We start from the raw sequence: 1,085,596 nt of genomic DNA, 5'->3' as shown, positions 1-1,085,596 counted from the left end.
CCTTTAAAATGAACACACCATTATCATTGCACCAAACATTCAAAGCTCGGTGAAATTTTCCGAAATAACAGATTTAGGACAGGAGTTTTAGTCTAAGACTTATGCCGAATTCTTCTGTCTCTCTCTATATATATATAGCATATATTTCCTGATCTTCATTAGCTTTTTACTATTTTAGTTTTTTTTTTCTTTTTTTCTCTCAATATATTACAAAAAAAAAAAATGACCAAACTCAGTAATTAAAGACCCGTCTAAATTGCATTTAATTGATAAATTCAACAACACTTACCGTTATCTTGATGATATTTTTTCGTTAAATAATCAAGAATTTTCTCAATATACTGCCGAAATTTACCCAACGGAACTTACTTTAAATAAATCAAATTTAAACGATAACAACTGTCCTTTCCTAGATTTAGATATTTCGGTTTTACACGGGAAACTCCACACTAAAATTTACGACAAAAGGGACGATTTTTCGTTCCCTATTGTTAATTTTCCCTTTTTGAATGGTGATGTTCCTTTGGCACCATCTTACGGTGTTTATATTTCACAACTCGTTCGCTATGCCCATGTCTGTTGTGACGTTTTTGATTTTAACGAACGTAATCTATGTACGTATTACTGGTAAATTATTAAGCCAGGGATTTCGTTACCACAAATTACTTAAAACCTTTACTAAATTCTTCCACAGATATAAAGATTTGGTTTTGAAGTTTGGTTGTACCTGTAGAAAACTTATTTCAAACGGGATTGCACATCCTCATTTTTACGGCAATATTGTTTACCGTGCCCGGAAATTTAGAAACGATCCTGGTCAGTAAACTTATCGATCCATTAAATAAACTTATTCTAAAAGGTTACAAATTCAACACTGTAATTAGATCAATGAATATTGTTTTTATTAGTACTAATATTGATTTTGTTATCAGTAAATTAAAAGCAAACTAAATATTATTGTTATATACATATACACATTCATGGATCTACAATCTGTCGATACCTGTATCTTGGCATTGCACAAGGTCATGTTTTTCTCTGACTGTTTATGACGTCTTTACACTAAATCCATTGGATGTTGGATGTGTACGGATTGATAATTTAGTCCGCTTAGATGCATGATTTTTCTATTGGTTGTTAGTGGTTTTGACGACTAGCTGTCAGTAACTGCGAGTACTCTCAGATCTGTACTTGGTGTCTTTTTGTTGTTTGGATGTACAAGTACCCGGCCACGTCCACTTGTATTTTTAGTATTTGTATTTTTATCCATCTGATGAGTTAAGCCTCTTTCAATTGATTTTTATAGTTCGTTTTTATGTTGTACTGTCATGCACACCACTGTCCCAGGTTAGGGGGAGGGTTGGGATCCCGCTAACATGTTTAACCCCGCCACATTCTGTATATGTGTGCGTGTCCCAAGTCAGGAGCCTGTAATTCAGTGGTTGTCGTTTGTTTATGTCTTACATATTTGTTATTCGTTCATTTTTTGTACATAGATTAGGCCGTTAGTTTTCTTGTTTGAATTGTTTTACATTGTCATTTCGGGGCCTTTTATAGCTGACTGTGCTGTATGGGCTTTGCTCATTGTTGAAGGCCGTACGGTGACCTATAGTTGTTAATTTCTGTGTCATTTGGTCTCTTGTGGAGAGTTGTCTCATTGGCAATCATACCACATCTTCTTTTTTTATATTCACATCTTCTCAAACGTTCAGCTGTATAAAGAGAGATAACTCTAATTGATTCTTAATTACATTTCCATAAAGACCGCCTTATCATCCATATCGAAACTCCTAAATCATTCAAAGACCTTGCTTTTATCTGTTCATCATATAATGTTATTCCTCTTTGGTTTTATTATATATAGATATAAGAAGATCATGAGTGTGGTATGAGTGCCACTGAGACAACTCTCCAGCCAAGTCAAAATTTATAAAAGTAAATCAATATAGGTCAAAGTACGGTCTTCAACACGGAGCCTTGGCTCACACCGAACAGCAAGCTATAAATTAAGGGCCCCAAAAATTAATAGTGTAAAACCATTCAAACGGGAAAACCAACGGTCTAATCTATATGAAAAACGAGAAACGAGAAACACTTATGAACCACATCAACAAACGACAACTAAACTGAACATCAAATTCCTGACTTAGGGAGCTACCATTTGATTTTTATGTGGGGTGGGGTGGGGTGGGGGCAGGATTAAATTTGAAAAAAAGGCAGGACAGGAGTTTTGGGTTAAAAAAAAAGGCAGGATGAGCAACTTGGCAAAAAAAAAAAAAAGGCAGGATGACAATTTACGTAAAAAAAGGTCAGGATAAACTAATAAAAAAAAGGCAGGACCGAATAGAGCGAAAAATAAAAAGGCAGGACAGAGATTACAACTATAAAAAAATGCAGGACCAAATTTTTCATCCTAGCCCCCCTATAAACAGAACTGGACATGTATACCTGTTTTAAGTATACAATCCAGATTAAATAAACATACAGTTGACATTGACAGAGAACACTTTACTTTTAATCTTTTTAATATAAAACTTAACAAGCATAAGCGCTGGTGAATTTTTTTACTGTATGCAAATCACAAAAACAAAGCATTATACACTACACTACACTACACTACACCAGTACAATACAATACAATACAATACAATACAATACAATACAATACAATACAATACAATACAATACAATACAATACAATACAATACAATACAATACAATACAATACAATACAATACAATACAATACAATACAATACAATACAATACAACAAAATACAATACAATACAATACAATGCAATGCGCAATGCAATACAATACAATACAATACAATACAATACAATACAATACAATACAATACAATACAATACAATACAATACAATACAATACAATACAATACAATACAATACAATACAATACAATACAATACAATACAATACAATACAATACAATACAATACAATACAATACAATACAATACAATACAATAAAGGTGGGTTGTGTGGTACAGCAGTTTGTTCGCAGCAGAGTGACCCCAAGGGAGACGAAATTTTGAGTGAGAACAACAGTGCCGATCGAGAAAAATGTTTGTGTGGTATCCCTTCTCTATTCTTTATGTTTTTGGCCCATTATTCTCTATTCTGTAAACCCCCATCCACATCCTCGGATCCCTTTGGTTTCTTTTACAACTCAATAATACTTCACACTAAGATACCAAACTAAATCCGTACTTTTTAAGAAAAAAAAGTGACTCATGGGTAGGAATTATTAAAGAAAGGATAAACAACATTTTTAATCTATTCTGGTTACTTTCCAATAATATCATCAAGTTATATTTAAAACTAAATCCGGTTAGAGTGCTAGATAGTACCGAGTAAAATGTTATTGTTTTTTCCTGTTGAAGTTCCGAATATTTTGATAGGGGTTAGAGCACGCACGTGGTTATTTCAAAAGAATATAATTGAATGTTGGTGGTTTTTTAAAATTTGTTTTCGTATAATTATTTGAACACCACTGTCCATATAATTTTCAACAAGAGCTATCAAAATAACTTCATGCAAAATAATTCTTAGTTTAAATACGTATAGTAATTCCGTGGTTACACAAAGACGAAAAATAAACAGTCTTTACTAAAAGAGTAGATGTGGTATATGATGGGGGATTTGCCAATGAGACAACTATCCACCATAGAAGAAAGGGCGTAGATGAAAGCTACTATATAGGTCACCGGACGTCCTCCAACAAAGACCAATCCCCGTTTCGTATAGTAAGGTATGTAAGGCATGACAAAATGTGAACAATTCAAATGAAAACACAACACGGCCTGAATTCTATTAAAACAATACACGAAAAACAGATATGTTAAACATCAACCAACGGCAACCACTGAATTACAGGCTCTTGACGTTAAAAAATTAGGCGGGATTAAACGTTTGTGAATGCTCAACCCCTCTTCCCCCCTAAACTTCATTTATTAGGACAGTGTGGTGTATCAGAACAACATAAGAACAAACTTAATAAATCATTTGGATCAGACTTAACATATCAGATCGACATGAACTTTACTAAAAAAAAACTAATAACAATAACGTTATATACCAAATGTACATAATTAACAACAAGAGCCTCGTTGAAGCCCGAAACGCCCAACTGGTAAACATATCGGGTTTTGATTATTGGATTTACATTTTGACAATAAAAAATGGCTTTAAAGAAAGACTTTACTTATTTCAAATACAAGCATACAGCTTTTTGAGGGCATTGTTGTGAAAATCAAAGGCATTAAATTATATTTCTCCAATACCAGGATCACACTACGATTGCTGAACAAAATCGGGTTGATTTTTGTTGTGTTGCAAAATCTTCTAAGCCCCAATTCCAAGCCCTCCTTATTTCACTGAATGGCAATTTTTATTAATCTTTATGCCATTTTTATCTATTTTTCATATTTTAGCGACCTTTTATATTCTATCCTTTATTTTTTCTCTAGTATTTACTTTTTTCCATTATCATCTACTCTGTAAACCCCATCAAGAACCTCATTGATTCTGGTTTTATACTCTGTTAGTATATTTGGTAAAAAAAGAATGAAGAGCTCGTGTTGTATAATTTACTGGTTCTGAATAAAAGATAAAATGTTGTTATCTTTTTTCTTATGTTCTTTCATGTTTTATGTTATGTCAGTGGTCGAGATATCGGAGAGATCTATATAAAAAAAAAAAAAAATAGTTTAACATCGCCAAATGTCCATGTCACGCGGCCTGTCAAGGTTAGCGAAAATGTCAGTGGCGTAGCTTGACCTTTATTTCTAGTGAGGCAAACGATTTGGTACTTGGGAGTCAGAGCTTGGCACAGTTCAAAGACTGTGATGTGGATAGGAATTGGACATTTATGTCAAATCAACGTCACAAAAAAGGTTTGCCGCATTCAAGTACAAATGCAAAAATTCAATTTTTATACAAGTTTGTTTGTTGCTTGCCTTACACCAAGGGACAAATTTTTCATATAAAAATAAGAAGATGTGGTATGATTGCCAATGAGACAACTCTCCACAAGAGACCAAATGACACAGAAATTAACAACTATAGGTCACCGTACGGCCTTCAACAACGAGCAAAGCCCACACCGCATAGTCAGTTATAAAAGGCCCTGAAATGACAAATGTAAAACAATTCAAACGAGAAAACTAACGGCCTACTTTATGTTCAAAATAACGAACGAAAAACAAATATTCATATTCAAGACCAGAAATAATTAACCATATTCAATAGTATAGGTTCTGCAGAGTGTGTCGACCAGTATATGAGTACGAATTTCGACTGCAACTGAAAAAAGGAGAGCATGTTAGACAAGTTAAGAGATTTTGTCTTCCAAAAGGCCCGCATTGAACCCCTGACATATTTGTTTCAAGGGTTTTGTAATGCGAAGTGAGCATTTCACTCTCTTTGGTGCTGTTGGATATGGTCTAGTATAAACTCCACCCCTTCAAAAGTCGACAACGGCTTTCCTGTCGCATGTGAGAAATTTAGGTTGTGATTTTTCTATATCATAATCCTATCATTATGCAGGGTAAGAATAAGATAACTAGAGATTCATGAACATGAAAAATTACATTTTAGAAGTCTTATAAAATTATTATTTGATTTTATTTGACAAATATGATTTTCATACCTTTCAATAAATTTCAATTTCGTTGCATTTATGATGAGAATCATGATTTCCATCTTCAAAGTACTGTTCTGTCTTTTGTGTGTGTGGAGGGGGTCTTGATTGGCCACACACTCGTACAAAATTTTCGTCGTAACACAACCCAGATTTGCCGACTTTAATCATAAAATAATAGAAAATGTGCCAATAAAGTAAAAAATAAAAAATAAAGGGTGGTAAAAAAAGAATAGAGAAAAATGGTCAAAAATGGTCAAAAAAGGGAAAAAATAGAGAAAACTTACCTCAAAATCTAAAGCATATAAAATGAAGGACCCCGCCATCCATACCCTCATCTCTTTTTATACATAAGTATAATTATTGCGATTACCCTAATACCAGATGAAGTCAATATAATAGACATAATAGGTACTTCTTAAAGTGTAGGAAATTTTTGAAGTATCGTCGGAAATGGACAATTAATCTGCATTTTTTTCACCCTCGAAAAAAAAACGGTGCTAAAAAGACCGTTTTTGTTCTTTGTTATATTTTAGATATCTGTGGTTCTAAGCTGTCACCGGAAGACTTGTTGTTATGCGTAGAACAGATGCGCTGAAGGATGTAAACAACATGGCGGTAAAACCAAAAGTTTGACCGGCTAAAGCATCTCTCTCTATAAAAAAATAGTCTCTTGTATTTTGAGGAACAGAAAAGAAAACCAATTCACCACAGAAATGGCTCATTGTAATTAATTTCATACTACCGATTTCATTTGAGTGATGATAAACCACTAAATCTTCAAAATATTGCAAGTTCTCAAAACATGATAAAACTTGTTTACAATTACATGCCTAGTGTATCGCCTTTTATGTTCAGTTACATTGCACGTTTTTGTCATCAGCTTTTTGAATCAGTCATTAAATTAACATATTAGTTCACTTAATAAAGTATTAGTTTATGACTTACATTTGAGAGTAAAACTAAAATTTTTAGTAAAAATTCAGCATTTGATAAAAATGAAGTGTGTGATGGAAACCCTGGTCAGTTTGACCAAAATCATGTTTGCCTCAAGGTTATGTATTGATTAAATCTTAATCATGTTTTAGTTAGCGTATTGCTATTAAAAATAATATTTTTTTTTAATTGTTTTAAATGAAGTGACATTCTAAAAATTTAAACAGGTTTCCTTTAGTATTTTGTGAATACAACTTTTCGCTATTTGTCCGCCATTAATGGACATCACAAAGGTTCCCGTAAAATTTTGACGTCATAAAAGAAAATATCTGACGCCACAATAGAAAAGTGATTTTTGTATGACGTCAGTAGTTCAAGAGGCACATATTCTCGGGTCAAGCGGCGCAGATTTCCAAATAGCAATAAGGTCTATTATTTTGATGAAATGAATAATGAATATTTTCATGATGACCAACGGCCAAGTTCATTCATCTAAAACTTTTTAAAGAATGGAAAAAGATACCAAATGGCTATCGAACACATATCAATAATACCAAATTAGCTTTATAATTACCAATTATTAAACAGTAATCATAAATAATTAACATATGTTTAATCATCTAAATACAAATAATCATAAATAATTAACATATGATTAATCATCTAAATACAAAAAAATATTTCATTTAAAAGATTCACAAAGTTTTAATCATGCAAATATAAATATTTTGTCATACATAAAAAAAACGTCAATCTGTATACTGTATTCAAATAAAAATAGGGTGCACACATGTAAGGTATGAACAAACCCAGGGGTCTAACATTTTGGTTGCGAACAGACCTGATGCCTGTGTGATTAATATGGATCTGTCCATCCACAGGGGACTGGCTCCAAAGTGTGATATAACATAAAGATTTAGCCTTTTTGTGATGCCACCACTAAAGCCAAATGAATGTGTCAGATGTAATTATATATTCACTGCTGTATCATGTTTGTTTAAGTTGGAAATAAGAAAATGAAGTAAGAGGCTATAGGTCTCTAAAAGTATTTATCAAGGAACCCTTTTGAAAATTAAATGGCCCTTCAACCCTTTCAGTGTTTTGGCCCAAGCTTTGCATCTAGCATGTCTTGGGATCTACTTAAGGCTCACAGAAAGCTTTTGTTATTGTTTATGCAAAATCCTGAAATCTAATTGGACTTCTTAAAAAAAATATTTTATTTTGGTGTTTTTTGAAAAATCACACCATGGTAAAAATAGACAAACAATTCCACAAAACACTAGGGCAACACAAAAAACTAAATATCAAATAAGCAACATGAACCTAATCAAAAATTAGGGGTCATTCCAACACGTGCGATTTTGATCAACTAACAATTGTCGTGGTGTCGCATCCAGAAATGAGGGGCAGTTTTGTGTATTAATATTTATGCGATAATTTTATATTCAGTGATGTGCTTTTCTGCAATGTCTCCTTCAAAACTGATTGATAGAGAAAAAAGTAGCATGATTTTTCTTTGATATTCATAATTGGCAGAACAGGCTCATTTATTAAAAAGGGAAATGAATGTAAATGATAAATGATTATAATACCAATATACTTACCAAAATATGTAATGGAAGTTCAAAATTAAATTTAGAAACAGACATGACAATATTCCTTCAAACAATTGTATTTGTAGATGTTCTAAAATTAACAATATTTAACATGTTTAAGATGAATACCATTTTGTGTTGATTTGTCTTGTATATAGAACTCTTAGATGTAACTTTTTGCAAAAAAATATTATTGTTTATGGCCAAATACACGAAAGCTAATTTTTTTTGTAACAAACTAGGTCAAAATGATTAATTAAGGAAACAGACCATATGCGAAGGAGGAAAATTAGTCCATTGTGACCCATGTTAGTCATCAATGACTCAACAAATAGCCACTGAAAATATTGCAATTTGGTATGTAATTACAATAAAGGTCAACATAATTGTCACATTTTTTAGCTTGCTGACATGTTATCTTATTTGTTACGATCTGCAAAACTCCATTTACCTCAATTTTATATTTTTCAGTGTGGCAACATCCCTATGTGAATGTGTTCAAACATTTCAATCTTCAATCATGGAAAAAGTCAACAAAAGAAGGAGAAGTTTCAACTGTAATGGTAATTATTTTCACAGCTTATTTTATTTATGTACAGTATATCTTAGAAGGGTTAGATGTATAAAAATATATTATTTAAAAAAACTTTTGATTTTAAGAAGCACATGTATTAGCTGTTTTAACATAAAAAAATCATTTGTCTTGGTCACTATTAATCATGCTTATGATATATGGTGACATCAGGATCACATCATCAAGCACCATAAGATTAATAGGCAATATCTTCAAAAAATCATGAAAAAAAGAAATTAAACAAATTCTGAATTGTACGATTCCATGTTTCCGAAAGGTGGTTTGAAACACCGATCAACAGTAAATTTACTAAATCATAATGGCTTTTGCTGTAATGTCTACTGATAAAAAATCGGTTCTTCTAGAAATTTATTTTTGCTTTCCTGGCATCTAAACCATGTTATACATTAACCATATGTCAGATGTCTAAATGAAAGGGAAAAAAATACAAACATAATGTCATTATGTTTTGTGATTTTTGCAGCAGACTTCAAAAACAAAACATTGTATCTAATGAGATGTTCAAAGTATGGTCATGATGTCAACATAATTCACAGAATTTTTTCATATTATGGAAGACAAAAGAATATTGCATTGACAGCCATTTGATAAAAATATCATGAAATTCTAGCAAATAACAAACATATCAAGAGCTATAAGCTTCCAGCTATGCCAGTGTTGTACTTAAAGTCAACATCAGCTGTCTGAGTTTCCAACATATAGTCATCTCCCACCTTTGTATATCAAGAGCAATATGTTTCAGCGACCTGAAGCTTTCAAACAATAAATTTAGTAATTAACCAAAATACCAGCCAACTTATATAAAAATAAAAAGATGTGGTATGATTGCCAATGAGACAACTCTCCACAAGAGACCAAATGACACAGAAATTAACAAATATAGGTCACCGTACGGCCTTCAACATTGAGTAAAACCCATATTGCATTGTCAACTATAAAAGGCCCCGAAATGACAAATGTAAAACAATTGAAACGAAAAAACTAACGGCCTGATTTATGTACAAAATAATGAATGAAAAACAAGTATGATGTACAGCAACAAACGACAACCACTGACAAAGAGGTTTTTTATTGAGGTCTGAATATACACGTTGTTCATGAAATTTACTTGAAGCTTGAGAAATACTACCAAATGTTTAATAAGATAATTCAATGACAACTTCGCATTTTTTTTAGGATAAAACCCTGAAATGTACAGTTTATAGAATAACTGGTTCAATCCCTGCTGGTAACTATATTCAACTTCCTAAGGCACAGACCCAATCTCTTGGACTAACAGGTAGATATTTCTACCTCTTGTTCAAGCCGATTCCTACCAAGTATTTTGTAGTTCACATTGATGTTGCTACACAGGACAACCTCATTGTGAGGATCTCATTTTCAAACCTGTTTAAAGAGTTCAAGTCAACATCAACATGGCTTCAGTTTCCATTCTTATGCAATGCATCAAGAGGCTCTGTGCAGGCATATGCATCTGTTGGAAGCAAAGGTAACTTTTAAAACTTAATTATATAGCTTTTATATAAAAACACTGTAAAACTTGTGAGAATAATTGAATTTCAAAAATTTGAATAAATAATACAATTTGGAGCCTTGAAGTTTGGCATACTATATGCGTATATGGTGGCAGGTGCTCATGAAATCGTTAAAAAATGGATAATTTTGTAAATTTTACATAGAATTAAGAATGTTATAATAGAAAAAATAAATTTTAAAATAAGTGAAAAAGACTTTTTAAAAATACATTCTTTATATGTAATATCAAAGAATTATTTATTTTATGTAGTTTACGTGATTGATTGCTATGTTATTTGATTAATGTCCAGTGGCAAATATTTTATGCATATTTAAGGCTGATAATTTAAACTAAAAGTTGGTGCTATTAATGTAAGATGTTTTTCGAATTATCTTATGACTGACTGATTGGTTTTAGATTAACACATTGTCCTGTATTGTCTTTTTTTCAGATCACAGTGGACCAGCCCCTATGTCAACAAGATGGACAGTATTGTGTTTAGACATGAATTACATCTTATCTATGTATCTCAACAGAAAGTTCTCCTACATCAAAAATGTCAAGCTGTGTGCCAATATGCTGGTAAAAAATATGTGTACCAGTGATTTACTATATGAAGTTGGTAAGTTTACAGTTTACAAGCTATGAAAAAAAGGGCAGAGGGGCACACTTTTTAGATGAGTGTACATTAGTGCAGTGTCTTGTATGAAAAGGGACAAACTTGATAATGTTTGTAGACGAAAAATTGAAATAATCAAACAAATATATATATTTTTGCAGGATTTGTAGTATTTTGGGTTTTAAAAAGCTTTATTAATTAGTTATGAAAATGATTAGTTTGCATATGAAATGTATGAATTTCTTTAGAAAACTGAAATTCCTATGACAGGACTAGTAGGGCAGAGGATGCACAGAAAGGACAGATTTAAACCAGTTTTATTGAAAATATAACATGTCAGACTGGTTAGCTTTTAATAGCCATTTATGAATTACTTGCCAAACTTATGCATATATTAGTACTCGTCATATACTATCCTAGGTTAAATATCTTCTTAAATAATATTTAAAATCTTCTTTTCATATATATGTATATTTCTATTCATATAAAATATATTCCAGGTTTAACATTTGAGCAAGCCAAGAAAGCTGGACGTGTGTCCCATGATGTGACACCAATGCCAAGAGATTTAGCTTTCCCTCTATTAAAGGGAGATAAATGGGATGATCTGTATGACATGATCAGGTAAAATTGTTCATAATTTCAGTTTAAAATATGATATAAAAAAAATTGCTGACTAGCAAGAAATAATCAATGAATGTTTGTAGAAGGTTTTTTGAGTTTAACATATTTTAGCCTTGATCACTAAATTGTCAAAATGTGCATTGAATGCAGTAAAATTTGTATCGTACCATTTAATGTTATAGAGAAAAAAAAATGTACATGATGAGATTATAATAAGATCACCCTTTTTAATAGCTGGATTAAAGAAAAAGAATCACAAAGTGTATAAATTATGTCATTTATGATCCATGAGATATATAAAATGTTTGTCAGATATCTGAAAAATATTATAAAATTTCTTTGGTTTATTACAGATTAATATATATGTAAATGCTTTTTAGTGATATAATAAATCATATTTTTAATTTTTTTCAGATTTCCAAATGAAGGTTCCAGAAAACCATTTGATTCCATTCAATTTGAGAATATAGAGAATTCTGCAGGTAAAAAATCTTTTATTAGATATAACACTAGAATAAATCTTGTTATAAACCTATCATTGAAAAAGTCAAGCCCACCACTATACAAAAATTCAGGTTGTAGGTAATAAGAAAAATATCTTCAAATGTTTTGAATATGTAAATACAATGAAATTGCCAATTTTGTCTTAAAGGAATTTGTAATTGCTTCAGAAGATGGTCCAGGAAAGGTAAAAATTTCATTTAAAATTAACATTGGAACTGATAGGCAAACTTATACAGGGTCAACCAAACTAACATATTTTTACAGGAAAAGTTAATTTAGGAAGGAAATGCTTGATTGGCAAGTCCATTCCAATCAAACATGGTAAAAGTGAATCAATAGATTAAGAAATAGCGACAATGAAATTAACATCATATGTAGAAATTGAGTTAAGAAAAGGAAAGAAAGACCCTTAAAAATTCTAAAAAAAGGATGGAATGTGTAAGTTTTTAAAATTTCTCATTTTAGTTTCAGAGGAATCATCAATTAATTCTTCACAGCGAGTTACACCAAAGAAAGTTGACGTCAGTAAATGTGTATCAGAAAGGATATCTCTAATTCACAACATGACAAAACCAAGACAGGTATTATATCACATTAGATATCTTAAATTCATTACAAAACAAGTTTTGTATCAGATTTGGTGTCTTATATTCATGGCATGACAAAACCAAGATAGGTATATATATTGTATCTGATATGACATCTTCAAGTCACAACAAGACAAAACCATGACAGGTAAGACAAAACCATGACAGGTACTGTAAGTTCAGAAATTATTGGGAGGTTTTTATTAATGAAAATAATTAATCTCGCATTTTTGTCAATATCTCAAAAATCGCAATAATTTCAGAATTTACAGTATTGAATCACATAAGATGATTATTTCACATCATATCAAAGCCAAGACTGGTGTCTATATTGTACAAGATTAGATATTTTTTAATTCCTAACAAGGCAGGTATTATATCAGACTGGATATCTTTAATTCACATTATGACAAAGCCTAGACAGGTATATATATATTTTATTCAATAAGATATCTTTCATTTACAGCATGTCCAAATCAAGACAGGTATTAATAATGTATTTTTGCGCCTGTCCCAAGTCAGGAGCCTCTGGCCTTTGTTAGTCTTGTATGTTTTTTAACAGTAGATCTTGCCATGGATAGAAAACAAGTGCCTGTGTGTAGGACCCACTGGAACCTTACGATGTTTGACAGGAGTTGACATTTGGGAACATTATGATTTCTCTACTACTAAACTTATGATTTCTCATTTTTCTGATCACCATTTACATTCGTATGGCTTCAGCCAACCTGGACATCGAGACAAGTGAATTTCTCGTCTAGTATTGGCTTGGGGTTTGTTTTTCTAATCATAGCCTCCTAATTGTTTTCAAATGGTAAAATGCATTACTGTAGTATTGCTGATTCAACAATTATTAGTTCAATTAGGTGATAATTAATACTTCAAAGACTTGCATGTTGAAAATTTGATCGTTGTTTAAAATTTAAACAAAGTTCATAAAACAAGTTTGTGAGTGTTGTCGGTAAATACGGTCACTTTACTTCATCTTATTCCATTCATATTTGCTTCTTTATATTCTTTTTTATTAAAAAAATGGATGATACTGTTGATTTCTTCGTTTATTTTGATTTTCAAAGACGCCATTTTATAAAATTTATTAAACTGGTCCCGAGAAGTTACTTTATACAACGCAAATAACACATTCAGAAATAGTAAACCAGAAGATCAAGTGATTGAAGTAAAAGATGAGCGGGAAATTTGAAAAAAAAAAAAAATCGAAAAAAATATAGCAACGCGATTAATTTAGATAGCGCTGCGCTCAGTTCAATAGAACAGCGGAAAATTGCGATAGTGCTGAATACCGCAGCGCTAAAACGGCCTGGGGAGAACACTGACAAATATCTTTGATTCATAGTATGACAAGCCAAAACATGTACTTATATCATATCAGATTGGATATCTTTAACTCACTACCAATGATTGGTGTTGATGATGATGATATACACACGGATGATGAAGGAGAGATACATGTATTTGCCCATCCTACAAAAGATGATGAATAAATATAGTACTTATCTAGAAATGATTCCTCTACAACAGACAACAGTGTTTTCAATTAGAATAGATTCTTAGTTCCTCCAACATGGATACATCTTAGAGCAATGTTTACATATACATGTATATGAGTTGGCATAATTATAGTACATTGTTTGTGTTTATTTCAGAAAGCCATGAAGAGAATACAAGTGACAAAAGAGCTACCTATGATTGGTGTTGATGATGTTGATATACACAGGGATGATGAAGGAGAGATACATGTATTTGCCCATCCTACAGATGATGTTGTTATACATCAAGATGATAGACTAACAGGAGAGGTTTGTTAAAATTGCAATATAACTCTTTTTTTTCATTATTTACTTCCTCATTTCATTTTCATGATACATTTGTACCTTTTATTTAGGGTTATTTGAAAATAATCAAATAGGCTTTCAATTAAATATTGTAGGTGAAATATTAAAGCTGCTTGGCACCTCATTTAGTTATTTCTTGAGGTGCATTGTAATTATTATAATAGATTATGTGAATGGACTGGTGTATCATTTATATCACACTAAAAAGCAGCTTTTAGAGAATAAGGTGTTTTCACATTTTTTGAATACTGAACAATATGTATGTACATTTTATAAGAATAAAAGAAGACACTCGTATATATGAATGAGACAAGAACCTAAAGACACAAAATAGATTTGGAGTTAATATACAGTCTTTAACACCACATGACTTTTGTCAAAAAAGTTGTGAATAAATTTAACAGTAACAATTGATGATCTTCTATAAAAACCAAATTGAAGAAATGACAATTTGATATTAAGGTATAATGAAAGACGACTTATGATGAATTTCCTGCATTGCGACAGGTATAGTAACGTGGCAGAATGGAAGCTGTTTTTTTTATGGATCACAATCCTCCCCTTTCTAATCTTGATCAGTGGAATAACAAAGGGTACATACAGGAATGTACAAACAATGTTTAAGGATGTACTTAGGTGAGGTTTAGGAATTTTTGTCAAATGTTCAGACTCCTTGGTTTTTTTCCTATGATACAGGGTAAAATATTTTGCCCCATAACACCCATTTTTCTTTTCATATAAGACATCAATAGCTCATAAAAGGTCATTTACCAAAATTTAAGCAGATTCTAGATTTCTTTTCTTTCGATTTGAGACCCAAATAATACCAATGCAAATATAAGGTAAAAAACAGAGTCAGCCTTTTCCCGCCATTTTTAAAAAATTAAATATCTCGAAAAGGAGCTCCATAACCTATCAATATTTTTAGCTTATTTTGTTCCTTAACTAATGCTCTTCTGACTTATAGAATCAATTTTGAATTCTAGATTTTTTTAATTTCACCTAAGTACATCCTTAAATGCTGAAAAGTACATTACTTCTATCCATAGGCCATCATCAATAAGTGAAACACTCATGAATTTTGATTTGACCTATGGTTATTATTTTTATTTCAGTCTGTAAATGTAGAAAAAATAAGAGGAACAGCACATGTTCCTGCTGCAAGGAAAACAAATTATACGGTAAATTTATTAATGTGTTAATGAATTACTTCTTTACATGTTGGAAAAAATAAAAATACATTTCATTTAATTTTTTTTGTAAAATTTTCTTGTACGTTTGAAATTAAAAGAACCTTGTGTAAAATCTGTGTTTTTAAATAAACATTTGCTTGTTGCTGTAAACTTAAATTGAACAATTATTTGTCATTAATGAGCTATTCTGATAGCTTGATAGCAACTGAGTTACTTAAAGCACTGACCGATAGTAATTTTTTATATAGAGGTCTCCAGTCTGATTAAATTGATTTCAAGTTGAAGAATACATATTTTGAAAACATGAAAAGATTTGACTCTAAGGGTATATTTGTAAACTGGTTTTCACCGAAGAAATAAATGGAAAATACACATATAAAGCAATCAGATGAGTATCAGTATATTTAAGAATTTATTATTTTTTTGTAGGCGTTGGAACCAGATCCCATCCTGAAACTAAGAAGAATTGTTGGATTTGGTGGTGCTACATTTAAAGATGTAAGAGCATTATTTGTTACTATCACTGATTATGATAACTATTACATTGATTGCAGTGAGATAATGTGATTTTCAAGTGCAATAAAAACCGAACAACACTGATAACTAACTTACGCATTTATCAATTAATATATTATTTGGTCACTTGTTGAATATTTTCAATATCTGAGTTTTTAGATTAGTTATCCTATAATTGTAAAAGAATATGTCATGATAGTAATGAAATCTCAGTAATACATAATTTGTAATACTAATGCTTGCCTGTTGAATTTGTCATATACAATTTCAGAACAGGTACAGTTCACCAATCATGATTCAGTTAATACAAAGGTGTTCAATTTTAATAAGTAAAACAGTAAGCTTTAAAAGTTAGTTTGATAGGATCTACTTGTAATAGATCAATGATATTTAGTATGAAGTTGCATTACTATCAGTTCATATCAGTTTGACGACTATTTTGAGGCCCAGCCCCTAGGACATGGTCCAGTGACTTTGAATTAATTAGCAGTTTTCAGTGTTAGGTCTTCTGCTTAAGTAAGTTTAATAGGAACTTCTTACAATAGACAACAATATTTTCTATAAAGTTAAATACTGTCTGTACATCTCAGTTTGTCAACCATTTTCTTGCCCTGCCCACTAGATCATGGTCCAGTGACTAAATTAATAAGCAATGTTGCTGTCCATCAAATTGTCTTTGCTGAATTTTATGCTGATAGGCAAGACATATCTCTGTGTCAACAGTTTATTTATAATTTGTCTCAAATTACATCCAAGAAAAATACTAACCAGAAAAAAAAAGTGGAAAATGACAAACTTATGTAATATGATTGATTGATTGGTGTTTAACTCCCCTTTCAGCACTATTGTGCTATTTCGTGGCGGTCAGCTTTTATTGTTGGAAAACTGACAATCCTAGTCAATTAAGATTTGAGTCAAGCTCACCTGCCATAAGCGGGATTCGACCTCACAATCTGTAAAACAGAATGTACTTACTTATTTTTGTAACCGATAAGTTCTTTATTCATTCCATCTTTAGGCTTTGTGGTCCGTAGATGGATCAGCTGTAGTATATCCGTGCCATGCAGTAGTTGTAGCTATGAAAGTCAGTAATGGACACCAAAGGTTCTTTATAGGACACACAGACAAGGTAGGAATTTCTTCATGGAATAATTCAATCAAATTTGTAAATCTGCTTACAATTAATGCTTTATATGCATATGATTTACCAAATTATTTATTTTTAAGACATTTTTAACTGGTCAGCAACTCTAGCCATTAACATATTGGTTTCTCTCTTAATAAATTGCTATTTTCTTTAAAAAATGAGATAAATTAGTCGCTTTGCTGTCAATAATTTCATATGTAAAATATTCCAAATTTACATGAATTTCAATCTTTGCGGATATAAAAAAATTGAGTGTTGTATTTCTAGGTGTCTTGTATAAGTATGACTGGGAACAGTACAATGTTGGCTTCAGGACAGACAGGGAACCTGAGTGTTGTTAGAGTATGGAAATTCAATACAGGAGATTGTCTAGCAATGTGTAAAACACATGTTCATTCTTTACACTGTCTTAGGTAGGTTTCATGATTTAAAATCACCAAATTAAGATATAAAAAAAACAGTGTTAACTTTCACATGCAATAATGAGCAAAAAAAAAACTTGAAATTAAATCAACAATAAAAACATCCTGTTAAAAGAATAGAGATTTTAAAGTATTCCCAGTATTAACAACTTTGTCAAAAGAATATAAGGATGTAACAAGTGTTCTTCAAATATAGTTAGTGTAAACATTATTTTGAAAATGCATCTTGTACAATACAAATACACAGAAATTAGTGCTTATATCAATCTGTCAAAAAAAATTAGTTAAAACTATCAGTACAGACAGTATAAATATTTGTTTGAAAGTACATCGGCTGTTTTCTGCTCTTTGGTCGGGTTGTTGTCTCTTTGACACATTCCCCATTTCCATTCTCAATTTTATCTTTTTTTTTTATCAGTTTTGCCCACAAAGGTAACATGCTATGTGGAGTAGGCAAAGACAGCCAAGGAAAAAATGTAAGTTTATATACATATTTAAAAAAGGGAAAAAATTTCTAACTTGTGAAATAGAGCTATACATTTATTGCAGTGAGAGGAGTCTGTAAAAAAATGGTTTTTAAGTTAGAAGTCATGTATCCTGAGGCACTTGCATCAAGAGGTATAGTCCAGGATGAAAGACTTGCCTAATCTCATTTCACAGGCATACTGGTATTGATTTTCTTTAATATACCAACCTCATGCAACAAAGTTGCGTAGGGTATAATGTTTTTGACCCGTCAGTCTGTCCTGTTCTTGTCATCACAACTCCTTTGAAACCACACAAAAGAATTTCATGAAACTTTGTAAAAAATATGTAGATGTGCATTGCCACAGGAAATTATGATTCATAACAGAATTTGTTGAAACTTTGTACATAATAAGGAAATTATTAATCAATTTTTTTTTCTAGGAGTTATGCCCTTTTGAACTTAGTATTTTGACCTAAATATACAACTGCAACAGTTTGTCATCACAACTCTGAAACAAAATTTCATGAAACTTTGTAGATAATTAGGACATAGTATGTAGATGTGCATATCAACAGACAATCATGATTAAATGTTTTTTCTAGGATTTATGCCCTTTTCAACTTAGAATTTTTACCCAAATATACTACTGCATGCAACAGTTTTTCAGCAGAACTTCTCTGAAACCATACACCAGAATTTCATGAAACTTTGTAGTAAATGGAGACACAATAGGTAGAAGTGCATATCCACAAGAAAAATTATCATTTGACTTTTGTAGGAGTAATGAGTCTTTGAACTTAGGAATCTGGTGAGATTTTGTTTGCCCAGTGATAATGTGAGGGCATGGGGTATGTGAATGTGCTCACAAAGGTTCTTTTATTAAATTCAAACAATTATAAAATGTTCCAGTAAACATGTAAATAACAATAAAATGTCCATTCTAATTGGTTAAAAGTTCTGAAATCATTTTGCTCTTTTTAATGAAACAATTGATAATAAAAAATATGCTATTTTACAGAGTTAAAATACCAACCTATACATTATGTTTTGGGCACTTTTATCAACCAAAAAGTATTTTATATGTTCTGAAGTATTCATGATTTGTTTTTACTTTGCATGAGAATTAAGTCCTTCCGGGTAAAAATGTGTTACCTTAGAAATTGAAAGGAATGTAAATTGTGATACAATTTTCAAAAGTGTTATTTTATTTATTTTTTCAGATGGTTGTGATTTGGAACACCTCTAAAGTAATGAAGAATAGAGAAATAACTGTAACAGCTAAAGCCCACACAGATGTAGATATTGTTAGACTGAGAGTTTCAGCATTTGATGATACTAGGTATAAAACTAGAAAATATTATTATAATAAACATTTGATTGATGGATACTATTCAAATGCTGACTGTTATTTCATTTTTGAAAGTGATTCAGTCATTGCAATGTTTGATATTAAGATCAGTCTGCGGTTTACCTGAAAAGCTTATTAAATTGATATAAAGGCCCAGATTTTTTTGGGCTTGCTGGGTTTCAAAGAAAATGTCTGACATTTAATGACTTCTCTAAATGTCAAATTAGATTGGAATAAGCCTTATATGAATACTGTAAATTCAGAAATTATTGCATGCATTTATTATTGTGATTTTTGAGGAATGGACAAACATTCGCATTATTCGCATTAATAAAGACCTTGCATTAATTTCTGAGTTTACAGTATCAAATATTTATGATAAAACCCCTATGTATAAAGGAGCAAGGTATTTCATTACTTCAGTTTTATTTTCATTGTAAGTACATGTTCTTAAAAAAATATATGTATTCTATATATATGGAATGTTTTGTCAATATCAATTTATTATTTTTAGTCAAAAGGGCCTCCCTGAAAATAGGTAAAGGTTGATGTTCTTCTTTGTTGTAGTTATTTATATTTTTTTATTATTGTTTTAGAACTATCTTTTATCTAGGTGAATGATTTGCACACAGCTATCATAAAATGAGTCAAAAATCAAAGTTGAATGATATTTATTGTATGTCTTTTATATGAAAGTCTGGAGACTTCTTTAATATTTGTAAGAGTTTTACATGCATTCATAACTTGTATATAGCTTAAATAGGTTTTAAATATGAAACACATTTTTTTTTTATGCAGAATGGTATCATGTGGAAGGGACAATATTCGTCTGTGGAGAGTCAAGGAAGGTCAGTTAAGGTCAGCTCCAGTTAATCTAGGAGAACATCACTCTATGGAGTTTACAGATGTAGCATTTGAAGCTGGTTACCATGCCGACAAAGATCCATCAGACAGACTTGTGTATGTATTGCAAAGAATTAACAATGTGTCCTTTGAAACTTCTGGACATGCCTATATTATTATTTATAAAGAGAAATTCTATTTGATGGTACATTTTTGGATTGGCACTGTTGAAAACTATAAGAAATATTTATGACAGTTTTATTTGAACAAGTAACTTTTTAATGTGAGATAGAAATAAACCGTTTTATTCTATAGCTCCATATACAAAACTTTAATTTTAAGCTCTAAAAAACTTCTTTTTCATGCCCCACCTAGGGGCATTATGTTTTTCTGTCTGTGCGTTCGTTTGTTCGTTCGTTCGTCAGATCGTCCGTCTGTCCCACTTCAGGTTAAAGTATTTGGTCAAGGTAGTTTTTTATGAAGTTGAAGTCCAATCAACTTGAAACTTAGTACACATGTTCCCTATGATATGATCTTTCTAATTTTAATGCCAAATTAGAGTTTTGACCCCAATTTCACGGTTCACTGAACATAGAAAATGATACTGTCCCGCTTCAGGTTAAAGTTTTTGGTCAAGGTAGTTTTTGATGAAGTTGAAGTCCAATCAACTTGAAACTTAGTACACATGTTCCCTATGATATGATCTTTCTAGTTTTAATGTCAAACTAGAGTTTTGACCCCAATTTCACGGTCCACTGAACATAGAAAATGATAGTGCGAGTGGGCATCCGTGTACTATGGACACATTCTTGTTTATCTGATAAAATACGAATATAAAAGTCATAGCTTGAAAGTTTTCCTATTTTGCTTTGATTTTCAAAAATCTTTCCTCCCTTTTATGTACAGGTATGCCTGCAGTAGATCTGGACATATATTTGAAATAGAATTACAGAAGGTTGCTATACGTCATGTCAGGAGACTTCTGCCAAACTCCAGTAAATCTAAAGATAAAGACAAGCAGACGTTTAGATCAGGTCAGATAATAGCTGAGGTTCAAAAAGTTTTGTGGTGTGTTAAATATTTATTTTGTCCAAGTTCGAAATAAACGCTACATATTTGCAAAAATAAAAAAAAAATAAAAACTTACCATTATAAAAACAAAAATTATCATTTCACTGTTAAAATCTTTTCTTTTGTAACAGAACATCAAACTCCATAAAGATTTTATATGTTACCTTGAATATGACTTAAAAGAAGTAGCAATTCAGACTTTAAAAAAATCAATAAAACAAAGTATATGTTGCTATGGAGAGGATTTTTTAAAAATTAAAAAAATTGTCATAGATTAAATATGAAACTAAACTTAAATAGATTCAATATTTTGTTCCAGGTCCTGGTATTGGACTAAACTGTATGTCTGTTAATGAGACTTTCTGTGTTACGGGATCAGACGACGGGTATCTCAGATTGTGGCCATTAGACTTTGCACATGTATACTTGGAAGCAGGTTGGTTACTATTAATTCTAGTTGATTATGAAGGAGTATTTTTATAATTACACTTGATTTCTTTGTTACAATGAACAGATTTACAAAATATTTTAAACACACTAGGAATCATAGATGTTTAGAAACACTAACTCCTCAAACTTTTACTTTTAAAATCATTAAATATTGGTTGTTGATTTCAATTTTTCTTTTTTAAAAAGATTTATTAATTTTCATTTTACATTTTAGAACATGAAGGCCCTGTCACATCAGTAGATTTTTCATCAGATGGACTTCATATATTGGCTGGTACTTGTACAGTAAGTAAAATTAATTTACATTTAATCTGTATATTTGAGATTTTCATATGAATTTAAGAATAAAGTTAAAATTTTTTAATTAGTATGTATATGTCAGCACATTTTTGCTGTCATGTTGTGGTAATATTTTGTTGTGGTCGTTATCAATGGCATTGATGTCTTCATCCATCTATAAACATACAGCTTTTTACAAAACTAAAATTATTTATATAAGAAAATACTATTTATGATGGTGTTATAACATTAATTGGTTTGACACTGATATAAAAAAATAAAGATGAAAATTGAAGTGCTCTAAAATTTGTAGATTTTCATATATGAGATATGGGGTATAACATTATTAAATCAATTTCATACTGTATTATGCCATTTAAAGCAAATCATTGCAGTTCCTAGGAAAACCACAAAGCACTTAATCTTCTTATTATGAAAGACCTTGCTTTTTGTCGAGCCTGCGACTTTTGTCGCAAAAGCGAGACATAGCGATCCTACATTCCGTCCGCGTCGTCGTCGGCAGGGTCCACAAATATTCACTCTGTGGTTAAAGTTTTTGAAATTTTAACTTTCTTAAACTATCCTGCATTTCAACCAAACTTGGACAGAAGCTTGTTTATGATCATAAGATAGTATCCAGAAGTAAATTTTGTAAAAAGAAAATCCTGTTTATCCGTATTTTACTCATAAATGGACTTAGTTTTTCTGCCAGTTATTGCGAACCCAATGAAAGTTTTCCACAGTGCCATCTCTATCTTGACCAGGTATTTAAACTTTTGCAAGTTCACCTGTTCTATTGAATAAATACAATAGCTATTGTTCTCTGTGGAGTTTATTCTCTGGGACCCTTAAATTTCTTCTAAGAGAAATCTATCATTCATTGATTAAATTACCTGAGTAAAAAAATTATCTTATATGTAGACAAAAATACTTTTTTTATATTCATTAATTGCGTGTGATGATGTATTTATTCAATATTAATAATATATTTTCATTCAGTTTAATATAAACATTGATTCAATCATAAAAAGTTGATTTCTGACAAAACTTTCAACATTGTTCCTTTTAAAAAAAAATTTGTTTGACATGAATAAGAACTTGAAAATAATGATGTTTCAAATTAAGATCTTCTTAAATGTATTCTATAACTAAACAAAAAAAAATTAAATTTCAATAGGAACATTGATAAAACTTTTGTTAGAAATCAACTTTTTATGATTGAATCAATGTTTATATTAAACTGAATGAAAATATATTATTAATATTGAATAAATACATCATCACACGCAATTAATGAATATAAAAAAAGTATTTTTGTCTACATATAGGATAATTTTTTTACTCAGGTAATTTAATCAATGAATGATTGATTTCTCTTAGAAGAAATTTAAAGGTCCCAGAGAATAAACTCCACAGAGAACTATAGCTATTGTATTTATTCAATAGGACAGGTGAACTTGCAAAAGTTTAAATACCTGGTCAAGATAGAGATGGCACTGTGGAAAACTTTCATTGGGTTCGCAATAACATTACATTCACTCTGTGGTTAAAGTTTTTCAAATTTTAATTACTTTCTTAAACTATCCTAGATTTGTACCAAACTTGGACAGAAGCTTGTTTATAATCATAAGATAGTATCCAGAAGAAAATTTTGAAAAAAAAAAATCCTGTTTATCCGTATTTTACTCATATATGGACTTAGTTTTTCTGCCAGTTAACATAACATTCACTCTGTGGTTAAAGTTTTTCAAATTTTAATAACTTTCTTAAACTATCCTGGATTTGTACCACACATGGACAGAAGCTTGTTTGTGATCATAAGATAGTATTCAAAAGTAAATTTTGTTAAAAAAAAATCCTGTTTATCTGTATTTTACTTATAAATGGACTTAGTTTTTCTGCCTGTTAACATTACATTCACTCTGTGGTTAAACATGTTAAAGCTTTCAAAATTTTAATAACTTTCTAAGACTATCCTGGATTTGTACCAAACTTGGACAGAAGCTTGTTTATGATCAATAGCTAGTATCTAGAAGGAAATTTTGTAAAAATTTATTTCCTGTTTTTCTGTATATTACTTATAAATGGACTTACATTACGTACAGTCTGCCGTTAAAGTTTTTAAAACATTTATTAGATTCATAAACCTTTGATTTTTACCAAACTTGAATAGAACTTCTTACAATCAAAAGATAGTATCTAGAGGAAAATTTTTAATAATTTTTTCCCCATTTTTGTTGAGCAAAAGTAGGCGAGACACTGGGTTCTGCGGAACCCTTTCGAATTTTTTCACTTTAAAATAGGTCAGGGTACTTCCTTCCTTATAGATTTCAAATTAGCAATGTCTTGAATGATTTAAGAAAATCATAACATAGAGTTATGACAATAATAATGAATGGATGATTTCCATCCAAAGATGAAATCCTGAATTTCTCAATAAAAAGTTCTATCTTGCTCTGTTATAGGGAAACTTAGGAATGTTGGATGTAACAACCCGTAGTTATACAACCATGATGAGATCTCATACAGGACGTATCACAGGAGTAGCTGTAGACCCATATAGAAAACACCTAGCGACAGTATCCGAGGACCATACTATTAGGGTCTGGGACTCTGAAACATTACAACAGGTTGGTTATAGTCTGTACAAAAAATGATGTGGCAACAATATCAGAAAACCTTCTATCTGGCCTAGATGAACTGCAATAAGTGTATTCTGGCCGGGATTATGAATTAAGAAATATGTTTCTTTTAGGCTTATGTATTCATCGAAATTATTTGAAGAATGTTTAATGTAGTAAATTGAAAATTACAGCTTGTCAATGCTGACTCAATGGTACTCTGAATTCATTATTTTGTTGGGTACCAATTTTTATGGATTTTGTTGGTATAGATGAACCATGGATTTTGTTGGTATAGATGAACCATGAATTTAAAAATTCAATGGAATCTAAATTTCTGATAGAATGTATGCAAACTTAGGCAAAACCATGAAATCAAGAATCAACTAAAATACAATTTTTCTTTAATCGGAGAAAATTGTTACCTACAATAATAAATGAATTCACAGCATGTGTTTGAATAACAAAAACCCTTCAATGTTGTGTTTGTTGGTATTCACTGTTGTCATGCACCATGTACTAAAAGTTAAATTTAAATTCTTTACACCTGTTTGATATCAAAGTACCTTTATGATTTGTCTGACAGATTTCTTTGCATGGTGTATTTTGTATAGTTTCTGATCTTTATAATCTTAAATTGTAATCCATTTCGGCATTTTGCATTTGCGCCGATTTGCATTTCATTTGCGCCGATTGTATACAGGTAGATTACAGGTGAATGTTATTTCTTATTTCATATTTATCATTATAAATCTCTTCTGTTGACAATTATAAACATGTACACTGTGTATAGCTGTTGTCCCCTGCTCACCACGGGGAGGTGAAATAAGGATTTCAAGCAATAGAAGTCAATTTATGCGAATGAAACGATTTAAGACTGTTATTCGTCCTTTTACAATTTTCAACGGGTGTAGCTACCCAGAAATAAGGTGAATAATGTGAAGTTAAGCATATATAAATACTTTAATAATACGTAGTCTAAGAATGCATGACATCTGTCATCAGAAGGAGCTTCAGACCTAATGTCAAATGTGAAGCAGTTCTCGATTTCATCTGCGGGGAAGGAATGATAGCCCAAAAATTGAGATAGCCATTTACCAGTGTCATTTGGTTTGTCTTTATACTCTGTTTAAAAATGTATACTTAAACCAACAGACTGGATTTTCCTCCACCAGTTTATGTGCCAGATGAAAACGACAACAATCTATTTGCAGGGGACAACAGTTATATACATGTTATAATTGACAATTTATAACATATGTACAACTGGCTAACGGAAGATGTTTTTAAATTGATAACTAAAAAATAACATTCACCTGTAATTTACCTGTGCTTAATCGGCGCAAATGAAAGAATCAAATCGGCGCAAATGAAAGATCGAAACTTTTTAAAATCGGCACAAATGTCATACGCCCATCCATTTATCTGTATGACCAGACTTTTTCTGGTTTATTTTGGCATGGAAAATATTATGACATACTGACATTCTTTTTGCCATTTTGATTTATTAGTTCATATGAAAAATGAAATATCTTGCCATAGATCTGTTTTGTATTACAAGATCCTTTGCATTTAATTTATATCTGACATTCTCGAAAGATGTTTGTCAGTCATTTTTTTTTCTCACTTAAGTCAAAGGAATTTATTTTTTTTTCAGTTATACGATTTTAGTGCTCCTTCAGAGTGCCCCTGTGCAATATCTTATCACCCATCAAGACAAATATTTGCATGTGGTTTTGAGAATGGTATTGTCAGAGTTTTCAATGTACAGACCACTAGTATGATGGCAGAATACAAGTAAGTAAAGAGTTATTTTCTCTTTTTCAGTGTTTGATTGGAAGACAAGTTGTCTTTCCTATAAGTCATTGTTTACAACTGTCAAAGTTGTTTACCCAGATAGCATTTGAAATATAACATTCTGGTGGGTTGCTTTTGTGTGTGGATTTGATCATAAATTGGTGCATTTAATTATCCAAGGTCTTAGACTAAGGAAATGTGGTATGATTACCAACTGGACAAATATGAATTAGAAACCAAAGGATAAGGATGTAAACACTGTACAGCCTTCAACATATAGTAAGCTATAAATGGCCCCATTCCATATGACAGTATTTGTACATTACAAACCAATAAGATATTCGTGTTTCATTTAGGTTTGAACCACATGATTTTGATAAACTATGAATCCATGAAGCTTGGTAAAAAACAAATAAAAATAATTTTACAGTATAAAATTGAATTTACACCAGACTTATTATGAAAAATATAAATATTTACAGCATAACACAAATATTTTATGGGGATTATAAATAATTTTTATACTTTAAAGTTATTTATAATAAGTTACTGTAATTCATAGATTATTTTATTGCCCTTTCACTGAAAGAATGGCATGGTGTTATTTGATGGATACCAATTTGTTGTTGGTATGGGTAAACCTTGAATTTAAATATTCAACCAAGTACAAATTTTCTATTGGCATAAATGTATACTTTTAAAAACCACAAAATCAATTATCTACAAAAAGATGTAAAATTGGTATCCACAAAAAATAAATGAATCCACAAAAGGTGAAATCTATTATTAATTCATTAATTTTTTTTCGTTTTCAGACAACATAGAGGTAAAGTTATTGGTTTATCCTTTGCCCCTACAGGAGATTTCCTATTCAGTGCTTGCTCTCTAGGATCTCTTGCTCTTTATGATGCCACTTCTGATAACTTTCCTCTGTTACGTCTTCTTGCAAACACTGTAGCCAGAGGAGAGAGACGAGGACCACAGGCTTTATCTGTTAGTCCTGATGGAAGAAGAATGGCATTTATTGGTCCATCTGAGTTCATCGTCAGTGTAGTTGACAGTAAAAGTCTGGATGAGGTAAGAATAATGTAACAGTAAGATGGTTCTTTGAAGGGGTGGACAGGGGTCCTTGATTCCCTCTTCTATCCAGTTCAAGTTAATTGGTTGGACTATCCTATCAGAAATTGCGAGATTTGCATTTGTTATTCTTAAGGTCAATGATGATTTTCAAAGGTCACAATGGACTACTTTTCTCCCGTGGCAACAGAGATTTTGTGATTTCTTCAATAATATACAAAACGCTTAAATGTGTCACCTGAAAATATTGTTTTTACAAAATTTTATTCAATTTCGGACCAAACAAAAGCTTGAAAATGTCTGATGTGAAAGTTTGAAACCAGAAGCAGACTTATAAAGTCATATAGTTTAGGTGCAAATGACAAGTACAATGTTTCGAGGACTTTTCTTTTCTTACACAAAGTCCCTTCATACTCTCATGCACATGATTTTTAAAGGAATAGCCCTTAATAGTTAATGTATGTATTTTTGAAGGTTTTGAGGATTGATATATCTAACATTAACAGTTCAGATAGTGGGAAGGCAGTACTTGATTCTGCAATGAGGGTTTACTTTGCTCCACAAAGTTTAGGCCATTTACTGGTAACTACAGCGAATAATAAATTACTCAAGTTTGATGCTAGAACAGGCAGAATTCTTGCTGAGGTATGTAGTTACATAATATTTCATTAGAAAAGTGTGTAGGTCCCATATTTTTACAGTTTGATTCAATTTGTTAGACTGCATTCTTATTTGGATTATAATTACAAATTACGGCGATTCAATGCTTTTTTTCTCAATTTTTTTACAAGGTCTATGACACTTAATGCTTTTTCACCATTTTGTATTTAAAAGGTTTCAGCATAGAAATTTATTAGAGGATAGCACAACACATGCTTCACTGACTTTGGCTTTATTTTACAATACAGTTTATTTCTCCAATATATTGTATCCTAAAGCCATGCAACAAGGTATTTTGAGGTCAGCCATTATATAAAAATAACACATAGCTGAGAGGGTGATAGAGCAGATTATTACTCCGAGATAACATTGTCAACCAAGGCAACCTTGTTTCTTCAAGGGGTAACAATACAACTTTAATATGAGGTCATGTGCATAACAATGTTACAGTTATAAGAAACAACAAAAGTGAAGAAAGATATAATTTCTTTTTACAGTCTATGAAAAAGGTATGAGGCCAAAGCGTAGAACTCAAGCTTTGTCTTTCAAATTATTGAGATCAATTCAATTCATTGTACTTTATATGAATGATTTTTGATTGGTCAGCACGAGAGGGTGACATTAAAAAAATTGTCTCCCGTTGAGCCATGGGATAGAGTAAACTATCACCTTCGTATAAACCAATCAAAATCTGTCATTTTGACATGAAGTATAATAAAACTCATTAATTGCAGTTATAAGTACCAATCTTTTAGCCCTGTTTGTATTGAACTTTCATTTGACTTCTATGAGAGTTTTAATGATACTATTAGGTTTAAAAAAGAATTCTGAAAATGAGGCAAGGTCTGTAATTGTGAATTACTTATGTTTATTTTTGTCAAGTTTATTATATATTTTTGTAGGTAAACAACATTCATAGGTCTGGTTGTTCAACCTTGACTGTGACAGACAATGGTCGTTACCTAGCAACAGGGGGAGATAAGACAATCAAAATTTGGGATTACAACATGAAATTGGATATCAATTTTCAGGTACTATTTGCATACAAATTGATAATGATGGGAATATGAATAAAAGGACATATGGGATAAAACCAACAACATATGAAATAATAAAAAATAGATTAAAAAAATTAAAAAAGCCAAACATCTAGATGTCAACACTGTAAACTTAACTTATTTCCATGGATACTTATTTCAAGTTAACCCTTTCTAGACAATTTTGTGGCTATTAAGTTTTTTGCAATTCTCTATATTTATTTGTGTATTCATATTCATATAAAAGTAGATCCAGTTTAACATGTTTGTGACTATTTTTATATTCAAGTAATATTCTACTCGAAAAAGTTGCTAAATAGAAATTAGTTGATTTACAGTATATAAATGTATATGGTCTTCTTAACTTTATAAACAACTTTGTTAAAGATATGATATGACTGTATATTAAAAGTGGTTACTATTTTACAGGTTTTCATTGGTCACTCTGAAAATGTAAGCAAGATAGTGTTTACACCAGATTGTAAAAATCTTTTAAGTGTTGGAGAAGCTGTATATATGTGGGATTTCTTAGCTGTCCGACCATCTTCACCTACTGAGTAAGTTTAATACAGACAGTAAAAACATCCCCTAGTTATATAGCTTTTTGTAAAAGTACTTTTTGGATACTGTAAATTCAGAAATTATTGCATGCTTTTATTATTGGGATTTTTGAAGAATGCAATTTTTATTATTGCGATACTCAAGTAGTCGCATTATTTGCATTAATAAAAACCTCGCAATAATTTCTGAATTTACAGTCATGTTTCCTTTCAAGAAACATTCGTACTTTGAATCTACTTAAAATCTAAATTTACATAATTACTCAGTGTGATTTAACAATTTTTAATATTAGCTCATGAACTGAAGTTGGTTATTTTTATCATTAAGGTCCAAAAGTGATATTATTCAAGAGCTTACACTAAAATAAATGTTACTGTAGATTCATTTTTATTTGTTAAATACTGATTTTTGTCGATTTTGCGGGTAAAGATGAACCACGAAATTTAAATGTTTATTAACGAAGTATAAATTTTTTATAGGCTTATATGCAGAATTTGGTAAATCCATGAAATCATATATCCACAAAATTACACCGTTTCCTCATTCCACGAAAATTGGTACCCACGAAAAATAAAAAATCTGTAATATTCTGTTTTTGTGGAGCCTGCAAAATTTATTTTGTGAAAGTGAGACATAACAATCCTAGATCCGACCTCGGCATCGTAAACATATAGGTTCAGTCTGTGGTTAAAGTTTTTTAAGACATCAATAACTTTGTCAAACCTACATGGAATTTTATGAAATTTGGACAGAAACTTGTTTATTACCAAAATACAGTATCCAGAGCAAAATTTTGAAAATATTTATTTTCATTTTTCCGTATTTTTCTGATAAATGGATAAATGGACTCACTTTTTAAGTCAATATTTCACTTTTACACTGACAGCAGCAATCACAGGTGAGACACAGGGTTCCGCGGAACCCCTTATGAATTTTTTGTGAGATTTTCTTCTTGATAGATTAAACAATCTACATCAGAAATCAGGAGTTTATCTTAGATTTGTCCAATTAGTAAGAGTTTTTTCTATAAATCCCATTAACACCTTATTTAAAAATTCTTAAATTCAGTCTGTATTAATCAGTAGAAGCGTAAAATAATTCAGAACCACCCTTAAAATGTTCTTTTACTTAGAAAAAATTAAAACGAGAATATTTTTATGAAAGTGAATAATTTTTGTCGAGCCTGCGACTTTTGTCGCAGAAAGCTCGACATAGGGATAGTGATCCGGCGGCGGCTACGGCGGCGGCGGCGGCGTTAGCTAACTTCTTAAAAGCTTTATATTTTAGAAGGTGGAAGGTCTGGATGCTTCATACTTTGTATATGGATGCTTCATGTTACGAAGTTTCTGTCAGTCACATGTCCAATGTCCTTGACCTCATTTTCATGGTTCAGTGACTACTTGAAAAAAAAGTTCAGATTTTTTGTAATGTTAGATTCTCTCTTATTATAAGTAATAGGATAACTATATTTGGTATGTGCGTACCTTGCAAGGTCCTCATGCCCGTCAGACAGTTTTCACTTGACCTCAACCTCATTTCATGGATCAGTGAACAAGGTTAAGTTTTGGTGGTCAAGTCCATATCTCAGATACTATAAGCAATAGGTCTTGTATATTCGATGTATGGAAGGACTGTAAGGTGTACATGTCCAACTGGCAGGTGTCATCTGACCTTGACCTCATTTTCATGGTTCAGTGGTTATAGTTAAGTTTTTGTGTTTTGGTCTGTTTTTCTTATACTGTATGCCATAGGTCTACTTTATTTGGTGTATGGAATGATTGTAAGGTGTACATGTCTAGCGGGCAGGTGTCATCTGACCTTGACCTCATTTTCATGGTTCAGTGGTCAAAGTTAAGTTTTTGAATTTTGGTCTTTTTTTCTAATACTATATGCAATAGTTCAACTATATTTGGTATGTGCGTACCTTGCAAGGTCCTCATGCCCGTCAGACAGTTTTCACTTGACCTCGACCTCATTTTATGGATCAGTGAACAAGGTTAAGTTTTGGTGGTCAAGTCCATATCTCAGATACTATAAGCAATAGGTCTTGTATATTCGGTGTATGGAAGGACTGTAAGGTGTACATGTCCAACTGGCAGGTGTCATCTGACCTTGACCTCATTTTCATGGTTCAGTGGTTATAGTTAAGTTTTTGTGTTTTGGTCTGTTTTTCTTATACTGTATGCCATAGGTCTACTTTATTTGGTGTATGGAATGATTGTAAGGTGTACATGTCTAGCGGGCAGGTGTCATCTGACCATGACCTCATATTTTTGGTTCAGTGGTCAAAGTTAAGTTTTTGAGTTTTGGTCTTTTTTTCTAATACTATATGCAATAGTTCAACTATATTGTATGTGCGTACCTTGCAAGGTCCTCATGCCCGTCAGACAGTTTTCACTTGACCTCGACCTCATTTTATGGATCAGTGAACAAGGTTAAGTTTTGGTGGTCAAGTCCATATCTCAGATACTATAAGCAATAGGTCTTGTATATTCGGTGTATGGAAGGACTGTAAGGTGTACATGTCCAACTGGCAGGTGTCATCTGACCTTGACCTCATTTTCATGGTTCAGTGGTTATAGTTAAGTTTTTGTGTTTTGGTCTGTTTTTCTTATACTGTATGCCATAGGTCTACTATATTTGGTTATGGAATGATTGTAAGGTGTACATGTCTAGCGGGCAGGTGTCATCTGACCATGACCTCATTTTCATGGTTCAGTGGTCAAAGTTAAGTTTTTTGAGTTTTGGTCTTTTTTTCTAATACTATATGCAATAGTTCAACTATATTTGGTGTATGGAAATATTTTATGATCTATTTGGCAGTCACGCAGGTTTTATTTGACCTTGACCTCATTTTCAAGGTTCATTGCTCAGTGTTAAGTTTTGTGTTTTGGTCTGTTTTTCTTAAACTATAAGCAATAGGTCAACTATATTTGTTGTATGGAAGAATTGTTAGCTGTACATGCCTGCCTAGCATGGTTCATCTGACCTTGACCTCATTTTCATGGTTCATTGGTCAATGTTTAGTTTACTTGGTTAATGTTAAGTTTATGTGACAGTTGTAATAAAGCTTTATATTTAGGACTATCAACATAATATCAATGATTAGTAAAGAAGGCGAGACATTTCAGCGTGTGCACTCTTGTTTGTTATTGTCCAAAAAATGTGTCACAGAAATAGTATAGTTTATTATTTTTGATATTTTGATTTTTATTTACAGGGGAAGAGAAATCAGAGAAACATCATTTCCCTTCATGGATAGAACAGGTTTGTATTATTGTAGGAATTAAAAGGCAGATCTGCAAACAGGAAGTTTTCATCATGTGGAAAAATTGAGATTTTTTTTTAAATTTGAGAAACTTTTTTGTTTTGAGAAAAGACCACAATATTATAATTTTGAAACATGTGGTAGATTAATAACAAGGGCATCTTTCACTATAAACCAACTTAAGTAAATTTTGCTGTTTATCCCTAACAAGTCTACAATAATCATAACTTTTTGTTCCACCTTTTAATTTGCAGCTGACAGTTTTTTTTTTGTATCATAATCTATGAAATTATTGAGACATTTTGAACTTAGCATGGTAAAGTTGTTTAAACAAATCTGCTATATTGTTTAGTCTATTGACTGGAATTTTTTCGTAGTTTATTTGTTAAAGTTTGCGATTCAATCAGTTTAAGGGAAATATTTAACAACTAATGGTAATTCAATGATATTTGGTATGCTGTTGTAATATCATTAGCCTATTTCATTTCTAGTGGTGATATTTGGCCCTCTACCCTCAGTCATGGTTGATTGAATTTGAAAGTTTTCTATAGTTTACATGTTTTGAAAAATTGTTGTTATTTTAATTTCAACATTTGTGTTATACTATAGAAGAGGCGAGACATCTCTTTATCAATAGTTTATTCAATTTATTCTCCCTGTAATTACAAGACCAGTGTTTTAAGATGTTATCAGAAGCATATCATAATATATAATAAAAAAAGTGAGTAATTATTGCTCATTGCAGCCTATAGTTCTTCAATATCTTTTCTTTTATTTTACTGATGGATAATTCTTAATACGAAGGTGTAAATATTTTTTTCAGAAACAATTGATGATATTATAAATGTTTCATACCGCCAAGATCTTCCAAGAACACCACCTAAACCAATCATGAAGTCTCCTGGGGACCGCAGAGCTCATTATTCACCATCCAGACAATCAAAGACAGCTTCATTTAGTAGGATAGATGATCTGAGTTCCATACATAAACCTTCTACTGGTTTGTATAAAAAAACTGTGCTTTAATTTTTAAAGTTTCATGTGGGTCAAATTGACCTAGTAGACCAGACAGCTTACTGACAGGTTCTTGCAAAAATGATATCTTCCATAAGGTTGGTCAGGTGATGAATGAAAAAAATGAATACCAAAAGACATATAATATAATTGAAATATAACTATGTCTATAGGTTGCACATCTGTAAATATAGACAATGAAATTTTCCATAGGCACTCCTTTTATGGCTAAAACTGTGCCATCTTTACTGTGAAGTATTGTAAACAAGTATATCCTGGAAAAGATATTTCACATGCACCTCTATATTTTGCAAAGTTCAAAACATAGGGTTGTGCGGCATATTTTCATCCTTTATATGCCTCAAACTTCTAAGAGTTTAAACTTATACTAAAATTCTGTACTACCAATCGTTTAACTTTGAGTCTTCCTGGGAAGTCAATTTGACCGCTATCCAACTATTAATACTGGTTAGATTCCCAAGTTGTGTCTCTATGATATGAAACATTGATCATATCTGGGAACCAGTAGGTAAACAAAACAAAATATCTATGAAAATTAAATATCACCCCAAAAGAGGCGTGGTTTGTGAATCAGCTGTATTTAAAGAGTGCAACTTTTAGTATCCAAGAAGGCATCCTTGTTCAAATAATTTTCTTAACAAACAGACAGATTGTTCAGTAAATAACTGACAGCTCAGCTTATAAGGCAATATTATTGTTTAAATTAAAAAAAAGGCCTTTAAATGGGTGAATGAAAATCTTTCTGAATGAAATAAAACAACAAAATTATTAAAGACTGAAAATAAATTTTGCTTTTCAGTGTAATATTTTCAAATGTTATTATCTATTTGGCCACAACTTTTTTTTGTGGATAAATCAGTTGTTCAAATGTGAAATAAAGGTTTTAGTGTACAAGACACATTTCTGGAACAGCTTTCATAGGTTAGCCTAAACCGAAGGATGCTAAATAAATAAAAAGTTTTTGAGAGTATCAAAAGCAGGAGAAAGGAAACAGAAATTCCCATCTTGAGAACAGAATGCTGGAAATTTGTTGTACCTACTGCATTGTGTGACTTCAATGCAAAAGTTTTGACTTACTTAACTTTTTGTTTAACTATGGAAGTTTTGAAACAATAAATTTCTTACATATTGCTAGATTTTGTTACAAATATATAAGGCTTTGATTGTCAAAAATCTTCTAGGAATTTTGTTTTTATTTTTCAGAAACAGAATTTTCTGACAAAGAAGAAGTAGTTTTGGCTGGTCCTGAATTAAGAGAGAGATATGATGCTATTAGTGACACAGACTCGGTAGGTTGATAACATTGTGTTAAATAACATAGAAAAATATTTGACCTCTGCCATATTACCATGTTTGATAAAAAAAGTTGTACAAAACTTAAAACAGCATTTAGAGACTTAAACTGCATAATTACAGAACAATTATTTTGTAATCTTCTATGCACTTACCCCCTTACATCATAAACCATGAAAATTGTGAACTATGAATATTTTCTAACAATCTTAGCTAGAGTGCATTTCCATAACGTAGAGCAGGCTAAAGAATACTGTAAATGAAATTAAATTTTCTAGACTAATCATTTATATGTTAATATGAAAGTTTTATATAGCTGAAAATGCGAATAATAGTTTACTCTTTTATGAAAAAGAAATTATGGAGTATTTTAAGAGAAAAATTCAGTCTAATTCAAACTTTTTTTTTTACAGATACATATTAACTTATATGTAGGTAAACATTGTCTGATGTTTATGTTTTCACAGATTATCACTGGGTCATTTTATTAAAGATCAATGAACAATTAAAAGTAGATGTCACAGGATTTGAAACGAATTTTGAGAATAGTTTTGTTTTTACTGCACATGCATTCTGTAAATGTGTTTAAAAAATTTCATTGTAGCATACAAAAAAAAGAGAAAAGATTAAGATAATGCATATTTTTTTCTCTCAATTTTCAGTTTAACAATATACCAATCTTTATAAAAAAAAGTCTGACAGCATTGATTTTCTGCTCCTTAACCCCACTCTAAAAGCTATGAATTACTTAGTGGTAAAGTTTTATCACTGGTTTAGGGAGAAAACATATTTATAAAAGTTGTTTTCTTTTATCATATACATATGTTTTGAGTAATCCCTTTCAAAAGATATAACTAAGGTTTGGAATTTGTTTTGAAAATAGACACATTTGCAATGTTTTTTCCAAGGACTGACAATATAGTGCATGTGTATGGTGTATATTCTTACTGCACAGTGTTTTTGTTTTTTTAAAGGAGATACTTCTATCTTGTAAAATGTATAAGAAATGCAAAACGATTGCTGTAATATTTATAAACAAGTATTAATGTACAGCAGATTTTAACAAATGTTATCAAGGAGGTGGGTTATAGATGTATTAGTCCCTGTAAAAAGTAAATGAAACTTGAATGCTATTACTTTTTGTGTAATAAATTTGGAAGCCATTCAATTATATAATGAAAAATGTGGAAAGCGTTATATATGATTCAGTTATAAAAGATTCATACAATTATATAAAGTGTTCCTTTTGGAATTAAAAAAAAAACCTCTTTGACTTCATTGTGTGCTTACATTGTCAATTCAACAGAATTCTGAAGAAATCAGTTATGGCTTTTTTTCAATTTCCAGGTTGATTCAGGACCAATGACTGGACTTGGCAGCAGATCAAAAGTACAACAACATAAGAAAAGAACTCCTGTAAAAAAGAAAAGAGCTCCATCAAGGGGGAGAACACCCAAGAAGGACAGAAACTCTGACAGTCACAAACCAACATGTAAAAAACATTTCCAACAAAGGGAAAGATTTTATGGGTTAGCTCAGGTAATTTCTGATGGAAGCAATCATCTGATATTTGAATATTTGAATATTATTTTGTAGATTAGTAAAAAAATCAACGCAAAGAATGAAAAATATAAATTACAAAGTATTATTTGTTAATGATTCCAATCTTCTTTTCAGTATACTGAATGTTATCATTTCAGGTTCACTTCCAGTTGATGTTATTTAACTCCTTAAAAAAAGAAATCCTACAGAAATTTTATTTTGTTATTGTATGAAAGATTAAAAAAAAACTGAAAAAAAAAACAGAAATATATAAGGCTATGTTTTTAATGTTTTTATGGTAACTTTAATTTTTTATAAGATTTTTAATTCCAGTTTTCTTTTGCTTGTTTTTCAGAGACGTTACATAGCACCACCAAATCAAGCAGGTGTACATTTGAAATCTATTATAGGCTACAATGGAAACGCCAAAAATAGTCTTATATGGCAGGCAGACACAGGTAAAAGTATAGTAAAGTTCAGTTTTCTGAACATAATTCAATACTTCATATTATATCTACATTTCCATACTGAAGTTCAAATTATTAAAAAAAGCTTTGAAAAAAAATGAGTACACATATTTTGTAAATGTTCACAGTATGTATTTACCTACATTAAGGAAGAGTATTTCACCAAAACTAATTTTAAGTTTTTAATTGCACAAAATGTTTTGAAGCTGAGCAGACTTACAATAAGTGCTACTTATCAGAAATCACAAGTTCTTTAGTACATTGTATAAAGTTTAGATCAAATAGATTAACATTTTTGTTTTTTATGGCAAATTCAGGACTGTTTGTTTACACAACTGGTTGCGTGTTAATTGTTGAAGACTTGAATACAGGGCACCAGAAACATCTTACTGGTAAGATTTACAAAGGATTATTACATAACATACACTTCATTTTATCATTAATTCAAATGGAACATATACAGTAGACTCCACCTAATCGGATATCGGCTAAACGAATATATCGGCTATTGTAATATTATTTCAAAACACCAAACCCTTCCCTATATGTTTAATGTTAATTTTATCGTGTAATCGAATATCGGATATAAGAATATATCGGCAAATCGGATAAGAATATTCAGGTCATTTTGTTCAAAACCATGAACAATCGGATATTTTCAATGTTTTTCTGACAGGAAATGGACCCGGAAGTTACAAATTTACAATCTTGCAGACAATAAGATTTTGTTTTTACTAAATAAAAGGAACTATTTCTTAATAAATTGTTGTCTTTAATCATTGTATTCCTTTGTCTTGTGAATTAGATGCCCTTTTACTTCAAATGGTTTGAATTTATTTATAAAATATGCAAGACTCAGTTGACGTTTCTGTTTGGAGAATTTTGATTAAACTCTAAATGTTCACAGAATCAGAAATATAATCTGAACTGAATGTACCTCCTTCTGAATAATTTATTGCAATATAAATATAAATCCCTTTTGACAAGAGAAATCTGACTTTTGTCAGATATATTTTTTTCACATGTGCAAAAGTAACCACATGTCATGGACGCCATTTTGGATGTTTACAAATTTGTGAGGAAGCCTCTAGAACTATGACCTAAATATAAATAGTCTTCAGAAAACGTAAACTTTATGCAATAATATTTTATCAATCATGATTATTTTCATAAATTTAAATTTGATTATTTAAAGAAATAAAATTATAACAAATACGATTTTAGTTTGGAGATTCTACACAGACATGCTTAGATCTATTTATATCCAAATTAGTTTACCTGTGTGATAATGTAAATAATGGATATTAATTTGCTTACAAAACAAATAAAGACAAACTATGGATGGTAGATAATAATTCACATAAATATTTCAGGATATTCGATTTATTTTAATAAATAAAGGATTTAAAAACTGCAAAAAAATTTAATCATTACATAATCAGCTGATAATTTTTTACACAAACATCGTGGTGATGTAACTGATAAAAAACACTCCATCAATCCTCCAGCCCTTTCACATATTTAGCAATTGTCAGGGTTAGTAACATCTCAAGATTATATCTACTCCTTATTGCAGAATATTCAATGAATATACATTCATCGTCTAATTGAATATATCGGGTAATCGGATATTTTTAGCTGACATTTTGGGTATCCGATTTGCCGGAGTCTACTGTACTAGGCATTCCAACTCATTTTTTCAAAAGTTCAATATTGATTGGGAATAGCAGAGCGATGTTAAGAAAAAGCTATCTGCATGCAAAAAAACAAAATGGTTTTTTATGCCCCTGCCGCAGCAGAGGGGCATTAAGCGTTACCCTTATCCGTCCATCTGTCCAAAATTGGTTTCTGTTCTCTAACTTTAGTTTTCCTCAAATAAATGTTATGAAACTTATGCACAATGCTTATTACCATAAAACACAGATCAAGTTTGAATTTGGGTGGCATCACTTTTATTGTTCTAGAGTTATGCCCTTACAAATGGAAAAATTACGGAATTTTTCGTTTCCGTTCATGAACTTAAGTTTGCCTCAATCAAATGTTGTGAAACTTATAAACAATGCTTATTACCACAAAACTCACATCAAGTTCAAATTTGGGTTGAGTCATTTTACCGTTCTTGAGTTATGTCCCTTTATAAGGTTATATGCAAGTGGGGACATCATCTGTGTCCCATGGACACTTTCTCCATTTATTAAACCATATAATTCTCTTCCTTTTCTTCTATTTTTAATATCATTAAGCCATTGCATCTTCTTTTTTCTTTAAATGTTTACCTTTTACAAAGAGCGCAACAACTGCAGTTGTAAAATATCACCAGTAAAGTTTGTTTTACATAAAATGAGAAGATGTGTAATGATTGCTAATGAGACAACTCTCTACCAGTGACCAAATGACTTAGAAGCTAACAACTATAGGTCACCATACACCCTTCAACATGTCTATTTGTCTGATTAATAATATTTTTTTATAACTAAAACTGATGGAAAATGAATATCTTTCGTTACCTTAACCTGTCTCAACAAAAGTTTACAAAACTTATACATGTACATTAGTAAAAAAGATAGATACAAATTTATATGACAATGTCTACATATACACCTTTGAAAAATAATAAATGTTCTATACAAATATTGGTGGTAATGTTATTATTAGATTTTTATGCCCCCGCCGATGCGGAGGGGGCATTAAGTTTTACCCTTGTCCGTCTGTCCGTACGTACGTACGTCCCAAAATTAGTTTCCGTTTTCTAACTTAAGTTTGCCTCAACCAAATGTTATGAAACTTATACACAATGCTTATTACCGCAATACACAGATCAAGTTTGAATTTTGGTGGCGTAACTTTTACTGTTCTAGAGTTATGCCCCTTTACAAATTTTTTTTCTAAAAATATCAATGATGTCATTGTTCAAGTGATTTTTTAAATTGGAGTTATCTTCCTTTTTTTCTAACATTAGATAAGTAACAGTAAAATTTTGGTCCTATATACCTTAATACAACAAAGTTCATATGTATAAGCTTGATGAAGTTATAACTAATAAGGAAAATTTATATTTGTTGGCAGAGATTTTCCTATAAGGTTGCATGTCTGAAGGAAAAATGGAATTCCACTTTTAGACAATATAATAAAGACATTAACAATCAATCAATTAATATGATTATGTTGAATCACATTGTAAGAAATGCAAAAATACCTGAAGATTTACTTATTTTTGAAATATAAACTGTTGCAAAATCAATTTTTTGGTGGGAGTATTAATAGGATAGTTCTATATGTAATGTATGTAGAGAAAAGTTGTTTAAATTATTTGTCTTAGAGGATAGTAGAATTTCTTAGTTTTCATGGTCTAAATAGAGCTGGTAGCAACCAGACAAGATCTTTATTTTAGCCCACTTACATATAGGAACTTTGCATTTATTATATTTTGTATGATTTTTAATTGCATTATGAAATAAATTTAATATTATACAGGCCATACAGAAGAAATATCAACACTGTCTTTACAGAATGATTGTCAGGTAAAATTATTTTGATTGGTTAGGAGTTACTGACATGTAATTATACGACCGCAAAAAAATTGTGCGGTCGTATATTGGTATGACGCTGGCGGCGTCGTCGTCATCGTCATCGTCCGAAGACACATTGGTTTTCGCACTCTAACTTTAGTTTAAGTGAATGGATCTCTATGAAATTTTACCATAAGGTTCAATACCACAAAATGAAGGTTGGGATTGATTTTGGGGGTTATGGTACAAACAGTTAAGGAATAAGGGGCCAAAAAGGGGCCAAAAATAAGCATTTTTGTAACTTCCAGACATAACTTGTGTGTTAGTGTATTGATCTCTCTGACATTGTACCACAAGGTTCCATATCACAAAGGGAATGCTGGGATTGATTTTGGGGGTAATTGCCTCAAAATTTTAGGAATTAGGGGCCAAAAAAGGGGCAAAAAACAAGCATTTTTCTAGTTTCATGACAATAACTTGTGTGTAAGTGTATGGATCTTTCTGAAATTGTACTACAAGGTTCCATATCACAAAGGGAAAGCTGGAATTGAGTTTGGGGAAATTGCCCAAAACGTTTAGGAATAAGGGGCCAAAAAGGGGCCAAAAATAAGCATTTTTGTAACTTCCAGACATAACTTGTGTGTTAGTGTATTGATCTCTCTGACATTGTACCACAAGGTTCCATATCACAAAGGGAATGCTGGGATTGATTTTGGGGGTAATTGCCTCAAAATTTTAGGAATTAGGGGCCAAAAAAGGGGCAAAAAACAAGCATTTTTCTAGTTTCATGACAATAACTTGTGTGTAAGTGTATGGATCTTTCTGAAATTGTACTACAAGGTTCCATATCACAAAGGGAAAGCTGGAATTGAGTTTGGGGTAATTGCCCAAAACGTTTAGGAATAAGGGGCCAAAAAGAGGCCAAAAATAAGCATTTTTCTAGTTTCCAGACAATAACTTGTGTTCAAGTGTATGGATCTCTCTGAAGTTGTACTGCAAGGTACCATACAACAAAGGGAAGGCTGGGATTGATTTTGGGGGTAATTGCCTCAAAATTTTAGGAATTAGGTGCCAAAAGGGGCAAAAAACAAGCATTTTTCTAGTTTCAGGACAATAACTTGTGTGTAAGTGTATGGATCTTTATGAAATTGTACTACAAGGTTCCATATCACAAAGGGAAAGCTGGGTTTGAGTTTAAGGGGTAATGAATCATAAGGGGGTTCAAAAAATTGGGGGTGGGGGATTTTTTTTCCCTTTTTTTTCCTTTTTTTTTCTTTAAAATTTTCCATTTTAAATTGGTTATTTCTGATTTATATATAAAAGCAAATAATAATGATATGGTTTGAATAGGTAAATTAAAATTTTTTAAGTTCTTAGACCACATTCATTCTGTGTCAGAAACCTATGTTGTGTCAAATATTTAATCACAATCCAAATTCAGAGCTGTATCAAGCTTGAATGTTGTGTCCATACTTGCCCCAACTGTTCAGGGTTCGACCTCTGCGGTTGTATCAAGCTGTGCCCAGCGAAGCATTTTATTTTATAAACTTTTATCATTCTATAAACATGTACTGAGATCTTTTCATCCCATTCAATATAAATTGTATGAACCATTATAGGTAAAAGTAACTTAATGGATAAATGTTTGCTATAGTTCATGGAAAATTTGAAGTGAAAATCTAAAATTGTTATGTGGCAAACATAATAATAAATAATAATGTCAGTTGTTTATATGTCTGAGTTGGGACTTTGGTGGCTGAGTGGTCTAAGTAGTTCATCAACTGTATCACTAGCCTGTAAACACTGAGCAGGTGCGTTTGACTCTAATCTTAATTGACTAGGATTGTCAGTTTTTCCTGTCGAAGGTTGTGGTTTTCTCCAGCACTCCAGCTTCCTCCACCAGTAAAAAAAAAAAACCTAACCGCCATGACATAGCCAATAGTGCTGAAAGTGGTGTTAAAACACAACCAATCAATTATATGTTTGAATTTGAAATTAAAGTATTTGGCCAATAAAGAATGGATTAAAATCAATAAATCTGAGATGAACTTTGTTATGATTCACTTTTTGTGCTATTATTTTTTAGGAGGGATGAGTATAAATATGTGTTTGTCTTGGGGATTTAGCCAACAAGATTTCACCTTAATTAATCTATTTTAGTAAGGAGGAACTGAATACACTTTCAAAAGTGTCAAAAATATTTTCCTTGAATAAAATAGGGCTAATGTAACTAAAAAATGTAAGTATTTATAAATCTTAAAAAATATATACATATAATTATTTTATAAACGGGATACATCATTTTCAATTAAAAAAATTGAAAATAAAAACATTACAGAATTTACGCCTTATCAATTTTGACTTAAATTGAAAATTTTAGTATTTCTGACACCCTTCATTCAGATGATATTTGTTTTAGTACATTTAGATTTTTTTTATTTTCTGCTTATTCAGGTTTTAGCATCTGCCAGTGGTTCATTTGGAATGTCACCAAGTCAGATAATTATCTGGGATTTAGAACAATATCTATGTCGGAAAGTTCTAAATCATCACGAGTTTGATATACAGTGTCTGGCATACTCCAGGGATGATAGGTTCCTTATATCTGTTGGTAAGGATTTAAAAAAAAACGTTTTAAATACAGAAAATGAAAATTATAAATATTACGACTAGATTTTAAAAGGTAAAATAGGTAAAAAATTGAAAGAAAGAAAAACAGTGCCATGACTTTATTTTGTGATTATACGATGATGAACACATGTACTAACAATAGATTATTACAAACCTATCTGGTTATCTTCAGTGTTTTTATTTATACTTTCTCTTTGCAAGACTGACAGTTTTTATATAAATATATTAATATATCTGTTTATACTGCACTCGTTCTATTTGAGAAGTCAAAATGCGTTGACTGTATATTTCTATGTCATATACAGTCACTGACCCGATATAACATTTCCTCATGAATATTTAAATAGTAGAGCCAAAACTATATTTAAATATTCATGACGAGCGCTTCAACCTGTCCTTGTTTCCAATGTTTACAACGAAGCGTGGAACGACTCAAATTTGTTTCTTTTACAATTGTTAGAAAAAAATATTTCACTTGTTAATATTTTTCGTTTAAAACCTATAAGTCATTATGTTTTATGCTTATTGTTGATACTCATACTCAAACGAATTCGTTCACCAACGATTGGTTTCAACTGGTAAATTAATGTACATTTCATTGTGCTGTATGTTTCTCCGCCAGATGTGAGGCCTTTTTAAAGGGGGATTTTTTCCAATATTTTAATCAAATAAATAACAATAACACAATAAACAACAATTGAACATGTGTTTTTCTAGATTACAGTATAAAGACAATAATAGTGTATTGACTTGACATATCAACGATATAAGGATTCGGCCCGAAACGGGGGAAAAAGCTCGGCAGAGCCTCGCATTTCCCTGTTTCTAAGCCTCATCCTTATATCGTTGATATGTCAAGTGAAGACACTATTATTGTCTATATCTAGAGATTCACTATATTTTGCATTGCCTATATTTATAGTGATAGTCTTTATTTTGCCTTGTACATATTTCTAGATATCTACTATTTAACTTTTGCTATATTTCGACACAAAAGACATCAACACTTTTTTGTGTCTACATATTCTTATTTATTTCAAGACAACTGTGAATAACCTAGTGGTATCCACTTGTTCTTTATCCTACCGCACAATCACCACTTTAGGTGTTGGTTCACTTATAAAATTAGTTTTGCTATATTTGTAAGAATAGACTGTATTTTGCCTTGAACATATTTCTAATGATTGACTAATTACCTTTGACTATATTTGTATGATCCATTGTTTACCATGCCTACATTTCTAAAGGTTTTACTGTATTTTATTAAATAATTATATTTGGGTTTATCAATATTTACAGGCGACTACCGTGATTGCTCAATTGTTGTATGGAGTACGAATAATTATGAAATCCTGACAACTTCACGGGCAGCTAGTCCAGTACATGAATTGAAGTGGGATCCATACACTGTCAATGAGTTTGCCACAGTGGGACAGAATGGTACAGTCCTCTTCTGGTTACTGGACGAAACAACTACTGATGTTTGCCTGAATGTACACGAAGCTGAAGTACCAGAAGAACTATTAGAGGGGCACCATAAGGTATGTTGAACTTAAACAAGTAGTAATTTTAGGGAATGTGCGTCAACTCTCATTTAAACTTTTAAAAAAAAGTTATAGTATAAAACTGTAGGTCACACTTCAAAATATTAAAAAAATCACGTGGTTTAGTAAACCTAAATGGATATATCCCTCCCGAACATATATCTAAAATAAATTCTTTTGCTTGTATTCATGTGAAAAAATCATTTATCATTATGTCAGTGTCAAATGCTAAATGTTTATGACTAATCCAATAATTAGTTTTCAAATAATAGCAATTATTTCCTAAGATAGTCATAGGATAAGTGCCCAATAACAGAATTAACTAAAGCCAAAATAGAAAAAAAGTAGTAAAACATATTTTTTCTGGTTTTTTTTCCATGAGGGTCAGTTATTATTACTGTTCTTCCAATGAAATATTGCAGTATAGTATATTGTACAATTTATATAAAATGGATGATTAATCTTTTTAGGATGTTGAATCAGTTGATTTTACTGCCATGGAGTATGCAGGGGACAGTACTCTGTATATTTCTACAAGTAGTGGTAAAGTGTCAGCCTGGGACACACGGCATAACACATGTTTTATACACTGGGAGGCAGATAAATCAGAAATAGGTGTGTATGTTTTAGCCTTTCATGCATTAAGTTTTGTAATAAGCTTACATATATACTCCAAACAATTTTACATACTTTATTTATTAGATAACATTAAATAAATAATTGACTTGTATATAAATGTTATATTTGTTCCTTATTGTTTAGCCACCAATATTATTTTAATATTAAATGCATACAACGCTGAATGAGAGAGCAAATATATTATTAAGAGATGGAATAAATATGTACTTTCAGTTCAAAATAGTCATATTTTATCCATCTTTTAAGTTTATGGCACAGAAATTGCATATAAATACAAGTACATGTGAATAATGTAAAAATAGATTCTACTAATGCATCTAATGTGATACAATATTACTCCTCTCTAATTAAATTTTCAAGTTTAAAATGTGAGGCTTGATGAGTGATTTAAACATTTAAGATATAACCGCCAAGAGTAGGAAAATATTATTTGACATGATATATAGTGGTGGAATTTTTCCTCTAATAACTTTTATACAATATGAAGACATAGTCCTCTTTCTTTTTTTAATGATCGACAAAAAGATTAATTTGTTTCTATGTGACATTTTTTTGTGATGTCACAATAGCAAAACCAGAGGAAAGCAAGAAAATTCATAATTGATCGACTAAGAATAAGAAAAAGTAGTACAGCAAAATCAATGTGTGTAATGTAAATTATGATACTTTTGTGTGGATTTGTTCATTTGTTTTTTATCAATAAACCAAAAATGCAAGACAAATTAATATGATTTCAGGAAATGCTGCATGCAAATCATGTGATACAAATAACGCATCCAATAATTCTTGATGCCAATTTTTTAATGCTATACTTATTCTATCGACTTTATAAAAATAAAAATCCAAAAGTTTCTATATTTACAGTAGCAATTATTTAGAAACTTATTCTATGCCTGTTCTTCATTCGCTGTTGGTACACCGACATTTTCAAACACATTTATTTTGTGATGTACAGTTATTTGCCACTGATATTCTCATACAATTTACTCTATGTTCAGAAAATTTAACAATGTTTTTTATTATTGCGAAAATTGCAAAAAGAAAAACTTGCATTTTAAATTTTGATACCATTATTTAAAATATGCAGTATATTATGAAATTGCAATAAATAATTTTGCATTCTTGTTCAACAATCTCACTTATATGCATGCAATGATATCTGAACTTACAGTATATCATTGTCTTACCAATTTAATCCTTTGTGTGTATTGATGTTGACATTTTGTGTGTTTACAGATGTGATCATGTGTCGTAGTGGAAGACTTTTGACTGGCAGTGTGGGTAAAAACTTACGAGTATGGTCGATAGTAGGTGTCGGTGAACTGAAGCTACCTGGTGACCACAACAGTATGAGAACAGGTGGTCTGACCATGGAGGATGAGATGAATCTGGATGGATCTATTGTTACAGCAGCTTTTGATGAAGCTTTAGATATGGTATTATTTGTAGCTCATTTTTAATTATACCCCCTTTCTTATGACGAAAGAGGGAATATACTGTTTTACCCCTGTCTGTTTGTCACATTTTTCTCAGGAACTACAATCTGATTTTCTTGAAATTCGTTAAACGGCTTCATGTGAGCAAGCTTTACTGTAAAATGCTCATCAACTTCCTGAATGCTCATAGCTGACATATCATTTGTGAGGAATAGCTCACAGTTCAATTTATTCATCTTCATCTAAAAATCTTACTGACACTCCATCTTGTTCGAGCAAATTTTCCTATATTCAGTTTGTTAATAGTTCAATACATTCACAAGAGCTGCCTTGTTCTGTTTCACATCTTGTAAAGACGATTTATAGCCCGACTGTTTTCAATGTTGAATGTCATATAGTTTTCTCTAAATGTTTAAATGTTTATTTACTAGCAAACTCACTGTGTACATTGCTGCTCTTGTAGTATTGCCAACATTTTATATTTTTAACTGATCACTAAAAGCATTATTTTACCAAAAAAAGAAATTATAGTGTTTTATTCAGGATTCTGTCTTTCTGTAAGTCTTTCTGGTAATATAGATTGGCAAATTTATAGGGGGCAGCCAATACTAAACCATTTACCTTGTCATGTTATTTTATGCTCAGACATATAGTTCATTTCATAATCATTTATTTCACTGATATCATTTGCAACTAAAATACAAAAAAAAATCTTCCTATCGGTAGTATGACCATATGATTCAGATATATTATTTTATTTCAGGGGATAGTTGGAACCAGCAGTGGTACATTGTGGTATATAAACTGGCCAGAAAGAACCAGTATACGACTGGTTTCTAGTCACATGGCAAAGGTAAATAGAAGTATAAGTAATTTCCAATTAATGAAGTAAAAATGTATGTTTGACTATTCAAATATATCTGACAGATTCAAGGAAAAGATAGTAGATCATAGTAGGTAATAAAGCCATGCTTCTAAGTAAGTTATCATTAAGTTTAAGCAGTCAAGTGCGATACCAATCTCTTATTTAAGGCAACATATATACACCTAAGAATATCCTCATGCAAGTTTTTCAATAGAGCCATTTTACTAACTTTTGATTAGATGCCTTCTAAATTTTCTATTTTCTTCTCTCAACAATTGCAATATGCACAAAACAGCGTATATTGCACTCTTGGTGCAGTTGGGTTTTTTTTATTTTCTGTACAATGAAATATTCTATATCAATTAACTGAAGAATATCATCTGTATAAATGTCAGAAATTGAGTGACTAGTCATACTATTCCAGGTGTTTAAAGTTTATTTTTGAATACTAGATACTACCTAAACTCCTATGCCAGTTTTTGTAATACTATACATTTCTCATATGATCAGTTTATGTAGCAGTGGTATTGGCATTGTAAGACATGCTATGTATTTTTCAGGTGAACAATTTATCCTTATGTAACAGTGAAAATTTTGCATCTTGTGCTGATGATGGGAGTGTAAGAGTGTGGTCTATAGATACCAGAGAACAGACTTTACAATTCCAAGTTTTAGACCAGGTAATTAGTTCAGTATATAACTGAATGATTAATAGGCCTAATAGTTCAGTGTTCCAAGAATTATAGAAGAAGTTTAACGTCATTAAATGCTTAGCGGTCATACACTTAAAGGCTAATCACTAGCCTGTTAACACTGATGTGAGTTCAAACCCTGCTTCTGCAAGGTGTGTTAAATGACTTAGAATGCTAGTTTTTCTTCCGAAGGTCACGGTTCTTTCCTGATACTCAGGCTTCCTCCAATGAAAACAACTGGTCACCAAGAAATAGCCAAGTGTGCTTAAAGTGGTGTTAATCACCAACAATAAATCAATCAATCATACATTTACACTATCAGGAGCAGTTTTCAGAACCACTGTTCAGTATCAGTGCCGTAATGAAATACAATGCATAACAAGGAGCAACTCTTATTCACATTTTGTTTCTGCTTTGAAAAATTGTACCTGTTTTGCTGTTTTTTTTGTTATTGTCGAGAAAAAAAATAATATTGTGCTATTTGCCTTACAGTTAAAAAATGAGAAAGGTCAGCAACATTATTTCATGAAAAGAATAAGCTACAAATGATTTACTGCATAAGGATTCTTTCGAATTTTCAGGCATGTACTTGTATCGCCTTCTCTCCCGTAAAACCAGACGGCATTGTTAGGACAACTGTTAGTAACACAGACTCTGCCCCAGTCACAGCCCACCAGAAAATTGATGCTAAGTTCATGCCTCTGATAGCAGCTGGCTATAGCGATGGTACAGTACGAGTATTTGACATAAACAAAGCAGAAATGATATTGAAGATGCATCCACATGCTGTAGCAGTCACTGCTATTAATTTCTCTTCAGATGGTAGGTTTAATGTCTTATTTCATCAAAAAAATAAGGGGCCCAGTGGCCAAGTGGTCTTTAATAGTAGTTAATTTGCTGTATCACTAGCCAGTCAACACTGAGGTTGGAAGTTCTAACACCAAACATGGCAGGTGCTGTCGACTCCAATCTTAATTGACTAGGATTGCCAAATTTTCAGTCAAAGATTAGAGGTTCTCTAGGCTTCCTCCATCAATAAAAAAATGGCAACCATGAAAATGCCAATGGTGGTGAAAGTTGAGTTAAACACCAAATTATCAATCAATCATTCAAAAACATTAGAGATGATTTGGTTATGGGTCACACATAAAATACTTGGGGAATAGAAATTGGACCTGAAGAGTTGGACATCCCTCCCTTCCTGAGTTTAATAATCAAGTATATATTGATTCTGGGAAGAGAGTGAATTTCCTATTAACAAATTTTGCATTTAAAAGAGACACATCAGGGGTGGATCCAGGATTTTGAAATCGGGAGCTTTTTTTCCCATAAAACAGATTATGTACCACAAAATTTTGGGCGATATTACGCTAAAAAATCATATAAATTGTGAAAAACATGATTATAATGGCCATAGTTACACATGACAAACAAAATATATAAAATCGAAAAAAAAGGCAAATATAAATTTTGACTAATAAAATGTTGTTAAAAAAAATACCATATTTTTTTTTTAAATTTGCCAAAGGTTTAATCAAATGTTTCATAAGTTTGATGAATTCATGACTTTTTGGTTTACAATAAAATCTGAAACTTTTAAAATAATCATGTCAATTATGACCTGTTTACTCTTATTTTACCATTTATCTTTTCGTTGTTTTTTAAAAAATTTTGGCATGGTGTGGTTTTTTAAAAAATTTTGGCATGGTGTGATGAGTTTTGAATAGTCCCTTTGGTATCTTCCACCTCTTTTACATCCAGACAAACATGCATTTATTTTTCCAGGGAGAATGGTAATAACAGGAGGAAGTGATGGACTTATTGCCATTAGTAGTCCTACTACTGGAATGACCGTCAGAGTGATATCTGACCACAAAGGAGCACCAATTACAAACATTGATGTGACTATCTGTCAAGAACAAGAACTTTCAGTCTCTGCCCCACAGCTTTGGTTGGCTACCAGTGCTGACAGGCGTGTTAGTGTTTGGTCTGCTGATTGGTCTAAAGATTTTTGTGAGCTTGTTGATTGGTTAACATTTCCAGCACCAGCTTTTACTCCAGATGGCACTGTTATAGCCAAACAAGACCAGAAGGTATTATTTCTTACTGAAAGTTTATTCAGTTTATTTTAGAAATTGAAACTTAACATAAGTACAAATAAAGTATAAAGAAGGAATCTTAAGTATCAGAAAATTTAGTAGTGGACAAGTAGATAGAAGGTTATTTATAGAATATGAGAGATATGACCACTATACTTTAAATCAAGAGGGTACATTTTCATTACCTAATTGATCTAACCAATTGTTACTGGTTCAGCCGGGACATTGTTCAAAATGATTCCCCTTCCAGCATTTTTATCTTGAAGACTTACACTTCTCTTGATTAGATATTCACATAGGCTTATTATGAAATTACTATATTATAGGTCTTTTTTAATGAAATTTCTCAACTATTTTTTGGTGACATCAGAGGCCTAAGCTTGAAAAAACTAACTGGGCTGGCTCACTTGTAAGGGCCAATTTCCAAAATTTGTGAAACTATGCTAAGCAACAGGTGTATTAACCTTCATCATAAAAAGACAAAGGGTAAAAATTTGTTTTTTCTCTGATTAAAATCTAGCAAATTGAACCGAGATATTATTTGAACTATCCTTAGATGGTCTATTCCTTTTCTTGTATTAGATAACTGAACAGATTGAAACAAATCCTCCTAATATGCATAGCTTAACATAGGATTTTATGAAGTAAAAAAAAAAAACAATAGCAAAAAATTCAAAATTTACATTTCTTATCATTCTAGCATTTCTGGTATATAATAATTTTCTGTGTTATTTTAGGGACTATACAGCCAACTACCACCTAGCATAGCTAAGTTTTCTCCAGAAGAATCTGACATCATTGTTTATGTTGGTTATGGTATGGAGAAATGTATACAATTTTATAGCTTATCTGAGCGAAAGGTAAATGATGATACACAGGCATTTCTTCTTCTTATGTTGATATGCATTCAATGATTTACTCAAGTATGCCTAAAATACTACAATCAGGATAATTTGGATAATTCCTTGATGCTTTTTTTTAGCACTTATAAATGCAAGGAATAACAAAGATATTTTTATTCATATTTTATTCCAGGTGTTGAAATGTCTTATAAAGGTAAATGAGACCATGAATACACTACACAAGGTTACAGGAAAAACATCTTGAGAAAAACTCAAGCAAATTGAAGATTTGATAAAAGAATACATTAAACAAGAAGCCAGGAAAACATTATGCAATGGTTGTCACTGTTCAGAAATAAGCAACACACCAGAAATACCATATTGAAAATTCATACATAGCAAAGGGATATTCAAACTCATAAGTCGAAAACAAACTGACAATGCCATGGCACTAAACGAAAACAACAAAAAACAGTACACAAAACATGGAAAACTAAAGACTAACCAACACAAACCCCACCAATAACCGGTCGGATTTCAGGTGCTCTGGAAGGGTAAGCAGATCTTGTTTCACATTAGGGACAGTCCCACCCCCATCCTGTTGCTCATGTCAGTACACAACCAGTGAAAAGTCTAATTCAGAAGGTCACATTCAAGGAAAAGAGGATGGGATTGTGGTTAAAATGTTTGGAGCATATCAATTGTCATCTGTGAAACAAACTGCTGCTGATACAACGCAGAAGATTTCATCTTAAATAAAATGATAAATACTAGGACATACATTTTCTTTTGAAAATAACATTGCAGTTCACTGTTACTTAATGCTTTTTTACAGGTGTTAAGGACACAGGCTCTGACACACTGGCCCATGTGTATGGACTTGGCCCAGTCTACAGCACTTGTATCTCTTGGGGCAAATGGTAAGTACATTGATTTAGACAAATGTGTTTGTTGCCATATTCTACACACAGCTATATTAGTCATTGTTGCTGTCTTGTTGTGTAAGCTTTAGAATAAACAGTGTTTGTCCATTCAGTACTGTACAGAATTTGACCAAATTTAACAGGTAAATAGTTTGTGTCTCAAATAAGACTTGCCTTACAAATGACAATTTCTTTTTGTAGTAGTAAGGCCAGGGGTGTTTCTAAAAATATATATAAGGTTTGCCAATTTACTTTTCATTTTTAATCCTCACTACAAATGTGACTTTGGCATATACATTTACACTTATATGTGTGGTACTGGTCTGGTTAAGTTTTGTCTCTGGGTCAATTTCAAGAAACCCATAATGATTTATCAGTGCCATTTCAATATCACATTTCCATTATACAATAAAGAATGTTTCTGTTCCTGTGACATACATTTTAAACTTTTTGTGTTTTGCTTTTAAAAGTCCATTTCTAAGAAGTCTTTCACAATAAATCAGTGAGATTTGTGATTTATCCACTAGAATCCTCAAAGAAAGGTACATCAGAATTAAGCTACCCTTCCATCTGCAAACCTATATTTTAAACATGGGTGACTAATTAAGTGTTACAAATAGGTCCTGTACAAAACACATGATGACTCATCAGTGATAAATGCTGCTAAAATTATCAGCGTAAGAATACATGAAATAATTCCTACTAAAAGCAACAACAACAAAAAAAAAAACACATGTCAAGTGAAATAATTCATAAGCATAAAAAACAAGTTATTTTTCAGATGATATATTTATTTACATATACATATTAATGTTAATAAGACTTTACTACATTTTTACAAAATAATGTTTTAATACATAAACCGTCTATTTCAGAACGAGTGATGAAGTTGTTAGATTACTATGAAGGCAGTTTTCAGGATTTTGTAGGTCACAGTGATTCAATAAACTTTGTTAAATTCTCACCAGACAGTAAATATTTATTGACTGTGTCACATTCCGAAATATTTATCTGGGAAGTGCAAGTATGATAGTGAATTAGCAAAGAGTATTGTTTGACTTTGAACTGTAGAGTGACCATTGAAGTAGTTGCTTAAAAATAAATGAATAATGTGGCTGTTTTATATTTCTGAGGATAACTGAGACAGAGGAGTAGAAAGTTTCAACAAAATGGTTTGCATTCAAGGAATCACAATTTTAAATGACATCTCACAAACAAAAGTCTATATTCACTTATTAAGCAGTGTCTTTAATATTGCTTAAAAGTTGGAATTAAAAATGCCATAGCAAAAATATGCAAATGTGAAATGAATTTGCAGTACATGCAGTAGGTGTTATCTTTTATAAGCATTTAGATATCATTTATATATATTCTTAAACTTTCTGGTAAGTTTTGCCAATTGTAGTATTCAAAACTTTATATGTTAAATATAAGTTTAAATGAATGGTATTTTGGGATAATCTCTATTGTTATAAATATGATCTAAACAATCTTTTATGTGTGACAAAGTCTTTGTATATTATTATTGCTTCCGTCCACTAGTGCTGTAAAATATTTGTTACTGTATACTTAAACAAATGTAATGATTATGTATATAAAATATGATGATTATACTTATCTGTGAATAGATAATAAACTAATTTATTAAAGTACTTTTATATTTACTCTAAACATGTTCATGTTATTTTCTTTTGATTAGCAGTGTAAAATGAATATTCAAACATTACCGTTTCTCGAATCTCTGTCGAAGAGTTTAATGAAGTTATATATAGAACAAAGCATTATGCCATAATGAGCATATTAACATGGTCAGGGTCAAAAATTCAATTTCAGAGTTTAAAGTGCCATAATTTGGACAGGGTCAAAAATTCAATTTCAGAGTTTAAAGTGCCATAATTTGGACAGGGTCAAAAATTCAATTTCTGAGTTTTAGTGCCATAATTTGGAATTAGAAAAACAAGCTTTTCTGTATTTTGAAACAAACCATTGTTGACTTAAGAGGTCAGCTAGAACGAATACATTTGATGTATTCTAATGTATGACTCTTTCAGACTTCTTTGACCTGCCACATTTTTTGCCTAGTTTCCAATCTATCAAGGATCATAGAAACTCCTGAACAGCAAAAGTGAAAATCATTGATTTTGAAATTTGACCTTCACTTTGTCATCAGTAACAATATGTTAAAATTTAAAAAGCATTTGTTGAACAGTTCATAATTTGTTGTACAGGAAGAAAATAAAGCCACAATATCTAATCTTTGAAGGGCCAAAACTCCTGAACAGTAAAAGTGAATATAATCAATATCGAACGAACTTGACCTCATTTTGTCATCAGTAGCAATATATTAAAAAGTTAAAAAAGCATGGGTTGAACAGTTCAGAAATTAATGGACAGAAAAATTTGGCAGTCGCTTCACTTCACCATTTTTATAACCTAGAAAACCCCAGTTAAAAAGCATTTGGTTAACCACATGTCAACCTGCATGCCATGACACTACAATGTAATCTTTTCATATACATACATCAAACAAAGCATACAGCAGGATTTAGTATGACAAAGCACACTCTGAAAATGTTCAAAATTAACTACATTAAAAACTAATAAATACAGACATGATTACATGTCACAATCTATAACTAATATTTATGCAAACTTAACATATAAAAAATTCTATACAGACTGAGAGGGTTTAGTTCAAAGTTTCACTTCATTGTGTATAAAAATAGACATCTTCAAACAAGTTTCACTGCTGTAATACATTATAAAAAAGATTATCCATGCGTTACATTGCTAATTGTACATTTGTAAATGTGCATTTCTTTAACAAATAAAGTTAATAAAATTGACCACACATAACATGTCAGTTTTTTAATTATTTTCTCCATGTCAGCGTTTTGTATAACTTTTATAATGAAACCTGAACAAAGTTTTGTTATAGCATATTAAAATCTAGTCACCAGTCTTCCTCTATCATGTCCCATAATGAGTTTACTATGTCATATTTTGACATTTGTTCTTTGTTGATGGAGAAAGGTTTAACTTCAGTATTTCCACAAACATCTGATTTCAAAGTTAAGAAAACATAAATAAGAATCAATATAACATGTATAATAATAAAAGAGTTGAAGAAAATCTCAGTGTGTTAATTTTTGTACTGGTTATTCCAATGAACGTGATGAACGAATAAAAAATCTGTAAATTAATGATAAGATTTTCTTTCACATCCAACCTTGGACTCTCATATTCAGTTTCATAATTTACATTTCTCAAGATGTCTTTCAAACTCTTACCAAAGTTATAATTGAAAATTAACGAAAAGAATTAAATCCTCCACCCCTTCATAATGATGAGAAATCGAAAAAAATATTTGTTGTCCCACATATTAACACATCAAAACAAATAAAATTTTAATAACTTTCTCTTTCTGTTGTTCTAACATTTATAAATTTATAATGAAAGGAATTTTCATAAACAGGGAACTATTAAGTAACCACTTTTTTACTAAACCTTGAGATTAAATTTGTTACTTGATTCATAGCTCTAGGATTTCTGATGAGCCAACTTTCAATGGACAATACTAAACAAACCAAAAACTGACTTTCCCATAAATAAATTTCTTTTCCCTTTCAAAAATGCCTGTATCTCTTTTTTTCAACTTGGCCATGGAGAAATAACTCCAATTTAACTTTTCTTTGAACAAAATTTACTTTTCCTTGGTGACGAGAGTTCTAGAGCACTGTTTATTACAAGATTTCCAGTCTATAGTACCACATATTATTACCAACATTTCCGACCATTTCTAAACAAACACCAACCTAAAATAGAGAAATTTATAAAGTCTACTTCTTCCAAACATGAAACTGAATATCATGTTTGTTCAATAAGATGGTTTGTGAAAGACCTGGTTTTTAAAAGACAGTTTAACTTTGGGCCATAAAAAAGAATATGTTTGTTTGCCCTAACCCTACCTACCCAGAAAATAGCTGCCTACTCAAAATCTTTTATTGTCCTGATGTGAAAAAGTTTTTTTAATCAGATATGCATGAAGACTAAAAAACATCTGACACTTCAATTTCTCTTTGCCGAAAAAAGAAAAGAAAATGCCTACCTACCTACCCACTGTCTCTACCTTTGGGTAGGGTTTGGGCAAACCAAAATATTTTCAAGTGTGGCCTTGGCAGTTTTTACTTTTTTTTAGCAAGTACAGGAGTTAATTCAGAAAAGAACATGGAATGTAAAATGTAAAATATATATATAAAAAAAGGATACAGCCTGTAAGTTCATTTTGTGGTGTGTCCAACTGCCAGTGTAAGTTAGTAATTAACTTGTACAGTGTGATGTCATGTCTGAAAAGATAAAGTATATTATGATATAGAAATATTATGTATTAATTTTTATATTTTGCAATGTTCATTTGAGATACCACCTTTGTAATATAGGCACACATTTTTCAAGTAACAACATACAGCATTATAAAAAGCAGGGATTCAAATTTGCTTTAAATAATGAAAGGTCCAGGACAGTTTGAAATTTTAAGTGAAGGGTTCTCCATAAGAAATCAATGATCGTGTATCAAGCATCACTGTAAAGAATGGTAGGTCCTTGACTTTTGTAATTTTAAAATGAAAAATCTTCTCCTAGAAAAGACATGTCCCAGACCTCGGACCCACACTACAATGAACCCCTGAAAAGGTTGGGACAGATCCTCATAAATTGGCATTATACCCAAAATCAAGTATCAATTTTCAGTGAAAAAAAAATGAATGTAGTATTTCATCATAAGTGCCAACATGTTCATGTTAATGGCAACATTTTCAGAATTCCCCTTTGAGACCATAGTTCAAATGAGAACTGAATTAAAGTTAATTCCCACCAAAAATTTGATTGTGTGAAGGCCTTAAACTTTTATCCTAATGATATTTTAGTCATAGTGTCTTTTTGCAAAATGTTGGCTTTTACATGAATGTTTATGCCATGACCGCTTATATCCTAAAAAATCCAAAGTTAGATTTTTCATCACTGAAAATTGATACCTGCTTTGGGGTATAATACCAATTTAATATGAAGATCTTCCCCAACCCGATAAAGTTAGCAAATGATAGGTTGTACAAATACACTGTCATTAAATGAATGAAATGTTTAATGTATCAAGTTAAACAGTGAATAATGTGTGAGGCTTCCTAGAAAGATGTGTGTCGCTTGTTGTATCCAATAAAGCAGATTTATAAAGATCATGTTTTGTTCTGGGAAACCCCAAAAATCACACAGATAAAAAATCAAAATAGCAAGTGCACAACTTCATGCTTTGTGAAAGAGTTTGTGCAAGGCTCACATTCATGTTTTGTAAGTCCTTACCTGCACCATCAGAAATTCTTCTTATGACTATTGAACAGCATCAAAGGTTCTAATCATAAAGTGCGAAACACATATTTTGACACTCTTTGTTTTTCTAATAAATTATAATTTTAGGAGTTGTCAATGATCCATACATGCACAATTCTTGAATAAACAAAATTTTTCCCAAGTCAGTGTTTTGATATTGACCATTAATTCTACAGTAAATATTCTCAGAACTAGAACTGAGCAGTGAACAAGTAAATCATGAATATTATTTCTATGGTCTAAAGTACCTTGTTTTAGGTATTGATATTTTCTTCTGTTTTTCAACTTCCTGTCTTTCTATTTCCAACTTTTGTGATTCTTGTTGGCAAGCTTCCAAATTTTGTTGCAATCTTTCACATGTTGATACAACATTAGCCAGTCCTTCTTTCTGTTTAGAAACTAATTGCTCCAAACCCTGGCCTTCTTCATTCAGATGGAGGCATGCTGTTTGGCTTTTCTGGTAGTTGGCTTCTTCGGCAGACTCCATTTGCATAACTTCTAAAGTAACAAAGTTTTTTTGGTTAAACTATAGTTCAACATCATATGTATCATCATAGATTATATCTTTAATTTTTCTAAAAATTCTAAATTTGTTAAAAATTAAATTAATTCGAAAAAGATTAAAGTTTGCATATATAACATTCACTGGCAAATATTCAATGCATATAGGCCAGGGATGATAACATGCTCAAGTCATATAAATACAGTGTATACCAAATTTTGTACTAGGCAGAAGCTGGGTTAGAGGTTAAATGTGATAACTCACAAGATAAAAGTCAGATTACATGTCACCTCGGAAAAGCAACAGAAATGTTTTACTGAAAGAAGGCAGACTATGAGAGGTAAACCAGTTAACCCTGATCCACCCCTTTTGGATCAGGGATATAAAAATCTTTCCAGTAAAACCATACTCTGACATACCCAGTTTTACGCTTTGTCTTATTTTGAACATTAATACAACACTTTCTAAAGTTTTCAAATTTGAAATTGTGATAAAAACATATGTATTATCATCATTAAAATACCACTATTTCTGATATCTGCTCTCAAACTGTGAAGCATAACAGACTATATGATATGGAATTGGAAAGATTTTATAAATTTCTATGCAATAAAATCACATGTTATATTTTAATAAAGATTAAAATATTTTTGGAAAAGTAGGCTTATTTCAGGCCCAAAACAGTTACATTGTTACCTTGAATTATATTTTTTGTCTGTGTCTTTTGTATTTCTCTTATTTCTAATATTTTCTGCCATTCTTTAACAATATTGTCAAGTAAAGTATTTTCAATCTTTTCATTATCAATAACTGTTATCAACTCCTCAGCAAGGCGTACAATATACTCTGGTTCATTCAGGCTTTCATCCATCTTGTCAAACACTCAATGACCTGAAAGTACAAATTTAGAATTACATATTTTTATTTATAGGTTCTTTCATGATATGAGATCACATAAAAAAATCAAGGTTTACTCCAGTGAATCCTAGTGGATTGGAATGAGAGATATCAATTGCAAGTGAAAGGAAGTCTAAGTTTTTTAGCAATAACTTATATAATTAGTGTTTATTGGTGATAAATATGTAACTGTCTTTTTTATTTAGAAATGTTATGTTTGTACTTTATGTCATGGTTTTATACTGTTATTATTGCGCTTATTGATTTTCATTGTATGTTTTTTCATGTACATGTACCTTTTGTAATTTCACTGACTAAAATAAAATGGAGGAAGGGCTGAGATATTACTTCAGTTTTTCTCCGTTTTACTATTTCATATTTGCTTTCCAGTGCCTTTTTAAAAACTTCTTCATGGTATGGGTTTTGCTCATCATTAAAGGCTGATTAGTGACCTACAGTTGTTAATTAACATCTTTGTCTTTTGGTGGACATGATAGTTTTCTCATTGGCATTCCTATATCACCACCTTATTCAAAATAACCATTTGCTGTGAAAATAACTTATTATACTTTCTATTAAGTGTTATGGCATAATATCTTTTAAACTTTGGCTAGTACAGGGATAATATATGAGAATAAGATGCATTTGCTTGTTTACTATCCTGCTTAATGCAGGATTCCCAAAAGTTCACATTTATAAGGTTTATACACACAGTGTGTGTTCTCATGTGTAAAAGTCATTTGTTAGAATTGGTTTTTCTATAATTTTAAAATAAGTATTTCATACAGGTGATATATTCTAGTTGATTTGCATGTTAAACAGTCAATTGGGTTAGTATTACGCTAAGATAAACATCTTAATTAAAGAATTAGAGTAAAAATGGTATAAAAACAAAATGAAGTCAATTTGACCTCTTTATAAGGCAAAAGGTACATCTGAGTTCAAACGTTGCATATAACAGGGGAAGTAACTCTAAAAACCCAAAATATCTACAGTGTATTAGTAAATGATGGATTATTTTCATGATTTTTTCAACGTTTGCTTATTTATGCCTTTTTTTTTTTGCTGTAGAATAGTTATTTGTTAAATTAACAATTATTGGAAAAAATGCACTGTTTAAGCATTGCCATTGGACATTAGCTTTTCATTACCCTGATTACTGTGAAACATGCATTCACAATTATTTTAGAACTTCTTGCAATAACGTTTTACACTATCCTTTTACCATGCATATGTTTACTGAGCTTTAGACTTTGAACGAGAAAAAAATCACAACAATGGACAAGCACCCATACTGCTTGACAGACTGTAGACCATTTAAGAAAACTTAAATACATTGTATTTGGGAATAAGCCAGGACTTCTTCCCTTGATATTCGAGTTTAATTTTTTTTGGAGATATTTTTAGATTTTTGAAAACTGGGATTAATATTATGTATTATTTTGAATATTTATGTCTTGCAAAATCATATATTGCAGCTGTTGATTTTTCTATTACACGAAAATAATTAAATACATATATTAATTATCTTAATACAAGTTTTATCTTTTTTGCAATAGGGACACATGTGTCACTCATTAGATTATGAAAAAGAGAGTTTTCCAAACAAACTAAAGAATAATTACAAACTTGAAATTATACTAATACAAAATATATTATAGGATGTGTTCTCCCAAGGATTTTTGGATAACACCAGGGTCAGCAAGGAGACAAATTAGATATATACATCAAACATAATTTGATCGTGTCACAACACATTTCCTCTATCCTCATGGATAGTTAATTTTTCAATGTCTATATAGACAGTACTAAATCCTAGCATGAAATAGTTCTATTCGTTTTCATTCAACTATCTTCTCTAATTACAGCTGGACAGTGAAGTAGAGAAAGCAAATATATATTCTACTTTCAGTCAAGGATAGAGTATTTAATACTGATTTCAAATCATTATTAGTATTTAAGGTATTATCTCTCATTTACAATGTATCATTTCTGTATGTATACAGAATTTGATTTTTATGAAATTACATTCCATTTTTACAGTTTGTTAGGCCACATTTAAAAGAATGTCTGTTTCCCCTTCCCCGGGTCTACTCTTTGAAAACAGACTAGGCAGGCAGGTACTTTTTTTTCCCCAACTGGATGTCATGGATGGTTTGACTTGTAATCTGGAGGCCACTTATCAGCTGTTTGTGCTCAATTTGAGTGTATTTATTTAGATTATCAATCCTTTTGCTTTCAAGCACTATTCAAAACATGCACATTTAGTGCATTAAACTAATGTAGCATTTAATAAAGTGTATATTTACTATTTTCTGATTTGACAGTTATTAAAGCTTTTATTACTACATTTGTAACATGTTGATACAGAAGACTCCGGCAAATCGGATACCCATAATGTCAGCAAAAAACATCCCATACCTGATATATTCAATTAGACGATAAATGTATATTCATTGAATATTCTGCAAAAATGAGTTGACCTAATCCTGAGATGTTAAAAGACCTAACCACTGCTATATATAAACGGGTTGGAGTGATTTTTATCAAGTACATCACTGCAATGAATGTGTAAAAAACTTATCTGACAGCCGTACTGTTGCCTATAGTTGCTTTCATCCACTTTATTTGAACTTTTGGCGGAGAATTGTCTTATTGGCAATCATACCACATCTCCTTATTTATACATGTAATGCTCATATTTATTTTTCAGTTTTTTAACCCAATATTTGTTTTTAAATAAATCAAATGTCCTGAAATATTTATGTGAATAAATATCTATCATCCATAGTTTGTGTCTTTATTTGTTTTATAAATGAAGTTATATCCCATATTTATATTTGTATTCAGTGTTCTCTCCAGGATTTGTAAATAGCACCGACAAACTAGATATTTGCATCGATAATAATATGCATCGTGTTGCAACTCTTTTTCATCTATACTTCTTAAGGTTAGTTATCATAGGGTTCTTTCATTTTTGATTATCTTTTATCCATTGGAGTTTTTCTTTTCTCTTGTTGACATTATTGCAGTGAAAGAAATTATATTCTCCATTCAGTCATAAGCATGAAGAGAATTGTCAATTTTTATTTCTACATGTACTTATAACACTAGTCTGGTTTCAACGAACTTGTCTAGCTGAAAATGTCTGGACCACGAGGGGGATTTTTAAAGACTTTGACTACATATGAGGGTTTTCCTCGGTAGGTCTGGACGAGGGTGGTTTTTAATGCTCTGAACTACCCATGAGGGTCTTGCACGGTCGGATATAATACATTGTAGGTCTGGTAAGATACAATGAATACAAATACTGGCTTGATCTTATTGGGAGTATTGAAGATATAACCTTACATTCCAGTTTATAGTTTATGGCAATTATTTGTTTACTTATAAATATTCCTAAGAGTAAATATATTTTTAACATGAGAATTTCGAAATAAGCAAAAATAGCAGTAACTCTTTTTGGATTTATAATGAAAACATTGTTTTTGCTGTTTAAAAAATACTCATCATACCTTTTGGTGAAATTACAAAACCTTTTCAAATGTACTAAAAACAGTGATTGTCCAAAGTAAGTGTGGCTGGTGTATAAAACTTATATTAAATCAACTGCCACACTGGAGGTAAACCAGCGGTCAAAATGAAAGTTGTTTGTTGTAAAAGAGAAGGAAGACTCATTAAAAGAGACAGGATATATGATATGCTAGCTTGGACACATTGCTTAATAGATAATAAAAATATGCATAATTGTCAATTATAATTAATTAATGGACCAACAGTTAATCTTTTATAATCAAGTATAAACAATTTTTTGGCATGTGTACAACTATCGCCGTATCGGCATTGTAAATGTCCCAATTAAAATTTCTGACTGCATCACTGGTCTACGCTTGGGTAGTGAGTGGAGCCATAAAATTGTTGTCAGGAGTCATAAATTATCCCCTTATTATTTAATCACAAAAGAAACAAGTTACAAGTTCTAATTGATTGATTAAATCCAATCTGCAACAGGTAACCCTCTTCAGGTAAATCAATCACCTGTTGTAAGTATCAATGTGCTGGTTGAATATCACCTGTAATTTTTATACCAAACAGATACAATTTAATAAGTCACAATTTTACCGAATTAATGATTTCTTACCAAAAATTATAGTACCACAAAACCGAAATATAGGACCACACGAGGAATGATAGAAGTTATAATCAAAATTAAATAGCATCCATGACATGTGGTGAAGCACATGTTACATGATTATATCTGACAAAAGTCAGATTTCTCTTTTGTTCCTGCCGGTGGGTAACACTTTTGATGCGTCCTTGTACTTAATTCGTACAGAAAACGACAATGCGATCTTGTCACCCTTCTTTCAAGCAGACAGTTTACCCTCGATACATACCTCTAAATTGATAGATAACTCCTGAGAGTTCAGAGAAGACTTCCGGTAATATCAGAACCAATGTCGGAATGGAAACTAATAATTTTCGGGAATAAAAAAAAATCCGATTTTTTGGGGTCAAATAATTTTTTGACCCGGCGGCTTATTTTTGACCCGGTCGGGGCGAGGGGAAACAAATATGGTTTTTATTTTGACCTTATATCCATTGTTATTTATAAATATTCTTAGAATTTTAAAATAGCCAAAAATAAGGGAGTAACTCTTCATGTATTTATTATGAAATGTTTTTTGCTGTTTAAAAAATACTCATCATACCTTAGGGTCCAAATTAATTAAACTCATTCAATTAACAGCCAAATTAGAAGAAAACTGGCAGTCAAAAATAAATATTTTATTATTGTAAAAAAGAAGGAAAATTCATTAAAAGACACAGGATATGATGGCTAGCTTGGACAACTTGCTTCATACAGAATAAAAATATGCATAATTATCAATTATCATTATTAAATGAACATGATGAACCAACAGTTAATCTTTTACATGTATTAAGTATAAACAATTTTTCGGCATGTATACAATTGTCGGCATTAGATGCGTCCAAATTAAAATTTCTGATTTCATCACTGGTCAGTGCTTGGTCATTGTTGGTAGGTGAGCGAAGCCATAAAATTGTTGTCAAAAGTCATAAATTATTTCCACAGCAATTAAAACACAAAAGAATCAAGTTATAAATGCTAATTAATTGAATAAATCCAATCAGCAACAGGTAAACCTCATCAGGTAAATCGATCAAATGGGACATTTGTTTTAACAATCAACATGTTGGTTAAATTTCACCTAGAATTGTATTATATACAATTTTACACATTTTTTGACTGAAAATTATAGCACCAAGGAACAATAATATAGAATTGCTCAAAGACTGATAGGACCGTGGTGCTTTAAGGTTCATCATAACAAATGGACAAAAATGGCTGTATTTCCACCTCAAAAACTACTCTGAGTACAGACTAACCTGTGCAGTTGGAAAAGTTTTAATGCCTGGTATCAACTAGATATATAAAAGTTAAATGCATTTTGAGTTTCAGAAAGATAAAATCTTTTTTGGATTTTGATGGGCATTTTTTTTCATTCCTGCGGAATGTGTAAAAAAATATACTAAGTTGGGATACAACTTTGAGATGCTCCCTCTCAGTTAAAAAGTATTGATTGTCCTTGATTGACATAGACAATAGATATCTACACAACTATAGGTGATATAAAGGGTTTAACTGAGTGGACAGTATATCAATTAAAGCAATTCAGGTGTTTGTTTATTTTTACACCTTCTGCCATCAAAACCAAAAAAGATTATATCTTTCTGAAACACAAAATCCATTTACCTTATATATCTAGTGGATGCCAGGCCTTAAAACTTTTCCAACTGGACAGGTAAGTCTGTAGTTTTTGGGGTGTTAATATGGCCATGTTTGTCCATTTGTTATGATGAACCTTAAGGACCTAGGGAGAACACTGATAGGATTCCATAAATTAAAATGTAGAACAGTATAATGTCAAAATGACACATACATGTATAACATCAAAATTAAGTTTTACGTTCTCTGAAATTCTTTCCACAACTTAAAAATTAGGCATATGCTACAACGTTCATTCTAAAAACGATACTGTCAAAGACAAAGGGTTAGTGCTTATATAATCAAGTGTAATAGACATGCAAATTTTTCCACCATTATCCAAGTTTCATGGGTTTTCGTGCTATTAGGAATGCATTGTGACGTCATGATTTCCATTGAAAAAGCCTGCATAGTTCGAATTCATATGACGTATGAAAACATGATTTGACGACACTTTATACATGTAAAACAATACATCTTGTGAACAAATGGTGAAGTCATAATTTAAAAGTGATTGTTGCACGACATAAAAAGGTTATTCGAAATCAAATCTTGGGTCATTCGGAGACATTATGAATCATGATTATGGCTAATATAAAAAAAATGTCATTCCAGTCCTGTTCCTACATTGTCCTATGTATTATTATGATGTAAATTAGGAAATGAGTAAACAGTCCTCATTGTTCTATTTATAAATTACTCTAGTAGTATTTATGTCAAGTTCGACGAGCAATAACTGTAAAATCTCACCAAAATCGTTTGCAAATTTCTTTGTTTTTTATTTTGATTTTCAACTTCCCGCTTAGATTCTAATATTCAAAATCCGACCGGACACATTTCAGTTCCGGAATAACATATTTTTAATCACGTGATGTACAAAATGGTAGATGAAATAAAAACATGCTGATTGTGTTTGCTATTTTTTGAAAATGGGTAAATCATATAGACAGAAGAACCACGGCGATAAATCTGAAAACAAAAGAAAAGAAAGACATAAAGATCGACAGAAGTCGGAAATTGATTATCTTCCTGATGCTGATGATGGATATGCTTATGGGTTTCAAGGGGAGCAAGATGAAAAGGGTAATCTACATGTACATGTGTCTTTCATAATAATCATATGGAGAATGTGGAATTAAAAATGAAGAGCTGCTATCAGTAATCCAGCGTGCACCTATCAATCTCCTGTGGTGCAAATCTAGAATACACTGTATGGTATTGATAATCGGAGGTAGATGTACAATGATCGAACATAATTACAAAATTACAATGTAACAAATGGAAGTAAAATTTTGACTAATATATATAAATTGGAAAAAATTATAAGATGGTTTAACATTATATAAGAAACAATCTCATAAATCAGAAAAAAAGTACTAAATATATCAAAGGAACAGGACTTTAATTGTTGTTTCTGCTTCTGCCAGATAATGGCCACAATCAACAAACTAATTATACTGCCATGTTCTTCATCTTGACAGTTATTGAACATCTTCAATGATGACATATGGCAGAATTTGTTGCATCCATTGCAGCACATGTGCCAGTTATCACAGTTATATTTTGATTATTGTTATAAAGGATTATATACAGTACAAAATTTGTAGAATTGACATTTTAACAATCTATATCATTGTATATTGAAGTTTAACTTTTTGTAGTGATACAAGTAATACAATGGTGATGAGTTGTACCAGTAGTTTTTTTTTTAATTGTTTGAACATGCTGAATTGCAGTACTTTTCTCAGTCATATCAGTGCAATTGGTGAATTCAATAAGAAAAGAAAAGGTTTCAAAGGAATAATGCTAAATTGTCACCTTGACATGAAACATAAAGACTTACAGTTTTGAAATCTTCATGTTACCTATGCCTAATTTCTGTATGCTTCACCCCAGAATTAACTATAATCATGTAAAAATCAGATCTTAATACATTTTATCAAAACAAAGGTCAGATAAAAATTCAGGTGTTTAAAATTTTAACCTTATTTCTTCTGATTTCAGTTATTTTAAATTCTTGTATGGACATGACGGAGGGTGTTTCTGTCACTTTTATAATCATCTGTTTCTTTATAAGATTTAATAAATGAAATAAATAATAAACATGCATATAGGTGTCTTCAATGATTGCTTTAGTCCAATTTTATTGCATATTAGGAATTTTAGGGTGATGCCAAATAGTTTTTAACAAATTAGCATTTTTACAGGTGAAATGAGCAAAACAAATTATTTACTGAAAACCTAATATTATATGGTACCAATTGCAGGCATGAAATGATCAATACTTTGAGGTATTGACAAGGTGGATAAATGGTTATGGTACCATGGTTACCAGATTTGTTAATTGTTAATTTGCCAAACTCTGGGATTATCTGGAAAATAACTTAGATATGATTATTGCTTCGCTTCTTTGAGTTGTGGAATTTTCTACTAATGTTTTTCAGAAACCCCAGATGAAGCAATCGACTCCAAGTTTCCTTGTCCATTGGCCATGTGGGATCTGGAACACTGTGATCCCAAAAAATGTACTGGAAGAAAACTAAGCAGATTTGGAATGGTCCGTACTCTGAAGCTGAAACAGAAATTTGGTGGTCTTATCCTTAGTCCCATGGGACAAAAGTGTGTTTCACCAGAAGACAGGTAAAATATATATTATTTCATGTGTATTAAAAATCTGACTACATTCATTTATATTTTTGAGGACCAAATTTTATTATTAGAGAAAACAAATACTGGTTCAGTGATACTTATGGTCAATTAGAAATAACTGAGAGTGTTCTATAAACAGTTAATTTTTGTATTTGGCATGCTAAAGGAGGTACCATTTGATTTTTAGGGGGGGGGGCTAGGATGAAATTTGAAAAAAAGGCAGGACAGGAGTTGAGTAAAAAAAAAAAGGCAGGATGAGCAACTTGGCAAAAAAAAAGTCAGGATAAACTAATAAAAAAAATGGCAGTACCGAATAGAGTGAAAAATAAAAAGGCAGGACAAAATTTTTCATCCTAGCCCCCATAAAAATCAAATGGTAGCTCCCTAATAGATTCAAAATTGAAATATATTAAAGGATTTAAGATTTACTGTACAGGTACTTGTTTCAAAACTATGAGTTCTTGGAATTCATATATCTGATTTTTTGATGATATAGAATTTACTATGTCCTCCCCTCCATTACAGCTTGTTTTTATTTAGAATTGATAGCTATGTTTTTATATATTAAAGCATTAAAAGAAATTAAAAAAATTTAGGGTATGCATGCCCGTTTGAAAAGTTTGTCAAATCTAATTTCTAAGTTTTTATTATAAACATTCTGGAATTTACATGATTTAATAATGAAGTGAGATTGAAAATATATAATTGATAAGGAGATGGCATGAAATAACTTTATTTAGTTTCAATGGTTTAGACATTTTTATACGACCGCAAAAAAATTTTGTGGTCGTATATTGGTATGACGTTGGCGTCGTCGTCGTGGTCGTCGTCGTCGTCGTCCGAAGACACATTGGTTTTCGCACTCTAACTTTAGTTTAAGTGAATGGATCTTTTTCAAATTTGACCATAAGGTTAAATACCACAAAAGGAAGGTTGGGATTGATTTTGGGGGTTATGGTACCAACAGTTAAGGAATTAGGGGCCAAAAAGGGGCCAAAAATAAGCATTTTCTAGTTTCCAGACAATAACTGTGGAACGGTGTATGGATCTCTCTGAAATTATACTACAAGTTTCCATACCACAAAGGGATGGTTAGGATTTGCTTTGGGGGGTTATGGCTCAAACTGTTTAGGAATTAGGGGCAAAAAAGGGGGAAAAACAAGGTTGTCCTGGTTAATGGACAAATACTTTAGTACAAAACATAATTTAAAGCAGTGTAAGGGAGATAAATCAAATACATCATTGAAATTATCTCCCTTACACTGCTTTTAAATTATGTATAAAGTAATGGTTAATGAACAATAAAGATAATTTAAAACAGTGTAAGGGAGGTAATCCAAATACAACGTTTTGGTTACTTCCCTTACACTGCTTTTAAATTATGTTTAAAGAAATACATATTTATAAAGGAAGACCAGTAAAAATATCTGCAAATGTTGCATCTTTTTTTTTTACAAAAAAATCCATATGAAAGATTTGACACTATATTTTTAATTCTATTATAAAATAGATTAAGTTAGCACTATGGTAAATTTAAATGGGTAATTATGGTTGCCAACTCCATTGGAAATTTGAATTGAGATTATGACCATATCTTGAGGGAAAGAATTTTTTTGGGGAAAAAAGGGAGGGGATAAAAAGAAATTGTGGGGGGTCAATTTTTTCTCATTTCAGATTTCAGAAATTAAAAAGAATTATTCCTCAAATATTATTTTTTTTTCAAATTTCAAATATTGAAAAATTTCAAGAAGTAATCTTTAATTGCACAGTATGGCGCATTAGATTTGTAAAATCTTTGATCACATTTATTTATTTGTTATGCCGAATCTAACAGTGTATTTAGATTTTTAATTTTGGGTCCAGATTTCAAATTGGTCTACATTAAGGTCCAAAGGGTCCAAAATTAAACTTTGTTTGATTTTAGCAAAAATTGAATATATGAGGTTATTTGATATGCTGAATCTAAACGTAATTAGATTTTTGATTTTTGGCCCAGTTTTCAAGTTGGTCCAAATTGGGGTCCAAAATTAAACTTTGTTTGATTTCAACAAAAATTGAATATATGGGGTTCTTTGATATGCTGAATCTAACCATGTATTTAGATTTTTTATTTGTGGACCCCGTTATCAAATTGGTTCATATTGAGGTCAAAAGGGTCCAAAATTAAACTTTGTTTGATTTCATCTAAAATTGAATTATTGGGGTTCTTTGATATTCCAAATCTAACCGTGTATTTAGATTTTTAATTTTAAGTCCTGTTTTTTAAATTGGTCTACATTAAGGTCCAAAGGGTCCAAAATTAAACTTAGTTTGATTTTAACAAAAATTGAATTCTTGGGGTTCTTTGATATGCTGAATCTAAACATGTGTTTAGATTTTTGATTATGGGCCCAGTTTTCAAGTTGGTCCAAGATAGGGTCCAGTATTTAAACTTTGTTTGATTTCAACAAAAATTGAATATATGGGGTTCTTTGATATGCTGAATCTAAACATGTATTTAGATTTTTGATTATGGGCCCAGTTTTCAAGTTGGTCCAAATTGGGGTCCAAAATTAAACTTTGTTCGATTTCAACAAAAATTGAATATATGAGGTTCTTTGATATGCTGAATCTAACCATGTATTTAGATTTTTTATTTGTGGGCCCCGCTATCAAATTGGTTCATATTGAGGTCAAAAGGGTCTAAAATTAAACTTTGTTTGATTTCATCAAAAATTGAATTATTGGGGTTCTTTGATATGCCAAATCTAACCGTGTTTTTAGATTTTTAATTTGGGTCCCATTTTTTAAAATTGGTCTTCATTGAGGTCCAAAGGGTCCAAAATTAAACTTAGTTTGATTTTAACAAATATTGAATTCTTAGGGTTCTTTGATATGCTAAATCTAAACATGTGTTTAGATTTTTGATTATGGGCCCAGTTTTCAAGTTGGTCCAAGATAGGGTCCAGTATTTAAACTTTGTTTGATTTCAACAAAAATTGAATATATGGGGTTCTTTGATATGCTGTATCTAAGCATGTATTTAGATTTTTGATTATGGGCCCAGTTTTCAAGTTGGTCCAAATTGGGGTCCAAAATTAAACTTTGTTTGATTTCAACAAAAATTGAATATATGAGGTTCTTTGACATGCTGAATCTAACCATGTATTTAGATTTTTTATTTGTGGGCCCCGCTATCAAATTGGTTCATATTGAGGTCAAAAGGGTCTAAAATTAAACTTTGTTTGATTTCATCAAAAATTGAATTATTGGGGTTCTTTGATATGCCAAATCTAACCGTGTTTTTAGATTTTTAATTTGGGTCCCATTTTTTAAAATTGGTCTTCATTGAGGTCCAAAGGGTCCAAAATTAAACTAAGTTTGATTTTAATAAAAATTGAATTCTTAGGGTTCTTTGATATGCTAAATCTAAACATGTGTTTAGATTTTTGATTATGGGCCCAGTTTTCAAGTTGGTCCAAGTTGGGGTTCAAAATTAAACTTTTTTTGATTTCAACAAAAATTGAATATATGCGGTTCTTTGATATGCTGAATCTAACCATGAATTTAGATTTTTTATTTGTGGGCCCCGCTATCAAATTGGTTCATATTGAGGTCAAAAGGGTCCAAAATTAAACTTTGTTTGATTTCATCAAAAATTGAATTATTGGGGTTCTTTGATATTCCAAATCTAACCGTGTATTTAGATTTTTAATTTTAAGTCCCGTTTTTTAAATTGGTCTACATTAAGGTCCAAAGGGTTCAAAATTAAACTTAGTTTGATTTTAGCAAAAATTGAATTATTGGGGTTCTTTGATATGCTGAATCTAAACATGTGTTTAGATTTTTGATTATGGGCCCAGTTTTCAAGTTTGTCCAAGTTGGGGTCCAAAATTAAACTTTGTTTGATTTCAACAAAAATTGAAAATATGGGGTTCTTTGATATGCTGAATCTAACCATGTATTTTGATTTTGGACATTGGACCATAATAGGTAAATTAAAAAAATTCAAGTTCAATTAGACCACATTCTTTCTGTGTCAGAAACCTATGCTGTGTCAAATATTTAATAACAATCCAAATTCAGAGCTGTATCAAGCTTGAATGTTGTGTCCATACTTGCCCCAACTGTTCAGGGTTCGACCTCTGCGGTCGTATCAAGCTGCGCCCCAGCGAAGCATTTTATTATCTATTGATGCAACAAGGAACTTCTTTTTATGAAGATTTTCGCCAGCAGAAGATTTTAACAAAATTTATTCCCATTTCAGTTGTTCCGTTTTTTGTTTTTTTTAAATTTGTTTGCCACTTTCTCACTAACGTGCTAAAGGTGTTTCTATCTCATTAAAAAAAGCAGTGTATGTTTCCATTCTCAATTTTATTTATTATGTTTCCTTGTTTTCAAGTAAGAAAAAGTTAGTTGAAAATTATTAAAATGATAATTTGAAGAAGAGTATATGTATCATGTGTATTGCGTGTCATGTAACTATAGATTTTTCTAAAATGAATTTAAAATTTGATTTTGTTGCTACTTTTCTATTTGCACATGTTTGTTTGTTTGAGGCATATCTTGCATGTATAAATATATCAATGTTTTTTTTTCAAGGTCAAATAAACAAGGGTTGACCTTATTGAAATTTTGCTCTGTAACCTCTCTTAAAATTCAGCATGTAAGTCATGGCTATGTTATGAACCAACTCGAATGTATTATCAGTCTGTGCGCAATTTGGCTACTTTTTCAGCAAAAGGCATTAGAATATAGAATTATAGATGTTTACAATGTTTGTCTGAGAGTCAAAATCGACATTTCCTGTTATAGGAAATGAAAATTGATATCAAATTGATAAATGTTTGAGCTTACCAGTAACACTTAACTTTGTTTATTTTAGAGATATTATTACACAACATGGCCTTGCTGTTGTTGATTGTTCCTGGAACAAATTAGAAGAGACACCATTTGCCAAAATGAAGGGAGGGTATCCTCGACTACTTCCATACCTTGTTGCGACAAATCCGGTCAATTATGGTCGTCCATGTAAATTATCTTGTGTTGAAGCTTTTGCTGCTGCATTTTATCTGACAGGTAAGAGGGTCTGTATGGGGGTTTTAGTTTTTTTAGGTCATTTTTTTTCTTTATCTTTAAAAAAGCACTTATTCTGTAAAATCAAGGACGAATAACTAATATCTAATATACGTCCTTGGTAAAGTTATGAAAATGATTTCACAGGTAATTTTGTGTTGAACTTTAGCTGCAGCATTTTATCTGACAGGTTAAAGGGTCTGTATGGGGGTCTTAGTTTTTTAGGTCATTTTTTTCTTTATCTTTAAAAAAGCATTTATTCTGTAAAATTATCGTGAAAATGATTTCACAGGTAAGTTTGTGTTGAAGCTTTTGCTGCAGCATTTTATCTGACAGGTAAGAGGGCCTGGATGAGGGTCCCCTTTTTGGTATTCTTTAAATTTTTAGGTCATTTTTCTTTATCTTTGATAAAACACTTATTCTGTAAAATTCTCAAGAAAATGATTTTACAGGTAAAATATTTACTATGATTACTGTGTCTGTCTGTCCATTCTGAATAGGCATATATAATATAGAAGAAGAGGAAAGACAGGCTGACTCAGAGGCAGAATTGTGTATTAGGGTAGGGTGACATGTTTTCCTGCAGACTATTATCTTGTAAACTAACATAAATGTATTGGTCAAGTACAAATATAAAAGAAGGAGATGAGATTTGATTGCCAATGAGACAACTATCCGAAAGTGTCACAATAATGCCGATTTAAATAACTATAGGTCATCATAAAGTCTTCAACTATGAGCAAAATCCATACCATACAGTCAGTTAAAATAGGCCCAGAAGCAGGGTTTATATTCATATTATATCAACATGTTCTCATACTGATATGCATGTAATAGTTTCCACTGGACATTGAACATCAGTTCATCCATCCAACGGTAAAGAGATATCTGACACGTTAATTTGTAAGCATGTAAATTATTATGTGAACTTTTTTTTATTTTTACAGGATACAAAGATCTGGGTAGCAGACTGTTGGATAGGTTCAAATGGGGTCATAATTTTTATGAAGTGAATGAAGAATTATTAGAGAAATACTTAGCTTGTAAAAATAGTATAGAAGTTGTGGCTGCCCAGGATGCTTACCTCAAACAGATAACACAAGAATCAGCTGACCGAAAATTAGAAGGTAAATTTCTTATTTTCACATTTTCACATTTTCTTAAAAATACATTTCTGTTTTCAAAAAATAATGGTACAATGTAACAATAACATGAATAATTTGATCAATTAGATGCAAACAATAGCTTCAAAAACCTGACTTTAAGAATACTGTGGTGACTGTAAGACAGTTGGTTCCAAATACATGTAAAGCTAATGATAACACAAAGTTTTTAAAAGCCGCCGCCTTTTATTTTTTATCTATATATCTTACTTTTTTTTGTAGATCTGACCGATATAGATCTGAGTTTAGATGGGTATAACCCTAACAGAGTTCAATGGCCACCATCAGAGAGGTACTTACTTTTGAATATTCAATTTTTACATTTTTTTTTCAGCATGCAAAATGTCCAACCTCCCTTGTTGCCTTGGAGTTGCAATTGAGATATTTGAATAACATCCCATCGTTTTTTTCTTGGGCAACATGTGTTACAAACTTTAAGAAGTAAGCTGACTGGTAATGATTAAAAAAACAAATATATAAACTCTTCGTAAGCTGCATGTTGTATATGTACACTTAATATTTGGTATACAGATACTAGTACCTTTTGCTTTGCAATAGTTCCTTCAACACATTTTTACCTGTGTTGCCAAGTGCAAAAGCAGGTCTAATAATGGCTTACTCCGTTTGCCCATCTGTCCGTCTCAAGACCTTGAGATTGAGGGAATGATTTTATATTTGTTCAGCAACTTGATAATGTCGAGTTGAATCTTGTAAGAATCGTGTAAGCAATTCTTACATCTGCTGTGTAGCCACTTCCTGTTTGCTGATAGTTGAAATTTTACAACACTCATTGTACAAGGAAAATTTTTGTCAAATTTTCCTTGGCTTCAATGAAAAGGAATAGTTATGCTTCAGTATACACATTACCTCAATCAATTGCATAAAGGGATGCAGGTCCAGAGAAGGTATTGGTCTTGTTTCTTAATTGTAAGGTTATGTTTTGTCTATTATTTAAATTGATCAGCTGTATTGAAAGCTAACCTAATTGAGTATACTAAAAACCAAAAGCTAAGCTAAAACAGAAATTACAATAAACATGTACTTCATTTAGAGGCTAACATGCAAGTCTACCAGTACAAATTTGATTTCCTGTTTCTACAATCGAAGTTTTTTACTGTACCAATATTTCGGTCAACATCTGCATAATTACTAAATACTGTAAATTCAAAAATGTTTGAAATGTTTTATAATATTGCAAAATTTCTACAGGATAGGTCTAGCATAAATAAACTCACATTTTAAATTTTGTAATATCATTTGTATGCAGTATTTCCTAAAATTGCATAAATTTATCTTGCATTTTTGTCTATCATTCAACAATCACAATGATAAGTGCAACAAAAAATTTCTGAATTCACACTAATTCATACTGAAGTGTTGTACAATTACAATATGGAGGTGTCTCCCCTCTGCAAGGGAGTTCAGTAGAAAAAGGAATATATTACCTTTGTTTTTAATCTTTTTATAGTTCAGAAGAAGAAAGCAGTGAAGAAGAATCTGAAGAAGAACAGGATCACGAAGACAGTCAAAAATCTGACAGTGACAAGGAAATTAAAAATAGTAACAGTGAAACAAACGATAATGTGAAATCAACAGAAAAATCAAACGATAATCTTTTTGAAAATTCTTGTGATACAAGTAATACTGATGTGTGCTCAGATGTTACTGATAGAAATGTTCAGACAAATTTGAATAAGTTGACTTTAAATAATGATTAAAAGTTAAAATTGTAAATTTGTGCAATAAATTATTTGAATTTATTTAAGTGTAATGATTTTATCATGTCTGTCAAATGTACAACATGTATTATGAGGCAGATAAATTTAACTGTAATGAATACATGGCTATCTCCATGTAAATCTGTCAAAGGAATGTGTTTTAACGCCTAGTAAATTGATTTCTAGGAAATCATTACTATGCCATTAAGACCAGGGGTCTTACTAAGGATTTTTGAAGGCAAATATAGGGACTCATTCAGTTTAGTCATGCCAAGTCTAACAGTGAGAAAAAAAAATGTATTGCTACATAAATTACTTTTTCACTCTCCTTGTCAAAATGGAGCAAGGAAATGACATCAAATTTAGATTATTTTTAAACTGATGCTATAAAATGATGAAATGTGTGCTCAGTTGATAAACAATTTTACAATCTAGATGCATCTTTGGACTCACCAGTTTTCGAAAATGATGAGTCCAGATAGATTTTCACAAGTCCAGGACTCATGAACTCGCCTTAGTGAGAACCCTGAAGATCCTGTATTGAAGTTGTTGCTAATTAGGTCTTTCCACTTTTCTGTGGAAAGACCTATTGTATTTGTTCTGATAATTAGGTCTTTCCACTTTTCTGTGGAAAGACCTATTGTATTTGTTCTGATTATTATTATTATTTTTTTTTTTTTTCCCCCAAATTTTGTTCTTGCGATAAATGTTTGTTTCGCAATATGTCGCTTAGATATTTCTCATATTGTATCGTATAGTTTATGCGCTTTTAAATTTCACCCTGCTAAGCGGAACCATTTTCTTTGCAAGAGTTATCTCCCTATTGACTGTTTATCATCTGTGTGCATCTCCTTCGTAACAAAAAAAGATAACGACAAAATTCTTTTTCTAAATTGTTTGTTACATCCTCAGGAATTTTTGCCTAATTTGGATCGAAGCGATCCAGTGAGATCTTAAAGGAGTTATCTGCCTTTACCAAATTAATTTATCGTTAAGTTTTTGTAACACGTAAACCGTAAGCCGTATGAAAAAAATTTGACCAAAATGTTAGTCGCGACATGATATAACTGGAAAGTTTTTGTCAAAATGGTACGCGTCATTGTTTTAGGGGTTCCATGCCACTGAAATAGTAAAATGAACAAAATGAACTAATTATAGCCTCAAACTTTGCAGCTATCATGATGTATACATGCATCTTATTTAATTTATCAACCAAGGTCCACCATTCTCCACCTCCCTCCCCTCCCCCTTCCCTTTTTTTTTTTTTTTTCCTTCTACTTTGAGGAATCCCATTTCGCCTTGATGTTCAGTCCTGTACATTTGACTGTAAAAATGCAATCCTTCTGATGTACAAACTTCTTAAATAGAAATTCATTCCTGCAAAAATCGGCTTCAATTCATACGCGGTCCGCTTGATTGAGAAATAAAATTCAATGACGTAGAAAAATCGTAAATATTGCTGAAATCCTACAATCAAATTTTTTAATCATGCATTAAAATACAAATCTGTGCTCCCGTAAACATGTGTACGTAAGATGCATGCATGATCCGTCATCAATGATCTGTAAATAATAAAAACAATAGTTATCGTGTTTCTTTGATCAATACACATGTGCTCTGTTCAACGGTCTCCCCTGAAAAGAAATTAATATTCTAACTCCAGACATATATATTCGAGGGTCACGTGACTTCACAACACCATCTCGCGTGCGGGCCTAAATTTAGAATAAAACATTGCATATCCAAATAAGGAAAATAAAACTTCCAAGATAAAATTTACTCCGTTTTCCTACAAATTCAATCAAAATGCATACACAACAAATAGATGACAAATGGAAGTCCGAGGTAACATAGAAACTAGAGAAAATTTATAAACGAATGATACTAGGATCAATTTTTATGAGGACATCTCAGGCGTCCGTTTGGCTGTGCGGGATGTCTAAGTGCGCAGTCACGTTCGGTTAGAATATAGGCGTTATTTAAGTTAGCTGCGTCGCACAGAGAAAGTACCATGCAATCAATCAATCAATCAATCAATCAATCAATCAATCAATCAATCAATCGACCGACCGACCAACCAACCAAAAAACCAATTAATCATGTTTCGGAGGGGAAAGACCGTTTAACAATTGTTTTTAAAACAATTGATTTATATTTAGGTCTTTCCACTTTTCTGTGGAAAGACCTATTGTATTTGTTCTGATTATTATTATTATTTTATTTATTTTTTTTTTCTTCCGCCTAATTTTGTTCTTGCGATAAATGTTTGTTTCGCAATATGTCGCTTAGATATTTCTCATATTGTATCGTATAGTTTATGCGCTTTTAAATTTCACCCTGCTAAGCCGAACCATTTTCTTTGTAAGAGTTATCTCCCTTTTCACTGTTTATCATCTGTGTGCATCTCCTTCGTAACAAAAAAAGATATCGACAAAATTCTTTTTACAAATTGTTCGTTACATCCTCAGGAATTTTTGGCTAATTTGGATCGAAGCGATTCGATGAAATTTTATAGGAGTTACCTACCTTTATCAAATAAATGTGTCGTTATGTTTTTGTTACTCATAAACTGTAAGCCGTATAAACCTATAGTCTTTTTATTTAAGGTCTTTGGATCCTAACTTCGAAAATGAGGTCAAGGTCAAAGGTCAAGGTCATGTTCTGAATTTTGTCTTTTGCTTGTTTTTGCATTTTCTCTGATATTTTTAATGTTATATATTAAAGAACAAGTGCAAAATGTTTGTTATATTGTGATGAAGATATGATACATTTGGTCTGAGACAATCTAGCGACATCTTATTGGAGTTATTCCCTCTGAAATGTTTTATTTTAAGGTAAATTGATTATTACTTCATATTGGTACATGATAAAGCCATAAGATCTTTTGTAAAATGTTGGGTGACATATGACATTGAAAAATGTCAACCGGAAGTGACCTTGAGTGAACCGGAAGTAGTCATTTTTGCACTTATTTCATGTAGAAGTACATAGAAACCATATATTTTTTGAATGGTCATACATTAATCTATCATTTGAGACCGGAAGTGATATTTTATAAACCGGAAGTAGCATATTATCTCCCTTTTTACAGGCAAAAGTATATATAAACCATATATTTTTGGAATCAGTGTAAATAAAGCTATCATATGAGACCGAAAGTGACATTTTTTAAACCGGAAGTAGCCAATTATCTCCCTTTTTACAGGCAAAAGTATATATAAACCATATATTTTCGGAATCAGTGTAAATAAATCTATCATATGATACCGGAAGTGACATTTTCTAAACCGGAAGTAGCCAATTATCTCCCTTTTTACAGGCAAAAGTATATATAAACCATATATTTTTGGAATCAGTGTAAATAAAGCTATCATATGAGACCGGAAGTGAAATTTTCTAAACTGGATGTTGACAATTATCTCCCTTATTTCAGGCAAAAGTCTATAGAAACCATGTTCATTGAATCAGTATGAAGAAACCTATGATTGGACGCCAATAGTAGCTTTGAGTAAACCAGAATTATCTTCTCATCAATTATTTAGAAAATTGATGTGGAAAGACCTTCAATTGTTCTTTGAACAATTGGTTTTTAATTGTATATTGCTTTTATTTTCAAAAGCCAAGATTCCAAACTCCAAACAGCATTGGAGAATGTGTCAAACCAACTTATGTAACAAAAGAGAAACAACTGTTAAATGCACTTTTAAAGGTTTGTGTTGACTGGGGTATAGAAATTTGGTCATCCATGGATTTCGTTTGTCTAGCAGTAAAAGCCTTGGTAAAGTCTATCTGGCTGCGGGGGATGTAAAAATAGGCAGCAACATCTGGTTGGAATGTGGATGTAAAATCAGACGTATCTTTTAGAGAGAGTGCCAAGTTCTCTGAATTTGATTTGATTTGATTTTTGGTGTTTTCATGCCACTTTTAAGCACCGCTTTTGGGCTATTTCGTGGCGGCCAGTTTTTATTGGTGGAGGAAGTGCCCGGAGAAAACCACGACCTTCGATAGGAAAACTGACAATCCTAGTCAATTAAGATTGGAGTCGAGTGCACCCGCACGAGCGGGGTTAGAACTTACAACCTCAGTGTTGACTGACTAGTGATTACTGTAGTAACTATTTAGGCCACTCGGCCATCGAGGCCCCTCTCTGAATTTGAAAGAACTCTTGCAAAAACTTTATTAGGGATTTGATGCAGGGGGAAATTAACTTCTGCCCTTTTCAATTATTCCCTCTTTTCTGCAGTGACAGTCCAAATTTTCCTCCCTTCACAGCAGATTTATTTTATAGAACCTAGATTTTGTATAAATCTATAATATGGTCTCCTGAATTTTCATGAAATATTTACCACTGAACTAAGCATGAAATATTGAATCAATAAATCAATCAATCTAAGTTGAAAAGTTATGATTTTAAAGTTAAATCTGTTCAATCTGGATGAAAATCCTATTTTGTACTATACAACTGTACCGATTATTATGACTCACCTACCATAGTAGAAGGGCATTATGTTTTTCAGTCTGAGAATCCATCTTTCCATCCATCTGACCATCCATCAATGTTCAATTTAAGTTTTGGTTTACAGAAGTTTGAAATCACATAAACTTGAAACTTAGTACAAATGTTTATTATGAAGTTTCTTTAAAATATATGCCAAATTGAGCTTTAATTTAGATTTCCTGTTTTACTGATCATGGAAATATAATAGGTTAAAGTTTTGGCTTAAGGTAGTTTGTGGTCACATCAACTTGAAACTTAGTACAAATGTTCATTATGAAATGACCCGTTTAATATATATGCCAAATTAGAGTTTGACCATAGTTTACTGAACATGGAAATGAAAGGTCAAAGTTTTGGTTTAAAGTAGGTTAAATTTTTGGTTTAAGGGAGTTTGTGGTCACATCAACTTGAAACCTAGTTCACATGTTCATTATGAAATGAACTATTAAGTATATATGCCAAAATAGGGTTTTTACCAAGTTTTTAAGGTTCACTGAACATGGATTGTGATCATGTGAGCCAGACATGGTGTCCTATGGACACATATTCTTGTTATATACTAAACTTGACATACTAGAATAAGGTAAGATTCAGGTCGAATAACTCAGTTGAGTGCACCTGCACGAGCAGGGTTCGAACTCACAATCACAGTGTAGACTGGCTAGTGATTACAGTAGTTGAACTACTTAGACCACTTGGCCACCGAGGCCCCTTCTTTGTCATGAAGAAATATGCTATTAATGCTAATACAACTGTATAACAAATATCCTTGGCTTACCATTAGTGGTATATATGAACCACGAATTTAAATGTTCAACGATTGTATGCAAGCATTGGTGAAATCCATGAAATCAAGTATCAAAGAAAGTATGATTTTTCTTCAATCCAGGAAAATTGGTATCCACCATTATAAATGAATCCACAATAATGAACTTAATAAGTCAAAATCTTTCAGTATATAAAACAGATATATGATTACCAATTAGACAAAATCAGAAAACAGTTTCAACATTGTCCTTGCTATGTAACCCTGACTTAGTCGTGTAAGTTGAGTATAGCGACATCTCCGCTATCTCAGTGTTTGAGAACTATACTACATAGAATGAGGATGTAGGAAACTACAGGTCACCATATAGTCTTCAATGATGAGAAACATATACTGACAGCAGGCAATATCAAAAGGCCCTTCAATTGCAAAAAGTTGAACAATTCAAAAGGAAAGAAATAACATTAAACCTAAAATACTACTGGCCGATAGCAACCAACAACAACTGCTGAACTACACTCCAGTACAGGATACTTCATTTTCCCCATGAACTAATTGAAGAATGATAGTATAGGAAGTACACCACTAATTCATGGCCCTGTTGCTTTCAATGTTATATTCTTAAATTTCAAGCAGGCACAGCTCTTTGGTCTTAAGTTCAAATAAAGTGACAATCATTGCATGTCAAAGCAACACATAATGGTGTCTTGTACTAAAAAAATCAACATACCTTTAATTGCAAATAAGAGAGAACTGGATCCCGGATCTTTGGATGTACCAAAACAGGTACTTCAGATCTGACAAACAGGCAAAATGTACCCCCCTTTTTAAATTTCATGCTATTTTTTTATTATTCAAAATTATAAGTCAAAAACTGTTCTACAATGATCACCAGTCATTCAGCTTTCATTTGATACCAATATTACCAAAATATTTTACATATTTTTAAAGTAACACCCATGCCTAGGAACTATTTTGTGTTAAATATGTACTACTTTCTGGTGTTTTCTGACCAGGCCTGAATTAGTGGTGTTACACCTAAAGGGACCACTATTTGTGTGGCATAATATGGCGGACATGTATTTAACCCATGTGGAAACAATGTATGAAATGGGATTTTGATGTTTATTTTTTATTTCTTTGGGTTGCAGTCTTATTGAGGTTAACTACACTTTTATCGTTGCAGGGGAAAACACTGTAGAAATACTGGGTGTCCGTCCGTCCTTCTGTCCGGTCTTGCAATGTATCTGACGAGTTCTAAAATCAGTGCCCATCAATTATTTTTATTTAAATTGCTCTCAAGTCTTCAACTCTCTAAGATAATTTTCAGAACAAAATTTTTTTTTTTAGTTATTGCCCTTGGACAGATAACATATGTGCAACGCGGGCAACATTGGAACTCTTATTCTTTTATTCATATATGATATAACAACTTGTCTGTTAATAGGCAGCATCTAAAAGATTTGACTTATTTTATTGGTAGTCTGTATGTAATATCCTGACTAGATTCTTTTTTATCAGTCATGACTCATGCTATATTGTAAAAGCGAGGCAAAAGATACCAAAGGGATATCCAAACTCATAAGTTGAAAACACACTAACAATGCCATGGTAAAATACAACGAAAAGTCAAATAACAATACACAAACTAAAACTTAATATTAACAGGACTTGAAATTCAGAGGACATCTGGCAATTTATTTTCGGTAGAAGGTAAGATGGAAGCTGATTGGAAATTTATACTTTCCACAATTCTATGGAACAACTTAGCCTCTCCAAAATTAAGTAAAAATCATTACAAAAATTGAGACCTTTCATTAAATTTAATGAAAAAAGGAACATGCTGTGTTCAGAATGAAATTAAGTTACAGAACGGAAACTAAAAATTTTGCAATTTTTCCATTTATAAAGGGGCATAACTCTAGAACGGTTATAGTGATGCTACCAAAATTCAAACTTGATCTGTATTTGGTGGTAATAAGCATTGTTTATAAGTTTCATAACATTTGGTTGAGGCAAACTTAAGTTAAAGAACGGAAACTAAAATTTTGCAATTTTTCCATTTATAAAGGGGCATAACTCTAGAACAGTTAGAGTGACGCTACCAAAATTCAATCTTGATCTGTGTTTTGTGGTAATAAGCATTGTGTATAAGTTTCATAACATTTGGTTGAGGCAAACTTAAGTTGGAGAATGGAAACTAAAATTTTTCCATTTTTCCATTTATAAAGGGGCATAACTCTAGTACGGTTAAAGTGACACCACCAAAATTCAAACTTGATCTGTGTTTTGTGGTAATTAGCATCATGTATAAGTTTCATAACGTTTGGTTGAGGCAAACTCAAGTTAGAGAACGGAAACCAATTTTGGGATGTACGTACGTATGTACGTACAGACGGACAAGGGTAAAACTTAATGCCCCCTCCGCTACGGCGGGGGCATAAAAATAACAGCAGATCAACAAGGGTCTTTCTTCAGTCCTGAGCTCTCAGTCATAAAACTTAACTCATTACTCAAGAGTACAAAATTTGTGCTCGAAACACCAAATCCAGTGTTTTGATTGGTTGATTTCTAAGTCTGAGTAAGATAATCATGATCGAAGTTTTTTTCTTCTAAAAGGCCTGAAATTATTTACAATTTTTATAGAGCTTGATATACTGTGTAGACACTTACTGTAAAGACCCTATTTTAACCTCAAAATATCTTTTATTTTTTGTGCTGTTGGTTTTCTGTCTCATGTCATGTCTCTTGATGTATATTGCACATCTCCTGTTATTCATATTTCAGTAATTGGAATTCAAAGAATACAATGTATATTGAAAGTCATTTATTTATTTATAAATATATAAAGTAACTAATAAAATATAAGCATCTATCAAACAATATATTTATGGTCAGATTGTATAAAAAACAAATCAAATATAAACATTTCAATCTTGAAACCTATGGGTTGATGAAAACATTGAGAAATACAATGATATGCAATAACAAATGCAGAATGTTTAATGAGTTTGTTTAGTGAACAAGATAGAATGACAATAGATTTGACCACCACAACCAGAAAGGTACACATGCACTCAGGTACATAATATAAAAATATGGTATGATTGCCAATGAGTCCAAATGATGTGAATGAAAGTAATTATAGATCACTATTAGTTCAGCTGACTGAAAGTTATTACTTTAACATGTTTATCTCTTAAAATATTTGGGTATTTAAGAATGGAAGCGATTGAAAAAAAACCTTGTACATTTTTTTAAGTCCGAGCATTTACATGATAAATGAGTATATCTTTAATAAAAGGTATTTCCTCTTTCAAAATGCTTAAAATTAGAATGAAATAATAGGTAAAACTTTAACAATTTCACAAAAATAATGAAACATACAGAATAATACTCAAAGTAAAATAAACTTTGCCAAAAACATAAATATGCATCGAATACAAATTTACAGCAGTCATACAAAAAAATTTTGAAATGCAGCAAATTCTAATAAAAAAATTTCAGTTCCAAGCTAGGATTTTCCACCAAAATATTTGACTAATAACTTTCATTTAATGTTCTTTCAAGATGATTTTATTTGCAGTCAGTTTTACTCAAATTATTGTGTAAACAAGAAATTTTAAAAGGACGGAGGGACAGACTTTTGCTATATCCTTCCTCCCAGTAACCTGGAGATTAAAATATTTGGGAAGTTGAAAATATTCTTATATATTATGGTTAAATTAAAATGTTATATCAAATTGAATAATTAGTCTACTAAGTGTTAAATAGTAATTCATAACAAATTATGTATCATGAAGAATATTATCACAGACGTTGAGACAAAATGGATGATGAAGTATGATAAAATTCTTGGTTATATTTGATTATGTGTCAAGGATGAGGATATAAGGGAGCTACCATTTGATTTTTATGGGGGGCTAGGATGAAAAATTCTGTCCTGCCTTTTTTTTAGTTGTTATCTCTGTCCTGCCTTTTTATTTTTCACTCTATTCGGTCCTGCCTTTTTTTTTTTGCCAAGTTGCTCATCCTGCCTTTTTTTTTACTCAAAACTCCTGTCCTGCCTTTTTTTTCAAATTTCATCCTAGCCTCCCCATAAAAAACAAATGGTAGCTCCCTAATAGTTTACCCTTTCAATATGTGTATTTCTAGTTTTTCTCCATTTACAGGAACTAGATATTTTTCCATTAATTTTGACTGTTACTAAATACAATGGTTTACCCCTTAAATATATGAATTTCAACTTTGTACATAATTATATGAAGGATATTGTTTTCCCATTAATTTTATCTGTTACTAGATTCAATGGTTTACCCCTTGCAATAGATGAACTTTCAACTTTGTACTTAGTAGTGTGAAATATTTCCCCCCATGAAATTTCTGTCACAAACAAGAGAGGAAGTTGGATGTCTCAGATCAACAGATCAAATGTTATTTATGTGAGTTAATTTGCAAAAAAAATAAGGTCTGTCATTGTAAAGCTGTGGAATGTCAAATTCATTTATTGCACACAAAAAAGTATATATGATATTTTCAAAGCTTGCAATTCTGATTTGAAATCTCTTTCAAGAATGGTCGCCTATTAAGCATAAAAAGATACACTAATATTGAAAGCTCACAACTCTTTTATGAAATCTCTTTGAATGCATACTAAGTTAATTAGGGTACAAAACTAGGCTTTCTACGATATAAATTTAAGAAATCTACATTTTTTTTTAAACATAGATAACTTGTTATACATTTCTAACACAATGAAATATCAATAACACATACAGGATATAATCAACAGAAATTAACATATATTTAAAATGTAAGTTATTTTGCACCAGACTGACATTTTGCATTGGAATAAAAAAAAAAGACATGTTGTCAATAACAACCAACAATAACAAGGAAATATAAATTACATATTTCAAAAAATAAAAAATAATCTTGCATTGATATAAACTATCCTATGGAGGCTTTAAAAAAGACAAAATATTTGGTTATTTAAAACACTCCGTGCTTGTAAAGCCCTTTTCTTTACTCACACTTTTAATCTGTTAATACACACATCTGTGGTATTAACAGATTAAATGTGGAGCAGTTCGCCAAATTTTACATTTTATTGTGTTTTTGTTTCTTTTATAAAAAACCGTTTCCCAGGTTTTTTGTATCAAATGGTTAAAAAAGTGAATAATGAAAATTGTGCAGGTCCATGGAAAATCTAGAAACATTTTAAGTATGGCCTAAATTGATAATAGAAATATACTAGAAAACAAAATGTTTTTCATAACCTTATTTATATTTAGTGAAGACAAAAAAAACAACAACCATAAATAGATATTTCATGTATTGCATTGATAAAAAGTGTATAAAACAAAAGTTCAATTGCATTGTTTAATTTCAATAGAAAAACATAGATAAATATATATATACTAATCATTTTCAAAGTAATCTCATGCTATAAGTCAAGTAAAAAACAAGCACAAAACTTCATAAAAAAAATCATTCATGAACAAAACAATGGTCAAATTAAGAAACATCATAAAAAATATTCCTTCATGAACAAAACAATGGTCAAATTAAGAAACATGATAAAAAAAAAACAAAGATTCCCCTTTCTATAGCATATGGTGAAATAATATAAGTAAATATATAATTTACCTACAGTAACATCATTTATGTAGATAATTTCTCATTTTCAGTTCTCAGATTTATATGGCTTAAAACTTGTAGATAATACAAGAAAGTTAGGAAACTTTATTTCTAATTAGATACCATTTTCTTATTAAAGTTCACTGGTCTATAACATGTTGACAAACTGACACTCAAAGCCCAATCTCATTGGAAACCATGAAAAAAAAACATAAATATTTGTTAGTTAGGAAATATTTAGTTCAATTTTCAATGTACAGTTATTTACCAATTGTTACCATTAAACTTACTTAACTGAAACCCTTTGTGACAAGATGTTTTGTTTTGATAAGATGGGAATTCACCATTTCAGAATCTAAAGGACTATGGGTTATTTAATTTCTTATACCCCCAAATGAGAATAATGTCACATCTTTGGTTGAATTTCCATTGTTTGGGAAGCTTTTACCCAACCACATGGTTTTGGTTTTATGCTTTTGAAAATATTACCCAGAATGCATTATATTCTGGAACAGACAATTCAGTTTACACAAGTCCTCATTCCTGATACCCAAGACATAGATTTTGAATTATGAAGGTTCAGTTAGGTTGTGTTTTACTGTATTTTAATGGATTATTTTAACCAAATTGTATAATTTTTTGACTGATACAATAAATATTTTAATCTCTTTGGTGAAATCACAGAAGGAATAATATCTACAAATCCCCTCTTATAAAACTAAGTTGGACCTGCACACCATAAATTGTTAGCAAAATTGTTTGTAAATTTCATACAAAAAACTTTTTTGAAACCATGTCACTGAAAAAAACATTTTTATTTGGCTTTGCACTGAATAAAAATCACATTTTTGTAGCATAAAGGGGACTATGTCTACCATCTTTGTTGTAGTCTTTATATCTGACAGGAAGAGAGTCTTTTTCTGTTGTAAAACCTTCATTATTGTAAGCATAGTGAGGATTAGTAAAGGCCTCTGAAGAACCTTCATTCCACGTGTCTTCCGAGGTACTTCCTTCGGAACTTGATTCATATATTTCTGGTACTACACCATCATTTTGATCCCGTACAAAATTCAAAAACACCTAAAATATTAAATAAAGATTTGTCACACATCTTCTTGATGTAGTTTTTACTAACAGTATGTTGAGAAGATAATTTTGTCATAAACAAATTGTATAACACAAATTATAGTGTTTCATAAAACAAACAAGCCACAAATGTCTTTACAAAAGTAGGACAAAATCTCTTGTAATAAACGTTCATTAAAAGGACACTTTTTAATATGATTTATCTATTTTATAGTTTAAGCCTTTATGAACCACCATTATTAAAATCTAAGGGTTGCTCTGTTTTGGTTTTTGATTTTATGCTGATTATAAGGTTATTTCATTATGTTTTAAAAGTGACAACAAAATATAATAAGAACTTGTCATGATCTGGATATGAAAATAATATTTGCTAAAACTTTTTATGTGACCAACAACCATATCAAATGATCACTTATTGTAAACCAACTTTTTTTCGCTGATACTTAATTTGGCACCAAGCCCTTTCTAGCAGATATAAGGACAATTTATTGTCATGATTTTTCTTATTTTCTTGATGTATCTATATAAGGAAGGTCTGTGTTTTACTAAATCACAAAGGTGTACATTCACGATATTTTTCTAATCACAAAAATTAGTTGGTTTACAGTATATACACTTACATTGTCAAGCGTTGTTTGTGAAACGGAGTAATGCATGATGTTGTATTGATGTTTTATTTGTTCCAGATGTACAAATATGTCCGATACTGAAGATCTGTGTTTTGGAATCTCAATTTGTAATACACCATGGTGATCCTCCTAGAAATAAAAAAAACAAAACCTTACCAATATTTCGATAAAATATTTTAAATGAAAATGAAATTTGATAATTTTCAAGTACTTATAGCTTATATAGACTTTGATAATAAAATATATAGAAGTAGATTCATGCAGCACTGTAATAGTTAATTAATTTTACCTGATCAAGTGTGGCTCAAAATACTTTGCAAGAAAAGGATATTTCCTAATTAGGAATATAATCGAGTATTATGATAATATAATTTTGAGTTAAAGATATGTATTTTAAAGATTTCAAAACTGTAAGGATCAGAAAATGATGAAAAGCATCATGGTATAAAATTAATGTGTAACATCATTACTTGAATAACTTTAAAAGTAAACCTACAGATTTATCAATAAATATCTAAAGAAAACTGTTTGGCTAGATGTTTATTTATTAATATCTTATGCATGTGTTGTTTTCCTTATTGACAGTAAGTAAACATAAAAAAGCTGTAAAAATTAATTACACACGTACAAAAAATGATTCATAGGGTGAAACTCAAACTATATAATCCAATACAACAAATCTCCGCACCCTATTCCATAAGTGATTGACATTGAAGATGCCCTATATTCCATAAATGAGCAAAATTTAAGACATCATAATATTTACACTATTTCAATATTAGTATGGAGTCTGTCGAGATAAAAGTAATATATATTTTGGTTCCATTAGAAAAAAACATAGGATTACATAGTGAAAATATAAAATAAAAAGAAAGAATTATTGAGGTAGTGCTACTATGTCAAGGTCAAAATGATAAACATGTGTAGGAAGTGTATTGACATCTGAAGACCCTAAAATCTAGGTTCAATTTGTGTAATGTAAAACACCAGACATATAGTTTTGAATATATTCATGAAAAATTGTGTATTTTACAAACATATATACTTACTGAAGGCACAAGTGACTCCTGGGAATAAATTTGTAAAATGCTTTGTACTTTTTAGTTGAATTATAACCTCAAATTTGTATTAAGACTCATATATTCTTTTATATTACAAAGTAAAACAAAAAAAATAAAGATCCATAACTATAAATAAACAAGGTAGTAAAACAATCCAACAGTACAAAAATAGGTTAGCTAGCTCCACAAAAACTGCCAATTAGTCTAGCATTTATATTAGAAACTAGCAAGGTATGGCAGAATATAAACTCTTCCTGAAATTCCACATTTAAACTATATATATATATATATATATATAATACATGTACAGTATGTGTTCAATCATAATGCATCTTTCCTTTATTTTTAACTGTTTAATGATTATAATGAAAAACTGTTCCATGACATCTAGATTTCAATTATCAAGCACGTATTATATAAGCAGAATATAGGTTGTATAAATTCTGGCCAATTGATGCAATTATTGAATATTTTCATTTATCCAAACTTACTGGCAAAATATCCTACAAAATTGACATAATATATAAAATGAAGTCATTTTCTATGTTATAAAAATTCTGCATTATATACACAAGATTTACATTTGGCAAAAGCAGTGTTATAAATAATTTTTGAGGTTCGATGTCTTAATTAAATAATTTCTAAAGAAACAAATTCAAACTGCCAGCTTGAATTTAAAAAAAATTCGTAAGGGTTCCGCGGAACCCAGTGTCTCGCCTACTTTTGCTGTTAGTCACAGGCTCAACGAAAATGAGGAAAAAAATTAATAAAAATATTCCTCTCTATACTATCTTTTGATTGTAAGTAGCTTCTGTCCAAGTTTGGTAAAAATCCAGGATAGTTTATGAATCTAATAAATGTTTTAAAAACTTAAACTGCAGACTGTATGTAATGTTAACTGGAAGAAAAACTAAGTCCATTTATAAGTAAAATATGGAACAAAATGGAACAATATTTTAACAAAATTTCCTTCTAGATACTAGCTTTTAATCATAAACAAGCTTCTGTCCAAGTTTGGTACAAATCCAGAATAGTTTAAGAAAGTTGTTAAAATTTTAAAAACTTTAACCACAGAGTGAATGTAATGTTAACTGGCAGAAAAACTAAGTCCATTTATAAGTAAAATACGGAAAAAATGGAATTTTTTTTTACAAAATTTACTTCTGGATACTATCTTATGATCATAAACAAGCTTCTCTCCAAGTTTGGTAAAAATCCAGGATAGTTTAAGAAAGTTATTAAAATTTCAAAAACTTTAACCACAGAGTGAATGTAATGTTTCCTGGCAGAAAAACTCAGTCCATTTATAAGTAAAATACGGAAAAAATGGAATTTTTTTTTTACAAAATTTACTTTTGAATATTATCTTATGATCATAAACAAGCTTCTGTCCAAGTTTGGTAGACATCCAGGATAGTTTAAGAAAGTTATTAAAATTTCAAAAACTTTAACCACAGAGTGAATATTTGTGGACGCCGACGACGACGACGCCGACGGAATGTAGGATCGCTATGTCTCGCTTTTTCAACAAAAGTCGAAGGCTCGACAAAAAAGCATAGAGAATAACGTTTGTCGAATCAAAGGGATACAACTTGATCTAAGCAGAGCAAAAATCTGTACAGGTAAAGGGAAATAACTCACCCTCGTTCGACAGCCATGGAACGTTGACAAAAAGAAATCTCGTACTCTAACTTTATTTGTTGATAAACCAGACATATAAACTGTTACAATATAGCCATCACCATATCTGAAATGTATGAAATCAATGCAATTTAAAAACTGCTGGTACAAATGAAGATTCAGTGACCATGATTATATAGGATGGTCTTGATAGGGGTCTTCATTTATGTATTCTTAAATTATTAAGGTCATTTTCCTATAATTTTTATTAATATTGCCCATTATTCTCTATTCTTTATATTTTAGCAGCACCCCACTTTTCTCTATTCTTTATTTTTTTTTTTGTCACTTATTCTCTATTTTGTGAACCCCATCCAGACCCTCACATATACATAATCTATTGTTATGAGTGGGTTCCAATCTTTTTTCCGTCAATAGTTAAATTTACCGATTTTCAACAAGTGTGCTGTAGGGAGCAAGTTAAAATAAAAGCTAAAGATAAACAATTGATGAGGGAGAAGTGGTGTTATCCATGATATAACAGAAAGAGCATATGTTTCTCTATATATTTTTCAGTTTTGTATAAACTCTTTATCAGACAAGCCAACAATGACACATTCCGGTTATTTGCATAGCCTATTTGTTAGACAAAATTATGCAATAAAGCGGAGTATGCTTATATCCGAAATGCCAAATTACGGAGTCAAATAACATCGATAGAACAGATCAGTAAAGGAAATCCCCGAAGAAAGATGAATGTCTATAATCCAATTACAACATATTGAATGTTGATTTATTCTAATAAAAGTTATATGTCTATTGTCATTCACGTTATTTTATTTTGTATTATTTCAATAAAGATTATAAACACATTTTGTTTTAGTTTATTTGCGTACCGACGTTTCCTTTACCAGTTTACCTGGGATACGAAAATAAATTCGTTCTAAAAATAGATTTGTTTCTATGACCCGTATGTACAATGTACATTGTTACGCTTTGATTAAAATGAACTGTTTAACAAAACTACACAGTTTATAATCATTTTAACAATAGATGTGTACTAAACTGCCTTTGATATACAATATTTACAGCTTGCAGAGTGAAGTAACACTGTTTATTTGACTTCGTTAGTTTCGTATATGCAAAGCAGTAAAGAGGCCCTATACGGGTTATTTGCTGGACACGAGTATTGAAAGTGAGAAAATATAATAATTAGAAATAAATGCTCTTTTCAAAATATATTAAAATTAAATGATTGATGTATAAAATTCTTGAACCATATATAAATGCCCTGTAATATTTAACATAAATGCAGATCACCCCAAGCCCAATTACGGGAGTTCACATTGGATAATGATCGATAATTAGCAGGCGTTATTGTTTTTGAATTTCACCCCAAATGTAATCTATTGACAGTGTGTGAAATCCAATCAATTAATTACACCTTTTTAGATAGAATGGTCAGTGTTTTTACAACAATTACCTGTTTGACAATTTTATGACCTCGAGGCTTAAAATAGAACAATGGGAAACTTTACCTTGGTAGATATCGAGGTTTATTTTTAAATCAAATTCAATCATATAAACACGAAAGAAACGGTTTTAAAACTTTATTTGAATAACACAAAAGTAAATATGAAATAATGAAAATAATGATGCATTCAAGAAAAATATACTCACCAACTTGCCGTTTCCGGTCAAAAATTTCGATAGACTTAACCAAGCATATCTAGATGGCGATAATTTTCTATGCAATAAACCGAAAGGCCACTTGTAGAGCTATGCATATAACCGGACAATTTAACATTAGATGAATGGGAAATGGTTTTGTGCAGGAGAAAACTATGCAATTAACCGAATTATGCTATTAAGCGGTATGCAATTAAGTGGAGTCGACTGTACCAACAAAAGCTCAGTCAATAACATGATATCATTATATTGAAGTTCATAAACTTATCACAAAATTTAGAATATATCATCATATTTTGGAACTTGAATAAAGTAGATATATAAAAAGTACCTCATACACTGGTACTTTTGCATAGGTACTATTTCTGTACTTAAAATCTGTAGTACTGGAAATTTACTTTTAATATTTAGTACTATTTCTTTACTTTAAAATTATTGTAATATTTAGGTACCTGTATTTTACAGTACTTGATTTGTACTTAAAATTTTGGTACAGAAATAATACCAACAGTGATCACAATATTCCATGTTTGAACATCATAACTTTAAGAGATTTTAAATAGAAAAACTTTCAAAATGCTGAAAATGTACATGTAACGGTGTAACCAAAAATCTATAGTACTTAAATTTCAAGTACAAATCAAGTACTGTAAAATACAGGTACTTAAATATTACAATAATTTTAAAGTAACAAAATTGAATATTAAAAGTAGATTTCCAGTACTACAGATTTTTTGTACAGAAATAGTACCTATGCAAAAGTAGCTGTGTAACCTTAGAATATGTAGTTTTTTGCTCTTTTTATGATATTGGTGATGACTTTCATTTCTTCTTCCATTGCAAAAGAAATCAAAATGTAAGAAACAATAATTTGTCTGAACTTGGTTCACAAAATGCTGTTCAATATATTCTTAATCCAACAAATTTCAACAGGCACACATTCTAGGTTTCTTTTTAAAACTCAAAACAATAAACAGTTGAAAATTAATATATGAATAAACTTACAAGTTTTTAAGTTGTTGAGGACTACCCAAGCATTTAAATTCACCATTCACCATAATAGCCAGCCTGGTACACAATGCATCACATTCCTCCATACTAAATAAATGTAAAAAAAAATCCTAAAATGTCTGCACTTTATTGATAATGTGTGTTCCTTATTACATTTGTATCACTATATGTCTTTCAGACAAAACTTATGATGCATTACACCTTCAAATTAACAATGAATAAAAAAGTTTGTGGTTAAGTGTTCAGTTTAACATGTTTATAGGAATTCAATTGTATTTCAGAGACATATACTATAAATTCAGAAATTATTGCAATGTTTTAATATTGCGAAAAAATGCAGCAGTATCAGGTTCACAAAAATAACTAGATGTGTTGGGATGACATGAATGTCCCTGCTTGCAAAAAAAGCTTAAAGCTAATTTTAAGAGTGGTAATTTTCCAAGTTCAAAACCAGTAATTTCGGTAAAAATCAGCAGAGTGGAACCAAACATGAATTCGATCTGTAACTCATCAAAGTAGGCTCACATATTAAAAATCAGCTCAATATGTGAAGGCGTTTAGAAAAAAGTCTGTATAACTGTTCGTTGCGGAATGACAGGTAAAACTATATGGCCCTGACCTGAGTCAGCGGGGCCATGAAAACTCGCATTCATAGTTTTAGAAATGGTTTTCCTTCATTAAATTTTTGCAACCATAGTCAATAGATTTCACATTTAGCAGATATCCAGGATTCACATTAATAAATGCACACATTAATTTCTGAATTAACAGAAATAAATTTATAAGGGAATTATTCATCTCTGGCATTTTCAAGATAACAAAATGTTTTGAGATTAATTAAAGTAATAGTAGTACTGGTTACCTGTGTGAACTAAGAACGACTGACTGTTGATTTTTGACAGCTGCTAATAAAATATTCCAGACATGACGACGAGTGTTAGGATCCATACCTGTAGTTGGTTCATCCTGTAAAATAAAAAAATAGTGTTAGTTCACTTATAGCAAATATTTTAAGCTATCTTAAGCAAATATTAAAAAATGACAGAGAACAAGAAATGATTGTAACAGGATGCTGTTACGAAGTCTCCCAAACGAAGCTCCCATAATTCGTAATTCCCAGGGTCGCCTGACATTGCGCAACGTCCAGTGAAAATTGGTTTGGTCTAGTAAAGTTATATGCATTAGTGATGCCTGGGGACTAACCTTGTATATCATTCAAATAATCTTGGCATGACAAACCAGAATATATATGGTTTAGGGGTGGGGATCTCGACCATTTACAAGATACTAGAACATTGGGGGTGGGGAGGAACCCCTGGGGACTAACCCTGTATATCATTCAAACCATCTTCGCATGACAAACCAGAATATATATGGTTTAGGGGTGGGGATCTTGACCACTTAGTAGATATTAGAACTTTCTTAAATGGCAGGGGGTGGGGGTGACCCCTGGGGACTAACCCTGTATTTCATTCGATGTGCTTTATCATGACAAACCAGAATATATATGGTTTAGGGTGGGGATCTCAACCATTTACAAGATATTAGAACTTTCTCAAATGGCAGGGGGTTGGGATGACCCCTGGGGACTAACCCTGTATATCATTCAAACCATCTTAGCATGACAAACCAGAATATATATGATTTAGGGGTGGGGATCTTGACCACTTACAAGATATTAGAACTTTCTTAAATGGCAGGGGGTGGGGGTGACCCCTGGGGACTAACCCTGTATTTCATTTGATGTGCTTTATCATGACAAACCAGAATATATATGGTTTAGGGGTGGAGATCTCGACCATTTACAAGCTATTAGAACTTTCTCAAATGACAGGGGGTCGGGATGACCCCTGGGGACTAACCCTGTATATCATTCAAACCATCTTAGCATGACAAACCAGAATATATATGGTTTAGGGGTGGGGATCTTGACCACTTACAAGATATTAGAACTTTCTTAAATGGCAGGGGGTGGGGGTGACCCCTGGGGACTAACCCTGTATTTCATTTGATGTGCTTTATCATGACAAACCAGAATATATATGGTTTAGGGGTGGGGATCTCGACCATTTACAAGCTATTAGAACTTTCTCAAATGGCAGGGGGTTGGGATGACCCCTGGGGACTAACCCTGTATATCATTCAAACCATCTTAGCATGACAAACCAGAATATATATGATTTAGGGGTGGGGATCTTGACCACTTACAAGATATTAGAACTTTCTTAAATGGCAGGGGGTGGGGGTGACCCCTGGGGACTAACCCTGTATTTCATTTGATGTGCTTTATCATGACAAACCAGAATATATATGGTTTAGGGGTGGGGATCTCGACCATTTACAAGCTATTAGAACTTTCTCAAATGACAGGGGGTCGGGATGACCCCTGGGGACTAACCCTGTATATCATTCAAACCATCTTAGCATGACAAACCAGAATATATATGGTTTAGGGGTGGGGATCTTGACCACTTACAAGATATTAGAACTTTCTTAAATGGCAGGGGGTAGGGGTGACCCCTAGGGACTAACCCTGTATAACATTTGATGTGCTTTATCATGAAAAACCAGAATATATATGGTTTAGGGGTGGGGATCTCGACCATTTACAAGATATTAGAACTTTCTCAAATGGCAGGGGGTCGGGATGACCCCTGGGGACTAACCCTGTATATCATTCAAACCATCTTAGCATGACAAACCAGAATATATATGGTTTAGGGGTGGGGATCTTGACCACTTACAAGGTATTAGAAATTTCTTAAATGGCAGGGGGTGGGGTTGACCCCTGGGGACTAACCCTGTATTTCATTTGATGTGCTTTATCATGACAAACCAGAATATATATGGTTTAGGGGTGGGGATCTCGATCATTTACAAGATATTAGAACTTTGTCAAATGGCAGGGGGTCGGGATGACCCCTGGGGACTAACCCTGTATATCATTCAAACCATCTTAGTATGACAAACCAGAATATATATGGTTTAGGGGTGGGGATCTTGACCACTTACAAGGTATTAGAACTTTCTTAAATGGCAGGGGGTGGGGGTGACCCCTGGGGACTAACCCTGTTTTTCATTTAAAGGGCTTTATCATTTAGAACATTTTCAATTAAAAAGATTGTGTCTATCACAAACGGTTTTCAATTTATAATCATTTGAAAATTTAAAAAAATAAAATCCCATAGGGTTCTATAGTAAAACCCTCTTTTCATTTTGCCCCTCAAAGTACCCCTTTATAAACCCCATTGCACAAACAAAACCCTGATTGCACCACTAGACATGTTAGTCTAACATATTGTGAAACCCTAAGTTAATCTGACAAGCGGTTTTGGAGAACGGGTGCGGACAAGTTCAAATTTAAAAGCGGCGGAAGAAGAAGAAGAAGAAGAAGAAGAAGAAGAAGAAGAAGAAGAAGAATAATAATAATAATAAGAACTGAGCAAAAACAATAAGTCTTCCCAAACTTCGTTTGGGAGACTTAATAATTCACTGTTTTTGTACAAACCCAAGATTTTATGAAATATCTTTATGTGAATATACCCATATTTTCATTTCTTCATGTCTTATCTCACTAAAACTGTTTTTTTTTTTAGTCATCATTGCAGAAAGCTATAGTATCTAACAGACAGCAGCTGTTATCCTATTTGTATTAAACAAAACATCACGAACATTTACCCTGATTATGATCAAGCAAGGTGTTTAAGGGCATATAAACAAATTTAGGGTTCAGATCTGCCAACTATCATGCTTTATGGGAGGTGTTGACCTGAATTTTGAAAGACTTTAGTATATAAACTGAACACCTCAAAACAGGCATTCAAATGAATTAAAAGGGTATTTAAGGACATATATACTCATCCAAACAATGAAGAAGTAGATTAAAAACACTTATGACAATATAAGAAGAGTATTAGGTCCTCTTGCACTTAAAGTCCCCCATGGACATTTTGAAAAAAATGGCAGGTATGAGGGCTACCTATTTCAGGTAAAAGATTTCAAAATGTAATGACAATATAACACAATCTTTTTTTATCACAAAATTTCAACATGACCTATTCTTACCAACAAAACAACAGGTGGTTCTCCAAGCATTGCTATGGCAACAGATAATTTCCTCTTCATACCACCACTATAGTGGTGTACAGATTTGTCTGCTTCTTTCAATCCAAATTTCTTTATCATGTCATCAACAACCTACAAATATCAAACAAATTGAACTGTGAGCTATTGCATGTAAATGATACACCTACTATAAGTAATCAAAGTGTTTGTAAGCAATGAAGGGTAAAGATTGCTCTAATTTATCTGTGGGAAGTAAAATTAAACATTGCATTGAACAAATCATTGGTTGTAGTTGATTCAACTACAATTATGGACAAAGGAAGATAAATCCAATTTCAAAGATTACTTAAACAATGACATCATTCATATATTTAGCACAGATATTAGATTCTTGCACCCTGCACAAGTTATGTAATTTTCTTGACAAGTATAACATCATTTTGTAACTGGAATATCTGAGCATACATTTTATTGATAAATTTTTTAATGTCATGGATAGGATGTTTAGAATGTTATGATCAATGCACTATATTTTGTGTATCTCAAAAGTAGTGACAAGTCTTGGAAGATTTAGATATCAAGTCAGTCCCATAGGGTTTTGCTTGCATTTCATGCAATCTTTACCCAAAAATCGACAGAACCACATTGTTTGAACTAGTATATATCTGGCATTTGCACAGGTATGAGATTTAATTATGCATTCGAATTCTTCAAAAATGCTAATAAATTATTGATACCTTTTTCTTACATTCATTTCAAGCATTTTCCTGGAGAAATAAAGAGGAAAGAATTAGTAAAAATCAATTGTGCTTGGTAAACGTACACTGATTTTAAGAATCTGTCTTGGGTCTGTGTTTTACCATTGTCAAGTCAACATTCCGTATTTGGAAAATGTGCTTTTTAAAAACAAAAGTAAAGTTTCTGACAGCGTGATTTTGCATTAATAAAGAGTCTAAAGCAGATGTTAGTACGCTGGTGTTGCACATTTCGAATGATTAACATCAGAACATCAAATTTATATCAAAAGTCTGAAGTTTAATATCGTTTTTATGTTAATCATTTTTATGATATCCAAATTATTACTATGATTGCCTTTTATTATTTTAAAGTCTTACAGGATTAAAATTGGAATAAAAAAAATGTCTGGCAGGCTCATATATTTTTTGGAAGCCTTGGATATCATGCTCACATGATGCTTGATTCCAAATTTCAGAAAGTCCTGATCTGTAATTCCTTAGAAAAAATTCATGGGACAGAAATTTTGGGAAGTACGTACGGACAAACAAGGGTAACACTTAATGCCCCTCAGCTGCAGCAGGGGCATAAAAAGGAAGACATATAGAGGTCAGGTTATGGTCTTCAACAGCAGACAGTTAACTGTACCATGTGTCAAACTCATAATCGCCCCAAATCAAGAACAGTTTACAAGTTAAATAAATTCTCTTACATATTTTCTACTGTCTGCTGGCAACCCTCTCAACCTGGCATAGCAATGTAACATTTCTCTGCCAGTTAGACAACCATCTAAGGCATCTTCTTGTGGACAATAACCAACTTCCTGTCCAATGCTAGCATCTGCTCTAGATATTCTGAAATTTAAAGAATTGTTTTTCTCAATAATATCAGTCCTTGCAAAAATATTATAAAGTTGTTCAGTTCCTATATGGGTTCCTAAAATCAAAATACAAAATACTCTATTTTGAGAGCTGAGGGGTTAATTTAGAAGGAAGTTATAATAACTTAGAATGATATAGGAGTACATAGATCCAAGGTATCAAATACACAAATGTTTTTAACAAATCTTTCTACCTAAGTTTATGTATAATTTTATCAAATTGCTTTTCCAGGTTAATTCTTCATGAATGCTCCAAGCAATAAATCTAGAAACCTAAGATATATTAATATTTGGAGAGCTTATAATCAAAATAGGCCTAAAAGGATACATACTTTATTTATAAGGATTGAAATAAATTCTTGGGTATAATTGGGTATAAATTCCAAAAGGGAACATGCATACAATACTATATTTATAGGGTTTGAATCAAATACTTGTGTAGAAATTCCAACAATCAAAGAATAGTCAAAAACTGTGAAAGCACTGACCTATGCCCTTTAATAGTTGCCTCCCCTTCAGTTGGTAGCAAGTCTCCTGTCAGCATCCTAAAGCTGGTTGTTTTACCTGCTCCATTTTCACCAAGTAATCCAAAACACTGGAAACAAAATAATGTATGATTCATTTTTTATTGTTTTTATTATTATGACAAGATAGTTTCGCAAAAATAAAAACTCACATTTAAAATTTTGATAGCATTATTTGTGTGCAACATTTCCTCAAATTGTAAAAAATAGAATTTTTTGGCCATTATTCAACAATCGCAACAATAAATGCATGCAATCATTTTTGAATTTACAGTAATTGTTTACAAAGCTCATATTGAATTTCAATCAGATATTTTTCTTACTGGAATTAAATATAACCAAACACACAAACTTTTCAAAGTCTAGTGAAAAATATATTTATAAAAATCTAAAAATTAAAAAAAAGAAGGAAATATACATACAAAAAAATATATAGAAAAGACTCTGCTTGTTTTTTTTTAGCAAAATGTAATAAGAGATTCTGGATAGTAAATACAATCCTTACCTCACCACGAGGAACTCCAACACAAATGTGATCAACAGCATTAAATTCTCTCCTTCCTCTTGTATATTCCTTTGTTAAGTTATTGACAACTAGAATATCATCTTTAGCATTGCCTGAATTAACACGAGTTCTCTCGTTAGAGACAGCTGCATCAGAATATTCAAGTTCCTCTTCATGTCTCGTTGTTCTGAAATTGATGAAAACGACAACACTAGACTTACTAATTTTCTGGAAATCTAATTTAAACTGTTTTGTGAATCACAAAATATTCATATTTTCTAATTATTCCATTCCCTACTTAAAGACGGTCATTTGAGTATCTATTTTATATTTTCTGCTTGTAAATTTTGTAACGAAAAACTGGTACACTGAAAAAATTGCTAATATAGTATATCCAACAAAATTTTAAAGTTCTCTATTTAAATATGATTAAAAAATTTTTGATTGCTGGCTTTTATTTTTGACCTGTTGTTTTTTGTATGATTAACGTAAAGTGGAAAATATTTAAGACATATTCAAATCAGTTCTTACTTTCTAGTGTGGCTTATTCTGATTTCCACCAATAAAGTGATTATAAAGAATACCAAGCCTTCTATCGCCAAGGCAACCAGCTGCCATCCAATAACATCAAAATCAAATGGCCAGACGTATGGATCATCTCCAAATCTACCAAGGATGTCTGACATCATTTGGTTGAAGATTAGCTCAACAAAGCCACTGACCAGGTTGAATGGTGGGAAGATTTTCAATACATGTCTCATAACAAGATATGCATTTTCAACACTCTGTAAAACACAAAAATTCATACATATTAATTTTAACTTAATTTTTTTTTAAATTCATAACTATACATTTGAAGGTTGAATCTGTTAGCAACATAAAACTAGAAAACTGATTTGTCAACAAGGGCTTGACTTTCACATTTTTATTTGATTTATACCAGTTCTATAGAGCATAGAAAACTTTTATATTATAATAGAGTAATGTTGTTTCTCACATTCTTATTGCCATTATGAAAATAGCAGTCAAATGATATTTTGAAAATAGCAGCTGATCAATAATTTTTGACACTAGAAATCAATTCATGATATCATATTGTATATAGATTTCATACATCTTTGAAATCTGATCTCAGCACTTGAATATAACTTTTTTGGAAGCCATTTTGAAAATGGCTACGGATAAAATATAGATTTTGACACCAGCATTTAATTCTGGATATTATATTCTACCACGATGAAAACTGAGTTTTTATCAAATTTTTTCAACAAAAAAATAAGATGATTAACATATTTAATAATATGAAGCACGACAACTGTACAAAATTGTGTTCAAGACCTACTCATACTTTTGGAAATTTAGTGTTAAAGTCTTAAGTCATACTTTTAGAGATTTTGCATTCAAAATTTCCCAAAAGCTGCAATTTGGTTTTAAAGAAAAATAAGCTTTTACCAAAATATTTTTACCATTTTCACCAAAAAAGTAATATACAGTTCTGCATATTTTACACACCAGCTGTACAAATTTTATCTGTGTCCTACCTAAAAGTTTGTGGACTAAATTCAAAGCAATTTATATGAAAGAATACATAAATTATACGAATATTCATCAGTAGAAAATTAAGAAATGATTTTCTTTCATAAAAAATGGAAACATACCTCTATTTGTGAAAAGAATTGCAATATAAAAATCACAGCCATGGATACAATTCCAACAAAGATGTTTAAACAAAACATAACCATGTACGATGTTGTGGAATCCTTGAAAATTTTTATACTCATATACATCTGTGGTATGGTGGCCCATCTGTAACAAAATAAATATACAAGTATGTAGGTACTGTGGTCACTTTGTGAGAAAATTAAGTATAAACATGCTTAGGAACCTGATATTCAGTAGTTGTCGTTTGTTGATGTGGTTCATAAGTGTTTCTTATTTCTTGTTTTTTATATAGATTAGACTGTTGGTTTTCCCGTTTGAATGGTTTTACACTAGTAATTTTTGGGGCCCTTTATAGCTTGCTGTTTGGTGTGAGCCAAGGCTCCGTGTTGAAGACCGTTCTTTGACCTATAATGGTTTACTTTTATAAATTTTGACTTGGATGGAGAGTTGTCTCATTGGCTCTCATACCACATCTTCTTAAATCTATGGAACAATAATCAATAATAATAGTGGAATGTGACCATTCTGTGATAAAATAATAGACATACCAGAAAAATATAGGGTTACTGCACTATTATTCCTCAATATTAGTGCAATAACTCTTTTATAATACCATGAATACAGTATCAAATATTACAGCAACATTGATGATACTTAGTCCAATTCCTGCATCTCTAATGCCAGCAGTAAGGATGCAATATCCATTTCCTCCATATTGTTTTTTTTTTTTCTTTGTGTGCAAATTTCAAATATTGTTTTACTTGATACCTCTCTGGTGCATACCAAACTTTAAGGAAAAAGTATAGAATGCTATATGGATTAAGGTGCAGTATTTCTAATACATCAGGAATCCTCTACCTTTTTCAATATATTTATTAAGGAAGACCAGTAAAAATATTGACAAATATAGCATTTTCATTCTCTAAAAGGAAATCTACATGAAATATATGGTACTATATTATAATAGCCAATATATTACTAAATAAAGCATGTAAAAGAAGTAATTATGGCTTATTTGGGATGAAATAGAGTAAACACATGCTGGAATAGTGGCCAGTGTAAGTATATAAGTTATACACACATTGGGATTGTTGTCAATTGGTGACAAAGTATGAACATACTGGAATGTAGTATTGTAGTTTTGACAAACTCTGTGTGTTGCTTAGGGGAACTTAAAAAAAAACAAGGATAAAAAAATAGGGAGTATGCAATGGCAATAAGCACTGAAGATTCTCTGAAAGTGTAATTGAAATATGGACAGATAGAACAACGGATAAAGGACAAAATGATCACTATATACCCTCGCTATAGTAAACCAGGGTAAGCAGGTCATGTAAAAAATCCTTTTATCCTTTTAGTGTTTATTTTACACAGTTTCACAGTGAATTCTTTGCAAACTGATTTTTAACAACCGGGCCGTTATGTACATGTACATACCCAAACAATATAATGAGGGTAATGGTAGCAGAAAGATTGTCTCTGTTCCAGTAGGCATCACCTTGGAATGCAGCCATTAAAGCAACAGTCAATCCCATCATGATGCTATAAATACACTGAAAAGTGAAAGTAACATTACATACACATACATCAAAATAAATATAAGGAGATGTGGTATGATTGCCAATGAGACAACTATCCACCAGCCAGTGTCCAAAGATGTTGATATAAGCAACTAAAGCAAAGCTCATCAATCACAAAAAAGGAGTAAACAAAAGGTTATCTATTACAAGGGTTTTTCTAGAATATTGTTGACTGACTATCTGTTTCGGATGCAGATCGGAAAAAACAAATAGCTAATTATCAGGCATACGAGATCACAATGTATTAAATAGTTTGACTTTGTTATGAAACATTCTTACTGTATATGATATACTGTAAATTCAGAAATTATTGCGATGTTTTTATTATTGCTTATTGCAAAAAATGCGACAGGGTTGTAAACGCAATAAGTTAAACTTGCATTTAGGATTTTTTTATATGAATGAAACGGGATTTTTCTCAATATCGCAAAAATAATAATCACATTTTGGTCTAAAATGACAAAATCGCAATAATAAATGCAGCAATAATTTCTGAATTTACAGTATCTGTTCAACATTCATTTCAGTTATGACATTCTGAATAAAATTATATAAAAAAAAATGTAGAACTGAAACACAGTTTTTTTTTAGTACAAATCGTAAAAAATATAAAAGGTAAAGGTTTCATCGATTTTTGTGAGAAAATGGCTAAAATTTTATTACTTAATTTATTTTTATAATCATTATATCATTCAAACATGAGCACAAGCCATGCAACTGAATAATGACATTAATTCATCTGATGATTAATTGTAATAACGTATATTTTTGCTAAGTGAAATATCCTTACCATATCCCAAAGAAAAGATGTTGTCCAGTACATGAAAGGTCCAACTCCACTCAAAAATTGTAGCTGTTTCTCCTTGTTTGTGTATTCATTAACCACGTAAACCATCAATCCAGCAGGGATAAAGGTGAAGGCTACTAAAAATATCACTGAGATACCATAGTCTGCTGCCTTTTGCAATCTAAAGGTCAAATAAATGTTAGAGGTTAAAATTCAGACAAATAAGGTTGATCAAACGAGACAAAGGGTAAAAAAGACTGATTGGTGTGGATTAGGAAATGATTTTATTCTAATGCTTTGCCACTAGAACAGACCATTTCATTACTTTGTCTCATTTTGAAATTCAATAGAATGCTCAACTTTTCTTATGAATGATAAATTGTATAGTGGTGAACATTAATGGTTTTGCTCACACATTGTTGTCAATATAATGGAATTCTATGCAACAGTCATACAAGCGAGAGGTTTAGCTGGCTATAAAACCAGGTTTAATCCACCATTTTCTACATAAAGAAATGCCTGTACCAAGTCAGGAATATGACAGTTGTTTTCCATTTCAAGCTTTTGATTTTGCCATTTTATAAATGACTTTCCGTTTTGAATTTTCCTTGGAGTTCGGTATTTTTGATATTTTACTCTTTATCACATTTCTATCATTTGAACTTCTGCCAAACAGCATCTAAAAGCTCATTTTTGGAAAATATAAAAGAAACAAAATACAAATTCAAGCAGTCAGCTAATAAAGCTCAAAATACATTTTAAGGAGATGGTGTCTTTGGAGTCCTGCTTATTTTTTACATGGCTGTACATTCCCTAAAAACAATATTTATTAAAAATATCTGTCTTACAGTAAATTCATTTCAAGGTTTTATAACATGACAAGCAATAAATAATATATGCAGTGTCAACATGTTGTCAAGGTTAAGAAATAGGACATTGACTTACAAGGTATCCTCACTTAACTGTCCCTCCGTTAACATCAGTGGATGGGTGTAAGCTGTTATACCTGTAAAAATGAATGTAATATTTAACAGTTGAGCAGTTTTTTAAGCAATATTAGAACATGTAATCCTACTATAGCATAGCATAACTATATCAATAATGAAATTACAAACCATAAAGAAATTTGCATATTGTTGAACTCATAAATCTGTGGTTATAATGATAAAAAAAAAGAAAAAATCTGTGGTTAACCTGTACCCACGAAATCAACAAAAACTAGTACCAAACAAATTATAATGAATCCACAGTATTCAGTGATGGAATATGGTCAAGATATAAGTTGACCATTCTGGACAAGTTGCCAATGAATCAAACAATCATGAAGTATATTACATACCATATTGTTCTTCTTCTCCTGAAGGAACCATTGCTCTAAGCATGATATTACTCAGTGCATTGGAGAATGATGGTAGAGCATGATGTCCCTTGTTGTTGAACCAAACAGTACTTCTGAACTTAGTGCCATTAGCATCAAATGACCATCCTCCGTATCTAAATAGAAACAAAAGAGAAAACATTTCATATTTTACATGAAGTAATGCTGTATCTTAAGTTTAGCCATGATTTATTTACAATTGTATATGAATGCGTAATTTTAGTAAATAATTTCTGAGTTATAAAATATCTTATTCTGTATGGTGTAATAATCATGCAGGGTATTGTTCTAAAGGCTAATATATTTATCAAAATTAAATTATCTTAAAAAGTATAAAACTGTAACTACAACTTTTGTTATATTTTGATACTAGTAAGAAAATAAAATGTTCTACGTACCTTTTCTCTGTAAATTCTGATCTTGTCATTAGTAGGTAATCTTGTATATCGTGACCATTTAAATCCTGCAATTTGTCTGTTGTATTCATCTTCATCCATGGTACAGATTGGTATTTAGCTGGATCATTACAGGTGTACTTGGACTCTGCACAGTGACATTCAGGTGTTCCTGGTGAAGCTGATGTTGGAGTGTGGAATGAAGTATCAGCATTTTCACATCTATATGGCTCACTAAAATCAAAGCAAATGCCAATTAATTAGGATGAAAATTCTAAGGATCTCAGGACCAAAGCCTTGATATAATAAATATCAAATTTTAAGGCAATCTAAGAACAATTTAAAACTTTAATATTTCTTAAGCGTTCAGATTTCCACACTATTTCAGGGCATCAGAATCTTATATTTGATTTTTAATTATATCAGAAAATCAATAATATAAATTATGCAGAACCTGAAAAATGATATCAACAGATGTGTGCATTTCAAAAGAAAAGTTGTTTAAAATATGTTATTTTTAGTGATATCAATTAATGATATCGTACAAAATATTTGTTTCAAGAATTTTACAAAAACCAAATATTAAAGCGCTCTGATGATATGAAATGAACATTGGAAAAAATCAATATTTCTGCAGCCATGTGAATGTTTCTTATTTTTAATGTAAATACAGAGTAAAAATTGTTTCAAAACTTTTTCTTCTTTTTTTCTCTCCAATACTAAGCTCTCCATTGTTTGCTACTTTAAACTTAGTTCTACCACAACATGTTGTTACAACACATTACTACATCAGAATAACTAAAATTTGCATAAAAATCATTCTATGTGAAAACTGAAAATCAAGTGTTTCATCTGCATACAGATTTTTTGCTGACAGACGAATGTTTTATTTCATAGTAAAATTACAAACTTATAAAACTTACCCTAGATTCATACCAGCCATACATGTTGTGCCTGGTCCTGGTGGTGCCATTAACTGGTACCTCATTTTCATTGTCATTGGTGACTGCACATTGTCTCTGGTAAAATAGTACAATATAAGTTTTATGTACATAACATATATAACTTCTTGCCATATTTCCCCAAAATGAAAGCATAGATTGTTTATTCAATTAAAGAAGAAGTTATTTATTTTATTAAATATTTTTCATTTTCATGCATTTTGCTGTCATGAACACATGATTTGACTGACTAACACAGGTTTGAATCCTTCCATTTCATCCATTTAATGGAATAACTTCTAGATTTTATCAGACAGAAGAAAAAGAAAATTCCATTTAAGTCATACTTACTGATGGAAAACATAAGCATTTGGACCATACAGAGCAGGAGTAAGAATTAACTGCGGAGATGAAAGTGTAGGTTTGATTTTGAAGAATCCAAGACCAGCTGTGACAAATATCAAAGGTAGAATGACCAAACCAAATAACATTCTCCAATCTCTCTTGTAATGATGGAACCTTTTTAAAAGCAGTGCTCCAATTTGTTGAAAACTTTGACTGCAGATACCAATTCTTTTCCTTGGGTCAGCATATGTAGGTCCTTTGACTTCTGAAATAAATATTAATTACTCTTAAAGGATATTATTTTAAAATATTATTTAATATTTCACACATGAATTTAATTCCGAGTAAGCTTCTTTAGGAATAGTACCATTTCATATAGTGCAAATCCTTGAAAATTTTAGTTCTTTTTTCTGTAAAATAGTAGTAAAACAGTGAGCATTTAAAAAAATAGTTCTTTCAAAATCTTTCTCAAGTTATACTTATGAAATATTCATTTTAAAATAAAGAAAGCATCGAAATTAGTTTTGTCTTTTTTAATTGATATTTCATCATTAAAAAAATACTCTTTTCAACTTTTAAACTTCTGTATTAAAGGAAGGTGAAATAAAATGTGAAAGAAAACCCCAAAAAACCCAGCTTGAAGCTTCAACTTCAAGTGTGCCAGACTGAAAATTCACTTTTCTTTTTTTTTTGATAGAATATTTATCACTTACCTCCACTGTCATAATCAGTAATCGGTTCACTTTCTTCTGATTTTTTAAGCATATCAAGATTAGTTTGTTTTCTCAGACTGTGCATCACGTCTTCTGTTAACTGTACTCCTTTGTCACTAATGTTACAAACCTTCAGGAAAACCTACATTAAAAAAACACCAAACTGAAATTATGTAAAATGAATTGTGTAAAAAAAAGGCAGAGGGAAAATAAAAAATCTTATGTCAAAGAAAATGAACAAAAGCATGTCAATCAATGAAAAACCATGAAAAGACAAACAACAGTTCACAAAACACTACATAGAAAAACTATCAAGTGAGTAACAGGATTACCACCAAAAAAACCAGGGGGGCTAAGAGTTGCAGTTCATTGATATGGTCCCACTTGTAAACACAATAAAACACTATATTTGATTATGCTAAACCTTAAAAATCACTTAAATGGTAATAAGAGGTAGATACATTTCATCTAAGTATAGTTTTCTTAACAAGTTTGCTTTGTTACTTGAAAGCAATTTAGCAGAAATTAAAAATGCCTTTAAGTAATGTTGTAAATCCCCCCCCCCCCCCACCCACTCTCAACCAAAAAAAATCTGTCATTAAAAATAAAATAAATGGTATACAAATGGTTACTGTAGTAGAGCCTGTACACAGTGGCCCCTGTGTGTTTGACACTGACTCATCTAAGACCCATAAAATCATAAAATGATGTAATTTAATATTCTTAAATCATTCTATAGAATGAAAGGTATTTGTTATATACCTCTTCTAGTGTAGTGTCATAAATTCCATAGCTAGCAATGCCTAATTCTTCACCCTTCACATCCAGTTCATGAAGACATTTCTGTAAACTGTCAACATTAGCAACAGTAGCAGACAGGGCAACAGTCATCTCAGCACCAATATCCTCTACAATGTCTGCTCTAGGTAACAATGATGTGATCAGGCCCATAACACTCATCTGGTCACATCGGTCTGGAGGTAAAATTTTGTGAGTTAATTTTATTGTAAAATGATTAGAAAATAATATATTTCAAGAAATCAAGCTAATAGATTGTTTAATATGTATTTATTTATCTGTTTTACTGATATCACAAAAGATCAAACCACATACCAGAGGCAGATCCAGAGTAAGATGAAAAGGGAGGGGTTAATTTTCAGAAATGGTAAAAATACTGCTGAGTGTATTGATGATTTTAAGCAAAATAATGATAATTTTTCCCAATCAAAAGTGGGGCATATGCCCTCTACATCACCTTGAATCTGCCACTGCATACCTTTGTTACATAAAAGAAAACCAGCTGTTTTTTTATATTAAGGTTTGAATTAATTTTACTTTTATATTTTTGTGGTAATCAGTAAATCTTCAAAAATTATTCAGTCATTATGGCATACTAGATTAGACCGTTGGTTTTCCTGTTTGAATTGTTTCACACTAGTCATTTTGGGGCCTTTTATAGCTTGCTTTTCCATGTGAGCCAAGGCTCTGTGTTGAAGGCCATACTTTGACCTATAATTGTTAACTTTTTATACACTGTAACTTGGATGGATAGTTGTCTCATTGGCACTCATACCACATCTTCTTATTTATATAAACAAAATCATCAGTTATATATGACTTTGAAAATGTTTACCTCCTTTAGCTATTTTCAGATGATAACCACTGCCAAGATTGGCCTTGAGAAAATGTGAAGAACCAGTACACATCATCTGTCCATTGTGCATAATGGCGATTCTGTCTCCAATCATATCAGCCTCATCCAGGAAATGTGTTGATAGTAATACTGTACAATCTGGAAACATTGGTTTGAAAAAAGTCAGAAAAGACAAATTTTTTGAACTGGTGTCATATCTTAAAATATTGATATAAATCGTTAAAATTTTACTACCGGTACTATAAAACCATAGAAAGATTAAATAATGTTCATCTGGATCTGAATTTTGCCTCTTATTTCTTCTCTATAGGATTAATTAAGAAAAGGCTATTGAATGGAGACAATTTTTTTTAAGGAGGTGCCTTTTCCATTATGTAAATCTATAGTTATATTAAAAAATATTGCCTTGGGAATTTTGAAGAGAATTCATCCATTAAATAATCAAGAATATTGTAAATTCATAAATATAGTGAAAATGCAACAAGATAGGTTTCCCATATTAATAAAAACTTTTTAAAAATTTTCATAGCATATTAGTATGCAGCATTTTCTGTAATCGCAATAGTTAATCTTATATATGTGTCCAATTGCAATAATAAGTGCATGTAAAAATTTCTTAATTTACAGTATTACATTATACTTCGCTAAAACAATTTCAGGTCACTATCACACTTTACTTACTTGTTTTCCTCTTCAATATAAGGTTCCACATGGCTCTACGAGCACTAGGATCAACACCACTAGACGGCTCATCCAGAACTACCACTTCTGACCCACCAACAAAAGCTATAGCCACACTTAATCTTTTCTGCATACCACCAGACAATTGAGAAGATTTTGAGTTCTGAACATGCAGTAGACCAACTTCTTTAAGAAGCCTTAAACAGAAAACAAATTTTTAAATATTTTAAAAATACAGAATTACTTGAAAATATTGACAACTTGGCAAATATCACATGATTAAAACAGTCCTTTCAACACATTTAATGCTACCTACAATTCAGAAATTTCAACATGGAAATTTCATTTTTTTTAGAATTTCACAAAAACAATCCACACAAACCAGTATTTAGCTAGCAACATTCTTGTGCAAAGATTAAAACAGATACATGTACTTACAACATTTAAACTTTCAACTTATAAATTAAATCACAACTTACTGATAAATGTTTTCCTTCAGTTGATCCTTAGGCCAGTTAGACTTCACAGAACCATAAAACTCCATGTGTTCTTGTACAGTCATGCTGTAAAATATTGAAATTTATGTTATAATATAACCCGAATTAATTCAGTCCCTCCCCGTGATCGACTCTCCCACTCGCGAGGGCCTGAACTCTTTATACGATAAAAACGCATCACGAATCCATGATTCTGATTGGTGCTCTCTATGAGAGAGAGCCAATCAGCTAAAAACTAAATGTTATCAAGATAGGTAAATCCCGAGCTAATTCCGAATGATTTTTTGATGATTTTTCATTGACTAGGCCTTCAGGTGTTAATGTAGCCATCGCAGAGCAGTGGAATATAAAGACTGAATTATACGGGTTAGTTATAATAGAGGAAAATAAGGTTTTGAAGAAATTAACAATAAATAGCAGAAATATAAGATAAGAAAATCTCACAATATCAAACAAAAAGAAAATTTAAATTCTCAAAAAAATATCTTTAGTCAAGCACTATATTTTTTCTAATCCTTGTTCAAAACTGCTTGCTTAAAATTGAATTTAATGAGCTACCAGGAACACCAGGACACAAAGATTTGATTGTTTCATTGATTTTTGGTGTTTACACTACTTTGCACTATTGACTTAATTGTTGGGGCAAGTTTTAATTGGTGGAGGAAGCTGGAGTCCCCAGAGAGAACACCTGACCGTTGTCAGAAAAACTGACTATTCTTCTAGTCAATGAAGATTGAAGTAGAATGCACCTTTCACACGTGGGGTTCAAACATAAGGATTTGAGATAAATAATGATAACTTGAAAAGCACTTACAAGTCAAACAATGCAGAATGTTGTGGACACAGACCAATGTTTTTAGCTTTTGTTGGAGATTTCCCATAAATCTTCACACTTCCTGATGATGGCTGTAACATCCCTGTTATCATGTTCCTAAAACAAATATTTTACAAAATCACAACATAATCAACTAATCACAAGAATGTAATTTATATTTATAAAAAATTTACTACAGATCTATAGTTTAAATATATACATATAAAATTCATGTTTGATATTACATATTTTGTTGTAAAAAAAGAGAATTTCACCACTTCAACTAAATGTGTCAAATATGGAAAATGTTCAAACTAAATGTTCAGTTATTAATGAATTTCAGAGAGGCAATCTGCTGTCCCCCCCCCCCCCCCCCCCCCCCCCTTACCAAGACTTCACTGACTTTGTAAATTGTACAGAAATATTTCCTAGAAAGTTTATCTGTATAATCCAATGATACCGATTAATTTACTTGTACTCAAAATGAAACAGAATAGAAAAACCCAATAAGCCATGTGTCTATTTTCTTCAAAGACTCAATTTGTAATTTTAAAATTCAAAAACAATTTACCATCATTCAAATATTGATGCCATCAATAGTCATGACACATTTATTTTTAGAACTCAAGAACGACATAACCAAATAAAACCTAAGTTTTAAAATATGAATAAACTTACATTGTTGTAGTTTTGGCTGCACCATTATGACCTAATAATACTGTTACTTGGTGCTCGTAGATTTCTGCACTAATGTTATTGACAGCTATAGTTTTTCCAAACTTCTTTGTTAGATTGCGTAAGGTAATACCTGCAACTCTGTTTTTATCCATTGGTTCATTTAAACCATCTGCATGAAAGCATAAACAAATATTAGAATTTTGCTTCAAAACATTTTCATTACCAAAAAAACTCTTTTCCTATATGCTGATTTCTGACATCGTTTAAATGTTTATCGGCAAACTTGACCCCTACATCCTTGTAATATAAATAATCAATCTAATAAAGAAGAATGTGTCTGAGGACACAAATGCCCACACTCAAGCTTTGAAAATGAGAAAGAAGGACGGAAAGACGAACTGTCAAGGGTAACACTGCACGGGCATAAAAAAGAGATAGTACAGCTAGTACCCATATTTCTTTAATATTAATTAACAAAAACCATTTATATTATCATAATTATACTGTGAATATTATGAAAAGTCTTTAAGGATATTTAATGTTTGAACTACATGTATAATAATTTGGGACATATTTTTTTTATAATTTGCAAAAGTGCAGGAATTTCATAATTTTCTTGTAACAATGTTACATAATAATGTTATTACCTATTTCTTTCTTGTACTTGCTTGCACTGCTTGTTGATGATGAGGAATTTAATCCCCAATAATATGGTGAAATTGGGAAATACCACGGCCATGCTACACCATATTTCCCTGAAATGAATCAAATTATTTAATAAATTTTACAGCTCTCTCAAAATAAATGCATAATTTCATATAAATGCTTCATGGCATGAAATGGCTAATGCTTAAATAGATAAAACAAATTTAGTTTTATTTCCAAGTAAAACAATTTTTAAAAATATATCTTAACAGAAAACTGCTGAGTAAGTGCAATGCTAACTTGGTTTCACATATCTTCACATCTTCAATGTATCACCTATGTGACTGTTTACTCAAAATTCACCTCTCTGATATACATGTACATGTATTACATATGTAAGTAGAGGCTCCTGCTTTCACAAATGCATTGTATCACCAATACAACTGAACAATTGCCTGGTTTCACAATTTTATGTTCCACCCATGTGACTTAAAACTTACCAGGTTTCACAATTCTGATGTACAATCCATGTTTCTTAAAACTTAGCTGGTTTCACATTTTAGATGTACCACCAATGTGATTAAAAACTTACCTGGTTTTACATTTATGAGTAACTACCCATGTGACTAAAAACTCACCTGGTTTCACATTTCTGATGTACCATCCAATAACTAGATATATACACCCATCAATCAACATCATATAACAGCACCAAGAGAAACTGGTCTCATCTCCAGGGATAGGACTTTTATCAATGTTGGACCACTGAATACCTTCCATCAGGGTCTCATACCTAGACAGGTGATGAGCACCAAATCCAAAGGCTGTTGTGGATGAAAGACACTGAAATTAGGAAAATAACAGATTTATGAAACAGTTGGAAAATTCATTTGTCATTGGTTTACTCCTACTGTTTATCAAAGAGAGCCGGGGAGGACAGGTGGTTGTCCTCTGCCTTCTCCCGCCCCTCTTCTCTTTGAAAAGATGTGATTCCAAAATAATGATTCAATAAGACTCTAAAATCTCTGATTTATAATCTGAACACACTGGTCAGAAGAAAACCAAATTACAAATGCAAACCTAATATATAGTTTTTAAAATATGTTTATGATATATGGTAATATATCAAATTTGTGAAAAGCTATAAACTCATACAAGATTTATTTGCACACGTGAACATGACATTCTAAAAACACAGTATCTTAATCAGTCAAATAGATACTCAATATCTTTGTTTGTATTTAAACTTACTGCTAGTGTCTTCTGCCAGAACAACATGTCGTAATTCAATGAAGTCAAGACAATGTATGGTACATAGGATAAGAAGTAGACAATCACGACGGTCAGCAAGGCAAGAGTGGTACGTGTGAAAAGGGCACTGACCATGTAGCTGGAAAAAAAACATCTCTCAACAACACAATAATATAATCACTGTTCAATTTATGTAAATATACATCAAAATACTTGTAAGAACACTTTTCCTGATCTGGAATAAGAAATTTTTTGCTTTGATTTCTTAAAATGTAATAACTCCCACTGAATTTTTAGGTTTTTGCTCAAAATTTTATAATGTAAAAAAAAATTCTGACCGAAGTAAAGACTTTTTTTTTTAAATTCAAAATCCATGTAATTTTAAATTAGCAATAACAATCAACAGTTTGCAACATGTCTTTTCATTACAACTGGTACAATTGTTTGTTATCATGTTCAAAGGCAGTTTCAAAAAGTCACAGCTAGTTTTGGTTGTAGAACTTTATGACCAACATAAACAGTTATAATTAGTGAACATGCAAGTCATTAATGAGACAGTAAAGAATATGCAGTAAATGAACACATGATACCACAATGGGAATATGAATTGACAAAGTATGCCAAAACATCTGAAACAATATATGACTAAACACATTTTTTCTAGAGATTATTGATGTGTTAACTGGGCCAATTAACTCACAATCTGAATAAAAGTCCCAAAGACTTTAGTGTAAAAAAAAAATATATCTATAACTCTCAACCAAACTGTTAGTTAATTTTTTCTCCTCTATTTCAACTTTCTTGAAAATCAATGATTCCATTCATGTGAATCAACCATGAATACATCACAGCGAAATCAACAAAGTGTTTACATGGTGCCAAAAGTAATTAAGGCAAAGTGGTCTATCAAAGTGTCAACCATTGTAACAGACTAATTACATTCAAGTATTTGTAGATATGCAAATCAAATAGGAATTATGAATGTATAAAACTTACCACAACATTATACTGGAGAAGCAGAAGTCTATGAAGTATAAAGCAAGTATTCCCACGTTACTGTATGTAAACAGGTTTCCTACACGCAAGGCTACAATACACAATAAAGCTACGATGCTCATCATTATCATAGTGCAGAAAAACCACACCCACCAATTCAGGACGCTGCTCATTCCCATAATCTTCAGGATCTAAAAATAGAACACATCACAATAATTTGTCAGACTAAAATCTATATCTGTCTCCAAAAGATGTCCATTAGTAATTTTAAAATCCAATTTCAAGTTAAAATGTTGCAATTCTATTTTCTCAAATTGGTTGCCAATTCATTCTATACCAAATTTTAATTCCTATGCGATGTCATGCCATTTAGTTACATTCTTTTTCCCCCTAAAACTCTAAATATTAAAAAATAAAAAGATAAAAATATAAGATATTGAGGCTGTTATTTAATTTTTTTTATTATATACTAACAGTATGATCCTATTCAAGGTTTTTGTTAAATGCTATTGTAAACAACAACAAAAAACTCTTCATGAAATGTCTACATGTCACCAGTTGTAATACAAAATATCTGACACTGCGCAAAACTCATTTCTAATCCAAAGACATTGAATCTTTAAATACATCCATTCAGTAATTTCTTTTCTAATAATCTGTATAAATATAATTTTACCGTTTCTTTTGTTTTTGTCCTGAATACCAACCATTAATTCGTCTTTTCAGAATCTAAAGGACAATGGGTAATATCATTGTTGGTACACCAAAATCAAAATAACGTTTTGTCATTGGTTGAATTTCCATTGTTTATGGTGTTTTAAACCAATCACAATGTTTTGGTGTACCCTTTTGAAAATATTTCCCAGAATGCATAAGATTCTGAAACGGCGAATTAATAAATCAATTGTTTACCTCTTCCTGTCCTTTTTCTCTATCATTCACCAAATTTCTAGTAGCTATGGCAACAGACACAAGCCAAGCAACTGTCATCAAAACAGGTAATAAGAAAGTACTTAATGTGTAGAGATAACTGAAAACAAGAAAACAAAAATACACATTTTAAATTTCATTATGGTAAGCTAATTTGTATCTCTTACCTGTACCCTCGAAATCTACGAAAAATTGGGATCCCACAATAATGAATCCACAGTAGTGTACCGGCATTTTTATGTACCTGCCCCAAGTCTGGAGCTTGTTGTTCAGTGGTTGTTGTTTGTTGGTGTGGTTCATAAGTGTTTCTCATTTCTCGTTTTTTATATATGTCCTGAACATGCATGAAATATTTGCCACTGGATGTTAAGCAACCAACAATCAATCAATCATATAGATTAGACCGTTAGTTTTCCTGTTTGAATTATTTTACACAAGTCATTTTGGGGCCCTTTATAGCTTGCTGTTCGGTGTGAGCCAAGGGTCTGTGTTGAAAGCCGTACTTTGACCTATAATTGTTAACTTTTTATACATTGTGACTTGTATGGAGAATTGTCTCATTGGCACTCATACTACATCTTCTTATTTATATTGATCAATGTGAATATTTAATTTTAGTCATTGTACAAAATAATAATATAACATTCTAAATGGATTTCAAATGATCTTACCTACAAATAAAACATATGAAAATGCTAATTGTAAACAAGAGTACAAGAAAATATAGATTGATAAATCTGTCTCAAAACTGATCAATATACCATACCTTGTAACAAGCAACAAGCAAGGGGACAGCACTCGTCAGTCTAAAGAAAACTACAGGTCTGAACTTACCTATCTTTTCTGTAGCAAGTAGTTGGGAACTGTTGCATGTATATTGGACTGTCCACATCTTCTCCCGTCTGCAGACTTATTATACTTCTGTCTAAAATATCCTGAATTTGTAAAAATCCACGTAAATATCGTAATTCTGTGAAAAAATCATCTTCTGGTTTTGGATGCCAATACCTGCAAAAAAAAACATCAAGAAATAGGATATGCCAGTCATCAGTTTTGGCATTGGCTCTAAGGGACTGGTCATTTGCAACCTGAAGGTGGGGGAGGAAATTAAGGGGGGGGGGGTCATGGAAATTTTTGGGAATGTAAAGGGGGGTTTTCAATTTTTCAATACTTCAGAACTTCAATACTTCAGAACCAAAACAAGATTTTAGCAATTCTATGTTTCAAACCTGCAAAAAATATAGCTAATTTGATGAATACATTTACTCTGAATCAGTATCTAATTATTCAACAGAAGTGTGTAGCACTTGATTAAGATGTCATATCTATAACTATAATTTTGGGCTTCAAACTTCATTTCAATGTTAATGTTTTATTCATGTGAGTCATGACCATCTTCTGTTTGTTTGTCGGACATGAAGAATGACAATAATAGGGAATAATGGTTTGATGTCTTTCAGTTTTTGCAGGTTTTTCGCAAAGGTTTTCTTAATATTATACCCCTTCCCATATAATTAGAGCACTGATAACATTAAGAGTTGTTTCCTTACATGATGACTAATCGCAAAACTCATGATTGAGCAAATATTTCAATGGTTCAAGATGATATGTAGGAGTCTAGTGTGGCCTTTTTAATATGTCTTAACGTGAATAATTTTCATTTATGACCTGGAGATATGGAGTCAGGCGACCTTTACCAAACGCTTCCCCTTAATAAAGAAAATATAATTTTTTGCCAGTTAAGAGGATAAAAATATTTTGCCTTGCTCTGCTCAGCTTAATTGTTCAGAAAAAAAATCGTAAGTCTGACATGTTCTTCCAGAAAATTATTTTAATCTAAAAAAAATTTAGTAACTTTTTTAATAAAGGATAGGAACAATGTGCTGAAATTGAATGAAGGTGTGGTAAATGTCAATGAAACCATAAACAGGCATATCTAAAGGGGTTGGTTGGTGGTGTAGAAGTTTTCATGTCTTTGGAATGGTGGTCTTGAATTTATTTTCCTTCTTCAAGGTGGGGACTTGAAAAAAATAAGAGAAATTCAGATGTTTCCTCCCATCCCCCCTCCAATGAAAGAGAATGACCAATCCCTAATGCAAAATTTAATATTTCCTTCAAAATCAATATATTGAAAAATTAAAAAGCTACTTATTGGATTTGCTGAAATTTAATATGTGTGTTTTTTGGTTACCTGCTAAGAATCATCTTTGCAGCCCTAATTTTGAATCAGTGAAAAAAAAATTCAATCCTAATTTTCAATTTGTCACTTTAATTCAAATTGATAAAAGATAAATAATTGGTTAATTTTGTTGTGTGTTCATAAAAATAAGAATAGTATCATGAAATTTATTAAAAATGCATCAACCAGTGAATACATAAAGGTAAATATGTCAGAGCTTACTGTTCTTTTATATTTCTTGTGTACATCACATTATCTATATCCATTCTGATTTTGTAAGACACATGTTTTGGCAGTGATGTAGTTGTGGCCCTTTTCTTTCTCCCTCCATTTCCAAGGTTATCAAAAACTAAACCTGAAATATAAAAAAATTATCTCTAAGTAAAAATCCAAAACTGTATGTAGTGCTTTTTTTGCATCATGGTTTCTTCTTGGTTTTAGCTTTAGAAGAAGTAGTTAAATCTTTGCTGTGCCACTAATCGATTAAGGTTTGTTTGCCGCCGCCGGATGTTCAGCTCTTATCAATTGACCTTATAAATCAAACTACTTCGATTTGAATATCCCACAGCATTTTGGGGGATCAAAAACCTGTGGAGCAGGATCTGCTTACCCTTCCGGAGCACCTGAGATCACCCCCAGTTTTAGTGGGGTTCGTGTTGCTAAGTCTTTAGTTTCTATGTTGTGTTTTGTGTACTGTTGTTTGTCTGTTTGATGTTTTCTTTTTTAGCCATGGCGTTGTCAGTTTATTTTTGACTTTTGAATTTGAATGTCCCTTTGGTATCTTTTGCCTCTCTTTTAGGCTAAACATGCGTTTTATCTACAGACTCGTCAGTTTTTTACAAATAAACAAAGTTGGAAGGCCAAATCAATAACAAAGTTCAAGAGCATTGCAAATAAAAAATCAGAAAAATTGTACCAAATATGGATAAGGCCATCTATGCCTGGTGCTAGATAAGCATCTGATTATTACATGTAAGTATACTTTTACTACCAATTTACCTGCAAGAAATTGTTTCTTTATATTCAATTCTGCAGCTCTTTTTTCTAGTTCTTGCTCTGTACTAGTTCCCTCAAATCTGTCAGTGATAATGCAGCTGATGTATTTATGTACCATGGTGGCTACTGACGCCATGGCATCCAACTGAGACGTGTTTACAGAGTTTATTGAATAAAATCCATCCAAAAAGTCCTTGCCAGATACACCAAATAATGTCAACATCACATTATCAATGACTGTATTCCCAAGCATTGCCTGAAAAAAAGAAAGAAATCATTTAAGTCAAAGAAAATTATGATGTTTAGTTGCCAGGTTACAGTATCAATCACTGTATTGCCAGGCAAGGACTGATAAAAAGAAAGAAAGCATTTAGGTCAAAGAAAATGATAATTTTAATTGCCAGGTTACATTGATAAACACTGTATTGAATGCTTTCACATTTTTGCATTTTCATGTACATTTCCTATGCCACAATGCTAATGTTATTATGTCAAAGTGAGATTCGTATGTTCAATGACGTCATTTACGCTGATGGATCCAAACCGGTATAACTCATTCATAAAAAAACCCACTTGAGATTGATATATTATCAAGCATTGACTGAAAAAAAGAAGGAAATCATTCAAGTCAAAGAAAATTTTACTGTTTAGTTGCCAGGTTACATTATCATTCTCGCTGTATTGCTAAGTATTGACTTAAAATAGAGAACAGATAATGTGTTAAAATATATTTGTTCTGCCTAACAGAAGTTCCACTGGAAACTTTGTTATAAACTATGCCATAATATTGGTTCCTGTTGGTACAAATATTCTATAACCTTTATTCCCCATGGAACAAATACTGTAAAATTTGTTCTAGTGGAAATAATATTACAGAATATTTTTTCCACTTGGAACTTATATTATGAAGGAACTTCTATTTCGTGACAATGCAGTACATTTGATCAAATCAACTAAAAGATATCAAATTCTCAAATATTTGTAATTAACTCCGATTTTGAGGTAGAAAATTCATAGAGAATTAAATCTATCTTAAAGTTAAGTTACCTCCAGCTTTGACTTCATATCTTCATCCTTTAACATGTTAACCAGGTTCTCTGTTCCAATGGCCCAACTTTTAGCAATTCTCTGTACATCAGCTAATCCTTTGAATGACGAATTATAGACCTGAAAAAAATCTTGATAATTCTCATTTGCACTTTTAAAATCATAAACAAATGTTTGAGATAATACTTTGTGAATCCTGCCTATGAAGATGTCAACAAAGTTTGTTTGTTTGTTTTATTAAGTCCTGCTTGTTTTTATCGTAAATAACATTTCTCTAATTATTTTGTCCATACAATAGTGCTTTTTGTTGTCCTCTTAAGTTTTTGTCTATTTATCATAAATAATGACAAGATCTTCAGTTTTCTCTGTTGAATTAATTCTGAAAATGTCACAACTTAAGGACACCCTACATATAAAGCTTACCATACATAATGGGTTTTGTCCCACTTACCTTATTTGGGGTATAAAATATTTTGCCCCACAAACAAAGGTTTCAGATATAACCCACTTACCTTCTCAGCAATCAGTCTGCCTTCTGAAGTATCTGGGGTATACAATATCTTGCCCCACAACAAAGGTTACAGATATAACCCACTTACCTTCTCAGCAATCAGTCTGCCTTCTGGTGTATCGGAGGTATACAATATCTTGCCCCACAACCAAGGTTTCAGATATAACCCACTTACCTTCTCAGCAATCAGTCTGCCTTCTGAAGTATCTGGGGTATACAATATCTTGCCCCACAACAAAGGTTACAGATATAACCCACTTACCTTCTCAGCAATCAGTCTGCCTTCTGAAGTATCTGGGGTATACAATATCATGCCCCACAACAAAGGTTACAGATATAACCCACTTACCTTCTCAGCAATCAGTCTGCCTTCTGGTGTATTGGGGGTATACAATATCTTGCCCCACAACAAAGGTTTCAAATATTCCCACAGTACAGGTCCATTATCCATTCCTTTTATCATATCATATATATTCTTGCAGGTTTCTGAAGAAAGAAAATATTATTCTTCAGCTTGCCATTTAACTGCCACTGAATCTATAACAGCAGTTTTCCATAAAACAATATATGTTACTAAAGAAAACAGAAATAATCTGAATCAAGATGTTTCACTCGAAAAAAAAATATGTCAATATCCAATAATCGTCCCTGACAAATAAAATTGCTGCAATTCAAACAGAACAGATGATTTGCATTGAAGAAAAAATAATTATATTAGATATGGTTTTTTTTGTACACCTGAATGTATTTACCCACAGTACTTTTAGTTTACATTTGTTGTCTGGATTTTGCATCAAACATTCTATTATCTATTATAGATTTTTTCCTTAATTATCACAAATAAAAGATCTCAAAAACTTCTGATGCAAAAGTAAGTCCTGCTAAGCTAACTCACAATAGGAATCAATGATAAAGATCCATTGAAACTAGGGGTATTGCAATCAAAGCTCACAAAATGCAAAGTCAATGCTTTGCTAAGGGAAACCCAAAAAGTAATTTGAACCAAAAAACAAAACACTAGCTACACAGTAGCATTATATGGTAAAGGTTCTGAGAAAAATTCATTTAATTATGACTAGGGATTTAGGAGTAGAAGCATATACAAATGTGTACTATAATGCACAGATATGGCAAAGTCAATGTCATCCCAAAGTTAACCACAAAAAAATCATTCAAATGATGACATGAAATATGAGGTGTGTAAAAGTAAATCATGTGAAATTTTCACAAAATTCTGTCAAGCTGATCAAGAGCAGTTGTGGATACAAAAGTGTGATAGAAGGACGAACAAACAAATCGACAGACAGATGGACAGACTCCCCATCACTATATATTGCAAGCTTTGGAAATTGGGTGTATAGTTACATACTGTCTAATATTTTTTAGCTTTTCTATCCTACCTGGCATCTCAGACAGTTCATTTTCTTGTCTCTCCACCATTTTTGTAACTCCACTCAATTGAGATGATGCTCCACTCAAGTCATCTCCTGCTGCTGATGATTCAATACGGGAAATTTCATAACCACATAAAAGATCTCCTAGGGTCTGCTGACCTTGTGAACCTAAAAAGATTGAAGAACAAAAATTATTTTTTTTTCAGTAGCTCAAACTAAATCATTTGTAAACAATCAAGAGCTTTGATAAAGCACAAATGATCATTGAAACTCAAGATAGATTTCTTTTCATTATTTTATGTTTTTAATGTCCTGACAAAAGTTCACTAATTCTTAACCCTTACCATGCTGAGCCCGTCATATGACGGGATGACCCAGACCACCGTTATTTGGCTCATATGGCTCTCCATACTTTTAGAGGTCAACTTTATGATACTTATTTCGAAATGGATGCATGTTCCCTCAACCTGAGGCTATCTATTGTCATGTTTCTCATGTTTAAGTAGCATTTTGAGCTCAAATACGAACTTGGAAAATTGAAATTGGATAAAACTGGTTTTTCTGGAGGGGTGGGCTTCCCTTCTGTGTCTTACACAGGAAGTTCAGAGGCCTAAAACTTTCAAAAATAGTGTAAACCCGCAGACATATATCTACTGATCATAATTATTTTTGAAATACGCAGAGGAAACGACTACTTCCGGTTTCAGGTCCAGTTGAAGTCCAAAATCGGAAAAAATCGTGAAATTCCGTATTTTTTGTCCAAATGACCTTCTTTAGACTGGTGTTCCCAGATCAGTTTCACTCCAACCTAAGAACTGTTGGGGTTAATGTGTTTACTGGGGTCCACTGTACATGCAGACTACAGATGGATACCTATATCAGCATCCCTCGGTCTTTGGGGTCAAGTAATAGGACGAAAAATCGTCAAAAATGACGCTTTTTGCACCTGATGACCAACTTTGGGGCTTTTTTCCTATTCATTCATTAAAAAGACGTATCAAGAAGAGCAGGTACTGACCAATGCTGTTACAATCTCACACCCAGCAACAGTCGAGTTGCTGCATGTTGTGTTTTTGAAAATGATGTTTCAAAGTAAACACTGTATCCTCAATTTTATAACAAAATGCAGTCATTTGGCAGCATAAATTGTGACATGAAATAATTGACTAGATCTTGGAACTTAAGATGAAGATACTTCATTCCAGACTTGATATTTTGGAAAATGTGTCTATGAGAAAAAAAAGTATAAGTAGATCAGCCTACTATTACAGACAAACTCTGGCAATTTCCAATAAATTGCTTCGCCGAGGGCATCTGGATACGACCGCAGAGGTCCAACCATGAACAGTTGGGGCAAAAATGGACACAATATTCGCGCTTGATACAGGTCTGAATTAGGATTGTAATTAAATATTTAACACATAATAGGTTTCTGACACAGAATAACTGTAGTCAAAGAACTTTGAATTGGTTATATGATTTGAATTTATATTCAATTTTTTGCTTTTGTGCAATATACTATGCTGTTGTGAAATGAACCCCCCCCCCCCCCAAAATAAAAAATTCTTCCCCCCCCCCCCCCCCCTTTTTTTTCAAAAAAAAAAAATTTGAAGAAATTTTCTTATTAATTTCTGAAATCTGAAATGAGAAAAAATTGTCCCCCCCTCACAATTTCTTTTTACCCCCCCCTATTTTTTTCACCTTCCCCCCCCCCCCCCCCCCCCTTTTAAAAAAATATTCTTTTCCTCAAGATATGGACATAATCTCAATTCAAATTTCCAATGGAGTTTGCAACCATAATTACCCATTTAAATACATCATAAAAGTCTTAAAATAGAAAATGACATACAATGTACATAATCAGGGCTAAAATTAATATATTAAATATTCCTTAATCAGCATTTTTAAATAGTAACTTCTAAAAATAAATTGACAGCTAATCAACTCAAGACAATACAACATTTCTTTATACATAATTTTAAAGCAGTGTAAGGGAGGTAGTCAAAACTTAACATTGTACTTTTTTTTAATTGGCCATTAACCAGGAAACCCTTGTTTTCCCCCTTTTAAGCACCTAATTCCTAAACGGTTTGAGCCATAACCCCCCAAAGCCAATCCTAACCATCCCTTTGTGGTATGGACACTCGTGGTATAATTTCAGAGAGATCCATACACCGTTCCACAAGTTATTGTCTGGAAACTAGAAAAATGTTTATTTGGGCCCCTTTTTGGCCCTTAATTCCTAAACTGTTAGGACTATAACCCCCAAAATCAATTCCAACCTTCCTTTTGTGGTTATAAACCTTGTGTTTAAATTTTATAGATTTCTATTTACATCTACTTAAGTTATTGTCCGGAAACCAAATGTCTTCGGACGACACTGACGACGACGACGTGATACCAATATACGACTGCAAAATTTTTTGCGGTCGTATAAAAATTGCAAGATCCAATCTTGTTATCTGTTTGTAATAAATTATAGTTTGTAAGTTACTAGCAAAAGAGCAATGGTTTACCTTGGACACTATTCTCTTCCATAAATAAAGCTTTTATAGATAGTAGCATTAAACCACATAATATATACAAACCTGTGAGATATTCTGGCTCTAGGAATATATTTAAGTTAAGTCTTTCTGTACTGGCCTTGAAAGAATCAGCTGCCAATTGGAAGTCAACCTGAGCAGACGACAGTTTGTCAACTGCATCCTTTACCTCTTCTTGAGATTTGTTTAATGATTGGAGGAGAGTATCTATTCCAGACGACACATACTGAAATAATAATTGAGTTTGACATAAGTAACATCGGAATAAAGAGAAAATCATTAGAATTAAGTCCTTTAAAGTTCAATGCATGTCTAATGATACTGACAACGACTTGCATTCCAGTGTGAAAAATCAAAGATAAAAAATCAAAGATAAATCAAAGATAAAAATGGCCCACATAAATACTCTTGTTAATCATATAAATGAATCATAAAGAGCAATGTAGAATGCCTATTTCCCATTTATTTATGACTGCTACATGTGAGAAATTCTGAGAATATCCTGAATGAAATCTACTTATGATGAAAATAGGGAAAACTAAATTGATATTTCAATTTAATTATAAGCAAACCATGCCCAATTAGAAATCCTGTCAACTTTTTTTGGCAAAGAAATTAATAAAAGTCTTTACATGTTATCTAAATCGAATAAAAAATTAGCAGACATTTTTTTAAACATTTCCTTAGATGTTCTCTATGTTTCAGACTAAACTTGTTGTTATATTGCCTGAATGTAACATCTGAAATGACCTCAAATACATATTTTAAACTTTAACAGGGGATCTCTTACTCTAATCTGAACTTTCAAAACAATACAAAATGTAATACTATTTTATTCATAAGAGTAACTTATCAAATAGTTTAGTAACAAAGTGACCATTTCTATGGATTCATTATTATTCATTGGGTACCAATTATCGTAGATTCGTGAATAGAGGCAAACCACTCATTAAGATGTTCACAAAGTATAAATTTCTTATAGGCTTCTATGGAAAATTGGCAAAACAAGGAAATCAAGTATCCTTAATTTTTCTTCAGTCCATGAAAATTGGTACCCACGAAAATAAATGCATCCACAATATACTTTGAAATAAAATTCATACCATTTCAACCATTTCCCCAATATCAAGTTCCATCAGTAGTGACATAGTTAGGTTGATAGCTTTCTCTTCAGACAAGGAACAAAGGGATTCAACAAGATGAGCTGATTTAACATTAGTTGATGTTGACAGGGTGACAATTGTCTCAAGTCTGGTAGCATTACACAGCATACCTTGTATATCTTTCTCATTGTATCCTAATAGCTGTAAAAAAACAATGAAAAATTTAATTAACATACAAAATAGTTTTAAGTAATAAGATGTTTTCTGAAATTTACCATAAATGGCTACAAATCATTTCTAGCACGAATTTAAATAAAAATTAATAAAACAACTCACAGAAGCATATTTAATAGTACTGCTGAGTATGGCGTCTGCTACATCGGATGACAAGTTCAACTTCTGAGTCAGATAGTTCTTGAATTGTTCTCTGTCTTTGACAACATCTCTGATCAGTACTGTCAAAAGAATTTGCATTATGGTTAACTCTTCCACACCTATAATGGTTACATATTCAATTTTTAATTAAGAGTTAAAATCTCTCCTTAACTTTTTCCTCATATAAAATTTAACTAATTAGTTAATGATATATAAATACCGAAGTTTCATTTAAAAAAAACATTGACCATTCAAAACTTAAAACGTTAAGCAATCAATTTATAAATACCACATGTCACCACAAAACCAATATCCCGCAATGGTGGTAAGTCGTGCACTTAAGGCCATTTTTTATTTTATTTTTCTGTAGACTTAGCTTTGTTTTTTTATTACTGTGTATTGTCAAGCTTGGTTACTCATAATTGTTTCTCAGTCACTGAATGTACGATGTTGTTCCATACTGCAGCAGCTGACCCGGTTTGTTTACATTCAAATTCTAATGGCTTCAAAACCACGTGACACATTGAATCGTTATATCCAATCAAATTGCTATACTGTCAATTAGGTGATTTTTTAGTACAAGGCAATTATATGATTTGTTTGTATGATATTGCTTTGAAATAGTTTGCAATAAATTGGGGGTTTATTCAATAGGAAACCTCATTATTAGCCATGAAATTCGATATCAATGGAATTTTATATGAATATTTACTTATGGTCAGAATATCGATCTCTTTATATTGAACAATTTTTTTTTTATGAAAAATATATGTATATTGTTTTTTATTAACCTACTCTATATTCCTGAACAAAAATATGGCATGATTATCGTTTGTTTCCCAAAGTTTTTCTTTCAATTTGGAAGGGTTTTTTTCGCGGGAAAATCGCGTAAGACGTAAGGTGCTTGCCATTTTGAAATTCTTAAAAATACGATTTGCTTGGCCTGTTTGGTCTGCCATTAAGATTGATGACGCTAAATGGAATGTAAACAAAGCAATGGAGGCCGGAAGAGGGGATTTCTGAAGTTCTGGGATGTTTTTAGGCATTCGGAAGTCAGGTTTGAAACGGCCATTAGAAAATTGGCATTTTTGTACAAGGCTTTAGAATAACAATGAAAACATATCTTTAGAAATGTTTGTTTATTTAGAAGTGTAGAAAAAATGTATTCTGCACTAATTTTGTACGCTGGTATTAGCGTAGTGACGTCAATGCGGAGTTTTCCCGTGTGATAAGTACAATAACAAAATCCGAACGAACCAACATTATGACCGATTATAGACTACGGTAGGATACAATAATGTGCATCATTTGGAATGGACATCCTCCATTTTTTTTTCTATCATAAACCTTCACTTACTGAATCCAGGTATAAAGTGAACATTGGATCAGTTCTTTTGTTTCGACCATTCATTTAGTCTGAACTTTGTAAACACCAAATAGGGACTTCAATTAAACTTTCAGAAAATCTTTCATAGTTAATGTTACTAAGCTCGTCATTTAGATTTACCGATACATATGATTTTGGTGTTTCCCATGGTATGGTAAAAAATTGAGTTTTAATTAATGGGGGAACAGTGGTATATATTTCTACTAAGTTTTTCTAGTTAACTCTACTGACCTTACCTAAACCTAAGTATAAAATATATCTATTTGACAAAATAAAGCCTAAAAAGGTTAATAACTTGAAACCTTAAATATATTGAAATATTTACCATTAGGTGGAATAAAGTTCCTGATAACCTTCAAAGAGGTCAACCCCAGTGTCATTGCCTGTATGTCTTTGACAATTGGATCTGTCAAAACAGATGGATCTAATCTGGCAAAATCTTCTATCAAGAAATTCAAACTACAAAAATAAAAAAAATACCAATGAGTAAATTTACCAAAATACACAAAATATGTTTTTTTCTAAAGAAATCTGCATCAACTGCTTGACATGAATTTTGCAAATGCAAAATAACTTTTTCGTTTTTCTGGTAAATTCAATTTAAAAAGAAATGTAACAGAATAACAAATATATATAAACATAGACAACACCATCACCATATATTCCTGATACTGGTGTTAAAGGCATAAAATTATGATGAAACAGGTCGGAATTTTTCTAATTTTCCTTCATTTTTTTCTATTCAAACTTGTGTGCTATGCACTTGCTGGGAAGAGTTAATTTTTTACCTAAAGAAACGAATTTAAAAATAGAAGATCTTACAGAAACACAGACAAATAACAAAGAAAATAGAAATTACATACAATTTAGAAATTTGTCTTGAAATATTTGTTAAAAACAAGAATTCACACATTTTCATGTTTATAAGCATACCAATATTCCTAAATCAAAGTATCAGAAAACAAATAACCAAATATTTTGTTCAGTAGTTTCCGAGAAATGTGTGATGGAAATATTTTTTAGACAAAACAGACAGACGAACAGACAAATTGATTGTAATATAGCCTTCACTTTTAGAGTTTTAAATATGTTTACCTTCTAGCTATCGCTTCAGGGCCATTATCAAACAAAAATTTCTGCATATAAATCAGCAAGTCTGCCTGCAGGTTGTCAAAATCCATTTTACTAAAATCAAGGGAAGGTAATGAGGACAAAGAATTCAGTTGTCCAATAACATCTCCAAGATGTCCCAAAGTTACAGTCCACCATGTTAGGTCTGTTGCATTGACTGTGTTCTAAAAAAGAAATCATAATGAAAATCTATTCCTAATTTGTATTGTTCAGTCTTTAGCTTTCTGTGTTATGTTTAATAGACAGTTGTGTTTCTTTTTGTTGTTTTTTTGTTTTTTTGACATGACATTGTCAGTTTGTCTTTGACTTATGAGTTTGAATATCCCATTGGTATCTTCCCACTCTCTTTTTCAAGTCCAATAAATCAAATGTGCCTTCAGTTTTATCCTCATTCTAGACTTTTTGTCTTTTAAATTTTTTATTGTCATGAATATTCATGAAAAATTTGTCCCTTAACAATGAGCAAATAATAATTTTTTTTTCACAAATAGTTCCATTGATATATCCTCATTGACTAAAACAAGAAAAGTCAGTTTATTTATTTATTTATTTTTTTTTTTGCCATAAAGTGTATCCCTGGCTTTTACTTGTAAAACTTTAGGTTTGAGGGTTCCTGGTGAAGTTAAATCCAAATAAGTGCTTCTGACTCATGAAATTTATGAAGTGTTTATTTCATTGTGGACAAAAGAATTCATAAATTAAAACTGACAGCCGGTATCATGCATACTAACACTAATTCTAAAGTACCTACCAACATATTTAGAAGATTTACATCAAGGAGTGATCTGGCAATGCTTGCTATAACTTCTGTAGCATTATTACATAGTGCTTTTGTAAGGTCAGAGGTTGTAAGGTTACTAAAGGATGGTACTGTTAAATATTGGTCCAATGCTGTAGAGTTACACAAAATTTTCTCAAGGTCAGAGGATGAAACATTGGATAAAAGTGTCTGGAAGAGAAAGAATTATTAATTAGGCATAAAATAAATGGAGAATGTGTCCATGGGACACAGATGATGCCCCCGCTTGCATATAACGTTATAAAGGGACATAACTAGAATACTGTAAAAGTGACGCCAACCAAATTCGAACTTGATCTGTGTTTTGTGGTAATATGCATTGTATAAGTTTCATAACATTAGGTTGAGGCAAACTAAAATAAGAGAACGGAAACTCATTTTGGGATCTATGTACGGATGTAGGGACGAACAAGGGTAACACTTAATGCCCCTTTCACTAAGGTGGGGGCATGAAAATCAATAAAATTAGAATCATTTCTGAATTAATTTCTTACATTGTACCCTCCTACTACCATTGTAAATGGTATAGTGCATGAATTTAAGGAGATGTTAGATATACATAAATGAGACAGCAACACAATGACACAAAAAAAACAAGAATGTGTCCATAGTACACGGATGCCCCACTCACACTATCATTTTCTATGTTCAGTGGACCGTGAAATTGGGGGCAAAACTCTAAATTTGGCATTAAAATTAGAAAGATCATATCATAGGGAACATGTGCACTAAGTTTCAAGTTGATTGGACTTCATTTTCATCAAAAACTACCTTGACCAAAAACTTTAACCTGAAGCAGGACAGATGGACGGACAGACGGACGGATGAACGGATGCACAAACCGAAAAACATAATGCCCCATAGGTGGGGCATAAAAAAAACATTTACTCTCTCATACAAATTATATTGTTTCAGTTAAAAGTTTAACTATCCCCACGACTTCCTTGTCACCTAAAGTACAAAACAAGAGTTAAACATAAATTGATGTGTAAAATTAACTTCATTCCCAGAGTTAAACATACATACATTATATACCAGAAAATTGCACTTTTTTCTTAGCTGCATGTTCTAGACCTATACTTTTTAATGGCAGTTCCATAAAGTACTTTGAAATCTCTTAGACCTTATCGCTCTTTGGGGATCTGCGACACTTGACCAGAGAAATTGTGACACTTGAACAATTGACGTCATACAACTATAACTTTTCCTTTGTGTCGTCAGACATTTTCTCTTGTGACGTCAAAATTTTATGGGAACTTCTGTGATGTCCAGTAATGGCGAACAAATAGCGAAAAGGTGTATAGAATAGGGTGTGTCCATGACAATTATAAAGGGCAAAATATTAATATTACTCTTTATTTGTAATTCTTACTTACTGCATTGATATTCAATGTAGATTGCATTAAAGTACTAATCATCTCTGGAGCTAATGACATTGTCTGTTGTAAGATTGCACTGAAATCTCCAGGGGAAGTAATTATGTTCATGAACTTCAAAGATACTGAAAAAAAACATATACAATGATCATATAATTTGAAAGCATAAAATTTATAACCACCTTTATTGATTATTTTCTTGTTCACTACAATGTCTAGGTGAAACTGTGGAGACAGTAGAATACTTACAAATATTAGATTTTTTGCTAAAAAAGTCTACTATTTAATGATTAAAAAAACTGAACATTTTAAATTAGTGATTTTGAAGACTAGTGCCCATATGAAATTTATAATCAAAGCCTAAATAGTATAGATACATTAATGTAAAGATATAAATTAAAGTATAAGAGGGAAAAACCAAAATCTTTAAATGAAGCTAAATTTAAAACAAACGTATATTACTGAATAGCTTACCATCTTGTTGCTGACTGTATGCATTGAGGAAGAACTGTGCAATACCCAGAAGATCCTTGTTACCCATAAGTCCTTGTAAAGATGGATCTGACAGCATCTTCATAATTTCTTGAATCAGTTGGAAGGACCTTAAATAATTTACAAATTTACATTGTCATTTAATGTGAATAAAGCATCAGCAAACTAATTTCAGAAATACCATCAAACTTATAGCTGGACATCTCCATTGCAATAAATTTGTGAAAGAGATGTTTTGTTGTCTTGCTGATTAGCTTGAGCATTCTAAACAATAAATAACAAGAATGTGTCGATAGTACACAGATGCCCCACTCGCACTATCATTTTCTATGTTCAGTGAACTGTGAAATTGGGGTCAAAACTCTAATTTGGCATTACAATTAGAAAGATCATATCATAGGGAACATGTGTACTAAGTTTCAAGTTGTTTGGACTTCAATTTCATCAAAAACTACCTTGAACAAAAACTTTAACCTGAAGCGGGACAGTATCATTTTCTATGTTTAGTGGACCGTGAAACTGGGATCAAAACTCTAATTTGGCATTAAAATTAGAAAGATCATATCATAGGGAACATGTGTACTAAGTTTCAAGATGTTTGGACTTCAACTTCATCAAAAACTACCTTGACCAAAAACTTTAACCTGAAGCGGGACAGACGGACTGAAAAACATAATGCCCCTAGGTGGGGCATAAAAACAACACCACTTTCTTCTATTATAACAAGAGTGCACATGCTGAAATGTCTCGCCTTCTTTATTAATCATGGATATTATGTTGATAGTCCTAAATATAAAGCTTTATTACAACTGTCACATAAACTTAACATTAACTAAAAAACTAAACATTGACCAATGAACCATGAAAATGAGGTCAAGGTCAGATGAACCATGCCAGGCAGACATGTACAGCTAACAATTCTTCCATATAACATATATAGTTGACCTATTGCTAATAGTTTAAGAAAAACAGACCATAACACAAAAACTTAACACTGAGCAATGAACCGTGAAAATAAGGTCAAGGTCAAATAAAACCTGTGGGACTGACATATAGATCATAAAATATTTCCATATACCAAATATAGTTAACCTATTGCATAAAGTATTAGAAAAAAAGACCAAAACTCAAAAACTTAACTTTGACCACTGAACCATGAAAATGAGGTCAAGGTCAGATGAAACCTGCCAGCTAGACATGTATACCTTACAATCATTCCATACACCAAATATAGTAGACCTATTGCATACAGTATAAGAAAAACAGACGAAAACACAAAAACTTAACTATAACCACTGAACCATGAAAATGAGGTCAAGGTCAGATGACACCTGCCAGTTGGACATGTACACCTTTCAGTCCTTCCATACACCGAATATACTAGACATATTGCTTATAGTATCTGAGATATGGACTTGACCACCAAAACTTAACCTTGTTCACTGATCCATGAAATGAGGTCGAGGTCAAGTGAACACTGTCTGAAGGGCATGAGGACCTTGTAAGGTACGCACATACCAAATATAGTTATCCTATTACTTATAATAAAAGAGAATTTAACGTTACAAAAAATCTTAACTTTTTTTTCAAGTAGTCACTGAACCATGAAAATGAGGTCAAGGACATTGGATATGTGACTGACAGAAACTTCGTAACATGAGGCATCTATATACAAAGTATGAAGCATCCAGGTCTTCCACCTTCTAAAATATAAAGCTTTTAAAAAGTTAGCTAATGATGCTGCCGCCGCCGGATCACTATCCCTATGTCGAGCTTTCTGCGACAAAAGTCGCAGGCTCGACAAAAATCAAGTTCTGAAGACAAGGTTATCTACCTTCAATTGGTACAAGAATGTTATTACTGTTATAACAATAATAAATGCTTATTAAAATGGCTTTTATTACTATTCCCTCCTACCTATTAAAACATGAGTGCACATGCTGAAATGTCTCGCCTTCTTTACTAATCATTGATATTATGTTGATAGTCCTAAATATAAAGCTTTACTACAACTATCACATAAACTTAACATGATCCAAGAAAATGAGGTCAAGGTCATATAAACCAAACAAGAAATACATGTACACCTTACAATCATTCAATACACTAAATATAGTTGACCTATTGCTTATAGTTTCTAAGAAACAGACTTAACTAAGAAAACTAAACATTGACCAATGAACCATGAAAATGAGGTCAAGGTCAGATGAACCATGCCAGGCAGACATGTACAGCTTATAATTCTTCCATACAACAAATATAGTTGACCTATTGCTAATAGTTTAAGAAAAACAGACCATAACACAAAATCTTAACACTGAGCAATGAACCGTGAAAATGAGGTCAAGGTCAAATAAAACCTGTGAGACTGACATGTACATCATAAAATATTTCAATACACCAAATATAGTTGACCTATTGCATATAGTATTAGAAAAAAAGACCAAAACTCAAAAACTTAACTTTGACCACTGAACCATGAATATGAGGTCAAGGTCAGATGAAACCTGCCAGCTAGACATGTACACCTTACAATCATTCCATACACCAAATATAGTAGACCTATTGCATATAGTATAAGAAAAACAGACGAAAACACAAAAACTTAACTATAACCACTGAACCATGAAAATGAGGTCAAGGTCAGATGACACCTACCAGTTGGACATGTACACCTTACAGTCCTTCCATACACCGAATATACTAGACATATTGCTTATAGTATCTGAGATATGGACTTGACCACCAAAACTTAACCTTGTTCACTGATCCATGAAATGAGGTCGAGGTCAAGTGAAAACTGTCTGATGGGCATGAGGACCATGCAAGGTACGCACATACCATATATAGTTATCCTATTACTCATAATAAGAGAAAAATAACATTACAAAAAATCTGAACTTTTTTTTCAAGTAGTCACTGAACCATGAAAATGAGGTCATGGACAATGAACATGTAACAGACGGAAACTTCGTAACATGAGGCATCTATATACAAAGTATGAAGCATCCAGGTCTTCCACCTTCTAAAATATAAAGCTTTAAAGAAGTTAGCTAATGCCGCCGCCGCCGGATCACTATCCCTATGTCGAGCTTTCTGCGACAAAAGTCGCATGCTCGACAAAAATGAAAAACAAAAATTTGAAATATGTTCCACCTAAACCTGACAGTCATTATCAGTCCTTTTTTGTTTTTTGTTTAATTTTTATAGGGTTCAAGTACTTACGATGATGAATCCTCAACAAACATCATAAAGGACTGGTAGAAATTATCCCCACAGTTTTCCATATGGTTACCAGTCAACATGCTATAAATAGATTCATTCATTTGACTTGCTAATTGGTTGTACAGATCTACCATCTCACTGCACTGGAAATTTCCTGAGACATCCATAGCAGGATTCAATACCTATTAAAAAAATAATTTATTAGATTTATCATATAAGTGAAGTTGATGCCTGACCTTGGTGCATCTCATTTTGACCAATTTCATAAATTAACAATACAAAACTTCTATCATTGAAATGTAGAGTATCTATATATAAACCTTTTGTGAAAGACATCCAATTTCATTTATATGAATGACTGTTATGAAATATATCATTGGATGGGAAAAAGGCTGTCAAATCCTAACTTTCTACCAATCAACTTCAAGAAAAATACTGTCAGAATAATGCTACATGATTTCTTTCAAGAATATACCATCAAAACAAGAAAAAGTGCATTGTTGTGCTAAGCATACCCCCTCTGGTAATTTGAAGTATCCGAAAACATAAAGTGGTTGTCTAACAGATTCAAATAGTGCTTACACATGCCAAGCTTCTGGCTATATATTAAGTCATTCTGTTCATCAGTATTTGAAAAAAAGTATGACGAAAAGTTTCTTTAAGAATATTCAACATATTGATTGTTATCTGAAAAATGCTTACACATTACAAATCATCACTGTAAAGCTGCTGACATAATATGAAAACATTCTGTATAGTAGCTGAGAAAAGTGTGATGGAATTATTTGTTGGACAAACAAATCAACAGATAGACAAACAAACGAGACAGATGGACAGACAAGGTGAATGGCTTATAGTCCCGAGTATAATAAATATCCAAAAGATTTTATAGGATTTTAACAAAGGGCTCCATTCTAAATAACAGTGTATGTACCTGTTTAAGGAATGTTGTAATGTTTGATGATATAAATCTCTGTAGGAAGACTGTTGAATTTACTGGTTCCCCACAAATCATTTCTTCTATAGCTGAAACATAAAATAATATATAAAATACATCTGAATCCTTACTATGAATAGTACCTAATGTTCACTAATTGAATAAATGCAATAACACCAATAAGGATGATTCCAACATACTCAATATTTATGGAAGGAAATTTTGAAAACTAAATAATACCTTAACTTAAAATACTAGAAAAATTTGACTGGTAGGTACTTATAAAAGGGTTCCCATAAGTCATTTGGCCTTTACAAAGAGAACATTTCCTTTGTTGTGATTACAGAAAACAAATATATCTGATTTTTTCTTCAATTTTACACAACAATGAACAGAAATTTTAATAACTGCAACCAGGTAAAGTATGATAAAACATATGTTGTTTCAAAATTCAAAATTGCAATAAAAAGCTAAAACTTTAAAATGAAGATTTTTTTCAAATCTTTATATCACAAACCATGTGAATATTTATCTAAAGAGACAATAGAAGAGTGCAGATACAAAGATGAACTAAAAAAAACCCCAAAAAAACGCAGATTTTATGACAGTTTTTCCAACTTTTATTTGAATTAAGCCTTCAGCATTGTTTAAATTCTGTTTACCCTATTACAATTCTATCAGCCCTTAGGAAACATATAAGAGTCTAGTTTTACCTGTTTGAAGCTTCATCTGACTGAGCTGGCTGTTCATGTTTTGATAGACTCCTACTAACACTGGTCTTATATCATCCCTGTACATAGCAGAATTCTCAATGTAAGATATAACAGCATCACAAGTCTCTCCAATACTAAAAAGATATAAAAAAAAAAGTTAAATCCATATCTCCTTTTGTTTATATTTAAAACACATCAATCCATTTTCAGGTATAATTGAGCTTATTGTTTGCTTGGTGTTTTGATTCGTAGTGCTTTGGTACCATTTTGTGATTGAAAAAACCAAAAAAGGCATTTCCAATGAATTTTTCACCTTAAATGAATGATTCTTTCTAATTTTCCCTGAATGTTTATTTACGAGAAGATTCAAGTTTTACATGTTTACGACAATTTATATTCGCCTAATTTTTCTCTCACAAGTCACAAAATTAATTTGCTCACAAAAAATAGTTGGTTTACAATAGTCCTTTTTTAATCTTTAATATATATGACCACACTCATTTTGACAAACAATTTTACCTATCTTGTGGCATACTCAGTGTTGACAAGGCAGTCCATATGGGACTCAACCAAGCATCCATACCATCTTGTGTCAAGGTCACATTTGATATTTTGGTTACTGTGGTAACAAACTCCTCTATTTTCCTCTGTATTTCCATGTATAAATTAGTGTTGTTTGCTGTTTCCATGGACAATGTTTTACCCATCATCCAATCATTAAACTAAAAAGAGATCGACAAATAGTTTAGTGTTCAATAAGAAAGTCCATGACAACAAACAAATCATTTGTAAATGGAATTCAAGTTGTTCCGTCTAATATTAACAATGAAAATTTGTAGTAAAGCAGCTTACAAGAATTTTTATTAGATAGGTTGATATAATGGCACCCCATGGGTGACTAGGGATTACAAATATGATCATTGGTCTTCCACTAACTGGCAGTAAAACCCTCGCCAAAGTGGGGCGTCCACTTCGCTGTACGGGATGTACAAATATGCAGCAAAGTCCAGTCATAATGGGGACGCTAAATCTGATGCCTCATGTAAAGAGAGTGCCACACTCTTTGCACATTAAGAACCCTTGCAACAAGTCTATGAGTGGTCCGTAGGTGGCCTGTTACAAGGCTAAATTTCTGTCCCTATCCAATATACCCTAATTTTCCAGTGGCAGTCCAAATTTCCCCGACCTTCATCCCAGGCCTCTATTACAGGAACTACCTATTGTATTTTTTGTTAATTTGTTCTCGTCTTGAACAAGCATGAAATATTTGCCACTGGACATTAAGCAACCATCAATCAATCAATTGATTTAATGGCAACTACTTTTTTTTCTTTAATACTATATAAGGTTAAATCATTCATTTAATAAAGCTGCATTCTGGTCTTAGGTAATATAAACATAAAGGAATTATTCAATTTTGTTTGTTTGTCAAGCTTATTACTGGTTATTACAAGTTATTGTATCATATATTCTTCAAATACTCCAAATATAAAAGGATGTGGGTTGCTTAATATCAAAATCTATTTTATGAGTGAATGGATGAAAATACCTTGCAAATTACAAATTTCTCAATGTCATTTCAAATGATACTGGGGGAAGTATACCAAAACTGGCTGTAAAACAGTTATCTATTGATCTTTCATATGATTGCCATTTCCACTGGAACAATTTTCTTATATTTGTTTTACATAACTGAAATTTAATCAAATAATGATAACTATGTTAATCTTTACTTACAGCATTAAAAACTGCAGACATATCTAAACGTTGAAGAATTGATTTGATTGTGGAATCCTGTTTGGACAAATCTTCACAAAGGTCGTGCTGTAGTAAGGTTATATTGATGCCACTATCAGCACTGATCCTAAATGTGTCAGTGAATGTGGCAACATCTTTGCAAACATACTCTTCCCATGAATTTGTGAAGGCGATTTCAAGAAATCTATCTGGTGCCATATTTGAAGCCAACAATGTGGCAGCAGTCTGTTTTCCAAAAGTGGCCTCCAACAGTTGTGCCACTGCCGTGTTATTTGGTAATAGAAGAGTCAGTGGCACTTCTGCACCCATACCTAGCAAAAAATAATGTGTTTAAAATCTAATGGTACATTAACACTGAAGGAAATTGGTGAAAGATTCATTACTTGATTAATCAAGCTAAACTGAATCATTTTGGGATTGAAAACAATTGTTATAAGATTCTACTGATGTAAGCAACGAACATCCTTCAAGAGTTCTTATGGGGTTCATATTGTTCCAAGTTTTAGTTTTTTTCATTTTTTGTTTCTTTTAGTTGGGCCATATACATGTCTCATTGTTTGTAATTGGTCTTGTTCATGAACATTCTCATTTTTTTAATTTCAACTTTCTGACTGTTCTTTTCACATATATGATTTAGTATCTTTAACTCATAACTAAAGTCTCAATAGAAAACCAATAATAAGGTATTTAGAACATAATCAAAATGGACGTCAAATATTTATAATTTTCTTAAATGATAAATTATATTAATCTTTTTAAATTTATTTTGGACTAATTCAATGTTCATGAAAGTAGAAAAAAACGTTTCATTCCCGAAAATTAAATTGGCCGATGACAAGTGTCTATGAAGTTTTTCTGATGTTTGCTGAAGTCATCAAGTTTGATTTGCATACAACATCTGAGTCTTTTTATATAATCATGGTGTACTGTTATGGTCCTGATAAACAAAAGTTACCTTTTAGGATACTAAACTGTCTTTCTACATAAACATTAATTTCAGTTACAAAGTTCAGCATTCCTAATAACCATCCTTCAGTAGTATTATCAATCAAATTCAACCAATTAAATGACCTATAAAATGAAAGTTTTAAGATGGAAAATAGATCCAAGGTTCATTGCTAAATTCATATTCAAAATGTTATATCAATGACCTTTACCAATTTCTCCTTTTATACATAGATAAAAGAGAGCTTGCTGAGAAAAATGGTATTACTTTAATTTATTTACATTTAGGTGAGCTCATAAAGCTATATTGATGTATTGGGGAAAAAAATTAATTGATGCCATAAAAGTAATGCTCTCATGGGTGTCACCATATTGTTCTTTTCATATCATCAGAGCATTAGACACTTACTTATTTCATAACTTATTAGGTGTTTTTAAAAGTATATGTTTGTTCTGAAATCAATAATTAGAGAATAATGGCATTTTTGTTTAAGATACTGACTTTATCAGCAAGAATATCAAGCAAGCCCACTAGGGCAAACTGAAATTAGAGCTGATGCAGTCAGTTTAAAAAATATCCTTTATACATTTTATGTGCAATTTGTTTTAACAATATGTTTCTTGTGTGTCTCTTTAATAGGGCAGAATATGAAATAACATTAAGTAGTTAATAAAACATTTTTTTACATGTAGAAAACATTACAACAATTGTTTCATTGTATTAATGACTTTGCACACATTTCATTGATAAATTAACACAGATAGACATGCATTGTTAACCTTATGGAATTACCTAATGCTTTCAATTATCACATCCTGTCCTTGATTTGAAAATTTTTTAGGCAGCAGCTAGACTCAAAGGGAAAATTTACAAATTGCAGATAAATATTAACTTAACTACTCGTGTCGAGAAGAAACGATTGTGTTTGAAAAAAGTTGTATGCTTACAGTGGAGGAATTTTTATGAAAGGAGTGGAATAATTCTTTACTATTTGCTATTTGTTAGTACAATTATATTCCTGAAATTTTTTTTCCAAGAAATTGTGCCAAATATACATAAGGACTTTCTCATGCAAACTGGTTGTTTATTTTATGTTTTTACTTACTGATAAAACTGTTGACTAATGGTGAGGTTTGTTAAATCTCCCAGAAGAATGTTTTGTAATTTGGTCAAGTCAGATTCACCCATTTCACTCAAGCTTGTAGTCAGACTCTGAATCTGAGACATGAACTTATTCAGCAGCTCTGACATTGAGGTATTACTGTAGCTATTTTGCAACTGAAAAGAGAAGTTTATTTCTTTTAAAGTCTGCATTTTCATGTAAATGATTTACAATGGTTCTTTGAAATTTTCAAAATTATTTTTATACATTAGACGGATCAGCCCTAATAAAGTTGAGTTTGGATGTTTGCTGGGTTTACCTTTCGATCAATATTACATTTGTTTACTACCCATTGAAAGAATAACAATTGTTATTATTATTAATAGCTAATCAGATCATGGAACTGATTCCATGGGGATGACTGAATAACAGAAATAATATTTTTTATTGAATATTTATAAAATTTTCTGTAGACTCTTTCATTTGGTCTTTGTCTAATCTCCAAATACATAATTAAATTTATAGCAATAAATTAAAATATTCATACCATGTTTGTCAACAGGAAATATCCATAATATTCTGGGAACCCTGTATCCACAAGTCTGTCGTTCCAGTCTTTAGGATCCTGTCCACACAGAGCATTATAAACTTTCTGGGTAAAATCTGACCCAGCAGATCTCTGTATCCATTCCATATCACATATCTTACTTTGTAATTCTGGATCTTTACCAAGTTGAGCTACCTAAGTTTAAAAAAAGAATTTTTTCTAGAAACAATTTGAGGTAGGTAACTTGCTGTAATAAAGCTGGCTATTTTGGTCACTTTTACCAGTTAAAAAAGTTAAGCCATATCCTTTATTTAAAAAATCTTTCATCCAAAAAGGAAAATTTCCATATAACTAAATCATAAGATTTGTGCAATACAATGCATTTTTTCATTATTTACAATATGTGTAAAATGTTTATAAATACAACATAAAATCCTATAACAAAAAGTATCACTCCACCTATAATTACAGAATCATCCAAAAGGTGATTTACAAGTGGAAAACCTACACATATTTTTATTTTTTCAGAATGCAAAGTTATTTCTAAAAACTCCCATAATTTCTATTTTAGCCATGGTCATGAATAAGTGATTTCAAATGCACAATGTAAAGTCTATAAAGGGAGATAACACCATAACATGCAGTACATTCCATTGTAAATATAAAGTCAATTTTCTTTCATGATAGGAAGAATGATTATGCATTACAAATCAAATCAAATCAAATAATTTTATTGGTGTAAATTCCAATACAGGAATGATACCAGCTGACATTTACAAAACACAAATACAAAAATAAAAAAAAAAATAATTACATGATGTGCACCAATTTGTAAAATATCAAAATCAAAATATGTAGTGCAAGCCTTTTTTTCGGTGAATCACATTTTTACATCGCGATGACCTTGAGGTCATCCCGTTGTATTGCTATCGCCTAGATTTCCATTATGTAAATTAGTTTTGGGTTTGTAACCGATCTATAAACATGATAAATACGCGCACATAAACGAGTGCAAAATAACATTCCTTATCGTTTGATATAAATACATCTCTTCAATGAATACTGATAAAAATATTTTTGTTTACAACATAAATTAATAATATGAAAATGTTTTGTAGTTAGATATATATATATAAGTAAAAAATCATTGATAATATCAATGCACACGTACCGAAAAATTGTGTTAAAGCATGCGGAAGAATATCTCAAAGAACGTTTTGTGAAAATACCGTCAAGGGCCGGTAACTCTGTAATTGATTTTGCGGGAAAATATGAATGCCTACTCGTATCCAATCTTAGAAAAATCGAATTTTTACAGAAAAGTGTCCACCATGCACTTGCATTGCACTATTTTTAGAATAGTAGAATAGAATGATATACAAATGGATTCAAATCATATATATATGTAACTGTTATTTTAATATAATATAAACAACAACTCAGTGTATACTGATTTGTATCACTACAATATAATAGTTATTACGGTGAAGTTGAATTTCCTGTCATTTATTCATCATCCACGCACGAACTTGTCTCAGAAAAAAATATATCTCTGTACATTAACCTCAGTTTTATGTAAAGAGATATGTTGTTTTTTTCTGAGACAAGTGCTTTTGACCATCCTCAAGAACTTGTGGTCATCCGATGTTCAGTACTTCAGTACTTTGATTTATAAATTGCATGATGGATTTATTGAAGGTTACTTAATCACACACTTACAAGGTCATCATAAGAGGCATTTTGCTGAATGACACTTAGATGTGAGTCTAGTGATAGCATGGCATTCCATAAGTTCTGGATGGCTCCATTACTGTCTGAAGGGGAATCTTAAAAACAACAATAAAAAATAATATTTTCTTTAATCATATACCTGTCTCACCTTTTTACAAAATGCAAAAATAGAATTAAGGATGTTCGCTCCTCTTGTTTTTGAATTTTTGCCAGATTTTCGGAATCCTCTGGTTTTATCCATTTTTTGCCATCAAAATTTTTTTCCACTAACCCCTAATTTTCTTTTCATGATTTTATTACATATAGTTTTAAAAGCCATATTTGAAAATTTTACAAAATCCTTGTTATTTTTTCATAGTTTTTAAAAGAGAAAAGCGGACAATGTTAAAGGTATGAAAAATCTAGAGAGAATCATTTCCCGCCAAATTTTCAGTGGCTTATATCTCGAAAACAAGCACACGGACCCTTCATTTTTTTCTGCTTTTTTAGTTCCTTTATTTATATACTATCATTTTATAACAGTCTTTTAAAAAGCTTGTTATTTTGAAACAGAGTAGCGAACATCCTTAAAGTACCTTTGACAATTGATTACAAGTAATAAAGAAATATTTTTCCTTTTTAAACAATATTCATGTTGTATAATCATACCATTTTGTTAAAAAATTCACTTCTATGTTGGAGGTTTCCTTTACTGTAAAGCCCAGTTTAACCCAACACTTTCATTTGCAGGTGTGTGTTGATTATTTCTTATCAGGTATTTGAATTCAATTCTAATTTCAAATTTTTGCATGAATAGCCAAATTCAGAAATGGTGTTGCAGCATTGGAAAGTCAATGATTTGACATTTGATTGGTTCCGATATCAATGTTTCTGTCACAACAATGTAGAACAAACCAGACAAACCAAAACTATTTCTTAATTTACAGGAGCTTCAAATTTGTCCTATAAATAATTCCTTACTTTTAAGACTACCAATGACAGCATTCATCTGAGTGTACACTTCTTGCCATGTGAGGTAGTATGGGTAAATACTGGTATCTACTGGTATGTTCAGCAAAGAGCTCAAGGAACCAGTTAGAGCAAATATCCTGCAAAAATTTATGATATTGTCATCATGAATACAAGATATCTAGACTCAAAGTCTTACTTCTAGTTATTTTCAATGGAAAAAACATAACATATTTTTTGCAAAAGTGATAAAATTAAGTTACATTTTCTATATAGATATAAAATTGAATATATTTTATCCATGAATTGTTTATGAAACTCCAAAACCTAGAAAAAGTAAATTTACAAGTTGGAAATGTATGTAAAAAAAATTGTTGCATACTGTAAATTCAGAAATTATTGCGAGGTTTTTATTAATTGAAATAATGTGACTGGGTGAGTATCCCAATAATAACTCACATTATGCAGATTTTTCTAAAATATTTAATCTAGCATTTTTATCCATTCGTCAAAAATTGTAATACTAATTGTACACAATAATTTCTGAATTTACAGCAAGTTCATACAGTAAAAAAGGCATATAAATCAATTTAGCTTATGCAGCAAACCAGTATTGTAACCACATAATATACCAATTATACAAAGAGAAACTTACATCTGTGGAGATTGGAACATTCCCTCCAAAGATTTCATCAACAGAGATACATCTAGCATTGTTGTTAAACTGTTGTCAACACTTGGTGGTTGTTGTATCAGTGCTGTTAACAACACTGTGAAGTTGTTAATGTTTTGTTGAACATTAATCCAATCAACAGCACTAGAAGAGTTACTATTCCAGATTTCCTCAATCTAAAATTCAAAAATTCAAAATGGTTGCAAATCGAAAAAAAAAATAAAATACTTTTTCTTTTCTATGTATAGAAAATGAAAGGATATGGAGTAAATGTACATGGGACAAAATCGCACACAATACATAGAAAACATAGAAAATTATCAATGAACAGGGCTTTTATTCCTGTTTATGCTATAAATCATAATTTATCCAAGGGTAGTTCTATTTTTTCACTTAATTTAATAACATGTGTTGTAGAAACTATTTTGAGAGTTAGAAAATCGATTTAATAAAACCTCATGATTCAAACTTAAAAAGAAGTTTAACATTTACAGACAGGAACCATTTACTTTTATGTAGTAAAAGTGAATAAAGAAAGCGTAACTCTAACTGAAAAATATGTAATCCATTTAGTGCTAACCTGTTTTTGTAATTGTTGTGATTGACTCTGGTCCATCAACACTTGAAGGAAGGCTTCTGGGTATATACACATGACCTTCCCCAGATCTTCTGCTATAGGGGAGATAACTCCTTCTGGTGTGATGTAATCTGCTAAGGTCTTATTTTCACAGAGGTCTGTAAATAAGGTTGAGGTTGATATGACTTCTGACAGCTGCAATTAAACAGAAAAAACTTATTTTCTACTTCAATACATTAATTATTAAAGAATTATGGTGAATTTTTGATAAATTGAAAATTTCTTAATGAAAGATAAAATCAAGATGACATTTAAAAGATTTCTGTTTAAGAGTCATTGTTAAACTTAAAGTGAACCTACAAGCAAGATTTAATTTTTACAAAAACGGACACGGCTTGTATATTTTTTTGTAATCTGAAAAGTTGAAACACACATGGGCACATATGAACCTGAGTTCCTAGCAAAGACGTGATATAAATCCTTCAAAAATTATCATTAAACTTACCTTAGAAATATCAATATTGTTAGATTCAATAGCTTGTGTACCATTATTTGCTATGTTGAAAATTGACTGGAATATATCAACCAGTTCTGTTGAGTTCTTAAGAAGGGTTGAAAGGCTAACAGTTCCTGGAAACAGACAAGATATTTTTTTCTTCTAATTATTCCCTTCTATTAAAGTCTAATTATTTTTTTAACAGAGGAATTAAAACAATCATATTCAAGGTGGTGCTTTTTTCAGAGTGTGTGCAATGTCTTAATACTAAATCTGTTGGTGCTGTACTTGATTGATATTTTAGTTTGGGAAAATATGGTTTGTTAATAAGCTGTAACTGTTTGTTATAAAAGGTTGTTTTTTTTTTAAATTCACATTCATTTTTTTTTAATCTGAAAAGATGAAAAACACACAGTCACATAAAGAAGAAGTGATATAAATCTGTCAAAAACTAAAATCAAACTTACCTTTGAAACATCAATATTGTTAGATTCATCCTGAAGCCTTTTATGAGGGAAGGAATGGGGTACCCCAAATGATGAATGACAGTAAAACATTTGTTAAAAACATGTTATCGATAAACATTTTACTCCATTTGACACTAACAGTAGCTACAAAATGAGATTTGACTAATAACAATAAAAATTTAAGGGTCATTTGACTCAAACGGCAGTAAGAAATGGATGTTTGACACTTGATGATAAAGGGCATTCCTACCCTCTTTTGTAGCTTACTTTACGGTATGAGTTGCATTAATTGTAAATGCTGTTAGGGGCCTATAGTTGCACACATCCTTGTCCTATGGTCTTTGGTGGATAGTTGTCACATTGGTAATCATACTACATCTTCATATTTTTATAGTTAAAGGTTGTATTATAATTGATATGTTTATTTGTTTTGGAGGTTTTGGGGTATAATAACAATTTTTCTTTAAAAAATTTTTGGTATTAATTTTATCTGCAATTAATCTATATTTTTAGTATATCTTTATGCTTTTATTAACATGATTAATCAATGTTTTTTTTATAATTATCATTTTGTTTTAACCAGTCATTTTTCACAGAAATCAAGACATTCCTGCTTTCGTTACATACCTTGCATATGCATCAGCCTGCTGTTGATTTCTTTAAGGATGACATTAAATGTCTGTGCAGCCTTTGACAATGTTTCATCTGCTGTAGGCAACAAAGGCAGAAACATTGATGTCCTGAAATTTAAAATCATTATAGTCCTTCATAAACAATAAAAAATAAATAGATTTCAATAAACAATAAATAATAAATAGAATTCTTAAAAAAAAAATGCTTTAATTTAAATAAAAAGAACTTATATAACTCACAGCTTTTTTTTTATCTGAAATACTGCCATGTTTTATCAACTGTACTTTTTGCTAGAGAAACTTTAAAATAGACTTAACATTAAATCTAGTATAAAAGTACTTTAAATTCAATTAAATTAAAAGAGAAAATTTAATAATTAAAACATCTGCATCCTACTTCATTTAATCATTCAATAAAGGGTAGTAAAAGGGGACATGTGCATGGAGGAAATAATACAAAAGAGGTTTCACAGTAAACTCAAAATAATATTTAGACTTGAACGATGAAATTTTATCTATTTACATAAAAATATTAAATAAGGGTCTTTTAGCACGAAAAAGCATGAAACAAAACTGGCAAACAAGTCACATGAAAATTACCATTTACAACCCTCTTAATAAAAAAATGCCCCTTATATCAACAAGGACACTAGATTTAATGCCATCATAGAGATAGTTACCAATCTGTCAACTTCTGTCCTAGTTCTTGTTGAAGCATCATTCCTAATCTTTCAAACAAACTTGAAAATGATGTGACATTAAACACACTGCTGACATCTGGTGTCTGTAGAATCATGTTGTTTATTATGTTTGATAATTCCACCAGATTTGGGTAAAGTGTAGATATGTTCACAATTCCTTTGTTCATCTCTTCCGTTAATGCAGTCAGCTATATTAACAGAAAACATTGAATGCACACTGCACAAGCAAGGGCTTTAATATCCTATACAAATGCCAATGTAATCAAATGATTTTGATGGTTTTAGCTTAATTTCTTTTTTGGACATAAGCAAGCAACACTCAATCAATTTTTTATTTTCTTTAATATTTTATTGATGAGGCAGAACATAGTAATCATTGAATTGTCTTAACAGCTGCTATTAAATTTTATATTATCTGGAAATTAAAGTATACAAAGACATTCCCAATTTGGAAGACTGCCCCCTTTGTTGTGATGATACAGGTAGTGTTGTTTGTACTGTGTATGAAAGCAAGACCAAGAAACAACTTTTTGAAAACAAATTAAGATGAAAACCTTGGATAATTTCAGCTAAAATTTTAATAGTTTATCAGCAAAAAAAAACAACAAAAAAATACAGCACTATAGGATCTTTATAGTCTGGTTTTCATAAGAAATCCAAGCAAAAGACCTTAAATTGGCTACTTAGGGTAAAATTCTACTACTAAAAATAAATTCAATGGACAAACATCTTGTCCCTGAACAATGTATTTTACTGAGATCTTGACAATAATCAAGCAAATTAAGAAAAACATAACATGTCCCAATTTACCTGCTGTTGGAATAGATAACTGTTGACAAATCCTGACATTGCTTCGTGTACAATTGTGCTTTCATTTAAGTCACAAACTGTCTCCCATATTTTTTTAACAGCAGTCATATTTCCACTGGTTACAACTCCTTCCCAGAATTCTTGAGTACAAATTGAGGCTGAGTTATTCATAAGCAATTCAGCCATCTGCAAAATAAAAAACAGATTATTTCAGCTCTATATCATATCACGTCTATTTGGCCATGCTATTTCTCATTTCAGTTAAAAAATAGCCATTATCTTAATAGATATGAACCTACATGCAGAATTCTACTAAGTCAAACAGAAAAAACAGGTTGCTGTGACGAAAATATAATAGAACTGTGTTATACTGTGTAATTGTGAAAACATTATACCATCAGATTCATAACAAATGGATTTAATTGCAAAATGTAAGCAAGGTCACTATGACCTTATTGTTATGAATTTATGTTGCTATATTCAAGTAGAACTAATAAATCATCATGGATTCCTGAGAAATAAACCTAACACAAATTCATTAGTCAATCAAGTATAAATTGCTGTCTTTACAAAAAAGTTACATTAAAAAAAGATTGCAGCCACTAGGCCATTGTCAGTTCAAATATTCTCTGTTTACTCTACACAGATGATATTTCATTAGCTTCACATTAATTTATGGTGAGGCTTACATGACAACATCTAAACTGAACAGAATTTAAACTCATGAAAACATAATGGCAGAAATGTCTGATTAGTGATTGGTTAGTAAATATTCAAAAGAGCACAACAACAGTATTTATAGAAAATGTAGGTCAAGGTCAATAAAATGCTGTTGCTCAACATTGAACTATATAAGATGATTAAAGTCAATAACCAATGAAATACAAATAATACTGTGCAATATAACAACTAATTTACCTTTTGTGTATCAATTTGAGCACCAAGCAGTTCATCAATCCAAGAAGGATCTTGAAGCAACATATCTACTGCCTTACCAACATTGGAACCATACAACAGAGTTGACACATTCATTGGTTTATCTGTAAATATGACAATTTCAAGACTCATCCTACTTTTTCATAGGTTTGTTAAACAGGTCATAAAACAAAAATGCTAATATACTGGTAGGCTTAAAATGGGGATATGTGATAGATAATCAGATAATTTTATTTATTGTAAAATTGATATTTCATGTATTTAAAAATACTACTATTAATAGAATACTACTTGTATGCAAAGAAATTAATGAACAACATATTTATTAACAAGAATTCTTATAAAACTATATCAAAATATATATCTGAATAACTACCACGTCTTTTTAAAAACATAATGAGCATCTTTAAGCTGATTCCTCAATAAAGTAAAAGAACTTACATGTAAAATCCACCAATTGTCTATTAAATATTGATATCCATATATTGGCAGCAGCTAATACGTAGACAGGAAGTCTACCGCTAGGGTCGCTGATATTTATCATAGAACTCAACACATTTTCAACTCTGAAATACAATATAAAACATAAGCCGTTAAAAAATAATAAAGTCTGTTTTCAATTATAAGTTTGAGTATTTCCACCCTTACAAGGTGTTATCCATGATGATTTGAATTATCCCCAGACACACATAAGTGCTGAAATATTTATATGAACTGCCAGACTGGCAGAAACCCCCTCTACAAGTTGTCTACTACACTACTGAACAGAGGAGAATTTGCATGATGTCCACAAGTCACTTCATAAGAAATATATTTCTGTATTTGTATTGTATTTTAAATTTTGCTAGCATCAGTTGTACATTTCATACTTACAACTGGCATACCAGCACAGCCAGCAAAGAGTTAGATTTAACCAATGAACTATAAATGTCAAAGCACAGAGTGACAATCAACTGAATCCTTTATTAGCTGTTGTATATATAGAAACTAAGTGGTCAAAAATGTTAAAAAGTCATCTTTTGTTTCCTGTTCCATAATTTGTTTTGCTATAAGTAACTTTTATTACCCTTTCATCGGGTAGTGAATAAACTTTATGGTTAACCTAGCAAAGAAGAAACCGAATTTCATTTTTCTTGCACACATTCAAGTATATCAGCTGTAACCAATCAGAGCTTTGTATACACTTAAGCTTATAAGCTGTAACCAATCAGAAAAAACATTACACTTACAGTTTGGTATACATATCTGGATATGGACCCTGTAGTTTTTCTGATTCTGTCTGAAGTGCTGTCATTAATGCTGTCATGTTGACATTAAATATTTTATCAAGGTCAACACCACTAAAATCAACAGTTGTAACATCGAACAACTTCATCAAGTTAGCTGTTAATTTTTCGATATCAGCAGAAAAGGTCTGTATATTAAATGGTGCACTCTGGTTTGCAATCTGAAATTAGGAATATAAAGTATATTATATATACTGAATTTTTTACAGCTGTTCTACAACAGAATGATAAAAAAAAGTTTGGTTAGTTTGCTTTCCAAGTTTGTTTGGATGATTGCTCATGCACTATGGTCAGATTGTTAAATCTAAAAGAAAATCTGCTATATAAAAGTATTAAACTGATATGGACCAAATCATAATTTTTTGATCAATCTGTCTATCAATATATATACCATAGATCAAAGAAGTTTAAATCAAATTTCAAAGTAATTCAAGTTAAATTTCATAGTGATTTAAATCTGATTTCAAAGTAGAACAAATTAAATTTCAAAGTTTTATTTAATTTCTAAAGCTGTATAAAAAGTAAGTGATTTAATGGAAAGTGTGTTTTATTCAGTATGGAACTATTCTTCCATCTTACCAGTGGTAAAATTGTCTGTAGCTCCAATTGTCCTGACAACATTACTAAGACATCAGTATTGTTGTTCTGGCATAAAGGTGTAATTATTTCTGACAGGTTTAAAGACGGAGGGAAATCAAATATGTCATGCCATTGTTGTTCATCACACAGGAAGGATTCTAAAGCAGTACCATCTCCTAAAATGCTTAAAAACTGGCTGATCTGAAAATAAACACAAGAATTATCAGCTTTGTTTTCATTTACATTTAACTCTTCCATTGACCACTCTTACCTAATAAGCATCCTTTTTTTGTCACCTTATTTTGTGCATCTTCCAAGTCTTTTTCCTTTCATATGAATTAATATGTTGCTCAGTCTTTAGTTTTCTATTTGTTCCTTTGTATACTGTTGTTTGTGTTTTGATTGTCACTTTGTTTTCGACTAATTAGTTTTAATAAAATTTTGGTATCTTTTGCTTCTATTTTAAAAGATAACAAGAAGGTGTCCTTAGTACACGGATGCCCCATCATTTTCTATGTTCAGTGGACCGTGAAATTGTGGTCAAAACTCTAATTTGGCATTAAAATTAGAAGATCATATCATAGGGAACATGTGTACTAAGTTTCAAGTTGATTGGAATTCTACTTCATCAAAAACTACCTTGACCAAAAACTTTAACTTGAAGCAGGACAGACGGACAAATGTACGAATGGATGCACAGACCTGAAAAAATAATGCCCCTCTACTATAGTAGGTGGGGCATAAAAATTCAATGAACCTTTCAATACATGTAAACAAACTTAATTCTGAAAGCATTCTTAATGGTTGCTGTCTCATTGGTGTACACCTTTCATCTTTCTTTTATTCATTTTCTTTTAGTAATTTCAGAAATACTGTTTTAATGTACATACCTTGTCTGCCCTAAGATATCCATTAAATAATCCGTTCACAGAATCAGAACTTAAGTCAATGGAATTTAACAGAGCTGTTACAACACTGGTATTCGTTACAATGGCACCAAAATCAATTTTACCTCCTGGTTTCAAAATCTTATCCATAATAATGTTTGTCAACTGTGTTGCCAACTGCATATTTTTAAAGATTGAATCAAGTTCACCCCAAATTTCAGAACTAGTGTTGTTCACTTGTGTACCCAATTGGGAAAACAAAGATAAATAATTCCATAAAAAGTCAGTATTATTATATGATGATAAAGTTGTCAATGTTTTAGAAAGGTCAAATTTTGTGTTATCGGATGAAATCATTTGCATAATAACGTCTGACAATTTCATAGAATTTTTTATGATATTCGTCCAGTCTGGTAAAACTGAAGAATTTTGCATGGCACTCATGTAGTCTGAAATCTTCAATTTATTCATCAATTCTTCTAAAATTTCAGAAGAATTTCCAGAGCAAATTTTACTAGGCGTATCAGCATTCACAACAAATATAATATGCCAGTGCTTTTCATCTTCACAGAAGTATTTGTATGGGTCCGATAGTGACATCAGTTTCAAAAATTCCTCTGGATTCTTCATAGGTGACATAAAGAGTTCATTCAAGATGCTATCATTTATTTTTAGAGTAGTATAAATGTCAGATAGAGCTGGAATGGACCTGAACATATTATCTAAAGTTAATGTAGTTGAATTAACTGCTTGAAGATTATCTAATAGCAGTTGCAAATAGGTGTCCATAATATGTCCCATGGATAAGAATGGCTCTTCAGTTAACATTGGCTGTAGAGAATTCATGAAAGTAAGAAGCCTGAAAATTGAAAAATATATTCTCTATATCATTTTTAAAAGTAGCAGTAAAATTATTAAATTTTGACATTTTCAATTTTTTTCAATTCTTTTATTACTTTGAGCAAATAATGCTCATCAGTACATAAAACATGAATACTACACATTTAAATCCTTTTCCCAACTTCAAGTTCTAAGAAATTCAATATTTTGAAAAAATAATTTTGAAGGTTAAGCCTTCATGTAAATTTGCTTATCAAATTAACATGTTTACTGATCAATATAAAATCTGTTGCATAATCAGTCAGGGGCATTACTTAAATAAGTAACAATTAAAATTACATATTCAAGTAATGTTGAAAACGAGGCTATTTTAAATATTACTTATATAAGTAACTTTTCTGAATATTATTTTTATAGGTGTCCAATTATACAGATTTTAGTAGCTTTAACAAATTTTCACAGTCATCTGGTTATTTTTCCCATGAAATATAAAATCTAATCCTTCTGAAACACTAATTAACTTTCTGACGCACTTATCTTTCATACTGACGCTTCTGGGTCAAAGATTGGTCTCATGGGACTATTAAATTATCATTTTCCACCAAAATCTTGAAGGTAGACTGATATAAATAGATAGATACTTGTGAATTAATTAAGACTTGAAGTTATTTATAACTTGTAACCAAAATCAATTACATATGTTCCTTCAATAAGTGTTATTACTATTTTTTTCAAAAATGTATAAAATAACTTATTCAAGTAATATTTTTGTCATTATTTTTAAAGTAACCCTTTATCTCTATACTCCTCTCAAATCTAATAAATTCTTTATTTTATGATATAAAATGATGTAAAAATTCATGAAAACTACATTTAGTCTATGCTTCTATTGAAATTTAAAATAACTCTATTAAGTAATTTTATTATTTTTAAAAACAAAAATTACTTATATAAGTAACTTAAAAAAATAACTTGTTTAAGTAACGCCCCTGACTGATAATGTTACTAAAGGATATTTTTTTTAAAATTTCTATGAATAAACAAATAATTACTCTGCAGCAATATCCTGTTGATCCTGTCTGTTCTGTGTATACTGTGCAAGCAGATTCATCCAATAAGATTCATTCATCCAAGTGGTAGGCAACTCCAACATAGGTGGATGTTCTATAAGAGCTGTCATCTGATTGGTCAGGGTTTGATCAATGCCTAAGAACTTGGAAATGATATCCCAACCAATCTCAGTTGTATTACTGAATGCCTGAAATAATATTTTAATCAAATGCCTTGACATATGTGCAACAAATATAAAATGATAAGCTTGGTTTGATAGAAAAAAGGGCTAAGATTTCTACTCATAGCAAATAATTTCACAAAATGTTTGTGAGAAATTAAATAATTGCTTTAAATTTATTTCAGTTAAAAGAAAGACGGATTGACAGACTGATTTCTATATATCCCCCAAGCTATGTCTGCAGGGGTAAATTTATTTGTGTATTGTTTTTTATTTTATTAATACACTAAATATGCTGAAAGTATTTTTTTTTTTTTGCTTCCTAATCCTACTATATTTTGTTAGTTAGGAAAGGAGGTTAAAGTCCTTTTTGGGGGGCGAAATATTAAATCATTTTCTATCAATAATACAATTTGAGAAACCAATATATCTTTTGGATTAGAAATGAGGCCTCAAGTAGTCTTACGAAGGAGGTATAAATAAATGGAAATGTGGGGTAAACAGCAATGAAACAGTAAACCTGACAACACAAAAAAAGATGGTAGTTAAAAAACATCTCCCTGTGCATGTCACTTATCACCATTTAATAAGAATTTGGGACTTTCTCAAATCAATGATAAAAGTTAAAAGAGACACTATTGCTTACTCAATATAAACCTGATGATCATGACACAGTTAAAATGTATAGAAAGTGTTCTATTAAACCACACCCAAAAATGAACAGGAAGAACTTACCTCAGTAATAGCAGAATCAACAGATTCCATTTCCTTCATAATTTCTGAAGCTACTTTCATAAGATCTAATGCACAGAAGTCTGTTTTTAGTTGTTCTATGTCCAAACTGACATAACTTGGAACTGTGAAGTAATGTGAAAAGTTCCCAGTATAACACAGTGACATCATAACTGCTGTGATATTATCATTGGCAAACAGTGATGTCATCTGAAATAGGTGATATGTGAATGTATTATTAAAAAATCAGTTTTTTTAAGTAAAACATGCAACTGTATGCAAATTTTTCATTTTTGTTTTTTAATGGAAGCCAATTTTAAAGAAAATAGTGTGTCCAAGTCAGGAATATGACAGTTGTTTTCCATTCGTTTGATAAGTTTGAGTTTTTGATTTTGCCATTTGATAAATGACTTTCCGTTTTGAATTTTCCTTAGAGTTCGGTATTTTTGTTACTTTACTTTTTAATGTTTTATAATTCAAGAGCAATGATAGTCTTAGTTGCAAGATACTCTGTGTATATAAAGAACAACAAAGGGCTCTAAAAATGTACCTTATCCTTCAGTTAAGTTTTCTAGTTTATTATATGTTACCTGAGGAGTGTTGACAGAATTTAAGACAGTTTCCAAAACACCTGGTCTGATAAACAATTCCCAGAGTTTGATAATTTCTGTAGCATTACCAAACAAATCTTCCATAGTTATCACTGTCTCTGAAAAGATAAATTCACAATGGATGTAGATCATTTTTGTTTTTTTACTTTACAATTCTATGACAGCTAATTAATAAAAACCCATTTAAACAAGTAGATAAAGGACTGCTTCATGTTCTGATATATCTGGTCAGAAAAAACTGTCTCTGAAATATTTTCAAGATAACTTTTATAACATGCTATGCAGTATGGGTTTTGCTCATTGTTGAAGGCCGTACGGTGACCTATAGTTGCTAACCTTCTATGTCATTTGGTCTCTGGAGGAGAGTTGTCTCATTTGCAATTATACCACATCCTCTTATTTTTATATACAAAAAGAAAACACTTAAGTGCAGTATGAAATTAACTCATCTGGAACATCGGAATTTAAACAAGTTTTTCTCTCTATGCCTAGAAACTTTTAATTTTGCTTTGGGGTTATTTTTCCTGTATCCATGATTTATTATTTTCTTTGTCTGTAAGAATCTATCTGCTTTAATCTTACACATTAAGTATTACAACAGATCCTTTCACAATAAATCTTAATTCAATTGTTCTTTGTGCACATTATAGTATATTTGCTGTAAAGCGCCGATAATATCTATGAATAAACTCACTATTTTCTATCCTACTGATAAAATGTTGGAAGATTGTGTAGAAAGCTTTATATGACTGTATGGATTGTCTAAATGTTGGATCACTGTCTATCATTGTTTTTATTAGTCCCTGCAGATCTGTTGCATTGCTGGTTGACTGAAATACCCTGGGTAAAGATGTAGACAATCTGAAGAAAAAGTGAGATTTAAATGATAACACATGGGAGCAAAGGCAGGCACTTCAAAGTCTCACCTACTATTGGTTGGTGTTTTTGTACAGTGAAAATCTAAGAGAAATTCTAAAATTGCCTATAGATGGTTACCCCATTTATAAAAGTGCCTTCCCTTCCTTTATGTTCAAATGGAACAGCCCGGATGACATAACAAAATAAATTCTTTCTTTAAAATCCCCCCTCCCCTCCCAACACAAATAAAATACATGTTTTTTCTACATTGGCTAGAGGTATAGGGGGAGGGTTGAGATCTCAAAAAACATGTTTAACCCCGCCGCATTTTTGAGCCTGTCCCAAGTCAGGAGCCTCTGACCTTTGTTAGTCTTGTATCATTTTTAATTTTAGTTTCTTGTGTATAATTTGGAGTTTAGTATGACGTCCATTATCACTGAACTAGTATACATATTTGTTTAGGGGCCAGCTGAAGGACGCCTCCGGGTGCGGGAGTTTCTCGCTGCATTGAAGACCCATTGGTGGCCTTCGGCTGTTGTCTGCTCTATGGTCGGGTTGTTGTCTCTTTGACACATTCCCCATTTCCATTCTCAATTTTATGTTACTGTTCTAACATGTCTAATGCACAAGATGAACGACCTTTCAGATTACAAATAAATCAAAATATTTTTCAGATTGAAGTACGATTAGTTCCATCATTCTAACTAAAATCTGGTGAAATATTTTAGCCAATGGAAAAAGAAAGTATGTATTATAAAGCTGGCACATTGTAATGAAAATAGTTTAACATTTTATAGTTAATTCTTTCTAAACATAATTTGAATGTTGTTTACTGTTGTCACAATCTCAATAGATTTTACCCTTGTGTAAAAATTTGTTAACAGATGGCAGGGTTTTGCTATAATTCAAAATTTAGTTCATTCAACAATATACTTACTGAAGAAGTCTTGCAGGATCACTTATTACAGAATTCAAAAGTTCAGATGCATCAATCCAGTACTGCATGTTTAAGAACTTTGGTAGTGTGTAATTTCCAAGACCAGCATTTGTTGTCTTTTCTATATATCCCATCAAAAAGTTCGAAAATTGATTAAACTGTGCAACAAGTTCTGTAGTGTTAACGATGTTTGGTGAGCCACTGGTGTTTGAAAACTGAAACAAAAAAGTTACAATCAGTATTGAAATTCTGAATTAAAACAGACAGAATTTATCTGCCATCAGCAAATCAAAAACAAAAACAAATGTAAAATTTTAAATATATATCTGATAATTCAAAAAAGCAATATATATTCCAATCGCATACTTTTTTAAAAATTGTTTGATTTTTGCTGTTAAAAAATCTGTGAATTTCCCATCATGCAGCAGTATAAACAAAAAATTTACTGTCCAACTAATAGTGTTAAATATGGACAAATGATAGGTGCAGTATACATCAATAACACATCAACCCCACCCCTCTCCCCCCAAAAAAAATAATACAACAAAAAAAAACATCTTTAGATCACAATGAATGTAGAAAAACCTCTGTACTTTTGTACCTGTAAAAATAAATAAATCTTACCAATTGTTCTATTTCAGGTACTGCATTATATTCAGTAGCTTCTATCATAAGTTTGGTCAAGTTGAGATTACACAGGGCAGATTTGAATCCAGATATACTGAAGTTGGATCCTGGAACATCAAACAGGGGATCAGTCATATCACAGAACTGGTCCCAGCTCTGTAAATTTACCAGTAAGCTTGATATCTAAAAACGAAAAAGAGATGTCAAAATCCAAAAACAAAAAAAGATGTCAAAATTAAAAACAAAAAAGGGAAATCAAAATCTAATAACTGCTTTCTGATTGTTTTATTTCAATGTAACATAGAGTGAGAGACCCATATTCGCCGCATAATTCGTTCATTTCCACTTACATCTGACCTACATTCGAATATTTGGAACTTTTTATGAAGGTTTCAGAAATTTAACTATATGAAAAAAATGTTTGATAAAGAAATTATCTTCAAAACATTGGTTAATTGTTCTAAAAACGAACGCAAACTCAAGAGGAAATCAAGTTGTTTGTGTACTATGGGGGACACATTTTCGCCGCAATGTATGATATGACCATCCTCATTATCTTGGAATATTATAAAAACAAATGTTTGCAATTACATGAATTAGCATGAGAGATCATTCCTATACGATTTTTCTCACAAATATTTACTTTAAGACTGCGCATGATTGCCATATAAATCTTACATAATTGCCAAAATCATTTAAAAACACCTGCGTATTTCTCAATATATGCGAATAACCTTGGAAATGGGGTAAAGAGGAATATCAACAGTTGTAACATTACATACAGCCTTTACCATCTTTTTAGGCAAGTATTGGGTAAAGGCACACAAATTTTACAGAAAAAATAGCAAAACAGCGAAAATGTGTCCAAGGCGAATATGCGCCACCCACTCTTTGTGAGACCATTTTAAAAAGATTCTTGTAACTAATCAACATAAAATTTCCAAAACAAAATGTCTCCATACAATTTTTTTGCTTTGTGTATTTATCTCTATATATTAATCACTTCTTAATATAATACATAGTTTATATTTTAAAATACATACAAGAGGAAAATGATGCTTCAAGTTCATCACCTACCTTATCAGAATGATAAATACTGTTAAACACCCAGACTTGATATAACTGTGGTAAATCATCCATTAATGATGTAACTTTCTCCATCTCAGGATAACCGTCAAATAAGGAGGTGAAGTCATCTACACCTGAAATCACTTCGGAATGTTACAAATTCATAATGTTCTAATAAATTTCTAATTATTTTTGTTAATTCTACATATTGCAAAGCTAATGATTGTACAACTCATTATAGAAAATATGCATATGTAATGTTTATAAAATTGGATTGATGGATGGTTGTTTAATGTCCAGTGGTAAATTAAATGCATATTTAGGAAGAGAACATAGAGATATAAAAATGAATCCTGCTTTGTACTAGACCGACACACTGAGCCTGATTTTTAATGTGCTAATTTGCAGTTAACAGTCCGCAGGAAGACATGTTACCCTTCTAGGACACATTATTCAGACTCCAGGTTGACCAGTCATTGCTCTTACTACTTATTGCAGCCTGCTTAGCAGAGAAGCAGTATATACCAATTTCAAAGTATTTGGTTTGACCAGGCCAGGAATCATACACAAGCCCTTCAGCACCCAAGTAAGCAAGGCAGTTTTATAAAATTGGATATAAGATTCAAATTGCTACATATTGAAGTTGTTTAATTAACAAGATGCATCCTTAACTATGTCAAATTTCTGCTCTTGACAGATGACTGGTACAAACATTTTCAGGATTCTTAGTAAACTATATAAATTTTAGTGTCAGAAGCTTACCATTGTAATGGGTTGTTGTCTTTCTTGCTAAGGGTAGCATTTAAAAATCAAAACTAAATTAGCATGTGGTTCAACTTACTAGTACTTTGGTTGAATCTGTTTAATATGACTTTCATATATACACTGACATAGTTCAAAATAGCATTGAATTCTGGGACAGAAGCCAAACTACTCAAGGCAGCTTCTTGTGACTGTTGTGAAAAACTGGTCAGTGTCCTAAAGAAAGAAATTTATATTTGTAGGATAACAGATGGTAAACTTTAAAAAAAACAACAAAGAAAACCATGCATGTTGAAGAATTTATGTGGTACTATATTTTATATATATCTTCAAATTTAAAAAAAAAACCTAATAAATAACAAAGAATAGCTATTGTGCATAAATATAGTTTTTTTTTATATATATTTAACACTTTTTAAGTGAAAATTTTGTTTCAACATTTAAATTTCCAAATCTGCACTTGCATGTAAGTCATGTATTCAAATTTTGAAGAAAAAATCAAATTTTGACAAAATGTAATGGCATCACTTGCAAAATATGACTATTTATAAAGAATTTCCATTGATAAGCAATATCAACTGTATTGTTTGCAGATGAAAAAATAGCAGATTCATTTGAATAATTGCTTCATCTTTAATAGAATGTTTATAACATTTTTTAATACACATTCAAAGAAGAAAAAACTCATTTTATTCATAAATAAACAATAAATCGACTGCAACCAAAACTTGCCTCATATAATTTTCTGGCTTAAATCCATCAGTTACCCTAGACACAAAATCTTCCCACGTCTTGGTATATTGTGACTCCATTAGCCATGCATTGCTGTCACTGATACTTATATTAGGTGGGTTGGTAACCATGTCCATCAACAGCTCATTATAAGTCTCGTAAATCTTCCAAAATTCTGTTGGTACAGCGGAACCATTCATTTTAGTTAACTGAAATTAAAAAAAAAAGTAGTAAAGCTTGATTTTTCCCCACAGACACAAGATACAAAAGAATCAATAAATAATTTACTGTGATGAATTTTTTTTCAAATCTCCTAACTTATGGTAAAATAGGAAATTTTATCGAGTGGTTTATTTTCGATAATTTTGAAAGATTAAAACAGGAATTGTCAAAAATATCCCCTCGTGTAAATATTAACTTTAAAAATCGGAACAAGAGATCAGGAAAAACACAAAAATAAAACTTCACTAACAGGTTTGGCTAAGGAAATCGTGAAATCATAACTCTGTGAAAATAATCCATTTTAGTATATAATCTATGTCGATTGATCCTATCTAAAAACGTCAAATCTGTATACTTCGTACTTAGGTTCCTTGTGGTCATACATCTCCAAACATTTCTATGTATTTATACAGCTCTGGTTTTCAAATATTTTGGGTTGAGTATTCTTGATAAAAATAAATCCATAAAAGCACTTGGACGCAAGATATCTAAAAAGAGTAATTTTCATTCATACTAAACTTCCTTAGTATTAATAAACTTACAGCTTCAATGAGTTCTGGTAAACCATCAATACCAGCAACCAATTCCTCATACAACTTGGTGTAATTAATGTAAACCCCACATATTTTGGTTTGCAGATCAGCAGGGTCTACACTTGTATTAGCAGGGATTGAAATAACTGACTTAAAAACTGACAGATCAGAACACATTTCCTCCCAAGAATTCAATACTTTGTTGACCTGAAAAATTGATAAATAGTTCATTAGTTTTTTCATGAGTATGTTATATGATTGCTCTTTTATTTGTCATTTTTTATTGCAAAACATTTAATTAAGTGTACATTTTCTACTGAAATTTAAATTTGAAAAGCACTTACAGAATGTCAAAATAGCCAGGTTAGGAATCTGTTCATGCTGCCATGCTTTTTGGTGTAAGATAAAGCCTTCTGTTTGATTATAAAGAAACTTTTTAAATATCTAAAAACCTTTATGAATAGCTTTTAATTACCCATTTAAGAATATCCAATTTAAACATTAGCATTACCTCTATAACCATAATTTGTACGAAATAGCCTATTTATGTTGATTTGGCAGTTAACCATTAACAATGGTTCAGCACAAACCCAAGAGAAAAATATCCATGTATGAAAATTATAAAGGAGAAATTATTGAATTTTTTTTTTTTTTAAAGATTGGTGGTATCTCTCTCACCTTATTGGGATCCTGCAATGTGTCTACCAGCGTCAATAAAGCTACAGTGGTGACCTCTGGAGAAAATGCTATTGTGTCTAATAATTTATTAACTTCCTCAGAATTAAAATATTGTCTTAAATCAACATGTCTTGTATCTGAAAATAAATTAATCTAATTTAAAATTTCTGTTTGTTCTATGTTAACAGGTGCATAGGAAAAAACTCAGGTGTTGGAAGGCATATATAATTTTTGGGGCTCTTGATAGCTTGCTGTTCGGTGTGAGCCAATGCTCCGTGTTGAAGACCATACTTTGACCTATAATGGTTTACTTTTATAAATTTTGACTTGGATGGAGAGTTGTCTCATTGGCACTCATACCACATCTTCTTATATCTATATATGTTTTTGGAAAAAATTAAAATCAAAAGGCTAAATTAAATGTAAATGGACATATTTAAAAATCAGGGGGCAATACTATATAGCTAACAGGACTAAAAAAATAAAGATGCTTACTTAAAAGTATAAGTGAATTCCCCTCATAGAATATTGTTAGATACCTAAATTCTGAAATGCTAAATGCAATTATTAGAAGGGTCCCAATAATAGTCTATGCGATAAAAATCATGACAAATATAAATTAGTTATTCAATTAACAGATCTACAACAGGTACCAGTTGAATTATCATTTATAACCGTTCTGACTTTTTTGGCTGGTTATGAATAAAAACAAATGTAAAAAATAGGCCGATGAGAAAGTAACAAAAACCATAAAAAAAAAATCATAAATTTTCTCCTTTTTCTTCCAAAAAGAAGCAATTTGAAAAAAGAAAATGATTTTTCCCTATATCTCCCTTCAGAGAAGCAAACTTACCATTAAAATACTTGAGTTGTATGACTATAAATTTATAGATATGGAGTTGTTGATAGAGCATGGACTGCACTATATTGGCCTCCATGGCAGATGCTGTACTATTGAGATTCATATTGATCAAAGATGTTCCCACTGCATTTAATCCATCAAAAATATTCATCAAACTGAAAGGTAAAGAAAATTATAATAATATGTCAACCCATAAGTTGATTAATATCAGTTGGTAATTATCAATTTCCAAGTGAAATATGGCATATCATTTCTTTTATAAATTACCAACTTTTTTCTGACCTTTATCTATATTGCTTGCAAAAAAAAGTCCATTCCACCTATGTAAATTCTCAAAAATTAATACCTGTACATTCAATGAAAATACAGATGAAGAATGATGGTATCATACATATTTTATGGTTCAATTAACTTACAAGGTCAAATAAGCAAAAAAATCCATTGGACAACAAAGTCATGGTAGTCAGATTCATGACGATTATATTCACAAAATTTATACCCTCTGAAACTTGGTTCAATTGATGTATCTGCTTGATAATATCAACTGCTACTTACTTTTTCACATCTAAATCTTTAGTCATAGTGAAAACAGATATAAAGTCATTCCAACTCGTATTAGATTTCTGTAAATCAAACTGTGTAAATAATTTGTCCCAGGACATTAGACTATCTACATTGACTGTCATTAGTAGTTCAAACATTCTCCCAGTGTTCTTCTCAATAGCATTCCAGTCAAGGTCAATATTGGTCACATTGTTCCAATCCATTATGACTAAATTAGTGATCTAAAAATAAATATATAAGAAAAATTACAACATAGAATGAAAAGTTCAAAATTCTAAAATGGCTAAAATAGACGTATTTACACTTGTATGCAAATTTGTCCACCATTACGTAAAATCACACAGGTTCCCGTAAATTTTGACTTCATAATTCAAAACATTTGACGTCACAATTACAAAGTGATTGTCGCCTGACGTCAAAAGGTGATTCAGAGTAGATCTAAGGTCATTCGGAGGCAAAATATAGCTAAATACCAAAAGTGTAAATACGTTTATTCTGAGAAAAAAATTTAAAAGAAAATTGGCATTAGCTCTCTTAAATAAAACATCACTTTTCATAGATCATATATTTATCCTGGAAGCATGCTCCATCCTCTTTCATAAAAATGTGCCATGAACTTTTTCTTTAAAATGATAGCAAATTAATAATGAATATTATTACTAGGTTATTTTTGTATTTTTAATTTAATTTTCTGAATATCAACCATTTGCCATAATGATTTACCTTTTCAATATATGAAAAGGTATTTTGCCAAAATAATTTACCTTTTCCATATATCGAAAGGTATTTTGCAACAATGGTGTACCTTTTCTGTATATGGAAAGGCATTTTGCCACAGTGATTACCTTTTCTGTAAATAGCTGTACATTAACATCTTGATTTTCTCCAAGCTCAATTAATATTTTCGTCCAGTTCATCTTACAAAGCTCATCTTCAAACTTAGCAAGATCTGTATTAGATGATGTGAGCAGTTCTGTTATTTTTGTACCTTGACATATCTTTGACCAATCACCATCCATTAATACTTTAAAGAACTGAAATACAAGGAAAATAATGAAATTCATTTTACCGATATTGATAATGACTTCACAAAACAAATTTAAAGTAGTGTTTAGATATTGATTTTAACTGATTTGTGTTTGTTAGGAGGTGCAATGTAAGAACATCATCCAAATAAGATTTTGTGAAAGTTTCACAAAATTCTGTCAAACGATTCAGGAACAAGCAGATACAAAAGTATAACAGAAAGAAGAAGAGATGGACAAACAGATGAACAGAAGAACAGACGGACAAACCTATCGCTAAATACGCATATATCATAAAAGTGGAGGTATAAAGAATCCACAGTATTAAACATAATCTGCTTCCAATATAAGATAAAAATAGAAAAAAAGTATATACTTGTGTGACATCAACAGTTGTATTTTTCAAAGCCTCCAGTAAACCAGGAATTGTAGCAGAAGATTTTTGTATAAATTCAGCAAATGTAGATGATATATTGGCCAGGAAAACCATATCAACAATCACTGAAATAAGAAAAAAATATAGTATAAAATTTAGTTATTATAATTTACTTTCTTAGAAAATGTAGCACTTGTAAATAAGTCAATATTCAATGTCATTTTCCAAGGAATTGTACTGTAAACCAACTAATTTTTGCAAATTGACTTATTTTTGCCAGACTTTCCAGAGAAGAAAAACAAATATAAAAAGATTATAACTTGTCACATATATGTCAAACTTAAATCTTTCCTCGTGTAAATATGCTATGAAAATTAAATAATCACTGAAATAAATTGCAAGGAAGTCTCCTAGATAGAGCTGAAGCAAAAAAAGATCCCTGAAAATAATTTGGTTTATAGTAATGAATCTATACTACAGTATATAGCAGGTTTTTCTTTTAAAATTGACCATTAAGTTATAAATTTTTCTAGCAGATTTTAAAGTGGAAAGAAAGATAAGTATGTCTATTTATAAGAGTATACTCCAAAATCATAAGTTCTAGTATTATAAAACATCTTTTTCTCAAACTAGAAAAGTTGGTAGACACAAAAATGAATGCTTAACTTACACTGTGGACTTTCTAACTGTTTATTTGCCAATAAAACATAGCTGTTCCAGACATCTAAGTAAACTTTCATCAATCTCCACATGTTGTTAGAGGACATGGTCATATCTAATTGTTCCATCATAGAAAGGCTCATGGATGTTAAACTACAAATAAAAGATATAATTTCACAATAAAATGCATGTATGACAGCATTTTTTTTAGAAGAAAGCTTCAACAGATATTCATGTAATGTATTGTTTTAAGCCACAATAATTTATATACAGAAAAGAACAAAAGTAGTTATCATTGAATATAAAAGAGTAGGACTTATATTGATTTTGATGTATGGTGTGGGTTATCAATTGGATCTTCCAGCAAAATATTGAAAAGAAATTCAATCTGTGTTTCATTGATATATGTTTTTTTTTCCCCAAGTTATTCTTGGGATTTTAAATTGTACTTCATACACTTTTTCCCTAATATATTTAAGCTGAAGACAATCTGATTAGAAATGAAAGTATCAATTCATAATTAACGACACAAAATCCCTACCCCCAATAGACCAAACTAAGGACAAACAAAGGAACTGTGCTTTTATTGCTGTTCTTCATCTCAAAGTCACAGTGAGACCTTGAACACAGAGCTAAAGCTCCCATCACACTGCCATTTCAGGATGGCCTCAATTTTTTCCAAATGGCCATGATTATAACTCATAATGCTTGATCTATATCATTTAAAATTTGGCAGTATGTACAAGTGAATCCTTGATTGTCCTCTTCTAAACTCTTTCTAATCACTTAATTACTGCCACGATTTATACAAAATGGATATATCTGTATAAATAAAATTTAGAAGTTGCATCTAATTGTAGAACTTGTTTGTCTATTTCAAAAGCTGATTAGAGCTAATTTCACCCAAGACAACCTAATTCACCAGACCAACACAAATTGTATTACCTGACCTCTAAATAAAATTCAAACTAAACTGACGAGTTGCTAGAAAAATTGGTCAACACCTGCACTTCTTTTATTATAAACCATATTGTTTATTAAGGATGTTTGCTGCTCTGTTTCAAAATAACAAGATTTTTGAAAGATTGTTATAAATTGATACTGTATAAACAACGGAACTAAAAAAGCAGAAAAAAAAGAATGGTCTGTGTTCTTTTTTTTTTTAGATACAAGCCATTGAAAATTTGGCTGGAAATGATTTTTATACATTTAACATTGGCACCTTTTTTCTTTCAAAAACTATGAAAAAAATAACAAGCATTTTATAAGATTTTCAAAATGGCATTATAAACTATGTGTGATAGAATTATGAAAGAAAAGTAGTTAATATGACCTTGCAAAATTTTTAATGGCACTACTTGGATAAAACAATAGGATTCCAAATATCTGACCATTTTTTTAAGTAATAAAAGAAGAATGTGTCTGAGGACAGGAATGCCCCCGCTAAAGCTTTACAATTTTCCAAGTTAAAAATGTGCATAACTCTAGAATAGTAAGTGACTCACTGCCCAAATTCAAACTCTTGTCTGCTAGTTTTGGTTCTTAGCATTGTGTATGAGTTTCATAAAATTTGCATGAAGCAAACTTAAGTTAGAGTGCAGAAACAAAAATGGGAGGGACAGAAAGACGGAAAGACAGACGGTCAAGGGTAAATGCCCCCTCCGTTGCCTAAAAAACAAGATCAGTAAACCTCCTTAACTAAATATTGCTTGAGTGTTGCTAGGAGCATTTTAAGAGGTAACATTGCAGCAGTATAATATTTTTATTTTTTCATACAAGATAACTATATTATTAAATAAATGTATTCTTGGTTTAAAACTTACGCAGTTACATTTTGTACATTCATTTCTTGAAGGTTATTCATAACGACTTTCATAGTCTCTTGTAATACAGACATATTCATTGACATTATAGTGACAATTGGATTTCCCTCCATTAGTGGTGTAGGACTGCTGTAAATTGTGATCATCTTATCCACATTTTTCACCATGCCTGTCCAATCAAAGGGAGATGACTGTGTACTATTATCCATCATTGCAGACATCATCTAAAATAATTTAAAGAATAACAGATTGATTTGGATTCAGTAGTGCCTATTTTATATGGTCTCTTTAGCTGTGCCCTGTCTTTAAAGACAAGGGCATAAAGACAAGACTTAAATTCAATCAAATAATCCCTCAGTAGAGCTTATGTTATGTCTTTGTTATGTTTACCATGCCGACTCTAATTAAATCTTATTTATATCAATTATCTATAACTGAGAACTAAAGAAATTTCCAATTTTTCTAACGTTGCATTGGATGATAAACTTTTTTCTCTAATTCTTCGTCAATTTATCCCTTTCTGCACCCATTGTATAAAAAATTTAATCAACGTGTGGTTCATATGATCTCAGTTCTTCATTGGTTAAAATCCCATTATGACGTCGAATTTTCTTGCTTTCCTCTGAATTTCCTATTGTGACGGCATGAAAAAAGGCGACCATGCCTGATGACGTCACATAGAAAGAACACATCTTTTTGCAGATCATTTGAAAAGAAGGAATAAGTTTGCCTGCATATTGTTTGAAAATCATTAGAGAAACAGATTCCACCACCAAATCTCGTGTAATACGATATTTATCCACTCTCGACAGTTAAATTTTAAATATTTAAAACGCTCGGCAAGCCTTGCGTTTTAAATTTGAAAATTTAACGGTCTCGAGTGGATAAATATCGTATTACACTCGATGCAGTGGTAGAATCTATATTTATCAAACCATCATTTATACTTTTTACATTACAAAACACCAATACACAAGTAGGGATTTAAGACTACTGGTACATTTTTGAACTTTTTCTGACCCACCTTTTTGATTGCACCAGTCATATCATACATTGCTGTCATTTCAATTATTACTTCTGTCCAGTTAGTAGTACACATCATGTTGTTAATATCAGTGACAGGAACATACGAAGGCATGGACATGTTCAACAAAATCTGTTTCTGACAAAAATCTGCCATGTCTTTACTGGAAAAGGCAGCATTCATCTAAAATAATAGCAGACATTATTTGGAGGACCTCATCTTATCTTTTTTTTTTAATTCTTTTTAGAAAATAAAATTTCAGCACATTTATTTTATTTCATAGGAACTTTTAACTGGTATTTTTTTATGTGATTTTGAATATAATTTTTTTTTTTTTCAATAAAAAAAACATCCATTACAAACTATGGTGCCATTTTATTTTGTTTTTTGTACAATATACTCCTTTTTTAATGCAATATCATTTTTAACCTAGTGGTCAAAGAGTTCTAATTATTATTTTTGTTTTGTTTTATTATAATGTTGCTTTAAAACAGGCCACTGGTAATGTTTGTACATGCAGATATAACAAGGTGTTTCTTACCATATCTGGGTTTTTCATCATATCAAAGAGTCCTTGTGCAAGTTCAGGAGAATATTTCATGGCATAATTAAGCATTTCATTCATCTTTGACATAGAACTAGAGGCATCTGAAACAATAAAACAATATATTTCAACACGTTAAGTTCCAGTAATAGGATCACTTAGGGGCCTTTACAAGAATAGCAGTCCAGACAAAAATGCTCATGACAACATTTATGTTTACTGACTGGAAATATTATAAATTCAGTTTTTCTTTCATGAAATTTTTGCAATCCAATTAATAAGATTTCACATTTTTGCCAGTGGTCAAGGATTCGCAACGATAAATGATGCATTAGTTTCGCAATTTACAGTAATGGATATGAAAACCAAAACTTTGATATTTATTTAAAAGACACATGGAAAAGCATCATAAAGTTATGGTTATGACAATAGACCTATTTACACCTGTATGCAAATTTGTCAGCCATACTTTAAAACCACACAAGTTCCTACAAAAAATTGCATCACAATTTAAATTAAAATATTTGATGTCATAACTAAAAAGTAATTGTAGCAATTCGAGTCTATTCTTACCATTCAATTGTTCCATCTGTTTTACACTGGACTCCATAAATGTGTTTACAGTTCTAATCGTTGGTTCCATAGATTTCCACATCTCTGTTTCTTCAATCATTGGTCCTACTGTCACAATCACTACTGGCCAACTACATTTTACAAGATATATGTTTTATTTGGTGATAGATATCTTTTTCCTTGGGTTTGAACATCTAGCTTTACATATTTTTCTTTGCATTTATGATCATTTATATATAAAAGCAATTTGAAGGCAACCCTGAAAGAGTATTTTTCTTCTAATTTTTATTCTCTGACTGACAAAACAGAAGGATACTATAGCTTTGCACTTTGTCTGTCTGTACATCACAATTAGTGTCTCAATTTACTATTAACATGTAAGATATACATTTGTATTGTTTCATGGTCTGTCAATTTTTCTGCTGTTATTTCATAAATGATTTAAAACACATCAACAGTTGTTTAAGATTAAAAGGAGTTAGCTAAATGTAACCTTCAGTTTTTTCCATTTCAAAATGTACCTGAATATAAAATACTACCTAATTTGACTCATCATATCAGAAACTTTGTAAGACACTTTCTTCCATTCCTCTGTATTTGTATCTATTCCTGTCGCTGATGTAATATCACCAAACCATAATGACATGTTCATAAAAATACTAAGTTCTGTTGTCAAATTTTCTACTTTTTTATATACATCATCTAGTTTTAGTTCTGATGGTACAGTTGTCATACTCAGTAAATTATCCATCTTCATTAAATGAGTCTCCATCTGGAAAAGGACATCAAATTTCCTTTACAAAATATTTTTACATGGTCCCTTCATATTTTTCTTGTCTAACCTCATAATTTTCAAGGGATAAATGTATGAAATTTCTATTTTATCAAACTGTGAAAAAGTTTAGAAATGCAGTTGAATACAATATTTATTTTGTTTTTACTTCAATGAGGTCTTCCTGACTGAATATGATAAAGTTTTATTAATTACAATCAAATCTACAATTAAATCTTTTTCTTTCAAAACATGGGAGTTCTGAAATTTTTATGTGTAAAACATATCTTCAATCAGCAATCAAACATAATTTTATGGATCAATAATTAATTTTCTTTATATTCTAAAAATTCTATAATCTTGCTTATTCTCCAAAATTGTACTGTGGATTCATTATTATTCCATATCCGATACCAATTTTCATTTATTTCATGGGTAATGGTAAACAAAGAGCAATTTTCTATCGGCTTGCATGCAGACTCTGGCAAAAATCATGATATCAAATATCCATGAAAATACAATTTTTCCTCAATCCAAAAAAATTGGTAAACACAAAAATAAATGAATCTTACAGTATCAATTATCAATTTTCTTTATTCTAAAAAGATATATCATCAAGTATATCCTCCGTCATGTCCGTACATACTGGAAAATTTAAGTCAACCATACTAAATTTTAAGACTCAAGTACCTGTTTTTGGAATGTTTGTGTATCAAATGCTGCCACCATTTGGCTGATTGCTGTACTGATGTCATCAATACACAGTACACTATCTAACATGAATCTAGTTGTTTCATTAATGTTCTTAACATTCTTCATAACACCATGGCACACTGACACGTAACTGTTAGTACTATTATAAAGTGACTGAAAAAACAATACAATATTTTCTGTTTGTTTGTATTTGTGTCATTCTATTTTTGTTTCCGTATTATCTATTAACTCATAAATATCAATTCCTGATACTTTAAATTTAGTTATCATTTTCATTTGATGGAAGAAAATTTCACGTTTGACAAACTATGCTTTGATTTGTAAAATAACCTTTTATATAATTTTTAGGCTAATCTTGGAAGAAAAAGAAATACTTTATGTAAAGAAATGCTTCCAAAGATGATTTCATTTTTGGTTTGAAGAGCCAAAAGTGTGTTGTATATAGATCTGAATTCTTTAATTTTTAAGATCATTTTTCTCTAATCTATATATTTTGGCTCATTTTCCTTTATTCAATATTTTCGCCCCCCATTATTCCTTATTCTTTATTTTTTGGTCCTTTTTTTTCTCTCGTTCTATATTTCTTTTGCCCATTATTCTCTGTTTTTTATTTTTTATTTTCTATTCTGTAACCTGGATCGAGCTAAAACTCACCATAACATTATCTATTTGTAACATTCTGTACATGACTTCCATTGTAACATTGGGTCCATAACTGGTCAGTTTCTCCACAGCATTAATAACAGATGAATCATCTTTCATCATATTAGTTATAAATCTGTTGGAATCTACAATTAAAGGTAAACATTATTTTCTAATCTTTATTTTTTGGCCTAATTTTCTATATTCTGTATTTTTATTGCCCTTTATTCTGCACTTTTTTGCCATTGTTCTCTATTTAGTAAACCCCTTCCAAACCCTCATAAAAGTGGTATGAGTTTAACCAAGTTTTACAGAGCTGCTTAAACATTCCATACAGCCAAGCAGACGACACTTGGCAAGACTGCCAAGAGTAAGACCATCCAGAGAGTCTGGCATACATGGACATTTCATTTAAATTCACAATTCATAAATGCACTCTAAAATATAAACTATTACAAATGGATTGTTACCTTTTAAATAGTCTACTGTTAACATAGCCATATCAACAAATGTATCAGCTATTCCTAACATTGACTGCATTGTTGTCTCTCCAATCATGGATGATATCATCTGTTGTAAAGAGGTCATTGAAGATGTTGTTGTCCTATTTTGGTGAGAAAAAAACTCTAAATTTTTATTTCAGAATAGTTGGATCCATTTAAAACTGACTAATTAACTATCTGCTGTTGTAATGCATATAGATACCTCAGCCTGGGAAGACCAAGAGGTATAAAAAACATAAAACATTTCTGGCAACTATTTTTGACAAAAAAGTAAAGTGACAATTCTTAGACTTTTTCAAAATGAAGTGCTTTTTCAAATTTTGAGGGTTATTTTGTAATGTACTTTTTGAGCATGTAGATGTAACCAAGAAAAGTTCACTTCTTAACTTGCATACAACATTGCAAAAATAAGACATTAAGATAACTTGGTACATGGAATAATTCCAATTCCCTCCTTTTATTAGGCTGTAGGTAAATGTTATTTCTACTCTATAACTATATGGAAAATTCATAAATGACTGATCTTTCCTTTTCACAATTAATGCCTGGAATATTCTGAATATCTTAACTGTAAATCCTTTCTAAAATTATACTTACAATTGAGAGAGAGCTGTCACATCACCTGAGAATAATGCCATTGTCAGATTGGTCAAATCTGGTATCGATTGTAAATTCATTAGTTGTGTCAGCACTGTTGTATCTGTATTGTTAGAGTTTAGACTATTTAACAGACCCATACCATTACTGAATAATGCTGTCCAGTTGGCATCTGTACCTAAAATAAATTGGTACAAGTCTTCAAGAAACTTTATCCAGACATCAGTAGCAATAGTGTAAACAAATTTAGTGTGAACTTATGTTCCCTTCTGTGGATTCATTATTATTCATCAGATACCAATTTTCCTTGATTTTGTGGGTATAAATAAACCACAAATTTAAATGTTTAAGGTGGTACCAAAAAATTAATTTGGCTCGTTTAATTTTCATAAAATTTTGACAAAATATTTACTTTGACCCTTTGACAAAAATATAAAAATTTCAAAAACCTTGCACCACACACTTTATCAGAAAAATTTCATTGGATATATAGCAGTTTGACAAACACTAATTTTGATCATTGAGAAGCTTAATATTTCCTTAACAATAGAACGTGATTAAAACCTTCAGCTGATTTTTACAGAGTTATCTCCCTGTAGTGTTATGTAACACATTAACAAGGAATAAACTTTCAATAGGCTTGTTAACAGATTATGGCAAAACCATGGATTCAAATATCAATGAATCTACAATTTTTCCTCAATCCACGAAAATTAATACCCACGAAAATAAACGAACTCACAGTAACAGTAAATTCATACCCTTGCTCTTCCTTTTTAGTGAACTGAAGTACAATTACCAAACAGATGTGGAATCAGACAAAAAAAAAAAGTAAAAAAACACATGGTTTAACATATCAATATCAAACTTGGTTCCAAATATCAAGATGTTAGGATTTGTAGTGTCTTAGAAAAATCCGCAATAAAAACATGTAACAGGCAAACAGGAGGTTGATATTAAAATAGATCTGAAAATATGTCAAACTGTACATTTGACCAATAGGAAGTTTGGTACCAAAAAACAAGATATGTTTACTAGTTGTTGCAGAAAAAAAGCAACAAAAATTTCTGATATTCTTACATATATGCATCAATGTAAAGAATGATGCAGATTAGTTGTCTCTTCACAATCAATTTTTATCTCATTATTTATAGTATGTGGTAAACAGGAAGTACAAAAGTGACAGATCTGAAGATGTGTCATATGATAAAGCTAACCAATAGGAAGCTTGGTCTCAAATATCAAGCACCTCCGATTTATAGTTGCTGAGAAAAATGCAAAGAAATTTCTTATATGTGCAACTATGTAAAGAACATACATTTTTCTTCAAATTTACTATATCATATGATACAAAATATATTTATCTAATTTACTTTGAGATTTTTTATTATTTCATCTTACGGCAATAAAACTTGAAAAATCATGTTTTCAGTGCTTTAACATTATTTTAAGTTAATGAAAGTGTGATGAATATGACTAAATTTAAGTTAAGAATATGTGCAAGTCGTAAATATGAAAAACAACATTATTTCCTGTGTATGGACCATACAAATGTCTAAAATAATGATGCCATACCTGACCCAACAGCATCTGTAATCTGCTTAAAATGTTGGAACATGGCCACAGTTTGATTCCATCCTGTCAGGTCTGAACTGTACCTCTTTACAAGTGGTTCCACCCAAGACAGCAAATCATCAAAACTAAGCATTAAAGGTTTAATAAACAGTTTAACAAAGCAAATAAAATTTGAAAAGTTATGCATCTGTTAGGCAGAAATGTAAATATCGATTTTGAATCTATATAAATACAAGACTAGAAAGGTGAAAAGATTTCTGACCCCTTTCTCAAAATATCTTAATGAACTGAACCCCCTTCCAATCACAAAAAAAAAAAATTCTCATGTTTCTCACAATTTTTACAATTCTATAGCATAAAATTGTCCAAAATTGTTTTCAGCTCCCTCAGCTTGGTGGTGTACATTCAATTTTCTGGAATTGAGCCCTCCCTTTCCAAAATCCTGGATACCCCCCTCGATTATTGACAGCTCCCAATGAAACTTTTAGTCCATCTTTTTGCTAAACTTCCTAGAGAAGGCATGAATGCCTTATTGCAGAATGATTTTTTTTTACAAAATATTAATAAGCTTTACAAACAGTATTAAAATTATTACCTCCTTGTGTCTAGTTTTCCCATCTTGGTCAATGTATCCAAGTACATAGGGATGTTTTTTAACATGTTTTTCATATTCTGTATATCTGACATTGAACCAAAAAAAGAACTTAAACCTGATGTCCCAGACAACAAATCAATCATGGTAGCTATGTCATCTAACGCATCCGCCAACTCATAGTCCATGGATAATGCTGTGAAAGACTTTGCCTGTTGAAGAAGGTAAAATAATTAGTCATCTACCATGAACTTGGTCTAATTCACTACAGAATTTATATATTATCCATCCTTCAAATTCTGTAGTGAAGATTTTAATGTGCCCTTTTAAAATAAGAATATGAAATTCATCCATATCTATCAGACATGCATGCTGTCGACATATTGAGAACATTTATCGCCTTAACATGCTTGAGACAGTAAATGATATCTCTTATTTTAATCAAGCATTTGTATAGTAATCTTAGGATACTTACTATGCAAATCCTTGTTTTAATGAACAATATTTATAACGAAGTGTTTCTGCAAAGTGAATATATGCAATGCTGCTGTATATCACAGCATACATTTTTTTCTGTTTTGGCACATTTTCCTTGATTTGCTCGTTACATGTACCGGTACATGAAACACTTAGCAAGTCAAAAGTTTTGTTTTAAACCAAAAGATTGATACATGAATATCTTGACTACTTAATTTTTTGTACATTTTACCTTGGACTATTCAATAGTATAATAGTCCCAGATTTTACAAATATTATCATCTTAGAATGTATAAAATATATTTATAAGTTAAGACCAATGTCAGTTAACTACTGGGAAGACGACAACCTCGGGAAATAACATTTTAGGAGCAGTAGATACAAACTGGGACTATTATACTAGTCCCAGATATAAACCAAGAACTTTCCACGTGTAGTTTAAAAATAAGGACGTCTTAATGTTTACAAACATTATAAAAACGGCGGGTAATCAAGATATGGTTAAATAATGAGCTAGAGTACCGACCCCAAGCCAAGTGTTTTTGAAGCGAATGATAAATAATATGTTGATAATGTGTTCACAAAAACCAAAAAAACTTGGGGACAGAAACTTGAGTCAGTCTGAACTATGTCTCTACCATTTTATTAGGGTCTGGATAGGGGTCCTTCATGATTTCTTTATTCTTTTTTTTTACCATTTTTCTCTACTTCTCTATTTTTTTTGCCCATTATTCTCTTTTCTTATCATTACAGCATCTTATTATTCTCTAAACTTAATTTTTTTTTGCCTATTTTTCTATTGATTTTTGCCCCCTTCATTCCGATCTTTTTTTTATATATTTATTTCATCATTCTGTAAACCCCACCCAGACCCTCTTTTTTGTGTTGTTCCCGGTTCACATAATTTTTATCATTATCTTTGATGTTTGTTGAAAATGATGAATGATATTTTAAAACACTCATAAGTGAGTTTCAAGTCTTAAGAAATATTAAAGTCCTAGATAACTGTTTTACTGGCAGACTACTGACTTCAAAACTTACCACTCTGAATATAGCAGCAACATCTAACTGTTGTAAAATCATGTCTGTAATTCCAGGAATTGCATCATCTGGTATCTCACAAAGTTCTCTGGTAACCATTGTCATGTTTACGTTCTTTTGAAAGAACATGTAACTGGCAAGCTTAGGCGAGTCACATACAATTCCTTTGAAGTCTATATAGCCAGTTGTCATAGCATTAAACAACTGTTGGGAAAAGAAAATGAATTTACAAATATTTTTTTAAGATGATAAGGAACATTACTAAGTATGTGTAATGTCTATTACTACTTCCCAAATAATTTCTCTAAAGACCCGGTTGTCAATATAGGCCTGAATAGAAATTTCAATATTTAGGTGTCGAAAATCTCAGTCATACATTGAAATTTCCTCAATATTTACAAATCATAGAATAAAATTGTTATTCAACCTAAAAATTGCTGTTAATAAAACATTGCAAAATTTCAAGTTACGTTATTGTAAAATTCTCGAGTCCCGTTTATATGTCCCCTATTTCTTTTAAGAAAGGTTTTGTAAGTCTCTATAGTTGGGTTAAGCTTTTTCCTTTTCCGTTAACAATTCGTAAATAAGGCTTTATCCCATTCCCCTATTATGCTATACAACTATATTCTTCAAGTAAAAATTCATTATAGTGTAATAACCATTAGTTAATGTACATGCAAGTATAGATTCTTCATATCATCTGTAAACTTATATACTCATATACCATATACCTCAATCACATTAACGGTTGAATTTAAAAACGCATCTGCTACAACAGGACTCATGACTTTCATTTCTTCCACTAAGATTGTCTTCATTTTTCCAGGATCTTTGAAAAAACTTTTTACCATTAAGGTTTCATTACCTAAAATGACAATTTGGATGTACATGTTACAATAGAAGTTGAAAATATATTGTGTGGATCATTTTCCCGTCTATTTCAGGCATTACAACTGGAGAAAAAGAATTAGCTATGTAAATATTAGCTATAGCTGGTACTATATTCGTAAAACTGTTGTTTAAATAGTGAAAAAAACCTTCTTTTCTAATTAGAGACAGACAGAACGGTATTTTGGGATTAAATCATTTGACTGACAATCAGGCTATTAAATATTAAGGATTCTTGCTCTGATTTGTCCGGGTATTTTTTCCTCATTATTCTATATTTCATGCCATATATTGACATAAACATTCACTATTTTGGGTGGATCCAAAATATTAGTAATGAAAAAAATACCGATGAATGATGTAAGGCTTCCGTTTGTGGAAGGATTCACAAGAACATCTGCAAGCTCCACGGCTGTTTCTATAGAGTCTAAAGCGTCAAGTGTCGATTCTTTAACTATGTATGGCTCTACATCGGACACTAAAGCTGATAATCTAAAACGAAGAAATAATTGAGAGGCAAGGAATAGACTTAGCGTACTTCAAATTTTATCAACAAGATTTTTTTTTAAACAAAACGATGACTATTATATCTTTTAACATATTGAAAAATAAAATTGGAGATCGATATTTAAAATAACAGAATGTTATACTATGACTTTTCTAAATACTTTTCAAATATATATATCAGACAATGTATCAGCAATTTCATTTCTCGAGATATGTACCTTCAAAATACGTCAATGAAAATTCTTCAATTTTCGATCATCATCTACCTACTTAATACGAAATTACTAGTTACCGTTTTATCTATTCAGTATTTGGTTAGGATAATATTGCATATAAACTCGCCAAAGATATCAGAATCAAATGCAGGACCAAAACAATTACAAAGATAAAGATCATTGGAAACCAAGAAAAATTATACTGTAGTCCTTAGTAAGATTGCAATATCTTTAACTTACTTTGAAGCCTGTGCTAGCCTGTCCTCGATTTTCTGTCTGTCTTCACATTTATTATCTATATTGCATATTGAAGACTGCAGGAATGGCACCAAACCTGCACTAGGCATAGCATGAGGTGCATATGAACCTAAAATTGTATATTATTTGCTGCTATTTGTTTTGTATAAGTACAATGCTTGAAACAATGCAGGCAACATTGATTTGTTAAACCATTAAAAAATAGAAATAAGAATAAAAGTTGCAGTAAAACATAACTCATTCTTTTTAGAGCTTTTTGTTTCCAACCTTGTTTTTGTTTTTGTTATTATAAGAAAGCAAACGTCATTTCATTTTATTTCAATTCCTTTTATTTTTATGTTGTTTAAAAATTTTCTTATAGTCGTCTGAACTAAAAATATATCGACTGTTTCCTATTCCTTGTCGTGATCATATTTTACTTAGTTGTGACTTTCCCCGAGGTAGATGCATGCATAGCTTACCCAGTCGACGCAACCGGTCCCTCTCCGCTTGAGGTTCATATGATTAATTTTCCTCAGGTATTTTTTATAATTAATTAATGTATTAAAAATGGATTTACTAGTTTTAGATATGCAAAAATGCGGTCATTTGTTCTTGGACACTGAGGAATTGGCCTTTATTTCGTTTAAATTTTGAGAAGTGAAAAAAGGACAGTTGCTACGGCATGATTCATATTTCTGATTCATTTTTTTCTGTAGATAATCAAGGATTGGTATAGTGAGTCCCACTATAAAAACCCTTGATTATAATCTAATGTTTTGCCAAAGAAAAGAAAATAGTTGCTGAATCTAAATTAACAATGCCTGAAAACAACGTCATTTTGAAGCAGACGAACATTTATATAACTACTTTCAGTCGTCATCATTATGACATGTTACAAAACCCGTCACCCGTATTATTACTCTGTTTAATGACATAGCGGGTTATCTGACAAGTTATCTAAACACTAACCTGACTTTAACCGATCAGGTTACCTTAACCAAACCCTCATATTATGTTTCTTTCTCAAAACTTGTTACGGTTATCATTATTAAACCAAACCGTATTTTAAAACGGGCTACAATGAGGCCAAAAAGAAGTAATAAATCTCCCATGTGATTTTTTTGATAGAATCTATCACAGTGTTATACATAGCTCGCGGCATCAAAGATATTATAATGAATAACTTTAATAAAATATTGAACGCAGATTTGCAATTCAACATTTCATACTTATTTATTTAATCCGAGAAATCAATGTAGGATAACAATTTAACTATGCACCCAGTTTAACCCCACCCCTCTCCTATGTGAATGTCCCTAATTATGACTCATGAGTCCCTTTTTAAATCCATCAATTGTTTAAAAATCGGTTATCTTTCCACCAAATGTGTAAAGAAAAGAATTAAGGTGCTAATACACAAACAGATTTTAAGCTATATTCCTCTTTGAAAACATCTAAGAAACGTTTTGAACTTAAAGTAAAGTGTTTTATGTTTCTCTTGTGGGGAACAGTTGACGAAATTTAGTGGAACTTTCAATACAATATGAAAAATTTATATTGTTTGTAAAACTTGCACTTACTGACATCAATATCCGAAACGAATCAAATGGTATGACAAGACATAGCTTTACTTTCGATTGATTCATTTTTTTTTTATTATTTCTTAAATGATAATGGAATTTGATAAGATCATTGAAACTTCGGCTTCGGTCAATCATTAAGCATTTATGATTTGGTTACGTGTTCAGAACGATACGATAGAAGGTTTTTACAACGTCAAACACCACAGACGATACTGTAAATTTTATTAAAGATTAACATACCTTTTTAAAGGCCAATTCATAGGTGTGAAATAAATGAAAGGGAAATTGATACAATCTCTTTGAAGTATCTTTTCCAGGGGCGGAACAAGGTGGCGTTGAGGGCGTACGCCCCCCTTTTTTTGATTTAAAAAAAAATTAAATTATACCATGTTTTTTTCACGATTTATATGATTCTTTTAGCATAAAATCATCCAAAAATTTTAGCGAGGCGGTATGTAATCCGTTTTGTGGAACTACGACCCTTCCTTTCAAAAATCCGGGACGTCCATGTTTTCTCTATTGTTAACTAAAGGTACAAGTAATGTATATACCATATCGTACTTACACGTTGGTTTGTCCTCTGGTGGTATAGCTGTTCTGATTAAGGCCACGATTACAAAGATGAAAATTGGCCATACTATCTCTAACAGTAAAATATGCTAAAATCATAATAAAAAGGGTCAAAATCTGCGCAAAAAAATTGTATGTAAAGAGTAAAACATATTCGATACATCCAACTCCAAATGCTTCTGTATAAAGCATCAGGTCGTTGGAAGCAAGTCCTTGTAATTATTGAAAATTTTAGGATATCTTAGATGAATTTTTCCATAAACAAGTTAGAAGATACCAGGGGAGAATCGTAAGTCAAATAAGTTCAGACAAAACCATTGCTAGATGAAGCTAGAGGATCTAATCACCCTGCGTCGCTCACCTGGATCTTTATGCATCTTTATCAATGGTCAGACTAGTATTTAATTCATAACTGAAATTTCTTTTTTGTTGGTCTTGTATTTGCAATATATACCACATCGAGTACTTCAGAGACGAGAGAATGCCGTTGCCAAGTTACATAACATAGCTTTGATTAATGTAAGTATACATGTACATGTATGTATACACATATATTTTTAAAAGTTATTCAGTATATAAAACATAAATATAATTAAAAATGCTCACTCTATACGAACAAATATCAAAATGACACAAAAAAATAACTCGGTAACGATCTTAAATTCTTTCCTTTTTTTTAGAATCTTTCTTTTTTTATGACATATCATTTCATTTTAGACTAATTGAAATCCATCCTATAGAAATTCCAGCTTTCAAAATAAATAATTGAATAACAAACAAAGGTTTGACATTCTGTTCATAGATGTAAACCGATTATAAATTTCTTATAATGAATAAATTTCATTTTGACACATTTTGTAGATAAATATTTAAACAATGGATTTAAAGTGAAATAAAACTTGAAATCAAATGATCCGAATCGTCTGATTTAAAAAAAAATATAAATGTACATTTGGATATGACCTAACTGACCTTCTCGGAGAAAATTAAAGATCATATGAAAATATTTGTTTAACTTTTGTTTGGATAATGTTTATGTCCGTCTAAAACCGCTCATATGCAGAGTAATCATTTGTCATAACTTATAATGGTATGGATCCATCTTTGAAGTCCGACTTTACGGTCAATCTAAAGAAAGATCAGACATTGGGACTGAACAACTGTTATTCATGACATATTCGTTTTGCTTGCACAATTCCATTTCTTGTAAGTTGTCCATCAAACAGAGTAAAGATTTAATTTGGACAGATTCATTTCTTGTAGGATCCCTATCAAACAGAGTAAAGATTTAATTTGGACAGATTGATTTATTGTAAGGTCCATGCACATCAAAATTTAATAAATATTTACTTTTAACAAATCAATTCTTGCGTTCTATTTTAAGAAAATCTGTAGCGGGGAGCTTTTTTATAAAGAGGACGATTTCATTTTTTCATTGAGGTGGATTAATGACCAGATCGATGATTATCTTCCAGCAGACAATATATCAACTATCTTAAGGAAGAGAACATGTTTGTAATATGAATATGAACTAATCTCTGTACTAGAGAGGCGCAAGATACCAAAGGGATATTCAAACTCATAAGTCGAAAGACAATTGACAATGTCATGGCAAAATAAAAAAACAACAACAAAAAAACAAAGAACTATTGGTATACAACACACAACATAGAAAACCTAAAGAATGAGCAACACGAACCCCACAAAAAAGGGGTAATATCAGGTGCTGTGGAAGGGAAGACAAATCCTGTTACACATGTGGTACATGTACCCGTTGTGTTGCTCATGTAAGTAAAAACCAAGAATGATAAATCTTATTTGGCAGGTCACATTAGAGGAAAAGAGGACGGAATTACGATTACGACAATTGGATCATAGATCGCCAAAATATGTCCACAGGAAAAAAGAGTCCACTACCTCCTGTGACGTTTTTCCCCCACTGGTTTACAGGCTTCGGGTATATAATTATGGCAGATTGTTCACTTAGGTTTGTTTCATTTGTTAGCAAGCATTAAATTAATAGATACCCTTAGATGCAAGGAGATAAAAGAAAAAAAAACACCCTTGGGCGCAAGAAGATAAAAGAAAAGCAGACCAAAAAATCAATTGGCTTGGTTGTGTTTCTTAAACAACGGAGATTGCTCTATACTGAACATATAAATATTTGAAACATTGAATTTGAAAATTCCTCAAACAATTCCATAAAAGCAAGAGCAGAACTCAAGTTCAACGTAAGTGTTATCTTCCTTCGAAGTTTTAAGGATCTTGGTTGAAATTGTAAGAGGAGTTGATTGCACAGAACCCGTACCCTCTTTTTTGTTGAAAAATGTTCTCATGTCTGGAAAAAATATGAAAAATATCCCCAATTTCATAATAGCAGGTTCAGAACTTCAACACATGTGCTATCTTCCTGTGAAGTTTCAGGGACCTTGGATCAAACTGTGAGAGAAGTTTACACTTTTCCCTGCCTGTCGCCCTACATCACCATACTTTAAGTCGCCGATTTGCCAAAAAGGAAAAATAACTTAATATGTATAATTATAAGATCTTTTGTAAATGTATCATATCTTCATCCTTTACAGTAATTCAGTATTGAATACAAAGTACTCACCGGTTCACGTATTCTTTGAACGAAATTTTTCCAAAGTAGCTGCCGTATCTGTCTTATAACGCCCATTTGTAATATATCAAAAAATTATCAGCTGAAATAAAATAATTATAAATTCTAGATAATAAAATCTAATGACAATAGTATTTACGAGAATTGTTTAAACAGAGAAAAAAGGCAGTTATTGCATAGAAAATATAAAAAGAATTATCAGCTTGTTTGCAACAAAGTGAGACAGAAAGGGAAAATAAATAAAAGTACTAACTGGAAAACTTTAAGACGGAAAAATATATAATAATCCAGAATGCAGAAAATCTTATATGATGATGCACTCCATAGAAGTAAATCAAATGGGGCACAAGCACGATTTTTTTTTACAATTCGCTATGGAAAACAATCCTACATTAAACAATTTTAGAGAGCAAAAACATACAATAACCTAATATGCACACAAAAAGTCCGTTGATAAAATTACCATTTTACTCTTCTTAATTGCGGAAATCGCAAAATACATATAGTCACTGAGTGTGGCTTAACTCAACTAAACTCATACCATATCCAAGAGGTTGCAGCTGCTACTCAGACTTTACTTTTGACGTGACTCGGTATTTATGAATCCCGCTATCGGGTGTTTGACTTTATGCGTTCTTGGTGTTCGTGGGTCCTGAGATGCGATTCGGATGCAAGAGGTTTTTACAGTGATGGTTTCATTTTGTTTACCCTTGTATTCATATTTTACATAATTTGTACTTTATCGAGAAAGTGTATACTATATACAGTAAGTGCTATCAACTACAAAAACTTTTTGTCAAATTACTATCAACTGCAAAAACTTTTTTGTTGGCGTCTTTGTCAAATTTACTATTAACTACAACAACAATTTTGTGCGTCTTTGTTAGATTTATTTGTATGTTTATTTGAATTTTTTAGTCAGTTGTATATCTGTAATGTATGTTTACACAGTTTTAATTCCTGGACCCCAATTATTGTCACATTAACCTATTATGTCTGTTTGGGTAACTGAACTATAAACAACAGCCATACAAGTGGGAGGTTTAGTTTGCTATAAAACCATGTTTAATACACTATTTTCGTCTGACTGACTATATGCGGTATGGGTTTTATTCATTGTTGAAGGCCGGACTGTCACATATAGTTGTTAATTTCTGTGTCATTTGGTCTCTTGTGGATAGTTGTCTCATTGGCAATCATACCACATCTTCTTATTTTTATATTCAAAATAATGATGTCGTAATGCTGTTTTATTTTAAAAGATTTCTTTCATAGCTGTTTTTCCACGGATGAAACTGTTTCAAGTGAACGAATTTCTCAACATATCAAACTTATGAGACAATTGACGAAATTGAACTCATCTGTCAAACTGGGTACACCAATTATTTTATTATAAAATTATATCGATGGATTCAGTTGAACACTGTCAAACGAACCAACCAACCAACCTGTCGGACCAAATACGAAAGATTGCTAGTTTAACTGATGTGAAAGAAATATTAGCACTTACTTGTAAAACTCCAACAATCATTGAACAAAAAAGATAAAAATGAAGGAATAAAGAAAATGAAGTGAAAGATACGCAGACTTTTATCTCTAGATGGAACCATAATTTCACAATAAATCTCTATATTGCGATGAAATTTAGCTTGTAAGGAGAAAAATCATTTGATTCTCCTTCATAAATTGTTTAAATGTTGTTGGTTTTTTTTAATGTATAAAAAGGGACAGCGGTCACTACATAAGATGGATTTAATTGAGTTGATATGGATAAAAGAGAGGCGAAGAATACCAAAGAGACATTCAAACTCATAAGTCGAAAATAAACTGACAACGTCATGTTTTAAATTACATCTAAAAAATCTTAATTGTTTTCAGAGCCCGATATGTCATATAAATAATATTGAAAATATCTTAAAAGATATGTTTCTTTCACTGTTTATGAAGCTTAGCCACAAAATGTGATTTATTTAAGAAACAAATTTATATGTATTTATATATAGTGCTATTAAATGTCGGAATTAGACCAATTTATTGGTACTGTTAGTCCAATGTAGACTGAAATAATTTATTTCAATGTGAAAAACACCTATAATCATTCTAATAATGTCGAAAAGAAATATCATGTCAAATTGCTGTAGATTTTTTAAAACGCTTTGATGAACAATTAGAAGGGTGTAAAAAGTTGAAGTTATAGGACGCTCTAAATTGAGAAATTCGAAACTATTACGGTATTTTGAAATGTTAACATATACGATACGAGACATATATATTCAAAGGCATACAATCTATAGATTTAATGTACAGATACCATGTCAGAAAAATATCAATTACATTTTAGTATGTTTTGGTTTGTTTTAGAATTGGTTGTGGTAAAATTAAATTGTGATACTCCTTCTTTTCGTATTTTTTTATTTCTACTTTCTATTTATTATAATACAATAATACAATGTTAGCGTTCAACACTTTTTGGTGCTCCATTAAAAATTATGAAATAATAGAAGTTGCATACTAATCATTTAAAATTGTGATTGTTCTTAAAAGGTTATATATTATGAGAGGACATTTATATGGAAGAATATTTTGTTACTGCATACACTGTACTTTTTAAGGTGGTACCCAACACCTTGACTAATATTAATTTGGCTCGTTTAATTTTCATAAAATTTTGACAAAATGTTTACTCTGACCCTTTGACAAAAATATAAAAATTTCAAAAAATTTGAACCAACCACTTTATCAGAAAAATTTCATTGGTTATATAGCAGTTTGACAAACACTAATTTTGATCATTGAGAAGCTTAATATTTCCTTAACAATACAACGTGATTAAAACGTTTAGCTGATTTTTACAGAGTTATCTCCCTGCAGTGTTAGGTACTACCTTAAACCAACATGATAGTCCGTTTGCAAAGACTTCGAAATACATGTAATGGTGCGCGTACAACTGAACTATTGAAGACTGATTATGAAGTTTAATCCCTGCAAAAATCGTTAAAAGAAAACTTTGCATCATTTATTTTTTTTCATATGCTGAATCTTACTTATGCGAATTACACCTGAGCAACAACCTATTGGAAATGGTGGAACAAAAATATACAGAGGAAAGAATAAGACAAAACAAAAGCAACTTGATAAGTGAACATGCAGGCACCCACGTGTAGGAGCAACAACCACTCAGAACTAAAGATTCTCGCAAAATGCCGAGAGTAAAATCATGTGCCCCGAAAGGGTAAATATATCCTGATACGCGGCATACGTCATCAGTCTTATTGCCCATTAGTCAAAGCTAGATCCGGGAAGGGTCAAATCAGCTAAAAGACACAAATCACTTGCGGAAAAATGACTATACTGTCATTTGTGTCATTCAGTCACATGAACTTATTATGGGACAAATTTAAAGGGTACGAAAAGTTGTTCTACATCTTATAATTGGGTTAAGTTAGACGATGCAAGTGTAAAGTGTCTTTTTTAATCGGAAAAAAGATATACGACCATTTCATTCTAAAATTAGATAGCTTTGTTGCCATCAATATTACAAAATTTACATGACAAAGAAAAATCATACTTCGTTATATATATAAATATAGATAAGAAATACCAAGTCGCCCAAATTATATACATTTAGTTCATTTAGAACGGGTAAAAAGAACGGGAGTGTAAATGAGACGCATACAAAAATCTGAAAGGAATTTGATATAGATTTTGAATATTTAAAAATCGATAATATTTGCTCTTGTGGTAAACGTTACCCTGTCGACACGAGTTTAAACAAATAACCCACCCCTTATTTATGTATAAGCCACTTCAGAAACTTGACATACTGCAAGAAAAGCTTCTTTGAACGTACCCCTTCTCCCCACAAACATCTCAGATACACTTCTTATTGACCCCACCCCTCTTGAATATGTTGCTCAATAATGAGATAGAAAGTTCATTTTGTGATTGTTGTAATAAGAACCTTTATTGACCAAATTATGTACTGATTTAGAGATCCTGTCCTCAAAATGTTTTTGAGATTTTATCCATTTGCAGAAAGTTTCCAATACAACCTATGTTACTTGTACTAAAATTGGAATTTAAAACAAGGAAAGTTAAAATTATGGAATATACATACTTGTAAAATATATAAATGTAGTTTATAATCATGTTTCATCTAACTTAACAAAAAAAAACACATCTTCTTATTTCACAACTGAAAAATATATTTACATTGTTTGTTTGCAATTATGTTTGACATGATTGCTTTGAAACTAATACAATTGGTTCAAAGGAAGTACCTAGTGACAAGAATTATAAATGATATAGGTTTAGTATTTGGTTACAAATTTTATCCTATATTTAAAGTTTGATGATTTTCAAAAAAATAAATGGCGTTTGTCTATTTATATCTTATTTATTTTGTTTATATACAGTTGAAAATAGTAATAAAGGGTGAGTGTCTTTTTTTTTTCGAATTAGTGTATTTTGCCGCGGATCCGGCTTGTAAATTTAAAAATCTTGCATATTACATTTTTTGTATATAAACATGTCCTTATTGTGAAAAATTATGAATTGTGTTCATAATTGTACAAAACAATCAATGTTTCTGAGTAAAGATTAAAGCGAAGGTACGGATGGGAATTTTCATTAAATGTTAATAACCAGATGACGTTGATGTTAGCAACTGTCATATGTTGAGAAGGTGATGATGATAAAAAATATTCAGAAGATTTTTCATATGAATTTTTCAATTTTTCTAAGAACTGAACCTAAATTTTGAAATAATATAAATAAAATAAATAAAGTTGTTGTACTACGTAAACAAAATTTTCGGTGTTTTAATTTCGGCCTAAAGTGACAATGTTTTACAAGAATTCCCCAAATCAGCACTACTAAGCTGACTTATTAATGATTAAAGGCGCTTGGAGAATGGACCCTCCTTTTTTCTAAATACTTTTTTGTGATTTAACTCTTTTAGTTAATGTTCTTTAATAATTTAATTTTGGATGTAACACGTCTTCTGATTGGCTGAAAGTGTTTTGTCTATCAGCTCATAGACATAATTTTGTCATGTGACCGTGACGTCATCAATGTTTTTATCATGATTTACTCCTTTTTAGAATTAAATTATAAGGAATGACTGTAATATTTTTTCTGTCTATTCGAAATAATCTAAACAATGTGGTGCACACTTTTAAATAACCCGCTACGCGAGTTATTCAGTGCGCACCACATTTTTGGTGTTATTTCTTCATAGACATAAAACATATTACAGTCATTCCTTAAATACACTATCGTATTTTCACTTATTTAATATATTCTAGCTCTTATCTATACGATATTACATCAACCGTAGTTTATAATGTTATGCCCCTCTATTCTTATATTCCACGTATAATCATATAAAATTAGGTCTGGACGTTTGACTTGTTTTATATATACTTAGAGAAATAACTTAACTGAAAATTAATATTCACAGTAATATCATAAAAAAAAAATATGACTTATATTCACTATAACATATATGTTTTCTGCTCTTTGGATGGGTTGTTTTCTCGTTGATACATTCCCCATTTCAATTCTCAATTTTATGTATGGTTTTTTGCTTCTTTCTTTTTATTATTTTTAAATTTTCATATTAAGAATATTGTAGTACTCTTACATGTACACATTAGAATGGAACGCGTAAAAAGATCAAGACTATAGTACTATTGTACACAATCATAAATGGACTAGTCAACAAAGATGCGTCTGATCAACTAATATCACCAACATCATTTAGTCGAAGTATGCCATCTTATAGTGCTAAGGCTAAGAATCTTGGATCATTCAAGTTTCAGTTAATTGATTAATTAAATCAGTTTGCTTTTACTTACACATTGTGATCTTAGTTTGTTTTTACTTGCACATTTTGATCTTTAAAGCACCGTTTTTGTTTGTTTGTTACTTATTATATAAATTCATATAAATACCTTTTAATTAAGCGTACGCGAAACACCGTTGTTTGAAAAAACGTGGCAGAATAATCATAAACAAATATTATTCTCTTAGATTAATACTAATGGAAATATTTTTGTACCACAACCAATATCTTACTTTTTGAATAAAACGTTTCATTGTTCGGGTATAACGTTGCGTTTTGTTTCAACTCTGGATTTATTCAAGAAGAAATATCATAACTATAGGTTTATTAAGCTAATGCCAACCAGACATTTTTTAAACCAACAAAGAAAAGGGTCTATATCAATCTAGAATTGCCCTCACCAGCAGTGGCATCGACCCTCATTATAGATACCAAGGTTAGAATTTTGTACGCAATATGCGCGTTTCGTCTTAAAAAAAAAACTCATCAGTGACGCTCGAAAAAAAAAGAGTTAAAAAAGACAAATAAATTAAGAAGTTGAAGAGCATTTAGGACCCATGTTTTTGTCAATTTAGCTAAGATAATCTATTCCTGGGGTAGACAATACTTAGTACACCAGACGCGCGTTTCCTCTATAAAACTAGACCTTTTTTATCTGAAGTTAAATAATTGTTTGTTTCCGACATATTATAAAGCAATGATCATTAATCTTTTGTGGGAGAATGATTTTATTCAATGCTTAAATCTAAATTGAAAAAAATACATATATATTTAACTGTTTCTGTTTCAGAATGAAAGTGAAATGGTATTTCCATTGAAAAATTTGGGGACAAGAACATTAAATCTATAAAAAATTTCTTGTTCCGGTATGATGATGAAAATATAATTTGTTTCGATTAAAGTCGAAAACAAATAATTTCGTATTTTTGTTTTTTGTTCCCAGAAAAAAACTCCCCTCCCCCTTTCCACACAAAAGATGGTCTGCGCCTAAACAAATTCGGTTCTTTTCCAGATTTTACATCATGCCTGTAAATTCTATAAGATATGAAACCAGTACATTATCTACCTTTTTTTAATTAGGATAATTAGGATAATTAGGATAATTACTAGACAATAGACAATAATTTATTATTAAACCTCAGACACATAGGTGTACAAAAGGACATCATATATACACAATTTTATACTCAATACATTTACACTAAACATAATAATGCATGCATGGGAAAATACAGCTAAATTCCAATTTATAAATTACCATAACATTCAACTCAAAGAGACAATTATAAATCATAAATATCGTGTAAGTATTTTAAAAAGTATTGCTAAGTTTTTGTAAAGTTCTACATGACAAAATATTAAAAGCTGTTTTAATTTGTACTCTGTTAGATTTGCAGTATAATATTGTGGTATATATTTATTTCTAATGAGTTTTATTTCCTGTTTTTGACATATATAAATAAATAATAAATGCATATTTACGAAAAGATGTGAATAATGATTACAACATGCACCATTGTGCATTTGGTATTTTAAAGTTAAAACCTAGACAAGCGTTTCAATAAACAACTATAATGTTAACATGTGCGCGTAATGGTGTTTGGTTTTCAGAAAATTTATTTTGCCTTTGTGTTAAAGCCTTATTTCAGTTTTCTATCAGTTTATTATTAAGTTAATTCTCCAGAATGGCATTTAGTTTTGAAAATTTTCTGAAGTATTCTAAATTAGGAGTTTTAAAAATGTGTAACTCATTATTCGTGGTAACATATTAGGGGGTTAATATAATCACTCTCACTTGTATTATCACTACCAATGCAGAACGGTGTGGATCGTGTTTACAGAAAAGATAATAATGGGCAAAAAAAAAATAAAGAATGGAGAATAATGGGGTGCTAAAATATATAGAACAGCTGCAAAAATTAAAGAATTGGATACAAATATACTAATTACAGAAAATAACAATGTCCGGAGTACAGTTATCAGGTACTTACAGAATAGCCATATTATTATTAAAGAATAATGAGCGAGAAATAAAGAATACAGAAATGAAGGACCCCATCCATACCCTCATGCAGACATGAGTCCATACGTATATATATATATATATTATAAGACATATGATGCATGTGACGAGGTAGCAGCAGATAAAGTTTTCTTAGAGAAGAAAAGAATGCATAGGTTTTAAGGCTTACATTTTATCAGAGAGAATCCATTTTATTTATTTATGATTCTAATGAACTTGCACAACTTTTTGAGTTTTGAAAAATCCATTACTATTTTAAACTTTAGGGTGTTAATGTTGGTAAGGTATTTTCTATCTATACATTCTTTCATTTCTTCGGAAAAATATGTGCATTCCAAAATATAGTGCAATTTATCTCAAATTGCAAACTGCAAGTACATTGGTATATGATTGAAGAAAATCGAGATTTCAGTGAATTCAGATATAGATTCTACATAACACTTTTACCAGCTGTTAGACGTTGCCTTCAATCAAAATTTTACTTTACCCGTTTAAAAACGTAAAATATTAGATAGTTAAATCTTAGAATATTTGTTTTCATCAAGCTATTCGCTCATTTATTTATTTATTTGTATTTATTTCTGTATTTATTTCGTTTAACTATCTTTCTTTGTATTTATACTTCCGGCCTTTATCCATTTCTTCTTTCGTTCTCCAAAACACTTAATCCTGTGTAACAGATTTTTTTCTTTTATTTTTTTAACCATAGTTTTCAGTTTTACACAAACAGCAATAAATACTTCTGCTTATCAAGGAAGCAAAATATCAAATAATAGTGCAACATCAAATAAGATTTCATTCAACTGCTAACATTCAGATTTTGCAAATGATTTCCAAGAGTATTTTGATTGTAATTCATTTATATCATTTTGCATAATAGGGAAATAAAATAATGCATCCATAAAAACAGAATACATTTAAAATGTTAAGCAATTTGCAGCAGATAATTGGTTGTTTTTATATATATATATATATATGATTGTAGTAACTATTCCAATAAAGTAAATACAAATAATTTGTAATTGTACATATTTACCTCGTTTCTCAAGAGATATTCCTAAAGATCTGAAGAATATATATACATTACAAACTGTTTGTACTTATATCTGAATAGATGCAGCATCACGAGTTCTGGATATTTCGAAAGACAAACAAATGGGTTCAAAAACTAAAGGTATACATACACCTACATTTACCTGTATACTTTCAAAACGTCTAATTCTTTGTAAGATTTAAGACGTAAAATTAACCAACTGTGATAAAATTTACATTTCCCGTTATATTTTTGTTGTGAAAATATTATTAATTTGGATTTATTGCATACAATGCACTCCTATATTACCACCCTAGTATGTAAAATGCTTATTGAAGCAAGCTCTCGATCCCGTAATCAATGCTATTGCATGATGTTTTACATATCGATTATTTGCAACTTGTTGTAAAATTCAACCTTTTGGTGTAGACATGGATGATCTTTTACTTAAAAAATGAACATTTTCGGGCGTCCAACTCATATCTATCTGTAAATTTATATAAATCGTTCTGTGCTTTTACTTTAGTATTGTTTTACTCTATTGTAATTTATCTTTAATTGTTTTCATCCGATTATACCTGTATACTTTCAAAATTTTATTTTTTCTCTCATAAAATATCAGGCCTCTTTTCCAAATTATCGACTCTACTCCCTCATGCATAGCTCCGAATTCGGCTTTATCTTTAGGTCCCCTTTGGTTTTATCAGCTCTTCAATGTTTGAATAAAGTTTTGGATTTTCAAATATTTTTGCGTCAAGCATCACTGAGAAATATATAGTAGCTGAGAAACACCCTCTCGTTTGAAAAACCATCGAGTATCTATAAATAGTCTTTCAGGTAGGGTGAAGGTTTGCGCCTGTTAAAAACGTTTAAACCCGTTGCATTTGTTTGCACCTGTCCTAAGTCAGGCACCGTATGTTCAGTGGTTGTCGTGTGCTGATGTGGTTAGATTGTTGGCTTTTCTGTTTGAAAGATTTTACACTAGTCATTTTTGGGGCCCTTTATAGCTTGCTGTTAGGTATGAGCCAAGGCTCCATGTTGAAGTCCGTACTTTGACCTATAATGGTTAACTTTTACAAATTATGACTGGGATGGAGAGTTGTCTCATTGGCACTCATACCACATCTTCTTATATCTAATTAATGGCAGAAAATCCACATGACAGGACCGCAAAAGTGCGAGTTAAAAGTTAATGTAAACAAGACTAAACTAAGTTATATATATATACGATGTTTAATATAGGACATATATTCATATCTTATGTGTTAAAGATCATAATATAAAATCAAATTTATAACTGTTTAATGTTCCATACACATGGTATTATATGTAAAAATTCACATTTAAAATTTCCAACCCCTAATGATGTTTGATTATTTCCTTATACTAATATAAATGTATACATTTTAGTTGCGTTTTAGTAGGCATGGGAGTGGCGCAAGGGTCCGTTTTCTTTTTCGAAGACAAATGTACATGGTTGGAGTGAAGTGGGCTGGGGTAAGGGAGAAATCATTCTTAAAGAGAGGCGAAAGATAAGGGGACATTCAAACTCATAAGTTGAAAACAAACTGACAATGCCATGGCAAAAAACGAAAAATGGCCAAAACACAACGTAGAAAATTAAAGACTGAGCAACACGAACCCCACCAACAAGCCACAATATTTATTTACCTAAATATTTCTCCAGTGATCTGCACTGAAAACTTAGCATTAGTGTTTTCAATCAATTACGTGTAAAGTATTTTACCACTTATTGGAATCGAATATCATGCATACAGACGTTCTTCAACCGTTTACAAAGAGTACGTGAAAAATTCAAGAGTCTTTGTTATTACGCACAGTTATAGTTCGGTATGAAGAAGATTAAATCTAAAGATTCTACCAAAAATTAGGTGAAAACTGATAGGGGGGTTGATTAACCATTTTAAATATTCTATGCTTTACTTTATTAAAAGTACCATTGATAATATATTTACATTGAATTTAAGTAAAAGTTGATATTCAGGTAAGGTATTGGACCGCTATACTATAAGGTGTTCAACTAATATATTGACGGCATTCTGAAATTTGCATATTGTAAAGATGAATTAACGAACAACACAAAATGTCAAACTAATTTCAATAGTCATTCAGTATCTGGTCGGGCATAATAAAACCGGTTTCTACTATCGATTTTCCATCGGTTTTAAACTGAAAGTGAGAGATACATGCAGTGTATAAACTTAACTGTAGGCAAATGACTTTGCACTTGTATTGGTTATTTTCTTAACCCTTTGCTTCATTACAGTAGACCCTAATGTATTATAAATCCATTTCTGAGTTCGAATTCTTTGTTCATATATTTCATAGGGTTAAATTCACACAGGCATTTGTCTCTGAAAAAAATTTTTTTTTGGTTGCATACATTTTGGGGAATTTGAGTTTGAAACTTTATAACTCTGATCGTGTCTCGGTATATTTCACTTCGATTCACCAAATACGAATTTTGTTAACATAAAACAGAGAAGATGTGGTATGATTGCCAAAGAGACAACAAACCGTATGAAAGGTAAACAACTATAGGTCATCGTACGGCCTTCAATGCATGTTTGTGAGTGTTTTATGGGACAGTGGTGTAGCAGCACAACACAAAAAACACAGTTTAACAGTTACAAACAGTTGGAAACGACTTGACTCAACAGATCGGAACGAAGCACAAACAAAAAAACAAACAAAAAGACACAAGAACAAAAAGTACGGATCTTAGAGGTACTCGGAGTTACTGAAAGGTATATCAAAGTCACTTTTTCAACTAAAATAGAAACCATGTTTTCTCAGACTAATCAAAAGCAAGGTTAGTACCGATGAAGACAATAGTAAAAAAATGTTAAATTGATAACCTTTAAGAATATGTTTATTCAAAGGAATAAATTAGTACTATGCTGAAGCATCCACGACTTCTTGACATAACGCTCAATTGGCTCTCCTCCTAATTCTGTTTTGTAATAAAGTGCGTCCACTTATGTCTGACTATACGTAACTGGCGTATTCAGTTCGCTTTGCAGTATACCTCCAAGTCTTTGACATTTCTTCCTTTACTTTTACTACTTTTTTTTGGAATCATATGATTTCTTTTTTTTCTAATAATTTCTATGATCGTCATACTGTAAAAATCCTTGGTGTTTGACAATCGTTTAAATTTCGTGACTTGAAGAAGAAAAAAAAATCTTCTCTCTCCTATATACAGTAGAAATTCAATTTTAGAATATGGATCTTATACAGTTTGTATATTTTAACTTCCAATTACATTTAATGATGTTTAAATTATTACAGGCGCGTAGCTACGTTTACGTCAAAACACCCGGGCGTGCACACGAATTTTGGAGAAAAATATTTAAAACTAAGTAAATAAAAAAGAACTGGTTAAAAACACACTAACCTTGTAATTCTTTCTTCAGTGACTTGTAATTGAAGATATAAGTGACGAAATTACCTTTTATGGTATCATATTAGAATAGAATAGAATAGAATATATTTATTTCCCAAAATATAGGGCCCATAAAGGGTATAAAAATCAGTTACAATTGATTGACATAATTGATAATTACAACAATAAACAGGTCAGGTAGGACAGGTGCAAACATTTGCAGCGGGATTAAACGTTTTAATAGTACCAAACCTTCTCCCTTTTCTGAAACAATAGTATAACATCACAATATAGAAAGACACACTATAAAATATCAATTGGAAGGCTTAACTCAATAAAAAACGTAAATTAACACACAATGAACGAATAAATTTGATCTGTGATACCTGAATGCAAATACATAGTTAATAAAAATTATAAGGGATAAATAATTAAGGTCAAAAGTAAATAAACAGGTGTAAACAAAGTTAAAGTGTGATACCACTGTGAAATGTTAAACAATATTTAGAAAATCATCACTTTTGAAAAAACCTGCGTCATATTATACACAGGTAAATGAAAATAATTTTGTTGTTAAGTATACTTCTTCTTCTGTGTGTATAAAATCTTCCGTTTAGGAATACCAAGAAATTTCTTTAATATCAATAAAACTAAAACATGTATGTATAAAGTATATTAGCATCGGTCAGAATCGGAGCCATCAGCCATATAAATTATGAATGCACAATTAAATAATAACATTACATTATATGCATTCGTTATAAAATTATATACTAGTATCAATATTCAGACCTGATCTCCTTAATTCAAAACACTTGACAATATAACAGCCCATTTTTTCCATAAAAGATACAAGAGTCATACAAATTTGGAAGATTTATTTAAGTTTTTAGAATTATAACAGATGTTAGAAGTGTATTGAAAAAATTCTTCTCTTTTGAAATCATATAGTGGACATTCTAAAAAACATGAAGCTCATCCTCAACTTAACCAAGTGAGCAATTTAAACAAATACGCTCGGATCTATCTATACGTTTTTTTTTTAATATCTGTCCGTTTCAATTTTTAAAGAGTGAGCGCTTATTTTTAATTTACAACTTAACTGTCTTTTATATATTTGTTCATTTTCTGTCAAAGCTTGAATCTACTGTGAATTCTACTATTGTTTAAAGCAATTCATTACCTGCTGCGATACGATATGTGGTTTGCATTTTTGTCGAGTCTGCGACCTTTATGTTGCGAAAGCGTGAAATAGCGATCCTAGGTTATGTTGGCGTCTTCAACATTTAGGTTCAGTCTGTGGTTAAAGATTTTTTTTAAACATCAACAACTTTGTCAAACCTTCATGTTCTTGAAATTTGGACAGAAGTTTTTTTATTACCAAAAGACAGTATCCAGAGCTACTACATTTAGAAAATATTATATTGACAGCACTAGACCCGCTGAGGGCTCTCAGGCCCTAGCCGAGGTTCGGGCGTACACTAAAAAATGGCCTCGCTACGCTATTAACTCATTACTACACTATTGCAATTCAATCTCAAAATTAGACCAATTTATTGGTACAATTGGCCCAATGGAGACTGAATTAGCATATTTCAATGTAAAAAAACTCGAATCATTATAATAATTTTGCAAAGAAATATCATGGCTAAATCGTTGTTGATTTTAATTTTTTTACAACGCTTAGATGAAAAATTAGATGGGTGTAAAAAGTTGTCGGACGCTCAAAATTGTGAAATTCAAACCTATTGCGGCATTTTAGAATGTTAACATATACAATACGAGACATTGATATTTAAGGCATTGATCGCATGAGTCCATAGGTAGATTTAATATACAGATACAATGTCATGAAAAAATATCAAATACTTTTTGTTTTGTTTTAAAATTGGTTGCGGTAAGATTAAATGGCGATATTCATTCTTTTCGTTTATTTGATTTACGCTTTCTATTTAATATGATTCAAGTAAAACATTTTTTTGTTGTTTTTTTTTTCATGATAGGACATGGTAATTTTTCAATGTATTGAGTGGTAATAGCAATTCCACATCAGCTACTCGTTAATACATATACGTAACATTGAAAATGGAAACGGGTAATGTGTCAAAGACAAAAACCCGACCAAAGAGCAGAAAACAGCCGAAGGCTACCAATGAGTCTTCAACACAGCGAAGAAAATCCCGCACCCTGAGGCAGTCTTCAGCCTGCCCCTAAACAAAAATGTGTACTAATTCAGAGAAAATGGACGTCACACTAAACTCCGAAACATATAAATGAACCAAAAAACAAAAAAAAACTAGACTAACAAAGGCCAGACGTTCCTGACTTGGGACAGGCGCAAACATGCGGTGGGGTTAAAGATGTTTTGTGAGATCTCAACCCTCCCCCTATACATCTAGCCAATGTAGAATAAACAAAAACACAGCAATACGCACAGTAAAACACAGAGTCCGATGTTAGAATTGGTAACAGAATGACAATGATCACGTCACTGATTATTTTCTCTTTCTACAATTTCATCTTCTATAATTGACTAGCTAGATTTTTACTGACAAATTAGTCTCATTCAGTCTAACATTAGCCTTGTCCTCTTGGTTATACAAATGCATATGAGGATACAGGACTGGAATTTGATTCACTTATACCAGATTCCATGTCAATTATTAACTTTGTAACAGTCCATCAGAAACAGATCATCTGGTTTATATAAGTAAACATAATGCACAAAAATCCGTTGTATCCTTAATTCTTGCTCATTGGGGCAGATGTGGTTCATCTTTGAATTCATTATCATTCGAAAAGTATACTAGAATAAGCTGAGTGATATGATTAACATATTTCAATTTTTTTTTTTAGAATCCGTTAACGGAAATATATCTGCCATTATAGGTATGCCAATTGGAACGCCTATCTTCTTTTTGAAAATCTGCTCAGGGATAAGTAATATTTGGACATCGAAAACATAATCGATTCAAAACTCATGCATTTCTACCGATATTTTTTTCATTTACATCAATGTGTTTCCTGACGATTTGAATTCATAACAAAGGCTTGCATTCTTTCATGTTTTATATATGCGTAGACGTTTGTTAAATTTTAGTCACATGTTCTGATTATGGGGCAAATTTAAATGATATGAAAAGTTGTTCTAAATCTTACAACAGAGTTTAGTAGACAAACTATCTTTTTTCGAACTCTGCTGTCACATATAAAAGAAGACACGGTAATTTAATTATAAAATTAGATAGCTTCTGTGTCCATCAATATTACAAAGTTTACATGACAAGAACAAAAATATACTTCGTCATAGGTTAGGAATACAAGCTGAAAGTCACCCAGCTGATACATTTGGTTCATTTAAAACGGGTCAAAATGACAGGAGTGAAATAAGACATTTTTTGGCGGTCCTGTCTTTAAAATGTTGTTTTGCGATTTTATCCATTTGCAGAGAGTTTCCAAAGAAACCTATAACACTGTTACTAAAATTGGGGTTTGAATATTTACTTGCCAGAAAGTCAAAATCATGGAATATACATACTTGTAAAAAATATAAATGTAGTTTATAATCATGTTTCATCAAACATAACAAAACAAACCACAACTGAAAAATATATTTACAATGTTTGACATGATTGTTTTGAAATCAATACAAATGGTTCAAAGGAAGTACCTGGTGACAAGAATTATAAATGATATATGTTTAGTCTTAGGTTACGAAATTTTTCCTATTTAAGTTTGATGATTTTCCAAAACATAAATGGTATCTTTCTATTTTGTTTACATTAAGTTGAAAATAATACTGATGTGTGAGTATAGCAAGTGATTTTTTTTTCAAATTAGTGTATTTTGCCGCATTTTTCAAGCAAATCTGTCTTTATTGTGAAAAGTTTTGAACTATGTTCATAATTGTACAGAACAACAACTGTTTCTGGGTAAAAATTAAAGCAAAATTTCTGATTGGAATTTTCATTTAAAACAAATAACCAAATGACGTTAATATTAGCAACTAACAATATTCAGAAGACTTTTCATACGAATTTTTTATTTTTATAGAGAACTGAACTTAAAACATGAAATAATGTAAATGTATTTAATTTTGTATATTTGTAAGCATCGTGTCTTGATGTCATGATGTGAAGCTAATATTTTAGAGAAACTGAAGTGCATTCGTACTTATATATTGAAGAAGTCTAAAAGATATCCGAGTCCGATATTTATGCGGTGATACTTTTTTATGGAACAGATTCGATATCAAATAGAACATTTCAAATTCTTAACCGTCTTTTGACGGCTAATTTTCATTTGAACAAGGATTTATGCTGTTTTTATTCTTTAAAAGAACAATTTCCTTTGTGCTTGGATTTTTGTTCTGATTTTTCTTTTTTCTTATTGTGGCCCTTTTGTTCAAAGTTCCTCATCTGATCATCCATTATTTCCTTCACGAACTTACTGATGTGTCTTATTCTGTCCTCTGAATTTTTTAGTTCCGTCATTTTTATTGGATTTTTGTTAATCTGTTTGGCAGGGGTATATAATTGAAATGCATTTGTAGTACCTGCTGGAGCTTTCAAGTTACCAGGATGAGATTGGAAGAGCAATACCCTAAAACCAAATACCCAGTATACTACTATACACCATAAATTAACAGACACACTAGATATTACGGCTTTACTCAATTAGTCGACAAACCTCTACAAGAGGCAGTGGTCAACATGTAAGTTCTCATAGTTACAAACCATCCACCGAGTTTCCATGAGGAAAGTATTAAAAACAACATAATGCATAAAACAGCAAAGAGTAAAGATAAACGCCCTTCACTAAATAGAGATTCGAAACAATTCATAATAAACGGGATACGTGGTATAAAAGAGAAAAGAAAAAATAAATCTGGAAACCATGACGATGCAGCAAAATACAAAGAGCTTAAACAAGAGACACAACCAAAACTTCGACTTGCTACCTGGATATATATAGAGGGCTTAGTCACACCACAACAGGATGACCACATTGTCACAAGAAATTGCAGGAAGCGCTTTTGGACCTACATCAAACACAAAAGATCTGATAAAAACAACCCGATATTTTTTTAATGAAACAAAAAAAAAGTTTATATCAATCGAGTGTTGCCCTCAATTCTACAACATTTTGTAGAATAAAATGTACTTAATCACATCAAAAAATAGTTAAGTACATACAGTCTAATGGTAATAAACTCATCACAGATACCAGGATTGAAATTTTAAACATCAGACGCGCGTTTCGTCTACCAAAAACTCATCAGTGATGCTAGAATCAAAAAGTTAAAAAGCCGAAATAAAGTAAGTGATTGAAGAGCAATGTGGACCCGAAATTCCGAAAGATTTTGCCAAATACAGCTAAGATAGTCTATTTCAAAGTTTTGTTAACAGTTAATTTATGATTATGACCATATCAATGCTAATTCATGTCAACACAGAAGTGCTGCCTCTGGGCTGGTGATGCCCTCGTGGAGGAGACCTCAACCAACAGTGGAATCGACTCAGTGGTTGTTGATAAACTCATCATAGATACCAGGATTAAAAGTTTGTAAGCCAGACGCGCGGTTCGACTACAAAACTAGACCTATTTATCTGAAGTTAAAATATTGTTTGATTCCTACATATCATAAGGCACCGATCACTAATCTTATGTGGGGGCACGTATTTTTTTAATGTTTAATTTCAAATTAAATATATATATATATATTAACTGTTTCTGTTTCAGAATGGAAGTGAGAAAAAAAGGGTTTTGTTTCCATTGAAAAATAGGCGGACTACAACATTAAATTTACAAAAAGTTTCTTGTTCTGGTATGATATTGAAAAAAAAATTGTTTTGATGAAAGTCGAAAACAAATTGTTTGTTCCCACAAAAAACCCAACCCCCCTTTCCGCACAAAAGATAAATGATCTGTGCCTAAATTTATTCTGTTCTTTTCAAGATTTTACATCATACCTGTAAATCCTATAAGATATGAAACCAGTACATTATCTACCTTTTTTTAATAAATGCATATTTACGAAAAGATGTGAACAAAGATTAATAAACTCTTTATAATATAACAACATGCACCATTGTGCATTTGGTATTTTAAAATTGAAAACCTAGACAAGCTTTTCAATAAACAACTATAATGCTAACATGTGCACGCAATGGAGTTTGGTTTTAAAGCCTTATTTCAGTTTTCTATCAGTTTATTATTTGGTTATTTCTCCCGAATGGCATTTAGTTTTGAAAATTTTCTGAAGTATACTGAATAAGAATTTTAAAAATATGTAACTTATTATTCGTGGTAACATATGAGGGTGTTAGTATAATCACTCTCACTTGTATTATCACTACCAATGCAGGACGGTGTGGATGGGGTTTACAAAAAAGAGAATAATGGGCAAAAAAATAAAGAATGGAGAATAATGGGGTGCTAAAATATGAAAAACAACTGCAAAAATTAAAGAATTGGATACAAATATACTAATTACACAAAAGAACAATGTCCAGAATACAGTTATCAAGTACTTACAGAATAACCAATATTTTTAAAAATAAATAATAATGAGCAAAAAAAATAAAGAATACAGAAATGAAGGACCCCCCATCAATTACCCTCATGCAGACATGAGTACATACTTTTATATATATTTCCTCGGAGTTCAGTATTTTTGTGATTTAACTTTTTACATTTTATCAGAAAGAATCTTTTTTTTTTATTTATGATTCTAATGAACTTGCACAACTTTTTGAGTTTTGAAAAATCCATAACGTTGTTAAGGTATATTCTATCTATACATTCTTTCCTTTCTTCCGAAAAATATGTGCATTCCAAAATATAGTGAAATTCATCTCAAATTTCAAACTGCAAGTACATTGGTATATGATTGAAGAAAATGGAGATTTCAGTGAATTCAGATATATTTTCTACATACGTAAAATATCAGATAGTCAAATCTTAGTATCGTCGCTTGGCTTCCAAAATGTCGTATATGACTTGTTTGGCTAAAAAATACTTTTTGACACAAATCGTCTTGGCGGAAGGAAATATCTCTGATATTCCAAAATAGCATACAGTTAGACCAATCAAAACATTTTTGAAATAAGACATGTGACAAAACCGCCAATCTCAATTGTTTGTAAAGTGTGCTTCCAAAATGTTGTATGTAAACTTGAAAATTGTTGTATATATAATGGCTTTGGGAATCAAATACTTGTACATTTCCTTATTTCTGTGAAGATAAGTTTAGTTTTTGTGTTATCTAAAAATGTCAAAGTTTTTATTTCACTGCCATTTACAAAAATGTTCAAGTTCACATACGACATTTTGGAAGCATGCATTTCAACCAAATTTTCAAAGCCTGTTTTTGAGATATTTTTTTGTTGAAAAATTAGTAATTTACTACATTTTGGAAGCAAGCCAAGCGACGGTATATTTGTTTTCATCAAACTATTTGCTCATTTATTTGTATTTATTTCTTTATTTATATCGTTTAACTATCTTACTACATTTGTATTTATACTTTCTGCTTTTATCCATTTTTTTTTGCTTTTTTTTCGTTCTACAAAACACTAAATCCTTTGAAGAAGATGTTAGAAACAGATTTTTTTCTATTGTGTTTAACCATTGTTTTCAGTTTTACACAAACAGCAATAAATACTCCTGCTTATCAAGAAAGCAAAAGATCAAATAATAGTGCAACATCAAATCTGACATTCACAAGATTTCATTCAACTGCTAACATTCAGATTTTGCAAATGGTTTCCAAGAGTATTTGGATTGTAATTCTTTTATATTATTTTGCATAATAGGGAAATTAAAATAATGCATCCATAAAAACAGAATACAATTTGCAGCTGAGAATTGTTTGTTTGTATATATCTGTGATTGTAGTAACTATTCCAATAAAGTAAATACAAATAATTTGTAATTTTACATATTTACCTCGTTTCTCAAGAGATATTCCTAAAGATCTGAAGAATATATATATATTACAAACTATTTGTACATATATCTGAATAGATGCAGCATCACGAGTTCTGGATATTTCGAAAGACAAACAAATGGGTTCAGAAACTAAAGGTATACATACACCTACATTTACCTGTATATTTTCAAAACGTCTAATTCTATGTAAGATTTTAGACGTAAAATTAACCAACCGTGATAAAATTTATATTTCCCGTTATATTTATGTTGTGAAAATATTCATTTGGATTTATTGCATACAATGCACTCCTATATTACCACCCTAGTATGTAAAATGCTTATTGAAGAAAGCTCTCGTAATCAATGGCATTGCATTATATTTTCCATATCTATAATTTGCAACTTGTTGTAAAATTCAACCTTTTGTTGTAGACATGGATGCTCTTTTATTTAAAAAACAACGAGCATTTTCGGGCGTCCAGTTCATATCTATATGTATATTTATGTAGTTCTGTGCTGTTACTTTAATATTGTTTTATTCTATTTCAATTTATTTTTAATTGTTTTCATCCGATTATACCTGTATACTTTCAAAATTTCATTTTATCTCTCATAAAAGCTTAGGCCTCTTTTGCAAATTTTTAACTCTGGGATCTCGGTCATCAGACTTTTATCTTACATCCTCATGCATAGCTCTGATTCCTTGTCCAAATTCGGCTTTATCTTTTGGTCTCCGTTGTTTTTTTTTTCAGCTTTTCAATGTTTGAATTAAGTCTTGGATTTTCAAATATTTTTGCGTCAAACTTCACTGAGAAATATATAGTAGCTGAAAAACACGCTCTCGTTTAAAAAAAAAAACCCATCGAGTATCTATAAATACAGTTTTAATGGCAGAAAATCCACATGACAGGAACGCAAAAGTGCAAGTTGGAGGTAAATGTAAACAAGACTAAACTAAGTTATATATATACGATGTTTAATATAGGACATTATATTCATATCTTATGTGTTAAAGATCATAAGATAAAATAAAATGTATAACTGTTTAATGGTCCATACACATGGTATTATATGTAAAAATTTACATTTAAAATTTCCCACCCCTAATGAGGTTTGATTTTTTCCATATACTAATATAAATGTTTACATTTTAGTTGCGTTTTAGAAATCATGACAGTGGCGCAAGGGTCCGTTTCCCTTTTCAAAGACAAATGTACATGGTTGGAGTGAAGTGGGCTGGGGGTAATGGAGAAATCATTATAAAAGAGAGGCAAAAGATATCAAGGGGACATTCAAACTCATAAGTTGAAAACAAACTGACAACGCCATGGCAAAAAAACGAAAAACGACCAAAAGACAAACAACAGTATACAAAACACAACGTAGAAAACTAAAGACTGAGCAACATGAACCCAACCAACAAGCCACAATATTTATTTACCTAAATATTTCTCCAGTGATCTGCACTGAAAACTGATCATTAGTGTTTTCTATCAATTACGTGTAAAGTATTCTACCACTTATTGGAATCGAATATCATGCAAACAGACGTTCTTCAACCGTTTACAAAGAGTACGTGAAAAATTCATGTGTCTTTGTTATTACGCGCATTTATGATTCGGTATAAAGAAGATTAAATCTAAAGATTCTACCAAAAGTTTCGTGAAAACTGATTTACATTGAATTTAAGTAAAAGTTGACATCCAAGTAAGGTATTGAACCGCTATACTATAAGGTGTTCAATTAATCTATGGACGGCATTCTGACATTTGCATATTGTAAAGATGAATTGACGAGCAACACAAAATGTCAAACGAATTTCAATAGTCATTCGGTAACTGGTCAGGCATAATAAAACCGGTTTCTACTATCGATTTTCCATCGGTTTTAAACGTAACGTGTGAGATACTGTGTATAAACATAACTGTAGGCAAATGACTTTACACTTGTATTGGTTGTTTTCCTTACCCTTTGCTTCATTGTAGTAGACCTTAATGTATTGTAAATCCATTTCTGATTTCGAATTCTTTGTTCAAATATTTCATAAGTACAAATTCACACAGGCACTTGTAAAAATTTAGAAAATTTAAAAAAAATCACCATATACCTTTATATAATTTAAGTACATGTATATAGGTAATTTGATTTTGGTTGCATACATTTTGAGGAATTTATTATTATTTTTATTTCTTTGGATTTTGACACTTTATAACTTTGATCCTGTATCGGTATATTTCACTACGATTCACCAAACACAAATTTTGTTAATAAAAAAATGAAACAGAGATGGTATGATTGCCAATGAGACAACTCTCTACCAGAGACCATATGACAGGTTAGCAACTATAGGTCACCGTACGGCCTTCACTGCTTGTTTGTGAGTAATTTATTCTACCATAACCTGGGACATAGGTGTAGCAGCACAACACAAAGAACAAAGTTTAACAGTTAAAAACAGTTGGAAACGACTTGACTCAACAGATCGGAACGAAGCACAAAAAAACAAACAAACAAAAAGATACAAGAACAAAAAGTACGGATCTTAGAGGTACTCGGAGTTACTGAAAGGTATATCAAAGTCACTTTTTCAACTAATATAGAAACCATGTTTTCTCAGACTAATCAAAATCAAAGTTAATACCGATGAAGACAATAGCAAAAAATACTACATGTACAATGTTAAATTTGATAACCTTTAGGAATAAGTTTATTCAAAGGATTAATTAGTATATATAGATTTCATACATTTCATACTGAATTAAGAAACCTGTAAGCATGGGTACGTATTAGAACAAGACGACACTTCACTGTCTATCATTATTCATGAAAAAACAGATAAATTCATTATTAATGAAAATAATGTTCAACCGTCATTTTAATTGTTATTAATTATGTTTACATTGTTTTCTTTACCTGTTGGTAATAATCATTAATTTACTTATTTAGAATTACGCAGTTTTGAGTCTATTTCAATTTATGCAGACTTGTTATGTCAACATGTTAATAAATTCATCCTATACATTTTGTATATTTCATAAATTAAATCCATTACGCAAACATTCATACGCTTTAACGATTTCTATTACATTATTATGACTGATGCCAAATTAACCATTGAGCTTAGATATGGATCCAGTGGCAGGATCGAAAGTTTGGATGCAATACTCGTGTGAAGTTCTTTAATATAAATATCCATACAATTTTATTTGAAAAGTACAAATAACTTACCTTTATACTAATGATATAATCAAACAAAAGCGTTAGATCGCAAGGTATATTCTAAATTTCCTTTTTACTGTTATAATGATATTATACACTTTTTACGCCGTTTCACCTTAAGCTTTATATGAAATTCATCTATATACGCAGCCGCATGTTTACATTAAGAAAGTCTTCATTTTTGACATGTTGATCAAAAAATATTGTGTCTTTCACAGTATCCAATGGAGCATATCGACCGTTCATTCATTTTATATTACATTAAATGGTCAATAAGAACTATGGATTGTATTTTTTGTGTTGAGATCAAACGATACTGGGCTCAAAACATTAACTGTCTATGTGAAATGACTTTATATAGATAAAAAGTGAGATTCTGATGATCCGACAATCAAACAACTTAGAAATATAAAGTGAAAACTAAAGTACTGAATAAGACACTTCTGGTGTTCATAATTTGGTGATCTGTTTATAGAGATGAGCGATTATATTGTTAGAACCTTAAAGTACATACATTGGGTTGTGATACTATGAATTTAATTAAAGATTGAAAGACTTTTTGAAAATTACCCTACTGTGAAATAAATTCAGGTTAAATTGACCCTACCTCTTTGAATCTAAAGATGATATATTACTTGCTTTACTGAATGAACAATGAACCAAAAATGTGTGTCACCTCGTCGATGTTACGACAGGTGGGTGTGCTTGGGTTGATAACTCGTTATAGTGGAGCGGCGGAGAGGACAATTCTAGAAATTTAAATAACCTAAATACCTCATAGGATTTTAATAGCTCATTGGAAAGCTGAAATCGTGTACTTTTTGAAAATATGTGTCGTACATGTAAAAGCTGGTACAATCTTGCCGTAAATCAAGGTCAAAGGTCATCACTTAAAATTTTCCTATTTTTATCTTGAGAAACAAACCATTGATATTTTTAAATTAATAACCCATGAAATGAATTATAAGTAGTATTATGTATCAATAATTCAGTTCATGATGTTTTTTTATATTTGCAAATGACGTCATAACAACGTTATATTTAATTTTTTGAAACACGTGTAATAAAACTTTTCAAAACCTATTAAATAACAGTAACAGAATACCTTGATATTTGACCTCGACAAAAAATAATTTCTGGAATACTTTAGAATATAAGGTTTTAAAGAGGGTGGTAAAGGGTTATTTTCGTGCAACGTGATCGCCGTTTTTTTATTTCACGTTCAACGTGTTTTTACTTTTTTATTTGACGTTCAGTCGTGCAAGACAGGTGCCTCGTTCAACGTGTTCTGCTTATTTAATTTTACGTGCATCGTGATTTTCAAATTCTTATTTTGCGTGCTCGGTATTTTTCAAATAAAATTCAAACACTTAGCAGGGATCGTCAAGAAATACTTTTTTAAAAGCCGTAAACCATTTATATCATAAATGTGTATACTAAATCAGGAATAACAAGTAAAACAGAGAGTTTATATATACAAGAAGACACTGACTCAGTCACAAAAGGTTCACATCAAAGTCTTTATTTTTCGTGCAACGTTCATGGCAGAAATTATTTCACGTTCAACGTGAAATTATGTCTTAGTTCACGTTTTTTCCGTGCAAGCACCCCCCCCCCCCCCTTTTACCACCCTCTTTAAAGAGTATCCGAAATGCATTGTTTTCCAGGATTTGATATTTCACTGAGTTTTCATTAAAATTAATGATAATTTTTCAGATGATGCCAGTTTAATGTTCATTCGACATTACTGCAATGATCGCAAGCGTGTTATCTATCAAATATAAAAAGTGAGACATGACCGTTTCCATACAAAATTAAACGTTGAAAAAATCAAATCAAAGTAACTAAATATGTCAAAAAAGCACAAATCAGTGCAAGGGAGACCCTGCTCTTTGCAAACACATGAATCCAGGAATGATTATTCTCCTTATACGAACAAATAAGATATTGTAGGATGTCTGATGCCATTTGTCCCTCAAAGAAAACTGGCTTCAGCTTGTCATTTTGTATAATTTTCCAACCAAAAACTCACAGTGAGGAGCCATTATTTGGGTTGGCCAAATTTGCCGCTACTTAAACTTTGCTTTGCCACATAGCACGTAGTACGTGTTGTTAAAATACTTATTCACAAGGCGTAAGCTTTATAATACTATCTCTATCTATAGTCACTGATGTCTCAGCAAATTTAAATTGTTGTGCGGTTTCTTAAATTTGAAGTAATACCATTGAAAGGCAGTTTTCAAGTCATCTGGTTGCCTGGAAATAGTGGTCACTTCTACAAAGTTTTATTATTACATATTGTTCATTGCTTGCCAAAAATTGGACGACAGTTGAACAGTCGAATGCAGGACGCCAGACAGTTCAAGGTCTCTCTGAGAATATGAATTATAGTGTTTATATGTTTGCACGAAATATCATAGGAAAGAGTGATGACACAGACACTGACAATAACAACACTTCAAACAATTACAATGTGTAAGTGTTTGCTCTTATATCATTTATTGTTTTATTCAGTAGTACTTGACCGAATGTTTTGTTTTCATGATTCATAGGCAGGACATATCATTTGATAATAGGAAACCATTAAACATAATATCCCAGATTGATTTGTTTATTTAAAAGCAGAAGTATATTCATCGGGTTATTATTTCTAATGGCATTTAGGGAAAAAATTTAAAAATTATCATCCATTGATATTACTCCGTGAATTTATTGAAACAGCATTATTTGTTTTCAGGCTACTTTTATTGTTCATATATGGAGAATAATTGACCAATCGATGATTCAGTCTGTCTCATATCTTGACTTACAAAAAATGTACTTCTATTTCTTTAGTTTCATAACAATCGTCTTATCTGATTGTAATAAATCCAAGATTTTACTACCATAACACACAACAAAAAGCCAAAATTGATGTCTTGGCGTTCTATTGTATAAGTTATAGGTATTTGCTTTTCTAAATTTAGGATTTCGAGCAATATAAAGCAGTATTAAACACCCTAGCAGCAACTATCAATATTATCCTGTGTTAAGGCAACAGATATTAAGCGGGTGGATTTTGTCCTAAAGTTGAATACTGACTTTTATTTGATGCAAAAAAACCTGAAGTGGAATCACACCCACTCAAAACATGAACGATCGACAGAATACCGGTGACAATGGATCAAAAGACGAAATAATGGCGTAAACTGGTAGTAATCCAAACTCCGAAACAGCGGTTACGTCCTCCTTACTTACGCTACGTTGACTTTAATGATAGTTTAGCGAAGCAACGTCACCACTGTTTCGGAGTTTGGTAGTAATCGTTTGTTATCCTTCAAGGTGCCAATTCTTATTCTGCATTGACGTTATTTGCGGCCTTAACAGCATCACCAATAGAAATATTGCTAGCAAATACAATGCTAGATTAAAGTTTAATTGTTTAGCAGAGAACACAATGGCAGCCCTGAAGTGCTTCTCAGGTTTAGCTTTAGGTTTGAGGTTTCAGGAATTACAGTAGGTCTTACTAATTTTATCTGGTAAAAAAGACTGTACAATGTCGTCAAAATTGATGAACTTTCCAATAGACTTTTTGTAACAAATAAGGTTTCTGTCTATGGTTTCAACTACTCTTTTAAACGCCAAATCATACGCAGATTTATTAGTGGATGTTTGTCTTTATGCCAAGTATGTTCAACAAGCCGCGTTATAAACTGCATTATTGAGCAAATTTTCTTGCTCTAGTTGATAAATCATTTCAGCGTCGCATGCTCTAAAAGCAGCATCTTTTAGATTTGCTAACCTTTCAACAGATGCAATGGTATGTAATGCTGTCACCTTTTTAAAAGAGGGACGAAAGATACCAGAGGGACAGTCAAACTCATAGATCGAAAACGAACTGACAACGCCATGGCCAAAAATAAAAAGACAAACAGACAAATAATAGTACAGATGACACAACATAGAAAACTAAAGACTAAGCAACACGAACCCCACCAAAAACTGGGGTTGATCTCAGGTGCTCCGGAAGGGTAAGCAGATCCTGCTCCACATGTGGCACCCGTCGTGTTGCTTATGTTATTACAAATCCGGTAAATAGTCTAATTCGGTAGGTCACATTCGTGAAAAGGGAAGGGTATTGTAGTAACGACATAAGAAACATATCCGATATCATCTGTGAAACGGTTATTCCATAACGGTCAACCAACTCGTGATGGCGTCCGTAAAATTTACGAAGGGATGATTTCAACTTCACCATTTGGAACTCTTGGTTTAATAACTTCCTTGTGAGCAGCAATCCTCTATCAAGGAAATCATGATAGGAAATAAAAGCTCGGGAATATATATTACAGATATTTACACACAAAAAACGATGTTGTTTGGGGCTTTATCTGCGGGGACAACAACATATTTGTCATGGAGGTAGGACAAGTGTTTTGCAAAATTTGGATCATTAAAAATTGACGTAGCGTGGGTATTGATAGACCCATTTAGTTTTTTAATTCGGATTTGTATCAAAGACCTCACAGCCTTAATACATTCGGAAAGAGTATCTACGTCTTCTTTCTCGCGTTTAGCCCATTGCCTGGCATAAGAGATAGTTTCTTGCAAATAATACACTTTGATATATTGAAAGGATGAACATTATTGCAGACAGCAAAGAATTTGATAAATAAGGCTTTGTATTTGGTGCTTCCTTTTCAGCCGAAGAATGTGCTACTGATTTTAAATTCTGCTTACTTGTGCAGCTTTATTACACAACCTATAAAACTAAATACCGGAAGGATCCAGTTCCTGTATCATTACAGAATTCCTTTAAAAAACGAACAAATCATCATGTCTCTTTGCTGCAGCATTTATCGGTCATTTTTCGTCCAGATTCTGTTGATATAATTAATATTTCATCAACACCAGAGTCGCAGATAATGCATTTATCAACATCAACTACAACTCGCCTTTTCTTGGCATCGGGCGGAGCCAGTTTTAACGAGAAAGTGGAATTTTCTTTTTACTTGAATACAAACCAAATCAAACACACCCGAAAACCAAACGAACCCTACAATGATATTCGCTTTCTCGGTTATATTCAACATAAACGAATAAACAACATTAAAAAATCACAAGGCCTCGGAAATTCTAAAATGAACAAGAAATCAGCTTGATAATGACTACAAATGACCTTCGTTTAATCGCGTATAACTAGAATCCACAACAGTTTCGGTTAATGTGTGACAAATATCCGGACTCGAAATCCTGATAAAAAGCAGATATTTAGCCAAATATTTATCTTCTTATGAATTAACTTAAAAAAAGTAAAACGGGTCGATTGAAGTATTATACGGCGGCTTTACTGTTGTACTTTTAAAACACAGCTATACTGCACGTGCAAATAATGCTAGGTAAAAAAGGAGGATTTTTCGGTGCTATTTTTAACCATTTTCAAATGCATTGTGCTTTATATATAGGACTTCTAAAAAAATGCCCTTATATGTATGAGGTTCAAGAGTAACTGTATTTACCATTTCGTTCACAAATAATTTTTAGAAGGTGTTAGTTATGAGATTTGTCTACCGAACCAACAGTGGGGTAATCGTTGCAAGTTGGGTAACGTCAGTTACGGCCGTTTTTAACGTCATTTGTACCACATTTTATATTAACGACAAATATATTTCTGAAGCTGAATAATTGATAGACAATTTAAGACATTAAAATTCCATGAGGTATTTAGGTAATTTAAACTCGTTAACTAAGCGACTTTTTCAACATTCGCCGCTCCACTATTACACTCAATCAGAATTCATATCATATTACGACCGATTTTTCATTTAAAATGAAACAACCTAAATTCAAACAAAGTGTAACAAAAGCTAGCAAATGACTGATCACAACTTTCATTTTCCCACATTAACAAAAATGAAATAAAATAGAGATTTCAGTGGGCTTTTTCTCCCGCTTCTCTCTTTTTTCTATTTAAATACGAATATTTTGATATTGTATAGAGATGAAAAATATGCGAAAATTCGTTTGAACTTTAATATTTTTGATTTCTGAAATTCAATAGTGAGTCAACACACAAAATTTTATTGTTAGAATTTTGTCACACATCACATTTTAAGTATTAGTAATCAATAGTGAATTTTTCGGGTTACGTATGTAAAATACAATAGGATTGATATCAAATTAATAAAAACTATATTTAAACAATCCTTTTTCCAAGATAAAGATTGTGCAAAATTCTCGCTTTTTTTTTGGAATATACAAAGAAAAAGCAATGTTATGTTACCAGAAAAAAAATTAATCATAGAAAAATGCGAATACATGTACATTGTATGTATTTTAAATTGTAAAGCAGTGCTTCTTTTCTACTTTATGTAACCAGCTACTATTTAATTGCAAATGAAAGTATATGTACAAAAAAAGATTTGCTGCGTCCAGCGCACATGCACTTTGTGATATAATAATCCTTTATTACAGGACGTTTCTATTTTGCTTTGCATCAAGAAAATCAAGAAAACGCGTACATAAACCCATTTTAATTGAATAAGAGCTATATGTATCTCCTATATATATTATCATATCTATAAGATAATAGAACATATTTTATTTGGTTATAATATAATCGGCATTCTAGAAAGTAATGGATGGCATCCTCAGGATGCATATAGGATCATTCACTACATGTATCTTATTTGGTCAGTTTTTAGAACTGCATTGGTGTCTTATCCTCAGCAAAATTGTATATATAGGCAAATGACATATAAATCATCAGTAAAAAATAAAATCATGCATGAAGTTATATTCGTACTTTCTATTGGTCCAAAGGGTAAAGAAGAACCTGATGAAATTCAAATGAAGATGAACTTGTATGTAAGAGGGTCTGGATGGGGTCCTTCATTTCTTTCTTCTTTAATCTTTCAGACCATTTTTCTCTATTCTGTGTTTATTTTGCCCTCTATTCACTTTCTTTATATTTTAACGCCCCATTATTTTCTATCCTTTGTTTTTTTTTTCCAATTTTTTTTCAATTCTTTATTTTTTTATCCCTTTATTATGAATTTTTGTCCATTATTCTCTATCTGTAAACCCAATCAAGACACTGATATAACCTACCATTACCACTAGATATATTTTTCTGTAGTTTTAACTTGATAAAACGCAAAAAAACGCAATTACTGTGTAAGGTTTAATTTAAAGACATTAAAAGCGTGTGGATCTGAATCGTTATTTCAATCAGGACCGGGGGTATTGTCTTTTAAATAGTTTTAACTTTAGACATAACATTAGGCTTTTCCACTATGTACAATTAGGTCAAACTACCCTTGTAATGTCAGCATAATGTCGATATTTCATGTCGATTGCAATTTATAGAGGGTCGAACGGACGAACGGAAAATGAAATGTCATTTCATAATGAACAAAAAAAAAAAAAAATACATACCTCGTTCGAATTGTTTCACATTTTTCATGTCTGGGCCTTTTATAGCCATCTATACGGTATTGGTATTTCTCATTGTTGAAGGCTGTACGGTTGTCTATAATTGCTTTCATCCACTTTATTCGAACTCTGGTGGATAGTTGTCTCATTGGCAATCATACTAGATCTCCTTATTTTTTATAAAAATTGCTTGCACGTTTCTTTTTCACCAATTTGCACGGAACACGGTGATCAATGCGCTTCAAGCACGAAAACACGCGAAAAAAAAATTGCACACACGTAGCACGAAAATAATTCTTAACCACCCTCTATATAGGATGTACATCTCTGAACCTCTGTCATCATGAATACTCATGATATTAACTGTTGATGCCAGTTCATAAAATCACGAATAAGATTAAACCATCGTATCGGAATTACATCTGTTCATTTTTCGCGAAACGATGAAAATTTTCTATAACGTTTTTGCTTCATCAAATCAAAATGGCTGCCTTTCGAACGTGTATTATAAGTCCGCTTCGAAGTACAAAAGTTCTTAATTTTCCTATTAGAATCGAAATAATTCGATCATGCCATGCTCTATGCTCATTTTAACATGGGTAGGCAATATATTTGTCAGCATTTTACATCTCGCTAACGCGCGTGTTAAAATGAGCATAGAGCATGGCATGAAAGAATTATTTCTTTATTACATTGCCCTGTGTTCCGTCAATCTGAAGCTTCTTATTCACACATATCTTCGACCTTTTAATTTCTGCACTTAGTTTATGAAGAGTCTCATTCTAATTTTACATTGATTCGTCTTTCCATTTAATAAAGGAGATATTTTTGGACAGATTTTCAGTCTGATACGCCTCTTGGGTTGGATATTTAAATATATTGCAGGTAAATAATAAACAATTTCGAAATTCTCAGACTATAAGTTGACTTACTTGGATTAACCCTAATTTAATATGCTAGAAGTGCAACTAGTTTTAAGTCTTTTACTATAATTAGAATTGATTTCGTGTGCTATTTTTAACCATTTTCAAATGCATTGTGCTTTATATATAGGACTACTAAAAAAATGCCCTTATATGTATGAGGTTCAAGAGTAACTGTATTTACCATTTCGTTCACAAATAATTTTTAGAAGGTGTTAGTTATGAGATTTGTCTACCGAACCAACAGTGGGGTAATCGTTGCAAGTTGGGTAACGTCAGTTACGTCCGTTTTTAACGTCATTTGTACCACATTTTATATTTACGACAAATATATTTCTGAAGCTGAATAATTGATAGACAAAGCTGAATAATTGATAGACAATTTAAGACATTAAAATTCCATGAGGTATTTAGGTAATTTAAACTCGTTAACTAAGCGACTTTTTCAACATTCGCCGCTCCACTATTACACTCAATCAGAATTCATATCATATAACGACCGATTTTTCATTTAAAATGAAACAACCTAAATTCAAACAAAGTGTAACAAAAGCTAGCAAATGACTGATCACAACTTTCATTTTCCCACATTAACAAAAATGAAATAAAATAGAGATTTCAGTGGGCTTTTTCTCCCGCTTCTCTCTTTTTTCTATTTAAATACGAATATTTTGATATTGTATAGAGATGAAAAATATGCGAAAATTCGTTTGAACTTTAATATTTTTGATTTCTGAAATTCAATAGTGATTCAACACACAAAATTTTATTGTTAGAATTTTGTCACACATCACATTTTAAGTATTAGTAATCAATAGTGAATTTTTCGGGTTACGTATGTAAAATACAATAGGATTGATATCAAATTAATAAAAACTATATTTAAACAATCCTTTTTCCAAGATAAAGATTGTGCAAAATTCTCGCTTTTTTTTTTTGGAATATACAAAGAAAAAGCAATGTTATGTTACCAGAAAAAAAATTAATCATAGAAAAATGCGAATACATGTACATTGTATGTATTTTAAATTGTAAAGCAGTGCTTCTTTTCTACTTTATGTAACCAGCTACTATTTAATTGCAAATGAAAGTATATGTACAAAAAAAGATTTGCTGCGTCCAGCGCACATGCACTTTGTGATATAATAATCCTTTATTACAGGACGTTTCTATTTTGCTTTGCATCAAGAAAATCAAGAAAACGCGTACATAAACCCATTTTAATTGAATAAGAGCTATATGTATCTCCTATATATATTATCATATCTATAAGATAATAGAACATATTTTATTTGGTTATAATATAATCGGCATTCTAGAAAGTAATGGATGGCATCCTCAGGATGCATATAGGATCATTCACTACATGTATCTTATTTGGTCAGTTTTTAGAACTGCATTGGTGTCTTATCCTCAGCAAAATTGTATATATAGGCAAATGACATATAAATCATCAGTAAAAAATAAAATCATGCATGAAGTTATATTCGTACTTTCTATTGGTCCAAAGGGTAAAGAAGAACCTGATGAAATTCAAATGAAGATGAACTTGTATGTAAGAGGGTCTGGATGGGGTCCTTCATTTCTTTCTTCTTTAATCTTTCAGACCATTTTTCTCTATTCTGTGTTTATTTTGCCCTCTTTTCACTTTCTTTATATTTTAACGCCCCATTATTTTCTATCCTTTGTTTTTTTTTTCCAATTTTTTTTAAATTTTTTATCCCTTTATTATGAATTTTTGTCCATTATTCTCTATCTGTAAACCCAATCAAGACACTGATATAACCTACCATTACCACTAGATATATTTTTCTGTAGTTTTAACTTGATAAAAGAGTGTTAAAATGAGCAAAGAGCATAGAGCATGGCATGAAAGAATTATTTCTTTATTACATTGCCCTCAATCTGAAGCTTCTTATTCACACATATCTTCGACCTTTTAATTTCTGCACTTAGTTTATGAAGAGTCTCATTCTAATTTTACATTGATTCGTCTTTCCATTTAATAAAGGAGATATTTTTGGACAGATTTTCAGTCTGATACGCCTCTTGGGTTGGATATTTAAATATATTGCAGGTAAATAATAAACAATTTCGAAATTCTCAGACTATAAGTTGACTTACTTGGATTAACCCTAATTTAATATGCTAGAAGTGCAACTAGTTTTAAGTCTTTTACTATAATTAGAATTGATTTCGTGTGATGATAAAAATGTCATCGCTTCACAACCTTCGTATAAGATATTATATTTTTGCATGTATTCACATGATATTGGTGAATAACAATCGGTGCATCGTTATTTAATCTTATATTCCATAATAGATTTGCTCTGGAGAAGTTACAATCATAATTTTAGGTATCTCATTATTGCATTATAATGTAAATTTTGAAATTTGTGAAATAACATAGGTTGATTCGAAAAATAAATTATGTTTCAGTGCTAGCAACAGAAAAGTGTTGTCTTGTTCTAGCCCACACGCAAATATGTGGCAAAACATTACACTACAGTTGTTTTTTTAATCACACTCAATTAATAAATTCCCAATATTTTCATATATGTATTCCTCGGGTATTTAGTGGCGTATCGTAGCCGCTTGTACTATGCTAAAGCATCCACGACTTCTTGACATAACGCACAATTGGTTCTCCTCCTAATTCTGTTTTCTTATAAAGAGCGTCCACTTATGTCAGGCTTCGTAACTGACGTTTTCAGTTCGCTTTGCAGTTTACCTTCATTTATTTTACATTTCCTCCTTTACTTTTACTATTTTTTCGGAATCATATGATTTCATTTTTTCTAATAATTTCTATGATAATAGTCCTACTGTAAAAATCCTTGGTGTTTTGACAATCGTTTGAATTTCATGATTTGAAGAAGAAGAAAAATCCGCACTTCATCAATGTTTTACTTAGATCATATATAGTAGAAATTCAATTTTATAATATTGATCTTATACAGTTTGTATATTTCAACTTCCAAATACATTTAATGGTGTTTAAATAGCGAATTAGAATACAAAAATGCAGATTTTAATGATTAAAATACTAATGAATGCGCCTTAGCAACTCTTTTAAGAGTCCATTACAGCTACTATACCGTACAGCAATCACAAATCATCAATCTTTCAACAAGATGATTATTTCATTCAATAGTTTAATGATTTTTTTGTAGTTTTAAAACTTAAATAACACCATTGAAATTTAACTTTGAATTATTTCAATAGACTTATTTACATCGACACAGATTGTCACCTCTTTAATTGTAGCAAAATTCGGTAGAGCGTATTTCTTTTAAAATAGGTCAAGATCAAGTTTAGTTTACGTAGTTTCACCTGTGACGCATACATTTCGACTTGAGGTTTAAATTTTAAGTCGTATTACAGACTACTATTATAGCTCTACAAACCTGCTAGTTGACACTACAAACATTTTATAAGATATCATTTCTGTTAGTGTGTATGGAATACATACCTCCAAGTTATATGATATTTTGCTGTTATGTTTCAAATCGGGATTTCCCCAAGCTACGTCTCTTTTGCTAGAAGGAGATGTAACCACTTGTTTTGTTTTATATAATTAAAAAAGTATTATAATCCGATTAAGAAAATGTACATAATAAATCATGGTAAATGCCGTGACATTTATTAACCAAAGCGGATGACAATCTTTTAATATACCACCGCAAAAATGAAACGGTGCATTTCTCAATACATGACAAATATTTCAAACATTAATGTAGCGCCATATTACAACTGGACAACATTTCAGGAACATTTTGCATTCTTTCCGATCATTGATTTGATTTATGGATAATGTGTATTGAATTTAAGAGATATCATTTTCCTTAAAAAATGCCACCTGTTACCGAAAGCGTTTTCCTTTCACTTCTGAACCGATTTTTTACTTCGCATCACGGTGCGAAACTATTAGTTTTAGTAGATATACACGCCACCTTGAAATTATTACTAAACAACAGACAGTTCTGATTAATTGCTTAATTATTAGCGTGGCTAAGATTCTTTTGTCTTGAATTAGGTATAAAACTGGAAACACGTCAGAAAGAGGAAACGAAATCATATACGGATGGCATGACAGTATGGGTATTCGATGCCCCCAAGCAATGAATGAAAACAATATGTTGCTGTAGGATCACATATAATTGTTGTTAGCGCTGATAGTCAAAATTGATGCATTTATTATTACGCATTTCCTTTGCTTTAATCTGTATAACACGATAAGTTTTATTCACAATATTGTCTATGTATGATGTGTATGGTGTTAAAGATCATACCATCAGCCATATACTGCATGCATAATGTGGAAGCGACAATAGGTGGCTGTTTTCCTGACGATGTGCATTGATTGCAGATTAAAATTATGACAACAATTTCTTCAGCGTTAAAAACGGGGGGTAAATATTATAATTTAATGCATATAAATATTGGTCTAGAAAGAAATATTTTGCTCTACTATATACGCCAACAGTTTCTGTTTTGTTTCTAGAATTATACAGCAACTTTTAAAGACCTCTCATCAACGAAAAAAAATATATCCTAGTATATATAAATATGACACAAGAGTAAGACAACATATGACAATGTTCCCAGCTTGGGACATGCAAATGATTATGCGGTTGGGTTTACTAGTATACAGTTTTCCGAAATTTTAAAATTGCTCCCATCAACTTCGGTCAGGGGACAAATATTATACTATAAATGCCTTAAACGAAAGAGAAACAAGGGGGTTCGAAAAAGAGCATATTTGCTTCCTATATGAATGCCATCTGCCTGTGGAAAACACCGTTCACAAAACGTAAAAAATATGTTATTGATAAAAACAATGCATCCTAAAATCGAAGAGTATGTTTGTTTTTTTCAAAGTAGGATTTCCACCTTTTCTTTAACAGGATATTTGCATCTACCTTTGTCATTCTTTTTTATGAAACAGGGTGGGATTAATTAGAAAAGTCAAATTTCTTTATACTTTTGCTTTCAAATTATGATTTATCCCTGCCTAGGACAAGATATTTGCGCCTTCGTTGGATATTTTATAAAACAGAGTGAGACATGACATAACATACCAAGAGAACAAGGGTATACATATTTAAAAGTATGAATTTTTTTTAGACCCATTAGACTGAACAGTGATGAAGGATGTTATCTAAACCGATAGCATCAAAACCTTTATTGGCAAAGGGAAGTTATAGAAAAAAAGCGTTTCTCCGTTACATCTTTTCCAATGCTAACTAATCTGAAAAGTCTTTGACTGGCAATATCCGAGATGAGGGGCCTGATGGGTTATTTTCGTACTTCGTGATCGGCACATTTTCGCTATCGTGATACGTTTTTTTACAGATTTTTTTTTTTTATATTTTCGTGATCCGTGATCATGGAAATTTATTTTTTGTAAATCGTGATTGACAAAAAAATCAAATCGTGAATCGTGATGAGACCCCCCCCCCCCCCCCAATCAGGCCCCTCCGAGATGATAGCTGTAAGTTTGTATCGGTTGGAATGGGGATTTGTAGCAAAATGAGGTGGAGGATACCAAGGAGACGTTCTAAACTCGTAAGTCGAAGAGAAACTGACAGTACCATGGTAAAAATCAAAAGATGACGAAAAGGCAAGCAATTCCACAAAACTATATATAGACTCAACACGAACTCACAAAAACTGGGTCGATCTCAGTTGATCCGGAAAGGTAAGAAGATCCTGCTCCATCAGTGACACCCGTCATGTAGTTCATTGCACGTACAAATTTGGTGATTAGTCTCGTTCGATAATGTCTATATCGAAAAAAAGAGACTGGATTGTGGTTACAATTTTTGGAACATGTCCGGTTACAATTTTTGGAACATGTCCGTGGTCATCTATGACACAGACATCCCATAAAGGTGAACCACTTGGAAATTACGATCGGAAACGCAATCTCTGGTATATACTCCATTTGCATATCAATAACAGGAGGGTTCTTTGAAAACTCGGCGACGTACGAGTCTTTAATCTTTACCATCTGTTTAGCTTCATGCATGTGTATGCTACTGAATGGATGTTGTCCTCTGAGACAAAAATCTCCAACAGCAGTGACATTGATATTTCATAAAGTCATCGAAATCATGAAGGCGTCCGTTAAACTTTCGAAGGGATTACTTAAACTAAACTTTACCACACGAACCCTTAGTTATTTTTATAACTTCCTTGTAAGCATCAACCCTCTATTATGGATATCATAATGGAGAACGCAAGTTCGGGAATATTATTTCCACTGGAATATGTATACTCCATACAAAGAATCTGAGAAGTAAAATTTGTTTATACTACTAGTATCAATTTCACGAATAGAGGAGATTTTGTTGTAATAACAGATCTTTGGAATTTAAAGAAATCACATCTGTTTCACGCAATAACCGAGTCCAGTTTTGATTGCTGATAGAATATATATTAAGGGCAAACATTTGAATTTCGGGGAAGAGGGGGGGGGGGGGGGGGTAGATTTTGGAAATGCAAATATGCTGCTGAAAATAAATAATCTTGCCCAAGACAGAATGAAAAATTATATTCTGCCTAAAAAAATCAGGGCATAGGCCGACAAAGCAACATGTGAAAATGAAATTCCGTCCGCAAAAAATGCCCTCCCCCCTAACAGATGTCAAATGGTCTTCCCTTTACAAATTGTAAAGAGGTTTCAAATGACAGCGATTTGACTGACCCAGTAATATAACTTTGATTATATGGTACATGTACTTATTTATTTTTGATATCCAGTAGAGTTAACAACCTGGGAACTAAAATTACAACAACAATTTTTAACTTTACATTGTATACTAATATATTTGATAATCGTGCTTAAATTTCAGTTTATTTAGTTGAAAATTCCTGAATTAAAATCATGGTAAATATGGGTTGGCCCATTTCAGTTTTTAATTGTTTACATATTGAATACAAGTTATAATACATACACATTTGAGTCTTGAGACAGTCAATAGCGCTATTTAAAATACCTAGGCTGCACATAACACCCGAACTCAGATTAAATGACCATGCGAATTACATATGTAATAAATCAAATAGAACTTTTGTTAACGAAATATAAATATACTTAGGGTCAACTTCAGCTTCCGACCCCAGTAAAGGAGAATGACTATAAATCACTTTTACGACACATTATAGAAAACGCCAGTTCAGTATGGGATCCATAATTTAAAACAATGATTAAACATCTCGATGGTTCAAACAAAAAAACACCTAGATACATATAACTTTTAAGCACTACAAACAATCAACTGTGATCAATCTAAAACAAAGATAGAAAGATGCGAAACTCACCTTTGAGACTCGTCGTGCTTTATAAAATTGAATCAATATGGTAGGCATATTCCGTTTATATATATGAGTGGAAACAAGGGTGTATTACGGAGGTGATCTCCAATTTTTTTATAACAAGCATTCATGCAAAATAAAAATCAGAAACTGACTATTATATAATCCAGATACATATACTATAATTATTGTAATATATGTCTCTGTATAAACTGAGAAGTCCGATAAAATGAGATAACATAGTTAATAATATATGATCCTAGCAATTCCAGAGTTTTTAATGAAAGTAATACGATACTTTAGACAAAAGCAAAACAATAAATTTGATTCATTAACATTTTAAAATTGTAACTAGCTTTGTAAATTATTCTTGAAAGGTGGTATGTTTTTGCCTGCTCTTTTGGAAGTGAATTGATTGATTTCTCCCCTTTTACCACTTATGAACATAGTATATATATAGAAATAAGAAGATGTGGTATGAGTGCCAATGAGCCAACTCTCCATCCAAGTCACAGTGTGTAAAAAGTAAACAATTATAGGTCAAAGTACGGCCTTCAACACGGAGCCTTGGCTCACATATATGTCACGGAGCCTTGACTCACATATATGTCAGTAATGTATGTTATCCTTTTCATAACCGCTTTCCGTAGAAAAAAAAATATCGTAGTTGTGACATGTATAATCCGGAGTTACAAACCGGTATTGAATTCGAATTTTACTAACAAATTTTCATTTCCGGTAAAAATAAATGACCATGTTTTCTAAACATTTACTGTTTTCACGATTTAACAGGCTTCTTCGAGATGCATCTACCTTAAAACAGGTGACTTATTTTAATATTCTTTCTCAGAGAAGTTGTTAGTTTCTCTGAATTTGTCATGATTTTGCTATGTCATCATGTTTATGGAATATTTAATAATATTTACATTCATCTAGTCACTAGTGTTTCCCCCCAAGCATGTTTAGCATTGATAGACGTCATGCCCTTTTAAATGACGCCATGCCCTTTTTTGTCTTAATAAATGACGCCATGCCCTTTTTTCACTTCATTGGGTGACGCCATTGTCTCAAAAAATGCCCTTTCTTCCTGTCCATGTTTCTAGCATGTTTATGACCCTCAGCTAATTAACATTTACAACAGGTGTTATAAAGTTGTGATTACAGTTAATCCGCTTATCGCCATCGGATGGGTCACTAATCCTTTAATTATTAATAAACCTCATAATTGACCACCATAATAATTTTCCCCAGTAAAATCAGTCAGTTGGCATTTTAATTTCAATATCTCTCAAGGCCAACGACCACAATGTCCCCTGAAACTAATTGAAGTGAAATTTGGAACTAGATTTTCAGATCTTATATCCTAATCTTCATATTTAAGTGCCACATCAGTGAAGTCAAATCATGTAATTACTGTCTAGTAAATTTATGCATTAGTCCTTTAAAGTCTGACAAAGATGTGTAGCTACATTTAGTAATATACATGTACATACATCCTTGGTCCCTTGCTGTTACCAAGAATAATGTTGATTTTCATCTTTATTTAAAGATGCATATACAATATTAATTTGAAACAATACACTTGCTATCTTGAGTTTTAATTCCATCAACAACTGCCAGTCCATACTTTACCAATGCAATATGACAATTTATTGCCTTTCTTGTTTTCAGCATACTGTAGGTGCCCTTTTTATAAATTTTTGACCAATTTGGTCAATGTTAAGTTTTCATGGTTAAGTTTGTTTCTTAGATACTATAAGCAATAGGTCAACTATATTAAATGCATACATTGATTGTAAGGTGTACATGTCTGTCTTGCATATGCATGGTTCATCTGACCTTGACCTCATTTTCATGGTTCATTGGTCAATGTTAAGTTGTCTTGGTTAAGACTGTTTCTTAGAAACTATAAGCAATAGGTCAACTATGTTTGGTTTATTGAATGATTGTAAGGTGTACATGTATTTCTCGTTTGGTTTATCTGACCTTGACCTCATCAATGAGCAGAACTCATACTGTACAGACAGCTATAATGGTATATACAGTGTATACTGGTTACAGCAACCAACAACAACCACTGAATAACAAACTCCTGATTTAGAATCCAGACAGACACTTAAAGAAAATAACGGAGGTTAAACATACTTTTGAGCTCTAAACTGGGACAGTGGTTTATCAGCATAACAAACTAAAAAATCAGTTGGAAATGGCCAATGTCATCAGGTTTAATACACATTTAAACAACTTACAAAAAGATTAATGGAAATGGTTGAAGCCACTTGAAATGGTTGACAAGTTGAAAAATGTGACTTTGACAAAATGAAAAAAGTCACAATGACACTTGGCCATTGTCAGTAAAAAAAGACATGTCCCTTCAAATAGACGGAACGACACCACACCATCTTTTGTCTATTTTGCTTAAGATAAAAATATCATTCAAGAACAATCTAAAAAAATGTGAAAAAGATACAGATCACACTTAAAAAAAGAGTAAACATTGTAAAATACATGTACATGTATGTAAAATGTACCTGTAAAAAAAAGTATCTAAATGATATACAAGCAATTTTTTTAAATATTTCATTTAACAGGTTATCGTGGTTATCATTTTGATATTAATGAAGGTTTGTGAAATGGGTAGTTTTGAAAATTTTGTTCTGCAGGGGCCTTATGGAAATTAGCCATGCCATATCTTTGTTAACTTTGCTAGCCACTTGAAATAAAATATTTTATTACTAACTTGAAATTGAATTGAAATTAAAGAACTCTGAAGTATCTCACAAAACATGTTTAACACCGCTGCATTTTTGCGCCTGTCCCAAGTCGGGAGCCTCTGGCCTTTGTTAGTCTTGTATGTTTTTTAATTTTAGTTCATTTATATGTTTTGAAGTTTAGTGTGACATCCATTTTCACTGAACTAGCACACAATTTTATTTAGGGGCCAGCTGAGGACCACCTCCAGGTGCGGGATTTTCTCGCTGCATTGAAGACCCATTAGTGGCCTTCCGCTGTTGTCTGCCCTTTGGTCGGGTTGTTGTCTCTTTGACATATTCCCCATTTCCATTCTCAATTTTATATTGTAGCTCAAATATTCTGACAAACCATTTCTATTACTTCTTATATACAATTGATTTATTGTGACATACATGTTAACCCTTTTAAACTATGCTGTACATTTTAAGCATATTTCTTTAAAATATTTCTTTTTATTTTGTCAACTCATTACTTATTTATTTATTTTTTTATTGTTATACAATATGCTGTGTAATAAAAGCTTTAATTTTTTTTCAACCATTTTTCTCCATTTTTTACATGTGCTTAATTTTGATAATTATTTCATTGTTTATTGCAGTATGTCAGAAGCCAGTCAAACAGTTATGTAATATCAGAGAAGCTAGAGAAGCTAGAGGTAACTATACATTAACAAAAAATGACATTTTGATACATGTATTTTATTTGGTGCACAAAATATTATACATAGTATATGCATTTCCTGCACGATTTCTGTCCAAAATGTATGTTGAAATAAGGAATTTTTTTAAATGTTTATTACGTTATTGCTTATTTGATTTATGATGTTACATGTTCATGTATTGAAATATATACAATGTTAAAAAAAGAACACTTTAAGTTTAATTTCTGCTATTAAGCATGTTAAGTAAAATTTATCTGAAATTAAATGATTTCATCACAGTCTGGTCACTGTAATAAACTAGTTTTTCTAATTAAGGAGTGACTGTAATATTTGTTCTGTCTATGAAGAAATAAGATAAAAAATGTGATTCACGCACACTGAATAACTCACGTAGCGGGTTATTTAAAAGTGTGCACCACATTTTTTAAGTTATTTCGAATAGACAGAAAAAAATATTACAGTCATTCCTTATAATTTGATTCTAAAAAGGAGTACACTGAACTGCGGTCAAGCTTAGCGAAAGGTCGTGCAACATAATCAGTCAAACAAACTTTATTAGATTAACTCGTTAAGGAACGATCGTTTTCATTGGTCAATTCAAACCTTCGACCTCACACCTGCGAAAATAGAACACGCGTACTATAAAGCTGAATGGACTGATCAGTATTCACGTAGCCGGTCAAGGTCGTTAAAAACTTCCATCGTCGTATTCCCGAACATGATTGTGTTCTTGATTATCGCATGGCAATTCTAGCTTTTATACATGTGCATGTAAAATTTTAAACTTTAATCTTAACAGTCACGTCGAAATATTTAATTCAACAGTCTCCTCTCAATTGGTCCTGGATTAAGGGAGCTACCATTTTATTTTGATTGGGGGTGAAGGACTTGGATGAAACATTTTGTCCTTCATTTTTTTTAGTTATTATCTCTGTCCTGTCTTTCTATTTTTCAGTCTGTTAGGTCCTGACCATATTTATTCGTTTATCCTGATTTTTTACATAAATCGTCATCCTGCCTTTTTTTTTGTCAAGTTGCTCACCCTGCCTTATTTTTTATTTAATGGACTTGATGAATTAACGTTGTACTTGAAATGAAACCGTACTTAACTACAAAAATAACCAAATTACATACTAAAGATATTGCTCGATTTTTATAGTAAATGGGTTTGTGTTATAAACTGTCATGTTCATTATTCATATTCTTTCATAAGTTTTAGGATAGTGTGATTTTTTTTCTGATTTAGTTTACTTGATTTTGAAAAAAAAAATCCCGAAATTCTAAGTAAATTCAGAACATGTAACCAGCCATGCTTTGTTTAGAGAAAAAATGGAGATGGCAAACCATGGCACAGTGGAAGGAAATGTACTTTATAAACTCCAGCGATATACTTTCTTAATTTATAATTAACTGTTTTGCTATCCTCGGTTGAAAATTATATATTGTAAATATTTAAATAGTTGCATAGAAAACAATCAGTTTTAAACAGTGAGGTTATTCACTAAATGTATTGATAAAAGGTGACTCCATTTTTGTACATACTTTTACAGTAGTCATCCTTAATTTCTTAATATTTCGTTTATAAGTTTATCATACATGTATGATTTTGTATTTCATTTTAATACGCACGCATGCCACACGTTACTTTGGCGGATTGTTCAACAATGTTATGCAAAGCTCTATTCTTACGGTATGAAATTAAAGGATAAATTTTCAACCAATCAAAATCGAAAACAGTACATTTATATAGTTCCTTATAAACTACGACATTTCTCACAAGTATTTATTTATTTTTTAGTTCCACACATGCAAAAATAAAATCTTCGCCGATGAAACATTTCAAACCTTTTTACACCAACATACCTTCACTGAATTCATTTGAATTTCGTGGTGACCATGATAGTACATTGCATAGTACATCTATATTCACGTGCACACATGGTACGATCTTTCGGGGACAATTTGCTCGTTTATGACACGTCATTTCTGAAGAACAAACGCTTAGCTTCTTTATTTTCGTTTTATAGCATGAAAACAATAAAAGAGGAATGTGCAACCCATCATAAATTTGAAATGGATCAGTATTATGAGATCCTTATTATAAGTAACTATGACATTGTCTGGATAATAACCTAGTGTCAATATGAAAGAAATTAAAGTGGCTCATACATTCATCCGTATAAAAGCGGCACATGTATTTTATTTTATCCTTATATTTTTCATAGTGCGGTACAAGTGCTGCATGCATAAAGAATATTACTTAACACAAATTATTAGTATAATATTTCGACCCCACTATTTGAAATTCACAAAATACTTATTTAATTATTTCGACCAAAAATCATTGTTTTTTACGTTCGTAGTAACGTAGTACATTCCATTGTCGGTCACCTGTGTCAATTCACGTGCACACAACAATTGTTGTTGTATTTAAATCTTTCGGCCAATGAAGTGAGACGTTACAAGTTGTTTGTTTGTGATACGCCAGAATGTTATCAATGAATTATCAATTGCTAAACTTGACTGCATTTCAGTGTAAATCATGATAAAAACGTTGATGACGTCATGGTCACATGACAAAATTATGTCTATGAGCTGATAGACAAAATACTTTCAGCCAATCAGAAGACGTGTTACATCTAAAATTAAATAATTTTTCATAAATTTTAACTGGATTTAACCAGTTGGATAATTTTTGTATAAACATCATATTTGTTATTGATTGACTGACTGTTGCTTACTTGGCGTCCAGTGACAAGAACAAATTAACAATTAGTGCAATAGGTTAGTTAAAAGGGAAAAAAGAGTCTTTTGGACTGCCATTGGAAAATGAGGATATTTTGGATAGGGACAAACATTTTGTGTTGTAAGAGGTAACCTACAGACTATTCAGAGAGTTGTTGTGATGTTCATTAACGTTTAGAGAGCATGGCTCTCTTGTCTAATTATAATACTGTGGTGTGATTTCTTGACAAATCTATTTATACAGTATACCAATTTTCCCATAGATCAATTGTGATATTATAATTAATCACTCTCAATAGTTTGAATACATAAGGTTGATAGATGTCATCATTAGTTCAATGTTGTGGTAGTACAATGAGTACATATATGAGGGTCTGGATGGGGTCCTTCATTTCTTTTTTCTTGAACTTTTTACACAAATTTTCTCTATTCTTTATTTTTTTTTCAATTATTCTCTATTCTTCATGATTAAGCACCGCATTATTTTCAATTCTTTTTTGTCTATTTTACTCTATACTTTGTTTTTGTTGCCTTTTATTCTGCACTTTTTGGCCATTATTCTTCTTTTTCTGTAAACCCCATCCATACCCTCATACATGTATAATTGTCATGAATATCAAACATCATTTAGGTCATGTCTTGGAATCTATTCATGTATATGAATATAGCACAATGAATAACAAATACATAATTCAAATGGTTTTTTTTTATGTAATAAGAAACCTACTTTTGTATTTTTAGAAAGTTGGAAACACAGAGACAGTTAAAGACTCTTACCATGAAAAATTTACAGCAGAAGAAAAAGACGAGGTAAGTGAAATTAAATTGTCAAATTTCAGATTTGCGTAAACAGTCAAAAAGTTGTTCTGCATGAACAGCCAATATGTTGTTCTGATTTCTATTTATAAACTGTTAAGTGTCTCCTGTCTAGGTCATTTGAAGCTACATGTAGATACAATTGCCTACATGTATAAGGCTTGTGCCTTTACATATATAATTGACCAACTAAAATTTATGCATTAAGGGTAGTTATTTACAGAAGTGGATCTTTTGTTATCTGTTATGTATTCATGAAAATTTTCTCAGCATACACACTTATATTTCAAAATTTCATAAAGGAAGGTATATTTTCATTGCTGTTTCCAAGATATTGCAGGCTGAATTAAAAAAAAAACAACATATCAGCACTTTTTGATGCAATTGAGCATTTGCATATTCACCAAAATGGTCAATAAATAAAACACTGATGACAAATACAATGCAATATTTATCCAGATAAGAATTTTAATTACATTTACAATAAAAATCAATTGAAAAGAGTGTTGAACTGATGGTTAATGCCATTTAAATGGAATTTCTATAGTCAACAATTTCCCACTTCCAAGAACAAATGTAGAATATACTACAGTGTATTTTGGAGGGAATCAAAATCATAAGCATTTATTTTGAAAAATCAAGAATGATATACACCTGAATTACCTTGAGTTTAGTTTATAATTAATGGTTTATAATGAATTCTCAGGTAGAAGTTGATATAGAAAAGGAAAATGAAAGTACATCTGCTGTTCAAAATAAATCTTCAAATGAAGAAAAAGTCAGTACTCAGAAAACAGTAAAGTCTACCAGTAGAAAAAAGTTGAATGCCTTATTTTCTGAGGAAGAACAAGAAAAGTTTGTCAGTATATTTAACGATGCTCATGCAGAACAGTTAGCTCTGATTAAAAAATGTGGAAATTCAAAAGCCAAGAAAATCATCAATTTTCGAGAAGAAAATGGAGACTTTTCAGAACTGTCAGATGTACTTAAAGTTCTTGGAATGGGAGAAAAGAGTCTTATTGATATATGCCAAACATTTCAAGAGCAAATTTCCAGTAGTTCCTTGATTAAAGACTGTGATGAAAGAGAGGATACAGAAGTTCAGTCAAATAAAAGGACGACAAGTCATATTCATCCACGATTGTCCCCTGAATTACGTGAGGTAGATAAAGATTTTGAGCACATCCTATTACTGGCTATCGGTGAACACAGATTAAAATTTACTGTACATGATTGCAAAATTCATTATATTACAATGACAATAGGAAAAACAGACAATAATCTGCCTTACAAGATAGCAAAAACAATTAAGCAGTAACTCTTCTTTTTATCATTTATTTTCAAATTTCTTATTCTGCTCACCTGGTTCATTTAAGCCATGTAAACTATTGCCATAATTTTGTGTCAATCAAACATTGTAGTAGTTTTAAGAAAAATCTTATACTCTGAAACCATATGACCAATTTCAACCAGACTTTGTCTTAATAATTCTTATAGTATTTAGTTGAACAGTTTTTTTGTTTCCTAAGCAACCAACATAGTACCATGTATAGAAAAAGAACATAAGGGTACACAACAAGTCATTGTCTAAAAAGTAAACCATGTTAAATAAATATAGGAACTCTGACAAATTTAAAATGCTCAAATTCAGAATATCAAGATTTTCCTATTTTCCTCTCTCACTTAAACTGTATAAAAAGTTGGATACACATTGAATAATGAAGATTTCACAAGACATTTAATCTTGGACATTCAGATATGTTTTAAAGCTGACTCTATTAATTCCATTGTATATTTTCTCTTTGCATATGATACATGTATGTACAGTAGAACGATGCCTAGGGCTGCCCCATAACTGATTGTATTGGTGGTTGGAAGGCAATTTAGAACTATAAAAAATTGATAGGTGACGATTATTGAAGAAAGATAGCCTGAACAATTAAAGATGATAATTAGATAAAATTTTATGTACGATAGGGTAAAATAGAAAGTGCTTTTTTAACCCCCAATATATTTATTTCTTGAACAGCCATAATATATTTTATCTTTCCTCCTATATATTTCTGGGGATATGATTGGTTAAAGGACTACACGTGGTGACTACATATATTTGATACAGGGTGTCCTAAAGAATATGGGGTTAGTTACCATATGGGGTTAGTAAGGAGTTACTTCCCTTTCAAAACAAAAAAGAAATCTGAAAGGTTTCAACAGATGAAGAAATTGATAATGAATGATTGAAATAAATTCATAAAACAAATTAAAAGCTAACAAGTTGTTATTGTTGGCATTTTTTTTTTTTGTATAGACAAATGGAAGTAGGTTCTTAATACTAAGTATTGAAGACTTAATCACTTTGATGGGTCGCTAGTCTAAATACCACATGTGAAGCTTTGCTCTCACCCCATATGGAATTTACTGATCCCATATATATTGTATTAGGTCACTAACACACCATGTAACTAATAATATACACATACATGTTTATCATATTTCCTTTTAGGACCTACAGAGTGTGGTGACAATAGATGTATCATTTGAACATGTGACTGTTACCAAGATAAATAGGTATCTAGAGGTAGAAGAATGGAGACAAATAGATTTATTTGATACTTATGTGCAGAAACTTGATCATGTATTGTTGTATGACAGGGTGAGTAGGAAAGTTTTGGATCTTTCTAAGAAATATATGGGTTTACCTAGGTTTATCTTTTTATCCATTCTTTCTCAGTATTTTAGGGCTATTCCATAAAACTGAATGTGTTGAGGGTATGAAGGGATGTTAAATTTTTGGGCACCATTTATGGTTTATATAAATAAGAAGATGTGGTATGAGTGCCGATGAGACAACTATCCATCCAAGTCACAATGTGTAAAAAAAACAATTATAGGTCAGAGTACGGCCTTCAACAGAGAGCCTTGGCTCACACCGAACAATAAGCTATAAAGGGCCCCAAAAAGACTAGTGTAAATCAATTCAAACAGGAAAACCTAATCTATATAAAAAAAACGAGAAACGAGAAACTCTTATGAACCACACCAACAAACAACAACCACTGAACAACAGGCTCCTGAATATGTTTATTTGATGTATGCAAAATTACTAAAAAAAAATACGTTTGATGTGTCAGGTGGGGGGTTTGGAAGTTCCTTCCTATCCTTTGAAATCCATTTTAATGGAACAGTCCTTACAAATTGAAAGGGTTATAAATGAAAGAAATTACTGAATCACTACAGCAATTTTTCCAACACAATATGCCTCTGTTGTAACTCACATTTTAATAAAGTTCCAGTTAAATGCAGCCTTCAACAATGACCTAAACCTGTTCCCTATAGAAAGCTATATGGAAAGAGCATGTTTCTACAATATTTTTCTTATGAATTAATTATGGGGGTGTTTAATGAAATTGACTACCCATGAGTGTCTCGTACAGTCAGCATCTTATGGAGGAAACCCTAATTAGATATACATATTTTGTACTTTTTTGTCTGTTATGTTATGTTTTTATATGACTGCAAAAAATTTTGGGGATGGTATAATTAAGTCTCCCAAACGAAGTTTGGGAAGACTTATTGTTTTTGCTCAGTTCTTATTATTATTATTATTCTTCTTCTTCTTCTTCTTCCGCCGCTTTTAAATTTGAACTTGTCCGCACCCGTTCTCCAAAACCGCTTGTCGGATTAACTTAGGGTTTCACAATATGTTAGACTAACATGTCTAGTGGTGCAATAAAGGTTTTGTTTTTGCAATGGGGTTTATAAAGGGGTACTTTGAGGGGCAAAAAGAAAAGAGGGTTTTACTATAGAACCCTATGGGATTTTATTTTTTAAAATTTTCAAATGATTATAAATTGAAAACAGTTTGTGATAGACACAAACTTTTTAATTGAAAATGTTCTTAATGATAAAGCCCATTAAATGAAATACAGGGTTAGTCCTCAGGGGTCACCCCCACCCCCTGCCATTTAAGAAAGTTCTAATACCTTGTAAGTGGTCAAGATCCCCACCCCTAAACCATATATATTCTGGTTTGTCATGCTAAGATGGTTTGAATGATATACATGGTTAGTCCCCAGGGGTCATCCCCACCCCCTGTCATTTGAGAAAGTTCTAATATCTTGTAAATGGTCGAGATCCCCACCCCTAAACCATATATATTCTGGTTTGTCATGATAAAGCACATCAAATGTTATACAGGGTTAGTCCCCAGGGGTAACCCCCACCCCCTGCCATTTAAGAAAGTTCTAATATCTTGAAAGTGGTCAAGATCCCCACCCCTAAACCATATATATTCTGGTTTGTTATGCTAAGATGGTTTGAATGATATACAGGGTTAGTCCCCAGGGGTCATCCCGATCCCCTGCCATTTGAGAAAGTTCTAATATCTTGTAAATGGTCGAGATCCCCACCCCTAAACCATATATATTCTGGTTTTTCATGATAAAGCACATCAAATGAAATACAGGGTTAGTCCCCAGGGGTTACCCCCACCCCCTGCAATTTAAGAAAGTTCTAATATCTTGAAAGTGGTCAAGATCCCCACCCCTAAACCATATATATTCTGGTTTGTTATGCTAAGATGGTTTGAATGATATACAGGGTTAGTCCCCAGGGGTCATCCCGACCCCCTGCCATTTGAGAAAGTTCTAATATCTTGTAAATGGTCGAGATCCCCACCCCTAAACCATATATATTCTGGTTTGTCATGATAAAGCACATCAAATGAAATACAGGGTTAGTCCCCAGGGGTTACCCCCACCCCCTGCCATTTAAGAAAGTTCTAATATCTTGAAAGTGGTCAAGATCCCCACCCCTAAACCATATATATTCTGGTTTGTTATGATAAAGCACATCAAATGTTATACAGGATAAGTCCCCAGGGGTCACCCCCACCCCCTGCCATTGAAGAAAGATCTAATATCTTCTAAGTGGTCAAGATCCCCACCCCTAAACCATATATATTCTGGTTTGTCATGCTGAGATGGTTTGAATGATATACAGGGTAAGTCCCCAGGGGTCATCCCGACCCCCTGCCATTTGAGAAAGTTCTAATATCTTGTAAATGGTCGAGATCCCCACCCCTAAACCATATATATTCTGGTTTGTCATGATAAAGCACATCAAATGTTATACAGGGTTAGTCCCCAGTGGTCACCCCCACCCCTTGCCATTTGAGAAAGTTCTAATATCTTGTAAATGGTCGAGATCCCCACCCCTAAACCATATATATTCTGGTTTGTCATGATAAAGCACATCAAATGAAATACAGGATTAGTCTCCAGGGGTCACCCCCACCCCCTGCCATTTAAGAAAGTTCTAATATCTTCTAAGTGGTCAAGATCCCCACCCCTAAACCATATATATTCTGGTTTGTCATGCGAAGATGGTTTGAATGATAGACAGGGTAAGTCCCCAGGGGTCATCCCGACCCCCTGCCATTTGAGAAAGTTCTAATATCTTGTAAATGGTTGAGATCCCCACCCCTAAACCATATATATTCCTATTTGTCATGTCTCGAACATTTGAATGACGTATATGGTCAGTCCCCAGGGGTTCCCCCCACCCCCAATGTTCTAATATCTTGTAAATGGTTGAGATCGCCACCCCTAAACCATATATATTCCTGTTCGTCATGTAATGAACATTTGAATGACGTATAGGGCCAGTCCTCAGGGGTTCCTCCCCACCCCCAATATTCTAGTATCTTGTAAATGGTTGAGATCCCCACCCCTAAACCATATATATTCTGGTTTGTCATGCCAAGATGATTTGAATGATATACAAGGTTAGTCCCCAGGCATCACTAATGCATATAACTTTACTGGACCAAACCAATTTTCACTGGACGTTGCCCAATGTCAGGCGACCCTGGGAATTACGAATTATGGGAGCTTCGTTTGGGAGACTTCGTAACAGCATCCTGTTACAATCATTTCTTGTTGTATGATGTCTCGTCGTCATCCGAAGACACATTGGTTTCCTGACAATAACTTTAGTTTAAGTGAATGGATCTCTATGAAATTTTTTAAGAAGGTTCAATGCCACAAAAGGAAGGTTGGGATTGATTTTTGGGATGATGGTCCCAACCGTTTAGGTATTAGGGGCCCAAAACAAGCATTTTCATTCTTTCTAATTTTTGAAAAGTTTCAAGAAGAAATCTTCAATTGCACAGTATTGCGCAATGGATTTATAAGATCTTTGACCACATTTATTTTGTGTCAGAAACCTATATTATGTCAAAAATTTGATCACAATCCAAACTCAGACAGTATCAAGCTTGAATATTGTGTCCAAATTTGCCCCAACTGTTCAGGGTTCGACCTCTGCGGTTGTATCAGGCTGCACTCAGCGAAGCATTTTATTTTATATATACATATATCATCCAATAAAAACTGCAGAAATAGTTAAACAATATACTTTAATAATTTATACATTTTATTTTTTTCAGATTCAAGCAGCATTAGATGAAATTCCAGAAGGTGATATCTACTTGAAAGAAGACAAACTTTATCGTTATAAAACCCTAAAAGTTGTTCCTATCTTAACAAACTTAAGGATTTTAGAATTTGTGATCGTAAATGGCTTAAATGTGAAGAATGGTAGAAATGTTGTACATCTAATGAAACCAAAAACTATGGATAAAATATTTCAACTTCAAGTGGGAAATGAACGAATATGTGCCAAACCATTTGTTTTGGACATGTACAGGAGGAAATTAACCGGAAAAAATAAATCGCTGAATGATGTTACTATTTCAAGAAAACAAATGGATGAATATTTAGCCAAAAAAGATATTGACAAGGACAAACTGAACAAAAGTCTGCTTCTGGGACTTGCATTTTATAAATTGATTATGGGTCATGGTATATATACTTTATAAACAAATAATTATATATCACATCAATTGTTGTTTTTTTTAATCTTGAATCCTTGTTTTATACCATAAACATGCAGATGAAAAGTATTTAATGTTTAAATTTTTGTTTTTTTCATACCACTACTGAGTGTTACCAATATATCAATCATGCAGAAAAATTAAGTTGATAAAAAAAACTAATTCAAAATTAGTGTAAGGCTCATGGTCAACCCAACTCAGCCCCAAATTATTTAATAGACTGACTCATTAAAGCACTTCAATTTACTGTAAATTCAGAAATTATTGCGTGCATTTATTATTGCGATTTTTGAAAAATGGACATAAATGCGAGATTAATAATTGCGAATTCAGGAAAAGTTGCATACAGATGTATGCATCAGATATCAGAATGCGAGTTCTTATTATTGCGATACTCACCCAGTCGCATTATTCGCAATAATAAAAACCTCGCAATAATTTCTGAATTTACAGTATTCTTCATTTTACTATTACATATGTCTTATTGTTAGAGTTAAGCCATTTCAAATGATATTTTATAGTGTGTCTTTTTATGTTGTAATGTTACACTTATTTTCAGGTTAGGGTAAAGACTGGCGCCTGTTAAAACTTTAAAACTTTATGCACCTGTCCTAAGCCAGGAGCCTGCTGTTCAGTGGTTGTCGTTTGCTGGTGTGGTTCATAGGTGTTTCTCGTTTCTCGTTTTTTATATAGATCATGTAGATTAGACTGTTGGTTTTCCTATTTGAATTGTTTTACACTAGTCATTTTGGGGCCTTTTATAGCTTGCTGTTTGGTGTGCGCCAAGGCTCCGTGTTGAAGGCCTTACTTTGACCTATAATTGTTAACTTTTTATACATTGTGACTTGAATGGAGACTTGTCTCATTGGCACTCATACCACATCTTCTTATTTATATTAAAGTCTAAATTTACAAGAGTATACATTCAAGAGATATAAATTTGACAGAAATCTATTCTAAGTTATTTTTTTAGCTTGCCATAATAAAGTGGATGAGTGACGCCCACAGCAATCAATGCCAGAAGCCTCCTCTGGTATCCTTATTTGTGTCAAAGATGTGTTTTTTTTCACATCCATTTCTTTGATTCTTATAAACGTACAGCCATATGATTTGGTTTAATATGCATGTTGATGATACTGACTATTTTCCATAAAGGTATCATGAACTTCATTTCAAAGAATCAGTGTTAGGAAGCTTCATTCAGGTTTATGAAAGATTGGAACCATTTTCCATTTCTCTAACCAGGATTTTGCTATGTTTGCCACCAAATCTAATACTGTAAATTCAGAAATGTTTGCGTGCATTTATTATTGCATTTTTTAATAAATGGACAATAATGCGAGATAAATTAATGCGATTTCAGGAAACTCTGCATACAATACTATGTATTAGATATCAAAATGCGAGTTTTTATTTTGCGATACTCACCCAGTCGCATTATTCGCATTAATAAAAACCTCGCAATAATTTCTGAATTTACAGTACACTAAAATATAGTTCCCAAAATATACATTCTCATGTCTAAATTTGCACAATTAACTATAAAAAAATGAGTTATATCATTAGACCCATATTGTTTGTCATAGGTTTTGTCAATTTCCTTGCTTATTTGGCCATTGTTGTGATGTAAGTGTACTGATACAATACCAGTAGGATTGACAATTGTCATATTCAACAAACCATTGAAGACAAAGGCTGAGGTAAAATTGGAAACATCCCCTCTCAATGCCAATCTTAATTGACAAAATTACCTAATTTTTGCCTTACATGATGTAGCAGACACTTTTAACAAAACCCAGTAAACAACACAATACACATTTCCAATTATTAGTCCCTAGGATATCATAAACTCATGATCAGTTGTCAGTGGTTCTGTACTGTCATGATTTATATCTTGTCAGTAAGTAAACTATATCTTGTAAGTATATAAACTTTTTAAATTTTCCATTAATGAATTATGAAATTATTAAGAAACTTAGGGTTCAAGTTCTTATGAAGGTAAATCAAGAAAAGTGCTTCAGAGGCATGAAATTAAATAATAGTATTATATATAATGATATTTCATTCAATACTTAACTCTTGACCTCAATAATATGTTAGATGTATGATACAGAAATGAAATGGATTTTTAAATTCTTAACCAATTATTTTTGGTCTAAACAACAGCAAATTATTCTGTAAATTACATGTATATCTCAGTAATGAAAGATTAAAGATGTACTATTTTTTAAAGAAAGGACAATAAATGAAATCTGTATAAACAAAAAATGGAAAGGGGGTCTATTTTACTTGTTAAATCAGTGCTATAATGATATGCAATTAATCAATAACCAGGTGATGCTTATTAGTAAATGTATTTTTTCAATGCAGAATGAACTCCCATTTTATTAAAAATTGGTAACTTATTCTTGTTTAAAGTGTATTTTTAATGTCTCATTTATATCATTAAGTTCTGGTCTTGTATACTTATATGCACAAGATTGCAACTTTGAATTATTCGAAATATTAAGGCTTTTCTACCTTGCCTTTAATAGGTGTATTTTGCAGAACATTTCGGAAATTTAGGTCCTCAGTGCTCTTCAACTTTGTAATTTACCGGTATTTGGCCTTTTTAACTTTCTTGATTTTAGCGCATTAGTCACTAATAAGTATTTTGAAGACGAAAGGCACGTCTGGCGTACAATATTTTAATACTGGTACTAGTATCTATGATGAGTTAATTTGCACTGATGTCTGACAGCCCATTTCCTGCATGCTTTTATTTACAAAAGAGAGAAACTGCAAAAATGACAAGCAAGATAAGATCTACAAATAGGTGAACATAACTGACTTTGTTTATCTACATCTTTATGACAATTAATGACCAATTTTATCATTTATACAATTATCTTGAAATTTATGATAGAAAAAAGTAAGCAGAAAAATCTATCTTACAACAAATTTAAGATAGTGAAATCGTCAGTTCAATCCTTCCTTTAATTATTGTCCTGAAAGGACTGACCAACTTGCAAAAAAATATATTCTACAAGTGGATGCTAACATTGTGCGATAAAGATGGCTGCAAGTGTTGTTATGATTTTAATGTTGCGTATTAGTGATTTGTGTTCCTGTGAGCTCTAGTTAATTGTGCATCTTCTTGTACATTTTTTTATTCCATGTCGTTGTCTTTGTGTGTGTGTGTGTATCAATGGGATGCTATTTGATCGACGTATACATTACAGTTCATTTAGTTTGACAAGTTATTATTATGATCAACCTGGTTTATGTTGAATTATTCGAAACAGATTACGTTAGCAGTATTTGGCAAACAATGTTGCAATTTTAAGTTCTTAATGCTCTTTATCAAATTCGTACTTGATTTGGCTTTTAACTTTTTTTATTCTAGCTTCACAGATGCGTTTCATGTAGACGAAACGCGTGTCTTGTGTACCAAATTATAAGCCTGGAAACTGAGGTGTTTTTACAACCACTGGGTCGATGCCACTGCTGGAAGACATTTCGTCTTCGAAGTTATTACAAGCCCAGTGGTCATCACTTCTGTGTTGACATGAAATATCATGGTCATTTAAAAAAAAAATTACTGTTAACAAACTTGAATTATTCGAAGCACTAAGTATGTTTAACCCCAAGATATTTTTTGATATATAGGTTCTAAATGCTTTTCAACTTGATTTGACTATCCAACTATTTTGAGTTGAGCGTCACTGTTGTGTCTTATTGACGAAACGACCGTATAGCATACCAAATTATAAACTTGGTATCTTTAATCATTTTTTGAAAAGCATCATTGTTAGTTTAGGTTTCGTCCCCGAGAGTATCACAAGCCCAGTAGTCATCACCTCTGTGGTGAGATGAAATATCATTGATTCAGTAATTTTTATAAATTTTTTGTTTACAATCTTGAATTCGAAACACTAAGAATTTTCTTCACAAGCATAGCTGTATTTGGCAAAACTTTTAGGAATTTTGGGTTCTTAATATATTTTCTTCTTACTTGATTTTGACTATTCAGTTATTTTGATGTGAAGTCACTGATGCGTCTTATACAGACAAAACGAGCGTATGGCGTACCAAATTAAAAGCTGGTATCTTTAATGTTTTTGTCTCGCCTGCGACGAAAGTCGCAGTATGCGAGACATAGGTGTTACTATCCGGTGGCGGCGGTGTACACTATTTGTATAAAGCTTTATATTTCAGAAGATAGAAGACCTGGATGCTTCATACCTTGTATGCAACTACTTTATGTTACGACGTTTCCGTCTGTCATATGCTCATGGCCCTTGACCTCATTTTCATGGTTCAGTGACTGCTTGAAAAAAATGAGTTTTTTTGTCTTGTGAATTTCTCACTTATGAGTAATAGGATAACTATATTTGGTATATGGGTTCCTTGTATCGTCTAGCTGGTGTCATCTGACCTTGACCTCATTTTCATGGTTCATTGGTCAATGTTAAGTTTTTGTGTTTTGGTCTGTTTTTCAAATACTAATATTAATAGGTCAACTATAATTGGTGTATGGAATGATTGTAAGGTGTACATGTCTGTCTAGCCAGTATCATCTGACCTTGACGTCATTTCCATGGTTCATTGGTTAACATTAAGTTTTTGTGTTTTGGTCTGTTTTTCGATTACCATAAGCAATGGGTCAACTATATTTGGTATATGGAATAATAGTATATAAAAAGTATATGTGATACTTTTAGAAAAAACTTTTATCTTTAAGACTTTCAACATAAAATCAGTGGTCAGTAAAACAGGCGAGACATTTCAACGTGTGCACTCTTGTTTCATCTTTATTAAAGTTGAGACACATTAAAAATGTTTTCATATCATTTTATCATGCATGACTACAAGGAGGATGATGATTGGGGCCTCCTTATTTTTGATTCAGCCATGCTGGATCTATGCGATCACTCTGTTTTTGGAGATGGTGCAGAATACTTAGTTGAAGACATGTCATGAAACTAATTATGTGATTTTATGACTTGCAGAAACTTTCTACACCATTTTAATCATCAACTGCCAACTTTTGACATGTTATTTACCCTTAAATTAAGAAAAGATTGGTCGAACAACCCTTTTATTTTAGATATACACTTAGTTCCTTTGTAAATCAAAATTTATAATGATTTTCTATTTATGAAATAAATTGAAAATGTATTTTTACATCAATTGAATCAGTTGATAACAATTTTGAGAGTATTATATTATTATCTTATGCTTGTGTTAGTTTTTGTTCTATGAAATTTAGATCAACATGTGTGTTAATATATCTAAGTTGATTCCCACACTTTTTTGAAATGGTATTACTCCAATTCATCCATAGGCAAGTAAGAATCAGTATGATTATAAACTGTCATGATTTTCAAATAATTACTCAAAGGTGTAAGTATTAATTGGAAACAACCCCAGTCTTAATTCACCACATTTAATATCTCATGACCTGTTACATAATTAAATAGTCATAATTTATTACACACCTAACTGAATACACACATTCTTGGCCTCAATAGTAAACCTACAAATGTATTATTTATTTTGATCTACACTACATTAAACATGTTAAAATATTCTGTTAATTTTGCTAGCTAGCTGAATGATTAATCAGACGTGGTTTTTTTCAAATAAAAGACAAAAAATGTAAAAATATGTATAAAAAATGCAAGTAAATTTTATTTCACTTGTAAAATCAGTGTCATTATCATTTGACATAAGTCAATAATCAAGATCTAATTAATTAGTTACAATTATCAGAAATTTGGTTGAAACAATAAACAAAATTGCTTAACTCTTACCTGAGCATTTTCTGCAATAGAATTTATTTGTTTGCTCTACATTTATATCCCATTATATTGCTATTTAACAGTAATTGGAAATATCTCAGCATTAGGTATTTTTACATTTAAATATGAATACAGGAAATGTATTTTTTCTTAATGAAGAATGAACACCAATCTAGATAAAAATTAGTTATTTTTTTTTTCATTTTTGTTGTTGAGAAAGTGCATTTCTATGGCCTCATTCTGGAAATTAAGCCTGTTATAATTAATGGCATATAAAAAAATATATTACTTGTTTGACGATTTCCTTTTCCATTCATGTCAATACCATTAAATTGCAAATATTTATAAAAAAAAAAAAAATCTGACAGAGCCTAAAATTGAAATATCAATATATATATATCATTATTTGCATCAATATTGCGAAATTCCCTACCTATAGGCAATAACATAGAAATTTAACAGTAAGGTTGGAAATGAAAAGAAAAAAAGTATTGAAAAAAGTATGGTCAGAAAGAATATCACTAGCTATGAATATGGCTGGATCACAACATCGACGATGATTTGATTGATTTTTTTAGGCCATTTGTCTCTTCTTATTTTTTTCGCATTATTTTTTATTCTTTGTAGGTTATCACCAATTTTTTTCCTATTTTTTCTTTATATATTTTAACACTCCATTATTTCAATTCTATATTTTGGGCTCATATTCTTGTGACCTTAATATTTGTTTTTGCAAATTATTCACTATCCTGTAAACCCCATCAGGCCTTTCATTAGGCGAATTCTGTTTTTGGTTTATTTAAGGCAACAGGTACGTAAATGGGCAATCTCTCTGATTTTTATGAAATTTTGCAAGCTATTAGAAAATGTGGAACGGCATATGAATATTAAAAAAATAAACGAGTAACTTGTTTACTTTCGGATAAATAGCATTTTGAATGTTCTGTCGAAACGAGTACAAATGTGAAGGATGCACATAAATATTGAAAAAAATATTGAGAAATTTGACTTTAAATTGCTTTTTCTCAATAACGTGTCCTATGAACTTTCATTATGTTATTGCTGCTAAATTTTCTGTTTTATTGATATGAAAGTTATAGGGGGGGGGGGGGGGGGGCGGCGTCACCAAATTCGTGTTTGCTGTATAAATCATTCAAGTGTCTCTTTAATGTAAAAAAAAACTTCGAAAAATAAGATTTATAACCACGAAGTTACAATTATTTTTGGCGCTTTTTTTTCACGCTGTACAGAAGATTCAACTATTCATTCTCAAAAAACGAATTTGGCGACCCCTATAAATTTTAAATCAATAAAATGGAAGTATCAGTGACAGTTACATCATTTTTAAAGAAAAGTCGAATGGCAGGATTTCGAGAAATTTTATTTTAAGTCAAAATTGCTGTACTGTTTTACGATGTTTACGTGTATTCTATACATTTGCACTACTATTTTTTTGGATATGTTATTTATCATCTCTCAGAAACTATAAAAGTCCTATAGATAGATATATTTTCGATGTTCAAATGCAGTTCCTCATGCTCTAAGTTGTATGCAAAGTTTCATAAAATTCCGTGAGATCATCCATTTGCGTACTTATTACCTTATAGATTAATTTGTCCGTTAATATTGTAGGATTATCGGGGCAAGTACACAAGATCTGTAACAGCAATTTTCTAAATATAAACAAGGTAATGAAATATATTTTACACGAGCATTCATTGATATTTTGAATTAGAATTGGTTGTACAATTAATCATTATTATTCAATCTTAAGTTTGTTACTAAGGATGGGTGTAAAATATTTTGGAAAAGGGACATTAGAGAGAAGGTATACATATATCAGATGTTACTTGGAATTAAAGCAGAAACACAATTATCATAAAGTCATATAGTTACTGATTTAAACTTTATAAAAAATGAAAAATGGGATAAAGGTCAATAAAAATCAAAAGCAATAAAAATTAAAAACCAATTGTTCAGAGAACAATTGAAGGTCTTTCCACTTCTTACGATTCATTTTGATATGAAAATATTAAAATACCGCTTAAAGTGTCATATACAGTGTCAAATGATACCTTAATGTATGTTGATTCCAAAAATATATGGTTTCTTAACAATTTTATTGAAATAAGGTAGATAATTTGTTACTTTCGGTCTGAAAAATGTCACTTCCGGTATTAATTGATAGTTTACTTGACAATGATTCCAAAAATATATGGTTCTATGTACTTTAACATCAAATAAGTACAAAACAAAGCTACTTCCGGTTTACACAAAGTCATTATCGGTTGGATTTTCAAGCTCATGTAAATTGCAACCTAATGAAAAGAGTCCCATGGCTTTATCGTGTCTAAATATGAAGTTAAAGCAAAGGTCAAAATCTAGAATGTCAATTTCAACTTTGACCTTGAGCTCAATTTAAAGGTCATAAACCAAGGACCTTTAATCAAATTACCCTAAGTCTTTATTATACTTGGTAAATTAGTTATACCACCATACATGTAATTTTAAATATAAAAAGGGAGAAAACTCTTCTTTAAGGTCAACGTACCCTTGCAATCAAAATTTACATGTTACGACATGTCGCAACTAACAATTTAGTAAAAATAATTTGTCGATATCTTATACATTTTTTGGAAAGAAGCGAAAATAAGCCAAAATCAAAATTTAGAATATGACCTTGACCTTTGACCTTGACCTAATTTTCATTTTTTTGGACCAAGGACTTCAAATCAAGAGACCCTAGGTCTCCATCACTTATGGTTTACCAGTTAGTAATGCATATCACTTATATCAAATGCATAAGGGGGAATAACTCTCATATTGAGTCTCCGGATAGCTTCTACCCAATGGTCATCCTAATCCTGAAGATGTAACAAGCAATTTGGTAAAATAAATTTGTCTTAAACTTTTACAGTTGCGAAGGAGTAGTGGCAACACGAAAAACAGTGTTTGGGGATATAACTCTTACAACGTAAAGTGTTCGTTAAGCAGTGCTAGTTTCAAAAGCGTATAAACTGTACGATATCATATTCCAAATATATAAGCGACATCTAAAAACAAGAACACAACGAAAGAAAAAAATTAGGTGGAAGAAAAAAAAAATAATAATCAGAACAAAATCAATAGGTCTTTCCACGGAAAAGTGGAAAGACCTAACTAAAAGACATCTTCAGACTAGCTAACAGTCATCGAAACAGACAATTGTCTATCAATAAATGATGAATATTTTGAGAAACTAAAACTTTCTAAGTCAACGTAGAAAATGTAACATGTGTTATATAAGAAAACAATTTCTTTATTCAGTGAATATATCATTTTACATCTGTTAAAATACAGATAATATTGTATTGACAAACACCATTATGTCTGAGTTGCATTGCTCATAATAGTATCTGTGTGCACGTTGAAAAATTTGAGAAGCTATTTTTTACAGTTCATGATTTTCCTTTCTTGTAAAACTATTTGAAAACATACACTTGAAATAGTTACTACAATGAATACAGTCTATTTATTCGGAACAAACTCCAAGTCTGCTCTAATGAGTGGTCTATGTCCAGTTTTACAACCAACTGAAAATAAGAAATAAAAGATATAATTATGCTAACAATGAAACCCTTGTAAATTTTCAGTAATCCCGAAACTATTTTTTCACATAAGCCTATTTAAATTTTTGCTCTCAATTGTAACAAAAGATGCATTCTATTCATAAATGTGCTTGTGCTATTCTTTAGTACACAATTTTATTTAGGGGCCAGCTGAGGACCACCTCTGGGTGCGGGATTTTCTCGCTGCGTTGAAGACCCATTGGTGGCCTTCGGCTGTTGTCTGGTCTTTGGTCGGGTTGTTGTCTCTTTGACATATTCCCCATTTCCATTCTCAATTTTATTTTGAAACTATCTGATGCATCCCATCGAACTTGAGATAAAGGATACAATAGATAAGTTAAGTCTGACTAATATTTCGACTTTGACAATGAGGGTCGGTTGAAAACAAAATTTTACGACAAAAGAGACGATAGAGGGTTGCTGCTCATGAGGAAGGTATTAAACCAAGAATTCCAAGTGGTGAAGTTGAAATCATCCCTTCGTAAATTATACGGACGCCATCACCAGTTGGTTGGTCGTTATTGAATATCTGTTTCACAGATGACGACTGATATGTTCCAATTGTCGTAACTACAATCTCGTCCCCTTTCCCCCGAATGTGACCTACTGAATTAGACATATCACCGGGTCTGTACTTACATGAGCAACACGACGGGTGCCACATGTGGAGCATGATCTGCTTACCCTTCCGGAGCACCTGAGATCACCCCCAGTTTTTGGTGGGGTTCGTGTTGCTCAGTCTTTGATTTTCTATGTTGTTTGGTGTACTGTTGTTTTTCTGTTTGTCTTTTTCTTTTTAGCCATGGCGTTGTCAGTTTATTTTCGACCAATGAGTTTGAATGTCCCTTTGGTATCCTTCGCCTCTCTTTTATTTAACCATATACATAACAGATAAATATCTATAAACACTATACCTGTTTTGTCTAAAACACTGATAGTAGCCTGACCATCTTGGAATTTTACAGCATAATTAACTATACATTGACTTCCTGGATCTCTATACTGGCACATTTGCCCCAGGTCTATGAAAAGTAAAAAATATATTTCGAGGTAAACGATACACCTACTTTCCTCATATGCTACATTCTTTACAAAACCATAAAGTAATTTAATCATTTGAAACATTAAACATGTAAAGCTGCCTTTGTGCTGAAGAATATTGGTTTAGTGAGCGATTGTCCACGTACATTAAATATCTTTTAAGATTATTCATTGACCAGGTGTTAAATGATCAGTAGCATACATAAAACGGACCTGCTACAGCTTTGAGCATAATCTATGGCTTGCTTCGAAAATCAACAGGTGCTCCTAAGCTGGTTTTGGCGTTCTTTTAGTTTCATTTTTTGATCAATTGCTCTTCAACATGTGATTCCAAATCAGGTTGCGACCAGTCAAAGCTCCAAACATTGTACATAAAAATCAACTCATTGGCAATCATACCACATCTACTTTTTTATTATGTTGTTATGTTGTTATATTGTACAATCTTGCATTCATATTTCTGTTTTTATGTTTCTCATTTATGGAATTGTGAATGATCAAAGTTTTATCTATATGGACAATATAGTTTAGAAGCGCAGTATAAGGTCAATAAATCAGATGTCCATTTTAAATTAAGAAACAAACCATGACAATGAAAACTAAATAATTGCTTACCTCCACCCATGGTAGAAACTTTTGTAATATTAGAACACTTTCGCTCCCTTTTGCATCGCATTGATTTGGTTAGAGCTCCACAAGTTGCACAACTTCTGTATTGTTCACAAACATCATTGCAACCCTGTATACATAAATAAAATGAGAAAGGCATATTTCTATATTGTATATCTATAAAACAGGTGTTATATAAATAACTTCCTGAATAATCCTAAAAGGTTTTCACTTCATTGGATCTTACAAATTACAAAACATTTAAATTTTGATTACCACAAAGCATTTTCACTGGAATAAGCTTAAAACATATTGGTACCAAAACGATGAGGTCTTTTACTTATACCACTTCTACCACTTCGTGACCAACGTCATTAGGCTGACTATCTTGTCACTGTTTGGTGTGCGCTTGCATACTTATTAAGTCCAAAATCACTGTAACAGAAAGAACAATGAAATGTATGCAGTAGTCTCATGAACGAGTCAAGACTTTCTGCAGCGGTAATATGTTCCAATTTCTGATAGTTTTTGAAAAGAAGGACTCTCTCCTGATGCTGGTCTTTCAAGATGCTATTTGGTAAAAGTGAACGTTGATATGTCTTGATAGTCTGTCTGGTGGTATAAGTTTATCACCAACAACAACCTTAACTTCCTTGTTATAAATTTTGTACAGGAGAGTTAGCCTTGTGTTCTTTCTCCTCTCCTCTAGTGTTGATCATTTTAGCTGTTGTAGCATGGTTACAACTGATAATGTGTTGTGGTACCTGTTTGGTACATACTTTGCTGATTTTCTTTTTGTCATTTCTAGCTTATGCTTGTCTTTTTGTGTGGTGAGGATCCCATTGCATTTTCAACTGTCGGTCTAACTAATGCCATATATTGCTTTTCCTTGATCTCACTGTTTGCAGTATTCAAGTTTCTTTTAAGGAATCTTATTGTCCTGTTAGCTTTCTGGCAGAAATTGTTTATATGAGCACCCACTTTTGATCAGATGTTATGGTGACTCAAAGATACATGTTCTAAGTTGAGAACATGGAGGATGTACATTTTGTGTATTTGTCCCTTCTATTTTGTGATTGGCAGACATACACATTTATTGGGATGTAACTGCATCATCCATTTTTCTTCCCACGTGGCTAGCTTGTTGAGATCCTTTTGTAGACAGTTGCTTTCTGATGAGAAAGTGAGGCATCTGCAAATGGCCTCATTATTGATGAAATGTTGTTTGGTGTCATTTATGTAGAAAAGGAAGATGATTTGTCCCAGTAATGATTCTTGCGGAACTCAAGGTTCTACATTTATGATGTCAGACTTCTCCCCTTCTATGACAACAAGCTGTATTCTATCAGAAAGAATGCCATTTATCCATGCATTTGTTTTCCCTTTGATTCCAAAATGATCAAGTTCATGGGATAAGGGACTGTGGCTTACTTTGTCGAAAGTCTGTTTGTTGTCCATTGTTAAGGTTTCTCGTGATATCGTCGATGAACTCCATTAGTCGCCTCTCACATGGCCATTGGTTTCGAAACCCATGCTGCTTTTTGTAGAGGATGTTATTTTCATCCGCAAGTTCAGGCAAGCTTTCAATACCTACTAAGATTACTTGGAGTTTCCTTACTGTTCTTTTTTAGCCATGGTGACAATGTTTTGTGTGGTGCGCAAGAGTCGCATTTTTTAATTTCGACACTCCAAGGCAGACTTTGGTGAAGATTGAATAATTAAAAGTTAAGATATATTATTATAGGTGGTCATTGGCTTAGCAAGAACTAAGTAAATAAATTCAAATATAGATTATTTCTAGACTTGATATTTCTGTTGTCATTTATATAAAAAGTAATATGGTACCCTACCGTGCATTCCTCACATGTTGAACCGCTATAACCAGACTGACATTCACAATAACCGCAATTACATTGGCCTTTTCTGTTGCAAATGGACTGTAAATGAATAACAATAAAAATATGCAGCGCTTTGCAATCAACGATACTGTATGTATTTATGTATCATAATTAAGTCACGTATATGGATAATTGAATTGTCCGACATCTTTTCTAGACAAAATCAAAAATCGAATTTATTTATACAGCATATGAATTTCTATAGAACCCATACGTGATCATATACAACTTTGTATTTGATTTGACCTTCAAACTGATCGCACGCCATTGATAAGTCTTATTGTAAACAAAATGCCCGTCTGGTGTACCAAATTAAAAGCCTGATAGCTTTAATGAGTTTTGGTACTACATATACCATTAATCAAGCTTGTTAGTAAAGATACAATTAATATTCAATTGATATCTGTTAAAAACTGTTTTGCCAAACCAGCAAAAGTCCTTTGTGAGTTATTTGATGACAAAATTGAGTCAAAGTCGTTTGTCTTTGCATATGATCTGAAAGATTTTATTCTATTTGAGTTTTGCAATTATGGAGAGAAAAAAAAGAGCGATTCATTGTCAAATTCTGGACATTGTCAAATCCAGAATTTGACAGGAGGAAACCATGTGACATAATAATACAACTACAAGTGGTTTACTCACCCCGTTTAATGATATACATTGATCATCACTTCTACATTTCTGTGATGTCATACATTCTGAAAAATTACAATGTCTTTATAATGACTTCTTCTTGAATCGTATTCTATAAAAGGTTGTCGTGATTTATTCGTATATATCTAGCAAAGAAATAAGCTATTATTCGTCTGCCATTTTTTTTTACATTAGAACGTACCAAAAAAGTTCAAATACGGTCACTTTAAAATTAACATACAATTTTAGTAAACTTAAGTTAAAAAAAAAAGAAAAACGTTGGAACTGAACATAATCAACAAAAACAAACAATGTGGCAATAGTTTTTACGTTAAGTGTACCTGTTCTTTTTTCTATCCGTACTTCAGGTGATGAAAAGTCTTTTGAACTATACAATACTTCAAAATTAAGGGGGCATCCATCTTGTCCCACAAAATAGCAAATTTTCGCATCTTCCTTTTCTGTAAAGCAACAAAATGTCGTTAAGAAGGAAGAATGATACCATAGCCTATTCAATATTTAGATTTCTAAGAAAAATGACAGAAGGTCAAATTTAAATGCAAATTGAAGATTTTCCAAAAACTGTCAAGATGAAGAACAGGAATGCAAGTACCGGTCCTTTGAAATATCGATTATTCGCACGTGTATGTGTTTCATGGAATTGTCGCATACATCTATACCCTTTCTTCTACAGATCACCATGAGGTACCGATCTTGCAGTCTTGTTAATTAACACTGTGTGTCTGTAAAGCGGATTCATTTAAATAATGTCATAAGAAAGGTCACACATATGCAAATAATATATGATGCTATTCAATTTAACTTTCTATTCCTTTGCAACCTCTCTGCAAAGGACAATTTGGGTCTCTGAACAAACTGTCCCAACTGCCATTGTTAGCAACTGATATGCATATACTCTTTTCACTTTTCTTAATAGTGTTGTCTTCTATCACATAACATAATTTAAATTTAAAAGCTTTGCAATTTAGTAGGTCCCCTTTCGTTTGGTTTTATCATGTTTTATGGACTTCCCCCTTGTAGAATTACCTTGGAGTAAGGTATTTTTGTTAATACTTTTTTTCTTTAATGATTCGAACTGTTAAATTGTAAGTTTTGGCTTCTAACAATGTTGGTATCATACACTTTTACCTGATGAATGTTGTTAAACGATTCGCTCACATCCTAATTGGTATCATTGCATTATATTACATAGCAAGTCCTAACCTGAAAGCTTTTGTACAATAGAATATTCCGGAAGTTCTCCTTTACAGACTGTCCGACACATCGTTCTTGGCATTATATGTCCAACCTCAGCCAGACACTCGGCACATTGTTTGAATCGCCGACATGTAGGAACACACGTCTGAAGAAACAATAATAATTATTGTTTTAGAAATTAACTTGATACAGTGAATGTAAAATTATAATTAAATGGAAAAGCACATTACTGTCACTATGGTACAGTATATGATATTGAAAGTCACAATATGATAAGTACATGCTTTTATATATCTTTTGGAACAAAGTGGTCATTTATGAAAGTTTTATAGGTGGTTTTAACAGAACATGACATTGTATTGCTTACCCAATTTAAAACACATCCACTTCTTTGAGTGATAATACTAATTCAAGTTGTAACAAGTTCTAACACGTATTATACTGCTTTAATTTTACTCACCGGACAATCTTCACAAGTTAATCCATTGTAGCCTCTATTACATCTACACTTTCCACAAATACAGAATCCATTGTTATTACAAATGCTCTGTTCAGAAAACAAATTTTACAGAAATTATAAATTAATACAGTTCCTACATTTCTGTATGAAGAGTATGATGTACCATTCATTGTAAACAATGGGTTTTTTTTCGTTTCCGGGGCAACATTAATTCTAAGTTATGAACATGCAAAATACTTTGCATGTTTTACGTACTTTTTCATTCCATCAATTATATACAAGACATAGGTTTTATTTAAAAATCAAAATTAATTTAGATAAAAATTCGTGTCAGCAATGAATATAAACCAAATAGCATCAACATCAATTGAGCGGTCGATATATCTCCTTCGAGAACAATGAAAAAAACTATAAAATTAACTTACTCCGTCCGTGGCAATGCACGTAGCATTTGTTGTTGGACACCCACAGTTGTTACCAGTATAACCCTCCCTACAGTGACATTCTCCGCATTTACACTGTCCTTTACTGCGTCCTGAAATTGAGATATGAGGAAACAATTGTTGTGTCTCGGGAGTGGTCATTTATCATGGTATAACGTACAAATATACAATTCAATTCATTTGAAACTGATGAATTTTGTACATTATGAACAAAAACATCATGGATTGATTATTAATGAGAATGACATCTACAAATAACATCAATAAAAATTGAATCTACCAAAAATATCAATGGACATTACACCTATCAATACCATTAATGGAAATTACATCTACCAATAATATCAATGGAAATTACATCTACCAATAATGGACATTACAGCTACTAATAATATCAATGGACATTACATCTACTAAAAATACCAAAGGACATTACATCCACCAATAAATCAATGAACATTACATCTACCAATAATATCAATGGACATTACAGCTACCAATAATTTCAATGGAAATCGCATCTATCAATAATATCAATAGAAATTACATGTACCGAATTTACAATACTGAATACTAACCGCCGCATAAAAAGCCATTATGCCGATGACACGTGTTGTCAGAACATTCGCAAAACTTGCCAAGATACATATTATTCTGTAAAACAAAAGTTTAAAAAGCTAATCTGTTAAAACTCAAAATCTGCAAGCTCGAAATATTCGTACTAATGCCAATGTAAATGAAACTACTTCATTTGAATTACTCATATATTTGACTCATAATACTTAAATATTTATTACAAACAACAAATGATTACTGTAAAAAAAGAAGTTAATGTTTAGTCAATTGAACAGACATTTATTTAGCTTTTAAAAAAAAAAACTATTTGCAACAGCTATTTTGATCCGCAATGTTTAAATATACTCCCTAAACTATACCATTCAACCCGTTTTTTCATAACTCCTCTCGATTTATTTACCTGGTACATGTCTTTTGGGTCCAGTGTAAGAATTGTTTTTTCTATAATTTATGCTACTTTATTAATGATCACATGTATATTTAGAATAGTACCAGTCCTATCGTAAGTTCGACCTTATTTTCATTTCGTTATTTTTTAAAAAAATTATCTATATATAACGACTTTAGATAGAGAAAAATATATACCCGTACCGAGTTTCGAACTCAGACAAATAGGGATAATTCATACTGAAAGTCTATTAATTGAATGGTGCTGAAAGTGACAATAATACAAGGAAATAAAAACGTTAAAATAGTTGTTTGCTAGTCATTTTTTCTAGACGAATTGACATACACAGAAAGAGGTGAGCAGCTACATGTAAGTTTAAGTTTAAATTATAAATTGTGATGCACAAACATTTGCTTATCAGTCTTTAAAACAGCTAAACACTGTAGGAAGTAATGTACTAGTATATATTAGAAAATATTGTATGATATCATTAGTAAAACCATGTAGTGTACTTAAACATTAGTATGTTCCGGAATTCTTACAATTATATACTGTTAATAAGATTTCAGTCATTTGGTAGATAATTCCCGTATAAAAATTTCAACAGGAGTTCAACTGGACTCCAGCTTGACTTGAGACGTATTCCAGTCTGACTTTGAAAAGTCCAGTCTGACATGAGCCGTACACGTAATTTTTCTTATACTTGGGTTATTTGCCAGCCGGTATTTTCTTAAAAATCCAACCGCACTTTTTGTAATGCTAACAAGAAAATAAACACGGCTGGACTTTTGAGGAAAATTATCCTCTTTGTAGAATGATCAGCAGGATTTTTGTCTTAGAAAATTTTACATTCATTTATGAACAGGAATTTAGACTTAGAAAATTTTCATCAGGCAAATCTACCCTTACAGAAATAAAAAGTTTGCCACAATAGATTCTGTTCTTTGAAAGGAACAATTCTTTCATAATTTAAAACAGTTAAAAATGAAAGTTTGCAAGTAATAATAATGATAAAATAATTTTTTGTAATATACTTTTAGTTCAAACTATAAGATGTGATACTTTCCCTATATTTTCAATTCCATTATGGAATATTTAACATAGACTGTTGATGGAAAGTTAAAATTTAATTTTGGTGACTTTTGATTGAATTATATCCAAGTTAATATGTTTAATACAACAACTATTTAACATTTCTACTTTTTTCATAAAAAAAACAACAGTAGCAACATCTGTTACAGGTTAAATTTATACATTTTCTAGTATATTTATATTTAATTAGATGAATGCATAACATTAATAATTATCATTCATTCTTTAACATCAATTAGAAACTTGAGCCATATAACAGTGATTTAATAGCAGTTAGTCTTGTAGAAATGTGCCATCTGTTTTCAATTAACCTCAGTCTGGACAGGTCACAGGAAGTACTATCTCCACAGAGATTGAGGCCATATGTAGGAGAACACATTTTGAAATACATATTTCTGCAATTACTATCACTTTTATTAAAAATTTCATAATTAAACAAATTAATAATTGATTTTCTTTTTTTAATATATCACATATTCAAAATGAAGGCACATACAATTAGTCATAAGAGGAACATTTAAAACAACTCCTTAAACAACCTCATGTATTGCAATACAACAAAATTTGAATTTGGAATTAACAGGAAGATGTGTCTTCTTTCTTGAACAAAATGAGAATTTTACATAATTGGATGTAAAGCAAATGTTTGGAAGTAGTTCTTTTCACATTAAATAGAGAAGATGGATCCTTCTGACTGGCATCAATGACAATTTAGGAAGATTGCTGTTTGCATGTGTTTTGGATTGCATATTCTGGTAAGTACAATAAATTGAATTCCACCATTTTGGTGATATTATCTGATATGCTCTTTTTATTCAACATATTAATAAAATAATTACAATATTATAAATAGCTTAATTCTTATTTTTGAAGAGTAAAAAGAATAAAACCTACATCAAATATTTATATTCATGCAATAATTTTCATCTTGTCTGTTATGTCACTGTCACTTCCTGTTTTGAATTGTTATGTAAAAAAATGTATTGTTATATATTTTTTCCCCTCTGTATTAAGGAATGGTTATTATTTGAAAGTTTTTTTGATTTCTACACTTTAAGTGATTTTCTACACTTTAAGTGATTTTCAAAGCCAACTTTATTTTATTCTTAGCCACTTTAAAATTATTTAGGCTATTATAACCACAAATTTTTAGAAGTTAGTATTTAGCTTCTCAATTCCCCATTTCTTGGTTTTGCCAGTAAGACAGTACAAAAAAGAAAAAGAAATAACCAGTATATATGCATAATGTCATCTGTTTTTTTTTTGTATTTTCAGATTATAACAAGGGATGCATGATGCAAATCAAATCAGAAGAATCAACCATCTGAAGAAAAACTGAGCAGTGGCGGATCCAGGGGGAGGGTTCCGGGGGTTGGAACCCCCCATTATTTTGACGATCAATGCATTTGAATGGGGACATATGGTTGGACTCCCCACCTCCCTTAATCCTGTGTTAGGAAACCCCCCTTTTGAAAATGGCTGGATTCGCCCCTGCTGAGATCATCTTTAAAAGTCAAACCGCACTTTTTGAAGTCCAGCTGGACTTTTTAAAGTTCAGCCGGACTTTGTAAAGTCCAGCTGAACTTTATAGAGTCCATATTTTTGCTAGAAATGCCGGCTGGATTTTTTTTCAGACGTACTTTTATTAAAGTCCAGCTGGACTTTATGAACCGGACTACTGCTAATTTAAATATTTCGAACCGGTTTACGGCTAATTTCGCTGAAAGTCCAGCCGGGGTATCTATTATAAGCAATTCAAAGAAAAATCCAAATGAATATTATAAGTACGGTTCTCAGTACGGCTACAGTACGGCTACTGTCCGGCTGGAGTACGTGTCATGTTTTTCATACGGGAATGTCACATCACCAGAATGAACCACAATGTTGACTGCTGTACCCCAATTTTTGACAGTTTTACCTATTATGTCTGTTTGATTTGCTCACACATTGTTGTCAATATAATGGAATTCTATGCGACTGTCATACAAGTGAGAGGTTGAACTAGCTATAAAACCAGGTTCAATCCACCATTTTCTACACAAGGAAATGCCTGTACCAAGTCGGGAATATGAAAGTTGTTTTCCATTCGTTTGATGTGTTTGAGCTTTTAATTGTGCTATTTGATAATAGACTTTCCGTTTTGAATTTTCCTTGAAGTTCGGTATTTTTGTTATTTTACTTTTTTTCTAACATCCAGCCGATCAGTTTAAAAAAAATGTGTTTTTTTTTACAGATGTTTACCACGAATACCTACACATTTGCATAATCCACAAATACACTCTCCTTTTCCAGAACAAACTTCATTTTCTCTGCTACCAATTCTAGGACTATATGAAATAAAGCGACATTTGTCAGTACAGAGAAAATTATGATAAATGATTTTTAGTTTAATATGAGGCACGCGAATGTTTTACCTATTCACTATTCACTCAGCGTTGAAATCTCACTCACAATCAGCAGTCTGATGCTTTTTGTTATTGCATGTAAAGTCGAGCGATGTTTCTTTTAACGAATAAATTGAGAGATAAAATACAGATAGGGGACCGATACAGTTGTGTTGAAATGGGAAATTTTATTGTGTAGTTATATCGATCGATTGTTTGTTACTTGTTAACGCAAATTTTGTAGTTATATTGATTGCTTGTTTGTTACCGGTTAACGCCAATTTTGTAGTTATATTGATTGATTGTTTGTTACTTGTTAACGCCAATTTTGTAGTTATATTGATTGATTGTTTGTTAATTGTTAACGCAAATTTTGTAGTTTTTTTTCACTGCGACTCGCTTTTTATGGAAAATCTATGACACAAGTGTAAAAATGTGAAAATATTTGACGAGTAAAAAAAACCAAGCTAAAAATAAACTTTGTTTTTCAAGTCTGACTATTAAAGTCTACATACAAGAACAAATTTTGTTCTTACCTACGACAAATATTCTCAGATTCAGATTTGGAAAATGGACATTCGAGGTTGACATCTAAAATGTCCTCCTCCTGTGGTGGTGGGGCCTCCACAACTGTAGCTTGTAATACACAATTTCCATCACCCACATTTCGTTTGGTGTTATATGAACACTTCTTCCCATACTTTAACAAAATAAATATGTTGTTAGACTTTTATTTGTTTAGATACATTTTTAAAAACAATATGCATTATTTTTGTCAGAAATAATAATAATGATGATACCTAGAATATTTTAAGGCATAACGTTTCGGTTACAAATATTTTACAGTAGAAAATGGAATTATTTTGTGCTGACAGCTACCTTAACATGAACAGTAACTGACAAAAACACACATCATGATATATCTATTGTTATACAGCTTCATACAAACGATACAAGTAAATGCACTTTAGTCTTAATCAGTCATTTTGACCTTAACATCATCTGAAACGTCTGAACATGAAATACGTTAAGTTTTAGTAAGAGTTATTTTTCTGTAAATACAGTTCTCACTGTTCAGACATTACAGTCGGGCCAGTACTGTTCAGTAGCGTTTTAGACATTTCAGTTTGCTGTTGTTTTTGTATAGGTAAATATGTAAACAATACCTACTGAACAGTCTGAATATAGACTGAACAGATCGTTATTGACTGCTAGCGAATTGTCTAAATGGTATTGAATTTACCGTCGTCAACATGCAAGTCTGAAAATTAACCGAAATGACTTAATTTCTTATTCTGTTCAAATCAAATTCACTGTTTTCATGGAAAAAAAAATCTATTGTGTCTATGCCCTTTTCAACGGAAAAAATGGTTTAGGAACTAGAACGATCTGAAAAGTGTAGATTCAATGATCAACCATAGTTTGAAATGAAAATTGATTATTTTACACCAAATTGGATGCGAACTATAAACATCATGTTCATATCACTTGCACGATTGAATTAATGTCTAGATCCCCATTATGATATTAACCTGACCAGGAATATGTAATGGAAAAAAACTTACAAAGTATAAACAGCAAAAAAGAGACGGAAGATACCAAGAGATATTTAAAACTCATGCGTCGAGATAAAATGTCAACGGAAGATAACAAGAGATATTTAAAACTCGAACGTCGAGATAAACTGACAACGGAAGATACCAAGAGATATCTAAAACTCATGCGTCGAGATAAACTGACAACGGAAGATACCAAGAGATATCTAAAACTCATACGTCGAGATAAACTGACAACGGAAGATACCAAGAGATATTTAAAACTTGAACGTCGAGATAACCTGACAACGGAAGATACCAAGAGATATCTAAAACTCATACGTCGAGATAACCTGACAACGGAAGATACCAAGAGATATCTAAAACTCATACGTCGAAACGTTATCAAATTATGATAAAGAGTTGCAAAATATAAATCCTTTCTCAATTATACCTTGACAAATTCTATTTGACTGCTAGCGAATTGTCTAAATGGTATTGAATTTACCGTCGTCAACATGCAAGTCTGAAAATTAACCGAAATGACTTAATTTCTTATTCTGTTCAAATCAAATTCACTGTTTTAATGGAAAAAAATCTATTGTGTCTATATATGCCCTTTTCAACGGAAAAAATGGTTTAGGAACTAGAACGATCTGAAAAGTGTAGATTCAATGATCAACCATAGTTTGAAATGAAAATTGATTATTTTACACCAAATTGGATGCGAACTATAAACATCATGTTCATATCACTTGCACAATTGAATTAATGTCTAGATCCCCATTATGATATTAACCTGACCAGGAATATGTAATGGAAAAAAACTTAACAAAGTATAAACAGCAAAAAAGAGACGGAAGATACCAAGAGATATTTAAAACTTGAACGTCGAGATAACCTGACAACGGAAGATACCAAGAGATATCTAAAACTCATACGTCGAGATAACCTGACAACGGAAGATACCAAGAGATATCTAAAACTCATACGTCGAAACGTTATCAAATTATGATAAAGAGTTGCAAAATATAAATCCTTTCTCAATTATACCTTGACAAATTCTATTTGACTGCTAGCGAATTGTCTAAATGGTATTGAATTTACCGTCGTCAACATGCAAGTCTGAAAATTAACCGAAATGACTTAATTTCTTATTCTGTTCAAATCAAATTCACTGTTTTAATGGAAAAAAATCTATTGTGTCTATGCCCTTTTCAACGGAAAAAATGGTTTAGGAACTAGAACGATCTGAAAAGTGTAGATTCAATGATCAACCATAGTTTGAAATGAAAATTGATTATTTTACACCAAATTGGATGCGAACTATAAACATCATGTTCATATCACTTGCACAATTGAATTAATGTCTAGATCCCCATTATGATATTAACCTGACCAGGAATATGTAATGGAAAAAAACTTAACAAAGTATAAACAGCAAAAAAGAGACGGAAGATACCAAGAGATATTTAAAACTCATGCGTCGAGATAAAATGTCAACGGAAGATAACAAGAGATATTTAAAACTCGAACGTCGAGATAAACTGACAACGGAAGATACCAAGAGATATCTAAAACTCATGCGTCGAGATAAACTGACAACGGAAGATACCAAGAGATATCTAAAACTCATACGTCGAGATAAACTGACAACGGAAGATACCAAGAGATATTTAAAACTTGAACGTCGAGATAACCTGACAACGGAAGATACCAAGAGATATCTAAAACTCATACGTCGAGATAACCTGACAACGGAAGATACCAAGAGATATCTAAAACTCATACGTCGAAATAAACTGACAACGGAAGATACCAAGAGATATTTAAAACTCATACGTCGAGATAAACTGACAACGCCATGGTTTTAAATTCTTTGAAGCTGATTTGGAATTGTTGTTTAATGGTATTTCACTGAATTTTCCCGTGTGTAATTTTATCGGAAAAGCAAACTGTAATACTCAGCAATTACCACCTAGCTTCTAGGAACACCCAACAATCTTGTTAGTTTGAAGTTATTATGACTTAATTTCCAAATCCTTCGGGCAATGTTGACCGGCTATTCCTTTTAGGTCCCGTTTGGTCACATAGCTTCTAATGTACTCAAGTATTATACATTCTTGACTTACAAGTGTTTGGGTTTGAGCGTTTCCGATGGAGATAGGTCCAGAAAAGCGTTTCGGATGAAGATAGATCCAGAAAAGCGTTTCCGATGAAGATAGATCCAGAAAAGCGTTTCCGATGAAGATAGATCCAGAAAAGCGTTTCCGATGGAGATAGATCCAGAAAAGCGTTTCCGATGAAGATTAATCCAGAAAAGCGTTTCCGATGGAGATAGATCCAGAAAAGCGTTTCCGATGAAGATAAATCCAGAAAAGCGTTTCGAATGCACACAGTTTATAAAGTGTTATTTTCATTTTTTACCACTGGGTTTCTACCACCTGTTAATAAGTTCAGAAAATAGTTAGAAACTAAAGTTTTAATTCACACAGTCAAGTTCTTTTCATTTTTATCAATTTTTAATAAAATAATTGCATGCGTGAGATTGTTGTAAAGGATACAAAACTCTTTTCAGAAAAAAATACAATACATAACAAATTCTGTGATTGACGGTGTCGTGAGTAAGTTAATCATAGAAAACTTCAGAACTTACATTTCTGTTGTTGATGACTTTACATTGACAAATATATCTGATATCCACTTTAACTATTTTCTTGGCCTTTCCTATCTTTACCAAAATATTGTAGCGTCTAAAACAGAAAGCGTAAGATCTAACACTTTGTCTTAATTGCCATCAAAATTTTGAAGTTTACGTATAACAATAAAGAGATGTAGTATACTATATATGATGGCAAATGAGACAACTGTCCAAAAGAGACCACAATGACGTTGATGTAAGCAGCTAAAGGCCACCATACGACCTTCGACAATGAGAAAAACCTTATAGTTAATTATAAAAGTTTCCGATTGTCACAAAATAATTAAAACGAGAAAACCAACAGTTTGCTTTATGATAAAACATCAAACTAAAAACAAATATGACAGAAATCAACCAACGATAACAACTGAAGTTCAGGCTAAGCTATTACATGACAGTATACTCAAACGGTCTATGTTTTAAGCAAAATAAGACATTAAATAGTTTCGTATACAACATAAAATAGTATCAGATATAATGCAATGCATAATAATGGAGGGAGTTAGGGGTAATTTTCCATATTACACAGTATTGGTAGTTTTAAACTGCAGTCAACAAAGTCGTGACCAATATTGTACCATAATCTGATGAACAACACATTGGTATTTAACGTTTTATTGCAGGACCCTTCCAGAACACCTGCCTGTCGTTCTTTTGGTATGAATATTGATATATTATCACTAATTGTTCTTATATAGTGCTTAAAAAAGAAAGGAGGCGAAAGATACCTAGGGACATTTAAACTCATAAGTCGAAAATAACCTGACAACGCCATGGCTAAAAAAGAAAAAGACAAACAGTAGTACACAAAACAAAACATAGACAACTAAAGACTGAGCAACACGAATCCCACCAAGAACTGGGTTGATCTCAGGTGATCCATATGTTAGTACAAAACCGGTGATAAGTCTAATTCTGTAGGTCACATTCGGGGAAAAGGGGACGGGATTGTAGTTACGACAATTCGAACATATCCGTTGTCATCTGTGAAACGGAAATTCCATAAATGTCAACCAACTCGTGATGGCGTCCGTAAAATTTACGAAGTGATGATTTCAACTTCATCATATGGAACTCTTGGTTTAATAGCTTCCTTGTGAGCAGCAACCCTCTATCAAGGAAATCATGATAGGAAATACAAGCCTTGGAATATCGTATCAACTGGGAGATAATAATAGATACATATTAATCAATTTCTAATATTTTAAGTGAAAATGAAGATGTACATACCCTCTTGGTTTATCAAGACAGTTTTTCAGTCTAGTTGTCAATTCAAACGTCACCTATAATAGATTTAATATGTCAATGTGGGTATTTGAAGTTAAAATAACAATTATAATGTTTTTCATAAAAAGTATACATTAAGATAAAAAAAACATAAACTGTATTTATACCATTTAGAATACTAAAATACATGTAGCAAGGTAACACAATGATTTATCAAGCATTTATCAAGGTCTGGATAGGGGTCCTTAATTTCTGCATTATGGATGGGGTCCTTCATTTCTGTAAATTTTTACCGCATTAACGCTTATTCTGTTGAATTCTAATGAAAATGATTTTACCATTAAACTTTTCTATAATTAGATGATTTCATTATTTTTTTTACATCGTTCATTTCTGTAAGCAATATCGTATTACCCAATTTATTTTATTTTCCACAGTTATTCTTTATGATTTGGCACCCCATCTATCACCATTCTTTATATTTTTTGCTTATTTTTCTCTATTTATTATTTCTTTGCCGTTATTCTCTATTCTGTTAACCCTATCCAGACCCTCATCTACGTGTTAATTTTACAAACCTGTTGGCCTTTCTTTACTTTTCTGCAGACAAACTTATTACCTTTCCTTCTCCTACAAAATGATTTTGTTAATCACAATAACTCATCTGCAATGCAATGTTGCAAATAAAACCCAATAATTGCCAATAGTACTACCAAGACTTCTATACAATGAATTATAGAATGTATCAAATTATGATAAAGAGTTGCAAAATATAAATCCTTTCTCAATTATACCTTGACAAATTCTATTTTTGTTCAGATTAATTTTTAATTTCGATATAACCCACATTATATCATTTCTAAACATTGATTGTTTGTTTGTTTGTGTGTATTCTTCGTTTTACTTTTCTTAATTGTTAACACAACATTGCCTGGCTACCCAAAAGATAAGTTTTCAGAAGAGTTGAACAAATTTAACCAATGAACTGTCGACTTAATTTATACACACTCACCCGTTTTTACAGTCTGACTCAATTGTTAACTCTACTGGCTTCTTGTTAGATCTCCATCCTCCTACCAGTACATTTTCCTGAAAAATAAAGAAAGTTTTTCTTAGAATACATCACACATTTAAAACAATAAGACCTAAATGTGTTTGATAAAAAGAAATGGAAAAATTACACACGTTCCTAGAAAAAAAAAAAATTTCGAAGATTTGAATGAATCATATAATATGTACATGCATTTCTTAAAAATGAATTATCATTAAAGAAAAAAAATAAACCCCTAATTGCAACACATGGAATCACATATTTGCAAAAGTTTATACTATGACAATTCATTAACTGCTTCAGGGAAAAGGATTGCACAATGTAGTACTGGAACCGATTTATTTCATTTGTTACTGGACAGAAAAAGAGGATGAGTAGATATATGTTTCTTAACAATTGAGGAGAGATGAGGAATACTAATTGAGTTCAAAATTGAAAAAAATGGATAACATCGGAAATGTTTTTGTATATGCTTTGCAAACACACGAAGAGGGCAAAGAAAAAGACGGTCAAAATACAATGTGATTTCAATATTTTGGATGTAATCAACTGTAGTTCACCGAACAGCCTATAACAATGAACAGAACCCATACCGTAAAATCAACTTCAAAAGACATGATAAAATGTTAAAAAACAAAACTCGAACGAGCAAACCGAGGACGTGATTTATAACAAGTCAATTAACGAAAAACAAATATGACAGACATGAACCATCGACAACCACTAAAATACAGCAGCATTTCCACTTCCTCGGGATAGGTACATACAGACTGTGGCGGGATTATACATGTCTGTGAGCGTTCATTATATTGTCCCCTTGAAATGAAAATTTAAACATACCTTCCTTCTTCTTGTATTTCGTGGCACTAGAACTGTTAAAGGAAACGAAACGGATGCATCTGAAACAAGACGATAGTTATTGTTATCAAATTCGATTATTCAAAATTATAGAAAAGTCCACGATCTCGTATTTATGACAATATATATACGTGGACATTGAGCTACTCATTTTAGCAGGATGAACTATGGTACTTGTCGGTCCGTATAGATATTCGAATGAATGCCTTACTACCTCAACATCTTGTGTCTACATACTTACCCTTGGAGTGGGTGCTATTCAGTAAGGAAAGGTCGTTAACTATTTTTTTAAACCAAGTTATGTATGGCAAAATCACTTAGCCTGATTAAAATTCATTCCCTCAATTAATGTACATACTGTATTTAAACTCGTCAAACCATATTCTAGAATTTCAGTTCAAGACAAAGAGATATTCAAGTATTAACCCTTAACGCAATAAGAGTGGTTTAAGCAAATATAAAAAAGAACTACAATGCATTCTAATAACGGTCATGGTAAAAAAAAAAAAAATACCAAATGTTTTCGTTTTTCTGGTTCTATTTCATTCGCTTTACTTACTGTGAAAGACCGTTTTTTGTAACCTTGAATGAAGTAAAACCCCTCCCAATCCGATTAAAACCAGGCCTTATATTGCTTGTAAGCGAAAAAGGCAAAACTTAAAAAATCGAAAACGGCAGCTGAAACAATTCATTAATGCCTTTTAACGTGGTGCACAATCTTAAAGCGTGTAATTTGTATTAATCATATGTAACGAATATTTAAATACTTGCTTTGACGCAGATTTATGGTCGCTTTTGAAATGCTGACTAAATTTTCTTCAATTTTATTTTTCTGCAAAATAAAAAAAAAAAATTAAGATAATATAGAATACCATCAAATCAATAATAATCCTATCCCTTTCAGTCCCGTTTTGCTTTAATATCACTTGAACATCATAAAATAAAACTTGTCTTTCTTTAACATAACCAATACATTTGTAGTTGAGTATATATATTTTAGGAGTATATTTTCTCTCTATAATTTCCAAAACAGGGGATGGTGGCTATTCAGTACCATTCTTTTTCTGTCAATTCATCTCGAAGGCAAAAAAACTGTTCATATCTTGGTATATCATTCTCACTGGAACAGATGGCTGATTATTTGAGAATACAGAAAGAATAAGAAAACCAGGAAGAACATGCATCAATTCTAATACAATACACGACGATAAGAATAAAGGTATTCCGAAGTCTGATATAATTTTAGAATACATGTACATATCGCAAATTGTTAAAAAAAGAACTGCCTATAAATATTATAAATTATTTTTTTAATGAAAATGTTAACGAGCACATCAAGAATACTATATATATATATATATGTATATGCTTCAATTCAGAATCATGATTAATACATCCCATATTTTCAGAATTCAAGAACCTGAGATATGAATATTAATTCATATAGACTAATTAAACAAACAGACGAATTATAGATAAATATAGTTCCATATTCATTTTCGAAGCTTAAGCAGAATAAAAATAATGGTATATTCAGCCTCTTTGTTTTGTTTTCCATCCATCTTGAAATAAACAAACTTCATGCTGCACTTTTTATGCCCCACCTAGAGGCACTATATGTTTTTCGGTATGAGCGTCCGTTCGTTCATCCGTCTGTCCCGCTTCATATTAAAGTTTTTAAAGTTAAAGTTTTTTAGGTTAAAGTTTTTGGTCAAGGTAGGTTTTTGATGAAGTTAAAGTCCAATCAACTTGAAACTTAGTACACATGTTCCCTAAGATATGATCTTTCTAATTTTAATGCCAAATTAGAGTTTTGACCCCAATTTCACGGTCCACTGAACATAGAAAATGATAGTGCGAGTGTGGAATACATGTACTATGGACACATTCTTGTTTTATCAATTTTTTTTAAAGTTAACCATGAGTTTATAATTATATATTATAGTAAATTTCTCTTGTTTATAATTGATTGCCATTTAAAAAACCGAAACTTTCTAAAAATTCCACTATCAAATTTTACCTTACAATTCTGTATATTTACCTGCAAATTTGGAGTTTCATTTGTAGTAAATAGCTCTTTCTTTGGACAAGATTTTCGAAACTTTCGAACATTCTGGCATCGTTCCCATTCGCCTCCTTCAAAATCCTATATAATTTCAAAGTTGTTTGAGTTAATTCATATTGAGATAATTTATATTGTTCTTACATGGTAACTTTTCATGTTTGGAGATTTTTTAAAATTATATAAAATAAAATTCAAAGAATAAAAGGTATAAACAATTAAAAAAAATACATTTTATACTTATTGACTGGGTATGAGTGGAATAGTAAGTTTATTGTCCCCTGAGGTGCAACTATTGCCCTGGTGCGTAGCCGAGGGCAATAGTTGTATTCGAGGGGACAATAAACTTACTATTCCACGAATACTCAGTCAGTAAGTGTTTTATTATACCGAAAGAAACAACAGACAATAAATTTCGGGGCTAAATCAATTATCGTAATATAAAAAGCAGATACACAACCATACTGTTAAACGTTTAATTCATATATATTCTGAATGCTAAGGCTACGTCCTGCACTGGCGTCAATATAAAAAAAAGAAGATGTGGTATGATTGCCAATGTGACAACTCTCCACAAGTGACCAAATGACACAGAAATTAACAACTATAGGTTACAGTACGGCCTTCAACAATGAGCAAAGCCCATACCGCACAGTCAGCTATAAAAGGCCCCGAAATTACAATGTAAAACAATTCAAACGAGAAAACTAACGGCCTAATTTATGTACAAAAAATGAACGAAAAACAAATATGTAACACATAAACAAACGACAACCACTGAATAACAGGCTCCTGACTTGGGACAGGCACATACATACAGAATGTGGCGGGGTTTAACATGTTAGCGGGATCCCAACCCTTCCCCTAACCTGGGATAGTGGTGTAACAGTACAACATAAGAACGAACTAAATAAATCAGTTGAAAGAGGTTTAACTCATCAGATGGATAAAAATACAAATACTGCAAATACAAGTGGACGTGGCCGTGTACTTGTACATCCAAACAACAAAAAGACACTAAGTACAGATCTTAGAGTACTCGCAGTTACTGACAGCTAGTTCAAAGTCACTAACAACTAATAAAAATAATCATGCATCTAAGACTAATTTATCAATCAGTACACATCCAACATCTAATGGATTTAGTGTAAAGACGTCATAAACAGTCGGAGAAAAACACGACCTTGTGCAATGCCAAGATACAGGTATCGACAGATTGTAGATCCATGAATGTGTATATGTATATAACAATAATATTTAGTTTGCTTTTAATTTACTGATAACAAAATCAATATTAGTACCAATAAAAACAATATTTAATGATCTAATTACAGTGTTGAATCGGTAACCTTTTAGAATAAGTTTATTTAAAGGATCGATAAGTTTACCAGGATCGTTTCTAAATTTCCGGGCACGGTAAACAATATTGCCGTAAAAATGAGGATGTGCAATCCCGTTTGAAATAAGTTTTCTACAGGTACAACCAAACTTCAAAACCAAATCTTTATATCTGTGGAAGAATTTAGTAAAGGTTTTAAGTAAATTTAAGTAACGAAATCCCTGGCTTAATAATTTACCAGTAATACATAGATTACGTTCGTTAAAATCAAAAACGTCAAAACAGACACGGGCATTGCGAACGAGTTGTGAAACATAAACACCGTAAGATGGTGCCAAAGGAACATCACCATCCAAAAAGGGAAAATTAACAATAGGGAACGAAAAATCGTCCCTTTTGTCGTAAATTTTAGTGTGGAGTTTCCCGTGTAAAACCGAAATATCTAAATCTAGGAAAGGACAGTTGTTTCCGTTTAAATTTGATTTATTTAAAGTAAGTTCCTTTGTGTAAATTTCGGCAGTATATTGAGAAAATTCTTGATTATTTAACGAAAAAACATCATCAAGATAACGGTAAGTGTTGTTGAATTTATCAATTAAATGCAATTTAGACGGGTCTTTACTGAGTTTGGTCATAAACTGTAATTCATAACAGTACAAAAACAAGTCTGCTATTAAAGGGGTGTAATTAGTGCCCATAGGAATACCTACAACCTGTCGATAAACTTTGCTGCCGAAACGTACATAAATATTATCAAGGAGAAAATTAACAGCTTTAATCATCTCATCACACCTCCAGTAAGTATATCTAGCATATTTACCTTTCTCATTAGAGAAGAAGGATTTAAACCCTAGATACAATAGGTAAAACGCGACGTCGTAACTCCCGCGGTATTCTCAACATCCTCCAATCCCGTAGCTGCAGTTGAAATTCCGCGAAATATAATGACGCTTGCGGTCAAATAGTTTCATCGAGGGCAAATAGTTGGAAACTATTGACCGGTAAAATAGTTCAACGTTTGCAATTTGAAAAATAGTGAAAATATTGTGTACTTATTTTATATAGAAAATAATAACTGAGGTATAATAATGATTTGATAAGACTCTCGTTTGTTAAGATAAGAGATTACGTAGAATATATAGACTCGGGGCCTTTTATAGCCGACTATACGGTATGGGTTTTTCATATTGTTGAAGGCCGTACGGTTGCCTATAATTGCTTATATCCACTTTATTTGAACTTTGGTGAATAGCTGTCTCACTGGCAATCATACCTCATCTCCTTATTTTTATATCGTACACTATTCTTCTACAATGTGTGTACCAATTGTTATTCAACAGATCGAGCTTATAAGGCAGAGGGTTGATATCTAACAAATATTATTATAGAGGAATTCCACACACTCTACACGTTAAAGAACGCTTGGAACAAATCTTTTAAGGGTACGTTGGTGGCGGTCTGTTGCAGGGCAAACATTCTTCCTCTATCCTCTATCCACCATACCATTATTTTTTATTAGCTGTACAAATTCCCAACCCTTCATCACTGTCTTTTCACCCTGTATGATCTATCTATTTTGCATAAGTTGTGATAATTTTCGTTCTAAATTTGAATGCAATGATTGATCAACAACCAATCATGTCAGAAACAGTGGTTATCTTTTGTTACATATTTCATTTGTGGTTGCTTTGGGAATTTGGTGCAGATATTTGATTGTCTCTGTTGAAACTCGTTTACCACAAACAGCTGCATATTTGACTTCCAGATGTTTTGTGGTTTTTTTTTTTGTGTCGTTTGGTAACTGTCTCATTAAAGTAATCGCGAAATGTCCCTTTTTCATGTACATATACGTGATTTGATATACTTACCGGCGATGCACACCATGCACATTTAGGGTTTAGTAAGAAGCAGTCTGAGCAGGAAAGGGCGTTACATTCATTCACATCAGCTTTTACTGAAATAAAACAAGAGGTATTATTAACACTAATTAAAGATACCAAGCTTATAACTTTGTTCAGCAGACATTTTTTTTTAAAAACAGTTTGCAACACTAAACATTCTACTAAAGAAAAAAAAACTACATTAATTTTCTTGTTTTCCTTTTCAACAAAATACCACCAGCACATGTGTATATTAAAAGGATAACAAGAGAGAGGTCAAAATTAATGAGTCGTTGAAATTAAGTGGCATTTGAATATTAAAGAAGTTAAATGATATTTTATTTTATTTCATATATATCTATAAAATCTAAATGTTATTCATCGCTACACTTCGCTGTTGATGACAATTTTAATATAATCATGAAAACTTTACAAGTTTTATGAAAAAATAATGAATATGTATCTGAAAGACATTCGTGGCGTTACATCCAATATAACTTTGATTTTCGTTATCTAACTATGATCTATGAATCATTATGAGTAAACAAACCAACCAATCAATCAACAGTTGAAATTAGACCCAACGTGGATATTTTCCTCTGAACGTTGTAATCTAAAAATTCTTGAAAATACTGTTCTTGTCATTAAAACTAACTATTTATGATAGTAGAACTTGTCTTAACATTGACAAACATGTGGAAAAGTGAAAACCTGTCAAATTGAACTCCCGTTTTGGACTCAATGTCTACATAGTAATTTGACATGTATCTTAATATAGTATATAGAAAAATCTGTCCAAAAAGACTTCAATTGAGACAGCAGATGCAGTATTCACTGTATTTACAGTGGCAACATTAGACTTAAAATGGGGATAGAGATTTATGAACTTTGTACGATTTTATGGGCTATCATAAATTTTTCCATAATGGTCCTCCTTTTTCCAAAATATTGCAATTGTAGCAGAAGTCTTAGGCCCTATATCATGAAATTCAATAGTTTTCTTTTTTTAAATAATGTACCTTTGGTTATCAATGAAATTATATATCCGTCTTACCTGAGATTGCAACGGAAATAAACAAAAATATTTGTATGAATTCCATATATTGATACTCCATGATATTGTATTTTCCTGTGTATATTTCCCTGACCTTTGGTCACTATTTTCTATTTTGACCGATAGTAAATTCTGTTATTTATTTGTTTTGGCACACAGTGAAATTATGAGTAAACATAATTGACACTAAATACTCTTACACATATTTGCGTTGACAAAATTGAGAAATCTAAATTTGGTGCTAAAATCAATTTTATTACCTGTTTGTCAAGGTCAAATATTTGAAGAAAAGTGATTAAACAAACTACGTAATATGTCTGCCCATGAATTAGAAGTTATATTGAATTCTATCAAAGTTTAAAAAGTAATATAAAAAATCCAATTTATTAATAACGATCCGTGATATCAAATTAAAGGAGTATTTAATAAACGGAGAAAAGTCAGGGGCTTTTAAACCGACAACAAAACCAAAGAAAGACTTCATTTTTTATTGAACGGGCCCTTTTGTATGCCTTGGCATTAGAAGAACCTATTTGATCTTTATGTTCAGATTAGATATAATTCTTTGGTACGTCTATCTAGATCTGATTTTAAATGTTGACAAAGTGCAATGCCCTAAAATCATTTGAAAAATGATAGGAGTCCGTTATTAAGAATGCTAATAGCAGTTGTATACCGATAAAATGTTTAAAAGCTATATATTTTTTGTTGACAACGTTAACATTTATCAGAATTAAATCAGATGTGATATTTGCGTAATTTGAAAAAACAACAAAACAAGTTAATAGTTATAGTAATATATAAAGTATTTATAAATACAAGTATACACAAGGGTCTGGTTTTGGGGTCCTTCATTTCTATTTATTTTAATTTTTGGGGCATATTTCTTTACCTTAAAAAATAACGATTATTCTCTAAAATTCTCATAAAATTACATTACTATTAAATTTATCTGTAATTCTATGATTTCTTTATTCTGTGCATCCTTTATTTCTGTAATCAGTATTACATCACCGAATTCTTTATTTTCCAGTTATTCTTTATACATTTTGTTGCTGATTATTTTTCTCTCTATTCACTAATTTGTGTTGGCTATTAAACCACAGGCACTTATCTCTGATTTAAAAAAAAAAAATAAGACTCGTATTTGTGCTATATCAAAATGTGACACCTCTCAAAATATCGTCAAATGCGTGCTTGTCGTCCGGATATTTACCGTCATCGAATCTGGATATTATATTTAGACGTCACGTTTTTATTGCATGCCGTTGTTTTGCTATCTGTTGAAGGATTTTTCAGGTAAACTTTTGTCTTTTAAGATTATATCTTCAAATCAGATTTCAAGTTTGTTGCAGAAATTGACTTCAAATCAAGATTAATCATACGAACAAAGCATAATCGTTTCTTAGACTGATAAATCTGTCTCAAATCTGATGGATTGAGCTTATGTATCAAGCCAGGGGACAGCACTCATCAGTCTAATTCGTTTCTTAGACTGATTCTCTGTCCTTTATCTGTTTGGCTCTGACAAAGGTATATGTTACAAGGGAGAGGACCAGCCTAATTCGTTTCTGTGAATAATGTATTGATGATTTATGTCATCCTAAATCCCGATCTTATATTTTCATTTTCTAAATTTTGAAAAAGATATTGAAACAGTACCCTATTGAAATGTACAGAACAAACAGTTTTACTATTGTATACTAATTGATTTATAGGTAAATTGAGGCCAATAAGCGGGTATCATTTCTGTGGTTTATTTTTGCATTATTATTTGGGAAAAGGGGGAATCAACATGAAAATGAACATTTTACGACTCTTTATCAAATTAGAAGTCGGGATACGCTAATTTACTGTAGTTAAGAGTATTCCCCATATGCGATCGTCTCATACACTGATACAGATTGACGATGAAAATTCTTCAAATTGATTGAATATTACTGATCCCTTAATTAGAATGCAGCATTGCTTACCTTGTTTGTAACGTTCATTTTGATTAAAAAACTGGACACAAAGTGCAGGGAATCAATTCCACGATTGATAGTTGTAGTTGTACGCACTTGTATACTGATTTTAAAATGTAAGAAGTAACCATGTGTTCATTGATATAATTAGAATAATAATTACAATAATAATTAAAGCATGTGGTTCATAAAAGCACACAAAAACTAAGACTCCCCTGTACTTGGATCTAGTGATCTATTAATAATGAAGCTTAATTTATTCGCTTGTTCCGGTATTGCAGGACGTTTTTTTTAAATATATGTTTTTCTCCTCGGAGTGTAAGCTTAGTTTCATAAAAAAATAAATTAACAAATATCTGACCTTAATCTGTATTATATGAACTGTATTGTAAAATAGTTTTCATCATTAAGAGAGCTTGACATTTAATTTTTTGACACACAACAGCGCTCAATTTGAAATCTTCCTCCTGTTTTTTCTCAGAATAAAATTCGTTCTTTTCCCATTTACAAATGTACGACTTTGCCGGAATTATTTAGAAAACAGTCGCCGATATGACAAAAATTAAGTGCTTTGAAAATGCCAGTTCAACATAGCTGCAGTTCTGTGAGGCGGTGATATTATCATGAAGTTAGTACTGACCGTTTGGTTTTTGTTCGTCTATTGTGATATTTTTTAGTGGTAGTAGTTGCTGTCTGTCATGTATACTTTTCGTTTATAGTTTAAAGCATAAATCAGGCAGTTGATTTTTCTTTTGGTTTTAGGTTTCACATTTTATCACGCCGGGATTTTTTTAAAGCTTTCAAAGCGATATTGGTTTTGCTCATTGTTGAAGGTATCAGTGCTCTATAGTCGTTTACATCCTCGTCCTTTGGTCTCTGGCGGATAGTTGTCTCAATAGCTATCATACCACATTTCCTAAATATAAATAGATTTTGTATTTTTATCTTCAAACAGTTTTTTTGTCTCAACAGAATGAAGACATCTGCATGGCTTCTTGTTATCTCCCTTTTAATGTTTGTCGTACATGACGTTATGGCAGGAAGCTGTGTACAGTCATCTTCCTCTATCAGTGGATGTAAAGATATTGGTGGAAAATGTGAAAAGAAAGGGGGTGTTTGTTTTCAAGGCTTGGATGAAAGTTGTTGCTGCTCGGAAGCATTGGAGGAATGCGAGGCTGGTCAACCTCTAGGAGGAAGATTCGAAACAAAAGAAGACAACGCATTTTACCAAGAACAAGATGTATTAAAAAATAAAAGAGATGCAATGCACAATAAAATAGATGAATTGAACAAAAAAGGAGATAAATTGAACAAGAAAGGAGATGAATTGAACAAGAAAAGAGATGAATCGCACAAGAAAGGAAAAGAAAATGAATCAAGCAATAAAAAAGATGAACTTTAGAGTAATATAGACAATATTTACATGTAGAGTTTTTTTTAAATATTTCATTCAAATTTCATGTCTTAGTGCTTAGATCATCACCAAATTGACTGACTTCATTATATATTTGGAGACATGTTATCTTCACAATATATTAAAAATTATAGAACGATTGTTTTTTGTAATAATTACTTTAAAAATTCAGATACTTTTCAAAAACTAAAATCATGTACTGTTAATATTTTCGAATTTTTAAAGACACTTGCTACAAGTGAATCAACTCCTATCATTTCTACTTGCAAACATAAAAAAGGAAAGAGGAGCACGTGTAAGACATGTAATATGTTAATTACGACTCCATATTTCACTAGTAACTTAACAGGAAAAACTTATTATACAAAATATCTTGAACCTCTGGACTGTTCCACGGACAATGTCGTTTACGGAATTGAATGTACTTTGTGTGGACTACTTTATGTTGCTGAAACTCGACAAACTTTGCGTAAAAGGATGAATCAACACCGGTCTGATAATAAAGATCTGCAATTCAAGGTTCTTTATAACCATTTTAATCAACCGGACCACAATCCTTCTTTATCAATGAAAGTACGTACCATCGAGAAAATGTATCACCACACCAATAGCCCTTTACTAAGTACTCCTTTCCGAAAAGATAGAGAACATTTCTGGATAAGGGAACTAGGTAATGCAATGCCAAATGGTTGCAATAATAACATCAAAGGAGTAGGAAATTTGTCAAGTCCAGCCTGCAGTGATGTAAATGTAATGAGATTATTTAATACTACTTTAATACACCAGCGTAGTCATGGGCAAAAACACTACCATTGGCACAATGTAAAACAGTCTTCCTAGTCTAGATCGCCCTCCGGGAGCTTTCACATCTTCATCATCCGCTAGGGTTACATTACATTGGAACTATTTTTTTTCACTACATGTTAATTTTCTAAAATGTTTGAGAGATTATGCACTTGATAAGGGATGCATAAATATATTATCTCCAATATACAGACTGGTCAGTGTAATTTGTGATGTAGCTCTTTTCCATCTTTTTAAACCTGTAAGATCGGAACCTTTACATGACGAAAAGAGGAAATTCCTTCCAGCTCAGTTTATCAATAAAGGAATTAATGCTATCAGAATCAGCAACATTCTTCATTACAAAAAGGTAAAATCTAAAATTCCACTTTATTTTCAAAATCAGTCTGTCCATATTGTATCCTACAGTTACACCAAAACCATTGCACCCAAAGTATTTAACTATAAGCAAGCATTGCAGGACCTTCATTTAGAAGAATATCTAAAAAAAAACCTCTGACATGTGACTGTTCCCATTCGCCTTTAATTTACAGCCCCTCTGACCATGTTATTATTGGGGATCTAAACATAATTCAACATGAACATCTCCGAAAGATTATATCTCATGGTCCTGAGTTCAAAGAACCCCAACACATCAATTGGAACCATAACTTCAAAAATAATTATGGATTCCATTGAGGACTACGCCAGAGCATGGGTTAAACGAGAAGAAGTTGAACTGGACACTTTGTCAGAATGGGTCAAAACAATCAGATCTCTGATAAAACATCGAATTCATAAGTTGAAAAACTGTGTGAATGATCAACCAAGTCTGTTTTCAGATACAAAGAAGCTGTGAAATGTCTATCCTCTCTTCATAATAAGTATCGATTATCAGGTTCAATCTATCCAATATCAAACAATTTACATTATCAAAAATATCTGCTGCTCGACACAATATGAAGCCTTTTTGAACTCGTTCGCTGTGCTCACTCGACAAAAAGCTTTGGTCTCTTGTGGAGAGTTGTCTCGTTGGCAATCATACCACATCTTCTTATTTTTATATCATATAGTGATCGCAGATGATAAATATAAATAAGCAGACAACCAGATAATCGATTTATCGGGTTGTGTTTGCGTATTTTGCATGATAGAAACAAGTGTTTTCTATGTTTCACCAGCAAACTGGATGATGACGTGATTAGTTCGGGTCAAACTTATCAATGTCGGTTCATTTATCATGTCCGGGTCAAAGTTATTAAGACCAGGTCAACGTATTTGACGTCAAAAAGTCGTGATATGCAATTTCATTAAAGCTGAGCAGAGTGATACTGACAATGAGACGATTGATAAATATGTTGTTGTTCCTGCGGACAAAGCTTCAAATAATATCGTCTTTGTATGTAAATCGTACTACTACGAGTGTCTTGTAAAATAATTAGGAATAAATGAGCACTCAGGTAATCCCACATAGAAAAACAGATGACATTTTGGCGAATCATAAGTCCGTCATGGCTTCAATGAACATTACACTGAACAGCAAATCCGAGGACTTACCTTATTTGTATTGGATACCTAAGCTTTACAAAATTCCGTACACACAACGGTACATTGCCGGTTCATCTGCATGTTCTACAAAGGAATTGTCCATTAGATTGACAAAAATTCTGTCCGCAGTGATAGAGGGTCTTCAGGAATACTGTGAAACTGTTTACTCGCGTAGTGGTATTAACCATATGTGGATTCTAAAAAACTCTAAAGAACTTTTGGATAATTTTAAATCTCGATCTTTCTCTGAAATTAATTCTAGTTGGCTTTTGATTTTTCAACCCCCGTATACCCCATTCCCCTTGTGAAATTGAAAAATCGTCTCAAAGAAATAGTCCACAATGCTTTTCAATATAAAAATGGTAACGTACGCTATAAATTTATTACTTGGGGATACCATACAACCTATTTTGTTAAAAGTGAACAAAAAGGTAAAACATGCTACACAGAGAAACAAGTGGTCAGTATGCTGGAGACATATTTGTTGAATTTGGAGGTGGACTTTATCAACAAATTGTCGGCATTCCTATGGGAACGAACTGTGCGTCTCTCCTTGCCGACCTCTTCTTATTTTCATATGAGGCGGAGTTCCTTCAGACTCTTGTCAAAAAAAAAGGAGACCAAAGAAGCCAGATCATTTAATTTCACATTCAGATATATTGATGATGTTCTTTCCATTAACAATCCAAACTTTTTTGATTGGGTTCCATTAATACATACGCCAGAACTAGAAATTAAAGAAACAACATCCTCCGCCTCATTTTTAGACTTATACCTCAAATTTGACATTAGTGGTCATCTCAGTACCAGAATCTATAAAAACGAGACCTGCATATAGGATAAACATTTCCCAACTCATTCGGTATTCAAGAGCTTGCAGCTGCTAATCAGACTTTACAAAACGTTACCAGTGTCTGAGTAGAAAGTTGATGAACCAGGGTAATGTCAAAGAACGTCTCGCCCTTTTTCTAAAAAGTTCATCGGAAGAGACCAAGATCTTGTTGATAAATATTCCGTATCAACTTCACAAATAATACATGATGGTCTTGAAGTATAGATGCTAGGTACTGACGTTGTTTATCATCTTAATTACGTGTTATAGTGTTCTTTTATTTTTCTATGTAAATTATTAACCTTTACTGTTTAGTCCATTTTTGGTAATATCCTTTTGGCGTGGCTCGATACTTATACATGCCGCCATTGTGTTATTTTGCTATGATCATTTTTTGTTTTCTTGTCTTTCATTTTTGCTTATGTGCTTTGTCTATATGCCATTTTGATTTTCTTTGTTGACATATTTGTTTGTGTTTACAGTGATTAGGATTATAACACAATATTGACTGCTGCATCCCCTATTTTTGACATTTTTTCCCATTTAGTCTATTTGCTTTGTTCACACATTGTTGTCAATATAATGGAATTATATGCGACTGTCATACAGGTGAGAGGTTTAGCTAGCTATAAAACCAGTTTAATCCACCACTTTCTTCATAAGGAAATGCCTGTACCAAGTCAGAAATATGACAGTTGTTTTCATTCGTTTGATGTGTTTGAGATTTTGATTTTGCAATTTGATAAGGGACTTTCAATTTTCCTTGGAGTTCGGTATTTTTGTTATTTCACTTTTTTTTACTATTTAACTCTAGGATATATACAAAAAACAAAATCACACTTAATAACTTTTTAGCACGCTAAATTCAAATTTGGTAATTCAAATTGTGGCTCATGTGGAGTACAGTTACAGTTTTAGATGGTTTTAGATATCTAAAACAAATTATACCCGTTTTGTTGATGTGAAAACTCAGAATTATACATTTAGAACAAATAAATACACAATGGTATACACATGAATAGGAATACTACTATCCAGTTAGTTCCTCTTTAATTGCAAATTTCATGAGATTTATTTTCTACATATCATGCATTTTCACAAAGGTTCTGTATAAATGTTTCTCCGTATAGTTTGCGATTTTTATAAATTTGAAAAATTATGATCATTAAGTTAAAAAACGACCGAAACTCGACGAAAATCTGTTGGTTCCCTAACGTTCAACTGAAATATTTCATAAATGTTCAGAATGATACATAGAATTTTCATATCATGCTAAAATATAAAATAAGGAGATGTAGAATGATTGCCGATGAGAAAACGATCAAACAGAGTCAAAATGAAGCGGATATAAAAGTAGGCAATTATAGGTCACCGTATGACCTTCAACCATTAGCAAAACCCATACTGAACAGTCAGCGGTAAAAATAAAAAGATAAGAAGATGTGGTATAATTGCCAACGAGACTACTCTCCACAAGGGACCAAATGACACAGAAATTAACAACTATAGGTCACTGTACGGCCTTCAACAATGAGCAAAACCATAGTAAAAGACCACAAATACATGACGAAATGTGAAACAATTCGAACGAAAACAAAAGACAAGAAATAAAAAAAAACAAAAAAAAAAACCCAAATATGACAGACATCAACCAACGATACACACTGAAATATAGGCTCCTGACTTGGAGCAGGCACATATAGAATGTGGCGGAGTTCAACATATTTGTGAGCGCTCAAGATCTTAAGTCCTGTCATAAGTCAGGAGCCTGTAATCCAGTGGTTGTCGTTGATTGCTGTCTGTCATAGTTTTTTTTTATTTATTGTTTAAAGTATAAATCAGAACGCATATGGTAATGTCAAGGACCATTTATATCTAAGACTTATCATATGGTTTTGGTCATTGTAGACGGCCGTACCGTGCCGAGTAATTGTTTCGTCTTCGTCCTTTGGTCTCTAGTGGATAGTTGACTCATTAGCATAAACCATGTTTTTATTTATATTTACTTTAACAATGTTTATGAAAATATTACATACTAGTAATGTATCAGCTCCTCTAAACGCAGACAACGGGATATGGTCGGCGTTGATACACGTGCGCGAAAAATCGGTAAATTGAATTACTACCGGTTTTCAGATGCATTATTGGAAAGTTTTACCATGTGTACAAGTTTGATTGATTGTTGATTGCTCAACGTCAAGTGGCCAAAAATGTCTTTCATGTTCAGGACGAGAACAAATTAACCGCAAAAATACAATAGGTATAGGTCCTGTAATAGAGGTCGTCCGGGATGAAGATCGTTGAAATTTGGACTGAAACTGGATAATGAGGGTTGTATAGGGACCGAAATTTAGCCTTGCAACAGGCCAAATTTTTGCACGAGGAACAGGATTTAACATTCCCATTCTGACTGGACGTGGCTGCGTACTTGTACATCCCGCACAGCCAAAAAAGACGCCCACATACATTTGAAAGGTATTACTGCCGGTCAGAAAAGACCACAGTGGTTATATTTCTATTCCCCGGTCACCATTGGGAGACGTGTGTACAAGAAGGTATAATCATAGTTTCATTGTTCACAGGTCTTATGTCTTATATCGAAGTTAAATTTAGTAAAAAAAAATACGCCCAAATTCAGTTGAAGGTCTTGCGGTAACCTATAATGCTTAAATCTATAGATTGAACTCTACTTGAACTCTGATGGATAGTTGTCTCATTGGCAATCATAACACATTACCTTATTTTATATTTCATTACAATGGCTGTACCTTGATATGGCCTTGCTTTCCCTTGCAATTACATTGGACCAATTCATGTATTAGTTCCAGCAAGAACTTGAATAGGATTTTATGGTGAACAGTTTTTAAAAATTCTGCCTCAAACACATATGCATACCCTCTTTGCTAATCGAATTATTCCGCCCTCGATTCCCTTGTACAGAAGTGCGAATTTTATATTATGTTTTATTTGTTCTCGTGAATATACGTGATAACTGTTCTTTAATTTTTTTTATTTTGTTAACTACAGAATAATTGAATGTTTCAGAGATAACCCTTCTGTTATAAATACACCAAATTCACTAAATAGTTCGATACCCGTTAAGTCCAATTAAGGTATTATATAGTCTACTACATAAGATTTAAGTTGGCATGGTATATAGGGAAAATTTTTATAGTAGGAAATATATAGCTTACACTGTAATTGATTTAGTACCTATCAGGTACATAATAAATACTATATACACGTAAGGCCATTGTGAACCTTTTACTTCTTCTGTGTACATATAAGATTGTACGTCTTATATAGGAACAAATGCAACCTACTACCAAAAAGAGAAAATTTAGAAACAAACAGTTCTCAATAGTGAGGTCTTTTATTCGAATATATGGATGAAGATCTTAAAGGGGAATGTTTATACAAATTTGTTTCGGGAACTTCAACGAATAGTTCTCCGCAGTGCAGTCTCCAATTATAAATACATGCACGAGGGTCTTAAAATGAAAGTTCGTGATGTATCGTCTACTGAAAAGTATTTAAATTTTATTGCAGAATCTGCATAAATGATACTTTATTTATATTTTCGTCCTATATATATGCATGAAATATTTGCCAATGGAAGTTAATCACGCAACAATCGTTAATATTAATATCCCAAATCAACCTTATCTTATCACAGGTTGTATCGTCTGTTGAGGGAGACATATATAGAGTTCACCTTTTCGTGAATACAGAACATTTTTTTTTCATTAATAGAGTTCTGTTGTCATAGGAACAATAAATAACTTGAACTCGCATACATTATTGTCAGTTAGGGGCAAGCTGAAGCACGCCTCCGGGTGCGGAATTTTCTCGCTCCGTTGAAGACCCATTGGTGGCCTTTAGCTGTTTTCTGTCCCTTGGTCGGATTGTTGTCTCTTTGACGCATTCCCCGTTTCCATTCTCTATTATATTCTAATATCTGACAGGATCATAAAAAAGTGCATATGTAGGATCATAGGAACACATGCAACTTACATTATCGGATAACCTTGAATAAATGTGACGTTTATATAAAAACCAACAATAAAATAATTAATCTCACTAATTGAGCATGAAGCTTCACGAAGGTAGAACAGAAGATTCAATTGTCTTATACCTCTTCAGTTTAACAAGGTTAGACTTTTGCCGACCATACAGTTGCTATCTTAATCAGGATCACCTTTATCGCATGCAGTCAAAGTCAAAATGTTTTTATTCCTTTCCAGGGTCACAACTGCCTTTTCCCAATGTAAGCAATAAAAAAACCAAAACCAACCAATGATATCTTATCTAATATTGTGATAGCCTTGGTAATAAATTTATTCTTTTCTCTTATCTTTCTCACTGTCTGTAAATTGATTTCAAAGGACTTACACGAACAATGGCTTCGAATGTACCATGGCCCTGGTCAACTGTTGACAGTGATGCCATGAACAAATATCAAAAAGCGGTAAGCGCAGTTTATGAGTATGGTGAAATGAAAACTGATGAATTAAAAAATTTATGTAACAAATTTTAAATACAAAAATACTTCAGTACTTAGTGTGATATTATATGGTAATGTTGGATTAATATCAATAACGCTTTCAATGCGTATAAAAATTAGAAGATAATCATATTTTTCTAGATCAAGTATGCCAAAAGTTTAATAGTAACTAAGTTTTACCAGCTGAAACCTCAAAATCTAGGATAAAAAAACAAGCTTAATATTGTTTTTAAACATATGTCTAATTAATTAAGTAACAAAAAATCTTTCAGTATTACATGTGGTCAATTAAAGGATTTCATTAGGAGAAAATAAAATGAAATACATACTAACTTCCTGGTGCGCTCTTCCAGTAAACAGCGGTGCGTGATCGTATCCGTTGTGTCTTGGTCAAATGATAATGATCGGTTGTACGGTGTGTTAAAACTGTCGAAACAATAATTTTCAATTTGTTTTTCGATGGTCGTTTATTGAAGAGGTAGGACAAATTTAGCCCTGAATTTATTTCACTCCTAGGACTTTTCCGTTTAAACTCATTAAATTTGTACTAAAATTTACAGTATCACAGCTTCATAATGTGTACTAATGGTTTAAACAACATTATAATACTGAACGTTTAACCTAATTCAGGATGGCCGAAAACTGCAATCATATCAAACTTATTTATAAAAAGAATGATTGAGAAGAAGGGTCTGGATGGGGTCCTTCGTTTCTGTATTCCTTAAATTTTTAGGCCATTTTTCTCCATTCTTTATACTTTTTGCCCATTTTTCTTTATTCTTTATACTTTTTGCCCATTATTCTTTATTTCTTATATTTAAGCACCTCATTATTCTCTATACTTTATTTTTTTGGTCCATTTTTCTCTATTCTTTATTTTTTTGGTCCATTTTTCTCTATTCTTTATATTTTTTACCCATTATTCTCTATTCTGTAAACCACATTCACACCCTTATAAAGGATATTCTTAACAGAATCCACATTTCTTTCGGAGGTAAAGCTATGAAATATCTTTCCTGTTCAAAATAATTCATTTTGGTTTTAGATGTCATTCAATGCCAAATTTTACAAACCATATGATCTATGTTACATGTAATTAGAGGCTTTTAGTATAATATGAAGATATTTGGAACAAACGCGCAAGTGATTCTTTTAACCTTAGTCTACATCCTTATAACCCTGAATATTTTTTTAATGTAAGAAGGTGATACCTGCATGCGAAAGAGGATTAGTCCGTATCATTGCCATTATACTTTTTGGTGATCCGGTGTAAAAAATTTCGGGAACTCGTATGTTCCTTAATTATGTTTCAGGAAAAGTCCCGAAAAATGGGAAAACCGAATGGCATTTATCAGTAGTGCGCTTATTCAACAGACAAAAACATTTAAAAAACTTTGTATTTACAAATGATTTTTATTTTCATATTGATTTTATACTACATCTGGACCTTCACCCTCTGATATAAAGCAAGTGTTACAGTAAAAGAGGGCGAAAATTGTAAAATGACACGAATTTTACTTTCATTGTTAACTTTTATTGCCATATTTCTTTTAGGACAACAGATATACAAATTGCGGGAAATATTGTAATATTTCATGATGTTAAAGGAAAATACCTCCCTTTGACAATGGCGGCCCTCTGATGTTATAGCAACTCGATGACTGTCCATCGAAAACCGTCAAGGTTTACTGCGCACAGGCGAAAGACAGAATTCAGATAGTTTAGGATTTTGGACACTCTTATTAAAACTTAATCTCCTCACTCACTCATTTCATATGTTTGGTCGCCGCGATTTTGATTTTTTTTACTTACGATTTTTTTCACTTACTGAGGACTTCATCCGCTATATTCACTTTGTGTGTATTATCTTGAAAACTAATATGAGGCAGATGTTTGCAATGGAAATTCTTTATTAATTTCTGTATTCTTTTCAGTAATTAGATGTACAATTTCGCAAAAATCGTATGCTTTACAACATGGCAGCCACCGTCAACAGGGTAATGCGCGAGTGCAAATGTTGTTTAAAGGTTAACGATATTGAATTCAATAGTATATTGATTTTTCCTTTTATCAGCTTGCCTTACAAATAATTCAACATCAAATGACAAATTTTGACCAATTGTTATCTCTCTGTTGTATCCCAGATCTACATAAGCACCACTATATACGATCAATAAATGATTGCAAATATTAATATCGATAGCATAGTCTCACTAGGTGAGCGATACAGGCTCCCTGTTTGTTTTCTTACTTCGACCTCGTACATATATTATAGATATACACAGACTATCAGCAATACAAATTTTTTTGCGCACAAAATTAAAGTTCTCATTCTTCAGAAACATTTTTGAGCCTCTAATTATGTACTGTATTCTGCCAACCGAATTGAATAAGTTTCGATTCTCAAATATTTTGGCTTCGAGCATTACTGAAGAGACATTTATTGTCGAAATACGCATCTGGTGCAGTAAAATTGGTCGCGTTTATGTTATTAATCCGTGTTCAAAGACGTAATGTTAGATTGAAATATAAATGTGTCTTTTTTCCATTATATACGAATGGAAAGACAGTACATGTGTATTTGATTTTACTCTTCATAGCATAAAGGTTATTCAGTGGTTGTCTTATACCGTATCTAAAAATATATTTCATTATTTTGAGAATTTTGTTTTGACGGCAGATCTTTGATAGATTCTGTTTAATTTATTCACAACAAGTTTTAGAATCGAAACTGTTAAGAGCTAACTCGAATAATTCAAGCCCTTTCCGTCTCCGATTCTCTCCGCCTCTAAGGAGTGATCGGAATATAACGACTGGATTATTCGGGTTACTTTAGAGCTTGATGTATTATATTTGCACACTGGTCTGTTGTTGAAGACTGTATGATACCATTTGTTTTTATCATTAAATTTTGGTTGCTGTCTACTTGACGTTTACCCCACATATTCTTTTAATCACACAGATTGTGCTCAACTCATAGCCAATTTGTCTTCTATTCTGTGTGTGTCCTAAATTATGATTTCAAAGAGAAATAATTAAAAAAGTTTAATCGACTTTTCTACAATGTAAACAGATAGGTGGGTGGCATCTTTTCCCTGTACAATTCTTAATTACTTTGTTCCCCAGATTTTACTTTCATTTTTTTATGCTTCAAATATTAAGTAGCCATTTTTTTGGAAACTAATGACACGTGGATTAGAATATAAATAGTGTAAAGGTTGCAATTGTTTCGCAATTTAAACTTGTACTATACTGACACATTTTAAATGTACTGTCGGTCTAATCAAGTAATGGAACAGTAAGTGACATTGATATTTCAATATGACACAAGTCTTAAACACGGATTAACGATTTCTACAGGGCAATGGATTAATTCACTTTCATCTGACGAATTCATACATCGAAAAAAGGTTTGACAGGCAACAGTAATATAAGAAACAACAGGTCCAACGGAGCCTGTATCGATCACCTCCGGGCATTTTGCATGAAACGAACACAATGCATCAAGATTATAGGTGTAGAATCGGGAATTGTGTGAGCACACATTCTGTCCTGCAGTGAGCACATATTCTGTCCTGCAGATCGTTTTTGTCTGTATTATAGTTTTGAAGATAATACGCAAGCATTTGAAAAACAATCTGAGATGTAGGACCAACAACACATGTAAGTGGTCAATTGGCGACTATATGAGGGTCTGGATTGGGGTCCTTTATTTCTGTATTCTTTATTTTTTGGGGGCCATTTTTCTCTATTTATACGTTTTGCCATTATTCTCTTTTCTTTATATTTCAGCACCTCATTATTCTCTATTCTTTATTTTTTTGTCCATTTTCTCTATTCTTTAAGTTTTTTGCCCATTATTCTCTATTCTGTAAACCCCCGCCCACACCCTCTTATACCATTTTGACCTATTTGTAGATCATGATCTTATTTTGTTTAACATTTTGGTTGTTAACAATTTCGCTCTATCTTTATAGTTATTACCAAAAAACTCATAAATGGGGAAAAAGTCGTTATGCAAGGGCTATACAAATCCTATAAGGAGTCGACTGCCGATTTCGGTCAAGTCGACTTATTTGTAGATGATATTTCGCTATTCTTTTTTATGATAACAGTTCAATTCGATATACCAAGGGCAATAATTTCATTCAGAAGTCGACTGAAGATTTCGGCCATGTTGACTTATTTGTAGAAATTGTCTTTCTGATCTACTTTGCCGTTTAAAATTTCTCTCCATCTGTTATAGTTTCAATATTATAGTTCAAATGCAAAATATGGGTAAAATAGCCATTGAGGGCAATAATTATTGTTGGCCATGTTGACTTATTTGTAGATTGTTATTTTTTGCTGATCATTTTTGCTACCTAAAGTTCTCTCTATATATCTACTAATGTTCAAAATAATAGCAAATAACGCTAAAAATGGTAACAAATGTCATGTAAGAGCTAAGACTCTTAAATGGGATCGACAGACGATTCCGGTCATTTGATTTTTCTGTAGATCATTTTTTTTTTGCTTATCATTTTTGCTGTTTACAGTTTCTCTTTTCACAAAAAATGCCAAACTAAAAAAACCGAATGAAAATAGTCTTTGAAGGGTAATAACTCATATAAAGCAGTCGACTGACGATTACGACTATATTCACTAATTTGTATATCTTATTTTGCGTATTACTTCTGCTATTTACAGTTTCTCTCGATCTACTAAAGTTTCATAAAATATACAAATGTCATTGAAGGGCAATAACTCCTACTAGCAGTCGAGGCGATATCGGCCATGGTGATTTATTTGTAGATCTTATTTGGTTGATCGTTTTAGCTGTTTTCAATTTAATCTATCTACACTATAGTTTTTTTTTGGCTAATCCTTTTTGCTATATGCTTTTGTTAAAAAGGGCAATAACTGCTATAAGGAACAAATGAACGTTTCGTATGCTTTCAAAATCAATACGACACGAATATAATGGCAAAAAAAATTTGTCTGTAAAATAGACATACAATTTTGTATAAATTAAAAACGCGTAAGGTAAATTTAATGAATATTTTCATTATCATTATTATGGTACAGTTGAATTATAATAATCAATAAGCTTTCTCGTTTTTTTTGTTTTTTTTGTTGGCAGCCGAAATTTTGTGTACAAAAATATTCTTGTCTATGCATATTGAAAGCATATATTTACGTTCGCAAATTTCTTAATTTTATAATTATTTACAAGAATATTCAGGATGCATTGAATAAACCGATTAAGGTTGTACATATATGTCACTTATGAACAGGTGCTCACTGGATTGATTGATATTTTGTTGGTGTTTAACGCCACTTCCAGAAAATATGGCTATATCGTGGTGGCCAGTTGTTATTGGCGAAGGAAGAAGGGGTTCCAGGAGAGAACCACCAACCTTCGACAGGAGAACTGGAAATTCTAATTAATTAAGATAGCAGTCGAAAGAACTTGCCAAAAGTGGGATTTAAACTAACAATCTAAGTGTTGACAGGCGAGTGATTTCTATAGACTTTCTATTTAGACCACTTGCCCACCGAGGTCCAAGGTGCTCACTGGATGGGCATTATATTTATCTGTAAATTAATCCACGGTGCATCCATTATATAGATTTTTTTCATATTTCCTTAAACTTTCCCTTTCAAAATATAAATAATATGACGAAATCCTCGATTAATATGACGACTGTAATTACGTATTACGTTTAGATTAAAAATTACCCACTAACAAAGACTGTGTTTGATGATAAGGCAACAACGCATTGACACTTAGAACAAACTCTTCCCTAACATACATATATATCATAAATTGGAAAATTTACTTTTTAAAATTACTACTTGAAAAAATTATTTAGTGTTTAGTAACAGAGAAAAGGTATGCAATACAGATACTACCTATGATAAAGTGATTGCAGAAGAAGTTCTATAATGCATGGGATTGCCATGGCAACAAACTTTAAGTTTAGATGCTTCGAGTTGTTTCATTGCACACACAGGGGTTGCGTAGGATAGTAAATAACTTGTATTATTTGTGACATTCATTACGAATAAAACAAAGGAATTTTCTTCCTTCTGCTGTGATAGACACTACTTCTAGAGAACTACATGTTATAGTCTTGCCAAGAAAAAATAGTTCTTTCTCTCTGTAGCGTAGCTTGGAACAATTCTGATTCTGCTGAGTTGCTGTTTCGCTAGTTAAAGTAAGATTTTTTAACTTTTTTTCCTAGTAATGTTTCTGTATACTAATTGCGTGTGGTCACTATAATTATTGAGACTTGAATGACATTTATTTTGTTTCACCCTACATTTTTTACAGAGAATTTCAAATTATATCTTTTTCATTAAGGGTATAACCCGAAGGTTCACGATTGAGCTCGTTTTAATTTACACTTGTTAGCAATATGACTTTATAAATCACAAAATATTTTCTCCTAAAATTTTGAACGAAAACTGCAGTTTTACGCATTAAAATGCATGTTATCCGTTAAGCTTATGTTTTCAATCAAAACCTTATTTCTTGTTTGATAAATATCAGTTTTTATTTATCAATAAACGATTGAAAATTTTGGCAGGAATCGAATATATTATGCATACCATGTAAAGAATCAATACTTAATGCAAACGTAGGAGTATGCTCGCGATTCTGTTTGAAGGGCAGGTTTACGGGGCAAAGTGACCTAAGCACTGTACATAAATCAATAAATGTTGATTTATATAATTAAAAGTTAAACTCGTTCATAAAGCTATGTCTTTCTAAACGAACAATATAGCTGGACTGTTCCATATCATATCATTCTAGAGTGTATGTACTAAATTATGCCTAATTTGATAAATTGATTGATTGATTGTTAGTGTTTAACGACACATTCATCACTCTTGGCTATATCGTGGCGGCCAGTTTTGATTGGTGGAGGAAGTCGAAATGCACGGAGAGAACCATTGACATAGTTAGGAAAACTTGCCCATCCTAAGTCAATAAAAATCGGAGTTGAACGCACCTGACACGAGCAGGGTTCGAACTCACCACCTCAGTGTTGACACACTTAATAAACAATCAATTTTAATATTTGTTAGGAAGAAGTAAAAAGTAAAGCTACTATTCATTTTCGATTTTCGATGAATCCAAACAAACGCTAAGATAAACTTATATGACCACTCTACCACCGAGGCCCCAAGTGTAATGAAGATATGTTCCCTATAAAATATTTACAAAAAAGTTATTACACATAAACTTTGCATGTGGACATGTTGGCTGCACTTTGGTCGGGTTGTTGTCTCTTTGACACATTCCCCGAATCCATTATCTATTCTATATTAGATTGAATTGATGAAACTAAGAAAAAAAAAACTCCTCAAAGTTACCAGGCTGGTAATTTTTAATGCCAGACGCGTGTTTTGTCTACAAATGACCCACCAGTAACGTCCGAATCAAGAAAGATAAAAGGCAAAATAAAGTACGAAGTTAAAATTATTAGGGACCAAAAATTTCGAAAAATTTTGTCAAGATACCAAGGGTGCAATCATTATCTGAAGTCAATGACCTTTTCTCTTTCCTAAAATATTAAATTAATCTATATATAGACGGATAACTGTTAATTAAGCCTGGGATCCTGACTGACGCGAAGATTAGGTTCGCGGCCAGGATTGATCTCTTTTTGTATACATTGATATACATTGATATGAGTAATTGTTTTCAGTTCCCTTGGAATTCGGTTTAAATTTCACACTTTACTATTATATTGGTAAAACACGCACAACTCTGGGTTTCGGTATTTACAGAAAGTAGGAGTTCCCTTTGAAATACCTTCAAGTCAATCCTATCATAACTTTACTTGATTCTATTATTAATTTGCTTTTCAAAAATTTTCAACCATTTCTATTTCGCACGTGTCTGAAAAAACACAAAAGTGTGATTGTTAATTAACTGTTTAATTACATTTTCATATTGTTTAGTATTCCAACGATAACATCTTGATATATTTATAAACAGAAGTAAAGGTCGATGAGGTAAAGTTAATACTAAATTTCCTGAAATGCATGTTTGTATTTTATGGCCGCAGACTACCGTTAAGAGCGCGTGCCAAGCTTACGCCTCGTGCTCTACATACTTAGGTGATTGACTAATAGAATCTTCTAGTTTATTTTGATAAGTAATATGGTATCATGTCTGCTGATGCATTACAATGTTTTCGGACAACATAAAGTACTTAATCAAAAGATACAAAAATAATCATTGTAGACAAGAATACTCGCGGTTGTGTAAGCATACAATGCTAATATTTGTAAGGAACGAGAAAATAGAGAGTTACACGCGTAACTAAAGACATGCAGGCGTTTTTCTTTTAAAATACAAATTGTCTTGGTAGAGCTCCGAATCCATTAGAAACTTAATTTAAAAGAATAAATAAAACAATTCTTTATGAATGACCATTCCTTTGTACATGTAACAAGTTACTAAACAAAAAGGAGCAATGTTCCAAAACGTGTAGCTTGCTGTTATATATGAAAACGAATAACTCTAAGAATTAAATTTCTTCACCCCTCCCCTTTTATAAATACTTTTCAAATACTATGCACACTATATTTCCGCCAAATTGTTATCAGTATGCATTTCTTCTAAGATATCTTTATTAAAAGTATAATAGGTTTATAAGATTTCCGCTTTTATCTCGTTCATAATTTTAAGTTTTTTTCTCCAAAGTGTTTAACATGTTCCTATCACTTAAACGCTCCTAAAATGTTTAGAAAATCATAAATGAAAATAAACAACAACAAAAACCAAAATAAAAATAAAAATAAAACACACACACACATAAATCGAATATTCCTTTAAGATAATATAGTGAAATGCTATGTATACATTTCCTCTGTCATTATGTAATCTAATTTCATGGCTAATTAAAATGATCCGAAGCAGCTACAAGTAGATTGAGATACATAGAAATAATTGTTTACTATCCTGGTTTCTATCTTATTTGATTTATACAATTAAATATCATGTCAACTTCTAAGAGGAAGATCCCCCATATATCACGAGGGGCAACCGGCATAATGTATAAATGATAGTCAATTTCTATATGCATGTCACATTCCGAAGAAGTAGTCGGAGGGTAAACAAGCAGTGCACATTAATAGGTATGTCTTGTGTGGTCTTGTGTGAGTTAATTTATCTCATTTTGGTTTCATCGATACTTAAACTATATGTAAGGTTAAATGGACAAAACAAAAAATAAAAATAAAAAAATAAAATAAATAAGAGGTTGACTTTGTTGTTTACGGAATTTAATAGTTACATGTATTTACTGTCTATGAAACGAGCACTATAGTGATGCCAATAAAGCTGTTTTGATTTCGATGGAAGCAAAAAAGCAACTTAAGATATATATTCATTTTATTTCTAAGCAAACACATTATGATAACCAAAGACATATCATTTTTTGCATCAGTAAAATTCGACCATGCTATTTTAATTCAAAATTATTCTAAATGTGCATAAGGATTTTTTTTTTTGAAGCAGTGTCTAAAATATGTTACTCAAGTTTTATAAATTACTAAAGTGGAGGATAAAGAAACGTGTCGATACTTGCAATGGCGATATCTTTTCGTTCCCACATTGTTTCTTGCAACCAAACTTCCACATCTTAGCGGATTTCACTTTCTGAAATAACTTGAATGCATTATGTTTTCTAAAAAAAATCTGTCGAGTTATTTTGGGGTTTCCTAACTCACATTTCGCATTTTATACACATCTTCTTTAAAACCACAGAGTAGATTTCATTGAAATAATTCGCAGAATGCATTTTTTTGCATCACACACTCTTTGCATTTTCAAAGGCAGTGAATATTTGTTGGTTCATTCAAGTGGATGTGTCAGACCATTTATTCATTAACAAACATAAGAGTTAAAAATAACTGATTGCGCTGTCTTCATATACTGCCTGAAAATATGTGCATCATTCTATAAAATAACGAAGGATGAACACGAACAACGTTAAAATGGTAATCTTTATTTTCCAAAACGAAGTTAATTTCCCTTTCCTGAAAAATTATACACCTACGTCATTTGCGTGTTTTAATCTCATTATATTTTTCATTTGCTACTCCATGGTATTTATCATTATTTTTAATATCATTGCCTACTTTTCCCTATTGCCTATACTGTATTTTTCAGTATTTTCTGCTGTTTCCACAGGTGGTTTCGAAATTTTGTTTAAGGGTTTCTGGGGGATTACACCTGTAAAAGATGGGACCTAGCCTAGCTTTAGTCGATTTATACAGCATTTTGAAAACGATAAAAAGAGGGATAACCCCAGGTGTTAGTGTTCTCGATCTCACACTTCTCACGTTTCCGACTCTTCGTTTGATTTTTAAAAAATACTTTGAATTCCCTCTTACCTAAGAGAATCTTACGTCAAGATTTCAAGTGATGATTCTGTTATTTTTGACCGCATAGTTTAGATGTTCGAATGTTATGCAATATATCTCCCATTATATTTTCGGTAAGAGTCAACATCAATCATTCGTTCATTAAGGTTTATACGACAGGAATTCCAGAAATACATATAATTTCTGTAAATAATTAGCTAGTTAGACTTTTTATTCGTTATTTAAACATTTGATTTCAATTAACAGACGAGGAAATTAGCGTCACTATGTATTAGCGGTGAATCTAAATTATACTGATCAATCTTGATCATATTAATCTTGTTAAGTGGTCAGTTAATTACTCTTGACCAGTGAAGTAGATAATATGTTTGGACTGGAATGTATCTCTATAATGGTACGCATCTTTATTATATGCAGACACACGTCACTCTTAGACGCCGTATCTATTTTTGACAATTTTCTTGCGGTGTTCTTGTCTCGTACTGACCCAATGACCTTATCTAAATCTTTACAAGCTTTTTTTCCTCTGAACATTGAGGTTAGGAGCATTTTCCTTTTTCTCTTTTCAACTAAAATGATTTGAAGGTTAGTTTATAAAACACAAGGTACTAAATAATTACAATTAAAACTCATTAAATTCCTGAACTTCAAAAAGTCGTGACGAAAGCAAACATATTCTTTCCAGTAACTTTGCCAAAAAAGTACATTTAGCTTCGGATGACCATATTAGAGGTCATACCATAACAGTGCAAATGAACACCGACTTACTGTTTGGGTTTTACGCATTTAAAAAAAATCAATCAATCCATTTAGTTCTCCTGTACGGGACGCAATTCTAATACATTAAATTAGTTTCAAATACTTAATGCGAAACGAGTACTACAGCAACAGAAAACAGACTATATTTGTTACAAAAGATGAGTGCATATTACTCTTGAAATGATATCAACATCAGAATGATAGCATGATGAATCACTTTTCTTTTTAATCTTATGCTATAATATATAAAGGTTCCCTTTCAGAACCATATTTTAATATTGAAAAAATATACCAGACAATTACATTATTCCTGGATTATTATTTACGCATTATGAAATTACTTTGTAGATAAAAAAAAAAAAAAAAAAAAAACACACATAACAACAGATGACTCAACCACTTTTACTTTTAGATCGTTTCTGAAAGATTTGCATCTTCTTATAACAGCATCAATTTGTTGAATGATCAGTATTTTGTATTAGTAATTGTATTTGGATGTTTGCCATTATATAAAGACCAAAAGATACCACCAGAACTCAACAACATACAATAAATAGAATAAAAGTACAGTGCGATTAGACATATCACCGGGTTTGTACATACATGAGCAACACGACGGGTGCCACATGTGGAGCAAGATCTGCTTACCCTACCGGAACACCTGAGATCATCCCCAGTTTTTTGGTGGGGTTCGTGTTGCTCAGTCTTTGGTTTTCTATGTTGTTTTGTGTACTGTTATTTGTCTGTTTGTCTTTTTCTTTTTTAGCCGTGGCGTTGTCAGTTTATTTTCGACTTATGAGTTTGAATGTCCCTAACGCCAGTTTATCTTCGACTTATGAGTTTGAATGTCTCTGTAGTATCCTTCGCCTCTCTTTTGCGACTTTGCGGTAGAAGCGAAACGGAAAACTCCTTTTTTTCCAAAAAAAATATATAAACGGATACAAACACAATTTAAAAATCAAAACAAACAAACTTATGATGGTTTCTAGTCATTAAATATTTTAGAACATCGGTTAAATATTTCAGTGTCTGCTTAAATCTTAACCAGTCTATCATACAATTTTGTAGAACGCAAATAATAAATCTTTTGACTGAATGCTGTTGAATCTTTGTGTGATATTGTTTATAATCCTGATCTCTGTTCCGATAAAGGTCCATCTCTTACCATTTTTCCGTGACAAATTGTCAATAATTGTGACCTCTAGATGAATTTTTGAATAAAACTTGTGTTTTAGGATGCTTTATCACTGACGTTCACGACGTGGCCGTTTATTTGAAAAAATATGGCATACTTTTGATAACATTTTTACTAAGTTAAACCTGACAAAAAATGTAACAAACTAAAAGTTAGGAAATAGGAATAGTTAACGGGCACATGTGCCTTTAATTATCCGAATATTTAAGTAATTATACATCGGTAAAACCTGTAACGCTTAGTGTTTCTGATGAGTAGGATAGAGGTATGATAACGTAACTAAAGACATTAACTGCCTTCATATACGATATAACAAAGTTACCATGAGCTTATTTTATAGTATATTACAACACTATGTCAGATGAAATTATATCATTTTGGATTGAGCGCAAGTCTTTATTTGGTGATCTAGTCAGATTGGATTAATCTAGATTTCATGCTCGAAAAGCTGAAAATGATCTATGAGCGGATTAAACAGGGGTTCTCATTTCCCAAGTTCCATTTTTTTTTTGTAATTTTTCCCCACTTCCCACTTTTCTTTTCCTTCTTTTTCCCAGATCCCGCTTTTTACCCCTTATTTCCCACACACCCTCTTATTTATCCCTTATATCCCACATCCTCACTTTTTTACCCTTATATTCCCCATTCCAAAAGCGTGTCAACCCTTCACCTATTGGAAAAAATAGCATTAAATTGCATGTTCTTATGATTTTCAATTTGAACCAGAAATTTATTTTGAGACGGTACAATTTCGTAGATCGCAGGGAAGTAATTCACTCAGATATTTAAAATAGCAACTTATATTCATATGAACATCGGCAATTTCTTGTTACATTCTGTCTGTCCCTCCCATTTGGTTTTTATTTGCTTATTTAGATTATTGGCTGTTTCCTTTGTAATATTTTGTATTGGTTCTGAGTCTTTAGTCTTTAAGTGACCATCTGCCTAAGAATCGGGCAGTAGTGAAAACATGACAAATACGTAAAAACCCACTCAAGTTGACATTAATTTATGTTCAAATTGTATAATAATGCATAAATATATCATTTGTTTCCTTTTTCTGATCTGGTAATTCAAGATATAATTTGGTTGAAATGCACTAGAAATTAAAAATTAAGGGGAGGTAACTCTGTAATTTGCTATCATTCTAACCAAAAGTTATCTAAAGATTTCTCAAATTACTAGATACGTAGAAACAAAAGGCCTACCATTTCTAAATGAGGATGTGGGTAACTTCAATATATGATGGTTAGGTCGGTTGGTTTTTTTTTCGGTCATGTTTTGAAATTTTCTTAAATTGCCTGATTCTTACAAAGACTGGCACTTTAAAAGACCTCACTGGTAACCAGTTTGTTTTTGAAGAATTATGCAATTACCTTATACATGATCTTTTCTTTTTGTGACTTACAGTCATATGCAATACATTTATTTGATAAAGAGCTATGTGGACCATTGAAAACATTGGCCCATGATGCAACAAAATCACAATGCAATTTATAGCCAGTAGTTTGGAAATAAAATATTTACCTCGTCTTGTATTCTCAAAAGGTTTCCTCGGGGAGTTAAACAATTGTTTTGATAGTAGATCCATTTCCTCTTTTAAAACTATGTGTTATACCCTTTATTATTCAAAATTGTGAACTTGTTCTTTAAGACTTTAGGCGTGCATCTTTTATCACTTTCACTTATTTTGTAAATACATCCATCTACAGAACCAACATGGCATCCAACATTTAGTGTCGGTATATGAATGAGGGGGTGCAATAGAATATTTGGCTATATATATGCTGATATACTCCCTACAGTTTAATATGTTTTGTCTATCTTTGTGTTTGTGTTGTCTAATTTGAAAATGATGTACTGACATCCTTTACTGTTTAGTAATGAAATCAAAAGAAGAAAGAAAAAAAAAACGTTTTAAGGCTTTATTTCTGTCCATATTACTTTTTTGAAAAATAATAACCATACTTTTATCTTGAGGATACGTTTGTTTGTGAAAGCTCTCGACTTATTTCATGGAATCTTGATATTATCTTAGGCAAAACATATATCGAGTGCGCCGCTGATAGTTCTACAAGCGCTCGTGATACCATTTGTATAACGTAGGTCTTACAACGTACCACTACATGCATCTTACAACTCAAAAGCTTTTTATTAATTTTTTAAGATAGATTGAGGTAGTAAAGTTAAACAATCAATCGGTGTAAACACATTGTATCGTTTGATGATGACATATTGAGGAGCCCCTATATCATATCGAGTGAACTGATAGAGTATTATTTTCAGAATCAAATTTCTTTGATGATTTTTTTATCGAAAGTGATAAAAATAATATTTTATAAGCTTTCATGTTCTAAAAAAATAATTGAAGAGTGTTAACGTTACGATTCTTTTCAACTCTTGGCGTGTAGTCTTTAAAGATAAACTTTGAATTATCAGATATACACAATGGGTTCCATCTGTTCAATTTTTGATGGAGGATCTTGATGTCCATGTTCAAATTGAAGGCATGGTTTGACTGTAAATAATAAGGCATAAAACAGTTATTCCGTTCGGATAAATTGCTTCTGTAGAATATTCAGATGTTTAAAATTTCACTTGGAATTTACTAAATATTGTTTGTTTTCCTTATTCTGTTTATAGTGTACAATTAAAATTGTAACCATATACTAGTAGTATAATTTTCCTTTCAAATTACTATTGTACCGGAATCGATATCGGAACCTTCGACACAGTAAGCCACATCTCGCCCTGTGAAATCACAGTTTCGATCCCCTCTGTATAGCATGCTTTTCTGTTATGTATGAAGCTTAACAATCCACGGTGGATTAATCAAATGAAAGTCTAGATACAGTTTGGTCTTGCAAATGATTTTGTTGTTGTGGCTCTTATGGAAAAATGACTCTCAAATTAGGTAGATAAGTGTAGCGTGGTGCTTCCCTTGTTCTAAAGATTTATGACAGCCCTCCACTACCTAAGTTGTTAAACAGAGCGATGGCATATTGGACCCGTGTAAGGCATTAATTCCCCGATGGCACAGTAGTAATTTAAAGTAAGGAAGTCATGCTCCACTGTCATACTAGCAATAAGTGTAATTTTTTAGCCACACACATGTGCAGGGGAAGAAATTATTTTAAATGTTTCTTTAAAAAAAGTTAAAAAAAAGTCTGCTATTATTATTCATTATCTTCCTGCAATCATCGTTAAATCAGAAACAACACTTTGAAAACTTTAAATTATTTTAAATGTTTCTTTAAAAAAAGTTAAAAATAAGTCTGCTATTATAATTCATTATCTTCCTGCAATAATCGTTAAATCATCAGAAACAACACTTTGAAAACTTTAAATTTATAAAGTACAAGTAACTACAATATAAAATTCTCCACTATGCATTAGGGACCCCCCGGCTGGCAAAAAAACTAAATCCCGCAGTTGATTCGAAACGAGAACGTTTTTTTTTTAAAAACAAATGAGTGGAGTTCTTTCCACGTCATGATTATTGAGAGTATCATATGTTTATGCATGGAAACAACTTTTAGACCCTCTATCATAATAGCTACCAGGCGATCAACAATGCTGCAACAGTTAATCTAAATCCTACTTGTCTATTATAACAATATTTATTTTGTTTTTTTAACATTAATTCTTTTTATAACATTAAAAGAGAAATGATGAAAGAGATTTATTTTATGTCTGAAATAAAACTTTCGGCTGAATATAAAAGCATCAGCACTTCTTTGAGCGATTATATTTGTCTTAATCTATAAAGAATCAATTTATTGTCGAAATTAACTGATATTAATTGAATTATATATTAACAGTGTGGATAGGGAAACGTTGTTAGAGATATATGCATGGAATTTTAAGTGTTTAAGAATTTACGCAATGGAAAATATGGATTATTTAAGTTTTTTGCGATACAACACTCGCAACTGCCTCCGCGAGTTTGTAAGTACTTTAACATAATTTGCACATTTCAAATTTTTTTCATAAAAAAGCTTAATGAAACAGACGTTACAAAAATTGAAAAGTACTGGTTTCCCTACCCGAATAGAGTATTTTCATATATCCGACTTTTGATTCTGAGTATATATAATTTTTCAACAGGTTGCATGTACTTACTTTGTGGTAGGACGTTCTGGTACTCGGTCAAGTAAGAGCAACTAAAAGCAGTAAAATCAAACTTACAATCGGTGCAATTTGGGGAAACAATTAAATGTATTCCGATGATTTTGTCGAGTATAGGAAACATACACCAGCTATTTTTTCCATACTTGCACCGATTGTAAGCTTTACTTTACTTCTTTCAGTTGCTCTTACTTGGCCGAGTACCAGAATATCCTATCACAGAGTATCGTACCTGTCGAAAAAGCGAAATGTCATATGAAAATATTCATAAAAGATTAAGCTTTAAGTATATGTACTAATCTTTAGTACATCTTTGATTCAGCTGAGGTTCAGGTCTCTTTTACAACAGAGTTATAAACGTTTTTTTTTCTTTTCAAATTTCGAAACCGAAGCACGATATATGTTTTACTTTTAATCCTTATCTGTATAATCATTAATAAATCACAATTTTATTTTTTAAATCAAAAACGTCCTATACTTATTTCCGTATACTTATGCATATTTATACCTACATTGACTTATGTCATTAAACAGTATCGACATTGATTTTTGAGGTAAAGATTGTTTTCATTAAAGACTTAAGTTGTAGAGGCAAAGCATAACAAACAAATACGTAATGTGGGAAATAGCGGCTACAGTTCACTGTGAATGACGATATATCTGACATGATTAATAGCAGAATTTCGGAATAGATTCATCGTCCTGAACATGCAAGAAATGTTTGCCACTGGACGTTAAGCAACCGACAATCAATCAGAATAGATTTTATTGACAAGTCTGTGTACCATTGGTGATAATGGATGCTCAAGTACCTCAAAGTTTATTCTTAAAGAAAAAAAAACGTCGACTCATATGGTTAAGAACATACAATACAGTTTTGATCCCACGGTAATTGTTTTACAACAGTTTACATACAATCTATTTTTAACCTCGGTTAGTTATTAAAATATGCAATAAAACTTGGGGTCGATATTTCGACATTTACTCAAAATTTATTTCAGTTTCTTGGGACATTTTTATTCTTTGAACGGACATACCTAACTTTTTTGTTTCAAAAAAAAAAACACAAGCAGAATTTAAAAAAAAAACATTAGAAATATCTTCTTTAGTAATGATTCATTTTAATCAAATTTTCCTGATTGTACGAAAAAAAAACGTCAATTTTTGCTTTTATATATCACATGATATTAGCAATGAAATCACGAAACGGATCAGCATGATGCAAGAGTTAGATTTACGGAAAATAAGATTAAATCAAATCACTTTATTAAATTGCTTTATCTTGTAAATGAGATAAATTGTAATATTTATTTTGAATTTAGAATGTAATACTAATAGAAGACTGATAAAAGGTGAAAAAGCAGTAGACGTAGATAAATACTTCATTAATCATTGAGTATTGAATACCTGTTCAATTGTAGATAAAAGAAATATGTATTATTAAGATTGCACATTAATGAAGTATTACTCTATTACTCGACATACGGTATCGATAAAAGTTCGAACATATGTATCATTTTCCAAAGTGCACAAGAACTATAGCTAGGATCAGGATGAGTTCAAAGACAGTTGATAACTCATTGATAATTTGTTGACGACTTGTGAAAGCTAGGATGCCATATTTATGAGAAAGTAATGCCGAAGACATGATACAAATCAGTGTTTGAATGGCGCAATGTCTTTATAATCAGCGTTCGTCTGCTTTATGCACATCATATGAGGGTGTAACGTCGCATTTTTGTTTTTTGGTTTAGATTAATAAATAATAAAGAGATACACAAAATGTAAATAATGAATCCTTTATATTTCCCTATTACACCCTTTTCTAATATTCAAAAGATAATTAATTTATAGGGTTAATACTCTTTAATTTTTTTTTTACCATTTAGTGTTATGTAACTGTATGATTTATATAAGATATCATATTCTGTATGTCAGTTTTCATGTTTTATATTTTGTATAGGATTTAATTACACCAGCTTGTGAGAGTATAGTTTGCCATTTTGCCATTTTATTTCTCATTCCGTAATGTCTGGCGATAAAAGTATGATGCTTAATCAGGTATTTGAACAAAGCCGTTTTCTTCTAATAACCAGACATGAATCAAATAAAATGTGAATTTTTGCTTGCTGGTTAGAAATTTTAGTCCCTTGAGATTCGGTTTTGTACTTTTGTGTCTGTCCACGCGGTTTATGCATATACTGAAATACTCATTCAACACTTTGCTTGCTTGGGAAGTGCATTAATATCACACATTTGATTTGTTATAGATTAAATAGATAGAGTAGAGCATTAAATTTCAAAATATAGTCTTATTTTTACGATTGGTATTTGATAAAACACACTTCAATGATGCACTGGAACCCAAGTCAAAGAGTCAACAAGATGCATAAGTGCAGATATTAAGTTTTTTTTATGCGAATTTTAATGAATTTCGGTTATTTTCATGTGAAACCTTAAAATATACGGATGAAAAAAAAAAAACAAACCAAGATATGCATCATTGATTTTATCCAATGATACAGCAGCACTTTACCTTCATTTTTTACTACAAGAAGCAGACAGAGTTCAAATTTGGGCAATGAGTGATTTACCTTAAAAAGTTTGTAGAGTTATTCCCTTTTTAACTTGGAAAATTGCAAAGCTTGAGCGGGGGCATTCGTGTCCTCAAACAAATTCTTTTTTTATTTTTAAAAATTCTTAACTGGAAAGTACACTTATTTTAAGGAATACCATTATGCAAGCATACTATATATTGTTAAAAGTTTCATTTCTGTCTCTGAAATATAATCTTTTGAATTTTTTAGTCTCTGGAGATCTACTATTTATACTACCCATGGATTTTGATATATATCATATGATATAATATATTGTATATCAAATTCCTTTGTGATATCTATTGTTGAAACTAGGATTGCAGATTTGATTTATTTATTTTTGCACCTCATAAACCTAAGCATAAATCTGCTTCACCCATCAATTCTATCTTATTCGCATCGGTTAATTTAAAGCGGAACTTATGTTACATATACGTGCGTAACTTTTATCTGGAACAAATTTTAAAGATTGATTATAATAAATATTGTAGATTGAGAAACTGCTTATAATTTTGAAAATTAAACACTTTCAAATTATTTTTCTCTTTTTAATGTCGACATATATTTACCATAATAGTCATTGAAAGTTTTCTTATATGGCAACAAAAAAAAAGAACCCAAGGTTGGTCAATATACCAAAAACAAAAATCCCTATTTTGACCTTGACCTTTATTTTGATTCCTTCGTATTTTGGTATCAGCAATTTGATACACCTTTCATAAAAACCCATACTTGGCTATTGTTGATACATGTAACAATGTGTCTGACTATTTGAATTTTTCATAGATACATTTAAGCTTCGTGTGCATGTAATCACCTGTTTTGCTAAATTTAACATTAGTATCCATTTTGTATAAATAACATTCAAGTACATGATAAGTATAACAAGTGTAATGCCAAAACAAAAATGGCACTTATGTACATTTAAATATTTCGAATGTTATGTAATCAAAACACTGCATTGTATTGCGAGTTGTATCACATTCCTTTTTTGTTACTTATAGAAATGTTTTTAGATGGAAATAAAAAACATGAATTCTTTAGGACAATACACGAATGGACAACTCAAAACACCACGTCGCAAGCGGGCAAAAGCAGTCTAACAAGAAAAGACACATACGAAGACAATGCTTAACACTAAAGCTTTACCACTGAAACCGGAAGTGATATATTTGTATCAGATATTCTGGAAGGGTTATAAACTTATGTCTAATACTATTGTATACACGTATAAGGCCAATGCCAACATAGTTCTTGTGTATATGTATTTCTTACGAACGTTATGCCATCATTATACCTCTTTTTACAACATGTGCTTTTTAATCCTTACGACTAGTCAAACTGGACCTAAACAGCAGGTACCTCCTGATAAGTAAATTTCGAAGCTGTCAATTTTGAATTTGAAAATCATATTTTAGAACGAAGATTTTTTACAATTCACATTTTAACCTGTCTGTAAATGTATAATTAAGAATATATACTCCAGTTTTATATAAGTATCTTAAAACAGAAGATGTCAGCTAGCTTGATATCATAATGATTGGAAATTAATTTTGATGTCATATACGCATAGATTTCAATTGTATTACATGCATTAAATTTACATTCTCAAAAGTTCAGACATGAAGGTTGTATTAGGAATAGAACCTCTTGGTTCAGACAAGACATTTGTTTAATGTAAGGCAAGACACTGTTTAAAGTAAGACAAGACACTTGTTTAAAGTAAAAGTAGTGTTGCTTTGAACCGAACAAACATTTGCAGAACTGCAAAGTTGATGTAGACACCTTGCATGCCAAGGACATTACAGTATAATAACAATGTATAATCACTTAGTTATGTAAGCATTGGTTTGGAATCCATTCAAACGTACTGTCAGCAAATTTCGTTTTCTCAGCAAGGGGTTGATTAACACATTATTGAGTGATGACTTCTTGAACTGACAGAAACAAAAACAAACCAAAAAACCCCAAAACAAAACGATTGCTTGAAGCTTGTTAGATATATGCAATACTCTTGTTATGACGCTGACGTAATTAAAAGAAAGATAATGATATAAATTGAAAACTTGTTCTTTGTATAGTTTTGTTTTACTTGGACAATTAGCAAATCTGTCGATCAAATTTATTGTTCAGGAAAAACTACGAAAGTAATGCCAAATTCGAAAATAGTAAACTATGTAAATGTACCAATTATAATGCCTTAGATAATCACAAACCATGGGTGTTGAAGTAGATATGATAAAATGATCCGATTTCATATTGGCGTTCAGTGGCGGATCTAGAAATTTTCATAAGTGGGGGCCCACTGACTGCCTAAGATGGGGCCCGCTCCAGTCATGCTTCAGTGATTCCCTATATAATCAACCAAATTTTTCCCAAAAAAGGGGGGGGGGGGGGGGCCCGGGCCCCCTGCCCCCCCCCCCCCTAAATCCGCCTCTGGCGTTTTATTTTGTAATTAAAACGCCAATGTGATGATGACGTTAAGCAGCCATCCATCATCATCATCACATTGGCGTTTTAATTACAAAATAAAATGTTACATAATTTCATTTAGAATATATGCTTTCCTCCCTAAAGATTGATCCATCGAAGAAGAATATAATTATATCTATGCATATAAAACTGTCAAAACTGCCTACTTGTGTCATCTTTGTTGATTTGATCTATATATTTGAGGCCTTGACCTACTTTTTTTTATTCTATTAAATCCTTTCAAAAATGATGATGTAATTTAAATATCTTTTGGGCTAAAGATGTTTGTTCTTGCTCATAAGCTTAAACTTATCAAAACAATACATACATAATGTTTCAAAAAAAAAAATATGTTGTCACATTCATGTGTAATAAAAATGCCTGAATCTCCTTCAAATATTACTACAACTGTATCATCGGTGATCTTATAACCAATTGTACAGTCAGACACCTTTTGACCAACTGCCTCGGTTTTAACTGTTTGTCAATACACCACTATACTTACCCCGCCTCAAGGGTTATCTAATGACGATAGTTACCATTAAATCCGTTTTAACTTTATAAAGCCACTATCGTATGTTTTAAAGTTTGGCTCTCGATGAAACAAGAAAGCTAAAATCTGCTGCCAAATTACTTTTTTTTTTAAAATGAAGAATGATTTACAGGTGATAAGATAAAAATGGCGTAAGGTTAATGAAAAAAATATGAATACACGCAAGCTATCTGATATGAAATTGATAAGCATGAAGAATTCATTACTTGTAATTTTTAACGTTTTTGAATAACGACTTTTCAATATCGTATATGATGATATTATCAACATGCAATTTCAAAACAAATTACTCTCTATATTATTTTGTGTTGATGCGATGAATAGAAACTCGATGTTTTAAATAAAAGCAATGATATGAAGACAATATATTCGGTTAAATTATGTATCTGTGTGATATTGGTTTGATTAAAAAATTGTTTTTGATAAGATAAATAAAAGATAAGCTTAGTGAACACGTGGCACAGGTGAAGGATGTTTTGCTTAATGTGTGAGGAGAAGCTGTTAACAATACAAAGTCAAAACATAAAAATCAACTGCCGAATATCTATGTACGGCACGTTGTTATATATATTGGAGCTTTTTTTAGTTAACCTGAGGTCATAAACCTGGAAGTCCTATGTACATATAAAACATTTGGAGCATTTACAAAGGATCAAACATAGACAAACTTAGTATGGATTAACAAAAAAACGGTTCATTTTGGTACTTAGAATTGTCTAAGTACACCATCCTGACGTAACATTATAGAACACTTTCAATTCTATTAGGTAATAGTTGTCAAGTTAATTGCGGTTAAGACTTTTTATCCCACTCCTCTTTATCCATTTCGAAAAGATCTTTCAACTTTCTCGCTTGTGTAACAACTCTTGTATCATATTTCACTTCAGCTGATTTTCATTTCGGTACAATACGTTTTGCGCAACATCCTTTTTACAAGCATTTCGAATAAAAACCTCATTCTGAATATATAAAGGTCATGGTATATGAGGATTAGGTTATTGAACACCGAACATCTCTTACTTTTTTGTTTCTTTATTTACTTTATTATCATTAAACATAAAAACATTTTTCGATTTTAGTACAAAATGCCGACAGCCGAAGGACTTGCTCCAGAAATCAAGGATTGTGACGATGGGTCCATTATCGTACAATATAAGCCATCCAAAAGTGGAACCCATGAGGTACAGATGTCATACGAGGGTTCTGCAACCGAGGGTAAGTTGTACTTATCAATGAAACCATTTACTCAGACATGAAAACAAAGGCTAGTTACTTCTTCGGAATCAGAATACATATATTATGTAATAATATCAATTATATTTATAAACAGTTGCAAATCATTGCAAGTTTACACGATAGGAATTATTGCATGGGATTTTATTAAACACGTTGTTAGATAAGAAAATGCATAAATTTCAGACTGTTTAGTCGTAACAAAATCATACTAAAATGTATAGAAATATTTACAGTAAACAGACATTTCATTGCGCATACAAAACTCGAACGTTTTGTAATGCCTAAGCTTGTTATTTGTGTTCTCGAACAGTATTGGTTTCGGAATAATCATCTTATGCTGTAACTTTAGTACGGGTTTTAATTTATCAACGTTTGGAATTTTCAAACATCATTATTAACCTTAGCAGCCATTTATTGTTCCATCTATATCTAATTTGGAATGACTTTAATCTAATCAAAACAAAACTGAGAGTATTAGGTTTGATTAAATTAAGTGAAAAATTATAAAACATTAGAAATTCACATTTAAGTTGGCAAAATACACACACAGTCGTTTCTCATTTCCGTCATCACTCTAATGCATGCCAAATATTTGCAGATAGTGCAGTTTCAAGTAACTTAAATTTTATGCACCAGCATAAAACTAATTACTGACAGCTTGTATGTTTTAATTAGTGTTGAAATGTTGTCTTAAAGAAAACACAGAACTGCTTCTTAAATCATACTCAATTGATTTAAATGCTCGAAAGGTCTCTTTGTAAATATTGTAAGCAAAATATTTAATTATGCGTTATCCCTATGTATCATACAATATGTTGAATACAATGACAAATAGGATTCACGTAGATGAGACGCAACCAAACGACATCTAGGCTAAGCGGTCAACGAAGTCTTCAATTATATAACGATGTCTATAAAATACATGTGTTAAGCCTTAAATTGCTCTGAGTGTAAAAAATATGGAGGTTTGCAGATGTAGTTTTTGTCATGAGCTGGAACAAAGAAAGTTTTGGTCATGAGCAGGGCCCAATTGGGTAATTACCAATCAAAATGTAATTCTATATGGATGTTGAAAGGAAAGATTGCAATAATGACATGTTGTATGTTTTGAAATAAAAAATCGTATCCTTAGTATAGAAGGGAGGTCGAAAGATATTAAACGGGAATTCAAAATTACCGATAACATAGTGACAACACCATTGCAAAAAAGAAAAACGACGAAAAGTCAAATAGTGAAAAAAAAAATAAACATTAAAAAAAAATAAAATTCTGAGCAACACGAAACCCACCAAAAACTGGGGATTATCTCGGGATTCTCCGGAAGGGTAAGCAGATCCTGCTCCACATGTGGCACCTGTTGCTAATGTACGTACACATTCGGTGATATAGTCGATGAATTGATTGATTGATTGTTTTTTTTATTGATAGTCGATATTTGCCGGGGAATGTTTTCATTTCCAAGAACTACCTGATAAAACGAATGTATTGTAGTTTCTCGGACATTTTGTTATTATCTAAATTTTATTATTTGTACACAGCTGATACACAAATTATTGTCAATTCTTTATTACTCGAAAATTTTGTTGCTATTTTAATTGTTATAAAAAATTCACATTTAACATGCTGAACAAAGGCATGTTTTTTTTCTATAGCAAATGTGATTTAATCTTCAATATTTACAACATGACGATGTTTGTAGTATATTGGCACAATGCAAAGATAACAATTCCATTATAATCAATTTGAAACGTTAACTACAAAAAGTATTATTAAGTTCCGTATGCATGTTTCAAGTACTTCTTAAATAAATGAAAGCTCCTCTTTTTCACATAGATTACACAAAAGTGCAAACAAATGTTATCTAAGTGCTAAAACATAAGTTCGTTTTATGTTTAAGTGTTGTAAGTTCTCAGCTATACAGATTATATTTGGACGATATCTTTACCCTAATTGTTTAAAAAATTCCCTTTTTGATGAATTAGGAAATAACTTGGAAACTAAGGTTCCAACTTCCTCAGGCAAAATTATTAGTTGGATTTGACTATTTCTTATAGGTTACTATTGGTCATATAAATCAGTTAGTGTCTACGAATGGCTTTCAAATAACTGGGTTTGGTCGTTCCTCATTGAGGTAAATCAAGGAAAGCGCTTCCGAAGCACAACATTTATTCAGTGTTTTTTTCTTCAACTATTGTCTCTAAAAGATAAATTGTTTTGAAGGCTGGACAAATTGCACGTGCAAACTGAGTCATTTTGACATCTTGCTGCTTTTTTTTTTAAAGATACAGTATTGTAAAAGGTAGGCCTTGTGAAAATATTACAGAAATCAAGCAAACGATTTCCATTGTAAAATATATATGTAGAGCTTGAAAGTTCTATATGGACGGGAAATTTCGACTCCTTTAATTTATAAATTCTTACAGTTTCTATAAAAAGCTTTTCAGAATTAGGCATTACAATACAACTATATTCTGTATTCTAATAGGTAATTTTTTTTAAAATGCTATTTCACTAAGAACCTAAATGCAAGTAATGCATCTCAATGTCTCATATTCCTTTCCCCGCAATGATTAACTGCTAAAAGGATAAACGAGTTAAGAAATTGTGCATTTAACAACATGCACTTCAACCACAAGTTAAAATTCATACTGCTACGAAGATCTCAATCTCACATTTTGCAAATAGTATACTGACAGCTAAATTTATATTATCCTGCAAAGTATAGAATTCAACGATTAAAAAAACGAGTTGTTGCAGCCATTGCTGAACGCACGTACTGCTTTCAAAATTCAAAGTCGTTATTCATAAAATCGAGCAGTACTTGAGAACAAAGCTAGGCTCAACCTCAGAAAGTTAAGAAGTAAGACAGGTATAATTAATCAATATGAGGCATCTTTAGAATCACTGAAAATCCAGATGAGTCAATTTGCAGACATTTTCATATGAAAGGTACGCCCAATTAAACCTTGTTAACTACCTCAGACATTGTGGTGCATATTTCTTCTTTGTGAATTCCTCTTCTCTGGAACAACATATATGCATAGTTAGGAGAACAACACGCCAACCTGTCATATAGGATTACAAAGGCAATGTATATACGTATAATTATTCATCTAACTACACTTCCCTTTGCTATAAATTAAACGATTATAAGAGTAATACGTATCCGAGCACGTATCACAAAACCGATTAATTACAAAAGTCCAGTTACTGCCTGATCTAGTAATCGTTACCTGGCATTTGATTTAATAATGTATGCATTTGTGTGTGACATGGATTATCATTGATATGGTCAATTTTTTAAAGAAACTGTTCACAAAGTTTTTAATTGTTTGAAATATCAAGGATCTTCTACCCAAGGAATATACAACCTTGGTTGTATTTAGCAAAACCTTTCGGAATTTTGAGTCTTCAACGCTCTTCAACTTCGTAATTTATTTGGTTTTGTAACTTTTTTTATTCGAGTGTTACTGATGAGTCTTTTCTAGACGAAACACGCATCTGGCGTACAAAATTACCAGCCTGGTGATTTTTATTGTGTAAATACTGAATGTTATCTTCAGACAAAAAATGCCATCAATTTTTTTAAAGTTCTTCACATGATGTACTTTAGGAAATTTTTTTCACGTAATCTGAGTAGGGCAATTCAAAGTATATTTCATACAGCAAAAGTGTCTTTCTTCCCATGTAATGCCTCCTTAATAATAATTATAAAATGGTTAGTGCAAGTACGCACAAACCAATAAAACTGAGAGTAGAATGTTGCCAGGAAAAAAACCTTGTTGTTACATAATATTTCTGGTATTGATATCGTTTCCAACTTCATCATAAAACAAAACTATCACAACAGAAGATCATATTAAATGATTGTTTAGGGTAAGTGTTGAAGTACCTATACATGTGTTTCACCATAATTCAATAGAGCTGTTACAAGCATTTTCATGCGTTTACGTTTATTCTAAATGTCGCATTGTACTCTTCAATATTGCTAATCGTTGATTAATTGAATGCTTTGCATAATTTTATGTCGATAGTCAAGATGACAAGATAACTTAAATTTCATGACATCAGCCAAAATTTGAAAGAGATTACATAAGAACAACCCGAGAACGACTATTCATTCTGAAAAGTGCTTGATATGAACTAACCGAATCTATAAATAAGGGGGAAAAGAAATTTTTAAAAAATATACCAGTTTTAATGTTTATGTTTACGAGGATTATTGCGAGGATTATCAATTGAATGCCCACTCATTAAATGATTTTTGAAGCATATAGATTCTATAAAAAAGAATGATAAAACAAAGCAATATTATATTATATACATATGACGGCAATGTGACAAACGTATAGTGCAATGGATGACTATTCTAAATAATAAGGATGTTCTTGTCCCAGGCAGAAAACCCTGGCCGTGTTAGGCGCAACGTTTTGGAAGTTTTGGTCCTCGGTGCTTTTCAGCTTTGTACTTGTTTTGGCTTTCAAACTTTTTTCATCTAAGCGTCACTGGTTGGTCTTGTGTGGACGAGACGCACGTCTGGCGTATTGAATTTTAAGCCTAGTACCTTTTGTTAGCTATTATTCGTGTGTTTCTTTGTCCTATATGTTCTCCTATTTATTTGTATTGTGGTCCTGTCATGTGATGTTGTCGTTTTGGTGTTGTGTTTGACGTTGCCATAAAAGCGGGAGGATTGGCATGCCACAAAACCAGGTTCAACCCACCATTTTTTTCTTAAAATGTCCTGTACCAAGTCAGGAAAATGGCCATTGTTATATTATAGTTAGTTTCTGTGTGTGTTACATTTTAATGTTGTGTTTTTGTTGTGTCGTTGTTCTATTATATTTGATGCGTTTCCTTCAGTTTTAGTTTGTAACCCGGATTTGCTTTTATCTCTATCGATTTATGAGTTTCGAACAGCGGTATACTACTTTTGCCTTTATTCAACATTGTTCCGTCTAACAGAAATTCCTATGGAATCTTTATTATGAACAATGCTATGATATATGTTGCTGCTGGAACAATTATAGGAACACATAATGTTATATTTTTCCAGTGGAAGCAATTCTGCAGAATATTTCTTCCATTTTTAATATTTTAAAGGAAGTTCTTTTTTTTATGACAATTAGACATCTAAACAATAAGTAATGTTCGTCAGATATTCCATAACATACAATTACGGTGACTATTGGTGTGTTCTCTTTTCCTTTGAATCTGTCAAGATTATTGCTTTTCCCTATGTAATGTCTTTCAAATTTTGGCAGATTACATGAAATTTAAGTTATATTTTTATCTTTTTTATGTTAAATGACCAATTAATCAACCGCTAGTGAAGATTTCAGATAAACGTAACCACATGGCAAAATATGTAACAACTTTGGTGAAGTATGGTAAAACACATTTATAGACACATCAACACTTATCAAAATTATTTATCTAATATGATCAGTTTTAATGCAAATAGATGCATATTTCAGTAAATAACTTATATAAAGTGATGGAAATTTTCCAAATATAGAAAGGTTTGACCTTGTTTTATTTCTAGGATTGTCTAGAATTAGTATACTTTCTAAAATCTATTAGGTAGGTAAAAATACAGTTGCCTTCACATACAAATTTATCAGGTTATCATAAATCAGTACGTTTATATAAGTTGAAACTGTTTTACACTAACATTTTTTTGTTTGAATTCATCATTTTTTCTCGAAACAACCTTTTAATTATACGCTGTTTCCTTGGTTATGCAGCAAAAAGACAAAATAACGATGTTTCCGGTACGAAGCTACTGTGAAAAAGAAAGCCAAGGCTATTTATGCATGAACTTGCGTAACCAGAATATGATCAACAGATGTAAAACATGTTTAAAAAAGATCAATCGGTTCTTAGTATGACGTCATAATTAATTAATCAGAAATTATGTAATAAATTTTCACAAATATCTGTTATAATTATGCTATAATTCAACAAATTTTTCGTTTCTAAACAACAAAAATGTACTAATGTATGTAATTTAAAAGCATTTTGATATCGGTAAATCAGAAATAAAATCTTGTGCTCTTCCCTAAGATAAGGTTTTAATGTTATTAAAGCTGAAACAAATTCTATTATGTTAAGGGCCATGCAATAATATATCAGGCTAGAGTGAACTAAAGAGACCATTCCTTCAAAGCATTCTTATATTAACTGCAGTATATACAATACTGTTGAACACTTCTCTAATGATCAATTAAGCTGAGTCTTTTTTTAATGTACAGTATGCTGTACTTATCATAACAAAATAAGAATGGTTTCAGAATAAATTGTTTTATAAAGTGAGTTTCAGTAAAAATCTACAATGAATTGTGCTTTCCTGTTAAATTCAGAGACATTTTTAATTTTGTGCACCTCAATTTTCGTTTGACTTTATATGTGCACCTCAATTTTCGTTTGACTTTCTATTTATGTTTTCTTTATCATTCTGAATAAACTTTTTGTTTTGATGGAAGATGAACTATTTGGCTTAAATTTCCGCACTTCAAACTCTTTTCCATTGAACAAGTCCACTTCAGATGTTATTTGTTGAGTGATTGTTAACTTTCATAGACCAATATTTCAGTATGTGTACGAGTACACTTTAACAGTGTATCGGTTGTTAACAAGCGATAAACAATTATGTTGACTATCATTTCTTTATAATAACAATAACGGTACCAATTTTACTGCACCAGATGCGTACTTCAACAATAAATGTCTCTTTGAACAGTGATGCCCATGGCCTACATAGTTGAAAATCAAAAACCCAATATAAACGTTGAAGAGCTGATGAAAGCAAAAAGGGCAAAGTATAAAGTCAAACCTGCACAACGAATTAGAGCTATGCATAAGGGAAATACATTCCTTAAATTAAAATGATTTCGAATTTTTTTATCAGCAAATCTGAATAAAACAATATCCATATTTCGTTGCCAGTACTGGCTATTGGGGTAATGATACCATGGTGACTATTAGTTGACAAACCATTGATAGAGCTGGTAACATAGATAATAACCAAAGATACCAAGATTATAATTTGTTGCACCAAACTTCTGTGTCATCTAGATAGTTTTATCAACGGCGAATTAAAACTGACATAAGGCCACTTGTAAAGACATTAAAAATTTATTGTTTGCTAATTGTTGACCAAAACCAATTGACACAGTAATATGTCATCAATTTTTGCTTTACGTTGACTTGGGAAATAGTAAGGGGAACGGTCATTTCTAGAATAAAACAAAACTATATAAATTTGATGCGTCAGAAGGAAGCAGTTTTCTGATGAAAGTCAAAGATGCACAAGTACTAACATACTAGAGGAGCTTAATGAAACAAGAATGTGTACATAGTACACGGATACCCCACACGCACTATCATTTTCTATGTTCAGTGGACTGTGAAATTGGGGTCAAAACTATAATTTGGCATTAAAATTAGAAAGATCATATCATGAGGAATACGTATACTAAGTTTCAAGTTGATTGGACTTCAACGTCATCAAAAACTACCTTGACCAAAAACTTTAACCTGAAGCGGAACAGACGGACGGACGGACAAACGAATGGACGCACAGACCAGAAAACATAATGCCCCTACTACTATCGTAGGTAGGGCATAAAAACGGGACATACATCATCTAAGATCAACTTCCCTGAGGGAGTTAACAACCTTAGTTTCGAAATAATTTCAAAATTCAACAACGGAGAATTAAAGTTTGTTTTTAAAAGGCATGTTTTTGATCGTCAGTACCGAACCACGAACTATTAGGCTGATGATACCCTCGTGCTTGAGGGCTTGCAGTCCACTGAATTGTCAATCAAATCGCATGATCTTTATCAAGAATAACAACATTAATTCGATGTTTTGTGTGTAATCCAAAACTTCTCAGATGATAAATGTTATATACTATTTATTGACTTATGCTTAGCTTACAATAAACAAAATAAGTCATACTGGTAATAATACTTGTAAAGCATATAAACAAACTCCTCATGTTAATGTTTCGTTAAGCACTGTCAAGAAATATTGTTTACGTTACATTTTTGCTGTTGTTTTTTTCCCTTTTAGAATGTAGCAACATTTCGTTATGTGCATGTTGAAACATATGCAGTCAGTTATGTTTTTTTGGGCTTGGTATTCACAATGAGTATTATTTTTTTTCTCCTCAAAATTATTATGCAGTCAAACCGAATTATTTGCATTAGTCACACATTATTGCTGCAAAGTTATATAAGATAACATTTAATTTGTCCATGGTTGTCTTTATAGTTGTATTGTTTTTCACGGTCATGGTCAGGCAAACTATGACAGTATTCGTTAGATTTCTTTGCCTAATTTATTTTATGATGTACATCTAACTAAGAATTATCTCAAATCAAGGGCAATTTTGAACATGCAGAGCAGTGTGACCAGTACTCCATGTTAAAATCCTCAAAATATAGTTTAATGAGATGAAGAGAAGCATTAAACACGCTGTTCCTTTTCTTTTGGAATTAACTATAGCGTGTTAGCATTTAGTCATGAAGTTTTACACCATATATTATTTTCGTTTCCACTAATTCCAACACTTTTAAAGCGTTTATTTATTCCATTAAAACTATAATGATGTCTTAAATAAGACTTCTCACCTATGTTTAGGAAGCCACAATATAAATATGATTAGTATTTTGTTTTAAGGGCATATCATACAAAAAAAAGTTCGTCTTTCATCATTGCTTTTTGTTTTTGTGGAAAATAACGCACATGCAATACTATTAGTTTCCAAGGCAATACATTATAAAGTTTTGCTTTGATGTTAAAATGTTGTTTAGTTAGGAAGCTGTTAAATGCATCCGCAGTCACTGTTATATCTCAATACCTGCCCTTGTCTGAATTTAATTATAAAGTCGGTAACAGACTGTTGTGTAATAGTCTCGTCTCTTGAAACATTGTCATCTTAAACACATTTATGAAAGACATTGATGCATGTTACGGCGCTTTGAGATCTGTCCGGATTTCCTGCTATCAACCCCAGTTTGAGTGGGAATCCTTAATGTTAAAAGATTTATTAGGGTCTTTTGCTCTGTGTTTGTATGCCTTTATTTTATTGGTCCGTTCACCTTTGTCGTAGCTTTTATAGATATAAGAAGATGTGGTATGAGTGCCAATGAGACAACTCTCCATCCAAGTCAAAATTTATAAAAGTAAACCATTATAGGTCAAAGTACGGTCTTCAACACGGAGCCTTGGCTCACACCGAACAGTAAGCTATAAAGGGCACCAAAAATTACTAGCGTAAAACCATTCAAACGGGAAGTTTGTTTCGTTAGAGTATTGTCCATTTGATATCTTTTGTTTATTCCCGCGTCAACACAGATGGTTCAGTACATCCCAACTCAAATACGACTTTGAAGAGCATCGAAAACTAAAATAAATAGATAAGTTGTGCAGTATACAACTAGGGCATCTATACCTGGGATTAGAACATCTTATTGTTTCGAATATTGTGGATTCATTTATTTTCGTGGGTATCAATTTTCGTGGATTGTGGAAAACTTGCATTTTAGTGGATATTTGATTTCGTGGTTATGCCGATCTCTGCATACAAAGCCTATAGAAAATTTGTAAATTTTTGAACATTTGAATTCATGGTTCAAATGTACCAACGAAATCCACGAAAATTGGTATCCAACGAATAATTATGAATCCACAGTAATTTAAAATTTTGTTAACAAAAATGTACAGAGATTTTCGACAGATCATTGATATTTCATGTCAAACTCAGAAGTGCTGTCTATTGAGCTGGTAATTTACTTGAGGAAAGAAACGCCCACTAGCAGTGCCATCGACTCGGTGGTTGTTAAAACTCATCAAAGTAATTTGTTACGCTAGACACCTCTGAGCACCGTTTATATCTAAAATTAGACAGAGAAGAATTCACACCTAACTTTTAAAGTAATTTTCCATTGAAGAACAGATAAAAAAGTTGTTCAAAATTCAAATATTGATATGTTCTTATTTTTGTATTTCAGGAAGTCCATTTTCATGCGTTGTCGACGAAATTGGCGGTGCATACGTCACCGCCTTTGGTGCTGGTCTCGTTGGTGGCATGAGTGGACAAATGCAAAGTTTTACAATCACAGCAAAAAAAGGAACACTTGGTACGCATTTGGTAAAACATTTCGACTATAATGATAAATTACCTGTATATTTGTCTTTTTTACAAACCGGAGGGATGAAGATGTAAAAAAAGACCCAAAGTTGTTATTTGGACATACTCACATACTTTAAACTAAAAATGGTCCAAAGTTTATTCGTTTATTATTTCATATCCATACGCTTTGGTTGAAATTGAATTTATTCTTAAAGTGAAAATAAGCTATATTGACCTTACTTAAAAAAAATAATGACTGTATGATAAAGTTTTTATTTATGTTTGTAGGGGACATAGACATCCAAATTGATGGACCAACAAAAACTGATTATAAGCGACAAGACCGTGGGGATCGATGTGACGTCACTTTTATGCCAATGACACCAGGGGCATACAATATTAACATTAAATATAAAAGCAAAGTAATTAAGGGATCGCCCTTTGTATCCAAAGTTTCAGGTAAGTAAAGTCGTTTATCATGTGCCTCTTTGTGTTCATTCTGCTATGCATATCTCGCTCTGTATTTCTAGTGTACACTAATTATCAATTTAAACTTTTTTTGAAGTGGATTGCTTTTTCTCAGGTGTTGTTGATCAAATTTAATTATGACGTAAATATTTCCATTATTGTCACAAAAAGGCGACCATGCCTTATGACATCTGACCGAAAGAACCCACGCTTTTTTTCCAGATAGATGAAAGAACTTTAGATCGACGTCATTTGGACTCTGTTGCATAGTTCTCTCATTGCAATCATACAACATCTCTTTATTCATAATTAATCTGATTTAGTCTTCATATCGTCTACATCTTTTTGTGTTTTAATATTTGAAAACGTTATCGTCTTAAGTGAAAATGGCGTATCTAACTCGATGCTGCAGTAGAGTCTATATTTACCTAGATCACTTTTATACCGAATTCGTATAAGCATTTTATCATGCAAGCACGATATATATATGTCAGATATTTCTTAATATTATATTGACTGAATCTTCTGATATTTATAAATTGTATTATCAAAACAAAACGATGTTATAAAATGTTAAGAAATAAACAGTATGCTATATTACATCTACGAAAAACAGTCAGCTAAAATAAATTATTTTTTAACCTTCAGTACTATTTATGATCCTCGACGATATCGTATCTCTAAGAACACCATGATCAGAGAGGTATTGACTGACACTTTAAAAAGATAAATTATTGATAAATAATCAGATTTTTCCTGACATGTAAACATAACGTTTTACAGATGCCATATGTCTCAATGATTGGATGAAATGATATATTAAGAAAGAGTACAATTTATATGAACCTCGATTCACATTGCTAGAATAACTTTCCTTTTATATTGTTACAGGTTTTGAACACTTTGATGCAATATTATGCGTGCATTTTCTTATCAATATATCAACCAATGTTTTTAACAACAAGTGCTTATAGCGTAACTCAGCAGCACACTAAGCGCATATTTCTTTTATGGTTAACTGTTATGAATTGGCACTATACTCCAGGGTCAATATAAAAAAAGGAAGATGTGGTATGATTGTCAATGAGACAACTCTCCACAAGAGACAAAATGACACAGAAATTAACAGCTTTAGGTCACCGTACGGCCTTCAACTATGAGCAGAGCCCATACCACATAGTCAGCTATAAAAAGCCCCGAAATCACAAATGTAAAACAATTCAAATGAGAAAACTAACGGCCTAATTAATGTACAAAAAAATTAACGACAAACAAATATGTAACACAGCAACAAACGGACAACCACCGAATTACAGGCTCCTGACTTGGGGCAGGCACATACATACAGAATGTGGCGGGGTTAAACATGTTAGCGGGATCCCAACCCTCCTCATAAACTGGGACAGTGGTGTAACAGTACAACATAAGAGCGAAATATAAAAATCAGTTGAAAAAGGCTTAACTCACCACATGTATACAAATAGAAATACATTTAACAAAAACACGTGGACGTGACCGGGTACTTGTACATCCCAACAACAAAAAGACACTAAGTACAGATCTGAGAGTACTCGCAGTTACTGACAGCTAGTTCAAAGCCAATAACAATTAATATAAAAAAAAATCATGCATCTAAGACTAAATTATCAATCAGTACACATCCAGCATCCAATGGATTTAGTGTAAAGACGTCATAAACAGTCAAGAGAAAAACATGACCTCAAGCATTTTTCTAAGAAGTACAGATACCAACCAGTTTATGCTTTATCAGTTTTTTGTTTGCCTATTCATTGAATTTACTAATCAATGGCTTAACTTTACTGTTCATTATTTTTCCTTACGGTTTGTTATTTCGAAGAATTTTGTTATAGCACAATTTAGTTGTTTAATTTGGCAATTTTATTATCAACTATTTCCAAAGATTTCATGTCAATATTTCCCCACTCATGTCTTATGCCGTTGTTGTTACCCTTTATCATTTGTTTCTGTTTGTTCCACATGTTTCTCTTATGCTTTCTATTCCTGATTTCTTTTGCCAATGTATTAGCAAATAACCATATCAACAAATATAACTCTGTTCTTATTAGACATTTTCGAAAAGTCGTCTACACGGACACTTACACCGACACCGATACCTACAATGACTACAAAAATATAGGGACCGTATCAAAATGTCGAAACATATTGAATGAATGACCTCGTAAAACTTGGTTGCAGGTATAAAAAAAAATACTTTCTGTCTTTTTTCTTATATAACGTTTATTCGGAATCTGCGCTAGAAACACCGAATGCTTTAATTAGTTTTGGATTATTTTAAGTATGAATTAATATGTAATATTCCATTCATTTCTTTTCAATCTTTCAAACGGAATACCGTGAGTGTTGCGGTAGAATATACAATTGGCGAATTGAATTGCCAGAAAGCATTCGGAATATAGATAAAGTATCGTAATAATGTCTGATGAAGCAAGCATATATCAAATCAATGTAAATCAACAGGTCTTAGGATTTGTAATGGACGTTTCGGTGACGCAAGTATAAAACAAAAATGGTTGTAGTGTAAAATTCCACCAAAAATAAAATGCAAAAAGTAAAAAAAAAAAATAACTGTAACAAATAAAAACGAATTGCAAAAAATAATAAAACAATTACAAAATTACAAAAACAAAATAAAACAAAAACTTTTTTTTGCCGAAATTCCCCAAAATACAATGTCCCAAAACTAAACAAAAATTAAATTTTGACCCCTCCCCCCTTTTACAAAAAAAAATATATGTTTATTAAAGTTATATTTGACAACGCACAGCAACACCAGTGTTGAATTCATGTGAAGTGGAAGTTCTTCATAAGAATATTTCAATTTTATACCCAGGTATAAAAATTAGTAAAGGAAAGTTAATAAATTCGTTTTCCTAGTGTTATCAGGGGTGTGCGGAATTTTTCAATGCATTTTCGACACCGGTGTAAATTCCGTACACCCCTGATTACACTCATATAACACATACTATCATCTATATATTTATACATTCAGTTTCACGCTGTAAAAGATTTATACGTTCCTATTTCTGATTAGAGTTTTACTAATTTACGCAAACATTTTTTTTTTACAAAGTACAGGTCAATTCTCAGCAACTAAACAGAGCTAATAAAGTAGCAGATCATTCAAAATAAAGTTTTATACAGTATTTAGAATGTAAACTAGAAAAAAAATATAATATAAATTAGTGTGATCGTTGTACATATTGAGATGACCCCTTCTCAAAAAGGTTACCTGTAGGCATAGGTGAAGGTGTAAGCGTCGGTATCGAATAGTTTTCGAAAATGTCTATTGATTAGTATTCAAACCATCAAACCATTTCCTATTATTTTATATTGTATCGATCCTTTTGTTTTCCATCAGTTTGCACAGGTGGTCTTTATCATAATGGTGTACTTCTAAAACCCGGTGAGTTATACTAACACCCACTAAGATCAGGCTGGATGCAAAAATCAGTTTTCCAATTTATCTTCTTCTCCATCTACTACAGTGGCTTAGATATGAAGTATCTGATACCGAGAATGGATAACTTGAAAATTTGAAGTATTTAAAAAAAATATTTTCGTATTTTATATACTATTCAGGTGTTATTACCTATTGGAATGGTTTAATAGAGCTTTCTATCTTAACAAAATTTTTACAATTTATCATTGCGAGCGCACTGAATGTGTCTTGTGGTTAGGTCGTATATACCAAGTTAATCTTTTGGCCTTTGAGACTTTTTTTTCAAAAATACGTGGAATAGAGTGATATTTGCATGTTCATTTTTTTTTTCTGAATTAACAAATAATTAATAAGCATACCTTTTCTGGAGATATTTCAGGTTTTTCATGTTTCAAACATGTTAAGGTGGTACCTAACACTACAGGGAGATAACTCTGTAAAAATCAGCTAAACGTTTTAATTACGTTGTATTGTTAAGGAAATATTAAGCTTCTCAATGATCAAAATTAGTGTTTGTCAAACTGCTATATAACCAATGAAATTTTTCTGATAAAGTGGTTGGTTCAAATTTTTTGAAATTTTTATATTTTTGTCAAAGGGTCAAAGTAAACATTTTGTCAAATTTTAATGAAAATTAAACGAGCCAAATCAATATTAGTCAAAGTGTTGGGTACCACCTTAAATACAAAGAGTTTAGGTTAATTCTTTATATCAGACAATTTATTTTCAGATATGATAATGTTTTCATTTTTTCATATACTAGTTTAGTCTTTAAATAGTGGTAAGAACTGTAGTTTATGGTCCACATATATTTGTTTCAAGGGTTTGCATACTTTGCATAGCGTTAATGGTTTTATCAATCTGACAAGGCACAACTTGTTATCCAGCCTCTGATAGAATAACCATAACTTATAATACTTACTACTATATCATTATTCTTCGACCATAACACTATTAATCCAATATAGTTTATATACTCATATAAATATATTATATTTTTTTATAAATATTGTCTATTCTATCATTTTTTTGTCCGTTTGTGTTCTACAAATAACCAAAAATAAATTATCATAAATCAGAACAGCGTCGTTTTGTAATAGTATCTTTGTTAGACTATACACGAATTCTGACAGTTAATTTCTGAGTTTTGGCTGAAGTTGTTATTCATTCGGTCTACCATGAACTTTATTTACAAGGCAACTAATCAGTAATAGTTTAAGGGAACTTGAAATATTTATCTATACAGAACGAATTGCGAAATATTATTTACAATGATAGGGGATGTATCTTTTTGATAATTATAGATAAAAAAAGACATAATTGGAAAAATTGTCAGAGATCGGATTGATAAAAAGTGATATAACTTTAGCTATTTGTATGAAATTTTGATTTTTAATGCTTAATTCTAATAGATTTATCGAACTCAAATGGACTTAATTCTGTATATGCAAATATTTACATTTTATTTTCTATATATTATATAGATATATATGTAATTATATTTGCATGTCGATTTCTTAACTGTGTTTGGTAGCACAGGTTTTTATTTAATTCTCTTAACATACAATTTTTAGAATGATAATTAGCGGCGTGGTTTTTAATCTGTTTTAATGTTAATATCGAATTTTGAATGCATAGAATCAAATCTAAATGAATAAAGTAGAGAAAACACGGCCAATTTTCCTTTTTAATTTCTTGGTAAGGCAAGTCAACATAGTGCATTTGTAAACATGTATTCTGATCTGATGTTCTATTTTCGCTTTCAGGTATATTTCATGTAATAATACTCAACAACACATAACCATCAGAAATTTCTTTGTGCAAAATCTTACCGGTACATAATCATTTCTGTTTAAATGGTTTTACACTGATTATTTTTGGGACCCTTTATAGCTTGCTGTTCGGTGTGAGCCAAGGCTCCGTGTTGAAGGCCGTACTTTGACCTATAATGGTTTACTTTTACAAATTGTGACTTGATGGAGAGTTGTCTCATTTGCACTCATACCACATCTTCTTATATCTATGACGTCGTTAAATGTAAAAAAATTCTGGCGATTTCTCTTGTATTTTTCTCATATAACAATAGAAAAATATTGTTTTCCGTACTTTATCTTTGATTTTAAGATCAGTAGGGTTATATTTTTGACGTTTTTTCCTTACTCGCCGCAAAATGTACACGAAGGCATGAAATGTACATATCAAAGTCTCTTATAAACCACAGCCTGGTCATATTTCTTACTGTATACGTATTTAACAGTTAAAGCCCTAGCAAAGTAAATTTATAATTTTCTTGGATTTTTTTATAGGTGAAGGCCGTAAGAGATCACAAATTTCCTTAGGAAATGCTAGTGAATATGCATTGAATGTCATGGAACCAGATATAGTCGATCTAGTAGGGTCAATTAAAGGTCCAAAGGGAGGTTTCGAACCTTGTATCCTGAAGAAATCTAAAGATGGACATTTATGTGAGTATAATGAGCTTGGCAGATAACCATCTTCAGAATGTAATTCTAAATCTTCATACACATATGCCCTAGTTGAATTTAAACAGTTTGCTCAAAGTAAGTTTTATTTCATTATAAATTTAGTAAATTTAATAGTACATTCACACGTAACGACAGTTGGAAATATACGTCCGTATACTAGTGCCTTGTTTACTATATAATGCAAATCATCTATCTAGTGGAAAAGCATTTTATGCTTCTTGTTTTTCCCATTTTTGTAATTCTTGTACATTTATCAGGTTTATTTTATATGGACCATCATCCTCTTCTGTATTTCAAATAATTCTCGTTTTTCTTTACTTATGAGTTTGTCATTTTGGTTTTGTCAGGTATATCGTCGTTTTCTCCAAAAGAAGCTGGTGATTATCGTGTCCAGGTCTATAGAGATGAGAAAAACATAAAAGGAAGTCCATTTGCAGTGACGGTAAACGATAATGAACTCGCTCATGCAAGCAAGGTCAAGATCAGCGGGGCAACAGAAAAGGCGATAGCAAACGAGTCAAATGTTTTAAACATCGATGTGTCAGAAGCAGGCAAGTATACATGTTTAGAAAAACATAATTATAGATAACCAAAATAAAAAATAAAACTAGGTGGAGTAGAATTTGTACTTTTCGATCTCATTATTTTTGTTGTTAAACACGGCGAGCTTGATGATATTTCATTCTTGTTTGTAAAGATGGGAATACCGATTTCTTAAATTTTTTGACAATCCAATGTTTAAAACTATTCATTACGTCAAATATAATCTTATATCATTACTATGTTTGTTATATCAAATACCATATTTGACTTGAATAATTTTGTATTTTGTGCATTATCAAAATAACTGACCAAACTTTCGGACAACTTTTACAAAGAAAAAGCATTCGTACAAAAATCTGTATGGTATGAAATAATCTATTTTTAGATTGGGTCCATTACCTAATTTTGTCAATACAATACAGTATTTTTGTTATACCTTTTTTTAGGATATGGAGGAATCACTGTAGTGATTGAAGGTCCTCACAGATCAGAAATTGATTACGAAGAAACCGGAAACCGCACTTTCAAGTGCACTTACAGTCCACATGAACCAGGAATATACATCCTTAACGTTAGATTTGCTGATGAACACATCAAAGGTATACAGATGGAAGCTTAAGAAAGTTAAAAATATGTATTTACCTTGTCATAATTATCTTCAAACATATTTGAAACATGAATACTTATGATTTCAGTATTATTTTTTTATTTCGAAACTTCAAAGTTATGGATTTTACTGATATTTGTTTTAATTTAGACTTCAAGTCAGCATACAATATTTACCGTCGGGGACCAATTACCGTCACCTGTCATTTTATGCCATATTCAATGCGTTGCGTAAATACTGCAAACTGATCTTAATTTCCGAAAATTATGTGTCTTTCATTTGCTGTTTAATTCAATTTAGGCTAAGAAATAGCAACTTTTCAGTTTTTTAAATGTATCATAGGAAGCTACGGTTTATGATGATCTAGATTGTAGAACTTAACGTTTTCAGACCAGGAAATATCTAACTATGCTTTAAAATACAAATGTCTTTGCTTTGCTACGTAAATCATTACAAGCGAAATATTCAAACTCCAACTATTCTAATTATAGATTTTTTAATGTATACTATTTATATATATATCATAGGAAGTCCATTCCTATTGAATGTTGGTGGTGAACCCTCTGGTCGTCTCAGAGAAACAATCGAAAAAGAAATGGTCCAAGCAGAGCCGGTAAAGAAAGGAACTAAATGTGAATTCCTATTGAAAATTCCAGGTATGAATATTTAACATCAAATTCAATAGTTTTAATGATAAAAGTACATGGTATAATGAAATATTTTAACAACTATAGATACTATTGCACTTGACAATTTATGTATTTGTTGACAGTACATATCAAGTGAGAAATGAAAATAGTGTACTAAATAAACAGTTGCACATCGACCCTTCGAACCAATGTTCTGTACAAATGTCATACAATTAGTTTAACAAAGCTGCAGGACATGCTGTTTGTGTTACTGTTTTGTACAGAGTTAACTTTTAACATACCATTACATGAAAGCGGACGAACGAAAAGCAGCTCATTATATTTCAATTCTTATTACCTACAAAAAGCGACATACAAAACATTATGAATTATTTTAGTAATATTTGTACATGTATATTTCTTTATAACTTACACAATATTAGAGGTATGTAATTACTGAAGCAATTTTCGTGCTTAACGATTGAATTTCCGATCCTATAACAGTCCAAAGAAAAAACAAATTATAAATCTCCAATGCTATGTTACACATCAATTTATCCACTATATATGTTGGTTTATTTAGATAATATTTGATTTTGAAAATCTGATACATTTTAGGAACAAATCCATTCGACATGGAGGCTTCAGTGACCGATCCAGCTGGAACAACTGAGTTGTGTGAAATTATGGATGAAGATGACTTCCACTACAGATTGAACTTCACACCACACAAAGATGGACTTCATACGCTTAGTATCAAGCACAAAGCTCTTCATATTTCAGGTACTTTTTATTTCAGTCGAGACCTTGATATTTCCACAAATATGGTTTTTATGTGCAATCTTTATTAGAATGCAATTTTTAGAAAAACAATTTTTTAACTTGAAAATTGATTTAATTTTATTTTTCTTTCTTTTTTTTATTGAAACTACTTTTCAATGTTCACGTTAACTTAGTGACTTACTTCATCATTCTCAGTAATGATAGAGTTATGCTCATTGTTTTTTTGGTTATTACTTGACAAAAATTTTGCTTGATTTGCAGTAAAACAAATAGGATGGAACACCTGAAAACGTATGCAACTTAGTCATTATTTTTATAAATCGGTTTTTAATTATAAAATAATTTTCTTTCTTAATTGATTTGTATAAGTATTTGAAATATTACATAAAAATATTTTTTCGCAGGCTCTCCATTCCAGTATTCTGTTGGGCAGCTTTCCTCTGGTGGATACCATAAAGTACAAGTAGGCGGACCTGGAGTAGAGAAAGGAGAAGTTAAAAAAGAAAGTATGTCAATATTATGGTTACTTTTGTGTTTTTTATTCTCTATAACCTATACCTGAAATCTCCTTTTATTTACGTGTTTTATTTGATTGTGATAAATAACACGCAGCAAGGAATAGTTTTTGCCATTAAAAAATAACTTATGAAAAATGTTAGCAGTCTATGTGAGAGATTTTGGAAAATTTCGTCGGTAGATAACGCAATGCTGTGATACCTCATGTTTTGATTAATGGTTGAACTATAAGCCTGCTTTTATGGATTTACGATTGTTTCGTAATTCAGATAAAACATGGAGAATACCGAAAGAGAATAATAATCGGATTAAAAAGAAATATTATTTTTGACATTATAGAGTAAGAAAATCACGGTCATTCAAGTTACTAAATTACAGGCAAAGTTGACCTAAGATGGATTTGATTTTATTTCAAGGTTCCTCATAGTCATAAAACTATTCACGTGTCTTAGTACTAATACACCCTTGTCTTTCAAATATGTTTCTTTGAGCGTTCCTGATGAAGGTAAATCAAGAAAAGCTCTTCGGAAACATACAAATTTAAAAATTGTTATTTTTACAGGTTTTCATGCAAATATGAAGTTAAAACTGACCCAACATAGATCATTTGACAGAATATGAGATGCAATCTTAATCATCTTTTTGAAGATTATACAATAATCTATTAGTGCGCATGAGAAATATTTGTTAAAATGCTAAATTATATGTATTATTTTCAACAGATCACTTTAACATCTACACAAGAGAAGCAGGTGCAGGCCATATGTCATGTGCTATTGAAGGTCCTTCAACTCCAAAAATGTTTTTGGAGCAGAGACCCAATGGATTTTTAGGTTTATCATATAAAGTTGAAAAACCAGGTACGTCATGTTTAATTTATAGTCTAGTTAATGGTTCATAGATGACCAAAACGATTTTAAAGAAAAATAACGACATTCTATCTTTATTTTATATCACTTACATATTGTCTGATATGTTTATTTTTTTTTATTTCCGAAGTGTGTTATCTTATTAATATCATAATGTTTAGTATGCAATAATATTGATCAGAATGATATTGTTAGTATTGACAACCATCAGCAAATTCTACTAATTAGATTCGTTACCTCGGACTGACACAATTTGTTTTAATAAATGTTTTTGTTTAATTACTCAATCATCTATCGTAATGTATCGTAAATTTTCACTAGTAAAATTTTTTTTATCTGAAACGGTCATTTTGGTTTAAACAGTTCTTAAAAGACTGAACAATACAATTATTAAGTCATTTTCAGTCTTTCAGTCAACTCTCAGACTTATTCTATGCGGTTAATTCAGTATTGTTCTGATAATTCGCTTGCAGTAAATTAATATCTGTTCTGTTTATGTTCCGACTGTTCAGTAGTTGTGCTTTACCGGTACACATTTACAACATACTGAATTGTCTGAAAAGTTACTGAACAGTACTGAATTGACTACAAGCTAATTGTCTAAGTACTAGTAGTACTGAATTTACCGCAGTCGATTAGTCTGAAATTGACTGAAAGACTGAACATGACTCAATGATGTATTGTGCAGTATATTCAGATGTTAAGATCAAAATGACAGTTAGAGACCAAAATTCATTTACTAGTATATGTAGCTTGTTCAGCGAAGGACCAAATGATATTCATAAAAAAAATATAAATATCTAAAAAGCACTCCTCTCCATTTTTACATTTTTTTTTATCATATCATCAATACTAACTTCATTATAAAATACTACACAATAATGTTAGCAAAGATTGTTTGAAGTTCATGAAAGCACTTTGAAGTATTTATCTGTACATTTGTCAGGTAGATCTTGAATATTTTCCATTCAAAGGAAATACTATTATGTAAAAATGATTACACGTTTAGTCGCCAATAGTTATAATAAACTTGATGTAAAAGGAAATTAACATTTAATTTCATCACTAAATTATATACTTTTTTTTTTATTTTAAAAGGAATGTATGGTATACACGTTAAATTCAATGACGAGCACATACCAAATTCACCTTTCATGGTCAACATAGCTCCAGACAGTGGCTTGGCAAGAACTGTCACAGTCCACGCTTTGAAAGACAGAGGACTCGCGGTATGATGTAAAAAGGTTTAAAAGGAGCAAACCGAAACCAAAATCCATAGAATTTTGTTCCTTTTTAATATTTGTCTTTTATACTAAGTACAATGTTTTGACATTTCCAGTTAACGCTTATGTCGGTCGTCACCTTAGTCTTGTAACTAGGTCCTTCTTTCTGGATTTTGTTATTGAACGCAGGAAATTGGGTATATTTTACTTAATAGGTTGACTTAAACAGATAGTTGATAAACATATGATTTAACAAAGAAGCTGTATATTGATTAATGTTCCTTATACAAAGAAAAGTGCAAATTTGAAATTTATTATTAAACTTTATCCATGGCTATAGCCCGATATTTATTTTTTACTAATATCAATACTCATTTGCGGAATTGTTCTTCAATCTCAGAGTGAACTCTAGTTGCTGAATTAAACACTACTAAATTTGCTTCAATTCTAGATCTCTGTCTATAAATGGGCATTTACAAAACCTTGTAATACATAAGCGTTTAACATGTACGTCTGTGTAAATGCATGAACAATGAAACAAAAACATTAATCATTTATATCATAACTTCAGGTTGACAAGGCAACCACATTTACAGTTTCATACAATGGTGCAAAGGGCCGTTTACACGCATATTTACGAACCCCATCTGGCGGTCATGAGGACTGTTTCGTACAAGAAATGGATGACGGAATATACGCAATTAGATATATTCCAAAGGAAAATGGGGTTCACTATATTGACATAAAACTAGATGATCACCATATTCCTGACAGTCCTTTTGCCGTCATGGTGGGTTCAGCTGCAGCTGATCCAGCTATGGTCTGTGCCAATGGTGAAGGTCTTGAAAGTGGAAAGACTGGTAAGTACACATAATTTGTCTGGAATAAATTAGTATTTTATGTCATAGTTTTATCTGATTGTTGAAGTCAAATCACTTTCACATGTGGAATTGTTTTTTAATGTCAGTTAAAATAAAGCACCGATACAAACAATATATAAGGATTTTTCTACGGTGTTAAATTGATAACCTTTGATAATACGTTTATTCAAAGGATCAATGTGTTAACATTGATCGTATTTAAATCTACGGGTTCTATAAAGAACATCCTCGTAAAATTTAAAGATAATATATCTCGTTTTAAATAAGCATTCTACAGGTACAACTAAGTTTCATAACCAGAGAATTTAGTAAAAGTTTTGATTAATTTGTGGCCTCGAAATCAATGACTTAGTTATTTACCAGTTATACATATATTACGTTCATTGAAATCTAAAACGTCACTACAGACACGGGCATAGCGAACACGTTTTGAAATATACACACCATAAGAAGGGCCAAAGGAACAAAACCGTCCAAAAAGGAAAGTTGACAATAGGTAACGAAAAATCGTTACTTTTGTATGAAATTAGTGTATATAGTTTCCCATGTGAAACTGACATATCAAAATATAAAAGGGACAATAACTGTTGTTAATATTAGCTTTATTTAAAAAAAAGTTTCCTTTGATAAATTTCCGCAGTAGTATTAGACAACTCTAGATTATTTTACTTTTAATTCTTGGTCAAAAATGTTAAATTTGAGGTTTTTTTGTCATCTGCTTAAATAAGATTACTTCAAAACACTTACTCATTCGTCTAAACAAACATTCCCAAATTCTTATCAACAATCAAATGTGCGCTGAGAAATCACCCCAAAGTACAAAATTTATGAATTAGAGGAAACAGTTGTTTACAGTTGTTCAAAACTCATAACTCTGATATAAAGATACAAATCATTGGAAACTATATACTAATCAATGTAAAAAACAAAAAAACAAAACTGAGGGTATCGTACGAACTACAAACAAGAGCGAGACCTGTTGTGCCGTTAGAGTTAGCGTCTCCTGAGATGAAGGACGAAATATTTATATATTTAGACAGTAGCGAGGGCCTTAGTTTGGTTGCATCTTGCACTAATGTTTCGATAAGTTTACATACTAAATAAGCAATTTCAGCAAACATTCAGATATTGAGACCAGTATTTAAATGATAAATCTTTTAATAGGAAATGAAAAATATTCCATACAAAGATACACTAATAAAAAGATACTGTAATCTACAATATTGTCATGTTTAAATAGGTTTAGTATTTTCAGTGTTAGTAACCGTAGATTTACTCTCAGAAAGACATTCGAAAATACAGAATTGTAATATATGTTTATAATCTTTTTAGTATTGTTTACTGTAGAACATTTTGAATGAGTAAACTACATACATGTGAAAGTGATATTGGCTTCCTTCGGGCAATGGTTATCTCGCGATAATTGCAAATTCAATTTATCGCAAAAGTACCATTTCCTTACCTCTCAGAAAAAACAAAATTTCTTCAATATATATGTTTAAGTTTGCAATAATATCTTAAAATATCGTAAAATTCTACACTCTTGTAGCCATTTTGCCAATGCATTAAAGAATTTGAATACTGAAAAAAGTTAAAGACAACTTCTTTTCAGAATAATTTAATGATATATTCATACTGCTATTTAAATAGAATAGGTCTCATTTCTCTATGTTAATCATTGGTTCAATTTCACAAGATCACATTTCCTCTATTTCAATAAAAAAACAAAACCATTTGGCCGAATGATTACAATCCGTCATTTATTAGAAAGACAAATGATAAAAGTAAAAACGTTTTGTATGGTACTCTTTGTTATCTTTGGAAAATTCCCCGCCTGTCAGACGTTTTAGAAAGTGTTGAGCAAATTTTCCGAATCTAATTAAATCAGCTAACACGATTGAATCAGGAAGACCAATTTAAAACAGATCGACATTATTTGCAAGCATCAATCGATTATTTATCTATTGTAAACTATAAACTGCAATACTGATTTCAGTGTGCATGAAAAGTTTTTACTGGAATTTCCATATTTGGTATGCTGTATAACGTTAGAACGTTCTAGAGTATCAAACCGCACAGGGTCTAGAACAGCCAACACTATATTAGTTCAATTTAGGCTGATCGAATTGTAATCAAATTTTAGAACAATTATATTTATATACTTATATTCAAAATGTAAGCCTTGAGGAGGTGAATACCAATTATGAAAACAAAAATGTTTTTTAGGGTTATTGCATGACTGTTTTATTGTAAAGCTAAACTTGAAAAACTGTTTCAAACATATTTTTGTTTATGATGACGTCAATAATTAGAAGCTTATTCAAATACTGCATTGCTATATGAAATATAGACAGAAACGGGGAAAGCAATATGCAGAAGAAATGTAAGTAACTGTTTTGAAAAGGTGACAATTAAATATAATTTGAAATCATAAAATGAAAAAAAAACATTTCCTATACACAATAGAATAGAAATTATTAGTGAGATTTCTACCGGAAAATCCATGTATTCAGCTAGTTTGTTCTCATTTGCACCAGTTCTAAGTAGAAGACGTTGTTATTTTTTAAAGTTTCAAGTAAATAACAACAAAATAGGTATTTAACGCATGGCTCGTATTAATAAAATGCATAGTTCTTCAAAATGTATGTTCAAATACAAATGTATATAATATAAACGTATAGTGCAGTTAGCACCTCAACAGTTCTCCATATTCTATTGTATTTGTTGATACCCTGAGATGAGTTTAACTATCATATTTTTATAAATTCATATTTACTTTTTGAACCCTTTTTTGCAATGTAATTTGTCAACATCATTGCTGATTTTGTACTGTTCTGTAATGAAGGTGCGAAGAACAAATTTACGGTCAGAACGGCTGGAGCAGGATCAGGTTTCCTAGCTCTCACCATTGACGGTCCATCCAAGGTGGCTCTGAGCTGTAAAGAAGTGGACGATGGTTATGAGTTCAGCTACACTCCATTTTCTCCAGGAAAATACCTCATTTCTATTAAATATGGAAATATCAATATAGCCGGAAGTCCATATGTTTCTGAAATCACAGGTAAAATATTTGTTTTTATTTTTAAGTAATATTGTTTCACTTAACGTTAACCTTAATCAAATTATCCCAACAATGGTTACCGAGACTATTTAGGGAGGGATTGTGTTGAATTTACTTCGTAACAATAAGGAAATTTTTATTTTACATTAGTAGAGCTTTTTATCTGAACAGTACATACCTATGGGTAGTATCAGTAGATGTTTCTGTTGAGCCTCCGACATTTTGTCTCGGAAGCCAGACATAGCGATAATGCATTCCATCGTCGTCGTCATCATTAAGGTTCAGCCTGGGTTATAATTACTGTAAATTCAGAAATTATTGCGATGTTTTTATTATTGCGAAAAATGCGACAGGGTTATAATCGCAAAAATTTAAACTCGCATTTTGAAATTTTTTATATGAATTAAACAAGATTTTTCTCAATATCGCAAAAATTTAAATCGCATTTTAGTCTAAAATGCCAAAATCGCAATAATAAATGCACGCAATAATTTCTGAATTTACAGTATTATAGATATCAATTACTTTGTCAAACCTTTTTGGATTTTATGAACTTGGACAGAAGCTTTTTTTTATCAAATGAAGTATTTTTATCACTTTTTCATGATAAACAAACTAGGTTGTTTTTGCAGTTTACATTAATAAACAGTCTAAAGTTAATGTTTTTAGACATCAAATAACTTTGTTAAACCTTCATTGAATGTTTTGAAACATAGAAATAAGCTTCTCCAAGATCAAGAAATATCATCTGAAAAGAGTCAGATTTATTTGATTATATTTGTATTTTACTGATACATGGACTTAGTTTTTGTCAATCAGCAATAAACTTTTACACTGATAGAAGTAATTGCAAGCAAGACACAGGGTTCAGCGGACCGTTTACATTTGTTTTCCTACTGTGCATATATTGTACAAAATATGAAAAGATACCAATATTTGTTTTATATATGAATATATTTTTTAATAAACTACATAATCAGATGTAGTATAAAAAATAACTTTTGAATTCATTGCTTAACAATACATTCTATAACTTTTGCAGAATATAAAATAAAATAAAAATAAAATAAAAGAATAATATCGGCCATGTCAAAGCCCTTAGATGATATACAAACATAAATGACACATATATGGTCATATTGCAATAGATGGTTGTAATATTAATTAAATTCAAATCTTTATTTTCTTTTGGTGGATCATTGAAAAATCCTTATGAGGAAGAGGGGCAGGAGGAGGGGAAAGGTACGGTACTAGTAATGCACCGGTTTATGGTGTCTTATTTTGGCATAATGTGCAAGTGATGCACTAATTTCATGGAACATTTGATGCAAAAAATACCTTTTATTGATCATAAGCTATTCAGTTTGGCTTTTTTTGGTTTGAAAATTTTAATGACAGGTTTGCTTTGTTCTTTCTTATTAATTCTTCATTATTCAATCCCTATCAGTTGATTGTATATTTTTAAAAGATACTTTTTAAAAGTGACCATATAAATAAAGTAGCGCATTTTGTATACATATATATATATATATATATAACTTCCTCTTTTGAGAATTTGATCTTGTGTAGCGGTTATCACCTCTGTCTTTACATGCTAGGCGCATGGTAGTCAAAGAAAGACAAAAAACGCTGGATGTTCGTCTGTGGAGAGATGACTTGATGACTTATAAATCAAATCTCTGTGTACAGACGATTTTGAGGGTTGAAATTATTATAACACTGTTTGGTTAAACATATAGGAGTAAACTTTCTTAAATGTTAGTTAATCATGAAGGATGAAGGTTTCAAATTTTTCACAAATAACAAATAATGAAATGTATGCAAACAATCTTCTTTAAAGCATTTAATGTTGGCAACGTTTTTTATAGCCAGATAAAAATATAAAGGGGTAATTTTCCAAGGCAATTTCAATTATTTATCAATTACAGATGTTGCCGGATAATACAATGTACATGTATGAAATTATGTTGATAGACATGCAAAGATGTATTTAAATTCTTTAAATAAACCAAGTATGTTGAAATCAAGTATATTGAAAAATCGTAAGTTCATAGAAAAACAGTTCAGAAAATGAATTGGTGAAATTGTTTGCGGTGAAAGAAATAGATTTGTTAAAAATGATGGTGGCATACAAAGGGAAATTTCAGTTTTGTGTATTTAGTTCAATATAATACATATTATTGGCAATTATTGTATTTTTCCTCAGCTACTCCTGGTAAGGTACACAAATTTCTATTGCTGTACAAAATAAAACAATAATTTGAAACTCTGGTTTGACAGAACTAATTGTATCAAAACAAAGTTATAGTTTGGAAATTTTTATGTCTTCTCTGATAATTTTTATCGTTATACTAATTACACTTTAAATTATTGGAAGTTTCCACTGAAATATTGTAATAATCATTTTATCTTGAATACTCTTGTAATTAAGATAAAATGTTTTAAACTTTTTATTTCTTATTAATCATGAACAAAAAGAAATTTGACGAACAATGCAACGTTATTCCTTTCTCTTTTATTTTCTCTTTTTACAATTGAAATATCGAACTATTTGTGATATTTGCTATGTCAAGCTAGGGTACTATCTTTGTTTACGTTCCTACCATTCTATTTCCGAGGTTGTTCTGTTCTGAATCCATCACAAACGTACCATCATTCCTCAGAGCTGCACAATCTCTACAATTGACAGGAACCTAAATAAACGGTCATAATTATAACAGCTATAGCTCAATTACAATGGAAACTTTATGAAACAAACTTAATCATATTACATGCATCATGCGAGAAATAATACTTACTGCGCATATATATGTGGTCAGCAAAAGTCCTTGTTATAAACATTGTGCTGTATTGTTCGCTGTCTGTAAGCATTTAGTAAACATAACTCTTAGGTGCAAGTAGTTTATTCATTACCTAACAAAGAAATGCGATCATCTTTTGGTCCATTTTAACATTATTCTTTATAACATCTAATAACGTATGTTACTTGTGTTGCTTATCGCTTCTTTTAGAACTATTAATGCTTATCTTACGTATTTAAAAGGTTAATTACTTTCAAATTTCAATGAATAGCAAAACGTTCTCAGGCATCATCTGTAGTATTAAAAGAAAATTTATAGTATCAGCTTTTCCAATTTATTTTATGATAAGAATCCAATTTGAAAGCTCTTAACAGTCTTGTTTATAGACCAAGCGTTTTATTACTAGTTTTAGCCAATACATAACAAAAGCTTGTCCTCTATCAGTTTATCTTTCCTGAACTCTTTTTAAATTTTGCTTTGTGTTGCGTGTTTTAGTGTTTACCCACCTCCACTTTTCTTAGTTTGTTGTCTTTACTTCTGTTGAGAATACATTACAGAATGCAAATAAATTTCGATGAAAACGATAATTCTTTTAAATTTAAGTTTATTATAATACTGTCTTGGGTTCATTTTGGAATTATTTTTCGGCAGCCTACCAATTTCACACACAATAGTAATTTAAATCGTTTCTATTCTCTCTTACTTTAATCAGAGAGTAAAATGAATACGTTTTAATTTTATATGGAATTGGTTTTTTATATAGATTTCTATAATGCAGACAGATTTCACTAATTTTGTATACATTCAACTAACATTTACTTTCTTAATTAAAATCATAATCCTAAAATAGCTTTTAGTAGTATATGGTATGAATGGTTGTTGTTTAGATGATGGAATTTAAAATTGTTGAAAGATTGATAAAAGTAGGCAAAACTTTAATTGTCTTATAACCTATTTAACATGAGTGTATTTTTAACATACCAGTTGCATCCCCGATTACTGTACTGGCTTTTTACACTATAATTAATCTCATTTCTGATGCAAATCATAGATTTAAACAATTCATCATCAAAGCAATTCCTTACAATAAGGAAAGGGTACTTTAAAATAATATCTTAAATCACATTTTTTTTGGCAAAGACAACTTAAAGGCAATTAAAAGCTGGTAAAAATGAAAACACTATGTATGTGAACACACTGAAACACAGAGATTGGACAATAAACGTGTATGTTATTTGTTAATATTCATGTCATTATTATTTTTGGTATTGGTTTTTCAATTAAATCTACATATTGAGTTACAAAACATATATTTTTTTGTTTGTTATTGGCTACAGGTAGTGGACGAAAGGCATCTCCGGTGAATGAACAGAGTACCATGGTTGTTGAAACAGTCGAGAAACAACCTGGTCAAAAATCACTAGCAAGATTCAAAGGTGACGCAGGACGAGTTGTTGTTCGTGGTCCAGGACTCAAAAAGGCAGTTCCTGGCCGTCTACAAAGTTTTACCGTTGATGTAAAGGACGCTGGTAAGGACATGTGTTTTTTTCAATAGAATTACAAATCATTGATTGTCCTGTTTACGTTTGCGCTTTTTTGCGTCTTTAAAAATCAGTCAACACATAGTAATCACTATAGAAGGTAAATTGTACATCTCATATTGGGATTTTGAAAAAGGAAAAAATTTATTGATTTTCTACAGCAAAGAGGTAACCTCCTCTTAACATTTTAACTGTAACGCTGAAGTGGGCGTGTGATTTCTATCTTTTTGCACAGATAACGCTTGTTTTCAAATCAAGACGACTCGCATTCGGTTCTTAATATTCCATTATACTCGTATTTATCAGTTTTTGAAATTATATCATTGATCGATTACCATCAGCTTGAAATGCCTTAATATTTAAAAGAAAAGAGATAATTATTCATTATATAATTAAAAAAAAAGCACAATCACACATATATACAATCATTTATATATGAACCACTTCTTTTTCAAACTATTTATGTGGTGAACTTATACATTTACCTTTGTATATCAAGTACAAATTAAATATAAAATAATTAATGACTTTTAATGAGTTGCACAGTATTTTCACAATTGAATGAGTTGTACAGTATTTTCACAATTGAATGAGTTGTACAGTATTTTCACAATTGAATGAGTTGTACAGTATTTTCACAATTGAATGCGGGTTTTTGTATGCCATTTAAAGTTATAAACCTATTATTTTTAGGAGCAGCAATGCTCATGGTTGGAATGATTGCACCAAGTGGAATTGCAGAACCCGAGCTGTTGGTCAAGAAAAACACAAAAACTGAATTCACTGTCAGTTTCAAAGTACAGGAGGTTGGAGACCATACATTAGTTGTAAAATACGGAGATGAAGATATTCCAGGCAGCCCATTTATTCTTCATGCAGGATAAACACATTCAAATCTCTATACAAACATTTGTTGCTTTTTCAAATTTTCAAGTTGTAATTATATAAAATTTACGATATTTATAATTTACCAATTGACAAAGACAATCTTGAGAATGTTAGGGTATGGAAGTATTTTTTATGAAATTGTACATGGAAAATCTTTTATATTCGAAAGAGTAAACTTACTGTATGAATATTTATATTTCTTTCCTTCCCTAGGCTAGTCCCTAATTTGTCATGACATTAGAATTTAATAGTTTAAATGTTTTATGTAAAAATATAACTAAAGCTAACTTGCATTATATTTTTGTTTATAATGCATCACTTAGTGGACGTTATTAAAATATGTGATATGAATTTTCCACATTTCAATATAAACTTTCCCTTGTGATAGTATGGAATATATGTTGGCAACTGACTCAGATTTGAGTACAAGGATTGTTGTACTATTTACACGAATAAATGTTTACATCACCATATAAGATTGTTTGTTGAATTGAAAGAGTATTATTATTATAAAGTCACAGTTTAGCATATTCTGGTCGGTAGTTTGAAACATAAAAAAAAACTTCATTTGTTTATTTCAACTTCACATACCACATCAAAGTATTCTTAGGATACATAATAATATGACACACCTTCATTATAATTTAACGGATATATTGGAGGTAATTTTAAGCAAAACATGGTTTTGTTTTTTGATTGGCTGGTAATAGTCGAAATTTTCTTATTTCACTTCAGACTAACACCAATACGATAGAGTTTAGAGAATGTAGTCGTTCGCAAACATTGCAGCGTACACTCGATCAGCTATTATAAAAAGTAAAATCACAAAAATACTGAACTCCGAGGAAAGTTCAAAAAGGAAAGTCCCTAATCAAATGGCAAAATCAAAAGCTCAAACACATCAAACGAATGGATAACAATTGTCATATTCCTGACTTGGTACAGACATTTTCTTCTGTAGAAAATGGTGGATTGAACCTGGTTTTATAGCTAGATAAACCTCTCACTTGTATGACAGTCGCATCAAATTCCATTATATTGACAACAATGCGTGAACAAAACAAACAGACACAATAGGTAAAAATGTAAAAATAGGGGTACATCAGTCAACATTGTGTTATCATCTGAATAAATATAAAAACAAACAAATGTAACAAAGAAGCACAAAAAGGCATACATCAAATATAACATCCTCATTTTGCTTTTTTATTATACTATTTTATTTATCTATGTAAAATCCACCCATAAAGGATGGAAGGTTTTAAGTACTGGCGTAGAACGCGCGTTTGACTTCACACAGGTAGATATAAAATAATTTTGTCGTTCTAAGTATGACGGGAGTTCAACTTGTCAGAGGTCAATGGCGATAGTTTACACGGGACACCTCTTTTTTTCCCATAAATAAAACTGGAAGCCATTCAAACATACGAAAATGAAAACCCAAACAATCAACTAGTTTTTAGTAAAAGTATTCTTTGAATTCCTATTCTGTTGTAATTTCATGCACGTATGCATTCATATGATACAAACAAGAAAATATAAGAACTGTTTATAAACAACTTATCACACTTTACCATGTTTAATGCTCATTAATTTGATATTTGATAATGCATTTTACCTCTCTATCTTCAAGCACTTTTTTATAAATGAGGTTCATGAAAAATATGAAGCGTATATTTAAATTCAATTGCTCTACTCAGTAGAGACCTTATTCCGAGAAAAAAAATGCATTTATACCATACTTCAATTGCGTTCTATCTCTTGCACCATACACCATCTCCTTTCCTCATAAAATAAAAGAATAAATTGCATCATTTTCAATATATATGTATTTTTATTACGTATTGGCCTTATCAGACAAACATGTAATTATTTTGAATTGTGATTGGCGATAAACATTAATTTTTTATAGTTGAAATTGTTCTGACAAAGGGGAGAATCCAGTTAAGATCAATTGTACCGTCTATTTTTGTTGTATCATACTTCTGTCATATCCTTATCCCGGAATAACTTTTGTCCCAGAAAGGATAACTATTATCCCAGAAAGGAATTAATTCGATATTAACATAAACGGTACCAATTTTACTGTACCATATTGCTTTTCGACAATAATTGTCTCTTCATTTATGTTTTTTTTGCCAAACTTTTCTTAGCGTTGACCTGCTCACCCAAAAAGGTCCAAAAGATAAATTGTGGTGTAAGTTGCCAAATCTTCAGAATTAGGTATACACGACAAAGAGCATAAGCAGCGACAAACTAAATATTTAAGTCAAACGTGTAAGTTGTTATAAAACATAGTTTAAAAAGATCTTTATAGTCGACGCATGCGCTCTATGTTTTCAGTCCTTAATATCATTGGAAATTTTACCTGTTTTCAGTGAATTTCGTGAAATCCGAAATTGAGATATTTGTGACGTCATGACAAATAGACAGATTTCCTACCTAGTCATGACAAATAGACAAACTGCCTACCTAGTCATGACAAATAGACATATTGCCTAACTAGTTATGACAAATAGACATATTGCCTACCTAGTCATGACAAATAGACATATTGCCTACCTAGTCATGGTTTAAGCTTTAAATTTTATATGGAAATAAAGGTCATATAAGGTCCTAATCTTACCAACTCCTTCGCCTTAAATTAATTAATTGATTTTAATTGTCGAAATTATGATATTCTTTAACATTTTTGACAAAATACCTTTTATATTAGGCATTTGGCAATGCTTTAGGATAAAGTATAAGTTTATTTGAAAATTTTTCATAATGACAGTTGCTTAGATATGTAACGAATCAATATTAATATGCTTAGAATTTTTATCTAATGGGAACGAAGGCGACTGCAGTGTATTAATCTTTATCAAAAACGCTTGTTACTTCGAAATATCTTTTCATATTTCCTAAATAGTGGTGCGCAGTATTAAGAGAGTTTTACTCATATGATCGAACTTCTGTGAATTCAGAAATTATTGCGAGATTTTTATTAATGCGAATAATGCGACCGAGTGATTATCGCATTAATAAGAACTCGCATTCTGATATTTGATACATATATATGTTTACAGCTTTTTCAGAAATCGAAATAATTAATATCGCATTTTTGTTAATTCGCAATAAATCGCAATAATAAATGCACGTAATAATTTCTGAATTTACAGTATTAGATTGGACAAAGCAATGAGAGCCAAGAATTACATAAAAATGAAGTAATGATAGACAGAGTACAGTCGTATGCGATTAATTTGCATCAGGTATCTGGTGATTTTTTTCCTGTGAGTCTAAGTTTAAAAACATCATTGTTTTTATTTTTTCCTGAAGGGGTGACTGCAGGGTCTTTAAATATGGTCCCCAAGGCAACCTATCCAACAGAAAACCTTATACTAAAGGGGATCATCACGTGCACGAAACCATCATTTTGATTTCGATTGTATCATCATCGAATGAAACTTTCCACCGAATTTGTATTTACACATATCGACATGACGGGTACCAATAGTGGAGCAGAATCTGCTTACCTTTTCAGAGCACCTGAGATGAAACTGTTTTTGGTTAAGATTGGATTTCAGTGTTTTTTGTTGTACTTTTTATCTCAGACTTTAGTTCTCGTTATAGTGTTTTGTGGACATGTTTGTGTTTTTGACGTTTATCGTTTTTTGCCATGGGCTGTCAGTTTCCCTTCGATTTGTGTATTTTAAATATTCCTTTTGTATCTTTAATCGCTTTTTTGAACAAAGGTATACTTCTTTTGCCATTTACTTACGGTTTACAAAGGAAGGCAAATAGATCAGCACTTCTGTATATCTTAGGTATAGTTGTATGATTCTATTGTCCTCATCCTAGGTTTTTTATGAAATCGAAGGCGTGTCTAGAAATATTAATTACGGTTCAAATTTTACTGCACCAGAAGTGCTTTTCGCCAATCAATGTCTCTTTAGTGGTGTTCTAGGCCTAAGTATTTGAAAATCCAAAGCATAATAAACGTGTTGAAATGTCTGTGATACTGTTATCGTTACCACCTTTCTCGATGTCATTTTATTTCAAATAGAATAAGCGTAACATGAACTTTTGTATCGATATTAATGAATTTAAAATAAATCAGGTTAAATGATTGCTATGATTTTTTTTGTATGATAACTTATATAATTGTTTTAGACTTATTCTTTAGTTTATGGAGACATTCAGTGAAGCGACAAAACTTTAACAGAATTAAAATCTATTTGACATCACCGAACGTGCACTTACACAATGTTACAAAAGCAAAACAACGGATGCCACATGAGGAAAACAACGGATGCCACATGAGCAAAACAACGGATGCCACATGAGCAAAACAACGGATGCCACATGAGAGCAAGGTCTTATCTTTCTAGAACACCTGTGACGTCCCCCGGTTTTTTGTTGGTGTTCGTGTTGTTCAGTCTTTTTATATGATGTTTTTTTTAGATTGTTTATTCGATATAAAAATAAGGAGATGTGGATAATTGCCAATGAGACAACTATGCACCAAAGTTCAGATAAGTGAATATTGGCAATTATATGTCACCGTACGATCTTCAACAATGAGAAAACCCATACCGTAAAGTCGGCGATAAAAGGCCCGACATGAACAAGTTTAAACGAGAAAAAACTAACGGCATGATTCATAACAAAACAATTTACAGAAAATAAATATGACCGACATGAACCAACGACAACCACTGAACTACAGACATCTGACTTGGGACAGGTACATACACATGTGGCGGGGTTCAACATGTTTATGTGGGCTCAATCCTACCCATTACCCATATATATTATGGTGTTTTAGCAAGTCATTAATTCAACGACAAAACCATTGTTATATTATTAATATTGAAGTACAAAACTTAAAAAAAAGATGAATGTTGGATGAATATATTCAAACTTTTATATAGTTTGGTTCGCACATGCCAAGAAATCTAAGCTCAAAACTCCGGTGAACCTCCTACGGCACCAATTAGTAGTTAAAAATATTTGATTTCAACAAATTAATTAATGACCTGCATGTACGTGTCGCTTAGAACACGGCCATGTACCAAATGCTCAATATTAATCATCCGTGTAATTTGCTCTATGGGATGTTTGTAAAATTTCAACAGAGGAAATTTCTTGGCATGGCATTAAATGTTAATAAACATTTTACAAAAGTCATCTACACGGACACTTATACCGACACCGATATCTCCACTGACTATAAACTGAACACATGGTGTTGTGTTGCTCTTATCGACACGTGGCGGAGCGTCAATCAGCGGGTAGACAGCGTACACTGACTATACAAATAGAAGGACCGTATCAAAATGTTCAAATAAACGGAATATTACCTCGTAAAATTTGGTTGGACTCATCAGAGTTAAAATAGAAATAATTTTTATTAAACTATAGTTGGTTTATATAACCTTTTATTCGGAATCTGAATCAACAAGTGCTCTCGTTAGTTTTGAAATCCCCTTAGTCATGCATTTGTGATATTGATATTTATGGATCCATGATTTCCATCTTGATCATAACTTATTTGTCTACTTTATTAGTGGCCATTAATAAACGCTTTTCAACATTAAAAAAAAAAAACACTGCACAGATTAAAGTTTTATACACGTTTGGAAACATCTTTGAAGATTAGAGTGTTGCTGCTTATATCACGAAATATGGTGAAGTTGAATTCATCCCTTCGAAATTATTTACGGACGCCATTATGAGTTGGTTGACTGAATTTCAACTATGTTATGTTATGTGTTTTTGTACTGTTGTTTGTCTTTTCGTCGTATTTTGTTTTTTGTCATGGTATTCTCAGTTTGTTTTCGATATCTTTCTGCTCTCTTTTATGACTTCTGGAACGAAGACAAGATAAAATCTAAATGAAGCTTTTTATTAACTATTTACATGCAGAAACATTTACGATATCTATTCATTACGAAAAAAAAATATGTATTCATGACATGTTTAGACGAACTACAGTATAAATTCGATATAAGCTGATGTGATATATTTCATTATCAACAATCAACTTTAATGCCATTCAACGATTCGGGTGTCCAACATTCTCTCTACAAGATTGACCGCTCATCATCATCCTCATCACTCTCTGCGAGCTTTGAAACATTTTTTGCTTTGTCTTGCTCCATGGTTGTTGGCGGTGAAGAATAGCTAACGGGACTTGGAGAGTTTACACCTAATGGGATAGTGTCAAAATCAAATCCTTCAATAGTTGCTCTGAAATAAAAGAATACAGTTACAAAAGAAGATATGTAATTTTGATGATTTCATAGCTTAAAAGATACAATTTAGATCAAAAATTTGGAGGGAAATATATAAAATATTTTGATATTATACGTTGTATATTACTATAATACTTAAAGGCTCTTGAAAAAATACAATAATTTACATCGTATACATAGAGAGTATATGAAACTGTTTACAAAATAATATTATGTATATACATCTATTCATCAATAAACAAAGAAAACGTGTAAACAATTCTAGGTTACACCACCTCCTCTCTCAATGAGCGAAACTCGTACTGCCTAAAAAGCTATAAGGGCACGGGAATGGCAAATTGTGAAACTATAAAAAAAAGAAAACTAAGGCCCGATTATTACGAGAAAGAACGAAATACAAGAGGTTCTAAAGAGCCTGTGTCGATCACCTTGGTCTACTAACTATATCGGCAAAAATTTACTTTTAAATAGATCTTATATTGCTGATAATTCTTTGCTTATTTAAGTTTCTATCTATCGATTATAATTTCGTAATATAATAATCATGTACGGCAAAACGCAAATAAATGGTAAAATTCGTCATCAAAGGGCAATAACTCAAATAAGAATTTGTCGAACGATTGATTTCTACCATATTGTCGTAATTGTAGATCTGGTCTCGTTGATCATTTTTGGATTTCAAAGTTTCTCTCTATTTATTATAGTTTTCAAGATAATAGGCCAAAATAAAAAAAAAAAAAAATTGGTAAAATTTGTCATTTAAGAGCAATAAGTCCTGTAAGAAGTCGTCTTATAGTTTTGACATAGTTGGACAATTGGTAGAACTCAACTTTTTGAACATTTGTGCCCTTGTCAGATTTTCTCTATTTATAACGGTTTTTAAAAAAATAGACAATACTTGCACTTTCCATAGACTACAAGTTCACTTTTATTCAAGATCTTCTTTTACTATATTGAGTAACGATGATGTATTTGTAAATAAGATATGCTCGTTATGTTCACAATCGTATTGATACTTACATTGCTGTTGGGTCTATTATAGGCTTACTAATCTTATAACAGCCATCGTCCATTGTATAGTCATTATCCCAATCATTACTCATTTTATACGATTTGCAAATTCTACCAAAAAAAAAAAGTCGTTAAATTTTTAAAACTGATATATACACGCAGTTCTGGAAAATAAAATGGGCTTGATATATTGAACGACGATTTAATGTATTTATTCCTGATATCTAACACACGTGCCTATGTTACCTTATTCCCAGTTTAGTATATGTTTCCTGTATTAATTGGCCAATTACAAGTCGTAAAAATACACGTAGCCCCGGCTGTTGCTTACCCATATATCCTAGAATTGCTACCCATAATCCTTGAAAACTTATTACGCGTTTACCTTAATTCCGCTGTTGTAACCAGTGAAAAAAGGAATTCTATAGATTATCCATGATGTCTGTATTCAATAATGGAATCGTCTATCAATTTTATCCTATCATGCCGATCATTGGCATTTATATAAGTAAACATAAGCATCATTTGGCTACCACGTGGTCAATGAACTAGACTACTTAAATTAAAACATAGTTATTCAAATCACACACGTTTACTTCACGCCGTCTATGACCTAAGGCAACTAGAACTAGCAAGGCCCCAACATTTCCTAAACGTACTTAACTGAATCTTATTGACTTATAGAGTATTGTAAGTTTTGACGTATCTCGATCTCCGGACCTGCCTAGAACAAGTTAGCTTATTTGAAAACTGTTATTAAGAAAATTGCTTTTAAGGTAAAAGTGCATTCTTAAAAAAACATTGATTATTGCAAAGATATTGGTTTTTGAAAACAAAGTGGTGTCAGTGATTTTATTTTAGATAATATTTCCTATGGTTATATAATTGCTTTTAAAGAAGATCATGAACAAGTTTTTCAATGATAAAAAATCGGCCTTCGTTGATCATGTTTTTGTGGACAAAGCTGATTCTGAATTAGCAGCCAAAGGTTGTTCAATTAAGGCCCCCTTTGGAACCGTATGTTGTCAATGATTGCATTTTAAATATTTAGCAAACATTGCCACTTATTTAAAGTCCGGTACCAGCATTTTGACATGTGTTCTCAACACCAAACTTATTTAGGGTTGTCTTGTAGAAGAGTATACTAATAGTTACTTGTATTAAACTTTAGACTTTTGCCTGCGACAATTACTAAGTGTTTGAAGCTATAGTGAAAAAATGGCAATTAAATTTCATGCGTCCTAAGAACTTTTCTTAATTTATCTTCATCAAGGACGATCAAAACCAAATATTTTAAAGCCAAGGATATATACGAACCAAAACAGTTGCAATCAATCCCACATTTTCGGAAATCAGCCAAGTTTTTGGTAAATGAGGAAAACAGTATTTTAGAGCAGGTCCAAAAACTCGAATGGCTTGGCACTTCGTGGGATTCAAAAAGGTATGGTTTTCTTATTCCTGAAAGAAGAATGAGTGATAACCATGGATTCATTGAATTCTATATGTCGCATTTTCTGCAGATCAAAATTTACCGTTAGATTTCCCACAGTGCAAGTGTAAATACATACTACGATATTCATCTTACCCTTTTTGTCTGCAATATACCACAATAACACCCACCAAAATACCAAGGATAGTGCAACTTGTACATACTGCTAAGATAATGCTCACTGAAATGAAATTGTGAAATAGCTTAAACTCCAGCATCTGTTCTTGTTCTGTAACACATAAGTATAACATTAGAATCTATATCTGATTTTTGCTCCTTTTATTTTATTTATCTTTATATCTAATAACACTTTGAGTTCTTGTCAAATAGTTTATCAAACTGTTTCGAAACATGCTTGATTAAACAAAAAACTAAAATCGTACCGACAGCTTACACAAGTTTGAAGTGGATCTTTTAGTGTTTAAAATATATCTAAACGATATCAATACAAAATATAAACTCTAATGTAATATTTAGTTGTAAAAGAAATTAACGCCTCCGATAATTACAAATATGTACATTGAAACGAACTCTTTTAAACATAATTTCCTCCGATCAAAACAAAATATAGCGTTTAACAATATTATCTATTATATTCATGCATTTTGCTATGCAATATTTCAGCAAGTGTATATATTTCAGGATTTTAGTATGAAAAATATAACGACCAAACAACTGCATTGCTCCTCATGATTGCTGTGCATCTGTTTACGACGAGTCATAACAAACATTGATATAAAAGCCAGTCACTGGACATCTTTGAATACATGAATATATACACACGGTCACTTCAACAAACAAACACCCTTTCATAAAAAAAATATCGTATGGACTTCTCTGTGTGTTAGTTTCTAAAAAACAATTGTACAACTGTTTTAAAATAAAAATGTATTACCAAAAAATACTCACAAGTATTCTCTTTACCAGATAGTGGTATTGGTACTAAAATATAAGAAAAATAAAGTCTTATATTTAAAATGATAAAATCAAAATCAAGAAATCAGGAGAAACCTTTTAATGTGTTCTCAAATATTAATATGGACATTTTCAAGAAAATACTACAATACCAAAAGTCACTTTTATTTGATAGTATGGAATACCTCACAAGCCGCTGATCTCACAATATCAGTTCAATTCAAGGCAGTAGGCCTTGTTAACCCCAAAATGTACCCATTGTTAAAATTGTTCATATATTTTTACTATTGAAAGGATATGGGTCCATGCATTATCTGCTTAAATCTTTTTGAAATTCATCGTTGTATTCTATTTGAAGAGTATATTGAATATGATCCATAAAAACGGTCGAAAACGCTACCAAGCATATATTATTGTGTGTTTTTGCACATTTTCGTAAAATTAATATTCGTTACTGTTCAAAAGCGAAATAGGAACATGTCTAAGAGTTAATGTAATGGTTACATTAACAGGGTTTGTCATTTCGGAGCTATTTCTGGGTGACTGTAAGATATGGGTTTTACTCATTGTTGAAGGCCGTACGGTCACCTATAGTTCTCAATTGTTGTGTCATTTGGGCTCTTGTGGAGAGTTGTCTCATTGGCAATCATACCACATCTTCTTATTGTTATATTGATATAAATTAATGATTTATTATTAAACAAGTCGGAACATTTTTTATCCCTCAGATAACACAATATTTCAAATTTTACCAGAACTAGAGGCTCTAAAGAGCCTGTGTCGCTCACCTTGGTCTATATGCATATTCAATAAAGAACACTTTCCAACATTGTAGACGAGAATAGAATTAATTACAAAAATCTTTGTTTTTTTTAACTGATATTGCTGATCATTGAAGTCTGTTTAGTTTCTCTCTATCTTATTTAGCTTTTGCTCCAAACACAAAAGAGGGTAAAAAATTTCCTAATTTAAGGGCAATAACTCCTATAAAAAGTAACAGTATACTAATTATATCGGCAAAATTTGACTTGTTAGTAGGTCTTGTCTTGCTTCTCATTTTTGATTATTTAAGTTTCTATCTACCTTTTATAATTTTTATCATATAAGGCAAAACGCAAAACAAACAAAAAAAATTGGTAAAAATCGTCACTAAAGGGCAATAAGTCCAATCAGGAGTCGTCGAACAATTTCCGCCTTTTGTTTTAATTGTAGATCTTGCCTTGCTGATCTTTTTTGTTTAGTTAAGTTTCTTTCTATCTATTATAAGTTTTAAGATATGACAAAAACGCAAAAAAAATAAATTGTACTAATCCTCATCAAACGGCAATAACTCTAATGAGGAGTCAACTGACGATTTCAACCATAGATTTAATTGTAGAACTTGTCCTTCCGACTATTTTTGCAATTAAAAAATTCTCTCTATCTATTATAGTTTTCAAGAAAATAGGCAAAAATGAAAAAAAAAAAGTGGTAAAATTTGTCATTTAAGGGCAATTACTCCTACAGAAAATCATCTCACAATTTTGACGTAAATGAACAATTGGTAGAGCTCAACATTCTGAATTTTATCACTTCAGATTTCCTCAATTAAAAAAGGTTATCAGAATAGTAGACATGCATTTTACCCAATATTTTCTTTTTTTAGCCACGTCGGCCATCTTTGTTGGCATGCGGGGTCATCGGATACATTTTTTAATCTAAATACCCTAATGATGATTATGGCCAAGTTTGATTCTATTTTGCCCAGTAGTTTCAGAGGAGAAGATTTTTGTAAAAGATTACAAAAATTAACGAAAAATTGTTAAAAAATTACCATAAGGGGCAATAACTTATTAAGGGGTCAATTGACAATTTGGTCATGTTAACTTATTTGTAGATCTTACTTTGCTGAACATTATTGCTGTTTACAGTTTATCTCTATCTATAATTATATTCAAGATAGTTACCAAAAACTGCAAAATTTCCTTAAAATTACAAATTCAGGGGCAACAACCAAACAACGGTTCGTTTGATTCGCCCGACAATGTCAGGGCAGATAGATCTTAACCTTATGGACATTTTAACCCCTGTCAGATTTGCTCTAAATGCTTTAGTTTCAGAGATATAAGCCAAAAACTGCATTTTACCCCTATGTTTTATTTTTACCCATGGCGGCAATGTTGGTTGGTAAGCGGGGTTGTCGGACAAAATTTTCAAACTAGATACCCCAATAATGATTGTGGCCAAGTGTGGTTAAATTTGGCCCAGTAGTTTCAGAGTAGAATATTTTTGTAAAAGTTAACGGACGACGACGACGGACGACGGACGCAAAACGCCAAGTGATGAGAAAAGCTCACTTGACCCATTGGACCAGGTGAGCTAAAAAAAAATTCATTAAATTCTTTCAAAACATTCCTGAAACACGTTCTGTCTTTATACTATGAAACTCCCTATTTTGATATGGAATTTGACTGTTTAAAATTAAAAAAAAATGTCAAACAAGATGGCCTAAAGACGTAAGAAAAAATTAAATGTGGACAACATTCATATATACTTGTTTCTATAAAAAATAAATTGCCGTCTCTCTTTGCATTACTTTGTGTGATAAAGAGCAAATTTTATGGTTAATTAAGTGTAAGGAAAATCAGTAATATTCAGTATGGAACGATTTCATGGATTACTGTTGTGACGAGTTGACCTTTCTATATTAAAATACGTTACTTTAGTATCCTATTTATTTTCGTTTGTTGGCAAAAACACTTCAAATTGGTAAAAAATTATCATTAAAGAAATTTAACTCCAAGAAGGAGTCGACTGATGATTTCTGCTTTAATTTTTTTTATTTCTTTTCTTGTTGATCGTTTTTTTTGGGGGGGATATCTAAAGTTTCTATTTATCTATCATGGTTTTTATGATGAAATACAATAACAGCAAACACTGTATAAATAGATATAAGAAGATGTGGTATGAGTGCCAATGAGACAAATCTCCATCAAAGTCACAATTTGTAAAAGTAAACCATTATAGACTGTATAAACTCCATTTAAGGATATTAAATTCAAAAAGGAGTCGTCTGAAATTTTAGGCCATTCAATTGATTAGTAGATATCGTCTTGCTGATCAAGTTTTGCTTTCTAAAATCTCTATCTATCTATCATAGCTATTATGTGCAATACAAAAACGCAAATGAAGTGAAAACTTCATTTAAGGGCAATAGCTTCAATAAGGAGTTGTCTGACGATAAATACGTTAATTTGTATGTAGATCTTGTCTGACTTGTTGAGCATTTTTGCTTTTACAGTTTCTCTCCATCTACTAAAATTTTCAAGATGATAGGCAAAAAGAAAAATATATGAAGGGCAATAACTCTTTTTAGAATTCGTATTACAAATTTGACGTAAAAGAACAGTAGATTGATATCAACATTTTGAATATTTCTGTCTAAGTCAGTTTTTTCACTATTTACTCAGGTTTACAATTAATAGTCAAAACTTGCATTGTGCCCCTATGTTCTATTTTAGTCATGTTAGGCTTATTGTTTGGCAGGTAGGGTCATGGGACACTTCTTTTAAACCAGATACCCAAATGATGATTATAGATATGCATGGTTTAATTTGAACAAGTGGTTTCAGAGGAGAAGATTTTTGTAACGTTTAACAGACGGCGACGACGGAGTACGACACACAACGGAAGACTGATGCCAAGTGTCGAGAAAAACTCAGACAAGGTGTGCTTAAACGGTCGTTATGTTAAAAGAGCAGAATAATTACTAAAAAAAATCGTTCATATTTTTTTTATTATACATACCACAACAGTCATCAATGGAAACAGAGTCTGTTCCTTCTGTGGTCATTCCCTTAGGACATGAAAAACAAAACATTTGGCCTTTTTGATCTTGATATGTTCCTTTGTCACATGACAGACATTCATCATTTGAACAGAAATGACCAATGCTACAAGGTACTGTAATGAATAGCAAAGGATTACAGAGAGGAAAAAAATACATATATACACGTAGCAGCGTTCTAAAGACAGTGTTTGATATAAATGCGTCGATGAAGGAGTATTATAAGTTCAGTAAAATATATGAAGTTAAGACAACGCGCGAACTGTTACATTGTAATGTGAAATTGCGAGCCTAGCTGCATTCAGGCAAAATATTTGATATGGTAGGAAAAATTATACAAATAATCAATACCAATGCAGAACAAACCAAAATTATTTTTGACAATAATATTGACAACTATTTTGATTTTAAAGCCATATAGTGTTTTTTTTATAAAAAATAATCTACTTTGAAAATACTATAGTTTTTTAAACACTGTACAATTAAAACAAGCTAAACAATTTAAACAATTATCAACTAAGGTCTTGAGGATGTTGTTACTCAATGACCCACATTTCAGTGAGTGCTTGCATCTCATATATCCCAGTGAAATTAGGAATATGGATACTACCGAAAGCAGAAAGTTTGCCTCATATCTTGATCTTTTCCTTGATATTGACACAGGTGGACGACTTCGAACTAAAATATATCACGAATGTAATATTTTCGACTTTTTTCAATCGTCAACTCCCTTTTTCCCAGCAGTATCATACACTTTGCCCACATCTTACGGCATTTACATATCTTAATAGATACGTTACGATATTGTATGTTCACATCATAAGGACTTCATAAGCAGAATTGTGCATCTCATACACCAAACAAAAACCAATATTCAAACAGATTTATGAGGACGAAAGATTGAAGTCGAATGCTTACCTTTCTACCGCCTTCTTTTTAAGTTTCCTCATTTTTTGGCTTCTAAATTGATCTATGAGATTTGTATATCGGTTAATAAACTCATTATTGCTACCAGGATTGACATTTTTCACTAGGCGCGCGTTTCGTCTACAAAATAGTACCATTGACGCCCAAATCAAATTAAAGATCGACTTTGAAAGACATTGAGTACCGAAAATCACATTCCCAGTGCTGAGTACTGGGTTGGTGATATCCTCAAGGGGTGGGAGACATCAACCAACAGTGGCATCAAGGACAGCAGGATCAATTTGTACGCAAATTACTGTTGCTTTTATTTATCAATCTTACAACTGATGTTGTTTCTTAAGCGTTGGTCTAATGACTTTGAAATTATTATTTTCGATGATGAGAGTATATATATGGAAACTTGAAATTCTGTCGTATGTAAGATGACCTCCATACACGTTAAGTTAAGTCGTGTATCAGTACGGTCTTCATAAAGAAAGATTTTTATGACTTAAAACAAACAAATTGTATCTGCGAACCCCAAAATGTTTGGTTTTTAAAGAGGGTAAATATAAAATAAGAATTTTCTTTGAAGAGACGTCAACTTCCTCTGAGAGAAAATGACGGGGGATAATAAACCTGTTCAAATTCTTGACCAAAATATTTCTTGCGCTAGGTCGTGTAACCGGTCATTGGAAAAAATCGTTTTGGAAGGTAATGTATGCAAGGGGAGCACGTTGTACATGTATGTGAAGAGCTACATATAAGAAAAATTTTGTGCAAAATGCTACAGAATATCATAAAGAATTCAATAAAAAGACTAACCGTAGCGAATCATAAGTTTACCTTGATACGTTAGAAAAGGATATATGTTTTGCAAATATTGCTCAACACAGCTTAAACATATGAACCATTCAACTGCATATCAGAATAAAGATATCAAAACCAATAAAATAAGATTTGCTTCGTTTAAAATAACCGGACTCACCAGATGCGTATGTAACTCATATATGAAGCTTCTTATGGGGATGATTGAATAAGCATACCAAAAAGAAATGCATGATATTCAATTAAAACAGTAACCGTTTTAAAATATTACTCCCATTAAATTTTGAAGTTTTCCTTATTACGAAGAGTTACTATTCTTATGTTACAGATACAACTTTTATGTATTAATATTTGATAGTAAAATCCATATTAATGCCTTATATCAGGTATCGTTATAGCATTTGTGTAATAGACCAACATCATAAGCTAACATTATTAACTCTAATTCGTAATTCAGAAATGTAATTGATATGCCAATCATCGATCCAACAAAACACTTAATGATATTTCTTTTGGTTAGACATTCTTTTTTTTTTGCATAAAACATGTAAAAGGAGATTCTAAACAATATTCTTTAACATTACTATATTCAGAAATTATTACGAGGTTTTTATATATGCGAACAATGTGAGTGGGTGAATATTGCAAAAATAAGAACTGGCACTCTGATATCGGACACATATATTTGCATGACGCTTTTCCCTGAAATCGCAATAATTAATCTCGCATTTTTTTTCAGTCTTCAAAAATCGCAATAATTATTGCAATAATTTCTGAATTTAAGGTAAGATATAGATCGAAAACAAAACCAGATATTTCGTTTATCTGTTCATAATATATCAAAGAACCTATCATCAAATTTTATTGAAATAACTTTGAAAAATATTTACCGCAGTATGCAATAACAGGAACTGTGCCAGATGGACAATTTAAACTGATTTCAGATGTAGAACTATTCTGTACAATCTTATATATGATACTATTGTGTGGAAGATCTAACTCAGTTCCGTTTTCCAATTCTTTAAGTTCTGTGACGGCGTCTCCGAATCCATAAACACAGGTCTCTAATCCATCTGTAAATTAAATCATACATTAGGAACAGTCACATCGAATTAATTTTGAGGAAATTTGTTCCTGTCTTTAAGTTATTTATGTAAAAATAAGGAAAGGTTGTATGATTGGAAATGAGAAAACAATCTATCGAAGTTCAAATAAAGTGGAAGTAAGCAAATATAGGCAACCGTACGGCCTATAACAATGAAAAAAATCCATATCGTATAGTCGGCTACAAAAGGCCCCGAAATAAAAAATATGAAACAATTCAATTTAGAAAACTCACAGTCTAATTAATAACAAAACTATTAACGAAAAACAAATACGACAGATATGAACAAACGAACTACAAACACTGTTCTGTTGTGATATCACATTGCTAGCGTTTGTATTGATGTATTGATCATTGTAAAGATTTAATCACAAGTTAAACTGAAACAAACATGTCCACGTCTTTTTTGAAACTGTTCCTGTAATGACATAATATAAGATATTTTGATACATGTACTGTTCATCTTGTTATTTTTAATACTTACGCGTAGTTGTATCACATGTTAATTTCACTGTAAAACCAACAGAAGAGTTAGTGTCTAAATTCTTTTGTGAAATATCGCAATTTATAACTTCATTGCTTGATATGGTACAGATGTTTGACGTCACACATGTAAGTTGATGGGCAGCTGACTCAATTCTAGCCGTAATGTTGTTTTTGACATCGGCAGTGAATGAAGTATCGCATCCATCCAAGTCGTAATACGCTGTGTGATTGACGTGAATTTTTGTTGATTGGATAATCTCTGAAATTATAATCAATTATTTACACATCAATATTTTTAGATAAATCAGCACAAGATTTATTTTGAGATCACTGATGATGATTTATTCGTTGAGCGTATGTTCACTTGTTTCTGTTAATATGTCTTTTGATTGAATTAAGTCATTTCAATTGATATTTTATAGTGTGGTTTTCTATGTTGGGATGTTACACTATTGTTTCAGGTAAGGATTAAGGTTGGTACCTTTTAAAACGTTTAAACCCGCTGCCATGGTTTGCACCTATCCTAAGTCAGGAACCTGATGTTCAGTGGTTGTCGTTTACTGATGTAGTTCATAAGTGTTTCTCGTTTCTTGTTTTTTTATATAGATAAAACATTTGGTTTTCCTGTTTGAATGGTTTTACACTATTCATTTTTGGGGCCCTTTATAACTTGCTGTTCGATGTGAGCCAAGGCTCCGTGTTGAAGACCGTACTTTGACCTATAATGGTTCACTTTTACAAATTACGACTTGGATGGAGAGTTGTCTCATTGGCACTCATACCACATCTTCTTATATCTCTTATAAGAAATCCTCCATGATGTATCATCATGCCGTAGATATAGCCATGATCATCATTTTGATACCTTTAATATTCATGGTGTTTCAATGAGTTTCCTTCCTTCGTTTATGCTATAGATTTAGTAACATGATCGGACATAACTATTAACCTTCAACTTTTAAACTGATCATGGTATCCTTGTATATAAATGTTTTGAAACATCATTTTGATTTACACAAATAACACTTTTATGCTAGTATCTTGGATACTGCGAAACACTCATCTTCCCAACGATTTGGAAATAAGAAATATTAACCGATATATATTTCTTTCTTAAACTTTCTCTTTGTCAACAAAGGTCTTGGAAATAAGAAATATACACTGATATATATTTCTTTCTTAAGCTTTCTCTGTGGCAATAAAGGTTTTGACAATACATTAGAAAGATTGCAGGAATTTACAAAAATGTTAGATAGCAAAGTACAATACAACAAACAACAATTCCGACACCTTCGAAAACATTCGATTACCTTAAACCAAAGTATTAAAATTTGCCCTTTTTTGTTTTTACTTTTGAAATCATATTAAGGTTGTCAAATGACAAACATATTCAAAGCATTAGACGATCTGATTACCTGTACAGTGCGGTAGTCGACCATACGGGTTATTATTTGTCTGAAAATCCCAGTAGTAGTATGTTTCATTTCCGCACACATATTCTTCTTTGACATCGTGGTCAAAGTCGAATCCTTCGTCGCAGCTTAGTACACATGTAATTGTATTGCTGTTGTTTACACAGGACAAGGAAGAGTTGCTTGGTTCAACTAACTCTGTACATTCTAAAAATAAGATAGTGAGCAAATTATTTTATCATATAGCATATATATGTTCATGAGATCAGGACATAATAATTTAAATAATTAGGAATGGCATTAGTTTCATTATTTTATTTTACTTTTTATTGCTGTAGGTAATTTATATCCTTGACTCTTGTCAACTGGTGCTACATTTTATGAATATTTTATTTCAAATCTAATGTAATCAGGTTAACAATAATGAATGATTTGTGCTAAGATCATTTATAACAATTAACTGACAATATTGAACCAACAATACGCATTCAATACGGTTTTATCTTTAGCATTTCAAGGTCAAAAGAACTGGCAGTACCTCGACAAGATTCTAAGCTGCATATTTCGATTTCTGTATCTGATCCTTCACACAGTTTTCCTCCATTATCTGGAAGGGGATCTGCGCATGCCCGCCAACGTTGGATTGTACCATTACCACAGCTAACAGAACATTCTGTCCAATTATCCCAGTCAGACCAACTGCCGTCAACTTAAACAAGGAATTTATCATTACATACAATTTTATCAAGAAGTTTGCTCAAAATGAAGATATTCCTCTTATAAAAAATATGCTTCCAAAGCACTCGTTTGTTATATACCTTCATCAGGAACGCTCGAATCCAAATATTTCGAAGCAAACAATCCTGGATGAGCTGTATGACCATAACGATACCTTCATAAGATTTTCAAACATTGATTAACACATGAATCCTCAAAAGCCTAATGATAAAAGACCATAAATTCGATGAACAAATATGTGATAAAATTAAGTATAGACATAATAGTTTTGTTTAAACTTATTCCATATTTTTAATTATGATATTGTCAGTATTACATATTTCCCTATTAACCACCTCCTATTTTTTATGAATGGAATAAATTGACCTGGAATCTAGTGATGTCTTCGAAAAGAACCTACCCATTGTAATTTCACATAACTCTCCTGTATATCCATAGTCACATGAGCACGCATAATTATTCACTTCATCTATGCAGGTTGCATTATTCTGGCAGACATGTACAGCACAATCATTAATATTTGTATCACAGTTAGTGCCCGTAAAACCAACATCACAAGCGCAAGTGTATCCCAAAAGTTTGTCAGTACAGCTTCCATTTACACAAGGATTTATTTGGCAATTATCATAATCTATAAAACAATAACCACATGTTTCACCGAGTTCGATTAAAGATGTCAAAGTGATATTAAGTAAGCGATTATCGTTTTAACAAATATTACATATACCTATTAAAGAATGCAAATGCGTCTATCTAAAAAAATGTAAGCCATTATGCCTGAGATCTTTAGGTTATTATGCAAATCATAAACATAAGCAATTAAGGTTCTAAGTTAGAAAGGTAAAAAAATCACAAGCACTTCTCTGCACAACTTTGTTTTAGTTGTTCTTAAATGAGATTTGTATTTTATTTTGTCTCTTTCTAAATAGTTCCTTTTTTTAAATATGGTGTCCAAATTATAGATGAATCTTCAAGAGGAGCTAAGTTATATAACCATTGCCAATGAAAAAAATAAAAAATAAATATATACTTGCCATCACATTTGGATGGAATATTTATGTATGCATTCATCAGATTGCTATAAACAAACTCATTCCAGTTGACGAATCCCGAAGACAAACCTTCACTTTTACATTTCGAATACAAATGTTCATTATTCATATACGCTTGCTGGGAAACTATGCTAAACTGTGAAATAGCTCCAATGAAGTTATCTCCTGTAAGAATAAGATCATGAGTGTAATTCTCCTTGAATATCACTTTTTTAAATTGAAAGTCTTTCCAATGTAAAGGGATAACAGTAGTTGACAATGTAAGCCATGCAATTTAGCTTTGAAATCTATATAATCTTTCCAAACGAGAGGCAAAAGATGTCAAAATGGACATAAACGAAAATAAACTGACAAAGCCATGGCTAAAAAAGAAAAAGACCAACAGACAAACACCAGTAAAGAAAACACAACATTCACAGCTCAAACGATTGAGCAACACATGCCCCACCAAACACTGGGGTGATACAATGTGTTTTGAAAGGGTAAGCAGATACTGCTCCACATGTGGCACCCGTCGTGTTGTTCATGTAGGCATATAATCCAATAGCGTAAATAAACGCCAATTTAATAATAAGAAGAAGAAGTATGGTTTCCACTGCGACAACTATCTACAAGTTATCAAATTTCGTAGATATAAAAAAATAACTTAAGCTTAACCTTAGGGCTTAAAAAAACTAAGAAACTTTATCGTATAGCAAGTTAAAACAAGACCCTTCCTTACAAGACCAAATTTAGGACAATTTATAAATTAGAAAACTAACAGCCCGATTAATAAAAAATGAATATGGTACACAAGCATTTAAACACTATAATGCCTTTGGAGGTAAACCTACATTGTGACACTCATTTAATAGCATTATATATTTAAAATGTTATTTTGTTCTATACTTTGTTTCAGGCCAGATCTTTATTAACGAACTTACAATGTCGTTTGCAAAGAATTGGCGAGGAAAAACACTATGTACTTACGGTCATGAATTTCAAATGATATGACATAAGAAAATGTGTTATGATAGCAAATGAGACAATTTTTCAACAGACTCTAAATCACGTGGATTCAAATAAAATTGTTGTGTTTTATTAACCCAGATTCCTATCTGTTTAAGTGTTGAATCATAGCTAATATTGCAAAATCATTTCTTTTAACAGCAAGACAATTTTTGATTTCACTGTAATATTTTTTTTACAATTAAAGAATTCAGTCAAAACAATATCTTTTCAATTATATCTTTTGCATAACTGTATACATACGTGTTGGTTCCAAAAATACAAAGTTGTGTACAATATTTAATAAAAGTCAACTGATGATCTAGGTAGTTTTATAAGGACAACTAAAGGCTTATTAAACATATCTTTTTTTACATCTGCCTATAATATTGAACCTACCTCCTAAAGTTATATTTAAGTCAAGATCTTGAGTAAAATTAACGTTGTTTTCATATATTTTATGCAGTTCTCCATCAACAAATAATGAACTATCATTTGTGTTAATATGTAATGTAATGTGAAACCATTTCTTTGACAAATCAAGACCATCAAAAGCATCAGATGAGTTTCTGTCAAAATAAAAAAAAAATTGTTATAGATAATGCATATTTTAAGGTTTTTCTTGAAGTAAAACACCCCGACGAGGTGTGCTATACGACAAGAAAAACCTTAAAATATGCATTATCTGACTTATATACCGTCAACAAATATTATTTTCTGCAAAAATTTACAGTATTTCCATCCTATTTTACCGACGACACTAAAGTGGGATATTCTTTGCTGGTGTGTTCAGGGATTAATACGCCCTACGGCTCATTTATAATGTGTAATAAAACTCACTTATTAATCTAGATATATAAACGTTAGAAATCATTGTCCAGTTTCAATAGAAATATTGCTGTAACTGCATGAAGCAAGACACAAATGAATTGTTACGGTGTATGAAAAATACAAGTCACTTTGTAAGTAATTTATTGTATCAACCTTGTTCATGAAAGAGGGATGCTATTTTTTTTTTGTTTATTTTCATGACATTTTTATCGCAGAAAAGCAGATTATTTTTTCAACAAAGTTTGAAAAGAACAATTCAGTCAGAATAATTGTTTTCTCTCTTTTGTCTGGTAGTGCCACTTTTTTTTTTTTTTTTATAAAACTCAAGAATCAGGATTAAATATTTTATCCCCTCCCTATTTTAAAGTACGTGGGTGTGATTCTATAGAAAATAAGAACATTTGTCCATTTGATCATTAGATAGAGTAAAAGGTATATAAAGATGTAAAAAAAAGAACTGGCATGAAGAGAGCACGAAATCATGATGCATGTACATGTAACACGAAAAACGAATATCTATATAGGTCAAAGTATATTTTCTTATATAATGTGAATAAATAAGATTTTCACAATCCTACACACGAATGTGTTAAATCTGGCTTTTTTATGAAAAGTTTTGCATTATTAAATTCATCTCACATAGTATCCCTTTATTGTAGACATAAATTAACTAAACTTCACATTATTTGTTTTGAAAGTTAAAATGTGCGTCAACGGCAATTATTGGTATTTCAGTCCAATAAACGGAGGAGAGGATGTTGCTGTCTTAATCCTGTTGAACCCTCAATTGGCAACAACACACGATAGCGATCAAACGAATTAAATGTTTAAGTAAATAAAAGTTTGTATTTTAAACAAGACCTTATACAGGTCATTATTTTATGCCTTGAAGAAAATTTCATAGAAACTTGGTATCGTCCGGGTTGATTCTTCGAAAAAATGACCTGTCGTTCTGAAAGAAAATAACTCCATGTAGGTTTATAAACAAATATAATAATATAAATATGTGAATCAAGTGAAAATGGATAATTTCCCTCCAGTTATTTTATTAACGTAAACCCTTACCGACGAAAGTGAATCATTTCTGGCTTTGTTTACTTTTCGATTTTACGTGAAGATGCAATAAAGAATATGGTTCCCTTCACTGGCACATCATATCATTTCCGGTTTTGCTGCATAGCTTACAGTTTTAGGTTTTGTGATCAATATTCGTAAGCGTATTTATTGATAAGTAAAGCTGTCTAGATTCATTTAACAAAAGAGTTCTCTACTTCAAAATATCAAATTAAAATAAGTTTTGTAAAAAAACAACACTGGAATGCAAGAATCATACATACGTGTTAATAGTTAACAAATCAGACGTCAACTCAATGTGGTCAGATGCAGAAGAATCTACGGCGAAAAAAGTTCCTCTGCATGAAGTTTGACAGTGTATATGAAAAGTCATCACAAATGGTGTTTGAAGTGGAATATCACTTATTTGCAACTCTGTGTAAGCAGGTTCTGTGCTGTTTGGGAAAACAACATCGTAATCTGAAAAACATCATTTAACATGATCCATAACAAATCAATTGGTATAACAAACTTTTTTTAGCATTTTAATACAGTATATGCTCCTATAAACGAAAATCTCATGTTCAATGATTATTTTTTACTTTTATGCTTTGAATAAAATTAGGATACAGAAACCTAGACTTACATCAACTTCGACATGTTCGTTGAATAAGTAAATTTGAAAGTCATCGATTTAAGTTAAGATCAATAAATCTAATTATATTAAAACAACTTAAATTTGTATTCATTTTTACTTGTTATACTAGTATCAAAATGTGGGTTGAATTTGTAACGTAACGACTAATCAAGTAGATATTTGGAATCAACATTTGGAATAGTTTCAATATTAAATATACACCCTCAATTCCGATATCTTACCAACACAAAAAGATACATTGTCACTTTTTTCCATCAATGTAATGCGATTTCCTGGACATTGTTTACAGACTGTTGAACCATAGTTGCTCTCGTAATAACCAACATCGCATTCTACACATGGTGGGATACCGGTCAAAGACCAGGTACCAGGTTCACAAGCATCTGCAATACAATTAACGCAGTTAATTTGTGCTGTAACAACCCTATTTATCTACTTATTACTTTAAACTATGCAAATGTATATGAGTGAATTAGTTTCTGATTATCTAATTTAAATTAAATTAAACAATCAATGCAAAAAATATTTCAAGTCATTGGCTAATATTTTTCTCCTTCATAACCGACTTCGAATCATCATCATTTTCTAAAATTCTGTGTAGAAGCATGTAAAAATTGATTTAGAAGTTCAGCTAAATTTCATACGTGTCAGCCTAATAGAAAAGAAAGGATATATTGTATCTATTCATGACACAAAATCGGTATGTGCACAGCAAAAAAACAAAACAAAACAAAACAAAAAACAAGGGCCATTATTGCTGTTCTTCATCTCAAAACATAAGGGAGGCCTTCAACACGTTGAAAACAAAAATGTTATTATTTACTGTCGAGAAATGGGAAGTGGACAATTGGAAAGTTAAAATCATTAGATTTGTCATAGATTTGTTTAAAAAAGTCAACATCAAGTAAAAATCAAAGCATAAAGCAGACCTTTTAGATTTGGTTGCAGGGACAAATAAATATAAATGAGATGCAATCACTCAATGAAATGTAGGTTATTGGGTAAAAGGATATCATCAATATATATAAAAGTGAAATTAACGAAGTTCGAAAAAAGGCTTTTTGTTTTTTGTGTTTGAGAAAGCACCATCGGCTTCATATGAGTATACAAATGATTCGGCCAGTAGGTTGCCCCTTTTCTAACCACTAGACTTCAGACTGACTTTCAATCAATACATCAATCCACACAACAGACAACAGACAAAACTAGTCAATATGACAGACTTTCGATCAATTTTTTGGACTGCATCTAGACAACTTAAACTAAAATCTGTCTTAAACTTACCCTCACAATTTATCAGTTAAAACAAAATAAATTGAGAATGGCAATAAAAGTACCTTCACATTCTGATACACCTATAGCACCAACTCTGGCTGTTGTCTGAGTATACGGACATGGAATGCAGTCATCTTGAGCAAAATTTGGTTGGTATGAACCTCTGAAACATGTACTACAGGTTTTTGAACTGCCGTCATAAAACGTACCTGCTGGACACGGCACTAATAAAATATAATTACATTACATGTATGTTTCATTATAATACGTTATTTTGATTGGCTAACAGCAAGCTCGTGTCATTCTAAAATTAACCTTCATTTCCAAATGAAATGTAACATTTTATTGATATTAAAGAAATTTCTTGGTATTCCTAAACGGAAGATTTTATACACACAGTAGAAGAAGTATACTTAACAACAAAATTATTTTCATTTACCTGTGTATAATATGACGCAGGTTTCTTCAAAGGTGATGATTTTCTAAAAATTGTTTGAAATTTCAGAGTGATATCATACTTTAACTTTGTTTAAACCTGTTTATTTACTTTTGACTTTAATTATTTATCCCTTGTATTTTTTTATTCACTGTGTATTTGCATTCAGGTGTCACAGGTCAAATTTATTCGTTCATTGTGTGTTGATTTACGTTTTTTTGATTGAGTTAAGCCTTCCAATTGATATTTTATGGTGTCTTTTTCTATGTTGTGATGTTATACTATTGTTTAAGAAAAGGGAGAAGGTTTGGTACCATTAAAACGTTTAATCCCGCTGCAAATGTTTACACCTGTCCTAAGTCAGGAATCTGATTACAGTAGTTGTCGTCTGTTTATGTAGTTCATACGTGTTTCTCGTTTCTCGTTTTTACATAGATTAGAACGTTGGTTTTTCCTTTTGAATGGTTATACACTAGTAATTATTTTGGGGCCCTTTATAGCTTGCTGTTCGGTGTGAGCCAATGCTCCGTGTTGAAGACCTTGACCTATAATGGTTTACTTTTATAAATTGTAACTTGGATGGAGAGTTGTCTCATTGGCACTCATACCACATCTTCCTATATCTATGGTGACACGAGCTTTCACAATACAGTGCACAGATAAATAAAATAAAAACTTGATAGAAATCGTGTTTTCATGATCCTATCGAAAAAATGTAATCATAAGTATTGAATGCTTCTTTTAATAATTTTATAGGGTTGTAAAAGTGTTGACCGTGCGTACATTTTTAGAATGAAGCGTTTTCGCGCTTCATACAAAATGTACTTCGGTCAACGGTTTTACACCCCAATAAATTTACAAAAAGAAGCATTCAATTCTTAAATAAAAGGATAATGTTTAAAAGGCAAAATAGGGGAAACAACTTCATGTCTATAAAAAAACTCGATAAATGTAATTATATTATCTCTTTCAGAACAGGTTAGACGGCGTAATTTATCTGTTCGTTCATCTCAAGCCCTAAGTTGTTTTATGGTTACTTATTGGTTTTATTTTACAAGCGGTTTCGGAAATATTGAAAAGCATACAAGGGATTTATGTCCTACTAACGATTATTCTTAAACTTTAAAACATTTCAAGTTTAAAAAAAATATAGGATCAATTGCATTATAAAATTGTCAAGATATGTTGTTTTTTTCAACAATTCTAATAATCTTGTAAAGTTACACATAAAGTTCAAATACTTTTGACAGGGATATATTGACTTAATTCACAGAAATTAGTTTCCAACACATGCAGATACCGAACAAGAAATGTAAGTCCATCATGTACATTTTTGTGATTGAGTACTCATACGTGTTAAATTGTAAATACATATCAAAAACCTGATGACAAGATTCCCCTTTTTTCTAGATAAAAATATTTTCTTGTCACTTCTTAATCCGTTTTCAGCTACGTGTATAAGTAAACGTTTGATGACTTTTGACCTATTGAACTTTTGATTTTGTCATTTGTTAAGAGCTCTTTCTTGGGGTTCGGTATTTTTGTTACCTTTTTTATTACTATACTGTACATCTAATCCAGTAAAAATAGAGAAACGTCTCTGACAATTCTATGCCTTTTTACATCAAGAAGTACTTTGTGTTTATATGGTGCATTATAATATTGAAATCAATGTTCTAATCGGTACAATTCTTAGTTAAAACCTACAATACACTTTCATGTAAGAAAAAACTATTCGCATGTACCTTTTTCGTATTTCTGATAATAAAAATATGATCATTATATCGTTGTTGGTTTCTTATCGTTGGGATGCTGTCTCATTGACATATACTCGACGTCTACTTTTTTTGCACCTTTAAGAAATTGTAACTTTAGTTAAAAACTGCCTATTTAGAGATTTGTTTTTCAACGAAACCAAATAAAAATTACGAGTCACGATTTGTGTATCGACGTAAATATTGCACGTAAGAAACATACATGATATTTTGAGCTATATTTTAGTGAGCATGAAACTTATATATTCAAGAAAATCTTAAAAGTTTTACACCAAATTCCATTCGGAAAAAAACCTGTTCATGAAAACTGAAATATTTTTATCAGACTCCAGAGATATTTTCACACAAACAAAATTCTCAAGACTAAAATAGGTTACTTTTAATAAATGTTTAAACGACAAAATATTTGTTCGCAATTTTTTTTTTATTAATGTACCAAAAAAACTTAGTTGTGTGCACGGAAAAATCGATGATGTTCAAATGATTTTTTCCCGATTGTATAATGATATTTTAAACTATATTTAAGGATGTTCGCTACTCTTTTTCAAAATAACAAGCTTTTTAAAAGACCGTCACTGTTATAAATTGATAGTATATATAAATAAAGGAACTAAAAAAGCAGAAAAAAATTAAGGGTCCGTGTGCTTGTTTTCGAGATACAAACCATATATAATTTGGCGAGATATAATTATCTGTAGTATTTCATACGTTTAACATTGGCACCCTTTTTCTTGAAAAAATTATGAAAAAATAACAAGGAATTTATAGCATTTTCAAATATGGATCTTTAAACTATGTGTAATAAAATTATGAAAAGAAAAGTAGGGGTTTGTGGGGATTTTTTTTTAATGGCACTACATGGATAAAACCAGAGGATTCCGAATATCTGGCAAAAATTCAAAAACAAGAAGGGCGAACATCCCATGGATTTGTATAGTAATATACTATACAAATCCTTGAACATCCTTAAAGCAAATTCTGTTAATCTGAAAGTAAACTTTTTACAAAATATCCTTTTATTTCATGAATGGAAATATGAAGATAGTGATCATATAATCTCAAAAGCTGTTTTTTTTTGTAAAGAATGTAGTTTATCTGATATTCTATATATATGTATAAAAAATATATTACAAAATATGGAAATTTAATGTGAAATGAATGCCGCATTTGATTAGTAACTTACCACAGGCAATTATAGTATTGAATACAGGCACAGAATTTGCAGGGCAATCTAGAAGTAATTCATTTGATGTCATTTCTAGAAGATTAGCGTACTCGTCATCGCTGGTGAGAGTAAAGTTGTCCGATTTTAGATCTGTTTCAAGGGAATTAATAAACTCTGTAACAGTATTCACTTCAGCTTCATATTGCTGTGATGTAAGTGAATCATTTCCAGACTCGAAATAAATTTCTGTGTTGATGATCATGGTATCTGTTGACCTTTTCTTCTGTTTTTGTGGACAAATCACCTGTGTTCAGAATGATGAAACATTTTGTAGAATGCAAAGTTATCTTGGGCATGCAAAATAAAAAAAAAAAGAATATTTGTGGATGTAAACATTAACTTCTTAAGTTCTTAAGTGATACTACGTATTATTTTCGACGATATAGCTAACGTTGCAATATGAATAGAGATACAACATGTATACGACAGGTGTCACATGGCGTACAGGATCTGCTTACCTTCCCGAGCATCTGATGCTATCCCTAGTTTTGTTTGAAGGGAGTTCGTATTTCTGGTGCTTTGGTTTTCAGAGTTGTACTTCGTGCATTTTAATTTCTCAATTTATGTGTTCTACCGGTAGTAGTCTCGTCTAGCCTTTGTCGTGAAATCCGTTTTTGATTTCCGAAATTTTAAACTTGGTAATTTTTTTGGAGTTATAATTTAAAAGACAAATGGTTAACAAATTTGTTGATTGTCTTAGGGTTATATCAGAGTTCATTTTCAATCCACTATTGCGTGATCCCTAATTATCTAATATATCTTATCACCGAGTAGGGTCTTTTCTGAAATCACCCCGGTTGTTTTTGGCTTCGTGTTGCTAAGTCTTAGTTTTTGTTTAGTTTTTTCGCTATTTTTTGCAATGTCATGGTGTTGTCAATTTTTCTTCGAGTTTGAATGTCCCTTCGGTATATTTTGCCTCTCTCTTTTGCTTATTGAAAAACTGCTCCAACAGAGTTATAAGGGGAAAGAACTGAAGTAATTATGGTGACAATCACGAATTTGTACTCGATACGATGTGTTTTAACAACTCACTAGCAACATATTTTCGCGGTCTTAGATCGTCAGACACGAAATAAGCCATCTGTTCTGCAATTTTACCGATTGTGTCCTCCACCCAATTGTGACATTTGGACTGTGTAGTCGTATAGCGGGTGACGTATTCATAACAGGATACGTTTTCCTTGTCGATGCATCCGGTTTTGCGCCTTTCGGAGTTCACGCAATTCCCACAGCTTTTTGTTCATTACTTTAATTTGTTTTCTAATTTGATTTACTAAGAGTATGAGATTTTAACATCAATAGATAACTGTAGCCATGAATTAAAGATCAGTTGGTAATGATTCATGCATATTCAGATTAAGAATCATAAATGCAATAGAAAGAACGCGCACGGTCGACTGCGGTGATTCCATTTTGTCTACCATTGGTAAATGAAGTTCTGTTCGATAGGAAGAAGAAAAAAGTAAAATAACAAAAATACCGAACTTCGAGGAAAATTCAAAACGGAAAGTCTACAATCAAATGGTAAAATCAAAAGCCCAAACACATCAAATGAATGGATAACCTGACTTGGTACAGGCATTTTTTTCTGTAGAAAATGGTGGATTAAATCTGGTTTTATATCTAGCTAAACCTCTAACTTGTATGACAGTCGCATAAAATTCCATTATATTGACAATGTGTGAACAAAACAAACAGACATGATAGGTAAAAATGTCAAAAATATGGGTACAGCAGTCAACATTGTGTTATAATCCTAATCACTATAAAACAAAGAAATATATAAACAAAGAAAAAACAAAAAGGTATAAACACAAAGCACACCAACAAAAACGAAAGACAAGAACACAAAAATTTACCAAAGCACAATAACTCAAGGACGGGATGTATAAGTAACGAGCCACGTCAAATGGATATCACCAAAAATAGACTAAACAGTAAAGGTAATAATTTACACAGACAAATAAAAGAACACTATAACATGTAATTCAGATGATAAATAACGTCAGTACCTAAAATCTATACTCCAAGATCATCGTGTATTATTTGTGAAGTTGATACGTAATATTTAGCAACAAGGTCTTGGTATCTTCTGATGAACTTGTTTAGAAATATTTTATTCTAAAACAGTTTATCATAGGATTCCGAAAAAGTTATTGCAAGGGTTTCTTTTTGCTCAGAGAGGGAGAGAGGCATTCACCTTCAACATGGGCGTTGTATTTAACGTAAATGCATGGATCCTTTAGTAAGATTCAAATTATATTTCCAAAGAAATACATAAAGTCTAGTTTGTAATTCAAAATACTGTAAGAATCTTTAAAATTGCCCTGTAAAGAATTTTACAGAAAATTTACGCTTTGTTCCAACTGATTATAATAAATCGCAATAAGTCATTATTGAAAAGTATTAACACAAATACTATGAAGGAAAAATTAAATACCTTTACGTTTCCAATATTGCATTCAGGACTCCTGCACATTTTCTTTACCATAAACGATTTGGAATTTTGAACTGCAGCCATAAAACTTTCCTTTATCTCTGCCTGAGTTACTGGATCGTTGCAGTTTCCCGTGAAATAAAACTCAGCAGCCATTGTAACATATCTACGTGTTGAGTTTGCTGTTGCTAAAAAAAAAACCAAAACACTGTACATTTTATTTAGATAGTATTTTGTTAGCTAAAAGAGGCGAAAGATAGCAAAGGGACATTCAATCTCATAAGTCGAAAATAAACTGTCAACGCCATGGCTAAAAATGAAAAAAAAGACCAACATACAAACAAAAGTACACAAAACACAACATAGAAAACTAAAGACTGAGCAACACGAACCCAACCAAAAACTGGGGGTGATCTCATGTGCTTTGGAAAGGTAAGTTATCGCAGCTGTACATGTGGCACCCGCCGTGTTGATCATGTTAGTACAAACCCGATAATATGTCTAAATCAGTAGGTCACATTCGGGATAAGGAAATGGGATTGTTGTTACGACATGTTAATAACATATTATCAGTGAAACGGATATTCCATAACGGTCAACCAACTCGTGATGGCGTCCGTAATATTAACGAAGGGATGATTTCAACAACACCACTTTGAACTCTTGGTTTGATTGCTTCCTTGTGAGCAGCAACCCTCTATCAAGGAAATCATGATAGGAAATACAAGCCCTGGAATATCGTACCAACTGGGAGAAATATACTCCGTATGAAGGCACTGCTGGAATGTTGCTACATAAAAATAGAAAGTTCACAATTATGAAGCTGAAATTATCTCTTTTGTCGTAAAGTTTTGTTTTCAACAGACAATCATTGTCCATTTCATGCTGTTTTTCTATTATTATATTAACTACTTCCTTATTTTGTTCTTAATCTAACAAATCATCCTACATTTCCTTTATTGAATTATATATACGTATATACCTTTTGTAAAGCCATACTTACGATAACAGTCTGACAACTTTTTGTGATTCGTCCAAATTCCATTTTCTATGCAAACCATGAAATTTGGTAACGAAACAATTACAGAATATCCATGAGAACACAACGGGTGACAGAATCGTCCACCAACCCACACGTCACACGCCATAGCTCCATTGTCCGGTGGTACAATATCTGGACAACCATTTGATACTAAAATTTGAAATTTGTTTCCAATCTCGTTTTAAGTGGTTTTAGAAACATTAACATTAGCAGATAGATTAACGCAAGTTTTCCAGTTTATTCTTTTTATGCGGTCTCAATTATTTCCGAATCAACTACTTCTTATAAATTATCTTACCCAACCCATTTCATGTAAAACGTTTATAGTTTGGAACATTAATCAAGGGAATCAATACTGTAAATTCAGAAATTATTGCGTGCATTTATTATTGCGATTTTTTGAAGAATGAGCAAAAATGCGAATTTAATTATTGCGATTTAAGGAAATGCTACACAAAGCTATATGTACAAGATATCAGAATGCGAGTTCTTAAGGAATCGCATTATTTGCAAAAATAAAAATCTCGCAATAATTTCTGAATTTACAGTATAACATTTGAAAAAGAGAGACGAAAGATACCAGAGGGACATTCAAATCATAAAATAAACATAAACTGACAACGCGATGGCTAAAAGAGAAAAAGACCAACAGACAAACAATAGTACACAAAACACAACATAAAAAAATTAAAAACTGAGCAAAAAAGGAGCTCTTAAACTTGGTCCTTTATTAGGCCTTTTTAACTTTTTTTTATTCGAGTGTCTCTGATTAGTCTTTTGTGGACGAAGCACGTGTCTGGCGTATACAATTAATCCTGGTATCTATGAAGATTTATTCCTGCTTGGTACAGGCATTTTTTTATGTAGAAAATGGCCGCCATCGTAAAAAGCTGTAAATAAAGGCAACAGTAGTATATCACTGTTCAAAAGTCATAAATCGATTGAGAGAAAACCGTAATAGCGTTTTAATAGTGTCTTTTTTTTCTCATTTTTTCTTTTTGCTTTCATTCCATATTTATACATTATTAAATAAGCATACTGCTATATTATCCTATGTTTGATTTAGAACGGTCAAATGCCGACTGCTGTCTCCCTTAGCCATAAAATAAATCAACACACAAATAAATACAATAACTTGAAGTGAAGATAAACAAATAGACATTATATGTACATCATTGAAAGGAGTCGAATGACATAGCAATATTATAGTTTGTTAAACTCTTCTATGAACAGGTATTATCAATTAAGCTTTAATAGTAAAAGTAATCACATATTGTGCGTCAGTGGTATAAAAAACAGATTGAACATTATGATGATTTTTGAAGTGAAAACGCACAATTTCGAACTTTTAATTTGATGTTCTTTTGAGAGGTCAATAGCTTTATAGGTCGTCAGATAAATTAAAAATTTAGATTAAAATTTATTTTAAGATAGCACAGTGGTCAGTAGATTCTTAAAATTAACTAATGCTAGAAAAATAGACAGAACGTGATAGAAATGGGTTATATTACCTGTATTTGCCAAAATGTATCTTATAAAACAATATACTATGTGTGTATTCGTTTAAATATTTGGATTTTTATTTTATTATTTAAACAATAGATGAAATCTTACGTTTACAGAACGGATGGAAATCCATAGCCCAATTTGCGTAGGGATCACTTCCATTTCTATTGCAGTAGGTGTTGTTTGTACCGACTAAAACGGAGTTATCTTGACATGAGAAAGCACATTCAGAACCACGCCTTGTTCCTGTACAGTTTAACTTCATATAAGGTCGTGGATATAACTTAGGACATCTCAGTTCTGTAAAGAACAATATTAAATAAATGTATATTGTGTTAATATGCAGAATGAAATAATATAATTTAAGATATAGTACAAAATTGTTTAATAAGAAGATATAATTGAATAAGAAATACATGTGGTCGGAACGTAGCGTACAACGAAACTGTGTTTGTCTTCTACAGATAAAGGTTATGGTTTTTAAGTTCTAGCGCTGAAGAAGTATAACCCAGGGCAGAACAGTTACAATCCTGCACAGAAGTTATAAAATCAAGCGTTTAAATGTAAAATGAGTGCTGAATATGTAAAATTTACAGCGCTAAATATGTAAAGTCTATCGCTGTAGATGTATTTTTAGTCGTGTGCTGCAATAGTGGACTACATCATTGAAGATATGAATTCAAGAGCAAAATTTTCGAACGGTCGCTCTAGATGTTAAGTCCAGCGCTGGGAGTGTTTAGTCCACTGCTGGAAATGTGAAGTAAATTGCTAGGGATATATATAAAGTCAAGTACTATAAATGAAAAGTCTAGTAATGTAGGTATGCAAAATTATTTTGTTCTGTGTATAACGGGTCAATCGGTGCTGTTATGAAATTCCGTTTAAAGTAGTAACAGGGAAACTCTTGGCATTCTCATCTCCCCCCCCCCTAAATAATCTCAATTGTCTGAATTGATACTTATAAACTGGACTTAACATTTACAACGCTAGAATTTTCATCACCAGCTAAGTACTTAAACCTTCTGTGCAATATTTTAAAGCTAAACTAGAGGGCTGAGCATTTTCATTGTCAGCGTTTGAGAACATAAAATTAGTTGCAGCGCTAGATTTTACACCCGCAGCGCTTGGGTTTACATATTGACCTCTAGAATTTAAATCTTCAGCTGTGGATTTTTCATTTAGAGCAGTAGCGTTTACATCTTCTTGTTTTGCCTTGATGACACATTTTAAGAGTTATATTCATACTTTTGCAAATTGCTGATATATGCATGGCCAATCTTTGAATTAGATTTGAAATAACGTTACTAAACTCCACTAAAACGATTTTCCATATGAAATTATAATGAGAATTAATAAGTTATTTTCTTACGTTTAATCACAATATCAAATGAACACTCCCTTCCTTCATTTCCTGCTAAATCTTTAACTGTATACCTGACAGTATACGTATTAACTCCTTGTTCGGATGCTGGTGGTGGACCTATTATTTGTGTAGGTTCCAATCCCTTGTCTTTGTTGTCTATTACTACTGGTTTGTCCCAGGAGATAAAGGCAGTGTCTTTATTATCTCCAGGATAGAACATTAAGGTGTTTGGACATTGTTCAAAAGAAGGTGGTTCAACGTCTACAACATGAAAAATAAATATTGAAACATCTGTGAACTTTTTTTTTTGTTTTTTTTTGTTTGTTTGTTTTTGTTTTTTTTATATTTTGTTTTCACTTTTAATCAAACTTACAATAAACGTGCATTATCGGTTAATATTAATTAATTTGTACGAGCGTTAGAAATAAAAAGATAATAATCACGATTCTTCAGCTGTCCCCGTTGTGTGCATTTTACTTATAAAGGGGCATTAGCTGTCAAATTCATGTTCGCCGATTTGACTCAAATTCTCTTATTTAATTTATAACATACTAAACGTATATCCAAATTACAATCAGTCTGAAATAAACAATTAACAAAGAATGGACTCGAAAATATATATCAGTATTTCTTGAGTGTTTTAGTCTAGACACCATCTAATTAACCATCGAGATGACCTCTGAAGACTGCCGACAATCACTTAACCCGATATAAACATAAATATAAATAGATAGCGACCTCGTGCAATTGGACTTTTCTAGGTCTGTTTGATTTCATGAAATAGGTTAAAAAGATAAGTTAATCATCGTTTTACCAGTATACGAATGATTTTTTGAGGATCGAATCAGTCAACGAAATGATTTATCCTTGTTTCTATTTCAATGTTAACATTCTTTTCCTTTTTAAGACCGAACGAGACTTATACATGCGTAACCAATCTCTAGCGAATGGGTTAAACTAAAGGTCACATGAATACAGATTCAATGAGGTCGAATTATTAATAATTCATCAGCGTTGTTTCTTAGCTTATTTTGACAAAATTGAACTAAACTGGCTGCTTAAAGCGGATTATTACTTCACTATTTCACTTTCATTAATATATCATATTTCACTTTTTTTATATCTCGTAGCTTATGCCCCTATAATAAAAGCAGGTGGTTGTTATGCGGACCGCGGAGAGTACATCTTGTTGACTATTTGATAAATTTTGAACAATAAGTTTATTTGTATACCTTGATGCATAGTACAAATGTCTGACTGTAGGGAAAATAGAAAGAATTGTGTTTTTTTTTCTTAACATTATACCATTGCATGGTATGTATTAAAGAATAGCGTGTCATTGTTGTAGTTGTCACATATATATATAGGCTTTGCCATGACGTTTGTCTTTAAAAATTCAAATAAAATGTGTCTTAAATTTTTATAAAACAATTGAGAATGAATATTGACGTGCAAATATAAAATCAAGCGTTAAAGATGTAAAATGAGTGCTGAATGTGTAAAATCTACACCGCTAAATATGTTCACCTATATCAAATAGGATTTTTTTTACCAATCTTATACTTGTGAAGTGTCAGTTCTTATATTTACCAACACAATCTGGATCATATCCATTCCATGTCCCTGATGCCAGACACACTTTAGTTCTCCTCTGATTTGTAGGAATATCGAATCCTACATCACATCCAAATGTACAAATAGATCTGAAGTAAAAATCTTCTGTGCACGAAAAACTTAGCCGACCAGATTGTACAATTGGTGAACATTTCTTTTCTGGAAACATAGAATATTATTTATTGATAAGAATTAAGAACACGATGAAGAATTACCAGTACTCGGGAAAATATTTCCAAAATGAAAACAAAAAATTACACCCATTTTTTCGAGCTCAAAAAATATTATTTAGGACTGAATAATAGTCCCAGGATTTTTAAACCATAATTAATTGCTCATTCACAACAGTAACATAATAATTATGTATAATCATCTAATCAGGAATTTAATTTAAACATCTATTAAAAAATATTAATACAACGTCAAACCAGATAAAAACAACAGTGTTTGGTAATCGTACAGAAACACATTTAACGATTAACAAGGGGGGAAGACGAGATTAACCATTTCCTGATGGTCCTCACGGGTGCAACGATATTATTTTTTAAGACATATTATCTTGTCAATTCTCTAGGCAAAGTCGGGCTTCTCAATTTTGTTACGTGAATAAAAATCTAAGAATTGACAATGAGGGTCAGTTGAAAACAAACTTTACGACAAAAGGGATGACTTCAGCTTCCCAATTGTGAACTTTCCGTTTCTTTGTAGCAACCTTCCAGCAGCGCCTGCATACGGAGTATATATCTCCCAGTTGATATGATATTCTAGGGTTTGTAATTCCTATCATGATTTTCTTGATAGAGAACTGCTGCTCAAAAGGAAGCTATTTAACCAAGAGTTCTTAGAGGTGGAGTCGAAGTCATTCCTTCTTAAATTTTATGAACACCATCACGAGTTGGTTGACCTTTATGGATTATCCGTTTCACAGATGATAGTGGATTTGTTCCAATGTCGTGACTACAATGAAGCCCCCTTTCCTGAATGTGACCTACCAAGTTAGACTTATTACCGGCTTTGTACTAACATGAGCAACACTACGGGTGGCACATGCGGAACATTATTTTTTTTACCCTTCAGAAGCACCTAGGGGTTCGTGTTGCTCAGTCTTTGGTTTTCTGTGTTGTGTTTTGTGTACTGTTGTGTACTTTTGTTTCCTATTTTTTTTTTACCCTTGGCGTTGTCGGTTTGGTTTTCGACTTATGAGTTTGTTTGTCCCTTTTGTGTCTTTCGCACCTCTTTTACAGTCCTGCAGACATAATTGTTTGATCATGCAGACGGTAAAGATGTGGTGTAATGGCTAAGACCCGTTTAGCCGAACTTGAAAGCCTAAAAATCTGATCTCGTGCAAAGGTCACCTCTTTTAGAAGGAATTTAAAAATTACAATTAAGCGCAATCATTATACGCGTATATTAATTTCGAGTCATAAATGATTACTGTTTAATTTCTCGAGCGGTGCTCTCAATTATAAACAATTTTATTTATAGAAGGCAACATCATTCTAAAAGAAAAATGATTAGTCGAGTATCATTTTGGTTTCGATACTCGATACAACCGACCAATACTCGGGTTGACATCCCTAATACAAACGCATACATGTATAGCAGGTGTTCAATTCAAACAAATGCTGATATCTTATTGGCTGAGACGAGTTTGATTCCTTCACATGCGTTCCGAATGAAAGTAACCCATAATGTACGAAAGTAACTAGTGCGGTTGAAAGCAACACAAGTTCATAGAATTATTAGGTCTGCGTAACTATTCAATTAATAAACAATATTTGTTTTGCCTTATTCACAAGCTTTTGAAAAAATCGAAAACCTCATTTGCGAAAAAAAAATGTTGACAATATATCTAGTAAACATTGAAAACTGAAATAACGATATTTATTATCCTATGATATACATATACAATAATTATTGAAATTTTATCAATATTTTGCGGGCTATCTACTTAGAAATAGACATTTCCGCTAGCATATGCCTATTTCAACTATATTAGCTATCAAAATTGATTTCAAGTGGAATGATGATACTTAAATGTATTTTCTGTTCGGAAACATTATAAGATCGCAAGATATATGTTTTAATTATGCATGAAATATTAAATGAGGAACCAGGAAGAACTACACATAATGTTTTCCTGTATATAACTTCCTGATTTACACTTACTTTCACAATATGGCTCCTTTTGGCTTGACCATTGACCTGTTTCTAAACATTCTATTGTTGATGGTGCTCCCTTTATTGCATGTCCTTGGTAACAGCCATACCAACAGACTGCTCCAAAAACCATATCACTACTCGGATAACAGTTTCTATATCCATCTGGTATGCTGCCCGAACGCACCGGACATCGTATGACTGGACATTCATATAAAAATTCAGAAAATGTGAATTTTAAAACTTTCTTTTTAAATTCTTTGAATAATCAACAAAGTGTTCATATCTAACAGGTTTATCTATATTTAGTAACATTTTATGTTAATATTTACATGTGCTTTGAAACTAATTCTCTCGAGTAATACGTGTTACATGTACATTTAGGCTAAATTTTAACAGAAACATACTATTTTAACTATACATTTCTGTTCGTTATTTTGGAATTTTCTTTGATGCACACATTACAATATATTTAATATCAGCAAACCATTAGTGTTCATTGTGTTATTAGATTTTTTTGTAAATGCTAGGGACTTTCCGTTTTGAATTTTCCTCGGAGTTCAGTATTTTTGTGATTTTACTTTTTTCTCCCAAAATAAAGTCACAGCCATTCATGTGTACCTTTTCTCTATTTTTTTTGCTAAATTCACATTTCTTGATCGGTGTGAGATAAATATTTCTCCTCACTAGTGAAATATCTGTTCTCGGCAACTGCTTGGTCGAAATTTAATTATGACGTCAAATTTTCTTGGTTTCTTCTGAATTTCCTATTGTGACGTCACGAAAGAAGGCGACCATTTCTAATGACGTCACATATAAAGAACACAATTTTCTGCAAATCTCAGAAAAGGAAGGATAAAAATCATTAGAGAAACAGATTTCACCACTATAACTTGTGTATTATGATATTTCTCCCCTCTCAACAGTTAACTTTTAATTAATTGAATAGCTCAGCAAGCCTCGCGCTTTGAATTATTAAAATGTAACTGTCTCGAGTGGAGAAATATCGTAACACACTTCTTGCAGTGGTGAAATCTATATATCCTATGAATACTGTGGGTTCACTTTTCTTCTTGAACACAAATTTTCGTAGATTGAGGAAAAATTATATATTCATGGATATTTGATTTCGTAGTCTTGCCAAAGTTTGAATTTGAACATTTATATTCGTAGTTAACCTTTACCCACTAAATCAACGAAAACTGATATCCAACGAATTATAATGAAACCACAGTAGTATGTTCTTTGCCTATAACTGTATTTGTCAATGATGTATATAGATATAAGAAGATGTGGTATAAGTGCCAATGAGAAAACTCTCCATCCAAGTCATAATTTGTAAAAGTAAACCATTATACGTCAAAGTACGGCCTTCAACACGGAGCCTTGGCTCACACCGAACAGCAAGCTATAAAGGGCCCTAAAAATGACTAGTGTCATAAGCTGTTCTTAGAGGAGGGATTAGACGGCTGCGCAATGCTAGGCGGCGTTGTCAATATGTTCCAGCCCTGATTCACGGCTGTCAATCGGTATATCGAGAGAAATGATCGTGAAAGAATACCTAACGGAGGTCAAGCATTGCGATCGGATCGTGAATGTAATTAAATGTAATTAAATGAAATTCTTCTTCAAAATTTGTGAAAAATTTGTTGTATTTTCAACACGCGGAACAAATCCGGAAAAAAAATTATGTCTGTCAAAATTATCAACTTTCTCAATAATACTGTGCAATAATAAATAAAATATGCAGTACTTTATGAGAAAACACAAAAGGCGCAACACAAGTCTTATGGGATTCGTTAAAAAGTACACGTTTTGTACCTATAATGACTACATTCCAATATAAAATGATATATTTGAAACTGAATCTTTGGTGTGACAGATAATACAGTAAAATAAAAGTTTTTTTTTACTTGAAACCGTTCATTTTGGTTTTAAAAACACTGAATTTTGTTGATTTTTCATTAAAAGTGATCGTGAAAGATCGGGCAACGCATTATCTCGATCGTGAAAGACAATGCGTGAACAGACAGACGCAGGACGTTTGTGTATTTTTTTTACCTGGAACTCTAAAGGACATTTGCGCTTTTTACAAAATTGACAAGACATTTGCGCTTTTTAACTGTAATAGTTGTATACCTGTAATCTTTAGAAAATTTACTAAAGTCATGGAAAGATGTTCACATATTCTTTGACAAGCTCATCCAAACAAACGAGAAATTCAGAAAACAAATATTCGGGTAAACCAGACATATTATAAAGAATATAGTATACGTTTCTGGGGGCGCATTAGATTTGGGGATTAATTTCTGTTTACGTTTGCGCGTAGCCTTTGCTTACATTTGCGAATATTTCAAAGCAAATAGCTTTCTGTTTCATTATTTCACCGAATGGCAATTTAATATATAATTTAATTCAGTTTGTAGAATGGCACCAAGACACACACATGGAGTTTCGCTTTTCAGAAACAAATGGGGGGGGGGGGGGGGGTCGATTTGTGTTCGATAGTATTACTTTCCGTATAGACAGAACGCTTAAGTAAGGGGATATTTCATAAGAGATGCATCGTAAATAATGCAAAGGTATTTCACCAGATTCCCATTTTCCTCCAAGTCTTTGGGCATCCAGTAGAATCCAAGCGTACTACGTATACTTTTGAGCATGTTACGACGTGTGAAATTAGTACTTTTAATCTAAAGATTTACTATTTTTCTGCATTTTTATCTGTATATTGTTTCAGGACTAAGTTTGTGTGCGTAATACGACTTTTCCTGCTCGAAAATAATAGTTGAATAAATAAATAAGTATAATCTACCTTATTTACATGAGTTTACCTCTAAAAGAATGCGAGCAAATATAATCAAAAGCTGCGCTCAAACTTAATGATTTTTGCGCGCAAAAGTAATGGTAATGAACGCAAGTGTAATGCACCGGTTTCTCGGTAAACGATAGTAAAACGAAACTTTTATGGATGGAACAATCAAATTTTGACCGAAATTCTTCAATTAGCTTCCTTTTTATTAGTGGATTAAAATTGGAAACTATATTCCTCTTGTTGTTATTCTGTTGCATGGATAGTCTGAGGAACTGTACCATCATAGTTTACCTAAGATTGTTTCTATTTGTAAAGACCGACATTTTATTTTTAAACCACCTGCTGTTGAATTTTAGAAAGAGTCATTGTTGTTATAAGGAATTTACTCTCTTGGAGTGTTATCGTTTTCATCTGACACAAGCATGATGGGGAAAGGTTGATGCTTTTAGCTGTATAAAATTGAGAATGGCTAATTTATTGTTTATTTCGTGGCTGCGCTGACATAAACTAAAAAGATACCAAGATAACGTTATTTATACTCGATTGTTTAATCAGTCTGTTCACAATAACTATAAGTCATTGTACCAACTTAGTGAGGAAATTACCAATCAACGTACCTCGCAATCGATTGTGCATGATGCCCAGCTTGAACTGTAATTTAGCCGATTAGGTTCTATTCTCAATCTTAAATTTGTATATAAGTAATCAAAACTTATGAAGGACGGAAAATTGACTGATATTGCTATAAGGCACCTAGTCGGTTTGGTATTATAAGATAATCAGATCCAAAGACATTGAACGATTAAAGCCCTATTCACCAACAAAAGAGAACCGGAATGCGTCATGCAAGTCCAATATTTGCTATACCAATTAAAAATATAAATTACCATATAATTGAATAATGAGTTAAACGTTTTCGTATCATCAGATCTTTCACGATCCTTTTCACGATCTTCAAAAAGCGGTACATGATCTTTCACGATCCAAAAAATCTTTTGTAAATATTTCCATTTTTTGCAAAATTTCTGATTATGCTAACACAATATAACTGTAAGAACTATTTGAATCATTAAAATGGAATGACATTTTTCAAAGAAAAGTTGTTTAGTCATTCGAATTATGAAAAAAAATATTGTTTGTTTACATATTTAATGTCAATTGAAATGTCGAGGAACAATCTGCCTTTTGTAGTTTTGTAAGAACGGTTTACTTTTAAACCATGATTTTTCTCAGATACTGATCATTATGTTGAACCATTTTGACAGACAGTTTTATTTTTTTGTAAATTTGTCCGTATAATTCATTATATTAGATTAGTAATTGACATGCATATGTCTTCTCGATAAGATTAAATTCACGATCCTATACCAGAGCTTTCACGATCCAATCGTAATACTTGATCACCGTTAGGTATTCTTTCACGATCTTTTTTCTCGATAAACCGAATGACACCGTGTGATTGGGGAGGCAGTAAATAATCAGATTTACTAAAAAAAAATATAATGTCGATTTTCTAAGCACTTTATATAATATTGTTTACCTTTTACATAAATGTTGAAGTTGCATGTTGCCATGTTTCCTGCATGATCTCGGGCATAATAGCCAACTGTTGTGGGTTTACCATCTCGTTCAAAGAACGGACCACCCGATCTATAGCGCCCATTTATATGAATGCTTTCAATAAATAAAAGGATAGTTTTTATTATTTTCATAACAGTTAACGTAATTGTGACATGAGTTAGTAAGAAAATCTACGAGAAAGACGGATGCGAACAATTGCTATACTTTGAAATAAAGATTTTCATTCATATTATTGAAATAAAATTATCGCCAAAAATTGTTCATATAATGGGGAAGACTTGTTTAAATTAAAGAATTTTTGATTAATTACAATCAACTGACAACTGACATAAAATTTGATAAAGAACTGTAGTGTAACATGCAGCCAAGTTCGGTAATATTTTTTTTAAAACAATGTACTTAGTCCTTGCATTTCGTTGTCATTTATTAGAAACGCTATACAAATGTACGCATAAAACAGAAAGTATATAACAATGAAATCGAGATCGACTATGTCTGTTTATGCTTTTAGTTGAACAAAATGGGAATGTTACTAGTGTGTGTAGTAAATCGACTATTACAGAAAAGTTGACGATATGTTATTCAAGAAGTCCTATAATAGATATAAAACCCGGGTGATTTTCAACAAATGATTGCAACGCAAACTTAAACGAACATTTTATCAAACAAAAGTAAACACATGTTTAGATCATCCAGTAAATTTGATAAAACCTAGTATATCCGTCTTTGTTATCCCAGGCTGTTGGAGGAGTCCAATCAACAAAAGCATGGTGCTTAAATGGAAGAGCTGAAACTGTTCTGCCATATGGACAGTTGATTATTTGCGGATTAGTTGTATCTCCTGTAAAACAATAGAACATTTTTTACAAAAAATCATTAGCTAAATATTGAAAATCTGTCTCTCTCTCTCTCTCTCTCTGGTTGGTCCTTTTTTTTTACTTCTATATCTTTTTAATGACTTCTATATGTATATATATATGTGTTTGTGTGTTACGATGTCTACAAAATTTTACAAAATCTATGAACATTTATATTTTAAATCAGATACAGGACCATTTCCTAATTTTTTCACTTTTTTACGAAAACTTAGAAATGAAAAAAATAATAACTAACGTGGTATTAGTAGAGGTAAAATGAACAAATTGAGAACCAATGCAAGAATTCCCAAATCCAATTGTCGTTTTTTCCTCTTCAAAGGTTTCGCTAGTCCTTTGGTATTTGCTAAAGAACCTAATAATGAAAAAAATAATGGTACGTGAATTAATCAAAACTGAATTATATGATCGATTTATAACTATTATATATGTGAATGCGTACGACTTTGAATGAAGTAATATTATAATAACTAAACAGCTATTTTCAGATATTACTTTGAAGTTCAATTGGAAATCTTTAAAAAGTTAAAAGATTTCGTTGACGCTTATTTGAAACGACGCAATACCTTTTTTATGATACAAATATTGCAATAAAAATATTCTCTGACGATCGTGCATTTCCTTTATGTATAATGTCCTTGCTTTATCAGAGCACTTGCAGTAACCATATATTACATTTAGTTTGCACCATCTAGTATGTTGTCTCGCTCAATCTATTTTCTTAAGGATAAAGATTCATAATTGGTCCGAGTACACAGTTATTTCGTAGTGCATTTCTTTTAGACAATAAATGGAAATTAAAAAAATCCCACCTGCGCTTTCTCAATAATATTTTTACAGTGTGTTGTACTACTTTTGGGACAAATTATATCAAAATTATAGAAAACTTCATCGGCTCTAACTCAAAATATGGACAATTTCATGCTAAGGGGGTCTTCAAATCTTTTGACAGCTTCCGATGTGCTAATTTTTAACATTTTTCAGCTGGACCAAATCACTACTTTACTTTAAAATTCATGACCCAATTTTTTTTACAGTGTCATTTCACCCCCCTACTTACTATTTGAGTCATAAAACATGGAGAAATAAATTCGGAAGGGGTATAAAAAAAATCGACAAGTAACACACTGTCCACACTAGGGACTATATTCGTGGACAACGAAAATCAAAGGACGATAACTGTGTACCCGGACCTAATAGGGTAGAAAAAGTTGACCAATCTTAATGAAACTTGGTATGACTAAAGCTTATTAAATTATAAGACTGCTTACAAAGTTTCATGGCAATAGAATATATATTATAGACAATATGACTAATTATATATTGAACTTTGAGTGTTAAATTTAGACGTTAAAATTGAAAATTTTCAACTATCAACAATTGAGGCTTAAAAAATTAAAATATTGCAAAAAAATACTTTTGAAATGCCTTAATATATAATATATTATGTATTAAAAGCAATAGAGTACTCATTTGATTCATCAGACTTATCATAATTATTAAAAAGTCAAATTTATATGAGCCTGTGGCTAAAAATGGAGGTTTTCCAATGAAGGGGGGCCTTACATGAAGATGTAATATTTTCCAGCAATTTTAAATTTGTAAAGCTTTTTGGTTATAAATAATCCTTACATATGTATTTAATGTACTTTAAATGGAAAGAAAACTTACAAATAACATATCACATTAGCTTAAAAGGGTCTTAGGCCAAGTAAGACTGAAAATAATTTAGGGTCAATTTAGGCCGTATCACATATTTACATTTAAAAATGCATATTGAAGCTATATGAAATAAAATTTTGTGTCTTTTCTATCATTTCTATACTCAGGTGACATGATACAATAAATCTGAGCACAAAAAGACTCTTGCATTCAACTTTTTTTGCAGACAGTATGGTCTGATACAAAGATTTTTCACTTTTTAGTGAAAAACATGCATGCAATTTTAGTCTCAACAGGCTTATATTTGAACCACTTGCTATCCTACAGAAGAAAAGAAAGGTATTATGTGACATAAAACAGGTACAAAAGACATTGTTAAGTGCTTTTTATACAAATTTAGTGAGGTCTTTATAATGGACTTCAACTTTTATGTTCCAAGCTCCTCACATTTAACTTGATCCAAACAGGGCGTTAGACGAGGATCATATATACAACACATTTTGCGCATATTGTCTGAGATAATCTTCTTTTCTGTAGATTCAGAGTTCACAAATGAGTAATACAACTGGACTGAAACATAGAAACACAAATATTGACACATAAAAACCTGTCAGATAGAAAGTCAGAATGCCACTTATGCATCAAAATTGAAAAAGCTATGAAATGCTTATTTTGACCATAAAATGCCAAAATTGGTCATTTTTGTAGAAATTCTATCAAATAAAAGTTTAAATCCTTTAGTTTTATGCTATTTGATAAATTGACACCATCAAATCATTCAGGGAAGTTGCCAAAGAACATATTCTATATTTCCTGATTTCACCTCTTAGGTCCGAGTACACAGTTATTTCGTAGTGCATTTCTTTTAGACAATAAATGGAAATTAAAAAAATCCCACCTGCGCTTTCTCAATAATATTTTTACAGTGTGTTGTACTACTTTTGGGACAAATTATATCAAAATTATAGAAAACTTCATCGGCTCTAACTCAAAATATGGACAATTTCATGCTAAGGGGGTCTTCAAATCTTTTGACAGCTTCCGATGTGCTAATTTTTAACATTTTTCAGCTGGACCAAATCACTACTTTACTTTAAAATTCATGACCCAAATTTTTTTACAGTGTCATTTCACCCCCCTACTTACTATTTGAGTCATAAAACATGGAGAAATAAATTCGGAAGGGGTATAAAAAAAATCGACAAGTAACACACTGTCCACACTAGGGACTATATTCGTGGACAACGAAAATCAAAGGACGATAACTGTGTACCCGGACCAATTGTATGCTTACAATCGTTATCTTCTACTGTCCATTGTCCGCTTTGACACAATGCCAAGTTAAGCTCTTTTGTAGATTCGCATTTAACTTTCAACGTGGTTCCATGAGGAATTTCATTGTTGACGTTTGAATAAGCTGGTTGAACATGAAAATGTTCTGTCAATGTAGATATCGGACACTATAATAATATACATCTAAATGTTATGTAAAGACAGATACCGGACACTATAACGATACACATGAAAATGTCATGTAGAGACAGATACCGGACACTATAACAATACACATGAAAATGTTGTGTAAAGACAGATACCTGACACTATAACAATACACATGAAAATGTTGTGTAAAGACAGATACCGGACATTATATTAATATACATCTAAATGTTATGTAAAGACAGATACTAACAATATAACAATACTCATGATAATGTTATGTAAAGACATATACCGGACACTATAACAATACACACGAACATGTCATGTAAAGACAGATACCGAAAACTATAACAATACACATGAAAATGTTATGTACAGACAGATACCGGACACTATAACAATACACATGAAAATGTGATGTAAAGACGGATACCGGACACTATAACAATGCACATGAAAATGTTATGTAAAGACAGATACAGGACACTATAGCAATACACATGAAAATGTCATGTAAAGATAGATACCGGAAACTATAACAATACACATGAAAATGTCATGTAAAGACAGATACCAGACACTATAACAATACCCATTTAAACATTATGCTAAGACAGATACCGGACACTGTTATTACACGTACACATGGAAAATGAACTTTTAAGAATGATACGGTACACTATTAAACATGTACATGAGAATGTTCTGTCAAGGCAGATATCGGATCCTATAATTAAACATACACACGAAACATATACGCTAAAGAAGGATACAGAACACTATTAAACATACGCATGAAAATGTTCTGTCAAGAAAGACACCGGAAACTATAAGCATTCACATGAACACGTTTTGTCAAAGTAAAACTGAACACTATAAACATACAAACGAAAACGATTTGTCAAAGCAGATACGGTACACTGTAAACATACACATACAAATGTTCTGTCACTGTAAGGATGGAATACTGTAAACGTACACTTGAAAATGTTCTGTAACGGAAAATATGGGACACCAAAAACATACGCATTAGAATAACTGTCAAGGCAAAGAATGGACATCATAAACATACACATGACAATAATATGTCAAGGCAGATACTGGAAATTATAAACATGTACATGAAAAATGTCCGGTCAAGGCAGATATGAGACACTATAAATGGACATACACATGAAAACTGTACTCTAAAGAAAGATACCGGATACTATTCAACTTACACTCGAAAACTATTTCTCAAGGCATATAAGGGACACTGTAAATATACATTTAGAACGTTTTATCACAACAAACACGGGACACTATGAACATACACAATTGAGGATAAGTGCGCTCCATTGTATACTATTGTAAGATTTCCAGAAAAACAGGGGTTATTTTCAGTAGTACTTGACTTCCGAAAGGCAGTTCTTTCTTAGAAGACTTAAAACATGGGTTGAAAATTGGCATGTAGAAAGGTGATACATGTACAATTCAAGATATACCTGGTTTCTATGAAGTTAAACATAAGGTAAAATATAAAGAAAGCTGTGAAAATTGCAAAATTTGGTTGAATAGATAGGGATTTTGAATTGATGGTTTGACACCTATAAACGAACGTATGAAAATGTTCTGTCAAAGCATATACCAAACACTCCTTACATACACATGAAAATGTTTTTGAGCCAGATAAGCCTAAGGGACACTTAAAACAAACTTATAAAAATTTCGTTCATGGCAAATACAGAGCAAGACAAAAAACACATGGAGATGTTCTGTTAAGGAGAATACAATACACTATTGTTTAACATCCAGATAAAAATGTTGTGTCATGTAAGATATGAAAATGTTCTATCAGCGGATATAGACGAAACTATAAACATGCACATAAAATGTTCTTTGAAGGTAGATGCCGGATAATATAAACATATACATATACATGAAAACTTTTTTATCATGGCAGATAAGGAACAGTATAAACATACTTATGAAAATACACTTAGCACGTAATTAAGATATAGGATCAGTACCTAGAATCTATACTTCAAGACCATCATGTATCATTTAAAGTTGATACGGAATATTTATCAACAAGGTCTTGGTATCTTCCAATGAAGTTGTTATAGACAAAAAGATATGTTGTTTGACATAACCCTGGTTTATTAACTTTCTGCTCTGACATTAGTGCCGTGTATACATGTGTAAGCCTTCGACGCTAGAACTATTTGTAGACTAAATTTTAAGTCTCTGAATAATATATTCCGGATATTAGTAATCTGATACATAAAATGCCGTATTTTAAATTGTTGTTTTCATTGGTCGGTTTGCTACCCAGGTGACCTTGTTTTAGATTTTAGAAACTGGATTAATTTTTATGATTTTTTTTAATATATTTTTTCAAATAACTTACATGTTTCTTGTTTTCTCTAAACACATGTGCGGTAAAAAATGTGATAAAAAGAACCACAAGCTTTAACGTCCACATGCTGTATCTAAATTATAGATAATTGTCCTGCAAGTGAATTAAAAAAAATTAGGTAAACAAAAGGTTTAACAATCATAGTTTCGAGGGGAGGGTTTCGTTGGGTTATATCCACTTTGTTCGGATACATGTATATGCTTTGGCATTTATTTGACGAAAATTAAAGGAACGCCTATATACATTTCACTGAACAATGAACTGCGTAAATAATTACAAAAAGTAACTGATGTTTTATAGATTAAATATTAATTTACAATTTTGAAATAAACAAAAATATGATAATGAAGTGCTAATAAGTTAGAAATGACAAATAATGTTTTTAAATTCAACTTACCCTTAAACACAACAAGACTGTTAGAACATATTGATTAATTTTCCCAAATGAGGACGTCGTCTCCTGCAGGAAGTCATATGATGCAGGATACAAATACTCAAGTAGATAGAATAAGATATTTATATTTTCCAAATACACAATTGGTTTGTGTGTATTCGTCAACGGATAATGGTAAGTTAACATTTTACTAATTAATATTTAAAGACAAAGCCAAATGTGTATTCAATAGACCTTTATTTAGATACATTATATGAACATTAAGATCTGCGAAGTAAAATACAATGAAATTAAAAAAAGACTGTATATATTGTAAGTCTGGTTGAATGTTTTCAAACCGAAACAAAATCATGCATGTTACGATAATGTTGTCAGGTCATTGAAGATGGCATATTTTGGAATTAATATTGATTCACTCATAGGATTTTGCATCGGAAATAAACACATTTATTATAAAACCAGTTGTTGGCATGATACGGGTTATGTTCTTCTCATATATTTTAAGATGGTGTGATACTAAACACCTAACGGGAGGGATTGTGCTTGATTTTCATATGATGAAGACATAATCTTTCAATCAGTTTAATTGAGGTCTGGAGCTGGCATGTCAGTAACTGCTAGTAGTCCTTTGTTAATTTATGTATCATTGTCATTTTGCTTAGTTTCTTCTGTTACCTATTCTGACATCGGACTCGGACTTCTATTTAACTGAGTTTTACTGTGCGTATTGCTGTGTGTTTGTTTATTCTACATTGGCTAGAGGTATAGGTGGAGGGTTGAGATCTCACAAAACATGTTTAACCCCGCCACATTTTTGCGCCCGTCCCAAGTCAGGAGCCTCTGGCCTTTGTTAGTCTTGTATGTTTTTTTAATTTGAGTTCATTTATATGTTTCGAAGTTTAGTGTGACGTCCATTTTCACTGAACTAGTACACGCTTTTGTTTAGGGGCCAGCTGAAGCCCGCCTCCGGGTGCGGGATTTTCTCGCTGTGTTGAAGACCCGTTGGTGGCCTTGGGCTGTATTATGCTCTTTGGTCGGGTTGTTGTCTCTTTGACACATTCCCCATTTCCATTCTCAGTTTTATGTCTTTTTCTTTCTTTCTGCTTGTTCTTCTTGTAAACGTTTTGACTTCTTGAATGAGAAGGGCAAATTTCTATAGAATTTATTTGATTCCAAGGCAAATTTGAAAAAAAAGTCTTTCCATCTTTAGAATAGCACAGTTTCGTGTTTCTACATTCAAGGTTTTTTTTCTAAACATATGATAAACTATAAATGCCAAACAATAGCTCAAAACTTAAAAATTCTGTCGATTTTGGGAAAAAATAGTTTTTATAGAAAAATCTGCACAAAGGGGTATTTTCTAAGCAAAACCTAAATTTCACTGAAAGATAATGATACATGAAAAGGACTACAGAAATTACCCAAACTTTTGGAGAGAACAACAGACCAAACCAAAAACCAACATTGGAAATTCTCTTAACTTTACCCCTTAAAATCATAATGTTCAACAACCATCAACACCTGGTTGAGATACATTGGGAATGTCCTTAGACACTATCACTGACATTTAAATGAACTGAAAATTGTTCCACTCTTACGAAAATGGATGAAAATTGATTAAAAAAAAATATTATCAGATTTATCGAAAGGTTTATACTGTGTTCGTTTACAAATTGATTTGTTTTGGTTTAAATTGTTCTTACATGTAAATATTGACTAAAACATTTAAATTTACAATTCATTTTCACAATTTGCTGTTTCACAATGCGGCATCTGAATAAAAACATTTTTATGCAAATTGAAATGTGTAAAAAAGTTGATAAAATAAATAAATTACATAGAAAATTTTATATTCAAATTCTAAGATGTGTTTGAATGGAATTTCTCTTATTTTGACTATGTAAGTAAAAGTAATACATTGGAAATTGGTCATATCTCATTAGCTTACTACAGCTATGGATTGCTAGATTGATTTTTTTTGTTTAACGCCACTTTCAGTACTATTGACTATTTCGTGGCGTTCAGTTTTTATTGGTGGAGGAAGCCAAAGTACCCGGAGAAAACCAGCGACCTTCGGCAGGACAACTGACAATCCTAGTCAATTAAGTTTGGAGTCGAGCGCACCTGGCACGTGCGGGGTTCGAACTCAAAACCTCAGTGTTGATAGGCTAGTGATACAGTAGTTGAACTACTTAGACCCTTCGGTCACCGGCCCCCACTACTACCTCAATGGCGTCATTCGGTTTATCTCGGACTGAACATAGTAACATAGGAGAAAGATCGATTGATCTGAGGGTATGAGTCCGTTGATATGGATTTATCGAAGAGCAGTTTTAAATCGGTACAATTTATTTCATTATGAAATATAAATGCAATAATTCTAAAAAAACTGTGTGCACGTATCCATCAAGTTACTATATGCATAAAAGTAAACTTTATGAAGATATGTTCCTCAGTCGTAGATTTTTAAAGAACTGTCAACTGTTGTGCAGGTAGTGACTTTTAGGATATATATTTCATAATCTGAATTTGATATGCATATAGATTTATATGAATTGGAATTAGAATTAGTGGTATCTTGTGGGAATTTATAAAACTGCATGGTCCAAAAATTTCAATATTAGGACCTTTTTGACCGATTTTCTCAAAAGAACAAGTATATATAGATACTAAACTTCTGAATATACTTTAAAGTCTGTTATTTTTTATTTCCTGTTCTTGTATATCATATATTCCATATATTGATTATATTGATTTTGCATCTGAAATAGTTTACATTTTCCTTAATACTAAAGGACAAGGTTCAATTTAGGCAACATATGGCATTGAATTTAACCTACCTCATAAAATTTCAAAAGGCCACAATTTGTTTCTTAAATAACTATTTCAAAAACATAATGCTAGGTAAAACAAACTCTTCATAGAAGTACATTTAATAGGCTCCAAAATTATTAAATTTTGGATATGTTGTCATGTTGTAGGTTTTTTTAAACATACATATTTTTATTTATATTCTATAAAAGCTTTAGGCAAACCTCAGCCGAAACGTAGGATCCAAAATGTTCTTTAATCAAAAAGTGCCAAGGTTTTGTATTGAATCTATAGACATATAAATAAATTCTGGATAAGGGGTAGCAGTCAAAGTAAATTATGATATAACTGTTATAAAGAATTGGACAAAATCCGACTTCCAACACAAATAATTCAAAATTAAGAGCCAATTGCCTCGTAATTTACAATGGATGTGTAAAGATTTTTTTATTCAAAATAAAATTACAACTAGTTCCATGTGCATTTTGCATTAAAAAAAATCTTAGGGCCCTTTGTGAACCAATTTAGTTGTATGGCTCTCAAGATTACAGGACTCTTAGTCTAGCTTTCATAACAAAATATTCGGATGGCTCAATATGCAAGATTTTTATTTATTGAGAATTAGCGTTAATGCACAGTATTTGATCGTCTTAGTCGAATCTATTTACAGTTTACTTAAATATTGCATATTGTGTGATCCCTTATCTCATCTTATTCACAAATAGTATTGAAAAACAATATCTTTTATTCTCGCACTTTATATGTGTTTTTTTTAATTAGCAAACTCTCTAATTTACAATACCATCTAGTCTTATTACTTAACAAGTGCAATACACATACTTATAATTCGAATAAAACTATTTACATTGAGAATTTGATAAGATGTAAATGTTTACAGGAAATAAGTGCCAAACAATACACCCTTTTTAATCATTTATGGAGAATTATGATAATAAAGATAAAAACATGGATGCATTGCAGAGTATAATATAGAAATATACTTTGAATTTATATAAAAGGAAAATCCGAATGTTTCAAATATGAAAAGAAATGAGGAAGAAAAGGCTTAATACCGGAATAAAAATTCAAATTGAATAATACCTGGGAGTATAATAGTCCTAGATAATACATGTTACACATATAGTTTCAAATTTGAAATGTAATCATAATTATAGACAGCCTTGATGCTGGGATCAATGCTACAAAAGTGTAAGGATAAATAGGCAAAGCCAAATTTAAACTGAACTTCTTAAAACACAAAGAAAATTGATCCACAGTACCCAGATCATCGCATGCATCGCACCTAGGACCCATAGATGGGACCAAGTCATGTCTTCGTCCAAGATCACAATGACTTTATATAGACTAATTTTGTGAAAAATTATGATATTTTGAAAATTTCCGCATTTTGCTAATTTTGTTTATGGTTCATTTAACATGCTTCTTTCAGAACTTAAATTCTTGCTTTATGTGGACGGATTTTATGAAAAAGTCTGATATCTTATCATATTATATTGTCTAGTAATTTTGATTTTTTTTCTGGTATGTATTGTTTATTTGACCTATTGATACTAATTGTAATGCCTTTTTGTTATTTAATGTTTACTTATTCAGGATTATATCTGGTCTATATACCAGCTTTGATAAGTGTTTGGTATTACTATAAATTTTCACTTCTTTGTACTATGAACATCAAAATTATTTATTTTGTAAAAATATTTCCTTTCTCCATTTGAACTGTACACGTATACCTAACAACACAATTATTTTCATTTACCTGTGTTTAAAGTAATTGCAAATGGCTGATATTTTTGTTCAAGCATATTGTTTTTCTTAAATTGTTTAACAATTCACAGCGGTATAACATGTTACTTTAATTATTCTTCCCTTGGTTTATTTATTTTGTATTTACATTGTATCATAGATCAAATTTATTTGTTCAGTGTATGTTCACTGGTGTTAATATGTCTTTTGATTGAGTTAAGCCATTTCAATTGACATTTTATAGTGTGTCTTTCTATGTTGTGATGTTACACTATGATTTCAGATAATGGTGACGGTTTGGTACCATTAAAACGTTTAAACCCGCTGCAATTGTTTGCACCTGTCCTAAGTCAGGAATCTGATGTTCAGTAGTTGTCGTTTGTTGATGTGGTTCATAAGTGTTTCTCGTTTCTCGTTTTTTTTATAGATTAGACCGTTGGTTTTCCCGTTTGAATGGTTTTACACTAGTAATTTTTGGGGCCCCTTTATAGCTTGCTGTTCGGTGTGAGCCAAGGCTCCGTGTTGAAGACCGTACTTTGACCTATATTGGTTTACTTTTATAAATTTTGACTTGGATGGAGAGTTGTCTCATTGGCACTCATTCCACATCTTCTTATATCTATAGGATGATATTTTTGTTAGGTCACTAAGTTCTTAACGTATAATATGGTGCTTAAATACTGCTTTCATTATTTACACTGTGTTTGTAAACTCCATATTTTTGGACTTTGTACCAATTTGTTTTGATTTATATTTGATGGATTCACTCAATGGCAAAAACTGTTCATTACACGGGGAAATAAACACAAGAGTTTTGAATAAAGATAGAAAAATTAAATAAAACAGAATAAGGATACAGGAAAATATCAATGACACAAGATTATGCATTTGTTAGAACTTTTTTAAAACATTTTCTACTAGCTAGTAATATTTTCAAATTGGACATTTAAATCTCAAGAGGTTTTATGGATATTTACCTGAAGTTAATTAGCTTTATGTTTTTACAACCCAATCTGATTTAATCCTTTGTTTATTTAACTATTCCTCCTATTCCTTCATGGATTTTTAACAAATGAAACACCAGATTTTGAAATGTAGGGATAGGAGGAATAAACCGTTTTGTTATGGATTTAAACAAATTCACATGCATTCTTATCTTTGACCATTGGTAATTTTATAAATATACTTTTTGTAAGTCTTAAATCATTGAAAATAAGTGGTTTTGTCTCAGTTTATAATTTTTCTAAATTAGACACGCAAAACTGTAAATGATTATTGGAATATCAGTCGGGGGAACGAAGAAGTTTTTGTAGGCTTTATTATATAGTCATACAAGTACACGTAATATACTAAAATTTTATAATAACAAAATCTACTGACCGATTTGGAAATTAGGATTTGAATAACTAATTTAAAACTTAATACGATATACTTTTGCGCATCCTATTTCAATTAATTATACAAATACGTTTTAATGTTCACTATCGCTCTAAATCTTTTCTCCAATTTGAAAACTTGGAGTTGGATAGCAAAGGAAATAATTAACACATTACTATTGCACATCCTATTTCAATTCATTATCCTAATAATTATGTAACCTTTACTATCGCTTGACATGGACTTTATCATACACACTGTAGTAATCACTTCACAAATAATACCTGATGGTCTTGAAATATATGTCCAGGTACTGCCGTTGTTTATCATCTTAATGACGTATGAGAGTGTTCATTTTATTTGTCTTTGTATATTTTTAACCTTTACTGTTTAGTCTATTGTTGGTAATATCCTTTTGGCGTGGCTCGGTATTTATACATCCCGCCATTGTGTTATTGTGCTATAGTCATTTTTTGTATTCCTGTCTTTCATTTTTGCTTATGTGCTTTGTCGTTTTGCTATTTTGTTTTTCTTTATTGACATAGTTGTTTGTTTTTATAGTGATTAAGATTATATCACAATCTTGACTGCTGTATCACACTTTTTGACATTTTTACCTATTATGTCTGTTTGCTTTGCTGACACATTGTTGTCAATATAATGGCATTATATGCGACTGTCATTCAAGTGAGATGTTTAGCTAGCTATAAAACTAAGTTTAATCCACCAGTTTTCTGCATAAGGAGTGTGTCAGTTGTTTTCAATTCGTTTTATGTGTTTGGGCTTTTGACTCTGCCATTTGATAAGGGACATTTTCGTTTTGAATTTTCCTTGGATTTCTGGTTTTTTTTTGTTATTTTCTTTTTGCACTGCTTCTCTTTGGAGTCAGAATTTACTGACACTTTTTTTTATAGATTTATAGAAACTTATCATTTAATGCCATTGTGCACCAACTATGTAGTTTATATCAAAATTATATTTTGGCTTTGCATTAGAAAATCAGAGATTCTTCAGTGGGTTAGGGTTTCATTTTGTGAGCTTTATTCTACATGTTCTATTCTAATATTGAGTATATTTACATTTTATGATTACACTATAGGTATGATGTTTACGATTTGAATATTATCAACATTTTCCTTACCTAACGTCTATTCTTTACAATCACTCTGAACCTACTCAAACTACTATAGAAATAGAATATATGTAAAATGTTCAATATCCCACACTATAAAAACTGATATAAAAACTTACGGTACAAAGTAACAGATCTTAGTTTGTCCAGAAAACCAAGTTATAAAATGAATCTAGACGGTGACTGATAAAAGGTGCTATCTTCAAATAAATTATGAGGCCTTCAAATGGACGATAAATTCCTCAATGAATCTTGATTATGTTTCTAAGAGACTAAAGGAGTAAGTTCCGTAAGGGTCAATAATGGTCCCGATTTTAAAGTTCAATGTTTCAAGATAAAAAAATGTTTTAAGTTGATGAAAAGACATTTGAGAAAGTAAAAAAGAACTTTTTTTGTCCAAGTTCTATTTTAAAGCGTTGATTTTTATCTCCCAAATGGGCCGAAAATAGAGATTTTTGCTAAATTTGACAAAATCTTCCGGATTTCAACCAAATTAAGGCATGGAAATCATAGAGCGCACGCTTCGACAAACTTAATATTCAAATCAGAAATGTAAAATGTTATAACAAACATTATGTAAAAAGATTTTTTTGTCAACGCATGCGCTCTATATTTCCTGTCAAAAAAATCAAAGGAAATTTACCCGCTTTCATTGAATTTTCTTAGAAAATCAAAATTAGTGCTATTTGTGACGTCATGAATAGAACGCTAATACGTAAATTTTCAACAAAAAGACATGTTTCCTATCTAGTCATTGTATTAGCTATGATTCATTGTGATATTGGTCAATAAATCCTAATCTGGAATTGTAGCTTAAATTAGGGGCCATTTTAGGGCCTTATCGAACCTACTCCTTTGTTTGCTACAATTTATAAAATCAAATGCTTCATAATTAATCAAAACAACTGAAGTGAGTTTTACAGGAAATATTTATAAAAATAAAACATTGTACAATGAGCAATTAACTTTTGCAATTCTAAAAATATTGATAATAATATTAATAAAAGCATCTCCGTAAAGACTCATATGAGCTCTTAGATTAAAACTCAGTGTTGATTCTCTGTTTGAATAACATTTATTGGATTTTGATTGCGTATTGATTGCAGAAGCTTCTCTAAAAGGCACAAAACATCCCCGGAGCATGCTCTGGAGAAGCTCACAAGAAAAAATACATGCTTCTTTATAGCTTTTCAATATGATAAATTATTCGTTTAATATTTATTATGCTGTAAGTATCGCTTGTGAAAAAGGTTCCATCCAATTATACATTGCTTTAAGGAACTGAAGTTCGGAAACGACCATTTCATATTGGGGAGGGGGGAAGCTGGGAGGGGGAATTTTCAAAATCATGTCCTTGTAAGAACTACAAATATTAACCTCTTAAATGTGTACATAATCAAACAATAAATTTAAAAAAAAAAGTGGAAAGGAACATTCCGTCAGAAAAAAGCCTCCCCAGGATTTCAAATGTTGTCCTGATATTTGTTTCACAGTACATGTATCTTGACAATTTAAAAATACAAATGTAGAATTTATAATTCAATTTTATTGTATGTGCATGTTATAATAAAACATGTTAAAACTAAAGAAAAATATAAGTATTTAAATATATGAATAAGAAGATGTGGTAAGAGTGCCAATGAGACAACTATCCATCCAAGTCACAATGTGTAAAAAGTAAATAATTATAGGTCGGCCTTTAACACGGAGCCTTGGCTAACATCGAACAGCAAGCTATATATAGTTCATTTTAAAGTCTCTGATGAAATATTTCCGATACTAGTATTTCAATATAGATTGGGTTGTTATCGAGGTGACCGTGTTTAAGATTGTATAATATTTTACAAATTCTATGAGACTTTTTATCAATCTTATGAAAAAAATACATGTATTATTATCGCCAAACACATTAACGATTCAAAAGGAATAAAATCAGCTGTTTAACGTCAAATGTTTGATCATTCCTGATGAAGGTTAATTCAAAAAAGCGCCTCAGACGCACAAAATGTATAAAATGTGTTTTTTATTGAGCTCATTAAAATGGTTCAGCCTATTGTTACGCACGAAATCTTAACGAGATCTAATACAGCAAATATTCAAGTAAGAACGAATAAAACAAAAACGTGTTTACCTTTTTCATTCTTTTTTTTTTTCTTTTTGTAAAACATTTGACTTCTTGAAATGAGTGAGGTAGGGCAAACTTCCCTTTAATTTTTTTTACGACTATTTTGAAAAAGTTGTTCATTCTTCAGAGTATCACAGTTCCATATTTATACTTTAAAGTTTAAACAATATTTTTGGTTATGTGTAAACATATGACAATCTATAAATGTCTATAAAGATAGCCCAAAACGTCAAGTTAGAGTATTACATTATTTTTCAGGATGAGAACCAACTTTAACTAAATAACAAATTTGATTTCGTTTACAAAATGTTAGTCTTACTAAAAGAAAATTACTAAGGAGTTACGCAAACATCGGACTCTTCCGATAAAAGACGTAATAAATGAACAAGGAAGAACAAACGTCAATACATGGTCCAGGTAACGTAGGAATGTCTCTTGTTAGTCCATTTTTGGTAATATAATTTTGGCGTGGCTCGGTATCTATACATCCAGCCATTTTCATATTGTGCTATGGTCGTTTTTAGTATTCTTGCACTTCAATTTTGTTTATGTAATATGTCTATAGAGTTTCTATATGCTATATTGTTTTTATTTGTTGAAATGGTTATTTGTTTTTATAGTGATTAAGATTAAAACATAGTGTTGCCTGCTGTACCCCAATTTTTGACAATTTTACCTACTATGTCTGTTTGTTTTCCTTACACATTGTTGTCAATTTAATAGAATTCTATGCGACTGTCATACAAGTGAGATGTTTAGCTAGCTATAAAACCAAGTTTAATCCACCAAAGGACTATCCGTTTTGAATTTTCCTTGGAGTTCGGTATTTTTGCTATTTTACTTTTTGTTACAGTCATTCACATTTCAACAAATAACAACATAACTTGTTCCACTTTACTGGAAATAGATGATATTTGATATAAGAAAATTATTTTCTAATTTTTCAAAAGGTTTAACTTGTCTTCGAATACTAATTGCTTCATTTTGGTTAATAATATTTATCTACTTATCTTTTATTCCTCGTCCAATGTGGCTTAGGTGTTTTGTCATTTTCGATAACTTCATCTCTTCTTCAGGTTTCGGATGTATGTCGCTTTTGCACAGCTTTGATTCCCTGTACGGGTTCGGCTATACATTTTGGTTCTTTCCGGTTATATTAACTCTTCAAAGTTTCTATAAACTTTCGAATTTTCTAATATTTTGGCCCAGAGCATCACCGAAAAGACATAAAATGTTATAATGCACAATAATATTGGTACCGTTAATGATATTCTTTCATGTGAAATTGTACTATAATATGCAAATATTTGCAATTTAGAAACACAATTGTCTTTATCAGCAATATGTAGCGCTGAATACCATTCTTATGATATGGAAATATACTATTTTTTGATATTCAAATTCCAAGAGGTCAGATTCAAATCTAATATTACAACAAGGCTTGTGTGTGTCACCATACAAAAATAAGCTTCAATTAAGACATAATCAAGAAATAAATGAAGACGATTTACTTAATTGTAGATTTTGTAAGAACAAAATGATAACAAGGCATTTTAATAAGACTGTCATTTGAGACATAAAGGATATATCATTCATTATCTGATTTTGATATATATGATATAAAGTGCCTACAAAAGCAACCCAACAAAGTTAGAGTAGATCTAATTCTTAACTTCCTTCTTACCGGGGTTGGAATCTGTACTTTTACTTCTCACTTCTACGGCAACACGGCCTAGCTTTTAGTAGACGCATCATTCCCCCTTACTTTAGCTGATAAAAATAAGCTTTCGTTTCGGAAGGTGTTAAACAACGACTAATCACAATACACTAAGTATTTTTAAGTGTGCAGGAATTATCATCTACTCATCTCGTTAGTATAATTTCATGGTGCTATTCTACTTTTTGCATACAATCACTATGAATTTAATATTTATAAGTCTGCCTGTGTGTAGTGACAACTGCATAGTATATCTTGTCTATCGGATATAGATGTATATTAATTAAAACTGCAGTTAGCTGTGATTATTTGTGTAAGTTTATGTTCGAAATTCTGCAATTGTGAAGCATTTTTTTAACAATTCTATGATGGGAAGCAGTATAAACACAGATGCATATTTATGTGTAATAACCTTTTGGAATATACTTTTATGTCTGTCATAATAGTTCCCTGTATAAGGACATATGTTCAATTGAGTTTTTATACTGATTTGTCCCTTAAATTTTACTCGATTCTTAATTTGTATGACACTCAAGATTACATAACGCTTATTCTATATATCTATCGTAAAAAAAATATTCAGTTTGTTAAATCTTTACAGATCTTTATTTGTAATCAAGATTAAATGTTGACGCGAGCAATTTTGTTGTCTTTGTTGAATTATATGCAGCTTGTTTAAAAATGGTATATTTTGACGGATTTTCCAGTTCAAAAGTCGTATCGTGACCATTAAATCATTAAGTGGTCCACATTTGTTGCTGCTATACCGCTTTCTCATTGGTGTTTATACCACATCGATTATTTAGAGAACATAATAAAAAAAATTCCGATTAATTGAAATCATATCAGATAATCTTTAATCTCGCACTTATGTGTTAACTTAAATCACAAACTGTTTGTAATACTTTTCATATTACCCTTGTTACTTAATAATAAACATACATACCAGGATTAAAAAAACACTCGTTGATATAATCATTATTTAAAAAAACCTCTATATTGTAAATTGACCAGTTTTGCAATGAAATTTAAGCAGTATTCATTTGATTCTCTGGGGAACCAACTTCTCCAACTCAAAAATGAAATGGTTCTTTTACTTTTCCTGATATTTGGTTTGATATCTTATCAAAAACTTTTGACTTCTTTGAAGTTTCAACCTTTTGAAGGGGTTGATCCATGGTTCGAGGAAAGAGGAAAGGGATGCATAGCTGTTTATTTCAATTTAATGTTCATTAGCGGGGCTAATTAAAAAATAATTCAGTTATATTGATATATACAAATAGTACAATACAAAGAATATAATGTATAATAAAACTATTTAAAAAAAATCATTTTTCGACAGCAAACTTAAAAAAAACCAGCTTCACTCCTTCACCCAGATAATCAGATGATAGATCCCTATGCAAATTCACTTGATTCTATTTCTGTGACCATTATTTCGTTTTATAAAATAATCGTTTTGTTAAGTATATAAACTAACTTTAAAGAGAATTATGGAGTGGATACAATACTAACGTATTTCATTACACGATAGAACTGTCATCGACCTGAAAATTATTCACCTCTGTTCAAATAATTCTCTCTGAGCATCGACTGACTTAACCAGTTAAAGACGCGTAAAAAATGTTTGTTATATCAAATTTGCGAGAGTTTGAGAGCTTTAAATAGTCAACGGATTGATTTGAGTGTTTACCATTGATAAAAAACGGACAGAATATTTGAAATGTTATGCAAATATATTGCATTTTGAAATCTTTTCCCGGGAAATAATAAATATGCACCACATTTAGTTTTTTAGTGCTCTTGTCTATATTTATTGCAAATATCATGGTTTATTTCATCTCCTCTTATTTTTTTTAATTAAATTCAAAGGACAAGGTATGCATGGTATGATAAGGCCACTTTTTGTCACTCTGAATTCGGAAATCAAAAATCACTTTATATCTGCCTATTAACAATTCTACTTCCGATGTTCATAAGATGTTCATAACAATTCATATTTTTTTAATTGTAATAAATATTTGCATTTAGGCTACGCACTTTGTTCATTTGAAACTGACAATATAGTCTCATTTTTAGATCTTGTCATCAATATTTAGATAATTATGAGCAAAAAGTGTACCAAAAAAATTTGTTGCTACAAGATGTCCTTTACAGAGATGCAAGTGGGTTTAAAAACCCCTTTTTTGGGTAAGACTATTGTTGATGTCTATTTTTCCCAAAAAATAATTTTAAAATGATTATTGAAGTTCAAATATGTCAATTTCGACGTGTTTATGACGTCATAGTAACATTACAAGTGACCTTTCTGCACAAAATTGTCAAAATTATGTCAATCTGTTCATTTATCAATAGAATTAATATTAATTTAAAACGCTTGAATGATTTTTTTTTTGACATTTCAGATGGCAAACAATGGCTATTATCATGCCTCCTTCTTTGAATTTATATATGTAAAAGTCTTTTACCTCCTTTCCGTTTTTTTCAGAGATATCACATTTGACTCTTTAATTGACCGTTTAATTTTTTTCTAGATACTCAAAACTATTTTGCAAAAACAATATATATACGACAAAAATTGAAAAATTTCAATATGTGTAGTTAATTTTTACAAGTCATTCTCAAATGAACCTTGACCTACTCTACCAATGGACTTTCTCTTATGTAACTTCTTACACACGTAGATCAACTAGGTAAGATAAATCGAATGACATCTTTGGACCTTACCGGTTTGAGATTGATTAAATATTTCTTATCTGCATTCTGTCGTTTTTGATTAAGACAAAACTAAAATGATTCTGAAAATCTTCTTTCAGAGGTCCATTCCATGGCTTTTGGCTATGTTTCTTTCGTTAGTTGGTTCTATAGAATGTGGAATTACCTCACAGTGGGATGAATGCGGCTGTGAATGGGGTGACTGGGAAGAATGGAGAACTTGTGATAGCGAATGCAATGGTAAACGTAGTCGTGGTAGAGAGGTGAGACTGTATACTCACCAGCCTGGGTGTGACTTTAGTTTCTACACATGCGCTACCGATGAAATGGGAACGGACTACTCGAGGTGTAATACATTTTGTCATAATGGAGGAACATCAGATAGCTACTCATGTAGATGTGTTACAGGATTTTATGGAGAATGCTGCGGATTTCGTAAGGATTTGTAACCTATTTTTATGAAAAACTCGAATATTCCATTCGATTGTGAATTTTACAAGTTGAATATTAGTAATCTTCAATCTACTACATGTTTAAAAAAAATCGTAATGCTTGATTGCATATGTGTGTCTTGCAAACTATGCATGCAGTGAAGAAGAGATACTTGCAGTATTTTAAGCTATCGGTTATTTCAATATGTCGTATTTTAGTTGATCTGAGAGATCTGGTTAAAATCGAATTTTTTAAAAAGTATATCATAAGAAACTATGCACTCGAAGTTATTTTATTGCCTTTACAAAAAATAAAAAAATAACACAATGAATTTTCCAGGAATGATTTTGTCATTTATTAAAGGACTTTTCGTTTTGAATTTTCCTTTGAGTTCGGTATTTTTGTTATTTTACTTTTTCCAGGACATTGTCATGATCATGTATTGTATGCATATTACTAACGAAACCTTATTTGTCGAAATGCGCATCTGGTGCAGTAAAATTGGTACCATTGTTATTACACAAATATAATTTAATTCTTATACTCTAGACATAATTAAAAATTAATATTTTGTAAAAATAAGCAAGATTAGAAATATTATCCAATTTACCTAAATCAGTTTGAAAAGTGTATTTTACCAGCATTATCAGTCATAAGTATTTAGGAAAAGGAAAAATAGTAACTGTAAATTCAGAATTTATTGCAAGGTTTTTACAAATGCGAATAATGCGATTTGGTGAATATCACAATAATAAGAACTTGCATTCTAGTATGTGATGCATACATATGCAGCTTTTTCTGAATTCTCAATAATTAATTAATCTCTCATTTTTGTCGCTTTTTCAAAACCAATAATTTCTGAATTTACTGTAATCTTTAGAAAGCAATTTACTAAACAATTCAATACGAACACTTATATTGCAATTACTCCATTCAATTAATCAAATTTTTTTTATTATAAACTTAGTTGCAAAGAAAGTAGAATCAATTAATTAAACAAGCGATCGATCTACAAACAACTAGATCAATAGACAAATCTAAATAAAAAACCCAGGAAGGTGGGTAAGTAGATCCTGCTCCACATGTTACACCTGTCATAGTGCTCATGTAAGTACGAATTCGGTGATTTCACATTCGAGGAAAAGAGGACGGAATAGGGGTTTCGACAATTTAATCATACCCGTATCTGTGAAGCAGATATTCCATAACGATCAACCAACTCGTAGATGGTGTCCGTAAAATTATCAAAGGGATGGCTTCAACATCACCTGTTGGAATCCTTGGTTTAACAGCTTTCTTGTAAACAATAATCCTCTCTCAAGGACATTATGATAGGAAATGCAAGCTATGGAATATCGTAAAAACTGGGAGATATGTACTCCATATGTAGCATTGTTGGAATGATGGGACACATACATGGAAAGTTAACAATTGGAAAATTGAAATCATCTCTTTTGTAGTAAAGTTTATTTTTCAACCGGCCCTCATTGTCAATCTCTTGACTTAAGTCAAGATATGAGGCAGACTAAACTGTATCTATTGAACCTGTTATTACAAGTCTGATGGAAGAGAATGCGTTCCACACAGTCACCAAACATTTAAATAAGTTAGTGAGAGGGTATCATCTATATAGCGTAACGTAATTATATTCTACGTGTTAATTCTTATTTTAAATTTTTATGATTTCCCCAAAAAATAGGTTTTTAACTTCATTTATTTACATGTACTTCATATAGAAAGTTGTTCAGTGTTTCGTTCATACAATTATGATTGCTACAATTAAAAGACATAGCAATACACTGAACATACTGAATAATGAACTGTGTACAATGATAACAATCTATCAAACTTTAAAACGTTATCTAAAATTAAAACAAAGTCAATTAAAATTGGTGATTATTGTAGAGGTAAACTGTGGAAATCCTGGATCTTTATCGAATGGCAACTTAAATGGAGGTACCTTCACGTATGGTAGTACGGTAAGATACACCTGTCATAGTGGATACCTGTTGGTTGGCGGATCATCTAGAAGAAGATGCCAACTAGGGGCACTATGGAGTGGAAGAAAACCACGGTGTGCATGTGAGTTAAGTAAATCCAACTAAAACTATTAGATGCGAATTTTAACTTCCAGCATTTCTGGTAAAACTAAACGTAATGGTACACATATTTGGCCTTCCATTTTAAAATAGGAGATATTGGATATCATTCAATGTGACAGTATTCCAACGTTGCAAGAAAGATATCTTGAAATAATTCTTATATGATTTGCATATTAGGGAATACGTTGATATGATTGGTCGAGAGGACTTCCGGTAGTTGTTCTTGACGTTGTTTATTCTTCGATAGACGACGTTGACCGAACTTCTTTTCGTAACCAATGCGCAGTGATGTTAAGGCAATTTCGATTAGATTTGGTCAGGGGCAGATAACCCCGCAAGTACCTCATTATGTATTCATATTTTCATTAATGGCGGAGAGTCCGTAAGCTGCGTCTATCGATCAAACTGTATGAAATCAAATTACATACATGCCTGTTAATTAAAAACGGGTATCCATATGGTGTAATTTGTTTACTGAAACACGAATATTGTATGTTTGTGCTTTAATTATTATGTTAAACGGTTGCAATAGCTGTTTTTTGTGCCGAGATTGTCGGCTTGTGGACACCGCCTCCTTTTGCGGATCAACCAATCAGTAGACGATCGCTGTCGACCAGATGTTTGTAGTTTGCAGAATGGAAAGCACCTTGCAGCGGAAATTATTTTCACTTCTACGTGAAAATCTAGCCAGAAAAGTAAGTGTAAGCCACCAAATATGTAAAATTTATGAAACATACGTTGCTTGTTTTGTTAATCATTCGATTCAGAAGGCGAAAAACGGCACAGTATTAGATAAAACGAGTTCAGTGTTGGCAAGCATGTTATACACGTGGTCAAAACGAAACTAGACTGCAAAAAATATCTGAAATTTGAATAATTTATCGAGTCCTGTCAGTAAATAAACAGAATATCGAATGAAACAAGTTCCCTGCATTATACCAAGAGCCCATTCTCAACATTTACCTTGAGATTCATTTCTAATTTACGTTTTGCAGCTATCCTGTTTGGGTACATCTGTAAATTAATTAATTATAACAAAGTTTGCTCCACCGTTCACTTCCGTCCGGAGCCCACGTTGCTGGAGCCATGATCCCTACCTTCAAATCATGGAGCCCTTAATTTGAAGCTTAGGGCACAAAAACTTGCTCAAAGGAACCCTGAACACGTAATTTGGAGATCGGTCACATATGGTGTAACACCCCCCCCCCCCCCCCCCAACCAACCAACCAAACCAATTAAAATGTGAAGTCCATAGTATAATATTTCTGCTGACGGTATAACCAACTTTGAGTTTTTTAGATCCCTACTTGGAAGTTTACAGCGTTTACAACGCCAACCCCCCTTATCGAAAACATTAAAAACAGCCTATTATTTGGACTTATCGTGGACCATGCGTCTTTGTCTGGAAAATGCCTGCACCTTGAATAAATTATTTTTGAACCAGTATTTTTAAAATCCAGAACCAAGTCAGCAATATGACCAATTGCAAGTTTATATACTTGTTGGTTATAAAATACATGTAGAACAATTTTGAACACATAGTCCAAATGATATTATTTTTCTTGAAAGGCTTTGTTAATGATTTACTGTGACGCTTTCCTATGACCGTCATTCTAAGGAAGGAATCCCAGCAAAAAATTAAGGAAGCCTCTCATGACACAATAATATTAGACTTATTAATATCATGACTGCCCACGTTGACATATTCTTTTTAGATATGGTTATCATCAGTATTAAAATGAAATGTCTTGCATCACAGTACCCAAATTGCACCTATTTAGCAAAAATAGCATGGAAAATCTTACAAGTTTTCTAAGGCACTAAACAATTTGTATTTTTTTTTAATTATTTGACATTATGCACATCTTTCTAATACATGTACTGGGTAGGTAAATATATTTAAATATTCACAAAACGTTTACAGTATATATCAACAGATGAAGTATTCACTGGAAAAGTAAAATCTACGGAAACGTCAGAATGCGACGTCCACAAAAAGTCATCTTTTAAAAATGAGCAAATAGAATGTGTTACGTCATACGAGTATTAATTTCTTAAAAATTGAATAGCAAGCATGGACTAATGTCAAATTGTTCTAAATATTTTAAGAAATAAAACAAAACATCCGTTATTTGATTTTTTTAAGGATATGAATTAATGCATGGATGCAATTTGGGTACTCCTCATTACAGAATCATGGATCGTTTGGGGGTCGGTTTAAACCCATTTTTCTATGATTCAATATGGATTCAAAATTAAATTGGTGGAACTAAATAGTAAATAAGGATACATCTACAAAATAAACACAGAATGGAAACTTTTGTCTGGATCTTAAATAAATGTATGTGAAAAAACTGTCAAAATAGGTGCAATTTGGGTACCCTCACGTTATATACAGTTACAACAGACATTGACAAGGCAGTAAATTATTGTACTGTAAATTCAGAAGAATTGCGATTAATCCGATGAGTATCGCAATTATAATTAACCTCACATTTTTGTCCCTCCTTTCAAAAATCACAATAATATTAAATGCACGCAATGATTTAGAAATGTTCAAAATAAAGCCTGCAGTCATTATACACCTGCCTTTAATGGGGCATTAGCTACAAGATATAAAAAAAAAATGAAATATGATTATTTTTTTTTTCAATCATTAATGAAATAATTCACATTGAGCACCCAGTTTGGTTCAATTTTGTCAAAATAAGCTAAGATCATCGCTGGTGAATCATTCAGTCAATAACTCAAAAACGCTTTGACCAATTTTCATGATAATTTGGTGAATTGTTTATATTTATTGACAAAAGTTTCCTTTCCATTTTTTTAAAATTTTTGATTTCTCGCTTTTGAGTATTGGGACTTTATTCATAAAAAAGGGTTGTTTTTTTTCCAGTTTTCGGACAATGACTCAAAAATGCTTTAACAAATTTTCATGAAACTTGGGTGAAAAAAATTATTGTAACATAAGCTCCCATACAATTTTTATATATTTAAGATTTTACTTTTTCGAGTTATGGGATTTTATTCTTAAAAATTATTCATGATTTGTGCCTCTGTGTGTGCATGTTTTTTTGTGTGTTTTTTTCTTTCTTTTTTTGGTGGTGGGGGGGGGGGGGGGGGGCTATTTTGAGCAGTATTTCTAGTTAATCATAAAATAATTTAAGGCATAAAGACGAGCTAAAGGACAACAGGCGTATCATGTGCTCATGGTGCAGCTCTTTATTTTAAATATGATGAAGCAATTCTTCTAGAAATCAAAGAAAAAATGGGCATTATTTCTATGAAGGAAATCCAGATATCAATTCAGGGTTGGGTGGCAGATGTAATTTCTTTATTTGATATGTTATATTTATTTATGTATCGTGTATGATTCATTGTAATTAATCTGCTCCTTATTTTAAAAAAAGTATCTGTATTTGTATTAAAAAAATTAATTTCTCTTATTTTTAGCTGACTTGTCAAATATAAGAAACAGAGTGCTATTCCAGCTTTGATGAACTATTCAGAGCTCCAGATAAGCTGCGTATTTGCGTGATCACGCAATAAAAATAATTAAAAACCCAATGCAATTGCCTATTGCAGGGTTCAATAACCCAATTAATTCAAAGGAAAACCCGATTATATGCCAAAAACATGGGTTCTTAACGCTTTTATTCGCTATCGTTTGCGTTATTTACCCTTACTTGATTACAGTCTTCGCGTAAATCTATTTTTATAATATTTATAATTGGAAATGTCCTTTCGTTCAAAAAATAGAACCCTGCATCAAGTAGCTGTAATGGGTCCCTGTTGGAATTTTCCGTTGCTCAAAAGGTAGTACACGTGTTTATGAAAACATTTCGATCTTCTCGGCGTTTATCCAATTAGCGTGTTACATGCTGTCATATTTTTTCGAATTGCTCGGAATTTATCATAACATACAATGAATTAAAACGAAAGTAAATGTCCGGTAAAAATATTGAATAGAAGCATGTTTTCGGCTTCTTTTTGATAGCTGAGGGAAAGTTATGATGATAACAAGACTCAGCTAGTGATTTTAGGAAGCGGCCATTGAACGCACGGGCGTGTTTGCATACCATAACGAGAACATTGCTAGAGCGATAAACACGGGGTTCCGTCAAAAACAAAATCAGTTGGAAAAAGTGAAAGGCCAAATAAATTATGACATGATATTAGTTTGAAAGCATCGGAAACCAAAAGTTCTGATAAGGGACAATTTAACCCAGATTTATGTAAATTGAATTAAAAGAAAACAGTTAATATATTATTTATCTCATTTTAGTTGATGAGTGAATACACATATCCGTTTTTTACGTCAATGCAGCTTGACACTTTCTTTGTTTTGGTCTAATTGTTCTAGATGCTTAAGATAGTTGTCTTATTTGCAAGTGCAGTATAACATTGTCATTTATTTACTTGATGTTGCAGAATTATTTGTAAATTTAAGTTGAATGTGGTCTCCGTCATTATAAACCACCCTATAAACCTCAAGGTTTTGGGGTATATCTTAAATCTGGAAACTACTTTTTATTTTTATTAAAAAGTAGATCTGGCAAATAGGTGAAAGGACTGGCAAAACTTTCTTACAGCACCTAAATTTCACATATATTACAAAAAAATCTAAACACTTAGCCACACCTACGCCAACTATAATTAAACTGTAGGGTGATCATATGGGATCTAGAAAGGCAATTAGTTCATGTCCAACTAGTGATACCAGCTGCAGTTTACATAAGTTTTGAGAAAATACAAAACTGACAGAACGTTTAAAACGGGACACAAATTAAATGTACAATTTCTCGTCAGTGGATAAACCAAATAAAACAGCTAGCACATATTCTACAAAGAAAGAAACACATTTAAGATGGAAACACATCTGGGGTTGATATAATGTGATTATAACATGCCTAAATATTCAATATTGTGTTGATGAAAAAACCCAATACATTAAGGAGCTTGGTGGTGAAAAACCCAATTTGATATTTGCTTGAGGGGTGAATTGGAATTGATAATGCAATTAAAAAAACTTTATCACCCAATTACATAAAAAAATGGTGGGTAAAAACCCCAATTTGTGAATTCTTATCTGGAGCTCTGGACTATAAAGTTATGGTTTGAATTTGGAAAGCTTTATTATTAGACAGGTAAATTGTTGTATTTTTTCTTTTTGCTCGCTATTAAAACTGTCTATCCCTTGTTTTTGTATATCAAATCAATCTGCACCAAAATCTTTTCCTACTACTAGTTAGAAGACCAAATCTATTAATATAAAGATAAGAAGATGTGGTATGACTGCAATGAGAAAACTATCCAACAGAGACCAAATGATGTAGATGAAAGCATCTATATATACATGATATAGGTTGCTTTGCTGTCTTCAACAATTAACAGTGGTTTCACAGTACAACATGAGAACACACTGTAAAAGTTATTGAAATAGGCTTGACATTTAACTTGTCAGATCAACACATACATGTTGCACAAAAAAAAGGCACAAAGTACTTGCAGTTACTGAAAGCTAGTTCAACACTAATTACAACTTATAGAAGGGGCAAGTTTCTAAGACAAAAAGAATCGGTACACATTAATAATCCCATGATTAAATATTACTGACCATTTTACTATACAAATACAGGTGTTCAGATAATCTGACTGAAGCCAAAAAGCTATATTATATACATGATATATATAGTAATATATATATTCTACTGGTATCCTGCTTCTGTTGCTTGAAGTTGGAAACAGTTATGTCATCAAATTACTAAAAAAATCTATTTTACAGCTCAATTTTGTGTCCTCTTTACAGTCCACATTAAAGCAAATGTTACGAACAAAATGACGAACAGGAGAAAAGCTATGCAAGCCTTGCTTTTCTACCTCTTTTATAATTTGTGCAAATAAATTTCTGTTGTCGTACAATGTAAGAATATTGTATGGTGTAAATTCAGAAATTATTGCAATGTTTTTATAAGGCAACTTTGTGAGTATCGCAATAATAAGAAGTCACATTCTGATATCCAATACATATAACTTTACAATGTATGCAGATTTTTCTGAAATCACAATAATTAATCTCGCATTTTTGTCCATTCTTCAAAAATTGCAATAATAAATGCACACAATAATTTCTGAATTTAATAACGTATCTTTACCAGCAATAAACTTTTTGGGGCCCCGCCGAATGGCGGGTCGCCCTATAGTGATCAGTCCGTCCGTCTGTCCATCCATCTGTAAAAAATTGTGTCCGCTCTATATCTAGAGAACCGTTATGATTTCATACGTTATACTTGACATGTATATTAACCAACACCAGAGGGTGTGTCATAATGTTTGTACAACTTCCTAGGTCAAAGGTCAAGGTCAAAAACTTTGGTTTCAGCTGACAACCCCATGTCCTATGGTAAAGATACAAATTTTTACCACACGTTATTCACAGCGGGGCCCACAGAGATGGCTCTCATCTCAATGATGTCTAGTTTACACAGATATTATTAAAAAATGTACTAAGCTTGATTGCTAAAAGTTCTTAGCTATGGTTTTTATAGTGCATTACTGATATTGATATTGCAGTATAGCACCCTGTCTTATTCATGTCATAGTTTACATTTGGGAAAGGAGATACAAAACAATGTAGTTAAACAATTAATACATTATTTTTATGCCCCACCTAGGGGCATTATGTTTTTGGGTCTGTGCGTCCGTTCTTTCGTCCATCAGTCTGTCACGCTTCAGGTTTAAGTTTTTGGTTAAAGTTTTTGGTCAAGGTAGTTTTTGCTGAAGTTGAAGTCCAATCAACTTGAAACATTGTACACATGTTCCCTATGATATGATCTTTCTAATGTTAATGCCAAATTAAAGTTTTGACCCTAATTTCACGAACATAGAAAATAATAGTGCGAGTGAGGCATCCATGTACTATGGACACATTCTTGTTTAATTTATTACATAATACATCTTATAGGCTGCCTAAAAGATGTATTATGTGTTAAATTGTAAAATTAAATAAAAGTAGTGCACCTTATTAAAATGTGTATGACTAATGAGGAAATTAAATACTTGTTCAAATGTTGAATGAAGACATTATTAAATTTAGGACATGTAGGACAGGGGAATTGTTTTGTTAGCATTTTCACAGTAACTTGTTGAAGTTGAATTTTTGATCACTTTTCGCATGTTGAAAATTTCATTTAATATAATTATTATATATATGAATTTTCATATTTCAGGGATGATGACCTGCAGTGAGACAGCAGTAGAAAGTTACATATAACTCATCATGACCATTATGGAAGATCAGATCAGATGAAAATTCTGTTTAGAAAGCCACCAAATATGTCCATGAAAAGTAGAAAAAAGACAGCAACTCTATGTAAAGTACTTAGCAGCTTAGCAGAAGCATTGGCTGTTTCAATACCAATGTCAGAGTTGGAATTTAGTGTTTTGATGCTGAGAGATAGAGGAACATTAACTGGACAATTTAGCTTCTTTTTCATGTGTCATTGAAGTTGATGTTTACCATCTTAAAAAGCTTTTACCTCAGTTAAAATGAATTCTAAATACAGGCAGTTTGGAGATTTGTGAATTTTCTTACGATTGGAGTTTCAAAATGGATTTCATTTAAAAAAATAATTTATTTCACGGATGAAATTTGTCGTCTCTTTCATGAAATTTTGAAAAATCAGCAATATATTTTTAGCAATACCTAATCAAATGAGAGATCTACAGATAGACATATAAATTTCAGTTGAACTGTGAAGAAGGAAATATTCATTTATAAGACTTATATAAGTGTTTTGTTATTTTTATGGCAATTACAGGGAAAAGATGAAGCAATTCGATTTAAACATGACTCATACCTACAGATATACATGAGATATAGGCATACAATTTACCGATGCACCACTAATGGATATACATGTAATTATAAAACTAAGAAGATGTGGTACGATTGCCAATAAGACAACTCTCCACCTGATAACAAATAGTCATATTTTATAACGACTTACATTTCAATTTCATTTCATAACACAGCATACAGGTATTAAAAAAGTTCAAAAGCATAGAAAAAGTGTTTTTATTGCAATTGTTCATCTTATAGTCACATTGAGGTGGGCCTTCAATACTGAGCAAGACCACTGGAACAGCCACAGAATGTTTGAAAAGGGAAATCTGGAAATTTTCTTTGCTTGTATATATATCATGTGCTGCCATTATGTACATGTACATACATGTATCTAGGTTGTCTATATACTTGGAAATCAGAAAATTTTGCAATGTTTTCATTTCTTGTCTAAATTGAAATTGGTTATACGTTTTGCAAAAAAATCATGTAAATTTATTTAAATGATGGTATTATTTGTATCCAGCATTTTCTGAAACTGCAATAATTAATCTCGCATTTTTTGTCCTGGCATTGTTCAATGACTATAATTATCATGATTATCTTGATAATAAATTTACGCAAAAATTTCTGAGTTTACAATAGTTATCAGGTTATATCTTTTTGAAGGATACCTAACTTGGAAACTTGTGATGGAATATTTTCATAGTATTAGAGATTCTTATATCTAGTCTGTTTAGCAAAATATGTTGGGTATACATGTATGGCCATATGAGACAGCATCCCCAGCACTGACAGAAATTGTTTTTTTCTAACTTTGAAATTGCGTACATGTTTGGTAATACAGCTAGAATTTAATATAAAATAAGAAGATGTGGTATAATTGACGATGAAGTTTTGATTAACAATTACATGAATTAAGTCATTTGACTTTTTGTGATTGGGTCAGGTTAAGATTACCCACTGATTGTACCCTTGTCAATGATATTTGTAGGCAGTACTAGTATGTAGTTTTATTAGCATTTACATATTTTCATTTCCATGCTGACTATTTTGCCCTGTCACCTATGTCATGATTCAGTCACTTGAAACTTTTGGATTGTTTACATGTATATGTAAAAATTGTGATTCAGTCAGTCATTTCTGTATATTTATATTTTATTATATATATATATATATATATATATATATACCGGTACATAGAATTTATTAATCCCCTACCGACAAAGTCGAAGACTCGAAGGGGACTTTAGGTTTGCACTCTGTCCGTCTGTCTGTCCATCCGTCAGTCCGGCAAATCAGTTTTCCACACTTTTTTTCTTCGTGCTTTCTGATATTGATTTGATATTTGGTATATTGTTTTATCATGACAAGTTACAGATCAAGTTCGAACTTTGTTCCGGTCTGATAATTTTGTGCAGAGTTATGGTCCTTGGACTTAGAAAATTCACTTAAATATTCAGTTTTCCACACTTTTTGTCATCATGCTTGAATATATTGATTTAATATTTGTTATATAGTTTACACCATGACAAGTTATAGATCAAGTTAGCATTTTGTTCCAGTACAATTAATTTTTAACCGGTAGGGGACTTGTGTATTGCTATGCAATACTCTCGGAATGCTTGTTTTATTTTGACAGAAAACAAATGTAATTACCATAGCTACCATTCAGTTGCTTCCAATCTCAGCAGGTCTTGGGAAATATGTTTTCTGATTTTAACATGTTTAACGATGAACCTTAAAATTATATGGCACTTTATCATGTAAAAACAATTGATTGCTTGTGTTGGATGTCAGTTAGCACTTCTGGCTATTTCTTGGCTGTCCATTTTTATTGGTGGCACTCGGGTAGGGAGGAACTTAACATGTAATGAGCGGCTGAAAAAAATAGATCACTATTTGCAGCTTCATGGTATACTATAAGGTTGAGAATTAAGATGATATATATGACAAGGTTGCTGATTGAAGCATAGGTACATGTATCTGAAACTAATCCGATCTGGATTTTTTTCACAGATGCGATTAAAATTAGTCGTAAATGCATTCGATATTTGTCAAATCTGTTTATCGCTCCATGATATAGTGCAAGCATAAAGCATGAGAGATAAAGGTATATTTTTTAAGGATGGGTCACTCAATGTCTCAGCTGCTAATCCTTACCCCAAAAAGGTAGTAAGTGCTAATATTAAAAGTTACTCATTCTAGGAAAAGGTAATTGTATTCCCCATGTTAATGCTGTTGTGTGCTTTTGAATATTCCAAACAAAAATAAGTAAGGAGGGCAAAATGATTTTACCAAGAAAAAATGTTAAAATAAGAAAAATATTGCTCCAGATTATGGATAAAAAAGGAATCTTCTGTCCAACAAAATCAAAAAGTGCAAGCTGTACATAATACTGGCTTGGTAACTGGTGAAAATGAATATTCAGAGGCAAAAAATCACAAGAAATTCATAAAGACCTCCCAATCATGATATACAAATTGATGAGTTCTCACTTGAGACATTCAACAAGTAAAATCTGAATATTTATATGCAGGTAGGAAGTTTATATTTATAATTTATTTACACATTATCAATGACGAAGAGCAAACAAATAATACAAGTGAATTCATGAATTTTGGTGAGTTCTTTGTGAAAATGCAACTTTTTTTTAATAATATGTTAATTATATAATGATTTACAATATATACATATATGATATACTAGGAGAGACCTAGTATGCTTTTAATTTGTATAATGAACTTGCACTTGCAAAATGAGAACTACACTAGGACCCCAGATCAGATGTGGATTCCGGATTTTGAAAAAAAGGGGGGACTGGGTCCCCAACACTAAGCGACGTTTGGAGTGGGACATGTAAAAAGTGTATGCATTAACCATATAAATGGTTGCTCCACAAGGGACCCGAGCCCACCTGAATCCGCCTCTGCCGTTTGCGATGATACACCAGAGGTTTGAACATGAAAATACTTTGCAATTAATACATTGGTATACAAAATTTGCAGGGCTGCCAAGTCTCACGCATTTTCATGCTTATTTTGCGGCATTTTCCTTTGATCTATTGTTTTTTCTCTTTGATCTTTAGGATTTTGGCCAAATCTCACGCATTTGCATTATTAAAAGTTGGCAGAACTGAATTATTTGTGGAACACATACTGTGTAGGAGGGGTAGTGCTAGGATATTAATCTTATTATTTTTGTTCGCCAACCAGTTCTCGGGTAATTTTTATCTCTGTTATCTTAAGCCTGTACGACCTCGTATATATTGGAATCTTCCAAGAAAACGGGAAAACTTGAGCATATCTTCAAATATTTTATTTTTATAGAAATTAATTGCAAATTATAAAGAAAAAACGAATGTTTCATCGATGGTAATAATAATTATACTCCCAACTTCCCCGTTTCCGGGTTGTTGACCCGTCTTATTCCGTCTTTGCTATTCTCCGTCTTTTGTGCGTTTGTATTTTATCTCGGAAACTAAAAACAATTCATCAACTATTTTTTATACGAAAAGTGCAGGTTGAAGATCAATGAGTACCTCTTAATTTCAGACATGTATAGATTCAGCAGATGTTGCAGTTTATAAAAAGTGCTGTTACAAATCAAAATAGTTGTGGATCATTTTTCTAGCGCCATCGGGAGGGTATTTTTTTGCCTTTTTATGCCATTTTACTCGTAAAAGTTAATCGATTTTCAATTTAAAGGTAACTATTGAACTTGTAACAGCGGTTTTTATATAAAGTGTACCTAGCAGTGTCTAGAATTACTTGGTTGGCGTTTGTACGTGGTTATCTTCAACCTGCACTTTTCACTTTTGTGATCGCTAAGGTTGTTTTTAGATTAGTGGTCACGTGACTACTTTCACTTTACTGCAAGACCTTACAATGTAATAAAACTGTTTACATGTATGTTTTTTGGAAATAAAGACATTGGCATATACTTTTAACCAATGTTATAGGTGATAACAAGCGTGTTTTTTGCAGATACAAATTATGGCCAAAATTAATCGATTTTCCTTCAATGTGCCTTAACCTCGCTGCGTGTAAACAAGATGGCGGCGATAATAACACAATCCGGCTCGACGTTAACAAAATGTATTTTCACTTCGCGTTAATCATTAATTTAAATAATAAACACCTTTGAATGACAATAAGAGTTTTTGCAGTTTATTTATTATCAGATAGCAAATTTCATGGAGTACATAATTTTGCGTTAACCAACAAATATATTCATGCGCCAGGCCAATTGAATGACACAAATATACAATTTACGTGTGATAGAGGTTACGAGTGTGGGAAAATGCATTCCTTATCTCCATTTTTAAAGAATTATAAGGATTAAACGCCTTTTTAAAGGAATTTATTGGTGTATAAACTGGACCAAGTCACTCACAAACATATCATAAAAGTCCTTCGGACTTTTATTTGTGTGTGAGTGAATTGGTCGAGTTTATACACCAATTAATTCCTTTAAAAAGGCGTTTAATCCTATAGTGTACGTACGATTTTCAACAATAAATAGGTGGATATACTATATTTTAAGATCTCAATTGCCTCGAGTCTAACAAAGAAGGAGAAAATACCAAAGGGTGGTATGTTCAGTGTAAAATTGAATTTTTTATTTTACAAATGTATATTTTGATGACAATTAATTGTGTTCTTAAAGTTAACACTGCATTTCAATGTTAATGGCAAATAAAAGATAAACGAAAAGCCAAAAATTGGAATAAAATCTAAAAAAAAAAAAGAAAATGAAAAATTACACCAATTGAGGTAAGAAACCCAGAAAGTCTCAAGATATCCTTCGTGTATAGGGAAATGTACTTGAACCAAAAATATTAAAAGTGCACTTAAACACTGAACGATGTTTGCTTACTTTATTTAGTTTGTTTTTGAAAAAGAAGATATTCTATCGATGGCCATTAAATTCGTTGTTGTGATATTTATTTTATTTCAGATTATAAGTCCTGTGCTAGTGGTCCATGTAAAAATGGAGCACTTTGTACAAACATACCGGATTATTATCAATGTACATGTACTCATGGTTGGGCTGGTAAAAACTGTGATGTTGGTAAGAATATATAAAAACTGGATAAAATTTGATTTCTCTGGTTATAAATAACTCATAGCTGTAATGTACAGTTTTTATTTAAAAGGGATTACAGCAATTACCAAAAATATTTGACAGTATAACATAACACGTCCACAAGCATTCAAATACTCTGGTAAAAACATACAAACAAAGACAAGCAACAACGAACAACACATGGTCTAGATAGCCTTGGTACAAGTATAAAATGTTAAACCAGTTTTACGTGCGCACATACACCCACCCATTCTCCCAATTCAGACGATATGTTGTAGAAGTAAAGACCAATAAAAATCCTACACAGTCCTGACCACCTAAATATATTTTTCATCGATTTAAATTATGCTCAGAACAATTACCTTTTGAGTAGTGATTTTTATTAGATCATTCCTTCTTTCCGTCGAAATACCTTTAATTTTGTCTGGGTTTTTCTCCCGTCACTTTTGTTACTGAAATATGTCGCTTTTGTTTCGCAACATGTCGATAAGATATTGGTATATGATATTGTTATTGTGCTTTTGAAACTCACACTCTTCATTCGAATACTTTTCCTTATGGGAATTATGTCCCCGTATACTGTTTTTTTTTCTCGTTTTTGTGTTCGACATAAATGGTATGTCGGTGTTACTATTCATTTTTGTAAACCATAAGTAATAGAGACCTAATGTCTTATCAGATGTCATCCTTGGTACATGTATATAGGCAGGAAGTTGCGATTAATATCAAAGTTCATGGTCTTGTTCTTAATTTCAAACTCCTCAGAAATCGTAAAAGGTATCGACGTAATTTGGTCGTCAAATGATTACTTTAGGCAACATTATTACATAGAGTCTAAGTGCTATGGTTACTCTTTATACATATAGTTTTCCACTTCATATATTCACAATAAGCTATAAGGTAGGATTGCATCTTAACCATACAAACAAGAGACTTGGTTCTTTGCTATACATTAAACTATTACATGATTAAGTCTTCCGATTTTCTGCATTAGTTTGGAAGACATATGACCTTGAAAAAAGTCAACCAGAAATGACTTTATGTAAACCGGAAGTAACAATTTCAAAACTTATTTCCTGTGAAATTTTTTGTTCATAGAATCAGTGTGATGTAACCTATTATATGAAATTGGAAGTGTCTTTTTTAACTGTAGCTGATCATGTCCTTTATTTCAAGAAAAAAAAAATACAAATTATATATTTTTTTAATATGTGCAGGACAAGTTATCCTTTGACACCGTTTTGATATGAAGGTTACAGTTTTGTAAATAATTTTTTTGCATATATCTGTATTAAAATTCATTTAAACCTTGTTTATCAAATATAAGGTATAAAGGCCTTCAATTGTTCCCTGATTTGTTTGTACTCTTTGAATCATTTTTATTTGCATGATTATACAAATATTTTTTCCAGATATACAGCCACCAGTAATGACAAATTGTTCTAGTGACAAATACATAACAACAGCAGTACTTACAAATCTAGTTAAATGGCAGATACCTTCTTTCGCTGATCCACATAATTTTGCGATCAAAGTTACAGCAAACTACCCTTCAAATGAGTTTACATTTCCATGGGGAGATTTTAAGGTTAGCTATACAGCTATAAAACCAACAAACGGTTTTAGTACAAACTGCTTGTTCAGCATCAGTTTAAGGCGTAAGTTTGCTTTATAATCGTTTGCCCATTTTTTATGACTTCTTATTCAAATTGTAAATCACCAATAATTGTGTTTGCAGATTAAGAAGTGGTGAAGTTAGAATTAACGGACAAGTAATTCTTCATGCAATTGAGGTGACAAACTACATATAAATAGTACTCAAAAACTACATCGAAATCATATATTTTCAAATATTTTCTTTTGAACCATGTAATTTAGATATAATGTACATGTAAAGGTATATTACCTTATTTTCCTTATATATCGATGCTCTTTGTTATTGATTATAAAATATGTATACCAATTTTGAGAAATTTCCTCATTAGTCTAAGTATGATACAATTTTCATAATCTAACTATCTTCAACAAATGTATATTTGTTTTCGACTAAGCCGGTCTTATCATTAGTCCCGGAACTTTCAATATAAAATACTATGCCTTTAAGTGTACATAACCTTTTTATGTCTGTTATCGTCTGTTATGGTTAAGAAATAAAGGAAGATAATTTTACAAAAATATTTTACTATTTTTGCAGTTGAATTTGCCTAGTGACTAAAATTCAAAAGTGTTTATATTTGTTACATTTGGATCGATTTTCTATATTATTTTCCTGAATGTCCTTGGCCAAACTTCATAAATATGTTCAGGCAACTTTGTATTTCTTTAACGAAGAAAGGATGAAGGGTCAACTCAAGGTTGGAACATGGAAAATTATCCACACAGCACCCTTTTAAGGGATTTCCACCTTATGTCATAATACTGTATTTGATTGGATGAGACAAATGGTATTTTTTCACAAATTTTCTATATATTGAGATTTTCTTTTCTCTAGCTGCCGGTGTATTTGTCCGATTAGGGAATCCATGTGCCAGGGTATTTGCTAGCAAATACCATAGCAGATGGGAAATATACCATGTCTAAAAATAACCCCTTGAATTATTTCTATTCTAATAGGAAAAATTTATGGTTATTCTTTATATACTGCAACTCCTACAACTGTTCCAAATAAAAAATTTAGGATAAAAAACATCATTTTTGAATTTGGGGCGAACGACGTAAATATTCCGCGAATCTGTACTTTTAATGACGTCATAAATAAAACTCTACGGAAATACATTGTCAACGTCATAAATAAGGCGATATACGGTCAGTGACTGTACATCAAAAATGATTATACGGTAAATGCAATTTGACTGCGCAAATACCACAGCGGTAGTATACATGTATATACAAACATTACATATAGTCAAGCAGAAAATCTATAGGATACCTTATTGCAATAAAAATTCTGAGGTCAAGATGGATACAAAGAACATTCGGTGGAATTAAACAATTATATCATGCTTACAAGGGGTATTTGTTAAAAATACCGGTTTCGAGGAAACCAAATTTCCTGCGTCTAACGGCTCTGGAAATTTGTTTACCTTTCAAACGGTATTTTTGGCTAATACCCCGTGTAAGCATGTTATATTTGTTTAAAACTCCCATAGCCTGCTGTCTCTATATTTATAGGTAAATTGTATGATAACTAGAACGTTGTCTTGTAACTTATATATAATTATAAATGTCCTTCCGAAGAACCTGTCAAGCTGTAAAGAGTTCCATTTGACAGTATTTGTAAGGGCGATAAGTTTTTGTAGTTTAAATTAATCACTGTTTGTACTAATTTTAAGATCTGGTAAAAAGGTCATTGCTTATATTCGGGTTGGATGAAATTCATTGTATTTTTATTAGAATTCCAAGAAATTTTGTCTGTCGTAAACCTATGGAGTGTTATTTCAGATACAAATGTATATCAACTCTTAAGTCGATTTAACCGCCTCTGTGGTCTCGTGGTAGCGTGTTCGTCTCGAGTGCGGGAGGTCGTGGGTTCGAACCCCGGCTGGGTCAAACCAAAGACTTTAAAATTGGTATTTGCTTCTTCTCCCCTAAGCACGCGGCATTAAGAAGTAAGAGCAAAGACTGGTCGGCTCTGAGTCAGAATAATGTGTCCGGGTAAGGTGACATGTCTGCCTGCGGACTGTTACCTGGTGAACTAGGACGTTAAAAATCCGGCTCAGCGTGTTGGTCTAGTACAAAGCAGGGTTAATATTCATATTAAATTAACATGTTCTCGTCCTGAATATGCATATTAATTTGCCACTGGACGTTTAGCAGCCATGCATCATCATCATCTTAAGTCGATTTAATAGTATACCTTATCGTACGGTCGTTTTGATTGTACAGTATTCAAAACGGTAAAAACGGTACCGTAAAACATATAAATGTACATGTACATTGAATATGCAGATGAATAAATGGAGATTTTGGGTATACTTCAAAGAGACAACAAACAAACAGCTGCGTGGCAATACACCTCAAAAATTTAAATCACTTGAATACAAATGATGATTCCAAATTTAAGATACAATTTTCCTTTCACGATTAAAGATTATTTTATTCATTTCTATATTCTAGCGAACCCATGTCCTACAATTAATGTTCCATTGAACGGGGCTTTAATTTGCAACAACTGGAGAACTGATTATGGCCAGTTTTGTAGATTTTTCTGTAAAGAGTCTTACACAGTTCCCCGTGGTGTTATAATGAATGACTTTTATGTTTGTGGAGCTTCTGGAACGTGGATGCCTTCAAATACAATTCCCAATTGTTCAGGTGAAAATGTTAGAATAGAACGATTTTATATTGACAATCTTGATATCATCAAAATATATGTTTGTTAAAACTTTGCTAAATAATTTGATTGCGTTCATTTGCAAATATTCCATTTATGTTCATGTTTAATTCTATAGAGAACTAAAAATAAATAAATGAGTAAAATCAAAGGAATACGCATTGTTTCCGGTGTGCTTTTTTCACAATCATATATTAAAGTACATGTTAATTTGTAAAATGTAAGGTTCGGAAATATTTTTGTATGGTAAAACATATTCTGAACTTTTCTACACTGTTGCGTTTCAATAGATCGTATCAAAGATAACTCTACTTATTTCCAGAGGATATAAACATTAATATCTTTTAAATGGTTTATTTCAGTGACGGCTACAAATTTACATGCAACTGGAGGATATCCTATTGGTCCAACATATTCAAATTGTTCGGATGATCAAAGAGAAATGCAGGAGTTTTACATAGATAAACTCAGCCAATCAGATTTCAGACATTTTTGTAAAAAGTTTCAACAAGAATGTATCCCAGAAAATGTGTCAGTGCAGTGTTAATCGACGGTGTGGAATGTACATCCTCTCATGGTTTATATTAAACAGAATTTCATGTATTATAAAATAAACGTATTAATTCTATATTTGCCAGTTATTTACAAAATATCAACACCATTTTCATTGCTGATAAATTTGCAGGCAATATAAGGTTACATTCGAAATACTAGAAATCGTAAACTTGATAAAAGGAACCCTGAAAACCATATATAACAATAAATCATACTTAACTTTTACGTATTTCTTTTATCTGAGAAAACAATACCAACAGTAATTTAAAGAAAAAACAAAGCCAAACAAGTAAAGGAAACATATTTGCTCAGCAAAGGCATAATAATGAACTAATACATCAACAAACTCCCACGTTATTTTACAATCATTGTGTATAATTGTTTATTGGTATGTAAAACATGTAAAATCTCATAGATCAGTTGTGAATGTCTCTGTCGAAGTATTTTTTTTTATATATAATATGAAAATAAGTTGATGTGGCATGATTGTCACTGAGACAACTGTCAAACAGGGTTCAGATAAAGTGGGTGTAAGCAATTATAGGCAACCGTACGACCTTCAACAATGAAAACAATCCATATCGTATATACAGCTATAAAAGGCTCCAACATGTGCCTGTCCCAAGTCAGGAACCTTTAGTTCATTGGTTGTTGTTGGTTAATGTCTGTTGTATTTCTTTTTCGTAAATTGTGTTGTTATAAATTAGGCCGTTAGTTTTTCGTTTAAAATGCTTTCCATTTTTAAATTCTGAAAAGTATTGCCAAATACAGCTAAGCTAGGGTAAAAAATGAATTGTTTTTTAACAATAATTCATATATAGTTAATTTATAAATATGACCATATGAATGATAATATATGTCAACACAGAAGTTCTGACTACTCGGCTATTGAAACCCTAGGGGGTAGAGGAACATCCACCAACAGTGGCATTGACCCTTCATCTGATATAAGTATGAATCATAGTTATACTGGAACTTTCTCTTAACATCCCTTTGCCGTTTTTTGTGTGCATGTAGAATGCATTTCAATGTGCTTTCAACATGGCTCAGTTAATGACTTGAAGTCCCTTAATACATGTAATCAGCATCCAAGACTTAACGAATTATCATATGATTCTTAATATGTGTTTAAAAGATCCGGAATATAACATACGTATCCATTTGTTCTATCATCTAATTTACCTCTGTTTTCTTGACAGTTATACAAAATTCTGACTTCCGAACGTAAGAGGATGACATGAGCCATCATTTGGCTCATGAAATTGGATAAAATAGTAAAGTTGTTCAGTGAAACGTGTTGCTTTGAGAGATGATGGATATATAAATACTATAGTATGGTAATTTTAGTGCATAAATGACATTTTTGATGTCATTGTGGCGACATATTTGACCAATAATGACGATTTTGCCACATAGCTTTTGGTTAAGTTGAATGTCAGCAATAGTCTCATGTCAAAAGTGCATGTAATCAACAAAATATTTGCACCATACAAACTATTGAGATCTTTCTCTAGGTGACTTCCTCTTCAACAGACTTGAATTGCCGACGAGAAAACAAATTGTGATACATCAATAAATTCAATGAATATACACTCAAAAAAGTACTTTTATTAATAACATAATACAAAACTGTAGTCGTGCACGTCCAACCATTTTTACACATTGGTCATCAGAATACTTAAACTATTCATATATCACTTTCGTAATATATTCACATTAACCCACATTTAGGGCTTAATTTAAGTAATTTTCGCTTACTACGTTGAGTAATTAAGTATCCTAATAAAAATTGTCTGACGTCCTTGATTAATTTGTTGAGTGACTCTTGAACGACTTTCTTTAGGTTTTTTGTTTGTTTGTTAGTATTTATAGTATAGTTGCTTATTGATTAGGAGAATTGAAAATGAAGCTATTTTGATAGTTCGGTATTAGCTTTTTTTTAAATACAATTACTTTGAAGTTTTAAAGAAAGCTTGAATTCTTACTGATTGTTGGCAGACTTTTGCCGAATACATATTTTGTTGATATTATTTGAGGGATTAAGAATACATCGTTATATTATAATTTTACGGGTCAAAATCGTTGTCTTATTATACTGTCTCCTTATTCGGAATTTTTCGAACTATGCAACTATGCAATGAGTAGCTGATTTATTACAGGTTTGCTAATAGATCGTTTTCATGCAGTCACACAGGCGCAATTGGAGATTGAATATATATAAAGATAAAACAAAAGCATGCGTAAATTACTTTAATCATAAAAAAATGAACGACAGAGGTCAGAAATAGTCAGCGTGTAACAATTAATCAATAAATAAATATATTATTGTGCATAGTTTAGAACAAATTTATATATTTATATAGAAAGGTTGCCTATCAAATATTTGATTTATAATTAAGCGTTATTAGAAAATAATAGCAACACAATAAATTACATGCACCCGAAGAGCTTTTCTGTATTCATCTTCATCGAGAACGCTCAAAATCGAATATTTGAAATCTAAGGATGTATATGAACCGAAACAGTTGAAGGACTATATGACCAAAAAGGACCTAAACAAAATAGTTAAATCAATATAAGGTTAATTTTGCATGAGGGAGTTTCAAGATTAGTTTCTCTATAATTTCTAAATTTCTAAAGGGATAATTCTAAGAAATGTTTGTTATAAATCATGTCTGTACCAAAGTATTGACTACTGAGCTGATGATACCCTCGGTGACTGATAGTCTACCAGCTGCGGTATTGACTGTTAAATCAAAATATTGGAAATGTAAATTCAGAGTTAATTTTCTTGCAATTGGCAATTCTAGGATAAAGGTAGGTTATTGATACCCTTATCACCAATATCTCTGAAATTAATATGAGCTTATATTTCTATCTCACATTTATTGTCGGGAATCGCATACATTGGAGACATTATTTCAGATGTTGTCAGTTATATTTCTATTTCAGTTAAAGTGAATCAATGAAAAGATCCATAAATATTACATTAAAACTGATTATTTACTTATATATTTTCCAGACTTTCAGTATAAATTTTGACTTGGATGGAGAGTTGTCTCATTGGCACTCATACCACATCATCTAATTAAAGAATACAACTGGTTTTCAAAACTGCATACATATTTACTTTATAAGATAAAAATGTCTATGATAAGAGTAGATTTTAAAAGTAATTATCGAGGAGTCAGATTACGGTTCGACTGAAGTCCGATACAAAAGTGGGTGCTTACCATTGATCAGTGAAGCTTTTAAGAATGACAAGATATCATACTTACTTCAACACTTCAAGACTTTTTAAAAATAACTTACATAAGTGTTTTATACGTGTGAACTTGATAGACACTATCGTTGAAGCGACAACACTTATACATACTCATACGATATCACCGAATGATATTTACTACAAAATGTGCACTAATGCTAGCAGACGACGAATGCCACATGTGGAGCAGGGTTTGCTTACCCTTCTAAAGCCCCGGGGATCAATCCCGGTTTTCAGTTGGGCTCGTGTTGGACAGTCTTTAATATTTTCTATGGTGTTATGTGGACGATTTTTGTTTTAGTAATTTTTCGCGTTTTTTTGCCATGGCGTTGTCAGTTTGTATCGGCTTGTGAGTTTAAATATCCCTTTGATATCTTCCGTCTCTCTCTTTTTTTGAGGAAGTAGTCTTAAGAAAGAACTAGTAAACCATTTGTGATCTTAACAGCTCTTAAAAGACTGAACAATAATTCATTATGTAATCTTTCCTACCTTTTGTTTCATTCATAATAATATCACGAACTCGTCCATTGTATAGTTTGATTGTCAACTGGAGAACACGTGGGTGTAAAATGTAATGCAAATTAACCAATTTTCAGATATACAGAATAAAATTAAACGTTAAAGGCCTGGATTGGGATCTTCATTTCTATATTTTTTAATATTTAAGACATTTTTCTTTTTTCTTCAATAATGTTGTCCATAAGAATCTAGACTGGCTGCAACATATACAGACTAGTTTAAATGGGACATAATACATTATAATAGTCCCAGAGTTAAAGAACATTGGTTTTATCGTATTTATTTAAAAAAAATAATAATTCAAATTCGACTTGACCTTTTCGTACAATGTTAGGACAGAAACTAAAGACAAACCACAACTATAATTATTGTTAATCCACAAACAAGAGTAATTTTATAATTTCTTAAAGATTATTTAACTTCAGGGCTAGAGTTGCCATCATTGTCTTCATAAAAAATGATTATTGTCACGTAATAAAATTTCGTATGCTTACAGAATACAGAACATTTTTGAACAGGTAAACAATTAAAGGTGAAGCAATAATCACTGGTGTTAAACTGATAATCGTAACTGGAATTACGACGATCCCAATATGGCGACGGCAGAAATAGGTAAAATATTTTCAGTCATTTTTCTCAAATGTAGCCCGTTGTTGTCAAGAGTTACTCAGCTGCAAGGTTTTTGTAACCATTACATCATATTTGAATCGTAACGGTGCACTATAATTGTCTTAGCGCTTAGAAAATTGCCGTCGAAAAATTCGGGATGATAATCGTAACTCGCAAAAATGATAATCGTAATTTCGGTATTAATAAATAAGAAGATAATCGTATCTGGGTAGTGTTTGATTGGTATTGACACGAAAAACGTCTATCTAATAGCATATGATGAAAATATGGTGATGAATTAATCACGAAAACGTTCCCACATCTTATGACATTTCTTTTTGTGCATATATGATTAACAGTTCTAATGTAAACAGCTACATACTAGTATATATCATAAAATTGGAAGGGGGACCAGCTTTAATAAATTTGTAAATGGGGAAACACGAACTATGTTAAAATACTGAAAACTCCAGGAACTAGGACCGTCACAAAATATGGGAAACAAATTTTAAAAAAATGTCATCATGATCTCTTCATGTTTAGAGTTAAAAAAAAAATATATTGTTTGGTATTCTATTTAAATACGGACTTGAAAACAAATGTCACACCTTTTTGAATGTGTAAAAAGTTGTATAGCTCAAAAATACTATAAAAATGCTTAGCTACTTCATGACCGTCACTGACATTTCGATATCTCAGAAAATAACTATGAATTTTAACAACAACAATTTAGCTTGGCATTCTAATAATATGAAATCCTTAAAACGTTTAATGATAATATAAGAGTAGAGAAAAGTTGGAATGCTTTGTGTGTTATGGAGTTAAGCACATGGTGACGTGGAGTTCATTGGCAAAAATGGATTTGTGTTCTTTGATAGTTTGGCCAAAAGCCCGAAGATCAAGAAATCAAATTGATGTGGCCTTAAATTACCTTACAAGCTATATTTATTCAAAGAATGACTGCGACTTTAAGAAACCATAGCGCATATTCCGCCATATCAGAAACAAACTGATTCAAGAAATCATAAATACTTGGTATATGAAAAATATGCTGCATATATATCCATGGAAGTTATTGTAAAGAAAAAATATTGAAGGTAACAAAGAACATTTTTGTACTTGCATAATTACCATATACTTAGTACTTTTCTATCAAATGAAAATAAAAATTAGCCTTTCATAATTGTCAAGCATTTTTCTGAAGCACAAAATATTTGTTTAATTATCTATTAAAGTCTTTGTAATTAAACCAGTTTCGACCGTGATGATCTACATATTATGCCTTCTGAGGACCAATACACATATATATGTAATATATATTTGTGGTTTTTTTCAGTCCTTCAAATGTTTCGCAAGACTATACGCGCCATTCAGTTAAGGCTAATAAAAACAATAAACACAAGGAACAATAAACACAAGGAACAATAAACACAAGTAACAATAAACACACAAGTAACAATAAACAATAGTAACAATAAACTGGTAACTATTCTAGATCCTTTGCCATCCACCCTGTTTAAAGAAACGTCCTAAAATACATGGGTATTTAATCAAAATATTTGAATTTAATTTTTAAAATCATATAAAATATCAGTGTAAAACAGAACAAAAGTGAATTCATTTGAAAAATATGAACGGCTATTTTAACCGGGATACATTTCACTCCAAAATTAAACTATATGTATTTCTATTGAAATATAAGGAAAAGGGCAAAATGAAAACTCATATCCACCAATCAAAGTATCAACTGTTAAATCCAATAATGCAGTTAAGTAACTGATGGAAAATTTTGTTAATTTCTCGCAGAAATTTAGTATAAACGTTCAGTTTATAGCACCCCCCATTTCCCTTTTACATAATTTGTGGACCCATCCCCGAATATAAACAACAGGGAACTCAAAACTAACAGCGACCTTATGATAAATTAGGTCTGTATAAGGCACGGGGGAAGGGGTGGAGTCACTTCTGGCGTGCTGCTGAAATTTAAAAAAAAAATATCCCCTTTCATATATTGCCAAAGACCAAAAATCTGATCCATGTTATAACTTATATATTTATATAGGAAGTAACCCACAGCCATCCCCGTGGTATAGGGAATATTGAGATAGGGAAGGTTAACTTGCCCTTTTTATTGATTTAAAAGTCGATTGGATATATGCAATATTTGAGGCAAAACATATGGCATATTGAAATGTGGTATACGGGACTTGCATGTGAAAGGATTGCACTTTTGGGATATGGGATAATGCTAATACCCCGCCCCTTTTCCCCACTTCCAAAAAAAACCTCAACGCGAAAACAACATTGAAACTTCCAAAGAATTTATATTATCATTTTTCATATCTTTAACAGGTACATGTATATATTAAAAGGTTATGCATATTGTTGTCAGTTATAAATCGAGATATATATACATGTAAGTAAATTTGTCCTAAATAATAACCTTTAAGTTGCTTCATTATTTTTTATTTTGCGCGTTAATGTCATCGTTTAACTGGACATTGCCGTTTTTACACACAAAATACCATTGACAAGCTGGAAGACAAATTTATTATTTTTCAGTTACTATTATCCCATAAAGAAATTACGGTTATCAAACAAGAAAAATGCCATCGAATTACGATTATCATCCCAAATTATTTGACGGCAATTTTCTAAGCGCTTAGACAATTATAGTGCACCGTTACGATTCAAATATGATGTAATGGTATAGAAAAACCTTGTAGCTGAGTTACTCTTGACAACAACGGGCTACATTTGAGAAAAATGACTGAAAAGATTTTACCTATTTCTGCCGTCGCCATATTGGGATCGTCGTAATTCCAGTTACGATTATCAGTTTAACACCAGTAAATAATAAGTTCCTCCAATCGAGTTGCGTAAGACTTAATCACAATGACCAGTCCATATCAAACTCAGTGTTAGGGGTAAATTGGGTAGGGAGAAAAATGAGAGATTTTTTTAATACAATTTCTTGTTAATACTACAAAACACTCATCACCCTAACTTTTTGTTAGACGTTCAAACACCTATAATTGTAATTGGCATGTCAGTAACTTCGAGTACTCTCAGATCTGTACTTAGTACTAGTGTTCTTTATGTTGTTAAGGATGAGAGATGGATAAATACCCTGCCATGTCCGGTCTGAGTTTTCGTTTTAATGTTCTGCTTTGTATTGATTTGATGAGTTAAGCCTATTCAACCGATTTTAATAGTTTGTTCTTATGTTGTGTCTTATGTTTCACCACTATCCCAGGTTAGGGGAGGGTTTAGCGCTCACATTCTTTATATGCCTTCCCAAGTCAGGAGCCTGTAGTTCCGTGGTTGTTGTTGGTTCATGTTGGTCTTATTTGTTTTTCGTAAATTGTTTTGTTATTAATTTGGCCGTTAGTTTTCTCAATTCAATTTTTTCATATTTTTTTGTATGTCGGGGCTTTTTATAGCGGTATGGGTTTTTCTCATTGTTGAAGGCCGTACGGTTGCCTATCATTGCTTACATCCACTTCATTTGAACTTTGGTGGATAGTTGTCTCATTGGCAATCATACCTCATCTCCTTATTTTTATATCGTTTTCGATCTCTCATTATTGTATTTAAAGCAATAGAAAGTTTGGGCTTCAAAAGTCAACAAAAGTATTGACTTTATGCAGAAAATGAACCTTCTTAAGGAGTTAATTTATTAACATTTGGTACACGGATACATAGCAAAATCATTTTTAAAAATACTGCAAAACTTTTTTTTCGGATTTATTCAGCGGTATTGTCATTGAGTGCGTTTAAGTGAACCATAGTATAGCAAACATTGAATTCCCTCAATCTTATCGAATACTATAATGGTATATCTTTTTATTATCTACAATCAACTTCAATGCCATTCACAGATCCTGGTGTCCAACATTCTCTCGGTGGAATTGGCCGCCCATCTTCATCCTCTGATACTTTCAAAATATTTTTTGCTTCGCCGTGCTTCGATTTTGTTGGGGATAAAGAAAAGCTAACGGGAGGCGGAGAGCGTATTCCTAATGTGATTGTGTCAAATTCAAATCCATCATTACTGAAGAAGCTACTTTAAATAGTTGTTCTAAAATTAAAAAAAGTTAATACAACAGTTAATGATGTATATTAATAATTCAGTAAATGAAAAGTATGATATTGACTGAGGTATCCTCAACTTGTGCTTTTATTTATCTTAATTGGGTACAAACTAGATCAAATGTTTGGAGGGTAACATATAAGATATATGGGAGCTATAAGTTGTATATTACTCTAATAATTAAAAACAACTTGAAATAATGAAAAACGTAACATCACATCAATTTATTTTTCATCCAATTTAATTTTTGGACTCTTTTTCGTACAGCAGAACTTTGGTTTTATCTTTTCTTCTACTAATCAGTTTTCTGCACTTTTTTGTCATTTTGTACAATGAATTTTTAATCGGCAGGGGACTATGTATTACCATGCAATATGCTTAGAATGCTTGTTCTTTCATCAGATCTTTAATGTTGGTATTACATTTTGGATTCTAGAATAATTGTGGTTCGAGCATCACTGTAAAAACATGAAATGTCAAAATGAACATCAGGTGCAGAATATGTGGTACCGTTAATGTTATTCTTCATATCAGGAATTTATTAAGATTGAAAAGTGTAAGGCGGTCTCATTTCTTTAATCTAATGATTCTATTTACGGCAATTTTTTTTTAGATATACCATAACAATAATTATCTTCTGATAAACTAGTATGTCTTTTAAACCGACAACGCATGAACTACAAAAGGAGCTAGACCGGATGAGTCTTAATCGATTTATTTTTTTAAAATTTTTACATCAATATTTATTGTACCATCCATGGCTGCGCTTATCTAAAAAGTCGTCAACAAATAAACAAAGTCACTGTGGAATTAAAATAATTCTAAGTTTATGTTAGATTAACTTGAATGTTTGTTCGAATTTGTAAATCAATTGTGTTGTAAGTCTGTGATTTTTTGCAGCTTGATCCCAATTATTGTCATATTTACCTATTGTGTCTGTTTGGGTTGCTCTTCTAATTTTGTCAATAAATCGGAACAATAGACAACTGTCATACAAGTGTGAGGTTTAGCTAGCTATAAAACTAGGTTTATATTTTATTCGGAAAATGTCTGTACCAAGTTAAGATTAAGGCAGTTGTTTTTCAATTGTTTCGTTGATTGATAACGTTTGATTTTGTCCGTTTTTATGGACTCCCCCTTTTTGAATTTGCCTTGGAGTTCTTTTTTTTTGTTACACCTTTTTATGTGTTTCAACTGATCAAGAAATTGTTATGATGATTTTATTTCCAACCACTGGTTCGATGCTACTGCTATGCTGCTTCTATATTGACTTGGAATATCATTGATATGGTTATAATTATAAATTAACTGTTTACAAAACTTTTTTCGCAGTACTAAGGACGTTCTATCTCAGGAATAAATAATATCAGCTGTATTTGACAAAACCTTTTGGTTTACTTAATGCTCTTCAACTTCGTATTTCATTTTGCCTTTTTAACTTTTTTTATTCGACCGTCAGTGTGAGTCTTAAGACAAAATACGAGTCTGATGTACACTATTTTAAACGAGGTATAAATGATGAATGTATTTTCATAATCGATTGAATACTTACATTATTTTAGGGTTCAATCGAGGTTTTCCAACTTTATCACAGTTATCTTTTAGTTTATTACTTTCATTCTGTTCAAATCCCTTTTTGTAGGATTTGAAAATTCTAGAAATAGAAAATGGAACATCCTTGAATATTTGAAACTAGTGTAGACAAACAGTTCTGTGTCAAATGCAACGAACTTAATTGCCAAAACAATGAATAACATGAACTGTTGTTTGTTTGATTTCCTACTTTTAACTGATGTTGGGTAATCAAATTAGTAAAACAGATGTGAAAAAAAATGAACTCCATCTCTTTTATCAACAAAATACATTATTATAGATGCATGGAACATGAAAAAGACCATCTTTTTGTCTAAAGTTTTCAATAAATAAAAACTCAATTATCAGAGAAGCGGCACATGTGGATCTATGATAGAGTTATAATGTCTCTTGTAACTGTTAAAAAAGGTATTAACCCGATGTCCGTCCTTACGCCACATGTTTTGGAACCGATGGTTTGAAATACATTTGAAAGTATAAAGAAAAACTAGAATTTTTAAAAACGTAGACATTGCAAAAATAAAGTAATCGGTGATAGCAACCATTGAACTTGCAAAATTTGGAATCTAAAATCTGACAAAACTACAACATTGAAAATATATCAAAATATGATAGAAAAAGTGGTTAGTGCTTATAATTTAAATACAGGACGAGTGATATTTATCTTTAATATGAATAGATAGATGGGATCATTGAATAATCTAAACTCTTGCAAATATTGCAACCTATATATCAATGTTGTTTCTCAACAAACACAATATGTCTGTAAGCTAGAGCGTCAGTTTCAAAGGCAATTCAGATTGCCTGAGTACGACTAATTATGTTCATTTCAAAGAAGAAATCAAAGCTAAATGTTTATTCAATACAACCTGGTGTGCAATTTGATTGAATTGTTTGTAAATTAATAAGAGTGAATGTTGCTGGTTTATTGTTATCTTTTGCTCAGAACACAATCTTAATAAATACTACGATATACAACATACCCATTTTGTCTAAAAATAATCACAATGACAATCACTATGATGACTATGATTGGGATACTGATACACACTGCCAATGCTTACTGAAATAAAAGGGTAAAATATCTTTAATTTGTAAATTTGTGATTTTACACATTACTATATCATAAGAATCGATTTGATATTTGTTCCCAAATTTGAGTTATCTTTATTATGTTTATATTATATGACACTTTGAGCTCAATTGGCCGAACTCACTGGTTTGAATTAATTCTTATCACTGCTGTTGATCTCTTTGCGTCGTGCCAAAACGCACACTTGTATGAAATCCACTCACTGAACATATTCGAATACGTAAATAGATACACACGTTGATTTCAACATACAGCCTCTCATAAAAAATCCCGCAAGAACTCTTGTTTGTCTGGATTGTTTTTATATTGTACAATTGTGCTCAAAATAAAGATGTCATTAAAAATACTCACACTTATTATCCTCACTAGATATTGGTGTAGGTACTTAAATATAAAAATAAAGTTTTATATTTGAAATGATAAATTGAAATACCAATATACATTTTTGACATATGTCAAATATTAGCATATCTTAGACAACAGTAAGCATCATATGCTATTAATGACTCCAATTCCACAACATAAACACATTTATACTTATTATATTTCCAAAGTCCATGTTCTTTTTATCAGTTTATAATCACATAATTTATGAAAGAATCAGATAATTTTAACAGCAAACAGATAACTGTGTTGAACTTAATTAGTTGCTAGGCAACACAAATTACTTCCAAAGAAAATGAAGAGAACACTTATAGCATGTTTGGTATTGAAATTTTCAAGAAAAAGTATAATCATACCAAATTTTCCTATTTTGAAAGTCTAAAATATTTTACGATCCCTTTATCTAACAATATCAATCCTGTTTAAGTGTAATTAGCGAAATTAAAAATATTGTCGCGGAAATACACGTAAGAAGAGAAATCAAGGTCTTTTTGTAAAAAGAGGAGAATAAATACTAAAATTTCCTTCATTCATATTTTTGTTTATCATACATACCATTACAGTCATCAATAGATACAAAATCCGTTCCTTCCGTTGTCATTCCCTTAGGACATGAAAAACAGAACGTTTGACCGGATTGATCTTGATATGTTCCTATAGCACATGACAGACATTCGTCAAAAAGATCAGACAGTACCTCGACAAAGTTCTAAGCTGCAGATTTCAATTTCTGTATCTGGTCCTTCACATAGTTTTCCTCCATTATCTGGAAGTGGATCTGCGCATGCCCGTCTACGTTTGATTGTTCCATTACCACAACTTACGGAACATTCTGTCCAGTTATCCCAGTCAGACCAACTGCCGTCAACTTAAGCATTAAAGTGTACATTTATGAAACTATACAGTCAATAAATACACTGGCGATAATGCATTAAGCATAGATATAAAGGTTAAGTGAGTGTTGTTTGCTTAAAGTCCAAGATATAAAGAAAGTATATGTTGAATAAAAAAGACTAGAGTTCTACTAAATGAATTAAGTTTAGCATTTTTAATATAAAATATGCTAGTATGTCATTCTACTAATTACGCTCCTCGGCTCTTCGAGGATGTAACTATAGCATTCATTTCCCGATGTACAACGAGGCATCTCATTTAAATGAGGTAAAAATCCATGACCTATGGGTATGACGTAGCTATACCTAGCTATAAATACTGCGGCTATTACCTGTGCCAATCATATTATTTTTCGAGCAGCGAGGTGTCAAGCCCGTTATAGCCTGTGACGACGTCCAGAATTTTAAGGTTTTGTAAAACTGAGAACGTTGTTCCAGTAAAAAATGTTTTATAAACATTAGTTATCTTGAGAACCTAATATCCAAGTTCGTTAAATACAACGTACTTTATCGTTGTTCCATTTTCTAAAAATACACGTGTACTGTAGTGTAAATCACACAGGTGCTTATCACGTAATCAATGGTGGACCGAACGTGTTCACTTTTTAATAATTTTGACATTTTTTCGTCTAAATAAATTGATACATTATCGTAGTTATTTTAACATGAATGAATCTCTATACAGAAGTTTATGAGTAGAATATCTTTCTTGATTTTCAAGGTAAGTGCAAAATGTACGAAGGTGTACTCGTATATTCTTGCTATAATGTACCCACGTAGTGACGTACAATTTATAGAAAATATAGCAAATATATTTGAGACTTTATTATCACAAAATGTTGTGATTAAAATACATTTCTTATTCCAATATAAGAAACTGTAATGTAGTGCATTGGAATATGCTAGACTACTTGTCGATATACACCTGTATGTTAGTGATAATACGGAAGGCATTATGTGCCACTTCCAATCTAACGTATCTGAAAACCTTTGCTAAAGACACGTGTTTAAAGATATGTTATATCAAATAATGTTCAAATAGCTAATTTTTAAAAGCTTATTTGTCTAAAGCAATTAATGAGACTAGAGACTTTTATAAGTCCTTAGTGTGTCATAAATGTGACAACAGTTCCGAATGAACTTACAATACTGTTGAAACTATCAAGAATATGTACAGAATATGTATATCTGTAATATACAAAGCCATTTAAGGCTTCAAAATAAGCTCTTAGTGAGATAATAAAACTGTATTACAGTTGAAACATTTACAGAAATAATATTATGTGATTGATATTTAATATCTGAATATTGAGAGGCCAGTGGAATATCACGGCAAACATGACCAGAAATAGGTCGAAGGGGGAACATTAGCATTTAATGAATAGTTCCTTGTAGCGCATTTAACATGCCACTAACAAACAAATGATTAGGTAGAACCATACTGTAGAAAATAATAGTAAAACAATTATTATTGTTTGAAAAAATCTGCAACAATGCAGTTTTTAAAAAGGGAAACTTTTGTTGCATATTTCTGTACATGAAATTAATCTCATGCCTTTACTATGATTAAGATAAACAAACAATATCCTGCAAGATTTTATATCTTTATCTTGGCAAAAAATAAAGCAGTGGAGCATTGCTCATTGTTAACTTAAGTTATTTGCTTTTGAAAAAGAATAAGTACAATATGATAATAATGTTGTAAATTGTGAGGAGTGTGATGCCAATATATCAAAACATACTAGTTGATATCAAATATTAAAAAAGAAAGATCAAAGGATCTTCTAAAAAATCTATATGACTGACATGCATTGGTCAGATGTAAATTCCTTTTTTCAAGGATAATTTTTATGATGTTTGACATAACATGCATAGTGTTACCGACCATGCAAGGGCTGTTTATGTCAGTCAGTGTCGTTAAAAATTTCCATATATACATGTATGCATAGTGTGGAAGGAAATAAAAATAATTTTCATTGGAAGGTTTTATCATTGCCTTGAAATTCATCAATGTAAATTTCAGATTATGAATAAAATTATTTGACACTTGTAAAATGATCGGTTATGTACATTTATTACCATATCTTTATAAAAGATATCCTCATATAGTTGAAATAAGACAATAGAGTGTTTCAGTCTTATATCTTGGCACTGTTATAACATATATTATGAATATAACCAACAAAGCCTTAAAATAGATAAACAGTTACTCTTTTCTGAAAAAATAGTTCAAAGTTATTGTTCTCATTAATCAGAACACAATTGTAGATCCTGATCTTGCTGACTACAAGGTATCATTAATGTTACACATCTTTTTACTGTAAAATATAGTTTGAGATACAACTATAAAAAATTATTTAGATTCTGCCAAGAAAGGAAGATTTTTTCCAAAAGTCCCTATTTTGACTTGCAGAAAATATTGTATAAATGTGCTTATTTTGATAAGACAAATTGTGCTTTACAATCTCAGTAATGAAACTAGATATGATAAGCTATAATATATTTATTAAATTGCAATTGGTATCAGCAATGAATGTTAAAGAACTATACAAACAGGAAAATTTCTTTCTCAACATGCAAATTTTGCTTTGATGTTGGACATGAAATATCTGACATATTTTCCTTATTGAAAAAGGAATACTATAATGTACACTGGATATGTGCATCACTAATCTTTATGTGACTAAGTGCTGCCTTATTATAGGCTAAGTCATTTTTGTGTAAACAATTGTATATAGTGTTTAAGGGACAAATCTACACATTTTTCATGTCAGATAGCAAATACTGAAGAAAGTAGTATTACATGAATTTATGTAGAATTTATAAAGTTTCTATAATGATTATCAAATGATTATATTGCATCTATGCATCTGTATTATTAAAATCCATGATGGAAATTAAAATAGAAAATGGTGATCTTTCTAGACTCCATGAACTTGAAATAGAATTGCTATATTGATGCTTTTGTGTCATCAGTTTATAAGAATTGACATAGTCGTAGTATATATATATATATTATTTATCATTTATATATTTTTATGCTCCATCGAGAAATGCCACTTTGAAAAGTATTCTATAAAGCATCAGAATTTGCAAAACAAATTGCAAACTTATATTTTGCTTACCACCTAAATCTGTACATGTACACTGGATTTTCTTTTCAGTTCAATTAGAAGTTACTCTTCTTAATTACATGTAGTTATATTGCTTTAAATATAACATAGCCATATATAACATTAGATGTATATATATAGAAAAATAGTACATGTAAAATGTATCATAAGCATATTGTACAAAGGAGCAGTTCAAGTCTTGACTGATATATGTTAATATAAAGTAATAGTTATATTCCTTCAATACCCAACATGTGTATGGATATCAGGATGGGTGAAGGTCATTTTCAAATGTAACAGTTTACAATGAAGTATAAACTTTGTAACCCTTCTCCAGTTCTTTTTTAAGAAAATTATCAGATTATCAGATGAGTGTTCACAGAACAGTATTACTTAAATCTTAGGATTTTTAAAACACGCTGGATCAAGTTTTAATTCTGGATATATTGATCTATATTAATTCTTATAACATAAGATATTAAATAGCTACACTTGGTTTTTGTATAATTTGTTTATACTTAATGAAATATCATAACGATAATACTTTTGAGATGATTTACTTCAGAATGGTACATTAGATGCAGTATGTATATGTAGACCTGTATGAAGTGTAGGACTTTAAGATTCAATTTATTTATCAATACTGTTTGATATATATATATATATATATATATATATATTATACTACATACTCATTGTCATAAAGAAATATGGAATGTAAATTTACTGAACCAGACATCAAATACTATATTGTAGTTGGTATATTCCAGATACAAATGAAAAAGAAGAAATTTGTAAATATAGTCACTTTATTAAGTGTCCTGAATAAGAACTACAGTAGAGGCTGATCATCTTTGACATCTACATGTAGTTTTGAATAAGTCAACCTTTAATTAACAGGTGACCTTAGTGTGACAGTAATCACCTATCTATGACTTTTTAATATGACTCAGAGAGGAGTTTTTGATTGCTAAGTTATGTTAAAGTTATGAATATTAACACTATTTGAAGCTTTGGTTGCTTACTTGAGCTTTTGAGTCAATTTTTCTGTTCTTACAATATTAAAGACAGACTGAATTGCAAATGTCATGCAAAGGTATAATACTTGCAGAACTTGCAGTGACAGTTTTTAGCTTGTAAATATACTAGATATTTTACCATGGATTAATATTAGATAAATCATGTATTCATAATATTGAAAGCTTCAGAAGGCTAATAAAAATCTGTATCTGGCTGTTTTTACATCGTTATTTAAACTACTGTCTCCTGAATTTGTCTTCAAATTCTTGTTTTTTCATACACATCTGAACTACAGTGAGTGTCATGTTAGAAGAGTACAAAAAAGAAGGGCTAAAGAATTAAACACTTTCAAATATTTAAGAAAAGTGTTGCCGAATAATATGTCAGTAGATATTTAGATATACAATTAATGGTTTGTAAGCAAGTATCAGGCAAATGGTATTTTGAAAATTCAAAACTTGGTATATAGATATAGGAAGATGTGGTATGAGTGTTATGCTCTTTATATAGTTAAGAGAATTTGTCTTGAATGTATAGAATAAGTTATTATTCTTGAAAATAGTGAAATTCAGACTACAAAATACATTGAGAGAAATAGATATTTTTTTGTATATTTTTTTTCAAAATTACTTTAAATGTTTTTGAAACTATTTATTTTTTATACCTGGACTAACAATATTGGTACTTTACCTTAATATTTAGATTATATTTATTATTAAGTCAGAAAGATTAGTAAGATTGACTACTATCTTAGTCTCCAGTATATTCTGGACTGATTCAGCAAATTCTGATTTGCTCTCTGTTAGTTGTTCAGGGAACTACTTGTTTGTGCCAACACTTTGAATATGCGTAATTAGTAGAATGGACTCTCATCCAAGTATAACTTGGAATATGAAGGATGAGAGTCATTCTAGTAATGGAGCCTGAGGCTCAAGAGGATGTAACAATTTACCCACCCAGTTTGGAGGGTACTGTTTGCCCATCCCAATTGTTTTGGTTGCACAAACAAACTTTGAATCATGATTGGCACAGGTAATAGCCGCAGTATTTATAGCTAGGTATAGCTACGTCATACCCATAGGTCAAGGATTTTGACCTCTTTTAAATGAGATGCCTCGTTGTACATCGGGAAATGAATGCTATAGTTACATCCTCTTGAGCCTCAGGCTCCATTCCTAGAATGACTCTCATCCTTCATATTCCAAGTTATATTTGGATGAGAGTCCATTATCCCGCTCTAAATATTTAAGGATATGATAAATTGACAATGATGGTTTCGAATCGTACTTACCCATAGCAATTTCACATAACTCTCCTGTATACTCATAGTCACATGAACACGAATAATCATTTACTTCATCTATACATGTTTCATTATTTTGGCAGGCATGTGCAACGCAGTCGTCAATATTTATATCACAGTTACTGCCCGTAAAACCAATATTACAAGCACAAGTGTATCCCCCAAGTTTGTCAGTACAGCTTCCATTCACACAGGGATTCAGCTGACACTCATTATAGTCTGTAAAACAATAACGAAATGACTGATTGAACTAAATCCTATGATAGGTATAAAAAGGAAAATAGAAAAGATTCCTCCTATATTAGAAACAGATTTCATAATACTACATGCATTTACATTACTTTGTTGGATACATCAGAATAACACCTTTCAGAAAATGTCAATATTAACTGTTGTTTAATGACACAATTCGACTGTGACGTAATTAAAGTTTTGGCATGATCGATTGATTGATTGATTGATTGTTTTAAACGCACACTTGGTTATATGTTGGCGACCAGTTTTTGTTTTTGTTGGTGGGGGAAAGTCTGAGTTCCCAGAGAGAACCACCGATCTTCAGCAGATAAAACAGACAATCCTTCTCAAAAAGTCGAAAGCACCTTGCCACGAGTCGGGCTCGAACTCACAACCTCAGTGTTTACACACTTTACCATGTTTAATGCACATTCATTTGATATTTGATAATGCATTTTATCTCTTTATCTTCAAGCACTTTTTTTATAAATGAGGTTCATGAAAAATATGAAGCGTATATGTAAATTCAATTGCTCTACTCAGTAGAGACCTTATTCCGAGAAAAAAACTTCATTTAGACCATACTTCAATTGCGTTCTATCTCTTGCATCATACACCATCTCCTTTCCTCATAAAATAAAAGAATAAATTGCATCATTTTCAATATATATATATATTTATTACGTATTGGCCGTATCAGACAAACATGTAATTATTTTGAATTGTGATGGGCGATAAACACAATTTACATTTGATTAAATTTTTATAGTTGAAATTGTTCTGACAAAGGGGAGAATCCAGTTAAGATCAATTGTACCGTCTATTTTAGTTGTATCATACTTCTGTCATATCCTTATACCGGAATAACCTTTGTCCCTGAAAGGATAACCATTATCCCAGAAAGGAATTAATTCGATAATAACATAAACGGTACCAATTTTACTGTACCTCATTGCTTTTCGACAATAATTGTCTCTTCATTAATGGTCTTTTTGTAAGCGTTGACCTGCACACCCAAATGGTCTTTTCTAAGCGTTGACCTGCACACCCAAAGTAGGCCAAAAGATAAATTGTGGTGTTAGTTGCCAAAATATTCAGAACTAGGTATACACGACAAAGAGCATAAGCAGCTACAAACTAAATATTCAAGTCAAACGTGTAAGTTGTTATAAAACATAGTTTAAAAAGATCTTTATAGTCGACGCATGCGCTCTATGTTTTCAGTCCTTACTGTTAATTGACTGTAAGTGTTGCTCTCCACCAATTGCAATTTATTCAAAATTCTGACCAAATTGCAATTTGTTTTATAAAACCAAACTGTTCAACTGGTCAGAAATTTGATCAAACTGCTGTAGAAATCCACAGTCAAGATGTGAAAGTGCAAGGTGATAAAATAAAGCATACTTACAATCCTATAAGACTTTAATTCCACATCATTGTTGTTATGAAAAATCTGTCTAACAGTTTGTATAGAAATTTTATTGTTATTGTCATGCTAAAGGTGATGGGTAGTAATTTTGAATTGCTATAGAAATGTCCAAACTAAGCTTTCATACAATTTTTTTTTCGAAAAGTCTTCTATATTCATAAGAATTAGACATCATTTGAATTAAAACATCTTAAATTCAGTTAAATATATGTGAAATTACAATACGTTGTTATTAAGTTTCCATGGGAGATAACCTAAAACATTATTCTTTTGAGTGTAGACGACTTTTCGAAAGAAAATTGATTATCTTCCATGGAAACCTACTTAACACGTATTGTAATTTCACATATATTTTACAGAATGTCAAGTCACAGTAATATCAATGGAAATTTACCTGTTTTCAGTGAATTTCGTGAAATCCGAAATTGAGATATTTGTGACGTCATGACAAATAGACATATTTCCTACCTAGTCATGACAAATAGACAAATTGCCTACCTAGTCATGACAAATAGACATATTGCCTACCTAGTCATGACAAATAGACATATTACCTACCTAGTCATGACAAATAGACATATTGCCTACCTAGTCATGGTTTAAGCTTTGAATTTTATCTGGAAATAAGGGTCATATAAGGTCCTAATCTTACCAACTCCTTCGCCTTAAATTAATTAATTGATTTTTAATTGCGGAAATTATGATATTCTTTAACATTTTCTTTTATATTAGGCATTTGGCAATGCTTTAGGATAAAGTATAAGTTTATTTGAAAATTTTTCGTAATGACAGTTGCTTAAATATGCAACGAATCAATATCAAAATGCTTAGAATTTTTATTTTATAGTAACGAAGGCGACTGCAGTGTATTAATCTTTATAAAAAAACGCATATAACTTCGAAATATCTATTCATATTTCCTAAATAGTGGTACGCAGTATTAAGAGAGTTTTACTCATATGCTCGAACTTCTGTGAATTCAGAAATTATAGCGAGATTTTTATTAATGCGAAAAATGCGACCAAGTGAGTATCGCATTAATAAGAACTCGCATTATGATATTTGGTAATAAAATTGAGAACGGAAATGGGGAATGTGTCAAAGAGACAACAACCCGACCATAGAGCAGACAACAGCCGAAGGTCACCAATGGGTCTTCAATGCAGCGAGAAACTCCCGCACCCGGAGGCGTCCTTCAGCTTGCCCCTAAACAAATATGTATACTAGTTCAGTGATAATGGACGTCATACTAAACTCCAAATTATACACAAGAAACTAAAATTAAAAATGATACAAGACTAACAAAGGCCAGAGGCTCCTGACTTGGGACAGGCGCAAAAAAGCGGCGGGGATAAACATGTTTTTTGAGATCTCAACCCTCCCCTATACCTCTAGCCAATGTAGAAAAAACAAACGCACAACAGTACGCACAGTAAAACTCAGTGTAAGAGAAGTCCGAATCCGATGTCAGAATAGGAAACAAAAGAAAATAAACAAAATGACAATAATACATAAATAACAACAGACTACTAGCAGTTACTGACATGCCAGCTCCAGACCTCAATTAAACTGATTGAAAGATTATGTCTTCATCATATGAATATCAGGCACAATCCCTCCTGTTAGGGGTTTAGTATTATACCATCATAAAATATATGAGAAGAACATAACCCGTGTCATGCCAACAACTGGTTTTAGAAAAAAATATGTTTAATTCCGATGCAAAGACCCTATAAGTGAATCAATATTAAAGCCAAAATATGCAATCTTTAATGACCTGACAACAGTATCGTAACTATATCCCTTCTTAATAAGTCTGTTTAAAGGTTTTGTTAGCTTTTGAGGTGAATATTGACATTTTTGTGCTTTGTAAAGAATATTACCATAAAAGATTGGATGTGAAATACCCGAACGTATATGATGTCTGCATGTTGAGTTATATTTACGAATGATGTTCTTATACCGATGATAAAATTTAGTAAATGTTTTGACTAGTTTTTGATATCGAAAACCCTGGTGTAATAATTTTTCAGTAATACATAAATTTCTTTCGCTAAAATCTAATACGTTGTAACATACACGAGCGAATCGTACAAGTTGAGATATATAAACACCATAAGATGGTGGCAAGGGAACGTCACCATCTAAAAATGGATAATTAACGATAGGAAATGAAAAATCATCTCTTTTATCATAAATTTTTGTATTAAGCTTCCCGTTAATGATATAGATATCAAGATCGAGGAAAGTACAGTGGTCATTGTTAGTATTAGCTTTATTTAAAGTAAGTTCAACAGGATAAATTTCTTTAGTATACATACTGAAGTCGTCATTATTGAGAGCCAATATATCATCCAAATATCTAAAAGTATTGTTAAATTTTTGTATCAGATGTTGTTTCGATGGGTCTTTGCTGATTTTAGTCATAAATTGTAACTCATAACAATACAAAAATAGGTCTGCAATAAGTGGTGCACAGTTAGTCCCCATTGGAATTCCGATAACTTGACGATATACGGAATCTCCAAAGCGAACAAAATGTTATCAAGTAAAAATTCAAGGGCAGATATAGTATCGAAGCATGCCCAATTGACATAGTTCTTTTGTTTGTTGCTACTAAAAAATGACATAAAAGAGTTTTAACATATGTATTCGCATTCCGACTTTTTAAATGCCCATTTAATTAGGTGCGTGAGTTTTTTCTTAATAAGAATATGAGGCAAAGTGGTATGTAGGGTAGAAAAATCAAAACTTTGAACAGATTCAAAATCACCAATATATGCATGCAATTTATCAAGTACTTCCAACGAGTTTTTGACACTCCAAAAGTAGTTAATTTCACTATTTTCAAAAGGCTTATTTGAACAATTTATTATCAGGTTTTTGATTGTACCAAGTGTACTAGTAAGTAGAATAGACAATTAAGTAGTGGAACAATGACTTGAAGACGAAATATATCTATATTTGTTAGGTAATTTGTGTAGCTTCGGAAGCCAGTTCATAGTTGGGCCTTTCATTGTATTTGGTTCTGCTTGTAAAGAAGTAGCTAATAGTTTATGTTTGTTACAGATATCGTTTTCTGAAAATGAACTCAGTTGGAATGTTGGTGAATTCGTGATTTCCTTTTGCAGAACCTCAATGTAAAATTTACGGTCAAACTATAATGATACATATATATGTATACAGCTTTCCAGAAATTGAAATAATTAATATCGCATTTTTGTTAATTCGCAATAAATCGCAATGATAAATGCACGTAATAATTTCTGAATTTACAGTATTAGATTGGACAAAGCAATGAGAGCCAAGAATTACATAAAAATGAAGTAATGATAGACAGTCATATGCGATTAATTTGCATCAGGTATCTGGTGATTTTTTCCCCTGTGAGTCTAATTTTAAAAACATCATTGTTTTTATTTTTTTCCTCAAGGGGTGACTGCAGGGTCTTTAAATATGGTCCCCAAGGCAACCTATTCAACAGAAAACTAATATTAAAGGGGTCAACACGTGCACGAAACCATCCTTTTGATTTCGATTGTGTCATCATCGAATGAAACTTTCCACCGAATTTGTATTTACACTTATTGACATGACGGGTACCAATAGTGGAGCAGAATCTGCTTACCTTTTCAGAGCACCTGAGATGAAACTGTTTTTGGTTAAGATTGGATTTCAGTATTTTTGTTGAACTTTTTTACTCAGACTTTAGTTCTCTTTATAGTGTTTTGTGGACATGTTTTTGATTTTGACATTTATCGTTTATTGCCATGGGCTGTCAGTTTCCCTTCGACTTGTGTATTTTAAATGTTCCTTTTGTATCTTTAATCGCTTTTTTGAACACAGGTATACTTCTTTTGCCATTTACTTACGGTTTACAAAGAAAGGCAAATAGGTCAGCACTTCTGTATATCTTAGATAGTTGTATGATTCTATTTTCCTCATCCTAGGTTTTTTATGAAATCAAAGGTGTGTCTGGAAATATTATTTACGGTTCAAATTTTACTGCACCAGAAGTGCTTTTCGTTGATCAATGTCTCTTTAGTGATGTTCTAGGCCTAAGTACTAGTATTTGAAAATCCAAAGCATAATAAACGTGTTGAAATGCCTGTGATACTGTCATCTTTACCACCTTTTTCGATGTCATTTTATTTCCAATAGAAAAAGCGTAACATGAACGTTTTGTAACGATATTAATGAAGTTAAAATAAATCAGGTTAAATGATTAATTGCTCTGATATTTTTTGTATGATAACTTATATAATTGTTTTAGACTTACGTCTTTAGTTTATGGAGACATTCAGTGAAGCGACAAAACTTTAACATAATTAAAATTTATTTGACATCACCGAACGTGTACTTAAACAATGTTACAAAAGCAAAACAACGATGCCACATGAGGAAAACAACGGATGCCACATGAGCAAAACAACGGATGCCACATGAGAGCAAGGTCTTATCTTTCCGGAGCACCAGGGACTTCCCCCGGTTTTTGTTGGAGTTCGTGTTGTTCAGTCTTTTTTTATATGGTGTTTTTTAGATTGTTTATTCGATATAAAAATAAGGAGACGTGGATAATTGCCAATGAGACAACTATGCACCAAAGTTCAGATAGGTGAATATTAGCAATTATATGTCACCGTACGATCTTCAAATTGAGAAAACCAATACCGTATAGTCGGCGATAAAAGGCCCGACATGAACAAGTTCAAACGAGAAGAAACTAACGGCATGATTCATAACTAAACAATTTACAGACAATAAATATGACCGACATGAACCAACGACAACCACTGAACTACAGACATCTGACTTGGGACAGGTACATAAACATCTGGCGGGGTTCAACATGTTTGTGTTCCCTCAACCCTACCCATTATCCATATATATAATGGTATTTTAACAAGTCATTAATTCAACTACAAAACCGTTGTTATATTATTAATATTGAAGTACAAAACTTAAAAAAAAAAAGATGAATGTTGGCTGAATATATTCAAACTTTTATATAGTTTGGTTCGCACATGCCAAGAAATCTAAGCTCAAAACTCCGGTGAACCTCCTACGGCACCTATTAGTAATTAAAAATACTTGATTTCAACAAACTAATTAATGACCTGCATGTACGTGTCGCTAAGAACACGGCCATGTACCAAATGCTCAATATTAATTACCCGTGTAATTTGCTGTATGGGATGTTTGTAAAATTTCAACAGAGGAAATTTCTTGGCATGGCATTAAATGTTAATAAACATTTTACAAAAGTCATCTACACGGACACTTGTACCAACACCGATACCTCCACTGACTATAAACTGTGTTGCTCTTATCGACACGTGGCGGAGCGTCAATCATCGGGTAGACAGTTTACACTGACTAAACAATTAGTGGGACCGTATCAAAATGTCTAAATAAACGGAATGTTACCTCGTAAAATTTGGTTGAACTCATCAGAGTTAAAATAGAAATAATTTTATTAAACTATAGATGGTTTATATAACCTTTTATTCGGAATCTGAATCAACAAGTGCTCTCGTTAGTTTTGAAATTCTTTTAGTAATGCATTTGTGATACTGATGTTTATGGATCCATGATTTCCATCTTGATCATAACTTATTTGTCTACTTTATTAGTGGTCATTAATAAACTCTTTTCCACATTTTTTAAAAGAAGAAAAAATTCACTGCACAGATTAAAGTTTTATACACGTTTGGAAACATCTTTTAAGACTAGAGTGTTGCTGCTTATATCACGAAATATGGTGAAGTTGAATTCACCCCTTCGAAAATATCTACGGACGCCATTATGAGTTGGTTGACTGAATTTTCAAATATGACGACGGTTATGTTCCAATTGTCATAAAAACAATCCTGTCCTATTTTCCTCTAATATGAACTTCCACTTATCACAAGGTCTTGCTTAAATGATCAACACGACAGGTGCCACATGCGGAGCAGTATCTACTTACCCTCCCGGAACACCTGAGATCACTCCCGGTTTTTTGTGTGGTTCGTGTTGCTAGGTCTTCGGTTTTCTATGTTATGTGTTTTTGTACTGTTGTTTGTCTTTTCGTCGTATTTGGTTTTTGTCATGGTATTCTCAGTTTGTTTTCGATATCTTTCTGCTCTCTTTTATGACTTCTGGCACGAAGACAAGATAAAATCTAAATGAAACTTTTTATTAACTATTTAAAAGCAGAAACATTTACGATATCTATTCTTTACGCAAAAAAAATTATATGTATTCATGACATGTTTAGACGAACTACAGTATAAATTCGATATAAACTGATGTGATATATTTCATTATCAACAATCAACTGTAATGCCATTCAAAGATTCGGGTGTCCAACATTCTCTCTACAAGATTGACCGCTCATCATCATCCTCATCATTCTCTGCGAGCTTTGAAACATTTTTTGCTTTGTCTTGCTCCATGGTTGTTGGCGGAGAAGAATAGCTAACGGGACTTGGAGAGTTTACACCTAATTGGATAGTGTCAAAATCAAATCCTTCAATAGTTGCTCTGAAAAAAGAAGAATACAGTTACAAAAGAAAATATGTATTTTTGATGATTTCATAGCTTAAAAGAAACAATTTAAATCAATAGTTTGGAGGGAACTATATAAAATATTTTGATGTTATACGTTGTATATTACTATGATACTTAAAGGCTCTTGAAATAATACAATAATTTACATCGTATACATACAGAATATATGAAAGTGTTTACAAAATAATATTATGTGTCATGATTGCCGATATTCATCTATTCATCAATAAACAAAGAAAACATGTAAACAATTCTAGGTATATGTAAGAGAATGATAATCCCTTTCTTCATGAATAAGTACGAGCGTTAGCGAGTACTTATCATGAAATAAGGGATTATCATTCTCTTACAAACTTAGAATATTATAAAGTGCTCAAGGCTCAAATGATCTATTCAAGAATTAGTTTCATTGTCAGTGCAATGTTTATAATTGATGCATGACTTCCTTTTTCGGCATGTCATTTATGGATTAGTTCTAGTGATGTAAGGACTTTCTTATCATTTGGGAAATATTTTAAAAAAAAATGCGTTATAGATATTAGGTGACACAACAGTAGAAAGAAAAGGTAGGAATTGTATGTTTCCTGATTGTGAGTATGAATGTAAATCATGTAATATTTTAGTGAGGAATTATCCTTTTTTTATTTACAGTTTAAATCAATTAATACATTTGAGTTACAACTAAATTTTATTTCACAGCCAATAATTTGGTCCGGCTTTTTACATCAAATACTGTTTCATTATGTCAGGGAAATGTTCAAAAATAATGCCCTTAAAAGTTTTTAATATGTTCAAAATTAAATTCATATTTTTTTTTATCGGAATACATGTATTGGATATAACTATTCTCCCCAACCGCTGATCAAGTAATCAAAGTTTTGGAAAGCTAAAGATTTAGATTATTTTTTTTCTGAAAGATTTTTTTCTTTTTTTTTTTGCATTGCTTTGGTATTGTTTAATTTTATAGTAATTTGAAGTTATTAATATTTTCATAATAACATTGTCGGTACCAATTTTACTGCACCAGTAAACTTCAACTTATTTTGAGATTTTTGTTTGTTTCACAATTCAACTTTTAGTCAGTTTCAATCACTGTGTGATATAAAATCCTTTCAATCTGATAAATGTGCTTCGGGGCAGTTGTAACTCATTTATAGAAACTCTTTGTTTTGAACTGTAAATAGACCCAAATAATAGGATAATCCCTTACTAAGAACATGATTTACATTCATTCTTCACAATTAAGAGGCATCCAATCCTGCAATTTCATTGGTCGAGAGTACTTTGCTATATTCTAAGTTACACTACTTCCTCTCTCAATGAGCGAAACTCGTACTGCCTGGAAAGCTATAAGGGCACTGGAATGGCAAGTTGTGAAAGTATTAAAAAAGAAAGAAAACTAAGGCCCGATTATTACGAGAAAGAACGAAATACAAGAGGTTCTAAAGAGCCTGTGTCGATCACCTTGGTCTACTAACTATATCGGCAAAAATTTACTTTTAAATAGATCTTATATTGCTGATAATTCTTCGCTTATTTAAGTTTCTATCTATCGATTATAATTTCGTAATATAATAATCATGTACGGCAAAACGTAAGTAAATGGTAAAAGTCGTCATCAAAGGACAATAACTCAAATAGGAATTTTGTCGAACGATTGATTTCTACCATATTGTCGTAATTGTAGATCTGGTCTCGTTGATCATTTCTGGATTTCAAAGTTTCTCTCTATCTATTATAGTTTTCAAGATAATAGGCCAAAATAAAAAAAAAAATGGTAAATTTTGTCATTTAAGAGCAATAAGTCCTGTAAGAAGTCGTCTAATAGTTTTGACATAGTTGGACAATTGGTAGAACTCAGCTTTTTGAACATTTGTGCCCTTGTCAGATTTTCTCTATTTATAACGGTTTTTAAAAAAATAGACAATACTTGCACTTTCCATAGACTACAAGTTCACTTTTATTCAAGATCTTCTTTTAATATATTGAGTAACGATGATGTATTTGTAAATAAGATATGCTCGTTATGTTCATAATCGTATTGATACTTACATTGCTGTTGGGTCTATTATAGGCTTACTAATCTTATAACAGCCATCGTCCATTGTATAGTCATTATCCCAATCATTACTCATTTTATACGATTTGCAAATTCTACCAAAAAAAAAAAAGTCGTTAAATTTTTAAAACTAATATATACACGCAGTTCTGGAAAATAGAATGGGCTTGATATATTGAACGACGATTTAATGTATTTATTCCTGATATCTAACACACGTGCCTATGTTATCTTATTCCCAGTTTAGTATATGTTTCCTGTATTAATTGGCCAATTACAAGTCGTTAAAATACACGTAGCCCCGGCTGTTGCTTACCCATATATCCTAGAATTGCTACCCATAATCCTTGAGAACTTATTGCGCGTTTACCTTAATTCCGCTGTTGTAACCAGTGAAAAAAGGAATTCTGTAGATTATCCATGATGTCTGTATTCAATAATGTAATCGTCTATCAATTTTATCCTATCATGCCAATCATTGGCATTTATATAGGTAAACATAAGCATCATTTGGCTACCACGTGGTCAATGAACTAGACTACTTACATAGTTATTCAAATCACACACGTTTACTTCACGCCGTCAATGACCTAAGCCAACTAGAACTAGCTAGGCCCCAACATTTCATAAACGTACTTAACTGAATCTTATTGACTTATAGAGTATTGTAAGTTTTGACGTATCTCGATCTCCGGACCTGCCTAGAACAAGTTAGCTTATTTGAAAATTGTTATTTAGAAAATTGCTTTTAAGGTAAAAGTGCATTCTTAAAAAACATTGATTACTGCAAAGATATTGGTTTTTGAAAACAAAGTGGTGTCAGTGATTTTATTTTAGATATTATTTCCTATGGTTATATAATTGCTTTTAAAGAAGATCATGAAAAAGTTTTTCAATGATAAAAAATCGGCCTTCGTTGATCATGTTTTTGTGGACAAAGCTGATTCTGAATTAGCAGCCAAAGGTTGTTCAATTAAGGCCCCCTTTGGAACCGTATGTTGTCAATGATTGCATTTTAAATATTTAGCAAACATTGCCACTTATTTAAAGTACGGTACCAGCATTTTGACATTTGTTCTCAACACCAAACTTATTTAGGGTTGTCTTGCTGAAGAGTATACTAATAGTTACTTGTATTAAATTTTAGACTTTTGCCTGCGACAATTACTAAATGTTTGAAGCTATAGTGAAAAAATGGCAATTAAATTTCATGCGTCCTAAGAACTTTTCTTGATTTATCTTCATCAAGGACGATCAAAACCAAATATTTTATAGCCAAGGATACGAACCAAAACAGTTGCAATCAATCCCAGTTTATTCGGAAATCAGCCAAGTTTTTGGTTAATGAGGAAAACAGTATTTTAGAGCACGTCCAAAAACTCGAATGGCTTGGCACTTCGTGGGATTCAAAAAGGTATGTTTTTCTTATTCCTGAAAGAAGAATGAGTAATATACATGGATTCATTGAATTCTATATGTCGCATTTTCTGCAGATCAAAATTTACCGTTATATTTTCCACAGTGCAAGTGTAAATACATACTACGATATTCATCTTACCCTTTTTGTCTGCAATATACCACAAAAACACCCACCAAAATACCAAGGATAGTGCAACTTGTACATACTGCTAAAATAATGCTCACTGAAATGAAATTGTGAAATAGCTTAAACTTCAGCTTCTGTTCTTGTTCTGTAACACATAAGTATAACATACGAATCTATATCTGATTTTTGTTCCTATTATTTTATTTATCTTTATATCTTATGAAACCTTGAGTTCTTGTCAAATAGTCTATCAAACTGTTTAGAAACATGCTTAATTAAAAAAAAAACTAAAATCGTACCGACAGTTTACACTAGTTTGAAGTGGATCTTTTGGTGTTTAAGATATATCTAAACGATATCAATACAAAATATAAACTCTAATGTAATATTTAGTTGTAAAAGAAATTAACGCCTCCGATAATTACAAATATATACATTGAAACGAACTCTTTTAAACATAATTTCCTCCGATCAAAATAAAATATAGCGTTTAACAATATTATCTATTGTATTCATGCATATTGCTATGCAATATTTCAGCAAGCGTATATATTTCAGGATTTTAGTATGATAATATAACGACTAAACAACTGTATTGTTCCTCATGATTGCTGTGCATCTGTTTACGACGAGTCATACTGAACACTGATATAAAAGCCAGTCACTGGGCATTTTTGAATACATGAATATTTTCACACGGTCACTTCAACAAACAAACACTCTTTCATAAAAAATATTATCGTATGGACTTTTCTGTGTGTTAATTTCTAAAAACAATTGTACAATTGTTTTTAAAATAGAAATGTATTACCAAAAAATACTCACAAGTACTCTCTTCACCAGATATTGGTATTGGTACTAAAATATAAAAAAAATAAAGTCTTATATTTAAAATGATAAAAAAATCAAAATCAAGAAAATCAGGAGAAACCTTTTAATGTGTTCTCAAATATTAATATGGACATTTTCAAGAAAATACTACAATACCAAATGTCATTTTTATATGATAGTATGAAATACCTCACAAGCCGTTGATCTCAATACAATTCAAGGCAGTAGGCCTTGTTAACCCCAAAATGTACCCATTGTTAAAATTGTTCTTATATTTTCACTATTGAAAGGATATGGGTCCATGCATTATCTGCTTAAATCTTTTTGAAATTCATCGTTGTATTTTATTTGAAGAGTATATTGAATATGATCCGTTTAAGGGTAACCATAAAAACGGTCGAAAACACTACTAAGCATATATCATTGTGTGTTTTTGCACATTTTCGTAAAATGAATATTCGTAACTGTTCAAATGCGAAATAGGAACATATCTAAGAGTTAATGTAATGGTTACATTAACAGGGTTTGTCATTTCGGAGCTATTTCTGGGTGACTCTGATATATGGGTTTTACTCATTGTTGAAGGCCGTACGGTGACCTATAGTTCTCAATTGCTGTGTCATTTGGTCTCTTGTGGAGAGTTGTCTCATTGGCAATCATACCACATCTTCTTATTGTTATATTGATATAAATCAATGATTTATTATTAAACAAGTCGAACATTTTTTATCCCTCAGATAACACAATATTTTAAATTTATCAGAACTGGAGGCTCTAAAGAGCCGGTGTCGCTCACCTGTGTCGCTCACCTTGGTATATAAGCATATTCAACAAAGGACACACTCCAACATCATTGTAGACGAGAATATAATTAAGTACAAAAATCTTTGTTTTTTTTAACTGATACTGCTGATCATTGAAGTCTGTTTAGTTTCTCTCTATCTTATTTAGTTTTTGCTCCCAACACAAAAGAGGGTAAACAAAATTTCTAATTTAAGGGCAATAACTCCTATAAAGAGTAACAGTATACTAATTATATCGTCAAAATTTGACTTGTTAGTAGATCTTGTCTTGCTTCTCATTTTTGATTATTTAAGTTTCTATCTATCTATTATAATTTTTATCATATATGGCAAAACGCAAAAACCATTATGGTAAAAATCGTCATTAAAGGGCAATAAGTCCAATCAGGAGTCGTAGAAAAATTTCCGCCTTTTGTTTTAATTGTAGATCTTGTCTTGCTGATATTTTTGTTTATTTAAGTTTCTTTCTACCTATTATAAGTTTTAAGATATAAGACAAAAACGCCAAAAAAATTTGTACACATCCTTATCAAACAGTAATAACTTTAATTAGGAGTCAACTGAAGATTTCAACCATAGATTTAAATGTAGAACTTGTCCTTCTGATCATTTTTGCAGTTTAAAGTTTCTCTCTATCTATTATAGTTTTCAAGATAAAAAAGTGGTAAAATTTGTCATTTAAGGGCAATAAATCCTACAGAAAATGATCTGACAATTTTGACGTAAATGAACAATTAGTAGAGCTCAACATTCTGAAAAATTTTATCCCTTCAGATTTCCTCTATTTATAACGGTTATCAGAATAATAGACATGCATTTTACTCCATATTTTCTTTTTTTAGCCACGTCGGCTATCTTTGTTGGCAGGCGGGGTCATCGGACACATTTTATAATCTAAATACCCTTATGACGATGAAATCATCCCTTCGTAAATTTTACTGACGCCATCACGAGTTGGTTGACCGTTATGGAATAACCGTTTCACAGATGATATCGGATATGTGCCTTATGTCGTAATTAAAATCCACTTCCTTTTTCACCACGAATGTGACCTACCGAATTAGACTATTTACCGGATTTGTAATAACATGAGCAACACGACGGGTGCCACATGTGGAGCAGGATCTGCTTACCCTTCCGGAGCACCTGAGATCACCCCCAGTTTTTGTTGGGGTTCGTGTTGCTTAGTCTTTAGTTTTCTATGTTGTGTCTTGTGTACTATTCTTTGTCTGTTTGTCTAGTTATTTTTTAGCCATGGCGTTGTCAGTTTATTTTCGATCTATGAGTTTGACTGTCCCTCTGGTATCTTTCGCCCCTCTTTTATGGCAAGTTTAATTCTATTTGGCCCAGTAGTTTCAGAGGAGAAGATTTTTGTAAAAGTTAACAGACGACGACGACGTACGACGGACGACGGACGCCAAGTGATGAGAAAAGCTCACTTGACCCATTGGGCCAGGTGAGCTAAAAAGTTTTCGTTAAATTCTTTCAAAACATTTCTGAAACACGTTCTGTCTTTTAACTATGAAAATCCCAATTTTGATATGGAATTTGACTGTTTAAAATTAAAAAAAATTGTCAAACAAGTTGTCTTTAAGACATAAGAAAAAAAAATGTGGACAACATTCATATATACTTGTTTCTATAAAAAAACAATGCAGGCTCTCTTTGCATTACTTTGTGTGATAAAGAGCAAATTGTATGGTCCCAATAATAGCAGTAATTAAGTGTAAGGAAAATCAGTAATATTCAGTATGGAACGATTTCATGGATTACCGTTGTGACGAGTTGACCTTTTTACATTAAAATACGTTACTTTGGTATCCTTTTTATTTTTTTCGTATGTTATCAAAAACACTTAAAATTGGTAAACTAGAGGCTCCAAGTAGCCTGTGTCGCTCACCTGATATTTTTGTTTACAATTGATGCATGAAATAATGCAACTGTTATACTTTTGCTTTACTTTCAGAGATATAAGCCAAAAACTGCATTTTACCCCTATGTTCTATTTTTAGCCATGGTGGCCATCTTGGTTGGCAGGCGGAGCCATCGGACACATTTATAAAACTAGATACCCTAATGATGATTGTGGATAAATTTGGTTAAATTTGTCTCATCAGTTTCAGAGGAGAAGATTTTTGTAAAAGATTACAAAAATTTACGAAAATTGTTAAAAATTGACTTTAAAGGCCACCAGCTCCTTAAGGGGTCAATTGACAATTTTTGTCATGTTGACTTATTTGTAGATCTTACTTTGCTAAACATTATTGCTGTTTACAGTTTATCTCTTATCTATAATAATATTCAAGATAATAACCAAAAACTGCGAAATTTTCTTAAAGTTACCCATTCAGGGGCAGCAACCCAACAAAGGGTTGTCTCATTTGTATGAAAATTTCAGGGCAGATAGATCTTGACCTGATGAACAATTTTATCCCAGTCAGATTTGCTCTAAATGCTTTGGTTTCAGAGATATAAGCCAAAATCTACATTTTACCCCATATGTTCTATTTTTAGCCATGGCAGTCATCTTGATTGGTGAGCCGGGTCATCGGACACATATTTTAAACTAGATACCCCAATGATGATTATTGCCGAGTTTGGTTAACTTTGGCCCAGTAGTTTCAGAGGAAAAGATTTTTGTAAAAGTTAACGACGGACGACGGACCACGGACGCCAAGTGATGAGAAAAGGGCAGGTGAGCTAAAAATGATCATTAAAGAAATTTAACTCCAAGAAGGAGTCGACTGATGATTTCTGCCTTAATTTTTTTATTTCTTTTTTTTGTTGATCGTTTTTTTTTTGGGATATCTAAGTTTCTATTTATCTATCATGGTTTTTATGATGAAATACAAAAACGCAAACACTGTATAATTAGATATAAGAAGATGTGGTATGAGTGCCAATGAGACAAACTCTCCATCAAAGTAACAATTTGTAAAAGTAAACCATTATAGACTGTATAAACTCCATTTAAGGGCATTATATTCAAAAGGGAGTCGTCTGATATTTTAGGCCATTCAATTGATTAGTAGATATCGTATTGCTGATCAAGTTTTGCTTTCTTAAATCTCTATCTAGTATCTATCATAGCTATAATGTGCAAAACAAAAACGCAAATGAAGTGAAAACTTCATTTAAGGGTAACAGCTTCAATACAGAGTCGTCTGACGATAAATACGTTAATTTGTATGTAGATCTTGTCTGTCTTGTTGATCATTTTTGCTTTTACAGTTTCTCTCTATCTATTAAAATTTTCAAGATGATAGGCAAAAAGAAAAATATATGAAGGGCAATAACTCCTTTTATAATTCGTATTTCAAATTTGACGTAAAAGAACAATAGATTAATATCAACATTCTGAATATTTCTGTCTATGTCAGATTTTCTCTATTTACTGAGGTTTTCAATTAATAGACAAAACTTGCATTGTGCCCCTATGTTTTATTTTAGTCATGTTAGGCATATTGTTTGGCAGGTAAGGTCATATGACGTTTCTTTTAAACCAGATACCCAAATGATGATTATAGATATGCTTGGTTTAATTTGAATAAGTGGTTTCAGAGGAGAAGATTTTTGTAACGTTTAACAGACGGCGACGACGAAGTACGACACACAACGGAAGACTGATGCCAAGTGTCGAGAAAAACTCAGACAAGGTGTGCTTAAAAGGTCGTTATGTTAAAAGAGCAGAGTAAATACTAAAAATAATCATTCATATTTTTTTATCATACATACCACAACAGTCATCAATTGAAACAGAGTCTGTTCCTTCTGTGGTCATTCCCTTAGGACATGAAAAACAGAACGTTTGCCCTTTTTGATCTTGATATGTTCCTTTGTCACATGACAGACATTCATCATTTGAACAGAAATGACCAATGCTACAAGGTACTGTAATGAATAGCAAAGGATTGCAGAGAGGAAAAAAATACATATATACACGTAGCAGCATTCAAAAGACAGTGTTTGATATAAATGCGTCGATGAAAGAGTATTGTAAGTTCAGTAAAATATATGAAGTTAAGACAACGCGCGAACTGTTACATTGTAATGTGAAATTGCGAGCCTAGCTGCATTCAGGCAAAATATTTGATATGGTAGGAAAAAATATACAAATAATCAATACCAATGCAGAACAAACCAAAATTATTTTTGACAATAATATTGACAACTATTTTGATTTTAAAGCCATATAGTGTTTTTTATAAAGAATAATCTACTTTGAAAATACTATAGTTTTTTAAACACTGTACAATTAAAACAAGCTAAACAATTTAAACAATTATCAACTCATAGGTCTTAAGGATATTGTTACTCAACGACCCACATTTCAGTGAGTGCTTGCATCTCATATATCCCAGTGAAATTAGGAATATGGATACTACCGAAAGCAGAAAGTTTGCCCCATATCTTGATCTTTTCCTTGATATTGACACAGGTGGACGACTTCGAACTAAAATATATTACGAATGTAATATTTTCAACTTTTTTCAATCGTCAACTCCCTTTTTCCCAACAGTATCATACACTTTGCCCACATCTTATGGCATTTACATATCTTAATAGATACGTTACGATATTGTATGTTCACAGCATACGGACTTCATAAGCAGAATTGTGCATCTCATACACAAAAAAAAACCAATATTCAAACAGATTTATGAGGACGAAAGATTGAAGTCGAATGCTTACCCTTCTACCGCCTTCTTTTTGAGTTTCGTTTCCTCATTTCTTTGCTTCTAAATTGATCTATGAGATTTGTATATCGGTTAATAAACTCATTATTGCTACCAGGATTGACATTTTTCACTAGGCGCGCGTTTCGTCTACAAAATAGTACCAGTGACGCCCAAATCAAAATAAAGAACGACTTTGAAAGACATTGATTACCGAAAATCCCATTCTGATTTTTTTCAGTCTTCAAAAATCGCAATAATAATTGCAATAATTTCTGAATTTAAGGTAATACATAGATCGAAAACAAAACCAGATATTTCGTTTGCAAATAGCTGTTCATAATATATAATAACACCTATTAACAAAATTTTATTGAAATAGCTTTGAAAAATATTTACCGCAGTATGCAATAACAGGAACTGTGCCAGATGGACAATTTAAACTGATTTCAGATGTAGAACTATTCTGTACAATCTTATATATGATACTATTGTGTGGAAGATCTAACTCAGTTCCGTTTTCCAATTCTTTAAGTTCTGTGACGGCGTCTCCGAATCCATAAACACAGGTCTCTAATCCATCTGTAAATTAAATCATACATTAGGAACAGTCACATCGAATTAGTTTTGAGGAAATTTGTTCCTGTCTTTAAGTTATTTATGTAAAAATAAGGAAAGGTTGTATGATTGGAAAGGAGAAAACTATCTATCGAAGTTCAAATAAAGTGGAAGTAAGCAAATATAGGCATCCGTACGGCCTATATCAATGAGAAAAATCCATATCGTATAGTCGGCTACAAAAGGCCCCGAAATAAAAAATATGAAACAATTCAATTTAGAAAACTCACAGTCTAATTAATAACAAAACTATTAACGAAAAACATATACGACAGATATGAACAAACGAACTACAAACACTGTTCTGTTGTGATATCACATTGCTAGCGTTTGTATTGATGTATTGATCATTGTAAAGATTTAATCACAAGTTAAACTAAAGCAAACCACGTCCACGTCTTTTTTGAAACTGTTCCTGTAATGACATAATATAAGATATTTTGATACATGTACTGTTCATCTTGTTATTTTTAATACTTACGCGTAGTTGTATCACATGTTAATTTCACTGTAAAACCAACAGAAGAGTTAGTGTCTAGATTCTTTTGTGAAATATCGCAATTTATAACTTCATTGCTTGATATGGTACAGATGTTTGACGTCACACATGTAAGTTGCTGGGCAGCTGACTCAATTCTAGCCGTAATGTTGTTTTTGACATCGGCAGTGGATGAAGTATCGCATCCATCCAAGTCGTAATACGCTGTGTGATTGACGTGAATTTTTGTTGATTGGATAATCTCTGAAATTATAATCAATTATTTACACATCAATATCTTTAGATAAATCAGCATAAGATTTATTTTGAGATCACTGATGATGATTTATTCGTTCAGCGTATGTTCACTTGTTTTTGTTAATATGTCTTTTGATTGAGTCAAGTCATTTCAATTGATATTTTATAGTGTGGTTTTCTATGTTGGGATGTTACACTATTGTTTCAGGTAAGGATGAAGGTTTGTACCTTTTAAAACGTTTAAACCCGCTGCCATTGTTTGCACCTGTCCTAAGTCAGGAACCTGATGTTCAGTGGTTGTCGTTTAGTGATGTAGTTCATAAGTGTTTCTCGTTTCTTGTTTTTTTATATAGATAAAACCGTTGGTTTTCCTGTTTGAATGGTTTTACACTATTCATTTTTGGGGTCCTTTATAGCTGGCTGTTCGGTGTGAGCCAAGGCTCCGTGTTGAAGACCGTACTTTGACCTATAATGGTTCACTTTTACAAATTACGACTTGGATGGAGAGTTGTCTCATTGGCACTCATACCACATCTTCTTATATCTCTTATAAGAAATCCTCCATGATGTATCATCATGGCGTAGATATAGCTATGATCATCATTTTGATACCTTTAATATTCATGGTGTTTCAATGAGTTACCTTCCATCGTTTATGCTATTAAGTAACATGATCGGTCATAACTATTAACCTTCAACTTTTAAACTGATCATGGTATCCTTGTATATAAATGTTTTGAAACATCATTTTGATTTACACAAATAACACTTTTATGCTAGTATCTTGGATACTGCGAAACACTCATCTTCCCAACGATTTGGAAATAAGAAATATTAACCGATATATATTTCTTTCTTAAACTTTTTCTTTGTCAACAAAGGTCTTGGAAATAAGAAATATACACTGATATATATTTCTTTCTTAAGCTTTCTCTGTGGCAATAAAGGTTTTGACAATACATTAGAAAGATTGCAGGAATTTACAAAAATGTTAGATAGCAAAGTACACTACAACAAACAATAATTCCGACACCTCCGAAAACATTCGATTACCTTAAACCATAGTATTGACATTTGTCCTTTTTTGTTTTGTTTTTACTTTTGAAATCATATTAAGGTTGTCAAATGACAAACATATTCAAAGCATTAGACGATCTGATTACCTGTACAGTGCGGTAGTCGACCATGCGGGTTATTATTTGTCTGAAAATCCCAGTAGTAGTATGTTTCATTTCCGCACACATATTCTTCTTTGACATCGTGGTCAAAGTCGAATCCTTCGTCGCAGCTTAGTACACATGTAATTGTATTGCTGTTGTTTACACAGGACAAGGTAGAGTTGCTTGGTTCAACTAACTCTGTACATTCTAAAAATAAGATAGTGAGCAAATTATTTTATCATATAGCATATATATGTTCATGAGATCAGGACATAATAATTTAAATAATTAGGAATGGCATTAGTTTCATTATTTTATTTTACTTTTTATTGCTGTAGGTAATTTATATCCTTGACTCTTGTCAACTGGTGCTACATTTTATGAATATTTTATTTCAAATCTAGTGTAATCAGGTTAACAATAATAAATGATTTGTGCTAAGATCATCTATAACAATTAACTGATAATATTGAACCAACAATACGCATTCAATACTGTTTGATCTTTAGCATTTCAAGGTCAAAGGAACTGGCAGTACCTCGACAAGATTCTAAGCTGCATATTTCGATTTCTGTATCTAATCCTTCACACAGTTTTCCTCCATTATCTGGAAGGGGATCTGCGCATGCCCGCCAACGTTGGATTGTACCATTACCACAGCTGACAGAACATTCTGTCCAATTATCCCAGTCAGACCAACTGCCGTCAACTTAAACAAGGAATTTATCATTACATACAATTTTATCAAGAAATTTGCTCAAAATGAAAATATTCCTCTTATAAAAAATATGCTTCCAAAGTTTGTTATATACCTTCATCAGGAACGCTCGAATAAGATTTTTAAACATTGACAAACACATGAATCCTCAAAAGCCTAATAATAAAAGACAATAAATTCGATGAACAAATATGTGATAAAAATTAAGTATAGACATAATAAAATAAAAACTAATTCCAATTTTTAATTATGATATTGTCAGTATTACATATTTCCCCATTAATCACCTCCTATTTTCAAATATTTAGGAATTGAATAAATTGACCAGGAATCTAGTGATGTCTTTAAAAAGAACCTACCCATTGTAATTTCACATAACTCTCCTGTATACCCATAGTCACATGAGCACGCATAATTATTCACTTCATCTATGCAGGTTGCATTATTCTGGCAGACATGTACAGCACAATCATTAATATTTGTATCACAGTTAGTGCCTGTAAAACCAACATCACAAGCGCAAGTGTATCCCAAAAGTTTGTCAGTACAGCTTCCATTTACACAAGGATTTATTTGGCAGTAATCATAATCTGTAAAACAATAACCACATGTTTCATCGAACTGAGTTCGATTAAAGATGTCAAAGTGATATTAAGTAAGCGATTATCGTGTTAACAAATATTACATATACCTATTAAAGAATGTAAATGCGTCTATCTAAAAAAATGTAAGCCATTCTGCCTGAGATCTTTAGGTTATTATGCAAATCATAAACATAAGCAATTAAGGTTCTAAAGTTAGTAAGGTAAAAAAAATCACAAGCACTTCTCTGGTCAACTTTGTTTTAGTTGTTGTTAAATGGGATTTGTATTTTATTTTGTCTCTTTTTGAATAGTTCCTTTTTTTAAAATATGGTGTCCAAATTATAGATGAATCTTCAAGAGGAGCTAAGTTATATAACCATTGCCAATGAAAAAATTAAAAATAAATATATACTTGCCATCACATTTGGATGGAATATTTATGTATGCATTCATCAGATTGCTATAAACAAACTCATTCCAGTTGACGAATCCCGAAGACAAACCTTCACTTTTACATTTCGAATACAAATGTTCATTATTCATATACGCTTGCTGGGAAACTATGCTAAACTGTGAAATAGTTCCTATGAAGTTATATCCTGTAAGAATAAGATCATGAGTGTAATTCACTTTGAATATCACTATTTTAAATTGAAAGTCTTTCCAATGTAAAGGGATAACAATAGTTGACAATGTAAACCATGCAATTTAGCTTTGAAATCTATATAATCTTTTCAAACGAGAGGCAAAAGATCTCAAAATGGACATAAACGAAAATAAACTGACAACGCCATGGCTAAAAAAGAAAAAGACCAACAGACAAATAACAGTAAAGAAAACACAACATTCATATCTCAAAAGATTGAGCAACACAAGCCCCACCAAACACTGGGGTGATCCAATGTGCTTTGAAAGGGTAAGCAGATCCTGCTCCACATGTGGCACCAGTCGTGTTGTTCATGTAAGCATACAATCCAATAGCGTAAGTAAACGCCAATTTAATAATAAGAAGAAGTAGTATGGTTTCCACTGCGACAACTATCTACAAGTTATCAAATTTCGTAGATATAAAAAAAATAACTTAAGCTTAATCTTAGGGCTTAAAAAAAACTAAGAAACTTTATCGTATAGCAAGTTAAAACAAGACCCTTCCTTACAAGACCAAATTTAGGACAATTTATAAATTAGAAAACTAACAGCCCGATTAATAAAAAATGAATATGGTACACAAGCATTTAAACACTATAATGCCTTTGGAGGTAAACCTACATTGTGACACTCATTTAATAGCATTATATATTTAAAATGTTATTTTGTTCTATACTTTTTTTTTAGGCCAGATCTTTATTAACGAACTTACAATGTCGTTTGCAAAGAATTGGCGAGGAAAAACACTATGTACTTGCGGTCATGAATTTCAAATGATATGACATAAGAAAATGTGTTATGATAGCAAATGAGACAATTTTTCAACAGACTCTAAATCACGTGGATTCAAATAAAATTGTTGTGTTTTATTAACCCAGATTCCTATCTGTTTAAGTGTTGAATCATAGCTAATATTGCAAAATCATTTCTTTTAACAGCAAGACAATTTTTGATTTCACTGTAATATTTTTTTTACAATTAAAGAATTCAGTCAAAACAATATCTTTTCAATTATGTCTTTTGCATAACTGTATACATACGTGTTGGTTCCAAAATTTACAAAGTTGTGTACAATATTTAATAAAAGTCAACTGATAATCTAGGTAGTTTTATAAGGACAACTAAAGGCTTATTAAACATATTTTTTTTTACATTTGCCTACAATATTGAACCTACCTCCTAAAGTTATATTTAAGTCAAGATCTTGAGTAAAATTAACGTTGTTTTCATATATTTTATGCAGTTCTCCATCAACAAATAATGAAATATCATTTGTGTAAACATGTAATGTAATGTGAAACCATTTCTTTGACAAATCAAGACCATCAAAAGCATCAGATGAGTTTCTGTCAAAATAAAAAAAAAATTGTTATAGATAATGCATATTTTAAGGTTTTTCTTGAAGTAAAACACCCCGACGAGGTGTGCTATACGACAAGAAAAACCTTAAAATATGCATTATCTGACTTATATACCGTCAACAAATATTATTTTCTGGAAAAATTTACAGTATTTCCATCCTATTTTACCGACCACATTAAAGTGGGATATTCTTTGCTGGTGTGTTCAGGTTTTAATACGCCCTACGGCTCATTTATAATGTGTAATAAAACTCACTTATTAATCTAGATATATAAACGATAGAAATCATTGTCCAGTTTCAATAGAAATATTGCTGTAACTGCATGAAGCAAGACACAAATGAATTGTTACGGTGTATGAAAAATAACAGTCACTTTGTAAGTAATTTATTGTATCAACCTTGTTCATGAAAGAGGGATGCTATGTTTTTTTTTGTTTATTTTCATGACATTTTTATCGCAGAAAAGCAGATTATTTTTTCAACAAAGTTTGAAAAGAACAATTCAGTCAGAATAATTGTTTTCTCTCTTTAGTCTGGTAGTGCCACTTTTTTTTCTTTTTTTTTTATAAAACTCAAGAATCAGGATTAAATATTTTATCCCCTCCCTATTTTAAATTACGTGGGTGTGATTCTATAGAAAATAAGAACATTTGTCCATTTGATCATTAGATAGAGTAAAAGGTATATAAAGATGTAAAAAAAAGAACTGGCACGAAGAGAGCACGAAATCATGATGCATGTACATGTAACACGAAAAACGAATATCTATATAGGTCAAAGTATATTTTCTTATATAATGTGAATAAATAAGATTTTCACAATCCTACACACGAATTAGTTAAATCTAGCTTTTTTGTGAAAAGTTTTGCATTATTAAATTCATCTCACATAGTATCCCTTTATTGTAGACATAAATTAACTAAACTTCACATTATTTGTTTTGAAAGTTAAAATGTGCGTCAACGGCAATTATTGGTATTTCAGTCCAATAAACGGAGGAGAGGATTGTTGCTGTCTTAATCCTGTTGAACCCTCAATTGGCAACCACACACGATAGCGATCAAACGAATTAAATGTTTAAGTAAATAAAAGTTTGTATTTTAAACAAGACCTTATACAGGTCATTATTTTATGCCTTGAAGAAAATTTCATAGAAACTTGGTATCGTCCGGGTTGAAAAAATGACCTGTCGTTCTGAAAGAAAATAACTCCATGTAGGTTTATAAACAAATATAATAATATAAATATGTGAATCAAGTGAAAATGGATAATTTCCCTCCAGTTATTTTATTAACGTTAACCCTTACCGACGAAAGTGAATCATTTCTGGCTTTGTTTACTTTTCGATTTTACGTGAAGATGCAATAAAGAATATGGTTCCCTTCACTGGCACATCATATCATTTCCGGTTTTGATGCATAGCTTATAGTTTTAGGTTTTGTGATCAATATTCGTAAGCGTATTTATTGATAAGTAAAGCTGTCTAGGTTCATTTAACAAAAGAGTTCTCTACTTCAAAATATCAAATTAAAATAAGTTTTGTAAAAAAACAACACTGGAATGCAAGAATCATACATACGTGTTAATAGTTAACAAATCAGACGTCAACTCAATGTGGTCAGATGCAGAAGAATCTACGGCGAAAAAAGTTCCTCTGCATGAAGTTTGACAGTGTATATGAAAAGTCATCACAAATGGTGTTTGAAGTGGAATATCACTTATTTGCAACTCTGTGTAAGCAGGTTCTGTGCTGTTTGGGAAAACAACATCGTAATCTGAAAAACATCATTTAACATGATCCATAACAAATCAATTGGTATAACAAACTTTTCTTTAGCATTTTAATACAGTATATGCTCCTATAAACGAAAATCTCATGTTCAATGATTATTTTTTACTTTTATGCTTTGAATCAAATTAGGATACAGAAACCTAGACCTACATCAACTTCGACATGTTCGTTGAATAAGTAAATCTGAAAGTCATCGATTTAAGTTAAGATCAATAAATCTAATTATATTAAAACAACTTAAATTTGTATTCATTTTTACTTGTTATACTAGTATCAAAATGTGGGTTGAATTTGTAACGTAACGACTAATCAAGTAGATATTTGGAATCAACATTTGGAATAGTTTCAATATTAAATATACACCCGCAATTCCGATATCTCACCAACACAAAAAGATACATTGTCACTTTTTTCCATCAATGTAATGCGATTTCCTAGACATTGTTTACAGACTGTTGAACCATAGTTGCTCTCGTAATAACCAACATCGCATTCTACACATGGTGGGATACCAGTCAAAGACCAGGTACCAGGTTCACAAGCATCTGCAATACAATTAACGCAGTTAATTTGTGCTGTAACAACCCTATTTATCTACTTATTACTTTAAACTATGCAAATGTATATGAGTGAATTAGTTTCTGATTATCTAATTTAAATTAAATTAAACAATCAATGCAAAAAATATTTCAAGTCATTGGCTAATATTTTTCTCCTTCATAACCGACTTCGAATCATCATCATTTTCTAAATTTCTGTGTAGAAGCATGTAAAAATTGATTTAGAAGTTCAGCTAAATTTCATACGTGTCAGCCTAATCGAAAGGAAAGGATATATTGTATCTATTCATGACACAAAATCGGTATGTGCACAGCAAAAAAACAAAACAAAAAACAAAACAAAACAAAACAAAAAACAAGGGCCATTATTGCTGTTCTTCATCTCAAAACCTAAGGGAGGCCTTCAACACGTTGCAAACAAAAATGTTATTATTTACTGTCGAGAAATGGGAAGTGGACAATTGGAAAGTTAAAATCATTAGATTTGTCATAGATTTGTTTAAAAAAGTCAACATCAAGTAAAAATCAAAGCATAAAGCAGACCTTTCAGATTTGGTTGCAGGGACAAATAAATATAAATGAGATGCAATCACTCAATGAAATGTAGGTTATTGGGTAAAAGGATATCATCAATATATATAAAAGTGAAATTAACGAAGTTCGAAAAAAGGCTTTTTGTTTTTTGTGTTTGAGAAAGCACCATCGGCTTCATATGAGTATACAAATGATTCGGCCAGTAGGTTGCCCCTTTTCTAACCACTAGACTTCAGACTGACTTTCAATCAATACATCAATCCACACAACAGACAACAGACAAAACTAGTCAATATGACAGACTTTCGATCAATTTTTTGGACTGCATCTAGACAACTTAAACTAAAATCTGTTTAAAACTTACCCTCACAATTTATCAGTTAAAACAAAATAAATTGAGAATGGCAATAAAAGTACCTTCACATTCTGATACACCTATAGCACCAACTCTGGCTGTTGTCTGAGTATACGGACATGGAATGCAGTCATCTTGAGCAAAATTTGGTTGGTATGAACCTCTGGAACATGTACTACAGGTTTTTGAACTGCCGTCATAAAACGTACCTGCTGGACACGGCACTAATAAAATATAATTACATTACATGTATGTTTCATTATAATACGTTATTTTGATTGGCTAACAGCAAGCTCGTGTCATTCTATAATTAACCTTCATTTCCAAATGAAATGTAACATTTTATTGATATTAAAGAAATTTCTTGGTATTCCTAAACGGAAGATTTTATACACACAGTAGAAGAAGTATACTTAACAACAAAATTATTTTCATTTACCTGTGTATAATATGACGCAGGTTTCTTCAAAAGTGATGATTTCCTAAAAATTGTTTGAAATTTCAGAGTGATATCATACTTTAACTTTGTTTAAACCTGTTTATTTACTTTTGACTTTAATTATTTATCCCTTGTATTTTTTTATTCACTGTGTATTTGCATTCAGGTGTCACAGGTCAAATTTATTCGTTCATTGTGTGTTGATTTACGTTTTTTTGATTGAGTTAAGCCTTCCAATTGATATTTTATGGTGTCTTTTTCTATGTTGTGATGTTATACTATTGTTTAAGAAAAGGGAGAAGGTTTGGTATCATTAAAACGTTTAATCCCGCTGCAAATGTTTACACCTGTCCTAAGTCAGGAATCTGATTACAGTAGTTGTCGTCCGTTTATGTAGTTCATACGTGTTTCTCGTTTCTCGTTTTTATATAGATTAGAACGTTGGTTTTTCCGTTTGAATGGTTATACACTAGTAATTATTTTGGGGCCCTTTATAGCTTGCTGTTCGGTGTGAGCCAATGCTCCTTGTTGAAGACCTTGACCTATAATGGTTTACTTTTATAAATTGTAACTTGGATGGAGAGTTGTCTCATTGGCACTCATACCACATCTTCCTATATCTATGGTGACACGAGCTTTCACAATACAGTGCAGAGATAAATAAAATAAAAACTTGATAGAAATCGTGTTTTCATGATCCTATCGAAAAAATATAATCATAAGTATTGAATGCTTCTTTTAATAATTTTATAGGGTTGTAAAAGTGTTGACCGTGCGTACATTTTTAGAATGAAGCGCTTGCGCGCTTCATACAAAATGTACTTCGGTCAACGGTTTTACATCCCAATAAATTTACAAAAAGAAGCATTCAATTCTTAAATAAAAGGATAATGTTTAAAAGGCAAAATAGGGGAAACAACTTCATGTCTATAAAAAAAACTCGATAAATGTAATTATATTATCTCTTTCAGAACAGGTTAGACGGCGTAATTTATCTGTTCGTTCATCTCAAGCCCTAAGTTGTTTTATGGTTACTTATTGGTTTTATTTTACAAGCAGTTTCGGAAATATTGAAAAGCATACAAGGGATTTATGTCCTACTAACGATTATTCTTAAACTTTAAAACATTTCAAGTTTAAAAAAAATATAGGATCAATTGCATTATAAAATTGTCAAGATATGTTGTTTTTTTCAACAATTCTAATAATCTTGTAAAGTTACACATAAAGTTCAAATACTTTTGACAGGGATATATTGACTTAATTCACAGAAATTAGTTTCAAACACATGCAGATACCGAACAAGAAATGTAAGTCCATCATGTACATTTTTGTGATTGAGTACTCATACTTGTTAAATTGTAAATACATATCAAAAACCTGATGACGAGATTCCCCTTTTTTCTAGATAAAAATATTTTCTTGTCACTTCTTAATCCGTTTTCAGCTACGTGTATAAGTAAACGTTTGATGACTTTTGACCTTTTGAACTTTTGATTTTGTCATTTGTTAAGAGCTCTTTCTTGGGGTTCGGTATTTTTGTTACCTTTTTTATTACATTACTGTACTTCTAATCCAGTAAAAATAGAGAAACGTCTCTGACAATTCTATGCCTTTTTACATCAAGAAGTACTTTGTGTTTATATGGTGCATTATAATATTGAAATCAATGTTCTAATCGGTACAATTCTTAGTTAAAACCTACAATACACTTTCATGTAAGAAAAAACTATTCGCATGTACCTTTTTCGTATTTCTGATAATAAAAATATGATCATTATATCGTTGTTGGTTTCTTATCGTTGGGATGCTGTCTCATTGACATATACTCGACGTCTACTTTATTTGCACCTTTAAGAAATTGTAACTTTAGTTAAAAACTGCCTATTTAGAGATTTGTTTTTCAACGAAACCAAATAAAAATTACGAGCCACGATTTGTGTATCGACGTAAGTATTGCACGTAAGAAACATACATGATATTTTGAGCTATATTTTAGTGAGCATGAAACTTATATATTCAAGAAAATCTTAAAATTTGTTACACCAAATTCCATTCGGAAAAAAACCTGTTCATGAAAACTGAAATATTTTTATCAGACTCCAGAGATATTTTCACACAAACAAAATTCTCAAGACTAAAATAGGTTACTTTTAATAAATGTTTAAACGACAAAATATTTGTTCGCAATTTTTTTTTTTATTAATGTACCAAAAAAACTTATTTAAGGATGTTCGCTACTCTTTTTCAAAATAACAAGCTTTTTAAAAGACCGTCACTGTTATAAATTGATAGTATAAATAAATAAAGGAACTAAAAAAGCAGAAAAAAATTAAGGGTCCGTGTGCTTGTTTTCGAGATATAAACCATATATAATTTGGCGAGATATAATTCTCTGTAGTATTTCATACGTTTAACATTGGCACCCTTTTTCTTTAAAAAATTATGAAAAAATAACAAGGAATTTATAGCATTTTCAAATATGGATCTTTAAACTATGTGTAATAAAATTATGAAAAGAAAAGTAGGGGTTTGTGGGGATTTTTTTTAATGGCACTACATGGATAAAACCAGAGGATTCCGAATATCTGGCAAAAATTCAAAAACAAGAAGGGCGAACATCCCATGGATTTGTATAGTAATATGCTATACAAATCCTTGAACATCCTTAAAGCAAATTCTGTTAATCTGAAAGTAAACTTTTTACAAAATATCCTTTTATTTCATGAATGGAAATATGAAGATAGTGATCATATAATCTCAAAAGCTGTTTTTTTTTGTAAAGAATGTAGTTTATCTGATATTCTATATATATGTATAAAAAATATATTACAAAATATGGAAATTTAATGTGAAATGAATGCCGCATTTGATTAGTCACTTACCACAGGCAATAATAGTATTGAATACAGGCACAGAATTTGCAGGGCAATCTAGAAGTAATTCATTTGATGTCATTTCTAGAAGATTAGCGTACTCGTCATCGCTGGTGAGAGTAAAGTTGTCCGATTTTAGATCTGTTTCAAGGGAATTAATAAACTCTGTAACAGTATTCACTTCAGCTTCATATTGCTGTGATGTAAGTGAATCATTTCCAGACTCGAAATAAATTTCAGTGTTGATGATCATGGTATCTGTTGACCTTTTCTTCTGTTTTTGTGGACAAATCACCTGTGTTCAGAATGATGAAACATTTTGTAGAATGCAAAGTTATCTTGGGCATGCAAAATAAAAAAAAAAAGAATATTTGTGGATGTAAACATTAACTTCTTAAGTTCTTAAGTGATACTACGTATTATTTTCGACGATATAGCTAACGTTGCAATTTGAATAGAGATACAACATGTATACGACAGGTGTCACATGGCGTACAGGATCTGCTTACCTTCCGGAGCATCTGATGCTATCCCTAGTTTTGTTTGAAGGGAGTTCGTATTTCTGGTGCTTTGGTTTTCAGAGTTGTACTTCGTGCATTTTAATTTCTCAATTTATGTGTTCTACCGGTAGTAGTCTCGTCTAGCCTTTGTCGTGAAATCCGTTTTTGATTTCCGAAATTTTAAACTTGGTAATTTTTTTGGAGTTATAATTTAAAAGACAAATGGTTAGCAAATTTGTTGATTGTCTTAGGGTTATATCAGAGTTCATTTTCAATCCACTATTGCGTGATCCCTAATTATCTAATATATCTTATCACCGAGTAGGGTCTTTTCTGAAATCACCCCGGTTGTTTTTGGCTTCGTGTTGCTAAGTCTTAGTTTTTGTTGAGTTTTTTCGCTATTTTTTGCAATGCCATGGTGTTGTCAATTTTTCTTCGAGTTTGAATGTCCCTTCGGTATATTTTGCCTCTCTCTTTTGCTTATTGAAAAACTGCTCCAACAGAGTTATAAGGGGAAAGAACTGAAGTAATTATGGTGACAATCACGAATTTGTACTCGATACGATGTGTTTTAACAACTCACTAGCAACATATTTTCGCGGTCTTAGATCGTCAGACACGAAATAAGCCATCTGTTCTGCAATTTTACCGATTGTGTCCTCCACCCAATTGTGACATTTGGACTGTGTAGTCGTATAGCGGGTGACGTATTCATAACAGGATACGTTTTCCTTGTCGATGCATCCGGTTTTGCGCCTTTCGGAGTTCACGCAATTCCCACAGCTTTTTGTTCATTACTTTAATTAGTTTTCTAATTTGATTTACTAAGAGTATGAGATTTTAACATCAATAGATAACTGTAGCCATAAATTAAAGATCAGTTGGCAAATGATTCATGCATATTCAGATTAAGAATCATAAATGCAATAGAAAGAACGCGCACGGTCGACTGCGGTGATTCCATTTTGTCTACCATTGGTAAATGAAGTTCTGTTCGATAGGAAGAAGAAAAAAGTAAAATAACAAAAATACCGAACTTCGAGGAAAATTCAAAACGGAAAGTCTACAATCAAATGGTAAAATCAAAAGCCCAAACACATCAAATGAATGGATAACCTGACTTGGTACAGGCATTTTTTTCTGTAGAAAATGGTGGATTAAATCTGGTTTTATATCTAGCTAAACCTCTAACTTGTATGACAGTCGCATAAAATTCCATTATATTGACAATGTGTGAACAAAACAAACAGACATGATAGGTAAAAATGTCAAAAATATGGGTACAGCAGTCAACATTGTGTTATAATCCTAATCACTATAAAACAAAGAAATATATTAACAAAGAAAAAACAAAAAGGTATAAACACAAATCACACCAACAAAAACGAAAGACAAGAACACAAAAATTTACCAAAGCACAATAACTCAAGGACGGGATGTATAAGTAACAAGCCACGTCAAATGGATATCACCAAAAATAGACTAAACAGTAAAGGTAATAATTTACACAGACAAATAAAAGAACACTATAACATGTAATTCAGATGATAAATAACGTCAGTACCTAAAATCTATACTCCAAGATCATCGTGTATTATTTGTGAAGTTGATACGTAATATTTAGCAACAAGGTCTTGGTATCTTCTGATGAACTTGTTTAGAAATATTTTATCTTAAAACAGTTTATCATAGGATTCCGAAAAAGTTATTGCAAGGGTTTCTTTTTGCTCAGAGAGGGAGAGAGGCATTCACCTTCAACATGGGCGTTGTATTTAACGTAAATGCATGGATCCTTTAGTAAGATTCAAATTATATTTCCAAAGAAATACATAAAGTCTAGTTTGTAATTCAAAATACTGTAAGAATCTTTAAAATTGCCCTGTAAAGAATTTTACAGAAAATTTACGCTTTGTTCCAACTGATTATAATAAATCGCAATAAGTCATTATTGAAAAGTATTAACACAAATACTATGAAGGAAAAATTAAATACCTTTACGTTTCCAATATTGCATTCAGGACTCCTGCACATTTTCTTTACCATAAACGATTTGGAATTTTGAACTGCAGCCATAAAACTTTCCTTTATCTCTGCCTGAGTTTCTGGATCGTTGCAGTTTCCCGTGAAATAAAACTCAGCTGCCATTGTAACATATCTACGTGTTGAGTTTGCTGTTGCTAAAAAAAATAACAAAACACTGTACATTTTATTTAGATAGTATTTTGTTAGCTAAAAGAGGCGAAAGATAGCAAAGGGACATTCCATCTCATTAGTCGAAAATAAACTGTCAACGCCATGGCTAAAAATGAAAAAAAAGACCAACATTCAAACAAAAGTACACAAAACACAACATAGAAAACTAAAGACTGAGCAACACGAACCCAACCAAAAACTGGGGGTGATCTCAGGTGCTTTGGAAAGGTAAGTTATCGCAGCTGTACATGTGGCACCCGCCGTGTTGATCATGTTAGTACAAACCCGATAATATGTCTAAATCAGTAGGTCACATTCGGGATAAGGGGATGGGATTGTTGTTACGACATGTTAATAACATATTATCAGTGAAACGGATATTCCATAACGGTCAACCAACTCGTGATGGCGTCCGTAATATTAACGAAGGGATGATTTCAACAACACCACTTTGAACTCTTGGTTTGATTGCTTCCTTGTGAGCAGCAACCCTCTATCAAGGAAATCATGATAGGAAATACAAGCCCTGGAATATCGTACCAACTGGGAGAAATATACTCCGTATGAAGGCACTGCTGGAATGTTGCTACATAGAAATAGAAAGTTCACAATTATGAAGCTGAAATTATCTCTTTTGTCGTAAAGTTTTGTTTTCAACAGACAATCATTGTCCATTTCATGCTGTTTTTCTATTATTATATTAACTTCTTCCTTATTTTGTTCTTATTCTAACAAATCATCCTACATTTCCTTTATTGAATTATATATACGTATATACCTTTTGTAAAGCCATACTTACGATAACAGTCTGACAACTTTTTGTGATTCGTCCAAATTCCATTTTCTATGCAAACCATGAAATTTGGTAACGAAACAATTACAGAATATCCATGAGAACACAACGGGTGACAGAATCGTCCACCAACCCACACGTCACACGCCATAGCTCCATTGTCCGGTGGTACAATATCTGGACAACCATTTGATACTGAAATTTGAAATTTGTTTCCAATCTCGTTTTAAGTGGTTTCAGAAACATTAACATTAGCACATAGATTAACGCAAGTTTTCCAGTTTATTCTTTTTATGCGGTCTCAATTATTTCCGAATCAACTACTTCTTATAAATTATCTTACCCAACCCATTTCATGTAAAACGTTTATAGTTTGGAACATTAATCAAGGGAATCAATATTGTAAATTCAGAAATTATTGCGTGCATTTATTATTGCGATTTTTTGAAGAATGAACAAAAATGCTAATTTAATTATTGCGATTTAAGGCAATGCTACACAAAGCTATATGTACAAGATATCAGAATGCGAGTTCTTAAGGAATTGCATTATTCGCAAAAATAAAAATCTCGCAATAATTTCTGAATTTACAGTATAACATTTGAAAAAGAGAGAGACGAAAGATACCAGAGGGACATTCAAATCATAAAATAAACATAAACTGACAACGCGATGGCTAAAAGAGAAAAAGACCAACAGACAAACAATAGTACACAAAACACAACATAAAAAAAATTAAAAACTGAGCAAAAAAGGAGCTCTTAAACTTGGTCCTTTATTAGGCCTTTTTAACTTTTTTTTATTCGAGTGTCTCTGATTAGTCTTTTGTGGACGAAGCACGTGTCTGGCGTATACAATTAATCCTGGTATCTATGAAGATTTATTCCTGCTTGGTACAGGCATTTTTTTATGTAGAAAATGGCCGCCATCGTAAAAAGCTGTAAATAAAGGCAACAGTAGTATATCACTGTTCAAAAGTCATAAATCGATTGAGAGAAAACCGTAATAGCGTTTTAATAGTGTCTTTTTTTTCTCATTTTTTCTTTTTGCTTTCATTCCATATTTATACATTATTAAATAAGCATACTGCTATATTATCCTATGTTTGATTTAGAACGGTCAAATGCCGACTGCTGTCTCCCTTAACCATAAAATAAATCAACACACAAATAAATACAATAACTTGAAGTGAAGATAAACAAATAGACATTATATGTACATCATTGAAAGGAGTCGAATGACACAACAATATTATAGTTTGTTAAACTCTTCTATGAACAGGTATTATCAATTAAGCTTTAATAGTAAAAGTAATCACATATTGTGCGTCAGTGGTATAAAAAACAGATGGAACATTATGATGATTTTTGAAGTGAAAACGCACAATTTCGAACTTTTAATGTGATGTTCTTTTGAGAGGTCAATAGCTTTATAGGTCGTCAGATAAATTAAAAATTTAGATTAAAATTTATTTTAAGATAGCACAGTGGTCAGTAGATTCTTAAAATTAACTAATGCTAGAAAAATAGACAGAACGTGATAGAAATGGGTTATATTACCTGTATTTGCCAAAATGTATCTTATAAAATAATATACTATGTGTGTATTCGTTTAAATATTTGGATTTTTATTTTATTATTTAAACAATAGATGAAATCTTACGTTTACAGAACGGATGGAAATCCATAGCCCAATTTGCGTAGGGATCACTTCCATTTCTATTGCAGTAGGTGTTGTTTGTACCGACTAAAACGGAGTTATCTTGACATGAGAAAGCACATTCAGAACCACGCCTTGTTCCTGTACAGTTTAACTTCATATAAGGTCGTGGATATAACTTAGGACATCTCAGTTCTGTAAAGAACAATATTAAATAAATGTATATTGTGTTAATATGCAGAATGAAATAATATAATTTAAGATATAGTACAAAATTGTTTAATAAGAAGATATAATTGAATAAGAAATACAAGTGGTCGGAACGTAGCGTACAACGAAACTGTGTTTGTCTTCTACAGATAAAGGTTATGGTTTTTAAGTTCTAGCGCTGAAGAAGTATAACCCAGGGCAGAAAATTTACAATCCTGCACAGAAGTTATAAAATCAAGCGTTTAAAATGTAAAATGAGTGCTGAATATGTAAAATTTACAGCGCTAAATATGTAAAGTCTATCGCTGTAGATGTATTTTTAGTCGTGTGCTGCAATAGTGGACTACATCATTGAAGATATGAATTCAAGAGCAAAATTTTCGAACGGTCGCTCTAGATGTTAAGTCCAGCGCTGGGAGTGTTTAGTCCACTGCTGGAAATGTGAAGTAAATTGCTAGGGATATATATAAAGTCAAGTACTATAAATGAAAAGTCTAGTAATGTAGGTATGCAAAATTATTTTGTTCTGTGTATAACGGGTCAACCGGTGCTGTTATGAAATTCCGTTTAAAGTAGTAACAGGGAAACTCTTGGCATTCTCATCTCCCCCCCCCCCCTAAATAATCTCAATTGTCTGAATTGATACTTATAAACTGGACTTAAAATTTACAACGCTAGAATTTTCATCACCAGCTAAGTACTTTAACCTTCTGTGCAATATTTTAAAGCTAAACTAGAGGGCTGAGCATTTTCATTGTCAGCGCTTGAGAACATAAAATTAGTTGCAGCGCTAGATTTTACACCCGCAGCACTTGGGTTTACATATTGACCTCTAGAATTTAAATCTTCAGCTGTGGATTTTTCATTTAGAGCAGTAGCGTTTACATCTTCATGTTTTGCCTTGATGACACATTTTAAGAGTTATATTCATACTTTTGCAAATTGCTGATATATGCATGGCCAATCTTTGAATTAGATTTGCAATAACGTTACTAAACTCCACTAAAAAGATTTTCAATATGAAATTATAATGAGAATTAATAAGTTATTTTCTTACGTTTAATCACAATATCAAATGAACACTCCCTTCCTTCATTTCCTGCTAAATCTTTAACTGTATACCTGACAGTATACGTATTAACTCCTTGTTCGGATGCTGGTGGTGGACCTATTATTTGTGTAGGTTCTAATCCCTTGTCTTTGTTGTCTATTACTACTGGTTTGTCCCAGGAGATAAAGGCAGTGTCTTTATTATCTCCAGGATAGAACATTAAGGTGTTTGGACATTGTTCAAAAGAAGGTGGTTCAACGTCTACAACATGAAAAATAAATATTGAAACATCTGTGAACTTTTTTTTTTGATTTTTTTTGTTTGTTTGTTTTTGTTTTTTTTATATTTTGTTTTCACTTTTAATCAAACTTACAATAAACGTGCATTATCGGTTAATATTAATTAATTTGTACGAGCGTTAGAAATAAAAAGATAATAATCACGATTCGTCAGCTGTCACCGTTGTGTGCATTTTACTTATAAAGGGGCATTAGCTGTCAAATTCATGTTCGCCGATTTGACTCAAATTCTCTTATTTAATTTATAACATACTAAACGTATATCCAAATTACAATCAGTCTGAAATAAACAATTAACAAAGAATGGACTCGAAAATATATATCAGTATTTCTTGAGTGTTTTAGTCTAGACACCATCTAATTAACCATCGAGATGACCTCTGAAGACTGCCGACAATCACTTAACCCGATATAAACATAAATATAAATAGATAGCGACCTCGTGCAATTGGACTTTTCTAGATCTGTTTGATTTCATGAAATAGGTTAAAAAGATAAGTTAATCATCGTTTTACCAGTATATGATTGATTTTTTGAGGATCGAATCAGTCAACGAAATGATTTATCCTTGTTTCTATTTCAATGTTAACATTCTTTTCCTTTTTAAGACCGAACACGACTTATACATGCGTAACCAATCTCTAGCGAATGGGTTAAACTAAAGGTCACATGAATACGGATTCAATGAGGTCGAATTATTAATAATTCATCAGGGATGTTTCTTAGCTTATTTTGACAAAATTGAACTAAACTGGCTGCTTAAAGCGGATTATTACTTCACTATTTCACTTTCATTAATAAATCATATTTTCCTTTTTTTGATATCTTGTAGCTTATGCCCTTTAATAAAAGCAGGTGGTTGTTATGCGGACCGCGGAGAGTACATCTTGTTGACTATTTGATAAATTTGGAACAATAAGTTTATTTGTATACTTTGATGCATAGTACAATGTCTGACTGTAGGGAAAAAAGAAAGAATCGTGTTTTTTTTTCTTAACATTATACCATTGCATGGTATGTATTAAAGAATAGCATGTCATTGTTGTAGTTGTCACATATATATATATATATATAGGCTTTGCCATGACGTTTGTCTTTAAAAATTCAAATAAAATGTGTCTTAAATTTTTATAAAACAATTGAGAATGAATATTGACGTGCAAATATAAAATCAAGCGTTAAAGATGTAAAATGAGTGCTGAATGTGTAAAAGCTACTGCGCTAAATATGTTCACCTATATCAAATAGGATTTTTTTTTACCAATCTTATACTTGTTAAGTGTCAAGTTCTAATATTTACCAACACAATCTGGATCGTATCCGTTCCATTTCCCTGATGCCAGACACACTTTAGTTCTCCGTTGATTTGTAGGAATATCGAATCCTGCATCACATCCAAATGTGCATATAGATCTGAAGTAAAAATCTTCTGTGCACGAAAAACTTAGCTGGCCAGATTGAACAATTGGTGAACACTTTTTTTCTGTAAACATAAAATATAAGTCATTGATACAACTTAAGATTATTCGAGTACTCGCTCGAAACATATCTACAAAATGAAAACACAAAATAAGACCAATTTTTCGAGTTCAACATTATCATCTAGGACTAATTAGTAGTCCTCGGATTTTAAAACATAATTAATTGCTCATTTAATACATAAAATAATTTTGTACAATTATCTAATCAATAATTTAATTTAAAGACCTCTTAAAAAATTATGAGAACGCCAAATCAGATCAAATAACAGTATTTGGTAATCGTAAGAAAAAAAATTTAACGATTACCAAAGGGGTGATGATGACATTAACCATTTCCTGATGATCCCACATTGTTCAACAAATTTATTTTTTAAGACAAATAAATAATCTTGTCAATTTTTCTAGGCAAATTCGGTCTTCTCAATTTTGTCACGTAACTAAAAATCTAGAAATTGACAATGAGGGTCGGCTGAAAACAAAACTTTTCGACAAAAGGGATGATTTCAGCTTCCCAATTGTGAACTTTCCATTTCTTTGTAGCAAACTTCCAGCAGCGCCTGCATACGGAGTATATATCTCCCAGTTGATACGTTATTCAAGGGCTTGTATTTCCTATTATGATTTCCTTGATAGAGGATTGCTGCTCACAAGGAAGCTATAAAACCAAGAGTTCCAAGTGATGAAGTTGATTTCACCCCTTCTTAAATTTTACGGACGCTATCACAAGTGGGTTGGCCGTTATGAAATAACCGTTTCGTTGATGATAGCAGATATGTTCCAATTGTCGTTACTACAATCCCGTCCCCCTTTTTTTGAATATGACCTACCAAGTTAGACTTATTACCGGGTATGTACTAACATGAGCAACACGATGGGTGCCACATGTGGAGCAGGATCTGCTTACACTTTCGGATCACCTGAGATCCCCCAGTTTTTGGTGGGTGTTGCTCAGTCTTTGGTTTTCTGTGTTGTGTTTTGTGTACTCTTGTTTGTCTGTTTGTCTTTTTCTTTTTTTAGCAATGGCTTATCTGTTTTTATTTCGACTTATGAGTTTGAATGTCCCTTTGGTGTCTTTCGCTCCTCTTTAATAGTCCTGCACTGCAGACATGATTGTTTGATAATGCAAACATTACAGATGTGGTAGAATGGCACTGTTTAGCCGAACTTGAAAGCCTAGAAAAGCTGCTCTCATGCAAAGCCCACCCTTTTTCGAAGGAATTTTAAATGACAATTAAGCGCAAACATTGGAAACGTATTTTAATTTTGATTCATTAATGATTACTGTTTAATTTCCCGAGAGGCGCTCTCAGTCAAAATCAATAGAAACAACATTATTCTAAAAGGAAACTGATTAGTCGTGCATCATTTTGGTATTCGATACTCGGTACTACCGACCAATACTCGGGTTGACATCCCTAATACAAATGCATACATTTACAGTAGGTGTTCAATTCAAACAAATGCTGATATCTTATTGGCTGAAAAAAGGGTCATTTGATTCCTTCAATTGCGTTCATTTCGAATAAAGGTAACCTATAACGTAGGAAAGTAACCAATGCAGTATGAAAGCAACACAAGTTCATAGAATTATTAGAAAAAATAAAAAAACAAAGATAACTAACTCAAACAAATCGGAAAGTCCGTTATTAAATGGCGAAATCAAAAGCTCAAACACATCAAATGAATGGAAAACAACTGTCATATTCCTGACTTGGTACAGGTATTTCATTATGTAGAAAATGGTGGATTAAGCCTGGTTAATTAACTCCGTGTACCCAATTAATAAACAATATTTGTTATGCTTTGTTCTTAAGCTTTTGACAATATATCTTGTAAACATTGATGACTGATATAACTATAATTATTATCCTATGATATACATATACAATAATTATTGAAATTTTATCAATATTTCACGGGCTGTCAACTTAGAAATTGACATTTTCCAAATCATATGCCAATTTCAATTTGAATGATGATACTTAAAAGTATTTTCTGTCCGGAAACAGAATGTGAGATAAATAATTTATTATTCTATTAAAAATGAATAGAGGAACCAGGAAGAACTAAAAATAATGTTTTCCTGTATACGCCTTCCTAATATGATTGGCACTTACTTTCACAATATGGCTCCTTTTGACTTGACCATTGACCTGTTTCTAAACATTCTATTCTTGATGGTGCTCCTTTAAGTGTGTGTCCTTGGTAACAGCCATACCAACAGACTGTTCCTAAAACCATATCACTACTCGGATGACAGACCCTATATCCATCTGGTATGCTGCTTGAACGCACCGGACATCGTATGACTGGACGTTCATATAAAATATGAAAACAAAAACTAAGAAAATGTGAATTTTAAAACTTATTTTGTTCATTCTTTAATATTATCAACAAAGTGTTCATATCTTAAAGAAAGAACTTTTTGTGTCATTCTAAAGGTTGAAATATTTTACATGAGCTTTGAATAATTATAATTCCCTCGAGTAAAACGTGTTACATTTAGGCATGTCTGCTAAATTTCAACTGAAAATACTAATTTAACTATAAATTTTGGAATATGTTTTATTCGTTCGTTGTTTTAGAATTTTCCTTGAACGAAACTGAAGACGCCATTTGCATTCACAACGTATCATCCTTATTTAAATCGTATGATTATAATACAGTAAGCATAGTTATGTAAGTGCACACATTACAATTAGTTTAATTTCAGCAAAACATAAGTGTTCTGCGTGTAATTGGATTTTTTTGGGTAATTTTATACGATCAAAACAAACTAAAAGCTGTTCATTTCTACCGTCTCCTCTTAATACTGCTGATTCATTTATTTTCGTGGCTTGGGAAAAAAATGAATATTCTTGAATATTTGATATCATGGTTTTGGGAAAGTCTTAAAACGAGCTTTTACAAAATTTGCATTTGAACATATATATTCGTGGTTTACCTTTTCCCAGGAAATCCACAAACATAAGTATCCCACGAATATTAATGAACCATCAGTATTATGTTCTCTGTTTATTTCTGTATTGGTCGTTGGTATATAGGCTGTACTTAGATGAAGGATAAAGGCGACTGCGTAATGCTAGCTATATATATATATAGGCAGCGTTGCCATAGAACGTAGAGAAAACATTTTAGGTTCCAGCCCCGGTTGGAGAGGAAGTGAAGAATCAGATTTATTCTCACGTAGTTAGGTTGATTTTCTAGGCACTTTATTTAATATATGTTTACCTTTTACATATATGTTAAAGTTGCATGTTGCCATATTTCCTGATTGATCTCGAGCATAGTAACCAACTTCAGTGGGTTTACCATCTCGTTCAAAGAATGGACCGCCCGATCTATACGGCCCTTCAATATGGATACTTTAAATAAATGAAATGGTATTGTTTTACTATTTTTGCGTAATTGTAACATGGGTATGTATGACAAACTACGAGAAAGACGGATGCATATGGTTGCGATTATTGCATATTGGGACTATTCATTCATATCATTGAAGTAACATATATCGCCTAAAATCGTTCAAACAATGGGGAAGATTTGCTTAAAACAAGGAGCTTTTGTTCTACTGTCAATCAACAGACAACAGACAGATATCTAACAACCTGTTGTGGAACTTTAACATGCAGCCAAGTTCGGTAGTATTTACATCTTCTAATTCCTTGCTTTTCGTTTTCATTTACATGTGTTAGAAACGCTATAAAAATTACGTATACAACAGGACATATATAACAATACATTGTCAACTTTGTCCGTTTATGCTTACATTTGAACAAAATTGGGAATGTATCAAGTGTGCGTAACAAAACGACTATTACAAAACAAAAATATGTTATTTAAAAACATTAACGAAATGCTATTCAAGTGGTCCTATAATTGATCTAAAACCTGATTGATTTTCAACAAATTTGTGCAGTGCAAACTTAAAGTAACATTTTAAACAAAGATAAACTTATGTTTATATCATCCAGTAAATTTGTGAAAACCTAGTCGGTCCGTCTCTGCTATCCCATGCTGTAGGAGGTGTCCAATCAACAAAGGCATGGTGCTGAATTGGAATAGCTGTTACTGTTCTGACAGGTGGACAGTTGTTTATCTGCGGGCTTGTTGAATCTCCTGAAAAATAATAGAAACTATTTTGAAGAGGCTATGTTAGTCAAGTTATTTCTTATGTCGTACTATTACACCACTGTAAAAAAACAGAAAATATTTTAAAATCATTACCTTAATGTACAAAATGTTTATCATATTGCATATCAGTAAGTTTTTATCACACACACACACACACACACACACACACACACACACACACACACAAATATATATATATATATATATATATATATTCCCCCACACATATACATATATATAATATATCCCCCCACATATATACATATATATATATCACCCCACACATATAAACAAGTCTAAATTGAAAACAACGTTCAAACCTATGATTGCGTTGGATAAAAACCGCAATTTTTATACGTGTGCATGCAAAACAAATTCCTTGTTAGAGGGGTCTAAATACAGCACAAACAACATTTTCCAAAAAACCAAAAAAAGTGAAAAAGTATATTTTGACAAAACGCATACTACTAGCAGGTCGAACAAAGGATGTTTTTGAACCCTGCTGACTGCCATTGGCGATTACCAAATAAACGGATCACCAGATGTAACAAAATGGATCTTAACTATTAATTTAATACCAAACAGAAAACAATAAACTTGCGGAAAAGATGGTATACCGCAAACAAAGGGTGCAAAAATTAGTACACCATATCCGGATTTTGACAATTAATGTCACTTCAGTGATGTAAGGAATCGAAACGGTATTTGGAAGGCCATATAATTTACCTCAATTTAGGATAGACTCTTGAATTTTGAAGAGTCGAAATAGGATGAACGGATCCCCTCACACATATTTATATTATGATGTCTTCAACATTCTACAATTCTATCTATTAATTATCATATTCTAAATCCGATATAATACAATGCAGTACAGTACAGTACAGGACCACGTCATTTTTTTCACACTTACAAAACTTGAAATGAAATAAATAACTAACTTGGTCTTGGTCTAGGATAAATGAATACAGGGATAACAATTAGAGATACTCTAAAACTCCAACCAAATTGGCGTTTTCTTCTCTTTAAAGGTTTCACTTGTCCTTTGGTAATTGGTAAAGAACCTAATCATGAAAAAAATGGTACGTAATTAATCAAAACGGAATCATATAGTCGACTTATAAATATCATATGGGAAATATATATCATTATTGGTATTTTTGTGAAAGCGTATGTCTTTTAACGCTAAAACAATAATAACAAAATAGCTTTTTCAGATATTACTTTGATTGATTTATTGATTGGGGTTTTAACGCTACTTTCAACACTATTGTTCTGTTTCGTGGCGGTCAGATTTAATTGGTTGAGGAAGCCGGAGTGCCCTAGGAGAACCTTCGACCTTCGGTAGGAAAACTGACTATCCCAGTCAATTGTTGACTGGCTAGCGATACAGAAGGATATTACTTTGAAAATATAATTGGAAATCTTTAATAGTTTAGAGGATTTTGTTGATGCCTATTTCAAGCGATGCAATACCCATCTAAATATTGCAAAACATATACTCTCTGACTTATTGTTTCTTTTTTTATTTATGTATAAAGTCCATGCTTTATCGAATCCCTAAAAATAACGACACATTACATTGAGTTTGCAACATATAGTTTGTTGCCTCGTTCAACTTGTTTTTAAAGGATGAATAAACATAATAGTGTGCTTACAATCTTTATCTTCTACTGTCCATTGTCCGCTTAGGCACAATGCCCAAGAAAACTCTTGTGTAGATTCGCATTTAACTGTCAACGTGGTTCCATGTTGAATATCATCGCTAACTGTTGAATAAGCCGGTTGAACATGAAAATATTCTGTCAAGGCCGATACCGGACACTATAAACATACACAGGAAAATGTTCTGTTAAGGCATATACCGGAATCTTTTATTAAACATACACTTGAAAAACGTTCTCTAAAGAAAGATACCGGACACTATTAAACATACGCATGGAAATGTTCTGTCAAGGCATATACCGAACACTTTAAACATACACTTGAAAATATTTTATCACGGGAAATACGGGACACCATGTAAATATACATTAACATGTTCTGTCGTGACAGTTGCTAGACACTATAATTAAACATATACGAAAAATGAACTCATTAGAAAAATACTGGACACTATCAAACATGCAGATGAAAATCGTTTGTGAAAGTCGATATGAGATACTTTTAAAAGTACACGAAAATGATTTGTCAAGGCAGATACGGGACACTGTTAACATACACATTAAACATGTTCTGTCACGGCAAATACGGGACACTAATTTTAAACATTCATATGGACATATACTGTAAAGAAAGAAACGGTACTCTATACACCATCACATGAAAATCTACTGTAAAAAAAAGAAACGGTACAATATAAACATACACATGAAAATGTACTGTCAAGGCAGATACGGGACACTGTATACATACACTTGAAAAAGTTCTGTCACGGCGAATACGGGACACTATAAACATAAGTATGAACATGTTCTGTCAATGCAGGAACTGGACACTATAAACATACACATGGAAAATGTTCTGTCAAGACAGATGCAAGACACTATAATTAAACATACACATGGAATTGTACTGTAAAGAGAGACACTTTAAACATTCACTTAAAAGTGTTCTGTCATGGCAAATATACGTCATTACAAAAGTACAATTGAAAATTTTCTGTCAAAGCAAATCCTGGAAACAATAAAAGAGGGGCGTAAGATACCAGAGGGTCAAACTCTTCAATCGAAAATAAAATCGTACGGTGACCTATAGTTGTTAATTTCTGTGTCATTTGGTCTCTTGTGGAGAGTTGTCTCATTGGCAATCATACCACATCTTCTTTTTTATATTGATAACGCCATGACTAAAAAAGAAAACGACAAACAGACAAACACAAAACACAACATAGAAAACTGAAGACTCAGCAACACCAACCCCACAAAAAACTGGGGGTGGTCTCAGGTGCTCCGAAAGGGTAAGCAGATCCTGCTCCAGATGTGGCACCCGTCGTGTTGCTCATGTTAGTACAAACCCGGTAACAAGTCTCATTCGGTGGGTCACATTCGTGAAAAGGGGACGGGATTATAGTTAAGACATTAGGAACATATCCGCTATCATCTGTGAAACGGATATTCCATAACGGTCAACCAACTCGTGATGACGTCCGTAAAATTTACGAAAGGATGATTTCAACTTCACCACTTGGAACTCTTGGTTTAATAGCTTCTTTGTGAGCAGCAACCTTCTATCAAGGAAATCATGATAGGAAATACAAGCCCGGGAATATCGTATCAATTGGGAGTTATATACTCCGTATGCAGGCGCTGCTGGAATTTTGCTACATAGAAATGGCAAGTTCACAATAGGGAAGCTGAAATCATTTCTTTTGTCGTAAAGTTTTGTTTTCAACCGACCCTCATTGTAAATTTCTAAATTTAAGTCAAGATATGAGGCAGACTTATCTGTATCTGTTGTATCCTTTATCTTAAGTTCGATGGAATAGATGGGTTCAACATAGTCACCAAATTTTGAATTATTTAGTGTAAACATCGTAATGAAAATGTGCTGTCACAACAAATACGTTATATCATGGCAGATACGGAACACTGCAAACAAACAGATGAAAAGGTTTTGGTGAAGGAAAATGTTGGACAGCAATTTTTAACATACACATGAAAATGTATTTGCAAGGTAGATATTAAAATGTTTTATCAAGGTAGATATGAAAATGTTCTAGCAACGGAGATAGGAGACCCTATAAACATACACATGAACATGTTTGACATGGCAGATAAAGAACAGTATATACATACAAATGGAAATACTCTGTCAAGGCAGATGCAATACACTATTATTCAACACACACATGAATATGTTTTATCAAGGTAAATATATGAAAATGTTCTATCAACGTAGATTGGAGACATTATAAACATACATTTGAACTGTACACGTATACCTAACAACAAAATTATTTTCATTTACCTGTGTTTAAAGTAATTGCAAATGGCTGATATTTTTGTTCAAGCATATTGTTTTTCTTATATTGTTTAACATTTCACAGCGGTATAACATGTTACTTTAATTATTCTTCCCTTAGTTTATTTATTTTGTATTTACATTGTATCATAGATCAAATTTATTTGTTCAGTGTATGTTCACTGGTGTTAATATGTCTTTTGATTGGGTTAAACCAATTCAAATGATATTTTATAGAGTGTCTGTCTATGTTGTAATGTTACACTATTGTTTCAGATAAGGGTGAAGGTTTGGTACCATTAAAACGTGCTTCTCGTTTCTCGTTTTTTATATAGAGTAGACCGTTTGTTTTACCGTTTGAATGGTTTTACACCAGTAATTTTTGGGGCCCTTTATAGCTTGCTGTTTGGTGTGAGCCAATGCTCCGTGTTGAAGACCGTTCTTTGACCTATATTGGTTTACTTTTATAAATTTTGACTTAGATGGAGAGTTGTCTCATTGGCACTCATACCACATATTCTTATATCTACATAAAAATGTTCTTTTAAAGTAGCTGCAGGAAAATATAAACATGCACATGAGATTGTTTTGTCATGGTAAATACGAAACAGTATAAATATACACCTTCTAATATTCTGACAAAGAAAATGCTGGACACTATTATCAAATACACAAATTGAAATGTTTTGTCAAGACAAATAGGAGCCACTATAAACAAACACATGAAAATATTCTTTAAAAGCAGGTACGGCACTCTTTAAAAGTACACATGAAAATGTTTGTCAAGGAAGATGCAGGACACTATGATTATACATACACATGAAAATGTTTGTCACGGAAGATGCGGTACACTATGATTATACATACACATGAAAATGTTTGTCAAGGAAGATGCAGGACACTATGATTATACTTACACATGAAAATGTTTGTCGAGGAAGATGCAAGACACTATGTTTATACATACAAATGCAAATGTTTGTCAAGGAAGATGCAGGACACTATGATTATACATACACATGAAAATGTTTGTCAAGGAAAATGCAAGACACAATGATTATATTTACACATGAAAATGTTTGTCACGGAAGATGGAGGAAACTATATTTATACATACACATAAAAATGTTCGTCAAGGAAGATGCAGGACACTATGATTATACATACACATGAAAACGTTTTCTCAATGGCATTACATAAAATTTTTATATCATCGCAGATAGGAGACACATAAATTGATAGCAGATACTTTCCACTTCAAATAACGTATTAACAAAGTTTTATCAAATTTACATATCTTTACATTGTAATATATTAATTGTTTACTATTCGTCTTGTGAAAAAAATCTTCATTGTTATATGTTCCATCCCAATCATACACTGGTGTTAGGAACTTAAGTTAGGGGATAACCATTTGATATTCTGGGATGGAGGATAGGCAGAATGATTTTGAAAATGTGGAAAGAATTGAAAATAAATAAAGTTGCCAAATTGTAGATAAATAGTATACACCACATAATGAAGAATATAATTGAGTACAAAGTCAGCATAAATGAACAAAAACAAAGAAGCGTAACTCGCTATAGGTGAAAGTAATCCTTTTTGGCCTCCCTAAGAATATCAATTAGTCGTCCTTTTACTTAGTTTCACTGTACATGCGTCATGATACTTTAAATACAGACAGAAACATCAGATGTAAAATAATGACAATGCTTGGGAACGAGATCCCTTGAAGTAAATATCGTGTTTGTAGGTTGCATTAATTATTCAAATATAGTATATGTGCATCTAATAATAAAGTATGTCTAAGCTACCAAAAACTATTCAAAGTCACCTGAACAACATATTTCTGAAATTAGTAATTCAATATAAAAACAAGCCGTATTATATTTGGATGTCTTCATATATCGGTGTGTTATCTGAATGACCTTGTTGAAGATTGTATAAAAAGTTTATAAATTCTAGGTTTTTTTTATCATTATCTTAAATTACTTACAGATTTTGCGTTTTCTCCGAACACATCAACGGAAAAACATGTAATAAAAGCAACAACACGCTTTAACGTCCACATGCTGTATCTAAATTTTCGATAATTGTCCTACAAGAAACAAAAAAAAAAAGAATAAAGTAAACAAAAGGTTTATTAATTATATTGATCATACTATTGAGGGGAGGGTTCCGGTGGATTATCTCGGATATATGGGTTGACAATTATTGGACAAAAATTTAAAAAACACCCATATAGATTTCACTGAAGACTGAACTGCATAAATACTTACTTAAAGCAACGAATGCTTTATAGATTTAACTAAATTTACAATAATAATTTACAATTTTGAAATAAACGAATATATAATTATGAAGTGCTAATCAGTTAGAAGTGAGAAATAATATACCTAAATTTAACTTACCCTTAGACATCACAAGACTGGTTGAATGTATTGATTAATTTCCAAAATGAGGCCTCGTCTAATGCATGAAGTCATATGATGCAGGATGCAAATACGGAAGTAGATAAGATAAGATATTTATATTTTCCAAATACACCATTAATTGGTGTGTATTCGTCAACGGATAATGGTAAGTTATCATTTGACTATTTAAAATCATAAGACAAAGCCAAATGTGTATTGAATAGACCTTGATTCAGATAAATTATTATATAAGAGTTAAGATGTGCGAAGTAACACACAGTGAAATAAAAAATGCATGAATTGTAAATCTTTTTGAATGTTTTCAATCTAAAAAAAAAAATCATGCATGTCTTTTCCTTTTTTTTGTGCTTTTCCTTTTGGTAAACGTTTTGAATTCTTGAATTGAATGAAAAGGGCAAAGTCCGAAAGAATTTATTTCATTCCAAGACAAATCTGCAAAAGTCTTTCCATGCTTAGAATAGCACAGTTGCATGTCTCTGCTTTCATGTTTTCGATTAGGTTTTTATCTAAACATATGACAAACTGAAAATGACAAACATTGCTCAAAACTTCAAAAAATTCTATCGGTTTTGGAAACAAATTAGTATTTATAGAAAAGTCTGCACAAACGGATATTTTTAAAGTAAAATCTAAAATTAAAAAACCTAAAACTAAAAGAAAATAATACATCAAAAGAGATAACCGAAATTACAAAAACTATCAGAGAGTACAACAGACCAAACCCACAACCAACATTGAAATTCCGCCTAAATACACCCCATAAAACAACAATGTTAAACAACCATCAACACCAGGTCAAGATACATTGGGACTGTCCCTGGACACTATCATTGACATTTAAACGAACCGAAAATTGTTCCACTTTTACGGAAATGGATGAAAATTAATTTAGGAAAATATTTTCAGATTTATCGCGGCTATGTCGCGGCGAGATTTTTTTAACATACGTATTTAAATCTATTTTTTTTAAAAGCTTTAGGCAATCTTTAGCCGCAATGTTCGATTCAAAATGTTCTGTAACCAAAAGGTGCCAAGGTTCATATTACATCTGTAGACATAAATATATTCTGGATAAAGGATAGCAGCCAAAGTAAATTATGATATAAAGTGTCATAAAGCATTGGACAAAATCCGACGTTCCAACACAAATAATTTATAATGAAGGACCAAATACTTCGTAATTTACAATGGATGTGTAAAGAATTTTCTGATTCAAAAAAAATTACAATTAGTTCCATGTGCAATGCCACTTACTAGGGAGAAAATCCTGGAAAACATAGTTCTGTTCTATGTTCCTTTGGAATTTCAACCAAAGATATACATAAGTGTCCTTACAAACAACGTTATATTGTTGGGGCTTCCAAGTGCCTTTCTAAATTATGAACATTTATAATAGTATTAAAACATTTGACTTTTCTACACTTTATACAAGTATTTCCCATTCCAAACTAAAAGACAAATTGAAAAACTGGGCCCTGCTTTGTTCTATAAAAAAAAATGGCCAACGCAGATACAAGTATCATGTCTTAGGGAGGGATAAATCCTTATTGAAAGACATCGCTCTTATTCAAACATAAATGCTCTGAAACTGACATTATCAAGATGCTTGATGTCTTAATTGACAACATATTTGCTACGTTTGGAGGACGTGTTGTTTAACAATCAATCGACATTCCCATGGTAACCAACTGTTCTCCTGTTTTGTCCGCATGTTCCTTTATTCATATGAGGATAACTTCATACAGAAACGTCTTAGGCAGTTGTCCATTCGTTTGATGTGTTTTATCATTTGATTTTGCAGTTTGGTTAGGGACTTTCCGTTTTGAATTTTCCTCGGAGTTCAGTAATTTTGTGATTTTATTTTTTGTGTGCTTTTTTGTTAAATATTTGTTTGTTTTGAGATTGTGACACAGTAATGACAGCTGTACCCATATTGTGACTATTTTACCTATTATGTCTGTTTTGTTTACGCATCGTTGTAAATATAACGGAATTTGATGCGACTGTCATACAAGTGAGAGGTTTAGCGCTATAAAACCAGGTTCAATCCACCATTTTCTACATGAGAAAATGCCTGTACCAAGTCAGGAATATGACAGTTGTAATCCATTCGTTTAATGTGTTTGAGCTTTTGATTTTGCCATTTGATTAGGACTTATATCTAGAAATTGATTATGAGGGTCGGTTGAAAACAAAACTTTACGACAAATGAGATGATTTCAGCTTCCCAATTGTTACCTTTTCATTTTTAAACCAAAAGTTCCAAATGGTGAAGTTGAAATCATCACTTCGTAAATTTTACGAACGCAATCACGAGTTGGTTGACCGTTATGGAATATCCGTTATACAGATGATATCGGATATGTTTCTTATGTCGTAACTACAATCCCGTTCCCTTTTCACGAATGTGACCTACCGAATTAGACTATTTACCGGCTTTATAATAACATAAACACGACGGGTGCCACATGTGGAGCAGGATCTGCTTATCATTCCGGATTTCCTGAAATCAACCCCAGCTTTTGGTGGGGTTCGTGTTGTTGTTGTACCCCTTTTTGTGACATTTTGTGCACGCATCGTTGTCAATATAATGGAATTTGATGCGACTGCCATACAAGTGAGAGGTTTAGCGCTATAAAACCAGGTTTAATCCACCATTTTCTACATTTGTAGGAATCTGATTTTCAGTAGTTGTCGTTTGTTGATGTGGTTCATAAGTGTTTCTCGTTTCTCGTTTTTTTATATAGATTAGACCGTTGGTTTTCCCGTTTGAATGGTTTTACACTAGTCATTTTGGGGGCCCTTTAAAGCTTACTGTTCGGTGTGAGCCAAGGCTCCGTGTTGAAGACCGTACTGTGACCTATAATGGTTTACTTTTATAAATTTTGACTTGGATGGAGAGTTGTCTCATTGGCACTCATACCACATCTTCTTATATCTATGTACCAAGTCAGGAATATGACAGTTGTTGTCCATTCGATTGATGTGTTTTATCATTTGATTTTGCCATTTGATTAGGGACTTTCCGTTTTGAACTTTTCCTCTGAGTTCAGTATTTTTGTGATTTTACTTTTTAGGAAGAAAAAAAAGAAGTTAACAGTATCCTTTAACTTCACTTTCCGCTATAAAGATGATGTTCACTTACTAAATAATTTAAAATTTGGTGACTTTGTTGAACGCATCTATCCCATCGAACTTGAGATAAAGGATACAACAGATACAGTTAAGTCTGCCTCATATCTTGACTTACATCTAGAAATTGACAATGAGGGTCGGTTAAAAACAAAACTTTATGACAAAAGAGATGATTTCAGCTTCCCAGCAGCGGCTGCATACGGAGTATATATCTCCTAATTGATACGATATTCCAGGGCTTGTATTTCCTATCCCGATTTCCTTAATCAGGATTGAGGAGGTTGCTACTCACAAGGGAGGTATTAAACCAAGAGTTCAAAGTTTAAAAATTTAAGGGACAAAATCACGAGTATGTTGATCGTTATAGAACATCCGTTTCATAGATGACAACAGATATGTTCCAATTGTCGTAACTACAATCCCGCCCCCTTTTCCCCGAATGTGATCTACCGAGTTAAGACTTATCACCGGGTTTGTACTAATATGAGCAACACGACGGGATCCGAATGTGGAGCAGTATCTGCTAATCTTCCTGAACACCTTAGATCACCCCCAGTTTTTGGTTTAGTTCTTGTTGCTCAATCTTTAGCTTTCTGTGTTGTGTTTTGTGTAGTGTTGTTTGTCTGTATGTCTTTTTCTTTTTTAGTTATGGCGTTATCAGTTTATTTTCGATTTATGAGTGTCCCTTTGTCATCTTTCGCCTCTCTGATAGTTTTAAGGCCTGCTTTAAAAAAAATCGTAGGGCAAACTTTAACCCTTTTTGAACCAATTTTGTTGTATGGCTCTCAAGATTACAGGACTCTTAGTCTAGCTTTAATAAAAAAAATATTCGGATTGCTCAATATGGAAGATTTTTATTTAATGAAAATAAGTTTTGATGCGAAACATTTGATCGTCTTAGTTGCATCTATATACAGCTTACTTTAAAAATTGCATAGTATCTTATCCTGTATCTCGTCTTTTTCTGTAATAATATTTATGACTGACTTGAAATGCAATAAGATAATTTTATTCTTGCATTTTATATGTGTTTTCTTAAATTAGCAAACTCTAATTTACAATACCATCTAGTATTGTTACTTAAGAAGAGCGATACACATACTTATAATTCGAATAAAAACATTTACCTTGGTAATTTGATAAAGTTTGTTATGGATTTAAATACATAATGTACATGCATTCATATATTTGACCATTTGTTCATTTTATACACTTTTTGAAAGTATTAAATCATTGGAAATAAATGGTTTTGTCTCTGTTTATTGTTTTTCTAAATTAGACACGCAAATATTTTTAGGAATAGCTTCTATAATCCACCACTTTCTTCACAAGGAAATGTCTGTACCAAATCAGGAATATGACAGTTGTTTTCCATTCGTTTGATGTGTTTGAGCTTTTGATTTTGCCATTTTATCAAGGACCTTCCGTTTTGAATTTTCCTTGTGAAGTATTTTTTGTTATTAAACTTGTTATAAAGCTCACCATAATATAACATAATTTTTAATTGAAAACAATATGACCGTAAATGGTTATTGGAATATCAGGGGGAAAAAATTGAAAAGTGTTCGTAGGCTGTCTTATATAGCCATACAAGTAATATACTAATAATTCATGACATCAGCAAAATATACTGACCGATTTTGAAATTTGGAGTTGAATAACACACGCAAAACTTGATACGATATACTTTTGCACATCCTATTTCAATTAATTATCCAAATTAGTCTTTAATGTTTATTATCACTTGAAATCTAATGTCCAATTTGAAAATTTGGAGTTGGATAGCAAAGTGAATACTTAACATATTACTTTCGCACATCCTATTACAATTTATTATCCTCTTTATTACTTTAAGTTGACTATCGCTTGAAATGGACTTTATCATATCAACACTCAGTAGTAAATACTCCTCCAGATCAGAATTCACTGAGACTTTTTATAATTTTATTGAAACTTAACCATTTAATGCCATTGAGCACCAACTATGTAGTGTGTATCAATATTATATTTGGTGTTTGCCTTAGTAAAACAAAACTCTTCAGTTGGCAAGGGTTTCATTTTGTTAGGTAAAGTTGATTATATTAACATTTAATAGATATCAGAAGATGTGGTATGAGTGCCAATGAGACAACTCTCCATCCAAGTTACAATTTATAAAAGTAAACCATTATAGGTCAAGGTACGGTCTTCAACACGGAGCATTGGCTCACACCGAACAGCAAGCTATAAAGGGTCCCAAAAAAATTACTAGTGTAAAACCATTCAAACGGAAAAACCAACGTTCTAATCTATATAAAAACGAGAAACGAGAAACGTATGAACTACATAAAGAGACGACAAATACTGTAATCAGATTCCTGACTTAGGACAGGTGCAAACATTTGCAGCGGGGTTAAACGTTTTAATGGTACCAAACCTTCTCCCTTTTCTGAAACAATAGTATAACATCACAACATAGAAAAACACACTATAAAATATCAATTGGAAGGCTTAACTCAATCAAAAACCGTAAATTAACACACAATGCACAAATAAATTTGACCTGTGACACCTGAATGCAAATACACAGTTAATAACAAATTACAAGGGATAAATAATTAAAGTCAAACGTAAATAAACAGGTTTAAACAAAGTTAAAGTATGATATCACTGTGAAATATCAAACAATTTTTAGAAAGTCATCACTTTTGAAAAAACCTGCGTCATATTATTCACAGGTAAATGAAAATAATTTTGTTGTTTAGTATACTTCTTCTTCTGTGTGTAAAAAATCTTCCGTTTAGGAATACCAAGAAATTTCTTTAATATCAATAAAACTAATCTAACACTTGATACATATGGAGTGAATATCAACAATAAAACTATACAATTAGTGCTAGATAAAACTTCCTGTACAGGTCCAAGAACAGCATCTAAGGAAAAAATGAAATAATTTTGATGTTCATAGTACGAAGAAATGAAAATTTATAGTAATATCAAATAATCAAAGCTGGTATATAGACAAGATCCATGTTAACATTAAATAACAAAAAAAGCATTACAAATAGTATCAACAGGTCAAATTAAAAAGAAAGTACGATTTGAGAGTACTCGCAGTTACTGACAGACAGTTAAAAGCCAAAACAATTAATAATAAAAATGTATACAATATAGGTATGTCATAATATCATCAATAATATCCTTCAATAACGTCTATTCATTACTATCCCTGGAATCTACCCAAACTGCTATTGAAATAGAATATCTGTAAAATGTGCACTATTCCACACTATTAAAACTGATATAAAAACTTACGGTACCTACTAGCAGATCTTAGTATGCATAGAAAACCAAGTTATAAAATGAATCTTTTTCTAGACACTGACTGATAAGAGGTGCTATCTTCAAATAAAATATGAAGCCTTCAAATTTACGATACATTCCTCAATGAATCTTTATTATGTTATAAAGGAATAAATTTATTTACTACAAATTATGAAATCAATTACTTCATAATTATTTAAAACAATTTGAGTAAATTTTAGGGAAATAAAACAGTGTACAATGAGCATTTTTCCAAATGAATCAGTGACAAAAAATGGTGATCTTCAGTGATTGATTAAAAACGTATCCTGCGAAGCGTTCTATATTATCAAATGTTGAAAAAGAATTCTTTATCGAATGAAAATTTTCAATATTAAAAATATTGATATGCAGGAAAGTGGTCATATAAGATCTATGTTTAAAACTCATCGTTGATTCCCTGTTTGATTTACCCTAATTGTATTTTGATTGTGTATTGATTGAAGTAGTTTCTCTAAAGGCACAAAACATCCCCGGAACAAAACATCCCTGGAACAAAACATCCCCAGGAACCTGTTGTTCAGTTGTTGTCGTTTGTTGATGTGGTTCATGAGTGTTTCTGGTTTTTTATATAGATTAGACCGTTGGTTTTCCTGTTTGAATGGTTCTACACTAGTCGTTTTGGGGTCCTTTATAGCTTGTTTTTCGGTGTGAGCAAAGGCTCCGTGTTGAAGGCCGTACTTTGACCTATAATGGGTTACTTTTTACAAATTGTGACGCGGATGGAGAGTTGTCTCATTGGCACTCATACCACATCTTCTGATATCTATTTGGAGAAGCTCACAAGAAAACTTATATGCTCTCTTATACCTTTCATTATGATATATATATATTCGTTTAGCATTTGTTATGTTGTAAATATTGCTTGTGTAAAAAGTTCATCTTTGCTATATGTTCTATGCCAATTATACATTGCATTCAGAAACTGAATTTCGATGACGACCATTTGATATTCGGGGGAAGCTAGGAGACGGAGGATTTTCAAAATTATTTCCTGGTAAGGACTAGAAATGTTTACCTTGTAAATGTTTACATAAGCGTAGAATAAATTTAAAAAAAGGTGGAAAGGAATATTCCGCCAGAAACAGCCTCTCCAGAATATCAAGTGGTTGTCCTGTTACTAAGTACTTTGTTTCAGAGTACATGTATCTTTACACTTACGAATGGGAACATCAGATGCAACACATCGAATTTATGTCAACGACAATGTTTATAAACGAGACTCATTACGGTGTGTATCTTGTTTCAAGGTTGAATCTATTATAGGATTATACGCCATTTTGAAGGAAGTTATTGGTGTATAAACTGGACCAATTCACTCACAAACAAATAAAAGTCCAAAGGACTTTTATGATATGTTAGTGAGTGACACCAATACATTCCTATAAAAATACGTTTAATCCTTATATTTTATTTAAAAATTGGAGATAAGGAATTTAATTTTGCGACTCGTAACCTCTATCACATGTTAATTGTATATTTGTGCCTTTGAATTGGCCCGGCGCAATATATTTCTGGTTAACGCAATAAAATGTACTCCATGAAATTTGCTATCTGCAACAAAAACTACAAAAATATCTTTTTATTACTCAAATGAATGTTATTTTGTTTGTCATTTAATTTAACGATGTACGCGAAGTGAAAATAAATGTTTTTAACGTTTAGCCGGTTTGTGTTATTATCGCCGCCATCTGGTTTACATTGGTTACAAAAAGTAGCTCGTTCAACGTCGTCTATCGAAAACTAAATAACGTCACTACCGGAGCCCTCTCGACCAATCATATAAACGTAATTCCTTATATGCAAATCATATAAGAATTATTATTCAGTGTTTATTGTATGTGCATGTTATAATAAAACTTTTTGAAACTAACGAACAATATAAGTATATGTAGTTCATTTAAAAGCCTCTGAATGAGATATTTCCGATACTAGTATTTCAATATATATTGGGTTGTTATCGAGATGGTCGTGTTAAAGATTGTATAATATCTTATAAATTCTGTGAACGTTTTTACTATTTTTTTAAAACAATTATATGTTTTGTTATCTCAATACATATTTACGGTACAAAAAAAAAAATAAAACCAGGAAACAAGCTTTAACGTATTAATTATTGTTAATTGTTCTGAAACTAAAACAAAATGTGAAAAAAGTATACAAATTGTCGGATCAAGGGGAAGGTTTCGGAAGTATATGTCCTCTTTTTTGGGATGAATGTTTTGTAAATTATGTTAATTGAGATAAAACCTTTCCACCACCACCTCACCCTCTCAGTTGAATTTCCAGATCTAGTTAGTTGTTACGGCAAACTCTAGATACATGGCTTGAGCTGTTGAAGCATTAAATATTTGTGATTGCTATTATACCAAACAACATGATTTAACAAACGTCAAGCAATATTTGCATTTTTATGATGTTACTCCCAGAAATCAGCTTTAAATTGTAGCCAACAAAAGACACAAATCAATAATAAAATTTTCAAGATTTATTATACAATTTTATAAGAAATATTATACAAATTGAAATGTCAACTTCACAGTTAAAATATATGTCCGATCCTTTGTCTTTTCTTTATTTGGAATTCTTCTCTTCACTGTTACGGGAATCCAAACAGAATATTACGTCCAATAATTCACAATCTAGTATGATGTTCGTAAATAAAAATGTCAATGTAACAACTCCAGAGAACTTCTGAGAATATTAATGTGTAATCTGAAAGTTTAACTTTAGTGTCTGTATATATATATAGTTGTCACGGACATCTCTAGAACATTGTTGAAGAGACACTTTTAGTAAACTATAGAACGGAGACTTCTAGAATACTATAGAAGTTTGAATTACACATCGTTGATTATGATCATTCCAGAATTATTATGTAAGTCAACTAGAAAGTTATAATCATTCCATCAGTATCTATGATTGTTCCAGAGATTTCTAAACTGCACAGTTGTAAACAACTATAAGTATTATGTAAACATATTATTTTATATTTCATAGTGTGTCTTTCTATGTTTTGATGTTACACCTATTTAAACGTTTAAATCCGCTGCATTTGTTTGCACCTGTCCTAAGTCAGGAACCTGATGATCAGTGGTTGTCGTTTGTTGATGCGGTTCATAAGTAAATCTCGTTTCTCGTTTTTTATATAAATTAAACCGTTGGTTTTCCTGTTTGAATGGTTTTACACTAGTCATTTTGGGACCCTTTATAGCTTGCTGTTCTGTGAGAGCCACGGCTCTGTGTTGAAGGCCGTACTTTTACCTATAATGGTTTACTTTTACAAATTGTGACTTGGATGGAGAGTTGTCTCATTGGCATGTATACCACTCTTCTTATATCTATATATTATGCATGTTGTAAGGCCACACAAAACAAATTAGGCCAAGATGAATAAATATAATAATTACAATATCATAACACCTCCCCCCTTTAAAAAAGTTTGAGTGTAACAAGAACTTTTCTTGAACAATATATATACAACAATACATAGTATGTATACAGTGTTTTAATAAAATCTAGATAAAGCATCTGATATGACATTATCTTTACCGTTAATATGTTTTACAATAACATCATATTCCTGTAACAATAAACTCCACCTAGTCAACCTCTGGTTATTTTTTCTCATTTTATGTATGAAGGTGAGAATATTATGATCATTATAAACAAGAATAGGATGCATAGTGGGATTTAAATATACATCAAAATGTTGAAGTGCAGACAACAGTGCAACACACTTTAATCAATAGTTGGATATTTTTTCTGATGTTTATCTAAATGCTGAAATAGACCTGACATAAAATTTGAACCCTGGTCGGACTGTATAGATTTCGGAAGTCCTATTAGCGGGAAAAATTTGATAAGAGACTTGACAATAGTTGGTGTCTTGATATTCGTTAGTGGAATAGCCTCAGGAAAGCGAGTGGATGTACACATGATCGTCAATAAATACGCATTTTCAGTCTTGGTCTTTGGTAAAGGTCCAACGCAGTCAATTAGTACTCTGCTGAAAGGTTCTTCAAAGGCTGGAATCGGTAGAAGTGGTGCTGTTGGTATTTTCTGGTTAGGCTTACCAACAACTTGGCATATATGGCATGATTTGCAGTATTCTGTGATATCATTTCTAAGTCTGGGCCAGTAGAAATGCTGCAAGATCTTAAGGCAAGTCTTCCTTATACCTAAGTGTCAAGCCAAGGGGGTGTCATGGGCAAGACCAATAAGTTCTTGGCTATAGACTTTAGGCACCACCACTTGGTATACCAATCTCCATTCCTCCTCTAGGGTAGCATCGGGGGGCCTCCACCTCCTCATTAAAATGCCGTCTTGATGGTAGTTACATTCGGCCACTTTGTCTGCTTCCTCCTGTGGTTGAGCCCTCTTGCGGAGTTGAAGAACCTCATGGTCTTTATTTTGTTCTTCCGCAAATTTTCTTCTGTCTAATGAATGGCTGTTCACATCTGGCCATGGCATAATTACATGCTTGTTAGTACTAGGTGATCTTATCATGGCCTTTTCTGAGCCACAGGAACCGTCAATGTCGGCAAGAAAAGTGTCAGAAAGGTCCATATAATCATACTGATCTTCTTGTAAATCCTCATTTTGTTGTTTTCTTGCCATTGCCCTAGTAACAACACAAGCTGAATACACTTCAGCTTCATCTTCAGGTGATTTAACATCCACCACAGGTTCACTGGTAACAATTGGTTCAGCAACCACTTTGTTCCTAGCTAGATTATTTCCTAGCAATAATGAAACACCCTCAACAGGGAGATTAGGACGAACACCCACTACAACTGGTCCAGTAATCAAATCTGACTTCAGATAAATACGATGGAGGAGAACATCTATACAACCTAACTCCACACCTTGAAACAAAACAGAGGCACCAACAGAAGTCTCCTCGGACAAAGGCAACACACCTTCTAACAATAAAGTCTGAGAAGCTCCAGAGTCCCGTAAAACCTTAATAGGCTGAGGAGTAGTATAATCAACAATAGAAACAAACCCATCAGACATAAAGGGTTTATAATCCTCCATGTAATCACAAAAACTGGACTTACAAGCCTGACTCGCAAGAAATTCTTACTTATTGGTAACAAGGGGTAACGTACAAGAACTGGACTTGGGCTAATTATTTCTTTCATTCTTCTTCTGGAGTCTAAAACAATCAGCCATCAGGTGACTAGTTTTCTTTTCACAATTCAGTGACTTTTTCTCAAAAGTATCAAAGTTTGGACTAGACATATTATAAACTAGACTGACTCTTATTCTGTGCAACAGGCTTACTATCAATACGCTCAGTACTTTGATTTTTGTAATTTCCGCTCGAAGTATTAAAATTTTGACCTTTGAAAATTCTTTAATGTGAAAGGGTATAATTATCGAAAATAACAGCTGCATCTTGTAATGTCTCAACAGTTTTGTCATCTAAATGTGTTTTTAAGTCTAAAGAAACACACTGCATGAACTCTTCTAATAACATCAATTGTCTTATACTATAAAAATTGTTATCTATTTTCTTTGTCGTAAGCCATTTATCAAACAGATCCTTTTTTTTTCCTAGCAAATTCAACAAAAGTTTGTGAATCACTTTTTGTAAGACCTAATTTTCTGTCTATATGCTTCTGGCAACAGCTCATAAGCTTAACTTTCTGTTTTACAGTCTCATAATCAGGACTTCTTTCGGATGATAGTGCTGCGTAAATTTCAGTGGCCTTGCCCACAAAAACACTTTGCAGCATTGTAGTTCAATAAGGCTTTGGCCATTTCAAATTTTGAGCTATTTTCTCAAACTGTGGAAAATATTTGTCAACTGTTTTTTCACAAAATCTGGGAACCAGACGTAATTTTTGCTGCATCAAAATATTCTGATTTTGACACTACTTTAGTGTTGCTTTCTTCTTTGACCATTTCCTCCATCTCTAACCTTTCCCTCATTTCGAGTTCTGTCTGTTTTAATTCAAATTCATCTTCTTTTTCTTTTCTTTTCTCCATCTCTAACCTTTCTTTCATTTTAAGTTCTGCCTGTTTTAATTTAAATTCATCTTCTTTTTCCTTTCTTTTCTCCATCTCTAACCGTTCCTTCATTTCAAATTCTGCCTGTCGTTCTTCTTTGTCTTTTTCCAATTGTTTTAATTTAACTTCGTTTTCCAATTGTTTTAATTCAAATTCATCATCCTTTTCTAATTGTTTTAATTTAAGTTCTTGTTCTAATTCAAGCTGTTTTGATTTGAAAGCATCAACATTTTCGACCTTGAGTTCAAGAGCCTCTTCAACAAAAAAATCTGAGTCAACTAAATCGTCTTTTATAAAACTTTTTATAATGTTTTTCATATAGATCCTCTAAAATCTTTTTGTAGATGTTTAGCAAACAACACTAGTTCTTCTTTCTTTAGTTTATCAAACCCTTTCAGGTCTGGCGTTTTAAAAAATTTACCCGCATCAAATGCCATTTTGTAGAATTTCGTTGGCTAATTCTAATTCAATAAAATACAGAAAAAACTAGAAACTCCTAGAAAACTGTAGAACGGAAACTTCTAGAATACGATAGAAGTTTGAATAACACATCGTAGATTATGATCATTCCAGAATTATTATGTAAGTCAAATAGAAAGTTCAAATCATTCCATCAGTATCTTGTATATTGTGTAAGACCAAAATGTAAACAAATCATCTTTTTGAGACTGTTAAATATGTAGAAACTTACAGGATATGTCAATCGTTATCGAAATTAGGTATTATATAGATGACATTATTGAATATACCGTGAAGTCATGCTTCCCTGTTATAGTGTACATATATTCAATTGAGTGTTTATATTGATTGTTCCTATAGGCGGTTTAAATTTTCCTTGATAGTTAATTTGCATGACACTCAAGATAACATAACATTTATTCTGTTTTTCTTAAAATGAATACTCAAATTGTTTAATTTTCAAAATCATATTAAATTTTGGTGTTCATATTTGGACGTCTTTGTTTGTATATGAAGCTTGTTTAGATATTGCATATTTTGTAATCGTCAAGTTTGGAATGCCGTATTTAGAACTTTTAATGGTTTAGTGATAAGCCTTTTTTGCTGCTATGCCGCTTTTGCATTTGTGAGAATACCACATCGATATTTTAGAAATGAGAATAAAAAAGTTACAACTGATTTGAAATGCAACCAATGATTTTTGATCTCAAACTAATGTAATCATTATTCGAATAAAACATTCAGGCATCTCAGGTAGAGCTTACTTTGATGTGCCTATTATTCTACATCCTTCTTGGTCACATTCCTCTTCAAATCTTTCAAATATTCGGCATTGAGCGTTCCTGCTGAAGGTAAATACAGAAAAAGCAATTTATCAGGTGTTGTTTTGATTTTTTATAACGTAAATTTGACAAATGTAAGGAGAAACCATTTTATTCGCTGGGGAGTGCACGAATATGCTCCGCAGTAATTTGTTTTATACCTAGGACAGAAAACATGCATTTTTAAAGTCTTCAGAGGAGACATAGATGTCTATACAATACAACAAAATATGTTTATTCGATATAAGGTCCATCAGGGCATTAATTACAGATATAATTCTGCTATATCAACATATACAAACAATATGGAACAAGGAATACAATGTATGATACCGGTGTAATAATATAATTTAATGTTTGTTCGCTTTATTAGTACTTGCAGCGCTACCACAAGAGGAGCAAAAGAGAGGCAAAAGATACCAAATGGACATTCAAACTCATAAGTCAGAAATAAACTGAAAACGCCATTGCAGAAATAGAGAAAAAGACCAAAAGACAAACAAAAGTATACAAAACACAATATAGAAAACTAAAGACCTATGAACACGTTTGGTTTGATTGGTTGCTCTGATGGAGGAGCTACAAGGGGACGGTGCATTTTTTCAGCTTTTTATAACATTCTGTTTCTTTAATCTATGTTACAGTAATTATATTTCTATCATTTTTTAACTGCAAACTGAAAAAAAACACCTGCTTCCCTCCTTCCCCCAGAAAATCAAACAATTGACCCCGTATGCAAATTCAGTTGATTCTAGTTCTGTGATTTTTTCATATCAAAGAATAAACAACTTTGAGATGAAGAACAGCACTGTTCCTTTGCTTTTCGTCAGTATTTTTTTGCTGTGCGTGTAATGATTTTGGGTCGTGGATGGATATCCCATATCCTTTGTTTTTTTCTATTATCTTGTATTGTATATTACCTTACTTTAAAGACAATTATGGAGTAGATACAACACCAAACTATTTCGTTCCATGATAGAATTGTTATCGACTTGAAAATTACAGAGTAGTCACATATATTTCTCTCTTAACATCATATGACTTAATCACTTAAAAACACATAAAGAAATAATTAGACAGCTCTATCACAAGCAAAAAGCCCATAACTGTAAAATATAAGGGCACACACCACAAGCACGGGGACTCATTCTACACCATCCACGCAGCACATCACAATGCATCACATTTAACTTATTAAGGTTTCTTTTTTTCTTCAAATTATTGCAAATTTCCTGATGAATTTCATCTCGCCTAAAAAGTAACAAAAATACCGAGGAAAATTTCTAATATATTTAGAAATATCAAAGAGCAAGTCATGATAAAGCTTTTTTTTGCACCCTGAATTGGAAATAATCAATCAATTTAAATCTGCATAATAGCATACTTTCGATGATCATAAGAACTTATATTTTTGAATTTTGTATAAGGTTTTTGCATTTAAGCTAGAAGATATTTTTTAAAGAGATGCAATTGTGAGTAAAAATTCTTTTTGGGAAAGGTTGTTTCTGATATCTATTTTGATCAAAAAATAAATGTAAAATGTCAATTTCAGGTCAAACTTGTCCATTTCAATGTGTTTATGAAGTCATAGGAACATCGATCACTAGGGACCTTTTTGCACAAAAATATCCCGATTTTTTTCAGTCTGTTCATTTATCAATACAATTAACATAATTTTACAAAGCTTGAAGGAATTTATTTTTTGACATTTTCATGGCCAGAAATAATGGAATGAATATTTGTAGAAGTTTTTTGTCGCCTTTCAAGTTTTATTCAGAGATACATCACATTTGAATCTTGAATTCACCGTTGTTCGTTTTTCTTAATAATCAAAACTATTTTTAAAAATAATATATACATATATATATATATATATATACAAGTCTAAAGCCCAAACGAAAAAAATATAAACAAGTCTAAATTGAAAACAACGTTCAAACCTATGATTGCGTTGGATAATAACTGCAATTTTTATACGTGTGCATGCAAAACAAATTTCTTGTTAGAGGGGTCTAAATACAGCACAAACAACATTTTCCAAAAGACCAAAAAAGTGAAAAAGTATATTTTAACAAAACGCATTTGACTAACAGGTCGAACAACAAATGTTCTTAAACCCTGCTGACTGCCATTGGCTATTGCCAAATAAACGGATTACCGATGTAATAAATGGATCTTAATTATAAATTTAATACTAAACAGAAAACAATAAACTTGCGGAAAAGATGGTATACCGCAAACAAAAGGTGCAAAGGTTTTTGTACACCATATCCGGATTTCGACAATTAATGTCTCTTCAGTGATGTTAAGAATCGAAACGGTATTTGGAAAGCCATACAATTTACCTCAATTTAGGATAGACTCTTGAATTTTGAGGAGTCAAAATAGGATGAACGGATCATATAAACCCGAAGGCAAATATAATACAAGCCCAAATGAAAAAATATAAACAAGTCTAAATTGAAAACAACGTTCAAACCTATGATTGCGTTTGATAAAAACTGCAATTTTTATACGTGTGCATGCAAAACACATTTCTTGTTAGAGGGGTCTTAATACAGCACAAACAACATTTTCCAAAAGACCAAAAAAGTGAAAAAGTATATTTTAACAAAAACGCATTTGACTAACAGGTCGAACAACAAATGTTCTTAAACCCTGCTGATTGCCATTGGCGATTGCCAAATAAACGGATCATCGATGTAATAAATGGATCTTAAGTATGAATTTAATACTAAACAGAAAACAATAAACTTGCGGAAAAGATGGTATACCGCGAACAAAAGGTGCAAAGGTTTTTGTACACCATATCCGGATTTCGACAATAAATATCTCTTCAGTGATGTTAAGATTCGAAACAGTATTTGAAAAGCCATACAATTTACCTCAATTTAGGATAGACTCTTGAATTTTGAGGAGCCAAAATAGGATGAACGGATCATATAAACCCGAAGGCAAATATAATACAAGCCCAAACGAAAAAATATAAACAAGTCTAAATTGAAAACAACGTTCAAACCTATGATTGCGTTGGATAAAAACCGCAATTTTTATACGTGTGCATGCAAAACAAATTTCTTGTTAGAGGGGTCTAAATACAGCACAAACAACATTTTCCAAAAGACCAAAAAAGTGAAAAAGTATATTTTAACAAAAACGCATTTGACTAACAGGTCGAACAACAAATGTTCTTAAACCCTGCTGATTGCCATTGGCGATTGCCAAATAAACGGATCATCGATGTAATAAATGGATCTTAATTATAAATTTAAAACTAAACAGAAAACAATAAACTTACGGAAAATATGGTATACCGCAAACAAAATGTGCAAAGGTTTTTGTACACCGTATCCGGATTTCGACAATTAATGTCTCTTCAGTGATGTTAGGAATCGAAACGGCATTTGGAAAGCCATACAATTTACCTCAATTTAGGATAGACTCTTGAATTTTGAGGAGTCAAAATAGAATGAACTGATCATATAAACCCGAAGGCAAATATAATACAAGCCCAAACGAAAAAATATTAACAAGTCTAAATTGAAAACAACGTTCAAATCTATGATTGCGTTGGATAAAAACCGCAATGTTTATACGTGTGCATGCAAAACACATTTCTTGTTAGATGGGATTAAATACAGCACAAACAACATTTTCCAAAAGACCAAAAAAGTGAAAAAGTATATTTTAACAAAACGCATTTGACTAACAGGTCGAACAACAAATGTTCTTAAACCCTGCTGACTGCCATTGGCGATTGCAAAATAAACGGATTACCGATTTAATAAATGGATTTTGATTATCAATTTAATACTAAACAGAAAATAATAAACTTGCGGAAAAGATGGTATACCGCAAACAAAAGGTGCAAAGGTTTTTGTACACCATATCCGGATTTCGACAATTAATGTCTCTTCAGTGATGTTAAGAATCGAAACAGTATTTGGAAAGCCATACAATTTACCTCAATTTCGGATAGACTCTTGAATTTTGAGGAGTCAAAATAGGATGAACGGATCATATAAACCCAAAGGCAAATATAATACAAGCCCAAACGAAAAAATATAAACAAGTCTAAATTGAAAACAACGTTCAAACCTATGATTGCGTCAGATAAAAACCGCAATTTTTATACGTGTGCATGCAAAACAAATTTCTTGTTAGAGGGGTCTAAATACAGCAGAAACAACCTTTTCCAAAAGACCAAAAAGTGTAAAAATTTATTTTAACAAAACGCATTTGACTAACAGGTCGAACAACAAATGTTCTTAAACCCTGCTGACTGCCATTGGCGATTGCCAAATAAACAGATCACCGATGTAATGAATGGATCTTAATTATAATTTTAATACTAAACAGAAAACAATAAACTTGCGGAAAAGATTGTATACCACAAACAAAAGGTGCAAAGGTTTTTGTACACCATATCCGGATTTCGACAATTAATGTCTCTTCAGTGATGTTAGGAATCGAAACGGCATTTGGAAAGCCATACAATTTACCTCAATTTAGGATAGACTCTTGAATTTTGAGGAGTCAAAATAGGATGAACGGATCATATAAACCCGAAGGCAAATATAATACAAGCCCAAACGAAAAAATATAAACAAGTGTAAATTGAAAACAACGTTCAAACATATGATTGCGTTGGATAAAAACCGCAATGTTTATACGTGTGCATGCAAAACAAATTTCATGTTAGAGGGGTCTAAATACAGCACAAACAACATTTTCCAAAAGACCAAAAAAAAATGAAAAAGTATATTTTAACAAAACGCATTTGACTAACAGGTCGAACAACAAATGTTCTTAAACCCTGCTGACTGCCATTGGCGATTGCCAAATAAACGGATCACCTATGTAATAAATGGATCTTAATTATAAATTTAATACTAAACAGAAAACAATAAACTTGCGGATAAGATGGCATACCGCAAACAAAAGGTCCAAAGGTTTTTGTACACCATATCCGGATATATATATATATATATATACAACACAAACAACATTTTCCAAAAGACCAAAAAAGTGAAAAAGTATATTTTAACAAAACGCATTTGACTAGCAGGTCGAACAACGGATGTTCTTAAACCCTGCTGGCTGCCATGGCGATTGCCAAATAAACGTATCACAGATGTAACACAATGGATCATAATTATATTAATTTAATACCAAACAGAAAACAATAAACTTGCGGAAAAGATGGTATACCGCAAACATGAGGTGCCAAAATTTGTACACCATATCCGGATTTCGACAATTATTGTCTCTTCAGTGATGTTAAGAATCGAAACGGTATTTGGAAGGCCATATAATTTACCTTAATTTGGGATTGACTCTTGAATTTTGAAGAGTCGAAATAGGATGAACGGATCATATAAACCCGAAGGCAAATATAATACAAGCCCAAACGAAAAAATATAAACAAGTCTAAATTGAAAACTAAGTTCAAACCTATGATTGCGTTGGATAAAAATCGCAATTTTTATACGTGTGCATGCAAACATGAGGTGCAAAAATTTGTACACCATATCCGGATTTCGACAATTAATGTCTCTTCAGTGATGTTAGGAATCGAAACGGTATTTGGATATATGTATATATATATACATATTTATCATGTACATACGCAAAAATGGAAATTTACAAATTACTCTCAACTTAACTGTGACGTACTCGATAAATTGACTTTATTTCTATGTAGCTTCATACACACGCAGATCACCGAACTAAGTGCTCGATAAACAGAAAGACATCCTTTGACTTTACCGATGTGATATTAATTAAAATTTCCTGCTTCACATTTTGACGGTTTAAAATAAGAAGACAAAACTAAAAATACTATGAAAATCTTTTTTCAGTGGTTCATTCCGTGGCTTTTGGCTACGATTCTTTTGTTATTTGGTTCTATAGAATGTGGAATAACATCACAGTGGGTTGAATGTAACTGTAGATGGGAAGAGTGGGAAGCATGGGGAACTTGTGACAGCAAATGTAACGGTAGACACAGACGGTCAAGAGAACTTTGGATGTATTCAAACGTGGACGGTTGTGACTTCGACTTCAATACCTGCGCTACCGACGACATGGCATGGGACTACTCGAGATGTAACACATTTTGTTACAATGGAGGAACATCGAATAGCTACTCTTGTAGCTGTGTGACAGGATTTTATGGAGATTGCTGTGGATTTCGTAAGGATTTAAAACAAAATTCTATGTCTAATTCCAATTTTCTAGTTGAACATGAGTAATCTGCTACCATATATTGTAAAAAGATCATCATGTTTGGTATAGCAGTATCAAACTATGCATACCGTGATCTGATAGCAGAGCTACTTGCAGTATTTAAGCTTCCGTCTGTTTTAATATTTAGTGTTATATTTAACATTGCCATAAAAGTGCGAGGTTTGGCTAGCCACACAACCAGTTTTAACCCACCATTTTTTTCTTAAAATGTCCTGTACCAAGTCAGGAAAATAGCCATTGTTATATTATAGTTCGTTTCTGTGTGTGTTACATTTTAATGTTGTGTTTCTGTTGTGTCGTAGTTCTCCTCTTATATTTGATGTGTTTCCCTCAGTTTTAGTTTGTAACCCGGATTTGTTTTTTTCTCAATCGATTGATGAATTTTGAACTGCGGTATACTACTGTTGCCTTTATTTAATATGCCTTATGTTAGTTAATGAGAGATTTCGTTTCGATTGATTTTTTTAAATTTCAATCATAGTTAACTACATGTATGAACTCGAAATTGCTTGATTATCTTTAAAAAAACACCATAATCAAATAAAATGAAATTCCTCTTTTTCAGACATGATTAAAAATTAATATATACAAGTAAACAAGATTAGAATTAATATCCGATTTACCGAAATAAGTTTGAAAAGAGTATTTTACCACCATTATCAGTCTTAGGTATTTAAGAAAACGATTTCGCCTGTACAGCCTTCTAAACAATTTAATACGAACACTTATAGTGTAATTTTCCGATTCAATTTATCAATATTTTGTTATTATAAGCTAAGTTGCAACAAAAATAAATTCAATCAATCGAACAGTCGATCGGTCAACAATCAACTCGACCAATAGATAAATCTTAATAAAAAAAACATCAAAAATATCAGGGTAACTGTTAAAAGGGTATAAGTTAAAAGTTTAAGGGATGAATTCAAAAATGTCAATATATTCTTTAAATGTTACAAGAGTACAACAAGTTCCTTTATCATATCAGTAAAAGAGAGGCGGAAGATTTTAGGGTTTTAAAAAGGTATTCAAACTCATAACTCGAGGACAAACTGATAACGACATAGCAAAATACGAAAAACGACCAAAAGAATATAAAAAGAACATACCCGTATCTTTCAAGTCAACGAAGAAGATATTCCACGACGGGCAACCAACTCCGTAGATGGTGTCTGTAAAATTTCGAAGAGCAGGATATGTCTAACCTTCCGGAGCACCTGATATCTCTCCCGGTTTTTGTGGGATTCGTGTTGTTTTAATTTCTAAGTTGTGTTTTGTATACTGTTTTTCGATTGATTAGTTTTGCTTTTTTTGCTATGACATTGTCTGTTTGTTTTCACCTTATGCGTTTGAATATACATTTAGTATCTTTCGCCTCTCTCTTGTGCAGTGTTTTGTTTTTATAACAATTAATGAATGACAAGATAAAACAAAGACAATACTGCTTGATGTATATTGCAGAGGTAAACTGTGGAAATCCTGGATCTATATCAAATGGCAAATTAAATGGAGGTACCTTCACGTATGGTAGTACGGTAAGATACACCTGTCATAGTGAATACCTATTGGTGGGTGGAACATCTAGTAGAAGATGCAGACTAAGTGCACTATGGAGCGGAACCAAACCACGGTGTGCATGTGAGTAAAGTAACATCAACTAAACTATTAGATTATTCGAATTCCTATCCCATCTGGTAAAACTAAACATCATGGTACTTATGTTTTGCATTCCTCGTGAATATAGGGATAATTTGTATATCATTCAATGTGACAGAAAGCCAACGTTGCAAAAAGACATCTTGAAGTTTACGCACGGTTTTCATCAATAAATAGTTGTAAATACTATCTTTCAAGATCTAGATTACGCCTCGAATCTATCAAATGGGAGAAGATACCCAGGGGTAGTATGTTCAGTGTAAAATTTAATTGGTTATTTACCAAATGTATTTTGTTGCCAATTAATTGTATTCTTATAATTATACCCCCGCTTTAAAAAAGTGGGGGTATACTGTTTTACCTCTGTCTGTCCGTCTATCATCCATCCGTTCGTCCATCCATCCATCCGTCAGTCCGTCAGTCCGTCCATCCGTCCCAGGAAAATTTTTCGTCACATCTTTCTCAGGAACTACAATACAAGGATTTCTGAATTTTTATTTCAGGGTTTATATAAGTCAGCTATACCGTGTGAAGCGTTTTCAGATTGATTACTCAACAACTTCCTGTTTACCGAACACTTACATCATTTTACACAACACATCCAAGTTGAAAATTTTTGTCACATTTTTCTCAGGAACTACATTACAAGGATTTCTGAAATCTGGTTTCAGTGTTTATATAAGTCAGCTATACCGTGTGATGCGTTTTCAGATTCACCACTCAACAACTTCCTGTTTACCGTCAAGTATTTGGGCTGGGGGTATCATCATTGAGCAGTAGCTCGCAGTTTCACTTGTTAGCACTACATTTCAATGTAAATGGCAAATTAAAAAAAAGCAAACGTATTGCAATGAAATTTGAAAAAAAGTAAACGACAAAACACAATATTTGAAGTAAGAAATCCAGACAGTCACAGATATCATTCGTGAATAGGAAAACGTAATTGAATGAAATATCAAAAGTGCATTTATAAACTGAACGATGTCAGCTTACTTTGTCTAATTTGTTTTGGAAAAGTAGATATTATATCAATTGGCATTTGATTTGTTGTTGTGATATTTTTTATTTCAGATTATAATTCCTGTGCTAGTGGTCCATGTAAGAATGGAGCAACTTGTACAAACATACCTGATCATTATCAATGTACATGTAATCATGGTTGGTCTGGTAAAAACTGTGATGTTGGTAAGAACATATCAAAACTGGATACAATTTGATTTCTCTGGTTAGAAATAACTCATAGATGTAATGCATTTAAAAGGGATAACAGCATTTACCAAGAGTATTCGACAGTATAACAGAACACTTCAATCACCAGGGAGGTAAAACATGCACAAACAAAGACAAACAACAACAAACAACACATGGGCCGGATAGCCTTGGTACAAATATAAAATGATAAACCAGTTTTACATGCGCACATACACTCTTCCCATTCTCACCTCCCGTTTCAGGCGATATGTTGTAAAAATAAAGACCATTAAAAATGCTACACGGTCCTGGCCAGCTAAATATGATTTTCATTAATTTTAACTACTTTCAGAACAATTACCTTTGATTTTATAAGATCATTTCTTCTTTCCGTCGAAATACCTTCGATTTTGTCTGGGTTTATCTCCCGCCACTTTTGTTTCGCAATATGTCGATTAGGTATTGGAATATGACAGTTATTACGCTTTTGAAACTCATACTTTTCCGTATGGGAATTATCTCCCCGTATACTGTTTTTTTTTTCTTTTTGTGTTCGACATAAATGGTATGTCGGTGTAATTCATACATTTTTGTAAACCGTAAGTAATACAAATCTGGGGTCTTATCAGTTGTCATTCTTGGTCCATAGGCAGAAAGTTGTGATTAATATCTATGGTCATGATCTCGTTCTAAATTCAAAACTCCTCAGAAACCGTAAAAATATTACTTTAAGCAACATCAATACATAGGGTCGAAGTGCTCTGGTTACTTTTAAAGATGTTTTCCTTTTCATATATACAAAATAAGTTATTTGATAGGGTTGCATCTTAACCATACAAAACAAGAGACTTGAGACTTAGTTATAAATTATACTGTTACACGATTTAGTCATCCAGTTTTCTGGTTAGAAGACGTAGAACCTTAAAAAGGTCAACCAGAAATAACCTTGTGTAAACTCGAACCAATTATAAATTTATTTCATGTACAAGTACTTTAAAAATATTGGTTTATAGATTCAGTTTAAAGTCACCTATTATGTGAAATTTAAAGTAACTTGTTTAACTGTAGCTGATTATTTCCCTTATTTCAAGAAAAAAAAGTACAAACTATATATTTTTTTTAATCTGTGCAGGACAAGTTATCCTATGACGCCATTTTTAAAGAAGGTTACAGCTTTATAAATCAATTTTTGGTTTTTAATTCTGATATTATTTGTTTGAACAGTTTGAGTAATTGTTATTTGCATGATTCGACAAATCTTTTCCAGATATACAACCACCAGTAATGACAAATTGTTCTAGCGACAAATACATAAAAACATCAGCACTTACAAGTCTAGTTAAATGGCAGATACCTTCTTTCACTGATCCACATAATTTTGCGATCAAGGTTACAGCCAACTACCCTTCAAATGAGTTCACATTTCCATGGGGAGATTTTAAGGTTAGCTATACAGCTATAAAACCAACGAACGGTTTAAGTGCAAACTGCTTGTTCAGCATCAGTTTAAAGCGTAAGTTTGTTTTATAATCTTTGGCCCATTTTTTATGACTTCTTATTCAAATTATAAATCACCAATGAATGTGTTTACAAATGGAGAAGTGGCGAGTTTGGAATTAGCAGACAAGTAATTATTCATGCAATTAAGGTGACACTAAATAGTTGGTTTTCGATCGTACCCAAACCTACTTCGAAATCATATATTTTCAAATATTATCTGTTGAACCATGTTTTTTTAATATACACGTGAAGCTATATCACCTTATTTTCTTTATCTATCTATGATTTTTGTATTTATTATAAATTATATGCAAAAATTTTGAGAGATTTCCTTAAAGTTCTAAGTATTTTGCAATTTCTTTAATCTTTAAGCCGGTCTTATCATTGATCCGGGAACTTTCAATATAAAATAGTATGCCTTTAAGTGTACATAACCTTTTAAAGGAAACGTCTTTTATGGTTAAGAAATAAAGGAAGATAATTTTACAAAAACATTTTACTATTTTTGCAGTTGAATTTACCGATTGGCTTAAACTCAAAAGTGTTTATATTTGTTGCATTTTGAATCGATTTTCTTGATAATTTTTCTGAACGTCCCTGGCAAAACTTCATGAATATGTCAGGCAACTTTGTATATCTTTCACGTAGAAAGGATGAAGGAACAAATCAAAGTTGGTATATGGGAAATCATCTACACAGCACCCTTTTAAGGCATTTTAGACGAAACTACCATACCCTGCTGTTGTCATCGTTCCCTATATATATATGGAAATTATATGATAACTAGAACGTTTTCTTGTAACTTATATTATGATATTATTACGTGAGTATTTCTGTATTGGCCTTGTTATTGGTCCGAGGCTTGCTGTATTGGCCTGAGGCGAAGCCGAAGGCCAATACAGCTGGCCGAGGACCAATAACAAGGCCAATACAGAAATACACGTAATAGTATCTTTATTAATTAACTACAGTGTTACAATATTTTTTTTATTTCATTTCACAAGAGAGAAACATTTTTACCTTGAAGTGGAACTATCCAAATCTCAGTTTCTTTTTATAAGATGCAATATCTAATGATCTGGTGCCGTTTCCAGGTCACGGTGACTGTCTTCAGCATTTTCTCATCTGATGAATTTTTCTACCCTTTCCAGTCACTATAAAGTGTTACAATTTAAATTTAGACACAACACATAAATAGTAATTGGAAAGGTACTGCCATTGCATGTGTTATGCAGAAACAAATTGAATATATTTTAAAAAAAATAATGTAGGAGTTGAAAATGATACTATCCATAAGCCAACTGACCAAAGAACGAAGATTTGCACAATTACAGGTAACCCTTCCAGAATGCATATGACTGGTTCGGGTTTAAAAATAAATGACAGTTTACAAAACATGAGAAGCGAAAGTAAACAGTAAATCGATTTGTACCATCGTGAAATTATGAGGTCGACAAGAAATGAACTTTGTGATAATCTACTCGTTCCCCAAACCTGAAATAATTCATCGTCTGCTTTCAAAATGCTTTTGAATGAATGTGACCGTCTTTAGCCTGAAATATATGCCATACTGAACGTTTCAGCATGTTAATGGTGAGTAAATGAAAACTGCGTCTTCCAAACAACTGTTTACTTTCAGTTTGTGTTTATCGTGACTTTCGATCTAAAAACTAGAGACGTTCCGAAATCCTGTATTGGCCGGATCAGAACTCGGCCAATACAGAAAAAAATCCATATTGGCCGAGTTATTCTGTATTGGCCGAGTTGACACCTTTATATTGCATAGGCAGTTTTCATCATATTAAGTCCAATAACAGTGTAGTTAATTAATAAATAATTATAAACGTCCTTCCGGAGAACCAGTCAAGCTGTAAATAGTTTCATTTGACAGTATTTGTAAGGGCTTAGTTTAGATTAATCACTGTTTGTAATAATATTAAGGTTGCAATCAAGACTGGCAACAAGGTCATTGAGGATATTTGGGTTAGATGAAATTCGTTGTATTTTTATTAGAATTCCCAGAAAGTTTGTCTGTGGTAAACCTATGAAGTGTTATTTCAGAAACAAATGTATATCAACATTTAAGTCAATTTTATAGTATATCTTATCGTACGGTAGTTTTAATTGTACAGTATTAAAAACGTTACCTTAATACATATAAGTTTACATGTACATTGAATATGCAGATGAATAACGGGAGATTTTGGGTATACTTCAAAGAGACAACAAACAAACTGCTGCTTGGTAATACACCTCAAAAATTTTCAATCACTTGGATACAAATGATGATTCAAAATTAAGATACAATTATCTTTTCACGATTAAAGAATATTTTATATTCATTTATATATTTAAGCGAAGCCATGTCCTACAATTAATGTTCCGGTGAACGGGGCTTTAATTTGCAATGACTGGAGAACTGATTATGGTCAGTTTTGCAGATTTTTCTGTAAAGAGTCTTACACAGTTCCACGTGGTGTTATGATGGATGACTTTTATGTTTGTGGAGCTTCTGGAACGTGGATGCCTTCAAATACAATTCCCAATTGTTCAGGTGAAAATATTAGAATGAGACAATTTATTGACAATCTTGAGATCATCAAAATCTATGTTTGTTAAAACATTGCTTAATTAGTTGGTGGCGGTCAGCTGCAAATATTTCATATATGTTCATGCTGAATTCTATAGAAAATAAGAATGGGTGTGCTTTTTTTCACAATCATATATTGAAGTACATGTTAATTGCATTGATAAAATGTAAGGTTGAGAAATATTTTTTTAATAATAAAACATATTCTGAACTGTTCTAAACTAATGCTTTTCAATAGATCGTATTAAAGATAACTCTACTTATTTCACATGTTTCAAGAGGATATAAACATGTAATATCTTTTAAATGTTTTATTTCAGTAACGGCTACAAATTTACATGCAATTGGAGGATATAATATTGGTCCAACATATTCAAATTGTTCTGATGATCGTAGAGAAATGCAGGAGTTTTACATAGAAAAACTCAGCAAATCACATTTCAGACACTTTTGTAAAAAGTTTCAACAAGAATGTATCCCAGAAAATGTGTCAGTGCAGTGCTAAACGACGGTGTGGAATGTACATCCTCTCATGGTTTATATTAAACAAAATTTCATGTCTTATAAAATAAACGTATTAATTCTATATTTGCCAGTTATTTACAAAATATCAACACCATTTTCATTGCGGATAAATTTACAGGCAATATAAAGTTACATTCAAAATACTGGAAATAGTAAACTTGATATATGAACCCTGGAAACTATATATTACAGTAAATCATACTTAACTTTTACATATTTCTTTTATCTGAGAAAAAAAACACCAACAGTAATTTAAAGAAAAAACAAAGCCAAACAAGTTAAGGAAATATATTTGCCCCCAAAACGCATACTACTGAACTAACACAACAACAAAATCCCAAGTTATTTTACAATGTTTGTGCATAATCGTTTACTGGTATGTAAAATATGTAAAATCTCATAGATTAGTTGTGTATGGCTCTGTCGAAGTTTTTTTTAATTTATTTTTTTATATCATATGAAAATAAGAAGATGTGGCATGATTTCCACTGAGACAACTATCCACCAGAGTTGAGATAAAGTGGATGTAAGCAGTTATAGGCAACCGTATGGCCTTCAACAATGAGAACAACCCATTCCGTATATACAGCTATAATAGGCTCCGGCAGGTGCCTGTCCCAAGCCAGGAACCTTTAGTTTAATGGTTGTCGTTGGTTTATGTCTGTTGTATTTGCTTATCGTAAATTGTGGTGTTATAAGTTAGGCCGTTAGTTTTTTCGTTTGAAATGTTTTCCAGTTTAGACGAGCGTTTTGTCTTCAAAAGACTCAACATTGACGCTCATATAAAAAGTTGAAAGGTCAATTAAAGTACGATGTTATAGAGCATTGACATGACTGAGGACCATAAATTCTGAGTTTTGCCAAATACAGCTAAGCTAATACATTGCTAATCTAAAAAATAACTTGTTTTTTTAACAATTCATAAATAGTTAATTTATACATATGACCATATCAATGATAATATATGTCAACACACAAGCTCTAACTACTATGCTATTGGAACCCTAGGGGGTAGAGGAATATCCACCAGCAGTGGCATCGACCCTCCATTTGATATAAGTATGAATGGATAGTTATACTGGAACTCTTTCTCTAAACATCCCTTTGCCGTTCTTTGTGTGCATGTAGAATGCATTTCAATGTAATTTCAACATGGCTCGGTTAATGACTTGAAGTCCCTTAATACATGTAATCAGCATCCAAGACTTTAAGAATTATCATATGTTGCTTAATATGTGTTTAAAAGATCCGGAATATAACATACGTATTAATTTGTTCTATCATCTAATTTACCTCTGTTTTTTTTGACAGTTATACAAAATACTGACTTCCGAAGGTAAGAGGACGACATGAGCCGTCATTTGGCTCATGAAATTGGATAAAATAGTAAAGTTGTTCAGTGAAACGTGTTGCTTTGAGAGATGATGGATATATAAATACTATAGTCTGGTCATTTAAGTGCATAAATGACATTTGTGATGTCACTGTGGCGAAATATTTGACTAATAATGACGATTTTGCCACATAGCTTTTGGTTAAGTTGAATGTGAGCAACAGTCGCATGTCAAAAGTGCATGTAATCAACAAAATTGTTACACCAAACAAACTATTGAGATCTTTCTCTATGTGACTTTCTATTCAACAGACTTGAATTGCCGACGAGAAAACAAACTGTGATACATCAATAAATTCAATGAATATACACGCAAATATTAACTTTTAATAACACAATACACAATCGTAGCCGTGGACTTCCTACCATTTTTACACATTGGTTATCAGAATACTTAGACTATTCACATATCACTTTCGTATATTCACATTAGGGCTTAATTTAAGTAATATTCGCTTACTACGTTCAATAATTAAGTATCCTAATAAAAATTGTCTGACGTCCTTGATTTATTTGTTGAGTGACTCTTGAACGACTTTCTTTAGTTTTTTTTGTTTGTTAGTATTTATAGTATAGTTGCTTATTGATTAGGAGAATTGAAAATGAAGCTATTTTGATAGTTCGGAATTAGTTTTCTTTTAAATACAATTACTTTGAAGTTTTATAGAAATCTTGAATTTTTACTGATTGTTGGCAGACTTTTGTCGAATACATATTTTGTGGATATTATTTGAGGGATTTAGAATACATCGTTATATTCATATTTTACGGGTCAAAATCGTTGTCTTATTATACTTTCTCTTTAGTCGGAACTTTTCGGACTTTGCAACTATGCAATGAGTAGCTGATTTTTTACAGGTTTGCTAATTGATCGTTTTCATGCAGTCAAAAAGGCGCAATTGGAGATCGAATATATAAGAAGATAAAACAAAAGCATGCGTAAATTACTTTAACCTTAAAAGAAATGAACGACAGAGGTCAGAAATAGTCAGCGTGTACAATGTAACAATAAATCAATAAATAAATACATTATTGTGCATAGTTTAGCACAAATTTATATATTAATATAGAAAGGTTGCCTATCAAATATTGATTCATAATTAAGCGTTATTAGAAAATAATAACAACACAATAAATTACATGCATCCGAAGAGCTTTTCTGTATTCATCTTCATCGAGAACGCTCAAAGTCGAATATTTGAAAGCCAATGATGTATAAGAAACGAAACAGTTGAAGAGCTATATGACCAAAAAGGACCTAAACAAAATAGTTAAATCAATATAAGGTCAACTTAGCCTGAGGGAGCTTCAAGATTAGTTTCTCTAATATTTCTAAATTTCTAAAGGGATAATTCTAAGAAATGTTTGTTATAAATCGTGCCAGTACCAAAGTATTGACTACTGAGCTGATGATACCCTCGGTGACTGATAAAATTGAGAATGGAAATGGGGAATGTGTGAAAGAGACAACAACCCGACCATAGAGCAGACAACAGCCGAAACCACCAATGGGTCTTCAATGCAGCGAGAATCTCCCACACCCGGAGGCGTCCTTCAGCTGGCCTCTAAACAAATATGTATACTAGTTCAGTGATAATGGACGTCATACTAAACTCCAAATTATACACAGGAAACTAAAATTAAAAATGATACAAGACTAACAAAGGCCAGAAGCTCCTGACTTGGGACAGGCGCAAAAATGCGGCGGGGTTAGGCATGTTTTTTGAGATCTCAACCCTCCCTCTATACCTCTAGCCAATTTAGAAAAAACAAACGCACAACAGTACGCACAGTAAATTTCAGTATAAGAGAAGTCCGAGTCCGATAGTCTACCAGCTGCGGTATTGACTGTTAAATCAAAATATTGGAAATGTAATTTCAGAATTAATTTTCTGGCAAATGGCAATTCTAGGATAAAGGTAGGTTATTTATACCGTAAATTGGGAAATTTTGGCGTCAGGATATTTTGGCGGTTTTCTCTCGAAAGGCATGTGTTTTATTTTGGTGTGTGTAATTTTGGTGGTTCGTCCAATTGATATGTTTAATTCCAGAACAACAGTAGTGAGTAAGCTCATTCATATTTGCCTTTATTGACCCGTTTATTGACAAGATATCATTGAATTTCTCAAACTAGAAACACGACAAAGTTTATCTAAGGAAGGAATCGGATATGGATGCAATTGCAAATAATTCCGTATATCGTGGTTCAAAGCTGAAAGAAAATATGAAATAAAATCTTAAACATTAAAATCACTTTTTAAATAGATTATTTATTTTTAAAAAATATCATATGAATTACACCCCAGTTCTATTGTTATACTTCATAGTTTCTATTTCTGAAACAAGTGTAAATTGAATAGATCTATTGTTACGAATAACAATGGATTTTGACCACATGGTGTGACGAGCGGGGTTTCTGGAAACTCCTGCTTCTACATCCCGCAAACAAAGGCCATTGTTATTCGTAACAATAGAAATTGATTATTTTTTAAATAGCATGAACATAAGAAATTACCTTATAGTGTTCACTAAAAATTGTTTCATGATATTAAAAAAACACATTTTAGGAAATTCCAATAAGCATATATATGAAATACAGAAATAATCCTTTAAATACTCCTTTGCTTGAAGGTATTTTTTTTTATCCAAGCCATATGTCTCTTATTTCCCGACCCCCCCCCCCCCCAACCCCCTCCCCACCCCACCCAAGGTTACCCAGTGACCGATCTGGGGTTGGGGGTTCCGCGGATTGGACCCGACTTTTATTTAAAAGATTAATGCATTTGAATGGTTGGAACCCCCCCTTTTTCTCTTGAGTTGGGAACCCCCGGCTGGATCAACCCCTGATTGCCTCAAAAAGGGAGTTCCTCTACATTAAATATTGTATGTTTAGCTTGTCTGGTAGTCGTGTTTCTAATGCAGACACACCTATTCCTTAGTATGTTCGAATATGAATTTTTGTTTATTCTCGAGAAGAGGGGGGGGGGGGGGGGGGGCTTTTGTTTTTGATAAAATCGTAAGATATAAAATACAGTTATGATTACCTTTATTAAACTGATACAGGTAAGTACTTTAGGTTATAATATTGCCTTTATCTTTAGTCTCTTCTACCAAATCCAACGCTTGCCACAAAATGTCGTCCGTCTTATACCCGTCCATATTGACAACTGTATACCAGGAGCATGATGTATTTTTTGTTTGTTTTTTTTTTATTTAATAATCAATGTTAACAAATATAGGGTTTAGAATGGGGTGTAAGTTAGTTATACACCTCGGGATACGGCGTGTCTGGATAAGAAACCCCTCCGGCCTCCGGCCGTCGGGGTTTCTTATCCAGACACACCTTTCCCTCGGTGTATAACTATTACATAAACTCTAATCATCCCTATTGCAGTACATGCTAATCTATTGACGAAAAGATTTAAATTTTAATCCTTATGCCTCTGGCAGTACATGTTAATTAATTGAAGATAAAGGATTACAAGGAGTTTTGATATTCTAATTACCAATAACGGCGTCTAATCAACAATAGCCTGGCATATTTATGACATGTATGAATACAAATTCATATTGTGTTTTCTTAACAATTTCAGAAAATAAACAATAAAGTAAAAATTATATAGTGTTGTTGTCAAAGTATACCAGGTATTTATTTCCAGATTTGGCTATGTATATAATTGTAGGAAAGATACGGAAGATATAATAACATAAAATATTTTCCCCAACAAATAGCATTACACATTGTCGTACCGGTACGCGATTTTGACGTTTCAATTTTTAGTGTTTACTTTATTTTCGTGTGCTTAATTTTGGCACTTTCATTGGAGGCACAAAATAAACCAAAATAAAACTACAACCAAAATAACCCAATTTACGGTACCCTTATCACCAATATCTCTGAAATTAATATGAGCTAATTATTCCTATCTCACATTTATTGTCGGGAATCGCATACATTGGAGACATTATTTCAGATGTTGTCAGTTATATTTCTATTCCAGTTAAAGTGAATCAATGAAAAGATCAATACATATTACATTAAAACTGACTATTTACTTATATATTTTCCAGACTTAAAAAATAAAAAAACTGGTTCTCAAAACTGCAGACATATTTACTTTATAAAATACAAATGTCTATGATGAGAGTAGATTATAAAAGTAATTATCGAGGAGTCAGGTTACGGTAGGACTGAAGTCCGATACAAAAGTGGGTGCGTACCATTGATCAGTGAAGCTTTTAAGAATGACAAGATATCATACTTACTTCAACACTTCAAGACTTTTTAAAAATAACTTAAATAAGTGTTTTAGACGTGTGAACTTGATAGATACTATCGGTGAAGCGACAACACTTAAACATACTCATACGATATCACCGAATAATATTTACTACAAAATGTGCACTAATGCTAGCAGACGACGAATGCCACATGTGGAGCAGGGTTTGCTTACCCTTCTAAAGCCCCGGGGATCAACCCCGGTTTTTAGTGGGGCTCGTGTTGGACAATCTTTAATATTTTCTATGTTGTGTTATGTGGACGATTTTTGTTTTAGTAATTTTTCGCTTTTTTTTCAAATTCGACTTGACCTTTTCGTACAATATTAGGACAGAAACTAAAGACAAACCACAACTATAATTATTGCTAATCCACAAACAAGAGTGATTTTATAATTTCTTAAAGATTATTTAACTTCAGGGCTAGAGCTGCCATCATTGTCTTCATAAAAAATGATTATTGTCACGTAATAAAATTTCTAATGCTTACAGAATACATACAGAACAAATTTGAACAGGTAAACAATTAAGGTAGCACGGTAGTATTTGCATTCCAGAATTTAGGTTGCTCTTTTGTGTACCCTACTTAAGTCAATGTATCTGAACATTATGATTGGACAACAAATACAGTATCAACTGAACATACTTTCCCAAACTGAAGGATTAATCAGGTGTAGAAAAATATGAAATAATTTTACATACAGATGAAAATGAATTTTTTGAGAATTTTTTTAAATTGTGTATTCACTGCACGATAAAAGACCTAAAAGCACTAGTGGCCTTAGGTTCTTAAAGATAGCAAAAAAAGTAAACGGTCATGATACATATTCAAATTCATTTCTGAATAGTAAAATGAAAGTACTTCAGTAAACTGTGAATGTAGAATTTTTAGCAGTGTTAGAAAGTGGTGAAAATTCTAAAAAGGCTATCATTATCCCTTATGGGCCAGGAAATACTACCGTGCCACCTTAAAGGTGAAGCAATAATAAGTTCCTCCAATCGAATTGCGTAAGACTTAATAACAATGACCAGTCCATATCAAATTGAGTGTTAGGGGTAGTTTGGGTTGGGAGAAAAAATGAGAGATTTTTTTAATACAATTTCTTGTTAATACTACAAAACACTCATCACCCTAACTTTTTGTTAGAAGTTCAAACACCTATAATTGTAATTGGCATGTCAGTAACTTCGAGTACTCTCAGATCTGTACTTAGTACTAGTGTTCTTTATGTTGTTAAGGATGAGAGATGGATAAATACCCTGCCATGTCCGGTCTGACTTTTCGTTTTAATGTTCTGCTTTGTATCGATCTGATGAGTTAAGCCTTAAAGTTTTCAACTGATTTTAATAGTTTGTTCTTATGTTGTGCTGTTTCACCACTATCCCAGGTTAGGGGAGGGTTTAGCGCTCACATTCTTTATATGCCTTCCCAAGTCAGGAGCCTGTAGTTCCGTGGTTGTTGTTGGTTCATGTCGGTCTTATTTGCTTTTCATAAATTGTTTTGTTATGAATTTGGCCGTTTGATTCTCATTTCAATTTTTTCATAGTTTTTTTATGTCGGGGCTTTTTATAGCCGACTATGCGGTATGGGTTTTTCTCATTGTTGAAGGCCGTACGGTTGCCTATCATTGCTTACCTCCACTTCATTTGAATTTTGATGGATAGTTGTCTCATTGGGAATCATACCTCATCACCTTATTTTTATATCGTTGTCGATCTCTCATTAGTGTATTTAAAGCAATAGAAAGTTTGGGCTTCAAAAGTCAACAAAAGTTTTGACTTTATGCAGAAAATTAACCTTCTCAAGGAGTTAATTTATTAGCATTTGATACACGGATACATAGCAAAATCATTTTTAAAAATACTGCAAAACTTTTTTTCGGATTTATTCAGCGGTATTGTCATTGAGTGCGTTTAAGTGAACCATAGTAAAGCAAACATTGAATTCCCTCAATCTTATCGAATACTATAATGGTATTATATCTTTTTATTATCAACAATCAACTTCAATGCCATTCACAGATTCTGGTGTCCAACATTCTCTCGGTGGAATTGGCCGCCCATTTTCATCCTCTGATAGGTTCATAATATTTTTTGCTTCGCCGTGCTTCGGTTTTGTTGGAGAGAAAGAAAAGCTAACGGGCGGCGGAGAGCTTATTCCTAATGTGATTGTGTCAAATTCAAATCCATCATTACTGAAGACGCTACTTTGAATAGTTGTTCTAAAATTAAAAAAAGTTAATATTCTCAATTTTAATACAACAGTTAATGATGCATATTAATAATTCAGTAAATGAAAAGTATGATATTGACTGAGGTATCCCCAACTTGTGTTTTTATTTATCTTCATTGGGTACAAACGAGATCAAATGTTTGGAGGATAACATATAAGATATGTGGGAGCTATAAGTTGTATATTACTCTTATGATTAAAAACAACTGAAATAATGAAAAACATAACATCATTTCAATTTATTTTTCATCCAATTTAATTTTTGGACTCTTTTTCGTACAGCAGAACTTTGGTTTTATCTTTTCTTCTACTAATAAGTTTTCTGCACTTTTTTTGTCATTTTGTACAATGAATTTTTAATCGGCAGGGGACTATGTATTACCATGCAATATGCTTAGAATGCTTGTTCTTTCGTCAGGTCTTTAATGTTGATATTACATTTTGGGTTCTAGAATAATTGTGGTTCGATCATCACTGCATGAATTGTCAAAAAGCACATCAGGTGCAGAATATGTTGTTCCGTTAATGTTATTCTACATATCAGAAATTTATTAAGATTGAAAAGTGTAAGACAGTCTCATTTCTTTAATCTAATGATTCTATTTACGGCAATTTTTTTTAGATATATCATAACATTAATTATCTTCAGATAAACTAGTATGTCTTTTAAACCGACAACGCATGAACTACAAAAGGAGCTAGACCGGGTGAGTCTTAATCGATTTATTTCTAAATTTTGACATCAATACTTATTGAACCATCCATGGCTGCGCTTATCTAAAAAGTCGTCAACAAATAAACAAAGTCACTGTGGAATTAAAATAATTTTAAGTCTATGTTAGATTAATTTGAATGTTTGTTCGAATTTGTTAATCAATTGTGATGTTCGTCTGTGATTTGTTGCAGCTTGATTCCAATTATTGTCATATTAACCTATAATGTCGGTTCGGGTTGCTCTTCCAATTTTGTCAATAAATCGGAACAATAAACAACTGTCATACAAGTGTGAGGTTTAGCTAGCTATAAAACTAGGTTCATATTTTATTCGGAAAATGTCTGTACCAAGTTAAGATTATGGCAGTTGCTTTTCAATTGTTCCGTTGATTGATAACGTTTGGTTTTGTCCGTTTTTATGGACTCCCCCTTTTTGAATTTGCCTTGTTACATCTTTTCATGTGTTCAACTGAACAAGAAATAATCATGATGATTTTATTTCCAACCACTGGTTCGATGCTACTGCTATGCTGCTTCTATATACACCTTATCACTATTTGTCCGCCATTACTGGACATCAAAAGTTCCCGTAAAATTTTGACGTCATAATAGAAAATAATTGACGCCACAATGGAAAAGTGATTGTTTAATGACGTCAAAAGTTCAAGCGGGACAGATTCTCGGGTCAAGCGGGAATAGCGATAAGGTGTACTGACTTGGAATATCATTGATATGGTTATAATTATAAATTAACTGTTTACCAAACTTTTTTCGCAATACTAAGGACGTTCTATCTCAGGAATAAATTATATTAACTGTATTTGACAAAACCTTTTGGTTTACTTAATGCTCTTCAACTTCGTATTTCATTTTGCTTTTTTAACTTTTTTTATTCGACCGTCAGTGTGAGTCTTTAGACAAAATACGAGTCTGATGTACACTGTTTTAAGCGAGGTATAAATGATGAATGTATTTTCATAATCGATTGAATACTTACATTGTTTTAGGGTTCAATTGAGGTTTTCCAACTTTATCACAGTTATCTTTTAGTTTATTGCTTTCATTCTGTTCAAATCCCTTTTTGTAGGATTTGAACATTCTAGAAATAGAAAATGTAACATCCTTGAATATTTGAAACTAGTGTAGACAAACTGTTCTGTGTCAAATGCAACGAACTTAATTGCCAAAACAATGAATAACATGAACTGTTGTTTGTTTGATTTCCTACTTTTACCTGATGTTGGGTAATCAAATTAGTAAAACAGATGTGAAAAAATATAAAATGAACTTCATCTCTTTTATCAACAAAATACATTATTATAGATGCATGGAACATGAAAACGACCATCTTTTTGTCTAAAATTTCCAACTAATAAAAACTCAATTATCAGAGGAGCGGCACATATGGATCTATGATAGAGTTATAATGTCTCTTGTAACTGTTAAAACATGTATTAACCCGATGTCCGTCCTTACGCCACATGTTTTGGAATAACCTTCATTGAAACCAATGGTTTGAAATACATTTGAAAGTATGTTTAAAAACGTAGACATTGCAACCATAAAGCAATCGGTGATAGCAACCATTGAACTTGCAAAATTTTGAATCTGAAATCTGACAAAACTACAACATTGTAAAATATATCAAAATATGATAGAAAAAATGGTTAGTGCTGATAATTTAAATACAGGACGAGTGATATTTATCTTTAATATGAATAGATAGATGGAATCATTGAATAATCTAAACTCTTGAAAATGTTGCAACCTATAAATGTTGTTTCTCAACAAACACAATATGTCTGTAAGCTAGAGCGTCAGTTTCAAAGGCAATTCAGATTGGCTAAGTACGACCAATTTTGTTCATTATTCAATACAACCTGGTGTGCAATTTGATTGAATTGTTTGTAAATTAACAAGAGTGAATGTTGCTGGTTTATTGTTATCTTTTGCTCAGAACAGAAATCTTAATAAATACTACGATATACAACATACCCATTTTGTCTACAAATAATCACAATGACAACCACTATGATGACTAGGATTGGGATACTGATACACACTGCCAAAATAATGCTTACTGAAATAAAAGGGTAAAATATCTTTAATTTGTTTATTTGTGATTTTACACATTACTATATCATGTATATCATAAGAATCGATTTAATATTTGTTCCCAAATTTGAGTTATCTTTATCATGTTTATATTATATGACACTTTGAGTTCAATTGGCCGAACTAACTGGTTTGAATTAATTCTCATAACTGCTGTTGATCTCTTTGCGTCGTGCCAAAACGCACACTTGTATGAAATCCACTCACTGAACATATTCGAATACGTAAATAGATACACACGTTGATTTCAACATACAGCCTCTCATAAAAAATCCCCTAAGAACTCTTGTTTGTCTGGATTGTTTTTATATTATACTCAAAATAAAGATGTCATTAAAAATACTCACACTTATTATCCTCACTAGAAATTGGTGTAGGTACTAAAATATAAAAATAAAGTTGATAAATTGAAATACGAATATACCTATGTCAAATATTGGCATATCTTAGACAACAGTAAGCATCCTATGCTATGAATGACTCCAATTCCACAACATAAACACATTTATACTTATTATATTTCCAAAGTCCATGTTCTTTTTATCAGTTTATAATCACATAATTTATGAAAGAATAAGATCATTTTAACTGCAAACAGATTAACTGTGTTGAACTTAATTAGTTGCTAGGCAACACAAATTACTTCCAAAGAAAATGAAGAGAACACTTATAGCATGTTTGGTATGGAAATTTGCAAGAAAAATTATAATCATACTAAATTTTCCTTTTATTTGAAAGTCTAAAATATTTTACGAGCCCTTTATCTAACAATATCAATCCTGTTTAAGTGTAATTAGCGAAATTAAAAATATTGTCGCGGAAATACACATATGAAGAGAAATGAAGGTCTTTTTGTAAAAAGAGGAGAATAAATACTAAAGTTTTATTCATTCATATTTTTGTTTATCATACATACCATTACAGTCATCAATAGATATAGAATCCGTTCCTTCTGTGGTCATTCCCTGAGGACATGAAAAACAGAACGTTTGACCGGATTGATCTTGATATGTTCCTATAGCACATGACAGACATTCGTCATTGGAATAGTAATGACCAATGCTACAAGGCACTAAAATGAAAAGTAAAGGATTGCAAATTAGAAAAAATATATATGTATATCAGTTTTCTATGGATGGTTTCTTATATAAATGCGCAGAAGACAGAATAACAAGTCTTTAAAACAGTAAATAATTTTCAGACATTGGTTTCATTATTATTGTCGGCAAATGATATAGATATTTGGTACTTGAAATCATATACCTATGAGACTATAATCAACGAAAGACTAAAGGACAATACATGTTTCTTTTTATGTATGTATATTTCTAAATAGTATGCATAAAAATAATGCATTAAGAATTTATTAAAAATACCTTTTTATCTTTCATTATGAAAATAGCTATGAAACATAATTACCGCAATATGCAATAAAAGGAATTGTTCCGGATGGACAATTTAAAGTGCTGTCTGATGAAGAACTATTCTGTACAATTTTGTATATGATACTATTGTGTGGAAGATCTAACTCATTTCCGTTCTCCAATTCTTCTAATTCTGTGACAGCGTCTTCTAGTGCGTAAAAACAAGTCTCTGTTCCATCTGAAATTTAAATTGTTTCTATCAGGGACAGTCAAACGTACTTAATTATATTTGTATAATCAATGAAAATATGCTCATGTCTTGAAGAGTGATATCGCATCAGTGACCTTTTTCTTGGCATTTGTAAAGATTTTATTATAATATAATATAAAGAATCATGTTCATATCCTTTTTAAAACTATTTCTGTTGTGACATAGATAAAGAGTTTTGTTTAGATTTTTTGTTCTGTTCATTTGGTTACTTATAATAACTGACTTACGTGTAGTAGTATCACATGTTAATTTCACTGTAAAACCAACAAAAGTGTTAGTGTCTCGTTTCTTCCGTGAAATACCGCAATTGTTAACCTCATTGCTTGACGTCGTGCAGATGTTTGACGTCACACATGTAAGTTGATGTGTAGCTGACTCAATTCTTGCCGTTATTTTGTTTTCGATATCAGCAGTGGATAGCGTATCACATCCTTCCAAGTCGTAATACGCTGAATGATCAACGTGCATTTTGAGTGATTGGACAACCTCTGAAATTAAAATGCGTTATTCAAATTAACAAATATGTTTAATATTCCATGAACCGGAAAATCGGAGTCAAACTCATAATTTTGCATTTGTTTTTCTAAGTTCCCACAATAATAACCATGTGTACAAAGTTTCAAGTTGATATGTCCACAACTTTGTTATAAAATATATAAATTAAAAAAACTTTAACCTGATACTGAACTGAATAACGAATAGACGAGCAGACCAGAAGACATAAGGCATCCTACTATAAATATTTTCGAGAATATCACTCAAATTTAATTATTACGGATACTCTAGCAGATGATGGATACTAACGAAGATCTGTATGTAAGCACCATGTTTATCAAATTGTAGGTCAAAGTATCTTTTTACATATTTGTATGTTCAACTCAAAATATACATGCAATTCTATTATGTCTTGACATATATGATATATACATTTCCTTTAATGGTTACCTGTACAATATGGTAGTCGACCATACGGATTATTATTCGTCTGAAAGTCCCAGTAGTAATATGTTTCGTTTCCGCAAACATATTTATCCTTCACATCATGATCATAGTCAAATCCTTCGTCGCAATTTAGCACACATGTTATTGTGTTGCTGTTGTTAACACATGACAAGGTGGAGTTACTCGGCTCAATCAGCTCTGTACATTCTATAAAAGATTAAGAAAAATTAAGAAGCTTTGCCTTTGATTAGTCATTTGAAATGTAAGATAACAAATAGGCCATAACCATGGTAAAATCGAAAATAACTATGAACTGCAAGTACTCTGATTTTGATAACATAATAAGCAGAAACACAGATTAGGACATTACACTTCAGGTACCACTTCGGACAATTTTAATGACGTTTTTGTTTACAAAAAATATAGGGACGCCGTTTATGTATGTTTGTCTTTGTTCATTGAGTGTTGTACCACTGAACAAACAATTAAATATTGCATTTCAATTAAAATTAGTTTAAATATTGGATTATATTTTTTTATAATTTATATACAGCTTAATAGATAATTCCAACACCCTCTCTCTCTCTTTTCCTTTCTGGTAGTAATGCTTAACTTCATAATATTGTGCTTCTTTTTCTGCATATTCTATTTCAAAACTTCTTTTTAAAATATGCATACTAAGTATATTATCCAATTAAAAGATTTACTGACATTACGGAAAATAAATATGCATGTATTAACATGTTATGCTCAGTATTGCATTGTCAAAAAGATCAGACAGTACCTCGACAAGGTTCTAAGCTGCAGATTTCAATTTCTGTATCTGGTCCTTCACATAGTTTTCCTCCATTATCTGGAAGTGGATCTGCGCATGCCCGGCTACGTTTGATTGTTCCGTTACCACAACTTACGGAACATTCTGTCCAGTTATCCCAGTCAGACCAACTGCCGTCAACTTAAGCATAAAAGTTTACATTTATTAAACTATACAGTCAATAAATACACTGGCGATAATGCATTAAGCATAGATATAAAGGTTAAGTGAGTGTTGTTTGCTTAAAGTCCAAGATATAAAGAAAGTATATGTTGAATAAAAAAGACTAGAGTTCTACTAAATGAATTAAGTTTAGCATTTTTAATATAAAATTTGCTAGTATGTCATTATCCCGCTCTAAATTTTTAAGGATAAGATAAATTGACAATGATGGTTTCGAACAGTACTTACCCATAGCAATTTCGCATAACTCTCCTGTATACTCATAGTCACATGAACACGAATAATCATTTACTTCATCTATACATGTTGCATTATTTTGGCAGGCATGTGCAACGCAATCATCAATATTTATATCACAGTTACTGCCCGTAAAACCAATAGTACAAGCGCAAGTGTATCCCCCAAGTTTGTCAGTACAGCTTCCATTCACACAGGGATTCAGTTGACACTCATCATAGTCTGTAAAACAATGACTAAATGACTGATTGATCTAAATCCGATAACAGGTACAAAAAGGAAAATGGAAAAGATTCCTCCTATATTAGAAACAGAATTCATAATACTATTTCCATTACTTTGTTGGATACATCAGAATAACACCTTTCAGATAATGTCACTATTAGCTGTAGTTTAATCACACAATTCGACCTTGACGTAATTAAAGTTTTAGCATGATCGATTGATTGATTGATTGATTGTGTTAAACGCAATTTTCACTACACTTGGTTATATCTTGCGGCCCGTTTTTGTTTAATTTTTGTTGGTGGGAAATGTCGGAGTTCCCAGAGAGAATCACCGATCTTCATCAGATAAAACGGACAATCCTGGATTCTGGATAACTATCATTTATTATATGTACATATATTTGAGTACATAGAAATTTTAAAGGTCAAAAAGGAAAAAAACAATTAACCTCTATGCTTAACTTTGTCTGAATTGTTGTTATAGATTCCTTGTGCCTTGTTAACTTTGAAGTGGTTCCGCCTTAAAAGTTCATGCTTTAAATATGAAAGTGCTCAAATTATATGTGATTCTTACAATGTAACTTTTTTGCAATATCGTATCAATAACCGATACAATAATCAATACAATAACCAATACCAAATTAATCGATACTTGCCAACACATTTGGAGGGGATGTTAATATAACCATTTATTAAGTTACTATAAGCAAACTCATTCCAGTTGATGAATCCCGAAGGCACACCTTCACTTTTACAATTCGAATACAAATGTTCATTATTTGTATACCCTTGCTGGGAAACAATGTTTAACTGTGAAATGGCTCCTATAAAGTCATCTCCTGGAGAAGAAAAATATCATATATATGTGTGTACGCTATTTTCTTGATTCATATATTTCAAAATGAAGGTCTACCTAATGTGAACAATAATTCACAGTGCAAAATAAAAAGTGAGCAATAGAATTGACACTGAGTTTGTCTTTTAGAAATATCAATTATGTAAAGAAAACTAATTACGCAACGCATTTAAATATCCAGTTGATTATTGGAGATGCAAAGAGAAATAAAACTGTTCTGTAGCCTTCGTAGGACTTTTATCGTTTTAAGATTTAATATATGTTAAGTGTTCATTATTTGTCCTAACTTCTTATCTACCTCTCTTTAATTGTATTTACTCACCTCATTGACAAACATTTGTCCATGACTTGGGTTTTACATGCATCAAATGCTTTTAAAACATTTCTTGATTTCATATCTTTTTTTTTTATACTTAAACCAGAAAAGATGAAAACAGTCCTTTTTTTAATATTCTTTATAAATATATCTGATTCAATGTTTCTTGACTACAAATAATTTCAGAAGGATTTGATAAATTTGAGACTGGAAACGGGGAATGTGTCAAACAGACAACAACCCGACCAGAGAGCAGAAAACAGCTCAAGGCTACCAATGGGTCTTTAACACAGCGAGAAATCCCGCACCCGGAGGCGGGCTTCAGCTGGCCCCTAAACAAAAATGTGTACTAGTTCAGAGAAAATGGACGTCACAGTAAACTCCGAAACATACAAATGAACCAAAATTTAAAAAAAAACAAGACTAACAAAGGCTAGAGGTTCCTGACTTGGAACAGGCGCAAAAACTTACGTCATATACAATACTAGTTGACGATCTGTGTATTTATTTGAAACGCAAGTAGCGACATTTAAAACAAACGTTAGATGGACATTTACGGACAATATTAGACCTACCTCCTAAAGTAATATTTAAGTCAACATTTTGAGAAAAATCTATGTTGTTTTCATATGCTTTATGCATTTCTCCATCCACAAATGAGGAACTCTCATTTCTTCCGATATGTAATGCAATGTGAAACCATTTCTTTGAAAAGTCGAGACTGTCAAAAGCAACATACGTGTTTCTGTCAAAATAAAGAAAAACAAACATGTAATAATGTTTGCGTTTGATATAAGCATATATAATTGCGATGCGCAGGCTTCACGCTCTTTACAAATTTTAACTTTTACCAAATTTCACTCATTTCCGCTTTTGTTTACTTTGCAGTACTAATATTAGGTGGGTAGCATGCGAAACAGAATAAGGTAACCCTTCGTGGCCCCTCATATAACCCCGGTTTTTAACAAGGATTGGTCTACCTGATAGCCTAGTTTTGTGCTCAATAATTTTTATTTCGTTGGTTTTTTTTTTATTGTTTTTGTCTGATTATCGTTTTTTTAATTTCTGTAATTTTTCTTTTTTTATGCTTTTGTTTTAGTTCTTTTTTATTCGTAAAACTCTCAATACATTTGACAATTTGTTTTAACCAAAACATACTAAATTGAGCCATACTTGTAAAAAAGCGGAATGACAAATTCAGACTTACGTGTTGATAGTAACCAAACTAGACGTCATTTCTATGTGGTCAGATGCAGAAGAAATCATACTGAAAAACGTTCCCTGACATGCAGTTTGACAATGTATATGAAAAGTCACGACAAATGGTGTTTGAAGTGAAATACCAGTAACTTGCAACTCTGTGTAAGCAGGTTCTGTGCTGTTCGGGAAAACAACATCATAATCTGAAAACAAATTATTTAACAGGATCGATCTCATGAATATAACAAATCAATTGCTCTAGTAGACCTTTGTTTTTAAGGTATGACTCATGTACAATGTTTCGTTTTCTCTTATCCAAATCGAGTTTAAATATGTAATTCTGCACTTACACCAACTTCGACTAGAATTAAGATAGTAAATCTGAAATTGCATGTATCATCGACTTGAGTTTAAATAAGTATATCTGAAATTACACAAGTATCGACTTAACTTGTTAACAAGGTAAATTAATCTCGTTTGTTGTTTTGTCAAAAGCTAGCCGTAAGTTTTTCGTTTGAATTGTTACACATTTAGTCATGTCGTGGCCTGTTATAGCTTACCATATGGTATGGGTTTTGCACATTGTTGTTAGTCGTACGGTTACCTATAGATGGTTAAATCGGCTCTTTTGAATAAGTGGTTCATTGACAATCATACAATCATACCACATCTTCTTATTTTATATTTAACAACCCCAATCCGTAGTAGTTGTATAATTATTTTATAACGAGAAGTGTGTTTAATTGAAGTCATATGAAACTTTAAATTTAAAAAAAAAGTTGAATATGTTTTATATACTTGAATGGCTAAGTTTATTATAAAACAAGTGTTCATAGACTTTCTTGTGAAAGAAATCCGTTATCTTATTAAAATCTTCAGAAATGTACTGCTATTGAATTATTGTCTTTCCGTATACTAATTCGTCGATATGTTTTAGTATGCAGTGACCTAAACTACGAGACCTATTGTTAGAACTTCGGCCACCGCACAGCGCAAGTGCGAGGGAAAACCGTGATGACAGAATGTAAACAAACGGGCACTGGAAGGTAAATAGTTAAAATTGATTCTTAAAGAACAAATCAAAAACTCAAAATGATTTAACAACAGTTATTGAAATGTTTATTAAACACATGGGAACGCATAGAAAATATAAAAAAAAATAACATCGCTCTTTCAATTTACTTATTTTTTACATGCTCCACGTGCTTCTGTGTTGATTGTTTATCAATGTCACGATTAGGTAAACTTCGGCAACAAACTCGACAGTTAATTAGCTTGCGATCAACAATCACCGAATGAAATAGTACGTGTCGATTATACGTATAGGTTCGTAATAGATGTAAAAGACGTGCATATAGGACTTACTTTAGTATATATGCATGCCTCCGGGTGCGGGATTTTCTCGCTACGTTGAAGACCCATTAGTGGCCGTCGGCTGTTGTGTGCACTTTGGTCGGGTTGTTGTCTCTTTGACATATTCCCCATTTCCATTCTCAATTTTATGCATTTGTTTAATAATTTCCTGAACATTAAAATTTTTTGAAACTCGTTTCACATGACTTTATAGCGGCTTCTCTTGTTGATTTTTGTAATCAACAATTGACTGAGTATCGAATTGCCTCAAGTTTTTTTAATAGATAATACAAAAAAATAATGCCAAAAACTATTATATCTTACCGACACAGTATGTCACATTGTCACTTTTTTCCATCAATGTAATACGATTTCCTGGACATTGTTTACAGACTGTAGAACCATAGTTACTCTCATAATAACCAACATCACATTCTACACATGGTGGGATACCAGTCAAAGACCAGGTACCAGGTTTACATGCGTCTACAATACAATACTTATAGCATCATTTCCTTTTTACAGCCGCATATGACTATTAATTGCTTTATCACTATGCAAATAAATTTGAGGGATTTCTTTTTTTTTTTTTTTTGTGGTTAAAATCACCAATCACATTTAGTATTTCAAGTCAGAGGATGATAGTTTTCTTCTTGATTTCCGATTTTGTGGAACTCTCTTTACGTTTAAAACATTAAAATACTACACTTTTGATTTTTTTTACAGCTAATCATTTAGTGTATTAAAAGTATCCCAGTTTGCAATTGCATTCTTAATCATTCTTCTGTTATTACATATAAGAGTACCTTCACATTCTGATACATCAATAGCCCCAATTCTGGATGTTGTCTGAGTATAGGGACAAGGAGTACAGTCATCCTGAGCAGAATATGGTTGGTATGAACCTCTGGAACAGGTACTACAGGATTTTGAACTGCTTTCATAAAACGTGCCAGGGGGACATTGCACTAAAAATGGTAACGATAAAATATTTAAAAATCATCAAGCAAGGGAAACAACTATTTCAAAATATCGATAGTTATCTAAGCTGATATCTATATAGAATTTATATTTGGAAGATAAAACAATAGGTCCAAATACATAGAGTATATTTGATAAAACTACATATAGAAAAAGACAGCATTCGTCATAATTTTCAATATTTACTTTCACGTGTATATAAAAAACACTGTATATATTTGGTGTGTCCGACACGCTTGATTTGGATACACCTTTACCAGAAATGCTCAAAACCAGAATTTGTAATGTCGAGGATATATATGTACATGTATATACTTGATGATGAGCATGAATTTCAAGGGCTGTCATTGGTCGCTTTGTATCATATTTGTTTATTGTTTTTGGTAAAAATTAGGCCGTTGGTTTTAATGTTTAACTTGTTTCACATTCGAGACTTTATTAAGCTGACTATACGCTATAAAACTCGAACCTTAGTTTCTTGATAATATCTCAATAAAAAAAAATTAAGAATGTAGGTTATAAATTATGGCTGTTGGGAAGCACTTACTACTAGGCTTATCATACCATTACGGACGAATTATTAACTTTGAGCATCACTAGTTTTTAAGTCCACTTACCACAGGCAACTACAGAACTGAATACAGGAACAGAATTATCAGGACAATCTAGTTCTAAGTCGTTTGATGTCATTTCAAGGAGGTGAGCATGCTGGTCATTTATGACGAGAGTAAAGTTGTCTGATTTTAGTTCTGATTTTATAGAATTCATAAACTCAGTATAAGTATACACCTCCGTTTCATATTGCTGTGATGATAGTGTACCATTTCCAGACTCGAAAGATATATCTGTATGTATTATCATGTTATCTGTTGATCTTTTCTTTGATGTTGTTGGACAAATAACCTGTATGCAAAACATCTCATCAATAATATGATATCTGAAGAGAGAGTTGTCTCAAGTATGCAAAAAATGAAAACAACACGTTATAAATTGCATGCGTCCGATGCGCTTTTTCTGGATTTATCATCATCAGGAACGCTCAAAGCCGAATATTTGAAAGGCAAGGATGTATAAGAACCGAAACAGTATGCAAAACAATACAATAACAACAAATATATGAAGCTGGAAATATATTCGATAGAACAAACGTGTATGATACTGGTATTTTCTCCAGTAAATCTAAAGTTTAGTTTTTCTTTGCAAATACCTGGAGCCTAGTCTGCAATTCAAAATACATAAACAAAGATTGCAATTACATGCCCCTGATTGTTCTTTACATATATTACAAAAGACATTTTGTTGCAAATGATACCATTTTGGCAAACTGTTTCCATCAACTCGCTTAGATACAAATGGAAAATAAAATACAAGAATATCTTGCTGTAAACTTTGGTCAGTATTAATTAAACGTGAATGTGTTTGTGTTATTTTTAAATGAAATACCTTCACGTTTCCGATGTTGCATTCAGGAGTCATGCACATTTTCTTGACTAGAAAGGAATTTGAATTTGTTATTGCAGTCATATATTTTTCCTTAATCTCAGCCTGAATTGCTGGATCGTTGCAGTTTCCCGTGAAATAGAACTCAGCTTCCATGGTAACATATCTACGTCTGGAGTTTGATGTATCTGCGAAAATGATCAATACTTTGCATAGTTTATCGAATAATACTTTTTAACATACATGTATCATATATGTCCGTTATATTCAGTTACAAGGTCATGTACAACTATGTAATTGTGAAAAATAAAGGTTGTAATGAAGCATTAAACAATTGTCAAACAAGTGGCTGTAAAACCTGGTTTAATTAACCATTTTCTTCGGAAAATCTCTATACGAAGTCAGGAATATGACAGTTATTTTCCTTTCGTTCCGTTTGATGATGAAGTCTGACGTTTGATTTTGTCAGGTTTTAAAGACTTCCTCTTTTTTTAATTAAAATTGAAGTTCGGTATTTTTGTAATACTTTTTTTCATCGTTTCCGATTGACAATTTACCTGTTCTTATATGATTTCAATCCGTTTGAAAATATTGAATTTTACCTTCTGGAAAGCCGTACTTACCAAAACAGTCCTTCAGTCTGTCGTGGTTTGTCCAAATTCCATTGTCTTGGCAAATCAAGAAATTTGGTAATGAAGTAAGTACAGAATATCCTTGAGAACACAAGGGGTGACAATAGCGTCCACCAACCCATACATCACATGCAATGGCTCCATTATCCGGTGGTGTAAGATCTGGACAACCATTAGATACTGAAATTTGAAATTCATTTCCGAACTTTTTTCAAGTTAATGTTATGTCGAAAACACATAAATAAGCAGACATAATTAACGCCTGTTTATCAATTTATACTTTTCATTAGGTTTGAATATGTTTAAATCAAATGAAAAAGATGCATTCCTGTCTTGTGTATAATTATTGAGGTTTATTCTTAGATAACCTGTAAAATCATGTTGTATTTTAGAAACCAACAAAATATTGGGCCTTTTATTAAAGGATAGAAACAAAAGATGAAACCTTACATTCACAGAAAGGCTGGAAATCTATAGCCCATTTTGCGTAGGGATCAATTCCATTTCTTTTGCAGTAGGTACTTCTTTTACCAACTAAAACTGAGTTATCTTGACATGAAAAAGTACATTCAGAACCACGCCTTGTTCCTGTGCAGTTTAGCTTCATATAAGGCAGTGGATATAACTTAGGACATCTCAGTTCTGTAAAGAAAAATATTAAATAAAAATATATCGTGTGAATATGCAGAACAAACATGCGTGAAAGTTAATGAACTAATGTTAAACTATGATTAGATGGAATATGAATTGTATAAGTGATTGAAACGTACCATACTACGGATCCTTGTTGGTATCGTACAGATAAAGGCTTTTGGTTTTTAAAGTAGTTTAGCGCTGGAGATGTAGACAGTATAACGCTGAAGACGTTAAGTCAAGCGCTAGAGATATAAATTCAAGCTCTGAATAATTAATCTCAAGCTCTGAAGATGTTAAGTCGAGCGCTGGGAATGTACAGTCTAGGCCTGAAATTGGACGTGCAATTTGTGGTTGTTTTGGGGTATAATGGGTCGTTTGTGTTGTTGGGGACTTAAAAGGGAAATTTCTTTTATTAAAAGTAATTTGGAAGTAACTCTTTGCAATCCCAACTCCTTCCCTCGAAACCACTCAATGATCTGAAACAAAACTTTTAAAATTTGATATTACTTTCATGTTTTCTTTATGCAACATGTATACATGTTTGGCATTGAGTTTCAATGGTGAGTCAGTGTTAGAGATAAAAAGGTTCTCACTAACAATGTATGATCACACCCAGCAGTCTGCAACTCCTTAAAAATCACAAAATTTTGTGGAATATTTGTTTTTGTATGAATTGGAAGGTTCGTATGGACTTTAAGTGACATAAATTGTTTTCTCATTACTATGTTCTAGTAGAGACAGTCCTTGCAAACCGCTTTACAAAGTAAGTGGAGGAGTTTTGCTTTTCGGAGTTTATATCTATTTCGCTGGATTAAACACCTAAAGGCTCTAATCAACATCTACAGCACTCTACTTGGCGTCGTTAGCGTCGGAGTTTAAATCTACAGTGATCGACTTTCATTTATATTTTAAATATAAATGTTTCTCAAGTGGTAAATCTTTAGCGCTATAGTTTACACATGAGACAAACAGGGTCCGCATCATCACTACAAAACAACTTTTCTTTGTTAACTCTAATTCAAATATACCAAATTTTCTGCGTTCGGGATTATGCTCAAATCCAAAGATACAAACACATAAAGATGAAAAATTCAAGGTGAGCCTTAATAAAAAAAATACTTGGGAGAGTAATCAGTAATCAAACTGACAAAATTGTATTCATTTCCTACAGTAAATGTAATATTATTACTAGATTGTTTCATTTATGCTTTGACAAAATGCTGATCGATAGACCATCTTTTTTCAACTTTGATATGGATAGCCTTGACAGAATCACGAATCAACTAGTCTAAAAAAAATTACCGAAACACACATGTTATATAGAAAAGGGATAGAAGTTATAGTAAAAATTTTTCTTACGTTTAATCACAATGTCAAATGAACACTCCGTTCCTTCATTGCCTGCTAAATCTGTTACTGCATACTTGACATTATACGTGTTAACTCCTTGTTCGGAGGCTGGCGGTGGACCTGTTACTTGTGTAGGTTCCAATCCCTTGTCTTTGTTGTCTATTACTACTGGTTTGTCCCAGGAGATAAAGGCAGTGTCTTTATTATCTCCAGGATAAAACATTAAGGTATTTGGACATTGTTCAAAGGAAGGTGGTTCAACGTCTACAAAATGAAAGAAAAAAATTGAATCTTAATAAAATTAATGAGGAAGCTTTCACGTTTATACTTAAACGCAAATTTTTGACGAGTGTATACTGAAACACCTTAGAAGTATATTTATTGCTTTTTTGTATTTTTTAATTGCTTTTTAATTCATAAACAATTAACACTTTATTCGGGAATATGAATTAATTTGTACGAGCTTTAGAAGCAGGAAGATAAGCGAAGATTCGCTAGGTGTTTATAATCTTTTTAATTTTCTTTTTCTTCAAATAAATCTGCATACCCGCTGTGTGAAATGTGGACCTAAGAGAGGACACCCTGCTGTATGTTTTATGAATATGGTATAACTCTAAACATATAAAATCTCAGCATGATACGTATGCATGGTCTGCATTAAGGAATAGCTTGTAAGTGATTTAGTTGTTATTAATGGGAATGTAATCTATGCTTCGTAAGGGCTTTTTTCTTTAATCAGTCAAATTAATGTTGTCATGTCCTTTTTTATAGAATAGTTAAAAATGAATGATCATTGACGTGCAACTGGTATACAATCGAATCATGTCACAAATCGTAGTAAAGTGTAATAAAAGTATTAATATTTACCAACACAATCTGGATCGTATCCGTTCCATGTCCCTGATGCCAGACAAACTTTAGTTCTCCTCTGATTTGTAGGAATATCGAATCCTGCATCACATCCAAATGTACATATAGATCTGAAGTAAAAATCTGCTGTGCACGAAAAACTTAGCTGGCCACGTTGTACAATTGTTGAACACTGTTTTTCTGTAAACATAGAATAACATTTATATATACTAATACATAAACATGTATTTACAGTAGGTGTTCAATCAAACAAATGCTGATCTTGTATTAGCTGATGTACTAATACTTTGATTTCATCATATGCTTTCATTTCGTACAAAAGCAACCCATGCCGTATAAAAGCAACCCAAGATTATAGAGTCATTGGCTCCGCCTATCTAATCAATAAAGAATATTTTAATTCTAAATCCTTTTCCTTACAACAATAATTGTTTCTGATGTATTTTACATCTGAAAATTTTGAAACTTCATAGATTTTTCTATTTTAAAATGGCTTTACTATTACATAATACAGAAATGTATATTTTGTCTGGAAACAGTATGTAAGATATATATTAAACCTATTTACGAAAAAATCCCGGAAGGAACCGGGAAGACCTACAAATAGTGTTTTCATGTATATGTCTTCCTGAATGACACTTACTTTCACAATATGGCTCGTTTTGACTTGACCATTCGCCTGTTTCTAAACATTCTATTCGTGATGGTGCTCCTTTCAGTGTATGTCCTTGGTAACAGCCATACCAACAGACTGCTCCTAAAACCATATCACTACTCGGATGACAGACTCTATATCCGTCTGGTATGCTGCTCGAACGCACTGGACATCGTATAACTGGAAAATTACAACACTTAACTCGTTAGAAAGATTGAAATATAAATTCAAAAATTCCGATTTTTTAATGTTATCTGAGTATGTAAATCTATGACAACTAACAATAGGTTAAAAATTAAATAGATTTAACTACATTGAGAAACATATGGATATATATGTTTAGTATTCTGAAATTTCAAATATTCATTGACTAGTAATGTGCAAAATCTTATTTGAGATAATCCAGTATGATATATTCTCCCTTTTAACATTAAAGAGAGAAATTGTTAAATAGACAATACAAATTTCCCATTATATCCACCCTTTCAACTCCGATAAAGTAGCACAGTGTGCTCCTATAGGAATGCCGATTTCTGTTGAAAAACAAAGCCACCAAACGATATGTTGACTTTGAATCAGAGTTTTTTTTACAAAGTATAACATATCCTTTCTCAAAACAAGATATAATACATTGGTATTTTTTATGTAATAAAGCTTGGCCAATTGTTTCACTTTTTTTTAAAATAAGTTTACGTAAAGTCAAGTATATATACACTCCATACTATGAAATACACGTGGTATATTCTATCTCTCTCTTGTTTTTTGGTCAAACATTTGGTGATACAGTTTACCATTTTCATTACAGAATGAGGTTTTGTGCTCTGCTGTTTTTCGCTATTTTAATCTATAACATATATTATCATACCTCAGTTATCATTTTCTATTTAAAATAAGTATACGATATTTTCACTATTTTTCAAATTGCAAGCGTTGAACTATTTGGCCGGTCAATAGTTTCAAACTATTTGCCCTCGATGGAACTATTTGACCGCAAGCGTCATTATATTTCGCGGAATTTTAACTGGAGCTACGGGATTAGAGAATGTTGAGTATACCGCGGGAGTTACGACTTCGCGTTTTACCTACTTTATCTAGTGTTGACGTCAGTGCGGGTAGCCTTAGCATTTAGAATATATATGAAGTATGGTTCTGTTTCTGCTTTTTATATAACGATAGTTGATTAAGCACCGACATTTATTGTCTGTTGTCTCTTTCGGTATAATAAAACACTTACTGACTGGATATTCGTGGAATAGGAAGTTTATTGTCCCCTCGGATACAACTATTGCCCTCGGCTACGCCTCAGGGCAATAGTTGAACATCGGGAGACAATAACCTTATTATTCCACTCATACCCAGTCAATAAGTATAAAATATTGTTTACCTTTTACATAAATGTTGAAGTTGCATGTTGCCATGTTTCCTGCTTGATCTCGGGCATAATAGCCAACTGTTGTGGGTCTACCATCTCGTTCAAAGAATGGACCACCAGGACTGTAGGGACCATTTATATGAACGCTGTGAAATACAGAAAATGTAATTTTGCTTTTTTCATTGTTTTATTAGTTAACTTATATGTGTGACGTCAGTGAGGATAAGCATGCAAAATTACAAAGAACACTTATGCATAAAATTGTCATTCTATGAAATCTGCATAGTTCGTATTTATAATAGAACTAACAAAACATGTGCAATTTTAATTTCTATCAACTAATAACTGAAAAAAGTTCGCTGAAGAAATTGGTTTAATATTAATCAATGTATCATAGAAACCAAATTTTCGTTCGACCGACAAAACCATGCATTTCGTTTACATTATATTAAATAAACAGATTTATGAGACGAAAGAACGTACTGGCCAGCCTCGAATTGATGTTTGCTGCATTTAAAATTCCCTTAGGGGTTTGAATATCTTCGTTGGGAACGTACTGGATATTTTTTTTAAAGGAACGTATATATAATAGATTTACCAAAACAAATAACCAGTGAAAGGTCAATTTACCCGAGGTTGTTGGACAATTACATCTTTAAAAATATAAAAATTTATTCAGTGAGAATTTATAAAATTAATGTAAGATAAAATGGCCAGTGCCGAAGTATAGATGATGAAGTGTTTATACAAGTAAGATTTTGACAGGTGATCATGATTGCAAAGAAAACACAAATGTTCATTTCATTTACTTTCCTAACGCGAATAATTCAGTCGTTACATACCGCTCTCTACGATCACTCCATTAACTCTGGAGGTACTGACCGTAAGAGGGCGCTGTATTATTCGATTTAACATTTGATTAAACAGTTGGTGAGTTATTCCAGTATGTGCTAGTACCTGATTTGTCCGTCTCTGTTGTCCCATGCTGTAGGAGGCGTCCAATCAACAAAGGTATGAAGCTGAAATGGAATAGCTGTTACTGTTCTGTCTGATGGACAACTACTAATCTGTGGTCTAGTTGTATCGCCTGAAAAATTAATAAAAAAAACTATTTTAAAAGGTCTTACCTAAATGTACCATTATTATCAACGTGAGTGAATTTTTCATTTTTTTTTTTATACAAAACCTAACTTAACATTATATGAAAACGAAAAAAGACATGCACAGACGTCTTTAACATTTTACTATATCAATGAAGTGTTCATATTGAGTGTTGAATGGATTGTTCATTTAAGGTATGGTCATCATTTTGCTGGGCGAGAAGGCTCACAACTTTTATATATTTTTTAATTTATATCTTACAGTTAACTTTCAATTCTACAAACGATATAAAAATATGATACTTAAATATTTATTATGTTAAATCAAGATCTACAACCATAGGCATCTTAAAATACTAGAAATGTTTTCATCGAATATGAATACAAACACACACCCACTCACATTTTAAATCTGATGCAGGACCTCTACTTTTTTTATTTAACTTTTCAAAACTTTTTTTAGAAGTTAAAAGAACTTAGTAATGAAAAATTAACTAACGTGGTCTTGGTCTAGGACAACTGAATATACTGCAAACAACTTTGCCAACAAATCTGACAATTCGCCGAAACCATCCGCGTTTTCTTCTTTTTAAAGGTTTCGCTAGTTCTTTGGTAACTGCTGAAGAACCTAATTATAAATAAGTTAATGGTTCATGGTTCATAAATTAATAAAAACTGAATAATATTGGCTATTCATAACTGTTCAATGTACTAGTTATATATTTAGCTTATCTTTAAGTGTTACCATTTCATGTATTAAAGGTACTTGAAATGTATATTGTTCAAAGGTATTCAAAGCTTTTACTTAAACAATTAAGTCTGAAATCTATAGCATTTAAAAAATTTGAACATATTTACCAAGCGCTGCAACAGCAGTCTAGTAGTAGTGATTATATTGCAAATAGAACATTTCGCGATGAAAGCGCAGGCGTTTTCTTTATTTTTATGTTTAACAGTATGCTTGCTTCATCGCCTAAAAATAAATTGACATCAGAGGAAATTAAAAAAATAATTTTCAACAGATCGCTTTATGTCTCGCTCGACTCGTTTTTGTAAATAAATATAAATAATTGTATGCTTACAGTCTTTATCTTTTACTGTCCATTGACCGCTCTGGCAAAAAGCCCAGGAAAATTCTCTCGTAGATTTGCATTTAACTGTCAATGTGGTTCCATGAGGAATAAAATCTTTTACATCAGGATAAGCTTGTCGAACATGAAAGTGTTCTATCAAGGCAGATACGGGACACTATAAACATACATATGATAATGTTCAGTCAAGGCAGATGCCGGACACTATAAACATACACATGATAATGTTCAGTCAAGACAGATACCGGACACTATAAACATACACATGAATATGACAATGTTCTGTATCTCGTCAGATACCGGTAACTATAAATATACACATAAATATGACAATGTTCTGTATCTAGTCAGATACCGGTGACTATAAACATACACATGAACATGACAATGTTCTGTATCTAGTCAGATACCGGACACTATCAACATACACATGAACATGACAATGTTCTGTATCTAGTCAGATACCGGTGACTATAAACATACACATGAATATGACAATGTTCTGTATCTAGTCAGATACCGGACACTATAAACATACACATGAATGAGACAATGTTCTGTATCTAGTCAGATACCGGACACTATAAACATACACATGAACATGACAATGTTTTGTATCTAGTCAGATATAGGACACTATAAACACTTTAAACATACACTTTGTTAGTTTTGAGTGTTTTTGTTAATTTTGTTTCATTTATATATTTCGGAGTTTAGTGTAGCGTCCATTTGCGCTGAACTAGTATATATTACTGTTTAGGGGCCAGCTGAAGCCCACCTACGGGTATGAGATTTCCTCACTGTGTTGAAGACCCATTGGTGGCCTTGTGCTGTTTTCTGCTTTTTGGTCGGGTTGTTGTCTCTTTGACACATTCCCCGTTTCAATTCTCAATTATTCTTGAAAATGTTCTATTAAGGCAGATACGAGAAAAAATAGACATAACTGTAGACATGACATAACATAATAGACATTCCATTATCAATTTTATAAACATGTAAATATTTTGTCAAGGCAGGTACAGGACACTATAAACATACACATCAAAAATGTTCTGTCAAGGCATATACGGGACATTTTCTGAATAAGGTAAAAACAAGTTATATATGTAGGTATGGGTATGTATCAAGGAGAATTTCTTCGATGTGTTTGTCCTTGAAACTCTTTGGTGCATTGCATTTGTCTGTATGTTTGTTCGGGATTAGACCTCGTGTTTGCTTTGTTTTTTATTTGGACATCATCGTAACTATGGTAAAGCGATGTTGTTGTTAGTGATGTTTTTTGTTATTATTTTTCATCACAATTATAGAAATGTTATAAATTGTTTGTCGGAATTGAAGCGCACGTTTAATACAATAGGAAACATCTCAATTCATTTCAACAATAATGTTTTGGAACGAGATGAAAATATTTTTTTTTTAATAAGGTTGCGTTTTTTATTCAATTAGATTGTATGTGCATCAAATAATAAAACATGCGTAAACTTTATAATGATACTATTTGAAGTACATTTAAAAGGTCACTGTATTCAGTATTTATGATATTTCAATATAGAAATAAAAATGCCGTATTCAAATTTTATGTCGACTTAAACTGTTTTGTTATCCAAGTGACCTTTTATCAGATTGTATAGAATTTAAAAATTCGTTGAGTTATTAAATCAATTTTCTTAAATTACTTACATGTTTCTCGTTTTCTCCAAACACTTTTACGATAAAAAGGGAAATTACAGCAACTACAATCTTTAACGTCATCATACTGTTACTGTGTATCTTATAATTATTGTTAATTGTCCTAAAATTAAAACAAAATAGTAGATTTTTTTCAGATCCAGAGGAGGGTTCCGGAGGTTTAATCCCCTTCCTTCAGATATATGCTTTGAAAATTACCTAAAAATTCATAAAATTTGTAACTAACCCCCATTTTTATAGAATTTTTGGATCTGCGCCTTAGGATTGGTGCTTCGGCTAAACTCTAGAGATCTAACTAAAATTTGTTGAAGCATTAAAGTAACCATTTGTCAATGATATCATACAGAGAATAAAATTTTGAATTTGTATTGAACAATTTCAAAATCAAGCAATATTATTCTTGAGAAGGTTGTATTTACACTTTTTTTTTTGGCTATCTACATTTCACAGAACAATAAACTGCGTGAATACCAACAAAAAGAAATTATACTACTTTATACATTTTATTTTAAAGTATTGTATTATTTTCAAATTAACGATACTATAATAATTTAGTTCTAAACAGATAGAAGTGACAAATAAATTTACCTTACCATTAAACACCACAAGAATGGTCGAACATATTGATAGATTTCCAAAATGAGGAAGTAATGTTACGCATGAGTATCGAAGTTATTTAATATAGCATATACGCAAGTTAGTAAGAATAAGATATTTAAAATTTCCTAATACACCATTAGTTTGTTAAACGTGTATTCGGGAAAGGATAATGGTAAGTACTTATTTTACTTATTAATATTTTAAGACAATGATATTTTGTAAGAATTACAAAGAAATGCAGATAAATTATATGAAAATCAAGATTTGCTATATACCAGATTTAGAAAATATTTATGAATGTTTAGTCTGTATTGTATGTTTTCAAACCGAAAATAAAATGATTATGGTGTTTTCCTTTTGTCTTATGTTTAACCTTTTGGCTTCCAGAAATTAAAAAAAAATATCGATTACGATCTTTCGGAATTGCATTTATGCATTTAGGGGTTAATAGAACATTAAACTAAAAGAGTATTTGTACTGAAATTTTTCCTATATATATATGTCTATTTTTTCTTTCAGAGGTCCAGTCCATGGCTGTTGCTATTCCTTCTTTCGTTATTTGGTTCTTCAGAATGTGGAATATCCTCACAGTGGGATCAATGCGGCTGTAGATGGGAGGAGTGGGAAGCATGGGGGACTTGTGATAGCGAATGCAATGGTGAACGCAGACGATCACGAAAAGTGTGGATGTATACCAACATGCCCGGGTGTGTCTTCGATTTCAACACATGCGCTACCAACGACATGGGATGGGACTACTCGAGATGTAACGCGTTTTGTCACAATGGAGGAACATCAAATAGCTACTCATGTAGCTGTGTAACAGGATTTTATGGAGATTGCTGTGGCTTTCGTAAGATTTTTTCAAATATTCTATATAAAACTCCATTTGTCCTGTTGAATAAATTCTATTCAAGTTGAATATATGCTTTCATCTTCCACATGTTATAAATAAATCAAAGTGTTTGGTTGCATGTGCTGATATACTAGCATCAAACTGTGCATAGTGTGATCCTATAGAAGAGCTATACCAAAACGCCTTCTTTTAGGAGTCTTTGTTAAACCTTAACTTATGAATGGTCTTACTCGCATTTCAAACCAACATAATGAAAATCGACATGTTACCTATAAACAGCTGTCAATGTCAGTCATATGTATTAAGGGGAAAGAATAAATCTGTACAAAGCAAACTTAAACAAAAGAATTAAACTACAGTCAATCAATATTTTGTTAAGGTAAATTGCAACAAGAATTAAATCAATCAATCAATCAATTAATTCAACAGTCGTCGGTCTCCTACTTGATCAATCGATCAACAATACGCTCAATCGATCGACACACCAATTAAGCAGTCGATGCATCATTTTAACGCATAAGTAGTCATACGTAAAAGTAAGATAACAAAAGAAGATAAATAAAAATAAAAATAAAATAAAACTTCGTTCTTATTGTAGAGGTAAACTGCGGTAATCCTGGATCTATAACAAATGGCAACTTAAATGGAGGTACCTATACATATGGTAGTACTGTAACATACACCTGTAAGACTGGATACCTGTTGGTAGACGGATCATCTAGTAGAAAATGTGAACTGAACGCAATATGGAGTGGTACAAAACCAAGATGTGCATGTAAGTAAACTTAATTTTAACAACTAGAACAACAAGTCATAGTACACGTATTTTGTCTTCCATTTTGAATTTCAGTAAAACAGAGTAATTTAACCTGAAGAAAATGTGAAAAATTGACATTCACCGCACAAAACGTGACGTGCAGTCTAAAGAAAAGGCAAACTTGTTATTCACTGCGGCGCTAAACGTCATGTGCAATTCATAAGAAAGGTTAGCAGTGGATATTCAAGGCCCTTAAGGTCAAGTGTTTTACATGTATAATTACACGTTTGTCTCAGTATATATCAATTTCCAAAAGTTGATGAAACCATGTATTTACCTCATCAAAAAACAGTAATTGTATAATATGATATTTAATTTTAAAAGATACAGTAACCCAACGACGCAAAAAGGTCAACTTGGGTTTTTCAACAATAACTGGTTGTCTTTAATACTACACTGTAAAAATGGTGTTTAGATCCTAAACACATTTCTAAGCACATCTTTTTTGCACTTTTTTTTTACATGTTTAGATCTAAATGTGTCTCAGTACAATGTGTTTAGGATTGTGTTAAGAATCGTGTTTAGCTTAGAAAAAAGTGTTTAATTTCTAAACACTTTCATTTTTAAACACATTAAAAGTGTTTAAATTCAAGACATGTTTAGATATTATGTGCTTACTGAGAAATGTGTTTAGAAATTAAACACAATCCTAAACACGTTTAGATCTAAACATGTAATACAAGTGTTTAATTTCTAAGCACGACTTTTACAGTGTATATTTCGATCTCTAAATCACTTCGAGTCGTAACAAAGTAAGAGAAGATACATATACCTAGAGAGGACTACTAAAAACCCCTTACATAAAAAGCACTTTACAGCACGATGTAACTAAAAGAAGAAAGACGAAAAGACACAAGTCAACAAAGAAAACTGTAGATCAGGCAACACTAAACACACAAAAAGCAGGGGTGACCCAAGATTCGAATGAAGGGTACGCAGTTCCTGTGACTCCCGTTATGTTGATCATGACGCGTTTTGATTGAATTTTACAGAATATCAAGCATCTGTCGTCAATACCTAACTTAGAAATAAACGAAATGCCAACTTACTGAAATACAATTAAAAAAAAATAGATAACAATAAGGTACAACATTAGAAAACACAAAGCCGAAAGTCACAGATATCAGTAACTGAACCGAAAATTCAAAACAGTAAAAACACTGAACGATGTCTGCTTACATTTTTATAACTGTTGTTTCGTAATACTAGACATATGACATTAAATTGAAAAATGTTTTTTTGTAAAAAGTAAAATAACAAAAATATCGAACTCCAAGGGAAATTCAAAACGGAAAGTCCTTTATAAAATGGCAAAATCAAAAGCTCAAACACATCTAACGAATGGAAAACAACTGTCATATTCCTGACTTGGTACAGGCATTTCCTTATGTAGAAAATGGTGGATTAAACCTGGTTTTTATTGCTAGCTAAACCTCTCACTTGTATGACAGTCGCATTAATTTTGTCCTCATTTCAGATTATAACTCCTGTTCAAGTGGTCCATGTAAGAATGGAGCAATTTGTACAAACATACCGGACGATTATCAATGTGCATGTACTAATGGTTGGTCTGGTAAAAACTGTGATGTTGGTAAGAATTTAAACTGGTTATAATTTGATTTCTCTGGTTAAAACTAATACATACATAATGAAATGCATAAATTGGATCAAGTTATTTCCAAAGTACAACATTGTACACATTGGATCAAGTTATTTCCAAAGTACAACATTGTACACATTGGATCAAGTTATTTCCAAAGTACAACATTGTACACCAACCACCAACATTCAACTCATCCGGGGAATAGCATACAAACAAAGACAAACAACAATCACAAACAACACATGATCTAGATAGCTTAACTTGGTACAGACATAAATGTGGTAGAATTAAACCAGTTTTACATACACACAAACATTGTAAATTTATAATTTGTTTGAGTGTACTCTACATTTGCATACTTCAACACATATTTTTCCAGATATACAGCCACCAGTTATGACCAATTGTTCAAGCGACAAATACATTACAACATCAAAACTCACAGATCTAGTAGAATGGCAGATACCTTCATTCACTGATCCACATAATTTCCCGATCGATGTTACAGCCAACTACCTTTCCAATGAATTTACATTTCCATGGGGAGATTTTAATGTCAGTTACTCAGCAGTAAAGCCATCAAACGGTTTAAGAACAAACTGCCTGTTTGGTATCAGTTTAAGGCGTAAGTTTTTTTCTGTAGAAATCTTCGCTCAATTTGTTAAATAGTTTTACAGCTTAGCATTCAGATGTTAAATTATAAACTGATTTATTTCAGGAACTGGTGAGTCAAGAACAAAAAAGTAACTCTTCAAGTGATTTAGGTGACAAACCAAATAGTTATTTCACGTCGGTTCCCCCATCTATTTCGTAATCATTATATTTTTGAATAGTTTCTGTGGAATTATGTTTTACTTTATTTTAAATATACATGCAAATGCATATTTACCATATTTTCTTAATTGAATGAAGGAATGAATCTTTATTTCCTCAATGTATATGAATTTCCGTTTTACCATTAAAGATTATTCTATTCATTTATTTATTTCAGCAAACCCTTGTCCTCCAATTAATGTTCCGGCGAACGGAGCTTTAATATGCAACAACTGGAGAACTGATTATGGCCAGTTTTGTACATTTTTCTGTAAAGATTCTTACACAGTTCCACGTGGTGTTATACTGGATGACTTTTACGTTTGTGGAGCTTCTGGATCGTGGACACCTACAAATACAATTCCCGATTGTTCAGGTAAAAATGATGGAATGAGAAGATTTAAAAACTATCATATAGTTAATTTACAAATTTGATATAAAAAGATATTTACCTCATATTTGTCAAACATTTGTTTCATTGATCGTGTTCAGTGGCAAATATTTCATGTAAATTCTAGTTTATTTCAGTTGGGTTTTATAAAAACTTTTTGACTAAGAGAACTAAAGATAAATACGTGTGAATGGATTAAATAATTCATAATTTAATCGAAAATCAACTTACACTCTAGAAGATAGAATAGAAAATGGCAACAGAGAATGTGTCAAAGAGACATCAACACGACCAAGGAGCAGAAAACAGTCCAAGGCTACCAATGGGTCTTCAACACAGCGAGAAAATCCCGAACCCGGAAACGGGCTTCAGATGGCCCCTAAACAATTATGTATACTAGTTCAGCGAAATGGACGCCACACTAAACTCCGAAATATATACAAATGAACAAAAATTTTAAAAAAAAACAAATAAGACTTACAAAGGCTAGTGGTTCCTGATTTTGGACAGGCGCAAAAAATGCGGCGGGGTTTTATGAGATCTCAATTCTCCCCTATACCTCTAGTCGATGTAGAATAAACAAACACACAGCAATATGCACAGTTAAACTCGGTTTAAAAGAAGTCGGAGTCCGATGTTAGAATAGGTTACTGAAGAAACTAAGCAAAATGTGAACCCATCCCCCTTATAACTACCTCTGGCCAATGTGGAATAAACAAACACATTACGCACAGTAAAACTCTAACACCCGAGAGGGGTTACACATCGTTTTCGGATTGTGCATTTCTAATATTCATATGTTGAAAAGTACATGTAAACTGTATGAAATGCATGGTCGAGAAAATACATAATTTGAACTATTCTATACTGCATCGTTTCTGTAGGTTGTATTTAAGAAAGTAGATAAACATGTAATTTCTGTTTCATGTTTTATTTCAGTAATGGTTACAAATTTACAGTCAACCGCAGGATATGATATAGGACCAACATATTCTAGTTGTTCTGATAACCGTAGGGAAATGCAGGAGTTTTACATAGAAAAACTAAGCCAATCAGATTTCAGCTATTTTTGTGAAAAATTTCAAGATGAATGTATCCCAGAAAATGTGTCTGTTCAGTGTTAAAAAACCTTTCCATGTTTACTCTGGTCAACATTTCATTTATCCTCAAATAAACACATTAATTCTGTATTTGCCAATTATTTGCACATGTCAACACATTTCATTGCAATTATTTGCACATGTTAACACATTTTCATTGCAATTATTTGCACATGTCAGTATATTTTCATTGCTGTAAATTAAGGTTACATATGAGTTATTGGAATTCGTAAACTTGATAAAGGAACGCCGGAAATCATATATTACTATAAATCAAATAACACTTTAAATTCAGTGTGCAACTAAATAGACTATTAGTATATACGAAAAATAAATTTAAATTGACAGTTACATATTTATAAAACAAAGCAAAAAAGTTCCAGGATAATATTTACCTGCAAACAAAATGATGAACAAACACAAGTAATACTGCAATGTGTAATCGTTCTTTGCTTTAAGAATAGAAATGTGTGTCCCCGTCGCAGTCGTCAATTTAAAAATAAGGAGACCAATGAGACAACTATCCACCAGAATTCATATGAAGTGGATATAAACAATTATAGGTCGATGTACGATCATCAACAAGGAGAAAAACACATACCACATAGTCAGATATTAAATGCCCGTACAAGAAATATGTGAAACAATTCAAAAGAGAAAACTAATGGCCTAATTTATAACAATACAATTTACGAAAAGTTAATATGACAGACAGGAAGCATTGACAACTACTGAACTACAGGCTCCTGACTTGATACAGGCACATTAATAATGTAGCGTAGTGAAACGCATGTCTGTGAGCGCCCAATCCTCCCCTAACCTGGGACAGTGGTGTAACAGCACAACAAATATAGAGTCTGTTTTTTTTTAAACTAAAACAAATTCGGAACATGACATTTTGAATGAAATTGTTCTAATCGGCATTACAATGGGAACCAACTGTGCTCCTCTTCTTGCCTTCATTCATATATGAGGCTGATACAGGAGCTTCTATGGAAGAAAGAAAGGAAGTTAGCATTATCCTTCAACTTCACTTTCCGCTATATAGATTATGTTCTCTCACTAAATAATTCAAAGTTTAACGAACGCCATCACGAGTTGGTTGACCTTTATGGAATATCTGTTTCACAGATGACGAAAGATATGTTCCAATTGTCGTTACCACAATCCCGTACTCTTTTTCCCGAATGTGACCTACCGAATTAGACATATCACCGTGTTTGTACTTACATGAGCAACACGACGGATCCACATGTGGAGTAGGATCTGCTTTCCCTTCCGGAGCACCTGAGATCACCCCCAGTTTTTGGTGGGATTCGTGTTGCTCAGTCTTTAGTTTTCTATGTAGTGTTTTGTGTACTGTTGTTTGTCTTTTGGTATTTTTCCTTTTTTTGCCATGGCGTTGTCAGTTTATTTTCGACTTGCGAGTTTGAATGTCCCTTTGGTATCTTTCGCCTTTCTTCGAATAGTTGAATAATTTACTTCTGTTTTCTTGTACTGTGACTTTCAAATGTATGAGGATATATAATATAGGCCGTTTTTAGGCACTGAATTCGAAATTGGTTAAACTTGTTAAATTTAGTGATACATTGATATTTGAATATAGTTTGGGCATTTTAGTGTTCACATGTCATTTGTGGTGTCAATAGTACTGTGGCGACATATTTGACTATAATTTACCGTTTGTCACATAGTTTTTGGTTAAGCTAATCGTGAGCAACAGTCTCATGTCAAAAGTGAGTTTAAGGAAACCAACTCGTGTACAACATCTAATTAACAATATTAAAATTTGAAATCTTTCTCCATGTGACTGCCTTCAACAGACTGGAATTATCAACGTGAAAACAAATGCAATACTTCAATAAATTCAATGAACATACACATCAAAAACATATTGCAAATCAACAATTATAAAAATATGAAGATGTAGTATGATTGCCAGTGAGACAACTCTCCACCAGAGACCAAATGACATAGAAGTTCACAACTATAGGTTGTTTTGCATTATGTTTTTGATGTGAATGTATGTTCATTGAAGTATTGCATTTGCTTTCTCGTTGGCAATATAGGTACCGATTGACGGCCAATATCATATCTCATCTCATTGAAAGTAAAGTCCATGAAAACAGAAGTAAATTGATAAATCCAAAATATAGAATTAAATTGTCAGTACATCTTTGTCCGCACTGAGAATTACCAAACATGGTTACCTGCTTCGTAATCGGTCACTCCGTCTCCGAATTTGCCCCTTAACTATACCAATTAAATCTCAATATTTCTACTATTCCTATAACAATTTCATAAATCCACAATGACGATTTACTTATACTACTTTTATTTGACATTACATAGAAAAGTCTTTTCGGATGTATAGACATTGCTATTATAGATATACGACAAACACAAATCTGTTCGGGTAAGGCTGTTGCTTTTATCTAGATATGGATCAGAAGAATTAAAAATAAGGCTAATTAAATAGTTTTCGTAGTTTTCTTTTAAATGCAAGAACTTTTTCGGCCATATATATACAAGACCAAATTCAAGTATATTAAATTCTGACTGATATATATATACAGACTTTTACCTCATAAACATTTTACAGATATTTATTTGATAGATTTTAAATTCATCGTTAAATTCGAATTCAAATGACCACCAAACAACTTTTTTGACTCCTTAGATGTATCAAAACTCAAAATCCTTACAATGAGTAACTTCTTATTACAGGTTTGCCAACTGGTCACTTTAAAGTAATTTCCATGCAATCACCAAAAAGAAACTGCGGAGTGTATACTACAACGAAGATAGAAAATATCTTGCGTAGATCTTATATAAAAACTGAACATCAGAGGTAAAAAAAAAATCAGCGTGTAAACTATGAATCAACGAATAATTACATGCACAGCAGGGAAAAAATTGACCAATGTTTGGCTAAAATTTATTCAAATATAGTTAAATTCCTATTTAGCAATATAATCAACGGTAAATATTTAGAAAATTAAAACGTGCATTATGTGTCCATTGGAATTTTTTTTACTAAAGTTTATGGATCTATATGAAATTCTGATTAAAGTCTATATTATAAAGCATTTTGTTTGTTTTCTGAACAATACAATTTTGAGACATTTACGGTAATACAATTGGACAATAATGACAATATAGGCAAACTTCCTGGTCCGGACTCGGGAATTTCCAAACGCGTTTGCATGAGAATATATATTTATTTTGATGCAGCGCCAAATTCCTTTAATTGTAATTATACTACATGTATTTATCCTTCAAATACGTCGTGTGTCAATTTTGAATCCTTTGAGGAGAAATAGTATTGACTGTTGACTGATAATTACTTTGTTTTTATAACTAAGTATTGACATTGAAATGCTAATAATATACTGTCAATACCTAAACAAATATTCTAATTGATAAGTTTAATGTGTTCAAGAGTAAAGATTTTAATTTATAAGTTTAATTTGTTGAAGAGTAAAGATTTTGAACAGATATATCATGTTATGGAGGGGTATTTGCGAAAAATACCAGTCAAGGGACGGTGAAATTTCCCAAGCCGCTAGGCGAGGGAAATTTTGTCCCAAGACTGGTATTTTTCGCAAATATCCCTCCATAACATGATATATCTGTTTAATTACACCGAAGATTTTGATTGAAACTGTCTGTGCATGTGAAGGGAAATCGTAGTACCGCGGGAATTATACATGTACTTATATGCGTTAGTGCTGTCTTTTTGTAACGTCATGGTATCTATATGTGTAAACGTCATTGTTATTCCATCATTAAATCGTTCATTTGTATAGACATTTTTTCCCCTCTTTATATGTATATTTCTGACAGTTTTCGGTTTAACTCAATCAATAGTGCTTAACCATGTTGTCGGGATAAAGTGAGAAAGGTTCCGAATAATTTTGGCGGGAACAGACTCGCGAGGGTAAAAAGGAATATTCAAAATGGCAAATACCACGGCAGAGAGGGGGATTTGAGGCAAATTCACAGGCAGTGATGAAAAAACAGGCAAATTCGTTTGAAATGAGGAAAAAATGTTAGAATATGCGAAAAATACACTGGCTAAAAAACAATCAAAATCTGGCATTCTTTTATAAGGTGTAATTATAATTCCAATGCACTGGCTAGTTTTATATTGCCGTGTCGCTTCATTGCTTGAAAATTCAATTTGTTTTCTTAATTTTGTAAAAGTACTTACATGTATGTCTGCTTTTTCTCTTTATTTTCTCAATTCGTTTTTTTTTATTTTTTTTATTTAGTGAACTTTTTGTGGTTATTCTAAACACTATTCGGGTGAAGTTATATTTCATCAATATCATTTTATCGTCTCTGTTATCTTTTGGGTACAGGGTTAAAAATACAATTGTATTGACATTTTAGTTAGTTTTTTTTTCCCTTTTCCATAAAATGTAGAACTTGATCGTAAAAAGATACGAAGCGGAAAATCAAAAACCATTAGTCTAATAGATTTTTGTGATGTTTTCTTTTCTTTTATAATGAAAGTCTCTCACGCCCCAGCAAAATGGCCACCTGCTAAATCACGGACACGTGAATTGGACTATTATGTTTATTTAAGAAATAATTCATGGAAGCCATATATTTGTTGAAAATTTACACGTGGCCTAGGCCGTGATATTCGAATTTTATCCTGAGCGTTAGCGAGGGATAAAATTAACGAATATCACGGCCACCACCATGTGTAAATATGAATTATTTCTTAAATTTAATTGCATTGTCAACTGATTATTTTTTCATTGTCGAAACAAGCTTAAGTAAAGTGAACAGGTTACTTTCAGTGCAAAACTTTAATTCCATTTTTCACGGCGTAAATTGTGTTAGTTTAAAACATTATTTTTGTTCACTCAAGTACCTTTTGGTGCGTTTTTAGATGATCAAATGTTTTGTGTAAATTTTTTTGTACTTATGGTTACGACCGTACAGTGCTCCAGTGCTATGATTTTCCAAAAACATCTGTCCTGCATAACGAGAAATGTGTATCATACGTTTAGTTGACTTAGCCCAACGCTAATAACATATCTCTCTCTAAACATGTAAGAAAGATAAAATTAAATCTGTTGTAAATGTCAAAATGAGAGCAACCCAACAGCACAATAACACTAAACTATGTAGAGGTCAACATATGGTCTTCAATAATACAACAGTGTCTGTGTCAAATGTTTTGTTTTGTTTTTGGGTTGGGGTTGCATACAAGTAAGTGCCACTAGTGGAGCCAGGATCTGTTTACCTTACAATATAACAATGATGTGTTTAAGTTCAGTTTTTAGTTTTTAGTAAGATTCGTTCTTCATTTGTTGTAACTGTTGATTCTCTTTTTGTCTTTTTCTTTACGCCATGTTGCTGTCTTTCTAAAACTTATGATTTATTATTGTCTCTTGATGTCTCCATTTGCTTAGTATAATGTCTTTTAAATGTACACTTCACCATGTATGTCTACTTGAAATTCTTGTTAAAAGTGATTAATTGATTATTGGTGTTTAACGTCACTTTAAGTCCTATTTTGTGATAGTCAGTTTTTATTGGTCAGGGAAGCCGGAAGAACCACTAACCGCCGGCCGGAAAACTGAAAATCCTACTCAATTAAGATTGAACGCACCTTTAACGTGCGGGGTTCGAACTCACAACCTCGGTGTTGACAGGCTAGTGATACAGTAGATTAACTATTTTGACCATTCGGCCACCGAGGCCCCTTACGAGTGATTGAGAATCTTCACATGCCAACTCTTGTACTTTATCATGGAATTTCCTTTTTCTACACCCAGGAATTTATTACCTTAGCTTAATTTTGCAAAACCTTTCGGAATTTTTGGGTCCTCAACATAATACTTGATTTGGCCTTTAACCTTTTTTATTCGAGCATCACTGATGAGTCTCTTGACAGTCTTGTAGAGACAAAACCGCGTCTGGCGTACAAAAGTAAAAGCCTGGTATCTTTGATAAGTTTTTTTTTAACACTCCGCCTCGGTGAATAGACATTTTCATATTGAAAGAAATCTGTACCAGTCTATTTTTCACTGTAAGAACTTAATTACAAAAACAGGTTCGAATCAGAATGTTAGACAACTTGTAAAAAGAAGCATAGTTCAAAAATTTCGAATGTAAAGTTAAATATTCACAACAATAATTGATATGCAATTGTGAAATCACTCAGTCAACGTTTTAGTAGAATAGAGAATGGAAAAGTAGTATATATAGGGTTTTTTTTAACACTCCGCCTCGGTGAATAGACATTTTCATATTGAAAGACATCTGTATCAGTCTATTTTTCACTGTAAGAACTTAATTACAAAAACAGGTTCGAATAAAAATGTTAGACAATTTGTAAAAAGAAGCATAGTTCAAAAATTTCGAATGTAAAGTTAAATATTCACAACAATAATTGATATGCAATTGTGAAATCACTCAGTCAACATTATAGTAGAATAGAGAATGGAAAAGTAGTATATATATTTTTTGAAGTTATCAAAACCGAGGAATGTTGTATACAATGAAGGGATTTTCGAATACGAACTTCCTCTTTGTCAATTTTAGGAACTCTCGACTTATTCTTCGTAAAGTACAAGCATATTGACTTGTTGCCAATTTCGTTTTACTGTCGCATTACAAGGGTTTTAAGACACCAATTGACCGCGTTAAAACAAATCGCACTACTATTGTGCAATAATATAACCGTAAATTCCCAATGATCTTGCACAGTTTATATTTAGTACTTTTATCCGATGTTTTGTCCATAGAAATGTTATTGCCTATATTTTATGGGAGTGATGCATATAATAACACAGTTCTTTATTTGCTAGTACTTATCGTATAATTACAAAGTTGAAAATTCCCAATCATCGGTCAACATATTGTTTTTGAGCATTCAGTCTAAAGTATAAGACCAACTGATTGATTGGTTTGTAAATGATTGCTTTGACATTGTACATGTATGCATGTGGTAGAATTTGATACCTCATTTTAACTGTTTCACGTGCGTGCTTTAAATCAATTAATGTTTATTATTTCACTTTATTTTAAATTATACATATATCTGTATTGCCTGCTTGAAAGGAACACATTAAAATCAATTTTTATTTTTAATGTTGTTTTTTTTTTAAACAAATCGACGAATTGTTGTTGAGTGTAAATGTTTAATATAAAAATAAGGAAATGAGGTCTGATTGCCAATGAGACAACTATCCACCAAAGTTCAAATAAAGTGGATGTGAGCAATTATTGGCAACCGTACGGCGTTCAACAATGAGAAAAACCCATACCGTATGGTCGGCTATAAAAGGCCCCGACATGAAAAATATGAAACAATTCAATTGAGAAAACTAACGGCCTAATTTATAACAACACAATTAACGAAAAACAAATATGACAGACATGAACCAACGACAACCACTGAACTACAGGCTCCTGACTTGGGACAGGCATATACAGAATGTGGCGGGGTTAAACATGTTTGAGAGCGCTCAACCCCCTAACCTGGGAAGTGGTGTAACAGCACAACATAAGAACAAACTATAAAAATCAGTTGAAAAAGGCTTTACTCATCAGATCGATACAAAGCAGAAAAACATCAGACATAAACACAGACCGGACATGGCAGGGTATTTATCCATCCCTTATCCCTAACAAAGAAACCGACACTAAGTACAGACCTGAGAGTACTCGCACTTACTGACAGCTAGTTCAAAGCCAATAACAACTAATAAAAAAGAATGTGTCTAAGCCTAAAATATCAATCAGTACACATCCAACATCCAATGGATTTAGTGTAAATACGTCATTAACAGTCAGAGAAAAAACATGACCCTGTTTTTAAAAGAACGTCAATGATAGAACTTTTTGTTCTTAAAAGTACAAATATAAAAAGACTTCAAAACAATCAGGTGATCTTTGCTCCCTAATTCAATTACATTGAGTTCATAAAATTTTAAAAGGAATATGTCTTTATATTAATGCATGATGATGTTTGCATAGTCATTTTGACCTTGAATGGACCTTTGTATTTCAATTACTTCTTTAAGTCATACTGAGGTATTGTTACATGTGTAACATATACATTTATACATGTACATGTATTACAACTTCTACTTTGTTTGAGCTTTATTGAATATAATATAAAAATATGGAGATGTGGTATGACTGCCAATGAGACAACTTTCCACCAAAGTTCAAATGAAGTGGATGTAAGCAATTATAGGCAACCGTACGGCCTTCAACAATGAGAAAAACCCATACCGTATGGTCGGCTATAAAAGGCCCCGACATGAAAAATATGAAACAATTCAATTTAGAAAACAAACAGCCTAATTAATAACAAAACAATTTACGAAAAAACAAATATGACAGACATGAACCAACGACAACCACTAAACTACAGGTTCCTGACTTGGGACAGGCACATAAAGAAAGTGGCGGGGTTAAAACATGTTTGTGAGCGATCAACTCTCCCCCTAACCTGGGACAGTGGTGTTACAGTACAACATAAGAACAAACTATAAAAATCAGTTGAAAAAGGCTTAACTCATCAGATGAATACAAATAGAAATACATCTAACAAAAACAGAATGGACGTGGACGGGTACTTATACATCCCCACAACAAAAAGACACTAAGTACAGATCTGAGAGTACTCGCAGTTACTGACAGCAAGTTCAAAGCCAATAACAACTAATAAAAAAATCATGTATCTTAGACTAAAACATCAATCAGTACACATCCAACATCCAATGGATTTAGTTTAAAGACGCCATTAACAGTCAGAGAAAAACATGACCTTATGTAATGCCAAACTATAGGTATCGACAGATTGTAGTACCGTGAAAGTAAATATGTGTAATATTATATATATGTCATATGAAAAGGAGAGAGAAAAAGTTCTTCCGTTCACTGATGAGCGGCTGGAGCAGGTTTGTCATTTTCTGGCATTGCACGGGAATATTTGTGAATATCCACGTGCGTTTTTGTTGAACAATCTAGCTGCAGAGACATATATATAAGTTCTAATTGTGTTGGAAGAAGTCACCTTATCGAGAATTTTGAAAAAGAGGTATTCGGCAAGATGTTTGTAGGGTAATGCCGTAAACGTTTTGACGTTCTATTTAACTTTATTGACCGAGGTATAGCTAAATTCCAATGTTTTAGAATTGAATGTTAATCATAAAACTGATAAGCTAATCAAAACTCCGTAACTTAACTAAATCATTTTTGTGGGATAATTCATTATTTGCAATATCTATAATACTGACGCACAATGTCGTAGCTAGAATAGCTGCTCATTCTTGAGTGTTAGAAATAAAGATTTCATATCAGTAGATGAAGTACTCCTGACTATATTTCAATAACTCTGAGCATTTATGATACGTCACAAGGAGTGATTAAGACGTGGCGCATCCGGCGCGCGCCCCCTAAAACATAAAAAAAATATATAGATAGATATTATGCAGCCATTTTCTGTCAAAATATGACCCTCTAACTCCTAATTCTCAGGAGCGTCCCCCACCCTCCATAACATCAAATCATGGATCTGCGCCTGCATCCCAGAACTCAAGATAATATGACTACAGAATTTCTGTTTTCAAAAAGCTTGAATGCAGTTAAAATTTGTCAATCCTACCACATTTCCTTATATATGTTACCTTTTCCGGAATGCACAAGATATATAGTTTAAGTTTAAGTACAAAAACTTTGAAACTGAAGAAATTGTAAATACATATAGATCTAAATAATCAATACATCTGTGTTCTATTGGGAAAGAAATACAGCTGCAAATGAATTCTAGTCTTTTTTACAGAACATTTCAAGAAAATATGCAATATGAATAAAAGTAGAGACTGACGTACTATATGTCAATGAGACTGTAATCAAACGACACAAAATATTAAAACCACATTTAAATACATATCTTGATCCTATATTAGAAAAAAATACGTTTTGAATAAATAGATATTCTATTTGTGGTGAAGCTTGATACAAATCACTAAACTGAAGTCTAATATAAACATACTGTCCTTGGATGAAGGTGTTAGGGTGATAATCACCCTGACACCTTCATCCAAGGGCAGTATGTTTTTATTATACTTAATGTCTTATGATTCAAGTGTGCACTATGTTATTAGAAGGACAATTGTAAAAAAATAAAGTCATAAATTAAGATAGTTTACTAATAACAACAACAAAACGACGGAAAAGAATCGGTAAACCTCGGCCGGAGCGGGTGTTAATTGTTCCGGATCGGCAAACTTCAGGCTCAGCGGGTGTTAATTTTAGGCATTAACACCCGTTGCTAAAATTATCACATGTTGCTATGGGTGGGCGGGGCTTATGAAAGGTTAGTGAAAATTAACAGATGCCGCATGTCCAATAAAATGAATGGATGATATAAGAAATTTGCATAAAGTATAATAATATATTTTAACCCACTTCCATAGAATTAAGTGATAGTTTTGTACTTTTGATATTAATATCACTTTATACAGTTGATAAGGCAGTCATTAGAAACCAAGTAAGACGTACGAATTTTACTGCACCTCATTTGAAAGCCTGGGTTGAATTTCATAAGAAACGCATAGACTCTTAAGTTATTTGAGCCAACTATATATATATATACACATGTAAATACATTTGAAGATATACAAACAAGAATATGAATGAAAAGATATGTCTTTAACAAATGTCGTCCTTACTACATTTATCTTATTATTGCTTCCTTGGTACATTGTGTTATCATTACTTCCTTTGCACATATACAAGATAATAAGATACAATGAACCAAGTGTATATAAGATACAATATACTAAGTGTATATCTCCAAATGTATTTATATATATGTGATTTGGTGCCACGATATCTCAGTAGCATGAGTTCGAATCCCGGCGAGGGAAGAACAAAAAATTTGCGAAAGCAAATTTACAGATCTAACATTGTTGGGCTGATGTGTAGACGAATTATATAATATATATATATATATATATATATATATATATATATATATATACAACTTGAAGTCTAAATTGAAAACAACGTTCAAACCTTTGATTGCGTTGGATAAAAACCGCAATTTTTATACGTGTGCATGCAAAACAAATTTCTTGGTAGAGGGGTCTAAATACAGCACAAACAACGTTTTCCAAAAGATCAAAAAAGTAAAAAAGTATATTTTAACAAAACGCATTTGACTAGCAGGTCGAACAACGGATGTTCTTAAACCCTGCTGACTGCCGTGGAGATTGCCAAATAAACGGATCACCAGATGTAACAAAATGGATCTTAATTGTTAATTTAATACCAAACAGAAAACAATAAACTTGCGGAAAAGATGGTATACCGCAAACATGAGGTGCAAAAATTTGTACACCATATCCGGATTTCAACAATTAATGTCTCTTCAGTGATGTTAGGAATCGAAACGGTATTTGGAAGGCCATATAATTTACCTCAATTTAGCATTGACTCTTTAATTTTGAAGAGTCGAAATAGGATGCACGGATTATATAAACCCGAAGGCAAATATAATACAAGCCCATACGAAAAAATATAAACAAGTCTAAATTGAAAACAACTTTCAAACCTATGATTACGTTGGATAAAAACCACAATTTTTATATTGTGCATGCAAAACAAATTTCTTGGTAGAGTGGTCTAAATACAGCACAACCAACATTTTCCAAAAGACCAAAAAATATATAAAAGTCTAAAGATTTGCGCAACGGTACTAATATAAGATGGTTATATACGAAGAGGATGTTATAAAATCGTGTTGACAAATATTTCGGCTTAACAAATAGCCTTCGTCAGTGTCAATAATTTAGTATTGTAAAAATTATTTCTTCTTTGGTACATTGTATCTTATCACTGCTCCTTTGGTACATCATGTACATGTATCAAACGGAAATTTGTGTATGAACAACATATAATTTTTTAAGAAAAATCTATGGACTTGAAATTGAAGATTTGATGATTTTAAGACAAATTTACGAACGTTTTTTGCCGATTTTATGCGCTTCTATACAAATGTGCGCCTATTTTCAAAGAATTCAATCAGTACAATTTCAGAAAACAAAATAGATAAATGCATTATTTTTTCGATTTTCAGTTATAGTTTAACGATCGAAAGTAGTATACAAAAGTTTCCCCAAATCTGTGACATAGCCAAGTCGGTGTAAGTAAGTCGGTGTTTAATGTCTTAATTCTGGTACATGCATAAGTGGTGAGCTCTTTGTTAAATCGTTGTAAACCTTTCAGCATATAAAACAACGTTCAATACTCTTATATTTTTTAATTATCATCAGGATTACCATGTTTTGAAAGCATTTAGATTGACAAAAGGTCTTTTTTTTGAGACGTAACGTGTTGTAAAAAGTCTATTTACTGCACTTTTAAATGTTCAATGCAAGGAACTCCCAGGGAATCATTATAGTGAGCATTTGTTTTGTTTTTCAAAAGCCTTTGATTAAGTGCCAATGTTTGGTTCGTAAATAAGATACGTAAACAACAATAAGTCTATTAAAATTTAAATTGAAAGACATCAATAAAGTTCTTGGTATCAAATAGTCTTTCTATGTATATTAACTTCCTCTTACAGACCCGGTAATTTCGATTTAAATTATCAATAACAAATTACCTACTGTTTAAAGGTCAAACAAGTTTATTTATAAAATAAATAAGCTCATTATTATAAATTCCAAACACCTTAGATGTATACAACTGCGTGAAAAAAAAATTAAAATGAAAAATTTGAAACTAGATATACCATGAATAATAATATTGTTGTGCAGCTATTAAAGGGAAAGCAGTGCAAACGTCCTCAAGAGACATCCAGAAAAGGAAAATATATAGTACAAAAGCACAACAAATATGCTGTTTAATACAAAAAAAAGTTAACAAGAGAAAAAAAGTAAAACAACTGATGTTTAAAGGAAAAAAATAAAAAACAGGACAATAAATAATTTAGTTGATACAAAACAGCTTTCACTCAATAATTATATTGGGTTTAATGACCATTGGCAATCTTCGGATGTCATCGATGGCGTGTAGTCTAAAATACGCACGATGTGCTGATACATTATAACGAGGCCATGCATTGTTATTTATGCCCCCGCGACAAAATGTCGAGGGGCATATTAGTTTACCCCTGTCCGTCTGTCCGTCCGTCAGTCCGTTCGTCCATTCATCCGTACGCCCGTCCGTTCGTCCGTCCGGATATAGATACATGATATGTCCAGCTATCTCCTCTACAGTTTTTGAGCTACTGTGTAACAGATTAAATATTTTGTAGGATATTACTACACATTAAAGAGATGTGCATGTCCACGGGATTTAAATTTTTTTCATATACTCTCAAAATACCAGGTATTTGGACTTAGTCATTTTTTGTTCTAAAAGTCAGAAAGGCTGGGATGTTAGATATTCACAAAAACCGGTAGTTGGACTTCATTTCCTTCTCACTTGCTTTATAATTGAAAAAATTGTTTATACTATTACAGTTTAATGTCCGTAATGCAATAAATAAGATTTTTAGTTCTGTCAAATATTTAATCAATACCGGGAAGTTGAACTTGGCGACCACTGGAAATAGAAATTTGAACTTTGTGACTACTAAAACTGGAAAGTTGAAACCTTGCGGTTTGACATTCAGTATTGTAAGTGTAGACATTCAGAATAAAGATAAAAGATAGATCATCATACATAGTGTTAAATTTATAATTTCTTATGGTCAGGCGGGGACATCATGTCTTACAGACAGCGCAACAATTTCAAGTTGTACTTCAACATCACTGTTTGTCAAATCTCAAGTATATGGAACTATACTAATGCATATGGCAGAGCATGGCGGGGGTATTGCCCATGTCTAGTTTTTCATGGATTCTGTTACGCACACCTGGCAATTTATATAAAAATAGATTTCTTAAGAATATACAAATATTCAAGGGAATTGTGAATTTCTTATTCTGCGTTTGAATAATAAGATTCGCTAATATATATATATATATATATATATATATATTTACAGAATGTATTTTCAGCCTTGTATCACCATCACTGCTGGTGATCCGATGGATAAAATCTGTTGTAGAGTCGTAACTGGTTCAGACGTACTTGTTTATATATATATATATATATATATATATATATATAAACAAGTCTAAATTGAAAACAACGTTCAAACCTATGATTGCGTTGGATAAAAACCGCAATTTTTATACGTGTGCATGTAAAACAAATTTCTTGGTAGAGTATATATATATATATACAGAGAGAGAGAGAGAGAGAGAGAGAGAGAGAGAGAGAGAGAGAGAGAGATTAAATTGATATATTTTCTCGCTGGTTATCTAAAAACAAAATAAAAACTTTACAAAATAAAATTGCATTTTTCGTGGATCCCAAATAAGATTTAATGAGAGAAAAAAAAAGAAGAAAAATATAACCATTTAAGCCTGTATATCACTAATGTATTTGGATATAATATATTTAATGAGATTGCATTGATACAACGTGACAAAAATCTTTATTATGTTGAAAAAAGAAACCACACTCAAATTGAACATACTGCAAATTACGTTATATTTATAACTTGCATGTTATAACTTACATTTTAAAAGTTAATTACATTTCGAAATGTTTTTAATTTACACATGAACGTTAACTTGATTATGATAAGTGTTTAATTTGCATAATTTTGATATTAAATGTGATAAAATCAGCGTTGATTAGTTTAAATCCGCTTTCTTAAACTATATACATTATAAAGTGATTAATTTATGAATGCTAAAAAGTTTCGATATTCATATGACAATAAAAAGATATCGTCTCGAATATGCATGTGATATTCTCCGTTGAACATGCAGTTTAAAACATACGAAAGCTGACGAAAACAATAAAATACATATAAAACTAAAGACCCATGAGCAATGCGAACCGAACATATAAAAAAACCGGGGTTGATCTAAAACGTCTGAGATTACATGTTATTCGGGGGCCTCGGTGACCGAGTGGTCTAAGTAGTCGAACTAGTTGTTAGTTCGAATCCCGGACGGGGCAGGTGCACTCCACTCCAATCTTAATTGACTAGGATTGTCAGTTTTCCTACCGACGGTTGGTGGTTCTCTCTGGGCACTTCGACTTCCTCCACCAATAAAAACTGACCGCCACGAAATAGCACAATAGTGTTGAAAATGGCGTTAAACACAAATCAACCAATCAATCAATAATATGTTATTCCACTTAAAAGTGTTAAAAGATTTGTTTGTTTAGAATGAATAATGTCAGATACATGATATAGATCACATCAACATCCAACACCCGCTTCCTCCGAAAAATAAGACATACAAAAAACAACAAACAACACATGGTCCAAGCAGCACAACTTGTAGCAGTCATAAAATGAGCTGCACTAAACCAGACTGCATGGAACATGTGTTGTTAGTTAATTTTTGTCAATTTATTTGGAAGGAGACAGGTTTTGGTTGTTGGTGTGGTCTGTAACTTATATCTGAAAGTATTTCATGACACCAGCCTGCCTAACAGCACACTATAGGTCACCTTACTGCTTTCAACAATGAGCAAAACGCATATCGCATGCACTTTTTGCAACAAGCTAAGGCCACAAAACGAAAAATGTCGATTCAAAATAGAAAACTAACGGGCTAAGTTCTTTAAAGTAGGAAACTTTTTACTATTACAGATGTAATAGCTTTATTTTAGAAATTACAAATATATAAAGTATTAACTACCACTTCCTATATGCAGTCTATTTCAAAAGCTGACCATTGAACTAGAACTACTTCCTGATAATCACTATAAAACATTATTGTATCGGCTTTTAATCTTTAGAGAAGACGTTCAATGCACGGTATGTAATTTTTAGTTTTTAAAGGTAAAGAATCTTTTAATTAAGAACCTTTTTTTATTCAAATATGATTTTATGATAAATTTAAAAAGAAATATATATGATTAAATTTTTCAGGGCTTTCATGGAGAATTCTTTAATTTTTTTTTTATTACCAAGTAACAACACTGCCTCTACGAATATTACGAATACTTTATTTCTCATAAAACTACAATTACATAGCATAAATATAACTATAAGGTACAATTATTACATGCATGTGCGAACAGTACAATGAAATTAACTTGGAGGACTGACTTTCACATTTATAACTTTGATAAATTTACATAGTTTTTCTAATATTACAATATTTGATGAATTAAACAGTTGATCACATCTATAGATATTAGGTTTTGACAAACAGTATTTGGGTAAAAATTTCTTTCTTTCCAACTTAAATGTTCCACAATTCATAATGTAATGGTACTCGTCACCAATGTCGTTTGAGTCACAGAGACGGCAGATTCTGTCTTCTCTCGGAAAACCCTGCCACCTTCCAGACTCAATCGGCAAGTGGTGACTTCCACATCTATATTTGCAAAATGTATGAATAAATTTGTAAGGCAAAGAAGAAAAATATTTTTCAAATTGAAATTTGTTTTTAAAAATACGATAACATATAGTTTTAGGCGAGTCTGCAACAAAAGCAAAGCAATATTGTTGGAACTGGTCTTTGAGTTTTTGCTCAATACATTTTGTCACCCATTTATCAACAAACTGTGCATTCCATATATTGGACATACCACAATTATCAAAAATATTTTTAATATATGATATCCACTTAGTTTCTATTCCGTTATCAGTATAATATAAAAATACAAGTTTGTATAATATAACACAAATTTCACTTTTTTTTCCATTAAGAAGTCTACTCCAGAAATTAACCATTCGTAATTTTACAGACACGGTAATGGGGTATCTGCCAAGCTCTGCATACACAATGAAATTTGGAGTAGACTGTTTTAAATGTAAAATCATTTTACAAAATTGTAAATGTACACGTTCAAGTATATCTATATTTTCAAAACCCCATATTTCTGATCCATATAACAGTATTGGTAAAACCATTTTGTCATTTTGAGATTTGCTGGCATTCTGCCACTAGAAAAGATCAAAACTTTAGTTTTATTTGTATTTATTTTCATTTTCCATTCTTCACAATATTCGTAAAAGGTATTTAACATGTATGGTAAATCAGTGCTATTTTCTGCTAATAAAACAGTATCATCTGCATATAAAAAGTAGAAATAATTTCAAAAATACTGACAGCTCATTTTCGATATCTTGTGATATAGATCTTAAGCCAGTTATATTTTTCTGTTCAAAAAAAGTTTGAAGATCATTTAAAAATATAGAAAACAAAGCAGGTGAAAGGTTTTCCCCTTGCCGTACCCCCATCTCACAAGGGAAGAAATCGGATTTTTTGCCCTCATGTATAATACGAGATTTGGCAAAATCATACATAATCTGAATAACACGAAAAAATTTCCCATTTACTTCATTCTGCAATAATTTCAACAGAAGTAAATTTCGCTGTAAAGAGTCAAACGCTTTTTCAAAGTCGATAAAAGCACAATGTAACCTTTTCTTTCCCAATTTCAATAATTCAAATAAAATATGTATAGTAAAAATGTGTTCAGTCGTAGAATAATCCCTTCTGAAACCTGCTTGGTTTTCATTTAGTATACATAATTCATCAAGATAATTACATAATCTTGTGTTCAATATTGAGGTAAAAAGTTTACCCAGAGTAGATAATAACGTTATGTCTAGGTTAGTCTATGGAAAGGTACAACTATGAAATTTAGAGCGAGGGGCTTGCCCCGAGCTCTTAATTTCATAGTATATACCTTTTCATAGACTATGCAATTTAGCACATATTTACAACTCGAGTAATCTTTTAATTGGTCTATTGATAGTTTATTTTGGCTGAGTACTTGTATCACAGGTGTTTGTAAAACGGAGCTCATTAACAAAACTTTGTAAATCTACTCACTAGTATCATTGTAAAATATGTGATTTCAAAAGGCCCTTGACTCCAGAATGAAAAGATGGTAGCTGCTGGTGTAAGTATGTTTATTGATATAAAGCGGTGTTTTACTATACATGTACTTCTTTACATGGTAAGATGACAAAATAAATTGACCAAAAGCAGGCAATTATTAAATTGCAGTGGAAGCTTTACATGTCTTGAAAACAATTTTCCATTTCACAGTAAAACTAAAGCTATAGATAGTATGCTGTGGTGGATCCAGGTGGAAAGGGGGGGTGTCCGGGTGTTGCAAAAACCCCTTTTTTGGACGATCAATGCTTTTGAATGGGGACATATGGTGGGAACCCCCCCCCCCCCCCCCCCTTTAACCTGGATTGGAACCCCCTTTTAAAAATGGCTGGATCCGCCCCTGGTATGCCCCAATAGATAGTCTAGCGGATAGTCATTAAAAAGCAGCTACCAATAGATCAAAGATACTAGGGTTTATGTTTATTTTATTTATTTCACATTAAAAACTAAAAGATTTATCAGAACATGTATATATATATATATATATATATATATATATAGGTGGCACATTCTCTTCAGACATTATCACGGTTTTTGAACTAATGACATCGCCCTGAACATGCATGAAATATTTGCCACTGGACATTAAGCAACCAATAATCAATCAATCAATTTATGACGAAATAGATCAAGTTGCCTTAATTTCCCTTCACTTTTTGGTGTACGGATGAATAATTTTCACAATTTTAAGATGGCGTTGTACTCTAATCAAGGTATAAAGAACCATATTTGTTACTCTTTATTTAAATGAAAGAAACTTGCAATCGTCAAAAACATTTTTTAGATCCAAAGATTTTAATAGCAGGATATTTAAAAATCAGTGTGAAAACTAATTACAAACTATTTAATCTAATTTGGAACACAGCATTTTATTTCAAAATAGCCAGTGGCATTTTTTGTTTTAATATCTTGATTACGATACAATGAAATACCCTTGTGGTCATTCATGCGTAGTTACTTAGTACACGGAAAAAATATGTACTATGAAAATTAGAAGGCAAATACAAGCAATTCGATTGGACGAGAAGTTGTAAGTATGTGCTAAAGGCCTTTAGAATATAGCAAAGTACTCTCGACCAATGAAATTGTAGAATTGGATGCCTCTTAATTGTGAAGAATGAATGTAAATCATGTCCTTCGTAAGGGATTATCCTATTATTTGGGTCTATTTACAGTTCAAAGCAAAGAGTTTCTATAAATGAGTTACAACTGCCCCGAAGCACATTTATCAGATTGAAAGGTTTTATCACACAGTGATTGAAACTGACTAAAAGTTGAATTGTGAAACAAACAAAAATCTCAAAATAAGTTAAAGTTTGCTGGTGCAGTAAAATTGGTACCGTGAATTTTATTATGAAAATATTTATAACTTCAAATTACTATAAAATTAAACATTACCAAAGCAATGCAAAAAAAAAGAAAACAAATCTTTCAGATAAGAAATAACCTAAATCTTTAGCTTTCGCAAACTTTGATTACTTGATCAGCGGTTGGGGAGAATAGTTATTTCCAATACAATTGTTCCGATAAAAAACAGGAATTAAATTTTAAACATATTAAAAACTTTTAAGGGCATTATTTTTTAGCATTTCCCTGACATAATGAAACAGTATTTGATGTAAAAAGCCGGACCAAATTATTGGCTGTGAAATAAAATTTAGTTGTAACTCTAATGTATTAATTGATTTAAACTGTAAATAAAACAGGATAATTCCTCACTAAAATATTACATGATTTACATTCATACTCACAATCAGGAAACATACAATGCATACCTTTTCTTTCTACTGTTGTATCACCTAATATCTATAACGCATTTTTTTTTTTTAAATATTTCCCAAATGATAAGAAAGTCCTCACATCACTAAAAATGACATGCTGAAAAAGGAAGTTATGCATCAATTATAAACATTGCACTGACAATGAAACTAATTCTTGAATAGATCATTTGAGCCTTGAGCACTTTACAATATTCTAAGTTTGTAAGAGAATGATAATCCCTTACTTCATGATAAGTACTCGCTAACGCTCGTACTTATTCATGAAGAAAGGGATTATCATTCTCTTACATATACATAGTTTTGTGGATCATTTTCAGAGCCTTTGTTTTTAAACAATGGAATTACATTTCCTACTAACCATGCCTCAGACAACAATCCTGTGTCAAAAATAAGATTAAATAGATACACATGGACATCAATAAAAAATTCAATAGACGAACATATATACTCATTTACAATAAGATCATCACCAGGTGTCTTATTATTTTTCAGGCTTTTTATGGCCTTCAATATTTCATCTTTAGTGATACAAGCATTAAGAAATACATTTGATGAATTTTCGTTAACATCATTTTCTAATTTGTATCGGTTTTCTGTTTCGTTATTTTTATTCAGATCCTTAAAAAAGGAAAACAAATCTTCAATATTAATATCATTTTTTTCCCTTCGTCTACCTCGATTTATAATTTTCCAAAATTCTTTCGGGTTTTTTGTTCGCATCTTTTTCATTTTTGAACGTAAATTAACATTAAATGATATTATAATTTTATCCATGTTTTTTTTATATAGAGTCTCACTACGTCTCATACGTTCCTTGAACATGCGTGAACCATGATATCGTTTATATAACCTTTTTGATTTTCTAAACGCCCTCCTTTCCCGGTGGCATTCTGTGTTAAACCAATCGCGGTGATTTTGTTTCCCTCCCGTGAAATCATATCCATAAGTTTTCTGTACGAACTCCCCAAATGTATTTCTAGCAGAATTCAGTAAAACATCTCTTATTTCATTTACAATTTCATCAATAGTATTTTTATCAACACTGTGAACATTTTCAGTTTTTTTCATAATAAAAGATAACAATTTAGATGTACTTTCTTTGTCAATTATATTGTCTTTATATTCATTAACTTGATCATGATTCCATTTCTACATTTATATATACATTTGATTGCTTAGTATTACTACAATTGAGTACTAATTCAAGTGGATAATGGATATCAGAATATAAATTGCTAAAAGGTAGAACATCAAAATATTTAACTAAATAAAATACATCTGCTGTACTTATTGCATAATCTACAACACTTGTATTCTTGCTCGTAGGTTTACCTTCTTCATCATTTCCTATCCGACCATTCATTATATACATGTTGTTATTCTTACAAAATTGTATAAGTTTTCTACCGTATGTGTTTACACTTAAATCAACACTGTGTCGTTTCCTTTGAATACCCAATTTGTCTAAGATATTTACATTACTAAATTCATTAATATCAATTAAATTCTGTGCTAAGAAATCATCTGTGTCTACTAATTCATTAAAATCTTGTAAACTCGCTGTTCTACTATTAAAATCACCTAGAAGACAAATATACTTATTTGTTCTTTGTAACTCAAAAAATTCTAATTCTATATCTGAAAGTGCATTTTCTGATGTATATATAGAGTTTTCAGGGGGTATGTAAATTACTCCAAATATAACACTACTTTTTAAGTCAAATATTTGTTCGTAAATACTAAACCATTGAACAAAAGGACACTCAGTTTGTATTGGGGAAATAACATTTTCTAAATATCTCTTATAGCCAAAGGCAATACCACCAGATTTTCGATTTGAATACTTTTTCCTGTTTTTAAAATGAAAAAATAAAATTTTCCAATTCTACTGTATCCAGATCGTCAAGTTTTGTTTCATTAAAACATACAACATCATAATTATCAAGTAAAGTAATAAATTCAGGGTACATTAATTTTGATTTAATACCACATACATTTAATGTTAACATTTTAATAGATTTATTGTTTACTATATGACATGATTTTTTATTGGTAATTAAGTGAAAGTCCGTTCCACTAGAGTAGTCAGGCTGAATGAAACTGTCTGTTAATCCTCCTTGATCTACCTAGTGTCTACGCCCTCTGCGGGGTCCAATGTGGGATCGATGAGTTTGTCGTTGAGACTCTCTGTGGGGTGTTGTCCTTGGACGCGCACCTTGTTTTTCATACTTCTCCTTGCCGTCATTTGTTTCCATCTCATCGTCATCGGGTAGGAAAAATTCATTCCTATCTATAAATAGCTTATCCCGTTTCAAATAAGCTTTCTTTTTGTTTTCTTTTGCCTGTTTAAAATATGGCCATAACATTTTACGTTTGTCATTTATCTCTTTTGGGAATTGTTCCTGGATACCATAATGAGTCCCTTTTAGTTCCTTTGCCGACGACCGAACAATTTCTTTGTCTTTGTAGTTTTTGAATCGACCGTTGTTACTGGACAATCAGTCGCCGAGGGTTCAATCTTCCAAGTCCTTCGGTATTTGTATTAATTAGATGATGACTTTTGTTTGTGAACTAATAACTCATGCAATTAAGATAACACTTAGGTTGCAGCCCCTTAAGGCAACGCCAACCTTAGTCTGGTTTGGGTATTCTATTTAGATCCTTTTTTTTATGTTCAGAAACCTTTTTTTTTTAAGGGGGGGGGCTTTTTTAACTGATCTCTAGCGTAACTGATCAGTGTTAATTTTCCGGAAACATGTGTAGTGCGTATGGAAATAATATCATAGTAGTGGGGTTAATTTCACAATTCAGATTTATAAAAAAGAACATCTTCAAAAATAATGAAAAGTTATTTGATAATTCATTGATTCTAATTTACAGTTGTATTGTTTTTTATCTAAATAATTTGTAAAAAAATATGCATTTCATTTATAAACAATAGAAACTGAGGCAATTATGGTTTTCCTTTTCCCCTGGAAAATTTAAATAAAGCCTGGATCTCTACAAAATAGTTCAATATGATAAAGCTACGCTCATTCTCCTACATTTGCTATCTGGCTATATATTCTTTAAAATTTTGGTTTATAATTTCAGGAAAGTAAAAGATTTATGAAGTCTACGCAATGAGACAATTTTAGTGTTGGCAAACATTTAATTGTTGTAGTTCATACATGTAAAAAGAGTTTGCCATTCTGATTTTGGTATTTACCAATCTCGATTAACTCTCAAAGAATAAGCCGCAACTTTATAATGATAGATATAAGATAATTTGTTTTAAAAGAGGCAAATATAGACTCGAAGTATATGATCTTCATCAGACATGATTATTTTACGGAATTCAAAGAAGTGGACAGGCAGGATTTTGGAATTTAATCTCTTCTTAGTATTACAAAATATATGTATTAGAACAACGCACTCCAATTAACAGAAGTAAAAAAAATAATCAGAGAATTGAATTTGATTGATTGTGTTTGCTTTACGTCCAAATATTTGCTGCATGTTTAGGACGGGAGCAAGTCAGTAAAATTACAATAGAAAGGTCCTGTAATAGGGGTCGTCCGCGATGACGGACGAGAAATGTTTTCACTGTCACTGGAACATGAGGGTTTATTGGATAGGGACAGAAATTTCGCCTTGCAACAGGCCACCTACGGACCCCTCGACGAGTGCGTGGAACTCTGTCTACACGAGGCAATCAGAATTAACGTCCCCATTCTGATAGGACGTGGCTGCGTATTTATACATCCCGCACTACCGAACTGACGCTCCACTTTCGCAAGAGTTTTACTACCGGTCGGAAGAAGACCACAGATGACCATACTTATATTTTTCAGTCACCCTTTAGGTGTTGAATTTGATTCTTTAGTTCCTAAATATATTTGGTTTCATCGGGTTGAGATTAGATATTCTTTTATGCAGTTTTTATACCACATTACACTTTTTCCTGATTGTTTTAAAATGCTTCCAGGTTTTTTTTAGTCAATATACTTTACCTTTTTCAGCAGTCCTAATATGAAAAGTCTTCACTATACCATTACGCTCTTTGCGTTAATCTCCATTGCGGTTGGTAGCAATGTATTGAATAACGTGGTAAGTAAATGCATACAAAATTTTATTAAAATCCGGAATATCGCAAGATTACGTGTACTTTGCATTAGTTCAGATACGTTAATCAGTTACAAGTTCGAGACAAATTTCTAACAGACCTAAAACATAAAAGTAATGGAAAGAGAATTCATACATTAGATTCAAAGACAACAAAACACTATTGAAGATAAAGGAAATATATGTTTTTAATATTTGATAAGCATCACTTACCGTGGGTACTCAATACTTTGACTAATGTAACGGGAGTGTGTTGTCTAGATCCCGTTTGCTTCTCCACTGGTAAACGACGATTCATTGAATATAGATAGTTTATCATCAGTTTGTATTGTTAAAACATATGTACATATGAGTAATCAGTTTACAATTAATAACTTAAAGATAGTCAAGTTTACTTGTTTCCTTAGTAAGATAATATAAATTTAGATACAATATAACGAATATAGAATTAGCAGCTAGCGTATTTCTATCCCCAATGACGTCATAGGCCCGGCCGGGCTACCGGGTCACTAGAAGTGTCCCGGCGGGGGATAGAAAATGGCCGGAACTACAAGCAATATTATTAAAACGGAGATAGAATAAATAGAAAGAAAATTAACCATACCCCTGAAACATGAAAGGATTAACAAGCAAAACTGACTACCGTCACACTCCCTCCCTCTTAAGTCCTAAGTGGCAAGAACATAACCTAAAATATAAAATTGATAGGCAAATATTAAATTTACAAACGGAATTAACAATATGTATAATGTTACTGGTTTAGCATTGTTCAATGTTCATAACATGAAATAAAGTCATAGTTAACACAGTATGCAATTAGATTTTTTGAACCTACAATAGAATTCAATATTATACATATCAACAAGTAATAAAATATTCAATAATATCAACAAATAAATATATATCTATAACAATGTTTAATGTCTATCAACCTACCTGGAACCTTGGACAAGATGTGTGCTTGGATGCTCCTTCCATAATGATGTCTTGTGATGAATTATTTATGACTTTTGAACATTGAGTTCAAGACCATTGAATATCTTGAACTATTTTTCAAATTATTATTTGACATTAACAGTAAATTGATTAATTTGTTGATAGCTCTCTATATATATATATAGGACAAACAACATTATCCAAAAGACCAAAAAAGTGAAAAAGTATATTTTAACAAAACGCATTTGACTAACAGGTCGAACAACAAATGTTCTTAAACCCTGCTGACTGCCATTGGCGATGGCCAAATAAACGGGTCACCGATGTAATAAATGGATCTTAATTAAAAATTTAATACTAAACAGAAAACAATAAACTTGCGGAAAAGATGATATACCGCAAACAAAAGGTGCAAAGGTTTTTGTACACCATATCGCCAATGGCAGTCAGCAGGGTTTAAGAATATTTGTTGTTCGACCTGTTAGTCAAATGCGTTTTGTTAAAATATACTTTTTCACTTTTTTGGTCTTTTGGATAATGTTGTTTGTGCTGTATTTAGACCCCTCTTACATGAAATTTGTTTTGCATGCTTACGTATAAAAATTGCGGTTTTTATCCAACGCAATCATAGGTTTGAATGTTGTTTTCAATTTAGACTTGTTTATAATATATATATATATATATATAAGTACGTCTGAACCAGTGACGACTCTACAACAGATTTCATTCATCGGATCACCAGCAGTGATGGTGATACAAGGCTGAAAATACATTCTGTATATATAATTCGTCTAAACAACAGCCCAACAATGTTAGATCTGTATAAATTTGCAGAAGCAAATTTTTTGTTCTTCCCTGGCCGGGATTCGAACTCATGTTACTGAGATATCGTGGCACCAAATCGCCTTACACTATGCCCGACGCGCTAGAACACTCGACCACCTAAGCTCTATAATAATAAAGCTTTCGGTGGCCGGGTGATCCGATGGATCACATCTGTTGTAGAGTCGTCACTGGTTCAGACGTACTTATAATATAATTATTTCTGTGACTGCATCTTACATTAGTTTGTAGGATCCTTTACAATATATAATTCCACTGATCTGTAACAATTCCATCTTCATGCCTTATATATCATGTACTGTGTTACGAAGCTAGATACATTGTAAAACTGACGAGGAAAGGTAACACCCGGCCACCGAAAGCTTTATTATTATAGAGCCTAGGTAGTCGAGTGGTCTAGCGCGTCGGGCATAGTGCAAGGCGATTTGGTGCCACGATATCTCAGTAGCATTAGTTCGAATCCCGGCCAGGGGAAAAAAAAATTTACAAGTCTAAATTGAAAACAACGTTCAAACCTATGATTGCGTTGGATAAAAACCGCAAATTTTATACGTGTGCATGCAAAACAAATTTCTTGGTAAAGGGGTCTAAATACAGCACAAATAACATTTTCCAAAGGACCAAAAAAAGTGACAAAGTATATATTTTAACAAAACGCATTTGACTAGCAGGTCGAACAACGGATGTTCTTAAACCCTGCTGACTGCCATTGGCGATTGCCAAATAAAATGATCACCAGATGTATATATATACAAGTCTAAATTGAAAGCATATATGTGTGGGCACATTAGGTCTTAAGAGAGGGGGAGTGTAATGATGGACACTTTGTTTGCTTGTTTATTTTATTTATTTTGGGAAATGGTTAAAGTTAGTATTATTTATAATTCCGTAACTATTTCTCCTGAGACAGGCCATGTAAATATTCTTGTCGGGTTACTTTCTGTTTCTTGCACGTGCCAGACATCCCGCCCGGGCTCGTTGTCCCTAGGAATTATCAAGATGACGTTATTCACCGGGTTCAAGGCAGTCTACCGCTTAGGAATTGAAATGAGCAGACGCTCATACTTTGGCTCTCAGATATGGAACCTTTATTAAGACAACAAGTAGACTAGCCGCCACTTGTATAATTTTTATTGTAATATGTAAACTTGACTGTGTTCAACCATATATGTTTTTAAAATAAACATCTTGTTTATATATGTACGTAGTTACGTAGTTTGTCCGATATCCCAGAACTTGGGTAGAAAAACAGGAAGACAACGAAGCTTGTAGGAAAACACACTCCCGTTACACTTAAATAGAATTTGCTCGTTTAATTTTCAATAAGTTGTGAACTTAAGATATCAAGCAACGATAATATGCCAGTTTTTGAGGTGATTTTATTTGACATCCGGAAAATGTCTGTCAAAAATTATGTTGACTTAAAATAATATTGATATGTGATATTATATGACCCAAAATATTGTAACAACTAACATGTATACACGTTTTTCGTTATTATTCCACCATTAAGACTTGCAAATTAACCCTCCCCCCAAAAAAATAGCCATGAATAATTATAAAGAATTAATGATGTTCATGTTATTACAATTGTTTTCTTTAGATATTTGAGATGCAAAATGTGGAAAGCAAAACATGTTCAGTCGAATCTTTTGAGGAGAGTAACTTAGTCTGCAATGTACCTGTAGAGAATGGAATCATCCGAAACAATGGAACTTGTGATTTGTCTCGTACTGATGAAATCACAAAAACTATGTACTGTTACCATGGTTATTTGTATATATCATACACGAAACAGCAAGGTATTTTGGAATAATCTAACAGTTTTAAATTAGTATGAATGAGTAAAGGTCAATAAAAAAGCAATTTTAGTACGACCCACAAGCCATTTCAAAATATAATGCATTATGGGTAACATAAAATATAGACAGATTAACACATTTGTTTCGATAAGTTTCTGTTTCTATGATAAACGTCTGAATAAAATTATTATCGAATTAAGATAAATGATCGATATTATCGCCAATCCTAAAAGAAAAACCAAAACCATACAGTACGCAGTACATAAACCAAACTGCAATAAAGAATATAAAAGGTAAATAGATATAGGAAGATGTGGTATGAGTGCCAATGAGACAACGCTCCATCCAAGTTACAATTTATAAAAGTAAACCATTATAGGTCAAGGTACGGCCTTCAACACGGAGCATTGGCTCACACCGAACAGCAAGCTATAAAGGGCCCCAAAAAATTACTAGTGTAAAACCATTCAAACGGAAAAACCAACGGTCTAATCTATATAAAAACGAGAAACGAGAAACACGTATGAACTACATAAACAGACGACAACTACTGTAATCAGATTCCTGACTTAGGACAGATGCAAACATTTGCAGCGGGATTAAACGTTTTAATGGTACCAAACCTTCTCCCTTTTCTGAAACAATAGTATAACATCACAGCATAGAAAAACACACTATAAAATATCAATTTGAAGGCTTAACTCAATCAAAAAACGTAAATTAACACACAATGAACGAATAAATTTGACCTGTGACACCTGAATGCAAATACACAGTTAATAAAAAATTACAAGGGATAAATAATTAAAGTCAAAAGTAAATAAACAAGTTTAAACAAAGTTAAAGTATGATATCACTGTGAAATGTCAAACAATTTTTAGAAAATCATCACTTTTGAAGAAACCTGCGTCATATTTTGTTGTTAAGTATACTTCTTCTTCTGTGTGTATAAAATCTTCCGTTTAGGAATACCAAGAAATTTCTTTAATTTCAATAAAACTAATCTAACACTTGGTACATATGGGGTGAATATCAACAATAAAACTATACAATTACTGCTAGATAAAACTTCCTGTACAGGTCCAAGAACAGCATCTAAGGAAAAATGAAATAATTTTGATGTTCATAGTACGAAGAAGTAAAAATTTGTAGTAATACCAAATAATCAAAGCTGGTATATAGACAAGATAAACATGTATCAATATTTCAGCATAAAAAGTCGTTGTGATGGAATAAAAAAGTGAGCTGGAAATAAGTAAGATCCAGGTAAAATGAAAACTAACGGGCTTCTATGAGGGTCTAGTGCGGGGGAGGGTTAACCATTTCTGTAATTTTATTATTTTTTTGGCGAGGGGGGGGGGGGGTGGGGGAAGAGGGTTATGTTTCACTATTCTCTATGTTTTGCTCATTATTCTCTATTCTAATAATCTCAACCAGACTATCTAGTATGAGCACAAATATCCGTGCATTCGTACATATATTTGTTCTTTTCTTTTATCATTATTTTTGTATTCTGTTTCTTGTGTTTTAATAGACAGAGTTAAAAGGGCAACGGTTGAGCAAATGAAAGAAATGACGAAAGAGGGCGCTAAAGTGGGAGGTGTTCTCGGACCTGTTGGTAGTGTAATTGGTGGCGCAGTTGGATTCCTAGCTTGTCTATTTTTCTGCAAAGATTCAGAACCTCAAATTATAAGTAAGAGCTCAATTAGCAAGTTATATTTCAACATAGGCCAATGTTTTCGCCGTTGTCCCAAATTTATGCCGCATTGCATGAATTTAGCAATGCCCGTTTTCAGTCTGGTATTTGTTTGCTTTTTATTTAAAATTCATTAGATAATCTTCCTAACATTTGGACTGTACTGGAGTTTTTCAGCTTTAAATGAAATAATCATATATTTGTTCAGTAACAAAGCCTTGAAAATGATTTAATAAAACATATTCTGATGAAAATTTAACTGCAATTGTAATGCCTTTAACCCACAGAAATCTTATAAGACATTTAGTAATGTTCGGCAAGTCGATAGTTTTGAACACACCTATCAAATGTGCTTGAATAATTTTTAGGAATGTTTCGCACTACCTGCTAGGAGTTTTGTAATTTGTTTTTAGAAAAAAATAGACTTCTAGTTGTATATATAACCTTTCACGCTCATCCTAATGGTATCATCTTAAGCTCTCTCTCTATCTCTTCATGTGCGTAAGATGCATGTATATTTTAATTGTTACTGAAGACAATCATGTTTTCTTTTTATATTTAGGAGATTGTCTCTATCTTATTTTTCATTTTAATTCCAAGTGTTTTAGATTATAAGTTACAGGACTAATAAAACAAGCACATCTTCTTCTTAGTCTCTGTTGGATAGTTGTCTCATGGCAATAATACCATATCTTCATATTTTCATATACATTGTACATGTCTTTTGCACTCTAAACTCCATCCGGAGACAATACAAAGTATTTTGAAAATTAAATTTTTAAAATCATCCCTTTAATCGTATGAGAAATTTTACAACTTTTCTGGTAAGTTATTCACATTGACATCAATTTCTTATTAAATATAATGGCCGTATCAGACATATCAACTTTAAATAACAGAAGATTGAGATTTTTTGGTAAAACATATGGAGCTCTTGATAAAACCTAGAACTTTCATTCCATTTTAGTTAACAAGCCACCATCTATTACATGTGGAACTCCTCAACCATCAGATACTATTTTGGCCGAACCATTGAATACGAGTGCTGTTGTCACGTGGGATGATCCTTCTTATTCTGACCCGGAAGAAGACTCTGTGAGGTACATTGTAACTTAAGAAGGGCAAAGCATACCTTAACTTTACTTAAAATGATTTATGAAAAGTATCACCATTTGTGTGTATGAGTCATTACATACATCACCGTAACCGTATGGTCACGGTAGATACAACGGGAAATCGTGATCTAAGATTAACTTATTGGTCATTTTACAATTGAAAAGGGCATACTAACTTTTTTGATCTTATTGCGTTTTTTTATACACATTTATCCCTGGTTTTCAAATGTTCCTAATGAAGGTAAATCCAGAAAAGCGCCTCGGAGGCAAAAGTTTTTAAAGTGTTTTTTACATTGACTTGAAATCGTTTTCCGTCTTCTTTAGTGTTTCTGGTCGAATAACATTCACGAGTACTCACGAGGCATCAAAACCAAAAATTATCTACGCAGAACAGCATAAAACTTCTCCGGTCAACTCGGACTGAAAAAAGATGAGATGCGATTTTACTGTTAATACAATTGTATAATTTAGATACCAATTATTTTCAATAACAATGAGCATTAAACGACCAACGTTTAAACTACACATGTTGAGCCAAAGAATTACTTATATAAATATAACATAAAATTGAGAATGGAAATGGGGAATATGTCAAAGAGACAACAATCCGACCAAAAAGCAGACAACAGCCGAAGGCCACCAATGGGTCTTCAACGCAGCGAGAAAATCCCGCACCCGGAGGTGGTCCTCAGCTGGCCCCTAAATAAAATTGTGTACTAGTTCAGTGAAAATGGACGTCACACTAAACTCCAAAACATATAAATGAACTAAAATTAAAAAACATACAAAGACTAACAAAGGCCAGAGGCTCCTGACTTGGAACAGGCGCAAAAATGCGGCGGGGTTACATGTTTTGTGAGATCTCAACCCTCCCCCTATACCTCTAGCCAATGTAGAATAAAGAAACACATAGCAATACGCACAGTAAAACTCAGTTCAAAAGAAGTCCGAGTCCGATGTCAGAATAGGTAACAAAAGAAACTAAGCAAAATGACAATGATACATAAATGAACAAAGGACTACTAGCAGTTACTGATATGCCAGCTCCAGACCTCAATTAAACTGATTGAAAGATTATGTCTTCATCATATGAAAATCAAGTCCAATCCCTCCCGTAAGGGGTTTAGTATCATACCATCATAAAATATATGAGAAGAACATAACCCGTATCATGCCAATAACTGGTTTTAGAATAAATGTGTTTATATCCGATGCAAAGACCCTATGAGTGAATCATGTATTAGTTGCAAACAGAATGTGTTTGGATTAGTGAAACCTTTGCTGTTTGTCTTTCTTCTTTTCTAGAACTTTCAAAAGTTAATTCAGATATATAAGTGATCATAAATGTTCCATTTAGTTATATGTTTAAAATTTAAAAAACTAAATGTACGTATACAGTAATGTAAAACGCAGAAACACTCTCATCTTTCGATCTTATAAATGTCAACAATGAGACCGATTGAAGATGATACTAGTAATATGAAACTTTGTCAAAAATGGGAATATCTGTAAAAATTTGATATTTTGGATCGAAAAGATTGGGTACCGCATTTTGTTGATCGTGAAAAGGATCGTGAAAGATCTTTTGTAGTTTATTCGTTATTGCAAAAATCCACGAAAACGACCAAATCTTTCTTTAAACGCATGATAATCAATATTTGTAATTACTATATATATAATAAAATATTAATTTTCGCGAACCATTTAGGTCACAGAAATTCCAAAAAATGGCATCAGTAAGGAGAGTTGTACAAATGATGTGAATACACAGAACCCGGATCCAATTTATCTTTTACTAAAAGTATTCATCATTTTCTGTTTTGTATGTACTAACAACATTTCATTTTTCTACAATTTCGATTAAAATATTATAAAACCTGCAGTTCAATAGGTCACATGCCCCAAATAAACATTTCCCGATTGGTCGAACTACTGTGGCCTCGGTGTAAAGCAACGCAAGCCTCGATGTAAAGATCACGCTTCCAAAAATAGAGGTATGTCCCAACTTAACATTCCCCGATTGGTTGAATTGCTGCTCGATGTAAAGCAACGGAAGCCTTGATGCAATGAAGAAAAGGGGTTGACAGGATAAACGTAATCGTTATAAATTTTAACTTCATGGTTCTTATGCAAGCAAATTTAATAAACAATGATTTTATACAGTTGTGTTATTGTTTTCACCTTACATAGGACTTTATTTCTGATCTTATTTCTGTGTACACAATTCTGAATCTACATATTTCACCTATATCAATATTAGGTAATCCGTTTGGACGATTCCATATACTATTATGTTTTAGGGTTTTATAGCTTTAGTGTCGAGTTGGTGTATAGTATTGAGGGCTATCTGCTAGAAATAAATCCTTTTTTCTGATAGATTAACTAAATTCAAAACCAATATAAAAATAGTTAACACATATATTTTATTTAACTGAGTAAATTGATCGGAATGTGAATGATACATAAACCTAAAATTCGTTTTGGTCTATCCCAGTGATGACATTTGCGCGGGAATTTAGTCCATTGACATCGTAATATAATTTACTTTGGATTGTAATTATCTTTAGATGTAATGTTACAGGATTTAATGTGAAATTATTTGTCTCTTCTCTTATAGTACACGAGTTTGACGTCAGGTTTGTACACATGAAGTCTCTAGTCTAAAAAAAGCCAGTGACAGAACGATAAACAGATAAGCAACTGTCTAGGGCCAAGTAAGGGAGGTGAAAAAGCCAGTATTACGCAGAACGATAAACAGTTACATAGACGGATCCAGGGGGTGGGGAAAATTTGGTTGATTTTCTAGGGAAGCAGGGGCGGATCCAGCCAGTTTATAAAAGGGGGGTTCCCAACTCAGGGACAAATGGTGGGGGGTGTGTGTTCCAACTATGTGTCCCCATTCAAATGCATTGATCGTCCAAAAAAAGGGGGGGTTCCAACCCTCGGAACCGTCCCCCCGGATCGGCCACTGGGGAAGCATGACGGGAGTGGGCAACCCTTAGGTCAGTCAGCGGCCACCCCCCCTTTTATGAAAAGTTGTGGATCCGCCACTGAGATTTATATAAGCAGGTTTTCTTTGTGTAGATACCTTAAAATATCACCAACTGTGACTGAGTACACAATTTGATTCATTTTAGCTCATTAGCTGGGCTCACTCGCTAAAAAGGTTCATTGCGGGCCTGCTCACTGGCTAACATTTTACGATATTCATGACTCGTGTAGAAAAGCCGATAATCTATACATGTGTGTGAGGAGTAGTTATCAAGCTTGCTTTCGTCTGTAAAAACTGTCTTAGGCCAAGTTAGGGAGGTGAAAAAGCCAGTAATAGAATGATAAACAGATGATCAGGTTTTCTTCATATAGATCCCTTAAAATATCCCCCACTGAGGACACAATTTGATTCATTTTAGCTCATTAGCTGCGCTCACTCGCCATAATAGGTTCATTGCGACTTACTGGCTAATATGTGTAGAAAAGCTGATAACCTATACATACATGTACATGTATATGGTGATCATATGTTTTCGTTGGTCATATGAATTTGTACTATGCATGCCTTTTCAATGGAAATTGTGACGACAATATGCATTCTTAATAGCACGAAAAACGATGAGAAGAGGATACATATGTCAACCAAAATTTTTCAGCAACGTCAAAATATGTGAGGACACCCTATCAAGATCTATTAAGCTTGCGTTCATGTTGCGTTATAACTGTTTTAGGAAGGTGAAAAATACCAACAATATAACAATAAATAGATAATCGATATTGTAAAATATCAATGTGTTGAAAAGCCAATGGTCTACATATATACTTAAATATGTCAACCATAAAATAAAACTGATTTAATTTACACCACAACTGTTGAAAAAACCTTCATGTTTATATAACTTATCTCATTCTAGTCCATTCAACTGACAGAATCAGTGTACATTTCATGAACTCTTTAATAACAATAATCATCATGGACTATTCTTTATAGCAATATCTGTTAGCCATTTAGGGATCTTTGCATTCAAAGTTTAGTTTAAGTGGGTTTATTTTGCGAAAAAGAACTCAATTTCCAGATCAAAGTTAACATTTTCTATATATTTTGTTGTGTCAAAATGACCTAATGAATATAAAGGACAGTACCCATATAGACCCAAAAATGATATATCACATTCTACACATGACATTTTAGCAGGAAAGACTGCCATTGGAGTATATAACTTTTAACCTGAATATGTATAATTAAAATATGATAATAAAATTCATATCTTTTTCAGGACTTCTGATTGAACCATGTACATGTAGTATGGCATGTTTGTGAGATATGGTTTTGGTGGATAGGATGTTCATGAAGGACCTGTAGTACAAAGTATATCACTGGATTGAGCTCTTTGTCTAAGTGTATTATTAAAGTGCTTTGCTTTGAGCTCAGTTCATTGTTATGCAATTCATTCTTTGTGAAATAAAGATTTGACAGACAACTCTCATGTACAAGGATTTGTCAGGGTAGTATCCATTCTATGTACAATGTAAGTAATAAGGAGATAAAAGCATTTTATTATGATTTGAACCAAACATTTTTTGTCCTTTAACCAAATTTAAAAAAAAGAACAAATTTACCCGACAATGCTACACTCGCTACTAGCAATATGATGCTAGGTTGTTTTAATACATCTGTACTGCCTACTGATGACTCGGTCCTGAGTGTAAATGGTCATTCAGTATGTTAAAAAAAAAAAAAAAAATTTATAAGGCCTATCTGGCCTAATTGATTTCTAAAACTATATTTCATTGTACATGTTCAACATTTTTCATTCATTTGTTTATTTCTTAATTTGTGTGAATTAACATTGTTACAGTAAATGTTAATTACTACACTTTCATACCACAACAAATACTGTATTGGTATCACTTATATTTGTATCCATATAACAACAAAAAATGAAAAGAGAATAATTTTGCAATACCTTTTTCATATTGAATACTATAACTTTTTTGATATTTAGACATATTAAGTAGATTTTCATAATACCCACTTGACATGCTTGAAATTCTATCAGATTACTTTTGGAGCAGTTATGAGTCTTTGAAGCATGCTCACAAAGGTTTTTTTGTTGATATCGTTTTCATATTCGTCAAAACTTTTTTTTGCTTCGGCCAGCTTTGGAGGAGATGTTATCAAAGAATTGATAAAAAACAACACAGAAGTTTACTTTATAGCTCATCTAGCCCCAAGCATCATGTCAGGCATTTTCATTACTAAAAACCAATAAATGTCTTCTAATCTGAGAAACAATTTCGACATTTTAACAAAATATTTTACTAATGATACTGACAATCCACCACAAAGTAATATAAATAGAACCATACAAATAGTGAGCAAATACATATAAAAAAGATGTGGTATGATTGCCAATGAGACAATTCACCACAACAGACCAAAATGACACAGAAATTAACAACTACAGGTCAACGTACAGCCTTCAACAATGAGCAAAACCCATAACGCATAGTCATTTATGTTATTTATGTACACAAAATAAACGAAAAACAAATATTATGTAACTCATAGACAAACGACAACCACTGAATTACAGCCTCCTGATATCATGTTCTCAGATATCATCTCCCATTTAAAAAAAAATCACATGAAAAAATGAACCTATTATGTGTTGCTCTCCTAGCTACAAAATTTATCCAAAATCAAAGATGTGGAAAATATTCTATCATAATCATTTGGTCATTAATGCAATTAGTGTCTCTTCCATGCCCTCTTGAACATAAAATCTAAATATTAAATAAACAACACTCCTCATGCTCAGGTTGGTTGTCATCGGGCAACACAGTTAATAACACCATATAGGAAAAACATAGAATTTTTTTTTCATATAAAACACTGTCAAACATCCAAACATACTATCCACATTCATCTGTGTCCACACTTGTTGGTATAACAAAATATTGGATTTACATGACTTATTCCGCTTTACTTTTGTTTGTAAATAGGGCTATGATGGTTCAATGCCATTGCATGTGATTGTTTGATAATACCACACCGACTAGTTGCCTTATAACAATATAAATCCGTCTGTCCGTCCTGCATAAGTTTTGAGTCGTATGAAAAGTTAAGAATGTCTCATTTGATTTCTATTAATTTGTATGCACAGTCATATCTATAAAGCTAATATCCTTGTTGATTTTTGTAAAAATTAGACAAAAAATATGGTTAAAAAAACCCCCGCAGGAAAATAACTATCATATTCTTGACTTGGCACAGCCATTTTCCTAAGAAAATGATGGATAAAACCTGGGTTTTTAGTTCGCTAAAACGCCCACTTGTATAACAGTTGTTTAATGTTCCGCAATATTGCCAAATTTAGTGAGCAACTCAAACAGACATAATAAGTTAACGTGGCCATAACTGGGATCCAGCAGCCAAAAATTTGTAAACATACATCACAGACATACAACACAACTGAATTAAACGTTTATACACTCTTAAAATAAATCAAACAAAGACGCCAACAAACACATTTTTGTAGTTGATTATGGAGTCAGTACAGTAAAGCATAATGACATATACACTTTCCCAATAAAATACAAAATAAGTAAAATATAAACACAAGGGTATACAAAATGAAAACAACACTATAAAAACCTCATCGCATCTCTGTCCCCATCCGCATTAGGAACTCCAAAAGCCAAACACATGAAAGCTTGATGCACATATACCGAACCACGTCAAGCATCATATTACGACCAAAAAGAACATACTAGTACAAAGACAAATTAAGGTAAAACTGTAAAGTAGATAAAATTCTACACAGAGTCAGCACCCAGAATCTATAACTCAAGCCCACCCTGTATTATTTGCTAAGTAGACACTAAATATTGATCTATTAGATCTATGTATTTTCCAATGAACTCTTTGAGAAAAAGGACGAGACGTTCTTTCACAAATCCCTGGATCAGTGCTCAGACACTGATGACATTTAACAAACTCTGAGTAGTAGCTGCAAGCTCCTGAAAATCGTATGAGTTGAGAAATGTATATTCCATACGCGGATAAAGTTGGTAAATCGCTGCTAAGGTGAGAAAATTTATATATAATTTCAAAATTGAAATCATCTCGTTTGTCATAGACTCTGGTATTGAGATGACCGTTGTAGTCAAATTCGAGGCATATGTCTAAAAGTCAGGCTGAGGAAGCTGTATATGTGGTGTCTGTAATCTCTAGTTCATGACTATTAATGGGACCCATTTAGAAAAGTTTGTATTGTTAATGGAAAGAACATCTTCAATACATTTGTATGTGAAATTAAATGAACTGACCCTTACGAAAACAAAAATGTATACATTAAGATTTTCCGAGGGAAGACCACCAATCCCCCTCTCGCTTCACTCATCCGTAGATGCATCTTGCATTATTTATTCAAAGATATTAACTTTTCGACAATTTACGCTCCTGGAGGTCTTATTATCTTTGATGCCTAGTTTAATGTAGCATTACTATTGCATCTAAATTTAAAACAGGTCTAAATATGGGTCTACATGTATATACATTGTATATATATCACCAAAAATAAATGAAAGCATCAATTTACGTTCTTAGTAAGTAAAAACATGCTTCAAACAATTACACGTATATCAGTTGGATAAAAAAATGTTGTTTTCTGATCATTGAGTCCTGTCACGCCTGGTCTATCACGATCAAAATAATGCGTTGCCTGATCTCTTACGATCAATTTTGAAAATTTAGTTTTAAATATATCATGATATTTTGAAATGTGACCATTATAGATACAAAACGTGATTTTTTCTTAATGATTCTCATGGATTGTGTGTCGCCTTTTGTGTTTTCTTAAAAATTTCTGCTTTTTTTTCTTTAACTTATTAACAGTATTATTAAGAAAGTTGAATTTTTTTTTTCTGATTTGTTCCACTTTTTGAAGTAGAATTACACTTAATTGCATTCATGATCTGATACCAGATCTTTCACGATCCGATTGCAATACTTGACCACCGTAAGTTATTCTTTCACGATCATTATTCTCGATATTCCGAAATGACACCGGTGTATAAGAACTAATAAATATTAATCGAGATTTAAAGGAGATAACTGAGTGTTAAAACAGTAGTATTGACTGCGTTTTGTATTCCTGTGACTGTCCCAAGTCAGGTTCGGTTGATTGATTATTTGTATTAAAAGCCACTTTCAGCACTATTGCTATCGTACGGCGGCCAGATTTTATTGGTGGAAGAAGCAAGAGAGGCCAGAGAGAACCACCCACCGATCTTCGGCGGGAAAACTGGCTATCATATTCAATAAAGATTGGAGTCGAATGCCCCTGCCACGTGCAGGGTTCGAACTCACAACCTTAGTGTTGATAGGCTAATTTAGTGGCCAGCTGAAGCCCGACTCCGGGTGCGGGATTTTCTCGCTGTGTTGAAGACCAATTTGTGGCCTAGGGCTATTTTCTGCTGTTTGGTCGGGTTGTCTCTTTGACACATTCCCCGTTTTTATTCTCAATTTTAGTGATGCAGTAATTGTACTTTGACCACGCTGCCATCGAGGCACCCTTTAAATCAAAAAGCTCGTCAGTAATTGTCATATCTTACTGTGTTAGCTATTTTATGGATTAGACTAAAGTGTTGATGGCAGATAATTGATAGTACTTACTATTTTTTTGATTTATTCAAAAAATTTCTAGACTCAAGACCGATTTATAGCTTGGCAAATATATATAGACTGTTGGCTATTGTTTATGATCGTAACTATGTTGACCGCCAAATGTCTTTTGGGTTTTTTGTGTCGTTAAGTTGTTGTCTTATTAATTTATACCCAACATTTCCTTTTAGTCATAATTGTAAGTTAGTACATGTAATGTATAACGATAAATTAACATTAACGAGACACCATATAACTGATAAAGGTTAAAAAAACTAATTACTAAATATGTAAATAATTACACATATGATAGGAGTTACATAAAATCAATAAGATTATCATTAAAGCCAGCATATTCCCTGTAAGATCGTGACTGTTAATAAATTTGAAGCGTTTTGTGCGAGTGTTTTTGTTTGTATGATTAGTTTTCACATGTTTTTTTTATCGTTGTATTGAATCTATCAAGACGACCAAAATAGTAAAAATTATTTTTCAACAGATGAGAAATTTTCTATTTTTCAGCATAAATGGCGGAAAGCCTCCATCTGGCTCTTCCTTTGAACATGGTTACCATATAATATCTTATACTGCTACTGACGTTAATGGTAACATGGGAGTGTGTAGTTTCGGGTTTCGAGTAACGGGTAAGCAACAAATTTAGTCATGTCGTAAAATGTAAATGTTAAAATCTGATTCTTCAACATTGTTCAATATGAAATTAATCACAACTGTTTAATATTTTATCAAGAATTATGATAATAATAGCTTTCGAATGGAAAACTTGTCCCACTACAATTTTTTTTCTAATATGATTTTTATCTTTTTCCTTTAATTCTATAAAGATTTAAAGTACCGGTAAAACAAAATGTCTGTCACCTTCCCTGTTGTCGTCAATTTCAGATAGACATCCGTTTGTCTTGACCTCAGTAAACATTAAGACAAATGAAAATTTAGTATGCTGGTAAATAATTTTTGTGAGAAGTAAAGAAGTGGCTTTTCAAGTCGTATTTGTGTTGGTAGATCGTGGTGGTGGTTCCGTGACGCATGTGGTTTGCGTTCTGATGTTCGGTATGGAACAGATAGGTTCCAATTTCTGATGACGGTACTTTCACGGAGGTCTGCGTTCTCAACTTCGAATATCCTCTATACATTGTTAGTTTCATACTATTGAGGTCAGATTGACTTCAATTGACATTTCCGCGTTTTTCCCTTTTAACGTGTTTCCAAAAGGAGTTAAGTGTAGTGTCTGGTCCCAATGGTTTTCATTCTCTCATTATGAAAGAATTTATAGATTAATGGCCGTTGTACCATATTTCAAATTTAATTGTATTGTTATGTAATAATCCTACGTAATGTTATTTTTTAGTGAATTACTGTCGCGAGAGCTTGTACGTAAAAAATGGATTTGCTGTATGTGATCATGGAGATAAGATTTATGGAAGTATATGTAAAATTCACTGTAATGATGGGTATCAACTGACATCCGACAGCGTATCAACAAAAACTTGTGAAGGCACATCATTCTCTAGTGGGAAGATTGAATGTGAAAGTAAATAGCATTAGACTTTTAGTTTATCTTTATTTGTAACATATTCATATGATTTAAACGTATAAGATACTACATTGGTTGAAAAAAAAACAAATTATTTCAGAGGAAAGACTGCATTGCTGTTAACAACAATAAACAAGTTGTCTCTACCAAATGTCAACCAATAAATCGTTTTGAAATGGACATTGAAGAGGTTCTGGATGGGGTGCACAGAAAAGAGAATAATTGGCGTTGCTAAGGAATATTAGGACCAAAAAAAAGAATAGAGACAAAAAGGCCAAAAAAAATAAAGAATAGAGTATAATTGGGTGCTAAAATATAAAGAATAGAGAACAATAGGCAAAATTCATAAAGAATACAGAAAATGGCTTAAGAACCCGGCCACGTCCACTTGTATTTGTAGTATTTGTATTTTCATCCATCTGATGATTTAAGCCTCTTTCAACTGATTTTTATAGTTCGTTCTTATGTTGTACTGTTACACCACTGTCCCAGGTTAGGGGGAGGGTTGGGATCCCGCCAACATGTTTAACCCCGCCACATTCTGTATGTATTTGCCTGTCCCAAGTCAGGAGCCTGTAATTCAGTGGTTGTCGTTTGTTTATGTGTGACATATTTGTTTTTCGTTCATTTTCTGTACATAAATTAGGCCGTTAGTTTTCTCGTTTGAATTGTTTTACATAGTCATTTCGGGGCCTTTTATAGCTGACTGTGCGGTATGGGCTTTGCTCATTGTTGAAGGCCCGTACGGTGACCTATAGTTGTTAATTTCTGTGTCATTTAGTCTCTTGTGGAGAGTTGTTTCATTGGCAATCATACCACATCTTCTTTTTTATATTAAAAAAATATAGAATACAGAATTGAAGGACCATATTTCAGACCCTGATATAACACCAACAGATTTGATATTAGCCCTTAGTTCTTTTTAAGAACGAAAACAGTAATACACACGGACGCGTACATTCACAACAACATCTGACGGGATGAAAGTACACAACAACAAAAAAGAGTTCTTAAAATGCTACATGATATAAAAAAATATGTTCAAATGCACGACGCATTCATATAGACATATATGCCCTTATATCTCATCTCATTTCATTGTCGTAATAATTTACGATACATTAAATTGATATAATATTATTACGGTGAACGTTTGTCTACTGAACTGAATAAATTGATTGTTTTTTAGGAAAGAAATGCGCACTTCCAGTTCCACCTTGCAACGGCAACTATACCTGTACAAATGATTTATATGAATATGATTCTGTCTGCTATCCGAAGTGTAATGCTGGGTACGAGACAGAGATGAGCCGATACTTGAAATGCAATGGCGATAGCTGGGATGGAACAAACACCATACTCGCCTGTGAAGGTTCAAATACTTTTCATCATATTTTTTATTTAAAATTTGTCAAATAAGCTAGGTAACATGATCTTATACCTTTATCGAATGTTGAGAATGTATATCAAATGACGCTTATTTGTATCAAATGGATCAACAAGACGTGAACTTTATTTACTTATAACTTTTTAAAGTATCATTTACAGGTTTAAACACGACTGGTGTCAAATGTGGGGCAGGATCTGCTTACCCTTTCGAAGAAACCTAAGATACACCCGGTTTTGGTGGGGTTCGTGTTGCTCAGTCTTTAGATTTGTGTTTTGTGTACTGTTGTTTGTCTTTTCGTCGTTTTTCTTTTTTTTTGCCATGGCATTGTCAGTTTGTTTTCGACTTGTGAGTTTGAATATTCATTTGGTTTTAAGTCAATTTCGCCTCATTTTTGAAGGTATACATTTCTTGTACATTTGTTTTTGTATCCTGTAATACATCATATAAAGAAGATGAATCTGCAAGTAAAATTGTATTTCTTTCTTGCTTTGGTGTGGTTGTTTGCCTTTGATATTTTATTAAACCAAATTTGACATGTTATGACGTCACAGAGACCGCACACATTTCTTTTCTTAACAAAAAAATATTGTTATACTCCTTTATCAATAGAATTAACACAGAAATGAAAGAATGGGAATATAAATATCTCCACAATTTTAAGAGCTGAACAATTCTTATTATTGTTTCCCTTCTATGTAAACTCGGCTAAATTATATAATATATAAAACATATAATAGTCGTCAAGTTGAACAGATTAACAGATACACTCACTAGTAGTACTCACAACAATGGGTACTAATGTAGCACCTCTACTGGACGACTTGTTCTTGTACTATTACGAAGCATAATTCATACAAAACCTTCTCAAAGAAAAAAGGAAAGAAAAAACGTCTTGCAAAATTCTTTAATTTTAATTTCAGATATATTTATTGTCACTTGATAACCACATTTCAGTGAGTAATTGCATCATATACACTGTATATGTCAGTGAAATTGAGGTTAGGGATATTTCGAAAACTTAAAGGTCTGCTTCAGTTCTAGATCCTTTCCTCCATATTGACACAGATGGACGACTTCAAACTAGAATCAACATTACGCTCGTGGATGTTAACTCCTTTGTGCTCCTTACACAAAAACTGCCCCAACAGAGAAATGAGGAAGAATGACTAAAATTAACACTACAAAAGTTTAATGGTCACCATCACGATTTGGTTGACCGGTACGATATGTCTCAACGTCCTAGCGGCATGGCTATACAGTCTAAGATCTTTTTTGAGATAACAGAATATTTGCCTCCTTACTGTAACTTTACCGAATGTGTCCCATTCCTGTTTGTGAAATTTTGAACGAGTGCGTCCCCGTACCAGTATCTAGTAGTTGAAAACCCATACCAATCTCTACCCCACCAATCCAAACCCACCTTTACCTCTCCAAAAAGAAAAACAATATAGTGATCAATTTCTGATAGTCTACTAAACTCGCTCAAAGTCTAAACAATATAACACCTGTCAGTTTTTATGGAAATTGAGTGGAAATTAAGGCAAAAAAAGATAAACAATAGTAAACAAAACACAACATAGAAAACTGAGCAAAACGAATCCCACCTTCTTGGGTGATCTCAGGCTTCTTTTAAGCCACATATATACAAATGATTAAAATCATTGACACAAAGCAAGCGACACGAATAATTGACAATTTTATAAGCCGCAAAATTGCGATTTATTTATCATTTACAAAAATTATTAAATGTATCTTATACACAGTTTTGATGAGATAGAAACTTCGTTATTTGAATTGATGCAGTAATTTAAGGCAAGTAACAAAGTGATCAAAACCTATATACTCTCTGCAACCTCGATAAGAGTTAAACATTACTTATTTGAACTTTTTCAATCAGATGCGGAACCACCTGAGTTTGTCAACTGTCCAACCTCCATTATCCGTTATGCTGATAGAGGACGTGACGTGGCAACAAATGTAACATGGAATGAACCAATCATAATCGACAATTCTCAACTAGGCCAAGCATGTGGGGATCAAAGTAAACCGTTATTAAAACAAGTAGAAGGATTACCAACTGGCTCGGATTTTTCTGAAGGATTTCATCTGATTAAATATGAAGCAACGGATGGGAATGGACTGACAGCTTTTTGCAGTTTTAATGTTATTATTGAAAGTATGTTTTAAGTAATAATACTTGATTTGCTTTATTCATCGTTACACAGGTATATTGCAGTGATACAGTCGAAATGTCGTAGAATGAATACCTAAATATAAATGTTGTTTGCCCAAAAAAATGAATGGTTTGAATACCTTTTGCCAAGTTTAGACGGTTGTAGGTTATATTTTTAGGCCTGTATAATTATCATCTCTGTTTACTTCGTTTTACTAAGAGCATTTCTGAAAAGGTCACATTTAATTCCGAACAGCGTTTTAGCTACTAGTTTAAAATAATCAAACTAGACGAATGAATTTCTTTCTGTTGTTCAAGGGTCAATCTATATTTTAAAGGGTATTTAATTTAAAACCATAAGAATTTGTGTCAATATACTATGTCAGTTATAAAAAAAAAATAAGATATTAGGTTTTTTAATTACAGTTTTTGTATTTTTCAGCTATTTCGTGTGACCCATTGATGCCATCTGACAAATTTTTAATCTCGCGATGTCCAACGGGATATACATATGGATCATCCTGCTATTTGTATTGTTTCCTGAATTATATTCTTAAAGGCAGCGAAAGTGTCTCTTGTGAGTTAGATACAAGTGGTAAACATGGAATATGGGCTTGGTCTAATGATACAGAATCATTCTGTGAGAAACTGAGTAAGTTTATCTTATTTTCAACCATATTTATATACTATAGCATATTTTATATCATAGTCAAAAGTCACTAGCAAGTATTTTTGTCACAGTATGACTACTCGTGTAATGACGATATATGTGCTTTAAAGGAAAACAATGTTTCTTTTAAATCTATTCACAACGATTGAGGGCTTCAAACATCAACTTGCCTATTGTTTTAGTTCTACTACATTTCTATGTCTTTTCACTTTCATTGATATTTATATGCATATCTTCTTTCATTTATATATTTTAAAATTGAACTTGAAAACCTTGTTCTTACATGTATAATTTCAAAATCCGTTTAAAAAAAGATTGACTGTTCTGTAGTGTTTCAAAATGTTGTGTATTTATTAGTGTGCCCAGACTTACCTGCTCCGGCCAATGGCGCCCTTGCCTGTTCAACAGTTTTAGGAAATCAAATTTGCACAATGGCCTGCAATGATAAATACCAGACTCCTCTGAAACCGCCTTCAGAATTCGTGTGTAATGATGAACAAGAATGGATTAATGGGATGCCTCCAAACTGCACAAGTATTTGAATTTGAATTTTATTAGTATTATTTCTTGAGATACACTTTACTCAATTTTATATATCTTTATTCATCTACAAAAAGCCTTGTAAAACAGAACGGAGGATAGGACTTTGAAGTGCTGTGAACTAAGGTATATATTCCGTCGAATTTATTTAGTGTGTGTTTCATTTATTTATCAACGCACGTAAGCACATTTCTAAAACTATTTGTTGTTTCCTTTATCCAAAAATTGCTGTATCTAGAAATTGTAAGTTTCCTTTTTAATTTTTCAAAACCATATAATATATGTGGTGTCTTATGACCAAGAGATAAAATTGATACCGATTTATATAAAATGAAAAACCAATAAAATTTTTTTTTGTTCGTTTTGGTTTATTTTTGCGGCTTATCGTTTTTTTTTTTGTCTTACTTTCTTGTCCATTTTGAGTTTCATAAATTTAAACATGATATTGGAAGTCTTGGGTTAAGTAGACTTTCCTTTTTTTCTTTTCAAAATCACCAGTTAATTATTAAAAGGCGTCATTTGATATATCTAAGCTAATTGCCAAATGTCAATCTCTGTTCAATCATGTTATTTGTATTTATAGACAGAAGAAATCCTAACCTGTCGGTAAAGCCTGGAGAACTTATATACTTTTATTCCGGACACTGCAGTGATACAACCGTTCAGCAAGGAATCAAAGAACATTTTATAACTGTTATGGAAGATCTGGCTTACAATAGAAACTGGTCTAATATCTGTCCGACATTTTGCAACATTAGCGATGTAACTGTTACATGTGGACCCACAACTGGAAGAAGACGACGAGATAGCGAAGGAACACATTTTAAGCGACTATTTACGCGATCAACAAATGAAATTACACTGACATTCTCTTTAACAATGGAGTGGATTGATGGAGGAAACTACTGGGCAAATGATGATGAAATAGTTGCTGTTAGTGAAATAGTCAAAGAAATGTCGACAGACGGTGATTTTATTTACAATGGACTTTCACCAGCGACGATAGCGTTTTCGCACAGCTCTTATAATTGTGAAGAAGGTTCTGTTCCTAATTTCTTCACAGACACGTGCTGTAAGTGAATTCTGAAATTGGATTTTATCAATAATAAAAAAAGTTTGGTACAAGTTAAATTGTGAATAATACAGTAACTCTAAAAACAAAATACGTTTACTTCCAGAAAAGGTTTTTTCTCATTTTCACAATTTGTATTATGCTTGCTATTAATCTGTTGATTTTGCAGCAAAGAAAAAAGACAAAATCAATAGATATAAATCATATGAACTGTTAAACATAAATATAGTATATAATAAGTCCACAAACAGAGAGACAACTTAAAAAAATAAATACTATGAGCGCATATTACAGATAAATCAGAGAAATACAGGACATGAATGCATCACTCTTCATAAACATGATAAATATATTAAATATGTGATAAAAACAAAGATTGACACAATCGATGAACTCCAAATGAAGCGAGGCCGGGTAAGTCGACAGGTATAGCGTCTCCTGATTGCATGCATTACTCGCCATGTGAATTCACATTCAGTAGAAATGTCACAATTGGAAACAGAACACACTCGGTTAAATAGATCAAACGTCTATTCTGGTATCTAAAGATCTACGACAGACTCATCATTGGTCAACCAATTTGTGATGGTGACTTTTAAGTTTATGTGTGTCAGCTTGTCATGGTCGTAACTTATGAAGTGTCGACATTGTCAGGGTGGTCAGAAGCTTACATAATCAAATTGAACGTGAAATTAAGGAATGTTGCATGAACTTTTCTTTAGGTATTTTCCATCTCATTCGAGTTAAGCTTCATTGGAAAAAACGACTATTTGCCAAAAATCAATTCAGTAAATTCAACAGCAGTTCGATTATGTACGCTTTTGTCATTTTTCTATCCATTGCACATGTACTTTTAATTTTTCGTTGTTATATGTATAATAAAGAAAAATTTTGTTTTGCTTTTTTATGCAGATGGGTGTGCTCCAGGCACCTATTTATTAAAGGCAGCTGAAGAGTGTAAAGATTGTGCCATAGGTTACTATCAAGATGAAGAATATCAAGCTTCTTGTAAACAATGTCCTACTGGTATGTCTACTGAAGACGTTGGATCTAGCAGTCTTTCCGATTGCAAAGGTACGTGTATCAAATAAGTAAAGTAGTTAATAGGGGAAAATCCACGAAAGTAGTAAGTGAACATATATGCATAACTCTCATTAAAAGTTATGCTGAGTTTTACCCTGCAAGTTGAAGGTTCAATTAGCTCTTCAATATTTAGATAAGTTTTGGGTTTCAAATATTTTGACCTCAAACACCACTGAAGAGACATGGATTGTCGGAAGGTGCAGTAAAATTTGTACCAGGAATATTATTAAATGTTCATTTAGGAATTGTCTGTCGTCTATAATGTTCATTGGAAGAGAATTGTCCAGTAAGCAGGATAGAACTGAGTTTTTTTTTTCTAGTGGAGAAATACAATATATGAACTTAACTTTAAATTATCAAGAAGTGAAAAGAGTGCTTGTGGCAATTCTTAGATTCTTGGGAGGTAACATCGACAAGAAAGACACTGTCTTAGCATTGATGTTTTTTTTCTTTTCCGTTTTCAGGAATTTTCTGATAAAAAATAATTGTAAACAATGCAACGGAATTTTACTATACAAACGAAATTCGTTAAGTCTTTTTTATCCATTCAAAACAAGTTTTCATAAAAAATGATATTTATCTATGTATACTATAATTGGTGATTCATTTTGATTAAAAAAAAAACCTGATGAAAATTGTAAAATGGATCATTTTGGTATCATCATGTTTCTAAGAATGTATTTCATGCACTTAACTGTAGGACTAGATCAACATATCTTTTTTTTTATTTTAGACATTTGTCAACCAGGAACTTACTCGAATACTCGTGTAGTTCCCTGTTCAATGTGTGGGATTGGGAAATACCAACCATTAAAAGGATCATCCACTTGTGTGAAGTGTACCAAGGGAAAATTTACAACAACTCTAGGTGCCACTGATGTTACAGATTGTAAAGGTATTGATATTATAAGGTGTAAAAGTTTTTTTTTGGGAGAAGCCCAAAGGGAGCTATGAAAGATTTTAAATGTGATCCATGAAGTTCAAATACTTTGTAGCATTTTTTGAATTTGAGATACATACAGTGTTTTGTTCATACCTTTACCATTGCATTTCCTAAATCTATAAGTTTTTTATACAAAAATAAGATATTTCTCATAATTTTATCCTTGATATATGCTAACATAATGATTAAAATATTGTTATTACACAATACCCAAATTCATTCCTAGTATTCAAAGTAAACTTTAATAACGCTGCGTCCGAATGTGCATTTCTTAAATAAGTTATAAACATGCCAAGAAATAATACTTGAATATTGAAAGTGGACTTACTATATTGGACATGTTGGACATTATGCAATAAAAAAAGCTAAAATACTGAATTGTTTTGTTATATCTCCATTGTTGAGGAGCAAAAAAAAAATAACCGAGGTCAAAAAGTAAAAAAAAAAATTCAATTTGCAAGTCAAATTTATTATCCAATTATGCTACGAAATATGAGAAATTGAAAAAAATCAATCACCTTCAGAAATATCATGATTTTGATAAACAATATAATTCATCAATATCACATTTTACTGTTTCGAGATAAATCATAACAATAACTGAGTTTTTGAAATAAACTTTCGTCTCTTTCAGATTTTGATGTCATGATTCCCGGAGATACACAAATCAGCTTTAGTCCAGTAACTACTAGTTCGACTGATTTTGTACTCAGTTTCTGGTTATTTTGCTCTGAAAACTGTAATACATTTATCACTTTGAAAATAAAGGGCTTCACATTTGATGTTGGAAAAACTTTGACTGTTTCTCATTCTGGGTAAGTGATGAACATAATAAAGTTTATTGAAAATAGACACAAATCATTCGCACAATGGTATAAAATCTTATCTGATAAAACTCAGGTTATCCTAAGAATTGGAAAACAACTATGACAATGTGTACGCAGTCACTTTTGTTTATGTACTTTTCCAATACTTTAAGTTTGAAGTACAAAAAAAGTACCAGTCGCAGTGTCGTGTTTGATAAATTCCCTCGTATTTGAATTCGTTTCCATCCTAATTTATGTACTAGTATTCTTAATGAATTTATACGATTTCAACAATGGTAACTATTGTTGCCTCTTATCTGTTTTATTTTAGAATTTTTAATATAACCAATTTTATTTGCTAAACGAAAAGCTGAATACACTCATTTAAGACAGCAGGGTAGATTAATTCTGTATTCCTTATTACTCAGACTTAAAATAAGAGGGAGCTATTTATACTGTAAATTTATGATGTCTCTGTACTGGTCAATGGGTCAGATTTGTCATACTTAATTTAACGATAAATTGTTGAAATTAGATAAAATTGAGAATGGAAATGGGGAATGTGTCAAAGATCCAACAACCCGACCAAAGAGCAGAAAACAGCCGAAGGCCACCAATGGGTCTTCAACACAGCGAGAAAATCCCGCACACGGAGGCGGGCTTCAGCTGGTCCCTAAACAAAAATGTGTACTAGTTCAATGTGTACTAGCTAACATGTTTTCACGTGTAAAGAAATTTCACTAATGACCAGTGCATGATTGGATTACATCTTTCTTATTGGTCAATGATCTTGTGGGGTCAGCACGAGTTCACGTGTATGTGCTCTGTGGGCAATTCCTTTTATCATCAGTGTTTGACTTGTTAACTTGTAATTCTTATCAAACAATTTATGAGAACTTCCCACCCGCATACCTCCCTTAATTTTATCTTTAGGAGAAAATATGTATATATGTTTATTAGTGGGGCAGATTTTTCTCCCCATCATTGCTATTTTTTGTCATTTATTCAATTGATATGATTTTAGTTGATGTTATTTCGTATTTCGTATCAATTATGTATTATAATTTCATATTAATTATGAACTTTTATGTCAAATGTTTTTTGCAAAATGAATTTTTTGCATTTAATGATTTTGAATATATGACCTTTTTTCGTCAATTTAGTTTTTATATCATATAGCAAAACGACTGGCCTGTGTATACATTAGTATGTTTATGGTATCTGTCTGTCTGTCTTAAAAATGTATTAAGCTTATGCTAACAGAACTGTATTTTTCACATTATAATATATCTTTGTTTTTAGAGAAAATGACATAAAATCGCTTGACGATGTCAAATCTAAGACTTGGATCAAAGTTATGTTTGCTTGGACACAGTCAAAGACTGAGCTGAAAGGGCATGTGAATGACGAAATGGTATTAACCAAAGTGTTTTCTGGTGGTATTGACGGCAGTTTAACTGTTGGAGCTAAATTAGAAATGTTATCCTCAGCACATAGTAAGTATCCATAGTGTAGACCGTACGCTTGGAACACACTTGGAACACACTTGGAACAATAATAATCTTTTCGAAATGTATCATATTAACAGGAACCAGAAAGACAACAAAAATTACAATGTTCACTATTTCAAATCCATACATATTCAGTCAGTGAAGTTCTCAATTAATGTGCTTAGCTTTTATGCAGCAAAATAATGTTTGCTTTGCCAAATGCAGTTTTACACATTTATGTGACGATAGTGTGAAGTAGCTGTGTTCAAGATGCAATAGCATGGTTGATTGTTTATTGCATATTTGGACCTTTGATATATTCTGATTTCCAATATTTTGTTTCTGGCTTCACAGTCACGAACCACATTTCTTTTTCTTCTGATTTTGTGTGTCCACCAAACATGATTATATATATAAACGATAAAAGCCGACTCGGATTTATAAAAGCGTCAGAAAACAATAAGGTTAACTTTTCTATAGTAAAAGTTATTACTATCGCTAAATATACCTATGCCAATTATACACAATATTTGTAGGTTAACCTATAAATATATTTATCAAATATTTAGTAGTAAATACAGTAGTTTTGAATATTTGATAAATAGCCTACTGTTTAATCCGTGTTTCTCAACTTTGATGCGCACCCTTTATCACCCTACCCTTTATCACACCCCTCTTTCACACATCTATCCTTTATCACAACCCTACTCAAATTTCTCATTTATGACAGTAGTGATTCCGACTAAATATACATGAAGTCCATGTTTTAATTTATGCGAGCTTCTCAAAAAATATTCAGTTGAACGGCAAACGATTTAATGGCGTCTAAGTTCAAGACATTGGTCACGTGATAAAAGGTCAGAGTTTACCGTTTTCTTGTGAACGTGTACACCTCTTGGTTTTTTACCTCGTATCGTCTAATTGTAACTCGTACATAAATAAAACTTGTAGGGTCCAAATTTTGAGTGAATAAGCTTCATTATTATGTATACTTATTTATGAAAGGTGCTATAAAAGTATTCTAAAACAACGATGGAAGTTGAAATTTTTTTTGGAAAATTTGCGTAGGTCTACGGAAAATCCCAAATCATTTCTTAAATGGGTTTGGTAACGTATGGAGGGGTATAAAATATGAAGTAAAACCATTTTCTGGATCTTATATATTAATAATAGATCATAAATTCCCCGGATACGCAATTGTGTCAGCTTATTCGTGGCGAAGCGGAGATCAACGGGAGATAACTCCGTACACGCGTCGTAGGAAACTGCAAGTTCACAACAGTAAATTCGAGTAAAATTAATGATTGTAGTTATATTTCGACACTTTCTTGAATAACCATTCAATATTTAATGCTCCTCTACTCTTGTAACATTAAAATAGTCATGGAATGTTTGAATATGGCATTTTTTCAAGTACCTTAAAACAGGTTTTTGAAAACTTCCAAAGAAGAAAATTATAGATAACTGACTTTTCTCTGAAACTTGGACTTATTTGTATATTCTCAAACACCCTTTTGGTAGATGGAATGATACAAGTCTTTGTTTTACTTTCTTTGTATCGATATTCTTAGAAAGGATATGAAAATAAACTCAGTGTTTGTACATGTTGGTTGTTTAGAACAGTTTGTTTAAATATATTAAAATTTCACTCTAAAATTAGACTTGAATTTTTATATTTAAATAAGTATCTAACATAGAAAGTTGTTAATCTGGTGCACTGAAAATGTTCCATCAGAAATGAGATTTAACAAAGTTATTTAGACTGAAGAACAGGGTTGTCACTTTTTATGCTGATCATATGGGGAAAAAGAGTGATATTATAAATTCTAACACAGCATCAATTGTGAAACAATAGTTCTTTCCTACAGACATTTTATTTTTCAAGATGCGAGGCTTGCCGATCAATTTACATATTTAAGATTTCACTGTTAAGAGTGGAAAAATAACTTTAATATTGACAGAGATTCTGTATGGGAATGTTTCTCTTGATATTTTTAAATACATTTATGTTACCAACTACATTGTATCTTTGTTTTTCTACTATGATCTGCAAAGAGATGGGTTCTTTATGTGTGACCTCAATGATCGTCAAGCATGATTATTGGTAGCCTTTATGTCTGATGTAACAATGGAAAATTCTGAGAAAAGCAAGAACTTTTAAGCAGATCCAGGTCTTTTATAAAGAGAGGGTGGATTATTCCTAATTTCCATATACAGAAAAAACATATTTCATTTCATGCCAAATAATTACATACAAGAGGGGTTTATCAGCCATTTGTCAGCAGAACTTGTGTTACAATAGAATTTAACTTTGCATTACATTAAAATACAATATGGAAAAAAAGAAAATGTAGACAATACATGCCCCCCTCCTCTTTGAAAATTGGCTTGATCCACCCCCTAGATAAGAAACTATATAAGATGTACAAGTTCCGTTGCTCGCTCTTAATCAAGAGAAAAAATCTGAACATCCAAAAAGCCAGAAAGGGATTTAAAACATTATAATCAATACAAAGAAAACTGAACAAAAAGCTGTATTGCAATCTGATATCATGCAGTTCTCATAATTCCTATTACATGTATTACTTCAAGTTTTGATTTTTTTCCTTATATTTGAACTCATAAGACCTACAAACAACTGTTGAGTCCTTTAATTAAATTATTGATTGAATAATGAATGATTAGCTAAGCTGGTCTGTAAATAAAGTCTGAAAATGCTTTGTTTAAATAAAAGAGTGTTATTATGTCATAAAATTTACTGAATCAACTTCAAATTTAATCCAAATTCATATTTAACTGCTCTAAAATGCATAGTCAATTGAACTACAAAACAAAAACCTGAGACTACTATAACAATTAACATAGAGATTGGTCACTTCCCATGTTATAGTAGTCTCAGACAAAAACAAAGCTGACTTAAATACATGTACAGTATGTTCAGAAATTTTTTGAAGAATGGACAACAATGAGATATTTATTATTCTGATATCAGAAAAAATCTCATAGTATCAAATCAGAATGAGAATTCTTTTTATTGAGATAATCAATTTAATTGCATTATTTACTTTAATAAAAACCTCATGATAATATCTGAATTTACAGTCATGACTTAGCTTGTCAACCTCTACACTTAAAAATTTAAGGTTCCTAGGCCTAAATGTGGTTGAAATACAGACAATTTTGGTAACTTTTACAAAAAATCTCTTTTTATGACATACCTTACAATTTCAGAATAAGCTGCATTAAGTTATATATGTATCACATATAAGAATGCTAGTTTGTATTTTAATATCATGATTATCATGATTATTGCAATAAGTTGTTATTACTCAATTAATTAAAAAAAACATCAATTATTTTTGAATTGATAGATCTGGAACTAGTACATACATTTGTGTTTTTTAAACATCTATATACTATTCATTAGGGAACTTATTCAAATATATTTTGTACAAGACAGTCATGGCAGTTCACAATTACAGTGGTCATTATAAACATAATGACACAATTTATACAACCAAATTTTATTGTTGATATATGTAAACTGAAATCATTGCAGAATTTTTCTTTCAAATGATTTAATGTTTGTTAGTCACTTACTTTAAATACTTAACCTGTACTAAAATAAAGAGATGTGGTATGATTGCCAATGAGATAACAGTATAGAAACTATCCACCAGAGTCCAAATGTCTGTTAGCAGTTAAATTATAAGTCACTTTACAGACATCAACAATGAATACATTTCATTGTTATCAGGCAGATGAGTAATGATAGCTTTTTAGCTTACTACATGTACAAGAGAATATAAGAAATATAATAATATAAATAAGGAAATATAATAGAGACAAAAAAGACAGGACTTAGCCACTGGACTATATGTAAAGTGTTCCCTTACTAATCCTTAAAGGAGCTGCTGTATACTTAGAAAAAAGGATGTTGAGGACTTGGCCACATCAATCAGCATTTTTAGACACTACATTATGGTCAATTGCAATCTGCCCTATTTGCTCCAACCTCTAATGAGTATTAAAATTTATACCTAGGGTGGGAATTAAACCCATGTATGTTCATTTACTCTATTGTTCTCTATGTACATACATGTACATGTACATGAAATATATCAAATGCAAAAAAAATGCTGGAATGTAAATATGGTAATTTACATCATGTACATTATTACAGCCTCTTTTTTTAAGGACCTAGTAAAGGAGGTCCCTGGACCTAGCTAGACCTATTTCTTAGGCAAGGTGTATTATATAACTCTTGAAAGTAGTTAAATGCAATTGTAAAATTAATTTTATCTGCTGTTAAACAATAATAACACGATAATGGTTATTTCTAAGTATTTAGTAACAACAGCGTGCAATTTAGGTAAACAAACATCAATAATCTACCACGTGTTTGTCTGCTGTGCTTGAATATTCAAAACGACCCATCGGGTTTATTTACACGAATTTTTGCTAAAGCAGACGGTTAAACATGTCTGTTTACCTAATAGGTTCTATAAAAATTGCATTTGCTGTTATGACTTGTGTATGCATGGAATATAATGAACATAACATTGATTATTTACCGTAAATATTGAATACACATCATTCCTGAGCTATACACACAAAACACATGGCACTTTTGTAACGATGGATGGTAACGTATAGCCACTTTATAACAGTAAATCCCATTGGATAAGCTACCCTACACAGTACATAATATGCAAAATAATGATTGGATACGAATTTGTGTCAGCTCTCAAATCGATGGAAAAATGTAAACATTGGAATCCGCCATTTTGACATAGGAAACAAACTAATTTTGAATTTTGGATTAAAGGACATTGCGCACATTGCCAGCGTATCATGCATAACCAGTCATGTGCAAATATATCTTTTAATTAGTTTTATACACTTACTTTTCTATGTTTTAGTTAATTTAATGTTTTAATTTACTACAGAACGGAACATCGTTCTCAAAGACGCCGTAGAAAAAATTATAGGTGGCGCTGTTTGTGGGCGTAAACATTTTACATACGGGTACTTTTTTTGTCGACAAATTGACCTCTATCTGTCAGATTCAGGCGTTTGCCGTTCAACTGTTTTTCCTCAATGGGTCCTAAATGAAACGGTCATTGGGGCGTGACGTCATTTATCGAATGACGTCATTGTTTGGCATGTGACGTCACAGACGTTACCATACAAAACATAAAAAATACAATAAACAAAATATTTCTATGAACAACAGGACGCAAATTGTCAGGTAACCCAGGTGCTTCGGATGAATAATTAAGCAGTTCTTTTAAACCTTTTAAAACAAGACAAAAGTAAATCTGAAGGTAACCCAGGTGCTAGGGATCAGAAAGCAGTTCATATATACTCTCATGTTTAAATATATGATAAAGCGTATAAAACATGGCAAAATCCGTATCCCATGCCGCATCACCTTCGACCAATATCATCCTTCGGGCCTAAAGGCCCTCGGGCTGATATTTTTATATCGGGATGATACGGCATATGATACGGATTTTGCCATGTATTATTCTCTATATATAAAACCAGCAAATACGAAAATATGACAAAGGAAATGTGATTTACCGAAATAGATTTATCGCCGGGTTTGTACTTACATGAACACCAAGACGGGTGCCACTTGTGGAACAGGATCTGCTTAACCTGAGATCCCCCCGTTTTTGGTTGAGTTCGTGTTGTTCAGTCTTTAGCTTCCTGTGTTTTGTTTTGTAGATCATTGTTTGTCATTTGGTAGTTTTTTGTTTTTTTTCCATGGCATTGTCAGTTAGTTTGACTACCCCTTTGGATTCTTCCTCCTCTCCTTAATACAAAGTGTTAATTCAATTTTCAAATTTTCAAACCCTTTCAAGAAATAATGTTCAATGTTCAAAATGTAAGCGCCAATAAAAAACCTAATCCACCAATTTAGGAAAGCCGATTATTATATGCTGTAAAGAATGTAATTAACCATATATACAGATCTAGAAATAAGATTGTGATACACAGCTAATGTAAATCTTCGACCTCTGTAATATAATCTTAGATTTTACAATAATTTAACATTCAACCAAAATATTCCGAGTTTTCAAATGTAGACGTAGGTTTTGTTTCTTTTTCAGAAATATACTTGTCAGGTTTAGTATTGCACACACATATCACATCAGATGTCTATACCAGGACTTGCACACCGGTGACAACAGATGCAGTATACACGATGTCAGATTTCCTGACTATTGAAAACAGTGATATTGAACTACTGGAATCTCAATGTGATGGTAAAAATATTGTAATAAATTTGAAAAACACTCTCCACTGCTACTGCTGATGGAGGTTTCTCCCCGAGGGTATCACCAGCCCAGTAGTCAGCACTTCTGTTTTGACATGAATTAGCATTGATATGGTCATAATAATAAATTAACTGTTTACAAAACTTAGAATTTTTTGAAATACTAATGATTTTCTACCCCCGGAATAGATTACCTTCAGTTGGCTGTATTTGGCAAAACCTTTTAGGTTTTTTGTTCCTCAGTGCTCTTTAACTATTTACTTTATTTGGGCTTTTCACTTTTTGGATTCGAGCGTCACTGATGAGTGTTTTGTAGACGAAATGCGCGTCTGGCATAAAAACATTTAATCCGGGTATCTATGATGAGTTTATTTGCAGGGCTGCTTATCTGAATGAAGTATATATTAAAGTTAAAAAAATGAACAAGAAACTATTCAATGAGATGTACTGCTAATGAAAATACCCACAATATCTACATTTTTGTCGAGCCTTCGACTTTTGTCGAAAAAGCGAGACATAGCGATCCTACATTCCGTCGGCGTCGTCGTCGTCGTCGTCGTCGTTGTCGTCGGCGGCGTCCACAAATATTCACTCTGTGGTTAAAGTTTTTCAAATTTTAATAACTTTCTTAAACTATCCTGGATTTCTACCAAACTTGAACAGAAGCTTGTTTATGATCATAAGATTATATTCAAAAGTAAATTTTGTAAAAAAAAATTCCATTTTTTCTGTATTTTGCTTATAAATGGACTTAGTTTTTCTGCCAGGAAACATTACATTCACTCTGTGGTTAAAGTTTTTCAAATTTTAATAACTTTCTTAAACTATCCTGGATTTCTACCAAACTTGGAAAGAAGATTGTTTATGATCATAAGATAGTATCCAGAAGTAAATTTTGTAAAAAAAAAATTCCATTTTGTCCGTATTTTACTTATAAATGGACTTAGTTTTTCTGCCAGTTAACATTACATTCACTCTGTGGTTAAAGTTTTTAAAATTTTAACAACTTTCTTAAACTATCCTGGATTTGTACCACAATTGGACAGAAGCTTGTTTATGATCAAAAGCTAGTATCTAGAAGGAAATTTTGATAAAATTTTGTTCCATTTTTTCCGTATTTTACTTATAAATGGACTTAGTTTTTCTTCCAGTCAACATTACAATACAGTCTGCAGTTTAAGTTTTTAAAACATTTATTAGATTCATAAATTATCCTGGATTATTACCAAACTTGGACAGAAGCTACTTACATTCAAATGATAGTATAGAGAGGAATATTTTTATTAATTTTTTTTCTCATTTTTGTTGAGCCTGCAATTAACAGCAAAAGTAGGCGAGACACTGGGTTCCGCGGAACCCTTACGAATTTTTTAAAGACTCGGCACAATTTACTGTATAACATTTTGTAAGATCACTTGGTTAAAGTTAATGATATATTGTTGTGTTGCTATCGTATAGCTGTCGTTTTGTTATTTTCGTTGTCGAGGACGTACAAAACACATCTCCTTTAATATATATCGAACAAAGAAAAATATTTCAAATCATTCTTAATGCAGAAGAATTCACATTTCTGCTATGAGGAACAAATGTAAAAGGTATAGGTTTAGTTGGGTTACGATGCGTATGTTAACTATGATATAAAACAGTGGGGGCAAAGTTGCCGCTGCAAAAAACTATGATAGCCACAAAAAATTTCATTGCAAATACCAATTCAATTATCTAAAGCAATCATGTGAAGTTAGTTACACGAAGATGTAATAGAAATTGTTGGAAGAACACATTGTTTCTTGATAACTGCAGATATCTAGAACGTCTGTCACCCTTCTTGTAAGATCTTACTGAACACGATATTTCCAATTTAATTAAATTCAAAATCGCATTTCAGAAATAAACGAGTGTATTTCAAATCCATGTGGAGACGGTAACATATGCTACAACAAGAAAAATGGTTATAATTGTACATGTCTCAATGGATACAGAGGTATTAACTGTCAGACACCACCAGACTTTTGTATCGGAAATAACTGTTCCAATGGAGCAACATGTGAGAGCCAGCAAACAAATTATACTTGTCAGTGTGCATCTGGATATAAAGGTCCATTCTGTGAAAGAGAAATAGGTAATAACCTTTAACTACATTGTGTTCCCGGTCAAAGTTTAGCAGTGTGAGTATTTTAAAAAATCCTCTTAATCTTTTCGTCTGTTTTGGGTCTTGGCTTTCAAAAAATCGACTTTTGGCGTTCCTGATGAAGGAAAATCCAGAAAAAACACTTAGGACGCATAAAATTTATAAAGTGTTGTTTTCATTTTTTTTAAACTGAATATCAATTTAGAATTAAACAAAAAATCTTCTTTTTTAAAAATGAATATTTTGATTACTTGCAAACATCATTTAAGAACTCTGGTGTTGATATATTCTAAGCAGTTATTTATTCTTGGTATACAAATTAATATTTTCTGTTATAATATTAAAATGATTTAGTCAATGGAGGATGGAGTTCCTATTCAGGATGGTCTGAGTGTTCAAAGTCCTGTGAAGGTGGAACTAGATCACGTGTTAGATTTTGTGACAGTCCCGCTCCTGAACCAGATGGACAATTTTGCATTGGAAGTGACACTGATGTCGGAAATTGTAATACTGATTCTTGTCCAGGTATAACTCTTTTTAATATAAGTTATGATTATATATATATATATATATATAAATATGAAATATTCTGTCTTTCTGTTTGCATAAATCGAACGTGAGAACTTGATGACGAGCTTGATAATAAAATCGCAATTACATAAGCAACAGTATATGCGCTATAAAGTATGCATCTATAATATTTGACATGAGACAGAGTAAAACTTATTTCTGTTTATATCACAATCCTTCCCTTTAACTTCTTGATTAGGACACTAACAAAAACTACTTTCAAAAGATCACACAATAAAAATAAGACAAATGGAAAGAAAAGTACTTTATAGAAATACAAGATGTAGTATGATTGTTTATAAGGCAAGGCAAAGTTAAGGCAACTATCCAAAGACCAAAGACAAAAGTACAGTGATGACACAATAATTTCTTCAATAATGAACAACACCCGTACGTGCCGTAAAGATCATTAACCCAGTAGTCAGCATTTTAGTGTTGACATGAATTATCATTGAAATGGTCATAATTATAAATAACAGTTCACAAAACTTTGAATATTTTTGAAATGCTAAGGATGATTTATCCCAGAAATAGATGACCCTAGTTTTATTTGGGCCCTCAATGGTCTTTAACTTCGCACTTCATTTGGCTTTTTTTAGTTTTTTGATTCGGTGAGTCTTTATTTGTAGACGAAACGCAATTTTAAGCCTGGTATCTGTGACGAGTTTTTTTTTTATCATTAATTTCTTTGCATTTCAACACTTGTCTTGCTTGTTTGCATTGTTCGTTTATTGAAACATTTAAACTTTCGACTTTTGCCATATATTGTTTATTTTACAATGATTATTGATACTTTGCAGTTTGCAAACCATACTATGAAATAAAACAGTTCAAGAACGAGTTTAATTGTACTATAATCAACGACTATATATCATGCACTGTGACGTGTAAGGATGGATACGTGTTTTTGCCTGATCATCCACCAAATGATATATATGAATGCGGAAATAATACCAATTATATGTGGTCTGATACACCGCCAGCTTGTGCCCGTGAGTTATTCAAAGATTATATATATCTGTTTTCAATATGACATAGATTAAAATCATAAATATATTATTAAAAGGGCATTTTAAAATCAAATTGCAGTTAAACAACCCTTTCAGCCAATTTTATTCAATAATATGTAGTTGTTTTTAAATTAAACGTGCTGCAAGAGGGAACGTACACGTTAAACAATAAAATCAAGAAAATGTGTTGGAAAACATTATATACTGACACAAGCGATATCCAAATTTTCTTTATTTAGACGTTGGTTGATAAAAAAAAAAGCACAATAATGTAAACCAACATATTTGTTTTTCGTGGTTAGCCGTTTCTAGCCAATTTCGCAGTGATATCTGTTCGCGATTTTCTAGATTCTAGTATTTTCATTTAAGAGATAAATTATCACATATTCGTGACGGCATATTTACACATTTTTTATATACAATTCGCAAAAATTAGTTGGTTTACAGTAAGCTGTATTAAATGCAGACGAACCCCTCCACTCAGATACTTGTTTAATTCTTCTGATTTATGCATAACAAAGTTTATTTATAAATCTACTTTGCATTATTTCAATTGTGTTTATCGTTTGAGTGTAGATTATCTTACAGCTTATTTGTGTAACTAATTATTGAACTCTCTCAGCAATGAATTATAATGCATCACTCATCAAAATTTAAACAGCAATTGGTCTTCCAATACATCTTCAAACCAAGTACACAATCAAATACGAACCCTCTGCATGCACAAATGAAGATGATATAAAGAATGAAATGACATCTCGAGTACAAAGTCTACAGTGCGTTGAAAGTGCAACATGCCAAGTATCGGTAGATACAAATAGCTGTGATGGTGGCCTAGGCAGAAGACGTAGATCAACATCAGAACTTGAAGTTATTGTTACCTTTACTTCAACGCTTGCTGAAAGTAATGATTTGGATATGGAAGCCTTTTATGCATCAAAAATAGGTATTCATTGTATAAACATTGATGGATTTGCATCATAATTTGATAATAGATTTTATGACAAATTCACAGATTTTGCGGCAGTTGTATTATGTAAGGGCGCTTAGACTCCTCAATGTTATTCACGTAAATTGAAGTTTGATTCTATGCTATTTTTTTTATATACTGATTGCAATCAAATTTTGACTCTTACATCATATAGATATCAGTTTTCTACGATAAGAAGAAGCGTTATTTATTTGTTTTGAAAATTGAAAATGAAATTGAAATAGGTTTTGCACTAGAACTGATTCTGACAGTTTTACCCTAGAACTGACTCTGATAGTTTTACCCTAGAACTGACTCTAATAGTTTTATCCTAGAACATTTTTATAGACACAAACGATTTACATTTTATTTTCTACATGTGAATTTCTACTTCCAGTTTCACAAGAACTAGCCGAGCTTATAAATATATACATAAACCAAGTTACAACAGCACAACAAATGATCAACAACACTGACTTTTATACTATCAATGTTAATGGTGACGTATATACAACAAATTTTTCGAATATCAACCTAACGTCTTCTGTTAGCTGTTCACCAGGGAAAGTAGAATATCAAGCAGTTTGTGGTAAGAGCGCTTTCGTTTATATATAATACATTTATTATAGAATTCCTAAGAAGCGACAAAACAAAACTTCAAATATATGAAACGTTATAACTTGTAAAGCATTTTTTTTTTTTATCGGAGACTCAATTGTTATAAAATAAACATTTAAAAATATCAGGCTTATAATACAGTACGCCAGACATGCGTTTTGTCTCGACAAAACTCGTCAGTGGCACTTGTATACAAAAATTGTAAAATCGAATCAATAAGAAGATATTGAAGAGCATAGAAAACTAAAAATTCAAACAAAGTTAAGCAAAATCAGGATGGGGCAATATATGTGTGTGTGGGGGTAGAAAACCTTAGAATTTTGAATGATTTGTAACCTTTTTTACAATAGATTTACTAAGAAATAACATACCAATGATATTTAATGTCAACACATGAGTGCTGTCTTCTAGACTGGCAATACCATCGGGGACGAAACGTCCACCCATAATGGAATCGGTCCAGTGGTTATAATTATAAACTATTGTATTGATCTTCCTTGGACAAGACGAAAAAATATTCATGTCTAAATGTTACCTGCCTATAACATGCCCTAGACGTTTCGATATCAAGTTCAGTTGAAATTTAGGGATACACATCATAATATCATTAGAATCATATTGCCTTATCAATCAACCGACAATTGATCTGTTAATCATAAAAATATATGGCGATAATGCAAGTTTATGCTCAATGTATCACGGGTTCCCGGATAATTGAAACAATGTCATCTCAAAGAATTTACTGGAGTATATCAAACAAATTAAACAAATAAATATCAGCTGTAAACAACAGTAATAAATGAATGACATTTTAGAAAAGAGAAATTATCAATTCAGTAATAAAAATCGCCGGGTTTGCCTCATAATTAGAACGATCTTTAATAAGGCAGTTATCTTAAAATCGGTTCTAAATTGAAATATTTAAAATTATCTTATTCAGTTGCATGTCCAACTGGTACATATTGGAGTGACGGTTTTTGCATACTATGTCCTGTCGGTACATACCAGAATGAAACGGGACGGCAGAAATGTGAATCATGTCCAAATGGGTATACTACATTGTATACAGCTTCCAGAAATGTAACTGATTGTTCTGGTAAGTGGCGAATAAGGCTTAGGAGAATAGACAATTTTCATATTACCGACTTTTGAATCCGGATTTAAAAATTTTCCCCAAAATTGTATCGATTGTACGCTCCATTTTAATTCTTTAAATTGCTTTTACCTGACCGAGTACCTGTATGTCCTAACGCTGACTAGGTAACCTGTTGAAAAATTTTAAATCAAGAGGTATATGAAAATAGTCTATTGCAAACAAGGAACCTTACATGCGAACAACTTGAGTTCAGCAGACAATAATGATTACCTAATGTGTTTGTCTTCTGTTTTCGTTATTAATTTATGTAGCTCATTAAAGTGCAAAAGTAAACGACGAAACATTTGAAAATCATTAAAAAAATTAAACTTTATTGTCAAGGTAGATGCATTGGTGAAGTCTGGTTCAATATACTTCTGTTCGTGAACTGGTTAATTTGAATAAACTATTTAGCTCAACATATCTCTAATTTAACGCCTTGTTTGTAATTTGTTTATAAAATAGTATTATTAGATTATGATATTTAAACGAATTAACACATAGTGAAAAATAGTTTTGTTTTATTTCTGAGCTATTTTATAGGTATGTGATCACTTCTGATTGCATATATTATGTGAAGTTTTAAAAAGTTACAAAACATTCAAGTTTATTTTCGTATGAGTTGATATTTTTTCTGATATGAACTCTTGGTTTTATAAATGCCACTAATGTTTATGTTAGATTTAATTTCTTTTTCGTTTAGAAAATATTACAGCAACTACTTCTTCTTCCACATCAAGTACGAGTATAGTTACTACAAGTTCAAAATCTACTACAACTTCTACATTCTCTGGTACAACAAACGGTGCGTCAAATGTGTCTAATTCACCTGATAGTAAACAAGAAGATGAGGAGGATAATTCTGGTAAATCATAAAACGTTTCTTTTAAGCATTTTTTATAGTTTGTATGGTTCGTTGCATAATAGTAAAAGGTTGAGAAGCTCCTGTTCAAACACGTTAAACTGTAGTTTTAATCAGTCTGGTCACAATTATCATTAGAGTTCTGCAAGTTAGCTATAGGATAAGCAATATATAGATATTTAATTCAGGATAGACGTTAAAGATCATAAAGAATATTTTACCTGATGTGAAATGTAAATATAAAAAAGCATATCCAAACTAGATAATGTCTTAGTGAAAATAAAATTTTCAAAATTCATAAAGTTTTCGTTCTCCATTTTTTTTTATCTGGTCTCAGTTATACCAGATGGTTATTCCAAAAACACATGCCGGGTTTTCGGGAATCGGTATATACATTTGTATGATTTCACAATTATTTGTTGTTTTGTTTCAGACTTAACAACTATAATCATTCCAGTTATAGCTGTAACATTATTAGTTACAATAATTATAGTGACGTCAGTGGCATTGTTTAAATACAGAAAATATGTCAGGTTTGTGTTAACTTACCTGATTAACGTTTGCATCTGTTTTTGTAATTTATCTACACAACACATTCTCCACTTAATTCTTAAATAAGCTAACCGTTAATCAACAGAAGGCATGTATCAACGTAGAAGTTAAATATACTATCAGCCAAAATAATTTATTTTTTCTTTGTCTTCAATCAAGATCTTTAAAAGTTTTGCTAAAATAAAATTCACATGAATATAAAGTGCAAATCGCTAGATTGAATTGTAGATAACAAGGAATAATCAAATATTAAAAAACAAAAACAAAATTTTAAAACGAAAAAAAAAATCGAAACAAAACAAAGAGAAAAACAGGAAAAGAAAGAATAGCAAAATAAACAAAAAAAAAGTAATATCTACATGAATGCTAAAGTTACTGTCACTATCGAAAATCATTTTGTTGAAAATCATAGAGCAATCTAATATGAATACAAAATAAATATAAAAAAAAAATAAGTTAAAAACTAAACCATTAGCTAGCAAAATAGAGAAAAATACCTTTGTAATCAATAGCGGGAGTGTGTTTTTTTTCCCTTTTAAATCAATTATTTTCCGGTCAATCATATACTTTTTTCTACTTTCTTATGGAATTTTTTTTATCAAGATACATGTACATATATTATATTTGTATTGAATATATCATTTCTATTTTCAGGAAAGTACATAGAAACAAGCTTACTAAACGACCAAGCATTGCTAGTTTAAATATGGTCAACCCAACACTTTCGGTAAAACCGGATGCCTGTGGTTTACCACCTGTCAGTACATGTTAGCGCTCTGCAAACAGAAATTGTTTAGATGTCCAAAAATGATTGACATTATTTATTAAGATTTATAACAAAAAATGAAAAAAAAATTGACTGTTCAATTCCTGAGGACTAATTCCCTATTTAGACAAAACATGTGTATCGTGACGTGTTGAACAATTGTGAAAAATAGATCGGTATTAAGCACAAATATATAACATTTATGATCATTTGATCTAGACTTTTGGATTTTCGTTTTTGTAAAATTAAAATAAAATTGAGAATGGAAATGGGGAATATGTCAAAGAGACACGTCCCGGCCAATGAGCAGATAACAGCCGAAGGTCACCAATGGGTCTTCAACGCAGCGAGAAAATCCCGCACCCGGAGGTGGTCCTCAGCTGACCCCTAAATAAAAATTTGTACTAGTTTAGTGAAAATGGACGTCATACTAAACTCCAAAACATATAAATGAACCAAAATTAAAAATAAAGACAAGACTAACAAAGGCCAGAGGCTCCTGACTTGGGACAGGGGCAAAAATGCGGCGGGGTTAAACATGTTTTGTGAGATCTCAACCCTCCCCCTATACCTCTAGCCAATGTAGAATAAAGAAACGCACAGCGATACGCACAGTAAAACACAGTTTAAAAGAAGTCCGAGTCCGATGTCAGAAAAGGTAACAAAAGAAACTAAGCAAAATGACAATGATACATTATATGTCATAAATTAACAAAGGACTACTAGCAGTTACTGACATGCCAGCTCCAGACCTCAATTAAACTGATTGAAAGATTATGTCTGCATCATATGACAATCAAGTACAATCCCTCCCGTTAGGGGTTTAGTATCATACCATCATAAAATAAATGAGAACATAATCCGTATCATGCCAACAACTGATTTTAGAATAAATGTGTTTATTTCCGATGCAAAGACCCTATGAGTGAATCAATATTAATACCAAAATATGCAATCCTTAATGACTTGACAACAGTATCGTACATGTAACTATATCCCTTCCGAATAAGTCTGTCTAAAGGTTTAGTTAGCTTTTGAGGTGAATGCCGACATTTTTGTGCTTTGTAAATAATATTATATTAAAAGATTGGATGTGAAATACCTGAACGTATAAGATGTCTGCCTGTTAATTTATATTTACGAATGATGTCCTTGTATCGATGATAAAATTTAGTAGATGTTTTGACTAGTTTGTGATATCGAAAACCCTGGTGTAATAATTTTTCAGTAATATAGTGATTTCTTTCCTTAAAATCAAATTCGTTGTTACATACACGAGCGAATCGAACAAGTTGGGATATATAAACACCATAACATGGTGGCAAGGGAACGTCACCATCTAAAGATGGATAATTAACAATAGGAAATGAAAAATCATCTCTTTTGTCATAAATTTGGGTATAAAGCTTCCAAGATATCAAGATCCAGAAAAGGGCAGTGTTCATTGTTAGTATTAGCTTTATTTAAGGTCAGTTCGGTCGGATAAATCTCTTTAGTGTACATACTGAAGTCGTCATTATAGAGAGCCAATATATCATCTATATATCTAAAAGTATTATTAAATTTTTAAATCAGATGTTGTTTCGATGGTCCTTTGCTGATTTTAGTCATAAATTGTAACTCATAACAATACAGAAACAGGTCCGCAATAAGTGGTGCACAGTTAGTTCCCATTGGAATTCCAATAACTTGACGATATACGGAATCTCCATAGTGAACAAAAATGTTATCTAGTAAAATTTCAAGGGCAGTTATAGTATCAAAGCAGGTCCAATTGACATAGTTCTTTTGTTTGTTGTTACTAAAAAATGACCTAAAAGAGTTTGAACATATTCGCATTCTGACTTTTTGAATGCGCATTTAATCAGGTGTGTGATTTTTTTCTTAATAAGATTATGAGGCAAAGTAGTAAATAGGGTAGAAAAATCAAAACTTTGAACAGATTCGAAATCACCAATATAAGCATGCAATTTATCTAGTACTTCCAACGAATTTTTGACACTCCAAAAGTAATTAATTCCACTATTTTCAAAAGCCTTATTTGAACAAATTATTACCAGGTTTTTTATTGTACCAAGTGTTACTAGAAAGTAGAATAGATAGTTTAGTATTGGAACAATGGCTTGAAGACGAAATAAATCTATATTTATAAGGAGTTTTGTGCAGCTTCGGAAGCCAGTACATAGTTGGAACTTTTATTGTATTTGGTTCGACTTGTAAAGAGGTAGCTAAAAGTTTGTTTGTTACAGATGTCATTTTCCATAAATGGAGTCAGTTGGAATGTTGGTGAATTCGTGATTTCCTTTTTCAGAACCTCAATGTAAAATTTACGTCAAACAATAATGATATTGTTAGCAGCATTATCAGCCGGGACAAAAACAAATTCCTTGGCGAGTTCTTTTAGCTTATGTTTGATATGAGAAATAGGGCTATTATGGTTGTTGTTAGGAGTAAAATGTTCTTTAAAATGTTGAAAACGTACATCAACTATGTTCATTATCGAATTAAAAAAAATCTAATGATTTCTTGTCAGCTTTTTCTCGTTTTATATATTTAGAGCAGTTAGTTCGGAGTGAGTCGTGGATGATGTTACGACACTCATTCCAATTAATAATTGATGGGGGATGGTATTTAGGTCCTTTACTGAGGAATGATTTAAACTCTCGGTCACGAACGATGTTAATGTCTCCTGTTATAACATGGTAACTGGGGCCATAAATGTATTCGGAATTACTGCAATTTCATGACTTAGGTGTATTGTCACTGATATTAACATCTTTACACACTTCGCTATAATTAAACACATATTTCCGGATAGATTTGTTTGTATACATTACAAATAAGAGGGAGTTCAGTAATATCAAAATAGCTAGGAATTTGTTCTTTAACAGAATGATCATTAAAAATACCTGCAATATTAACAAAATCAAAACCTTTATTGACATATTTAATTTGAATAAAATGTTTTTTGTGATCTTCAGGGCGATCAATTTTGGGAAACAATTTAGAATAACAATATGCAATTATAATTTGGACGATTTCATACTTAGGACTGCAATATGGAATTGTGTTGTATTCCTCCAAAATTTGATGTAATTTATTAACAAGTAAAGAACAGAGCTTGGTTAATAGATAATGTCTACCGTTGTTTTTTGAAATAGAAATTAGGTCCGAAATATATGTATTGTTGGTACGAATTTTCTTTGATTGCGATTTATTCTACGCCCATGAGAACGGTTTTTACGAACTGGTTTAGAAATTATATCCAAAATATATTCAAGTCTCAGATCAGACCAGACATAGTGTGTTATAATACAAAGTCAAACAAATGTTCATCATCAACATCTTATAGCAAACGTAAATGTTCCCAATTTGCATACTTCGATATTCTATTTATTGAGTGTGCTCTTATTTGAATAAACTCATCATAGATACCATGAATAAAATTTTGTACACCAGACGCGCGTTTCGTCTACAAAAATGCGAAACATTTCCCACATTACTGAATGTTTAAACAAAACCCTTCAACGACACTAGGCTATACTTTGGTACGCCTGACGTGGATTCCGTCTACATAAGACTTACCAATGAAATTCGAATCAAAACTGTTACAAAGCCAAATCAAATATTGCGAAGTTGAAGAGCATTACTAACTGAAAATTCCAAAAGATATGCCAAATACGGCAAAGGCAATCTACACTTGGGGGTAGAAAAACCTTAGCGTTTTAAATATTTAACATTGTATAACCTATTAAGTAAATAAACATAAAAATGATATTTCATGTCAGCTCAAAATTTAATCGTGTTTTTGATTTCCACATTATCTTAACTGCAAAAAAACTGTGCAATGATTCAATGAATACAAGGGTGTGTTGACCCAAGACTAATCTACTGACGGATGATGTAAACCTAGTTTTATTAGGACGGTATATATTTCCTTAATTATTATCTTTAAGGTCCGTTTCAAATCTTAATTTTTGAAGATGACATGGAGAGTCGACATTAAACTATGATCTGTGACACACGTGACTATTTAGTTTTTCCCCTTGTCAACTTCCTGCTTATAACTAAATAATAAATGCCCCATACTATGGCGTTTACAAGTATCAATTAATTTGTTGGGTGTGTGCGTGTTCATACTATTAATAGGGGTGTTACTAACTTAAAAAACATCATCAGCGGGTTATTAGGATGAACACCTGAAATCGACACTACACAGATTTTACCGTCGCATCACGCATATGTTAGCCTTAATGATGTTTCCATACAAATGAGAGATATGTTTTCGCTTTCATAGACCATAAGATATCAGAGAAGAAGTGTGATGATTTACAAATTTTATCTTATTCCATAGTGAGATAAGGTTATGCCCCGACTAGTCTGTTCCTCTCGTACCGGCCAGTTAAAGTTTTTGTTTAAGGTAGGTATAAGTTGTTGTTTACGATAGTTTGTGATCACATCAACTTGAAACTTAGTGCACATGTTTATTTTAAAATCAACCGTTTTATATACATATATATTTATATTCAGGATTTGAATTTTAACCAAGATTTGTTTGTTTACTGAACATTGATATGTGAGCATGGCATGGTGTCCTATGGACACACATTCTTGTTGACTGTGTCTTGAGTTTCATGGCGATTGACGTATGCATTACGTGACCCTTAACCCATTGAAGCACAAGGTCACGTTCTATTTTAATCATTTCATGTTACTTGTAATATCTAATATAAAAGTTTTGCTCTAAATGCTGATCATGAAGAAGCTTATGTCCAATTTGTTTAAAATTCTATGCAAGCTTGTCAAAGTTATCGATATCTAAAATTTACGTGACCAACAAACTGAACCTAAAGGTTGACGACTCAGACGACAGAATGTATGTTTCGCGTCCTTGTCTCGACAAAAACCTTACTTAACTAAGAGAAACAGTAATAGTGGAGTGACAAGACAAGACATAGTCGCTTATTTTAAGATTTTAATGGACTGACATACCTTACGGCTTAAAATCAACATGATGATAGAGTAAACATTATATTATCATTTTAGCCCTGTCGTAGAGTTTTCCCACGGTGCAGTTGTTTGTAAAATCGCGATAAAGCGTGATTTTCTGATTTTTTTCTTTTTCATTATCAAAAATGGGAGTGCTTATAATTAATTCCCGAATGAAGATCTCAGCAAATAGTTACTATAAAATGAAAGAATATTTCAACAACTTTCATTCAATATCAAAATTTAATATCATATGAAAATACATCTGGAGTGAATTGGAAAAATTTCAATTGCTTACGACAATTTATTTCAACCTTACCGTTTGTCAAAGTATATCAAATTTCTTTCAGACATCACCCGTAGTCGATTGTGACAAAAAATAGTGGAACAACCAAAACTTTAGAAGTTTTGATATATATCAAGTTTTGATAAAACATACAAATCAACTTTTACAAATCTTTTTATATATTAATTTTACTATTCAATTTTTATCTGAATAAGTAAAGTTGCACGCCCTTTTCCTATTATCCCCTGACTTATGATTTACTGTGTTTTTCACATTGAATTAAATAAGAATATAGATTTGTATCAATTTTCGTGTTTAGATGTTTGACTTAGTACAGTTGTTAAGGTTTAATAATTTTGAGGTGTTTTTATTCATGTTGAGATTTTCGAATAGACTAATTTAAAACCACATTCGAACACATCCGAATTAATCCGGAAAATGATGGGGGATCCTGATCCCATTGAATTAGAACTAATAAAGAATCATAGGTCGTGTTAAAAAGCCTATACATGTACATATAGAGTCATATAGTAAATAATAATGTCACAACCACAGCTCAGCTTAAGGCCTCTTGTGAACATTTGAAGGTCCCCAATATGTATTGGTTACCAAAACTACACACAAAAAAAACGTAAAATATCTTTTCATCTCGGCCTCTAGTAAGTGTTCTACTACTAGAATATCAGTGCTTTTAACGAGTTCCTTAACTATTATCAAAGACATCAAAGAACTTATCATTAATTTTTGTAATAAAACATATGAAAATAGTGGAATAAACCATTTTGGAGTGTAAAAAAATCTTTGGATATTTTAGATAAATTACGTGCTTTTGATGGTTTTTTTTATTCGGTTGACGGTTTTGACCTTTTTACTTTTTACACAACACTTCCACACAATCTTGTCAAACAAAAGTTGTCCTAATTATTTAAATGGTAGTTCGATAAATCTAATTTCAAATTCGTTTGCTGCAACTCATATAAAGCCTTTTTCTCAAATGCGAAAGGTAAATATGCTAGATATACTTACTGGAGTTGTGATGAGATCATTACAGCCATACATTTTCTCCTTGACAACATTTATTTACACTTCGGCAATAAAGTTTATCGACAGATTGTATGTATTCCTGTGGGCACCTATTGTGCCTCTGTAATAGCAGACTTGTTCCTGGAATGTTATGAATCACAGTTTATGGCCAAATTCAGTAAAGACCCGTCTAAATTCCATTAATTAATAAATTAAAACAACACTTACCGTTATCATGATGAAATTTTTGATTAAATAATTAAGAATTCTCTAAATGTACTGCCGAAGTTTACCCACAGCAACCTACTTTAAATGAATCAAATATTAACATTTCTTAGATTTAGATATTTCGGTTCTACACCAGAAAGTGTACACAAAAATTTACGAAAAAATGGATGACTTTTCTTTCCCTATTGTAAATTTTCCTTTTTTGGATGGTGATGTTCCTCAGGCACCATCTCACGGTGTTTATATATCCTAACTCGTTCGTTATGCCCATGTCGGTAGTGATGTTTTGGATTTCAATGAGCGTAATCTATGTATTACTGGTAAATTATTAAGTCAGGGATTTCGTTACCACAAATTACTTAAAACCTTTACTAAATTCTTCCGTAGATACAAAGATTTGCTTTGCAAGTTTGGCTGTACCTGTAAAAAACTATAAAAATTTAAAACGGAAAAGCATATCTTAAACTTTACGGTGATGTTGTTTATTGAGCCCGGATATTAATATACGATCCGGGTAAACTTATCAATCCTTTAAATCAACTTATTCTGAAAGATTACCAATTTAACACTGTATTTAGATCTTTGAATATTATTTTATTGGTATAAATATTGATATTTTTATCAGTAAATTAAAATCATTCCAAATAGTTTTGTTATAAACATATGCACCCTAACGGTACTACAACCTGTCGATACCTTTATTTTGGCATTGCACAAGGTCATGTTTTCTTCTCTGACTGTTAATGACGTCTTTACACAAAATCCATGGGATGTTGGATGTGTACTGATTGATATTTTAGTCTTAGATACATCATTTTTTTTATTAGTTGTTATTGGCTTTGAACTAGCTATCAGTAACTGCGAGTACTCCCAGATCTGTACTTAGTGTCCATTTTGTTGAGGATGAGGGATGGATAAATACCCTGCCACGTCCGGTCTGCGTTTAATGTTTTTTCTGCTTTGTATCAATCTGATGAGTTAAGCCTTTTCAACTGATTTTTATAGTTTGTGCTTATGTTGTGCTGTTACACCACTGTCTCAGGTTAGGGAAGGGTTGAACGCTCATAAACATGTTTAACCCCGCCACATTAGCTATGTGCCTGTCCCAAGTCAGGAGCCTGTATGTCAGTGGTTTTCGTTGGTTCATGTCTGTCATAGTCATGATAATTATTTGGACTAGTATTGTGAAAATAATTGTGAATTTTTAGATCTCATATGAATTTCAAGATTAAATACACGTGACAAAAATACGTCACTGTTTGTGGTGTCCGTAGTTATTCTGTGGTTTACATGTTTTAATGTATTATTATATTATTTATTTATGCATTTCTCTGTTCTGAGTGTTCTTGCGTTTGTTTGTATTGTATTCCTGTCACGTAGTGTTGTCATTTTAGCGATATATATTTTTAACATTGCCATATAAGCGCGAGGTTTGGCTAGCCATAAAACCAGGTTCAACCCACCATTTTTTCTAAAAATGTCCTGTACCAAGTCAGGGAATGGCAATTGTTATCAGATAGTCCGTTTCTATGTATGTTGGCGTTTGTTTTTGTTGCAGTTTAGAGTTTCTGTTTTCCTCTTATAGTTGATGTGTTTCCCTCGGTTTAAGTTTGTAACCCGGATTTGTTTTCTCTTAATCGATTTATGACTTTTGAACAGCGGTTTACTACTGTTGCCTTTATTCATATTTGTTTTTCGTTAATTGTTTTGTTATAAATTAGGCCGTTAGTTTTCTCAATTGAACCGTTTCATATTTTTCATGTCTTGGCCTTTTATAGCCGACTATACGGTATGGGTTTTCTCATTGTTGAAGGCCGTACGGTTGCCTAAAATTGATTACATCCACTTAATATGAACTTTGGTGGATAGTTGTCTCATTAGCAATCATACCTCATCTCCTTATTTTTATACAAGATGAATAAATTTTGATACATTTGAATTAGGGAAATACCAATGCTCAACATCGTGTGCAAAACATTCCGCAGATAAATCAACTTGCGTGAAAACACGCTCCATGGCATTACCATTAGACTACTCCAAATGTTTATTCTGCAGACAAAAGTCATACAACGAGATAAGAAACTAAGGCATGTTGAGTCATTTTAGCGTGCCGATTATATTTTAAATGACGCCAATTACCAGTCCGACTATCCAGTGCTAAGTTTACTTCAAGGTCAAGGCGCTGCATCATTCAGCATTCATTGTTAACTACTTGCTGAAATGAAAAGTTGAACTTTCTTCTGATGATTCAAAGCAATGGGAGCATGCTGTTGCTTTCCAAAATAAACTAACAGAAAGTCTTCACGATGATCTGTTTGTGAAAAAAAGCATTTCCGTTGTCGTATAATTTGCTAGATGCATATTGTTCCTTTCTTTCGGACCCTTCATGATGCGGACAAATTTGTGAAAAAGCAGTTTACGATCGTTCGAAATTTCAAATTATTACTATCCATCTCTGACAGAATTTAGTTTTCCTACAGCCTTACAATTTATTCCTACCTCTCTGATAAATATTTTTGCCTGATTAGTAGATAAAAATTAGTTTTATATGGAAAATAATTACAATGCATTTTTCATGTAATACTGTACGGGAAAGTATACCTTTAGCTAAGTGTGTGATATCCTTGCATTATAAACCAAAGATGGTATGGGTATTGTTCAAAGTCTTTATATAAAAAGGTACAACAATTTTGGAGGTTTGGCCAAGAACGACTAAATAACCCTAATAGCTTGTTTTGAAAACTTCGGGTGTTTCGTGGACGTGTTTGATCGGTATGGTGTGGATCATTCTACAAAATCAGCAGAAAGAATAAGGAGGTCAATTTCATATGGTAGTAGATCTAAGGTTCTTCGGGTCATTGAAGGCAGATCAATAAGAGACTGTAAAAAATTTCTTTGTTCACCCCAAAATAAACAGGGTTGATAAGATTTGTAGGTGACTATTAATTCCCGCACTACAATGATTTTGATTTGCGAGACCAAGACGAAATACTCCTAGCGGGAATGCCTCAATTCATCGCGGATCTATATGACCCCAGAAGCAATACTCTATCAGTACATGGTGATCTCAATAAACTCAAGAGTGAAGTCGGAGCTATCTTAGAATGCCTCTTTAGTGAGACTTCCTCCTGCAGAGGCATCATTCAAACAGCACATTCTTCGAGTTTCACTCTACGTGTACGTCTGGATGAATGCCTGCATCACAGAAACCACCACCTATATACCCTTTGAAATATAAGGCAAAACTGTTTGTAGCAAATCTTGAGTATGCTACGAACAGAATTTGTCTTGCACAAGCACTTGTTGTTGTCAGAGCAGTGGTGATTGTAGAAACTAGCTTAATCATCAGATTGTTTAATAAGATTGCTACGATAAGGATGATTATTGAACTATCAATCTTAATGCCCAATATTTCAAGTGTTCTGCTCCTAGTGGCCTCCGACTTGCAGTAGATGGGTAGCTCTCTCTCTCTAAAAAAAAAAACCAAACAAATAAACCGGTCAGTGGTCTCCGACCTTGACGCGATTTGTGTGCTTCCAAACCAACTGGAGAAATTATAGCATCGAATATTTCGGAAGTATTACATACCATGACATTCACGTATATTTTCCTAGTATTCCGTTACCTTTTCAATTGGACGTGCATATTGATGGCTAGTGTTAGTGTAATATATACATAGAAAGCTTCCTTTGTAGCGTAATACCGTACAGCGGGTATTTTCGCGGGTGTAAAATTTCGCGATTTATGGGCAGCAAAGTATACGAAAAATTTTGACGGTTTTTATTTTGGCTGATTCTTATTTCCCAATTTACTATTTTGGTGGATACTGAAATGGTTGCAGTAAAAAAGTCAATCAGACAAAGTTGTAATGATTAGATAATTTTTCGACTTGAATGACGTCTCATTTACTGATTATATTCTGATACAGTTAACTAATAGATTACCGGTAACTTAGATATTTGTCACATGTGTACAAACTACTTGTAAATGTTACAGTTGATTAGTTGCGAAATTGACCGGACTTTTTGATGTGCTTATTAGGTGAACTTACAATTTTTTTATAATTTGACACTTAGTCTAGTTAATAAGAGTAAAATACCTGACAGAGTACTTTACACTCCTTAATATCCATTCACTGTAACCACTTAAAACTTTTTTGGCACACAGTCACTGATCTTGATGAAAATGGGTTGAGATGAAGATCCTTATAGCCTGGTAAGCAAAATAATGCCAACCGATATATATTTTAGTTGGTTACCATGGTAACAGGAAACAAAGTTGAGATTAAAAAAAAATACAATGTTTGGTGTAGTGTTGTGAACAAATGCGCCTACATCTATTAAAAAGAAACACAAGAACAAATAATTTCAGTTTTGTCTTAATCAAAAATCAAAAAGCATTACGTGGAATCTACCTAGAAATGTGTGAAATTAATTTCTAAAAAAATTATTATTGTACAATATTCCTTACTACACGAATTGTCTCCCTTTGGTCTATTAAGAACTCTTCATTGCAGAGGTAAAAAAGTGTTCAGTGAAAATAATATGGACCAAGGTAAAATTACAAACTGCTCTTAACGCAATGTACTTGTATTGTAAGACATGGAATTTAAAAATTAATGCTTCAAAGACAAAAGTTGTCATATTTAATAAACGTAAAATAATTGACAAACCTGTATTTACTTTAAATGGTGAAATTTTAAATGTTGCAGATGACTTTGTGTATTTAGGTATAATTTTTATGTCAAATGGATCTTTTTCCAAAAATGGAATTAAATTGTTGGATCAGGGTAGAAAAGCAATGTATAGTATGTTGAGAAAATGTAGGTCCTTAGGTTTGCCTATTGATATCCAACTTGAAATGTTTGATACTATGGTTTCTCCAATTCCGCTTTATGGTTATGAAGTGTAGGGTATTGAGAATAATGATGATGTTGAATCTTTGTTTTTACAATTTTACAAAATTATACTTGGTGTTAAAAAATCTATTCCTAATTGTATTTTATATGGAGAACTAGGTAGATATCCTACTGACATATTTATAAAGAGCAGAATGATCGGTATGTGGAAAAGTCTCATATGTAATAAACAAGACAAGATATATGCTATGTTGTACAAATTGTTGTTTAATATGCATAAGAAAGAATTTTTCCATTCTAAGTGGATAACAATTATTGAAAATACCTTGAATGATTGTGGATTTTCTGAATATTGGATTGCACAAAATGTACCGAAATGTATATGTTTATCAAAACCTGTAAAGCAGAAACTATGTGATCAATTTAAGCAGAATTGGGGAACAATTATTTTTAACTCACTAAAATGTCTTAACTATAAAATTTTTAAATGTAATCATGGTTTAGAATGTTTTTTACTTAATTTACCAGATGATCTGAAGAAAGACATTTGTAATTAAAACCAATTAGGGGATGAATATCATTACTTGTTTGATTGTACATTTTTTAATGATGACAGGAAATCATTATTACATTGTAATCTTATTACCAACCATAATACTGACAAATTTTATGAGCTGTTTAGTTCTGACTCTTACAATGTTGTTCTTAAAATCGCAAAATTTTGTAAAATTGTACTAGCTGTTTTTAATTAAATTATTATTGTTTCAACCATTAATATGTCCATTTGAAATTTACTGTCTTCCTTAAAACGCATTACTTTTTCAAATGTTTATAATATGTTAATGAATGTTTATAATGTTCACTGCATTACTTTGTTACCTTGTTATCTTGTTATATTATGAATACTTATATAGTATTTGTGTAATTGTTCACTTACCCCTGTTAGGGTCTTTGAGAAAATAAAAACTTGAAAACTTGAAACTTGGCAGAAAGCTATCTGCTACCAAAACCTTTTAATGAATTTCATGTTAAAACTCCTTGTAGCAAAATATTTTTGAGTGTAAAAGAAATTCATTGGAATAGATGATAATGTTGTTCTTAGATTTGGATTGCCTGTTGTGTGAATTTGTGTCCTGTCATGATATTGATAATATTGTTATTTGTGAAAACCATTTACTTGAACTTAACTATGGTGAATATCAACTTTAACTTCGTTGCTCGTCAAAATCCATACTGGACATCTAATAACGAGGACTTGTGTGCATATGAGTAATGTGATAAGTAGTAGTCGTCGAACGATGAAACGGTTAATACCATCCAGATTAGCAGTTCACACCAATTAATTTTAGAAAACAAAATCACCGTTTGAAGGAGCAACAGGTTCAACATGTCTTCATGACAAGAAGCATTGTACTTTCCTTGGCCCAGGTTAGTACAGCTCAAATTTATTATTTACATCATCCTTTTTATCCCCTCAAAAATAGCAACATCTACATCTACATATTATTTCTTAACTTCAATATGTTGTAGATTAAAAATGACAGCATTATTTCCTGAGGAGACGACCGTTTGATCTTTTAAGGGAAAAAAGGGGACAAGAGGATTTTGTAAATGAATAACTTTGCCTGGTAAGAACTGAAAATAAATGACTTTGCACAAGACAGGATAATAATGAATATTCTGCAACATAAAATGCAGGATAGTTGAGAATACATATATATGTGTACAGAAGTGAAAACTAATTTTCTCACGGCAAAGAAAAACAGATAGAAATAAATTATCAGTTCGGAAAGATAAAATCCAACCTGAACACACACCCTTCCGCGAATACCAGGTGAAAATAAATGATCAATTCGGGACAAAATCCACCTTGACCCCACCTCCCCCAGAATATCAATTGGTCGATCCCTAATTGGCGGTACTTTAGTGTTTTAAAGGTCATATAAACAAGTAAATACCAAACAATTACACTGCATGGACATACAAAATCACAGTGGTGTTTTTTTGCTATATATTTCATATAAAACGATATATTTTCAAAAAAAAAAAATATTGCGATGTTATTTCCTGTTCGAACTTAGTCAAACTGATACCATTAGAAAGAACATTGTCACCTTATTATTTGTTTATTTGGTAAAAAATGTCTCAAAGTATAGTAATTAGCGACAAAAAGAACAATTTAAGAGTACAAGCATGTCAGAAGTGAGACAAAGACAAATTTAGCGTCAAGAAATCTAATTATTAATTATTGCAATTAAATAGAAATATTAAACATGCACTTGAACGCTTTACTAATCTATATGTATTAAAGTTATTATACTGATATAAGTAGAAAAAGCTGTTTCTCAAACCACGCCTCTTTTGGGGAGATATAGAATATTCATAGATAATTAATTTTGTTTACATACTGGTTCCCAGTTATGATCTCTAGGTTTCATCTTATAGAGACATAACTTGGGAATGTTACCAGTAAATATACATATGCATATTGTCTATATAGAAATCTGTGGTAATCCTACAGTCAAGGTAGCGATAGTTAAGACATTTAGTGTTAGTTTAAACTCTTAGAAGTTCGGGGCATATAAACGTTGAAAATATGCCGCACAGCCCTATATTTTGACCTTTGAAAAAAATTGTAGTGCATATGAACTTTCCATTCTAGGATATGATTTTTTTCAAAACTTCATAGTAAAACTGGTACAGTTTTAGCCGTAAAAGGAGTTCCTATTGGAAATTGCATTGTCAATATTTACAGAAATGCAACCTGTAAAGAAAATATGCAGATGAATGTTCAGTTTTTCTATTATCAAGCATATAGATACAATGTAATATACAAGTTTTCGTCATAGTTTATAAATAGATGAATCGAGATTTACATTAGTGAGAGAGACAGTCGAAAATGATAAATTTTAACAATTCTATCAAAAGGAAAAACATGTTATTTGGTGTAACTTAAAAATATATCTTAAAAATATAATTTAACGGAGTTAGAACCATCTTTCAGAAATAAACTTTTTTTACACTAATAATTTATCTCCTTGTAATGGTGGCCAGTTAATGCCATTTAGCGTTTTCGAGATTTCGCTTTTTAGCCTTACATATTCTTTAGGGCGAAAACGCGAAGTCGAAAATGCGAAAACGAGAAGTCGAAAACACGAAAACACGAAGTCGAAAACGCGAAAACGTGAAATGATTTCACTTCTCGATTTTACGTTTTTAAATCGTGTTTTCGCATTTGTCAATTACTGTCCACTTCTGTCAATCATTTTTTTTTTTTTTCTGATATCTGGATAACAATTATCTTTTGAAGATTACCTAACTGGATTATATTATTTTCAAGTACTATAACTTTTTACAACGACTACTTATGTATGCAATAATGATCATAAAAATATCTTTAATTAAAGAGAGTTACTTGTTTGGATTAAGCCAATTTTCAGTAAGGCCCTTTACATACCTTACGAAAAGTTACAGCATTTTGAAAAGTTTAGTGTTAATCGTGCAAGTAATTTAGTCAACACTGTAAATGGTATCGGATAATATGACTTAAAAGGAATTGTTCCAGACCATTCTATGTTATCATGGGAGATGTCACTAGACTTTTAGTGCCTACAATAACACGTGAAAATACCAAACAATCCGTGAAAACAAAGTACGACATATAAAACATACCTCAGGACTTTTTATTAAATTCGGAATCTATTTGTGACTTAAACAAACTTATTTTAGACCTTGAAAAATCAAATAAGTCACAAATCGATTTAGACCCTATGTATTGTGAATTTGTTTAAGTGGTAAAAACAGAGATGTCAAGTAAACTTCCGTGTAAAACATATATTACAGATGGATTTAATAACAAACGCCGCAGATGCAAAAAGCCATGGTGGAATGAGGAACTAACCGTTTTATGGAATTGTGTCTGTAGTGCCGAAAAATATGGATTAAAGCAACCTGTAATAAAAGGACTTTACGTCATAATTATGTCCAAAAGAGGAAACATTTCGATAAAGCGTGTCAACGTTCCAAACGCCAATACTGGTATAGTATGCAAGAGGAATTAAAGAATTTGGAAGATAATCCAAAAGAATTTTGGAGGAAAATAGGGAAAATTGGAGTAGGAAACAACAGGCAAAGTATTCCAATGGAAGTAAAAATGGAAGATAATTCAATATGTACCGATCCGAAAATTGTTTTAGATAAATGGAAGTGTGATTTTTCAAATATGTAAATTCTGGAAATTTATATGAAGCTACCGAAAATGATGATAGCAGTTTCATAATAACCGATGATATTCTTGATAGTGAAATAACCAATGAAGAAGTTCTCAATATTTTAAGATTGTCAGACAGCTATAAACCCCCTTACTCAAGTGTTTAATATTTGTTATAATACCGGAATGATACCAGAGCTATGGAGTAGACGAATAATCATCCCGATACCGAAGAGTTCGACTTCCGACCCTCGAGACCGATGTCTTACTGAGGAACAACATTGGCGCCAACTTCATATAAACAGTATTGAGGAGTACTGAATTGAAGATTAACTGTAAAGCTTGATGAACTAAATTTTATACATGATGAACAAAATGGCTTTAGGTCTAATCGTAGTACTATAGATCATGTGTCAACAATTACTAGTATTATTGAAACAAGAAAAATGTGTAAACTATCAACTTTTGCAGCTTTTATTGATTTCAAAAAAGCATATGATACTGTAAACAGATTTTTATTATTTTGTAAACTTGAGTCAATAGGAATTAGTAGTAAAATGTTGAATGCTTTAAAATCTTTATACCATAAAGTACAGTCATGTATTAAAGTTAATGGGAATTTAACCCAATGCTTTGATGTTAAATGTGGTTAAAAACAAGGGTGTGTGTTATCGCCCAAATTTATTCAATATTTTTATTAATAATTTAGTAAATGAGGTTAAAAGTTGAAATGTTGGTATTCCGCTAGAGGAAGAGAAAATTTGTATTTTATTGCTCTATGCTGATAATATTGTTTTACTTGCTGAAAATGAATCAGACTTACAGATGCTCTTAGATGTTTCACATATGTGGTGTCATAAAAATGATATTAGTGTTAATTTGAATAAATCTAAAATTATTCATTTTAGAACACCTTCATTTCCAAGGTCTATTAATACATTTATGCTTGGTAATGATAATATGGAAATTGTATTACAATATACTTACCTTGGTTTACATCTTACATAATTTTTAAATTATGATTTAATGGCAAAAGCTATTGCGAAGTCTGCAAGTAGAGCTCTTGGGTTATTGATCGCAAAATGTAAATCAAATGGTGGTTTTTGTTACTCTACTTATACAAAACTTTTTGACACACTTGTATGGTCAGTCATCGATAATGGTGCTTCAATATGGGGAACAAGAGAATTCTCTTGCATAAATGCAGTTAAAAACAGAGCGATGAGATTTTTTTATGGGTGTAGGAAAATATACACCAAACTTATCTCTGTATGGTGATATGGGCTTGACACCGTGCAATGTAAAGCAATGGACAGCTGTTTTTAGATTATGGTCCAGATTTTGTAAAATGGACAATAATAGATTGAACAAACTTGTATTTATGTGGTCATATAAGTATGGAAATAAGCCAATTAAAAACTGGTGCTTCAGAGTAATGACTAAGTTTAAAGAGTATAATCTTGAACCATATTGTAATTGTGATATATTGTTAACTATAAATGTAATTAAGGATATAGAATGTTTAGCTATTGATTTATATAAAACTAAATGGCATAATAAGTTGGTTTCGAATGAATATGCCAAACTACGTACCTATACATTATTTAAAACAGAATTTAAGGTAGAAAATTATATTTGTAAAACTATTGCAGGGAAATATAGAAGTGCTTTTGCAAAATTTCGCTGTGGTGTTGCGCCCCTAAAAATTGAAACGGGCCGGTATCAGAACTTACATATTAATGAAAGAATATGTTTTAAATGTAATGACAATACCATTGAAGATGAGAAACATGTAATTTTGAAATGTCCACTATATGCAGATTTTCGTGCTGTATTGTTTAGTCATGCTAATTCTTTTTGTCATGATTTTAATAGTATGTCAGATGACGATAAATTTGTATTTTTATTTAGTGATGAAAATGTTTACTTTTATACTGCCAAAATCTGCTATGATAATTTACTGAAAAAAAATGTTTATTATATTCTTAAAATGTATGCTTTTTTATTATGTTTTATGTTTTATATTTTATGTGTGTGTATATATATGTAAATGTATCTACCATTTTTATAGTCTCTCATAACTCTTTTTAGAGTGGCTCTTGTTTTATGTGTGAAGTTGTAATATTATGTAAATGTTTTATAAGAGGTGAGACTCAAATAAAATATTGTCTTGTCTTGTCTTGTCTTGTCTACAATATTAATTACATGAATAAAACATAATTAACTACCAATATGCAGAGATAAACAATATATATTCATATACAAGAAAAATAAAAACAACTATGGTATTATACATTGTTGTTAAAGGTACAATTCAACACTTTATTAAAAAAATAATGACTTGTAAGAGAATTTAAAAGCAGATACAGTTTTTGATTTTTTAATTTTACACTTTTGGACCACTAAAAAAACTAAGCTAGTAACGGGAATAATTTCAGATTCCTTAAATAGTTCAATAGATCATGGAAGTATTATATTGAATATAATTCTTCTTTCATAAATAAATGAATAAAATTCGTGCATTATGATTCAAATTTTATTTTACAATACTTATTTTCTTCCACATTTGGATTGCTGTTACTCAGTATGGGGAAACTGTAACAAGTTAACAATGTATAACATATTATCTTTGCATATTGGTAGATTGAATATGTTTTATTCATGTAGTTAACATTGTATGTCGAGAATATAAAAATTAGAAGATGTGGTATGATTGCCAATGAGATAACTCTCCACAAGAGACCAAATGACATAGAAATTAACAACTATAGGTCACCGTACGGCCTTCAACAACGTGCAAAGCCCGTACCGCGTAGTCAGCTATAAAAGGCCCCGAAATCACAAATATAAAACTATTCAAACGAAAAAACTAACGGCCTGATTTATGTACAAAATAATGAACGAAAAAACAAATATGATATTTAGCAACAAACGACAACCACTGAATTACAGGTTCCTGAATTGGGATAGGCATATACAGAATGTGGTGGGGTTAAACATGTTAGCGGGCGCCCAACCCTCCCCTAACCTGGGACAGTGGTGCAATAGTACAACATATGAACAAACTATAGAAATCAGTTGAAAAAGGCTTAACTCATCAGATAGGTACAAAGCAAAAACAAATAACAAAAGCACAGAGTGGACGTGGCACGGTACTTATACATCCCCCAAAACAAAAAGACACTAAGTACGGATCTGAGAGTACTCGCAGTTACTGACAGTTAGTTAAAAAATCATGCATCTAAGACTAAAATATCAATCAGTACACATCCAACATCTAATGGATTTAGTGTTAAGACATCATAAACAGTCAGAGAAAAACATGACCTTGTGCAATGCCAAGATACAGGTAACGACAGATTGTAGAGCCATGAATATGCATATGTATATAAAAGTAATATTTAGTTTGATTTTAATTTCTGATAACAAAATCAATATTAATACCAATAAAACAATATTCAGAGATCTCATTACAGTGCTGAATTTGTAACCTTTTAGAATAAGATTTTTTAAAGTATCGATAAGTTTACCCGGCTCATTTCTAAATTTCCGGGCTCGGTAAACAAAATCTCCGTAAAAATTAGGATGTGCTATCCCGTTTGAAATCAGTTTTCAACAGGTACAACCAAACTTCAAAAGCAAATCTTTATGTAAAGGATATAAGCCGATAACAGTCCATTCTGTAAAATATTGGACAGGTCTGAGGCCGCAGGCCGAAGACCTGTTCAATATTTTACAGAATGGACTGTTAGAGGCTTATATCTTACGTAAAACATTGTTTAACTTTTGGTGAGGTTTATTTTCATGAAGTGTGAAAATTGTTTTGTGAAAAAACTTTCTTTACATTAAAATTTATCCTACATGTTGGCCCCTAAGTTGACAGTAGCTCAACTTAAACAATAGACAAAACGAAAGTACAGCTGAAGATAAACAACATGTATTGCTACATGAATATAAAGACACAGCGTATGCGTATCATGATTTTTGCGTTCCCAAGGACTACTCTAAATAATTTCCTTGAATACCTTTACATGGGTGTTGTGTTTCAAAATGGATAAAGACGATGAAAGTATATTCTTAATGCAAAAAACGAAGAAAGTGATGTCGTTATCAGTGATTGTGTTGTTTCAAACTTTGGATTAAAATCAAATGTGTATTCAGATATATTCGATTTCAGTGTGGATTTCAAAGAGGATATAGTTATAGCAGCTAATAATGGCAAGTTTTATATTTATTATATTTCAAAATGTAGTCCTCTCCTATTAGACTTTAGTTTCTTGTTTCTTCTGGGGTTTTTATTTCTTACTAGGTGAATGAGAAAAAAAGAAAAACAAGTGGAGACAGGTTCACATTGAACCATATCGAGTGCACCGCAGTCGATTTTATTTTAAATATATAATTAATATGAACAAATGAAGATATAACAACGTGCAATTATTTTAAATTTTTCTGTTGATCATCGAAATTTAAGAGACTGTTATTGATTACCAAAACGGTACCACCTGAATATCCCCCCTTTTTTTCTGTTTTTTTTTTTCTGCAAGGTCGTGTCGCTCTTTTTTCGTTTATTTGTGTATTGATGTCCCTTGTGGTTTTTTTTCAATGTTTCTGAATCATAATTCTGTCTCTGGATTTTTTTTTGCAAAAAAAAACATCTCTCTTATTTTCTTTTATAACATAAAACGATCACTACGAACAAAGTGCGAATCGGACACATGATTGATTTGTTTAACAGATAACCTGCAGTAACGTCTTCCTTTATTCTGCTTCCCATATTCATTGCCGTTCATAAGCGAATTGTTGCATTATATTCATATTCAAGCAATAATATCAGACTTAAAAAACAACAAACCTGAAAATTATAAAACTATTGAAGTCCCCTAGTTCATGAAGCAAGTTCTAGATTTGCACTTTGTACACAGGGAGATGTTTAGGTTGTTTATGGTCCTTGTATTGCAGGATGATCTACCAAACGTTAGAAGCATTACTTTATTTGTTTTTCATTTTAATTGTAGCTGAAAATGATGTTAGGATGAATAAGAGATACCCCAGAGGTCAATTTTGAAACCAAAGACGGACGAGGATAAATCTTTTGAAAAAAGAAATACATAAAAGCAACAATAATAAAACTTATAACAAGCTTTATCAACCAATTGAATTAGTGCTAAAGGAGACAACCTAAAAAAACATGAGAAAAATGGTTGTGATATAAGTATTGTTAGTGTTAAAATCAATTTGAAAGGGATTTTTTTCTCAAGAAACCGTTGGAAGGTGACTTTAATCAAATGTTTTTTTTTTTGTAATTGTCTTTTGTTCTTTGGTTGTATTTTTTTTTTCACATGAAGAAAAAAATTGGCGGAATTTTTTTTTCTTCTGTGATTTGACTATCAATTACCTGTAAGAATAAGTTATGCTACCTTCAGCTGTCCAATGAATATTTTTAAGAAAGAGGAGGGCTAATCTAAAAAATATTGGATAGTTAAAGGTAACATAGGTAAATGATAGTCCAATCACCGAAATAAAGAACGGGTACAACAATAGAATGACATCACAACAATGTTTCAAATCTATGGAAGAATTTAGTAAAGGTTTTAAGTAATTTGTGGTAACGAAATCTTAATTGAAAATTAATTAAAGATAGTATTATTATTATTATTACATACATAAGTACTCAATGTAACAATTGATAATACTTGGAATCTTCAAATTGTTAATCATCATTCAATCAGATCAAAAATACGAGATGATTAACAGAAGTGGGCAGTAATTGACAAACGCAAAAACACGAAATCGCGTTTGTCAATTATTGCACACGGCTGTCAATCATCTCGTATTTTTTATCTGATTGGATAATGATATTTGGAAATGCCGTTTCAAGTAATATTAATTGTTACAAAGAGTACTTATGTATGTAATAATAATAATAATAATAATAATAATAATAATGATAATAATATCTTTATTTAAATAGAGTTACTCATTTGGATTAAACCAATTTTCAATAAGGCTCTCTAAATACAATGTTAACTACATGAATAAAACATATTCAATCTACCAATATGCAAGGCTAAACAATATGATTTTTAAAATCATTTGTCCTTGGTGTATAATCTGACGGTGTGGTCCGAAATAGCAGATGCTCTTTTATCTCCAGATTAGACCAGTACCTCGGATATTTTACAGTTTGGTCATCCTAAGGAAAGTGATTTCGCCAAATCGTGTAAATCAGCTTTAATATATTTTGCAAATGTTTATTTTGAAATATGAAACCTGTAAAATTTTGTTGACAGATGCTCAATTCACCAGCAAATTATACACTGTATATCCCAGGGGTGGCGATAATCCGAATTGATAATCGACAAATGCTGTTTACTATTAAGAGTGATAATTTGAGGGTTAGTATGTGTCGGTAATTGTTTCTCATTATTATTAATCAGTTTGGTCAATCAATTCTTTCTATGCGAGCTTGCATCCTCTTTAAAAAGATACGACTGATAATTCCCAACTTGCAGACAAAAAGAAGACTTAATTTGAGAACTGGAAACTGCGACATCTCATGGTTGTTATTTACTGAAAACTGATGATGAAGATATTCTATCGGATCCCTTCTGCGCATCTGCGTAAATATAGGAAAGAGCGATACAATGGCAAAAGGAAAAACGACGAAAGGAAAAAAACAAAAGCATAACTTGGAAAACTAGACTGAGCAATAAGAACCCCAACAAAGAACTCATGTGCTCCGGAAGGGTGTTCAGTTTTTGATCCAAATGTGGCACCTGTCGTGTTGCTCAACCAAGTAAAAAAATCAAGTAACAATCGCTTTTTGTAATGTCAAAATCGAGAAAAGGAGGACGTATACGAAGTAATATGTAACACGATCAACCAAATCATAGTTGCAAAACTCAGAACCCTTGATGCAATATCATCCTTGTAAAAATCATGATAAGAGATGGAACCCATGTTTATCGTCATTATACATCACCTACTTTCGATGCTATCTCTATAAAAGACCTTCTTTCATTTAGGCACAGACCGTTGATAATTTATCTCATCGCATAAAAATAAACGCTATATTCAATACTTATTTCAAAATCTTAATCTTTGTACAAAGTGTGTTGGAAATCCCCGTTAACAATACCTATTCTAACCAAAACCAACTTCCGTCTTCCTCATCTCTGTAACAGCTTACCTGTTTGGAATTTTTCAAAACAGTTGTTATTTGAAAAAATGGAAAAATCTATTCTTAAAGATTCCTTAGTAGAAAAAAAGGTCTTGTTGGTATTAGACAATATTCTTTATCATTAACTAGTCACAAATTTGAAATACTTCTTCCTATTTCAAAGATCAGTCTGTTTGTATCATCTCTCAAAATCATTGCACACCTGTTGCGCTAACAGTTTCAGCTACAAACATACGTTCAGAATCTCAATTTTGACGACTTCAACTCTGAACCTCCTAAATGTACCTGTTCAACTTCCCCATTCGTAATAACTGGTGACAACTAATTTTTGCTTATAATCTGTCATTTCTCTATGACAAATATGTTGCCATAAAAAGAAAATATATGTATTAGATAAGGTACTAAAATTTCAATTTGAAATCAAACATTTACTCTCTTGACACTTACTTATGAGGAATCCTGGACAATCATAAGCTTGTTATATGTTCCTTTGGAAATTCGACCGAAGACGAAGATCTGTATTTACAGTCAGCGTTATATTGCTTGGTCTGCCAAATGTTCCACAACGTCTTGTAAAATCGTCCTTTTTATCTCTGCAATCATAGTGCTGCTGAACTTCTTACTCTAGGTGAGATATGAATTAGATGTGATAGTGATGTATTCCTAAGATCTGTTAGTAAGTGGAGTCCATCGTCTCGTGCACATGGTGTCAAATCATAAATACATTTCAAAAGTTTACTGATGATATGGTTGACTATTAAGGAATATCTGTGTTTTAGATGAACACGGAATTGTTCCAGTTGTCGCATCTACACTCCCGTCCTCTTTTTCCCCGATTATGGCACCACCAAACAAAACTTCATTAAAATGTTTATTTTCTGTAAATTAACTGTTTATAGAATGAAGAATTATTCGAAACGCTAAAGTTTTTCTACCAAAGGCATAGACGTATTTGGCACAGCTTTTTGGAATTTCCTAATTTTAATACTTCAACTTTGCATTTGATTTGGCCGCCCATTAATTTCGATTTGAGCGCCACTGATGAGTCTCATGAAGACGAAACATGTCTATGCCGTATACAATCATAAAAAGATATCTTCGATGAGTTTTGATAAAAATTAGGTCTACGCCACTTTTAATGAATGTTTCGGCTCTGAGAGTATCATCATCCCCGTAGTCAGAACTTTTATGTCGGCATGAAATATCCTTGATATGTTCAATTGCTGCAAATTTCCTTTTTATTTAATGTTGAATTATTCGAAACACTAAGGTTTTTCTACGCCAGGCTAAATTGCATTATCCGTATTTTGGACAACCTTTCATTTCGGTTTGTAACGCTTGTCAACTTTGTATCTGATTTGGCCTTCTAACTATTTTTAATTGACTACCACTGGTGAGTCTTATATCGTTAAAAGTTATAATCCCTTAGTCCTGGTATTTTTATAATGTTTTTTACGGGTTTAAAAAGACTAATCATCAATTTGCTATTATATGATGCATACTCACCTAATATGACTCCTAAACGTATATTAACAAGAGTGCGACGACGTGTTAAGCGGAGTATGATCTGGTAACCATTCTGGTGCACCTGGGATCACTCCAAGTGTTTAGCGGGATTTATGTTGCTAAGTGTTTTTTTATTCTGTGTAGGGTTTTGTATACTTTTGTTGTTGTTTTCGAAGATTTTATTTGGCCATGGTATTGTCTCTTTTTTTTCTAATTATATTTTTGATTGTGCCTTGGTATAGTGTCTTATGCCAATTTTGCTTATCTTCTCTACCTACAGATTGAACAATTTTGCTCAATTCTGTTTCATAGATAGACTGACCAACGAAGATGCATATATCTTGTTTTAAGATAGAACAAAGCATAATATCATTAAAACCACTCTGATTGAAACAAATTCTCTGAAACCAACATCAAGATGCTTGATTTTGTTTGACAACGTCCACTTCTGGAAATTATCCCTGTTGATTGGTGTTACTGCTTAACTGTAGAAATCTTACTAAAGTCTTTTGAAGCGATGATGGTTTTATATCAAACAACTAGATTGTATTGGTATAATTTAGAATACAAATCTTTAGCAATATATTTCATATTCTTGTGTTTGTCGTATTTAAACTGTTTTTGCTATCTTCATTTAAAAGAACAATTATAAACAGCGTGAATACTTACAAAAAAGAATTAGTAAAACTTAATACAATTACGCTTTATCTTAAATAGTAATTCACGTTTTTATACTAAAGAAACTACAATAATTAAATTGTAATCAGTTGGAAGTGACAAATGATATTTTCAAAATTATACTACGTGTTTACATTTTGTCCTGGATAATTTTCTGTTAGAGGAATAAATCTTTGTTTTAACGATTTGGGTACGATATAATCTAAGTGTGTGTTACTATAATAAACTCATCATCGATACCACGATTAAAATTTTGCACGCCAGACGCGTAAATAGTAAGTGCTAAAATCGTGGAACACAACCGAGTTAATTGAAAATGCTGGATTCTGACATATATCCCTGAGTATAATATCTGCTGGAAATCATGGAAATTATGTGAAAGCGGTCATGACATCAACAGTATTTAAGGTGTCATCCATAATTGTCAACCATTTTCCAAAGTGTACAAAACATACGTTAAATTTTCAGATTTAAACCAGATAAGTCCGAAGAAACGGCGTAGTGATATTTAACCTATGGATACCAATATGAATGCTATTTCAAGTGAAACACCAAGTATTGGCGTGAACAATAGCTTGAATGGTACCATTGACATAGATGACTGTTACGGGTGCGGATTTTCAATCTGGACATAAACCACAAAAAATCTTTACTTTGAATATTCAGCGTATCAGTACCTTATAAAATAACAATTACAAATAATATAAATAGCATAAGATACAATAGATGTGACACATACATATTATTATCACTTATAAAGAATTTGCATAACAATTTTTATGTATTACTATATCACGGTGTATTTTCAGAACGCTTGCTTTCCGATTACCGCCCAGTATCACAGCCCAATGGGTGTACTTGCGTGTTTTGTAAAGAGATTACCTAGTTATAAACATATAAGAAGGTTAACCACAACCACAATTATGCTGAAAGTAAAGCTATATATTGTCTTTTTGAAGACATTTTGGTTAGCGACGTTCTTCGATGCAAAATTTCGTCCTGAACATGCATGAAATATTTGTCACTAGACGTTCAGCAACCAACAATCAATCAATTGTTGGAAAAAATATTTAGAGTATATCATAAAGACTATATGGATAAAAAGGTCCTTATATCTCGTAGAAGGGGGCACTTACTATTTACGAGTGATAGGTCACTATTTTAAGCTCCCTGATATATATATTAATTATATGTTAAGGTCGAGAAATTCATATGAAAAATATGACACCCTTACCATAAAGGATTGAAGCCCTCCCCCGCCTTAGATAACACAGATATGTCGGTAGTCTTGAAACATTACGTAATGCAAAGATTTTCTACAATGAAACATGTGTGTACATGCTTAATTGCTAGTACTATATTTGACTGAACTTTCAACCCTTAAATCTTAAAGTAAGCGTTTCCTAAATTTCAAAGTAAGCGTTACACATCGTTTTCAGAAATAAACGGTGAATAAAAACAATAACATCATTTGTGATCTTATGATTTTTATAAAACTGATATATCAACCCTATTTGAATACAACTGCTTTGAGAAAGTTTAGTAAACTTTGGTGAGAGTTTTTGAATTTAGAAATGTTTGGCTATAAGGTCTGTTTTACAAGACAATACAGTTCTATTGTAAACGAAATCACATTTATTTAACATTCTACGAAACAGTAAAATTATGAAACTGGATACCTGGATATTCATTTTGTTCCGTCAACTTCAATTTCATTCAAGAATATTGGTAATTCATTATTGCTTTGGCTATTGTAGCAACCTACCTTTTTATCCTCTCTGTGATTTTCTTTTACAAAATCGTTAAGTAAGCGTTTTAGGAATCGGAAAGCAAGCGTTACTGTCGATATAATCGGAACGCAAGCGTTCTGAATATACAACGTGTATGTGTTTACAACAGATCATCTTTAAGAATAGTCAACAAGACAATTTAAACTCTACCAATATGGTCAGTAATAATTTAACTATTCAAACTACAGTTACATTTAAGTTTGTATTTCATGAAGTTTTACAAAAGGGGGATAACTCTTCCGGGTAGATATTTCAGTACTTCATATCATACTATTCTTATATCATATATCAATATATGTCAATGTAATATAACTGTAATCAATACATAAATTAATAAAACCAGACTCTACTACTATGACCACAATGGTATGATAACTAGTTTAACAGAATCAGTCAACCTATTTTACAATCAGTTGTCAATTAGATTTGGATTAGAAAATAATTTGACACTAAAGATAATAGACCGAGAGATTGAGACATCAATGGAAGATGCAAAATGCAAAAAGGCATGGGTAGGATGAGGAAATAATGGAAAGTATAAGTTAAGGGCTCGTTTTTTCTATATATGTTGTGATGTTAATGTTGACTCAAGCATATATTCTCAAACAAATATAAACAATTGTTACAGAAATACGTGGATTTTATCAAAACTGAAATGTATGATTAGTTCAAGGTGAAAGAAATGTGCGCTAACTCAACAGTTTCAAACAAACAAATGCGATCAAAAAAAACCTTGGTGGTTCGAAACATTGACTGAATTGTATTGATGATAAAACTGATGCCTCGTTCACACGTACATTTAATTCGAATTGAATTCGAATCGAATGCGAATCGAATTCGCTAATCGCGTTCACACACTATTCTTTTTTAATTCGAATTGATTCCAATTGGCTAGATCGCATTATCCAATTCGCATTAGAAATGCGTTTTTGTTAATACGAATTAAAAGTTAACGTCGTAAGGACAGTAAAGCGAATTTGACGCGCATTGCAATTCGAATTAGAAATTACGTTTGGACGTCAAACGTTTCGAATGCGAATTAAACTAATTCGAATTAGTTAATGCGAATCGAATTCGAATTACGTGTGAACGCAGCATGAGAATGGAAACGGGGAATGATCTATATTGCGACGAGTAAGAAGAAAAGATCACCTGGGCAACCAAAATTTGAATACGACATATATATTTATTTGTACACAGGAGGACATTTCTTGATAAAGAAGCATAAACGCTTATACAGAAAAAACCAGCAGGAGAATATTGTCACGTTACAATATTGTAATAGTCGACAGTCTTGGAAAGAAATTGCAAAAATTGGTGTCGGCCAAGAAAGACATAAACGCATTCTGGTGTAAATAGGATGGTACAACAAGTAACAATCTGTCGGATATACTTAAAGTGTGACAAAACATTTTTCCGATTTATTAAATCTGCCGGGTAATAATACAAGTTTTAGTGAAACACAAAATGTACGTTTTAAACGAAAACGATGGGTCATGTTTAAATTAATAACAATAGCCTAGATAGACTAATGTGTGCTCCCCGATCGATAAAAAAACAACAAAGAGCGTGGAATCGCAAACTTCCCGAGGAAGTATTTAAACAGGGAGGCGAAAGATACCAAAGGGACATTAAAGCTCATAAGCCGAAAATAGACTGGCAACGCCATGGCAAAAATAAAAGAAAAAGACCAAAAGATAAACAGCAGAATACAAAACACAAAATTGAAAACTAAAGACTATGTGCTCCAGAAGGGTAAGCAAGAACATCTTCTTCTGCATGAAGTGCTTACAGCCGCGATCCTGTGTATAACTGTTTTTATAGCATTAATGCAAGTTATGTACAAAACTTGATGTAATATTTCAAACAACCGATTAGTATTTTGGGAAGAGAAACACAGTGTTTTAAAAGACGAACAGAACAGGTTTCGTAGAGGCCGAAGCACAATTGATCATAGCAATTAGCTTTATCGCCTAGAATTCATTTTTATTTTTAATTCAGTCAATGTATTGGCATAAACAGTTTCAAAATTCCGTAATATGGATGAAATAAGCCTTATTTTCGGTTGTTCTACTGTTACCTGTTGAAAATAGATTTGTTTTCGGACCACCTTACAATCTGTTCTTAATGGGAGACTTGAAATTTACTCCCAATAAGTTTTCAGTTTCGAAATAGTCAAATCATGTTGTACGGGAGGCAATTCCTGATATGCATCTCATTATATAGGAAAACATTGGTGTGTGGCATAAAACTGTCGTGCGAAAACGCACACAAGGAAACGTAAATTCCGATGTTTTCACAATAGTTTTCCTCAACAATAAAGCTATGTTTCAGCAATTTACCTTGTATGTTAAATCTTGAAGAACGTCACTGGTTAATGCATGCATTTGAAAGATGAAGTTTACAGACAAAGCTTAACTCGGTGATATTTATTAATACATTTTCATTGACTTTAAATATTATCTTTACCATTTTATAATTAGTGCTCGTAATAATCATATCCATACTCAAAGCCATTGATATACCAACGAATGATTAGAAAGCAAGAATATCCGGAATTTGTCCGTCACTGGTCACAAAACATTCTAAAATATAATTAATCTCCTGTTGGTAGCACAGTAGCATTTCCTAAGACATAGGGATAATGGAAGACTTCTTAGAATTTTCGCCACTCTAACCTAGAACCTACATACACAGTTAACTAAAGTACTTTCATTTTAATATTCAGAAATACATTTGAATGTGTATGATGACCGTTTTCTTTTTCTAATATCTTTATAAACATAAAGCCACTAGTGTTTGTAGGTCTTTTATCATGCAGTGAGTACAAAATTAAATCATTTTCACCTGTATTTTAAATTATTTCATTTTTCTATACCTGATTCGTCCCTCAGCTTGGAAAAATATGTTCAGTAAATCCAGTATTTTTTGTCAAATCACAGTGTTCAGATACATTGACCTAAGTAGGATACACGAAAGAGCAACCTATTGCAGCAAGGCGAAAACTGTAAAGACGATGTCAATTATTGAGTGCAGAAAATTAAAACGAATATTTACATACATTGCATTCAATGACTATAAGAAAGCTTATGACTATATTAACAGTCTACTCACATTCACCAAATTAAAAGACCATACTCATCGAGCTCTGATCTGTATACAATGATTATGTAGTTGTGCGCGCTTGTGAATGGATATTAATCAGACCGATTTTCGGTACATTGTGGATTAAATTAAGGATGTTTACTACCTCCCTTGATGTTTAATTTTAAAAATAAGGATTTCGCCATATTGGTAGCGATATAGATGGAGACAAATTGGGATTATGTTATTCGCAGATGATGATTCTAGCCATTCCCCCTACTGATCTTCAGTTAATCTTTACTCTATTTTCTCTATTCACTTGGTTATTTTAATCATATGATGATTACCATTTCAGTTTCAACAGTGGAAACTTATACTTATCTAGGATTATTTTTTTTTTATTTCGGATGATTTAGACTAGTGACTGAAAACTAACATGACCAGTTGTGTCTTTGATATCAACACATGCATTACCGACGACATTTGAGGCAGAATCATACCTAAAGGTCAACAATTAACAGCTCGTACACCAAATGTGCATGTGCAGTAGCCCTATCCGTATTGAGATCGGACGATATGAGAATTTATGAGTACAACACATAACTTGTTTTTGCTTTCGGAATTCCATTGCGGACGATGAGCATGTTCTTTTAAATTGGCCTATTTATGACGATATTAGAGACAGTTGTTTTTATATATAAAATTATGATGGATTCGATAAATTTTCTAGCCAAAATAAATTATCTGCAATTCTAGGTGGATTTAGCAATATCCGTTTGTGTGCCAAAACCTACAGACATATTTAGATAGACGTCGTAGATTTCATATACATGAAGATTTTTTTTTTCTTTAACGGTTTTAAGTCGTTTGTTTCTTATGTGTAAATAATCATCTCTCGTAATTATATATGACTGTCTTTCATATTTGTAATTGATTTAAATGGATGTCTATGAGGAAACCATGCAAAATCCAAAAAAAATTATGAAAGGGGTGGTGGAGATTTCAGCTGATTTTGGGTTCCTAACAAAGTATTAAGTACATCTAATAGACCCATGGTTGAAAAATGACAATATAGAGCAAATACAGTAAATACAGAGTAATTCTATTTTGGTACCAAATTCGCGTGAAATATTGATGAAAATGGACATTTTTTTTATTTTTTTTATTTAATTGCTCAAAGTATAACATGCCAAATCTTTTTGTTTTGCCTTAAAATTTAGATTTTGAACTAAAATTAAATGCAAGTTGAATCTTATTTCAACTTTCATTTTTGTTTATATTTCTATTGAAAAAAAGTGTTTTTCTCAAATTTGAATGTAGCCTGCACTTCATATGTCCATAAATCCTCAAAAGTCACTCAATTTGAAACAATATTTTGTCAAATGTTATGGTTCACTATAAACTAAAATTCCTCAACTGGAATTCCATTGCAAATTAATTTTAGCTTTTTGAACAAGGATAAAAAAATAGAAAAAAAATATACCTGCAATTATCTCCCTTTGTACAACTCTCCAAATACAAGGTAGATTTAATGTTTAAAATAGGAGGGAAATGAACAAATGAGCAGAAGAACATGGATAATTATAATGGCTGAGAAAGGAGAAAGGTGTATTTTTGATGATAACTGTGTATCAGACAACTTAGTTATTTTAAAAGAATGTAAGAAAGAAACCACAAATCATATAAGATTTTTCAAATGTGGCACAGACATTCCTATTCCAGAATCATTGTTGATTCTCAATCGTGCAGGTCTAGGCCTCAGACTGTCAAACTTTTCAAAATGCATATGCCAAAAACATAGACAAGAGTTTGGTCTGCAGTGGACAAGAAGAAAAAGAACATGTTGCCATCCACTCCATGACCTTTCGAAATCTTCAAGAGTGGCAAAGGGAGTTAACTTTATCCAAAGCAGAGAGATCTGGGTCAAGTTTAACTTGAATGTTTCAGTTGGTTCTGGTAAGATTATTTCAAAATTAATGATAGGAAAGGCAAAATGACACCATAAAAATAGATCAAGAAATTCATATATAATATATACAGAGAAAAAACACTGTCCATTTATCTTGGGAAAAAAGGGGGGAATTTTTTGTGGTATTGGGCTCTTTTGCCTTGTTACATATTTGCAATGGGTCTGTTCCCGCTGAGTTCGTTCGCAATTAGAGTCCATTCGCTACTTTTATTAAAAAAATATGAACAAACTTATTAAGATATATGTACATGTATCATGTTTATATTGTTGGGTGGGTCTTTTCACCACCGAACACCACCGCACTCCACCGAACACCGCCGAACACCCAAAAAAACCATCAACCACTGAGAAAATCAGTGATTTTATACAATAAAACGGTAAAATCAATTACATTACGTCTAATTAAACAAATTTTTAGATGTTTATATGCATCATTTTTCTGTTAAAGTCGATTATCAATATAATCCATATAAAGAAAAACGTCTCCGGATTCATCACTATCTTTCCGGATTACATTGTGTGTGTATAAGAATCATTTGACATCAATTACTGATGAAGGATATTAGTTACCCGAAATATTCAACATTTGTTCATGTCTCTTTTCTTGTTATTGGTACAACTTTTTTATAAAAGAAGAAAAAAAATGAAGAAAAAAAATATTTGAGGTGTCCAGTGGTGGTTTGCAGAGTTGTAGTGTTATAGACTCTCCTTTTCTGTTCGATGTAGATATTTGTTCTCTTAACCTTATTATTTGTTGAATTAATAACTTAAATATTATATTTAGGTCACATTTATAACAATAAGAGTTAAAAAAAAAAATTTTGGGGTGTTCGGTGGTGTTCGGCGGTGTTCGGTGGTGAAAAGACCTACCGTATATTGTTTGTGTATTTATACGACTGTTATTGTTTATAATAATAAAATATTGCTTGTATGCTATATGCCCTCAATGGTCCCTAATTTGACGTATAAAAATATTCTATTCTATTCTATATGGTAATAAATATAAATTCACGATATTCACAAAAACACATGTAAATATTAAAAATAGTATCAAGTCGTTCCGTCCCCAAGTCTTAAGGGCATACGATACAGTTACAGGGGAGGTAATGACGTTTCTAACGTAAAATGTTATTTTCGCGACGTCAAACTGTGACATATCGGGAAAAGATGCATTTTTCGACTGATTTTTATCATTCAAACTTATTTAACTTGAAAACGAGTTCATGGACCCCTCGTTTTTAAAATGACATTTGGTTTAATTACGTATGAAGATTATTTGTACCAATTTTCATAAAAAAGTCAATAATGCAATTTTTTTTATTTTGATAAATATACAGCATAAAATGACGTTTTTTTCTAAATTCATGAACATTTGATAAACATGATTAATTTCTAAGAGAAAAATACACAAATTTATAGGATACTTATATAGAATATATATTACAAATAATTTAACAAAAAACAGCTTGTGTTTATCTTTTAAAACAAAAAAGTTATGTAATTCTTTCTAAAGGAAAAATACGTAAACAAATCCAAATTTTGAACAAATATCTGAAATTTCGACCTCATTTTACACAAAAAGTAGCACATGAAGGTATATTTTTTATTACATATTTGATTTAATCAGGTAAAAAATAGCCTTTATGCAAATTTTCATCAAAATTTCAATATGGGTTCAAAACTGTATCGTATGCCCTTAACAATTATTAACCTTTGCTAACATTGCTAATTGAATTACTCGTTTTCTATCATTTGCAATTCTGATTTTCCCGTTTCACTTCCAAAAAAAATCTTTTCTTCATATTACCTAATTTGTCTGGCAGCTTTTTTGGTTGATTTGAATTCAAATATTTTATTATAAATGAGTATTAATTTCTATATGAAATCTTTTAAATTATGTCTCCATCTTATGAAAATCAAATATTCAAATAATAATTTTATGTCTCCATCGTATGAAAATTAAATATTCAAATAAATGTCTCCATCTTATGAAAACTCAATATTTAAATAAATGTCTCCATTTAGTATGCCCCATTTATGGGCATTATGTTTTCTGGTCTGTGCGTCCATTTGTTTGTCTGTCCGTTCGTCCGCCTGTCCTGCTTCAGGTTAAAGTTTTTCGTCAAGGTAGTTTTTGATGAAGTTGAGCGCCATCTGCATGGTTTTCTCATAGATGTCCATTTAATGAATGTGTGTTGTACTTGTTTGTAAAAGGGGAGATGTTAATAACATATTGAAAGGTATTGTATTGTATTGTATTGTACCTTAACACTACAAGACTGATTAAACTTATTGATAGATTTCAAAACGAGGATGTAATGTTACGGATTAAGTCTCAAAGAGATTTACTATTATTATAATAACAAATACGCAATTACGTAAGAATAATATATTAAATTTTCCAAATTCATCATTGGTTTGTTACACTTGTATTCAGAAACGAACGGATAATGGTAAGTAATAAAAAAAAATCATTTATAATCGTATGGTCCTTTGCAATAAACTTTAATTTTTCGAAATACTAAGAAGAATCTACCCAGAAATAGATTACCTTAGCTGTATGTGGCAAAACCTTCAGAATTCCGGGTCCTCTATGCAGTCAACTATGTTGGCTTTTTTTTACTTGTTTGAATCTTGCGTCACTGATTAGTGTTTAGTAGACGAAAACGCGCATCTGGCGTACAGATGTTTAATTCTGGTATCTATGATGAATTATGAAATACATAGAAATGCAGATAAATAAAATTGAGAATGGAAATGGGGAATGTGTCAAAGAGACAACAACCCGACCATAGAACAGACAACAGCAGAAGGTCACCAACAGGTCTTCAATGCAGCGAGAAATTCCAGAACTCGGAGGCGTCCTTCAGCTGGCCCCTAAACAAATATATATACTAGTTCAGTGATAATGAACGCCATACTAAACTCCAAATTGTACACAAGAAACTAAAATTAAAAATAATACAAGACTAACAAAGGCTAGAGGCTCCTGACTTGGGACAGGCGCAAAAATGCGGCGGGGTTAAACATGTTTATGAGATCTCAACCCTCCCCCTATACCTCTAGCCAATGTAGAAAAGTAAACGCATAACAATACGCACATTAAAATTCAGTTCAAGAGAAGTCCGAGTCTGATGTCAGAAGATGTAACCAAAGAAAATTAACAAAATGACAATAATACATAAATAACAACAGACTACTAGCAGTTAACTGACATGCCAGCTCCAGACTTCAATTAAACTGATTGAAAGATTATGTCTTCATCATATGAATATCAGGCACAATCCTTCCCGTTAGGGGTTTAGTATCAAATTTTGCTATCTTATAGAGAGAAAAGTAATGTTTAAATGTTAATTCTGGTTGTATGTTTTCAAAATTTTTTTTTTTTAAAATGCCGTATTTTTGTAAAAAAAATTTGGCTTCCTGAATTTGTTTGCTTTGATTCGGGATTAACATAAGATTCCATTGGTGCAGTTTGGTGGTTTCTATTAAGAATTCAAAAGTAAAATGAAGGAAATTTATTCTGAAGTTTTTCTATGTCTGATTTTTATTTTGTTTCTTCAGAGGTCCATTCCATGGCGTTTGCTATTGATTATTCCGTTATATGGTGCTACAGAATATGGATTATTCACATTTTGTGGAGGAATATCAGGCAGCACAACAACTACTTCTACTACCAAGTACAAGTACAGTTACAAGTTCAACTGCTACTACTGCACCATTCAGTTCAAGTACAATGACAAGTGCAACTTATTCAATCTCACCAACAAGTACAAGAACATTTACAAGTCCAACTTCTAATACTGCATCATCCAGTTCAAGTACAGTGACAAGTGCACCTTATTTACTCCAACCATCAAGTACAAATACAATAAAAAGTGCAACTTATTTAATCGCACCATCAAGTACCAAAACAATGACAAGTGTAACTTATTTAATCGCACCATCAAGTACAAGTACAATGGCAAGTGCAACTTATTTAATCGCACCATCAAGTACAAGTACAATTGCAAGTGCAACTTATTTAATTGCACCATCAAGTACAAATACAATGACAAGTGCAACTTATTTAATTGCACCATCAAGTACAAATACAACGACAAGTGCAACTTATTTAATCGCACCATCAAGTACCAGTACAATGGCAAGTGCAACTTATTTAATAGCACCATCAAGTACAAGTACAGTTTCAAGTCCAACTTCTTTTACTGCATTATCAACTACAAGTACAGTTACAAGTGCAACTTATTCAACCTCAACACCAGTTACAAGTTCAGTTATAAGTTCTACTCCTACAACTTCTATCATAACTCCGTTCTCTTGTACAACACATGGTGCGTCAAATTCAACTGGTGATAAGAGAAAAGACGAGGAAAATGATTCCGGTAAACTTTTATGATTTTTCTTAATAAAGTTAGAACATGTTAATAGAAATATACTCATTTTGTATTGCCGCATAAAAAAAAAGATCTTGTTAAAACAAATAAACGTGGAATTTTATTCAGACTAGTGACAATTATTTTCCCCATCAGTCAGATAGCAGATGCCAAATAGGAATATTTATTCCAAAATGGACATGAAAAGGATAGTTAAGTAAATGTGAAAGAAAACATTATTACAATTTAATAGCTTAAAGATTAAGTGTCTTCGTGATTATAGGCAGTTAAACCAATTGCCTTATTAGCAAAAATACAAGCAAAATATATCGAATTTTAACCGAGCGTTAGCGAGGGATAAAATTAACGAATATCACGGCCCAGGCCATGTGTAAATTTACAACAAATCTATGGCTTTCATGAATTATTTCGATTCTAATAGGACAAATACGGTCATTAAAAAACTGAAGCGAGGGTGGGTATGCCGTGTGTGTGGCTGTTCTTATTTACTCCCTGTTAGATAAAGCTAAAACATTCTAATAAATCTGTAGCTTGCATGAATTATTTCGTAAACAACCGCTAGAAAAAATGTGCTTAATTCTTTTAATTCTCAAACCCAACATTTGCCATTTTCAATTTACATGTTTTTCTCGTAAGCTACCGGCAAATCCAAAGTTGACATTTCGTAACTAAGGAACCGCCATGTTGACTTGCTGAAATCAGTAAATATGCGAATAATGCAATAAAATAGAAAATAAAACAACACCAACCTCAAAAATCCATTTTAATGTAATATTATACGAATTTCGATGGTTCACATAACGGAAAAACCTTCAGCTTTAGCGTTTTCATTTGTATGACGTCATGTTTTGAAGTGACTTAAATGCGCCAAAAGCATTAATGGACTTTCGCGGAATTTTATTTTATTTTGATTTTGTAGATTTCTCCGAGCTCTTGTGCATTAATTAGGTCTTTCCACTTTTCCGTGGAAAGATCTATTGGTTTTCTTCTGAGATTTTATTTTTTTCTTCCGCCACATTTTGTTCTTGCGTAGTATTGTGGTTTCGCAAGATGTCACTTAGATTTTTCTCATATGATATCGAACATTTATTGCGCTTTTTAAACTGACCCTGTTAAACTGTACACTTTACGTTGTAAGAGTTATCTCCCCGAACACTGTTTTTCTTGTGTCCACTACTACTTTGCAACCGTAAAAGATTACGACTAATTTATTTTACCATCTTCAAGATGATGAGTCGGTTTGCACCAAAGTACTCCGGAGTCTCCATATGAGAGTTATTTCCCCTTATGCATTTGATATAAGTGATATGCATATAAACTCATAAACCGTAAGCCGTATAAACCTAGAGTCGCTTTATTGAAAGTCCTTTGGTCCCAACTTAGAAAATTAGGTCAAGGTCAAAGGTCAAGGTCATGTTCTAAATTTTGACATTCACTTCAAACTGCTTTTACTCAGAAAAAAGTTAGGGGTAAAATTTTAAAAAATGTGAGCAAAATGTTAGTCACGACATTATTTAAGTCGAGAGTATTTGTCGAAATGATACGCGTAGTATTTTGGGGGTTTTCATGCCACTGAAATGGAAAAATGAATAAATTAACTAATTATAGCTTCAAACTTTACAGCTCTCATGATGCGTACATGCAATTTATCTTTGTAAATCATCCAATGCCCACAACTTCCCATCTAGCCCCCCCCCCCCTTTTTTTTTTAGAAATCCCATTTCCATTTCTATTTTATTATAAAAATGCTAATCCTTCTTTTTTTTAGGAATTAATTTCTTTCTGAAATACAAATCTATTCCTGCAAAATAAAATCTGCTCCAAATCACGTACATGTATTTCTAAAAAAATTAATCGATAAACGTTTTGTTAGAGTATACTATAACACCAGCATTATTTTTGTGTGCATGCAATGCATGAGTCGACCAGTGGTCAGCGCTCGGACAATAGTTTACCTGTCAAATAAATCGAGAAAATATATTTTCCGTTAGCAGTATAAATCACGTGCAGTCCGCTTGACGTTCCAATCTGGATTGAGAAATTAAAATCAATGGCGTAGAAATCCCTCAAAAGTTCGTAAATAGTAATAAAATCCTAGAATCAAATTTCTAAGCATGCATTAAAAAACAAATCTGTGTTCCCGTAAATATATGTACGAAAAAAGCATGCATGATCCGACATCAATGACCTGTAAATGAAAGAAAATTTAAATCCGTTAGCTGACAATCTTTATACACAGGTCTGGTCTTGACGACAATCCCTCTGCAACTAAATTTTAAAAACAGTCTGTCTGTGTATATCAATCAGCTTGGTGACGTCACAATCACACCAACCATCCGGTGCGGCGCGTGCTACCTAAAATAAAATAGGGGTTTTCCCCTTTTCGAAAAGAATTAAAATGTGCACGCACAGGGTTAAATACAAAAGATCCATGCAGGTAAGGTCCGATGTCCTTTAATTATAAAATTGAAAACAATGCACTCACAATAAGTAAATAACACACAAGTACTGGGAAGCCTTATGAAAAAAAGAGAACATTTATAAAGGAAAATGCAAGGATACTTTTTGTAAGTGTGTTTAAATCCTTGCATGTTCCTACAAATGTCATAATTTGAATATAAATAAACATGTTGCAAGGACCCGTTTTCGCGGTTCCTAGAGCCTAGGTCCCAAGTGTTTAAACACGGGAACTAGGCTCTCAATTCCTTTTTCGCGTATTCCTTAAGCCTAGGTCCCAAGTGTTTAAATACGGGAACTAGGCTCTCTATTCCTTTTTCGCGTATTCCTTAAGCCTAGGTCCCAAGTGTTTAAACACGGCCACTAGGCTCTCAATTCCCTTTTCGCGTATTCCGTAAGCCTAGGTCCCAAGTGTTTAAACACGGCCACTAGGCTCTCAATTCCTTTTTCGCGTATTCCTAGAGGCTAGGTCTCACGTGTTTAAACACGGCCACTAGGCTCTCAATTCCTTTTTCGCGTATTCCTAGAGGCTAGGTCTCACGTGTTGAAACACGGCCACTAGGCTCTCAATTCCTTGTTTGCGTATTCCTAGAGGCTAGGTCTCACGTGTTTAAACACGGGCACTAGACTCTCAATTTCCTTTTCGCGTTGTCCGAGTGGTTGGGCCCCATGTGTTTAACCAACCAACCAACCAACCAACCAACCAACCTACCTACCTACCAACCAACCATTACATGCATGTTTCGGTCCTTTGTGTTTAATACGCGTCCAAGATCTCATTTGTTTCGTGTTTGCTTGTTTCAAGCGACCCTATCTCACGTGTGTAATAAGTCAATCAATCAATCAATCAATCAATCAATTAATCCATCCATCAATCAATCAATCAATCAATCAATCAATCAAACAATCAATCAATCAGTCAATCAATCATGTTTCGGAGGGGAAAGACCGTTAACAATTGTTTTTAAAACAATTGATTTATATTTCTTTTTGTTATGCATCCGGATAAGAATAAAAGCTCTGTAGTCTTTTTTCAATTGCAATTTTTAAAACAATAAAATCGGCGTAGCATTTAAAATAGGTTCCAATACATGTGGATTTACGAGGGAGGTATATTGTAACATCCATTATTATGTATATCTCTGAGTCTGCGCTAAGTATAGATCTATCGAGAATTTTATCACGGTGTTGTTTACAAAGCGAAAGAAGCACGTCATATTAGAATTTTGTTTTTATTCTGTTATTGTTTTAGCATGTTCCCCCAACTTTTGGTATTGTCTGGTCTGAAGCATATCTAACATGTCTAATGAAGGTTACGTTCATGCTCAAGTCGCTATATACGTTTGTTTGTTTTTGTTTTTACGATGGCAGTCCTTTTTTTCAGATTTAACTATAATAATAGTTCCAGTTATTACTGTAACATTATTACTTGTTACAATTATAGTGACATCGGTAGTCTTGCTGAATTACAGAAAACATGTCAGGTAGGTGTTTATTCGCAAAGTACATTACGCGCTCATTTGTTCTTTAGTATATTATTAAGAGAACAAATTCTCCATTGAGTATTAAACATGGACCACATATGATCAACATAAGAAATATTACAGTGTAGAAGTTAAATTTTCAACACCAAAATTAGGACATGTTTTCTTGATTATCATTTTTATATTTAACAGTTTTTATTATAAACAAGAACACAAAACAAATTTTAAGTGCAAATGACATGGCATCAAAACTTGGAGATCATATGACAGACATAAAAGAAAACATGACCGAAAGGAGAGGGAAAGCCTATAACGTAAAAAAACACAAAAAAACAACAAAAGGGACACAGAAAACTCAAGAATTGGCAATATAAAACAAACGAAGTAATTACTAGATGGATGCCAAAGGAAAATATCTTCGATGATCCAAAACCAAGTCGAAAGTTTAAAAGTGAAAAGTGATAATCAAAAACAGATACTATTTTCCTTTTCTTCCAAATCAGTTATTTGTACTGATAATTTGTTTTACTTTTGATATTCTTATTATCAAGTCACATATTTATAGAATAACTAATCGAAGAATTCAAATAGAGAAAAATATTCAACGAGTGACCGAACAACACATTAATTCACGAATGCGCGTAGCGCATGAGTTAATTATTAGTGTTGTTCAGTCACGAGTTGAATATTTTTCGATATTTGAATTCTTTGATAAACCATCGACCTTAGAAAACTGACAACCCTAGTCAATTAAGATTGGAGTCGAGCGCACCTGCCACATGCGGGTTCAAACTCACAACTTCAGTGTTTGCTAGTGATAGAGTAGTTTGACTTCTTAGACCAGTCGACCACCGAAGCACCTGCCTGTTATTCAGTAATTATGGTTAAATTGAATTGTTATAAATTTCACGTTTTCATGTAAGAACCTTTTATAGCTCAATATACGATATGTTTTTTTGTTTTTTTTCTCTTTGTTGAAGGACGTACGTATAAGGTATAAAATTGTATAGTATTCACATGTTTGATGACAAAATGGACTTCATTCATTCGGAGACAAATACAGAAGAAGATACGTCTGTATTTTTTAAGACTTCATATTTAGGATTGAAAAACAGTTCCAAAGCCAGAATCACAATAGATGTGGACAGAAAACTCATTATAAAAACATTCGAACACACAGTAAACAATGGTTTAGACGAGCAAAAGTTAAATCGCTAGCATTAAAAAATATAATCAGTGTTTTATATATTCATTTTGATTCATTGATAAATGTGATTTATGATGAATTTGTTTGATTATGCTATCAAAACTGTGTTGCAACATTATACTTTAAAGTCTCTTTTCTATATTTATATCTATTATTTATACTATTTACCTGTATTAATAGCGCAAATGAAATGTGTTATTTTGGCGAAGATGAACTATTGATTGTGGCGCAAATGAAATATTTTTTTGCGCAAATGAAATGCCAATTGGCGCAAAAAGCAAAGTACCGATTAAAACATCAGGAAAAACTGATACAACACCAACAGATTAGATACATGAAAATGTTGGACCCGTATTTAAAAAAAATCAGGCAAGTACATTATCTACCTATATCACTTACATATACCATCTTAAAACTAAGGGAGCTACCATTTGATTTTTATGGGGGTGCTAGGATGAAAAATTTTGTCCTGCATTTATTTTTAGTTGTAATCTCTGTCCTGCCGTTTTATTTTTCACTCTATTCGGGCCTGCCTTTTTTTATTAGTTTATCCTTACTTTTGTTTACATAAAATGTCATCCTGCCTTTTTTTTGACAAGCTGCTCATCCTGCCTTTTTTTTTTACTCAAAACTCCTGTCCTGCCTTTTTGCTTTCAAATTAATTTCATCAGTCAGGTCATTTGAAACTGAGCTGATTTCATTCGTACGGGAACTAGCAGCAAACAATTCCAACGTACAAACAATATTTATTGAAATGAACTTTAAAACAGATTGACTAAGTCTTTCACCGCAGATTACTACACAAACTCAACTACAGTATGCTATCCTAAAAGAAAATCTGAACTGGCTCTTAACCTTTCCTACAAACCGTACATACACTTGTTTCCTAGATGGACAATCATCTTACATTGCACTAATCACCTCAAGTGTACCTCAAGTTCGTTTTGGTGTCCATTCTTATCTTAAGTTTTATACTAAAAAGTAGCCAAAACAAGCGCGGGAAGAAAGGAAACTTTACAATGATAGTCATAAATACAGCCGAATCATTCTATATATATTTTTTTCTTAATATCAGTTTAGATATATTTACCAGTATATTAGATATTATTATAATTCCAATAATTACCGTTAGTGTTTATCGATTACCAAGGAAATTGAATTTCTTCGTCAGTCTTTAATATTTGTAAAACTGGGTTAGTGCAAACGAAGACAACACTGATAACGTAAGGAAAAAAAATCATCAAAAATCTTAGGCTTATAATAAGTTACGCAAGACGCGCGGAAACGTATTGAGAAAAAAACCAAAAGAATATGTTCATTGTCAATAACAATTGATTAAATACACACTAACAATCTGAAAGGTTGTAATATGCAGCCTACACAACGGTAAAACCCAAATGGATACGTCTAAACATCAAGTACCTTATATGAGTATTGGTGCCGTCCAAAAATTCTATACTGTTTTAAGAGGGTGGTAAAGGGTTATTTTCGTGCAACGTGTTTTGCAAATTTTTATTTCACGTGCAGCCGTGAAAAAGGTTCGTTATTCACCGTGTTTCGTGAAATCGGTAAAAGATCAACGTGCAAGAAATTTTTAATTGTTCGTTCATCGTGAAATGGCAATTTTATTTCGCGTTCTTCCGTGCAGATACCCCCCTTTACGCCCCTCTTTTAAGGTTTGGAGAATTGAGCGTTTTTAACATAAGATATGATAAAGGAGATCTGCACAATCTGAGTTACATCTCTTTCAATATGGGCCACTTGTTTGCCTGAAAATCGGACAATTTCGTTCTATTAGTATAATAGAAATGTCCCATCAGAATATTTGACATCTACATTTCTAATAAACTAAGAATATTTTCAGATAATAGAATAATCTACAAAACGATCATGACCGAAACTATTTGTGCTGCTTTGCTGTAAAAAGGTGGGTTTCCGTCAAGTCAAACGCACAGAACTTGCTGTAATACAAACGAATTCTTCATAATCAAAATATTAAAGAGAGGCGAAAGATACCAAAGAGATATTCAAACTCATAAGTCGAAAACAAACTCAAATAGCCATGGCAAAATCGAAAAATCGACAAAACGACAAACAACACTACACAAAACAACATGGAAGACTAAAGCCTAAGCAATACAAACGCAACAAAAAACCAGGGGTGATTTCAGATGCTCCGGAAGGGTAAGCACATCCTCCACTAGTGTTAACCGTCGTGTTGTTCATGCAAGCACAAACCCGGTGATAAGTCTTAAGCGGTAGGTCACATTGAAAGAAAAGAGGACGGGATTGTAGTTACGAAAATTAGAACATATCCGTCGCCATCTGTGAAATATATTCCATAGCGGTCAACCACTAAACTTCATAAATAATGCAAGATTGTCTTGAGTAATAGATTCTAGGTGCTGGAGTTGTGTATCTGTTTATCTTACTTTAGTTTCCCCGTTATCTGTCTTCGTGCTATTATGTTTCTTTCGGTATTATGACTTTTGACGTGACTCGATATTTGAACATCACGCTATAGGGTATAATTACTTTTGGCGTTCCTGGTGTAGGTGGATCCTGATGAGCGATTCGGACACAAGTGGCTTTTACAGTGTTGTTTATATTTTGTTTACCCTTGCATTTATATTTACTTAATTTTTACTTCATCTAGAATGTGTATATAGTATATACGGTATGCATAATCAACGACAAAACTTTTTTTGTTGACGTCATTATCGGTACACTTTGCTATATACTACATCTTTTTTGTTTGCGTCCTTGTTGGATTGGTTTGTGTGTTTGCTTGGGTTTTTTGGTCAGTTGTGTTGTGTTTCTGTGATTTATGTTTGCACAGTTTTGGCTGCTGGATCCCAGTTGTTGTCACATTGACCAATTGTGTGTGTTTGGGATGCTCACCCATTTTTTTCAATATAACGGAACTATAAAACACTGTCATACAAGTGAGTGTTTTAGCTAGTTATAAAACCAGGGATATCTCACAATTTCGTTCGTAAAAATGCCTGTACCAAGATAGGTTTTTTTTTTATTGTTTTCCTTTTGACAATTGTTTTTTACTTGTATAGTTGATTGATTAAGTTTGTTTTTGTCAGTTTTTTTTTACTTCCTCTTTTGAATTTGCCTTAGAGTTCGGCATTTTTTGTCATACTTTTTTTCAGACAAGTATATCTGTCGCTAGTTTGACTAAAACTTATATTCATGTTAAGGTTGTACTCCAGCAGAAAACACTTAAAAATGTAGATGGTCGCCTCAAAAGTAGACAATGTCAGCTCTCTCCAAAATCGCAGTTCAACTATTCCAGACTCACCTTGTTAACCTTACAACATGATAATTTTTCAATATTTACCAATATCAAAATGTAGGAAGACATCTTCTGTAAATTTAAATCCGTGTTTCTTGCATCAGCTTGTCATTATTACAAAGTTTTTTCTTACATTTAATTAGTTTTTTTTTCACTTCATTTTTTGTGTTGCATGAACTTGTTTTTAATTCACTAACCCTCATCGTTCAAACATCTGAATATATACACATTGTCAACCTATTTCGATGTAAATTGTTTTATTTTGAAATAAAATGCTAAGGCTATCTAGGGTCCACGTGAAATATTTTGTAGACTATAGATATAAGAAGATGTGGTATGAGTGCCAATGAGATAACTCTCCATCCAAGTCAAAATTTATAAAAGTAAACCGATATAGGTCAAAGTTCGGTCTTCAACACGGAGCCTTGGCTCACACCGAACAGCAAGCTTTAAAGGGCCCCAAAAATTACTAGTGTAAAACCATTCAAACGGGGAAAAATATGTATGTTAAGCAAAATAAAGGTACATGTAATTCTAAAACTTACTATTTTCTATAATCTATTATCTCTCTCTACGAAGAAGGTAATCTGATTATTTAATGAAAGTAGACCGATTTAGATTTCTAATATACAGAAAGAATTTTTTTTTTTTCATTTGAGACATTTAAGAAACCTTTCACAATCTTTTATAAAATTTTAATCACTAAAATAACAGTTTAACAAATTCCACATTGAAGTACAAACTTTGAATCAACGTTGAACTGTGGTTGACTTTATTTTAACTTACTAAAGTTTGACTCGGATAAAATGTGCTTAACATGTTATGTTAACGTTAATGCTTAGAATACATTATTTCATTTAGAACGGAAAAGGAATGACTGTTTCTGTATAAAAAAAAACACCATCAAAGACGTCATATACCATATCAAGTTAATAAATTGGAATTTTGTTATATTGCCATGCTTTTATTTACCCTTCTTCCACTTATGATCTTTGGTTGCCATCCTGGTAATTTGTTATTTTATCCACTTTTTAGTAGTCAATGAAAATAGCTTTGCGGAGTATTAGATTTTTGTATGTCACCTTGTTTAAAAAAAAAATGCCTCGAGTGAATGTTTTTTCATGTAAAAAAAATCTTAAAACATTAAAACGGCAATCATAGTAGTGACAGATGTAGTCTTGTTTAAACATTTTATTTACCATTTGAAAACAAAAATATGTAACATAAACGACTAATGATGTCCAGCAACACGAAGAAGAATTATTTTTAAACGAAATGTTCAGACGAACTATTATTTTGATATCAGCTGATGTAATATCGTTTTATTATCAACAATCAACTTCAATGCTATTCATAGGTTCTGGTGTCCAACATTCTCTCCGCTGAATTGGCCGCCAATGTTCATCCTCCGATAGATTCGAAATCTGTTTTGCCTCGCCGTGCCTCGGTTTTGTTGGGGATAAAGAATAGCTAACGGGAGGCAGAGAGCTTATTCCTAACGTGATTGTGTCAAATTCAAATCCATCATTACTAAAGTAGCTACTTTGAATAGTTGTTCTAAAATAAAAACAATTACAACAGTTAAAGATGTATATTTGATAATTTTGTAAAAGAAAAGAATGATATTGAGCGAAGTATGCTAAACGTGTGATTTTATTTATCTTCATCAGGTACAGTGGAGATCAGAAGTTTGGAGGCGATATTATAAAATATGTGGGAGATATAAGTTGTATATTGATGTAATAACTAAAAACAGCAGCTTGAAAAAATTCTATATACCATATCAATTTATGTACCTCTATGACAATATAAGATGTATTACGTTGGCCGTTTATTTTTTATCCAAATAAATTTTTAGACTCTTTTGTGTACAGCAGAACATTGATTTTATCATTTCTACTACGATATGATATCTCTACTTGTGGACTGCAAATCCTTAAGTAATTCGGCACTGGAATGAAAATACGGATATCGTTTTATTGAAATTTGCTGTTGAGAAAAGTTTTGTAAATGATTTAAGGATCTCCCTCATGCATGTATCTTATTCTTCGTTCGTATTTGGCTATACATTTGTCCTATTTTCATTCCCTTAGGTTTTTAATATTTGTATTCAAGTTGGATTTTCAAATATTTTGGTTCGACCATCACTGTAGAAACATTAATTGTCAAAATGCGCATTAGGTGTAGAAAAAGGGGTACCGTTAATTTTATTTCTACATATCAGAAATGAGATTTGAAGATTGAAAAGTTTAAGGCGGCTTCAATTTTCTAATGCTTCCTCTTACGACAAACCTGTTAAGGTACATCAAAATATTAATTATCTTCTGATATACTAATATGTATCTTACACCGATACCGCATGAACTACAAAAGGAGATAGACGGGTGCGTCTTAATCGATTTAATTCAAAATTTCGATATCATGACAATATTGATTGTACCATCCACGACTGCCACTATCTATTAGAGTCAACAAATAAACAAATATATGTGGAATCGAAATATTTTTACGTGTTGCAACTGAACAAGAAGATACCATGATGAGTTTATTTCCAACCACTGGGTCGATGCCACTGCTGGATGAGGTGTCCTCTCCGAGGATCTCATCAGAACAATAGTCGGCACCTCTGTATTGACATGAATTATCATTGATATGGGTATAATTATAGATTAACTGTTTACAAAACTTTGAATTTTTCGAAAAAGCAAGGATTTCTACACCCGAAATTTATTACCATAGACCTATTTTTTTCGAAATAGTACGGATTTCTACACCAGGAATATATTCCCTTAGATGTATTTGGCAAATCTTCTGGAATTTTGGGTTACTGTATGCTCTTCAATTTCGTACTTTTGTTTGCCTTTTTAACTTTTTTATTCAAGCGTCACTGATGAGTCTTTTGTAGATGAAACGCGAGTTTGACGTACACAATTTTTAACATGGTATCTATTATGAGTTTATGTTCATAATCGTTTGAATACTTACATTGTTTTAGAGTTCATTCGAGGCTTGCCAACTTTATCACAGTTACCTTTCAATTTTTTGCTTTCATTCTGTTCAAATCTCTTTTTATAGGATTTGAAAATTCTATAAATAGAAAATGTTACATCCTTGAATATATATGAAACTTATGTGGAAAAATAGTTCTATGTTGGATTTTGTCAAATACAACGCACTTATTTTTTTGTATTCCTGTCTTTCATTTTTGCTTATGTGCTTTGTCCATATGCCATTTTGTTTTTCTTTGTTGCCATATTTGTTTGTTTTTATAGTGATTAAGATAATAACGCAATGTTGACTGCTGTACCCCTATTTTTGACATTTTTACCTATTATGTCTATTTGTTTTGTTCACGCATTGTTGTCAATATAATGAAATTTTATGCGACTGTCATATAAGTGAGAGGTTTAGCTAGCTATAAAACCAGGTTTAATCCACCATTTTCTACATAAGGAAATGTCTGTACCAAGTCAGAAATATGACAGTTGTTTTCCATTCGTTTGATGTGATTTTGCCATTTGATAAGGGACTTTTCATTTCGAATTTTCCTTGGACTTCGGTATTTTTGTTATTTTACTTTTTTTTAAATTGCTAAAACAATTGATAACATTAATTTGAACTGAACTGATGTCGTGTGTGGTTTTCTTCTTTTAACTGATTTTGGGCATTTAGGTTAATAAAAAGTGTTAAAATGAACTCCATATCTTTTATCAACAAAATACTTTATTCAAGACATATATGAAAAACGACCATCTTTTTGTCTAGAATGTTCAATTAATGAAAACTCAATTATCAGAGGAGCGGCACATGTGGGATTATGATAGAGTTATAATGTCGCTAGTAACTGTTAAAAAGGTATTAACCCGATTTTCGTCCTTACGCCACATGTTTTGGAATAACCTTCATTGAGACCAATGGTTTGAAATACATTTGAGAGTATAAATACAAAAAAGGATTGTTTAAAAACGTAGATATTGTAACAATAAAGCAATTGATTATAGCAACCATTGAACTTGTAAAATGTGGAATCCGAAATTTGACAAAACTACAACAAATGTAAAATTTATCAAAATATTATAGAAGAAGCGGTTAGTGCTGAAAATTTGACTACAGGACGAGTGATATTTATCTTTGATATGAATAGATAGATGGAATCATTGAATAATCTAAACTCTTCTTGAAAATATTGAAACATATAAATGTTGTTCTCAACAAACACAATAGTTCTGTAAGCTAGAGCGTAAGTTCCAAATGCAATTTAGATTGGCTAGGTACAACCTATTATCTTCTTTTTTTTAGAATAGAATAAAAGTTAAATTTTTATGCAGTACAACCTGTTATGAAATTCGATTTCATTGTTTCTAAATTAATACGTGACGTGTTGCTGGTTTGCGGTTATCTTTTTATCAGAACACAGTAAATAAATACTAAGTTATGCAACATACCCATTTTGTCTACAAATTACCACATTGACAATCACTATGATGACTAGGATTGGGATACTGATACACACTGCCAAAATAATGCTTACTGAAATAAAAGGGTAAAATATCTTTTAACTTGTATATTTGTGGTTTTACACATTACTATATCATAAGAATCGATCTGATATTTGTTCCCAAATTTGAGTTATCTTTATCATGTTTATATTATATGTCAATTATGTGTCAATATGTCCAACTAACTGTTGTGAAACGTACTTTAATTACAAAAAAATACGGATCAAGAGCTTAAACGAGTTTGGAGTGGAACTGTTCAAGTTCAAAAATTTTTGAATGTTATCAATTCAACGTATAAACTATGATGTGATAGAAAAAAAATCTCAAAAAGTTTAAAATTGTACATTGACAAAAAACACATATATCCCGTACTTTTAATTATAAAGGGACTAACCATAAATCTGTATCGCTAAACAATATAAACAACTTTAAATGCGCATACTTATATAAATGTCTTTTCCTTCAGCAAGCATATGTACTTCTAGATTTTAGCATGGATAATCTCGATAAGAAGAACTTCGTATTCTTCAAAACAACTTCATTAATTCTCATTACTGCTGTTGTCCTCTTTACGTCGTGTCAAAACGCCACTCACTCAACATATTCGAATACGTAAATATATGCACATGTTGATATCAACATACAGCCTCTCATAAAAAAATACCGCAAGAACATTTAATTTGTATGGATTTTTTATTTCATTTGTACAATTGTGCTCAAAATAAAGATGTAAATTAAAAATACTCACACTTATTTTCCTCACTAGATATTGGTGTAGGTACTGAAATATAAAAAATAAAGTTTTATATTTGAAAGGATGAATTGGAATACCAATATACATTTTTGACATATGTCAATTATTAGCATATATTAGACAACAGTAAGCATCATATGCTATTAATAACTCCAATTCCACAACATAAACACATTTATACCTTTTATATTTCCACAGTCAATGTTACCAATTTATAATCACATGATTTATCATTTAAACAGCAAACAGATTAAATGTGTTGAACTAAGTTGCTAGGCAACACGAATTACTTCCAAATCAAATGAAGAGAAACCTTTCAGCATGTTTCGTATGGAAATTTACAAAAAAACGTAAAATCATACCAAATTTCACTTTTATTTGAAAGTCTAAAATATTTCATAAGCCCTTGATCTAACAATATCAATCCGGTTTAAGTGTAAATAGCGAATTTGAAAATATTGTCAGGGAAATACACATAAGAAGAGAAAAAAAGGTCTTTTTGTTAAAAGAGGAGAATAAATACTAAAATTTTATTCATTCATATTTTTGTTTATCATATATACCATTACAGTCATCAATAGATACAGAATCCGTTCCTTCCGTTGTCATTCCCTTAGGACATGAAAAACAGAACGTTTGACCGGTTTGATCTTGATATGTTCCTATAGCACACGACAGACATTCGTCATTGGAATAGTAATGACCAATGCTACAAGGCACTAGAATGAGAAGCAAAGAATTTCAAATTGCATAGAATGCATATATAAGGCATTTGGCAATGGTTACATTGTATTGTGTAATTATGAACCTACCTGCTTTCAGATATAATATTTGATGTACGAAAGAGTATAACAAAAATCAATACCGATGCAAGAAATCTAAATTTAATTTTGACAGTAAACTTGGCAATTATCTTGAATTTTAAAGCAAAATTGACTTTTAATGAGACATAATCTACTTGGAACAATACCATATTTTTTTAAACACGGAGACGTGATTTTTTTTCTTGAAAGAACCATCAGAAGGTAATTTCTATAGCTATCTTTGGACAATAGTTTAACAGTCGTTGTCTTTAATGGTATGTGAGGGAAGGACTTAGATAATTATCAACTCATGGGTATTTATAGTTTACCAAATACATAGATATGGTGTATGATTACCAATGAGACATGAATTAACCAAAGACCAAAGGACAATACATCTTTCGTTTTATATAGTTTGAAATTGTAAGTACACTTATCTCAAGTGTAACAATTTTGAAGTGAGCTTTTTAACAGGTTAAGTTTTGTACTCTAAATGTAAAGTCAATTAATAGTTTTTTTTTAAATTAACATTTCTTTTACACTAAATGGACATCAAATTTTCCATTAAATAAAAATGAAATTGAATTATCCTTCCTATGGTATATTCTCTCCCTTTTTATCGACATTTCGTAGGCGTGAATAACTTATTTTGACTATGAATTAGTTATTTACTCAAAAACCCGTAAAGACGTACATTTTTACATTTTTTTGATACCTTGCACACCCTGCAGCTTTAATACAGGTGTATTAAGGTTACATAAGTACCACAGGATTTCCGAATTTACAAATCTAAGGCTATATTAGTAGAATATCATAGATTCAAACTAATTAAGTGTCACTGGAAAATAAGTGTGTTGGAAAGTGTCAAAAATAATGCCGTGCAACTGGCGACATACGGAAAACACAAAGGGCTGTTGGCAGTATTCTTTAAAGTGCATGGTATTTACCCTACATGGGTCTTTTGGGTTTAATGTCTCCATTCCGACCGCATGCAGCTTATATCATATATTCCACGCATCCATACGGACGTCCTTTTTTATCATAGTTTTTATTGACCGATGGGAGAAATCCAGGGATGACCATATTTCTATACCCTAGTCAACCCATGGTCTGTTCTGAACATTAAATTAGCAAATGATTTGGATGCCGGTACGTGTGGGAAGGCGTTTTAGAATTAGTGTAAAACCAATAATAAGAACAAATTTAAAGGAGAGCAAATTGAAATAACTTAAAGAATCATATGTAATGCAGAATTACCTTCCCGTCCGTTTTCCATTCTGTTTTCTAAAAACAGAGAAGATCGCAACATATCGTTTCTTTATCATAAAAAGATCGAAAGCTAAGTTTCTTGTAAAATAATTGATTGAAAAGGAAGATTCTATATGGAGAATCTTAACTCATAAGTCGAAGAAACACCGACAAAAATATGACAAAAAAAAACGAAGGAAATAATCGACGAAAAGACAAACAACAGTCTACAAACACTGTATATAGTGACTTGGTCAAGATACAGATTGTTGTATGCAAAAAGTGAAGTAAAAACAAAATGTCAAAATAACTGTTTCTTTCATAGCGATAGCTATGAAAAATAATTACCGCAATATGCAATAAAAGGAATTGTTCCGGATGGACAATTTAAGCTGCCGTCTGATGAAGAACTATTCTGTACAATTTTATATATAATACTATTGTGTGGAAGATCTAACTCATTTCGATTTTCCAGTTCTTCTAATTCTTTAACAGCGTCTTCTAATGCGTAAAAACAGGTCTCTGTTCCGTCTGAAATTTAAATTGCTTCTATTATACATGAGTAACAATCATACGTACTTAATTATATTTTTATATTCAATAAAAATATGTTCATGTATTGAAGTCGTTTCTTTTGTGATATCGCCTGGGGGCTTTTTTCCTGACTTTGTAAAGATTTTATCATAATATGATATAAAGAATCATGCTCATGTCCTTTTTGAGGAAATACCTGTACCAAGTCAGGAATATGGCAGTTGTCTTCCATTCTTTTGATGTGTTTGAGCTTTTGATTTTGCCATTTGTTAAGGGACTTTCTGTTTTTAATTTTCATTGGAGTTCGATATTTTTGTTATTCTACTTTTTAAAACTATTTCTGTAGTGACATAGATAAAGAGTTTTGTTTAAATAATTTGTTCTGTTCATTTGGTTACTTATAATAAGTGACTTACGTGTAGTGGTATCACATGTTAATTTTACTGTAAAACCAACAAAAGTGCTAGTGTCTCGTTTCTTCCGTGAAATACCGCAATTTATAACCTCATTGCTTGACATGGTACACATGTTTGATGTCACACATGTAAGTTGCTGTGTAGCTGACTCAATTCTAGCCGTTATTTTGTTTTCGATATCAGCAGTGGATGGCGTATCACATCCCCCCAAGTCGTAATGCGCTGTATGATCAACGTGCATTTTGAATGAATGAACAACCTCTGAAATTAATATAAATCATTTTCAAATATGCGTGTAAAATATTTAATCATGATTTATAAAAAGTATAACATCAATTCTTTTAATTTAGTCATGCTGTCGTCTGACTATTCCGCCTCTGTATAATCTTTCAATTTTTAATAGATAATAGAGTAAATCTGTAGTTGGGCTTTCATAAATTATAACTAATATGAATATGTGTTCACAAAACATCATGTCTCGCTCGCACAATCTCATTTTAATGTTCAGTGATCAACAAAATCTGGGTCCAAATCATTTTTTTATTTTATCATAATGACAATGTGTACAAAGTTTCAAGTTTGTTCATGCATTTATATGACCATAAATTCATGATTTACCATCAAACTCCAAAAATAACATAATATTGAACGAACGTACGGACAAACGAACAGACGCACAGACCAGAACACATAATTCACCCTATCAACGTCCATGTTATAAATATTTTTGAGGATATCACTTCAATTTACTAATTACGGTTACTTTAGCAGACAATGGATATTAACCGAAGATCTGTTTTAAGTAGCATGTGTTTTTTTCAAATTGGAGGTGAAAGTATATTTAAATATGTGTATGTAAACTTATAATTACTTTACAATGCAATTATATCTATACGTATGATATGTACACTCCCAACAACCGATCTGATTACCTGTACAATATGGTAGTCGACCATACGGGTTATTATTCGTCTGAAAGTCCCAGTAGTAATATGTTTCGTTTCCGCAAACATATTCGTCCTTCACATCATGGTCATAGTCAAATCCTTCGTCGCAATTTAGTACACATGTTATTGTGTTGCTGTTGTTAACACATATCAAGGAAGAGTTACTTGGTTCAACTAGCTCTGTGCATTCTATAAGATATAGTGAGACCATGATTATTTTCTTATGTAATATGACATCGGGACATCATATCATTTAATTGATAAACTTTCCCTAGAAAGTAATTTAAAACGTAAGATAATGATATTACTTAAATGAGCCACACGACGGGTGCCACATGTGGAGCAGGATTTGCTTGCCCTTCCGGAGTACCTGAGATCACCCCTGGTTTGTTATGGGGTTCGTGTTGCTCAGTCTTTATGTTTTGTGTACTGTTGTTTGTCTTTTAATCGTTCTACGTTGACAGTTTGTTTCCGACTTATGAGTTCCCGTTATCATCCTTCGCCTCTCGTCTGTAACAAACAGGTCATTACTTTTGTAAAATCGAAAGTAAAATACGGAATACAAAACAGTTCCCCAATTCTGATTAATTACGACAATTTTAACACCTGATATTAATTTTGACAACTTCATTAACACATCTATGACGTTTTTTGTTCACAAAACACATTGACACGTCGTAAATTGTAGACTTTTTTTTTTATCTAAGCTAAGAAATCAAATATAGAAAACAACGTGCTGACGTAGATTTTATGCTGAACAAAAACGCAAGATTTACTGAAAATATGGAGAAAAAAAACCAAACAAATACGCATGCATTGACATTTTATACTCAACACTGTATTGACAAAAAGACCAGACGGTACCTCTACAAGGTTCTAAGCTGCAGACTTCAATTTCTGTATCTGGTCCTTCACATACTTTTCCTCCATTATCTGGAAGTGGATCTGCGCATGCCCGTTGACGTTGGATTGTTCCGTTACCACAACTTGCAGAACATTCTGTCCAGTTATCCCAGTCAGACCAACTGCCGTCAACTTAAACAAAACAATTATATTCATTAAAAGCAAATGCATCAAGTTCCCTGATCAAAACAATACATTCATAACATTCAATATAAAAATAAGAAGATGAGGTATGATTGCCAATGAGACAACTATCCACCAAAGTTCAAATAAAGTGGATGTAAACATTTCTGCATATCCACATGTCTTTTTAAACATTAAACTTTGTATACAGTCTATTAATACATTATAGATTATAGATTAAGCAAATGATATATTGATTAATTGATGTTTGCAAGATGCTGAGAAAAATACTTAGAATGCTGAGCGAATGAAATGAATTAAAGTTCTACCTGAATTAAGGTTACCATTTTGATATGAGTAATTGACAAGGATGTCTTCGGAAAGTACTTACCCATTGCAACTTCGCATAACTCTCCTGTATACTCATAGTCACATGAACACGAATAATCATTGACTTCATCTATACATGTTGCATTATTTTGGCAGGCATGTGCAACACAGTCATCAATATTTATATCACATTTACTGCCCGTAAAACCAGTATCGCAAGCGCAAGTGTATCCTCCAAGTTTGTCAGTACAGTTTCCATTCACACAAGGATTTATTTGACAGTCATCATAGTCTGAAACAAAATAACCAAATGACTAATTGAACTGAATTCAATAACAAATTTCAAAAGGAACACGCAAAAATTCTCCTTTACAAGAAACAAAATTTATAATACCATTTCCAACTTTTTTTTTTAGGATACATCTGAATAACAGCTTTCAGAAATTGTCAATATGAGCGATAGCTTATGATATTTTGTTTTTTGTTGTTGACATATTTGTTTTCTTTTTAGTGATTAAGATAATAACACAATGTTGACTGCTGTACCCCAATTTTTGACATTTTTACCTATTGTGTCTGTTTGTTTTGTTCACACATTGTCAATATAATGTCATACAAGTGAGAGGTTTTGTTAGCTATAAAACCTGGTTTAATCCACCGGTTTAATCCACCGTTTTCTACATAAGGAAATGCCTGTACCAAGTAAAAAATATGACAGTTGTTTTCCATTCGTTTCATGTGTTTGAGCTTTTGATTTTTGCTATTTGATAAAGGACTTTCCGTTTTGAATTTTCCTTAGAGTTCGGTATTTTTGTAAATTTTTTTCTTAAGGACATAAATCGACTCTGACGTCATTTAAGTATTTGACATAATCGATCGGTTAATTGCTTGTTGGCATTAGATCTTTTTTAAGCACACATGATTTTATAATGGCGGCCAGTTTTTGTTTTTGTTGTTTGTGGAAGCCGGAGTTCCCACGAGCCGAATTTGAACTCAGAACCTCAGTGTATACAGACTAGTGGTCACTGTAGATATATTACTCAAATCTCTTGGCCATTGAAGCCTTGTTCTGTAATAAAGGAGATTTGCCAGATCAGTAAAAAACAGTTGTAGTCAAAAAATTGTGTATTTGTTTATGACAAACTGTACCACTGTAAACACATACATAAATAAATAAAATAAGAGAGAATCTACATCTATTGAGCTAAAATAACACATAGTCCACATAAATCGGTACCAGAACAAATAATTCATAATATAAAACCTATTTAAGACTGCGAAAAAGTGATTCTGGAACCTGCATTTTTCGAAGATTTATATTTAAGTTGCATGAAAATTGAAATGATTCCACCTTAATCGTTCATTCTTAAAATATGAAAGTGCTCAAATTATATCTGATTCTTTCAAAGTAACTTTGTTGCAATATGGTTATAAATAACCAACAGCAAATTAATTAATACTTGCCATCACATTTGGAGGGGATGTTAATGTAGCCATTTATTAAATTGCTATAAGCAAACTCATTCCAATTGACGATTCCAGAAGGCACACCTTCACTATCGCATTTCGAATACAAATGTTCATTATTTGTGTACTCCTGCTGTGAAACTATGCTAAACTGTGAAATGGCTCCTATAAAGTCATCTCCTGAAGAAGAAGAAAAATCATGTTTGCTGTTCTCTTGAATCATGTGTATTTCAAAATAAAGGTCTACCTAATGTGAACAATAATTCACAGCGCAAAATAAAAAGTTAGCAATGGAAATGACATTGAGTTTGTCCTTTAGAAATGTCAATCATGTAAGGTTTCATATATGTAAAGTGTTCATTATTTGTCTTAACTTTTTATCTACATGATTTTAATTGTATTTACTCACTTTATTGGCAATGAATTGATTGTGTGACTGGGGTTTAACAAAAATCATTTGCTTTAAAAACGTTTCTTGATTTCATATCTTTTCTATACTTAAACCATTGAAGTTGAAAACGATTTTTGTCTTTTTAAGTTTTCTTAAATCAAATAAATACATCTGATTCAATGCTTCTAGACAACAAAACATTTAGGAATGATTTAACCAAATTTATTTCAGGTACAATTTTAGCTAAAGGCACCTGACGAACTGCGTATTTCTTTGACCGAACAACTAAAGACATTCTAAATAAAGTTTTATTTGCCATTTACCTACAATATTGGACCTACCTCCTAAAGTAATATTTAAGTCAACATTTTGAGAAAACTCTATGTTGTTTTCATATGCTTTATGCATTTCTCCATCCACAAATGAGGAACTCTTATTTCTTCCAATATGTAATGAAATGTGAAACCATTTCTTTGAAAATTCGAGACTGTCAAAAGCAACATGCGTGTTTCTGTCAAAATAAAATTAAAAAAAAACCACATACACATGTAATAATGTTTGCGTTTTAAATAAGCACCAACAATGCTTAGTCGATGTGCGGTGAACATTTTTTTTACCCTTACCAAATTCGACTCATTTCCGCTTTTAATTCGCTGTAACTTTCCATGGCCCCCAATATAGCACCGATTTTGATCAGGGTTCGTCAAGTTGATAGCTTTAGTTTTGTGCTCAATAATTTTATTTCGTTGATGTTTTTTTTTATTGTGTTTGCCTGTTTTTCGTTGTTTTTTTTCATTTCTGTTTTTTTTTTTTCTCTGCTTTTGTTTGTTTTTTTTTTATTATTCGATACATTTTACAACTTGTTTAACCACAACATACTGAATTGAAGCATACTTGCAAAAAACGAAATGACAGATTCAGGCTTACGTGTTGATAGTAAACAAACTAGAAGTCAATTCTATGTGGTCAGATGCAGAAGAAATCATACGAAAAAACGTTCCCTGACATGTAGTTTGACATTGTATATGAAAAGTCACCACAAATGGTTTTTGAAGTGAAATATCAGTAATTTGCAGCTCCGTGTAGGCAGGTTCTGTGCTGTTCGGGAAAACAACATCATAATCTGAAGAAAAAAACATTTAACATGATCGATCTCATGCATATGAAAAATCAATTCCTTTGGTAAAGCTTTGTTTAAAATCTTAATACATTATATATCCCTATAAATGTAACATTCATGGTTTAGTTACCTTCTTATTCATCCCAAGTTTGAATAGGTAAATCTGCACTACACTTACTTCGACTTGAGTTAAGATAGTAAATCTGAAATTGCATGTATCATTGACTTAACTTTTTAATAAGATAAACAAATTTCGTTAACGGTTTTGTCATAAATCAAGCTGCTGATTTTTTGTTTAAATTGTTCCAAATTTGACATGTCGAGGCCTTAGTTGACTATAAGGGATGGGGCTGGCTCACTGTTTTGGCCTTACGGTGACGTATAGGTAGTCAAAATGGCATTTGGACTATGTTGGATAATTGTTTCATTGGCAATCATACCACATCTCCGTATTTTATATTAATACAAAAATGAGGCGATGTGGTGTGATTGCCAATGAGACCACTTTCCACCAGTAGTAGGCAATTATAGCCCACTGTTAAACCACCCTAAATCCGTATTTATTCCATTTTATTTATATCGAAAAGTGTGTTCAAATATAGTGACTGTTCTTGTTGATTTTTGTCATCAACAATTGACCAAGTATCGAAATTACTCAAGTTCTGATTTACGAAAATAAAATTAAAAAATAATGGCAAAAACTCTTATATCTTACCAACGCAATATGACACATTGTCACTTTTTTCCATCAATGTAATATAATTTCCAGGACATTGTTTACAGACCGTAGAACCATAGTTACTCTCATAATAACCAACATCACATTCTACACATGGTGGGACACCAGTCAAAGACCAGGTTCCAGGCTTACAGGCATCTACAATACAGCACCTATAGCAAAGTTTCTTTTATACAAGCGCATATGACTTTTAATTACTTTTCACTTTGCAAATAAATATGAGTGATTTTATATTTGTTTATTTATTTTTATTCATTTTTGTTAAAAAAAACAGAACCGTTAGTATTTCAAGCCATTGAATAATGTGTGTCTCCTTAATTTCCGACTTTTGGGAACTTTTTATCAAAATATTAAAACGCGAAACTTTTTTTCTAGCGACTTTGAGTATCCCAGTTCTCAAATACTTTCTTAACCGTTCTTCAGTTATTACAAATAAGAGTACCTTCACACTCCAATACATCAATAGCTCCAATTCTTGCGGTTGTTTGGGTAAAGGGACAAGGGGTACAGTCATCCTGAGCAGAATGTGGTTGGTATGAACCTCTGAAACAGGTACTACAGGTTTTTGAACTGCCGTCATAAAATGTACCAGGTGGGCATTGCACTAATAATAATAAAGAAATAAAGAAATATTTAAAAACAAAATCAGTAAGATAGGATAACAACTGCATTAAAGAGTCTATAATAATCATGGTTATGATGTTTATAGAGTATGTAGATTTGAAAGATAAAAATAGGCCCAAATACCTTTTGATATAACTACATAATGAAAATTTATTACCTATTTCAACAGATTTTTTTAATTTATAAAATTCTGCAAAATAATACCTTATAAATTTGGTGTGTCTGCAGCGCTGGATTAAGATTCATTAGTAACGCTCAAAACCAATTCTTTGAGTGCCAGGGTTGAATAAATATTCAAGATGCTATATAACCAAAAAAGCCTAAAAGGAATATCAAAACGGCAACTTTACCTAAGGAAGTTGGAACCTTAGTTTCTTAATAATGTCTAAATTTATAAAAGAAAGTTTAAAATATATAGGTTATAAATCATGTCATCGGCGAAGCTGGGTTTGTGATACCATTATTAACGAATTATCAACTAAACACGTCGCAAATGGTCAGTCCACTTACCGCAGGCAACTATAGTACTGAATACAGGAACAGAATTATCAGGACAATCTAGTTCTAAGTCGTTTGCTGTCATTTCGAGAAGATGAGCATGCTGGTCATTTATGACGAGAGTAAAGTTGTCTGATTTTAGTTCTGTCTCTAGAGAATTCATAAATTCAGTAAAAGTATTCACTTCAGTTTCATATTGCTGTGATGTTAGTGTACCATTTCCAGACTCGAAAGATATGTCTGTATTTATAATCATATTATCTGTTGATCTTTTCTTTGATGTTGTTGGACAAATTACCTGTATGCAGAAAGTTATACAAAATCTCATTAATAATATAATATCTAAAGAGAAGAAAGTTGCCTCAAGTGTGCAAAGCAATACGATGAAAGCAAATATATGAAGCTGCGAATCAATCGATACTGCACATGTGTATGATACTAGTATCTCAAGTAAAACTATTTTTTTCTAAAAAAAAAAACACCTGGAGCCTAGTTTGCAATTCAAAAACAAATATTGCAATTACATGCCCTAGATTGGCCTTTACATATATTGTGAAAAAACCTTTTTTGCATATGATACCATTTTTGCCAACTTTTGCCATCATCTTGTTTATTTGAAAATGACAAAAGTTTTAACACAAATACTATGATGTCAACTTTGGTCAGTAATAATTAAACGTGTATGTGTTTGTGTTGTGTTTAAATGAAATACCTTGACGTTTCCAATATTGCATTCAGGAGTCATGCACATTTTCTTTACTAGAAAGGAATTGGAATTTGTTATTGCAGTCATATATTTTTCCTTTATCTCGGCCTGAGTTGTTGGATCGTTGCAGTTTCCCGTGAAATAGAACTCAGCTTCCATAGTAACATATCTACGTCTGGAGTTTGATGTATCTGCCAAAAATGAACAATACTTTGCATAGTTAAGCGGATAGTAATTGTTAACGTACATGTACCATATATGTCCGTTATATTCAGTTACAAAGTCATGTGAAAGTATGTAATTGTGAAAAACAATGCTGTAATGAAATTAAACAATTGTCAAACAAATGGCTGTAAAACCTGGTTTAATTAACCATTTTCTTAATTTTATAGGAAAATCCCTATACCAAGTCAGGAATATGACAGTTGTTTCCCATTCGTTCCGTTGGATGATAAAGTCTAACGTTTGATTCCTCTTTTTTTAATTAACATTGGAGTTCGGTATTTTTGTAATACCTTTTTTCAGAGTTTCCGATTGACAATTTACCTGTTTTGATATGATTTCAATCCATTTGAAAATATTGAATTTTACCTCGTGGAAGCCGTACTTACCAAAACAGTCCTTCAGTTTGTTGTGGTTTGTCCAAATGCCATTGTCCTGGCAAATCAAGAAATTTGGTAACGAAGAAAGAACAGAATATCCCTGAGAACACAAGGGGTGACAATAGCGACCACCAACCCATACATCACATGCAATGGCTCCATTATCCGGTGGTGTAAGATCTGGACAACCGTTAGATACTGAAATTTGATTGAAATTTTAAAATTCATTTCCAAACTGTTTTTACGTAAAGGTAATTTCAAAATCAAATAAACAAGCAGACATACTCAACTCTTGTTTGTCTTTATATACGTCTTATGAGGTTTTGAATCAAATGAAAATAAATACATTTCTGTCTTGTGTATCATAATTAAGGATTATACTTAGATAACCTGTAATAATCACAATGAACAGTAAAACCTGTTTCAAGAAACCACTTAAGGGAGAGGTGATCTTTACATACAGTTTAATCTATATGAAATGCACTACAGAGGGACCTAAAATTAATGTTCTTATAACACCGGTTTTTGCATAATACATGGGATTGTTATCTCTTGAGCAGGTTTAACTGCAAACAATCATCATGTTTTTATCAAATGACAGTAGCAAAAGAGGAAATCTTACATTCACAGAAGGGTTGGTAATCCATAGCCCATTTTGCGTAGGGATCTTCTCCATTTCTTTTGCAATAGGTATTTCTTTGACCGACTAAAACTGAGTTATCTTGACATGAAAAAGAACATTCAGAACCACGCCTTGTTCCTGTACAGTTTAACTTCATATAAGGAAGTGGATATAACTTAGGACATCTCAGTTCTGTAAAGAACAATATGAAATTAAAGTTTATCGTGTTAAAATGCAGAATAAACATGCGTGAAAGTTAATAAAATAAAGTACAAAAATATATTGTGTAAACTTAGATAAATGGAATATGAAATGTAAGTGGTTGAATCTCTGTTGGTCACATACAGAAAAGGGGTTATGATTTTTTTAGGTTTAGAGCTACAGATGTAATCTAGGACTGAAGATATAAAGTCCTGCGCTAAGCACAAGTAAACAAGGTAAAACAAGTGCTGAATATTTAAACTTCAGCGCTATGTATGTAAAGTCTAACGCTGAAAATGTAAATGCTTGAGATGTAATGTTAAAGTCGAAGAAGTAAACACCAGCGCTGAAGATATGAAGTCCAGTGAAGGATTTTTCATCCACATCGCTATTCTAGAAAAACCTTTCTCTGTATGGAAAAAGCATGGCTCCGTACTAAATATGCTATAATGTAATATGACTACTAGTAATAATTGATTATAGTTGAATTGAGAGAGAGAAAGAGAGAGAGAGAGAGATTGTTATATTTATACTTTTACAAATTGCTGATCGATAGCCAATCTTTTTATAACTTTGATATAGGTAGCCTTGGAAGAACCGAAAACTCCACTAAAACACAAAATTATAATGAATTAATATAAGAAAAAGTAAGTTATTTCTCACGTTTAATCACAATGTCAAATGAGCACTCCTCCCCTTCGTTGCCTGCTAAATCTTGAACTGTATACTTGATAGTATACGTATTAACTCCTTGTTCGGAGGCTGGTGGTGGACCTAATATTTGTGTAGGTTCCAATCCCTTGTCTTTATTGTCTACCACAACTGGTCTGTTCCAGAAGATAACGGCTGTGTCTTTGTTATTACCAGGATAGAACATTAAGGTATTTGGACATTGTTCTATGGAAGGTGGTTCAACGTCTACAAAATGAAAAAAAAAGAATTGAATCATATTATAATAAGGTTAAAGATAACTTGATCTTGTGTATATTGAAACACAGGTATTTAATGAGTGTATGTTGAAATACAGATATTTGATCGATGACAGATTCTTGATGACTGTATATTGAAACATCTGTAAACTGTATTTTTTGTGTTGTTTTTCTTTTCTTTTTAAAATTATTTGTTAATGTTTTGGAATACATCTTCAATAAACGTACATTATCGAAAAATATAAATTAATTCAAACGAGCTTTAGAGCAGAAAGGTAATCAAGATTTATCACGGTTCGGCATTGTGTTTATTTGTAATTCTATACATTTATTCGCATAACATAATGTCTGCTTGCTGGACAAATAGATGTATTCACTACATTATATTAGAGCATGGTATGCATTAAGGAAAAGCTTGTAGTTGATACCAAAAGAATTAACCTTTGAGTTCGCAAGGGCATTTTTCTTTCATAAATGTATTTAATGTTGTCATACCTTTTTATAAAACAGTTTGAAATGAAGAATTATTGACATGCACTTTATATATAATGGTCGAAATTATTACCAATTTTATACAAAACTTTCAACTGTCTAAGCAAATAATGATGTTCTATCCCAGGAATATATATAAGCCCTTCAGAATTTTGGGTCCTCATTGCTCCTCAATTTTGTACTTCGAGTTGGCTTTTCAACCTTTTTGTATTCGAGTGTCACTGATGAGTCTTATGTAGACAAAACGCGCGTCTGACGATGTGATGTTGATGTTGATGCTTGCTTTACGCCGCCTCAGCACAAATATTGCGGCGGCTGGTATATTCGATGAGATTTCTAGACTAGACAAGTGTTAAGTTCAAACATTTACCAACACAATCTGGATCGTATCCATTCCATGTCCCTGATGCCAGACACACTTTAGCTCTCCGTTGATTTGCAGGAATATCGAATCCTGCATCACATCCATATGTACAAGTAGATCTGAAGTAAAAATCTGCTGTACACGAAAAACTTAGCTGACCACGTTGTACAATTGGTGAACACTGTTTTTCTGTAAACATAGAATAACAAGTATGTAAATATAGATTCTACCACTGCATCGAATGTGATACGATATTTATCCACTCGAGAAAGTTAAATTTTCAAATTTAAAACGCGAGGCTTGCCGAGCGTTTTAAATATTTAAAATTTAACTGCCGAGAGTGGATAAATATCGTATTATACGAGATAAGGTGGTGGAATCTGTTTCTCTAATGATTTTTAAACAATACGCAGGCAAATTTATTCCTTCTTTTCGTATGATCTGCTTAAAGATGTGTTCTTTTTATGTGACGTCATCAGGCATGGTCGCCTTTTTTTCATGCCGTCACAATAGGAAATTCAGAGGAAAGCAAGAAAATTCGACGTCATAATCGAATTTTAACCAATGAAGAACTGAGATCAAACGATCCACACGTTGATTAAATTTTTTTTATACAATGGGTGCAGAAAGGGATAAATTGACGAAGAATTAGAGAAACTAGTATATATACATGTATTTACAGTAGGTGTTCAGTCATACAAATGCTGATCTTGTATAAGCTGAAGTACTAATCATGTGCTTCCGTCGTTTGCTTTCATTTCGTACAATGCAACACTTGCCGTATGAAAGCAACCTAAGACAATCGACTCACTAGCTCCGCCTATCTAATTAAAAAAACTTTTTTTTATTCTACATTCTCTCCCTTTCATCGTTAATTATTTCTGTTATATTTTACAAATAAAATTTTTGGATATTCCTTCAAAGATTTGTAAATATTTTAATGTCTTTGCTATAATAATACACATATGTTTTTTTTTTTTTAGAAACAGTATGTGATATATATCTTTTACCTATTTATGAAAAATCCCGGAAGGAACCGGAAAGAACTACAAATAGTGTTTTCCTGTATACGCCTTACTGACTGACACTTACTTTCACAATATGGCTCATTTTGACTTGACCATTGACCTGTTTCTAAACATTCTATTCTTGATGGTGCTCCCTTTAGTATATGTCCTTGGTAACAGCCATACCAACAGACTGTTCCTAATACCATATCACTGCTCGGATGACAGACTCTATATCCATCTGGTATGGTGCTCGAACGCACTGGACATCGTATGACTGGAAGAATACAACTCTTGATTCGTTAGAAATATTGAATAACAAAATAAAAAATTCCGATTCTAATTTTATTTTATCTAAGTTTATTTATGACAATTTACAATATAATCATATTTTAAAAGATGTGATATATGTTTTGTATGGTATTATGAAATGCCAAACATTCATTAACATATTATGTGCAAAATTTGAGATCATCCAGTATGATATCTTTTCCCTCTTTATATCAGTTGAGAATTTATTACAAAGACAATAAAAAATTCCCCCTTCTATCCTCCCTTTCACCTCCGATAAAGGAGCACAGTTGGTTCCTGTAGGAATGCCAACTTCTGTGGAAAAACAAGACCACCAAATGAAACAGATGTAGACTTTGAATCATATTTTTTATATAATATATCCTTTCTCAAAAACAAGATATATTTTAATCTACGTTGGTTATTTGTATCAAATAAAGTTTGGCAAATTCTTTCACTCTGCCTTGAATAAGTTTAGAAAAGTTAATTGTTTGGGACTATCTTAATTTACACTCTATACTATGAAATACATATGGTATGTTGTATCTTTCCTTCTCTGTCTTTTTTTCTTGATAAAAAGTTTAGCTGAGCAGCTGCTGTCTAAGCATATTTCACAATTTTCATAATAGAACGATATTTTGTGATCTGCTTGGTTGGGATTTTTTAAACTACAACATATATATATGTGTACCTTTGACATAAATGTTAAAGTTGCATGTTGCCATATTGCCTGCTTGATCTCGAGCATAATAGCCAACTGTAGTGGGTCTACCATCTCGTTCAAAAAATGGACCACCCGATCTATAAGGCCCATTCATATGAACGCTGTGAAATACAGAAAATGTAATTTAGCTTTTTTTATAGTTTTATAATAGTTAATTTATATTGGTTGATAATTGGTGTTTAACGCCACTTTCAACATTATTGTGCTATTTCGTGGCGGTAAATCTTTATTGATGGACGAAGCCGGAGTGCCCGGAGAGAACCACTGATCTTCGGTAGGAAAACTGAAAATCCTAGTCAATTAAGATTCAGTTAACTTAAATGTGTGGCGTCAGTCAGGATAAGTATGCTAAACAACAAGAAACACAGATGCATAAAATTGCCATTCTTTGGGAACTGTATCGTTCGTATTTTGTATCATTAACTAACAAAATATGCGAAGTTTTAATTTTTACCAACTGATAATGGAAAAACAGTTCGCTTAAGAATTGTTTTTACATTAATCAACGTAAGATATAACCCGTAATTTTGTTATTCCGACAGATCCTTGCATTTCGTTAATTGTATTGAATGAACAGATATATGGGACGAAAAATTTTGCTGAATTTTAATTCTTTTCTTGTTTTATATATCTCCGGTGGGAACGTGATCGATTTAATTGCAAAAGGAACGTTCAGATCTGTAAAAACTTGAAAATACAAAAATGTACTTGTATTGAAACATATATGGTAGCTACAAAGTAGGCCTATATAACATAAGTTTACAAAAACGAATATTCGGTGTTAGAATAATTTACCGTGAGTACTAGATTATCATTAATATCATTAGATGAGAATTTATTAAATTTATGTAATATAAAATGACCAATTCCGAAGAATAAATGATACGTTGTTAACACAAGCAAGATTTCGACAGGTTATCATGACTGCAAAGAAATGTAATGTTTATTTCAATTAGACTTCCAAGCTAAACAGTTAATGAGTTCGGCCAGTGTGTTTTAGTACCTAATTTGTCCGTCTCTGTTATCCCATGCTGAAGGAGGTGTCCAGTCAACAAAGGCATGGAGCTGAATTGGAATAGCTGTTACTGTTCTGTCAGGTGGACAATTTCTTATCTGTGGTCTAGTTGTATCTCCTGAAAAATAATAAAAACTATTTAAGAAAGGCCTTACCTAAAATACCATTATTATCAGCGTGAGTGATCAGCATATATTTTTTTTTAAAACCTAACTTAACTTTATATGATAACAAAAAAAAGAAATGCAATGAAAACAGATGTCTTTAACATTTTACGATTCCAGTGAAGTATTCATATTGAGTATTGAATGGATTGATATTTTGTGTACAATCATCTTTTTGCAGGCGGAAATTTGGATATTGCGGAAGCGTCACAACTTTAATATTTTTGAATATATATCTTACAGTTAACTTTCATTTCTACTAACGATGTAAAACTATGATACTGAAATATTTATAATTTAAAAGCAAGATCTACAATCCAAGGCAACTTAAAATTAAAATACTAGAAATGTTATCCTCGAACATGGATACACACACACACGCCCACACACACACATTTCGAAGTTAACAACATTCTACTGTTCTTTTTATTAGTATCATATTTTAAATTTGATGCAGGACCATAACTTATTTTCATTTAACTTTTCAAAACTTTTTTTTTTGAAGTTAAAAGAACTTAGTAAAGAAAAATTAACTAACTTGGTCTTGGTCTAGGATTACTGAATATACTGCTAACAAATCTGGCAACAAATCTGACAATTAATCCAAGGAAGAAAAAACGTTTTCTTCTTTTTAAAGGTTTTGCTAGCTCTTTGGTAATTGTTGAAGAACCTAATAATGAATAAATTAATGATTCATAAATTGATAAAAACTGAAAAATATTGGCTATTTGTAACTTTTAATATTCTAAATACATATTTAATTTTATGAGCTACCATTTCATGTATTTTAAGGTACTTGACATGTACATTTTCAAAGATATTCAAAGTTCTTACTTTAAAAATTAAGTGATTATATTGCAAAAAACACATTTCGTGATGATAGCTCATGCGTTTTCTTTCCTTTTATGTATAGCAGTCTGCTTGCTTCATCGAAGCCCAAAAATAATGTGACATCAGAAGAATTTTAAAAAAAAATTTTGCAACAAACCGCATTCTGCATGTCACGGCCGACTCTTTTTTTTTTTTTTCTGTTAGAAATAAATAAATGAATGCTTACATTCTTTATCTTCTACTGTCCATTGGCCGCTCTGGCAAAAAGCCCAAGAAAATTCTCTTGTAGATTTGCATTTAACTGTCAATGTGGTTCCATGAGGAATAAAATCTTTCACAGCAGGGTAAGTTTGTCGAACATGAAAATGTTTTGTCAATGCAGATACCGGACACTGTAATTATACACACGAAAATGTTCTTTCAAGGCAGATATGAGACGCTTTAAACATACATACCCATTTCTAGAATAAAAATAAACTCCAAGTACTCGCAAAGCGGTTTGTGTTGTAATGGTATTATTTATTTTTGGAGTGTTAAAAATTCTTTAGAGGTTTTAGATAAAATATGTGCTTTTGATGGTCCTATAAATTCTGTTAACAGTTATGATTTTTCTACTGTCTACACTACACTTCCACGCAAGAAAAAGTTTTCATATTTAATTAGATGGTCTTCTGAAAAATCTCATTGCAAATTTATTTGCTGTAACTCGTTTAAAGCCCTTTTCTGTAACGAAAAATGAAAGTATGCTAGGTACACTTACTGGAAATGTGAATATATAATTGAAGCTTTAAATTTTCTCCTGGACAACATATATGTATGTTTCGGCGATAAAGTGTATCGACAGGTAGTAGGTATTCTTATGGGCACTAATAGCGCCCCTTTAATAGCATATGTATATCTATATTGCTATGAATCACAGTTTATGGCCAAAATCAGTAAAGACTCGTCATTGTTACATTTGGTTGACACATTCAACAATACCTACCGTTATCTTGATGATATTTTTTCGTTAAATAATCCAGAGTTCTCTAAATATATTACCGAACTTTACCCAAAGGAACTTACTTTAAATAAATCTAACATAAACAGCAGTACTTGTCTTTTTCTAAATTTAGACATTTCAATTTCTAAAGGGAAACTCCATACAAAAATTTATGACAAAAGAGACGATTTTTCATTCCCTATTGTTAATTTTCCTTTTTTAGACGGCGATGTTCCTTTGGCTCCATCATACGGTGTTTATATATCCCAACTCGTTCGTTATGCCCGTGTGTGTAGTGATGTCATATATTTTAACAAACGTAATCAATGTATCATTGGTTAATTATTAAGACACATCTACGTCTATATTTTTATTTAGAATTGTTTTATCTATATATAACATCATACATATTTATTATAAGGTTAAATCCTAACTATCCTACCGCCTGTCGTTACTTTTATTTTGGTATTGCACAAGTCATGTCTTCTTTGACTGTCTATGGCGTTAAAACACTAAATCCCTGCCTGGAATGTGTTTTAATTGATTTTAGTATCTGATGCATGATTTTTTATGATTAATTGTTTTTGGCTTTTAACTAGATTTCAGTAACTGCGAGTACTCTCAAATCGTACTTTTGTGTTAATTTGACCTGTTGACACAATTTATAATGCATTTCTGTTATTCAATGTTAACTTATTTTATGTTATATCTCGTCTTACTATTTTTAATATGTACCACCTTTGATAAGTATTTAGTATGACGATAAATTTTCACTTCTGTACTCGTATTGTGAACAACAAAAAATTTGGTAAAAAATGTTTCTGTACTCCTTACAACAAAATTATTATATTTAAATTTACCTGTATACGTTATTTTATTTAACGCCATTTTGTCCTAGGTTAAAGATGTCTTTCTGACATTGATAAATCTTTTTTTATTTATATTGTATTTATATTGTGTCATAGATCAAACTTATTCGTTCAGTGTATAGATATAAGACGATGTGGTATGAGTGCAAATGAGACAACTCTCCATCCAAGTCACAATTTGTAAAAGTAAACCATTATAGGTCAAAGTACGGCATTCAACATGAAGCCTTTGCTCACACAGAACCACAAGCTATAAAGGCCCCCAAAAATGACTAGTGTAAAACCATTCAATAAATAACTTTTCCCCTATTTTCAGGTAAGTACATTTAATTTTGTATTTTAACGCATGTTTTCTGTATCGAATTCACAGTTCAAATTCCAAGGAAACTGCAAGTTAACAATTGAAATAAATGTAATATGTATTTTCAATGAGAATAAAAGTTGGTTTGCAACATATTATCGTCACAATATCTACGTCTTATTTAGAGTAACCTAAGTGGCCAATGAGGCAATTTCCATCAGAGACCAAAGGACGTACAATTTAGCAAATATAAATCACAATATGGCCTTCGACCTTGAGAAACACCCACATCGCATAGCAAGCTATAAAAGGTCCCAAAATGACAAATGTAAAACAGTTCAAACAAGAAAACTAACGGCCTGATTTATGTACAAAACAAAAAACGAAAAACAAATATGATATAATCCAACAAAAGACAACCACTATATTACAGGCTCCTGGATTCGGGACTGGCACATAGATAATGGCGGGGTTAAACGTGTTGGCGCCACCAAAAAAAGTGGTGTAACAGCACAACATAAGAACAAACCACGAATTTGCATCCCTTCGTCTCGCATTCCGACGAGACCAAAATACCAATGTAAATTTTGAGATTAAACATGATACTAATAATTCCAATTCACATACATCCAATTTCTGTTTTCTCGTTTCTTTTATTTTAAGATGGTATACGATATAGTTATATTATATCATTGGCGGATCCAGGGGACGTAGAGGGCGTACGCCCCCTTTATTGGCCAAAAAATATTATTAAATTATGCTTTTCACGATTTATTTATGTTTTTTAGCATAAAATCGTCCCAAATTTTTTAAATTGACAATTATAAACTTGACCAATGTCAATAAAATGTAAAACATTTGTCAATGTATGATAATCATTATACAATGAAGAAATAAAAGAACCGTTAATTTATAAAATTATGAATAAAATAATCATTATAATTGCATTTTCTGGATGGCCTTAGACTATTATACAAGTTTATACTTAGTATGATAGTTACAAAAAGGGGTAAACAGATTTTTATCGCATGATTGTTGTGTTACTTTGAGCCGCACGAAAATTCATGAATACACATTTGTCTTCTTCTCTTGCTTTATAATGAACATTCAGAATATTTTTTTCAGACAATCATAGGAAAGATTACACCCCGTAGGTAGATTGGAATATTTATTAAGATAACCATTCTGTTGTCCAAGAAAATCACATATCAAATGTGCGTCCTTCAACTTTTAAGGCCGTATAAATACACTATACAAGTTTGAGCACTTAAATTTACATAAATTATATAAAAAGTGTATAGAGAGCTTAAACCTCAAATTGCGTTACAAACTTCGTTTCTTTGTATTTCGCCGTAAAAGTATTCGTTTTCATACAAAGCAAAATTAAAATTACTTTTTTTCCAATTAGGCAGGAATTCAAGTGTTTTCGGATTCCGATAAATTAAAGTTGTCCTCGAAAAGAAACCGTTTTCCAACGGGCCGTTAAACGACATATTTTAATTTATGTTATACGATTATGCATTATTTTCTTTGACAAAACCGGGCCCTGTTTTGTGAAATTAGATAACGAAACCGGGTCGTACACATTGACAAAACCGGGTCCGTCAACTTTGACAGGACCACTTTCTTTCGTTTCAAGCACATTATTACAGCCATTGAGGTGCTCAAAGTGACTAGTCTTGCAATCTCCATGTTAATATCTTTCTTTTCGTACCTTTCTTTCCGTACAATGTGCACAATTTAACGAGAAATTAAGGTTCATATTTACACTTTGATTCCAAAATGGCTACCACATTTCAATTAATTTTGATGCAATATTTACTTTGTAATGGCAAAACATAAAGATATAATTTCCCAGTTTGAAATTAAACAACAAAAATTTATTTATATAAATTCTTTTCTTATTTCATGTAAACTTTGTAAAAATTTGTTCCTTGCCACAAAAAAACACGAAAGAAAATGTTAAGAAATAAGGGACACAGGAGACAGAAAGAAAATAACAAAAACGTGTTTTTTGTGTTCATATGTTGTTGCTGCCAGCAATTAAGTTGTACCTACTGTAATCGGTTATGCCTGAATTCGAAACTTTTCCAGCAATGTTTTAGAATATGGGCGCCGCCATGTTGTAACTCGCCACTACAATTTTACACTGTTTTTACTCGATATATTTTCCATTATCCGGCTATATAAGTTTACTAGGCAATTATTTCTGTCGAAAATTTTCCTTACGTTTAATAATTTCACGATCAGTTTCATCCTTAGTTAACCATTGCCCTCATAATATCATTGTTTACACTTTGTTTCTGTTCGCCATCGTTCTTCATCTCACCAAATAAAATCATTTCATACGCATTTTTTAGTAAGTCATAAAAAATTATTAAAATTTTCTGAAATTTGTCAACAACAATTGAAATAAAGTTTTTAAAATCAATTTATGGTTAAACGATCATACAATATTTAAATATTCTATCAAACCAACTGGGACTATTTTCTTTGTAGGTACTTCCGGTTTGCACAGGAAGATGCTGTTAGGCTGATCTTTGATATTTTATACCGATCCCCTATTAAACCCTACTTTCTGTTTCTTGATCGTTGATCACTGGTGTTGTTTTCATTATTGCAAATGATAAAAAACACTTTTTTTTTGTTTTAATGTACAGATTATGCCTTTTGGCACTTATATCAATACAAAAATGTCTTTGTTTGAAAAAGATGTTTGTTTATTCGTCTTAAATTGTGTTACCATTTTATGGAACACAGAAGGAAATAAGCCAAGGTCATTTCTACATAGTTTTTTATATTATATACAAATTGTTGAATATTCGCTGTTTATTATGGCTGTCACAAGGAGGGAAAGGTAGGAAATCATCTACAAAGTTTGGAATGGCATCGGGACGCTACAGAAAACAAAGAATAGATGGGAAATACACCAGTGGCAGACAAAAATTTGTGTATAAATGCTCATCATCAGACGGAACTAAAGTCACACTTACTAGAACTTTCATTCACTCATATTACAACAAAAAAACAACCCTAAATTTATTGAGATTGAATAAAGGTATCGTGTTTATCATGACCGTGAAGGTTTGAAGAAAACTGCAAACAACGTTGCTTCAACAGGTTATAGATTGATAAATTTGACTTGTCTACAAGAACACTACAACGAGATAGCTAAACATGCAATTTTCTGTAAAATTGCTCGGGATATAGCTGTAAGAGGTTGAGAGCCAGTTGAGATACTATCGCAGGTTGCAAACTATGGGTTAGCCGTGAAACTCTCAGCTATTTGCAAAGGATGCAAACACAAATTTTGTTTTGAAACCAGTCCAACACTAAAGACAAATGTTAGTCGGCACTATGATGTGAATGTTAGGGCAGCATGGTTTGCTATTGTAACAGGAAATGGACTTGCTCATACGAATGAGTTTTTTGCTACGTTTGATTCATCTGGAATGACACAAAGAACATTTGCAAAAATTGAGAATGAAATTCAAGATTGGTGGTTTGAAAATGTCAAAAATGAACTGACTGTAGCAATAGAAGAAGAAAAGGAGATAGCTATAAAAAATCAGAAATTCCATGAAGGTGCGTTTATAACTATATTTAATTAGCACCATCATGTATGAAAATTTTAACAGTTATAACTGAAATAGTAGATACATTCTACATGTAGATATATATATATATATATGTATATATGCTTGCAATATCTACAATACACATACATGTACAATGTACTTACATAGAAAAAAAAATATCAAAAAAGAACCATCTACCTGTACAAATTGGTAAATCCTATTTAATGAAGATTTGAACTCCTGAGCTTAGTGTCGACTGGCAAATGATTACAATAGTGTGGCTACTTAGAACACTTTCTCACCAAGGACATCATACTTTAGGCAGGTGCAATTATAAGCAACTGTATGACCTTCAACAATGAGACAAACCCATACCATATAGTCAGCTATATGAGGCACTTACATAAAAAAGAAACCATTCCATTTATAAAACTAATGGCCTAATTTATAGCATTTATATAACAATTTATGAAATATCGCGAACATGAACAATCAACAGCCAAACTACAGGATTGTGACAGGAACTTAATAGAATTTTGCATGGTTAAACATGTTCTGAAGAGTCAACCTAGGACAGTAGTGTAATGTTACAACATAAGAACAAATTATAAACATCAGTTGAAAAGGACTCATCAGATCGACACGAACCAGAAAACAATATAAAAAAAACAGAGCAGATGTTACCAGTATTTTATACATAAGCACAACAAAAAGTTCACTGGCTACAAGTCTTAAAGTACTCACAGTTGCTGACCGCTAGTTCAAAGCCAATAACAACTATAATAAAAAAAAAACTTTTATCTAAGATATGTACGACTAAAATATCAACCAGAACACATCCAATGTCCAGTATCAAATATTTCCTGCATTATTTCTGTAGAAGATTATGTACAAAATTGGTACAATAGTACATGTATTTCATGTAATACAGATTGACATGGATCTTTGATTTGGCTTGATTTTGCTGCAAAACAATATTATGATGAATAGTGACATAAATTTTACCTAGCAATTGTCATGTGAGGCTAACAACAGTTAACACAGCTTATAAATAGTAAAGAAATTTATTGACCACTAGGAGTGTGTGTGACACTCTAACAACACTATGCACATCACCATTGTGATCCGATATGACTTCAAAAAAAACATGTATGAACCAGAAATTGAAGACATCAAATAAATGTCACAAACGCAAACTCATAAAAGTAATTTTTATAAATAAATAACTAAGGGTTCTCACTAAGGAATTCTGATGGCAAGTCTAGGGACTTTTCATTTTTGGCCCTGGTTACTCCAACAGTGTGGAGATGCAAATTTATTTCTATATAAATCCTTATTTCAGTCTCCATGACAAAATAGAACAGTTCAACATGTTCAAGGAAATAAAATTATATTTACATTATTTAAAAATTCTTGTTAAAAAATTATGAAATATGTGCTCAGTTGATTCAACATTATTCAATGTTGATGCATATTTGATAGACTCACCAGTTTTAAAATTGTGAGTTTACACATAATTTCAATTGTCCCAGGCTCATTATCTTGCCTTAGTGAGAACGCTAAACTTTTGCCAAAAAAAATTAGGACTGGATAATATGTTGAACTATAAATCATATTGCTATGGTTTGTTCATAGCTATAAGTTTTTATACGACCGCAAAATTCTTTTTTGGATCATGTAATGCTATGATGTCGTCTGCGTCGTCGTTGTTGTCGTTGTCAGAAGACACATTTGTTTTCCGGACAATAACTTAAGTTTAAATGAATGGATGTCTATGAAATTTTTTATTTAGGTTCAATACCACAAAAGAAAGGATGAGATTGATTTTGAAAAATATTTGTCCCCTTTGTTTAGGAATTAGGGGCCCAAAAGAAGCATTTTTTTAGTTTCAGGATAATAACTTGACGTGTAAAAATATTTTGATTGCTATGAAATTGTACAAGAAGTTTCTATATCACAAAGGGAAGGCTGGGATTAAGTTTGGGGTAGTTGCCCCAAACATATAGGAATTAGGGGCAAAAACCAATCATTTTTCTAGTTTCTACAAATGTTCAAACCAATAATTTGTATTTAAGTGTATGGATCTCTCTGAAATTGTACTTCAAGGTTCAATACTACAAAGGAAAGGCTGGGATTGAGTTTGGGGGTAATTGTTCCAAGGGGGTTCTAAAAGTTTGGGGGGATTTTTTTCCCCAATTTTTTTAAGGGGTTCATTTATTTTTTTTCAAAAATTCTCAAATTTCAAATCTTTTAAAAGTTTCCAGAAGAAATCTTTAGTTTCACAGTATTGCGCAATACATTTGTAAGATCTTTGACCACATTTATTTTGTGTCAAAAAACCTATATTATGTCAAAAATTTATCACAATCCAAATTCATACAGTATCAAGCTTGAATATTGTGTCCCAATTTGCGCAAACTTTTCAGGGTTCGACCTCGTCGGTCGTATCAGGCTGCGCTCAGCAAAGCATTTTTTCTTTACATTGAAATGGTAAGTAATCAATTATTTTGGTTTACAGGTTTGCCCAGTATAAGGGTCATTTGTGATGGTGGGTGGAGTAAGCGTTCTCATACCTACAATGCGCTACGAGGTGTTGCTGTCATCATCGGAGCAGAAACCAAACAAAAATCTACATATTGGTATAAGAAACAAATATTGTTATATTTGTAACCAAGCAGCCACATTGGGCATTGAACCGTTATATCATATCTGCTTTAAAAATTGGAATGAGTCAAGTCAGGCAATGGAGTCAGACAGAAGAAGACAGAAAAGAGGCTCTCAAGAAATTAGAACATGATATTAGAAATTCACTCAACCACATATATGGAGGACATTCCAACTGTTCTGATTTTTGCAAGGCGAAAACAACTGCCAATGAAAACACCCCAACTTTCAATATTAATGAAGAAAAAAACAGCAATTTTGGAACCGAATGTATTTTTCAGGAACAAACTGACATGTGGACAGCGGGGTCAAATGTTGAGGAGCAGGAAGTAGCAAGACTCTCATCCAACTTGATACCTTCTTATATAGATAGCGAAATGCGCCGAGACATAGCAATCCTCTTGAACAACATTGCAAAGAAATCATCAAACCTCATTGGAAATTTTACCAGCAACTTTTGAGAGTCGTGGATGCACATGCGGACCAAATTTGATGGGGTAAGATGTATAACCATTGCAACAGAGGTTCATGGCACACTAGATGCTATGGGCGCAGCTCTACGAAACAATTTAGGTCCATTATGGTCACCGAAAGTATGGGAGTCAAGTACCCAGTCTACCAGTGGTCACTATTTTCAGAAAATATACAACACCTCCAAATCAAAACCTGAAATCAAGCAAAATAGATGGAAAAGAAAAATGAAAGCGTCCAAAGAGGCAAAATCCCGCAAAGCCAAAAGACAGTATGGGAAAGAATGCATTCAGGCAGAGAATGACATATCACCTCAACAACTAGAAACCATCAAGGAGAAATTTTATACTACAGAAATAGATATTACACCATCTGAAATTAGGAAATTGAGATAGAAACAACATCTCAAAGTATATCCACAAATTGGTCAGAACAGCGCAAAAAACGTTTAACCTCATCAAATTTTGGCCGCATTGTTAAAAGAAATTCAAAATTACCCGTTGCTAAACTATCATCTTCTCTTCTTTACTTTACATTTTCTGGAAATAAATCAACACGTTTTGGACTGAGTCAGGAAAGAATTACTATTTTGGAATATATTCAGTACATGTTAAAGAAAAATATATCAATCAAAATTGAACAGTGTGGACTTATTATACATCCTATTCACAAATTTTTGGCTGCAAGTCCTGATGGCATCGTCTTAGAAAATAATAACAGAACCGGAATTATTGAAATAAAGAATGTTCTCCACAACAAACCTATATCTTTGGCTGAAGCAACAAAATTCGTTTTTAATTTCTGTTTAGAACTTAATCATGACAAAGAACTGCAACTGAAGAAAAACCACAACATTTACTACCAATCTCAGGGTTTATTAAATATTACAAGTTTACCGTGGTTAGATTTTATTATTCGAACCATCAACCCTTATGAAATTCATATTCAAAGGATAACAAAGGACTCATCATTTTGGGAATCCATTATGCTACCTAAGCTGGAAGCATTCTATATGAAAGCAATTCTTCCAGAATTAGCGTCCCCGAGACATAACACGTATCCAGACAATTGGGTATGCATAATACATGTATACTTTCTTTCCAGTTGATATTTAATAAGTTATATTTTGGTGAAAATATTTTTTACCTTTTATTTGACATGTACATATTACATGTATTAGTTTTTAGTTAAACTACTAAAATATAGATTAAAATGACTATTAGATACAGTATTTAGTTTAATATTTTTATTTTTTAAAGTGTATATATCATTGACCAAACCATAATTTTAGTGTTTACAATTTGCAATAATGAAAATAACACCCTGATATACATTTATATAATACCAGTGAATTAATAGATAGTTAAGATTATTTAAATAATATCATGTTTGGAGTAGAACCTACAGTATACATGGTATACATTCACTATATGAAAAAAGGTTTACCCATACCTGAAATTTCAGTCAAAAAGAATGGATATAAAAATGTAATGTTCTATTTTGCATTGAAATTCATACGCTGTAAATGGTGTATTTGCAATTCTTGACAGCATAGATGACTTTCTTAACAAAAACAAAGATAAATTGCAATGAAATTTAAACATGTCATCTGTTTCTGTTCATATTGTCTTCTTAAATGATCTACATGATGTGGTTATCCATGTATTGTGCACATTCTGTAAAAATGTATAAATGCACAAAAAACCACTGAAATTCCATTACAAGATAATTGAGATATAAGTTTAGATTTAGAAATTTTGAATAAAATCAAAGTTGTATCAACTATATGGTTTATTTTTTATATTTCAGTTTCAGTCAGGTTTGGCTGAAGGGCCCTCAACTAGCAGTTTAATACAGAGTAGAAAAACAAAACAGAAAGACCCCAAATTGAATACCAGTGTGAGTGGAGAATCAGCGTGCTCAAGTAAAAAAAGAAGGAGGTATGTTAAACTACATGTTTATGCTTATACATTGTATTTTAAAATACCTGTAAATTGAAAAAACAAAAAAGAACATCTATATAGATTGCTTTTATTTTATCCTTTTTGTTTATAGCTCTTCAACATTTTTGGTCCTTATACATCCTTGGCTTTCAAATATTTGATTGTTAGCGTTTCTGAAAAAGGTAAATCTAGAAAACTTCTTCCCACGCATAAATGTTATGCAGTGTTGTATTCATTTATTCTCTACATGAATATCGTTCAAGAATCATATTTTTATATTATCATAAATAAAATAATAATTCAATGAGACAAATCTTCATACAACACACAAAGTGTAAGCAATGAAATGAAACCATAAAGCCTTCAACACAGGGCAAAAACCTTAACCACCAGGAAAGCTATAAAGGCCTTAAAATATACCAACATGATTTACTTGTATATACAAAAGAATGCAAAAGAGTTAACGAAAGAACATGTATGAAATATAGCAATAAAAGAAAATTATTTTATTTTGTATTTAATCAATGTATCATCATCCAAACAAACACAATATTTAGACTTTTAAATCAAAAAATGAAGATGGAGTGTAAACAAATAGACCTGTTAAGTAGAGCTAGAGGTTACAAAATATATACAATAATTGATCATGCATATTTACATCTGTGTTGATTTGATCATTCATTAGTAATAATCATCATATATGTCGTAACTATAAGATAACCAGGCTATCAAGACATGATATGTTAATCAGAAAGAAATTTTAGAACAAAGAATAAGAATAATTATGTTTTTGTGTACCGCAGTTATCAGTTTTAACATGTCATGTAAAAAATGTAATATAAAAGTTTGAAAATCTGAAAATGTTGTTTAAATAATAGGTACAGTTGAGCTGTATTTTTGTATTGAACTGATTATGGTTGATGAAATCCTTAATTATGATTTTTGTTAAATTTATTTAATTTTGACGTAGATATTGAAATTTTAAGTTGTTATATATTTCAGTTGTATGAGAAGTTCAAAGCAAAAGTTTGTTGGCCGACACATTATGTATGAATGGTTTGATTAGGAGACAAATAGCAACAAATGGTATAAAGGTGTTGTAATTACCGTCTTGAAAAAGTTGGATGGTGATGAAGATGCAGTTTACGAAGTTTTATATGAAGGATGTGACGATTCATATGAAATAGACCACCTTGCTGAGGATTTCAGGAATTCTTCCCTGAAATTCATTGACATTTAAATGTAACTATTATTATTCATACAATTATTACCAAATTATGATTTTCTCTCTATATAAAACCATTTTACTGAAAAAGGTTATCACAAAAACATTAATTGGATGAAAATGGTTAAATTTTAAATAGTTTTTAAAATATGTTGTAATAAATACTTTGGTCCTATGGCTGTTACATCTTGCAACTTTCCAAGGAATGCTTTCTGAATGCATTTTCCAGGTGGCTTTATTGTCACTTTAGTCTAAAGAGTATAATAAAGCAAGTTTTAGTCAAGACACCTATTTCACCTGACCAGTTAATCAGTGTATTTTTGTTATAGTTAATTTTTTACTACATAAATTTGGATGTTTCTATTAAAAATTGCTTATTTGTTAGACATGTGAATTTTTAAAATGCTTCCAAGTAAGGATTAAATCAGTAATGTTTAAAAAATATAGACAATTTTCTCTGTTCTGTCACTGTTCCTGTGTTGATTATATGAATTAATTTACAGTAAAAGGGAGACAATTCAAAAATTGTCCTGTAATGCACACCATACATTTTGAAAAAGTAGTTCCTGTACAGGTGAATATTGAAAAAATAAATGAAATGAATATTCTTATTAAATGCTTTTATTAGGAAAAATGTAAGAAAAGAAGCCTGGCAGCATCTAGCTATGAACTTAATGAACATTTTAACATATATTTTTCAGATTTTGAAGATTGCATTTTTTTAAGACATTTTCTTTGATGTGGCGTACATAAACGGTCTTCATTCTAGGAAACAGATAGATATTTATTTCATTGATGATGATATTTTGATACTACAGACTATGACAATTACAACGGTATATAGAAACTATATTTTATGCAGTGAAAACATATTTTTTTTAATTTTTTTTTAATGCAATGAAAAAAAAGTCATGATGAACCTTAAGCAAATTCGAGGCACGTTTCACTCAATTTATCAGTTTGAAATGCCTTTTTACTTAATTCTCCGTTGATCTGGAACGGTTGTAGAAAATATTACATCTCACAATCGAAAATAGTTATATGTTCTCCAATATCATAAAAACAAATAAACAGAAATCCTACCCTTTCTCTGTCTGTTGATGGTCCGTCACCGTGCTGGATATTAGATACTATTGAGTCCAAACTTTTTTTGCCTGGGTAGTTTAGACACAATGGTTTAATGCAATAGGAAACATCACAATGCATTTAAACGACATGTTTCGGAACGAGACCAATTTATTTGTATTTTTTACATCGCAATGACCGTGAGGGCATTCCGATGTATTGCTATTGCCTAGATTTCCATTACATAACTTTCGTTTTGGGTTTGTAACCGATCTATAAACATGATAAATACGCGGATATTAACGAGTGCAAAATAACATTCCTTATCGTTTGTTATAAATACATCTATTCAATGAAAACTGATAACAATATTTTTGTTAAGAACATAAATTAATAATATGAAATTGTTTTGTCGTTGGATATATATATATATATATATATATATATAAGTAAAAATCATTGATATGGTAAAGAATGCGGAAGAATATCTCAAGAATAGTTTGCGACAATGCCGGCAAGGACCGGTAACTCTGCATGGAAGATTGTTTTTGCGGGAAAATATGAATGCCTACTCATATTCAATCTTTTAGAAAAATCGAATTTTTACAGAAGAGTGTCCACCATGCACTTGCACTGCACTCTTATTAGAATAGTAGAATAGAATGATATACAAATGGATGAAAATTATATATACATGTAACTGTTATATTAATATAATATATAACAACAAACCAGTGTATACTGATTTGTATCACTACAATATAATAGTTACTACGGTGAGGTTAAATTTCTGTCATTGATTCATCATCCACGCACGAACTTGGCTCAGAAAAAAAATATCTCTGTACATAAACCTCAGTTTCAGGTATAGAGATGTGATTTATTTTCTGTGACAAGTGCTTTTGACAATCTACAAGAACTTGCGGTCATCCGATGTTCAGTACTTCAGTACTTTGATTTTATCAAGGTTGCGTATTTTATTCAATCATATTGTATGTGCATGAAATGTAAACTATATTATATAACTATGTGTAGTACATTTAAAAAGTCTCTGTATTAGGTTTTAAAGATATTTCAATATAAAAATAAAAATGCCCTATTCAAATTTTCTGTCTGCAAAAATTGTTTCGTTATCTAAGTGACCTTGTTTCAGATTTTTTTAATTTTATAAATTCTGAGTTGTTAAATGAATTTCTTAAATTACTTACATGTTTCTCGTTTTCTCCAAACACATTTACGGTAAAAAAGGAAATTACAGCAACTACAATCTTTAACGTCATCATACTGTTACTTTGTATCCTGATATAATTAATGATAATTGTCCTGAAATTGAAAATATATGGTAGGTTTTTTGTCGGATCCAGAGGAGGGTTTCGGAAGTTTAATCCCCTTTCTTCCGATATATGTTATATGTTTATAATAACCTAAAAATTGACAAAAAATTGTGACAAACCCCCTTTCAACAGAATTTTTTAACCAGCGCTTTAAGATTGGTGCTTTGGCTAAACTTTTTTGGAAGCATTTAAAGCAACCATTTATCAATGGTATTATATCAAAGAATATGATTTTAAATTTGTATTAAACAATTTGTAAATACACATGTCATGCAATAGTATTTTCATTATTGCGAAGGTTGTATGAACACTTTTTTGTTGTTGTTATCTACATTTCACAGAAAAATGAACTGCGTGAATACTAACAAAAAGAAAAAGATACTACCTTATACATTAAGAATTAATTTCAAATAGTAATTTACCATAAAAATACATGGTAGATTATTTGTCGGATCCAGAGGAGGGTTCCGGAAGTTTAATCCCCTTAGTGAAAAACACCTTTTCATCAGAATTTTTTAACCAGCGCCTTCTTTTAGTTATCTTTTTAAACCCTCGACATATGAATGGTCTTGTTCGCATTTTAAACCAACATAACTAAAATCGACATTAACGGAAATGAATAACGATATTCTAATAATTAAAGTTCTAAACTGTTAAAAGTGACAATAATATTCTAAAAATTACCTTACCCTTAAACACCACAAGAACGGTCGAACATTTTGATAGATTTCAAAACTCTGGAAGTAATGTTACGCATGAAGTCTCAAAGATATTTAATATAGCATATGCGCAAGTAAGTAAAATTACGATATTTAAAATTTCCAAATACACCGTTGGTTTGTTAAATGTGTATTCGGGAACGGATAATGGTAAGTAACTATTTTTTCATTATAATTTTAAGACTGGTATTTTGTAAGAAATACAAAGAAATACAGTTAAATTATATGAAAATCAAAATTTGCTATGTACCAGACTGAGAAATCATTTATAAATGTTTGGTCTGGTTGTATTTTTCAAACAGAAAATAAAATGATTATGGCATTTTTTTTTTTTTTTTTTTTTTTTTTGTTTCATTTATGCATTTTGGGATTTGTATTAAGAATACGAAACTATAATGAAGTATATTCATACTAAAGTCTTTCTATGTGTGATTTTATTTTCCTTCAGAGGCCCATTCCGTGGCTTTTGCTATGGCTTCTTTCGTTATTTGGTTCCACAGAATGTGGAATCTCCTCGCAGTGGGATCAATGCGGCTGTAGATGGGAGGATTGGGAAGCATGGGGAACTTGTGATAGTGAATGTAATGGTGAACGCAGACGGTCACGAAAAGTGTGGCTGTATACCAACATGCCCGGATGTGTCTTCGCATTCAGCACATGCGCTACCAGCGACATGGGATTGGACTACTCGAGATGTAATGTTTTTTGTCACAATGGAGGAACATCAGATAGCTACTCATGTAGCTGTGTAACAGGATTTTATGGAGATTGCTGTGGCTTTCGTAAGATTTTATCAGATATTCTATGTAAAACTCCATTTATCCTGTTGCTTAGATTCTATTCAAGTTGACTATCATCTACCAAATGTTATACATACATCATAGTGATTGGTTGCATGTGCTGATCTAGCAGCACCAAACAGTGCATATTTTGATCTTATAGCAGAGATAAACTAAGACGCCTTCTTTTAGTTATCTTTTTAAACCCTCAACATATGAATGGTCTTGTTCGCATTTTAAACCAACATAACGAAAATCGACTTGAACGGAAATGAATAAAGATAAGCATAAAAATATAAAAGATTAGAAAAACTGATTTATCAAAATCGGTTTCAAATGTGTAATAGTATCTTATTATTGAATTGTTACTTATTGGCACTAGACTTACTAGCATTGTCAGATATGTGTATCAAGGGAAATGAATAAATCTGTACAAAGCAACCCTCTAAAAAAACATCAATCAATCGATATTTTGTTAATCTAAGTTGCAACAAAAATGAAATCAATCAATCAACCAATCAATTCGACAGTCGTTCGCCTACTTAATCGATCGTCGCCTTCTTAATCGATCGATCAACCATACTGTCAATCGATCGACACACCAGTTAAGCAGTCGATGCAAAATATTAACAATAATAATTAGTCAAACTTAAAAGTAAATTCACTAAGATAATATCATTAACGAAGATAACACAAAGAAAGTGAATCTTCGTGCTTATTGTAGAGGTAAACTGCGGAAATCCTGGGTCTATATCAAATGGCAACTTAAATGGAGGTACCTACACATATGGTAGTACTGTAACATACATCTGTCAGAGTGGATACCTGTTGGTAGACGGATCGTCTAGTAGGAAATGTGAATTGAACGCAACATGGAGTGGAACAAAACCAAGATGTGCATGTGAGTAAACTTAATTTTACTAACTAGAACAAGAAGTCATAGTACACGTATTTTGTCTTCCATGTGATTTAAAGGGGTTATAATTCTGTGAAAGTATTATTTTAGTATGTTTTTCTATGTTCCTTGATATTTCAATAAAACAGAGTAACTTAGTAACATGAAGAAAATGCGGAAAATTGATATTCACAGCACAAAACGTCACGTGTAGTCTAAAGAAAAGGCAAAATGATTATTCATTGCGGCACTTAACCACGTGCAACTCATAGGAAAGGTTGACAAAAGATATTTAAGGCGCTAAAGGTCAAGTGTTTTTAGTAATAGTAAAAGCTCAATGATAAGTTAATATTGATATTAAAAGACCTCCGAACAAAAAGGGGTGTTGAGATCTGAGTCCGAAGGGCGAGGGGATTTGAACAGCTCTTTTTGTGAGGAGGTCTTTTAATGTTAACATTAACTTAATCATTGATCTTTTACTAACTTACAAACCGTCAAAAACATTAGAAAAGTACACTAAAAACACTTGCAGAAACCTAATTCCCCTGAATTGGTCGAGTCTAAATATATTCAACACAAATGATAAACAGTACTCAGACTGATATAGACAAATAACAGTTACCTTATTGCATTCAAAACATACCGATTAAATGGCATTACATCATTTAATTATTTATTTATTATAATTTTTTAGCATTTAGATAGGACCATAAGATAGTTTTATGAAATTAAGGGTAAACTTATATTTTTGAATTCCAAATTTTGAATATGACGATTTTCTATTTTATAAATGAGGAAATCAAAAACCCTATACAGACCTCATTTACAACTGACCAATAAATGATCTGCACCAAAACTTCTTGTTATATATATTTGATGTTTTTAATCTGTCAGTAATCATGAAATAGATTCGTAGAGACACCAAATGAAAACAGTAAGTAAACTCTTCCAACAATAAGCTATTTAAACAGCATGTTTCATAACTTCTAATCGAACAGACCTAGATACATAAGGTCCTTCACAATATTCAGGTAAATGGTCATTTTGGTTTTGATTCTATAATTTTCCTACACTACGTTTCATCAAATGCAAAATAATTAGTGTTGTCTGTTCAGTCTAATTAATTAATAAATCGTATTTTTAGGTTTGATTTTGAGGTATGGGCTTTGTTCATTGTTGAAGGACGTACGGTGACCTATAGTTGTTAATGTCTGTGAAATTTGGTCTTTTGTGGAGTGTTGTCTCAGTAGCAATCATACCTGGCTCGATCAAAACGTGTATAGATGGAATATTTTCGCAAGGTTGATGATCATTCTTCAGTTAATTAAATTGAAATACAATATATTATATGAAAACAAACACTTTTATTTTAGTCGTCCGCCATTTCCTTTTCATATCTAAATGTAGTATTAACAAACAACTTGGAAACAGCTTTTTACTTTTCTAAGTTTTATAATCGCCTGTCAAAACCTTATATCATAAATCGCAATTAAATCGTAGATAAGAACCATAGTAAAAACATTAAAAAAGTATAGGTGTTTAGTTATGTAGTAAATTGCAAAACCATAAAAAAAAGTTTGCACTATCATTGAGTAATTTAAATGGAAATTTTACATAATAACATTTTACGAGATCTTGTCTTCTTCGTGTACTATGTACATTGAATACATTGGTTGATTGTTGTTTGCTTTACCTCCAGTGGCAAATATTTCATGCATGTTCATGACGAGAACACATAAATTCTAAATACAATAGGTAGATCTTGCAATAGGATGTAGACATTGAGGTAGGACGTGAAAATTGGAATATCACTGGAAACTGAGGATATTTTGAATAAAGTCAGAAATTAGCCTTGCAACAGCTGGACACATCCAAACCCCTTAAATAATTGGTGCAAAAATAGTGAATTTGCAGAGAGCGTTGATCCATGAAATCTGTTCAGAAGTCGGCCATCCATTTTTACGTGTAGTTTCTAAAATAATTTAACATTTCTAATTTCGGTTTGATACTTTTAGCACCACTTTATAGTAACTATGAAATTTTTGTGAAACTGTATTTTATTTATCTCTGTACATTAATTTTTGGTATGATATTCTGTACTATCGCTCTCCTTGTTTGTTTCGTGTGTGTGTTCTCCTCGAGATCGGGAGGTCGTACCGGGTCTAACAAAGACGTAAAAAATGGTACATGTATTTGCTGTTTCAACGCTAAACTAGCGGTATTTGAAAGTAAGAACACAGACTTGTCGATTCGGAGCCAGAAATGTTTCCGGGTAGGGTGACTATTCTTCCTGCGAAATGATATCTTCATGTTAACTTACGCGTAAAAAAACTGACGCCGCGTGTCGATCTAGTACAATGCGGGGTTAATACTCATATTATGTTTACATCTAATTGTCCTGAATATTCATTCATTATTCCATATTGATAGAATTTTAGTAGGGTTTTCTATATGAATTGGATTTTGAATAAAAAAGCATATTCACTTGCTGAAAAAGTATATTCACCGCGAAAAACGCCGCGTGCTTTTACGTGTATAATAACGGTAAAATATACTACAATTGGTTTTAATAAATAACTGTTATTAAATACATATTTTTCTCTTTCGGAACATGGAATAAAACAATTACTGTCTTTTGTTTCGGTAAATATGTGGTTTAATTGACTTTTGAAAAACCTAGTGACATTCACTTCGGCCGTTTGCCTCAGTGAATATCAGTTTTTCAAAAGTCAATAAAACCACATATTTACCCCATCAAAAGACAGTAATTGTATAATATTCCACAACTGACGTCATTCATTATCATCATTTATTTTACCGTTATTCTATACAGTGAAGTGTTTTTCTTCTACTGGTTTATATTACACCTCCTTTAATTTCCACCGATCGAAATTAAAAAAAATATGGCAGGTGATGTTTTTCAACCAAACACTTGTGCTTGTCAGGATATCTTTAACGGTAAATAATATTAAATCAAATGTCCCTGTTGTGACAGATATTGTTAAATTAACTCCGTAATGTTTAGTCATGGGACAGTTTTGAGCTTATTCTGTATACGCATCTTTCTATAACAAAAGACTAACTTAAAGTTGACTCTTAGTATTTTGATTTTTCTGTGTCGTTGGGTAGCTGCCACATTAATGTATAATACATTTATCTCATTTTATTCAAATCCGAAGGCTTGACTTTGGTATAGAAATATTGACATCTCTGGATCTCTCCAGTCCGAAAGTATACCCTTGCGAAAGGGGTGTGTCAGTTTGGCTGTTCGGCTGCTTTTATAACAACTATTATACCAGATATAAAAAAAAACTTGAAACAGCAAATTTTGCCCCTTAGACCCCGTTATACTAGGACATTTAGATCGATTTAAACTAGATCGGTTCACTTTAGTGACTGCCGTCGTTGTACGCCTATGATTTATTGCCACTCAATGCAGATTTTTTTTTCTGTTCTTCTCTCATCCTCCTAGTATGGTTGGATAGGATATAATGTAACCCCTACTATGTCATGCATATTTACGACTAGATGTAAAGTGGATCAAACTCAAGCAAATCATAACAATTTTACAGCATCACTTTAATAAGATGGAGCGTTGACTAAAGGTACAATGTATGCCGTAATAGAATAAAGTTGAACCACAATCAAAGACGTAAGTTAAGTTATGAGCCCCCCCCCCCCTTTTTTTTTTTCTCCGGTAGACAAATGCCAAAAACGAAACGATATGAATTCACAATCAATAACGGCCACTGTAAGTAAATGAGATTTGGACTTATTTTGAAAATTAATTCCTTTTGCAGCCTGCATTTCCCGGTTTCGGACAAGTTTGTATTTCAACTCAAATACCTTTTGATTATTGACCGGAGATATTAAATCAACCAAAAGCACTTTTTTTCTCTGAAATTGTACATAATGGTATTTCATTTTTTTACCCCATCCTATGTTGGACCCCCGATTTTAAAAGGGCATGTCTTATTAGTCATGCCCGATTGACTTTTAGTAAAAAAAAAACTGCAACTTAAAGACCTACACCGGGTTAATAAGTTCAAGGTACAATAAGTAAACAAAAGAGATCTTTTGTGTAGTGAGATCGTCACAGGTATCTTAGATAATTATTTTGCTTTGAATAACAATAAAAAATGCACGAACAGGATTGTAACATGTATAATTACATGTTTGTCTCAGTATATATCACTTTCCAAAAGTTGATAAAACCATATATTTACCTCACCAAAAGACATTAATAGTCTACTATGACATTTAATATAAAATGATACAGTAACCCAACGACGAAACAAAAGTCATCTTTTCAACAATAAATGGGTGTCTATACTATATTATACAATCTGTAAATCACTTCAAGTCGTAACAAGGTGAAAGAGAATACCTTTGGAGGAAAACTGTGAAAAAAAAACATTAAGTAAAAAAAAAAAACTCTACAACACGATGTAACCATAAGGAGAACGACGAAAAGACAACAGTCTACAAATTAAAACTACACAGAAAACTGCTGATCAGGCAATACTAACCACACAAAAAAGCAGAGGTGACCCCAGATTCTAATGATGGGTACGCAGTTCGCGTTTTTAATGAATTTACAGAATACCAAGCATTTTCCATCAATATCTAGAAATAGAAACCGTGTTTTTTATGCCCCCGTCGTAGGCAACGGGGGCATTAAGTGTTACCCTTGACCGTCCGTCCGTCCTTCCGTCCGTCGCATTTTCGTTTCCACACTCTAACTTTAGTTTGCCTTGTGCAAATTTTATGAAACTCATACACAATGCTAAGAACCACAACAAGCAGACAGAGATATAATTTGGGTTGTGAGTCATTTACCCTTCAAGAAGTTATGTCCGTTTTAACTTGGAAAAAAATGCAAAACTTCAGCGGAGGCACTACTGCCCTTGGACACATTTTTCTTTTATTTTTTTATTTATACTCTGATAACGAACATCGTAGCATAATCAATATAAAATGAATTTGTTATTTTTTAATGTATATTTTATTCGTCAAGAAATTGAATTATGATAGTTAATATTGCTTTTCAGTCTTTGATTAATGGCACATTTAGAAATAAACGAAAAGTGAATTTATTGAAGTACAATTTAAAAAAGACATTGGGGTACGACATTGAGAAAAATAAAACAGAAGTTCACATGTATTCTTTTATATTTAGGCTGGGAACAGTATATCTAACATATATATATGTTTCTGATTTAGGTAAAAGCAACTAACCGAAAATTTCAAAACTGTAACAACACTAAACGATGTGCTTACTTTTTTTATAAATGTTGTTTCGGAATACTAGACATCAGAGTAATGACCATATAATTAAAAAAAAAATGCATTTTGTATTTTTGTCTTCATTTCAGACTATAACTCCTGTTCAAGTGGTCCATGTAAGAATGGAGCAAGTTGTACAAACATACCGGACGATTATCAATGTACATGTTCTAATGGTTGGTCTGGTAAAAACTGTGATGTTGGTAAGAAAATATTGAAACTGGTATAATTTGATTTCTCAGGGTGAACATAACTCATAGATGTAATGCATTAATTGGATCAATTAATTAACAAAAAAGATTGCCAGTACAACAGAGCACACCAACTACCAACATTTACCTCTTCCGAGAAAAGTAGACAAGCAACAACGAACAACAAATGAATTAGATAGGTGTGAGCCAAGGCTCCGTGTTGAAGGCCGTACTTTGACCTATAATTGTTTACTTTTTACACATTGTGACTTTGGTGGATAGTTGTCTCGTTGGCAATCATACCACATCTTCTTATTTATAGATAACCTAACTTGTTATAGACATAAAATGTGGTGGATTAAACCAGTTTTACATGCACACAAACATAACTCTTTTTTTTCTATCTAGACGATATGTAGTAAGAGTAAAATATACAATAAAAAAACTACAGTCTTGGCCAGCTAAATATATTTTTTTATTATTTTTACCTCAATTCTGAATGAATACCTTTTATATAGTAATTACAGGTATACTCTAATAAGCTTATAAATTGTTTTTTTTAGTACTCCACATTTGTATGATTCAACAAATATTTTTTTCCAGATATACAGCCACCAGTTATGACAAATTGTTCTAGCGACAAATACATTACAACACCAAAACTCACAGATCTAGTAGAATGGCAGAAACCTTCTTTCGCTGATCCACACAATTTTCCGATTGACATTACAGCCAACTTCCTTACCAATGAGTTCACATTTCCATGGGGAGATTTTAATGTTAGTTATTCAGCTATTAAGCCATCGAACGGTTTAAGAACAAACTGCTTGTTCGGTGTCAGTTTAAGGCGTAAGTTTTATAAGTAGAAATCGCTCGCCTAATTCGTTTAATTATTTTACAACTCAGCATTCTATAAATGGATGTATTTACATTTGAAGAAATGATGAGTCGAGAACAAAAGAAAAGTAACTCTTCAAGCGAATAAGGTGACCAATCAAATAGTGTTAATGTCGGTACCCCCTTATCCATTTCGTAATCATTGTATTTTCAATTAATATCTGTTGAACTATGTTTTATTTTTTTAAATATGCATACAAATGCATATTGCCATATTTATTCAATTAAATGAATGAATGAATCTGTATTTCCTCCATGTATTTGAAGATTTTGCATACAATTTTCTTTTCACTACTAAAGATTGCTTTATTCATTTTCTATTTTCAGCAAACCCTTGTCCTCCAATTAATGTTCCGGCGAATGGAGCTTTGATATGCAACAACTGGAGAACTGATTATGGTCAGTTTTGTACATTTTTCTGTAAAGAGTCGTTCACAGTTCCACGTGGTGTTATAATAGATGACTTCTATGTTTGTGGAGCTTCTGGATCGTGGACTCCTACAAATACAATTCCCGATTGTTCAGGTAAAAATGCTAGAATGAGACGATTTTTATTAACTAGCATACGTTTAATTTACAAATTTGTCAAACGTTTGTTCCATAATGATTTGATCGTTGGTTAATTTCGTTTAGTGGCATATATTTCACGTATATTCTGGTTTATTTCAGTTGCCTATTATGAACACTTGTACACAATAGAACTAAAGATAAATGCCGGTAAATGGGTCAAATCATTCATAATAAGATCAAAATGAAACTAGAGCCATCACACAAAAGAAGAAATAAACATTGTTTCCGGATTGTGCATTTTTCATACATGCTAACCATTATTTTAATAAATGCAGAGACGAGAAAACTTTCTTAAATTAAATAAATAATGCTTAACTATTCTATATTATATCGTTTCATTTGATTGTTTTTTTTTCAGAAAATTCCCCTTATTTCAGATGGAAATAAACATGTAATTTCTTTTTAATGTTTTATTTCAGTAATGGTTACAAATTTACAGTCAACCGCAGGATATAATATAGCACCAACATATTCCAGTTGTTCTGATAACCGTAGAGAAATGCAGGAGTTTTACATAGAAAAACTAAGCCAATCAGATTTCAGCTATTTTTGTGAAAAATTTCAAGGAGAATGTATCCCAGAAAATGTGTCTGTTCAGTGTTAAAAGACTTGTTCATTGTTTAGTCTGGTCAACATTTCATTAATCATCAAATAAACTAATCAATTCTATATTTTGCCAATTATTGCACATGTCAACACATTTTCGTTGCTGTTCAGAAATAAAATTACATATGAATTATTGGAATTCGTAGACTTGATAAAGGAACGCCGGAAACCATATATTATAATAAATCATACTGCAATGTGCAACTAAATAGACTATTTCTATATAAGGAAATTAAATTAAATTTGAAAGTTACATATTTATAAAATCAAAGCAAAAAAGTTCAAAGACGATATTTACCTGCAAACCTTTACTAATGAAAAAACACAAGTAAAACTGCAGTGTGTAATCATTCTTTGCTTAAAGAACAGCTATGTGTGTCCCCGTCCGGTAAGTCGCCAATATAGAAATAAGGAGACGTGCTATGGTTGCCAATAAGACAACTATCCACTAGAGTTCCAATGACGTGGATATAAGCAATTATAGGTCACCGTACGGCCTCCAACAAGGAGGAAAAACCAAACCGTATAGTCGGCTATAAAACTAAGGCCCGTACATGAAGTATGTGAAATAATTCAAACGAGAAACTAATGGCATAATTTATACCAATACAATTTACGAAAAACAAATATGACAGACATGCACGAACAAACGACAACCACTGATTACTATAGGCTCCTGACTTGGTACAGGCGCATACAGAATGTAGCGTGGTGAAACACTTCTGTGAGCGCTCAACCTTCCACTGTTTTGTTTAAACTAAAACAAGTTCGGAACATGACCTTCGTAATCAAGTTGTTCCACATAGTCAAGTTAATTAATTTACTTCTGTTTTTTTCTTTAACTTTTACTTTCAAATGTATGAAGATATACTATGAACCGTCAATTGTCACTGTTGCATATTATACACCTATTGACTGGGTATGAGGGTAATAGCAAGTTTGTTGTCCCTGAGATACCAACTATTGCTCGAGGCGAAGCCGAGGGCAATAGTTAGTTTCAAAGGGACAACAAACTTGCTATAAACCTCATAACCAGTCATTAAGTGTTTTATTATACCGAACAAAACAACTTTCTAAAAAGACTACATACACCACTTGAAAAAAAAATGATCACATAGATATGTGCAAGATGAACTATCAGGTTTTTTTCCTCCTGTGTGGTATTTGTCAATAATCTATTTACTGTAATCAAGACCAGGAATCCTTGTGTAAAAATTCCCGTGCATATGATAAACATTCGCTAAAATATTTTACCGTACACCAAAGCAATCCCAGATTATGAAGACGACGACAGACCAATACCATACATTACATGTTTTAGTTCTTAAAATATGTCGCGTAGATTTTCTTTTTCAATTGCTTCTGGTAAGTAATATATTAGTTTGAAATTACGACAGATACATACAGATTACAACGTTTACGATATTTCAGAGTTTAACGTTGCCAAGCGCACAAATCCAAGCAGAATAGTCGATGACGTCATTGTTGTCCAATGAAAAAATAGTATGAAAAAGTACGGGAAATATGTTTATAAAACTATTGACCGGGGTAATAGTCTTTGAAACTATTGACTGGCAAATAGTCTGTGGAATTAAATAGCACAAATATTTCATTCTTTTTTATATAGAAAAAACATACTGAGGTATAATAAATCTAAATATGGATCGGAAGAATTGAAATTTAGGCTAATCTAAGAGTTTTTGCAGTTTTCTTTTAAATACAAGAACTTTTACGGCCTAAAAGAAGTACAAATGTATGAAAGACCAAATTTATGTATATTAAACTGACTGATATACATTGTATAACAGGGTCCGTATGGATAAATCTCCTTTAGTTAAGATTTTCCTTAGTAAACATTTAAGTTAAGGAAACTATGCCTTTTTACACGTAGTGGTATGCATAAAAAATCTTAAAATAAGTATTTCCTTAGTAAAATCTTAGTTGGTTTAAGTCACGCCCACAAAACATTTAAAAATGGCATCTATAAGAAAACGCTTAAGATTATATTTAAGATTAAGGTGATTAAGGTGCATATAGAGCTACCCTATATTTTCAAAAACAGATAAAAATCAGTCGAAAGTATGCGTTTTTGCAGAACAAGGATAGGTTAGCTACCATTTAAATGATTATTGATTGTATCATTAATATTTCGTTTGTTAATTGCTAAATATTAACAACCATTGTAGTTTCTTTAAATCACGTATGATCACAAAATCAATAGATAACAAAGGGCAGGTATATAATTTGTTTATTAAATTTAATTATGTAATTATGTAAAAATGCATGGAATATTAGATCTCATTTAGTCTCATAACTTTATATTTGTCATAGTATTATACTATTGTTCTCTGCTGTCTATTCATGTTTTATATTATGTAATATATGTTGGTAATTTTACCATAGCATGTCTATGCTTTTTCAATAAAGATTCATTCATTCATTCAATTTCATTCTATCATAGTGATTATGTCTCAATCTCGCTATTATGTAATTCCGAAAAATACTCACAGTTTTTACACGCATAGAATTCATGCTATTATTTTTCTTTTGATTCCTCTCTTCGTGCATGCTTACTTAAATAACATTGAACGTTATGTTGTTTGAATACACCGCCTGGTATTTTTAGTACAAAACATTATAAATGAAGCAATGGGGATCTTTAGGAAAGCAAACTCCTGTTTTCTTGGGGAGGGGGATATCGGTTTCATTTTCAGTTATATAGTTTTATTCTTAAGATAAATGCCAAATTTACATTGATTGAACGATACATACTTTTGTTAAGAGCTGAGGTTAAATTGGTGTTGGTATGTAAAACAATTTGGTAATACGTAACCAAGTAAAATGTTGAAACAAATGACAAATTGGCAAATAAAAGAAAATATTGTTTTGATGGACGAACATGGGAAGAAAACATATTTGTAATCCAAAATTTCCCCTTACTTAATCTTTAATTCATCTTTCATGGGTGTTGCTGGATGGAGGGGTCTGTTTATTTTCTGGAGACAACAATAAATTTTTATCTCTAACATTACATGATAAAGGGTTTTTAAAATCTATTTCGATTTAAAATAAACTTTTCTTATAACTTCCCTTTTATGACAATAAAAAAAAGGGTAGGATCAATTTTCCATGAATTCATATTAAAACAAGGGCATTTTTCAAAAGTCCTCCAATTTTTACTAAAACACACTTATTAGATTCATATGTTTACTGTAAGGTATTATCAACATCTTAGCGTATTTCCGAATATTTCACTTGAAAGTTATCAATGCCTAACTTGAGATGATTCAAAATTGCATGCATTCTTCCTAGATTTTAGACAAATTTGAGCAATTATCCACAAAATGACGAGATGGACAATTCTATTGGAAGTTATTACATAATTTTCTTTCAGATACACCATAATTTATTCAGATTAAAGTCCCTTTATGTAAAATTTGAAATTCGCAATATTTTCGTTTACAGTAATATATCATAATTTTAATTCGTATAATAAAAAAGCAAAATGATGATGTTAAATTTGATGTATGCCTTTTTGTGCTTCTTTGTTACATTTGTTTGTTTTTATAGTGATTAAGATGATAACGCAATGTTGACTGCTGTACCCCTATTTTTGACATTTTTACCTATTGTGTCTGTTTGTTTTGTTCACGCATCGTTGTCAATATAATTGAATTTGATGCGACTGTCATACAAGTGAGAGGTTTAGCTAGCTATAAAACCAGGTTCAATCCACCATTTTCTACATAAGAAAATGCCTGTACCAAGTAAGGATTATGACAGTTGTTATCCATTCGTTTGATGTGTTTGAGCTTTTGATTTTGCCATTTGATTAGGGACTTTCCTTTTTGAATTTCCTCGGAGTTCAGTATTTTTATGATTTTGCTTTTTATATCACTGAATATTTAAAGGAAATATGAAAAATAATTCAGTACGGTTTAGGTATCAGAAATACATTATTTAAACTTCGAATTTCATAGAGCAGGTCTTAAAACTTTCCGATTTTGTTCCAGTAAGTGAAACAAATTCAGGGGAAATTTGCCCTATATCTTTCGAAAAAAACTAAATAATTGAAAATTAAATCGATGCCCCCAAACACCACCACCACCACCAGAAAACAGGATTTTACATGCCTTAAGATTCTCATCTCTTCATTCCTTCATACAGTTTTTTACTAACAGTTATAAGTTACAATTGATATCAAGCGTTGTATTTTAATAATATAACGTTCAATGTTATTTGTGTAAGCATGCATGAACAGAGTATTCAAAAGAAAAATAATAGCATGAATTCCATGCGTATAAAAACTGAGTACTTTTCGGTATACACAATAACGAGATTGAGAAATGAGGATAGAATGAAGTTTCTAGCTAAAGTACCCTCTGTTATCTCTTGGGTTTGTTGATTTTACGTGATTTTAAAAAGAAACTATGGTCGTTAATATTTAGCAATAAACAATCGAAATATTACTGACATAATTATTAATCAATTAAATAGTAGCAAATCTATAAATATTCTGCAAAAAACGCATACTTTTGACTGATTTTTAACTATTTTTTGAAAATTTAAGGTAGCTCTACAGGTACCTTATACTTAAGTATAATCTTAGGCGTTTTCTTAGTATAAGGGGTTTTATGCATACCACTTAAGTTTTGTGGGCGTGACTTAAAACAACTAAGATTTTACTAAGGAAATACTTGTTTAAGATTTTTTATGCATACCACTTAAGTAAAAAGGGCGGAGTTTCATTAACTAAAGTGTTTACTAAGGAAAATCTAAAAAGTAAAATCACAAAAATACTGAACTCCGAGGAAAATTCAATCGGAAAATCCCTAATTACATGGCAAAATCAAATGACAAAACACATCAAACGAATGGACAACAGTAAACTTAAGTAGCTTTATGCATACGGGTCATGTGCCTTAGAGATGGGGCAAATCTGTTTGATTAATCCGATGATTTCGAACTTTTTTGATAATAAGATTTTACTAACATATACCATTATTAAGCTGGATGATTTGCTACAAGATAAAGTTGAGTATCCATTACGCGATTCCTCATGTGAGTGAACTATTGTATTTATCATATACATCAAGTGAACCAAAACCTTCTAACGGTACAAGCTGGTAGGATAAAGCATTACCCTGCAGTAATCCAGGATGTTGTTGTATTTTTATAGTTTTAATGTTTTTATTGTTAATTTGTTCTCGTCCTGAACATGCATGAAACTTTTCAACTGGGTGTAAAGCAGACATCAATAAATCAATGAATTTCCTTCCAAGCCCCTTTCATCTCTCCTGTAGTATAGGTAGGGGGAGTTTTGCATTAAAAATATTTTTTCTTTCCATGCTCGTCCATCAATTCAACCTTTTCTCTAATGCGCTAATTAGGCATTTGTTTTGACATTTTAGTTGGTTACGTATTTTTGAACCAATTTAACCCAGTTCTTAATAAAAGTGTGTATTGAAATTTAATACTGTTGAACTTACTTTAAATAAAGCTAATACTAACAATGACCACTGTCCATTCCTCGATCTTGATATCTATATCATTAACGGGAAGCTTAATACAAAAATTTATGATAAAAGAGATGATTTTTCATTTCCTATCGTTAACTATTCATTTTTAGATGGTGACGTTCCCTTGTCACCATCTTATGGTGTTTATATATCTCAACTTGTACGATTCGCTCGTGTATGTAACAACGTATTAGATTTTAGCGAGAGAAATTTATGTATTACTGAAAAATTATTACACCAGGGTTTTCAATATCATAAACTAGTCAAAACATTTACTAAATTTTGTCATCAGTATAAGGACATCATTCATAAATATAACTCAACATGCAGATATCTTATACGTTCGGGTATTTCACATCCAATCTTATATTCTTTACAAAGCACAAAAATGTCAGTATTCACCTCAAAAGCTAACAAAACCTTTAAACAGACTTATTAAGAAGGGATACAGTTACGATACTGTTGTCAGGTCATTAAAGATTGCATATTTTGGCTTTATTATTAATTCACTTATAGGGTCTTTGCATCGGAATTAAACACATTTATTCTAAAACCAGTTGTTGGCATGACACGGGTTATGTTCTTCTCATATATTTTATGACGGTATAATACTAAACCCCTAACAGGAGGGATTGTGCCTGATATTCATATGATGAAGACATAATCTTTTAATCAGTTTAATTGAGGTCTGGAGCTGGCATGTCAGTAACTGCTAGTAGTCTGTTCTTATTTATGTATTATTGTCATTTTGTTTATTTTCTTTTGTTTCCTATTCTGACATCGGACTCGGACTTCTCTTATACTGAGTTTTACTGTACGTACTGTTGTGCGTTTGTTTTTTCTACATTGGCTAGAGGTATAGGGGGAGGGTTGAGATCTCAAAAAACATGTTTAACCCCGCCGCATTTTTGCGCCTGTCCCAAGTCAGGAGCCTCTGGCCTTTGTTAGTCTTGTATCATTTTTAATTTTAGTTTCCTGTGTATAATTTGGAGTTTAGTATGACGTCCATTATCACTGAACTAGTATACATATTTGTTGAGGGGCCAGCTGAAGGACGCCTTCGGGTGCGAGAGCTTCTCGCTGCATTGAAGACCCATTGGTGGCCTTCGCTGTTGTCTGCTCTATGGTCGGGTTGTTGTCTCTTTGACACATTCCCCATTTCCATTCTCAATTTTATTGATCAATCAATGAAAATAATTAAAACAAACTTTTGAACGGATGAGTACATATGATAAGCTAACATTTAACGTACGGCAATAAGAGGAAGGTTCCGATTTAAGTATTCTTTTGTTAATTGAAGACTTAAGTAATTTTATGCATACGACTTGAGAATTTTATTTAACTTAGGGAATTCTGAGTGAAATCTAAGTTTAATTGAGGAAGATTAAGTTAAGATGTATTATGCATACGTGCCCTACTGGGACTTTTACCTTGATCACATTTAGCGGATGTTTTTTGATAGATTAAAGTCGCATAATTCCAAATAAAAGGGCCACAAAACAATTTATTGGAACTCCTCGGATGTTTCAAAGTCATGTTCATGAATAAAGGCAACAGTAGTATACCGATGTTCGAAATTCATAAATCGATTGAGAAAAAACAAATCCGGGTTACAAACTAAAACTGAGGGAAACACATCAAATATAAGAGGAGAACAAAGACATAACAGAAACACTAAAATGCAACACACACAGAAACGAACTATAAGATAACAATAGCCATTTTCCTGACTTGGTACATCATGAAATTTTCACACAGCCACAAAAAAGAAATTTCGGAGTGTGAATACACGAAGATAGAAAAATTCTTGTGTAGATTAAGTATATATATGACAAAAAAATGAATGTTAAAGAAGAAAAAAGTCATCGTATAACATATGAATTAACGAATAATAACCCGAACACCAGAACTAGAGTCGACCAAGGTCGGGCTAAAATGTATTTGAATACAGTTAGATTCGTATTTGCAATATAAATAACGGTTTTCATTTAGATAGAAAAATGACGTACATTATGTGTCCATTGGAAACTTTTATTACCATTTTGATTAAAGTCCTTGATATAATAAAATTGAGAATGGAAATGGGGAATATGTCAAAGAGACAACAACCCGACCAAAGAGCAGAAAACAGCCGAAAACCACCAATAAAGCTTTTTGTTGATTTTCAGAACAATACATTATCGACTACATGTATGGAACAGTTTTGAGACATTTACGGTTATACATTTGGACGACATTGACAATGCATGCAAAATTTCTGCTCCGGACTCGGGAAATTTCCGAACGCGTTTGCTTGAGAATATTATTCTGTTTATCCTTCAAAAATGTCGTGTGTCAAAAAAAAATTCATAACTCTGCACTGACATTGAAATGCCAATGAAAAACTGTCAATACTAAAACAAAAATTTCAATTGATAAGTTTAATTTGTTGAAGAGTAGATAATTTAATTGCAATGCACTGACTAGTTTTAAATTGCTGTGTCGCTTCATTGCTTGAAAATTAAATTTTTCTTAATTTTCTATTTGGGTGAAGTAATGTTTCATCAATATTATTTTATCTTCTCTATCGTCTTTTGTACACGAAATTAAAAGTATATTTCTATAGGCCTTCTAGTTAAGTTATGTTTTTCCTGTTAAAACTGTATCGTAAAAAAGGTAGAAGATTTACAAACCTTTATTTCAATCGAATTTTCGTGATGTTTTCTTTTCTTTTAGAATTAAAATTTTAGTTATATAAGGCCCCGCAAATTATCATCCTGCTAAATCGCGGTCACGTAAAATGGACGTAAATTTGAATACTTTATTAATTTGAATATTTTGTTGGCTTTGTAGTCATAACTGATCCCAAATGTTAGTTGCCTTTGCGCAAAACACAGAATGATCCTAACTATGGCATCAGTTGATATTTGCTGTTATGTTTATAGGACCTTTTTCTTGATGATCAAATATTTTGTGCACTTATGGTTCCGACCGAATATGATATGATTTTGTAAAGAAAAAAAGACAGAAAAAAACCTAACTCAACTAGAAGGCCAATGAGAGATGAGTTTTATACGTTAAATTGACTTAATATCCCAACTTGAATTGCACTCAACGAATGTCAATGATGTAAATATCTGTCACGTGTCTTTACATGTCAGATAAATAAAATTAAATCTGTTGTAAATGCCAAAAAGAAAGCAACGCAACAACACAACAGAACTAACATATTCACATAGAAGTCAACATATGGTCTTCAACAAAATAACAGACTCTGTGTCATGTATATTAAATCATAAGCTCGTTATACATTATATATGACAATATTGTTACAATTAAGATTATCATCCAGACATCCGATTTCTGTAATTATTTGCGTATCTGTGACCTTGATCTTTGAAATGTGTTGAACTCTTAGGCAATAGAAGACCTCTTCCAATTATCAAGATTATAAAATATGACCATATATCTATGTTTGGTTCCATTCCAAACAAACTTAAAGGTTCTCAATATATCATACTTGGCAACCCTTTTCTGAACTATATAGTATATTTAGTGTCAGCTATTTTGACCCTTAAAAATAATTGGCCTTAAAATCGATAGGGATGTTTGTCTCATTAACTGTAACCATATTCAATCAAATAGTATCACCCGAAACCTAAATTAACTTACGGAATGATATAACTGAGAATGGAGAACGGGGAATGTGGTGTCAGAGACAACAACCCGACCAAAGAGAAGAAAACAACAGAAGGCCAACAATGGGTCTTCAACGCAGCGAGAAAATACCGCGTGGTTACTTGAAAATTTAATAACATAATTCAGTGTTTAATTTAAAAAAAAAATGAATAAGAAGTGAATTCTATGACCAGTAATCGATTATTAAACACGGGTTACTCTATACCATCAAGGCAATTCAAATTTTATAATTTTGTTGTCAGTGTTTTGTTCTTTGGGATGGAGTTGTACACAGATTCAGATTCAATATTTTATCAAAGGCTCACCACTTGTAATACATATAATACAATCATCATAATATCTACATTGTATAAAACAGTAATTTTATAACTTGAAATACAAGTGCCATTCTATAAAGAATTATGAGACTATAGAAATTCCAATAAATTATAACTATATATTTATCATGTCTATAAAACATTTCCGTTCTGTAAAAACATATAACTACCTTTATCATGTCTATAAAATAGTTCAGTTCTGTAAAAACATAACTATCCATCTAGCATATAAAAAACTATTACTTCTACTTAAAATACACAAGTGATACTAGTGGAGCCGGATCTGTTCACCCTACCTTATAACAATGATGTGTTTAGCTCCAGTTTTTAGTAAGATTCGTTAGGTAAATCTTCATTTGTTGTAATTGGTGATTATCTTTTTGTCTCTTTCTTTTCGCCATGTTGCTGCCTGTCTTTCTAAAACCGAATATTTATTATTGTCTCTTGTTGTCTTCTTTTGTTTAGTATAATGTCTTTTAAATGTACACTTCAACATGTATGTCTACTTGAAATTCTTATTAAGAGTGATTGATTGATTATGGGTGTTTAACGCCACTTTCATCCTTATTGTCTATTTTGTGAAGGTCAGATTTTATTGGTCGAGGAAGCCGGAGAGAACCACGTACTTAGGCCGGAAAACCGACAATCCTAGTCAATTAAGATTGGAGTTGAACGCACCATCAACGTGCGGGGTTCAAACTCACAACCTCGGTGTTGACAGGCTAGTGATACAGTATATGAACTACATAGACCAGAGACATATATATGTCTCTGCATACACCATTCGAACACCTCTGTGAATAAACATTTTTATATTGAAAGACAATTGTATCAGTCTGTTTTTCACTTAAGAACTTAATTACAAAAATTACACGAGTATGAGACAACTTGTAAAAAGAAGCATAGTTCAAAATTGCGAATGTAAATGTAAATATTCACAACAATAATTGATATGCAATTGTGAAGTCACTCAGTCAACATGAACCAGCCACTCGCTAGCAGCCACTACTCTAGCAGCCACTTTTAAGATAAATCTAAAAACCCAAAAGATGCATAAGATTTGGGTTTTTTTTTAATATAATTATCAAACTATGCAATTGTAAAATTAAGAAAAAGAAGATGTTAAATGAAGAATTTATATATTTTAATTGCCTTTTCAAAAGTGAAAACTAGGGTTTACATGTGCCTCAACATTATAGTAGAACAGAGGATGGAAAAATAGTATATATATTTTTGAAAGTTATCCAGACCGAAGATTATTGTATACAAAGAAGGTATTTTGGAATACGAATGTACTCTTTGTCAATTTTAGCAATTCTCGACTTATTCTGCGTAAAGTACAAGCATATTAACTTGTAGCCAAATTCTTTTCACTGTCGCATTACAAGGGTTTTAAAACACTAATTGACCGCGTTAAAACAAATCGCACTACAATTGTGCAATAATATAACTGTAAATTCCCAATGATCTTTTAAAATTTTATATCTAGTACTTTTATCCGATGTTTTGTCCATCTTCATATCATAGAAATAGTATTGTCAATATAGTTTTATGGGAGTGGTGCATGTAATAAGACGGTTCTTTATTTACTAGTACTTATCGCATAATTACAAACTTTTTTTTAAGTTGAAAATTCCCAATCATCTGTCAACATATTGTTTTCATCATTCAGTCTAAAGTAAAAGACCAACTGATTAGTTTGTTTGTAAATAATTGCTTTGACAATGTACATGTATGCATGGGGTAGAATTTGATACCTCATTTTAACTGCTTTAAATCAATTAATGTTTGTCATTTCACTTCTTTAAATTATGTAATATATCTTTATTGCCTGCTTGAAAGGAATAAATTAAAATTAATTATTATTTTCAAAGTTGTTTTTTTAACAAATCGACGAATTGTGGTGGAGCATAAATGTTTAATAACGTAAATGATATAGTTTTTTGTTCTTAAAAGTACAAATATAATAAGACTTCTAAACAATCAAGTGATTTTTGCTCCCATATTCAATTACATTGAATTCATAGTATTAAAAGATCTGTCTTTTTATCAATGCATACTAAATAATATGTTTGCAGTGTCATCTTAACGTTGAATAGACCTTTAAAGTTTGTATTTCAATTTCTTCTTTACGTCATGCTAAGGTATTGTTATCATATACATTTATACATGTACAAGAATTACAACTTTACTTTGTTTCAGCATAATTGGAAAACATTTCTTACTTTTGTGCTGGAATAAGTCTCGTGGTAGAGAATTTTCAAAAACAAGTGTTTTGCACGATAATTTATAAGGCTATGCTGGTGACAAAACTATACAAGTTTTGGAAGCCGAAGGTGAATTTTTAAAACATTTGGTAGACTATAAGGGTTTGCTCGTTTTTGTTATTTGTTTGTTGTTGTCATGGTAAGGACGTCCGTAGTTCGGCAACGAATATTCAAATTTGTATGGAGACTTCACCTGTTTTAATTTGCTATGCAATTTATTGATTATTCCTGTTTTTTTTAAACACACCGTAATGCTTAAGGTCAAGGTACAGTAAATGGGCTATGTCACAGAATTTTTGTAAAATTTTGCATAAAACTTTTGCTCGTTGGACTATAACTGAATATCGATGAAAAAATATATCTGATCAATTTTTTTAAAAATTGGACGTGTACATTTGTATAGAAAGCACATAAAATCTGCAAAACACGTTCTTAACTTGATTTGTCTTAATATCATCAAAATTCTCCATTTTCAAGTCCATAGATGTTCCTTAAAACATTAAATGTTGTTGATACATAAACCGTATACTAAATGATAAAAAATAATCATAAGGTCGCCAACTTTGAGAATTCAATCAGAAATATTTCAGAAAATAAAAAGAATTAAATCCATCATTATTTGTTCAGTTATAGTTCCATGATCCAAAGTTGTAAGAAAATTTTACCCAAATCTGTGACAGAGCCTATTGATTGTACCTTGACCTTAAGTCAGTGTTTGATGTTGTCTTAATTCTGGTACATGCATAATAAGGTGTGTGGTCTTTGTTGTAAACCTTTTCAGCATATAAAATAACGTTCAATACTCTTATATTTTCAAATTATCATCAGGATTACCATGTTATGAAAGTATTCAGACTGACAAAAAGGTCTTTTGGTGTAATAATTTTATTCTTTATGAATCGTTTAATACTTACTATCTTTCTTCCACGTTATACGTTTATTTTCTTTCATCACAGTGTTTACCTCCTTCTCACTTCAATCGAATCGAAATTGTGCGATTGCCGAATATCGAACAAGAGGCTTCATAAGAGTACGATAACTATATAATTCAGTTGTAGTATAGTTCTGATGAGTTTGATAAAATGAATACATTTTCTTTTTTAATAGAAAGTCTATTTGCGTGTTTTATTGTAAAAATTTATCCATTCAAGTATGTAAAACATATTCAAATTTCTCATTGAAATTTAAAGGATCATATGACTTCAAAATCATTAGCATCAGAGGCAGTCATCATTCCCACACTAAGTAAGATTATCTGATCCAGTTTCAATCGCGAGTGTTTAATAAAAAAAAAACATTAAAAGTTTTTCACGAACAATAACCCCAAGAATGAGTTTATTTGGGAGCTACCATTTGATTTTTATAGGGGGCTAGGATGAAAATTTTGTCCTGCATTTTTTAGTTGTAATCTCTGTCCTGCCTTTTTATTTTTTACTCTATTCGGTCCTGCCTTTTTTTATTGGTTTATCCTGACTATTTTTTACATAAATTGTCATCCTGCCTTTTTTTTTGGCCAAGTTGCTCATCCTGCCTTTTTTTACTAAAAAATACTCTCCTGCCTTTTTTTTGTCAAATTTCATCCTAGCCCCCCCCCCCCCCCCCCCCCCCATAAAAATCAATCAAATGGTAGCTCCCTTAACGATTTCCATAACCTGAAAACTGTATTTTCTTACAATTCTTATATGATTTGCATATTAGGGAATTCGTTTACATGATTGGTCGAAAGTGCTTCCGGTAGTGGCTCTTGAAGTTATGTATTTTTCGATAGACGATGTTGAACTCTTTTTGTAACCAATGTAAACAAGATGGCAGCGATAAAAACACAAACCTGTTCGACGTTAGAAATATTTATTTTCACCTCGCGTTCATCGTTAAATCAAATAATAAACACAAAACATTTGAATGATTATATATATTTTTGTAGTTATTTTTTCAGAGAGAAAATGTCATGGAGTACATTTTTTTTTGCGTTTACCAGAAATATATTAATTCGCCAGGCATTATCAATGACACAAATATACAATTTACGTGTGATAGAGGTAACGAGCGGGGAAATTAAATTCCTTTTCTCCAATTGTCTTTTAAGTCATATAAAACTTCAAATTAAAAAAAAATGGAGATATGTTTTATATACTTGAATGGTTAAGTTTTACTCTAAACAAGTGTACGTGAACTTTCTTGTAAAAGAAAATCCTTTATATTATCAACATCTTCATAAATGTACTGCTATTGTCTTGTCTTGTCTTGTGTAAAAATCCTGCCTTTCAAAGGCACACCTTTGACTGAGTGGTTGCAAGCAATTCTTTCTTTTTATTCACCGATAATGTTAATAATATCATATTACGTCTAATATGCAGAGCAAAGCAGAGTTTTCTACTGATGTATTCTACAAGATGAAGAAAGTCTGTACATCCACATTTACATTGACAGTTGCAGAGCAAGGCACTAGCATCCAATATTAGTTGTGTACTAGTTTCTAATTTTTCTAATATTCTACATTTCGCGCAGAGCTCACTGCTATTGATAATTTGTGAAAGTTCAAGCAAGTGATAGTTTCTAGCAGAGGCTAGATCAGTACATGAATGAATGAAATGGTCTAATGTTTCAAAGTCCTCTTCGCATAAGATACATGTTGGATTGAAGTCAACTTGGTTGAAAGCTGCCCTATTACATTGGAGAATATATGTACCAGTAAGGAGTCGAAGTTTGATGATGAGACGCTGGGTGTCTTTAGCAGAAGTCTGGACACTTACAAGAGCATTGTGTAGATAACCAGTTTTATAATTAGATGTTGAAATAAATGAAATACTCTTGAAGTAGACAGACATGGTAACAACATGTTCGACCCAGAAGGTGTCAATCGCTTTCCTGATAGAATTTTTCTATTTTAACTTCGAGGGTGGTCATGATCATCTTATATGTTAAAAATTGATGGTAAGCTGTATTTAATTAATAAAGATATAATTTTTGTGAACCAACTGTCTTTTACGGCTGTTGAAATAAGGATCTGTCTTTCTGTAGAGTTCTCTTGTCTTGAAATGTTAGAAAAAGTTCCTAAAGCTAATGTATGGATTTTACTGATTACTGAAATTGTACCTGAAAGTATATATATACGGCCGTGTCTGTTGTGTTATTAGGAATAGATAGAATTTGTTTGATGCTTTTTCGATAGAATACTTCAATTGGTTCCATTTGTGTAGAATTTGGTTATAGCATATCTAAGCCATAAATGAGGACTGGTAAGACATAAACTTGGAATAATTGCAAGCATGCAACAGGATTAAGACCGTTCTTGCCATGCAAGCCTATCCCCATCAAGCTGTACATTGTTTTCCTTGCTTTATTGATGTTTTCCTGGATATGTATTGGGATGGTTTGCCGAGGGTTTCTGCTGTGAGTAATTCCTAAATTTACAGCGGTTTTAACATTTTGAATAGATGTATCATTTAATGTGAAATTGAAGTTATTCTCTAATTTTGGTTTTCCAGTTTTGATGATTTTACATTTTGTAGGCTGTAAGGAATATTTGTCCTGTTGACTGTAATTCTCCACTGTTGTTAATAGGGCTTGCATATTATTGGGGTCATTCACAACCAGTGTGACGTCATCTGCGCAAGTTGGTATAGCACAGTGGGTGTGTCCAATATAGGATCCAAGTGTACTGTCCTCTACTTTGTTAAGAATGTCATTGATATATAGTTTGTATAATTCTGTACTCAGTATTCCACCCTGCTTAGCTCCTTGCTTAATATCGAAGGGTTCAGAGACCAACTTTTCCCATCGAACTGAAGTTTGTGCACCAACACTCAGATTATGCAAAAGTAGCCTTAATGAACCAGAGATCCCTGCTAGGTATAACTGTATATATAGACTACTGTGGTTTACGACTTCGAAAGCTGTTTTTGCATCAAGCAGTGCTACATATAAAGGTGTTTTCCTGTATACTGCATCGATAAACACTTCATTAAGTAGAAGAGCGCAAAACAATGGTGATATTTTAGACGTGAGTCCTCTCTGAAATTGGTTTTGGGTGGCTGCGATAATTTGCCATAGATGTTCCTTAAGGAGTATTTCTAAGATTTTGCCAATTACAGGAAGAACTGTAATACCTCTGTAGTTTTTAGGATCTGTAGGTAAACCTTTCTTTTTGAAAATTGGTGATAAAATTCCCATCTTAAGGTAATCTGGGATAGTACATGATATACAGATGTTGTTAATTATTTTTGTCAATGCACCTACCAGGTCTGGTCCTCCATGGATGAAAGGTTCAGCTGTTATTCCATAAATGTCAGGAGCTTTATTTTTATTTAATTTGTTAATGGCATTCTGAACTTCTAAGGTTGAGAAAGAAATTGGAATTGATTCCATGATAACATCAATGTCTGCCTCCCTGTAAGTATAGTCATCCTCAGGAGTAGCAGTAGGTGTAGCCAGATTTGCAAAGTGTTCATTCCACCCCTTTATTATTTTTTCTGCAGAGTTGTCATATACTTTTCCTTGTACTGTAAGTTCAGTTATAGACGACTTTCCTTGCTTCCGCTGGTTATTTATTAATTTATAAAATGATTTAGTGTCACTGGACCGAGTATTCATAATTTCGGCATACTTCTTGTTCCTCTGTCTAGCAATTTCAAGCCGCCTTGCTTTACGTAGTTCAGATCTAGTGTTTTTCTACGAGTTGCACTCTTACCAGATTTTGGTTTACCATCCTCTTTCCATTCAAATAAGACTTTCTTATTGTTTATTAGTGCAAGTGCTATCTCGTCGTTCCAGATGTGGGTATTTTTCTTGCACTATAGTTAACGCATGGATGAGATCTTTGACGCCAATATTTTATTCTTTAGCTTCCAGCTCATTGATTTTATTTATAATTTCAGTTTGATACTTTCCCACATCTATTTTAGATCAACTTCCTTTGAAGAAACTGTTTTTTCTCTGTTTTTTTGAATTTTTGATTTAAAATGGCATTGTAGTATGGTATGGATGGGGTGGTGATCCGAGGTATTTGAAGGTAACATATATATATCTAGGCGTTTTGTTGGATTTAGTCCTGGGTCTATATCATTGCTCCTGAAGATATAATCAATTGTGGAGACTTCTTGGCCATTCGGATGTATAAAGGTTACACCAGTCTCATTAAAGTAAGATGTGTCTCTTTGAGAAAATTCTTCAGGGCGTCTTGCCTGTCAATTTGTTATTTTGAGATCTACTGGATATATCACAGTTCCAGTCACCACACAAGACAAACTGATATTTTGGCGAGTACTTTTTTATTATTTCCCTTAATTGGTCTAATATATCATTGAACTTGGATTTGATCATGACGTACTTGGAACCTCTGCATGGCATGCATACACAAATCAGAATGTAGGGTTTTGGAGTAACATCCACTTTGACACAAACGATTCTCTCATTCAGTGACCTTAGCTACGAGACATCTCGTTAGAACCTCGGCCAACGCACAGAAAAAGTGCGAGGGGAAACCATGATGAAAGAATATAAACAAACGTGCACTGGAAGTTAAATAATAATAACCAATTGTTAGAGAACAAATTTAATACAACACATCATTAAACAACTGTTAAGGTATAGCAAATGGGAACGCATAAAAAATTAAACAAGAGGCTCATGAGAGCCTGATATCGCTCACCTGTAATTTCAGTTTCAGGCATTTGACTTACTTGTAGAACTTACTTTGCTGAACAATTTTGTTATTTACTTTTTCTCTCTTTCTATAATAATATTAAAGATAATACACAACCCAAAACTGTAAAATTTCCTAAAAATTCACTATTTCAGGACAGTAACCCAACAATAAGTTGTCCTATTGGTCTGAAGATTACTTGACAGGTAGATCTAAACCTGTTGAACACTTTCACCTATGTCAGTTTTGCTCTTACTGCTTTAGTTTTTGAGATGAAAGCCAAAAACTTCATTTGACCCCTATGTTCTATTTTTAGAAACTGCCGCCATGTTATTAAATGGATCAAATCCCCGAATACAATCTATAAACAAGATACCCTAAGGAACATCCAATTAAAGTTTTTGAGTATTTGGCCAAGCAGTTTGTGAGAAGAAGATTTTTGAAAAAGTAATAAGGCTTTCACAAAAAATGTAAAAAAAAAACGTTTTCAGGGCAATAACTCCCTGTTGGTATAGTCATCATCAGGAGTAGCAGTAGGTGTAGCCAGATTTGCAAAGTGTTCATTCCACCCCTTTATTATTTTTTCTGCAGAGTTGTCATATACTTTTCCTTGTACTGTAAGTTCAGTTATAGACGACTTTCCTTGCTTCCGCTGGTTATTTATTAATTTATAAAATGATTTAGTGTCACTGGACCGAGTATTCATAATTTCGGCATACTTCTTGTTCCTCTGTCTAGCAATTTCATGCCGCCTTGCTTTACGTAGTTCAGATCTAGTGTTTTTCTACGAGTTGCACTTTTACCAGATTTTGGTTTACCATCCTCTTTCCATTCAAATAAGACTTTCTTATTGTTGATTAGTGCAAGTGCTATCTCGTCGTTCAAGATGTGGGTGTTTTTCTGCTTGTAAGGTTTGGATTTTTTGGCAAATTTTTCTTGCACCATAGTTAACGCATGGATGAGATCGTTGACGTCAATATTTTTTCTTTAGCTTCCATCTCATTGATTTTATTTGTAATTTCAGTTTGATACTTTCCCACATCTATTTTAGACCAATTTACTTTTGATGGATACTGTTTTTTCTCTTGTTTTTTTTAAATTTTTGATTTAAAATGGCATTGTAGCATGGTATGGATGGGGTGGTGATCCCAGGTATTTGAAGGTAACATATCTAGGCGTTTTGTTGGATTTAGACCTGGGTCTATATCATTGCTCCTGAAGATATAATCAATTGTGGAGACTTCTTGGCCATTCGGATGTATAAAGGTTACACCAGTCTCATTGAAAGTAAGATGTGTCTCTTTGAGAAAATTCTTCAGGGCTTCTTGCCTGTCAATTTGTTATTTTGAGATCTACTGGATGTATCACAATTCCAGTCACCACACAAGACAAACTGATATTTTGGCGAGTACTTTTTTATTTCCCTTAATTGGTCTAATATATCATTGAACTTGGGATTGATCATGACATACTTGGAACCTCTGCATAACAAGTATACACAGATCAGGATGTAGGGTTTTGAAGTTACATCCACTTTGACACAAACGATTCTCTAATTGAATTATTGTCCTCCCGTACAGTTATTCTCTGATATTTTCCGGTATTCAGCTCGTGACCTTAGCTACGAGACATCTCGTTAGAACCTCGGCCAACGCACAGAGAAAGTGCGAGGGGAAAACCATGATGAGAGAATATAAACAAACGTGCACTGGAAGTTAAATAACTATAACCAATTGTTAAAGAACATATTTAAATCAACACATCATTAAACAACTGTTAAGGTATAGCAAATGGGAACGCATAGAAAATTAAACAAGAGGCTCATGAGAGCCTTATATCGTTCACCTGTAATTTCAGTTTCAGGCATTTGACTTACTTGTAGAACTTACTTTGCTGAACAATTTTGTTATTTACTTTTTCTCTCTTTCTATAATAATATTAAAGATAATACACAACCCAAAACTGTAAAATTTCCTAAAAATTCACTATTTCAGGACAGTAACCCAACAATAAGTTGTCCTATTGGTCTGAAGATTACTTGACAGGTAGATCTAAACCTGTTGAACACTTTCACCTATGCCAGTTTTGCTCTTACTGCTTTAGTTTTTGAGATGAAAGCCAAAAACTTCATTTGACCCCTATGTTCTATTTTTAGAAACTGCCGCCATGTTTTTAAATGGATCAAATCCCCGAATACAATCTATAAACTAGATACCCTAAGGAACATCTAAATAAAGTTTTTTAGTATTTGGCCAAGTAGTTTCAGAGAAGAAGATTTTTTTAAAAATAATTAGGCTTTCACAAAAAATGTTACAAAAAAAAACGTTTTAAGGGCAATAACTCCTTAAAGGGGATATGATCACGTTGACTTATTTGTAGATCTTACTTAGCTGAACATTAATTGCCATTATACTTTCTCTCTATCTATTATAATATTAAAAAAAAATAACCAAAAACAGTAAAATTTAATAAAAGTAAACTATTTCCAACAGTAACCCAACAATAGGTTGTCGAACTTGTCTGAAAATTTCATAACAGATAGATCATAATTGATTTTAACTAGTTTCTCTGAATCAACATCAAAATTAACACCCAATAATTTAAAGGATGTGCTTCCCCAAGTAAGATTTTGATTTGTACAAAACTTAAACTCAATCTGTAACTCATCATAGTAGACTCACTTACTAAAAATCAGCTCAATATGTGAGGGTGTTTAGAAAAAAAGTCTGTATAACTGTTATTTTCACAAAATGTTCAAAGTGCAAAAGCCTGTAATTTCAGCAAAAATCAATGGGGCAGAACCAGACTTAAACTCAATCTGCAACTCATCATAGATATATAGTAGACTCGCATACTAAAAATCAGCTCAATATGTGAAGGCATTTTGAAAAAAAGTCGGTATAACTGTTATTTTCACAAAATGTTCAAAGTGCAAAGCCTGTAATTTCTGCAAAAATCAAAGGAGCGGAACCAAACGTAAATTCGATCTGTAACTCGTGACAGTAGACTCACATACTGCAAATCAGCACAAGATGTGAAGGCGTTTAATAAAAAGTCTGTACAACTGTTATTTTCACAAAATGTTCAATGTGCAAAGCCTGTTGTTTCGTCAAAACTCAGCGGAGGGAACCAAACATAAACTTGATCTGTAACTTATCATAGTAGACTCACATCCTATAAATCAGCTCAATATGTGAAGGCATTTAGAAAAAAAAGTCTGTATAACTGTTATTTTCATGAAATTTTCAAAGTAAAAAGGCCGTAATGTCCGCAAAAATCAGCGGAGCGAAAGCAAACATAAACTCAATCTGTAACTTATCATAGTAGACTCACATTCTAAAAATCAGCTCAATATGTGAAGGCATTTAGAAAAAAAAGTCTGTATACTGTAAACCAACTAATTTTTGTGAGCGATTTATTTTCAAGAGTAGGAAAATAACGCGAGTATTAATCATAGTGCATGTGTAAAAATGGGATCATTCCTTATGTAACTATACTCCAAGTAAACTTGAAACTCGTGAAATTAAATCGCCACTAAGTAGGAGAGAAATGGGTAAATGCCAAAAAAGTATCCGCGAAAATAAGTTGGTTTACAGTAACTGTTAATTACAGAATGACGGAAAAGGATAAAACTATATGGCCCTACAACTTTGTTGTGGGGCCATAAACATATCATGGCTCGATCAATTTACTTATTTGTCACGTGCTCTGTGTTGATTGTTTATCAATGTCCTGATCCAGTAAACTTCGGCAACAAACTCAAAAGTTAATTAGCTTGCGATCAATAATCACTAAATGAAATTTCATTTGTTGAGAATTCGTAGTAAATATAAAAACAAAACATGCATACATGACTTAGTTTAGTATATATGTATGCATTTGCTCAATAATTTCGATAACATCAAAATTACAAGAAACTTGTTTCATATAGCTTTAAATGTCTTTATCGTTTTTTCTGTTTATATTTTCCTTCTGTCTATTAAAGATTGCAAGATAATTGCAAAATACACTAAAATTGGTCAACATTGTCATTAGACTCTTTTATCAAGAGTAAATCCACAAATTCAATTATGTTCATCCATCTGGTTATTTTTCTGTTCAGTTTCTTTTTATTGTAGTTTTGCAAAAAACGCGAGGATGATTAAAAATATTGTCATTTTTGGGGAAATAACTCCAAAAGGAAGTTAATTGACAATTTCAGTTTCAGTTTTGTCAACTAATTTGTACATCTGACCTTGCTATCATATTTTTTTCTTCAGGAAACAGTTTCTCTATCATAATTTTTCTGTGTAAACCCAAAAATGCACCTGGAGGCTCCAATGAGCCTGTATTTCTCACCAGACATTTTTTGCATAAGGGAGCTACCATTTTTTAGGGGGGGGGGAGGGGGGTTAGGATGAAATTTGAAAAAAAGGCAGGACAGGAGTTTTGAGTAAAAAAAAAAAGCAGGATGAGCAACTTTGCAAAAAAAAAAAAAAAACGGGATGACAATTTATGTAAAAAAAAAGGCAGGACCTAAAAAAAATGCGAGACAAAATTTTTCATCCTAGCCCCCATAAAAATCAAATGGTAGCTCCCTTAAGACAATTTATCTATAGAGTTGACTGATAATATTTTGCTGTTTTACGTTTCACTCTATCTACTAAAGTTTTTCCTCAAAACATAAACAAAAACAAGTATAACTGTGAGCTACTACTCCTAATACCCTTACTTTAAGAATTTAGTTAACAGAAAGTGGATAGTGATAAATCTGAAAACCTATCACACAGTAATGCATGTTCACATGCAGCCTGACAACAAATTTCTTGAAACTCTTATTGGAAGTTCCCAAGAAAAGTGTAACGAAATGTCATACATCGACATTATGCGTTTGAATATATAAGTAATGGAAAACAGGAAGTTGATGAGTGATGCAACTGAAAACACATCACACAGTAAAGAATGTGACAAGAATCATAACAAATTTCGGTCTCACCAGCGACAAGAAGCGTCAAAAAGCAACAAAATAACAAATTTTTGACAAGAAGACAAATTTAACAAGAAGAAAGTTTATATACTATTAAAACAATAAATAGAAAAAGTAAATTAATTACAGTTGATTATTTGCTGTTTTATAAAGTTTCAAATTTTGTTATATTTAGTGGCACATGGTACAGTAGTCTAGTAATGAATTTTTGGTAAAAATTATTCGATTACATTATTTTAAAGTATGTATCAATCTGAACATTTTGTAACAATTGCATGTCCCATCCTATATATGCATATGGACCTTTTGAGCAATGACTTAAGTTAGTAATATGTCCTTGCTCGAGTGAAATAAATAAAGAGTTATAGATTATCTTATAATTTGGTTTATAAACTGTAAACTGTAAATATATCTATTTAAACATATCCTTGAAAACAAAAACACTCTTTCTAGAACAAATAGAAAAATGTTTATTTTCTTCCTTCAGTATCATTAAATAATGAAAAAGTGTGTATATTTACAATACAAGAGTGTGCATGCTGAAATGTCTCTCCTGCTTTACTGACCATTGATTTTATGTTGATAGTCCAAAATAAAAGTTTTACTACAAGTATCACATAAACTAAACATGATCAAAGAAAATGAGATCGATGTCAGATAAACCAAGCTAGCAATACATATACACTTTACAATCATTCCATACACCAAATATAGTTGACCTATTGCTTATAGTATACAAGAAACAGACAAAACCATGAGAACTTTATATTTACCAATGAACCATAAAAATGAGATCAAGGTCAGATGAACCCTGGGAGGCAGAAATGTACACCTTACAATCATTCAATGCTTTGAATATAGTTTACCTATTGCATATAGTATCTAAGAAATTACTTTAACCAGGAAAACTTAACATTGACCAATGAACCATGAAAATGAGGTCAAGGTCAGATGAATACTGCCAGACAGACATAAACACCATACAATCATTCCATACACCAAATATAGTTGACTAATTGCTTATAGTTTAAGGAAAAAAAGACCAAAACACAACAACAGTGCACACGCTGAAATGTCTCGACTACTATACTGACCACTGATTTTATGTTGATAGTCCTACATATACAGTTTTACTACAAGTATCACATTAACATTTATGATCAAAGAAAATGAGGTCAAGGTCAGATAAACTAAGCTGGAAATACATGTACACCTTTAATACAATCATTCCATACACCAAGGCAAATTTTATTTTCTTGTTGTTAAATTAGTTTTCTTGTCGCTAATAAGTGAGACCCAAAAATTTCAGAAAGCTCTTTTTTTTGTATTTACCTGTATGGCTATTTGCAACTTATATGTACCAGTAAAATTACCACACTATGAGAAGTTTAGCAAGTTATAAAACCAGGTTTAATCCACCATTTTCTACATAAGGAAATGTCTGTACCAAGTCAGAAATATGACAGTTGTTTTCCATTCCTTCGATGTGCATGTGCATTTGATTTTGCCATTTGATAAAGGACTTTCCGTTTTGAATTTTCCTTGGAGTTCGGTATTTTTGTTATCTTACTTTTTGCCATTTAAATTGTTATATTGGCCTAGAAAATAGATATCTAGCTATAGCTTGAGAATTGAAAGCTCAAATTTGTTCAGTCATGTACTATTTCCTGTCTATTATTCAAACAAATACTTTGATGTCCCCTGGTTGTCTAAATGTTTGTGTTGTTGCTGTAGTCTTCAATTGGATTGTCTTGTACTTTAGGACCAAAGGAGTAGAGCCAGGATCTCCAATAAACGGCCCTGTAAAGGTGTTTTTTTTTAACTTCAATTATTAAAGTAAATATAACGTGTGTATGTTTTGCTAAATGTATGATATTTGAAAGTATAATAAGAAAAAATGTATATTTGCATCATATCTATAAATATGTAAGTTAGAAATAGGAAATTTTTGTTGAAAAGTAAAGAATATGGTATATAAAGGATATTTCAGCAAAACTTTTTGTACTGATAATTTTTTCAGAAAACTGTCATAAATTTTTCAAAATTCTGCAAAATATCAGGTTAGTGAACCAACTCCTTTAGATCTTTTTCCCATAATTTGTTGATATTACCCTTGATCTGTGTCCATCTTGAAATCACAAGTGTATCTTTATAGTTTTTTTATTCAAACAATTATCCCTGTTTAAAACGTTCAAAATTAAACATCTGTGCATCTAAAACATTTTCAAGATTCTTACAGTAAGAAAAGAAGAAAAAACCTAGTTCATAATACAATAAAAACTACTGTTAAAAAAACTTCAAACTAATATAATAATATGCAAAACAAGCTATCTTAGACCACATCTTAAGAATATCTTAATATTTGAATACTGGTCAACAGTCAGTTTTAAACTTGAAGTAGTAAAGCAACTCCACCAAGAATCCATTTACTAGACTTTTCTTTGGATTTCAGGTTGAATGTCCAGACATATGTTGGACCTCTGGTCTTAGTTTTGTAGACTGGGCATTCATAAATATTTCTGGTTTCCATCCTGTCTACTGGAATTGCTCTGATAAAAATTACTGGCACTGGGGGAGCTAGCTCTTTCAGACGGGCCTCATTAATCATCCCTGTTTGTATGTCCCATCTTGCACCTTCCATGAAAAGTCCATGGACATATGCCCCTTCTCTTGGTGGTCCAGCCATATCTTCACGGCTCTTTTTGGTGACATCACACTGCAGAGTCATACGGTCCAATGGCCATTCGTTCTTCCTTGCCATCTGCTGCATGATAGCTGTGAGGAATGACTGTGGATTAAATAGCCCACCAAGCCAAACAGCAGCGGGAAGAATAAAGTCAGACGACCAGGTCTCAAGCTCTTTAATTCTCTGTAATAGATCTGCATACCATGCAGCAAGACCATATAATGACGGATAGGCCTTACCATGCCAACTAAATGGCACTTGGTCCAAAAACAGTGAATTACTAAGATCTTCCATGTCAGCAGATATGGTCAGTTCACCCTGAAAATAAATTTAGAAATATTTACTTCAAGCTTCAGAATATGTACAAAATCTTTTTAACATTACTCCAGTTTATTATTTACTATGCTTGTACAAATCTTTTTGAGTTAGGCCAATTGCTACTGTTTTATGTAGTTTGTTCTTATGTTGTACTGTTATACCACTGTCCCAGGTTAGGGAGAGGTTTGAGCACTCACAAACATGTTTAACCTCGCCACATTTTTTATGTGCCTGTTCCAATTCAGGAGCCTGTAGTTCCATGGTTGTCATTGGTTCATGTCTGTTGTATTTGTTTTATGTAAATTGTTTTGTTATAATTAGGTTCTTAGTTTTCTCCTTTTGTTTCACATTTTTCATGTCAGGCCTTTTATAGCCGACTAAGCTGTATGGGTTTTTCTCATTGTTGAAGGCTGTATGGTTGCCTATAATTGCTTACATCCACTTCATTTGAAATCTAGTGGATAGCTGTCTCATTGGCAGTCATACCACATCTCCTTATTTTTGTATTGTATAGGTTTTTACTGAAACAAATTTAATGCATATTTTAAGAAGACTAAAATTGTGTGATGGATCTGTACAACTACAAGAAAACATTCACATTGTTTACGAGTCCTGATATCATCCCTCTACCTATATCAAACCCATTGCTGCCTATGCAGATGTTGCAGTCTTAGTATGATATTTGAAATATGATGGAAAATGGTGAGAAATAATCTACATTGAAATGCCAATCTGTAAGTCTTCTTGAAGTGTAATGAAATTGATTCATAACCAATAAATATAGAAGATAAGCTTGGCTTAAATAAAACACAACTTTTACAGCTGCCACATATTGAGTCTATCTGGCAACATATAGCAAAGCTAGGTAAATGAATATTTGTGACATTAATTAAACCATGTTTTATATAAGCCAAGCTTAAACAACAACACAGGTATCTTTGAAAAAAACATTCAATTTAAGTCATCATTTTGGTGTAAAAATCTTGTAAAAAAAATTGCAATGCAAATTTTTACCTTCAATCCTAAATCAAGTTCCTTCAATGATCTTCTAATCTCCGCTGACAGGATGTTCATACGTTCACACTCCTGGAAGGCTACAACAACATATGGTGTTCTTTCCTCAACTGGTACTCTACCCATCAAATCCAACATGTTAAATTCATCCGGTAATTTCTCGATTATGTCATCCAAAGTTCCTTTGATCTAATCATAAAAATATTTTGTGATCAACTGTAATTTATAATTCAATATAACACATGTATGTTAACCATATGTTTTCAAAACAGAAATTTCTAAAAATATTTAGCTACAGTATTTCAAACAATTTTTCCCATGAAGAATGAATATATATTGTTCACAGAAGGACAAATACTGTAACTTTAAAATTATTGTGAGATTTAAAGATGTTCGCTCCTCTTGTTTTTGAATTTTTGCCAGATATTCGGAATCCTCTGGTTTAATCCATGTAGTGGCATTAAAAAAAATTTCCCACTAACCCCTACTTTTCTTTTCATAATTTGATTGCATATAGTTTAAAATACCATCTTTGAATATCTTATTAAATCCTTGTTATTTTTTCATAGTTTTTGAAAGAAGAAAGGTGCCAATGTTAAATGTATGAAAAATCTAGAGAGAATCATTTCCTGCCAAATTTTCAATGGCTTATATCTCGAAACAAGTGCACGGACCCTACATGTTTTTCTGCTTTTATAGTTCCTTTATTTATATACTACATAGTACATGGATGCCCCACTTGCACTATCATTTTCTATGTTCAGTGGACCGTGAAATTGGGGTCAAAACTCTAATTTGGCATTCAAATTAGAGAGATCATATTATAAGGAACATGTGTACTAAGTTTCAAGTTGATTGGACTTCAACTTTATCAAAAACTATCTTGACCAAAAACTTTAACCTGAAACGACCAAAAACTTTAACCTGAAGCGGGACAGACGGACGAAGGGATGCACAGACCGAAAAACATAATGCCCCTAGGTGGGGCATAAAAATATGTGTTTGGGATTCCCAACTACCCTTATTTTTGAGTTCCAACCCTAACAATTTTATGAGGATTTCTTCACCATACATAAACCTTTCACCAACAAATCAGTTGTTGTACCTGCTAACTTATTCTATCCATATACATGACAGATTACATTTCAGATTAAACGATAAGAATATCTAATTGACTCGGCGAAGATAATGTATTCCAGCTTGTGACAAAAAATTATCTCAACCTGCCAACCATACAATACTTTGGCATTAAACCCTTTACACTCCTATTTATTTTTTTTACTTTAAGAATGTCTACATAAATACCTAGGAAATTCATTAAATGTTCTTCGTCAATAATAAAGTACAATTTAGGCAAAAACAGAACGGACACATATTTTGAAAGTTTTTTCAGGCTCCCAGTTCAAATTTAAATTTTAGTTGTAATATATATAAGATGTTCAATTTAACTATTTGATTCATAAAGACTTTTTTCACTATTTTCTTAAATTTTGCTCTGATCTTTTTGTGTGATAATTTTCCATCTGAAGCGACTTGACTGCATGATAAAGGTTTTGCTCAGTCAAGTAGAGTTAGACTATGATGAAGTCATAAGCCAATGTCATTGACGTTGCCAAGGAAGATAGCAATAACAGATTTTCTATGGTCTCTCATCTCGAGGAAGTTTCTCTGATGCATCTCATCTCAGGGCTATCACCCTTTCGAGAAACTCCAGCTCCCTTTCAAAACTATTGATGAACTGTAAATGTACAAAGATCTCATATATAATCCACTATTAATGTTTGAAATGAAAACTACAAACCTTATCTTCCCTGCTTGTACCAGTAGCTCCTGCAGTGCCTACATCTCTTGGCTGCATCTCAAATACAGTTCTGAACAGATTCTCTGATGTTGTTGTCAGAAATTCTATCTCTGCATTAGGATGGAGACCGTACAAATAGGGGCTTTCTGTGGGGAGGCATTCATCAACATAATTATGATATCCTTTGTAGTCAGAGTTCGGTGGTAATGGGAAGCCTGGAGCTAAGTACAGCTCTCCATCTAGCTAAAAATTACAAACAAATAAATTTAATATAAACTTAGAAAAAATGTTGGCTTTTCTTTAGTTTAGGAAATAGTGACCAAATATGGCCATAGTATTACTATCAGTTACCCCTATCCTAATTAAACTCTATCATTACGCTAAAGCTAGAATCAATCCTAACGAATAATTTGAACACTAACACAAAAGTATAGGGTTCCCCTAAGTTATCTCAAGTATAGCTTTTTACTTAAATATGATATAAATAAATATGGAAATAAGTACATCTGTGGATTAAAATTAACAAGAGGCTATCAAGAGCCTGAATCGCTCACCTGTTATTTTTTTTGCTTAAATCTTTCATCAATGATTATTTTTGCTTTTTACCCATATGTTCCATTTTAGCCATAGTGTCTATGTTTCTTGACGTACAAGGAAATGAAATACAAAATTTATACTAGATTCATTTGAGAAAATTTTTAAAGTTAAAAAACATAAAACTTGTGTAAAATTGTCCTTAAAGGGCAATAACTCCTTAAGGGGTCAATTGACAATTTTGGTCATATAAAATTTTGTAGATCTTACTTTGCTGAACATTTTTGCTGTTTACAGTTTTTCTTTATCTTCAATAATATTCAAGATAATAACCAAAAACTGCAAAATTTCCTTAAAACAACCAATTTAGTGGCAGCAACCCAACAATGGGTTGTTCGGTGTGTCTGAAAATTTCAGGGCTGATAGATCTTATCCTTTGAACATTTTAACCCCATGTTAGATTTGCTCTAAATGCTTTAGTTTCTGAGATATAAGCCAAAAACTGCATTTCAACCCTATGTTCTATTTTTAGCCATGGCGGCCATGTTTGTTGATGGATCAAAATTTCGGATACAATTCATAAACTAGATTCCTAAAGGAACATTCATTCAAAGTTAAGAAGTATTAGGCACAATAGTTTCAGAAGAGAAGATTTTTAAAGGTGTAATACCACCAAATCATAGTACGTCACATCCGGTTGCATACGAAAATAGGTCTAAAAAAATATTCCCTTGAATTTGACAGTTGTAGGTAATTGATCCTACATTTCATTGCAGTAAAACATTTCTGAGTCATAAACATATATCTTGGGTATTTCAAAGCACCATTATTTCTTTATTAGGGGTTTCTATAGAATATTTTGGAGACTTGAGGTTACATGGTTACTAAAGCTTGTACACAGGTTAAAAAAGGGGGGAAATTTGATTGGTTAACTTCCAGTGATGGTTATTTTCTTATATGCAATGAAATGTTATGTGAATTTTTTTCTATAGTACTGGACAGGATAAAACTTTACTCATGCCAAGTATTTCTTTATTTGAAACAAAGATAAATTCTGCACAATTTTTTGAAAAGTGCAAATTTAACAAAGACTAATAGGGGAAAATCAATGGTGGTATTACACCTAAATGTTAGCAAACTTGATGAACACATTGCGTAAAATTGTCTTTAAAGGGCAGTAACTCCTTAAAGGGTCAATTGACAAATTTGGCCATTTAACTTTTCTATAGATCTTACTTTGCTGAACATTATTGCTGTTTACAGTTTATATCTATCTATAATAATATTCAAGATAATAACAAAAAACTGCAAAATTTCCTCAAAACTACCAATTTAGTGGCAGCAACCCAACAATGGGTTGTTCAATTTGTCTGAAAATTTCAGGGCTGATAGATCTTGACCAATTGAACAATTTTACCCACGTCAGATTTGCTCTAAAAGCTTTAGTTTTGGAGATATAAGCCAAAAACTGCATTTGACCCCTATGATCTATTTTTAGCCATGACGGCCATGTTTGTCGATGGATTAAAACTTTGGATACAATTTATAAACTAGATATCCTAAGGAACATTTAGATGAAGTTTGAAGGTATTTGGCCCAGTAGTTTCAGAGGAGAAGATTTTTGAATGTTAGCAAACTTGATGAACAAATTGTGTAAAATTGTCTTTAAAGGGCAATAACTCCTTAAGTGGGCAATTGACAAATTTGGCCATTTAACTTTTCTGTAGATCTTACTTTGCTGAACATTATTGCTGTTTACAGTTTATATCTATCTATAATAATATTCAAGATAATAACAAAAAACTGCAAAATTTCCTCAAAACTACCAATTTGTTGGCAGCAACCCAACAATGGGTTGTTCAATTTGTCTGAAAATTTCAGGGCTGATAGATCTTGACCAATTGAACAATTTTACCCACGTCAGATTTGCTCTAAAAGCTTTAGTTTTTGAGATATAAGCAAAAAACTACATTTGACCCCTATGTTCTATTTTTAGCCATGGAGGCCATGTTTGTCGATGGATCAAAACTTCGGATACAATTTATAAACTAGATACCCTAAGGAACATTTAGTTAAAGTTTGAAGGTATTTGGCCCAGTAGTTTCAGAGGAGAAGATTTTTTAAATAGTTTACGACGACAGACGACGATGACGGACGCCAAGTGATGGCATAAGCTCACATGGGGCCCTTTGGGCCCCGGTGAGCTAAAAAGGTAACGGATTGAAATTATGCAAATTAAACAATGGCTATAACTGATTTTTTTTCTAAATAATGGGTAATATTGTAAGAAAAAAAATTGTATAGTAATTTTATGATTTCCAAGATATGAATTTCAATGCAACTATCACTAATTATAACCAAAATGATTTTTTGATAACATGTACCAAACAATTTTGTGACATAAAAATTTTGTCATAACTTATACCACACAAATTAATATTACACAATAAACCAACCAATTTCTCCATAAACAACTATAATTTTACTTCAAAACATACTCTAAAATATGTTGTATTATAAAATTACCATATCTGGATGCATATAAACTTCCAAGTATGTCTTCACCAATCTTCTGTCCCAGTCATCTGTGATATGACCTCCATACATGATCTCACCAAACAGGTACCTCAGGTCCTCCCACGGAACTTTTGTATTAGCTTCAAGATAGTTGTACAAAACCATAGCACTTATAGTTAAATCTCCGGTGTTGAAGGGATAAATCCTGTTCCAGCCCTGAGGTCCAAATTTACGTCTTTCGGAAACTACAGCATGGAAGTAACATAGAGAGAACAAGATGCTCTTGAACTCATTCTCTTTTGCACACATTTCTAAGGTTTCCTGAAGAAAACAAAAGCAAACAGGGTTACAATAGCATATATTATCCAGTTATTTTCTTGTTCAATGAATTATGTCAGGGTTTGGCAATATTTTTTGTCATTTTTGACCATGCAAAAACCTTCCAAACATTAAAACTTTACATCAATTAAATATGCTCATTTGCATTTTACTTTAAAGTGTTAAATATTTCAAAATCAGTTTTTCAACTGACTTAATCAAATCTTTTAATTTTATATACCTGATCAAAGTTATCAAGAGCCTGGTGAAGGTTGGCCACCATTCCTGTGGGAGGTTCGTTAGTGATCTTAATGGATATTTCCAGTATACCCTGTGGTATAATGTGTGATTGTACTGTTGGTGCAGGCTCAGCACTGATATACACTCTGTAATTAGCATGGCATTCATCTGTGTAACTTTCTAACTTCTTCTCCAATACTGGTAGCCATCTCTCAACCAAATGAATATTCTGTGAATGAAAATTTACTTACATATAATGTATAAACAGTCCCTAAATTCAAAATTAAATTAAAATTCAGTACACTTATTTGAAATTTAGCACAAAGTAGACCTATCAACTTGCTTGATTTAAAAAGGATTTCTGCCATCAGAGGTGTTTACCTGACTCTTGACATCCTCCATAAAATATACTTAATTCGACAAAATAGACATTCAAAGGAATTAAAATGGCATTTAAGCCCATCTGTTTCCATCCAAACATGCTTATGGCATAAATAAGTGATGCTCTTGTGCATAACATCTCCAATGAAGATTTGAAAAGTTGGCAGGTTTGTATGAAGTTATTATTATTGATTATAATAAAACTACACTTATTCCTCAATTAAGGTGAGTGGTAATCTAACGAAAAATATTGTAACAGCACCTCGAGTCCTCGAGAAAACATGAGAACATTTTTTGGTAATTTCTTATAATCCATAAATTTAAAAAAGAATAGTAAAATTCAGCAACATGTCATTATAACATTTTCAACATGCCTTCCCTTGCTTCCATGTATCATTTAGCAATAGTGTTATTACAACAAAAATGTTTAAAATATGATTTCTAAAATATATTGTTTCAAATGAAATTAAAACATTTTAGAGAAAGAAGTAACGGCAGAAGTTCTTTTATGATTTTCAAAACAAGTGATTAAATACTTAATTTCTTTGCTTTCTTCATAAAATTGATTGTTATATTTTTTCATGATTTTGACTATTGGGTATAAATGTCAGATCTTTGATCATTCCTGCTGAATTTATTCACAACTTTTTTATACCTTGGAAAAAAGAGCTTGACATACATGTATTGTATAGAAACCTGTTTATTGTTAAAGATTTAATGTTGCCTGCTATGAGTTTTTTTATTATTTTGTTGTTAGCTTGCTGTCTCTTTGATGTGAACCCAGCATCTCCATTTATTCATAACTGTTTTAAATTTTTGTACCAACCTGTAATATGACCCAATGACCGTCCTTTACAGCAAGATCTAAGGCACTCTCAGCAACAACTTCCTGACCTTGACCTAAGGATATATTATGGAAGTTTTTATTGTCAGCACTGAATCCAATCTTTTTACCATGGACCTCTACATCTTTGATAGGATTGACTCCAGGAGAAAGGATGAAGAACATAGGTGTGGTTGGTCCAGATTCTTCATAAGATTTGGCAAACTCTACACTCCTCCCTTCAACATACTTAGTTCCTAGTTTCTCCTGGACAAAATCTCTGAAAATAGGAGCATGTGAAATTGAAAATAAAAATTACAAAATGTAAAACTTACTTTTATTCTTCATATAGGTATCACTACAAACTGCTCAGAGTCTGAAAAGACCAGTTTTTGTGCTCGACCAGTAAAGTCGAGCACACATTTTACTCGACTAGTCTCGACATTGTCTCGACAGTACTTAACTGTACTTAATTGTACTCGACTAGGTCTCGACTTTACTTAATTAGTCTGATTCAGTACTTGATGATCTTGGTGTAGTCTGAAATGGTCTCGACCAAGGCTCGACCAGTCTTGACCTGTCTCAACCAGTCTCGACCTGTCTTGACTAGTCTCGAATCAGTCTTAACCAGTCTTGACCTGTCTCGATTAGTCTGGGCCTTCAAATTTAGTCTTCACTGGTATAAATCAGCCCATCTAACTAAATTAAATAAAGATCTTACAAAATTCCAGTTTATTTGTTAGTTTGATTCATTGCTGTGAAATGAAAGAATTTAATTAATAGGTAAAAACAAAAATGATTAAATTCAGATAGGCATCTTTAATTTTTTTTATAACTTTTTCAAATCAACTTGGATTTTCATCTAACTATACAGCTACCTTGGTAATATATTAATCTTACTGAATCCCAGGTTGTTAAGAAGTTTGGTGTATTGCTGTAAAATTTAAGAATTAAATTAATCTAGGTAAAAAAAGTTAGGATTTGCAGTTCGGACAAAATAGAGATAGTACACTTTAATTTTTTTTATAACTTTTTCAAATCAACTAGGATTTTCATCAAACTATACAGCTATCTTAGTAATATATTGATCTTACTGAATCATAGGTCATTATGTAGTTTGGTGTATTGCTGTGAAATGTAAGGATTAAATTAATCTAGGTCAAAAAAGCTTGAATTTGCATTTCGGACTATATTCAGAAAGTACACTTTAAATCTTTTTATAACTTTTTCAAATCAACTTGGATTTTCATCTTACTATACAGCTACCTTGGTAATATATTAATCTTACTGAATCCCAGGTTGTTAAGAAGTTTGGTGTATTGCTGTCAAATTTAAGAATTAAATTAATCTAGGTAAAAAAAGCTAGGATTTGCAGTTCAGACAAAATAGAGATAGTACACTTTAATTTTTTTTATAACTTTTTCAAATCAACTAGGATTTTCATCAAACTATACAGCTATCTTAGTAAAATATTGATCTTACTGAATCATAGGTCATTATGTAGTTTGGTGTATTGCTGTCAAATCTAAGGATTAAATTAATCTAGGTCAAAAAAGCTTGAATTTGCATTTCGGACTATATTCAGATAGTACACTTTAAATCTTTTTATAACTTTTTCAAATCAACTTGGATTTTCATCAAACTATACAGCTACCTTAATAATAAATTGATCTTACTGAATCAAAGGTCATTATGTAGTTTGGTGTATTGCTGTCAAATTTAATCTAGGTAAAAAAAGCTAGGATTTGCAATTTCGGACAAAATTCAGATAGTACACTTTAATTTTTTTTATAACTTTTTCAAATCAACTAGGATTTTTATCAAACTATACAGCTATCTTAGAAATATATTGATCTTACTGAATCATAGGTCATTATGTAGTTTGGTGTATTGCTGTCAAATTTAAGGATTAAATTAATCTAGGTAAAAAAGCTAGAATTTGGAGTTAGGACTATATTCAGATAGTACACTTTAATTCTTTTAATAACTTTTTCAAATCAACTTGGATTTTCATCAAACTATACAACTATCTTAGTAATATATTGATCTTACTGAATCACAGGTCGTTATGTAGTTTGATGTATTGCTGTCAAATTTAAGAATTTAATTAATCTAGATAAAAAAAGCTAGGATATTGGAAATATATCTTTTATCATAATTTGGGATAAAGTATATATGATATAGTTATATAATTTCTTAAATGTTTTATCCCTTTTTTATATATATGATATGAATATATATCAAAAAGGGGTCAAACTTTAAAGAAATTATTAAAATATTTCTTCTGATTAGTGGTGATGTATAAAGCAATACCTCCTGCTTGGGGAAACTTATTAAAAAGATCACACCTACCAGAGAGTTTTAAATTCTAAATAACATTCATTCAAAATTGCAACATCCTGTTAAACTTAAATCGCAGGGCTTTTTGAATTCACTAGATAAGTAATACACAAGTTTAAGAAAAGTAGGGCTTTCTTTTTACCTGTAAAAGTCACTTGTACTGAGGTAATTAAACCATATTAAAGTGGTTCTTGTATGCCATGTCTTTAAATTTGACAAAAATTATTTTTAGATATGATTAAAATACATTTTTACTGTAACTTTGGAACACATTTCCTTTTTTAAAAGGTTATCAAGGATTGTTATGAAAGTTCATGATATTAAATTCTTGTTTTAACAAAAAAAGGTGTCTTTTTTTAAATTTCATAACCTAAGATAGCTGTATAGTTTGATGAAAATCCTAGTTGATTTGAAAAAGTTATAAAAAAAATTAAAGTGTACTATCTGAATTTTGTCCGAAATTGCAAATCCTAGCTTTTTTTACCTAGGTTAATTTGAATCTTAAATTTAACAGGAATACACCAAACTACATAACAACCTGGGATTCAGTAAGATCAATATATTACTGAGATAGCTGTATAGTTTGATGAAAATCCTAGTTGATTTGAAAAAGTTATTAAAAGAATTAAAGTGTACTATCTGAATATAGTCCTAACTCTGAATTCTAGCTTTTTTACCTAGATTAATTTAGTTCTTAAATTTGACAGCAATACACCAAACTACATAACGACCTGTGATTCAGTAAGATCAATATATTACCAAGGTAGCTGTATAGTTTGATGAAAATCCAAGTTGATTTGAAAAAGTTATAAAAAAAAATTAAAGTGTACTGTCTGAATTTTGTCCGAACTGCAAATCCTAACTTTTTTTACCTAGATTAATTTAAATCTTAAATTTGACAGCAATACATCAAACTACATAATGACCGGGGATTCAGTAAGATCAATATATTACTAAGATAGCTTCATAGTTTGATGAAAATCCAAGTTGATTTGAAAAAGTTATAAAAAAAATTAAAGATGCCTATCTGAATTTAATCTTTTTTTTTACCTATTAATTAAATTCTTTCATTTCACAGCAATGAATCAAACTACCAAATAGACTGGTATTTTTTAAGATCTATATATAATTTAGTAAGATGAGCTGATTTACACCAGTGAAGACTAAATTTGAAGGTCCAGACTAGTCGAGACAGGTCGAGACTGGTTGAGACTGAGTCGAGACTAGTTGAGACTGGTTGAGACAAGTCGAGACTGGTCGAGCCTTGGTCGAGACCATTTCAGACAACACCAAGATCATCAAGTACTGAATCAGACTAATTAAGTAAAGTCGAGACCTAGTCGAGTACAATTAAGTACAGTTAAGTACTGTCGAGACAATGTCGAGACTAGTCGAGTAAAATGTGTGCTCGACTTTACTGGTCGAGCACAAAAACTGGTCTTTTCAGACTCGGAGCAGTTTGTAGTGTATTGCTGTATACCACCCACAGTTACACAAACAAACATATTAGTACATTCTGACAACATAGATAATTTACTGGACAGCATAGGTCATTCTATCAGGTCTAAGGGCTCTCATCGTACACAGTTTCTAACAATGATAACTTACTTGACAGCATTGGTCATCCTATCAGGTCTAAGGGCTCTCATCATACACAGTTTCTAACAATGATAACTTACTTGACAGCATTGGTCATCCTATCAGGTCTAAGGGCTCTCATCATACACAGTTTCTAACAATGATAACTTACTGGACAGCATAGGTCATCCTGTCAGGTCTAAGGGCTCTCATCATACACAGTTTCTAACAATGATAACTTACTGGACAGCATTGGTCATCCTATCAGGTCTAAGGGCTCTCATCATACACAGTTTCTAACAATGATAACTCACTTAACAGCATAGGTCATCCTGTCAGGTCTAAGGGCTCTCATCATACACAGTTTCTAACAATGATAACTTACTTGACAGCATAGGTCATCCTATCAGGTCTAAAGGCTCTCCTCATACACAGTTTCTAACAATGATAACTCACTTGACAGCATAGGTCATCCTATCAGGTCTAAGGGCTCTCCTCATACACAGTTTCTAACAATGATAACTCACTTGACAGCATAGGTCATCCTGTCAGGTCTAAGGGCTCTCCTCATACACAGTTTCTAACAATGATAACTCACTTGACAGCATAGGCCATCCTGTCAGGTCTAAGGGCTCTCATCATACACAGTTTCTAACAATGATAACTTACTTGACAGCATAGGTCATCCTGTCAGGTCTAAGGACTCTCACCATACACAGTTTCTAACACTGATAGCTTACTTGACAGCATAGGTCATCCTATTAGGTCTAAGGGCTCTCATCATACACAGTTTCTAACAATGATAACTTACTTGACAGCATTGGTCATCCTATCAGGTCTAAACAATGATAACTCACTTGACAGCATAGGTCATCCTGTCAGGTCTAAGGGCTCTCATCATACACAGTTTCTAACAATGATAACTTACTTTACAGCATAGGTCGTCCTATCAGGTCTAAGGGCTCTCATCATACACAGTTTCTAACAAAGATAACTTACTTGACAGCATTGGTCATCCTATCAGGTCTAAGGGCTCTCATCATACACAGTTTCTAACAATGATAACTTACTTGACAGCATATGTCATCCTGTCACGTCTAAGGACTCTCATCATAAACAGTTTCTAACCATGATAACTTACTTGACAGCATATGTCATCCTATCAGGTCTAAGGGCTCTCATCATACACAGTTTCTAACAATGATAACTTACTTTACAGCATAGGTCATCCTATCAGGTCTAAGGGCTCTCATCATACACAGTTTCTAACAATGATAACTTACTTGACAGCATTGGTCATCCTATCAGGTCTAAGGGCTCTCATCATACACAGTTTCTAACAATGATAACTTACTTGACAGCATTGGTCATCCTATCAGGTCTAAGGGCTCTCATCATACACAGTTTCTAACAATGATAACTTACTGGACAGCATAGGTCATCCTATCAGGTCTAAGGGCTCTCATCATACACAGTTTCTAACAATGATAACTCACTTAACAGCATAGGTCATCCTGTCAGGTCTAAGGGCTCTCATCATACACAGTTTCTAACAATGATAACTTACTTGACAGCATAGGTCATCCTATCAGGTCTATGGGCTCTCATCATACACAGTTTCTAACAATGATAACTCACTTGACAGCATAGGTCATCCTATCAGGTCTAAGGGCTCTCCTCATACACAGTTTCTAACAATGATAACTCACTTGACAGCATAGGTCATCCTGTCAGGTCTAAGGGCTCTCCTCATACACAGTTTCTAACAATGATAACTCACTTGACAGCATAGGTCATCCTATCAGGTCTAAGGGCTCTCATCATACACAGTTTCTAACAATGATAACTTACTTGACAGCATAGGTCATCCTGTCAGGTCTAAGGACTCTCATCATACACAGTTTCTAACACTGATAGCTTACTTGACAGCATAGGTCATCCTATTAGGTCTAAGGGCTCTCATCATACACAGTTTCTAACAATGATAACTTACTTGACAGCATTGGTCATCCTATCAGGTCTAAACAATGATAACTCACTTGACAGCATAGGTCATCCTGTCAGGTCTAAGGGCTCTCATCATACACAGTTTCTAACAATGATAACTTACTTTACAGCATAGGTCGTCCTATCAGGTCTAAGGGCTCTCATCATACACAGTTTCTAACAATGATAACTTACTTGACAGCATTGGTCATCCTATCAGGTCTAAGGGCTCTCATCATACACAGTTTCTAACAATGATAACTTACTTGACAGCATATGTCATCCTATCAGGTCTAAGGGCTCTCATCATACACAGTTTCTAACAATGATAACTTACTTGACAGCATAGGTCATCCGGTCAGGTCTAAGGGCTCTCATCATACACAGTTTCTGTAATGAATTCTTGTTCTTCCATTCCTGTGGAAATTTCTCCTTCTCTGGAGCTTCACTTTCCACAAACTTCTTCCATCTTTTAGCAGAACCTTCTATGTCTCTGTCTAAATTTCTGAATTCTTCCATATTCACAAGAGCCTAAACAATAAAATCATAGCTGAACTTAGGTATTATTTTAATATTACATGCCATGTTTAATTTGTACACAGTAAGCTGAACTATAACATAATGATTACCAGTAGGGCATAATTTTGTGCATAAAATCAGTTTTACAGCAATGCTATTGTGGTTTTGATTTGTTTTTATACATTTATTACTTAAATGCAAAACAAAAAGTTCTTGTCAGAAAATATATAACTGTCTCGTTGGTCTTGTCATAGCATGCTTACCTCAAGAAATTTTGTTGATTTCTATTTTTTTTTTTACAATTGTTTGATGAAAATTTTCAGTACTTTCTTATATTTTATATTTTTCTTCATTAGTCATATCTCTATATCTGTTTGAAATGCAATTTAGCCCTAAGTACTGACCTTGATTCCTCCCCAGCTGTGATTATTCATGAAGTCAACAGGACTGATAATATTTGGTAGTGATGGAAACCTCAACAGGAAATCTAACTCTATGGGATCAATGTCCTTGGACATCAACAATATCTACAAAATAAAAATGTTACCCTGAGCAATGCAGAAAAAATTGGTGAAAGTACATATGATAGAATTTCTAAAATCGAAACATCCTCTATAAAATTAGAGAGCTATGTTCTAAGCATCCAAGTAAATGTTAACACTAAATGCAGTATTTAATTAAATTACACTCAAGATTTAGCGCAGGATTTCAGATATGATAATAAACAATTCCTGACATTAGCACTACAAAAGTCTAAAAGTCTGAAAAGACCATTTTTTGTCTTAATTTGCATGAACTTTTACTCGACATTCTCCAAAAGTATGACTTGTGTCTTAATTTTTCTTGTCAAATTCTCATTTATATTAAATTTGTATGAAATTTACTCGACATATTCTCGACATTCTGAATATGGTCTTAAAATTTCTTGACAAATTCTTGACATTTGAATACTGTCTTGAAATTTCTCGACATATTCTCGACATTCTTATTTTTTCTCAGTTTGGCTTGACATATTCTGAACATTTTGAATCGTGTCTTAAATTTACTTGACAGTTCTGAGTTTTACAAATCATGACCAATATTCATGATATAACTTTAATCTTTATTTCTCTTTATATGATATACTGTTGTTTTAAGTTACACTTCTTTACAACAAAAATAAAAGTTGGGCATGTAAAATAATTGAAAATTTGGGTATATAAATATTTTTACAAATGCAAATATGGCTATGAAATCTAAAGTATAAAATAATTCAAATGTGGGTGTGTTGATATAAAACAATTTCAATGTGTGTTTTTAAATAATTACAAATTTTGATTCCTAAATCTTATAAATTAAATGATTCAAACCAATCATACTGTAGACATATTTCATTCTACATTCATAATATTCAATGTTGATATGGTAAATAATTATTATACCAAAATGTGGTTTATATAAATAGCAAATTATGATGATATACAAATCATTCATTTAACAGAAGAAAAATTTGTGTAATGTCATCTGTTGGAATATATTAAGTATTACACATGGACAGGATGTTCCCCATAAAATTAAGGTATTCCACAACCCAGAGTACAGGCAACTGTCAAATAGAAGTTATTGCTTTACCTGTAATCAGCCATACAACTAATCAGTTGACCGACCATGCCACTACAATTTAAAAAGTTTGTTGATAGATGAAAATGAAAATCATCATTTTGATGAAAAAAAATTGAATTGAAATGGATTTTCTTCATCAAAATTATGAAGTTAATTATTTTAACATAAAAACAAATTGAATAATTCCCAATGATTAAAATAAAATTATTATCTACTCCAGGAATAATAAAAAAAATGTATTTATAATCATGATAATGGGTCCCATCAATGATTTCTATAGAAATCATCGGTCTTATGAAATGGTTCTCAAACAGACATGCATAATATAGATCTAAACATTTTTTTTCTTTTCAGGAAGGAGTTATCACAAATATTTATTTTTGATAAAAAATTATAAAATTCAACACTCAAATTTGAATAAAAAATGTTTTTGGGTTGTTCTAAAAAATGAATAAGGTTTTTGAATCAAGATGGGAACAAATTCTTTGACTTAAACGAAAGCCCCCCCCCCCCCCCTCTTTTTTTAGCCACACAAACCCAAAAGATGAATTGTGGGGTCCAAAAGAGATACAAGACACCTATTTTAGTAAAGCAAATTTGACTGGCAGTTTTGCGAATGGCAAAAATCTAAATGCTGTTTGTCAATACCTTCGACTTATATTCCAAGTGAAAACAATTACTTAAATGTTTAATAAAAATAAATCAAAATTAAACTACATGGGGGATTATTCAGGGTATTCCAACTTAGTTGCACCAAAAGGGTATCTTACTATACCAAATTAATCCTTGATTCTTCAAAGTTTAGTTTAGCCATAATAAAAAGGAGTATATAACAGCAATAGAATGTCATAAACAGTGCAGAATAAGTCTTTTCACATTTCAGGCGAAATTTATACTGTTGAGATAGTGTCAAGACATATTTAAGACTGTCAAGAACGTGTCGAGACATATTCAGACCTTATTTAGAATGTCAAGAATATGTCGAGACATATTCAGACATTATTAAGAATGTCAAGAATATGTCAAGACAGATCGAGACAAATTTAAGACAGTCAAGAATTGGTCGAGACTAATCCAGACTCTTATCAGATGATACAGGAAGTGTCGAGAAATTTTAAGACAATGTTCATACTGTCAAGACACTTGTCAAGAAAAATCAAGAACCTTATTAGACAAATTCATACTATGTCAAGAATTTTTAAAAAATCATTCAGACAAATTAAGAATGTCGAGTAAAAATTCATGCAAATTCAGACAAAAACTGGTCTTTTCAGACTTTTTGACTTTTGTAGTGTAGTGACTTAAAGTTCAAAGCATAGTTTGAATTCTTAGATTTTTAAACCTGTCCATTCTCAACCAAACAGTTCTAGGCAACAGGATAGAAATCTTAATATCAGTACAAATTTTTTTGAAGAGTAAATAGTTTTGATTGAAATTTCTGCTGTGTTATGAATGAAACTGAAAAGTCAGCATAAGAACTAAGAACATTTTCAGTCTTTCAGTCAATCAAAATCATTTCATTCTATTTCAAAGTCTTCAACAGCTCATTGTTTAATGGACTGAAGAGATCTGGACTGTTTACAAACAAAAAATCTAAACAGTATGGTATTTACTGCAATTAAAATATTTAAATTTAATACTTAAAAACACTGAATCTCTTTATATGTTGAGACATTTCAGAAAAGTTTTTCAATTTGGAAAAAAAGAGGTGCTTCTGAGGGACAAGTTGTGTAAAATCTTGTTCTAAGCTCTCTCAGTTAGGTCATCTATCTTTATAGGCTCTTATTCATGGAAAAGTCTTACTCACATAGAGTAATTCTTCATAACTGTATTCTTGTGACAATGCTTAAATTACTAATGCTTAATCTGAAACCAAAACTTACCTGGAATGTCATTTGAGCTGTAAAGGTAATCTTGTCCCTTTCAAACAGACCTCTAGCTGTATATATAAATACACAGAAGGTAATGCAGTCAATCAGATTCAGCACTCTTGTCTTAATGTCATCAGACTTGTCAGACTTGTCGATAGCATTCTCAAACACCACTTTGAAGGCCTAAAATCAACAAACATATTTTACAGTTACAATATAATAGCTGTATTCTACCTATGGAATATTAATTGTACCCAATTCATGTATAAGATATATGAATTGTTCAGTGCTTGCTTTAAATCAGTTTTACTGTGAACATGGATATTTTTGTGTGATCTCGAAATTAGCAGAAATTCAGCCCTCCACCACAGAGAGATTTGATTTATTGTATTGAGATCATTTAGAAATACATCCATGAAGTCATCAATGGAATATGTCATTAGTATTACAAGGCTATCTTACCTTTAGTGAGAACTGATACATTGGATTGATGGTATTGAGATCATTAAGGATGAAGTACATGAGAGATGCCCTTGTAGCTGCTGGTCGGTATAGTTCTCTAGCTGTGTTGATATCTATCTCTGTTCTTTTTGATTGCTCAGCCTGAACTTCTATTTCAGCTGCTGTTCTCTTTGTTTTCTCTAGGTTTTCCACTAATTCATAATCTCCAAGGAAATTACCTGAAAAAAGATGAATGACATTCTGTCTAAGAAATTGTTAAAAACTAAATCATTTAAATCAATTAGATAGCTACACTTCAATTTGATTATTATTGTTTAGATTTTTTTTAAATATGACATCTAATAATAGTGAAAAATATATATTACTGTGGATTCATTTATTTTCGTGGTTGCCAATTCTCGTGGATTGAGGAAAATTTGCATTTTCATGGATATTAAATTTCGTTTATTTTGGCAAAGTCTGCATACATTACTTTAGAAAATTTGTAATCGTTGAACATTTAAATTTGTGGTTCCCCTGTACCCACGAAATCCACGAAAATTGGTATCCATCGAATATTAATGAATCCACAGTACACAGTACTGTGAATCAGAAATTAGTGCAATACTTATATAAGAGCACATTATTTATAACTCTCATTGTAATTCTGACTATGCAAATTTTAATACCAGATAGATCACAGCATTAATATCCCTTCCCCTTTCCCCAAGAGACAAGTAACACTAATTTTTTCTCCCTTTTGTCCCTCTGACCTTGGCTGCTACCATTTGACGTTAAATACTTATTAATGCATGCATTAATTTCTAACTTCAATATCATATAAAACAAAAATAAAGTGATGCAGTATGATTGTCAAAGAGAAAACTCTCCACCAAACACTAAAGGACAAAGATGTCAACAACCACAGGTTATTGTACAACAATAAGCAAAACCCATACCATATCGTAAGCTATAAAGGAAACGGGATAACAAAATGTGAAATAATTCTGAAAAAAACCCAGTCTGATTTAAGCACAGTTTGTTACAAACCTTCAGCAGCTGATAATCTAGCAAGCAAATTGTCTTCAAGTTCCTTCAGAGAGATCTTAAACTGGTTCTGTTGCCTGGTTAGATCTGATTTTAATTTCTCCAAGTCTGGCCTCTCTTTGATAACGACATCAGCTAACAACTGATCCTCTAAACCATCTCTAGTCACAGTAAAATTAATAAGAGTTGTCTGTGCCTGCATCTCAGGTTGGTAGTGCGGATTGGCTAACTTGGTTTGTAGAATCAAACGAAAATCAATGCTGTACTCCACCTCTTTATCTCCAATCATGATAGCACGACCTTTCTTTATTGTATTCCGTCCAAGAAGTGGATCAAGTACTGGGTCAACTGATTCTCCAATATTTTCCAGCAAGACAACGTCACCAGATGATATGGCCCTTTCTAATGCATCTAAATACCCTTTCTGTCCCAGATGTATGACCTTCAAATCTGATCCATATTTAGTTTTAATCCACTTTACACCTTGCAGCTGAGGATCAATCATTAGCGGCCATCTTTCACAGTTGGTCAAAATCGTGGCATTTTCTGTGGACATCCTGTCACTGGGCAGACCTTCATTATTCCATGAAGCAATCTGGGCATCATCAGTCAACAAACTTAATGGATCTAGTCCTTCCAAAACGGGAATAGGATGGGCCAGTCCTTTCAAGAATGGGGTCCAGTATTTCTCTATCAGATCCTGCCGGTATTGTTTGGTGAAAGCTCCCAAGTAAGATACGAATGCAGAAGTCATCAACACATCACCGACCAGTGTTTTCTCTTGCTGTTTAAAGTTTTCAATAGACTCCGCCCATCTGACATTTTCCGATGACAAACCACTAACCAAACGATTGGCTAGTTCGATTGTTTTGGTTGTATTATCAGCTTCTTGTTGACATCGTAGCTTCTCGGCTGTTGCCTCTTCGAATTCTCCCATCAGGGTTCCTAGTTCACTTTCAAGGTCATTAATTTTTGATGTGATTGCCTTCAGTTTGTGTTTTGCGGCAGACAACTCTGCATTGGCACCCTCTAGGGCCATACGTTTTGGTTCAACAGCACAGTATACTTTATAGTACCTCATAATATTTATAACCCATGAACATAGTCCTGATGCAGCAAATGATTTCCCTTTAACTAAGTCAGGGTCAAACTCAGGGTCAACCAAGTACGGCTCTACTGCCCTTTGGCAGTTCTCATGGACATGGTCTTTGTCATAATTGATCAAATTTTCCAAGAAGAGATCAATCTGATATAAATAAAACAATCACTATGAATATGAATATTTTTTCTCCTTTCTACATTATATAAATTACATAAAGATAAAATGAGTTCTTTTCATCAGTATTAAATATATTATCAATTTACACGTTTGTTCTTTTATAGGTGGATAAATGTGAACACCATATTCAGGATATAAAGAAAACCCTTTCCAATGCAATAAACATGTACATTTGTACTACACCTACATTGTAAGCATGATTTTAAAGATGCTTGCTCGCATGATAGAAGTCTACACAGAGGATTTAAACACAGGAGTAGGACCAGGAAGGCTTGATTTTGGTTCTAAATATCAAACTATTTCATATCTCACAAAAAAATCAATATCAACATTCAACAAAATGCATTACAAAACATTTTTTCTGTCAACTCTACGTTTAAGACAAGTGTTGATAGCTTGAAATGTATCCTAATTTTTTCTGGTTTCAGCCAAATTTACAGCAATTTAATTGTCTTTTTCCTTTTATGAAACATTGGCTAAACCATGCCACCATATTTTAATAGAATGGCATTTTTAGGTGTGATATACATTCATTCAAAATTTCAAATAAGATGTTGGTCCATGCATGTTGCTAATGTCTTCTAAAGCAAAAATCATCTGCAATGAAGCAAACAAAAAAATCTAAAAATTTTGAATGTCATTATCAATATATCATCATTATTAAAGTAATTATTTGAAGAATGTTGATTTTCTATTTGTCAGACACTATTACCCACTTTGTTATTAGATGTTTTTGATAGTAAATTAATCTTTCAAGGAATTTTAGGGACAATATTTCCCCTTTGTGAACCTACTTCATAGTAACTTTTAGGTTTGACTCAATATCACAAACTATTGTAATTGAGGTAGGCATTCTATCACAATGCCTTCAATGGTTTTGGACTGTTGACATACAAGTGAGAGGTTTAGCTAGCTTTAAAACCAAGTTTAATCCATCATTTTTTACATAAGGAAATGCCTGTACCAAGTCAGGAATATGACAGTTGTTTTCCATTCGTTAGATGTGTTTGAGCTTTTGATTTTGCCATTTTATAAAGGACTTTATGTTTTGAATATCCCTTGGAGTTCGGTATTTTTGTTATTTTACTTTTTTCTATATATAACTTACTTTATTCATCATGGTTGCCTTTGCCATTTTCCAGCTTTTGTCTTTTGGTACTCTACCACCAGGAGCCAGCAGACACATAACAGCTGCTACTACATTCACAACAGCAGGAGGAGGAGAAGAAAAGGATTTCAGCTCTGTTAAATTGTTCTATAAATGTATATGCAAAATATGTACAGTTTGAAAAAAAAAAATTTATTTGTACCATTTTTAGAAACATGACAAAATGTGAGGCTCACTGAGATTTTTTTCTGCTTTGTAGTCAGTACAAATAAATTTTGTATTTTTCATTAATGTACATAATTTTTTTTAATCCTGCAATTAAGCTTGATGGCTTTTTGTCATAGTAATCGACATTGCTTACATGCAGACCAGAAAGAAGACCTGAAATTGTTCTGTAAATATATATATTAAGTAAAACAGCAACATGGTCTACATGGCATAAATATTTAATTAGACAGATTGCTGTATTAAGAACATAATTCTGGAAACAATATGTAATTGATATTAGATGGTTGTAATTATATCCAGAAATACAGTCAAACCTGTATTAAGCAGTCACTCTTGGGGAAGTATTAAAGTGACTGCTCAAGAGCGACCTTTTACCAGAGGTTCCACAAAAATCTGATTCCGACATTGCCTGTGCCCATGATCATGGCAATTTGTTTTAGTGTTTTCAATCGGTAGAGTTATTGTTCTTTTAAGCAGTAAAATGAAAAATGCCGGATTCTGGTGCTGAAAATTTGAAGAAAAATTCGAAATATGTTAATATTTTTGGAGAAATAAGTCGTTGATACGGTTTTCAAGAAAACTTGAAAGAGTGGAACACGGGGGATTCACAAATTCACATTCTATTGCGCGATCTTGATTGCAAGTGGTTTTCGACTTTTAATTTGACTTCAATACTGATAACATATATTTTTCTTCATAATTATTTTGGTAGTTAAAAACATTAAAATGACCATTATTAAAAGTTAAAATGATGATTTCGTGTGGAAATTAGGTGTCACATCAAAAGTCCTACGACCAAAAGAAACATAAAAGTACAAAGACAAATAACGGTGAAACTAAAGTAAAATAAAGAGATACACAACTTTAGCACCTAGAATCTATAACTCATGACCAACTTGTATTATTTGTGAAGTAGATACTGAATATTTATCTATTTCTCGAAGACTTATCAATTTTGCTCGTTTTTTTTTCAATCATGTGAGACTAAAATACCCATCCAAAAAATCTTTTGCTGCACTTCCTTATGACAGTTTGGAAAAAAAAACATGTGTTTCAACAAGGTTTTAATGAAGCCGTTATGGATACCTTATTAAGAGTATTCAAAGCATTCTCAGCAGCAGTCAAAGCAGGTTCTGCTTTAGACAGATCTCTTTGACAATCCTGTTGTTTCTTTGTGACATCTTCGTTGATTTTCTGAACTTTCCTCTCCTCTTCATCAGCTATAGCTTTCTCTGTTGACACCCTTTCTGTATCCGAGCCTACTACTGCTAACAATTTGTTGGTTTCATCAGTTTTCTGTCCAAGTTCAACCTCCTGAGCAGCTAGTTTGGCCTTAAGATCATCAACCTTGTGAAAAGAGAATAAACAGTAAGTATTCATGAAAAATATATGCTTTCAGGTAAATGTGATAAAAATATATTTAACGTAACTTATTTTAATATTAAGGAAATGTTCATATCCTTATCAAACTTTACATATCTAACAACAAAATTAAAAAAATAAAAAAAATAATTTATGGATTCTCACAAAACAGTACATTCTTGATTTTACACATTAAGGTAGATCATCGGTATATATTTTTTGAGATAGAATTTTCTTATACTTTGCCAAAATGAAGATTTTACTATGCTTTTTTCAAAAATATAACTAGAGGCTCTAAAGAGCCCGTGTCGCTCACCTTGGTCTTTGTGCATATTAAACAAAGGACACAGATGGATTCATGACAAAATTGTGTGATGTGTTTGTAGATCTTACTTTACTGAACATTCTTGCTGCTTACAATTATCTCTATCTATAATGACTTGGCCCAGTAGTTACAGTGGAAAATATTTTGTAAAAATTTACAAAAATTTACAAAACTTATGAAAATTGTAAAAAATTGACTATAAAGGGCAATAACTCCTTAAGGGGTCAATTGACAATTTTGGTCATGTTGACTTATTTGTAGATCTTACTTTGCTGTACATTATTGCTGTTTACAGTTTATCTCTTAGTATCTATAATTATATTCAAGATAATAACCAAAAGCTGCAAAATTTTCTTAAAATTACCACTTCAGGGGCAGCTACCCAACAACATGTTGCCTGATTGGTCTGAAAATTTCAGGGCAGATAGATCTTGACATAATGAACAATTTTATCCTTGTCATATTAGCTCTAAATGCTTTGGTTTCAGAGATATGAGCCAAAAACTGCATTTTACCATATGTACTATTTTTTAGCCATGTCAGCCATCTTGGTTCGCAGGCTTGGTCATCGGACACATTTTTTAAACTAGATACCCTAATGATGATTGTGGACAAGTTTGGTTAAATTTGTCTTAGTAGTTTCAGAGGAGAAGATTTTTGTAAAAGATTACAAAAATTTACGAAAACTGGTTAAAAATTGACTATAAAGGGCAATAACTATTTAAGGGGTCAACTGACCATTTTGGTCAAGTTGACTTATTTGTAGATCTTACTTTGCTGAACATTATTGCTGTTTACAGTTTATCTCTATCTATAATAATATTCAAGATAATAACCAAAAACGGCAAAATTTCCTTAAAATTACCAATTCAGGGGCAGCAACCCAACAACAGGTTCTCAGATTCATCTGAAAATTTCAGGGCAGCTAGATCTTGACCTGATAAACAATTTTACCCCATGTCAGATTTGCTCTAAATGCTTTGGTTTCAGAGATATAAGCCAAAATCTACATTTTACCCCTATGTTCTATTTTTAGCCATGGCGGCCATCTTGGTTGGTTGGCCGGGTCACGGGACACATTTTTTAAACTAGATACCCTAATGATGATTGTGGCCAAGCTTGGTGAAATTTGGCCCAGTAGTTTCAGAGGAGAAGATTTTTGTAAAAGTTTACGGACGACGGACGCCAAGTGATGAGAAAAGCTCACTTGGCCCTTTGGGCCAGGTGAGCTAATAAAAAGTATGGGTCACCGTGCTATTTTTCAAGCTATGAGTCGTTGAAAATTGCCTAAATCTGGTTAGATTGTTCATGAAAAAACACATTTGTATGCATAAAAAGAAATCTATGAGATAGAATTTTGAAATAAATTGTGAGAAGATAGGTTTTGTAACATGTTTTAAGAAAATAAAAAGAAAAAATGGTGTCACCGAACTTGTTTTCTTGCTACAAGTAAAAATTAAAAATTTCCCTATCAAGCCAGTGTAATTTTTTACTAAATGAGTTATCTCCCCTTAAATGGCTTAGTTGAAAAAAATGATTCCAAAACACAAAATTTAATATTTGTTGGAATATTATGAATAATACAATTAATTACCAAGTTTTCTTTAAATAAATAAACAGTGTGACAAGTAAATTGCAAATCTGTCTCCTAATTTGCAGATTTGGGCAAATAACTAGACCGATTGTGTACTGCGATTATAAAATCCAAGATGGCGGTATACCATGAATCTACCTTAATATATTGTTGACTTATTCAATTAAAGCATAAATGATTACGGTAAACAGGTACATTTTTGCAGCAGTTTTATTTTCACTACTTTCCTGGTAAGAGTTGATATGCAAAAAAAACTACAGTGAATATTTCATTGGAACTAAATTCATAGGTACTAAGACCATAAATAAATGAATACCACCATGAAATATCAAATTCAAATTGATTTGGAAATCTTGAAAAATAAGACAGCACAAAAATTTCCGGTTGTGCAGTATGAAAAAAGAGAGGGAGGAAGAAGATACAATGGCCAAGAAAAAAAGACAAAAAAGTTTACAAACACTAAACAAAAAACAATAGATTGATTTTCAGGAATCCAATCAAAAACTAGGGGTGAAATCAAGTGCTCATCCTGTAGGTTAAGCAGTTTATTTTTTTCCAGATAACATTTGTACAATATATACCTGTGTAGCAGTACTTCTTAACTTCTCAATACCATTTTCAAGACGAATAATTTTCTTCTGCAGCTCATCATTCTTCTTTGTCAGTAAATTCTGATACAGTTTGATCTGTTCCAGGAAACTTTTGGGAGTGGTGTAATTGTAACGTCTTTCGTTTTGAAGATACTGCTGACTAGTCTCATTCACAGACTGGTGCACAAATCCCATGAACTTTGACACTGATTCTCTCATGTCATCCTAAAAGTTTTAAAATTAATAAGTATACCCAAATAAAATTTTGTCAGAATTATTGATGATACAAGTATTTATTTAGTTAATCTATAGGATAGTTTCAGTGCTTTTCTCCATATGTTATAAAAGAGGGCAGGCCTCACTGACTTTGAGATCAAGAACAGCAATAAAAGCACTGTTCCTTTGCTTTTTGTGTGTTTTTTGCTGTGCATGTACTGATTTTGTGTCATGGATGGATACCCCGTATCCTTTGTTTTTCTATTATACACTTTTCTGTAAAATAAAGCAGTCTTATTTTCTTTGATAGGTATTTATCAATAACAAAAGAAATATAAGAATTTGGCTTTATTTTTTTCACAACAGTATTAGCTACTAGAACTTAAAATTTCACTAAGGACTATTGTAAAAAATACAAAATTTACAGCGATTGATCATTATATTCTTCATGAAACTTAAATTCAAATATCAATGGTCCATTGTAATCACAATTTTGAATAAAGAGCTGCGCCATGAGCGCATGGTATGCCCGTCGCTTTTTCAACGAATAAAGTTCCATAACTCCTCAATGTCATATTAGAAATTTATAAAAAAAAAACTAAAAGGAGCTTATTTCAATAGATAAAAACCAATCACCAAAGTGTCCAAAAACTGGAAAATCCCCTTTTTTCATGAATAAAATCCCATCATATTTTATTACATTCTGAATTGCATGGATTTTCTCTCATTAGTAGTTCTCCATTAAGACATCTAATCAAAACACCAGGATGTTACTTGAGTATGACTGATGGAACAAGACCTCAAATACAACATGCAAGTTTGAGTGGTATAGCAATTGTATACAAAATCAATGATCAACACACTCAGAAAACTTAAACATGCAATGTTAACAATTGAATGGAAAATCAAACACATGTGTGTTACTTCTCCTTGCCTTAATAAGAGGCAAGAAAATGAAAAAGATGGTCCAAACAAACTGATTATACCAAGGTGTATTATTTTCTGAAAAAGAGGCTACTTACAGAAAGTAATTCCATATCTTCCAAGAATCTAGCTGATACAGAATTCAGTGCCTCTAGTGGCCATTCATGGAAAACATCTATACTAGTACAGTTAGTAATGGCTGGGAATTTACGACTTCTGACACGTAATGTGGAACCAACAGGTGAGAAACATAAAACCACCTGAAAAAAAAATGACCCAGCATATAATTTTTGTGAAACTTAACATTTATTCTAAGGGATCATAGATTTATTCTTACGAGGAAGCTCGGAGCATGCTCGGAGGATGCTCAGAGCTTTTTTAGTAGGCTCTTCTCAGCAGTTTATGTGATAATAATTATCATGATCCATTAAGATGTCAATCAAAACTGTAGCACTTCTATAATAAGGAAGATAGAGCATTATAGAGGAAGCTCAATTAACACCTGTGTAAACATCTGGTCTATTCAAATAAATCTTGAATGAAATTTTACAAAACTATAAAATAGATAAGAAATTCTTCAATAGTACTGTACAATGCTTGGCAAGAAATATCAAGTCTTCACAGGAAGATAATGTTTTTAAAATATTTTCTTATTTATAATCATTCTTTTTCAATACAAAAAAAAATACTCAAATTTTATATTTAAAATATAAATATAGCTTAATTAAATTTATACTACATAAAATTAAACATAAAAGTCACCAAAGACAAAAACTATGGTAGTAGATTTATAATCATTTGTTAAACTTTATATGCAACAGCAAACTTTAGTTCTTTAATAGAAAATGATGGCTACTTTGGGAAAAAGTTGTAATTCATAGGCTGGGTTGAAAGACTGTTCACAGTATAATAGTTATGATAAATTGATTTTACTTCAGCAATCCTCTATATCTATTTCTTGAATAAATTTTTTGATTTTGTTTTTATAATAATTAAATGGATTCAGTGGACCAAAAACTTTACAACAAAAAATTATACTTTTTCTGGAATCCCTTTTGTCTTTTATTTTAAATTCTAGTTCTTCATTACATTGATTTGTATAAAAAATGTCAACTTATTTTTTCTAGTATCTCTTTTAAGCTTAATCAAAATGCAGAAAGTCATAATTACATTTGATATCCCTGAATGATAATTGCAAGATTTCCATTTCATATCAACCTCCTTTTTCTATTTATATATGTGAACAGAAGAGCAAATCATCATAAAATTGAGAAGTCATTTACACAATCTATTTTGCTGTCTGCTTAAAATTTAGAATTTTGATTCATTACCCTAATGCTTTAAGTCAATTGAATACCAGTTTAAAACATACTGTTATTTTATACTATGTATTATAACTGCGGTTAAAAATTCTTGTAATAATTTATTTCAAGTTAGGAAAATGGAATTTAGAAGTTTTAGTGTTTGAGGCCTAGAGAACAGGCAATTTTCTTGAATAATTTGCAGACTTGACTTATATATTCTAGGTCCTTCACTTACAAATATTTAAAGATGTATAGTAATTATAGTTCAATTTGGTTTGCTTAAAAGCATTTTTGATTCAGCATACGACTCTCATGACTGTAGGAACATGACAATAGGTAGTCACGACTATACCACTTTAGTTTAGGGGTTAAATTATTATTTATCTACCATATATAAAATAATCCAATATCATCTGTTTCTATCTTATTTTTTTATAACTGTATTTAAAATTGGAATCAATTATTATTGCTGAAGATGTTTTTTATTTAACAGCATACAGCATTTTAATATTAACAAAATATTTAATATGGAGCATAAAAGAGGATGCTCTAAGATAATTATCCCTACTGAAACTGTAAAATGGGTTATTCCCTCAAACTATAATGTTTATATAATGTATCATGCTGTGATATAAACCTTTTATAATAATGTTTTGCGCCTACACAGATTTCTAAACAGTATTATTGGACAGACTGCAGAGTGACTTGTATCAATATTTACTTTTAAATTGTGTGATCATATTTTACTTGTATGAATTGAATATTAAATAACATAAAACAAGCAAAAAATAATTAATTCAACTCCAAACAAATGCCACAATGTCCTATACCAATGAACATAATTATGCCTGAAATTCTTACTAACTTTGATTTATGTTTTTTTTTTTTTTTAATTATACTCATGAAAGCTAAAAAGAAAAAGAAATAACTAGTTTGAATCTTATAGAAATTTTTTTTAGTATATATATTTATATTTTTAGGATCTGTTTTATATTGATAGTATGTACTGATAAAGGCCTATATAAAATGACTTTCTACATACAGGCGTTAACTGAGCTTCCTCTACATTGCTTTACTTTCCTTTTGATAGTTGTTTATATATATTAAAAAGTCATTCGAGAAAAGGAAATAGAGGATTGCTGAACTAAAATCCATTTATTTTACTCCGTTATATTGTCAAAATTCTTTCAGGTGTAATACCACCAAAATATAGTACATTCAGTTTCAAGCCAGAAATGGTTGATTTTTTTTTATATTCCATTTAATTTGACAGTTGTTGGAAATTAACCCTGCATTTCATTGCAGAAAGTTTTTTTTTTGGGTCGTTAACATGTATCTTGGGTGTTTCAAAGCAATAAAAAATTCTATTGGTGTTGCTATAAAATATTTTGGAAATTTAAGGGGACATTGCTACTAAAGCTGGTAAACAGGAAAAAAAAGGGGGAGAGGAATTTGACTGGTTAACTTCTGGTCACGTTTAATATCTTATCTGCAATGAAAAGTTATGTTGTATTTTCACTGTAGTACTGGACAGGATAAAACTTCACTCATGTAGAGTATTTCTTTATTTAAAACATAGATAAATTCATCACATTTAATAAAAAAAGGCAAATTAAACAAAGACTTATGGGGGAAAAACAATTTTATGTTAAATTTTCCTTGCAGTAATTGACAGGATAAAACTTTACTCATGCCAAATTTTTTTATTTAAAACAAAGATGAATTCTACACAATTAAAAAAAAAGTCAATTAAACAGAGACGTACTAGGGGAAAAACAATGGTGATATTACCCCCTCAAACCAGCCTTCCAATAATGAATTACAACTTTTCCTAAAGTAGCCATAATTTTTTATAAAAGAACTAAGTTTGCTATTTTATATATATAAAAAAAAAAACATATTACCATTGTTTAGTTAGGGGCATTACTAAAACAATTATTTTTCAAAATTACCTATGCAATTTATGTTAAAAACGATGCTATATCATATATTACTTCTATTTCATGTATAAGTAACTTATTTTAATATTATTTTTATATGTGTCCATTCATACAGGTTTTAATAGCTTTAACAAATTTTCACAGACATCTGGTTATTTTTCCCATGAAATATAAAACTAATCCTCCTGAAACACTAATTGACTTTCTGAGCCACGCTTCTGGGTCAAAGATTGTCCTCTTGGGACTATTAAAATACCATTTTCCTTTAAAATCTTAATGGTAGACAAATATAAATAGATGGAACCTTGTGATTTAATTTAGGCTTGAAGTTATTTATAATGTGTAATCTAAAACAATAACATATGTTCCTTAAATAATTATAAGTGCTAAGTTTTTCAAAGATGTATAAAATAATTTATAAAAGTAATAATTTTGTCCTCATTTTTAAAGTAACCTTTTATCCCTATACTCATCTCACATTTGATAAATACTTAATTTTATTTAATAAAATTATATAAAATTCTTAAAAACTACATTTAGTCCATGCTACTATTGACATTTAAAATAACTATTGAGTTATTAAACAATTTTTAAAAACGAAAAAAATTATAAGTAACTAAAAAAAAATTTACTTGTTTAGTATCGCCCCCTGACTGTTGTTTGTGCCTTGATGACTTTTATGTAGCATATTATATAGTATAAACTATATCTAAATTATATAATCTAATTATAAAATTTAAAGAATTTTTTTTATTATTAAAAACGAATGGTTATTCAATATAATAAGCTAATATTTTAATGACTTTTACTTTTTGTGGAGACGACATTTCTTTCCAAGCATTTCCCAGTACTGTTGAAGAATTTCTAATCTATTTTATAGTTTTGTAAATTTCATGCAAAATGTATTTGAATATACCAGATGTTTACACAGGTGTTAATTGAGCTTCCTCTATAATGCTTTACTTTCCTTATTATAGAAGTGCTATAGATTTGATTGACATCTTAATAGATCATGATAATTATTGTCACATAAACTGCTGAGAAGAGCCTACTTAAAAAGCTCCGAGCATCCTCCGAGCATGCTCGGAGCTTCCTCGTAAGAATAAATCTATGATCCCTAACCTTGATTTCATTATGTATTATATCTGTATTTCCTTTTCTGCAATTCAACATAACAAATACTATACATCTTTTTTTTTTAATTTATATAAGTTTCAATAATTCTAAAAGATACTAATCCCATAAAAGTATTTAACCTTTTGGGTATGTAGTTGAATTGTCTCCGAATAACCTATTGACGTCATGCAACAATAACTTTTTTAATTATGACGTCAAATTTTTCAAACTGTGATGCAATATTTTGTGGGAACTTGTGTGATTTTAAGTAATGGCTAACAAATTTGCATACAAGAGTAAGTACTTCTATCTATTATTATTATCATACCTTGAGTGTTCTTCTGACTTTATCAATAAAATATTTCCAACAGTTGTCTCTTGAATCTTCCAACCCAGTAGCTCTCACTTCATTACGTATGCTTGCTATTACATTATCAAATTCATCATCTTGAAACAAGTCTGGAATTTCTCCGGAGGCTAAAAGATCGTTGATAAGAACAAGGAACTTCTCATCTGCCACTTGAGCATCAGTCATTAAAAACATCATATTGGCATTCTTTAGTCCTGTTTTGATATATAACTGTCCAAGGTCTGTTTTCAAATCAGTTATTCCATAGCCCTTTTTCAGCTGAATTTGAAACACATCCAAACCACTTATGGAAGCAGCCAATCGTGACAAGCTTTGCTTTCCACTTCCTCCGACTCCTATCAACAATGCATTTCCACGTGGAGCTTCAAGGATTCTGTTTATCCTAGCCACATGCGCCATTGCATCTTCAAATAAAACCAGGTTCATAACAGCATTAAAGTCATTATAACTGTCTAAAGCTTCTTTGAGAATTTTATTCAGGCCCTGCCAACTATCTACGGCATTATATTTTGTATCACCAATCTGATGAGCAAAATGACAGTAAATGAGTGGTTTGACCACTAATTCTTTTTCTTCTATGTCCTGAAAACAATATAAGCATACCATCAAATAATGCAGCAAGATTTACATAGAAAAGCAACCTCATTACCTCATGCTCCCACATAAGGGGGAACCAGAACAATCAATTGTGACCTGCTGGCATAGTTTTTCTAATTTACTTTCAAGTATGTTTTTTAATTTTTCTGAATATAAAACTCCTCTGATGTTTTAAAGACTCAAAACCTTCGTCCATATTTGAAAAGGATCTGACAAAAGCTGAAGGCGCTATCCTGGCGACAAAAAAGTAATGACAAACAGCCATCATACGGGACAAAAACATGTTACTCTACTGAGGTATAACAATCTATTTCTAATCTGCTGGAAGATAGTTATATGTCATGATGAGAAAAAAATGTCACGTCATCAACAAAAACAAGTACAAAGTTAAAATTTTTTTCATACATTCTTTCGCCTCTCTTTTCCTAGTAAAATTATCCTTGCTATTGTTTTTTTTTCTCCATATGAATAAAAAGAGATATAAGGTATACATCAATGAGACATCAATCCATCAACACCAAAAACACAAAAGAGATCTAGAGGTCAACAGATGGTCTCCATGAAGATGCTTGTCTGTACAATATGTCAAGCTCTCTATCACTCCTAGTCTAGAAAAGTTGTGAATAACTTTAACAGAGACTACTATAGATAAGCCTCAATACCAAATTCCCTATCAAATCATCATCATCCACCTTAATACCAAATTCCCTAAGTGATAAAAAAAACTTTAAGATACAACAAATGACAAACATTGATGTGGTTACTGACTTTGGAGAGGCACATAACATTTTGTAGATTGATAAAATAGATTTATGAGATCTGCCTTTTAATCTTAGTCAGTGATATTCATAATCAATAAATTTGAATCAGGACAATACTTTTCACTGCCTTTTAAAATTTATTCATAAGTATCAAATTTTTATGCTGTGTAACATAAAGTTTGCCATTAAAATTAGAACATGGAATTTGAGCAGTGTCATTCCCATAATGAAAGAACAACAAAATGAAACAATAATATCAAATGACAAGTTTTGCTTTCACAAAATGAACAAAAACCTTTGATAGTTTCTGCATGTGTAATTTATTCACAACTTTTTTAAAACTCAGATAATTAAAGAGGGTTGTTGGGTTGTTTAATCATTGACGTATACCCAACATTTTCTTTTATTCATATCTTGAAGCCCTTTTTTCAGGGCGGGTCTTAACATTGGATTTATTGTACAGACATACACCTGGGATTTCAAAAACACCCCCATTCATATACTGAAGTCTGGCGAAAATCCAACCCATAAATATATTTCATGGCAACATCACAACCTATTCATATATATCTCAGTTATCACATATTAAAGTTTTCACAACTTCATTTGATTTAAAAGGATAAAACAGCATATATATACAGACATCTAAACGAAAGATGAAAATTACTGAACAATTGACAATTTAATTTAATTGGTGAAATTGCAACCAATTGATACATTAGACATATCAAAAAAGGGACCAATTCCAAGGACACATCTGTGTATACCTTCATATAGGAAGTGACCCCCCGTTTTTCACACAAAATTTAGAAAAAAATACCTGTTACACTTTACATTTTTGCTAGAATATTGTGGTAAAATATTTTGAAAAACACAATGTACCCGTGCTACAACAACATACCTCAAACTGTCTTTTCAGTAGGTCAGACAGCAGTTTGTCATAAGCTTCCATATCTTTAGTATCTACTAACTTGTCTCTGTAAACACGTTCTGCCTCATGTAACCAAAGCCTGATAAGTTCTGTTTGGGTCTTTGCACATTCTGACTGGGCAAATAGCACTCCCTACAAATATACAAAATATAATGAATATCTTATGGCTGCTACAATATCACAACACAGCAGAGCTCTTGGGATTATATTGGTGTCTCTGTTTGATATGGTGCTTGAATTTGGAAAAGCCATATCTTATACATTTTATTATATACATCAAGTACACATATTGGTGTTTTTCAGGTGGCATAATGTAAAACAGATTTGGGGTTTGATAAAGCCTGTGCAACCATGACTGATATCGATGACATGAAGTCATACAGATTAGGGGCTTAATCATGACTGATTGCCATTGATTGTATTGCACATACAATTTACCTTGTATTTACTACTAAGTGTACAATAAAACATAGTATATTATATCCGCTAGAGAGTTTATTGTGACTTTGCTAGTTTAGGGTGGATTGTCTTAAATAATAAAACAAATGGGTAGTGCAAGCTAATTTCTTTTGTGATGCTATGCTGTCTGCTAAGGGTATTGAAAAATATAACTAAAGTTTATAAAATTTTGTGACACACTATTTGATTTATGATATGTATCCTTTTCCTGTCTATACACAAACACACTTTGGAAATGAAACGTGCAAATATCAAACAAGAAACCATTGTGCAAATTTCTTTTGTGCCACAATATTCCTTTCATAAAAAAAGTGTTCATGGAAAATAACCTTTAGTATTGGAAAGGTTGTCATTTCTTGGAGGAATAATTTAGTAAATAGCCACTGTTCTATAAATAGTGATGTTGCAACATTGTTTTCTAATGAATTTGATACAAAATTGTACACTTGTTCATTTCAATTTTACTAATACCTCATTTTATATAATATGTATGAATTGTTACCCAGAATGCCATTCTTACCTGGAAGATATTGGACAGGTCTCTGAGGTTGAAGATATAATGGAACTTGATGGCAGTTGGAAGGAATGTACTGGTAACCCTGCCATGTAGAGCTAGAGCTGCTGTTATCAAGGGAGAGACAAATCTCTGCACATTACTTGTGAAGTGATTTTGCTGAAGATGTTGTGACAGTATACTGGTATAGATTGTTGTTAGAGCTTCAGTATTGGGGAAGTTCATCGTAAACACACAGAAATGTCGCTAAAATATATGAAATGTTTGTTTGAAATAGCTAATTAATACAAGAGATTTACTTATATTGTGCTTTAAATCTGAAATCTTTGTATTCTTTAGGGAGCAACCATTTAACTTCAAGGGGGGTTATGGTTTTTTGTCTGAGTCAGAAATTTTTTTTGTAGTTTTTCAACGCTTTCAATCAAATTATTTTTTTCAAAATTCAACACTATAAGGTATGGGGAAAATCTGGATTCAGAATATTTTTGTTGTCATCTGCTTGACCACAATATTTTTTTTCATCAAATTGTGGATCAGAATATTTTTTTAGGAAAAAACCATAATCCCCCACACCCCCCTTTAGAAGTTAAATGGATGTTCCTTTAACATTTTAATTTGCAATAAATACTCAAAGAATAAAATGAACTTATTAAAACACTAATTTCAATCTTTAATCTTCAAAAAATTTATTTTCAAAGATTTAGGAGATTATCATAAAATATAAATGTCATATTGGAAATGCATGACCTATAGGTGAAGTACAAACTCACACACAAACTGATCAAGCATTTGATTGTTTTCATTTTTAGCAGATTTTATGTTATAATCAATTAGATTTTACCTGTTTCCTTTATAGCTTTTGTTTGAAACTGAATTATGTTTTGATACCTTGAATACCATATCTTTAATTATATGAGACAAAGAAGAAAGGATATAACAGTATGTTAGACTACTTTGTTGTTAAAATTTTGTCTCTTTCCACAATTTGTTATACTGTAGATTCATATATTGTTTACTGGATATCATTTTTTTTGTGAATTGAGCAAACATTGTATTTTCATGGATTCTTTTTTGTATGGTTTTGCTTAAAGGATGTACTTAGGTCAGGTTTAGGAATTTTTGTCAGATGTTCGGACTCCTTGGTTTTTTTCCTACGATACAGGGTAAAATATTTTGCCCCATTACACCCATTTTTCTTTTCATATAAGACTTCAATAGCTCATAAAAGGTCATGTACCAAAATTAAAGCAGATTCTAGATTTCTTTTCTTTCAATTTGAGACCCAAATAATACCAATGCAAATATAAGGTAAAAGTCCGAGTCAGCCTTTTCCCGCCATTTTTTTTAAATTAAATATCTCAAAAAGGATCTCCATAACCTATCAATATTTTTTAGCTTATTTTGTTCCTTAACTAATGCTCTTCTGACTTAAATATAAGTATAAGTCAGAAGAGTATTAGTTAAGGAACAAAATAAGCTTTTTAATAATCAATTTTAAAATCTAGGTTTTTTTAATTTCACCTAAGTACATCCTTAAGATAGCATACAAGCCTATAGAAATTTAGTTCTTTGATGGACACTGAAAAGGTTCACATATACCCACAAAATCCACAAAAATTGGTACCCCCAAAAATAATGTTAAATCTACAGTAATCTGATGACAATCTTATAAAGAACACTTGAGTTACCATAAAAAAACTAAGAAACAGCAGCCAACTCACCTGTAACCTGGAATCAATGGTGAAACTTCCAGCTGTAGGGTTCATACATGCCACATACTGTGTGTTGTGAATCTCCTTGATAGTTAGCTTAGCTCTATCATACCAATGACCATGATCTATGTGTTGTCTGATCAGTGTATGAGGCTGTACTGTGTAATATTTGTCAACCTGTCAAATAATTATTCAATAAAATGTTATTATATATTTAACGATAATACATTTCATACAATAAAACGAACTATTTGGTGCATCCACTGAAGTAAAGTAAAATATCCCCCACTAGGGACAGTTTGTGCAAATCAACAATTTCAATGTGAAAGGAACATTTATTATTTGATGCATGAATTTACCCCCCAATCGGAAAGATTAATACATTGAAATCTTGAAAAAAGTATCCGATAAAATATTGACCTTTACGGTACATCAGAATCTCTATCAATAACAGACAAAACTGGTTATGGTTCAACCGGTATGAACTATCAATATTATACAGAAACTTGCTTATATTTTTCATCAGTTCCCCTAGGTCTGAAGATGAATACCAAGAAAAGAATCAACATGATATTAGATGAAAGTTAATAACCTCAGGCATATTCATATCATCTACAAAGTAGATCAACCGTCTAGTTCCAGGCGGACCAAAATTCCTTCCAGCCTTCTTCTCCAGGGGTTTCTCCAAAACTCTCTGTAACATGGCAGATGTGGTATAAAAGTTGAATGGTACATTAGCAATCATGTAATCATCAGACAGACTAAGAAGTTTCTCCTGCATCAGAACTGTCTTCCCTGTACCAGCATTTCCCACTAACATCACTGGATGTTTCTTCTCTATCAGCATGTCCAAGAAATACTTGATTCGTGTAGTTTCTGCTGTGTGGACAAGAGCAGCCTGAAAATAGAAATGTTTATTTTTGTATTGGCAAATATTATTACACATCAGCTGAGTGGACAAAAGATGCCTAAAAGCAGAATGTTTATAACATTGTCTGTTGGTAAATGTTATCCGGCTTTTGTGCACTTTTTTTTTTACCAAATAAATCATTTATTGCTAAAATGATTTAGTTGCAAACTAGTTAAAAATATGAGAAAACAATGTCAAAAGATAGATTGATGTCTGGTATTTGTTTACCTGTGAGATGAATTTGTTGACAGGGTATATAAATGGGGCTTTTTTTTTACATTTATTACATGATATGTAACTTTATGACAGGAAAAAGAGGGCGTGTGTTTGGGAAAAAACTGAACCTGGAATTTTTTTTTTCTTTAAGCATACAAAAAATTATGCATTGTCCATGTAACTTATACTAACAGTATTCTAGCTAGGCAAATATTTTTTTTAAAAGTTTTCTGGGAAACACTGTTTTTAAGTAAATTAAACTTTGTGAATTTTGTCAAAATGTCAATTCGGCCTATTTCATCAAATCAGTTCCTCTGAACAAAGTCCATATCTGAAGTAAGGCTGCCAAGGATGTTGATATTGACCATGAACCAAAATTAAAGATTTGTAATGTTATTGAGAGCTCCTCATCAGTATTTGCCCTTGCAAGGACTATAACAACAACAACAAAATTCCAAGTGCTGTTATGTTATGAAAAGTAAAGTCATCCAAAATGAAACATAAACATGATCTGTAAAACACTATCATACTCTTATAAACCAAAAATCAGCTCAACATCTACAGGCATACTGAAAAGAAATCCCAAATACGTTTGTAAATGAGAACGACAGAAAAACAGGCATGAGTAACACTATATGCTCTGTCAACAGAGTAGCAGTTCATAAAAAGAATTGAGGTTCTGTAAAACTTATATTTTATCTTAAATAAGAAACATGATTTAAGTAAATGATATCATATTCTGATTATTATTTATTTCGAAAGTGACCTTATATCGGTGATCAGTCTTTGTTTCATTAATTTTTTACTTCCTCTTACACAACTAAAAGATTTATGACAGTTACCTGGAGAGGAATATCTGGATCCAGTTCAAATTTGGTAACTCGTTTAGTCCATGGTTCACACTTCTTAGTTTCAGTCTCTATGTAATAGTCAAACACTGTTCCTCCTGCTGGGAACTTGACAGTCTTAAACTCTGTTATCCACCATTTAGAAAATTCTACTCTGTAATCTACCAACTGTGAAAAAAATACATTATTATTCATTTGTTCAGTTTATAAACAAGAATGTGTCCATAGTACATGGATGCCCCACTCGCACTATCATTTTCTATGTTCAGTGGACCGTGAAATGGGGGTCAAAACTCTAATTTGGCATTAAAATTAGAAAGATCATATCATAGGGAACATGTGTACTAAGTTTCAAGTTCATTGGACTTCAACTTCATCAAAAACTACCTTGACGATAAAAAAACTTTAACCTGAAGTTGGACAGACGGACGGACGAACGAACGAATGGACGCACAGACCAGAAAACATAATGCCCCTACTACTATCGTAGGTGGGGCATAAAAAGAAGTTTTTGTGCATCAAAGGATGAGACATAGAAGAATACTTGATTTTTCTCTCTCTCAAGAAACCAAACTCAATTAGATTTCAAGATTTTACAGAAACTAAGGCTACAAATGTTTTAAGAGAAACAGTATTAACATGTTCCAATAAAGGTACAACTGTATTAACATGTACCAATAAAGGCACAACAGTATTAACATGTACCAATAAAGGCACACCAGTATTAACATGTACCAATAAAGGCACACCAGTATTAACATGTTTCAATGAAGGCATTACCGTATTAACATGTACCAATAAAGGCACCTGTCCTAAGTCAGGAATCTGATGTTCAGTAGTTGTCGTTTGTTGATGTGGTTCATAAGTGTTTCTCGTTTCTCATTTTTTATATAGATTAGACCGTTGGTTTTCCCGTTTGAATGGTTTTACACTAGTAATTTTTGGGGCCCTTTACAGCTTCTTGTTCGGTGTGAGCCAAGGCTCCGTGTTGAAGACCGTACTTGACCTATAATGGTTTACTTTTATAAATTTTGACTTGGATGGGGGGGTTGTCTCATTGGCACTCATACCACATCTTCTTATATCTAATTACAGTATTAACATGTACCAATAAAGGCATTACAGTATTAACATGTGTCAATAAAGGCAAAATGGTTATATATCATTATCAAAACTAGACAAAGTGATGCCCCCGCACTCCACTCTGAAGTATCTGTATTATAACAAAGTCAGCGTAGGACTTTCTTTTAGATATTATTGTGTCTGGGAGACACAAATGATACAAAGTGTTATTTCAAAGTTCAACTACTGTAAATTCAGAAATTATTGCGAGGTTTCTATTAATGCAAATAATGCGACTGAGCGAGTATCGCAATAATAAGAACTCGCATTCTGACATCTGAGACATATAATGTATTCAGCTTTTCCGGAAATCGCAATAATTAATCTCGCATCTGTGATAATTATTCCAAAATCGCAATAATAAATGCACGCAATAATTTCTGAATTTACAGTATCTCCCAATAGAGCAAATATTAATAAAAATCAAAACCCTGACCACATGCACACCTTCAATATATGTACAAACAGCCAGCAAAGTGAAAACTTCCTAGCATTCAAACTGTAGGATGAGTTATGTGGAACAACTATATACCCATAATGGACGGACGGACGGACAGATGGACGGAAGGACAGGTGGACAGAAGGACGGAAGGAAGGACAGAAGGATGGACAGGGGTAAAACAATATGCCCTCAAACTTTTAGTTGCGGGGGCATTAAAAACAACCTACAGAAAATTCTTTTGAAAATTTTCTTTGCATCAAAATAATAAAATTAATGTGTTACTATTATAAATCAGACTATTCAGAATAACTTGTTCAATCAATAGAGGTAAGTGTCAAAATTTTTCAATTCAAAATTTAATTATTTCTAGTTATCTCAAAACCACATTAAGCAATTTCAAACTTACCATTTTCAACCATTAAAGCTATAAAGAAGCTGGCTTGACAGTACTAATTTCTTTCAAAAGAATTGAAAAGTTGCTAATCTTAAATAGTGTTAGTTTGTTGATTTCAATTGATAAGTTCAGATTTAGAGAAGGAAGAAGAGTTTCTGAATTGATGGCCAGATGGACAATGTGTTTGGTTCATTTGACATATATAGCTTCTTCTGCGTAACAATAACAAAATGTGACATAAATTTTCAAATTAGATGCAAATTTCTATCATTTCAAGGCTAGATTCATAAGTGACAGTAATATAGGTAAACATCACACAAAAATTGCTCTAGTAAGTTGCTTTTTATTGCTAATTAAAGAACATTTGTGAGCAGGCTCACATACCCACCCCCAACATTGTCACTTGGCAAACATAATCTCACCAGATTCCTAAGTTAAAAGACTCATAACTCCTACAAAATTCAACTGATAAAAATTTCCTGTAGATATGCACATCTGCATATTTATATGTCCTTATTATCTACAAAGTTATATGAAATTCTGTTGCATGATTTCAGAGGAGTTGCGATGACAAACTGTTGCAGATATATTACGGCCAAATTTGTAAGTTAAAAGGTGCATAACTCCTAGAAAAAAAATTGAATCATAATTTCCTGTCAATATGTACATCTATCTAGTGTGTCCTTATTATTTACAAAGTTTCATGAAATTCTGTTCTGTAAATTCAGAGGAGTTACGATGACAAGCACAGGACTGACAGACAGACAGACAGACAGACAGACAGATGGGTCAAAACCATTATACCCAACAGAACAAAAGTGGGGTATAAGATGATATAAAGTAGAGTCCATGCAGTGTTTTCCCTACTTATTTCATTTACCATCCTGGTAAACAAAGATTATTTAAATACTATTTTGTTTCTAGAAATTATAGCATCACATTCATAACATAATCTATCAGAAAAATTGTTTCAGACAGCATTACATTCATGCAACAAAGCTTCACATTACCATGATGCTTTAAGGTCCCTGAGAGAACACTGGTCTATTGTGCCAAACTTAACTTTTAGTAACCTATTATATGTTACAACAATATTTCCAGACAGAGATTCAGGTTAAAAAATTCAAGAAAAATGATTTTAGAACAGTAACTGGTACTAAACCAAAAAAAGTCTTTTTTCTGACTTTTCTATTCTCACTAACAGTCATCTAAGACAGTAGAATTTTGAAAGTTTACAAATGGGACCATTGAAGCAACATCTCATTTAAATTTAAATCTCATGGAAAAGTTTCAAAGAAGCTTTTTAAAACACTTTTTGGGCAAAATTATGCCAAACTGGAAAAAACCATTGCAAAAACAATGAGTTAACAAGACCAATACTGGGTCTGGACCTGCATTGCAGCATGTAATTGATTGAGGTAAAATCTATACAGGAGCATAAATGATCATTCCCAGACCAAATATTAAAACAATTCACTTCAATTGAAGCCATGAAAAGTTTGACGGAAATTCTCCTAGAACTAGTGATGTTTCGATGATCAGAATAAGTTTGGAAATCAGTTGGTCGGGTTAAGTGTTGTTGATAATCTATTGGGATTTTGTTAAATCGATTACCGTTATTGATTCCAGAATTTTAGCATATCAACTTCTGGTCCGTTTCCGGTTAGCATTTCACATGCGCAGTCATACAAATTCTAAACAAGAATATCAGCAGATTGCAATAACAATGGCAAACATCCAATAATCAAAGACATAAACAATTTCTGTCTATAGAAACATGGCAAAAGCATTGACTTTACAGATTGGTTGTATTTTATCTAAAATAAAAGTGTTTTATGAAATATTTTCATTCACTTCCGTTACTTGTTATTTGAGAGCATATATCAAATGATTCTGATTTTTGGAAAGAAAAAAAATTTGTAACATTTGAACGTGATGAAAATTGCCTGTGCTTAATGTTTCATCCATTTATTGCATCAAAAACGTCATATTCATTTGCAAGTTGCTTGTCAGACATCGTTTATTTTTGTAAATTTTCCTTCGTCTCCCATTTGAAATATATACTAATCAAGGATCGGAAAAGGACCAACTATGAACGAAATCTATATACTTATGATAATAACTTGAACACCATATGGCACAGCTGACAAGAATAATGATCGAAAAAGTCAAAAAATCCGCATTCAAAAATATTTAAAAAAACATCATTCCTAGAACATATTCCAAATGATTTTTTTTCTTCTTCTTTTTTTAAATGATTGACAACATGCCTCCCCTCAAATCATCATAACAATTATCATATTTAGAAGAAATGCTGGTTACCTCAATTTATTCATTCATATATAAGGTCAAGTGAAAAATTTTAGAGTCATTGTTGTGAATAAATGTAATTATAAGACAAAATATGTTCAATCTGAATCTAGTTTCTGATTGATTAACTGTTTTAATTGCTAATTGAAATTTTAAAAGTAAACAGAATATCAAACAAGAACAAATAAAACTCTGTAATGGAATATATGCATAAGACATGTACAATGTGGCTGAATGCATGATTTTATATAAAAAATGTGCAAGCTTTAATGATGCAATTATAACTGATAGTCGGTTAGTTGCTGTCAACCCATAGTAATAGATAATCGGTTGGTAATTTCAACCAATTATCCAACACTACCTAGTACAATGAGTGTTGTAAAATTTCAAACAGATAGTGCTATAAGGCAGATGCAAAAATAGCTTACTCACTACATTTCAACATTATCAAGCTACAGACATCACTCCCTTTCATAGAAGCCAAGAAATGACGAAAGTTTCCTTTCGGATGGTGGACAGAAAGACGGTCAGACAAACAATGGAGTCGAGCGTTACTAGAACTGCTTCCGCCTTCAACAACGCAGTTAATAAAAACAACATTGAAGAACCCTGTATTTCTATTCTACATTGTAACTCTACATGAACATTTTTCATTTCACTCAACACAAATTCTCATTTCTTTGCCCATAGTTACTACAGAGGAAAACAAGTTTTTAATATCATTTATATGCAAAACATTTTACCTGATCTTGAAACATAACTCCTCCAAAAGCCCAAATACATGCAAATGCAAAATACAGCTCATACAGTTCCTTAGGACTATCTTGTGGAATGTTTTCCTCAGTGAGAAGACACTCCAATAAGTAGCACAACATCTGGACATGGCTGATATCAGCTACAGGTGTGATCTTCCTGAAGCGATGACGGAGTGTTTCCAGACAGGTAGGGACATATTTGTCAAACAGAATGCTTAGGTTGGCTTTCTCAGACTGTATCTTTCTGGTGTCTATCCAACTTTGAACATATCTATTGAACAGTAAAATTCATTATAGGAAAAACATAATAGAATAGAACATATATAAAATATTAAAAAGTTCATAAATTGAAGTTATGTAACAAATTTAAGATATATTTTTTATGCATATGTTGCATTCAAAGATTTATCATTTAAAAAATTTGGCAATATCTTGACATGCTTTCAGAATAAAATGATTTTTTTATTTTCAAGATAACTGAATTGAATAAAATGATCTGAACACTTTTTTCTCTAAGAGAAAGTAAGCCCTTTTTTATTTGTTAACTAACAAATATAGTTGGTTTACAGTTGTTATGTTTCACCCTTTCTACTGGGAGAAAGAAATTTTGTATTTGTCAAGTCTCATCTGTCTAGCTGGCAGCCTGTCAAAACAGTTAAATTTCAAACGTAAAAAACTTGACAGAATTACTTCCAACAGTACATATTTGTCATGTTTGTGTAAGACATACTGTAAATTCAGAAATTTGTGTGTGCATTTAATATTGAAGTTTTTGAACAATGAACAAAAATGTGAGATTAATTAGTGCAATTTCAAGAAATACTGCATACAAACAATGATATCAAAATATAGAATGCAAATTGTTTTTTTGCAAAACCCGGTTACAATTTCAGCAATAATAAAAACATTGCAAAGATTTGTGAATATACAGTATACAATTACTTACGGATTCCATCCAACGTCTGCGAAGTTAATAAATAGGACACCAGCTCTGGATACAGTTGATGGATTAGCAGTTTTCAAATGACTGACTTCAAACAACAATCTCATGCTATCTGTTAATGGAATTCTCTCATTACTGGCTAGTGTCAACACTTTGTTATCATCCATCACAGTATTCAAGGATTCAATCCACATAGGATCCACATCTCCATCCAGAACTATCCACTTAGGATTATCCGTTGTCATTTCAGCCTGATCCCTCATTATGACAGAAAACAAACCTAATAAAAAAAAAATATGAACTATTATATTTTTATCGAAACAAATAGTACCTATAGCTATCTAACAAAATATATACTGTTAATTCAGAAATTATTGCCTGCAATTTTTATTGCGATTTTTCTAAAAATTAACAAAAATGTGAGTTTAATTATTGCAATTTCAGAAAAAACTAAATACAGATATATGTACCAGATAACAGAATGCAACTTCTTATAATACTCAAGGAGTTGTATTATTCGCATCAATAAAAACTTCGCAATAATTTCTGAATTTACAGTATTCTAAAATAATTTTTGTTATTAAATTTGTTTAATCTGATAAGATTCTAAATCATCCAGAGTGGACTTAGAGAGATGTCATGCCTTTATATGTTTTAATAACTATATATTGATTGTGAACAGGATATGGTCAAGTAACACATAAATTAATGATGTACACCTTCATAACTTATCTAGACCTAGTTTAGAACTTGACATATACAGATAGTAAAGATACTTGTCTGTTGTTTAAGATCAAATGATGAGGTGTAAATGTCTTTTTGTGGAGTATTATTAATTTGATCGGGCAGTGTCTCGTTGTGGCATATCTAACATCATATCTAAAGAATATGCAACTTTGATATGAATAACTAGTCTCTGAAAAGAATTTCAGGATCATCAACTTGTAGAAAAGATAGAGGAAAACAGGAATATGTGTCCATAGGACACCACACCCCAATTGCACTATCATTATCCCTGTTCAGTGAACTGTGAAATAATGATCAAAACCTTAATTTTGCATTCGACTAAAAACTGCACATCATAATGAACATCTGCACTAAGTTTCAAGCTGATCTGACCACAACTTCAAGGTAAACTTCCTTAACAAATCAAAGTGCTTGTAAGCACTGAAGGATAAAGATTGCTTTAATTTATTAGTGGAAAGTATAAAAATTAAACATTGCATTGGTAGTTGATTCAACTACAAATATATATGGACAAAGGAAGATAACTCCAATTTTAAAGATTACTTGAACAATGACATCATTGATATTTTTAGAACAGATATTAGATTACTGCAACTTGCAGAAGTTATGTAATTTTCTTGAAAAGTATAACATTATTAAGAAACTTGAATATCTGAGCATATATTTCATTGATAAATTTCTGGAAATGTCCATGGATAGGATGTTTAGAATGTTATGATCAATGCACTATATTATGTGTACCTCAAAAGTAGTGATAAACCTTGGAAGATTTAGATATCAAGTCAGTACCATACGGTTTTGATTGTATTTCATGCAATCTTTACCCAAAAACTATAACCTGGGAATGTACTGGTTTCACACTATCACAATTACATGTTCAGCGAAATATATTGGGTTCAAAACAGTAATTTGGCTTTTTTTCAATTGGATAGCTCACCATCATCATTTTCTCATAAAAAAATCCTAGATTTTTACCCACCATCTTTCCATTCTCTGGTTGCCGAGTTGATAACACCAAACAATTCATCATTAGTGACAGCCTTAGGATCAAGGTCTATAGACACTGGTTTCTGTCCCCTATTCTTATAGGTCTTGTTGAGGGATTGCCATACCATACTTTTACCAACACCAGCTTGTCCAAGGATGAAAACTGAATGGCGTACATCTATCAGTTCTTGTAGCTGCACAATCTTTACAAATAAAAAGTAACCATAAGTAAACAAATTAACCAAAGAGGATGGATATAGGCACAAATTTTTAAATAATGATTGTTTATATACCCTTGTGCAAAATTATCAGTTTTCTCTATAGACAGTTTGGAGTCATCTTGTATAATACTGTAAATTCACTAATTTTTGCGAGGTTTTTATTAATGCCAATAATGCGACTGGATTTATAGGATCGCAATAATAAGAACTCGCATTCTGATATCTGATAAAATTGAGAATGGAAATGGGGAATGTGTCAAAGAGACAACAACCCGACCATAGAACTGACAACAGCAGAAGGTCACCAACAGGTCTTCAATGCAGCGAGAAATTCCCGCACCCGGAGGCGTCCTTCAGCTGGCCCCTAAACAAATATATATACAAGTTCAGTGATAATGAACGCCATACTAAACTCCAAATTGTACACAAGAAACTAAAATTAAAAATAATACAAGACTGACAAAGGCTAGAGGCTCCTGACTTGGGACAGGCGCAAAAATGCGGCGGGGTTAAACATGTTTATGAGATCTCAACCCTCCCCCTATAACTCTAGCCAATGTAGAAAAGTAAACGCATAACAATACGTAATTTAAAATTCAGTTCAAGAGACGTCCGAGTCTGATGTCAGAAGATGTAACCAAAGAAAATAAACAAAATGACAATAATACATAAATAACAAAAGAATACTAGCAGTTAACTGACATGCCAGCTCCAGACTTCAATTAAACTGATTGAAAGATTATGTCTTCATCATATGAATATCAGGCACAATCCTTCCCGTTAACATAACCCGTGTCATGCCAACAACTGGTTTTTAAATAAATGTGTTTAGTGCCGATGCAAAGACCCTATAAGTGAATCAATATTAACGCCAAAATATGCAATCTTTAATGACCTGACAACAGTATCGTAACTTTATCCCTTCTTAATAAGTCTATTTAAAGGTTTTGTTAGCTTCAGAGGTGAATACTGACATTTTTGTGCTTTATAAAGAATATTTCCATAAAAAATTGGATGTGAAATACCTGAACGTATAAGAAGTCTGCATGTTGAGCTATATTTACGAATGATGTCCTTATACCGATGATAAAATTTAGTAAATGTTTTGACTAGTTTGTGATATCGAAAACCCTGGTGTAATAATTTTTCAGTAATACATAGATTTCTCTCGTTAAAATCTGAAACATTGTTACATACACGAGCGAATCGTACAAGTTGAGATATATAAACACCGTAAGATGGTGACAAGGGAACGTCACCATCTAAAAATGGATAATTAACGATAGGAAATGAAAAATCATCTCTTTTATCATATATTTTAGTATTAAGCTTTCCGTTAATGATATAGATATCAAGATCGAGGAAAGGGCAGTGGTCATTGTTAGTATTAGCTTTATTTAAAGTAAGTTCAACAGGATAAATTTCTTTAGTATACATACTGAAGTCGTCATTATTGAGAGCCAAAATATCATCCAAATATCTAAAAGTATTATTAAATTTGTGTATCAGATGTTGTTTCGATGGGTCTTTGCTGATTTTTGTCATAAATTGTAACTCATAGCAATACAAAAAAAGGTCCGCAATAAGTGGTGCACAGTTAGTCCCCATTGGAATTCCGATAACCTGACGATATACGGAATCTCCAAAGCGAACAAAAATGTTATCTAGTAAAAATTCAAGGGCATATATAGTATCAAAGCATGTCCAATTGACATAGTTTTTTTGTTTATTGCTACTAAAAAATGACCTAAAAGAGTTTGAACATATATATTCACATTCTGAATTTTTAAATGCCCATTTAATTAGGTGTGTGAATTTTTTCTAAATGAGAATGTGAGGCAATGTGGTATATAGGGTAGAAAAATCAAAACTTTGAACAGATTCAAAATCACCAATATATGCATGCAATTTATCAAGTACTTCCAACGAGTTCTTGACACTCCAAAAGTAATTAATTCCACTATTTTCGAAGGCCTTATTTGAACAATTTATTATCAGGTTTTTGATTGTACCAAGTGTACTGGTAAGAAGAATAGACAATTTAGTAGTGGAACAATGGCTTGAAGACGAAATGAATCTATATTTGTAAGGTGTTTTGTGTAGCTTCGGAAGCCAATACATAGTTGGGACTTTCATTGTATTTGGTTCTGCTTGTAAAGCGGTAGCTAAAAGTTTATGTTTGTTACAGATGTCGTTTTCTGAAAATGGAGTCAGTTGGAATGTTGGTGAATTGGTGATTTCTTTTTTCAGAACCTCAATGTAAAATTTACGTCAAACAATAATAATATTATTAGCAGCTTTATCGGCCGGGACAAAAACAAATTCCTTGGCTAGTTCTTTTAGTTTATGTTTGATACAAGAAATAGGTTTATTGTGGTTATTGTTAAGAGTAAAATGTTTTTTAAAATGTTGAATATGTATATCAACTATGTTCATTACTGATTTAAAAAAAGAGTCCAAAGATTTTTTGTCAGCTTTTTCCCGTTTTATCCATTTCAAACAGTAAGTATGGAGTGAGTCGTGGATGATATTACGACACTCATTCCAATTAATAATTGACGGGGGACGATATTTAGGTCCTTTACTGAGGAATGATTTTAACTCTCGGTCTTGAACGATGTTAAGATCTCCTGTTATAACATGGGAAATGGGTCCATAAATGTATTCAGAATTACTGCAATTACATGAAGTAGGTGTATTTTCACTGATATTAACATCTTTACACAATTGGCTATAATTAAACACAAATTTCCCGGTAGATTTCTTGTAAATATAACAAATAAGAGGGAGCTCAGTATTATCAAAATATCCCGGAATTTGTTCTTTAACAGAATGGTTGTTAAAAATACCGGCAATATTTACAAAATCAAAACCTTTATTGACATACTTTATTTTAATAAACTGTTTTTTATGATCTTCAGGGCGATCAATTTTGGGAAACAGTTTAGAATAACAATATGCCATTATAATTTGAACGATTTCATACTTAGGACTGCTATATGAAATTGTGTTGCAATCCTCTAAAATTTTATTTAACTTATTAACCGGTAATGAACAGAGCTTTGTTAACAGATAATGTCTGCCGTTGTTTTTTGAAATAGAAATTAGGTCCGAAATATTGGTATGATTGGTCCGAAATTTTCTTTGATTGCGATTTTTTCTACGACCATGAGAACGGTTTTTACGAACAGTTTTAGAAACTATATCCAAAATGTTAACAGAATCGGTTCTTGATATATTACCAATTCCCATGATATTATCATTAAGACCGAGAGGGTAGATATCTTTAAGCAGGTTTTCCAGCAATCGCAATAATACATCTCACATTTTTGTCCATTCTCCAAAGTCGCAATAATTAATGCACGCATGCGCAATATTTTCTGAATTTACAGTAGATTTTTTCTACACAACTGAAAAAATGTCTCCATTTTTATCTAATTCTACAAGTAAATGTCATTATCTCTTGCTAAAGCCTATTTTCTTTTTTAAACTCTTTAATCGATATCTAAATTTTCATTCAATGCTTAGTTACAATTAATGCTCCAATTTACCCTTGATTTCTCATTTTTTGTACAATTTCCATTGGTCAACTTGGACTTCTAGACAGGCAGCTGAGATTAAAGGATATCAGCATAATCAATTTTAGCTCTCTAAATAGAACCATCAAGTTAACTTATTAACCTTTGTTTACTTGTTACTTTCTACAGTGACCTTATCATTCATTGTTCCAAATGCCTGTTGATATAAATCAATCTAAAATATAATTGAATTTTTACCTTCAAAATAAAATTTTCCTCTGGTTGTAATTTTAGATCAAGGACTGCTTGTCTAATGTCTTTTTCAAAGTCCATATTTCTCTTTCTGGGAACATTCAGTGCTGGAAACAAATCTCCAATCAAACCCATAAAGACAGGTATATCATCAGTTACTATCTTGGTAATGTTAAAGTCTCTCAGTGCTCTCATTAACACCTACAATCGTTTAGAAATAATTTTGAAAAAATTCTACAAAAACATTGTTTGTGAAGTTGCTTGTGACTGACAAGAAAATCATATAGATGGATGTAAACTAGTCTTCATGTTGGTAGCTGTACTATGGAGGTTTTTTACTATGTTTTTCAACTTTTACGTCATGGTCTAGATAGTCAATTCAGGGAGGTTTGGATGCATGTAAAACTGGTTTCACCCATTACATTTTGCGCATGTAATGACCATGTGTTGTTCTTTGATGTTTGTCATTCTATGTATGCTTTTTTCAGAGGACTGGGATGTTGATGGTTGGTGTGGTCTGTTGCACTGTGTGATATTTTTGGTGATTCCTGTTATCCTTTTTTATGTATTATTCTTGTTATTCTTTTTTATGTATTATTCATGTTATCCTTTTTTATGTATTATTCATGTTATTCTGTTTTATGTATTATTCATGTTATTCTTTTTTATGTATTATTCATGTTATTATTATTTTTATGTATTCTTTATGTTTTTCTTTTTTATGTATTATTCATGTTATTTTTTAAATGTATTATTCATGTTATTCGTTTTTATGTATTATTCATGTTTACAAAAATTATGTATTATTCACGTTAAAAAAATATATGTATTGTTCATGTTATTCTTTTTTATGTATTATTCATGTTATTCTTTTTTTTTATTTATTATTCATGTTATTCTTTTTTATGTATTATTCAATAGGCATGTTATTCTTTTTTTATGTATTATTCAATAGACATGTTATTCTTTTCTATGTATTATTCATTTTATTCTTTTTTATGTATTATTCATTTTATTCTTTTTTATGTAGTATTCATGTTATTTCAGATGAAAATAAAAACAAATAGTGAAATGGTATTTGAACATTTATAGCAGTGTTTTAAGTATAAATGTTATTTAAAATTAGCACATATACACAAGACAGGACAGCAACATGAAATTAACTTCTACAGAAAGAGAGTTGAATTTAAGTATCTCCTGACATCATACTTTTTACCATACATAAATTTACTGTCAATGACATGGGGGAACTAAGCTAAGTTTACATCAACATCAAGCAATGTGAAAAAAATTATCTCACACTTCTTCAGGGATTTATCAACTGCCAATAAAAAAATTTACTGGCCACAAAGTCCAGTTATAATGATCTTGCTTAGAGAAATAGAATTAACCAATTTATACGAACCTGTTCCTCTGGCCTGTCAGGATCACTCCTTTTTAGGGACCCAGCCACTACCAAAACAGATTTCACAGCCCTAAGACCCCAGTCATAATGGTCCTGTTTGGACAAAAGCTCTGCACATAGGTTGTACAATGTTATAAATTTCCTTGCCAGTAATTTTGCTTCAAGAAATCCTTCCGCTACCAACATAATTTCACAAATCTGTTCAATATCAGGTACCACCATGGCACATGGCCGAAACAGTGCCTTGAGATTTTCAGGCAATTCTGTTCTTCCAGCGTATCCTGGATTCATTGTAATAAATAGGCCAACATTCCAATTCAGACGGATTTCTTCACCCTGGAAGCTAAAGACTTTTTTCTTCTCTCTTATGGCATCCTGTATACATTTGACTTGAACTGCTACTACTGACAAAACTTCCACAGCAATGCGGTTAAACTCATCAAAACATCCCCATGCACCAGACTGGGCTAATCCTTTATAGATGTTTCCAATAGACTGTTAAAATTAATAGATTTGAATGATATTAGGTATTTATAAGAACTCGTCTATTAAAATGAATGGAGGGTCTTAGGGAGGGACTTCCAAAATCCCCCACAATCAACATACTTTCTTTTGAGTAATTTGCATACATCAACTGGACATACAACAATAAATGACCCACAACCACAGTCGAAAATAAAACGTCCCTTCCTACCCTCCCACATCCATTATAAAGGAATAGCCCTAACATAATTTAAATTATCCATTACATGATACATCTTATCAACTTTAATAAGGTGCACATGTTTACACAAATTGTCGATACCGCTGTTGATGAACTGCTAATATCATCCATCTAGTACTTATTGCTTCAACACTAGCATATTCAATTAAATATTTTCTAAGGAACTGAAATTCATAACTTAACCGGTATATCAAAATTAAGTTTTGAACCCCCTTATAAGGGAAAGTAGATCTTTAAACTGTTTGACTGTTCATTTTTTATCCCATCTTGGTTATATAACTCCATTGTATTTATATTTTTAGCTACCAAGTCTTTTGAGCATTTCCGATGACTTTTTTAAAAATTCAGGAAGTCCTTATAACATAGCAAAATAGGTATTTTTTACTATTTGTAAACCTCAGTTAGTAATATGCATGTTTTCTGGGGTATATAATTTTTTTACATTTAAGCTTGTGCTACAAAATTTGTTTCTATCATTTTGATACTAGTAGAACAACCTTTATGTTAATTTTGAATGACTTTCCAGTGTTACATTTAAAAAACATAGTACATATTACTACTATAAAGAAGCAATCTGTTGCCCTAAATTTTTACTGAGCTATAAAATGGTAAGTTTTTTCTTTCTAATTATTGATATATTGAAATGTGTTTACCTTGTAGTCCATCTGCTCTGAACAGTTAAAGACATATACCATAATACCAAGAGCTCTGCCAAGGTCCTTTGTGGTCTCTGTTTTCCCAGTTCCTGCAGGACCAGCTGGGGCACCACTCATAATCAAATGTAGGGACTGTGTCAAAGTGATATAACATCTGTAGCAAACAGAGACATCAAAGTACATGTAATAGTTTTAATACAAACAACTACAAGTATCAGCAAAAATCAGTAACTTTTTCTGAACTGTTAGTTCATCTTTACAAAAACAAGCTGGTCCTTTGAACCGAGATAAAAAAAAAATTCTAGAATGTAAATTTTTCAATTCACAAAAAAATACTTGATACTAGTAAGAGAGCTATTCTATGATGTCCAGTAACCTTTATCTGGTGAAATGACATGGCAACTTGTGTTGCATTTCTTTTTTCGGCTAGTAGTTTAATGACTACTTCATTTGTTTTCATCTGTATCAATTTTTATAGGTTCAGAAAAATTTGCTATTGTGTATACTTAATTTTGTGGTTCCATCATTTGCTACTATTTTTAAGTAATAACAAAATTTTATTTTATCAAGGATGAAAATTTATCAATTCCTAATACCAATGAAATCCACAAAAAATTTGTATTTTCAATTATTAATGAATCCACAGTTACTTGAACTGCTTGTTACTTACAGTTTGACTTTAATATATCTGTTGATATTACCTATCACTGACATGTGTAATGACAGGGCCACTTGTATAAAAAATTAGTCTAGTTAATGCAAGAAGGAATTTAAATACGTTGAATGTGGACAGTAAAGGGAAGAAAGCTTCTTAAGTTGCATGTAACTAGATTATTCAACTAAAATACCTCTTTTTTAATAAGAACAGTTCCATAAAAACATACATGAAAATCTGAACGATGTGTAGGGGTCAACACTGTTTTGTAAATTGAAATTCTAAAATTGACAGGTTGTTACCGATTTTGAAAGTGCCTTCCCTATGTACCCTATATGCTTTAATGGAAAAGTCCTTACCTGTCAGTGAGAGGTGTAATGACAAGGCGACTTGTGTTGCCTAGATATTCATGAGAATATCTAAATTGTGCATCACAAATATTGGCAAAGCAGTCTCTTTCATTATCATCCCATCTGTGACGGAGCTGACACAGCCAGGCAAAAGCTAGGGAGCTGTATACCCTGTTGTGGATGAGTTTATACACTACATCACGAGCATGGACATCGATGGTACAAATTGTCATGATCTTTTGTCTGTCTCCTTTACTCAGCTGACCAATTAACATGTTGATCAGACTATTCAGCTGTGTAATCTGAATTGAATAAATTGAAGAATTTTTAAAACTTATAATCGGCCTGGTCATACTGTGGATTCATATTATTTGTGGGATATCAATTTTCTTGAATTTCCTGGGTATAGGTTTTTAAAACCACAAATTTAAATTTTAACGAAGTACAAATTTTCTAAATGCTTGTATACAGACATTGGTAAATCCAGGAAAACAAATATCCACAAAAATACAAGTTTTTCTCAATCCTAGAGAATTCATATCCACGAAAATAAATAGATTCACAGTAATTCATTTATGATTTCAATACATAATTTTGTTTCCTTTTTCTGAACCAAAACATTTGTGATTTTCTTTTCTTTTAATTCAAACTTTTATGAAACAACAAGCATTCGAAACACTAATCGCATATGAATATACCATAGCGAAATTGACACAGTGTTTACATAGGTTAATTATAAAAGTATTTCCGGTAACATGGTCTATAAAAGATAAAACCCAAGAAATAATTTTTAACAGACCAATCACATTTAAGTACTTGTAGATCATGTAGGCATGATTAATGTGAATTGTACAAATATCAATCAAAATGCCCAACAACTAAATATGAATGAAAGTATTGAAAGTGATTTAATCAAGTTTTTCTGAAGTTCATTACAATTCTAATTAATATCTTTCATTTTGGAATATCGTCCTGAATATGCATGAAATATTTGCCACTGGACGTTAAGCAACCAACAATCAATCAATCATTTTGGAATAACTTTCACTCCTGTCAATATTATTTTTATCATCACTGTTTTCATAAGAAAATATATTGGTAATTGTCACCTGTTTTTTATTGTAATCTTTTAGTCCATTTTCATAGCCTTCCTCTAGTCTGCCAAAGGCAATATTAACCTCTGTAGTCCACCAAATCTGTGTGCCACATAATGCCATCTGTGCAGGGAAGTCAAACAGCCAAACATCTCTTGGCTTTTCTTCATACGTAGTGACAGCTTCAATTAACTGATGTCTTATGGTGTTTTGCATAGCTATTAGTAGCCTATTTAACCAAATTTCAACCTATCAGAGAAATTTGGAAGAAATTAAACTATTAAAACATTTCTGTTTTCTACATATTTAACTGTTAATATAACAGGAAGATGTGGTATGATTGCCAATGGGACCACTTTTCACCAGAGACAAAATGATGCAGATGTAAGCAACTACAGGGCACTATATAGCCTTCAACAATGAGCAACACCCACACTGAATAGTTAGCTAGTAATAAAAAGCCCTACATGACAAAATTGAAAACAATTAAAAAAAAAAAATGACAGCCTGAAATCTGTTTTGCCAAGCCAATTTCAATTGATGAAAAAGAAAATTAAAATTCATTGAAACTGGTTCTATTTTTATGATAAGATGTGATAATTGCTTATTTATTCATGTGCCAACCCAAATTCTCCATTCCAGAATAAAAAGGACTATGAGTTATTTCAGTGTATGTAACCAAATATAGATATAACCTTACATTATTGAACTTTCCCTGTTTAAGACACATTGTTAACTAAACATAACATTTTGGTGTATGCTGTTAGAAATATTTCCCAGAATGCCTCAGATTCTGAAATGGTAAATTCTTCCAATGACTTTTTACAATTATATGAAAGATTTGACATTTAGTTTTTGCATGGTTGAGCTTAACACAGATTATTGTATCTAATAGAGGAGAACTGCTCCCATTAACATTGAAAACCCTATAAACAAAACATTTTGATTTCCCTGAAAGACAACAATCAACAAGCTTAAGTTATTTGAAATAGTTACAGATATATTCAGAAATTTGTACATAAAGTTAAAGTTATGACTTCACATTTTAAAACTCTTCTGTTTTTCAAGGGCTTTGACAAAAAAATTAACAATTAACTTCAAGATGAAAATAAAAAATTCAAAATTTGGTCCATCCTGAAATTTTTGGGACTACAACTTTTAAATGTTCAATATCTTTTTTGTTAAAAAAAAAATAGTTTTCGGTGTGGATATAATCTAAATAACTTATTTTAATGCTGCTAATGAACTCCCAGTCCTGTCATTCTTCTGTAAAAATATTTTCATTTACAATCTTTATAGTAATAATTTTTAAAAGAAGCCATAAAAGACAAAAATAGACTTAATTCTGATGCAAGCAAAACTAATTCTTTTGACCATAAAATTATTTAGAAAATACATAAAATTTTACCTGTCCATTCAGATCACATGGTTCTTTTAAGTCTACATATTCTCCATCTTTGCTCCACATGGCCAACCCAGATTTAAGTGGATTGTCTTTGGAGTCTGTAGCAAACTTGAGCTTAGCCATACTGTCAAAAAACTTAGTTAAATGTCGACACACCTACAAGAAGTATGATACTATGTGTATAATAATTTCAACTAAAGTTTTCCAATAATATATACTTCAATCTAAACTATCTGCATGTTAAAACTTATTTACAACAAAACAGAACTCTTATGACAGATGAAAATATTGTAAGGAAACTGCAATAAATTATCAATAAAAATCTGTTGAAATGAGATTTACAATTATTAACCTCACCAATTTTAGACTAGTATAGACTGCATATTTAAGGCAAATTCAAATAGATTTCAAATACATATTCTATGTATATAGGTATAAAAGGGGCATAACTCTTTTTAAAATCATTGATCGGCACTGATTTTTGAATTTGTCCGAAACATTGCTGTTATAAAAGTATGATATAAGTTTCATAAAAATGTGGCAAGAATTGTACAAGTAAGAGAGCTAACAAGACCGACAGACAGATGCACGGATGGACGAACGGTATTTCTACGTCCCCCGCAACGCGTCGCGCGTGGGACAATAAAGGAAATTTAACACATTATTTTATTTGTTTGCCACCAAAAGATTCAAAGCAGTACAAAACTTACCAGGGGAGGATTATTTCCATTGGATAAAATATCCAACAAATCGGCAGATGATACAAAATAAAAGCGAGGGAATGCTAATCTCTTGGTCTCTAAATACTCTGCCAAAGCCTTCTCACACAGAGTTAACTGCCCTTGGATAGCTTCCAATCTTTCATATAAATTCTGCTGATTAGTAGCAGCAACCACATTCTTTGTTTTCTCAATTTCTGATACAAGTTCCTGAAAAATTTAAGAATGTTTGATGTTAATTTGTATTGAGGATATATAATGTGTCAAAAAGTTGAATAGGCAGTGGCATATGACTACAAATGAGGAATTTATATGTTAAGACATTTATAAGTATTAGGAAATATCTATAAACCTGATGAGATGGGATCTAGTCTCAGTTTGTCAAAAAAAAAAGTCTTCAAAATTATGAAATCAGGAAAGGTTTCTGGTATAAAAAGTGATACTTATGCACATAATAAAACAAAAGTGGCTATTATTCTTCCTACTATATATAGAACAATATAAATATAAATTCAAGAATTGAACTGAGTGTTGATTTATAATTTGGATACAAAAAGAAGTTAACAACTTAAAACAAAGTTTTTGTGTATGGAAATTTTGCCCAGTCAAGTTGTACTGATTATTTTGTAAGGAAATTAAAATAGTTTGGCCTTAGCCTCTTTGTATATTTGCATTAAAAGTGTCTTGTCTGGTAGATGAAAGTATGTAAATAAAAGGCACCTCAATGCAAAGAGGCCCCTAGGAATTGATCATATTGTCTTTAACAATTTAAAGTCTATATCATTTGTCAATGTTTTTGCAAGTTATAAATAGCTTTGAGTCTTGAAAAGCTGTAATTAAATTTTACAGAGACGTACACAACAAAAACAGAAGGATTAAACTAAAATAATGAGTGACATGGGTCTTGGGGTTGATTTAGGTTTTTTTTTGCAATTAACCCTCCCACTTTTTATTTCAAAAGGTTGGATGACAAAAGATTGATTGATTGTTGGTTGCTTAACGTCCTGGATGACAAAAGAAATATAGAATAACAAACATGTGACTTTGAGATGAAGAACAGCAATAAAAGCGCTGTGTTCCTTGGCTTTTTGTGTGTTTATTGCTGTGCATGTACTGATTTTATGTCATGGATGGATACCCCATATCCTTTGTTTTTCTATCATGTATCACATTTTAGACACTCACATAGATTATTAAACTAAATTCATGACAAAAACTTTTTCAGTTGTAAAACATCAACTAGTTTAACATATAAATATGACCAGTAATCAGATTGATATCGATAACTATTGGTTTCAGTTTTTATATGAAATTTAAACATTTTTTCATAATATTTCATTGAATTCTTCACTTAAAAAATGTTCCCAACTCTTAATACCTTGAAATCATTATCAATTCCATCAAATCTTTTGCTGTCTTCAGGAAGCTGGTTTCTAATATCCTCTGAACCAATGAAAATACTCTCTAAATGTGACCAGGTTCTTTGAACCTCCATCCAGATAGTTATAACCTGGTCTGCTGTTGATAGTTTCCTCTGCCAGGTTGACACCTCGTGCAAGAAATGTGCTATGTACTTAGATGACAGCATATTTTGCAGTTGCACCTGGAATTTTTAATCAGTGTTTATCAGATATTTAACAATATATTCCTATGAGGACATGCTTTAAAATAGTCCTACTATAATTATTTTTAAATATATATAGCAGGATAATATGTTTATGTTTAATCTAATTATTCATAATTTGATCTGTATAATATCAAAAGGTCCATAGAAGAAAGTTCATTCATGTATATAGAACTTTCAATTCATCATTTCGTTTTGGAATCTGAGGCATTCTCAAGTAATATTTCCAAAAGCATATACAGAAACTCTGTGATTATTTAACAACACTTTCAACAATGGGAGTTCAACAAATGATGAAAATTTAATTTCATTCTAAGGATAAGAACAATAAAGTTTGTCAAAATCATAGTCTTCTAATACTATATATAACATCTTTAAAAGAAATACTGTAATTTCAGAAATTATTGCGTGCATTTATTATCGCGATTTCCACATGACAGACCAAAAAATGAGAATTATTTTTGGGATTACAGGAAAAGCTGCATACAAATATATGTGTCAGATTTCAGAATGTGATTTCTTATTATTGCGATACTCACCAAGTTGCATTATTCGTAATAATAAAAACCTCGCAATAATTTCTGAATTTACAATATCATGATATTGTTGCACCACTACAACATTTGAAACAATCTATATCACTTAAAAACTGTATCTATATACAAAATGGACCAATATAATGGTTTATCATGTTAATTAAGTCTCTGAAATCAGATACGTTTCACATTAATCATGACAAGTTGTAACTGTGTACACTTCCAAAAGACAGTGATATCTAACTAGAGAAGACTCTACTGACAGGTTCCACTGTACAGAATCTTACCTGATTATCTTCCAAAGTCTCTATCAATTCTTCACTTGTCTTCAGAGTAGTGATCTTTGTTCTTGGATGTGGTTCATGCTGAAACTCCATTGCAGCCCATGTGACATCTAGTTCATTCAGAACTTTCTCCATGCTCATTTCTTTGGAAGCCTTATCTACAATACCGTGAACAGCTTCTTCATACTTGTGAAGGTTGAGAGAGAGAAGATCTGCGAGAGTTGTGTTCTCATCCATAACAAATCTCACCTACAAAACAACATATTATAGGCAATTAGAATTTCTTTCACTTCTGTGACATTTTGATTTCTTAGAATGTTTAAATGCTTGTCATATATATTTAAGCAGCAGGTAAAATTTTCATCACAAACTTGAAATGTTTATTATGCTTTTCTATTATATTAAATAAACAACAGTTTAAATCCTTAAACTTTTTCTACATGAATGAACTGTATCCAGGTTTACTTCATACCTTTGTTTCATTCATCAATTCCATCCAGTGACGTTCCCTGATAGATGGGTTCTGCAATTCACTCACAGCCTTGAGTGACGTTAACATATTTTTAAGACTATCCTCCAGTCCAACATAAGCATTCCAAGCTCTCATCTCCTTATCCAAAGCTCGGATATCCTTTGCAAGTTTCTTAGTATCAATTTCCATTTGCTCTACATTGATTTCTTTCCAAGGAGTTGTTTTCCAATCATCAAAGCTGCAGCGTACAATGACAATATAATCCCAGAGTTGTTTAAGCAGTTTTATTTCCTTCCTACACTGTTTCAACTGTTTGAAATCTGGTGCATTCACTTCAAACAAGCTAGACGCTTCTAACAAGGCCCTCATCTCAGTCTCCATTACAGAAATATCTTCATGGTACTGTAGGGGAAAAAGGAATTTCTTTTATGAAACATGAAAGAAATGTAAGAATAATCTAATTTGGAAATCGTGAAATCCTATTAAAAGAGTCAAGCATTTTGATATCTGGAAAACTTATTTATCTTTTCTTCTACTTTTGCTAGCAATTATATGGTCATTATAGGCCTGGAAAATATTTGAACCCCTTTCTACATGATTTTTAGACATTTTTTTAATACTGACATATGGCAAAAAATTTAGGACCATATTTTCCCTTTCTTTAGGTTATTCAAATTATACATTCATTTTGTTTTAAGCAATGGAATTTTATTTATCAATAAATCTGACACATTTTTAGATACACATGTAAACAGGCAGACTTTCTCAAGCTTTCACTTTAATCTCATTGATAAAGACTACCATATCTGTTTGAAATTTACTTTTCATATGGTTCAATCTACCTACCTACCAACAAATCCACTCAAATCCTTTAATAGAAAAAAAGTAAACATGCTTTTTTTAAAATTCTGTACTGAAAACAAAATAAGAAATAAAGACAAATTTGTCTTAATATGTAAATTTACCCTAGCAATCATCTCATAGGGTGTAGCACAGTCATATCTAAATGGTTTAATGGTACGAAATTGTTCCCTGAATTTATGTTGTTTTACATCAAATGTAGCTGATTTCTGTCTGATGTTGGTTACTTCTGTCGTCTGCAATGGTGCCACTTCCTGTTTCACTGTTATGGAGATCTTCTTTGTGTTGTTCCATTTCTCTGGCAGTTCCTGTAAAGAGCAAGAAATACTTTTATTGCTTTCTCATAAATCAGGCCATTGGTTTTCCATTTGAATTGTTTCACATTTGTAATGTTGGGGCCTTTTATGGCTGACTATATGTTGGATAGATTTTGCTTATCGTTGGAAGGCTGTACAGTGACCTATTTGCCTAAATCCACATCATTTTGGACTTGTTGGATAGTTGTTTCATTGGCAATGATACCAAATCTCATTATTTCATATTATTATTAAGCTATTTTCCTTAAAAAACTTCTCAAGATCTGTCTGTCGAAAGGGCTAGTCTGTTAACCAAGCTTTATGAAGTGTCTCACCAAATAAAGGGGACAAATTCTAACAACTTTTTTTACTATACTGTGGATTCATTTATTTTCGTGTGTACCAATTTTCGTGGATTAAAGAAAACTTATATGTTCGTGGATATTTAATTTCGTGGTTTTCCTGAAGCCTGCATACAAGCCTATGGGAAATTTGTCATTCGTTGAACATTTAATTTCGTGGTTTACCTGTACCCACGAAATCCACGAAAATTGGTATTCAACGAATAATAATGAATCCACAGTACAATATATTTTTAGCTCAATGTTGAAGGCCATACACAACCTGTAGTTGTTTACAAACTAAAACAATCTAAAGAAACCACTATAATGTTTGCCAATTTAACACAAAAGTATTATACAGTTGATTTTTGATGCTACTTTCATAACCAATCATGATAGTTGTAAGTAAAAAGGATTTAGTACATTACAGTTTTGCTATTTATGAGCAATGACAGACAGCAAATATATAAAATTTTGCCTGTATAATTGTAGACTGAACTCTCCCTACAGCAATCTATCCACCTTGTAAGATGATTTTTTACCCATATCCGAGGAAATGATATACTGTATATCAAGTTATTTTATAGTCAGATTTTGTTCAAAGTTTGGGCCTTAAATTGAGCAGTTAAGTCTTTTCTGTGCTTATTATTATTTGCATCCAATGGTCTGGTATATTGCATTTGTATGATATTCAAAATGTTCTTTTAATTTATGGACACCTGATATCCTTTCTTTTCTATTGTATGATATAAATTTTGCAGAAAAAATGTCCACAGTGAAAAAAAGCAAAATTTTAGACATAACAAAAAATTTCCTGATAAAACATTTAGGGTTCTTGTAACATTAATAATGCCCATACCATGATGAAACAGAGTTCCAATGTCCCCACCATTGCACGTATTTGATCTATCCAAAGGCAAAAACTAAAAAAACTTTTCACAAATATCTTAGAGAAATGAAGGCTTGAGAGCAAATACAATACAATTTCCAGTACGAACAATATTTCCAAGGGGCATAACTCTTTCAAAAATATTTGATTGGCACTGATTTTCAAACTTGTCCGAAACATTGCTGATATAAACCTAGGATATAATTTCTAAAAAAATCTGGCAAGAATTGAATACTTGAGAGCACTAACAATGAAATTTTCCAAATAATTAATATTTGTAAGGGACATAACTCTTAAAAATAGTTTATCTGCATTGATTTAAAAACTTGTATGAGATATAAACCTATGATATAAGTTTTATTATAAAAGTCAGGCAAGAATTGTACATGTGAGAGAGCTAACAAGGCAGGTCAGACAGACGGACGGACGGACGGATGACCAGTATTTTTATGTCCCCTGCAACGAATCTTGCTGGGACAAAAATAAGGAGATATGGTATGATTGCCAATGAGACAACTATCAACTAAAGTTCATATGAAATGGAAGCAAGCAATTATAGGCAATTGTACAGCCTTCAACAATGAGAAAAATCCATACCGTATGGTAGAGCCCAGACACGAAAAATATGAAACAATTCAGTTTAGAAAACAAATGTCCTACTTCACAACAAAACAATTTACGAAAAACAAATATGGCAGACATTAAAAAATAACAACCACTGAACTGCAGGCTCCTGACTTTTGACAGGCACATAAAGAATGTGGTGGGGTTAAACATGTTTGTGAGCACTCAACCCTCCCTAACCTGGTACATTGATGTTACAGCACAACATAAGAACAAACTATAAAAATCAGTTGAAAAGGGCTTAACTCATTAGATCTATACAAAGCAGAAAAAACATCTAACAAAACCACAGACTCAAATATGGCAGGGTAGGTATACATCCCCTAACAACAAAAAAGACAAAAAGTACAGATCTGAGATCTAGAGTACCGTTACTCGCAGTCACTGACAGCTAGTTCAAAGTCATGTATCTAAGACTAAAAGTCCTCCTTGTAATGTTCAAAGACTACAAATATGGTATCAGTTGAAAATATTAACCTAATTCCTACAAGCACCAGCTGCTATACACACCTGTAGCTGTAAATGGACTTCCTCGGGCATTTCCTGATTGTAAGTTTTAAGCAGTTCTATGGTTTGTTTTAGAGGTTCAAACATTTCATCTGTGCTTGACTGTCTTTCCTTCACAGCCAACAAGTATCCCATACAATCTACTAGCCCATCGTAATTCTTCACTGGCTTCAATAACCCTGCATCAGTTTTGATAATGAAGTCTGATAACTCCTTCAAACTTAAAAAAAAAAACCAATTAAATGGATCAATTCAAAAAGGGTATTGCATTGTGGAAACATCAATGCTTATGATGTTTTGATTGGTTGAGACATCATTTACAAGGTGATAAGACAGTGCAACGTAATTTATGATATTATTGTTTTGGGTCCGCAGGAATTCTCAAAATATACAAAATTCAAATGTAAATTTCTATTGACTTCTATTGTGTTAAGTTTGAAGCAATGAATTCAATATTCCACTAATTTTGTAAGGACTAAAATAAATCTGCAAGAACCAATAGTGCTCATAATTAATGCAAATTCAATAATTATTGTGCGCATTTATTATTGCGACTTGTTATGAACAAAAATGTGAGTTTAAGAAAATCTACATAAAGATATATGACGAAGAATTAGATAAAGGTCATGCGTTCCTAGTAATGCCAAAACTATGTTCATTTGAAAAAATATGTGAAAATTACGATACGTTTGTGTTTGTACGAGGTTATTACTGTTAAAAAAGTGTTACTTTTCATTAATTATTTTGCTGATGACTAAGGACTATCATGAAGAAGTGTTGTTTAATTCATGGATTTTTTTAAATTCTTAGTTATTGATTCTGTTAATTTCTAAGTCAACCAAATTTGGTATCTTATGGTATCTTGTCATAGATTTTTTTTTCTTTTTTAATCAATCTTAATTTAAAAACCTTACAATAATTATTGCATTTACAGTTTAAAAACAAAGTGCTTGTGAGCACTGAAGGGTAAAGATTGCTTTCATTTTGCAATTTTGTGGATTTTGAAATAAAACATTGAATTGTATTTTGCTAGAATTAAAAATTTGAATTGGAGTTATCTTCCTTTGTTCATGATTGTACATGTGTAGTTGAACCTAGTTTTATAACAGATTCATACACCATGCATTACTTATGTAATTTTTAATAAAAAAATGTTTTTTTGACAAGTATGGTAATTCAAATACACATCATATTCATATTGTAACTCAAATATCAAAGTATAACATATCATCAATAAATTGTATGACATTGACTTGATAGGATCTAAATAATGATCACTTCACTGTACTATTTTGTTTGAACTATCAAAGGAAGTGATAAACCTTGAAAGATATAGATATCATAGGGTTTTGATTGTATTTCATGCAATCTTTACCCCGAAACCAGCTAACAAACCTGTTATTGACATGATCAATGAGATGTTGTTTGAACATGTAGCTCCATCTCTTGATGGTGTTCAGTAATGCCTGCTTAAATGGCTTAGAATTTACCCTGAACCATTTCTCAAAGATCTGTGTATGATGTATCTGTTCAGCTGCATCATATATCTTTTCGTATGCATCGATCTAAAATTGTAACAGCATGGTATGTTAAACCTGTCTTTAACTAACCATGTTAAGTGGAATTAAAAAAAAGTAATCAATTTGCTCCTCTCTGAAGGTAAATTGATTGTATAAAATCTAATTATTAATTGTAATGATAATATTAAAATCAACCATCTGTATGTTTTTTTCTTTATCTTAAAAGACTTATAACTGTTATAAAAATTTACTTAGAATTTTTATGTCGATTTTCAATTAATCTGAATTACTATCTTTTATTCTTTTATATGTTTCTCTGATATCTGATAACATTACACTAAAATGAGGTTTGAAAAGAAAAGAAAAACAAATTCCAAACACATACTGTCAAGAACATATGGTAAGAATTAAATAAAGTTGTATTAAACTCTAACCTGCTCTTTGAATTGCATCAATTTTGGTGGTTTTTGTGGCACATCATCACCTGATTCAATCTCCTCTGGTGTAAGAACATGGCCATAGAGCAAGAACTGTCTCATGAACTCGTTCCTGTCATCTACCCAAAGATAGGCATAATTATCAAATGAGTTCCTATATTCCATGCCCTTGTTCATAATGATGTTGACCCGATCCATCATTTCACTTTTCATGTCTGCTAGTTCTTCCATTTCTTCCATATCCTGTTGGTAATGTTCCTGTCCAGAGTGGGTGGCTAGACGAGGGATCAAGGCAGACTGCTTAAAAATATCCCCAAGGATACTATCCACCAAATCATAATAGCCATCTGTAGTTCCAAAGTCAAGGGACGGAACGTAGATTATTTCTGGTTGTAGAAGTTCTAACTGTGACTCAAACAATGGCCCAATGTCATTTTTAGGATCAGTATTGTCTAGGAGAAATTTGACACTGCAGTGAATTGTGTTGAATAGTCCATCTACAACCATTTCATCCAGGTAGTCAACATAGGCCTTCCACATATCTGAGTTAGGGTCAGCTTTAAAATGGTCTAGATTTTCCTAAAACATAAAATTGAGAATGAAAACAGGGAATGTGTCAAAGAGACAACAACCCAACCTAAGTGCAGAAAACAGCCCAAGGCCACCAATGGGTCTTCCAACACAACAAGAAATTCCTGCACCCAGAGGCGGGGTTCAGCTGGCCCCTAAACAATAATGTTTACTAGTTCAGCTAAAATGGATGTCACACTAAACTCCAAACATAGTCAAGTTACATATCATATCTGAAGTATAAAAATTTCAGAAAAGAATTACCTATAATATTTGACAGCAGATTTAAATGTAGAAATACTTAGATCAAACCTTTTGAAATTTTATAGTAACAAGTGTGTGTGCTGATATGTCTCTCCTGCTTTACTGATTTTGACAGAATTTTATGTTGAAAGTCTTTAAGATCAAGGTCTTACTACAAGTATCAGCAAACTCAATGTTAACTAGTGAACCATGAAATTGAGGTCAATATCAGATGAGCCCTCTCAGAGAGACATGTAACTGTAAATTCGGCAAAAAAACAAGAGCGGAACGGGAAAAAAAGTAAAAGTGTCCATACAACTGTTGTTTTGTTGAAGTTTTTAAAGTCCAAAAGCCTGTAATTTTTGCAAAAATCAGTGAAGCATAACCAAACATTAACCCCATCTAAAACTCATTGTAGTCGACTCAAATACTAAAAATCAGCTCAATGTGTGAAGGCATTTAGAAAAAAGTCTGTATAATTGTTCATTGTGAAATGACGGAATGATGGACAAGGGTAAAACTACAATCTGATAATGGTTGTATAAAGTACCTTCAACAAAGCATGAAGTTTAGCCCCAACATCTTTAATCTGTTTGTATCTTTTCTCCAATCTTTCTTTCCTGTCTTCTAAATAAAGAAGGGTTTCATTCTTCTCTGGACTTCTCTCAAATAATGGAAGTTTACTCCAAGTTGACATTATCTTCTCTATCTCTTCTACGTTGTCTTTAGACTTCTGAACTCTGGATTCTAAGTCGATTACCTGGTCCCTGGTCTTCTGAATATATTCCCAGACTCCTTCAATAAATCATAAGTAGTTTTTTGAATATATACTAATCATTTTGAAAAAATTGAAGTTAGATAAAGACCAAGTCTGAAATATCTTATTATTTGCTTTTTTTAAGGTAAACAAAACTGTCAAAAAAAAGTGTACTGCAAAACACTGAAACACATATATATATTATTTTAGATACATGCATATCAAACTCTTATCCGTTTTATTCATGTATTAAATCATAGCCAATAACATTACCAACATATATACATGTGTAATATACAAGTACAGTGAAGTACTAATAAATAGATATTTTGGGAAATTTCAATTTCATATGTATAATGAGGCCTATCAGTGTAAATGGCATCTTTGAACTCTTACTGAAAAGTAATAACTTAAATATTTGTGACATTAGAAATGGACAGTACAATGTAGTCTATACATGCATAACAACTTTGATTCAAAACACATTGAATATTGTAAACCAACTAATTTTTGCGAGCGATTTATTTTCGCGTCTTTCTCGAGTAGAAAAATAATGCGAATCTAAATTGTCACGATTATCTAAAACTTGGATCTTTTCTCATTTAACTACATCAAGCAAATTTGAAAATCGCGAAATTAAATCGCCGCGAAATGGGCAAGTAAGGGCTAAACGCGAAATAAAGAATCCGTGAAAATAATTTGGTTTACAGTACATATTTGTGTTTATAATGCAAGGTTTTATCCAGTAATAAACAAATAACATACTGGTTATGAAACAAAATTGTTTTTTTTTATTTACTCATTTATTATAGTTGCCCTAAATTTCATAAATCAATACTAAGACTACCTTCATTTTCCCAGTTAAGAGTTTTCTCAGCTTCCTGCAGTTGTTGATCAATATCCTCTAACTGTTTAGCTATGAGTGGGTACTCTACTTCCAATACACTTGTCCGTACTTTATTGTAGAGCCTCACTGTCAGATCCAGATTTGTGGAGAACTTCCACAAGGTGTCGTTATGTTGGTACACATTTTTGGCTGCTTTTGGAATCTCCTTGGATTCATCATCTTCTAGATATTTGACCTCTCTGAGAACTGCAGTAAGCTTGGGATCAAAGTTCACCTTGACAAGGTTTGTCTCACTGTCTCTCGTGATCAATGGTTGTTTTAGGTTGAAGGCACAGATCTCATCTACTCCACCAATCCATTCATTGTATGTTTCATTGTTCAACCTATTTAATGTAAAATAAACTGTTGACACAGAGACATGTCTCACCTTTGTGTAATTTTTATAGTATAATGCAAATATTGGAATTAAAATGGCAATACTTTAAAGGCATACCATTCAGTTTTGATCCCGAGGTAAATTTTTGTTGAAAATTTGCATACAAGCCATTTTTCACCTAGTCAATTTAAATATGTAATAAAAAATATACCTTAATGTGTTACTTTTAGAGATAAATGGGGTTGAAATTTTAGACATTTACTTAAAAATGTGATTTCTTGGAAATTTCTATCCTTTGGACAAACATACCTAACTTTTTATTTCAAAAGATAAACACAAGCAGATTTTGTAAAAGTAATTGGAATATCTTCTTTACATAAGTATGCTCTAACTTTGTGTAACATTCTTCGGAAATAATTCATTTCTATTAAATTTTCATGATATCAGGAAAAAAAAAGCATTTTGCTATACATTTTATCTTATTTAAAAAAAATCATAGGTGATGATTTGTTCATAAAAATTGGTACAAATAATCTTCAAATAGTCGAGCCAAAGGTAATTTTTTTAAAAAGAGGGTTCCATGTACTCGTTTTCAAGCTAATAGTTAAAATCAGTCGAAAAATCCATCTTTTTCTGATATGTCACAGTTTGACATCTAAAAAAATACCATTTTATGGTAGCAATGTCATTACCTCCCCTGTAACTGTATCCTATGCCTTTAACATGAACACTATGCAAAAAACATTCAAATTCAAAAAACAAATGACTGAGGGGGCGGGGACAAATAACCTCCATGGAAATGAGATGTACCAATGCTTTAAATGCAACTGCACACTAAATATCATTAACCTTACACCAGTGGTTTCCCTTAAAATAACCTAATCACAAATACCTTGTAGAAGTCACTGCTGCCTGAAACAGCTTGCCTCTGTCCCGCTTTTTTAACTCATCAATGCGAGACACAAATGGATATGCAATCATAACTATATATACTGTATACTGTAGATTATTTATCATTCATGGGATACCAATTTTTGTGGATTTGATGGGTATAGTTAAATAAGGAATTTTTAAATGTTCAACAAAGTACAAACTTTCTATAGGCTTGTATGCATACCTTTGCAAAACCATAAAATCATGTATCCACGAAAAAACAATGTGTCCTCGATCCACAATAATTGGTCCCCATGAAAATAAATGAATCCACAGTATCTCATTTAAATACAATGAGAGGTGCACTTTTTGCTTCCTTTACAGCTGTAGTTTTGGGGTGGAGGGCTTAGGGAATCCCACTTACATCAGGCTGGAGAACTTGAGGCAACCCAATGACCCTTGGTTTGGCAGGATGAGGTAAACCACTGACCTTTGATGGGAATGCTTTAGACAACCCACTGACTGGAGAGCTCATGACCAATGATCATGAGTATGATTGATTGTTTGATTGTTTGTTGCTTAATGTCCACCACCGAGTATGAGTTTTGCAAATAACTAAAGGAAGTTTTTGATGTGGTAATAGGCTAGACATTTCTGTACACCACATAGTACCAAGGATACGATAACTACTGTTTTTTATAAGAATAAACATCTTTTAATTTGAAAAAAAACATCTATGTCTACACAGTACTCACTGCTTAAGAAGTCCACACATTTCTTCATATTTGGTAAACACTAGCTTGGCTCTGTTACTTGACATGCATCTGAAATAACGAAGAATAATACAGTTTATCAATCTATATGAGATCAGGCTCATGTACATACAACTGTGCCTTTAGACAGGCATGTTTTATCGACTTCTCACTCAAGAATATTGGATAGTTGAAATGACACCTTTTATAAACTTCTAACACAGTTATAACAGCAGTCCGGTTTTATTGATTTAACAACAAAATTCAATTTCCAACAGTTATATATAATGAATAATGACTATCATGCAAGCAGAAAGTCTGGTGTAATAAAACATGGTTTATACAGATAGGACCTTTGGTGTAATAAAACTTGGTTTAAGATACATGTACTACTTTCCTTGAAATGTCCCTGTACATTTTACTGTTTAATTTGTTGCTTTTTGTGTCTTTCCAATATTCCAAATGGATTTTTATTTCTATTCTTTAAAATTACTTTAATTTTAAATATATTACATTTGGTCGATCACATTTTTGATATTTCAAAACATTTCATGATACGATACTAATCATGTGCCAAAAATTAAAACACTTATTTTTTTTCTCAATATGTTTGAGTTTATACGTATCCTCCATAAAACTTATGAACAGAAGAGGAAACATTCCAACCAGTGCTCAAAACATGAAATCCCATCAATATTTCCATGTATTCTAAAAGCATGTTTTATAGATAAATTGAAGGATTCATTAAAAAATGTTGCTTATAATTGCTTATTCACTTTTATTATGTGAGAGTTCATAATATAACTCTCCATTTCAGAACCTAAAGGACTATGGGTAATTTGATTGGTTGTACCTTAAAAAAAACATTACATCATTGGTTGAATTTCCATTATTAAGGATGTTTTAAGCCAAACAGAACATTCTGGTATACACTTTTGAAAATTTTGCCCAGAATGCATTAGATTCTGCAATGGTGAATAAAGAACAATGAAATTGATCAATTATTAAAAATATTTCTTACAACTACAGTCATGGTTTACTTACGGGTGCTCAAATTGTTTGAAATCGGTCATTGGGCCAGATATTCTTGCAGACATTTCAGCAGACCAACGCAACATTCCAGACATCATAGGCATGTTCTTGTGCAGCAATAATTTGCCCTCTTGTTTTAAAGCCATCTGCTGGTCATACATTTTCTTGGCCGTATCAAGTTCATCATGCATCATCTCAACAACTAGAGGATACCTGTTGTCGATGTCAAGCTTGACAAGGTCTCTATCCAGAAGAGAACCCATAATGGCAAGAAACTGTAAATACATGGATCATATAACAAATACACATTGTCAGTATTTACTGATATTAATTGCTTGTAAAAAAAATACTCTGAAAACATTTTTCTATAAAAGAAGCAACAAATATCAACTTCCATCAGTTTTACTGTGACTTGACTGTAAGTGTTGCTCTCAACCTATTGCAACTTATTCAAAATTTTGACCAAATTGCAATTTGTTTTATAAAACCAAACTGTTCAACTGGTCAGAAATTTGAACAAACTGCTGTAGAAAACAAAAAATGGGTGAAATTACAGTACGTTGTTTGGAAGTTTCCATGGGTGATGATCAATTTTTCTTTCGAAAAGTTTCTATATTCAAAAGAATAATGATTTAAGTTATCTCCCATGGAAACTTATTAACAGCATATTGTAATTTCACATATATTTTTTACTGAATATAAGATGTTTTAATTTAAATGATGTCTGATTCTTATGAATATAGAAGACTTTTCGAAAGAAAAATTGTATGAAAGCTTAGTTTGGACATTTTTATAGCAATTCAAAATTACTACCATCACCTTTAGCATGACAATAACAATAAAATTTCTACAAAAACTGTTAGACTGATTTGTCATAATATCATTGAAGTGGAATTAAAGTCTTAAAGGATTGTAAGTATGCTTTATTTTATCACCTTGCACATTCACGATTTGACTGTGCTTTTCTACAGCAGTTTGTTCAAATATCTGACCAGTTGAACAGTTTGGTTTTATAAAACAAATTGCAATTTGGTAAGAATTTTGAATAACTTGCAATAGGTGGAGAGCAACACTAACAGTCAAGTCACAGTAACAACTTTAAGCACTCTTGGCTATATCATGTAAATGAACAACTTTGACCACTTGGCCAGTGAAACAGTGATGACATTTGATATTCTTATTTTTAAGGTAAAGTTTTTTCAAAACAACATTTGAAATGAAAGAACCTTTAGCTCACATACCCAGAGCCCCCCACATAAAGGGAAAAACATATAGCATTTGTATAGTGACCTGATAGAAAAGTTTTGATGAGTGGAAATCTTCATCCAAAATGATAGATGATCTGATAAAAAATGGAAGGTGCTATCCTGGCAATTTTTTTAGAAAAAGGGTGAAGGTTTGGTACCATTAAAACGTTTAAACCCGCTGCATTTGTTTGCACCTGTCCTAAGTCCGGAATCTGATGTTCAGTAGTTGTTGTTTGTTGATGTGGTTCATAAGTGTTTCTCGTTTCTCATTTTTTATATAGATTAGACCGTTGGTTTTCCCGTTTGAATGGTTTTACACTAGTAATTTTTTGGGGCCCTTTATAGCTTACTGTTCGGTGTGAGCCAAGGCTCCGTGTTGAAGACCGTACTGTGACCTATAATGGTTTACTTCTATAAATTTTGACTTGGATGGAGAGTTGTCTCATTGGCACTCATACCACATCTTCTTATATCAATTTAAACCAATATGGAATATATTTACATGTCCCCCCCCCTAAAAAAAGCCTCCCCCATTTCAGATGTTTTTAATTATCAAATACATCCACAGTTTTGATTAGTCGAAACCTTCATCCAAATTTAAGGAGGATCCAAGAAGAAAAATGTAGACCTCAATGTTGAGGGGCAGACTGATGGGTGAAAAAATCATTATACCCTTTGCAATAGTAACACATGTTAAAAAAATGTTGATTTTTCTTACAATTTTTTACACATTATCTATATGTAAGAAAAATCAACATTTTTTTTCTGTCATAGCAATTTTCAGAGTAAATAATCCCTCTGACATTCACTCTTATGTCAAAGTGATGAACTAGGATATGTTTCAGTTGATCTCTTCCTATATAAATAGCTGAAAATCCTTATCACTGTTACTCATTTGACCTAAAAAACCTACCTTAAAGACAGATTCTATGGTGCCACAATCATCAAATGCATGACAACTAATGGTTGCTAATCTTCTATCAAAATCCTTCACTTTCTCTTTAAATGCCTTGTAGTCTCTAACAAACTCCTATAAAACAAATCATTTAAATTAGGTATACCGTTATACATCATAATCATAAAATTTTTACATTGACACATTTATTTTTACCCAAAAAAAATCATTCTTTTCTCTTTATAAAATGTTGGTGTTTTTATACGTAAGCTTAAGTAGATAAAGAATAATCATATTTGTATGAATTCTTTAAGTCAATCATAATTGTAAGGATGTTTGCTTCTCACTTTATCAACTTTCCCCTAATATTTTGAAACCATCCAGACTTATTCTTGGATCATGCATTAAAATTGTTTGACCAGCAACCTATATATTTCTAATATTTTTTTACAAATATCATCAGTACATTTCTAGTAAAAAATTTGGAAATCCTTGTTTATTTCTTATAAACTCTACAGTTCAACATTTATTTCTATCCATATATTTCATATAAAAATTCAGTATTTAACAGCTGTTTCAAACAACATTTTTTTTAAATCTAGAATCTCAAATACAGGCACAAGGATGTATCTATTGTTTGTTATTCTTATTTTTTTATTTATGATGCAATATCTATTGGAGGAAGCCATTTCTTTTCTGAATTTCAGCAGCATACATTCCTAAGTGCTTTTAACACAATACCTGATCACCAAAGCTTAAAGTGCTATAAACAGCTTATTGTGCATATCATTATTTCTTTTACTTTTCACCAATAACCATAACCTGTGAAAAGAAACCAGGAAAATTATCATTAAATGCAAATATTTTATGCAGGTAAAAAATGTGTCATTTTGGTTTATGACACTTATTATTTATATAATTTTGTAAAAATTTGTTGTTTTTTGTCAATAACACAACTAGTTACAACTTATTTTCTAATAAATGTTTGTCTTAATTTAGTACCTGCTAAGCAAATTCATTTTACAAGAAAATGAAAAATGTCACTTATTAATGACATGTTTGAGATAGTTTAAATGCTTTTAGTTACTAATCACTTTGTTTATCCAAATTGAATCAGCATAGCGCTTAAAACTGTAGGTTATGTAGCTTTGCCCAAATTTCTAGTGAAGCAAACGATTTAAAGCTTGGGACTTGAGGGCCTCAATACAGATTTTTGACCCTGATTCTGTTTGGATAAATAGTTAGGAGGAGGAAATATGAGTCCTAAAATGTTTTTCCAAATTTACAGATGCAAAATATTAAAAAAAAGGGCATGAAAACAAATTGTTTTGATTTTTGGTATAAAAATATATTTTTTGTATGAACACAATTATTTCTGAGGTAGATATAAGTGCAACAAAGTCACACGAAACTCTGACAAAAATCCTCAGAATTTACATTTTATTAATCCTTTATTGATTGCTTGTTGTTTGCATAAATTCCAATGGCATATATTTCATGCAAGTTGGAGGAGATATAAAAAGAAATAAAAAGTTGAAAGTTTTATTATTTTATGTTCCCATACAAATATAAGCATTACTCTAACTTTTAAATTTTTGTTATTGCAATTTGGTGTTATCAACATGTTTTTTAGTCTTGAGGTGGGGCAGGTTTCATACTGAATGGGAAAGTCTTGTTTTCAATATTTGCAGTAGGCAATCCTACCTGTGTCGCTTTCAACCACGTGAAAGGTTTAGCTAGCTATAAAACCAGGTTTAATCCACTATTTTCTACATACCGGTAAGGAAATGCCTGTACCAAGTCAGGAATATGACAATTTGAATTGTTTTCCATTCGTTTGATGTGTTTAAGCTTTTGATTTTGCCATATGATAAAGGACTTTCTGTTTTGAATTTTCCTTGGAGTTCGGTATTTTTGTTATTTTACTTTTTTCATAAGGGCAGTAACTCAATATAATATTCAGAATGAAATCCATTTCCAAGTTTCCTTTTCATTGCTGCAAAAAGCGTCACTTGTCCATCTGACATCGTGAAATTGAAAGAAAAAGAAAATCTTTCTTCTATAACTTCAGAATCGATAGAGAAATGGAAAGATCGTTTTTATTGTAAATTTTTAATCTGAATCTCTCAAGCACTTATCCTTACATGATAATAACCGAAAACGAAGCATCAAAATGGTCACAATTATATCAAAACAGCAGAATGGCTCAGGACAGTTAACAAAAAGTCTGTGATTGGAACACCTTAATTTCAGCCTGAAATTAGTATCAATTACGAAAATATAGTACTTGTCAGCATCTGTTCATTCCTGCCAAGTTTGTTCACCTTGGCTGAGTGGTATAAAGAAGAAAAGATTAAAATAATAATGGATGATGGGTGCAAAGTGAATGAAAAAGCTCACACTCGACCAGTGATTTTAAACAGCAGTTTGAAATGACTTACCATATTCATTGGATCTAAGCAGTCATAGGTGTTTCTGGTGAATTCACGAAATACTGTCTGGAATTCTTCAAACAGCTGAAGAACCTGCTGACTCAGCACTTTACCTTTTATGCCACCTCTTTCAATTCTCTCTAATTTCATGAATTCACTAATTGTTCCAAACATTTCCTGAAATTTATGAGAACATGTTTGTATGAAAAAGTTTAAAACTTTTCCATAATTTGTATTTTGTCTTTCTAGGGTTTTATTTTCCATTAATATATTGTAACTGAAGAAGGTTGTTTCTACACAGAAATCATATCATGTTTTACCCCCAATGTCTTATTTTTCTGATGATCAAATCAACCACAATAACATTGTTTCCAATATGAAGACATCCATATTTAAAGAAGATGTCCTTAATTATGTGGTATTAAGCCAATCTCCCATATAAAACTGTCAAAACTTAAATAAATCTTATTGGCTTCCATATTTCTGCTTTTATATGGAACATTCTGTCATTTCTTTGGTATTCTTGATTATATTGCAATAATGCACTAATTTACAGAAATGATTTTTGGCTAATTGGACAATTTATACAAGATACACATTCATTAATAATAATAATATTCATTTTGCAATAAAATCAACATTATTTTGAAAGAATTTCATTTTTTCTTCTAGTGATTTTACAGACAATTTAATAATTTTCATCACACTTCCTATTTTCACATGCAACCGTGTGTTATCTTCAAATAGGGAAGAGTAAAAGAAATACATTGTATTTCTTTTTTACAATACTTACAATTATCATTTCCAATCTTGCAGTAAATTTGTCAAACCGTGGAAACACTAGTTTTGGAGTAAACTCCCACTCAACTGGTTCCTGGTCTCCTGAGAAATAGGAATGTAGCTTGGCTTTGTGGTCTTCATAGGTTTCTTTGAAGATTTTAAGTACATTTACAGCCTTCTGTACTTTATCTTTGGTGTCTTCTGGTTCACTATCACCATTGAATATGTCAGATGGATCCAGGAAAGTTCTTGCCTACAATATAAATTATTTTATACAACCAAAATATAGAAGTATATCTGACAAAAACCACCTCGGTGGTCTCGTGGTAGCGTGTTTGCCTAGAGTGCGGGAGGTTGTGGGTTCGAACCCCTGCCGGGTCAAACCAAAGACTTTTAATTGGTACTTGCTGCTTCTCCACTAAGCACGCGGCATTAAGGATTAAGAGCACAGACTGGTTGGCTCGGAGTCGGAATAATGTGTCCTTGTAAGGTGACATGTCTTCCTGCGGACTGTGACCACCTTGTGAACTAGCACGTTAAAAAATCCAGCTCAGTGTGTCAATCTAGTACCAAGCAGGGTAAATATTCATATTACATTAACATGTTCTTGTCCTGAATATGCATATTAATTTGCGGCTGGACGTTAAGCAGCCATCCATTATCATCAGACAAAATTCCAAACAGACACATTGGTGTTATCTATATTACAGATTCTTTAGAAATGAAGTTGTAACATATATACAATATATGTACATTGTAGGAAAATACAAAATTTATTTGTACGAGAAACAGGACAAAAAGCAAGGTTAGCCGAGCTTTTCTCCAGTTTTGTAGAGAGTACAAATACATTTTATATTTCCAACAATGTACATATATTGTTTTTATCCTGCAAATTACACCCAGCACTTGAAGCTTAAGTTGTTTAAATCCAAATCATTGTCCGATTTTTCAAAGAAATAGACATAGTTTAAACACGGACTGCAAAAAGGACCCCAAAATGAATTGCTACCAAAAAAGAAATATCCACATTACCGCTTGCTCAACATGGAATCGGGGTAATAGAAGACTATTTGTACAAGTACAAATAAAGCAAAAATTGATTTGTACAATAGTTGGCTGATTGCAGGATAAATTAAATAAACAGGGATGTAGCTTGCAACATTTCTATGAAACTGTCTACACTGGTCAGATTGTTACATTTATATCAAATTTACTAAAAAAAAATCATTCATATACCAGTATACATGTACATATAAATTTGTATACATAATCATAAACTAATGCATAAATCTAGCTATTGGTTTTCTCTTTTGAATCCTTTCACATTTTGTCATGCTGGGACCTTCTATAGCTTACTATGTGGTCTGGGTTTTGCTAATCTTTGAAGGCTGTATATTGCATTATAGTTGTCCACATCCTCATCCTTTAGTCTCTAGTGGATAGTTGTCTCACTGGCTATCATATTTATAATGAACCATTAAAGTAATGAAGAGAATATTACATCCCTATATGTTATAATCGGATATTGGACAATTTTCTCCTAATTTTGCTCTTTTTTCGTGGTGAATTTACTGCAAAATTCACTCTTGGCAAAATTTTGACTGTTCTTTTAAATGCATTGTACAAGGCCATCAAACAAAAATAATGACCACAGGGAAGGCCAAAACCCCAAACGGAATCAAAATGCCAACATCTTCATCATTTGGTCAATGGTGGATAGTTGCCTCATTGACAATAATATCACATCTCCTTATTTTATACTGATAAGTATAATTGTCACAGTACCTTTTTTGCAAGCACACATTAATACTTCTACATTACAATACTTTGAAAATAAAAAAAGGTTATCTTCTTAAATACCTGATTTATAAGCATATTAGAGATTTCCTGTAGGAGAACAATAATTCTGCCTGGCGACCTGTAGTAGGTAGAATGTACCCATGTCAGACAAACAGTGTGCATCATTGGAGGTAGTAATGGTCCACTCTCATCAAAGTCCTTCTGTTCATAGTCCTCAAAGTGATGTCTCAAGGGTCTCAAAAACAAATTTATATCGTGGGTTTCTTCAAGAGCTGAAAAAAAGTAACCAACGTTTCATAAAAAAAGCAGAAGGTATAAACTCTCTATGATCCAGCTAAATGTTTTAATCTGTAATTAGTGTTAACTAATTTCCTCAATTAGAGAAATAACGTGACTGTCAATATTGACAAAAACGTCAAACTTGAATATTTTCCTAACTAATACATCAACAATGTTTTAAAGTCAGGAAGTCAACTATTACAGGCAAATTGTAAAAAAGTGTATTTGGGAAAGTAAGTTGGTTTACAATAATTTGGATGATTGATTTGCACTCCAATTGTATGTAGCCATGGTAGCAGATGCCAAAAATTAAAATGACTTTTTCATTTAACTTACTGTGGATTCATTAGTATTCGTTGGATACCAATTTTCCTGCATTTCGTGGGTACAGGTGAACTATGAAATTAAATGTTCAACGAATGACAAATTTCCTATAGGCTAATATGCAGACTTCCGCAAAACCATGCAAATTTTCCTTAATCCACGAAAATTGGTACCGACGAAAATAAATGAATCCACAGTAAATAAAATAAGGAGATATGGTATGATTGCCAGTGAGACAAATAATCACTAGAGACTATATATAAGCTAGTTATAATTTGTCTGTAACAACTGCAGGTAAGTATTGTCTGTTTAAGACTGTTTTAGTTCAGCCATTATTATTTTTTCAGTCTGCATTTCAGAAATTCTATACTATTGTTCTTTTTTAAATTGACTTTACATTGCAGGTTAAGATATTCTTAGCCAGCTCCAAAAATTGATTTTAATATAAAAATAACTTTAATATTATTTAAAAATGTTATCCTGTATTTATAATCACAAATCTTAATTGTTAAAAAGTGATTTCAAAATTATTACACAATTCATTCTTCTTATAAAAAAGAAGCCTTTAACAGATGATACAATAGTTGCGATATATTAAATAATAAAAGAACCTTTGTGAGCACACTCACATACCCCATGTCCCCACATAAGTGCAAAGGGCATAACTCCTAGAAAAAAAATGAATCATAATTTCCTGTCGATATGCACATCTACCATGTCTACATAGTATGTCCTTATTATCTATAAAGTTTCATGAAATTCTGTTGTGTGGTTTCAGAGGAGTTGCGATGACAAGAACAGGATTGAGGGACAGGTCAAAAACATTATACCCGACGCAAAAATTGTGTTGGGTATAATAATATTAAAATTGATTGTTAGTGTTTAATGCCACTTTTAGCACTATTGACTTTATGGTGACGCCCAGTTTCTGTTGGTGGAGGAAGCTGGAGTGCCCAGAGACAACCATTGACCTTAAACCTTAAAGATTAAGAAAGTCTTTTGACATTACCTCCATAAAATTAGGTTTGAGCTAAATAAAATAAACTTTTGCCAAAGATCTGTTAAAATGATTCCACATTGTATACTGTGGATTTATTTTTGTAGGTACCAATTTTCGTGGATTGAGGAACAAGTCAGCATTCAAGCCTTTTGAAAATTTGTACTTCGTTGAACATATAAATTTGTGCTATATATATATCCATGAAATCCACATAAATTGGTTACCCACAAATAATAATTGAATCCACAGGTTACAATGTGGAATAATAAAGAATCCACAATACACTATTTGAAATTATGTTGAATCCACAGTATTCTAAAAGTACTTCTATCTTTATTGATATTCCACTCAGTAAAAAAATAATCATTAATTAGATCTTCATATAAACTGTAAATTCAGAAATTATTGCGAGATTTTTAATATTGCGAATAATTTCGACTTGGTAATTATCGCAATAATAAGAACTCGCATTCCGATATCTGATACGGATATCTGTATGCAGATTTTCCTTAAATCATAATAATCAATCTCGCATTTTCGTCTATTCATCAAAAAATCGCAATAATAAATGCATGCAATAGTTTCTGAATTTACAGTATTTAAAAACTCTATTCCAAAAACCGACCTGCAACAACATCTCTGAAAATCTCCTTAAATATAGGGAAGTAACTACTCTGTGCTACTTCTAATAGTTCTGCCATCTTCCTGACTTTTGGATCTCTCAGCTGTAAATAGAAAATTCAAAGGCATCTAACTACTGAGCAGTAATTACCAGAGGTATGAGATCATATGGATCTTCAGTGGGTTTGTTGTTCACATGCAATTACACCATATCAATTTATTAAAAAAAATCATTTAAGATGTTTGTGCATACTAAAGTTTATCTGCATGCTGTATAATTGTCCTGTGTTGTTTTCATTTGAAATGATACATACATAATAAAAACTTTTACTAATATACACATATTTGAACAATGTTTTCCACCTTTAAATTCTTAAAACGGCTCTTAATCCACAAATCAAACTGACTGTAAGATTGTAAAAAAAAATCTCCCTTAGTTAAAAAAAAGTTTCTACATCACAGTAAAAAATTTATATCAAAAACAATATCAGATTATTACATGACATTTTTCATATCAGATATTATATTAGCCCAAGATAACATCAGCCCCAAGAGCCAACAGAAAATCTTGCATGTGATGGACTGATATGGCCATCCAATTGAAAGTGCCTCAAAATCAAATATCAGCCCACTTGTCTGATAAATTCTGCTTATGTCATATTAGAAATGCAAAAAACAATTATCAGAAGAAAATATGTGATTTATAAAGCAAAAATGATCTTTAAAGTTTACAAATTTGTGTAAGTGTATGCTTTCTGGGTTTGTGATCTTGCTTTTTATGTGCTCCTTAAAGAAAAGACAACATAAAGCTGTCATTCAAATAGACAAACACAACATCACCTGTTCATATATGCATTCCAAGTTAGTGGCCTTGTTTTTCCAGAATTCTATCTCCACAAATGGTGTAGGATTTAGACCTTCTAGCAAAGGCTGGGCTGAATCCTTCTTCAGGACTTCCCTGATCTGATGGGTCCAGTCAATAACTACAGTCTCAATGGCATGGACTATGTTTCTGTCAAACTTCTCATTACTGAAAAATAAATGTTGTAAACATGAAAATGTTCTATGTCTAGGCCATAAAAAAAATATATTTGTTTGCCCTAACCCTACCTACCCAGAAAATAGCTGCCTACTCAAAAACTTTTATTGTCCTGATGTGAAGTTTTTTATTAATCAGATAGGCATGAAGACTATAAAACATCTCATACTTCAATTTCTCTTTGCCGAAAAATAAAAATAAAATGCCTACCTACCTACTCACTGTTTCTACCTTTGGGAAGGGTTTGGGCAAACCAAAATATTTTTAAGTGTGGCCCTAGTAAAAACTATGTGAACGATATTTGGTGTCAATTTCAGTAAAACTCTTAGTTATAATTCCAGAATAGTCTTTCAAGTTGTACAGTTTTAGAAAAATAAATTTAGCTCTACCTTTCAGCGGGTTCATCTTCCACCTGCTCAGTTCCAACAGGAAGTGGAAGAAGTGTTTTCCCCTTGGCTTGTCCAGTAACCACAAATACAGCACTCTTAGTGTTCTTCACATGTTGACTGATATCAGTTGAAACTACATGTGGCCAGGATCCATGATTCTTCTCATTACCCAATACAGGAACCAGTACCTGAAATGAAAAGAAAACAAATCAGGGAACCAGTAAGTTTCTTATTTTCTTCTAGTGTTGTTCCTAATGAAAATAGAACCCTCTGCATATTACTGTGGATTCATTAATAATTGTGGTTGTATAGTAAGCACAATTTTAAATGTTCAACGAAAGTACAAATGTTCAATAGGCTGGTATGTTAACTTTGGCAAATATCTGTGAAAATACATTTTTTTATCAATCCACAAAAATTAATGTTTATCCTTCTGAACTTTATATTCATAGCTTAATGATAACAATTGGAATCAAAGTACTGAAGTACTGAACATTGGATGACCGCAAGTTCTGGTGGATAGTCACAGGCACTTGTCTCAGAAAAAATAAAATACATGTATCTCTATACCTGAAAGTTAGGTTAAGGTATATAGATTTATTTTTTTTCTGAGACAAGTTCCTGTGTGGATGATGAATAAATGACAGAGAATTCAACCTCACCGTAATAATTATTATATTGTAGTGATATAATCATGGGACAATCATTTGTTATCAGTATAATCTGGTTTGTTGTTATATATTATATTAATATTTGTACAACAGTTATATATATAGCAGATCATCTTAATAACTCTACCTGCAAATTTTCATCCATTTATACCATCATTCTAATCTACTATTCTAATGATAGTGAAGTGCTAGTGCATGGTGGACACTCTTCTGTAATAATTCGTTTTTGTAATAGGTTTGATTTGAGTAGGCATTCATATTTCTCCCGCTACTGAATATTTAGTGATGAAATTAATATATAACAAGCGATAAGAGATATTCATCCGCAAACACAATTTTACTCAGCCATGGAAAATTGAACACCCTTCTACAGACCTCAGATTTTCAAACTGTCATAGCTATTCCAGCTATGTTATATAGTAGTACTGCGTTTATAAGTACTTGGTAGGAACTGAACACCCCCCCCATTTACCCCCTTATAGACCTCAGATTTTCAATTGTCATACATTGTGTAGCTATTCCAGCTATGTTATATATTGTAATAATGCATTTATAAGTACTTGGTAGGAATAAAATCGGTTATAAAATATTTTTAATCCTTTATACTCAGTCATGGAAAATTGAACCCCTTCTATCATATCTATCGACCCAAGATTTTCAAATTGTCATAGCTACATGTATTCGAACTAATTTATATAGTTATAATGTACATTCATGTGCATTTGACATGCATTTGAAGGAAATCCAGGGGTTCAATTTTCTATGAGGGGGGTTAATTTTCTGTTATGGAAAATTGAAAAATTGCCCAGGGTTCAATTTTCCCTATGGTATTTTGACTCCTGGTTCAATTTTCAATATGACACCGTCAATGTCTTTATAAATTTTCAACATTTTTAGTTTTAAAATATCATCCAAATGATCAAGCAATGACAGATATTAATTGTTCTTTTATCAATGGTATTTCACTATTTGCCTTATGTTCTGTGGCAAATATGTGAAGCTTTTTCTGGATGGAAAAAAAATAATAGGCAAAACCACATATACATGCACATTAAATAGGTTCTGCAAGAGGGATTAACAGAGATGGGAAAACTGGACACTTTGACGTTTACACAAAAATGTTTATTCATCTTGCTTAAATTACTATGGTGAAAAATTGCCTTGCAACAGGTCACTTATAACCCCTCCAAAGTAGTTGCAATATTTAATGTGGTCTTCTATCAACTTGTTATCTAATATCCAAGTTTAAGCATCCCAATTATCACCATGACTTTTGGAATAGTTAATATTTGTTTCATACTAAGGTATGACATTATTTGTTTTTATTTAATATTTGCCAACACCAAATTAATGACACCATCACCACTGTCACCAAAAATATACATTTTGTACCTCATTTACTAGTCCTGAAAGCTGTTCAAGGGGGGAGTATGATAAATCCCCATAAATCAAAGCTTTGTTCAAGTCTGTTTCCTTGGTTATTTGTTCTTGATATCTCCTTATAAAGTAACAAGACTTTGCTTTTGGATTTGCTGGAAATTCTAACTGAACAACAAGTGATGAACCAGGTAATGTAAAGATGAGTGATTTTGCAGTTGGCTTGTCAAAAAAATCATTGATGATTCTCTTATTTTCTTCCAATGCATAAAACTTTTCAAATCGGTCCGATCTAAATTTAAAAGTTTTGATCACATACGTAGCAATGAATAAAACTCTGTCGTCTTCGATCTCATTGTCTTCTGCCATAACTGCACCGTTATATAGAATTGCACACTTCTAATTCGAGTGACAACCAGTAGAGAGCTAGCTGGAAATATTATGTCCCAGGTAGAGATTTTTTTTTCAACCCCAACACCGAATCAGTGTGACAACAAGTCTAAACTAAATTTGAGTTGTTATGTAAATAAACGTGTTGTTAAGGGGTATTTATATTTCATTCAGTTAATTAAATTAATGGTTAACCTTATGTTAAACGGCGATCATCCAAAACATTTACTTTCAATATGATATTGAATATCGAATTACCCACCTATTTTAACGACCTTGACCTTTCGGTGGATACAAATTATCTCTTGCAGTACCGACTTTGGTAAACGAGTATTGAGATTACACAAAAGAAAAACTTTGAACTTCTATCTTACCATTAATAGTTGTCCTATATTGTTCTTTATGATTTTATGTGTTGTATGTGTTGTATTTTGTTTTGTTTTTATCTTATTTATTTATTTTTTTTTGGGGGGGGGGGTTAACCAGAGACATATATGTGTATATATGTCTCTGTTTTAACTTATTAAATGTGTTCCAAGACCGTGACTTGTTCTAATCCCTGTGAATTTACAATAATAGTATGATGTTCCTCTCGGTTAATCTAAAATAAGAATAGAGAGACATCCTGATATAATTGCATTTTCACCACAAGAAACAAATCATGAGTAGCATTGGCGTTAATACAAATCTGATTGCAAATTTATTTTCTGCAACTCATATAAAGCCTTTTTCTCAAATGAGTAAGGTAGATATGCTATATATACTTACTGGAGGTGTCATGAGATGATTAAAGCCCGATAGGATGTAGGTATTCATATGGGCACCAGTTGTGTTCCTTTAGTAGCAGACTTGTTCAGATACTGTTATGAATCACAGTTTATGGTAAAACTCAGTAAAGAAATATGTTAATTCCATTTAATTGATAAACTCAACAACACTTACCGTTATCTTGATGATATTTTAATAATCAAGAATTCTCTAAATATACAGTTGAAATTTACCAAAAGGAACTTAGTTAATAAATCAAATATTAACAGCAATAACGGTCCTTTCCTCGAATTAGATATTTCAGTATTCCACCAGAAACTCTACGCAAAATTTTATGACAAAAGGGATGATTTTTCTTTCCCTATTGTTAATTTTCCTTTTTTGGACGGTGATGTTCCTTTGTCACAGTCTTACGGTGATATAAGCCCTAAATATACTCCTTGACAACATGTATGTATGTTTCGGGAATAAAGTTTATCGACAGGATGTAGGTATTCATATGGGCACCAGTTGAGTTCCTTTAGTAGCAGACTTGTTCCTATGCTGTTATGAATCACAGTTTATGGTAAAACTAAGTAAAGAAATATGTTAATTCCATTTAATTGATAAACTCAACAACACTTACCGTTATCTTGATGATATTTTAATAATCAAGAATTCTCTAAATATACAGTTGAAATTTACCAAAAGGAACTTAGTTTGAATAAATCAAATATTAACAGCAATAACTGTCCTTTCCTAGAATTAGATATTTCAGTATTCCACCAGAAACTCTACACAAAAATTTATGACAAAAGGGATGATTTTTCTTTCCTATTGTTAATTTTCCTTTTTTGGACGGTGATGTTCCTTTGTCACCGTCTTACTGTCCTTTCCTAGAATTAGATATTTCATTATTCCACCAGAAACTCTACACGAAAATTTATGACAAAAGGGATGATTTTTCTTTCCCTACTATTAATTTTCCTTTTAATGACGGTGATTTTCCTTTGTTACCGTCTTACGGTGTTAAATATCCAAACTCGTTTGCTTTGCTCGTGTCTGTAGCGACGTTTTGGATTTCAATGAACGTAATCTATGTATTACTAGTAAATTATTAAGCCAGGGATTTCGTTATCACACATTACTTAAAACCTTTACTAAATTCATCCATAGATACAAAGATTTGGTTCACAAGTTTGGCTGTACCTGTAGAAAACTTATTTCAAACGGAATAACACATCCTGAATTATACGGTGGTGTTGTTAACCGATCCCGGGAATTTAGATACGATATCCGTGTAAACTTATCAATCCTTTAAATAAACTTATTCTAAAAGGTTACCTATGCAACACTGCAATTAAATTTTTGAATATTGGTATACGTATTGATTTTGGTATCAGTAAATTAAAACTGTACTAAATATTACACATATGTACTTTCACGGTACTACAATCTGTCGATACATATACCTATATTTTGGCATTGCACAAGGTCATGTTTTTCTCTGACTGCTATAATGACGTCTTTACACTAAATCCTTTGGTTGTTTGATGTGTACTACTTGATATTTTAGTCTCAGATACATGATTTTTTTATTAGTTGTTATTGGCTTTGAACTAGCTGTCAGTAACTGCGAGTTCTCTCAGATCTGTACTGTGTCTTTTTTGCTGTTAGGAATGAGGGATGGATATATACCCTGCCACGTCCTGCCTGTGTTTTTATGTGATGTTTTTCTTTGTATCGATCTGATGAGTTGAGCCTTTTTCATCTGATTTTTATAGTTTGTTCTTATGTTGTGCTGTAACACCACTGTCACAGGTTAAGGGGAGAGTTGAGCATTCACAAACATGTTTAACCCCGCCACATTCTTTATATGCCTGTCCCAAGTTAGGAGCCTGTAGGTCAGTGGTTGTCATATTTGTTTTTCGTAAACTATTTTGTTATAAATTAGACCGATTAGTTTTCTAAATTGAATTGTTTCATATTTTTCATGCCGGGGCCTTCTATAGCCGCATGTACAGAATGTGACATGCTTAACTATATGCTCTTATATTCACACAGTGACAGTACTAGTTTTGTTTCAAAATGGGTGTGGTAATTTAGTTAATAGTGTGACCCTTTTTGACTGTTTGAGCAGACTCATTTACAATTATATTACAGTTTGGAAATACCTGTACCAAGTCAGGAATATGACAGTTGTTTTTCACTCGTTCAGTTGATATGTAACGTTTGATTGATTATGACAGTTTTTATGGACTTCCTCTGTTTGGATTTCCAGTAGATTTCAATATTTTTGTTATATTTTTTTTTTTTTACTTTTAAATTGTTTCACACATTTTCTTCCCAGGGCCTCCTTTTATTGCGTACTATACGGTATGAGTTTTGCTCATTGTTGCATTTCATTTAGACAACCCAAGCATACTGTTGACCTTCAAAACAGAACACGACGGTGGCCGTTTCAAATGTTCTGTGTTTATTACTTTCAGGTGGTATTCTACTTTCTGCTGTCATATTCATTTGACTACTCATCTTCCCTCATCTCTGAACCTCTGTCGCTCTCTGCCGGTGCTTTGATGTCTTCAGATGGTTCCAACCTTCACCAGATGTGTCTACCCTGTACCATTAAATCCGTCGGTTGGTGGGTCAGTAGAGATGGCCAAATCTCTACTCATCAGCACTCGGCTTCCAGCTCAGATCATCTCGGCGATGCCATAACCAGCAAGATGAACGTTCTGCTGCTTCACCCAGCTGTCTTACTGCTGTCTTCCTCGCCTTTCCAACTATTCACATTGCCTGTAGCATCCTCCATACTGACTTTGCAGGAAATCCTCTACAGCCTACTTCTCCTTGGAACAGCCACGCTTTCTAACCTCTCTCTCTACATGTTGTCATCAGCTCTCTATACTTCTCCCTTTTCCGCTGGCATGCCTCTTCGCATCTCTCTTCCCAAGGAACTGTTAGTTCTACTGCTCTTATCATCTTTGACTTCTGTGACCAAACTACAATGTCTGGGCGTAGGTTTGTCTGTAAACATTCAAGAAACACAAGCATCTTGCCAATGTCAGCCCTCATGTTCCATTCACTGCTCTTGTCCAAAATGAAGTGCTGTTGTGATTTTGTTGCATGACCAGTATCTCCCTCTCTAACGAATCTGATCTGCTTAGCCTATGTTGCTGTTGGTCTCTTCTTCCTTCGCTCAACATCAAGAATCTCTGCCAGATGTTTTAGGACCTTGTCGTGCCGCCATCGATATATTCCCTGTGTCAGTGCCACCTTACAGCCTGAAAGTTTGTGTGCCATCCATCTCTTTCTCCACATAACTTGCAGCCTGGTTCTTCTATCAGTCCCCACTGATGTAAGTTTGAAGGGGAAGTTGTCAGTCGTCTGTAATGGTTCATAAATTTGGTTACTAGTATATGCTTAGTGTTAGACAATGTTACATTTATTTATCATATATTATGACTCGTCAACTGATTTCAACAAGAATAACACGACAGGTGACACGTGTATGCTATATACAGACCTGGGTGTACGTCTGTCAAGGTTGACATACCTTACATCTGAAATTATTTTCATCTTTTTTCTTTTTCCAACAACGGTTAACTATACGTTATTTCTTTTTTTTTTTTTAAATCATGAAGTCATCTAAATATGCATAACATCTGAAATCAATATTTTAATTTTGGCAATCCATTCAAATGCTGTGCTAAATTTCTCAAATATTTGACAACTGGAACTACATCCCATCTGTAAATTTTTATCGTAATACTAATGAAACCAAAAAGGTTATATTGCGATTCTTTCTGATTTATAATTCAAAATGCATTTGATATAATCGGTTTTCTATCAAAAGTCTTGTCTTCCAACAGTCTTTCTCAATTCTATTGCATCTTGAATTGATGGATACTGCACACCGCATTTTCTTGTGGTATACTGTCATTGACTTGGTCTGTGCACTGAACAAACCACGCTTGTCGTGTGTATACTGAATAAACCATACGAGCCATGTGCGCCGAAACAAACCAAACGTGTCGTGTGCACTGAATCCCCACATTTGTTGTTGGCACTGAACAAACCACACCCGTCGTTTGTATTGCACGAAAAAAAACCGCGTCGTTTGCATTATACAAACCACACGTGTCATATGCGCTGAACAAATAAAAACATGTGTCGGGTTCATTGAACAACCCACACGTGTCCTATGCAGTGGTAATCCACACGTGTCCTATACAGTGGTCAAACCACACGTGTCCTATGCAGTGGTCAAACCACATGTGTCCTATACAGTGGTCAAACCACACGTGTCATATGCAGTAATCAAACCACAGGTGTCCTAGACAGTGAATTAATCACACGTGCCATGCATGTGCAGTGAACAAACCACACGTGTCCTGAACAGTGAACAAACCACACGTGTCCTGTACAGTGAACAAACCACACATTACCTATGCAGTGAACAAACCACACGTGTCCTGTGGAATGAACGAAACACATGTGTACAGTGTACAATGAACAAACCACACGGTACCTATGCAGTGAACTCAGAACACGTATCCTGTGCAATGAACAAACTACACTCGTCGTTTGCATTGAACACACAAAACCCGTTATGTGCAATAAAATCGGTATAAAATGTTTATAGTTATTGTTTGGGTTCAGGTATGACCAGGTATCATTCAATTAATATCCAATAGATAATAAACACTATAAATAATCTCTAGTATTGGGTATGAAAAAAGAATATTTTTTTTGTGAACCAATTTTATTCGCATTTTAGGCTGCATGATAGCTCATTCTAAGTTGAATTGCGATTGTAAATTGTCTTGCCACAGTGACTTTAAGTAGTTTTCGTTGATTCTGGTGGAGTTGTTGTGAGTTCAGGTGTATTTGTTGTTGGTTCAACCGTGGTTGTCGGGTTTTCAGTCGTTGTTATTGGGCATTCTTTTGGGATGATGTCATACATATTACAAGCTGCAGTAGTCGGGGAACATGTTGATGGTATTGTACATTCAAGACAGTATGAAAGGTGCTGAAAGTACATCCAAAGGAATATAATTATAGATGAATTCTGCAATAGTGTTGTACTAGTATTGGAATCCCGCGTTTGTTTTATTATACAAGAGTCTATATTAGTTAATAATAATAATATGCATAGTGTATTGTTGATTAACATCCAATTGCAAATGCAAGTAGTACATTTATATCAGGAAAACACTATGTTGATAATCATTGATTTGAACGTGACAGAAACGCTGAGGCGTGTTTTAAACGTGCTAGTTCACAAAGTAACAGTCCGCTCTTACTCATAAATGCTGCCCGCCGGTATATATTTCCTCAGATAGAATTTTTGTATACTTTGCCAGAATGAAGATTTTACTATGGTTCTTTCAAAAATATAATAAAAAGTATGGGTCACCGTGCTATTTTTCAAGATACAAGTCGTACAAAATTGCCCAAATTTGCATAGATTGTTCATGAAAAAACACATTTATGTGAATAAAAAGAAATCTATGAGATAGAATTTTGAAATAAAATATGAGTAGATAGGTTTTATAATATGCTTTAAGAAAATAAAAAGTAAAAATGGTGTCATCGAACTTGTTTTCTTTCTACAAGTCAAAAAAGGAAAATTTCACTATCATTCCAATATAAAATTTGTATTATAAGAGTTATCTCCCCTTAAATGGCTAAGTTGAAAAATTGATTCTAAAAAACAAAAATATTTGGTATTTGTTTAAACATTTTGGATAATGCAATAAATCAATTATTTTTCTTCATAAAAAATAAACAGTCTTACACATAAATTGCAAATCTGTCTCAAAATTTGCTGATTAAGGCAAAGAACCAGACCGATTGTGTACTGCTATTGTACAATCCAAGAGGGCGGTATACAGTGAAACTATCTTAAAAGGAATAATAATGATAATAAAATAACAAAAATATAGAACATTTAGTCATGATTTAAGACAAAAATTAAAAAAAAAATATCTTGTGTTATTCATATTTTTTAAATTCAACAATTATCCAAATTACTTAATTTACATACATGGAGGTGGTGACCTTGATACTGCAAAAGAAAAGACGAACGTCGAATGAACCTTTAGGAGGCACACATTTTTAGTGATTTGTGACGTCATCGTATCGCGGACTAATTTTTACATCGGTTAAAATCATCTGAAGATATTGCAATTTCTAATTTCTATTTTTGGGGAGATATTATACACTTATAATTGTTTCAGACAGCCGCGATTTCTAGATTAATTTTCATACATAACTCTTAATTGAAAAGAGATTATAGCACCATGCCAAAAATAAGATTAAAAAAAAAAATCCAACAAAACACCGCACAGAAAACTAAGCAGAAGCACAAACTGAAAAAATAAATCCATGGATGAAGTCAGATGCAACTGGAAAAGTGAGCAGTTTCTACTCCACGTGTGATATTCGAGCTGACAAATAAAGATTCCGTGATTTTGTGACATGTCGTGCATGAGAAAGTAGGACAGGATTAAAAATGCACTAATCAAAAAATTAGATTGAACAACACGATCTTCAATGAAAAATTAATCTTTACATAGATGCTCCAATCTTCGCTGGTCAAGGGTTACGGTCCAGTCCCCTCCTCATGGGACTGGATCGTAACCCTAGGGTAGCGAAGATGTGAAATATCTATTTTTTATTTTTTAATAGGAGAAAGTGGCTGTGCTTTACTTAAGCTACCAAGCACCCAAAGCTTAAGAGAAAAGGCTGAAACTTATGAATATAATTTTTGCTTCTTCGCTCCAATCCGACAGAAAAAACATATTAGCAATGGTGTATTGTGCGTCTATTTCCTTCAGAGAAAAACAAAACATTAATATAGACAAACATGTATCCTTATAGTGAAAAAATCGGAACCTTAAAATTGTCAAAGATAATTGTAACTGATGAAACTCATCAAATATATCAGAAATATATTAATATCAGGGTTAATATTAGGTACGCCAGACGCGCGTAAAACTTATCAGTGAAATGTTGCGGTATGAATAACTTATTTTTTGGGAGTTGTATGGATTTCCGCAACAGTTCTAGCAAACGCCTACCTTTACCAAGTAACAAATCTTTCATGCATAATTAAATTTGTTAGCTGATTTGGCTGTTCTTCATCTTAAATTCGACAATAAAATACACTGTATTAATGCACATACTCCGACCCTTATTGTTTCATACCAAGGCTAGTAGACGCGCTTAGTCGACAAGGATAATAGCTGTTAAATAAACTGTATAGTGTTATTTACCGCTCCTTATTAAATAGGCCTCTTAAACATTACTAACAAGGATATAGATTTCAATTTTGTATTTCCATCGTTTAAAAAGATGAATATTTCTTTATAATAATCCAAAAATACACAATTTTTTTTTATCGAGATAAGTGTGTTATGGGAATCCAAGAAGAACTGTATATCTTTTGAAAATTTAGATACATTCGGTGTTTTTGGTATTGTTCAAAACTAAATAATGTTTCTTTACGTTTAAATTATATATTTTTTTAGCTATATCAACAGTTCAGGATCGTGAGAATAGACTTCATGACATTTTGCAAACCGTGGCAATCAACTCATCTGAAAGTCGGCTACGGTAGTATATTAAAAAGAAATAGTATACTCGAATGATTCCGCGCATATCCATGTTCAGATGCTGGCAACTTTAGTTCCGCGCAGCCGCTGTCCCCTCTAGTGATATGTTTGTAGCTTCAAGAAAAAACAAACCAACAAACAATTAGAAAAAGGGATTCAAAGAAATAAATGGAACCTTTTTGACAAAATTCCCTCGTCCGTGTTTTTGTAAATAGCATGCATAAATATGTTCTTTCCTTAAAAATACTTTGCTTTATATATAACATTGACACAGGAAACAATGCACACGAAACTATGACAAAAGTAAGTACAATTATCTTTTATTTGTAGATCGGCAGAGAAGATGGCGATGATGCAGGGGACACATACACACACTAAGATAAAGAGTACCGTTAAGTGGATTTTATATATCAGAAATATCTTTTATTAGAAAATGTAAATATCTTTTTATTTCAATTTATGTAATGGATGTCATAACTATGTTTTTTTATGCCAGCACGTGTTAGACAGGATCTAAATATTAAAATTTTGTGTTACGTAGCCATTATAATTTTGTCAATTATGGTTATAATAAATAACATTATCAGACCCATTTGTATTGCAACATATGCGCATTTCGACACTTTAATGTCTCTTCATTGATGCTCGAGGCCAAAGTTTGAAAATAGTTAATAGTTAAGACTATGTAATAGTTATGGACGACATCACGATTTGTTTTACAGATATGAGATATCTGTGTGAAAGTTGACCACAGGTTTGTTCCACTTGTCGTAGCCACAATCCAGCTCTCTTTTTCTCAGGAGACGCGCTTACCACGTCGACGTACCCGTCTCTCTCCTTTTGGAGTTCATGTAATTCCGTCAGTTTTGTTTGCCTTTTTATAATCAATTAACTACAAGATTTGAACATCGGTTAAACTATTGTCGCCTTGATTTATGAGATATCTTAATGCGACTAATCATCGAAATTTTGCTTACGATTGATGACTACCAGTACAGCAGGAACTTCTTACGGTCATCCGGGGCATCTGTTTCACCGCCAGATTCTGTAAGGTTCTTTTTGTTCCGCAAATCTAGTTTTCTGTGTAGTGTTTTGGGAACTTTTGTTTGTTCATTTTTCTGTTCATTTCTGGTCAGGTCACGTGGTTATCTGCGTTTCTTTGACTGATGGTTTTTGATACTCCCTCCCACTTATTATTTATTTCATTGTTTACATCTACATGATCTTTTTCGACAGAAACTTGGAAAAAATTCTTCTAAAGTTTACTGCTTATACCAACAGCGTTTACGGCGCCTGTATTTGCACTAATTCTACATGGATTATTAATTTCTCCTGTCTGGTTGACCAACATCTGTATCGAACTTAAAAGAGTACTACTGCTTTGTTAGGGAGCTACCATTTGATTTTCAGGGGGGGGGGGGGGGCTAGGATGAAAATTTGTGTCCTGCATTTTTTTTTAGTTGTAATCTCTGTCCTGTCTTTTTATTTTTCACTCTATTCGGTCCTGCCTTTTTTATTAGATTATCCTGACTCTTTTTTACATAAGGGAGCTACCATTTGATTTTTAGGGGGAGTGGGTGGGTGGGGGGTGGGGGCTAGGATGAAATTTGAAAAAAAAGGCAGGACAGGAATTTTCAGTTTAAAAAAAGGCAGGATGAGCCTCCCCCCATAAAATTCAACTGGTAGCTCCCTAAATGGTCATCCTGCCTTTTTTTTTTTTTGCCAAGTTGCTCATCCTGCCTTTTTTTTTTTTACTCAAAACTCCTGTCCTGCCTTTTTTTCAAATTCCATCCTAGCCCTGTAAGGTTTATACAAGAATGTTGATATAACTTCATAAGTAACTACAAATGAAAGGTTCATACAAGAATTAGTATTTTTAAGTTTGAAATTAAGTTTATGTTTCCTCGGTACTAATTACAGATTACAAATGTAAGGTCCATACAAGAACTAGATAATTTTAAGATAGAAATAAAGATGTTTCATGCCACAAAACCAGGTTCAACCCACCATTTTTTTCTAAAAATGGCCATTGTTATATTATAGTTCGTTTCTGTGTGTGTGTTACATTTTAATGTTGTGTTTTTGTTGTGTCGTTGTTCTCCCCTTATATTTGATGCGTTTCCCTCAGTTTTAGTTTGTAACCCGGATTTGTTTTTATCTCTATCGATTCATGAGTTTCGAACAGCGGTATACTACTGTTGCCTTTATTTTTCATCAATAGTAAATACAAATGTAAGGTCCATTCAAGAATTAGGTAATTTTAAGTTATAAATAAAGTTGATCTTGCCTCAGTAGTAATTAAAAATGTGAGGTCCAAACAAAAATTTAATTTAGGTCACATTGTCTTTTATTTTACATAGCAGTTTCGTCACACAACAGTTTGAGCGGAATAATGCAAAGTTTACTTTTGCTGTTTTCTATCATGTGTGTGTAGGTATTTTAAAAGTATAAATGAATAGTAATTTGTCAGTTGATAAAAATACGATATAGGTTGAAAGGAGAATTAAGATGATGTCCTCATGAAGTTGACCTATTTGCATGCTAATAAATGCTGCATATTAAAATAATAAGAGAAGAAATTGGTTCGCCAGTGTGCAGTTTTGGATAAACTACATCAATTTTCCCAAAATGTAAAAATAGAAATGAAAAAAGATCAACTTAATGTTTGTTTATTTTGTATAAAGACAAACACATTTAAAAAAAAAAGTAATAGTTAATTTTTTTTTTTTTTTTTACATTTTTACCTTTGCCATTAACAGTTATCATCGTTTAATGTACGTCAGGAAATTAACAAAACAAAATATGGACCGTGTATATTTATAGGAATTTTCTGTATAAAACTCACAAATCCAAGATTTTTTCTTTCTGCAAGTAAGGGGATGGAGTAGTGAGTTAGAACTCCGGCCCGATGAAAACCGTAAAACTTCACAATTAGAGCCATGCGAAATTTAAAATCACATAGGGATATGAGCGAAGTCTGGTACATTGTAGCTCGGAGTCTTCATTGTGTGTTCAGATGAATGACGGGTCTTCCTACTGGCTGTTACCTTGTGGGCTAGCATGTTAAACACTCGACCCACCTTACTGGTCAAGTCGAAGCAGTGTAATATTCGATTCATACTGACACGTTGTATACCCATCCCCTCGCGTTTCAAATTATGATGGCAATATTTGTATTCAGCATTTATTTTTTTTAATTAATCTCGCATTTTAATCCATTGTTCACCAAAACACAATACTAAAAGCATGCAAAAATTTTCTTATTTCGTATAGATGTAGTAGAAAAGGGGCCCACCACAATAATATTTTGATATAGTTTGATTCATAAGTAAAAAGAAAAACAAAATTAAGTCAAAGAGTTGGTTTATTTAGCTGGTCATTGATATTGATTTGTTGTATAAATAATAATATTTATTTATCATTAAACCTCAGTCATGTCAGTATGTTTTTCTGGTGTCTTCCTGCTATTCCTACATTTTATAAATTCATATTCCTTCTATTCCTACAAACAAAGAACAATAGATGTTGGTATAAGTTGTTTTGTTGTTTTAACAATATAAATTTGATTGAAATACAGGTAAGTAGAGGTAATCTTGAAAGGATTGTTACATTAATAAAAATAAATAATAAAAAAAGAAGATGCATTGTAGAGACTATAGAATAGAACATTCCCCTAAACAATATATTTCTGTTAAACATTTAAAGAAAAAATGTTTAAAAAAAAATAAATCCTAAATACAACTTTTATTTTAAAGTTTAATAGATATCTTTATGGGGATATTATATTGTCCTGTGAACTTTATTCATTTTGACTATGTTCTGAATAAATGGTGTTGGTGCTGGAATAAATGCTATAAAAGTTGATCAAAGGGAAAAAGACCAAGCCTATATGTTAATTTGGAGCTTGTTTTTAACCAATCCATACAACTCCCAGAAGGCATGCCATCGCTGATACTTCTATATTCCATTCAAATCTAGAAGAAAGAGTTGTAGAATAGATTTTACAGAAGGGTCTGACATCGATGGCCCGACCTACTTCGTACACCATCATATATATCTCCGCTAACATTGCCAGATCCAGAGGCCATTCAAACTGCCTTTTTCTTGCAAGAACGACCAGGCACTGTACCAAACAGGAACAATGAAGTACTAAATGCATAAAACAATATAACGACAACTAATATGAAGAAGAAACTAAAGTTTGTGTCTTAATTTGCAATAAAAATTACTTCACTTTTAAACAGTCGAGACTTTTCAAATTTTATAGATTAGATGATGATACAATACATGTATTTGTTACAATTCTTTTTATAGTGCTGAAAGGTTTTTGGGACCATAAATAGTGTTTACATTATTGTGCTATTTACTATTTTTCATGAACATGATGAAATAAATAAATGCAACTATTCCGATTTTTTTTATTTATTGTCTCTCAGTGATATAAGAAGAAACAAATATAATTTAACAGTACAAAAAAAGACAAGAATATATATTTCTTTTGATAATTTACACCATTTTAAACTGTTAGTACACTGAAGTTGCACATGAATTGAAAACTAAAAGGATATTTCATTTAAATTTACATGAAGTTAATTAGCTTCATGTTTTTACAACCTAATCCGCCTTAATCCCATGTTGGACAAGCATTCCTCCTATTCCTACATGGATTTCTTACATTTTACACACTGGATTATCAAATGTAGGAATAGCAGGAATAAACCGTTTTTCTATATAAAAAAAAGAAATATTTGTGCTAGTTTCAAAGACTATTAACCTGGTACTTTGTTTTGCAACAATATTTCCCGAACTTTTTCATACTTCTTTTTCATTGGACAAACTGATGTCATTGACTATTTGCATTGCTTGGACTTTTTCGCATGGTAAGTTAAAACACTACTGAATTAATTGATAACTGTAAGTGTCTGCTGTCGTCATTTTCTAAGTCTTTTTTCATATTATGTTTAAAAAAGAAAGAAAAAAATACATGAAAATTGACGTTGTCTTTGGTTTCTGCTTTGTTGAAAATTTCAGTTTATGTCTCTGTACTCAATAAAACTTGACTTGTATGTATCATTATTGAATTCTATTTTTAGAAATCATTAGGAGATATACTTATAACATTTCCGTCTATATGTACTGTCTCGCGATTTCAATTGTTTTTCTGTCATGCGGTTTCATACTATTTAAGGAAATTGGACAAATGTCAAAGTTTAAGTATTTCCTACAATTGATGTGAAATTGTGAAAGTACATAGTATGAAAATAAAATGTAAACAATTATTCCCGCACCATTTGGAATTTCCTGTTATTAGTTTCGATGCGATGTAGAGTTCAACATTGCATATTTTGACACTTGGCTATTGTCGAAGACTATTAGTTGCATTCTATATGTCTTCTTGATTTCGTGTCATTTGATTGGTATCTCGTTTGTATATAAGAGCCTGGATGGGATTTACAGAAAAGATAATGACGGACAAAAGGTGCAGAATAAAGGACAAACAGAATCAGAATAGAGAAAAGATTACTCTGTAGAATATTGAGTTTTGCTAGTTATAATTTTCAATGAGTTGGTCACATACAAACGATTTGCCAAAATTGGTCTGTTGCAGATATTATGTCGATAACATCAGAATCCCATAGACTGATAGAGTCTCTAAATCATCATAACACCGCGAGAGGGAGGGGAATCCTAAGTCAAAGGATGTCAAACAACACCATGACAAAAAAATGAAGACAATATGACAAGCAACAGTCCAGAAATTACTGCACAGAAATCTAAAAATAAACCAATACAGACACAAACATACCAACTAGCAATGAATCTGACCCTGAAGGGTAAGCAGTTCTTGGATCACAAATAGTACATGCCGTGTTGCGGTTGACAACTTGAAGTTTAAATCAATAATAAGTCATAAACCATAGACTGGACAAAAAGCAGTGAACACAAAAAGTGTTCAACTTTATCTGAGTCTATCCCGGTTTAAGACTAAACCCATTTCGAAATGGTCGCTTATTTTCAGTATCTTCAAACACTTCTGTCCATTGGCAGGGTTAACCAAAGCTTTCTTTCACTGAGTAGTTACCTCTCAAAATATATTTGTCAGTTTTCACTTTTGCCTTTGTGCGCAATCACCTACTATCTTTTATGAGAGATACAGTATCAGCCTGGACCGGTCGACAACAACAACCCAGCAATGAACCTCATGTGGTCAAGATTGGTAGGAAGTTTTTGCTCTCCCTATATATTTCACGAGATTGGTAAATTACTATAGTTTAGAAAGAGGTAGAGTCTATGTTCCCTCTATGTATTTTACGATCTAGTACCAAGTTGATTAAAATTAGAACAAATGATTTTACATTTTTTGGGGGAAATGTGGTTTTATATGTAATAAGTGACTAATACTTATGCACTGTACATGTAGGTCATTTTCTCAAAGTGGTTGAATTCTTACGTGAAACAATGAATTATACAGAATCAGTAGAAATATTCAGGACAAAAGAGACTATTTTCCGCTCCATATTATCAATGTTCCCCTTTTTGGACAGTGATAATCGTTTCCCTTCTTGTGTTTATTTCACAACTGGTTCACCATGCCCATGTTTTCAGTGACAGTGAAGATTTCAATGAGCGTAATCTATGTATACATAACTGATAAATTATTAAGTCAAGGATTTCGTGACCACAAATTACTTAAAACATTTATTAAATTCTATTAAAGAATCAAAAACTAGGTTAGGAAGTCTGGCTGTACCTGTAGAAACCTTATATAAACAAACAGTATATATCACATCATAAATTTTACGATGTTTATAGAGCTCGCATATTTGGCTACGATCCATGTAAACTCATTGGTCCTTTTAACAACATTATTCTTAAAGGTTATCAATTTAACATTATAGTAAGAACATTGTTTGTTTTCTTTATCGATACTAATATTTTATTTTATTTTAATATATTAAAACAGAACTAAACATGTTCTGTAACTGTTATCCAGTTATGAACACTTATGGTCCTTCATCTTATCTAACCTTATATTTTGGCATAACACAAGGTCAATTATTTCTCAGAAAAGATATGACGTTTTTACACTAAATCCATCGAGGTTTGCTGATTGATAACTTTGTCTGTGAAAATATGGTTTACTTCCTAGTTGAAATTAGGCGTTAAAATAACTGTCACTCTTACAATAGTACATTGTGTCTTTTGTCCTTTTGTAATTTGTCTTGTGCTTAGGAACGTTCTGATTAGTTAAGACCTTTCCCACTGGTTTGTTTAGTTTGTTCTTATGTTGTATTGTTACACTATTAGACAGGGATAGGAGAAGGTTTTGAGTGCTCGTGTAGAAACCCGTAGTCCAATGGTTGTCGTTGGTTAATTCTTCCATTTATGTTAGCAATTTTCGTTTATTGTTTTTTGCATAGTCCGTTGGTTTTATCTTTTGAGTTTTAAATAGTTTCACATTTTGTTATTCGGGGCCGTTTATAGTTTATTCTGTCACCCGATGATCGACAATGTCGGGTGACATATTCCTTTTCCTCCGTTTCTTTTTATTATTATTATTATTATTATTATTATTATTATTATTATTATTATTATTATTATTATTATTCCACCTTTTTTGTCCGAGGGATTCCCGGGAGTTTAGTGAACCAATCCTAATGAATGGTTACCATAATGAAGACCACCGTCTGAAATTTTGCGAACCACCTTTGGAACTTTAAAAATGGCCGCCGTTACCATAGAAACTGAAAAAAGGTGAAAAAATAAAATTTTGGGGATTGGTGATTTATTTGGGTATGCTTAAATTTCAAATCATCAAGTTTTAATACAATGAAGTTGTCCACTATATATAGGTTTTGGATGATTTTGACATTCATCGAAACTACTATGTTGCCATTGAAATTGCAGCAAAAATTTCCAAAATTTCAAATTGCTTCAAACTTGATGAAACTTCACAGTAATGATGAGCGGCATTTGTAGATGTGGCATTTGGCGTTGGAATTTCCAAAATGGCTGCCGTTACCATGGAAACAATGCTAAAAAGCATGCTCTAAAAACCCTACTTAAAACCTTTTAGTACCATTTCCTCTCTTAATATGGTAGATCAAAACCTGTGAAACTTCAATGGTATGTTCCTTCTTATGTACCAATGGGGTGCCTGTCATTAAAATTCTGGAAATGGTCACCGTTACCATGGAAACAGCAAAAATGCCCAAAATTTCAAAATGCTCCAAAGTTACTGAAACTTATGTATATTAACTGGAAAGTGCAGATGAGACTTTTGCCTTTGGAATTTCCAAAATGGCGGCCTTTGCCATGGAAACAGCAAATATGTGTAAAATTTCAAAGGGTGACATCCGCTATTGCTTGCAATAGCAATTCTAGTTATAAGTTGTGTTTTTTTTTTCAATGTTAAAGATTATATGATGTCCTATACAGTTGTTTACATCCTCGTACTTTGATCTCTGATGTATAGCTTTCAAATTGGCAATCATACCACATCTCCGTAGAAAAAGAACAGGTTCCAGCCCCGGTCGGGGAGGACGTAAAGAATCAGATCTACTCTTACATTGTTAGGTTGATTTTCTAGGCACTTTATTAATATTTATATGTATATATTCGAGCCTAGGTGGTCGAGTGGTCTAGCGCGTCGGGCATAGTGAAAGGCGATTTGGTGTTACGATATCTCAGTAGCATGAGTTCGATTCCCGACCAGGGAAGAACTAAAAAATTGCTTCTGCAAATTTACAGATCTAACATTGTTGGGCTGTTATTTAGACGAATTATATATATTGGTTTAAGAACATCCGTTGTTCGACCTGCTAGTCAAACGCGTTTTGTTAAAATATACCTTTTCACTTTTTTGGTCTTTTGGAAAATGTTGTTTGTGCTGTATTCAGACCCCTCTACCTAGAAATTTTTTTTGCATGCACACGTATACAAATTGCGGTTTTTATCCATAGCAATCATAGGTTTGAACATTGTTTTCAATTTAGACTTGTATATATATATATATATATATGTATAAAAATGTACAAATTTCTTTAATTTTTAGCCGATTTATCCCTTTCCCGATCTGTTGAGTATATTTATTCAATTAACGTGTGGTTCGTTTGATTTCAGTTCTTCATTGGTCAAAATTCAATTATGACGTCAAATGTTCTTGCTTTCTTATGAATTTCTTATTGTGACGTCACGAAAAAGACGACCATGCATGATAACGTTACATACAAAGTACACGTCTTTTTGCAGATTATTGAAAAATTAAGTTTATCTGCATATCGTCTAACAATCATTAGAGAAACAAATTCTACCACCCAAAAAAAGTTCAACCTTTTTATATGTTCATGAAGTTAGCTCGAAATATCGTAAGTGGTCGTTTTGAATTACATCTTAATGGCCGTTCAGTGACCCATAATTGTTTACATCCTATTTCATTTTATACGACAGCAAACATTTTGCGTTCGTGTTATGCTATGGCGATGTCTGCGTCGTCGTCCTAGGATATTTTGGTTTCTATACAATAACTTGTGTATAAGTGTATGGATCTCTATGAAATTGTAACATAAGGTTACATGCAACAATAGGAAGGTTGGGATTGATTTTGGAGTTTATTGTCCTAGCTGTTTAGGAATTAGAAGGTAAAAAGGGATAAAACAAGCATTTTTTTGGGTACCGAAGACATTTTGGTTTCCAGACAATAACTTGAGTATAACGTCACGGTACCCAAATTGCACCGTGTACCAAAATTGCACCTATTTAGCAAAAATAGCAGAGGAAATCTTACAAGTTTTCCTAGAGAGTTAACAATTTGTATTTTTATGATTTGCCACTATGCACGTCTTTCAACATAGGTAAATATATTTAAATATACACAAAAAGTTCACAGTATATATAAACAGATGAAGTGTTCACTGGAAAAAGTCAAATGTACGGAAACGTCGCCATGCGACGTCCACAAAAAGTTATCTTTTGAAAATTAGCAAATAAGATATGTTACAAGCATTCATTTCTTAAAAAATGAATAGTAACCATGGACTTATGTCAAATGATTCTAAATATTTAAAGAAATAACACAAAGTATTTGTTACTCGACTTGTAAGGATGTGAATTTAAGCATGGATGCAATTTTGGTACTCCTCATTACAGAATCATTGATCGTTTGGAGGTCTGTTCAAACCCATTTTTCTATGATTCAATATGGATTCAAAATTAAATTGGTGGAACCATAAAGGAAATAATGATACATCTACAAAATAAACACAGGAAACTTTTGTCAAGATCATGAATAAACGTAGGTGAAAAAACTGTCAAAATAGGTGCAATTTGGTTACCCTCACGTTAAGTGTATGGATCTCTATGAAATGGTAGCACAAGGTTCCATACTACAATAGGTTGGTTGGGATTGGTTTTGGGGGTTATTGTCTTAGCTGTTTAGGAATTAGGGGCCAAAAATGGACCAAAAACAAGCATTTTTCTTGTTTTAGGACAATAACTTGATGTTTAATTGTGTATCGCTATGAAATTTTACCAAAAGGTTCCATACATCAAAAGGAAGTTTTGGATTGAATTATGGGGTCATGTCCAGAATTGTTTGGAAATTATGGGCCGAAAAGGGAAAACAAATAGGATTTTCTGGTTTCTGGACAATAACTTGAGTATAAGTTTATGGATCGATATGAAATTGTACCACAAGGTTCCATACCATAAAAGGAAGGTTAGCATTCATTTTGGGGGTTATGACCTAACGGTTTAGGAAAAAAGGGTAAAAAACAATACTTTTGTAATAATTTGTATAAATTGCTTATTTCTTGACCAATTTAAATTGGGTTTAATTCAAAGTCTTGAATTTTTGGGGTTCTTTAATATGCTGAATCTAACCGTGTATTTAGAATTTGGATTTTGGGCCCTGTTTTTAAATTGGTCCATATAAAGTTCTATAGGGTTCAAAATTAAACTTGGTTTGCTTTCATCAAAAATTGAATTATTGGTTTTCTTTGGTGAATCTAACCGTGTATTTAGATTTTTAATGTTGGGGAATGTCTTCAAATTGGTTCACATTAAGGTGCATAGGGTCCAAAATTACGCTTTGTTTGGTTTAAAAAAAAATTGAATTCTTGGGATTCTTTGATATGCTGAATCTAAGCGTGTATTTAGATTATTTATGTTGGGCCCAGTTTTCAAACTGGTTCACATTAAGGTCCAAAGTATCCAAAAATAAAACTTAAGTTTGATTTTAACAATATTCAAGTTGGTCCAAATTAGGGGTCTGAAATTAAACTTTTTGTTTTATTTCATCAAAAATTGAATTATTGGTGTTCTTTGATATGCCCAATCTAACAGTGTATTTAGATTTTTGATTTTGGGCCCAGTTTTCAAACTGGTTCACATTAAGGTCTTAAGTATCCAAAAATAAAACTTAAGTTTGATTTTAACAAAAAAATTAGTTCTTGGTTTTTTTTATATGCTGAATCTAAACATATAATTAGATATGATTTTGGACCCAGTTTTCAAGTTGATACAAATTGGGGTCTAAAAATTGTTTGATTTTAACAAAAATTGAATATATGAGGTTCTTTGATATGCTGAATCTAACCATGTATTTAGATTTTGGATTTTGGACCATAATAGGTAAATGTCCAGTTTCGAATTTCTTAGGTTCTTAGACCACATTCATTCTGTGCCAAAAACTATGCTATGTCAAATATTTAATCACGTTCAGATGTATTGCGTACTTAATAGAAATTGTAAGTAGTGTCATAGTTGAAAATAGATATAGCATAAAATATAATTCAGAGCTGTATCAAGCTTGAATGTAGTGTCCATACTTGCCCCCAACTGTTAAGGATTCAAGTTGGACCTCTGCGGTCGTATCAATCTGCCCCGCGGAGCATTTTATTTTGTTATAGTGGAAAGTGGTCTTATTGGCAATCATATCAATTTTTGAAGGCCGTATCCTGACCTCTAGATGATTTGTGTTTGTGTGTTTGATTGCTGTCACGTTGACGTTTTTCCTATGACTTTTCTCCCCGCAACATTCTTCATTTTGTTCTTCATATTTTTGCCTGTTTACTTGATATACAAAAATGATAAAAATCTTAAGTAACTTCTCTTGATTGAACATCCCCAAATAATATTGTAAAATGCACTATATCGTATAATAAACATGTCAGTGTCCTCTGTCGACGTGTCCTCGGAGAGTTGAAGGAGTGATGGTAGTATTCGGTAGATAAAATTAGGGCAAATTTTATCTCGCTTTCTGTTTTAAGCAGGAAGCAGTCTTAACGCTCAGGCACAGGCCCACGAACCCAGGCTCGTTAATAACTTCCTGGCCTGTAAGAATTTCAATTATAGACCAATAATATATTAACATAAAATTTGCAAAAAATTAGTGTTGGACCTGGTGCTACAGAAAGGTATAATGAAGACTGAGAGTGTAATCGGTTTCTGGAAAGATTTTTTTTTTAAACATGCCAAATTTGAAATTGAACAGTAACATTTTAATATTTGAAGCAAATTGCTCACGTAATTACTTATTTTAACTTTATGAATCACATACTAAACATTGTGATGAGTTTATAATACATGTATATAGTTAAAGTCCTATAGAAGACTTAAGAGCCTGCAAACAAACGGGTTACATTCCCAAATCAGCTTGTACAGCTTTATTTACAACCTTTGAATCGACTTCAAGGTTATGTTTTGCAAATTTAATTTAAACTTTTACTTATTCTATTGCTAGATATTGTGATTCAAGTTTTTTGTTGATCTAAACAATGCTTAGTGAACAAGCATATTTGACCAAGGAAGTATACAATTCGGTCATGCCGTATAACATTAGTAATTTAAGTAACTAATTATGTGCAGTGATTTCTGAAAACAAGGCAGGGTCTATTATAATCGTGATAAATGGTTAAAAAAATACGCAGCCAGATATGTTATGTTTTCATTTCAGTTAGTTACAGGTACAACTGAAAAATGTTCGTCTCGTGAGGTTATTGCCGGGGGTTTCAACAAAAGCTATGGTATAATTTACGAAACACCGCAAAACTATCCAATAGATATGAAATATCTATTACATGTCGCATCTTCTTATTTTTATAAAGATAATATCACCAACTTTAAATAGTAGACAATTCTGGTCATATTTTTACATAAAAGATGTAACAAAGAATAGCGTTTTCGCTGTGTTTTGAAATATCTGTCTGTTTTGCTAATTTGTTGTTCATGTTGTTATGATGAAAGAAGATTTAAAAAGTAAAAGTAGGAGTCAATAAAAGCAGACGTTGGGTATACGTCAATGAAACAGGAACCCAACAACACATTTTCTATTCCTATGACAAACAGATAAATAAATTTGAAAACTAGCATTTTTATAAGAATGAGAAAAAATATCATACTAGTCTTAAAATTGATTGTTTCAGCTTTTTTGTAAGAAATAATCGTTTAGTTTCATAAATTCATTAGAATTGCAAAACAGAGTACTATGTTGAATAGTAAGTAAGTACTAAAAAAAAGTTCAACCTTGCTATGTATATGTGTTAATGCACTTGCCTTAAGGTGGTACCTAACACTACAGGGAGATAACTCTGTAAAAATCAGCTAAACGTTTTAATCACGTTGTATTGTTGTAGGAAATATTAAGCTTCTCAATGATCAAAATTAGTGTTTGTCAAACTGCTATATAACCAATGAAATTTTTCTGATAAAGTGGTTGGTTCAAATTTTTTGAAATTTTTATATTTTTGTCAAAGGGTCAAAGTAAACATTTTGTCAAAATTTTATGAAATTAAACGAGCAAAATTAATATTAGTCAAGGTGTTGGGTACCACCTTAAACCGGGACATCGTTAGTGGTTGTCTGAAATTGTATCGTAATGGACGTATAGAGAAAAATGTTAACGTTTACATCCTCGTTCTTTGTTTTATGGTGGCTATTTGTCTTATTTGCAATAATACCAAATATCCGTCTTATTTTTATATTTCCATTTAGGGAATGCCTTCTTTGAAAAATGTAAGATAACAAAAATACCAAACACCAAGGAAAATTCAAAACGGAAAGTCCTTTATCAAATGGCAAAATCAAAATATCAAATACATCAAACGAATGGAAAACAACTGTCATATTCCTGACTCGGTAAAGGCATTTCCTTGCGTAGAAAATGGTAGCTTAGTGGTTTTATAGCTAGCTTAACCACTCACTGGTATGTTAGTCGCATAGAATTCCATAATATTGACAACAATATATGTCTATCTCTTAATTTATTCACAACTTTTGAAAGCAATTAAGAGCTCGACATTATGTTAGACAAAATCTCAATAACTCGAATGATTAAGGCGTTATATTACAGGGCAATTTACATAAACATGCACGGCATGAAAACAGTACTTCTTTATTTGTTCCTTTATTTACATGTTCTTTTTATTTCAGTTTGATGTGCTGATACTATCTATTTTAATATTGCTGACTGTTTTGTATGTATTGTGTGTGTGTACTTAATAATTGTCTTGTCATGTTTGAATTTTTGATTTAAGATAGGTCTACTACATGAATATGTTGCTTGTGTGTACACTATATTAATTATAATATAGTCGATTTGTAAAGCTCTCTTGTGTTGGAATGTATATATAGATATAAGAAGATGTGGTATGAGTGCCAATGAGACAACTCTCCATCCAAGTCAAAATTTATAAAAGTAAACCATTATAGGTCACAGTACGGTCTTCAACACGGAGCCTTGGCCCACACCGAACAGGAAGCTATAAAGGGCCCCAAAAAATTACTAGTGTAAAACCATTCAAACGGGAAAACCAACGTCTATAAATAGCTATTCGACTAAAAAGACTGGGCTAAGGGTTGATGTTGAACTTATAACTATATTTTGTTATCTGTAATCTTATCTTATCTTATAGACCCCTGTCTATTTTTGGAATCCGTATACTGACCTGTAGATGTTTTGTGTGTGTCTCTGTATTCATCGTCGGATGAGTGCTGTCTCATTGACGTATTTCCTACATCTTTTATTTTTAACTTTCTGCATTTCGATCTATATATGTTTGCCTATTTGCTTGATACTAGTATATGAGAAGTGATAAACATTTTTGCAGTAATTTTCCCTCTTGATGAATCATCCCCTTTTAACAATGTCAAATACACTTGAAGAATATTGAATTATTCATTTTCTTTGGCGTAAACAAACTTCAAGTGTTCAAAGAAAAGATCTTGTTTAATAAATACACGACCTTTCTCATTTAATCAAGTAATGAAATGTTAACAATAGAGATAAGTTGATTTCAATTTGGATGGTTATATTTAAGATTTTTAAGTGAAACTTTATATATAATAAAGGCTGTGTTGAGCTTAACATATGGAGCAAAAGTCTTATAAAATCCGTAGAGCCTGTATATACACGGGTTACATCCCCAAATCAGCTACCAAAGCTATGTGTACCACCTTTGAAATAATTCCAATGATATTTTATGCTAATTTCATTTGAAGTTTTACTCATTCGATTGATAGATAATGTGATTCAAATTTTTTTGTTGTTCTAAACAATGGTAAGTGACCAACTGAAGCATATATATATATTTGACTTAGGAATTGAAAAAAACATTATCATATCGTATTGAATTCAAGTAACCAGTTAAGTACAGCAATTCTGAAAACAGGCAGGGTCTATCATAATCGCGATAAATAGTTAAAAAAATAACGGAGCCATTTATGTTATGGTTTCATTTAAGTTAATTACTGGTACAACTGAAAATATGTTTTACAGTTTGTCATAGTTGTGTTATAACATAAATGATATCAAAACCTTTAAATGAGAGACAACTCTTATAATACCTTTACATAAAAAAAAGATTTAACAAAGAAAAGCGTCATAGGGTGTATTTTGAAATAACTGTTTATTTTGCTTAATTTGCTGTTATGATATAAGAACAATTCAAAATGTATACAAAACTCATTAAAAGTAGACGTGATACCAACGGCAATGAGACAGCAACCAAACAACACATTTTCTATTCCCATCACACACAGATAATTTGAAAAACTGCAGATTTTTATTAGAATCAGAAAAAATGTTAAACTGGATTATTTCAATATTGTTAGCAATAATCGTCTAATAATTAGTACGTTCAGTTGCTAAAGTTAATACTAAAATATAGTTTAACCTCGCTACACGTTGCACCTGTCTTACACCGGGAACCTGGTAAGTGGTCTCCTAAAATTTTATGGTAATGGCTGCACGGTGACCCGTAATTGTTCACATTCTAGTTCTCTGTGTAATGGTGGATAGTTGTCTCATTGGCAATCAAACCAAACTTCGGCTTATTTCCATCTTGTCATTTAGGTAATATAATTTTTGATATTATCTCTTAATTCATTCACAACTTTTATAAACAATTTAGAGCTCGACATATTGGGAGAGAAAAGCTTAATAGAGCGCATGTTTTACTGTCGCATACTTTTCTGAATCAAATGCATGGAATTCAGATGGTAGCTCCTGTCAGTGAAGTTCATGCTTGTAGAGTTTCACTTTTTCCTATTTACCTAAACAAAAACGGCATGCAAAATATATACTTGTTTGTTTTTTGTTTTTTTCTGATTACATGTTCCTTTTAGTTCATTTTGATGTACTGATACTAAATGTGTTCATATTGCTGACTGCTTTATATTTATTGTGTGTATGAAGCAGTATGTTAATCATAATTAATCGAATTGAAAAGCTGTCTTGTGTTGGAGTGTATAACTATTCGACTTAAAAAAAACTTTGAAATAAAAGTTGAGGTTGAATTTAAATTAAAGTTTTCTTATCTGTTAGATCTGATCTTGTAGACACCTTTCTATTTTTGAAGGCCGTATGCTGACCTCTATACAATTTTTGTGTGTCTGTGTATTCGTCGTTGGATTGCTGTCTCATGGACGTATTTGCTTTGTCTTCTTTTCTTCGTAAAATTCTGCATTTCGATCTTCATATGTTCGCCTATTTACTTGATGTACTACAAGTGATAAAATATACAGTAATTTTCTCTCTTGATTAATCATCTCTACAATGTATATAATTTCGTAAAATACACTTACGTCTTTGTTCTGAAGTATATAAAATTATTCATTTCCTTTGACATACACAAACTTGAGATGTTGAAAGAAAAGGTCTTGTTTATTAAAGAATTGATTTTATCCTTTTTGGCCTCGTGCATCACTGAAGAGACATTAGTTCTCGAAATGCGCATCTGGTGCATTAAAACTGGAATCATTTATGTTAGAATATCGAATAAAAAAACGACTATCAACGAAAAACACTGATAATGCCCATCTGTCGACCATTTCCTCGGTGAGTTGAAGGAGTGATGGTAGTTAGCAGAAGATACATAAGGGGCAATACAAAACAGATCTCCATTTCGTAAAGTCACAGTAAGACCTTCAACACGAAAAACAAAATTCGTTGAAATTTTCATCTAGCGTTCTTGTTAAAGCAAAATGCAGTCTTAACGCACAGACACAGGCCAGCAAGCCCAGGCTTGATAAATTACTATCCGGTCTGTAAGATTTTCTACTTCAGACCAATAGAATATATACCCCAAAAAATCAAAAAAATAAGCTTTTGCATGCGGTTCAAAGTTTATACTGAGAGTGAGGTGGGTTTTTAGAAGATAAAAAAAAGTAATTTTATTTTCTAAACATGAGAAAATTTGAATCTGGATAGTAATATTTATCTTTTGAAGTCAAACCTTGTATATGATAAAGACTTAGTAGAGTTTTAAATTTGAAACGCATATCCTATAGAAGACTTTAAAATGTACACACGGGTTATATTCCCAAATCAGCTCATACATCTATATACAGACTATACATGACCTCGCAAGTGGACTATCGAATGGCCAACAAATTGACGAAATACGGAGGTACAACGATAAATTATATCGTTACAAAAATCTGAGGCAAAATTTAAAAATGTAAAATTACTTACATTCTAAGTATTTTGAAAAAAAATATATATATATTACGAAAATGAGAATTAGCGATCCCAATTTATTGATAGAAAAAGGACGACATTAAAAAGATTGAAGAGAAAAACGGCCGTGTTTATCCTGTAAAACATTGTACTACTAGGATGAACCCATTTCAATTTATATTGTAAAATAAGATTAAAAACTTAGACTTGAGGTGACAATTATTTGGAAAGTCTTTAAAAATAAACAAGATTATAATTCATGACAAAAAAATGACAAAATTGGATATGTTCTATGGAATCAAACCCAAATGAAGTAGAATGCTCATAGATCTTTTATTAGGCAGGCTTTAGAACTGAGGACAGGGACTTTTAATTTATTTATATAATATATGAATATATTATTTTGCATTTCTATGGATATGTTTTCCGTGTGTTTTGGGTTTTTCTGTGTTTATTGTGTATTACTTTCATTATGTCACAAATCTATAAAGTATTTGAATTGAAATGTAAACTCAATTATTGAAGTGGGTGGATAATTAAGTACTAGTGGGCAGAGGGAAAATCAAGTGAAAAAAAACAACAAAATGTTTTCAAAATTATTCTTATTTAAATAATATTGCATTTGCTGTTTATACTTTTGAAATAAATATTGCACTTGCTGTTTGTACTTTTGAACGGTATCAAAACAGAAAGATGCAATTTCCCTTCTTTGTATGTTTTTATGTTAATATTAAACAAATGCTCTAACTATTGTAATACCACCAAAACTACATTTATTTTAATTACTGCAAATGCAGCAAATGCATTTTTGATCCTAATGGTGTTTCAGCCGATCGGATTTTCTAGGAAATATTACAAAAAACGCAAAATCTCCAATATGATAGCATTTGCAATATTGAATATTGCATATGCAATTTTAAAACTTTAGCACGAGCTTTTTGTATGATTAAGATATAATGTCTGAATCAAAATTTTATATGTTTCTTTTTCCCCGTATTTTACTGATAAGTTGACTTAATGTCTGTTTTGCAGTTAATAATCACAAACAGTCTGGGGTTACATATAATTTTAGACATCACAAACTTTGTTAAACCTCCTTGGAAGGTTTTGAAACTTGCAAATAAGATTTTGCAAGATCAAGAAATAGCATAAAAAAACAATTGTTTTTAACCCCCCCCCCCCCCTTTTCTTAATGATAAATAGATACCGTATTTACGCGGAACCCTTTACGAATTGTTTGGATGAATAATATAAATTTGCCGAAATCTTTCAACATTGCACGGCATTGTGTTGTTGATACAAACTCAAAGTACACATATAAAAAGTGAATATTTGTTTAAATTGGAGAAATTTGTGAAAATGCTCTAAGTGCATGTAAAATGAATTATGGGTAATTTGACACTAACTGTTCCTAGTGGATGACGACACAAACACCATACACCACATTGTGAAACTATGACCAATGTCACTTCCGAGGATTATTTCCTTCTACATATAACTGCAGTCTATGTACAATATGTGCTTCTGGCCAATCGTGGGGATCATGGATTCATCTGCTTGCGGTAATACATATACACATATCTTTATTAAATTAACCTTTAGTAAAATACATTACTATTTTATTTTGGTCAACATATATATATATATATATATATATATATATATATTCTTGTTTCCTGTCTACAGGCCAAAAAAAAATTAGGATAGATATAGGAAAGTAAAATTATTTTATTTTGAAAAATGTTATTAATATATACTAACGTCTAAACAAGTGACAACACATATTATATTCATAACTACTCTACATGTAATGGAAAGTATTCTGGAGTTAACGGTACTTAACCACAAATGTTTGAGCGATTTAAAGGGTGCTTAACTAAAGATATCCGTAAACATATGTAATCCTGAGCACGAAAATTATGGAAAGGCAGGGAAGTAGGAGGCATAATTTTATTTTTGGCCTGCAATGCATGTAACAACAAGAACAAAATTAACAGCGTAATAAAACAAAGCATCTTCATGATGTGCTATTTTTTGCAAATATGCTTCAAATGAACAACGGAAACAACAAACAAATATAGATTTTTATATTTTATCATTTCGGTAAAGATGACCAACTATTATCAAAAGCTACATACAGCTAATTTCTTCGCAGTTTTACTCAATCACTGCCATTTTTCAGTCCAATTTAATTCAAGATGATATACGTTCATGTATATATGTTTATATACAAGTCTTAATGTTTGTGCAACGATATTGATAAAAGATAAAAAAAAATATATACGAACAAGGTAAAATGAAATCGTATGGACAAATATTTCGTCACAACAAATGGTATCCGTGTTAGTCCCTTTTCAAAATGTGATAAAGCAATGAGTTCTATATGTGTTAAGATTTTACTCATTCATACAGGTAGTCTTGTACTTTAATGATTTTATTTGTCTGTGCTGTACAGTCATTAGACTATCCGAAATGTATAAGATTTGCTGGTTAGTTTTTTTTTATACATTTTTATATATATCATTCTGTCAAAAATCAATCAAAAGTAAGTCTGTAAATTCTAAAAGCCTCCCGCGGAAAGAAATTTGTTATACATATAGGAATTTGGATTTTTTAATAATGATAAAGCTCAACAGACTGATACTACATAGGAAGGAAGCACAAATAAAATGTAAGATTACATAGATTATAATATAACATTACAACTACAAAATTCATATCATTGATAAATTAACAGCTTCGGTGCATGGTGTCGTGGTAGCGTGCTCGCCTCGCGTATGGCAGGTATTGGGTTCGAAACCCGGTCGGATCAAACCAAAGACTTTAAAATTTGTAATTGCTGTTTCTCCGCTAAGCACGCGGCATTAAGGAGTAAGAGTATAAGACTAGTCGGCCCGGAATAAGAATAATGTTTCCGGGTAAGGTAATATGTTTGCCTTCGGATTGTTACCTTGTAAACAAACCCGTTAAAATCCGTCCCAGCATGTCAGTCTAGTACAAAGCAGGGTTCATTTTCATATCGTATTAACATGTTCTCGTCCTGAATATACATTTAATTTGCCGCTGGACGTGAAACAGCCATCAACCCATCTAACCATCGTTGATAATTTATAAATTGTTTAGAAACTAAGTCTCCAACTCCCTAAAGCAAAGTTGATCTTAGATTGATCTGGCTATTGTTGTCGATCTCTTCTGGTAATATAGCTCCTGACGTGAATAGGTATTTATCTTTGCCCTTGGGCTCACATTTTAAGGTTTTTAGTCAAGTCTATCTACGAGGAAAAAGTTTAAACATCGATACAATTGCAATAGATTTTTTGTCCGGAATGATACCATGTTTTATATACTATAAGTCTACCAAAGTAAATACATTGGAACATGATGATTTTGGGGTCAAATTCAATATTGATACATGAATTCAATTAAAAAAAATTGAAAACTTGGAATTTTAGATATTTTAAAATATCATGAACAATTTATATCAATGATGCACCATCTTTTATAACAATGTCAGTACTCTACTTAAAACATCACAAACATTGTAAAAGGAAACTGAAAATACTTATTAACATAAATATGTATTTTGATACAAATCGAAACTGTGTTTACATAAAATATCAGAAAAGATGAAACCGGAAAAATTGTCATATGTAATGAAAAATAACAAAAAATTTTATCAATATTTCCAAGAATACATACTTAATAAGCTTTCAATTTTATTTTTAAATATTCCTTGATGAAAATATTGACATGTAAGTTAACAGCTTCCCTCTTTCCTTGAAAAATATATCATATTAAACTAGAAAAATTTTGTAGATCACTACGTTATATTCTTTGTAGCCTAGTATAACCACAAAATGAATAGAATAAAAAACCTAAACATAGCTATTAAAGCTGTCATTATATGTTTATGATTTAAATAAAATATTACTATCTATAACCCATTCATCGATAGAAGACTTTCATAATTATAGTCTGTTCGGTGTGAGCCAAGGCTCTGTGTTGAAGGCCGTACTTTGATCTATAATTGTTAACTTTTATACATTGTGACTTGGATGGAGAGTTGTCTCATTGGCACTCATACCACATCTTCTTATTTATATTGCGTACAATCTTGACTGAGCCACGAACTAATTCACTTCTTATCATACGCCAGTTACATCAGACATCAAGGCCCGTTGTCACTATCAAACTTTTCTTGTACAAGTTTTCTTGGTCAAAGTTTTAGGTGGATTTTCTTTATAGTGACAACCGTCCAAGAAAACTTTGACGGACTTGGATAGAATAGAATCTCATCCTATTGTTCTTGAAACTTGGAAGGACTTGGACGGGAATTATCCAATCACAGTGCAGTTTTTTCTTTGACCAAGTTTTTGATGAAAAACTTTAATAGTGACAACAGATGACTTGGACCAAGTTAACCTGGTCAAAGAAAACTTTGACCAAGTAAACTTTAATAGTGACAAAAGGGCTTCAGTATGAAAAATAATTGTTATTCAACATGAGATTAATTGTGATACAAGTTTTCATATTGTCCCTACAGCAATTTTAATGCAATGGATGTTTACATCCTTCAAAACCGAGAGGTCATAACGCTTCTTAAAAAGGAACAAAATATCGTCAAACATCGAAAAAAAAATTGGAATGAGTGTCGCCAATAATTAAAGCTGTTTTAGTAGTATATAATGATACGTATTACGCGCCCTCTAATAATTGATAATATAACGTAATTTAATCAGATGTTGTGTTGCAAAACGGAACCAGGGGCGGATACAGGCGGGGGCGTGGCGGGCGTGTCGCCCCCCCCCCCCTAAAATTTGCAAAGCATAGGTTGTCCTCAGCTTAATAAAGTATCTAAAGAAACGACGAAAATTAAAGTCGTCGCATTCCATCCGTTTTAACATTCAAATTATATTATAAACAGTAAGTTTAACAGAACCAACGTGAATTGATTACTCATAAACTGAATTACGGTTTATTTAAGTTCTATAAATATATATACTTCAAAGGAATGTGTCAAACGCTGCAGTGATGCGTTTGATGACAAGTATTAGAGGCTTTTAGCAGTTAAAGTAAAAACAATTGCTACATTGTATTTACGGTTTTTATAAACAATTTCTTTGATAATCGAAGTTTCAAAACATCCCTAACTCACTTTCCCACGAAGTAGGTGAATGTGCCCCCACCCGCGGTTGGGTTGGTTATTTCATCATGGCACAGCCAAGAAAACAGTCTAGGTTAGATCCATTCTTAATGAAAGATAGAAATACTGTTTCAAGCAAAAGGTTAATTTATTAATTTGTATCATTATTAAATATCTCTGTGTCTATATATATTTCTCACTTGCAACCTAAAATTTTGCCGAAGTATGGATAAAAGATCAAGGCCCCCGACCCGTACTACCGTATTACATGGGATCCCAAGAAAATAAACATAACTTCGTAAAAGCATCTAATTCTAATTTTAGTGGTTTGCAGCGAAAACAGTATATATAAAGTCTGTCACGACCTCTTAAAATCAAAAAATTAAAAACTTATTATGGTCATTATGAATCCCTTAGGGCGTAAGTTAGGGATGTTAGGAGATCGTTGTTGATTTTTCCAAGTTTGTAGGATACCTTGCCATCTTACCTCAGAGGCTCTTCGCGGAAACAGGGACCTAGTTTTACCTCTGTCGGTTCATCCGTCAGTCAGTCACTTGATATTTGGTCCGGAGGATCCGCTAGGAGTCCGGTATTGCATTTGCACGCATACAAATCTATTACATCATTACTTCATTTTCCCCCGAATATATTCAATTGACTAATATGAATGTTACACCAGTTTTCTCATCAACCATTGGCATAACATTCACTTGATTTTTTTTATATGGAGGGTTAGCTTGTGTACTCCGGATTGAGGTCTGTCTCTATTCTACTTTTCTTACGTCCCGTTTTCTGGTAAATATATGGGGTGCTTGCTGTTCGGTGTGAGCCAAGGCTCCTTGTTGAAGACCGTACTTTGACCTATAATGGTTTACTTTTATAAATTTTGACTTGGATGGAGAGTTGTCTCATTGGCACTCATACCACATCTTCTTATATCTAATTAGTCTCAATGAATAGAAGCTCACAGATTTCTTGTTAATTAATTTATGGTGATTGTAGATTGTTGTCAGGGGTGGATTTAGACGGTTTTAGCTTGAAACTTTAATTTCTCGCTAATTTTACCGCAAAATATTTTCGCTTGGCGAGATATCTACATTGCACCCACTCTAGAAGAATATTTCGATAATTTGCGACCCCCCACCCCCCTAACCTAAAACCCTGGATCTTCCCCTGGGAACCTATAATTCTAACTGTTATGCACTAAGGGATAACGAATGCAAACATTCTTTCTCTAGCGTAATAATAGATAACAAATATATATATGCAGGTTCTAAAAAAAAATGGATACATAAAATAAGTTCCCGCAACAATTGAAAACAACAACAACAACACACGTTCTTACTGATACATGTATACAATAAACGACAACTCATCAATACGAAATAAACCAATGGTCTGCGATTATTTAAAACACCAAAGACTGCAAAAGTTTTAAGAACAATTAGTACCTTTGAAGTAATTGAAATTAACAAGATACAACTGAGGTACAAAATGGTAAAGAAAATAAGGGACTACGATAAGGTAGATACACAAACAGTTATAATAAAAAATTGTAAAGAAAATTAGGAACTGTGATACGGTAGATACACAAACGGTTATAATCAAAGTACTGAAGTACTGAACATCGGATGACCGCAAGTTCTTGTGGACTGTCAAAAGCACTTGTCACAGAAAAAAATCACATCTCTATACCTGAAACTGAGGTTAATGTACAGAGATATATTTTTTTCTGAGACAAGTTCGTGCGTGGATGATGAATAAATGACAGGAAATTCAACCTCACCGTAATAACTATTATATTGTAGTGATACAAATCAGTATACACTGGTTTGTTTTTATATATTATATTAATATAACAGTTACATGTATATATAATTTTCATCCATTTGTACATCATTCTATTCTACTATTCTAATAATAGTGCAGTGCAAGTGCATGGTGGACACTCTTCTGTAAACATTCGATTTTTCTAAAAGATCGGATATGAGTAGGCATTCATATTTTCCCGCAAAAACAAACTTCCATGCAGAGTTACCGGTCCTTGCGGGGATTGCCGCAAAACGTTCTTGAGATATTCTTCCGCATGCGTTAACACAATTTTTCGGTACGTGTGCATAGATATTATCAATGATTTTTTACTTATACATATATATCTAACGACAAAACATTTTCATATTATTAATTTATGTTCTAAACACAAATATTTTTATCAGTATTCATTGAAGAGATGTATTAATAACAAACGACAAGGAATGTTACTTTTGCACTCCTTAATGTCTGCGTATTTATCATGTTTATAGATCGGTTACAAACCCAAAATGAAAGTTACGTAATGGAAATCTAGGCGATAGCAAGACATCGGAATGCCCTCACGGTCATCACGATGTAATAAAATGGTAAAGAAAATAAGGAACTGTGATACGGTAGATACACAAACGGTTATAATAAAATGGCAAAGAAAATAAGGAACTGTGATACGGTAGATACACAAACGGTTATAATAAAATGGCAAAGAAAATAAGGAACTGTGATACGGTAGATACACAAACGGTTATAATAAAATGGCAAAGAAAATAAGGAACTGTGATACGGTAGATACACAAACGGTTATAATAAAATGGCAAAGAAAATAAGGAACTGTGATACGGTAGATACACAAACGGTTATAATAAAATGGCAAAGAAAATAAGGAACTGTAATAAGGTAGATATACAAATGGTTATAATAAAATAAATTATCACATTTGAATAGTCACACTTTACTCGAGTGAAATATTTTTTTAACATGTTTTTATACGGATAATTTACACATGAGCAAATACGAATAAACATATTTATATGTATGACTGACCATAGAAAAAGTGTTGATAATGAGATTAAGGTATGGGATGCTCAATTTAAGAAATAATTCATGAAAGCCATAGATTTGTTGGAAATTAACACATGGCCTGGGCCATGTGTAAATTTCCAACAAATCTATGACTTACTTGACTTAATCCACTTCGTCCCATGGGGGACATAGGGCGACCACAGTAGCTTTCCATCTTTTCCTGTCCTTGGCTAGTTTATTTGCTTCACCCCATGTTTTCCCAATTTTTTGTAGATCAGATGTAAGATCTCTGCGCCAGGTGGATTTTGGTCGCCCTCTTTTACGATGACCCTGAGGATTCCAATCTAACGCCTGTCTAGTTACATTTGTGTTATTTTTACGTAAAGTGTGTCCAATCCATTTCCATCTGCGTGTTGTTATCGTTCTTTCTATTGGTTCTTGTCTTGTCCTTTTCCACAATTCTTTGTTGCTAATGGTGTTTGGCCACTTGATTCCAATGATGTTTCTTAGACACCTGTTCATGAAAACTTGTAATGTTTTTGTAGATGCAGCTGTTAGTCTCCAAGTTTCTAACCCATAAAGAAGTATAGATTTTACATTTGAGTTGAAGATCCTGATTTTGGTGTTTGTTCTAAGTACTTTGCTACTACAGACTGGTTTAAGGATAGCAAAGGCTTGTTGAGCTTTTCTTTTTCTTGATTGGATGTCTTCATCTGTCCCTCCTGATGTACTGATGACACTTCCAAGATATGTAAACTCTTGGACATCTTCAATTTCAGCATCTCTCACTTTGGTTTTGTTAAGTTGGTTTGCGTTTACCCTCATAGATTTTGTCTTTTTTGAATTGATGTATAGTCCTACTTGTTTTGCCGTTGTTTCAAGGTTGGTTGCTTGGTTTTGTGAGTCTTCAAGGCGATGGGAAAGCTGGCAGATATCGTCTGCAAAGTCAAGGTCTTCGAGGCATGACTGTAATGTCCATTTAATACCCAGAGGAGTGTTGTATGATTTCCGCCTCACCCAATCTATAACCATCAGAAAAAGGAGAGGGGAAAGTAAACATCCTTGTCTGACACCGGTTGATACAGGAAATGGATCTGACAGAGTCTCTGCATGGCTCACTTGACATGTAAAACCGTCATAGAGCTGTTGGATGACGGATATGATTTTTTCGGGTATTCCATAATATCTAAGGATGTTCCACAGTACTTGATGGTCTATACTATCAAAGGCCCTCTCGAAATCTACAAATGTTAGGTATAGGGATGTCTGCCACTCAATGGTTTGCTCAATGATGATTCTTAATGTGGCAATTTGGTCAATACATGATCTCTCTCGTCTGAAACCGGCCTGTTCATCTCTCAGTAACTTATCAACTTCTTTCTTTAACCTCTGTAGGATGATGTGACATAGGACTTTGCTAGGAATGGAAAGCAAAATAATACCTCTCCAGTTGCTACAGATTGATTTGTCGCCTTTCTTTGGTAGTTTAATAAGGATTCCTTTACGCCAGTCATCAGGTATATATTCGTCATTCCATATTTTGTTTAGTAGTTGGTGAAGTTTATCAATACAGATGTTATCCATTGCTTTTATAGCTTCAGGGGGCATGTTGTCAATTCCTCCTGCTTTTCCATTCTTTAGTTGTTTTATTGCAGCATTTACCTCTGTTTTAGTTATATCTTCTGTCTTGATATTCAGGACCTGTCTCCCTTCGATGTTAGGTGGGTCTGTTGGAGGGGGTCTGTTTAGCACTTCTTCAAAATGATCTTTCCATCGTTTTAATTGTTCTTCAATTTTGGTAATAACATTGCCATTTTTATCTTTTACTGTAGCATTTGAGTTGGATCTTCTGCCACTTAGTTGTTTAGTTGTGTTGTAGAGAGATTTTATGTCTCCTTTGCTACAAACAATTTCTGCTTCTTGTGCTAGTTGTTCAACATAGTCTCTTTTATCATGTTTACAGTTCTTCTTCGCTTCTTTGTCTTTCTCCCTATAGAGGTCTTGTGTTTGTCTTTTCTGTTGTCTTGTGGTGGCATTTAAGACTTTTTCTTTGGCTTTTCTCCTTTCTTCAACCTTAACCCATGCATTATCTGACATCCAGTTTTTGCGTTTATACTGCATGTATCCTAATGTTTCCTCGCATGCTTCTAGAATTACATTTTTTGTCTGCTCCCATGTGTTGTTAATATCATTGTTCTCTATATCAAGGTCACTTATAGCTGAGAATCTGTTTTGAAGAGATATTTGAAATTCTTCTCTTATGTTTGGTATTTTAAGCTTCCCAACGTTAAACTTTCTTCTTTTGACAACTGGTTTTTTTTTGGCTAAAAGTTTCATCTTTATTGACCCTATAACTAGAGGATGGTATGATGCTGCATCTGCTCCTCTTCTTACCCTTACATCTGGCAGTGAAGACCTCCATCTCTGAGAAATAGTTATGTGGTCTATTTGGTTTTCTGCATTTCCTGCTAGTGACATCCAGGTTACCTTATAGCAATTCTTGTGTTTGAAGAGTGTTCCTCCTATGACAAGGTTATTGGTAGCACAGAGGTCTGCAAATAGTTTACAATTTTCGTTCATTTTTCCTATCCCATGAGGACCGATTTCTCTCTCCAACCTTAGCATTTAGGTCACCCATAAGTACCAATAGGTCCCTTTTTGGTACTTTTTCTATAGTTTTTTGTAATGAGTGGTAGAAGTCTTCCTTTTCACAGTCATCTGCACCATTGGTTGGGGCGTATACTTGTATCACGGTGGTTTTTTGGAAACGTGAGTTAAAGCGTGCTGTGATAATTCTTGGTGAGATGGGATTCCACTCCAGCAGAGCTGTTTTAGATCTTTTTGTTATTAGAAATCCAACTCCCTTTTCATGTGGGTCATTTTGTTTGGTGTTTCCGGAATATATAATTGTGTGGCCTGTATTCAAATGTGTCATGCCCGATGTGTTCCATCTAACTTCGCTTAGTCCTAGAATTTCAATCTTGTATCTATCCATCTCTTTTGCTACTTGTGCACATTTACCACTTTGGTATAGTGTTCTTACATTCCATGTGCCTATTCTGGTGGTGAGTTTGTTTGAAAACAGCTCCATCGGCCTTCGCGTCATCTGCTGTTTTCGGTTAAAAACATGTTCTTCCTCTAGTCTGTGACGAGAAAGAGTAGTTGCTTTTTTAGTCGTTTCTGTAATCAATATTTTTTTCCAAGGCAGGGTGATTAACCCTACGCTTAACCCCTCTGGGCCCGGAGAACCGGCAGCTTTTCTGTAGGGGTTTCCATCCCTTCGACGATTGCTGTTGCTATCGAGTTCCATCTACCCGGATTTTCTGTCTGGTTTTACTACCATAGCCTTTGATTCAAAAATCCAATCACAAGGCAGTGATACTATTTGACCCATAGCTGGGTTCCATGAATTATTTCGATTCTAATACACCTTATTGCTATTTGTCCGCCATTACTGGACATCACAAAGGTTCCCATAAAATTTTGACGTCATAATACAAAATATCTGACGCCACAATGGAAAAATGATTATTGTATGACGTCAACGGTTCAAGTGGGACAGATTCTCAGGTCAGCCGGGACAGAATTCCAAATAGCGATATTGTATAGGACAAATACGGTCATTAAAAAACTGAAGCGAGGGTGGGTATGCCGTGTGTGTGGCTGTTCTTTTTTACTCCCTGTTAGATGAAGCTAAAACATTCTAATAAATCTGTAGCTTGCATGAATTATTTCGTAAACAACCGCTAGAAAAAATGTGCTTAACTCTTTTAATTCTCAAACCCAACATTTGCCATTTTTAATTACATGTTTTTCTCGTAAGCTACCGTCAAATCCAAAGTTGACATTTCGTATTTAAGGAGCCGCCATGTTGACTTGCAGAAATCAGTAAATATGCGAATAATGCAATAAGATAGAAAATAAAACAACACCTACCTCAAAAATCCATTTTAATGTAATATTATACGAATTTCGATGGTCCCTGCCTTTTTTTTTACTCAAAACTTCTGTCCTGCCTTTTTTTCAAATTTCATCCTAGCCCCCAATAATATAAGTGATACTGGACGTAACTGAAGTAAACCAAAAAGAACCAATCAAATTCTTTCATCTTCATAATGCTGATCATACCGTGGCGTCTGTTAAATGCATCTAGTTAATACGCGATTTCAAATGACGATATGTTACAATTTAATATCAATTGGCACACTCTACTTTAGTCAGTACTGAAAAATTGAGAAATACATCCCACACTTTCAGATCCACGGTGTCTATTAGGCCTTGCGATCGGCTACATGTTCGTGTTGGTGGTTTTAGACTTCTTTTTTTTTCTTCTTCTCCAAAACTAACGCATTTGACATAAAATGACCATTTCACGTATAAATATTAATTACTATGGTACTTATATAATTCTGGTAAATATTTTGTATGTTATAAACACAGGCACTTGTCTCAGAAAAAAAATTTCCTATATACCTTAATATTATAGTAAGGTATATAGGAATAGAAAAAAAATAATTTCCTATATATATAGGAATATTTTTTTTCTGAGACAAGTGCGTGTGTTTCACAACTAATCTTTCTGTCCTTTTAAGTAATTCCCCGGTTACTATTAAAGAACTTATGAAATTTAAAAATAACGCATATGAAAATAAATGTAATATTTTTTGGGGTAGTGTGATAAACTCTTTGAATGTTTTGAATAAAGCTTATGCTTTTTGTGGTCAATTCAATTGAGTTACGACAAAAGGGATGATTTCAATTTTCCAATTGTAAACGCTCCATTTCTGTGTAGCAACGACAATAGGATTTCATCTAGGTTCTTGTGGTGGAGCACTGACTCTTTAGGAGCAAAGATTTCACTCCAGTTCTTTTGGCGGGGTTTCTGTTGCTCAATCTTTAGTTTTCTTTTCAGTGTTTGGTTGATAATTGTCTTTTTGTCGTTTTACTTTTTGGTCATAGCGTATAAGTATTTTTTACTTTTTTTTACTCTAATTTTTTTTTTACCCCGTTTGGTGTTTTCTCTCTTTTTCAATGTACCTGGATGATATTTAAAATCTAAATAATCAAGAGTCTGCTAGATATACTGCAGGAATACTTCTGTCCGTCCACAAAACCGTGGGTATACAACGTTCGTCAAAGTTTTCTTGGTTTCTATGGAAGGGAATGATTTAACATTTTGTCTGCAGCTTGATAATGTGAATTTGTAGCAATTTGTTATTCAGTCGTTCATTTTACTACAACTGTTTGTCGATAGTTTGTTGAAAATTTACAACATTAATTGTACTAGGAACATTTTCGTTAAAATTTTCTTGGCTTCTATTGTTTGGTCTGCATGGGTCTTTTGTAGACGAAACGCGTGTCAGGGTACACATTTTAATCCTGGAATATATGATGAGTTTATGCATGATGTTGGGTTGTAGCGAGTAAGCAATGTGTACATCCCCGTCAAGCTACTTTCTGTTTGCTGGTAGTTTGAAATTTAATGCACTAATTGTAGGACTACAAGGAATATTGTCGTCAAACTTTTCTTGGCTCGGAAGGGAATATTTTGTTTTTGTCTGCAGCTTGATCATGTTCAGTTTTTGCGCGTTATCAACTTTAACATCCGCCATGCAACCACTCTCCATTTGCCGATATTTGGAAATTTTAGAACACTCATTGTACTAGGAGCATTTTTGTTACAGTTTATTTGTCTTTAATGAGAGTGAGTGATCATGTATGCTTTAGTATACATGTTGCCTCAATCATTGCTTGCTGTGAAGCATATCCGGTAATTGTCTTGTTAATTTTAATTTTTATTGTTCGGTGATGTTCCTTTTGGACCTTTTTACGGTGTATATTTTTCATAACTCATTTGCTATGCCCGTGTCGGGTGAATTTAGATTTTCAGTTAACGTAATCAGAATATACTCAGTCAGGATTCTACTTCGTCAAAATCATCTCGGAGCCATTACGCCACCTATTTTTTTAATCGTAAAAATGGAAGCCATTGTAGTGATGACGATGTCAATTTAGCTCTTGAAAACTGATAAATTTATCCACATAGCATCATTAAGATCCTTATATATATCAGTTGTATCTTAAATGACAAATGTATCTACTAGCTATTGAGCATCATTTAATGTACTTTTATAAATTTGGTCAACTTAAAACTATTGACTGATCGGTTGCTAGGGGGAATTTTCGAACGTTCAAAAACATTTAAAAAAAAAAATCTAATTAAATTTTTCGTTGAAGGGCAGACTAAAAATTTTCAGAGGTTGAAGACTAATTACCCTAGATAACACACGCAAAAAAATAAGTTTTTTTGAAGTTATGCATTTTCAAGATCCATTTGGAAGGTCTGTTGTCAAGTACTTTTAGTAAAAAATTGTTATTCGAACACACCTACTCTGTTGTTATGACTCATTAGAAAGGTATTTCACTTGACCCATATATTTCATTTTTTAGTACTGTAAATTTTTAATGTTATTATATCAACCTAGAGTCTAAATATATAAAAATAACAGAATCTGAAGCGAGACGATGTATCAAATATTTTTCTTTTATACGTTTTCAAGACAGAATAGTCAACTAAAACACGCCTGAACATAAAAAGGTGTACTCGACGTTTTATTTTCGATGAAATTATTGCCCATTTTGGGGATTTTTTTCCTAAACAACTGTCGCCGGGTGCAGAGATGCAAATTAATGCTTTAAAAGATCAATCTATTATCTTATTTTTTTTTTTTTAAATTTCGGCGGAATTTATGCTTAGTATGCACAAAAAAGATCCACATGTATTTGCACCTACCACAGTCGACTGTTTTGTGGAAATTTGTCTATAATAAGTTTACAAATATCTCGAAGCTCCATACCATAATTCAAGTAAAACACATACATAAGATGCATAAAATCCTAAATTAGGCACATTCATTAAACTTTTAAAGCCCATTGAAACAGATGTAAACAATTTAAATTTACCAACTTGACTATTTTTACCTTCTCTAAAAAAAGAGTTCCATTTCTTTTGTTTAATTTCAACTTGGTTTCCGCCTGACCAGTGGGAAATCCAATGACAAAATATTACCTCCCCTGTAAACACTGAAAACTAGATCTTCTCAATGTTTGTCCCATTTTAGCAAGGACGCTATCAATTATGGATTCTCGAAAAAACGTTCTGGTAAATAGTAAAAATAGAAAAAAATTGAAATAAAAACAAAACTTCCACTCAATGTTATCATTTTCCTCCTTCAGTATCAAACGACGAGTACAGCAGGCCATAGGTGCTTGGAGTAAAATTGGTTTAAAATGTTGCAATGCAAATAAATTCCTGGAGTACCAACTTCAATTTATTTTTTTAACGTCGGTATACCTCTCTGGAACATGCTAAATAAATTAATCGTATAAATACACAGCTAGATCACAGAAAGTCAGAGGAAAAAATCCAAAGGAATCGATTGATATGCAGCAAAGATTGGCACTTTTGAAACTAAGTTACCAAGCAAAATCAAACAGACCTTATCTCGATGTAGACATTGAATGTGAATAGATCGAGAAGACCGCAAATACTTGTACAAAACTCGAGACGACTTTTTCTTAAAATCGCATACAAAATAGTAGAAAGATACCTACTTTATAAAAATAGTTATCTTTAATTTTTTAACCTGCACAGACAGACTTTAAATGTTTATATTCACGAACAGACAATAGTTCTCTATTGAATGTACATGTGACAAGAGCAGGCTGGTGTGCTCGATAACTTAGGTGTGAAAAAATAAGCATACTTTGGGAAATTGTAACATGCTAAGAACTTTTTTGGAACACTCAGAAAATTGGTGACTCGAAAGATCTTTCGATTTCCAATTTTTTTTTATCAATATGCAGCAAAGATTGGCAGTTTTTATATTTCAGTTTCACAAGCTTCTAAAGCAATTATGAATACTGAACATAGAACATCGTGTATTTGTATGCATATTTCTAATAACACAGTTTAACAAATAATTTCTTTAAAATGTACAATTATTATTTAGAAATAACTTTTGATCAGTATCGTCACCGGTATTGTTTTATTATTGACTTTCTCTACTCTGCATGTATCATAAGAAGAGTGAATTTTCTTTTGTTTTCCTTCATTGGATATCCCACTGTGACTGTAGTCTTTCAATGAAATAAAAAAAAATTGAGACAGGAATGCAAGTTTTTAGGAGGATTTTTCTTTTAAATGAAGAAAATTGTGTGATTTGATCTTATCATTTCGAATGTTTTTTTAAAGATATAGAGTATTTTTGAATTGATTAAAAAAACTTAACCTTGAAAGGGGACCTTACTTAGTTTATTTTTATAATAGGAATGCACAATATCTTTTTCTCTCATAAAGTAAGAAAAGTCGTACGGTGACCTTATAGTTTTAAATTTTTAAAAAGTATCTTATTAAATTAAATGCTGTGATTTTTTTCATTGGAAACATTTACTTTAACTGTTTATTTGGGGATGATTTTATTGTTTCTCTTAACCTCTATTGTTATTTTTCCCGTTGAATTGTTGAATTGTTGAAACATCAAACAAACGTACACCACACATCGTCTTTTGTCCATACTTAAAGAATCTTATACATTTTTTTATACTTCTGATAGGTGAATGATGCTGACAAAAGATGAAAAACAGCGTTTATGACTGAAATCAAAGTTATTCCTTAGAGGCTAGAAAGTGTAATCATGACTACGATTTCACAACTTACAGAAGAAGAGAAAAACTTCACCAGATTTTTCTTTCTCAACTTTAAAGTATCACTTGACATTGTCAGGCGATTCTTTGATAGAGTTTTCCCACCAACACACTTAGTTCAAACTATAAACAGTAGTATGCCTGCCATCATTAAGTTAAACAAATCAAAAAGAATCAATGCAGCACAATTAGAAATTCTGAGGGGAGTCCCAGGAACGGTATGGCCACCATATCTTCCTCCGGTGCCTACGGGAGCAAAAGGTACATAAATATTTATAATACAACTGATAGTTTTTCTATATAAATAAGAAGATGTTTTATGAGTGCCAATGAGACAACTCTCTATCCAAGTCACAATGTATAAAAAGTTAACAATTATAGGTCAAAGTACGGCCTTCTATACGGAGCCTTGGCTCACACAGAACAGCAGACTATAAAGGGCCCCAAAATGACTAGTGTAAAACAATTCAAACAGGAAAACCAACGGTCTAATCTATATAAAAAACGAGAAACACTTATGAACCACACCAACAAACAACAACCACTGAACAACAGGCTCCTGACTTAGGACAGGTGCATAAAAATGCAGCGGGTTTAAACGTTTTAACAGGTGCCAACCTTCACCTTAACCTGAGACAGTAGTGTAACATTACAACATAAAAAGACACACTATAAAATATCAATTGAAATGGCTTAACTCGATCAAAAAGACATTTAAACAAAAACAAGTAACAAACACTGAACGAATAAGTTTGATCTATGACACAATATAAATATAATATTAAAACGTAGGTGCCTATATAACATAGACGTTACAGGTAGTAATAAAAAAGTTGTAGGAAGAGTGTCAATAAGAAAACTCTTACCTGGGATGGCGTTAAATAAAACAACGTACAAAGGTAAATTTAAATATAATAATTTTGTTGTTAGGAGTACGGAAGTAAGCATTTTTTACAAAATAATGAATTTGTTGTTCAGAGTACGACTACAGAAGTGAAAATTTATTGTTATACTAAATACTTAACAAAGGTGGTATATATTAAAAATAGTGAGACGAGATAAAATACAAAATAAGTAAACATTGAATTACAGAAATGCATTACAAATTGTGTCAACAGGTCAAATTAACACGAAAGTACGATTTGAGAGTACTCGAAGTTACTGAAAGCTAGTTAAGAGCCAAAAACAATAATCAATAGAAAATCAGGCATCAGAGACTTCAATCAATTAAAACACATCCCAGGGATTTAGTGTTTTAACGCCATGGATCTATTTAGAGTTTCTTTTTAGATAGGCGCTAATGGATCGAAAATCATACAGAATACGTAAACAATAGATAAAAGGTCAACTTTGTAATAAAAAAGAAAGCAGAAGATACATAAGGCTAGGTGACATTTAAAATCTCGAGACAAAGACAAACTGACAACACCATGTCAAATAAAATTACATTACTCTCGGACTTTTGTAGTACTTATTTATCTTATCATGAGCCCGATCGACTTGGGGCCGGAACGACCTGATACCGTACACAATTGTGTAATAGGTGGGTGAGGGGGTGTGACAATATCAAATGAAGATGTCTCATTTTATTTAATTTTTTGTGAATGTTCGGAGAATAAATTCGATCTCAAAAGTTGTTATCGCTCTGTCGTTCTCCGCCTCGTTGAAATTGAAATGGGAATTGAAATATAAAACCAAAGTCAAATTTAAATTAAAATAAATGCAGGCACAACAAATTAACAAATCATTAATTTGGTGTTTTGTTGAATAATTGTTTATAGACCAAAGCCACATTGACCGTCAAGAAATTTACCGAACCCCTAAAACTTACACTTATCCATACCTAACCCTAACACTAAAGTCAATAAACCATAAACTAGAATAAACAATTAAGCCTCAGTCACACATAAGGATTCTTACTGCAGTCCTTGATAGGAAGGATTATTCACAATTACGAATTGTCAAAAGTCGGATCAGGATCCCGCGATTTGTGGCTTCATTTATCTAAACTCGACAACAATCAGATATTGTTCAGGAAGCTTCCCAATTATCCCGTTCTCAATCCTTTTCGCATGATAAAAAAATGGATTCTGACCTGATTGGTATTTTTCGCATGGTAGTAAAAAGATAAAATTTGTCCCGACAAAGTCATAATTCTCCAAATGCGATCCGATAGAGACCAGACAGTGAACCGACGCATGACATTGCTACGATTTTGATCCGACTCAGCAGAATCTGCAGTCACGACAAGGCTTCGATTGTAATTTGACTAGAGAAAATCCGCTGAGCTTCCCGAATGTTACGGAACACACCCAACTGTCGGGAGTGCTTGACCGACCTTTCCGGACCATTTTCGATCCATAGGACGATGTTACGAACTCATGCGACTGCATTCAGACAATGATAGGACATTGCAGATCATTGAGGATAGTAATCGGACTTTTTCACTTTTCGTGTCGTATCGCTGTGTGGTCTCAAACGGGAGCAATAATCGGTTATGTGTGACACCCGCATTAGGTATGTAAACTAAAGCCTAAACTGAACCCTAAATCTTACCCGAAACTACTGAGTCTCCTGATGCATGTAAATGAAGACACAAGGGTGCTAAAAAAAGAAAATAACGTGGTCTATAAACGAAAACGCAATATTATGATATTTTTTTATCTAATACCGCATATTTTCAAAACTATCATAATCTACATACAGATAAATAAGTCGCACGTCCCTAAAATATTTGTATTCCAAGCGACCCGTTTCAAGGATAATTAAAAGGAGAAATCGTCTCCATCCGGCCTTTTCTTGGTTTGGTATCTGTTAATAGTGTTAGAATAAGTATTTGAGATAGATGTCACTTGAAGTTCAATCATCTCATACACTTTACACAAGGTCTTTCTCGTTGAATATTATATTTGTCACTGGACGTTACACAATCAACAATCAATCAGTTAATCGATAGTTTGCCTGTTGATGGGAAAGGAAGATCACATTTACAGTTGGTTTGAAAAAATTGTTTTATTTTAATCCCAACTTCTCTGAAACTATACTAAGTCTTCCTATTGGCTCTGAAAGCAGACAACATCGTATACATCGAAAAATATTGTACATATATCCCCCAAGAAATTACGAGGAGGGACCACTTTTTTATAATATAAACGCTCTGGGGTCTGTAAATGTCATTGCAAATGTCAGGAATTGTTCCTCAAACACATATAATACCATTATTGCCTAAATACAAGATAACAGTTGTTGTTTTTACCCAAAAACCAACTTTCACTCATTCCAAGCTATTGTAAAAATTTTGAATTTTATCATATAGTGCAATTTAATTTATCTCTAGTGAAGTATTATCACACTCATTGAAATGTTCAGAACTACGACATAATGTTGTTATTACCTCAAAGTATAATTTATTGGTGTAATACTGTAACTTTTTAAAGTATTGAAGAACTTTTTGAAAATTACACAAATGTGAACTAATTCCGCGAAAATAAACCCTTCTTCTTTACGTCCTTAATTATTTTTTCTAGCAACCTCGTCTAAAGACTTTGATCTGACATTGATGATATGTCTTCTGCGCAATCTAGGATGTTTATTAACACCCTCCAATGGATGGGATCAACTTCCGCTTCCGAATGATACGGTACCGGGAGCGTACTTGGCTACCCTAAAGTGGTACAGGAATCAGTTGGCCCATATGACTGTAACTTCTATGGATACCAATGAATTCACAGACAAATGGACCCGAGTTGACAAGGTACGTTGTAACAACCAGAGCATTTGTTCAGATAACATTCATTATAATTTAAACATGAAATTAAAAAAAAAAAACGAATTCTAGAATACATGGGTGGCATCAGCTGTCGATTTGTACGTTGATTGTACTCCTTGTATTATGTATCGAATGCACTTTAAACAGGATCTTAGGAGAATCAAATAATTATTTCATTTATTATAATTTACTAAATGGTGAATTATACACACAAACATATGAGCAGACCTATAGAAAACATTGTTATTATTTGACAAATTTTAGTGAATTTTAGTAATATTGTTTGAACTATATGGTCAATTTTATTAAATATTCAATTTAAATTATGAGAGGCTATTCTACATTCAAATAGTATTAAATTTAACGCAGTTGTTAAAGTGGCATAAAATATTGAAAGTTGGAAGGTCTTCAATAAAAATTTGACATTCTAAAGACGAATAGTGGAAAAGCTGATTTATGCCCAATGTCTATGGGATGAAATTTAAAAAAAGTTATGTCCTTTTACAGACTAGATTTTCAACAATTACTTCAGAAATCTATAATCTCCCTATTTTAGGCATTGACATCTTTAAACAACGGCCAAAGACCACACGAGGTCACCGAAATCTTGAATTACGATCTTGATGGAGAACAAGCAAAAACATTAGCAAACGCAGAACTCAAGCATATGAAAAAACAATTCCTGGAATGTGAACAGGAAAAAGAACAGATAGAATGTGTTTTATCTATTTGTGTAAAGGAAAAAGAACAGATAGAAAGTGATTTATCTCATTACAGGGAAGGAAATCTTCCGAAAAACATTGCAGGTTTGTTTCAATTTTATCAGATTAAATCGTCACCTATTTTTAGTCAAGCTATTTTTCTTTATCTCTATTGCACGTTCATGTTAATTGTAGAGGAAGTATGGTGTGATTTTGTCTAAAACTTTTAGTATCTTGTGATGTGTTGACTTTTTGACTATAATGGGTCAATAAATTGGTTGACTGGTTGACTTATGAATAGAAATACTGATAGTCTTCTGATCTTCTCCAGTCCGACAGCAAGAACCAAACGAAGGAGACGGGATGGCGTGGGATGTATGAATACGCAGCTAAGTCTTGTCCAAATGGAAATGGTTATTGATTGTCCCGTATTGGAAGAGTGTCAAGCTTTCTGTACGTAATAGAACCAATCCGATAAGTCTATATAGGGTCTGTCCAACAAACCCTGTTTTTCAAGTCCGAAATTCCTGCCCTTCATCCTGCTCTATCCATTCTGATAAAAGAACTTACTCAGTTGATTTATTGTTAAATGTGTTCTCGTCCGGAATGAATTTGATAATTTCCCTTCCGCATTAAGCAAACAAACAATTTATCACTACAATGAGGTGATTATTGTTTAGGAGGACTTCAAAACATTTCTAGGTGAAAACAATAAGTGTTTTGTTAACTGTTGATTGCCTGTCGTCATTTTAGTCCCCTATCGGCGAAGCCAAATGTGGCTGATATACTTGATGTCCGTCCTTCCTTTGTTCAATCAGAAACGCTAAACTTTTCGGTACTGTTTTCCATCATAGTTAGAACAATTGCTGAGATTGAATAAATCCTTGCTTAACGTCAAGTGGTAAATATTTCATCCCCATTCGGTACGAGAACAAATTAACAATAAATACGATAAGTAGGTTCGGCAAAGCAGGCCGCCAGGGAAAGGGCGGGAAATTTGGACAGCCATTGAAGACTCATTGAAAAATAAAGACATATCGGAAAAGGGCAGATATTCTGCTTACTTGGTTAGATTGATTGATGTATTTTTAATCGCTACTTTAAACACTCATGACTGTCAGTTTGTATAAGTGTATGAAGCAGTAGAACCAGGAAAAGTGGCAATCCAAGTCAATAAAGATCGGGGTTGAATGCACCTGCAAAGAGCGGGGTTCGAACTCCACACTAAGTTAGTGTGGATAGTAAAATGGGGGTTTGTCTCAAAGTTGGTAAAATCACTCGAAACTAGGTGAGACATGCGCAGTAGTGATAGATATGTAGTATAAATATAGAAAATTGAATATTTTAATCAACAAAAAAAAATTTTTTTTTTAAATTTCTGTATCATATACCCAAGCGCCTGTGGTTGGAATATAAAACATTGCAGACAAAAATCGAATTTCGAGCTGATTGTGTGATTTATCTGTAACGATATTAAATCATAGTGTTACGGTTTAGATAACTTTGTGGACGTAGTGGTACAAAAATGTATGGTCATTGAAAATTGCTTGAGAATACCAGATTTCTCTGTTATGCATCAATTGGGTAGATGTTGAGTCATATCATCAGTTGCAGATTAAGTTTATCTTTTGTAACAGTTGCTTTGATTGTTGCAGACGTTGTGGTCTTATGAGGTTGAAAATTGTTTTAAAACATCAGTTTTCCGCATAACTGAATTTCTGTTTTAAGATACAGTTATTTTATGAGAACAAGTTACATTGAGTTTTTTACAGTTGGGCGATTGTTGCAGAAGTTGTGGCCCTAAGACATTTAAATCTGTTTTAAAAATATATATGTATTCAAAATCTGTTTGCTCATATGACAATAAAAGTGACACTTTAAATATGACGCAATCAAACACAGCCGATTAGTCGATTCAAAAGCGGTTTATTAATATTAAAGTATAACGAAATTACCGAACTCTAAGACAAATAAAAAAATGAGAAGTCCATAAAAACTGACAAAATTGAACGCTATCAACCAACGGAACAAGTGAAAACAACTGTCATATTCCTGTCTTGGTACAGGCTTTTACCGTGAGAAATTGTGTGTTAAACCTGGTTTTATAGCTAGCTAAATCTCCTGTGTAAATTATGCACAACGGCATTAAATGAAACTTTTGACATTGACATTTATGGCCCATAATAATGTGGAAAATACCCAAACATCAAATTGATGGTGCATGTTAAGTTGTTCGTTCCATTACCGAAGTAAGCCTTGACAACCTCATTTCTAATTTCAAAATGTTGTTAGACATACACTACACCGTACGAGTTTGAATTTTTGTCTCGCCTCGATGAAGTCGAATAAGCGAGACTAAGCGTGCTGTTTTCGCTGAACATTGTGGTAGTTTGTGATTAGTTCAATGTAAAGGGAACCATTAGTGGTAGTTTAATGATATTGAGAATGCAGTGGTATATTACCTTGGCACTTTTTATTTTTATGGAGATTATTTGGCCTCGCCTCCAAAGTCATGATCTATTTACTTTTAAACGTTTGCTTCGTGTGGTCAGTTTAAAGTTGCTATGCAGTTGTATTAGCAATGGCACGTCTCATTTCCATGGATACTATTTTGACCCGTACCCTTATTCATGGTCTATTGACTTTGAAATATTTTCATTGTTTACATGTTCAAGTTTGTGATTACGTCTCACATCTAGAGAGGTATGCTCATTGCTAATTAGAAAATAACCAAGTTTTATGTTTCAATTCATTCCTTGAATATATGCTTCTATATGAAATCATTCGAAATTTCTGCACGATCAGGATGTTAGGAACTATTGAACATTTAAATATACAGGTTTTTTATTTTGTTATGTCCGATATTTTATAACCTTACTAATGTGGAAAATGTCCTTATTTGGAGTTTCTGGTCAATATGTCAATAACAATTATACTGATTATATATATGGAATTTTCAGACGCAAATGCAACTTTGGTTGAAACATGGATAAAAGATGACCAAAGTTTTTATGAAACAAAGGGAACCGAACTTGTTTATGCTACAGTAAAGAAATGTAGGTGTATTTTGGTGACATCAAATTCAGGATCAGGAAAGACTGCTACCATCCGACATATCGCATTACAATTTAAAGAAAAGGGCTTTGAAATTGTTCCTGTAGAGTGTCCAGATGATTTAATAAAATACAGAACAAATAAAAGACAAGTTTTTCTTATTGATGACGTCCTTGGTAAATACGATTTAAGTCCGACACTGTTGGATAAATGGGAAAGAATAAACGAAAAGCTAATAAGCTGCTTGGAAACAGAACGATGTATTGACATAATATTGTGTACACTGAGATCACAAATTGCAGTCCTCAAAAGATTTAAAAATGCATCGACAATTTTAAATAAAGAAGTCATTAATTTAGAGCACGAGTCTAATGTTCTTTCAAAGGAAGAAAAGCAGAAAATATTGATTAAACATCTTGAGAGAAATAACTTAGAAAAAGAAATTACATCAGAGGAGGTTGAGAAAATGTGTGAAACGAATTATGCATTTCCTCTTCTTTGCAAATTAGTTTCAAATGATGAGGAAAGATTCAGAAAAAGAATAGCATTCTTTAGGGAACCGTTATCACTGTTAAGGAATGAACTTGATAGAATTAGTAATGAAAATAAGAAGCTATACTGCATTTTGGTGATATGTATGTTGCACAATGGTTCATTTAGTAGAAGAATATTTGATATTGACTCACATGAATATGATGCAAAAATATACAGAATAATGCAAACTTGCGGCCTGAACATGCATAAAAAAGATCTTGAGGAAAGCGCTCTTTCTGCTATAGGATCGTATTTCACTCAGGACAAAAACGATTTCCGGTTTATTCACGATGCTCTTGAAGAGACTACCGGCTGTCATTTCTATACGTTTGATCCCAGAGTAATGTTTTCAGAGTGTGATATTTTGTTTATTAGAGATCGAGTCAGACTTCATTCCAATGAAAACCTGAATGAAAATGCCGATGAAAATATTGTGATTATTAATGAAGATGAATTGAATGAGGATCGTCTTAAACCGTTGTATGATAGAGTACTGACTGAATTAAACAATGGGAGATTTTCCAGTGTGTTGATGAGTCGCCTATTTAAGAATAGTGACTTTGTTCGTATACTTGGAACTCATTCTAAAAAAAATCAGAGCATACTGGGATCAAAAAATACTTTTTCGAAGACTGTTAGTTCCGAGCGAAAAAAGAGCACCAATCATTCTATCATAGACAAAATTTCAAAGATTCTTTTAAATGATGAATTACAAGATACAAAAGATGCTATTAGTCGAGTTATAGAGGCTGTACCTTTCAGAAGTACACTTATGTACTGGAGTGTGGCCTTTGGCTGCTATGAATTCTTTCAATATGTATGGAGTGAGATGACAACTGTCGATCGTAATTCAATTCTAGGCAGAGATTTTATATTTCTACCCTCAGTTAAGTCCTTTTTTCCTCTAGCTGTTCTTGGGGGTAGCTTAGATATTGTAAGCAACTTAATTTCTGCTGATGCAGATGTTAACTGCTTTTCCGAATTTTGGGAAACACCTTTATATATAGCAGTTAAGTCAGGCAGCTATGATATGGTATGCTTACTGTTGAGAAATGGGGCAAAAGTAAACCTACGAGGATGGTTTACAATGAATATCCCAATTGCCGTTACTTCAAATAAACCCGAATTAACTAGTTTGATTCTTGATAATGATTTAAACCAAACCGAACTTCATAAAGCTGTCCGACATAACGAGTTAAATAATTTGAAATCAAATATTCGATCAGAAAATATTGATTCGAAAACAAAGAGCGGATGGACAGTCCTACATTACGCTGTATTATTAAATAATTTAGAAGCTGTGAAGGTTTTATTCAATGAAGAGTTGCCCAAAAGTGATGATTCCGATATTGACTTTACAGAATGTGATCAAAGAGAGTATTTGAGTAGAAAGCCGACACCAAAATTAAACATAGCTGACAATAACGGACTAACTGGTGTCCATCTAGCAGTTATAAACAATAATGTCGAGATACTTACTGTTCTGTTGTGTCATAAAGCTGAAATAAAGGTTCTTGATGCTTTTGATAGAACCCCTTTACATTACACAACGAGTGAAAGTGTAACAAAATTGTTGCTCACGCATCCCTCTCGGAACCAGCGTCTAGAGACTAATCGAAATGCAGAGGAGGGGAGAGAGTATAGAAAAACACCTATGTCGGCATTTAGGACCCTGTGTTTTAATATCACGCAACAAAATTCTTTTAAAAACATTTGTCGTGACCTTGTAAACATGCCAGACATGGAGGGTAATACACCATTACATTCTGTTTTAAACAGGAGCCTTTTCATAAAGGAAAGCACTTATTGTATAGACACATTGATGGAGAATGGCGCCAATCCTTATTTATTTAATGATAGGGGCACTTCAGCAATAGAGTTAATTAAAAGTAGTTGTGATACATCCAAAATCATAGACAACAGTGAAAAATATAGACAAGTAGTTAAGTTGATGTATAAAGGATTTGTTAAGGGCATGACCTTTTTATTTGGAGCGACTATAGGCCTAGCAATATATCTTTCCTTTGTACTTAAAAAGGAAAGTCAAAATACAGTTTTTTGCATTGGAAAAGAAGCTGAATCTGGTAAAATTACATTGATGCAGGTGACGAGAAGCATAAACGTCATATTACTCAGCGTTGTGTTTCTTTGGTTATTATTCATAACGTTTAACATGAGGTATTCAGATCTCCTTCGGCGATTCTTTCTTTTGTTTTTAGGACTAATACTACTAGGGTGTGTTTTTTTCATATTTTTTGGTCCATTTGTATACATTCAAATAATATACAGGTTTTTGTATTCAATGATGTACGCTGTTCTTTTGTGTTCGATATGTATAAAAATTATGACATTTTTACCATATTTTACAACTGTAGCCTCAGTGCGTTGTACTAAAAGAGCATATATAGTTTTTCAAATGTTATTGTTCCTTCCAATTGTTTTTATTTTTTCATTGATTTTTGTATTAGTCCCATCTACTAAGGGCACAAAATTCGACATTTTTCATTCCATGCACAACATAAAAACACTAAATATATCAACTTCAAATTGTACAGAATTTAGTTCTGCAAATATCTCATGTACAAGTTTGGCCTATAATATTACATATAAGAGTGGTACCGATTTCTCTGTAGAATGTCATACTGACCAAAATATAACAACTTATAATGGAACATATGGTACACTTACAGTGGAATCAGCATTTATAGACTGGACGGAAATGAGCCTTGTGTCTTTATTTTGTTTGGATCTTTCGTTACATGCAACATTTTTATATTGTCTATTATACTGTATAGTCATAGTATATTATAGGAAAATATTCAGAGGGAATTTCGGAAAAATGTTACCGTTTCTTAATGGACTGGCAATGTTCATGATAGAGATATATTGTGTTTTTTTATATCTTTTTATCATGAAAAGTTAAATATAAAATTGAAGCAAATTTAAAAATTAAGTAGTAATCATAAAACAAGTGGCAGCGTTTTAATATTTGTCCAACCAAAGTTTGAATAGTAGACATCTTATACGTTCAGGTATTTCACATCCAATCTTTTATGGTAATATTCTATACAAAGCACAAAAATGTCGGCACTCACCTCAAAAGCCTACCAAACCTTTAAACAGACTTATTCAGAAGGGGTATAATTAAGATACTGTTGTCAGGTCATTAAAGATGGCATATTTTAGTATACTATTGATTCACTCATAGGGTCTTTGCATCGGAAAGAAACACATATATTCTAAAACCAGTTGTTGGCATGATACGGGTTATGTTCTTCTCATATATTTTATGATGGTATGATATTAAACCCCTAACGGGAGGGATTGTGTTTGATTTTCATATGATGAAGACGTAATCTTTCAATCAGTTTAATTGAGGTCTGGAGCTGGCATGTCAGTAACTGCTAGTAGTCCTTTGTTAATTTATGTATCATTGTCTTTTTGCTTAGTTTCTTTGTTACCTATTCTGACATCGGACTCGATCTTCTTTTAAACTGAGTTTTACTGTGCGTATTGTGTGTGTTTGTTTATTCTACATTGGCTAGAGGTATAGGGGAGGGTTGCGATCTCACAAAACATGTTTAACCCTGCCGCATTTTTGCGCTTGTCCCAAGTCAGGAGCCTCTGGCCTTTGTTATTTTTGTTATTTTTTATATTTTGTTCATTTATATGTTTTGGAGTTTAGTGTGACGTCCATTTTCATTGAACTAGTACACGCTTTTGTTTAGGGGCCAGCTGAAGCCCGCCTCCGGGTGCGGGATTTCCTCGTTGTGTTGAAGACCCATTGGTGGCCTTCGGCTGTTTTGTGCTCTTTGGTCGGGTTGTTGTCTGCAAGTTTTGACGCATTCCCCATTTCCATTCTCAATTTTATGTCGAAATGGATATTTAATTATACAAGTATTTTTTCTGATGTCTTTTCTGTAAAAATGGGATTGAAGATGAATTTCATTTTGCTTTAAAATGTCAAATTTAGAAAAACGTAGGCAAAAACTTTTTCAGGAAGTAGAGACTATACTCCCATCTTTCAACAAAATATCTGATGAGGAAAAATTTACATTTATTTTTACATTTAATGAGTATGACATAACTAAAATTATTGTTACTTAGGTGAAATTAAAAAAATCTAGAATTCAAAATTGATACTATAAGTCAGAAGAGCATTAATTAAGAAACAAAATAAGTTACAAAAATATTGACAGGTTATTGAGCTCCTTTTCGAGATATTTAATTTTTTTTAAATGGCGGGAAAATGCTGACTCGGACTTTTACCTTATATTTGCATTGGTATTATTTGGGTCTCAAGTCGAAAGAAAAGAATTCTAGAATCTGCTTAAATTTTAGTAAATGACCTTTCATGAGCTATTTAAGCCTTATATGAATATAAAACGGGTGTTATGGGGCAAAATATTTTACTCTGTATCGTAGGAAAAAAAATCAAGGAGTCCGAACATCTGACAAAAATTCCCAAACCTGACCTAAGTACATCCTTAAAGGGGTTAATGATTTATTTGTTCTAAGAAATAGTCTAGCTTAGAAGAAAAACTAGAATTGTGTAATACAAATTTGTGATTAATAATATTTTTTTTTAACATAATTTTATATATTTGTTTTGTTATATTTCATAGCAATATCATTAAGAATATTGTACTTTTATTTTCGAACTTGCAAAAGTATCACCTCCTCCAAAATATCTAAATATATGATATACTTATATAATATGAATGTTGGTTAACTTTGAATATTGTATGTTTGTAAATATAGTCATTTTTGTCTTGGTAACAACCCAATATTTGGATTTTACACCAATAAAATGATTTGATTTGATTGAGTATTATGTTGCAAATTTGAAATTTGGGTTTTGACAGCTTAAAAGTGAGTAACGGATTAACTGGTCAAGTTTTGAACGATCTCTTTGTTCTTGACAAGCTTACAATGTAGATAGATTACACAGTCACTGCAATGAATGCACAATCTTAGTATATGTAAAAGAATGATAATCCCTTTCTTCATGATTAAGTCCGAACATTAGTGAAAGGGTTATCATTATATTACAACCTTAAAATATTGTAAAGTGCTCAAAAAATCTCTTGATTGGTTGTATTTAAGAATTAGTTTTATTGTCATAGCAATCTTTATTATTAATGCATGACTTTCTTTTTCGGCATATCATTTATGGGTTAGTCTTAATTATTAAACATGTTTGTGAGCGCTAACCCCTTCCCTATCAATCTAAGAGTACTCGAAACTATTCAAATAAAGTTAAAATCTAATTTCAAGTAATAAATAGACCATATTTTCTATGTTTGAAATGGGAACCAGTTTACATCCTCTATATTTAAGTTTTACAACTGTCTTTTAAAAAAATTAATTGACTACAATTCAGCCATCATCTATCTCTATATTAATTTTTATATTCGGTCTCAATTTCATCAGCTTGATATGTCAAATTTTTATTTCATTATCTTAAGTCATCATCGATATCGAGTCGACATTATCGACATCGAAGATGTCGACATTGTCGGTATCGATATCAGGTTTTGTCATTGGTGTCTTCATCAAAATCGACATCTGGTTATGTCATGAGTGTATAAGTTCATCGATATCGTGTAGACATTGTCGATATCGAAGATATCGACATCTGGATAGGTTTTGGATATGTATGAATTGAACAATCTTTAATCGTCATACCAACAGATAGCGTTCGTCGTGGGACGTACTGTTAGAGGAAGGAGCAGTTACCAACGTTGTTTTCAAAGTTCAAAGGACCAAAATTAGTACATGCACAGCAAAACACAAAAAGCAAAGATACAGCGCTTTTATTGCTGTTCCTTGTCCTTTTCAGTTTGTCATCGACTGACTAATATATATAATGAAATCTGTGACATGAAAATTTATTTCTGATTCGACATTTCACAGGAAGGACTTTTTATTAGTACAATTCATGAATGTTTTAAATATGTCAACTGTGTTGCAACAAGTACATGGATGATACTACTAATTATGACATTAGTCGTGATTGTTTTGAGGGTTGATAGCATTTCCACATGAAGATCTGCATTCTGTGTCCACAAATTTCGATATTTGTACAGTACAATACAGAAGGTGTTAGAAAACTATAATTTTTAATATATGTACATACGTAGCATATGCAATTTTGAACAATTAGATTTGAGCAGCAGTGCAAGAAAAGAAAACTGGATTGAAGATTATCAATATAATACCAAAAAAAGTTATTTTCATTGTTTCTGTAATCCCTCTGATCTTTTATAATGTAATTTTAATTTATACATGTACCAGTATATGAAAAGAGATACAAGTGTGAGATGAATATTCATGAGACAAAAATATTTTACTACTTGTTTATGTTGAGCAGAACAGAATGTAGAGAAGAGTGTTGACTAGGGATCTGAATTTTTATCACATTGCTCTTATGAGTATCTAGTTAGAAAATGTGTCAGATGACCCGGTCTTTCAGCCAACATGGCCTACATGGTTAAAAATAGAAGATGGGGTAAAATGAAAGTTTGTTTCTATCTTGAAAAAGGTAGATACAATGTAGAAAAAAATCTCACTGGACGGAAATGATCAGAATTTCTCACTGTCCATTAAGGCAGAAATCTTCAGATTACTCCTTTTAATGGTTATGTCCTTAAATGATACTTTTTACTATTTTTTTAGTATTGTCTATTTTCGTGAAAACAACAATAGATAGTTTGAAACTTTATCGGCAAGATAAGACAAGATCTACAAATAAGTCAACATTGCTGAAATCTACAGTCTACTCCATGGATTTTTATTTGCCTGTAACCATTTACATTTGTTTTCCAAATAATCATAAACGCTATAACAAATAAGAGATATACTTCAATAGCAGAAATGATCAGCAGGACAGGATCTGAAAACATATCAACATAACCGAAAGTTATGGAATTATTGCCTTTTAATAATGATTTTTACCTGTTTTTGGCCAAACTATATTATTAAAAGAAAAACTGTAAACAGCAAAAAAGAACAGGAAGACAAGATCTACAAATAGTTCAATATAGCCAAAATTGTCAGTCGTCTCCTGATAGGAGTTTATCCCCTTAAATGATGATTGTAACCCTTTAAATAAAATTTTGGGGAAAAACGAGACTATAGAGAAAAACTATAAACAGCAAAAACGATTAGCAAAAAAGGATATAAAAATATGTCAACATAGTTGAAATTTTCAGTTAACTTCTTATTAGATATATTTCCTTTGAATTACAATAGTACCCTTGTTGTGGTTGGAGGAAACCAATAATAAAACTATAATAGATAGAGAGAAACTGTAAAGTGAGAAAATTATCAGCAATACAAAGTAAAATAAAAAAATAAGAGATTTTAGTCACGAATTATAATCTAGCCTGCAATGTTGGAGAGTAGCCATTTTTGCAGAATAACATAAATCCAGGTGAACGACAGCTAATTTTTGGTTTGCTCAAAATTACAGATATTTGTATACCCTATGAACACAGTGGGGGATGGGGTGTTAAATAGGGATCTGTCTAGACTAACATGTCTTCTGTATCTATTGACTGATTCACTTTAAACTTTATAGTATAAATTATCATGGTATAAAAATATCAACATGTGAAAGATTTTGTTCAAAATTACATGTATGCCCATTTCACCTTCAAAATGTGTACCCTTTTCAGAAATGACCTTGCCATCACAACTCCTCCTACATGGTTTATCGTATGTATATGAAACTTATTTCAGTGTTAGATTCAGAAAATCTTATATCCAGATGTGTAAGTGGGTAGGATGTTTTTTGTTCATATTGTCTGTACATGTGAGTAGAATGCTTTGACTTTTTCCCAGAGACCTGCCTCTTTGAGCCTATAAAATTTTAACCCTTACAGATACCTACCTTGCCATTGAAAATCATTTACATGATTGATTACATATCAACATGGATGTGAGTGTATTGTTAGATCCTAATATGCAAATGTGGATGTTGATAGTATACAAATAATCAAGACTAATGATCATGAGTTTTCTAAAGTATTGCCACAATGAATTCAAGAAAATTATTGATTCCAGCTACATGTACTACCATGTCATTGCAACAACTCAAAGATAGTTCAAAATATCTATGTAAAACTACTATACTTTTGATCCTGATGTCCAAATATGCATGTATTTACACTGTAGGATTAGAAAATTTTTTTTGGTCCCCTGTATTGCAGTCACTAGCATATTCCAACATTAAACCAGGATGTGGGGATTTTACTTCATCTTAGAGTACAGTTCCAATGATACCTAGCCATATCAGTTTCTTGTTTCATTCCAACATTGCTGAAGATGTAAAAATTTTATTCCATGCATAATAAACATACCACAGTAATCTTAGTTTTTCTTTAATTTTGCTTCTTAAGAAAATCCAGGTTTAGTTGTTTTTCCTCTATTCTTTTTCTTTTATTCGGGAAGGGTTTTTTTTGGGGGGGGGGGGGGGTGGTAATGGAAGTATGATATGTTGGTGTTTCATGGTTTAATTTAATATTTCTCAAATTCGTATTGCAAATATAAAAAGTTTTGATGAAAGTAACACAAGTTTTTTTCCAAAAAAAATCATTGGAAGATACCAAGACCTGCTGATAAATATTCAGTATCAACTTCACCAATAATATATGATGGTTTTAAAGTATATATTCTAGGTACTGACGTTGTTTATCATCTTAATTACGTGTTACAGTGTTCGTTTTATTTGTTTTAGTATATTTTTAATCTTTACTGTTAAGTCAATTTTTGGTAATATCCTTTTAGCATGACTCGGTATTTATATATCCCACAATTGTGTTATTGTGCTATCAATGGTAATTTTTTGTATACTTGTCTTTCATTTTTGCTTATGTGCATTGTCCATAATAGAGTGTCTATATGCCATTTTGTTTTTCTTTGTGGACATAGTTGTTTGTTCTTATAGTGATGAAGATAATAATGTTGACTGCTGTACCCCAATTGTTTAAATGTTTACCTATTATGTCTCTTTGTTTTGCTCACACATTGTTGTCAATATAATGGAATTTTACGCGACTGTCATACAAGTGAAAGGTTTGGCTAGCAATAAAACCAGGTTTAATCCATCATTTTCTACATAAGGAAATGCCTGTACAAAGTCAGCAATATGATAGTTGTTTTCCATTCGTTTGATGTGTTTAAGCTTTTGATTTTGCCATTTGTTAAGGAACTTTCCGTTTTGATTTTTCCTTGGAGTTCGGTATTTTTGTTATTCTATTTTTTGAATATCTAATTGAAAAATAATGTTTACTCCGGAAATGTTGGTCGGTTAAACATAACATTAGTTAAATATAACATAAGTTGGTGACAAAAAAGTAGAACTATGTAGTGGTTTTACAAATAACTTGAGGTAGTTGACATATCAAGCTTTTGTTTGTACAGATTGTATAGTAAAACAACTGATAAAAGCAGTATTATGTTTATGAAAGTTCTGAACCTTGACACGAAAAATGATAATATGAATTGTAATCTGTAAACTGTTACCATGGCAACCAGAATTTATTTCTTGTGTTTGTGATATCAGCAATAACATTACTGGTGTTATATCATCAGTACTATGAAGTTTTGTTAAAACGTATAAGAAAATAAAGTAAATATTTTCCCTTTTTAGTTACCATGGCAACCATATTTTCATTATTTTCATGTGATTCTATGCACAAAAAGGTCATTCATAAACAACTTGGATGTGTGAAGAACACATCTAAGTACAATTTTGCCTTCATAATCATAAGAAACTAAGATTTCAACTCCCTCAGGCAAAGTTGACTTTAGATGGATTTGGCTATTTTTTTAGGATATTATTTTGGTCATATAGCTCTTCAACTGTTTCGGTTCTTATACATCCTTGGCTTTCAAATATTCGGCTTTAAGCGTTCCTGATGAAGGTAAATCCAGAAAAGCGCTTTTGACACATGAATTTTATAGCGTGTTGTTTTTATTTTTTATAAAAATTTTATTTCAGCATATTGCACATCTTGTATGTGATAAGGGCTTTTTGGTATTTACAATTATTACCTATTTTCTTAGGTATTTTTGAATAAAAAGCTGAAGTTTCCCCAAATTGTTTTTGTTAATATTTCAACGCTTTACTGTAGATAATACATGAAATAAAAAACAAGAATTTTTTTTGGTCCAACCATTGTGCAAATTTTTTGTGGTCATCTCAAAAACACCTAATGTTCAGTATTTTAAGGGATCGGATTCAAAAGAGACTATAAAACAATTGAAGGTCTTTCCACATTAAATGTCAAAATAATTAGTAAGAAGCTTCCTGCGGTTTATTCAAGGTAACTTTTTGTATATCCAATCATAGGTTTCTTCATACTGATTAAAAAAATATTTGGTTTCTATATAATTTTGCCTGAAATGAGAAGGAGATAGTTTGCTACTTCCGGTTTAGAAAATGTCACTTCCGGTATCAAATGATAGCTTCAGTCACACAGTTTTAAAAAATATATGGTTTATATATATTTTTGATTGAAATAAGGGTGATAAATGCAAAATCCGGTTAAAAAAACCCCTTCCGGCACCATATGATAGGTTACTTCACACTAATTCCTAAACTATATGGTTCTAGGTATCTTTAAATGAAACCAGTATAGGAAATGGCTACTTCCGGTTTACAAAAGGTCACTTCCGGCTGACCTTTTCATTATCATATATATGACAATCTATACAATATACCCCCCATAGCTTTATCATGTATAAATATGAATTTATAGCAAAGGTCAAAATCTAGAACGTCAAATTCACCTTTGACCCTGGACCTTAATTGCATGGTCATAATAAAAGGACCTCAAATCAAAAGACCCTAGGTCTGTCCTATATATTGTTAATGAGTTACATCACCATACAGCCAAAATCAAAATTCAAAACATGTCCTTTGACCTTTACCTCATTTTCTTTTTGGTGGACCCTGGACCTCAAATCAAAAGATCCGAGGTCTCTATCACTAAAGGTTTAACAGTTACAAATACATATCTGTTATATCAAATACATAAGGGGTTATAACTCTCATATGGAGTCTCCAGATCGCTTCGGTTAAAAGAGCATTAGTTGTCATATTCATCTTCACCGATTTGACTCAAATTCTCTTATTTGATTTATAACATACTAAAAAGTATATCCAAATTACAAAAAGTCAAAAATAAACTTTTAACAAAGCATAATATTTATCAACATTTCGTGTGTAGTTTTGTCTAGATATCATCTAATTAACCTTAGAGGTGACTTCCGAAGACTGCCGACCATCATATAATCCGATATAAACATAAATATAAATATAAACAGATAGCGTCCACGTGCAATTGGATTTTTCTAGGTCTGTTTGATTTCATATTGTAGGTTAAAAAGCATGTTTATCGTCGCTTTTACCTGTTTAAGAATGAATTTTTGTGGATTGAATTAGTCAACCAAATGATTCATCCTTGTTTCACTTTCAATGTTGACATTCTTTTCCCTTTTAATAACTGAATACATGCGTCACCCCTCTACAGCAAAAGGGTTAAGTTAAAGGTCACATGAATACGGATTCAATGAGGTCGAATTATTCACTTGTAAGTGAATAATTCATGAGCAATGTTTCTTATCTTTTTTTTTACAAAATTGAACCAAATTGGCTGCTAAAACCGAATCTCTATATCACTTTCATTGATGATTGAGAAAAAAACAAAATCATATTTTTTTCTAAATCTAGTACCAAATGCTCCTTTAAAATTTTACAAAAAATCCTGAGGATATAACGAGCAATTTAGAAAAAATAAATTTGTCGCTTTCTTTAATGGCACAGTGTTTGGGGAGATAACTCTTACAAGGAAAAGTGTTATCTAAGCGCCATCTTGCGAAACAAAATATTCTCGCAAGAAGTAAAAGTGGCGGAAGAAAAAAAAGATTATAATCAGAACAAAATTAAAAGCTCTTTCCACGGAAAAGTGGAAAGACCTTATTATAAACAGCAGAAAAAACCTTTCCCCTGTTTTGTAGTTCAAAAAATATATTAAAATAATGTAATGACATGCAGGAAAATAAGATGAATCATCGTTTTATTTTTTTTTATAGAGTACTCATGAAAATACCTAATTTTTGAGGATTTTTTGTGCTTTTCCCCCCGAATAAAAGTAATCACTGTTACCATGGTAACCATTATAGCAACAACAAAAAAAACGTTTTTTCTTAAGTTTTTATGATAGTTATAAAATGATAACAATATGGAACTAATCCATAACTATGCGTGCCAAGCCTCTTTTTCAAGACTTTGATGATTACAGAGAGTTGGTATTAAAATGTGAAAATAACAATGCACGAATTCAATAAGAGCAATGATACTAACTACCCAACTAACCACGAAAGCGATCAGAACTAGCATATACTCACTTTGGCTCAAAATAACAACTACGTCAAAAGACTTTTGATGAGAAAGTTTTTATGAAAATGCCAAACGCCCGCATTTTCTTAATATGCACTAGGCCATCTGATTTTCCGGCGGCTTTCCAACAACATCTACCTATAGATTAACAATAAACTTAAAAAAAAACATCTACTAGATTATTTTTATTAAGACAATTTCATTATAGTTTGGATGTAAATGTACTTATCACAATAAATTTGGTATCTATTCACCCTTTTCTTGAAAAGCTAACATTATATGAGATAATTGTACTTTAGAAAAATCTGTTTTATTAGAAAGTGTTCAAAAATGAAGCTGCTCGTATTATTAATGGTGACCGACGTACTACTTCTAAAAAAATGTAAGCTAAATTAGGCATTGAAAAATTATCTGTCAGAAGGAAGAAGCATAAGACAGACTACATTTTATAAATTAATAAATGGATTTTCTCGTAGTTAGATGTTCATTTTATCAAAGCCTTGTCTTCCCACACAACAGGTTACAATTTAAGAAGAGATTTCAGAAGTATACCATTCCGAGGTGCAGATTAGTTTCATATCATAAAAGTTTCATACCATCTGTTGATAAACTCTGAAATGAACTGATTGAAGAACCTTCTTGTCCTTAATGTTGATATAAATGTGAACACTATTTAAAGTGCTTTTTTTATTGCCCATTATACACTTTAAAAGGATCATACACCTTGATAAACTGTCTGCTTATGAAGTTGATATTGATTGAAGGTGATCAATCTATGAGTGTTGAAAACAATATTCAGATTCATTTAATGTTTCCTGTAATGTTTGTTAATCAATCTTCGTTACTTAGTATATTAATAGTATTTTTCAGTTAACTATTTGAAACAGCCTTCCAGTCAGCTATGAGGTATTTTGAAATAAATAATTTTGTGTTGTCATAATGTTTGTGTATGTGGTTTTTTTTTATGTTATATATTGTACATTGTTGTGTGGAAAAGTCTTTCACAGACTCAACATGTTGCACAATCTAAGTATTATAGATACAATGGATAAGCGTTGATTCTTGAAAAAAAAACATTCTAACCTGTCATCTGTAGAATATGAAATTAACCTAAATTTTACGCGTAAAAAGATTTCACTAAATTCCGTTGCTGATGTAAGAAAAAGAATATCCAAATTTATTAAATCCAAGTAAAATAGATGACATTTCAATCATTTGAAAATACTAAGACATTTCTTCTCTATAGAAATCACCCTACAGGGTCGTGATCAGAAACTTTTTAAAACCCTAACGAATGTATATGCCAAAGAGAATAATACATTATGACGTGTTCCAATTTTACATAAAAAAAAAATATTTACATGATCTTTCAAAATCGTAGTTATCAAACATCTAAAACTGCACAATTGAAGCTGTGATACTGTGAATTTATGTATTAAAAGTCTTTGTAAAAATGGCCTATATACATTTAGTGTCCAGTAAATACAGCAGTAATTAAATACCATTTTAAATCAGCTGTCATAAAATTATTTTTTCTAACATATAATTTAAACCAAACTAACACGTTTACATGCCCTAAATATTAATGAAAGAAAAATATAATAAAATCCACTAAAATTACAAAAATATCCACAATAACATACAAAATAAGAAAAAACGGAAAAACTAAAGGAAAAGGACAACAGAGAGAAAACAGGAATTCGAACCTAAACCGTAAAATCTCTACTTCTGACTTCACTCTACAACTCATTCATCGAAACTTTTTGGCTAACAACTTATACTATACGATTGTCTATTATGTATACATTATGGTACAAGCCCTGTGTGTCCGTTGTACCGATGTGTATTATATGTTCATTATATATAATTACTCTAAATATAAGCACAACAATGTTAAATCTGCAAATTTGCGGAAGCAAATTTTTTTTCTTCATAATAAATCTTTTCAATCAGATAAATGTGCTTCGGTTCAGTTGTAACTTCTTTATAGAAACTCTTTGTTTTGAAGTGTAAATAGACCCAAATAATAGGATAATTCCATACTAAGAACATGATTTACATTCATTCTTCACAATTAAGAGACATCAAATCCTACAATTTCATTGGTCGAGAGCATTTTGCTATATTCTTAATGAAAAATTACAAAAGTTAAAGGTAAGTTTTAAAATTAATTCCATTAGTGAACAGAAATCAGTAAATTATCCAATTCAAACTTAATGAAATAAAGCACACGAAGGCAACAATTGAATATAATTTGATGAGTCCATTTCAGCGACAGATTTAGGAAAGGTTGATTCTAGAATAAGAAACCAGGAATAGGCTGACGTCACGCCAATGGTTTAATTCAATTTATTTGAATGGAATATTGTTTAACTTCTTAAAAAAATTGGAAACACTAACGACTAAAAATGATTAATAGTTCTTGTGACCAAATCAATCTACCAATACCTAGTTTGAGTTAGAATGATAAAACAAGTGCAGCGGAAGGTCTACATCATGAATAACAAATACGTACAGAATGAGTGGTATCAAAATGATACTTCAACCTCCTTTCAAAAAAAAACCTTAAACAAACACAAAAACAAATACAAACAAGAAGCAAAAATAAAAACAAAACAAAATCAAACAAACAAACATTTCAGAGTCTTGCACGGTTAAATGATTCTAGCTCATTTTGGACCATTGTCACCTGTCGTTATTTTTCCAAAAAATCTTCTATGAAACCACTGGGATAACCAGGACCGCCGAAATCCATGTATAACAATAATTATAGGAGTCAAAACTGGAAGGACATACCAGGTGCTCCAAAATGGTTGCATCATGAATTACCTAACAATACGTTCAGGAAGAGTACCATCGACGTAACACTTACATCTCCACTCTCCTCCACAAATAAAGAATAAAATAAAAAACAAAAGCAACACAACAACACAAGAAATAAAACAAATAAACCAGTCATTATTCAGAGTCTAAATGATTAAAGCTCCCTTGCACTATCGACGTTCGTCGTCATGAAATTTTTCGAAACTTTTCTCTTAAACCACTATGCCAATCTGGATTGCCGAGATCCTCCTTATGATATATATACGTTACAGTTTTATTAGCTGGTAAAGCATTACAAAACAATCTAGTTTCACTTGACCGGGTAAAAAGTCAAATGAGACTCCTAGTTTTCTTTAATATGAAAATAAGGGGATGTGGTATGATTGCAAATGAAACAAATATCCACCAAAATTCAAATGAAGTGGATGTAAGCAATTATAGAAACAGAACAGCCTTCAACAATGAGAAAAACCCATATCGCATAGTCGGCTATATATATATATATATATATATGTATAGTCATATATCTCTATTCTAGTCTTTGAAACTGTTTTATATAACCGTGAATAGTAGTTTCAGGCTACGACTACTAATACCTTCATTAGTCTCAGTCTCATGATAAAACAAGGACTTGAATAGTATTCTTATTACAACGTTATATTGCTGGATCTGCCAAGTGCTAACTATTAACATCAATTTTATCAGCTACCAAAGCCGGAAGTCAGAGTTACTCTTAAACTTAAGCGACAGTTGTTTACCGATATTCAAATTTCGTTAATCGATTGCTGTAGGAGAAATTAAATCAAGATAACAAAGATAACCGAGGGAATCGTTTGTACCCTTAACGGAGCAAGACCGATGCGTTTGCAGGGTAAGTGTCTACTGCTCTGCATGCACCACCCGCCATACGATTTCACACTCAGTAAAAATGTCAAAATCGGGGATAGGGCATGCAAAATCGGTAAAATTACAGATCAGACGACCATACTTATATATAAATATTTTCGACCGCAAAAACATGTAGCTAGTAAATTAAGACACCGACACATCGTATAAGCTACCTACTCTATGGGTTGTGTGAATCAGATGTGAGTACTTAAAAATTCGAAAGATCTGTTAGATTACATACAATCTAAATAAAGGCAACAGTACTATACCGCTGTTCAATAGTCATAAATCGATTAAGCAAAAACAAATCCGGGTAACAAACTAAAACCGCTGGAAACATATCAACTAATAGAGGAAAACAACGGAACAGCAGAAACACTAAACTACAACAAAGGCAAACGCCAACATACATAGAAACGGACTGTGTGATAACAACTGCCATATTTCTGACTTGGTACAGGTCATTTTAAGAAAAAATGGTGGGTTGAACCTGGTTTTATGGCTAGCCAAACCTCCCGCTTATATGGCAATGTTAAAAATACCGCTAAAATGACAACACTACGTGACACTTACATCTTGCAATGATATAAACACATTTCACTCCCCTTCCTTTTACACTAGTATACCCCATTCTAAACTCAAAGACTGATTGAAAGAACTAGTTCAACTTTGTTTCATAAAAATAGACAATAGTCAAATCATACTTTGTAAAAACCGCTCTGATTCAAACAAAAATTTCTCTGAAATTTACATCATCGCTTTTGGTCTCTTTTAAATAGTTTGTCATGTAATAATTTAACGATACCTCCGATGAGAATAGATGTTTCTTTATATTTTGTGTTTCAGACATATTTCCTTAATTATTTGTTATAACATAATAGATAGTCCTAGCAAGCCTCAGAATCCCAGCCGTCGGTGCTTTGGCTGACGCTATTTATTAAAATCTTTTGCCGTTTTAACAAACGGATTCCCTTTCTTGCCAATTCTCCTACGTCGCCACATCTTACGAATTACTTAAAGGTGCTGCCTAATTGACAGGGCATCTATGATCACAACTGAAACCGTAGTATAGTTGGAAACATTCTGCGAATTCCAGGTTGATACCTTTTGTAAGTAGTCAACTGTACATGGACACATTGGAGTATCTGTAACAAATGTATCTGAACATAATATTTAAGAAAATTTGAAAAATATGGGTCAGATGAAATAATATAATATAAGTTATTTGCAAATACAATGTAATTATCTACGATCTCTATTTATATTTAAGAGGAATAGATCAAAACCAATACATATCTTTCAACAAACTATTGTGCTATAGTTGTTGTTTCCATTCTATCAAAGTTCGTTTTTTGTAAATGCGTATCCTTAAATGTTTTATTATTGTTACTAGTTTTGTTATTATCATTATTCCTTTTTTGACATTTTACGTACATTTCCATGTAATTCATAAAACGGAGGCAACTTAAAATTGTTTAAAAAATGTTCATAAAGTATGTCGAAAGTTAGAATAAAATCAATCGTAACATTCTTAATAAGAAGATGCAATTTAAGCTATCAGCTATCATGGTGTTCAATGTGATATGCTTATTATATATGTTGCATCGTATTTAAACAAATTGATATTAAATAATCCAAAATTAGTTCGGCTATATAAAATGTTACGAGTAAAGATAGAAATGCTGAGAAAACTCAAAACAACAAAAAGACTGGAAGACTGATTCGTCCTCTTTAAGTAATAAAATATCAAGCTCGGTAAAATTTAATGGACCCGAATTTCGGGAACGTTCGATTTATATTATCCGGAAATTCGATTCTGTCAAATTTGACCGAGATTGGTATTTTATATTCGCCGGAAGTGACGTATCTTGGAAATTCTGGAAAACCATTTCGAAATAAAAATAAATATTTGCCCACCTCAAATGGAATCGTATCTTATTTTATCATTTCTATTGGATATTTCTGGAATTATTTTGCACCAATAAGCACAAAAAAGGTGAGACTTTGTGTATTTGCAAAAAGTTCTAACCGTTAATGAAGATTTCATGCCAAAATTGGGTCTCAAAGTCCCCCTAAAATTCTCTCTCAAAGTCCAGAGGGAAAAAAAGGCTTCAACGTTATGACGTCGTAGGAAGGCGTCACAGAAAAAAAAATTAAAATAACCTTTCATGTCGTCATAATTATTTGGACTAAAGAGTAGTATACTACCAATTAAGGGCAGATGTTAAAAGTCTATATATATATAGTGTGAGTACTGAATAGAAAGATAGATAAAATATGGACTCTTTCAGTCATCGATAAAATTAACTCATTGCAGAAGCAATGAAATTAGTATTCGTTTGATATTTTTTTTCAAAATGAGGGGATGGCGTATGCTTGCAATATAATAACAATACGCCAAAGCCTAATCTATACGTATTTATATATTTTGAGTTCATTCTCTAAAATCAGTTTCGGTAATGACATAATTTTACTCGAATATAAAGGAAGGCTGTGAAGCTACCGTATGAAATGTCCTGTTCCAATTAATTCGTAGTTTGATCAGACGGATCTGTTGGTGAAATTACACATTTATTCAGCATACATTTTTGAAGGTTTTTTTTGACAGTAAAATGAAAGGCCCGGTAATGTCGAAATGAAGTAGAGTCAAAATTGTTATGAAAGCTCGTTCAGCCAAGAAACTCGGAGCAACACAAAATCATTATACGTTTGAAATGAAAATAACACTTTTAAATAAAGTTGGCGTGTCCGAAAATATTTTCTTGATTAACCACAATTGGGATCGAACGCTCATATCCAAAAGTTTTAAAGTCACGTATGTACGACTTGAATATTTCAGGAGCTTTGTGGTCAAAATTGACATAACAAGATTACCCAAGTCCACCCGAGGTCAACTATGCCTAAGTGAATTTGATTCTTAGTTTCCTAAAGACAACAACATTTATCAGGGGTGAATTTTAGAAAGGTATTTTATAAATCATGTCAGCTCCTTATTTTATGTCAGTCCCAAAGAACTGACTACTAAGCAAATAAAACCCTCGTGGACTATCGATTCATCATTTTATCGATACAGTGCTAGAAAATGAAAACACGTTGTAAATGAGGTGCGCATAAAGAACTTTTCTGGATTTACCCTCACTAGGAACGCTCAAAACCTAATCTTTAAAAGTCAAGGATATATAGATATTTCAATGCTTTAGGAACTATATGACCAAAAGGAACCAGCAGGGATGACCAATTCCACCTGAGTTCAACTTTACCTGAGGGTGATGGGACCTTATGATTTCAAAAAAAATCAAGATAGGTTTGTTATAAATCACGCCAGTGTCGCACTGACTACTGAGATGGTAAATTCCTCGGAAACTTACAGTCCATAAAAGATGGAACATACATAAATAGTCTTACAATGAAGTTAAAGTAAAATTAGAATTTCCTCTCATACCTTTAGAGATATGTCTACAAAAATCGACAAAAGGCAGACTGAAATTAAAATTTTATCGGAAGAACAAATCAGTCGAAGTGCTGGTGGGCACTGAATGAATAAAGATGTTTTGTCAATGTGCATGGCGACTAAAAATTTATCGTTATACTGTACAAGTTTTTAAACCATCAAATAAAAAAGGAAATAAACCATTGAAAACTTTTCTCTGTCCATTTATCCTCTCCATCTCTTGTCCCTCTCTCTTTCTCACCCACTCTCCTCGGGTGTTCCCTCTCTACTCTATCTCACTCATTCACTCTGTCACCCACTCTCCTAGTTCTCTCTCTCACTCGTTCACTCGTTCGCACATTCGTTCATTCTCCCTCTCACTTGCTCGTTCCCTATTAATTCGTCCTCGTTCGCTCGGTTTTCTCTTCTCTCTCTCTCTCCCCTTCGCCTTCTCCTCTCCCTTCTCTCGCTCTCTCCTTCACCTTCTCTTCTCCCTGCGCTCCCGCTCAGTATCTCCTCTTTCTCTTTCTCTCACTCTATCCTCTCCCTGCAATCACCTCTCTCTCTCACTCCCTCCTCTCCTTTCCCTCACTGTATCCTCTCTCACTGTATCCCCTCTCTCATTCACTCTCTCCTATTCTTCACTCTCTAAAGAGAGAAGAAAAGAGAGTGAAACCAAAGATCTTTCACTCTCTATAGAGAGAAGAAAAGAGAATGAAGAGAGAGAGTCAGAAGACAAGAGAAAAGAAAAGAAGAGAACAGAAGAAAAAAGAAAAGAAAAGATAACAGAACAGAAAGAACTGAGAGCAGAAGAGAAGAGAAGAGAAGAGTCTATTAGTTTTCCAAATTTATTCTTCTGAGCTATATCAAGCCCGAAAAAATATATACCTGACTGTGTTTTGGTGTATGGCTGCGGCAGTATTTTTGTTCTCCACCACCGGAGTAAAGCAGTTATGCATACCATTGGGGAGGACACCACTGCCTACCATTCATTGGAAAGCTTGGCACTCTCACCTTCATCTACTTTCATTAGTTAAGAGCACAACTATAAAAAGTAAGTGAAAGTTTTTATTTCGATAGATATTATTTACGTTGTGGTATTTTTAATTTGTATTTCTTGCAGTTCAACTTTTATGAAGAAATTTGTTGTTATTTTGCATTTATTTTCATTTTAATTATTTGCTATTCTATCGATTTTTTTTATTTTAAATGATTTAAAATGTTTAAATTTTTTGATAATTCGTTCATGTTTTTTTTTTTATATGTACAAATTAAAAATAACAATTGTTTACCACGATAATCACGTGTTGTCAGTGAAATGTCAAAACACACACATTTATATATTATATATACATTATATATTTACACACTCTTATGTTTAACTGTATTTCGTGTTATTAGGATTGTTTTTTTTTAATTCATTTACTTTTAGAGGGAGATTTGCCGTTTAATTTTTCGAGTTTTCTTTAATTGATTGATTTGTGTTTAACGCACTTTCATCACTATTGCGCTATTTCGTGGCGGTCAGTTTTTATTGGTGGAGGAAGTCGGAGTGTGCTTTCTTTTAAATAACAGCATTGATGTTTTTAAAAAATCAATGCTATATGCTAGTTAGTAATTTTTTACGAATCATTTATTGCATTAAAGATGATTGAATTGTTTTAAAAAAATCAACTTTCTAATGAGTTTAATCATTAGCCAAAAATCAGAATAACGAAAAACAAATATTTTATTTGCCAATCATGGCGCAAAGGATGAGCAAAATTATAATAATTTTCTTAAATAAAAGGAAAATAATAAAACAAATGATTAAAACAACATTGATTAGTTTTGATTTAATTGACCACTATTTAATGTTAAAGTCATTGAAATTATTTAGCTAAAACAACATTGGAGGTAGCGTCAGCATATTCATTTGTAAACAATGTCTTGGGAATATTTTGTTAGTTATATAAACCAGCATTTAGTCAACATACCCAGCTTTAGAATTGAAAGAAATATGTTTTCACAATCAAGTTGGTTAGATTTACTTATGAAGCGAAGGCCTATATATATATTTATGTCTAGATTTTTCTGTCAGTTGAGGTTATTCCGAAGACCACTGACATCATTCAATGTGTTCCGAAAAGTAAAATCATGTCCAATCATCGGGCTTTAAATATTAAAAGATGAGGGTTTCCACCTTTTGAATGGAAACTTTACAAAAATGAGACTTTTATGAATGAGCTTTTAGAAAGGGAAACCAATTAAAAATATGACATTTAAGCAAATGATGGATTGGATCGGTGTTCTGTGTATTCACATTATTTGTATATCTCTCCTTACTCTTGAGTGAGAAATGTGCAGGTATTTTCCGACCTAAATGGGTCACCACAAACAATATTGTTATATATAGTATAGTAATAAGCAAAACAAACGTGTTCAGGTAGAATTTTAAATCGAATTAAGTTATCTACCTTTGTCCATTATTGTAGGACGACACATGCACTATGCCCTACTTTCTGTAACTTGAGTAATTTCTATGATATTAGAGGCAACATTAGTTTACCTGTGTTCAAATTTCATAAATCAATTTAGGAATTTACACATGAAAGTAAAAACGAAAACTGAAGGAATCGCAGGAACTCAGAAAGTAGCTAGACGGGATGCGTCAACGGAATAAGCGTCTCCTACTGTGCATGCATTACCTGTCATCTGAAGCGACCATCAGTCAAAATTTTACAAGCGGAAATAGGACACAATCGGTAAAATTACAGATCGGACGCCATTTCTGGTATCTTAGAATGCAAAAACATGTCGCTAGTGAGTTGAACTTTGCTGACACATTATATTGGTCAACAGATTCGTGATGGTGACTGTCATAACTCTGTTGATGATTTTTTCGTGTCAAGAGAATACTCCTGTTATATGAAGAATGTATTGTGTGAACATGCACGAGTGCGTAATATATTACTTGGAGATGTATACGCAATACAATCGGGAAGAGGGGTATATGGGTTTTCAAGGGACAGGGAATCATTAATATATCTGAAAGTGAAATTGAAGAACTTTGCAAGATGCTTTTACTTTTTCTCTCTCTGAGAAATATGTTTATGAAATATGAGTAAAAAAAAACCAATACGGATGAGTAGGAGTGCACAATTATAGTGTGTGATAAGATTTTGTGAGGGAATTCAATGTTTTCTATACCACGATTCACTTAAACGCATTCTATGACAATTCCACTGAATTAATCATAATGATTTTATATGTACCGATGTAATATTTGTCAATAAGTTAAAGCTATGATAAGGCGATTTTGGTGTTTAAACTCAACAATGCTGTTGACTTTTGAAGTCAAAATTTCTATAGGTTTAAAAAACGAAAAGGAGAGATTGGAAAGCTATGCCAATACAGACATAAAGGCTTTTGTAATTCAAACAAAAATGTTAGTTGATAATTGTTAGGTTGTAATTACAAAAAAAGAAAAAGTATTAACAAAAATACCGAACTTGTAGGTAAATTCACAATGAAAAAGTCCATAAAAACTGAAAAAATCAAACGTTATCCTTTATCACCAAACAGAACGAATGGAAAACAGCTGTCATATTCAAGACTTGGTACAGGCATTTTCCAAAGAAAATGGTGGGTAAAACATAATTTTGTAGCTAAACAAACCTCTCACTTGTATGACAGTAGTTCCGTTATATTGGCAAAATTAGGTGAGCAACATAATAGGTTTATGTGACAATAAAAGGGATCAAGCAGCCAAAACTGCATTAACATACACACCACAGATATACAACACAACTGACATAGAAATGCTAACAAACTTACAAATAAATCTAACAAAGACGCCAACAAAAGAGTTGCTGTAGTTGTTAGTACATACAGTATATAATATACACTTTCTCGTGAAGTACAAATTAAGTTAAATATAAAAAACGAAAACAACATTGTAAATACATCTTGGGTCCGAATCGCACCTCTGGACTAACCTGCAACAGGAACACTTCATGCTAAAACCCCGATAGCTGGATGCATATATACCGAGTCACGTCAAGAGTCTTAGTTACGACCAAAAGGAACTTAATATCACAAAGACAAATAAAGAGAAAACTATAAAGTAAATAAAAAAGTAAAAACAACGTCAGCACTTACAATCTATAACTGAAGACCATCTAGTGTTATTTGTGAAATAGACACATTCTTTTGAAAAGTCTATCATTTTCTTCCTATCCAATTTACCCTCAACATTTTATTTTGATAAGAACTGGTAATTGTCTTTGAATCTAACGCAATTCGATTGGACGAAATTATTATTGTTTCACCTGTACCATTTCACCTGTTTCCTGCATTTGTTTATTATGTCAGAGTATGAAACTTAATTTTATCATGTAAAAATATTGTTTATAAAAACATGGATTGCAACTCTAAAGTTAAAAAGATTACTTGTGTTTGTCTATAATAGGCTTCCTTTAGAAGAATACATATTTTCTCAAACTTTACAATAGTATTCCCGTTTTGAAATTCAAAACATAAACCTAATTTTAAAGAATCCTATAAACTCAGTGAAAAATATATCCAGAATGAATATAAACCTTGTAAGTACGTAAGTAAATTTTATTTAAGTAAAATAACAATAAGATTAAGAAAGCTCTTACAACCAACTAGAATATATATTAACATACCTTACTGATATTTTATCTGAACTAAATACAATTTCAGAATCACAAATAACAGGTTCATATACAGGCGAAGGTAGGACTAATATATTAATGTTATAGTTCCAATTGAAAGTAATACATATATATTAAAAAAGGTGTATTAAATCATGTTATAATGAATATTTCAAATTGTAATAGAGTAAAAAATACAAAAAAAAATCAACAAATTTAGTTATTTAAAGTCAGGATGATAATCTTAAATAGAGAATTCTGCCTAAATAAAAAAACTTTTTATTTTAGAAAAAAAAATTAGAATAGAAAAGGCAGACTTTATAAAATCCGTAGAGATCAGAGACTCTGCAAATTTTTACCTATATTGGAAGAGGAAACATATATCTTCCTAAATTGCCGAAATATAGAGAAAAACTATATACAAGAAAAGAAAATTTTAACCTTAAATTTTGATAACATAGATGAAACATATCAAATTAAATTGATACTTAGCCCAACATCTCACATTCCAATTGAAACAAGTTTCCTTCGTAAAACCGTTTTTTTTTTGTGGGGGGATGAGGTAGGGAGACTAGATTTTTTAAATATTGACTAATGAATACAATCAACTAGTTGTATACATGTATTCAAGTGTTATTTTAAAATATATTTTGAAATATAAGTAATAAGAAAATGTTTTTTGCAAAATCAAACTAAAAGAACATCTGCATTGAATCATATTAAGAAATTTTGTAGGATGTGGATCGTCACTCGGACTCGTACAAATAAATCATATCATATATACAATCATATATCTCTGTTCGAGTCTTGGTAATTGTTTTATACAACCATGACTAGTTGTCTCAGACTGAGACTACTTATACCCTTATTAGTCTCAGTATAAGGATATAACGAGGACTTGAACAGTATTCTTATTACAACGTTATATTGCTGGGTCTGCCAAGTGTTAACTATTAACATCAATTCTATTAGCTATCAAAGCCGGAAGTCAGAGTTACTGTTAAACTAAAGCGACAGTAGTTTACCGATGTTCAAATTTCGTTAATCGATTTGGAGAAATTAAATCAAGGTAACAAAGAAAATCCGAGGAAATCGTTCGCACTCTAAACGGCGCAAGACCGATGCGTTTGCAGGGTAAGTGTCTAATGCTATACATGCACCACCCGCCATGCGAATTCACACTCAGTAAAAATGACAAAATCGGTAAATTTACAGATCAGACGACTATACTGGTATCTAATTATCTAAGACCGCGAAAACATGTAGATAGTGAGTTGAGAAACCGATATATCGTATAAGCTACCTACTCTAGGGGTTGTGTGAATCAGATGTGGGTACTCATCTGTAAGTTTACATACAATCTAAGTTTGTTTCATCTTCAATAAACATTTGACTTCCCTATCTTTTACACTAGCATACCCCATTCTAAACTTAAAGACAGATGGAAAAATACTATTCCAACTTTCACGGTTTCATAAAAACAAGAACGTACAACGTTCATACCAATAGGAATAAATCATACTTTGTAAAAACCGCTCTGATTTAAACAAACAAAAAATCCTCAGAAATTGACATCATCACTGTTGGTCTCTTTTAAATAGTTTGTCATGTAATAATTTATCGAGACCTCCGATTTGAATAGATGTTTCTTTTTATTGTGTGTATAAGACAGAATTACTACTACATTATTTATCATAGTATAATAGATAGTTCTAGATAGACTCATAATCCAAGCCGTTGGTGCTTTGATGCATAATAAACCTTCAATGATACCGACAAAAATCACGCTATTTATTTAACTCTTTTGCTGTTTTAACAAACAGATTCCTTTTCTTGCTAATTGTCCTACGTCGCCACATCTTACGAATTACTTGAAGGTGCAGCTTAATTGACAGGGCGTCTATGATCACAACTGAACCAAATACGAAAACCAGAAACAGAGTCCCGACAACTCCTATAACCGTCTCGGACCGATATTTATTTGATGCACTCTTTTTCTTTCTCTGAAACGATGAAACAGTGGTCACATCTATTCTCAACTCCTGCTCGATCGCCTGAAGAACAGGCTGTAGAACTGTACGCCATTCATCCGTAGTATAGTTGGAAACATTCTGCGAATTCCAGGTTGATACCTTTTGTAAGTAGTCAACTGTACATGGACACATTGGAGTATCTGTAACAATTATATCTGAACATAATATTTAAGAAAATTTGAAAATATGGGTCAGATGAAAATTAGAATGAAATAATATAATATAAGTTTTTTGAAAATACAATATAGTTATCTACGATCTCTATTTATATTTAAGAGGAATGGATCAAAACCAATACATATCTTTCAACAAACTATTGTATCATACTTGTTGTACATGTTTCCATTCTATAAAAGTTCATTATTTGTAAATGCGTATCCTTAAATGGTTTATTATTGTTGCTAGTATTGTTATTATCATTATTCCTTTTTTTGACATTTTTGTATATTTCCATATAATTCATAAAAAAGGCAACTTAAAATTGTTTAAAAAATGTTCATAAAGTATGTTGAAAGTAAGAATAAAATCAATCGTAACATTCCTAATTAGAAGATGTAATTTAAGCTATCAGCTATCATGTTGTTAAATGTGATATGCTTATTATATATGTTGCATCGTATTAAACAAATTGATATAAAATAATCCAAAAATGGTTCGGCAATATAAAATGTTACGAGTTTAGATAAAAATGCTGAGACAACTCAAAACAGCAAAAAGACTGAAAGACCGTTTCGTGTTCTTTAAGTTGTCTTAAATTTAAATTTTGTCAATTTTGAAAGATCATATACCTGAGATAACAGAGAGATATATGGAAGTTCCGCTTGAATTACCGATTGAATTACCAACATGACAAATATATGTTCCTGTGTCGGTCCATTTTGCTTCAAGAAAATTCAGACTTGGATACTGCAAATTCCCTCCATCAGCATTGATGACGAACTCTATACCATTCACTTGTTTTGTCCAGTACACAAACAAGGCAGCAGGGTTAGATTTGATATTACAATGTAATGTAACGCTATCTGATTGGTGAACGACTACATGTGTGTGAACGCTATCTGATTGGTGAACGACTACATGTGTTTGACCTTTGGTAGAGATGACAGGAACACCTTCAAAATATGATAACATGTATATGTCAGTTTTGGGGGAATAACTTACTGCAACAAAAAAGCTAGTTGTACTGGCATAATTTAATGCCGAAATAATATTTCACTTGTAAGAAAAATATTTAAGGTAAAGAAAACCGTAGATGCAATACAGATAATGTTTTATTAAAATTTAACGCATTGTATACTTAGTAAATCTACCGGATATGACAAGTGAAATCATTCTTAATTCGGTGCGGATTTTGTTTTATTTCTTGTGATTCATATGGTCTGATTGTCTGTTCCCGTTGAAAATAAACCCAGAAAAGCGCTTTGGACGCACAAACTTTGTAAAGTGTTATTTTTCACTTTTTATGAGACACTTTAAGATAAAAAATTTATATAGTAATAACTTTTTATCTTTAGTTTAGACATTGTTTTGTGCAAAGACTGCCTTGCTTTTTATGTGTTGGTAGTAATTTCCTTCTTTTCTGTCTACTCAGTTGTAAGACAGACTATTTATCTTAATGTTGACATGAAGATGGGCTCAGTTATTTATGTTCCATTACTGCCAGACAAATCCATCCATTTTCAAAATTCTCTTCCCCAAAAGTGTAAAAAAAGAAAACAGTTGTCATTCCATTACTAACTTTAATTGCGAAATTTGAGGGTAGGGGTAATTATCTTAGATAGTATTCGTGTAAGTATTCTGGTGAAGATAAAAGTATCCATTTTTGTTTCATTCAACGCCCAAGTTGCATAACTGCACGGAAACATTATTATGCTGATGAAAAAGTTTTCTGTTAAGTAATGAAGATATAATATATGACATACAATATGTTAAAGCAACTGTCAAAAGAAATAAATCACTAACTGATGAATGACAAGAGCTGTCTCTCTCTATCATATAATTTTTTCTTTATGTCTTCTTTGATCTTTTTGTGCTATTTACTGACGAGGCAAACCCCTGTTACACTAATTTTTAAAGTTCGTTCAGTGGTTGTTCTTTTGTAATACTGTCCCGGTTTTCGGGGCAAATTGGACTCATTGAAATGAAAGGTTGTGTCATCTTTGTGATGCTGCTGATATCGGTGACTAATTTCACTATACATGTATATTATGTCATGTAGTGCTCTCACACAAGAGTGGAAAAAGCTGTTGCTACATCAGTGCATGAGTCCTAAATTTAACAGATTCAAGCAATAAATGAGCTGAAATAACCATATCATTCTTGAAAAACTTATTAGATTATAGGAATTATAACAGTGGGAGTCAGTCCTCCTTCTTAGTCTACACAGTTATGTTTGCATTTGTACTTTTGTAGTACTACTCATTTGAAATACTGAAATCGACCCATAATAATGAAGTAATTTTCACAAATCAAGTACTATAAAATTATGGTACAATGTTATGCATTACTGTTCTTCAATTTTTTTATTATTACAAATTTAAAGTAAACATACAAAAGTGATTGTGCATATTGTCAACATAGGCAGAAATGTTTAGTGTATTCGTGCATATTTATAAATTTTGCATTTCTATGTTTAATAGTTGAAGTTTGTAAGAAATAGTCCAAATCTCAAATTTCAAATTATGCATATAACATAATTTATAACATATACTGAATGCCATAGAAAATGCAATGCTATTATTTTTTTCTCCAAAAAACATACTGATTCCTTTTTAGCTCACCTGGCTCCATTGACCAAATGGGCTTTTCTCATCATTTGGCGTCCGTCGTCCGTCGTCGTCCGTCGTCGTCGTCGTCGTCGTCGTCGTCGTCCTTTAACTTTTACAAAAAAAAATTCTAAAACTACTGGACCAAATTTAAACAAACTTGGCAACAATCATCATTAGAGTATCTCATTTAAAAAAAATATGTCTGATTAATTCGCCTACCAACCAAGATGGCCAACATGGCTGAAATAGAACATACGGGGTAAAATTAAAGTTTTGTCTATTATTTTGAAAACCATTAAAAAGAGAGAAAATCTGACAACAGCAGGATGTTGGGCTCTACCAATTGTCCATACATGTCAAAACTGTCAGATGACGTCCCAAAATTAGTTTCCATTCTCTAACTATAGTTTGCCTCAACCCAATGTTAAACACAATGCTTATTACCACATAACCCAGATCAAGTTTGAATTTTGGTTGCGTCACTTTTACTGTTCTAGAGTTATGCCCTTTGCAAATGGAAAAACTGCTGAATTTTTTTATTTCCGTTCTTTAACTTTAGTTTGCCTCAAAAAAATGGTATGAAACTTATGTGCAATGTGTATTACCACAAAACACAGGTCAAGTATGAATTTTGGTGGCCTCACTTTTCCTGTTATGCCCCTTTATAAATGGGAAAAATGCTAACTTTATCGTTTTTGTTTTCTAACTTAAGTTTGCCCCAAGCAAATGTTATGAAACTTATACACAATGCTTATTACAACAGAAGTTAGATCAAGTACAAATTTGGGTAGTGTCACTTTTGCCGTTCTTAAGTTATGTCCCTTTATAAAGTTATATGCAAGCGGGGGCATTATCTGTGTCCCATGGACTCATTTCCCATTTATTATAGGATTTATTGCCCTTAAATGACAAATTTTACCATTTATTTTCTTTTTTGCCTACTATCTTGAAAATTATAATAGATACAGAAAAACTTTATGATGATCAGCAAGATCAGTTCTACAAATGAGACAACATGGTCGAAATCGTTAATCGACTCCTTATTACAGTTCATGTCCTTTGATGATGATTTTGACAATTTTTTTTTTTTTTTGCGTTTTTTGCCTTATATCTTAAATCTACAATAAAGACAATATGAAGGCGACTTCTTATTGGAGTTATTGCCCTTTAATGTAGTGTCTTTCGCATTCTTGGATTGTAAATAACAGAGAACCTAAGGTCCAATTTTTAATCAATGTAGCAAAATTTGATGCAGAAATGCAGATAACTAATGTGAATTTTCATTTAAAAAAACAAATTTATAACATTTGAACTTATAAATATTAATATTTTTACAAGCGTAGATTTTGTTTGTTTTATTTTTAATGTTTTTAATTAGGGGAGATAGCTCTGAAATAGTGCATTTTCTGAAAGAGTCTACATGAACTTTTGCTATTTTAAATTATAGCATGAAAAAACGCACGGTGACCCTATCTTATCTATTGATATTCTCAAAGCATTTTCTAAAAGCTATCTTCTCGCATTTTGTTTTCAATTCTATCATTTAGTTTAGTTTCATATCACATAATGATGTTTTTTCCCCGTATAATCCATACAAAATGTGTCATTTTGTCACAACCTGTAGCTTGAGAAAATGCTCGGTGACCTATCATATTTATTATATTTTTGAACATTTCACAATATATACTACGTTTTGGCAAAGTCTGAACAAATTCTATTATTTTTAATCTATACTCCAATACCACCTTAGAGACGATTTTCACCTCTTTTTTTCCGTTTTGTCATACATTATAGAAAATTATAATAGATAAAGATACACTTCAAATCACAAAAATGATCAGCAAGTCAAGATCTACTAACAAGTCAAATTTTGCCGACATAGTTAAGAAGACTGTGACTCTTTATAGGAGTTATTGCCCTTAAATGAGGATTTTTTTTTTATCCTCTTTTGTGTTTTGAGCAAAACTAAAGAAGATAGAAGGAAACTAAACAGCACATGATCAGTAATACAAGATCAACAAAACAGATTTTGTCATGAATTCTATTCTTGTTTACAATGTTGGAGAGTGTCCTTTGTTGAATATGCACATAGACCAAGGTGATCACAAAGGCTCTTTAGAACCTCTAGTTTATTATTATTAGAACTATGTATAGATGGTTAAAAATTACTTTTAAGACCAATGTCGAATACTTTAGATTTTTGGAACAGATATGTGAAGTACAGGGTTATTTGAACGGACGTAATTCGAGTTCGAACGTTCTCTAACTCAAGTATGACTTTCTTGCTTTTACTTTCGACATGTAAAGTTTAGCTTATATCATGAATTTCACGCTCTTATTGTAAAGAAACTTCAATAAACAGCAGACTATATGCCAGGTCTTTCTGACAACCAGTGACAAACAATTTGGGGCGTAATTTAAGGAGGCTTTTCCCAGGATGCAATTGCTCGTAGACTGTATATTTACCCTCTACAGTAGACCAAATAATTCACAAATTCCACAAAAGGGATCTTTTAATGATAGGCCATGGAGGGAGACATAAAGCAAAAAACTCCCAGCAGGACGGTCCGTGTATATTTGCGTCCATTCGTTTTTCATTTTGAAATATCAAAAACAAAAAACAAAGAACGAGAGTGTTTTCATTTTTCGTTTTTGATTTCTCAAAAACCAAAATGAAAAACAAAAGTGTTTTCCTTTTTCGTTTTTGATTTCTCTAAAACCAAAACGGAAAACGAAAGTGTTTTCATTTTTTGTTTTTGATTTCTCTAAAACCAAAATGAAAATCAAAAGTGTTTCCGTTTTTCGTTTTTGATTTCACTAATGATGAAATTTGTATGTAATTTTAATTATTTCTCGTTTTATAATGTACAATGTTTTCCTTTCTTGTTTCACAGTCATTGAATGATAGCAAATAAGGCCAATGTAAACACCCCGGTGTTCTTTCAACATAATGTAGACAAAAAAGACCGCCTGACTTATGAATTGAACTACGGTGATAAATGAATCAAAGCCTTTTAAATTATCTTGTTTATATCTTTACTAAAAAAAATTATTATATTTAAATATTAAACGAATCATAAATTTAAATTGTACAATATAATATTATATAAAGATGGTACAAATAGATAGATAGATTACAACATCATATTAACAAGGGAGGTTACTACTTTTAAAACTAATAAGAAAACTAGCCCAGTCGTTAAAGTATACATGCACAGCGGTTAACAGATCTATAGTATTTAAATCGAAGTTAATGTCGACGGATGCAAAAGTCTTTATCAATCTGAACAATAAGGGTGCGTGATCTTTACTTTTAAGTTTAGAAAGATTAGAATTGATGACCAAGGTCCATCTGCCAGTATTATACGACCATTCAGGACGATAATGTGTTTGCTTGATCAATTGATTGAAAAACAAATTTGCGCAATTTCACAATTCAAACCGGGATTAGCATTCAATTATTTTGCCATTCGGAGCCTATTCGGTATTAGTTTTGCTTATTTGTGAAAGCTATATGGTGACCTTAACTGGAGGGTGTGGATGGGGCTTTACGGAATAGAGAAAAGTGGGCAAAAAATATAAATAAAAGAGAGAATGAACCAAGACATAAAAAAATAAAATAATGAGGTGTTTAAATATGAATAGAACAAAATAATTGGCAAAAAGTAAACAGAAATAAAGAATAGAGATAAATGGCCTAAAACACTAATGAAAGAATAGAGAAAAGTGGTATAACATATCAAAGAATACAGAAATAAAGAGCCCCGCATCCAGACCATCGTACTAGTTGTCTAAACCAACGTTATTCTGTCTCCGGTAGATTGTTATTGGTTATCATACGTTTTCTTTTTATTTCTATGCCTATCAATTAAGACGTGAGTTTTCATAATTTGCCAGCTTATTACATTATAAAAAAAGACTAAGCCGAACATCACCCTGGATTTTTTCTCAAGTAGACCTCAGCTACCCACCCTTCCACACCATTACCGCAAAGTTAATAAAAAAATTTCTACTGCAATACTTTTGTCCGCACTAGGTGCAAAGGGAAGCTGGGTAGCTGAGGTTTACAGTAGAAAAAATCCCGGGTGTTGTTCGGCTTAGTTTTTTTTTCTACAGTAGGTCCAAAGTTGAGGTCGGATACCCTACCCAACCCTTCCCGAAAAGATAATAAAAAAAATTCTACGGCAATACTTTTGTCCGCACTAGGTGCAAACGTAAGCTAGAGATCTAGCGCCTACTTGTTCAAAATTCCTAGTTTAGGTATAGCACGGATTATTTTTTTTAAAGCTAATAAATAATTTCCTTGTCCACCATACTTTGAGTACAAAAAATAAACCTTTCGTCCAATCATAAGTAAGCGAAATCCACTGGTTCAGAAGTAGAATGTTTTGTCAAAACAGTTTTGTGTTGCAAAAAAAAAGTTAAAGCACGAGTGAAACTTTCTTTTCTTCTAATGCAGAACAATAGTTACTGTTCATGAACTATTTGACAGGATGCCGAGAATATGGAAAGCTATTTCACACAATAGTGCAGTTTTGCCAACATTTAAAATAATTTCATAATTATTTACAATTCTATATACACTCAAAAGTGTTGACTATTTAAAATGCAAAGCGTGCAGCAGGCTGTGTGAAAGCGATTTCTATTGCATTTATATAATTAATGAACAAGAAATGAAATTTTAAAATTCATTGAATAATGTCTTTAACTGCTTAATTATATATTAAAAACTGATAATATAGTGATTATATATTAATAAAAACATCTGAAGAACGTTTGAATCTTATGCAACATTTGGGTTTATATAAATATCTGAAAACTGGCTGCTAGCGAAGTGGCTGCTAGCAAGTGGCTGCTTGCTTGAGCCTGGTCTTACAAACTCAACATTTTCATTCACGTCTTCACATTACAGGTTGCAACACCTTGCCAAATTATTGGGTTCCAATAAACGTTTAGCAAATTATGCCAATGTGCTTTCCCATGGGGTTTTATGCAGAACAATTACCGGAAATCTATGGTAGTTTGCAAAATAATTGTCAAAATCGAAATCTTACTGAACAAAGTAGATACCCACATTAGAAAAGGTTGAGGCATTGAAGGCCAAATAAGTTTTCATATTTCACATTCTTGCGTGTCTAATTGTAATCAGACGGTCATTGTAGAGTTCCAAGAAGTTTACAAATTAATTTAATACAAAGGCAAAAAATGATGTAAAGTTTCATTGGTGAAATTAAGACTGAGAATGGAAATGAAGAATGTGTCAAAGAGACAACAACCCAACCAAAGAGCAAAAAACAGCCGAAGGCCACCAATGGGTCTTCAACACAACGAGAAAATTCCGCAACCAGAGGCGGGCTTCAGCTTGCCCCTAAATAAAAATGTATACAAGTTCAGTAAAAATGGACGTCACACTAAACTAAAAATTAAAAAAAAAACATACAAGGCTAACAAAGGCCAGAGGCTCCTGAATTGGGACAGGCGCAAAAGGGCGGCGGGGTTAAACATGTTTAGTGAGATATCAACACACCCCTATACCACTATAGCTAGCCAATGTAGAGTTTACAAACACACGTCAATATATATATATATATATATATATATACGCACAGTAAAACTCAGTTTAAAAGAAGTCCGAGTCCGATGTCAGAATAGGTAACAAAAAAAACTAAGCAAAATGACAATGATTCATAACTTAACAAAGGATTACTAGCAGTAACTGACATGTCAGCTCCAGACATCAATTAAACCGATTGAAAGATTATGTCTTCATCACATGAAAATCAAGCACAATCCCTCCTGTGAGGGGTTTAGTATTATACCGTCATAAAATATATGAGAAGAAAATGACTCGTATAATGCCAACAACCGGTTTTAGAATTAATGTGGTCATTACCGATGCAAAGACCCTATTAGTGAATCAATATTAATACCAAAATATGTCATCTTTAATGAGCCTCCTCATGGAGTTTTTGATTATGTGATTACTTGGCTGTTTTTTTGTGTGTGTGATTATTTGATTACTAGACCAAATATTTCATGATTATTTGATTATCTAGGACTGTATTTTAGATAAATTAATTACCAAGTTCAAAAAATAAATTTGTGTGTATAGCAAACATATAAAATTTGGCTTGAAAGACGTCAATGTTTTTTGCTTCGCTCCGCTCGGAAAAATTGTAAAGAATTAAACCCGAAGATTGAACGCGTTTGTCCAGTAATCTCATTAAAATTCATACATATATTAACGTGCTCATACATATAAGTATAACGAAATTAGAGATATATCTTGTAATTAGATTGGTTCGTCTAATTAAGTATTTTTATCTGAAGTAAATTTACTAAATTCTGCAATACAGGATTTGAACAAGAATGTGTCCATAGTACATAAATGCCCCACTCGCACTATCATTTTCTATGTCCAGTGGACCGTGAATTTGCGGTCAGAACTTTAACTTGGCATTAAAATTAGAAAGATCATATCATATGGAACATGTGTACTGAGTTTCAAGTTGATTGGACTTCAACTTCATCAAAAATTACCTTGACCAAAAACATTAACCTGAAGCGAAACAGACGGATAAACGGAAGAACGAACGGACGCACAAACCGAAAAACATAATGTCCATAAATGGGACATAAAAAAAGTACTGAAATTGAATGAAGGTCTGGTAAATCTCAATGAGACCATAACAGGCATATCCAAATAAAGTTCCCTGAAGTCAAAAACTCCCCCCACCTGAGATCTATTTCCACTACTTCTGCAATATTGTATTTATCAATAATAATATAAATAGAAATTGTATGCATGTAAATTAAAAACGATCAGGGTAAACTTATCAATCCTTTAAATAAACTTTTTTAAAAGATTACCAATTGAACACTGTAAATAGATCTTTGAATATTGTTTTAATTGGTATAAATATTAATTTTGTTATCAGTAACTTAAAACCATACTACATATTATTGTTATACACACCAATGTACTACAATCTGTTGATACCTATGATTTGGCATTGCACAAGGTCATGTCTTTCTCTGACTGTTAATAACGTCTTTACACTAAGTCCATTGGATGTTGGATGTGTACTGATTGATATTTTAGTCTTAGATACATGATTTTTGTATAAGTTGTTATTGGCTTTGAACTAGATGTCATTAACTCTCAGATCTGTACTTTGTGTCCTTTTTTGTTTGTTAATAATGTATAAATACCCTGCCACGTCCGGTCTGTGCTTTTGTTAGATGTTTTTTTTTTCTGTTTTTATCGATCTGATATGTTAAGCCCTTTTCAACTGATTTTCATAGTTTGTTCTTATGTTGTGCTGTAACAATACTGTCCCAGGTTAAGGGGAGGGTTGAGATCTCATAAACATGTTTAACCCCGCCGCATTTTTGCGCCTGTCCCAAGTCAGGAGCCTCTAGCCTTTGTTAGTCTTGTATTATTTTTAATTTTAGTTTCTTGTGTACAATTTGGAGTTTAGTATGGCGTTCATTATCACTGAACTAGTATATATATTTGTTTAGGGGCCAGCTGAAGGACGCCTTCGGGTGCGGGAATTTCTCGCTGCATTGAAGACCTGTTGGTGACCTTCTGCTGTTGTCTGTTCTATGGTCGGGTTGTTGTCTCTTTGACACATTCCCCATTTCCATTCTCAATTTTATTTTATCGTATAAATTCAAGTCAAATTAATATTTTAAGACAACAAAAAATATAAAAGTGTAAAAAAAAATGTTTTTAATAAATGTTGAAAATATTATTAGGGCCCCGCCGAATGGCGGCGCCCTATAGTGATCAGTCTGTCCGTCCGTCCGTCCGTCCGTCTGTCTGTTCGTCCATCCGTAACAAATTGTGTCCACTCTATATCTAGAGAACCGTTACGATTTCAAAGTTTATACTTGACAAGTATATTAACTAACACCAGAGGGTGTGTCATAATTTATGTACAACTTCCTAGGTCAAAGGTCAAGGTCAAAAACTTTGGTTTCAGTTGAGAACCCAATGTCCTATGGTAAAGATACAAATTTTTTAATGCACATTATTCACAGCGGGGCCCACAGAGATGGTTCCTATCTCAATGATATCTAGTTGTGTTTGTGAGTGGCCGTGGATAAAGGCGTTTTATGGTCTGGGTTAAAAAAGTATAAACTTCGGGTACAAATCCCTGCCCCACCCCAGAGAATCAAATGGTTGCTTCCTTGGGAACAATAGAGATTGGAGATGTTGAGAATGAATATCAGATAATATTTTTTTGTTCTGCGGCGACTTTAAAGGAACACCAATCAGTCAATCGATCTTTATGACTATGGCTTCAGTTGTGTAATATTCCTTGTTGCAAAAGTTCATTTTCTGCTTTGTGTAGACTTATTAGGACTTGGAATAGATCTACGAAGACTAATGAACGGTCATGTGTGGTTTTGCAATTTTATATGCCTACCGATGTCTAGATATTATACGATGCTACCGGACATAGAAAAAACTGTCCCTTTTTCATGGAAAATTAAACTGTTACAGTATATTAAAGAATACAAAACTGGCTCTCTTTTCTGTAAATACAAATAAAAAGCTGACATGGGTTAAACTAAAGCTAGAAATCCCAATCTCCCGACATCAATTCATTTGAAAAGACCATATATAGATATAAGAGGATGTGGTATGAGTGCCAACGAGACAACTCTCCATCCAAGTCACAATTTGTAAAAGAAAAACCATTAAAGGTCAAAGTACGGTCTTCAACACGGAGCCTTGGCTCACACCGAAAAGCAAACTACAAAGGGCCCCAAAATGACCAGTGCAAAACCATTCAAACGGGAAAACCAACGGTCTAATCTATATACTAAACAAGACGAGAACACTTATGAACCACATCAACAAACGACAACTACTGAACATCAGGTTCCTGACTTAGGACAGGTGCAAACAAATGCAGCGGGTTTAAACGGTTTAATAGGTACCAAATTCACCCTAACCCAAAACAATAGTGTAACATATGACCTTAAATTTTAACATTTAAGGGCTAAACTTGCATTGAGCCTTGTTTAGGCCCTATAATAGAAAATAAAGAGATGTGGAGTAAATGTGCATGCGACAACATCGCACACAATACATAGAAAAAATAAAATTATCAATGAACAGGGCTTTTATTCCTGTTCTTCATCTTGAAAGTAGCTGGAGGGTCTTCAACGAGGCAACGAACCATTCATATCATAAAAACAACAGCCACACACATGACTGTGTGGATTACAATGTTTTGCTTTATCCTACATATGTCTTTTGATGTTGTCCCTAAATACTAAAAGTCTTACACTGAATCTATATATTTTGATATATTGTCGAAAAAATAAATAAAAACAAAACTTGCGTTTTAGATTAAGAAAGGGTCCGAAAGAAACGTTCCAGATCTTTTTGGGGCCTTGAGCCCTAGACCCCTCGCCCAAAATATATTTTGCTTCACTTGTAATAGAGGCTAGTTACGGCCCTGTCTTATCATCTTAGATCAACCTTTCTAAACTTAAAAAGAAAGATCACACACCCTTATTGTTCAGATTGATAAAGACTTTTGCATCCATCGACATTAACTTCGATTTAAATACTATAGATCTGTTAACCGCTGTGCATGTATACTTTAACGACTGGGCTAGTTTTCTTGTCAGCTTTAAAAGTAGTAACCTCCCTTGTTAATATGATGTTGTAATCTATCTATCTATTTGTACCATCTTTATATAATATTATATTGTACAATTTAAATTTATGATTCTTTTAATATTTAAATATAATATTTTTTTTAGTAAAGATATAAACAAGGAAATTTGAAAGGCTTTGATTCATTTATCACCGTAGTTCAATTCATAAGTCAGGCGGTCTATTTTGTCTACATTATGTTGAAAGAACACCGGGGTGTTTACATTGGCATTATTTACTATCAATGACTGTGAAACAAGAAAGGAAAACATTGTACATTATAAAACGAGAATAATCAAAATTACATTCAAATTTCATTTTTAGTGAAATCAAAATCAAAAAACGGAAACACTTTTGATTTTCATTTTGGTTTTAGAGAAATCAAAAACAAACAAGAGGCTCTCAAAAGCCTGAATTGCTCACCTGTGTTTCAGAGGAGAAGATTTTTAAATGTTAGCAAACTTGATGAACAAATTGTGTAAAATTGTCTTTAAAGGGCAATAACTCCTTAAGGGGTCAATTGACAATTATGGTCATATTAACTTTTTGTAGATCTTACTTTGCTGAACATTATTGCTGCTTACAGTTTATATATATCTTTTATAATATTCAAAATAATAACAAAAAACTGCAAAATTTGTTAAAACTACCAATTCGGTGGCAGCAACCCAACAATGGGTTGTTCGATTCGTCTGAAAATTACAGGGCCGATAGATCTTGACCAATTAAACAATTTTACCCCATGTCACATTTGATCTAAAAGATTTAGTTTTTGAGATATAAGCCAAAAACTGCATTTGACCCTTAAGTTCTATTTTTAGCCATGGCGGCCATGTTTGTCGATGGATACAATTTATAAACAAGATACCCTAAGGAACATTTAGTTTAAGTTTGAAGGTAATTGGCCCAGTACTTTCAGAGGAGAAGATTTTTACATGTTAGCAAACTTGATGAACAAATTGTGTAAAATTGTCTTTAAAGGGCAATAACTCCTTAAGGGGTCAATTGACAATTATGGTCATTTAACTTTTTTGTAGATCTTACTTTGCTGAACATTATTGCTGCTTACAGTTTATATATATCTATAATAATATTCAAAATAATAACAAAAAACTGCAAAATTTTGTTAAAACTACCAATTCGGTGGCAGCAACCCAACAATGGGTTGTTCGATTCGTCAAAAAAATTTCAGGGCCGATAGATCTTGACCACTTGAACAATTTTACCCAGTCAGATTTGCTCTAAAAGCTTTAGTTTTTGAGATATAAGCCAAAAACTGCATTTGACCCCTATGTTCTATTTTTAGCCATGGCGGCCATGTTTGTCGATGGATCAAAACTTCGGATACAATTTATAAACTAGATACCCTAAGGAACATTTAGTTAAAGTTTGAAGGTATTTGGCCCAGTAGTTTCAGAGGAGAAGATTTTTGAAATAGTTTACGACGACAGACGACGACGACAGACGACGGACGCCAAGTGATGGCATAAGCTCGGTATTGTCTAGCAACTATTTCCAAATGGCGTACCGATAAGACGTTCGAGAGGCTGTTCAAGTAATAAGGAAACTTTGGTTAACACAACAGCATTGTCAGCCAAGTAGTTAATTGTTGTTTGACAAACTTGAAAAGAGGGGGGAAAGTAATTAAAATAGATATAAGAAGATGTGGTATGAGTGCCAATGAGACAACTCTCCATCCAAGTCAAAATTTATAAAAGTAAACCATTATAGGTCAAAGTACGGTCTTCAACACGGAGCCTTGGCTCACACCGAACAGCAAGCTATAAAGGGCCCCAAAAATTACTAGTGTCAAACCATTTAAACGGGAAAACCAACGGCCTAATCTATATAAAAAACGAGAAACGAGAAACACTTATGAACCACATCAACAAACGACAACTACTGAACATCAGATTCCTGATTTAGGACAGGTGCAAACAATTGCAGCGGGTTTAAACGTTTTAATGGTACCAAACCTTCACCCTTATCTGAAACAATAGTGTAACATCACAACATAGAAAGACACACTATAAAATATCAATTAAAATGGCTTACTGACTCAATCAAAAGACATATTAACACCAGTGAACATACACTGAACAAATAAATTTGATCTATGATACATATTGAATGTAAATACAAAATAAATAAACAAAGGGAAGAATAATAAAAGTAACATGTTATACCGCTGTGAAATGTTAAACAATTTAAGAAAAAAATATGCTTGAACAAAAATATCAGCCATTTGCAATTACTTTAAACACAGGTAAAAGAAAATAATTTTGTTGTTAGGTATACGTGTACAGTTCAAATAGAGAATGGAAATAATTTTACAAAATAAATAATTTTGATGTTCATAGTACGAAGAAGTGAAAATTTATAGTAATACCAAACACTTATCAAAGCTAGTATATAGACCAGATATAACCCTGAATAACATTAAATAACAAAAAAGCATTACAATTAGTATCAACAGGTCAAATAAACAAGAAAGTACGATTTGAGAGTACTCGCAGTTACTGACAGCTAGATAAAAGCCAAAAACAATTACTAGTAATGATAAAAAAATCATGCATCAGAGACTAAAATCAACTAAAACACATCCCAGGGATTTAGTATTTTAACGTCATGGACAGTCAAAGAAGAAATGACTTGTGCAATGCCAAAAATAAATGTATCGACAGGCAGTAGGATAGTTAGGCGTTAACCTCTTTATAGATCAAAATGAACGTGGGTGTGTCTTTATACATCCCGTTTGAAAAGAATACAAATTTAGTTATGTTTTAGTTTGCTGATGACAAAATCGATATTAGTGCCAATGTATATTCAAAGATCTAATTACAACATTGGTAGGATAACCTTTACTAATAAGTTTGTTTAAAGGTTCGATGAGTTTACACGGATCACATAGTGATTTCCGCGCTTTTAGTACAATATTACCGTAAAATTTAGGATGTGAAATACCGTTTTTAATCAGTTTTCTAGGTACAGCCAAATTTACTAATCAAATCTTTAAATCTATGAAAGAATTTAGTAAAAGTTTTGCGTAATTTATGGTAACGAAATCCCTGACTTAAGGCTACTTAGCATTTACTTAATTCTTATAACGAAATAGATGTGCACAATATTTTAGATACAGATAGTGCATTTCTAAATATAAAACACTTTTATAATAGAAACATTTGAAATAAATACATCAACAGTGTTTATTTTAAAATTGGTCAAGTCTGTAGGGCGGCAAAAGTAGAAGTTATTGTTATTTTTTTTTCTCCTCACTGAAATACGATACTTTTAATACTAATCCGTAAATGTGATTAAGTTTTCGGTATATTTCTTATCAATAGAGTATGCATGTACATTTTGTACCAACCAAAGAATGATTGTGTATCCCGGGTTATTACTCCCGAAAAAGAAAGCGAAATCAAATCAAATCTGGAACTAGTCTCGGTTACCCAGAAGGTTGAATTTTACAAATCAATATGTGATACAAGTGGAAAATATCAATGAATTAAAAAAAAAATATTATAATCCAACATAACTCTGTTAAAAATTGTGTATTTACAATAAGTAGTTCTTAAGTAAACAAGTTAGTTAAGTTGTTTAAACGAGTTAGTTAAGTCGTTAAAACAAATGAATTGGAGAACCATTTTTTATCGATAAAGATTAGACAGTACTTCACATATGAAGGTACAACTCATGTTACGTAGTGGACATTTTGATGAGTTTCGTAGTTGACAAAACCGTTTCGTAGTGGACAAAATGTTTCGTAGTTGACATCAACCCTATTCTATGTTGATAAAAAATGACTGCATGGTAGTGGTAGTGTCCACTATGAAACCTTTTTCTCCCATACTTGTTTCGTAGGGGACCGTTTCGTAGTGGACACATTCACATGTTTTATTTTTCCCCCACAATCCCTATACTGCAATAGTAACAAGAATGATTCTATTCATCAAAGCACGTACTAAGCTGTACACTGATATTTTTTTCATAATTTTAAAACCAGATACTGAAGGAGATTTGACCCGTTTCGTAGTGGACATTAACAAAAATACGGTATCACTCTGGTCCATTTGATGTGCTCAATTTTTTTTGCCAACAATTTAACTGCAGTTATAAAAGCATCACTTCTTTTGTAAGACCCTAATGTTTATATCTCTTGCAAACATTGATTTTATAAAACTGTTTATTAGCAAAATTTAATTACTTCGTTTCGTAGTGGACATTGTGTCAGGAATGTCAAGGGACACACCTTCTAAAATTAAAAATTCTTTGTCAAAAACTGTTTAATAAAATATGTTAGCTCTAAACATACTTTTGAATAATTAAAGAACTTATATTAAGTAAAAATAACATTTATTTCTACCTTTTTTTACAATATTTTAGAGTATGAATGTTGAACAGCAGGTCTAGGGACATGCCATTTTGGTTATTTTGAACCATTCAGGAATCAATATCTTATTAATCCCTCTAAAAATAGTATGTTTCTTTGCTTACAAATGTTAAATCTAATTCAATGTATCAAACACATTTTTTTAAAAGTGGCTGGGACAAGAAATCACGTTTTTATTGAAAAACGCCTTTATAGGTCACCGTATGGCCTTCAACAATGAGCAAATCCCATACCGTATAGTCAGCTATATTAATCCCCGATATGACAAAATGCTAGATAATTTATACGAAAAACAAACGGCCTGCATTTTTGGTCCTCATTGCTCTTCGACTTTGTACTTTATTTGGCCTTTTAAACTTTTTTTATTCGGGCGTCACTGATGAAACGAGCGTCTGACGTACATAATTTTAATCCTGGTATCTATGGTGAGCTTATTTAAAACAAAACATATTTGACAGACAGCTTCAACCGCTGAACTACAAACTCTTTACTTTGGACAGGCACATATATAACAGAGATGTAATAACACAAAAAAAGAACAATATGTATTTCATAATCAGCAGCTCTTTTTCAAATTAAGCTATTTTTTAATTTAAACTGTTCCTGTTAAAATGAATCTGTTTGTATTGAAAAAAAATCCTTGTTTATTTTTCGAATTTAATGGGAATTTGGGAAAAGAATAATTCCGAAATGTTTTTTATAGGGAAAATATATATTTACATACCTTTTACAAGGACGGTGTGTTCTATAATCTCTCTAACTCAATCTTACCAAATTACTTATACGAATGTTTAATCATAGAAACTAAAATAGTATACTATGTATTATTTCAAATCACGCTCATCAATACAGCTGCTAGCTTTTCTATTAAATACTTGTACCAAAATTTATAGGATCTTCATCTTTATGCATCGAGACAACTAGAAATACCATTGACCACAAGAAAGCAGAACAGTTCCACATCTTTTCGTTGATCCAACTGTTCCTTTTTGCTTGCTTTTTCTTATTTAAATAGGTAAGGTAGCAAATTCAAAACGTACAAATAATATAAGGTATGAAAAAGAACGTCGACACCCGGCATTTACACCTTTAAAGATGACAAATATATTAATATAATTAGAATGTAGAATAACGAGATTATTTTTTTGTAAATAATATATACGTTTCGATCGCTCCAGCAAAACTGTTTATTCTAGTTAAAAGTAATAATTATAACGTTATTTGCAGGTATGATTTATTTGAATATGCAAGTTTGATTATATGTGTAGTTAAAAGATCGATCAGAAAGAGAAAAAAAGGGTTTAGCGATAGAAATTACAAATTATACATTACATCAATGTTGAAAACTATTACAGTTAAAAATTGATTCCCCTTTATTCTATGCTAAATCAGTATTTGAACAGTACGCTACAGAAAATGTGCTATATTCACATACCATATCGATAGAAACATATACAGGGATGACCATGCGGAAATCTGAAGAAATGGAATCCACTGAAGCTCTCACATTTACCGAATAATATGAAATAAGGAGATGAGACAACTATCCACCAGAGTTAATATGTCATGGATTTTAGCAATTATATGTCACCTTACGGCAGGCATGGGGCGAATTACATTGCAATGTAATGCATTACATTACAATTACTTTGACAAAACCATGCATTAAATTACAATTACAATTACATGCATTTATCAAAGTAATGCATTAAATTACAATTACTTTTGCAAAGTAATGCATTGAATTACACATTACATTTGTAAATTTTCATTATCAAGTGAAAAGAAAAATCAAACATTTTGAAAAACAACATGAAGTCAGAAAAGATTCTAGCATATTCATTAACTGTTCCATGTATTGAATTTAAGTATACATGTAAAAAGTCTATTCAAAATGACTATTACATTTTAACATCATAAGGGTCTCGAAGGTTTTATCCTTCAAGTGCATTCTATGTTTCAAGGTATACATCTCTGTTTTCTCTAAAAAGAAATTACAAACATGAAGTTTAATACTTATTTTAACTTAATGTTAACTTTACTTTTATAAATATACATTGTTTTTTTTAATTTCAATCAAAATATTTACTGAGAATATCTTTCCTAATTATATAATAAACATAGAGCTTAATTTATGAAGTGTCAAAATGTGAAAAGATTGTCATAAAACACTAATTAGTTTAACAAACTAATTAGTGTTTTATGACAATGTTCAATTATCTGTTATTTAATCATGACAAGGTATTCATTGATCTTTTGACAACAATGGAATACAGTTATGCTTTTCAAATATCAATCTTTTTATGCAGGAAAATGTATGAAAATGTATGAAATAAAATGAAATAAAAAAAAAACACACAAACTGATATACAGTGTTGTTTTATTCATTTAGAATTGTAATTTGGTCATTCTAGTATTTATACCAATTTTTTTCAGGTTCTACCTGTAGCAAGGCTTAATCTCCAAATTCCCTCTAGTGATTTATGTAAAGGGTGAAAAATAAATATTAAAGAGAAAATCAATATTCAAATGAATATGTTCTTAGTTAATCAAGAAATCTTAAATTCTGCTTTAGTTAAATCTCCAACAATCTGGTAAATATATATAGTATGTGAAAAAAGTAATGCCATGTAATGCAATGTAATGCATGAAATTACACAACTTTTTGCTAAAGTAATGCATTAAATTACAATTACATGTAATGCAAAAATTGCTGCATTGCACATTACATGCAATTACTTGGAAAAATGTAATGCATTACCATGCATTACAATTACAAATTTGCATTACCCCATGCCTGCCTTCAATAATAAGAAAAATCTTTACAGTATTATCAGCTATAAAATGCATCGACATGAAAAATGTGAAGCAATTCAAACGAGAAAATTAAAAGCCTAAATTATCATAACTTTAACGGCCATCGGCCCTTCTGTACAAACCATGCAAAATGGGAGTAGGAAAGTCTTTTTACAGAGTAATAAAACAACAATATTTGAATACAAAATCCTCTTTAAAGTATAAAGATCACATTTCCGATTATTTTGACATTACTAGAGGTGTGAAACAAGGGGACTCATTAAGGTATACTTTGTTCAATATTTTTATAAATGATATCACTAAAAGCTTGGAAGATGACAACTCAAGTCCATTGGAGCTTATAGATAGTAAACTAGGCCCCCTCCTGTTCGCTGATGATCACCTTTTACTCTCAGAATCAATTAACTAAAACTTTGGATTCTAGTGGGACCTATTCATGGTTCACTTTTGCAAAAGATATTCTTTCTGAAACCAACATTGATATAGATAGACTGAAAACCTGTGATAAATTAAAACAATTAAAAAATATTAAAAACTATATTAAACCCCAAATAAACTCATATTACAGCAACCTGTTGATTGATAAGTTGTGTACTATTGATGATAAAAGTAAACTTAATTTTTACAAAGGACTTGATCCAAATCTATTGATGAAACCTTACCTCTCTAACTCAAATTTTGAATTTATAAAATTATTACAAAACTTAGAATCAGTGATCATTCAGTATTAATTGAAAAAGGAAGGCATTTTAAAATTAGATTAGCATATTTTAATTGCAATATCATAGAAGATAATTCATTTGCTAATCTCACTGACAATGACAAAGTTATATATATACTTAACCCATCAACACCAACACAAGTGAATAAACTAGGATCCTTTATTAAAAAGTCAATAGAACTGAGGACGGGGGACCTTTTAATATTTACTTGAACCTGTATATATATATATTGAGTTACTTAGTTATTGTCTTCATTTGTTTTGTTATAAGTCACAAACTGTTTATATGGCAATAAAATATTGAATTGAATTGAATTGAATTGAATTGAATAAGTATCACTTTTTCTGCACAAGGTGCACATTTCGACAATAAATGGCTCTTCAGCAATGCTGAAGGCCAAAATATGTGAAAACTCAAAACTTAATATAAAAGAAAAGTTTATAAACCAAAAAGGACAAAAAGTATAGCCAAACAATACAATTAACGAAAAACAAATATGACAGACATGAAGGAAGCATGTGGCGGTGTTAAACATGCATGTTAGCGCTCACCCTTTTCCCAAACCTGGGACAGTGGAGTATATGTAACAGCACAATATAAGAACAAACTACAAAAATCAGTTGCAAATGACTCAACTCATGTTCTCCCAGACTAAAATATAAACTAGTACACATTCAACGAATTTAGTACAAAAAAACCTCATAAATAGTCTGATAAAAGCATGACCTTGTGGAACATGAGTACTAATAATTGTACATATAAAGCAATACAAATTTAGTATTATTTTAATTTTTCGAAAACAAAATCAAAGTAAGTACCGATAAAAACAATCGTTAAAGATTTCACTACGGTCAGCCACATCGAAGAAAAAATTTGTGTATTTAGTCTAAGCTTATGGAAGAACACAATTAATTCATCGTCCTATTGCTTTCTATGTTAAGTTACCCAATTTCAAGCAGGCACAGCTCTTTTGTCTGAAGTTCAAATAAAGTGACTGTCATTGCATGTCGAAACAACAACTTATGGTGTCTTGTACTTAAAAAACCAACATACCTTTAAATGCATATAAGAGAGTACTGGTTCCCGGAACTTCGGAAGTACCAAACCAGGTACTTCAGATCTGAGAAACAGGCAAAACGTACACTCCTTATTAAATTTCATACTATTTTTTTCATTGTTCAAAGTTTTAAGTCAAAAAAAATTCTACAATGATCACAAGTCATTCAGATTTCATTTGATACCAAAATTACCAAAATACTCTACATATTCTTAAAGTAAACCCATGCATAGGAACTGTTTTGTTTTGAATATGTACTACTTTCTGGTATGTTCTTTCTGACCGGGCCCGAACTTTGTATAAAAGTGACACCCAACATCCTCTCATTCCAACATCCTTTTGAATTCCGATAGCAAAAGAATCTTATTCGGAAGACTCCGAATACATACTATTAGTTTTTCATCGATGATTGTAATTATATTACAAAATAATGATCTAATGATGCTTGTATTACTAGACTTGCAATTGCTAGTGATGATGATCTACTAAAACAGGATTCGGTTTGCAAAGAAATATTTTCAAGCAAACCAATAATAGCTTATAAAAAGCAAAAAAATATAGCCGATTATTGACATTGACAAAATAAAATAAATTGATAGGTAAATCCCTGATGATGGCGGGCCTACAATGCTTAAACCTATTCATAAATGTAATACATTTATCATTAGCATATAATACAAAAACCGCCTAAACACTAAATTAGTGTCGGATTGATGTAAGCAATTGCAAGTCTAGTAACACTAGCATCATTAGATCATTATTTTTTAATATAATTACAAAAAATACTAATAAAATTGATAATGGAAATGGGGAATATGTCAAAGAGACAACAATCCGACCAAAGAGCAGACAACAGCCGAAGTCCACCAATGGGTCTTCAATGCAGCGAGAAAATCCCGCACCCGGAGGTGGTCCTCAGCTGGCCCCTAAATAAAATTGTGTGCTAGTTCAGTGAAAATGGACGTCACACTAAACTCCAAAACATATAAATTAACTAAAATTAAAAAACATACAAGAGTAACAAAGGCCAGAGGCTACTGACTTGGGACAGGCGCAAAAAAGCGGCGGGGTTAAACATGCTTTGTGAGATCTCAACCCTCCCCCTATACCTCTAGTCAATGTAGATAAAAAGAAACACATAGCAATACGCACAGTAAAACTCAGTTTAAAAGAAGTCCGAGTCCGATGTCAGAATAGGTAACAAAAGAAACTAAGCAAAATGACAATGGTACATAAATGAACAAAGGACTACTAGCAGTTACTGACATGCCAGCTCCAGTCCTCAATTAAACTGATTGAAAAATTAGGTCTTCGTCATATGAAAATCAAGCACAATCCCTCCCGCTAGGGGTTTAGTATCATACCATCATAAAATATATGAGAAGAAAATAACCCGTATCATCCCAACAACTGGTTTTAGAATAAATGTGTTTATTTCCGATGCAAAGACCCTATGAGTGAATCAATATTAATACCAAAATATGCAATCCTTAATGACTTGACAACAGTATCGTAACTATATCCTTTCCGAATAAGTCTGTTTAAAGGTTTGGTTAGCTTTTGAGGTGAATGCCGATATTTTTGAGCTTTGTAAAGAATGTTACCATAAAATATTGGATGTGAAATACCTGAACGTATAAGATGTCTGCATGTTGATTTATATTTACGAATGATGTCCTTGTACCGATGATAAAATTTACTAAATGTTTTGACTAGTTTGTGATATCGAAAACCCTGGTGTAATTATTTTCAGTAATACAGAGATTTTTTTCGTTGAATCAAATACGTTGTTACATATACGAGCGAATCGAACAAGTTGAGATATATAAACACAATAAGATGGCGACAAGGGAACGTCACCATCTAAAAATGGATAATTAACGATAGGAAATGAAACATCATCTCTTTTATCATAAATTTTGGTATTAAGTTTCCCGTTAAAGATAAAGATATCAAGATCCAGGAAAGGGCAGTGTTCATTATTAGTATTAGCTTTATTTAAAGTCAGTTCGGCAGGATAAATCTCTTTAGTGTACATACTGAAGTCGTCATTATTGAGAGCCAATATATCATCTAAATATCTAAAAGTGTTATTAATTTTTTGAATCAGATGTTGTTTCGATGGGTCTTTGCTGATTTTAGTCATAAATTGTAACTCATAACAATACAGAAACAGGTCCGCAATAAGTAGTGCACAGTTAGTCCCAATCGGAATTCCGATAACCTGACGATATACGGAATCTCCATAGCGAACAAAAATGTTATCTAGTAAAAAATCAAGGGCAATTATAGTATCAAAGCAGGTCCTATTGACATAGTTCTTTTGTTTGTTGTTACTAAAAAATGACCTAAAAGAGTTTGAACATATATATTCGCATTCCGACTTTTTAAATGCCCATTTAATCAGGTGTGTGAATTTTTTTCTTAATAAGATTATGAGGCAACGTGGTATATAATAGTATGTATACGGAGTTTTCCGAATAATATATTTTTTTGCTATCGGAATTCGGATGGATGTTGGAATGCGTGGATGTTAGGTGTCACTTTTATACAATAGTGGTGTTACACCTTATAAGAACGAAATTACTTTGTCAAATTGTACATCCATATGACAGTGATATGTGATGTCTTCGATTTGCACATTATATTGTATAGAGAATATAACATCGATAATAACGACAGCAATATCCGATAAATTCGGATAAAAAATTTGGAACTGTTACAACCCAATAGTATAAAATGTATTCACACAAGTAAGATAGACAAAATTACTATCAAACAAACGTCTTTAAGTAAACCCTGTCGTGCTAAATGATGGTCTCATGATGTTAAGGAAAACACAATATCAAATAACAATTAGTTATCTGCAGGCACCTAGTAGATCTTATTCAATTTATTTAAAAGACTTTAAAGAAGGAAATTATCAAGAATCTGCATATTTATTATCGTTTAATACTTTGACCTCTGAATTTCAAAAATCAAGAATTGAGAGAAGAAAACTTAAAACCGTAGGGTTTCAGTGTGATCTTTTGCCTATGTTTTAACAAATAGGTCAGACATCAACCCACGACAACCACTAAATTATAGGCTCCTGACTCGGGACAAACACATAACGAATGTGGCAGGATTACATTTATTTTTCTTTTTTGCGCTCAACCATCCCTCTTACCATGAACAAAAATCAGTTGGAAAGGTCTTTCCTCATCAGATTGACATGAAGCACAAAAACAACTAACAAACACACTAAAGACCACAAGTTCCGATCTAAGAGTACGCGTATTTACTGAAAGATGGTTTTAAGCCAATTGTAACCAATAAATTAAAAATGTTTCCCAAACTGCAAAAATCAATCAGTACACATTGAACGGATTTAGTGTGAAGACTTCATAAACTGTCTAAGAAAAGCATGACCTCATACAATGCCAAAACATCAGTTTTGACCGGTTGTAGGACCATAATTGTTCACAACTGTATAGCAATACATTTTGTTATCCGAGGATTTATTTGTACGCTTTTTGAAGAGCTTAAATATCAATATTCTGAATAACTATAATTATTGTCTCTAATATATATTTTTAGCTTCATGTGTTAAACTTACTGGCGTTGATGAAGTATCTATTTGTACAATAGCTTATCTCCTTGATACGTGCATTAGGAATTCGAAAAAAGTTTAGATGATTCCAAAATACCTCTACAAACTAGTTTAAGCAAAAATTAGCTTATGGACAAAGGGGTGAAATCCAAAAGCACATTAACCTTTTGATTGTTTGTCACATCTGCAGTTAAGGGATTTAAATGTTCAAGATGTTACAGTTTTGACAATATTTGTATTTACGTTTATAAAATGCAACTATATTGTCGGGTATCTATTTTCGTCATAAATTAGCATGTTTCTGTACTATTTCATATTGTGGTATTAAGATAATCGGGTTATCCTTTCAGTCAGAATTTTTATCACAGTTATATTAATGTATAAATTTCTTTTAGAACTCTGATTTTTCGTATCCCGCTCGAAATCTTCTTACTTTTCAAATTAACCCGGATCTATTTAGTTGAACTTGGTGATTTCACACTGTATCGTTATATTTATGACACTGTGTTGAAGGCATTTTCATTGTGACAATTAGTCCTTAACTTCTGAAAATGCAAAGTCTTCAATTTCAGGAAATATTTTTATGAATAGTTTCGGTGCTTTATTTAATTACCAAAAACTAGCCGGTCAAATAATCAGAAAATAACTTTAAGAAGTTCAAAGACTTAATATATATTAAATGGTGCTTATTAGTCCAAATACAAATTTTCAAGTAATAATCGTAATTGGAAATGTGAATAAAATTAACAATACAGCGTCGTCTCTGCAATGGAAACCGTTTTCTTTTCCGAAAAGAAGCCAATATGCGTGATGACGTTACAATTTTTGCGAACTGTTTAAAGTGTAGGATAGCATGGTTCCATGTGATCGGCAAATTGGGATTTTAAGCTTGACTCTCAGTAACTATGAACATGTTTTGCTACGCTATTATTTATAATTGTTTAGCGTGTATTTCTGGTTTTTTTTAAATTATCTGTCAAATCATTAGTATAGAGTTACGGCCTATTATCCAGAAATCAACCAACAATTGTACAAAAAATAGGTTTCCAATTATATTTTTTTCTAGATTTTTTATCAAGGATTTTAATACGTTTGTATACTCTGTCGACGCTCCCGGTCTTGCTTATTTTAGAGTTCATATGATTCCCTCATAATTTTTGTTACCTTGATTTGTATCTCCTTAATTGATCCGCGAGATTTGAACATCGCTTAACTGGCCTCAAACCACAATTATTCTTCCCATTGGTTACAATGCATTTCTTTGTAAAAGTCAAATTGAATTAACAAATTTGCACCGGTTCAACTGAGTGTGAAACCGCATTGCTATAAGACGTGTCACGGTACTTTTCTATCCCAAATTCATGTATTTAATTTTGATGTTATATTTGTTATTCTCGTCGGATTTTGTCAAATGTCTTAACGTCTTTTCTGTTATATTCGTGTGTTATGGTAAAGATAATTAATCACCCCCTTCATTTATTAGATTTTAGTTTGGTTCAACGAAATTTATACGATATATTTGGTTTACAGTTTGATTCAGAAGAAACACCGACATAGCTAGATAATACAATTAATTATCTAATTACTACCACAATTTGATATCAATAGTATTGTAATTTTCATTGTTATTAATAAATGTAATGTCAGTATTACAGATCTAATCTTGAATCAATCCTAATTCTATCTTATTTTTGGGAAATATTTTTACAAATTCAAATGAGACGTCACTTTGTGTGTTTTTTTAGAATTTCAAATGTGACGTCACTTTGTGCGTTGAGGCTTTGGCTAACTCGGCTGTGTATTTTTATGTGTTGGATTAAGTTGTTTTATGTAATGTATCCGTTTTTATTCTGTAGTTAGTCCCCACTTCGGTTTTATCATGTATATCTATTATATAGTCATTTTATAAATTTTACTGTTTGCAAAAGTATATATTATTCTAAATAATAAGGATGTTCTTGTCCCAGGCAGAAAACCCTGGCCGTGTTAGGCGCAACTTTTTGGAAGTTTTGGTCCTCGGTGCTCTTCAGCTTTGTACTTGTTTTGGCTTTCAAACTTTTTTCATCTGAGCGTCACTGGTTAGTCTTGTGTGGACGAGACGCACGTCTGGCATATTAAATTCTAAACCTAGTACCTTTTGTTAGCCAGTATTCGTGTGTTTCTTTGTCCTATATGTTCTCCCATTTATTTGTATTGTAGTCATGTCATGTAATGTTGTCATTTTAATGTTATATTTAACATTGCCATAAAAGCGGGAGGTTTGGCATGCCACAAAACCAGGTTCAACCCACCATTTTTTTTCTTAAAATGTCCTGTACCAAGTCAGGAAAATGGCCATTGTTATATTATAGTTCGTTTCTGTGTGTGTTACATTTTAATGTTGTGTTTTTGTTGTGTCGTTGTTCTCCTCTTATATTTTATGCGTTTCCCTCAGTTTTAGTTTGTAACCCGGATTTGTTTTTATCTCTATCGATTTATGAGTTTCGAACAACGGTATACTACTGTTGCCTTTATTTCTTTATCAAACATGAAATAGATTTAACTACTTATAGACCTTTATTATTCTAATAAAATTTGCCTGTCTCAGGACAATCCATATCTGCTTTTTCTTTTGAGAGCCCTATTAACATGCCAATGGTAGAATTTGAATGTTGAATAAATGCCGACGGTTAATTTCTACTTAAATAGTAAACTTTTCAAAGAAAACAGTAGTAGTCAGAATACTCCAGAAAAAATACCCCATATAATACTTGGGAACTAACAATGGGAATTGATTGTGGTCTGAAGCCAACTACTGTTGCCTTGAACTTAAGTCAGCTGTATATAATGTAAAAATATTGTTCTATATGTTGTGCAAACTGTAATATTAACATAACTATTAACGTAATATTTCATTTTGCGGTCCCTTTCGCAGTTAAGCTTACATCATGCGATTTTCATCAAAATATCCAACTGTTGGGATTTAAAAACTCAACGTGAAAGCGTCAATCGTAAATTGCAGGATACACACAATATGCGTACATTGACAAAAACTTTATCATGTAGGTGTTCTCGCTATGAAACAGGAGGAAATTCTTTGCGAGCCTCGCTTTTAGTCCTGTTTCTAAAGCTCGTAAATATAAATTTTGTATTTTCCTACAATGTACAAATATTTAGTAATTCTTTACTAATTTATTGCATGTTGTTTTATGTACGTGTTGTTAATTTACTGACCGACTGATCGATAGTAAAAGAGAGAAGTTGAGCTCTTACAAAACTTATTTTACCTCGTCACATGTCTATGTGCCTGTCAAATGAAAAACCATGTCAAATGATTGTCTTTTGTTATATCTAAATGTTTGTTTTAGGTCACTAGGAGAACTAGACTTTGATTGTAAATCCTTGATATTCTCTCGTTAAGTTTATTCACAGTCATAAACTTGCAGCAATTTTGAATAACTACGAGCTTGACTTACTGTATAGACACCTGTCTATTTAGGATGACTTAGGCAAAATGTTGATCTCAAGCTGAAGATATCTTTGGGTTTTTGTGTTATTGGATTGAGGGCTTGACGTATGCCTAACACATCCTTTTAAATATATAGTTGGTACTAATAAAAGTAAGCATAACCTAGATTGTTCCGTGTTTCTGAGATATCTCGATATTATTTTTTCTGTAATTTGATATCCTGATAGATGTAGGTGCTCTTTTATTTAATAATGATAACTAATTTGTGACTGAGTGGGGATTAGCATAGCGGTTGATGCAAGCATAGCAGGACATGACTATTCTGTCTCGCTTCTTTTGGAGCTTATACGATTCCCTCAGTCTCTATGATTTTACCTGCAATTGTATCTTCTTAATGGATTTATGAGATAAATAACTATTGCTTCTAATTTGTAATATAATGGAATTGTATACGACTGTCATACAAGTGAGAGGTTTAGCTAGCTATAAAACCAGTTTTAATCCACCATTTTCTTCATAAGGAAATGTCTGTACCAAGTCATGAATATAACAGTTGTTTTCAATTCGTTTGATATGTTTGAGCTTTTGATTTTCCCATTTGATAAAGGACTTCCCGTTTTGAATTTTCCTTGGAGTTCGGTACTTTTGTTATTTTACGATTTACTTTGTATACATAACGCAAACACAGATTAGACGCTATATATTCTCGATATAATACTATCTTTTTTACATTCATTTATCACTTAAGGAATATGAGATTTTGTTATATCTCCACAGACTTAAACTGTGTCAATACTATAAATCTCTGTGTGTGTTTCCTAGAACAAGGATATCGATCAACTTTCCTGTTATGCTTGGAAAATGTTCATTTCTGCTTCTGATACCTGATTAAGCAAACGTTTTTTTTTTCAGATTCCGATACGCATTTTACAGACCAATTGACCAATCTTATTAAACGTGCTTAGTACCGAATGTTGACAAAACTTAAGGATTATTTCAATTTTGTTTGCTGCTAGCGTTTTCTAGTCACATAATATTGGAATTACAGTTTGACTTAGTCTATTGTTTTGTATGAGGAGGTGATGTACGGTCAATTTAATTAACTGAAAATGATCATTTATTGATCGCCGAAGGAATCATAAATTTTGATGAATTTCTATTCTACACGTTTACAATTTCTTCTTTAATCCACAAGCATATTTCAGAAAAAGTACATGTCAATGTTCGCAATGGACAGGGACGAGTTAAAACGACAAGTCGAAACTCTCAGATTTCATAAAGAAATCAAACGGATGAGCATGTCTGATGCCATTAAAGAGTAAGTAGATAACATTACAATTTACTCAATAGTTCATTTATTCTTTCATTTTCCTCTACTCTTTTTCATTTCTTTCAAAACCATTTGAAAATATCTATCAGATTGTTTGTAGTAGAGATAGTTCATTTTAAATTGATCGAAGTAGCTGGAGACTATTCTAATATTTTTTTCTTATTTTTATTTTACTTCACTATGGTAAAGTACAAATGTGCCTGTACTTTTCAGGTCATATATTCGGTTATCTTAAGGAACAATCTGCTTACAAATAATGTCCTTTGTAGTAAACTGATTCTGATAATGAAACTAATCCTTTACTAAGAAGAAAAAATAATTCTCTAAAATTGTATTGATTATACATTTTAACAGAACCCCGGGATAAGTACATTTTCTCACCGTTTCCATTTGTTAGAGTGCACATATCGTTATTAACTAAGATTTTCCGAGCCTCTGTGGAGTGGTTTTGGCTTCCTGTGTATTTTGTGTTTGGACTTTTTCAGTTAACAGTTTCTTGTAGCCTGATTCACATTTCATAAACTTGTTTAAATTAAATGAATTTACATTGTCGATACTACTGCTGGTGAACGTTTCGTCAGCCTATAGTATTCAGCATTCCTGTCTTCACGTGAAATTTGATTGTCATTATCTTACGGTTAATAAAATATAAATATCATTCGAAACATTACGGATTATTATTCCCTTTAGCTAGATTTAGCACCAACTTCTAGGAATTTTTGGTTTTTGAAAGCTCTTCAACTTTATAATTGATTTGACCTATACGAACGACACTGGTGTGTCCTACGTACATGAAACACGTATCTAGATCTAAATTATAGAGCCTGGTATTTTTATGAGTTGTTTAGTAATGTACTTAGATAGGTGTGTTGCCGTTCATTGTTAAGAATGATTTTACTAATGATCATCCACTTCTGAGTCTAAAATATTTTTGTGTTCATACAAACAGTATAAATGGGTTTGTGATACAATTTATTGGTATTGGCTGCTTTTTCTTGGAAATGACCATTTCTTTGAAATGAAACAATCAACTAAAAATTCTAAAACAATCTACAGATTTATACCAATGCATTTTTTCCATTGTTAATATAATTAAGTTATTGCGATAGTAGTTTACCGATTTTCGAATCTCGTAAATAGATTAGGAAGATATAAATAAAACAAAACGCAATTTTGTAACGTTACATTTAGGTTAAATGGCGGAAGCACATTCTGTAAATGTTAGATTCGTTTTCCTTATTTACTAAAATTGTTATCAGTTTATCAACATAATTAAGAAACCTCGAGTAAGAAACAGTTTTTTTTGTAATTGAACTACACAAAAGGCATGATTTAATGATAGATGAGTTTCTTCGTACGTTTGGCAATGACAGACGACAGTAAAATAAAAGCATTTATTATATACTTAATAGTAAATACAGGTAAATTGTATGTGTAATACAATCAATGACAATCATGCTGTATCGACCATCCGTGATGATATCGATATCAGTCACGGTTACAAAAACTTTATCAAACCCCTAAACTCTATGACGTTACGTCATCGATATAAGTCACGGTTGTAAATAATCAAAACCCTCATCTGAATTTCATCATCTCACGTGAAAAAAACATCTGCTTGAAGTAAATAATAAAGTGTATATGATATGGCTTTTTCAATATCATACCCCGTATCAACCCTCAACCAATATAATCCCTCGAGCAGAGCTAAATGCTACCATTCTGCATTTTTCATCAACCATAATAGCATGGTGTAAATTAGATACTTCAAATCGGACTAACGCTTTCGTAGATGTATCTAATACATATATGTAACTGATCGAAATACACTGAGGGAGTGCAACGTTATCTCACAGCTTTCCGTCTGAATCAATGAATGACTGATCACTTCAGTGTGAGCCAAACACGTCTGGTCTCATTAGTGATACATCAGCCGTGATCGCAGATAGATAAAGCAGCTATTACTGTTTATATACAAACAGTCTTTGTAAATATCCCATTTAAACAGTTTAGTCATTTCTTCCCAATAGAGACGTTTTCATGATTTAATGATCTCATTTTTCTTTAAACATTGGTATTGATGCAACGATTGTAGAATTATATTGCTGTATCACAGAAAATGAATATGAAAATTTGACAAGGGATTTGTTACAACAGATAATCAGAACTTACTGCTTTATCGAAGATTTATAAACTAATTATCGCGAGCATTTACACACAAATCCATCTATTTTCTTGTATGATATTAATCCTTAAATTGTTTAACTGTCAATGTAGCCTGAAAGTCGCCTCGGAGAATATTTATCGTTTGTTTCTTTCTTCGAAATCACAATAAAATGGTTTGACCTATTCGTATGTAATTTAAATTTGGCAGTATACCTCCCTTCCACGATAGAGAGAAAAGAATAACTATATAACCATCTAACATTTACAATGAATGCCGGTCTAAATCAGTAAGATGTAGACTTTGTCTCTAACTATTGGTCATTTCATTAGAATTGTGTCTCAGGAGTCCGTGAATTCAGTGAATGATGGAAGGACCAATTTCCCCTATATCTGTTTCACTCACAGGGTGAAAACTAGACAATTGTTTAAACCTATTAGAATTTTGATATCAAGGAGACTATTTGTTAAACTAAAAAAACAAATATGCAACAGTTTGATATATATCCATATTATCAAATTGATTTTCAGTGGTACATACAGCTGTTGGTGACAAATTGCAAATTTTTCATGTTTTTTTTTTTAATTTGCATCTAAGGATATCGTTAACCACAATGAATTACAGTGTATCTGAAAGACAATTTATACAGAATTATTGTCTATAAAGTTTTGATTTTTGGTAAACAATGTCCTTCCTATTCATCTTTTTAAACAATTACGCAAAATTTACTTAATTCCATCAAAATTGCTGTTTTGAAACATTTTTATCGAAAAGAAAGCATCCATGCCTATAAAGCTTTTGTAAGATGAACACGTATTCTCTGAGACACGAGTACGGTTTAATGTGGTTGGTGTTACCACTCTGAGACAAAAACTCATAAAAACGTCAAAGAAGTTATGTTTGTTTTGGATCATTGACTGTAAAAGTTGTTTGCCGTCAGAGCTGAAATAGTTCTTAAAGTGATAATCGGTTTTTAACAGTTCAGTATTTTATTTTGTTATATCATTTTAGTGCCCTTATTTTTAAGCTATTTGATAAATGTTGAGATGTAGGCAAAAATAAATGAATTCAATACGTTGTCGAATATAGAGCAATCACATGAAAATTGTAATCACAAGTATATGCTTATTTGTGCAATGAATCTTGCTTGTTATATAGAATTTTTTACCCCAATTATCTGTGGTTTCCATAACCTGTTCGTATAGAGTATAATTGAATAGGTATGGCCTGGTAAAGATAAGCCGGGGACACTTAAATCTGTATCTTATGTTTATATTTCTAATCACCGTGAATATTTCAATAAAACATTTAGTTGTATCTATATATGTATACTTTATTCCGCCACTTCGGATCCATCCCACCGTGAACGCTCAAACTCAAACACTCAAAAGCCATGCATGCATCAATACGCCAAACCGTTAGTACCTATATGACCAAAAAAGGACCGGACAAGACTGTAATGTCCATATTGTGTGTCTTTTGTCTTTTTGATTTTTGAATATTGTATTATTATATCATGGCTGAGAGTTTAAAGAATTGACAATGATGAAAAAACAAGGAGAAATCTATTACACCAAAGTCAATCAAGTCCATAACATCTTAGTAAGCAATTTTCATTTAATTTGCGCTGTTTGCGAAATTCTCTGTTGAAAAATAAAAACATTATTATGAAACTTGGGTTCCAACTCCCTCAGGTAAAGTTGACCATAGCTGAATTAGGTTATTTTTAGTTCCCTTTTGGTCATATAGCTCTTCGCGTGTTAAGGTCTAACTTATACATCCTTGACTTTTTTTTGTTTGAGTGTTACTGGTAAAGTAAAATACAGAAAAGCGATTCGAATCCACGAAATTAATTAAGGTTTGTTTTCATTTACTTATTATTACTTGAAACATTTTATTTTTACAGAAATTGACTTTATAAAGTGTGTTACTAATTATCATAACAACCCTAACAAAACACCACTTATACTGATTGATATTTCAGTCTGGGAAACATGGTTTATTTATTAGCTAAAATTTGGCTTTGAACTAACTTTCAATAACTGCGAAAACTTTTATATCAATACTTTGTGTCTTTTGTTTTTTCGTTGGTTGTGTTTGTGTTTAGTACCAGTCCGATTACTAGGTCATTTCCATCTGATTTGTATAGCTTGTTTTTATGTTGTGTTGTTACGCCACTATCTAGGGTTGGTGGGAGCTTTGAACACTTAGAAACATGTTTAACCCCGCCAAATTCTTTATTTGCTTGTCCCAAGGCTAGAAACATGTAATCCAGTGGTTGTCGTTTTTAGCTGTCTGCCATGAATATGTTTCGTTTATTGATTTAGTATAAATCAGTCTGTTGGTTTTCACTTTTGAATTGTTTTACATTTTATCATTTTGTCATCCCAGGGCTTTTAATAGCTTGCAATGCAGTATGAGTTTTGCTCATCTGCTGAGGGTCGTACGTTGATTGTGTGCAATTTAGAACTTGCCCCATCGTACAGATGTATGTCTATTGTTGAAGAAAGGTACATTTTTTATATACTGTGAACGCCTATTTTAGGAATAATGCTCCTTGTTATAATGAGTTACAAAGAATAAGATCAACTTCGGTTTTTTTGGGGTTTCTGTTGTTCAGTCTTTGGTTCCCTGTACAGTGTTTTGTTTACTGCAGTTTGTCTTGTCTTCGTTTTTCTTTTCTTTTTTTTGTGTAAAGGTTTTGTCGGTCTTTCTTCGACTTCTGAATTTTGATTGTCCCTTTGTTTCTTCCGCCTCATTTTTTTTTACCATGAAAGTTCCAGATAAAGAAAAACACCTTGGACATGAAAACCTGTCAGGATCGCCTATACCAAACTGAGGTACATCGACAGGAAATGCATCTCCTGCTATGCATGGTAGATATCCCATCATGCAAAGGGTAATGATGTCAGAAGGACGATAAAGGGTACTATTCTATTAAGAATTACCCTTTTTCTGGCAAGCATCAAAATCAAAATTGAGATATTGAAACGAACCATTAATTCTACCATAAACTTGTAAAGTGATGGCTTTTAGTGAAATATAACATATAATGAAAGAAATTTGAATATCTCGCGGGATCAGGCAGAACAACTGATATTTTCAAGGAAATCTCTGTGACGTTTTCCAATTTATATACATTGTGCGTGAAAGTAGTTGTTTCAAGCGTTTCTTCTTTGTCGCCTTAATTGGAAATAGTAAAAAGAAAGCTAATAGTGTATGCAAATATTAATTGGAATCTGGATTGTCATTTTGCAAATGGCCGATTTTCATTATCAAAACTGGTACTTAATTTCTTAGCATCAACAATGATTAATATTTATTTTCATTTCAAGCTGAGTAATTGATTTGTCATCGGAGTGCGTGACTTTGGTGTTAGTTGTATAAACAAAGCATAAACTAAGGTTAAAAGTTTGCTCATGTTAATCAATATATCATCCTGCATATCAAATATGTGTTTTGCTCATCGTTTCATGACCGTAAAGTGACCTATTGTTGCTTAAGTCTACGTGGACTCTGGTGGATAGTTGTCTCATTGGCAATCATACCACATCTTCTTATTTTTATAATAGTTATCAAGTAGCAGTCGTAGAAAAGAGGGGGTATAGCTTGACCTAACTGTTTTGGGGGTTATTTTTTATTTATTGAAATTTTGATCAAAACATTTAAATGATATAGCTACGAATATACAAATGATTGTCAAGCCCAACAGTTGTAATGGTACTTAAAGACTGGCTCAAGAACTTAATAGTCTTTAAAGTACGGAAAAAACAGAACCTGGATGTAAAATAATGATATTTTGTTAATCAGTATGAAATTTAAGCAGATGAATATTCATACAACCTGTTAATTGTTGGATACTGTAAATGCTTATTAAGCCAACTTCTAGGTGATTTGTTGGTTTTTGAAGTTTGGTGCTGTCATATTGTCTTATAACTGTTGGTTTTTGTAGTTTGGTGCTGTCATATTGTCTTATAACTGTTGGTTTTTGTAGTTTGGTGCTGTCATATTGACTTATAACTGTTGGTTTTTGTAGTTTGGTGCTGTCATATTGACTTATAACTGTTGGTTTTTGTAGTTTGGTGCTGTCATATTGACTTATAACTGTTGGTTTTTGAAGTTTGGTGCTGTCATATTGACTTATAACTGTTGGTTTTTGTAGTTTGGTGCTGTCATATTGTCTTATAACTGTTGGTTTTTGTAGTTTGGTGCTGTCATATTGACTTATAACTGTTGGTTTTTTGTAGTTTGGTACTGTCATATTGACTTATAACTGTTGGTTTTTGTAGTTTGGTGCTGTCATATTGTCTTATAACTGTTGTTTTTTTTTGTAGTTTGGGGCTGTCATATTGACTTATAACTGTTGGTTTTTGTAGTTTGGGGCTGTCATATTGACTTATAACTGTTGGTTTTTGTAGTTTGGTGCTGTAATATTGACTTATAACCTATATCTTCTGGTATTCATAGACGGTAAATATCATCTTTATAGTATTATGATAATTATCAATTTCCATTATACAGTTATGTTCCGTATACGTCAGGAATTGTCAACCCGAGAGGGTTGTTTCTTATCATTTACTTTTTTTTTTGTTTGGCATTCATCTGTGAATTATTTCGTACAAAATATATTACAGAACTCTCAAATGGTTCCGATTTTCCAAGCGTTCGCCACAGTCCATATTTTAATATAAAAATAATAAAATTTGCATAACTACTTTTTTTCGTGTAGAAAAAACTGTAACTTAATGAAATATTACTTTTTAATATGTTCAGGGATTCATACTAACGAGTCTTTCCGTCAGAGTGGAAATAAAAGTAATAAACAGTCTCGAGAGATTACAAGATCAAATGACCAAAGTTTTTAATAAATGGAAAGTCGTAAAATATTGAAATAATGTGATCTTTTCAACTGTTAAGCATTAAATCATTTCATCTAAAATTCAAAGAATTTTGATGTTAAGATTGATAATTATGTGTTGTAACAAAAACAAAATTATATGGAATGTGTTTTGATTATAGCCGAATGTGTGTAGAAGCTTCTAATATAATTGCACAATAACTTAGAGACTAGCTATATGGCATGATTTGTCCTTTCACTAAAAAATTCAAAGTTTGGTGTCTATCCCATCGAACTTGAAATAATGGATACAACAGATACAGTTAAGTCTGCCTCAATCTTGACTTACCTCTAGAAATTAACAATGAGGGTCGGGTGGGAACAAAACTTAACGACAAAAGAGATGATTTCAGCTTTCCAATTGTGAACTTTCCATTTTTAATAGCAATATTCCAGCAGCGCCTCTGCATATGGAGTACATATCTCTCAGTTGATACGATATTCCAGGGCTTGCGTTTCCTATAAGGGTTTCCTTGATAGGAAGTTGTTGCTAACAAGGAAGCTACTAAACCAAAAGTTCCAAGTGGTGAAGTTGAAATCATCCCTCCGAAAATTTTACGGACGCCATCACGAGTTGGTTGACCGTTACGGAATATCTGTTTCGCAGATGAAGATGGACATATACCAATAGTCGTAGCCACATTCCAGCCCTCCTTTTCCCCGAATATGGTCTACCGAATTAGACATATCACCGAGTTTGTACTTACATGAGCAACACGACGGGTTCCCATCTTGAGGAGGATCTGTTTACCCTTCCGGAGCACCGGAGATCACCCGTTTTGGTGGGGTTCGTGTTACTCAGTCGTCAGTTTTCTATATTGTGTTTTGTATACTGTTGTTTGTCTTTTGGTCTTTTACCTTTTATGCCATGACGTTGTCAGTTTATTTTCGACTAATGGGTTTGAATGTCACTATAGTATCTTTCGCTTCTCTCCTTGAACAATATTTTTTTTATCGCAAATGCTTAGTTTATAAATTATGTAATTGTACTATAACGAAGGTTTCAACTCCATATGACAGATTTTAGAATTGAGAGGCATTGGACATGTATGGTCAAGAAGGATATATTTTTGCATTATCTTAAACAAAAATATTGGCAAGAAAAATGGGGTTTCAAATTATTTCAAGTTTTCTCAATGCCTATAAAAATTAAAAGATGTGGTATTTTTGCCAATGAGACAACTATCCACCAGAGTTCAATTGACACAGATGATTAAAAGCAAGTACAGGTCATCGTAAGGTCTTTAACAATGAGAAACCATACCGTATAGTCAGCTATAACAGAACCCGATATGAAAAATGAGAAATTATTCAAACCAGAAAACTAACGGCCTACTTTAAACAATACAAATTACGAAAAACAAATATGACAGACATGACCCAACAACAACCACTGAATTACAGGCTGTTGTCTTGGGACGGTCAAATAAGAATGTGGCGGGGTTAAACATGTTTGTAAATGCTCAACCCTCCCCCTAATCTCGAATCGTTGGAATGTAAAAAACATTGAAAGACAATACATTGTATTGTTCACTTTATATATTCGTTTTACTCAAAAAGAAAAGTTTTTTTGTTTTTTTATAAAAAAACTATAGACGAGTTTGGGTATTCTATTCACTTTATTATTTTAAAAACATTCATTTAAAAAAAATGCACAAGAGAAATGTCGATTTCAGCGAATAATTTTCTTATCTAATGGTCATTTGTGCCAATAGAAACAACTATTATTTCTGAATGAGTTCGTCTGAGGTTTTCTCGTTTATTTATATTGATAGCGAAAAGAGCTGTTTATATAGATGTATTTCTTGACAGCCTGATCGGAATGAATAAATGTAAAGTTATCCATGAGTACAAATAGTAATCAAATGTAGGCTTATGAATAAAAAGAGATTGTCATTTCAGAAGTTAACAATTTATGTTGTCCGCATTAGTATAGGATTTCATTATACCAGTGGATTTTTATTGTTTTCAATATGCCGAGCTGAACGTATTTTTATATATAAAAATAACAATGCGTCTTATTTATCTTTAAATTTTATAAATTAGTATCAAGATACATTTTGGTTAAGTTAATTTGTAATTTTTTAAATCCTTGCATTGAGTCAATCAATGTTGTATAGTTTTGGCCATTTGGCAATGAAAGTAGCGTTTATATGACCCTTTTCTTTGACGCCCTCGCTTTTTTTTTACACTATATATACATGTACATGTTCGTCAACAGCAAGGGTTACAGGCGTGACATAATAACTAAGATCAACTAATTCAGTTACACTAGTTCTTTCGTCCATTAGTCTTGCGATTTTGATAAAATTGCAGAGCTAGATACTCTTTTTGCACTGATAAAACAGGTACAGAATGCTAGCAGTAAACAACTGTTTTGTTTTGCTTTAGTTGTAAATTTGGTCCAAACTTTGCTTGACAGATTTGCACTTTAACTACAGTGCACACGAACTTTATCATCGAATATATCACTTTTCAATTTAATAGTATTACATGCCATCTTTTATGAAGAGATGTGAAGAGGAAGTAATAACAAAAAGACTTATAATTGAAGAATGCAGTCATAATTCTGGAAAATCTGCCGGGGAAGAACAATTAATTAGATATTATGGTGTTTTCTTCCCGCATGTTGCATGCTTTCAACCTATTGGGCAAAACAAATATATTAAGTTGTTATACGTTGCGAGATGGATGTCTGCTAGCTTTATGTGAACATTATTAAGTCTCAAGTAATTGTTTAAGGCTTCGGTATTAGGCATAAATGAAAAAAAAAACAATACAATACATCAAGGAGATGTATAGTTCACCTTTCTTCAGCTGTCTTGATATTCGACATTGAACAGTTTTCTAGACTGTTCAGACGTCGTTTAGTTAATATCATTGGGAAACTGAATTTGCACTTCGAGTCTGTGCTAGTTTACAGTAAGACTATCTCCTTTTTATCAAGCTTGCTACTTTGTAGTGTTGGTTGTTGTTTCTAAAAGTTAAAACTTAATCCAACTAAGGTGACACTAAAGCTGTAACAAGACTTGCTAAATCTGCTCTTATTAGCATATTGACTGAGGCAGCAACATATATTATAGTCCGAGATACCTCTGCCGTCTCAGCAAGTTCTAACACTAAAATGGCCGCCAGACGTCAGAGCAATCTCGGACTACATGGATGTATCCCAGTACTTGTCGTTTAGTGAAAATTAAAGTTGTCAGGCGATATCTTTTAGGTTTTCTTCAGTTACTTTGTTTGCATTTGAGGATGTTCTATTCTTTTACAACTTTTGTTGGTCCATGTTGACTATCACATGCCTATTGTCCTAATTTGCTTACTTTTATGTCGTTGATTCTTGAACAGATTTTTTATTCGTCTTTTTAGAGGCTCTTACTAGTATTGATTTTCAGTCACATCAAATGTTTGGATTTCATATAACAAAACAAATCTGTCATGGAAATGTTGTCGATAACATTTTGCATTGTTGAACCCTTTTATTACTTTGAGATCTTTTAACATTTGACTCATGGCGGCTAATTATAACATCTCATGACTTCTTTATTGAAAATTATATGCGATTCCTAGAAGGTTTGTAATTAGCATCTTTTAGTTGTCTTCTTCCAACACAATACTAGTATTTCATACAACTTACTATTTTGCTTTCATATTTTACTGCTATTGTGGTTTTCAGATTGCAAACATTTGTTTCGTGATAAACCAAATGTATGGAGGACTATAACTTTCAGACTTGAGAAAATGATATGAAAGCATGGATACAAAAAACATATTCTGGAAAACTTACCGTGTCAACTTTTCTACTAGTTATGTGACCAAAGCATTTCATTGCGCAGATGACAATGCAGATGTCTCTATGAAACAGAGTCATTTGCATCGACATGACTGTTTACTGAATATATTTACAATCATTAACAAAAATCACTGCGCGCAAATGCTTTACATTTTAAGGTAACACTCCACTTTATGGGGACCCGTTCAGTTTGATATTATTTTAGCAAATTTAAAAAAAAATGCTAAAAAATCAAACCTGTCAAAGACCTGTAGATGCCTTTGGTTACTTGTGTCGTTCGGGTTGCTGTCTCATTGACGTTAACATGTACCCTCGTCTCTTTTTATTCAATCTGAATAATTTACAAAAATAGCACCTATACATGTCAACATAATACCGGAATTTGTTATACTTATTCTAGATTTCGTGATGCAATTAACAAAAATATGTCACTGTCAAACTGTAAATGTAAGATTTCTAACGTTTTTTGACAGAAGTATGTTTCCAGTGCAAAATTGGGAAAAATATGTTTTCCATGTAAATTTCGCGTGCCTGTATCTATTATACTCTGTATTGAAGTTAACAAAAAAGCTTAATATTTACCAGTATTGGATAGACTGTTTTATCTTCTCTTTTTATGAATTAGATATCTTCAAGGTTAATAAGACAACTGTGACAGGGAAGGTAAAAAAAGTCCATCAATTCAAAAACTATTTTGACAAAAAAAAACCAAAAAATAGCAAATAATTTACTTAAAGACATGAACACTTGTAATTACTGTTAAGTAAGGCATTTTTGCAATTCGTGCTACTGTAAGCCCAGGTGTGATACCATGCACTCCGAAAGGGTTTACATTTCCTTGCCTTTATACTATACTCTTATGAACAAATTGCCTGTGAGTATACTGTCGAGTGTACAAATACATATATATTATGATTATCACCCACTATATTATATATTAATAAGAAGATGTGGTATGAGTGCCAATGAGACAACTCTCCATTCAAGTCGCAATGTGTAAAAAGTAAACAATTATAGGTCAAAGTACAGCCTTCAACACGGAGCCTTCAAAGTTGGCTCACACTAAACAGCAAGCTATAAAGGGCCCCAAAATGACTAGTGTAAAACAATTCAAACAGGAAAACCAACGGTCTAATCTATATAAAAAACTAAAAACGAGAAACACTTATGAACCACACCAACAAACGACAACCACTGAACAACAGGCTCCTGTCTTAGGACAGGTGCGTACAAATGCAGCGGGTTTAAACGTTTTAACAGGCGTCAACCTTCACCCTAACCCGAAACAGTAGTGTAAAATTAACAACATAAAAAGACACCGAAAAATAGTATTATTGCATTATTGTTTTTGTTCAACATATTGGGTTGTAGAAAATGCAGGAAACCGAATGCAGTACGTCCCCGGACGACACGCGTTTTTGTGGTAACTTTCGTATGGAGACCAAATGTACGGAAAGCCACTTCAAAAGTTTTGAAGTTAACAAATGCAAATGCACATTATTTATATTCAATCTCAAACTTTATGATGTCGTAAAAGCCTGCGTTAACTGTGTTTGATATGTCTGAATTGCATAGGAATGATTTAATTCTGATTCGAATGTGTAATTCCCCAGGTATTGTTTGCCACTTAACATTCTCAATTACTGACAATCATTAAAATAAATATAATATATCATCTTATATCTTATTCCTGTAGAAAAAAAATGTCTGTCTACCAGTAGAGCGGTAGCACCACTAGACAGTTCTGTAATTTGTAAATGATTTTTCTGTAGATACAATGACACCATATTAAATTACGTGACCCTTTCATGATTTTCGCACGGTGCACACTGTCTCATATTCGACACAACAAGTATACATTTTTATAATTACTTTCTCCAGTAAAAGAAAGCTTTTATTTTTTGAATTATTAGTTCTTTCGACTATCAGATTAACTTGACTTTCACTGAAGTAAACATGAATGATATGTCCGACCTTCTAGGAAGTAAACAGATTAATACATAAACGAGATACATAAGTTAAAGCAGCTTTAAAGATACCAAGGAGTAATGGAAAAATCAGAAAATCTATTTCCGTTCGCGTAAATGACGTTTCCAGTATCGTCGTCTTCAGAAATGACGCATCGGTCCTGATTTAATGAAAAAGCATTTCTGATCTGACCTTAACTACTAAATTAAAGGTGATTCCAGCAAAATCGTTCTAAAAAGAGAAAAAAAATGTCAGGGATCTATTCCAATATGAAAATCTATTTCCGTTCGCGTTAATGACGTTGCAGAGTATCGTCGTCTTCAGAAATGACGCATCGGTCATGATTTAATGAAGAAGCATTTCTGATCTGACGGCAACTACTAAATTAAAGTGATTCAAGGAAAACCGTTCTAAAAAGAGAAAAAAATGTCAGGGATCTATTCCAATATGAAAATCTATCTCCGTTCGCGTAAATGAGGTTTCAGAGTCTCGTCGTCTTCCGAAATTACGCATTGACCATGATTAAATGAGGAAGCATTTCTGATCTGACGGCAACTACTAAATCCAAGGTGATTCCATCAAAACCGTTCTAAATAGAGAAAAAAAAATTATCAGGAATATATTCCAATATGAAAAAGCAAGTGTTACACATGGTCCTTTTCGACTTGTTATTCCTATATAACCCACTTAATCTTCTCCACGAAAGACTACCTCTGTCTAAATGTGTCTGTGAGCTCTCCGTCTACACAGTTCTTATGCTATTATATTTTCCTACAACTGTATATGTCAGAAAAGATTTACCATAAGCTTATATTGTACAACCAAGCCAATGTGGGATATTTTAGCTTTATAAAACGTTTGTTTAACTGATTTCATTGCTTGACTTTGATGTGGTTTTCCTTTTCTTTGTAGATTGGTTTGTTATATTGAAGACAAAACACCAGATGATGGACTTATCGTTGCTCCAGATAAAAAGAAAAATCCCTGGAACGAAACTAGAAAATGTATTATCTTGTAAAACAAGACAGATATAGATGATAAAATGATATGCAGCACCAAATGAATTGTATTTTGTAAACAGATGTATATAAAATATCTTTTATTTTGAAATACGACATTGCAAATTTTCAGTTCCTGTTGTTTATCTCTTAAGCTTTTCCATCTATAAGTAATGATTATACACTTATTTCTATATAGGACAAAACTAGTTTTTAGTGAGCACTAATAAATGTATCAATTACAGTCTTACTTTAAAATATCTGATTAGGTTTGTAAGTTTCAGTAGCCGCCATGTCAGCATGAAATAAATTTTCATTTTTGTTTCAAGTAACTGCTCAAGACAGAATTCTATTCTTAGCAAATCAATATATGATGCAAATGGTTTCAAATGTAATTTGTTTAATTTTACATGTAATTGTGACTAATTGGGTAAGCGTAGTGAATTTTACTATTATTTGTATTAAAATGTAGAAATTACGAGATAATTTCCTTATTGGATGTACGTTTGATACGAGTTAGAAGCACTTAAAACAATACTATCAAATAAGTCTATTCGACGAACTGGCAATTTATATTCATGCGTTAATTTCAAATACACATTTGTAAGAACATTATAGGTACCAATTTTTACTGCACCAGACGCGCATTTAGACAACAAATGTCTCTTCAGTGATGCTCGAGCCCAAAATATATAAAAATCCTAAACTTTTTCAAAAATTGAACAGCTGATAAAACCAAAAAGAACAAAAGGTATGGCCAAAGTCGGGCATGTATTCAGAGCTTTAAATTGCACGAGAGAGATAATTTGTAAATGTTGTGTCATTAAGCTTATTTTGACATGCTTTATTTGGAAATGCTTTATTAACTACTTGTATTTAACTTTATTGGATAAGATTATTACAAGATGTGTGAATAAGACGAAAGTAAAAGAAGATGTGGGTAAACGTCTATTAGACAGCAACTGAACGACATAAATAACATCTAGAGGTTAACATATGGTCTTCAACAATAGACCGATGTCTATGCAATACAGAGGAGGATTTAGAGCTACATATATGGTTAATTCATAATTTTTTACGAGTCCAACTCTTATTAGTGTCCCCACTCACTATTTGTTTTCAAAATCCTGGATCCCCATCTGCATTGTATCAATCTTTTTTACAAACAAAATTCAATTTTGTGTTGTTTTTTTTTTGTGTAGACAAAATTAAGTTTTGTTAAAACAGAAGTGAAAATTTAACAAAACTCAATTATGTATACACAAAAATAAACACAAAATTGAATTTTGTTACAAAATCTCAGTTTTGTATGCAAATTAGCAATTTGTATGACAAAACTTAAATTTGTAGTATGCTACAAATTTTGTTAAACTGAACTCATTTTTGTTGAACAAAACTCACTTTTGTCCGTACAAAATTGAATTTCGAGTACAAAACCACAAGAGTCCAGTTCGGCGCCCCGTACCTGTAGTTTTTATTACCTGTTCTATGCATGGTCGACTTATGAGGTAAAACGGAGGGACGAGACACCACATAAATAGCTTAACCTATAAACATACTAACGTCTAACCCATACAGGCTATGTCTGAGCGGTATTTGCATGTAATAGAGACAAATTAACTCTTTACAGAAATTGATTTTCCTTTATTGCAACTTCGAATAAAATGAAAGCACAAGCCACGCAAGACACATTTCTAGACGCTATCAAAACAGCTTCATATTAGTGGTGTCGATTTTAATTTCTATTTAGTAGCGCCCGCAAATATATTTGTAAGGCATCATAAAGTGTTATATGTCCGCTTTTGATAAAAATGGAGATAGTTATGTATTTGCGATCCAAGTGCTACGGTCTTTCTCCCTATACAACTATAATACGAGATTTCTACACCCTACGAGTTTTTGTAAGAACTACACTGTTCTATGCAAAGTATTGTTTATAACCCATGCGAATTGTTTCGTGTAGAGGCTTTTAAAATTCTGAGTTAACACCTTATAATATTGATTTAAGCTCTGTGTCATAATGAAGGTATGACCCAATGAAGTAAATGCACTGGATGTTGATGGATGGATAGATTTCTAATGTCAAACGGCAAATATTACACGCATATTCCGGTCGACTACATGTTAAAGGGGCATTTGTTACAATTAAGACAACAAATAAAAATCAGATTTTTTTTTTGTGTTAAACATTTACAAAAGCTGAATTTTGAAATAATACTTAATTAGCATGATTAGCAGTCATTTTGGTTCAATTTTGTCAAAATAAGCTTAAAAAACCATCGCTAACTTATTATTGGCCTACAAGTCAATAATTCAACTTCGTTTAAATCCGTCTTCATGCGACCTTCAAATTTACCCTTAGCTAGAGATGACTTACGTATGTGTTTAGCAAAAATCATTCTTATACAGATAAAAACAATGATTAACATTGTTTTATTTTATGACAGAAACATGAAATCAATATCTTATATAAATAAAAATGGACGACTTTGTGCTTAAAAATCATACAAATCGTGATCGTTATTTTTTTATGAATATGGACGCAGTTGAACAATCCTGAAGAAGTTTTGATTAATTTTGACAAAATCTATTCAGCGAAATGACGATATTTTATGAAGTGATTCTGAAATTAATTTTCTGTATTAGTCTCACTTACAAATTACAACAGATAACTAGATTCATTGCGTTGTAAATTCAAAACTGTATGCGACAAATCTATAAAAGAAAATTGAAGTTTTCGAAATTTATACTCATATTAGAATAAAAGAAGTCTTTCCCGAAATGGCAAATTGCTTCTTTGCATCTCCAATTCATCCCCATAAACTTTTTTATATTAAACTTCTTCAAATACGGAAAATCAAACAAAGAAATAATTCAAAAATATAACTTAAAACTTGAACGACAACATGTGCCTATTGCATGGACATTGAACGTATACATCGTCATCAGTGGCGGATTCTTGTGTGCGTAGAGGGCGTACGCCTCCTTTTTTCTAGCAGAAAATCGTCCAAATTTTTTTCTTCCGTTTTATGAATTTCAAAAATCCTGGATCCGCCCCAGGTAATATTTTGAGAAAGGTTGTTGTAAACGCACTGCATGGTTTCTTGTACGTCTATCAACCATTAATTTTGAAGAACAATAGCTGTTTTTTTTACATTTTTCTCTTATGTACATTGAAGAAAAGTTATGCAGTATGATGTTAAACTGGTCCACCATTCCATCTAAAGCTTCGCACCATACCTGCATGTTGTTAGTGTAGCGATAAGTGAAACACAACAGGGGTCCAGTTTAGTATGATGTCTGCTGATCTTTTCGAAGTAAAAGTTCCTGGCGAGATTTCAATCTATATGAAACAACGGTTGGCGGAAATAAATCTATCGATGACCATATACGATCAGGATGACACTTATTGATTACTCTTCATTCCTAATTGCTGGATTCTTGTTTAAACTGTACCCCTGTTGTGTTCATTTATCGCTACACTAACGGTGCGGAGATATGACCAGTTTAGATTCTGGTTTCGGTCTTATTTTTACGCGCAATTGACTGGAGTTTATATTGGAAAGTAACGTGAATCAATTAATATGTGCATTAATTCCACGACACTTGTATTTTGTACATTGTTATGGGTAAAATCATATTCCATGATCGTAATTTATTTAGGTGCAGGTATTTTTTTTTAAATGTTGCAACTTGGAAAAAAATGTTTTATAGCTGACGTTTACGGTCGCTTGATTTCACTGAGATAACATAACTACAGATACTGTCTCGATATAAATGTATTCAAAGAAGCTGCACAAGTTCAAAGAGAGCAACAATGAATAACTTGAATAGATTCTCGGAACAGCTGTGCATCCTTATGAGGGGTAGATCTACTTCGGAGGCGTTCATACATATAAAAACATTCCGGTCTTATTTAACTAAAATTGCACCCTCCATCCCCGAATACCACATTTATTTATTAACCTGTCCTCCTACTGTTACAGTGAATCGTTTTCATATAACTACAAAACTTATGTGAGAGATCTGTACAATCGCTGGCAAAAATATTATCAACCTAGTAAATCTAGAGAGTTCTATTTAGTTGTCTAGAAAAGAAAACTGACGATTGTTTTTTAATTTAACCACGTGATTACACCCTTATTATATAGTTATGCGAATTTTTAAGGACTTGTATATCTTCCGACCTAGAAACCAAACTCTATCGTATCCATCATCTTACAGTATTGAGGGCCTCAGGGAAGATTAGTTTTATAGCTAACTGTGTAACCCTCTTTAAATAAAGAATTATTAGGATTATTATTAGTATTTATATAAAACTACATGAATTTTATTAATTCAGTTAACACAACCCTTTCTTTTGTGTATTTTGGTGTATCTTGTAAAGTAAAGTCAATTTTTTTAAATAACATTGGCAATGATATCATCGACCAGGTTATTGTAGATTTGTCGGTAATGTGCTCAGGTTGGTACATGAAACTGTGACGCTCCCTATGTAGATAGCGCGCGTCTGGAATAAAATACTGCTTTAAACTGAGAATAGGAAGTTATGTGTAACAAAAGTTATTTCAGTTTGACACTCATTAAAGGCATTTCAAATTTTGTTGCGGGTTGGAACCAAACCTTCTTTCGAATTTTTTTAATTTTTTTCGAAAAGACGACATGAAAAGTAATGTCTGGTTTATAGGCAATATTTGTTTAATATGTTCCAGACGTTGTCAGTACATGGGTTCAACTGGTATTTTTCTATCACGGCGGCGGATTTGTGTAGCCAGGACGTGACCAAGACTGTCCCACTCTAATCGCATATCACTATCTAGATTGCATTGACCTTTTGTAAATAGACGAAGTCAGTAAAAGCAACCCGCTTCGAATCCAATTAAATGGATCATAGATGGCTTGGTTCTAACAGCCCATTGATTTCAAATGAAAATGGGTTTGAAAATATTTGATACATCGTCCTGCGGATGACGGACGTTAAACTTTCACATTATCGATCTGAAAACTATTTATTGTCAAAGTTTGATTCACGCCTTTGCCATTATATACGTTAACCAGTCATTTATGTCTATATACGAATGCATGTGTTTAAGTTTGATGCTTTGTGATCACGCAATTGTGTATTTGTCATCATCTTGCATGTTGTCTTCTTCTCTGTAAATACATTTCTACATTTCTATAAAACAAAACAGACTTTAAAACTTATCCCACGCGGATCAGCCATCCATCAAAGCGGTCCAGGTTATTGTATTGATTGAATGTTGTTAAAGAAAAAAACATTTTACGAGAGTAAGATTTGCATAATTACGTTTTTCCGGTAAAAAAAGGGAAACTATTTATATGATGAAATATTAGTTTTTCGTCTGTCAAATTAACCTCGCTGATCGTAAATATGTGATAGACAACCACTAGGGAAATCATGATCAACTGACCAAGAAAAAAACTCAGACTTTACGTACATTAGTCTTGGCAGATGTGACTCATAATTTGCTGAATAAGCAATACATATCCTTTAACTAACATCGGAAGATGGTTTTAGTTATATTTTGACAGTGTTGTTGGTAATGAAGTTGGATTTGTTCTTGAGAACATGTCAATGTGATATGAAACCCTTGCTTTTAATTTTCTAGTTCACAAGCTAACAGTCTACGGGATGATATGTCTTCCTACGCGGACAAATTATTCGGACTCCGACTCAAACTAGTCCTTGTTCTTACTTCTGAATTGAGGTTTGTTGAACGGGGTTCATAGAGTTCATTTGTGATTCCCTTTAAGAAAAGTGGTTAATGAATGATTGATTGTTATCATTTTTCTGTGAGTTTTTACTTTATGTTAAAAAAAAGAGAGGCGAAAGATACCAAAGGGACATTCAAACTCGTCATATCAAAAGAGAATATGCAGAAACTTGTTGATTCTTTTCGTTTGTGAGACCGTAATTTTGTTTGGTCATTATTGACATATTTTCAAAATTATAAATGAAAAACAAATGATGTGGGGTGTACATCCATGACACAAAATCAGTACATGCACAGCAAAAAGCACACAAAAAGGCAAAGGAACAGACCTTTTATTGCTGTTCTTCAACTCAAAGTCACAGTGAGGCCTTCTACATTTACAAAAAAAACTCCCACCTCACTGTAAGTTTAAGACGGCCCCTAGCACCGGTTTAAGCGAATTCTTTTGCAAAATGATTCGGATAGACTTTGTTTGAAAAACGGCATAATTGTAGTGTACAAAAAATCATACACAAATATTTTTGATAAACAGACCAATATCAGTATGGTATGGTATACAGTGTAAATAAGCATATTTGCATAAGAATTCAATGCACAAAACCATTTGCTACATCTTCTTTATAAGAAACTTGTTTTCATTGCATAGGTCACAGCATATTTAAATGTGTTCTTAGTTCAATGTTCAAATGTGCTTGTTTGTTTGTTGAACCATGAATGATTTTTCATTCATTGTTAATAATAAAACTAGAGGATCTAAAGAGCCAGTGTTGCTCACCATGGTCTATGTGCAAATTCAACAAAGGATACTCTCCAACATTGTAGACGAGAATCGAATTCATGGCAAAAATCTCTGTTTTGTTGATCTTGTATTGCTGATCATTTAGTCTGTTTAGTTTCTCTCAACTTCTATAGATTTTGCTCTAAACACAAAAGAGGGTAAAATATAAATCCTATAAAGAGTGACAGCCTACTACCTATATCAGTGAAATGTGACTTGTTAGTAGATCTTACCTTGCTGATCATTTTTGTCATTTGAAGTGTCTATTTATCTATTATAATTTTTATCATGTAAGGCAAAACCCCCAAAAATGATAAAAATCGTCATTAACCCTTACTATGCCGCAGAGCCTATATTTAGGCTTTCTGTACTCCTTTCAAATGCCAACGGTCTTTATTTAGGCTTGGCAACGGTTGCCTATTTCGTCTGTTCTGTAACAATGCACTTTACGTCATAGTTGAAAAGAGGCAAACAAAGAGGCTCTACACGGGGTACATATGCAATTGCAATGCAGGAATATCATTGTTTATTGCATTGGCAAGACTTGCCACTTTTGCCGTCATCTGATTATGACGTTATCGTAAAATATGACGTCATAACTGTAGGCAGCACCGAAAAAAAATGGCAGCAAACGCTTGGTTCAGAATATATCCACCAGAACCAGATGAAGACCTAGACCAATTGAGGACTAACCCAGGAACAAAAAACATGCCGAGCCTGTAGCCTATTTTTACTTAATGTTTATAGCATCAGTCTTCTCGAGAAAGTAGTCAAAGAAACAAACAGGTAACTACATGTATAAACTTCAACACATCTGACATTTAAAAAAATACATTTTAATATTTTATACCCGTATTATTCAATTAAATAATTTCAAATTGACCATATAAATCTACCGGCGAAATAAAAGAAGAAAAACGTGAATGTCCGCCACGGCGAGGTCCGTTGAACTGGTCCGGCATGAAGGATCATGCGCAATGTATTATCCATCTACTATTAAATTTGTAACAGATCGTATTTTGGAAATTATTTATATCAATTTCTACTGGGTCAATCTATAACCGACAAAAAGTCAGCTCAGTGCATACGAAGTCAAACTTGTAAACAAATCTTGCTGTCAATCTCTTTAAATGTAGATTTTGTGCATTTACTTAAATGATAACCTTTGTGCATTCATATTTTTGTTTTGTTTTCTGTGAATTACAAAATTGTAAAACCCTGAACGCTGTCGAGAAAAAAGTGCTTAAAATATGCAATTAAACCTAATTAAAATTAAATTACTTTAAGCTTTTATTCGCGCGACGTATCAGAACAAAAGCAATTAAAGTATTTTCTTTTTTTATTAGGTTGCAAAATATGTGTACTTAAATATTTATATCATATTCGAGATTTGAGCATCAGTTATTGCCTATGCATTTGGAATAAACTAGTCATGCTTTGTAGGTATGCGAATCAGGTAATACGGAAAAAGATAAGAGAGAATACTTACCATGCTTCCTCCCGTCTTAGGTTGTGGACAAAATTCGGCAAACTAACACTTACAGAACTGAAAGGATTTTTGGCAACAATTTTCAATATGGGTATTATTAGGAAACCAAATATCGCAATGTATTTGGTAAAGAGAAGTAGTCGGTCAACAATATGGTTTAGGAAAATATTTTCTAGGAATCGCTTCCAATTGATTCTCCGTTTTTTTTCATCTAGTTGACAACCGCAAAACGCCACAGAGGAACTCCGAGCACTATAATCCTGCTGCTTGGTTTAAACCCCTTGTTGATCACGCAAACATGCAATTTAAACGATACTATACACCCAACAGAGAACTGTCTATCGATGAATCTCTTGTCGGAACAAAGGCTAGAACTGTTATGACACAGTACATACCGACTAAAGCCCACAAATTTGGAATTAAGTTATGGATGCTCGTGGAAGCAACATCAGGATATATAATTCCTTTTTTACCTTACCGCGGAAAGCATTATGACCCCGTACCGGCTGATGATACACAAGGAAGTCATATAGTAAAAAAATTAATGACAGAAGCCAACTTATTAAACAAGAATTATCACATCTTCTGTGATAATTTCTTCACATCTATTCCGTTTGTAAGGCACCTAAGAACGCTCAGAACTTACTTTACCGGAACCCTCCGTGCGAACCGTCAAATGCCGCAGTTACTCCAGAACCCTCAGCTGCGGGAGAACGAGTCTCTATTTATTCGCCAGAGAGAACTCATGTGCGTTGCCTATAAAGAAAGGCAAAACCGCAAAACGGTTCGCTTCGTCACATGTGCTGTAAAAGCTTCTGCACCGGCACACGGACATAAACCAGTTTTATCCTCCAATAAAGCAAAAACATGGGTGGAGTTGACTTAAATGATATGATGAGTGGCATATATGATGATAAGAGAAAAATAAAAACTGTAGAAAAGGCTTGCAATCAACATTTTTCACCGAATGGTACTAAACGCTTACATACTATACACAAAAAACACTGACGGAAAATTACTTTCAAGGTTAGAGTTTATTCAATCGGTTATTGACGCCCTTGCAACTGACCAAATAGAACACAGACAATATGCGCCAGATGCAACAAAGGTCTTCACGGAACGTGTTTCCATAGACATAATTGTGAAGAATAGAAATAAATAAAATATTCGGTTTTTATCTCAGTTTATATACATGAATTTCATTTATTTTCAGAACCCCAAACACTAATCATAGATTATTGAGTCCTAATGATACACGTTCAAAATCAACATACTTCTACAATTATCCAGAAATATGCAATGAAAACTTATTCATTTTAAAATAGGATCAATTTCAATGAGACAAACATAATAATTTAAATTTAACTAATAAACTTTTATATATTTGGTGATTTCCATTTGAAAACATATTCATAGTTTAGCGCCTCGAATCACTATTGAACCCCTCAAATACGTAGGACTTCTATTTTTGTCAGCTGCGCTAGAGACTAACACGTTGAAAACCCCAAATCACAGTCCATTCTGTAGAAACCTCCATCTGTGCCCCTCTCCGTGACGTTCCCTCATTGTCGACGTCATAAGCGGTACAGTTGCAATTTGAATGCCTAGATCTGCCTTGGCAAAACGTAGAATTGCTGTGGCACTGAAAGGGTTAAAGGGCAATAATTCAAAGGAGACGTCGGACGGTTTCCTCTATTATAAGTTATATGGTTCGCTACTGACCCCCTACGGATCCATAGAGGTTAGTAAAATCCATAGGGGTGAGGCCGAAGGCCGAATCCCCTGTGGATTTTATTCACCCTCTATGGTCCGTAGGGGGTCAGTAGTGAACCGTATAACGAATTTATCGCACGCGAGACTTTTTCTGAAGCGTTTTGTAGAAAAATAAACAATGAAATACAACAACATCAATAGATGACGTCACCATTAACAGTAGACGTGACGTCATGAACCCACTATGAAATTTACTAACCCCCTACGGATCCATAGGGGGTCACCACGTGACGGCGTTAAACCAATCACAACGTAATAATTTACCCGCGGTGCGATAAATTGTCTTAATTGTAGATCTTGTCTTGGTGATCATTTGAAGTTTCTATCTATCTATTATATTATTTAAGATATAAGACAAAAACGCAAAAAATTGGTAAAATCATCATCAAAGGACAATAATTCTAATAAGGAGTCGGCTGACGATTTCGACTATTGAACTTATTTGTAGAACTTGTCTTGCTGATCATTTTTGCAATTCAATGTTTATCTGTATCTATTATAGTTTTCAAGATAAAAGGCAAAAATGAAAAAAAATGGTAAAATTTGTCATTTAAGGGCAATAACTCCTATAAAAAGTCGTCTGACAATTTTGATGTATATGGACAATAGGTAGAGCTCAACATTCTGAACATTTTTGCTCCAGTCAGAATTTCTCTATTCATAACGGTTTTCAAAATAATAGACACAACTTGCATTTTTACCCTATGTTCTATTTTTAGCCATGGCGGCCATGTTGATTGACAGGCCAGGTCATCGGACCCATTTTTAAACTAGATACCCCAATAATATGATTGTGGCCAAGTTTGGTTACATTTGGCCCAGTAGTTTCAGAGGAAAAGATTTTTGTAAAAGTTAACGGACGACGACGACGACGACGGACATCAAGTGATGAGAAAAGCTCACTTGGCACATTGGGCCAGGTGAGCTAAACACTAACATATCAGATCATACCTGAATGACTTTTCAGTCATTTGTTTTCTTACATGTTCCAGGATCTGAATGGGAAATAAAAATAAATGTGCTATGAATAAAAGGATATGTAGGGTATATATGCGATGACAGCAACCCAATGACAAATAATAACTAAATACATCTAAAGGGTAACATACAGTTTTCAACAAAAGACAGCTGTTCTAATATGAATCATTTTCAAAGGGTTTTCTTGAACTAAACTCGTAACTCATTGTCTGCTTTTTAGTCATTTGAAAAATTAATCAACCATCTTTGCGTGTCTTAGTATTGATTAAACATCAGAAGAGGTCAAACGGTCAGGTAAATAATTAAATTGTCAATATTTTTTATAAAGTAATAAATAAAATGATCACTACGTACATGCAAAAAAGCCATAAACATGCAGTTTTGGTAGAATCAACCTAGATAATTTTAATCAATCTCCGAAGAAAACATTTGCAGATCATCTCGGTTTTTGGTGGTGTTCGATTTTTCTCGGTCATTAATTTTCAATGTTGTGTTTTGTATACTGTTGTTTGTCTTTTGGTCGTTTTCTGTTTGTTTTTTGCCTTGGCGTTGTCATTGTCAATTTGTCTTTGAATTATGAGTTTGAATATCCCTTTGATATCTGCCATCTCTCCTTTGCAGCTGATTTTACATTTGAAAAAAATAAAAACTATAAAAATAAGAAGATGTGGTATGATTGACAATGTTACAACTCTCCACCAGAGACCGAATGACATACAAGTTAACAACGTCTTACCATGGAAGTATTATAATGACCGGTCTTATTTTACTTCCATGGTCTTACGAAACTAATATTTCAAGATAAACTTCGATTTTACAGGTTGTCATATTTAACCATTTTGAATTTAGATAAAATCGTTTATTCCCCTATCTGCACAACTTTAAGCTGTTTAGTATTCCTGAAATCCAAACAGCTAAAGGTCAAATTGGCTAGTAAATAAGCCCAAACTTTCACAGACATAGGAACATGTCACTAGAATTTGAAGCACATCTGATAAATTTCTTCAAATTATCAGTTGGGAGAAAAAATAATGTGATAGTGCAGTGTTATAGATGAAAACCAGAAGGAGTTTCCCAGCTACCATCGCATCGAAGGGTGATAGCGATAAGATGAGATGTAGCTTTGAAACATTCTAAAATTTGAATGACCATAGATTATCTATTTATCGCTGAACATGTATTTTTCAAGGCAACAGTAATAACATTAGTTTTAGCATCACCACATGCTCATTCCACTCGAATGAAGAAAAAATAACCACCGAGATTGGTTTAGATGGAAAATTATCACTCAGTGTTTTTTAATTCATTCTTCAGACTCTAAAAAATATAACATCTTTAAATTGAAGGTTTTGCTTTGATTTTCTTTGTACATTTGCACTTGTCAGAAAACTTGATATGGGCAGTTTTTGTACATGAATTGAATCATCTTTGGTATTTAGAACCCCGCACGTGGCTGGTGTGTTTGACTCCGATCTTAATTGACTAGGACATCCAGTTTTCCTTCGAAGTTCGGCGGTTATCACCGGACACTCTTAATTGTTTCCTCAACCAATAAAAAACTGACCGCCACGATATAGCCCAAGAGTGCTGAAAGTGGCGTTTAACAACAACCAATCAACCAATCAATCAATAAATCCAGTTTAAAACAATTACCGCATATAGCTTTAGTTCAATGACCAGTCACTCACAAACAATTATAACGACATTTATAGAATTCTCATCTAAATGAAACTGACAACTTATCAATCAGTTTTATTATGGAGAATTACTTTAAGCTGTGACCGTGTTTTAAAATGCATTCAGAACATCAGTAAAAAACAAAAACAAATGTCAAAAGCAATTATTTGTAACCGTCGTAAACCTCGGTAAAGTACAGTTTAGCTATTTTAAGATTCATTATACTAATTTCGGCCTTTAGAAAAACAATATGAAGTTATTATCAGAACTTAATTTGAAAACAAGAGTGCACATTCATAACTGTCTCGCTTCTTTTACTGAACATGATTGAGTTTAATTTGAAAGTCTTCAAGATAAAGGTTTTACTACAAATCATCCATGTAAATGAGGTCAAGGTCAGATGAAGCCTGTCAGACAGTAATGTATATCTAACAATAATTGATTACACCAAATATAGTTAATTATATGTCTCTGGTTAATCTTTTGCTTATATTATCCAGAAACATATATACACATGTATATATGTCTCTGTATTAATTAAGAAACAGACATAACCACGAAAACTTAGGGAACTACCATCTCATAAATTGTCATCCTGCCTTTTTTTTGCCAAGTTGCACATCCTGCCTTTTTTTTACTCAAAACTCTTGTCCTGCCTTTTTTTCAAATTTCATCCTAGCCCCCCCCCTAAAAATCAAATGGGAGTTCCCTTAACGTTGATCAATAAACCAGATGTTAGATGACTCGCCCAGACGGACATGTACACCCTAAAATCATTCCATACATAGAATATAGCTGACCTATTATTAATAGTACATGAGAAACAGCCCTAACCATTACGTCTTTACATTGACCAATGAACCATGAAAATGAGGTCATGGTCAGATGAACCCTGCTAGACAGACATACACACCTTTCAACCATTCCATAAACCTAATATAGATGACCTATTAGTAAAAATATCTGAAAAACGAATTTAGTCATGAAGCATTGACCAATGAACCATCAAAATAAGGTCAAGATCAGATGAAGCCTGTCAGACAGTAATGTATATCTAACAATAATTGATTACACCAAATATAGTTAATCCAGAGACATATAATGTCTCTGGTTAATCTTGCTTATATTATCCAGAAACATATATACACATGTATATATGTCTCTGTATTATTTAAGAAACAGACATAACCAGGAAAACTTAGGGAACTACCATCTCATAAATTGTCATCCTGCCTTTTTTTTGCCAAGTTGCACATCCTGCCTTTTTTTTACTCAAAACTCTTGTCCTGCCTTTTTTTCAAATTTCATCCTAGCCCCTAGTCATGAAGCATTGACCAATGAACCATCAAAATAAGATCAAGATCAGATGAAACATGCCAGACATGTACACCTTGCATTATCCATACCTCAAATAAAGTTGACATATTTGGCTTATAGTATCTGAGAAATTGACCAAACTACAAAGCTTAACATTGCCTAATGAACCATGAAAATAAGGTCAAGATGAAACCTGCCAGACAGACCTGTACATCTTACAATCGTTCTATACACCTATAGTAATAGAAACAGACTTTACCAAAACTTCATGTTGACCAATGAACCATAAAAATGAGGTCAAGGTCAAATGATTCTGCAAGAAAAATGCAAGACAAAAATGATCCTTTAATCAATTAAATTTCTAATAATCCTACAGTACTGATAATATTTTCTTTCCAACTTTGAGACATTAATTCTCTTGCTGTTGTTTTCAATTTTGGCAAATTTCAAATCCAGTGTTGTGCTATGCATACCCAAACTCATATTTCAAAGTATTGGAAAGGATGATACAGGTATCTGACAGATCTAAAAATGGACTACAAACTGAAATTCATAGCTGTAAATATGCTGACTCAATATAAAGTCATTTTGTTCAATACTTTTCGAGATAAGAGTGACAAACAATTTTAAGTCCATTCAACATATGGAAAAATCCAAAGTATCGGCAAACTGGAAATAGGTGTCTGACAGATTTCAAAAGTGTGCAAACATTACAAAACATAACTGTCATGCTGCTTGGGATATTTGAAGTCATTATGTTCAGCAGCACTGAAGAAAATGTGTGACAATTTTTTTTTTATTTCATTCAACATATTGAAAAATTGGAAATATCTGCAAAGTAGAAAGTAGGTGTCTGACAGACCGAAAAGTGCTCAGACGTTTCAACTTGTCACTATCAAGGTGCTTACCAAATATAAAGTGTATAATTATGCGTATCTTTCCTTAACAAAAATGATAGCAAATTGACAAGATAGATTGTTGAAAAGTAGTTTGTATTTTAATGTGGTTAAATAATAGAAAATATAACGGAAAAGTGAAAATGGAAGTTTACAAAAGAAGGGAGTATGTAATATGCTATGGTTGGCGTTTTTTGTTTTTGTTTGTACTGTGGTTTTTTTTCTATGTCTTGATTGCCATTATTGCCTTTTATATAAAAAAAAAAAAATGGTTTAAATGACACTTTACTCTACCATCAAAATCATTTCACTCCTCTCATTTTCCATCTTCTTTGTATAAAGATTAATTTTCTTAAAAATCTACTTATATTTTATTTCTTAATTGATAATCATTGAATAAGTGTTCAAAGAATTCAAATTTCAAAATATTCAACTCGCTGACAAACAACACATTAATTTACATTGAGCATAGAGCATGACTTAATTATCAGTACTCTTGAATATTTTTGGATTTTTAAATTTTGGATAAGTTATTATTTTTTATTACACTGATTTTATTTTTATGGAAATAAAGTAAACAAGAATGTGTCCATAGTACATGGATGCACCACTTGCACTATCATTTTCTATGTTCAGTGGACCGTGAAATTGGGGTAAAAAATCTAATTTGGCATTAAAATTAGAAAGATCATATCATAGGGAACATGTGTACTAAGTTTCAAGTTGATTGGACTTCAACTTCATCAAAAACTACCTTGACCAAAAACTTTAACCTGAAGCGGGACGAACGGACGAACAGACCGAAAAACATAATGCTCCTAGGTGGGGCATAAAAATGCAAGAAACTATATCTTTTTCTACGCATTCTCAATTCTTTTTGGTGCAACGTCATCAACGTCTTGACAACACCAATTGTTGAATGATTTCACATGTGAAATTATCTGTTTTTATTTTACTGAGAAATCACAGTATTTCATTACAAACAATATCATAAATCAAAATAATGGCCAATGTTCTTAATGGCTTTCTTTAAAATTATTACTTGAAGAATTGATGACTTCAGCTATATCAAGCATGTGAGAAATGAAAGAAAGCACTTAATTCAATCACTAACTTTTAATTTTCAACTTAAAGACAGACTTTAAATAATTCAGAAAACAGATAATCAATTTACTAATGTCCCAAAAAATAATACAATTTATCACATTTTGCTTCAGTTTTCAATTTTTCTATAGATTATTGTAATTGCATCAGAAGATTTTTCAAGAGACGAGCTTCATATGTAACTGTATTCTTGCCTGGATGCATAGGTTCTGCTTCTAATGGCTGTTCAATGACAGCTTTCACATCTTTTCCATACACTGAAAAGATAAATGACATTTCAAAAATAAATTCTCTATAAAATGAAAAAAGTTTAAGAAAGTTTACAGACTAAAAATTATTTCTATGTGATAAAATGAATTTGTAAAGGATTCCATGGAACCCTGTGTCTCTCTTTTTCGATTGCTGCTGTCAGTGATAAAATGTAATGTTGACTGTAAAATCAGTAAAATACAGAATTTAAAAAAAAAATTGAAACTTTATCTTTAGATGGTATTTCTTGATCTTGAAGATTAGCTTATTTTCAAGTTTCATAACAATCCATGACAGTTTACAAATTAATCATGTCAAAAAAGTGTAAACCAAGACTGTCTGTTAACTGCAAAAAACTTAATTCCATTTATTATAAGAAAAATTCTATGAAGGTTTGACAAATCAATTGGTGTTTAACAAACTTTTACCCCAGACTGTATCTACTTGCTAACTCAGCAAAAAACTAAGTCCATTTATCAGTAAAATATTGAAAAAAGGAAATAAATCTTTTCAAAATATTGCTCTGGATACTGTCTTTTGGTCATAAAGAATCTTCTGTCAAAATTTCATAAAATTCCATACAGGTTTGATCACATTATTGATGTTTGAAAAACTTTAACCACACTGAATGTAAATGTTGATGCAGCAGCTGTCACCAACATAAATATCACAGGCCTGACAAAAAACATCAAAATATGTATGACAAAGTTTCTGTATTATCTTTATCATGCAGGCTTGAAGCAGTCCTTGAGGCAAAAATTGTGGACATAAATTATAACATTAAAAATAAAAGTACAAAAATGTATTCATGAACAGATTAAAATGACAGACCAATTTTAAAATCATGCAAAAATAAGACTTTTGAAAAAGGAACATTAATTGGACACTCAAAATGCTTCAGGACACCTTTGTTAAAATAGAGTTAAGGTTTATTTTAAAGAAAATTAATAGTTATAATAAACTTATTTCATTTTAAATGAAGAAAGTACAAAAAGTTCAATAAGAATTGTAAACATTCACAATTCCTCAATCTTCTCTAATTCAGATTATTCATCAGCTTTATTGGAAATGCTTTACTAATTATCAATTTATTAATCAGTCTTATCTTTTCATTTGTGTTGCTGTATATGTTAAATTCAATTTAATTCTCTTTGAATAAGTGAATAATTTGATCTCATGTGAATCCCTATTCATGTAAACTTCAAATTAACCCCTTATCTAAAGATGGGTTGCCATGTACTAGGCGTGTTCAGTTACTAAAAGGAAAAGAGTGTCAATATTGAAAGTGAAACAAGGGTGAACCATTTTGTTGACTATTTCGATCCACAAAAAATCCTTCTTATACAGATTAAAACGATGATTAACTTATTTTATCAACCTTTTACATGAAATCAAACAGACCTACAAAAATTGCACATGGTTGCTATCTATTTATATTTATATTAATGTTTATATCAGGTATATATATGACCGTCAGCAGTCTTCGGAGGTTATCTTGATGGTTAATTAGATGGCATCTAGACTAAAATACACACGAAATGATGATATATATTATGGAGTCCATGCATTGTTAATTGTTTATTTTAGACTTATTATAATTTGGATATACATTTTAGTATGTTACAAATCAAATATGAGAATTTGAGTCAAATCGCTGAACATGAATTTGACAGCTAATGCCCCTTTAATCTGATGAGCATTATTTCAAGCTTCATGATATATAAGGTCGAGAAACTGAGATGAAATATATGACAAGGTTGCTGTTTGAATCATAAGTATCTGAAACTATACAAATGTCGATTTTTTCCAAGAATCCACGAAGACCATATTCGTAAATGCATCAGATATTTGTCAAATCTTTTTATTTCTCCATGAAATAATGTAATCATGATAGCTATAGGTATATTTTTGGTCAAAAAAATTTATGATAGGGTATGTATTTTTGCTATCTAAAATATATGAAAAGAGTGGGGTACTGAATGTATCAGCTGCTTACCCCTACCATAAAAGAATTAAAGTGCCTGTCTAGTTGATAAGTTATACAATGATATAATTCTTCAGGACTTTAGGCGTAAAGAAACAAACAAAATCTTTAAGTCATATAGGTTACTGTTTAAACAAACATAATTCTAATTGATCTTTTTTTTTAAACACATGCACTATATGTTTCTGCTCTTAAAAATGTATGGAAATTTGCCTTTTTCATTGAATTTCAAAATTGGTGGAAAATTGAAATTAATGCAAATTTTTTAGATCATTAAAAGAACACCAATATGTAGATTTAAAAAAAGAAAAAATCTTCTTTTATCTGTTCATTGTTTTAACTATGATACATTGTGGTAATATCCTTATAATCCTTATTTTAAATTTAAAATAAATTGGAGCAATATTTTTGCTTTACACATTTTTTTGTGAGTAGGAAATAAAAATGATGATCTATTTTTTCTGTTTTTTTAGTAAAACCCCATCTTCTCACATTTCACTTTAAAAAATTCAATTCTTTTGGAATGAAATGATATAAACTGTATTTGAGCAATGTATACAAAATTTCTATATCGGTTTATAGGTCACTACTACCTTACGGCCTTTGTTCAGACATGCTGATATAAATGATTACTTTTACAAAAATAAAATTTATATGTCATACTGACTTTTATCGAGAATTAATATCATTTTTGTCCTCAAGGGTTTGTCATATTTCACAATGATAAAACTAGAATTCCAATTAAAATGTCATATTTCTGTATATCTATGACAATACTTGAAGCTTTATAAAATGAAAAATCTAACTGATCGGAATAAAGCAATCAATTTCTGCCTGTGAGTAAAATATCAAACGTAGCCTTAATAATTTCAAAGCTTATTTGACATTAAAGAATAAATAGAAATAATAATATATCTTATCTTTTAAACATCTTACAAAAACTTCAATCTATAAACTGGTTTTGGTTGATTTTAAAACGGTTTTTGGATCAACATTTATATAAAGCTGAATTCAAAAACAAATTACACAATAAATAAGTGTTCAGTTTATCAAAATAAAAATTATTGTAAGCTATTACTCACTCATTATGCATGAAAAAAATATAATTAAAACTTCATATATGAGCATGACAATTTTTAAAAATATGTTTTTTGAGGCAAAAAAAAATAGAAAAGCAAAGGGATTTAAAACCTATCACACAGTTTGTAAAAAGGGGAAGATTGGTGTCATATAACAAGAAGCTATCACTTATATTTCCTGAGGGAAATATGATGAAAATTTTATATCCATGGTCATCCATGCATGACATTCTAATGATATTTTTTTTTTGCAAACAGGAGTTGAACAACAAATTTTAAAGAGACTGAAAACCTATTACACAGTTTGTAACAAGATGAAGCTTGGTGACATATACCAAGAAGCTATCACATATGTAGTTCCTGAGAGAAAAATGTGATTTAATATTTTTTTTTATATACATACATGACATTTCAAAGATTGGTTTAAAAGGAACTGAAAACATGTCAGGTGTCATATATCTAGAAGCAATGATTTTCTGTTGCTGAGAAAAATTAAAGATGCTGACAGACAGAAGTAAATCAGTATAACTCCCTCATTTGGAGTGGGGGTATAACAACCTCTCTCTTTTAATTTATGTGGTTCTTGCAAGTGCTCTAATTTTCCCACTAAAAATGTATAATAAAACTGCAATTGTTGCCATTTTTGTAATATGAAACATCATTAAAAAGTCTGAAAAGGGATGGGGCGGGGGGTCCTTCAGGTCTGTATTCTTTAATTTTTTAAACCATTTTTCTCTCTTCTTTATTTTTTGGTACATTATTCTGTATTCTGTAAACCCCATCTTAAGGATGTTCGCTACTCTGTTTCTTTTGAAAAGACTGTTATAAATTGATAGTATATAACCAAAGAAAATAAAACAGCAGAAAAAAATGAAGGGTCTCTGTGCTTGTTTTCGAGATATAAGCCATTGAAAATTTGGGGGGAAATAATTCTCTCTAGGTTTTTCATACATTTAACATTGGCACCTTTTTTATTTCAAAAACTATGAAAAAATAACATGGATTTAATAAGATATTGAAAAATGGCTTTTCAAACTGTATGAAATAAAATTATAAAAAGAAAAGTACAGGTTAGTGGGCAAAATTTTTATTGGCATTACATGGATAAACCCAGAGGATTCCGAATATCTGGCAAAAATTCAAAAACAAGAGGAGTGAACATCCTTAAATGAGTTCTGCTTATTAAAGCAATTGTTTTACTTACTTTCACAGCATTCCAGGAATCCAATGCATTCTTGGACGACTTGGTCCTTCATCATAATCATATGCTTAGCCATATTTTCTATGAGCGAGAGGAAACATCTCTTGGCATAGTACCATGTGTCTGTACCTAACTTCTTGTTGTAAGGTTCTAAACTTTTGATTACTCTAGATATTCCAAACTCATAATTTCCTTTGGCACAGTATAATGTTCTGCAATGAAAAAAAAACCCAGGTTTTTAAATCGATTTGAATTTTTAATTTAAGGGGACATCTTATATCAAATGTCACTTATATAAAGGTTCGAATTGACATCATTTGATCAAGAGTAAATTCCATTTTGTCCCCATGCTGGAGGTCCAAGTGTGCAAATTCCTTCATACATTAGCAAAATTCAATTAGTTATACTAAGCGCTTGACTTTAAAAATATGGCCAAGTTTTTCTGAAAAGTTTTTATTTCTTATAGTCTTGCTCAATTATTGCTATGATCAAGTAAGGATCTCTAATTAGACATACGTGTATCGCATGTTCATTTTTTAAAGTCAAATAAGGAAATCAACAGTTTATCGCTCCAAAATGGCAGCCAAGGGAAATAACTCAAGTTACTTCATTCAAAACCTTTCTAATAAGCATCATACATACAATATAATGTATAAATCAAACTGATTTATACATTATATTGTAAACAAACTAGAACTAATATCAGTTCTACTTTTTTGGCATAGATAGATTTGTTCTGCCTAACAGATGTTCCACTGGAAACTTTGTAATAAACAATGTCATAATATCTGTTCCTGTTGGAATTTATTCCATTAGGAACATATACTGTAATATTTATTCCAGTGGAAATAATATTCCAGAATATATTTCCATTTGGATCTTATATAATGAAGGAAATTCTATTTCAGGACATGACAAAACAAATTGTAATGGTTCACAAGTCTCATAAACTACATTTGTTGCAGGCAAAATTTGTGATGGCTTCACAGAAGTTCATCTACAAAGCACGGTGTTTACACAGGAGGAAAAAAACAAAGAAAAGCAATAAAACCCAAAATTAGATTTGTCTGCAGTACACAATCTTTACATTTGCTACATTTAGAATATGTTCTTATAATTAATGCAAAAAAACATTTTTAAAAATCAAAAAAGTTAAACTTTCTACACTTAAGCAAAAATTAAAAGGTGTTTTCAATTAGAAAAGTATGCAAACTATGGTTAATTAAAATAAAAGAAGAATGTGTCTGAGGACACAAATGCCCCCGCTCAAGCTTCAAACAAACTAAAATTGGACAGATGGATGGATGGAAAGACGGAACGACAGAAAAACTGAAGGACGGAAGGATGGAAATACAGAAGAATGGAAAGACGGAAGGACAGAAGGACAGAAAGACGGAAGGACGAACAGTCAAGGGTAACACTTAATGCTCCCATCACCTATGGCGGGGGCATAAAAAAATCCTTGATTAACTATTCCCTGACACAGTCAAATCTGTTACTGTTTAAATGACCTAGAATTGGGAGTAAGCTTGGCAAAACTAGAATAATTTAAGGGTTAAATACTGATTAACTCGTCAAACTGTACTAACACAATGTAGAAAGACACGGAGTCATGTGTGTAATCAATTCTATAAAACCAACACCAAACTTAATCAGTTGATTAATTCTGTGCTCGTTCAAGGTTTAAAGAATTAAAGAGGATTTTAATAAAGGTTGTAGTGATCCGCTTTCCATAGATGTAATCAACTCGGATCAATACCAGTTTTGCGCCATATAAATAACACAATTAAGACATAATGCTACTGTGAATAGATGTTTTGCCGTATCGAGAGAGAGTTCTCTATATAAATCAGTTTGATTTATGTACTTTTAAATATCACACACTAACTTGTTAGATATGTGATAATCAATAATTGCTTTTTCTTGTGTAACTTTCAGGATTATTTATAAAATCATTCTTTTAGTAACTTATTATAGAAAACCATAGTTCTTAAAATAATTTTAAAATTGATCAAATGTTTTTAGAATACTCCAATATTAACTGCTGTGTCCGTTCTAGCTTATATAAAGTGGGTTTATCTATAGAACATTGAAGTATTCAAAAGAACTAACTTAAACAAATCCTATGAAAATGTTATGAAAAAGAGGCAGAAGATACCAGGAAGACATTCAAACTCATAAGTCTAAGAGAAACTGACAACACAATGGCAAAAAAAACATTATCACAATACACTACATATAGAAGAAAAATAAAGACTGAGCAACAGGAATCCCACCAAAAAAACGGGTGGATCTCAGATGCTCCAGATGGGTAGACAGACCTGCTCAACATGTGGCAACCGTCATGTTACTCATGGTAAATACAAATTTTGTTATAATTCTGATTGGGTGATGTCATAATCAAGGTTAGCTAAGAGGGTGAGAGAGCAGATTATTATCCCTCGAATAGACATTGTCAACCTTGGCTTCACCTTGGTTAACATTGTTTTCTTGGTGTAACAATCTGCTAATAACTGGTTTCTTATCACAAACTTTAACCTTTAAACTATGCAAAAATTCCAAAGTCAATGAACCATTACTGAGGGGGACGGGCCATACAATCTCTAAGGTCATATGAGATGTGCCAATGCTGATACAACAGAATGCTAATTATCATTTACTTACCATTAGTGGTTCCCCTCAAAGTGACCATGATTGAGAGGACTGGGCCAAATAATTTCAAAGTAAATGAGACGTGCCAAAGTTATTACAACAGCACACCAAATATCGGTTACTGACCATTAGTGGTTCCCCTTAAACTGACCAAATCACATATTCTTACAAATAATTGAAGCCCAAAATGCTGTCAGAAACAGCACGCCTAAGTCTTGCCTTTGGGACTCTTTTGAGGTGTAAAAAAGCAAACAAATCTGTCTTCCTTCTTTTAAAATCTTTCAATAATCTAATAGAAGTATTTACACTTGTAAGCAAATTTGTCTGCCATTTCTTAAAGTTCCTGTAAAATTTGGTATCACAATTTTAAAAATATGGCATCATCATTAAAAAGTGATTGTTCCATGATGCCAAAAGGTTATTCAGAGACAGATCTAGGATCATTCGGAACAAGTTCAGCTAAATACCTAAAAGTGTAAATATAGATATAAGAAGATGTGGTATTAGTGCCAATGAGACAACTCTCCATCCAAGTCAATATGTCTATTTCAGGCAGTAGAAAACTCTCAAAGGATCAGATATTGAAGAAAAAAAAAATAAAAATGTATTAAATAAGAAATTGTATCAAAAGCAAACATTCATGACATGAAAATTGTCTGTTCATTTCCAGCAGGAGCTATTATGCAAATTTATGCAAAATAGAGAAGGGAAATATAGTTTGATATCTATCAGTATGGAAAAACATCAAATATAACTGATGAAATTGATTACGACTTGATGTCAGATATGACAAATGTTATTTACACGAAAATGTCAGCTTGAGTCTGAACAGGTCCATTAACAGATTAAATATTTGTCTGTTCAGCCATCAATTATTTTCTGATCGGAATTGTAACAATTTTATCCATTATCATTCTCTTTATAGTTTATAAATGCAATCATCTTGTACAAAAAAATAGAAAATAGAAAAGAATTTAATACTCTATCAAACAGCTAAAATAATTGTGTTTTTGTTATCCAAACACATCAGGAGATTTATTTGATTGCAATCTCGTCTAAACAAGGATTTACAGACTGGATAAGACGAATAATATCTACATTGTTTTAAAAAATGACTATATTAAGCTGTATCATTACTATTTTCGTTTACAAAATGAGATGGTTATGACAGTGATAAACTAAACTGATTGTACTGTAGATTAGAGGCAACAGTAGTTATGGATGTTCAAATCACATAAATCCATTAGAAAATACAAATCTGTTCAAATCTACCCTATGACAAGATTGACTTTACAGAGTTAAGAATCCTATGACAAGATTGACTATACAGAGCTACCTACCCTATGACAAGATTGACTATACAGAGTTACCTACCCTATGACAAGATTGACTTTACAGAGGTACCTACCCTATGACAAGATTGACTTTACAGAGTCAACAACCCTATGACAAGATTGACTTTACAGAGTCAACAACCCTATGACAAGATTGACTTTACAGAGATACCTACCCTATGACAAGATTGACTTTACAGAGTCAACAACCCTATGACAAGATTGACTTTACAGAGATACCTACCCTATGACAAGATTGACTTTAAAGAGTCAACAACCCTATGACAAGATTGACTTTACAGAGATACCTACCTTATGACAAGATTGACTATACAGAGATACCTACCCTATGACAAGATTGACATTACAGAGATACCTACCCTATGACAAGATTGACATTACAGAGATACCTTCCCTATGACAAGATTGACTATACAGAGTTACCTACCCTATAACAAGATTGACTATACAGAGTTACCTACCCTATAACAAGATTGACTATACAGAGTTACCTACCCTATAACAAGATTGACTATACAAAGATGGAAAATCTTTTTCTCAGGATCATCATAAGCAACTTGCTCTTCTTCCTTTTCTATCTTTCTCATCAAATCTTCAGCCTATGAAGGACAAATATTTTATAATGCTTATTTTGTAAAAAAAATCATCTAACAAATTATTAAAGATAATAATATTAATAATAGGTACGAATTTCACTGCACCAGGGCAGGTGTGCATTCAACAATTAAGCTGACTTTACTACAGTGATGCTCTTGGCCAAAGGTCTGTCAACATCAACTAGAAATCCGTGTTGACAATTTAGAGCTAAATATACCTTTTCCTGATTTGCCTCCTTTTTAGGACATCATAGTACATAAATGAGACAGCAACACAACAACACAAAGCCAAAAACAAATTCCTGTTAGTTTTAATTTCACTGCAGAAAATGTCCAACCTACAGTTCAGCATAGAATTTTGTATGATATGATATCATTGATATCTATGGATCAGATGTCACAAAATCGTGGATCTAATCTAGGAGAAAACCATACTGTAAACCAACTTATTTTCGCGGATACTTTTATTTCGCGTTTCGCTTTTTCTAGCTCACTTTGCGGCAATTAAAATTCGCGATTTTCACATCTTCTTGATGTATTTGAATTAGGAAAGATCCAAGCTTTACATATTCGCGACGATTTATATTCGTGTTATTTCTCGTGTTATTTTTCTACTCGCAAAAGTCGCAAAAATATATCGCTCGTGAAAATTAGTTGGTTTACAGTATAGCAATGTGGTCTAATGACATGTGAAGCTCCTCTTTTAGATATGAAAATTATCATTTAAAATTTGTAAGTTTTTAAAACTTTTATTGAGTTGTTGTCTCAGCAGCATAAACTTATCCCATTAAACACCATTTCATGCAAAGAAACTATAACTCAAGTTAATGATGAAAATTTATCAACTTTTTCTTTCTAGTACCAATTAATATTTACTTCAATTTATCATTTCTAACGAAAATACATTAATCTGTTTGGTCATATTTCATGTGATTATTGACTGATTTTGACCTACCTCTTCATTCTGACTTGTCATAATGTAGGATACACACAAGTTGGCAAGGACAATAGCACTAACATTCAGGATCTGAAAACATACAAACAAACAAAATAATCAATAATTAAACAATATTTATACATTAAAAAAGTATCTAGACAGCATGCTTATTGTTTTAAATGAATAATGACATTTGAAAAATATTAAGAGAAATGAATTATCTATAGAACCTCTGTAAAGACATACAAGAATATAAATGTGTTACTGAAATCCTCTTATATATTATATGTTTTTATTATTTTTTTTAAATGCTCCAGTCACAGAAGATTTAATATACTGTAAATCTAGAAATTATTGCAATTTTGTCAGTTCAGACCAAAATGCGATTATGATTTTTGCGATACTGAGAAAAATCCTGCCTTATTTATATTAAAAAATCCAAAATGCGAGTTTAAATTATTGCAATTACAACCCTGTCGCATTTTTCGCAATAATAAAAACATCGCAATATTTCCAAATTTACAGTAGTCACTTTAAGGCCTGTCAGCTACCTGCTACTAAGATTTGACAGCTTTAATAATTTAATATAACACTGTGAGGTTCCTGCATGTTGTAATTTCAAAGAGTTCATATAATATTTTAGAATATAAGCATTATACATTTATTGTCTATCAAAAGTGAAAAATTCAAACTTCTTACATTATCATAATTCTTTTTAACGATCGGCTCATAGAATCCAGCAGCCTCTTTATACTTGTTCTCCTGCATGAAGAGGACATGAGCTACATTTAACTTCCACACGTCATGCTCATTACAGAACTCAACAGATTTACGGAATATCTTTTCCAAATGTGGATAATTCTCCATGTCCCAATAAATCTTAGCCTGTTGCATCAAGACTGGGATATATCTGTAAAAGAAAAAAACACAATCAGAAAATGTACAAAAAGTAAAATGATAACAAGAGGGTGATCAAAATCATTAATGAAGTAAAAAAAAAATTAACTGTTGACACAGAGATATGTCTCGCCTTTTTGTTATTTTGATAGTAAAATGCAAATGTTGAAATTAAAATAGCAATACTTTAACATGTGAGTTATGCAAAATATTCAAAGTTAATGAACCATGACTGAAGGTACAGGGTTTAGCAATCTCCATTGAAATGAGATAAGTCAAAGCTAATACATATGCATACCAAATATCATTGACCTATCACTAGTAGGTCCTCATAAACTGACCTAATCACAAACAAATACATGTAAACTTAGCAAAAGTTTCAAAGTCAATAGACCATGACTGAGGGGGCAGGGTCAAATAATCTCCATGGAAAATGAGATGTGCCAATGCTAATACAACTGCATACCAAATATCATTGACCTACCACTAGTGGTTCCCCATAAACTGACCTAATCACAAACTAATACATGTAAACCAAGCAAAAGTTTCAAAGTCAATAGACCATGACTGAGGGGGCAGGGTCAAATAATCTCCTTGGAAAATGAGATGTGCCAATGCTAATACAACTGCATACCAAATATCATTGACCTACCACTAATGGTTCCCCATAAGCTGACCTTATCACAAACTGATACATTGTTGACTACCCCGGCACCGCCGCCTGAAACAGAATAATCCTGTCTTGCTTTTTGATTCCTTCTAGGCTAGACAAGAAAAGACAACAGCATGGCCAAAAGAAGAAAAAGGACAAAAGTTGAAAACTTTCCAAGAGATGAATTCAATGTTACAATTGAGATTTACATTGGGAACTTGAAATCATCCCTTTAGTGAAAAAGCTTATCACATCTTACCCTCTCTGTCAGTTTATCTGTGGTCTTTTTTTATTTTTAGTTCAATGGGAAAGATGAGATCAGTTACCTTAACCAAATTTTGAATTATTCAATGAGAGGAATACTTATTGGCATATGTTGTAATTTGCTGTAAGGGGATCCTTGATTTTTACCCCAAAAAATCTCGTTAGAACTTGGCCAAATGAATTTAAACTTTAAAACAAAGTTTATATCTTGAATGCTTTTAACTTCAAATTCTGGCTGCTTCACACAAGAATTTGTTTTCTTGATTAAAACTTAATTATTGGTTCGAGTAAAGCATAAGTTCTGTAAATAATTTCTTATTCAACAGAAGTAAATATATTTTAAATTGACAAAACGCAGATCATTAGAAAATAATGGGAAGTCAAACTTTAGAAATATCAGAGATTAATTTTTTTCGTTAATATATATAACATAGAATGATGGATGATATTTGACAGAACTCGATGGACCAACCCTTGGAGCCAAATGAACTAAAAAGGTATACAATTGGTTAATGTCTGAATCATTCTCTAAAAGGAGGGTCTGGATGGGGTTTATATATAAGAGATTAATGGCAAATACATAGAGATTTGGACAATATAATTTATAATCAAAGTACTGAAGTACTGAACATCGGATGACCACAAGTCCTTGTGGATGGTCAAAAGCACTTGTCTCAGGAAAAAAATCACATATCTCTTTACCTGAAACTGAAATTAATGTACAGAGAATTATTTTTTTTCTGAGACAAGTTTGTGTGTGGATGACGAATAAATGACAGGAAATTACACTTCACCGTAATAACTATTATGTTGTAGTGATACAAATCAGTATACACTGATTTGTATACACTGATTTGTTGGTATATATTATATTAAAATAACAGTTACATGTATATATGATTTCCATCCATTTGTATATCATTCTATTCTACTATTCTACTTATGATAGTGCAATGCAAGTGCATGGCGGACACTTTTCTGTAAAAATTCGATTTTTCTAAAAGTTTGGATACGAGTAACCATTCATATTTTCATATTTTCCCGCAAATTATATTTATTCGAACCGGAAGTCCGCTTATTGAGAATATTGTGTCACGTTCCCAGACTATCGGTACGTGTGCATTGATATAATCAATGATTTTTTACTTATATATATATATATATATATATATACTACAAAACATTTTCATATTATTAATTAACAAAAATATTTGTATCAGTATTCATTGAAGAGATGTTTTTATATCAAACGATAAGGAATGTTATTTTGCACTAGTTTATGTTCGCGTATTTATCATGTTTATAGATCGGTTAAAATCCCAAAACTAATTTGCATAATTTATGCATTAATGGAAATTTAGGCGATAGCAATACATCGAAATGACCTCAAGGTCATCGCGATGTAAAAATGATAAAATGCAACTCTAAAATACTGTAAATTCAGGAATTATTGCAAGGTTTTCATTTATGCAACTTGGTGATTATCGCAATAATAAGAACTCACATTCTGATATCTGATACGTATAACTGTATGCAGATTTTCCTGAAATCGCAAAAATTAATCTTGCATTTTATCCATTCTTCAAAAATCGCTATAATGAATGCATGCAATAATTTCTGAATTTACAGTATAAAGAATAGAGAATAATGGACAAAAAATAAAAGTATACAGAAAAATGGCTTAAAAAATTAAATACTACAGAAATGAAGATCCCTCTTCCAGACTTGCTTGCTTAAAGACTGTACAATGCATTTAGTTTAAATCTTTGCCTATGAATAGTGAAACTTAACATGCATAAATGAATGGCGCCACGATTGCCATAAAGTTATTTTTCTACTTTTCATTCTAAATCTAGATTAAACAGGAAATGAGTCAAAAAGTGCATAATCCAAAATAAAACTTCTTTACAGTAGGACAAAATCTGAAGTAACAATACCGCAAATAAATAAACTATCTTCAGTACAGATAATAATGTCATAAAATTGCCAAATGAGCAAATGACCAGTAATTTTTAGCTTTAACTATAAACTTTCCTTATTTAAGCATCACTAATCTATGGATTTTCCCATTCATATCCTTACACACGCTTAAGTAAGCATGGTTACAAAATTAGATTCTGGCATTATCAAATAACAGATAAACCAAAGCTGAAAAAGATAATCTAGCAAAACTTAACAAAGCTGAACCAAATTAACAACAAAATGTTATGATAAGAAATAGTTTTCTGGTACCGATGTAAGGCAATCCTGAAAATCAATATTTAGTTAATTAAACTATTTCCCTGTATTCCTGTAAAAATTCAGGTTGGATAGACTTTTTAATGATTAAGGGGATGACAAAAAGACAATATCCACCAAAGACAAAAAGCCTAGGAAGTCAACAGTCACATAGCTAAAATCAAGCTTCAACAACTGGTCAAGATAAATACAGAATGTTAAAAACTTAAGCAATTTTTAAAAAGTTAATTGGAACAACCAATTGGTTAATTTAAGGCAAACTTTAAATATTGTAAAGAAACCTGTCTAATGATAAAGGCTGTATGTTGCCCTCTAGATTTCCTTGGTAACTTGTATTAGCATTGTTGGGTTCCTGTCTCATTGACAAATACCCAACATCTCCTTTTGTTCGAAAAAATACTACACAAACACAAATAAGTTATATATAAAATATCAAAATTACAAATTGCTTTTATTTTTTTCCCTTCATTGCACTTTTTTTTTATAACTTCCAAAAGCTATAATTTCACTTGCAAATTCTTAACAAAAAATGTGCACTTAAAAGACAAACAAATAATAAATATAGTTCAAATTAGTTCAATTAGAGAAAAAAGTGGAATAACTATAGTTTATATTTATGTTACATAGTGAAAAGAAAATGTACTGAGTTGAACACAAATAACTTTTCTCCTACCAATTAATGGCCAAATTGGTTATTAGGTTTACAGAAAAAAAACTCTCATAAAGCCTTCACTCTGTTCAATCTCCAGTCTCATGACTTTTCAAGTACAATCTGCATTGGCATGTTTCGCTAGAAGAATTTATTTGTATTGATAAAAGCTTTTTGTACAATTCCATTCCATCGTCAACAATGATTGCTTTATTGGATCTATTAAATTCTAAGATACTTTATGATATTCCTAACAGATAACTGTAAAACTATATCTTAGACTTGTAATGACCGGAGTAGTATCGAGGTCCACCAAAGGGAAATACTCGGTGGATTTATTCCATGTTCTTCATAATTGTTTCCCTGTATGCACTTCCAAAAGGCATTTTTATCACAAAGATAACATTGAACATTCCTATAAGGGACTGCATGTATTTAGCATTATTGCAAGGAGAATAATAAGATTAAATTTGTGTGATGCTTACTTCCCACTGAAATTGTACCCATTTTTATACATTTGGGAAAAAAATGTCGAAATTATTTTTTATTCGAACTAATCTGTTTTCAATTTGTACAATTATACTTTATCTTCACTTCATTCAATAAAGCAACTTTCTGTCACACATTTACAGAGGGGCCTTGGTGGCCAAGTGGTTTAAGTAGTTACTACTGTAATCACTAGCCAGTCAACACTGAGGTTGTGAGTTTGAACCCCGCTGTGCGGGTGCACTCAACACCAATCTTAATTGACTAGGATTGTCAGTTTTCCTATCGAAGGTTGGTGGTTTTCTCCCGGCACTCCAGCTTCCTCCACCTATAAAAACTGGCCACCACGAAATAGCCCAAAAGCGGTGCTTAAAACGGCTTTAAAACACCAAAAAATCAAATCAAATCACATTTACAGAAGTAACAATAAATATAAAATGAAATTAAAATTGTCTTCTTCCTCTGACACCTTTGCCAGCTAAAAACTACCTTTTTCCTTGTTCAAAGCACTGATAAATTAGGTTCATAACTGTAATTTGGTATAAAGATTAAAAAGTTCACATCATAATGAACATGTGTACTAAGTTTCAAATTGATGTGACCACAACTTCAGGGAAAACTAACTTGACCAAAACCTTTTACAATGGGAAGGACAAACAAAATTTCAGACTGATGACCAGAAAACATAATGCTCAACTACTGTATATCCTTCCATCGTTTTAGCTAGAACAAAGTTAAATAAATGGAGAATGTGTCAATGGGACACAAATGATGCCTCCTCTTGCATACAACGTTATAATGGGACATAACTCAAGAGCAGTAAAAGTGACGCTACCTAAATTCAAAGTTGATCTGTGTTTTGTGGTAATAAGCATTGTGTATCAGTTTCATAACATTTGGTTGAGGCAAACTAAAGTTAGAGAACGGAAACTAATTTTGTGACGTACGTACAGACAGACAAGGGTAACACTTAATGCCACCTCCGCTGCAGCAGGGTCTAAAAATTAAAAACTGTCTAAAATAAAATGCTCCGCTGGGCACAGCTTGATACAACCGCAGAGGTCGAACCCTGAACAGTTGGGGCAAGTATGGACACAACATTCATTTATGTATTCAAACCATATCATAATTATTTGCTTTTATATATAAATCAGAAATAACCAATTTAAAATGGAAAATTTTAAAGAAAAAAAAAGGAAAAAAGGAAAAAAAAATCCCTCCCCCAAATTATTTTAATCCCCTTATGATTCATCACCCCTAAACTCAATCCCAGCCTTCCCTTTGTGGTATGGTACCTTGCAGTACAATTTCAGAGAGATCCATACACTTGAACACAAGTTATTGTCTGGAAACTAGAAAAATGCTTGTTTTTAGGCCCCGTTTTGGCCCCAATTCCTAAACGTATAGAGCAATTACCCCCAAACTCAAACCCAGCTTTCCCTTTGTGATATGGAACCTTGTAGTACAATTTCATAAAGATCCATACACTTACACACAAGTTATTGTCCTGAAACTAGAAAAATGCTTGTTTTTTGTCCCTAATTCCTAAAATTTTGAGGCAATTACTCCCAAAATCCATCCCAGCCTTCCCTTTGCGGTATGGTACCTTGCAGTACAATTTTAGAGAGATCCATACACTTGAACACAAGTTATTGTCTGGAAACTAGAAAAATGCTTGTTTTTAGGCCCCGTTTTGGCCCCAATTCCTAAACGTATAGAGCAATTACCCCCAAACTCAAACCCAGCTTTCCCTTTGTGATATGGAACCTTGTAGTACAATTTCATAAAGATCCATACACTTACACACAAGTTATTGTCCTGAAACTAGAAAAATGCTTGTTTTTTGTCCCTAATTCCTAAAATTTTGAGGCAATTACTCCCAAAATCCATCCCAGCCTTCCCTTTGCGGTATGGTACCTTGCAGTACAATTTTAGAGAGATCCATACACTTGAACACAAGTTATTGTCTGGAAACTAGAAAAATGCTTATTTTTGGCCTCTTTTTGGCCCCTTATTCCTGAACATTTTGGGCAATTACCCCCAAACTCAATTCCAGCTTTCCCTTTGTGATATGGAACCTTGTAGTACAATTTCAGAAAGATCCATACACTTACACACAAGTTATTGTCATGAAACTAGAAAAATGCTTGTTTTTTGCCCCTTTTTTTGCCCCTAATTCCTAAAATTTTGAGGCAATTACCTCCAAAATCAATCCCAGCATTCCCTTTGAGATACGGAACCTTGTGGTACAATGTCAGAGAGATCCATACAATAACACACAAGTTATGTCTGGAAGTTACAAAAATGCTTATTTTTGTCCCCTTTTTGGCCCCCAATTTCTTAACTGTTGGTACCATAACCCCCAAAATCAATCCCAACATTCCTTTTGTGGTATTGAACCTTATGGTAAAATTTCATAGAGATCCATTAACTTAAACTAAAGTTAGAGTGCGAAAACCAATGTGTCTTCGGATGACGACGACAACGCCAACGTCATACCAATATACGACCACAAAAATTTTTTGCGGTCGTATAAAAATGCCAGTAAGTCAAAACCAAAATTTCTCTATAATTTTATAACAAAAACTAACCTCTCGAGAGCCTCATCATATTCATTGACTGCCTTCTTCACAGATTCATCATCATGGTTCTGTCTCGCCTCTTGTACCTATAAAATATAATCAGATTTCTTATAACAAATTACTGACAGAACATTACTCAATTCCCAATCCAAAAACAATAAAACTATCAAAGCTGTATAAGATTCTTATTAAATGTTTAGCGTAGATGTGATTTCTTTTCATTAAAAAGGAAATACAAGATGTCTTGTGACATATTTTGGAATGATGTCCTGCGCTGAGCTTTAATAGTGTTAGCTCAAACTCACAAATATATTGACAAATATTCAAAGGCTATAGTCTGTATAAATATGTAGGAATCAGAAGCGAATTATGCAGCTTTTCATTCTTGCAAAACCTTTTCCATTGCAATTTTTTGCAATAATAAAAATATTGCAAAAATTTCTGAATTTATAGTACATTTGGGAGTGGTGGCTAACAATAAGCTAAAATTACAATTTCACCATTATGCTTGACTATGCTAAACAACATACCTTCGTGTCTAACCATTTCACTTTGGCATGCGTAGAATTTTAAAGAGTTTAATTAGGGTTTTTATATGTAGTAACATTTATTAATTATCATAAATGAATATCCTTTCAGAGGGCAAACATTTGAAATCGTTCGTAATTGTGTCCAGTCGTAATTGCTTCCGGTGGGGCTAATGTAATGGAATGAATTTATGCCCATCTGTATTTTTACTAGTAATTACCCCCTACCCCCTGAACACTTACTAAAATACCTCTAGTTATCTGCAAAACAGCAATATCCCTAAGATATCCAAAATATTATTATGGTTTAACACAGTTAGTATGAAGATATACTAAATCAGATATAATAAGACTTAAAATTAAAATAAATTTGTGATTGATTTATTTTCACGATTAAGATAAAATAGCTATGATATTCCCTGGCAAAATTAAATCCTCAAGAACAGGTTTGGCCCTACAAATCGCGAAATTTTAACTCAACAAAAATAATCCACTTTAAAGTAATGATTAGCACCAGCTTATTTGACATGTCACTGCCACATTCCTACTTAATGTCAATAATTTGTCACAAGATAATAGTTTTAAACTAAATGCATAAATGCCTTTGTTATGATGAATACAAATTTAGCTCCGGAAATGCATGATACTCTGCAACAATCAGTTGGCAAAGACGTCATCCAAAAAATGACTCTTTAAATGCCTGCAACTTAATTGATTGATTGATTGTTGGTTGCTTAATGTCCAGTGGCAAGTATTTCATGCATATTCAGGACGACCTGCAACTTAAGTACTTTATGTTTGATATTGAAGTCTTCGGATGATACTAGGACTGATATAGAACTTTAATGAAAATCAAGATTATTTAGGTCAATATTGAGTTCACCTAAATTAAATTTATGAAGTCCACGTACTCAATTTTCAAATAGGATGATTTCCTTCAGTAAAAGCTTTTATATCTAATCCGTTTTCAGAATTTAAAGCAAAATAATTGAATCTCTAAATTAATGTCAGTCAAAAGATGATTGCTTCAAACTACATACCTTAATGCATTTGCTAAAATGATTAGAAATTGTGCACTTGAAATGCATGATAAAGATACAGTGACAATCATTAGCATATCGACAAATATCTTACCTCCTATACATTTCTAGGAATATGATTGGTTAAAAGCAACCACGTGGAGACCATGTATATTTCATATGGGGTTAGTAGGCTGGGCTTATTTCAATACACGGAATTAGTAGTGGTGTTACATCCCTTTATAAAAACAACACAATGTTGAGGAAAAATCTGAAAGGTTTCAACACACGAAGAAATTGATGATGAACGATTGAAATAAATTCACAAAACACATTTAAAGCTAACAAGTTGTTATTTGTTTTTGTATAGACCAACTGAAGTAGGTTCTTAATACTAAGTATTGAAGACTTGATCACTTTGATAGGCCACTAGTCTAAATACCACATGTTAAGATAGTCAGTAATATAAATTCATTACACAGTGTGCTAGTGACCTAATACGATATATATGGGGTCAGTAAATTCCATATATATCGTATTAGGTCACAAGCACACTATGTAACTAATAATATTTCATCCCATGACCCTATATTAGACCTTCAACTAATACCTTTTACTAATTATAAGAAGGTCTTTCAATAATTTTGAGACTTATATAGAAAATTTTCTGTAATTACCAATATGAAAATAACAAGATAATATAGTTTAATATTCTTTCATTGCATATTTGCTTTGCCTCTATCATATTGCATGGCTCTTGCAGAAGTGTAAAGTAGTTCCATGTAATGAGAGAGATTCCCTTGGTTAACTTTCTCTATCAACACACATAATTTGTAAGTTACACATATTTTAAACCTGATCCAATTAGATGAATTACAAATAATGCATACATTTTAATACAAACATTACATGAAATTTTGCTTGATCTTTGATTATTGTAATCACCCCATATACCACCGATACCTATTTTGGGTTGACAAGTTTTTTGAATGGTACAACCCAATTTATTTGCTGGAACAGTTAAAAAGCAATTATTTAGTGTCTCTAAACTAGATTTGACATTAAGGATCAAACATCGGTAGATCTATATCAATTTGCATAATTTTTTACACTTTTCGATAAAAATCAATATATAAATGTCATCTCAATTAATCATGTGATAAAATCAGAAAAGAAGTAGCCTACGAAATCATAAAAATTCTATTTTGACCCATGAAGAAAGAAAATTCTCATAAATTTTTCATTTTGTCATTAATCATTATCTTGAGTAATGAATTTTACATGAATTCAAACATAATATCTCAGTGGGATAACTAGTGAGAACAATAGAAAAGTAACTTTTCCTGTAATGGAGGTAAAAAAGTCAATAGTTTGTTTACTTTGATTACCATACTGATTAAAAGTTGTTTTGAGACCACTGGATAATACAATTAAAAAAATTACTTGTTGTCTTACTTCCATTATTTGAAAGAAAAAAAAGATTGATTGTTTGGTTGTTGGTGTTTTGATGCCACTTTCACCACACTTGGCTACATTATGTTGGCAAGATTTCATTGGTGGAGGACACCGAAGTACCAGGAGAGAACCACCAACCTTCAGCAGGAAAACTGGTAATCCTAGCTAATTCCAAGTCAAACGCACCTTACTATGAGTGGGGTTCAAAATCGCAACCTCAGAGTTGACAAGCTGCAATGATATAACCCACACTGCATAAAGTGGCATTAAAAACCAACAATAAATCAATCACTTTGTATCTAAGTACTGGATTTTGACAAAGAACTTAATCTAAAGTCAATGAAATCAATATAGGTCGGGGTGACCTCCTTCTTATGCAAAGATGTCACACACACACCAATATGATTTCAATTTAAAATCTTTTTGTTGATTTTATCTGTATAATTATAAAAAAATACTTGTATTTCTCTTAATTTGAATTTTCAGTTTTTGATACTCTTTAACTTTGAAGGTAATTTGGCTTTACAAGTGTTTTGATTCAAGGGCACCTGATGAGTCTCACGAATTTGGGGAACGTGCATCTGGCATACCAAATTATCTGTTCCTGTTATCTCTGATCAGTTTTTACATGTTTAATAAAGAACAGTTAGCTGTCAAAAACAAAATTATAATATAAATATTGGAAAGAAACATACCAAAGAAGTAATAAATATTTTCAATACACATCAAACTGAAAAAATTTGCTCAAAATTCTATAATTACAAACACATGAGGAATCATTGATGGTGTTGAACACATAGAGGGACAAGAAGATAGGATATGGAAGGAAGGTTATATTTCTATAGCTTGGAATTCAATATTGTTATCACATTCCTTACACAAACAGTAAATCAGTTCACAAATAAACAAACAAAAAAAAAGAAAAAAAGAAGAAAAAAAGAAGAAAAAAAATTAGAAAAATTAAAACATGTCTTCATGTCAATGATATTAAACTTTTTTTCTTCTTCTATAAAAAAAAGTTCAGTTTCTTCATCTTTTCAATAAAACGATCTTACAGTCTCTAATAATAATTCAAAAATACTATAATACCACAATATGACTTTCTAGTCAAGGTGTAAATGGTAAGGTCACTTTAGTGGCAGATATATGTGGATATTCTGTACAAAACATTGGTGGCATGGCTCAGTGCATGTTATTGTCAACATTTACTTACTGTATCAAAGACAATCTAGCCAAAAGAATGGAGGATGGGTTAGAGAGAAATAATAACTCAGAATAGTTTATTTCTGTGGATTCCAATTTTCGTGGATTGAGGAAAATTGTATTTCAATGTATATTTGATTTCATGGTTTTGCCAAAGTCTGCATACAAGCCTTTATAAAATGTGTATTTCATTGAACTATGAAATCCATCAAAAATGGTATCCAACAAATAATGATGAATCCAAAGTAATTTTCAAGACAAGACAAATTTTTTTTTCTCAATAGGAACTTTTAATTTCCTAGATTCCTATCCATACATCCCCAACCTTGCATTCATCCTCAACCAGATTTTTTTTTAATTTCAAGGTTTGCTTAATAAAGAAAATTATGTCATTAAAATAAAAAAATTGTCTGCACAACTAAATTTTGACAAAAATCTATAGTAATGGTAATGATGAAATAAGTACTGTAAATTCAGAAATTATTGCGATGATTTTATTATTGCGAAAAATGCGACAGGGTTATAAACGCAATAATTTAAACTCGCATTTTGAAATTTTTTATATGAATTAAACAGGATTTTTCTCAATATCGCAAAAATTAAAATCGCATTTTACGACTAAAATGTCAAAATCGCAATAATAAATGCACGCAATAATTTCTGAATTTACAGTAATAAAAAAGTGGATAAGAATCTAGAAATTGGAATTCTTTGGCCTTATAAAATGTTTAATAGAAATTATTAGTTTTGATCACATTAAATGTGTGTACAGTTAAATAAAACAGCATGTTAAAAGAAAAATCAACATTTAAAATTTAAACATACACAAAATACTTGTGCCATATTCAAAAATCATATCAAAACAAACTGATACAGCAAAACCTGTCTTAGGTGACCACCTGTATAATGAACTTTAAAAGTGGTCACCATAGACAGGTATTTTGGAACAAAAGTTCATGCTAAATGAAAACATGCAGTATCAAAGATTGTTTGAAATACTGATGTCCATTATGCAGAGGTTGGTCACTTAAGACAGGTTAACTGCTTTACAACATGTGCGCTGTTCACCAGATGGCAGTACCAGTAAGCCAAAAACATTCAAATAAAGAAATTTCACTTCAAATAACAATCTTGAACACAACAAAAAATTTTAGCATTTTTTGCAAATACATACTCCTTCTATCTATAAAACAAAATTCATAATCACAATGGCTAATATTATGCAAAATTATGCAAAAAATTTAGAAAAATTAAAAAATTGCTGCATTTCATGCAAATTAATATCTTAAGTCTACCGATGAACATCCTTAATGCAAAATCAAAAGCAGATGGTGCAAAACTTTTACCTCCATGCGTTTGCCAACATGCAAATCAACCTATGAACACACCATATTATCAATTTACATGCATTTACTTAATAACCCAGCAACTGACTTGACTAAAAATATTAAGCAAGGCAGGAACACACATGATTTTTTCTTCCTTTGATTGGAAAAACACACATTATTTTTTCTTCTTTTGATTGAATAAAACAATATCTACAGTAGAAAGTCTCATGCAGTTGGCTGTTTTATTGTTAGGTTTTTATTATAAATGGGATTTCATTGAAAGAATCCAACTTGAAATTTAAATTCTGAAGAAATAATAAATATTCCTTAAGGTGGTACATAACATTACAGGGAGAAAACTCTGTAAAAATCAGCTGAATGTTTTAATCACGTTCTATTGTTAAGGAAATATCAAGCTTCTCAATGATCAAAATTAGTGTTTGTCAAACTGCTATATAGCCAATGAAATTTTTCCGATAAAGTGTGTGGTTCAAGATTTTTGAATTTTTTTATATTTTTGTCATAGGGTCAAAGTAAATATTTTGTCAAAATTTTATGAAAATTAAACGAGCCAAATTAATTTTAGTCAAGGTGTTTGGTACCACCTTAATACTGATATGAATGAAAGAAAAAAAAAACATAAAAAATTTAATTCACATAAATGAATCATTTTTTTTTTTTTTTTAAAGTTTTGACTTTTATTCCCTCTTAATTACATATATCTCTGGAAGAATCAATATATAGTCTGAAAAACCTGGTGATATGTGTTGCTTGTGAAATTCACAGAAAATGCTTTTTATACTGAACAGTCAAAATGTGCACTAATTGCAGGACATACATTATTTGTGTGATTTGAACTAGCAGATTCTACAATGATCAGATGAGATATACATATATCATAGTACAACCCTTGCATGGTGTAAACTTCCCAATAAAACATTTATGGTGTATTTGGGAATAGTGCATGGTGTAATGGGGGATGGTGTATAGTGCATGGTGTAATGGGGGATGGTGTATAGTGCATGGTGTAATGGGGGATGGTGTATAGTGCATGGTGTAATGGGAAATGGTGTATAGTGCATGGTGTAATGGGGGATGGTGTATAGTACATAGTGTAATGGGCAATGGGGGATGGGTTGGGTAAAGTGCATGGTGTAATGGGGAATGGTGTATAGTGCATGGTGTAATGGGGAATGGTGTATAGTGCCATAGGGAACAGTATATTTGAATAAGACATTCATTATTAGTGTTTTTTTAAAGAAATATCAAAATTGCAATAAAATGCTTTCTCTTTAAATACATAGTATTTTGAGTATTTTAAATGGTGCAATATCATGCTTTATTCAATGAATATTTTAAATGGTGCAATACATTGTTTGATTCAAAGAGTATTGTAAATGGTGCAATATCATGTTTGATTCAAAGAGTATTGTAAATGGTGCAATATCAGGTTTGATTCAAAGAGTATTGTTAATGGTGCAATATCAGGTCTGATTCAAAGTGTATTGTAAATTTTGCAATATCATGTTTGATTCAAAGAGTATTTTAAATGGTACAATTTCATGTTTGATTCAAAAAGTATTATTAATGGTATAATATCATGTTTGATCCAATGAGAATAGTAAATGGTGCAATATCAATGTTTGATTCAAATGAGAATTGTAAATGGTGCAATATCAATGTTTGATTCAAATGAAAATTTCAAATGGTGCAATATCATGCTTGTACAATGAGTATGATTTATGGTGCAATATTGTGTTTGATTCAATGTGTAATGTAAATGGTGCAATATCATGTCTGATTCAATGAGTATTTCAAATGGTGCAATATCAAATTTGTTTCAATGAATATTGTAAATGGTGCAATATCATGGTTGATTCAATGATTATTATTTATGGTGCAATAGCATATTTGATTCAATCAGGAAAGGCAAATGATGTAATTGGGAAGGTTACATAGATCAAGGACTGTAGCTTCAGAAAAAGAGACTTTTATCTACGATTATCAAGCAGCGATTGTAATAACCACTAGTAACAAGGTCTTCTAATCTACAGTGGTTTGAATGAAGTTTGGTATAAAAACAAATTCAAATATACGTTCTTAAAAAACCACCTACCTGTTTAGTGAGTTTACTGAGTGTTTCAGTCTGTTGTTTGGCCATGTCCTCTAGTTTCCTGTAAGCTTCCTCTGGTGAAGTCTGTCTAGTGATCACAGCTTCTAAGAAGTCATACAAGTACTGTAACAAAGGAAAATATTGTCAACTACTGCAATTTACAACTGAATGACAAGATCATAGCTTTGATTAAATCTGCAAACTTTAATTTTTGGTACAAAAGTATTTTTAGCTAATGATCTACTTGCAATAAGATGAAATGCTTATTTTATGGAATTCAGTTTCATGATGAAAAAGAAGGTATACGACACACAAATCCGCATGTTTCACATTTCATTTTACTTTGTTACTGATTGAGCATGTTTATCTTACTAACACACTGTAGATTTATTTATTATCATGGAAATCATATTTCGTTGATTGAAAAAAAAATGTATTTTCGTGAGTACTTGATTTCATGGTTTTGCAAAGTCTGCATACCATATATATATACAAAAATCGGCATACCACATATATAAAGAAATTTCTACCTCGCTGAACATTCCAATTCATGGTTTATGCATACCAATAAAATTGATGAAAATATCATTCAAATAATGAAAGAACCTAAGTGAGCGCGCTCACATACCCCACGTCCCCAAATTGTCATTGGAGAAATAAAATAAGTGTAAGAAAAAAAAATTGTATTAGAAAAAAAAATTGAATCATAATTTCCTGTCAATATGCACATCTACATAGTATGTCCTTATTATCTACACAGTTTCATGAAATTCTGTTGTGTGGTTTGAGAGGAGTTGCAATGACAAAAGGTTGCAGTAGTATATTGGGCAAATAAGTTCAAAGGGGCGTAACTCCTGGGAAAAAAATTGAATCGTAATTTCCTGTCGATATGCACATCTACGTAGTATGTCCTTATTATCTGAAAAGGTTTCATGAAATTCTGTTGTGTGGTTTGAGAGGAGTTGCGATGACAAAAGGTTGCAGTAGTATATTGGGCAAATAAGTTCAAAGGGGCGTAACACCTGGAAAAAAAATTGAATCGTAATTTCCTGTCGATATGCACATCTATGTAGTATGTCCTTATTATCTGAAAAGGTTTCATGAAATTCTGTTGTGTGGTTTGAGAGGAGTTGCGATGACAAAAGGTTGCAGTAGTATATTGGGCAAATGAGTTCAAAGTGGCGTAACTCCTGGAAAAAAAATTGAATCGTAACTTCCTGTCGAGAAGCACATCTATGTAGTATGTCCTTATTATCTGGAAAGGTTTCATGAAATTCTGTTGTATGGTTTGAGAGGAGTTGCGATGACAAACTGTTGCAGTAGTACATTAAAGTAAATAAGTTCAAAGGGGCGTAACTCCTACAAAAAAAATTGAATCGTAATTTCCTGTCGATATGCACAATTACATAGTATGTCCTTATTATCTAAAAAGGTTTCGTGAAATTCTGTTGTGTGGTTTAAGAGGAGTTGCGATGACAAGAAATAGGACTGACGGACTGACTGACGGACGGACGGACGGACAGACAGACGGACAGGTCAAAAACATTATACGCTCCGCAACTCGTTGCGTGGGGTATAATAATGAATTCACAGTATCCGTTTCATTAAATTGTTTGATATGATGTATCAATAATTTCTAATTATCAAAGATTAATGTAAAGAGAAGAGACACAAGGAAAGCCTGCTTGTAACCCTTGACTAGCAAAGATTAAATTAATTATGCAACAGTTTTATGTATAATAGGTTTTAAATTTGTCATCTACATAACATCTGAAAAAGCTATAAAAATATCTTTCTACAACCGTAAGCTAGAACAGAATGCTGGGGACACATGTACATGTACTATCTTGTAATGACATGTAATACACATTCCAATTTCGATTTTATGAATAAACTGCCCCAGTTGACCTGGGGTTATTTGGTGGAAAACACATCATAGGACATTGTGACGTAAAGATATTTGCTTTGTGACATCAATTTTTCCAGAAAAAATACCAATTGCCATGAAAGATCATGTATAGAATCCCCAAAAATAGAAAATTTAATTAAAACAAACAATAAACTTATATAAACAATAAAATATATGAAGAAAATAGACCATTAATGGCTATATTGATTCTTCTACAGGAAATTACTTTTTTTATTTCCAAACTAGTTGAATTCATGCAAACAATTTTGATTGCAAATTTAACAAACCCTGAAATCACATTTTGGATTATGTCCAATAACTTTTAAGTATATAAACATAACAATGTATTGAAAAATTTATCTTTGATGTGTAATGGTTATTTAGTTTGAAACATAAAAAATATCAGTTAAAAGTTTTTCAGTAATTAATCAAAATTAATTAATTATTGCTATTACAGTAAGATGTTTGGGACCATAACTAACATCTAATTTTCAAATACTGAAAAATACTATTACATTTTTTTTCTTTGAAAGTGCATGTATTAAATCTGAAATCTGTTCACAATCATAATTTTTCTTCTGTTGGTATATCAAAGATTTATTTCTTGTTTTAGTATTGATTTGGATTTTCAAATTTAGGAATTCACTTGAAATTCAGTTTAAGTTTAGGTTTCATTAATTTAAATTAAAATTGCTGTCTATCAATTTAATTGATTTTTTTAAGCTGTGATCTATGCCATGCCTCCTCAAAGCATAATAAAACTTTTAGTCACATAAACGATTTTGAAGAAGTGAGTAGAATTTGTACAAAAATAAGGACACACACAATTAAAGAACCTTTGTAAGCATGCTCACATACCCCACGACCCAACATTGTCACTGGGCAAACAAAATCTCACTAGATAAATCTCACTAGATTCCTAAGTTAAAAGACTCAAAATCCTACTAAAGTCAAATGATTAAAATTTCTTTTGGATATGCACATCTACATATTATGTCCCTATAATCTACAAAGTTTTATAAAATTCTGTTGTTTAGTTTCAGAGAGTTGCAATGACAAACTGTTGCAGTAGAATCTTTAGGCCAAAATTCTAAGTTCAAAGTGGCTCAACTCCTAGAAAAAAAAAAAGAATGATAATTCCCTCTTGATGTGGACATCTACATAGTATGTCCTTATTATCTATAAAGTTTCATAAAAATGTGGTTTCAGAGGAGTTGAGATGACAAGAATAGGGCTGATGGACGGAAGGACAGAATGACGGACGGACGGACTGACAGACGGACAGACAGGAAAAAAACTTTATACCCTACGGAACTTTGACAGATTTATCAACTTTAAATTACACCACTGAAATTAAAATTGCCTCTTGGCAGAAAAAAAATGGAAAGGTAGGTACCGTAGGTTAAATTATATATTTTTTTTTTTTTTTTTTTTACATGGACTTTATAGGATAAAGTTCTGGAGTTAAATGGTGCTTAACCAAAATTTTCTTGACTTAAAATATTCAACTAAAATGTCTGTATAATGTGTTGGAGTACCAAATGTATGAAAACTTGGTATAGGTAGGGAGGCAGGAAACAGAAGTATATATATGTTTGGCCTAGTGTAGGTAGGGAGGCAGGAAACAGAAGTATATATATGTTTGGCCTCATATGATACAGAACCCAGTTTTCACGAAAGGTTGCATGCAAGAAAAGAATTTTCAAGGCTGTTTTCATATTGATTACTAAACTTAATTAAAAATAAGTGATCACTCATTCTGCCAATTCAGTGATTACAATGTAATGTTCTATAAAAAAGATAGATAAGTGTACAAAAACAGAATTAAATGGAGGCTTTTCAACAAATTTCAATCAATTATTTTTGTCAGAATTTAGTCAATGGTTTGCAGAATAAATACTTGGTTTACATTTATAGGTAAACATTCCAGTAATTAGAATTCTGTAAAAAGTAGTTCAAATCATGTCAAATCTAAATAAAGTTTAAAAATATTTTCATTTTCTCTCACAAATAGAAAAGGCAAAATCAATTCATTCCTGCACTTAATTCTGAAGTTTCATTTTCAACAATATGCTTGTTAGTGAAATTAAATGGATTAAAAGAGAAATTAACATGGGTCATAAATCATAAAATTCTTTTATTGAGACTTAAAACATGTAAAAACATTTAAACAATATTTAGCAAAAATGTCTTCCAATGTTAGTACTTTTAGGGGAAGATCCTGAGTTTTTAAATAAGGTCCACTTTCTAATAATAAAACTCTGTAGGTCATTGAATTTACAATTATTTTCCCCAGTATTTAGGGCATGCATACAGCAATTCCCTCTCTTGGAACAAATAATATAAGCAAAAATTGCAAATTCCAACGTTTGGCATGGAAAACCCACAAAATACCTCAAATAAAAAAATTAAAATAGCAGCTCTTATAGCACATTTTAATGTACTGTAGAAGAATCTGTGCAAAAGAGTTGGTTCACTAACTCATAATTTTGGCCCTTGAAATCTGAAAATTGCTACTGTGATTATGTTTATATGAAAATTTGATTAAAACATGTGTTAAATTGTCCAATTGTTTCAGTTAAAATAAGATTCTCAGCAATTGCTCATTAGTGATGTATTTGGGGGGTCGTAAATGTAGGTGAATTTCGTTAAAACCTTATTATTTGCTTATTTGGCAAAAGGAGTAGGTTCAGTAAGAACCCTTTTTGGCCTCAAAATATAGCAGTTTTACAAAATTGTTAAAATATAAACTTTTAACTATTCATTGGAAAGGAGAATACTTCTGTTACATACATATGGGCTGTTTTTGATAATACAATGCACATGTATCGAGTACTAGCATCATGAAGTCATGCTAAATAACTGAAATCTTCGAAATTTTAGCATTTTGGTTAATTTTTAGACGGTTTCCGTCTGAAATGGAAGTGGCCGCATTTGTGTTCATTCTTAATATTTAAATGTAAGTTGTATTTGATGATAATACATAACATATATAATGGTTGAGAATGAACACGGATGCGGCCACTTTCATTTTTGACAAAAACCATCTGAAAAGTGACATATCATGGCATATTTGATAGATTTTTCATATTTAAGCTTGAATTTGAGCGTCTTTAATGACTAAATCGGTTCAAACCTTTCGCATAAACTGATCGAATCGACTGAAGTAGATACTTAAGTGTTTAAAAAGTGTCCAAAATCTTTCATCAGATGAACTTGAATTTTGAGGCCAAAATCGGCCCTTACCGGACCTACTCCTTTATGATGGTTTTCTGAAAAATTAAGTGCCCCCCGCCCACAAATATTTTTGCTGAATTATTCTCTATATATCATATTCTTTACTTTCAACCAAATTTTCAATGGCTGAAGAGTGTGTTACATACAAAATCATGAAAAAAGGTTGATAAAGGTGAAACATGTTTTGAAAAAAGGACTAAAATTGAAATCTATCCCTATTTCATGCTAATATTTATATATATATATATATATGAATATGAAGCTGATGTATAATAATTATTATTATATTTTAAAAATAATACATTTAGCAATACATGCATAAAATAATTTTCTCAAACAACAGAATTTAAAAAAAATACACCTTTACAGGGCCGTTTATTTGGAGTTACTGGCTGTACTCCTTTGGTGGAATTCTGTCAAGCAGTTTTCAAGGAGTTGCGGATTAACAAACAGATATAAGCAGAAATGGTAAGTCCATGTTTTTATATGGGAAACCCCAAAAATCACTCCGATTTAAAATCAAAGTAGCAGGTGCTCAACTCATGTTTATAGAAGATCTGTCAAGAAATTTAAAGAAGTTATAGAATAATAACAATGACGAGGACCATGTGGACAGCAACAGATGTGATCCTTATGTGTTGCCGCATATAACAAGTATAACCTGTCAGGTTGCTCAATAAGAAAAAGCAGTTTGTCAAATTTCATATTTGTTCGACATAATGCATTCTGAGGAAGAAAAACTATGTTTAGGTCAAAAACTGTTGCCTATGACCTTTTTGTGTTTTCTCCTAAGAAATGTATATTTAGGGATTGTTCTTAAGTAAAAGACCTTGCATTGAAAAATTGTTCAAACAATTTGTACAATAGCAGTTTGATTCTCATTATATTTTCATCACCACACTATTTTCTTCAAATTTAAAAAGTACTATATCTAAACATGGAACATATTGCATATTATTTGACTCTGCAAATTTATTTAGATTTAATTTGAATGTATTTAATATTAAATAAAATTAGAATCTTAAAAATATCTGTCGCCATCCATACAATTCAACTGTAATTTGGTAATACAATTTTGGAATTAGTATTGATTATTGTTAATATCATACAAGAAATGTAAAAAATAATATACTTTTGCCTATCTAAGGGAAATAACTCATTTGCATAACCATAAATATTGCATCAAAATCATATTCGTTCAATGTAGTCTTTATATCTGCATAAAATAAATTACTGTAAATGTAAATACTTACAGGAGTAAGGTATTTGTAAGTCAGGTGAGCATTTTCTGCCAGTACATCAGCAGCTAGATCATAGTACTGAAAGGAAAACAATATGCATCAAATGACTAAAAAAATCATAATCACATCTAAATGTTGTAAGGGGAGTAAGTCAAAAGTTACTATGGCAAAAACAGCAGATGTAACAATCATGATTGCTTTTTTAACCTCAAGTGGCAAATAGTTCATGCATTTTCAGAATAAAAAACAAATTAACAATCTATACAATAGGTAGGTTCTGTAAAGTGGTATGACCAGGATAAAGCACTAAAAGTTTGGACTGTCACTGAAAAAAGATGGCATGTTGGATAGGATCAGACATTTTGCCTTAGATGAGTTGACCTGCTGCCCCTCAAATAGTTGTTACAGGGTCTTTAATGTTCAGAAAATGTGGTACTCTTACATGGGGAATCACAATTTAACATTAATGAACTTTCAAAGCAGGAAGGTTTTTAATTTTTGGATAAACAAAAATATCATAAAAAGAGAAAGGGTTTACTTACTTCATATTTGGCATACAACAAAAGGAGGTTTCCAAAAGTTTCTGGAGGGAAGGGATTCTGTTGCAGTAAAAACTGCATTTTCTGAAAACCACCAGTGGCATTGGTTTCCATGTTCATCAGAGCTTGGTTGTGAAGAGACACTGCATCTAACTCTTCTTCGGCTCTTGGTGGCATGTCGGTCAATGCTTCACATGAAGCTTCATCTGGAAAAATAATGAAAATTGATGTAAAGATTTGATAAAGCTAACAGGGAAGACATGGAACAAATTAAAACAGCATGAACCTTCATTAAAGGTAGATGTAATAAATTTACCAAACCTTAGTTGGTTATTTACAAAATGTGTTTATTAAATGTTTTTATTATTATATTATTCAGTCATATCGCTATAATAGCTGTAGTTTTTAAATGAAAATCTCAAATTGAGAACATAAAATAACACTATCTATTCTACTACAAACATGGGGTAACTCAAATCTGGAAACACATTCAATTGTAATTAATCACATTTTCCTAAATTATCCACAGAGTGTTTGATGAAGGTATTGTGTTTAAAATGACATCAAACTGGGTTTTTCTTATATCAATTCAATAAAATCCCTCTTGTGCTGATCACACTGACATCAGAGAGGATGAATATTGTGTGGTCAAAATGGTTCCCACCTTATTTCAGATAAAATGGTTCCAAAATTATTTCAGTCAAAATGGTTCAAAAATGATCTCCATATCTTTTCAAATTTGAAATTTGAAATTTAAACAGAAAATATGTGGACTTTTATTTACATTGACCACCAAAATATGAATAGGAAAATTGCAATAACAGAAATATTGTAATATGACAAATTTTTAACCACAACTATTTATGCGATGTATTTTGAATTTTGAGAGGAATAACATAATGTGCACACATTACCCACAAACAATTACCATACATTGGAAGTACCATCTTTTCATAGTCTATCTCCCAATTGGTTATCCTGAACAACTATTCAAAATATATATGCTAATGCGGCACAAATATCAGTTTAAATTTCTAGTTAAACTGACAAAGTTAGTCATCAGAACTATGACTTATGTCTGAAGTGATAAATCAGGAAAGTGGGAAAAAGACTTCAGTTGAACCAAGGTACGTATATACTGTGGATTCATTTATTTTCTTGGGTATCAATTTTCGTAGATTGAAGAAAAATTGTCTTTTTGAAATTTGAATTTGTGGAGTTGCAAAAGTTTGTATACAAGCCTAAAGAAAAAATTAGACTTTTTTTAAACATTTACATTAGTGGTTTCCCTATAATGCTATTCCCACCAAATCAACGAAAATTGGTACACCACAAATAATATTAATGAACCCACAGTATATCAGACAAAATTGTTATGCTTTACATACAAACATAAATACAAAACTTACAATTCTTGAGTTGATATTCTATAGCCGCCTTGAGATTAAATGCTTCAATCAACGCTGTCTCGTGGAGAGTTAGAGTATTACCAACACTTCTAACATCTATCCCTTCTGTTGTCATTCCTACACTTAATTCTGTAAAAAAGATATTGTCAATATGTTAACAAATATTACTGGGCTTGTACAAGACCCCCCCCCCCCCCCTTTCCCAAAATACAAAAAAATATTAACTTCTGTTCCTGCCTAATGCAAAATTTAATTTGTTATTGTATTTTAATGTAAATGATTTATTTATAGTTACTTTATGTCTTTGAAGACTGATGCATTCCCACTTATAAACCTATCATTTGTCTTATTGTTTCATTTGAGATAAATATTTAACACACTTTTATTTCTTTTACAAAATCAAAATCTTCCTTAATGTACAATCTTCTTTTTTATTGTCCTTTAATGTAAGTGCTTTATTCAGAGCTTCTTTACGTCTTTTTGAACACTTACACATCCACACTTGTAAACCTTATTTATTTTTATTATACTCTGCATGCATTATAAATACTTTTAAGTCTTAACATACTTTTGTTAAACTGCCAAAAATCAATAACAATATTCACTGTACATTAGTGTTAATTTATTTCATATAAGATTTTCAAGATCAATAAAGCATGAACATTTTCTTTGTCCAATGATACGAATTGTATCCGCTCTAGATCTGGAGATCTAATTACTCTTGATCAATAGAAATAATGTACTGTAAGAAGGAAAGATATGCAGTTATCTCCCATATTTTCTGTAATATATGAAAATTCATGTAATTAGATTAATTTTCATAAAAAATAAATAATAAAGTATGAAGGAATTTAAAATCTTTTAATGAACAAAATGGCATTTTTCTTTGCTACTTCCATGAATTATTAAATCAATAATTGCCAGTTTGATTCATAGATTATACCATCAATCAGTTATTCAGGGTAAACTGCTGACTATTTATACTCCTCAGCCTCCCATATCATTGAGGTCTGCTGCCATTGGATTCTGGTTACTTACTGAACTGATTTTAAATGGAAACTTTATGTTGACTTACTCTCCAATGGTGAACTTTGACCTCTTTTGCTAAATTTTCTAGCAAAATTTTCTAATTATTTTTCAATAAAAGATTCTTTTTATTGTTTAACTGACCAACAGCCTATGAACACACATTTTAAGACTTTTGCTCATAAACAAAATAATGAGGAACACACGACTTTTGCAGATAAAATTTTACCTGGGTGTTCTCTAATACCCCTCTCAATGATATCAGCAATATGTTTAAGTGCTGGCGCATATTGTTTCAACATGTAGTGACATAGAGCTATGTTATAGGATAGATCAGCTTTGTATCCTAGTATCTGCATGGCTGTAGTAAACTTTGAGCAAGCTTCTTCATATCTTCCATCCTAAAATCAAAGTATATCATTGTATTTTTTTTAAATATGAAAATGAATCCATATCTAATATAATCAAGACTGAAAAGAAAGGTGGAGGGGCAAACTTCTGAAAGTGACAAGCACAAAAAAACAAACCCTTTCTTTAGACTTATGGTCTATAAGTTAGTCTGTGTCCTCTTTCATTTTCATTTTTTTTATATCATAAATTTTTGTTTGGGGGGGGGCAAAAGTTCTGTTCCTATACCAGTGCAACTACTGAGTAATATGTTAGAGCAAAGAGTCAAATACAGAAATATACTATTGACTTTAAAATTATGTTAGCTCCACAAAGGAGAAAAGCACTCTGTCCGTACGAATGACATCTACTAATAATATAATAAAGTTTTACCAAAAGAATTAACTAAAAGGCAATAGAATGTGTTCATATAATTTATTTGTTAAGTTATTCTCATGTAAATTTGGTAGGATAACTATAAGGTTTCTATGTCCTTTATATTCAAACTTTTCTCTTTTTGTATTCTGTACATTAAAATGCAATTAAAAAATTGACATATCTTTCCAATTCTATATCTATTTAAATTGATTTGAATATTAATATTCTAATAACTTAAATCTGAACATACGAAATGCTATTACAGTCAAACCTATTATAAAGGTCACCTCTACTAAGCGAAAACCTGTCTTGTCACATCACCCTCACCTTATCCCACTGTAGTTATAGGTTTGCATTTTAAACATCAATTCAAAGGTCACCTATTTTTAAAGGTCAGTTTGATCTGCTTGCAAGGCTGACCTTTATAAACAGGTTTGACTGTAGTTATGTATCATACTTTACCTTAAACAATAGGCATCCAAGATTGATTTCTGTATCTGGATCATCTGCTGGACATTGCTCTACCAAACTCTAAAATATATAAAGATCAAGATTTAATATTTAACTTCTGCTAACATCATTAAGTAAAGAGTATGATGGAATTCTTGGATAATTTAAAGATTTCATCACAGTATTGCTATAATGTATGAGTAAAATACAATATTGTCTGGCACATATCTAGGATTTTTCATTAAAGTAGGGATTAAAATAGCAGCATACTCCATTTTTTGTTGTCTACTGCTACTTATTACTTTTAAAGAATCAGATGACTCTGCAGTAGTAATTAATTGTACTATTTGAGAAAAGTATAAAACAATATATAAGCCTAACTGTGTTGAAATCATTTAAGTTAATAGACCTTTGAAAATAATGTATTAGTGTCCAAGTTCATATGGAAGTTTGTCAAAAATATGATGTATTATCATATAACACAATATGACTCATGCATCTGCATGTACATCATACGAATTTTCTTATATGATTATCAAACCTCGAGTATCAAACAGTTAAAATATATGGGCAATCTATGAAATCAATGAAGTAGACAAATATATATAAGAATATGAAATGGCTTTTTCACAGCTAATTAAACATTGGCAACAGATGATTTTTTAATTTTGCTTCTTCATCTTTCTATACATCATGTACATGTATTTCTTAATCATCTGAGTTATTCCCCCATACAATGTTCCATTCTAAAATATTAAAATACTGCAACATCAAAAAGATTTTACTTCAATAAAGTTTTACTCCAAACTTGAATGAAAAATATTGATATTTTTCCATAATTTTTCTGTCAGTATGGAATATGCCAATCAAATTTATTTGCACAAAAAGTGTATACATTTCACCAGCAGACGTAAAATGTATGCATTTCTCCTACTATATAAACCTATCAAACTTCAGTACATGTGAGGTCTGCTGCCATTGGATTAAACATGATATATTACACTATGTAATGAATACTAAGAAAAAATGAAAATGACTTACTACTAAGAAAATATGAAAAAGTAACTAAGTATACTATATAATAAGAAAAATATGACTACTATATACTATCCAATGGTGAACTTTGACCTCTTTTGCCATTTGGGAAATAATTAACAATATTTTATTTTTTTCTTAATTTGATGTGTTCCAATGTTAAGCATTGTTAAGTGCCACAATATAAGAATTTTTCAATTATTTAATTTTGCCTTCAAAGAATTTTTTTTACCTCCTTATGATATGATTGTAAAACATAACATTCAACAGTGAATCATTAGGATATGACATAATTTTTGACATGTTGCATATAATTTGTAAACAGATGCAGTATATCTGGTGGAAAAGACTGCACTGATTCACAAAAAAATTCTAACATTAGAGTACGGGAAATTATAAAAATATTACAACTAATCAGGCACGGATCCAGCTGTTATTAAAAAAAAAAGGGTGGGGTGGGGTGTGTTCCAACCATATGTCCCCATACATAGCATTAGTTGTCAAACAAAAAGGGGGGTTCTGACCCCCTGGGACACCCTCCTAGATCCACCACTGCTAATCCTAACACAAATATTACTGTACTTATCCAAATTAAATGTTTTGCAAATTAAATAAAATGAAGTGAAGAGGTAAATTCACAATGCTGTAAATCTCAGACAGTGTCTTTTATAAATTACTGGTAAAAAGGCAATAAACAAGAGGCTCTCAAGAGCCTGAATTGCTCACTTGTAATTTTTTGCTTAAATCTTTCATCAATGATTATTTTTGCTTTTCAATATATATTAATGAATGGCTTAAAACTTCCATTGAAATGTTCTTTGTATCTGTCATATTTTCTTCAAAATCAAAGAAATGTATTTTACCCTAGGTTTCATTTTAGCCATAGTGGCTATGTTTCTTGACGTACAAGAAAATAAAATACAAAATTTATACTAGATACTCTGAAACTCATTCAGCCCAAGTTTAGCTGAAATTGATTCAGCAGTTTCAAAGAAGAAGATTTTTTAAAGTAAGCAAACTAAATGAACAAATTGTGAAAAATTGATTTTAAAGGGCAATAACTCCTTAAGGGGACAATTGACAATTTTGATCATACGAACTTATTTGTAGATCTTACTTTGCTGAACATTTTTGCTGTTTACAGTTTATCTTTATCATTAATAATATTCAAGATAATAACCAAAATCTGCAAAATTTCCTTAGAATTACCAATTAAGTGGCAGCAATCCAACAATGTGTTGTTATATTCATCTGAAAATTTCAGGGCTGACAGAGCTTGGCCTAATAAACATTTTTACCTCTCATCAGATTAGCTCTAAATGCTTTGGTTTTTGAGATATAAGCCAAAAATTGTATTTTACCCCTACGTTCTATTTTTAGCCATGGCGGCCATGTTTTTTTACAAAACAGAAAATGAACCCAAACTTTATTCTAGATACCCTTAGAATCATTCAGCTTAAGTTTGGTTGGAATTGGTTCAGTAGTTTCAGAGAAGAAGATTTTTTAAAAGTTAGAAAACATGATAAACAAATTGTGTAAAATTGTCCTTAAAGGGCAATAACTCCTTAAGGGGTCAATTGACAATTTTGATCATTGAACTTATTTGTAGATCTTACCTTGCTGAACATTTTTGCTGTTCACAGTTTATCTTTATCATTAATAATATTCAAGATAATAACCAAAAACTGCAAAATTTCCTTAAAATTACCAATTTAGTGGCAGCAACCCAACAATGGGTTATCAGATTCAACTGAAAATTTCAGGGCTGATAGAACTTCACCTAATGAACACTTTAACACCATGTCAAATTTGCTCTAAATGCTTTGGTTTTTAAGATATAAGCCAAAAACTGCATTTTACCCCTATGTTCTATTTTTAGCCATGGCGGCCATGTTATTTGACGAAACAGTAAATAAAACTCAAACTTTATTCTAGATACCCTGAGCATCATTCAGCTTAAGTTTGGTTGGAATTGGTGTAGTAGTTTCAGAGGAGAAGATGTTTGAAATAGTTTACACCAGACGGACGATGACGGACGACGACAGACGCCAAATGATGGCAAAAGCTCACCGTTCGGAACGGTGAGCTAAAAATGTTCATTAATGACTTTTGAAAATCTAACATTGGAAATCACCACTGAAAATAGGTTGGAAAAAATCATGAAGTTTTTAATCTTCCTAATTATAGTTGTTCTACATACAGACTGTGGAATAAATGTGAAAACATTAACATTAAAATTTCATAACTATGCAGTATTTTAGTGTTCTAACATGAAATAAAACAAATCCACAAACGCTACATAGAAAACTAAAGATTGAGCACCACATACTCCTTCAAAACGGGAGGAAAAAAATGTATGAAAATTGTATCATGCTTGCCAGTTTTTTAGTTTCTATAAAAATAATGATGAAAGAAAAAAGAACTATTACATGTTTTTTTTTATTTTATGTTTTTTGTTCACTTTAACTTGCTACACCATTTGATTTTGAAACAAATTAAAATGAAATAAATTTATCAATAATTTTTTTTTAAATATAGTAGTACAATCTTCATGAATGACAAATACAGTATCTATATTTTTCATTCACAATAATCAGTCACAGGCCAAACATTGAAGTAACAGTATTCTTTTATTAATATGGAGATCATAACACTCAGGCAATATTACAAGAATGTTTATATACATGTAAACAAGTTTGAACAGGGTTATTTCCCATGCAACACAGGGTTAAAACAAGTTTCTTAATATTGCTGTAAATGTTAACTTTTAAATTTTCAAATTTCCCCTTGTGCCTTATAACTGCTTTGACCAAAGTCTGAATCTTAAGCACAGAAGCTTGAATGATTATATTTTAGTATTTGCCAAGAATATTTTCTTTTCATACCTCTGTTTTCTGATCACCTTAAAATAGACAGCTATATATACTGCCAAGTTTCTTATCCTACTGAGGTCTGCTACCATTGGATTCTGGTTAAACTTGTACTTATGTATGAACTAATGATGACTTATATGAATATGAAGCTTAATGTTAATGAAGACTTATCTCTCCAATGGTGAACTTTGACCTCTTTTGTTCAAATTACAATTTTTTCATGTCATAATAATTTTTTTTTAATACCACACATATACATCATGTACATGAATGAAATTATTCCCTGCTTTTATCACAAACCAACCCCTTTTTATAACCCTGTAATTCTTTTTTTATTTATTCCCCCAATTTCATCTCCAATCTCTCAATTTCAAAGATCCAATGCTTTAAAACTTCATTTTGTTTTTTATTTTAAAGTTTCACTTAGAGTTATCTCCCATATCTAAATGTTACAGAAAACTTGGATGTGACAGTTTAACAAAAATCTCCCTCAAGGAGTACCACATAATATATATGTAGACAAATATATCTTATTCAAAATAAGTTTATAGATAAAAGTTCTCTCAATACTATCATGACTATATGATGATGGGTCTATCTGAGTGAATTACTAACTAGATCTGTTACACCTCATAAACAACTATGAACCAAAAAATGCAGGCATGGCAAAAAAGAGACCCCCAAATATAATTTTCATGAAATTTTCAAAATATATCGGGTACAATTATTCAAAAGTTAGTAGATAAATTAGAAGGGGACACAAAATTGGTCATACAACCACATTGTACATACAAAATGTGACAAACGATCTGCAGCAAAGGCAATAAAGACAAAGTGAAGACAACTGCTATATTTCAGAATGACAGAAAATACTCATGGATGTGACTATTTACAATTCAATAGCAGGGCATAAAAGTATCTGTGTTTAAAAGTTTCTTAACCTTTTGTAATATATATTAATTATCCATCATAAGTTATGATAGACATTGTATATGCTTTTAATTAACAATCATGAATAGCAGAAATGTTCTCTGAATTTTCACTACCACTGAATCTTCCTGCCTGTGGTGGATTATCAGTCCCAGATGTAATATCCACATGGTATCCAGTGATTAAGTACTAACAAATTAAAGTTTTTAAGCACAACAACTGTAATAGGAGTTATAAAGAGAGAAAAGCCTGTATTCATAGACAGAGGGCTGAGAGAGGGAAGATAATAAGTTGTTTCTCCAAACTCCAATTCAACTTATCGTCACACAAGCATAAAAAAGAAAACTATATAATACTATCAAAATGCAATGAAAGCCCTGTTATCAAAAGAAGCCCAAAAAGCACTAAATCAGCTTTTTTTTTTAAATTTTACTGTTCAAAGGAAGTAAAAATGAAATACAAGATTATAAAACAAATTCATTCTAATAGATCTCAGCAATTATATGCATTGTTTTTCTTTGTATGTTTTTTTTTTAAATTCCTGAACATCTAATGATACAACTTATGCAAAATGGAATATATGTATCAGATCAAAAATAAAATTTAGATTGTCTGATGATGCCTAACTACCCACTTAAAAAGCAGCCTACCCTAAAAAATTAATAACACAACTCAGTTTAAATTTTTTAAAAAGATTTTTTCCTCCTCTTAACGTCAGTTTTTTTGTCTAAAACATGTAAATTATGGTGTTGGCCAAAAAAATACAATCCCAACTTCCTATGACCTTACCCAACCCTACAAGGCATGGGTAGGCAACATCAAACAAAGAATTTTTTAAGGGTGGCCTCAAATTAAACTGTAAACATCATTTACAGTCTCCTCTAACAACATGTACTGTATCTATACTTTCATTTACAAACACTCAGTCATAGGCCTAACAAGGTCAATTTTTTTTATTTATATGATGATCATACCCTCAGGCAATATTACAAGAATGTTTATACATGTTAACATGTTTGAACAGGATTATTTCCCATGCAACACAGGGTTATAACTAATTTCTAATTATTGATGTAAATGTAAAATCTCAAATTTTCAAATTTCAATTTTTGTCTATTTACTGGTTTGACCAAAATATGAATCAATAACATAGAAGCATAAATTGATAATATCTTAGTATTTGCCAAGAAAAAAATCTTTTGCACCTTGCATACTTTTCACCTTAAAATAGATAGCTATATATACTTTCAAGTTTCTTATACTACTGAGGTCTGCTACCATTGGATTCTGGTAACACTTATACTTATCAATGAACTAATGATGACTTATGAATATGAAGCTTAATAATGATGATGACTTATATGTCCAATGGTGAACTTTGACCTCTTTTGTTTAAATTTACTTTTTTTTTTTTCAACACAATTTTTTCCCAACTTCCCACCTTTTGCTTGGACTTTATATTACTGCATGGAATTCAGAATAAGTACATACATGTAGCACAATACAAGCACTTTTAAAAAATCTGATCTTTTTTTAATTCCTATTGCTACTGCATATTTATTTCAAGTTTCAATGCTTGAAATATTCATTTTTATTGTCATTTTTAGATTTCGACTCAGAGTTATCTCCCATATCACAATGTTACAGAAAACGAGATGTGACAGTATTAGATAAATTCCTCTAACAGGAGCACATAAAATGTTGACAAATATATTTTCTTCAATGCCAGGGTTTCAATTCTGTGAAAGGTATCTATGTGAGCAAATGGTGAAAAGCAAGCTTGATCAGATACAATTTTACATACACAACTTTGTATTAAATTCTGTATGCATGGCAAAACATTGTGTGCACAAATACAATTTTCATGAAATGTTCAAAACATATGTAATTCTGTTATAAAGTAGATGAACTAGACGGGAACATAAAATCAATATGCATTCGTGGTCATAAAAACCTGTTACTACATTGTATATATACAAAAATATCACACTACTACTATTTTGAGGTAAGTATTGTTACTGTAAAACACACACATTTCATCATGCACTATCAAAAACAGAATAGGACAAGACTTGGTGAATAGAATAAGAATATGCTGCATGTCTTTTTTGTCATATTTCATTATCAATAATGTTTGGAAGTTCCCATAACTCTGCAAGGTAAACAACTAAAATCTTCATATCAATAAAATGAATAACTGTACTCACCTTAGCTCCAGGTAAATCTTCCTCACCATATTTGATAGCAGCTTGTAATTTAGTGATCTGAAAAAGGCAATTGATAAAAATTCTAAATTTACATTTATTGTGTTGAGACGGTTTTGCAAAAATGAACAGTAATACTTCAAGGTAGTTTACTATGAATTGATTTATTTTTTGTGGATACAAAATTCTAATTTTCATTGATTGAGGAAAAATTTTTGGATTGAGAAAGAATTAAATTCTTTGTGGATATTTGATTGGTTTTGCTAAATGATGCTGTATACAAGCTAATGGAAAATGTGTACATCATTTGACCTATACCCATGAAATCCTCAAAAATCGGTATCCTACGAAAAATAATGACAGCACAATATTTTCTTTTTCAGTTTGAAAGGGATAAGAGATCGATGAAAAGAGGAAAATATTTTCTCTATGAATTTCAAAATCAGTAAACATGGTAAGATGATGATTGATTGGGATTTAATGCCCAGTCACAAATACTTGATGTATATAAAGTGATTGTGATATGAATATAAACCCTGCTTTGTACTAAATCAACATGCTGAGCTAGATTTTTTAAATGGCTATTTCACAAGGTAAAAATCTGCAGGAAGACATCCTATACATTCAAAGACTTTAATCCAACACCAGCCCAACCAGTCTTCTGCTCTTACTCCTAAATAATGTGTCATTAGAGGCTAAGCAGCAAATACCAATTTTCAAGTCGTCAGAGATGGTCAACTGATGAACAAACAAGGCCAGAATTGTGCTGACCACAGTGTTATTGTAAACATGGTTAAAGAAAATAAAATAGTGTAAATAATTGTATACATCTTATAACTTTTAGAATTTATTGGGACTGGTTAAAACATCAAGATCTTAACTTTTTGAATTGAAAGAAGCATGAGAAACTGACATTATCACCTAAATACCCCACTTCAAACAATTAACAATGAAAATGAGCTCAATATATATCAAATCATCCATTACAGACAGACATGACAGACACAATGACAGACATATAATCCTAAATACTAAAGATCATGTGCTTTCTGAAATATCAAGCTTTATACATTTCTGCTGTTACAGCTACGTACATGAAAATGCATACAAACTATGCGTTTGGCCTTCATTGACATTTGTGGCAGATGAGATGATAATGATAAGTGATGAATTATTCATATAAACACTAATTATTAATTAACATCTATAGGTAATATGATTCTTTCTTGTACAATTTATTCATATTTAACAATCAATCTGATTAAAATAAGATCCTGTGTCCAAGCTTTGCTAACAAGGTTCTTACAACACTCCATTCTACTTTCATTTCTAGTAATTATTGCATCAACCAATGATATTACTGCCTTGAAATTTTTGATTTGATTTTGATTTTGGTGTTTTAACGCCACTTTTAAGCACCGCTTTTGGGCTATTTCGTGGCGGCCAGTTTTTATTGGTGGAGGAAGCCAGAGTGCCTGGAGAAAACCACCGACCTTTGATAGGAAAATGAAATTTTTGAAGGTATGTACATGTATCACTACGATAAAACCAGAAGATCCAGAAAAATCTTTGAAACAGAAAGTAGAATGAAGCATTGTCAGATCTTTATAAGCAGGATCTGTAATTTAATCAGATTGATTTAACAATGTCAATTGGTACAGTAAACTATCAAAAAAAGTTTAACAAAACAATAAATATAACAAACATAAAGAACTGTAAAATTATGAACCTCACCATTAGTTTCTTTTTAGCGATTGCTTTTGAATCCTTTGAGAATAAAATATTATTACAGCAAGAAATAAATCTATATCAAATCCATTCATATTATTATTTTTCCTAATGCTTTTTCAAAACATTTAAACAATGAAATGAGGATGAATGTAATTTTACTTCTTGTAACCTCAATCAAATAAAAAAAAAAAGAGAGATGTTTCAGTTATTTACAACTAAAGTAAACGAAGCGAAGATGATAGATGTTTATATAATGGACAGTTATACTTAAAATTGAGTGTAATTATGGTTGATTCCAATGATTATTGTTAAGTCAAGGTATTTGGTTAAAGACAACGTTATTTGTGAGTTTTTTTGGCTTAAAATCTACGTCAGTACCGTGAGCAAAGGGATCATAATCTTTATAGGGATAATTTCCATGTCACAGTTTTAAAAATGGGATAAATGAAAAAAATCAATTATTTTCTGTAGGTAGAATTGAATATATAATGTGCATCAGAAAACAGACAGATGCTTGAAACATGTACATGTATAATGATGTAAAGTGGGCACAATAAACTTGTAAGTACAAAATTGCAGGGACCAAGTTAGCAAATAAAACATTTAAATAATGTCAGAAATCAGTATATAGTAAAGAGTTTTTCTGTTAATGGAAATGATGTGTATCAAACATACAGTACAAACTGTTTGTGTTCTATAAAATTATATCATTTGTTGCTTAGAAATGAAGAAATATGGTTGATGAAATCTTACCTTGCCTTGGTACTCTGGATTGTCTATCTGACAGGCAACTTTCATGGCCTCCTGATACAAACAAGCCTTGTGTAGTGACTGTGAATAATACAGTTTATAATCTTCAACTTCTGGGTGCATTATACTCAACTGTTCATAGCAGTCTGAAGCATTAACGAAATCCTGCATTTGGAAATAGCAATATCCCAACAACGACAAGGCTGCTCTTGACTGAAAAATAAAGCACAAGATCAGCTAAATTTTTTGGGTACGAATTTGTGTATGTGATTTTCAGATTTTGTATTTTTTTTCAAATTTCAATAGTATACAATGTACTAAATCTTTGGCTCCAACATTCCCTGTGAAATCCAGGTAAAGTAATAACCATCTAAAGAAAAACATTACATTTTTTATGCAGACAAGTTAATGTTTTGAAATCAGATTTGTCTCCCCTAAAAAATTTAATGAAAATAATCCTTGGGATTGATAATCATTACTTTTTTAAATGTATCCACACATAAAAAAGTAAAGGATTGACAATACTAAAAAAAAGTCTATGGTGTCTAAACCTACAAAGTAAATGAAAAAAAACCTTTAGTTACCAACGTTTCCTTCATTTGATCTACCAGTAAGTTCTTTAAAAGAATGAGTGTACATCATCCAAACTCTTAATCTTCCGTTAAGTTAAAAAGATCATAAGTTACTTAAACAATTAAATTTTTCATAATAATATTTGATTTTCTGTTTTGGATTCTTTTTAAAGATACTTAAACATATGCATGTAACAATGTTAAAGAAGGTTTTAAAATTTTGATTTCAGTTAAGGGACGAAAATTCCATGAAAATCGATGTGGCTGGGAAGGTAGGGACCTCCAGATTCACCTGAAAACAAACATACTTTTTTAAATAATTTAACATACATAAAACGGACAAACTTCTCTTGATTTTTTTTTTAATAAATATATTTTATAGCATACTTGTAAAGACTTAAGATAGAACATGTAGAATGACAACAAAATGAATGAGGCAACTGCAATATCAAGATTGTTTCAAGTTATTTCTTAAGGATGTTCGCTCCTGTTTTAACTACATTTGTACCCTGTGGTAGGAAATTCTGGTACTCGGTCAAGAGCAACTAAGAGTAGTGAAACCAAGCTTACAATCAGTGCAATTTGGAGCAAAGATTAACTTTTTATTTTATCATTTTGTCGTGTAAAGAAAACATAAAATAGTGAATTTTTTCCCCAAATTGCACCTATAGTAAGCTTGATTTTGCTTTTTTTAAGTTGATCTTTCTTGACTAAGTACCAGAATGTCCTACCACAGAGCAGGTGAACTGTTGAAAATTATATACTCCAGAATCAAAAGTCTGAAATATGAAAAGAGTCTATTGGCATCTGGACAAATCTGCTAAAAAAAATACCAGTTGTTTCACCATGCTGAAACAACTTGTTGAGGCATCATCCTGTCTAGCCACAACACCACCTGATTACCTTCTTTAACTTTACAATTACCATTATGCTTCAGCAGCAGGTTGTACACATAACTCATTGCATATACATGTACAAGTACTGCAATGCAAAATAACAAAAATATTGCATTTTTGCAAAACAAGACAGCATTCTGACATTCAGACTATTTCAAAGACTGCAAACATAATACTTACTTTCTGATGACTTTGTAGTTGATTATTAAGAATCTGGACTGCATCATTGTATCTTTGATCTTTTACCTAAAAGAAAGTAAATACATTTCATGTAAGTTACATGAAGGCATCATGTAAATTTTAAAATTTATCCTTCTGCCCTGAAAAAAATTCTTTGCTTACCAAATATCATTGACTTACCATAAGTGGTTCCAATTAAACTAAACCAATCACAAAATTTAACATGAAAACTAAGCAAAATGCTTCAAAGTCAATAGAACATGACTGAGGGGGCTGAGGACCATTTATCAATAGGACCAATGAGAGATGCTAATACATGTATACTTCAAACCAAATATCATTGACCTACATTTGTAATCACAAACTTACACATTGTTGACATCACTGTAGCTGCTGTTAACATCATGCCTTAGACTTGTCTACATTTGAAGGATATTTAATCACTTTGGCAAGATCTATCTTACATTGTTTTACCAACTTGTACTTCTACATGTACCTACTTTTTTGTAGAATTTTTATATATCATTTACTAAGTTTAATGGTAAACTGAATTGTAATTTTGTATTTTACCATTGATCTAATGATAAAATAATAAATAAACATTTGTTATTGAAAAACGTTATTTACAATTTTTTCAAGTTGAACTTTTTTTCCCTATAATTAATGTCATGATAATCATGATAATCATCAGAAACATTCGAGTGTTAAACTTTATATTCCTAACAGTAAACACAATGCGTCTGTAATTAAGCATGATTTCATGCACACCTAAAGCATGCCAATTTTAATTATTCAACAAATTTTCACACCTGATGTAATTTTCTACATATAGAAATGGGTGCAGGCCGTTTCGTAACCTGGTCGTTTCGTAACTAGTCGATTCGTAACTTACTAGGTCGTTTCGTACCTGAGACGTTTTGTAACCTTATATCAATATATAATAACAATATGAGTCGTAGATTACGTAAAAAATAACAAAAAGACTTATTGATGTATATATATATATCTATATTTATTTATTAAATAATTGATTGCACATAATTTTACACTTTACAAGTACACGGTTTTGCATTTATATGTACCCCGTCTTTATCAAAGTATTTAGTCTTCAGCCACGTGCTTTGATGTCTCCAATACTTGACACCACTCATCTTTATGTTGCTTAGTTCTTTATTTATCTTCTATTTAAATGTCTCAATGACTGTACTTTTCTCCCGCCTACCCCGTGAAGCTTTGTTTGGACAGAACTTGATAAGTCGGATTGCGTTCTTAACATCCAATTTTCCAGTCTTCGGATGAAACTGTGACTGATCACAAGTACTTTGGGCTTATCTACTGTTAGTGACATATTTGGCGTTTATAGATGAATGAAAAGGAGTAAAAAAAAATGCTATTATACCATTAAGTGAACGGATGAAAAACTGATCAGGCTTTATGCCAGTATAAACATGCAAATAAAGGACAACATAGTGATGTATCTGAAAGAAAGAAAAAGAATAGAATAAGATAAAGTGTTCTTAAAAAAAAAAAAAAACTTTGAACTCCGCCAACGCCGGTCCCCAGTCGGGTGAAAAAGGAGGAGGGTTATGCGCATGTAAAAGTGAAAAAAAAAGGAGAATTATTATTTTTCTCAGGTCGTGTGCCATTAATCTACTTAATCACTTTACACCTACTGTAATTACTTTTTATTACCAGTCATTAGTTGTCTATATCTTTATTTCTCATAAAGCCAATGCATTACATCAGTACAGAGATAACAACAATAACTATTTACAATATATACAAAACAAGGAGAGAGGTTACAGAAGTCACTAGCCAGGAGGACAAACAAAAGTATTAACATTTTTTATAAATAAACAAAGTTTCTTCAGGACTGGTTTCCGTGTACTCGACATAAGTTCCGAGAATTTAGATGTATTATGTCGTTGTACAAAATAGGAGGATAAATACTCTGTACGTTTTTGATCGAAAAAAGTACATTCAAATATATAGTGATATTCGTCACCGATTTGTCGATTGTTACATTGATGGCAAACACGGTTTTCTCTCAATACGTTTTGCCACCTTCCTGTTTCAATCGGCAATTTATTATTAGTCGTTCTAAATCGACAAAGAACAACGGCATCTTTAAAGTCCAAAATATTAAAATATTCCTCAAATTCCAAGTTTTTCTAAAAAATTTTGTAGTTTATAGCTTTTGACGAATTTTGAATAAGGGAATTCCAATTCTGAAGAAACTGGTCTAATAATCTTTGCTGTATAACAGTTTTTAACCAATCTTTATCTATATAATTTTGTGTTTCCCATATATATGAAAAACCACAATCTTGAAATATTTTTTTGACAAATAGAATCCATTTAGTCTGCATATTATAATGAGCGTTCATATGGCGAGAAAGTTGATACAATATAAAGGAAAACTTTGCTTGTTTGCCGTAAATCAAATTTGCCCAAAATAATACTACTCGAACTTTTATATCTATGTCAACCGGATGGCGACCTAGTTCCCCGTAAACCATATAATTTGGTGTTGAGGATTTCAGATTTAAAAGTAATTTACAGAATTTTAAATGTATCTTTTCTAATACCTCATTATTACTAAAACCCCATACTTCGCACCCATACAACAGAATGGGCTTGACAATTTTGTCAAAAAGATCTAGCTGACATTTTATGGAAAGCTGATACATCCTCCCCATTTTCAGGACTTCGTACATGGCTTTTAAGGCCTTATCGGATAAATGTTTTTTTGTCATATTAAAATTCCCTGTTTTAGTAAAAATAATTCCCAAATAGTTAAACTGCTTTACTATCTCAATGTTAGTGTCATTGTAAGAAAATCTGAGATTTTTTGGCAAACGTCCAAAACCAAACACTAAAGCTTTGGTTTTGTCAACGTTTACCTTCAATTTCCAAACCTTACAATAATCATGAAAGGCATTGAGTTGAGTCTGCAGGTCCTGTGCTGATTCGGCCAGCAATACCGTGTCATCTGCATACAATATAATAAAAAACTTTAAATATATTTCTAATTCTCTTTCCAGATCTTCTGAAATAGTTTTAAGTCCTGTGATATTTTTACTGACTAAGAAATTTTCTAAGTCATTCAAAAATAAAGAAAATAGGAAAAGTGATAAGTTTTCCCCTTGTCTTACACCATTTTCACAAGCAAAGTATTCCGAATTACAATTATTATATGATATACGAGATTTAATATCACTGTACATATTCAATATAACATTATACATCTTACCATTTATATTATTCAATAGCATTTTATAAAACAAACCATCTCGCCATACAGTGTCAAATGCCTTCTCAAAATCTACAAAGGCACAATATAATTTCTTCTTCTTACATTTCAACAGTTCAAAAAAAGAATATAAGGTAAACATATTATCTGTAGTAGAATACTTTTGACGAAAACCACTCTGGTTTTCTTGTATGATAATAAATTCATCTGAAAAATCATTTAGTCTTTTATTTAGTATTCCAGTAAATAGTTTTCCCAGGCAACTAACAATAGTGATTGGTCTATAGTTCTTTGGATCTTTAGAGTCGCCTTTATTTTTATATACAGGTTTAATAGTACCAATTAGCCAACTTTGTGGAATTATGCCTTTATCGAATATAATATTAAAAAGTTTCTCATAAATACATATAAAATGGCTTGATGTGGATTTTATGTATTCATTTATAATTTCGTCTTCTCCACAAGCTTTGTCATTCTTCAGTTTCTTAATGCACTGAAGAATTTCATCTTGTGAAAAAGGCGAATTTATATGTTCATTTAGCTGCTCACTTTGCATGGGATCAATGTCGGGAAAACGCACAGTTTGATCATCTTCCGGTGCAGCGTTCAAGTTTTTGAAAAAATCGTGTAATTTTCCTATATCAATATCGGGTTGCTTTTTCATCTTTCCTTGATTCAGAATTTTCCAAAATTCTTTCGGGTTGTTGCCACGCAAATTTTGAATTTTGTTTGTAAGATCATATCTATATTTTCTGTTTTTGTTATCGAGAACCTTTTTATAAACTTTTTCGGCATTTAACATGTCCAAATGGTTTTGGCAACTATTTTTCGACTTAAATCGTCTCTTTAATTTTCTGTAGTTTTGGCGTGCAAATTTACATTCCACATCAAACCAGGGTTTATTTTGATTTCCACTTTCTCCCTTTTTTTTATTCCGTTTTACGGTAGAGATACCAAAAGTTGCTTGCCCACACCTGACAAAAATGTTACATAAATCACCTATAAATGAATTAACTACATTTTTATTAACATCGTTCAAATCAATATTACAAAGTTTGTGTTCTAATTCTACAATTTTTTCAACATCAATATTATTTTGAAAATCTTTTATCTTTTCAGAATCCCATCTATTTATTTTCTTAAAAGTATTATAGTGACTATTACAATCAACATTTTCTGCATGGTCGTCTGCCAAGTTTTTATTACAATAAAAAGTGACAGAAAGAGGGTTATGAACATCTGATAATAATTTACTTGAATCTAAAACCTCAAAGTCCTTAAATGATTTTAGAAGTCCAGGACTGCTAATACAATAATCAACGACACTGGCATTGCGACAGGTAAATCGCCCAATATTTTGATCCCGTCCCATCCTCCCATTTAGTATGAAAACGCCGTTACCTTTACAAAAATTCAACAGCATATTTCCATATCTATTTTTTCCTTTATCCATATTTACACGATTAATAGGGAAAGAGAGATCTCTAAGAGCATTAACGGGATTTTCGATAAAATCAGATAAATTATTATCACCATGTTCATTTTCATCTATAATTACAAAATCATCATCACAACCTGTTCTGGCATTAAAGTCGCCTAAAAGGCATATATAATTTGAATAATTTGAAAAGCGTAAGTATTCTTGTTCAATCTGATTTATCGCTTCATCTGATGAATACTTAGTATATTCCGGAGGAATGTAAACAACGCCAAAAATAACGGGTTTATCTAAATTAAAAACTTTCCCGTTAACTTGAAACCACAGAACATATTTACAATCTGTTTCTTTAATTTCTATCATGTTCTTTAAATTTTCCGTATAACCAACTATAATACCTCCTGACCGTCTGCTAGTCACCGTTTTTCTGTTTTTCATTTTAAAGTGAAAACCAGGAAAATTTATGACATCAATATCGTCCGTTTTCGTCTCAACAAAACATACGATATCGTGCGTTTTAATTATATTTTCAAATTCTGGATATTGCATTCTGGACTTTATGCCACAACAGTTCAGACATAAAATGTTAACATCATTAATGACATGATTACTATTATAGGTACTATTTACACTCGGTGAACGACCACTAGTGTCATAGGAATATGAACTATTTAACTCTCTGTCATTTAAATCATCATTTAAAAAATCTGAATAGAAATTAGCAATGATTTCTGAAAATAAATTGTATAATTCAACTGCAGTAAAATGGTCTGTTACATTCAAATCATTACACAATTCAAAGTACGACCTTTTGTCTATGTCACATGATCGTCTATTTTCACACTGGTCAACATTTTCATTAGGTTTAACCTGTGTGTTTTGATCTTTAAGATGTACAAGTATATTGTCATTTTCAAGTAATGAATGAGCAATACAGTTTATATTTTCAGATAAACAACTATGGGTATTTTCATATATTACATTGTCAATAAATTCAGTAGTATATTTTACTCCATGGCTATGCTAGGCGCCATTGCCATTTATTGGTGGGGATGAATCTGAGCGTCTCATCCTTTTGTAAGGCCTGTCCGTATCTTTTGGCGTGGTCAAAAGGGAATCGCGGTAACTGTTAGAATTATCACTTCTAGGGTTACCATTTCTCATATCCACATGTTCCAAGCTTTCATCAAGGATATATTGTTTGCCGTCTATAAAGAGTTTATCACGGACAAGTACAGCATGTTTACCCGAATATTTGGCTTCCTTCTGTATAGGATATAACTTCCTACGACATTCTTCTATTTCACTCGGAAACTGTTGGTGAATACTGTATGGTGTCTTTTTTAGCCATCTGGCATTATCCAGCACCATCTTAAGGTCATTGTGGTATAGAAAACGCGCCACGATAGGCCTCGGATTGTTCCTAGAGCGTTTACCGAATCGGTGAACGTTACCAAATTCGATATCGTGTTCTATACCTAATTGTTCATAAATGAAACTACGGAGTTTTTGCTCGACATCTTCCGTATGTTGTTCTTCCAAATTTTTGAATATTAAATTGTTCTTCATAGAACGACATTGAAGATCTAGAACAGTATTTTGCAAAGTTTGTATTCTACTTGTATCATGTTGTTGTGTGTTCGATTTGGTGTTTTCTAACTGTTTTTCAAGATTTTTTATTTTGCGCGACATTTTTTCGGAATCATTGTTGACTTTTTTTATTTCATCTGAGTGCTTGATCAGCTGGGCCGCATGTTGACTGATCACCTCGTCTCGTTTGTTGCTTTTATCCTTGACATCATCAAACAGATCGCTTAGCACTTGGCAACTAGTCTCTATCTGCTTTTGCGACTTAACAATATCTGTAACCGAAGTTTCAAGTTCTCTAACCTGCGAGGACATGAGGAGAAGGTCCTTCCTCAAATCTTTGACGGACTCAACTGATGTTTCGATAGATTTCAATCTGCCGTCAATAGATGAAACAATACGGAGAAGCATGTTCAGCATCACTGGTGTATTTATACTAACATCATCACTCTCGTTAAAAATCTTTTGACTTTCCGTCAATAGTTTTGAAGTTTCCTCAAGCGACATCTTGAAATTAATATTAATATATCTATAATCAATAACAACGAGTGTTGTACCGCTAGCGTTATAATTAAAGGTCAATGTTAATAGTAGAGGACAGTTCACGCTTTTGGTAATATAACGAGTTGTTGTGAGCACTTTTTTTGAATCCTATAGTGTTGTGACTGTTTCTCTGTGAGGTTAAAGGTCAAACTAGAAAATTTTGATGATAACTCCTTTATATCTTTGTTTCCAGCAGTAATACGGGTATCAGGATTTCAAGCTACCCGGGGCCGGGGTCCACAGGATGGTCATATTAACCTTTACCGTACATTTAAGCCCGAAAAAAGGTGTTTACTATACTTTTTACCGGAGCTAGATTTAACCAACCTCCATCTTGGCTTTCGGAACCTCTCTCTTGTTGTCATAAAACCATTAAAGTTGTCACCGAGCGTAATTACCAATTAGCCAATTAGCCAATAATAAAAAAGATTTAAGAAAGTTTTAAATTAAAAATATTACAATATTGTTATTATAAGATGAACAATTTGATCATTTTTAAATAATAACTTTAACTGTTTCAATCAATTTTTAAACTAACACTTTATATAACCATATATAATTACACCAGGTACGAAACGTCTCAGTTACAAAACAACGCAGTTACGAATCGACCAGGTACGAAATGACCAGGTTACGAAACGACATGCATTCATATATACATGTATACAAATTTAGACGGTAAACTAAGATTTATTTTACAAGGCTTTGTTTCAAATTCACTATTTAACATGTTTAATATCAAGTTTAACTATAGGAACAATATTATTGGAAAAATAAAAAAGTGAGTGACTGCAGAGATGTTTTTTCAATGAGGGTAAGTCAACATACTTTGATACTCAATGTGTCCCATTTATTCCGAAATTTATGTATAATATCAACTATTCTGCTTTTTTTGTTAATCAACTCAGTGCAGTGTGATAGAGAAATATCTCTTCATGCAAGAAATAGATAACAGGCCACAACCATAAGAGAAACTGTGATAGCAATGAATAGTTATTCTGTTCTTCATATAAAATATATATATTTAGTCGGTTGTGCCCAATCTGTCAGGAATTTTAAAATAACTAAATTTCTAGATATACGTATCTGACTCTGACTGTTAAAAACTATCATTTACAAAAGTGAAATAATAACGCAAAGAATTACCAATCCATAAATTGTTGAGGTATATTCGCCTTCTTTCAGCTGAAGATGAGCCATATTCCTGTATCCAATGTAAACTAACTCAAACTCAAGATTGGAATGCAAGTCTCAATCAAATAGACGCTTTATGCAAAATTATTGTTTATAAAAAGCATTTAAAAGATTGAGGTCGTATTTTAAATCTTAGTCATTTCTACGTTTAATCATTAATAAAACTACCACCGTCATCGAAAAGAAACTTTTTGACCATGCAAAACAGGATTTGGGGGATTTGGATTTGGCAATCATCTGGAGCATGTTATTGTTAACTTACCGTTAAACAAATTTCACTATGATTTGACGCCTTTGATTAGTAAAGCTAGTGTAAGCCATTTTATCAAATCTTATTTCAATATACGTTCATTCAAAATAATGACAATTTACAAGACTACAAATAGTACAAATTCTGTCGGTCGAAGATCGATGAGTGTCAGTGACAGGTAGATTTAAAATCTTCTCTTAATAAACCACTTTCGAAATTCGAGTTCGTTGTCAAAAACTTTGGATTTAGTGAACATCATTGGTGCGTTTATGGGCATCGTCACTTCCTTCACTTGTTCAGTTGTTGAGCGATCGGTTAAAAAAAAAAGTATATTGCAGGAAGTATTTGGCAAATTAGATTCTTATAGTTGATAATCCACACTGCTGTCATATGGGAATTGGGAATTGTGATTAAGTACCTACGGAACAAACAGTATTTCTAGTTTATCCTGCATCATGACAATCCAAAGATGCTTGATAAACTTTAATAGTACAGGGATACAGGCGGTCCCCTCTATCTGGTAAATGATGTCATAAAGGCGTGCATAATTGACAAATTTTTCTGTTGAAAGACAGAACTTGAAAGTGGTCTATTCACATGATTATTTTTAATGTCTATGGGAGGTTTTGCAGAGGTATCGTATGGAGCCCTTCCACATTTTCCTGACACCCTGCCCTTTTTTGGAGATACATTTTGGTGCAATTTCCATTGTATATTTATAATGCTCTATCATACTTTAAGATAGATTCGTGATTCACCTATTAATTATATCATTTCAAGTTTTTCCCTTTGGACATGTTGGACATGTTGGATGAAATCAACATTTTTTATGGCCAACATTTCATTTAATTTGATAATTCATAAACAATTTTAGGGGTCTAAGTAGTCAGACCATTACAATTATAAAATTTGATACATGTCATTGAAGTGTGCAATTAAATTGCTCCTGATCATGATATTTCACAAGGATTCAATGTCCATTTGTGGTAGTCTAGCTACTAGTTTTTACTGTTCAGTAATAAGTTCCAAGAATCATGCAAATGAAAAGATTGATTGATTGATCACTGTTGATTGATGTTCGCATCAGTGCAAAGGAAAAAAGGCCAATTAGCTCATCATCAGTCTACCAAAACATTAGTTTTGATGTAAATTTTGTGAAAACATGGGAGTTTTCTTTAATTTTTTCTAGTGTGCATTTTCAGGTAATTAACAATTTTATTCATTGAAACAAATGCTTTCCTATAGATGAATATCAAGAGCATGAAAAGTTACCTCTTGTACACCATGGATTTGACGATTTCAGTACTTAAAATTCATTAAGAGTAAATTTCAGTTGTTTCCCTCGAACAACAGTTTATGTCGCAATCCAAATTGTTTAAAGCTTTTTTTTCATTGGATAACAGTTAAACAACAGAAAGCCAAGAAAATTCCATCCATATATACAGTCAAGGATATATAACTCTATAGGGTTATTACAGAAAAATAACATACATTTGTTATTGTGGACTAAAAAATAAAAGAACTGTGATAACATGTGTATGTTACATGTTTCAAAGGGACAATATACATCATTAGTTTTGTTAAAATGTATACAGGTTCTATTGATATTACTATTGTCTTTCTGTATACTTAACTATAGAAAGATATAACAGTTCATAGCTTGCCAATCATGCATAGTACACCTATGTTATTACAGAAAAAATATGCCTATAATAACTAACGGGTGTTATTACAGCTCCTCTGCATCACTCCTAAGCATTTGTTCAGACATTCATCATGCTTAATTACAATGTATTTTAATTTATTGTAAGAAATAATGATCAGAACATGTAATGAGGTTCTGCACAAGCTTCCCAGTAATTCCCAAGTGTCTTATATAACAAGTTAAATGCCTTTAATAACTAAGCCTTGTTATTACTGCTAAGTTTATTCCTTAAAAGCCTTGTCTCATTGATATTCCCTGGTTAATGAAAAATGTATTAATTTAATTCAAAAATTAGATATCAAGGCTATGCATTTAGTTTCTGCGCAAAGTTTCAAGAGTTCCCTAGAGCCTACTAAAAATCAAAATATTTATGATTTATTTTACAAATAACAAACATATGTTATTACAGATTTAGAAAATTTAAGGATTAAAGAGTAGACAACTCATGAAAGTATCTGTAATAACACATGCAAGTTATTTTCTGTAATAACCCTATAGAGTTATATCCCTGACTGATATATATATTTTTTTAACACAATTAAAAAACTGTTTACGCCAAAACATTGACTGAAATAAAGAAGAAGAATGAAAATAGGTTAAAAGGCTATTTTATGATGTTTTAATAAGAAAAATCTGGAAAAGGAATGAAAGGGTTTTATTGGTCACCATATGTTGTTGAAGGTCTTAGAGCGTGTTACAATGTAGTGGTAATGCTCAAATCGATGCTATTACAATTTATGCCCTTTTATGGAGCATATTAATTCTAAGGGTCTACAGTACCATTCAAACAGACCAGCTCTCCCACACCCTACACTGAGGAAAATTTTGAAGTCACTCCGAGAAACTCTGATATTCCTCCCAAAATGTTGGGAGGAATTTAAGAGTAATTTCTCCCAAAATCACGTAAATGTTAATTGTGATAGCCAGCTCACTCCCAACACCGAGGAATTACTTGCCCTAATCCAACTTTAATCTATGCCGGCACACGACTGATAGGGTACATTGTAATTGGATTACCTGATGTAATAAACAATTATATTTCCGGTTTACTGTGCCAGTTTAAGTGTCAAACAAGTGTTTAATTTTAAACGCCTTTTTATATTGGTTAAGTTTAATTTTTGTGTTAAAGATAAGTTAAAATATTTTCGTATTTCTTGCTTGCGAATCTAAAAATATCTTTACCTAAATGGACTTGCTTGTTTAAAAAAAAACGGACATTACTGAAAAAGGTTTATAAAATTTTGTGGAAAATGTGAAAAAAACGCGAAATTCTACTTCAAAGCTGAATAAATGTGAGCATTTTAAAGAAAATTACGTGTCTCAAAGTTTTATATACAAGCATGACAAGTAAAAAAGAAAATATTATTCACCATTTGTTATGCTTAATAAGTCTATGGCATTTTCTTTTTAAGAATCGATTATCTAATTGCTTGAAACAAATAAAAGATTTAAAAGCAAAATGTTGTTGTTAATTCTTTCAATTGCATTAAAGTTTTATAAAAAAACTATACTTGATTTTGACCTTGTTTTTTTCATCCGTAAATTAATATTTTATTTACGAAAAGGGACATACTTGTGTAAAAATAAACGGAAACTACCGCTGATTAAATGTGAGCAGTTTAAAGAAAATTATGTGTCTCAAAGTTTTGTATATGCAAGTAAAAAAGAAAATATTATTCACCATTCGTTATGCTTAATAAGTCTACGGCATTTTCTTTTTACGATTTGTTGGCATTACTTTAGGATAATAATACATTTCGGCTACAACAGGAATACTTCCATAGCTGCATTAACTCGTCTTTGCATAATATTTATTTATGCACAATGAATGTAAACTTGTGTGTTGTATTTTGGACAGTCATCTTTAAAGATTTTAAAAGAAATTAATTTGCCGTGGGAAGACAATTCCACGATACACATCTCAGTGATCAACAGTGTGTGGTTGAACTTGAACTTGACTTCGCTCACAATATTAAATGCTATAAATAGCTGACATCAATTTTATCCACAGCACAAGATTTTTATATGGCGGGAAAATTCATTCAGGTTTTTAAAGTTGCTTTGTATTAATGATTGACATTTTTGTGCGTTAGTATTGAGGCTCTAGAAGGTCCTTTTACAATTGATTAACAGGAATCTAAAATATAATCCTTTTCCGAATAAACGAACACATCTTCTTTAACTATTTTATTTTTTATGTTTTATCAGTCAAAACAGGACGTAGACCGGAACATTAGTTATACGTCCATGGTCAACAATATAAATTTATTGTAGATGAAAACCTGTGCATGTCGTTAAGTTGGGCGTTGGTAGAGATCCTCTGTGAAAATGTGTAGATCGTTAAAATCCTGTCCACTTATTTTTTCACATATTTTTTTCTTGTAGCATCTGGGTACACGATATAATTTCATTTTAATATTTTTCATATATATATTTGATTTTTTACTATAGTAATTGTTGAAATAATTCATTTTTTTCATTTCGCCAAGGACTTTTAACGAGCAGTAAATTACGGATTGCGCTCATCCAATTTTATTTTAAATAATTAAAGATCAATAACAGAGATAAACGCATGATTTTTTTCCATATAATTAATGAAGTTGTGAATGTTGTGTTGTGCCTGGGCGGGGAATTTCTCTCAGTGTTTTGTTTTTATGAATAAAGGGCATGCATACAAAACTTATTCCCTTTGTTCAACAGAGTTGTCACTTAACAGTTTCTTTTCGGAATTCAAATAATTCAAGTCGGTCATGTACCGAGGTAGTGAAACATAATATTTTTACATTGCAAAATAAATATGCACTGGAAATTGCTTACTGAGTAAGTCATAAAAGATTCTAATTGTGGTAAAATCGTCTTTGTTGAAAGAACACAAAGTATGACCTGACCGAACTATAATAGAAATACAAAATAAGTATTTTCTTCATATTTTTATTCGTTTGTACGTTTTATTTCAAATGACAATGACATGGGGCAAAAACATATAAGAATAATTATCTTATGCTGAATGATAATGTCACATCTTTATCTTTCAAAGAAAGGAAAACATTTGTTAAAATTTTAATACCATGTTTTTAAAGCACACAGGTGCAATCAAGATCGATTAGATGTACATGGGTAAATAATCTGGCTAATCTGATTATGTTGTCACATGTCGTTATTTTTAGAACATCCGATGGGCAATAAACCATTTTTTATTAACAGCCACGCGGTGTTGGGAGAGAATCTTTGGAGGGGTTCATTCAACCTATGCCATCATTTTGAAATTTAGGTATAAAATTTTATGAAAAAATGTTGGCATAGGTTGAATAAAATATAACAGATTAAGTGTTATAAAAACAAAAATTAATTAAGGGTCTATCAATTTACAACCAGTTTAAAATTGGCGTTTAAGTGTACCCAAAACTATTTTTGTTACTTGTATTAGTCAAAATGAAGGCAACTCTATGTGTTGCTGATCTCTTTTGTATTAGAAATTAACATAATAAAACAATTGATGGTTGGAGATTGCTTAATGTCCAGTGGCAAATATTTCATGCATGTTCAGGATATACCAGTATCATGTGAATATAATACAATATATGATTAAAATATTTTATGATATTTTTCTAAAAGTAGAATCACATCAAATGCATGGAAACTATTTGAAATCTGCTTCACATTGAAAAGTGTATTTTTTCATAGTTCAGTATTTATGAAATAATTGTGTTTTTGTATATATTTGTGTTACTTCTTATTGTAATATAGTGCTTTATTCTACATTTCCATGTATTCAATTACACGAAAACACATATTTCGTAAATATTGACATCAGAATCAAATACAATTTTACCATGATCCCTATTACACCATACCAGAAACATATATATATATATATATATATATATATATATATATATATATATATATACACATATAAAAATATATCTGATAATACTGTAAGACACTTGAGATCATCCCCAGTTTATGTTGAGTTTTGCGTTGCTCAGTCTTAAGTTTGCTATGTTCATGATGTTAATTGTATTTTGTATACTGTTGTTTGTCTTTTGGTCTTTTTTCTTTTTTTTTCGTCATGGCGTTGTCAGTTTATTTTCGACTTATGAGTTAGAATGTCCCTTTGGTATCTTTCGCCTCTCTTTTTGAATAGTCTGATAAATGGATGTAGCATTCGTTACGAATATCATATATTCTAGAAAGGACATGTCTGGCCTTTCCAAATCTGAATTTTATTGTTTATACATATTATGTAAATTAATATAATTATGCCGCTACTCATATGTGCTTAGCAAATTGTTATTCTCTGTGTATAGATTTCTATTCTTTTATAAAATATTGTATGATTAAATGGGGAATTATGTTTCTAAGACATAGATATCATACTGAATTAAAGAGCTCTGTTAAAATAAGGGAAAGCCCATTTTTTATATATGGTTACCAAAAATAATAAAGCACCTTTTCAAAATAAAATATAAATTTAGATACATCAGATTTAATACACGTTTTAGCTTGGTTACTCAGCAACAAGTCATAAGTGAGCAAATCTTGTTTAGCTGTGCTTATCACCCCAAAACTCAGATCAAGTACAAATTTGGGTAGCGTCACTTTTACTGTTCTTCAGTTATGTCCCTTTATAACTTTATAACTTTATGTGATATGGCATAATGCAAGCGGGGGCATCATCTGTGTCCCATGGACACATTCCCCACTTTTTTTTAATTGCATATCTAGAACAAAAAAATTTGGAAGTATTTTACCAAACAAAAGTGTTCTATTGAAATATTTTTATCTTTTTTTTCATATATCATATTCTTACTGCAATATAAACTTTGGAGGAAATTGGGAGTATAATCCGCGGTATGCGGTGTGACTCCGAAAAACATGGAAATCGGAAAAAAACGATCTCGAATCGATCCGTTTAAATGGTACTGTATCTATTATATGGTTTGTGCAACAGTTCAAATTTTAGCTAATGTTTACCCTGCATCAAAGTATAAAAATGCTGAAATTTGAAAAGAGCTGAAGATGTATTATTGTTTATTTTGTAATTTGTTGATCTTGCTAGAAATATTTCACTTTAATTTTTGGTGTCTTTAATTTATAGAAAATGTTTGCCTGTGGTTATGACCAGTTGGAAGATGATGGTTTTAAAGGCTCAGAAAGTGAACATGAATTTGTTGATGACAACCATTGTAGTGAGTCAGATCGGGAAGAAATTGAACAGGCATTGTATGCTCAGATCCATTACTGTCAAGATGATGTGAAGGAAGAAGATGAAAAACACTTCATCTTTCAATGTTCAGAAAATGGAGTATTGAAACAGAGTGAAGCAATGTTAGAGGATGAGAAATTGACAATTAGATCATCAATTAATGACAGTTGTATAACGATATCATCAGGTACAGACAGTTCACCTTCTAAGAGAAAAAAGTCCAAGAAAAAGAGATTATTAACAGACTCGTTTGAAGAATTGAAAAGAAATGCAAAAGGAAAGAAAGAAGAAGTGATTCATATCTATTCCCAAACAGATACAGATGCAATAAGTATAAGTTCTGATAAAGGCATAGAGATTGATAGTTCTGACATTGACCTTGACATTGACAGTGATTGTATGATGTTAGATGAGAGTTGTGATGACATGGGTGACATTGTCCTCAATGTAGATCACAGTCAGAGAACCATGTTAGATAATCTGACAGTCAGGAATATTGGAGAACAAGATGAAGCAGGTAAAAAAAGATTTAAATGTATTCACATGATTTCATGAAATCCATCTACAATGTATACAATTACATGTATCTTGTAAGTTAAAAGTTTGCATATAAATATTAGAGAAAATTAAAGTAAAAAAGATCAACAGTATTAAATAAATAGGTATTTGTCAAAGTGACTCACTCTTAAAGTGGCCTTCTGCTGGTTTTGAAAAGTCAATGTTTATCATGTTGATGGTAAAAAATTCTCCAAAGAATTTCAAGAGCAATCATTGGAATAATCTTATTCACCTACCAAACATACATTGTATGATTCTTGGCCAACAATATTCTTTTTTCAATTTTTAATTAGAATTATGTGTCTTTTTTATTTCTTTTGCTGATACATCTTTGTTTTAAGATTTTCCAAGTTTTATAGATGTCTGAGTAAAAGGTTAAGGAGATGTTTGGGTATAAAGTCAATAAGACAGCTACCTAACAACACAAAAACCAAAAGACATCTAGAGGTAACCATACAGGCTTATACAATATCAAACCTTCCCCTAACCTGGGACAGTGGTGTAACAGTTCTGTTCAACATAAGCAAACTATTAAAATCAGTTGAAAAGGGCTTAACCATGTTAACTCATCAGATCGAAACAAAGCACAAAAAAACTAACAAAACACAAAGTACAGATCTGAGAACACTCTCAGTTACTGAAAGCTAGTTCAAAGCCCATAACAACTAAGACTAAAAAAATTGTTCATTTTAAGATATCAATTAGTCAAAACAGCAACCGGGTGTCACTTTGTCAGAACATACAAGATCAGAATTTTTTTGAAAAAAAAAACATTGGATGTTTTGACTAAATATCAACAAAAAACTGCAAATTTAAGGAAGACAGCTACATGTAATAGTCATTAAAAGAATTGTGGGAAAATATAAATGCAGGGGGCAAATTAGCCTCATTATTTTGATTTACAAATCGATTTTTGAAGAAAAAAATTTATTTTATTATGTTACCACTGTTTATTACTCATGTTACATGATGAATCTTTTTAATGATGTCATTTTTTTTAATTTTCAGACAAATGGACAATAATTGATCAAGACAGATTTGTTGGTAACCCTTTGTTGGGTAGATATTACAAATCATCTTCAGTAAGATGTCATAATTGTAATGAAAAGGGACATTTATCTAAAGTCTGTCCCCAACCTAAGGTAAAGTATGATTTATATTACTGTGGATTCATTTATTTTTCGTGGGTACCAATTTTCGTGGATTGAGGAAAACTTGAATTTTCGTGGATATTTGATTTGGTGGTTTTGACAAAGTCTTCATAAATTCCTATAGAAAATTTGTAATTCGTTTGACATTGGAATTCGTGTTCCCAGGTAACTGCGAAATCCACGAAAATTGGTATCCAATGAATAATAATGAATCCACAGTATGTAGTTGTACAAAGTTAAAACTTTGATTAAGTACAAAATACCTAACGAATTTGACAAGGATACCTTTAATAGACTCATATATTACTTTAATATGAAATTTACATGTAATTTGTATATACATGTACTTATTTTTCTAATTCTTTAATAATAATAAGTGTTTTAAACTTTTCTTAATATGTTCTTTATTTTCTCTGGACTGGTTCTACTTGGTTAAAATTCAATCATCTGGTCATATTTCCTTGTTTTCTGGTTTTACTATATTGTGATCATAGATAACATGTTAACTATGTGATGATGCCTGAGGAAATCTCATATATTTCTAGAAAGAACAGAGTTTGAAGAAACAGATTGTAAAATATGTACTACTTATTTGCAATACCATGTTTCTTTTTTTTGTCTTTTAAGTTTCAAATATTTAAGATTGCCAACAATTCTCCAGAGAAATTTCTTTCTAGATTAATTAATATATTCTTTTTTAATTAGAAAGTTATCATGGTATCACAATATTTGCACATTATCCACCAAGCAAATATCCATTGTATTCATACACAGATACAGTATACTTGGTTTTAAGTTGATTAGAAAATCACTGATACCTATAGCTAGTGCTGCTTCTTTTCTGGAGTGTGTATACACAAATAAAGCATTAAGGAGAGGTCTACAGTATGATTTGATTCCTGAAAGTAAGCCAGTACTGTATAAAAAAATATTCTTTCTAATGCATATGCAAATAAGCGGAAATGGAAAAGAAAGGATATGGTGTATTCATTCATGACACAAAATCCCTACATGTACTTGATAAAATAAAAAGCAAAAGGAACCGTGCTTTTATTGCTGTTTTTCCTTTCAAAGTTATAGTTATATGTAGATCTCAACAAAGAGCAAAAGCACACACCTGACTGCAAGTTCAAAACAGTCCATAGTACCAGTTTGAGTGGATTTCTTTGCTAGATGTTGATAATGCTAATGATATTTTTCACACTATTCATCAATTCTACGATAAAAATTCAAAGTAGGACTGAAGTCTAATTAATTAATAATTGATATGATTGAAGTCAGAGTAAACTTTATAATATTGGAAATTTACATTTCATTTTTGTAGAAAGTAATGGCATGTTATTTATGTGGAGAAGAGGGCCATTCTGGTAGAACCTGTAAAAATCCTATATGTTTTAACTGTAACGTACCAGGCCATATTACAAATGAATGTACGAAATCGAGACGATCTAAATATATAGACTGCCATCGGTGCCAGATGTATGGACATACAGCTTATGTAAGTAAAAAAGCATGCCAAGTTAAGTTTTTGTGTGGCTTTTTAACCATCATGTCTTTTTTTGTGGTAATTTGAATGTTGTATTGCTGAAAAGTAGACTTGAATGATAACTGTTAGCTAAGAATTTGAAGATATCAGTTTTCTCTATAAAATAAATGGCATTAAAAAAGTGTTTCATCATTAACCTTATTATTATACTTTGAATGACCAAGTGATGTCTTTGGAATGTGAATTTCAAACTGATTTCAAATGTTTTCTGGCATTTTGTTAAAAGTCAGAGGAAAAATTATGATGACCTCCCACTGAGGAGAAATACTTTAAATACTGTGAATTCATTATTTTTAGTGGGATCCCAATTTTCATGGATTTCGTGGGTTTGAATAAACCACAAAAAATAAATGTTCAACTAAGTACACATTTTCTATAGACTTATATGAAAACTTTGGCAAAATCACGAAATCAATATCCATGAAAATACATTAGTTCCTGAATCCATGAAAATTGGTACCAATGAAAATAAATGAATAAGGTCATTAAGCAAATGTTCAGGCAGTATGGTTTAAAATATTTCAGCTAGTTAAAAAGGTCCATGCCGGCCCATGGAAATGGTCTTTAACCAGATGAGAGAGCAGAATGGTTAAAAAAAAGTTCTGAGAAGTGGGATACACAAATTTTGAGGAAGAGAAAAAAATAACTGATGTAAATTAATATATTTGATTAAATTGAAAAATTGCATTCATTGACGAAAATCTCACTATGATTGTGATGTTTTTTCTGACAAAGATTTTTATATTGGTTTCATGGCCATGTAAAGTGGGATTCTCACTAAGGCAAGTCCTGGACTCATGATAATCTGTCTGGACTCATCATTTTCAAAACTGGTGAGTCCAAAGATGCATCAAGATTGTAGAATGTTGTACCAACTAAGCACATCTATCCTCATTTTATAACAAGAAATTGAAAATGTTCTAAATTTGTTTGCCCTATTTTGTCATATGGACTGAATTAATAAACTATAGCTATACAATTCATCCTCTCACTATTGTACTCATCATGGCCAAAAATGACAAGTCTCTGGACTTACCGTTTAAAATCAATAGTGAGAACCCTGTAACATTGTGTAAAGTAAATACATACATGTATTATAAATACAATATTGTAATATAATTAAATGAAGCAATATATGAAGAACTATTTTCTATATATATGGCATTTACATTAAGGTTCAGTCTGTGGTTAAAGTATTTTTAAGCAATGATAACTTTGTTAAACCTACATGGAATTTTATGAAATTTGGACAGTAGCATGTTTATGACCACAATACATTATCCATAGCGAAACTTTTGAAAATATTTATTTTTATTTTTCCGTATTTTACTGATAAATGGACTTAGTTTTTTTACAGTTAACAAGTAGATACAGTCTGTGGTTAAAATTTGTTACACATCAATTACTTTATCAAACCTTCATAGATGGAGCTTTATGAAACCTTGGCAGAAGTTTTTTAATGAATAGGTTTTCATTTTTAGTATTTTTCTGATAGATAATCTTTGTTTTTTACAGTTAACATTTACAGACAGTCTTGGATTATGACATGATAAATTTCTAAACCTTCATTGATTGTTATGAAACTTGGACAGAAACTAATCTTCAAGACCATGAAATAGCATCTAAAGAAAAAGTTTAATTTTTTTTTTAAATTCTGTATTTTATTGATAAATAGACTTACTTTTCAAGTCAACATTACACTTTTTCACTGACAGGTGAGACACATGGGTCTGTGGAACCCCTTATGAATTTTTAGACTTTTTGAAAATATTGTGTAATCTGATTGTAATTTCAGGAATGTCCAGAAATTTGGAGACAGTTTCATCTAACGGTAGGTACTCTTTTAAAGGATTTATTCTTAACTTTGACATTTTCAGTCTCACTGAAGCATTTTAATTTCAAGGCTTAAATCTGTTTTACAGCCATCCCGTATTTTTTTTATACGACTGCAAAAAAATTGCGTTCAATATTGCTATCGTTGTCGTCCGAAGACATTTGGTTTCCAGACAATAACTTTAGTATAAGTAAATGAATCTCTATGAAAATTAAGAACAAGTTTCAATAGCACAAAAGAAGGATGGGATTGATTTTGGTGGTTTTAAAGGCAGATTCCATATAAGAAAGTGAAACAACTCCCATAAGCACATTAGGCAAAAATCATAAGCAATGAACTTCTGTTTTTGAATACATGCTTTACTAATAAAGATAAAGACAATTTGACCCAAAAAAAATTATGAGCATCATCCTTTTTAAATAAACGAAGCCTTAAATATTATGTTTCTGACATAAGATTTGACAGACTTTATTGTTTCTGACATAAAATTTGACAGACTTTATTGTTTCTGACATAAGATTTGACAGACTTTATTTTTTCTGACATAAGATTTGACAGACTTTATTATTTCTGACATAAGATTTGACAGACTTTATTTTTTCTGACATAAGATTTGACAGACTTTATTATTTCTGACATAAGATTTGACAGACAAATTGAGTTTCTAACATAAGATTTTGACAGACTTGATTCTGACATAAGATTTTTCATACATAAGATATTTTGACAGACAATATATATTTGTTTTTTTTTGACTGACATTGGAAATCAAATCCTAGTTGAAAGTCATTTTTAAAACTCCTGGAAAATACTGCAGCCTAACATCTTACAAGATTTCACTACAGGTCAAAGAACTTTAACTGTTAGCACATTCAAATGTTTCAGACATAAGAAACAAGTTTGACAGATCTTATGTAGGAAACATATAAGTTAAAACTATTGCTTGAATAAAGTTAAATGAAAGAATCAACATGTGTTTTTTCTTGTGCACAGCATGACTTACAGTTTTAACTGGCATATATTGGAACCTACAATGATTTTGAAAGTTTTTACAGCGATGTTCCTGAAATAAGATTTATTGACAGACACTGAGCTATAAAGCAAGATATTTGAAAGTGAAAAAAAATATATATCACAGATGTTTTTGACTAAAAAAAGTAACAAATTTGGGAACAGGGATGTTTGAATTACCAGACTACACTAGTAAACACCAGTATACAAGTGTCAACATAAAGCATTGCAACACATAAACATTGTGTAAAAAATGGGAGTTAATTCTGTCAAAATTTTTGCATTTTTTCAACTTGTTTTAATCATTTCTACTTTAAACGGAAACAATCATATCCAAAAATTATTTTTATAACTTCTTCTAACATCATTATTCCTCAAAACATTCACAGATTATCTTTAAAATAACAGTAATTATTATTTTTATTTATTTATTCATTTTGACAGACATTTCAATTTCTTATATGGAATCTGCCCTATGGTCCCAACTGTTTAAGAATTAGGGGTCCAAAAGGGGCCAAAAAAGGCATTTTTCTGGTTTCCGGACAATAAATTGTGTATAAGTGTATGGATCTCTATGAAATTGTACCTAAAGGTTCCATACCACAGAGGAAAAGTTGGGATTGACTTTGGGGGTTATGGCTCAAACCGTTCAGGAATTAGGGGCAAAAAAAGGAGGGAAAAACAAGGTTTTTCTGGTTAATGGACATTTACTTAAGTATTAGTCTATGGATCTCTATGAAATTGAAACACAAGGTTCCATACCACAAAGGGAAGGTTGGGTTTGACTTTGGGGGTTATGGCTCAAACCGTTCAGGAATTAGGGGCAAAAAGGGAGGGGGACAAGATTTTTCTGGTTTCCGGACAAATACTTAAGTATTAGTCAATGGATCTCTATGAAATTGTACCACAAGGTTCCATACCTTACACAGAAGGTTTGGGGCCAATTTTGTGGGTTGTGGCTTTAATCGTTAAGAAACTAGAGGCCAAATAGGGGCCAAAAACAAGACTTTTCTAATACTAGCTAAGCTGGTTCTAACATAAATTATTTCTGATCTATATAAAGATACAACAAATACTGATATGGCAGAGATACACACCAAACAGGGTGTGTAAATTATTATGTTTAGTTTGTTAACAGATTTACTAAGTATTGCACAACAGCATTGAGGTCCAAAGGGTTCAAATTTAGACTTTGTTTGATTTCATCAAAAACTGAATTCTTGTGGTTCTATGATATGCTGAATCTAACTATGAATTCAGATTTTTAATTTTGGCCATATTTATTCTGTGTCAGAAATCTATAATGTGTCAAAAATTTAATCACTATCCAAATTTACAGCTGTATCAAGCTTGAATATTGTTTCCATACTTGTTCAACCTCTGCGGTCGTATCCAGCTGATCCAGGCGGAGTGCATTTTTATTTTATAATAATTATAGAATATCTGAAAATTTGGTCTTTATGAGGGAAAGTCTACAATAACTTAAAGCTCAATGCTCAGCTTTTCCATTCTATTTTGTTTTCTAACTTGCTCATCTTATGGTACGAAATGAGAATTCTAGAACATTATCCAAGTTATGAGTATGTAAACAGTATTGTTGCTCATATGATGGACAATGTAAATCAGATTGTAGCACCACTCTTACTAGACACTCCAGCTCCTAATCAAGATTGACCATTTAGCTCTGATTTGGTTAGAACTTTGGTTTTTAACTTAATTTTTCCTCTTACCATGGCAGAGGTTTTTTTACCCCTGGCTTAAAAAGGGTTTGGGTATGGGGGTATATAATGATGCACATGTCCTTACATCTGTTTTCCTGATACATGTATTAATTTAAAAAGTATTCTCCTTGGTTACCTCAGAAAGGTTGATTCGCAGGTGATAATGAAAGTAGAGTTTTAAAAAATGGGTTGAAATTTGAACTCAGTTTTATGAAACATAAAATACAGGTCAAGTTTGATTCTGAATTTTGTTATTACATTGGTTGCAGTGAATTAGTGTGATTTTACAGTGAAGTAAGAACAGATAATTTCTCATGTGAAATAAACCTGATAATTTCACTTCTCTGACGTCATACAACAATGGGTGTTGTCGAGGACGTTGCATCAAAACATTTAAGGTTGTGCAGAAAAAAGATATAGTTCCTTTCCATTTGAAAGTCCGTGGTCAATGTATTAAAAGAATAACTAATCAAAGAAATGAAATATAGAAAAATTTTCAACTTGTGACCAAAACAACACTGATAATTGACGCATGCACTACTGCATTCCTGAATTAATGTGTTCTTCTCTCACATGTTGAATATTTTTCTATATTTGAATCCTTGGATTAGGTATTCAATAAATATCTATGTTCTGTTCTTGTGCAACTATTCCTATACCTTCAATTAGGAAGAGAGGAGGCCACCTCCCCTTAAAAAAATGTAATGTTAAGGGAAAATATTTCATAGTGCCACACATGTCAAAAGCCATTTGTGTTTGATGGTGAAGAGCTGATTTACTTTAATATTTTATTGTATACTTTATCAGCATACAAAATGAAACATAATCTATTTCATGAAACAAAAGAGGTCAAAGGTCACCATTGGAGAGTAAGTCAACATAAAGTTTCCATATAAATCAGTTCAGTAAATAACAAATTTCCAATGGCAGCAGACCTCAGTAGAAATGGAGGCTGAGATGTATAAATAGTCAGATATTTACAGAGGAATTTTGCCTTATGGTATTACCGGGTTAGAAATCTGACAAAATGTCCTTAGTTGTAAACTAAATTTTTACCCAGAACAACTTGTTGTTACATTATTAGATAAATTGTATATTTTTATTTCAATTTCTTTTTATTTGGTTTTTGAAAAGGGATAATGTTTTTTAATGATAGCATGGCAAAACATGGGAGGTAATTACAATTTTGTTTCTGTACCTACAATGTGATTCAGAATGATAATAAGAGAAAAAGATGTTAACCACATGTGATTATTCATACTAATTAGATAAAAGGAGAGGTGCATAGTATAAACACACATCTAATCAGAAGATTTAAATTTGTGATCCATTGAAACATTCGTTACTACCCATTTAAATATTACCTCCCTGAAATGACACCCATTGATATACTTGACATAACATGACAAAATGCTTGTTTGTGTATATAGGTAAAGAACCATTAATTTGGGTCCTGTCAGAAAGGACATATTAAAATGTAGTACATATTAAAAACAAAATAGTTCCTATGCATAGTTGTAACTTTTAAAATATGTAAAATATTTGGATAATGCTGGTAGAAATGAAAGAGGGACTGGGGATAATTTTAGCACCTTTTGAAGTTTATTTTAATTATGAAAATGAAATTAGGGGGGAAGGGGAAAGGGGGGGGGGGGGGCATATTTTGTCTGTTTCTAAATCAGATGAACCTGATTTTGTAATTCTAACTACCTGGAACCATTGCTATCCAACATGTAATTTTAGGTACATTGACTTTATAACTTTATAAGCCAATGTTATATTTATCTTTTTAATACTGGTTAATGAAATTATAACAGTGTGTACTGGCTGGTTATTTTGACACACCTACATAGCTATTGAATATGCATGACTTGTTAGATAAGAACAGCACATGTAGCCAAAACTGGAGTAAAACACAGATCTATTACCAGGATAAGGTATTATTTAGATATGGAATGATTGTCATATTTATTTAACTTATAACAAATAGCTGTGATTGTTCGAAATTTCAGAATTTAACATAGGAAGTAATAGGGCCATGAATTAGTTAGTGGATATATTACTATACCTTCTGCACCCCATCACATTTTGCATCATTTTTGTGATCTAAAAATCATATGACTTTAAGGGAAAATGTATTTATATGTAAAGAATACTACCACACTTTTTCAAGTAATATTATATAAAGGTTGATTACTTTTATAGTTTATTCAGATTTTGATCTTTTCCCTCATTTTAGTAAAATATTTAGAAGCAAACAAAGTAATTCATTTTATGAAACAAAAGAGGTCAAAGTTCACCATTGGAGAGTAAGTCAACATAAAGTTTCCATGTAAATCAGTTCAGTGAATATCAAGTTTCCAGTGGCAGCAGACCTCAGTAGATACAGAGGCTGAGATGTATAAATAGTCAGATATTTACAGAGGAATTTTGCCTTACGGTATTACCTAGTTAGAAAACTGGCATATTGACCTTTGCTCTCGTCAATAGTTTACCCAAAAAATCAATGTTGGAAAGATAATTAGATAATTTTGATATTTTTTATTTCAATTTTATTTCATATCGTTATTGAAAAGTGATGTTGACGTTTAATGATAACATGACAAAACATGGGAGGTAATTACATGTTTGTTACTATACTCATGATGTGATTAGGAATGGATCAAAAGGGAAAGTATAGATCAGCTTAGAATTAATAGAGAAAAAGATGTTAGCCACATGTCATCATTCAAATGAATTAGATATAAGGAAACTGCACAGTATTTACACACTTCTAATCAGAAAATTAAAATTTATGACCCATTGAAATATCCATTACTACTAATTTACATACAAACTCCCTGAAATGGCACCCTATTAAAAAATTTGGGGAACAGGACGTTTGCGCTTTTTTACCTGTTACATGATAGGACATTTGCGCTCCAAACACTATGGACATTTGTGCTTTAAATTTTGATACACCTGTATTAGATTGACCAGACATTTGCACTTTTTATCTATAGTCGTCTACCTGTAATTTTAATGAGTTGTAATCATTATGTAAATAAATTCAACTTACATTTGTGGTTAGTTAGTTCACATTGACATAGAGTTTAAAGTTATAGACTAGTAAAGAAAAAAAATGTATATGTCAATCCTACGGGTCCAAAGCCCGGAATAAATAGGAGGGAAGTCATACTCATTAGAAGTGCAAATTTCCTTTTTTTAAAAAGCACATATGACCTATAAATTGAAGCTCAAATGTCCATTGAAAAAACGCAAATGTCCTATAAAATAGCGCAAACGTCCTGCGCTAAAAATATTGGAAATTCCATCAGCATGTTTGTGTATGGGTATGGACCCAATAAATTTGGACTCTGTTAGAAGTCTGAATAACATTTTAAAAAATAGTAACTATTTAAAACAAAAAAGTTCCTATGCATAGCTGTTAACATTTTGTGTAATGTTTCAAAGGAAAGCTTAAAGGCTGGGATCATCATTATAGAACCCATTGGCAACGAATGTTTATTTTAGATAATAGAAAAAAATTAAGAAATTGAAATAGGAGAGCATATTTCGTCTGTCTGTTTCTCAGATCAGATACACCTGGTTTAGTACTTATAAAATACCAGGAACCAGTGTCACCTTAAATGCAATTAAAGTTATGTTAACTTTTCAGCTGAAGCCAGGATAATTCATTGCATGGACATGAAATGACTGTCTGAATATTTGAAATTGCAGAATTTAACATAGAAAGCAATTGGGACATGCATCGGTGGTTTTATTCCTATACCCTCAGCCCCCTCCCCCTTTTTGTCATTTAGAAATCATATTACATCAAGGGAAAATGTATTAATACATTTAATATAGAATACTAACACACTTTGTCAAACAAAAAGTGTTTGAGTTTGAAGTTAAAAGTTGATTTACATTATTTAGTTATTGTATGGTAAAATAGATAATGATAAATAGCTCTTTGATCTTTTCCTATATCTGCATGTATAAGTTTAAGTAAAATAATCACCCACATACAGAATAATGCCCACTCATTTTATTTTCTGAAGCAAAAGAGGTCAAAGTTCACCATTGGAGAGTAAGTCAACTTAAAGTTTCCATATAAATCAGTTCAGTAAATAACAAGTTTCCAATGGCAGCAGACCTCAGTAGATACAGAGGCTGAGATGTATAAATAGTCAGATATTTACAGAGGAATTTTGCCAAATGGTTTTTTTCCTGTTTAGAAAACTGGCATATTGACCTTTGCTTTCATCAATATTTTACCCAAAATATTCAATGTTTGAAAGATAATTAGATATGTATGATGTTTTTCGTTTCTTTTTCTCTTTATTGTGTAATTAAAAAGTGATGTGGATGTTTAATGATAACATGACAAAACATGGGAGGTAATTACATGTTTGTTTCTATACTCATGATGTGATCTATGCTAAGTTAAGCAATGGAATGTTATGAAGATATGCTTTAAATGAGAGATTGTCTAGTGGTATATTTAATTTGAATAAGAATGTTTTTTTTATCTCAATACTTTTGATATAATCTAACATGCCCTTGGACAGATAAAATATGTGCTTGGGCGGGGGACATTGGAACACTGTTCTTTTGTATTTTTTTTAATCATATTTGTGATTTAACTGATTTTACAATTTAAGTTGTGATTTTACTGATTTCAGACTGTTCATGGTCCATTGATAAGAGGTAAAGATAATGAAAACCCATTGAAACATTGTCCAAATTGTGGAGGGGATGACCATTTTGATCATGTAAGTTTATCTAAAGTTTGATTATCATTGTGCATGCTGTGTTATCATTGTTATGATTGTTATCCAAAGGATATGCATTTTACTTACTTATTGAGCATCTAAAAAATTTATATGGGCAAATGGTTGGTTTAAACAATATTTTTTTTTTTTTCAATAAATCAAATCATGATCTATATAAGATAATGCATTATACAATAGAATCAAGACACAAGCAACATTGCTTATTTTAATCTGTCTAAAAAAAATGATGTCATATAACATGATGAATACTTGGAGCATGCTCTGTCAATTTGAATAAAGAAAGAATAGTAAATACAAAATATGTTATAATATTGTAGTTTCAGAAGAAAGGAAATGTGAGAAAAAAAAGTGAATGCAATAAACTAAATGAAATGCAAGGAAGACATATGAATGAAGCTATCATATTATGGTGTGAACCTTTTGCTTTTCGATATATATTTCTGTACCAATACAAAAAGAGTACTTTTTTCTCCATCAGTAAAAAAATCTGACCCAAAAAGCAAAATATTTACATCAATACACTGCGGAAAATCTGCATGAAAATTCATAAGCACTTTGAGTATGTTAATATAAATAGTTCAATAGGTAATTTACTTTATTAAATCTGGAAGAGGTTACAGTTATGCCTCTGGATGGTCTAACTTTGTATTCATATCTATATATATGAGAACTAAAAAAAGGAGACCAAGTGTTTCTACTTTCTTTTACATGGTACACTAAATATAGCTCTGTTTGCTGTAAAAGGATACATTAATGATCAAGTATAATATTTCATTATTTTCCATAATTAAGGCTTTTTTATTTTTTTTTATCTTTCATTTATTTTATGTTAACTTCCAGGGTTACTTTTATTAACCTCCAGAGTAGGTACTACAGAAATTCTATAATTATTAATTTATTGTGGGGCAAGGATCCGGATATTTTCCCAAGTCATTTCGGTCATTTTTTTTTGTGATGTAATAATATCGTGATGCACAATAATGCATTTTTCTGAGGGTGACAAGTCTTGCACATGGACAAGTAAAGTCCTTTTTTGTGAAGTATTGGGTCAAACAAGTGTAACTGTACCCTGATCTGACAGTAACAGTGATGTCTCTGAGTTAGAAACTACACGAGGAGACGTTTTGTTGTTGTGTATTGCATCACTGAGGTCGTATGCATAACCCTTTAAATTTGCATAAATTAAAAGAGGAATAATTACGGCATGTTTCATCATTTTGAAATAAAGTTATGTAAACCAATTAATAAACTGTGTTGAGTTTCTTATTGCATGTACAAGATATCGTTTGTATTGTTCAAATTGCTGCTGTTTGGATGAGTGTAAGTGATTACCTAATACACAACAAGATAATGTGTATTCACCTGGTTTACGATAAGAGGATCAAAAAGGGGAAACTATGATTCAACTTTTCTTTGAATAAATAACTCAAGTCTGGTATAGTGATAACAATTGAATTTAATAATAAAATTCATGATTTTAAATAAATAAATAATTTATCTGAACAGAAGTTTGTACACAATTACAACAGTTCAATGAAAAACAATTGCATTGTAATACAGTCCAGAGAGAATGTATGGCTTCACTTGGGTAAAAATCGGAAGTTTAGCCAGGAAAACAAAAGAAAGGATAACGCCCATTACATTCTGTGAGTAAGATGGTTTCAAAAAATCGGAAGTGCAAAAAAAAACAAAAAGAAATCGAGATTGTTCATTCGCTGAGTATATTTCTTAAATAGGCTGTATGGCTTCAAATCTAAATTACGTTATTTAGTTTTAATTCCTTTTTTAAACATTTTTTTTTAATTCTGCATTCCTATAAATTATACGCTTTACCACTTTTGTAAATCTATTAATATCTTTATCTGCCATTTCCTACCGAAAAGTTAACAGTAAAATCGATCTTTCAAATAAGATCATCAATTAACCCATGTTGATCCCCATTTTCCATGCGCAAACTCAGTAAACATAAATCTATATTTAACAAACGTTGACCAAATCAGCTGATCGATTATAAATGGATTATATGTTTTATTTGGATAAAAATGGACAGATTCTCGAGTCAACAGTGTTATTTGACTTCTTTAATGAATAAAATAATATCTTTTTGGGAAAATCTAGGTCAGAATGGTTAAAACGTTAAATTTGATGCACAGCAAATCGCCATATTGTTTTTATTGCTTAACAGGTGTTTACAGGTGAGATTTGTGTACATGGCCTTTATGGCATTAATCAAGACAATAACGACACCCAAGCCGAATTCAAACTTCCTGGACATTGATTACTATCCTCAAGTGGTGATAATTACTATGTAAACAAACCTAGTGGCTTGAACCCAGACTTACCCCACGCTGTGACTCGACAGAGTCCTGTACATTGTTTTCACTTACATTATAGAATAAACAACAGACTAATGATAAATATTATTAAATCACTAACACAAATCAATAAAATTTTTATTTTGTCTCAAACAAATCTATTTTTCTTGATGACCTGAAAACAAAAATAAGTTCAAAATGGCGACCGATAAAACCCTGATCTCAATGAAATGACCGAAATTATTTCTGTAAAAAAAAAAAAAAAGACCTAAATCCCAATAAATCATTTCGGTCTTTTCAGTTTCCAAATCGGTCATGTCTGGCATATATGACCGTTTCCGGACCCTTGTTGTGGGGTATCAATTTTAGTAGATTTTGTGGTTACCTCCAACCACAAAATGTATTACTCATCAAAATGGATAATTTTCATTGGCTTCTAATGTGATTTAACATAAAACTACGAATTTAAAACCCTAAGAAACAATGTATTCATAAACCAGGAAAACTTAAACTTACAAGGAAAATTACTTCCATAGTATATGGAATTCTGAATAATGCTTGAACATGAAAACATAATATATACAGTAAAACCTTTGGGACCAGAGAAAAATGAACTAGTAAGAGGGATGCCATTTGAATTAAAGTTCAAAATGCATTGATATTACTACAGCAGAAAAGGAAGATGGTGACCTGAAAACTGGTTTCTGATTATTGCCAATGACCTTTATAGCTGGTTTGACTGTACTTTAAGAGTTTTTGTTCAGACATGATTTTGAATATCCAAGTCTTTTGCCTGAATAGGCAATGTTGTGTCTTATTAGAAAGCAAAACAAGCAAAAAAAATATATGAAGTTATTTATTATATTATACTGCTTTACATTTAACAACCTTTATTACTGTAAAAACAAAAAGTTTCCAGACCTTAAACTTTTACTGACTTCAACTTCATATCACATTGCTGTTTCTAAACACTATGATTACAATTTTATTATCATAAAGATCTTTTTTCAATAGGATTGTGAGGAAGAAAGAATGGACAGACATACTTTAGCAGCTTGTACATTTATATCCCAATACAGAAAGTCTGATGTCAGAGTAGCCAAAAGACAAAAAGGTAAAAGCTAATGAATCGTTCAAAATGTCAATGTTAGAAAACTGATTTGGACAACTTATAACGGAAAGGATTACTGTGAATTCATTTATTTTTGTGGGTTCATATATTCCATGGATTCAGGAAAACTTGCATTTTAGTGGATATTTGATTTCGTGGTTTTGAAAAATTCTGCTACAAGCTTATAGAAAATTTGTAATTCGTTTTTAGCTCACCGTGGCTCAAAGGGCCCCATGTGAGCTTATGTCATCACTTGGTGTCCGTCGTCGTCCGTCATCTGTCGTCGTCGTCTGTCGTCGTAAACTATTAAAAAAATCTTCTCCTCTGAAACTACTGGGCCAAATACCTTCAAACTTTAACTAAATGTTCCTTAGGGTATCTAGTTTATAAATTGTATCCGAAGTTTTGATCTATCGACAAACATGGCCGCCACGTAAACTTGTTCAATTGGTCAAGATCTATCAGCTCTGAAATTTGCAGACGAATCGAACAACCCATTGTTGGGTTGCTGCCATCGAATTGGTAGTTTTAACAAAATTTTGCAGTTTTTTGTTATTATTTTGAATATTATTATAGATATATATAAACTGTAAGCAGCAATAATGTTCAGCAAAGTAAGATCTACAAAAAAGTTAATATGACCATAATTGTCAATAGACCCCTTAAGGAGTTATTGCCCTTTAAAGACTATTTTACACAATTTGTTCATCAAGTTTGCTAACATGTAAAAATCTTCTCCTCCGAAATACAGGTGAGCGATTTAGGCTCTTGAGAGCCTCTTGTTTAAATTCATGGGTCACCTGTTCTTACAAAATCCACAAAAATTGGTGTCAAAGGAATCATAGTGAATCCACAGAACATAATTTGTTCTTTTATCAATAAACATCAATTCTGGCGTGTCAATTTGTTTGTCATTACAGAGCTACAAATTTAAACTCTCAGATTTAAAAAAAAATTCACATGTACGCTCACTTGGGTATGCTTGGATTGATTAACTGATAACTCACAATATTGAAAAATTTGTCATTCAAGAGTTATGGGATTTAGAACAGTCATATATAAGGCAATATTTATACTCTGAAACATATCCTCATGTTTTATTTTCTACAGAGCCATTTTGATAATTTCTGATTCGATGCCTTCTCATTTCATTTTGTTATCGCAACAATTTCAATATTCATAAGACAGGCCTATCATGTGCTCTCGGGGCCTCAGTGGCAGAGTGGTCTAAGTAGTTACTACTGTAATCACTAGCCAGTCAACACTGAGGTTGTGAGTTCGAACCCCGCTCGTGCGGGTGCACTCGACTCCAATCTTAATTGACTAGGATTGTCAGTTTTCCTATCGAAGGTCGGTGGTTTTCTCCAGGCACTCCGGCTTCCTCCACCAATAGAAACTGGCCGCCACAAAAAAGCCCAAAAGCGGTGCTTAAAAGTGGCGTTAAAACACCAAAAAATCAAAAAAATCATTTGCTCTTGGCACAGATGTTTATTTCTTTTCAATTTCTGAAATAATTAAAGAGTTATCTTTTCTTATCATATTTCAAGTTTTGTTTCTCATAATATAATTTTGCTTCTCATTGCATAATCTTTACAACAACAAAAAATAAACAATTCGGTAAACTTATTAATTTGAAAATGAACTCAGTGGCATATTCTTTTATCTAGATTTTTAGCAATAAAGCTAAGTTTGACTAAATAAACACCATTCTATCAATGGATAATTTAAAATATGTCATTGAAAAGGGTTCTGGTTATGAGGTTGATTCTTTTTTTTTTTTATCAGAAATGCAAGAAGAGGATACAAGCATTCCAAAGAAAATTAGGAAAAGAGACCACGCATATAGTACAAACAGTTGTGATTTCAAAATAACAAAAAACTATGAGGAAGACTTTGATAGAAGTAGTTACATTGAAACTGATGACTATAGATATAGTAAGAAAAAGAAAAAGAAAACTACATGGACATTTAAGGAGAAAAAACCTGACAATTTCCGTAAAATAATGGACATGGATTTGGATTCATATACTTTTGAGAAGAACACCAAGAAACCTATAAAGAACAGGAATAGTAGGGTTAAATCTGATAAAAATAAACTTGATAAAAGGAAGGAGAAGGAAAGAAAGAAAAAGAATAAAAAGAGATTGAGTTTGGAGGAAGAATATTATGGTCCCCTACCCAAGAAAAAGAGAAGTATGTACAGAAATATTACAACAAATATTTTTTTTGCATGATTTTAAAGAAGATCTAGAAACGTACCATTGATATTTAATGTAAGCATTTGCATCACATTTATGTATCTCAATTACATAACTTTTAAATCATATTCAGCTGAATTTGATCGATTGTCAAGTTTTTATATGGCCACAAACAATTTACTTTCGTATAATGCTATCACGTTGTCGTCATTGTCCAAAGACATTTGGTTTCCGGACAATAACTTTAGATTAAGTGTATGGATCTCTATGAAATTTAATCAAAAGGTTCAATACCACAAATGGAAGGTTGGGATTGTTTTTTAGGGTGATGGTCCCAAGCGTTTAGGAATTAGGGGCCAAGAAGGGGCCCAAAACAAGCATTTTTCTAGTTTCAGGACAATAACTTGTGTATAAGTATTTTGATTGCTCTGAAATTGTACCACAAGTAGAAGGTTGGTTCAGGAATTAGGGGCCAAAACAAGCAATTTTATATGACCGTAAAAAAATTTTTGCGTCGTATAATGCTATCATGTCGTTGTCTGCGTCGTCCGAAGACGCAATTAGTTCCGGACAATAACTTTAGTTTAAGTGAATGGATCTCTATAAATTTTACCAGAAGGTTCAATACCACTAAATGAAGGTTGGGATTAGTTTTGGGGGTTATGGTACCAACAGTTAAGGAATTAGGGGCTAAAAATAAGCATTTTTGTAACTTCCAGACAGTAACTTGTGTGTTAGTGTATGGATCTCTCTGACATTGTACCACAAGGTTCCATATCACAAAGGGAATGCTGGGATTGATTATGGGGGTAATTGCCTCAAAATTTTAGGAATTAGGGGCCAAAAAAGGGGCAAAAAACAAGCATTTTTCTAGTTTCATGACAATAACTTGTGTGTAAGTGTATGGATCTTTATGAAATTGTACTACAAGGTTCCATATCACAAAGGGAAAGCTGGAATTGAGTTTTGGGGTAATTGCCAAAAATGTTTAGGAATAAGGGGCCAAAAATAAGCATTTTATTAGTTTTTCCAGACAATAACTTGTGTTCAAGTGTATGGATCTCTCTGAAATTGTACTGCAAGGTACCATATCACTAAGGGAAGGCTGGGATTGATTTTGGGGGTAATTGCCTCAAAATTTTAGAAATTGGGGGCCAAAAAGGGGCAAAAAACAAGCATTTTTCTAGTTTCAGGACAATAACTTGTATTTAAGTGTATGGATCTTTATTAAATTGTACTATAAGGTTCCATATCACAAAGGGAAAGCTGGGCTTGAGTTTGGGGGTAATTGCCCTAAACATTTAGGAATTTTGGGCCAAAAAGGGGCCAAAAAACAAGCATTTTTCTAGTTTCCAGACAATAACTTGTGTTCAAGTGTATGGATCACTCTGAAATTGTACTGCAAGGTACCATACCACAAAGGGAAGGCTGGGATTGAGTTTGGGGGTGATGAATCATAAGGGGGTTCAAAAAATTTGGGGGGGGATTTTATTTTCCTTTTTTTTTTCTTTAAAATTTTCCATTTTAAGTTGGTTAATTCTGATTTATATATAAAAGCAAATAATAATGATATGGTTTGAATAGGTAAATTAAAAATGTAAGTTCTTAGACCACATTCATTCTGTGTCAGAAACCTATGCTGTGTCAAATATTTAATCACAATCCAAATTCAGAGCTGTATCAAGCTTGAATGTTGTGTCCATACTTGCCCCAACTGTTCACGGTTCGACCTCTGCGGTCGTATGAAGCTGCGCCCAGCGGAGCATTTTATCTAGTTTTCAGACAATAACTTGTGTTTAACTGTATGGATGTCTCTTAAATTGTACCACATTTTACAAAAAGAAAATTTCTTCAAATATTTTTTTTGTTGGAAAGGGGGGGTCAATTTTTTTCCCTCAAGATTTAAGCAATTATCAATTTTCCCTAAAAAAAATTGGGGGTCACAATTTATTTTTCTGATTCTTTGTATATAGTCTGAAAACAGATTTACTAAGTAATGCGCAACAGCACAGTGTATTGCACAACAGCAAAAAATCTTCAATTGAATATAAATTCAAATCATATAACCAATTTCAAGTTCTTTGACTACACTTATTCTGTGTCAGAAACCTATAATGTGTCAAATATTTAATTACAATCCAAATTCAGACCTGTATCAAGTTTGAATGTTGTGACCATTTTTGCCCCAACTGTTCAGGGTTGGACCTCTACAGTTGTATCCAGCTGCAATTGGCGAAGCAGTTTATTTCTTATTTTGATGAATTTTATAAATACTTGGTAATTGATCAACTTCCATATACATTCAATAAAAGTATATTCACTTCAAACTTCACAATTTGTTAATGCTAGACATTTTGCAAATAAAACACCATTTATAAGAAGAGAGTAGAGTAAAATACCATTAAGATACAACTAAGGAAACCCACTGATGAGTGTATTGGATTGTGAAATCAACTTGTGGTAAAGTTAAATAAAGGTATTTTTTTTGACAACTCATCAACCTTGTAGAATTATGTTGAAAATTTTTCCTGTGCTCAGCATTTCTAGTTGGTCATTATAATATTAAAATGCCTGTTTCACATTATGTCACCTTTAGCCAATAGAATTAATATTGCAATTTAACTTGCTGACTTTTAATTAAGAATTTACATGATTAACTTTTTCAGATAAATCCAAGAAGAATAAGAAAGATGGTCAATCTATAAAACAAAAGACTGGAAATAGAGGATTTAAGATACAAGATCTAAGGTTTAAAATCGATAATCAGAAGAGATAATGATTGAAAAATTAGTGATGTATCTGTTGTTTTGAAAAATTATTGTTTAATAAATTATTAACAGCTGTTTGTTCCTTTACAAAATAATTACCACTTGATTTTCTCAAAGGAGATTTTGACTAGAATAAATGTAGAACCAACACAGTGATAAAAAGCCAGTTGAGATGAGTAAAATAATTTTTCTGGTTCTCTTTGAAATTTTTCAAAAAATTGATGAGGGAGGGAGTGTCAGAGTATTTAATATTTGTATTTATATCTATATAAAATCATATAAGTCAAAGAAGGATGTATAACAACCTAAAGGTGAAAGGTTGAGAAGACAATCATTAGGTCTTAAAAGTAACACATAAAATTAAAGATTCAACAAGCCCTGAAAAACCAACCAAAAATTGTGGGCACATAAGTTTGTGCATTTGGGTTTTTTTTTTTTATAATAAATGAATAATCTGTTGAAAAAGTTTTTATTTTTAATTCCAATATTGATCAATTGTGCAGGTAAGACCCTCCTTAATAGTAATTTAAAAAAAAACACTCCTGTGATAGTCCACCAGTGAAGTATGTGACATGACCTGTTATCAAACTGATCGACCACAGTTCATTTATTGATAAGTGTTCCTCTCCACCAAGTGTTGTTCATTTGAAATTCTGACCCAATAGTTATTTCTTTCCTCCAATCAAGCTGTTCAAGTGGTCAGCAATTTTACCAAACCACTGTAGAAGTAACACAGTCAAGTCATCAATGTTAGTAGTGCAAAGTGAAAAATAAAGTATTCCATTGCTTACAATTCTGTTCGATTTGAATTCACTTCATGTTAACTATTATAGTGCTACTTGTAATTTCTATACTGGTACATATTTATTGTATAAGAATTTTGAAAGATAGGGTAGTAAAAATGCTCCTCAAAACTATTTGAAAGCATATAGTAATTGTGTCTGTCCTTCTGTGTGTTCTTTTATATATCCTTCATTCCATCTGTCTGCCCAGGTTAAAGTTTTGGTTGAACTTATATTTTACAATGTATGGTATTTTTCTGTCACATCAATTTGAAACTTAGTACACATATTCATTATGAAGTAAACTGTTTAATATAAGTCAAGCTAGATAAAATAGGCAATTGCTTGTAATAGGCAGTAGTGGACCACCCGATGTATTTTCCTATATATTTGTCCTTCATATATCTGACACGAAATGTCCAAACAAATGAATTCTGAAGCTTTAGGACTTAAACCTGTATAAAGATTATCTTGATTCATTTAGTAATTATAATCAACTTTGAATTTCTAGTTTATTTTTCTATTTCTAAATGGTAAGTAGCACTTTTAATTCATGGAGAATTTGCATTGTAGGTCATCAAAATCACTTTGATTATTAGCTAACCATCAGAAGACTCCTTAAATGAGTTATTGCCCTTAAATTAAGGCAACAGTAGTTTATTAATGTTCACATCATTAAATTGATTAGGAAGAGACAAATCTAGACAACAAACAAAAGCTTGGTGAATGGCATGACTTCCAAAAGGAGTGTGACATGGTGTATCGACTGTAAGTGTCTCCTGCTATGCATACATCACCTGCCATAGGAATTCTGACTCAGTCAAAATGTCATAAACAAGGATGTTTTAGTAATTTTCGATTTTGTGCCTTTTATTTTGAGAAATGTAATAAATTCGTTAAAACTGTAAACCACAAAAATGATCCCCAATATAAGATGTACGAGAATTCCAATATGTCCGAAACCATTTGATAACCCTTTATAGTAGTTATGGCCTATAAAAGGCTATTAAAATTGAGAATGGAAATGGGGGAATATGTCAAAGAGACAACAACCCAACCAAAGAGCAGACAACAGCCGAAGGCCACCAATGGGTCTTCAACGCAGCGAGAAAATCCCGCACCCGGAGGTGGTCCTCAGCTGGCCCCTAAATAAAATTGTGTACTAGTTCAGTGAAAATGGACGTCACACTAAACTCCAAAACATATAAATGAACTAAAATTTAAAAAAAACATACAAGACTAACAAAGGCCAGAGGCTCCTGACTTGGGACAGGCGCAACAATGCGGCGGGGTTAAACATGTTTTGTGAGATCTCAACCCTCCCCCTATACCTCTAGCCAATGTAGAATAAAGAAAAACATAGCAATACGCACAGTAAAACTCAGTTTAAAAGAAGTCCGAATCCGATGTCAGAATAGGTAACAAAAGAAACTAAGCCAAATGACAATGATACATAAATGAACAAAGGACTACTAGCAGTTACTGACATGCCAACTCCGGACTTCAATTAATTTGATTGAAAGATTATGTGTTCATCATATGAAAATCAAGTACAATCCCTCCCGTTAGGGGTATGTATCATACCTTCATAAAATATATGAGAAAAACATAACCTGTATCATGCCAACAACTGGTTTTAGAATAAATGTGTTTATTTCCGATGCAAAGACCCTATGGGTGAATCAATATTAATACCAAAATATGAAATCCTTAATGACTTGACAACAGTAGCGTAACTATATCCTTTCCGAATAAGTCTGTTTAAAGGTTTGGTTAGCTTTTGCGGTGAATGCCGACATTTTTGTGCTTTGTAAAGAATATTACCATAAAATAGTGGATGTGAAATACCTGAACGTATAAGATGTCTGCATGTTGATTTATATTTACGAATGATGTCCTTGTACCGATGATAAAATTTAGTAAATGTTTTGACTAGTTTGTGATATCGAAAACCCCGGTGTAATAATTTTTCAGTAATACAGAGATGTCTTTCCTTGAAATCAAATACGTTGTTACATACACGAGCGAATCGAACAAGTTGAGATATATTGAGTTTTTGCCTATTATCTCTAAAACTATTAAAGATACTAGCTGAAAACAAGACCAGCAATGCAAGATCTACAAAAATATGATATAACCTATGGGATGACTCCCTTTATGAGATATTACCCTTGAATGACTATATTTTACTTATTTTCACGTTTCTACTTTTATTTCAGTTTTTGACAGGTGAGCATAAATTTAACAATTTCCCCCAAATGTAGACATATCACCGGATTTTTACTTGCATTAGCAACACAACAGGTGTCACATGTGGAGCCGGATATGCTTACCCTTCTAGAGCACCTGAGATCGCCTCCAGTTTTTGGTTGGGTTCGTGTTGCTCAGTCTTTAGTTTTCTATATTGTGTTTTGTATACTTTTGTCTGTCTTTTGATCCTTATTTTTTTTTACCATGGCGTAGTCAGTTTATTTTCTACTATTGAGTTTGAATGTCACTTTGGTGTCCTTTGCCTCTCTGTTTGAGTCCTATTTTAAAGACCTCAACAAAAGGCTGAAATTGCATAAACACATGTTCAGCCCTTTGACCCACAACCTTATTCTGTTTTATATTTTGCAGTGATAATCATTTTGAAGGGCACAAAATAAAACACAATTTAGGCATTTTAATATTTATATAACCACCACAAAAATATGACGAATACATTGCAGAGTATATCAGAGGACAAAATTATATGCATTAAATGTGGTTCCACCAACAACCTTTTTTTAAGGCACCTGTCTATTAAGGGCACTTGCCTGGTTTTCCATGGTTGCCTTTCACAGACAGGTCTGTCTGTATGTGACGAAATTGGGGTTTTTGTGTGAATGTCGCAGTTCACTAAACATGGAAATGGGATAGTGCAATCAGGACATGGTGTCTTATGGACACATATTCTTGTATTAATTTACATATTTCTCATAGAATCGGATAACGAACATTTATACGAAAACTTAACATTCACCAAACATGAAAATGTCTTCAAGGTCAGATGAACCCTGTCAAATGGACCTGTCACATTACATTCCTTTTATGCACTGAATATAGTATCTGTGAACCTTACGTCATCCCAACCACTTAACATGCATGGACCAATAAGCATTTTTCAAAAGAATGTCTCAAATAAGAACATACAAGACATTTTTGTGACTGTTATAAAACAATTGTAGTCACAGTTGAACATTGTGTTAAAGTTTAACATGACAAAAAAGAAAATTAATGAACCAATGCTAATTTTTCATTTTTCAAAATACATTTGAGAATATATCAATTTCTTCAAAAAGTAAAATAATTTTATTAGGTATAAACATTGAAATACTGTAAATTCAGAAATTATTGCGAGGTTTTAATTAATGCGACTGGGCGATAATCGCAATAATAAGAACTTGTATTCTGATATCTGATAAATTAAAGCGTATGCAGATTTTCCTGAAATCGCAATAATAAATCTCGCATTTTTGTCCTTTCTTCAAAAATCGCTATAATAAATGCTCGCTATAATTTCTGAATTTAAAATAATAATATTAATGTTATGTCTGTAAAAAAAAATTAACCTTTGACGTCGAACAATACCATGAAGTCAAGGTCAGATGGACATGTATAATACCCACCAAATATGTTACTGGTGTGTGTCTTCTAGTGAATTTAAGGGGATGGCAACAATTTTCATCCGATTGAAATCAATTGAACATCACTTCAAGGAGAACCTTCAAACAATTACTTCATTTCAACCCAGTTTGTTTAGAATTTGAAAAGCTGTTCCGGGGGAGAGAAAAATGTAATTTTTCATAAGGTTTTAAATGGACATTGTGTCACCATTACCATGGTTGTGAACCAACAAAAGACATTAAATTTGGATCGTTTGAACATTACGCCTTTTAGTTTTAGTGTAGAAGCTTTTTGAAAGTTGGCCAGTCAAAAGAAAATATTGCACTTTTTTTCTGATCGGAATCGAGGGGTCCCGGCGTGTTTGTAGAAATCCTCATTACAAAGTTCGATTAGAATTGGATCAGTGGTTTCAAAAAATATGAAAAAGTTACGGACGACTGTCATATGGACATAACAACTACAGAAATTTCATACAATGCCATGAAAATGTGGTTTGTAAAACCTTTTTTCATATTATGAATTATCTACAAAAAAAAAACCAACAGATTAAAACAAAGACTCAAAACCTAAAGTACTGGATTTCAATTTCATCCTGTAAGAGTCTAATACTTGCGTGCAGGTTTACTGTTTACATTATGATTGAGGTTAACAAACAAGCCATTGAAATTTCCCCTTCAGATTTTATCAGTGATAAGATATTACAAGTCCTACATTTGAGTCAAAGTAGGACTTACTTTTTATAGATCAACACCAAGCTATATGGTTATAGGTCAATTAAATACTGAGAACATGCAAGGTTACAATTTTCGTGAGACAAAACAAATGCATTCAGTGATCTACACCTACATTTGTTTGCAAGGAGGGGGTAACAGACTTGCAGATGACTGAACAACGCATTCAAATAGATGATGTATACTTTTTTTAAAGAAAGAACACATTCTAAAGTATTTTTAAACAGAGTAGAAACACAGGGGTCTATCGAATTCATCCTTAGAAAACATAAACACAAACATTTATACACTGTATATTTGAAACAGTAATAGCGGATATATCTATCTGTGACATTTATCCTTTTTGTATTTATGAGAGAACTAATACAAATAGATAAATATATATTCTATTGCCGGGGGAAATAATATACGGCATAGATAAGTACGTATGTAGTTCCTTTTTGTAGATTTTCCTAAAGAAATAATTTAAATCAATGTTACTTAGTTTAGGACATTTCATTGTTGCCTTGGATAAAATTATAGACACATTATGAATGTAGTTTCCTAAGGCTATTCGTATAAGTCGTTTCACTTTTTTTCTGGAGTACAAAAGGTATAAATATATTGTATTTCAATGATGTTATACTATGTGTTGACCCACGAGAAAACGATCCATAAACGCACTATGCTAGTAGTTCCTTTTGTGTTGTTTCTAGATGAAACAAATAGGCGGATACTTTATGACTGAGGTTATAAGGGCATGTTGTTCCTTGTAGAAATAATCTATGAATATATTTTGCTTGTAATCCCTTTTCTTTCTGTTTCATGAGGAAATGTATATAAGTATTTGTCTTGTTCCCAGAGAAAATAGTCTATACATATATTGTGCTTTTAGTTCCTGTTGTTAATAGTTTGTGTTGTTCTATATATGCGAGTGCTTGTAGTTCTATGTGTGGTGTTTGAAGAGAGAACGTCTTAGCTGGAACAATATTTTCCTTACCACATAGACCTACAAACAAATCTTCAAACCCCACAACCAGAACTGAGTCGTCCCCCGATGTAACAATGTTTATATTTGGTGTGATGGGTTTCCGTAGGTTATTAGTCTCTCTTGTTCCGTTTTAGGTGTTTCCAGTGTAAATAATCTACCTTAATATACTAGTAACCAATTTCAAAAGTGTAATAAAAAATCGATGTTCATAGACACTGCTAAGTTGGTGAAAATCTTTTCAACCAGTTATTGGAAAAACTAAAGGAAGAGTGTCCTAGTCATAGCTTTTTGTGTTGTTCCCTAAAGAAATAATGTATAGATTTATATATCCCTTTTGTTCCCTTAGGATACTAGTGTAAGTGCAGATAGTATTAAAAATGAAACAAACGGTACCTAGGCGGCATTCAAAACAAGTCGAAAAGAAACTAAAAACGCCATGTCAAACCGACGAAAAGACAAACATGCCCACAAAACACTACATAAAAATTTAGACTGAGCAACATAAAACCTCCAAAAACTGTGGTTGATCTCAGGTGCTCCGTAAGGGTAAAAGTACTCAAATTCTGCTCCACAACTGAAACCCGTCATGTTGCTGATATGTACAGTTACGGTGATAAGTTTTATTCTATGATATCACTATCAAGTAAATGAGGACAGGATTGTGGTTATACAAAAATGTATTTGCATTATGCCTGTTGGTGCGTTTTTAACCGGATTTTCGAAGGAAATATAGGTTATTAAAATGGTGATATACGGCGGGCGGCTGGGCGGTTTTGCGGCTGCCAAAAAATGTCCGCACAATAACATGAAAACGCTTTAACAAATTTTTTCAAATTTAAATATGTTGTTTCCTGGGACTTAATGAAGGTCTCTATTAATTTTCAAGATTTTAGTATATCTCCTTTGTGAGTTACCGCCATTTTTAATATCCGAAAGTAGAATGTTTAAATATTTTACTGTTGTTATTATGTTATGATTTGTCTTATCTCAGAATAAAAATTGCAGTGACAGATTTATTTGAAAATTATCTATTTCCTAAGTGGTAATGATTATAAGCTATATCATTAGACATTTTGAAGATTATTACAGTATTAATTATGTTAGATTACTATGTTAAACAACCATAGTTCTGTTCAATTAGATATTATAAATATTTCAGCATATGATAATGATTTATTTTCATTATTAATTAGATCTTGGAAATATTTTAGCATATGATAATCATTGGAGTGACAGATTTATTTGAAAATTTTCTGTTTTCTGATAAGATCTGTAGGACTGTATATATGTTACAGTGAATTTGTATAATCAGTGATTATGTAGAATCCCTAAAATTTTCAGGGATTATGTAGAATCACTGGTTAGTTTAGGGGTTATATATGTAGGACTCTAAAGTGCGATGGGGACGCTAAAGTACGATGGTCACGCTAAAGTGCGATGGTCTGCGCTAAAGTGCGATGCCTCCATACGCTTAAGTCCGATGGTCCGCGAAAGTATAGACGTAAGAAACGTAGTTGGATTATGACGTTAACAGTCGTTTATACAAACCAAAAAATGAACATGCCGGAAGATAAATAAAGAATATTTTATTAACAACTTTTAAACCAAATGTCCATGACTTAATTAATTTAAACTTAACCGTGCTTTGTCGGCTGAAGCAAATGTGTTTTTTTTTCGGGTGCTGGAAAAAGGACTTGTATCCTGCAGTCGACCATTTTACTATATAGATACAAAATAGCATACGCATAAGTATCCTGTATTCTACTTTTATTGGAAGCGAACGGATACATTTGAATCATTGTTTATGTTACAGTTTACTTTGCGGTCCCCGTTAAAATATTGTCGATGTTATTGAAAAGTAAAATAAAGGTACATGTTTTCAAGCGTAAATTATAAATTGTCGGCTAAACATTAGTTTGTACATTGTAGGAAAATATATTTATACTCGCTACGAAAAAGAAGAAAGCTCGGCGAATGTCGCCATTCTCTCGCATTTAAATTAAAGCTTATACAAATAAATGTTACATATTCCGACATTGAATGAATTTTCTATTTGTAATTTACAATGACAACTGTACGGGGAGGTGTTCACATTAGTGATAGACTGTGTGAACGGCAAGCTACACCAATTATCCAAATATTTAATACGCCCGAAGTGTTAAAAATTCATTTACAGGAAATATAGTATTTTGTGACACCTAAATTACTTTTTTAGCAATTATTACGTGGTCGGTCTTCTAAATTTAGAAACAATCACTTAAGTCTACTGGTAAATAATAAAGCCTATCATAGATTTTATACCTTAGCATATTAGCTTTTGCAAAAAGACTATTTTTTAACATCCGTGTACTTTAACGTTTTAAGCCCTTTAACCTTACCCTTTTCGTCCATCGCACTTTTGCGCGATATACCATCGTACTTTAGCCAACAAACAACCATCGCACTTTAGCGTGAGACACCATCGTACTTTAGCGTATACCATCGCACTTTAGCGTGACAATCGCACTTTAGAGTACCATCGCACTTTACAGTCCTACATATATAATCACTAAAATTTTCAGGGATTATGTATAATCACTAGAAAAAAAGTCAGGGATTATACAGAATAACTGAAATGAAGAATTAGTTTCATTTCTATAGAAAATGAATAAAAGTTAAATAATTCATTCTTTAAAATCATATTAAAACATCATTATAAACATATAGATTGTAAAATGTAAAGCACAAAATGTTAAAATGATAACCTCGAATACATTAAAATGTTATGCACAACATATCAAAATGTTAGGAACAATATACTAAATTATTAAGCACAACATATTAAAATATTAAGCACAATATTTTAAAAAACAAACATTACATTCATTCTGTGGTTAAAATTTAAAAAAAAATTAATAACTTTCTTAAACTATCCTGGATTTGTACCAAACTTGGACAGAATAAAATTGACAATGGAAATGGGGAATGTGTCAAAGAGACAACAACCCGACCATAGAACAGACAACAGCAGAAGGTCACCAACAGGTCTTCAATGCAGCGAGAAATTCCCGCACCCGGAGGCGTCCTTCAGCTGGCCCCTAAACAAATATATATACTAGTTCAGTGATAATGAACGCCATACTAAACTCCAAATTGTACACAAGAAACTAAAATTAAAACTAATACAAGACTGACAAAGGCTAGAGGCTCCTGACTTGGGACAGGCGCAAAAAAGCGGCGGGGTAAACATGTTTATGAGATCTCAACCCTCCCCCTATACCTCTAGCCAATGTAGAAAAGTAAACGCATAACAATACGCACATTAAAATTCAGTTCAAGAGAAGTCCGAGTCTGATGTCAGAAGATGTAACCAAAGAAAATAAACAAAATGACAATAATACATAAATAACAACAGACTACTAGCAGTTAACTGACATGCCAGCTCCAGACTTCAATTAAACTGATTGAAAGATTATGTCTTCATCATATGAATATCAGGCACAATCCTTCCCGTTAGGGGTTTAGTATCATACCATCATAACATATATGAGAAGAACATAACCCGTGTCATGCCAACAACTGGTTTTTAAATAAATGTGTTTAGTGCCAATGCAAAGACCCTATAAGTGAATCAATATTAACGCCAAAATATGCAATCTTTAATGACCTGACAACAGTATCGTAACTATATCCCTTCTTAATAAGTCTATTTAAAGGTTTTGTTAGCTTCAGAGGTGAATACTGACATTTTTGTGCTTTATAAAGAATATTTCCATAAAAAATCGGATGTGAAATACCTGAACGTATAAGAAGTCTGCATGTTGAGCTATATTTACGAATGATGTCCTTATACCGATGATAAAATTTAGTAAATGTTTTGACTAGTTTGTGATATCGAAAACCCTGGTGTAATAATTTTTCAGTAATACATAAATTTCTCTCGTTAAAATCTAAAACATTGTTACATACACGAGCGAATCGTACAAGTTGAGATATATAAACACCGTAAGATGGTGACAAGGGAACGTCACCATCTAAAAATGGATAATTGACGATAGGAAATGAAAAATCATCTCTTTTATCATATATTTTAGTATTAAGCTTTCCGTTAATGATATAGATATCAAGATTGAGGAAAGGGCAGTGGTCATTGTTAGTATTAGCTTTATTTAAAGTAAGTTCAACAGGATAAATTTCTTTAGTATACATACTGAAGTCGTCATTATTGAGAGCCAAAATATCATCCAAATATCTAAAAGTATTATTAAATTTGTGTATCAGATGTTGTTTCGATGGGTCTTTGCTGATTTTTGTCATAAATTGTAACTCATAGCAATACAAAAAAAGGTCCGCAATAAGTGGTGCACAGTTAGTCCCCATTGGAATTCTGATAACCTGATGATATACGGAATCTCCAAAGCGAACAAAAATGTTATCTAGTAAAAATTCAAGGGCATATATAGTATCAAAGCATGTCCAATTGACATAGTTTTTTTGTTTATTGCTACTAAAAAATGACCTAAAAGAGTTTGAACATATATATTCACATTCTGACTTTTTAAATGCCCATTTAATTAGGTGTGTGAATTTTTTCTTAATGAGAATGTGAGGCAATGTGGTATATAGGGTAGAAAAATCAAAACTTTGAACAGATTCAAAATCACCAATATATGCATGCAATTTATCAAGTACTTCCAACGAGTTCTTGACACTCCAAAAGTAATTAATTCCACTATTTTCGAAGGCCTTATTTGAACAATTTATTATCAGGTTTTTGATTGTACCAAGTGTACTGGTAAGAAGTATAGACAATTTAGTAGTGGAACAATGGCTTGAAGACGAAATGAATCTATATTTGTAAGGTGTTTTGTGTAGCTTCGGAAGCCAATACATAGTTGGGACTTTCATTGTATTTGGTTCTGCTTGTAAAGCGGTAGCTAAAAGCGCATGTCCGCCACAGACGTCGCTCTCCGAAAACGGAGCCAGCTGGAATGCTGGCGAACCGGCGACTTCCCCCTTCAGAACCTCAATGCAAAACTTACGTCACACAATGATAACATTATCAGCAGCCCCATCGGCCGGGACAAAAACAAATTCCCTGGCCAGTTCCCCTAGCCTACGTCTGACACGAGAAATAGGTCCATTGTGGTTATTGTTTATGATCAAAAGCTAGTATCTAGAAGGAAATTTAAAAACAAATTATTTTCTGTTTATCCGTACATTACTTATAAATTAAATGGACTTAGTTTTTTTTCAGCTAAAATTCAGTCTGCAGTTAAAGTTTTTAAAACATTTATTAGATACATAAACCATTTCAGTAACTGTTAAACTAATCTATCATGTGCATTATCCTATCACACTGAAAACATAGACAACAGCAAAAGTAGGCGAGACACTGGGTTCCGCGGAACCCTTACGAATTTTTCTATACATTTAGTTGCTTCAGTTCTCTCAGTTTGAATTTCTTGTTCATTTGAACACAAAATACACACAGATGTTTCATAACCTTCCTCACCATTTGTTTTACTACAAATAAAATGAACTGTGGATTTACAGTTTGAACATTTTTTGTCATATAAATGATCTTTGAAAACCATAATGAACTTGAAATTAAATAAATTGCATATCATCGTCAGATATTTAAGATTTGTTATTTTTTTTAGATCCATGCCCACCAGCCCCAACCTTATGTTAATGTGTAATGATGTAAAGAGTGTTATCTATATGAAATATAAGAGATGGTAGGAGCCCTTAAACAATTTAAATACTTACTGTTCACTTAAAATTCAAGGAATAAGAAAACACAAATGACAAGTTATCTTTATCTAATTTTTATCAAACACAGGATCTTTTAATTATTGATAATTCCTGAAATCATACTAGGGAATTTGTAGAATAATTATATTAATGTTCAGTGATTATGTAAAATCACTGGTCATTTTCAGGGATTATATATAAACACTAATGATTTTGGTGATTTTACATAATCTCTGAAAAATCAGGGATTCTACATAATCCCTGATTATACAAATTCACTGTAACATATATACAGTTTGAAACTTACTAGTATTACTGTATAAATGAAGTTTTGAATTTACTATTCATTATTAGACATTTTGTAGATAATTAAGTGTCCGTTAATCATATATATTCTTACCCCTACCCCCTTCAATTTGATAATGTGCTTTTATCTTGTAAACGGTTGAGATCCCTACTCCTAAACCATATATATTCTTGTATGGGACAATAAAACAAATCAAATGAAATATTGGGATAGGTGTCGGGTTCACAGCTACCCTCCGGAGGTTTTTTGAAAACTTGTAAATGTGCAAGCTCCCTACCCTGAAACCATGTATATTCTTGTATGTTACAATAAAACAAATCAAATGAAATAAAAGTCAAGTCGCCTGAGGTCATCCCCACCTTCTTTCTGTTTAAGAACTTGTAAACGGTCGAGATCCCCACCCCTAAACCATATATATTCTTGTATGGAACAATAAAACTAATCAAATGAAATATAGGGGAAGTCCATTGGGGTAACCCCTACCCCCCTTTTTTTGATAACTTGTAAACGGTCAAAATTCCCACACTGAAACCATATATATTCTTGTATGGGACAATATATCAAATCAAATGAAATATAGGGGAAGTCCACGGGTGTAAACACTACCCCCTTCTTTTTGAAAACTTGTAAACGGTTAAGATCCCCACCCCTAAACCATATATATTCTTGTATGGGACAATAAAATAAAGTAAATTAAATTGAGGGGAAGTCTCCTGGGGTAACCCCTACTCTCCTTTTTTTTGAAAACTTGTAAACGGTCAAGATCCCCACCGCGAAACCATATATATTCTTGTATTTTACAATAAAACAAATGAAATGAAATAAAAGGTGAGTTCCTTGGGGTCATTCCCACCTTCTTCCTGTTTAAGAACTTGTAAATGGTCGAGATCCCCACCCCTAAACCATATATATCCTTGTATGGGACAAAAAAACAAATCATATGAAATAATGGGAAGGTCCCCTGGGAAAATTAATCAGTTTGTGTGTTTTATATTTGAACACAAATTAAATATATATAGGGTTCTTTCAAGTGCTGAATCTGAACTTGTTTTTAATTAGATAATAATCTATTTTTATTATGAGATAAAGTTTTTGACATTGATAGATAAGTTGCAGATCTGTATTATTTTTTGACACATGAAAGAAACAATATTAGCAACTATTAATTAAACTTGATTATAATATGGAAATAGATATAACATCATATCTGATTTTAGAGAAGTATTTTGCTGGTTTTTTACTGGTTTATGGAAATAAGTTTGAGTTATTTGTTTTGAAAAGTGATGTGTTTTATTGATAGATATAAAATCATATCTAATTTTAGAGATTTATGAGTGGTTAAGTCATATCTAATTTTAGATAATTATTTTGGTGTTTTTTAACTGGTTCATGGAAATAAATTTGAGTTTTATCTTGTAAACGGTCGAGATCCCCACCCCTAAACCATATATATTCTTGTATGGGACAATGAAACAAATTAAACGAAATATTGGGGGAGTCCCCGGGACCATCCCCACCCCCCTTCTTTTTGAAAACTTGTAAACGGTCAAGATCCCCACCCTGAAACCATATATATTCTTGTATGGGACAATAAAACAAATCAAATGAAATATAAGGCAAGTCCCCTGGGGTCACCCTACCCCCTCCTATTTGAGAACTTGTAAACGGTCGAGATCCCCACCCTTAATCCATATATATTCTTGTATGGGACAATAAAACAAATCACATGAAATATACGGAAAGTTCATGGGGGTAACCCCCACCCCCCTTCTGTTTGATAACTTGTAAACGGTCGAGATCCGCACCCCTAAACCATATATATTCTTGAAACGGACAATAAAACAAATCAAACGAAATTGAGGGAAAGTCCCCTGGGGTAACCCCCACCCCCCTTCTTTTTGAAAACTTGTAAATGGTCAAGATCTCCACCCCGAAACCATATATATTCTTGTATGGGACAATAAAACAAATGAAATGAAATATTAGGTGAGTCCCCTTGGGTCACTCCACCCCCCTCCTGTCTAAGAACTTGTAAACGGTTGAGCTTTTCAGTATTAATAAGATAATACCACATTGAGGTCCAAAGGGTCCTAAATTAAACTTTTGTTTAATTTCATCAAATATTGAATTCTCTGATTTTTGAGTGTTAAATCATATCTAATTTCAGAGAACTTAGTCATCACTGGTTATTGTTATTATATTATTGATTATAATTTGAAAATATGCATCATATCTTATTTTAGAGAACTATTTATCCAGTTTGAGTTATTTCCATTTGCACAGAAAATATTATGGATAAAATTAACCTGTGTTTCATTTCAGCATAAATTAAATATATATATAGGGTTCTTTCAAATGCTGAATCTAAACTCTATTTAAATATTAGATTTTTAGGCCCAGTTTTCAAGTTGGTCCAAATCAGGGTCCAAAATTAAACTTTGTTTGATTCAACAAAAATTCAATTTATGGGGTTCTTTGAAATGCTGAATCTAACCATGTATTGAGAGATTTTGGATTGTGGGATCCTTTATCAAATTGGTCCACATTGAGGTCCAAAGGGTCCTAGATTAAACTTTTGTCTGATTTCATCAAAAATTGAATTCTTGGGGTTCTTTGATATGCTGATTCTAATATGTACTTAGATTTTGGATATTGGACCATAATAGGTATCTAAATGTCCAATTTCAAACATATCAGTTCTTTGACTACATTCATTTTGTGTCACAAACCTATGATGTGTCAAATATTCAATCACAATCCAAATTCAGAGCTGTTTTAAGTTTAAATGTAGTGTCCATACTTGCTCAACTGTTCAGGGTTCGACCTCTGCAGGAAAATCCAGTTTGCTGTCTCTCTGACAGCCTCTTGTTGTGTTTCTATTAAAATCATCTATGGTTTTGCAAAGAAAAAAACACATATTTCTAACACACGGGTGTACTAGTTCCATGAACTATAAATATGTGTTGCGCATTGGAAAAATTTTCTATAAACATCGCATATATATACATGTAGTTGTAGCTCCTGCGTTTATTAGTGTTGTTCCCTGAGAAAATAAAAACAACATATACAGTATGTATCCACTTCTGTTTGTTTCTTGAGAATACTCTATAGTAGGTTCACTTACGAAAATAAACAGTACGAATTTTACTGCACCAAATGTGCATTTCGTGGTTTTCGTTTTCGTAATTAAATAATAACATTAACGGTACATATTTTACTTCACAAGATGCTAATTTCGACTATTAATATCTCTTCGGTGATGATAAAGGCCAAAATGTTTGAAAACCAAAAACCCTTATACAAACGTTGAAGAGCTTATCAAAACCAAAAAAAGACCGATTTAGAATTATTTACAAATTTCTGTATTTTCATGCTTGTAATTCGGCTACTCTGATGATATTACCTTTGGGGACATCGACCCAGGGTTTGTAAAAACATTAATGGTGCCACTTTTACAATGCTTCACCAGATGTGCATTTCATCATTAAACGTCTCTTCGATTATGCTCGAGGTCAAAATATTCAAAACCTAATACAAATGTTAAAGAGCTGTTTAAGCCAAAATAAATATTTATATTTTGTGCTGTAGTGTTCTTGTTAATTAGTATAATGGACCAAGACATCGACTCATTGTGCTTATAGTTCCTATTCATTATAATTAAATCTTGTAGTTTGTTGCTGCGTTTGTGCTGGTAATTCCTTGATTTAACCCCAAGGATGACTCGGGAATAGAAATAGGGTAACTTTGACAAAGTCGGGCGGACGTCCGTTTGGCTGTGCGGGATGTATGAATGCGGACGTTTAATCCGAAGCCTCGAGTAAAGAGAGTTCCACGCTATGCACGTTACGAACCTTTGCAAATTTTCCGACCTTCGTCCCGGACGACTCCTTCTACAGGACAAACACATTGTATTTTTGTTAATTTGTTCTCGTCCTGAACATGCGTGAAATTTTTGCCACTGGGCGTTAAGCAACCAACAATAAATCAATTATCCTCGATGAAAACAAAATGAGTTATCATCAGTTATCAAAAATATTGCTTAGATCCTGACAAAGTCACATAACTGTTGAAAGACCAATCTGAAAATGATGAAAAGGGTATATATGTATCTTTTTATTACATAATACTGAGTACACAAATGGTAAGGATTCCTTAAAGCATACCTTAGTTATCATGAGACCGGCATAGACGGGCGGATGGATTGACAAAGGTATACCACAATTCCTGTCTTCATCTAGAGTATAGTCTTGATGCTCCTAAACAGTTTGATTCATTCGAATGGATCCATGGTTATCATCATACAATAGCTACTATCTTACCTATAGACCAGAATATGATTTACAATGATAAAATTCAAACACAAAGTATCTTTCAGTTCAAGTTTGGTCTAAATTGTTTCAGTGGTTAGTGAAATGAAGATCTCTGGAACAAAAATTAAAATATGGGAGAAAATAGATTATTAGAGGGCAAGAACTGCAATACATAGTCAATTGACAGTTTCGGACATTTAAATTATACACATATATCTTAATGGTCGTTTTTGTTGTGTACAGTTTGTCATTTATTGAGCAGGAAATCAATTAATGGTTTCAGTCATACTGGCATTTATGGATCTTCTTATATTTCCCATCATTTATGCTGTTATCATTTCAGTCTATCTATTAAAATTCACCAGAACCGTTAAAACGTTAAAATTGGTAAAAAAAAACGTCACTTTTGGGCAATAACTCTTATGAGGAATGACAGTCTTTAAGATATTAGGCAAACTAAACAACATCTGAAATACATCCCCTTTGAATGAAAATTAGTCCTTTAATCTAATTAATGAGTCAGTTGGTGGTTGAAATCATACTATCTGTCATATTTTTTTTTTTTCGTTTTTTGTTTTATCATAGATCAAGCCGTCGGCATTATGGTTTGAATTGTTCTAATTTTGTTATGTATGGTCCTTTTACAGCTGCCCCCAAGCTAGGATGACTGGGTTAGAAATATGGTCACTATTGGTCTTGCTCCGACCTACAGGAAAACCCTTGCCAAAATAGGGCGTCCGTTTGGCTGTGCGGGATGTACAAGTTCGCAGCCACGTCCGATTAGAATGGGGACGGTAAATCCGATGCCTCGTGCAAAGAGAGTACCACGCCCTTTGTACGTTTAAAACCCTTGCAACAACTCTTTGAGGGGTCCATAGGTGACCTGTTGCAAGGCAAAATTCTATCTCTATCCAATATACCCTCATTTACCACAGGCAGTCCAAATTTCACGACCTTCATCCCGGACGACCTCTATTACAGGACCAGCACATTGTATTTTTGTTAATTTGTTCTGGTCCTGAACATGTGTGAAATAAATAACACTGGACGTTAAGCAACCAACAATCAATCAATCAATCCCTTTACAGCTTACTATTATATATTACTTATACCTCTGCTGGTGGACTATCAGTCCCCGAGGGTATCATCAGCTCAGTAGTCAGTAGTTCGGTACTGACATGATTTATAACAAACTTTTCTAAAATTGTCCGTTTATAAATTTTGAAATTATAAAGATACTAAGGTTTCAACTCCCTCAGGCAAAGTTGACCTTAGATGAATTTGGCTATTTGTTTTAGGTATTTTTGTCATATAGCTCTTCAACTGTTTCGGTACTTATACATCCCTCGGATTTCAAATGTTTGGCATTGAGCGTTCCTGATGAAGGTAAATCCAGAAAAGCGCTTCGGACGCATGAAATTATTAAACGCGTTGTTTTCAATTTTTTACTACACGGTATGGATTTTGCTCAATTTTTAAGGCTATACAGTTACCTATAGTTACTTAAATCAAGTTCATTTGATCTCTGGTGGATAGATGTGATCATTCATATTAATAAGATAAAAGGAATGGAGCACAATATTAACACACATCTTTGATCTAATCTGAAAAGTTAAATTTATGACCCATTGGAATAGCCATTACTACTAATTTACATACAAACTCCATGAAATGGCACCCATTAAAATAGTTGACATATTGAAAAAGTGATTATTTCCACCAGCATGTCTGTGTATAGGTATGGGCCCAATAAATTTAGGTTAAGACTGAATAACATTTAAAAATAGTAACTATTTAAAAAAAAAAAGATCCTACACATAGCTGTTAATTTTACAATATGTTTACATTTTGTGTAATGTTTCAAAGGAAAGCTTTAGGGCTGGGTATCATCATTATAGAACCCTTTGGCAAAGAATGTTTGTTTTAGGTAATAAACAAAAAAAAAAGAAATTGAAATAGGAGGGCTTATGTTGTCTGTCTGTTTCTCAGATCAGATGCACCAGTACTTGTAAAATATCAGGAACCAGTGTCACCTTAAATGCAATTAAAGTTACAAGTATGTTAACTTTTCAGCTTAAGCCAGGATAATGTATTGCATGGACATGAAATGACTGTCTGAATGTTTGAAATTGCAGAATTTAACATAGGAAGCAATTAGGACAGGCATTAGTGGTTTTATTCCTTATACCTTCAGCCCCCCTCCCCTTTTGTCATTTAGAAATCATATTGCATCAAGGGAAAATGTATTAATACATTTTATATAGAATACTAACACACTTTGTCAAACAAAAGTGTTTGGGTTTGAAGTTAAAGAGATATAAGAAGATGTGGTATGAGTGCCAATGAGACAACTCTCCATCCAAGTCAAAATTTATAAAAGTAAACCATTATAGGTCACACTTCGGTCTTCAACACGGAGCATTGGCTCACATCGAACAATAAGCTAAAAAGGGCCCCAAAAAATTACTAGTGTAAAACCATTCAAGGTTGATTTACATTACTTAGTTATTAATATACTATATATATCAAATAAATTTTTGGTGAACCGTTTGGGTAGGAAAATTCCACCACAAAATTCAAAAGAGCGACGAAAGATACCAGAAGGACAGTCAAACTCATAGATCGAAAACAAACTGACAACGCCATGGCCAAAAATAAAAAGACAAACAGACAAATAATAGTACAGATGACACAACATAGAAAACTAAAGACTAAGCAACACGAACCCCACCAAAAACTGGGGGTGATCTCAGGTGCTCCGGAAGGGTAAGCAGATCCTGCTCCACATGTGGCACCCGTCGTGTAGCTTATGTTATTACAAATCCGGTAAATAGTCTAATTCGGTAGGTCACATTCCTGAAAAGGGAAGGCGTATTTTAGTTACGACATAAGGAACATATCCGATATCATCTGTGAAACGGTTATTCCATAACGGTCAACCAACTCGTGATGGCGTCCGTAAAATTTACGAAGGGATGATTTCAACTTCACCATTTGGAACTCTTGGTTTAATAGCTTCCTTGTGAGCAGTAATCCTCTATCAAGGAAATCATGATAGAAAATACAAGCCTAATGAATACACAGAACCCCAATCCAATCCTTCTTTTGCTAAAAGAGTTCATTATTCATGCTTTATATCAACTAAAAGCATTCTATTTTACTATAATTTCCATTTTAGTCTGCGAATATCTGCATCAAAAATAAATATGGTCAAAAATAAAATTCCGCTGATTGATTGAAATTTACTTTTGGGAACGAATTGAATATCTGCATCAAATATAGTTATGGTCAAAATTAAAATTCTGCTGATTGGTTGAAATTGACTTTTTGGAACGGATTGCATGACGTCAGCGGTCTTCGGAATAATCTCAACTGACAGAATCGTCTAGAAAGAAATATAAAGGCCATCTCTTCAAAAGTAAATTGAACCAACTAAAACACTAACCTATTGGTGAGAAGTTTTTTCTTTCAATGGGTTACAAAAATATATTTATATTTAGCTAGAATGTTGATTGAATATTGAGATTGCAGAAAATCTAGTTGTATGGTAAAACAAATATTGATAAATAACTCTTCGATCTTTTCCTTTATCTGCATGTACAAGTTTAAGTAAAATAATCTTCTACATACAGAATAAAGCTGACTCATTTTATTTTCTGAAGCAAGAGAGGTCAAAGTTCACCATTGGAGAGTAAGTCAACTTAAAGTTTCCATATAAATCAGTTCAGTAAATAACAAATTTCCAATGGCAGCAGACCTCGGTAGATACAGAGGCTGAGATGTATAAATAGTCAGATATTTACAGAGGAGTTTTGCCAAATGGTTTTACCTGTTTAGAAAACTGGCATATTGACCTTTGTTCTCATCAATGTTTTATCCAAAATATTAATGTTTGAAGATAATTAGATATGTATGATGTTTTTTTTATTTCTTTGTCTTTTTATTGTGTAATTAAAAAGTGATGTTGATGTTTAAAGATAACATGACAAAACATGGGAGGTAATTACATGTTTGTTCCTATACTCATGATGTGATCTATGCATGCTAAGTTAAGCAATTAAAGGTCATGAAGATATGCTTTAAATGAGAGATTGTCTAGTAATATATTTAATTTGAATAAGATTGTTTTCTTGATCTCCATTCTTTTGATATCATCTAACATGCCCCTGGACAGATAAAATATGTGCTTGGGCGGGGGACATTGCAACACTGTTCTTTTGTATTTTTAGTCCTCTACCAACGAAGTTGATGGGGACTTTAGGTTTGCACTCCGTCTGTCTGTCTGTCTGTCCATCCGTCAGTCCGGCAAATCAGTTTTCCACACTTTTTTTCTTCGTGATTAAAGATATTGATTTGATATTGGGTGTATTTTTTTTTATCATGACAAGTTACAGATCAAGTTCGAATTTTGTTCCGGTCTGGTGATTTTGTGCAGAGTTATGGTCCTTGGACTTAGAAAATTCACTCAAATAATCAGTTTTCCTCACCTTTTTTTTCGTCTGCTTGAATATATTGATTTGATAATTGGTATATAGTTTTATCATGACAAGTTACAGATCAAGTTGGAATTTTGTTCCGGTCTGATGATTTTGTGCAGAGTTTTGGTCCTTGGACTTAGAAAATTAACTCAAATAATCAGTTTTCCTCACCTTTTTTTTTTGTCATGCTTGAAGATATTGATTTGATAATTGGTATATTGTTTTTTCATGACAAGGTACAGATCAAGTTTGAATTTTGTTCCGGTCTGATGATTTTGTGCAGAGTGATGGTCCTAAGACTTAGAAAATTAACTCAAATAATCAGTTTTCCTCATCTTTTTTCGTCATGCTTGAAGACATTGATTTGATAATTCGTATATTGTTTTTTCATGACAAGGTACAGATCAAGTTTGAATTTTGTTCCGGTCTGATGATTTTGTGCAGAGTTATGGTCCTTAGACTTAGAAAATTAACTCAAATAATCAGTTTTCCTCATCGTTTTTCGTCATGCTTAAAGATATTGATTTGATAATTAGTATATAGATTTGTCATGACAAGTTACAGATCAAGTTTGAATTTTGTTCCGGTCTGATGATTTTGTGCAGAGTTATGGTCCTAAAACTTAGAAAATTCACTGAAATAATCAATTTTCCACACTTTTTTTCGTCATGCTTAAAGATATTGACTTGATATTTGTTAAATAGATTACACCATGACAAGTTATAGATCAAGTTAGCATTTTGTTCCAGTACAATGAATTTTTAACCGGAAGGGGACTATGTATTGCCATGCAATACTCTCAGAATGCTTGTTCAAATCAAATTTGTAATTTAACTGATTTTACAATTTAAGTTGCAATTTTACTGATTTCAGACTGTTCATGGTCCATTGATAAGAGGTAAAGATAATGAAAACCCATGGAAACATTGTCCAAACTTTGGAGGGGATGACCATTTTGATCATGTAAGTTTGTCTAAAGTTTGATTATCATTTTGCATGCTGTGTTGTGATTGTTATATAAAGGATTTGCGTTTTTACTTTCTTATTGACTAGCTAATTATTTCATGTGGGTAAATGATTGGTTTAAACACTATTTTTTTTCAATAAATCAAATCATGATCTATGTATAAGATAATAAATAATACAATAGGATCCAGAACCGAGCAACATTGCTTATTTTAATCTGTCTTAAAAAATGATGTCATATAATTTCATGCTCTGTCAATTTGAATAAAGAAAGAATAGTAAATCCAAAATAAATTGATAATATTGTAGTTTGAGAAGAAGAAAAGTGTTAGTAAAAAGAAGTGAAAAAAATAATCTAAAATGCAAGGAAGACGTATGAATGAAGCTTTCATGTTATGGTATGAACCTTTTACATTTCGGTATATATTTTTGTACCAATACAAAACGAGTACTATTTTCTCCATCAGTTAAAAAATCTGAGCCAAAAAGAAAAATATTTACATCAATACACTGGCGGAAATCTGCATGAAAATTGATAAGCACTTTGCGTATGTTGATATAAATAGTTCAACAGGTAATTTACTTTGCTAAATCTGGAAAAGGGTACAGTTATGCCTCTGGATGGTCTAACTTTGTATCCATGATTCCATATCTATATATATGAGAACTAAAAAAGGAGCCCAAGTGTTTCTAATTTCTTTTACCTGGTACACCAAATATAGCTCTGTTTGCTGGAAAAGGATACATTAATGACCTAGTATAATATTATTTCATAATTTTCTATAATTCAGACTTTTTTATTTTTTATTTTTCTTTTGTTTTACGTTAACTTTCAGGGTAGGTACTACATAAATACTGTTGAAGCTAATTTATTGTGGGGTATCAATTTTAATTCTAATGCCTTACACTTAATATGCAATTTTGTGTCTTATTCGAAAGCAAAACAAACAAAATACTGTAAATTCAGAAATTATTGCGTGCATTTATTATTGCGATTTTGTCATTTAACACTAAAATGCGATTTTAATTTTTGCGATATTGAGAAAAATCCTGTTTAATTCATATTAAATATTTCAAAATGCGAGTTTGAATTATTGATGTTATTTATTTTATTATACTACTTTACATTTAACAACCTTTATTACTCTGAAAACAAAAAGTTTCCAGACCTAAAACTTTTACTGGCTATCAACGTCATATCTCATTGCTGTTTCTAAACACTATGATTACAATTGTTATCATAAATATCTTTTTTCAATAGGATTGTGAGGAAGAAAGAATGGACAGATATACTTTACCAGCTTGTACATTTATATCCCAATACAGAAAGTCGATGTCAGAATCGCCAAAAGACAAACAGGTAAAAGCTAATGAATCATTCAAAACGTCAATGTTAGAAAACTGATTTAGACCATCATAAAAGAGAGGATTACTGTGGATTCATTTATTTTCGTTGTTACCAATTTTTCGTGGATACAGGAAAATTTGCATCTTCGTGGATATTTGATTTCTTGGTTTTGCAAAATTCTGCATACAAGCCAATAGAATATTTGTAATTCGTTTAACATTTAAATTTATGGGTTACCTGTTCCCACGAAATCCACAAAAATTGGTATCAAATGAATAATAGTGAATCCACAAAACATAATTTGTTGTTTTATCGATAGACATCAATTCTGGCATATCAATTTGCTCGTCATTACAGAGCTACAAATTCAAACTCTCAGATTTAAATAAAATTTCACATGTTGTACACTAACTTGGGTATGCTTTGATTGATTAACTGATAACTCACGATTTCGAAAATTTTGTCATTCCAGAGTAATGGGACTTAAAAAAGTCATATCTAAGGCAATATTTATACTCCGAAACATATCCTCAAGCTTGTTTTTCTACAGAGCCATTTTGATAATTTCTGATTCGATGCCTTCAAACTGTTTCCTTTTGTTATCACAACAATTTCAATATTCACAAGACAGGCCTATCATATGCTCTTGTGACAGATGTTTATATCATTTCAATTTCTGAAATAATTAAAGAGTTGTCTTTTCTTATCTTATTTCAAAAGTCCATGATATAGTTTGGTTTCTCGTAATATTATTTTGTTTCTCATTTCAACCAATAAAATTTGCAGTATAATTTAGTGCTTTTGTTAATTTAGCGGTAATTGATATATTTGTATTTGACAATCCTGCATACCATCTGGTATCCACTTAAAGACACTCAACCAGCACAAAATTTAGGTGCGTTGGTTCAGCAGTTCTGTATTTGTTTTTCATTGTATAATCCTTACAACAAATAAACCAAAAATTATTTCTAGTAATTTGAAAATGAACTCAGTGACATATTCTTTTATCTAGATTTTTAGCAATAAAGCTAAGTTTGACTAAATAAACACCATTCTATCAATGGATAATTTAAAATCTGTCATCGAAATGGGTTCTGGTGTTAAGTTGATTCTTTATAGTTTTTTTTTATATCAGAAATGCAAGAAGAGGAAACAAGCATTCCAAAGAAAATTAGGAAAAAAGACCACGCATATAGTACAAACAGTTGTGATTTCAAAATAACAAAAATCTATGAGGAAGAATTTGATAGAAGTAGTTACATTGAAACTGATGACTATAGATATAGTAAGAAAAAGAAATAGAAAACTACATGGACATTTAAGGAAAAAAAACCTGACAAAATAATGGATATGGATTTGGAATCATATACTTTTGAAAAGAACACCAAGAAACCTATAAACAACAGCAATAGTAGGGTTAAATCTGATAAAAATAAACCTGATAAAAGGAAGGAAAAGGAAAGAAAGAAAAAAAATAAAAAGAGATTGAGTTTGGAGGAAGAATATTATGGTCCTCTACCCAAGAAAAAGAAAAGTATGTACAGAAATATTAGAACACATATATTTTTTACATGATTTTAAAAAAGTACTAGAAACACACTGGTATTGATATTTAGTATAAACATATGCATCACTTGTATGCATCTCAATTACATAACTTTTAAATCATATTCAACTGAATTTGATCGATAATCAGGTTTTCTCATTTTGATGATTTTCATAAATACTTGGTAATTGATCAACTTCCATATACATTCAATAAAAGCATATTCACTTGAAACTTTACAATTTGTTAATGCTAGACATTTTGCAAATAATACACAATTGATAAGAAGAGGGTAGAGTAAAATACCATTAAGATACAACTAAGGAAACCCAGTGATGAGTGTATTGGATTGTAACATCAACATGTGGCAAAGTTAAATTACGGTAATTTTTTGGAGCACTAATCAACCTTGTAGATTTATGTTAAAAAAATTTCCTGTACTCAGCATTTCTAGTTGGTCATTATAATAATAAATAGCCTGTTTCACATTATGTCAGTGCTAGCCAATAGAATTAATATTGCACTTAACTTGCTGACATTTGATTAAGAATTTGCTTGATTCACTTTTTCAGATAAATCCCAGAAGAATAAGAAAGATGGTCAATCTATAAAACAAAAGACTGGTACACAATGTGTTAATAGAGGATTTAAGATACAAGATCTAAGGTTTAAAACCAATAGTCAGAAGAGATAATGAATGAAAAATTAGTGATGTATTTGTTGTTTTGACAAAATATTATCTAATAAATTATTACCAGCTGTTCTTTCCTTCACTAAATAATTATCTCTTTGACTAGAATAAATGTAGAACCAACACATACATAAAAAGCCAGTTCAGATGAGTAAAATAATTTTTCTGATTCTCATAGAGCTTTTTAAAAACAATTGATAAGGGAGGGAGCATCAGAGTATTTAATATTTGTATTTATATCTATATATAAATGACATCAAGCAGTAATACTATCTATTTCTATATTTTTAAAAGGAAGATAGATAACAAGGGGGCGATAAAAATCATATAAGTCAAAGGATGACATATAACAACCTGACCTAAAGGAGAAAGGTTGAGAAGACAATCATTAGGTCTTAAAAGTAACACATAAAATTCAAGATTCAACAAGCCAAGACAAACCAACCAAAAATTGTAACATAAGTTTGTTTATTGTTTTTTTTTTTTTTTTTATAATAAATGAATAATCTGTTGCAATAGGTTTTATTTTTAATTCCAATATTGATCAACTGTGTTAGTAAGACCCTCCTTGATAGTAAATTTTGAATTTTAAAAACACTCCTGTGGTAGTCCATCAATGAAGTATGTGTCATGACCTTTTATCAAACTGATCAACCACAGTTCATTTATTGATAATTGTTCCTCTCAACCAAGTGCAGTTCATTTAAAATTCTGCCCAATAGCAATTTGTTTCATCATAATACTGTTAGTAGTGCAAAGTGAAAAATAAAGTATACTATTGCTTACAATTCTGTTCGGTTAGAATTCCACTTCATGTTAACTATTATAGTGCTACTTGTAATTTTTTTACTGGTACATAGTTATTGAATAATAATTTTAAAAGGTAAAGTAGTAAAAATGCTCCTCAAAACTATTTGAAAAGCATATAGTAATTGTGTCTGTCCTGCTGTCCCTTCTTTTTTCATCCTTCATTCCATCTGTCTGCCCTTGTCAGGTTAAAGTTTTGTTTAAATTTATGATTTATGGTATTTTGCTGTCTCATCAATTTCAAACTTTTATAAAATAAGGAGATGAGGTATGATTGCCAATGAGACAAATATTCAACAAATTAATGTCACCATTACCATAGTTGTGAACCAACAAAGACATTAAATTTGGATCGTTTGAACATTACTCCTTTAACTTTCAGTGTAGAAGCTTTTGAAAATTGGCCAGTCAAAAGAAAATATTGCACTTTTTCTCTGAATAAACTCGAGGGTTCCCGGCGTGTTTGTTGAATCCCTCCATTCCAAGTTTGATTAGAATTGGACCAATGGATTAAAATAATATAAAAAAATATATGTCATATGGACGTATCAACTACAGAAAGTTCACACAACGCCATGCAAATGTGGTTTGTAAAACCTTTTTTCATATTATGAATTATCTACGAAAAAAAAACAACAGATTAAAACAAAGACTCAAAACCTAAAGTACTGGATTTCAATTTCATCCTATAAGATTCTAATACTTGCGTGCAGATTTACTGTTATGAGTGAAATTAAAAAAACTACCCATTGAAATTTCACCTTCAGATTGAATCAGTGATAAGCTATTACAAGTCCAACATTTGAGTCAAAGTATGACTTACTTTTTGTAACACCAAGCTATATGATTGTAGGTCAACTAAATACTGAGAACATGCAAGGTTACAATTTTCGTGAGACAAAACAAATGCATTCAGTGATCTACACATATATTTTTTTTGCAAGGAGAGGGTAATAGACTGGCGGATGATGTATGCTTTTTTTAAGAAAGAACACATTCTGAAGTATTTAAAAAAAAGGATAAACACAGGGGTCTATCGAATTCATCTTAAAAAACAGTATACACTGTATGCAGGGTATATTTGAAACAGTAATAACGGATATATTTATCTCTGACATTGATCATTTTGTATTTATGAGGGAATGAATACAAATAGATAAATATATATTTTGTTAACCGGGAAAATAATATATGACATAGATAAGTGCGTATGAATTCCTTTTGTAGTGTTTTCTAAAGAAATAATTTAAATCAATGTTACTTAGTTTAGGACATTTTATTGTTCCCTTGGATAAAATTATAGACAAATTATTAATGTAGTTTCCTTAGGCTATTCGTATAAGTCGTTTCACTTTTTTCTGGAGGAAAAAAAAGGTATAAATATATTGTATTTCAATGATGTTATACTATATGTTGTCTCACGAGGAAACGATCCATAAACGCACTATGCTAGTAGTTCCGTTTGTGTTGTTTCTAGATGAAACAAATAGGTGGATATTATATGCCTGAGGTTATAAGGGCATGTTGTTCCTTATAGAAATAATCTATGAATATAGTTTGCTTGTAATCCCTTTCGTTCTGTTTCATGAGGATATGTATATTACTATTTTCCTTATTCCCAGACAAAATAGTCTATAGATATATTGTGCTTGTAGTTCCTGGGGTTGATAGTTTGCGTTGTTCTATATATGCGAGTGCTTGTAGTTCTATGTGTGGTGTTTGAAGAGAGAACTTACTTCTTAGTTGAAACAATATTTTCCTAACCACATAGACCTACAAACAAATCTTCAAACCCCACAACCAGAACAGAGTTGTCCCCTGAGGTAACAATGTTTATAGTTGGTGTGATGGGTTTCCGTAGGGTATAAGTCTATATTTATCCTTAAGCAAATTTTTCTCTTGTTCAGTTTGAGGTGTTTCCTGTGGAAATAATCTACCTTAAAATAACTAATTTCCAAAATGTTATAAAAAAATCGATATTCATAGACACTGCTTAGTTGGTGAAAATCTCTTCAACCGGTTATTGGAAAAACTAGAGGAAAAGTGTCATAGTCATAGCTGTTTGTGTTGTACCCTAGAGAAATAATATATAGATTTATATATCCTTTTTGTTTCCTTAGGATACAAGTGTAAGTGCAAAAAGTATTAAAAATGAGACAAAAGATACTTAGGTGGCATTCAAAACAAGTCGAAAGGAAACTAAAAACGCCATGTCAAACCGACGAGAAGACAAACATGCCCACAAAACACTGCATAAAAATCTAGACCGAGCAACATAAAACCCACCAAAAACTGTGGTTGATCTCAGGTGCTCCGTAAGGGTAAAAGTACTCATATCCTGCTCCACAACTGACACCCGTCATGTTGCTGATGATATGTACAATTACGGTGATAAGTTTTATTCTATGATGTTTTTATCGAGGATTGCGGTTATAACAAAGATGCATTTGCATTATGCCTGTTGGTGCGTTTTTGTGTTTCTATTAAAATCATCTATGGTTTTGCAAAGAAAAACCACATATTTCTAGCTCATGGGTGTATTAGTTCAATGAACTATAAATATGTGTTGCGCATTGGAAAAAAAATCTATAAACATCGCATATATATACATGTAGTTGTAGCTCCTGCGTTTATTAGTGTTGTTCTTTGAGGAAATGAAGACAACATATACAGTATGTATCCACTTCCGTTTGTTTCTTAAGAGAATACGCTATCGTAGGTTCTATTACGGAAATAAACAGTACGAATTTTACTGCACCAGATATGCATTTCGTAATTAAATAATAACATTAACAGTACATAGTTTACTTCACAAGATACTAATTTCGAGTATTAATATCTCTTCAGTGATGATCGAGGTCAAAATGTTTGAAAATCAAAAACCTTATACAAACGTTGAAGAGCTTATCAAAACCAAAAGAAAGACCGATTTAGAATTATTTACAAATTTCTATAACAGCAGATTTCAAGAAAACAATGTCTGTATTTTCATGCTAATATTTCGGCTACTGTGTTGATAATTTGGGGACATCGACCCAGGGTTAGTAAAAACATTAATTGTGCCACTTTTACCTGCTTCACCAGATGTGCATTTCATCATTTAATGTCTCCTCCGTGATGCTCGAGGTCAAAATATCCAAAACCTAATACAAACGTTAAAGAGCTGTTTAAACAAAAATGAATATGGACATTTTGTGCTGTAGTGTTCTTGTTAATTAGTGTATGTTTTTTTTCCACAAGGGACCAAAGTATCGACTCATTGTGCTTGCGGTTCTAGAAATTATAAGTTTTGTGTAGATGAAATACGATTTATATTCCTATCTTTACCTAATGACATTCTCTATTGTAGGTTCCTATAATTTAGTTGCCTGTAAAGAAATATTTTGTAAATATTTAGTGTTTTATGATACATAGTGTATTTTTACCATAAAAATCCATTCATATACATATTGTACTGGTAATTCCTTGATTAAATCTTGTAGTTTGTTGCTGCGTTTGTGCTGGTATTTCCTTGATTAAACCCCAAGGGTGACTCGGGAATAGAAATATTGTGATTTTGACAAAGTGGGGCGGGCGTCCATTTGGTTGTGTGGGATTTATGAATGCGGACGTTAAATCCGATGCCTCGGGTAGAGAGAGTGCCACGCTATGCACGTAAAGAACTTTGCAAATTTCCCAACCTTCATCCCGGACGGCCCCTTTTACAGGACCAACACTTTGTATTTTTTTGTTAATTTGTTCTCGTCCTGAACATGTGTGAACTATTTGCCGCTGGAAGTTTAGCAACCAACAATCAATCAATCATTCTCGGTTAAATCTTGTAGTTTTGTTGGTAGTGTATACCTGAAGAGATGAAATCGATGTTATGTGCATGCAATCTCCATATTCCATATTTCCATTTTGTATGAAGAGAATTATTGTTTTTGTTGTTACTCGGTTTAAAACGGCATTTGAGTCGATTAAATTAGTTATCAGAAACATTGCCTAGTTCCCGACAAAGTCACATAACTGTTGAAAGACCAATCTGAAAATGATAAAAAAAAAGGTATATATGTATCTTTTTATTACATAGTACTGAGTACACAAATGGTAAAGATTCCTTAAAGCATACCTTTTATCATGAGACCTGCATAGACGGACGGATGGATTGACAAAGGTATACCACAATTCCTGTCTTCATCTAGAGTATACTCCTGATGCTCCTAAAAAAATTGAAGCATTCGAATGGATCCATGACCATCGTCATACAATAGCTACTATCTAACCTTATAGACCAGAATATGATTTACAATGATAAAATTCAAACACAAAGTATTTTTCAGTTCAAGTTTGGTCTAAATTGTTTCAGTGGTTTCTGAAATAAAGATCTCTGGATAAAATAAATTATTAGAGGGTAAGAACTGCAGTACAGAGTCAATTGACAGTTTCGGACATTAAAATTATATACATATATCTTTATGGTCGTTTTAGTTGTATGCAGTTGGCATTTTTGAGCTGGAAATCAATTAATGATTTCAGTCATACTGGCATTTTTTTAATCTTATTATATTTCCCATCATTTTTGCTGTTATCATTTCAGTCTATCTATTAAAATTTTCATCAGAACCGTTAGAACGTTAAAACGTTAAAATTGGTAAAAAAAATCGTCACTTTTGGGCAATACCTCTTGAAGAATGAAAGTCTTTAAGATATTAGGCAAACTAAATAACACCTGAAGTACATCCCCTTTGAATTACAATAAGTCCTTTAATTTAATGAGTCAATTGGTGGTTGAAATAATACTATCTGTAATTTTTTTTCGTTTATTGTTTTATCATAGATCAAGCCGTCGGTATAATGGTTTGAATTGTTCTAATTTTGTTATGTATGGGCAAGGGTGACTGGGGAATAGAAATATGGTAACTATTGGTCTTGCTCCGACCGGCAGTAAAACCCTTGTCAAATTGGAGCGTTCGGTTGGATGTGATGGATATACAAGTTCGCAGCCACGTCCTATCGGAAAGGGGACGTTAAATCCGATTCCTCGTGTAAAGAGAGTGCCACGCTCTTTGCACCTTAAAAACACTTGCAAAAACTCTTTGAGGGATCCGTGTGTGGCCTTTTGCAAGGCAAAATTCTATCTCTATCCAATTTACCCTCATTTACCAGTGGCGATCCAAATTTCCAGACCTTCATCCCGGACGACCCCTATTACAGGAACAGCACATTGTATTTTTGTTTATTTGTTCTCGCCCTGAACATGCGTGAAATATTTGCAACTGGAGTTAAAGCAATCAACAATCAATCGATCAATTCTTTTACAGCTTACTACACGGTATGGGTTTTGCTCAATTTTAAAGGCTACACAGTTACCTATAGTTGCTTAAATCAACGTCATTTGGTCTCTGGTGGATAGATATGATCATTCATATTAAGTAGATAAAAGGAGTGGTGCACAGTAATAACACACATCTTCGATTTAATCTGAAAAGTTAAATGTATGACCCATTGAAATAGTCATTACTACTAATTTACAAACAAACTCTCTGAAATGGCACCCCATTAAAATATTTGACATATTAAAAACGTGATTATTTCCATCAGCATGTCTGTGTATAGGTATGGACCTAATAAATTTTGACTCTGATAGGAGGTCTGAATAACATTTTGTGTAATGTTTCAAAGGAAAGCGTAAGGGCTGGGATCATCATTATAGAACCCTTTTGCAATAAATGTTTATTTAAGACAATAACAAAAATTAAGAAATTGAAATAGGAGGGCATATTTTGTCTGTCTTTTTCTCAGATCAGAGACTCCTGTTTTAGTACTTTTGAAATACCAGGAACCAGTGTCCCTTAATGCAATTAAAAGTTATGTCAGCTGAAGCCAGGATAATTTATTGCATTGACATGAAGTGATTGTCTGAATGTTTGAAATTGCAGAATTTAACATAGGAAGCAATTGGGACATGCATAAGTGGTTTTATTTCTATACCTTCAGCCCCTCCACCTTTTTATGATTTAGAAATCATATTACATCAAGGGAAAATATATTCATACATTTTATATAGAATACTTACACACTTTGTCAAACAAAAAGTGTTTGAGTTTGAAGATAAAAGTTGATTTACATTATTTAGTTATTGTATGGTAAAATAGATATTAATAAATAGCTCTTTGATATTTCTTTTATTTGCATGTACAAGTTTAAAAGAATCGCCCACATACAGAATAAGGCTGACTCATTTCATTTTATTTTTCTGAGGCAAAAGAGGTCAAAGTTCACCATTGGAGAGTAAGTCAACATAATGTTTCCATATAAATCAGTTCAGTAAATAACAAGTTTCCAATGGCAGCAGACCTCAGTAGATACAGAGGCTGAGATGTATAAATAGTCAGATATTTACAGAGGAATTTTGCCAATTGGTTTTACCTGTTTTGAAAACTGGCATATTGACCTTTGCTCTCATCAATATTTTACCCAAAATATTCAATGTTGGAAAGATTATTAGATATGTATGATGTTTTTTATTTCTTTTTCTTTTTATTGTGTAATTAAAAAGTGATGTTGATGTTTAATGATAACATGACAAACATGGGAGGTAATTACATTTTTGTTCCTATACTCATGATGTGATCTATGCATACTAAGTTGAGCAATGAAATGTTATGAAGATATGATTTAAATGAGAGATTGTCTAGTAATATATTTAATTTGAATAAGAATGTTTTCTTGATCTCAATACTTTTGATATAATCTAACATGCCCTTGGACAGATAAAATATGTGCTTGGGCGGGGGAAATTCGAACACTGTTCTTTTGTATTTTTAGTCCTCTACCAACGAAGTTGATGGGGACTTTAGGTTTGCAATCCGTCCGTCTGTCTGTCTGTCTGTCCATCCGTCAGTCCGGCAAATCAGTTTTCCACACTTTTTTCTTCTTGCTTGAAGATATTGATATGATATTTGGTGTATTCTTTTATCATGACAAGTTACAGATCAAGTTCAAATTTTGTTCCGGTCTGGTGGTTTTTTGCAGAGTTATGGTCCTTTGACTTAGAAAATTCACTCAAATAATCAGTTTTCCACACTTTTTTTTCATCTAATTGAATATATTGATTTGATAATTGGTATATAGTTTTATCATGACAAGTAACAGATCAAGTTGGAATTTTGTTCCGGTCTGATGATTTTGTGCAGAGTTATGGTCCTTAGACTTCGAAAATTAAGACAAATAATCAGTTTTCCTCACCTTTTTTTTGTCATGCTTGAAGATATTGATTTGATAATTGGTATGTATTTTTTTTTCATGACAAGGTACAGATCAAGTTCGAATTTTGTTCTGGTCTGATGATTTTGTGCAGAGTTATGGTCCTTGGACTTACAAAATTCACTCAAATAATCAATTTTCCTCACTTTTTTTCGTCATGCTTGAAGATATTGTTATGATAATTAGTATATAGATTTGTCATGACAAGTTACAGATCAAGTTGGAATTTTGTTCCGGTCTGATGATTTTGTGCAGAGTTATGGTCCTAGAACTTAGAAATTTCACTGAAATAATCAGTTTTCCACACTTTTTTTCGTCATGCTTAACGATAATGACTTGATATTTGTTAAATAGTTTTCACCATGACAAATTATAGATCAAGTCAGCATTTTTTTTCCAGTACAATAGATATTTAACCGGTAGGGGACTATGCTTGTTCAAATCAAATTTGTAATTTAACTGATTTTACAATTTAAGTTGAAATTTTACTGATTTCAGACTGTTCATTGGTAAGAGGTAAAGATAATGAAAACCCATGGAAACATTGTCAAAACTGTGGAGGGGTTGACCATTTTGATCATGTAAGTTTGTCTAAAGTTTGATTATCATTTTCCATGCTGTTTTGTGATTGTTATATAAAGGATATGCATTTTTACTTAATTATTTCATGTGGGTAAATGATTGGTTTAAACAATATTTTTTTCAATAAATCAAATCATGACCTATATATAAGATAATAAATTATACAATAGGATCCAGAACCGAGCAACATTGCTTATTTTAATCTGTCTTAAAAAAATGATGTCATATAATTTCATGCTCTATCAATTTGAATAAAGAAAGAATAGTAAATCCAAAATCAATTGATAATATTGTAGTTTGAGAAGAAAAAAAAATGTTAGTAAAAGAAGTGAATAAATTAATCTAAAATGCAAGGAAGACGTATGAATGAAGCTTTCATGTTATGGTGTGAACTTTTTACTTTTTGATATATATTTCTGTACCAATACAAGAAGAGTACTATTTTCTCCATCAGTTAAAAAATCTGAGCAAAAAAGAAAAATATTTACATCAATACACTTCGGAAATTCTGCATGAAAATTGATAAGCACTTTGCGTATGTTGATATAAATAGTTCAATAGGTAATTTACTTTATTAAATCTGGAAAAGGGTACAGTTATGACTCTGGATGGTCTAACTTTGTATCCATGATTCCATATCTATATATATGAGAACTAAAAAAGGAGACCAAGTTCTAATTTCTTTTACCTGGTACACCAAATATAGCTCTGTTTGCTGGAAAAGGATACATTGATGACCTAGTATAATATTATTTCATAATTTTCCATAATTCCAACTTTTTTATTTTTGATTTTTCTTTTGTTTTATGTTAACTTCCAGGGTAGGTACTACATAAATACTGTTGAAGTTAATTTATTGTGAGGAATCAATTTTAATTCTAATGCCTTAATAGGCAATCTTGTGTCTTATTCGAAAATAATATATGAACTTATTTTTTATATCATACTACTTTACATTTAACAACCGTTATAACTGTAAAAACAAAAAGTTTCCAGACCTAAAACTTTTACTGGCTATCAACTTCATATCACATTGCTGTTTCTAAACACTATGATTACAATTTTGTTATCATAAATATCTTTTTTCAATAGGATTGTGAAGAAGAAAGAATGGACAGACATACTTTACCAGCTTGTACATTTATATCCCAATACAGAAAGTCTGATGTCAGAGTCGCCAACAGACAAAGAGGTAAAAGCTAATGAATCATTCAAAATGTCAATGTTAGAAAACTGATTTAGACCATCATAAAGGAGAGGATTACTGTGGATTCATTTATTTTCGTTGTTACCAGTTTTTCGTGGATACAGGAAAATTTGCATCTTCGTGGATATTTGATTTCTTGGTTTTGCAAAATTCTGCATACAAGCCAATAGAATATTTGTAATTCGTTTAACATTTAAATTTATGGGTTACCTGTTCCAACGAAATCCACAAAACTTGGTATCAAACGAATAATAGTGAATCCACAAAACATAATTTGGCGATTGTCTTTTATCGATAAACATCAATTCTGGCATATCAATGTGTTCGTCATTACAGAGCTACAAATTCAAACTCTCAGATTTAAATAAAATTTCACATGTTGTACACTAACTTTGGTATGCTTGGATTGATAAACTGATAACTCACGATTTTGAAAATTTTGTCATTCCAGAGTTTAGTGACTTAAAACGGTCAAATATTTATACTCAGAAACATATCCTCAAGCTTGTTTTTCTATAGAACCATTTTGATAATTTCTTATTCGATGCCTTCAAAATGTTTCCTTTTGTTATCACAACAGTTTCAATATTCACAAGACAGGCATATCATATGCTCTTGGCACAGATGTTTATATCATTTCAATTTCTGAAATAATTAAAGAGTTATCTTTTCTTATCTTATTTCAAAAGTCCATGATATATTTTGGTTTCTCCTAATATCATTTTGTTTCTCATTTCAACCAATAAAATTTGCAGTATGATTTAGTGTTTTTGTTAATTTAGCGGTAATTAATATATTTTTATTTGACAATCCTGCATACCATCTGGTATCCACTTAAAGGCACTCTACCAGCACAAAATTTGGGTGCGTTGGTTCAGCAGTTCTGTATTTATTTTTCATTGTATAATCCTTACAACAAATAAACCAAAACTTATTTTTATTAATTTGAAAATGAACTCAGTGGCATATTCTTTTATCTACATTTTTAGCAATAAAGCTAAGTTTGACTAAATAAACACCATTCTATCAATGGATAATTTAAGATCTGTCATCAAAATGGGTTCTGATGTTGAGGTTGATTCTTTATGTGTGTTTTTTTTTTATCAGAAATGCAAGAAGAGGAAACAAGCATTCCAAGGAAAATTAGGAAAAGAGACAACGCATATAGTACAAACAGTTGTGATTTCAAAATAACAAAAAGAAATGAGGAAGACTTTGATAGAAGAAGTTACATTGAAACTGATGATTATAGATATAGTAAGAAAAAGAAAAAGAAAACTACATGGACATTTAAGGAGAAAAAACCTGACAATGTCCGTAAGATGATGGATATGGACTTGGATTCGTATACTATTGAAAAGAACACGAAGAAACCTATAAAGAATAGGAAAAGTAGGGTAAAATCTGATAAAAATAAACTTGATAAAAGGAAGGAGAAGGAAAGAAAGAAAAAGAATAAAAAGAGATTGAGTTTGGAGGAGGAATATTATGGTCCCATACCCAAGAAAAAGAAAAGTATGTACAGAAATATTAGAACACATTTTATTTTTTTTTGCATGATTTTAAAAAAGTACTAGAAACAGACCATTGATATTTAGTATAAACATTTGCATCACTTGTATGCATCTCAATTACATAACTTTTAAATCATATTCAGCTGAATTTGATCAGTAATCAAGTTTTCTCATTTTGATGATTTTTATAGATACACATGTACTTGGTGATTGATCAACTTCCATATACATTCAATTAAAGCATAATCACTTGAAACTTCACAATTTGTTAATGCTAAACATTCTGCAAATAAAACACCATTGATAAGAAGAGGGTAGAGCAAAAATACCTTTAAGATACAACTAAGGAAACCTACTGATGAGATTGTTGACTTGTGACATCAACATGTGGCAAAGTTAAATTACGGTAATTTTTTTGAGCACTCATCAACCTTGTAGATTTATGTTGAATATATTTCCTGTACTCAGAATTTCTAGTTAGTCATTATAATATCAAAAAGCCTGTTTCACATTATGTCAGTTTTAGCCAATAGAATTCATATTGCAATATAACTTGCTGACATTTAATTAAGAATTTTCTTCGTTAATTTTTTCAGATAAATCCAAGAAGGATAAGAAAGATGGTCAATATATAAAACAAAAGACTGGTACACAATGTGGTAATAGAGGATTTAAGATACAAGATCTTAGGGTTAAAATCAATAATCAGAACAGATAATGAATGAAAAATTAGTGATGTATTTGTTGTTTTGAAAAAAAAAATATTATCTAATAAATTATTACCAGCTGTTCTTTCCTTCACCAAATAATTATCTCTTGATTTTCTCAAAGGAGATTTGAATAAATGTAGAACCAACACGTTGATACAAAGCCAGTTCAGATGAGTAAAATAATTTTTCTGGTTCTCATTGAGCTTTTTAAAAAAATCGATGAGGGAATGAGCGTCAGAGTATTTAATATTTGTATTCATATCTATATATGAATGACATCAAGCAGTAATTTAAATCACTATCTATTTTAATATTTTTAAAAGGAAGATAGATAGCAAGGGGGCGATAAAAATCATATAAGTCAAAAAATGACGTATAACAACCTAAAGGTAAAAGGTTGGAGAAGACAATTATTAGGTCTTAAAAGTAACACATAAAATTAAAGATTCAACAAGCCATGACAAACCAACCAAAATTGTGGGCACATAAGTTTGTTCATTGGGGGTTTTTTATGCCCCCGCCGTAGCGGAGGGGGCATTAAGTTTTACCCTTGTCCGTCTGTACGTCCGTCCGTACGTCCTGAAATTGGTTTTCGTTTTCTAACTGTTTTTGCCTCAACCAAATGTTATGAATCTTATACACAATGCTTATTACCATAAAACACAGATCAAGTTTGATTTTTGGTAGCGGCACTATTACCATATTGAGTTATGTCCCTTTAAAACTTTGTATGCAAGCAGGGGCATCATATGTGTCCCATTGACACATTCCTCATTTATTTATTTTTATGCCCACACCGTAGCGGAGGGGGCATTAAGTTTTACCCTTGTCCGTCCCTACATCCGTACATCCCAAAGTTGGTTTCCGTTCTCTAACTTTAGTTTGCCTCAACCAAATTTAAGGAAACTTATACACAATGCTTATTACCACAAAACACAGATCAAGTTTGAATTTGGTGTTGTCACTTTAATCGTTCTAGAGTTATGCCTCCTTTACAAATGGAAAAATTGCTTAATTTTTCGTTTCCGTTCTCTAACTTTAGTTTGCCTCAACCAAATGTTATGAAACTTATAAACAATGCTTATTACCACAAAATACAGATCAAATTTGAATTTTGGTGGTGTCACTTTAACAGTTCTAGAGTTATGGACATTTACAAATTGGAAAATTGCTGAATTTTTCGTTTCTGTTCTACAAATTAAGTTAGCCTCACACCAAATGTTATGAAACTTATACACAATGCTTCTAACCACAAAACACAGATCAAGTTTGAATTTGGGTAGTGTCACTTTTACTGTTCTAGAGTTATGTCCCTTTACAAACGGAAAAAATTGCTGAATTTTTCGTTTCCGTTCTCTAACTGAAGTTTGCCTCAACCAAATGTTATGAAACTTATACACAATACTTATTACCACAAAACTCAGAACAAGTACAAATTTAGGTAGTGTCACTTTTACCGTTCTTCAGTTATGTCCCTTTATCACTTTATATGATATGCAAGCGGGGGCATCATCTGTGTCCCATGGACACATTCCCTATTTATATTTGATAATAAATGAACAATCTGTTGAAAAAGGTTTTATTTTTAATTCCAATATTGATCAATTGTGCAGGTAAGACCCTCCTAGATAGTAAATTTTCCTTTTTAAAAACACTCCCGTGATAGTCGGCCAATGAAGTATGTGACATGACCTTTTATCAAACTGATCAACCACAGTTCAGTGTTCCTCTCCACCAAGTGCAGTTCATTTAAAATTCTGACCCAATAGCAATTTGTTTAATCCAATCAAGCTGTTCAACTGGTCAGCAATTTTACCAAACCACTGTAAAAGTACCACAGTCAAGTCATCAATGTTAGTAGTGCCAAGTGAAAAATAAGGCATACCATTGCTTACAATTCTGTTCGATTTGAATTCCACTTCATGTTAACTATTATACTGCTATTTGAAATTTCTATACTGGTAGATATTTATTGAATAAGAATTTTGAAAGGTAATGTAGTAATGCTCCTCAAAATTATTTGAAAAGCATATAGTAATTGTCTGTCCTTCTGTCCGTTCTTTTGTCCATCCTTCCTTCCATCTGTCTGCCCTTATCAGGTTAAAGTTTTGGTTAAATTTATGATTTATGGAATTTTGCTGTCACATCAATTTTAAACTTTTATAAAAATAAGGAGATGAGGTATGATTGCCAATGAGAGAACTACCCACCAAATTTATGTCACCATTACATTGGTGGTGAACCAACCAAAGACATTAAATTTGAATCGTTTGAACAGTACTCCTTTTAGTTTCAGTGTAGAAGCTTTTGAAAGTTGGCCAGTTGAAAGAAAATATTGCACTTAAGTCTTTTTCTCTGATCAGACTCGAAGGATCCCGGCGTGTTTGTAGAATTCCTCCATTCAAAGTTTGATTAGAATTGGATCAATGGTTTCAAAAAATATGAAAAAGTTACAGACGACTGTCATATGGACATATCAACTACAGAAAGTTCACACAACGCCATGAAAATCATACCTTTTATCATATTATGAATTATGAATTATGTTCGTTGTTGTTCTGTGGTTTGTATGTTTGTCGACTATTATATTATTTGTTTGTGCGTTTCTCTGTTTTGAATGTTCTTGCGTTTGTTTGTGCTGTATTTCTGTCACGTAGAGTTTTAGCGATATTTTTTAACATTGTCATGAAGCGGGAGGTTTGGCATGCCATGAAACCAGGTTCAACCCACCATTTTTTCTTGAAATGTCCCGTACCAAGGCAGGAATATGGTAGTTGTTATCAAATAGTTCGTTTCTATGTGTGTTGGCGTTTGTTTTTGTTGCACTTCGGTGTTCCTGATGTGCATTTGTTTTCCTCTTATAGTTGATGTGTTTCCCTCGATTTTGGTTTGTAACGCTGATTTGTTTTCTGTAAATCGATTTATGACTTTGGATCACCGGTATACTACTGTCGCTTTTATTTATCTACGAAAAAAAAAACAAGATTAAAACAAAGACTCAAAACCTTAAGTACTTGATTTCAATTTCATCCTATAAGATTCTAATACTTGCGTGCAGGTTTACTGTTTACATTATGAGTGAAGTTAACAAACTTTCCATTGAAATTTCCCCTTCAGATTTAATCTGTGATAAGACATTACAAGTCCTACATTTGAGTCAAAGTATGACTTACTCTTTATAGATCAACACCAATCTATATGATTGTAGGTCAACTAAATCCTGAGAACATGCAAGGTTACAATTTTTGTGAGACAAAACAAATGCATTCAGTGATCTACATCTACATCTTTTTGCAGGGAGGGGGTAACAGACTGGTAGATGACTGAACAACGCATTCAAATAGATGATGTATACTTTTTGTTAAGAAAGAACACATTCTGAAGTATGCTTTAAAAAGGACAAACACTGGGGTCTATCGAATTCATCTTTAGAAAACATAAACACAAACATTTATACACTGTAAGCAGGGTATATTTGAAACAGTAATAGCGGATATATCTATCTGTGACTGATCATTTTGTATTTATGAGGGAATGAATACAAATAAATAAATATATATTGTGTTACCCGGGAAAATAATATACGACATAGATAAGTGAGTATGAAGTTCTTTTGGTAGTGTTTCCAAAAGAAATAATTTACATCAATGTTACTAAGTTAAGGACATTTCATTGTTCCCTTGGATAAAATTATAGACAAATTATGAATGTAGTTTCCTAAGTCTATTCGTATAGGTCGTTTCACTTTTTTCTGGAGGGAACAATGCCTAAATATATTGTATTTCAATGATGTTATACTATGTGTTGTCTCACGAGGAAACGATCCATAAACGCACTATGCTAGTAGTTCCGTTTGTGTTATTTCTAGATGAAGCAAATAGGTGGATATTATATGCCTGAGGTTATAAGGGCATATTGTTCCTTGTAGAAATAATCTATGAATACATTTTGCTTGTAATCCCTTTTGTTCTGTTTCATGAGGAAATGTATATTAGTATTTGCCTTGTTCCAAGAGAAAATAGTCTATAGATATATTGTGCTTGTAGTTCTTGGGGTTAATAGTTTACGTTGTTTCTTTATATGCGGGTGCTTGTAGTTCTATGTGTGGTGTTTAAAGAGAGAACTTCTTAGTTGAAACAATATTTTCCTTACCACATAGACCTACAAACAAATCTTTAAACCCCACAACCAGAACAGATTTGTACCCTGAGGTAACAATGTTTATATTTGGTGTGATGGGTTTCCGTAGCGTATTAGTCTTTATTTATCCTTAAACAAATCTTTCTCTTGTTCCGTTTGAGGTGTTTCCTGTGGAAATAATCTACCTTAATATAACTTATTTCAAAAGTGTAATAAAAAAAATCGATGTTCATAGACACTGCTAAGTTGGTGAAAATCTCTTCAACCAATCATTGGAAAAAACTAGCGGAAGAGTGTCCTAGTCATATCTTTTTGTGTTGTTCTCTAAAGAAACAATGTATAGATTTATATATCTTTTCCCCCTTAGTATACTAGTGTAAGTGCAAAAAGTATTAAAAATGAGACAAAAGATACCAATGGGGTATTCAAAACAAGTCGAAAAGAAACTAAAAATGCCATATCAAAACGACGAAAAGACAAACAAATTTCCACAAAACACTACACAGAAATCTGAAGACTGAGCAACATGATACCCACCGAGGGGGGGGGGGGGGGGGGGGGGGGGGGGGGGGGGGGGGGGTCCCAGGTGCTCCGTAAGGGTGAAAGTAAGTATATCCTGCTCTACTACTGACAACCGTCATGTTGATCATGATAAGTACAACTAAGGTGATAAGACTCATTCGATGATTTCACTATCGAGGAAATGAAGACGGGATCCTGGTTACTACAAAAATGCATTTACATTGTGTTTGTTGATGTGTTTTTGTGTTTCTATGGTTATCAATGATTTTGCATGTTTTAGTTCCGTGATCATTGGAAAAATTATCTATAAACATCGCATAGTTGTAGCTTCTGCTTTAATTTGTGTTGTTCACTTAGGCAATTAAAACACCATATCCAGTATGTATCCACTTCCGTTTGTTTCTTGAGGGAATACTCTCCCGTATGGTTCTCGTACGCAAATGATTACAATTGCAGTACACATTTTACTGAACCATATGTGCTTTGCGTGAGGGAATACTCTATTTATGGTTCTCGTAATTAAACAATCACATTAACGATATATATTTTACTACACAAGATTCTAATTTCGACTATTAAAATTTCTTCATAGCTGATCGAATCCAAAATGTTTGAAAATCAAAAACCTTACGTTGAAGAGCTTATTAAACTTCAACCAAAAAAAGGACCAATTTAAAAAATAAACACTTACAGAATTTTATAAATGCAGATTTCAACAAAACAATGTATGTAGTTTAATGCTATTATTTCGACTATTGTGTTGATAATGCTCTCGACCTAGGGTTAGTAATAACATTAAGGGTGCCATTTTCACCTTCTTCACCATATGCATGCGCATTTCATCATTTAATGTCTCTTTGGTGATGCTCGAGGCCAAAATATTCAAAATCTAGTTCAAACGCTGAAAAGCTATCTAAACCAAAAATAAATATGGATATTATGTGCTTGTAGTGTTCTTTATAATAAGTGTATGTTTTTCCGTAAGGGACCAAGCCATAAACACATTGTGCTTGAAGTTCCTTGAAATTATAGTTTTGTGTCTTTTCCTGGGGAAATAAAACTACAGATACAATACGCTTTATATTCCCTGAGAATATACTCTATTGTAGGTCCTTGGAATTAAGTTGTCTGTAAAGAAATTATATGTAAACATTTGTGTTTGTATTTTTTATGAAACTTAGTGTATTTGTTCCCATAAGGAACCCAGCCAGAGACATATTGTGCTGGTAATTCCTTGATCAAACCTTTTAGTTTTGTTGGTACAATGTACTGTGTACCCCAAGAGATGTAATATCGATATAGTGTGCTTATAATCTCCATATTCCATATTTCTATAATGCATGTAGAGATATATTGTTTCCGTTGTAACTCGGTTACAAACTGCATGTGAGTCGATGAAAACAAAATGAGTTTTATCAGCCATACGAAATATTGCCTATAGTTAGTGACAACATTATCATATAACTGTGGAAAGACCATTCTGAAAATTATGAAAGGATTTATAAATGGTAAGGATTTCTTAAAGTATACATGAGTTATCATGAGACCTGCATAGACGGATGAATGGATTAACAGAGGTATACCACAATACCTGTCTTCATCTGCAGTATACTCTTGATGCTCCTTAAGAGTTTGTATCGTTCAAATGGATCCATGGTCATTGTCATACAATAGCTACTATCTTACTTGGACAGAATATGATTTACAATGATAAAATTCAAATAAAGTATAAATCATTTCAAGTTTGGCTTAAATTGGTTCAGTGGTTTCAGAAATGAAGATCTCTGTGACAAAAATTAAAACAATGGATAAGATAAGTTATTAGAGGGCAAGAACTTCATTACAGAGTCAATTGACAGTTTCGGACATTTTAATTATATACATATATATGTTTGGCAGTTTTTGTTGTTTACAGTTTGTCAATTATTGAGTATAAAGTCAATTAATGGTTTTAGTCATATACTGGCATTTTGTGAATCTTATATTTCCCATCATGTATGTTGCTACAATTTCAGTCTATCTGTTGAATTTTCCATAAGAATCGTTAAATCGCTAAAACTGGTAAAAAAAAATCGTCACTTTTTGGTTTTGGGTAATAACTTCTATGTGGAATGAAGGACTTGGAGAAATTTTGTAAATTAAATATCGGTAATACATCTCCTTTGAAGGACAATAAATCCTTTAGTTTAATAAGTCAGTTGATGGTTTAAATTATACAACAGTCATAATTTGTTTTTCGTTTATTGTGTTATCATAGATCAGGCCGATGGTTTTCTCGTTTGAATTGACCACGTTTTGTTATGGCGGGTCGTTTTATAGCTTACTACACGGTATGAGTTTGATAATATGCTAAAAAAATCTTCGTCGTGGGCATGTAAGAATCAATTGATGGTTTCAGACACATTTATCAATTAAATTTGCAGATCTAAATTGTATTGCAGTACAAATTTAACTGTTCACAGTTTTTTAAGTCCATTTTTATTATAAGTTCCAAGGTAAAAGGAACAAACAATATGATTAGTGATCTTTAGAGCTAATTGATGCATTAGGAAAAAAGCTCTAAGGGGCAATAGCTTTTTTAGGAAGTAAAATGTTGATAGAAAAAGATTGTAGGTAGACGCCTAGTGATGACAAACGTTCACAATGGTCCTTTAGCTCGGTGAGAGTAAAAGGCACTGATTTGTTTTGACATAAATCAAAAAAAAAATCTATTCTTAAAAAAACGCTTATAATAGAAAAACAAAGTATAGAAGATATCCATTCATGACAGAAAATCAGTACATGCACGGCAAGAAACACACAAAAAGCTGTTCTTCATCTCAAAGTCATAGTGAGTTGCTTTTTCGGACGTCGTTACTACTGTTATTGTTACGTCATTGATCCTAAACTACATGATTTTGATTTTAAAATATCTCAACTTTTATAATAAACATAAATGGAAATCTTAGATAAAAGTTTGAATGAGAACTCAGGTCAAACGTTGCCAATTTCAAAACCTGTTTTTGATGTACTGCTTACACATTTTACAGAAAGATAAGGTCAGTGCCATGTTCATATGATGACAAATTGAACCCATATATCAATATGTGTATTAGTTATGTAAGTGTTCTAAAGAAGAAAAACTATCAATATTCTATATTCTTAAAAGTATTCTTGAATTAGCTTGCCATTTTTCACGCAGCAGACAGAAACAGCAAGGAAAAAGTTGAAAAGTTGGCATTTAATTGTAATAGTCGTTATTTATTGAAATGTACCACGTTCGGATTCCTCATACAAACGCAGTTACTAGTTAGCCGCCACTAATAGATAAGGTTTGCCAATATTTTGTTTCAACAAATGCAATTATTCAAAATCAATACCCATGAAACCATAAAACGAACTGATCATAACGTATAGTTAAGTTTAACATAGAAAAATGTACAAGTGAGATATAAAATTAAATTGACTATGGCACAAGCTGGGCCAGTTTGTCCTAAATGTAAAGGTGAAAAATCAACAAACTGGAAATGTGTGACTTGTGATGTCTTTATGTGTGAATCATGTAATGAGAAGCATTTACAGATGTATCAAGAACATAAAAGTAGACACAAAAGTGAAAATGCAAACTCAAATGAGCTTTTGCAGGAAGAGATTGACGAAACAAAATTAACACAAATAAGATGCACATATCATCAGAAATATTATTGTACTGATTTATGTTTGCGATGTATGAGGCTCATTTGTGCGAAATGTCGATACGAAAGGCATTCAAGCCATAAAACGGAACTTATTGAAACTTTTTATCAAAATAAAAGGACAGAGCTTTCGAAGTGTAAATCTATCATTGAAAAGTACTTGCTACCAAAGGCAAAGAGAGGAGCTAGATTGGTGAAATATGTCGAATTTTGTCATTGGGAACATTTAGAAATGGAAAAACAGAAAGTATTTAAGCAAGCTGAAGATTTGAAAAAGAGAATAACGGAGCAATCACGAAAAGTAGTTGAACGATTAGAAGAGAGTTTCACGGTTTATAAATCAACGTCTCCCAATAAACATAAGCAGAAAAGAATGGAACAAGATCTAATAACACAAGTAGAAAGAATAAAGAATTTGGAGCAAATCTTCATGAAAAAAATTCAAAAACAAAATAGTGAACTGAAGATAGTCGTAGATGAAATTAAAAAGCTGGTGAACAATTTATATGCAGACAATACAAAACCATGTGATATTGCAACTTTGATACCACGATCAATGAAAAAGTTCAATCCAAAGGAGATCAGTGTTGAAGATATTGACATAGCTTTATGCGATGTATTAGAATGTCAATACTAGATGACGTATCAATTATGCAAATTAATTCATATGATGTGAAAAATGCTGATGGTAATAGTTCTTTAGCAGTTAGCAAAGAGGGAACAATATGGGTTAGCGATTCTAAAGGTTTGGTGCAAATACACCCAAATGGAAAGGTAAATGCCCCTCAAGCCATCAAAAACCTTTGTGATATTTCTTTTATGGAATCCAGAGGTCTCTTAATAGCTTACACAGAACAAAATTCCATTGATATTCAAAACAATTTAGGTGTATGCAAAACTTTCCTTGAAAGACAAAATGGAAAGTTGAATGCTTTAGCACTGCATGTTTGTAAGGATGATAGAATAATTATTCTTACATGGTCAGACTATAATTTTTTCAATGACAGAGTAACACTCGGTATTACTGAATTGACAAATGATGGAAAACTAATCCAAACAATCCTATGTAAGGGGGACTCTTATCGAGTACCCAGTTTTGATTATATATTTAGAATTAGTGAAAATATCAATGGACATTTATGTGTGAGCTGTGAATATGATTGTAAAATTGTAGACTTCGACAACAAAGGAAATCAGATTTGGTCATATAGAGAATGTAAGAAGCCATTTGGTTTAGTAACATCCAAACTCGGGAATATTGTTATAAATGATTTAAATCAATGTATACATATTCTGAATTCTGACGGAGCTTTTTTAACAAAGTTGACCACAGACGGAAATGGACAACCACGATGTAAATCAGCCTTGAGCTTTAAATCTGACAAAGAACAGTTGGTATTATCAACAGACAAAGTTATTTTACTAGAATTTTCCACCGTTATTTAATGCAATATTCGTCTATGGGGAATACCAATAAAGATCCAGTAACAGAATATGTCATTGTACCGAGTGTCACCTATTCCCGATGGTGATATTGTGTAGCCTTCGAAGGGTAGGTGATGCATGCATAATAGGAGACACTTACTCTGTCGACGCACCCAGGCGATCGCTCTCCTTTTAAAGTGCGTGCTATTCCCTCAATTTTTGTAATATGGTATTTATAAATATTTTAATTTAGTCAGGAATTTGTCGAAAACATTTTCATTTAAATCACCTAATTTGAACCTAATGCAAAAGAGGTTACTTTATATTAAGACAAAGCATTGAAATATGATTCAGTTGTTGTTTCAAATTTATAAAAGCAGAATATTGAAGTACTATTCCGTTATCAGCAGTCAGCTTGGTTCAATTTTGACCATAAGATCGAGATGGTTGCGCATGCGATTAGCATGGTTAGTTTAAGGAGAAGAATGTAAACATTGAAAAGTGAAATAAGGAAGCAACCAATAAGAACCATTTCGTTGAAGGAAATTAGTTCTCCGCACTTGCTCCTCGTTTTCGTTCGATTGTTTATATGTTGTGAGGAGAACTAATTTTAATTAGATTGGTAAAATGATGATTTACATATTTTTTAGACCAGGACGCGGAATCACACAATCATAGAAAATTGTCATTTAATATATGATTGCACTTGCTTGTCTGTGTATTTATATTTTTATTTATGTCGATATCGAGTGCGAGATTTCGGGTCATGTGACCATCGGCATTCTTCGGAGGTCTACTCGGTAGTTAATAATGTGGCGTTATGTCTGAAAAATACACAGGAATGGGATACATTATATACACGAGACAGCGCATTGTTAATTGTTTCGTTTAGACTCCTTGTAATTTGGATATACGTTTTAGTATGTTATATAAATCAAATATGGGAATTTGACACAAATCTGCTTACATCGGTACGGCAAATGTAAAAGTAACACAGATCAAATTTGCTGTACACGATTTCAAAACCTCTTTAGTTGCAATGGCATTTGGAAACGCAGACAACAATCTGCTCTATAATAATATGTACGTTGTTCCGTTGTTTTTCTCTTATAGTTGATGTGTTTCCCTCGGTTTTGGTTTGTGACCCGAATTTGTTTCAGTTAAATCGATTTATGACTATTGAACAGCGGTATACTACTGTTGCCTTTATATAGCAAAATTAACGGTGTTTAATAGCAATTGGGAACACAGATTCCATTTTATCTGCCGTACCGACAGCGGATAATGATAATTTAAGATAAACGTGTACCCCAATGAAAGAAGATGTGTTACTTGTAATCATTTGTACAAAATTACACTGTGTACTCAACTTGCATAACTTTTGTATG

General features: G+C 31.9%; 16 protein-coding genes and 1 long non-coding RNA gene across 37 annotated transcripts; 10 read left to right on the top strand and 7 right to left on the bottom strand.

Annotated features, from left to right (window-relative positions):
- The first annotated feature begins 6,250 nt into the window (after nt 1-6,250).
- On the top strand, nt 6,251-54,437 carry LOC127710080 (WD repeat-containing protein 90-like). Its single transcript, XM_052215824.1, has 42 exons — nt 6,251-6,387; nt 8,664-8,755; nt 9,964-10,276; nt 10,755-10,925; nt 11,423-11,546; nt 11,961-12,028; nt 12,516-12,631; nt 14,302-14,454; nt 15,606-15,671; nt 16,113-16,181; nt 17,218-17,328; nt 17,614-17,759; nt 18,187-18,244; nt 19,458-19,576; nt 20,384-20,545; nt 21,335-21,462; nt 21,819-21,935; nt 22,164-22,234; nt 24,694-24,858; nt 26,507-26,646; nt 27,462-27,723; nt 28,198-28,368; nt 29,286-29,414; nt 29,850-29,977; nt 33,202-33,248; nt 34,073-34,249; nt 35,488-35,573; nt 36,925-37,116; nt 37,475-37,577; nt 37,904-37,978; nt 41,061-41,107; nt 43,550-43,706; nt 45,026-45,267; nt 45,741-45,885; nt 47,146-47,345; nt 48,109-48,198; nt 48,771-48,890; nt 49,484-49,724; nt 50,688-50,995; nt 51,739-51,861; nt 52,679-52,763; nt 53,642-54,437. Exons 1-42 carry the CDS (start codon nt 6,378-6,380, stop codon nt 53,794-53,796), a joined length of 5,682 nt encoding a protein of 1,893 aa, XP_052071784.1. The 5' UTR covers nt 6,251-6,377; the 3' UTR covers nt 53,797-54,437.
- Nucleotides 54,438-54,587: 150 nt separating this feature from the next.
- Nucleotides 54,588-59,578, bottom strand: LOC127710081 (kinetochore protein Spc24-like). Its single transcript, XM_052215825.1, has 4 exons — nt 59,347-59,578; nt 58,397-58,646; nt 57,036-57,112; nt 54,588-55,826 (listed from the first exon to the last, which is right to left on the bottom strand). The coding sequence occupies exons 1-4, from the start codon at nt 59,519-59,521 to the stop codon at nt 55,720-55,722; spliced, it is 609 nt and encodes a 202-aa protein (XP_052071785.1). The 5' UTR covers nt 59,522-59,578; the 3' UTR covers nt 54,588-55,719.
- A 6,634-nt stretch (nt 59,579-66,212) lies between these two features.
- On the top strand, nt 66,213-75,965 carry LOC127708044 (18S rRNA aminocarboxypropyltransferase-like). Its single transcript, XM_052212838.1, has 6 exons — nt 66,213-66,421; nt 67,783-67,978; nt 72,852-73,045; nt 73,990-74,169; nt 74,428-74,497; nt 75,674-75,965. Exons 1-6 carry the CDS (start codon nt 66,268-66,270, stop codon nt 75,921-75,923), a joined length of 1,044 nt encoding a protein of 347 aa, XP_052068798.1. The 5' UTR covers nt 66,213-66,267; the 3' UTR covers nt 75,924-75,965.
- An 8,034-nt stretch (nt 75,966-83,999) lies between these two features.
- On the bottom strand, nt 84,000-191,696 carry LOC127708507 (uncharacterized). Its single transcript, XM_052213398.1, has 100 exons — nt 191,586-191,696; nt 182,673-182,763; nt 180,057-180,150; nt 177,909-178,035; nt 177,296-177,438; nt 176,790-176,923; nt 176,059-176,262; nt 174,544-174,752; nt 173,949-174,073; nt 172,374-172,551; nt 171,744-171,877; nt 171,265-171,419; nt 170,608-170,784; nt 169,685-169,917; nt 169,146-169,276; nt 168,570-168,676; nt 168,029-168,211; nt 167,005-167,228; nt 165,192-165,334; nt 164,522-164,646; nt 163,966-164,154; nt 163,112-163,341; nt 162,548-162,711; nt 161,695-161,831; nt 161,026-161,223; nt 160,262-160,470; nt 159,609-159,745; nt 158,777-158,901; nt 157,697-157,882; nt 157,073-157,287; nt 155,972-156,138; nt 155,257-155,375; nt 154,670-154,876; nt 153,756-153,961; nt 151,867-152,722; nt 150,977-151,177; nt 150,341-150,558; nt 149,553-149,677; nt 149,094-149,215; nt 148,176-148,361; nt 147,345-147,553; nt 146,660-146,772; nt 145,575-145,699; nt 145,073-145,264; nt 144,475-144,668; nt 143,832-143,959; nt 142,860-142,966; nt 141,141-141,335; nt 140,597-140,769; nt 139,501-139,616; nt 138,525-138,856; nt 137,307-137,509; nt 136,788-136,921; nt 136,072-136,163; nt 135,138-135,319; nt 131,895-132,022; nt 131,421-131,545; nt 129,997-130,194; nt 129,210-129,409; nt 128,440-128,573; nt 126,689-126,807; nt 126,353-126,553; nt 125,295-125,475; nt 122,713-122,874; nt 121,662-121,798; nt 120,802-120,921; nt 119,758-120,010; nt 118,981-119,113; nt 117,414-117,587; nt 116,562-116,679; nt 115,650-115,840; nt 114,654-114,792; nt 114,041-114,245; nt 113,405-113,512; nt 112,758-112,926; nt 112,080-112,196; nt 111,248-111,331; nt 110,769-110,965; nt 110,067-110,225; nt 109,196-109,407; nt 108,434-108,575; nt 107,727-107,985; nt 107,358-107,453; nt 106,438-106,668; nt 106,001-106,155; nt 105,607-105,667; nt 104,665-104,842; nt 103,732-103,847; nt 102,291-102,438; nt 101,164-101,417; nt 100,633-100,819; nt 100,092-100,198; nt 99,436-99,577; nt 97,989-98,120; nt 94,786-94,889; nt 93,918-94,010; nt 91,245-91,350; nt 89,592-89,609; nt 88,534-88,671; nt 84,000-87,907 (listed from the first exon to the last, which is right to left on the bottom strand). Exons 2-100 carry the CDS (start codon nt 182,736-182,738, stop codon nt 87,668-87,670), a joined length of 16,455 nt encoding a protein of 5,484 aa, XP_052069358.1. The 5' UTR covers nt 182,739-182,763; nt 191,586-191,696; the 3' UTR covers nt 84,000-87,667.
- A 30,831-nt stretch (nt 191,697-222,527) lies between these two features.
- Nucleotides 222,528-235,809, top strand: LOC127708073 (uncharacterized). The gene is made up of 6 exons (XM_052212870.1): nt 222,528-222,621; nt 225,151-225,207; nt 228,700-228,768; nt 229,481-229,936; nt 231,278-231,427; nt 235,223-235,809. The coding sequence occupies exons 1-6, from the start codon at nt 222,547-222,549 to the stop codon at nt 235,652-235,654; spliced, it is 1,239 nt and encodes a 412-aa protein (XP_052068830.1). The 5' UTR covers nt 222,528-222,546; the 3' UTR covers nt 235,655-235,809.
- An 8,920-nt stretch (nt 235,810-244,729) lies between these two features.
- Nucleotides 244,730-269,765, bottom strand: LOC127707947 (integrin beta-like protein 1). Its single transcript, XM_052212705.1, has 21 exons — nt 269,510-269,765; nt 268,444-268,529; nt 265,216-265,320; nt 263,946-264,006; nt 263,157-263,215; nt 262,278-262,354; nt 261,844-261,895; nt 261,269-261,321; nt 259,994-260,090; nt 256,339-256,502; nt 255,673-255,745; nt 251,941-252,016; nt 251,345-251,454; nt 250,920-251,006; nt 250,466-250,604; nt 249,583-249,702; nt 249,251-249,306; nt 248,561-248,647; nt 246,717-246,840; nt 245,975-246,082; nt 244,730-245,024 (listed from the first exon to the last, which is right to left on the bottom strand). Exons 1-21 carry the CDS (start codon nt 269,568-269,570, stop codon nt 244,960-244,962), a joined length of 1,860 nt encoding a protein of 619 aa, XP_052068665.1. The 5' UTR covers nt 269,571-269,765; the 3' UTR covers nt 244,730-244,959.
- Nucleotides 269,766-286,510: 16,745 nt separating this feature from the next.
- LOC127707465 (filamin-A-like) lies at nt 286,511-335,274 on the top strand. Of its 3 annotated transcripts, none has more exons than XM_052211993.1 (17): nt 286,511-286,754; nt 303,724-303,859; nt 313,900-314,028; nt 314,310-314,480; nt 320,277-320,435; nt 320,804-321,007; nt 321,446-321,598; nt 322,134-322,262; nt 322,854-323,018; nt 323,423-323,524; nt 324,257-324,394; nt 325,502-325,632; nt 326,198-326,486; nt 329,353-329,568; nt 331,775-331,783; nt 333,707-333,898; nt 334,604-335,274. In XM_052211993.1, the coding sequence occupies exons 2-17, from the start codon at nt 303,730-303,732 to the stop codon at nt 334,792-334,794; spliced, it is 2,508 nt and encodes an 835-aa protein (XP_052067953.1). In that variant the 5' UTR covers nt 286,511-286,754; nt 303,724-303,729; the 3' UTR covers nt 334,795-335,274. The 3 variants fall into 3 exon arrangements, with proteins under 3 accessions (XP_052067953.1, XP_052067955.1, XP_052067954.1); XM_052211994.1 differs by lacking the exon at nt 286,511-286,754 and adding an exon at nt 289,622-289,689; XM_052211995.1 differs by lacking the exon at nt 331,775-331,783 and having other exon boundaries at nt 286,512-286,754.
- Nucleotides 335,275-340,669: 5,395 nt separating this feature from the next.
- Nucleotides 340,670-543,886, bottom strand: LOC127708919 (uncharacterized). 3 transcript variants are annotated; one of them, XM_052214093.1, is made up of 28 exons: nt 543,834-543,886; nt 543,232-543,343; nt 541,543-541,708; nt 540,960-541,088; nt 540,318-540,447; nt 539,373-539,506; nt 537,977-538,168; nt 537,331-537,513; nt 473,140-473,394; nt 471,876-472,067; nt 470,220-470,408; nt 469,220-469,404; nt 466,737-467,022; nt 463,475-463,636; nt 462,347-462,508; nt 461,751-461,946; nt 356,192-356,361; nt 354,788-354,970; nt 354,154-354,384; nt 353,554-353,724; nt 353,019-353,222; nt 351,602-351,862; nt 350,903-351,085; nt 348,239-348,394; nt 344,447-344,479; nt 343,634-343,718; nt 342,058-342,159; nt 340,670-341,032 (listed from the first exon to the last, which is right to left on the bottom strand). In XM_052214093.1, the coding sequence occupies exons 2-28, from the start codon at nt 543,304-543,306 to the stop codon at nt 340,867-340,869; spliced, it is 4,581 nt and encodes a 1,526-aa protein (XP_052070053.1). In that variant the 5' UTR covers nt 543,307-543,343; nt 543,834-543,886; the 3' UTR covers nt 340,670-340,866. The 3 variants fall into 3 exon arrangements, with proteins under 3 accessions (XP_052070053.1, XP_052070054.1, XP_052070055.1); XM_052214094.1 differs by lacking the exon at nt 537,331-537,513 and adding an exon at nt 474,733-474,915; XM_052214095.1 differs by lacking the exons at nt 537,331-537,513; nt 537,977-538,168; nt 539,373-539,506; ... (3 more) ...; nt 543,232-543,343; nt 543,834-543,886 and adding exons at nt 474,733-474,915; nt 477,031-477,222; nt 478,145-478,278; ... (3 more) ...; nt 485,007-485,108; nt 485,422-485,469.
- LOC127708921 (protein jagged-1-like) lies at nt 398,245-549,508 on the top strand. Of its 7 annotated transcripts, none has more exons than XM_052214100.1 (7): nt 485,475-485,590; nt 505,082-505,415; nt 506,928-507,104; nt 508,194-508,307; nt 547,496-547,741; nt 548,108-548,305; nt 549,260-549,508. In XM_052214100.1, the coding sequence occupies exons 1-7, from the start codon at nt 485,588-485,590 to the stop codon at nt 549,442-549,444; spliced, it is 1,257 nt and encodes a 418-aa protein (XP_052070060.1). In that variant the 5' UTR covers nt 485,475-485,587; the 3' UTR covers nt 549,445-549,508. The 7 variants fall into 7 exon arrangements, with proteins under 7 accessions (XP_052070061.1, XP_052070063.1, XP_052070062.1 ...); XM_052214099.1 differs by lacking the exons at nt 547,496-547,741; nt 548,108-548,305; nt 549,260-549,508 and adding exons at nt 509,581-509,826; nt 512,170-512,367; nt 512,724-512,989 and having other exon boundaries at nt 485,479-485,590; XM_052214098.1 differs by lacking the exons at nt 485,475-485,590; nt 505,082-505,415; nt 506,928-507,104; nt 508,194-508,307 and adding exons at nt 543,892-544,012; nt 544,360-544,693; nt 545,295-545,471; nt 546,991-547,104.
- On the top strand, nt 405,615-408,301 carry LOC127708922 (uncharacterized). The gene is made up of 2 exons (XR_007985435.1): nt 405,615-405,657; nt 407,740-408,301. It is a non-coding gene; the product is annotated as an uncharacterized LOC127708922 (long non-coding RNA).
- LOC127708917 (sushi, von Willebrand factor type A, EGF and pentraxin domain-containing protein 1-like) lies at nt 426,436-698,131 on the bottom strand. 9 transcript variants are annotated; one of them, XM_052214092.1, is made up of 28 exons: nt 698,060-698,131; nt 697,245-697,359; nt 683,165-683,330; nt 682,646-682,777; nt 681,932-682,061; nt 680,896-681,029; nt 679,999-680,190; nt 678,913-679,095; nt 677,785-678,039; nt 676,921-677,112; nt 676,308-676,496; nt 675,703-675,887; nt 675,003-675,288; nt 674,311-674,472; nt 673,845-674,006; nt 672,937-673,132; nt 672,351-672,520; nt 671,616-671,798; nt 670,213-670,443; nt 669,660-669,830; nt 668,781-668,984; nt 667,849-668,109; nt 667,247-667,429; nt 665,411-665,566; nt 664,842-664,874; nt 523,542-523,626; nt 522,544-522,645; nt 426,436-426,803 (listed from the first exon to the last, which is right to left on the bottom strand). In XM_052214092.1, the coding sequence occupies exons 2-28, from the start codon at nt 697,317-697,319 to the stop codon at nt 426,791-426,793; spliced, it is 4,431 nt and encodes a 1,476-aa protein (XP_052070052.1). In that variant the 5' UTR covers nt 697,320-697,359; nt 698,060-698,131; the 3' UTR covers nt 426,436-426,790. The 9 variants fall into 9 exon arrangements, with proteins under 9 accessions (XP_052070052.1, XP_052070045.1, XP_052070046.1 ...); XM_052214085.1 differs by lacking the exons at nt 426,436-426,803; nt 522,544-522,645; nt 523,542-523,626 and adding exons at nt 520,452-520,821; nt 662,580-662,681; nt 664,040-664,124; XM_052214086.1 differs by lacking the exon at nt 426,436-426,803 and adding an exon at nt 520,452-520,821.
- On the top strand, nt 565,262-615,158 carry LOC127708916 (sushi, von Willebrand factor type A, EGF and pentraxin domain-containing protein 1-like). Of its 2 annotated transcripts, none has more exons than XM_052214081.1 (26): nt 565,262-565,294; nt 573,175-573,262; nt 576,660-576,858; nt 578,393-578,551; nt 579,522-579,654; nt 588,851-588,972; nt 589,695-589,877; nt 591,070-591,252; nt 593,168-593,446; nt 593,886-594,095; nt 594,471-594,647; nt 595,237-595,725; nt 596,638-596,799; nt 597,542-597,703; nt 598,386-598,566; nt 599,860-600,053; nt 606,167-606,322; nt 608,219-608,452; nt 608,816-608,986; nt 609,832-610,023; nt 610,703-610,987; nt 611,409-611,600; nt 612,570-612,725; nt 613,468-613,629; nt 614,060-614,159; nt 614,833-615,158. In XM_052214081.1, exons 2-26 carry the CDS (start codon nt 573,185-573,187, stop codon nt 614,948-614,950), a joined length of 4,677 nt encoding a protein of 1,558 aa, XP_052070041.1. In that variant the 5' UTR covers nt 565,262-565,294; nt 573,175-573,184; the 3' UTR covers nt 614,951-615,158. The 2 variants fall into 2 exon arrangements, with proteins under 2 accessions (XP_052070041.1, XP_052070043.1); XM_052214083.1 differs by having other exon boundaries at nt 565,271-565,294; nt 573,178-573,262.
- A 59-nt stretch (nt 698,132-698,190) lies between the features above and the next one.
- LOC127708920 (protein jagged-1-like) lies at nt 698,191-707,925 on the top strand. The gene is made up of 7 exons (XM_052214097.1): nt 698,191-698,239; nt 698,538-698,871; nt 699,593-699,769; nt 705,139-705,252; nt 705,844-706,089; nt 706,465-706,662; nt 707,127-707,925. The coding sequence occupies exons 1-7, from the start codon at nt 698,216-698,218 to the stop codon at nt 707,309-707,311; spliced, it is 1,278 nt and encodes a 425-aa protein (XP_052070057.1). The 5' UTR covers nt 698,191-698,215; the 3' UTR covers nt 707,312-707,925.
- Nucleotides 707,926-731,848: 23,923 nt separating this feature from the next.
- Nucleotides 731,849-816,920, bottom strand: LOC127710025 (dynein beta chain, ciliary-like). Its single transcript, XM_052215743.1, has 50 exons — nt 816,434-816,920; nt 814,371-814,558; nt 813,783-813,972; nt 812,947-813,046; nt 810,779-810,990; nt 808,932-809,171; nt 808,148-808,315; nt 805,725-805,841; nt 803,577-803,839; nt 802,536-802,604; nt 800,532-800,914; nt 799,478-799,722; nt 798,112-798,693; nt 797,553-797,722; nt 796,161-796,377; nt 793,605-793,808; nt 792,640-793,041; nt 792,171-792,416; nt 791,102-791,326; nt 789,715-789,933; nt 789,008-789,160; nt 787,615-787,848; nt 786,515-786,807; nt 785,498-785,654; nt 784,121-784,615; nt 782,722-782,916; nt 778,717-778,927; nt 776,994-777,270; nt 776,036-776,318; nt 771,019-771,192; nt 769,643-769,948; nt 769,060-769,227; nt 767,345-767,584; nt 766,336-766,497; nt 764,035-764,658; nt 759,445-759,606; nt 758,198-758,431; nt 755,422-755,682; nt 754,108-754,254; nt 751,724-752,966; nt 750,695-750,912; nt 750,245-750,415; nt 747,164-747,286; nt 746,578-746,771; nt 740,340-740,616; nt 739,134-739,361; nt 738,584-738,895; nt 735,524-735,766; nt 733,723-733,911; nt 731,849-732,708 (listed from the first exon to the last, which is right to left on the bottom strand). Exons 1-50 carry the CDS (start codon nt 816,785-816,787, stop codon nt 732,091-732,093), a joined length of 13,386 nt encoding a protein of 4,461 aa, XP_052071703.1. The 5' UTR covers nt 816,788-816,920; the 3' UTR covers nt 731,849-732,090.
- A 46,423-nt stretch (nt 816,921-863,343) lies between these two features.
- On the top strand, nt 863,344-872,693 carry LOC127708505 (uncharacterized). The gene is made up of 3 exons (XM_052213396.1): nt 863,344-863,565; nt 864,137-864,386; nt 867,242-872,693. The coding sequence occupies exons 1-3, from the start codon at nt 863,371-863,373 to the stop codon at nt 870,790-870,792; spliced, it is 3,996 nt and encodes a 1,331-aa protein (XP_052069356.1). The 5' UTR covers nt 863,344-863,370; the 3' UTR covers nt 870,793-872,693.
- Nucleotides 872,694-953,480: 80,787 nt separating this feature from the next.
- LOC127707830 (tetratricopeptide repeat protein 30A-like) lies at nt 953,481-1,008,788 on the bottom strand. The gene is made up of 16 exons (XM_052212582.1): nt 1,008,664-1,008,788; nt 1,000,697-1,000,762; nt 999,052-999,261; nt 996,571-996,627; nt 989,538-989,606; nt 988,540-988,711; nt 987,285-987,413; nt 985,879-986,081; nt 985,349-985,414; nt 978,953-979,072; nt 971,314-971,390; nt 964,236-964,446; nt 963,555-963,626; nt 962,499-962,602; nt 958,000-958,208; nt 953,481-953,740 (listed from the first exon to the last, which is right to left on the bottom strand). Exons 1-16 carry the CDS (start codon nt 1,008,715-1,008,717, stop codon nt 953,616-953,618), a joined length of 1,944 nt encoding a protein of 647 aa, XP_052068542.1. The 5' UTR covers nt 1,008,718-1,008,788; the 3' UTR covers nt 953,481-953,615.
- Nucleotides 1,008,789-1,008,883: 95 nt separating this feature from the next.
- LOC127707831 (zinc finger CCHC domain-containing protein 7-like) lies at nt 1,008,884-1,061,461 on the top strand. Of its 2 annotated transcripts, XM_052212583.1 has the most exons (9): nt 1,008,884-1,009,023; nt 1,015,768-1,016,392; nt 1,017,442-1,017,575; nt 1,018,909-1,019,082; nt 1,020,926-1,020,961; nt 1,028,364-1,028,453; nt 1,031,804-1,031,903; nt 1,033,686-1,034,093; nt 1,036,765-1,036,940. In XM_052212583.1, exons 2-9 carry the CDS (start codon nt 1,015,771-1,015,773, stop codon nt 1,036,872-1,036,874), a joined length of 1,674 nt encoding a protein of 557 aa, XP_052068543.1. In that variant the 5' UTR covers nt 1,008,884-1,009,023; nt 1,015,768-1,015,770; the 3' UTR covers nt 1,036,875-1,036,940. The 2 variants fall into 2 exon arrangements, with proteins under 2 accessions (XP_052068543.1, XP_052068544.1); XM_052212584.1 differs by lacking the exons at nt 1,033,686-1,034,093; nt 1,036,765-1,036,940 and adding an exon at nt 1,061,278-1,061,461.
- The last annotated feature ends 24,135 nt before the right edge of the window (nt 1,061,462-1,085,596 follow it).

Source organism: Mytilus californianus, unplaced genomic scaffold (assembly GCF_021869535.1).
Source record: "Mytilus californianus isolate M0D057914Y unplaced genomic scaffold, xbMytCali1.0.p SCAF_7, whole genome shotgun sequence".
Taxonomy (NCBI): domain Eukaryota; kingdom Metazoa; phylum Mollusca; class Bivalvia; order Mytilida; family Mytilidae; genus Mytilus; species Mytilus californianus.
The sequence above is the reverse complement of the archived record's forward strand: the minus strand, read 5'-3'. Positions and strand labels throughout refer to the sequence as shown.

What these genes read in the sequence shown, in the direction of transcription:
- LOC127708916 (XM_052214081.1), top strand. Translation starts at nt 573,185, where the DNA reads ATGAAAAGTCTTCACTATACCATTACGCTCTTTGCGTTAATCTCCATT. An exon ending in TTTCTTCACAGACACGTGCT is followed by an intron (nt 595,726 to 596,637) that starts GTAAGTGAATTC and finishes TTTTTTATGCAG; the next exon opens with ATGGGTGTGCTCCAGGCACC. An exon ending in AAATGTAACTGATTGTTCTG is followed by an intron (nt 612,726 to 613,467) that starts GTAAGTGGCGAA and finishes TTTTTCGTTTAG; the next exon opens with AAAATATTACAGCAACTACT.
- LOC127708505 (XM_052213396.1), top strand. Translation starts at nt 863,371, where the DNA reads ATGATATGTCTTCTGCGCAATCTAGGATGTTTATTAACACCCTCCAAT. An exon ending in AATGGACCCGAGTTGACAAG is followed by an intron (nt 863,566 to 864,136) that starts GTACGTTGTAAC and finishes TCCCTATTTTAG; the next exon opens with GCATTGACATCTTTAAACAA. An exon ending in TCTTCCGAAAAACATTGCAG is followed by an intron (nt 864,387 to 867,241) that starts GTTTGTTTCAAT and finishes TGGAATTTTCAG; the next exon opens with ACGCAAATGCAACTTTGGTT.
- LOC127708507 (XM_052213398.1), bottom strand. Translation starts at nt 182,738, where the DNA reads ATGGGCGTTATAAGACAGATACGGCAGCTACTTTGGAAAAATTTCGTT. An exon ending in TATCAGTAGGATAGAAAATA is followed by an intron (nt 155,376 to 155,971) that starts GTGAGTTTATTC and finishes TTATCTTTTCAG; the next exon opens with AGACAGTGATAACTATGGAA. An exon ending in GCAACTATTAAAGGGCATAG is followed by an intron (nt 99,578 to 100,091) that starts GTCAGTGCTTTC and finishes TTTAAATTTCAG; the next exon opens with AATATCTAGAGCAGATGCTA.
- LOC127708921 (XM_052214100.1), top strand. An exon ending in TGGAGATTGCTGTGGATTTC is followed by an intron (nt 505,416 to 506,927) that starts GTAAGGATTTAA and finishes TGTATATTGCAG; the next exon opens with AGGTAAACTGTGGAAATCCT. An exon ending in AACCAAACCACGGTGTGCAT is followed by an intron (nt 507,105 to 508,193) that starts GTGAGTAAAGTA and finishes TTTTTATTTCAG; the next exon opens with ATTATAATTCCTGTGCTAGT.
- LOC127710081 (XM_052215825.1), bottom strand. Translation starts at nt 59,521, where the DNA reads ATGGATGAAAGCCTGAATGAACCAGAGTATATTGTACGCCTTGCTGAG. An exon ending in ATATCAATACCTAAAACAAG is followed by an intron (nt 57,113 to 58,396) that starts GTACTTTAGACC and finishes TTATCTTTTCAG; the next exon opens with ACATGACATCACACTGTACA. An exon ending in ACAAAATGAACTTACAGGCT is followed by an intron (nt 55,827 to 57,035) that starts GTATCCTTTTTT and finishes CTTTGAAATCAG; the next exon opens with ATGTTTGTGGAAATACTGAA.
- LOC127707465 (XM_052211993.1), top strand. Translation starts at nt 303,730, where the DNA reads ATGCCGACAGCCGAAGGACTTGCTCCAGAAATCAAGGATTGTGACGAT. An exon ending in ATTCCTATTGAAAATTCCAG is followed by an intron (nt 322,263 to 322,853) that starts GTATGAATATTT and finishes GATACATTTTAG; the next exon opens with GAACAAATCCATTCGACATG. An exon ending in CGTTGATGTAAAGGACGCTG is followed by an intron (nt 333,899 to 334,603) that starts GTAAGGACATGT and finishes TATTATTTTTAG; the next exon opens with GAGCAGCAATGCTCATGGTT.
- LOC127708917 (XM_052214085.1), bottom strand. Translation starts at nt 697,319, where the DNA reads ATGATGACGTTAAAGATTGTAGTTGCTGTAATTTCCTTTTTTACCGTA. An exon ending in AACATGTGATACCACTACAC is followed by an intron (nt 667,430 to 667,848) that starts GTAAGTCACTTA and finishes TTTAAATTTCAG; the next exon opens with ACGGAACAGAGACCTGTTTT. An exon ending in CGAATGAACTCTAAAACAAT is followed by an intron (nt 520,822 to 662,579) that starts GTAAGTATTCAA and finishes TTTTAATTTTAG; the next exon opens with AACAACTATTCAAAGTAGCG.
- LOC127710025 (XM_052215743.1), bottom strand. Translation starts at nt 816,787, where the DNA reads ATGGCAGAAGACAATGAGATCGAAGACGACAGAGTTTTATTCATTGCT. An exon ending in TTTCAGGACTAGTAAATGAG is followed by an intron (nt 814,559 to 816,433) that starts GTACAAAATGTA and finishes TTTTCATTTCAG; the next exon opens with GTACTGGTTCCTGTATTGGG. An exon ending in ACAGCTGGGGAGGAATCAAG is followed by an intron (nt 746,772 to 747,163) that starts GTCAGTACTTAG and finishes TTTATTGTTTAG; the next exon opens with GCTCTTGTGAATATGGAAGA.
- LOC127708919 (XM_052214093.1), bottom strand. Translation starts at nt 543,306, where the DNA reads ATGATGACGTTAAAGATTGTAGTTGCTGTAATTTCCCTTTTTATCGTA. An exon ending in TCCTGTTATTGCATACTGCG is followed by an intron (nt 348,395 to 350,902) that starts GTAAATATTTTT and finishes TATTCATTACAG; the next exon opens with TACCTTGTAGCATTGGTCAT. An exon ending in TTCCATTGATGACTGTTGTG is followed by an intron (nt 344,480 to 348,238) that starts GTATGTATAATA and finishes CTTATATTTTAG; the next exon opens with TACCAATACCACTATCTGGT.
- LOC127707830 (XM_052212582.1), bottom strand. Translation starts at nt 1,008,717, where the DNA reads ATGGCTCATCTTCAGCTGAAAGAAGGCGAATATACCTCAACAATTTAT. An exon ending in AACTACAAAGTCATCAGAAA is followed by an intron (nt 999,262 to 1,000,696) that starts GTAAGTATTATG and finishes TTTATTTTTCAG; the next exon opens with TCAAGAGCAGCCTTGTCGTT. An exon ending in TTGGATGCCTATTGTTTAAG is followed by an intron (nt 988,712 to 989,537) that starts GTAAAGTATGAT and finishes CTTTGATTTTAG; the next exon opens with GATGGAAGATATGAAGAAGC.
- LOC127708920 (XM_052214097.1), top strand. Translation starts at nt 698,216, where the DNA reads ATGTGTATTCGGGAACGGATAATG. An exon ending in AACAAAACCAAGATGTGCAT is followed by an intron (nt 699,770 to 705,138) that starts GTGAGTAAACTT and finishes TCTTCATTTCAG; the next exon opens with ACTATAACTCCTGTTCAAGT. An exon ending in TACAATTCCCGATTGTTCAG is followed by an intron (nt 706,663 to 707,126) that starts GTAAAAATGCTA and finishes GTTTTATTTCAG; the next exon opens with TAATGGTTACAAATTTACAG.
- LOC127708073 (XM_052212870.1), top strand. Translation starts at nt 222,547, where the DNA reads ATGACCATGTTTTCTAAACATTTACTGTTTTCACGATTTAACAGGCTT. An exon ending in AGAAGCTAGAGAAGCTAGAG is followed by an intron (nt 225,208 to 228,699) that starts GTAACTATACAT and finishes TTGTATTTTTAG; the next exon opens with AAAGTTGGAAACACAGAGAC. An exon ending in TGTCCCCTGAATTACGTGAG is followed by an intron (nt 229,937 to 231,277) that starts GTAGATAAAGAT and finishes ATTTCCTTTTAG; the next exon opens with GACCTACAGAGTGTGGTGAC.
- LOC127710080 (XM_052215824.1), top strand. An exon ending in AGTATGATGGCAGAATACAA is followed by an intron (nt 26,647 to 27,461) that starts GTAAGTAAAGAG and finishes TTTCGTTTTCAG; the next exon opens with ACAACATAGAGGTAAAGTTA. An exon ending in CATACATAAACCTTCTACTG is followed by an intron (nt 34,250 to 35,487) that starts GTTTGTATAAAA and finishes TTTATTTTTCAG; the next exon opens with AAACAGAATTTTCTGACAAA.
- LOC127707947 (XM_052212705.1), bottom strand. Translation starts at nt 269,570, where the DNA reads ATGGAGTATCAATATATGGAATTCATACAAATATTTTTGTTTATTTCC. An exon ending in ATGAAACTCCAAATTTGCAG is followed by an intron (nt 264,007 to 265,215) that starts GTAAATATACAG and finishes TTTATTTTGCAG; the next exon opens with AAAAATAAAATTGAAGAAAA. An exon ending in TCTGAGAATATTTGTCGTAG is followed by an intron (nt 255,746 to 256,338) that starts GTAAGAACAAAA and finishes TATTTCATATAG; the next exon opens with TCCTAGAATTGGTAGCAGAG.
- LOC127708044 (XM_052212838.1), top strand. Translation starts at nt 66,268, where the DNA reads ATGGGTAAATCATATAGACAGAAGAACCACGGCGATAAATCTGAAAAC. An exon ending in AGGGGAGCAAGATGAAAAGG is followed by an intron (nt 66,422 to 67,782) that starts GTAATCTACATG and finishes AATGTTTTTCAG; the next exon opens with AAACCCCAGATGAAGCAATC. An exon ending in TGCTGCATTTTATCTGACAG is followed by an intron (nt 73,046 to 73,989) that starts GTAAGAGGGTCT and finishes TTATTTTTACAG; the next exon opens with GATACAAAGATCTGGGTAGC.
- LOC127707831 (XM_052212583.1), top strand. Translation starts at nt 1,015,771, where the DNA reads ATGTTTGCCTGTGGTTATGACCAGTTGGAAGATGATGGTTTTAAAGGC. An exon ending in GGGATGACCATTTTGATCAT is followed by an intron (nt 1,028,454 to 1,031,803) that starts GTAAGTTTATCT and finishes TTTTTTCAATAG; the next exon opens with GATTGTGAGGAAGAAAGAAT. An exon ending in CCTACCCAAGAAAAAGAGAA is followed by an intron (nt 1,034,094 to 1,036,764) that starts GTATGTACAGAA and finishes TAACTTTTTCAG; the next exon opens with ATAAATCCAAGAAGAATAAG.